General features: G+C 42.1%; 10 protein-coding genes, 1 non-coding gene and 1 pseudogene across 33 annotated transcripts; 4 read left to right on the plus strand and 8 right to left on the minus strand.

Moving 5' to 3' along the window:
• Positions 1-223: 223 nt before the first annotated feature.
• SLC17A5 (solute carrier family 17 member 5) lies at positions 224-49,144 on the plus strand. Of its 3 annotated transcripts, none has more exons than XM_036872188.1 (11): positions 224-436; positions 12,897-13,093; positions 15,091-15,324; positions 17,825-17,912; positions 19,879-19,965; positions 21,870-21,988; positions 23,085-23,243; positions 28,936-29,068; positions 30,914-31,061; positions 44,256-44,346; positions 47,797-49,144. In XM_036872188.1, the coding sequence occupies exons 1-11, from the start codon at positions 343-345 to the stop codon at positions 47,932-47,934; spliced, it is 1,488 nt and encodes a 495-aa protein (XP_036728083.1). In that variant the 5' UTR covers positions 224-342; the 3' UTR covers positions 47,935-49,144. The 3 variants fall into 3 exon arrangements, with proteins under 3 accessions (XP_036728083.1, XP_036728082.1, XP_036728084.1); XM_036872187.1 differs by lacking the exon at positions 47,797-49,144 and adding an exon at positions 45,604-45,884 and having other exon boundaries at positions 230-436; XM_036872189.1 differs by lacking the exon at positions 44,256-44,346 and having other exon boundaries at positions 230-436; positions 47,797-49,095.
• On the minus strand, positions 34,858-34,930 carry TRNAA-UGC. Its single transcript has one exon. It is a non-coding gene; the product is annotated as a tRNA-Ala (tRNA).
• A 62,393-nt stretch (positions 49,145-111,537) lies between the features above and the next one.
• EEF1A1 (eukaryotic translation elongation factor 1 alpha 1) lies at positions 111,538-118,318 on the plus strand. Of its 2 annotated transcripts, none has more exons than XM_036871249.1 (8): positions 111,538-111,828; positions 115,858-116,035; positions 116,323-116,502; positions 116,625-116,921; positions 117,001-117,151; positions 117,245-117,501; positions 117,587-117,821; positions 117,910-118,318. In XM_036871249.1, the coding sequence occupies exons 2-8, from the start codon at positions 115,892-115,894 to the stop codon at positions 118,032-118,034; spliced, it is 1,389 nt and encodes a 462-aa protein (XP_036727144.1). In that variant the 5' UTR covers positions 111,538-111,828; positions 115,858-115,891; the 3' UTR covers positions 118,035-118,318. The 2 variants fall into 2 exon arrangements, with proteins under 2 accessions (XP_036727144.1, XP_036727143.1); XM_036871248.1 differs by lacking the exon at positions 111,538-111,828 and adding an exon at positions 114,895-114,980.
• Positions 118,319-141,221: 22,903 nt separating this feature from the next.
• MTO1 (mitochondrial tRNA translation optimization 1) lies at positions 141,222-163,594 on the minus strand. Of its 2 annotated transcripts, XM_036871886.1 has the most exons (13): positions 162,455-162,589; positions 162,229-162,353; positions 158,682-158,881; positions 158,484-158,601; positions 154,897-155,186; positions 152,617-152,729; positions 152,328-152,518; positions 151,965-152,095; positions 151,127-151,331; positions 150,874-151,045; positions 147,800-147,918; positions 144,372-144,532; positions 141,222-142,668 (listed from the first exon to the last, which is right to left on the minus strand). In XM_036871886.1, the coding sequence occupies exons 3-13, from the start codon at positions 158,874-158,876 to the stop codon at positions 142,507-142,509; spliced, it is 1,857 nt and encodes a 618-aa protein (XP_036727781.1). In that variant the 5' UTR covers positions 158,877-158,881; positions 162,229-162,353; positions 162,455-162,589; the 3' UTR covers positions 141,222-142,506. The 2 variants fall into 2 exon arrangements, with proteins under 2 accessions (XP_036727781.1, XP_036727780.1); XM_036871885.1 differs by lacking the exon at positions 162,229-162,353 and having other exon boundaries at positions 141,223-142,668; positions 162,455-163,594.
• LOC118905278 (cyclin-dependent kinase 2-associated protein 1-like) lies at positions 155,212-156,579 on the minus strand. The gene has a single exon (XM_036871887.1). It carries the CDS (start codon positions 156,533-156,535, stop codon positions 156,176-156,178), a length of 360 nt encoding a protein of 119 aa, XP_036727782.1. The 5' UTR covers positions 156,536-156,579; the 3' UTR covers positions 155,212-156,175.
• A 1,374-nt stretch (positions 163,595-164,968) lies between the features above and the next one.
• Positions 164,969-198,878, plus strand: CGAS (cyclic GMP-AMP synthase). Of its 4 annotated transcripts, XR_005022232.1 has the most exons (6): positions 164,973-166,223; positions 170,428-170,647; positions 174,018-174,260; positions 181,020-181,122; positions 183,920-184,604; positions 198,281-198,392. XR_005022232.1 is itself a non-coding variant. In XM_036872174.1 (5 exons), exons 1-5 carry the CDS (start codon positions 165,600-165,602, stop codon positions 198,369-198,371), a joined length of 1,281 nt encoding a protein of 426 aa, XP_036728069.1. In that variant the 5' UTR covers positions 164,971-165,599; the 3' UTR covers positions 198,372-198,878. The 4 variants fall into 4 exon arrangements, 3 of the variants coding, with proteins under 3 accessions (XP_036728068.1, XP_036728069.1, XP_036728067.1); XM_036872174.1 differs by lacking the exon at positions 183,920-184,604 and having other exon boundaries at positions 164,971-166,223; positions 198,281-198,878; XM_036872172.1 differs by lacking the exon at positions 198,281-198,392 and having other exon boundaries at positions 183,920-187,159.
• A 2,308-nt stretch (positions 198,879-201,186) lies between these two features.
• Positions 201,187-204,051, minus strand: LOC118905527 (thyrotroph embryonic factor-like). The gene has a single exon (XM_036872249.1). The coding sequence runs from the start codon at positions 204,049-204,051 to the stop codon at positions 203,146-203,148; it is 906 nt and encodes a 301-aa protein (XP_036728144.1). The 3' UTR covers positions 201,187-203,145.
• Positions 204,052-237,251: 33,200 nt separating this feature from the next.
• DDX43 (DEAD-box helicase 43) lies at positions 237,252-278,685 on the minus strand. Of its 12 annotated transcripts, none has more exons than XM_036872266.1 (21): positions 278,097-278,685; positions 277,541-277,644; positions 277,053-277,265; positions 276,642-276,786; positions 275,110-276,315; positions 260,127-260,182; positions 259,715-259,841; positions 258,781-258,906; positions 257,579-257,660; positions 256,188-256,344; positions 255,844-255,962; positions 255,135-255,236; positions 254,615-254,756; positions 253,971-254,071; positions 252,875-252,962; positions 252,086-252,213; positions 251,767-251,876; positions 251,163-251,301; positions 249,387-249,474; positions 248,702-248,857; positions 247,912-248,091 (listed from the first exon to the last, which is right to left on the minus strand). In XM_036872266.1, the coding sequence occupies exons 5-20, from the start codon at positions 275,132-275,134 to the stop codon at positions 248,741-248,743; spliced, it is 1,707 nt and encodes a 568-aa protein (XP_036728161.1). In that variant the 5' UTR covers positions 275,135-276,315; positions 276,642-276,786; positions 277,053-277,265; positions 277,541-277,644; positions 278,097-278,685; the 3' UTR covers positions 247,912-248,091; positions 248,702-248,740. The 12 variants fall into 12 exon arrangements, with proteins under 12 accessions (XP_036728158.1, XP_036728156.1, XP_036728161.1 ...); XM_036872265.1 differs by having other exon boundaries at positions 277,125-277,265; positions 277,968-278,685; XM_036872264.1 differs by having other exon boundaries at positions 277,968-278,685.
• Positions 278,686-291,042: 12,357 nt separating this feature from the next.
• LOC118905314 (oocyte-expressed protein homolog) lies at positions 291,043-292,162 on the plus strand. The gene is made up of 3 exons (XM_036871937.1): positions 291,043-291,211; positions 291,406-291,585; positions 291,911-292,162. Exons 1-3 carry the CDS (start codon positions 291,049-291,051, stop codon positions 291,988-291,990), a joined length of 423 nt encoding a protein of 140 aa, XP_036727832.1. The 5' UTR covers positions 291,043-291,048; the 3' UTR covers positions 291,991-292,162.
• An 8,503-nt stretch (positions 292,163-300,665) lies between these two features.
• KHDC3L (KH domain containing 3 like, subcortical maternal complex member) lies at positions 300,666-302,200 on the minus strand. Its single transcript, XM_036871234.1, has 3 exons — positions 302,021-302,200; positions 301,675-301,878; positions 300,666-301,429 (listed from the first exon to the last, which is right to left on the minus strand). The coding sequence occupies exons 1-3, from the start codon at positions 302,187-302,189 to the stop codon at positions 300,666-300,668; spliced, it is 1,137 nt and encodes a 378-aa protein (XP_036727129.1). The 5' UTR covers positions 302,190-302,200.
• A 61,038-nt stretch (positions 302,201-363,238) lies between these two features.
• Positions 363,239-934,474, minus strand: KCNQ5 (potassium voltage-gated channel subfamily Q member 5). 5 transcript variants are annotated; one of them, XM_036872161.1, is made up of 15 exons: positions 934,074-934,474; positions 562,861-562,951; positions 511,354-511,480; positions 469,070-469,245; positions 468,679-468,804; positions 454,224-454,334; positions 448,403-448,498; positions 438,726-438,820; positions 434,568-434,594; positions 429,814-429,870; positions 425,513-425,733; positions 388,105-388,213; positions 372,460-372,591; positions 369,980-370,106; positions 363,239-367,641 (listed from the first exon to the last, which is right to left on the minus strand). In XM_036872161.1, exons 1-15 carry the CDS (start codon positions 934,472-934,474, stop codon positions 366,754-366,756), a joined length of 2,784 nt encoding a protein of 927 aa, XP_036728056.1. In that variant the 3' UTR covers positions 363,239-366,753. The 5 variants fall into 5 exon arrangements, with proteins under 5 accessions (XP_036728056.1, XP_036728057.1, XP_036728058.1 ...); XM_036872162.1 differs by lacking the exon at positions 434,568-434,594; XM_036872163.1 differs by lacking the exon at positions 429,814-429,870.
• A 139,260-nt stretch (positions 934,475-1,073,734) lies between these two features.
• On the minus strand, positions 1,073,735-1,074,237 carry LOC118905234 (annotated as a pseudogene).
• Positions 1,074,238-1,142,879: the final 68,642 nt, after the last annotated feature.

The following is a 1,142,879-nucleotide window of genomic DNA, read 5'->3' on the forward strand; positions in this document are numbered from 1 at the left end:
GGGCCAGGGAGGGGAACGCTATCCTTCAGAACACCAGCGACCCGGCGGGCCGGCTACCCAGGCGTCCACCGCGCCGCGGCGAGCCCGGACGCCCGAGGCCCGCCGTCCCCACCCAACCGGCTGCCGAGTAGCCGGAACCCAAGATGGCGACAGGGGCGGAGTCTGCGTAGCCGCCCCTGGGCGGGGCCCGAGGCAAGACGTGGCCGAGGGGCGGTGCCAGGCCGGGGGCGGTGCCAGCGGCCCAGCTCGGCCCGGCCACCTCGGCCCGGGGGGATCTGCGGCTGTTCAGTCTGAGTTTTCTTCTCCGCTGGGTGGTCGGTGCCGCCGCTCCTTGGAGGCGTCATGAAGTCCCCGGTTCCGGACCTGGCCCCGAGCGACGGCGAGGAGGGCGAGGACCGCACGCCGCTCTTGCAGCGCGCCCCGCGGGCGGAAACCGGTGAGCCGCTGCGAGAACCAGGGGCTTCGGGCGGGAGGCGGTCCCAAGGTAGAGGGTGTCCAGAGCTGCTTAAGCGCGAGGGGACTGAGAACGGGGAGCCCATTCAGGACCCCACTCAGCCCCCGCCTTCTCGGGTGCCCAAGAAGCAGCTCTGGGGCCCAGGAGGCGGGCTGGACCGTGAGGCCGGGCCGGGTCGGGCGGAGGCTCGGGCGGGACCTCTGCAGGTGCAGCCCCGGGGACCTCGGCAGGTGCAGCCCCGGGGGCCTCGGCAGGTACAGCCCCGGGGGCCTCGGCAGGTGCAGCCGGCGGGCCCGAGCGGGGAGCTGCTGGGCGCCGGCGGCGCTGGGCTCCCGGCGATTTTCGGTAGTATTGAGCCGGGGACCCTGTGGAAGAACGAACTGGGGGAGAATCTTGAAATCAATGGGCAGAGGGCGGAGGGGAGGACCCCCTAGAAGAGCGAACTGGGGAGAAACCTGCAATTGAAGGATAGAGGGCGGGACGGAGCCGCGGGCTCTTCCTCCGTGTCACTGCCAGGTTGCCACAGCTGCTCGCCCTCTAGCACGTGATCTGGTAGCTAGCTCCCTGGGCGTGAAGAGGAGACACAGAAAAGGACTGAGGTTAACATTTGTGAGTATGCGGAGGAAAATTATTGGATAACCCAGCGAATATCTTGAAATTGTGCAGTAAGAGATTAAAAGTACCGCATACATTTTTTTTTCCCTGTATAGCTGTCTACGATTAAGTTTCAGCAGTCTACGACTTAAGTTAGGAAACAGGTTATCGTCAAGATAGGCTATTGATAGAGCACTAAGATAATTTGAACAAAGTCTTGCAACAAATGGAAAAGGAGTTACTTCACAATGCATCTTCCCTGAATTTGGGGAAATTAAAATATTTTGCTCTACTTCTTTAAAACAAATTAAAACTAAAGAATAAATCAGTTTGCATGCATTATATAGTTTCAAAGATGTGTGCATGAGAAACAGAGTTGAATTCGAAATTTGACTTTTCCTGACCAAGAACAGTACAATCCTGTGGTATCTTCTAAATTTGTTTTTATCATTACCAGATGGTGGCAGTAGAGGTGGTAACATTATAGCTCTATCTGGCAACTGGGAGCTTATTTTTGTGGGTGCTCAATGTAAACACTGTACCATAGTGCCATTTTACCTGGAAGTCAGACTTAGTTCCATAAACTGATCTTTTTCTATGGCATATGAGTTAGATTTCTATAATCCTCTTCTGCAAAATAATCTAGTTTGTAAATACAGAAATAATAAAGATATTCCCTAGAGACTACTATATTCTGTTGCAATTGGGAAACATATATAAATATAATCAAATTTTAGCTCAAATGTTAAACGTCATTAGTTGTCAGGAAAATGCAGATTAAAACCGCAGTGAGCCTTAACACACTTACTAGAATGGCTGAAGTTAAAATGGCTGAAGATACCAAATATTGGCCAACATACGGAATAACTAGAACTCTCATATTTTGCTTGTAAGAGTGTAAAATGGTACAACTACTTTGGAAAACTGTCAATCTATTTTAAAGTTAAACATACATTACCATAATACCAGACAATGTTTATAGCAGCTTTAATTCATAATAGTAAAAAACTGGAAACAACGTATCCATCAGTTCATCAGCAGGTGAATGGATAAACAAATTGTGGTATATTCATGCATACTCAGTGATATTATAAAAAGAAATTACTGATACCTATAACAACGTGGATAAATCTCAGACACAAAAGAAACCACCGTATTAATGCATGACTCCATCAGTATGAAGTTCTAAACAAGCAGAACTAATCTGTAATAACAGGAAGCAGATCAGTGGTTGCCTGGAAGCTACAGGCAGGAAAGAATTGCCTGCAGAGGCACTAGGGTACTTTTTGGGGTACAAGATGCAGATGGAAAAGTTCTGCAGCTTGACTAGGATTGACAGATGTATACATTTGTCAAAATTCACCAAACTGTACGCTTGAAATGGGAGCATTTTATTGTATGTAAAATATACCTCAATAAAGTAGATTGAAAAAGAAAAAAATTAACTCATTCCTTTTAAAAACAATCCCTGCTTGATTCATGGGTTCAGTGTATATAGATCTTAGCCCTGTTCCTCGTGCCTTGAGGTGGCTGTCTTCATTATAACCATTTTCCTTCTTATTTTTACTCTTTACATACCACTGGAGGGCAAAAGTGAAGTAAAAATAGCAGCAACACATTTTTTTTTTTTTGCTATTTAAAATATGATAAGGGGGGCTTCCCTGGTGGCGCGGTGGTTGAGAGTCTGCCTGCCAATGCAGGGCACACGGGTTCGAGCCCTGGTCTGGGAAGATCCCACATGCCGCGGAGTAGCTAGGCCCGTGAGCCACAATTGCTGAGCCTGCGCGTCTGGAGCCTGTGCTCCTCAACAAGAGAGGCCGCGATAGTGAGAGGCCCGCGCGCCGCGATGAGGAGTGGCCCCCGCTTGCCGCAACTGGAGAAAGCCCTCGCACAGAAACGAAGACCCAACACAGCCAAAAATAAATAAATAAATAAAAACAAAGTAAACAATGCGTTAAAAAAATACATTTAAAATATGATAAGGGTTTTAGAGAAGAGGAACCTACCGTTATAGGGTATTGCATTAGTCAACAATATTTTAAATTAAGCTCTGTGTCTGGGGTGCTGTGAGGAGACGGACAAGAGAGGAGTACCAGGAGAAGGGAATGGGGAAAACAAAGATGGATGTAACAGCTTTATAAGAGGCACCAGGTATTACCTCATTTTCTCTCAGTAGTGCCCTTTGTCCTAGCTTTAGTAATAATATTACCATGTACATCTAATAGGAGAAACACGATGACCATTATATTTTATATGTTTTTATTTAATAATATATATTATATATTATTATATTATTATATATTATATATTATTATATATAATATATAATAATATATAATTATATTATTATATTATATTATAATTATATATATTATATATATAATATAATAAATAATATATATTATTTATTTTTATTTAGTTATATTTTTTATTTAAGTTATGTTCTATATGTTTACTTTGCACATTTCAGAAAGTGTCGGTGTTTAAAAAAAAACAGAAAACAAAAAAAAAACACTTTCCATCCAGAATTAGTTTTTTTTAAGTTTTAGTGCCTGAAGGTGGAAATCTTCAGCAGACCTTAAAACCTCTCTTTCTATATGTTTGCATATGTTTTACTTATCTTTTATGTTTGTTTCTGGAACAAACCTCTATGAAATCAGCTGTACCTTATCTATGCCTATGTGTATAGTTTTATTTTTCAGAAGAGAAAAGCTGATAAAATGTTAGTCATAAAATTTTACAGCGGTTAAAAGACTTAGAGACTAACTCCTATCAGGTGGGCATCATTTTATATGTAAACAACTGAGGGCCAGAGAGGTTAAGTTCCCAAGATTGCTGTAGCCATATTAAGGACTAACCAGCGTTCTTCTAGCTTTTAGTCCTATCCTCCTTCCTCGTCACAACACTGCCACAATTGTGTTATGTTTGAGAAATTCCTATTTGCAAAATGCTTAATCATTTTTGTTGAATCCTTCACAAATTTGAAAGTTCCCTGCTCCATCATGAATAAGAGGAAATGGTTTTGTGTTATGTGTTATGCTTTATTGAGAGAGCTAAAATTAAAGTATGTTTCTATAGTGTTAAGAATTAATACATCTCAGGGACTTCCCTGGTGGTGCAGTGCTTAAGAATCCACCTGCCAATGCAGGGAACAAGGGTTCAAGCACTGGTCCGGGAAGATCCCACGTGCCGCAGAGCAACTAAGCCCGTGCACCACGACTACTGAGCCTGCACTCTACAGCCTGCGAGCCACAACTACTGAGCCCGTGTGCTACAACTACTGCAGCCCGCGTGCCTAGAGCCCGTGCTCCACAACAAAGACAAGCCACCACAATGAGAAGCCCGTGCACTGCAACGAAGAGTAGCCCCCAGTCACCGCAACTAGAGAAAGCCCGTGCGCAGCAACAAAGACCCAACGCAGCCAAAAATAAATAAATAAATTTATTTAAAAAAAAAAAAAAAAGAATATGTCTCGGGTTGACAGAATACAACAGAATTCTCAGTTACCTGTCAGTAACCTGACTGGTTTGCTTTTCGAGCATTTGGTTTTACGTAGCCAGGTAGATTTCAGAGATGCACACCAAAGTGATGGGGGACATCCATGTTGCTGCAAATGACATTATTTCATTCTTTTTTATGGCTGAGTAATATTCCATTGTCTATATGTACCACATCTTCTTTATCAATTCATCTGTCGATGGACATTTAGGTTGCTTCCATGTCCTGGCTATTGTAGATAGTGCTACAATGAACACTGGGTGCATATGTCTTTTCTAATTATGGTTTTCCCCAGATATATGCCCAGGAGTGGGATTGCTGGATCATATGGTAGCTCTATTTTTAGTTTTTTAAGGAACCTCCATACTGTTCTCCATAGTGGCTGTACCAGTTTACATTCCTACCTACCAACAGTGTAGGAGGGTTCCCTTTTCTCCACACCCTCTCCAGCATTCACTGTTTGTAGACTTTCTGATGATGGCTATTCTGACTGGTGTGAGGTGATACCTCATTGTAGTTTTGATTTGCATTTTTCTAATAATTAGTGATGTTGAGCATCTTTTCATGTGCTTCTTGGCCATCTGTATGTCTTCTTTGGAGAAATGTCTATTTAGATCTTCTGCCCATTTTTTGATTGGGTTGTTTATTTTTTTGATATTGAGCTACATAAGCTGTTTGTATATTTTGGAGATTAATCCCTTGTCGGTTGCTTCGTTTGCAAATATTTTCTCCCATTTTGAGGGTTGTCTTTTCATTTTGTTTATGGTTTCCTTTGCTGTGCAAAATCTTTTAAGTTTAATTAGGTCCCCTTTGTTTTCTTTGTTTTTATTTTCATTACTCTAGGAGGTGGATCAAAAAAGATATCGCTGCGATTTATGTCAAAGAGTGTTCTGCCTATGTTTTCCTCTAAGAGTTTTATTATGTTCAGCCTTACATCTAGGTCTTTAATCCATTTTGAGTTTATTTTTGTGTATGGTGTGAGGGAGTGTTCTAATTTCATTCTTTTACATGTAGCTGTCCAGTTTTCCCAGCACCACTTATTGAAAAGACTGTCTTTTCTCCATTGTATATTCTTGCTTCCTTTGTCATAGATTAGGTGACCATAGGTGTGTGGGTTTATCTCTGGACTTTCTGTCCTGTTCCATTGATCTATATTTCTGTTTTTGTACCAGTACCATACTGTCTTGATTACTGTAGCTTTGTAGTATAGTCTGAAGTCAGGGAGCCTGATTCCTCCAGCCTAGAGATTGTCATACTGAGTGAAGTAAGTCAGACAGAGAAAGACAAGCATGATATGATATCGCTCATACGTGGAATCTTAAAAAAAGGGGTGGGGTACAAATGAACTTATCTACAAAACAGAACTAGAGTCACAGATGTAGAAAACAAACTTATGGTTACAAGGGGTAAGGGGGAGAGGGATAAATTGGAAGATTGAGATTGACATATACACACTACTATATATAAAATAGATAACCAATAAGGACCTACTGTATAGCACAGCACCATGCTTAGTGCTCTGTAATGGCCTATATGGGAAAAGAATCTTAAAAAGAATGGATATATGTATATAACAGATTCACATTGCTGTACACCTGAAAATAACACAACATTATTAATCAACCTATACTCCAATAAAAATTAAAAACAAAAACAAAAAAACAAAGTGATGGGGGAAGGGCGGCTCAATACTGGTAAACCACAGGAAGTGTATAGATTCTTCTGCCTAATTTAGGTAGGAGTGAGGAGGGAATTAGGCACACACATAAAAATTCCCACACATAAAAATTCCATTCCTCACACTTTACACCAGTTGAAGGTTTACTTTTGTATGAATGAGATGTGTCTTGTATTTGATTAAATGGATTTTCAAAATACTGTTGCACCAAAATGTGCTCATTCATGTTACGAAAAATCAGTTTTAGGTCTCCTAAGACATTTCTTTGTGCTTAAAGGCAGAACATGGGTCTGGTGGCAGGGTGCCTAATTGCCGATCCTAGTTCTGCTGCCTAACCTAACCTCTCTGTGCCTGTAAATCAGGGGAAATAATGCACCTAATTTATAGGGTTATTGTGAGGATTAAATAAGCTAATAGAAAGTGCTTGGAATAGAGTTTGGCATACAGTAAGTGTTAATTAATATTATTATCATTATTATAATCATCAATGAAGACTGGACTTTGCATTCCACAGAGAAGCTGGCACCACAAAATAAGGGCCCCATTCTTCATGTCACACTCTGTTGGAACTTGTGATTTTCTAGCTTATCATGGCACATCCTCTGCTTTATTTCATTTTTTGTTTTGTTTTTTACCTCTACTATTCTTTTGGGGTGGGAGGCAGATGGTTACATTCAAGGTTCAGTTACATAAGAGTTGTGTTTCACAAATGTAATTTGTGTGTAAATATAGTCTTAAATATAAGGTATGGAGCGCTGGTAGACAGCAACCATATTACAGAAGGAAGGGAAATGGCCTTGGGTCATGTGATAATCAATGTTAATATTAAAGTAACTGAGTCCATTTTAATGGAATTTGGTGTTTTCTTGTAGATGGGTATTAATTTGGGAGCTAGGAATACATAAGGATTTATCAGGAACGAATTACCCATAAGGCAGGCTAAGACCAGTTAAATATTACCCTGTTTAAAAGCAAAACTTATTTTATCCATTTAGATAGGAAATCTTTTTTAATGCAGTTCCCTGGTCAAGGGGCTCACTAGTCCAGGCTTTCCTCTAGAGAAAGTCATCGTCTTTGCATAGGTCAGTGCCCCCGACCGTGGATTTCCGCCTCAGTCTCAGCCCCTCACTGCTCAGTACTTCCTTGCTCCTCCCCACTGCCAGACCCTCCCACAATGAATAAAGGCTGGACATCCTCAGCTTTTCACCAGCCTTCCCTCACCTCAGGCACCTCCTCGCTGCAACAGAAACCTGGCCTTCCGGGCACGCCACTCCCACTCCTCCCTGCTGTCTCAAGGGGTGATTTTCTGTTATCTTGTAGTAGTTGGTGGGATCGGCTCTTCCTTACTCCACATTGATGCTTCCAGACAATCATCCCTCCACTCTCAATGCCATTAGGCTAGGCTACTTTCCCCTACATGGTTTTCTCCTGTGCCCACTTCCCAGCACTTTGCTTCAGTCATCATAGGCTTTACCACCTGACGCACCTCCATCTTCTACACTCTAATTCCCACTATTATCTTGAGTGACTCCTCATCCAGCACCATGTCCCCTCAACTTCTCAGACTCCTACGTGTCTGATGACTTCCTTCCCTCCTCAGTCACCCCTTGGACCTCGTCATCTCCCATAACTGCTTTAACCACAACTAGAATTCCTTCCTACCTGCCTGTGTAACTGCTCCACTTCGACCACTCTCATTTCATCTGGACCTTCCACCCACTGACCCCTCATCTTTTTATGGAAGAGTTCACACATATACAAAAGTAGAGAGAAGATCTGTCTGTTTTATCTGTTGTCAAGAGAACTTCATAAGTAGAATTGTGAAGTTCCAGCAGGAAACACCTCTCTGCTTTTAAGCCCCCTAAATATTTGTATGCCAACTCTCCCAGACACTGCTCTAGGCATTGAAGGTATACAGCAGTGAACAAAACAGAACCAAAGCTCCTGCCCTCCCTGAACGTTTATATTCTAGTGTGCATTTTCCTAAACCATTAGCCCTCCCCATTTTACTTGCTTCTTGGGTCAGAATCACAGTCCGACATTTTTATTTTCTTGTCAGCACTCTAAATTCCCTGCCTTGTCACCACACCGTCTCAGTGCCAACTATCTGCTTGCCTGGTGCTTGCCTCTGCGTACAGGCAAGTCGTGCTTCAAGGTCACACGCAAGGGCAGGTTGCGCCCACCAGTTTTGGGTGGGTGTCCACTCGCTCAGCAATTCTGCATGTTTCACTGGGAACTTAACACCCGCTTCAACAGCTTCTTAACTTCTTTTTTCAACTTCTGATTTCTCACAAATGAGAAATAACCTTGATCCGTAACAAATTACCTCAATTCCTAATGTCCAGGAAGAGCAATAATAATAACAACAATTCACAGTTATTGAAGGCATATTATGTGCTAAGCACTGTTCTAAGTATTTTACATGTACCACCTCAACTAATCCTTATAACCCTAATATAGGCAAAGCACTTAGACTGATATCGAGCACATCGGGCTCAATAACTATTACCTATTGGGGTTTTTTTTTTTAACATCTTTATTGGAGCATAATTGCTTTACAATGGTGTGTTAGTTTCTGCTGTATAACAAAGTGAATCAGCTATACGTAGACATATATCCCCATATCCCCTCCCTCTTGTGTCTCCCTCCCACCCTCCCTATCCTACCCCTCTAGGTGGTGACAGAGCACCGAGCTGATCTCCCTGTGCTATGCGGCTGCTTCCCACTAGCTAGCTGTTTTACGTCTGGTAGTGTATATATGTCCATGCCACTCTCTCACGTTGTCCCAGCTTACCGTTCCCCCTCCCCGTGTCCTCAAGTCCATTCTCTACGTCTGTGTCTTTATTCCTGTCCTGCCCCTATTACCTGTTGCTTTTGTTATTAAATTCAGTGCCCAGCGTCCCACTCGGAGTTACTGCAGCACCGTAGTGCAGCCCCATAAGACCGTTTGCTGTTTCCTGCTCCTTCGTGCTTGCTTTCCATACTTCTGCACCTGCCACTGCCTCTGCTTGCATCGCCCTCCTTCCTCGAACCTGCCAGTGGCTTCCTGCTTATTGATGAAGGTTCAGTGCAAGTGTTCTTTCTCCCAGAGGCCTTCCTTGACCGTCCCCTACCCCGCACACAGCACATGTATGTCACTCTTTTGTCCCGTGTTACACACATACGTGTACTGTAGCCGTTTATCTCGTTGGTATAACTTTTTCCAGGATAAACGGGAAGGGAACTCACTTTTACTGACTGCCCTTCAGTATTTCATCTAACGCACACACAACCCAGTGAGGTGGGTGGTGGTCACCTCATTTGGGAGCTGAGAAACCTGATAATGAAAACTATTAACTCACCTCCCCAAAGACATACAGCCAGTGAAAATCAGAGCTGAGCTCCATCACCAGGTCGGCTTCAATCTAAATCAGCCTCTGTTCTTTCAGCTACGCCCACTCCACATTCCTAAGTTTAAACCATGTTTTAGAAGCTGATGTTTGTTTTGATGGGTGCTCCGTTCGTTACGCAAGCATGGTTTTGCTTTGAACTTGATTTCAGTGTGGCGGGTGCCGGATGAATGTTCTCTCCCCTCATCACGCAAGCACGCTTTTCTTGGACCAATTTCAAACACTGGCCAAATTCACAGGCACATTTTGCTCTATCACCATACTTTCTTGAAACAAAATCTTTCTGACTGATTTGTAATCAACCATCATTTTTTAAAACTAGTAACCCCTTATTTGTAATGTTCTTAAAATCTCATAGTCATATACTTTGTGACTTCTGTGTTGGCTTTTTCTTTTCTGATTATTGACTGTGCCCCCAAAAGTTAATGTTGCCGGATCCATAACTTCTAGGTCAGATTTCCAAGTAGTATCTCTGGTAATTTGAAATCATTTTACTCACCTTTCCTCCACTTCCCAAGCTTCTACCCCTACATGATATTCACATGGTAAGGTATATCATAGTCCTAATCAATTATCATGTGGGGAGAAACTGATAACATATGGTAAAATAAGGCAACTCAAATAAGGATAGAATGGAGTGATAACATTACAAGTCAGAGTAGCAAAAATAAAGTTGTTTAGAGTAAGAGCATTGCTAGTAACTTTGTCCCTCCCTTTCACTGACCCCTATGTCCAGTGTGTTGGCAAGGCCTGTCAATTCTGCCTTTAAAGTTATCTCAAATCCACGCATTTCTCTCCATTGCCTGGGCTTTACTTTACTTTAAGCCACCATCACCTCTTTCCTGGAAACTTACAATAATCCCTTGAGTGATCTCCCTGAGTCTACATCCCTCACCACCGTTCACACTTCTGCCCCTTTGTCATCTCCACACAGCAACCAGAAAAGCTCTTTAAACCATAAATCACATCTTATCACTCCTCTGCTGAAGCAGATAATGAACTTTGTATATAGTACCTTGGCAAAGCAGACAGTACATTAATCTGGATTTTTCTTGCTCCAAATTACCCAGAGTAACACATTTTAATTGCCCAAATTTGGAAAGATTATGAGTCCCACCCATCCAGACTTCTCTGTATATTCTTATCCAACACAGAGCAATGATAAAGAAAATGTGCTCGCCTATAAAACATGCCTTGCATTCTGCAACTGTCCTTAACTAGACAGCTGCCTTTTTGCTTGGGGCAGAGAGCCAGTGTGTCTAGATTCAGGTAACAGAGGCAGCGTGAATGAAGCTTTAGAAATATAGTTTTCACAGGTCTGGATCGAACTGTGGCAGTGGTGCCATAGTTCTAATACCAGCTGTACTCCTGAAAAGGGAGCCAAGAATGCCAAATGAAAAGTTGTCAGTTAAAAGATGTCAATCTTGCACAGAGGAAAAATTGATAGCAGTTGTGAAGTGTATGAGTGCTTGTAGAAAAGTGAGTTGGATCACAGTATATTAATATACACCTAAATACAGTTGTGCTGTATTCATTAAAGCTTCGATCTGAATCTGTACCAAGACCGTTGTACTCTGAGAAATGTGTCCTTGTGTGAGGTTAGGTCAGTGAAAACACCAGGATTCCTGAGTAGGGAAAAACATGCACGTGTGTGTGTGTGTGTGTGTGTGTGTGTAATGCTAATAAGTCATTGCCAAATAAAAGCACACATATGTTCATATATATGTATTTAACTTTAACTTGTCATTAGCAAATGAAACAGATGTTCATATCTTTCAACAGATATTTATCAAACACTCAGTGTTGACCAAACTTAAGGTGTAAAAACCTGGATTAGCCACTTTCTCCTTGTCTCTCCGGGTCAGTCACCCTGAAGTCAGCTTCCTGAATTCTCATCCCCCCTCCAGTTCTGCAACTCAGTAAAAGAAGAAAAAAGAGAAAATATGTGCATACACCTATAGAGTAAAACAATAGGTCAGATTCCTCCTGTCACATGATCTGCCTTTCATTGGTTCCTCCAACCCACTCTGCCTTCCTTTTTTTTTTTTTTTTAAATCATTGTGGTACATTCACTAACTGTGCTTTTTACTGTGGGCCCTTTAAGCAAGACCAACTGAGCAACTGTCACAGGGGCTGCAACTGTCATAGGTTCTGCAAGTTTGCTTCTGGATTCTTAAATACACTTAGTTTAGGAGAGCCGGAAGTATTAATCATGGCTTCCGATTCACACCCAGCCTCTGAGGATACTTTTCAAGGTAAGAAATTGATCAGGAGGGGCTTCCTGCCCTGGCCTTGGCAGTAAATTTTTTGTGCTGAGATACGTTTATGATGCGATGCCTGCTAGCCCATAGTAATGTGCGTGTCACGCTGAGCGCTCGAGGACTTATTGGCCATGTTGGAGACGGTTTTTCAGAAATAGTGATGCTGTTAAACCCCCTTACCGGCTTTTCTCTTATCTTGCCGGCTGACAGGGATTGGGGGTTTGGTTTTGACTCTGGAATGCAGATTTTTCTGAGCAAAGTTGTTGCCTCCGTGTTTTAAGAACCTGTCTTACAGTTCAGGCTCTCATGTGTTAAATCTTTATCAAAACCACAGGTACTGGGAACAAAGTCTCTCTGATACATGTTTTTAGATATGCTTCATCTGAGAATATTCTCAGAAAAATTTTCATGATTTATTAATTTGTGTACCTCTAAGAAGTGAGCTTTTTAGTGATTTAGACAGTATCATCTAAGTTACTCTTTTATTTTTCTTAACATCTTTATTGGAGTAGAATTGCTTTACAATGGTGTGTTAGTTTCTGCTTTATAACAAAGTGAATCAGTTATACATATGTTCCCATATCTCTTCCCTCTTGCATCTCCCTCCTTCCCACCCTCCCTATCCCCCCCCTCTAGGTGGTCACAAAGCACCGAGCTGATCTCCCTGTGCTATGCGGCTGCTTCCCACTAGCTATCTATTTTACATTTGGTAGTGTATATATGTCCATGCCACTCTCTCACTTTGTCACATCTTACCCTTCCCCCTCCCCATATCCTCAAGTCCATTCTCTAGTAGGTCTGTGTTTTTATTCCCGTCTTACCACTAGGTTCTTCATGACCTTCCCGTCTTGCCACTAGGTTTTTCATGACCTTTTTTTTTTTTTTCCTTAGATTCCGTATATATGTGTTAGCATACTGTAGTTGTTTTTCTCTTTCTGACTTACTTCACTCTGTATGACAGACCCTAACTCCATCCTAAGTTACTCTTTTAATGAGAGTTTTTCCACCAATCTTTATTTCAGCTCCAGTGTGCTGCTCTGCTCGTTACAACCTAGCATTTTTGGCCTTCTTTGGTTTCTTCGTCCTCTATTCGTTACGGGTGAATCTGAGTGTGGCATTAGTGGATATGGTGGATTCCAACACAACTGCAGCAGAGAATAGAACTGCCAACGAGTGTTCAGAGCATGCAGCTCCCATAAAAGTTCTTCACAACCAAACAGTAAGTGCTGTTCTTCAAGCAAATGATCTTAATCCTAAAATACTTCCGAGGGAAAATATTGAAAAATACTGAATTTATTCATCCTCCAGAAACACGGACACTTTCTTCATGTAAACTCTGAATCATTCCCTTTTGTGTTTTCCCAGTAACTGGTTAGACAGTAACTTATAACTGTAGCTGCTGCTGCTGCGTCCTAATCTGTTTGAAAAGTAGCTTTTCAGTTTCCTCCATAAACATACTGTCCTTGAAGAGAATTTGGAAAAACCTGTCTGGCGTATTAGAAAATTGGGTTGTTTTAGATGCTGCTAAATAGTTTTTATGGGACCATTATTTAATAGCTGTACTACTTAAAAGGTTCCTGTTGCAGGAGCATTAAGGTAATCTCAACTACAGGATGAAAAATAAGAATGGGTCAGTTTCAAAAACAAAAAAATCTATACATGCCTCACCTAAGCTGCTGATGTCATTTTGCCTCCCTCATATTATAGTGGAATTGATAAGTGCATGTTCGTCATTTGTTCAGAATTGAGTTTTACACACTTTAAACATTTTATTTTGTCTCACATGGGGACACAATACAGGCGGGAAAGGCTGGTGTCCTTTTTTTTTTTTTCTGTGGCCACACTGTGCGACTTGTGGGATCTTAGTCCCCTGACCAGGGATTGAACCTGCACCCCCTGCAGTGGAAGCCCACAGTCTTAACCACTGAACCGCCAGGGAAGTCCCAGGTGTCCTTTTCTATAAGCGTATTTTCATCCATCTTCAGCGCTCACAAAGGAGCCAAATCCCATGTGGGTGAGTCTCTCCTGCCATTTACAGACAAGATCACTCAAACAGGGAAGAGGGTTTCTGCCCAAACAAGCACATGTACAAAATAATGACTTATCAAAAATCTTTACATTGGACTTCAGTAATGTTGCCAGATATATATTTGGGTACACGTCACCCACTTTCCCCACCTCAACCTGTAACTGCTGGGCACTTCATGAAGCCCTGGAATTCTACAGAGAAGCTGCAGATTGGTACTCTAAACAAGGATAATTAGGGGTTTGCTTTGTGTCTTTGCTTTTGATGATCCACCTACTTACTTGCCCTACATCGACAGTAAAAAGAAATCCTGAATGGTTCTTAACACATGGGTAGGTTACAGGGCTATGTGTGCTAAAGATGTCAGATACTCAGTCACCAAATCTTCATTTTCACCTCACTGTGTATGGCCACTAATTAAAAGACATTTCCTACTCACGTGCAGTTTCTGGCTTGGTTTAAATTCTTGCTCTTTTGTATTGCTCTATGTCCTTGTTGAAGTGCTTGGTCTGAAATGGTCTATTAATTAATGGTCTATTAATTATATTTTCGCATACTAGTAGCCAACATTAAGTGAATATTTAGTGTGTGTCAGGCCTTATTTTATGGGCCTTTTTCATTTAATCTTCCCAGATCACAAATCCAGTAAGTAACAGAGCTGGGCTTGAACCCAGGCCTGGCCCCAAAGCCCAGCTTGGCCACTGCAGTATCCTGTTCAGTAGCTTTCTGGATTAAACCTGTGCCTTTTTTTGAGCCTTCTTTGTCACGGTCATTACAAAGTATCTACAATTCATCCCACAGTCTAGTTTCATAAAATAGCAAGCCGTCCTGAACATTATGACTTTCAATGATTTTCGATTCACTTCTAGAATCTGCATGTCTGTATCAGGGCGACTCACCTACCCAGTAGAAAGTCTGCATGTTCTTCAGTCTAAAACAATGGTTCTGGGGAGTCTCCTGGCAGTCCAGTGGTTAGGACTCGGCGCTTTCACTGCTGTGGCCCAGGTTCAATCCCTGGTGGGGGAACTAAGATCCCACAAGCCTCACGGCCAAAACAAACAAACAAACAAACAAACAAACAAAAACAGTGGTTCAGAATTACACTTATATGTACTCACATGCCAGTAAGAGAAAGGAGCCGTTTCGTCAAGGTCTTAAAAGGCTGTTCTTTTTCCTCCTACTCGTCACAGGGTAAAAAGTACCGATGGGATGCAGAAACTCAAGGATGGATTCTCGGGTCTTTTTTTTACGGTTACATCATCACGCAGATCCCTGCAGGATATGTTGCCAGCAGAAGTGGGGGAAAACTGCTGCTGGGATTTGGAATCCTCGGCACCTCTGTCTTCACCCTGTTCACTCCCCTCGCCGCAGATTTCGGAGTTGGAGCCCTCGTCGCACTCAGGGCTCTAGAAGGACTAGGAGAGGTAATTTTTTTTTCTCTTCTGTTATTCTTCTTACCCTGTCTCACTTTCTTGTCTTCTTAAAGATACCATTCTTTGATATGAATACGAACCAGAAAAAATGACATTGGACGATAGTAGGGATTCATTTTTTACTTAGAAACTGATTAACTATGAAATAACATGAGTAGATTTCACTTGTGGTCAGTGAGGTCTTGAGTGGGAGCGCTCCTAAATTAGAAGCTTTACTCAAAGACTAGAGAAAACATTTTCTAGGGGGACACTTCATAGCTGCCCCTACTCCCTCCTACTGAGGAGATAAGAAACCACTATTAAAACCACGAAGGCAGGGGCTTCCCTGGTGGCGCGGTGGTTGAGAATCCACCTGCCAATGCAGGGGACACGGGTTCGAGCCCTGGTCTGGGAAGATCCCACATGCCACGGAGCAACTGGGCCCGTGAGCCACAACTACTGAGCCTGCGCGTCTGGAGCCTGTGCTCCGCAACAAGAGAGGCCGCGATAGTGAGAGGCCCGCGCACCGCGATGAAGAGTGGCCCCCTCTTGCCGCAACTAGAGAAGGCCCCCTCTTGCCACAAATAGAGAAAGCCCTCACACAGAAACGAAGACCCAACACAGCCATAGATAAATAAATTAATTAATTAAATTTTTTTGTAAAAACCATGAAGACAGACCATCCTACCTCTTGAACTTTTGCCACTGTTTACCTGTGCTCCATCATTGATTGCCCAGGTCTAAAACATATTTTACCCAATAGACTGTCATGTTGCCTTGTTTTCCTTTACATTTGTTGTTTTTCATAGAACTTCTTCTTTGTCATTTGTTCTTTTTTCTGGTCCTCTAACTTAGAGGCAAATAATTTATCGTTTTATGTAGCTATCTTTTTTTAAGTCCTGTGATTCTTCTGGCCTTTCTGCTGCTTTTAAAATTGTTATTATTAAGTTTTATCTTTTTTTTTTCTCTCCTCCTAAGATTTCTATCATTTTTTAATTTTAAAACTTTATTTTTTCTTTTCCTTTCCACTTCTCTTTTGCATTTCGTCATGTGTACCTCCACCTTTAAATAATGATCTCGTTTCATTTCTAACTTTGAACTTCTCAAGGCATAGGTTTATTTTGCTCTCTCTTAACATTTCTTTAACCAAGCAAGACAGTGGCCTCTGGGTTTAGTATACAGCTTAAAGGTTATTTTGTATCATGCTGTGTAGGAAAAACACTGACTGGAGTAGTAAAATCAGAGTTTGAATAATAACTCCACTGTATCTAACGGTGGAACCATAGGTTATAATATAAATATTATACAAATACAGTGTATAATATATAATATAAATATATTAAATACCTGCCCCATCCTCAGTCACAGCTCAGATGTGATAATAATTGCTAGAAAACTTTGGAAATTGCCAAGTGCTTTTTAAATTTAAGCTTTGGTCACTCATCTGGACATTCTTATTTTGTCCTTATCGAATAGGGGTGTACCAAATAAACCTTTCTTGACTACAAAATAAAATTACCCCCCTACTAACAGGTTCCTTTTCTCCTTATCTAAGTAAAATATATGTTTTACAGATAAACTGAAGTTCTAAGAGGTTAACTGATCTTTCTGAGGCTACACAGCTAGTGAATGGCCAAGGAGAGCTGTGAATCGACTGCTGCAAGTCTACCAGGATCTATTCCTTCCTGCTCCCTTGTAGCATTTCCTCCTCTCCCAAGCCTCTGTGAACCTCCCTGCCTTCACTGTTTTGTTGCTTCTCCATTATCAGTAATTAGCATTTTTTTAAATTGAGGTATAGTAGATGTACAATATTATATAAATTTCAGGTGTATAACAATTCAAAATTTTTACAGATTATGCTCCATTTATAGTTATTATAAAATATTGGTTATATTCCCTGTGCTGTATATCATTATATCTTATTTATTTTATACATAGTAGTTTGCACCTCTTAATCCCCCACTCCTGTCTTGCCCCTCCCCTAATTGGCATTTACTAAGCTAATTATCACCAGAAAAGAAAAAAATACCGGTAAACACTCTAATTGAGCATTTTTTGGTAGTACCATTTTTTAGTAGGACCATTTTTCCTGTTGAGTAAGGTGAATCTGAATTTTCTTCTAGTATCCCACAGTATTAGCTCAGTATTTTTAAAAGTTATGTATTGGTAACATTCCCATTGCATTCAGGCCATAAATAAAGTAAATGAATAAAATTCACTGTGGGAGGCTACCTTTATATCCTCATTCAGTACATTCTTTTACATTTTTTGTAACCCTTGCCTTGCAGTCCTCAAATCAGTTGACAGAATCCACAAATCTTTGTTCAGGTTTTGAAAGTACTTCATTATGAGGTATTCGCACTCAGCACTGTAAAGACATCTCACTCCGTGAAACCTGATTCTAGTTTGAGTCTTATCCAGAAACTTCTCTTGCAACAAAATACTCAACTGAATTTAAAACATTAACAGAACTACCTTGTATTTCGTCAGAAATATCTTTTTCCCTTCCCAGGGTGTCACATTTCCAGCCATGCATGCCATGTGGTCTTCCTGGGCTCCTCCTCTTGAAAGAAGCAAGCTTCTCAGCATTTCATATGCAGGTGAGATAGCTGTCAAGGCTTTCGCTACAATTTGTTATCTGTATATCAACCTTGGGGGAAGGGCACACAGCAGAATCAGGCAATGTCAGGTGCTTTCTTCGGGGAAAACTTAAGTTGCAGGGGTATAAATTTATTATTAATGTTCTTCTTTGGCTCACCAGCATATAACAATGTGGCTTCACTGACTACTGTCATTTTCTCCATCTGCCATCATTTATTTCAAAACATGTTGCCTTTTCAGATGTTGATATAGAGAATGCTTTAACAAAACAAAGCCAAAAAAAAAAAGCTGGAAAATTGAACACTTTTGTCCTTAAATTGTGATTTGATTTGATCATCTGATAAGCTGGTCATGACTTTCAACCCCTCCCTTCAGACACCTTGTTTTCTATGCATTTATTTGCTATCATTTTGATCTATAGGTAAGATAGCATGAGCTTTATATGTGAATTATAATCTTTCCAGCTCACACACTGAATGAAAACTTTTTGACCTGACAGCTTTTAAATACAGTTATTGAGAGAGACCTCTCTGCGGTGGCTTTTAAGCCAAAATCTGAAGGATGAGAATGAACCAGTCATGCGAAGAGCAAAAAGGAAAACATTCCAGCCAGTCAGAACAGCACATACAAGGGCTGTCAGGCAGGAATTAACATAAGGGTTCAAAACAATGAGAAACCACTGTAGGTGTCTAGAACACACTGAATAAAGGGGCTAATGGCATAAGATGGGGTTAGAGAAATAGACAAGAGCCAGCTTACATCAGGGCTTACAGGCCACAGGGAGGAATGTAGAATCTTTTTTCCAAAATACAATGGGGAGACATCAGAAGTTTTTAATCGAGAGAGAGACATGATCCCATGTACATTTTAAGAAGATTCTTACAGCTATGTGGAGATCGATGTGAGAAATCTGATGAGAAGTTCAAGAACAGGCAGTATCAGTGGTTCCCCTTTGCCTGTTGAATAGTCTAAGCTCAAACTAGGGGTCAAGATTCTTTATGGTCTTCACCACTTCATTTTAGCCAGCCTAGCCCTTGACACATAGTGCCTGGCATGGAACAGATATTCAGCAACTATTCAACCCGGTTTTCTAGCCTTCTATTCCTTTCCTTTACCCAATCGAAGTTCCCAAACCCACTTTCTGCTTTCCTACTTTCATTCATTTGCTCACCCTGTTACACCTGCCTCTATATCTTCTTTCTTATGGGACCAGATCTTGCCCGTCTTTTCAAAGTCCCACTGCTGCTTCTTACATCTTTTCCTGATCTCTAGAGGTCAGAGGTAATCTGTCCTACATTTGAACTTCCATATTGCTCTGTGACACTCAACACTTTCTAACATGTAATAATTATTTGTTTATATTTACTTCCTATATAAGACTAAAATTTGAGACCAGAAACAATGTCTGATTATTTTAGCTCCCACTGTACCTACTAAGATGTCTTCTGTTTGGTGGTTAAAATGAATTTTATCACTTATTTATCCGAAACAATTGTGTGTAATATATTTGGGGCAAATTAGATTACCAAAAGCTTCGTTCTTTTTTCACCAGGTGTGCTGCAGTAGGTTATGTTTAGAGACCATCTTTGAGCCTTTCCCCAAACACTTGGCTTTCTAACACATTTACTAGTAATGTGGCATTTACTGGCTCATATTATAATAGGTCTTCTATCGATTGATGCCTTCTAATTCATCAGTAGATGAATTCATCTAATTCATCAGTACATAATTGTAACTAATATAACTACATATTAATGTATACATTTTACATATTGTGGGTTTTCTAGTAAATGATCCCTTAAGAGAATGGGTTGTTTATATTTACATGTGACTAACTCAACTCCTATAGGATTTGAATCACTCTTTTCCCTATTGTCTGTTATCCATCTTCTTTAGGCTGTAGACCTGTGTCCCCTCTTTGTTCATTTTTCTCCAAAGTTTACAAAGTCTTTGTTGTTATTCTAGGAGCACAGCTTGGGACAGTAGTTTCTCTTCCTCTTTCTGGAATAATTTGCTTCTATATGAATTGGACTTACGTCTTCTACCTCTTTGGTAAGTTTATTCAAAAATGTAACGTAAATTATAATGTGACAGATCCAAAATGTAATAGTGGTCTAATAATTGGTTAAGCTATGTATATTCCAATTCACTGAAGTAACCATCTCCTAAACCACAAAGCTCTGAAACACATACCGATAACCTGTTTTTCAAGTTTATGTGGTTAAAATGATCTAGCTGAGTTATGATCTGATGTTAATTTTGGAATATTTGTTCAATAGAAACTGCTGTTGAATCCAGGACTTAAATGCTGTACTTACTATAAAAATTGCTGTGTTGTTTATTATAAAAAATGTATATTTTGAAAATATTTCTTCTCAAACAAAGTAGGATGCTCTCACTTGGTAGTTTTAATCTTTTTTGTTTCTTTGTTTAGTCCCAGGGCCTTTCATTTCTCAATCTCAATAGCAGGATGATACACATATTTAATAAATTAGATTGCCATGTAAACATTTATGCAGGAAATATATCTGCAATCAAATAATAAGAACCTGCAGGGCTTCCCTGGTGGCGCAGTGGTTGAGAATCTGCCTGCTAATGCAGGGGACACGGGTTCGAGCCCTGGTCTGGGAAGATCCCACATGCCACGGAGCAACTGGGCCCGTGAGCCACAACTACTGAGCCTGCGCATCTGGAGCTTGTGCTCCGCAACAAGAGAGGCCGCGATAGTGAGAGGCCCGCGCACCGCGATGAAGAGTGGCCCCCACTTGCCGCAACTAGAGAAAGCCCTTGCACAGAAATGAAGACCCAACACAGCCAAAAATAAATAAATAAGTAATAAAAAATAAAAGGAATTCCTTTAAAAAAAAAAAAAAAAAAAAAAAGAACCTGCAGTATAAACAAACAAACAAACAAAACAACTAATACTAAACTTTCATTGGGTTATTTGTATGGAAATATGTTATTATAAATGTTTCAGACATTACATGAAATTTCTAAAAATAAAAAAAATAAAAAAACAAATCAATAAACAAAAGCAGATACCTGTGGAAATAATAGATTGTAGACTTTTATTTTTTAAAAGGTTTGTCTGGTAGACCCTGATAGGCAGAGTCATGTGGTTAAAAGTTGTTCTCTTCAGGTGCAAACTTCCCATTATAAAATAAATAAGTCATGGGGATGTAATGTACAGCACAGTGATATTGTGGTACATACTTTTTTTTTTTTTTTTTTGGCTGCGTTGGGTCTTCGTTGCTGTGCGTGGGCTTTCTCTAGTTGCGGCGAATGAGGGCTACTCTTCATTGAGGTGCGCGGGCTTCTCATTGCAGTGGCTTCTCTTGTTGCGGAGCACGGGCTCTAGGCACGCAGGTTTCAGTAGTTGTGGCATGCGGGCTCAGTAGTTGTGGCTCGTGGGCTCTAGAGCGCAGGCTCAGTAGTTGTGTTGCACGGGCTTAGTTGCTCCACGGCATGTGGGATCTTCCCAGACCAGGGATCAAACCTATGTCCCCTGTATTGGCAGGCAGATTCTTAATCACTGCACCGCCAGGGAAGTCCCTGTGGTACATACTTGAAAGTTGCCAAGAGAATAAATCCTAAAAGTTCTCATCACAAGAAAAAAAAAAAGTTTGTAATTTTGTATGGTGATAGATGGTAGCCAGACATATTGTGGTAATTATTTCGCAGTGTATATAAATATCAAATCATTATGTTGTACACTTGAAACTAATGTAATGTTATATGTCAATTATACTGCAATTTTTTTTAAAAGTTTTTCCTCTTAAAAATTTATAGGAAATAATACAAATTGCAGTTATCCCATTAAAGAATTATGAGAAGAACTTGAAAACAAAGCTGAAACCAATTTTTCATTAAGTTTATAATTACATAATTTTTTCAAGACAGAAAAATTGCTGTTGGTTCATTCTCATTTCATTTACCTATTATTTTTCTATTTTAAGGTATAGTTGGAATCATTTGGTTTATTTTATGGATCTGGTTAGTTAGTGATACACCAGAAACTCACAAGACAATCTCCCCCTATGAAAAGGAATACATTCTTTCATCATTAAGAAATCAGGTAAGGACTTTGGCACATTTTAGAAATAATTTCAGAACCTTTTTTTTCTTCAGAATTAAGATACCAGGTTTTTTTAATAGATATTTCTGTTGTGCACACTCTAGGCAAAGTAGAGCAGGCAAATTAAATAAATGTACAAGTACTGTTTTGTTCAAGAAATGTCAATTCTTTCTAGTTTAAATCTATGAAATTTAGAATCTAGAAATTTATTTAAATCTAGTTTAAATCTATGAAAAATTGCTTTTCTAAGTCATTTTAAACCTTCTATTTACTTTCTCTTTAAGAATCTTTTGAAGACATTGTTGATCTTATAGATTTGTTTTAATTAAAACTGGCTAATAAAATCCATAAATCCATTTTAAAAGGCAGGTGTAAACTGTAATATGCTTTAATATTACACCGAGGGCAGACCAACAAGTAAGGATGCCATTAACCCCTTTTAATTGGAGAGATCATACAACATGTGATGGTCTGACATATTCCAGGGCCAACCTATTTGTTAAATATTAATAGAGCTTAATTTCTCTTTTTACAATAAAAGTGAGTATAGATAGAAGATTGTTATGTCTTTCCACACCATGGTGGATTATCTTGCTACTGCTGGGATGCTTACATCCTGCTTTGAAGACCGTTACTCCAGATGGCTACATAAAAAACCTTCTATTGCTCAGTTCTTATAGATCATTGTAATTGAATAAAGATTGGAGAATGAAATATGAATTCTAATAGGACTTCCAATCTCTTTCCCTTGCCCTTATGTCAGCCTCTGAATTTGATTATTGAACTGTCCTCTGTTTTTTAGGTGGAGAAATTAATATTGCAGGTGACTTCTGACATTCATAAGGAGTATTTAGTTCGACATTTTAGCTCTAAGATTACATTTCTGTTTTTTCTTCAAATCTGAATCATGGAGTTTCTATTGCTGTTTAATATTTTAAAAGAGTTGTTTAAAAATCTGGGATTTAGTAATCAAGGTTGATAACATATTCTAGATGGAATTTTAGCTGATCAGATACAGATCTAAACATAGCATGAACATAGCTGTAGCTTATCCTAATTATGCCTGTTTGTTTTTTGTTTTTTTTTTCTTTTTCAGCTCTCTTCACAGAAGTCAGTGCCATGGACACCTATGCTGAAATCACTAGCACTTTGGGCTATTGTAGTTGCACATTTTTCTTACAACTGGACTTTTTATACTTTATTGACCTTATTGCCTACTTACATGAAGGAGGTCCTAAGGTTCAATATTCAAGAGGTAAGAAAAAATAAGTATCCGCTTCTTATAGAGAGTATACAGAATTTGTTTTTATCTATGTGAGACTCAGTTATTTTGCATCTTCCATTTTACTCTGATATACTAAATTCTAGAGACTGCTCTTTTTAGCCTTGCTTGTTCCTTTCCTCTGTGTGTGTTAACTCTTGATTCAGAGTATCTTGGCTGTTATCCCCTTTAACTGTGAAGGTCTTACTAGTCCCCAGTAACATGCCAGGATCTCAGATGATAAGTGCAGGTGGTACCATATTCCCTTGGGATGGTAGCCCGACTCTGCTGGGAGCCGAGAGGGGCATTGGGAGACACAAGGTTCTTGTACAGAAATCACTCTGCAGTGTTATCCAGGTGTTGGCAGAGCTATAGTTGCAAAGCTGTGTAAGACAGACCCCCCACTAAAACTGCCAGTTCCTTCTGAACTCATCAAACTGAGGCAATTCCTATTATCTCTATGTTGACGGATTTTGTCTTTAAAGAGATTGAAGAGAAACCTAAAGAGAAAGAGGCACAGTTTGTAAGGAAATTTGGTAGTGTTTTTGCCTTCAAAATGAAGGATAAATCAGATGTAAATGTTAGGAGCTAAAATGATAAAACTCTTAGAAGTGTACATCTTTGTGACTTTGGGCTGGGCAACAGTTTCTTACATATGATACCAAAAGCACACATGACCAAAGGAAAATATAGATAAATTGGGCTTCATCAAAATTGAAAACTTTTCTTCCTCAAAGGACACTATCAAGAATAAATACCCACTGAATGGGAGAAAATATTCACAAATCATATATTTGATAAATATATAAAGAATTTATACAACTCAATAATAGAAAGATAAATAACCCAAGTGTTTAAATGGGCAAAGGATTTGAATAGACATTTCTCCAAAGATATGCAAATGACCAATAAGCCCATGTAATGATGCTCAACATCATTACTCAGTGGTTTGCACAGCAAAGGAAACCATAAACAAGATGAAAAGACAACCCTCAGAATGGGAGAAAATATTTGCGAACGAAGCAACTGACAAAGGATTAATCTCCAAAATATACAAGCAGCTCATGCAGCTCAATATCAAAAAAACAAGCAAGGGTCTTCCCTGGTGGCATAGTGGTTAAGAACCTGCCTGCTAATGCAGGGGACACGGGTTTGAGCCCTGGTCCGGGAAGATCCCACATGCCACGGAACAACTAAGCCCGTGCGCCACAACTACTGAGCCTGCGCTCTAGAGCCCGCGAGCCAAAACTACTGAGACCGCGTGCCACAACTACTGAAGCCCATGTGCCTAGAGCCCATGCTCCACAACAAGAGAAGCCACCGCAATGAGAAGCCCGCGCACCACAATGAAGAGTAGCCCCCGCTCGCCACAACTAGAGAAAGCCCGCGCGCAGCAACGAAAACCCAACACAGCCAAAAATAATTAATTAATTAATTAATTTAAAAAAAAAAAAAGCAACCCAATCCAAAAATGGGCAGAAGACCTAAATAGACATTTCTCCAAAGAAAATATACAGATTGCCAACAAACACATGAAAGGATGCTCAATATCACTAATAATTAGAGAAATGCAAATTAAAACTACAATGAGGTATCACCTCACACCGGTCAGAATGGCCATCGTCAAAAAATCTACAAACAATAAATGCTGGAGAGGTTGTGGAGAAAAGGGAACCCTCTTGCACTGTTGGTGGGAATGTACATTGATACAGCCACTATGGAGGACAGTATGGAGGTTCCTTACAAAACTAAAAATAGAACTACCATATGACCCAGCAATCCCACTACTGGGCATATACCCTGAGAAAACCACAATTCAAAAAGACACATGTACCACAGTGTTCATTGCAGCAGTATTTACAATAGCCAGGACATGGAAGCAACCTAAGTGTCCATCAATAGATGCATGGATAAAGAAGTTGTGGCACATATACACAATGGAATATTACTCAGCCATAAAAAGAAACAAAACTGAGTTAATTGTAGTGAGGTGGATGGACCTGTGTCTGTCATTCAGAGTGAAGTAAGTCAGAAAGAGAGAAACAAATACCATGTGCTAACACATATATACGGAATCTAAAAAAAAAAGTTCTGATGAACCTAGGGGAAGGACAGGAATAAAGACGCAGATGTAGAGAATGGTCTTGAGGACACGGGGAGGGGGAAAGCTGGGACGACGAAGTGAGAGAGTAACATTGACATATATACACTACCAAATGTAAAATAGATAGCTAGTGGGAAGCAGCTGCATTGCACGAGGAGATCAGCTCGGTGCTTTGTGACCACCTAGAGGGGTGGGAGGGAGACGCAAGAGGGAGGAGATATGGGGATATATGTATACATATAGCTGATTCACTTTGTTATACAGCAGAAACTAACACAACATTGTAAAGTGATTATACTCCAATAAAGATGTTAAAAAATAAATAAATAAAATAAAATTGATTTGCCAAAAAAAAATACAGAAATGGAACACAAAACCATAATGAGATACCACCTCACACCTATTAGAATCAGAAAACCAGAAAATAACAAGTGTTGGTGAGGATGTAGAGGAAACAGAACCCTCATACGTTGCTGGTGGGGATGTGAAGCGGTGTAGCCGTTATGGAAAACAGTTTGGCAATTCCTCAAAGAGTTAAACATAAAGTCATTATTATGACCCAGAAATTCCATTCCTGGGTCTATACCCAAGAGAACTGAAAACATACGTGCACACAAAAACATGTGCATGTACATGTACACAGAAGTTCATAACAGTATTCATAATCATGAAAAAGTGGAAACAACCCAAATATGTATCAGCTGACGAATAGATAAAGTATGGTATATTCCACAGTGGGCTGTTACTCAGCCACAGAGCGGAAGCCCTGGAAGTAAAGCAGCAGCCTGGGTGGTGAATGTGACGGTAGCAAGGCTGACTGCACAACTGCATTGGTTACAAGGACTTAGAGCTGTCAGCAGCGTTGAAGTGAACCGGTCCATCACCTCACTTCCAAGGCATACCGAAAACACTGGCCACAGGGACCGAACCTTAAACTTCACCCAAACAGCTAAGCTGTGAAGAACTCCTCTGGTTACTTTTGAAAAAAGAGATCCATTATACTGAAATATATCCACCAATTGTACTGACAGAAGTTAAACAGAAATGAGGCTTCACCAATAGCGTGGGATGGATTTGTTGCAAGCAACCTTGCTTTTCCTAAGCTCTCTGTTAACAGAGCCCGACTGTAGTCTCCTACTGTAGTGACAAACTGCATGCAAATTTAAAGATCATTCCACTGATGCTTCTATTTGAAATTTTCCCAGGAGAACTATAGAAAGAATGAAATATCAATAGCTGACTGGTAATTAGTATAGGTACTTAATTGCCGTCATTTATTTTTTATTAATTTTTTTTTAATTCTATAATGAGAAACTTTAAAACTAGAATATTTTTTTCTTGCATTTTCATACCAAAAAAGGCATTTTCTTTCTGAATCAAAATTAAAAGAAATGTGAACAGAGTTTGAAAATAATTCTCTTGTTGTATAGAAGCCTCTTTTTTAATGGATTTCTTTTCTTGAAAAATCAGCATATTACATTCATGAAATGGCCTTTGTTCAAAATAAAGCTTGCTTTGAGAAGCATTGTATTTAAAATTATAATCTCGTTAATTAAAATTTTTAAAGCTCTTTATCCTTTGTTTTAAGCTTGCTTTGTTACATAAGTTTATTTTCATTAGTTATCACCACTTTTCTTTTTTCCTAGCTTTTTCCTAGTGTCCCTATTTCTTACAGCTCAGTGAGAGTTGGGGCAATATCTGTTACCCTATTTTGGATATTAACATTTTGGAATCAGTTTTTTTTAATAAATGAATACAAGGAACCATATCCTTGAACAGAATGCTTAACAACTGTGGAAGATACCCATGGATGTATAAATGTTGAAGATTTTGTCAGGGGAGTTTTTACCATTGGAATTTTAAGTGGGAAAATTCAGTAACTCTGATGAATTATTGGCCTTATCCCACCAGAGGACAAAGCCAAGATCAGAAAATTCTCTTCTCTATTTGCTGCAGTTCATGTGTAGGGTTCTGCCACAGATAATGATAGATGTGATCCCACTGTGCAGAATTCTAAATGGAATAAAATTTAAAGAGGAAATTACTCAGCTTAATACCAGAAAGAAACAAAAATCTTCAGCCACAGAAGTAAAACTGGAAGCATGCAACATCTGAAAATAGACCACAGACTATGATGAAAAAAATTAAATCTTTTCTTAAGCACACTTAAATTCAAAATATTAACAAATTTTGCTGGTCTGTACCATTAATGATGCTTAGATAGAATTATTACCAGATTTAAATATCAACGATAAAATATCTTTCTACCTTTTTTGTGTTTGTAAATCTCTAACAGGTGTACCCATCTCTCTCAGGCTATAGAATACTTTTGTTTTTATCAGAATTGGGCCATTTAGGCTTAGCACCTCAGGTCTGTGCTTAAGGAAAAATGAATAGAAGAAAGAAATTTTTTTTTCTGAGTATATTTTCTTCATTTTACAGAATTTGTGATTTCCTAAAAAGCTGACTGTCGAGTCATTTCCTACAAAGCAAATAACACATTTCCATGATAAATTCTGCTTCACATCTCATGGTGTTTTCATTTTGTTTAGGTGGTGATGTAAAGTGAAAGGAGAGAGGAAAAAATAGAGCTCTCTCTATCACCTCACCGCCTTTGTGCTCTGCTCAAAGCATGTGCGAGTGCCCCAGGCACTTTTTTTTTTTTAACTGCATCTTGATTTTGCATACTTAAATTTCAGAACAAAATAAACAAAAAAACACACAATACACAACATTCAAACCCCATGTCAAATGTGGAAAGGGATAGGACTTGAGGCCCTTGTATCCTGCCTTAGACAGAAGGACAAAAATAAAACCACTAGACGTCAGCAGAGGGACCAAGTGGGCCAGGGCCACTGGGGCTGCCGCTGGGGGAGCCATGGGGACACTGTACGGAGGGAACAAAGTCTGCAGGTAGAAACTCCTCATCTACTTCTTCCAGGCGAAAGACAGCCTCATCACCCTCGAGGTGGGGGATCTCATCAGGAACAGCAGCCCTGGGCTCCCGTGCTGTCAGTTCATCCTCATCAGTGCCCATGCCCAGCTCGATCATGCAGTAGAGGCGGTTGGCGCAGGTCTGGGGTCCTCAAGCGAGAAGCCGGAAGAGAGCAGTACAGTTTCGAACAGCACCTAGACGGTGCTCACTTTAGAATAATTCATTAAGCTATACATTTGACTTAACGTGCTTTTCTCTATCTGAATTTTATTTTATAATAAAAAATATTTTTAAAGTAAATAAATAAATGAAAACTGTCCCGTGGGGAAAATCCATAGGCTAACAGGAAGACGTCTTCTCTCACTTGAAGCTACAGCCCAAGTCCCAAAATGACATTCAGGATTACCCTGAGCATACTAGACTATGGGGAGCTCTGGTTCCCTCTGAGACAGGCTCTCTGGGACTGCATTGAACTGAATCCCATAATCCTTATAAAAATCAGACTTATTTACTATATTATGTAAAAATTAACAGAAGATTGCTATGTATCTCCTTTGCTTTCATATGGTAGCGGATGTGTGTGTGTATATGTTGTTTTGGTTCTTCCTCCCTCCATAATTAATTCCGGATCTTCTTATTCCTTCCAGAATGGGTTTTTATCTGCAGTCCCTTATTTAGGCTGTTGGTTATGTATGATCCTGTCTGGTCAGGCCGCTGACAATTTAAGGGCAAAATGGAATTTTTCAACTCTATGTGTTCGAAGAGTTTTTAGCCTTATAGGTAGGTTTTGTTTTGGTTTACAATTATTCACTGTGTTTACAAGGCAAGGCAAAATAAAAATGATAATAGTAGTCATTTGTTCACATATTAAAACAATATATTTTAATGCATGTAGTGCATGTCTATACAAGATGGTTCTTTTTGAATGATGCATTTTGAGGATTAAGATTTATAATATCCTATTATCTCTACCATACTCTTGTAACTATAAAAAATGGCATGCTTTGCTGAATATCTTCCCCAGAATTTTTTTTTTTAATTTATTTATTTATTTACTTTTGGCTGTGTTGGTTCTTTGTTGCTGCGTGCGGGCTTTCTCTAGTTGCAGTAAGCGGGGGCTACTCTCTTGCCGTGCGCGGGCTTCTCATTGCGGTGGCTTCTCTTCTTGCGGAGCACGGGCTCTAGGAGCGCGGGCTTCAGTAGTTGTGGCGCACGGGCTTAGTTGCTCCGCGTCACGTGGGATCTTCCCGGACCAGGGCTCGAACCCGTGTCCCCTGCATTGGCAGGCAGATTCTTAACCACTGCGCCACCAGGGAAGTCCATCTTCCCCAGAATTTTAAAAATCACTTTGTTTTCAACTCTAAGTTTGCAATGAAAATAAGATTTTTAAGTCTCCATCCCTTTTCTATTTTAAATTTCAATCAAAAATGTATACTAACATCATTATATCAAATGAGGAGCTATAAATCAAAGCTGTAAATCAAAGGAACCTTAAATAATCATGTGTTTCAGAGTCTGATTTCAGAAAAGTGAATTTTAAAACTATGTAGGACAGGGACTTCCCTGGCAGTCCAGTGGCTTCCACTGCAGGAGGCACGGGTTTGATCCCTGGTCTGGGAACTAAGATCCCACATGCCATGTGGCGTGGCCAGGAAATAAATTTAAAAAAAAAAAACAAAAAAAACCAAAAACCTATGTAGGACAATTATTCGAGTAAGTAGAGACCCTCAAAGTCACTGATGACTGTACTTCAATAATTACATTGTAAAGGGACCCTATTCAATGTAATTCTGAAAACACCTTCTGAGCACCTACAGCTAGAATGTGCTGTCCAATCCCACTGCTTACTGACCTCGACTCTGGAGAAATTTTTCCACATCTACAAGTGAAATAAATCCCTTTAGATTTAATTCGATTTTTTCTTTTTTGGCTTTCTGTGGACCTGCTCTATCTACTACAGTAGCCACTAGCCATATGTGGCTGTTTAAATGTAATTGAAATTTAAAAATAAGTTCCTCGGTTGCAGTATACACAAATACAACATTTCCATCATCACAGAGAGTTGTTGGATGGCACTGCTATTGACACAGAGAGAAAACAATAGCCCACTCGTTAGGCCCCTTCCTGTATTACTTGTATTTTATGCTTAACTGCCTGTAATAAACTCCACGTATTGTTTTCAGTTGTCAAAACCTAGATGGACTGTTTTTCTAACTTTATCCAGCAAAGTTTCTTACTGAGTTTATCTTCTTTGGTTATGTGAACTTTGAATCACATTCTGTATCAACTATTGCTTCTCTCTAGAACCGTATTTTTCAGTTATTCTCTTGTTCTTTTCCTAAGCATTGTAGAACTTTTAACTGAGTCTTGGTCACACGTAGATTTAATAACATTGCATAGTGAGATTTTTTTTTTTTACGTTTTACAATAGTTGCATTAATCCTATATGTTTTCCAGCAAATTTTTTTTCATGAAACTGTAATTTAAACTGAGTCTTCTAGGCAGTATACTGTTTCTACAGTAGATGGCAGTAATATCAAATCTCAGATTTATACTCTATTAAAGAGCAAGCAAATATTAATGCTGGGGCTTCCTTTTTTTCTTTTTATGATTTTTTAACTCCAGGAACGATTGGACCTGCAGTATTCCTGGTAGCCGCCGGATTTATAGGCTGTGATTATTCTTTGGCTGTTGCGTTCCTAACCATATCAACAACACTGGGGGGCTTCTGCTCTTCTGGATTCAGCATCAACCATCTGGACATTGCTCCTTCGTGAGTACTGATATAAAGATTCGTTCTGACTTTAAATTATTTTCTTTAAGTGTGGTAAAATATATATAACATAAAATTTGCCATTTTAACGAAGTGTCTAGTTCTGTGGCATTAAGTACATCCATTCACACTATTATGCAACCATCACCATGATCCATTCCAGAACTTCTTTATCTTCCCACGCTGAAACCCTGGACCCATTAAACACTAACTCCCATTCCCCCTCCCTCATGCCCCAGCCCCTGGCAGCTGCCATTCTACCACCTTCTGTCTCCATGCATTTGACTGCTCTAGGAATGACACCACACAGCTCATAAATGATAGAGCCAAAACTTCCCCCTAAAATCTTACTTTTAATCCCAGAATTCCTTCTACAGCTATTTCTCTGGAAATATTCTTTTTGGGCCTGTGCCAGTTGACGAGGTAGAGGAGGGGACTATGTAAATATTTTAACCCAGGGGATTTGATGCACTTAATTTTTTTTTTTAAATAATGAATATGAATTTATTTTTGGAGAAAAGACCAGTGGTCTCCTGCCACCTTTCCCCTACCCCCAGTTCCTCCCACCTAGACTACCACAGAATCTTCTGATTCCTGTTAATCCTTGTCTCCCATCCCTTCAATAAATACTTCTAAATAAGCTCCAACAAACTGACGCTCACAGAACTTGAGTGCACCTTTGAAATCATTCTAATCCAGTCTCTCGTTTTATATAAGAAGTCCAGGAAAGCTCCATATAACATCGGAGTCTTCGTATGCTTAACTCTGGGCGGAGTCCCGTCTGCCGCTGCATAATGCCTCCTACGGGGGCTCATTCTCAGCCCGTGGTCCATTGCCTTTTCCTCTCCATCCGTCTGAATCCTTTCCAGTTCACATCCCAGTTCTTCATTAAGCCTTTCCAGGCCATTGTGCTTTTTTCTCTTCCTTTTCTCAATTTATAATTTTATGCTGGATACCATACCTTAATTTGTAATTATTTCTAAATGTTAACTCTTCCCTTTCTTACCTCCCCAATTTGCATGTAAGCTTCCTCAGACGGAGGCATCCTATATATCCATATCACAGCTTCTGCAGAAGGAGAGGCACCCCCAGTCCATACTTGCTGAGTGGTTGATTTATCTGATCATACTAAGCAAATAGGAGCTTCAGTGCTACATACCCTTAACAGTGGGGAACCAAAGAAAGAAAACCAGCAACACTTGTATATTGGGCCAAGAAACCACTTGAAACAAAAGGTAGCCTAAGCAAAAGCTCTAAGGCTATCATCTCTGAGAGTTCAGGGCCCAAGTCTGTCTTATTAACCCCAGCAGTACCAGCACCTGGCCCTGTGCTGGGCCATGGTCAGTGCTCAGTCAATCAATTACATGAATGGAAGAATGAAAATAGACTTTCATATTCAGTACCATGTCAAAATTCTTTCTAAAAAACTTATTTGTGTGTTGACCTTACTGTGTATCAGTCAACACTTTTCTTTAAAGCTCTTTCTTTTGAGAAATAAGGGAAGAATTTTGTGAACTTTACAAGCTAGAAAATGTTCATTAAGTATACATATTGGTGAGTTAAGAACTGAAGGAGTTTTGGACTTCCGCGGCGGTCCAGTGTTTAAGACTCTGCGCTTGCAATGCAGGGGCCATGGGTTCAATCCCTGGTCAAGGTACTAAGATCCCATATGCCGTGCGGTGCAGCCAAAAAAAAAGAAGAAGAACTGAAGGAGTTTAACGTAAGTTAAGAGAAGAAGAATAGCAAATTAACTTGAAAAGCAAATTAATTAATTTAAAAATAATAATTAATTTAAAAATAATAAGTAAATTAATTTAATTTACTTGGAAAGTAAATTAATCTCAAGAAAACTTTGTTAAACATAGTGAAAGTTTGAAAGATTGGATACAAACATAACTGAAATAATAAAGAGCCCATTGAAGTGGAAGGAGTAAAGGCGTAAGATGCCATTTCAGTGGGGACTGAGAAGAGCCCACTGCCCTAAACAAATCTCTGCTCGGGCTTGAGACTTGGACTTGAGATTTACAAAGTAGAGAAAAGGATTCAAGGAATAGGAAGTAATTAAAGGACTGTTCCTTTATGCTACTGATTAGAAAAGGAATCTGGAAAGGATTTCTCTTGAAATAAGTTAAACAAATGACATTGTTTTTATAAACTATAAGTGCGTGGTTTATAGAATCATAGAAAGTTAGAACTAGGAAGGATTTAGAGTATTCTTGTCTCTTACTATGCACATGTGGTCCATGTGCAAAATGCAGATTCTCAGGCATCTCCCCAGACTTACTGAACTAGAATCTGCATCTTTAGATCCTCAGGGATCTAAGGGATCCTTTAGATCCCTTGTACCTTTGAGCGTGAGACCCTGGTCTGGTCCAGTCCTCTCATGCATACAACAGACGTTTATAGAGTACCTGCTATACCTTCAGTCCTCCACGTGGTGCTACAGAAAATAAAACCCAGCTCCTGCTCGCAAGGAGATTAGTCTAGTTCAGGAAAGAAACATAAAAAATAAACGACTGTAATATATTGTGATGATAATTAATTCTTTCAAAAAGTAATTATCAAATGCCTACCACGTACCAGCCACAACAGCACAACTGTGGCCTGTGGAGCTCTTAGTCTAGGGTGGTGGACATGAAAGAAATAAAAAACAACCTTTTGAAGAGAAAGTTGAGAGCATGTAGTAGGGAGATATAATGCAGATCAGGGAACAAGGGAAGGTCTCTCTGAGGAAGTGATATTTAAGCTAAAGCCTGAAGAATGAGTAAGAAGTTAGGCAAAAAGGAAGTAGTATTCCTGACAGAGGAATTTACATGACAGGAAGAAGAAATTGGTGTGTGTCTTAGTCTGCTTGGACTGCCAGAACAAAATACCGTAGACTGGGTACCTTAATCAACAGAAATTTTCTCACAGTTCTAGAGGCTAGAATTCCAAGATCAAGGTGCCAACACAGTTGGTTTCTGGTGAGGAGTCTTCCTGGTTTGCTGAAGAGCTGACCCCTTACTGTGTGCTCACACGGCCTTTCTTCAGGTATGCGTGCACGGGTGTGTGCAGAGAGGGAGAGAGCTCTAGTGTCTCTTACTCTTCTTATAAGAGCACCAGCCCTGTCAGATTAGGGTCCCACCCTTATGATCTCATTTAACCTTTTTCACCTCCTAAAGACCCTGTCTCCAAATGCAATCACACTGAGGGTTAGGGCTTCAACATACGAATTTTGGAAGTACACAAACTTTCAGTCCATAACAGTGTATTTCACTTAACTGAGAGAAGGTCATTTGTGGCTGAGATGCAGGGAAGAAAGCCACTGGGGAGTAAGCAGGAGCCTATAGTAAGCGTTTTATATTGTATCCAAAGCAAGTAAGAAGTGGCATTCTCTGTATTTTAAGGTCACTCTGTGAGGACGAATACAAGTAGAGGAAGCCAGTTAGGAGGCTATTGCAGTAATCCATACAGGAGGTGATGACGGCCTGGAATGGGGATAGGAGGTGTAAAGAAGTAGATAGACTTGAGATCTTTGTGATTACAATAGAATGGGACTTGACAGTAGACTAGACCTGAAGAGTGAGGAAGATACCAAGGATGATGATTTCCATGTATTTTGCATGGGCAGATAGTTGTGCCACTTACCAAAACTGGGATGTCTGGAGGAAGAAGAGTCTTGGGGTAAGATAAAAATTTCACACGTTAAATTTTTTTTTTTAATATTTATTTATTTAGCTGCACTGGGTCTTAGTTGCAGCACATGGGATCTTCGCTGCAGCGTGCGGGATCTTTAGTTGAGGCATGCAGGATCTAGTTCCCCGACCGGGGATCGAACCCGGGCCCCCTGCATTGCAAGCGCAGAGTCTTAACCACTGGACCACCAGGGAAGTCCCTTCAATTTTAGATATTTGTGAAAAACGTTTAGAAAATAGTAGTTGTAGGCAGTTTGACATTTGGATCTGGAACTCAGAAAATCAAGTCTGACCAGAAATGAAAATTAGGGAATAGTAGTCCACTTTTTCAGAGTTTTTAAAGACAAGGATTGCCGGGTGAGAGAGTAGAATGACAAGATAAGTGACCCCCAGGACTGGATCTTGACAAACATGTAGAGACCAGAAAGAGGGGAAATAACCAGAAAAGGAGACCAAAAAGGAGCACCAGGGAGATAGAAGGAAAATCAAGAATGTGGTGTCAAGGAAGCCAAGGCTATCCAGTCTTCAATTCAAGAATGAGAGCTGAACGAGAGATAAAGATGTAGGAGTGGCCAACATGAGTAGTAGATGAAACCGTGGAACTGGATAAAATTACTCAGTAAACTGTGACGAGAACCTTGGGAATCCACTAAGAGAAAGAAGAGCCTGATGCAAAGATAACTGAGAAGAGGGCTTCCCTAGTGGCGCAGTGGTTAAGAATCCGCCTGCCAATGCAGGGGACACAGGTTCGAGCCCTGGTCCGGGAAGATCCCACATGCCACGGAGCAACTAAGCCCTCGCGCCACAACTACTGAGCCTGCGCTCTAGAGCCCGTGAGCCACAACTACTGAGCCGCGTGCCTCAACTACTGAAGCCCGTGTACCTACAGCCTGTGCTCCGCAACAAGAGAAGCCACCGCAATGAGAAGCCCACGCACCGCAATGAAGAATAGCCCCTGCTTGCCGCAACTAGAGGAAGCCCACGTGCAGCAACGAAGACCCAACGCAGCCAAAAATAAAAAAATTAATTAATTTTTTTAAAAAAAGATTCTGGTTCAAAAGATAAAATGCATACACAAAGCTTTAAAAATAAATAAAATAACTCCACAAGTTCTTCAACGCTCCTCCCTTCAAAAGGTGGAGCCTGTGTCCCCTCCCTTTGCGTGTGGGCTGGGTTTAGTGACCTGTTTCTAAGGAGTAGAATCCGGCAGAAGTGATGGTGTCTGAGTGGGTCCTAGAAGGCAGCGTAGCACCCTGCTTGCTCTTTCTCTCTCAGATGACTCACACTGGGGGCGCCAACTGCCGCATGGTGAGGACACTCAGCACCCAGTACAAGGCCCAGTGGGGAGGAACGAGGCCTCCAGCCAGCAACCACATGAGTAGGATGAGAAGCTGGTCCCCCAGCCCCAGCCCAACCTTCAGATGACCGCGGCCCCGGCCAACAGCGTCTCTGAAACCTCCTGAGAGATTCGGAGCCAGAATCACCCAGCTAAGCCCCTCCTACATTGCTGACCCACAGAAACTGTGAGATGACAGATATTTGTTATCTGAAGCTGCTGCCTTTTGAGGTAGTTTATTACGTGGCAGTAAATAACTGATTAAAAAATCTTCACTGTTAGTTTTTGATTTTCCCTGTGACATGGGAGTCAGGCTCATTGCTGAGACTAAGAAAAAAATAGAGTAAAAGACTTGAGAATGATAAAAGTTCGAAAGAGCTCCTGAGAAAAATAGTCACTAAGAACTCCTAGAAGGGATTTGGGGCATTGATGAGGGTCAGCTGAAGTTGGAGAGGAATCGTGTGCTCTCACTAGTTTACAAGGTGGTTTTTTCTTTAAGTGCTGTTCAGCAGCCCAAGTGTAGGACTGAAAATGTGCTGTTGAATTGATCTAGTCTTGAGATTTTAACAAGCTGAGTCAAAGGGATCTGGGAATTGGGAGTTTTGGCACAGAAGAGGCCCAGGCTGTGTTATCTCTCAGACACTTTTAGTTGAAGGAATGGAAATCTTAATTCAAGCTGGCTAAACATCATAATCTGTTAGTGTGAAGTCCAGAGACGGTAGGCTTCAATCAGGAATTGATATCCAGCTGTCCACTGATCTTACCCAAGACTCGTTTCTTTTCCACCCTCTACTCTGCCTTTCATACCAGTTTTATCCTAAGGCTGGATCTGCTTATAAAATCATACAGTGAAATGATTGCCAGTAACAACGAGGATTGCATGCTTCTTGATTCACATCAAGCAAGAAAGAAAATGATCTTTTCCTCTTTCCATCATGGAAATACAGGCTTCATTTGGAACCAGACTGAGTCACATATCCACCCCTGAACCAACCCCCATGGCCAAGGGAATGCCATTAGACTTCCGTACATTCAGCACCCGCCCCTAAAGTTAGAGGTGAAGGAAGGAGTCAGTGCCCCTAAGCCTCATGGGAATGGATGCTGAGGGAGCCATTGGTGACGTCCACACAACACGTGAATATATGAACACAAAGAAAAGAACTCATTTGGAAGATGAAGAAACTCAGGCACAGAGGAGCTGTGTGACTTGCAAAGTCACAGTTAGCAAATGGCAGACCGAAGACTTGAATCCAGGTCTCCCAGCTCTGTGGTCCAGGGATCTTTCTGCTACATCAAGGTGCCTCTCAATGACTTATTTAAAAGATCTTAAGAATTGGTCAGGGCTTCCCTGGTGGCGCAGTGGTTGAGGGTCTGCCTGCCAATGCAGGGGACACGGGTTCGAGCCCTGGTCTGGGAAGATCCCACATGCCGCGGAGCAACTGGGCCCGTGAGCCACAACTACTGAGCCTGCGCGTCTGGAGCCTGTGCTCCGCAACAGGAGAGGCCGCGATAGTGAGAGGCCCGCGCACCGCGATGAAGAGTGGCCCCCGCTCACTGCAACTAGAGAAAGCCCTCGCACAGAAACGAAGACCCAACACAGCCAAAAAAAAAAAAAAACAAATAATAAATAAATTTAAAAAAAAAAAAAGAATTGGTCATTGAAGAGGCACTAGCAGTTATTTTGAAAACTCAGGAAAAAGAACTCACTGCCGAGAACAGATACGTACTTTGGTTGCCTCAGTTAATGTGATTTTATTATAAAACTAAGTAAATAAATACGGGAAATAGAAACGATAAGGAACGTAAAAGTGGCCGAGCAGCCACCCAGCCAGAAGGAGGGCGGTAAGCTACCCACTCCATTTCTTGAAGCTGCAATGTAGTCTGGGTCTGATCAGGTGCCTGAAGTCCGTCAGAGCTCTGGAATCTGGCAAGGGCCCCACTGTGCTCTCTGAAACTGGCAGTGAAGGAAAACTGGATCATTAAATAGAAATTGGAGCTATTGTCAAAAGAAGATGAAAGTGCATGCTAGAGAAGAAAAAAAACAAATATCCATGGTACCTACCTTATAAAATTGTTTTGAGGATTAAATCGAGCACAGAGAGAGAGAGAGAGAGAGAGAGAGAACACTTAGCTGATAATGCAGTAAATGCATTTGCACACAATGTGATAAACTTCATTATTATTTTCTGGCAAACTTTGAGCCAGGTACCATGATCAGGGTCACAAATCAATCCAAGCAAAATACTAAAGGGATGATTGGTGAGCTCTTGGAAAAGAAAATACTGATCACCAAGGAGCCACACCATTGGGTCACTAAGCCCCAAAATAGCAAATTTCTCAGCATCGTTTTCGACCGTGTCTACACAATATATTTGGTATATCAGGATTTCAACAAGGTCTCCCATGATGTCCTTTTAGACAGGATGGAGAGACATGAACTGGATGTACAATTAGGTGGATTTGTAATCACTGAACTTCAGTGTCAGCATGCTGATTAATGGACCTAGTCATTAAGCAAGCACTGTGCCAAGTACCATAGCAGATGTTGAAGACATAAACGTGAAAGCCTGCTTGCACCTGGGTAAGCTTCTGCTGGCTTGGAGGGTGATATGGTGTTGTCCTGAAGCATTTACTGGACAGCCTGCAGGCAGTATCCTGGAACTGGGCTTCAGGCATCAGCTGGCTGGTTGAACTCTCGGTCTTAAAGACCCTGGTCCAGCCCTGACATTTTATGAGTCCTATAAGAAAAAAAAAAAAAAAAAAACATTTATCTAGATATGGTATGAAGCTAAACAGTTTGTTTGTTTATTTATTTATTTGTTTATTTTGCTGTTAAAATGACAGTAATTTTATTAAAGTTCCATATAGTACAAATCAGTAAAACAGACTAGAAATAAAATAATACTTGGAATTCAAAATAATATAAGAATAACATAGTTATTCCATTTAAACCACAAAATAAACTTTGTATGGCTGAAATAAGGGATCTAATTTTTATTTGACTTGAGAGATTACACTAGCTGTGACACATGACTTCACATCAGTCTCACTGCAAATCGTCTGGCTTTTATAACCTCGAATTTTCTCACACATATTAAATCATATAGAAGAAAACCTTTATGAAACGAAGACATTCTACCAATATCACATCTTAATATAGTATTCATTATAAATGTTTCAAGCGCACACTTTGTTTTAGAAAAATAAGCTAAAAACCGATGAGCGATCACAGAAAACAGTAGAGCTTCTGAACATCAAAGGCATATTTCAGGAATGCAGTGGGCACGTGGTTGCCTTTAAGCTTAGAACAGAAAGTAATACGGTGAAAGAAAGTTTGGGAAGATACTAACAGGCTACAGTTCCTAGGCCTCATTAGAGTTCAAATCTCTTTCAGCTAAATGGCTGAAAATGAGTGGAAATTTGGCAAGCCCAGCAGTTTCCATGTCTGGACATGCCGCGTGGGCCCTTGTCCTATTACTTCGACAACTGCCAGGACTTCACACGTTTTCATCCCCTCCCTGTACTTCCTCTGCCCCCACGCATCTCTTACAGCCAAACTCGGGCACTACTTCCTCTAAGAAGCTTTTCCTGAGGTGTCCCCTCCCTGGTCCCCTCAAATGTCCCCCGCCCACACAGAGGGTTGATTAAGGCCCCGCCTCTATGCTTCTATAAAACCTGGCATGAGTCTCTAACATAGTTTGATTATTCAGGCTACTAGGTTTTACTACATTGTTGGCCCATAGTCTTTCTCATTAAGTAAACTGTGAGCTCCTTGAGAACAAGAACTGTGTTTAATTCATTGTTGGACACCAGTCTTCCATAGTGGTTGACACAAATGACATACCTAAGAACTGTTTGTTAAATGAATGAGTGGATGGGTGGATGGCAACAGTAACTGGTATTTACTTTTAAAATGGTTTGAACCATTGGCTCTCCTTCGTGCATTATAATTATAATTGGTTGGAAACCGTGATGAGAATTGGCTGCATCCAAGCGAGGCAGTGGGGTGAGGGATGTATCTCTCGCACATTTGAGGAGTATCTTCATAATCAGCAATTTGGTTTGGTTCATCCTTTTCCTCCCTTACTCTGAGAATAGTAGATAAATTGCGGGAAAATAAAACATCATTTTTAAAAACCTATTCAACAGATATTTACTGAGCGTCAACTGTCCAAAGTGGTATGTGTCCTAGGCAGACCCAGATTCTATCCTCAAGGAGACTATAGTTTATTTTTTTTTATTTTTATTGGAATATAGTTGATTTACAATGTTGTGTTAGTTTCATGTGAATCGGTTATACATATACATATATCCACTCTTTTTTATTTTTTTTTATATTTATTTATTTATTTGGTTGCACCGGGTCTTAGTTGCAGCAGGCAGACTCCTTAGTTGCAGCAGGCGAGCTCCTTAGTTGTGGCATGTGAACTCTTAGTTGCGGCATGCGTGTGGGCTCTAGTTCCCTGACCAGGGATCGAACCCGGGCCCTCCTGCATTGGGAGCGCGGAGTCTTATCCACTGCGCCACCAGGGAAGTCCCTATCCACTCTTTTTTAGATTCTTTTTCCATATAGGCCATTACTGAGTATTGAGTAGAGTTCCCTGGCTATACATCAGGTTCTTATTAGTTATCTATTTATATATAGTAGTGTGTATTATGTCAATCCCAATCTCCCAATTTATCCCTCCTCCCCCCTTACCCCCTGGTAACCATAAGTTTGTTTTCTACATCTGTGACTCTATTTCTGTTTTGTAAGTAGTTCATTTGTACCATTTTTTTTAGATTCCACATATAAGCAGTATATGATATTTGTCTTTCTGTGTCTGACTTACTTCACTCAGTATGACAATCTCTAGGTCCATCCATGTTGCTGCAAATGGCATTATTTCATTCTCTTTCATGGCTGATTAACATTTCATTGTGTATATATACCACATCTTCTTTATCCATTCCTCTGTTGATGGACATTTTATATATCTATAGTGCTGCCTTATTGAAAACATAGTCATCACTGAATTCAATCTGTAGGAAAGATCAGTTTTCTCTTGCTTAGTTTTTCACCACAAGCCCCAGCATTATAGATATAACATCCCAATATTAAGTACGGATTTGGAATCAGGCAAATTGGGTAACATTTTATAGTCTTTCTTTCTTATCCATAGAATGAAGATAATAATCCCTACCTCTTGGGGTTCATTTTACTATTAAAGTGGGATAAGATATATCAAATACTTAGAGCCCTGCGTGACATAAGGTTTTTCAATAGGCAGTCAGTATTCCTATTAGCATATAAATATATGTCTACGTGGTATTTTCTAAGTCTTTTCTTCTGTAGACTAAAATAGATATTTTCTATGGATAATTTTGTTGCCCAGATTCAAGGGATTGGGATAGATTTTTAACCGTTAATCCCGCAGAGTTCTAGGACTCCAACAGCACAGAATCCAGACTGAGTCCATACAACATGTTCTTTTTTCCAGGCTCTCATCAATCTTCCATGGCCTTTCCTGGCCAAGTGTAATATAAATACTTGAATGAGCTTCTTGGTGCTGACATTTAGAATTTCACAGCATTCATCTGCACTTAATATCTGTCACTGAAAAGGCCTGGCAACATTGCAGTCGGTTCCTCCTACTGCCAAGGTGTTAATGGTTTTAAAAAAAAAAAAAAAGGACAGGTTCTGCCAAGCTTGGTTAATTTAAGATCCACTCCCTAAAGGGCATAAGCCAAAAAGATCTGTGCCACGTGGTTTTGTTATTGTGCCCTGTATACACGAGTTTTCAACATAAAAATTTGTGACGTTTCTAGATAACTGAATTAGGTTCAGCAGGATGTTTTATTTAGGCACTGTGTCAATCAACTCAGCATGCCATACAAAATACCATGTGGCTGAGTAGCTTAAAAAACAGAAATTGATTTTCTCACAGTTCTGGAGGCTGGAAGTCCGTGGTCAGGGTGCCAGCAGGGTTAGGTTCTGGTGAGGGCTCTCTTCCTGGTTTGCAGTCACCTTTTCACTGCGTCCTCACGCGTGGCCTTTCCTCCATATATGCTCACAGAGACAGAGAGCGCGATCTCTCTTTCTTCCTCTTCTTGTCAGGCCACCAATCCTATTAGGTTGGGACCCTACCTTTATGACCTCATTTAACCTTAATTAACGCCTAAAAGCCCTATCTCCAAATACAGTCACATTGGAGGTATAGATTGGGGGAGGACACAATTCAGTCCATTGCAGGCACTTTTCCATGTCTAAAATGGGGAGAGAGATAAGTAGTCTGCAACCAAGGTATTGAGGATCCTAAACCCTAACAGAAACAGTATTATCCCACAATAAGACTATATGGTCTAATAAACATCAAGTTTCTTTAATTTTGACCACAATTTTATAATACTGATTATCTCATTAAACAATTAAAAGCTCTAATTGGACTTTGAATATACCTAGGTGACTTTTATGAAAAATAAGTTAATAAATGCCATTTACTTGCTTAACTAATTTTTTTTTTAAATAAATTTATTTATTTATTTTTGGCTGCCTTGGGTCCCCGTTGCTGCATGCGGGCTTTCTCTAGTTGTGGCGAGCGGGGGCTACTCTTCATTGCGGTGCGTGGGCTTCTCATTGCAGTAGCTTCTCTTGTGGAAAACGGGCTCTAGGCGCACGGGCTTCAGTAGTTGTGGCTCGCGGGCTCTAGAGTGCAGGCTCAGTAGTTGTGGTGCACGGGCTTAGTTGCTCCGCGGCATGTGGGATCTTCCCGGACCAGGGCTCGAACCCGTGTCCCCTGCATTGGCAGGCGGATTCCCAACCACTGCGCCACCAGGGAAGTCCCTGCTTAACTAGTTTTTAACTCCACCGCCACCATTAAGTTTTCTTGCTAAAAATATCAAACCTAAATCTAATGAACCCTTTAGGATCTCGAGTCTAGATACTACCAGTGTGCAGGAAATACAGGGGACATAACTCTGTGTCAAATGATGCCTCAGTCTACAAACTCCAGAACGTAGGGCCATCTACAGGACAAAATCCCAGGTTCTTCAGTTGACACACACAGCTATCGATACATAAACAACAACTTAAAATAATGTTCAGCAACCCTAGCACGTAATCCAAAATGTTGCATACTGTACGACCCTTTGGAGCCAAAGCACCGAAGGGGTGCTGGTCTCCGTGGGACAAGCTCCAGCAGTCCGTGCAGTGCAGCCTCACAGGACCACGCGTGGGCCTGAACAGCTGCGGGTCACGCGCACTTCTGTGGTCAGCATGTATTGAATGAGCATAGATGTTGCACTGGCTGCTGGAAATAATAAAGGGGAGTAAAACATGAGTTTTCAGGGAGACTGTGGAATCAGAATTAGCGAACTTGAATTAGAGAACGAGTACGTCTTAGAACACAGAGTACTAGCTTTGAGGGCAGTAAAGATTCTGAAAAGACAGAGTTCAAAATGCATTTTTGTCATACACCTACAATATATATAAACCCAACTTGTCTGTTTCTGGGACAGTGTGCAAGGATTTAGCGACAAGAAGATACGTAATAAGTTGAACAGGTAAGTTGTGAAATTGTGTGTTCAGTATGATCTCATTTCTATAATATATATACAGAAAAAAATAATTAGGATATTTACCAAAATGTTAATGTTGATTATATAGAAGGATTATAAGTAATTTTACTTTCTTTGTAATATTTTTTTAAAATTTTTAACAATGACATAAATTTTGTAATCAGGAAATAAATTCTCTTTTTAACTTATAAAATTTTAAGGCTCATGAAGCTTCCTATCTAGATACAGACTTGTATGAAAATCATATCTCAGCACTTTTCTGTTTCACTGTAAAAGGGATCATTTCAATGGCTCTGTTTCTCTATGTGATGTTAGAACTATTGAAATGCAGGTTTTCAACTCCCCAAATATTTAGTCCTATTTCAGTAAGACGTCTCATTTAGACATAAAATTTCACAAGAATACAGCCTGGGAATGGTCTAGCTATCTATGAACAGAAGCTATTTAAATGTGTGATGCAGGGAATTCCCTGGCGGTCCAGTGGTTAGGATCCCACACTTGCATTCTCAGGGGGCACGGGTTCGATCCCTGGTTGGCGAACTAAGATCCCACAAGCTGCGCGGTGCCCCCCGCCCCCCAAAAAAATGTGTAACACAATAATAAACCCCTATGAAAATGTTTCTGCAGGTATGCTGGTATCCTCCTGGGCATCACAAATACATTTGCCACTATACCTGGAATGATCGGGCCCATCATTGCCAGAAGTCTGACCCCTGAGGTAAGTAGATAATTTGCCTATAAACTGAAAAGCTCTAAACAGTTCATTTGAAGCTGCACATCTGTGTCAAAGTTGAGTATATTTTAATTAAGGGTAAAATTCTGAATGTCTATTCTTACGCAATTATTTACAGCAACAAAAAGCTAAATACCGTAATAGGTAGGAAAGTATATTTTCAAAGAACACTGTTTGAATTTTAGACAGAACAATAGAACTAAGTTAAATGAAGATCTTGTAACTGAAACCACACAAGTACTTAAAAGCTGTGATATTATACCAGATAAATAACTTGTATCTTTGGTTTGAACAAATAAAAATTGGCAATGTAGAATTATTCCAGAAATGGAACCACGAAAGTGTCAGGAAATCAGGTGAGAATGAATAGGAACAGTTGAAATAATCAAGAACGTTTAGAAGAGCAGAATACTTAGGAAGACGTATAGGTGTCTTCACATATTTGAAAGATGGTGCCTTATTCTCGGTAGTGCCACAAAGCCAGATGGAGAGAAGGTACGAGGAGACAACAGGCAAGTTTTCTGTTTAAAGCTGTTATGTGTGGAATGGGCTGCCGTTTGAGTTAGTGAGCCCTGAAACGGTCAAACATGTATTCAACTGGCATTTCTTGAGTGCTTATTACTGTGACAGATACTAAGGATTCAAAGGCAAAATTATAAGATCCTACATTTGAGAAATTCATTATTTGGAGATTATGTGTAATGAAAGTACAGTGTGACCAAAACTGCAGAAAAAATGTATGCTCTTGCTGTGGACACGGAGGAGGGGACAACCAGTTTGCGGGGAAGGAGCCTGGAGGAGTGAGCCAGGGTGTGGGAAGGGCTGGCGTCCGGCCTGTGTCAGGGCACTGAGGCCCCAGAAGCACGGCGGGCCCGGGGTTGGTGTGGCCTGAAGCAGAGACACTGAGTTACACTGTGTAAGAAATCAAATTCAGCGACCTCAAAGGCCCTTTCCAACTCCAGTTTTCTACTGCTTAAGAAAATCTAAAGGACTAGTGAAATGTATTCTTCAAGAGGCTGACTTAAACCTCTAAGAGAGACTTAATTTTCTCTGTTTTGTCTCTGTGATGAAATTAACACTGTCTAATCCTTAGAATTTCAGTATATGCCTACAAGTTGTCTTATTACCAAATACTCTGACTTCAGACACAGGGGTGTTCACTGCAGGTGGTACTCTACCATTTCTCATTCCTTACTCAAGTGAATCAGTGCCTCCTTGTTACCATTTTCTCTCACTTAACAGAAAGGAGTGTTGGGACCGCTCAGTATGTCACATCACAGATGTTTACCCTTACCTTCATGGAGCACTGTGGCAACACAAGAACCTAAGTCAGCACACTACCATGAGCAATTTCATTCATTATCACTAGTCCTGGCACTTCTGCTGGGAAGATATGGACTCCTGAATTCAAGTCTTGAATGTTTGTAAAGTGGGAACTGAACTGGATTTCAGATCTATTGTTAGAGCATTTGTTTAATGTTATTAAAAAAGGCCATTATTTTTAAAAAGGAAAAACACATTTACCTGTACAATTGTAATTGCTTATAATTAAAGTTTACTGCACTTTATAATTTATTTATTATAAATAAATAATGAAATAGGGAGTCCCTGGCAGTCCAGTGGTTAGGATTTGGCACTTTCACTGCCATGGCTCAGATTCAGTCCCTGGTCGAGGAACTGAGATCCCACAAGCTTCGCAGTGTGGCCAAATAATAATAATAATGAAATAAAGGTCAAAGTGTGTCTGAGGTTCAATTCTGTTACAGACAAAACAGCATTCTCTAAAAACTGGTGGAGTTTTTGTTAAAAAACAAACTAGGGGGCTTCCCTGGTGGCGCAGTGGTTGAGAATCTGCCTGCCAATGCAGGGGACACGGGTTCGAGCCCTGGTCTGGGAAGATCCCACATGCCGTGGAGCAACTAGGCCCGTGAGCCACAGCAACTGAGCCTGCGCGTCTGGAGCCTGTGCTCCGCAACAAGAGAGGCCGCGACAGTGAGAGGCCCGCGCACCGCGATGAAGAGTGGACCCCGCTCGCCGCAACTAGAGAAAGCCCTCGCACAGAAACGAAGACCCAACACAGCCAAAAATAAAATATAACAATAAATTAATTAATTTAAAAAAAAACAAAACAAAACTAGGTGCTTTGTGCGATTTCTGGTACAGTTGACTGATTTTAAGTCACCCGTTGCCTCCAGATAACACTGAGGTATTATTTTATCCTGCAGATCACACAGCAGCTTTTTCTTAGAATCCTAAGAAGCTGTCTTAAACCTGTCTCTCAGGTATATGATGTAATTAGTAATTACTGACCGACTTCTACTCTAGGATGGTAACACGTTGTTAGCAAGCATATCTAAATAGTCCCTAAAATTTAAGATGATTTCTAAGATTTTTTTTTTCACCAAAATACATTCATCTCAGATAAGTATAATTAACCATGGAGTGCTCCTTTCTTTCTCCGTGTTTTTCCTTTTTTCCTAAATAAATGACTTCATGCCAACTTGCTGGTGCCTTTCCTTTTTCTTCCTCACTGCCAATTCAGCTGCTTGGTTTTTTCTTTTCTAACTGCTGCAAGTGAAGCACTCTGGTTACACTGAAATTGTGAAAATCCAAAAACAAAGGTTGTTAAAGATAGTCACACGACCCAGAGATGTAGATAACTACTGGATATTTTTATACCACTGGATTACACACTGTGTCTTGTTGATCTCTTACTGACAGATCCCATCCATGTCCTGTGTTGTGTGCCATTCAAGAGCCCTGCAGGATCTTTCAGGCCAGGCCTCGAACTTGAACTTCAACGTCCATCTTAACTCATCCTTACTTGATCTGCCCCTGACACCCCCTACCTGAGAACTTGGGAGATGATGTGCAGGCATAATACTAATACTTTCCTAGTAACACACGAGTTGAGGACATGCCAATGTTTTATTTTTAGTAAACTTTTTTATCGAAGTGTAACATGCATTTTTTAAATGCACAAATCCTCAGTATACAAGCTGGACAAATTTTCACAAAGTTAATACATCTGTGTGACCAGTGCCCACCCAATCAAGAAACAGAACGTCACCTCCCTCACAAAGCCTCCAGGTAGCCCTTCCTTCCTCTTTCACCCCCACCAAGAGGAACCACTATCCTTTTTAACACCGTAGATTATTTTTGTCTGATGACGGTCTTTATATCAATGGAATCGTTCAGTGTGCACCCTTTGTGAGGCGTATCGATGTTGTTGTGGGTCATTCGTTGTCATTGCTCTAAGTATTCCATTGAACACATATGCCACCATCTCACTGTTGATGGACATTTGGGTTGTTTCCAGTTTTTATGAATAATGCTACTGCCGTATAAAAACAATCTTGTGACGCCACCTTTTTTGAAAGCGGACTACCAACAAAACCCTTTTCCATTTGCATCGTTTTCTTTCTTTCTCTGCAGAACACTGTTGGAGAATGGCAAACTGTTTTCTGCACTGCCGCTACTATCAACGTATTTGGTGCCATTTTCTTCACACTGTTCGCCAAAGGTGAAGTACAAAACTGGGCTGTTAGGGATCACCGTGGACACAGAAACTGAAGGAACCAATAAATAATCCTGTCTCAGTGTATTTTTGTTTATCATGTAACCTAACAGTGCCTTTGATATTTTAATGTGTAAGCAATCTATATACAAGAAAAAAATTGTACTGTGTTAAATTTTTAAGGCTTGTAATCATGAAATGTCACTAGTTGCCAGATTCGTGAAATTAGCTGTTTTTAATGATTAATAACACATTTGCTGGAACTTACAATTCAGGGTCACATACCTGGCTGCAAGTCAGGCAATCTGAAACAGGGGAGTTCTGTTTATTTTTAAGACCACCCTGAAAGGGATGAGCAGAAATGGACCCCCTCTATACCTTTGCTTAAGCTGGATAATAATTCTCAGGTCTTGGTAAACACCTTTTTTTTGTACCCTTTCCTCAAAAAATGATGTGTCAGTCATCAACATTCCCTGACACTTAGATCTCAAACTTCAGCATCTCCACGGAGCCGCCAGCCACTGTATCATTCTGCCTGGCAGCTTCACTGAGGGAAGCACGCCCGGGCAACTGCCAGGCATTCCCTCTCTGGCTTGACCAGGGTCAGCGCCAAGGCTTTGGATGGTGTCGTTCCCCCGGGGCTGTTAACGAGTGGATGAAGCCCTGAGCCGGCAGGGACATTGCGGTCCGCAGCCAAGGCTTCCGTGCCCCTCTCCCTTCCCTTCCCAGCACGCTGGAATACTGACTGGCATGTAACCTGCAAAAGAAAGTATGATGCCCAGTTTAGCCACAAGTAACATCATCCCACCTTCACGTGGATCAGAGTATAAATTTTCAAGCCCTGCATTCTATGAGCTCCACCAGGATAATTAAATTTTAAAAAAAGCACCCTCACGTGTTTTCTCTCTCTCTTAACACGTGTCTGGTCGCAGCTCAAGGTTAGGGTGACTCTTACTGCCGCAGCACCTGCAACCAGTGGGGTGACCATCTTTACTGCTGGTTTCTGAAAGCTCATTTTGCCGATTTTTCCTGGGCCATCTTCCAGTGGTTTTTGAGCGTGCTTTGAGGGCATTTATGTGGTTTAGAACTTGATTTATGTTTTGTTGTGTATGTTTAACACTACCTGTAACATCTTAACTAAAGCTATTTAATGTAATATGATGTGTATACATTTCTGTAAATTTGTTTTTAAATCTGTAAATAACTTTAAGTTGCTATGGTGATTTTTCTTTTATAAATTATCAAAATAAACCTTTTTGGACTGATTTTTTTTTTTGGATCTGACAGTTCTGTGATACCTTCTAGTAGCCACAGTGGCTATTTTACATCTTTTCTGCCATCTTCCTCAACCACTGATCTACCTCTACCCACATCTCTGCCACCATTCAGCCAGGATACATAGGTCCTCTAAGTGATGCAGCATCAGAAACCCCTACTGCCATCAGCCTGCCCTTCCTGACTCTGGAAAGGGTCCACTCTTCCTGCTAAAGCATATGCCGGCATCACTGATTATATCCTCTCACCTCCTCCAGACCTTGCTTCAGTAATTCCTCTTCCTCAGTCTCTACCTCTCTTCTTGTTCTTTCCCTTCTGTCTCAAAGACACACAAGCCTTCTAGCCTTTAAAAAAAACAAAAATACCTAACTCTCCTGGGGGTGTGAAAACACACACACACACATCCCCTGGTGGTCCAGTGATTAGGACTCCGCACTTTCACTTCCAAGGCCCGGGTTCAGTCCCTGGTTGGGGAACTAAGATCCCACAAGCCTCATGGCGCGGCACACACGCACAAAATATATATATAATATTTCTAGAATGATACTCAAGAAACTGGAAATAGTGGTTCCTACTAGAGAGAAAAAGTAGGCAACCAGGGCTGGGACGGGGAATTCATTTTCACCTTACCGAATGTGACAGTATGACCTATTCAAATAAAAACATCATTTAAAAAAACAAGACACCTGCTGCTCGGGCTACTGTGTGATCACCCCCAGGCTTTGCACTGCACGACGGACATGCCCAGCGAGCTGTCTTCACTGCACCTGAGAATTTTAAATCCAGCCTCACACTCTCACCCCTCACCCCTCACCCCCAATAAAACCAACTGTTCCTGCCACTCTCCTTACCCCTGTCACTGAGGCTCGGGGCTTGGAGTCGTTTTTTATCCTTCCTCTTCCCTTATCTCTCACCTCACCCTCGACCCTGTGTATAATTAACCATCTGTCTTTTCCATTCCAGTTCGTTAAAGTCTCTGGATTTTTTTTTTTTTTAAATCCCTCTGGCCATCTCCTAAATAAGATCTCTGCGGCTCCTGTTTCCACCTGGGATAGAAAAGTAAAGTGGTCTCACTGCCTTTAGTCTGAACCTCTAATGTCCAGCTTCGCACCTGTGCTGGGTCATTGGTCCAAGTACAATGCATCCCCTCTCCCGGATGAGGATGCTCCCCCAAGGTGAACCCGCTCCTCCGCACCTCCCTTTGCCCACCCAGGAATCAATCCCTTTGCCCAGCAGCCTGCCCTCCTCACTCCTAGGCTCGGTCCACTCCATCCTCATCTCCCACGCCTGTTTCAGCTACATCCGGGGACTTCCCGCACTCTCCATTTTTCCCTCCCCTTCCTTAGCTTTACGAACTTCCTTCCTTGAGCCTGGAAGGTTGCACTTCATCCCCACCTCCTTCAGGACCCTCGATTTCTTCTACCCTCTGTGATCTAGATGTGGTCTCTTCCTTTGATCCACTACAACACCAGATTATTTATTAATTTTGAGTTTTTTGCTTTGTTTTAAACTTGAGGACTCAGGCTCAGTTATGAAGAAAGGATCATTCATTCATTCAACAAACATGAATATCTACTCTTTGCTCGGCTGTAAGGATACACAGATATGTGGCTGACACAGTCCTCTTCCTCCTGGAAGTCTCCCTGGAACTGTCAGCCTCCTTGATCCCCCAGCTCCTCCCCCAGCATTCTCTGTGCAATACACAGGAACGCATGTCTGTGTCTGTCTCCCTGTTATTCACCACAAGCACCTTTTTTTAAAGAATCAATTTTATTTATTTATTTATTTTTGGCTGCGTTGGGTCTTCGTTGCTGCACACGGGCTTTCTCTAGTTGTGGCGAGCGGGGGCTACTCTTTGTTGTGGTGCACGGGCTTCTCGTTGCGGTGGCTTCTCTTGTTGCAGAGCAGGGCCTCTAGGTGCGTGGGCTTCAGTAGTTGTGGCTCGCGGGCTCAGTAGTTATGGCGCACGGGCTTAGTTGCTCCGCGGTATGTGGGGTCTTCCCGGACCAGGGCTTGAACCCGTGTCCCCTGCATTGGCAGGCGGATTCTTAACCGCTGCACCACCAGGGAAGCCCCACGCCACAAGCATCTTGAGGGTGGTCCATTTGATTAATCTCAACATGATCTTCCTCATAACAATATGTGTTGTCTTAACATTTTAGTTGCTTAACAAACATTTAGTAAATAACCCTTTGTTAAATGAACTGAATTTTTTAAATCTCATATATTGTTTTTTTCAATAAGTTGTTTTCTTCTCAAAAAAGTAGTTTAAATGTGCAACACCTTTTAATGCATTAATGATGTGCTAACCTCAAAGTAAGTTATAAGTGGCGGTTATTGGTAAATGGTTTTGAAAGTATTTGAGAATAGCTCAGCTCAATATAGGCAAAGTACTTCTCCTCTCAGTTATGCAACAAATATCTACCGCACATCCATCAGGGGCCAGGCTTGGTTCTTGTACCTGGGATACAGCGTGAAAAAAGCAAACCCCTTTTCCCATGGAGCTCACACTCTGATTTACTGAACACTCTCCTTCACAGGGTCCAGCCTTTGAAACCTGCCTTGTAGAATGTCATTATCCACCTAACAATCAAATCCAGGGGAAATGAGCATGCCAACTGACCCTGGGAGCCAGAGTTATGAAAGAAACAGAGGCAAACGCTGGAGTCCGCAGTTTGGATTAACTATTTTAACGTCCTTCTTACTTCAGCCTTTGTTTCATTTTCAAGGAATCAGACATAGAGATGTTTGAATTTAGACCCAATTGCAAAGTAAACAATTTCCCTGAGGGTAGTTTATCACTGTTCAAAATAAAATTCACCCAGTAGAAAAATATTGATAGAGTATTTAAATTTGAAGGCAGGAAGAGCACTACAGGAAATGGCCTGGTTCCTCTTCCTCTCAGGAAAAGCATGTTACTGCCTCAGATGACTAGATATGGGGTGAATGTCTAATTTCAGTTTAAAGAATAAATTATCTTTCTCACAGAAATGCAAATTGAGGTGGCTCACAAAGCCTTTTCAGATGCCTCTGCCTCTTAGAGCGACCATAAGCAGAAAAGCCAGTTATAAAAGTTTGTGCTTCAGGGAGATCAGCTCGGTGCTTTGTGACCACCTAGAGGGGTGGGATGGGGAGGGTGGGAGGGAGGGAGATGCAAGAGGGAAGAGATATGGGAACATATGTATATGTATAACTGATTCACTTTGTTATAAAGCAGAAACTAACACACCATTGTCAAGCAATTATACTTCAATAAAGATGTTTAAAAAAAAAAAAAGTTTGTGCCTTAAGAGGGCCATATAGAAACTACTTTCGGGGAGTTCCCTGGTGGCGCAGTGGTTAAGAATCCGCCTGCCGATGCAGGGGACACGGGTTCGAGCCCTGGTCCGGGAAGATCCCACATGCCGCGGAGCAACTAAGCCCGTGCGCCACAACTACTGAGCCTGCATGCTGCAACTACTGACCCCGTGTGCCACAACTACTGAGCCCACGTGCCACAACTACTGAAGCCCACGTGCCTAGAGCCCGTGCTCCGCAGCAAGAGAAGCCACCGCAATGAGAAGCCCACGCACCACAATGAAGAGTAGTCCCCGCTCGCCGCAACTAGAGAAAGCCCGCGCGCAGCAACGAAGACCCAATGCAGCCAAAAAAATAAATAAAATAAAAAATAAATAAATTTTTTTAAAAAAAATTTTTTTAAGAAAGAAAACAAGAAGAAACTACTTTCTAGGGGCTCTGCTACGGATAGCTTTGAGTACAGGAAATACTGAACCCAAATGAAACGTAACCAATTTTCTGCCACCCTTTTCCATGTGCCTTGATGAGGAAGAACACCAGTAATTTTCCTAGCGCCTGCGCTTGCTTTCACTTTTTCTTGATGTTGGGAAGGAGGAAACGTTGACGTCCTGGCACTGCCAGTCCTGTGCTTCTAAGTGAGAAGCCCTGATTGTACCACTGAGCTGGAAAAGCATTTAAGCAACCTGTTTCCCTCACACAGCCTTCCTGCTGTGATAGGCTGCACCTGGGACAGAGCCATCCCCCTTCCAGCCTAACCCTATTAAGTTTGTTTCCTGGCGTGCTCTCCTCAGCAGAAACCGCTGAAATATGCTAGCCCTTCCGACAGACACCGCCTCTCGGGGATCAAGTGTGCATACTGGCCTCATCTTGCATTACAGCCACAAATAGCCCCTCGTTTTGAGCATTTCACAACTTCACACTCACTCCACAGCCTGAAACTTGAGCTTCCCACAGAAGTTTGGTTGGGATTGAAAGTGATCGGGCTAGGATATATAGTCTGGTCCTTTTAATGCTCAAGAACTGTTTTACATGAAGTATTGGGATGCTGTCAGAGGAAATTCCAATGGGTATATTGTATAAATTACCTATACAATATGTATGATAATGCACCTTTTTTCTTCGCACCAAGAAGCTACTTCAGGTGTCTGCTGTGCTTTGCGTTGTTCTGTCATCAGTGGCAGGAAGTTTATCCTGGGGCATTCACAGGGGTCTCTTTTGGATCACCATCAGCTACAGAGAAGCATATGATAGGTGACAGCATGTGTATACCACTGTCACATAGATTACCTCACTAAATACTCACAAATACCCCTGAATGTGCAGGTAACAAGACCTAGTTAAAGCTGGGATGAGAGATACATGCTCTGTTAAAGGAGAGGTCTTTGGCCCTTACAGGGACCCCGCCAGCAATCTTGGTTCCCAGTGCCAACTTCAACCAAATAAGCCCACTGACTCAAACTATTACATTGGTTGGGAATTTGTTGTATCACTATCTTAGCTCCATGTATGATATTAGGGAATATTTATTCTATGTTTATTCTATAGTACTGTGAATCTTTTTAATGTTTTCTATAAACCTAAGCATGCCAGTACGATTCAGTTGCTTCTACGGAAAAAACTTTAACTCATTATTTCTATTACTGTACCGGTTTGAAATTTTCAACAATTTAGGACACTATGGGGTGGGGCAAAAGACCAACCCTCCCACTCTGTGCTGTTCCTGAAAATTAAACTTCCTCTAGGAGAGCTGTAGACATTCCATTCTTGGTGCATGAACTTTGTTATTTCAAATCATGGGATGGGAAGCAAGGATTTGGGGGGCAAGGATCTCAGTTCCCACTGGGAAGTGAAAGTTCAGAATGCAGGAGAAAAACAAGTCCAGAAGCCTCCGCCTGTGTTTTCCGTACCTTCCCTCCCACATCTTCCTCACTGCTGGCCTCTGACAGGGTCCCCTCACGGATGGCAGGCTCTAACCATCACCCGTCTTTGCTGATAGCAGGAACGATAGTACAGAGTCACTGTCGGTGTGCCTGGATCTTCTGTCCTTTTCAGGAGGCCTCCTCAGACACCAGTACCTCTTTCTGCCCTTTCTTTTTAACTTACAAGTAAAATGGAGCCAAATAGGCTGATTTCCTTCACCAGGTTTAGACTGGCAGAGGTGCAGGCAGGCATGGGGTGCACAGTGTTGTTAAGTCTTCTGAGTCCCCATCCTTCCACTATGAGTCTGAGGAGGCTGGAAAGAAGAGGAAGAGGGTGGAAGGGATGGAATGGAACCAGGACTATCTGAGGCTGTCAACTGAACAAAAGCTAAAGCAGATGAGGAAATAGCAAAGACATGTTCAGAATTGGATGTAGTGGTACCTAGAATTATTATGTACTAAATAACAACATTTATAGGAATTCCCGGGCCATCCATTGGTTAGGACTCGGCGTCTTCACTGTGGTGGCCAGGGTTCGATCCCTGGTCAGGGAACTAAGATCCTGCAAGCCATGTGGCACAGCCAAAAAAATAAAATTAAAATTAAAAACAATATTTATCAATTTCTCAGAGTAGAGAGTTAGTGCCAGGTAGTGTATAAGGGCTCTACATTTAATGTTTATTTAATTCTCTCCACATCCCTACCCCATGTTTTACAGATGAGGAAACTGAGAAAGTCACACAACTAAGCGGCAGAGACAAGATTCAAACCAGGTCTCTCTGATGTTAGAGCAGAATCTCTTTAGTCCTAACTATACTGTCTCCATTAAAAATCATGTTTGGTTCGCACCTATTTATGATAAAAAAAAACCCTCCAGAAAGTGGGCATAGAAGGAACATATCTCAACATAATAAAAGCCATATATGACAAACCCACAAAAACATCATACTCAATGGTGAAAAGTTGAAAGCATTTTCTCTAAGATCAGGAACAAGACAAGGATTTCCACTCTCACCACAATTATTCAACATAGTTTTGGAACTCCTAGCCATGGCAATCAGAGAAGAAAAAGAAATAAAAGGAATCCAAATTGGAAAAGAAGAAGTAAAACTGTCACTGTTTGCAGATGACATGATTCTATACGTAGAAGATCCTAAAGACTCCAGCAGAAAACTACTAAAGCTCATCAATGAATTCGGTAAAGTTGCAGGATACAAAATTAATGCACAGAAATCTCTTGCATTCCTATACACTAACAAGGAAAGACTAGAAAGAGAAATTAAGGAAACAATCCCATTTACTATCATATCAAAAAGAATAAAATACCTAGGAATAAACTTATCTAAGGAGGCAAAAGACATGTACTCAGAAAATTATAAGATGCTGATGAAAGAAATTGAAGATGACAAAAAAAAGATGGAAAGATATACCATGCTCTTGGATTGGAAGAATCAATATTGCCAAAATGCTTGTACTACTCAAGGCAATCTACAGATTCGATGCAATCCCTATCAAATTACCAATGGCATTTTTCAAGAACCATAACAAAAAAATCTTAAAATCTGTATAGAGACAAAAAAGACCTCAAAGAGCCAAAGCAATCTTGAGAAACAAAAACAGAGCTGGAGGAATCAGGCTCCCTGACTTCAGACTATACTACAAAGCTATAGTCATTAAAACAGTATGGTACTGGCACAAAGACAGACTTATAGATCAATGGAATAGGATAGAAAGCCCAGAAATAAACCCACACACCTCAGTTAATCTATGACAAAGGAAGCAAGAATATACAATAGAGAAAAGACAGTCTCTTCAATAAGTGGTGCTGGGAGAACTGAACAGCTACACGTAAAAGAATGAAATTAGGGCTTCCCTGGTGGCGCAGTGGTTGAGAACCTGCCTGCTAATGCAGGGGACACGGGTTCGAGCCCTGGTCTGGGAAAATCCCACATGCCGCGGAGCAACTAGGCCCGTGAGCCACAACTACTGAGCCTGCACGTCTGGAGCCTGTGCTCCGCAACAAGAGAGGCCACGATAGTGAGAGGCCCGCACACTGCGATGAAGAGTGGCCCCCGCTTGCCGCAACTAGAGAAAGCCCTAGCACAGAAACGAAGACCCAACATAGCAATCAATCAATCAATAAATAAATAAATCTTTAAAAAAAAAAAAAAGAATGAAATTAGAACATTCTCTAATACCATACACAAAAATAAACTCAAAATGGATTAAAGACCTAAATGTAAGACTGGAGACTATAAAACTCTTAGAGGAAAACATAGGCAGAACACTCTCTGACATAAATTACAGCAATGTCTTTTTGGATCCACCTCCTAGAGTAATGAAAATAAAAACAAAAATAAACAAATGGGACCTAATTAAACTTAAAAGATTTTGCACAGCAAAGGAAACCATAAACAAAATGAAAAGACAACCCTCATAATAGGAGAAAATATTTGCAAATGAAGCAACTGACAAGGGATTAATCTCCAAAATATACAAACAGCTCATGCAGCTCAATATCAAAAAAACAAACAACCCAATCAAAAAATGCGCAGAAGATCTAAATAGACATTTCTCCAAAGAAGACATACAGATGGCCAAAAAGCACATGAAAAGCTGCTCAGCATCACTAATTATTAGAGAAATGCAAATCAAAACTACAATGAGGTATCACCTCACACAGGTCAGAATGGCCATCATTGAAAAGTCTACAAACAATAAATGCTGGAGAGGGTGTAGAGAAAAGGGAACCCATCTACACTGTTGGTGGGAATGTAAGTTGGTACAGCCACTATGGAGAACAGTATGGAGGTTCCTCAAAAAAACTAAAAATAGAGCTACCATATGATCCAGCAATCCCACTCCTGGGCATATATGTGGGGAAAACCATAATTCAAAAAGATATATACACCTCAGTGTTCATTGCAGCACTATTTACAGTAGCCAAGACACGGAAGCAACTTAAATGTCCATCAACAGAGTAATGGTTAAAGAAGATGTGGTACTATACATACAATGTAACTTTACTCAGCCATTAAAAAGAAGGAACTAATGCAATTTGCACCAACATGCAGGAATCTAGAGAGTAACATACTAAGTGAAGTAAGTCAGACAGAGAAAGACAAATCTCATATGTTATTGCTTATATTTGGAATCTTAAAAAAATGATACAAATGAACTTATTTACAAAATAGAAAGGGACTCAGAGTTCGAAAACAAACTTATGGTTACCAAAGGGGAAAGGGGGAGGGGGAGGGATAAATTAGGAGTTTGTGATTAACACATACACACTACTATATATAAAATAGATAATCAACAAGGACCTCCTGGGGACTTCCCTGGTGATGCAGTGGTTAAGAATCCGCCTGCCAATGCAGGGGGCACGGGTTCAAGCCCTGGTCCAGGAAGATCCCACATGCCACAAAGCAACTAAGCCCACGCGCCACAACTACTGAAGCCTGCACACCTAGAGCCCATGCTCCGCAACAAGAGAAGCCACCGCAGTGAGAAGCCCATGCACCGCAACGAAGAGTAGCCCCTGCTCGCTGCAACTAGAGAAAGCCCACGTGCAGCAACAAAGACCCAATGCAGCCAAAAATTAATTAATTAATTAATTAATTAATTTTTAAAAACCAAGGACCTACTGTATAGCACAGGAAACTCTACTCAATATTCTGTAATAACCTATATGGGAAAAGAATCTGAAAAAGAATGGATACATGTATATGTATAACTGAATCACTTTGCTGTACACCTGAAACTAACACAACTTTGTAAATCAACTATACTCCAATATAAAATAAAAATTAAATTAAATTAAAAACCAAAAAAAACAAACCATGTTTGGTTCCTCTCTGGGCTTGCACCTAGTTTGAGGCGATGTGACTAAATGCACCAGGAAGGTCAGGACCATCGTCAATACAGGAAGGTGTCAACATAGTGCCTCCCACAGGAAGATCATGAAGAAAATCAGCCCACACGCCAAGGACACCTGCTTCTTCTGTGGCAAAACCCAGATGAAGAGACGAGCTGCAGTTCATGCATCAAAACGGTGGCCGGCGGTGCCCGGGCCACACCACCACTACCCTCACAGTGAAGTCGTCATCAGAGACTGAAGGAATTGAAAGACCAGTAGAAGCACCACCACTGGAAACATTGCTAGCCTATAATAACTGGGTTAATTTATGTAACAACTACAACAGCAACAAATCATGTTTGAACACTGTTGATGGGAATACAAATCACTGCAACATTTTTGGAGGGTAATTTGTCAGTAAGTCAAAATTAAATACAGTCATTGAACCAGCAATTCTGCCTATGGTAATCTAGCCTAAAAATACTTGAACAAGCACCAGGCATTTTTTAAGAGTACTGTCAATTTTCTATCAGTAAGGAAATTGTTAAAGAAGTTATGGTGCATTCATAGAGGAGAATACTATGCAGCCATTAAAAAGTAAGAAGATCTGAAATAGACACATAGGAGAATGTCCATACAATTTGTTGGAGGATGAAAAAGAGTTACCTAACAATATACATTGTTTTATCGTATTTTTAACAAACAAATTATTGATGTATTGATACATACATAGGAAAAGGTCTGTTAATAGTAGTAATGTAAAATTAGAAAGTGAATAGAAAAAAACATTGGAAAATATCTTTAGCACCTCGGAGTAGGGGGGAAATTAAATGGATTTCACTACATTAAATTAAACACTTTAAATACTTCTGTTCAGCAAAACATACCAAACAAAGTTAACAGATGTCAGACTAGAGGAGACTGCAACATCTTGTCAGTAGAAGAGGTTAGTATCTAGATTTTTCAAAGAGCTCCTGCAGGTCAACAAGAAAAAGTGAGAAAACCCAACAGAAAAAATGAGCAATGAATAGACAGTTCACTTAACAGAACACCAGATGTCAAACAAGCATATGAAGAGGTGATTAAATTCCCTAGTAATTATAGAAACAAAAAGAAACGTAAACTAAAACTCAAACGAGATATTACTTTCGACCCATCAAATTAATAAAAATTAGAAAGTTTGATGCTACCAAGTGTTGGCAAAGGATGTGGAGAGATGAAAATTATTGTCCACAGTGGGGAGAAGGGAATATAAACTGGCGTATCCATTCCAGAAAGCAAATGATTGTATTTAAATTAAATAAGAATATGTCCTTTAAGCAGAGTGCTGACATGTGCTGGGTTCCAGTCTCCATATATTGAGCTGCTCTAGAGCTTTCACGTGTCTCATGTAATCCTCGTGGGATTTGATGAGAACATTGAGACTCAGAGCTGGAGTCTCACCCAAAGTCTCACAACCAGAAAGTGATGGAATATTATGCCTAACTAACCTAAAGCTGTATGACCCCAAAGCCAATACTCCTTCTGCCCCCAAATTCTCAGTCAAAAAGGAATTTATTTAAGGGCACTAAACAATAGAATAAATAGTCTTATGCAAAGCAGTTAATTCATGCATGCAAGGGTGGGTTTATTTTCAGAAGTCAAGTATGTTGTAGTGGTGAGGCATTTGTACACAGTGGTTAAGGGCACAAGATCCAGAATAGGCAAAAAAAAAAAATTTGAATCTTAGTTGCATCACTTCCTAGCTGTGTGATCTTTGGCAATTTACTACACCTCTTGGACCTTCACTTTCCCCATCAGAGAAGTGAGAACAGTTATGCCTAGTTGATTGGATGTTGAAAGGATGACACAATGCAATACAGAATGCTTAATAAAGAGCTCTGAACACAGAACTTAATACATGTAAACTATAATAATCTATTTTATTCTCATTCCTATGTAGATGATTATTAAAATGGCCATGATTTCTTTTCTTTTGTTAAAACAGCTTTATTGAGGGGTAATTTACATACCACAAAATTCCCTCATTTTATACCTACAACTCAATACTTTTTATTAAATTACAGAATTATACAGCCATCACCATAATCTAATATGAAACATTTCCACCATTCCAAAAAGAAATATGCCATTTGTGTTCATCTCCATTCCCACCACCAACCCCAGGGAACCACAAATCTTCTTTTTCTCTCTACACTTATTCTAGCTTGGAACAAAGGTCAACACTATTAAGAAAAATATTAATTAAATATTAATATTTTAAAATACAAGACATAAAAAAAATTTACAAAGAAAATCAGTTATATATTACTCTAAATAATCACTCAAAGTAGAAGGTATAATATTGATGTTAAACCAAACCGACAATAGTGATAAACCTTGCCAACGAAAGCTCATTATTCAGACAACATTTAGTAATAGGTCATAATGCAAATTCTCCTTTGAAAAAGATAAATATATATGTATGCATGTGTATATTCTTCTAAATTTGTGTAACTCTTTACATTTTATAAGTAAAAAAAATGTTTTTGTTTAAAAAAAAGAAAATCAGTTATAAACACAATTGTCAAATCATTTCAAAAAAAATAAAAAATAAAAAATAAAAAATAAAAAATAAAAAAAAAGAATATGTCCTTTGCCCCGGTATACTGCCCCACGCCTGGGTATTTGTCGCAGAGTGATCCTTGCTCAAGTCCTTAAGGGAGCATATACACCACACTGTTCACTGTGACAGAGCTGGAGGCGAGCCAGGTGTCCCTCGTTAGGGAAATAGATAAGCTAAATATGGTGAATTTTACTATGGAATAATATCACCCGAGAACATGCAGAGGCCTCAGAACGTGCTGTGTAAAAAGACTTAATAGCACAATAACCACTTCCGAAAATTAAAAACCCATACAAAAACATGATATTTTCCAGGGATACTTACATAATTTAGAACATGTAACGAACACATTAGAGTGAGTGGCGACAAAGGGGAGAATGAAAGCAGAGTTGGGGGGAAGAGGAAAATTAAAAATAAGACAAGACAGTGGGCTTGCACTGAAACTGAAGGTTCTATGAACAGAAGAGTATGAGATAAAAATAATTTTTAAGCAGGTACTCGGAAGGTGTTGAAGAGGGGCAGGGGGAGAAATACTTCACTTTCTTCTGTTCGCTCGTCTGCATTATTTAATTTTTTTTTGGAATGAATGTGCATTACTTTGATAATTGAAAACAGAAATATTACAGAAGAGTAGTTATTAGGAATATTAGGGAAATGTTCATAATATATTACTAGGTATAGTGAGATTATATCTGCTTTTGTTTTAATAACAGCTTTTTTGAGATGTAATTCACGTACCATAAAATTCATCTTTTTTAAAGTGTACAATCCAGTAGTTTTTAGTACATTCACAGAGTTGTGCAACTATCACATATTTAATTCCAGAACATTTCATCACCCCAAAAAGAAATCCCATTTCCCCCAGCCCCTGCCAGCTGCTAATCTAGTTTCTGTCTCTATAGACATGCCTATTCTGTACGTTTCATAAAAATGCAATCACATAACATGCTGTCTGTGTGTCTGGCTTCTTTTTAGCATAATGTTTTGAAAGTTCACCCACGTTGCCGCATGTATCGGCATTTCATTCTTTTTAGTCCCAAATAACATTCCGTTAAATGGATGGACCACTCTTTGTTTATCCACTCATCAGTTGATGGACATATCTGAATTGTTTCCACTTTTTGGCAGTTAGGAATAATGCTGCTGTGAACATGCATGCACAGGTGTCTTTTGTGTGGGCATATGTTTTCAATTCTCTTGAATACAGCGATTCCATTTTTGTTTGAATAAAATATGTATTTAAAAAAAAACTGAACACACATACCAAAATGTTAATTTCTGGACAGTGGAATAATAGGTAATTCTTTCTTTTTTTCCTTCTTTGAGCTTTTTTCTTTAATTTCAGTTTTCGAAAATAAAAATTGATTTTTTTAATCAGGAAAAAACACATCGTTTAAAAAAAAAAACCCAAAAACGCAGGGTCAGCCCCAGAACTGGTCCCCTATCTTTCCAAAACCAAACCCAGAGTCTCTGGCCCCTGGAGCTCTTGGCTGGAAAGTGCCGCCCCCACCGTCATCACCTTCAAAACATTACACCTCACCCTGGGCGTAAAGTGGCTTCTGCGGCTGACAAAGTGGCCCCTGTCGATATCCCTGTCAGCCCACAGGCCGTGCCAAACGACCCATATTTACTTGCCCAAGAAAAAACCCCACACGATGCCGTGGAGGATGCCATTCTGTTCTGCTATCTTCTTCGTTCCTATATCCCAGTATAACGTCCACCGTTCCCACCGTAACAATTTCATCAAGAACCGATGATTGAGGGGCGTGTGCGCGCACGCGCCCCCTCCCCGCACACACACCCCTCCCCCTGCAGCAGCTCGGCCTACACTGCAGCTTCACTGCCCTAAAAACCACTCGCGGCGCGCAGATCGGTGTTGCCCTGGACACCAAAGAAATCCTCCAGATTTGAGCCACTTGGTGGCGAAACACGAACTGTGGGCACTTCCCATCAGGGTGGGGCGGAGCAGATATTTCTAGCTCTCAGGAAGCTGGAGTTTAACTCATATAGTTTAGCTGACTCGTGCATCGGAACTCTCCAAGACTAGATTTCTTTCGTCTGAGGAAAGAAGATGCCTCTTAGGGCAACCATCTGTGCGCGCTCGCGGAGGGAAAACAGAAAGAGAAGCGTTTAGAACGAGTCAGCCCGGGCCGCGCGAACAATGGAGAGTCACAGCGGGGCCTCCCAGCTGGGCCTCCCAGCCGGCCTGCGGCGGCGTCTACACCCGCTCCGGGCACCAGGGACGCTTCCAAAAAATAAAAGTGACTGTTACTTAACCTTCTTTTCTTGCTTTTTTGCCTAAGATGCAGAACTAGCTTTTACGATTACAACATAATGATGCTATTTTGTAAAACTCACAGGAGTCGTGGGATCTCAGTCCCAGAGGCCAGGGTCACTGCGGCGCAGGGAAAAAAAAAACGCCCGGAGACCCCAAGTCGACTCCCACGTCGACCCCGGGGGTGGGCAGGACCCTGTGCATGTTCTCCTCACTCACCGAAAACTATCCTGAAAAAAGGCGCAAGGGCCCAGATCACAGCCTCGGCTTCCAGGCCAGGGGGTGAAGGCTTGCCTCTCGCGGGGGACCAACTCGCCCTTCGGCGGGAACAGACACTGGGGGAAGAAGCTGGCCCCGGGCCTGGTGGTTAGGAGCTCTTTTCTGGAAAAAGCAATCGTCTACTACAAACGTGTTGAGCTTGGGGTTTCTTGTCCGGGACTCGGTGTCTCTCGAGGAATCTGGCAGCTGCAGCCAAGATTCCAAAATCAATAGAATGTGTTTCATACCCTGATGGATGTCGTCGGCCCGTTTGCCGGTGCGCAGGATGAAAAGCGGTGCTGGCGAGGGCGGGCACTCTTGAGTGTCCCGGGCGAGGAGGCGGGGAGCCCCAGCAGGGCCCCCGAGCTGGCCGGGCGCGCCCCCAGCCTCACCCCACACCCAGCCGCCCATGCAGCCCAAGGGGCTCGTGCCCGCTGCGCCCTGGCTCGGCGAGCCCCGGAGCAGAGCGAGGTCGCGGAGGACGCGCCGCGCTGGGGGAGAAGCATCGCCTCCCCGTCCCACCCAGGCTGGCTGGCCCCCTGCGCTCTGCCCAGGACAGCTTCCTGCCAGCCCAAAAGCCCAGGATGCCATCCCCACCCATGCATCGCCCCCGCCCCCCAGGTCTCCCTCCCAGCCTCCAAGAACACACGAATCCCCATACTCTGATACCCCCAATCCCTGATACACTAGCACATGAAGAGTCCCTCTCCTTTTCCTGTAGATGACCTAACCATATGGTTTATTATCCAAACCAAGACTTCCAAGAGGTGCAACTAGAGATGATCATACTAAATGAAGTAAGTCAGAGAAGGACAAATACCATATGATATCACTTATATGTGGAATCTAAAATGGGACACAAGTGAACCTGTTTTTGAAACAGAATCGGGGACATAGAGAATAGACTGGTGGTTGCCAAGGGATGGGGGCGTGGGAGAGGGATGGATTGGGAGTTTGGGATTAGCAGATGCAAACTGGTATATATAGAATGGATAAACAAGTTCCTTCCATATAGCACAGGAAACTATATTCAATATCCTGTGATAAACCATAATGGAAAAGAATATGAAAAAGAATGTGTATAGATGTATAACTGAGTCACTTGGCTGTACAGCGGTAATTAATACAACATTGTAAACCAACTATACTTCAATAAAAAATAAATTAAATTAAATTTTTTTAAAAAGATAGCCAATGATCAAATGTCATTCAATATTCCCACACAGAAACTTTCCACTGGTGTCAATATCTCATTTACTCAACACTCTGTCAGACAACAGTCAGAGAAAACTAAAATGTTAAATTTTATGCATCAGTTCAAACCTGAACTTTAGCAGTTACCATAAAGCTTGAAAAAAAAGGTCATCTCAGAATCTCATGAGATTAGGAAATGGTTAACAGCAAAATAAAAAATTATAAAAATAAAAAGGGAAATATCCATATTCTACCTGACATGAATCATACATTTTTTAATTTTTATAGAATGAAGGTAAATCCCCAATTGTTTTATATATATATATATATGTATATATATACGGTAAAAATAGGTAAATTCAAAATGTGCTTTTTAACAAACATTCTAAGGATACCCAGATTGCTTGATAGATTACAGTAATATAAATACATACAATATTGGGTTGACCAATTTGAATAATAGCAGATTTCTACTTATTTCTTTTGCTCTCTTTAAACTGTCTGAAGAAAAGAGACTTTCTCTTTAAATAATAAATAAAAATCAAGACAGAAACAAACAAACAAAAAAAGACTTCTAAAAGGGAAAGGGATATGTTAATGAGTCACACGGACAAAGGCCGAAAACCCATCTGGGGCAAACCAGGATACTAGGGTCACCTTGGGGGTTTTGAGCAATTTATCTGAATTCAGAAAACACTCCTTACCCCTCACACTCCCAGGGAAAAGGAAGGAGGGAGGGAGGGAAGCAGGTGGAGATGCAGTTTAAAAAGAAAAGAAAGCCCAATTCAGCACCGCATTTTGAAAAATATCCTATTTCGTTAAGAACTCTTAGACCTAGGTCGTGTATTTTGCACCTCTTTTGTTAAATACTTGGAGATTTATTTGTGAACTCTGCAACCATTTCTGTGGATATCAGCAAAGCAAGGTTAGCAAGTGTGGAAGCAGATGTGGAACTAGCCTGAGTGTGCTGACATGACAAGGGTATTTCTTCCTGGGGATTCTCTTTGTGCATTATCCTTATCTACACATGATTATTACTTACCTATATACAGGGACTTCCCTGGTGGCGCAGTGGTTAAGAATCCGCCTGCCAATGCAGGGGACACGGCTTCGAGCCCTGGTCCGGGAAGACCCCACATGCCGCAGAGCAGCTAAGCCCGTGCGCCACAACTACTGAGCCTGCGCTCTAGAGCCCACGTGCTGGAACTATGGAAGCCCAAGCGCCTAGAGCCCGTGCTCAGCAACGAAGAGTAGCCCCCCCGCTCTCCACAACTAGAGAAAGCCCGGGTGCAGCAACGAAAGACCCAATGCAGCAAAAAAAAAAAAAAAAAAAAAAAATTACCTACCTATAGACAAATTTTGAAAAAAATAGAGTTTTTTTAGCAATAAAAAAAGAGGGTTTTTTTTAGCATCCTAGTTTCCCAGCTCTGTGTAGTCAGTAGCCAACCAATTGTCTTTTCAACAAATTCACAGCACGTACTATGTGCACGTGCTGTGTGCTCGAAGAACTTGAACTCGTTTAACTCATTTAATCCTCACAGTAACGCTCTGAAGTAAGTATATTGCTATCATTCACATTTTACAAATAGGGAAACTGAGGCAAAGAGAGGTTAAGTAAATTGTCAAAGATCTCACCTCTAATAAATTGCACAGGTAGGACCCACGCAGTCCATGCCAGAGTTCACACATCCAGACACTAATCCGTGCGGACCTGACCTGTGAATGCTTCATAAGGGCAGTAGACATGTGAACTGGCTTAATTAAGCGCATTTGCTAAAGTTGTGTTAGCAAAACTGTGTTCAACTGCTGCCCAGACCTCTTTAACAGATGTTCCCATCAGCCATCCTAAAATAAATCTGCTACTAAGATTCACCCCGGCGGTGTAAGGCCTTCAGCAGTGTGACCCAGTCTTTTCTCTTTAACCCCCAGCTTCAGCGAGACGAAAATTCCAGTTCATACTTTCCTGCCTCAGCGTCGTCTCTGTGCTTTTCCCTCCACCTAGAAGGCCCCCAAGGCAATTCTCCCCAGTTGACTTCTTTTTTTGCAGCCCCATCTACGTCAAGGCCCAGATCAAACTGGCATTCCATTGTCACACTGGACAGAAACTCTCCAAAGTCTGAAATCCTACAACCTCTATTATCTGCACCACTCATGCCTGCGTAGCGTACCTCCCCCGCTGACTCAGCAATTTCTCTCCCCACAGCCCTTAGCGCGGCACATTTTCACAGAAGTAGTTCTCTGAATGTACAGTCCACATTGTTTGCCCTTCGTTCATCCTCTCTGCTAAATATTGGCAAATATATATATATAATTATATAGATTTATATATACATATGTATCATTGCAAAAGGAAAAGACTTCCTCCTTCTAAAAGAACCACGATTTTACTCAGGTATCTTTCCACCTCCAGTTCTGGAAGTAGAGCCTTGTTTCTTCTAAGCCAGTACTACCCAATAGAAATAGAAAGTGAGTCGCATGTGTAATTTAAAATTTTTCTAGTAGCCACATTCAGAAAGTAAAAATAAAAAGGAGAAATTAATTTTAATAATAAATATTATTTAACCCAATAAACCCAAAACATGTTAACATTTCAACATGTAATCAATATAAAAAAAACATTAAATCAATATTTTACTTGTGTGTGAGAGATAGTGAAAGAGACAGAGAGAGGAGAGACGGAGAGAAGTTTGGGGAATCTGATGAGTATTTTATGCTTAGAGCCTCCCTTAATTCAGACTGGACACATTTCAAGTGCCCAATGGTCACATGTGGTTAGTAGCTTCCATACTGGATAAGGCAGGTCCAAGCCCATCAACAGGGCATTCCCATGACATCCCGTATTAGGCCCAGGATGGAGACCCAAGTTGGGTTGATCAGACTGAAGCAGAGGCTTTATAACAGTCCACGTTTGGGAGAGGTTTCTGCCTGCTAGTAGTGACCGGGGAAGCCTCTAGCTCCTATCGCCTGGCAGTCTCAGTGAGAATCAACTTGGAACCATGAAGGGGAAGTGGCAGGCCTGGTGTTAGGATGTCACCAACGTTGAACGTAAAGGGAGTGGGGAGACAGAAAGAACCCTGGCTCCTAAAATGACGTCACTGAGCCACTCATCCCACAAGGCCTGGAGCTCATCCTACTTCTGGTTATAAAAAAAGAATAAATTTCCCTTTTATTTAAACCAGACTGAGTCAGAGTTTTCTGTAACATCCCGACATCAGAGCCAACCCTTAGATCCAGGTCCGCAGACTTCTCTGGGACCAAGCTTCTCCATCAGGATGGCTTTTCAAGAATGATTTTTAGCTAATTTTTCTGGATCCCGCTTAGATTCTTTCAATGGCCCAATGGTGGCAACTGCCAGTGGCTTGAAGGTAAAGATCTCCAAAGATGCTGGTGCTTGTGAAGGCCTCAGCCAGCAGGTGGGTCAATGCATGTACAGCGTCATCAGGGGCACAGAGTCCCTTCTCAGGGCAGCCGCTGGCACACTGCATTCTCAAGCTGGCCAGCGCTTGCCCCATCTGCCAGGGCAGGCATTTGTCACAGAACTTCATCACCTCTCTTGGAACCCATAGACCCTGGGGCTGGCCCAAAGCTGGGCAAGCAAGGGCCTCTTGCCAGGAGGCAGCTCCGGAAGCCACACTTTCCACTGGGATATGACAGCTTTTTTCTGGCAGGGTGCTGAAGACAGGATCAGGTGCCCTAGGCCAACTGCTGGTGCAAGGAATTTGGAAGAAAGATCAGAAAGACGGACAGAGCCCTGACAGCTACAGGGCCATAAACTGAAGAGGAGCAACAATAAGAAAAATGGGCAGAAAAAATGCCAGTACGGGAGGGAGATAAAATTACTTGTAAGCGCGTAGTTGACAAGCAGCAGTAGTGTGTGAACGAAACTGCTGGAAGGCAAACAGACTTTAGGGTTCACCGCAGTGCACAGGTCTTACAGCCCCAAACTAGGGAAGATAGAGCCACAGATTTGCCAAGCCTCCCACCCATTTGTCTTGGAGAACACATTTTGGGCACCAGTTGGTAAAAAACTGGCAACGTAGTAGAGTGAGAAGAATGTAGCTTCAGGACTAGAGAACTGCCACTCAGTGTGGTGACCGGTGGGCAAGACCTCCATGAGGTTCAATTTTCTAGTCTCCAAAATGAGCATTATTATCTCAACCTCACAGCTCTAAGAAGCTTAAGTTCTAAAATGCACATGAGGGCTTCCCTGGTGGCACAGTGGTTAAGAATCCGCCTGCCAATGCAGGGGACAGGGGTTCGAGCCCTGGTCCGGGAAGATCCCACACGCCACAGAGCAACTAAGCCCGTGCGCCACAACTACTGAGCCTGCACTCTAGAGCCCGCGAGCCACAACTACTGAAGCCCGCACGCCTAGAGCCCGTGCTCCTCAACAAGAGAAGCCACCCCAATGAGAAGCCCACACACCGCAATGAAGAGTAGCCCCCGCTCACCACAACTAGAGAAAGCCCGTGCACAGCAACGAAGACCCAACACAGCCAAAAATAAATAAATAAATAAATTTATAAAATGCACATGAGAGGACTTCTCTGGTGGTCCAGCGGTAAAGAATCTGCCTTCCAGTGCAGGGGACTCAGGTTCAATCCTTGGTCGGGGAACTAAGATCCCACATGCCGAGGGGCAACTAAGCCCGACTGCCACAACTAGTGAGCTTGCTCGCCTCAACGAGAGAGACCACGTGCCGCCAACTACAGAGCCCACGCGCTCTGGAGCCCACGCGCCACAACTGGAGAAGAGAAAACCCACACGCCACAACTAGACAGAAGCCCACGCACCACAACGAAGACCCGACGCAGCCAAAAAAAATAAAGAAAATAAATATTTCTTTAAAAAACTTTTTTAAAATTAAATGCACGTGAAACCCCTTGTAAGCTATAAGTGCTATAAATGTCACTGATGTGATTTCTTTTTAAGGAAAAAAAATACCTCTAACGGATTTTTCATGCCCAGAAGCCACTACCTACTTATTAATGCTGCTTCTGAAGAATAAATGACAAATATAAGTGTTTTTAATAAAATCATATGTTCTTACAGCATTTATTCCTATCAACTTACTCTCCCTGTGCCTCTGGTTCCTGGTTTACAAAATGAGACCTCAAATACTTGTCCTGCTGGGGACTGGAGTGGTGGCCAGATGAGATTACAGATCCGAAAGATTTACTGAGATTTAGAGCTTATACATCAGCTGTCACCCCCAAAACGTTTATAGCATCTAATTGCAAAAGAGCTTGCCAGGGTGCAGAATCCAACTCGAGTTTTATGAAACATTTCAGACATTGAAAAGTATAGAAAATAAATGACACTCTTATTACCATCTGTTAAATCTGGATGATAGTCATACGGGTGTCATATTATTGCCTGAAATGTTTTAAATGTTTGAAACATTTCATAAAACAACTTTTTAAATTATAATTTTTCAAAAGACCTAAGTCAAGGGAATTCCCTGGTGGTCCAGTGATTAGAACTCCGTGCTTCCCCTGCCAGGGACCCGGGTTCAATCCCTGGTCGGGGAGCTAAGATCTCACAAGCCTTGTGGTATGGCCAAAAAATAAATAAAATAAAATAAATTTTTAAAAAGATCTAAGTCAAGTATCAGCAACTTCTCTTGGATGCATTTTTTGCCTCCTAACCCTCCATACACTCCACCTCCAATGTTGAGTTAGATGTTGTTTCTCTGGGACTCTCTGAGGTGACTTCTGTTTAAATCACTTATCACATGTCATTGTAACTTCTTATTACCTCAGGTTTTGAGCCCTTTGAGAGCAGGACCAGGCCTTCATCTCTGTTTCATCATCAAGACTCATGCCTGGTACATTGTGGGGCTTAGTAAATGTCTCATAAATGTTAACTAAGTAAATTAATATCAGTGGAAGACTCTGGTGTCTCTCTTAAGTCTTCACCAACAACCAGAACCTTCTTTCTCCTCCAAGACTATTTCTCCTCTCCCTTTCTCTTTTGTACCAGACATAAGTTTCTCTGAATGTTGTAACTACGTGTCTTAAGAAAAATCTCATAGCCACGTATCAGAGAAGCACTATGCTTTGGCTAAAATTGATTTAGATATTGCTAGAGACTGAATGTTTGTGTACCCCCAAAGTGTTGAAACCTAACCCCCAGGGTGATGGCATTTGGAGGTGGGCCTTTGGGAAGTGACTAGGTCATGAGGGAAGAGCCCATAAATGGTATTAATGACTTTAGAAAAGAGACCCCGCAGAGCTCCTTTGCCCCTTCTGCTGTATGAGGACTCGGGCATGACAGCTGTCTCTGAACCGGGAAAAGGGCTTTCACCAGACACAAAATCAGCCAGTCTTGTACTTGGACTTCCCAGCCTCCAGAACTGCGAGAAATAATTGTTGTTTATAAGCCATCCAGTCTACAGTATTCTATTATAGCAACTCAAATGGACTAAGATATATGTACCAAAAATGGAAAAGGAAAGGCAAACAATTAAACAGCACTCTTTCTCTAGTTGTTGAAGACTGTAAATACAATTTAGAAAAATATGAGAACTTCTTAACATTGATAATCCAACAAATCAGTTCCAAGGCATGGTTCCTCGGCTCAGGGGACAAAATGTGTACGGACTTGGAGAAGTTTTATACTGTTTGGTCCATAGGAAAGAACTCATTTTGATGATTCTTTTCTTTTTCTTATTATACGCATAATACTCAAATAGCATGACTGAAATAAGGTAGTAAAGTTTATCTTCCACCATCCTACAGAGTACTGAGTGGTTTTCTTTTCATATTTATTTATTTATTTGGCTGCGCCGGGTCTTAGTTGCGGCACTTGGGATCTTCGCTACGGGATCTAGTTCCCTGACCAGGGATCATACCCGGGCCCCCTGCATTGGGAGCGCGGAGTCTTAACCACTGGACCACTAGGGAAGTCCTGAGTATTGAGTGTTTTTGATCACCTAAACTGCCCTTCCTAATACACATTTAGCTGAATACTTTTTCTCGGTTTCCTCATAAAGAAACGCAACTGTCTTTAAAGTTAAAATTAATATGTTATAAACTCCACAATTAGTTATCTCACACTTCCTGAAATTTTCCTACTTTATATTTAACCAATCTGTTCCAAATGCTATTATCCAGAACAAAAGCTGGTATAACTGGTTACAAGTGCAATTGCTTTCTTTGATGTCCTTGCTTATCTTTCCGTCCCATCTGCTGCCACTTCCTTCCCACACCCTGGAGGCAACCATACGAAGTCATTCTCCTTCTGGTCTCCTTGCCTTTACAGGTACTGTTTCTCTGGCATAAATTAGAATGTCTCCACTCATCCTCCAAGACTCAGGTCCACTGTCACCTCCTCTGGGGATCTGCTCTGGGCACTCTGTACTCCACCAGCCATTATACAGTCCTCTATTTCAATATTCACATCCTTGCTGGAATCCCCTGCTTCCTTGTCTTGTCTCCTCTAGTACCCTGAATGCCCCTCGTGGTCTACAATGATATCACTTGCTCATCTTTGCAGTTCTAATGCCCAGTATGGCACCTGACACTGAATCAATGTTTAGTGAATGAATGGCTGAGACTGAACAAATGAATGAATGAATGCATATGATGCCACAAAGCTGCATTTACTCAGCAGCTCTAGGATAAAGACCCTTAGCCATATCGTGGTCATCCTGGATTGCATAGAATTTGGAACCAGGAATGCCCAGCTGGCCTATTGCATTCCCAGTCATTGCAAGAACGCACTTTCCTCCTCTGGGCACAATCCTTAATCTAAACGTTGCCAGTGCCACCTGCTTTCCCACCTCTCCCCAGATTCACTTCACTCACTCACTCATCTTCCAATTTACCATCATGCCACCAACCTCTAAGCCAAGTCGAGATAATACGTGTAACAGATAAATGATGCAAACTGAAGCATTACTTGTGCACTTTTTACCCTGTTCTCTTACGCAACCTCAAATTGCCACCAAGCAAGGTGAGCACAGGACACCTGACTCCTTCTGTGAGCCCAGAACAGGCCAGGGACACCTAAGGACGCTCCCTCTCCCAGGAATCCTTGGCTCCCTTGAGGTAATAGGAAATCAAATTACACAAAGCAATCGTAGCTTGTGTTTTTAAATATTTTATGAAAATATTGCCCTTTGCGACAATTAAAAATATTTTTCATGCTTTAAAGATATTTTAAAATATTCTTCATGCTTTCTTTTACTACCTTAGCCTGAGGTTGATGCTGTGAAATAGGTTTTTAAAAATCAGGAATTATCATTATTTTTAAAGTTAAAAAATAAAAGTTTGATAAGACTCGTGATTTCCACAGGCTCAGCTGAGAGGCAGCTGCGTTAGGTCGGATGGTTGCTGCTGAGGTCCTAAGGCACCAATCCCCAGAGGGAACTTGGCATCCTTTGGATATAATGTATTTGTTTCTGTTCGAGTGCTTCCTCCACAAACACATTTAATCATGTAACACCCCACCTCCCCAGTTCATTAAACTAATTCATTGGGGCTTCCCTGGTGGCGCGGTGGTTGAGAATCTGCGTGCCAGTGCAGGGGACATGGGTTCGAGCCCTGGTCCGGGAAGATCCCACATGCCACGGAGCAACTAAGCCTGTGCGCCACAACTACTGAGCCTGCGCTCTAGAGCCCGCGAGCCACAACTACTGAGCCCACGCTCCACAACTACTGAGCCCGCATGCCACAACTACTGAAGCCTGCACGCCTAGAGTCCGTGCTCCACAACGAGAGAAGCCACTGCAATGAGAAGCCCGCGCACTGCAACGAAGACCCAATGCAGCCAAAAATAAATAAATTTTTTTAAAAAAGAGTGTATAGCTGCAAACTCCAGTGTCTTCAAATCAGAGAGCATTAAAGTCTTCCTTGAATTTGCCTAATGATTGAAAAGCAAATTAGAAAGTAGTCAAATGGCACATTTCCTCGCAGAGTATCTTTGAGGAGGACTGCAGGCTACGTCATCTTATTTACAACTATTCTAGCATTTGCAAAAATGCTTTAGCAAAATATCTGAGCTACTGTCTCTCAAAACTTCCCAGCAGCAGTGCTTCAGGCCATTTCTAGTAGCATAGACATTCCTGCTTGTCAGGAAGCCCTTTTTCTGTCTGCAAATCTTAAAATGGAGGCTGGAGATGGGAAGTTGGTACTAGCTAATTCGATTATCCTCCTGTTGATCAGATTTATTAAAAATGTGATGGCAGGGACTTCCCTGGCGGTCTAGTGGTTAAGAATTCGCCTTCCAACACAGGGGACGCGGGTTCGATCCCTGGTAGGGGAACTAAGATCCCACATGCAACTAAGCCCGTGCTCTGGAGCCCACGTGCCACAACTAGAGAGCCCGCTCACCGCAACTAGAGAGAAGCCTATGCGCCGCAACTAAGACCCAATGCAGCCCAAAAAAAAAAGCCATGGCAAAACACACTTTAAAATAACCAGTGCAGAGTTGCATGTTAACTTGTGTAGGGTGTCCTATTCTCTGCATATTTATATGCAGGAATCCCAGAGGTCCGGGTCAGGAATGTGTGGTTGCCTGTGCACAGTTAAAAGGCAAACATTCTTTACATGTCTGTGGACCCTGTCCCTCCCCACTCCGTCTCCTAATCTTAAACCAGCCAGTGTCCTGGTCCCCAGACTTGCCCTCCACCAAGCCTTTACGCATAACAGCACACGCCTCTTATACTTGAATGTGCAAACAAATCATTTGAAATCTTGCTAAAATGCAGATGTGGATTCAGCAAGTCTGGGGTGGGGACTGAGATTGCGCCTTTCTAACAGATTCCCAGATAATACTCCTTGCTCCTGGTCTACAGACCACATTTTGAGCTGCAAACTCTGCAGCAGGGGTCAGAAGACTTTTTGTAAAGGGACAGGTAGTAAAATTTTAGGCTTCGTGGGCAATAGGGCCCCGGTCCAGCTACTCGATTCTGCCATTGTAGCATGAAATCAGGCAGATGACATGTGGGTTGTGGGGTGTGGCTAAGTTCCAATAAAAATTTATTTATGGGGCTTCCCTGGTGGCGCAGTGGTTGAGAATCTGCCTGCCAATGCAGGGGACATGGGTTCGAGCCCTGGTCTGGGAGGATCCCACATGCCGCGGAGCAGCTGGGCCCGTGAGCCACAACTACTGAGCCTGCGCGTCTGGAGCCTGTGCTCCGCAACAAGAGAGGCCGCGATGGTGAGAGGCCCGCGCACCGCGATGAAGAGTGGCCCCCACTTGCCGCAACTGGAGAAAGCCCTCGCACAGAAACGAGGACCCAACACAGCCAAAAATAAAATATATAAATAAATTAATTTTTTAAAAAAACTTTATTTATGGGCCTTGAAATGTGAATTTCATAGAATTTTCACAAGTTAGGAAATTTTATTTTTCTTTTGATTTTTTCTAACCTTTAAAAATGTAAATGCCATTCTTACCCCGAGGGCTGTACAAAAACAGGTTGGACTTGGCTGGTACACCAAAGTTTGTCAACCTCTGCTCTAAAGTGCAAACTTCGGAGGCACAGACCCAAATGTGGGCCCTAGCTCAGCCTTATACTAACTCTGCTGCTCACTCAGTCACCTGACCTCTCAGAGTCTCATTTTACAAAGCTTTAAATGGAAGCAATAATTCTTGTCCTCTTAGGGCTGTTGGTCAAGTGCCCGGCACAAATCAGGGCTTCAATAGAAAGAAATCAGTATTACTATTGGCTCGTCCAGGCTAACTTCCTTAGACATTATTTTCCTCAGGTTATTCACCCTATACAATCTCCTGTGGGGACTTCCCTGGTGGTGCAGTGGTTAAGAATCCGCCTGCCAATGCAGGGGACACGGGTTCAAGCCCTGGTCCGAGAAGATCCCACATGCCACGGAGCAACTAAGCCTGCAAGCCACAACTACTGAGCCCACGTGCCACAACTACTGAAGCCCGCACGCTTAGAGCCCATGCTCCACAACAAGAGAAGCAACCGCAATGAGAAGCCCGCGCACCACAACGAAGAGTAGTCCCTGCTCGCCACAACTAGAGAAAGCCCGCGCACAGCAACAAAGACCCAACGCAGCCAAAAATAAATAAATTTATTTTAAAAAAAAATACATTTGTTGTAAAAAGCCCCAAAAGATTGATCAATGTTCTTGAAAAATGGGATGATTCCTCCGGAAGGGAGTGGATTCCCTGTTAATGGAGGCATTCCAAAGTAAGCTAGACAATCAGCTGGCCAGGATGATGGAGGTAGATGAATAGTATTGATTTAACTGAATAGATTTAAGGTCCCAACTAAGATTTACTTATTCTGTTTTATGATACTTCTGTAGTCATGCTCTGTGAACAAATAAGAAAATACCTGATGATGCTTACATAATCATAGATATGAATTTTTGAGAATAGATACTAAATTCCCATAACTATATGGATTTCCCTGGTGGCCAAGTGGTTAAGAATCCAGTGCCGGGAACACGGGTTCAATCCCTGGTCTAGGAAGATCCCACACGCCGCAGAGCCACTAAGCCCGTGCAGCACAACTACTGAAGCCCGCACGCCTAGAGCCCGTGCTCCACAACATGAGAAGCCACCGCAATGAGAAGCCCGTGCACTGCGATGAAGAGTAGCCCCTGCTCGCCGCAACTAGAGAAAGCCCGCGCCCAGCAACGAAGGCCCAACGCAGCCAAAAATAAATAAATTAAATAAATAAATTTAAATAAATAAATAAATACATTCCCACAACTATAATGTCCAGGAGCAGAAATCCAAGTCCTTTCTTGCATTATACATCCCCTCAAAAAAAAAAAGAAAAGAAAAGAAAATACCCTAGTGAGAATGAGAGATCCCGTTCATTCTGTTTGGGGAATAATCAGGCCATGGCAAGGAACAGGATCAATTCTTTGCTTGCCTAACCACCTTCTGGTAAGATCAGTAAGGCTGCTGCCCCTGAAGTGTTCCCACGTAGGTTCAAATTGGTTCCTAGATAGTCATGCACTATTAGGTACTGAAATGATCCCTCTGAAAATTTCCACTGGCAGGTGAACAATATTGTGGACATCATTATTTTCTAAGTAGCAATGATGGTTTTCCAATTATGAAGGGGCATTTGTCAAATACCTGGGGTCATGGTTAAAAATTAATCTTCCATGATTTAGAAAATTCTAAACCTACAGATAAAACTTCAACTATTACCATTGATATTTAGTTGTTGAACATTTCCCTCTGAAGCACAACAGAAGGAGGTAATGGAGTGATGGGACTAGGGTATTTCCTAAAATTTTGATTCCTAGCTACTCGAACTTGACTTTTTGTTTCCTGTAAGGCATTTTTAAATTTGCACAAGGAATTGTAGAACTATAATTATCATATATAAAATTTGACTTTGCTCATTTAAATGAGGGGAATAGGATTAGAAATTGGGTGGCAGGAAGGAGGGCTGCTCTATAATTTGCATCCCAGAAACTGGATTTGGGAGGGGAATTAGAAGAATAGAAGTGAGAAGTGAGAGTCCTTTGGATTTCACTTTCTTTTTTTTTTTTTGGCTGCACCCCAAAAAAAAAAAAAACCAGGATCGAAGAACCCGTGCCCCCTGCAGTGGAAGCGTGGAGTCTTAACCACTGGACCCTCAGGAAAGTCCCCTGGTTTCTATTATGGTTATAGCAGTGGTGATTAGCAATTATAAAAGAGGCAGAAAACTCTGGAAACTGTTCACTCTCTCATTTCACCTTTGGATGCCTGAGTCTCTCCATTTCTGTCTGCTGACGAAACACACTCTCACCCACAATGACCAGAGTTTTCTTGTTAAAGTCAAAATAACTCCCTAAGCATTTCATGTGGGTGCTTAGATACAAGAGCTACTCAAAGAAGAAGTATTCTCCCTCTTTGATGACAGGATGGTATGAAAACACAAAGCAAAAGAGGGCAAGAGATTGAATAATTTAAAGGTTAAAAACAAAAGGAAACAGATGGGGGTTCCCTGGTGGCCTAAGGGTTAGGATTCCGGGCTTTCACTGCTATGACCCAGGTTCCATCCCTGGTTGGGGAACTGAGATCCCTCAAGCCACAAGGCTCAGCCAAAAAAAGAAAAAGAGAAAGAAATAGATGGATTTTTGTCACAGGTACTATTTGTTAAACAAACTTGGCCGTTGTTGTAGCGGTAAAAGTCCAGGACTAACAATCAAAGACTTGCACTGCCTCTTGGTTCTTTCTGTCATGTAAATCCTAGACAGTCACCTCAACCTTCTGGGCCTTGGCTCCCTGGTATTTAAAATGAGGAACAATAGCACCTACCTCACAGAATTTTCTAGACCTAGTACCAGGTAATGTTTTTTAAAAAACGCTTGAAGTTCTAAAGATTCTTGTGGGCTTTTCCTCTTTTCTGTGATGAAGCTGAAACAGGAGGGAAGGGGGCAGGGCACAACCTTTGAAAGAATGACATAGCTCGAGGACATGACATAAACTGATTAGAACCAAATGGGTCCAAGATGGCAGACAAGTCGACTTCCCCTAGACCCTGGGCCTCAGTATCCGCTCATTGTAACACATCAGCAAGCTACATGACACACCCACAGGCGCCATGACAGTTCCAAGGCCAACCACAAAAGGTCAAAAAGTGGGCGCTGGCCCAATTCCTGGAAATCCCCACCCCTTCCTCAAAATAGCTGGACTACTCCTACTCATTAGCCTATGAAATTACCCACCTCTGTAAAAACTAACAACCCCGTACCCTGGTGCCTCTCTTGCCTTCCAAGACGGCCCACACTCTGTCTATGGAGTGTGTTTCTCCCTGAATAAACCTTCTTTCACTTTACTATGGCTCCCTCTTGAATTCTTTCCTGCGTGAAGCCAAGAACCCACACTTGGCGGCCATCCCAAGGACTCGCCTGAGACCTGGGACGTGACCATCCTCTGAAGCCCCACTCTCTTTCCTGCAACAAGAGCACTAAGCTAGGCCATGACTGGGCCCAGGACTAGACATCCTCTGTCCTGCATGACCTCTCTCCCCTAAGCTTCCCAGAAATCGCCTATTTGGGAGCGGAAGTGAAACCGCACACCTCAGATTGGGACTTGAACCCACTGTCTTTTAATTGAGATTGCACACCTGGCCTCAGGACTCCCTGAAGTTCAGGTTCTTTATGTCTCAACGCAGAAGAAATTCAGTGAGAGGTAAAGTGATAGGTAAGAAGTAGATTGAGAGAGATCGTTTCCATAGACAGAATGCAGTCCGTCTCAAAAGGTGAGAACGGCCCTGGGAGAAACACTCTACAGACAGAGTGTGGGCCATCACAGAAGGCGAGAGGCCCCAAAATGCAAGGTGGTTAGTTTTTATGGGCTGGGTAATTTCATAGGCTAATGAGTGGGAGGATTATTCCAACTATTGTGGGGAAGGGGCGGAGACTTCCAGGAATTGGGCCACCGCCCACTTTTTGGCCTTTTATGGTCAGCCTTGGAATGGTCATGGCACTTGTGGATGTATCATTTAGCATATGCTAATCTATTACAATGAGAGTATAATGAAGCTCAAGGTCCACTGGAAGTCGAACCTTCCTCCATCTTGGGTGTAATCAGTTCTAATCAGTTTTTGTCGTATCCTGAACAGCTATGTATGTCATTCTTTCAAAGGTTGTGCCCTGCCCCCTTCCCTCCTATTTCAGAAGCATGCAATGGGCCTGTTAATACCACACTAAAATACCACTTCCATGCTTGTCACCGCCAGTGCCCTCAACCGATCCCACCAGCCCTCCCGAAAGTTAAAGACCTGGTCTTTTGCGTTTCAGGATCACTAATGCTAAGAACATTGCTTGGGACATAACGGGTGGTTCAATGTAGTTGAAATGACATTGGTAATCATTCATTGGAACACTGGAGTGTTCACGGGCTATTTTTTAAGTTCTTCTAATTGGAAAAAGTCAGTATGTCACTGTCGATTATAGACTGTGGTCTCATGTAGGTTTTTTCTCAGGTATAAATGTAGCAGCAATCAGTGAGATTCCAAATCTGTTTGCTTTTGGTTTATATTTATACTGGACAACTCAAGTTAAAAGATTCCTGTCAGTCTAAAACCCTGTTCAAAACTTCTTAATTTCCACATCTCACTGAAATCTCACCCACTAGCCTATTTTTAGCCTCTAATGTAAAAAAGTAACCCCAAATCAAAAGAAAGTGGAGGGGCTTCCCTGGTGGCGCAGTGATTAACAATCTGCCTGCCAATGCAGGGGACACGGGTTCGAGCCCTGGTCCAGGAAGATCCCACATGCTGTGGAGCAAATAAGCCTGTACGCCACAACGACTGAGCCTGCGTTCTGGAGCCCACAAGCCACAACTACTGAGCCCACATGCCACAACTACTGAAGCCCACGTGCCTAGAGCCTGTGCTCCTCAACAAGAGAAGCCACTGCAATAAGAAGCCCGCAAACCACAACGAAGAGTAGCCTCCACTCGCTGCAACTAAAGAAAGTCCATGCACAGCAACAAAGACCCAACCCAGCCAAAAATAAAGTAAGTAAAATAAATACATTTATTAAAAAAAAAAGAAAGTGGAGAACAGGTGTGGTTGAAGTCGGCCCTTAGTAGCTTTAGAAAGGGTGAGCCCTTTATAAACTGATAACAACTATAAATAAGAGTGTACCACGATGTAAGTGTGCCACTTATGTGGTGAAATTACCTAAAATTATTTTCCCATTTTTCTGCAGAGTCAAGGGACTTCTGCTGTTAGTACTAGTAAAACTATTTAAATGAGGCTTTCACACGTCTAAGGAAAACTCAGGCTTGAGAGAGCTAAAATAATCCCTATATACCTAAAAATGAGCGCTGCGTTGGGAGTTTAAATTAATTTTTCAATTAGTGAGAAGGGTGCAGCCGAGGCTGTCGTGCTTGTGTTCAGTTCTTAGCTTTCTGGTCTCGGCAGCGAGGGCAGCCAGGAGCCTTCTGGAAGCAGCTGTGGCAGCTGGCCCAGCCCAGCCAGTCTTCTCCAGGGGCTGATTTAGCTTCTCCCTCTGCACTCAGAGGACAATTATAGCCCAGTTTCAAGTACAGACTGAGAAATTAACAGTCTCTAGAGTAATGAGGGAAATGATCAAGGCCACTTGGCCTGGGGATTGAGAGCCTGGAGCGCGGGTCGCCAGTTTCTTTTGCCTTTGCCGATGTGCTAGGCTGTTCGCTCTCTGGGGCTTCCTCCATTCTCACCCAGGGGACAAAGCCCAGTGATGCTGCAGAGGTTACAAATGATGATAAGCTCCTTCCCCAAATACAAATCAATGTACACATGTTCAGGCTTTCTCTAGGGCCTTTTAAGAGCTAAGTGGTCTGGTTTCTTTAGGAGTATGGAAAGACTCTCTCAACTGTCTGTGGATGATTTCTTCACCTCCATATTATTTGTTCAGGGGGGAAAACAGAGATTTCGAAAACTTGTGACCAGCTCAAAGATAAAGGGACTGGCTTTCTCCTTGCCCTCTAGAGATGTTAAAAATAGCAGTGGAGTTATAAAGAGGAATCTCAACCCTCCAGGAGGAAGAGGCTATACATGAATGCAGTGTGGTTTATACTTACACAGCAAGACCAGACAGTGGCTCTTTCATTCCAGCAAGTGTCATCCAGCTGCTTCCCTAACACAGAATCGAAAGTTGGAGGGAGAAGATAAGATCAGCAAGAGAAAGAGAAAATTGGGGCAGAAGGGGGAAAAAAAACCCTAGAGAAACAGTTCTAATTTTCCTTTACTATTTTCAAAAAGTACACCTAACAGGTGAAGAAGCACAGATATAATGAGTCCTGGAAAACATAGGCAGAACACTCTTTGACATAAATTGCAGCAAGATTTTTTTGATCCACCTCCTAAAGTAATGAAAATAAAAACAAAAATAAACAAATGGGACCTAACTTAAAAGATTTTGCACAGCAAAGGAAACCATAAACAAAATGAAAAGACAAACCTCAGAATGGGAGACAATATTTGCAAATGAAGCAACCGACAAGGGATTAATCTCCAAAATACACAAACAGCTCGTGCAGCTCAATATCAAAAATAACAAACAACACAATCAAAAAATGGGCAGAAGATCTAAATAGACATTTCTCCAAAGAAGACATGCAGATGGCCAAGAAGCACATGAAAAGCTGCTCAACATCACTAATTATTAGAGAAATGCAAATCAAAACTACAATGAGGTATCACCTCACACACGTCAGAATGGCCATCATTGAAAAGTCTACAAACAGGACTTCCCTGGTGGCGCAGTGGTTAAGAATCCACCTGCCAATGCAGGGGACACGGGTTCAAGCCCTGGTGCAGGAAGATCCCGTGTGCCGCGGAGCAACTAAGCCCGTGTGCCACAACTACTGAGCCCGTGTGCCACAACTACTGAAGCCCGCGTGCCTGGAGCCCATGCTCCGCAACATGAAAAGCCACCGCAGTGAGAAGCCCGCGCACCGCAACGAAGAGTAGCCCCCGCTCGCCGCAACTAGAGGAAGCCCATGCGCAGCAACGAACACCCAACACAGCCATAAATAAATAAATAAATACATTTGTAAAAGTTAAAAAAAAAAGAAAAGTCTACAAACAATAAATGCAGGAGAGGGTATGGAGAAAAGGGAACCCTTCTGCATTTTTGGTGGGAATGTAAATTGGTGCAGCCACTATGGAGAACAGTATGGAGGTTCCTTAAAAAACTAAAAATAGAGCTACCATGTGACCCTGCAATCCCACTTCTGAGCAAATATCCAAAGAAAACCATAATTTGAAAAGATACATGCACCCCATTTCATTGCAGCACTATTTACAATAGGCAGGACATGGAAGCAAGCTAAATGCCCATCAACAGAGAAATGGACAAAGAAGATGTGGTACATATATACAATGGAATACTATTCAGCCATAAAAATGAATGAAATAATGCCATTTGCAGCAACATGGATGGACCTAGAGATTGTCATACTGAGTGAGGTAAATCAGGCAGAGAAAGACAAATATCATATGATATTGCTTATATGTGGAATCTAAAAAAAAAAAATGGTACAAATGAACTTATTTCCAAAACAGAAATAGAGTCACAGATGTAGAAAACAAACTTATGGTTACCAAGGGGGAAGCAGGGGATAAACTGGGAGATTGGATTGACATATACACACTACTATATATAAAATAGATAAGAACCTGATAAGAACTGATAAGAACCTACTGCATAGCACAGGGAACTCTACTCAATACTCCGTAATGACCTATATGGGAAAAGAAGCTAAAAAAGAGTGGACATATATATGTATAACTGATTCACTTTGCTGTACACCTGAAACTAACACAACATTGTAAATCAACTATACTCCAATAAAAATTAATTAAAAATAAAAATTAAAAAAAAGTAATGAGTCTTGCCCTGCTCTCCCTCCTTCTAAGCTAGCCAGTGGGTGGGGTGCTTCCTTGCACAGATTTCTCCATTCTCATACACAGGTTTTAAGTTTACTGACTGACTTAACCCCTGGCAAGCCTGAAAGTAGAAAGTAGGGGGGAAAATAGGACAAAAATCACCTACTCACAGCCCTATCAACTAGAGACAATCACTGTTAACATTTTAGTGTATCACTTCTCTAGCATTTATCATACTAGAGAGGAAAAACAGATACAAGAGAAAGGAAAATAAGAGAAAAAGAAAGGGGAGAGAGAGATGGAAAATATTTACATCATCGATAGCACTATGCAGTGCTGAAAGCTTCTTGCACTATATTTGTAGGAAGGCCAAGTTCATTCACCTCTCAGAGGAGCCAACTGAAGCAATGGAAGGCGAAATCTAGGGAGTTGTGTCTATTTGTGTTTAAAAGGGAACCTTAATTCCTAACTCCTGTGATTGATATTACTTGCATTTCTAACCTAGAAACTCTTGTTTCCGTAAGCAAATAGTGTAGGGGGTTCCCTAAAGGAAAAGAACCAGATACAGCTTTTTGACACAAGAGAAGCCATTTTACACGGAAGCCATTTCGTGATCTAAGCCCAGCCACACTGCTAGCCCTTGCACAGGTCTCAGTAATAATGATCTTAAGGGAACAAAAGAACAAATGACTGTTATCAGGCAAGAGAAGTAACAATAGCGAAGAAAATAAATCAGTTGTAAAGACTCCCAGTTCCGTTTCAATGGTAAAGACTAGCCTGAAGCGCTTTCTTGAGCTGTTTTGCAGAATTTAAAACCCCCTCTGGGAATTTCCTCACGGTCCAGTAGTTAGGACTCTGCGCATTCACTGACGAGGGCCTGGGTTCAATCCCTGAAGGCTTGCAGCCAAAAAAAATAAAAATAAACCCCCCTCGAGCGCTCAACCTCCAGATCCACTGAAACCTAAGGGATGGTGATTTTGACCTTTTCTGACCCTCATGACTTCAATCTACTAAAGCTTGGACTCTGTCAACCTTTGCCCCAGTTCTCTGCTGAATTCTCCTGTTCAAGCCCCTTTATGAATATGCACGTATTCTTAGCTTAAAACTTGCCCAACTTTGCTGTTCAGGGAGACGCTGCTTTGGGAAAGACCCCCAGTCCTCTCCTCACTTGCTGCAAGTAACAAATCCTTCCTTCTCCTGATTTTTGACTTGGTTGTGTCTTTTGACACCCACCAAGAGGGGAACCCGGTTTCCAGGTAAGACTGCCTCTAACAGTTTGGAGTTCAAGGCTGCCCACAAAGCTCTATCAAAGTGAAGCGATCGATTTTGAGGGTTCTTGGCTGCAGCTGCTGGAAAGCATGAGTTTAAGAAGTGTGGATGGAGAACTGAAAAATACCAACTGTTTTTTCATGCTTGAATGTACACAGAATTGCTTGAGTAGCTGCTTAAATGGGCAGATTTCCAGGCCCCTCCCCAGAGATTTTGATCCAGTTGATCCGAGGTTGGACAGGGTCCCCCCATTTGCATTGTTAGCCTGGGTCCTGGGTCATTCTAATGCAAATTGGTCACGGACCACACTTTCAGAAACACTGCCCGGCATTAAAACTTAGCAATCACTTAAGTGTGAGGAAGAATATATTTTAGATGAATGGGGAAGACGTTTTACATTTCTTGCTAAACATAATGATGTGGTGGTAAAAGGCTTTGGAATCAGTCAGATCTGGATCAAGACTTGCCTCTCCTTCGTAACTAGCTGTAGGTCAGTAAAAAGTTAATCTTTGTGTCCTCACAGGCAAACTGGAGATAAAAATACCTTTCACGCTTCCAGGCGCTTTTGTGAAGATTAAATGATACAGCATTTGTAAAGCACCTGGGATACAATAAATAAATGTTAATTTCCACTTAACAAAGGTTTATCTGTTTGCAAATAGTTTACTGGAAAAAGTTAGGTACTACAATACGGACTTTATTTTTTAGTGATTAAACTTTTTTTTTAATAAATTTATTTGTTTTATTTTATTTTTGGCTGTGTTGGGTCTTCGCTGCTGCACGCGGGCTTTTCTCTGGTTGAGGCGAGCGGGGGCTACTCTTCGTTGCGGTGCGCGGCCTTCTCATTGCGGTGGCTTCTCTTGTTGCAGAGCATAGGCTCTAGAGCGCAGGCTCAGTAGTTGGGGTGCACAGGCTTAGTTAGTTACTCCGTGGCATGTGGGATCTTCCCGGACCGGAGCTCGAACCTATGTCCCCTGCATTGGAAAGCGGATTCTTAACCGCTACGCCACCAGGGAAGCCCGGCGATTAAACTTTTATTTCTTTTAAGTTGAGATATCAAAAGAGAAGTGAGATGGGAGGGAATGTTTGGGTTTTACATTTAAGACATTAGAATGTTTCTGCTATAACTTTATTCCTTTTCTTATTATTATAATGCCTCAGTAGTTTAAAACTGTAAATAATGGATTTTTTTTTTTTTTGCCACACCGTGAGGCTTGTGGGATTTTAGTCCCCTGACCAGGGATCGAACCCAGGCCCTCGGCAGTGAGAGCACTGAGCCCTAACCACTGGACTGCCAGGGAATTCCCAATAATGGAATTTTTTAATGGCCTGTATTTTACAGGTGAATTTGAAAAAATTTTACTGCACTAACAATGTGAATAAAATTGAAACTACAATTTTAGTAGTTTCACTTTCATTCCCACGTGAGAACAAATATTGATTATTTAGGTTTACACATAGGGTAGTTAACTTCTTGGGGTAACTTCCAAGGTTTTTACTTCTAACAATAAAAGGCTAGTAGGATTTCACCGGGCTTACAAAAAGCACTGTTGGGGAAAAGAGGAGGAATAGTTAAGATGGCATTAAAAGATGTTTTAAACTGTATTTTAGAATAATTTTAGATTTACAGAAGATTTGCAAAGTAGTGCAGAGAGTTCCCATATACTCTCATTTAGTAGAAGGTTTATTTTAAAAAATAACCTAAGTACTTTGTTATACATGAATATTAATCACAACATCCGGTAACATAATCCTGCCGACTTGGCTGTTTTGCTGGCCACCCTAGGCTAGATTCTCTTCCACCTCACTATACCTCAGGACAAAGCTCTTCAAGGGATGGTAATGTTCCCTAAACCCTTCATTCTAAGTCCTAGGAGTTTTGGCCGCCAAGCATGAGGCACACTGGTTGAATACCTTGGGGGCAGCTCGGCCTTGACCCTTAGATGACACTATTAATGCTGATCAGCATGGCCTCAATTAAAGGAGCTAACACTCTTTTAAAAATATCTAGGGCTTCCCTGGTGGCGCAGTGGTTGGGAGTCTGCCTGCCAATGCAGGGGACACGGGTTCGAGCCCTGGTCTGGGAGGATCCCACATGCCGCGGAGCAGCTGGGCCCGTGAGCCACAACTACTGAGCCTGCGCGTCTGGAGCCTGTGCTCCGCAACAAGAGAGGCCACGATAGTAAGAGGCCCGCGCACCGCGATGAAGAGTGGCCCCCGCTTGCCGCAACTGGAGAAAGCCCTCGCACAGAAACGAAGACCCAACACAGCCAAAAATAAAGAAATAAAGAATCCTGGTCAAAAAAGGTGATGATTTACTTTCTAAAAAAAAAAATATATATCTAAATAGGAGTCATTCTGGTTTCTTCCCATTCTTCCTTAAAGAAAACTTTTGTCACATCTTCCGGGGACTGACTTAAATGATGTCTGCAAACAGGACAGGCATCATGTCACTATGTCTACCTCCCTTGATAGGTTCTAGCACTGTAGCTCTATATAAAACTGAAATTAAATTTCGATTAAGTGTTTTTAATTTTAGTGTAAATATGTTTCCTTTACAGCATTTAGCCCCATACAAAACACACTCTTGTGGATCGGGCTGTCTCATCAGTATGGCCTTTTTGCCCAAGCACAGTATTCTCATTATATTGATTCTGGCAATAACCACTGTTATAGGTCATTGAATTAGGAAGTTAGAAAGTTATTTTTCCCATGTTAATTCTTTATTTCCTTAAAGGAGGAGACTGGACTAGATGATCTGAGTGGCAGAGGAGGGAAAAGAATTTGCTTTGGAGTCAGGCAAATACCTGTGAATTGCCACCTTGAGCAACTTGCTTAATTTCTCATAGCCCCAGTTTCCTCACGTGAAGTGGTTACGGTATCTTATTTAATAGCTGTAAGTGAAGGGTTCAGAACACGCTACCCACAGAATATGGCACTTTGGCATGTGGAATATTTCAAACTGAAGGAATTTGAGAAACAGCACGTCCAGGAAGGAGTCTCTGATCTCCCCCTTCACCCCTGAAGCAGGTCGTAAGAGCCTCTTGTGAGAGGTGCAGTCCCTAAACTTGGAGGAAGGGAGCATCTTTATCTCCAGAGACAGAGAGGTGCTGAGAGGAACCCAAGTGGACAGGCCTCCTGAGTTTCCCCACTTTGCTGCCTTTAGCTCGTACTCTTTGGTCCTACCACGTTTTCCCATGACTTTCTCCTGTTCATCAAACCTACTATAAACACACTCGGGTTTAACTGTTTTTTCACGTCTTCATTTCCTTATGAAGGTCCCTGTGTCACATAAAATTATGTTGTATAAATCTAATACTTTTCTCCTGTTAATCTGCCTTTTGTTAGTCCAACGGATGGGGCTCCAGCCTGAAAACCTAGGAGGGTAGTAGGAAAAAGAATTTTTCCCTCTTCTGCATTAGGACTAACTGATACAATACGCAGTACAGTGACTTGTAGCAAGTGGGAGGGCTCAGGGAATTAATTAATGAATTCATTATGGTTTCTTGTACATTCATCTTGTCTTCCCCACTGAATTGTAACTCCTCAAAGGTAGGGAGTTCTTTTATGTCTCCACGGAACCTAGCACAGCACCAACAGGGAGTACACACTTTCTCATCCTCCTGGTTACCAACTGGTTTGAATTTTGATGAAAGCTACACATGAAGTGATATTGACTCACCAAACTCTGTAGTTGCAACATAAGCCACACAAATTGAGTAATGTTTCAGCTTAAAAAAAAAGCAACAACAAAAACCTTACCTATTTAATGAGGTTATTACAAAACTATTCTTCCTGAACAGGAATAGTTCAACATGGATGAAGATAACATTAAAAAGTGATTAAGTAGGACGAACTGTGAATGAACTTGGGAGGTATAGTGGATGAGATCATGCTTAAGCTGTGACCAGCAGTGTGCGTAACTTCAAAGAGAGCTACTGGAGGGAATTCCCTGGTGGTCCAGTGGTTAGGACTCAACGCTTTCACTGCTGTGGGTCCGGGTTCCATCCCTGGTCATCCCGAAAGCCGCAAGGTGGTGGCCAAAAAGAAAAAAAAATCTACTGGAAAGGAATAATTAGCAACTAGCTAGGTTGTTATTCAAAGTGTAGCTTGTAGTACTATCTTTTTTTTTATTTTTTGGCTTGGATCTTCGTTGCTGCACGCAGGCTTTCTCTAGTTGTGGAGAGCAGGGGCTACTCTTCATTGTGGTGTGCGGGCTTCTCATTGCGGTGGCTTCTCGTTGCGGAGCATGAGCTCTAGGTGCATGGGCTTCAGTAGTTGTGGCCCAAGGGCTTAGTTTCCCCGGGGCATGTGGGATCTTCCCAGACCAGGGATCGAACCTGTGTCCCCTGCATTGGCAGGCGGATTCTTAAGCACTGGACCACCAGGGGAGTCCTGTAGTACTATCTTAGAGTAATAACTTGTCAGTCTGAGTAAGATATTATTATTATTACTGGCCGCACCGCAAGTGCAGGGATCTTAGTTCCCCGAACCTGGGCCCTCGGCAGTGAAAGCACGGAGTCCTAACCACTGGACCGCCAAGGAATTCCCAAGATCTTGTTTTTTGATCAGTACTTTCACTGTTCAAACCTGAGCGGGACTTGACATTTTAAAGAAATGTTAAGATGTTTCACACACTGTGAAACTCAATGGACCTAAATAAGCTGTAAAGGCTCAGTGCAAACAAATATATTCATAGAGAGCAGAGGTAGTGATCCCACTTCGGCCCAGCAGGCTGGACCCCCTGCCTGTTTTTGTTGGGCCTGAGAGCTGAGAAAAGTTTTGACATTTTTAAAGAGTTGAAAACAAATCAAAAGAAGAATAAAATTGTATGACTTGTGGAAATTATGTGAAAACCTAGTTTCAGTATCCTTAAATGAAGTCACACTGAGATACAACCACACCCATCATTTACGTATCATCTATGGCCGCTGGGACCACACCGGGAGTTAGACAGACACCACGTGACCAGCAAAGGGGAAAATATTCACTATCTGGTCTCTTATAGGAAAAGATTGCCAAGGCCTGGCATTGGTTACAGAAGAAGTTTAAGCTGACCTCAGTAAATGACCTTACATAAAAATGTCATTGTATCAAGAAGGATTCTGCGTTTTCCTGCATGGCCGTCAGGGAGCAGGTTACCTGCAGCCTGTCACCTGGCTCTTCAAGGTGCAACAGGGCCGATGAGATATATGAAGAAGGTCGTACTGATTAGATGTTTTCCAAAAATTTGTCATGGCTGTGAAAAACCACTGGGACCACAACCTCCTGTGTGGGCAGTTGTATAGAACAAGCATATGAGCAGCTGCATGCTGAATATTTAAGTCCTGAGCTATGTGTTTAAAAATTCTTCACTGCCTCTGTGCTCAGAGTCTTAGCCACTGGACCACCAGGGAAGTCCCAAGTATGATATTCTAAACATGATTATTACAGGATTATTATTATTTATATATTTATTCATTCAAGTATTCTGTAACTTTCTCATTTGGGGTTTGCTCGAATTACCAATTAGATACACCAAACTGAAAGATGTATTACAAACTCACTTTAAGATGCTGAATTTTTCCTCATTGTTTTTAGTTCCCTAATGTTTGCCTTATATATTTTAAGAAATTATATTAGGTGCATAGAGATTTTAAGTTACCTTCCTAGTGTAATTTATCGTGTGTGTTGGACATACTTATATCTAATAATGTTTTTGCTTCAAAGCCTATTTTGTCTTATATTAAAATATCTATTTAGCTTCAAAAAAAAAAAATTCTTCACTGCCTCAAGTGTGGCATGCAACATTTTGAAGAATTGGTCAAGAAGATATGAACAGAGGCAAATGATGAAAATTAATATTTTATTTGACACTGATCACCTAATGTAAGAAAAAAAGTTTTCTCTATAACACATTATTTTCATATGATTTGGTGTCTGAAGACAAGCTCCCATTTTCCATTACTCTCACGCTACACTTCTTTCACTCCTGACACCAGATGAGTGGGTTTTCCTGACGCCAGCTGAGTGTCCTACCATTCAATTCAGTTCTGACGCCATCTACCCTGGAGTTAGTGTCAGATCCCACAAGATAAGGGCTCAGTCCCACAAGACTGCTCCCGACCTCAGATGCCAATCACAAGTCCAGGTTGTCCCTTCTGACCAGTGAGCCAGGAGGGTTCCCATAACCCCCTCCTTGAGTTTGATAATTTGTTAGAATGGTTCACAGAACTCAGAACTGACTTATTTTTACTAGTTTATTATCAAGGGTATAATAAAGGATACAGATGCACAGCCAGATGAAGAGAGGCTTAGAGCACAGTACTGGGGAAAGGGCAAGGAGCTTCCCAACCTCCTCAGACTTGCCACCCTCCCAGCACTTCCAAGTGTTCAGCAACCCAGAAGCTCTCCAAACCAAGTTCTTCTTGGATATTTATGAAGATTCATCATGATAATGGATGATGGACCATTGACTCAATCTCCAGCCCCTCTCCCCTTCCTGGAGGATGAGGGTTAGGGGCTGAAAGTTTCAAGCTTCCAAACATGGCTTGGTCTTTCTGGTGACCAGCCCCATCCTGAAGCCATCCAGGAGCCTAGCAAGTCACCTCATTAGACAAAAGACAGGGTTTCCCTGGTGACGCAGTGGTTAAGAATCTGCCTGCCAATGCAGGGGACACGGGTTCGATCCCTGGTCCGGGAAGATCCCACGTGCCGCGGAGCAATTAGGCCCGTGCGCCACAGCTACTGAGCCTGCAAGCCACAACTACTGAAGCCTGTGCGCCTAGAGCCCATGCTCTGCTACAAGAGAAGCCACTGCAATGAGAAGCCCACGCACAGCAACCAAGACCCAAAGCAGCCAAAAATAAATAAATAAATAAATAAATTTTTTTTAAAAAAAGAACACAATCATATCCCCCAGGAGATGCCAAAGGATTTAAGAGCTATGCCAGGAAATAGGACTGAAGACCAAATGTTAGAACAAAAGATGTTCCTAGTGCTCTTATCACTTAGGAAATACAAGGGTTTTAGGAGCTCTGCCAGGAGTGGGGGCAGAGACCAATGCAGAGATTTTCTATTATCTCACACTTGGTGTTGCCCATTAGCTCTTTACATACTCGCGTGATTAACTCTCCATCCTGCGGCCTACAGTGTAGTGTGTATCTCACGCACAGTCATATCGCCAGCACGTAGATCAGAATATAGTTTATAAAAGGCTGGGTGAGAGTCAGATTTATCCCTAACGATAAAGTAACTTGAAATGCCTTTCTGAACAGCTTTAAAATTTAACTTTAATTTAAGCATCTAGTATTTTTTTTTTAATATATTTTTCTTAACCATATTTGCTTATTTATTTATTTATTTATTTTTGGCTGTGTTGGGTCTTCGTTTCTGTGCAAGGGCTTTCTCCAGTTGCAGCAAGTGGGGGCCACTCTTCATCGCGGTGCGCGGGCCTCTCACCATCGCGGCCTCTCTTGTTGCGGAGCACAGGCTCCAGATGCGCAGGCTCAGTAGCTGTGGCTCACGGGCCCAGTTGCTCCGCGGCATGTGGGATCTTCCCAGACCAGGACTCGAACCCGTGTCCCCTGCATTGGCAGGCAGATTCTCAACCACTGCGCCACCAGGGAAGCCCCAAGCATCTAGTATTAAAAAGCGAAAGATTTATGCATTTTGAAGAGAAACCAGAGTATTGCATCTAGTACTAAAAATGCTCTCTCTGGTAGAAAAAGTAGAGGTTACCAGGGCATAGGGAGAGGAGGAGAAAGGGGAATTATTGCTTAATGGGTACAGAAGATGATGTTGAGGATAATGAAAAACTTTTAGGTACAGATAGTGATAACGGTTACCCAACATTGTGGATGTATTTAATATCACTGAACTGTACAGTTATGAATGGTTAAAATGAAAAATATGATGTTTTATATATATTTTATCACAATAAACCCTATATTCCCTCCCCCAAAAAAAGCTCTCTCTGGGTTATTTCAAATAATCTGATTATTTTCTACAAGAAAAGTACCTGACCCTATGCTTTGTGTACAGTACAGAAGGAAAAAAAGATATTTGGCACCTTCAGGATCATTCTTTAAGGTTATTCTTACTCTGTCTTGAGATAGTAATCAACTCCAATAAACCTCAAAACCACAAACTACAAACAAATCAATACAAGGACAAAAAAAAAAAACCACACAGTAAATAAATCAGGAACTTGGACAAGTAAGGTAGTGATGAGAGGAATGTGAATGATGCCTCCTTGTTTCTACCGGATTCCAAGAACTTCTTTTTCACCATAGGTTATTAGAAAGAAGTTGTTTCATCTTTTGGGCCTGAAAACTGATAATGTGATTTCTAGCAACGTAGTCATTATTTAAGAGGTCACTAAAACACAACTGGATACCCAATGGGTTAAATAAAATTAAGGGTGTATGTGTGGTTAGTGTGTTTTGTGCACGTATTGTCAAAGATAAACAAAGCCAGACACTAATTAAAGGGGTAAGGACAGGTTTTGATCAGTAATATACTATTGCAATAAAGAAGAGCCCAGTGTGAACTGAACTCAACTTCAATTTGTACAGAGGTGACTGAGTGTTTCAAAGGGAGAATGAAGGAATACGGAGGGAGGTGAGTGAGGGCTCAGTAGAGTCAGGGAAGTGAAAATCACAGAAAGTAGGAAGCAAAGGTTGGTCCCTGTGAAACCCACCTGTGTTTGTTAACTGGCCCTTATGGAAGTTAGGTTCCTCCCCTCCCACAGAGGCTGGGAGACAGGGGCCCCATCTCCAGGTGTGGGTTGGAACCAACCAACCATAAATTCTTCTGGCAGCCTTGAGTTTTCTCAGGCAGGCACTTTAAGAGGAGATTGGGTCATTGGGTCATCCTACAGATCGGCCTTGAACTGTTAGAAATAATTTTATGAGTGTTTTGCTCAAGTTTTTATAGGCCACAGTTGAGGTCTAGTTGAGAAGAGGGCTCAGATGAGAGTGGCTAGAGTGTGGTCATAAATAAAAATAAAAGTAGCTATAAAATTTAAAAAAAAAAAAAGAATCTTAGTCAATATAAATGCATGGTAACTTAGTGACCTGAGGGACTTTTGGAAAGGAATTTGAGATTTTTTTTTTAACAGTTATTTATTTATTTGTTTGGCTGTGTCAGGTCTTTGTTGCAGCATGCGGGCTCTTCGTTGCAGCACGCAGGGTTCTCTCTATTTGTGGCCTGCAGGCTCTAGAGTGCGGGCTCAGTAGTTGCAGCCCACGGGCTCCAGATCATGTGGGCTGTGTTGTTGCAGCGAGTGGGCTTAGTTGCCCTGCAGCATGTGGGATCTTAGTTCCCACTCTAAGGATTGAACCCGCATCCCCTGCATTGGAAGGCGGATTCTTAACCGCTGGACCACCAGGGAAGTCCCGGAATCTGAGATTTTAACGGTATCCTGCCAAAGAAATTACAAGGATTTGGGAAGAGAGATGAGTAGCTGAGACAATTTCATTTTTAAAAACACCTTTATTGGTGAATAATTTACATATCATAAAATTTACTCTTTTTTTTTTTTTTTTTTTGTCCGCACCGTGTGGCATGCAGGGTGTCAGTTCGCTGATCAGGGATCAAACTCATGCCCCCTACAGTGGAAGCTCGGAGTCATAACCACTGGACTGCCAGGGAATTCCCTAAAATTTACTCAATTTTTTAACTGAAGTATAGTTAATTTACAATGTTGTGTTAGTTTCAAGTGTACTTGAAAAGTGATTCAGTTATACATAGTTATATATATGCTTTTTCAGATTCTTTTCCATTGATATTGAGTAGAGCTCCCTGTGCTATACAGTAGGTCCTTGTTTACCTATTTTATATTTAGTAGTGTGTATTTGTTCATCCCAAACTCCTAATTTATCCCTCCCCCACCCCCGCTCCCCCTGCTATCCCCTTTGGTAAAGCATAAATTTGTTTTATATGTCTGAAAATTCACTCATTTTTAAGTGTAGGTTTCAATGACTTTTCGTGAATGTGCTAAATTATGCGATCATCACCATAGTCCAATTTTAGAACATTTCCATCAAAGACTATCCCTCAAGTGAACTTAGTGCTGGAAGATCATAATAGAGTGGAAAGACCCTGAGCTCTGGAGGTGAGACTCTGGCTGCAGACCCACCTCAGACCCTTACGAGCCACAAAGCATTGGGTCATTACTTCATCTCTGTCTCCCCTTGAAAAAGTGAATGATCTTACCGAATGGGAATATTCTGAGGATCACATGAGAAAATGGGTAAAAGAAACATTTTTCATACGAATGTTGTGGCTTAGCTGCTGGTGTTGTAAAATTCTATATAGAAACAAATATTTCATTCATTCATCTTTCAAAAAATAATTGGGAAAGAAAATAATAATTGGGGACCTACTATGCTTCATAGGGTATGAGACACTGAGGATACAGAAACAACCATATAGAAGACAGCATGCACACAAAATACACACCATTCACACATATGACCTTATAGATTTTATAATCTATTGGGGCACAGGAAAGTAAACTATTTTAAGGGATGAGGTAACAGTTTATCAATATTCAATTAAACATGGCCTATAAGTAGTATTCAACATATGAAACTCAGTAAGTTGTTATATTAGTGAGGTCAGGCTGCCATAACAGAATTCCATAGATTAGGTGGCTTATAAACAACAGAAATTTATTTCTCACGGTTCTGGAGGCTGGGAAGTCCAAGATCAAGGCGCGGGCAGACTAGTGAGGACCCACTTCCTGGTTCATAGATGGCTGTCTTCTGTCTGCGTCCTCACAAGACCGAAAGAGTGAGGGAGCTCTCTGGGGGTCTCTTGTAAGGTCACTAATCCCATTCATGAGAGCTCCACCCTCATGACCCCCTCCCAAAGGTCCCACCTCCAAATACCATAACACTGGGGATTAGGTTTCAGCATGTGAATTTTAGGGGCACACAAACATTCAGGCTATAGTCGTTGTCAAACTGTTTCAGGCTTTTCTTTCCATCCATTGATCCATCCACAAGAAGAAATAAATACGGACCTTATTACAGTGCACTGAAAAATCATCATTAGTACGGGCAGCCACACCTTACATTTGCCTGACACTTTTAACACAGACCACAACACTCTTCTGCTCAAAACCCTTTCCTGGCTCTCTGCCTCATTTGGGGTAAAAATCAAAGTTCTTACCTTAGCCATCAAAACCTGTAAGATCTTTTTCTCCCCTCCCCTCCATTCCAGCCACTCTGGCCCCCTTGCCATTTTTCAAACACACCAAGTACATGCTTACCTCAGGGCTCCCACTTTCTGTTCTTTGACTGGGAGGCACTGCTCTTCCCTGCATGGCTTGATCCTTTAGGCCTCTGTTTACATGTCACATTATCAGAGAAGCATTCCCTGGACATCCTGTATAACACGCTCTACTCCACTGATTCTCAGAGTATGGTCCCCGGACCCCAGCATCAGCACCATCTGGGAACCTGTTAAAAATACAAATTCTCAAGCCCCCCCACCTCAGACCTACTGGATCAGAAACTCTAGGATAGTGTGCAACAATGTGTATTTTAACAAGTGCCTCACTCCCAGGTGATTCTGATGCAAGTCATATCTGAGAACTCTCTCACCCTCACCCCACGGCCCATATTCCCCTCTTCTCCTTCATAGCCCTCATCTCCATCTGCCAAACTCCACTGGACTTTTCTTTGCTGTTGGTCTCCCTCCACTAGAATGTAATCTCCAGGAGGGCAGGGACTTGTTTTGGTTCCCTGCTGGGTGCCTGGCACCTGGACAACAGCACCTAGCCTGGCACATGGTAGGTGCTCAATAAATTTGTCAAATAAATGAGTGAACTAGTTAGTGGGAGAGTCTGGAATAGCTGACTCTGGGGCCCCAGCTCTTTTCATTAGATCGACATGTTTTATTTATGAAAACATGACTCCTGACCTCAACAAGAGTGAGGCTTCTGTTGTAGTCCTAATGAAGGCTTTGGACCTTGTTGAGGAGGAATGTAGGGCTGGGAGAGAGATGATGTAAGGACGTGTGCAAACTGGGATGTACACAGACTGGCAGGAATGTGTGGGAAGCACTTTATCATTCCAGACTTGTTTTTCCTAATTAATCAGTATCAGTCCTTCTTTCAGGGAACAGAGACCTGCTGGAAAAGAACAGAAAATTAAAAATCAATCTAGTTTAGAGTTTGTTTTTGCCGTGTATTGCCCTGTACTTGTGGATCTTGCTCCCTGACCTGCATATAACAAATGACCCAAACATATTTTCTCCTCCTGATCAAGACTGAGTTATCAGTGTTGACTCTGAGAAGAGCCTGTTTTCTTTGAAAGCTCTTATTCTTCAGCCCCCCAAAGTGTGAGGGCTCCTAGGAGAGATCCTTCCCTTCCCACCTTCCAAAGTCCTACCGCGCTGCCTGCGTGCCCGACTTGCTTAGTCCAGGCTTCCAGTCAGATTCCGTATCTGTACGTTGTTTTTCCCAGATTAATCCAGTGTCAACGCTTCCTTTCTGGGAACACACTGATAATTCAAAAGAACGTTAAGACTTACCTGTCAGCATCAGGCTAATAATCCTTCCAGCCTGGTGTTTATTTAGGACAGTACCACTTGAACAATTTTGTCAGAAACCATGGTAACCATCTCAGAAAGACTGAGAAAAACACTGGGTGACTGCCTTATTTTCGCGATGAAAGGAAAGGGGTGCAGGAAAAGTCAGCGGACCCTAGAACCTAAGTCCTCAGCTGATGTTCTGTCCCCTGATGCTCTCTATCTGCAGTGCTCCTGACAGCCTGTGTGTCTATCATCCAGAAATTTATCTAGACTCTTCTCAAATCCATTCATAGCTTTACACCTTGGCCACGCTGCATTTATCAGGATGTATATTTACAACCACCGCAAAAAACTATCGTTAACAAAATTGGCGCCAATACAAACTCTGTTCACTGCTTTGGTCTACAGCCAGCATGAATTTTTTCAAAAAATTGCAAAGTGGAAATAGCTTTATAGTCCTTTAGTTATATGATGAAAAATGGATTACTATATGCTTATATTAAAGAAATCTTATTCCTACCACCTAGACATAACCACTGTTAAAATATTAGAGTATATTCTTCCAGACCTTTTGTATTACAAAAAGTGATACAGTCTTTCCAAAACATTTCAAACATTACGGATATGTATAAAGCACAAAATGAAAATACCCCTCCTTTACCTCCGTCCCTGCGGGGGTCAGAATTCTTAGATGGCCCCCGAGGTTTCCCTTCCCCTTGGTGTACATGTCTACGTACTCCCTGGGGCTGTGAATGTGGTGAATGTTACTGTCATGAATGGGTTACATTACATGGCGTTGTCAGCCCTGACGTGGACCATCGGGATGGGCTCGACCTAATCACGAGTCCTTTAAAATTAGAGAGTTTTCTCTGGTTGGCGGCAGAAGAGAAAGTGAGAGGTCTGAAGTATGAGAAGGATTAGAAACACTTGAAGACAGAAGGGGCCATGTAACAAAGGATGCAGACAGCCTCTGGGAGCTAAGAGCAAGCAGCTCCTGACTGACCAGCAGCAAGGAAATGGGACCTCAGGTGTTGCTTTTTTTTTTTGGCTGCGTTGGGTCTTCGTTGCTGCATGCAGACTTTCTCTAGCTGGGGTGAGCGGGGGCTCCTCTTCATCGTGGTGCCCGGACGTCTCATCGCGGTGGCTTCTCTTGTTGCAGAGCACGGCTCTAGGCTCGTGGGCTCAGTAGTTGCAGCTTGAGGGCTCTAGAGTGCAGGTTCAATAGTTGTGGCTTGCGGGGCTTAGCTGCTCCGCGGCATGTGGGATCTTCCCAAACCAGGCCTTGAACCCGTGTCCCCTGCATTGCCAGGAGGATTCTTTTTTTTTTTAATTAATTAATTAATTTATTTTTGGCTACGTTGGGTCTTCGTTGCTGCGCGCGGGCTTTCTCTAGTTGCAGCGAGCGGGGGCTACTCTTCACTGCGGTGCGTGGGCTTCTCATTGTGGTGGGTTCTCTTGTTGCGGACCACAGGCTCTAGGCTCATGGGCTTCAGTAGTTGTGGTTCGCGGGCTCTAGAGTGCAGGCTCAGTAGTTGTGGCGCACGGGCTTAGTTGCTCCACGGCACGTGGGATCTTCCCAGACCAGGGCTCGAACCTGTGTCCCCTGCATTGGCAGGCAGATTCTTAACCACTGCACCACCAGAGAAGTCGGGAACCTCAGTTTTATAACTACAAAGAATGAGATTCTGCAAGTAGCCATTCTGGCTGTCAATTCCAGTGTGTGTGTGTGTGTGTGTGTGTGTGTGTGTGTGTGTGTGTGTGTGGTGGGAGCATGTCCCCACACCACCAGGCAATTCTGCAACACCAGCTGGGTGTCCGTCCGACAACTGAACTCAATTCTGACACTAACTACCCTGAGGTAGCATCAGATCCCACAGGCTAAGGGCCGTCCTACAGACTAGCCCTCAGCCCCCAACTTGATCTGCGAGTTGAAGCATCTGCTTCCGACCAACTGGCTATAGGTTAGAGGTTCCGACAACTTTCCCTCCTGGGCTTGGGTTCGATTAATTTGCTAGAGCGGCTCATGGAACTCAGAGAAAATTTTGTTTAACTGATTACCAGTTTATTATAAAAGATTATAACTCAGGAAATGCCGGATGGAAGAGACAGACAGTGCAAGGTATGAGGGAAAGGGTCCTCAGCTCCCGTGCCCTCTCCAGGCCCACCACTCTCCCGGAATTTCCACATGTTCACCAACCCAGAAGCTCTCCAAAACTGGTCCTTTTGGGTTTTAATGAGGCTTCATTATGCAGGCATAACTGATTAACTCATCGTCTGTTGGCAACTGATTCAACCTCCAGCTCCTCTCCCCTCCATAGGTCAGGTGAGTTGGGCTGAGCGTTCCAACCCTCTAATCACAGGGTCTGTTCTCCTGGCAACAACACCACCCTTAGGTGGAGTTCAGAAGTCACTTCATTAACATAACAAAAGACACCTTGATCACTCTCATCACTTAGCACATTCCAAGAGTTTAGGAATTCTGGGTCACAAGTAGACGGAGACCAAATACCTATTTCTTATAAATCATAATGTCACAGCCAGCAACCTGAATGAGCTTAGGAGTAGACTATTCCCCACAGCCCTCCAGGTGAGAACTCAGCCTGGCTGACAACTTGATTTTAGCCTTGTGCACAGAGAACCCAGATACGCTGTGCCTGACCTCTAACCTACAGATACCGTGAGAAAATACATAGCTGTTAGTTAAGTTGCTTAGTTTGATAATCCGTTACACAGCAACAGAAAATTAATAAAACCCCGAATCCCACTTCTCAGGAGGTAATCACTTAACACAATTTGGGGAGTCCTCTTCCAGATATTTTATTCATATACAACACACACATACATACTTATAATACATACATATATATTTAAACAGGATCATTGCTATTATTTGCATCTATTAGCATCTTTCCATGTAGCAATTGTCTATTTTTTATTTTTTCCATGGGTATTTTCTATATGAATTTGTAGAAGCTTTGTCAAAGGCTACGTACGCTACTTAAAATTTTGGAAGAGCCTGTCAAATTGCCTTCAAAAAGACACTGCACTGGGAATTCCCTGGCGGTCCAGTAGATAGGACTTGGTGCTTTCACTGCCAGGGGCCGGGGCTCCATCCCTGGTCGGGGAACTAAGATCCCGCAAGCCGAGGCTCGGCCTAGCTTACATTAGGGTTCACTCAGGGTGTTATACATTCTAGGTTTTACAAGATTATTGTTTCTTGTATTACCAAATGTGTGACTGAACCTCCAACAAAAATAATGATGTCTAGGCGACTTGAAGCAGTTGACCAAATATTTAGTTCTGTATGAGCTAAATGATTGTAATAGTGTAACTCTAGATATGGGAAGATGCAACAAGAGGGAATTTTTTCCTGGACCATAACAGACTAGTAAGACAGGTGGTCCAGAGAGTTTTGGTTACTGTTAATAAGTCCTAGTCCAGTAATAGCACACTGAGTGGCCGATCAGTTAAATCTTCGCCAGACCTGGAAATGAGCCTTCCTAGCACCGTGGGACAAAAATGGTCATGAAACGCCTCCCAAAGCATGGTTGAATTTATGACCATGAGGGGGCCCTGTCAACTACAAATTGGCACTTGCCACTGGCACTTGCCATCTACCTCTATAAGGATTAAACCATCAGCTGCTGCAGCTGCTTTTTTTTTTTTTTTTAAGTGTGAAGGGATATCTCACTGTGGTTTTTTGTTTTTTTGTTTTTAATTTTATTTATTTATTTATTTATGGCTGTGTTGGGTCTTCGTTTCTGTGCGAGGGCTTTCTCTAGTTGTGGTAAGCGGGGGCCACTCTTCATCACGGTGCGCAGGCCTCTCAACAGCTGCTGACTTTTAAAACCCCTAAAAAAGGAATTCAGGGTGGAGATCAGAAATGAGGCCCTCTGTGCTCTGGAGAAAACTGGCAGAACAGGCCTTCAGATAGTTAGATATTTTCAGGAGAAGATTTTATGAGTCCAATTCTTATATCTCCTCATATCTAGAATGGCAATAAAATCCTTCATGGTGACGTCTGCTCCTCGTGACTAGTAGTAACCTTCTGCAAAAAATATGTGCTTGGGCTTCCCTGGTGGTGCAGTGGTTAAGAATCCGCCTGCCAGTGCAGGGGACACGGGTTCGAGCCCTGGTCTGGGAAGATCCCACATGCCATGGAGCAACGAAGCCTGTGCACCACAACTACTGAGCCTGCGCTCTAGAGCCCGCGAGCCACAACTACTGAGCCTGCGCTCTAGAGCCCACGAGCCACAACTACTGAGCCCGCGAGCCACAACTACTGAGCCTGCGCTCTAGAGCCCACGAGCCACAACTACTGAGCCCACGTGCCACAACTACTGAAGCCCGCACACCTAGAGCCCATGCTCCGCAACAAGAGAAGCCACTGCAATGAGAAGCCCACTCACCGCAACAAAGAGTAGCCCCCGCTCACTGCAACTAGAGAAAGCCCACGTGCAGCAACGAAGACCCAACGTAGCCAAAAATAAATTAATTAAATAAATTAAAAAAATATATATGTGCTTGATTGCATGTACTCCCCCTTCACCAAAATCACATATATAATAACCTTCCTCCCTACCTCTTTTTTTTTTTAAATTATTATTATTATTATTATTATTTTTTTGGCTGTGTTGGGTCTTCGTTTCTGTGCGAGGGCTTCCTCTAGCTACGGCAAGCGGGGGCCACTCCTCATCACGGTGCGCGGGCATCTCACCATCGTGGGCTCTCTTGTTGCGGAGCACAGGCTCCAGACGTGCAGGCTCGGTAGTTGTGCCTCATGGGCTCTAGAGCACAGGCTCATTAGTTGTGGCTCACGGGCCTAGTTGCTCCGCGGCATGTGGGATCCTGCCAGACCAGGGCTCGAACCCGTGTCCCCTGCATTGGCAGGCAGACTCTCAACCACTGCGCCACCAGGGAAGCCCGTCCCTACCTCTTTGGAGCAGTTTCTCAACTCTATCTGAGATGCTGTCTCCCGGGCTATAGTCCTCATTTTGCCCCAAATAAAACTTAACTCACAGCTCTCAAGTTGTGCTTTTTTTTTTTTTTTAAGTCAGCAGTATAATGACACGTATCCATCACTATGGTATCATAAAGAGTAGTTTCTCTGCCTTAAAAATCCTCTGTGCTCTGCCTATTCATTTCCTCCCTCACCCCAGCCCATGACAACCACTGGTATTTTTACTGTCTTCATAATTTTGCCTTTTCCAGAATGTCATATAGTTGGAATCATACAGTATGCAGCCTTTTCAGATTGCCTTCTTTCACTTAGTAATATGCATTTAAGATTCCCCCTTGTCTTTTTCAGGACTTGATAGCTCATTTCTTTTTAGCACTGAATAAAATTACATCGTCTGTATGTACCACAGTTTATTTATCCATGGGCAGGTTTTTGTGTGGACACAAGTTTTCAACTTTCCAAGGACTTTTTTGTTTCCATTATCCATTTCTGAAATTTAACCAGATTGTACTCAGTCAGTTATCACAAAGGATTAAACTGCCAATAAAATGTAACTAAAAGAATTAAGTGTAATTTAAACTGCTGAATTAAGTTTCAAACATGTCCATTCCTCTGTGGAAATAGAAAGTGGTTCTTTTTAGAGGAAAGTCCTTTTAAAGATGGCAAATATCTAGAGAGAACTGAACTTATGTCTGCCTGCCTGAAGAGGAAAGGTATTTCCTCTTTCATTCTGTACGTGGTAAACTGTCTCCTCAAACATTTGCCCCAAGTTTAACATTTAAATGGTTTTTCAAGTCTCAAATCCATTCCACAAGTATTTATTAGCACAAGTGTGTCCTAATCAGTGTTGGAGCTTGTAAAGATGGACTCGGGGCCTTCCATGATAAAGCCTCAAACTGTGTATCCAGCTTTGTTTATTTTATTTCATTTTTATTTTTATGTTTTGGCCATGCCACTCGGCTTGCGGGAATCTTAGTTCCCCTATCAGGGATTGAACCCCGGGCCACCACAGTGAAAGCTCCAAGTCCTAACCACTGGACCACCAGGGAATTCCCAGCTTTGTTGATTTGAAAACAGCATTTCTCCACCTCAGCACTACTGACATGTTGGGCTGGATAAGCCTTTGTTCTGGGAGCTGTCCTGAGCAAGCACTGCAAGATGGGAACAGCACCCTCAGCCTCTCCTCTACCAACTCTATTCCAGTAACATCCCCAGGTCATGACAATAAAAAATGTCTCCAGACATTGCTACCCAGCCCCTGGTTGAGAGCCACTGTTCCAGAACCACTCAATTCTAGGACTACTCAGCTTTCCTTAAACAAATAAACCATGAACTTACATGCCTTGAATTACTGTTTTCTCAGCCTTGAATGACAGTAGAAATCCTTTACATCTTTCAAGACCTATATTCTCTGTGAGGACTCCTCAGGCACAGAGAATCCAAAGGTGAACCATATATGCCTGGTCCCTCCTTGCTTTCTCGAGGCCTATGGGTCTATGGGGCCTATTATAGGGCTTGGAGGGGGTGGCCTCAGTTTGCCTTACAAACTAAGACAAGTGCCCCCAAAGGAAGACAATACAGAAAGTTTTGTATAGAAAATTTTATGTAAAGGAAACTGTCCTAGATTTGGGGGAAGAGGGAGCAATTGAATGGGTGGGGAGGGAGTCAGGGCAGGCTTCCCTGAGGAGGTGAGTGAGCTGAGCTCTAAGGCAGTCAGATTTAACTAGAAATGAGGGGTTCACCCAGGCCCTGACGCGGGCTGGGAACATCTCCAGACATTGTTGCTTGAAAGGAATTTGCAATCTAGGAGCAGGAGGGCCATATCGAGTGTACTTTCGGTGTGGCAAATGATATGCAAAACATTGCAAAGTGTGGCAAATGATATGCAAAACATTGCTGAAGGGGATGGTGAGGCCCAGAGGTGGACACTCAGTCCAGCCTGGGTATTCAGGAAGGGCCTCTAGAGGCTTTGTCACTCTCACCTCACACAATACAAACTGACGTTTATGCCCCTCACTCAAGATCACAGAGCTCATGAGGAGAAGGGACCTGGTCAGCCCCAAGTCTCTCCGGCCCAAGGCCACGATCCTTCCTCTCCCCAGTCTCCTCCCTGCAGCCCCAGCATGTTGCTCGTTTCTCCTGTTTAGCACTGACTTCATCCTAACAGGGATTACATGGCAACACTTCCACTAATTCGAGGACACTATATGTAACTTTGCTTAAATGTGGGTCCATCAGTATTATTGATATATGTGTCAAAATCAATTTGGAAAATTATCATCATTTTTTTTAAACAACAGTACCTATTTGACTCTATAAAAGGTTGTCGGTCAGCTCCTTCCCAAAGACCACTGAGCAGAAATGCTTAAAAAGTGGTTTTAAAAAAAAAAAAAAAAAAAAGTGGTTTTTTATCTGTTTGCTCATTTGTAAATTGAGGATAATCACAGTACCAACCCTTAGGGTAAGTGTAAGGGTTAAATTAATTAATGTGCATAAAACACTGAGAACAGTTCCAGTATAGGTGTGAGCTCAGTACACGCTATAGTTACTGAATGAGGGGAGGATTCATGGGTGGGTAGAAGGAACAGGGATGGGTCTTTGTTCTCAACAAGCCCCCTCAGCCCTCACCAGTCTCTATTCATACCTAAGCCAATCCCAGTTATGGGTATGATCAAAGCCTCTTTTTAGGCCACCTGAAAATGTCATTCTTTACTTGTTAAGCAGACATCAGGCAAATATGTCTAGGGATGTCCCCTGTCCCCACCAGGGCCTGGGTGGACCCTTTACTCCTAGGCAAACCTAAAAAAAATCAAACAAGAAAACAGCGCAAGTCCAAACTCAAAAAAGGAAAAGACCAGGGCACATTAGGAGGGCTACTGGAAAACACACGAATTTTGGAATGATTTTTAATAACAAAGGAAGGTTTTTATGATTGATTCTCAAACTGAAGATAGTTAGTGTACATGTGTCAGTAGAAGAAATCCATTTGAGGAAAAGCAGATTGCAGTGCCAGATTCCCTCTCTATCACATTAATTCACTCACTCATTCAACAAATGTTTATTGACCATCTCCTATGTGCCAGGCACCAGATACCCTACTAAGAAAAAGAAAGTCAGATAAGGTCTCTGCTCTCATGGGTCATACATTCCAGGAGACGAGACAATGCTGACATAGTAGCCAAGTGAATAAGATAAGCACATGTTGTGATAAGCGTTAAGAAGGAAAGAAAGAAGGAGCTATAAGAGAACACAGCATATGAAATGAGACTAAAGGGATGAGGTGGAGCCGGCCACATTCCAGTCCTGTGCTTTGCCCATCTTACCAACTCCTATGGCCATTTGTGCCACAGAAAGCTTATGTGAGCAAAACGTTCCTGCACCGATTATTTCATTTTACGACAGTTAATCAAAACAAAATGCATTTTTTCCCTAGTTTTCATAGAATCCTGTCTTCTAATTCTAATTGAGCATTCTGACAGTGAAGGGTCCCAGTTTCCATTCATTTTTTAAAAAATTTTATTTATTTATTCTTGGCTGTGTTGGGTCTCTGTTGCTACGCGTGGGCTTTCTCTAGTTGTGGCGAGCGGGGGCTACTCTTCGTTACAGTGCATGGGCTTCTCATTGCGGTGGCTTCTCTTGTTGCAGAGCATAGGCTCTAGGTGCGCGGGTTTCAGTAGTTGTGGCGCGCGGGCTCAGTAGTTGTGGCACACGGGCTTAGTTGCTCCGCGGCATGTGGGATCTTCCTGGAACAGGGCTCGAACCCGTGACCCCTGCATTAGCAGGTGGATTCTTAACCACTGTGCCACCAGGGAAGTCCCCCAGTTTCCATTCTTATAGCGGCAATTTTTTATGTTCTCCCACCTTCCTGTCACATAACGGATGTGCCCACATCTGAAGAGGGTTTCTCTAGGCAAATTTTGCTTCAGGTTAAGAATCTAATAATAGGTTCCTTCTGCCATCTGGCTCTCATTTGCTTCGTTTATTGTTAAAGTTTAGTATCAGAGTAAATGTTTTCGAACATAGGAAGACTTTACTAGAGACCAACTTAATTTTGTAGAAGATGCTACTTTTTTGTCTTTGTTGTTTATTTAGAGACTTATTTAGGGGAGCATTTTTTGCTTCCTTTGGGTTGTTGCAGATTTTTTTTTCCCATTTATTTCCTTAAAATATAATGATAATTATGAATTTGTGGTTAGTACCAACAGAAATGTAAAACTTTAAAAAGTCTTTTCTCATCAGTTAGTCGTTATATGATATTTTTAAGAAGACATATGAATTAACCTTTGTCATCGTTAATGATGATGATGATGGTGGTGATGACTACCACCTACTGGACTTTCACTGCGTGCCAGGCTCTGTGCTACGCATTTCACATTACGTTATTTTATTTAATCCATTAAGTATTATACTCCTGTTGCAGGTGAAGGAACTGAAGCTCAATAAATAAATCTAAGAAACTTGCCTAAGGACACACAGTAAATGTCAGAGGCAAGAATAATTCACCGGGGGCTTCCCTGGTGGCGCAGTGGCTGAGAATCCGCCTGCCAATGCAGGGGACACGGGTTTGAGCCCTGGTCTGGGAAAATCCCACATGCCGCGGAGCAACTAGGCCCGTGAGCCACAACTACTGAGCCTGGGCGTCTGGAGCCTGTGCTCCGCAACAAGAGAGGCCGCGATAGTGAGAGGCCCGCGCACCGCGATGAAGAGTGGCCCCCGCTTGCCACAACTAGAGGAAGCCCTCGCACAGAAACGAAGACCCAACACAGCCATACATACATACATACATACATACATAAAAAGAATGTAAGCAGACAAGAATAGCATTAAAAAAATTAAAAATTTAAAAATTTAAAAATTTAAAAATTAAAACACAGACGAAATGATAATAGTTAACACTTAGAGAATGTAAGGAACATTAAACATATACATTAACTGAGAATTCCCTGGTGGTCCAGTGGTTAGGATTCTATGCTTTCACTGCTGAGGGCCTGGGTTCAATCCCTGGTTGATCCGACAAGCCGCGCGGCGTGGCAAGCAAACAAACAAACAAACAAAACAAACGAACAAAAAACATTAGCTTATTTAATTCTCATAACAACTCTATAAGTAACATTATTATCCCCATTTTACAGATGAAGAAACAGACTTAAAGAGGTTGAGTAATATGTCAAAGGTCACATAGCTAAATAAATACCAGAGCTGGACTTTGAACCTAACTAGTCTGGCTCTAGGATGTGCACTTTAAATCCCTGCCACTTTGCCACTGAAGGCAAAAAAATGGAGGCCATAAAGATGGGCAGCCGTTATCTTTAGCCTCATGAGCACAAGGCAAATGAGGAGTAGCCTCTTGGGACTTCCCTGGTGGTCCAGTGGTTAGGACTCTGCACTCTCACCGCTGAGGAGCCCAGGTTCAACCCCTGGTCAGGGCACTAAAATCCCACAGGCTGTGCAGTGTGGCCAAAAAAAAAAAAAGATAAACTCTCTTCCAGCTTGGAGAGTTTATTATTGTAGACCTTGATAGCAAAGGCCAGTACAGCTTAGCTGGAATTGATGACATCAAGTGAGGAAACAACACAGTACTATACAAAAAAGGACAGTAGTAGTCACGCTGCTGTGGATCCACAGGTGGCAGATACACAAATTCATGGAGAGGGACTTCCCTGGTGGCGCAGTGGTTAGGAATCCGCCTGCCAATGCAGGGGACACGGGTTTGATCCCTGGTCCGGGAAGATGCCACGTGCCGCGGAGCAACTAAGCCCGTGCGCCACAACTACTGAAGTCCACACGCCTAGAGCCCGTGCTCCGACACAAGAGAAGCCACCGCAGTGAGAAGCCCGCGCACCGCAACTAGAGAAAGCCCACGCGCAGCCACGAAGATCCAACGCAGCCAAAAATTAATTAATTAATTAAAACAAATTCACGGAGAGATTGTTAACAGCTCTATTCACACGATGGCTTTCAGATTCTTTTTCATTTTGAGTGAGTGTGTTCCAAAAAAACGATGATCTAATAGCTTACCATAGTGGTTCCCCAGTTATGGAGACCTGGTTTTCCCTTTTCAGCAATGACTGTGTGACATGCTGTTTCCCAAACAATCATTACATGTAAGATTGTTGGGTGTTTTTAAAAAATAAGTCTCTAAAGTTCTTTTTGCAGCCAAGAACAGCTTGCCAGTAGATATATGGAAAGCAGATAGTACTGGAAAAACAGAGGAGATGACATAGCAGCAATTCAAAAGATACTTTTTAAAAAAGATACAGGGCATTTAATCTTAGAAAGTACAAGGATGTGACAGGACTTTAGAATTAGGGGTGACTGTTTAAGCTGCCTTTGATTTTTAAAAATCCTAGTTTAAAAAAAAACTGTTTTCTTTGACATTTCTAACTTTACAATATTTAAAATGTAGCATCTTCAAGATTCTGAAAATGGATCTGATAGGGAAATTAATAACCAAATCTAAAATGCAGGGATGTTAAACACAGAGCTCAAAGCAAGGTCACTGTGGCATCTTCTTAGTAAAGAAACTTCATTCTGTGACAAGATTCCAGCTAACTCTCAAATAACAAAAAACAGAGTAACAAACAACAATTTAGATTTGTTGATGCTTGCCAGGTGCCAGGCCTTGGGTTAAGTACTTTACATTGACTGTCTTTAATCTTCACCACAATCCTCCAGGGTAGGGATTATTTATTATCTGCACTTTATAGATGTGAAAACTGAGGCTTAGAAAGGTTAAATCACTTGCCTAACATCCCATCGCTAGCTGCGGTGGAGCCAACAGGGATTTGAGTGAAGGCTTTCTGACAGCAGAGCTGCCTCACTTTAAAAGCACCATACAATACACACACCAGCTAAAAACAAAAAGGAAAAAAAAAAATTCCCTGCCAATTATTGTTCTAACTTGGTGCAAAAAACCACACTCAGCACTTGAGAGATTCTTATCTAATTCTTATAGCAACCTCATGCGGTAGGTACCAGCACCCTCTTTTTATAGAGGAGGGAGCTGAAGCTTAAAGAGGCCAAAAAACTCGCCCCGAGCCACACGTTCAGTAAGTGATAGATGCGAGACTTGGACCCAAGTCCGTTTGTCTCTGAAGCCCCGGTGTTCTTCACAGTTTCTTTGGGGGACTCAGTGAATACCCCAGATAGATCTTGCCCTCTGTTCCTATCTGTGGAGGAGCAAACTCTCCTTTTCACCTTCTTTTCTAGGGCAATCATCGAAAACACCCACCCTCCATGGCCTCCTTCCACTGGCCGACTCCCACAGTTCCTACCCAACCAGGTGAGACCCTCTCTACTCTGAACAGCTTTCTTGTCTGCTGTCCTTATCCACTCCCCCAGTCTGGGTCCCTCCTGACTGCTCAAAAGCACCCTAGGCTTACCTGATTCCAGCACTCATGCCCCCCTGGAGTCATCTGCTTACTGTTTGCGTTCCTTCTCCCTACCTCTCCAGGGTTCTGCCACATACACCATGCAACAGTGATGGTTTTTTGTCTCCTCAGTGTCTAGCTAAGCATCTGGCGCACAGTAGATGCTCAATGAATGTTTTTTGTTTGTTTGTTTGTGGCTGTGCAGAGCTTGTGGGATTTAGTTCCCCGATGAGGGATCGAACGTGGGCCACAGCCGTGAACGTGCCGAGTGCTAAGTACTGGACTGCCAGAGAATTCCCTCAATTAATGTCTGATGGATGGATGAATAAATACTGACCTCTGAGGTCCTATCCAATTAGCATATCATACTGAACGCCATAATTTGAAAGCCCCTGCCATTTATGGAACACACACACACACACAGTCACACAGTCACATGTATTGGTGAATCTATAGTTCTAATACTTACAAGAAATGGATTAAAGTACTCATTTTTAGGATGAATAATGACAATTGGTAGATAAATTTCTCTATGTTTTGAACAGATTTTTCTTGCTTTTTGGAAGAGCTAACAATTATTTTCTAAGTATAAAGAGCACTAACGTTTGTAAAAATGGTCTGCGTCTTCAGGTACATTATCTCATTTAATCCTATGATCAGTTCTGTAAAATAGGAGTTATTAGATATTTTACAGTAGGATAATGAGCTCAAGGTTTTTCAAGATTTTTTCCAAGATTACGCAGCTAATAAATAAAATTGCTGGGAACAGGCTCCAGCTCTTCTCTTAATCCAGTGTTCTTTCCATGTTATCTATGAAGACATAGAAATACTAAAAACGAATATTGCCTATAAAACGTGGATTCACAAAAAGTAGTGAGGGAAGATTATTTATCCTTTCTTTCATACCAAATGAGAGAGCATATATCCTGGTAGGCATTGGATTTGGAATCATGAGAGCAGTAGCAGAAGTATCTTTAGTTTCCTTAATTTTCCTGGCATATTTTTTATACTTTCTCTAAACCGCTAAAAAGAGAGTGAAACATTTCACTCTATAACTTCTGTACAATTTTTTACTATGTACCTATTTCAAAATTTTTACAAATAAAAAGATACCAATGAGTTTTTCTCTACTAAATCAAGTTAGCCTCACAAGGCATACCAACTGAGGGAAGGTGGTCTCCAAAAAGCCTGTAGAAATGCGATCATTGAATGCCCATGGCGATACCTTTTCACGTCATTGCAGATTAGGCGAACAGAGTTGTGAGGTAGGTACTAAGTAAGAGTAATGAGCAGACCCCTTGAGAAGCCAAGAATGCTGCCTATCACAGATCTGTAAGCAGCAGATCGAGGACTGAGTCCCTCGATCTAATTACCACTGCTATTTTCATTAGACCTGGCTGCCTAGGTAAAAGTTTGGACTAGCTCTCCCGTCGGATTATGTGGGTTTCAACGCTGCTCTGCCGGGCCCCAATGTTCTCACAGAAAAGATCTCCAATATGTATCCAGTGAAAAAAAGCAAGGTGTATTTCACCACTTTTGCGGGAAAAAGAGTGAAACTTTAAAAAAGAATTTATGTCGGCATTTGCTTATTACACGTAAACTATCAGTTGCCTACGGGCTCTCCATCTGTAAAATGCGGGTGCCGGGATTACATTAAATATTGCAAATATTAAAACAGTGCCTGGCACACTGAAGTACCATTTTACTTGGATTCTCAATCCAAATAATTCCCTGGCATAATCATATTCTAAAATACCCTTTTAAAAATCATTTTCAATTGGCAGAGGCAAGATGAAAATGTGGCAAGCCACAGCAAAATGTTAATTACTTAAAGCAGCTCTAAATTAGGCCCAAAACAGAGTGATCAGCCAATGCTGAAAGATGCTTGGTGAACCACAATTACTGCACAGATACCAAAGAACTGTTCACCCTTTTACTGAGTAAATTTATTCGGTTATTACCAAGATCTTTTTTTTTTTTCTTCCCCTAAAAGGGGTCGCGAAGATGTTTACTACAATGTATTTTAACAGTTTGCTACTCTAGATGGTACAAACAACTTTAAGGAAAATCTTAAACAAAATACGACCTTAGATTACGATCCCAAAACACATTTACAAGTCTCAACAATGTTACTGTTACCGGTTTAACGTCTAAGTTAGTAAAAAGCACACTGTAACTGCTGTAACGTCATGGGAAAAAAATGCTCTAGGATTACGTTCCAAACATAGGGTCTGGGGAACCTTTTAGAGGCCACGCCACGGTGACGAAAACCATCCCCCACCCCAAGCCACGTGGGGTTCTCGGCCTCCTCTCGGGCGCTTCCTTCCGCAGTCGGAGGACCAAAGAGAGTGACCTCAAGGAGGGGGCGTGGCCGGGGGCGGGGCGGTCCCCAGTGAGCTGAGCCCGCCCGCCGCCGCCGCCGCCGCCAGCCCGGCAGCCCCACAGGTGTCCGAGCGCGCGCGGAGGAAGGACGGCGCGGGCGCGGGGGAAGGACGGCGCGGGCTCGGCCCGCAGTGCCGGCGCCGCCGCTGCCGTCCTTCCTCGCCACGCGGGTGCGCCCCGAGCCGCGCCGGGCTTCCCTGCGACGCGCGTTCCCGCCGCGCTCCCGTCCCACCGAGAGCACAAATGTGAGCGCTGCCCGGGGAAACGGCGTGTGGCCACCGGCTGACCCTAACGCACTGTATGGCCCGAGATCCCTCGACTCCCCAAGAGTCTCGGCCGTTATCGCAACATGAGTAAGAGCACCCCGTCAGTGGCGCTCAGGAGGTTACTTACGTACGAATCAAGGAGTGATGTAGAATTTTGCTGTTCCGTAGGTGCTGTTTGGAAAAAGGATTCTCTATAAGGTATTTTAAGTGTATACGCTTATCTGCAGGCAGAGGGCCTTGGGGACAACTTTCAATGAATTGTCTGTATTTTACAGAGATCGCTTCTCTCACTTTTCTCTAAACGTGGGATGCTTTCCTCTTACCAACATCCGTTTTCATTTTGACTTTTTCTTTCTTAGGTTAGATGTTAACTACAATTCTGGATTTCATGTCGAACTTTGAAATATTCAACTCTTGGTTTCTTTGGGTTTTGCTTCTTTCCCTCCTGTCACTAAATAACTGGTTAAGTTTTCAAAATGTTGCCAGTCCTGTTAGTATTATCTCCAATAATGTACAAACCTAAACCGTTTGAGGTGTATGGAAAGAAAGCATGGTAAAGAAGCATGGAAAATAATAAAACTAGCATGGCACCCTAATCTTAATTTGAAATAACACTGTGCAGTTAATATTACTGTGATATACAGATTTGGCTGATTGTGGGAATCTAGTTCCAAGAGATTAGCCACTAATTAATATTTCCAAGTTAATAAATAAGAGATGAGGTAATTTGCATTGTTCTATTGCTAGTGATTGATTTTCACTGGTACTTCTTACATCTTTATCGTATTACAAACATGGACTAGCATATCAAGATAATCTCATTCCACGTGCGTATGACTGGGTAAGGGCACTAGGAAAATGCATTGTGAAAAAAGAATTTGTGAAAGGAGAAAAGCTAGCAATATAGACCTTATAGAAAAGGCTTGGACTTCCCTGGTGGCGCAGTGGTTGGGAATCTGCCTGCCAATGCGGGAGACACAGGTTCGAGCTCCGGTCCGGGAAGATCCTACATGCCGTGAAGCAACTAAGCCCATGCACCACAACTACTGAGCCTGTGCTCTAGAGCCGTGAGCCACAACTACTGAGCCCACGTGCCACAACTACTGAAGCCCGTGCTCTGCAACAAGAGAAGCCACCACAAGGAGAAGCCTGCACACCGCAACGAAGAGTAGCCCCCGCTCGCCGCAACTAGAGAAAGCCGCCTGCAGCAACGAAGACCCAACACAGCCGAAAATAAATAAATTTAAAAAGAAAAGAAAAGGCTTTTGTTGCTAGAAAAAGATTAGTTATATGTATTTCTAGGGAAACTTTATATGGCCTAGTTTCTTTCATGAAAACTATCTCAAAGTTAAAACAAGGCTACAAACTCCTAATGAAGAAAGAAAAACCTTAATTTTAGACGTTTGTATCTACAAAGGATGGTAAAAGAAGATATAGGAAGGCTATAACAAAAGACTTTTTTTTAGGGCTTCCCTGGTGGCGCAGTGGTTGAGAATCTGCCTGCCAATACAGGGGACACGGGTTCGAGCCCTGGACTGGGAAGATCCCACATGTTGCGGAGCAACTAGGCCCGTGAGCCACAACTACTGAGCCTGCGCGTCTGGAGCCTGTGCTCCGCAACGTCAGGCCGCGATACTGAGAGGCCCGCGCACCGCGATGAAGAGTGGCCACCGCTTGCCACAACTAGAGAAAGCCCTCGCACAGAAACGAAGACCCAACACAGCCAAAAATAAATAAATAAATTTTAAAAAAAAAGTTTAAAAAAAAAAGACTTTCTTTTAAAAAGAAAAAAGGGCATTTGGGCTGTGAGAAGTGACTGAAAGCTAGGACTGGAAGAGCTATATTCTACAATAAAATAGAAAGTAAGTAACACCATACAAATTTGCCTTTAACTGCTTCCCACTGTTTTATATATTAGTTTTCCTCTTTCAGTTTGATTGTGGGTTCCTGTCCAAAAGGCGGTATTTCTTTTGCACAAGCCACAGTTCTTCACTTAGCCCTGGACACATAGTATTCTCAAATATTTGTTAACAGATTGGCTCAAAAAGTTGCCGTGATGTTCTACACGTGGAAGAAGAGACATAATTATCTAGTAATTAAGCTCATTAAAAATAAAGGTTCTTCTTCCTTCAGGAGTATTTCTGAGTCTGTCTGCCCTGATTGCCAAAGCGAAAATGCCTTATCCAGTCTCACCCTAGATTTATGCCTAAAATGCAGTTATAATCAATAGGATGACGGAAAATGAAGCTATTTATTTGAATGGGGTAGGCCATTTTTGAGAAGCAGTGATTTCACAGCAAGTGTTGGGGATAGTAAACCGGCTGGATAAGCTTGCTGATGCTTGTGGATCTTTGTCTCTACATGAGATCACGTGGAAAGACTGAATTTGAGAAATTCTTTTTAGGTTTTTCATGCTTGCAATCACATGAGTGTACACTGGAAAAAATGTACCAGGAGAGTAGACACACACTCAGGGTCTCGTTAATGTAATAACACTAGAGTTAGAAGTAAAGCAAACTGTAGCACTGAAGTCTATTCTAAACTGAAAAACTGGACGTCTGGAGTACCACATGGTGTGAATGTGTGATACGAACTTCGAATAAAAGCTTTGGACGGAGAAAGCCAAGAGGCCAGCCCAGGAGCATATTCGGCGGGCTCTTGGCCTCGGAACTGAACCACTCGCGCGATTCCCGGGCCAAAGACGGGCCTTGTACTCCTCTCCAGCCGAAAGGGGCGCGGCGGGCGGGGGCGGGGGAGAAGACAGCGCCGGCAGAGGAAGCGGCTCGAGGGGCTGGCCCCGGGCCTGCGAGACGGCAAGGCTGAGGACGGGAGATGGACCGCGGGTGAAGGAATACTCCAACCTCGGTCCGCCTTTCCAGTTAAACCACGAACGGTACAGGGAAGATTCTGGACGTCCCCGCCGGGCCGCCTCCTCGCCGCTCCACCCCCACCCCAGCTGTGCTGAGAGTAATTCATACAAAAGGAGGACTCGCCTCTGCCCGGGGGAATCCCAGGGACCGTCGATAAACTCCCACGAACCTGGAGCCGAGGGAGCGCTCGTCCCCGCCCCCCGTCCCACACGCTCTCGTCATCCTCTGGGTCAAGAGGAGCATGCGCGAGACACCGTGCGCTCGTCAGTGGGCTGAGCGCACATCGCCCACGGTCCCCGAGAAATGGGGGGAGGGGACGGCGATCGAATGGGTGCCTGGTGGAGGTGGCGCGGGGTAAACTGGGAAAGTGGTGTCGTGTGCTGGCTCCGCCCTTTTCCCGAGGGTGGGGGAGGACCATATATAAGTGCCGTAGTCCCCGTGAACGTTCTTTTTCGCAACGGGTTTGTCGCCAGGACACAGGTGAGTTCCGGGCGTGGCTTCCGTGGGCCTGGCCTCGGCGGGCGGCCGCGGCCTTTGCGTGCCTTTCTTGGCCCTCCGGGCCCTTGGGCCCCCTCCCCATGTTCTTGATGCCGAATTTTGGGTGCGGGTAGGGTTCGAGGCCTTGGCGGTTTCTCGAAACCCCTTGGCCTCGTGCTTCGGTGGAGGCCTGGCAGGGGCGCTGTGGCGGCTGCGTGGGGATCCCGCCGCGCCTTCTCGCCCGCCTCGTTCGTCCCCGCTATTTACCCCAAACGGCCGCGGGTTTTTTCCGTCCTGTGCGGTGCAGCCGAGGCTGGCCGGGGTCTATGACAGGACGGGCTTTTTGGCGCTCGTCGGTTTTCGGGGGGGAGGGGGGGCCGCGAGGCGCGGAGGGCGGCGGGCCCGCCTGGCCGGCGCACATGCCGGCGCAGCCTCGTTGGGGCGAGGCGGGGCCCGCGAGCCGCGGCCGGGCGGCAGGGCGAGCCGAGCGCCGCCCCGCCCGGCACCAGTTGCGTGCGCGGAAAGATGGCCGCTCCCCGGCCCCGCTGCACGGCCTCAAAATGGAGGACGCGGCGGCCCGGGAGGGGAGCGGCGGGTGAGTCACCCACACAAAGGCACCGGGCCGGTGCCTGCCCGGCGCTGCTTCCTGTGACCCCGCGGCGGACGGGCGCTGTCCTGGCTCCTCGGTTCCTCGCGGCTCCAGGGGGGGCCCTTCCCCGCGATGGGGGAGTGTTCCCGCCACGTTCGATGGTTGGAGACCAGAGTTGGGTCAGCTTGGCGCCGGCTGTAATGCTCCTTGCAGTGGGGATCGTGGCTTCTTCCCGAGCCTCCGGGACGGTGATCTGAAGGGGTTCCCCCCCCACCCCCCGTCCCAATGTAGGTGTCGTGAAAACCACCGCCAAACCTAAGCAAAAATGGGAAAGGAGAAGACCCACATCAACATCGTTGTGATCGGACACGTAGATTCGGGGAAGTCCACCACCACTGGCCATCTGATCTACAAGTGTGGTGGGATCGACAAGAGAACCATTGAAAAGTTCGAGAAGGAGGCTGCCGAGGTATGTGAAACGACAGGATGGTGTAAGGAGCGTGTCAGCAAGTACGTTAGGTGGTAGTTTTCCAGAAGCGGGCCCCTGGTCTAGATCCGACTTGCACTAGTTAAGGTACGTTGCGGAGTTTGCCGTCAAGTCATGGAACGCGAACTTGCAAGAAAAAGGTGAACGTGCCCAAGTGTAGCGGTATCGAGTGGAATGCAGCATTTCTTCCGAATAAGTGGGGGGAAGGGGTTTCTTGCTGGGGTTTGGTTGTGTTTTAGTTACCAAGTAACCATTCTTAATCCTTTCAGATGGGGAAGGGCTCCTTCAAGTATGCCTGGGTCTTGGACAAACTGAAAGCTGAACGCGAGCGTGGTATCACCATTGATATCTCCCTATGGAAATTCGAGACCAGCAAGTACTATGTAACCATCATTGATGCCCCAGGACACAGAGACTTCATCAAAAACATGATTACAGGCACATCCCAGGTTTGTAGGATTAAAAACTCCTGAAAATAACTCTGGGCCTATCTTCTGCATTGGCAAAGCCATGAGTTTCTCCTTTTGAAGAGCTTTTGTTTAACAGGATGTGGCCTTGTTTTCTTTCAAAGGCTGACTGTGCTGTCCTGATTGTTGCTGCTGGTGTTGGTGAATTTGAAGCAGGTATTTCCAAGAATGGGCAGACCCGTGAGCATGCCCTTCTGGCCTACACTCTGGGTGTGAAACAGCTCATTGTTGGAGTTAACAAAATGGATTCCACCGAGCCACCCTACAGCCAGAAGAGATACGAGGAAATTGTAAAGGAAGTCAGCACCTACATTAAGAAAATTGGCTACAACCCCGACACAGTAGCATTTGTGCCAATTTCTGGCTGGAATGGTGACAACATGCTGGAGCCAAGTGCTAACGTAAGTGATTTTCAGGAGTTTTAGGATTGTCCCGGAAGGGGGTATGTTTGATGGTAACACTGACAGTCTTGTGTTTTAGATGCCGTGGTTCAAGGGATGGAAAGTCACCCGTAAAGATGGCAATGCCAGTGGGACCACACTGCTTGAAGCTCTGGATTGCATCCTGCCACCAACTCGCCCAACTGACAAGCCCTTGCGTTTGCCCCTCCAGGACGTCTACAAAATTGGTGGTAAGTTGAACGTTACGATCAGAACTTGTCTGGGTTGTTATGACGTCTTGTCCCTTCGTACAAGGTATTTATTATGTGCTGTAAACATTTTAGGTATTGGCACTGTCCCTGTGGGTCGAGTGGAGACTGGTGTTCTCAAACCTGGCATGGTGGTCACCTTTGCTCCAGTCAACGTGACAACTGAAGTGAAGTCTGTTGAAATGCACCATGAAGCTTTGAGTGAAGCCCTTCCTGGGGACAACGTGGGCTTCAATGTCAAGAACGTGTCTGTCAAAGATGTTCGTCGTGGCAATGTGGCTGGTGACAGCAAAAATGACCCACCGATGGAAGCAGCTGGCTTCACAGCTCAGGTAACACTGAAGTGACAGGTTTTTATTCACTGCTGTAAGTCTTTAAGTGTCCTTGAGACTCACTAAATGCAAGTCTTCTCTCCAGGTGATTATCTTGAACCATCCAGGCCAAATCAGTGCCGGCTATGCACCTGTGCTGGATTGTCACACAGCTCACATTGCCTGCAAGTTTGCTGAGCTGAAGGAGAAGATTGACCGTCGTTCTGGGAAAAAGCTGGAAGATGGCCCCAAATTCTTGAAATCTGGTGATGCTGCCATCGTTGATATGGTTCCTGGCAAACCCATGTGTGTTGAGAGCTTCTCGGACTATCCTCCTCTGGGTAAGGATGCTTTTTTGGTGTAATTAAAAACTTTTCTAAAGGTTTGGGGGAAAAAAAGTGTTTCTAATGGTAATATTTGTTTTGATAGGCCGCTTTGCTGTTCGTGACATGAGACAGACGGTTGCTGTGGGTGTCATCAAAGCAGTGGACAAGAAGGCAGCTGGAGCTGGCAAGGTCACCAAGTCTGCCCAGAAAGCTCAGAGGGCTAAATGAATATTATCCCCAGTACCTGCCACCCCAGTCTTAATCAGTGGTGGAAGAACGGTCTCAGAACTGTTTGTCTCAATTGGCCATTTAAGTTTAATAGCAAAAGACTGGTTAATGATAACAATGCATCGTAAAACCTTCAGAAGGAAAGGAGAACGTGTTGTGGACCATTTGTTTTGTGTGTGGCAGTTTTAAGTTATTAGTTTTTAAAATCAGTACTTTTTAATGGAAACAACTTGACCAAAAATCTGTCACAGAATTTGAGACCCATTAAAAAAGTTTAATGAGAAGCCTGTGTTTTCTTTTGGTCAACACTGTAACTTCCTGTAGTACCAACTACTTAGGTAAGAGTTGCCCATAATCTATTTCTGGTATTAAGTCTGCTGAAACAAAAGAATTTTATATTTCTGGGTTGGAGCTTCAGGTTTCTTACCCTTGTGTAAGTAGAATTCACCTGTTTAAGTACATCATAGAAAGGCGTTGGTACAACACTTCACAGGTTAGGACGGATAAGCAAAGTAACTTATGTAAGCTAGTTTGTAAGAAGGTCAAATTCTATAATATGAAAGCTCATGTTGCATATAAAATTTTGTATGGTTACATAAGTATTGAGTAAATGAATTACATCAAACTTTAGTTTCCCAGTTATGGGAAAGTGCATTCACATTTACAATATTCAGGTAATTAACCTAAAATGTGAAGCCTGAATAGTATCGAGCATTGCCCTGCTAGAGTTACTGTATCCAGATTCTAGGAAAAATAAAAGATGCTGGAAGCTAAGTGTGTTTCCTGTCACTTAAATAGAAATTCACTTTCTATAGGAATTTTAATCTAATGAGCAAGGTTGGGTGAAGAGAAGAACAGAATATTGCCACACTGGAGATTAAAACAGTTTAAAGAGGTATGGTGATAAATACTAAGGTCCATTTGGGACTGAGTGTAGGAGAAGCTTAAATTCTAGTTTGAAAATGTTTAATAAAGTTAAGTGCCTTTTTAATAAATACCTACTGGAAAGGAACATTGGAAGATTTTAATTTGAAAGTTGCTGAAATTTGACATTTCGGCAGGGTAAAAATAGCTCTTAACTATAATAATGGATAATTTGGTAACCTGTAAATTGCAAGGGACTGGTCACAAAGGGGAAAAACTAGGTGGTCGCAGTTAATAGTAATTGATCTAGGGTATAACTGACATCTGTCTAAATACCTGGTTTTGATGTTTGGTGAATCTAAACACTTGTGCATTTGAGGAAACAGTCTAATTCTGTATTTGATACCTTGGATTTTAGGATATGAAGGAGAAATTAAGGTAGCTGGAACTGGTGAAATCACGAGATACATATCCTATAGGCTTTTTTTGCTAATAGAAAGCATCCTGTAAGGTGTACACAGGTGAATTCACTGCAATTGGAGCATTTTTTTTCTCCTTTTTGAATTTTCCTGGGTAAAATGCCTTCCCACTTACACATGAGGCCATTGGTAAGGGCTCTAAAATTAAATGATTAAAAGATTTTGTCCCCAGCTTGCCCCTTAATGTTTTGACAAGTAATGGTGTTTACTATAAAGATTAGAGACAATAGGATTTCTAAGCATTGCTGGGTAGTATAAATGGTAGCTGATACACACAAATCTAACAGCTGTAGGATTTATCAAGGGATTTGTGACTTCCCCACAATGAAGGTTTCACTGCAGAAAACTGCTTTTCATTAAATGGAAGAGTAGGAAGGGGAGAACAGGGCAGTTTGCGTACTCCATGGATTCTAGTCTGGACATAATTTCTTTGAGCACCACCTGCTGGTCACTACAGATGAGTTTGAAACATGGATTTCTAGGTTCTGGATAAAGGAGTGTTTTGCTCACTTGAGTTTTTTCCACTAATTGCCTTTCTATGTATATGAGCTGATTGCCCAGCAGATTTATAAAGCAAACTGGTGCTTGACCTTAAACCACATTTTATTTTTTTAAATATTTGGCTTCTCTGGGTCTTAGCTGGGGCATGCAGGATCTTCAGTTGCTGCATGTGGGATCTCTGGTTGCGGCACGTGTGCCCCCTACACTGGGAGCGCAGAGTCTCAACCACTGGACCACCAGAGAAAGTCCCTAAACCACATTCTACGTTGGTCAGCTGTTGAAATAGCAGTGTAAGGACTCTCAAATGGAATCTCGTTGAAATTTGTTGCCAGGAATTCTGGTGTGATTTCAGAATATGAAGAGAGAAAGGCATTTTGGTTCAGGAGTTTTAACAAGTTGCCAGTAATGTGTATCTCATTTTTAAAGTATTGTGATTACTCACCCTTTATTCCCAAAATAGGCAGTCTAGAATAAGTGAGTTTTGGCTAGGTCAGAACTCAATACTTTTATGCTTATAATTCTCCTACAGTTAATTCAGTTATTGATAATTTATCTCACGAATCTCGGATGCGTCAAGAGCTCAGCTATCTGGATGACACAATTTACTCTGAACTAATTAATCTGTTTCAGTGTGGTAATTTCAAAATGTTTTAACTGGAGACTGATGTTTAAATATTCCCCCATGGCCCTCAAAACAACTGAAATCACCTTAGTTTTACCTTAGTTTTTTGAGTATTTGTTTTAAATGTGCTTTTTTAGGCAAAAGTGTAAATTGACTACACCTTACAAATCTTGTTGGAAAGTGTTAATAATAAATTGCCACACTAGGAGGCTGACTTTGAGGTCTGATGTTAGATGCAATTTTGGAAGATGCAGTTTTTTCAAGAACAAGAGCAGTTCATCTGGTTATTTGAGTTCTGTCTGATCTGCCCAACAAAGGCTGACTGCCTAAGTGGTGAAGAGCTCTTGATTTTCATTAATTTGCAGAATGCGGTGTAAAAATCTTGAATACTAACCAGGACAGGACTGTGGGTTTTATTTTTATTAAAATGTATTTACCTTGGTTAACTTTTCCACTGAGTTGAGTACTGAGCTCAAAAAGAAGCTGTTCCTGGCTGTATGTATATTCACAATTCCTGAAATGGGCAACTCTAGAAAAGGGGTGACAACTGATTTCTTGTGTGTCAAGATGCCCTTTCATGTTATCCATTGACTGTAGATGTTTGTCGTCGTGAAATGCTGCAGAAGTAAGTACAGTAAGTTGAGAATTAAAGTTACATCACAGAGTTAGGACCTGTGTCTTGAAGGGAGTGAACAGCATGAGTGCTCAGTCCTGTGACTGGGGGAGGAGAGCATGCGCCTTCATGAGACAAGAGGGAGGAGTAAGATGGATTTTCCTTTTTTTTTTAACCTTCCTGAAATTTTCTTTTCCTCATCTGGTTTTGCATTTCGTGGCTTGTGTTCTTTCTTCACTTCTAAACCCATAGTTCTCTCACCCAGGTGGCGTCAGAGTCCTCTGTTATTTGCCAGCCTCTGGGAACTTCCATGACTAGTTAAAACTACAATTGAGGTTTTACATTGCTTGCTCAGTTGATAGTGATTTAGAAAAAAGAAAACTTTCTTTGTTAGGAAATTGCCACATGGCTCCTGAAAGGTCACTGACCTCTGATGCAGTGGAAACCTTGAAAAGGTCATGTGGCTTTGTTCTTTTCTAAATAGAAGGTTATGCTGTAGTCCTGCAGTCATCAGAAATGAGTGAAATAAGTAGTGACATTGTCATTTACCTTGGACAGCCCTCAAGCAGGCCCGTGGATCTCTAAGCGTTCAGAGCTCAGTTTGTGGTCTCCGTGGGAAAGACACCATGACAACAAAGATACTGTTAAATTAATGTTACAATAATTACAAGTAAGCAAAAGTATTAGAAAACTGTTAATGTTACAATAATTACAAGTAAGCAAAGAGTATTAGAAAACTTAGTAAGCAAGAGATTTAGAAGTTTTCCCCATTTTTTTATTGAGGTAACACTGAAATTCACTCTTAAAGTGTAGTTCTGCAAGTTTTTTTTTTTTTTTAATGTTTTTTTTTTAAGGCATTGTTTACTTTATTTATTTATTTATTTTGGCTGTGTTGGGTCTTCGCTTCTCTGCGAGGGCTTTCTTTAGTTGCGGCGAGCGGGGACCACTCTTCGTCGCGGTGCGCGGGCCTCTCATTATCGCGGCCCCTCCCGTTGCGGGGCACAGGCTCCAGACGCGCAGGCTCAGTAGTTGTGGCTCACGGGCCTAGTTGCTCCGTGGCATGTGGGATCTTCACAGACCAGGGCTCGAACCCGTGTCCCCTGCATTGTCAGGCAGATTCTCAACCTCTGCGCCACCAGGGAAGCCCTGCAAGTTTTGATAAATACAGTTAACAATCAAGGTATAGAGTACTTCCATCACCCCTCCCCCTCCCCCAAATTCCCCTGTGCCCCTTTGTAGTCGACCCCTCTCCTCTACCTCCAACCCTTGGTGACCACTGACCTGTATATTCTGTGCCTATAATTTTGTTTTGCAGCGATGTCACATACCTGGATTCATACAGTGTGTAGCCTCTTGAGTCTGGTTTTCATTTAGCATGATGCATTTGAGATTCATCTGTTTAGCATATATCAGTAATCTGTTCCCTTTTAATGACTGTAAGTTTGTTTACAGCTGAGGGATGTTGGTTGTTTGCAGTTTTGGATTAATTACGAATAAACTATAAATATGCACATACAGGTTTGTGTGTGACTATAGGTTTTCATTTTACTTGTTTAAATACTTAGGAGTGGGATTGCTTAGTCGTTGGCAAGCATATACCTTACCTTTGTAAGAAACTGCTGAACTGTTTTTGCAAAGTGGATGAACTGTTAGTAATAGATTAAGTGAAATTTTAAATTTTATTTTGATATTAATTTTTCAAGGAAGAAAATTAATTTGACTAGATGAGTGTTACACTGAGATTCTGTAGGGCACTTGTGCCCAGGCACTGGGGATAGTGTTGTGAACAAAATGGACACAGTTGCCCTTTGAGTTTATATAATACACTGGGGGAGCTGGATACTAACTGAATGAGTAGATAATTGTGAGTTGTGATGCTCTGAAGGGAAAGAGAAGGATACTATGAGGGAGAAGAGTGAGAGGGACATAACTTAGGTTGGCTAGAGATGGTGTTTGTCAGGAATAGCTGAGATCTGAAGGATAAGTAGAAGTTACTGAATTAGAGGATGTGAAAACATTGCACTACTTAGACATCTCCATATATGAGGCTTACCTTGGCCTCATAACAATTACATAGAATCAGAGAAGTCTAAGAAAACCTTAAAGCCTTTTAATCTAAGCTACTCAGATCAACTTTGAATATATTCATTGAAATTTTTGCTTGATTACTTCATCAATGTGTGTGGTTATCATATTGGAGGGCAGAGACATCTTATTGAATCCTCAACAGTCTTTGTAGGGGCAGATACTATACTCCTATTACAGATGACAGACTGAGGCATGGAGAGAGGCTCCTAAATCATTCCATTGCTGGATGAAATTTTTTCTTGATATTTACTTAAACTTGACTGCTGGTAATTTAAAATCATACCTAGGCTATTCTCTTGGAATAATTAAACAATGTCATTCTCTTTTCTGTAAGAACCACTAATTTACTTGAAGACACCAATGAATACCTCCTAGTCACATCTGAGCTAAACACTTTCAGTTCCTACAGCTGTTTCTTTTTTTTTTAATTGAAGTATAGTTGATTTACAGCTGTGTTGTGTTAGTTTCAGGTGTACAGCAAAGTGATTCAGTTATATATATCCTTCAGACTCTTTTTCCTTATAGGATGTTACAAAATATTGAGGTTAGTTCCCTGTGCTATTCAGTAGGTCCTTGTTGGTTATCTATTTTTTTGTCGTTTCTGTTTGTTTTTGGCCTCAACACGCAGCATGCGGGATGTTAATTCCCTGACGAGGGATTGAACCTGCGTGCCCCCTGCAGTGGAAGCCTGGAGTCTTAACTACTGGACCACCAGGGAAGTCCCTGGGTATCTTTTTTTTTTTTTTTAAAGATTTATTTATTGACTGATTGATTGATTGCTATGTTGGGTCTTCATTTCTGTGCGAGGGCTTTCTCTAGTTGCGGCAAGCGGGGGCCACTCTTCACCGCGGTGTGCGGGCCTCTCACTATCGCGGCCTCTCTTGTTGCAGAGCACAGGCTCCAGACGCGCAGGCTCAGTAGTTGTGGCTCACGGGCCTAGTTGCTCCGCGGCATGTGGGATCTTCCCAGACCAGGGCGCGAACCCGTGTCCCCTGCATTGGCAGGCAGATTCTCAACCACTGCGCCACCAGGGAAGCCCTATTTTTCTTTTTTTTTGTATGATTCCATTTATATGAAATGTCTAGACTAGACAGAGCCATAGAGAAAGCAGTGATTAAAAATGTTCTAAAATTTAGTGATGGTTACACAACTGTAGATGTACTCAAAACCATTGACTTGTATACTTCAAAGAGGGTGAATGTTGGGCTTCCCTGGTGGTGCAGTGGTTAAGAATCTGCCTGCCAATGCAGGGGACACGGGTTCTAGCCAAAGATCCCACATGCTGCGGAGCAACTAAGCCCGTGCACCACAACTGCTGAGCCCACGAGCCACAACTACTGAAGCCCGCGTGCCTAGAGCCCGTGCTCCACAACAAGACACACCACCATAATGAGAAGCCCGCGCACTGCAACAAAGAGTAGCCTCTGCTCACTGCAACTAGAGAAAGCCTGTGTGCAACGAAGACCCAACGCAGCCAAAAAAAAACAAAAGAACAAATTTTTAAAAAAAGGGGAATGTTGGGCTTCCCTGGTGGCGCAGTGGTTGAGAACCTGCCTGCCAATGCAGGGGACACGGGTTCGAGCCCTGATCTGGGAAGATCCCACATGCCGCGGAGCAACTAGGCCCGTGAGCCACAACTACTGAGCCTGCGCGTCTGGAGCCTGTGCTCCGCAACAAGAGAGGCCGCGATAGTGAGAGGCCCGCGCACCGCGATGAAGAGTGGCCCCCGCTTGCCGCAACTAGAGAAAGCCCTCGCACAGAAACGAAGACCCAACACAGCCATAAATAAATAAATACTTTAAAAAAAAAAAAAAGGGGAATGTTATAGTATATGAATTATATCTCAAAAAAGCTTTTTTAAAAATGTCAGGGATCAGGAGAGCCCAGAGGTCAGTTGTTGAAGGCCAAGTGTCCATGATGGGTTGATTCTGCTGTCTGTCTTTGATCAACACACTATACAAGGCTGTTGCTACAAAATGTTGAAGTCTTTCCTGGCCATGATAGAGACCTCTCTGTGCACAGGTGGGAGGCCTCAGTTTCCCTGAATAGGCTGATATTGGTGGGGGAGTGCGGTTGTGTGTGTGGGAATATGGCTTGTGAACAAAAGTGACTTGGGAGTAGCACCACCTGTGTAGCAGGCCCTGGCTGGCTTCAGGTGTGTGTGAGCGGGGAGAGGATGGAGGGCGTCCCAGTTTTCTATGCTAAATGCCTCTCAATCACCCCAGGAATTATCATCTCTCATGGCTCGGGGGGTCCCCTGGGCTCAGCTAGAGCAGTTCTTGCTCAGGATTTCTCAGTTGCAGTCAGACCATGATAGGGCCTGGAGTTATCGAGAAGGCTTTCTCACACATTTGTCTGGCAATTGTTGCTGGCTGTCAGCTGGGACCTCAGCTGGAACACCTACCTGTGACCGTTCCATGTGGCCTGGGCTTCTTTGTAGCATGGCGGCTAGGTTCCAAGAGTGAGTATCCCAAGGGAACCAGGTAGAAGCCTTATTACCTTTTATAGGACTCAGCTTTGGAATTCATATAATGTCACTTCGGCTGTAGTCACTGGCTCATTCCATAGACCCCAACTCTAGGTGAGAGGAGTGTCACCATCATGTTGTAGTAAGAGCATGTGGGAGGGGAGATGTTATGGTGACCATGTTTGGAAAATACCCTACTTTTTATGTGAAAGTGTGTATATGTTAATGCCAAACTCCTAAATTATCCCCCTACCCCATACCCCTGTGGTAACCATACACTTGTTTTCTATCTGCGGGTCTTATTTCTGTTTTGTACATAGGTTCATTGGTATCATCTTTTTTTAGATTCCACATATGAGGGATATGATATTTGTCTTTGACTGACTTCACTTAGTATGATAATCTCTAGGTCCATCCATGTTGCTGCAAATGGCATTATTTTTTTTTTTTTTAATGTCTGAGTAGTAGTCCATTGTGTATATATACCATTATCTTCTTTATCCAGTCATCTCCTGAAGGACATTTAGGTTGCTTCCATGTCTTGGCTATTGTAAGTAGTGCTGTTATGAACGTAGGGGTGCATGTATCTTTTTGAATTATAGTTTTCTCCAGATATATGCGCAGGAGTGGGATTGCTGGATCATATGACAACTCTTTTTAGTTTTTTGAGGAACCTCCATACTGTTCTCCATAGTGGCTGTATCAATTTACATCCCCACCAACGGTGCAAGAGGGTTCCCTTTTCTCCACACCCTCTCCAGCATTTGTTTGTAGATTTTCTGATGATCCCCATTCTAACTGGTGTGAGGTGATACCTCATTGTAGTTTTGATTTGCATTTCTCTAATAATTAGTGATGTTGAGCAGCTTTTCATGTGCTTCTTGGCCATCTGTATGTCTTTGGAGAAATGTCTATTTAGGTCTTCTGCCCATTTTTGGACTGGGTTGTTTCTTTAATATTGAGCTGCATGAGCTGTTTATATATTTTAGAGATTAATTCTTTGTTGATTTGTTTGCAAATATTTTCTCCCATTCTGAGGGTTGTCTTTTCATCTTGCTTATGGTTTCCTTTGCTGTGCAAAAGCTTTGAAGTTTCAGTGGGTCCCATTTGTTATTTTTGTTTTTATTTCCATTACTCTAGGAGGTGGATCAAAAAAGATCTTGCTGTGATTTATGTCAAAGAGTGTTCTTCCTATGTTTTCCTCTAAAAGTTTTATAGTGTCCGGTCTTACATTTAGGTCTCGAACCCATTTTGAGTTTATTTTTGTGTATGGTGTTAGGGAGTGTAACACCCTAATTTCATTCTTTTACATGTAGCTGTCCAGTTTTCCCAGCACCACTTATTGAAGAGACTGTCTTTTCTCCATTGTATATCCTTGCCTCCTTTGTCATAGATTAGTTGACCATAGGGGCGTGGGTTTATCTCTGGGCTTTCTATCTTGTTCCATTGATCTATGTTTCTGTTTTTGTGCCAGTACCATATTGTCTTGATTACTGTAGCTTTGTAGTATAGTCTGAAGTCAGGGAGTCTGATTCCTCCAGCTCTGTTTTTTTCCCTCAAGACTGCTTTGGCTATTCGGGATGTTTTGTGTCTCCATACAAATTTTAAGATTTTTTGTTCTACTTCTGTAAAAAATGCCATTGGTAATTTGATAGGGATTGCATCGAATCTGTAGATTGTTTTGGGTAGTATAGTCATTTTCACAAGATTGATTCTTCCAATCCAAGAACATGGTATATCTCTCCATCTGTTGGTATCATCTTTAATTTCTTTCATCAGTGTCTTTTTTTTTTTTTTCACACACACACACTGTATTTTATTTTTACAAGAGATATCATCAGTGTCTTATACTTTTCTGCATACAGGTCTTTTGTCTCCTTAGGTAGGTTTATTCCTAGGTATTTTATTCTTTTTGTTGCAATGGTAAATGAGAGTGTTTCCTTAATTTCTCTTTCAGATTTTTCATCATTAGTGTATAGTAATGCAAGAGATTTCTGTGCATTAATTTTGTATCCTGCAACTTTACCAAATTCATTGATTAGCTATAGTAGTTTTCTGGTGGCATCTTTAGGATTCTCTATGTATAGTATCATGTCATCTGCAAACAGAGACAGTTTTACTTCTTTTCCAATTTGTATTCCTTTTATTTCTTTTTCTTCTCTGATTGCCGTGGCTAGGAAACTATGCTGAATATGTTGAATATTCAGCTATGTTGAATAATAGTGGTTAGAGTAGACATCCTTGTCTTGTTCCTGATCTTAGAGGAAATGCTTTCAGTTTTTCACCATTGAGAATAATGTTTGCTGTGGGTTTGTCATATATGGCCCTTATTATGTTGAGGTAGGTTCCCTCTATGCCCACTTTCTGGAGAGTTTTTATCATAAATGGGTGTTGAATTTTGTCAAAAGCTTTTTCTGGATCTATTGAGATGATCATATGGTTTTTCTTCTTCAATTTCTTAATATGGTGTATCACATTGATTAATTTGCGTATATTGAAGAATCCTTGCATCCCTGGGATAAATTCCACTTGATCATGGTGTATGATCCTTTAAATGTGTTGTTGGATTCTGTTTGCTAGTATTTTGTTGAGGATTTTTGCATCTATGTTCATCAGTGATATTGGTCTGTAATTTTCTTTTTTTGTAGTATCTTTGTCTGGTTTTGGTATCAGGGTGATGGTGGCCTCATAGAATGAGTTTGGGAGTGTTCCTTCCTCCGCAATTTTTGGGAAGAGTTTGAGAAGGATGGGTGTTAGCTCTTCTCTAAATGTTTGATAGAATTCACCTGTGAAGCCATCTGGTCCTGGACTTTTGTTTGTTGGAAGATTTTTAATCACAGTTTCAATTTCATTACTTGTGATTGGTCTGTTCATATTTTCTATCTCTTCCTGGTTCAGTCTTGGAAGGTTATACCTTTCTAAGAATTTGTCCATTTCTTCCAGGTTGTCCATTTTATTGGCATAGAGTTGCTTGTAGTAGTCTCCTAGGATGCTTTGTATTTCTGCGGTATCTGTTGTAACTTCTCCTTTTTCATGTCTAATTTTATTGATTTGGGTCCTCTCCCTCTTTTTCTTGATGAGTCTGGCTAATGGTTTATCAATTTTGTTTATCTTCTCAAAGAACCAGCTTTTAGTTTTATTGATCTTTGCTATTGTTTTCTTTGTTTCTATTTCATTTATTTCCGCTCTGACCTTTATGATTTCTTTCCTCCTGCTAACTTTGGGTTTTGTTTGTTCTTCTTTCTCTAGTTCCTTTAGGTGTAAGGTTAGATTGTTTATTTGAGATTTTTCTTGTTTCTTGAGGTAGGCTTGTATAGCAACAAACTTCCCTCTTAGAACTGCTTTTGCTGCATCCCATAGGTTTTGGATCGTCGTGTTTTCATTGTCATTTGTCTCTAGGTAGTTTTTGATTTCCTCTTTGATTTCTTCAGTACTCTCTTGGTTATTTAGTAACGTATTGTTTAGCCTCCATGTGTTTGTGTTTTTTACGTTTTTTTCCCTGTAATTCATTTCTAATCTCATAGCGTTGTGGTCAGAAAAGATGCTTGATATGATTTCAATTTTCTTAAATTTACTGAGGCTTGATTTGTGACCCAAGATGTGATCTATCCTGGAGAATGTTCTGTGCACACTTGAGAAGAAAGTGTAATCTGCTGTTTTTGGATGGAATATCCTATAAATATCAATTAAATCTATCTGGTCTATTGTTTCATTGAAAGCTTCTGTTTCCTTATTTATTTTCATTTTGGATGATCTGTCCATTGGTGTAAGTGAGGTGTTAAAGTCCCCCACTATTATTGTGTTACTGTTGATTTCCTCTTTTATAGCTGTTAGCAGTTGCCTTATGTACTGAGGTGCTCCTATGTTGGGTGCATATATGTTTATAATTGTTATATCTTCTTCTTGGATTGATCCCTTGATCATTATGTAGTGTCCTTCCTTGTCTCTTGTAACATTCTTTATTGTAAAGTCTATTTTATCTGATATGAGTATTGCTACTCCAGCTTTCTTTTGATTTCCATTTGCATGGAATATCTTTTTCCATCCCCTCACTTTCAGTCTGTATGTGTCCATAGGTCTGAAATGGGTCTCTTGTAGACAGCATATATATGGGTCTTGTTTTTGTATCCATTCAGCAAGCCTTTGTCTTTTGGTTGGAGCATTTAATCCATTCACGTTTAAGGTAATTATCAATATGTATGTTCCTATGACCATTTTCTTAATTGTTTTGCATTTGTTTTTGTAGGTCCTTTTCTTCTCTTGTGTTTCCCACTTAGAGAAGTTCCTTTAGCATTTGTTGTAGAGCTGGTTTGGTGGTGCTGAATTCTCTTAGCTTTTGCTTGTCTGTAAAGCTTTTGATTTCTCCATCAAATCTGAATGAGATCCTTGCTGGGTAGAGTAATCTTGGTTGTAGGTTCTTCCCTTTCATCACTTTAAGTATATCATGCCACTCCCTTCTGGCTTGTAGAGTTTCTGCTGAGAAATCAGCTGTTAACCTTATGGGAGTTCCCTTGTATGTTATTTGTCGTTTTTCCCTTGTTGATTTTAATAATTTTTCTTTGTCTTTAATTTTTGCCAAGTTGATTACTATGTGTCTCAGCGTGTTTCTCCTTGGGTTTATCCTGTATGGGACTTGCTGTGCTTCCTGGACTTGGGTGACCATTTCCTTTCCCATGTTAGGGAAGTTTTTGACTATAATCTCTTCAAATATTTTCTCTGGTCCTTTCTCTCTCTCTTCTCCTTCTGGGACCCCTATAATGTGAATGTTGTTGCGTTTAATGTTGTCCCAGAGGTCTCTTAGGCTGTCTTCATTTCTTTTCATTCTTTTTTCCTTATTGTGTTCCACGGCAGTGAATTCCACCATTCTGTCTTCCAGGTCACTTATCCATTCTCCTGCCTCAGTTATTCTATTGATTCCTTCTAGTGTAGTTTTAATTTCAGTTATTGTATTGTTCACCTCTGTTTGTTTGTTCTTTAATTTTTCTAGGTCTTTGTTAAACATTTCTTGCATCTTCTTGATCTTTGCCTCCGTTGTTTTTCCGAGGAGGTCCTGGATCATCTTCACTATCATTATTCTGAATTCTTTCTGGAAGGTTGCCTATCTCCATTTAGTTGTTTTTCTGGGGTTTTATCTTGTTCCTTCATCTGGTACATAGTCCTCTGCCTTTTCATCTTGCCTGTCTTTCTGTGAATGTGGTTTTTGTTCCACAGGCTTGAGGATTGTAGTTCTTCTTGCTTCTGCTGTGTGTCCTCTGGTGGATGAGGCTATCTAAGAGGCTTGTGCAGGTTTCCTGATGGGAGGGACTGGTGGTGGGCTACAGCTGTTTCTTGACCTGGATTTTCCCATGCCATTCTCCCTCGCAGACAGTTTATAGCTTTAAAGTGTTTTCACCAAAATTAAACATATTATGGCCGCGGATGCATAAAAGACTGGTTTCTTCACCTATAGTGTACTTTTATTAATGTGACCCAAGAGATAAAGTCACCTTGTTTCCTAAATTTCCTAGTTTCCTTAATTGATACGTTTGGACTAGATGATCAGAGTGGTGTAAACGGGGGAATGTTGTCCCTTTCATCATCTAGCTAATGGGCACAATACTGTCTATCTCTTAAGATTGTTGTGAGGATGCAGTGAGTTACTGGATTGGTCTACTGTAAGCAGCCAATAAAAGGTAACTTTTTAAATTTTTTGATTATTATTTATTTTTAATTTATTTATTTTTGGCTGCATTGGGTCTTCGTTGCTGTGCACGGGCTTTCTCTAGTTGTGGCGAGCGGTGGCTACTCTTCATTGCAGCGTGTGCAGGCTTCTCATTGCGGTGGCTTCTCTTGTTGCAGAGCACAGGCTCTAGGCACGCGGGCTTCAGCAGTTGTGGCACGGGGGCTCAGTAGTTGTGGCTCGCGGGCTCTAGAGCACAGGCTCAGTAGCTGTGGTGCACGGGCTTAGTTGCTCCGCGGCATGTGGGATCTTCCAGGACCAGGGCATGAACCCGTGTCCTCTGCATTGGCAGCCGGATTCTTAACCACTGCATCACCAGGGAAGTCCCACCAAAAGGGAACTTTTATTATTACAGTTGTTTGGAAGATCACAGTTACTTTCAGCAGCTCCATTTGTAGTTCTGGATTATGGTAAACAAACATTACCTGATATATATATATATATATATATATATATTTTTTTTTTGTATGATTCCATTTATATGATATGTCTAGAATAGGCAAATCCATAGAGACAAAGTTGATTGGTATTTGCCAGAGGCTGGCAGAGGGGGGAATAGGGAGTAACCTTTAATTAAGGGGTATGGGCTTTTTTTGGGGGGGGTTGATGAAAATGTTCTGGAATTAAATAGTGATGATAGTTGTGCAACCTTGTGAATTTACTAAAAACCACTGAATTGTACATTTTAAAAGGGTAAATTATATCATAAAAAAGCAAACGTGTATATATATGTACGTATATATGTGTATATATAAAACGGCAGAAAACAGGAGTGACAGCCAGAGGCCAGGGTCCTGTTACTAGGCACCATCCTCAGCCCTGCCCATGCCTGGGCACAGCGGTGGGACACCCCTGCCCCCACTCTCACTGACCAGCCATGAGAACTGAGTCATCACCTGATTTTTTAAATATAAAATATATTTTAGGAAGATCTCCTTTAAACTGTATTGCATCGTTATTTTTTCTTTTTTGCAAATAAACTTTTATTTTGGAATAACTTTAGATTTATAGACAAGTTGTGAAGATAGGTAAGAGTCCCATATATGCCTCACCTAGTTTGTTTCCCCTGATGTTATCATCCTGCATTACCACAGAACATTTATCAAAACTAAGAAACCAACATTGGTTGTTACTGTTAATCTCCAGACTTTATTCAGATTTCACCAGTTTTTTCTACTAATAGCCTTTTTTCTGTCCCAGGACCCAATCCAAGACACCACTGTGTGATTAATTTTAAAAACTCAATTGTTGGGAGTTTATATTTACATCTCTGCTCTACTTCATCATTTTGTTGAGATAATTGTGAATTTGGAGCCTGCTACCTAGCATGTTAAATAAAAATGTGGGCTTTGTCATTTACACATCTAATATTTTATGTTTCTGTAGTTTTACTTAAATTATTGATAAGTACTGAACAAACCAGGTCCCAAAACAGGGAACTGTGGTATTGCACTAGAGAACTGCTATTTAATTTTGATGGTCTTGCCAATTGCAAATTCACTTAATACTATAATCTATGCCATACTTTACCATTTTAATCACAAGGTAATCATAATGAAAATTGTATCAAATGTTTGGTTAAAGCAAGGTGAAGTAGGTGATAGCTTTAAATTTACTTCCCCTTTTTGAGCAGACGAAAAAAATTTGCTCTGCCACTTAATAAAGTCACCGTGGGAGTAAAGTCTTTGTGTAAGGAATTTACATTTTCTGTTTTAACCAATCATGGTTTCCCTAAAAGAGTTCAGGTAGTTTGGGCTTTCTGTCAAACTTTACAACATATACAGTTTGGATACTGCCTTTAGCACAATCTCTTTTGAGACACTGTGTAAAGTGTAGGTTATTGCTTGTGTAAAGCCAAATAGATTTTAAAATAGACATTGTCAAAAGTAGGTAGTTTTGTTTATTCTAGTGAGAGAACTGGCAGCAAAAGCCAAGACAAGACAGCGCAGTATGATCCTGCAAGTGTGGTTTCCATAGGTTAAGTGACGGATGGCTACTTAAAAAAAATTTCCACGTGGTTAAATTCTCAGTAAAATCATGTGGTCGCGAGAATACCCTAGTTGGCGTTGCACTAGTAGGGTTACCGCATAAGCAGTCTGAGTTTGAGTTCCAGTGCTGTCTGGAGCCACCCAAGCGGAGGATGTGGTCCTCTCAGCCTGCTGGTGGGGGCATCTCGCAACATTTTCTGAGGCCTAGGTTGTAACCATTTAGATGTAAGGGGTGCAGCTATGTCATCGCAACAGAGCAAGGGCCTGACCCAGACTTGACCTGTAGCCCCTCACTTTAGCTATTGTCCTACCTTCCTGATTGACCCTTTGGACTTCTCTGTTTAGCCTCCTACAGGATTCTGTGTAGAAACTGGCAACTCAGTAAACGTCTGATGATAAATGAGGTGGTTTTTATTCAGTCATGGTTGGGTACAGAAAACATTTTCTCATACTGTCCTTATGTTGAGGTTAGGGAATGTATCTCTTGGAACTCAATTTCTCATATTTTATATAACTCCTTATAGGTGTTTTTCTTCAAAGCTCTGATAACTGTCTCTGAAGTTTGTTAAACTGCCCCCCCCGCCCCTGCTTGAGGTTGTTCTGTGTGAAATTGGAAATAAAATCAGTAAGTTTCTTTTCATTGTTTGAAACACTGCATGCCTGCACACACGCACACAGTCTGATCTTGTATTAAATACAGTATAATCTAGAAATGTTTCCTTTTAAAGTTAGGCAGTGTGTTTTTTATGTATATTTATGCATTTTAAAATTTCAGTTGCCCATGTATTAACAGGGTATAGACCAACTCTAAAAGAGAATTCAAAGAGCAACCAACATAAGACTAAAAATGAATTAATTATGAGGCACTGGATTTTAAAAAAGTTGTTTAGTCTAGCAAACACTTGAAAAGCATAGCAGCTCCATAAATGCTTAGCATGAAATGGTCTACAAAGGGTGGGAGTGGGAACTGAAGGTTAAGCCAAAAGAAACAGATTGTTTAGGAGGGATGGAGAGAATTTTTATCCAGTGTAGGACCTCTGGGTAAGGAAAGGAGGACCTTTCCTTAGGAGGAGAAAACCCACTTGGAAGTGACAGAAAGGCATTGGGAAGTCAGAATACCTGAGATCCACGCTCAACAGCAACTTGGAATTACATTTTAATCACATCACTGAAGTTACAGCATAGGAAGAGACCAGTAAGACTTGTTTTTAAAAGCTTTTTAGAAAATTTACTTTGAGGAATACACAGATGTAAAAGAATCCTAATGTATTGGAGGCTTTCCCATCAGGGAGTAGTGCTATTCAAACAGATTAGTCTTTTCCAAACTTTTTTGATTGGGATCCACAGTAAGAAATATATTTTCTATTGTAATACAGTACAAACACACATCGTATTTCATTGCACCTAAGATGTTTTAAATTGGAAGTCACAAATGCTGCCAATTATGATTGTAAGATATTATTGATTATAGGACATACACCAACTTAGAGATGATAAATATAGAAAAAATATGCATCTTAAAATTGATGAACTATAATGTGTATATGAATTACTGAAACAAAAGTTTCAGAGAATAGTACTTATTACTACGTATGACAAAAAATTAATTTCATGACCTGATAATGAATTGCAGCCAGCAGTTTGAAAAATGTTGATCTAGGTCAGAGACAGTCAAAAGTGAGGTTCTAGGACTTCCCTGGTGGTGGTTCAGTGGTTAAGACTCCGTGCTCCCAACTCAGTGGGCACGGGTTCGAACCCTGGTCAAGGAAGATCCTGCATGCTGCGTGGCACAGCCAAAAAAAAAAAAAAAAAGCGATGTTCTAGATCAAAAGAGTTACATTTTTTTTTTAAATTTATTTGTTTATTTTTTGGCTGCGTTGGGTCTTCGTTGCTGCACGCGGGCTTCCTCTAGTTGTGGCGAGCAGGGGCTACTCTTCGTTGCGGTGCACGGGCTTCTCATTGCGGTGGCTTCTCTTGTTGTGGAGCACGGGCTCTAGGCACGTGGACTTCGGTAGTTGTGGCACGCGGGCTCAGTCGTTGTGGCTCGGAGGCTCTAGAGTGCAGGCTCAGTAGTTGTGGCGCACGGGCTTAGTTGCTCCGCAGCATGTGGGATCTTCCTGGACCAGGGCTTGAACCCGTGTCCCCTGCACTGGCAGGTGGATTCTTGACCACTGCGCCACCAGGGAAGCCCCAAGAGTTGCATTCTTTCTCTATGGCATGAAAGTATAGGATCTCAATCTATATACTTGTCCACAGGCATTCAAGTAGGCCCAAAGTTTACATTTGAAAAAAATTTGGTCTTGCCCACAAATCATCATAGTTCACCTCTCATTGGAAGTTGGAATAGCTTTTAGACTTGAATTTCTGTAACAGAATGAGTTCACTTTTCTGCACAACTGAACTGCTCTAGTACTTCAACAATACAAATTATTTGTATTCTAGGTTCCTGAGCTAGCACACACTGTAAAATTAATTACAGTTTTGTTTCTGCCACAAGCCACTGAGACAATAGATATTTATGAAGGCAAGCCAGTGACTCTCACAGTTGGCTGAGCATCAGAGTAACCTATGGAGCTTGTTAAATATAGATGCCAAGACATTACCAGGGCAACTGAATCAGAATTGCTTGTGATAAACCTTGGCCATCTACTTTTACAAGCTCTATTGGGAATTCTGATGTCCAACTAGGTTTAAGAATCATTGTTCAGGGACTTCCCTGGTGGTGCAGTGGTTGAGAATCTGCCTGCCAATGCAGGGGACACGGGTTCGATCCCTGGTCTGGGAAGATCCCCATTCCACGGAGCAACTAAGCCCGTGCGCCACAACTACTGAGCCTGCGCTCTAGAGCCCGCGAGGCACAACTACTGAACCCACGTGCCACAACTGCTGAAGCCCATGCACCTAGAGCCCATGCTCTGCAACAAGAGAAGCCACCACAATGAGAAGCCTGCGCACTGCAACGAAGAGTAGCCCCCGCTCGCCGCAACTAGAGAAAAGCCCGCGTACGGCAATGAAGACCCACTGCAACCAAAATATAAATAAAAATTAAAAAAAAAAAGAATCATTGTTCAAGGGCTTGCCAATCATACATACTTCCTTTAGAGTTTTAACAGCCTTATTGATATATGTCACATACTATAAAATTCACGCTTTTAAATTAAGTGTACAACTCAATGGTCTTTAGTATGTTCACAAAATTGTACAACCATCAGCATAGTCATGTTTCAGAGCATATTCATCACCTTAAAAACAGGTGCCCTTTTAAAGGGCAAAGATGCTACTCAGAAGCTTCCCTTTACAATTCACTGGGTCAGTTTGCACGCCAGCCTCAGGCCTAGACCAAATGCTGGGGGGCTGCAGTGACCAAGATTAGGTTAAACTAATGAAGAGTTTTGGTGCCTGGGGCTGTGGAAGGAAAGAGAGTGAACAAAATCATGGTTCTTTTGTCAAGGAAGAGGGCAGTGCACAGACATGGTTATTGGGAAGACAATCAGCAGTGTTCCTTAGTATCTCCAATTCTTTATTCTCTTGTCTGTAGTACAGGAACTGCTTTATCATGGGGTAAAGTACGATAATCCATGTCAAGCCCTTAACTTCATATCTGACACACAGTAAACATTATTAGGTAGTAGCTACTCTTATCTTTTATAAAATCACTAATGAAAAGCATTATTTTCCATTAGAGGTCATCTGATAAGTTTCTCTTAAATTTTAGTAGTAGGAAAAATTCTTCTCCTGGTCCCCGTGATGGAACAGAAAGAACTGGCATTTAACGTTTAAATGTAATTTGCCTTTTCCTCAGCTAATCCTTCAGTTTGAACTGTTCTGTTTTCTTGTCTCAACTATATTTTTAGAAATAAGAAGGGGATAAATTATCAATAAATTAAGCAGGTTTTGGAGTCTGAGATACATATACAAGTCAATTCATTTGGCTTTAAAAAATTGTGATAAGGGGCTTCCCTGGTGGTGCAGTGGTTAAGAATCCGCCTGCCAATGCAGGGGACACGGGTTGGAGCCCTGGTCAGGAAAGATCCCACATGCCGCGGAGCAGCTAAGCCCGTGCGCCACATCTACTGAGCCTGAGTTCTAGAGCCCACAAGCCACAACTACGGAAGCCCACGTGCCTCGAGCCTGTGCTCCACAAGAGAAGCCACTGCAATGAGAAGCCCGCAGACCGCAACAAAGAGTAGCCCCTGCTCGCTGCAAGTAGAGAAAGCCCGTGCAGCAATGAAGACCCAACGCAGCCTAAAATAAATAAATAATTAATAATAAATAAATAGTGATAAAATACAATATAAAATTTAACATCTTAACCATTTTTAAGTGTAAACTGGCATTAAATACACTCACATTGTTGTGTAACCATTAACACCATCCTCCTCCAGAACTCTTTTCATTTTGCAAAACTGAAACTCTGCCTATCAAACAATAGCTCCCCATTCCTCCATCCCCCCAACTCCTGGCAACCTCCTTTCTAGTTTGTCTCTGTAAATTTGACTACTCTAAGTAGTAGAGTGGAATCATACACTTAGTATAATGTCCTCAAAGTTCGTCCAAGTTGTAGTGTGTCAGAATTTGCTTCCTTTTAAAGGCTGAAAAATATTCCATTGTATTTATATACATTGTTTATCCATACATCTGTTGACGGACACTTAGGTTGCTTCCACCTTTGGCTGTTGTGAATAATGCTACTATGAACATGACCCTTGAACTGGTCTTCAACCCTGCTTTCAATTCTTTTGAATATATACCTAGGTGTGGAATTTCTGGATCATATGGTAACTCTACTTTTTATTTTGGGGGGAACTGTCATACTGTTTTCCAAAGTGGCTACACCATTTTATGTTTCCACCAGCAGTTCTAAGTGTTCTAATTTCTCCACAGCGTTCTCAACATTTGCTATTTTCTGATTATTTGTTAACAGCCATCCTAACAGGTGTGAGATGGTATCTCATTGTGTTTTTTGTTTTGTTTCGTTTTTTGGCCACACTGTGCCACATGTGAGATCTTAGTTCCCCGACCAGGGATTGAACTCGTGCCCCCTGCAGTGGAAGCATGGAGTCTTAACCACTGGACTGCCAGGGAAGTCCCTCATTTGGTTTTGATTTGCATTTTCCTACTGACTACTGATGTTGAGCATCTTTTCATGTGGTTATTGGCCATTTGCATATCTTTGGAGCAATGTCTATTCAAGTCTTTTGCCCATTTTACTTTTAAATTTTTATTATTTTTTTGCCACATCGAGTGGCTTTCAGGACCAGGGATGGAACCCGGGCCCCGGCAACGAACGCGCTGAGTCCTAACCACTGGACTGCCAGGGAATTCCCTCGATTGTGTCTTTAATCTGGCTTTTAAAGTAGGAAATACTAAATTTCTGCTTAATAAATAAAATGAATGTAAAAAATAAGCTTTAATATCATACTAGGAGCAGTGAAAAGCAGGAATAACAGTACATAAAGATAGAGAGGAAATGAAGCTGAAGAGAATGTGAAAAAAGAAGAGTGAGGGAGACAGAGAATGGCAAACACAAAAGTATGCAGTTCTTAGTTTGTGTCAAATCTTTTTTTTTAAATACTTGTTTTATTTTTTTGGCTGCGTCGGGTCTTTTATATTTTAATTTATTTATTTTATTTATTTATTTTTTGGCTGTGTTGGGTCTTCGCTGCTGCACGCAGGCTTTCTCTAGGTGTGGTGAGCAGGGGCTACTCTTCGTTGTGGTGTGCGGGCTTCTCATTGCAGTGGCTTCTCTTGTTGCGGATCACGGGCTCTAGGCACGCGGGCTTCAGTAGTTGCGGCACGCGGGCTCAGTAGTTGTGGCTCGCGGGCTCTAGAGCACAGGCTCAGTAGCTGTGGCGCACAGGCTTAGCTGCTCTGGCGGCATGGGGGATCTTCCCTGACCAGGGCTCGAACCTGTGTCCCCTGCATTGGCAGGCGGATTCTTAACCACTGTACCACCAGGGAAGCCCTGCGTCAGGGTCTTAGTTGCAGCACGCAGGATCTTTCGTTGCGGCACGCAGGATCTTTCGTTGCAGCACGCGGGCTTCTCTCTAGGTGTGGTGTGTGGGTGTTTTTCTCTCTCTGGTTGTGGTGCGTGGGCTCCAGACTGCTTGGGCTCTGTAGCTTGCAGCACACGGGCTCTCTTGTTGAGGCGTGTGAGCTCAGTAGTTGTGGCACGCAGGCTTAGTTGCCCTGCAGCAATGTGGGATCTTAGTTCCCCGACCAGGGATCGAATCTTTTTATCCCATTTAATTATTCAGTTAAGTTTTAGTTTTGCCATCTCTTGTCTTTAGTAATGTTCATTCATTCATTCATTCAAAAAAGTTATGTCCTGAGTGTCTGTAACTTTGGTGTTGCCCGCATTGAAGAGGTTTATATGTTGATAAGAGGTTAAGGTAAGAGAGATACTAAAAATTAAGGTGGATGAAGTTAAGTGCAACAGAAGATTGTGAAGAGGGAGCCTGGGAAACAGTTTATTGTCACTGTGTGCCTTCCAGCATAAGCAGCTCTGCCAGATCTGAATGAACCCTGACCACTTCTCCTGAACAGGGCATTCTTCTTGGAGTTGAAATTTCTGAAGGGGAAAAGCCATGGCTATTCCAATCGAGGCTGAAACTCAAAGATGACAAAATCTTTTATTTTGATTTATTTATTTTAAAGATTTTTTTTTGATGTGGACCATTTTAAAAGTCCTTGTTACAATATTGCTTCTGTTTCATGTTTTTTGGCCCCAAGGCATGTGGGATCTTAGCTCCCCGACCAGGCATCAAACCCGCACCCCCTGCATTGGAAGGCGAAGTCTTAACAACTGGACCGTAGGGAAGTCCCTGACAAAATATTTGAAAACGATCAGTAATAAAATTAAAACTCTTGGCTATAAGGTAACTTCATAATTCAAGGCCGTGACGGTTTAATTTAGCATAGGTCCCTATCTTCATCTTCCCTCCCTCCCCCCTCAACCAATGATTTGACAGATGCTTAGTGTTTCTTAGTCATTTCCTCTTTTTAATTTTTGTGTTCCTGTTGAAATGAACTTTAGTATGTGCCCAGCTTTTCAAACTACCAGGCAATGTGGTCTGTGGTAGGTGCTGGAAATCACAAGGCCGACTGCTGTTGGAGGCTATTATCATTGTTGGGGGATTTCTATGAAGTAACTGTACTGAGTAAGGTTACATTTTTAGCTGATTTTTCCTAGGGTGTCATAGTCTGTAGTGCTTCTGGCTGGCAGCACCAGGAGGTAGGCTGTTTTGAAATATTCCTTTGAGATAATTTTGTATAGTCTTTATTTTTAAAATAATTTAATTTAATTTAATTCAATTGGCTGCACCGCGTGGCTTGCGGGATCTTAGTTCCCTGACCAGAGATCCAACCCAGGCCCCCTGCAGTGGAAGTGCAGAGTCCTAACCGCTGGACTGCCAGGGAAGTCCCGACAGAGTCCTTGTGAGTAGGCAAATCTGCAGGCTGAGATTTTTTTTTTCAGGTTTGGTTTTGGTTCCACCATATCTCTCTCTGATGAACACTGCCCAAACTTATATTAATAGCATTAGAGCACCTGAAAGAAAGAGTATAAATCAAGAGTTTATAACTAGGACTTCCCTGGTGGTGCAGTGGTTGAGAATCTGCCTGCCAATGCAGGGGACACGGGTTCGAGCCCTGGTCTGGGAAGATCCCACATGCCGCGGAGCAACTGGGCCCGTGAGCCACAACTACTGAGCCTGCGCGTCTGGAGCCTGTGCTCCGCAACAAGAGAGGCCGCGATGGTGAGAGGCCCGCGCACCGCGAGGAAGAGTGGCCCCCGCTCGCCGCGACTAGAGAAAGCCCTCGCACAGAAACGAAGACCCAACACAGCCATAAATAAATAAATTAAAAAACAAAACAAACAAAAAAACCCCGAAACTCACAGCTCTCACGGTGTGCATTTAAAAAAAAAGTTTATAACTATTTTTTCAGATACACAAAAAAGCACAGTTATAATCTCTCTCCTATTGATAAATTAATGACAAAGCTATAATAACCTAATAAGGTTATCTTAACAGGTGCTAAATAGACATACATCTTGGCGCAGAGCCGCCGCCTTGACGACGCGCGGGGACGGCTGCCGTGGCTCGCTGGCCCCAGGAGGGGGATTTGGGGGGGCGTTCGTAGCAGCCGTGAAACCATTTGTTTCGGGGCTCCTCCCTGTCTCTCCCCTGCTCGGCACTGGCTGCCAATGTACGCTTTTCCTTGGTGGACCGGAAAGATGCCTCCGAACGAGCTGACGAGCTCCAAGACCGAGGTAGGTCCGCCGGTGTGCAGCCGGCAAACTACTTTTTTGAGCACGAAGTGCTATTTGGGCATTTTGCCAATTGGTTCTGACGTGTGTCTGACATTGAGGGCCGTTTGTGTTGGGAAGCGCACTTAGAGAAAGCTAGCTTGATGAAATACTGTTTTCAGAATTCTGACCCTGAGAGAACAAAAATATGCCTAGGAGAAAGCTTGAAGTTAACTCTTATCATGTCCTTAAAATACAAAGCCCACTTTGCCTGAGACTTCAGCCTTGGGTTAATTAGTAGAACTTCAGAAGATGTTTGGGTTTATTAAACACGTATCTTGTACCACATTAAAGAGAAATTATGCTATGAGAAAAATGTAAGTTTTTAGAGGTTATGGAATATGTTCGTAAGTAAGTTTGCCAGTCAGTAAATGCTGGTATAACAGTTCAATTACTTGTTTCTTGGTTTTGTTAAGGCTTTCAAGGGTTAACAATTGTAATATGTAATTAAAGCTACTAAAAATGATCAGGGAAGCATTTCAGTGCGTAAAGCAAGTAGGATATGTGTTGTCGGCAAAGGAAGGTATAAAGAATGGAGATATTTTTGTTGAGGAAAAGTGATGATAATAATTTTGTCCCAGAGCTGTTTGTTTCTGGATGGGGAAAACTAAGGGACAAATCATATGGATATAAAATGTGATGAAACGTTTGTGAAAAAAGGGAACTTTGAGAAAAGAATTTTGTACATTGTCAGGAGCGATTTACATTGGATTTAATTAGGTAAATAAACTTTGTTACTAATAGTAAGCTGAAAAAAAAAGAAATACATCTTATCTCCTATCTATACTCTTGTATTGATTAAAAGTCTTCTATGAATAGAAAGCTATAACTGTCTATCTTCAAGTTTGTCTGTATTACATAAACGTTGATCAGTTTGGGGCAATCTATCCATAGCTGCCTGTCTTTGCTGAGTGGTCTTCACAAATCTGAGCAGATTGATGATGGCAGCAGGTGTCACTCCAGGTATACGACTGGCAGCCCCAATCTAGGAATTAAAACCCCAAGAGAAACATAAATAAGCTATGTCAATTATAAGCAAATCTGTTTTCCTCCTGGTAACAATCTGTATGTTACAGTTTATAAAATATTTTTAAAACTATTATCTTAATGTATCTTCAAAATAACTCAGAGAGTAGATAAAAGAAATGTGGTTATTATGAATATCTTCATTTTACAAACAGGGGAAACTGAGGCTCAGAGACATTAAAATGAGTTGTCCAAGATCATGTAACTAACAGATGTTAGAGTACCTAACCTTTTCTCTTCATTAAACTGATCTAACATCACTGGCACTGTGTTGGGCAACACCCTATAATTAATCTCAGTAATATTTCTGTGTAATATTTCTCAGTAATATTTCTGTGGTATATTTTTACAGTGAAATGTATGAATTATTCACTCCAAGTGGTATAAAGACCTCATATCAGTTCAGGTCTGTTTTGCCACCAAATGAGTCTGTAGCAAACGTCTGCCAGAGCTTTTTGTATTTTAGAATTTTGGATAAGAGGTGAACTCCGATGACCAGTTCTGTGCAATTCAATTTTCTGTGATAATGTAAATTTTCTATAACATTTGCACAGTAAAAATGCACTGTCCAGTATGGTAGCCAATAGCCTATTGTGGCTACTGAGCACTTGAAATGTGGCTAGTATGACTGAAGAGTTGGATTTTTAATTTTATTTAATTTTAATTAATGTCAATGGTCGCATTTGGCTAATGGCTATCGTATTGGGCAGTGCAGCCTGTGACCATCCACAAAAACATAACCCAATATGAACAGGATACAGTTATAAAACTTAAAGCCTCTCTGCCCACTTTCCACAATGACTGTTACTAAGAACACCATGTTAAGTTCATGAACACCATGAAATCACTCCTCCCTTTAAAAATCATTTTTTTTTCAAAAAATTCTGCAGACTATGGTTTTGTTAAGTGCCCCTTTACTTTTATGAACCATTACCAAAACCAAAACCAAAACAAACACAACCCACTGCCCATTAAACTATGATACACCATCAATTTTTAAGATACAACTCAGTTTCAGAGATGTGAAAATGTGTCTCAGAATCAATAAACATAGCCTACCAGTCTTTAAATATTTGTTATTACAAGTCCAATATTATATACTATGAAGTTTTTACCAGATGTTTACAGCTGGGTGCACATGCCCTCACGCAAATGCAAAACACACACACACACACACACACACACACACACAAACAGGAGCATGGGGTGGGGGACCTCTTTGGCCCCCTTCTTCCTCCTAGTGGCTCCCAACACAACACTATGGAATCCCTAGGGCGGGGATACAAGTAGTGATTTGAAAACTACTGATATATACTATCAGTATATATATACTATATAACTACTGATATATTTTAACCTAAATTAGTTTCTTTTAAGTCATGCATATATACAAGTTTGCACTGACAGTTTAGCACAGGGTTGGGACTAGAGAATAATTATAATCAACCCAATTCTTGACTTCCAGTTACTTATTTAGACTAAGCTTTTTCATCTCTCATAAAAACATACTGACATCTGTCATACAAAGAGAATATGAAAATAAGAGGTTAAGCTTTTTATGATGAAATAAAAATTAGTTATGTGGCCACTGTAAATCCAGGTTTTAAAAATTAAAGCTGTGGCTCTTTATGAACTGCTCCTATCCACTGCCTGTTTTCTTACCGTCTGTGGGCGACTGAAATGTAGCTTCTCTCGAACTTCACGGGACAAAGACACATCCCTGAGAGTCATATAATCTAGGTCTTTCGGCAGTTGGAGAGCTTCATCTCGCTGAACTTCCTTTATTTCTTGTTGCTGATGGAACGATACTGACTCATAAGTGGCTGGTGAACAAAATTAACTATGTTATGATATGCAGATTACATTAACAACTTACATTTTTATAGTTTTTTACAATTTACAGAGAGCTTTTGCATACATGATCTCAGTACCATGAGACAGGTGGGGCAGGTGTTCCCTTTCACAGATGAGGACACTGAGGCTGAAATAAAGAGAGGGAGTATCTTGCGTATTAACTACAACATTCTGTATGGTAATTTATTCCATGTCCTTTTCAAGAATCTAGAAAATTAAAAGTAAAAAAAGAAATTGCTTTCCTTCTCAGTACAAATTTTGGTGGAACATTTCCGTCAGTAGCCTGTAGGTTTGAATTTTAAGTCCTAAAGATGTTTCTCCAAGGGCTTCCCTGGTGGCGCAGTGGTTAAGAATCCGCCTGCCAATGCAGGGGACACGGGTTCGAGCCCTGGTCCGGGAAGATCCCACATGTTGTGGAGCAACTAAGCCCGTGCGCCACAACTACTGAGCTTGCGCTCTAGTGCCTGCGAGCCAGAACTACTGAAGCCCATGCGCCTAGAGCCCGTGCTCCGCAACAAGAGAAGCCACTGCAATGAGAAGCCTGCGCACCACAACTAAGAGTAGCCCCTGCTCGCCACAACTAGAGAAAACTTGCGCGCAGCAACGAAGACCCAACACAGCCATAAATAAATAAATTAATTAAATTAATTAATTAATTTTTTAAAAAAAGATGTTTCTCCAAGAAGATGGTTTTCTGAATTAGGTCCATATAAAGCTGTAATTTTAAAAAGCAGATCTTCTTAGGTGATAACATAATTTAAATAATTTAACTAAGGTGTTATTCAGAAGTTAGGAAGATAATTCAGCAATTATTTTGTAATTTAAATAATTTAACTAAGGTGTTATTCAGAAGTTACGAAGATAATTCAGCAATTATTTTGTAATTAAAGCATTCTGTTCTTAGAAAAATAAATCCAAAACCTGTTTTAAAACCTAAATTGAGGTGGTCATTCTGTCCTGTTTAAGAAAGCGAGTGTTCCCTAAAGGTTCAGGCAGTATCTGCTTCCATCACTTGACTGGCAGCCAGAAAACCTCAGCTCTGAGCCTGGCTCTGCCAATAAACTACCCTCCAACTATGGACACATCATGATCCTTCTGGGCCTCAGCTGCTTTATCCAGAAATGTTACGGGATGACCCGGAGGACTTAGCATGGTCGTTATGACAACAAAGGGTAGTTGTGAGGTGCACAGGCCTTACAGTCAGACGTGCTGGGTTCAAAGCCCCGTTCTGCCACTCACCAATTGTGTGATGGTGGGCAAGTTACCACTTACTTATCTGTAAAATTAAGACATAATGCTAATAGCTGTCCTTCATAGGACACTTTTAAGTATCAAATGAAATAATGCATGTGATTAATACAATATATAACAAATTAGTACAATAAATTGTAATGAAATTTTATGACTCATGAATAGACTCTTTATAGGATCCCAGAATATAAATGCAGAGGGAATGTATATGTTAAAGATATATTTAATCTTTCAAATATGTATACAGCAAAACATGAGAGAGAACTACAAAAAAGAATCTGAAACTAATTTCTGCCTTGCAGTTTCTTGAAGAAACTTGTCTAGTGGAGGATCCAGGCAGTGATTTGAAAACCACTGATATGTGTTATTTTTTAACTTAGTGTAGTTTCTTTTGAGCCATGGATATAAATTAGAGTCTTTATATATGCCAGAGTCTTTAAAGAACAAGGCAAAACAGTAGCTACTCCATGGCTGAAGTCAGGGTTTCCTATAAACAAGTTAAAGATAATTATTCTGGATGATTTATTGGACAAAACAAAACTGCAAACCAAGTTTAAAGTATAACAGCCAGATGCGAACAGCCTAAATGTTCAATAAAGTAATTTTTACTCAATAGAAAGGTCATGATGTTGAGATAAAAGGTTAACAGTATTTCTTACACATTAGCAAATGACTAGGGTCTGGTCGTTTGGAAGAATGATAGGTAGCACTTGGGTCATCCTATATATGCAGCCAAAGTACAGCAAGGTGACAGACCTCTCTGGAACTGAAAGAAAATTACCACTGCTAGAAGGAATGCAGCATTCTTACCACCTTCGCTGGTCCCCAAGGAGCTTAAAGTCCTTTCCCGTTTGAACAATCCATCATTATCCTGCTTTTCCTACCTTTCTCCCCCATCTCATTCTGTTCCCTGCCTTTTTCTCCACATAATTTTCCACCGGAGGAAAAAAAAATCTATCACAATGCAGAAGCTAATGTTATTCTCAGTATTTGTTTATCTTTGAAATTTTTTTACATAAAGAAAAACTAAAAAAACGCAGTGCAACTCCAAAAGTCACATGTGACTTTGATGGTCAATATATTTACGAAGAGTATGAGAGCACACCAAATGTTATAATGATGTACAAGGGCAGACTCTGGATTTCTTTGCCTGATACAAAGTAAGTATTTGTTAATGGAAGAGTATTTCAATATATTGTCAAAGCCAAAGATAGCATTATTTTTCTCATTATTAGAACATTAAAATGGGGAAAATGTAGGGACTTCCCTGGTGGTCCAGTGGTTAAGACACTGCACTCCCAATGCAGGGGGGTCTGGGTTCGATCCCTGGTCGGGGAACTAGATCCCGCATGCATGCCGCAACTTAAGAGTTCGCATGCCGCAACTGAAGAATTCCACATGCTGCAACTAAAGATCCCGCATGCCACAACTAAGACCTGGTGCAGCCAAAATAAGTAAATAAATAATAAATTAATTAATAAATATTAAAAAAATAATAAAGATTACTTTCTTACAACAGGCAAGTTTACAAGTCTGGAACACACCTTGATCATGTTTGCATTAGATCTTATAATTTAGCAGCAGGGTGGAGGAGGGGAAAAAAAAAGTCTAAAGAAAAAGGGGGGGGAAATGTAAAAAAAAAAGTTCAAAAGAAAAAAAATGTTTTTTTTTTAAAGGACAGCTCTACAGTAGCACTTCCCAAACATGAAATATACACACAAATCATGTAGGGATCTTGTTAAAAAGCAGATGCTCGCTCTGGGTCTGGGGTGGAGCCTGAGATTTCGCACCCCTAGCATGCGCCCACATGCTGCAGTGCTATCTGGGGGCCCCACTCTGAGTGGTCAGAGCCTAAGATGATGCTGGTCCTATGGTAATAATGGCTCCTCTTGACAGAGAGCTCTTCGTGGATCTGCCGTCCATTCACAATTTGCATGAAAGGGAAGGAGAACATACAGACATCCTAAGTAAAAAAGATTTTCTACCTTCTATTTTCAGCCTTTCGGCTAGCTCTCTACATTTGGTGTACTCCTTCAAGGGCTCTGGGACAGCCTTGGCCAACAACTCTATGTCAACTTCCTCATACTTCAGAACATCGAGAGCTCTGCAAATACATAAAAGTTTCATTAACACAGGGGTCCATATTATATCAAGCAGATTAAGAACAAGATTCCCTGAAAATAATACAAATCTCAGAATAAATATCAATATATTTCTAATTCTTCCCAAGTACAGTGAGCAAACGCAGCAGCAACTGCAACACAGCAGGACCTGAAGAAGATTAGCATGTGATTCTCTCAACTCCCTTCCTTTATCATGAGGGATAAGTTGCTGGTAGTACTGCAATAATCTACTTGTCCTCCCTTTCTGGTAAGGACAGAATATCCTCTGATAACAAGGGTTTGATTGAACTCCATAAGAATTTACATCTAGGTCACATTAAGCCCACATCCTGTGAATGCGTTATCCTTTTGCACGTGTGCTCGGAACCAGCTGAAGATCTCCTGCTTGCTCCAAGACTGCAAAATAGCCGCAGTTTCCTTCTCATTTTGTTTGGTTCTCACAAGGCCTCACTGATCTGTACAGTTTCCCTAAATTTACTGCCTTAATTTTATTTTTATTTACTTTGATCTTTCCCCCTTTTAATAGATTGCTTTTTTGATCAACTCTGTCCACCCAAAACCAATTAAACCAATTAATTATCAAGGCAACAGAAAGTCAGCTCTGCCCATCTTGGGGTCCCAAGTTCTTCCAGGCCTCCCAGACGCCTTCTTTACCGCTCATCCTATCACCAGGGTCATGCGTCACCACCCTCTACAGACGCCTGACTCATCTCTTCCTCAGACGGCCTAGGAAAGGCCAGACACCCTCTCTCCACAAGGAGCTGTCAACTTTGTTGTGCTCCGTGAGATGAATTATGTCAACTAATTTCAGAGGCCTCATCAGATAAGCTAGAATGAAACCAAATGACCCTAAACCCCAAAAGGAAAGGGGTTGTCCTTTCAGAAATTATAGAACATGCTGGAACACACCTCCTAATGACTAACCAAAAAAACAGCTACCGTGGAATCTTGCAGGATAGTGACCTCAAAGAGAAGCCTGTGACCATTTAACTTTTAAAAAGGTTTTAAATAATTTGTTTACAAGGCTTGGAGCTGTTTGCAGGCCCAAACTTCAGGACCAGCTGTGAATGAAGCCTAAGCCTCAGAGTGCAGAGGTCTGGCACAGAAGGACAAGCTAGCACACTTCCGCAGAACACAAGAGACAGTTTCTGCGCTACCTCACAGGTCAGTGCGTTTCCCTGTAATCATGACAGGAGATGTGTGTGCACATGCACCTGTGGATCTCTTTTGTCAAAATGCCAGCTGAAAGTCCAGTTCAACTTCTCAGGGCCGGCACAGAGCCCGCCACGTGTGCCGTAGATGCAACACATGTCCTTTGCCCAAGTTTCTATCTTTTTAGCTTTACATATCTAGGAACAGATAAAGTGGGTTCTTTTAGGGAGGCTGAACCCTAGAGTATAAAATATTCTGCTGAAATCAACATGAGGCCCCGCCACAGCTTCCTTCTGAAATGAAAGACACCTGAATAAACAAGGAAAGCATTTGGCCAAATTACTGTTTAAAAAAAAAATCACCTTAACAAAATTGGCTACTCATGGGATTAGTTAGGTAAAAACATAAAACTGACAGCCTCCTTTTTCATATCTTTATTCATCAATTCGCATTTTAAACTGTTGAAAACAATCACTTCCCATGCTCTCACTATGACCTCAATCCACATTAGTCACATTGAATGCAAATTCTAATTATATAAAATTTGAAATAGTGCAATATTTGATCTAAACAAAGCATAATGTTATAAATTCTTTTGTAAAGTTTGAAATAATGTGAACCCTCTTAAATTTAAACAAACGAATAGCTGGACAACTGAGCGAATTATAAAACTATGTTTATACTACTACCATCTCCTGGTACCACTTAACGGGTAAACAAATACATCCAGCACCCTTACTTGTGAAGCAGGCTGTCTTTCCTGTGAATGAGATCCCCTGGTTTGGGTGACTACTATGCAGGTTATTTATTACTTACTGTTACTATAACTAGAAACCTGCTTACTATCCTCTAACCGTGGTGCCAGTGTTTTGGGAAATTCCCGTGAAAATGAAAATTTGGGAACAGAAATTGTAAACGATAAAACACTGTGATGACATGAAAGCCAAATAAAGACATGCTATGTCTGGCTGTTAGTTAAGGGGAGAGCACTTGGAAAGATTAGAGATAATAAAAAGTGGCATTAAAATGGGTATACCTTTAAGTCCACAGAATCCCTCACAAGGAAAACAGGGGTTGGAAATAAACGGAAAACTATAAAGGAAAAACATACTGGAGACGCAGTTGCAAGATCAAGCCAGCAGGTGTGCTTCTAAGATACGGTGATTGTAGATTTATGCCTTCTGAGCACCCCGCACCCCCGATTAGCTTACATTTTTTAAACGGGAAAAAGCAGTGGTGAAAGATGCAGATTTTGAATTATGCAAGGTTTTTAGGAACATACCTCTGAAGCAAAAAAGCTCTATATTAATGCCCTTTAGACTTAGAGTCCATATAACCAGAATGGTAAAAACAAGGACAAAAAGAACCCTAAAATGTAGCAAGGGACTCTTCAAGTAAGTCCAAAGAATTTATAACACTATGCTTAATCAAAGTTTCCCTGCTATAGCTCACAGGCAAGATGAGACCACTCCAATTGCTCCCTGCCTAAAAAAGAAAGCAGATCACTCTATTTCTTGGTTTGTACCCCCTAAATCTTAGGCAAGCCAGAAGAACTCAATGGGAGCCACAGAGAAATTAAATAAAAAATAAAAATAATTTAGAATGATATATATTGTCATTAGTGAATAAAGAAATAAATTACATCTAAAGGATTTTGAAAAGAAGCAAATATAATAGCTGCATTCATTTAAAATGTGCAGGTAGGGAATTTATAGGTAATATCTCTCTGAAATGATTTCATTTTTCTGTAAAAAGTAAGAAAGGTCTACATTAAAAACGCATACCTGAGAGGTAGACTTTTACCACTACTTATAGAAGCCTCTGGGATTAAGTTTTTCCACTTAGAACTTGAAAACTCAATGGATTTTAGCACAGAAATGCCTTCTTCTAAAGAAGACTTCATCCAAGTAGCTCTTTCATATCGTTGTTGGGACACACAACCAGCTTCCTTGTACCCTAGAAGGGGGAGGGAGAGACTATAATGAAAGAGGTCTTAAAGGAGAGGAAATCTGGTCGCAAGACTCAGTGAAGGGTTACCTCGCAACGTGAGCCTGCTGTCGGCGTTATCGGGACGCAGCGACAAGCGGAACTCGGCTCGGCTGGTAAACATGCGGTAGGGTTCGCTGGTACCCAGCGTGGTGAGGTCATCAATCAAGACTCCTATGTACCCTTCTGTCCGGCTAATGACAAAAGGAGGCTTGTGTCTGACCCGAAGACTTGCATTGATTCCAGCTATCGCACCCTACAAGAGGACTGAAATGTTTAAAAGGCCATTATGAGCTGAACAAAGAGCTATCCTATTCAGATACTACCTGGGAAAAAAGGGCTCAGGGAGTGAGAAAGCAGGCCCTGCCCAGCAGGGACAGAACAGAGACAGAAAATGTGGTCCGTATTCAGAAACAGAATATGGGTAATGTACCAGTTTAGAATGCTATGATTCATTGTTTTCAAAAATATCTAATATTCCTGATAAACCTATGTGGGCTAATCTTTTTTAAAAAAATCCACTTGTAAGACTCTTTTAGCCTTTTCCTACTTACAAGTAACAATAACATAACTTTCTGCTTAAAAAGGAATAATAATAGGGTAATCTTCAATAAAGTTAGTTTAAAAGAACTAAATTTTCTTTTTTTTTAATTTCAGAAGCAATATAATAAATCTAATCAAAATATGCTATTGGATCTAGGAGCTCAGAAAAGAGTAATAAAGGCACAGTGGTTTTAAAATCCTGTTGTATCCTCTGAAACAGGATAAGTCTTCTGTTGTAGTTATGAGTTGTATCTAAGCTCTACATAGCTATCATAACAGACATCGAGAGGAGGAACACCAGTTAAACAGTCCTCTTCTGTTCAGTAACATCTGAACAACCTCTTACTTGAGCTGCAGCTTCCTCATAACCAGTAGTGCCATTTATCTGTCCAGCAAAGAAGAGCCGCTGCACCAAATGAGTCTCGAGAGAAGGAGTGATCTGACGGGGGTCCAAGTAATCATACTGAACACCATAGCCTGGCCAAAGAATAAACGGTAAAAAATAATAAAAACAGTGCTGGATTTGCCTCAAGGTAGAGATGCAAAGATTATCATTAAATGCTCTTTAAAAACGAAGACTATTTTAAATGCACAGATGTTGGGCTCTGTGTTCTGAGGCTCTAAGCAATCATGACTGTGGCTAAGATCTCCTCACCGTCTGCTAAGCAATGCTGAGCTCAGACTGAAGGGCAGCTGGCATTCTCTTTACCTGGCTGAGTCATTTTAGCTTTCTCCAAGCCTCTGATGCATGTGATCATTTTCTCTTGTAATTCAGCTGGCAGTGTCACAGATAACCCTTGCGGGTAGATGAGGTCAGAATCCATTCCTTCAGGTTCCAACCAAACCTGATGTATACGGTTTGGAAAACGCAAAACCTTTGATTCAATGGAGGGACAGTATCTAGAAAAGGACATTGAAATTTAAAAATTTAATGAAACAAACAAAAGAGGGTTGACATTGTTCCTTACAGTAATTGAGCACTGATATTTTGTCCTTACCGGGGTCCTCTTGTAGTTTCCTTAACGTGACAGTTAAGGTGAAGGTTCTCAAGGACAATCTCATCCACTTGAGGGTTGGTGTGAGTCAAGTAACATGGCAGCTGATCTTCTGGCTAAAACACAGGAACTAGTTACAACATTGTTTTGCCTCTCTATTAGTTTGCCTCTTATTCAAATAAATGCCGCACATGACGTGCACTTACTTTTATAGACATTAAACCTATGCATAATGCCAAATATTAATGGTGAAGTATGCTTGTTAAAAACAACCCAAAAGATGAACCTAAATTTACGCAAGCCTCCAGATCAACAGTTTACAGGAAATATAGAGGATGCAGGAACATGTTTAAGGCATCAAAGGGTTGAAATCAGACAAATCTAGAATGTAGGAAACTTCAGAAAAGAAATGACTAGGTTTCTTCCACATATAAATGTAAAAAAAAAAAAAAAAGAGGGAAACTATTATAAGACGTATTATCCAAAGTCACGTATGGACCTCATTTGGTGCTTGGTTCAAATAAAACAACTGTAAAAAACCATTTTAAATAAACATTTAAAAACAACTATAAAAACTAGGGAAAACTGAGCACTGAATATCAGATGATGTTAAGAAATTATGTTCTGCTATGTGTGACAATAGCACTGTGGTCGATTTTTACAAAGTCCTTATTTGTTAAAGACATGTACCAAAGTGTATCTGAGTGAAATAATGTGATGTCTGAGATTGTTGCTTTAAAACTAAGCAAGAACAAAGTACTGAGGAAAATGAAACAGGAATGTCAGAACAGGGAATTCCTTAGTGGTCCAGTGGTTAGGACTCCACGCTGCCACTGCAGGAGGCACGGGCTCAATCCCCGGTCAGGGAACTGAGATGCCACAAGCTGTGTGGCGTGGCCAAAAATAAAAAATAAAACTAAAAAACAAAAAGTTTAAAAATATACACACTAGGAAAGTATCACCATGATTTACATTTTACCAAAGTGAAAATATAAAAGTCACTTGCTCAAAATAACAACACTTGTAGCCACTCATCAGGGTAACACTCACCAGAAACTAGGACCATCAAATATTAGCCCTTAACTCTAAACACACAATATACAGTTTTTTGTTTTTTAAATTCAAAGGATAGGTAGAAGTAGCCTGTATCTTCAAAAGTATCAGTGCCATTAAAGACTGAGGAACTGGGACTTCACTGGTGGCGCAGTGGTTAAGAATCCGCCTGCCAATGCAGAGGACACGGGTTCGAGCCCTGGTCCGGGAAGATCCCACATGTCGTGGAGCAACTAAGCCCGTGTGCCACAACTACTGAGCCTGCACTCTAAAGCCCGCGAGCCACAACTACTGAAGCCCACGCGCCTAGAGCCCGTGCTCCACAACAAGAGAAGCCACCGCAATGTGAAGCCCGCGCACCGCAACGAAGAGTAGCAAAATCTATGGATTCTGTATTAGATAACAGCACTGTGTCAATGTTAAATTCCCCAAATTTCATCACTGCATTGAGGTTATAAAAGAGGATGTCTTTGTGCTTAGTTGAGATGCAGACTGAAGTATTTCGAGGTAAAGTGTCATACTCTCTGTAACTTACTCTTAAATGTTTAATGAAAAGAAAAAAGAATAAAAATAAATGTGGGGCCTCCCTTGGTGGCACAGTGGTTAAGAATCCACCTGCCAATGCAGGGGACACGGGTTCGAGCCCTGATCCAGGAAGATCCCACATGCCGCGGAGCAACTAAGCCCGTGCGCCACAACTACTGAGCCTGCGCGCCTGGAGTCTGTGCTCTGCAACGAGAAGCCACTGCAATGAGAAGCCCGCGAACTGCAACGAAGAGTAGCCCCCGCTCGTCGCAACTAGAGAAAGCCCGTGCGCAGCAACAAAGACCCAACACAACCAAAAATAAATAAATAAATTTAAAATAAATAAATGTGCATATTATTGTTTTATACATTAAATATATACATGTATCTATGTCTCTATATATGGAGAGAGGGCAAAATATTAACAATGGGTGAATTTCAATGGTTTATAGGAGTTTCACAGTCTTACAACTTTTCTGAAATTATTTCAAAAAGTTTAAACAGGCAAAGTTATTAAAGTGATGAAATTTAAGAATTTATGGGGAATTACCCAAGTAGCCAAATCAGCTAATCCTTTTAAAGGTCTCTTTTTTGCACACTAAGTAATAGTGATGAAAAGTGAATTGCTACCAAAAAAGAAAAAAAGAAAAAAAAGGGTTAGTCTATATCCTCTGTTTAAAGCCAGATTTTCATAAATTATCTCACCTTGATCCACACTGTCTCATTGATAAAGCTGAACGGTATGGATGGATTATCTGGTGTCTGCTTGTTTAGAATGCTGAAATTAATGGATTCTTTGGCGATCCGGGGCGGAGTCCCAGTCTTCAATCTTCCCACCACAAACCCCAACTTCTCCAGAGTCTGAGCCAGCCCTATGGAAGGCTGATCCCCTAAACGTCCCGCTGGATGCATCTCCAATCCAATTACAATCATGCCTCTCAGAAACGTCCCAGTAGTTAGAACCACACTCTCCGCATACACTGTACTTCCATCCACTAAAGGATAGGAAACAAAATAAAACTCAGGTTCTAATTGTTACCATGGATCAAATTGCAATGTGACTATTTTGTAGTAAAGCTACAGAAAAATTTTGTCTTTAGAAACTTGAAAAAGATTTTAAATCAGTAAGAAGCCTATATGTTATCAATCTCAAGAATCCGAGAAAGCTGGGATGGAGGGCATAATGTATTATCACCAATACACATGTTCCTAAAACCTTGAGAGCACTGAATAGTATCAGGTAAATTTTTTTTTTTTACAAGCTGTTAATGAAAATAAGCCTTATTACATCGAGTAATAAATACAAAGATGCAAACAGTTCCATTTTCTTCCAGATGTTTGGATCAACTTCCAGGAAAGGCAGAACTGAAATCTACATACAGTCTCAGGAAAAATTTCGGGATCCTTGTTATGTTTGGTTTGAGTTTCTTCTGTATTTATAACTTGTGCATTTTTAAAATTGACTTCAAAGCACTAATAGTCATGCAAATGCTTAAGCAGAAAAGAAGTTACATTAAGCAGAATCTATAGTGTATGGGAAACGAGGGGACCAGCTACTAGTTAAGTGTGCTGTCAAGTCCGCACTACAAAAAAACCCCTTCAAGTTGTATCAGCTTACCAAAAGGAACAAAGAACAATGCGGGTAACATAAATGTATTCAGAAGAGGAGAGCGAGACGCTGGTATCTTGGAGGCAAACTAGTTTGCTGTAAGACAGGTAATTTTTACGTGCCTCTTTTGAATCAATGCTTTAAAAAACAACAACAAACACCTGGGTAGTTCCTCACTATTTAAAATGTAACTCCCAATCAACTGCAAAATCTTTCCTCAATCTTACAGACTGTCGATTCGGAGCCTGGTGAACCACGGGAGGGGCGGGGGGAGGAGAAACCAAACGGTTACCGCTTTGAAAACAAAGTTTCAACCTAACAGGGGAGATGAGCCGTAACTTCTCCTCTCGGAAGAAGGCAGAAAACCCTCCAGGCTCACGAGGCAGCTAGCGCCCGGCCTTCCGTTCCGTTTTCAGCCAAGCCCTCCCGCACCAATCCTGCAGCGTGGACGATGCCGCGTTCCAGGCTCTGCATCGCGCTCCTGCTGCCCGCGGACGGGGGTCTGACCTCTTTCCCCAGCTCTTCGATGACGGCCAGCGGCTCCGCGTATTTGCTCTGGGGCACCTGGCTCTTCCCAGTTCCCCGGGCGTAGCCTAGAGATGGCGGCCCGTACTCACTCAGCAGCCGGCGGTACTGGGAAGACGTCGCCATACTGGTGGAGGGCGGGTGCACGCTCCCAGAGGCGCTGAGGGAGGCGGCGGGCACGTGCGCGGTCAAGTTCGGTCTGTGAGACATGCTGCCCCCCCACCCCCACCCCGAGCAGCGGCAGAGGCGGCGAGGCTGGGCGGGCGGCGCCCGCGCGCCCGCCGAGCTCCCGCGCACTTTTTGTTGTTCTCAGTTAATTTTTTAAATTAATTAATTTTAGACTTCTGGTTAAATATGACACACCACCTCACATGATTTCTTCTCCCTCTTGAAACTCCAGGAAAATGAAATAAAGGGGCAAAAAAGATATAAAACCACAAGGACAAGTAATGGGAAAGAACCTGTCAAAAGATGAGAAATTTCAAAATATTTTCGGAAGATAGAAAGTGGTTGCAGTGGGGAGGGAGTTTGGGATTAACATATTCACACTACATGTAAACTAGATAATCAACAAGGACCTCCTGTATAGCACATGGAACTCTACTCAATATTCTGTAATAACCTACAGGGGAAAAGAATCTGAAAAAGAATGGATATGTGTATATGTATAACTGAATCACTTTGCTGTACCCCTAAAACTAACACAATATTGTAAATCAACTATACTCCAATATAAAATTAAATGTTAAAAAAGTGGCTGGAAGAGCGATAACTGATTTAGCAGAGGGGAGAAGGCCTTAACTCAAGAACCTGAAGAGAACATACTGATGACAGTGAAGCCACTTGCCGTGCAAAGGCTCAGAAACTGGAGGACTGAATATAAGAAATGTAGGAATGAAGCTAGGGGGCTGAAAATGAGAGGAGTTGAAATCTGCATATAAAGGTTTGCCTGCAGACAGATCTACCTTACACTAATCAAACAATATAATCCTCAAATCTGGAGGGGAAAGGACGCAGGGGAGAGAAAGGGAAATGAAAATAAAACTAGTAACTGTTCAACATAGGGAAGTCAGTAAACATTGACAGAAGAAAGAGAAGATTAAGTATATTATACAAAATCATGGTTACTAAGGTAATCACAGAACAAACACATGAACTTTTAAGAAAGAAACATAGCTCCCTAAAGCAAAGAAAACCAAACACAGATTAAGTGGTTGAAAAACAAAATAAAAGTACAGAATAGTGTGTGCAATATGCTACTGCTATGTGTGTTGGGGGGAAATATAAACACACTCACAGAAAGACCACACCAGAGACGAGGAAGGAAACTGGCTGCCTGGGGCACAAGATGAGGGTCCACCTTTTCATTCTACCTTCTTTCATCTCCTTTAAACCGTTTACCATTATATGTATTCTCCATTCAAAAAAAACTAATAAATGTATAATAAAAAATTAATTTTAAAATAGGGAAAATAAGTTAATCTCTGTATTTTAAATGATGAGATTCTTCAGCACAGCCCCTCCTACCATCTTGTTCCTAGAATGCTAGCAGGCGCCAACAGTCCAGTACCCTGGCAGAGGATCGATTCTTCGCCTGAGGACTAAGAGACATAGATGTTTGGGAGCTCCCAACAAAAAGGCCAGTTCAATCCCTAATCACCAGACTACAGAGTTGCCCAAGCAATAGAATTAACTGTGCACACACAAATCTTCCAATCAATGTTTAAGTGGTTAAGTCTGTAGAGGGAGATAATAGAGATAAATTGTTTTCCCATACAAATTTAAATTCTATTTGATTTTTGTAAAAATTACATGCATGTGTTATTTTAATTAAAAAATTAATATGAAACTCAAATAAAAAAACATATAATAATCCTATAAAATATAAATTAAAAATATTTAAAGTCAGAAATAAAAAATAGCAGGAGGAAAATACACAATTATGCAAGCTATAGAGTCCCAAAATAAGATGGTACAGAATGTGAGCTTCATTGTCAAAATGAAAGGAGAAGTATGATTTTTTTATACAGTTTCGCTCATGTATGAACAGAAAACACAACAATTTCCTAGAATAAGCAAAACGTCTCCATACTCTGCTCAAAATAAATTTCTCACATGGAGTTTGATACTATTATTATCATCTATAAGCAGTACATACCCAAAACAACACCACTGACGCGGTATTTCCCAGTGTGCTCAGGCTCTGGTTCTGTAAGAATGAGATCTTCTACAGCTCCCTCCTGAACAGTAAGCAGCGGTGTATTTAGGATTTCTTTCTGTCAAAACAGAATGCAAGCTGAAACATAACAGTTAAACAATCACTACAGTCTTTCCTGTTTTCATGCCCTGTTCTTACTTGCATGTTCTGTTTATAAAGTTTCCTATCAATTTGAGCTCTCAGACCCCAAACAGCTGGTCCCTTGCGCCGGTTTAATACTTTGTAATGTACACCAGACTGGTCACAGATTCGACAACACAGGCCATCCAAGGCATCAACTTCTCTCATTAAATGCCCCTTTCCAATGCCACCAAAGGAAGGATTACAGGACATCTGACCTAAAGAGAACAGACATAAACAAAATAAATATATGAGCATCTTGCATATAGTGAGTGCTTGATAAAATAAAAGAACTTGAAGCAAACTCTAAAAATGCTGGAGTTCCAACAGGATGCAAGAGTTATTCAGGGCGGGACTTCCCTGGCGGCACAGTGGTTAAGAATACGCCTGCCGGGCTTCCCTGGTGGCGCAGTGGTTGAGAATCTGCCTGCCAATGCAGGGGACACGGGTACGAGCCCTGGTCTGGGAAGATTCCACATGCCGCAGAGCAACTAGGCCCGTGAGCCACAATTACTGAGCCTGCGCGTCTGGAGCCTGTGCTCCGCAACAAGAGAGGCCGCGATAGTGAGAGGCCTGCGCACCGCGATGAAGAGTGGTCCCCACTTGCCACAACTAGAGAAAGCCCTTGCACAGAAACGAAGACCCAACACAGCCATAAATAAATAAAAAATAAATAAATAAATAAAAATTAAAAAAAAAAAAAAAAGAATACGCCTGCCAACGCAGGGGACATGGGTTAGAGCCCTGGTCCAGGAAGATCCCACATGCCGCGGAGCAACTAAGCCCGTGCTCCACAACTACTGAGCCTGTGCTCTAGAGCCCGCCAAGCCACGACTACTGAAGCCCGTGCGCCTAGAGCCCGTGCTCCTCAACAAGAGAAGCCACCGCAATGAGAAGCCCGCGCACCGCAACGAAAAGTAGCCTCCGCTCTCTGCAACTGGAGAAAGCCCGCGCGCAGCAACAAAGACCCAACGCAGCCAAAAATAAATAAATCAATAAAATTTTAAAAAGAGAAAAAGTTATGCAGGGCATCCTGGAAGACATACCATTGCTGGAAGTTTCTTTTGAATCTTTCCCTTGTACACATTCATTACGTTGCCTTTTCCTTTTCCTTTTCAATGTGACCTTGAAATTCTTATCTCATGAAACCTTCCTAAATCAAGCATAATTTTAAGAAGTTCCTTTGCACTGGTTCACAGTTATAATCAAGTATGTCTTCCATAAATGCCATCTGCTGTTTTCTTTATGCTTATTTTGCAGAAATAATTAAATCATAAGCTTCCTGAAAGTAGAATTCACATTTTATACCTTCTCCTTAAATCCCCCAAGCCTTATGGGAGGTACAGACTGGGAAAGCTATGCCAACAATCTGCTGATCCGCTGTGGCCGGCAACAAGCCCTCCAAAAGTTTCCACGGTCTCCAGAGGGAGGCTGAATAGTGCTGTGATTAGGAGGATGGGTTAGGAGTGAGCAAGAGATCTCGCTCAGTTCCTAGATTTACCACTTACAAGCTCCATGTGATCTTGGCAAGTTATCTAATATTCTGTACCTCAGTGTCCCTACTGTAAAAACAGGGATGACAGCTGCAGTAGATTATTTCCCTCCTTCCTTTGACACAGAATCACTATTTATTTAGGTAAACACTATTCCCTATGAGGCTTTGTTTGGGGAGTATGACCTAAACTCAGTTTAGGGGTAAACCTTTATTGATCTAAAGTAATCATGGAAATCCTGTTCCTACTTGCCAGTGTCTGGTTTAGTGTCAGAAGACTTTTCTCTTTTGTCATGAATGCCAAAAAATAGTTTGCCGAAAAGCATTATTTTCCAGGTTAGTATACAATAAAAGATTTTCTGTCTCTGACTTCATTATTGGCAGATGATATGACTGAATTGAAAGAGGACAATTCCTGCATTCTGTATTCTTACGGAAGTTCAATTTTCTAAGCCAAAGCTATCTTTCTGAGGACAAGCAGAAATACCTGATACTCTACTACATCAAATTACCTTAAAAAAATGAGACATTGATTTTAAGATAGAATTGTCATTTACCAAGCTCATCTACTAATATAAGAGTTACTAAAATATCTCTGAAATCTATTTATTTAAAAAGAAAATTTAGGTCATATTGTATTGGTATAAATACAACAGGTATTTTTATAGTATATTAATGACTACTTAATGAATATGGTTTTTTTTTTTTTTTTTTATAAGATTGTTTATAGCTACTTTTATTTTTATTTATTTATTTATTTTTGGCTGTGCTGGGTCTTCGGTTCGTGCGAGGGCTTTCTCTAGTTGCGGCAAGTGGGGGCCACTCTTCATCGCGGTGCGGGGACCGCTCTTCATCGCGGTGCGCGGGCCTTTCACTATCGCGGCCCCTCCCGTTGCGGGGCACAGGCTCCAGACGCGCAGGCTCAGTAGTTGTGGCTCACGGGCCCAGCCGCTCCGCGGCATGTGGGATCTTCCCAGACCAGGGCTCGAACCCGTGTCCCCTGCATTAGCAGGCAGATTCTCAACCACTGCGCCACCAGGGAAGCCCTGAATATGGGTTGTGATGGGAATTCCTTTATGCTTGACAGAACTACATTACTTATACTATTTAATGATCATCTTAGTTCAATACTTTTTTGTTCATTCGATTTTTTAAATTGTTATTCCTGGTTTTTACTCGGGTCATCATATAGCCTCGTTCCAAAAGAATCGCTGTTAACAGTGCATATTTCTCCACAGTTACGAGCTGAATGGTTGTTTTAAAAAGTATTTCAGTACACAAAGCACAGTTAACATTTCAGTTACTATTCACTCTTAAGCAAAATGCAAGAGGAAAGACATAGGCATGCATAATTTACAGGATAATGTCCTAGCTAGTATCTAAGATGACGCTAGAGAGGAGTCTTGTTTAAATTATGGCCGTCCAACCACAGCCTGTAAGTGCAAAAAAGCACTGTCGGGTCGTCCTAGGCACAAAACCGGGGAATAAACATTCAGTAGGAATACAGAATGCAATAAAAAAAGTACCCTCGTTCTTCAAAAGGGCTTCAAAAAATCTCGAGAAAAACACAATGGTCATTTAATAAACGAGTACTAATAATGTTAATTCACTCTTTTTTTAAAAAATAAATTTATTTATTTATTTATTTTTATTTTTGGTTGCGTTGGGTCTTGGTTGCTGCGCATGGCCTTTCTCCAGTTGCGGTGGCTTCTCTTGCTGCGGAGCACGGGCTCTAGGCGCGGGGGCTTCAGTAGTTGTGGCTCACGGGCTCCAGAGCGCAGGCTCAGTGGCACTTGGGCTCAGCAGTTGTGGCGCACGGGCTTAGCTGCTCCGCGGCATGTGGGATCTTCCCAGACCAGGGATCCAACAGTGTCCCCTGCGTTGGCAGGCAGATTTTTAACCACTGCGCCACCAGGGAAGTCCTAATTCACTCTTTAACCAAAGCAACAAGCTAGTAAAGGGCAAATGACAACAATGAAATAAGGAATCAGCCAGTATTCCTACAGTCCACCCTTTTCTCAAGGCACCCCCTCTCCCCAACCCCCAGCCCCCCCGCACCCCCCCACTAATTACTTTTCAGCAGCAGTACAATCCATGGTCCTCAGAATAGCCCCTAGTCTTAGAGCTCTGGCCCGGGCCCGCTTGCTCTGCGAAACACGAATCAGGCTAAAACCACAGTCGGCAGGATTCTCACCAGCCTTAAGGGAGGGAAAAGGCGGTCCACATCAGGCACTGGGAGGGGGAGGAGGAAGGCACTGGCTGCTTGCGTCCTAGGCAAGCCCCACACCGCGCTACTCACCGATGGTGTCCACTCGGTGCGTGAGCAGCAGAGTCCGGGAGCCGCACCGAGCGGCGGCGGCAGCGGCCTCGGTCCCCGCATGTCCTCCGCCGATGACTACCACGTCGAAGTGCGGAGTCCAGGGCGCCGCGCTGTCACCGCTGAACCGGGAAGACGGATGGTGCTGTTTGGTGAGTGAAGCCGCGACCCAGCGACCACAGGCTCGGAAGGAGAACATGGTTGGAGAAAGGCCGAGTCTTTAACTCTGAGCCTGACACAAGCGAGGGGCAAACATTCAGAAGGAGAAAGTCTTCAGGGAGCAGCCATCTTGTTCTGACGTCACAGCGTAGCACGTCTACGTGCAGCGTCGCCGCTGATTGGCAGTTTGGCGAAACTTTACTGATGAAACAAGGCCCGGCAGCTGTGCAGGTGGCCAGCGAGGTGTGTGCCTCCTTTCTTGGTCGGCGCAGGCTGTTTGATTCCATATGGTTCTGGATTGGGGGGACTCCTACTCAGTCATCTTTTGTCCTTTTCAGCGAATTACTGCCCCGATCACCAGGTGGCCACCTACAAACAAGAATTTGGATCACTGCTTTATCAGATTCTTTGAATTTTCTGGTGCAGTTATCACCTTGACTTCTGTTTATGAAGACTACAGTCTGAATAGGAATCGATTTCAAAGGCCTTCAAATGTATTTGTGGATGAAAGATTCATGATGGCTAATTAGGTGAATGGAAGGGTTGAAGGTTAAATGTCCACCAGCCTTTTGCAGTTGATATTTTTAAAACCTTCTGTATGGTTAGGCTGCTGGAGGTAGCTGTTCTCTTGCTCTCTATACATCCCCTGCTTAACCAGTTCCTGCCTCACCTACACCCGACTCACAGGACTGACCTTCTTACATACTTGCCCCAGGCCCTAGCTACTGATAGCAAATGGCTGGCGAGGGGGCGTGCCCCTCTGCTGGTTTCCCTGGTAATGAGTCGACCTGTAGTTACTTCCCCCTATAATTGCTAACCTCCCTCTGCCCCTGGGAGCAAAGATTGCCCTGTGTCCTGCTCGCCCTCCGCAGTACACAGTGGGGTGTCACTCTAGGACCTTGATTCTGACAGGTAAGTTCCCCCTATCCATTAAACCATTGATGTCTCTGTTGCTGACTCCGGGCTCTTTCTTCTGTCTTGAAGCTGGGCAAGCAGAGGCCTTGCAGGCATGGGGGAGCCGCCAAACACCTTTCTTATAGAGGAAACTTTTGACTGGTTAGATAGTGAAACAACCCATGTGGCAGTTTAATTGTTCTGATTATTAACATCTATCGAATGCATAATTTTTTTCTTATTACATTACTAATAAGCATTCTTTATACACAATTTAAAGCTTACAGAAATACAAAACTTTGAGAGTTAAGGAACCCGTAACTTCCATCAGGCCTTCCGGCCCTCATCTCCATAGTAATTGTCAGCATTTTGTTGCTAATGCCTCCTAGTGTTTCATACTTATACTAATGCTACTATTATTTTGCATGTATAATACTGATTATATTGTTTTTCAGTTTGCCTCTTTTTTAAACGATGTATATTTTTACTATCTCTATGCCAGTATATATGAATCTATCTCACTTTTTAGTATTATAGTCAGTTATTTATATGAACCATAGTTTATTTAATCAACTCCAGTTACTGAGCATTTGGATTGTTTCTGTTGACGGAAAAAAAAATGCACAATCCAAAAGCTGAGAGTTATGTTTTATTTAGCGGACATTCTGAGGACTTCAAGCCTGGGAGACAGCATCTCAGATAACTCTGAGAGACTGCTCCATAGAGGTGGGCAGGGGGGAAGCCAGGATATATAGGAGTTTTTGCAACCAAGGGCAGGTACAAGTTGGAACATCAAAAGATTATTGTTAATTAAAGAAAGCCAGACATCTCAAGTTAATAAAATTAGCGCTTTTCTATGTATGGGAAGATGCAAAGTCTTGGATCACTGAAATCATTCCTTAGATATTCACCTCAGCTATCTGGGGCCAGTATCCTGTGTTTTCTCATCCTGAGTCTCCTCAGGGTGCAGCATTGGGGGGTGGGTGGCTGCAGCAGTTGATTGCTAGATTGTGGGCATTCCTGGTTTCCATCCTGAGTTCCCTCAGGGCTCACTGTCTGGGCATGTGGGCTTGATGACTGCAACATCCTTTGTTTACCAATATGGCAGGCAGCATTCTTAGTTCACGTTTCTAATTTTTTGATATTATGATCATCCTTGTACATATATCTTTTAAACATTATGGAACTCTTTATTTATGTATTTATTTATTTTTATTTTTGGCTGCCTTGGGTCTTCGTTGCTGTGTGCGGGCTTTCTCTAGTTGTGGCAAGCGGGGGCCACTCCTCATCGCGGTGCGCGGGCCTCTCACTATCGCGGCCTCTCTTGTTGCGGACGCGCAGGCTCAGTAGTTGTGGCTCACGGGCCTAGTTGCTCCGCGGCATGTGGGATCTTCCCAGACCAGGGCTTGAACTCGTGTCCCCTGCATTGGCAGGCAGATTCTCAACCACTGCGCCACGAGGGAAGCTCCCAAGTGCCATTTTTTGATGGGCTTTTGAGAACCAGTGGCTAAAACTCACCAATAGGAACTTCACAGTTTAAGATTGTGCGTGCTTTTACAAAGTCAAATAATATGAAATATTTATTCCAATTACAGTCAATCCACATCTCATTCCATCTAGTAAAAATTTTTTTTTCTATTTCCCTTTAATAAAAAAAATGCTTTATTTAAACTTACACTGAAAAAGTTTCTCTGGCAACTTCAATGTGCGAGAAGGTGTTACAGTTTTCCAAAATATTTGTAGGCGCTACGCCGGCAAATGCGTCTCGCTTTCAAAGCTCGCGAAGGTGTTCTGCGCTGCCCTGGGTTCGGTTTTGCGCGGTTCCCAAGCCGCCGGCACCGCTCCACGCGGAGGCGAGAAAGTGCGCGACTCCGAGACGCTGTGGACCCGCCCCTCCGCGGCGGGGGCGTGGCTCCCCGTGACCGCCTGGCCCTGGGCTCCTCCTCCGCGCCGCGTTTGCTGAGTTCCCGCCAGACGGTTAAGTTTCATTTCCAATCGCCACTGCTGGCCACTCCTCCTAAGGCCTTTTCCCGAAGCCGAGTCTTCTCCCTCTGGGGAGCCGAGAGCGCCAGCCATGACCTCGCGGCGCGGAAAGGCGACGGGAGCAGCTTCGCGGGCGGAAGCCGCCGCCCCCAGGGTCTCGGCGCCGCGTGTGAAGGGCGCCCGGACCGAGCCTAGAGAGTCCCCGGCCGTCCCTGAGGCCGCCCGGCCCAGCGCGCGGAGGTGCGGCCCCGCCAGGCCGTCGGGATCCCGGAGAGAGAAGAGCGGCCCGGACCCCCAGGAGAAGCGGCAGGTACGCGCGCGGGCTGCCCGCGCCGAGGACCAGGCGGAGGGTCCGGCGGCTCGGACCGAAGGGGTGATGCCTCCCGCGGCCCCGGCGCCGCCCCTTCCCAGGCCTGCATCTCGCCGCGAGGGCACCGCGCGCTCCGCTCGGGAGCGGAGACCCCAGCCCGGGCCCACGGAGGTCCCCGGCCCGCTGGTCCCAGTCCCCAGTCTCGGGCGCGGGAAAGAGGCGCCCGGCGCCTGGAAGCCCCGAGCGGTACTGGAGAAGTTGAGGCTGAGCCGCCAGGAAATCTCTGCGGCGGCGGAGGTGGTGAACAGGCTCACGGACCACCTGCTGCGGAGACTGCAGCGCTGTGAGTCCGAGTTCAAAGGCGTCGCGCTGCTGCGCACCGGGAGCTACTACGAGCACGTGAAGGTGAGCTGCGCCGCGCCTCCGCTGCAGTTCCCGCGGCTAATGCCCACCTCCTACGCGTCCCTCACTTCCCTTCGGAAGTAACTCAGACTCGTGTTCTTTTGTGGCCTGTGACACAGCTGTTTTGTTTTGGCTTCCCATCTAGAATGCAAGCTCCATTGTCACAGAAAGTTTTACACAACTTTGAACCCTTATACGGCTGCTCATTTTATTGCTGTGGACTCAGTGATATTTGTTTATCGCAGAAAGATGGTGTATGTATCGGTCTTTGGATCTTAAACTCTTTTAGCACTGAAGACCACTCATATAATTCCATCTAAAGCTTCTTGAAAGCCAAGTGAGCAAAACTTGCATCAGACTATCTGCCTGGAGCGTGATTCTTACTACATAAATGTCGATCAGTTCTATTATGTGGAGGGTCCAAAGCTATTAGTTAGAACTAGAGAACAAGAAGACACTTAGAGCAGTCTCCCATCAGAACCACTCTCCTTTTTATTTATTTATTTTTTAAAACTTTTTATTTCATTTTGGAGTACAGTTGATTAACAATGTTGTGTTACTTTCGGGAATCCAGAAAAGTGATTCAGTTATACATATACATGTATCTGTTCTTTTTCAAATTCTTTTCCGGTTTAGGTTGTTACATTATATTGAGCAGAGTTCCCTGTGCTATACAGTAGGTCCTTGTTGGTTATCCATTTTAAATATAGCAGTACCCCTCTCCTTTTGAAAATCAAGCTGATGGAAGGAAATGCAGTGAAATCTGTTTTATCTAAAAAATGTATTGCTTTTAAAAAACTGATTATAAAAGGTATATACGTGTCCACTGTAGAGTTGACCCACTGCCTGCCCTCAGTAGGTTCCCACAGCACAACGGTACCCCTGCTCCATACCTCTTTCCTCAGCCTCTCCCGTACTTGCCCCTGTTCCGTGTTGATGTCCCTGGAAAATTCAGAAAAGCATATAGAAGGACAATATTATTCCTGTTTGTTTTATTCACCGTTATTTTGGTGTATTTTCTTCTGTTATGCATACACTTGAATTTCAAAGTTGGATTCCAAACTTTATAATTGGTAAAGGGATAGACGAAAGACACTTCTCATTAACTCTTTTACTTGGATTCATATTGACGCATTTCCATTCATGTATTTTATTGTAATATTATCAAATTCTAGGTGAAAATCTGGAAGTTTCCTTGTAGAAATTCCCTGTGGGATTTCCAGTTCATAATCTTTTTGTCCATCCCCAGCACCTCACCCCCGCCTCCACCTAAGCCACCATCATCTTTCACCTGAAGTTGGCCTTTCCAATCTCCTTATTTGCCTTCTTAGAATATCTCCACAGAGGCCAGAGTAAATTTTTAAAAATACAAAGCTAAAACCTGGCTTCTCAATGAACATGATGGAATAAAATCTGAGCCCTTTTCCAGGAAATACAGGTCCTCGCAGAATCTGGGCCCCGGCCTCCTCTTCAACTTCATTTCATGTCACTCTTCCCCTTGTCCACACGGACTGATTTGTGTTCCTTGAGCTAAAATTTTAAAAGACTTGACAATTCCAAGTTTGGAGAAGATGTGGAGCAACTGAAACTCCCTTGCATTGATGCTGGGAGGATAAATTGGTACTACCTCTTTTGAAAACTGACATTTTTTTTCTAAAGTTAAAGATTTGCCTGTCCTGTGGTCCAACAGTCCCACTCCTGGGTACATGTACAATAGAAACGAGTGCTCGTGGCCACCCAAAGGCATACGTAAGAATGCTCAGAACAACTTTGTAATAGTTAAATTCAGAACTATCTGTAGTAGTTAAAAACTGGAAACAACCCAAATACTCAACAACAGAATGAGTAAATCTTTTTTTTTTTTTTTTAAAGCTCAGTGTTGTGTTTTAAATTTTATTTATTTATTTATGGCTGTGTTGGGTCTTCGTCTCTGTGCGAGGGCTTTCTCTAGTTGTGGCAAGCGGGGGCCACTCTTCATCGCGGTGCCCGGGCCTCTCACTATCGCGGCCTCTCTTGTTGCGGAGCACAGGCTCCAGACGCGCAGGCTCAGTAATTGTGGCTCACGGGCCCAGTTGCTCTGCAGCATGTGGGATCCTCCCAGACCAGGGCTCGATCCCGTGTCCCCTGCGTTGGCAGGTAGATTCTCAACCACTGCGCCACCAGGGAAGCCCCAGTAAATCTATTTTGGTATATTCCATTAATTCAGTGGAATACTACACAGAATGAAAAAGAACAAAGTACCACTATAGACATAATGATACAGATGAATCTCACAAACAATGTTAAATGAAAGCAGTCAGGTATAAAGGGTATATGATTCAGTTTATATGATGATCCCAAACAGGCAAACCTAACCAATGCTATTAGTAGTCAGAGTTCTGGCTTCTCTTGTGGAGGGCTTCTGATCGGGAGTGGGAGTGCTGCCGGGGATGGGAATAGGGCGATTTAGAATGCCCTCAAGGCTCACTGTCCTTACTGGGATTCAACCATTTCTCTTGAATAAATCCTTCTTGGATTGTTGCAAGCCTTTGGTTAATTTACAAAGACCTGAAAAAGTTGAATTTGACCATTTCTGCCCATGTTCTTGTCACTTTTATGGAAAGGCTTTTACTTCAGAGGCTTTTACTTCATTCCCACTGATGGCACTTCACGTGTTTGTTTCACCCCCATAGTATGTCCTAGTCAGCTTGGGCTGCCATAATAAAATATCATAGACTGAGTGGCTTAAACAACAGACATTTATTTTCTCATAGTTCTGGAGGCTGGAAGTCCATGATCCGGGTGCCAGCATGGTTAGGTTCTGGTGGGGGCTGTCGTCCTGGTTTGCAGATAGCCACCTTCTCCCCGTGTCCTCGCTGTGTTTCTCTGAGCATGTGTGCAGAGACACAGCAACCGATCTCACTTAATCTAAGTCCACCAGTCCCATCAACTAGGATCCTACCCTCATGATCTCATTTAACCTTCATTATTTCCTAAAAGCCCTGTCTCCAAGTACAGTTACATTGGGGGTTAGGACTTCAATATATGAATTTTGAGAGGACACGGTTCACTGCACAGCATGGTACATCTCAGTTTGGACTAGACACATTCACATGGTCAAAAGACAGAGGGTAGGGCTTCCCTGGTGGCACAGTGGTTAAGAATCTGCCTGCCAATGCAGGGGACATGGGTTCGATCCCTGGTCCGGGAAGATCCCACATGCCGCGGAGCAACTAAACCCGCGTGCCACAACTACTGAGCCTGCGTTCTAGAGCCCGTGAGCCACAACTACTGAAGCGCATGCACCTAGAGCCCGTGCTCCGCAACAAGAGAAGGCCACGCACTGCAACGAAGAGTAGCCCCCGCTCGCCGCAACTAGAGAAAGACTGTGCGCAGCAACAAAGACCCAACGCAGCCAAAAATAAATAAATAAATTAATTAATTAAAAAAGACATAGGGCCACCAGATACTGTGTTGAATAGTACAGTCCAATAGCTGTACTTGAAGCATACTCCTAATGAGTAAAAGACTTGTGCATTTTTAATATAGGAAAATAATCATTTATTATAATTGCTGTAATTATTATTGTGGTGATGAAGAAGATTCTTTGAAGTTCTTATTTATTTATTTATTTTTAGCCACGCTGCACGGCTTGTGGGATCTTAGCTCCCTGACCAGGGATGGAACCCGTGCCCTTGGCAGTGAAAGTGCGGAGTCCTAACCACTGGACCGCCAGGGAATTCCCTGAAGCTCTTAAAATGCTGTGGTTCAAAGACACTGATGTAGTCAGTGTATGACTTGGAGCTCATACTCATTTGGCTGACTGTTAGCTGTAAGGTGAGGGCCCTTGCTCACTAGCCAGGAGGTAACTACACATATTTTTGAGACCAGTGACAGGGGGCTGGCTCAGTGTGTAGCTTGTAACTTAAAAGGTAGCACCTTAAATTTCTTTAATTTTATCAAGGTTTAATCTCAGGAAAAAACTGGTACAGATTTTTAAAGCTTGCATATTATTTTTAATTGTTTTTAAGAAAATGAGTATAGAACCTACAAACTGAAGCCAGTACTCTTCACCTAGCTCCCCTAGTCTCACTCCCAGAGGGTATAAATATTAGAAATCTTGCTTTTCATAGTAGGATTTTAAGTGGAAATTTTAAGGAAAAAAATTGTAGTTGGTTGGAAAATATTCACAAGCCAACACATCAGTGCTATTTTTACTGTTTCTTAGATTTCTGCTCCTAATGAATTTGACGTTATGTTCAAACTGGAGGTCCCCCGAATTCAGCTAGAAGAATATTACAACAGTGGTGCTCATTACTTTGTGAAGTTCAAAAGAAATCCCAAAGGAAATCCTCTGGATCAGTTTTTAGAAGGGGAAATATTATCAGCTTCTAAGATGCTGTCCAAGTTTAGGAAAATCATTAAGGAAGAAATTAAAAATATTGAAGGTAAGATCTTTGACTTTTGATTCTTAAAGATCTAATCGTATCTGCTAATTGCCTCTCCTGATCTTTCTTGATCTCCCTGCAGCAGACTGTTGACTGCTACCTCCTAGAAACAACTCTTTGCTCTTGATTTTAGTCTACTGTATTTTCTTGGTATTCTTCCTAAATGTTGATTGACTCTATTTTGTTTGTTTTTTGGTTTTGTTTTGTTTTTTTTTTTTGGCCGCACTATGCAGCTGTGCGGGATCTTAGTTCCCTGACCAGGGATTGAACCTGGGCCCTTGGCAGTGAGTGTGGAGTCCTAACCACTGGACCACTGGGGAATTTCCGATTGGCTCTATTTTGGCCTCCACTGAATATTCGCTGAAATGCTGCCTGCACCGCTGGGTATATGTGGTTGAATAAAATTGGTGGGATTCCCCTATGAAATTTGTAAACACAAGTTGCAATGCATGCTTTGAAGGGAGTGAGTGGTAGCATGCTTTGAAGGTAGTGAGTGCTTTGGGAGAAGTGGTAGCAGTTGGGGTAGAGTGGGTAGTGGAGTAAGGCCCTGAGGCAGAAAAGAGCTTGATAAGCCCTAGAAGCAAAAAGAGGTCCATGTGGACAAGGGGAAGTGTGACATGAAATGAAGTAGAAGAGGAGGCCAGGGCCAGATTCTAGGAGGACTTGTAGATCCTGGAAAGGAGTTTAGATTTTATGCCATGTTCATCGAGAAGCCAGGTTTTAATTAGAGGGTAATGACTGGCTTTCTGTTTTTAAAAATTTGCTCTGACTTCTTCGGAGAAGATATTATAAGAAGGCAATTGAGAGTTTGGATATGTTAAGTTAGAGATTCCTATGATACATTGAAATGAATGTGTCAAGTATGTAGTTGGGTATGGGTTTGGAGCTCAGAGGGTATGTTTGGGCTGCAGGTAAACATATAAATGGCATTGACAATGGATGAAAGCATTCATTTTTCATTAATTTAATCAATGGTCATTGGTCATCTGATGTGCTGAGTGTTCTAGGTGTTTGGGACCTATTAATGAACAAATGGATGAAGACCCTCACCCTTCTGTACCTTATAATCATGTAATCACGCCTTTAATAACAAATGGAAAACATAATGATCTTGTATAGTAGAAAGTAGTAAGTCCTATGGTGAAAAAGTATAGCAAAGTGAGAGGGTTCAGGAATGCTGGGGGTGGCACAGGGGAGAAATTGCAGTGTTAAGTAGAGTGGTAAGAAGAGGATCCCATTGGAGGTTGAGAGAAGAGAGGGAGCAAAATGTGACTTGAGTATTTTGCAGGAGTGGTCAGTGTTTACATTGCTGCTGACATCCAGAAAGCCACTGGATTTTGGTCTTCGGTTTGTTTTCTGGGGGTGTTGGTAACTTTGACGTAGCAGTTTCAGTGGAGTCATGAGCGCACAAGAGAGAAGGGCAGCATGTATGGCAACTCTATAGAAAGTGTTGGGTGCGAAGGAAGTAGAAAGATGGGTAAGTATGGGGAGGCAGCAGATGCAGGGTCAAGGGAGAGGTGTCCTTTAGAATGAGAGACCCTGGATCCCTTTGTATGCAGATAGGCATGATCCAGTAGGGAGGGAGAGGCCACTGATGGGGGAGAGGGAGTAACTGAAGGAACAAGGTGAGAAGGAAGGGATCCAGAGACCGTGTGCAGGGTGGCCTTTGAAAGGCGGATGGACACTTCCTAGGTGGTAATAGGATGAAAAGAGAAGGTGATGGGTAAGAGGTGGGTGGGTTGGTGGATTTAGTGACAAGAAAATGAGGGTATGCACTAGGATTTTCTCCTTCGTGCTCTGTCTTCTCTCCCGTTGTTGTGCCTTCCAGAAGTCTTACCTGGGAGCGGTCTTTACTGCTTGTACACCCCACGTCCCTGAACCAGTATCTCTCATCTAGAAGCCTTTACCGAGTTTCTGGCCAGCCGCTCAGTGTCCATCTCCTGTTGGGTCTCCCCCAGGCACCTAGAGCTCAGTGTATCTGAAATGAAGTTCATCTCAGCCCGGTCTTTCTTCCTCCTGCCCAACTCTGTGTTGACCCCGGTCTTTCTTCCTCCTGCCCAACTCTGTGTTGACGAGTAGACTCAACACCAACCATTTCCCAGGCCAGAATCAAGGGATGGCCTCCCAGACCCCTACCTTCTTCCTTACCTCACGGATTCAGTTTATCCACCAGTTCTATTAGTCTGAACCTCTTTAATTGCTTTCACTTCTGCGACCTGGGTCTTTTTTTTTTTTTTAATAAAAATTGTACATATCAAGGTGTACACCGTGATGTTTTGATATACATAGTGAGATGACTACCACAGTCAAGCTAATTAACATATCTTCTCACATAGTTACCTTTTTGTGTGTGAGGTGAGAGTAGCTGAAATCTACTCTCTTAGCACATTTCCCGTGTGCAGTACAGTCATATGAACAGTCATCATGCTGTACGTTAGGTCTCTAGACTTACTCACCCTACGTAACTGCGACTCTGTACCCTTTGATGAACAGCTTCCCACTTCTCCCACCTCCCCGCCCCGGCAACCTCCATTCTGCAGTCTGCTTCTATGTATTTGACTTTTTTAGCTTCTCCACATAAATGAGGTCATGCATTTCGCTTAGCACAGTGACCTCCAGGTTCAGCCATATTGTCACAAATGGCAGGATTTCCTTCCTTGTTAAGGCTGAATAATATTCCATTGTCTATATATGCCACAACCTCTTTACCCACTCATTCATCAGAGGGCACCTAGGTTGTCTCCGCATCTTGGCTGTTGTGAATAACGCTGCAGTGAAGAGTGCTTGCTCCCTGTGTCCTGATGCTCACTGCCTCTCTGTATGACACGCCTCCACCCTCCGGGCTGGCTGTCGCTGGTTGGTTTTTTTGTTTTGTTCAATTTGGCCATGCCACACAGCTTGCAGGCTCTTAGTTCCCCAACGAGGGCTTGAACCTGCGCCCTCGGCAGCAAAAGCGTGGAGTCCTAACCACTGGACCGCCAGGGAGTTCCCGCTGAGGTCTTCTGAATCACCTCTCTCCTCCCAGCTGCTCATCTGGCCTCTTACGTGGGCTTCCCTCCAAACCGCCATACACAAATTTAAATGAAAATGTAATCACAGCACTCCCAAACCCCAAACTCTTCGGGGGCTACTTGTTTTATATACCAGACAGAATCTTGATAGTACTCACACCCCATAATGGGTATCAATAAATACTGGCTAAATGAGTAAAACACTGCCTTGTGGGGTCATTTTCTTCTTTAGAACTGATTTTCATCTTACCCTTAGTACTTACGGATGGATCTCCAGTTATAGCTGTGTTATTTTCCCTGTGTTTTTAGAGAAAACTGGATTGATAAGCCCTTTCTTCTTTATTAATATGTTTAAACAGACACAGATGTCATGGTGGAGAGGAAGAAAAGAGGGAGCCCTGCAGTAACACTTCTGGTTAGAAAACCTGAAGAAATATCTGTGGATATAATCCTGGCTTTGGAATCTAAAAGCAGCTGGCCTGCTAGCACCCAGGGAGGCCTGCCCATCAGTAACTGGCTTGGAGCAAAAGTTAAGAACAATTTAAGACGGCAGCCATTTTACCTCGTACCCAAGCATGCAAAGGAAGGAAGTGGTTTTCAAGGTATCTTGACTATGAAGGTTAACTTAAAAGACGTCCATATAAAAGAGTCGTTAAGGTTACGTACTAGGGCAGTGAAAGATCAACTAGTGCTATTGGCATTTCAAGAGCCATTAGGCTAAATAGGCTACAAGATGGGAGTTTGGTGAGAGATGGAATTGAAAAGGTCATAATTGTAATAGTAATATCAAATACTCAGCTTTAAGATGCCTACTAGCCCATGTTTGAATGTTGTTTTTGTTTGTTTGTTTTTAATAAAGAAAAGCAAGTACTGGCCTTGGAGTCAGACTGCCCTGGATCTGAATCCTGAGGCTTCTTCCCTTACTAGCTGTGTGATCTGGGGCTAGTTATCAAGCCCCGCTAAACCTGTTTGCTCATCTGTATATGTTTTTATTACACTAAAAAATATACAAACATTAATATACAAATTCCTTCAAACTTGTAATCATCCATAGTTTACTTTATCTAACATAGGAGATTGAATGTCAGCTAAGTACAAGAATCGTTACACGTAAAATAAACCTAGAAGGTATGTCTTTGCATTGAAGATCATTTTCAGAATGATACTTTATGAGCATGGCAGGGACTATATATACATTTCATCATGTTTCTCAATACCTCATGTCAAAGCGTATATGCAATAAGTGCTAAAATAGAAAAAAAAATCAATAAAACTACAATATTCCCAGATATCTAAACTATCTGCCCAGCATTTTAAATTTATTTAAATATTAAAAAAAGTTATTCATCAATTTAAGTTCTGACATTCCAATCAATGAACATGCAAAGCTTTATTTAAAAAAAATAATAATTCATACACTGTTGATGGAAGTGTAATATGGTACAATCATTTTGAGAAAAGGTCTGGCAGTTTCTTAAAAAGTTAAACATATATCTTCCCTAATCCAGCATTAAGTCCATAACACATTTATATAAGAATATACATAATAGCCAAAATCTGGAAATAGCCCAGAAGTCCATCAAAAGATAATGGATAAACAAACTGTAGTATATTCGTAAAATGGAATACTACTCAACAACAAAATGCAATGAACCACTGCTAAGAGAATGGATGAATACTAAAAACATTAAGACGGGTGAAAGGAAACAGAAACAAAGGGTCCATACTGTATGATCTCAATTATATTAAGTTCTAGAACAAGCAAAATTTATCTATGGTTTTTTTAAAAATTAGAGCAGAGGTTGCCTGAGGTGCTGGGGATTGATTAGGAAGGGACAGGAGAGAACTTCCTGGGGTGATGATAACTTTCTGATGGGGGATTAAAAAGATCCACATGCCGCAACTAAAAATCCTGCTTTCCTCAAGGAAGATACCGCACGCGGCAACAAAGAACACACGTGTGGCAGCAAAGAACCCACGTGCCGCAACTAAGACCCAACACAACCAAATAAATAAATTAAAGAAAACAAAAAACAAACGACACAGGTGTAGTCATTTGTCAAAACCCATCAAATGCTACATTTAACGTGTGTGCGTTTCACTGTTTGCAAATCTTACCTAAAAAATCACACACGCAAACAAATACCGAACACCAATTCATAATATTCATGCTGAAGTGTTTATGGGTAAAGTATTCTAATTAGTTCCACAACTTGTTTTATTTTATTTAAAAAATTTTTAAAACAAATATTTATTTATTTATTTGGCTGCGTCAGGTCTTCACACGATCTTTGTTGTGGCATGCAGGGTCTTTGGTTGCCGTGCACAGGCTCCAGAGCACATGGGCTCAGTAGTTGCGGCGCGTGGGCTTAGTTGCCTGGCAGCATGTGGGATCTTAATTCCCCGACCGGGGATCAAACCCGCGTCCACTGCATTGGAAGGTGGATTCTTAACCACTGGACCACCAGGGAAGTCCCCATCCACAACTTGTTTTAAAATAACAGTTTTCTTAAAAAAAAAGAATTTATGGCTGGATAGATGGATAAATATGTGATAAAGCAAATATAGCAAAACATTAATTGTAGAATGTAGGTGGCAGGCATATGAATGTTTACTATAAAATTCTTTCAACTTTTTCTGTATATTTTTGAAGGATTTCAAAATATTAAGTTTAAAACCCACTTGAAAAAATTCCTCCAGGCGGTTAAGCTGCCCAACTCAGTATGCTTAAATTCATTGTTTTCATTGTTTCTAATTTTAGGTATTGGAATTAAATTTTAATTTAGCTTTGTTTCATAAATTTATAAAGCATTCACATGGTTCCAAAGTCAAAGCTACAGAAAAAAGTATTCTTAGGGAAACACAGCTTCCCTTTATGTTCCCTCTACACTCTTCTCTCCTTCCCTGATTGGAAACCCTATAATTGTTTTCAGTTTACCTTTCATTTTTAAAAAGTACAAGTAAATACATATATATATATATATATTCATATGCAACACCCCCTCTTTAAGATAAAAAATACACTTTTCTATTTTCACTTAATAAGATATCTAGGCTATCATTCCATAGCTCTATGTAGAGATAGCACTCGTTCCTTTTTTTAAAAAAATCTTATACTGTTTTTAAAGGTTACTTTCCATTTACAGTTACTACAAAGTATTAGCTGTACTTCCCGTGTTGTACACTACGTCCTTGTAGCCCATCTTATATCCAGTAGTTTGTACCTGCCCCTCCCCCCCCACTGATTACCACTCATTTGTTCTCTATATCTGTAAGTCTTCTTTTTTGTTATCTTCACTAGTTTGTTTTATTTTTTAGATTCTACATATAAATTATGTCATACACTATTTGTCTTTCTCTGTCTGACTTATTTCACTTAGCATAATGCCCTCCAAGTCCATCCATGTTGCTGCAAATGGCAAAATTTCGTTCTTTTTTTTATGGCTGAGTAGTATTCCACTGTCTTCTTTATCCATTCGTCTGTTGATGGACACTTAGGTTGCTTCTGTATCTTGGCAATTGTGTATAATGCTGCTGTGAACATTGAGGTGCATGTATCCTTTCGAATTAGTGTTTTTGTTTTTTTTTGAGCACCCATTCCTTTTTACAGTCTGTTTTTACAGCTGGTCGAGGAATAGTAAATCCATATCTAATTTTGCTGGTATTGCCAAAATCACCTCCATACAGAATTCACCAATTTGCATTCCCACAGCAGTGTATGAGAGTACCCATTTCACCCTCAGCTTTAACAACAGAACTCATTAAACCCTTTGGAATTTTTGCCAATAATCCAAAAAGAGAGAAATGATATTTCAACATAGTTGTTTAAAATACACTTTTAATTTTAGAATAGTTTAAGATTTGCAGAAAAAGTACAAAGATAGTATAGAGAGTTCCTATACACCGCATACCTTTTTCCCATTATTAGCATCTTACATTAATATGACACATTTGTCATAATTAATGAACCAATATTGATGTAGTCTTGTTAATTAAAGTCCATACTTTACTCAGATTTCCTTGGTTTTTCCCTAATGTCCTTTTTCTGTTCCAAGATCCCATCTAGGACACCACATTGCATTTAGTCGTCACATCTCCTTAGCCTCCTCTTGACTGTGACAGTTTCTCAGTCTTGCCTTGTATTTGATGACCTTGACAGTTTTGAGGAGTACCAGTCAGATATTTTGTGGAACATCCCTCATTTGGCACGTGTCTCATGCTTTTCTTGTGGGTTAGACTGGAGTTCTGAGTTTGGTGGAGGAGGACCGCAGAGTTGAAATGCCATTCTCATCATATGACATCAAGGGTACATCGTGAGTATGACTTAGCACTGCTGGCATGGACCTTGATCACCTGGCTGAGGGAGTGTTTGCCAGGTTTCTCCACTGTTAAGATCCTCTCTTTCCCCCTTTTCATACTGTGTTATTTGGAAGGAAGTCACTGTGCGCAGCTCACACTTCAGCTCACCTCTTTATTTATTTTTTTAAAAATTATTTATTTATTTATTTTTATTCGTTTGTGCCGGGTCTGAGTTGTGTCTCGCGTGCTCCTTAGTTGCGGCATGCAAACTCTTAGTTGCAGCATGCATGTGGGATCTAGTTCCCTGAGCGGGGATCAAACCCAGGCCCCCTGCATTGGGAGCGTGGAGTCTTAACCACTGGACCACCAGGGAAATCCCTAAGCTCACCTCTTTAAGAGCAGAGTATTTACACAAATTATTTGATATTCTGCATGGGAGATTTATCTCTTCTCTCCCATTTATTTATTTACTTAAATCATATCAGTATGGACTCATGGATATTTGTCTCATATTTTGGGCTATAATTCAATACTGCTTTCATTTTGTTGCTTAAATTGTTCCAGCTTTGGCCTTGAGGAGCTCTTTCATTTGGCTCCTGTGTCCTTTCGACAAACGTCCCATAATTGTGGGTTTTGTTTTGTTTTCAGCACTAACTCACTTTCTGGTACTACAAGATGCTCCAGGCTCATCTTGTGTATTTCTTGCTTCAGTCCTAGAATCAGCCATTTCTCCAAGGAACCCTGTATCCTTTCATTGGAGAGTGTACTAGAAGCATGATCTGGGTGCTGTGTGTGCTCTGCTACTAGGGTGTCATCCCTCTCAGCTGGAGTAGCAAGGAAATATATGTATGATTACTAACCCCAGCATATGCACAGCTCTATAGGTATTTCCGTATGTCACCACCTGTATCTGTTTTAAGTGGTACATGAGTTCATACTGATGTCTCTAACTGTAATCCACTATCACGTGGATCGTTCTACCTTCTCTCCTTGCTCTCTGTAACCTCTCATTCCAACAGTGAGAAACCTGGCTCCCACCATCTGCCACCCACCTCCTCCGCTGTTGCTTGTTCAGTTCCAATCCACATGTATGGATGGTTTGGAATTGTAAATCCATTCCCCTGTGTGCACAGTGCATGTGTACAGTTCCTTTTGCCTTCAGTCTTACAGACCCCATTTCCAGAGTAACTTAGGTCAACACCTTTTGCCCCCATGCCCTTCAGGGAGTTTGTGTCATACATTCGTAATACAGTTAGAGTATTTTCACAGTCTGCATTACTTCTTGAGATCCCTTGACCTTCTAAATGACTCTTTAACAATTTGTGTATGTTAAGGTTCACTCTCTGTGCCATGAAGTTCTATGGGTTTTGACAAATGCATTGCATCGTGTATCTACCATTACATGATACCAATAGTTTCACTTCCCTAAAAAGTCCCTGTGCTTCACTTATTCAACCCTCCGCATCCCAAACCTCTGGCAACCGCTGACCTGTTTACCATCTCTATAGTTTGCCTTTTTCAGAATGGCATAAATGGATGTTGTAAATGGATTTATACAGCATCTATGAGCACACCTATCTATGCCACCTTCTCCATATATTTCTTGTCTGTATATTGTGTAGGCTTTAGTATACTCTTTATTCTGTCCCCCCCTAAAATCTTTGTCTGTCCTTGAGCTATACCATATTGTCATACATAATGTGACTTTATAAGTCTTGATATCTGCTCTCCCACTTTGTCCTTCTTAAAGAGTGTTTTAGATATTCTTGACCCTTTTATTTTCATAAAAATGCTGGTATCATCTTGTCAAGGTCTACAGAAACATTTTTTTTTGGAGTTTTGATTGTGAGTGCATTGACCCTATAGATGAATTTGGGGAGACTTGATATATTTACAATAATGAGTCTTCTAATTCATGTGCAGGTGCACATCTCCATTTATTTAGATTTCCTCTAATAATTTTCAGTGAAGTTTTTAAATTTTCTCCACAGAAAGTTTATATGTCTTTTGTTAGATTTACTCATAGGCAATTGTAACTTTTTATTATGAAAAATTTTAAACCAATAGAAAAGTAGACTGAAGAATATATTGAACTCACGCATACCTGTCACCCAGCTTCTTTTGTATTTTCTACATATACAGTTATATCATCTGTCAGTAATGATAGCTTTGTTTCTCTCTTTCCAGTGATATAACCCTATTTTTCCTTCTCTTACTGTGCTTGCTAGGTTAGCCAGTGCATGTTGAACAGAAATGGGGATATCACACAGCCTGCCTTCCTGATTTCAAAGAAAAAACTTCAACTATTTACATTAGATTATCATGTTGCTGTGTTTTTTTTTAAATAATCTACCTGTTATTAGATCAAGTTTCCATCCACATTTAACTTACTGAGAGGTGTTTTCTTTTAATGATGAATGAATGTTAAATTTTATTAGCTGTACTTTCTGCTTCTGTTGAGTTGATCATATGTTTTTCCCCTCTTCTGTTAATGTGACAGATTATATTGATTGATTTTTAAAATTATAAACCAATTTCTGATTAAAACCAGATAGTGATAGGATGGTCAGAGCTTAAAAGAGCTATCCATGGTTAAAACTTGGGGAGAAGGGGGAGATCATTCTATTCTTACATAAACTCCCAAAAAATAGAAAAAAAGGAAATGTTCCCTGGTTCATTTTACATGAATACCCAAACTTGCAAGGATGGTATAAAAGGATAAACAAAAAACTTCAATCAATCAATTCAAATTATTGTTGAAACAAAACATCAACAGACTGTATTTAGCAATATATAAAAGGCAATACATCTTACCATGGCTAAATGTATTAAGCTCTGAGTTCTCCCCCCAATTTTTTTTCTATCTTGGCACATTGTTTGCTTGTTCAAATCACTTGTTTTAATATGTAATCACATTGTTCATCTGTTCACTTCTTTTGGTCTATCTCCCCCTAGAAATTTTTCAGGATGATATTTTAATGAAGGAAATCATTTAAATATTGTGTTGTTTATATTGCTTGTTTTTGGTAAAGTGCTTTTCTATTTTTCTTTTGGAAATTAAGAAGAAACATGGCGTCTGTCCTTCTCTCACATTGAAAAGGAAATTTTGAAAAATCACGGACAATCTAAAACATGCTGTGAAATTGATGGAGTGAAATGTTGCAGGTAACCTCCTTATTTTGTGAAATGACAGATTATCAATAGAATGCTTAGTTCTTTGTTGACTCCATAGTTTAAACCTGAAGATGATCATTGCTGGGTTGAGTCCTGGGGGCAGTCATGGCTGGATTGACCTGGAGTATTAGAGTGTAAGAATGAAACCAAGGAAGCCAGGTCCAAGGGACTAAGGAAAGAGTGTTGTTAGAAGGCAATGGTGGGACTTCCCTGGTGGTCCAGTGGTTAAGACTCTAAGCTCCCAACACGGAGGGCCTGGGTTTGATCCCTGGTCAGGGAACTAGATCTTGCATGCCGCAACTAAGAGCCTGCATGCCACAACTAAAAGATCCCGCACGCGGCAACGAAGATCCCGCGTGCGTGCCACAACTAAGACCCAGCACAGCCAAACAAATAAATAAATAAATAAAAATTAAAAAAAAAAAAAGGCAATGCTGGGGAGCATAGTCCTGAGCCTGGATTATATGGATGTGGATGTATGAAAGTAGGACAGAGCGAAGGGTGTGAGCACTAGTCATGACTAGTCGTGACAGTTGGATTTGTCTTAGCGTTCTGGTTGCTTCAAGGTAATGAATATTAATGTTGCATAATGGCAGGAGACCAAAGGACCACTCTTATTGGATGCTGGTGCTTGCTTTGAGGTGGTTTGGCTGTGTTGAAGGCCAGGGACTGACCAGCTAAATTTGAAACAACACTGAGAGATGTGTAATTATTTTTCTTGGTAGCATACACACCATAAAGAACTGAGCTTGAAAAGGAATCATTCATTTGAGTTTCTAAAGTTGTCTGGAATAAGGATCACAAAAGTTAAAAGGTTAAAACAAGAATGCCCAATGTGCAGGCACAGGAAGTTCTTTAAGGCTTCATATGCAGGCTTTGAAGCAAGCATTAAGAAAAGTATATTGTTGATTAGGCTTAGTAATTTTATAAACATTAAATTTTGTCAGCTGCTAAATAACTGGATGATTAATGTAAACCAAAATAAGACAAAATCATTTTATAAAAATTAAAACAAGATTTTTCTAGGTACTAAATAACTGGATGAATAATATAAATATCTGCCAGTTTCATGTAGTTGAATTAATCCTGATAGAATAAAATATTTAAACTAGGAGTGGGGAAGAGGAAAGGAGAAAATAGGTTCTTGAAACTTTAAAGCATGTATTTGAAAAAGTAATTAGGTTTTAGAATGACTCTGTAATTATATTATTTATATATATTGGGGTGGCCAAAAGGTTCGTTCAGTTTTTTCCATAAGATGGCTCTAGTAACACTTAGTTGTCTTTAACATCATTTGAAACAGTTTTGTTAGATTGTATTGACAGCTGTCATATCAGTGTGCATTTTTAAAAAAACATCAAAATCGGTGAATTTTTGTGTATCCATTTTAATATTGAAGATGGAAGAAGAAAAGCAACATTTTTGGCATATTATGCTTCATTATTTCAAGAAAGGTAAAAACGCAACTGAAACGCAAAAAAAGATTTGTGCAGCGTGTGGAGAAGGTGCTGTGACTGATCTAACATGTCAGTAGTGGTTTGCGAAGTTTCATGCTGGAGATTTCTCACTGGACAATGCTACACGGTAGGGTAGACTAGTTGAAGTTGATAGCGATCAAATCGAGACATTAACTGAGAACAATCAATGTTATACCACGTGGGAGATAGCCTACATACTCAAAGTATCCAAATCAAGTGCTGAAAATCATTTGCACCAGCTTGGTTATGTTCACTGCTTTGGTGTTTAACTTATGGGTTCCACATAAGTTAAGTGAAAAAACCTTCTTGACCATATTTCCGCATGTGATTCTCTATTGAAATGTAACAAAAACGTTCCGTTTTTAAAACAAATTTGTGACGGGTGATGATAAGTGGATACTGTACAATAATGTGGAACGGAAGAGATCGTGGGGCAAGGGAAATGAACTACCACCAACCACATCAAAGGCTGGTCTTCATTCAAAGAAGGTGATGGTGTGTATATGGTGGGATTGGAACGGAGTCCCCTATTATGAGCTCCTTCTGGAAAACCAAACAATTCCAACAGTACGGCTCCCAATTGACCAACTGAAAGCAGCATTCGACGAAAAGCATCCAGAATTAGTCAACAGAAAACGCATAATCTTCCATCAGGATAATGCAAGACCTCATATTTCTTTGATGACCAGGCGAAAACTGTTACAGCTTGGCTGGGAAGTTCTGATTCATCCGAAGCATCCAGAATTAGTCAACAGAAAACGCATAATCTTCCACCAGGATAATGCAAGACCTCATATTTCTTTGATGACCAGGCAAAAACTGTTACAGCTTAGCTGGGAAGTTCTGATTCATCTGCCGTATTCAGCAGATATTGCACCTGCGGATTTCCATTTATTTCGGTCTTTACAAAATTCTCTTAATGGAAAAAATTTCGATTCCCTGGAAGACTGTAACAGTTCTGGGACCTGGAACAGTTCTTTGCTCAAAAAGATAAAAAAGTTTTGGGAAGATGGAATTATGAAGTTGCCTGAAAAATGGCAGAAGGTAGTGGAACAAAACAGTGAAGTGAATACATTGTTCAATAAAGTTCTTGGTGAAAATGAAAAATGTGTCTTTTATTTTTACTTAAAAACCAAAGGAACTTTTTGGCCAACCCAATATCTTTATTGTTTTTTGTATCTATATGTATTATAATATCTGTATTGTTTACTATATCTATATGTTTTTCCTGTAAGATACCTAAAGTTCTTTGTGGAATGAAACAGGTTGTAAAGAAGTAAAAATAAATGGTTTTCTTTTTTATTCAACAGGAAAGAGTGTTTAAAACTAATGAAGTATCTTTTAGAACAACTGAAAAAAAAGTTTGGAAACCGAAAAGAATTGGATAAGTTCTGTTCTTATCATGTGAAAACTGCCTTCTTTCACGTCTGTACCCAGGACCCAGATGACAGTCAGTGGCACTCCAAGGATTTGGAGCTCTGCTTTGATAACTGTGTGACATACTTTCTTCAGTGCCTCAAGACAGAACAACTTGAGCATTATTTCATTCCTGAAGTCAATCTCTTCTCTCGAGACGATATTGACAAGCCAAGTAAAGAATTTCTGTCAAAGCAAATTGAATATGAAAGAAACAATGGATTTCCAGTTTTTGGGGAATTTTGAAATTATATTTTTAAAAAGAAGAATTAGAGTGACTTTATAATCATTGAAATGCGTCACAGCGATTGACTAAAATGAATGTAAATGATTATTCAGCTCTCCGTTTCTCTTCATAAACTCTAATCAATATAAAAGGATGGATTATCCTAGGAAACAGATGATTCAAGGAATAAGAAGCAAAGGAGTATTTAAAATATAAAAGCTTTACCAGAGTGGCATGAAGAGAAGGACAAAATACATATCACCTCAATTAAATTCATCAAGCACTGACTGAACACCACTTCTCACCTAGCACAGATGTGTGGAAGGAGGCAAGATCATTGCCTCCACGAACTGGTAGGTTTTGTTTAACATACAAATATGTTTGGAAGCCATGTCCTGTCCTATGTGTTAGGACAGGTAAGAAGGAAATGAAAAAATAGGTTCTGTGTGTCCCAGGAAATTCTTAATCTTTCATAGAAAAATATAGGATACTTTTCTACACATGGCTAAATATAAAACATAACTTACTTTCTTTTATTTTAAGTAATACTTTTATATGTATTTCTGAAAAGGCAATACATACATGGTACAAAACTCAAAGAAAAGGGTGTGGAATAAAATGTCACCCTCTCTCCTCTGCACTTAGGCAGCATTCAGCTTGAGGCAGTTGCTGTCTGTTAACTTTTTCCTATTCAGATATTTTGCACATTTTCTTATTGGCTTTTTTATTGTTTTCTCATTGTCATCTTGTTGTCATTCTCATATCACGAATAACTTCTGTGTAGACTGTCTATACCAATTTTTGTGTCTTCTAGTGAGAAAGGTTTTTTTTTTGTTTTTTTTTTTTTTTAGTGAGAAAGGTTTTAAAATTTAAATTTTGAATGTATCAGTCTTCTCCTTTCTGCTTGTGCATTTTATGTATCTTTAACAACCTAATGTGTTTGAACGTACTAAAAGTTGGACATTTGGAGGAGAGTTTTGGGGACATTGTGTGATAAATAAACAGAAACTTAGGCAAACAAAAAAATCCAAGCTACTTTTAACTCCAGGAAAAAATGTATGTGTGCAAGAAAAGAAAACTAATCATAGTCTAATTTGAGAATATTGCTCAACTGTATTTGTGAAGTCAAAGTAATATTATAACTATTGACTATTAACCTTATCAGGATTATGATTAGTTGTATGGAGAGGATAGGGCCTGAGTGCTTGTGAGTGACGGTGGTAGAGGGGGTTGGACTATATTAGTTTCCTACAACTTACCACAAACTTCGTGGCTTAAAACAGTACACATTTATTATCTCACAGTTTCTGTGGATTAGGATTCTGGGCATGGTTCTGCACAGGGTCTCACAAGGCTTCAGTCAAGGTGTCAGTTGGGGCTGCAGTCTTATCTGAGGCATAACTGGAGAAAGATCCACTTTATTGGCAGTATTCAGTTTCTTACAGTTTTAAGACTGAGAACTTCAGTTACTGTTGGCCAGAGATTGCCCTCAGCTGCTAGAAACTGCCTTCAGTTCCCTGCCATGTAAACCCCCAGCATTGGCAGCCCATAACATGGCAGCACTTCAAAGCTGGGAGAGAGGGAGACACTCCAGCAACAGGGTGCAACGGTCTTATTTAACATAATTGCATACACGTGATCATGTACATCCCATAACCTTTACCATATAACTGGTTGGAAGCGAGTGACTGGTCCCACCCATGCTCAAGGGGAGGGGGAGTCACTTAAGAGTGTTATGTCAGTTTAAACAACTGTATAGTTAGGGGGAAAACACTACCCACAAGACTACTCTCACTTCTGACATCAGTCGCAGTTTCAGGAGATTCTCCAAATCATTCTCAGGTTTGATAATTCACTAGAAAGACAAAACTCAACTGAAACCAGTATATTCATGGTTACAGTTTATTACAGACTAAGGATATAGGTTAAAATTAGCTAAGGGAAAAAGCACATAAAGCAGAGTCCATGATGGTACCAAACACAGGCATTCTTTTTTTCCCTGGGGAGCCATGGATACATTTTATCTCTTGGCATCAATGTATAACAATACACAGGGAATATTGCCGACCAGGGAAGCTCACCTAAGCTGCAGTGTTCACAGTTTTTATTGGAGCTCAGTGGTTGGCTTGATTTAATGCTGTTTTTCAGTTTTGGTATCAGTTATCTTAGCTTTATGAGTTGAAGAGTTTTTCAACTTTTCATCTTTTATTTCCAGAGGGTATGCCAGATTTACCCTCTTGAAAGCCCTTGATTACTTTTCCTGTTTCTTCTGTTTTACTTATTCAGCTTAACTACCTGAGTTAATTTTACTAATTTAGGAAAATATAGTCACACTTGTGAATTCATATTTGACATACAGTGTTCTTACTAAAGAATCAGCTGTTGGTTTTCACTGAACACTGTATTTTCAAATTTGTTAATTTCTGCTTTTACCTTTCTTCCTTTCTTTTCTCCTATCAGTCTTCCTATCAGTAATACCAGGAAATTATTATTGCATAAATGAATAATGTAGGATTAGGTGATGAGGGCCTAACTAATTATACACAAATATAAATACTAAATGTTAATATGAGTAATTATCATATAGGGAACAGAACACTGTACACATAAGGGAAGGTAGGGGAACATGATTAGTCAAAGAAGCTTTCATGGACATCAGTTTACCTAGGATTTGTTTCAGCATGGAGTGCTACGCTAAAATGTAAGAAACAGCCGTTGTGTATTTTGGTCCCATGAAATCCTTTTACTGTTTCATTTCAAAGTAGGTTAAGTATAAGAAAAGTACCAAGGGACTTACCTGGTAGTCCGGTGGTTAAGAATCTGCCTTCCAATGCAGGGGATGCGGGTCCAATCTCTGGTTGGGGAACTGGGATCCCACATACAGGGCAACTAAGCCTGTACGCCACAACTACTGAGCCTGCGGGCCTCAACTAGAGAGCCTGCATGCCACAAACTACAGAGCCCATGCGCTCTGGGGCCCGCACACTGCAACGAAGAGCCCTCGCGCTCTGGAGCCCACGCCATAACTAGAGAGAGGCCCGCACATCACAACAAAAGAGCCTGCTCACCACAAGAGCCTGCACGCCGCAACGAAGATCGCGTGGGCCGCGACTGAGACCCGATGCAGCCAAAAATAAATAAATAAAATAGATAAATATTAAAAAAAAGAAAAGTACCAAATACTATTTGATAACCACAAAATTAAAGGGCTATTGAGAAAGACATATCAGCTTGTCTTTTATCATAGAAACAAATTTACTGTGTTAACAGCATCTTTTTCACTGCTATGACAACATCTGAACAAGCTTTAAATGTTTTAAAGACTGACCTTAATATAGCAACATTATAGGAGACAAAATTTATTTTTATTTCTTTAAATAAAGATAGTAAAATATGAACTTTTAATGCTACAGTCCTTAAGATCCATACAAAAATTTTCAACTCAAGGTTATATTTGATTTTATGAAAGTATAAAATATTGAATTCTACATTTTTTAAAAGAAGTTTTTTAACATCTTTATTGGAGTATAATTGCTTTACAGTGGTGTGTTAGTTTCTGCTTTATAACAAAGTGAATCAGCTACATATATATACATACATCCTCACGTCTCCTCCCTCTTGCGTCTGCCTCCCACCCTCCCTATCCCATCCCTCTAGGTGGTCACAAAGCACCAAGATGATCTCCCTATGCGGCTATGCTATAGCACTGCGGCATAGCAGTGCTATGCGGCTGCTTCCCACTAGCTATCCGTTTTACATTTGGTAGTGTATATATGTCCATGCTACTCTCTCACTTCGTCCCACCTTACCCTTCCGCCTCCCCGTGTCCTCAAGTCCATTCTCTATGTCTGTGTCTTTATTCCTGTCCTGCCCCTAGGTTCTTCAGAACCTTTTTTTTTTTTTTTTTAAGATTCCATATATATGTGTTCGCATACGGTATTCTTTTTCTCTTTCTGACTTACTTCACTCTGTATGACAGACTCTAGGTCCATCCACCGCACTGCAAATAACTCAATTTCGTTTCTTTTTATGGCTGAGTAATATTCCATTGTATATATGTGCCACATCTTCTTTATCCATTCATCTGTCGATGTGCACTTAGGTGGCTTCCATGTCCTGGCTATTGTACATAGAGCTGCAATGAACATTGTGTTACATGACTCTTTTTAAATTATGGTTTTCTCAGGGTATATGCCCAGTAGTGGGATTGCTGGGTCATATGGTAGTTCCATTTTTAGTTTTTTAAGGAACCTCCATACTGTTCTCCATAGTGGCTGTATCAATTTACATTCCCACCAACAGTGCAGGAGGGTTCCTTTTCTCCACACCCTCTCCAGCATTTATTGTTTGTAGATTTTTTGATGATGGCCATTCTGATTGGTGTGAGGTGATACCTCATTGTACTTTTGATTTGCATTTCTCTAATGATTAGTGATGTTCAGCATCCTTTCATCTGTTTGTTGGCAATCTGTATATCTTCTTTGGAGAACTGTCTCTTTAGGTCTTCTGCCCATTTTTGGATTGGGTTGTTTTTCTGATGTTGAGCTGCATGAGCTGCTTGTAAATTTTGGAGATACATCCTTTATCAGTTGCTTCATTTGCAAATATTTTCTCTCATTCTGAGGGTTGTCTTTTCGTCTTGTTTATGTTTTCCTTTGCTGTGCAAAAGCTTTTAAGTTTCATTAGGTCACATTTGTTTATTTTTGTTTTTATTTCCATTTCTGTAGGAGGTGGGTCAAAAAGGATCTTGCTGTGATTTATGTCACCAAGTGTTCTGCCTATGTTTTCCTCTAAGAGTTTTATAGTGTCTGGCTTTACATTTAGCTCTTTAATCCATTTTGAGTTTATTTTTGTGTATGGTGTTAGGGAGTGTTCTAATCTCATTCTTTCACATGTAGCTGTCCAGTTTTCCCAGCACCACTTATTGAAGAGGCTGTCTTCTCTCCATTGTATATTCTTGCCTCCTTTATCAAAAATAAGCTGACCATATGTGCATGGGTTTATCTCTGAGCTTTCTATCCTGTTCCACTGATCTATATTTCTGTTTTTCTGCCAGTACCATACTGTCTTGAATACTGTAGCTTTGTAGTATAGTCTGAAGTCTGGGAGCTTGATTCCTTCAGCTCCGTTTTTCTTTCTCAAGATTGCTTTGGCTATTCGGGGTCTTTTGTGTTTCCATACAAATTGTGAAAATTTTTGTTCTACTATGAAGAATGCCATTGGTAGTTTGATAGGGATTGCATTGAATCTGTAGATTGCTTTGGGTAGTATAGTCATTTTCACAATGTTGATTCTTCCAATCCAAGAACATGGTATATCCCTCCATCTGTTTGTATCATCTTTAATTTCTTTCATCAGTGTCTTATAGTGTTCTGCATACAGGTCTTTTGTCTCCTTAGGTAGGTTTATTCCTAGGTATTTTGTTCTTTTTATTGCAATGGTAAATGGGAGTGTTTCCTTAATTTCTCTTTCAGATTTTTCATCATTAGTGTATAGGAATGCAAGAGATTTCTGCGCATTAATTTTGTATCCTGCTACTTTACCAAATTCATTGATAAGCTCTAGTAGGTTTCTGGTAGCATCTTTAGGATTCTTTATGTATAGTATCATGTCACCTGCAAACAGTGACAGCTTTACTTCTTCTTTTCCAATTTGGATTCCTTTTATTTCTTTTTCTTCTCTGATTGCTGTGGCTAAAACTTCCAAAACCATGTTGAATAATAGTTGTGAGAGTGGACAACCTTGTCTTCTTCCTGATCTTAGAGGAAACGGTTTTGGTTTTTCACCATTGAGAACGATGTTGGCTGTGGGTTTGTCATATATATAGCCTTTATTATGTTGAGGTAAGTTCCTTCTATGCCTACTTTCTGGAGGGTTTTTATCATAAATGGGTGTTGAATTTTGTCAAAACCTTTTTCTGCATCTATTGAGATGATCATGGTTTTTCTCTTTCATTTTGTTAATATGGTTTATCACATTGATTGATTTGCCTATACTGAAGAATCCTTGCATTCCTGGGATAAACCCCACTTGATCATGGTGTATGAGCCTTTTAATGTGCTGGTGGATTTTGTTTGCTAGTATTTTGTTGAGGATTTTTGCATCTATGTTCAACAGTGATATTGGCCTGTAGTTTTCTTTCTTTGTGACATCTTTGGTTTTGGTATCAGGGTGACGGTGGCCTTGTATAAAGAGTTTGGGAGTGTCCCTCCCTCTGCTGTATTTTGGAAGAGTTTGAGAAGGATAGGTGTTAGCTCTTCTCTAAATGTTTGATAGACTTCGCCTGTGAAGCCATCTGGTCCTGGGCTTCTGTTTGTTGGAAGATTTTTAATCACAGTTTCAATTTCAGTGCTTGTGATTGTTTATATTTTCTATTTCTTCCTGGTTCAGTCTCAGAAGGTTCTGCTTTCCTAAGAATTCTAAGAATTTGTCCATTTCATCCATGTTGTCCATTTTTTTTGGAATATAGTTGCTTGTAGTAATCTCTCATGATCCTTTGTATTTCTGCAGTGTCAGTTATTATTTCTCCTTTTTCATTTCTAATTCTATTGATTTGAGTCTTCTCCCTTTTTTTCTTGATGAGACTGGCTAGTGGTTTATCTATTTCATTGATCTTCTCAAAGAACCAGCTTTTAGTTTTATTGATCTTTGCTATTGTTTCCTTCATTTCTTTTTCATTTATTTCTGATCTGATCTTTATGATTTCTTTCCTTCTGCTAACTTTGGGGGTTTTTTGTTCTTTTTTCTCTAATTGCTTTAGGTGTAAGGTTAGGTTGTTTATTTGAGATGTTTCTTGTTTCATGAGGTAGGATTGTATTGCTATAAGCTTCCCTCTTAGAACTGCTTTTGCTGCATCCCATAGGTTTTGGACCATCGTGTTTTCATTGTCATTTGTTTCTAGGTATTTTTTGGTTTCCTCTTTGATTTCTTCAGTGATCTCTTGGTTATTAAGTAGTGTATTGTTTAGCCTCCATGTGTTTGTATTTTTCCAGATTTTTTCCTGTAATTGATATCTAGTCTCTTAGCATTGTGGTCGGAAAAGATACTCGATACAATTTCAGTTTTCTTAAATTTACCAAGGCTTGATTTGTGACCCAAGATATGATCTATCCTGGAGAATGTTCCATGAGCACTTGAGAAGAAAGTGTATTCTGTTGTTTTTGGATGGAATGTCCTATAAATATCAATTAAGTCCATCTTGTTTAATGTATCATTTAACGCTTGTGTTTCCTTATCTATTTTCATTTTGGATGATCTGTCTATTAGTGAAAGTGGGGTGTTAAAGTCCCCTACTATCATTGTGTTACTGTCGATTTCCCCTTTTATGGCTGTTAGCATTTGCCTTATGTATTGAGGTGCTCCTATGTTGGGTGCATAAATATATACAATTGTTATATCTTCTTGAATTCATCCCTTGATCATTATGTAGTGTCCTTCTTTGTCTCTTGTTAATAGTCTTTATTTTAAAGTCTATTTTGTCTGATATGAGAATTGCTACTCCAGCTTTCTTTTTTACAAATTTGGTTTTATCTACCTGCAGTCCTGTGAAGATGTCTGAGTTTAGATGTGGCTTCTTTTGCCACAGAAGAAGGGAACCCTGAGCACTCCTGCCATTTCTCATGTGACCATCAGAGGGCAGTGCGTGGCTATTTGTGACAGTCACATAGTCCCTAGTTAATCTTCCTCAGAACATGTTTTATATCCTTAGAGGATTTCTTTAAGAATTATTTAATTTCCTTTTATTCTTCAATCCTTTGGAATCTAATGAAAACTCCTTACAAATAACAACTAAAGGTAACGCACTGAATGGGCGATGCCCCTTCTTACACATACAGACACATAAAATTATGTGTCTGATTGACGGTGGAAACTTGCCTGACATAAAATTTTAAAACTCTTGGTTAAGACTCTGCGCTCTCAATGCAGGGGGACTGGGTTGGATCCCTGGTCAGGGAACTAGATCCCACATGCCGCGACTAAAAATCCCACACGCAGCAACAAAGATCCTGAGTGCCGCAACTAAGACCCAGCACAGCCAAATAAATAAACTCATCCAAAATGGATCAAAGACCTAAATTTAGGAGCTAAAACTATAAACTTATAGAAGACGACATAGGAGCAAATCTTCACGACTTTGGATTTGGCATCAGTGTCTTAAACATGACATCGTCAACAAAAATTAAAACAGATACATTGGATAAAGGGTCACCAACATGACTGCTTTGCATCTGACTCTTAAGGTACCCCTGGCACCAGACAAGAATTACGCAAGGCATTTCTCCAGTAATTCTCCCAAAACCCATTAAGCAGCTCCAGTTGTTTTCTCCATTTTAGAGATGGGGCCACTTAGGCTCACAGCCTTGCTGGGCTCACCCAGCTAAGAAGAGGCTGAGCAGGGACCAGACTGCAGTCTCTCTGCCTTTGGACCCTGTGCTCCTTCCACACTGCTCGCCCCTGGATTCTTCCAGAGATCGGATCCCCAGGCCTCGAGAACTCACTGAGCTCTGGGGCAGTGTCACCACCTACGCCTGGGGCTGGACTCCTTGGCCAGGAGTGGCCTGCCCTGGCCACTGGGGGCCCTCCCAGGCACAGGATCACCCGATATCTGGGCAGAAGATGGTTTCTCTATGAGCTCCAGGAATAAAGGTTCCTGTATCCTCAGAGCTGAGAGGTCCCTCTGCGGCATCTGGTCCTAGCCTGCTTGTCAGGTGGGCCCTGCAGGCGTCTACTGAACACTGGGTTCATATCCTGCCTTGGCCAGTCTGTGGGGCAGAAAAGGGGGCAGTTTCTTTCAGCTCCATTTCCTCATCCGTCAACAGGGACAGTGTTTCTACCTTCTTCCTGGAGTTGTTAAGAGATTCAATGAGATGATTCAGGTCCGGAAAAGAGACCCGGGTAAGGACTCCTTAGCTGTACCCGCTGATATGACCTCCCTGCAAGCCCACTGCTGCCCTGGGCTCCCTGCCTCTGCCCAATCTGTTCCCTCTGCTGAGGGCCCAGCTCCCTCAGACTCAGATGACTCTCCAGGAAGCCTTTTTCACACTCCCATTGCGGGGGGTTGTCCCTTGGCCGGTGGTGGGGAACAGCACTGGGGCTCACGCCATCAGACCCGGGCATCCCTGGAGCTGGACATGAACCTGTGCCTGAGGACAATAAGGTTCCGAGTGTGCAGGGCTGACCCTGGAGCGCCGTGCACAGTGCCGTCTCCTCCTCGGACCACAGGCCGGGGCGCCCGGGAAAGGGGCTCCCTCCTTCCAAGCAGCCACAGTGAGCTGCGCTGAGCTCCCTGGGGCGCCTCCCACCTCCCCTGTGCACTTGCCCTGAGACTGCATCTCAGGGTCTCGCAGCCACCGGGGGCGGGGGGCAGTGTCTTCTTGCGGGTCGATATTGAAAGTCAGTTTCTGGAGAAGATGTTAGTCTTTAATGGAAACGACACTGGGAAGAATCCGGGCCCCTTCGTACAAACCAACACCGAGCCTGAGCCCGTAACCGTGAGGGCACTGCCCGCGCCGTGAGGACCCTGCCCCGTGGTCCTCACTGCTCTCCACCCCAGTTCCATCAGGCGCGTCCCCCTCTTACCCTCAGGGGAGCCCTGAGTGTCCTCCCTGTGAAGGTCTGTGTTCTGTGCATGGGACCCGTCTCTTGGCCGACGAGAGGGAGGTCTCTGACCCGCAGCCGCAGATAGAGCGCCCTCTGTCCTCACCTTGAGGGAGGTGAGGGCGCCCCCCTTCTCCTCCTCACCTGGCGTCTTGGGCGGGAAGCCGAACCCCACCCCACGCAGAAGCTGAATGTGAGGGGTGTCAGGGCTGGGGGCTGGCGCAGGGGCCGAGCCAGGGGTCACTGCTGGGGGAGCCCGAGGGGTGCTCAGGGTCTGTGCCTGCCGCCTCCAGGGCTGGGTGTGTCACTGGACGGGCCGGGCTAAGATGAGCTCCGGGGAATGAAGCAGGGGGGTGTGGCGGGAAACCTGGGCCAGGGGACTGGGGTGGCCCTCCCTGCTCCGCGGGTCACTCTTAGGCACTCTGACGGCCTCCACTGCCCACTCGGCCATCTCCCTGCCTCAGGCGGAGCTCCGGACTCTCGAGAGCCCCTGCTTTCCCAGACAAGGCGCAAACTTGATGAAGAGACACAGATAGTGGAAACTGCAGCCAACACCTAAATATGTGCACGAATTGTGTTCCCCAAATTCCACTTTATAGGAACCAGTCCTAAAAAATACAGATTGATGGATGCAGATGTACAGTACAATTAGGAGAGTGAAAAACTGGGAATGGCAAGTTTGATGATTAGAGTACAATATTGTTGTCTATATTCACCATACTATGCATTAGATCAGATCTTTAAAATTTAAAAAAGAAACCAGAAAGCCAGCTACACGAAACTTCTAATTTTTCAATGTTGATAAAATTAGAAAACCAAAAGTTGAAAACCAAAGTTTTCAACAGATTGTTGGCCAAAACAAAGCATTTCTAAAGCTGGATTTGTCTGGATATGAGGGCGTCTAGATTTTTACTTAGCACTAAACAATGTTGCAAAGTGTGTAAATTGCACATGTGTTATCTTTTCTCGTGGTTTAATCACATGGAATTTTTAAACCACATTTGAAAACCCAAAGTATCTAACGAGTCTATTAATGGCAACTCAGCTCAGGAGACAGGCTACATATAAGGACTCTGAGGTTAGAAGTCCAGCCCCAGGGCTGAAACTGATTTATTCGATGACCTTGAAGAAGGTCATTAACCAGGAGTTCACCTCAGCATCTGGGTCTGCTGTGAGAAGAGCTAACAGAAGGGATTTAAAACATTTAACTCCCTCCCAACAAGTGCTTCAAGAATTCATGATGCTCTCAGTAATTTTAAAGTCTGTCTCATTTGGACAGTTCCCACGAATTTTGCCAAAATTATCAGCATGCTATGAAGCCCCAAAATGACAGCTAAGCACTACCAGCTGAATGCAAGCTTTTGCAACATTGTAAAAAAAAAAAACAACAAATATTCCTTTTGTAAATTACAACATATGTTTTCCAGGAAAAAATAGTTCTAAGTCAATATTTTTTTTTCAATCCCTTAGGCTCTGAAACTAACTTCCTTATAAAGCACAGTAGAAAAATGAAAACGCATTCAATATTTTAAGCCTCAGAAGCAAATAAATTGGTGGAAGAAGCTAATATTTACTTCTCTGCTTATTCACTCATATCTGTATATGATCCTTGAGTCGAGGCTGTGAAGAGTGCTAATTTACATTATTCGTTATTAGGAGAATGCACTCAGCAAATTTAATACTCTTATGCTGTATTTTATAAACCTAGATGTGTGCTGCACATATATGCACAATAATTATCATTTTAACAGGTCAGTCCAATTAATAAATTTTACATACTCCAAAATTATTGTGTGGTATATGGAACCATACTTTCCCTATTCATCGGTATGAAATCCTCTTTCCCTTTGATATGGTTTGTTGTGGGTCTTTAGTAACGCCCCCAATCTCATCCAACCTATCAGTGGCATTAAAAACTAATGCTCATGTTTCTCATTTGTAAACTTTGTGGGTTTTCTTCATCATGAAAAATGAGTTGATCGCCCTTCTGGAACCCCTATAGCTACTTTCTCTAAAGAACATACAGCATCGATCTTACGAAATCACTGTGCACGCTTCACTTTCGTGCATGGTCAGTATCGTGACGTGTTCCCTCCCTCATCCTCACCGTTCGCCTCTGCCCCTTCCTCTCCAGCCACACATCACCTGCTCCGACAGTTCTGCCCTTGTTTGCTACATGCCTATCTGCTGCCTTTTCTCGGCCTTCCCAGCTTCACACAGACCTGACTTGTGTGGCATGTGTGTGCGTTTCTGGCCCTCCAGCCTCCTACACGAGGCTCATGCACTGCTCTGCCCAAGCCCATCCTCTGACTGCAGGCCTTGCCTCCCTCGCCCACTCCACAAAACCCACCTCTGTGCTCTATTGCCCTTTATGTTCAGAACGGCCTCCCACGAACATGCATACACCTCCTTACTATGCTGCCTCAGATCATTTCTCCAGAAGGGCTTCCTAGTCTGCAAGCGTCCCTGCTCCTGTGTCTCCAGGTCACACTCTCAGCTGTTCCTGCCCTATTTTTAGCAATTCACTTTTCTCCCTGAAAGGTTTTATTTGGAGCCTTAACTTTTTCCTGGATACTTTCTTTCCAGAAATAATCAGGGAAACTGCAGCAGTGTATGTTAAACATGCATAATACTTATTTTTAAGTAAGTTATGCAAATGTTACTGAGTCCAAGCTCGCTCTGCTCCCCACAAGACTGGCCAGTAAATCGGGAGACGAGGTGTTGACGCAAGGAATAGCGACTTTATTCGGAAAGCCAGCAGACCGAGAAGATGGTGGACTAGGGTCCCCAAGAAACCATCTTACCGGGGTCTGGATGCCAGTTTCTTTTATAGAACAGAGATGGGGAGGAGGCGAGGAAGTAAAAAGGCCATTAGTTTCGCCTGGCTTGGCCAGCGTCGGGGAGGGGATGTGTTAATTTCTTCTTTTCTGCAGCCATTCACAGGTGGGCAGGGTCAGATTGTCTCCATGTGAACTGAACAAAGGCGCTTTAGTTTAACATTCACGCAGAGGGGCAGGGTTCCCTGAGGCAGGCCATTATGTACGACTATAGTAACAAAAGCAACGAAAAGCAAAGGTTAAAGTCAAAGAAACAGATCTAATGTGGAGTCAAAATTGGCTCTTCCCTGTTACACAAACACATGGGCAGGAGCAATTCTATTGCCTGACAGTCATACGGACCAGTGAGAGCAGAACCAAAATTGCTTCTCACACATGAGACACTTACATCTTTGCTATATAGTATTTTAATAACCACTACTTTCAGGAATTTTGAACTTTCAAATAAAAATGCCAGGTCAACATTTAGAATGTTTGTTAAAATGTTTAATGTTTGTTAAAATTTAATGTTTGTTAAAAAGGCTTTTTTAAAAAAATTTATTTTATTTATTTATTAATTTTTGGCTGAGTTGGATCTTCGTTGCTGCATGTGGGCTTTCTCTAGTTGCAGTGAGCAGGGGCTACTCTCCGTTGCAGTGCACGGGCTTCTCACTGCAGTGGCTTCTCTTGTTGCGGAGCACCGGCTCTCGGCGTGTGGGCTTCAGTAGTTGTGGCGCGTGGGCTCAGTAGTTGTGGCTCGTGGGCTCTAGAGCGCAGGCTCAGTAGTTGTGCACGGGCTTAGTTGCTCTGCAGCATGTGGGATCTTCCCGGACCAGGGCTCGAACCCCTGTCCCCTCCATTGGCAGGCGGATTCTTCACCACGGCGCCACCAGGGAAGCCCTAAAAAGGCTTTTTAAAACTGCCTTTATCGTAGATGTAAGAATGCATGATTCTCAGAATCTTTCAGTAGTTTCGCTCTGTATAGTATAGAAGGCTTGAATTGAATGAAAATGTGTGCCTTTAAATATCTTTGAAAGAAAACACTAATATTAGGTCTTTTTCAACTAGAGTGATTTACTAAACTAGCTTTTGGAGGAACCATTTGTCACCTCCTTGCTGCAATGAACCTTCATGCAGTTTCCAAAAACTGAAATTCTGTATCTGTCTACATTCCCTGTGACCAGATATGAACTGATACAAAAATAATAATAATCAATAGCGATTACAAGCTTTGAAGTCACGGCACTAAGTTCGTAGGGCAGGCTGCCCAGCCTCTCTTCATGTGATAGCTCCCAGTCTTGGAAAAGATCGATGCTAAATAAATAGTTCACTGCTTTGCCCAAAGGCTCACAAAATGCCCTTTGTCCTCAACTATAAAAGTCATGAAAAGAAAATGTGAAGACTCAAGGTCTTCATCTAGTTTCCTCCAAACAATCCATCAAGCACAATCTCCCTTCTCTCGAAACTTCTGTTGCACTTACACTGTGTGTCAGTCACTCTCACAGCAAACCATACCGTCTTTTCTTTCTCTGTGTGTTTGTCTTCCTGCCCCAGGCTCCTGTGTTATTGCTAGCCGCTGGGACCATAGACTACACTCTCTTTGCTTTCCATTTCAGCTCTTGGTGTGATGTGAACGAACGGGAGGAACATGAATTCATTCAACAAACATCTGCTGCATATCTACTGCGCTCCAGGCACTGTAACTAGAGATACAATGGTAAAGAAGAGAAGAGATTCCAGAGAACTGAAATCTAGAGGGAGAGAGACAGGCAAGCAAACAGGCAAGTACCATCAAATGTGATGCGTGATCCTTGAAGCCAGCAGTGGGGTCATGAGAGCACACTTCGCGGGATTCGAGCTGGTTGTAAAGAATCCAGGATGAGCTCTGGATGAAGTGACTTGAACAACCAGTCTGGAGGTGATTAGGACTCAGCACAGTGAACAAAGGTTGGAGGAGCGGAGGAGTTTTCCAGAGAGTTTAAATTGCATCCCAGAGGTGAGAAAGAGCAGAGCACATTAAAGGAACAAGAAATACTCCAGTAGACTTGAAGTTTACAGTTGTGGTGAGGATTGGAGATGTAAGATGAAGTTCTAAAAATGAGCCGAGACCAAGAGACACAGGAGGATATTTGGTCTTGCATCTCAGGGTAACGGAGGGTTGGGGAAGGTGCTGAGCGAGAGTGTGACTGATTGTGGCTGGGCTTCGGAAAGGTCTTTCTGGCTGCGCTGCGGAGAGATGGGGGGAGGGGGCTGCGGGGGGGATCCAGGTGAGGGCGGGGCTGCGGCGGGGATCCGGGTGAGGGCGGGGCTGCGGCGGGGTTCCGATTGGGGGCGGGGCTGCGGCGGGGATCCGGGTGGGGGCGGGGCTGCGGCGGATCCGGGTGAGGGCGGGGCTGTGGCGGATCCGGTTGGGGGCGGGGCTGTGGCGGGGTTCCGGGTGAGGGCGGGGCTGCGGCGGGGTTCCGGGTGGGGGCGGGGCTGCGGCAGGGATCCGGGTTGGGGCGGGGCTGCGCTGGACCAGGGCTGGGGATGCGGAGGGGTTGCACTGGCTTCCGATCTGCAGGTGGAGTAAATGGGGAATACTAGGTGGTGATTGTTTTGGAGACTGTGGGAGAAGGAGGAGGAGCAGGGGGATACCCGTGTTTCCAGGTTAGTCAACTGCAGGTAGGCTAGTAATTCTAGAGCAGGACTGCGGTCCTCAGGATGTGGGCCAGCAGCGTTCGCACCACCTGGGAACTGATGAAAAATGCAAATTCCCCAGCTCCACTCCGGACCCAGTGAGTGAGAAATGTCCGCGGAGGAGACCGGCGACCTGCGTTTTAACCACCTTCCAGGGATTCTGGTGCGTGCTTAAGCTTGTAAACCAATGTTTTAGCTCATCGGTCGTCCAACTGTTTTGCTCAGTACACTAAAAAATGTTTGAAAAAATATGTACAATTCACACGTTTTAAATTTGACATCCAAACATTTTCTTTTTACATATAAACAGCTGCAAAGGATGTAAGTTCTAGCATATTAAAAAATACTGTCTTTTAAATACAGTCCATGAAATCAAAATACTCTAGCAATTTGGTACCCACCATTGCACACTGAGAAGATAAACACGCTCTCTCTCTTTGTTTTTTTTCGTCTCAAAATATTTAATTTCGTTTGAAAAGGATACATTCCCCGCTTCCCTCCCGCCACATCACTCCGGCCCACCGGCAGCGGCACACTCGCACGCACACACGCACATAAGGCCAGTGGGCTACGCTCTGCCTCTGCCCTCACCGGCTGGGAAGAAGGGTTTGCGCCTTGCCTCCTTCCCCAACAAAGGTAAAGGAGAGAGAGGCCTGCTGGAATGCCAGCTCCCAGGGGAGGACGCAGAGCCCCACACGCTCTGTCGCGTCACATGCACTTAGAAAAATAAAACCAAGTGGTGTTCTGGCATCCCCAAAAGTGTAAAACAGCAATATCCACCTGGAAGTCATCTTTGCCATTTTCTAGAAAAATTTATTGCACTTAATTAACAGATGTTAAAGGAGCTCTGGGGAGGGGGTGTGGCTTTGCCATGAAAACCAAGGGCTTTCAGCCCCTTGCTCCCAGGGCCCTGGATGGAGAGCTGCACAGCATGAAGGGGCCCTTTTCTGCCGGCCCCCATGCCTGCCACCCCACCTCAAGCAGGAGCTGCCTGCCAGGGCCACAGCAGGTCCTCTCACCAGAGTGATGCTTACCGAGTCAAGGTTCACTACTACGTGCCTTCCGCAACCTCAGGACCCAGACAGGCAAACCCTTGCCTTTGGCCAAGGGTAAGAGTTACCCAGGTCCTCCACGAGGCTGCTGGCCATTGTGAAAGCTCTCTCTCTCTCTCTCTCTCTGAATATATATATATTTCTCTATCTAGATATACATTTATTATATGCATATTCTTGCAACATTCTAGCTGATTCATTCATGATTTGTCTGTTCTGAGGTTGCAATGAGGCTGAAGACAGGGTGTTTAGGTAGGGATGGCGCTTCCCAGCGCACTGCAAGCCCACAGAAAGCCATTTACATTGGCGTCTCTAGCCTCCAGTGCTTTTTAGAGGATGTCAAAGATCTGAGCATAGGCGCCTCAGTCTTTGGCTGTCAGTCCCAAGACAGAGAGGGTCCAGCGGGGAGTCAAGGGGACTCCCAACTCCACAATGGAAACTGAGTAGGCACCACCCTCTCCTCCTGCAAGGACTTGATCCTTAAGCCCGGGAAGAAGACATGCTTACCTGAGCACCCTTTTCCCCAAAATGTCAACCTCCACGGACATCTCCTCCCTGTCCCTGCCAGGCTCCTGGCTCAAAGGGGCCTTTCTAAAAGAAGCCAGCACCACACTCTTCCCAAGTAAGGAGAGAACCAGACACCCACTGGCTGGCGGGGGGGGGGGGAGGGGTAGAAGGAGAGGGCACTACACAGGCAGAAGGCGGGACAAAGAGAAGAGACATCAGGCCGTCATCTCACCCGCTGGGGTTGGAAAGTGGACGCCACCCGGAGACTAAATGTCCATCCCTTAGGGGAAAAAACTGAAAGAAACACAAACCATACACTTCTGGCCAAAGAAAATGAAGAGCTTTTAAGCTGGTGGCTCTTCTCCCAATAACAAAATGAGAAGTGCCCTCTTGGTGGGTGGCCAGACCAGAGGGAGAGTGCCCGGGCGGGCGAGCTGCCCAGGGCAGGACACTGACATGCCGGATGCAACTGCCCTGTTGTGGTTACAATAGAGTGAAAAGTGTGAACATGGTTTTCATAGAACCACAAAGTAAAATTCCGGGGCCTGCAGGGAGGGCGCTGACATCCCTTGGCCTCAGGGACCCTTGTCAAGTGCCCTGGAGAGACGGGTGTGCAGGTCCCTGGAGGGCCGTGGCGCTCCCCGGGGCTGTGGTCCACGGCCAGTGGATGGCTTCCCTTGCTCTTAACATCTGTTATGGGAAGTCTTTAGGGGTCAAGGCCCAGGACTCCGAGCCACCACTTTAAATAAAGCCAGTGGTGAATGTGACAAAGTGTGCCCGTCACCTCTGACCCCTCCTTACCACAGGCTGCCTGCCCTGAGCAAATAAGTACACCCATCTCTGGGTGCCCCAGCTGACCGCAGCGAGCAGACGCTTCCACGGATCTCCTTAATTAATCTTTTGGGCAGAGCCAAAGGACAAGTCCAGCTGGACACAAGAGAAAGGAGCAGCTGGGAGGTGGGCCCCTCCGCACCACACCACAGCCAGGCTTGCATGGGTGGCTGTCTCCTGGGACCCAGATCGAGGGGACTCTAGCCTACGTAAATGTCCCCAGAGCCCGCTGTTCCAAAAGAGTTGTGCTGCGACCAGGGGACCAGGTGTCCTGCCTGGTGACGCCCTCCAGGCCGCTCGCACGGGGTGGATCCTGAAGCCAGAACTGGGAAGCCCTCTTCTGCTTTTCAGGGACAGCGGACTCGGGCCTGGCCCGCACGGGAAAGCAGAGCAAGAAGGAGCGGGAGCTTCTCGAGAAACATGCCCCAGCTCCCCGCCTACAGCGTGAGGGGCTGTGGAGACCGGTTTTCTGAACACCACGCCGAAGGTGCATCCCAGCTCCAGGAAGTTAAGCTTCCTAGACGAGGAGGCTCTTTCTTTTAAATCCAAGATCTGAGCTTGGTCACTGGATGACAAGAAACAGCAGGCCCAGAGGCCCAGTCTGGTGGGACAGATTTGACTCAGGCGGCCTCCACAAGTGACCTGGAGAAGAGGAGATATGCACGGCGACCAAGGCTCAGAGACCACCACCCCGGGAGTCTCTCCCCAACGGCGGATGGAACGCAGAGGGAACCCCTCCCCAGGGCCTCCTCCTTCCAGGCCTCGGAGCCACAGAGAAAAGGGGTGAGGGAGCCACGAATGGTTGGGTGCACTTCTGTTGCAGGCCCAGACGCAAAGCCCGTCCCAGGCTGTGCAGACACCCAGCCGCTGCGGCCTGGCACCCACGTGGACACTACAGAGGAGCTGGCGTGTCTTTTTACCTTTGAGGAAGATGGGAACGGATGTTTTTCTCTAAGACTTTCTGGAGAGGACAACAGACCCTCCCTGCCTGGAAATGCGCCCTGCTACCTGAGAAGATGTAAGGGCGACAGCCATCATGACTCATTCTGCAGAGACAGGCCTGGACGGCCCAGGCTGGAGAAGCAGGGAGAGTCAGGGAAGCCTGGGTACCCTGGAAAAGAAGAGCCCATGCTCCAGAGGTCCCCCTTCCGGTCCAACTGAGACAGCCAAGAACAGAGACTAAGGCTGATTCACCACCTCGTAGATTCTCTCGCATCCCGCCAGGGAGGAGGCTGGCCTCCACGGAAGTCGCCGTGCTGGCCATGTGATAATGAAGCTTGAACGTGAAGGCTCCTGGGGCAGGTGCGCCGCCATGCGCCCACGACGAGTCATAAGTCTCCACGCAGGGGTGGGTTTCAGGGGTCCCAGGCAGAGGTCTGAGGTGAGGCAGCGCGCCCGGGCGGGGGCACGGGTTACAAGGGCCCGTACTTGGTCTCGTACTTGGACACGATGGTCTTGCACTTGCCCACCTCCTTGCGCAGCTCCGCCACCTCCGTCCGCAGGGCTGTGTTCTCCTCCTCCAGGAAGGCCGCCCGGATGGTGATCTGGTTCTCCTTCAGGTGCCGGGCGTCCCGGGACCGCTTGGCCGCCACGTTGTTCTTCTTGCATCTCGTCCAGTACTTTTCGTCCGTCTGCTCATCGGGGACAAAGACCTTCTTGGCCTTTTCGATCATGGGCTGGGGCTTCAGGTCCTCCTCTGCAAACCTGTGCTTCCGAGGGTTGAACAGCTCCCCGCCCGGCACGCTGGAGAGGACCAGGTCGGCAGGGTCGGGATTGAAGTTCACATCCACCGCCACGCAGTTGGGGTCGATGGGACTGGGTGTCCCCCTCTCCTTTTCCGGGGAGGATTCTGTGCTAGACACGGTTTCCGAGGGCTGAAAGACAGCGGGGGAGGAGGATGGCGGGGACGCCGTGGAGGAACTGGCCGACCCCTTCCCTTCCAGCTCGGCCACAGGCAGCAGCAGGTTCTGGGCCAGGTGCGTGGGGCTGGCAGGGATGCCATTCTCCAGCAGGAACTCATCCAGGTCCATGTACTCCAGGTGGAAAGACTCGCCATCGTATGGGATGGTCTCGTCCCAGATGGGTGGCACGAGGGAGGCAGAGACGGCCGTGGTGCTCGCCGCTGCAGCCTCGTCTTCCTCCAGCTTTTCCTTCCCCTCTTCCTTATCTAGGCGCGCCTCGCGCGGGGGGTTCTCCATAAGCTTCTTCAGGACCAGAGGGAAGGGGCCCGGCAGGCCCCTTTCCCTGGCTCCGCGCCCCGGCCCCGGGCCCGCCTGCGGCTCTACAGGTGGCTTCTTTCCGCCGCCCGCGTCGGACATCGTGCCCAGCGCTCTGCTCGCGCGCCTCGCCTCCCCCGCCCGCCCCGCCCCCCCCCCCCCCCCCCCCCCCCCCCCCCCCGAGATGGGACGGAGCTGTGCGACCCGCGGCAGCTGCCGACACGGGCCTCTTTTTTTTTTTTTAACAGTTTAGCAATTCCAAAATGTCCCTTCATTCCTTGCACATTCACATCCTTTTAATTTCCATAACTGAATTTTATACTATATTCTATTAATCAACCCACCGTACTTACTTGCAACAAAAATATGAATGTAATAAAATATTCATACTCAATTTAGATATAATTATTTTAGTATATAATTGATAAAATAGCATAACTTTTATAATTTTGATAATAACTATTAAACATAAAAAGTAAAATATTATTGAAATATATCTCCTAATGAGATGAATAGGGCTTTTAAAATTTAATTCACGTATCTGTGGATAAATATTACGTATTAATAAAATAAGACAAGCTTCAGCATCAGTTCTATTCATATTTTTCTTTTTATAATGCAAATTAAAAAAAAATAACCAAACACCCTGCTCATATAATAAGTAGAGGGACTGAAAGGAGTTTTATTATAGCAATTCTACCTAATTCTCTGAACTCCTAGGATATATGCCAAAATATTATAGAATCACCCATCATAAAAATGTTTAGTAATCTAGGGACTTCCCTGGTGGTCCAGTGGTTAAGACTCCACGCTTCCAATGCAAGGGACGTGGGTTTGATCCCTGGTCGGGGAACTAAGATCCCACGTAAAAAAAAAAAAAAAAAAAACCCAAAAATATTTAGTAACCTAGATTGCCCCTGCTATTCTGTTGAAAGCAAAGAAGTAGAAATTACCCAACTTGCAATGGTATTTACTGCTCAGTCTTCGGAATTATCAGAATTTTTCATGAGATACTGAATACACAGACAATGGCCAGATCATATCTGACGACAGTCTCTGACCCACAACCTCTGCACAATTGGCCCAAAACAGTCAGGACTTGTCAGTGGTCAGCGACGGCAACTTCCCTCTTCTTGCTCCTCTGTTTTGCCTTTCAACCCAGGACCGACCAGAGTCAAACACAGGCACACCTTGGAGATACTGTGGATTCCGTTCCAGACCACATCAATAAAGCAAAAAATAAAGCGAGTCACACAAATTTTTTGGTTTCCCAGTGCATATAAAAGTTATGTTTAGATTATACTGTAGTCTATTAAATGTGCAATAGCATTATGTCTAAAAAAAAGTACATATCTTAATTTAAAAATACTTTATTGTTAAAAAGGTTAAAACAGTTTCAACAGTAACATCAAAGATCACTGGTCACATGTCACCAAAACAAATATCATAATGAAAACATTTGAAATATTGCAAAAATTACCAAAATGTGACACAGAGACCAGAAGTGAGCAAATAGTGTTGGAAAAATGGCACTTGTTCAATGCACCGTGGCCACAAACCTTTCATTTGTAAAAAGTGCAATATCTGCAGAGCGCAATAGTGAGCACAATAAAGGACGGATGGTGTACGCTCCAGAAACCAACCCCATGAGCTTCCCCAGGCCAGTAGCCACTCAGCAGAGCCACCTGAAGGCCTCCCTTCCCACCACGAAGCTTCCCTCCTCTGCCTGACTTCCAGTCTCTACCAAATGCAAGTGATGTGGCCGAGTCCCTTGCCAGAGCACACTCTGAATAAATAACCTGTTTGTTCTCATTTGGATGTTGTATTAGTCAGAGTTCCCCAGTGAAACACAACCAACTGGATACATATAAACAGATAGAAAGAGATTTATTATGAGGTATTGGATCATGCAATTATGGAGGCTAAGTCCTATGGTGTGCCATCTGCAAGCTGGAGGCCTAGGAGAGCTGGCGGTATGGTCCAGTCCATGTCCGAAGGTGAGAACCAGGAGCACAGAGGTCCAAGGGCAGGAGAGGATGGGTGTCCCAGCTCAAACAGAGTAAATTCACCCTCCCTCGCCCTCTTTGTCCTATTCTCACCCTCAAAGATTTGGATGATGTCCACCCACACTGGGGAGGGTGATCTTCTTTACTCAGTCTACCCATTCAAATGCTAATCTCTCCCTGAAATACCCTTAAGAACACCCAGAGGTACTGTTGACCAGCTACCTGGGCATCCCCTAACCCAGTCAAGTTGACACATAAAACTAATCATCACAAGGACTTCCCTGGTGGTCCAGTGGTAAAGAATCCTCCTTCCCATGCAGGGGACTCAGGTTCGATCCCTGGTCAGGGAACTAAGATCCCACATGCCGCGGGGCAACTAAGCCCCTGCGTGCCACAAGTACTGAGCTCATGTGCCTCAACGAGAGAACCCATGGGCCTCAAACTACAGAGCTCACGTGTTCTGGAGCCCGCACGCCACAACTGCAGAGCCCATGCACCCTGGGGCTCGTGCACCACAACTAGAGAGAGAAAACCTGCATGCCGCAATGAAGAGCCCACGCACGGCAACAAATAAGATCCCGCACGCCTCAACGAGGATCCCACATGCTGCAACTAAGACCTGACACAGCCAAAAAATAAAATTAAAATAATAAAATAAAATAAATAAATATTAAAAAAGGCCTTCTTAATCCAAAAAAAAGTCATTAAAAAAACCCTAATCATTACAGATATTCTTTGTTTATCTCCACTTTCCCTTGCTCTACACAACCAGCCATATCTAGAATCACCCCTTATTTGACAAGCTAAGGTTTTTACTCACTGGGGGCAAAGCCACACATTAAGCTTTAGGTTGGGTAAGAGCTGAGCTGCCTTTCATAAAAAGAGTAAAGGGTAACTGTGAAAGGGAGGTAGACAGGAAGGGAGGACATCTCAACTTGGACGTGTGGTCTCAGACAGACAACCTTAGAAAGGAGCACACGTGGAAGTTTAAGATCGGGAAAATGAAGTTAGACTTGATGCCAAAATCTTGGCTCTCTGCACGGATGCCAGATAGAAATACAGAGGCAGAATTTTGGAGGAAAAAGAAAAAGAGTAGCTATATTTGCCAGGCAAAGCGGGAACACAGCAGGCTAGCGCCTCCAGAACTGTGCCCTGGGGAATCAGGAGAAGTCTTGCAGGTGGGGCTCTCAGTCTGGGATAGGTGATCAGGATGAAAGTGGTGATCCTAATCCTAACCCTAACCCTAACCCGCATTATTTCAAAACAGTCACAGCTGGTGTCAGGCAGCCCCGTAATTGGGTCAGTTCCTCTCTGGGTTTTGGCCTGCAACCTTCTTTCTGAAATGCAGAATGCTACAAGGGGTGATTTGCTACAAGGGAGTGCAGGGGGTGTAAACACCAGGTGCAGGATGTAATTCACACAGAGTCAGAGAGTGTTAGAGGTTAGCTTTGTGAAGGAGGACAAGTCTAGCTACAAGTGTTTGTTAGTGGTTACAGCTAAAGAATAATCAAGATGGTTTAACTCTTTCAGGACTGTTTATGCTGTTTCCCCAGCCTGTTTATTGTTTTCTTATTTTCCTTGTTTATTAGAAAAGTCTCATTTCTATTTTTGCTACAACATACTGGGGCTAAGAAAAGGCAGGTATTTAAGAAAAATCTAAAGAATGGCTTTGAAAAAGGAGTCACTTTTTTGTTGTAAAAAGAGATACCTTTACACTTTACTGGCATGTTTTGGGGTATGTATTTATGCTAACATTATACCAAGGAAAAGGCAGAGTGAAACTATAACATTGTAAAACATGGGGAATGAGTTACACAGAGTTATTTCTTTCTTTCTTTTTTTTTTAATAAATTTATTTATTTATTTTTGGCTGTGTTGGGTCTTCGTTTCTGTGCGAGGGCTTTCTCTAGTTGCGGCAAGCGGGGGCCACTCTTCATCGCGGTGCGTGGGCCTCTCATTATCGTGGCCTCTCTTGTTGCGGAGCACAGGCTCCAGACGCGCAGGCTCAGTAGTTGTGGCTCACGGGCTTAGTTGCTCCGTGGCATGTGGGATCTTCCCAGACCAGGGCTCGAACCCGTGTCCCCTGCATTGGCAGGCAGATTCTTAACCACTGTGCCACCAGGGTAGCCCACACAGAGTTATTTCTTATATACTTAATTTTACAGTGTATAAAGTATAGTCACTACAAATTAGAGTGTGGGGTCTTCCATCAGAATATTAGTCCCTTGAGAGTAGGAATCACGTCTTACTCTGTGTTATATTCTCAACACATATGACACTTATCACAGCCCTTAGAAAAGAGAAGAATCTCAACAAGCATTTGAGAAATGAATAAATGAATAGAAAAGGCAAAAAAAAAAAAAAAGAAATCAGGAAAATGACTCCCGAAAATGCACTTGCCCAGGAAGCCTTTGGAAAGTCTTCAAGGATTCCCAAGGATGTGCCTGCCATGTGAGACTGCTCAGCTAGAACAAAGGGGGGCGTCTTCCCTTAAGCCAGAGGAGAGAGAACAGAAAAGCATGGGAGTCCATGCGAGTCCGTGTGTCTGTCTGATGACAACCATGGTCTCCTCTGCCTGGTGTGCTTCCACGTAGCAGGTTCTTGTCAGGTTCACATCTCAGCTTCAGAGCACCTCTTCAGAGGAGCTCCCCTGACCTTTCCCTCTTAAGTAGCTGCCTAGTCTATTGTCCTCTATTCTCAGCACAGCACGGCGTTTTCCACTATCTACTGTTTCCCCTTCCTCTTCCTCCCTCCCCCCTCCCCCCCCTATTTTCTCCCTTATTTCTCTGTCTCTCTCTCTTTTTTCTTTTTTTTTTTTTGGCCAGGGATTGAACCCAGGCCCTCGACAGTGAGTGTGGAGTCCCAACCACTGGACGGCAAAGGAAATTCCAACTAGCATGTCAGTTCCTTGCAGGAGCCATTGTACCTGCAAACCTAGGACAGTACTTAGCCCACAGTGTGACACCCAGTATATATTTGCTGAATAAATAAATGAAGAAAAAAATGTCAAGAAGTTGAGGATATTCCTGTCTGGTGGACTGTAATTTCTCTGTGAAATGGGAGGCCAAGTCATGCCTTGCGAGTAAAGGTGAAATGTGGGCTGGGCACGTGGAAGAGAGAGGAGTTTGGGGGGCGGGAGTGGCAGAGAGTGAGGACAGAGAACACACGTGGATCGTTGGGCAGCCTTTAGGCCCTGAAACACTGAGGATACAAATGATCGAATCAACGAACTAACGCGAGCATGTCATTCAGTCGCCACTGCTTTGAAATAGATTTCTGATCGATTGAACAAAGCTTAGTCACACAAATCTGTTACAGACAGAACAATGGCCCCTCGGAGATGCCATGTCCTAATCCCCCTGTGAATATGTTACTTTACACACGACAAAAGGGACTTTTGTAGAAATGATTAAAGTTTAAGAACTTGAGGTGGGAAGGGTATCCTGGATTATCCGGGTGGCCCACTGTCATCACAAAGGTCCTGTTCGTGAAAGAGGGAGGCCGGGGAGTCAGAGTCAGAGAGGAAGGTTGAAGCCAGAGGCAGTGGTCAGAGCGACGGGGGAAGGGGCCACGGGCCCAGGATGCAGGCGCCTCCAGGAGCTGGAAAGTCAAGGAGATGAACCTCCCCTGGAGCCTGAGAAGGAACCAGCCCTGCCCACACCTTGAGTTTAGGACTTCCGCCTCCAGAACTGTTAAGATCATACACTTTTGTTGTTTCAAGCAGTCGGTTTGTGGAGATTTATTACAGCAGCAATAAGAAAGGAACTCACCCCTTCAGCCCTGTGTAGACAGTGCTTCTCAAGCTGGAACGTGCAGTCATCTGGGACCTTGTCAACACGCAGCCTGCAGGTCGGTAGGGCTGGGGGGTGAGAGTGCGATTCTGCACATCCAACAAGCTCCGGGTGAGGCTGGCGCTGCATGACCACAGGCCACACTCTCAGTAGGAAGGACCTAGAAGGCAGTGTCGAGACAAAAGTGAGAAACAGTTCTTGTAAGCGTATAGCGTGAGTCTTCATTTGTATAGTTGCCCTGAATGTATACATTATGACTGCATTTTATAAACAGAATTGCTATGAGGCAGATACTGGTATCATTTTCTTTTACTGAGAAGGAAAGTGATACTCAGAGAGGTAAGCAACTGACCCAGGCTGCACAGCTGCTCTGTTGTATTTGGCCTGGGGCAGGATCAGGACTTGAGCTCAAGTTCGTTCTTTCCAAGTTCTTTTCACTAAGGCAAACTCAATGTTTAAATCAAGATCCAGAAACAAGCAACAAATTCAGAAGCCTCAGTGTTACTCAAGGACAAGATGCCCCAAGTTAAAGAACTCACAGCAATTCCTGTGGAATTTAACTGACACGAGAATGGATGGGAAGAGAGATGACCTATTATATAATTTTTTACCTTTGAGATTTGACCAAAATGCTACTCATGCGTCAAGTCAACTCAGATACACTTGTACTGCTTTGTATCTTGATAATTAGTGTAAATTTGAGCCATTTTGTCACACTCTGCCATTTTGTCCAGAACCTTTGTATTGCACTTAGCACTTATTGAGCGCTTCCTGTGTGCCAAAGCATTATTCCAGACACTACAGAATCGAATATAAATGAGACATTGTCCCTGTGCTCTAGAATCTCACTGTATGATAGCAAAGAGATAAATGAAACAAAAACAAAAACAATCATTATTTTGATGATACAATTATAGAAGCTTAAAAGATTAACGGAAGGGTCACTGTACTCTAGAAGAAGAGGGTGTTAAATATGAAAGGCTTGTTTTGTTTTGCCTCAGAGGAAACTGCACCTGTTCCAAAAAGTCTATTGAGATTTTTAAAATAAAGGTTCAATTTATTAAAGTCACAGATCCAAAACCCTAGTTCTTCCCAAAGTTTTAAAGTCCATATTACGATAATCTTTTTTTTTTTTGAGCAATTATTAACTGTCACTTATAGGAGAGTTGTTATTAATGCTAAGTCTGGCCTATTTACACATTTTATATCTTTAAACTGCATTTGCAAATTTATTTATTTTTGAATTTTATTTTATTTATTTATTTATTTATAAGCTGGTTCTTATTAGTTATCTATTTTATACGTATTAGTGTATATATGTCAATCCCAATCTCCCAATTCATCCCACTACCACCTCCCCACCCCTGCTTTCCCCCCTAGGTGTCCATATGGCATTTGCAAATTTAATACATCCCATTTCCTTCACAAGTATTTTGACCTAATAAACAAAACCTAAGTATTAGATAATTCTTATAAATGTAATAAATTGAACTTATAAATACAGTAAAGTTTAATAAAGGTCACATAGATGTTCCAACTTAGGAAGATTTCAAGTTAAAATCACAAGTCTAAATAAATTGCTTGATCTGGCATTTTAGTTATAAAGCTGAAGTTCTAATAGAACAAATTATTTTATACATTAAAAATACCTAAGAAAGTCACACATGTTCCTTAACACAATAATATTATTGTTATGGTTTTGATTTTCCTAAACATTCAGAATCTTACTGACACTAAGATGATGCTTACCCACTAGGAAAGACAAGCACACCTTGCAGCGTAGGGCAGTGTCCTCGATTCTAACAGAAGGACCACGGGCAGCAGGATGCCTGTCACGCGGGAAGCTGCACGTATGCAGACAAGGAGTATCTGCGAAAACTGTACTTTCCGCCCAATTTTGCTGTGACTCTAAGCAGCTCTAAAATATATACTCTATTAACTCACTTTAAAAAAATAAAAGAAAGACAGTTACCATCTCTGTTAACCGGAGATTTTGGCTGGGATGCTACGTTCTGGTCCACAGCCCTCAAGCCCGTGTCCCCGGATCCAGGTCCCACACATCCCCTAACTCCTGAGGCCCTCCCAGAAATCTACAGCCCACGAACATTGATCACTTGGCTTTGAAGACATGTTAATGTTTCTTCTTTCCATGTAAAGGTCTCCGAACCTTACTAAAAACCTGCATTATTTTTATTTTATATGTTTTATAAGCCCTCACAAAACACGTGTTTCACAAGGTTTTCACTTACTGGTGGTTGTAATTTATGAAGTCATTCTAATAACAATGCTCCCCCAGCTCTGAGAGCTTATAAAAGAGATGTAGCTAAATAATGGTCCATATGGTGAAATATTCAAGTATAGAAGAAGCTCACGTAAGACAAGAGGATGAACTAACTCTTGGTGGGGAGAGGCACTATGTATATGTTTTCAGAGCACTTGATGATTGGGAAGACCTTAGCATGTTAAATAGGCAAATGCTAGGCAATGAATAGAGAAAGAAATTCCAGTAAAGGATGACGTAAGTCCAAATGCATACAGAATATTTCGGCTAGGACAGTGCCTAACACATTGTATAGTGCTCGATAATCACTTCTTAGGAAATGATGAATGAATTATGAATGAATACAGCATAAAGTGCTCACAGACGACATTAGTCCTAGAGTATACAGTACAACGTAAGGTTATGGATTTTGAATTATAGTAAAAGAAGACCCATTCCTCCCCCTAAAAGTCCCCTGTGCCCCTCCTATTTCTTCGTTCCTCCCCTCCCAGAACCCCTGGCAACCGCCGATCATTTTACTATCCATATAGTTTTGGATTTTCCAGAATGGCCTATATTTGGACTAGGCAATACAGCTTTTCCACACTGGCTTCTTTCACCCAGCAATATTCACTTAAGATTCCGCCACATCTTTCTGCGGCTTCTTTTTACGCTGTCTTACATTCCTTTGTCTGGATGCATCACAGTCTGTTTATCCATACGCCTATGGTAGGGCATCTTGGTTGCTTCCAGTTTTAGGCAATTATGACTCAAGTTGGTAGAGACAATTGTTTGCAATTGTAAAAGGGGCTGATGAGTGACACTCTTTGTTCTTTTGTCCATGTCCATATTTACACTGGAATCTCTTCCCACGGCGGTTTTTTAAAAAAATTAATTAATTTATTTATTTTAAAATTTATTTATTTATTTATTTATTTATTTTTGGCTGTGTTGGGTCTTCATTTCTGTGCGAGGGCTTTCTCTAGTTGCGGCGAGCGGGGGCCACTCCTCATCGCGGTGCACGGGCCTCTCACTATCGCGGCCTCTCTTGTTGCGGGGCACAGGCTCCAGACGCGCAGGCTCAGTAGTTGTGGCTCACGGGCCTAGTTGCTCCGTGGCACGTGGGATCTTCCCAGACCAGGGCTCGAACCCGTGTCCCCTGCACTGGCAGGCAGACCCTCAACCACTGCGCCACCAGGGAAGCCCCTGTCCTGTGCATTCTTATTGTGATGGCAAGCTCTGTCCAGAGCAAGGACTCACCCCTATTAAATCCCTAATAAACTGAATGGTTAAAAAAAGGATGGTGAAATATTTTTCCCACAGTGTGTTCAGTAAGAAACGTTATGCTTACAGGTGAAAATATATAGAGCTTTAATATCTACATGTCATTTTAAGTCCATCAAAATACATAATACTGTTTTTAACAACTGAATAACACCGTTTGGAGTAGCCTTTGCAGATTCTAAGAGTTGCTCCAGAAGCTCTGAGAAATCAAATGTAAGGCCTTATGGTCCAGAAAGAGAGGCCATTCGCCGCACGTGCCTGCCGTACAAGTGAGTGCGGCCCGTCTGAACTGAGATGTGGCCGCTAGTGTGAAACTGATGCTGGATGTTTCTTTTTCTTAAGTCAGTAAAACAAAAACAAACCAGATTTTATTAGGGTTGGTGATTAATAGCAAAGGGGTTTGAAAAAACTTGCCTGCGACCATGCTGCATAAGCACCTCTGTTCTGAGAGATGGTCTTGAGCAAAAGCTAAAAGGGCAGAGAATCAATAAATCTTCAAGCAGAAGCCAACACAGTTTTACTAACAAGGTGTCAGTGTAAATCTCCACAAACATTTTTTTTTTTTTTTTTAAGCAGGAATGCCTTTTTTATTTGTTTATTTATTTATTTATTTTATTTATGGCTGTGTTGGGTCTTCGTTTCTCTGCGAGGGCTTTCTCTAGTTGCGGCAAGTGGGGGCCACTCTTCATCGCGGTGCGCGGACCTCTCACTATTGCGGCCTCTCTTTTTGCGGAGCACAGGCTCCAGACGCGCAAGCTCAGCAATTGTGGCTCACGGGCCCAGTTGCTCCGCGGCACGTGGGATCTTCCCAGACCAGGACTCGAACCCGTGTCCCCCGCATTGGCAGGCGGATTCCCAACCACTGCGCCACCAGGGAAGCCCCCACAAACATTTTAACTCACAAACTTGATTCTGTGGAAACTGCCAGTGTCTTTTTTGCCTTCAAAGTGTCTTTCCTCACTTGGTATCACTCAGGGAAGTACTTTCCCCTATAGGAGGGTCACAGCATGAGGTCTTCTTGCTGCTGGCAGTCTTGGGGTCCAGGTTGGATCTTTTTTTTTTTAATTTGTTTTTATTTTTGGCTGCGTCAGGTCTTCGTTGCTGTGCGTGGGCTTTCTCTAATTGCGGCGCGAGCGGAGGCTACTCTTCGTTGCGGTGCGCAAGCTTCTCATTGTGGTGGCTTCTCTTGTTGTAGAGCACAGGCTCTAGGTGTGCGGGTTTCAGTAGTTGCGGCACGCGGGCTCAGTAGTTGTGGCTCGCGGGCTTTAGAGCACAGGCTCAGTAATTGTGGCTCATGGGCTTAGTTGCTCTGCAGCATGTGGGATCTTCCCAGACCAGGGCTCGAACCCGTGTCCCCTGCTTTGGCAGGTGGAGTCCTAACCACTGTGCCACCAGGGAAGTCCCTCCCAGTCTTATTCTTGTATTTGATTTTTAGTTGCATAGCATGGTGGTTGAAAAGGTGCTTGATATTTCACCTTTCTTAAATTTATTGAGACTTGTTTCTTAACATATGATTTATTCTGGAAAATGTCTCATGTGCATTTGAAAAGAATGTGTATTCTGCTGTTTTGGGATAAAATGTTCTGTATATATTTATCAAGTCAATCTTGTTTAAAATTTCATTTAAGGCCACTGTTTCCTTATTGTTCCTGTCTGAATCCTCTATCTATTGATGTTAAGTGGGGAATTAAAGTCCACTACTATTATTGTATTACTGTCAGTTTCTCCTTTTATGTCTGTTAATATTTGTTTTATGTATTTAGGTGCTCCTATTTTGTGCTCACAAACATTTACAAATGTTATATTCTCTGCTTGGGTTAACCCATTTATCATTATGTAGTGCCCTTATTTGTCTTTTGTTACATTCTTTGTTTTAAAGTCTGTTTTTTCTGATATGAAATTGCTATCCCAAGTTTTCTTTTCATTTACATTTGCATGGAATATCTTTTCCATCTCTTCACTTTCAGTCTGTGTGTCTTCAGATCTGAAGTGAGTCTATTGCAGGCTGCATACAGATTTTTATTTTTAATTCATTTAGCCATCCTATGTGTTTGAATTGGAGCATTTATTCCATTTACATCTGAAGTGATTATTGATAGGTATGTACTTATTGCCATCATGTTAATTATTTTCTGGATGTTTTTGTAGTTCTTCTCTGTTCCTTTCTTCATCTCTTGGTGTATCCTCTTGTGGTTTGATGATTTTCTTTAGTGTTAGGTTTGGGTTCCTTTCTCTTTATTTTTTGTGTATCTGTTACACAGTTTTGATTTGTGGCTACCACGAGATACATTTATAAAAACCTATGTGTATAGCAGCCTATTTTAAGTTTATGATCAGTTAAATTTGAATGTGTTCTAAGAACACTACATTTTTATTACACCCCCTCACTCCCTGTCTTAAATTTTTTAAAAAATTTATTTATTGTAGTTATTTATTTTTGGCTGTGTTGAGTCTTCGTTGCCGCACTCCGGCTTTCTCTAGTTGCAGTGAGAGGGGGCTACTCTTCATTGCAGTGCGTGGGCTTCTCATTGTGGTGGCTTCTCTTGTTGCAGAGCACAGGCTCTAGGCATGCAGGCTTCAGTACTTGTGGCTCGAGGGCTCTAGAGCGCAGGCTCAGTAGTTGTGGCACACGGGCTTAGCTGCTCCGTGGCATGTAGAATCTTCCTGGACCAGGGCTCGAACCTGTGTCCCCTGCATTGGCAGGCGGATTCTTAACCACTGCGCCACCAGGGAAGCCCCTCTGTCTTAAAATTTTAACATCATATATTAAATCTTTTAATTTTGTGTATCCCATAACTACTTATTGTACTTATATAATTGATTTGACTTTTGTCTTTTAACCTTCATACTAGCTTTGTGTTTGATTTACTACCTTTACTTTATGTTTGCTTTTACCAGTGAGATTTTTCATTTCATATATTTTCTTATTTCTAGTTATGGATTTTTCTGCTCAAAAAAAATCCCTTTAACATTTCTTGTAAAACTGGTTTAGTGGTGATAAACTCGTTTATCTTTCACTTGTCTGGGAAACGTTTTCTCTCTCCTTCAATTCTGAATGATAAACTTGTAGGGTAGGGTATTCTTTGTTGTAGGTTTTTTCTTTCAGCACTTCAGTATATCACAACTGTCTCTTTTGGCCTATAAAGTTCCTGCTGAAAAATCAACTGATAGTCTTATGAAGGTTCCCTTGTACGTAATTAGTTGTTTTTCTCTCTCTGCCTTTAAGATTCTCCCTTTATCTTTTACTTTTGACATTTTAATTTGTAAAATGTGTCTTGGTGTGGGTCTCTTGGTTCATCTTGTTGGGGACTCTCTGTGCTTCCTGGATTTGGGTCTGTTTCCTTCACCAAGTTAGGGAAGTTTTCAGCCATTATTTCTTCAAATATGTTTTCTATCTTTTTTCCCCTCCCTCTCTCTCTTTTCCTTCTGGGATACCTATAATGTTAATGTTAGTATGCTTGATGTTATCCCCAAAATCCCTTAGACTGTCCTCATTTTGGGGGATTACTTTTTCTTTTTGCTGCTCCAATTGGGTGATTTCCACTACCCTGTATTCCAGATTTCTGGTCTGTCCTCCTACATCATCTAATCTACTGTTGATCCCTCTAGTGTATTTTTCATTTCAGTTACTGTATTCTTCAGTTCTGATTAGTTCTTTTTCATATTTTGTCTCTTTGTTGAAGTTCTCACTCTGTTCATTCATTATTCTCCTGAGCTCAGTAAATATCTTTATGACCATTTCTTTGCACTCTTTATCAGGTAGATTATTTATCTCCATTTTGTTTAGTTATTTTTCTGAGTTATGTCTTGCTCTTTCATTCGGAACATATTCTTTTGTCTCCTCATTTTGACTAACTCTTTGTTTCTGTGTATTTGGTAGATGAGCTATGTCTCCAGGTCTTGAATGTGTGGCCTTACGTAGAATATCTCCTGTGGGTCACAGAAGAGCCATTCCCCCAGGTCACCAGAGCCAGGTGCTCTAAGGGTGTCTCGTGTGTGGGCTGTGTGTGCTGTCCTGTTGTGGTGGTAACGCGGTTGCTGTAGGCATGCCAGTGAGCGGGGTTGGCCCCTAGTGCAGCTGGCTGTGATCCCCACAACAGTTGCAGGCATGCTTGTGGGTGGGGCTGACCTGGGTGGGGAGCCACCCTGGGGGGATGCTAGTCACGGCTGAGGCCACCCACTGGGTGTGGCAGGGAAGGAGGCTCTTTTGGGGGTCACTGGTCCCTGCTGAGGCTGCCCATCGGGTGTAGCAGGGTGGGAGCCAATTTGGAGGGGTGCCTGCGGGGCTGGTCCACAGGGGAATGCCGTGGCAGGGCAAGCAGTGCTAGCAAGATAAGTGGGGAATGGTGGAAATGGCACCTGCCAGTGCTGGGCCAGCTAGGCAAGGGGAGAATTTTTTATTTTTATTTTTGTTTTTTAAATATTTTATTTATTTATTCATTTATTTTTGGCTGCATTGGGTCTTAGTCATGGCACATGGGCTGTTCGTTGCAGCGCACGGGCTTCTCTCTAGTTGTGGCCCGTGGGCTCCAGAGCATGTGGGCTCTGTAGTTTACAGCACACGGGCTCTTTAGTTTAGGTGTGCGGGCTCAGTAGTTGGCGGCGTGGGCTTAGTTGCCCCGTGCATGTGGGATCTTAGTTCCCTGACCAGGGATCAAACCCGCGTCCCCTGCATTGGAAGGCGGATTCTTACCCACTGGACCGCCAGGGAAGTCCCGAGGGAGAATTTTTAAAAATGTCACCCATCAGCGCTTTGGTCCCTGGAGAAAGTTTCAACAGATCCTGCCCCTTTGGCACTTGCCCTAAACTTAGTCAATGAATCTCCTTCTCATGTGACCCAAACACTTTTCAAGCTGCTGCCTCTGAGCTGGGATTCAGAGTGAGTGAGTTTGTGCACAGGCCCACTAAGTGTGGAGTCTTGGTTTCCTATAGCCCCCCAGCTCTCCTGGATGTAGCTCTGCTGGTTTCAAATCCAGATGATATGGGAGCTCGTCTTCCTGGTGCAGGTCCCCAGGGCTGGGGTGCCTGACGTGTGCTCCCCAGGGAGGACTCCACGTTCGTGATGTCCCCTCCTGCTCTGGGTCACTCGTCAGGGGTGCGGGTCCTGACGAGACTGCATCTCTGTCTCTCCTACACGTCTCCACGTGGTTTTTTTCTTTACATCCTTAGTTGTGGGAGAGCTATTCTGCTTATCTGCGGGTTGTTCTCTGGGTTTCTAATGTGAGAAACTCTTAACTATGGAACAGAGCAGATGTCTCTGTTTAAATTTCTCTGGAAACTCTCACTGTCTAAGGCAGTGGTTCTCAAAGTGTGGTCCCTCGACCAGCAGTGTTTGCATCACCTGGGAAGTGGTTAAAGATGCAAATTCTCAAGTTCCCACCCTGACCTACTGTATCAGACACTCTGGATCTTACCTCTGAGCCTTACAAGTGCTCAACACCCAGCCAACCTGAAACACATCTCCCCCAAAGTTCCGTGACCCCCATGCCCCTTAGTTTTAACCAGCAACTGTGTTGGTTTGGAATTGTTAGGAATTTTAGAAATTTGAGGGGCATATTTCACCCCTCTCACTTGGAGCACACCAAGGAGTATCTAATAAATTAAACAAACTCAATACTTCTCTCTCCTCACCCATTGCGAGGGCTCTTAGTACATAAAATAAAAATAAAAGACAATTTTATCGGTAAAGAAAAATCCATAGCAAGTCGGAAGGCTGCAGATGCCACGTTAAGATCAAGGTCTTGCGAAATGTTTATTCATAAGGGATATACAGATATTTTGTAAATTTCATGGACAGGGAAGAAGGAAGGGTGGAGAGGAGTAGCTGCAGAGCGCCAGCGCCCCCTGCTGCTCAGCTGCACACCTTCCTGCAGGTGCGCTCACCACTCCTCCTTGGTAATGGTGCTTCTCACCCTGCACGCCATCCTCCCCAGCAGGCCTGCCCTGACCTCCTGGGCACCGTCACCTCCTGCTGCCCCCAGCACCGGCCACATCTCCTCAGCTTCCATTTGCCGTCTGTCTTTTGTGGGGTCACCAGTGCCTTCCTGTCTGTGCTGGGCCAAGGTAGAGGGCACCTGCGCCCTTCCTACCTCGGCTGGCCCGTCCCCTCACCCTAACTGTGCCCCTGATGGGAGGAAGCTGTGCTCACTCACCACCAACGTGCTCTCTTTTAGCTAAAGAGGGACTCAGTTCCAATCATGCCTTTCAGGTTGCTGGATTTACCAAATAGGGATACAGGAAGCCCAGCTGAATTTGAATTCCAGATAAACAACGAAAATTTTTTTTTGTAGTACAAGTCTGTCCCGTTCAATACTTGGGATGTACTTATACTAAAAAATTACTCATCGTTTATCTGAAATCCGTATTTAACTAGGTGTCTTGTATTTTACCTGACAAGCTCACTCCCAGGGAACAGGGGTTCCCATTTCAGCTGCCTGACCCAGGAGAGGCACTTTCCCTTAGAAAGGAACATATTTAGTCATAAACATAAGGACAAGCTTATCTGCACACGAGCCACATGTTGCAACATATTGATTACATTGAAATGATAATATTTTCACATATTAGATTAAAAGGTATTATGAAAATTAATTTCATGTGCTTTTGACTTTTTAAATGTGGCTACTAGGAAATTTAAAATTTTATATGCAGCTCACATTTGCAATCCACATTACATTCCAATGGACAGCTCTGGCCTAGAGCGGAAGCCAAGGCAGCAAGACCTGATGACCATCAGGCCGGGAGCCGGGTTTAGACTCTCCCCATTTAGAAGCTTGTGTAGCTGAACCGGTTGGGAGCGTAAGAATCCTTGAGTGTAGTTTGTGTTCACAAGTGTTCATTGTATTTTCTACTCTGACCAAACCGTGGTGGTTTTTGAGTGATGACAGAATAGGATTGGAGCTGATGTTTCCTGTTAGGTATATTTGCAGCTGAATCATGACAGTAGATTGAGACACGTGGGAAGAGGCAGGATGGGGTTGAAAGGGGGCGAGATGAGAAAGCTTCTGGTTTCTGGAAGCTGTGCTGAGTTGTTCTTTTTCTTCCTTTGGCTTTATGATTGCCCGTTGGTGGTGGCAGGACAGCTCTGACTGCATTTGCTAGAAGCGATGTCCACATTAATTTGGAATTTTAGAGATTGAAAACCAAGGAGAGTGCACTATGAAATATGGAAGAGGCAAATGGAAATTTTGTCAGCCAAGCTAAATCTCTGCAAGTCTCCTGACTTCTGAAAACTATTTACAGAACTGGGTTCTTGGAAGTGGGACACCTTTTTAAAACCGACAGTACCTTAGGATCTCACAGTTCAGATCTAGGACTTAAATTCTCCTTGATCTGCCACTCCCTTCCTCCCCCACTCCCTTACCCTCTTCTGAAGTTCTTGGAAAGTAAAGAAACATTAGTGAAAGCAAAGCAAATAAAAACCCAAGACCTTGTGGAGGCCAAGGGCTTGGTCTGTGGTCAAATAACCTGGTCTTTTCCGAATTCTGTTCATTTGTCTTGGACCATTTTAAAGTCTTTATTGAATTTGTTACAATATTGCTTCTGTTTTATGTTTTGGTTTTTTGGCCCTGAGGCATGTGGGATCTTAGTTCCCCGACCAGGGATCGAACCTGCGTCCCCTGCATTGGAAGGCGAAGTCTTAACCACTGGACTGCCAGGGAAGTCCCCCAAATTCTGTTTAAAATCTCTACACCAACCACATCAACCTAAAGAATCAGCTCTCGCTACAGGGTCCACCATCCATCCATGCATTCCCACTTTCTCTCCCTGGTCTCACCACCCACTGCCCGGGTGGCCACACTGCCCCCCACAGGTGCCTTGTCACCAGTTCCAGGACATGACATCCAAGATGTCAGGCCAGTGGGAAGGAGTTGCTGCCACACCACCTAGCAGCTGGCAGTCTAGTGAACCTGGCGGTTATTTCATTACTCCGCAGCCCTCCCTGACCCTGGGTCTTCTTGGTGGCATTGCTGTCGTGAATTTGAGGGCTTCTGTGGGACATGGGTGACACATGGCTTTTCAGTAGGAAGAGCTGGTGGCTTTGGCTGGTAGAATGAGGCACAGGGCTGTGTGCCAGGTTCCATTTTCTGAGGAGAACGTCTCACTTCCATGAAGCCTTGAGATCTCGGACGCAAAGGAGACTGAGGACCGAGCGTGTAGAAGGCGTGGTAGGGGTTGACCGGGAATTTTGAATGTGTGAGGAAGTATTGCTGTGGCTGCATTCTCTCCCTGGTGGGGAGCCCTGGCTTGTGTGGAGGGGGGTCTGGGGCAGTGGTTATCTGGCCTGGAGTTCTGCCCGGTGCAGCTGGGGATTTGCCAGACGCTCGCCATACACTGGCCATCGGCCCTTGTCCTAGACCAACAGGAAACTGGAGATGTAATGTAACTTTCTGCATAGAGGTGCCAGGACAGATAAAAACAAAACAAAAAATTCAGAAGTCTTAGGCCCAGCTCAGCAGGCCATATTGCCAAGTGTTAACTGTTGGACTGTGCTTTCCTTTTCCTTATTTCCTTAGTCATAATCATGTTACTCACCACGGCGTTTGTGCTGTCTTGGGTTTCATCCGTAAGGCAGTGCAGTCTGACATGTAAAATCAGAGCTGGTAAGGGCAGCGACAGCGTCTGGATCTCAGCTTCATGCGTTGTCGTGGTGATGGGGGACAGTCAGCAAGGCAGGAGAGGAGCAGGACCCAAGGGCATTGCCGTCTCCAGTCCTGGTTGAGGCATGAAGCCCCTGTAGCCACAGCAGGGACGGGAATGCACACGGGCGGTTCCAGTTTTGTACCGCAGCAGAATAAGCCATCCCAGAGTTAATGGTGTAAAACAGAAGTTATGCGTTAAGCTCGTGAATTCTGAGTGTCAGGAATTTGCAAAGGGCATGGCGGAGATGGCTTGTCTCTGGCCCACACTGTCTGGGCCCTCAGCTGGGATGACTTGACAGCTAGGGCTGGAATGATGTAAAGACTTACCCACACGTCTTGCTGTGGGACTTCAGCTGGGGCTCTTGGCCTGAATTCCTACACATGACCCTTCCATATGGCAACTTGGGCTTCCTCACAGCGTGGTGGCTGGGATCCACGGGCAAGAATCCCCAGAGAAGCAAGTGGAAGCTGCAGATCCCTTTCTGACCTAACCTTGGGAGTCACTTAGCATTACTTCTGCCACACTCTCCTCGTTCTAGAAGTCCCAAGCCCCTGGTCAGAATCACGTGGAGAGGACATAGACACCACTTTTCAGTGGGAGAAGTGATGAAGAAATCTGGGGTCGTGATTTAAAACACAATCTATCCTCTGACCACAACTGCTTACATTCCTGCCACATGCGAAATACTTTACTCCTTCCAAACACCTACAGAGAAGTCTCACAGCATTATGAAGTCAGGTTCAGCCTCAATGCCCAGGTGCAAATGAGGCACCCTGGGTCTGGTTCCTCAAGCCAAGCTCCTTGAGTACGATCCTTCTCAATCTGAAGGCCTGTGAGCTGAAGGGGTTGGTGATCTGTCCCATGGTGGAGGCGCAGGCATGGGGTGACTGCAGTAGACACTCCCATTCAAAGAGGGGGCAAGCAGGAGACACACAGCAGCCACTGGGCCACAGCCGTTCTGAGACCAGCAAGGCACGTGTCACTAATTTCTTATTAGGGCCCGGGGCTACTGCTGTCTGGGAATAGCAATTCTGTGGCTCTTTTTTTTTTAACTCCTTTTTTTTTTTTTTTCAAGGGGCTTCCATCTGCCAGGGGGAGGGCTTCTTTATAACCTTCCACGTCCTTAGGCTGGCCTGATCACATAGACTCCTGGAAATTCTGATTTGAGGTCATCTCCATCTAGGGCAGCTCCCAGAGGCTGGCCCGGCCACATGGGGTGTTCTTCCTTGGGGCTTTGCCCCACCTGCGCTAGTAGTGGCATTGACCCTCCCACAGCTGCAAGACCATTTTCTTTCAGGCCATCCTCACCGCACCCCTCAACCCCTCTCTCCTCCTGGGAGTTGGAGTGGGAGAGGAAGTTGCTTCTACCTGGAGCTTCCCAGGCTTTTTATAGTGGACATTCACTTGTTACATTCTTTTTTTTTTTTAACTTTTATTGGCGTTTAGTTGATTTACAATGTTGCGGTAGTTTCAGTGTACAGCACAGTGAATCAGTTATACATATACATGTATCCACTCTTTTTTAGATTCTTTTTCCCATATAGCTCATTAACAGTACTGAGTAGAGTTCCCTGTGCTATACAGTAGGTCCTTATTAGTTATCTATTTTATATATAGTAGTGTGTATGTGTCAGTCCCAGTCTCCTAATTTATCCCTCACCCCTTTCCCCCTTGGTAACCATAGGTTTGTTTTCTACATCTGTGACTCTATTTCTGTTTTGTAAATAAGTTCATTTATATCATTTTTTTAGATTCCACATATAAGTGATATCATATGATATTTGTCTTTCTTTGACTTCACTCAGTGTGACAACTTCTAGGTCCATCCATGTCACTGCAAATGGCATTATTTGTTCTTTGTTATGGCTGATATTCCATTGTATATATGTACCACATTTTCTTTATCCATTCCTCCACTGATGGACATTTAGGATGCTTCCATGTAATTCCACGGCTCTTGACTCTGCTCTCTGAGCTCTTAGTTTTACCCTCTGAGTTACCCTTCCTTGTCCACAAGAAATAGGCTCAGGTAAAGTCAGGCAGCCAACACCTGGGCCACCCGTCTGTAGGGAGCAGAGATCTGGCCCCTGGGTTTGGTTTAGGAGCAGGGATCTGGCAGTTCCTGGGCACAGATGCTGGTGATACGGTGAGGGGCATACACCCTGGTCCTTGTTGAGGGGACGAGACACAAAGGAGTGTTCGACATCCCTCACACACAGTGAGGTGGAGTGGGGGACCCAGGCAGACGAGGGGCTTTTCTTGTGAAACAAAGAGTGAAGCTCTTTCACTCCACGTGAAGTTGGTCAAATCAGCAAAGCCTTCATGCGTGTTTTTCCCCCAAACTTAATTCACTTCCTGGAAGTCCTTTGAGAGCTGTATTCTTTCCAGCAACATTAATATAATGCATTAACTTTCTGTTTCCAGGTGGCACAGTAAAGGAGTTTTAACCTGAATTGCTTTTCAGTTAGAGCTACTAGGACCTTTTAATTATCTCCTTACGTTTATATTGTCACACACTTCCAAATAGGATTGCGACAGTATACGTTAAAAAAGAAAAGATTATCAAAATAAAAATAAAGGATCAAAGACTATGTAAATAGTATGCTAAAATTAGAGTAAATTTAGTAACAGTGATTGAATATTAAATTTTCTCTGAGCAAATTTCATTCTGGAAAAAGCTTTCATTACAGCTACGTGTGTTTGATGTGTGTTTGAAAATATACAAAAGTCTAAGTACTTGCTTCTGGAAATATTTACTTCCAGCTCCCTTAAAGATGAAACTTCTCCTAGTGTATTTAGAGTGTTGTTTAGAAGTTTATTTTGAATGGAATGTCTGAAGTTGGAGGGGTCTTGAGATCACCAATTCCAGCTCTTTCTGTCTACAGATAAAGGTCGGATGGTCTGAGAGATTCAGGGATCTGCTCAAAGGTCAGACTGACTGAGCAGAGCTGGCGTTGACTGCCAGCCCCTGTACCACAGAGGAGAGATTCTGGGGTCTGAAGTTTTCAGAGTTACTGCTAAATAAAGCTCAGTGAGAAATGAAAAAAAAAAAAAAACCTATATATTTGGAATTAGAAATTATGATTTGATATACACTGGTCTTATTTCAGATAGAAAGGGCCTCTAAGGAGACACGAAGCAGCAGGCTCATGGCGGGACACTGGTGAGCACAGAGGAAGAAGCAGAACCGAGCGAGATAAGGGTGAGCTTGTGGGGAGAGGCCCCAAGGAGACAGAGGTCATCCTCCCGGTCGCTGCCGCGCGGGGAGGCCCCAGAGAAAACGAGAGATCAAGTCTGGATGCCACGACCCTGCTCTTCAGCATCCAGTGAGGCCAAGGCCATCACAAAGCAGGATTTGGTGAGATCAGAGAATTTCAGCTTCCACGCGGTGTTTGCTGACTTACTTCCTCCGGCGACTGCTTAGGGTTCAAGCCGAGAAGTAGAACCGTGTAAGTGATGTACAGGATTGATTACGGGGCTGAGACCACACGCAGTTGCGGCAGCTGGTGGAGCCGCCTGTGCACGTGAGTCTGCTGCCCTGTGTCTGTGCGGGGCCTGATGTCACAGCGGCCAGCAGCCTAGCGGGGGAGATGGGCAGGCAGCGGGGGCGAGAAAGGACGCCCTGGGACCCCCATCAGTCAGTCAGCACTCCAAACTCCGACCTCAGCGACACGGGTGACCTGCTGGCGTGTCCCCCCCCAGCACGGCTCAGGAACCTGGCCCAGGACCTGGAGCTGAGGAGGAGCTCCAGCCGGGGGCGGACAAGCCAGGAGCCTGGGGCTGCCCAGAGCCAGCAAGAGGCCACGAGGTGGTGAGTGTGCGTGGACTGCAGCGGTACCTGCCCTGAAGCATGTCCCTCCCCTCCGTCTCCTGCACACTTTCCTGTGGACGCAGCCCTAACCCAGAGCCAAGCAGGGAAGGGGATTCTGGGAGACGCTGTTCCGTCTGAGCTAAAGGGACCTCAGGCCAACCACCACCTCTGTGAATTAAATTATCCTCCTTATCCTCCCAGGAACCTCACATGCAGGGTGCTAGTCAAAGGGCTGCAGGTTGGCTCGTTTTTGATTGTTAGGAAAGCATGGGGGGTGGGTGTATGTCAGCACAGATGGTCTTTCATGAAGCAAGTTAGCGGAGGCATTCACGGATGGGCACACTGACGTAGGGGTTACGTGGCCATTTCCCATAACTGAGGCACATCTGAAATTGTAACTTCTGAACTAGAACCCTGCAGTCTGAATGGCTTGAATGTACTTCGTAAAAGAGCTCTGCTTTTATCTAGAGGATAAATTGAACCCTGGGAGAACCTGGATTGATTTGAGAGACGGAAAGAGGGAAGGGACGAGAGGGAAGGAAAAGGAGAGAGTGAATTTGAGAGTAAACTTCAGCACTCACCATGACCTCACGGCTCAGCAGAGCAGGCGGTTTAACCTCGAAGGCTCTTGAGATGTAAACTACAGGGCAGTTACTAACCACACCTTTTGGCCAATCTCCCCCTTGACAGTTCATCTGGGTGCCCTTTGACTGGGATGTGCTTTCACCCTCCCTTTAATAAAGCTAACGTGCGCCAGTCCCCGACTTTCTTATCTGTCTGAAAGCTTAACAAAACTTGAAAGACTTCCCTGGACCACATGCCCACAGAAGAGGAAACCTGGGCGCGGGACAGGTGCGTTTGCAGGCTTGTCTACGGGGCTCAATCCGGAGGTTGCTTCTCCAAGAAGAGAAACATAGAGGAGAGCATTAGCTTTACTGCTTTGTTGTTAAGTGGGTACTGAAAAGGGGCTAAAATCAATGACCCAGCGAGCATCTGGGGAATGAAGAGACTCAACGTGGTGCTGCGCCCTGTTGGGAGCAGTGACAGGCACTGGGTTGGCTCTTGGGTCAGAGGAAGAGTCTGTCTTGGTCTGTGAATCGGGCAAAGTCTGATCACCGTGTCGGAGGCTGAGGAGCTCGCCATCCAGTGAGACAAGTGCTTACGTGCGCCTGCCGTTTCTACAGCGCGCGTGTTTGGTTTCTTGAGGTGGCGTGCTTCATTACTCAAGTTCTTTCCAATATTAGAGCACAGGGGATATTTTGTAAAAAGTACATAACATTAAATTTATCATGGTAACCACTTTTTAAGTGTACTCTTAAGTCCTCTAAATTGCAACCTTTGTGCATCAAAAGAGGTTATCCAGAAAGTAAAAAGACAGCCCACAGAATGGAAGACAATATTGGCACATTATATATCTGATAAGACTCTTTACCTAGAATATACCCAGGGCTTTTACAACTCATCAACAAAAAGACAAACAATAAAATTTTTGAAACAGACAAATGGCTTGCATGGACTGCTCTCCAGGCAAGACATACAAATGGTCAACAAGGACATGAAAAGATGTCAAACATCAGTAGTCATGATGAAAATGCAAATTAAAGCCACAGTGTGATGCCCCTTCACACACACTAGAATAAAAATAAATTTTAAAATAAATTTTAAAATATATAAATAAAAATAACAAATGTTGGCAACAATGTAGAGAAATTGAAACCCTTAAAAGTTACTTGTGGAGATGTACAATGGTGCAGTCTATGTGTACAAAACTTTAGCATTTACTCAAAAATATAAAATATAATTACCATGTGGTTCAACAACTCCACTCCTAGATATATACCCAAAAAATGGAAAACAGGTGTTCAAACAAAAACTTGTTCACCAATTATTCATAGCAGCACTGTTCACAGTAGCCCAAGGTAGAAAAGATTTAAATGTCCATCAGCAGGTAAACAGATAAGCAAAATAAGGTAGATCCATAAGCTGCATTATTCTGTCATATAAAGGAATAAAGTAAAATTATACAGCCGCTGTGGAAAACTGTATGGTGGCTCCTCAAAAACATGGAAAATGTATGATCCCTTGATTCCACTCCAGGGTGTACACCCAAAATATTAGAAAGCAAGGACTGGAACAGATATCTGTACCCCATATTCATAGCAACATTATTCACAATAGCCAAAAGGTGGAAGCAACACAACACATCCTTCAACAGATGAATGGATAAGTACAGTGTAGTATATACACAATGGAATATGACTCAACCTTTAAAACTAAGGTAATTCTCACACATGCTACAATGTGATGAACCTTGACGTTATTATGCTAAGTGAAACAAGCCAGACACAGAAAGGACAAACGTTCTATGATTCCACTAGTATGAGGTATCCAGATAAGTCAAATTCAAAGACAAAGTAGAATAAGGTTGCCAGGGGTTGAGGTGAGTTAGTGTTTAATGGCTACGGTTTCACATGGGGAAAATAAAGTTCTGGAGATGGATGGTGAGGATATTTTTACAACAATGTGAATGTAGTTAATGCCATAGCACTGTGTGCTTAAAATGGCTTAAATGGTAAATGTCATCTGTGTTTTAATCACAATGAAAAAAAACGAAGAACTGATACATGTTACAACACGGATATACATTGAAAACATCCTAAGTGAAAGAAGCCCTACAGAAAAGACCACCCAGATCGGACTCATGGTTGTGTGCTTTGAATCCATGAAGGTTTTGAAAATGAGGCAAAGTCTCAGTAATTGCTCCAAAAAAAACCCCAAAAAACAAAAACAAAAAGCTGGATCAGGATGGAAAAAGTCATTTCCACACAGTTGAGGCAGCTGGTGAAATCTGAGGTGGGCCTGTGGATTGGATTATGACGTGGAAACCATAATGATTCCTCATTTGGGGGTTATGTGCCCAGTTTGGGGTGAAACACATTGCGGTATTTCGTGTGAATGTGGAAAACTTTGTCCTGCCGCTGTTTAAAGTTTTTTTATACTTTTGAAACTTACTAGAAAATTACTTTTCAAAACAACCATGTCAATACCACGCCAGAAAAACAGAAAAGACATCCAACTTTGCCATAGAGGCCAAGCCCTACCCAGATCCAGTTCACCTACCGTGATGAGACTAATCGCCCTGGGAGGAGTCCACATGTTACTAAGAGCCACTACGTCTTGGGTGCTATGGATGACCTGGACGTAGTCGGAACAGTGGGACACCTGAGTTCTAGTTTTCCACATCCAACCACCGAAAAGCTGTTAGAACTAATAAATGAGTTCAGTAAAGCTGCAGGGTGCAAAAATCAACACACAAAAATCAGTTGTGATTCCGTACACGAATGAACCATCAAAGAGACAAATTAGGAAAACGATCCCGTTTACAGTTGCAGCCAAAAAAAAATAACTAGGAATAACTTTAACCTCTGATGTGAAGGACCTGCACACTGAAAACGGTAAGACGCTGATGAAAGAAACTGAACAGACACAAATAAATAGAAAGATACCCCGTGCTCGTGGGTGAAAAGAATATCGTTGAAACGTCCATTCTACCCAGAGCAATGTACACATTCGTGCAGACACTACCGAGATTCCAATGACATTTTTCACAGAAACAGAACAATCCTAAGACTTGCGCGGAGCCGCAAAGTACCCCAAATAGCCAAAGCGACCCTGAGGCAGGAGAACGGGCTGCAGGCATCTCGCTCCCTGACTTCACACTACGTTACGAAGCTACGGTCACCAAAAAAGTGTGGAACTGGCCCAGAAACAGGTACACAGACCAGAGAGCCCAGGAATCAACCTACAGGTATGTGGTCAGTTAACTCACAAGACAGGAGCCAAGAACATACCCCGGGGAAAGGACAGTCCCCTCAGTATACGGTGCTGGGAAAACCGGACGCCACACGCCAAAGAACAACACTGCACTCTTGTCTACACCACACACAGGAGTGAACAAAACCACACACAGGAGTGAACAAAACCCCACAGCTCTCCACGTCAAGCCCCTCCTCTCCTGGGTCCTCGGAAGATGGACGCCCTCAGCGGTCAGCCACGCCCAGGAACCTTCTCCCCACTCTTCCTCACCTTCTCCCTCAGCGGCAGCACCTCCCGGCAGGTCCTGAGGAGACCCGGCTCCTGTCGGCATGAACTGGACCCCGCAGTGTCCCAAAGCTGAAGCCCCAGCGGGTCCTGACGAGACCCGGCTTCCGTTAGTGTGGACTCGACCCCGGGTCGTCCCGAAGCCCCGGCATTCAGTATGGACTCAGCCCCGCGTGTTCCAGAAGCCAAAGCCCCAGCGGGTCCTGAGGAGACGGGGCTCCCGTCGGCTGTGCGGGGAGCGAAGTCCGCGGGCAGAACCCGCGTTCCCGGGGCGGGTCAGGGAGGCGGGCTCACGTTCCCTGCCAGCCAATGGGAACGTGCAGACCAAGCTGCCCTCCCAGTTCAGTGGAGGCCCCGCCCCCAAGGGCAGTTCTGCTGAATCCATTAAACTGCAGAAATTCAAATTGAAATAGAGCCAAATATCCCATGACTTCTCCTAAATAGTTAAGGAACAATTCATTGGAAACCATATGGAATTTAAAAAAAAAAAAAAACGAAAGATTTATACGATCCGAAGAGAAACCAGAGTATACCATATGGAATAAAATAAATGTAGACTCAAACTTTAAAACTTACACCAGGGGCTTCCCTGGTGGTGCGGTGGTTAAGAATCCGCCTGCCAATGCAGGGGACACGGGTTCGAGCCCTGGTCTAGGAAGATCCCACATGCCACGGAGCAGCTAAGCCCGTGCACCACAACTACTGCCTGTGCTCTAGAGCCCGTGAGCCACAACTACTAAGCCCATGTGCCACAACTACTGAAGCCTGCGTGCTTAGAGCCCGTGCACCACAACTACTGAGCCTGCGCTCTAGAGCCTGTGAGCCACAACTACTGCCTGTGCTCTAGAGCCTGTGAGCCACAACTACTGAGCCCACGTGCCACAACTACTGAAGCCCGTGCGCATAGAGCCCGTGCTCCGCAACAAGAGAAGCCACCGCAATGAGAAGCCCGCACACCACAATGTGAGTGGTAATGAAGAGTAGCCCCCGCTCGCCACAACTAGACAAAGCCCGCACACAGCAATGAAGACCCAACGCAGCCAAAAATAAATAAATAAAAATTTTAAAAAACCCAAAAAACCGTACACCAAATTCACTCAAATTTATTAACAAACATTTAAAATGCAAAACTCTCAAAATTATAGAGATAAATAGGGAAGAAAATCTACATGACCTTGGGTTAGGTCTTTAGATGATGAGCTTTGAGTTTTAGCACACAGCACAGAAAGCCAACCCAGAAAAGAAAAAAAGTAGTATTGTAGACTTCATAAAATTAAAGATTTCCACTCTGAAAAATCTTATTCAGAAAACCAAAAGACAAACCACAAACTGGAAGAAAAATATTTGCAAAACACATATCTGATAAAGGATTTGGACTTAAAATATACTCAATACAAAGAACTATGAAACAACTCCACAGGGCTTCCCTGGTGGCGCAGTGGTTGAGAATCTGCCTGCTAATGCAGGGGACACGGGTTCGAGCCCTGGTCTGGGAAGATCCCACATGCCGTGAGGCAACTAGGCCCGTGAGCCACAACTACTGAGCCTGCGCGTCTGGAGCCTGTGCTCCACAACAAGAGAGGCCACGATAGTGAGAGGCCCACACACCGTGATGAAGAGTGGCCCCCGTTTGCCGCAACTAGAGAAAGCCCTCGCACAGAAACGAAGACCCAACACAGCCAAAAATAAATAAATTAATTAATTAAAAAAAAAACAACTCCATAAAAAATGGGTAAACGTTATATACGATGTTTAATAATATCATATATGCTCAACATCATATGCGATCAGGGAATTACAAATTAAAATCATGAGATATCACACCACACTTGTTAGGGCTGCTAAACTCCAAACATATCCATTGCTGGAGAATGAGGAATAACAGGAGCTCTCCCTCGTTGCTGGTGGGATGCATCTACAGCCACTTTGTGACACAGTTTGGCAGTTTTTCCCAAAAAACTGGTCTCACCTTGGGATCCAACAATCGTGCTTCCAGGATTTAGGCAACTGCTTTGAAGATCTATGTCCAAGTGCAAACAAGGATGCAATTATGCACGGCAGCGCTACTCATAATGGCTTAAAACTTGAAAAAAATGAAGATGTCCTTCAATAGATGAATGCATAAGCAAATTGGGGTACATCCTTGTCAAGGGGAGCAGAATATGCCACCCCAAAATATGTCTCTTTGGCATAAGGATTGTTTTGGTCCGATTAAAATAAAAAAAGAAAAACTGGGACTTCCCTGGTGGTGCAGCGGTTAAGACCCCAGGCCCCCAGTGCAGGGGGCCCAGGTTCAATCCCTGGTCAGGGAACTAGATCATCCCACATGCATGCCACAACGAAGAGTTCACATGCTGCATCTAAGGAGCCCGCCGGCCGCAACCAAGAGCCGGCGCAACCAAATAAATAAAATAAATAAAATTTTTAAAAAAAGAAAAGAAAAACTGAGTAGAGGTTTTCCTTTTGTGAAGTACATTTACATTTATTAGGGAAATCTCCATGTGTAAGGGTGTGTCCCTCTTTGTACTGGAAACAGAAGGATGATTAAATCTCAAGAGACTCTTACCAGTGGAGAGTCTTGACCTAAATCCACATAACAACCATACCCTTGTTTACTGTGCTTTGTGTGGTAACCTGCCATCACTGGCTTCTCCCCTCCCCCAAGGTCCTTCATTTGTTTTTAGCTGAAGATGGTATGTAAGGTGATGGCTTTGGCCGTTTCAGCGAGTGACTCAGTTTTCCCGGGTATCTCTCATATATTCAGGAGGTACGTATGCTATTACAATTCTTACAGGGGAGTCTCAGTCAAGAGCCTACAAGGGTAGAGGGAAAATTGGTTTTCCTCCGGTACACAGGCAATGGAATACTACTCAGCAACAGAAAGAAATGAGCCATCTACCCATGGGAAGACATGGATGAATCTTAGGTGCATATTGCTGAGCGGAAGAGTCCAGTCTGAGGAGGCTGCACACAGTACGACCTCATTTGTATGACATTCTGGAAAAGACAAAACTACCTTTACCTATAGATGATAAGCACATCATGGGGTGGGGCGGGTTTGAAGTATTCCACGTGATATTTTAGGAAGGATGCCTGTCACTATGCATTTGTCTAAGCCCATAGATGTGTATAGCCCGCGGGTTCAATCATAATCTATTCAAATTTAGTTATTTAGGATGTAGGAGTGTCGCAGGATGGAATACACAATGCGACAGAATCCAACTATATTAGAAATGCATGGAAGGTGCTGACCTAAGTTAACTTTGGAAGTGAATGGAATCTGTAGACTAAAGGCAAAATGGACCATACATAAACAGTGGGCTTTATTTTATGGAGTTCTTTCCGGGGTGTCGTAGTTAACAATTCTGAAACCTCTGCACATAGATAAATGGCACATGGTGGGCGCCAGGCTCCTCGTTGTGGTGAGGCTGGAGATAGATGGGCTCCAGGTTAGGCATTTACAACTGGCCTCATGTTTACATTTCTTGGAGCAGGAAAAAGTGGGCTTCAGGCCAGATGCTTTCAACTAGCCTCCTGTTTGCATTTCCTGAGACAGGAGGTAGGTGGGCTCCAGGTTAGGCATTTACAGTCAGCCTCCTGTTTGCTCTCCAAAATGGAAGTAACAACAGAAACAGGGTAAATAGCCAAGCTTTGTCTCCTGGGGACACTTTTAAGATAGCAGTCATGGCATGTGTCCATCTTGGCTGAGAGGTGCCTTCGCACCTAGGGGGAGGGTCCTGAGACAAATTAGCCAGGGGGTACAAAGCAAGATGCTTGGCCAGAGGGGGGGACAAAAACCTGGAAAACTGCCCCCTTATAAAGGTTTGAAACTTCCCAAAGGCGCGACTCTCTCTGAGCTTGCTCATGCATCTTTCCGCATGTACTCTGCTTTTCTAATAAACGTTTTACTTTTCTCTTTACCTTCCGCCTCCTCGTCAGAATTCCTTCTTCTCAAGGTAGGTAAGGACTGGGGATTTAGGCCCTAGCCGCTGGACTCTGTCTGTGGTCCAGCTGTTACGACTCCTGGTCAGGGAACTAAGGTCTCGCTTCCAGCTACTGTTTACTGCTGCTGCTTACTGCTGCATGAATCCGAAATCAGTGGAAGCGGGAAGTTACAGATACGCAGAGGCAGAGCCTCTGCCCTCATAATCCTGGATCTGAGCTTCCCGGTAAGGCGGCGTGGGGATGACTGGCCGGGGGAAACACACAGATCTTCACGCCGGGAAGGCCCTGCAGACACAGGAACCTCACACCCCATCTTTCCACCCATACCTGCTGCAAACACTCAGCCCTCCATGATCAGCCAGCTGCAGCTTTTTAGACATTCTCGCCCCCAGGCAGATAAAGGACCATGAGGGTCTTGCATTACCCCTAAGCTGTCCCAGAATCCAGGCCCTGGGGGTGGAGCCAGGATGGGGGTACCTGGGCCTCTGACCAGCAGCTGGTTGGAAGAAAGGAGACCCGTCCTGAGGGCAGGGGTCCCCTGAAGTCTGTGAGCCCCAGTGCCCTCATGGGATTCATCCCCAGTGGGGACATCGGTGGGACCTGCAGTGGTCTGTCTTCCACCCAAGCCCCTTGGTTAAGCCACGGCAGCGCCGGGCTCAGGAGTCTCAAACTCTGACACGACAGCTTTACAATGAAACGAGAATATGCTTCGGAACCTTCCAAAATGAGGGAGAGAAGAGTGAAATTGAAAGAGATGAACCTGAGGAGCTTTTCCTACAAAGTGCACTTTTTTACACTCACCTTTTTTTTGGTTTTATGTGGATTTTTTCTTCTTTTTTTGTTTTTTTGCTGCACTGCGCTTGCAGGATCTCAGTTCCCTGACCAGGGATGGGACACGGACCACAGCAGTGAAAGCGCCGAATCCTAACCACTAGGCCACCAGGGAACTCCCTCACTTTTGGTTTGAAGTGTCCTTCTGTTCAACCTCAACAAATGGACTTTTAGCAGCAACTAAGACACCATTTGAACAGCTGGTTTCAAGCCTGTCTCTCACCACAGGTGACACCAAAGCTAAGTGGTGGGTGCTCTCTTGCTGGAGATCCAACTCTAGGCCGTGGCTGTGCAGGTTTAGAGCCCTAAGGAGGGCCAGGGGCACAGTCTCCTGTCTGGGGGCTCCCCAGGACCAGGGAGGTGAATGAGAAACTAGACCTGGCAACTGCCCTCACTAGAGAGGGACACTTCTGCAAGATGGAGGCAGACGGGAAACTCTGTGACAGCCCCTCACTAGAACATCTGTCTTGGGTGGGAGGGTTTCCAGTCATAGGGGGACCGCCAGGCATTCTGCTGAGGCATGTGTCAGGCTACAGTGGAGCCTGGCCCATGTGGACACATGCAAGGTCAGCAGAGTGCCATGGGGGCTCTGTTCCCCTATACAGGTCACTGGACAGGACAGTGAATCTGACATTGACCCACACTCATAGGATCAACTGATTTTTGACAAAGGTCCCAAGGCAATTAAATGTGGGAAATCATGGTCCTTCCAACAAAGATGTGCTGGAACAAGTGGGCATCGTATGGGGAAAAGGAACATTGATCCTCACTTCTCACTATCCATAAATAAATTTGAAGTAGGTCACAATCAAAATTATAGAAGCAAAAACAATCAAACTTATAGAAGAAAACAGGATAAAATATGTCCAACGTGTGTGTGAGGAGGTGGGGAGATGCACAGGTGACAAAGGGCTTAGATCCAGAATATAAGAGCTCTTAGATCCAGGGTTCTGGTCACAGTAAGACAAATAAGCCCCCAACAGGAAGACACCTCACAAAAGTTGTACGGTACAGTTTACCAATGAGCACATAAAATATGCTCAACATTATTAGTCATTGGGGGAAATTCAAATGAAAGTCAGCATGAGATACCACTGAACACCCATATGAATAAATAAAATTAGAATGATGGACATAGCGAGTGTTGGTGAGGTTTTGGAGCAACTAGGGCTCTCATCCACTGCTGGTGGGAATGGTACCGACACTTTGGAAACCAGTGGAGCAGTTTAAATAAACTTAAAATAGAATATGACTTAGCAATTCTACATTTAGGATTCCTTTTTTTTGCCAAAGGAAATGAAAAATATGTTCACAAAGATTTGCACGTGAATGTTGAAAACAGTTTTACTTAAAACAGCCAAAACTTGGAAAAAAAACCCCAAATGTCCAACAGATGAACAACTTATGTCTTTACAATGCAATATTAGCTTTACAAAGGAATGAACTGCTGATACACATAATATCCATGAATACCAAAAACATTATGCCGAACAAAAGAAGCCAGACACAAAGGAATATATATGATTTGATTTGTATGAAATTCTAGAAAAGTAGATCTAATCTCTGTAGACAAGCAGATCCTTGGTTGCTTGCTGCTGATGGAAATGGGAGGGAAGGGGACAAGGGAATATTTCGGAGTGATGGAAATATTCTCTATCTTGATTGTGGTGGTTGTTAGATGGGTGTATATATTTGTCAGGAGCCATAAAACTTTACCCTTAAATTAAGTTTCATTGCATGTAGATTACACTGAGCTCGTAAGAAGATACTTAACATCATTCATCATTAGAGAAATGCAAATCAAAACCACAATGAGAAACCACCTCACATCTAAGACGGCGTCCGTGTAAATAGCAGAAACAACAGAAAGTAACAAGACTGGGAAGGATTAACAAGTGTTGGGGAGAAGGTGGAGATATCAGAACCCTGTACTTTGCTGGTGAGAATGTAAAATGATGCAGCCACTGTGGAAAACAGTTTAGTGGCTCCTCAAAAAGTTAACATTACCATATGACCTGGCAAATCTGCTCCTAGGTCTATACCCCAAAGAACTGCAGGCAGGGACTCCAACACATACTTGTACACGAATGTTCATAGCAGCCTTATTCACAGTAACCAAAAGGTAGAAACGGCCCAAGCGTCCATCAGTAGGTGAATGGACACACAAAACGTGCCATACACAGTTGACCCTTGAACAACAAGGGTTTGAACTGCACGGGTCCACTCACACCCAGATTTTTTTTCAATAAGTACGTACCACTGTACGATCTGTGATTGTTGAATCCACAGATGTGAAACCAAGGATACAGAGGGCTGACTATAAAGTATACACAGATTTTTGACTGCATGGAGGGTCTTAATCCTTTTTTGATTTCACAGAATTGAAAGCAAAAAACATTAAGATTTTAATTTTGTTAGGGGAATGGTTCTCAGAGATGTAATTTGATGCTTGTATCTCCACCTGCCTACCCTCCGTCTTCACTTTGACGTCTGAGAGACGCCTCAACCTCACCCACGTGCAAAGCCACGACTTTCTGCCCCCCACTCCGTCCTCCACGTGCCTCCCCGATATTTGACGCCTCTTCCTGTTTCTCAGGCCCAAACGACGGTGTCATTCTTGGCTCCTTCCTTTTCCACAAACTCCAGATCTGAACTGAAGGAAAATAAAGCTGATTCTATCTTTGAAATGTATCTAGACCTACCCATATATGAGCACTTGCTTTATTACACTATTAGTACTGGAGAGCAGTGAAGTAGATTTTCAGTAAATGGTGCTTCATCAACTGACCATCTAAATGGAATAAAATCAATCCAACAGAAATCAATTCCAAGTGGCTTGTGGATCTAAATAGGAAAGGTAGCACAAATTGGAAGATGACATAGGAAAATATCTTCATGATCTCAGGGTAGGCAAAAATCTGAGGGCAGGAATTTGTGTCTGCTATGTTTATGCTGCGTCTCCAGTGTAGACGCCCAGTATTTACAGAATGAACGTAAAGGAAACGTCCACACTCTCTGGAGGAATATACACACATACGAGTACTTGGATCCTTGTGAAGACACACAACGTTCTTAGTGGTCAGATTGAATGTCATATAAATGTCACTTCTCATTAGTGTGTCATCTAATACCGTCCTAACTAAAAACCCATTCAGATTTATTTTCAGAATACTCTGACTCTAAATTTCATAGAGGAAAAATGACCAAGAATACCTAGGAAAACCCTGAGGGAAAAAAAGTAGGGACAGGCAATGAGGTGTGATAAGGCCTATCAGGAGGCAAAACATATTTTAAAGCCACAATTACTATCTTTTTTTTTTTGCAGGATCTTAGTTCCCCAACCAGGAATCGAATCCACCTGTGCCCCCTGCAGTGGAAGTGCGGAGTCTTACCGCTGGACCACCAGGGAAGGCCCACACAATTGTTACCATTTTGTTAAATCTAGGCCACTATGTATTCCAAGGTGCATCGTTGGTTCGTGTGCCACTAAGAAAAACACTGCCAATTAGCCTATGACGTTAGATGCCTCCTGACTCAAAGATCTCACAAGTGTGAAAAGACACGTGCCTGGGATTGGCATCAATGCGTGGATTCTCAGACAGATGAGCAAAACAATAAACACGCCAGACACAGACCCAAAAACATGCGTGATTTTAGTAGAAGATAATATTGTAGATAGTTGGGAAAAGAGGGATCTTTCATTGACTAGTATTGAGAAAATTAGGTAGTCATCTAGGAAAAAAGCCTCCTATCTCACACCTGATACACACACACACACACACACACACACCCTCCAGCTGGACCAAAGCTGTGAAACCAAAACCAAAAAACAATGTTTATATCATCAGAATAGGAAAGGCCTTTCCAAATATGTCGTAAGTGGAGAAGCCACCCAGAAAGGCTGATAATCTGACTGCTTCAAAACAAACAAGACCCAGTGTCGAGGCCAACGGTGCCCCACAATCGAAGTGAAGAACCAAAAGGTAAACTGGGAAGTAGCCTGGCCACCCACCCGCCCCATCATGGGTCCAGGGTCTTCATTCTCTCCAGACCCCCGGCCACATAGCTGGTGCCGTGCCAGTTTCTATAGGGCCTCAGTCAGCTCCTAAAATGAGAGGGTTACTTTACAGAGAGTGGGTTGAATGGTGGCCCCAAAAGATGTGTCCCCCAGAACCTGTGAAGGGAGTTTATCTGAGAAAAGGGTCTTTGATGCCAATAGACTTGCTCTGCACAAGGTTGCCACAGACTCTCAATTTGTAAAAAAAAAAACAGAAAAACAATTATCTGTGAAGCGCAGTAAAGCAAAATGCAATAAAACGAGATCTGCCTGCACTTAGTTTAGCCTAGGAAGATGCCTTGGTAGTGCCACCCACTGGCCTAACAGAACAGGGTCACCAAACATTATCACATCCAAACACGTCTGCAGTTGCCTCTGCCTCCCTCGTTGTCCTGCCAGCTCTTCTGCTTTTAGGGAGGCCCTTAAGGTAGCAGCTCTGTGGAGATATAATTCATACTGGGACTTCCTGGCGGTCCAGCGGTTAAGACTCCCCACCTCCACTGCAGGGGGCAGGGTTAGATCCCTGGTCGGGGAGCTAAGATCCCGCAAGAGGCACGACGCAGCCAAAAAAAAAAAAGAAGAGATAATTCATATTAACATGTAATTCATCCATTTAAAGTGTACAGTTCCGTGGTTTTTAGTATATTCAAAAGGTGGGGGCTTCCCTGGTGGCGCAGTGGTTGAGAATCTGCCTGCCAATGCAGGGGACACGGGTTCGAGCCCTGGTCTGGGAAGATCCCACATGCCGCGGAGCGACTAGGCCCGTGAGCCACAATTACTGAGCCTGCGCGTCTGGAGCCTGTGCTCCGCAACAAGAGAGGCCGCGATGGTGAGAGGCCCGCGCACCGCGATGAAGAGTGGCCCCCGCTTGCTGCAACTAGAGAAAGCCCTCACACAGAAACGAAGACCCAACACAGCCATAAATAAATAAATAAATGAATAAATAAAATTAAAAAAAAAAAAAAAAAAGGTGGTATAGCCATCACCACTATGCAATTCCAGAACATTTCATCACCTCTAAAAAAGAAAAAACCATACTTGATTTTTTTTAATTTAATATTTTATAGAAACACTCTAATTCTATAGTGCTTTACAGTTTTCAAAAGTTTCACACATGATTTCATATAATCTCACATAATGCCATAATAACCCTTTTTCTCCCCCATCCCTATATTGCCCCTCTCCCTTCCCTCCCCCCACTAGTAATCACTAGTGTGTTCTCTATATCTGTGAGTCTGCTTTTTTTATTAACTAACTTGTATTTTTTAGATTCCACGTATAAGTGTTATCATACAGTATTTGTTTTTCTCTGACTTATTTCACTGAGCATAATGCCCTCCAAGTCCATCCATGTAACTGCAAATGGCATTATTTCATTCTTTGTTATGGCTGAGTAATATTCCATTGTATGTATGTACCACATCTTCTTTATCCATTCCTCTGTTGATGGACACTTAGGTTGCTTCCACGTCTTAGCTATTGTAAATAATGCTGCAGTGAACGTTGGGGTGCATGTGTCTTTTCGAATTAGTGTTTTTGTTTCTTTCAGATATATACCAAGGAGTGGAATTGCTGGGTCATCTGGTAGTTCCATATTTAGCTCTGAGAAACCTCCATACTGTTTTCCACAGTGGCTGCACCAATTTACATTCCCACCAACAGTGCACAAGAGTTCCCTTTTCTCCACATCCTCGCCCACACTTGTTATTTGTGTTCTTTTTGATGACAGCAAAGAGTGTTCTGCCTATGTTTTCCTCTAGGAGTTTTATGGTTTCCAGTCTTACATTTAAGTCTTTAGTCCATTTTGAGTTTATTTTTGTATATGGTGTTAATGTTCTTTTTTTTTTCTTTTTTCTGGTTTCTCATTCAGATCGTTTATTAAGAGCAAGAGTCGGGCCGTCCCATCCGTGTGATGCTGCAACACTAACAGTCACATGCACGCTAAGGAGACCCCCACCCCAGAACTGAGAGCCTTTCAACAGTACAGAGCTACAGATTACAAACTTAAAATACAAATGATCCCACCAATTTGGCAGGAAACACGTACAATATGAGGAGGCCTGGAATGGAAGTGTGCTTGCTTTTTGTGATAAGGCAGTTACAAAATGGAAAAAAAAAAACCCCAAAAGAAAAAACAGCCAACCTGCACCCCCAAAACACTCCGATGGGCATAAACGGATAACAGGCTTGTGAAACAGTGGAACCTGTACAAGCCTCTGTCATCGGCAAAGATGTGTTCATTAAGTGAAAGCCACTGAAGGGCTTGTGTTTGAAGATGCAAGCTAGATGAAATGACTGATTGTAGACATTCCTACCCTAAGAAAAGGTCCCTTCTTGCCCCCAGCTGGATTCCACCTCAAAGAACGGGGTCAGGGGCTTCCCTGGTGGCTCAGTGGTTAAGAACCCGCCTGCCAATGCAGGGAACACAGGTTCAAGCCCTGGTCCGGGAAGATGTCACATGCCGCGGAGCAACTAAGCCCGTGCACCACAACTACTAAGCCTGCGCTCTAGACCCCGCGAGCCACAACTACTGAGCCCACGTGCCACAACTACTGAAGTCCGCGCACCTAGAGTCCATGCTCCGCAACGAGACGCCACTGCAATGAGAAGCCCGCGCACCACAACGAAGAGTAGCCCCTGCTCACCGCAACTAGAGAAAGCCCGCGTGTACCAACGAAGACTCAACGCAGCCAAAAAAAAAAAAAAAAATTAATTAAAAAAAAAAGGGGTCCACTTTACCCCTCCTAACCATGAACTTGGCAACAGCTTGTAATAAAATGAAAGGAACACAGAGGCGCCCTGAAGCGCCATGCGTCCCCGGGCGTGACCTTGAGCTCACCTGTGCTTCAGATCAGCCACCTCGCTCGTTAACAGGGACGGGGCTGCGAATGGCAGGGCCACAGAGCTGCGTCTCTTCCAGCTAGGGGCACCTGAATGACCCGTGTGAAAGGCTCAAGCCTGACCCACAGACCACAGAGCAAGTGCATTTCGTGAGCATTTAGATTCTAAGACAACGTCACATTTCCCACCAGGACTCTGGAACCTTGGTCTTCAACGATAGGCTCCTTCTGTTCTCCCCTCCCGTTCATTTTGCAAAACTCAGCTGACGGCCTTCCCAGCCGTCAGTTGCAACCTGGAGTCCTGCAGGTCGGCTCTCTGTCCCTGAGAGCCAGGCTGGCCTTGGGAGCCTCTGCTCAGGGGCAAGGTCTCGAGGACGTGAGGGCAGGCCCCCTGCAGGCCGGGTTCCCGCTCTGCGGAAAGTGGACGAGCACCAGGCGGGTCAGGAGGGCGAGAGGCTGGTCCAGATGATGCCGGGGTGCTCGGGCGAGTCTTTCCGAATTCCAGTTTCCCCATCTCTAAAAACCAATGACTGGGCAACGGCAACCTTAAAGGACTTTCCAGCTTGAAAATACGGCCCTTCTCTAACACCGAGACCTGTGGTTTCCCCAGGTTCCTAAGCTTTTTTTCTCCGTAAAAACAACGTGTGAAGTACTTGCAGGAACATTAAGGTACAAGCCTTCAGGGGCCACGTAACCTTTAAACTCCGCACAGATCATATTTTAAAACCTTCTCGCTAAAACTTTTCCTATGTGAAGTGAGCCTCAGTTTTTGTGATGCAAGCAGGGCACTAAGGCCTCATCTGTCTCGAGGTATTTCCTAGCAGCCTGATAGCGCTCCCTCCTCCACCAGCTTTAGCAACACCTAGGGAGTAGACCCAGGCTGACGGGCTTTCCTCAGCATCTCCAACAAGGAACCAAGTGGACCAACACTCAGGGGGGAGGACAGCCAGGACACCAAAGTGTCTATTCTAAAGACAAACAGTGTGCCCCGGAGCAGTGCCAGCAATTAACCTGGCCCCCACTGGCCAGAGACTAAGATGGAAGTTACAGAGAACATAGAAAAGCCAGAGGTTGACAAAGATCGAACAAGGGACTTCCCTGGTGGCGCAGTGGTTAAGAATCCGCCTGCCAATGCAGGGGACACGGGTTTGAGCCCTGGTCCGGGAAGATCCCACATGCTGTGGAGCAACTAAGCCCGTGCACCACAACTACTGAGCCTGTGCTCTAGAGCCCACGAGCCACAACTACTGAGTCCACGTGCCACAACTACTGAAGCCCGTGCGCCTAGAGCCTGCGCTCCGCAACAAGAGAAGCCACTGCAATGAGAAGCCCCCGCTCGCCGCAACTAGAGAAACCCCGCGCGCAGCAACGAAGACCCAACACAGCCAAAAATAAATAAATAAATAAATAACTTTATAAACAAAAACAAAAACAAAGATAGAACAGGCTTCCCCAGGAGGCAGTAAGTTCTCTGTCCTCAGAGGTATTTAAGCCCAGGCTGCTCAAACCCCAGGTGGCAGGTTGTAGGCAGAATGTCTGGACCAGATGGCTAAAAGGCCCCTTCTCAACTGTTGCATCTTGTCATTGTAATGCCTGAGAGCCTTCAGGTGATTTCCATGCAGCAACAACTCTGCGATCCACGGTCGGGCCCCTGAGTTAGTTCCCTCCCCTACTTTCTCCTTTCTACCAGGCAGGTGCCCTGCAAGAAAGCAGCAAAAGTTCCCACAAAATAAACAGCTGAAATGCCAAGGTTAGATGCAGCATTCTAACTGCAAACAGTTATTAACATCTGCTCCCTGGAAGACTCGCTGTGACTATTTAGCGGAGACCAGAACATCTAACAACTTGGCAGCTGTACCACATAAGTGAAATTCCTCTTCCTTTTACACCACTGGTCTTGAATCCCTCGTCTGCAATCTTTCAGGGGGTTCAGCTATGATCTTTCTCACATGCTGTTGCCAACCTAAGAGTTTGTTCATTGAAATAAGAAGTCTGTCCGTTTGTTTTTTTAAAAAACCTTAAAACGAAGCAACACGAATGGCAAGATGTGACACCCTTCAGGGCATATGAAAGAAGCACAGCAGGCCGGAACCGAGGCAGGAGCTGTGCTCTTTAAGAAGACAACGCCAGTTCTGGATGGCACATGCCAGTTTTGCCCAGGAGCACCAAGCGGAGAGAAGGCAATGTGGCAACCTTACAGGTGGAGAGAAGCGCAAGTCCTTGACAGGTGGTTTAAAAATGCAGACAGCCACGGGGAGGGCTGCTTTCGCCAAGCCCCACTGCTCCCCGGAGCCAGACAGGGTTGCTTGAGAGGATCGGCCACCTCTAAGAGGCAGAAGCCTCCTGCCCCAGATCAAGCTGTGGGAAGCTGCAGAAGAGGCTAAGGCACGTGGCTTCGTGGTCTGATGGAAGAACAGATTTCTGCACCCAAGAAAAACATGAGCTCAGAGAGCTTTGTCTCTTCTCTCACCTGACGTGCTTTCAGAGGTCGAAAAGACACACGCAACCTCCACTTTCCAAAGGACCTCTCCTTAGAGGAAAAACAGCACGGGACTGCGTGCGCCCAGCCTCTGGCTGAGGGTGAAAAGTGTCCCGGGCTTCCCGTGGGAATGAACGCGCTCTTCCAGGCACACCGGGACAGACAGAGCTGAACACCCCAGCTTCTCGTCCAGAGTCTCTCTCAACTGGGCACACAGATCTGCTGTTGAAGAGACGGTGCCATGACCTACACATCCACAATTGCGGCTCAAACATCAGACAGCTACACTTTTTTTTTTTTTTCTCAATAGTATGTGGATATTTCCAGAGAGCAGGTTACCAATACCTTAACCCCATCTGCCCCCAAACTCCAGCCTGATATCAAAACACTCCCCTTGACAAAGGGGGTTTGGTGTTTGATTCCTTCGAACCCTTTCTAACTCAGCTTCTCAGGAAAAACCGACATAAGCCGTATACTTTAGAGCCTTCTTGGTGCCTACATATCAACAGCCTTGAGCTGTGAGCAGTGAGACGCTCTCTAAATACGCACTGAATCTGCACGACTGGAGACACAGAGAGCACCCTGACGTGCCAACCATGGTCAGGTGTATGAAAATACGATCCCCTCAGAGTCTAGAGGATGCTCTGTGTACATTCAATTACGCATACTTTAAAAGGCTGCAATCGGCTAGACGTGCATCGTGAGCACTGGTGAAAGCGTGGCTGCCACGGACACACCACGTGTTATTTAGTGAGAGTGGTGTCCTTGTCCACAGAAAGCACGCTCCACGGAACCGAGACCTTTGGCCACTCCACCTCCCTGCTCGGGGTTGGGGGGGCGGTTTCTGACTTCTCCTGGGCGGATGCTCAGATGAATCCATCCGTGAGACACTAAAACGCTCCACCAGGCCAGGCTGTCCACTGCTGCTTTGATTCTGTGAGGCTTAAGGAAGAACTCAGGGGCTTCCCTGGTGGCGCAGTGGTTGAGAGTCTGCCTGCCAATGCAGGGGACACGGGTTCGAGCCCTGGTCCGGGAGGATCCCACATGCCACGGAGCAACTAAGCCCGTGCGCCACAACTACTGAGCCCACATGCCACAACTACTGAAGCCCGCTCGCCTAGAGCCTGTGTTCCACGGCAAGAGAAGCCACGCACCGCAACGAAGGGTAGCCCCCGCTCTCCACAACTAGAGAAAGCTGCCTGCGCACAGCAACAAAGACCCAATGCAGCCAAAAATAAATAAAATAAATAAATTTATTAAGAAAGAAAAAAGAAAGAACTCAGAATTAAAACTGAGTAAGAAGGTGATACCTTCGAACGCAATATATGGCAAGGTGGTCAGAAATTAGAATTCAAGTCCTTTCTTCTCTTTCCTCCCAGTCCCTGGTCACACTCTCTGCTCCCCCAACACACTGACTAGAAAGTTTTGCAAAAGCATACTTTTGGATATAAAGCTTTATTTTCAAAGGATACTTTGGTTCTGATAGAATTAGATATAGGGGTCTGAGTTTTTGAACAGAAAGAAAAAACCAGGGAATTGTTAATACTTAAAAAAGTTTTTTTAGCAATCTTTCCCCCGAAAAGAGAGGCGAAGTGCCCACAGGAATGAGCATCAGACGGCACCGGCCTGTGCTGCCCAAAGCCGTGCTTCCTTGCTGACCCCCCAGTGCAGAAGGTCAAGGCTGCTCACAACTTCCACCCCAGGGCTGGACTCTGGAGCAGGAACCACACGGTCCTTGGCAGCTTTCTTGTGGCTCTGAATTAAGGATTAGTGCTTCTGAAAACATGAGCCCCAAACCACTAAATGCATCCACGTGTCAAAGCATTTCCGGCCCAGGAGAACGGCTGAGGTCGCGATACGTAACTTTGCCCGCAGAACGAAGCGTGGAGGGGAGCACCAGGGGCCGCGGCCCCCGGGAGGGGCTCTGCATGTGTGTTTCTGGACCCTCCACAATACAGCTGGGCGCATGGGACTGCCTGAAACCTCGCCTGACCCGAAACCTCCTGTTGGTGCATCAGGGTTTCCTGTACTACACGTGCTGAGCAACAGAAACGGCAGGGGGTCTCGGCACCTGGAGCTGGGGACCAGATGTGACAAGGCTGGCACTGAAGTGACAGCTCGATCAGCCAGCAGATGCCGCCTGAGTGCCCGCTGTGTGCCAGGCACAGGGCCGGCCAGGGACCCGCGTCAGACGGACTTGCTGACAAGCGACAAAGCTGGCAGCAAAGCGGGGGTCTGTGTCCCCAGCAGACGGGTCTGCTCACGCAGGTCCACCGCCAGCCGCAGGCTGCTGGACCAGGGCTACACCTCGCGCGAGGCAGCGTGGAATCACACAGTGACTGCCGAGACTGCTGTCACCCCGAGTCCCAGGAGAACTGACTTCATGCTTCGTCGATGCGGCCATACATTGTTTTCCTTTCGTTCTTTTTCTCATCTTGTTTTTTCTTGTTTTTTTTTTTTAGTCCAGTGGTTGCCTTAAAAGTCTGCATGTAAACATGCTGAATCAGGAGGACGTAATCCTCCTGACCTAAAAGATTTACAGTATTCATCAAGCCTTTTATTTACAGTAAAATTGAACAGCCTTCATGGGCTTAAGTGTAGCCGACATCACTGTGCATTAAGCACTGCACTTACCCCTTGAAGATGTGCTCCAGTCTCACTGGAGCCGCTTGCCGCCGCCCCTCATTTCTGGTCCAGTTTGCTGTGGTCACTCTTCACCGGGTAGAAAAGTAAGGAGGGTCTCGTGTTCACTCACAGGTCTGTCCCTGAAGCCTTGGCTGATGGTTTCTGCTCACTGGGCCTTACTGAAGCCTGGCCTGCTCTGCAGTTTGTAGCGTCCTCTGTAACGTCGGAGAGTGTTCACCTGAGGCTCCTGTCCACGTGCAGCTGGACCTTCTTCTGCGAGGTGCTCTTCTGGACCCTCTTGCTGAAGGATGTGACGCCCATGGGCCGGAGGCAGCAGCTCTGGCCGTAGCCCGGGGCAGCAGCGGGACGGGCCTTGAACCGGCAGCAAGCAGCCCACCGGTCCCTGCAGCCCCTGGCTGCATCCCGAGCCCCTCAGGCCCGGGGCTGCCCTCCCCACACTCCCCAGCGTGTTCTAATTGCGGTCTTTTATAACCAGATGTCCGGTTTTCCCAGCACCACTTACTGAAGAGACTGTCTTTTGTCCCCGCTGTGTATTCTTTTCACGTTTCATTCTGCACTTTTAGGGAAAGATGGGCTCCTAGCTGTTAGCCTAGCCCACCTTCGCTGAAAACCTGTCAGTAGCCCAAATTAATGTTAGTATTTCACTAATTTTAATGCATTTTCACGTAATGAAACTTATTACAAAAATTTATTCTCATTACATACACCTTTTTGGTGGGTGTTTGTGGTTCTTGGATCATGAACATATTTCCTCAGTACTATTCAACTTCTGACAGACGATAACATGGTATAAGTAATTACCATGTAGGGAACAGAAAACTACACAAAAGTATAAGGGAAAGTAGGGGACCATGATTAGTCAAAGAAGCTTTCGGGGAAATGAATTTACCCAGGATTTACTTGATCCTGGAGCGCTAGGCTAAAATTTAACAAACAGCAGTTGCATATTTTGGCCCCATGAAATCCTTTTACCGTTTCATTTCAAAGTAGATAAAGTAGTAAGAAAAGTACCACCAAATAAAACACTATGTGGTAAACACAAAATTAAAGGGCTATTGAGAAAGACGGATCAGCTTGTCTTTTTATCACAGAAAAAAACTTATTGTATTAACAGCATTTTCACTGCTATGACAACATCTGAACAAGCTTGAAACCCTTTAAAGATTGACCTTAACACAGCAACATTATAGGGGACAAAATTTACTTTTATTTCTTTCTTTAACATAAAGATAGCAAAAAATGAAATTTTAATGCTACATTCCTTAATATCGATAAAAAAATTTTCAACTCAAGTTTAAATACTTTTGATCTTATTAAAGTATAAAATACTGAATTCTACATTTTAAACACTATTATTTTAAGAATCAGTCATCTCTTCATACTGCCAGCATGCTTCCAATACTTCCACAGTATCTTAAATAAATATGTCTCAAAAAAAATCTTGAATTCTGAAAAACAAGCAGGAAAAACCATAAATTGATGTACTGTGCCGTTCTAATGGGGGTGAGGTGATCTTTGAATCCCCTAGTGATCACTGAAGCTGAGCATCTTTAACTTGTTGGACATTTGTATGTCTTTGGAGAAATGTCCATTCAAGTCCTTGGCCCATTTTCTAATCAGGTTGTTTTTGTTCAGTGTTAGGAGTTTCCTATGTCATAGGCATTAGGCCCTTATATGATATGATTTTCTCCATAGTTTATTCATATGGCTCCCTACTGGACATTTATGTCCAGAGGAATTGCTGGATCAAAAAGTGTATGTATTTACAATTGATACATTACCACCTGATTGCTCAGAAAAGGTTATACCAATTTATACCTCCACCAGTTCTATTATATTCCATTATACTCTTACGACTGTACAACTTAAAAGTTTTTTTCTCACCTCTGAATTAATACTTCTAAGATATATTAACTAGAATTTAGGTAACAGATAAAGAATAAGATCTCATTTATTATGTTAATGACTCTTAGAGATAATGCTGATTGTAATAAACACACTAACAAAGCCTAGTTAAGGAAACCAGGTGTTTGAAAGTCCATGTTATTCAAATTTTACCTCTTTTAAGTAGGCTGGTACCACTTTTCAACATAGACGTTAACAATAAAACTTCTTGGGTTTTCCTTGGGGTCTTTCCCATTTATTTTCCATTTCTTTTTTCAGTTTATTTGCTTTATATCTCTCAGCCATCACCACAAGATCCTCTGGGACACTCTGAAGCCATTAAACGTGTTATTAGGATTGAGGCGATTCTCGTTATGTAACAGCTTTTCTACAATCTTCAGAGAATCTCCACAACTGATTACATGACACCTTCCAAACAGAATGGAACGTGTCCCTCTGCATATGCAACACCGAATCTTCAAGGTATAAAAACCAGCCTAGTCTTAAAAACCCCGTCAGTAAGTACGCGGCCCTCCTGCCGGCGTGGCCCTTCAGCTGCTTCCTGGTGCCTTTGCCTGGTGTCACTTTCTCACCTCGGGGCCTGAGTGTGTCCTCTGCTTCCTCTGTTCTCTCCAACCTCCACCGCACTGGGATCTTCCTCAGCAGGGTCCAGTGATGTTCACCCCTATTAGACCAGGTTCCCCACTTATATACTATAGTGCTCATCTTTGCCATGCTACAGCCCTCATAACACGCTTAATTACTTGTTTAATATCTGTATTTCCTGACAGGCAGTAAAGCCCCAGTACTTGGAATAAGTGAAATTTGAACCTTAGAAAACAGAGTTGCATATTCTCACCTGATTTGCTCTTTCCAGAATATTAATTAATTCACCAGCAATCTTCCAATCATTTCTAGTGATAAGGGTAACAGATACCCCGGTCCTCCTTCAAGGGGGAAAAAAGTCAATTTAATTTGATTTATAATTTATATTCACGATTCAGCTAGCAAAATAGAACAAAAACAGCAGCAGCAAAACCTCAACTCTTTCACAAGCCCAACTACGTATGATACATTAAGATTTAGCCATTCAGGGACTTCCCTGGTGGCGCAGTGGTTAAGAATCCGCCTGCCAATGCAGGGGACACGGGTTCGAGCCCTGGTCCGGGAAGATCCCACATGCCGCGGAACAACAAAGCCCATGCGCCACAACTACTAAGCCTGTGCTCTGTAGCCTGCGAGCCACAGCTACTGAGCCCGTGCACCTAGAGCCTGTGCTCCGCAACAAGAGAAGCCACCGCAATGAGAAGCCCGCGCACCGCAACGAAGAGTAGCCCCCGCTCGCCGCAACTAGAGAAAGCCTGCACGCAGCAACGAAGACCCAACGCAGCCAAAAAATTAATTAATTAATTTAAAAAAAAGATTTAGCCATTTATATAAAGAAGATGTGGTACATATACACAGTGGAATACTACTCAGCCATAAAAAAGAACAAAATAATGCCGTTTGTAGCAACATGGATGCCACCAGAGATTATCACACTAAGTGAAGTAAGCCAGACAGAGAAAGACAAATATCATATGATATCACTTATATGTGGAATCTAAAATAGGACACAAGGGACTTCCCTGGCGGTCCAGTGGTTAGGACTTTGCCTTCCAATACAGGGGGTGAGAGTTCCTTCCATCCCGGGTCGGGAAGCTAAGATCCCACATGCCTCACGGCCAAAAAACCAAAACAGAAGCAATACTGTAACAAGTTCAATAAAGACTTTAAAAATGGTCCACATCAAAAAAAAAAAAAAATCTAAAAAATAAAAAATAAATAAATAAATAAAATATGACACAAATGAACCTATCTATGAAACAGAAACAGAATCATGGACATAGAGAACAGGCCTGTGGTTGCCAATGGGGAAGGGGTTGGGGGAGGGATGGAGTGGGAAGTTGGGGTGAGCAGATGTAAACTTTGATATATAGAATGGATAAACAATAAGGTCCTACTGTATAGCACAGGGAACTATATTCAATATCCTATGATAAACCATAATGGGAAAGAATATTAAAAAAATAGAATGTATATATATATGTATACATATATATGTATAACTGAATCACTTTGCTGTACAGCAGTAATTAACACAACATTGTAAATCAACTATACTTCGATTAAAAAAAAAAAGATTTAGCCATTCAGGGCTTCCCTGGTGGCGCAGTGGTTGAGAATCTGCCTGCTAATGCAGGGGACACGGGTTCGAGCCCTGGTCTGGGAAGATCCCAAGTGCCGCGGAGCAACTGGGCCCGTGAGCCACAACTACTGAGCCTGCGCGTCTGGAGCCTGTGCTCCGCAACAAGAGAGGCCACGATAGTGAGAGGCCCGCGCACCGCGATGAAGAGTGGCCCCCGCTTGCCGCAACTAGAGAAAGCCCTCGCACAGAAACGAAGACCCAACACAGCCAAAAATAAAGAAATAAGTTAAAAAAAAAAAAAGATTTAGCCGTTCAAACAGCAATTTGGAACCTAATCTGCAGTTGTTTAAACAGCATGTTATGGGGATTTTATGATAGTGCTCTCAGAGGGGAAAAACGTCCTTTTTGTGAAGAGAATGGGGAGCCAGGTTGGATGGACTGACTTACCCTGCTCTCCCGGTGCGCCCTACTCTGTGCACATATTCTTCGATGTTCCGGGGAAAATCGTAATTATAGACATGTGTGACATCATGGACATCAAGACCACGAGATGCTAAATCGGTAGCAATCAGTATTCGCACTTTCCCTAAAGAGTAAAGCCAAAAGAATACAGACACATGCTGGTACAAACCAACCCAAGACATATCTGTCCCCTAATATCTGATCAGGTGAACTATCCTTGCTTTTAATATTAAAACTCTTTTAAAGACAGTGAAGATGGGAAAGGGTTACTTAGCCTTTTTTAACTGCTGGCAAGTTACAACACAATAGATTCCAAAATTCAAAGGGTCCATGAACCATGGCAAAGATATATGCCTCTCAAGTAAATTAAGACAACACCCTCACTGCAAATTACTGCCTTGATATCCAGGTTTTAAACATTAGCTTGAGATAGTTCTGAGAATCTGATTAATATTTAGAACAAGTATCGTTCTGGGATCTGCAAGCTGAAGGCAGATCTTAGACATGGGTTCCATGAAAAGGTGCCATCACTCAAGCAAGTCCAGGCACTGGACACTTTTAAACTGCAATACTACTTGTATAAATGTACCTGTTTTAAAGTTTTTTAATGCTCTCTCTCGATCACTCTGTTCTCTGTTGCCATGCAGAGACTCTACTGATATATGCTGGATACACAGGTCACTTGATAAATGATCAGCCCTGAAGCAAAAGATAAAGTCAGGGGTCTAAGTGCTTAGTCTCATACCACCATCAATTCATACTGTTACTTCCACTGGCAAGAGTCTGAAGTAATGTGCATATTGTAAGACATACACCAACCCCCCCCCCCCATTTGAAATGCATATACACATAGAAACAATGCCAAAACAAACCATGACTGATGATTTGAATGTAAAAAATATACTCACACAGCTTTCCGGCTAACAAATATTATGACTTTGTCTTTGGGAGACATGCTCTCGATGAAAGTTTGGATAAGCGATCGTTTCTCGTCTTCTGTGGTGACAATTATATTTTGCTTCACGGTACTTACAGCCTAAAGGACTCAGAGATCATAGTTCATCAATATTAATGGGCAAACCCCATATATTGGCTTGAAATCCATCTTATTTCTATCATTGGTTAAATGTTCTCATAAACTGCTAGCAGGAAAAATGGCAGGTCCTTGCAAAATCACTGGTTCCTACTCAAGGATTTATGGCTCAGTCTTTCACTTTTTACCAGTGAGTCACCCACGCTAAGTTGGGAACTCTTGAATACGTGGCAGTGTGTTGAAAGCAGCCAGTTACTATTGTTGGAAAAGGAATAACCACGGTTTGAGGCCAAGCTTACAAAACTATCGCCGTGAATTTGGATATAGCCTTTGCAATGAAGATGTTCAGCTGATGACCCAAAGAGTTTCCATTCAATAAGTATTTAGACAACACAAAATTTCAAAGTATCGCTGGTACCATTTTATTGACCCAGAGATGAAATAGATTCTGAAGCATTTATCCTGTCTTTCGTGAAATCTCATGAAATGAGCCTAGGGCAATGACCCATTATTAATTACCAGTGATTTAAGTAAAACGTCAATTTTCATTAATGATTAGTTGAAAGGCCAATCTCAATTATGAAGTGAAAGGCCAGAGAGCTTTACAATGGCAAAACATTTCCATAATTAATAAGATATAAATAGTAATTAAAAACAAGCTTACAGCTAGATCCAAAGTACCAACATACACAATCATGGGCTCTTTCAAATAAGATTGTGCAAGTCTACGGACAGCACATGGCCACGTTGCACTGGAGATAAAACGTAATACACAAACATTAAAAATGTATTATAAAGCAAACATTACTAAATTTCCCTAAGAATGCTATGAACCAAATTACTCATGAAAGACAAACTTAGTACTTTTTAATGAGGCCAATTTCACAGAAAACATTTGCTTCACAATGAACTGCTCAATAAAGCTACTAGATTAAACCTTTAAAAAAGTTTAATAGGTTTGTAAACAAAAGGTGAAGAAGAGCTATACCTTTCTAATCTATGAAAAGGTACAAGGAATTCAGGTGTTAGATTAGTTCTCTCGGCCTTTATAAATAAGGCAAAAAACCCCAGTATTTTTCATACATTGTCAGCAGGCAAAACCAAATGCTCATGCCAAATAAAAACATTTTAACTGTACCAATGATTGGATATGTACATTCAGATGTTTCTTCAACCATATATTATGAAAGTCACCACCTTCTGTACTTTCACACTAATTACAAAGATGGGAAGTTTAGTAAGAAAACAAAATGAATAAATTTAGTCTACTTCCCCAATCACATACTCTTCTGCTGCCTCAGCTTTATCTTCGCCAAAAAGTATTCTGGACAGGTGATTACTTTTTCCAATCTGAGACCCCCCTGTGGTACAGTCTCCCCTGCATTTTTTTATAGAAATCTTATTCTTTTTCAAACATTTATTTATTTACTTAGGCTGTGCCGGGTCTTAGTTGCGGCACGTGGGATCCTCATTGCAGCATGTGGGATCTAGTTCTCGGACTAGGGATCGAACCCGGGCCCCCTGCATTGGGAGTGCGGAGTCTTAACTGCTGTACCACCAGGGAAGTCCCTAGAAATCTTATTTTTAATTCAGGAAACCCAACAGTCATTGCTAAACTGTTACACTGAGTTGCTATACTAAGTGATGACATATCTTTCACCAAAGGATCTCAAAATACTTTTAAGAAAGGCTCTAAAATCAAATGGATTTGGTTCCACTGATTTCTACTTTGCAGACTAGCAAATTAAACATATACCTACCTTGTCATGACTGTCTGCCTGTCTGGGCGTACATCTAATAAAATCTTCATTATCTGGGGTTCAAATCCCATATCCAGCATCTTGTCAGCTTCATCTAATACCTGCATTAAAAATGGTTAGCTTAGGAGAATTCCCTGGTGGTCCAGCGGTTAGGACTCCGCGCTTTCACTGCTGAGGGCCCAGGTTCCATCCCTGGTCAGGGAACTAAGATCCCACGAGCCGTGCAGTACGGCCAAAAAAAAAAAAAAGATGGCTAGATTAGGTATGGAAGGTAGCTAATATATATGCTCTGCCTTTATGAATGCTAAGGTAATTTTTTCATTTCCTCCATTACCTAAGCTATCTGTAGTTGCAACACAGATTGATTTAAGTTTGCCAACTAACAGTTTCTAAATCTATTTAATGAAAAAGCAATTTAAGTGTCTAAAATATTCATGTGGAATTCTTTTGTACTTACCTACATTTTAAAATATTTATATAATACTAAAATGGAATGATCTTAAAATCTGTATTTTAACAAACTAGAGGGAATGAGCAACATTCCTAAGATTTAAAACCATTATGAAATGGACAGCCATTCTAAAGGGTTTGATGCAGAGTTCAGTTCTTCCTCCCAGGACCCCGAACCCCTGCTCCACGATTACCAGGTAGGTTACGCTCTTCAGGTACACAAAGTTATTCATTTGTAGATCGTGGAGTCTTCCGGGAGTGGCAATAATGATATCGACACCTTTCGCTAAGTCTTTTATTTGTCCATCTCTATCGCCACCACCATATATACAAACGCTTAAAAAAAAAAAATACAGAGGTTCATGTTCACGTGGGGAATATCCCATCACAATTCAAAATCCCAACCAACCTAGGCATTTTGGGTATAAAATAAAAAGTACATAAATCCAAAGTCTCAGGTAGTACAGTTTTGGCCCCTTTCTGAGAACCATCCACAACCACCAACCCACAGGGACGTGTCCTACGACAGCCACGGTCGCATCCTTGTTATCTGACCCCACCACCCAGGTTACGGTCGATTTGGATCAGGGGTAAGTAAGCCTGACCCACGCTGAGCCAATCAGCTTCTCAGGATGTGTGAAAATAATGGGGAGGATGTCTACAGCTACAGATGGTTAGAATGCTGATGCAGGAATGGTCAAAGAAAAGACTCACCTTTTAAGACCTTTATATGAATATTTACGGCACTCAGCTTCCACTTGCAGAGCTAGCTCTCGAGTCGGGGTGAGGACTAACATGCCCGGCCCATTCCTGGCTCTTTGGAGAGAAAACACGTTAGTAAAGTACCCATCTCAGATATACAGGACCTTCATTCAGTGCCTGCAATGAGGGAATTCCCTGGCGGTCCACTGGTTAGGACTCCGAGCTTTCATCTGCTGAGGGCCTGGGTTCAATCCCTGGTCAGGGAACTAAGATCCCATAAGCCTCGAGGTATGGCCAAAAAAAAAAAAAAAAAAAAAAAAAAAGGCAGCAATGATTGTCAAAGCCACAAACAAGCACCACACATAAAAAGTGGAGAAATAAAGAAAAACAGCCTAACAAAAAAATCCTAGGGTCCAGACACCAGCCTTTTCATTGAACAGGGCCAGAGCTTTCCTGTGTCAGACATTCTCACAGAATTGTACTGGACACGGTAATTTAAACAATTTGTTTCCAGTGTTTCACTATTAAGACTTTCGGTGGATACTACCTATTGCTTCCTAAAAATGTTTTGTCCATTTATAGCTCAACAGAACAGCACAAGTGCATTTGCCCGAAACTAGGCATTACCTTTCGACCAAGGCAATCGAAGAAACTTGCATTGCATTTTTGGAATCCATATCTGTTAAACCCCTAAAGAGAACCCAGATGTAGTAATTCTTACAGAGGTTGTGAGTCAATATGAATAAATCCAGGCATTAAGTAGGACAATGTCTTCCCCGTTCCAGTCTGAGCTACTCCTATAAGATCTACTCCTTGCAGAATGATTGGCCATGCCTGTGACTGAAACAGAATGAGAAATATTAAAATAAAAAGTGCATTGCTTTCTGTCAAGTGTTCCTTCCTCCTCTCCCAGCCCCAAACTTCTCAGCATTTTGAGTGCTAGGCAGCGGTGGAGGTGCTGGGGGGACACTCATAAGAGACAGCTGCTCCCTGGTGTTATAACTTCTAACGACCAGAAATTGAGGGGGGAAAGTCGATGAAATGTTAGAATTAAAGAAAGCATACCTGAATTGGTGTTGGCCTTTGAAAACCTGCCTTTTGAAGGTTTCTCATAACTTCAGGATAACAGTGAAATGCATCCTCAAAATTACCAACAGGGTTGGGAAGAGGACGTTTCTCACCACCTTTCAAGTCATCACACATTATATTATAATTTTCCCTCCTTTAAGGAAAAATAGAACAAGGATTAGTGGCTTTGGTCACTTTACTCCCCAAGCAAGAAATTTTTTCCAACATTAGTTCATGTCATATCTAGAAATTCAACTGCAACTGATTAAAATTAGACTGCTGGTTAAGGTACAGTAAAACATAATAAGAAATAGAAGCAAGCCCATCTTTTTTTTACCAGAATAGTTCCAAAGAAGGAAAAAAATTACACTGTATGCATGAATGGGCCAATGAAAATTTCATGGAAAGGTTAAGAATAGAGCCTGACAATGCAGGGGACACGGGTTCGAGTCCTGGTCTGGGAAGATCCCACGTGCCGCGGAGCAGCTGGGCCCGTGAGCCACAATTACTGAGCCTGCGCGTCTGGAGCCTGTGCTCTGCAGCAAGAGAGGCCGCAATAGTGAGAGGCCCGCGCACCGTGATGAAGAGTGGCCCCCGCTTACCACAACTAGAGAAAGCCCTCGCACAGAAACGAAGACCCAACACAGCCATAAATAAATAAATAAACAAATACTTTAAAAAAAAGAATAGAGCCTGAAAATTATATGCTTCATGAATCAAAGTCAGATTTGGCAAACGCCTGAGGGCCTATAATGTTTCACACACATTTCCTTAATTAATCCTCAACAATACTTTGAAGTGGGAATTATTCTCATTCGACAGGTGATCTTTAGTCACTTGTCCACGCTCAGGGCCCTACCCCAGTCCTAGAATAACTGCTCTGTCTGCTATACCATACTCTCTTAGTTTTAGAACAGATATTAATAGAAAAAATGTTGCCATTAGGACCTATAATTCCAGATAATAAGGACCAAAGAGTAAGAAATTTGTCTAATATTCAGATATCAGATCAATTTCTCATGATTTTCAACACTTGTTGAAATAATTCTCAAAAACTGCTAATACAGCAGGCACTAACCACGTGTCTCTTTAAATTTAAAATTTCAAATTCAGTTCCTCAATTATATTAGCTACATTTTAAGTGTTTAATAGCCACATATGGATAGTAACTACTCTAGATCTAGACACAAATATAGCCCATTTCCCCTCTTCGCCAGAAGTTTTATTGGATAGCAATGCTCTAACGTATATGATGTAGGGTGCAACCAAGTTTTCTTTTGAATAGGAAGCTACAGTTTCAAATGCAATCATTTCAAATCTTTTCCTCATGGGTTCATTTACCAGCATAACTCTACAAATACTCAATAAAAAGTAGTAAAACTATTCACCTCCAATTGTCTGCTTGGTCTTGTGACATTGAACTTGTTGTTTCTGACTCCACGTAAAAGTTTTTCTTAATTGGAGGTAAACCTGGGACAAAACCCAAAATTTTAACTTGGATGATTAATGAGCATTTACATTTCATTGACATTTATTCAAAGCAACAGAAATCAAACTAAAATATGTATCAGGTTCACCTTGCACAGATATAGCTCTAGACAGCTGTCCCACACTTTGCCAGCAAAGCTTTTGCCAGCCTCTCAGAGATCTCCATTTTTGCTTTGTCTTTCAATTACATTTTTCACCCAAGAAAGAGATCTTTAATAATTAAATATAAAATAAACCATGCTTCACAAGACACACAGACATCACAACTGATGAATCTTCTCTCATAGTAAGCTAACTTTCTTTTCTTTGAGGGTCCATCCCATTACTGTTTAGGAATAAAATATTTATCCTTAGTCTATCCTCTACTTTGAAGCTACTTTGTTTTCTTTTTTAAATGCTTATCATACTTCCACCAAACTTAAATCCTTTTTCTGCTTCCCACCTCCACCCAAATCTCCCAACACACGCTGTTGAGATTGCATGGGACAGGCTGGCCACCGGAGTGGAAGGAACCCTTGTTAATATTTGTCACATGGTAGTGTTCACTGTTTCACTTTAAATAAATGATGTTGTCCCACTGCCTCATTCTGATCAAATTCATGCCTGAATTTACTCTGAAATTCAGTGAATAATGTAAGAACATTATACTCCATATATAATTCCAAGTGAGAAGTAAAAAAACCCATTTCTTCAAGAACTGTACGATCTTATTAAATGTTTTTCCCTTTTTATTTTGCCCTTCTTGGCCAGGACACTCCAAGATCAATTTTTGCTCAGTCATAGCAAAATGTTAACTCCTGGTTGGCATGTTTACTCACTTCATTTCCCTTTTGGCCCAATTTTCTATTTTTATTAAACTTGTGCAGCGAGTTACCTCAAATAAGACAAGGTATAAATAAGTTTTAACTTTCCATTTGTAATGTAAACCGCAACACAGACATAGAAATATCATGTCCTAGAGACTAACTGCAGCATTTCAAATTCTACTGTCATTTTGCTTATAGATTTCATTACTAAGAGCAACACATTTTTTATAGAGGTTAAAAACCTCAATTACTAGGAACAACAATACCACATGTAAGTGTTGGGATCCAGCACTAACCTGCCCACTTTTTTTTGTTGCATTTCAAAATATCTTCTCGGAACTTATCCCAATCAACCAATTTCTGATTTCCTGAAACATCTTTCCTTGCATCTTTTCCATCCGAAGGTTGGACAACAGCAACATCTGTTAAAAATATTCCAAATTAGTTTCCAAACAAATCCTACCAGTATAAAATCCAAAACAATTTTACTATTTTCTGTTTTAATAACCCAACAATAATAATGCTTGAAACATTAAATTTAGGAATTTAGTACAACAGTGCCATGACCATTCCGGTCACGGTTTGCCAGTTATTTACTTCAGATTTCTGAAATGCAAAAAAAAATTACTGGAGCAGTTAAAAAGCATGAGAGACTTAGTGTCTGATAATAAATAACACATCACTTATCATTACGATAATTCTGTGTGGCAGATATTACCCCAGGTAAACAGAAGAGCAGTGTCTTAGAGGCTTTTTAGAGGTTCTTTCCCAAGAAACACTAAGAGGCAATGCTGCCATCTGGACGGAAGACTCTTCTCCTTGTTGCTTCTGGAAATAGTTCAATAATGGCTTTTTCTCTAGTCCAAGTAGATCTGAGATTTTTTTAAATATCAAATAATTAGGCAGTTTTCAAAGTCAGTCACATTCCAGGGAAGGGACCATAGACAGGAGGCCAGGACTAATCCTTGCTGTACCATCAATAGTGAAGTGTATTAAAAGGTTATTTTGTTTTTACTCAAAAGTAAAACTGCCAGGCTTAACAGCAGATATTAAGTGTCTTAGTTTGAGGAAAAGTATCCTGGATTTCATAGAAAAAAATTCTATAACAGACTAGATTTAATGATGGCAAGCCAAAGATTTGTTATCAGGAAAAGCAGCTATAATATGGCTTATAACACTGAATAAAACATTTAAAATTTTACAGGGCTTTAGTGGGCAAAAATTACTTACCAACTTTGGGTTCTGTTTTGTAGTCTTCTTGTTTTTGAACAAGATTATCTATCACTGTTTTCGCTTTGCTCTGCATTGCCTTGGTGCCAAAAATTCTTACTTCTGCTTCAGGGTACCCTTTTATTATCTAGATACAAGGGGGAAAATAGGTGAGATAAGTCCCTTCACCGTCCCCCCCACCGCACTCAACCTCAAATAGAATAAAAGTGTAAAGGAAATACAGGATTGCTATCAATCAGCATCTAAGATATAATGAATGGACTACAGCTTAGGTGAGTTCTTAAAAAGAAGTATGAAGAGCTTTGGCAACTTCTCTAAGTTACAACAGTATGTTAATAATTGAAGAGAAATTAGAGTTAGGAATGAACCATAGTTCATCCTCTTTAAGGATTTAAGAACCCAAATAATTTACCTGTATTTTGGTGTATGTTGAGCTCTGGATCTCTTTTATTTTTGACCCACCACGCCCTGTTTTTAAAAATAAAGGGTTTTTTTTAAAAAATTGAAATCAATTATGGGGAACCCACTACCCACTACCGACTTTGCTCAAAGCCTTCTCTAGTTCTTCCCAGATCATCCAAACAAAGGCTCCTAGGGTCCAGTAATCACTTTCAGTTTGGAAAAAGGGAAGCAGGCGCTTTCTATTCCAAATTGTGGTGGGTGGTAGGAGGTTCCTTTCCCAGAGGTAGATACTAAGGATTCACCATCAGCCCAAGGAAAGACTAATTGGATCCAAAGTGTTGGCAAGGATGTGAAGAAATTGGAACCCTTACACACAACTCAACCAAAAAAGTCCAATTAAAAACTGGCCAAAGGTCTTGAATAGACCTTTCTTCGAAGACATAATTATGACCAACAGGTGTATATGAAAAGATGATGAAATCATCAGAGATATGCAAATCAAAACCACAATGAGATATCACCTGTTAGAATGGCTCTTATCAAAAAGACAAGGAATATGGGGCTTCCCTAGTGGCGCAGTGGTTAAGAATCCGCCTGCCAATGCAGGGAACATGGGCTCGAGCCCTGGTCCGGGAAGATCCCACATGCTGCGGAGCAACTAAGCCCGTGCACCACAACTACTGAGCCTGCGCTCTAGAGCCCACACATGACAATGAGAAGCCCACGCACCGCAACGAAGAGTAGTCCCCACTCACCACAATTAGAGAAAGCCCGGGCACAGCAACGAAGACCCAATACAGCCAAAAATAAAAACAAATAAATAAATAAATTTATTTAAAAAAAAAAAGACAAGGGATAACAAGTTGGCAAGGATGTGGAGAAAGGGAACCCTTATGCACTGTGAGTGGGAATGTAAATTGGTGCGGTCACTATGGAAACAGTATGCAGAGTCCTTTAAAAACTAAAAATAGAACTACCATGTGATCCAGCAATCCCACTTCTGGGAACTTATACACAAGAATTGAAACTAGGATCTCAGAAAGATATCTGCATTCCCATATTCATCATTATTCACGATAGCTAAGAGGTGGAAATCACCTAAATATCTGTCAACAGACGACTGGATGAAAAAAATGTGGCATATGCACACAAGGCAAGTTTTCAGCCTTAAAAGGAAATCCTGCCATTTGTGACAACACATATAAACCCTGAGGACATTACACTGAGATGAGCCAATCACAAAAACCTGCAGATTCCACTTCTATGAGGTGTCTGGTGGCTGCCAGGGATGGGGGAATGGGGAAATGAGTTGTTGAGAGGTAGATTCAGTCGTGCAAGATGAAAACCTCCTGCAGATCTACTACACAACGTTGTTCTTAGGGTCAGCAATACTGTAAATGTATGTTGTTTACCACAATTTTAAAAGGGGGGGCAAACCTTAATTCCAGTCATTTCCAAATGTTTTTCAAAAACGAATTTGTAAGACTCACGCTATACTAAGAAAAAGAACACTTTTTTCGGCAGATTAATCATATTCAAGTTACAGAAACTAAGTGCAAGGTATGGCTAATGTTCCGAGCAGCCCTTTAATATCCTACGCTTTCTTATCTTGGGTTAATGGCTCTCCCCGGTGCTCAAACGGACTGACTCCTTTGTTGTTCATTTTGGGGTAAGCTGCCAAAGCTCTGACCTTTCATCCCAAAGATTTCATAAGTCTGAGAGTTGGCGCTCCCAAAACATCGTCTCTATAAACTATACAGAGATGCATTAAACGCCATCACTCTAGCACCAAAGCGTATCAGACAGGTCGGGTGGGGACCCGAGCCGCCCCAGTGGCCGCTGATTGGAGGCGAGGCGGGCGGGGCGGGGATGCCACAGGCCCCGCCTCGCCTCACCCACCCCGGCCCGCCCGCGCAGGCCCTCCGCTCTCACCTATCACCGCGCCCACCCAGTCGTTCTTCAGCTTGAAGGAGAGCGGCGGCTCCCGGAAACCAGCGCCCACGGGCTGCTGGACGCCGGAGGGGCCCCTCCAGCCGCCACCTCCGCCGGCCTTCTGGCCTCCGCGACCGCCTTGGCTCGGCTCCTTCTCCGGCCTCCTTTCCGGAGCCCGACGCAGCGCCGCGCTCCTCCGAGAAGCAACGACCCAGGAGGAGGCGTTGGCGCCAGCTTCCGGCCGAGACATGGCTCCGCGAACAGGATCCGGCGCCTCCGACGTCTTCCGGCAGGCCCTGCACACTCGAGATGCCGTCGAAGGCTGGTCCACGAGGGCAGCCACGCAGCCGCTGCTCAAGGCGCCCGCGCGCCGACGCCCCGCCCAGGCCGCTGCCTATTGGCGGACGCGGCGCTGTGAGCGGGGCTGATCCAATGGGCTGCCTCCATCCTGCACTCCCTGCATCCTGCGATCCCTCCACCCTGCGTGCGCGCTTGAGTGAGTTCCTGCGCGGGCCTTGTCCTTCTCCGTTGCGGGCTGTCCGGCGCTCTCTGTTCTTTCCGGCTACACACCCGCTCCTGGGACCCGTATCTCAGGGGCGCGGAAAGCGCAGTCACGTTTAACAGCCGGACCCAATACAGTCATTAAAAATTTGAAACAAAAGGTTGACAATAGTATTCACCATTGCTGTGTGAACAACACTTTGATACAGTTAAGCATATGTTAGGTTTTAAAATGGTGGTTGTCATAATTGGAAAAGATACATGTACCCCTTGGGCTTCCCTGGTGGCGCAGTGGTTGAGAGTCTGCCTTCCAATGCAGGTGACGCGGGTTCGAGCCCTGGTCTGGGAGGATCCCACATGCCGCGGAGCAACTCGGCCCGTGAGCCACAACTACTGAGCCTGCGCGTCTGGAGTCTGTGCTCTGCAACAAGAGAGGCCGCGACAGTGAGAGGCCCGCGCACCGCGATAAAGAGTGGGCCCCGCTTGCCGCAACTAGAGAAAGCCCTCGCACGGAAACAAAGACCCAACACAGCCATACATACATACATACATACATACATAAATAAAAAGAATGTAAGCAGACAAGAATAGCATTAAAAAAAAAAAAAAGATACATGTACCCCAACATTCATAGCAGCACTATTATAATAGCCAAGACATGGAAGCAACTTAGGTGTTCATGCACAGATGAATGGATAAAGAAGATGGGATATGTATACACAATGGAATACTACTAAGACATAAAAAAGAATGAAATAATGCCATTTGCAGCAACATGATTTGACCTAGAGATTATCATACTAAGTGAAGTAAGCCAGACAAAGATAAATATCATACAATATTGCTTATATGTGGAATCTAAAAAAAAAAAAATGATACCAATGAACTTATTTCCAAAACAAAATAGGCTCACAGACATAGAAAACAAACTTGTAGTTACGAAAGGGGAAGCAGAGGGAGGGATAAATTAGGAGTTTGGGATTAAAATATACACACTACCATTTGTAAAATAGATAACAACAAACTACTGTATAGCACAGGGAACTATACTCAACACTTGACCCAAATGTTGGCTGTAATTTAAGGGCTAATGAAATAAATTGAATAAATGCCTGAAGCACTCCCATTTTGCAGGCTGGCTCTGTGGCTGGACATATTATTCCAAGGATGCAATCCAGATGGGAGTGCCCCTACTTTGATTAGGATCTTCAAATTCTCTGAAGAGATCTCTGTTTGATCATGTGTTAATCAAACATAGTAGACATCTATTATAATTCCGGGTACTGTGGTCTGCGCCCAGGATTGAAAAAAAAAAAAAGTACTACTCATGGTCCATCCTGGGTTGAATGGGTTAACATGGAATTAACTATAACTCTTAATGCAATAAACCCTGGACTTAATCAGATTACAATGTTATTGAAGCACCCAGGAAACACATAAAAAGATTAATGTTTTATGTATTTAGTCTCCTTTCTCTAATCCTTACTCTGAAGTGGATTGTATTAATGATCTTTAGAAAGAAGTTTTGTTGGATTAGATTTGCTAATATTTTGTTGAGAGTATTTGCATCTATGTTCATGAGAAATAGTTCTGTACCCTTCTGGCAATGTCTTTGTCTGGTTTTGGTATTAGGGCCATGCTGGCCTCACAGAATGAGTTAGGAAGTTTTCCCTCTTGTTCTATTTTCTGGAAGATATTGTAGAAAGTTAGTATAATTTCTTTCTTAAATGTGTGTTAGAATTCATCAGTGAACACATCTGGACCTGGTGCTTTCTGTTTCACAAGCTATTAATTATTGATTTAATTTATTTAATAAATGTAGGCCTATTCAATTTGTCTATTCTTTTTTTTTAATTTTTGATTTTATTTATTTTTTATACAGCAGGGTCTCATTAGTTATCCATTTTATACATATTAGTGTATACATGTCAATCCCAATCGCCCAATTCATCACACCACCACCACCACCCCACCACTTACCCACCTTGGTGTCCATACGTTTGGTCTCTACATCTGTGTCTCTATTTCTGCCCTGCAAACCAGTTCATCTGTACCATTTTTCTAGGTTCCACATATATGCGTTAATATACAATATTTGTTTTTCTCTTTCTGACTTACTTCACTCTGTATGACAGTCTCTAGATCCATCCACGTCTCTACAGATGACCCAATTTCGTTCCTTTTTATGGCTGAGTAATATTCCATTGTATATATGTACCACAACTTCTTTATCCATTCGTCTGTCGACAGGCATTTAGGTTGCTTCCATGACCTGGCTATTGTAAATAGTGCTGCAATGAACATTAGGGTGCATGTGTCTTTTTGAATTATGGTTTTCTCTGGGTATATGCCCAGTAGTGGGATTGCTGGGTCATATGGTAGTTGTATTTTTAGTTTTTTAAGAAACCTCCATACTGTTCTCCATAGTGACTGTATCAATTTACATTCCCACCAACGGTGCAAGAGGATTCCCTTTTCTCTACACCCTCTCCAACACTTGTTGTTTGTAGATTATCTGATGATGCCCATTCTGACTGGTGTGAGGTGATACCTCATTGTAGTTTTGATTTGCATTTCTCTAATAATTAGTGATGCTGAGCAGCTTTTCATGTGCTTCTTGGCCCTCTGTATGTCTTCTTTGGAGAAATGTCTATTTAGGTCTTCTGCCCATTTTTGGATTGGGTTTTTTGTTTTTTTAATATTGAGCTGCATGAGCTGTTTATATATTTTGGAGATTAATCCTTTGTCTGTTGATTCGTTTGCAAGTATTTTCTCCCATTCTGAGGGTTGTCTTTTCGTCTTGTTTATAGTTTCCTTTGCTTTGCAAAAGCTTTGAAGTTTCATTAGGTCTCATTTGTTTATTTATTTTTTATTACTATTATTTTTTAATAAAGTTATTTTATTTTATTTATTTTATTTTTGGCTGCGTTGGGTCTTCGTTGCTGCACATGGGCTTTTCTCTGGTTGCAACGAGCGGGGGCTACTTTTCGTTGTGGTGTGCAGGCTTCTCATTGTGGTGGCTTCTCTAGTTGGCAGCACTGGCTCTAGGCATATGGGCTTCAGTAGTTCTGGCACACGGGCTCAGTAGTTGTGGCGTGCAGGCTTAGTTGTTCTGCGGCATGTGGGATCTTCCCGGACCAGGGCTCAAACCCGTGTCTCCTGCATTGGGAGGCAGATTCTTAACCACTGCACCACCAGGGAAGCCCTTATTTTTGTTTTTATTTCCATTGCTCTAGGAGGTGAGTCAAAAAAGATCTTGCTGTGATTTATGTTGAAGAGTGTTCTTCCTATGTTTTCCTCTAAGAGTTTTATAGTGTCCAGTCTTACATTTAGGTCTCTAATCCATTTTGAGTGTATTTTTGTGTATGGTGTTAGGGAGTGTTCTAATTTCATTCTTTTACATGTAGCTGTCCAGTTTCCCCAGCAGCACTTACTGAAGAGGTTGTCTTTTCTCCATTGTATATCCTTGCCTCCTTTGTCATAGATAGTTGACCATAGGTGTGTGGGTTTATCTCTGGGTGTTCTACCCTGTTCCATTGATCTATATTTCTCTTTTTGTGCCAGTACCATACTGTCTTGATTACTGTAGCTTTGTAGTATAGTCTGAAGTCAGGGAGTCTGATTCCTCCAGCTCCATTTTTTTTCCCTCAAGATTGCTTTGGCTGTTTGGGGTCTTTTGTGTCTCCATAAAAATTTTAAGATTTTTTGTTCTAGTTCTGTAAAAAATGCCACTTGTAATTTGATAGGGATTGCACTGAATCTGTAGATTGCTTTGGGTAGTATAGTCATTTTCACAATACTGATTCTTCCAATCCAAGAACATGGTATATCTCTCCATCTGTTTGTGTCATCTTTGACTTCTTTCATCAGTGTCTTATAGTTTTCTGCATACAGGTCTTTTGTCTCCCTACGTAGGTTTATTCCTAGGTATTTTATTCTTTTTGTTGCCATCGTGAATGGGATTGTTTCCTTAATTTCTCCTTCTGATCTTTCATTGTTAGTGTATAGGAATGCAAGAGATTTTTGTGCATTAATTTTGCATCCTGCAACTTTACCAAATTCATTGATTAGCTCTAGTAGTTTTCTGGTGGCATCTTTAGGATTCTCTATGTATAGTATAATGTCATCTGCAAAGAGTGACAGTTTTACTTCTTCTTTTCCAATTTGTATTCCGTTTATTTCTTTTTCTTCTCTGATTGCCGTGGCTAGGACTTCCAAAACTATGTTGAATAATAGTGGCGAGAGTGGACATCCTTGTCTTGTTCCTGATCTTAGAGGAAATGCTTACAGTTTTTCACCATTGAGAATGATGTTTGCTGTGGGTTTGTCATATATGGCCTTTATTATGTTGAGGTAGGTTCCCTCTATGCCCACTTTCTGGAGAGTTTTTATCATAAATGGGTGTTGAATTTTGTCAAAAGCTTTTTCTGCATCTATTGAGATGATCATATGGTTTTTCTTCTTCAATTTGTTCATATGGTGTATCACATTGATTTGCGTATATTGAAGAATCCTTGCATCCTTGGGATAAATCCCACTTGATCATGGTGTATGATCCTTTTAATGTGTTGCTGGATTCTGTTTGGTAATATTTTGTTGAGGATTTTTGCATCTATATTCATCAGTGATATTGGTCTGTAATTTTCTTTTTTTGTAGTATCTTTGTCTGGTTTTGGTATCAGGGTGATGGTGGCCTCATAGCATGAGTTTGGAAGTGTTCCTTCCTCTGCAATTTTTGGGAAGAGTTTGAGAAGGATGGGTGTTAGCTCTTCTCTAAATGTTTGATAGAATTCACCTGTGAAGCCATCTGGTCCTAGACTTTTGTTTGTTGGAAGATTTTTAATCACAGTTTCAATTTCATTACTTGTGATTGGTCTGTTCATATTTTCTATTTCTTCCTGGTTCAGTCTTGGAAGGTTATACCTTTCTAAGAATTTGTCCATTTCTTCCAGGTTGTCCATTTTATTGGCATAGAGTTGCTTGTAGTAGTCTCTTAGGATGCTTTGTATTTCTGTGGTGTCCATTGTAACTTCTCCTCTTTCATTTCTACTTTTATTGATTTGAGTCCTCTCCTTCTTTTTCTTGATGAGCCTGGCTAAAGGTTTATCAATTTTGTTTATCTTCTCAAAGAACCAGCTTTTACTTTTATTGATCTTTGCTCTTGTTTTTTTTTTCTTGTTTCTATTTCATTTATTTCTGCTCTGATCTTTATGATTTCTTTCCTTCTACTAACTTTGGGTTTTGTTTGTTCTTCCTTCTCTAGTTCCTTTAGGTGTAAGGTTAGATTGTTTATTTGAGATTTTTCTTGTTTCTTGAGGTAGGCTTGTATTGCTATAAACTTCCCTCTTAGAACTGCTTTTGCTGCATCCCATAGGTTTTGGATCGTCGTGTTTTCGTTGTAATTTGTCTCTAGGTATTTTTTTATTTCCTCTTTGATTTCTTCAGTGATTTCTTGGTTATTTAGTAATGTATTGTTTAGCCTCCATGTGTTTGTGTTTTTTACGGTTTTTTCCCTGTAATTGATTTCTAATCTCATAGCATTGTGGTCGGAAAAGATGCTTGATATGATTCCAATTTTCTTAAATTTACCAAGGCTTGATTTGTGACCAAAGATGTGATCTATCCTGGAGAGTGTTCCGTGTACACTTGGAGAAGAAAGTGTAATCTGCTGTTTTTGGATGGAATGTCCTATAAATATCAATTAAATCTATGTGGTGTATTGTGTCATTTAAAGCTTGTGTTTCCTTATTAATTTTCTGTTTGGATGATCTGTCCGTTGGTGTAAGTGAGGTATTAAAAGTCTCCCACTATTATTGTGTTACTGTCGATTTCCTCTTTTATAGCTGTTAGCAGTTGCCTTATGTATTGAGGTGCTCCTATGTTGGGTACATATATATTTATAATTGTCATATCTTCTTCTTGGATTGATCCCTTGATCATTATGTAGTGTCCTTCCTTGTCTCTTGTAACATTCTTTATTGTAAAGTCTATTTTATCTGATATGACTATTGCTACTCCAGCTTTCTTTTGATTTCCATTTGCATCGGATATCTATTTCCATCCCCTCACTTTCAGTCTGTATGTGTCCCTAGGTCTGAAGTGGGTCTCTTGTAGACAGCATATATATGGGTCTTGTTTGTATATCCATTCAGCGAGCCTGTGTCTTTTGGTTGGAGCATCTACTCCATTCACGTTTAAGGTAATTATCGATATGTATGTTCCTGTTACCATTTTCTTAATTGTTTTGGGTTTGTTTTTGTAGGTCCTTTTCTTCTCTTGTGTTTCCCACTTAGAGAAGTTCCTTTAGCATTTGTTGTAGAGCTGGTTTGGTGGTGCTGAATTCTCTTAGCTTTTGCTTGTCTGTAAATCTTTTGATTTCTCCATCGAATCTGAATGAGATCCTTGCTGGGTAGAGTAATCCTGGTTGTAGTTTCTTCCCTTTCATCACTTTAAATATATCATGCCACTCCCTTCTGGCTTGTAGAGTTTCTGCTGAGAAATCAGCTGTTAACCTTATGGGAGTTCCCTTGTAAGTTATTTGTCGTTTTTCCCTTGTTGCTTTCAATAATTTTTCTTTGTCTTTAATTTTTGTCAGTTTGATTACTATGTGTCTCTGCCTGTTTCTCCTTGGGTTTATCCTGCCTGGGACTTGCTGTGCTTCCTGGACTTGGGTGGCTATTTCCTTTCCCCTGTTAGGTAAATTTTCAACTATAATCTCTTCAAATATTTTCTCAGGTCATTTCCCTCCCTCTTCTCCTTCTGGGACCCCTATAATGCAAATGTTGTTGTGTTTAATGTTGTCCCAGAGGTCTCTTAGGCTGTCTTCATTTCTTTTCATTCCTTTTTCTTTTTTTTTTTTAATTTTATAGCTACTTTATTTATTTATTTATTTTATTTTTTGGCTGTGTTGGGTCTTCGGTTCGTGCGAGGGCTTTCTCTAGTTGCGGCAAGTGGGGGCCACTCTTCATCGCGGTGCGGGGACCGCTCTTCATCGCAGTGCGCGGGCCTTTCACTATCGCGGCCCCTCCCGCTGCGGGGCACAGGCTCCAGACGCGCAAGCTCAGTAGTTGTGGCTCACGGGCCCAGCTGCTCCGCGGCATGTGGGATCTTCCCAGACCAGGGCTCGAACCCGTGTTCCCTGCATTTTCTTTATTCTGTTCTGTGGCAGTGAATTCCACCATTCTGTCTTCCAGGTCACTTATCCATTCTTCTGCCTCAGTTATTCTGCTATTGATTCCTTCTAGTGTATTTTTCATTTCAGTTATTGTATTGTTCATCTCTGTTTGTTCGTTCTTTAATTCTTCTAGGTGTTTGTTCTTTAATTCTTCTAGGTCTTTGTTAAACATTTCTTGCATCTTCTCGATCATTGCCTCCATTCTTTTTCCGAGGTCCTGGATCATCTTCACTATCGTTATTCTGAATTCTTTTTCTGAAAGGTTGCCTATATCCACTTCATTTAGTTGTTTTTCTGTGGTTTTATCTTGTTCCTTCATCTGGTACAAAGTCCTCTGCCTTTTCATTTTGTCTATCTTTCTGTGAATGTGGTTTTCCTTCCACAGACTGCAGAATTGTAGTTCTTCTTGCTTCTGCTGTCTGCCCCCTGTCTGTTTCTTCTTATGTGAGTTTTGCCAGATTATGTCTTTCAAGGAATTGGTCCATTTCACCTAAATTATCAAACTTGTGGACACAGACTTATTCATAGTATTCCTTTATTATCTTTTTAAAATCCATGGGATCTGTAGTGATGTCTCATCTTTCATTTCTGATATTAGTAATTTGTATCTTCTCTCTTTTTTTCCCTAGTTACCCTGACTAGAGGTTTATTGATTTTATTGATTTTTTTTCAAAGAACCAGCTTTTGGTTTCATTGATTTTCTCTATTGATTTCTTGTTTTCAATTGCATTGATTTCTGCTCTAATTTTTATTATTTCTTTCCTTTTGCTTAGTTTGGATTTAATTTGCTCCTTTTTTTCTAATTTCCTAAGGTGGAGACTTAGATGACTGATTCTAGGTCTTTCTTCTTTTCTAATATATGCATTCAAGGCTCTATATCAATACTTCCCTCTAAGCAGTTTCCACTGTATTCCACAAATATTAGGTTGTGTTTTCATTTTCATTTAGTTCAAACTATTGTTATAAAACCAAACTTGGGCCCACTCTCCTGCCACACAGCAAAGCCAATCTGTTGATACCAGGTTATAGTGGAGGAAATTACAGTGTTTATTTGTGGGGCACCAAGTAAGGAGAACAGGCAGCTCATGCTCAAAAGACCTGAACTCCCTGATGACTTTCAGGGCAGAGTTTTTAAAGGCAATATTTGGGGTGAGGGCTGCAGCTTGTGAAATTTCTGGTTGGTGGTGAGGTAACAGGGTGTTTTGGGAATCTTAGTCATAACCTTCTTGTTCCAACCAGTCCGGGATCTATATGTGTTCAGCATATCATCACCATCCTCCACCTGGGTGGAGGTCTTGGTTTCTGCATAACAACTCAAAGATATGTTTCAGACTGTTATGTATATCCCTTGAGGAGGAAATAGTACTGTTTTATGGCTGAACAATTGTTCAGGCTATCTTGCTTAACTACTGGTTCAGGTCTTGCTTAACCAAGGTCCTGGTTCCTCCTCAGGGAACATAACAATACACCTTTGAGTTCTTCTGGAGGGACTAAGGCCCCCCACCCAGGTGGAGGATGGTAACTTCAGGATGAGCACTAGATTCCTGGAGCACCACCCTGATAACTTACCACCAACAAATCAGAAGAAAGTCACACACCCTGCAATCCTCACTCCAAATTTTGCCTTTAAAACCTTTCCCCAAAACTATGGGGGGAGTTTGGATGTTTTGAGCACAAGCCACCCATTCTTCTTGCTTGGCCCTTGCAATAAAGCTTTCTTTGCTCCAAACTGACATTTTGGTTTGTTTGGCCTCACTGTGCATTGGGCACACAAACTTGGATTTGGCAACTTACGTATGACTTTATATTTAAAATAGGCTTCTTGTAGACAATATATTGTTGGGTCTTGTTTCTTGATCCACTCTGACAATCTCTCACTTTTAAATGGTATACTTTGACCATTAACACTAAAGTGATTACAGAAATAGTTGGTTAATATCTGCCATATTTGTTACTGTTTTCTATTTGTTGCCCCTGTTCTTTACTCCTGCTTTTGTCTTTCACTCTTTTCAACCTTTTGTGGTTTTAATTGTGCAAACTGATTCTATTTCCTCTTCTATCTTAGCATAACAATTATTTTGCTTATTTTTTAAAATATTTATTTATTTATTTGGTTGCACCAGGCCTTAGTTGTGGCAGGCGGGCTCCTTAGTTGTGGCAGGCGGGCTACTTAGTTGTGGCATACAGGCTCCTTAGTTGTGGCATGCAAACTCTTAGTTGTGGCAGGCATGTGGGATCTAGTTCCCTGACCAGGGATCGAACCCGGGCCCCCTGCATTGGGAACCTGGAGTCTTATCCACTGTGCCATCAGGGAAGTCCCTGTTTTACTTATTTTTTAATTGGTTATTTTATTATTCAGTTTTAAGCATTCATTGTATATTTGTATACAAATCCTTTATTAGAAGTGTGTTTTGCAAATAGTTTCTTCAAGTCTATGGCTTGTCTTTTTATTCTTTTAACAGTGTCTTTCACAAAGCAGAAGTTTTAAATTTTTTTTTTTTTTTTTTTTGCTGTTCCATGCGGCTTGCAGGATCTTAGTTCCCCAGGGATCGAACCGGGGCCCCAGTGGTGAAAGCACCGAGGCCTAACCACTGGACTGCCAGGGAATTCCCAGAAGCTTTTAATTCTGATTAATGATTGTTCTACTTTCTGAAGGATTTCTTTCCTTCACTTTATTCTTGCATATAAAGATGAATTCTACCAAACATTTAAAAAAGAAATTGTATCAATGCTCTAACATCTCTTCCAGAAAATGGAAGAAGGGGGAATACTTCCTAACTTTTTCTGTGAGGCCAAAATTACCCTTATACCGATAGTGAACACTAAGATAAACTATGGACTTTGAGTGGAAATGATGTGCAGATGTGTGTTCATTGTAATAACAAATGCACCAGTATGGTGAGGGATACTGATGGTGAGGGAGGTCCTGTGTTGGGGGTGGATGGTAGGGGATAATGAGGAGTATATAGGAAGCCTCTGCACTTGCTGCTCAATTTTGCTGTGCATGTAAAAAAAAAAAAAAAAAAAGGCATTATAGAGCAGTTTTAAGTGGAGAGGTGGTGAAGAAAGACACATCTAAGATGCTAATTCCAGGTAATATGAATCCTTGTCCTTTTCTTGTACTTGTATTTTAAATTAGTCATAAAGTAGAGCAAAATGCATCCCTGCCCCATCCGTGACACTAACACTTTTGCAATAACCAACCAACTTCTCTGTTTATAATTTGTCTTTTGACTTCATATTTTAGAGATGGGGCATAGGGGAATTTTTTTTCCCAATTAAAGAAGTTTTAATTCTAATTTAGTAAAAACTATTACCGTTCTTTTATGGTGACAGCTTTTGGAGCCATGATCTGGAAGTTTCTCTTTATCCTCAAATTATATAAACATTGATCTATATATTCTTCCAGCACTGCTTTTTTTAAAAATTTTTATTTTATATTGGAGTACAGTTGATGTACAATGTTGTGTTAGTTTCAGGTGCACAGCAAAGTGATTCAGATACATATGTATAAATATTCTTTTTCAGATTCTTTTCCCGTATAGGTTTTTGCAGAGTACAGAGCAGAGTTCCCTGTGCTATACAGCAGGTCCTTGTTGATTATCTATTTTATATATATCAGTGTGTATATGTTAATCCCAACTTCCTAATTTATCCCTCCCCCCCCCACACCTGCACCTTTCCCCTTTGGTAACCATAAGCTTTTTTCTAAGTCTGTGAGTCTGTTTCTGTTTTGTAAATAAGCATATACGTACTTATACATACTTTCTCTGGGCATATATCCGCAGAAAGCCATACTTTGAAAAGATACATGCACCCCAATGTTCACTGCAGCACTATTTACAATAGCCAAGACATGGAAGCAACCTAAATGTCCAGATGAATGGATAAAGAAAATGTGGTACATATACACAATGGAGTATTACTCAGGCATAAAAAAAGAATGAAATAATGCCATTCGTAGTAACATGGATGGACCTAGAGATTATCATACAAAGTGAAGTAAGTCAGACAGAGAAAGACAAATATCATGTGATATCACTTATATGTGGAGTCTAAAAAATTATACAGATGAACTTATTTAAAAAACAGAAACAGACTCCAGCACTGCTTTTCGAAAGAGGCAAAATGTTTACACTCTTTCTGGAAAAAACCTTATGTGTATATCAGATAGGCATCCACATTTATTTTCAAAATGTCCCAGCACTGTTTTGAAATTACAGTTTCATTATATGACATATACACACACATACATGTTTCTGTATTTCTGTGCTTCCTATTCTGTTCCACAAGGGCAAGGACACTGACGTGAACTTGTATTTTCAAAAGATGACTTTGGGTGCTATATGGAGAATATACTTTAAGGGGGAGAAGTTTTTTTAATATATATATATATTTATTTGGCTGTGCTGGGTCTTAGTTGCTGCACACGGGATCTTCAGTTGCAGCATGCGGGCTCTGGTTTCCTGACCAGGGATCGAACCCAGGCCCCCTGCATTGGGAGCACGGAGTCTTAACCACTGGACCACCAGGGAAGTCCCTAAGGGGGAAAAGGTTTTGATCTGATGGGAAAGTTGTAACTTAAGCATCCGTAAGGCTACAAGGAAGCTCTTACAGAGGCAAAGGATGGTGATAGCGCAGACTGGTTTCTTAGCAGTGGAGGTCGTGAGAAGCAGTCCTATTTGAGGTTTATTTTGAAAGCAGAGCTGACAGGATTTGTTTATAGGTGTGAAATGTGACAGAAAGGGAGGATTCAACCCGGTGAAAGATGGTGGCCTTTACAGGAAGGGAGAAAACTAGGGCAGGGCAGGTGTTGGGAGCAGGTTAAATGAGAAATACCTGTTATAGTGCAAGTGCCAGGTAGAGAGTTGGATTTAGTAAATGTTTTACTTCCCTATGATTCTCTGTAGTTTGATACAAATAAAGCTGCAAAAGAAAAAAAGCAATCTCTAAAGAGAATAGAATGTGTTTGTGATCGTTGAACTAGTAATTCCACATCTGGGGTTCTTCCACTTCTAACGGAAATATTCATAACATGCACAGACGCTGACCTGGCTCCTGTGGGCTGAGAGGACACCAGTAGCTGGAAAGCCGCCCGGCGCTGGAAGAGCGCTGCCTGCCCTCCGAAAGGCCTTCGGTACCTCGCGCCGCGGGGCTCACGCGCCCGCAGCAGGAGCGCCCTCCGCGAGTCCCGGCCGCCTGGGCCCGGGTCTGACCCGATACTGGGCTTCGGGGTCGGGCCGCCCCGGAGCGCGGCTCAAGCCCTGGGCCAAAAAGCCCAGGGGCCGCCCGAGGGCTTCCCGGGCTTCGACGGGCTGCGGCGTCCAGCTTCTACCAGGACACTGAGGGGGCCTTGTCCCAGGAGGAGAAAGAGGGGAGGATTTACCCGTATTCACGCGACGGGCACTCATCGACCTGCGTGCGCATCCTTCTCTACTGGTTCCAAGGGGAGCACCTGCAAACCCGTAGAGCAGGTGGAAAAGATCCTAGGTGAGTGCTTGGCGGGGGCGCGCTCCACCCGCCGGCTCGGGCGAGCTCCTCCTCCTCCCGCGCGCGCGCACGGCCGGGGTACAGTCTCGCCCCTGCGCCCGGAGCAGCCCGACCTGCCCCTCCGGCGCCCCCTTCCCGCGGCGCGCACAACCCAGGCACCAAATCGTGCACTTCGAGCAGCTGACCGAGATCCTGCTGCAAGTGCAAACGCTCGACCCGAAAGGCCTGGCCAGGATCTCGGTTTTCCGGCCCCTGGAGAAGAACAGGCTCAGCCCATCGTCCTTTGCAGAAGAAGGCAACTGCTCGTCCGCGAGTCCCCGGAGAGTAGGAGGGCCCGCTGCGGGCTCCGGGCCGCCGGGCGGGTCCGAGGATGAGGGCGGGTGGGGTGGAGACAGACCGGGGCTGCGGCCTGGGTGGGGGAGCCTTGTTTGCCGCTCCGCAAGGTCTCGGGAGCTTTCCGGAGCCCGCGAATGCCGCTCGCTCTGCCGGACGAGACCACCTCCACAAGGGCCCTGAAGACCTAGCAGCGAGGTGAGAGGGAAGGGGAGAGATCGGTGTGACCCTCTGCCCCCTCCCACCCTCTTTATACGAGATCGCGGAGATTTAAGGGAACGACTTGTCTGTCTTGTTCCCCTGTGAGCCTGGTGTCCCAGTTGCTCCTGGACCCCCTCCTCCGGGCGGCGTGGGTGGAGGGCTCAACCCGTCTAGCGGCTGGAAGGAGGCGGGGGAGGAGCGCTGGCCCCGCCCGATCCTCCCATCCGTCTGCGGTCGGTGTGTTTTCCAAACTTTTCCGGTTCGCGTCCAGGAGTTTTCCGGCTATGCAGACAGAATCCGGTGCCTGTGAGGCCTCCGGGTTTCAAGAGAGGCCCGGACCACTTCGGGCAAAGCCGGGCTCGGGAGCCGTGGCGGGTCGCCAGGGCCCGCAGAGCCGAGGTTACAACTTGCATTTCCAGCCACAGGGCATCTGGAGAAATTCCCGATCGTGGTCTGGGAGCGGCCCCGGTCCAGCCGAAGTAGTCCCGAGCCTCCAAAGGGTCTCAACACGGAGGATCCCTGCCCATGGTCGTGCGCCCCAGGGATGCCTCAGGGCCGCTGCGGGATGCTGGGGGGAAGGTGTGAACACGGCGTCAATCTAGGGCCAGGAGTGGCAGCCCCACCACCCCGCTACTTGGAGCCGGTGTGTAGAATGAGGAACCCATTAAACCCGGGTCGTGGCGACTCCAGGCCAAGTCTACCATCTCTCTCCAACCCTGCCCCCAACCTCTAGGGAAACGGCTTTCCCTCCAGCCCATCAACACGTTAAGTGCGCTTCTTTGTTTTAACTCTTCAGATTAGTGGGGATTCCTGAAGTAAATCGATTTGTATCAAGAAACAAGGAAAGCCAAAGCAAGGAGGGGACCTGCGAACACTTGTTTCTCTCCAACTTACTGGGCCTGAACAGTTCGACCTTGGACTTGCAGCCCCCAGCCCAGAGTCGCCTGGCAGGGGGCCGGCGGTTTTGCCGGTGCGTCAGCAACAAGATTCAGTTCCTCCCAGCGCCAGACTCGAGGGCTTTCCTGGCCTCAGGTCTGAGCTACCCGCACAGGAGAGAAAAGCAGCCAAATGAGAATCAGAAGCGTGTGACATGAATTTTAAAATAGGCACGTGACCACCGCGGCCCTCAAGCTGGCGAGGCCCGGCTCCTCCCACCTGCGGAACTCAGTCCACACTCTGGATGTACTGACGCTGCATGATCCTCCCAAAGATTTAGAGGCTCAGGAGTCAGGTGTAGGGGCTTTCCCGAAGGTCCCGAAGGGACGGGAGCGGGATGGACAAGCCTCCCTTCCCACACAAACATACTTGCGCAGAGGGCCCCGCCCGCCCAAGCCTCTCTCTTGCGTCCTGGCGGCATCAGTTCCACTCGACCAACACCTGGATAAATCCATTGTGTCCTTCCCTCGAGTAGCATCGTCCGTAGACTGTGATCTCCAAGGGGTCTTCGAAGCACCTTGGATCTCCTCGGGTCAGTGTTGAACCAGCGTTCTGTTTGGGGGAGGAGATCCCCACCCCGGCCTGCGCGGGGAGAGGGTGCTCAGGTCCGGAGAGCTGGGTCCCGGTGCCTGCGAGGCCAGGAGGCTGTTTTGCCGAAAGCCTTACTTTCGGTTTCAAGGTTAGTAGGACTCGCTGGCAAAATAACCACTCTACACTCAGTTAAACAAGAATCTAGCCAGAGTTTGTTGAATTAACAATGATTACAGTATACCAATTAAGAAGAGAACAGTATAACTAACTGAGAAAAAATAGTAAGGACAGAGGTTTATACGTCACCGAATTGGGGAAGCACCTACATCCAGATCCAAGCAGCGCTGGGAAGTCCCTGGAACGGCGATCTGGAGTCCCGATTGGAAGGTCTCGGGCGGTGCGTCCACCCCACGGTTGAGACTTCAGAGTACTGCTCAAAGGAGTCCTGCTTTTAATGCTAAGCCGCAAGCCAAGAGTCACCAGCTTACGCGCAAATATGCAGCTCTGGCTATTATCAGAAATGCTTTGCTCTCTAGTCGTAAGTCTCAGAATATTCGCTGATCCCTGGGAAGCGGCCAGATTCCCAAGGCTCAGGAAGCTTCGTGACTTATTCCCTTCCTTACCTGTTGGTTCTCAGGCTTGCTAGCGCCGTTTCTGCTGACCTACATAGTCCAGCAGTTTGGCACGTAGCTCCCTTCAGGGTCTTTGGTCAAAGGCCTATTATTGCCTCTCAAGACTGAACAAGACTATTACCTTCCCCAGCAGAGGCAGGAGCCAGCGGCGCTCGGAGGAGGTCCCAGCCGCGGGAGGGGCTGCGGCCCGGAGGGAGCATGCTGCCTGCCTGGAGTGCACGCGCCCCGGGCGCGCACGCGGCTCACTCACCAAGTACCGCATCCACCAGCTCAGCCTCTTGGTTCAGACGTGGACCGGAAGCTGGGTCTTCGAGTCTTCCGGCTCGGAAGAGCTCTGCGGAGTATCTCTCTGCTCCCTCCGCGCTCCCGCCGCAAGACCCCTGCAACTCGGAGAAGCAACCGGACAGGAGGCCAGGTGTTCGGCGGCGCCCTGTCTCCACTTCCAGGCTCGGCGGAAACTGCCCGCCCTCCCGAGGCCGCGGGTCCCTCCGAGTCACCGCCCCGCAAAAGCTGCCAGCGTTTGGGGAGGCGGGAAGCGAAGACACAGCGGGCCTCCCGCAGACCTGGGAGGCAATCGAGGCCTCTCCAAGCATGATTCCGGTCCCTCACGGCCCAGGGGCGGTCCCCTCGGGAGAACAGCGGCCGAGGGCAGCAGCGAGCGGAGCAGGTGGCCTGCGCGGGAGACGGCTGCGCGTCCAACGCGCGCAGATTACCTGGGGCCTCATCGCTGAGGACTGCCCATGCAACAGCACACCAGGACACTGAATGGGGAGAAAGTCAACAGAGCTGCCTGTCGTTCAGGCCACACCCACGAGAAGAATTCAGTGGAAGTGTGTAACTCTTGCCGCAGCAGAGAGTTGACAGAGCGTCTCTGAAACCCCAGTCCCAGGTGACCCTGGAGGACTTGGCAACATGCTTTCCACTATTCGGGGCTTCTTCCTACCTCATGTTTAATTCTCTTGCCCAATATTCATTTTATTTTACTTTTCCTTAATCATCAGCTCTTGGTGTAATATAAATGTTCGACCATTTAACATTTCATTTACAGAAATTATTTATGCCCTGTTTTACTTTGTCTTGGAGTTGGGAGTTGCTCTTTTCCTAACAGCATGTGTTCACTTCATGGTTCCTTTATTTCCTCCAATTTTTAAAGACTGAAAGCATTTAACATAGAACTCGAGTGCAAGATATACCATTGGATATAGGTCATTAGCTTTTTTAAAAAAAATAGAATTAATGTGATTTATGTTTTATTTACTTTTATTTATTTAAAAATATTTATTTATTTTCTTAATATTTTTGGCTGCATTGGGTCTTAGTTGTCGCATGACGTGGGGTCTTCAGTTGAGGCGCCGGGGATCTTTCGTTGCGGTGCTGGCTTGTCTCTAGTTGTGGTGTGTGGGTTTTCTCTCTCTAGTTGTGGCGCTTGGGCTCCAGAATGCATGGGCTCTGTAGTTTGCAGCACGAAGGCTCTCTTACCAGCTCAGTAGTTGTGGGGCGTGGGTTTTAGTTCCCCCACCAGGGATCGAACCCGCGTCCCCTGCATTGGAAGGCAGATTCTTTACCACTGGACCACCAGGAAAGTCCCTCATTAGCTTTATATGTAAAATATAATTTAAATATTATTTAAACTTTAAATTCTATACCCAAACTATTCATCAACTATAAGGGAAAGTTAAAAATATTAAACATGAAAAACCTTAAAGACATGGCAGATTTAAACACACGGCATTCATCAAGCACCCTGCCAAAATCCCTCTAAAAAAGAGATTATTAAAAGACATAAATGCACAAGGGTAAAGAATGGGTGTGTACACACACACACACACTGACACATACTGCAAGCTAGAAAGCAGATGAGAATGTGATATTTGGTTTAGACCAGAGAAAATGGAAAAGTAAACCTTGAAGAAGGCTGATTTGTTCTGTAGAATCCCAATCTGCTTCAGAAATGAGAGGCATCAAGTTCTTCTGAAAGTGGAGATGAGGGTTCAAGAATCATGTGAATGAAAAATATTGCTGCCATATCAGTAAACAAAGGATGTTGCAGTCATCAGTCCCTCACATTACAGCTGCCCGGACCGCCTGGATGGTGAGCCCTGAGGGAACTCAGGATGGAAACAGGATGCCCGCCATCAAACTCGCAGCCATTGCAGCCACATCCAGTGGTGCACCCTGAAGGACTCAGGGTGGGAAAGCACAGGATACTGACCCCAGATAGCGGAGGTGCATATCAAAGGAACGATTTCAGTGAGCCCAGACTCTTGCATCTTCCCATACACAGAAAAGCGCTAAATTCCTTGAGAGGTCTGGTTTTCTTTAATCAACAGTAATCTTTTGATGCTCTGCAAAAACTCCTATATATCCTGGCTCCTCCCTTACCTCTTCAGAGCAGTCCCTCAGAGCCATCTGAGACGCTGCCTCCCAGGCTTGAAGTCCTCAGAAAGTCTGCCAGATACAACGTAATTCTCAACTTTTAGAGGGTGCATTTTTTTCAGTCGACATCAGCAAACCTTAGGAACAAGACCCCGCTCTACAGACAGGGAGGGGTGGTGAGCCAGTAGTCTATGTCTTAACTTGCCCTCCAGGTAATTTTGTTGTAGCTCAAGTTTACAAACTATTGAGATATGTTATTTTACAATGAAACCCTTGAATCAACAAGACTAACCCTCTCCTTACAAAGCTGCCAATCAGGAGTTTGAGGTCAACTCTTAAACAGGAACAGGCATATATAATGAGCAGATTCTCCAAAGAAATCTCTAACATAAAAGAGACAAAAGAGAAGAAAAAAAATCTGTGAAAGCAGAAACAATGTAGTAAACAGAAGAAGAATTCAAAAGGCTAATTGGGGGGACTTCCCTGGTGGCGCAGTGGTTAAGAATCCACCTGCCAATGTGGGGGACACGGGTTCAATCCCTGGTCTGGGAAGATCCTACATGCCATGGAGCAACTAAGCCCATGTGCCACAACTACTGAGCCCACGCTCTAGAGCCCACGAGCTGCAACTACTGAGCCCATGCACTGCAACTACTGAAACCCACGTGCTTTAGGGCCTGCGTGCCACAACTACTGAGCCCGCATGCTGCAACTACTGAAACCCGCATGCCTAGAGCCCGTGCTCCGCAACAAGAGAAGCCACCGCAATGAGAAGCCTGCGCACTGCAACCAAGAGTAGCCCCTGCTCGCCGCAACTAGAGAAAGACCGTGCGCAAAAATGAAGACCCAATGCAGCCAAAAAAAAAAAGGCTAATTCACGTATCTTCTGGAAGACATTACATTCATGAAATAAGAACAGATTATATTAAAAAACTAAAAGAGTTTTATAAAATAGGAAAGAAAAATTAAGAAAAATATAAGAACAGTCTAGAAGATCCATCATAGCAACTAACAGATTTCAGAAAATAAAAGCAGAGAAAATGTTGGGGAGGGAATTATCAAAGAAATAGTTTGAGAAATTTCTCACAACTGAAATGGCCTGTGTTTTCAGATAGAGAAGGCACACTGACTGAATAACAGAAAATTACACCAGCACGTCATCAGGACACTAAAGGACACACAGAAGATCCAAAACACATGATTTTGGGGGGCCATTGGGGTGTGGTGGCTTGAAGCAGGACCTCGGTCCTCATCTTCTTTGAAGAAAGAATTCAACAGAGAGACAGATTGTAAAGCAGATAGAGTGTTTATTAGAAAGCGAAGTACTTTGTGGGGTACACGTGCAGGCTCAGAGTGGGACGCGACCCAAAGGGGGAGCTTCAGTCACAAGGCGGCAGTTTTCCGGGTTCCCTCTGGCCAGTTGCCATACTTGTGTCCACATTTGGTCTGACTCAGGGCCCTCCCCACGGGGATGTGCATCTTTCAGCCAAGATGGATTCCAGTGCGAGGGTTTCTGGGAGGTTGACAGGACATATTATGTGCTGGTGCCCCTTCCCTTCTTTGACCCCTGAGGAGACTTCCATGCATGTGTGTGGTCTGGGAGGTCTCCTTGACCACAAGAATGAGAAAGATGTGTCTGCCTTATCTCTTGCTCAGGCAGGGGCCAGCTCCTCTCTGTTCCTGCCTTTATCCTTGTCTCAAAGTGCCAGCGGAAGACAAGTTCCAGCTGCTCAGCCTGGGGCCCAGCTATTTCCTGCCTCTCACCTACAGACAGAGACAGAAGAAAATGACACAGAAAAGGAATGGGAACCTATTCTGTGTGACCCTGTAACAGTGGATATTATACATTTGCTAAAATCCATACAATGGTCAACATCAAGAGTGAAGGGTAATGTATTAAGTATGGACTTTGGGTGACAACGATGAGTCGGGGTGGGTTCACTGATTGTTTACAAATGTCCCACTCTGGTGCGGGATGTTGACAGCAGGGGGGGCTGTGATGTGTGAGGGGGAAGATGGTGTGAGATAGGAACTCAGAGCTCAGTTTTGCTGTGATCCTAAAACTGCTCTAAAAAATAAAGTCTGTATTTATTTATTTATTTATTTATTTAAATAAATGTATTTATTTATTTTATTTATTTATTTTTGGCTGCGTTGCGTCCTCGTTGCTGCGCACGGGCTTTCTCTAGCTGTGGCCAGCAGGGGCTACTCTTCATTGCAGTGCACGGGCTTCTCATTGCGGTGGCTTCTCCTGTTGCGGAGCACGTGCTCTAGCTGCGCGGGCCTCAGTAGTTGTGGCTTGCGGGCTCTAGAGTGCAGGCTAAGTAGTTGTGGTGCACGGGCTTAGCTGCTCCGTGGCATGTGGGATCTTCCCAGACCAGGGCTCAAACCCATGTCCCTTGCATTGACAGGTGGATTCTCAACCACTGTGCCACCATGGAAGTCCTAAAAAATAAAGTCTTAAAAAACAAAAAAGGAATAGGAATCAGAATGGCATCTCGGTTCCCTAGCAATGTTAGAGGCCAGAAGACAGTGGAGAATTGCTATAAAAATTCTGAAGGAAAATTACTTAAGACCAGGATAATATAACCCAGCCAAATTATGGACAGATGGAGAATTTAAAACATTTTCAGACATCCAAGTGTCAACATCAAGGCACTTCTCGCCCAAGAACAGAATGTATCCTACCAAAAGCAGTCAGTTGATGACAGGCTCCATTCAGAGGACACACAACCAAAGCACTGTAGTCTCTGCAGGGAGCACTCGGGCTGAGCCCGCAGCCCCTCTGTCAAGGGCTTTTGAATATTTACATCCCTAGGTCTCTGTCAGAGGCCTTGGCGAGAGCTCTTCTCCAGGAGCTCAGGAGCCTCTGCGGGGGCACCCTTGTGGGGTGGGGAGAAGGGGGGACCGGGAAGACGCCTCCCCACTCTGGCTCAGTATCTGGCACTTTTCCACTCCGAGCCCTTCCTCCTTTCCCTCCTCCTCTGCCCCCCACCCATCCCAGGATCGTAAAACTGCCAGAGCCTTTTGTTTTCCCTCAATTGTGAGACACCTCTGTGCCCACCTACCCGACCTTGTTCTGTGAGGGAAGATGGAACAGGAGGCAACACTTGCTCAGGTTTAGCCTTTTAGCTTGTCGCTTTAATTGGCTACTCTGACCCTTGGCAGCCCCATTCTCTCTCCCAGCTCAGCTGAGCTCCTGACAGCCTCCTTTCCTCGACATCCCTACCTGCAAAAGCCATTTCATGTCATTTTGCATGAGTGACCTAGACAAGCTCTTGGGGTTTTTAACTGAACTTCGTGGGAGCCACCAACAACTCACTGCTTACTGACCCAGCTGCAAACGCGTGCCCCCCTAGTCCTAAGGCAACAGCTGCCCCTGCAAGACTTGATGCTTCTGCTGAACTAGGTCTAGGCTCTCCCTCGACCTAATGGTTCCTCCTGTTGTAACAGATATTTCTGGTGACTGAGAACACACACTTTTGTAACAGGCTTTTAACCCCTTACGAGGTTCTGAAACGGCCTGCTCTCCCCTTCGTGTGACTATTCACCCTCCAATACCTTAAGTCCTGTCACTTGCCTCTCCTACCAGAAGCAGGGGAGCCTCCTGACTTCCGTTAGGGAATGTTCTATACCCTGCTCAGATTTAACAGAGCTCCCCTGGGAACCCCACCCTAACATTATCTGCTGTTGTGTTACACCTCAAAACTGAAAGTGAAGGCTATCAAGCAGGATATGCTCTCACTAATGTAAGCTGTCCTTTAGAGTCTAGTCCTCTAACTGAGGAAAACTCAGCCTAGATGGGATTGCATTTACTAGAACTTGTCAAGTAGCCAAAGACCAGAGGGTACACATACATACTTATAGCAGGCATGCTTTTGGAGTAGTACATGACTTTTGGATGCTTTGGAAGCAAAGGAGGCTTTTTTTTTCTCTACTGAAAACCCCATAAAACATGGACAAGTTAAGGAACTTTTGGACACACTCCTAATTCCTAGAGAGGGGGCTATTATAAATTCGAGGCTCACGTAAAAAGAGAGAATATGGAAGCTAAAGGAAATGCTCTAGCAGATCATTATGTCAAACAAACCATTTTAACCAACGTTATGATCCTATCTAAGCCTCCAAAGGATAAATTATTAAGATAAAAGGATGTTATAAAATATCAACATTTAGCCCCTGATTTTGAAAAGGAAGAGGAAAAGCTGGTTGTACCCTTTGCTCAGGTAATCTCTGGCCCTCTCAAGATGGCACTGGTGGCTCCAGATGACTTCAAATGGCTATTTGCTGAATTTCTCCATGAAACTACCCATCACGGAAAAGACAAATTGGTTATTATCGTAAATCAACATTGATGGAGAAACTTTAGAAAGAAAACTAAGGCTGTTTTCAGATTATGTGCCACCTGTCAACACCATAATACTGAAAAAACCGTAAAGGTGGGACATTGCCAGGAAGCAAAGCCTCAAGGGCCCTATGAAGACCTTCAGATGGGCTATCCAGCTTTCACCCTTCACGGGACTTGAGTATGTTTAGTTATTGTATGTCTATTTCCAGGATGAGTTGAAGCATTTTCTTGCTGAAAAGCTACACCCTTTCTAGTCACTAGAAAGCTGCTTGATTTTGTGTTTCCAACCTGGGGCATCCCAACTTTTATATCAAGTGATTGAGGCACACACTCTACAGAAACTTTTATAAAAGAACTTTGTAAGGTGTCATCTCTTATTCAAAAACTACAATTTCTGGAAAGGTCAAAAGGAGGAACTGACATGCTTAAATTAGAATTAGCAAAACCTTCAGAAACTCTTCGAGTCCACTTGGCCACAGGTACTCCCACTAGCCCTTGTGGCCGTGCTGTCCTCTCCCTCAGGCACATACCGCTTATCCGCCAGTGAGCTGGTAACTGGAAGACACGTATTTAGAGATTTCATTTCTGACACTAGACTCTGCCGACCGCATGCAGACATGGCAGAACACGGCGAGGGGCTCGCGTACTGTACCCAGTCCTGTCACAACAGGTTAAGACCACCATCCCACGAGTCTTCCTAAACAGCCTCTTCATGATCCTCAGCCAGGAGATTTCAGTAACAGGAAGAGATATCGGAGGAAAACTGCTCTTGAATCTCGTTGGAAGGGCCTTTATCAGGTACTGTTAACACCAAGGAAACACTGAAACCCCAGGGAGTCAACATTCGGGTTCATGCTTCTCAACTAAAAAGGCAATTCACAACTGCACACAATTGGAAAACTACTCCAATATGGGACCTCAAACTCAGGACTCTCGGAGATCTTCCAGAAGCCAATCTCGGGAAGCAGACAGCTAGCCCAGACCTTTGGAACACACAGAGGACCACAGATAGATCTTGGTCTGCTGTTGGACTAAGATACCTATCTAACTGCTGTTTTCTTTTTTGTCTGCTTGTTTATAATCATTCTTCTCATTTTCTGAAGACCCCTTGCTGTCATCCACCCGTATTGGACCCTTTTCTCTTTTCCCTCCTTATCATAACTGTGAGGTCAGAACACTCTCATTCTAATGCTATTCTTAGATTATCCTGAGCAGTAACCACTGCCCTCAATCTTACTGACTGCTGGATGTGCTGTCCATCAGCGACCCCCATGATAAAACCTCAGAAATACAGCGACGGTGTTTCCATTTGCACCTGTGTGGACAACTGACCTTAAATCAATCTGTGACTCTGCTAGTGTTCCTCTCTCCCAGAAGAAGAACCAATTATTACAAGCTATTGATTGACCCAAGGTAATTCTAAATTTGGATTCAACAATCTTCATAGCGCAATGGGCCAAATATCACTTGGAAGAGACTAAGAGAGATCCAAGTACGTCACCCAGCTAATGTAAGGCCTTGGCTCCAACTTCATGTCGTGAACTCCCTTTTTTCCTGGATTTCCACGTCCCTACTGGATACTGCTTCCTTTGTGGCCATATTGCCTGGTCCTGTTTGCCTCAGACTAACATTTCATGCACTTCAGGAATAGTATTATGAGACTCGTCCGTATACAGAGACCCTAATTCTATAAACCACCAAGGCTGGAAATCCTGACCCAGACATGGGTGCCAAAATGAGGCCATTCTTGATTATTCAGGCACACAACCTAGGGGAATTACTGACTGATTATTTATGAGAACAGTCGAAGCAGTGTCCCCATTGGTAGGAACCATACAAATAGAAAAGATGGGAAGAAACCTATCACTAACTTTGGCAGAAGTTATTAATGATACCAGATGGAACAGAGATCAGCCTCAACTCATTGGCATGAGTAACAATGGACAATTGCATTGCTGTAGATTCCTTATTGGCTAGCCATGGTGCTGTCTGTGTCATTGCTTATACTTCTTGTTGTACTTGGATCAATGAAACAGGCAAGGTGGAACAAGCTATGTATCACCTTAAGCAAAAGGCACATGACTCTCATGTTCTATTGGATTTGTTCTCTTGGCCTAGGTGGAGCAGTTAGGATAACTGGTTCCAAAGCATTTTACAGGGATTATTAATTCTTGTTTTTGTCATAGTTAAAGAGAAACCAAAATGGAAGCCACAGTTTGAATACAGACCTAGACCAAACACTTAGAATCATCTAATCAAAACTTAAAGCTGTCCTGATATCCCTGAAATGATGACTCTGACCTTAAACAAAACTTAAGCTTTCTTCATGTCAGCATAACCTAGCAACTCAGCTACAGTAAAAAAGTAAGCTTATGTAATACTACTGCTCTAAAAGGAACGTAAGTTTCTGGCAGCCAATTAGAATCACAATACAAAACAATGTATAAGCTGAGCTATAACTGCTCAGAATGGAGCTTTAAGCCACTTTTGGTTTGGAAGTCTCCCTGTTTGTGAACAGTTTGTTTCTCACTTAATAAAATATTCATCTCAAGTAAAGCTCTCTGAATTTTCTTTTGACACATTCTATCCAGAGTCTTAAATGCTTCTACATTCATTCTCTCATCAGTTATCTCCATGACGATACAATAAAAAGGGCAAGAAGATCTTGCAATACAGTTGACCATGCAGACAGCTGAGCAATCTCCAAGCAGTGAAGACCTGGATCTTTGGCTTTCCCTGAATTCGTCAACCTCCAGCAAATGAGAGAATTGTCAAAAACAGGGGCCAAGAAACTGAATCTACAGACAATGGCCAGACTAAACATAAAAATAGAACTCTGACCCACCGTCTTCAGCACGCAGTCCAGGAAGCCAAACAACACAAGATGTCCAGGACTTGATTAATAACTGACAGCTCCGCTAATTTTTTGCCCTTGATGTCAACTGAGGACCAACTGGGAAAGCCAAATACGCACCCCTAACCAATCACGTACGATGCTCCGCTTCTAGTAAGCCCACCTACAGTTTCCCCAGGCCGACACCTGCCCCTTCAGGCACACCGTTTTTCCACTTTATATAAAGTTTTCCCGCTCCTCTGCCTGCTTTGGACACTCCGCCAAACACAAGTGATGGTGGCTGACTCCCTTTTGCTGTAGCAAGCTCTGAATAAAGAGCCTTCGCTTGTTCCCACTTGGGTGATCTTTATTTCCACACAAGATAATCCATGAGTTGATACTTTTTGAAGTTGTAGGATGGGTATACTGGTCATTCATTTATACTATCTTCTCTACCTCTGTATGTTTGAAATTTCCCACAATAAAAAATTTAAAATATTTCAAAAATGTCAATGTCATTAAACAATAATAACAGTATAAATTGGGGGAAATGAAATTGGATCATATATTAGACAACCGTATTAGACCAATGTTAAATTTCCTGAGTGAATAATTTTGTATGGTTATAGAGGAGAATGTCCTTGTTTTTAGGAGATAATGTTGAAGTACTTGAGATAAAGTGTCATGATGCCTGCAACTTACAAACAGTTCATGAAAAAGTATGTGTAGGTAGAGAAAATAAATGAAGCAAAACGTTAACAACCGGTGAAACTAAATGAAAGGTACTGAGTGTAAATTTAATGTTCTTACAATTTTTCCATTGGTTTAAAGTTTTTCAAAATAAAAAAGTTGGTGCAAAAAGAGCACAATAAAATACCCGTAATATTACAAAAAAAATAAAAGCAAAAACTCCCAGATACTTATCTATACATTTTTTTAATGGAAGGATAACTCAAAAACTAATAATAGTTAACTATATCAGGGAGGAGCAGACAGGATAGATGAGAGGGGATTGAGAACTAGATTCTTCAGAATGTATGCTGTCCATAATGTTTTAAAAATGTACTTTGTAAATTATTGTTATATTCTAAATAGCCTGTCAGTGATGATTTTCATTTCTTGCTTTACTTGAATATTATTTAGTAGTGTGGTATAATATCTCCTTATTTATTAATTTACCCATCCATCCATCCATCCATCCATCCATCCAGGGAAACTGGTATATAGTTACTGTTTGTAAATGCTCCTAAACATTAGAAGATTGTCCTCTATTGTTCAGAATACAGCTTCTATTGTATTTTTTTCCTGCATAATTGCTCCTAGTCTGACAGTGATTTAATATCTCCTTACTAGTTTATTTTCCTCATTTTGACCACTTTTCTCTAACTATCTGTGACATACATTTTGATGTTATTCTTTGGTACAAAAAAACTGGTGTTCATTGTGCTTTGTAACATTTTTCATTGTATAGAGATGTCATCTTAGGAACTGAAGATTACAAGAAGTGAAGTGATGAAGAACATAGATTCTCAATGAGAAATTACAAAACCAGTTTACTCATATACTATTGACTGAACCCAAATACCCTCAGACTGGTTCTTCCAGGGCTAAGCAGATAAAATGAAAGCAAGTGATCCCCTGGAAGTCTTCCTGCTAGTATTTTTAAAATTTTTATGGGGTGCAGAAAGTTTAAATAACTTGCATTCGGTCACACAGCTAGAAAATGCTGGAGCCAGTATTCAGATCATGCCTCTGTCCCACCAATCAGAGTCAAAGCAGGAAGCCTTGGAGGTACAGAGTGACAAAACTGATTCATCTTGGCAGATTCTGCTAAAGCCTAAAAACCTTACAATTCTGTTTTGAAGCTGGCATGGGTCAGCTAATAAAACTCAAGGCTTGCCAAGTGTAGGAAACTTAATATGGGGTCTCTGCATAAGACCCCAAATGACTACACTTCCAAAACAAAACTGAATCAGAAATAAACTTTGCCATCCAGATGAGAATGCCAAAGGAACTTTTCTTGACCTTGCCTTTCTCAGGTATGTCTTGATCTAATGATTAACTACCACAAACCAGCCTTGTGGCTAACTCATGCTACATGCAGGAGTCTGAAAATTTTCAAGGATGTAATTTGAAGAGGCCTCAAGTTGGATGCATCCTGAAGAGAATGGCTCAAGGAGAAAATTATCAATTTATAAAAAGATGAAATCATATCCCTACATTACGCCCGATTTAAAAAATTAACCCCAGGTGGTTCAAGAATTTAAACGTTATGATAGAAACTTCAAAAGTATAGTGAATGTCTTTAGACCTCAGGGTGGGAAAGGATTTCTTAAGGAAGACACAGAATGTACTTACCCTAAAGACTGATAAATCGGACTATACTAAAATTAAGAATTGTATTCATCAAAAGATACCTTGAAGAAGGCAAAAAGACAATTTAAACTAAAAGAAGATATTCACAGTATACACCATTGAAAAAGAATTAGTAAGAGATTGAGGGAGAATATATGAAAGAGAGAACTTTCATATACTACTTTATATCCTCAAGACTTTTTTTTTTACAATATGCATGTATTATTATGTTGACTTTTAAAATTAAATTGAAGAAATAAAAATATCCACTGAAGTTAGATTCAATATCTCCTCTCAGACAACTGTTGAGGCCTAGATGATGCAGATGAGGGAATTCAGTACATTAGTACCACACCCCTCATGTAAATGATCGACACTTTCCGTGAAAAAGACTTAAAAAACAAACACTTCATAACTAATTGTAAGAACAAAGTCGTTTGTACAGCAGACGCTGTCTCTTCTAAAACAACTACCAAACAATACTTGTAGAAATGCACTAGGAGAAGTATAAGAACACGCACGGGTGACACACACCAACTTCAGGACATGATTTCCTGCGGGGAGGGAAGGAAAGGTCTTCACCGACATCTGTTTTAAAGAAGAGAGAAAGAGGCAAATGTGGGAAATATTAACATCTTGTTAAATGGGGGGTAGGGGGGTACATGAGTGTTATACAACTTTTTTAAATGAGTGAAATCTTTCACAATTTAAACTTTTAACTAAAATTAAGAACATGGGGAAAAAAATGTGCATCAACACTCGTCGTCTCAGGATTTTGGAAATAAACGAGATTTGTCTCCACTTGCTACGTTTCTAGAATGACCACGTCTGATGTCTGTATTTTAAACACGACGCACTTGTTTGAAGCGGTAACGAACCAGAGGCAGGAGATGAAAGAGAAGATGCAGATTCCACGAGCCCGCCCTCGGCCTGACCCGCCTGGGGCGGAAGCTTAGAACATGGACCGGGCCTGGACGGGACTCCGCTCCAGCCAACCACACCGTCCATCAACCCGGGCGCCCCGGGGCCTGGCGTTACCTGACCGGGCGGCGCCTCCGAGAGCCGCCGGGGTTCCAGGCGGAGGAGAACGCGGAGCGACACCACGGCTCGCCTTACGAAGAACCCAACCCAGCACACCCCGGAGCCCGCGCCCACGGGGCCGCCCGGGAGCAGGGCGCAGGCGCACTGGAGGGGGCGGGGCCGGCCGCTAGCCGTAAAGGGCCCGACTTAGCGCCTCCACAAATCCCGCGAGAGCTGCTCTCCCCTTACCCGCGGGCTGCCGGTTCGAGCATGGTCGACGACGTGGGCGCTGCCGAGGCTCGTGGGGACGGGCTGCTGGGGTTCCCACTTCCGCCGCCACGGATTCGCTCCCGGCCGTGGTGGTTTCCTGTGCAGGAGCTGAGGAACCCGCTGGTGTTTTCTTTGGAGGCGTGGCTGGCCGACTCGATCTTCGGTGCGCGACCCGGGGCGTGGTGGTGGCCCCCCAGTCGGGAGAGGCCGCCGAGCCGCGCTCCGCAGCCCTTACCGGGCGCGCGGGCCGCGTGTCATGCGCGGTGCCCGGCTTCCTGCCCTACCCGTCCCGTCCTCTTCGGGCCAGCTCCTCCTGCCCTTCGCCGTGCCCCGCTCAGTCTCTCCTTTCGCGTTCAGGCCCAGACCGAGCCGTGGTTCCGGAAATGGAGTGGATGAGCCAGGCCCTGCTGACGGTGGACACAGTTCACGCCGGGAAGTTGGTGGAAGTCACCGTCTTCGGGCGGCCGGCTGTCCAGCGCCGGGTGAAGAGCGTGCTCCTGAGCCTGGCGTCGAGTCACCGGGAGCAGCGCGCCCGAGGTGAGGGGCATGGAAAACGTGCGTGGGGAGGGAGCCCCGGGGGACCCACCTGGCCTCCTCCCAGCCTCCATCTTCCCCAAACTCCCAGTATGCTACACGTGGTCCCTGGGCGTCCCTTGTGGGTGGAGTCCAAGCAGGACCCTGGGAAAGTAGGCTGAGATGCGATGCGTTCAGGCCCCTCACTGCCCGTGCCAGCCTCAGCTTGGTCGCGCCGCTGTTTCCAGGTCCTAGGTTCAGAGCTTCCACCCCGAGAAATGATACTGCCAGCACACACCCACCCCCATGAAGGAGTAGTTTGAAACAGTGAGCATTTTTCCTTCTCCAGCTGAGAAGATGGAACGACTCGAGGAGTTCTTGAAGGCCCAGGCACCAGGTCCCCAGGTCCCCCAGCGTCCTGTTGCATAAGTGTTGTCAGGAGCATGAGGACAGTTCTCCTTCTGCTACTAAAGTTCAAGAAAAGCACATATCCTTAAATCTATGCATTAATTTTTTTCCTGTATCTTGATGGATAGTGGTTTGATTATTTTGCTGCAAATGTGAGTTTGTAGTGCCATTCTAGTAAATAAATGAATTTCCTTTTTTCCAATGGCATAAAGATCTTGGCTCACTCAAAATTAAGCAAATTTATAAAAGATTGACTCTGTTCATTCATATCTTGATGTGAGAGGCTGATAGGTGGTGGGTTTATTTTTGTTTTTTTCTTAGTTTCCATCGTTTTGAAACTACTAACCCTTTTATGATTTTATGGTCAGAGTCAGGCCCTCATGCACAGGGGGCAGAAATGCAGGGTCAGTCTGCTTTGGGTTTCGTTTGCATCATTTGTTCTCAAACTTTAATGTGTGTAAGAATCACCTCGAGAACTTGCTAAAACACAATTTCTTAGTCCCTTTTCCACTAATTCTGATTCAGTACTTTGGGCCCATGAGTATGCATTTCTAACAAGCTGTTAGGTAATGCCAGCGCTTCTTCTCTGAGCCTCTCACTTTTAAGCTGGTGTTTGGTCCCTGAGTAGCAACCAGTGGGCCCATGTGTTTTCTTGGAGTGGAGTCTCTGACCGTGCACGTGGGTGGGCATTCCAACATGCAAGCTGAGGCGATCAGCATTCATTCTGCTGGTGCTGTGATTTACCAGAAGGAGCCACGGTAATGGGCAGCTTGTGCATTGGCAGGTCGCCTTCCAGCCGGCTGTCTCCTCTGCCCCCCTCCCCAAGCAGGTGTCCTGCATGGGCTGGGTTGTTTTTCCATTACCCTCTACAATGCTATGACCAATCTGTGCAAAACAGTTCCAATCCCACGCTGCTTCCACTTTCAGGAAGCAGAATTCTTGGAGGAATGATTGCCAAGAGCTCTGTGGCTTTAGACACAAAGTTGGAGTTGATTTAACTCAGGCAGTTTCTTCACCCCTTAGCAGTAATGGATTCTAGCCGTTTGCAAGGATTTTAAACACACAGATACACAAATCTTTGATTACAAGGGATATTGAACGTTATTCTACTTCACATTTTTGTTAAACGCTTTTATACATTTTTCTTTATTCATTCCTGTCATTACTTCTTTCAACGCTGAAGATAAGGGTTTTTATTATCTGTAAAAGCTTTTGTAACAAATAATGGTCCGTTACAACCAGTACTGTCCACCCCTTTGCTTCTCAAATTTTTTGCATACGAAAAATTTTTATTGTATGTAGTTAAACCAATTGCTGTTTTCTGTGTGATTTTTCCCCCTCATCCTCATGTTTTACATTTAAGCTTAGAGTGCCTACTTTTTCTCCTTTTGTAGAAATTTGATGAATATTACTACAGGTTTTTCCTGGTGGGATTTTTACAAAATCATGGAATATTTTTGACTGTTCAACATTTGGAGGAAGAGGATTATGCTTAATACTTGTCCAGTTTTCCAAAAATTATTCAAAACTAAGTTAGTAAATGATCCTGTTCTCTATCCTTTATACACGTTAACATATTGAAGTCTTAACCCCCAGTACCTCAGAATGTGACTGTATTTGGAAATAGGGTCTTTAAAGAGGTAATTAAGGTAAAATGAGGTCATGTGGGTGGGCCAGTATGACATTTTTTAATAAGAAGAGGAAATACAGACACAGGTATGTGCATACACAGAGGAAAGACCAGGTGAGGACACAGCAAGAAGACGGCCATCTCTGCAAGCCAAAGAGAGGCCTCAGAAGAAACCAAACCTGCTGACACCTTGATCTTGGACTTCTAGCCTCCAGAACTTTTAGAAAATAAATATCTGTTGTTTAAGCCACCCAGTTAATTATTTTGTTACAGTAGCCCTAGCAAACTAATGCAACATTTAATATCTAAAAAGGGTAGTTGCTCTGTCATTCTAACTTTCAGAATTTGGGAGTAATATTAGCTGTATATTTATTGATAACAGCTTGTATCACATACCAGGCCCTTGAGCTAAGCACCGAAGTAGGATTCTTAGAGCCTAAGTAAATTGCTGAGATCACAGAGCTAGGACTTGGGGGTGGGTGAGATTTGAACCAAAACGTTGATTCTAGGATCTTACCTCTATAATATACTTTCCCACGTGCTTTTATTTTTCTCCACAGCTGAATTTCAGCTCATTCTCTTTGTGTGTGTGTGTGTAAGTGTGTGTAAGAGGAGTTAGAATACACTTAATTTGTTAAGACTACACAGTATTTGTTATTCTATTGAGGGACAAGACAATGTTTTTTTTCCTAACAAGTTGCTAAGATAGAAGTATCTACTAGTACCACACTGAAAAATAGCATTGTTGATTTTTCTGATGATAAACATACTTACATCCTCAATATTTTTAAATAAGGCAATATAAAAGGTATTAATTACTCAAAAAAATCTCACTGCTCATATGGTCCTTTCAAGTAGCTTTCCATTACTCCAAATATTTCTCTATAATTTTAGTAAACATTTTATTTATGTATAGCATTCCATTCATACCAAAACCATGTACATCCACAGTGTGAAAAGATTCATCAAACAATACAAAGGGGACACGTGCATGTAGCCAGCAGCCAGAGAAGAAAAGATATTACCAGCACTCCAGAAGCCCCCATTTGCATCCTCCCCAAGGATAACTACTGTTGTGACTTAACTGTAAATGGACTCAATCTAGGATGTGTCCATGTTGCCAGCAGTGGTAGTTCCATTGTATGAATAAACCTGAATTTAGTTTTCCATCCTGTTGATGTACACTTTGATTGTTTCCTATCTGGACTTACAATGAATAGGGGTACTATGAAAATTGTTGTACATGACTTGGTGCATGCCTATGTGCATTTCTCTTGAGTATATGTCTGGGATTGGAATTGCTGGGTCATAGGACGTGCATAAGTTCAAGTTGCCAAGGTGACTGAACCAGTTGACTTTCAGCAGTGTATGAGACTTCGAGTTGCTCTACATCTTTGTCAACAGTCGATTTTTATTTTGGAGAATTTAGGTATTAGTGCTATTGCGCTGCAGTTTTTAAAAATATAATCACTTGGGCTTCCCTGGTGGCACAGTGGTTGAGAATCTGCCTGCCAATGCAGGGGACACGGGTTCGAGCCCTGGTCTGGGAAGATCCCACATGCCGCGGAGCAACTAGTCCCGTGAGCCACAACTACTGAGCCTGTGCGTCTGGAGCCTGTGCTCCGCAACAAGAGAGGCCGCGATAGTGAAGAGGCCCACGCACCGCGATGAAGAGTGGCCCCCACTTGCCGCAACTGGAGAAAGCCCTCGCACAGAAACGAAGACCCAACACAGCCAAAAATAAAATATATTTTTAAAAAAATTACTATTAAAAAATATAATCACTTAATTGGTTCCATAATATAAAGTTGTGAGTGTACAGTTCGCTTTCTTTTTTAGTAAACTTATGAGTTGTGCCACCATCAGCAGAGACCAGTTTGGGAACATTTCCATCACTTCACAAAGTTCCCTTATGCCTGTTTGCGGACAGTCTGCTGGCTGTCTCCACAAAGTTGCCTTTTCTGAACATTTAAGATAGGTAGAATAATATTCAATGTAGTCTTTTACATCTGACTTCTTTATCTAGTTGGACTGTCTCTGCTTTTTGATTGGGGGATTTAATGCATTCTAATTTAATGTAATCATCAGTATGATTGGATTTCTGTCTGCCATTTTGCTTTGTTTCCTATCATGTCTTGTTTTTTTCCTCCATTTTATGTTAGATAAATTTTTATATACACTTTTTTTTTAAAGATTTAATGTTATTTATTTTTGACTGCGTTGGGTCTTCGTTGCTGCTCATGGGCTTTCTCTAGTTATGGCGAGCGGGGGCTACTCGTAGTTGTGGAGCATGGGCTCTCTTAGTTGCAGAGCGTGGGCTTCTCATTGCGGGGACTTCTCTTGTGGAGTACGGGCTCTAGAGCGCAGGCTCAGTAGTTGTGGCTCACGGGCCTAGTCGCTCCACGGCATGTGGGATCCTCCCAGACCAGGGCTCAAACCCGTGTCCCCTGCATTGGCAGGCGGATTCTTAACCACTGCACCACCAGGGAAGTTCTATAATAAGGTTTTAACTAGGGTCTAGTAAAAATTCTGATGAGGTAAATAGGGCAGATGTGTATTAACTAAACCAAAGTACGCAGGTGGACATAACAGAAATAGCCTGTCACTTAATGCTCCACAGCTATGTTCCCAAGATTTCCAGAGAACCCATAAACAGCTGAAATTGTATTCTTTGATACCTTTAGTGAGCACACTCAAAGACACTGTCCACACTAAATTATTTGCTGCCAACCAGTTTACCCTGCCCCCAAAACATGTAGACAGGATTCGCTCTTCTCAAACTGCCTGCAGTCTTCTTTCTTGCTTACAAATCCTGCTCTTGTTTTCTGACGTTTCCTCATGGTTAGACCTAGGTTATATATTTTTGGCAAAAATACTGGGTAAATCATATTGTGTCTTTCTCAGAGCATCACATCAGGAGGCACATGGTTGGTTTTGTTTTTTCCCCACTCTTAGTGATATTTTAAAAGGCCTTGTTTTGATTAGAAGTGTGGAGTTGAGAAATTCTGATGAGGGAAATAGTGCCAACCTGGTGTAAGTAAAGTGGAGTGGCAGGAGGACCTGGGGGAGACTGTCACGTGTGCTCCACAGCTGAACCCAAACGTTTTCCACACAGTCTGTCAACAATGAACCTTTTTCTTTGGTGCCTCTAGTCAGCCTATTCAAAAACTGTTCAGACTTCCCTGGTGGCGCAGTGGTTAAGAATCCGCCTGCCAATGCAAGGGACACGGGTTTGATCCCTGGTCCGGGAAGATCCCACGTGCTGCGGAGCAACTAAGCCCGTGTGCCACAGCTACTGAGCTTGCGCTCTAGAGCCCACGAGCCGCAACTACTGAGTCCACGAGCCACAACTACTGAAACCTGCGCGTCTAGAGCCCGTGCTCCGCAACAAGAGAAGCCACTGCAATGAGAAGCCCACGCACCACAACAAAGAGTAGCCCCCGCTCGCACAACTAGAGAAAGCCCACACACAGCAAGGAAGACCCAAAGCAGCCAAAAATAAATAAATAAAAAATAAATTAATTAAATAAAAAACCGTTCAGACTGACCTCTTCACTAGCCCTCAAACATTTTACCTGCAAAAATGTACAAATAAGAGTCACTGTTTCCAGAATTCTTTAGTTTTTTTTTAACTTTAAAAAATTGAAGTATAGTTATTTATAATATTATTATTAGTTTCAGGTGTACAACAGTGATTCAATATTTTTATAGCTTATACTGCATTTAAAGTTATTTCAAAATAACGGCTATATTTCTCTGTGCTGCATAAGAGATCCTTATTGCTTATCAATTTTTAAAAAATAAATAAATAAATTTATTTATTTATTTATTTTTGGCTGTGTTGGGTCTTCGTTGCTGCGCACGGGCTTTCTCTAGTTGCGGTGAGCGGGGGCTACTCTTCGCTGCGGTGCGCGGGCTTCTCATTGCAGTGGCTTCTCTTGTTGTGGAGCATGGGCTCTAGGTGTGCAGGCTTCAGTAGCTGTGGCACGCGGGCTCAGTAGTTGTGGCTCGCGGGCTCTAGAGCGCAGGCTCAGTAGTTGTGGAGCACGAGCTTAGTTGCTCCACAGCATGTGGGATCTTCCCAGGCCAGGGCTCGAACCTGTGTCCCCTGCATCGGCAGGCAGATTCTCAACCACTGCGCCACCAGGGAAGCCCAGGAAGCCCACTTATCAATTTTATACATAGTAGTTTGTATCCCTTAATCCCATCCCCCTATCTTGCCCCTCCCACTGCCTTGTCCCTACTGGTAACCACTAGTTTGTTCTCTGTATCTGTGAGTCTGTTTCTGTTTTGTTACGTACATTCGTTTGTTTTATTTTTTTAGATTCTACATATAAGTGATAACAGTATTTGTTTTTCTCTGACCTATTTCACTAAGCATAATACTCTCTAGGTCCATCCACATTGTTGCAAATGACAGAATTTCATTCTTATGGCCAAGTAATATATCACTGTGTGTGTATACATATATATATATATACACACACATATATACATATATATATATACACACACCACATCTTCTTTATCCATTCTTCTGTTGATGGACACTTAGGTTGCTTCCATATCTTGACTGTTGTAAATAATGCTGGTATGAAAATTGGGATGCATGTATCTTTTCCATAGGAGACTTCTGTAGTTTTTGCCTTCGTTCCTTGACAACTTCCATGGACGGCCTTGGGCCTCAGTTCCCAAACAGAATCTTCCTATCTAATCTCCATCTTCTTTTAATGGGTAAAATACACTCTTCTGTATATATAGTATACATGTCATTTAAGGAATAAAATGAGCACTACAGCATACCTTAATAGAATAAAATCAATATTTTGGGAAGCCATCTGTATACACCTTTTCCCTCAACTAATTTTGTATGCATTTTAATAAATTGCAAGACTGCCAATTGAACAGTGAGTAGGTTAGCCCTCTCAGATATTAAAACATTGTATAAAGATACATAGTTAAAACAGTGGGGTAGATAGAAAAAAATAGAAAAAATGATACACATGGATGTAAAATAGATTGGTAATCTTGAGTTTGGGTGAGTATAGTGAAAGTAGCTTTCATACCATGTAGTACGAAGATAACTGGTATGGCTATTTTGTAGGGCAGTTTGGCAATATAAAATCTGAAAGGGGCTCATTCTTTAACCAGCAGTTCCACTTCTAGGAAGTTCTCTTAGGGAAATATTCCAACGTGGACTCAAGGATGTAGGTAGAAATTCAAGACAGCAGTTTGTAATTGAGTAATTGGAGAAACAAACTAATCAACCACTAAGGGAAGGGGTAAATCAAACTGTACCCATCCTGAGAAAAAGCAAGCTGCTAGAAGAAGGGAAAAAAAGGTGTATACAATTACGTAAAAGTGCAAGTTAAACTGTTACTTCCATAAGACAGTAAGCTTGAAAGGGCAGATAGGAAGGTCTGGGGACTTCGATCTGGGTGAGAACTTGGATGTCACTGGTCCATGCCCTGCTTTGAGAGGAAACTAGTAAGGTTTTTTGTTTGTTTGTTTTTTTAAATCAACACTTTATAGGCATAAGGAATTTTACCTAAGTGTCATCACACCTAAATGCTTTTACTTAAAGTTCAGTCTCCTTTTCTTGGCTCATCTCCAACCAAGGATGTTTACTGTATCTTACCATTTTCTTTCATAAAATCACCTCAGACATGTCTCTGTGTGTATATGTAGGGTATTTTAAACCTAGTTTCGGGATAGTCACAGAGACTCCTGAATGTTCCATTGGTTTGCTAGCTACCTGCTGCTCAGTAATCTTTCTTGTAAAGGACAGAATTTGATGTTCTGGTCATGTGGGTACTACTTAGAGGGGGAAAAAAAAATCAAGATTGAGTCTTAATTCTACTCTGATGTAGCCTCAATTGAAACTTTGAGTCTGCATTAATTTTGAGTCTAAATGTTTAAGGTTCACTCAGCCTTGCCTCTTCTGAAAATAGTTAATAGCCTATTTGTAAGTTCAGCTTTGCATCTTTATTTCCCTTGTTATAAACTAAAGGCTTATTCAAAATTGGAGTGATCATTACTGGTGACCAAAGGGTCTACAACAGACATACCACTCCCTGCTCTTTAAAATTAGGTTTCCTTGGATTTTTAAAATGAAAATTTTCATAGCACTAAATTGACTTGTGCTATTTAAAAAAAAAATCCTAACACCCAGCTGTTAACAGTTTACTTCTAGCCAGGGCGCCAGCAGCCAGGAACAGGAAGCCAAACTGACAGAGATGCTACTTCTCTCTACGGTGGTACTCATAGTACAACATGTGAGTGTATCAAGTTAACATGTTGTACATCTTAATTTACACTGTATTACGTGTCAAATATATTTCAATTTTAGAAAGTGACAAGGAGGGCTCCCCACTGCTGCGGTTACTAGTTAGCAGGGAAGAGTCACCAGCACTGCTTGTGTCTCGCTGGCTTCAAACATCACTGGAGGTCGAGTGACCCGGGCAGGACTTGGAGACGACAGCTGCGCTGTCCTGGCCATTTCAGTTTCCCCCTAGTTGCCAGCAGTTGCCCGAGCTGGGAAGTCTCTGCTTGCAGCGCTATAATGCACCCACCCGTGAGGCCCGTTGAAACCAAGTTTTCGCATCCCTTGTCTCTGAGTAGAAATATCTCAGGCTTGGAAGTGTTTCCCATGAGGACGGACTCGAGGGCCCGAGAGGTCCCTCACCTTGCAAAGCCAGATGCGCGCGGTGAAGGAGCACAGGGGAAGCACCTGCCCGAGGCGCGAGAGACTGCGGCCCCGGGCGGCTGGAAAGCCAAAAGCTCTCACCTGCCTCTGGGTAGAAAGCCGCCTGGAGCAGATAATGGCTGCTGGAGCGGCGTGCCTGTCTCTCCCCTTCCCCTGCCAATGAACAGACGTTAGGGAAATTCGATGCTTTATTAGAACTCTTTAGATTCGTGTTTGCAAACATTTAACAGGGAGTGGCGGGGAGCAGGGAAACCAAGAACCACACCATTCTTTTCTCAGCTTCTGCAGCAGAATAGGGTTCCAGGAGGGGCTTCCACTTTGACCTTGCCTGGCTCTCTTGCTTCTGGGCCCGAAACGCATTCAGAACCTGGTAACCGGACCCTGGATAGCTTCGGGAAAGCTCTGGGTGGCCGCCTCCCGGGCAGCGCCGGGGGACCGCTGGGTCGCCGCCTCCCGGGCAGCGCCGGGGGACCGCTGGGTCGCCGCCTCCCGGGCTGCGCCGGGGGACCGCTGGGTGGCCGCCTCCCGGGCTGCGCCGGGGGACCGCTGGGTGGCCGCCTCCCGGGCTGCGCCGGGGGACCGCTGGGTCGCCGCCTCCCGGGCAGCGCCGGGGGACCGCTGGGTCGCCGCCTCCCGGGCTGCGCCGGGGGACCGCTGGGTCGCCGCCTCCCGGGCAGCGCCGGGGGACCGCTGGGTCGCCGCCTCCCGGGCAGCGCCGGGGGACCGCTGGGTGGCCGCCTCCCGGGCGGCGCCGGGGGACCGCTGGGTGGCCGCCTCCCGGGCAGCGCCGGGGGACCGCTGGGTCGCCGCCTCCCGGGCAGCGCCGGGGGACCGCTGGGTGGCCGCCTCCCGGGCAGCGCCGGGGGACCGCTGGGTGGCCGCCTCCCGGGCAGCGCCGGGGGACCGCTGGGTCGCCGCCTCCCGGGCAGCGCCGGGGGACCGCTGGGTCGCCGCCTCCCGGGCAGCGCCGGGGGACCGCTGGGTCGCCGCCTCCCGGGCAGCGCCGGGGGACCGCTGGGTCCCGGCCTCCCGGGCTTCGCCGGGGCACAGATGGGTCGCCGCCTGCCGGGCTGCACTGGGGGACCGCTGGGTCGCCGCCTCCCGGGCAGGAGGCTTCTCAGAGCCTGGAAGAAGAGCAACGAGAGGAGGTCGCACCTGTGTCCCACATACTCTCCACATAAGGAGTTATCCCTTCGGGCTGCAGGGGTGGGATCCCGGAATCTGAGAGTACAAGGTCAATTTGCTCCTCTGGATCCCTTGCAAAGAGGAAACCCTCTTCCAGTCGAATTAAGAGGATGAGACCGCTGCCCCGGCACAGCCAGGAAGCACCAGAATCCCTCCCAAGGAACCCGGGGCCTGCCTAGGGTACCTTTCATTGTTGCCGGCCCCGTATTTTGCGCCCTGAGTTGGCGGTGATAGTCAGCCAAGTTCATGATCATCGTGGATACATCTTTCTGGTAATAAGGCCGGCCAAATATCAAGATCTCAGCCTCGCCGTCCGGGTCCCACTGATTAACGTGAAGCAGGGTCTGCGACACACACTCGACATGCGGGATGTGCTCTCCGCCCAGGCCTGCGCAGGAAGCAACGAGGCCCTGAGCAGTGGGGCCTGGGAGGGGAGGCAGCGGGGGGCCCGGATGCGAGCCAGAGCCGCGAAGAAGCCGCCTGGGCGCGGCCAGCCTGGGGCCTCGGCCTCACCGCTCGCGCCCGCTCACCGAAGATTGCTTCCACCAGCCAGGCCTCCAGGTGAATCGCCCTCGGACTCTTCAGGTACTCGGAGTGAAACCAGTAGGGCCGCTTGGTGAGGTTACCGAGCACCTCGAAGAGCGTCCCTTCTCGCTGCTCCAGCTGGACGAGCGTCGGAAACCGCTTGGGGGCGGCCATGCCGCGGCGAGCCTCGCAGGGGGCTGTGGGTCCGCTGCCAACCGCCGGCCGAGCATGAAACCCGCCGCCGCAAGTGCCCCCGGCCTTATATGCAGGGCTTTCGGCAAGCCCCGCCCCCACCCGCGCCCTCCCCATTGGACTCCAGGCCTCGCCTCCGAAGCCCGCAGCCGGGGCTTCTTCCCCGGAAGGCGCAGCTGCGCTGGGGCGCGCGCGCAGGGCGCTCTTGCTGGGCGGTAGCATCTGCATCCTGCCGCTTCCCCGCGCCCCAGGCTGGAGGCCACAACCGGGAAGCTGCGGAAGCCGTAACTGTGGACGCTGGGCGGCCAGGACAGCCCCGGAGACGTAGGCAAGATCCAACGTCGGGTCGACAGCTTTCAGAGGAGAGAATCGGTATTTGCAGAGAGACCCGGGTGCCTTTCAGACAGTTCTAATGGGACCAGTGTAGCGTTCCCGAGGGGTTGGAATAAATTTTAATGGAAAATCTAAGTACGTCGGAAAAACAAACGCTCAAGGAGCAGAAAAAGGTATTCGGAGGCCAAAGTAAGCCCCTCCCCACTTCCCCCTGAACCCTGACCACTGAGCACCCTCCCAGATGCCACTGCATCTCCCGCCTCGGCCTTAACCTGTTAGAGACGGCTGCGCACACCCAGCAGCGCGTGGTCCGTGTGGTTTGCACCCCAGAGGGAAACCCCTTGAAACTAACACGATTATAGCTCCATTTCTTGATTTTTCTGTCCAGCTGAAAGTATTGCCTATTAACTGCTGCTCAGGAAGATGAAGGTACATAGCTCTCCCACCAGTGGTTGGCGTATCATGCCCAGATCCAGCGGCCAGAGAGCCTCGGAATTCAGTCAGGCTCCTTCTTGTTTGCTCTGTGGCCAAAGAAGTGCATGAGAAATTTGCAGGTGTCTGACAGGGTTAAAAGTCTTCAGACCTAAGCAGAATATGAATTAGGAGCCAAAGAAGGGCTCCATTCAAAGGATCCATTCAAAGCCTCACGGATGGGATAGACTTATAAACGTCCGTGGGTAGGCGGAACAATGAGGAGAGTGTATAACTGAAACCCAAGGGTCTGGGCTCCATCACCACCTTCCCTGTAGGTTCTGGGGGTCACTAACATAGCAACTAGAAATTGACATGTGAGGTCCCATCAGTGTCACCAACGAGAATCCAATTCAGGAAGCATCCCCATGAAAATCTCTAGTCTGAAATCTGTTTCTTATATCAAAATTATATAGGGTGATTTTTTTTTCCCTTTGGCCACACAGCATGCTGGATCTTAGTTCCCCCACCAGGGATCAACCCCTGCCCCCTGCAATGGAAGCACAGAGTCCTAACCACTGGACCCAGGGAATTCCCTAGACGATGATATTTTTGTTCCTTGGTTGGCCTAAGAGAATACTGGCAGTTCTATGCATGTTAATGTCATTTATGTGTGTGTGTGTGTGTGTGTGTGTGTGTGTGTGTGTGTGTGTGTGTAGAGATCCTTTACTTCTTTGAAGTTTCAGAATTGGGTAAAGAAATGCTTAAGAGAATTAAAACCATAGTATTAGTAATTGTGTTAAAAAGGAATCTGTCATTTATGTAAAATCCTAGAATATGCAAACTAATCTGTAGTGATAGAAATCAGGGAGTGATTGTCTGGAGATGGGGTGGAGAGAGGAAGGGAGTGGAAAAAGGCACCAGGATACTCTGGGGGATGATGGAAATGTGCATTATCTTGATTACAGTGGTGGTTTCACTTGATGTGTCTATATGTCAAAACTGGTCAAATTGTACACATTTTAGTATAAGCAGTTTATTGTACTTTAGATACTCTCCAAAGTGCTTTAAAAAAAGAAATCCATATACATGGTGCTTTAGGTTCCTATAATATTTTAGATAATTTAACATATTAGAGAGACAGTTTTGCAACTCCAATTTAAAATACATAATTAAGTAATGGATTTAGATGTGTGACTTTAAGATGAAATCCTAGTTTATATTCAATATTGGATCACTGAAGAGAACTTCAGGTTCAACGTATTAATGTTTCATTTATCTGGTTTGAAGGTATTAGTAATTGGGAAGTTCTTATTTGTTATTTGATTAGAGTACTTTGCAATCTTTTTGCCATGTATGAGGATGCTTATTCAATATGTCAGTGGGACCTTGTGTCATTCAGAAGCCATTAAACATAATTGTTAAAACTTTCTAGGCTTATGAAAATAGCCTAGTAAGGTTTGAAAGCAAAGCTTGAAAGCTTAAGAAAGGACTGGTGGTTTGGTTTTTATAATTTGAGAAAATAAAATATTAATTTTCAAAGAAGTCTCTAAACACTCTTTTGACTGCACAGAAATCACTCTCACAGAAACCATTCTCAGCATCTTTCACTGTCTTCCTCCAGCTTACCTAGACTCATCAGACCTGGTATCCATCCAGTTCAGTTACACAATTTTGTTACATCAGTATTCAAGTTTATATTATTGTGGTCTTGTAAACAATATTCATAGCTGCATATAGTTTACTATGATTTCTTGCACAGACTTTTGTTTTTCTTGATGTTATAAATTCCTTCTTTGTTCAAATACTACTTTTTATTTTTTCAAATGCTTATTTTTCTGTGTACTCCCAAACTCTCCCCAAATGTGTAAATGTCTCTCCAGGACTTCCAGTGGCACAGCAGGCTCTTTACCAGTTCATCGTCACAGTATTGCTCCTGCAGTCTTTTTTTTTTTTTAATTGAAGTATAGTCGAGGTACAATATATAAATTCCAGGTGTACAATATAGTGATTCACCATTTTTAAAGTTATACTCTAGCTCCTGCAGATGTAACTGCTTTTACCTAAGCCGGCTACTCTCTGGGACCCCCTGTGGATTACTGGAGCCTTTTCTGGTGTTGGATCCTGGGCTCTCTGGATGCCATGACTTACTTTTTTTTCTTGCTTGTTTTGTTTTGTACATTTTGGAGTAATAGTGATAGCATTCAGGCAAAAATTATTAAATTGATTTGATATAGGTATAATCATCTTCAAGATGATCCTTGTGGTTCCTAGTGTAACTTATCTTTCCTACTTTCTTTCTTTCTTTTTTTTTTCCTGCTTTGTTTCTGATTAGCTTCCAGGAAGCTGGGAATGAACTAACTGAATTCCAGGAAGGAAGCAGAGAATTAGAAGCAGAATTACAGGAAAAATTGGTACAGGCTGAAGAAAGAAATAGACACTTGCAAGCTGATAACCAGACTGAAATATGAAGTGGAAGCATTCAAGGTAATTGTGGTAGTAGAAGCTGGTGTCTACTGTGCCGGGTTGATGAAAATGAGAAATACATTTTTTCAGGTGGAGCTTAAGAGCAGTGGGCAACAACAACAACAAAAAATGTAAAAACAGGTTGCAAGTGAATTTTTGAAATAAAATGTTCTATTTCATGGAACCAAGGGAAAGGTGGTTTAGAGTTTAGAAGTTCACTTGGAAACCTCATAGCTGTCAGTTTTCTAGCTATAATGTTCCTAGGTATAATAGTGTATCCCTATAATTTTCAAAGGCTGTCTGATTATTTGACAATAGATTGCTTCATTCTATAGTACTTGAAAATTGTACATATATGTGAAATATGCATTTATTTCATCGTTGTTCATTGTCTCCTCAGTTTTGGAGTCTAGTTTGGGTTAAAATATTAGCTTTAAAAAGGAATTTTCAGCAGTAAAAGGATTAATCCCTTTCTTTGCACTTCACTACCTGCCTTAGCCAAATGCTTGGGAGTGTCTCTGTGTCCAGGGAGTGGGTGGGTTTGGGGAAGGTGGGGAGGTCAGGTAAGGATAGGGAATTTGGACTCTGAGTGGTAGTCTACCCTGGGCTTACCCGGGCTGCATTTAGCCTGAGAACCCAGAGGTTCCCTCACCAAGTTCAGGGTTTTTGAGGCAATGCTTTCATTATTTTACTTCTCTTCAGGGAGAGACGTCCTTTCATTTTGATGAAGCCAATCCTCTGTCATTTCCTGAGGAAGAATGCGTGTCTGAAAATATTTTCATTCTATTTGCACAGCTAATTGGACATTTGGCTATAGATTCTTGACTAGAAATAATTTCCCCCTCAAAATTTCATGGTTTGCTTCAGTGTCCCCTAGCTTCCAGTGATGCTTTTGAGAAGTTTAAGCCTTTCTGATTTTAATCTCTGGGAAATGTTTTAAAGTTATTTTGTTCATCATTTTTTCACATCTGTTTTCTCTTACCTCTTTCTAGAATTCCTATTTATTCAAAAGTTGGCCTCTGGACCCATATTCTTCCTTTTTAAAAATTTTTCACCTCTTTGCTTTACGCCGTTTTGGGTTGTCTGGTAAGCACTAAAGCACTATGGAACTCTGCTCAATACTCTGTAATAACCTAAATGGGAAAAGAATTTGCAAAAGAATAGATACATGTATGTGTATAGCTGAGTCATTTTGCTTTACACCTGAAACTAACACAACATTGTTAATCAACTCTACAACAATATAAAATAAAAATTAAAAAAATCATTGATGGGAAATGCAGGGGGTGGGGTGGAGGTGGGAAGCAGAGCATGTGAAATGGTGAGACTTCCTAGGACATCACGTAGGATGATGCTTGCTTCAACCCAGTCCTACAGCAGCCATGACCTTTAACATTCGGTTATAAGATTTTCTCAAAATGATGTATTGAAATAACTCAAGTGTTCAAGGTTTTAACCTTCCAGAGTTTGACTTAACCAACACTGAAATTCTGCCCTTCCATATCTTAACAAAAATCCCCTTTTGCAAGAGGTTATTGAGGAATGTTGGAGAAGTAGCCACTTTAAGAAGCAGAAATCGGGCTTCCCTGCTGGTGCAGTGGTTAAGAATCTGCCTGCCAATGCAGGGCACCCGGGTTCGGGTTCGAGCCCCACATGCCTTGGAGCAACTAAGCCCGTGCGCCACAACTACTGAGCCTGTGCTCCAGAGCCCGTGAGCCACAACTACTGAGCCCGTGAGCCACAACTACTGAGCCCGCATGCTGCAACTACTGAAGCCTGCGCGCCTAAGGCCTGTGCTCCGCAACAAGAGAAGCCACAGCAATGAGAAGCCCGCGCACCGCAACGAAGAGTAGCCCCTGCTCTCCACAACTAGAGAAAGCCTGCGCGCAGCAACGAAGACCCAACCCAGCCAAAAATAAATAAATTTATTTAAAAAAAAAGAAGCAGAAATCAAGCTACCATAGAGGTGGACAATGGGAAGGCGGCATCGGTGGGGCGCCGAGTGGTACCCGGCTGGAGAGGAGGAAGACACTCAGCTCCGAGTGGAGGAAGATTGGGTTTTATCCGGGGTCGCGCGGGGGGGCACAAAACTGAAGGCTCAGGGAAGGCTCAGGCCAGGCTTCCACATCCAGCACCTACCAAGGACTGCCCTGTCCTACTCCCTCTGGCAAGAGTGTCTCCGGTTATTAGAAGTCTTCCAAGGAGACTAAGTTCCTCCCCTGGGGAAAATCTGTACTTTGCAAATTGTCATAGTTGAATACATATTGTTATGTTCCTTACGGAGCGGGGGAGGGTTTTAAAAAGGCAGAATGCAGCAACATGAAGGGGCTCAGTGATGAAGGGGGAGAACGTGAGGTTAGCTGCCTCTTGTTCCAGGAATTGCTGAGTTGAGGCCGACACCTCCTCCGCTTCTAGGGGCCGCGCGGCTGGGCTTCAACACCAGTGGCTCCACTGGGAGGTCCCCGGGGACGGCGACAAGACCCTGGAGAAACGAGGGGACGGGAACCCTCGGGCCCCCGACCGCGCGCAGAGCCGCCCCAGGGTTGGGGGCCGACTCCGGGCCGGTGCTCTGGCGCCCCTGGGACCTGCGCTCGCTCTGGACTGCAGGTGGTTCGTAGGAAAAACTGGGGCCACGTGTCTCTTGGGCGGGGTGTTTCCCCGTGAAGACGCCGAAGACCCTCGACCCTTCCCCGGAATCGTCCTAGTGGCGGGAACCGAAGTGGCGTCTTAGGAAGGGAGATGAGGCTCCTAGCCTCATCCGATTTAAAACGCGATCTCCTGAGCAGCTCTGTTCCGGGAAGAGCGCGCGTTTCAGGATTCCTTTCTAAGGTCCGGAGTTTGCAGAGAAAGTGATTACATCTGGCCAGACACCGCCCCGCCCCCGACAGTCCCTGGCGCCCAGTTCCTGGGGGCCGAAGTCGCGCGCCGCCCAGCGCACCCTGTGACCGGCTAAGAGCGCGGAAGGACGCAGGGGAGGAGGGGCGTCGGGGCCCACAGGGTCTCCCCCTCCGTCTCCGTGTCTGCTCGGACCCTGTGGGTCACCTGGCTCGCGCTGCGGGCGGCGGCGCTGGCGGCCGGACCTCAGACTTCCCGGGTGGCGATCGCGACCCTACCCTCAGGTCTCAGGTTCTCAAGGTCCGGACCGGGCTGGGTCTGGGCGCGGGCGCTGGGACTTGGGGCGGGACAGAGAGGTGTCCTGTTCAGGATCCGGTCCCACGAGGGCTGGGGCAAGTCGCCTTACTTGGTGTGAGCAGGAAAAAGAAAGCGCGGGGGCCAGCCCGCCCCTCCCCATCACCTCCCCGCACCCCCTACAAAGACCCGAGGGACACGCTCCCCATCTTCTCTCCCAATCGCTACCGCTTATCCCCTCGGTGGTCTCTGCAGTCTCCTGGCTTTAAATCGCATGGCTTTGCCAACGACGCCGGACTCACTTTCCCAGCCCTTCAGGCTTCCCTGTAATTAATCATCAAGTTGCCCTCACCACCCTGTGAGCACACCTGCTACTCCTGTGGTCTTCCCCGCATCAGTTCACAGCAATGCCATCTTTCAGAATTTCCAGCACCAAACCCTGGAGTCCTTCTAAGATTTCTCTTTGTCTTTTTTTTTTTTTTTTTTTTTAACCCAACCCTTCAACAAATCCCCTTAGGTGGAACTTCAGGGTGTATCCAAAGTCTAGTCGCTTCTTACCAGCTCCCTGCTACCACGTGGTCCAAGCCGCTCCCAGCTCTCTGGGCACTGCAGCATCCTCCTGTCTGCCCTCATCCCCCTTAGGTCTCTTCTCCAACACAAGGGCCAGAGGAATTCCATCGAAGGGAGATTAAACTGAGTCACTTAAACCCCGAAAGGCTGCCTATTTTTCTCTGAGTACAGACTGAAAGTTTTACAGCGGGGTCCCCGCCCTCTTTGATGTGTCCCCACTTTTTCTAGTCCCAGCGCCAGTTCCTTAGACAGTACCCCTACCCCGCCCCATGCTCTAGCTTCAGGGCCCTTGAACTGTCCCTCTTCCCTCCTGAGTACACACTCGGGCCCCTTCCAGACCCCACACCACCACTAGTATCTTCATGACTTGTACCTGGTTCTCAGGGAGACCTTCCATGTGCTCCGGATTTGAAATCACAACTTCACCCTCCTGACTTGCTTTCATTTCTTCCAAATTATCCAGCCAGGTATGAATTTTACTCAGTCTGGCTTACATGTCTGTTTCCTTGTCACCAGCACTACTACCACTAGACTATGAGCACGGAGATTTATTTTTCTGGGTTTTTTGGGCTGCGCCATGGGGCATGTGGGATCTTAGTCCCCTGACCAGGGATCAAACCCGCACCCCTTGCAGTGGAAGGGCAGAGACTTAACCACTGGACCACCAGGGAAGTCCCCAGGTTGTTGCTTCTGTCAGTGGATTCTTTTTCTTGCTGTATAATAGTCCATGGTATAAATGTACCGCAGTTTGTTTATCCATTCACTTGGTGAAGCGAATGTGTTGTTTCCAGCTTTTGGCTATTGCAGGTAAAGCTGCTGTGAACATTCATGTGCAGGTTTTTGTGTGGACATACGTTTTCTTTTCTCTTGGGTGTATAGCTAGGGGAGGAATTGCTGGGTCATATGGTAACGATATGTTTAATCATTGGAGAAACTATCAGATTGTCTCTAAAGTTGTTGTACCATTTTCCCTTCCACCAGCAACGTATGAATGAGTGATCTGGTTCTCTGAATCCTCACCAGCTTTGGGGTTGGCCCTGATTTTTATTTTAGTCACTCTGATAGTTGTATACTGTTTTAATTTATGTTTCCCTAATAGCAAATGATGAGGAACATCTTTTCATGTGTTTATTGGCTATCTGTGTATCCTCTCTTCACTGAAGTGTCTTTTGCTTATTTTCTAATTGCATTGATTTTTTCACTCCTGAGTTTTGAGAGTTCTTTATATATTCTTGATATTAGTCCTTTGTTGAATATAGGATTTGGAAATATTTTCTCCCAATTGTAGTTTGTCTTTTTTTTTTTTTTTTTTTTTTTTTGCTGCACGTGGGATGTTAGTTCCCTGACCAGGGATCGAACCTGTGCTCTCTGGCAGTGAAAGTGCAGAGTCCTAACAGCTGAACCACCAGGAAAATGCCCATGCCTTTTCATATTATTAACAGGCTTTTCCACAAAACCTTTAGGTGAGGTCCAATTGATCAATTTTTTCTCTTATGGATCAACCGTTTGGTGACAAGTCTAAGGACTCTTAGCTTAACCCTAGTTCCCAAAGATTTACTCCTATGTTTTCCTGTAAAGGTTTTATAGCTATACATTTTACATTTAATCTGCCAACACTGCACAGTCTTGATTACTATAGCTATATAGTAATAATTAAATTTAGGCACACTGATTTTTTTTTCAAAATTGTTTTAGCTATTCAAGTTCCTTTATTTTTTCATATAAATGTTAAAATAATCTAGCCTATATCTATGAAAGAACCTTGCTGGCACTTTAATAGGAATTGCATTAAGCCTGTATATCAACTTGGAGAGAGTTGATGGAGAACAAGATGGAAGCAAAGAGGGTTCTGTGCCCCTGAAGGCTGGGGAGAATCTGGGATAGAGAGGAAGCAGTGAGGGATTAGACCTGAGGCGTCACACAGGTTTGGAAGCACACTGTTTCTCAGAGGCTGAGGATACAGGTGTACCTGGAAGGAACAGCACACTTTGGATGTTGCTAACCAGTTTCCACAGGCCTAGTGATTCTTTTTTTTTTTTTAAGAATATTTTATAAATTTCTTTCTTTATTTTTATTATTATTATTTTTTGGGCTGCATTGGGTCTTCCTTGCTGCATGCGGGCTTTCTCTAGTTGCGGCGAGCGGGGGCTACTCTTCGTTGCGGTGCGTGGGCTTTTTATTGCGGTGGCTTCTCTTTTTGCGGAGCACAGGCTCTAGGTGCCTGGGCTTCAATAGTTGTGACACGTGGGCTCAGTAGTTGTGTGTCGAGGGCTCTAGAGCGCAGGCTCAGTAGTTGTGGCACATGGGCTTAGTTGCTCCGCAGCATGTGGGATCTTCCTGGACCAGGGCTCGAACCTGTGTCCCCTGCATTGGCAGGCGGATTCTTAACCACTGCGCCATTAGGGAATCCCAGGCCTAGTGATTCTTACAGGTGTGTTTTGTTTTACCCACACCATTTTTTTCTTCTACCTTTAAAAAAAAATTATTTTATATTGGAATATATTTGATTTACAATGTTGTGTTAGTTTCAGTTTCTACCTTTTGAATCAGGTGCCAACATTATAAAAATGGGAAATTTCGCATAAAAATCAGAATATCTGGGGCTTCCCTGCTGGCGTATCGGTTGAGAAACCGCCTGCCGATGCAGGGGACACGGGTTCGAGCCCTGGTCCGGGAAGACCCCACATGCCGCGGAGCAACTAAGCCCGTGCGCCACAACTGTTGAGCCTGCGCTCTAGAGCCCGAGAGCCACAACTACTGAAGCCCACGTGCCACAACTACTGAAGCCCACACGCCTAGAGCCCGTGCTCCACAACAAGAGAAGCCACTGCAATGAGAAGCCCGCGCACCGCAACAAAGAGCAGCCCCCGCTCGCCACAACTAGTGAAAGCCTGCGCGCAGCAACAAAGACCCAACACAGCCAAAAATAAATAAATAAATTTATAAAAAAAAAAAAAAAGGATATCTGGGCTCACATGCCAGCGTGGCAATTGACCAATGGCAATGAATAATCCCCTTTCTACTTGGGGACCTGGAGGAGGGACCTGGTGGGGGGCTGGGGGGTAAGGCAGGCTATTTAAGGGATTCCCTCCTGTTGAAAATGGGTGGCGGCCAGCACATGCTGTTATACAGAGCTTGAGAGAGCGTGCACTAGATAACCTGCTCATTACCTCACACTTTTCTATCTGCTGGTTTTTATGTTCTAGACGTGGTTTTAGGTAGATAGTGGAGGTATCAATAACCTTGCTACTCAAAATGTGATCCATTAACTAGCAGCATGAGCATTACCCAAGAAACTGAAAAATGAGGAATCTTAGGCCTGCCCCAGAACTACTGAACCTGCATTTTAACAAGACCCCCAAGTGCCTCTTCTGTACATTCAAGCTTGAGAAGCTCATCTCTTAGTACCACAGGGTGTGTTGTTACCTAAGAATCCAGGGAACAGATTCTATTTGGTTGGTGTACTCATTAAAAAAATTTAACTTTTAAATACAGTGTTTTGTAATAAAGTAACAACTGAAATCTGGATGCTGCAATTGGGAACCATTTTTATTTTAATCAAGTGATTTTTTCCCAGACGTTCAAGGGACATTTTTTGAAAAGCAGTAGGTCAATAAATAGCCAGAGTATTAAAAATTCTCCTGTGCTTTTATCTCTAATTCTTTCTGTGTCCTTTTATCTATAAAGGAAGCACTCTCAAATATGTTTAATGAGCCTAATGGTTTATGCTGATTTGTTCAGGGCAGTAGATAAATGGAAGCCAACAAAATCGGATAGTAAATTTGGACTGAGTATCATAGATAGAGCCGTAATAGAAGCAACTTAAAATCGTTCGTCAATAAGATACAGAGTTCGACATATGCTACTGGAGAGTTCTCACTATACTCGCTCTCAGGTCGTCCCCTCCCTCAGGTTTCAGGATTCAGACGCCCTGTGCCCCCTTCCCCGCGGGTTACACTGAGACCTAAGAACTGGGAAGCCCCGACAGTCGTGCAGGGCTGGAAGCTGCCGCGAGCGGCCTGTGGCAGAGGGTGGCTCAGTGAGTGTCCCCGCGCATTGCTCTTGGTCCTAAGCCAGCCTGAGATCAGCTGCCCGGCTAGGCCTCCAGGAAGGGCGGGGTCGCGCTGAGACTGAGCGCCAGGCCTGCTCATCGGCCCTTGGGGGTCCCCAGAGCCCCGTGGAAAGAGCTCATCCTTTCCGCCCACCGCGGCCTGCACGTGGCCGACGCCGAGGCAGAGCAAGTGGAAATGGAAGAGCGCGTCGGCCTCCCGGGCTCCCACTGCCGCGGAGGCCTGGCAGGCGCGGGTGGTGGCCGGAGCCCGCAGGCTCGCGGGGCCCCCGGGGACGCACGTCGGGGTGTCGCTGCCTGGACCCGTCTTCGGAGAGAGTCGGGCCGGGGACCTTCCAGGCGGTGGGCCTCGCGCCTGGGTCCCAGGTCGCCGTCCTTGCTGGACTCTGCGCTGCGCTTAGGGCCGGGCTTGCGGGCTCCACTCCGCCCCGCGTGACCCCCACTCGCCACCCTCCCTCCGACGGCGCTTTGCGGGGCGCGGCTCCGCGCCCGCTCTCCTCTCCTCAGGCTCCTCCCGAGGGGGAACCAGGGCCTTCTGGGCTCGGCAGTGCCCCACGTGCTGGGCGACGCGAGGTCACGATCCTCGGCGCCCGTGGAAGGGCGCGGGCCAAGGGTCCGCAGGTTCGGGCCGCAGGCGCCCTCACAGTCGCTTCCGGAGCTCCTGCATCCCCGGCCCCTCCGCTCCGTCTCCCCCGGACTCGGCTCGGGCACTGCCGCAGTCTTCGGGAGCTCCGGAGCCAGAGCCGGAGCCGGGAAGCACGTCCCCGGACGTGTCTCCACGGGCGGCGTCGCGGGAACCGGGCGCTGGAGGCCTGGGCGTTCCCGGTGCTGGGCTCTCGGGAGACGAGGTGCAGGCGCTGGGCGGGCCGCGTCCGGAGACTGGAGAAGCCGGGGCCGCTCGGGTGCCGGCGGTGGGTGTGTTTCCGGACACAAGCGCGAAGCTCGTGGGGGTCGCGCCCGCTCCCCCCGCGCAAACCTTGGATCGGACCCAAGTGATGGGCTAGAATCTTCGCACAGGGGCGAAGGAGGGGGAGGACGGACTGCTCATGGGGATCTGGGCTGCGGTGACTGCTCTGGGCCCGGGGGAGCACTTCCTGGAAACTCCGGTAAAATCCCGCGCCCGTGGCAGGGCGGAGGGTCCCTGGCCAAAGAGATGCTGGCCTACTTGGTGGCCTTTTCCTCAGAAAGAGGAGGGAGGAACGGGTGTCGCCGGGACTGCCTTTGCTGTGGCAGCGTCCCCGGGATTCTGCAGCCTTGTCTCAGTTTGGCCCTGCCCCAGGGGCCCTGGGTCAGTTCCTGAGTGATGGTCCAGATGAAAGGCCGCTGTGTGTCCTCGGGCTGCAAGGCGTGACGCTCTGGGGACCGTGCCCAGCCGTGCGCTCGGGGGTCCCCTCGGGCTCACACTGACACGCCAAGGGGTGGATGGCTGGAACTCCAGGTGTGGCTGACCAGGAGGTGCCCTGAGTTTCCAGAAGGCCCAGAGGAAGAGCCCTGGCTGCCTCTGGCACCTCTGGTTCAGTGCACCTGGCACTTACCTGCCTGACCTCTGAGTTCCGTGGTGGGGGACATCGTGAGCTCCCTGCCAACTGCCCACCTTCCATGTTCCCTGCCCAGCAGTCTATGTACTCAGAGTGGGAGAGGGGGATCATACCCTCCCTCCGGCTGAACCTGAGGTTCCCACCTGCTTCAGATGAAAAGCTGCTGGCCGGTAATATTTGGGATTGAGAGTGAATTTTAAGTGGTTTCGTCTCATGTGTACTCACAGAGCCAGGCTCAGAAGCTAAAGGTGGGCCTGGAGACACAGAAACAACTGCTTCCTAGGAATAAAAAAAAATTAAGATAGGAATCCCTATCCCCCAAGCAGGAAGGAGTTGGTGGCACCTTTTTGAGGAGGGTTCACGGAGGGGGACTCTAACTCCCCTTAGTAAATCACACTACTCTCCTGCCAGCAATTTGAATCTGCAATTCTAGGTTCAACATCTGTTAATGAAAAATCAATCCAGAGTCACTTCTTCCAGCGGCAAGGCAAACAGCTGAGAATCCTTGATAGGAGTGGGGAAATGGGTGCTTATAAACTGCTGATGTGCCACACCTGTGCTGATTCTAAGCGTACACAAACTCCTTAGAAAGGATGTTAGTCATTAGTATACAAATTTGTTTGATAGTCATACTTTTTAGCACTTTTCTTTTTTATAGCTACTTTATTTATTTATTTTATTTTTTTTTTATTTTTGGCTGTGTTGGGTCTTCGGTTCATGCGAGGGCTTTCTCTAGTTGAGGCAAGTGGGGGCCACTCTTCATCGCGGTGCGGGGACCGCTCTTCATCGCGGTGCGCGGGCCTTTCACTATCGCGGCCCCTCCCGTTGCGGGGCACAGGCTCCAGACGCGCAGGCTCAGTAGTTGTGGCTCACGGGCCCAGCCGCTCCGCGGCATGTGGGATCTTCCCAGACCAGGGCTCGAACCCGTGTCCCCTGCATTAGCAGGCAGATTCTCAACCACTGCGCCACCAGGGAAGCCCGATAGTCATACTTTTTGAGCCTGTAGTTTAAGTCCTGGTTGTTTATTGTATAAGTTTGTACAGTGTTACAAGTTTGAAATAAGTGTGTATAATTACACAGGCTTCTCTCTAATACTCTTAAGTTGGACGCAATTCCTGTGCTCATCTATCTGCTTCTTTAAATACCATATCGAGGGACTTCCTTGGTGGTGCAGTGGTTAAGAATCTGCCTGCCAGCGCAGGGGACATGGGTTCGATCCGTGGTTTGGGAAGATTCCGCATGCTGCCAAGCAACTAAGCCCGTGCGTCACAACTACTGAGCCTGTGCTCTAGAGCCCGTGTGCCACAACTACTGAAGCCCGCGCGCCTAGAGCCCCTGCTCCGCAACAAGAGAAGCCACCGCAACGAGAAGCAAGTGCACAGCAAGGAAGAGTAGCTCTGGCTCGCCATAACTAGAGAAAGCCCGTTCACAGCAATGAAGATCCAAGACAGCCAAAAATAAATGAATAAATACCATGTTGAACTTGCAGTCAAAGAAATGGTGTGTATATGGGGGAGGGGGGTGTTTAGAAAGCATGATAAAGGAAGTCCTCACTAGGGGATGGTTTACACTTTGTTTTTCCCTCAGAAGAGTTACTTTTTATTAGCTACCTGACACATTAGTACTTTATTTCCCTTTCATTGAAATTGAGAACTACGGAAGAGTAGAAAGAATTCTGTATATCCTTCACTGAGAACCAACTCTTGATATTTGTCACATTGATTCCCTCCCTCCCTCTCTCTCTCTCTCTCTCTACATATATAATTTGGGGGTTTCATTTTTGGGGCGTGCTGAACTATTTGTAAGTGGATTGTAGATATCAACACTTTACATATTTCAACATGTTTCTTGTTAGAACAAGGACCTTTTCTTATGTCATAAAGGCACCACACTCTAGAAATTGTATATTATAGAACATACAATCAAACACTATTTTACAATATAGTCCATGTTAAAATTTCCTCCACTGTCCTGAAATGTTCTTTCTCTTTGATTCAGGGTTTGAATCATGCATAGGACTTGGTTGTCTCTTTACTAATAAGATGACCTTCTGCTTTTTTGTTTTCATGGCTTTGACAGACCAGTAGTCCATTGGTCCCATTGTTGGTGATGCTAATTGTGGTCTTTGGTTAAGGTGGCATCTGCCCTCCAAGTCGCTATTGTGAAGGAATATTTTCTTCTTTGTAATTCATAATCTATGGGCTAGGCTTGCCAGAACTCTTCAATATCCAGTTAATAACCTTTCATTTGATAGTTACGATTGATTATTATCTGAATTGATTACACTGGTGGCTGCAAAAGAACAACCAACCCACAGGTTTTGATTGCAGGTGAAGAGGTCTGCCCTAATAAGTGGCCATGAAGGCTGCTGAGGGGACATTAGATGTTATCAGAACATGATCTTGGGAAAAGCCAGCTTCATCTCTGTCTGTGAAGCCCTAAACATTGAAACACACCCCCATCGGATAGATTTAGTGCAGTGTTTAGAGCAATCTGTTTTTTTAAATGAATAAAACAAGTTTGTTTAGGGCCTGAAGGCCGGACCACATAGTTTAGGCCACGTGAGCTTCGAAATCCGGGTAGATTCAAAAGTTCCAGACTCAGGGGCTTCAAGGAACGTGAACCGTGGGGCACTTCAGAGCCCCTATCAGGACCCTGGAAGAAAATGAATATCGGAATCTCGTTTTCCTCTTTGTTAAGTGGCAGGAGTGCCTCCTCAGTCTCCTGAAGTTGCAGGGCTCGCCCCGCAGTGAAGTCCCGGGGTCCGGCTCCCTTAGGCCAAGGGAAGACACACCCTCCTTTGGAACGTGGAAGGCAGGGACTCGATTTGGCAGCTGGGTGGCCGTCGCACCCCCAAACCTGTACTGCTTTCCGGGGTTCAGGCCCAGCCACTGTTTCTAGAATAACAAGGGTTTCTAGAGCCGTCTCCCCATTCACTCCCAAGGTGAAGGGATTTTGGTGCAGAGAAAACGAGTCAAACCAGGTGGGAGCCCGAGTCAACTCGGAGACAGCTGGGCCCACCCGCGCTCGGGAGCCGGAGGTGGGCGGGGAAGCGCCCTAGACAGTCAACCGGAGACGAAGGCGGCGCGGGGCGGGCGGGGCGTGGCGAGTGCGGGATTGCGCTGCCGGGCCGGGGGCGGGGCCTGGATGGGGCGGGGCGGGGCCTGGATGGGGGTTGGCCAGGGGAGCGGGGCGCGGGGCGTGGCCGGCCCAGGTGCTTAACTTTCCGCCGGAGGCAGCGTCCCGCCCAGTCTAGGTCCGAGCTCCGAGCAGGGTTGGTTTAGACGCCCTGAAGATGGGAAAGCTGCCCGAGCGGAACGACATCCCACCTTGGGTGGGGGCTCCCGAAGTCCTGAAGGAGCCCGGGGTGTTCCAGGTGCAGACGGGGCTGCTGGAAGCCGTGTTCCGTGAGTGAGCCCAGTTCTGACCCGAGTGCCCCGGCCCTCCTGGGCCCGAGCGCTCATCTTCTCACCTAAACAGGCCCCGACGAATCTCGAATCCCGTTCGTCGAGCAGGTGAGCAAAGTCATGCTGCAGATGAAGGGTCTGGAAACTTCGGACCTCGCCGAAGTCATGGTTTACGGCTCTTATTTGTGCAAGTTCCAGACCAAGTGGGTGCTCCAGTCCGTGGTCTGGCGGCACCGCCAGCGGCACAAGCAGGTTGAGAGGCCTCACGACCAGGTGCCCTGGACCGGTCTGTGCAGGTGGCCTGGTTCCCGCACCTCCAGCCCTCCTCACCCCTCCCTAACTATGCCCTCCGGGCAACCACCAACAGCGCCTCGGCCAGCACCCACCCGGGGAGGCCTCTGTGTCCAGGCTGTGCCCCAGACTCCTTGGCAGTGCCGGCCCTTGGTCCTAGGGACCCTGGAGTAAGGCTGTGAGAGGTGGCCGGGGCTGGCCTCCTGGGGCGGGGCCTCCCCACCCGCCATGTGGGAATGAGCCCAGTTGGCCCCAGGTTCTGAGGTTCCCGAGAATCCCAGGCCCAGGACGCCTAGCTGGGAAGTCCCAGAAAGGAACCTTGGAAAGAGGCAGAGAACTGTTCAGGCTCTTACCCTCTCGCCTCACACATGCCTGCTGTGGCTTTCTGGCGCAGGGATGGTGCAACCTGAGGAAGTCATGAATTCCCTCGACCTAGCTTCTCGGATGAAGGGAAGCCAGTTTGCAGTCAGACCAACCTGGGGCCGTGAGGTAGAGAGGAGGCTGCAGCCAGAGCTGCAGGGGGTCTGGTTTAAACTCTGCTCCAGCCTAACAGGGAACACCCGGCTGGTTTCTGGTCTCTGCCTCTGCCTTTAAGTCCTGATGTCCTTGCCCCCAAGGTTGCTAATTGAAGAATCAAATTTTAAGAGGTTTCTTGATGTGTAGTTGAGGTGTTGGAGATAACATCACAGGTGAGGTGGCCCTTGAGCTTAACCCTTAGTGAAACCCCTAAGGCTAGAAGGAGGTCCCAGAGCACAGGGTGAAAAAGGGCTGGGGGAAAAAGGGTCTGGAGAGAAAAAGGAAAAGAGTCTAGGAGTCAAGTTCTGAGATGCAGCTCTGACCAAAAAGTCAGATAACCTAGGAGAGATGTGATATTCTGGCACCGAGAGTTTCGTATCCTTGTAAACTAAGTTGGAGACTGCTGTCTGGGTTCTCATTTGCATTCAGCCTCCTGCTGCACATTATTTAGGTTGGAGTGTGAAGAAAATTCAGCCTTACAGATAGGTATACAGGAAAGGAGAACCTCACACAGGCCCCTTGAAGTGGTCTCTGGAATCCTCCACCACACTTACAGAATTGCTGCCCTGGCCTCCAAAGGGTAAGTGGGATTAGGGTGGATGAAGCATTACCATAGGTGGGGCTCACTCCTGAGGGTAGAGGAGCCATCAGAACGGGGGCTACAGTTTTCCCTAGTAGAGACCAGCCTGGTAGTTCACAGGCCAGAATGAATCCCCTCAGGGAGCTTTCTGGCCCTATGACCTTAGCCACATTCACCCTCCTACCCCCTCTCCCTGCTCAGGCTCTAAATTGCAGATAATAGCGCCTGACCTCATGCGAAGTTGTGAGATTTACGTAGGGTACTTAGAGCAAGCATGACACCAGAAACAAGTGCTGACTATCTTTTGGAGCAGTTGAACAAAAATGGGGGAGAAAAACTAGCAATGAGCCACTTTCTGCAAGAGGCGTGTGGCCTGTCCATCAGACAGCTGTTGTCGTCCTCGCTCAGTAAATGAATGGCACCAGCATTTTGGGCCAGTGGTTCAGGCCCCAAGCTAGAAGCCGTCCTTGATGCCTGACCACCCAAAAGGACTCCCTGCTCGAACCCAGTCAACTTGGCTTCCAACCTGAGCCCTTCCTGCACCTGTACCCGGTCCAGGCGCCCACCCCACCCCGGCGCCAACCTGCCTTGCCAGAACTGCTGAAAGAGGCTCCTGTCAGGTCTCAGGGGGTTCTCTTTTAGTCATCTCACAGTAGGCTCCTCAGCCAGACTTAATTCTTTTTATTTTTTTATTTTTTAAGCATCTTTATTAGAGTATAATTGCTTTACAATGGTGTGTCAGTTTCTGCTTTATAACAAAGTGAATCAGTTGTACATCTACATATGTCCCCATATCTCTTCCCTCTTGCATCTCCCTCCCTCCCACCCTCCCTATCCCACCCCTCTAGGTGGTCACAAAGCACCGAGCTGATCTCCCTGTGCTATGCGGCTGCTTCCCACTAGCTACCGGTTTTACATTTGGTAGTGTATATATGTCCATGCCACTCTCTCACTTTGTCCCAGCTTACCCTTCCCCCTCCCCGTATCCTCAAGTCCATTCTGTAGTAGGTCTGTGTCTTTATTCCCATCTTGCCCCTAGGTTCTTCTGACCATTTCCTTTTTTTTTTTTTCAGATTCCAATATATGTGTTAGCATATGGTATTTGTTTTTCTCTTTCTGACTTACTTCACTCTGTATGACAGTCTCTAGGTCCGTCCACCTCACTACAAATAACTCAGTTTCGTTCCTTTTTATGGCTGAGTAATATTCCATTGTATATATGTGCCACATCTTCTTTATCCATTCATCTGTTGATGGACACTTAGGTTGCTTCCATGAGCTGCAATGAACATTTTGGTACATGACTCTTTTTGAATTATGGTTTTCTCAGGGTATATGCCCAGTAGTGGGATTGCTGGGTCATATGGTACTTCTATTTTTAGTTTTTTAAGGAACCTCCATACTGTTCTCCATAGTGGCTGACCACCATGGTGGTCAATAAATAGCATTTATTGTTTGTAGATTTTTTTTTTTAAAGATCTGGAATCTATATTAATAATTTGTTTTGCTACCATTCTTTTTTTTAAATTTTTATTTATTTATTTATTTTTGGCTGTGTTGGGTCTTCGTTTCTGTGCGAGGGCTTTCTCCAGTTGTGGCAAGCGGGGGCCACTCTTCATCGCGGTGCGCGGGCCTCTCACTGTTGCGGCCTCTCTTGTTGCGGAGCACAAGCTCCAGACGCACAGGCTCAGCAATTGTGGCTCACGGGCCTAGTTGCTCCGCGGCATGTGGGGTCTTCCCAGACCAGGGCTCGAACCCGTGTCCCCTGCATTGGCAGGCAGATTCTCAACCGCTGCGCCACCAGGGAAGCCCCGTTTGTAGATGTTCTGATGATGGCCATCAGACTTAATTCTTAAAACGTTAATCAGATGGCCCCTCCTCCAAAAGGAACTCCAAAATTCTCCAAAGTTTTCCAGCCAACTTAACCCAAGCTCCTGGCCCTGACCTAGAACGCCCTGTGTAACCTGCCGCCTACCATCTCTGCTCCAGATCCTTATCCTTTTGCTGCCCCTCAAACAAACCGTCTTGTTACCACTTCAGGGCTTTTATTTTTGCTCTTCTGCTAAGAACACTTCTCACTTGTTTTTATTAAATTTTTTGGCCACACCAGGTGGCTTGCAGGATCTTAGTTCCCCAACCAGGGATTGAACCCATGCCCCCTGCAATGGAAGTGCGGAGTCCTAACCACTGGAACACCAGGGAATTCCCTCTCATTTTTTTTTTGAATGATTCTGTTCCCTTTTTCCCGGTGGTCCATGTTCCCTCCAGAGGTCCTCTCCTTCCCCACTGTCTCTGCTTGACCTACTTTAGTTTTGTTCATGGCATTTTAAACATGACTGACAAGCTAACCGTTCGTTTTCCTCCTCTGCCCCACTGGAAGGTAAACTCTAGAAAAGTTGAGATTTTTAAAAAATAGACAGTATGTAATATTAAATATTGAGGACAGGTTTCTAAGACAAGGACACCAGCTTGGCTGCTTGGGTTTGGGTCTTGGCTCAGCCTCCTTAGCGATGGAACCACGGGCCTTGTGCTTTGGTTCCCCGTCTGTAATAGGATAAGATCCGTCGTGTGGGTTGTAGTGAGGATATCAAGTCTCAGAACAATGTCTGACACCATGGGCAGTCAAACATGATTTCTTGAATGCATGAAGGACAGGCTGCAGGACAGAAGCTGGATTGCTCCCTCCCAGGCTTATGGAGGAGGGACTCCAGCCTCCAGCCCCTGTTCTCACGTTGAAGGCTCAGTGAGGGGAGCTGGGAAGTCCTTTGTCAAGGGCACTGTTTTCCTGCCTCCTGGAAATGCAGGATGGTGTGTGTGTTTCCTGGGGTCTTTGGAGGCCATACAGCCTTTAGGTCACCAGGAAGCAAAGGTCCGTTTTGGCATGCTATTGAAGTTCATGTGGAGGAGAGGAAGAGACTAGGCAGGTACCCTATTGGCATCCTGACACCCTCTCTTCCAACCTTTGAGAATTGCACCAGTACTCTGGCCTGGAAGTCATGGACCACTCAGCACAGCTCCTGCCCAGGATTTTGGAGGAGAAATCCGTCCCACCTTTCCCACATCCCCAGGAAATGATGATTGTTAAAACCATTGGCCCTCTGATTTTGAAGAGCTAGACACATAAATGACTTTCCTCCTGTTTGGAAGGTCAGGAGGGACAGTTGGCTCAGCTCCGTGTGGAGAGAGGCCAAGAGTATCTACAAAGGTTGACCTGCCTTGCAGATTTGTTCCTTCCCGGTAAGAAGAGTTGATGGGCTCTCATGGGACAATCATTGGGTGTCAGGATCGGAGGCTATTGCAGGGCCCAAGATGCTACAGATCAGGGAGGGGCTCGTGTTGGGATCAGGTGGGGTCTGGGCAGAGGGCATCTCAGTTTCCAGGGAAGAGACGGCCTCTGATCCTGGTCACTTCAAGGGGGTCCCTTGTGGCTTTGGGCACATTTTGAATGCAAGGGCATTGGCAAGATATTTCTGGATACCTGTTAACAGTTGCAACAGTTCCCTACAATCTCACCCAGAGACACCTGCAAACTTTTTTTTTTTCTGATCTGTTAGGTGAACAGTCTCCCTTTTGTACTTCTTGCTTGAGTCTCCTTATGGACCAACAGTTGTGGCCCCCAAATTAGCCTCAGCCAGTGCACCCTTTAAAGAATCAGTTGGCAGTGAATGATTGTGTGTGGGCATGTCAACTGTAGAGTTATGAACCCCAATTTTGCAGTGTAGAGGGGGCATAAAAAACTGCCCTTGCCCCTAAGTCTAGAAATTCCCTAAGGGCAGTGCTTCTAAATGTAGAAAACAGCTTTAGGTTAGTTAATCTGTGTCAAAAGTATCAAGCTTGGAAATTTAAGACTGTGCTATAAATCCCATGCATGCCCTGGACTGAAGATTTTTCAGCAAAAAAAAAAAAAAAAAAAAAAATCCTAAGCAACACAAGACTTAGAGCAAATACATAGAAAAGTTTTGGAAATAGTAACTGGAAGGTTAAAAAAAAAAAAATGGTTGTCTTGCGGTGGTCCTTTTTGTTTTGAGTTTGAAGCTCTTGATCAATTTTCCGCCAAGGGTAAGCAAAAGGGCAACACAACCACTGCAGTGGGTGTGGGTTCGATCCCTGGTGGGGGAAGTAAGATCCCACATGTTGCATGGTGCAGCCAAAAAAATAAAACTAAAAAGAAAAGAAAAAGTCAAGGCACAGTTATATGTTTTTTTTTTTTTGACACAGGGCTGTACATCAAATGAGGTATTATTGAGAGTTTACACAATCCAGATCTAAAGGCCATGTGACTCCCTTATGGAGATCAAGAAGGAATGTTATCTTTTAAAGAGCTGTCCCAGTAATCTTGGGAGAATGTTGCTCCTTATGGTTGAGCGGGTATTTCTGCCGATGGGGGAGCTTGGCTGGTGCGTATTGCTGATACACGATGCACAGCAGAGGGGAGAGAGGAAGCCAAAGGGCACAGAAAATCTTTTTGTGTTTAAATTTTTCTTGTCTTGCGATGAAATGCAAATTTCATTTCACAACAGTTAAGGTGCATGTCAACAGAATAATTCCAGTGAGCCCAGACTCTTGCATCTTCCCATTCAGAGAAAAAGCACTAATATCGTTAACTTGAGATGTCTGGCTTTTGTTATTAGTGGTAATCTTTTGATGCTCAACTACATTTTTTTTTTCAGCAAAAACTCCTATATATCCTGTCTCCTCCAATACCTCTTTGGAGAAGTTCCTCAGGGCTCTCTGAGAGGCTGTTTCTGGGCTACAGTCCTCAGCAATGCACCAAATAAAACATAATTCTTAACTTTTAGGTTGTGCATTTTTTTTTTTTTTAGGAGACATCTTAATCAAATCTCTGTCAATGGTCAAGCTTCTCTTCTAGAACTTCAAGGTGGGCAGTGGGCTGAGAGTTGCCTCACTCCCACCCCCGCTCCTAAGAGTCTTTATTTTATTTTTAAAAATTATTTATTTATTTATTTATTAATTATTTTTGGCTGTGTTGGGTCTTCGTTTCTGTGCGAGGGCTTTCTCCAGTTGCGGCGAGCGGGGGCCACTCTTCATCGCGGTGCGCGGGCCTCTCACTATCGCGGCCTCTCTTGTTGCGGAGCGCAGGCTCAGTAGTTGTGGCTCACGGGCCTAGTTGCTCCGCAGCATGTGGGATCTTCCCAGACCAGGGCCCGAACCCGTGTCCCCTGCATTGGCAGGCAGATTCTCAACCACTGCGCCACCAAGGAAGCCCTAGTCTTTATTTTTTAGAAGAGTTTAGGTTCACAGATAAATTGAGCAGAAAGTACAGAGAGTTCCCATAAACCCCCTGCCACACACTTGCCCAGCCTCCCTAACTACAAACATCCTTTACCAGAGTGCCAACTACCAACTGGCACTGCCATCTGCCTCTGCAGTCACGAGCCACTGCAGTCGCTGACCTTCAGCACCCCTGAAAGGAGTTCAGGGTGGAGATCAGGGGTGAAGCCCTCTGTGCTCTGGGAAAAACTGGCAGAACAGGCCTTCAAATAGTTAGATATTTTTAGGAGAAGATTTCATGAGCCCAGTTCTTGCATCTCCTCATGTCTAGAAAAGCACTGAAATCATTAACGGTGACATCTGTTCCTTGTGACTAGCAGCAACCTTCTGCCTAAATGTGTGCTTGACGGCACGTACCCCCTTCATTAAAATCACATACTTACTGCCCTTCCCCCCACCTCTTTGGAGCAGTTCCTCAAAGCTACCTGAGAGGCTGTCTCCCGGGCTGTAGTTCTCATTTGCCCCGAATAAAACTTAACTCACAACTCTCATGTTGTGCTTTTTTTTTTTTCTTTCAGTCAACCAGAGAGGTAATCTGTTAGAAAGAGATGAGTCTACACTGACATATAATTAGCACTGAGAAAGTCCATAGTTTACATCAGGGTTCACGCTTGGTGTTGTGACAAATGTATAGTGACATGGATCCACCCTTACAGTGTCATACAGAAGAGCTTCACTGCCCTAAAAACCTCTGTGCTCACCCTACTCATCCCTCCCCCTTAACCCCTGGCAACCACTGATCTTTTTACTCTCTCGTAGTTTTGCCCTTTCCAGAATGTCGTATGGTTGGAATCATATACTATGTAACCTTTCCAGATTGGCTTCTTTTACTTAGTAAATGCATTTAAGTTTCCTCTGTTGACAAAGAATGTCATTTCAGTAAACAAAGGATGCAGTGGCTGTCAAGCTAAGTAAGTGCTAAGTGCTAAGTGCTAAGCTAAGTAAGTAAGTGGGTAAGTGCCTGCGCACTAGGAAAAAAGTTATATAACCTAAAGCTGTCAATCAACTTGTCAGTCAAATGACACAGTACACAGGGAGGGACCACCACTCTAAAAAACCCAAACCTACCCCCCATTGCGGGGCAGACAGCCTGCTCTCATCCTTTCTTGGGAGCACACCTTCTCTTTGCTTAATAAAACTCCTTGCTACTTAAAACTGCTCTAGGTCTCTCGTCTGAATTCTCTCCCTGAAGCAGACAAGAACTGAGGAAATCGCCGTCCCGCTGGTAACAGCCCTAGATAGTCAAGGTGCGCATCAAAGGAATAACTTCAGTAAGCTCAGGCTCTTGCATTTTCCCATACATAGAAAAGTGCTAAATTCATTAATTTGAGATACCTGGTTTTCCTTTAATTACCAGTAATCTTTTGATGTTCCACTGCCTGGTTTTGGTTTTTTTGGGGGGTGGAGGTGGGGATTTTTTGTTGTTTGGGGGTTTTTTTTGCAAAAACTCTTATATATCCTGACTCCTCCTTAACTCGTCAGAATAGTCCCTCAGAGCCATCTGAGAAGCTGTATCTTGGGCTCATGTCCTCAGTAAGTCTGCTGCATAAAACATAATTCTCAACCTTTAGGTTGTGCATTTTTTTCTGTCGACACCTCCATGTCTTTTTGTGGCTTGATAGCTCATTTCCATGATCTGGATGGACCACTGTTTATTTATCTGTTCACCTACTGAAGGACAACTTGGTTGCTTTCAAGTCTGGGGAATTATGAATAAAGTTGCTCTAAATATCTGTGTGCAGGCTTTTGTGTGGACCTGCGTTTTCAAGTCCTTTGGGGAAAATACTCAGGAATGAAACTCTTAAATTGTGGGGTAAGAGTATGTTTAGTTTTGTAGAGAACTGTCAAACTGTCTTTCAAAGTGGCTGGACCCCTTTCTATTTCCATCAGCAGCGAATGAGAGTTCCTGCCACTCTACATCCTCGCTAGCGTTTGGCATTACCAATGTTTAGATTTTGGTCATTCTCATAGGTGTGTGGTGGTATCTCTTTGCTGTTTTAATTTGCATTTCCCTAATGACATGTGATGTGGAATGACATATGAAGCATACTTTCCTATGCTTATTTGCCATCTTTATATCTCCTTTGGTGAGGTGTCTATTCAGATCTTTCTTCTCTTTTTTAAATCTGTTGTTTTCTTATTGTTGAATTTTAAGAGTTATTTGTATGTTTCGGATAACAGTCCTCTATCAGATATGTCTTTTGCAAATGTTTTCTTCTAGTCTGTAGCTTTTCTTCTCATTTCCTTGACAGTGTCTTTCACAGAGCGGAAATTTAAAATTTTAATGAAGTTCAGCTTATCAACTATTTCTTTCATGGATCGTGCCATTGGTGTTGTGTCTAGAAAGTCATCATCAATACATACAATGAAATACTGTCAGCCATAAAACATAATGGAAGCTTGCCAATTATGACAATACAGATGGCCCTTGAGGACATTATGCTGAGTGAAATAAGTGAGACTGAGAAAGACAAATACCATATGATCTCACTCATATGTGGAATCTGAAAAAAAAACAAATCAAAAAAGCCAAGCTCATAGATACCTGAGAATAGACTGGTGGTTGCCTGGGGGTTTGGGGCAAGTAGGAGACATGGGTGACGTGGGTCACAAGGTACTAACTTCCAGCTATAAAATAAAAAGTCATGGGGATGTTATGTACTATGTGGTGACTATAGTTAATAATACTGTATTGCATGTTAAAGTTCCTAAGAAAGTAGATCTTAAAAGTCCTCATCACAAGAAAAATAAGAAAGAGAAAATTTGTAGCTATGTGCAGTAACAGATGATAGCTAGACTTATTGTGGTGGTCATTTTGCAATGTATACAAATAACAAATGATTATGTTGTGCAGCTGAAACTAATATAGTGTTATGTGTCAATTATACCATAGCCAAAAAAAAAGTCGTCACCAAACCCAAGGTCATCTCAATTTTCTCCTATGTTATCTTCTAAGAGTTTTATAGTACTGCATTTTAAATTAGGTTTTTGATTCATTATGAGTTAATTTTTGTGAAGCGTGTAAAGTCTGTCTAGATTCTTTTTTTTTAATCTGTTTGTTGAAAAGACTATCTTTTCTTCATTGTGTTGCCTTTGCTCCCTTTGTGAAAAATCAGGTGACTGTATTAGTGTGGGTCTATTTCTGGACTCTGTTCCGTTGATCTATTTGTCTAGTCTTTTGCCAGTACCATGCTGTGTTGATTACTGTAGCTTTGTAGTAAGTCTTGAAGTCAGGTAGTGTCAGTACTCTGACTTTGTTTTTCTGTATCTTGTTGTTGTTGTTTTTTTAATATTATTATTATTTTAATTTATTTTATTTTATTTTATTTATTTATTTATGGCTGTGTTGGGTCTTCATTTCTGTGCGAGGGCTTTCTCTAGTTGCTGCGAGCGGGGGCCACTCTTCATCGCGGTGCGCGGGCCTCTCACTGTCGCGGCCTCTCTTGTTGCGGAGCACAGGCTCCAGACGTGCAGGCTCAGTAGTTGTGGCTCACGGGTTTAGCTGCTCTGCGGCATGTGGGATCTTCCCAGACCAGGGCTCGAACCCGTGTCCCCTACATTGGCAGGCAGATTCTCAACCACTGCGCCACCAGGGAAGCCCCTCTTGTTGTTTTAATACATGATTTTCAGTAGTTAGGTAGATCATCTCATATATTTGTAAGTAACTTATTTTCCTTTTCTGTGAATTGTCTAGTTGTGTTCTTTGTCCCTTTTTCTGTTGCAATCTCCATCCAGTTTTTGTTTGTTTGGAACAATTCTTTACATGGTCTACATATCAATACCTTGGTTTTTTTTGTTTTTTGGTGTTCAAGTATCTTCTTCAAATCTGTCATCCATTTGATAACTTTGTGATATCATTTTCTAATGTTTTTCTAATTGAGATGTAATTGACATATAACATTACCTTAATTTTAGGTGTATGACATAGTGATTCAATATTTGTATATTTTGTGAATTGATCACCACAAGAAGTCCAGTTCACATCCATCACCACACATAGTTACAAATTTTGTTTTCTTTTTTTTTTTTTTAATACTTATTTATTTATCTTTGGCTGCATTGGGTCTTCGTTACTGTGCGTGGGCTTTCTCCATTTGCGGCGAGCGGGGGCTACTCTTTGTTGTGGTGGCTTCTCTTGTTGTGGAGCACGGGCTGTAGGCGCACGGGCTTCAGTAGTTGTGGCATGTGGGCTCAGTAGCTGCGGCTCGCAGGCTCTAGAGCACGGGCTCAGTAGTTGTGGTGCACGGGCTTAGTTGCTCCGCAGCATGTGGGATCTTCCCGGACCAGGGATCGAACCAATGCCCCCTGCATTGGCAGGTGGATTCTTAACCACTGTGCCACCAGGGAAGCCCATAAATTTTTTTTTCTTATGATGGGAAGTTTTAAGATCTCCTTCTTAGCAACTTTCAAATATGCAGTGCAGTATTATGAACCATAGTCACCATGCAGTACGTGACATTCCCAGGGCTAATTTATTTTATAAGTGGAAGTTTGTACCTTTTACCTTCACCCACCCCCACCTTTGGCAGCCATTTGTTGAAAAGATATCCTCAAGTTTTGGGTATTTGAGACATACTTGTCCAAAAAATTATTTATCTAAGAGGCTTTACTGCCGTTCTAGACCCTACTCTTTGCAAGGGTTTTCTGTGAAGTCCTGTTTCTGTTAATATACTTATATGTGTTATAAACAGCCAACTTTCTCCTAACATTTAGTTAGGGACAAATTCCACAATAGAGAGAAAATCAATTCTTCTTGGTCATCTTTTAAGAGCGTAGCTGTAAAACACAAGCATTGCCAAAGACTGAACGTGTGATCATACTTATTTTGCCTAGTGTCCTTTTAACCTAACATATGGACACACACCCCCATCCCCCTTCAGTTAGGAATGCTACATCTCTGCAAGTTTGGTAAATTTCTAGTTTCAGTGGTTAGATGCATTGCTGACCACCAGATAGGGCTGGAACCTTATTTATGCTGTTTTCTTTTTTTTTTTTTTAATTTATTTTTGGCTGCGTTGGGTTTTCATTGCTGCGCGCAGGCTTTCTCTAGTTGCAGCGAGCGGGGGCTGCTCTTCGTTGTGGTGCACAGGCTTCTCATTGCGGTGGCTTCTCTTGTTGTGGAGCATGGGCTCCAGGCACACGGGCTCAGTAGTTGTGGCATGCGGGGTCAGTAGTTGTGGCTTGCGGGCTGTAGAGCGCAGGCTCAGTAGTTGTGGTGCACGGGCTTAGTTGCTCCGCAGCATGTGGGATCTTCCCGGACCAGGGCTCAAACCCATGCCCCCTGCATTGGCAGGAGAATTCTTAACCACTGTGCCACCAGGGAAGCCCCTGTGCTGTTTTCTATGCACTCTATTCCTGGCTGTCCCATTTCAGAGGTAAAGTTGCCTTTGTCTTATAATTTTTAGGACACTTTCCCAAAGCAGTCTTCATCTTTAAACTCCCCACAGATCATCAAGTAGATAAAGGGCAAAAAGGAAAGGAAAGAACTTCCAAGCTCATCTGCCAATCATGTTTCAGCATAATAACTACCCTTACTTGAGGACAAGTCTCTCAGCGGCCCTGAGCCTGGTGGGGGGAGGGGGCACGGCTCTGGGTACAGTCAGCCTCCTCCCTCGGTTGTCTAAGGGGATTTACGGGACTTTGGAGCCAAAGGTCAAGAGCACCTCCTTTTCCTTACCAGGTCCTACACGGATTGATTGTCTCTTTTAAGCATAAGATTGAGAACTTTACAGACATATTGTTCAAAACCACTTTTTGATGAAGATCCTTCTATTTGCTACTCAAGACATTTAGTAATAATCAGATGTTACTCGCGCTGGTTTCTCAGCCCTCTGCTAGTGAGGTTTTTACTGACTTGAATTGTTAAGAATTTGGAAAGTCGCAGCCTGTCTTTCCTTTGTAGTAGTAGATCTGTAGGAAGAGAGGCTGATTGATGCTCAAGCCCGTGGACACAGCCTGGTCATAGATTCCTGGGGGGTGAGGAAACTCTTCTCTTTCTTATACCAGAGTTAATGATGATATTTAAAACAACACTTTATCTTTCGTTCAGGTCATGGCATGCTGTTTTTCTTTACACTTTAATAAAAACATTACAAAGTGGCCAGTGAGACTATGATATAGAACCAGATAGAGATTCTGAAGAACATTTGATTTCCTGTTCCCCCCTGCCCTCTGCCCTGTGGGTTGTAAATTGAGTAAGTTCTCTTTTGGAAGGGAGTAAACCGCTCAAGACTTGAGTGTCGTGCTCTCCTAGTCGTTATTTACCAAATCCCTTTTCTTGTTTATAGGAAGAATTGTCACCTGTGGAATGCCCATGAGTCTCAACCCACCAAGCTGGGCTGGTTCAAGGGCTTCCTGGTCCAACAGCTGCGCTAAACCTTGGCTCTGCAGAAGAGGAGCAGTCACCACAGTGTCTGCTGCAATTCCAGACAAAAGCGGAGAAGAAAGAACATCAACTGCCAACAACAAAATCACCCCAAACTACCCGGCACTTTCATTATCCTGGGCAGCTTTATTCTCGGTAAATGTACCTCTGCTGGACTTTTTCATTTATTAAAATGGCTTCCACGATTTCATTACTTCCTTCATGGATCACAATTTATGAAGCATTAGTCTAGGCAGGCAGGTAGGAAGATTTATTTTCCCTTTGCATCTAAAAATTATGTATTTATTTAAAACAAAACTTTTCCTGACACAGATGTGATTTTTAAATTTTTTTTTAATGCAGTGAGTGTGAGTTCTACACAGTTCCAGGCATGTGCTAGGTAAACCAAATACACTGTCAAAGCATAAGGCAGGAAACTCATGGGATTTATAGTCTGGTCATTGCAATGAAGACTTATATTCTCTTAAGGGATTAAAAAAGATCCTTGAAATTGTAGAATCAACTAAAAATGTAATTGTCATTTGAATAGACTTTCTTCCTTTGTAGGAGGTGTGCCAATAATCACATTAATGTTGTATTTTTAATTACACACTTACGAAGATAAACAGTGTGGAAGGATACAAGAAGACAAGCAAAATTCCCCTTCCTGACCATACTTCTTTGTAACCTAGGCTCAGACACCCTCCCCCCCCCCATATCTGGGCATACAGATTTAACTCATTCTTTTTTTTATTAAACTTTCTATTATGAAAAATTTCACACACAAATGAGGTGGAGGAACAGTGTAATGAATCCAATCTATTGTTCAGCTTCAACAAGTATCAATAATCTTGTTTTTATATTTCCTAAATGTAGATTGTTTTGAGGCAAATTCTAGACATATCATTTCATTTGTAAATAGTTCCTAACAACACCAGGATTAGGGGAACTGACCCTCCACACAGTGGAAAATCTACCCATAACTTAGTCACCCCTCCATATACTGGTTTCCTCCCTACCTGCCCTTCTGCATCTGTGGATTCAGTCAACTGCCTAGTGTAGTGCTTTAGTATTTACTATTGAAATAAGTCCACGTATAAGTGGACCTGCGCAGTTCAAACCCAGGTTGTTCAAAGGTCAACTGTATTTAATTTTTATTACTAGATTTTAACTTTTTACAAGTTTTATATTGATAGAAAAATTGAGTAGGTAGTAGAGTTCCATACTATATCCTTTCATGGTTTTCCCTATTATTAACATTCCCTATTATAGAGTGTATTATATACATTGTTAATAAAAGTATGACATATTCGTTAAAATTAATGAACCAATAGTGATGGACTATTATTAAATAGTCCACAGCTTATTGAATTTCTTTCATTTTAACCAGCTATCCCTTTTCTGTTCCAGATCCCATCCAGGACACATAACCTTTAATTATCATTGTCTCCTTAGGGTCCTCTTGACTGTGACATTTTCCCAGAGTGTCACTGGTTTTGACGTCCTTGGCAGTTCTGAGGGACACTGGCCAGGTGTATTGCCAGATGCCCCTCTTGGAAGTCCTGTGACGTTTTGCTCATGATTTACCGGGGTTATACGTTTTGAAAGGAAGGTCAAAGAGGTCAAGAGCCATTTCCACCACGTCCTGTAGGTTTCTCTCTCCAGACAAGCTGTTTCAGGTTCTAGGAGACTTGGCCTCCTCGCAGGTGGTCACTGGAACGGTGGAGGCCGGGCCCTCGGTCCGCGCTGCGACGCCCCTACCCCAGGCTTGGTTCCGAGCCCCTGGTCCCCTGCTAGGAGGGCAGCTGGTTCCTGGGGCCGCAGGAAACCTGGGCGCAAGAGGAGGGCCTTCTGGAAGGCATGGAGGCTCTGAGGAAGTGGAATCCTCAGAGCCGGCGTGGGTTCCATTCTTCAGCCGCCCCCCTTCACCCCCTGCCCCCATTTCCAGATTCCCTCTGCCTGGCATCCTAGGAGCCCGACCCTCGGCGGCGACCCGCGCCCGCGCCCCCGCCCCACGTGGCTGTGCAGCCGGCCAGAGACCCTGACACAAGGCAGCCTGGCGGGCCTGGGGGTTTTCCGGGGCCTTAGAAGGCAGAGGCGGTGACCGAGACCATCCCGGCGCGGGAACTGCTGGTTCACGGGGCAGACGAGTCGGGATGAGGGATGCAGGATGCAGGATGCTGGATGCTGGATGCAGGTCGGCGCGCGCGGAAGGGGCGGGGACCGGCCGCCTAAGAGGCCGAGCGCTCCCTCCCCGCCGCCTGGGTCCACGTTCCTCTCCGCGCCCCTCAGGCGCTTGGCGCTTCCTAGGGCGCAAAGGCTGAGACAGATGAGGGGCGACGATCACATCGCAGAGATCGTTTACGTCGAGCCGTGCATGGTCCACGCGTTGTTTGGTGAGTGAGCCCGGAGCTGGCGCCCTCGGACGCCCTACCGGCCGCAGCTCGTCCGCTGCCTCCCACGTTACTCCTCGGGCATGGGGCCCGGATCCGGGTGCCCTGAGGTTTCCTGGAATCCTAGACTATCCCGGGGCCAGGCTGGGTGGACTCCGACCCCGAGGGCCCCTTTGCTCCGTGACCGGAACCTCGCTTCCCCTCCCGCGGCTCAGCGCCCCTTCCCTCCCAGGCCAGGACGGCGAGATGCTGGCGGCCTTCTGCGGTTCGTTCAGGGTCTCACTCGTGGTCAGTGCCGTCCCAGGAGGCGGAGTCGGGATCTTCCTTATCGGATCGCCCTGTTACCAGTATGTTAGGACGCTCCTCATTGTGGCAATGACTTCCCAGCTTCGGGTCCACCGGGATCGAGGTGAGTGAGGGGTTTCATGGGCCCTGGCAGGGAACCCGTCCTTGGCCCAGGGGTCCGGGAAGGCGGGCTTGGGTCTCTGCATCTTTCTGGTTCGCTCCAGTTCCTTAGTCTGAGGTCCTGGAACAGTTCTGAAAACAACCACTCAGTCTAAAAACCCCCGGTGTGGGTCCCGGCTCCTGAGTTAGGGAAGGAGTCTTGGCGAGACCCACAGGGGAAAATCTAGCGTATCCGTGACTCCAGATGAGGGTCCCCGGGGGGTCCTTGGAGCAGCATCTTGAGGGGACGTCTTCCGCCGAATCCCTTCTGGGGGCCTGCCTATCACTTAGATATCCTAGGACAGGGGATTTCGAAGCATAGCCCCGGACCAGCAGAATCAGCTTCACCTGGGAACTTTCTAGAAATGCAAACTGGCGCCCGCCCAGACCCAGAGAACCGGAAACCCTGGGGGTGGGACGCGGAGATTTCGGTTTTAACAAGCCCTTCAGGTGATTCTGATGCATCTCCACAAAGCCGCCACCTGACCAGCTGCTTTCTTTTTATCCAGAGCTCGGACCCGACGGCTGCTAAATTCCGCGTGGGCCTGGAGGCGCTCGGTTTCAGGCTGGGGCCGGTCCGGAATCCCTCATCCAGATGACGGGGATGGCGTTGCTTGCGGGGGGTGCTGACCTGGAGGTCGGGAGGCTAAGGCTCCAGCCAGCTGTGTTTGTGCCGTGAAAGGTGAGGATGGGGGTGGGCAGCTCTTCTCAATTCTGTCACGTTCAAGTGACTGCAAGCTCGACCTCTTAAGGAAAGTTTCCGTGGTTTTATAACAAAATGATCCTCATTGGTTTTGCCTTGATCAGCGTTCTTTCTAGGTTATGATGGGGGAAAGAAAACAATTTCAGAAAGTGTTTTCAGCTCCTCACTGTGATGGGGGGACCTGTGTGGAATTTCTGGAGGCGTCCCCAGCCCCTCCCCCGCCCCCTTCCCCGCTCTGGAATCCTTTCCTGCCCGGGTCCCTACTGGGAAGAGTGGGGAGCTTCAGGGAGGGAGGTCCTGCTGTGGGGATTCTGCCTGGCGGTCCAGGCAGGTGAGACAAACAACTGCTCCTTGGCTTGTGTAGCCCTGGCTCTCGGCTAGCTTCTGCAGGAGCTGTGAGGTCTTAGAAGCAGGTATGGAGTGCATTGAAACGTGTCTGGAGTCTGTCTGGTAGACTTGTTTGGTAAGCAGGACCCATGCTCCTGGATGGTTAAACCTGGGCAGTTTTTGTTGAGGTGGGAACACAGAAATACTTGGCAACGGGGAGTGCATTGGGTCAAGAGTGAGTTTATGGCCTGCTGTAGGAAAGGGCCAGATGGCGGGCTGGGGCTGAGGCTGGGGAGGGAGAGGCTACCCACCTAGGGCCAGGTGGGGATATAGAGGCCTTCAAGCCCTTGTGAAAGCCAGAGGGATGCAACCCAGAGCCCTGGAGGGGGACCAGCTTCTGGGAGGAGGGGTGTGTGAGCAGGAGGCCTCAGGGAGCTTTGTGGAGAGGTTGCTTCTGCCTGAAGAGAAAGAATACCCACTCTTACTTGTACCTTCTTTGATCTGACCACTTAATCTATGACTATTAACCAACGCTTCTCTAATAAAAAACACTAAATCCTTGTTTCTACTTTCATAACTAATAAGCCCAAACTTATGCTTTAACAAGTGTCATTAGCTCATATTTTTAAATGATTGAATATGTGAATGAAACTTGTAATGTTTAATTAAACGACAAATTTAATATATTAGATTCTCTTAGATGGCGAAAACGTTTGAACGTAGCTAGAACATTAAAAAAATCGATTTGCTAATATCTGAGAGCTTAAGGGCCAGGTCCTGTTCTGCTTGAGATGTGTGATATTATCAGTATTCAGAACAATGCCATAAGATAGGTCTTCTGATTATTTTCTTGAAATTCAGACACAGGGGAACCAAGCAACCTGTTCATGGTCACACAGGCAGTGAGTGGCAGAGCCGGGATTGGAATCTAGGCTCTCATGCCACCTGCCCCTTTATCATTATAATGACCACAAAATAGATTATAACAGTTTCATTAAAACTGGTTAGAGAAATGCTAATATTATGACTTTAAAATTAGTTTCTTCATTACTTCTAAATTTTTTTTTAAAAAATCCTAGTGGGAAACAATTTATTATATATATTCCCAGAGTTGCAATAATATTATCAGGAAATACATTCATGCTTTCTTTGGATTTCAGTCATTTTCATGACCTGAAAAAAAAAAAAAAGAAAACTATCCCAGACCACAAATATTGGTGGCAGATGGATTCTGGAAGGAAACTGGACCTCCTTTCACAGTCCTGTGAAACCTCAGTCAATCATTAGGCTGAGTGCCTTTTTATACTGAAGACTAGCGAGCTGCTCATGGTGTCTTCAACTTCACAGAGGCTGTACTTAAAATTGGAAATATAGAACGCATGTCCATGGCTGAAAACGCAGAAGATGCAAAAGTGTACGTGGAGCAAGGTAAACCTGGCTGTCCTTCCCGCCCCTCAGTCATCCAGCCTCTGCTCAGATTTTATCTTTGTCTCTATGTATATATTTTATATGTACACGTATGGATGAATTGTAACGTGTGGCAGGATATTTCATGCACTGTTCTATACCTTTATTTATTTATTTATTTATTTATTTATTTATATTTATTTATTTATTTTAAAATTTATTTTTGGCTGTGTTGGGTCTTCGTTTCTGTGCGAGGGCTTTCTCTAGTTGCGACAAGAGGGGGCCACTCTTCATCGCGGTGCGCGGGCCTCTCACTGTCGCGGCCTCTCTTGTTGGGAGCACAGGCTCCAGACGCGCAGGCTCAGTAGTTGTGACTCATGGGCCTAGTTGCTCCGCGGCATGTGGGATCTTCCCAGACCAGGGCTCGAACCCGTGTCCCCTGCATTGGCAGGCAGATTCTCAACCACTGCACCACCAGGGAAGCCCTATACCTTTATTTTTTATTTTGAACTAATTTTAGACTTACAAAAGCATTGCGAAAATAGTACTGTGCCAATATACTTTTCCCTCAACTTCCACTTATGTTACCATCGTATGTAACCATAGGACATATTTGACAACTACAAAGTCATTTGGATAACGGGTTTTTCCAGTAACGTCGTTTTCCTGTTTGAGGATCCAGTTCTGGGTCTCCTCATATTTAGTCCTCGTGTCTCCTTAGTTTCTTCCCATCTTTGATGGTTCTCCAGTCTTTCCTTCTCTTTTGTGACCTTGACTTTGGTGAATCATTTTGTAGAGTATCCCTCAGTTGGGACTTGTCTGATGCTTTTTCATGATTAGATGGCAATGCAGCATTGAGAAGGAGGCCACAGTGATGTGATCATGTGTCCTCATTACATCATATCAGGGGAGGCAGGCCGTCCGTCTGAGCTGCTGGTGGTGATCGTAACCTTGATCGCTTGGCTAAGTAATCATTTGCCTTGATTCTCCACCGTATGCTTACTATTTTCACCCTTGTAATTACTAAATAGTTTGGAAGAGATAGAGTTCTTCCAGGTTGGATCCTTCGGTGTATCCTTTCAAACATACATATCCTTTAAAAATCTGTGAGCACTTCCTTACTTTTTGGTACCACAAGATGCTAAAATATCCAAATACATGTTTATATATGCATATTTTATTTATGCATATGTATATTTATTTTAATAGGTGGCAACATATTTCACACATTGGTCTGTTTATTTTAAACCTAATTTTATCTTGGAGATTATTCTATATCAGTACATATACAAATAAACCATTTAAAAATGCTAAATAATATTCCAGTTTATAGATGTTGTACGGCCTATTTTACTGGTCTTCGTTGATGGGCATTTAAGCAACTTTTAATTTTTTTTTTTTAAAGGTCACAGGCATTTATTTACTTTAATTTTTTTTTAATTTATTATTTTTTTGGCTGCATTGGGTTTTTGTTGCTGCGTGCAAACTTTCTCTAGTTGTGGCGAGTGGGGGCTACTCTTCGCGTTGCAGTGCGTGACTTCTCTTGCTGCGGAGCACAGGCTCTAGGCATGCAGCCTTCAGTAGTTGCAGCGTGTAGCTTAGTAGTTGTGGCTTGTGGGCTCTAGAGCGCAGGCTCAGTAGTTGTGATGCCCGGGCTTAGTCGCTCTGCAGCATGTAGGATCTTCCCGGACCAGGGATTGAACCCGTGTCCCCTGCATTGGCAGGCGTATTCTTAACCACTGCGCCACTAGGGAAGTCCCAACTTTTAATCTTTTGCTACAATAAGCAATGTATGTGAGAGGATATTTGTAGGATGAATTCCTTCCTAGCAATGTGTTTGTTTGCTGTTATTTTAATTCTTGGTCATTCCTGGAAATATCACAATTTTTTTAAATGGTGAAATGTAATACACAAGTAGGAAGGTGCACAAAACATGAATGTAGAGGTCAGTGAATATCACAATATGATTATCCATGTAACAACCATTGAGGTTTAAAAAAAAAAAAAAAGCCATTGTCCACAGGCACCGGGGGTCCCCCTTGTGCCCTTCCCAGTTGCTCCTTCTTTAACAAAGTTTCTCTTATGGTAATCACTTCTGTGTTTTTGTTTGTATTTATCATCTAAGCATTCATTCCTAAACATTATGTGTAAGTTTTACTTTATTTATGAAAAAGTAGAAAAATACATATTGTGTGATTAGATGTCCAGTATTATTGATTCAGCATTGTTTGTGAGATTTCTCCATTTTGTTGCCTGTAGCTATGTTTCATTCATTTTCCTTGTTGTATAGTATTTCATTGTATAAATATACCACAAGTCGTTTATCCATTCTAATATTGATGGACTTCTTCCCCCCCAGTTTTTGGCTATTTTAATGAAGGCTAGAGTGCATATTCTTGTATATGTGTCTGTACTTATCAGCTCAGGCTACCATAATAAAATAGCACAGACTGGGTATTTAAACAACAAATTCATTTTCTCACAATTCTGGAGTCTAGAAGTCCAAGTTCCAAAGTGCCCTTGGCCTGGATGGCTGCTTTGTCTCTGGATCCAAATGATCTTTCCTTGGATGAGCTGGGGGAGGGGAGAGGACAGGGGAGGGGGATGAAAGAGCTCTGGTGTCTCTTCTTATAAGGATGCCAGTCTTATCAGATGAGGGCTCCACCCTTATGACTTCACTTATCTCTAGATGCAGTCACATTGAGGGTGGGGCTTCAACATAGGAACCTTTGGGAGGGACACAGTTCATTCCAGAACAGTCTCCCAGTACACCCAGGAGGTGTTTTGACTTTTGCCTTTAGTATAAAATTAACAGGCATACCTTGTTTTACTGTGCTTTGCTTTATTGCGCTTTGAAGATACTGTGTTTCTTTACAAACTGAAGGTTTGGGGCAACACTGCATTGTCGGGTGATGATTAGCATTTTTTAGCTAGAAAGTATTTTTAAATTAAGGTATGTACACTTTTTTAGACATTGCTAGTGCACACTTTCAGACTATAGTGAAGTATAAACAGAACTTTTACATGCACTGGGAAACAAACAAAAAAAAACATTTGTGTGACTTGATTTATTGTGGTATTCGCTTTATTACAGTGGTCTGGAACCGAGCTCATGATAGTCCTGAGGTCTACTTGTACCTAGAATTTAATAGAAAATTTTATTGTTTTAATTATAGATTCTCATGCACTTTTAAGAGTAATACAGAAAGGTTCTTTGTACACTTTTCCCCAGGCTTGCAGGGATAGGAAACACCAATTACCCACGTGGGTCACTTGGACAGGGCATGTCACCTTCCCCCCTTGGCTCCTCAACCCTATGTTCTACCTGCTGGTGACAGAGCACCTCATAATTGTCACTGTTGTGGGTATAGACAGCTTCCTGGAGGAAGGCATGTCGTCTCGTAGGCTGTCATCTCTGAGCTGGCGCTTGGGCTGTGATCATGCTGTCGCTGTGTGTGCCTGGCAGCTCCCTGGTGCTGTGGCATCTGATGGGACTGGTGATCCCTGGCCATGTGTCCCCTTCTGCTCCTCCTGTGCCATAAAGTGGGTCCCTGGGTCTGAGGTGATATTATGTGGGATCCTGTATTGGTGATGCTGGCCGAGGTCCTGTGGACACACTCGTATACGGAAAATGTGTCTCTTTCTGTCAAAATTACTTGCTGCCCCTTTCAGAGGAGAGGGGGGTCCAAGGCACTCAGCTTTCCCTTAAGTGACTGGGTGGCCTTCCAGGGGATGGCGCCGTAGTGGGGACCTAGTTTTGCTCTGCTGCTGGCAGGACTGGTGCTCAGCAGTGGCAGTCGCTAGACCAGCCTGGGTGACTGAGAGCCGAGGCCACGGGTCCACACACAGGATCCCTCCTTCCCCGTGGCTGATCCCTTCAAGTGCCCGCGGTGCGTGGTGCACGCTGTGGTGGCCAATGACAGAGACCGGCCAACATCGGCTCCCGAGTGGGTTAGTCTACCTGGCCTGGTGGGTGGTTAACTCGCACCAGAAAACACTTGGACCTCATGCCTGCACCTGAATGGATCCAAACACCTGCCTCTACCCAGACCTCCTAGTTTCTTGCTGCCCTTTGGTGGTGGGATGGACTTTCTCGCGGTTAATAGGCTGCGCATGAGGCTGTATGTGCTTTAACTTTGGGTCCCTCTCCACACGGTGGATGACCAGGGGCACCATCTGAAGCCCCTCCCATGGGGGGTTCCCCCCCCACTGTCTTTCCCAGCCACGCCCATGCAGCCAGAGGCGGGAGCTGAGGGCAGGGCTGCTGCAGCAGTGGTGGGTGCTGGGGTCTCTTCATGCAGCTCCTTGTGCCCTCGGGTCCCGCTTTGGTGACGCCCCGGCTGCACCACTTCCGTCTCATGATGGACTGCTGCTTGGCCCACGGGATCTCGTGACTTGGTGGTTCTGACAGGACCCAGCTCAGGGATTCTGGATGTGGCTGCACGGTCACGTGGTGCCCTATGGCCATCGCCAGGGCCAGCGTGGCAGGAGTGCTTTTCCAAAGGTGTGCGAATCATCTCCATTGCAGACGACTGTGGCCTTCCTCCAGGGCCTCAGGGTCTGCATTATGACTCTCCCATGGGGGCTTGCTGTAAATTCCGCATGGCATTGTTTTCCCACCACTGATACCCCTCAGACTATAGGATGTGCAGGATCACTTAGCCCAAAAGACGGGGCTTGCCGTCAGCACAGCCTGGACCCGCCGGTGTCCTTTTCTGCTCCCAAGTCCACTAAAGCCTGTTAGAGATGCAAGTTCTCAGAACGCACCCCAGACCTACTGAGGTCTGGGGGTCAGGTGCATTCATCTGCGTTTTAACCTTCTTGGGGTCCAGCTCTGGTGCTGGGGTCGTGCCAGCCTCAAGTATGAACGTTCCAATCATACGCTGGGAAATGGGGGCTGGGGGATGGCCACCAGGTGGATATGGATACAGTGGACCCGTGTGGGCCAGGACTCCCTTTATCACCTGACTGCCACAGGTCCGCACTCCAGCAGGGGGCCACGATGATGCCCTAAGCCCATAGGTATCCATGCCAACTAGGACCTTGTGTCCAGTTGCCTACGATGTTTGGGTATTCTCTTTTTCCAGTGTACATTACCTGCGTAAGTGGCCGTAGGTTCCTGGATGTGAAGGACTCCAGAATCATTACCATGTACAGTTGCCACAACACTGCCAGGTCCTTCCTCCTGCAGGTCACTGGGTTTCAGGTTTGAAGACTGGCTTCCGTCCGGAGGCTGGGCAACAGCAGGACTTTTTACTGTGGCTGCTGCCCTCAGCCTCCTGACCACCCAGCTTGATGTTTTATGTACAGACTAAGTAGTACCCCTATTGGCTACCCAGATATTTTCCCCCTAGAGATGCCATGTTCCATTAACCCCTGTGAGACTGGCCCTTGGACCTGGCCACTCATGATTGCATCTTCCTGGCTTTGGAGGGTTGAGTGGCTTCACCGGGCCTCTTGTTTGGGGAAGGGTGGTCATCACCCCGACTGCTCTCAGAGACCCTACTTTAGCACGCAACCTGTGCCACTGTAGTGATAATTAGCACCTCCAGCACATGACACAATTATCCTTTTTTTTTTTTTGGCTGAGCCACATGGCTCGTGGGATCTCTGTTCCCCGACCAGGGATTGAACCTGGGCCACTCCTAATCCTTTCTTTTTACCAATCCTTTCTTTTTAAAGTTCTAGTCTCTTAGCACATTTGATTATAGTGCAGTATTGTTGTCTATATTCATTATACTATGCGTTAGATCTCTATAGCCTATTTACTACTTATTGTAAGTTTGTGCCGTTAAACTACATCTCTCTTATCCCCCAGCCCCCTGACCTCTGGTAACCACCATTTGTACGAATTTGGCTTTTTAAAATTCCTCGTGTAAGTGATACCATACTTGACTTGTCCTTCTCTGTCTGACTTAGCACTGTGTACTCAGGGTCCATCCATGTTCTGCCAATGGCAGGATGCCCTCCCTTCTCTGGCTGAATAATATTCCACTGTGCGTATACACACCTTAGCTTCTTTGTCCTCATCCGCTGATGGGCAGTGTGGTTGCTTCCATATCTTGGCTACTGTGAATAATGCTGCAACAGACATGGGAGTGTAGCTGTCTCTCTGAAAGGATTGTGTTCTCTTTAAAGGCTGAATAACATTCCGCTGTCTGACTTTGAGCCTTTAAATGCATTCTTCCACCTTTTGCTACGTGCCAACATTTCTGCTTCACTTAGTGTGGGCTACTGTTTTCTCTGTTTCTGGGAGCCATCCTAGTAGTGAGATTGCCTCATCTCGGGATCCTTGTCAGGTATTAAACTCTCTGTCTGTTGAAAGTGCTCACAAAATGGATAACCTCCCCCTTATCCAACCTTATGTTCTGCCTCCTCTTCATCCAGTACCACCAGCATCTGGTCCTTGCATCCTCTCCAGGTTCCTGCTGGCACAAGCTGGCTAGCTTCTGCAGCAACTTAACAGGGCAGCACACGCCCAGCCAGCCTGTGGTTAGTTATTGGCCTAAAAGCCTGTGGAGCAGATCCTGGGGGGTTTGGGGGAGGCACACGTTGTGTCTGTATTGTCTTCAAGCAAGCAGGGGATGTTAGTTTTTGGTTTTTAAAAAAATTTTAATTTACTTATTTTTGGCTGCGTTGGGTCTTCGTTGCTGCACACAGGCTTTCTCTAGTTGCGGCGGGTGGGGGCTACTCTTCGTTGTGGTGCATGGGCTTCTCATTGCGGTGGCTTCCCTTGTTGCGGAACACGGGCTCTAGGTGCGTGGGCTTCAGCAGTTGTGGCGCGCGGGCTTAGTAGTTGTGGCACATAGGCTTAGTTGCTCCGCAGCATGTGGGATCTTCCCGGACCAGGGCTCGAACTGTGTCCCCTGCATTGGCAAGCGGAATCTTAACCACTGCACCACCAGGGAAGCCCCGGGATGTTAGCTTTTAACAGGGTGGTCTGGGCCACTCCTGCAGGCTTGGAGGGATTTGGTAACAAAGATTTTCAGGGGCATCAACCCAGATATCAGGGTCCCAACCTTTTCCACCCTTGTCAGAGCCGTCCTTCTTTCAACGGAAGCTTCACTCTGGAGCTCAGCTACTCTCTGTGGGTGAAGGCCTGGGCCTCAGCATTCTCTGCTCTCCTGCAGAAAGTGAGAACCTCTTTTCTAGCAATGAGGTTCTGGCTTTCACACTTGTCTATAACTGTGTCAACTGCACTCAGCCTTTCACTGAGATTTTCTAGGCAGTGGTTCTCCAGGTGTGGTCCCCCAAAGCAGTATCAGCGTCACCTGGGAACCTGTGAGAGATGTAAATTCTCAGAACTCGCCCCGTAGTGACCAGAAAATCTGGGCCTGGGGTGCAACAATCTGTTCTAACCAGCCCTCGGGGTGACTCCTGCCTTCTAAACTCGAGAATTACTGTTCTCTTTCAGAACTTCAGTCAAGCTTAACAAAGCCGCCTAATTCCTCTGTTGTCCCATTTCCTTGGTATTATACACTGTCTAAGTTGACTAGTGATGGAAGTTCCCTCTTGGATCATGACCTCGTGCCCGAGGCTGTCTGTGCTTCACCAGACACTTGTGTGGGCTCCAGGCAGTAGGGCTCCAGCACCAAAACCCCATCTTTTTGCCCGATTTGGGGGGACCACTCCTGACGTAATTATCGCAAGTGTAGTTTCTCGGGAAGCAGATTTTGAGATGGTATAATGCGCAGATGCTCCTTAGGGAGCGCTCTTGGGTCAGGCAGGTGCGGAGGGGAGAGGAGGGAAGCGGACCGGCAGAGGGGCACGTGGGCCTAAGACGCAGGACAGGTGCTAGGACAGGTGTTAGCCGGCCCCCAGCCTTCCACCTCCACCTGGTCAGGCGTCTGGATGTGGGAAACCATGCGGGGCGGGGTGGCCGCGGGAGGGGGACACCGCGGGCGGTGAGGAGGCCCGCAGGGCGGCTCTGTTCAGCTGAGGTCCGGCCTGGGTGCCCACAGGCTAGGCCTTTGTGCCTCTCCCTCTCCCCGCAGCCGGGGTCATTCGGGAAGGCCGGGTGGGTTGACACGCCCGGAGCTCAGCGCGCACTGAGGTTCCTGCCTTCACGAGGACGAAGATGGGCCTGATGACCGGGCTTTAAGGGAGCCTCGAGAGTCGGGGTCTGCGGGGCCGTGGCGGAGGTTAGGTGGAGGAGGCAGCCCGTGCGTCCCGGGATGTCCACGCGCGGCACACCTGCTGCTCGTGTGTGCGCCGTTTCCTCAGCAGGTAGGCGAGCGCGGCTCTCAGCGCCTTACCCGGTAAATGAAGAGGCGGTCTTGAGGGTGACTGTCCATTGCAGGTTCAAGCAAGGCCGGAAGTTGTCTTCCTCATCGTCCTCTTTCCCTTCCTAGCTCTGAGTTTCCATGTTGTCCAAGGAAAGACATTCTCAAGGGCAGAGGGTGGGTTATTACCCGGTTTTCACCAATGTCCTCTCATGTCGACTATTCCGAGGACTGTTCCAGACATCCCTTTTGATATATTTCTGTCAGAGTTCTGAATTTTTCCTTTGCTGAAGAACAAACGAACTAACGAGTCCATTTAGGACTAAGCAAGGACCGGGGTCTCCCTCAGGAGACATTCTGGGGGCTCTGGCTTCGGGGCGAGGCTGGGGGCAGGTGTGGAATTCTCACCGGCTCCTCACGGGGGGTTGTAAGTCTCATCCTTTTTTTTTTTTTTTAAAATATTTATTTATTTAGGCTGCGCTGGGTCTTAGTTGCGGCATGTGATCTTTCTAGTTGCAGCATGCGGACTCTTAGTTGCGGCGTGCACACGACCTATGGGATCTAGTTCCCTGACCAGGGATCGAACCAGGGCCCCCTGCATCAGGAGCCTGGTCTTACACGCTGAACCACCAGGGAAGTCCCAAGTCTTGAATAGATGGTTTTGCTGAATGATGTGGATAAGTAAGCTTATCTATTTTTCCTTTTACCTATTCCCTTTATAAATATGGTTATGTACAGGAAATTTAAACATTTAGAGTGCTTTGGGAAACCGGTAAAACTCTGAGGCAAGAGGCCTTTTGTGTTACTTTTACAGAACTAGCCGGATGTGTAATTGATAAGATGGTCCTCCATCCGGTGGCTAACTCTGGGGTCAGCTCTCGGGACTAGGAATTGACCACATTTGGAAATGCCATAATTCTCTTAGAAATAATAGGAAAAAAAAAAAAAAAAGCCCGCAAAAGGGCATGGAGGCCAAACCATCAGAGTCAATGTAGTCTTTGTCAGGGCTGTGGGATTCTTGACAAGGCTTGAAAAAAGCTCAGTAAAAAGTAACTCGTTGTCTTTGTATGGCAAAGCAAGCCCCATGGACATTTAAAGGGAGTGGGATGTTTATATAATGCAAAGTATCCTTGACAAGGACGGTCAGGAGGGTGGAGCAGCTCACATCCCTAGAGAAAGGGCGGCCATGGGAGCAGACTTGGAGTCTCACACCCAAGCCTAGCAGTGTTTCCAGAGCCCTGGAGAGGATGCCTGGGTGGGTGAAGGGAGCTGGGGAGGAAACTTGCTGACCCCTTCTCATACTACAGTTATCAGAAAGAATGAAACAAATGAGGTAAATGTTCAATTCCCAAAATTAGAGAAATCAGAATCATCTTAAGGAAACAACAACTAAGGAAATAAAACGATTAGAGCAGAAACCCGTGGAATACAAAACACTAGGAAAAGCAAAGCCAGAAGCTGCTTCTTTAAAAATATTAGTGAGACATGAGTCCATATTGATACAAATAAATGACTGAATAAATAAGCCAGGGAGAATAGACAAACTTCCCATGCAGAAAAATTCTAAGTAATTCATGCAGATACTCTGCCCTCCAGGGGGTGGAACCAGACTCCTTGTGTTTTAATTAGGTGTGGGCTGCACAGAGTGACTGACTTCCAAGACTGCGGTCTGGAAGGGTGTTTGAGTGTAACTTTCCAGTGGAGAAACCTGACAAGCCTACCTTGGCTACAGTGATCAAGGTCAACATGGAGAGTGAGGTCAGGTTGATTGTACACACCTTTGACATGATGGGATGGCACATCACCTCCAGCTTCTTTCCCCAAACTCAAAACTCCAGTGTAATCATGAGAAAAGAATCAGACACATGTCAATAGAGGGGCATCTTATAGCATACCTGACCAGTACTCCTTAAAATTATCAAGGTGAAAAACAAGGAAAGTCTAAGGAGCTACAACAGCCAAGAGGAGCCTACGGTGATGTGACAATTAAATGTAATACAGGACCCCAGAACAGGAAAAGAACAGTAGGTAAAAACTAAGGAAATCCGAATAAAGTGTGGACTTTAGTTCCTAGTAATTATAGATATTGGTTCATCAATGTGTTAAAAGATGAACTGACACTAACCACAAACTATCAAAAAGAGGAATTAAAGAAACAATCTCACAATCGCATTGAAAAGAATAAAATACCTAGGAATAACCCTACCTAAGGAGATAAAAGACCTGTACTTGGAAATCTATAATACCCTGATGACATTGAAGATGACACAAACAGATGGAAAAATATACCGTGTTCATGGTGTGGAAGAATTAATATCGTTAAAATGACCATACTAAACCAAGGCAATCTACAGATTTAATACAATTCCTATCAAAATACCTAGGGCTGGGCTTCCCTGGTGGCGCAGTGGTTAAGAATCCGCCTGCCAATGCAGGGGACACGGGTTCGAGCCCTGGTCCGGGAAGATCCCACATGCCACGGAGCAACTAAGCCCGTGCACCACAACTACTCTGAGCCTGTGCTCTAGAGCCCGCGAGCCACAACTACTGAGCCCGTGTGCCACAACTACTGAAGCCTGCATGTCTAGAGCCCGTGCTCTGCAACAAGAGAAGCCACCGCAGTGAGAAGCCTGCGTATCACAACGAAGAGTAGCCCCAGCTCGCTGCAACTAGAGAAAGCCTGTGTGCAGCAACGAAGACCCAATGCAGCCAAAAAAAAAAAATACCCAGGACTTTTTTCACAGAACTAGAACAAGTAATCCTAAAATTTGTTTTGAGTATACTGAAGAATCCTTGCATTCCTGGGATAAACCCCACTTGATCATGGTGTATGATCCTTTTAATGTGTTGTTGGATTCTGTTTGCTAGTATTTTGTTGAGGATTTTTGCATCTATATTCATCAGTGATATTGGTCTGTAATTTTCTTTTTTTGTAGTATCTTTGTCTGGTTTTGGTATCAGGGTGATGGTGGCCTCATAGAACGAGTTTGGGAGTGTTCCTTCCTCTGCAATTTTTTGGAAGAGTTTGAGAAGGATGGGTGTTAGCTCTTCTCTAAATGTTTGATAGTATTCACCTGTGAAGCCATCTGGTCCTGAACTTTTGTTTGTTGGAAGATTTTTAATCACAGTTTCAATTTCAGTGCTTGTGATTGGTCTGTTCATATTTTCTATTTCTTCCTGGTTCAGTCTTGGAAGGCCTTGGAAGCCTTTCTAAGAATTTGTCTATTTCTTCCAAAACCTGCTTTCTTGAGTAATCCTTAACTTACATGGGTGTCCCATACTTCTTTCTTTACTTACAATCCCCTAGTGGGATTAACTATTTAATCAACTACTTTGTCCCTTTACTCTGTCCCTATCACATAGAGTAACCCATGCATTTAGGAAATCACTTCTGACTGTGGACTCTGCCATATTGCACGCTTACAATTCTAAGTATTACAGAGGACTTCTACGATGTGTCCAGTTTTATCATCAATAGGTATAAGCAAGCTTCCCCAAATATCCACCTATTCAGCCTCCACATGATTGGAAACTTGGAAATTTAGTCTTTTGAAAGAGACTGAACTTTCAAAAATCAGGAGAAAAACTATCATTGCCTTGATTGAAAGGATTTTATTGGGAAACGTTACAGGATCCTTATGTATCGTCCAGAAGTAAATGATCTTTGGAAGAGAACTACCAGACCAAGAGCTTCAGATCAAGCCAATGATGATGTTAGAGAGGGGAAATTTCCCCTTCTATCCCTCTCGAGTTCTTGTGGCTGGACTAATAATAAAATTGACACAAGACATAATAACAGAAGAAAAAGAAACACATTTTAATTGTGCCACTGAGGTCTCATAGAAACGGGGCCTCAGAAGTGGCCAAAGAGGCAGCTTTTATAATTTTTAGACAAAGAAACAATAACTCTGTGAGAAATTGACAGCAAAAAGAAAGCTTTGGGTGCTCAGTTAGTGAAGAATCTAAACAGAGTTTGGGTTTGGGTAGTAAAGGAGCAACAAGGTGTGTTTATACAGGTTCCTCGGCCCCCAGTTCCCCATCGCTGGTGATAAGGGTGCCCTTCTACCCCGCAGGCAAGGAATCCACCTCTCAGAGGGGAGATTTGTTTCCTGCTTCCAGGGAGGCAGGAGGGTCAAAATTTCCCTCTTGCCTCAACTCTTTCTTAAATTACTTTAATTCAAAATAGTCAACATGCCATGATGGCATATTTTGTCCCGCCCTGAACCCAACAATGACATGAAGTAGATAACTTCAACTCCAGACAAGAAAGCAAGATACATCTTTGGTAACAGCGCCAGCCTTTTTCATTTTGCTCTATTGTCATTGTCCTTTGGTGCCCCCTAGTGGTGAACGGAAAGGTTTCACGACTCTTTCACAGATCTACAGGCACACCTCCGAGATATTGGGGGTTTGGGTCCAGACCACTGCAATAAAGTGAATATCGCAATAAAACGTCACATGAATATTTTCGTTTCCCAGTGCATATAAAAGTTATGTTTAACCTACACGGTAGTCTATTAAGTGTGCAATAGCATTATATCTAAAAAAATGTACATCCCTTAATTAAAAATACTAAATTGCTAAAAACTGCTAACCATCATCCGAGCCTTCAATGAGTCTTAATCGTTTTGCTGGTAGAAGGTTCTGCCTGGATGCTGGTGGCTGCTGACTGATCAGGGTGATGGTTGCCAAAGGTCGGGGCAGCTGGGGCAGTTTCTAAAATAAGACCACAGTGACGTTTGCCACATGGATTGACTCTTCCTTTCAGGAACAGTTTCTTTGTAGCATGCAGTGCTGTTTGATAGCATTTTACCCATAGTAGAACTTCTTTCAAAATTGGAGTCGTTTCTCTCAAATTCTACCACTGCTTTATCAACACAGTTTATGTTGATAAAGCATAAAAAAATCTCATTTGAAATCTTTTGTTGTCATTTCAGCGATCTTCACAGCATCTTCCCCAGGAGTAGATTCCATCTCAAGAATCCACTTTCTTTGTTCATCCATAAGAAGCAACTCCTCATCCATTCAAGTTTTATCCTGAGACTGCAGAAATTCGGTCACATCTTCAGTCTCCACTTCTGATTCTAGCTCTCCTGCTGTTTCCACCACATCTGTAGTGACTTCCTCCACTGGAGTCTGAACCCTTCCATGTCATCCATGAGGGATGGAATCAACTTCTTCCAAACTCCTGTTAATGTTGATTAGTGTGATTCTTCCCATGAATCACAAATGTTCTGTTCTTAATGGCATCTAGGATGGAGAATACTTTCCAGAAGGTTTTCAATTGACTTTGCTCAGATTCATCAGAGGAATCACTATCTATGGCATCTGTAGCCTTGCGAAAGGTACTTCTTTTCTTTTTTTAAATTTATTTATTTATTTTTGACTGCGTTGGGTCTTCGTTGCTGTGTGTGGGCTTTCTCTAGTTGCGGCGAGCGGGGGCTACTCTTCGTTACAGTGTGGGGTTTCTCATTGCGGTGGCTTCTCTTGTTGCGGAGCATGGGCTCTAGGCACGCGGGCTTCAGTAGTTGCGGCTCGCGGGCTCAGTAGTTGTGGCGCACGGGCTTAGTTGCTCCGCGGCCTGTGGGATCTTCCTGGACCGGGACTCAAACCCGTGTCCCCTGCATTGGCAGGTGGATTCTTAACCACTGTGCCACCGGGGAAGCCCAGTGAAATGTACTTCTTAAATAATGAGACTTAAAATCAAATGACTCCTTGATCCGTGGGCTGCAGAATGGATGTTATATAACCAGGCATGAAAACGACATGAATCTCATTGTCCATCTCCACCCGAGCTCTGGGGTGACCAGGTGCATTGTCAACGAGCAGTAATATTTTGAAAGGAATCTTTTTTTCTGAGCAGTAGGTCTCAACAGTGAGCTTAAAATATTTAGTAAATCATATTGTAAACAGATGTGCTGTCATGCAGGCTTTTTTGTCCCACTTATAGAGCACAGCCAGAGGAGATTTAGCATAATTCTTAAGGGCCCTAGGATTTTCAGATGGTAAATGAGCATTGGCTTCCACTTAAAGTCGCCAGCTGCATTAGCCCCTAAAAGGAGAGTCAGCCTGTGCTTTGAAGCTTTACAGCCTGGCAGTGACTTCTCCTCTCTAGCTATGAAAGTCCTGGATGGCATCTTCTTCCAATAGAAGGCTGTTTCATCTGCATGAAAATCTGTGGTTTTAGAGTAGCCACCTTCATGAATTATCTTAGCTAGACCTTCTGGATAACTTGCTGCAGCTTGTACATCAGCACTTGCTGCTTCACCTTGCACTTTGTTGTTATGGAGACGGCTCCTTTCCTTCAACCTCATGGACCAGCCTCTGCTGGCTTCAAACTCTTCTTCTGCAGCTTCCTCACCTCTCTCAGCCTTCAGAGAATTGAAGAGAGTTAGGCCCTTTCTCTGGATTGGGTTTTGGCTTCAGAGAATGCTGTGGCTGGTTTGATCTTCTGTCCAGACACTAAAACTTTCTCCATATCAGCCATAAGGCTGTTTCTCTTCCTTATCATCCGTGTGTGTTCACTGGAGCAGCATTTTAAATTTCCTTCAGGAACTTGTCCTTTGCATTCACAACGTGGCTGTTTGGTGCAAAAGGCCCAGCTTTCAGCCTGTCTCAGCTTTCCTCACTAAGCTTCATCATTTCTAGCTTTTGATGTATACTGAGAGACGTGCAACTCTTCCATTCACTTGAACACTTGGAAGCCATTGTAGGGGTATTAATTGGTCTAACTGCAATATTGTGTGTCTCAGGGAACAGGGAGGCCCTAGGAGAGGGAGGGAGATGTAGGAATGGCCGGTCGACGAAGCAGTCAGAACACACACAACATTTATTAAGTTTGCCAGCTCGTATGAGTGCAGTTCTTGAAGCCCCCAAATAATTATAGATTAGAGGCCACTGCAACAAATATAATAGTAATGAAAAAATTTGGAATGTTGTGAAAATTGCTGAAGAGTGACACAGAGACCCAAAGTGAGCAAATGCTGTTGGAAGAATGGTGCCGGTAGACTTGACCCATGCAGGGTTGCCACAGACCTTCAATTTGTAGAAAATGCAATATCTGTGAAGCTCAATAAAGTGAAGTGTCATGAAGCGGGGGTCACCTATACACATTTAAACTTAATCCTCTGTAGGGTGTGGAGAAAAGGGAACCCTTCTACACTGTTGGTAGGAATGTAAATTGGTGCATCCAGTATGGAGAACAGTGTGGAGGTGCCTCAGAAAACTAAAAACAGAACTACCATATGATCCAGCAATCCCACTCCCAGGCATATATCTGGAGAAAACTCTAATCTGAAAAGATACATGCACCCCTATGTTCATAGCAGCACTATATACAAGAGCCAGGACATGGAAACAACCTAAACGTCCATCAACAGATGAATGGATAAAGAAGATGTGGTACATATATACAATGGAATATTACTCAGCCATAAAAAAGAATGAAATAATGCCGTTTGCAGCAACATGGATGGACCTGGAGATGCTCATACCAAGTGAAGTAAGTCAGACAGAGGAAGACAAATATCATACGACATCACTTATATGAGGAATCTGAAATATGACACAAATGAACTTATCTATGAAACAGAAACAGACTCCCAGACATAGAGAACAGACGTGTGGTTGCCAAGGGGGAGGGGGGAGGGGGGATGGAGTGGGAGTCTGGGGTTAGCGGATGCAAAGTATCATACATAGGATGGATAAACAACAAGGTCCTGCTGTAGAACACAGGGAACTCTATTCAATACCCTGTGATAAACCATAACGGAAAAGAATATGCAGAAGAATGTGTGTAGGCAGGTCCCAGCAGCTGGGGGTGGGGTGTGGGAGGGGCGGCGGCGGAGGCCAGGCAGCCCGGCTTCCCGAAGGCTCTCTGCGCCACGCCCACCAGCAGGCACCTCGCAGGCGCCGGCCCCCGGACCAGGACGCCCAAGAGCAAGGTCAGCTCCCCCAGAGAGCGGCGAAGGAGGAGCCCAAGAGAAGATCAGGTGAGCTTGTCAGTTAACCGGCTCCTGCGAAAGTGGAACCAAAGCCAAAAAGGGCGGAACCAAAGCCAAAAAGGGCGGCAGGAAAGGATAAATCTTCAGACAAGGAAGTGCAAACAAAAGGGAAAAGGGGAACAAAGGGAAAACAGGCCGAAGCGGCTAACCGGGAGACTAACGAAGACTTAACCTGCAGAAGGCGGAGAAACTAAAAACGAGGACAGCCCGGCCTCTGACGAGGCAGGAGGGAAAGAAGCCAAGGCTGATTAATACCACACACCCGGTCCTATCAGCGGTCCCTGTCTCCCTTCTTGCACGATCCAGAGGAATATTTTTAGCAACTATTTTGTAAATGCAAGCTTATTAGGAGTTCTAGAAACATTTTTTAAAAGGAGGCTATCCCACCTCATCCCATTTTTTTAAGTGTAAATGCTTTTTTTTAAAGAGGTGAAATCATTTGCTGGTTGTTTATTTTTTGGTGCAACCAGAAAATAGTGGGATATTTTTTGAATTTTCCTCACAGCGTTAATCCTAACCTTCTGTTCTATCAATATTGGACATTGACCCCCAAATAATGAACTATTAATACGTATGCTGACTTATGAAGCAAGCTTACAGCAGTAGAAACAAATGTCCTCGGTGACTCCCCGGCCTCCGCGTTAAGGGGCTAATAATTGTCCTGCTTTTCATTGTGATCAATGATACTTAAACTCCCCATTCCGGTTGTGCATCACTGACGTGCTACTTTTTTTAAAAATTGAAATTATATGTATAATATATATATATATATATAATATATATATATTTGTTGTTGTTACAAAACTAGTCCAGGTTTATTGCTGAGATGCTAGAGCGGGGGCCGCCCTTAGGATTAAGGCCACGGCGGTGTCTGGATCCGAGGATGGAACCGTGATCATCCACACTGGACGCCGTGGCCAGTTTGTGGCCTCATTAAGGCCCCCGGGAGCCACGTTGCCTGAACCTGTGTCCCACCTGGCGCTGGGCTCTGCGGGCCAGATTGTGGTGCGGAGCTCAGCGCGGGAGCGTCTCGGGCTCAGGTCATCTACTCCTCGCACGTGTACTCGGTGACCGGGAGGCTGCGAGCTTCCCTGCCCTTGGCAGAGCAGCCTACAGCCCTCGCGGTGACGGAGGACTCTGTTCTGCTGGGCACGGCCCGGTGTGCCCTGAACAAACTGCTGCCGGCCGCGCCGCCCCTGCCCAGAAGGTGCCCGTGCGCAGCGTGGCGGTGACCCAGGAGCGCAGCCACGTGCTCGTGGACCTGGAAGACGGCAAGCTTATCGTGGTGGGCGCAGGGCAGCCCTCTGAGGTGCGCAGCTGTCAGTTTGCGCGGGAGTTGTGGCGGTCCTCCCGGCGCATCTCCCAGATGTCTGTCGCCTGGGGAGACAGAGTACAAGCCGGGAGAAGCGCGCTGACAGCCTGCCCCGCCCCGCGAGGCCCCGCCCCCGCGAGGCCCCACCCCTGGAGGCCCCCGCCCCCTGGAGGCCCCGCCCCGGAGCCCGCGGGGAACCGAGGAGGGGCGACCTCCAGCCCACACTCTGGCAGGGGGTGGGCGGGGCCCCACCGCTGCCCAGCTCAGGGATTGGTGGGCGATGTCACTCCAGGAAGCCCCGCCCCTCGCCGGCAGAGGGCCCGTCTGGAGTCCCAGCACTGGTCTCAGCACAGTCTGGGGTGGGGAGCCCAGGTTCATCGAGCAGCACCGCCGGGGCCTGGAGTCAGAATATGTGCCCGCCCACCTGCACGAGTGGATCGACCTCATCTTTGGCTACAGGCAGCGGGGGGCCGGCTGCGGAGGAGGCCCGCAACGTCTTCCGTTACTGCACCTATGAGGGGGCCGCGGACCTGGACCCAGCGGCGAGTGAGCGGAGCAGAAAGCTCTGGAGGGCATTATCAGCAGCTTCGGGCAGACTCCCCGGCAGCTGCTGAAGGAGCCTCATCCCGCTCGGCTGTCAGCTGAGGAAGCAGCCCAACGCCCTGCACGTCCGTCTGGACGCTAACTCACCTAGCATCTTCCAGCAGCTGGACCAGCTCAAGGCCTTCTTTGCGGAGGTCATCAGTGATGGCGTGCCCCTAGTACTGGCCCTGGTTCCCCACCGGCAGCCCCACTCCTTCATCACCCAGGGCTCTGCAGACCTGCTGGTGACCGTGAGTGCCAGTGGGCTGCTGGGCACCCACAGCTGGTTGCCCTATGACCGTAACTTAAGCAACTACTTCAGCTTCAGCAATATATCTGTTCGTTTTCAGATTCTTTCCCATTTAGGTTATTACAAGATACTGAGTACAGTTCCCCGTGCTCTACAGCAGGTCCTGTTGTTTATCTATTTTATACATAGTAGTGTATGTATGTTAATCCCAAACTCCCAATCCATCCCTCCCCTCCCCCCTTCCCCTTTGGTAACCATAAGTTTATTTTCTATGTCTGTGAGTCTGTTTCTGTTTTGTAAATAAGTTCATTTGTATCATATTTTAGATTCCACATATAAGCGATATCATATGGTATTTGTCTCTCTCTGTCTGACTTACCTCACTTAGTATGATCATCTCTAGGTCCAACCATGTTGCTGCAAATGGTATTAGTTCATTCTTTTTATGGCTGAGTAGTATCCCATTGTATATATGTACCACATCTTCTTTATCCATTCATCTGTTGGTGGACACTTAGGTTGCTTCCATGTCCTGGCTGTTGTATATGGTGCTGCAGTGAACATTGGGGTGCGTGTATCTTTTCGAATTAGAGTTTTCGTCTTTTCTGGCTATATGTCCAGGAGTGGGATTGCTGGATCATATGGTAGCTCTATTTTTAGGCTTTTAAGAAACCTCCATCCTGTTCTCCACAGTGGCTGCATAAGGTACTCTTTTTATGTGGACAACAGGACTTCACCTGATTATTACCAAAACCTATCTTGCGTATATAGAGTAACATTTAGAAACTTTCCAATTTTAAAACACCTACTCCTACAGAAAACTGCTTCTCTGAGAAAGATACTCAGAGACCCAAAACGAGGGAAGAATGGATTATTCAGCAGAGCTTGCAAGAGACCTGGCCAGATAACTAAGTCCCTCTTCATCTCCATTCTGGGTGCTCCCATTCCAGTGGTAGAAATAATCTAACTAGAAAAGGTGGTCCAAAATTTGTCTCTGGTTATGGATAATTACGCAGACTTTGTTTCCTTCTTGGCCAGCTAAGAACTTCGTTTTTTAGCAAACACTGCTTGCTAGCCTGGTTCACTATTGGTCAGGGAGAATAATTTGTGGTTGGTTAAAAGAAAAGATGACCTGGCTTTCTAGAACAGATTCAGATGGAATAGGACCTGATTTCATGGCCTGGTTTTGAAATCTACGCTCTTTCCTTTGCAGCCTATTAATAGGATTGATAATCACTTTGTTTCTAGTAATTATCTGTATCCTCTCCAGTCTTAAGTGCTACTGTGCAGTCATGATCTCTTTTTATTTTTTATTTTAATTATTATTATTATTATTATTATTATTTTGGCTGTGCTGTGCGGCTTTGTGGGCTCTTAGTTCCCCGACCAGGGATTGAACCTGTGCCCCCTGCAGTGGAAGCGTGGAGCCCTAACCACTGGACTGCCAGGGAATTCCCTCATGATCTTTTAAAATGATTTCATCACCTCATCTTGCAACCAAAGGCACATGGAACTAACTGTAGTGGAGACGCAGACCGTGTTCTCCAAATAACCGTGTGATCCATGGATTTTGATGATGGGATGGTGGGTCTGAACCCTGTAGATGAATGTCCTTTTGTCTTCTCTCTTTTTGCCTTAGGCCAAAAAGGGAGACTGAAAAGTGAAAAAACAGACCCACGAGTTGCAGCAGGAAGCTGGCAAATAAACTCTAACAAACATTTCTTGACAAACATAAACGTCTCTTGCAGAACATTTTCACTAGTCAAGACCACTCAGTGATTGTGATGGAACAGATGGGGAAAGACCACTTACTCTGTAACTAGATTTGAAACCAGGCAGAGACAATGACACTCTGCAATCAAGACAAATTAATCTGGGAATTCTCTGGTGGTCCAGTGGTTAGGGTTTTCACTGCCGAGGGCCTGGGTTCAATCCCTGGTTGGGGAACTACGATCCCACTAGCCATGTGGCAGAGCTAAAAAAAAAAAAAAAAAGACCAATTAATATCCTTGCCTCCTAAGAATTGCCAAGATAACCACAAATTGTCCCATTTAAAAAAATTTTTATTTATTTATTTTGGCTGTGCTGGGTCTTAGTTGCGGCATGCGGGCTCTTAGCTGCGGCATGCGGGCTCTTAGTTGCGGCATGCGGGCTCTTAGTTACGCCACGTGGACTCTTAGTTGCGGCATGCATGCGGGATCTAGTTCCCCGACCAGGGATGGAACCTGAGCCCCCTGCACTGGGAGCGTGGAGTCTTACCCACTGGACCACCAGGAAGTCCCACAAATTGCCCCATTTTTACAAAACTGGCCTCTGCTTCTCTAAACACTCCTTAGACTCATGCAGCCAAATCCTGTGATAGGCTCCCTCCCACCCATCCCATAAAGAGGCTCTGTGTTCCTCTCTCTCGACGCAGGAGAATAAACGAGGCCACTGTGTGGTCGGCAGGCGGCACCCTACGGTCTGAAGGTTTGTGCCCCCACAAGGCACACGCTGAGTTCCAAACCCCCGAGGCGATGGTCTTAGAGGTGAAGCTTTGGGAGGGATCCTCATCATGAAGGTGATGAGTGTCCTTCTGAACGAGGCCCTGGAGAGCTTGCTCGCCCCTTTAGCCACATCAGGACACAGCCAAAAGGAGGCTCACCAGACGCCAGGTCTGCTGGTGCCTTGATCTTGGACTTCCCGCCTCCAGGACTGTGAGAAAGCCCGCAGCCTATGGGATTTTGTTACGGCAGTGCCTCTCTGAACCAGGGAGGCCACTTGGAAACCCCTGCTCCAGAACATTCCACCCCACAACCCCAGGCCTGGTTCACGCCCAGCAGATCTGCTCCAAGGTCTGTTCAGACTAGAATGAAGATACTTTTTTTTAAAATTTGTTTTTCTTCTTCTTTTTATTTATTTATTTATTTACTTAATTTTTGGCTGCATCCGGTCTTAGTTGTGGATTGCTCTGTAGTTTGCACCTCTAGTTGAGGCGCACGGGCTTAGTTGCCCTGCAGCATGTGGGATCTTAGTTCCCCCACCAGGAATCGAACCTGCATCCCTTGCATTGGAAGGCGGATTCTTAACCACTGGATCGCCAGGGAAGTGCCTAGAATGAAGATACTTTCGAATTCCTGGGCATCAGGGAGGCAAACATGGATCAGATAATCCAATTTGGATGAAGGGATTGGTGAAGAGCAGGTAATTAGTTGGAATGGATTTCCTCGAGAGCAGCTGCAGGGCGAGGTCACCCCTCCCTAGGGTGGGTTGTTTAGAGACAATATTTAGGCAGACCCTGGGCCTTTCCAGGTTTCTCTAAGTCCTGTTGGGATGAGTTCCTGGACTTGGCCCTCTTCAGAATCGGCTGGGAGCAGTGGGGCGTGGAGATCAAGCCGTGGTGGACGGTGCCCGAAGACTTTACCTTTCCTTTGGAATTTTACATAGAAGAGGACCGGGAGGAGCCCACGTGTGGTGAGTGGTCCCTGCCCACGCCCCCTCCCCCTGCCTTTCTTCCCCTCCCCGGCCCCCGTCTGTCCCAGCCCATTCCCCGCCCCTCACCTCCCCGCACTGGTCCTCCCGCCCCGCCTCGCAGGCCCCCTGGACCGGACCTGGCTCGCATCATCGAGGCGCACAGCCAGACCCTCGTCCGGCTGGAGACTGCGCTTCACGGCCACGGGCCTGACGCGCGTCCTCGCCGTGGGACCGGTTGAGTCCGGGCAGCGGCTGTTCCTCAGGATCTGGAGCCCCGGGAGCTGGGACCCCCAAAGCCGGGCCCGAGGTGGGTGACCTCAGAGGACTTGATGGTAGAGTCGCTGGCATCTCGGTTTCCTGGAGGATCAGCGGCCTGTCTGGGCATCCGGGGGCTCCCCCAGCTCTGCAGAAGGGGGTGCCCTCGGGGAGTGAGGGGATGCCCCGGGAGACGCGTTTGGGGCAGGCGAGGCCCGGGCTGCGGTGACTGCCCTGGGGTCCCAGTGTCACCCCGCCCTCGCCCTGCAGACGCGAGATGCTGCAGTTTGTGCAGAACCTGCCCCTGACCCCGCCCGCCCTGGCCGCCCCGCCGCGCATCACGCTGGACCCGCCGGGCCTGTTTTCGTCCCACGGGAGAGGGAGCACCGTCTCCCTTCGGCCTTCTCAGGCTTCCCCTTACAAAATGTTTGGCCCTAGACGCCTTTCGATTTCACTCTGGCAGTTAAAAGGATTTTGCTCTCCCAGGGCAGTCGAGACGTGAGGGGAGTTTTGGGTCCGCATCGGTAAAAAGACCTGAAGGGCATTGACACGAGGTGGCATTTGTGGCCCGGTCTCATCCTTCAAAGGCCGTAAGTCCCCCGGGGTGTAAGAAAGTGGTCCACCAGCAAGGATCCGCTAGAACAAGCGGCCCAGTGTGCAAAGCCTTTGGTGTGCTGCTCCGTCCTTTGGATGAACTTCTCTGGCCCACGAGGGGCTTCTGGGCCAGTGCAGGAGAAGCAAACAGGAAAGACAACTGCTTCTCTTAGACCTGGAGCTTCCTCAGGCTGCTCTGGGTTGAATGAAAACAGGGGCTTCTAGGAAAGGTCCTCTCCTAGAAGCCCAGGGTCCCCTTGGACCTTAAAAGGCAGACAAGAGGAGAAAGGCGGGAGTCCAGGTGGAGGCAGAAAGTGGTCCCCCGCCAGCGGCCTGGGAGGTGTGCGCTCGGGCACTCTCCCCAGATTGCCAGCCGTAGGGGCTGGGATTGGTCGTGGTGGGGTGTTTCTGGGAGCAAAGCGTGCTGAGGTCTCTCAAGTCATGAATAAATTGACTAGTAAGGCTCTTAAGCCTCCATTCCAGAACTTCCCTGGGTGCCGAATCCTCATCTGGAGCTCTACCCGGGGTTATGGACTGGGGAAACTCCAAAGAGGGAGTTGTGACTGGTTTAAGCCAATCATGGCGGCTGCGGCCAGGTTCAGGAGTGAGCGTGTGACCTGCGTTAGTCTAATCAGGGGCCGGCAAAGGAGTTACATCCCACTGGGCTGGCGCCCCTCCCCCCCAAGAGGTCATCAAGGCGTTGTGTGGTGGCACCTTGTGGACAATGAGAGGAGCCCCCAGTACTTTCCTCCAGACCAGGAGGACGGCAGGCAGGACTGGAACGTTGACGATGTCACTGAACAATCGGCTCTGTCTGGAGCCACCCTGACCTTCAGTTATGCTGGATAATAGAACGTTCCCGGGTTTTCTTATACCCGCAGCCAAATCCATCCTAACCGATAGGTTACCTGTGGTCAGGCGGTGAGGGTTAAATTCGGTAACACCTGGGAAAGCCCTTATTGGCTCAACACTGGGCAGTCACTCAGCATGAGTTGCTACTATTTAAGATTTTTTTGGGAAGTTTACTTGATTTACAAGGTTGTGTTAGTTTCAGGTGCACAGCAAAGTGATTCAGTTACACATATATATGTATTCTTTTTCAGATTCTTTTCCCGTATAGGTCATTACAAAACATTGAGTAGAGTTCCCTGTGCTCTACCATAGGTCCTTGTTGGTTATCTGTTTTATATATAGTAGTGTGTTCATGAGTTATTTTAAAATCTGGGATCCACAGACTGTAGGCCAGCTCTGGCTATGGGCTTGGCATTGGTAGGGTATAAAGAGGGGTGTGGAGCCAGAATGTGGTTTCATGGGGCTCAGGGAGCAGGGAAGGGAGACGAAACCCCCTTTTCTCCTTGGAGCGACAGGGAAGTGGGAGCAATCAGGCCTCCTGGTGAATGGGCAAAATCTAGGCCTGGGTACCATCTGTGGGGTCTGAGGCAATGTATCTGTCAGTGGAGGAGGGACAGAGGCGAAGGATGCTGAGGCCTGGGGGCGGTGAGAGAGGGGCTGCTCCTCCAGTCCTGCGGAACACGGTCACTCACTATTTGGCCTTCATTAATTTCATTAATTTCTTTCCTTTTGGAAAAGCCCAGAGACCTTTGGGAGAAGTAGCCGATCAAATCTGTGACACAGTGTGAATGAGGCTGAGGGTCACACCCTTCGTGAGAGAGAGACCTCTGAAGTTAGGGGTTGGAGCTGCTGAAACTGAGTAAAAGGCCAGAGAGACCAGGACACTTTCACCCATTCAGGGTTCTTTTTTTTTAAAAATTAATTAATTAATTTATTTTTGGCTGTGTTGGGTCTTCGTTTCTGTGCGAGGGCTTTCTCCAGTTGTGGCGAGCGGGGGCCACTCTTCATCGCTGTGCGCGGTCCTCTCACTATCGCGGCCTCTCTTGTTGCGGAGCACAGGCTCCAGACGCGCAGGCTCAGTAGTTGTGGCTCACGGGCCTAGTTGCTCCGCGGCATGTGGGATCTTCCCAGACCAGGGCTCGAACCCGTGTCCCCTGCGTTGGCAGGCGGATTCTCAACCACTGCGCCACCAGGGAAGCCCCCATTCAGGGTTCTTGAGCACCTTCTGCCTGCGTGGCCTGGCGGGAGACGCTTGGGGGATATCGTGACACGTCCCCCTCAAGAAGTTTGTCTGGGGCGTCTGACCGAGGTGACTTCGGGCCCAAGGGAGACATTCAGAGCTGATGCTCGGGGCTGGAGACCCCTGATTGGGTGGGACCGCAGCTTTAGTAGCTGAGGTCACGGGTGGAGCCACCAGGGGAGGGTGTGAGGGGAGGAGAGAAGGGTGGGATCTGGAACACTGACCGCAAAGCAAGGAAAGCAAGGAGCCTGGAACAGTGTATGTTCTGTCCTGTGGGACAGTAACAGTGGGCGTGACTGTCCTGCTGGCTGGTGGACGGATGCTGGGGAAACAGAAGTACCTCATACAACTTACGCTATAAATCGTTGGTTCTAAAGGAAGGTGAGATGTGGAGAGAAAGAAAGAGGAGGGTGAGTTCTTGCCGTGCTGGTCATGGGAGAGGCTCACTTCTGTTACTGAGGGGGAGATGCCGCAGATACGGGGAAGGAGGGGGTCGGGATCCAGAGCAGGAGAATTAGTCGTCCCTAAGGGAAGAGCTCCCCCGGGGAGCGGCAGAGGCATTTCCGCCCCCGAGTCCTGGAAGCAGGAGGTGGTGTTGCACGTGGCCCGGAGGCCTCGGCGAGGAGATGCAGATACGCAGAAGCATCTGTTGACCTGGGCTGCATGTGGTCTGCTGCCTTCAGCACGGGGGCTGACCCCAGAGGAAGGTGCGAGTACCTAGTTCCTGGGGTCACGGGCTGAGCAGGGTTTGGCAGTGCAGGAAGGTAGTCACACCACTGTAGGCAAAGGAAAGGGGAAGTAGAAGCAAGTAATGGAAAGAGATGGGCCTCACTAAAAAAAAAAAAATAGCAAGCAGGTGAGAAGTTGAGAAAGTCGGTGACAGTGTGTGGGAACCCTGGACCCTGATGATTAGCCCGGAGCGCACTGGACTTGAACTAGGCAACAAAACCATGATAGGAATGAACGGGCCATGGGAATGGGCAAAGAAATATATCACACCAATGTACGTTTGGGTTTTCTATTTATTTACTGGGACAGAAAAATTGCCCTTCACCAGTCTTGTGGTGCTGTGATTTCGGGGCAGTGCATAATCTGTAGTTTGCACATAGTGTACCTGATAAATTTCTGCTTGGAAATGTAGTAAAAACCTCAATAACTTGGAGTTAGGCAGGCCAGAGGGTGAAGTCTTATTGTAACTAATTAAAATTTTTAAAAAATTAAAGAAGCAATTTTTACTTGTACCAGATGCTTGAAGTAGTCGAAAGCAGGGTGATGAAAGTGGGCACTTCAAGGGCTGGGAAGCTACTTGTACCCATGATGAGGGTAGAATAATTGTACGTATATTTTGCTTTTAAATGCGGGACTGAGAGAGGCTGTAAGGTAGGTGCGAAAGCGTTTGGAAGCTGTTTACCTTTTTGAGTTGGTCAAGCAAGCGCGTTCCAAGTTTGCTGATTATTTTCACTCGTCTCCAGAAGGTGACAGAACAGACAGGGAGACCTGGGTGGGCTCCTCAGAGCCATGGGGGGAGGCCCCCTCACGCGACAGCCCCTCACCCTTCCTCCTGCGTCTAAAGCGTCTCTCTTAGGGCTTTGTTGCTTTGTGTTCCAGAGCTCTAACATTCTGAGCCTCCTTTCAAATAATCCCACTGGAGTTAATGATGCACACCGTGCAAAACTGCTAGTGGAACAGAAGGAGGGGGGTTCTAGGGCAGAAGGGGAAGATCCCTTTTGGAGCAGAAGCCCCCTGGTTGGGCAGCGCTGGGTAGGTGCTAAAAATGGTCATTCTGAGCAGCCAGGGGTTCCAGCATTTGGGCACCTGCTGGTCCCCACTTCTTATCACTCGTTTAGCAAACCCTTTTATTACAGCTAACACAAGGCTCATATGCGCTGGCATCTGTTTTGATATATCAAATAAAAAACATATAAAAGTAAATATTCAGTATAATATCAAGTTAATTTTTCTTATGATACCCTCAACAACATTTGCAAATCTCTCCTCTTCCCAAATTACCAATGATTCCTTCAGCAACACTGGAAAAAGGTAATTTTTAATTTCAACCCCAAATCTGTATACGATCAGTTTCATCGACTGGGACCCAGTTAGTTGAGAACAAACCAGTTAGTACGAGATGAAAGCAGTCACACTAGCTGTTTATAGACATCTTTTTAATGTTTTACTTTAAAACAAATAATCCCAGTAAAAGAGAGCAAAGGAAATTACATTTGAATGGTAGCTTGAAATGGATATGATATTCCTGATTTATTTGTTTTCAGGAAACAGACAACTGCATTGTCATACACGAATTCCAGAACTGCTCACTTAAATGCACATAATTATATTAAATTAAGTTTCTCTTACAAAAACATAACCATGTCATTTTAAGGCAAAAAATAGCTTCTGGGGAGATAAGTTAACATTTATGATATTTTCTCAATCTGGATGAAGTGACCTATTCACTTAGTTGCTCAGTTGCATCATTCCTTATAGTTTGCTTTGCAAACAGGCATGAGAATTAGTCACTTTGTGCCTGATTTCCTCCTCTCTGTTAGACTTGTTTTACTGGCAAATTAAGAACGTTCAGAATCACTGAGTCAAGGGGAGGCAAGAAAGGCACCTTAGAACAGGAGATAAAGACTTAAAAACTCAATCAAGTGTCTTCTTTAAACAAAACTTGCAATCTACGCATGTTAATTTAGCTGAACAAAATGCAAACATTTAGATCAGACAGAGCAAAAATTTTCAGTTCACATCCTAGAAGGGATGTTGTTTGTTTGCCGTGAAGCGTGAGCTGGATCAGCCCCACGAACTGCAGAAGGGCAGACGAACACGAAAGCCGGCGGCTGATCAGCTAACTTGTGCTTCGAGACGCCGTCTGGGGTTGACCGAAGGGACTTTGCTAAAGAAGTGTAAGTAAGTGGGAGGCCCCTCTCAGCTCCACCGAGAGGAACAGAGCAGACACAACCCTCCAGTGTTCACACAAGACAACCGGCTTTCGACATCCAGGACTTTTTGCGCTATAGAGTAAGACAGACACAAAATGGTCATGGCTTGGATGTATGAAAGCTTTTTCCCAACCTGGTTTACCACACGGGGCTGTGGGTAACCCTCAGTGATGGGCTTAGGTTTGTTTCTGAATCTTCCGTCTTCAGCAACGCCGGATGAACTGTACTGTGTCTGAGGCCTAAAGGGGCCAAAGAAGGGGGTCCCCCGTACATTCAGAGTTCCTGCTGCCAGTGGGGTTTGACCCGGACAGAGTGTGTCCAAGACTCAGTGCTACCTGAAAGCTGCTATCTCCTGCCTCTTCCTCGGCTGACACCTGGAGAGGCCTGCCGTGCACGGCGGGGGTCTGGCTTTGGGTCAGTGGAAGGGTGTGTGTGTGTGTGTGTGTGTGTGTGTGTTCTTGTGTACAACCTCCTTGGGAGGATGGATCACAACTTAGAGTGGAGACATGGGTAGATGAAACATTGCATTTAATACTTTACTAACACTCTACGTTTTGAAAATGAAAATAATGGCTTTGAAAGCTTGAGAACCTCTTCTTAACTGGAGTGTAAAATTTAGACTCTCTTCTGCATATCTCCAGCACCCAAGCACACTCTGAATGACACGCTCCGGGGGAGTGTGCTAGGATCCCGGTGGGGCGAGAAGAGGAATCTTGCCAAATTTCAGTGTTTATCAAAAAGGACAGGGTCTTAAAAGGCCGAGAAGCGCATTTCGGGTGAGTGGAGAAGCGGTTTACTTGGGGATGTCGGCTGGTGAAGTCCAGAGGGGAACTTGTGGCAGGGAGTCCATAAGCCTGTGGAGAAGAAAAGTCGGGGGGAGTCTGGGGTGGAGAAACCCGGCTGGGGAGAGTTGGGAGGGACTTGGCAGGTGTCAGGGCATCTTCTGGCCTCTGGGTGGCCGGCGATAGCCCTGCTGCGTCCTCCTGGCCGCTGGGAAAGTTTTCCCGGAGGCAGCACTACTGCCAAGGAAAAAACTCTTCCTTTTTAAGTCCTCCTGTGGTGAGAGTTTAACCAGTGTTCTCTCTCTTCTCCTGGCCCTTTGGGTGCCGTTACCTTGGCTGAAGTTCTGCCGGTCTGGGCTAGCGAGGCTGGTTTCTAACAAGCGGTCAACTTTGCTTGCCTTCTGGTACATACATTTCTCCTTTGGTGTCCCTTGGTCTTTTTGCTGCCATGCTATATTATTAAGTGTTTTGATTCGCAGACCCCGCCCGTGTTACCTGACTTCGAACCATAAAATGTTTGTACCAGGAAACTGAACCAGTAATTTCAGACTGGGGGCAACATTCTCGGGAAGAATAGAAAATGTGCACTACAGTATAAAAAGTAAAGGACGTTTAGTTTTAGCCTTCCATATGCAAAATGTACTACCTAATAGCAAAAAACATTCAGGGCATATTAAAAAATAAATGCCTTTCAAAATTCTCTGCTTATATATAAGAATAAGGGATGTTTAGGTAGTTGAATTCCCTAGCAATATTCGTTTTCTAAAAAAATCAAGTTCTTTTCTTTTGGTCTGTTTCCCTCCCTCTCATGGCCCTGGAGGGGGAAGTCATTTTCTTGAGCTTCACTTGTTTCCCGGTGTCGCGTCTGGACTCTTTTCAAGCCTTTTCCATCCCCGTCTCACTCACATGTCTGCTCCCAGGATCACTCACACGTCCGCTCCCAGGATCCTGCGTGTGTATCAGCCGTGGGAAGAGCCTCTCGCACTTGCCTTTAGTGGAGAGCGCTGCAGGGCACACACATCAGCCCTGCCCGGCCGGCTGTCCGCTGCTCGGGCCTTGGTTTGCTTGTGTAGCAGCTGATGGAGCGAGCCGTCAGGGAATACGTTTCCACTGAAGTCAGATGTGTCAGAGAGTCAGCCTATTTGCCCCACTGGCCCTGAATTTCACTGTTTGCACATTTTCTAACCGACTAACGTTCTCGCATAAAGAACATGAAAATGACGTGCAAAGTTGCTGGCCACAGCGTTGAGCCACCAAAAGCGCACGAACTGACATTCAAATTACATTAATAATAAAATGCCTGAATAGGAACGGGTTGGCAAGTACGTCTTGAACAGGCAGCCGTTTCTGTGATTCCCCAATTCTGCTTTACTGGACACCCTGTTAGCAGCTGATACTATGTTTACACGTACGCACGTCATGGCCTCATTCTGAAACTGTATTCTGTGTTTTACCACAAAGCAGAAATGCCTGAAATTTGAAGGCGCTTACTCCCATCATTTCAAAACACGGAGTCCAACCTTATAAACGACCTGACCTTGACATTTTCACACACACCACAGCACCAGCAGTGTTGATTTCTCAGGAGTTTTAACTCGAGGTACCTTCCTGAATGAGGGGTAATGTTGTCCTACCTGGGAAGTTCAGCCATCCCCTGAACATGCATTGTCATGCAATTAAAAGGTAACGGGCTTGGAAACTGCCTTTCCTGCTCTTCCTGATTCTTGGGCATTCAACTTTTGAGAAGGGCCTCCCGAAGAGTTCATGCAGCGACATGTATGGCCGAGAGGCTGCGGGGCAAGGGAAGCGAACGAGGGCCTCATTTCAGCCTGGCGTGGGCCCGGCCGAGGGCCTCCGCGCCTCCCGCCACCGGGCCCGCGCTCCGAGATGATCGGAACCGTCCAGTCCTGAGAGAGTCCGACGCCAGGGCGGGTTCCCGGGCCGGCGGCCCCGCGTCCAAGGCGTCCGACCCGGCCTCCTCCGGACCCGCCTCTTCATCAGTTATAAACAATTTGGATTCCCTCCATTTGGGGTAAAAATCTTGGCTGCCCCTGGAGCCGCTGGACTCGCTCCCCGACAGCGGCACGTCCAGGTCCTCCGCGGACCGGATCAGGTTCTGCACCGACGCCGACTTGCCCCGGTCCTGGGCCGCCGCGGGCCGGACGGAGAGCAGGGCCGCGCCGTCCAGGTCGAGGCTCTGGCGCAGCGCGCGCTCCTTGGCCGCCACGCGGTCCTTGGCGGCCTCGAGGCGGGCGGAGACGTCGGGGAGGCCGTCGTGTGGGCCCGCGGGGCCGGGGGCCAGGGCCCCCAGGGCGGGCAGCGGGGCCGGGATCTGCAGGGTGGCGGGAGCCGCCGGCCGGGCCGCGCCCACCCCCGGCCCCGCCGGGCCGTCGCCCGGGCTCCCGGGCCCCAGGGCCGCCGGGGGGCTCAGCGCGTACAAGGTCTGCGCGCCCAGCTCGCCGGGCGCCAGGATGAGCTGCAGGCCCCGAGCCAGGCCCGCGCTGGCCGAGCGGGGCAGGCGGCCGCCGGGCGGGGCCGGGCCCGGCAGGTCTCTGCCGCCGGCCGGGCTCTGATAGTCCGCGGTGTGCTCGCAGTCGAAAGGCGGGATCTGCAAGGGGGCCAGTGCGAGGGCCGACGCCGAGCCTTTCCGCAGGGCGTGCTGGTAGATGTCCAGCAGGCAGTCCAGCTTGGCCTCGATGGACTGGACCTGAAAGAGGGGAAAACGCACACCTGTTGATCAGAACGTAAGAAGAAGTCCGGCTGTGCCTGCACAGTGAAGTCCGGAGAGGCAAGTAGGACGCCGTCCTGACTCGGCACCAGCTCAGGATGCCCCGTCCGGCCGTGAGGGCGGCAACGGGGGGCTCAGAGGCGGGACGCTCCGGCGTCGGTCCGCCTGGTCTCCACTGGCGCCCCTCTGCCTCCCCAGCCTTTAAAATTGATTTTCAGGGGCTTCCCCGGCGGCGCAGTGGTTAAGAATCCGCCTGCCAATGCAGGGTACACGGGTTCGAGCCATGGTCCGGGAGGATCCCACATGCCACAGAGCAGCTAAGCCTGTGTGCCACAGCTACTGAGCCTGCACCCTAGAGCCCGCGAGCCACAACTACTGGGCCCACGCACCACAACTACTGAAGCCCACGAGCCACAACTACTGAAGCCCGTGAGCCACAACTACTGAAGCCTGCGCGCCTAGAGCCCGTGCTCCACAACAAGAGAAGCCATCGCAATAAGCCCTCGCACCGCAACGAAGAGTAGTCCCCGCTCGACACAACTAGAGAAAAGCCCGCGCACAGCAATGAAGACCCAACGCAGCCAAAGATAAAATAAATCATAAAAAAATAAATAAATAAAATTGATGTTTTCAAAAACCATATAAGTGCTCTACAAAGGCAACTTCCAGACCCTCCTCCCTGATCAGGTTCCCCTTCCTCAGCCTCTTCCCTGAAGACATTCTGGACTTTACTGCTGTCTAGCAGGAAACTTACTCTCTAAGAAATCAAGACCCTAGATACTGGGACTTCCCTGACGGTCCAGTGGTTAAGACTCTGCGCTTCCACTGCAGGGGGTGCAGGTTCCATCCCTGGGCAGGGAACTAGATCCCACAAACTGTGCGGTGCAGACAGAAAAAAAAAAAAAAAAGACCCTAGATATCAATCTAGGCGATTCTAAATCTAAAAATAAAGGTATAAAATGCTTGGAATATTTATAATTAAATTGGGGGAGCATTTTGATTTCTAAAAACTGTCTTTGTATGAGACAATACACTCTCAGGGTCAACAAACATTCAGTGCACTACCATAGTTATTATGCTCTTTTTTTTTAAATTGACCTAAGAGAGAGACAATGAAAATAACCAAAACACAAATAAAAAATAGATCTTTGTTATTCTACTGTTGGAAATCTATAGTTGTTTGCAGTTCGAGTGTTAACTGATGAGAGGAAATTTTCTATTTCTTATATGGAAATCCAAATGTTTTAGAGAAACACTGTCTATGCATAAAGAAGATTTAATTTATTTGCTCTTTCTTGGTTTTATTCCTTTTAAAATCTATTACTCACTAGAATGCATCCAACTGCCTATAATCAATCTTGATTAAAAAAAAAATTCTGGTTACTTCACTCCTGTTAGAATGGCCGTCATCAAAAAGACAAGCGATAACACGTGCTGGTGAGGATGGGGAGAAAAGGGAGCCCTCCTGCACTGTCGGTGGGAATGCCAACTGGTGCAGCCACTGTGGAGAGCAGTATGGAGGTTCCCCAGGAAATTAAAAATAGAGCTACCACATGATCCAGCAATTCCACTGTTGGGACTATATCCGGAGGCAACAAACATTAACTCAAAAAGATGTCTGCACCCCCATGTTCATAGCCAAGACTCAGAGACAAGTGTCCATTGCAGACCAATGGATAAATAAGTTGTGGTGTGTGTATATATATATATATACACAATGGAATATTACTCAGCCATAAAAAACGAGGAAATCCTGCCATTTGCAACAACAGGGATGGACCTTGAGGGCATAATGCTAAGTCAAATAGGTCAGGCAGAGGAACACGAATACTGTATGATCTCACTTATGTGGAATTTACGACAAAAAACAACCCCCTTCCCAAACACATAGGAAAAGGATCAGATTCATGGTGACCAGAGGCAGCGGGCGGAGGGAGGGGACAGGGGGCAGGTGGCCGGAAGGTACCGATTTCTAGTTATAGATAAACAAGTGCCGGGGGTGTGATGCACAAGGGGATGACTGTAGTTAATGCTGCTGTGTGGTACCCAGGAAGGTGTTAACAGAGTAGATCCTAAGGGTTCTCATCACGAGGAAAACGAGTTTTTTCTCTTTTTGTGCTTTCCTTTTTATTGTGTCTCTATGAGATGATGGGGGTTAACTACGCTTACCGTGGTCATCATTCACAGCATATGTAGGTCAGGCCATTATGTTGTATGCCTTAAACTTACACAGGGATATGCGTCAATTCTATCTCAGTAAAACTGGAAAAAAATCTGGCTGAAAAGTTAAGCAGTTTAGTTGAGCAAAACCTGTTACCTGTTTTTCAACCTTGACCACTCGGCCGAGCATGCTGAGGTCATCTGTGGTCTCATGTTCTGCGGTTATTTTCTCTCTGCTCTTCTTATCTGATGGGATTTGCCCTTTTCCAAGAATTTGATCCACACTAGCAGAGAAAGAGATCTGATTATGAGAGCTGAAGGTGGACACTGCCCTAGGCTGGAAGGAAGGGTTTTGAAAAGAAAAATACAGTTATCTCTATTTACGTAAGAGGAAATACAAATGAACTTCTTCCAGTTGATGTGCTTGTTTTCTTCACGTGAAAATTACACGATGTTAATTTTCCCATTATTCTAGTCCATGATGGAATCACTTATGGCTGATCTTCTGGAGGCAAAAATGTCCTAAACTACCAAGTAATTTGTCTGTTTCCACCCCTGACCAGGTGTTTCTTGAATTCAACCACTTAAAAATGACAAAATCATAATTATGACTATTTCATGTTAATAACAGAACAGATTTTTCAATGAACATTTATCATACATCTGCCATATGGAAGATAAGCATATAAGAAAGCTATAGTCTCCGTCTCAGGATTTCTAGTTGGACAGCATACACACATCACATAAGCAAGAAACTCCAGATAAGTTCTGCAAACTCTGCAGCAGTTGAACTTTATAGAAACATTGGGAGGGCACTATACTCAATATTTTGTAATAACCTATAAGGGAAAAGAATCTGAAAAAAAAAAGATATAAATGCATGTATAACTGAATCACTTTGCTGTACACCTGAAACTAACACAACATTGTAAATCAACTATACTTCAATAAAAACAAACAAACAAAAAAACCAATTGAACAAACATATGTTAAATGAAAAAATGCTGTTTGTAATGTTATGGCATTCTCTCCAGGTCAATTGATTTCTGGAAATTATCAATTTAGTTTAAAGATAGTTTACTTTCAAAAACATTAATTCCTTCACCCTCAGAAAAATAAAACTTTACCAGAAAACCATAAATAATCATAGGAATAAATAACAGGATCCTAATTTACATTTAACCTTTGTTTTAAATGATTAATGGACGCTATTTATGTAAACTATTTCTGCAATGCAGCATGAAATGAAATTTAAATTGCAGATTTTACAGTATATTTTAACTAGTGACCCTATCACTATGAAGAAAAATAAAAGAAAACCAATTACATTTGTAATAAACAAACAAGCAAACAAAAACGTTGGGAGCCTTAGGTAGTTCTATGAAAGGACTTGGAAAACCTTGGCTACCTGGGCAGAGATTGTAACAGGGTCACAGGTGATTTAAAACAATTTCCAAGGAGACCTAGTCAGCCTAAATTGGACTTACTTTCTTCCTTTTTGTGTGTTTTAGAACTGAATTATAAGGAATATTGACCCAACTTTCCAGTTTACTTTGTGTGCACAGGAGTACAAGCAGTCATGACATCTAATCTATTCAACTGCAGCTCTACAAGGACTGGGTCATTTGTTCATCTCTGGGTGCCCAGGCTGCCCGGCACGCATTGCAGGTTCAATACTTACCTGCTGAAGGAATGAACGAAACAACTGTGATTTCTGTAACTAATGTTATAGAAATCAGCAGGTGTTTTACTAAGCGCCTAGTATATGCATCACCCTGGGCTAAGTGTGCTCTGGGCATAGACAAACATTGAAGACTCAGTCCTTGTGTTTTAAGAACTGTTCAATCGAATGCTGGTAGTTTGGGCCTGATAGTGAAGCAAGACTGTTAAAAAAAATGAAACTGACTAAATATTTTGGCTTCAAGATGACACAATCAAACACATGTTTGGAATAACATACTGAACTCATTTCTTTCAACCACTAGAGAAGATGCTCCCTGGAAAGACGGTGTGTATCTAGCCCTGTGCAGGACAGGCATGAAGGGAAGGGCCCAGACTTGGTCCAGGGCCAGGGGAACAAACTTCCCACAGGGAAGCAGTATAAGAGCCAACCCTGCGTTTCTCAGTTTGACTCTCCGGCACAGTATTCCAAGGTGAGGAGTGCTTTTACTCTCTGCAGTGGACTCTCTACTCGCTTTAGGGGGTCAGAGGAGGGACAGGTCTGTCTTTGTGGGCTGGATGGTGGGTCAAGTTTAACGAAGGAGAAAGACTAGCTTTTTTCTGAAGGATGGTTAGGATTCAGGCGATAACGGAAACGACAGCAGCATCAACCATTAACATTCCCTGAGCACTTGGTGACCGTGCATTAACTCATTCAATCCTCACCACGACCCTAGGCGGCCACTGCCAATACCCCATTTTCACAGGTGAGACACTGAGACACTGTCGATACGTTGAGGCTTTTAACGACTGATTTACATTTAAATAAAATCTACCTTTCAACGCAAAAGTCCAGCTGTTCACTAAAAAAAAGAGTTAGAAACATGGAATTCAAGAGTTTTCTCTACTAGGGAGACGTTCCTCCCAGACAGTTTCTGTGCCTGTTCCTGTAGAACAAGTAACCCCCGCGTTGCTCACCGTGTTTGCAGGCTTTTAATTCTGCACAGCATGTCCAGGTGACCCGCAGAATACTGTTCGATGACGTCTTTTACGTCATACGGGCGTAATGTTTCCTTAAACTTCCGTTTTGCAACGTGAAACTTCATAATTCTGTAAGAGCAACATATTACATATGAATCTTCATAACTTCACTAAAACAAGTCACCCAAATGGCTCACTAGTATATAGAGGAAACTCTGGGGGAAAAAAGTCACGCATCAAATTATCTTAAGCTCCTGCAGAAATGAAACATGAAAGCCCGAGGTTACAGTGGACAATTTAAGAATATCTCCTGTGAGGCACAGCTTGAATGTAGAAAAACAGAGTAAAAAAGAGACTAAACATTAATACTTAAGTCTTGCACCTTTTTAATGCCCATTGAAACCCTGAATTAAAATCAAAGTCAAAATGCAATTCTACCTTTTCCATGTAACCCCAAGAAGTCCAAGATCAACACCAAGTGAATGCATCCCTATAAAAATATAAAAGTTGTTAAAATGGTCTTTTATGTAACTATATGCATTTTGGAGATGCAGATGTGCTACAAAAACTCTCATTCTCTCTAGGGAAATGTACATTTGTATAGAAATTTATGAAAAGTTTCATAAATTATTTCTGCAGAATACTGCTCAATTAGCTACCCAAGGGTTTTGTTTGTTTGTTTGTTTGTTTGTTTTCAAATGTAACACACTGATCAACTAAGCTGGATGTCTAAACTCTTCAGAGCCAGAGGTTTTATTTATTTACTTATTTATTTGGCCGCACCGAGTGGCATGTGGGATCTTAGTTCCCCGACCAGGGATCGAACCCATGTCCCCTGAAGTGGAAGCATGGAGTCTTAACCACTGGACCACCAGGGAAGTCCCTCCTTTGCCCACCAGAGGTCTTTTTAATTACAGTGTCTCCCCCAACACGGACTCTGTGTTTTAAAACAATATCTCATCAATAAATTTCATGATGTCATGAATAGCTAAGCTGCTTAAGATAACCGGTTACTGCAGTAACTTGATATAATTCCTGGGGAATGCAAAGAAGCACAGCATTTTAATGAATCTGTGCAGCCTTACTGCAGGTAAATGTTAAACTTGTTGGTGTTTATTCAACTATTAATTGGCTCATAGACTCTTATGATCACGCTCATGGGTCCCAGGCTGCAGGTCAGTCAGCTAGGCTCTGTGAACCCAACTTTATTGTTCCTTGGAGCAGAGTGGGAAGATTAGGAACAAATGTAGCGTTCAAGTGGAAAATCACCTATCCTAAGCGATAGCTGACTGCAACAAACCCAGATTGTGTTACTGGTTATAAAGCCCCAAACTCGATCCTGGACCGGATGAGGGCCAGCTCCCCTCTGGCTGCCCAAAGCTGTTTACGCTGTTCTATGCCAAGGCAGACTCCTGACACCTTCTGAACGGAACAGATCTGAGTTCTTCACGGCGCGTTTCAGGGAGGCCGTAAGACTCTGACTCTCTTTCGTGAATACCAAAAACTTTCTAAAGTGAAACAAATTTGTGTATTCGTTACTAATTAGGACCCTGCCTGATTCAGAAAAGAATCCTTTAAATAGAAATGCTTCTGAAAACCATGAAAATATAATATTCTTTTCCCTCAAATTACTAACATAATTAGGATTTCACAGAACAACGAAATCACAAATTATAAGATATCATTATAAGGAAGTAAGGAGAAAGGAAAGAACATTGAAAGTCAAGGAATAAATGACACCGTAACCCAGTAAGTACCAAATGTAGAGGGAGTGCTAATAGCAAAACGAAACTGTCCAGGGTGAGGAGGGGAGAGCCTGGTGGGAGAGTAATTCAGTTGGCTGAATGAGTTTTATATATCATAGGACCATCCAGAAAACAGGGATGAACACGTGTGGTTAAAGTCTCAACAGAGTATGACCTTAGTTTTCTGGTCCTGAGAGACTGCTGCAGATGCTTCCACAGCTCCTGCGTGCCAGGCTTGCTCCAGGAGGGCGAGGATGGGAGGCGTGCTCCCTGCCCGTCTTGGCCACTGTATGACGACCCTTCTGAGCCAAGACCCCGGTCATCAGGGCCGGGCGATTCGAGATGTTTACACCACCCAGTCACCTCCGCTTCCCTCCCTCCACCCAATCCCCTCGCCTTTCCAGGGACTGCACTCGGTTTTCTTGGTTGAGATCAGAAGGCAGAGCGCGTAAGATCTGGGATGCTAGGCTGAGCCCCTTCACTTCCCTGGCCCCGCTGGATGTCTAGAGTGGCTTTCGTCTCTGCGCACAACCAGCTTGACCCGAGCGCTCAGTGCCCGTCTCCTGGACACGGAGCTGGACGGTGGGATGTGAAGGCCTCGCCCTCCCACCCCCTGCCCCGCCGCCTCACGTGGGGTGGGTCTCCCATCGCTGTGCCCTTGCTGAACGGCTGGCCCTGCCCTGAGCCCTTTACCTCCATTATGTCAACGTGAAGCCCTAAGAGTTTTCCACCTTTGATATCTGGGTCTAGCGAAGGCTCTGGAGGTTGGGTAACCTGTCCCAGGTCACACAGCTAGTACGAGGCCGGTGTTGCTGACACCCCACTAAGCTCGCACCACAGGGCGCCTCTTGGGCAGGCACACTTGTAAAGGTTCAGGGGAATGTCCAGCTGTCCACTGACCTCCTCCTGCCTCCTCTGTGTGCCCTCTGACCCTCACACAAGGAAACCCAAGGCCATGTTAGTCTATTCATCTCACCGCCAGCTCTGTCTTCCCAGGGGGTCCAGTGCACTCTGCCCTTGAACTGGCTCCCTTCCTTCTCTCCAAGGCCCCTCCCAAGAATCAGGCCTGGGCCAATGTGGGTTCCCCACCCTAATAATTGTAATGTTTCCCCTTTTGTCGCAAATTCTAGGGGTCCTCTGCTTACTTTACCCCAGTCGTAGGATACACACATTGGTCTCATTGGTCATTGGTTTGCTTTACTGTGTACGTTTCCCAGCTACCAGCTACCCATGATGCACTTAGCTTCTGCGAAGTGGAGTGAGTAGGCCGTTTTCTGCTTATTTGCAGGAAGAAGTGAAGCCCAGAGTTCAATAATTCTAGATTTCAGGAAAGACATGAAGGTGATGACAACTGAGGAAAATGTCCAAAGTGGCTATTAGACTATGAATTTGAAAGGCCTTTTAATTCTTCGATTTTTTTTTTCTCTCCCAGACCATTCCATGTCAGGTACTAAGCCTTCCGACTATGAGGTGAAGGGAAAAGGTGAGAGCTGGGGTTGGAGAGCCCCGAGTTGGGAGGAAGCTTGGTTCACACAGGCAATCCTGAATGTTACGAATCTCTGCCCTCCTAACGCAGCTGGATGTAAATCAGAGGGACCCAAAGTTTAGACAAGGGGTGGAAAGTTCTTTCTGTAAAGGGCCAGGCTGTAGGTCACATGGTCTCTGCTGAAACCACCCATGTCTGCACTGTGGCATGAGAGCAGCCGCAGGCAGTACGTACACAAGAGAATGTAGATGTGTTCCAGTAAAACTTTATTTACAAACACAGCATTGGGTTGGCTTTGGTTCCACCCTGTCATTTGCTGACCTCTGGTGTAGACACAAGGAAATGCCTTGAGGCCAGGCAGAAAAAGAGGCAGGAAACTTTAACGGACGCTTATAAAAGAAGTTGAATATGACCTATGTATTGCCTGGTAGAAAGGAGTGTTTGGGCAAATCATTCCGGAGTAAAATTCAGACCTTTAGAGTACATTTAGTGATTAAAATGACAACACTGCCAGGCGGCACTTGACAGTATAGTCTACGAGATGGGGACTCTTGTCAGCCCCAATCTGCAGATAAGGAAACTGAGGCCAAGAGCGGTTAAGTAACTGGCTTGAGGTTAAACAGCTGGTAAGTGTGGGATCTGAGCCAGTGTGGCTCCAGTGCTGAGCTCTTAATCACAATGCTTACTATTGTCTTAATATTAAGATGTTAATATTTTAACACAAAATAACAGCACAGAAGAGATACTTTGGTATGAAAGGGCTCTTTTTGCTCGCACGCCTGGCACATAGTGAACGGCTTGTTCTTACTGGTGCTGTTGGAAGGGCCTTCGGAGGAGGCCAGAAGGCGGGGCAGTAGGTTGCGCTCTCACTGTCTTTTCCTCATGAGGGCAAACTGCACCCCTGGAGCTAATACAGCAGCAGAGGGCAAAAGACCCTGAAGCCAGTCTCCTCCGATGCTGCGGGTACCTAAGAGGCTAGGAATCCCGGAGGAGACCTACGCTCGAAACAGACATGCTCCGCTGTGACCACTAGAGGGGGCCAGAGATTCGCCACAAACCTCAACTGGCAACTGGCTTGAAACGGAAGAAATCTGCTCAAGCAATTTTCTGAGCACCAAGAAATAAACCAAAGCAAAGTTAAACCCCGGGTGGAATATAGGCTATATATACACACAACACATGTGCACTTATAAGGAAGTGTAGGTGCATTTGTTGTGCTGCCATGAGTTACAGAATCTTGCAAAAGTCTTGTCCCAGGCCTCTGAGTCAGGGTAAAAACCCTGCATACGAATATGCAGAGGTAAGAACGACGAGAAAACAGAAGCGGCGGTGACTGTGCCACCACCAGACAGACGGACGGGCGGCCAACAGCCAGACCTCGTGCGGGCGGAGCGCTCAGCCGACTGAACCAGGGAGGCAGCTTGATGGGCTTTACGTAAAGGCAGCAGAGTCCCCAAGCCCCGCCGTCCCTTGCCATCAGCCAGGGAGCCTAAAACACGCCGATGCCTGGGTCCCACCTCCAGAAACGTCATTTAATTGATCCAGAGGCTTTATAAACCTCCTCGGGTGATTGGAACCTGCAGCCCAGGTTATGAACGACCGACAGGAGGTGGGACTGGGGTGGGACTGGGGTGGGTTAGAATGGCCTCCACACAAAGCAGTGACGGCGGGTCTGTGTCGTCTTCCGAGTCACACAAATCGTGCCCATGAGGCAGCGCGTCCGTGTGCCTGGGTGTCAGACCCCCAGTCACACACACCCCAGTGCCTCCTGCCCCCGCTTCCGGAGTAAGACCCGAAGTTCCACGCAAGAGCCAGCTAACAAGTCCCATCAGCCTCTCAAGGACTGCCTTGGAAGGGGAAGCAAGTGCCGGGTGACGGGTCCATTCATCCTTTCAGTAAAGAGTCATCGAGCTCCTACCACGGCATGCGTGTGGGCCCTGGCTGTGCTGGGAAGGAGCTGAAGAAGACTCCAGGGACCACGTGGTGCCCGTCCGTCCCTCTGCGGCGTCCTGGTGGGAGGAACTGTCCCTTCGCCAGGAGCTCTAACAGGACTCAAGAGCCCATGTGCCCAGAGCCTGGGGCCCCGGACGAGCTCAGGGTGGTTGCTTCCCTGCGTGACGCTGGAAAGAGGGACCGAATCAGGCACTCGTCACACATTCACTGAGCGCCTACGACGTGCCAGGCTCTGTGCTGGAGGCCGGGGATCGGTCAGGAGGGCAGGCAGACAGGCAGGAGGGGAGTGTGTACCCCAGACTTCTCCCGCATGCACCCCCACCTCTGCGGAGAGATGATCAAATTCCTCAGGGCTCAGAAATGGCCACCTGATGTCCCAGACCTCCTGTTTTTGGTGTGGATGCGCCCCACTTCATGTCGGTGCGTCGTGTCCGTCACCTCTACTGATGAGCGTTCCATACCCACCTCTTTCGCTGTTCAGCCAATTCAATCCCCTGATTGACTCCCCAGGAGAGACACAGCATCTGTCTGCCTGAAAAGGAGGGGCCCGGGGCTCGTCCTGCAAGTGACCCAGGGCCTCTGGTCGCTGACCCTCTCCCGAGGCAGCCCTCTCGAGCCTTTCAGAGTCCAGTCAAGGGGTGGTGCAGATCACGGGGCAGATTCGGCAGACAACTAGACTTAGAACTTGATAATGTGGGTCACCACCGAAGGCGTGTGGGTCACTAGTTGGATGATTCATTAAGGTTATTTTCCTGTTAATACCTAATCGTGACTCAGTAATGCAGGTCTGCATTTGTGTATACGGTATCCAGACTTTGAGACTCTTCGAAACCAGTTATAGAATCGCATACCGAGACTCCTTTACCATCCTGTCATCTCAGACTGGGCTACTAACCAGCGACTAAGGAACCCCAGGGCTGCCCGGATGCGCTGGCCAGTCTCACTTCCTTGCTTTCAGCTCTTGATAGAGGCGTAAATTAGCCCCACTGTATACAGTCTACCAGATGTCCTCACTAAAGGGCCAGGCAGATACCTCCCGTGGCTGACTTAGGGGTCAGGAAAGTTCTGTGGTCGCATTGCTCCCATCACTGGGAGTAGGGTTTTTCTTCTAATGCTTAATATTGTTTTATTATTATTTTATTTATTTATTTTTTTAAAAGGAATTCCTTTATTTTTATTTTTTATTTATTTACTTTTGGCTGTGTTGGGTCTTCGTTTCTGTGCGAGGGCTTTCCCTAGTTGTGGCAAGCGGGGGCCACTCCTCATCGCGGTGCGCGGGCCTCTCACTGTCGCGGCCTCTCTTGTTGCAGAGCACAGGCTCCAGACGCGCAGGCTCAGTAATTGTGGCTCACGGGCCTAGTTGCTCCGCGGCATGTGGGATCCTCCCAGACCAGGGCTCGAACCCGTGTCCCCTGCATTGGCAGGCAGATTCTCAACCACTGTGCCACCAGGGAAGCCCTAATATTGTTTTATATTCAGGATTCAGTAAGTTCTTCTGTTCATTCTGCTTGGTCTTCTTTTAAAGAGATAAGAGTAATAGAACGCAAGTAAGAACTTCTGGATCCAAGCAAGTCTACAAATGGGTAACTTTCCTTCCTAGGCTTTTGTGAGCAGTAATACGGTAACTACATTTGGGCATTTTATTTTCCTAGGAGTATAAAATCCTGTACAAATTTTAAAGTGTGAAACAAACAAGTAAATAAACAAAGCGCCCATACATACTGATTGCTCTTGAATAGTTTTCGTCTCAGCAATGAATAGGAGATTCAGTTTAAATTATACCCAAATAAAAGGTTAAAAATTAGATGCTGCAAAGTAAGTGCGTTTTCAGTGAACACACTGGTTTAATGAAGCCTCAGGGCAAAATGCGGTCACAAGCAATTATCTTCAAAACAGAAACAAACAAAAAGAATATTCCAGGGCTTCCCTGGTGGCGCAGTGGTTGGGAATCCGCCTGCCAATGCAGGGGGACACGGGTTCAATCCCTGGTCTTGGAAGATCCCACGTGCTGCAGAACAACTAAGCCTGGGAGCCACAACTACTGAGCCCACGTGCCACAACTACTGAGCCCGCGTGCCTAGAGCCCGTGTTCTGCAACAAGAGAAGCCACCGCAATGAGAGGCCCGCGCGCTGCAATGAAGAGTAGCCCCCGCTCGCCACAACTAGAGAAAGCCTGCGTGCAGGAACGAAGACCCGATGCAGCCAAAACTAACTAAATAAATTTATATATAAAAAAAGAATATTCCAGGGAGTATATTAGCTGATTTAAAAAATCTCATAAATGATCCATAAAATGTTCCCCAGCAGCGTTCTGTACTGTCACGTGTCTTGGCTGTCAAGAATGACTTCATAGCGACTTGCAAACGAAGACTCACCATCTCTGCTAAAACAGCAGAGACGCCATCAGCAAAGTTAGGGACTGGTGATTAAACAGCTTGCGGATTTAACAAAAACCCACAGTGGCAAACATGTGCCTCTTCTTCTCTATTTGCGGGGTGTTCTTGCCTGAAGTTTGAAGCGAGGTTTGAGAAGGATGCAGAGCTGAAAATACATTTTAGAGGAGAACGTGTACGCCTCCTGGAGTAGGCGGAGCCCAGGGCGAGAAAACCCGACAACCTCAGCACTCGTGCCCGGTGACAGCAAGGCCCGCTGCGCGCACCCTCAGAAACCGACTGGTCATCGGTGGGTCTTCGCTTGGCTGATCAGACCCGAGTGATGTCAGAAGAGACGATGAGTCTTTGCTGGTTATAAAGAAATTCTGGACACCTCACCTATGCTCCTACTAGCGTGAAAGATTCTCACAGGTGATTTGAAAAAATGGCTTTACTGTGGTGGCCCCCAAGCTGTAAGCTTATTCAGCTTTCTGCTTTCCGGAGAACTGCTTGTCTCTTTCTTGGTATGCACTCCTGACGCTGCGGTATTGAGCGTAAAAAAGGAAAATGGCTTGCGGCCAGTTTCGTTCCAGGTGCCTGCTCTGGATCTAAGAGCCCCCGGTTGTTCCCCAGAAGAAGGACGTGCTGCCCTGAAGGGGAAGTCTGTATCTCCAAAGAACGGCCCATAAGGCATGCTGACGCATAGATAGTGGCGGCAGAATTATGTGGAAATACAAGGTTTACTGATTTATTGTCTAATATTCGTTCCATACTAAACCTATATATACATTCATGCTCTTTCAATAAACTTGCCTTGCAACCATCAGTTGTCTTGGCCCTTCTGACCCCATACTGGTGCTTTTCAGTTCCTTACCCCTCACCGCCAGGAACTTCTAGCTTTCTGCAGCCGGTCTGCGGCACTTTACCATCTGGCTTCAACCTTTTTTGCCTCTACTGAGTTTTTCTCCAAAGTTCCCGGTGGCTTCCTCGGTGCCGCTTCCCAGGGACCTCCTGGAAAGGAGCAGGTCCCCTTTCTCTTCTTGACCTCTCAGCAGCCTTTCACACAGTGGACCCGCTTTCCGCTCCCAAGGCTCCCCCGGCTCGCCCTCCGTCCCGTCTCCCGGTTCCGTCTGTCTGGCTGCCCCGGGTCCCTCTCGATCAGCGCCTTCTCTCTTCCGCAGCTCCTTACGGTTCCTGAGCCGGAGATCCTGTCAGGACCACCGTCTCTCTTTCCTTCACGCTCTCCAGGGGACGCTTCTGGAAACCATCCACGTCTGCGCTGACGACCACCGAGGCTGTCCTGGCCCCAGCCGTCTCTCCTGGGCTTCAGATCCAGGGCTCCACCTGCCTGCTGGGCGGCCCCTCAAAGGACACTCGCAACAGTGCGCCGTCTCTACCCGCCCCCCTGCCCCAGCGCCCGGGCGCCTGTCTCACCCTCGATTCCTCCGCTCCATCCTCTCCAACCATTAAAGTCCAAACCCTGTTATTGTTTCCGTCGGAAGAGCCCCGACGTCATCCGTGCTTCCCTTCACCGTGACCGCGTGGCCCCGGCCCCCGCAGACCCGGCGCTTGTGACGACGAGTGTCCCCTCTTCCCAGCCTGCTCCCGCGCTGCCGTCAGTCACCGTCCGAGTGCGGGGGCGCAGCGCCGGCCTGGGGGAGTGACTTCCGCACGTGCAAGCCCCCGCCCTCCGGCTCCCCGGACCCGCGCCGGCTCCTCTCGGCCTGGCCTCTCCTCGCCCGTCCGCTCCCCGCCCCCTGGCTCTTGGTCACTGCAGCCGCCTAGACACACCCGCGGGGCCCGCACGACGGCCCCTCCCGGCTCCAAGCGGCGGCCCCTTCCTCCTTATCGTTTGCCCCTGTGCCCAGCGCACGGAGAAGTGATACGTCGTATTTCAGCGCAGGCTCCGACCCCCTGGGAGGGTCTTTAAAGGGCGTCCCGAGGCCCCTGTGGATGGGGGCGGCAGAGGCGAGTCACGCCCACCTCTCAGGTCCACTGGACGTCGTGGGACGGCGCTGCGCGGTGGCGAGTCACCCACAGGGGCTGTGGGGACACTGCCTCGTGCTGGGTGACGAAACTGCCCTTCCAGCCCCTAACGGCGGCGGTGCTCTGGGCGAGTCCTCAGCGCAGGGCCTGGTGAGGAGGAGACTTCAAGGGGAAACAGCGGGCGCTTCCTGGGGGAGGCGGTGGGTGCAGGCAGGCAGGCGCCCCCAGGTGCGAAAAAGGCGCGCTCCTTTCACGTGGGCCGCGACAGCAGGGGGAGCTCAGAGAGGAGAGGGTCTGGCCTGAGCGGAGGATGGGCAGGAGGGGGCCCAGAGCCCTGGGTTCCCATGCTGCCCGGCACTCGGCGCTCTGCACACGGTAACCCGTGAAATCCTCACCGCAACAAAGGTCAGCGCCATCCCCGTCCCCACGTCACGGTGAGGAAACGCACAGAGAGGTGATGTGAGTTGCCCCAGGTCGCACAGCGGCACGTTGGGTTTCTTGGACCACCTTCCTGAGCAGCCCTGGGGGGAAGGGTGGGGCAGGAAGAATTAGCCAGTGAGGCCTCGTAAAGTCAGGCTGCAGCTTCAAGGAAGGATTGGGAGTCTGGGGTTAGCAGGTGCAAACTGTTACCTATAGAATGGATAAACAACAGGTCCTACTGTACAGCACAGGGAACTATATTCAGTATCCTGTGATAAACCACAATGGAAAAGAATATGAAAAAGAATATATATATGTGTATAACTGAGTCACTGTGCTGTACAACAGAAATTAACACATTGTAAATCAACTATACTTCAATAAAAAAAAAATGAACATTAGAAAATAAGATTCTCTGAGTTTTCACCCCAGACCTCACTTATTCATCCGATTCCCTGGAAGGCTGGGTCCAACCGCGGGATAAGAGGTCGCAGCCAGGGAGACACAGCAGGGGGTGTGGAGATTACAGCAGGGCTACCAGGAGATGTAAGGAACGGGATACAGCCCACAGCTTCGGGGCCAGCTCTCCTCCACACACTGAGTAATCTCCACCGCCTGGGTTCGGTTCTCCTCACAAGGAGAACAGGTTGCACCATATTCTGATTCATTTCTTGCCGACTGACAGAAAACACAGTTATGTTAAGGAGAGCCACTGTTGCTGAGGATCTCGTTAGGAGCGGCCCTGACCCCAGATGTAGTGATTCTATGAAAAACTACCAGTGAGAAGCAGGCGAGCTTCGCCCACAAGGTTCCCACAGACCAAGCTGTTTCCCCAGCCGCCCAGGCCTGTACACAGCCCTCGTGTGCTGTCCTGCTGTGCACAGCTGAGAATTTATCCAGCCCGTGCTGTGCGGTGGGAAAACAAATACAAACATCTCTTTTGTATTTTAAAAAATGATTATTCCAAGACCCCTTTATAAATGTAGAGTTGTATTGACTATGACCTTTAAAATTTATTATTTCAAATACATGAGCATATCTTAATTTTTGCGTGAAAATTTTGCCCAAGACTCACACTTATGTAGTGTTTCCACAGCGCCAAGTGCAAGCTTGAAAGGCAAGCCAGTCAACCTCTTCAGATATTCCCGGATGTCTGATATTGTGAAGGATTATCCGGGTAACTGATGGGCTTATTTTTAATCTGAAAATTTTGATATTGTGCCTGGGAAAATATTTTTCGAACAGTGATAGAAAAATTGGTGTCTTGCCATGTGTTATGGGCTGAATTGTGTCCCCCCAAATTCATATGTTGAAGCCCCAGGACCTCAGAATGTTACTGGCTTTGGAGACAGGGCCTTCAAAGAGGAGAATAAGTTAATGTGAGATGTTAGCACAGACCCTAACCCACTCTGACCGCTGTCTTTATAAGAAGGGAAATTTGGACACAGACACATACAGAGGAAAGACCACCACGTGAGGACACAGTGAGAAGGTGGTTGTCTGCAGGCCGAGGAGCGAGGCCTCAGAAGGAACCAGCTCTGTGAACACCTTGATCTTCGACTTTGAGCCTCCAGAACTGTGAGAAAATAAACCTTTGGTGGTTAAGGTTAAACCAGTTGGTGATATTTTGTTATGGCAGCCCGAGCAAGTGAATGCACCATAATACAGGGGACCCTGGAACAACACGGGTTTGAACTGCTTGGGTCCGTTTATATGTGCATTTTTTTCAATAAATATATTGGAAAAATTTTTGGAGATTTGTGACAATTTGAAAAGACAAACGAACTGTGTAGCTAGAGATGCTGAAAAAGTTAAGAAAAAGTTAGGTATGTCATGCATAAAATATATGTAGATACTAGTTGATCTTTACCTAAGCATGAGTGATATTTAATATAAAATTAATAATGTGTTAGTTTTCTTACTGTTTTATGACTTTACTTTCAAAGAATTTCATTACTGTACAGCATGCCTCTCTCTCTCTCATAATGGGAGAAACTGCATATCAGCCTATCATCACAGGGAAGTGGTTTTAAAAAAAATCTAACACTGTTTCAATTCTGTATTATGGATGTAACTGTGATACTGTGTGCAATAAAATTTTTAATAACAATTCATTCATTTGTGTACAAGCTAAGCTACCATGAAGCAATCATACTGCTGCTTCTTCGTTATCAGTGCATGAATCGTTATACCTGTAAATACATATGTACTTCTTTTTCATGTTATCTTTTCGTTTTTGATGTCTAGTGTTAGTAACACATATAACATCTATAGTGTTTTGTATTGTATAAGACAATTTTGATGTAGGTACTGATAGATGATTCGTCTTGTAAGCATACTTATGTATCAATAAACACAGTATAATACTGTAAATGTATTTTCTCTTCCTTGTGATTTTCTTAATAACATTTTCTTTTCTCTAGCTTAATTTTTGGTAAGAATACAGTATATACTACATATAACATACAAAATATGTCTTAATTGACTGTTTATGTTATCGGGAAGCCTCTGGTCAACGGTAGGCTATTGGTAGTTATGTTTGGGGGGAGTCATAAGTTACATGCCGATTTTCTACTGCATGGAGGGTCGGGGCCCCTAACTCCTGCATTGGTCAAGGGTCAACTGTATAGTGGGAGTTGGGTGTGTAGAATGTTCAAGAGTTTATCAGTTTGCTTGTCAATCTGTTTACTTCCCTGCTAATTTCATCTTTCTATTTAGAAATTAATTTGTATGAGTGGATGAAAAGAAATTTAACATTGTTTGAATTAAATCATTAACAAGATAGATAGAACTCTTGTTAAAAATAAGTTCCATTTCCACCCCCAGAGATGAGTTTGAAAACACATTTCCAACAACTTCACGCATTCCAACTAGATAATATCTTGAAAAAAATCTGTGGTAATCCTGGAGCAACTATACAAAACTAAGTATTCTGTCTTTTAAGGCATAGTTTGGAAATATCTAAGAATAGCTGTTGTTCACTACTATAAAAAGTGATGTCATTCATTAAAGAAAGTCTCAGTGAATTTGGGTAATAGAATCCAGATGAATCCAGAGAATGACCTTAATCATCTCATTGACCGAGAATATTTATTCTCAAAAATAACTAGAAAATGTCAGATGCTGAATAAATATTAATAACTGAAAATAAGAATTACTACTTTGCTCTTGTGAATGTAATCATATTATTTTCCATGCTGTCATCTCATACATATTTTCTGTTACACATTTTAATTTTAATTTGTCTCTTAGGAGAAAACTATTATTATTGTAAGCGCTACTGGAAGATAAAAGGCATGTTCAGGTAGTCATATTAAATAATCAAACAACCAAAAGAGAACAAGGAAAACGCCAAAAACAATGTCGCCATTTTAGAGTTGAATAATAAGATGGTTGGCACTTGCCATCAGTGACATACACAGAAAATCCTGTTTAAGGTGCGCTGTGAGCGGTGGGCATGTTCTGGCAAAAGCACTCTAGTCAACTGATGTTCAGTTTGTTATGTAATTAAACTCATGAAAAGGACACTTTTGCATATGATTTAGGGACTCATACCTGCAAATCCTTTTCAGAAGTGCTAATTGCAGTGGTTGGTCCTTTAATTTTTAGAAATTAAGTTCTATCATGAGTCAAAGATTTCCAATTAAGTTATTAACTACTGACTGTAGCTATTATGTTTTTATAGAATCCAACAATTTTAAATGGAACTTAGAAGTGATTAAAAAAAAAAACGCACCAAGCAGAATCAGGATACAGGGAAGAAAAGCACCCCATCAAGAGTTATGAAGTAGCAAGCAGAAAGCTTCCAAAATCCACAAAAAGGAGAGATGTGTAAATAATAAAGTTCCTGTTAAAAATAAGAACCAAGAAAGAATTCTGAAGAGCGAGGGAATTCTGCAAAGGACTTTACAAAAATCAGTCAAGTTTCCAGAGGAAGGGATAATAACAAAGTAAATCGCAAGCTGCTGCTCAAGTGCTGAGCTGGCAGAATAAATCTATTTCATTTTCTTTTTTGCAGCTCAGGATTCTTTGTGCAGGTTGTGAGGCAAAAGCAGAAAGCTTCAGAAGGTCTCGGGAGATGACACAAATTGGGTTAAGTATGACTTTTAGGAAACTTAATCTGGTCCCTTAGATTTTACTGTACTTGCTGCAAATTAGACCAGGGGTCTCTGCTGGCTGTAAGGAATGGATGGAAAGAATGTCGAGGTCACTTCGGGGCCAGCAATGCCCCCATAGAGCTTCCTGCCATGATGGAAACGTACTATGTCTTCTCTGCCCAACACAGAAGTCACTGGCTATGCGTGGCCCCTGAGCACTTTAAATGTGGCCGTACCATTGATGAACTGAACTTTACATTTTATTCCATTTTAATTAATTCAAATTTGAATCGCCTGGTGTGACCAGTGGCTACAGTGTTGGACAGCACAGGACAGATCCTTTCCATCCCTTTAACTGAAGGCTGTAGGCCTCATTTTACTACGTATCCTTGGGTTTTCTGGGATCAAATATTACCCAAGGCTTCTGGGATCCCCCGGGGCAGGGCGATCATATCATTGTCCAAACTGGGAGACTTTGAGAAAGACATGGAGTGTCAGTAACAGTCATGATGAGACAAGAGGCCCAGGACACACAGGACGGGACGGGACGGTCCCCCATCCACAGGGTTGTTGCTCGCAGGTTCTAGAGGGAAGTAACTAGGCTTGACTTCACTTCTGTTTAGGTGGCTGCTACAGATAATGTTTAAGTACCTTCTGGGCACACAGTTTGATCATATCATGATTTTCTCTGCTCCCATAAACATTTACCAAAATCTTTATAACTCACCTCTACTCTCCCAGTGACCCCCGACCACAGAATACAGCAATGTCTAACAGGATGCTCAGACCAAAGTACAGAATCCATCATACTGATGTCCGAGCTTAGACTGAGTATCTGGGTAGCTAACCTGGGTTGGATATTTTCAGCTTTCCTCAGGCTTTCTGGTAAGAGGCAGGAAAAGCCAAAAAGAGCAGAGGCATTTCTTTGCAAACAGTCACTCTGCATTCCCTGACAGATACACGTTCTCCCAAAGGGATGACACGGGGCAGGCTGAACAGCAGCAGTTCATTTAGTCCGGATCCTGGATTGTTTGGGGGAGTGGATCCTGGAAATACAAATACAGGTTGCCTGGGACCCTCTCAGTTTTCTGCCATCAGCAGAGGAAGTGTGTTACAGTCAGACTTTACAATTCTATTTCAGCAGGACAGGAGCAACCCCCAGGCTTCCCACGTTCAGAAGTCAGCCTGCTTTGAAATGGCAAAGACAGACTCTTCTTTGACACGAAATACAGAACATGGATTGAAGCACCAAGACGTACAAATAATTTAAAAAATCCAGTTGTATCTATACGCAGATGTCCTTAAAGCAACAAATTCACACAACAAGCCAATTCTCACGTAATCTGTCCGGTACGGCCTGGCTTTTCAAATCCCACCCACCTTTTATAACCCATCTCATGTTGAACACAGTCAAGTTTTGTATTAAAAAAATATTTCAAAATTTAATAGGCATGGCGATGAATAGGAAAAGAGAAAGGAATTATTGCGGGAGATTAACCTGCAGGAAAGAGCATTTAGCAATACAGTGATTCAGATAATCAGGGGGAGGTTTCAGAATCATTTTGTCAGAGGTTTTCACCAACCTGATTGCCCGAATGACAGTTTTCAGTGGTGGGGTGAGGTCCTCCACAGACACGTCACACTGGCATCCTTTGTCATCATACACGTCGTCGGTGCCAAGCGCCGTGTCAGCTGCAAGAGAAAAGGGCCAGTTAGGTAGCAGCACAGCGGCAATTTAAAACTTGTTACCGAATTGGTCTCACGTAGGGATGGCGGGGAACTCACAGACTCGGCTTATAAATTGACACGTATAAGGTCGGCCAATTGTTTTTCCCAGTATTATTCTTTCTCCTTTTCCTACGACCTAACCGATCTCATGTGGTTTGACATGACTGCCTTTCTGAGCTATCTTCCACAGGGAAATGGGGCTGCTGACACACTTTCTTCCTGGTAGAGGTGATGGATTTGTGTCGATCCACTCATGCTCTTTTGCCCAGTTCTTTTGAAACTAACAGCCAGAGTTTAAATAACAGCTGTTTGGAGTTAGGAAAGCAGTTTTTGGACATTTAATGAACTGGCCTGTATATACAGAGCTTGAAGCCCATGGCACTGACCCCAGTCGTCCCACGCCCTGAACGAGTGTGCTAAGCGTTCGGATCCAAGCACACGGACTCCCCGTCGGTTACTGGACGTGGGCAGCCCAGGACACAGCTTGCTGACGACAGCACTGCCAAGGCCGAGGGCAGATTCTCAGACTGGATAAGAAAATCAGTTTCCCGTAAACCGAGCAAAATAACTTTCGGCTTAACTGCAAAGTTTGACAAAAAGGCAGGGTTACAATAAACACCAAATTACTAAGAATTTATAAAATTAATAAGGAATAAGCACATCACTGCAGCTTGGTTTTCAGTAACAGAATACTGAAAGCAGGTTGAAATTCCCGTAACGAGGAATAGGTTAAATAAGTATTGGTAGGTTTATTTAATGGAATATTGAGAATCTGTTAAACATGATGACTAATGACTGGAAAACTGTCACAATATATTATTAAAGAAACAACCTATATCTGGGATTAAGAATGATTTTATTTTTTTTCTGCTTGGCTATATTTTCTAAAATCTCTGCAATGAACATGTATGATCCTGGTAATAAAGTAACAAAAGTGCACTCAGGAGAAAAGACTTATGTAGCCTCCAAATACTACTTGAACCTCTTTACTTATTATTTTTATTTTTTATTTTGGCTGCACAGCTTGCGGGATCTCAGTTCCCTGCCGGAATCCTAACCACTAGGCCACCTGGGAACTCCCCTATTTGAGCCTCTTTAAATGTTGACGCAATGAAGGGACTAAAGCTGCTCTTTGTCTCCTGCCCTGATGAGTGATCATCTACTACGTCATAAAAGAAGGAGGCTTTGCCATGGGCTGTTCTGGTTGGGTTACAGGTCCCGAAACGCTGTAGGAGGCCCATTCACTGGAGCAGTGCTCACATCCGGGATGCAGTTGGTGCATCGCTCGATTCAACGATTCACTGTGTGTTTACTCGGTTTATGGTGTGCTGGGAGCAGGGGTGGTGAGGGGAAGAGATACAGATGGGTCTTCACAGCTCTCTGTCATGGACCCTCTGGCCTTCTGGCCCCCAAGCCTCCTAGGTGGGTTCTCCAGAACCACCACTTCACAATAACAATCCTAATAGCAACCACTCGCTGAAATGTATGCCAGGCGCTTAGACAAAGCTTCTGCACATATTAGGTTTCTTATTTACAGCAACTGTACAGGTTGGTGATGCTGTGCCTGGTTTTTAGACGCTGATGTTGAGGCTCCGAGAAGGTAAGCATGATAATTAAACAGCATAAAAGTCAGGGTCCTTTTGTTGTTGTGAGGTTAGTAGAAAACTTTTTCCACAGGTAGGTGCTGTCACAATAAGCACGAAAGTAAAGAGAGTGAAACTATAACGTTCGCGTTGACTGTAAAGTGGAGGGGGGAACGTCCCAAACGGCGATAAGACAGTTTTCTCCCTGCCCCCGTCCTGCACCCCAGTAAGACCTTCTGTCTCTCTGGTGGTTAGGATTAGGCTGGGCAGAGGATGGGAGACATTGTATCCAAAGTCATTTTATTAGGGAATTTCATTATACCACTTATAACTTGATTATTCAAGGCATAAATCAAGCTCTCAGTCTTTAAAAACAGTTTTTTCCTTTTGTAAGTTTGGTCAGGGCAAACTAATAGGAAATACATCTTTGCTGCCATGTGTTGAAGCAAGGGCTGAGTTAGAGAATTTTCCCCCTTATTCCAAAGCCACAAAAATGGGGTAAATGCCATCTTTCTGTTTCGTAAGTATCTTGAGATGTCCATATTCTTTCCAGTGAGGTTAATGACAATTAAATGTTCTTCTCAGGATTCCTAGAGGCTTGAAACCCTGCGTGACCTCTGAGGCACCTGGGCGGGGCTGAGCTTCCAGCCATGGCTGGCTCTGTGCTCTCAGCTCTCCGAACACACCGCTGGCTCTCTGCCCTGGCATTTGGAGAATGTGGGTCATGGGAACAGGAGCTCACGTGAGCACCCATCTGCAAAACCCCAGTCCTGAAGGGCCGCGTGCCAGAGGCGTGGGGTTCTCCCCAAGCCATGCTCCGCGTGGGCGAGCCTGTGTGTCTGGTGGGCCTGCCCTGAGCACGCCCCGTCTGTGCTGGGAAGAAAGGAAGCTGAAAATACAGCCCTCTGTCTCCCCCAAGCCGCTCTGGCTCCTAGTAATTAGCTGTGCTCAAGATTTGCTTTCAAATACTTTGTTCCCCCAGGTTTTGGAAACTCTATTCCATAGTTTTTGGAAAGAACCACTTGGACCTTACATGATAGAGAGGAGGTAAAGAGAAGATTCTGGAAACTTGCTACGTCCAAAGACCGTCTTCCTGTTCCCACTATAAATTTTGCCATCAAGATGCAGGTGTTTATGAGAAAAAGGGCAGGTAGTTTCTGGTTCTTTCTCTTTGTCACCTGCTCTTACAGATTAGATTTCTTGACGAAATGATTACAGTGGTTTTCAACCTTGGCTGCATGTTAGAAGCACATCTCAGTACTCAGCATGGGCTGGAACCCAGGCCTCAGAGTGTTTACAAAAGCTCCCTGGAGGTGTCCATGTGCAGCCAAGAAGGACCACTGACTGGAAGTGGAAAACGGTGCCCCTGGTTTCCCCCAGCCGGAGCCGGGGCACGTGTGTGTGTGACTAGTCTGCTATCGGACTTGGGCTCATCCCCATGTTTCCCCTCGCATCACCAGTGTATTTTGCACAGTTTGAGGCAATATAGGTGCTTCCCAAGACAACAGGAAATAATCACATCATAAAAAACAGAAAAAGAAATCCCTTACGAGCTGGTGACCTGGGAACAGGTTTCATCATCTTATTGTTCAGCCAGGAGGCCTTGGCTTTCTGAATTCCAGCCACTGTTTTCCACCCCTCAGTCACCTGAGACACGCTCTGCAGGCCGTGACCCTGTTCTCTTTCAACGGAGTCACTACTGTTCTTACACACAAGAGACTCACATGTTCAGAGACAAAAATAAAGTCAAACTGTCAAAACCTAGCAGAAAACATTCGTTTGTCTGTGGAGGAAACGGTAAGGGCCTGATGTTTGGTCACTAAGAGGAATTATAAAGGAGACAGCTGACCGCCTTGGTCATGAAGACAGAAAGTGTTACCACCTGAAATGACCAAATTATAATGCAAAGGAAAGTCCTGATTAGGAAAAAACTGAAAGGTATAAAAAAGCTTAATATTTATAATGTATAAGAAGCTTATTTGAATGTATCACAATCCAAAATATTAATGTATTATACAAATAAGTCAGTCAGGAAAGACCACCAGTAGCAAAAAATGATAGAAAAATTTTCAACCTAACTAGAAATAAAAAAAAAAAAAATTAAAATTATTTGAAAGTATGGACTTATACCTATTTAGTAGCAAAAGAATAATAACTAATACTAACAAAATTGAGGTGACTCTGGTACACTTTGACATTGCTAGTGACAATGTAAATCAGAACAAAGTTTTACGGCAAGAAAAAGTTTAAAAAAATTTAAAATCAACAATCTTATAATTTTATACCAGAAAAGTTATCTTTGGAAAATAATTTCAAAAATAATAATTTTTATTGCATCAGTGCCTATTATAGAGAGATAGCTATATAAATTTCAATGTCCCAAAGTAGGAAACTGTAAATTATAGTATTTCACCATGCTGATGTACTACACAGCTACGAAAATGATAATTTTGAAGAGTACATGGTAGTATGAAAGTATTTTTAAGTGTTCAGTAAAATTAAAATATGAAACCAAATACGTTGATTAGAACTATGTACCATGATATATAAAAAGAAAAGCAGCTAGAAGTAGAAAACCAGCTAGAAGTGAATATATAAAAATGAAATTAGCTGTATCAGGGCATAAGACTACAGATGATTTACATTACTTTTACTGGGTTGGCCAAAAAGTTCATTCAGGTTTTTCCGTAAGATGTTACTTAAGGAATTTAAAGATTTTTTTCCATCACAAAAAAATATATGTTGTTTGAAATAGAGTATTTGAAAAATAGGAAAACAATTAGAACGAAGAAAATAAAATCTTCCCAAGTTGCAGAACTTAAAAGAAACAACTACTGTAATATGTTTCTTATAGTAAAAATGTGAAAGCTACAAGTTCGCAATACATTTTAGGCATTTAAATGGATCACGTAATGATTCTATTCCACTGTGCTATAAGGCACACACATTAAAAAGGCCACTATCAATGGTGGTGATAACTAATTTATTACAACCTGTTACGAAATATAATTGATTTTCTAATTCTACTACTGCTTGTCTTTCAATTACCTTTTCCCCGCTATCATTTCCGATACCTTAAATATCATCTTAAATTTACAGTCTCCACTTCAGCCACGTGCTAGTTCAAAGGCATCTCCTTTAATCCAGCTGAGTTTAGAATAACTGCCTGGGTCCTGATGCAGCAGCACGATATTATTTTGCTACGTCCTTGTTTGGGGACTTTCCTTCTGTTCTGTGCTGGGTGCTGCTGTGTCCTCAAGACACTAATAAGAAACCCAGAAAAATACTGCCGATAATATATTTTTTGTTCTAGACTTTTGCCTTTTCAAATAGTTTTTATTTTAACTTTGTTTTTCTCTCATTATGACAGTAATGCACGCTTCTCCTAGAAACTTTGAAAGTTTGAATTTTAAATTAAATCATGGAGAATGAGTAAAGGTTTTTGTAGTTCTAACACCCGGGCAAATCCTATTAAATTTTGGCCTCTTCCCTTCCAGTATCTTTCTTTGCATCAACTGATGTTTAACGTCAAAGTCTATTTCTCAACACTGATTAGAAGTTGCACATCTCTGGTTGCCATGGGGGGGACTTTGCTTTGATAGCTCAAAAGCCCTTATTCAGCCTCATCTTATTATATAGCTGTTTCATCTCATGCTCCAGCTACACCGGACGACGAACAGTTCCTCAAGATGCTAAGCATTATTACCTTTGGCTACTCTCCCAAGGGCTACCCTCTACACACCCCCTTTCCATTTTTTTTGGCTGGCAATCTGCGGGTGCTGAATTTGCAGTGGACAGATGATTACATGCATAGAGCACCCCAAAATGAGAAGAACATCGGAATATTTACAACAAATCACTTGCATTTCAGCATGTGTATAACTCTTGCGCCGTGTTGAAAACCAGAATTTTATTTTGCGGTTTAGCAATTCCTGTTGATTTTGAGTTATCCAAAGCCAAGAGCATGAGGGCAGTAGGACAGAGTTCAGAGCCTCAGATCCAGCTTTCCAGACACAAGGCTTTTGAGTCTGTGGCCTCCGGGAAATGCAGCCTGACCCCCAAGACTGACTCAGCCCAGTCCTCCTGTTCTGCATACATATCTCTTATATCTGTTGTTTACAACCCCTTTCCTCGGCAGACAGTGAGCTGCGAGGGCAGGGACCACATCCTTCATCCACGCATCCTTCTTCCCCGTATCTCCTCATCTATGTACCTACCACCCCCAGAGCCCTGACGGTGCACGTTTGCTTCGTGAGTGAAGCATTTCCCCTTGACTCCAATAAAGTCTGGATGTAGGATTTTAGGACTGGATTTAGGACCTTCGTTCATTCAGTCCTTGTGTGTGAGATGGTTTACAAAGGTGAGCTGTAACTTAAAATATTACACTGCAGACTGGAAATATCGTCCTCATTCTACACAAATGAGGGAGCTGCAGCTCAGAGTGAAAAATGACGTTAAGTGGGGCTTTTAAAATGGGGCCAGAGCCGCCATCCCGGAGGAACTGCCTTGCATCCTGTTTTCTGACCCTGTGAACTGGGCCAAACTGCCAGCATCCCAAAAAGTCAGCAAGAATGAGAAAACCGTGTTGAAGGGACTGATGAAAATGAACCTTTACCTGGTGACCACTTTGCTGGACTAATCAGTGAAGTGCAAATCTAATAGCTTTACTTATCAGCACCAATGGACTCTTCTTAAGGGCAACCTGTCTCATCTTCCTCTTACTTGTTTCATTAAAAACCCTGATTCCCTCTCCTGTAATAGGGACACTATTTGTGTTTCTACCCCAATACATGTACCCCAAATTGCAATTCTTTGATCCCAAATAAATGCTCTTGCCTCTTGAATTGGTTTCCTGTTTTTTTTAGGTTGATATCAGTGAGCTTAGATGACCTGCCCAAGATACAGGGTTATTAGGGTACAGCAGTCCTTTTAACACTGAGATCACGCCTCCCTGCGCACAAATCTCCCCGTGTTTTGCAGAGCAAAAGCTCGAGTCTTCAGAAGGCCTGCAGGGCCCCGTGTGCCGCCCCTTCTCCCACCTTCCCGTCAGGGTTCCCCTCTCTCTGTTCCCTCCAGGCCCCCTGGCTGCTCCGGGCACCGTGCACCTCTCTCCCTAGGGCTCCCTCTGGGGGTGCTCCCTTCCAGGCGGCCTCGGGGCTCCGTAGCTGCTGAGGCCTCCGCTCAGTGTCAGTTCTCCAAGAGAACCACCAGGACTCCCTTACCCAAGGCCAAGAGTGTCATCTTGTTCTCTGATGTATCTCAAGCGCCTGGAACAGAGTGCCTGGAACAGGGTAAGCAAACTAGTATTTACTCAGGGAACCAGTCAGGGTGAGTGATACTCGTCCACTCCATCTCTCTGATCGATCACAAAGTTTAAGGCACTAGCTAACCACTGGATTTGGCCTTATCGTTTTCTCTTTTACTGTTTTTTGTTGTTGTTGTTGTTGTTGTTTGTATGTTTTGGTGATCTTTCATGACTAGATATACTTTGAGATCCTACTGTGGAAAAAAGATCCAATTTTTCCTCAAAGTGTTTAACTTTTATAGGATTTAAAAATAGGATTTTCCCCCAGTGGTCCATGAAAATATTTAAGAGGCAAAATAAGTTTAAAGTAAAAGCATGAATAACTTCTATAGCAGAACTCAGGAAATACTTGTTGAATAAATATGGTACACTGCACTTTTACTTTTAGGTTGACATGCAACCTGTAGGTCCACTTTAAATTCTTGAGTCTATAAGTTTACAATTAGTAAATAATAGAAGAATTTTAACATCGGTACAACCAGCAGGAGGGCTCTCTACCCACATCCTCCATATAAATATAATAAAGAAGCCCATCCTGACTTACTTTCCTCTTCAGGAACAATGTATACTAATGGAAATGTAAATATATTACAGTGAGATACAGTGTAACTTCATAAATCACTTTTGGATACTCACTCCCCTGTGCATTTCCAAATGTGACCTTTAACCCAGTGCTTTACAGCGTTAGTACAGTAGGGACAAAGTGTGAGATTTCAGTCATGTGACCATTGTTCACTCAGTTCTAAATCTTAGAAGGTTTGGAGGAAATAGCTTAAAAGTGAGTTCTCATTAAGAATTTGGAAATCATCTCACTGAATTATGATAAAAATAAAATATAATGCTATAAGGAAATTTTTGATCCATCTGTGAACATTTTCTCATGAATTTTTTTCCTAGGCTGTAGAATTAAAATGCTATAGTACTAGGGAAAGAATTCTGAAAAATAAGTATTTGTTTTTATTGAAAAAAAGTCCCAGTATTCATATATGTGGCCTCTACTGGTTTCAAAATAAAACATCCTTTTGAGTTTTTAAAGCAATATTCTAGTTAAAGAGCTACTTTTAATATTTTGAATAGGTAATTGCATTTTCCTGTGTATTTTTACCAAAGCAGATGCAAATGTTGTTAGCACAATTGAAGATTATAGATTGATAGAGACTGCATAACTTGCTGTTTATTTTAGTTTGCTGTGCTTGCTGTTTATTTTAGTTTTTGGTGTTGTGACATTCTCTATGTGGAGTGGAAAATTTGGGACCCAAAATACAGTCGTGGTACCCATAACAGAAATGAAGAGGTACATTCAAATACACTATCAGGGGAAGTGCAGCTGACCTTTTTTTCCAAAAAAGAGTTAGATCTAGATTATCCTGTGACTACCACATTCTGAAAAAATGGCTCTATATACCATGAAAACTCCCTCAGCTCCTTAGAAGACTTTCACAGTAAAGAGAAAATACAACTGGCCTTTGACTGGACTTGACAACTTTGCTGTTGGCATGGCCTAGCATCAGTTTCCAAATCTGCTTGACTTTTAGACACAATAAGAAACACACTTGCTATTGCGATCTAGCGTGCGCACGCACACACACACACACACACACGATAGAAGCTCCCTTCTAGATTAAGACGGTAGAATGAACATACACATCTAATCTTGATCCCTGTGAAAAGCTCACTAAAACTATAGTGATGGGCTTCCCTGGTGGCGCAGTGGTTGAGAATCTGCCTGCCAATGCAGGGGACACGGGGTCGAGCCCTGGTCTGGGAGGATCCCACATGCCGCGGAGCAACTAGGCCCGTGAGCCACAACTACTGAGCCTGCGCGTCTGGAGCCTGTGCTCCGCAACAAGAGAGGTCGCGATAGTGAGAGGCCCGCGCACTGCCACTGCGATGAAGAGCGGCCCCCGCTCGCCACAACTAGAGAAAGCCCTCGCACAGAAACGAAGACCCAACACAGCCAAAAATTAAAAAAACAAACAAACAAACAAACAAAAACTATAGTGATGATACTTTTTAAAAAGACTTAAACACATAAAAGGATAGAACAGGAGGGGAGGCAGCAACAACATAATCTTGAAAGTAGGAAAGCAGCTGGGCAAGTGAGGTAGCCGACTAGCTGGCACCAGAGAGAAAACCCCAAGCCAAGGCTGGGAAAAGCCGAGAAACAGCAAAAGTCACACTTCAGACAAGTCAGGGCAGCACTTGGTACCTGCGGGGTGACTGACCGGAGGGAGGTTGTGTGCACCCTGCCTGCAGCCTTGGGCAGGACTCTGCTCCTTTTCCAGCAGGGTTCTGGCTGGGGGGCTTCGGACGAGGGGTCCTCAGGCATGGGTTCCAAGTGACCATATACAGCTTGAATGCTGAGAGCCCACTAGCGCACGGTCACCATCTCAACAATGGCAGCAGGACCTGCACCTCCAGGTAGGAGTCTGGAGAAGACCTCTCTGGGAGTCTGACCGGCCCAAGATGAAACAGCTGAAGGTCCTGACCCCAGAGGTTTCCCAGGAAACGGCTGACCCAGATCCACCCATGGGGAAGGTCAAGCTGACCGCCCCCCGCCACATGCTCAGAAGTTCCAGTCACCCTTGTCGGATCCCACACTTCTCTGCGAGGAGACACCCAAAGCTTACTAAATGCCTGAGGAAATCGTCCGGTACAAAGAGATCAAGATCAACCCAAAACGAAGCAAAAGAAAACACTGTTATTAACATCTTCACAGAGATAAAGCAAGGTACTACATCTGTGAAGCAAAAACAGGAAGCTAAAATAGAGGAACACAGTAAACAATCACAACAACAATAAAGAACCTTAGAAATGATAGGTTTGGATGATAAAGTCGGCCAGAACTCCCCCAAAACAGAACAAAAAGACAAAGAGGTAGAAAATGGGAGAAAAAAGAAGAAAGTCAGATGGCCGGTCCCCAAGCCCTGCCTCTAAATAATGAATTTCCATGAGACAACAGAGAAAATGAAGGGAGGAGATCATTTAAAAAAAAAACACAACAAAACATTTTAGAACAGAAATTACCAGTTTGAAATGACCCCGTGAGTCCCCACTATAGTAGATAAAAATACATCTGTGCCCAGGAAAATCATTATGAAAATTCAGAACACTGGGGACAAATGTGGATCCTACAAAGTTCCAAACATAAGACAGACAACATCACACCATTGGTTACGTTCGAACATCAGAATGGCTTTGGACTTAACAATCCTGAAAACAAGCACACCAGGGTACCATGCTTTCAAAATTCCGAAGTGACATGATTTCTGGCCTAAAATTGTATACCAAGCCAACCTATCAAGCAGCATGAAGATGGTAAAAAGCCATTTTCTGACGTGTAAGATCTCCAAAAAAAATTTGCTTTCCTTGTACTCTTCCTCAGGAGTGCTCTGGAGGACGCACCCCCTTCAAAATGGGGATGTAAATCAAGAGAGAGGACGGCCAGGCGCGGGAGACACGGCTCAGGATGAGGGTGAAGGAAACCCCGGGTGGTCGCCGTGGGCCAGGTGGAGACGCTTCCGTCCACGCAGGACTGGCGTGACCCATGCGCAGGCACGTGGTTGGAGGTCAGCAACATGCCTTCCATCACTGGCGTGACCCATGCGCAGGCACGTGGTTGGAGGTCAGCAACATGCCTTCCATCATAGGGACTAAATCAAGAAAGACAAAATCATGAGCCCCTGCAGGCTGGGAAGGCAATCTAGAAGAACATCAAAAGGAAGCCAGAAGCTGACATCTGTGCAGCAGGCTTGTTGAGCAGCCGGCCCGGCTGAAAGGAGGGTGGCGTCTCCAAGAAACACCGCCATGGAACTGGATCATTTAACTGACACAACTGACCTTGTGAACAGCTTTACTGACGGATTATTGGAAGATGTGGGAAGAATTATGAAAGCAACAACAGCAAGAAATAGGCATTTATTTACTACCGGAAAAACAAACAGTAGTAGTACAATATAATACATATAGGTATAATGTAGACCCTGAATTCTGACTTATCAAAAAATTACAAAACCTAGATTGGAAGGATGGGAGGGTCTGCAGAAGGGAAACAGTGAAAAAAGAGCTAAATCTTCATTTACTAGAATTTTAAGTTAATAGAAAATGTTCAAAATTGATTAAACAGAAGTTAGCTGTATGCACATAGTATTGAAAAAATATGGACATTTGTTAAGTATCAGAAGAAACAACAGAAAAATAGAAATGGTTGCTTCTGTTAAGAAATCCTGGGGGGGTAGAGTGGGAGAGCTGAGGCAGGGAAACATCATATTCTGATATAAAGAGTTCATATTATTTGACTTTTTATTTATTATTTTAAATTAAACTTTCAGTTTTGTTAGTTGTAACTACAAATTCAAATTTGTAATTGTGGAATCATATGCAGTTGCAAGAAATAATACCGAGGTCCTGTGTACCCTTTATTCAGTTTCCCCCAGGGATAATACCTTGCAAAGCTACAGCACAATGTCACAGCCAGGGTGTTAACGCTGATACAGTCCAGATACGGAATGTTTCCACCGCCACCAGGAGTTCCCATGTTGTCCTTTTACAGCCACACTCCTCCCTCCCATCCCCCCTCCGCCATGACTCCTGGCAACCACTAATCTCATTTCCATTTCTATAATTTTGTCATTTGGAGAATGTTACATAAATGAAATCATATAGTATGCAACCTTTTCAAATTGGCTTTTTTTCCACTCAGCATAATTCCCTCAAGATTCAGCCAAGTTGTGCACATCAATAGCTTGTTCACCTTTGTTGCTGAATAGTATCCCTGGTACATGTGTACCAGAGTCTGTCTAACCAATTCACCAACTGAATGACATCTGGGTTGTTTCCAGTTTCTAGTTATTATGAAGAAAAGATGCTATGAACACTTGAGTACAGGTTTTCTATGAACGAAAGTTTTCATTTCTCTGGGATAAATGCCCAAGAACACGATTTCTTAGTCATGCTTAGTTTTATAAGAAACTACCAAACTGTTTTCCTGACTGACTGTATTATTCTACATTCCCACCAGCAACAGATAAGAAATCGTTTCTCTGCATTCTCCCCAGCATTTTGTGTTGTCATTACTTTTTATTTTGGTTATTCTGATAGGTGTGTAGTGACATCTTCTGTAGTATGAATTGGCATTTTCCTAATAGCAAATGAATTTAAACATCTTTTCATGTGCTTATTTGACATCTGTGTACCCTCTTCAGTGAAATGTCTGTTTTTATCTTTTGACCATTTTTTAATTCAATTTTTTTGTTTTTTTTTTTAACTCTTGAGTCTTGAGTCTTATCTATGTTGGACATGTGGTTTGCAAATCTTTTCCCTCAGCCTGCAACTTGTCTTTTCATCCTCTTAACATAGTACTTTGCAGAGCAAAGGTTTTAAATTTTCATGAAGTCCACTCTGTCAATTTTCCTTTCATGGATTGTGCTCTTGGTGCTGAGTCTGAGAACTTTTTGCTTAGCTCCAGATCCTGAAGACTGTCTCTTACATTTTTTCTAAAAGTTTTATAGCTTTATGTTTCTACATCTATGATTCATTTTGTGTTCATCTTTATTATATGACTTTTAAAACTAGGCAAATGTATTACTTTGGGAAAATACGAATTCTCTGAAAAAAATCTAAAAGGCTCATGAAATAATCCTGGCTCCTACTACTTGTGATGCAGTCTGTTTCCTATTCTGTCCTGCCTCATCCCATCTACCCCACACCTCCCACCTTGTGAATTTGATTTCACGACACTCTACCATAGATTGAAAAGGACTATAGACAGTCTTTTCTGCCTGGTGCAACCCCCATTTTTACTTCTCTTCATTATTTCTTCTTTTCTAACTTCTCCATCATCAGTTCTATCTCAGATGTTTAAAAAAAATCACCCGCTGCTCTTTGGCACGAAAGATAAAAACTCTTTTTTTGTCCCTTTCACGCCCTTCCCCACCAGGTGGCACACAGAAATGCGTGCAGTCTGCAGCCCACGTCTCATAAGGGCGGGCAGTGGGTGGGCTCCACACCAGCTGAGATAAGTTACGGCCTGGGAAAACGAGGGTTACTCTCATGGCTTTCTCTTTGAAGTTTCTAAGTCACCTCAGAAATAGAACACTGCGTCCCTATTCTTCACCAAACTACATCCTTGATAACTTCCTAAAATAGGATTTATCTCAACTTGCAGTGCAAACGTAGCCCACGGCTGATTACTCCCAGGCAGGTAAAATATACCACGCACAGTGCCTGCCGACCACGGGAAACTTGGTTGTTGGAATTCAGTCAAAATGGTAATCTAACCGTGTTTACCAAACACGCTAACCAGCACTCTTGCAATGTGGAAAACCAGATTTTTATTGTGTTTGTTCTCAGGCTTGCTAATTAGCAACATTCAGAAATACTAATTCACACTAATGAGGGATCTATTATGCAAGACACTACTGCACTTGAGCATTTTCTCTGTAAGACCAAAGACCCCACTCACGCTGATTGAGTAGATACGCTGATTGAGTAGATAATTCATGCACTATCAGCATCTTAAATTATGTTAATTATGATGTGAATTTCTCTAAGAGTCTCTATTAGGGATTGTCAATTAACCTTACTTACTGGCTAGCAGAAACGCTGGCAAAAATTCATGGACAGTTCCTGTCACTTAATTAAAAGGAGTCTTTCTGTTTTGAGCGATGATATGAAGCATTGGAGAGTGTTCAAAAATAACTGACGTGGTCTCTGTGCTAAAACTGCTGATCACACCATAACAGTGCCTAGTAACTGCCTAGTAAAATACTTGAAAAATTATTTTGAATTGCACAGGTTACTACTGATATATTCACCATCTTTATTCAAAACGGAACATTGGAGTATGTTTTATACTTCTTTTAAAATTATTGCAATGATAAGGCAATACAGGAGTTTCATTATCTTCTTAAAAATCACTCAAATATCCAGTTTATTGACTACCTCAACATTCAGTGATTCAGCAATAAACACTTTTAATAATATCACACTCTGGGCTTTAGCGATGCATCTCATTTGTGTGGGGGGCTTTTTACAATCCCAAAGCAATTTCTATAAAGAGGTGCAATGAATTGACTCCTGAATAAATAAATATTAAATCATTTATTTGTTCATTATCTGTTAATTATCCATTCACAATAAATATTTTCTAAGCAACTATTATGTGCCATGTACTGTGCTGTCATATAGTAAATCAATGCCTCTCTTCCAGAACAAATGCATTATTTCTGTCATCTTTAATAAAGGCAATGATCCATGATAAAAAATAGTCTGAGCTATAATAAGGATAACTTCATTCTTTCTGTGATTATATAAATTATTTACCAGGAAGACTCCTAAAACTCACTCTAAGGAATAAAGAAATAAAGTTTGTGTGAACATATATCTTTTAAACTTCCATTTACCATTGACACAAATTGCCATCAAGTGCTGGAAGAAAGGAAGATGAAAACATGCAAATTAATCAAGTCCAGGACTTTAACTCATTAAAATTAATGCAGAAATTAGCATTAATGAATTAACAAATAATAACAATACATTCAATGTACTGAGTACCTATTCTGTGTCAGGCAAGAATACTACACACATTATATCTCATTAGTGCACAAACAATCCTATTAGGGAGGTTTTATTCCTGCTACTTTATTTTATTTTATTTCTTTGGCCGCATGACATGGCTTGTGGGATCTTAGTCCCCTAACCAGGGGTCGAACCCGGGCCCTCAGCAGTGAAAGCGCGGAGTCGAGTCCTAAGCACTGGACTGCCAGGGAATTCCCTCCTGCTACTTTAGAAAGAGAGAAGGAACTCAAGCACAATGAGGTTAAGTCACTTGCCTCCTCCCAAACTACCTCGTGGGGGAAGTGGAATTTGAAACAAGCTCCCTTTTATTCCCAATCTGTGTTTTTAACCACTGTGTTGGATTAATTTAATTTTCATAAAAAATTTCTTGAGAACTCACCATACTCAATTGAAAACAAATACATAAATAGTCACAGCTTTGTGAAAATAGTTTTTTTACTCATAGACACATGGATTGACTTTTGTAGACTTTCGTAGTTCTCCCGGTAAGTGATCTCAGTGTGCGCAATAAAAGCAAGGCAAATCCATAGTCCAGCAGGACTGCCTTTATTAGAATGAACGTTCTGGTAATCCTAGCACAGCCAAGTGATTATAAGAAAGCAAAGGCCAACCACACGCAGGTAACTGAGACAATCGAGGGTCCAGCCTGCCGGCACCACCTCAGCCGGCCTCCTTGTACAGTAAAATAACTGAACCAGGTCAAATTGGAAGAGGCTGATGGATAGCTCCTGCTATTCTAGACTAAGACAGACAGTATGTCACCTTAGGGAGAAACATTCTGAAATATGGCAAAGTAACTTAAGAGAACTTACTTAATCTTATCTCCAAAAGATGAGCTCTGTCTCCTTTGAACATATTCAGAGACATCTGATCACAATCAAACAGTCATGATTTGCAGTGGCCCAACAAACTGCAGAATTACAAATCTGCACTATTCATTAAACAATTCTGTTGGGGAATTCAAAATAGATCTGGTAAACTATTCCCCAACTTTCAATTCTTATTAGGCTAGCAGCGATACCGCCAGGAAATGACAACGTGTCGACATTTGTACCATTTGGGTGAGCTTGGCCAGAGATGGCAACGTTTAAGAGTGGCCTTTCAAAAAATAATGGGAATTACTGATGCGTTACATTGACGCTTGAAGGGGTGGGAAACAATACTTATAGTTTATGTAATGACTAACGGGGCGTGGCTTGAGCAGATTGGCTATATTAATTGGAAAAGAAGATAACAAATCGTTTGACTAACACTACACTTATAGCTGATTTATTCCACATTTCATGCATTCACTCATTCGTGATGTGATGTATGTGAAAGAAATCTGCTAAGCAGCATGGTAGGACAAGAAGAGCTTTGGAATCATGCCTAAGCGCGATTCCAAACCCCAGCTCTGTATTTAGATTGAGCTACGTGGGCAAGTTATTTACATTTTCTGGGTCTCAATTTTCTTATCTGCAAAACAGCTGTGTGGGTGTTGAAGGAGCTAACAGATGGAAAATGCCTAGATGATTGGAATAGTATTGCCGATTGCTGGAACAAAGCTGGAGCCGTCCATAGGGGTGAATGGGGGACCACTGACACCAGAAATAACAGCCTCCTACATTGCTGTTGCAACAGTATTCTTTAACAGGGGGCTATCATTACATACAGAGGAGCTGACAAGTGCTTTGGTGCATATAAAACTACATCTTTTTATTCAGATCTTTACACTTGCATTCTTCCCAGGAGCAATATGGCTTTTTCTTCAGCTTTTGTCAATCACACCCATTAATGAATGGTTTTTAAAAGGGTTGCAGACAGTAGGTTGCATGCCTTCCCCTGCGTCTTCTGCAGTGATTTTAGTCATGGCAGTTGGTGGAAAAGAGCCGTGTGGCTGATAGGGTCTTGGTGCTCCGGCTGGGTGTCAGGCTTGTGCCTCTGAGGTGGGAGAGCCAAGTTCAGGACATTGGTCCACTAGAGACCTCCTGGCTCCACGTAATATCAAACAGCAAAAGCTCTCTCAGAGATCTCCATCTCAACGCTAAGACCTAGCTCCACTCAACGACCAGAAAGCTACAGTGCTGGACACCCTATGCCAAACAACTAGCAAGACAGGAACACAACCCCACCCATTAGCAGAGAGGCTGCCTAAAATCGTAATAAGATCACAGACACCCCAAAACACACCACCGGATGCAGTCCTGCCCACCAGAAAGACAAGATGCAGCCTCATCCACCAGAACACAGGCACTAGTCCCCTGCACCAGGAAGCCTACACAACCCACTGAACCAACCTTAGCCACTGGGGGCAGACACCAAAAACAATGGGAGCTACGAACTTGCAGCCTGTGAAAAGGAGACCCCAAACACAGTAAGTTAAGCAAAATAAGAAGACAGAGAAACACATAGCAGATGAAGAAGCAAGGTAAAAACCCACCAGACCAAACAAATGAAGAGGAAATAGGCAGTCGACCTGAAAAATAATTCAGAGTAATGATAGTAAAGATGATCCAAAATCTTGGAAACAGAATGGAGAGAATTCAAGAAACGTTTAACAAGGACCTAGAAGAACTAAAGAGCAAACAAACAATGATGAACAACACAGTAAACGAAATTAAAAATTCTCTAGAAGGAATCAATAACAGAATAACTGAGGCAGAAGAATGGATAAGTGACCTGGAAGATAAAATAGTGGAAATAACTACTGCAGAGCAGAAAAAAAAAAAAAGAATGAAAAGAATTGAGAACAGTCTCAGAGACCTCTGGGATAACATTAAATGCATCAACATTCAAATTATAGGGGTCCCAGAAGAAGAAGAGAAAAAGAAAGGGACTGAGAAAATATTTGAAGAGGTTATAGTTGAAAACTTCCCTAAAATGGGAAAGGAAATAGTTAAATCCAAGAAGCGCAGAGAGTCCCATATAGGATAAATCCAAGGAGAAACACACCAAGACACATATTAATCGAACTATCAAAAATTAAATACAAAGAAAAAATATTAAAAGCAGCAAGGGAACAGAAACAAATAACATACAAGGGAATCCCCAAAAGGTTAACAGCTGATCTTTCAGCAGAAACCCTGCAAGGCAGAAGGGTGTGGCAGGACATATTTAAAGTGATGAAAGGGAAAAACCTACAACCAAGATTACCCAGCAAGGATCTCATTCGGATTCGATGGAGAAATTAAAACCTTTACAGACAAGCAAAAGCTAAGAGAATTCAGTACCACCAAATCAGCTTTACAACAAATGCTAAAGGAACTTCTCTAGGCAGGAAACACAAGAGAAGGAAAAGACCTACAATAACAAACCCAAAACAACTAAGAAAATGGTAATAGGAACACACATATCGATAACTACCTTAAATGTAAATGGATTAAATGCTCCCATCAAAAGACACAGACTGGCTGATGGATACAAAAACAAGACCCATATATATGCTGTCTACAAGAGACCCACTTCAGACCTAGGGACACATACAGATTGAAAGTGAGGGGATGGAAAAAGATATTCCATGCAAATGGAAATCAAAAGAAAGCTGGAGTAGCAATTCTCATATCAGACAAAATAGACTTTAAAATAAAGACTATTACAAGAGAAAAAGAAGGACACTACATAATGATCGAGGGATCAATTCAAGAAGAAGATATAACAATTGTAAATATTTATGCACCCAACATAGGAGCACTTCAATACATAAGGCACATGCTAACGGCCATAAAAGGGGAAATCGACAGTAACACAATCATAGTAGGGGACTTTAACACCCCACTTTCACCAATGGACAGATCATCCAAAATGAAAATAAATAAGGAAACACAAGCTTTAAATGATACATTAAACAAGATGGACTTAATTGATATTTATAGGACATTCTATCCAAAAGCAATAGAATACACTTTCTTCTCAGGTGCTCATGGAACATTCTCCAGGATAGATCATATCTTGGGTCACAAATCAAGCCTTGGTAAATTTAAGAAAATTGAAATCGTATCAAGTATATTTTCTGACCACAGAACTATGAGATTAGATATCAATTACAGGAAAAAATCTGTAAAAAATACAAACACATGGAGGCTAAACAATACACTACTTAATAATCAAGAGATCACTGAAGAAATCAAAGAGGAAATAAAAAAATACCCAGAAACAATTGACAATGAAAACAGGGTGACCCAAAACCTATGGGATACAGCGAAAGCAGTTCTAAGAGGGAAGTTTATAGCAATACAATTCTACCTCAAGAAACAAGAAACATCTCAAATAAACAACCTAACCTTACATGTAAAGCAATTAGAGAAAGAAGAACAAAAAACCCCCAAAATTAGCAGAAGGAAAGAAATCATAAAGATCAGATCAGAAATAAATGAAAAAGAAATGAAGGAAACGATAGCAAAGATCAATAAAAGTAAAAGCTTGTTCTTTGAGAAGATAAACAAAATTGATAAACCATTAGCCAGACTCATCAAGAAAAAAAAGGAGAAGACTCAAATCAATAGAATTAGAAATGAAAACGGAGAAGTAACAACTGACACTGCAGAAATACAAAGGATCATGAGGGATTACTACAAGCAACTATATGCCAATACAATGGACAACCTGGAAGAAAAGGACAAATTCTTAGAAAAGCACAACCTTCCGAGACTGAACCAGAAAGAAACACAAAATATAAACAGACCAATCAAAAGCACTGAAATTGAAACTGTGATTAAAAATCTTCCAACAAACAAAAGCCGAGGACCAGATGGCTTCACAGGCGAATTCTATCAAACATTTAGAGAAGAGCTAACACTTATCCTTCTCAAACTCTTCCAAAATATAGCAGAGGGAGGAACACTCCCATACTCATCCTACGAGGTCACCATTGCCCTGACACCAAAACCAGATGAAGATGTCACAAAGAAAGAGAACCATGGGCCAATATCACTGATGAACATAGATGCAAAAATCCTCAACAAAATACTAGCAAACAGAATCCAAGAGCACATTAAAAGGATCATACACCATGATCAAGTGGGGTTTCTCCCAGGAATACAAGGATTCTTCAATATACACAAGGCAATCAATGTGATAAACCATATTAACAAATTGAAGGAGAAAACCCGCATGATCATCTCAATAGATGCAGAAAAAGCTTTTGACAAAATTCAACACCCATTTATGATAAAAACCCTCCAGAAAGTAGGCACAGAGGAAACTTACCTCAACATAATAAAGGCCATATATGACAAACCCACAGCCAACATCATTCTCAATGGTGAAAAACTGAAACCATTTTCACTAAGATCGGGAAGAAGACAGGGTTGTCCACTCTCACCACTATTATTCAACATAGTTTTGGAAGTTTTAGCCACAGCAATCAGAGAAGAAAAAGAAATAAAAGGAATCCAAATCGGAAAAGAAGAAGTAAAGCTGTCACTGTTTGCAGATGACATGATACTATACACAGAGAATCCTAAAGATGGTACCAGAAAACTACTAGAGCTAATCAATGAATTTGGTAAAGTAGCAGGATACAAAATGAATGCACAGAAATCTCTTGCATTCCTATACACTAATGATGAAAAATCTGAAAGAGAAATTAAGGAAACACTCCCATTTACCACTGCAACAAAAAGAATAAAATACCTAGGAATAAACCTACCTATAGAGACAAAAGACCTGTATGCAGAAAACTATAAGACACTGATGAAAGAAAGCAAAGATGATACAAACAGATGGAGAGATAAACCATGTTCTTGGATTGGAAGAATCAACATTGTGAAAATGACTATACAATCCAAAGCAATCTACAGATTCAACGCAATCCCTATCAAACTACCAATGCTATATTTCACAGGACTAGAACAAAAAATTTCACAATTTGTATCGAAACACAAAAGACCCCGAATAGCCAAAGCAATCTTGAGAAAGAAAAACGTATCTGGAGGAATCAGGCTCCTGGACTCCAGACTATACTACAAAGCTACAGTATAAGACAGTATGATAGTGACACAAAAACAGAAATATAGATCAACGGAACAGGATAGAAAGCCCAGAGGTAAACCCACATACATATGGTCACTTTATTTTTGATAAAAGAGGCAAGAATATACAATGGAGAAAAGACAGCCTCTTCAATAAGTGGTGCTGGGAAAACTGGACAGCTACATGTAAAAGAACGAAATTAGAACACTCCCTAACAGCATACACAAAAATAAACTCAAAATGGATTAAAGACCTAAATGTAAGGCCAGACACTATCAAAGCCTTAGAGGAAAACTTAGGCAGAACACTCTATGACATAAATCACAGCAAGATCCTTTTTGACCCACCTCTTAGAGAAATGGAAATAAAAACAAAAATAAACATATGGGACCTAATGAAACTTAAAAGCTTTTGCACAGCAAAGGAAACCATAAACAAGACGAAAAGACAACCCTCAGAATGGGAGAAAATCTTTGCAAACAAAGCAACTGACAAGGAATTAATCTCCAAATTACATAAGCAGGTCCTGCAGCTCAATATCAAAAAAACAAAGAACCCAATCCAAAAATGGGCAGAAGACCTAAACAGACATTTCTCCAAAGAAGATATACAGATTGCCAACAAACACATGAAAGGATGCTCAACATCACTAATCATTAGAGAAATACAAGTCAAAACTACAATGCGGTATCACCTCACACCAGTCAGAATGACCATCATCAAAAAATTTATAAACAATAAATGCTGGAGAGGGTGTGGAGAAAAGAGAACCCTTTTGCACTGTTGGTGGGAATGTAAGTTGATACAGCAACTATGGAGAATAGTATGGAGGTTCCTTAAAAAACTAATAATAGAACTACCGTACGACCTAGCAATCCCACTACTGGCCGTATACCCTGAGAAAACCATAATTCAAAAAGAGTCATGTACCACAATGTTCACTGCAGCTCTATTTACAATAGCCAGGACATGGAAGCAACCTAAGTGTCCATCAACAGATGCATGGATAAAGAAGATGTGGCAAATATATACAATGGAATATTACTCAGCCATAAAAAGAAACGAAATTGAGTTATTTGTAGTGAGGTGGATGGACCTAGTGTCTGTCACACAGAGTGAAGTAAGTTAGAAAGAGAAAAGCAAATACTGTATGCTAACACATATATATGGAATCTAAAAAAAAAAAAAGTTTATGAAGAACCTAGGGGCAGGACAGGAATAAAGAAACAGACATGGAGAATGGAATTGAGGACACTGGGAAGGGGAAGGGGAAGCTGGGACGAAGTGAGAGAGTGGCATGGACACAGATACACTACCAAATGTAAAATAGCTAGCTAGTGGGAAGCAGCCGCATAGCACAGGGAGATCAGTGCTTTGTGACCACCTAGAGGGGTGGGATAGGGAGGGTGGGAGGGAGACGCTAGAGGGAGGAGATATGGGGATATACATATATGTATAGCTGATTCACTTTGTTACACAGCAGAAACTAACACACCATTGTAAAGCAATTACACTGCAATAAAGATGTTAAAAAATTAAAATAAAATAAAATAAAAAAAGAAAATGCCTAGTCAACTCCTGTCGTATATTAGGTGCTAACAACGTTGTCTTCCCTGCCTTTCCTTCTGAGGCTCTGGAAGTGAAGGAAACCATGGGGAGAAACACAAAGCGATCACCCATCGACACCGTGTCCACAGAACCAGCTGCACATAATAAGAGGGAGTAAGCTAAAGTGGCGGGTGTGGGTTGGCACAGTGGAGTCCCCACTTCACGTTAGGCCGTCCCCATGATTTGCTGTGACCCTCAGGATGCAGTGGCTGTCACTCTGTGAGCACTTGAGCCGAGGCCTCAGCAGACCTTGCAGGTTCCGCTTCTACTCTTTTAACAGAGAAGAACAAGCTTGACTCCATACTGGATCTGCTTCTTTTACTCTAACCTTTGTATTCTACTACTTTTGCTTCCAGTTAGGAATGTTGCCTCTAGCCTGAAGTATACAGAATAGCCCATTCTCAAGGCTCTGACCTTTAAGGGTATGACACGTTTACATTCATATAGAGATAACAAAGTTGCAGAACAGAGAATAACATTTGTCTTGTTCGAGGTTTACAGGAACATTGTGACCCGACCTACACGGACAGCTGCAAGAGCAAAGGATGCTACACAAAGAAGTTTGCAACAAGTAACCACGCCCTTCCCTCACCTGGCCTTTAAAGATGCTTTGCTGAAACCCTTCAGGGAGTTCGGGGGTTTTTTGGGGCACGAGCCACCTGTTCTTCTTGCTCGGCCCTGCAATAAACCTTTCTCTGCTCCAAACGCCGACGTTTCGGTATTGTTTGGCCTCACCGTGCGTCAGGCACACGGACTTGCATTCGGTAACACTCTCTTAGGAACCTACCACCATGAGAATCTGCCCGACCTGCTGGAGTCTGGGAGACTGCATGGAGTGGAGATGGGTTCGCCCAGCAGCTGGTCACAGGTGTACAGGTGAGTCCAGCCAAGGCCCGAAGAACTGCCAACAGAAGTGCAGGCTGAAAAAGGGTTGCTGTTTTAAGCCACTAAATCTGGGGGGAGGGGACAGCTTTGTCTGAACAGATAACTGAGACAAATACAAGACAAGGTGAGGTCATGACTCTTTTCAACCAAAACACAAAATGATGGGAACACAGGTTCAGTTTGGGGAAAGCTTACTCACTGGCTCTGACATAATGACGTAGTACACCAGTTGCTACTGCATAAGTTTAATGAAAGATGGAAATCTCTCACCAGGGGGAATCCAGGGTTTCATGTGCCAATGAATCTTTGCGACTAGAGGTATAGGGGTTAATTTTCCCCAAGCAATATTCTTCTGAGCTTTCTATATTTTCAGAGTTTAGGAAGTGTTGTTATGCATTGTACATGGCAACAGAGGAAAGAGATGGCAAGAGAAGGAAAGCTGGGAAAAATTAGATGTTGAAAATAAAAGGAATTTAGAACAATTTGAGCTTCAGACTGCAGATAACAGAAAGCAAAGCCTGGGTAACTTGGCTTTTTCCTGGGTCAGCCATTGAAAGGATCCTGGCCTTTTTTTCTTCTTTCTTTCTTTCTTTTTTACCCAGTAGAACACTCCATGAGAGCAATTAAATATAACTTAAAAATTGTGTCCTATTGGTTTCTCTTTGTGGAACAGAGAACTAAGTGTGCCTTTGAAGGAAATAGCTTGAAATATATGAATGAAAAATCACCATGCAGCTGTAAAGTGCTCCCCTTATATAGGGGCTAAATTCTGTGCTTTGTGTAATAGCTGACTTTGTGCTTATTTTGTGGAAAGTGTGAAGGCTGCACGGTGAGGAAGATGCCTCCCCGCTCCCCAGGGCCAATCAACACGGTCACTGGGGTGGGGCTGGTGGTAAAGCTTACAGACAAATGGGTCATGTCTACTCACCTGGCCCCTTTAGTGCCGGAAAAATGCTGGTCCTGGGCAGTCCCCCCACATTTGGTGACTTGAATGGGAACCCACCAGTTGAAGGGAATTCACCATCCTGTGAAGGCTCCACTCTGGAGCGCTCACGTGCACACACACACACACACACGCACACACACACACATCAAGGTAGGAGGGGCACAGAGGACACACTTCTCAGGAGATTCAGGGCTGCAGCCGATAGTAGAAGGGAAGAGAAAGAGTGGGGCTCGTGAGAGCTAAGAGGCCACGCAAAGCACTTTTCTCTGCATCGAGGGAGATGAGGGCAGGTCAGAACAGCGTCCCTCAGCCGGTCCTCCCCTCCCTCCTCTACTTTTCAGGGAGGATAAGAGGTGATGGTTAAGGAGCAGTTACAGAACCCGGGCTCAGAAGATCTCTCTGGGGGTGCCTGGCTTGACCTCCTCGGGGCCTGGAGTCCCTGAGTGTTGATGATCCAGGTTTGGGGTGAAGGCGTCCAGGGATGGACTCTCCCACTGGTGTGGGGCCTCTCATTGCTAGACTGTCCTGATACTGAGCTAAAAGCTGGTGTTCACACTGGGTTCTTGTGCCGCTCTCTGAAGTGACCAAGAACATCTCTTCAAGCTCTTGAAGCAGCTAAAGGCGGGCCACACATTATAAAGAAAGAGCTCTGCGGTAGAGGTTAGCACACTTTGTTTTTTCTCCTGACTAGCTGGCTTCCTGCTTCCTCATGTTCTTTTATTTCTTGTCACACTAATCAGATGCTCCATATGACTTTTGAAAGGCTGCACTAAGATTGGAACACAAAAGTCTAGCTGTCATGTGATCAAGGCTGACCAGGAGGTGCTGGGGTTTTTCTGAAATATAATACATAGGATTCTGGACGTGACATGGTTAGACTGGAGACTCCAAGCCCAAATGCCTCTAGAGGGAGGCAGGTAATGGAGATGATTGAAAGGGATGGGGAGCTGGTGGTTGGGGCTTCTGGAAAGACAGCAGGCAGTGGTGGAACCCTGTCATTTAAAAGACCTGCCAGTGCAACAGCATCTGTGTAGCTAGCCGTTGAGACGGTCCCCAGTGAGTCCACTTCCAGGTACCCACCGCTCTGTGCAGTCCCCTTTACATTGTCCCAGGGTTGGTCTGTGTGACCCTGAGGTCACACAGGAGGAGGTGATGAGATGTTAGGCTATAAAGGACTGCAGCAGAGGTAGAGACAAGGACATGACCTCACCTCTTCTTAAGAAAACACCAAAATCACAACTAACTGCTGGACAGCCATTGCCAAGAAAACCGCTGGAACATACTAAGAGATATCCTATATCCAATGACAAAGAAGAAGCCACAATGAGACAGCAGGAGGGGCGCAATCACAGTTAAATCAAATCCCATATCCTCTGGGTGGGCGACCCACAAACTGGAAAATAATTATACTGCAGAAGTTCTCCCACAAGAATGAAAGTTCTGAGCCCCTAGCCTGGGGGTCTGGCAATGGGAGGAGGAGCCCCCAGGGAATCTGGGTTTGAAGGCCAGTGGGGTTTGATCGCAGGAATTCCGCAGGACTGGGGGAAACAGGAACTCCACCCTTGGAGGGCACACACAAGGTCTCGTGTGCACCAGGACCCAGGGAAAAAAAGTGGTGACCTCATAAAGGCCTGGGCAAGACCTACCTATTGGTATTGGAGGGTCTCCTGCAGAGGTGGTAGGCAGCTGTGGCTCACCGCGGGGACAAAGACACTGGCAGCAGCAGTTCTGGGAAGTACTCACTGGCATGAGCTCTCCTGGAGGCCACCATTTTCTCCCCAAGACCTGGCCCCACCCAACAGCCTGTAGGCTCTAGTGCTGGGACGCCTTGGGCCAAACAACCAACAGGACAGGAACACAGCCCCACCCAACAGCAGACGGGCTGCTTAAAGTCTTCCTGAGCCCACAGCAGCCTGCTAAACAAACCCCTTGACACGGCCCTGCCTGCCAGAGGGACAAGGCCCAGCTCCAACCACCAGTGGGCAGGAACCACTCCCTCCCACCAGGAAGCCTGCATAAGCCTCTTAGACAGCTTCACTCACCAGGGAGCAGACAGCAGAAGGAAGATGAACTACAACCCTGCAGCCTGTGGAAGGGAAACTGCAATCACAGGAAGTTAGCCAAAACGAGACGGCAGAGGAATACTTCCCAGATGAAGGAACAAGATAAAACCCCAGAAGAACAATTAAGTGAAGTGGATATAGGCAATCTTCCCAAAAAAGAATTCACAGTAATGTTGGTAAAGATGATCAAGATCTTGGAAAAAGAATGGAGGCAAAGATCGAGAAGATACAAGAAATGTTAAACAAAGACCTAGAAGAACTCAAGAACAAACAAGAGATGACTAATACAATAACTTAAATGAAAAATACACAAGAAGGAATCAATAGCAGAGTAACTGAGGCAGACGAATGCATAAGTGAGCTGGAAGACAGAATGGTGGAAATCACTGCCATGGAACAGGGCAAAGAAAAAAGAATGAAAAGAAATGAGGTCTAAGAGACCTCTAGGACAACATTAAATGCACCAACATTTGCATTGTAGGGGCCCCAGAGGGAGAAGAGAGAGAGAAAGGACCTGAGAAAATATTTGAAGAGATAATAGCTGAAAACTTCCCTAACATGGGAAAGGAAGTAGTTACCCAAGTCCAGGAAGTGCAGAGAGTCCCAGGCAGGATAAACCGAAGGAAGAACACACTGAGACACATAGTAATCAAACTGACAAAAATTAAAGACAAAGTAAAAATATTAAGAGCAACAAGGGAAAAGCAACAAATAACATACAAGGGAATTCCCATAAGGTTATCAGCTGATTTCTCAGCAGAAACTCTGCAGGCCAGAAGGGAGTGGCAGGATATATTTAAAGTGATGAAAGGGAAAAACCTACAACCAAGATTACTCTACCCAGCAAGGATCTCACTCAGATTCGATGGAGAAATCAAAAGCTTTACAGACAAGCAAAAGCTAAGAGAATTCAGCATCACCGAACCAGCTTTGCAACAAATGCTAAAGGAACTTCTCTAGGCAGAAAAGAGAAGGCCACAACTAGAAACAAGAAAATTACAAATGGAAATGCTCGCTGGTAAAGGCAAACATACAATAAAGGTAGGAAATCATCCACACACAAATATGATATCAAAACCAGCAATCATGAGAAGAGGGAAGTACAAATGCAGGATATTGGAAATGCATTTGAAATTAAAAGACCAGCAACTCAAAACAACCTTGTTTATATATAGACTGCTATATCAAAACCTCATGGTAAGTGCAAACCAAAAATCTACAATAGATACATACACACAAATAGAAAAAGCAATCCAAATACCATTCTCAAGTTAGTCAGCAAATCACAAGAGAAGAGAACAAAAGAGGAATGGAAGAAAAAAGACCTACAAAAACAAATCCAAAACAATTAACAAAATGGCAATAAGAACATACATATTGATAATTACCTTAAATGTAAATGGATTAAATACCCCAACCAAAAGATATAGACTGGCTGAATGGATACAAAAACAAGACCCATATATATGCTGTCTACAAGAGAACCACTTCAGATCTAGAGGCACACACAGACCGAAAGTGAGGGGATGGAAAAAGGCATTCCATGCAAATGGAAATCAAAAGAAAGCTGGAGTAGCAATACTCATATCAGACAAAGTAGACTTTAAAGACTGCCACAAGAGACAAAGAAGGATACTACATAATGATCAAGGGATCAATCCAAGAAGAAGATATAACAATTTGAAATATATATGCACCCAGCGTAGGAGCACCTCAATATATAAGGCAAATACTAACAGCCATGAAAGGGGAAATCGACAGTAACACAATAATAGTGGGGGACTTTAACACTCCACTTACACCACTGGACAGATCATCCAGACAGAAAATCAACAAGGAAACACAGGCCTTAAATGACACATTAGACCAGATGGACTTAATTGGTATTTATAGAGCATTCCATCTAAAAGCAGAATACACATTCTTCTCAAGTGCACATGGAACATTCTCCATGATGGATCACATGCTAGGCCACAAAGTGAGCCTCAGTAAATTTAAGAAAACAAATCATATCAAGCATTTTTTCTGACCACAACACTATGAGATTAGAAATCAGCTACAAGAAAAAAACTGTAAAAAACACAAACACGTTGAGGCTAAACAATATGCTGCTAAACAGCCAATGGATCGTTGACAAAAACAAAGAGGAAATCAAAAATTACCTAGAGATGGATGGACCTAGAGTCTGTCGTACAGAGTGAAGTAAGTCAGAAAAACAAATACTGTATGCTAACACATATATATGGAATCTAAGAAAAAAAAAAAAAGGTCATGAAGAACCTAGGGGCAAGATGGGAATAAAGACACAGACCTACTAGAGAATGGACTTGAGGATATGGGGAGGGGGAAGGGTAAGCTGCGACAAAGTGAGAGAGTGGCATGGACATATATACACTACCAAACGTAAAATAGATAGCTAGTGGGAAGCAACCGCATAGCACAGGGAGATCAGCTCGGTGCTTTGTGACCACCTAGAGCGGTGGGATAGAGAGGGTGGGAGGGAGGGAGATGCAAGAGGGAAGAGATATGGGAACATATGTATATGTATAACTGATTTACTTTGTTATAAAGCAGAAACTAACACACCATTGTAAAGCAATTATACTCCAATAAAGATGTTAAAAAAAAACAAACTTAAATTATATTAACATACACGTAAATAAATTCTATAAAAAAAAAATTACCTAGAGAGAAATGAAAGTGAAAGCACGATGATCCAAGACCTATGGGACACAGCAAAAACAGTTCTAAGAGGGAAGTTTATAGCAAACAATCTTACCTCAGGAAAGAAGAAAAATCTCAAATAAACAACCTAACCTTACACCTAAAGCAACTAGAGAAAGAAGAACAAAACCCCAAGTTAGTAGAAGGAAAGAAATCATAAAGATCAGAGCAGAAATAAATGAAACAGAGATGAAGCAAACAATAGAAAAGATCAACGAAACTAAAAGCTGGTTCTTTGAAAAGACGGCAGCCTCTGCCTTGGGTACTCTCTCCCTCTCTCGAGTGTGTACTGTCTCTGCGGCCGCACCTCAAGAGGATGTCCAGGCAATGAATGAAGGGGCCGATGTGAGGAGGGAATGAGACCTGCCAGCAAGTGCTGTGGTGGGCTGAGAATGGACCCCCCACCCCCACCCCACCCTGCTGAGCCTTGAGATGACATTGGGCCCAGCGAGAGCCTGACTCTGAGCCAGAATCACCCAGCCAAGTCACTGCAGGACTCTTGACCTCGGAGACTGTGAGAGTGCAAGTGTCCATAAGTAACAGGTAACTAATACAGCATTCCAATTCATTTTAAAGCACCCACGTACACATGCACATACACTTTGCTGTGCTGGAGAAACAAAATTCAGAGCTCCAGTTTACACAACCCTGCCATTCTCAATAAAACCTGGATCCGCAGCAGGTGGAAAGACATTGGCTTAAGGTTGTACTCAGAGGTCACCTGGCAGCTTCGATTCTGCCGGAAGAAAGGAGGTAGAATCCATTCAAAACTCAGATCTAAAGCAGGGAGTTATTTTTTCCCCACCACGAGAAACCAAACATCATTTTCCCTATCACTGTAGGGTGACAACAAACATTGGGGAAGAACCTAGAGAAATCTGGACAGAAATCTTGTTCTGTGATACAGAGTACTTGGATTAGAATAGAAAGCCAGGGCAATCTCCAGTTCAATCAAAATAGAAACGCATTTCCCCACTTATTAAAAACCGGGAACAGGCATTTCACAAAAGTATTGGAAAAAGCAACCATTTACCAGAAATACGATAAATACTTAGTCTCTTACAGTCTATAACCAGAGATTGAAAGGTCTCTTCTCCCCAACCCCCCGCCATAGGGATAAGAACCCTGGGGCACAAGAGCAGATGCTGGGGGACAGGAAGAGGGCAGGACACTCAGGAAAGGAGAAGGATCCTTCCCTGGTTGAATAAACGGGGAACCCGGACAACTAAGGAGAAAAGAAACCCATGGACAGGAATTGAGGTGATTCCTCCAGGTAATGCTTTTCACCAGTTACCTTGGTGAAGGATGGAAAGTGTGTTTCAGATTCCTACTAAATACCCTCCAGGCTTTTGCACAGAATTATGCCAACAGTTAAGTTGGGCATAGACTGGACTTTTAATTTCCAGACTTTAGACCCAGTCATTCTCAGGAAATCCTTTTGCTCTGGTGTGAAAGAAAACCCTCAGGCTTTGCTTCAGGTGGAGCTCAGAGGAGTGGGTGAGCTCCCCAGTCAGGGGTCCCTTCCAGGGTCCAGCTGAAGCCCTGAGGGAACACAGCCTTCACAAGAACTAAATCTGTCAGCACGACGCAGAGTGAGCATCAGGTAATTTCAGAAAGCGCCAGGAGGTATCGCGCATTGTGGGAAACGATAATCAGAGTCTGGGTGACGCTGGATCAACAGTGCAGGAAGTCAGGAAAAACGCTACGTGCAGCGCTGTGCTTGGCATTTTGCGGAAACACCAAAAATGGCAACTGGGGAGACTGAGAAAAACACGAGGGAAGCAGAGACCATTGGAAGAGGACCAGCATCAGATGAAAGGGCCGTGTGTATGGATGGGTGAAATATAAAATGCTGGTAGCTTGTGATTTCCGCTGCTCGGAGGAGAATACCCCGTTGTGGGTACAGGAGGCTGTTAGTTGAGGCTGGTTGCAAAACCACTGCACTAAAATGCTTCCCTTTCGCCAGCGTTCCCGTTGATCTTCTACTGACAATCTCAAACAAGATGTTTACGAGACGGTGGGCCGGGGACCCAGAGGACAGAGATTAAAGAAGAGAGGAAGGGGATGGACGTTCTACCTTCAAGAGGAGTTGAGGGTTCCGGCATCCTGGGCTGTGCATTTCTTCTCTTTTGCTAATTTCAGGTGAGACCCAGTCGGCTGTCACTCAGCTAAAGGGAAGATGGGGTGCCAGGCAAGCAGCCTGAGGCGTGGGGCGTCTGGGGCGGTGAAGAGGTGCTGAGGAAGGTGGCTGCCCCCCAGTTTTCCCTGTCTGGTGGCGGTGGCGATAGGAAACCCACGATCTGGGCCGACTGCATGTGAGGACAGATTGTATTATCTAAATCCAAATTCATTTATTTTCCCCTAGGTTTTCCTTTACCCGCTTTGTCCTTCTTTTGAAATACAAGGAGTTAGGCCAGTCTGCGGTCACGGTCTCACGGAGATTAGGTGATGAAAGAAAGGAGGAAAAAAAGAAAAGATAATGATAAACAAGAAATAAACCCAAAACATGTCTCAATCTGGCTTTTAGACACTCAGAGGAACAGAAATGACATGTGGACAGAATATCTGGGAGGAAGCACGTTTAAGGGCATTCTTCCCCGCCGCCTTCACGACGAAGCAGGAAAGATTTCTTGGCTGTGTCAGACACCACTGGAGGTTTTCTCCCAAGAGCCGATCCCCAAACACAGACCCTCACATCTCTCCAGCCACATCCCCTGCCCTGTCCCTTGACCTACTCGCTGTGGAGGAGTCTGGCCGCAGACCAGGTGCCGGATGCCGACTGGCAACTCCGGCGCCCACTCTCCTCACCAGTGGTCATTTCAGGTGTGAGACCCAGCTCTGCCACTAAGACGTGAGTGCACCGTTTTCCTCACAACCTAGGGCGGTCCCCCCTTTGCCTCTCAAAGCGCCGTGTGTGGGGAAGATGCTCGCAGACATCCGGCTGCCAGCCTGGAGGAAGCAGCACACAGAGCACAGCTGGGCAGAGCGAAAGGAGAGAGCCGAGAGCAGGGGAGCCAGGGCGCCTGCCTCCTGGCTGGGAGCTGTCCTGCCTCCGACCTTCTCTTCACGTCGTGTGGATGACACATTTCATTACTGGTTAAGGTAATGGAGCCTGCTTCTCTCGTGCCCCGCGGCCAAAGGCACCCTAGCGGGTACCCTGGCTGGAGGAGAAAGGCAAAGAAGAGAAGTGAAGAGAGAAGAGCTCCTGGCAGCGCCTGGAACAAGGGGACGGGCCTCAGGGACCCCCACGATCGGTAGGCATTTCGCCTCTTCGCCCCCCAGCCTCTGCTCGGGGACCCCTGCACCCAAGGCTGCCAGCCTTTCTCATGAACGTAGAGCAGCCAGCCCGAGCCCTGAGGGCTTCCCACAAGAACTGATGCGTTTCCCTTGAGCAGCAACAATGTTACACACGTTGAGACGTGCACGTTACATGCAGTATTCGAGACATTTTTTTTTTTTTTACACGCTCTACAGGGTGGAGCCACCTCCAGCTACTGCCTTATCTCTGTCGAGATTTTCGTGCTCTTTGATGCAACTCTGAAAGGCATTCCCAGTACAGCAGGGTCCGTCACGAAAGCCTCTTTGACAGCAAACTAACTAGTCACCAGAAAGCTCGGCTTGCCCCTAGCTCTCCCTAATTGCATCCTTTGGGCTCTGCTGCCTGGCATTCCTCGGACCTGCTTCTGCCACGTTGCATGTGCTCGTCTGTGCTGACAGCTGTCCATCCCCTGATACCACCTTCTGTATCTGGAAACAGACCTCAGATGGCCTCACGGTCTGCCTCCCTCCTTGGGTAACAGACGCAGGCCAGATGGCTGTGATCCTGAGCCTCTGCCGGGTACTTGACCGACACAGAGACGGGTCATCGAAAGGCCGTTTCCCAATTTGCCGAATCTGCCACTCTTTGAAGACGATGCAGTTCAGAGGTTGGGAGACGGAGGGGTGGGCCAGTGGCAAAGTCGAATGGTTTCTGAGGGGGATCTGGCCAACTGAAGATGGAAGAGCAACAGTGCGAAGAAGGAGAAATGAAAGATGCTTAAAGGGAAACCGATACGACATCTGAGGGCACAGCTCTGAACGTGTCCTACAGGAGGGCTGGGAAATCAGACGGTCTGGGTGTGCACCGAGGCTCCCCTGCTCACGGCTCTTAGATTTGGGCAGCTCTCAGCTCCCTCATTCACAACATGGGGATCATGACTTTCCTCCCTCATAGGGTTATCAGAAGAATGAAATGAAATCATCAAAGTAAAGCATTCAGAACAGTGCCAGCCAATAAATGTTACTTTCATCATTATTATTCTTGTATATTAAAATAAAAAAATTTTTAAGCCACCTAATTTATTTTTATTGTATTTTTAAAATGAAAATTGTACATATTTAAAGTGTACACCATGATGACGATATACATATACATATAGTGAAATGAAATTGTGCTATAAATTATACAATGGTGTATTACTCATCCTTAAAAAAGAAAGATATCCTGCCATTTGCAACAAGATGGATGGACGTGGAGGACATTATGCCAACTGAAATAAGCCAGACACAGAAGGACACAACATGCATGATCACACACTCATTATATACGGCATCTAAAAAAGTCATATCCTACCTAAATTTTGAGACTGTATGAAGAGGCTTAAATACTACTGATTGACTAATGGAACATTTCTATCTCTTATTATTAGATTTATAAACTAAAAATACTATTCATATCGTATTGGTCAAAATCAGTTTGCTATGGCAACACCACCCTAGTCCCTTACAGTTTACTTTCTTCCTTCTGCTCTTTGTAAATTTCTGGTGACAACATCTGCCTGTTACTTTCCATGTCTCCCGTACACGTGGATGTGGAATTTAAAACTGTGTCCTTTAAAATGTAACATGTAAATTTCATCAAAAATGATAGCAAATAAAAACAACATGGAATATTTAATAACCTTTTGTAAGAGTCATTAAATTATAACAATAATACCATCTGTAGTAAAGGGTATCAGATTTGGGAAGAATTATTAAAATTTACAGATTAACCTTAAATTTCTTTTGTTTTCCTATTATGGTGTCTTTTAGTTAATAGGCCCATTATTTTCCAAATGTAAGTTAGTTATTAACCTCAAGGCCAGTCTGAATTTCTATTTTTCTTTCTGCTATTCATCCACTCTCCCTGAGCTGTTAACGGGCATTGAAATGCCTAAAATATGTAAAGGGAAAACAGAAGTAGAAAAAAAAAGAGCCCCAGAAGTGAATGAGCAAATAGATCCAGAATAATTGGGAGTTGGATGCAGTATTATATATTATTTTCTATGGGTAATAAGTGGATTTTAGAAATACTTAAAACATATAGAGGCACTATAAATAAAAATGTATAAATTGAAGTCTACATTTATTTGATAGCTACTTCAGTTTTTTTTTCTATAAAAAGTGAATTTCTGTTTTCCCAAGATCTAACCATGAGGTAAATCAGAGGTCAAGGTTCTGGGCTTCTGTACAGAGCAAGGAGTCAGGAGTCATGGTCTCTTGTGGGTGGGCGGCCAACAAAGCTACTTCAACAGGACAGCAGTCGGCCTCCTGTCACTTGGGGGACTCAGAACCAATTCAGACAGGCATCACCCAGGGAAAAGCAATTCCCTTCTAACCAAAGAGAACTGCACCTGTACGAGATGATGCAGAAAATGCATGGTAGGAGACCTTTCCAATTTGTGGTTTGGAAGAGAACAGGACTTCTGTTTCTATTTGTCTGACCCCTGAGACATCTTTGCAGTAACTGAAAATAGTGTGATGGATAGTGCTGACTCTAGGGGTCTGTGAAAAATGCTTCCCCTCTGGCCAAACATACAAGTAGAATTCATTTTCCATATTCAGAATCTGGATTCTCTGACTTTTATATTTAGGTGTGCTCAGCCAACCGTAAGGACTTCACAGCACGGAAGCGATGCTTTCTGAAGCCCACGTTGGAAGGGTAAGGACCCGCTGTGGCAATACATGCGTTTCCAGTGCGTGTGGACCCAGGGCGAGGGTTGGAGCTGTGTGCACCCCCGGGGATGCCGTGCTGTGAGTTTGCAGGGGCTCCGGTATGGGCTGAACGGCATTCCGACAAATTCCATGTGCTGAAGTCCCGGCCCTCAGTCCCTGAGAATTCAGAGACAGGGTCTTGAAAGAGATGATGAAGTTAAAATGAGGTCATCTGAGTGGGTTCTAATCCAATATGACTGGTGTCCTTATAAGAGGAGGAAATCTGGACACAGACATGCACAGAGGGAAGAAGAAGTGGAGACACAGGGAGAAGGTGGCCGTCTATGACCCAAGGAGATCTCAGACTTGTAGCCTCTGAAACTGTGAGAAAATAAGTTTCTGTTGTTTAAGCCACCCAGTCTGTGGTACTTTGTTACGGCAGCCCTGGAGCCTAATACAGTTCTATTCGTAGTAGGAGCTGTCAAACCTCATTAGACAGTCCACGTCTACCCTTGGTGAAGGCTGGTCCCCGGCACTGAGACCAGGAGGAACGCCACCTAAGGAGAGGGGTTTGGCTGCCACCAGTTAGACCAAGGGCCCCCAGAGTGAGGGAGAGGAAAAGGGCAGTGTCTGAGAGGAGGACCCGATTTTTTAATAGAAAGTCCTCTTCTGCCTTTTTATCACAAAAGCTTTACATGTTCATTGTAGAAATAATAGGAAATACAGATGAACAACATGAAGAAACAAAATATAACTCTGATCTTACCTCTTGGAGGTAACTGTTCATTCACTGTTATAAATCTTTCCAGAACTTTTACTATAAATATATGAATTTACACACACATCCACACACAGCCAAAATGGAATAATTTACTGTTTGTGATCCTTCTTCTATTTCAATAATTTTAGACTTATAGCATCTTTTCTAACGTCTGCTACTTCATTATATCGACTGTATCCTAGAAATGGAATTGGTGGGTGGGAGGCGTCCAAGCTTAGGCAGATGTAAAGGCTCTTGATATCTGTTGCCAACTTGCCTTCCAGAAATCATGTGTCCATTTATATTCGGCAAGTCTATTTTGAGTGCCACACAAGCCTTGTAACTGCTAACTCTTGACTCAGCTGTTCGTGGGCTTTCAGCCAATTCCTAGGGAGGAGAGTGCGGAGACCAGAGGACACTGAGATCTGTGCCGCCAGTGACTCGGGACACTCGGGGGCTTGGTGTAGGGCCGGGAGGGGTGGCCGGTGCTGGGGGGAGCACTTCCCACCTTAGCACAGCGGCAGGAGGAGGGCACCTGGCGGGTCAAGTGTGCAGCCCAGACGGCAGCTGCGAGCTCCACCAGGAGGGCCTGTGCCGGGTCAGCCGCTGGGCGCCGCTGGGAGAGCCCGTCGTTCCTGGGTGTGCAGGGTGGGAAGTGTGAGGAGGGAACTCGGGGGCTTCCCAGAGAGTGGGGGGCGGCCCCACGAGCTCTGAATGGGCTGGGAGGGCCGGGGGCTGAGGGAGCCTGAGGTCACTGTGGGCCCCCGGGTTGTTAATTTTATCCCGCTGCCTGGGAGAACGCAGGTTCTGCTCGGGAGTGGGCACAGCGGGGCTGACAGCCTTTGTGGGCTTTTACGCATTAACGGAAGATGCGATTTGATTTTGGTTCTTCGCCCAGGATAAGAGATCCTGGGGGGTGTTCTTAAAAGGAAAGCCAAGCTAATCTTAAATGAAAAACAACAAAATGTTTTACTTCATAAACATTGAAATTATATGGCACTCAATAAAACGTGTTGGCAAGTAAGCTTCTGCCACAAAATATGATAAATAAAAAAATAGGTTTGGGCTTCCTTGGTGGCGCAGTGGTTGAAGAATCTGCCTGCCAATGCAGGGGACACGGGTTCGAGCCCTGGTCTGGGAAGATCCCACATGCCGCGGAGCAACTAGGCCCGTGAGCCACAACTAATGAGCCTGCGCGTCTGGAGCCTGTGCTCCGCAACAAGAGAGGCCGCGATAGTGAGAGGCCTGCGCACCGCGATGAAGAGTGGCCCCCACTTGCCACAACTAGAGAAAGCCCTCGTACAGAAACGAAGACACAACACAGCCATAGATAAATAAATTAATTAATTTTAAAAAAATAGGTTAATGCCTCTCAGGAGAAGAACCTGAATTCCACTTATCATTAGATAAGAACTTTCAATGGGAATCTCTCTAACAAAGATGAGCAATGGTCTCTGATTTAGGGGAGAACAGAGCCTAGCAGAAAAGGAACAGCATCCTGACTGGGTCCAGAAAGGCTCCGGCCCCTTCTCCCTGTGTCTCAAGGTTCCCGAGCACCGGGCCACGTTCGGGCCTTTGCAGGTCAGACACGTCCTGTGCGTCCGAAGCACAGTCCTGTTGACCTGATACGGACCTCGTCTGAGAAATAACAATATGCTGGAGATATGAGTGAAGAAATTAACAACACTGTGTCTGACTTCCCTGAAATGTAGATCTAGCTGTCAAAGTTGCTTCCAAAGGTAAACTTCTGTACACTCGCCCACAGCAGGGAATAAATTTCCAAGAAAACAAACAAACAGTTCTCCCCCTGGGGTTGTCTCCTCCTCTCTGCGATTGGCACCGGGGAGAATTAACCACTCATCATGTCGAGCGTACAGTGAAACGGTTACGGAGAAAAGGCACGGGCTTACCATCTGCCACCGGCTTGGGCTGGGAGCTCTTGAGCCGCAGCGAGGGCCGGAAGCGGGTGCGGTCGTTGAAGCTCCAGCTCTTCTGCACTTTGGTGGGGCTGCCCTCGGCGGTGATGTCCGTGCTGGGGGACCGCCTGTCGCCCAGCGAGGCCTGCCTGCTCTTGACGCTCTGGCCCCGCGGGCTCGCCATGCGCACGCGCTCCTTGAAGCTGAGCTTCTGGCTGCGGGCGGAGCACAGGGCAGCGTTAGCGCGTTTCGGGCAGTGCCGTCCACCCACGTGGGTAAATGCTCGGATGGAACTGCATACGACCACGTACTTCAATACACAGAATGTTCTTAGCAAGTAGGGGCACAGCGATACAGTTTTCCCTTATTGCAAATTTGAGCTTTATTGAACCTCTCTGTTTGCATTCAAGTCCGTCTCATTCCACAGTTTTGCACACCCTTCCTGGATTCAACGAAGCCTGAGACCAAGCACAGCGGTTTGTGCACAATGACACTGGAAAGACCAGAGAACTGGTTTGGTGTTCGCCTTAGAAACAGATTTTAGATTTAACCTCAACTTTTGAGACCTAAAAAAAAAGTTCTTGTTTTTTGTTTTTTTTGGGGGGGAGCATATCTCTTTGTAATTTCTAAAACATCTCTACAGGAAAATGGGGATGACAGTTACACGTGCACATGTATCTACAGGCTGCATGCATTTTACACTCCAGGCAAGATTACGATTTCCAGATCCATGCAGTCTCAGAGCGGCTGGCGGCACTGCAGACAACATTAAACATACAACACTTAGCACCACGTTCATCCTGGGGAGACAAAAACCACACGAGGTAGAACGAACACAGCTTATAATGAACGAGATGACTGACTGATGGAATGAGATGCTGTGTTCACCAACAGTTTCCTGATATTCGACAGGTTATTGATTTGCTGTGGCAGCTCCTGGTAAATTGTATTTGTTCACGTTCACTTCTCTGACGCCAGCTAGGCCTGAACTGAGGTCAGTTGATCAAGGAAGTGTTAACAAGCAGCAAAACCCAGAGTGCCAATCCGGGCCCTCCTGAGCCACGAGTTGGGTGTGAAGGGCCGGGAAGGGCAGGCTGCAATCAGAGACCTGGGTTTGGAGGCCTCGCCTCTAACTTGGGGATAAAAATAGCAACATAGCTGAGGGACTTTTGTGGGCATCAGATGAACTGTATGAAGCTTTGTGGACCCATTTTGTTTGTGTTCTTGTTCATTTATAAACTACTGTGCTATTCATTAGAAAGTGATGCCATGGGGGGAGGGATAAATTGGGATATTAACATACACACACTACTATATATGGAGCCCTACATCAAGGACACCCTACATCAAGGACACAGGACAAAAACTCCAGAATTAACCGAGCCCCCATAACAACTGTTGCCACGGTCTCTCCTAATCTAAACTGGACAGCCCCCCAACTCCATATTAGGCAAAATATTCACCATGTAGTAACCTTGTATCCTCCTGACCAATCACCTAATGCCATCCTGCCAGCAGGAATTTCCTTTGTCTTGAGGCTATAAAGGTTGGCTACTAGCCCACAAAGGGGGTTGGCTCTCCCTGGTCCATCAGGAAGTCGGCCTGCTGGATTCGCAGCGCCCCTCACCAACTCTGCTCTTCGTTCTAAATAAACTCACAATCTTCTAAAATACCTCATGTGTGGAAATTCTCTTTCCAACCCGTGCTCGGACCACAACACTATATATGAAATAGATAGTTAATAAGAACCTACTGTATAGCACAGGGAACTCTACTCAATACTCTGTAATAACCTCTATCGGAAAAGAATCTAAAAGAGTGGATATATATATATGTATAACTGATTCACTTTGCTGTACACCTGAAACTAACACAACATCCCAAATCAACTATACTCCAATAAAAATTTTAAAAAATGCATTTCTATTTTTATGCAAAAAAAAAAGTGATGTTGTTATGGAGTGAGGGGCCCAGGGTTCTCCAGGCCTGAAGCAGCGGACAGGAAGGGTCCGAGGCCCACGGTCTGGCTGCAGACTTTGTGGGACACGGAGGCAGCCTTCTCACAGATACGGATTATCCGAGACCAGGTGGAGGCCCTTTCTTTTCCGCTTTCCGCCACATCCACTGTCCCCAGCTGCAGTGTGCAAAGAGCAGATGTGTTTAGTGGCTCTGTGCTGTGTAGGTAACAAGAACAGTAACATTGTTTCCTCCATGCCTAGTTGCTCAACAAATGATGTTCTAAAAAGACACCACGTTGTGTGTGTGTTTATGAGAGAACACATCAGACAATGAACTGTGCTGGTCAGCAGGTCCTGGTGATGATAAACACTCTGGCCATGCAGCTGACAGCTCCGATCCGAAGGGCAGACACAGCTGAGCGGCCGGACTGAAGGCACATGCAGAGAGCAGGCAGGCTGGCTGAAACGGGAGTCGGCGGTTCAGGGCTCTTAAGACAATCGCATCAGGCAAGGCTTTCTCTGTACTTGACCAATGTGTGATTACACGGTGGATTCATTCAGCGATAGCAATAATAACGTCATAATGCTGCATCTTCTTGTTCCCAGGCTAGGTTCTCCATGTCATCCAAAACTCACCATATCTAAACAAATCCTCAGAGGGATGGTGCTCAAAGTGTCTACCCTTTTCAAGCTTGTTTTTTTTTTTAATAGTAAAAATTTCAAACCTCTTTTCAGTTTCGGCCAATCTGTTCCATCATTTAAATTTATGACCATCTGGCTCAGGAACACACCACTGCACCTTTACTTAGATTAACGAATGGCTCGTCAAGAGAGCTGCCGTTACAAGTGTTTTCCCTCTACTTTATCTAATCCATTACCTTTTCTGGAACTAACAGATGCTAATTACTATAGAAGGTTGGGTTTAGTTAATATCAAATTATTTCTCAAGCTTTCAAGATATCTCGCTTTCCTTTGCCAAATGAATGAAGAGGAAACTGATAAAAACATCATAAAACCATTTCATATGAAATTTAGTTCTCTTTTTTAAAAATTTCAATTGCTAAAAAAGTAAAAAAAAATCTAAAATAGGTATCAGCATTAAATCCACCATGGTTTATTTACCGTAACAAAATATTTAAAAACAATTGGTCCTATAAGAATATTTTTAAAAATTGCCCCTATAAAACATTTAATATTGTCTTTAAGAATTAATGGAAAGTGGAAATAATATTATTTTCTGAATATTAGTACTATTTAAGGCACTTAAGTTGATATAAATGAGTTCCAGGTGCCTCTTCCCCTTTTGTCCTTCTAAAGTACATGAATGTTTGTCAATGTCTAATGTTAAGAAAATTCTCTAGAACTATTTTAAAGTGAACTCAACATATTACACACTAAATTAGAAAAAAAAAGATGTAATGTTTTCAGTCTTTGTTCTGACATAATTGTACGACAGTTAAGAATAACATCCTAATCCAGAACTTTTTAGCCAAACAAAATTTTCTTTTCCAAGGCAAAGATCTGTTCTTGTGTCCTCCTACAAAAAAGTCACTTTCATTAATTTTTCTAGTTCACTTCCCCTTTGGAAATCAACAGAGTATCTTGATTAGATGACTATTAAACGGATTAGGTGGCTGTTATTGAAAACATACATTGATTAAATATATAGACTCTTCGCTAGTCCACTGAAGTTTTCATTATTTTTTGGCTTTTTTTTGTGATACCTACGAACATGATTTTTGAGGAAGGTTTATGTAACAGTGTTTTTAGGTAGATTGCCAAAGATTATCCCCAAGAGACAACAAGGAGGTCTCTCTTTGGAGAAAGTAACCAAAAGGTTGCTGTGGTCATTGATGGTGTGCAGCCCCTTGTCACGTTCAAATGGCTGGGAAGCAGCCGGCCACTGGATGATCCCTGCCAGGGGCTGGGCGGCATCATGGCATCATGGCATCCCCATGGGAATCCTCTCGGACTCAGAATCCTGGAGCTACTGGTACGCTTAATTAGGGCTTTAGCCCTTCACAGGATTAGCAGCCTACAAATTCTCGCCTCCGGCACAATATGGCCTTGAAACCAGGACAACCCAGTGCGTGCAGAGCTCAGCATCGTCCCACCACCAGGAAGCGCTGCGCGGACCTGCCTGTTTGTCCCCAGGGCAGAGGGGGTCCAAGCAGGCAACAGGCAGCAGGGAAATTACGAGCGGGTTGGAAACCTCATTCAAGAGTCCTTAGAAGAGTGAGTCTGAGCAGGGCTCAGTAGGGTGGCAGAGTAACCTGGTCATGCACCTGAGGTTAGTTGGCATTCTCAGATCTCATGTCAGTAGCCGGATGCTGGTACCTCTGCTTCCATGAGGTGTGTATTCTGAAGAGCTTCTGCTTATGACTACAGACCTTACTAGGAGTGAGGAGACACAGCAGAAGTTACTAGGTGGTCACCACCAGGGAAGTGCTCAGGGGTTTGTGGTCTTCCTTGAAAAACAAAGCCATTTGGCTTCATTGTTTTTCATATGTTAGTACAAGGACTAGTTAAACACTAAGGACAAACTGTGTAATTTAACTGTGCTGCTCGAAACAGATCCAGTGCTCTTAATGGTTAAGTAGAAATAATTAGATTCGACATAGGCATTCCAAACGATGGTAGTCTATGTCTTAGCATCTGTTTCACACGAAAATAAGAATATAAATATTTTAGGATATAGCAACCTTTGTAATAAATAACAATGCAACATAGTATAAATGATGGAGGAATAAAATATTCCAGAACTTTTAAAGATAAATACTTAGAGGAATCAATGAAATAAATAACATTAATTGCTTTGAAATTAAAAAAATTCTTGATTTGTATGAAGCCTGCAGTTGTAGTTAATATACATAACCAGTTGTAAGATAGAATGCATGTGCCAAAAGAGAGAAGAAAATAGTCTAGATTGAATATAAGAAAAAAAGCATTTTTCTTGTATTAAGTCTTACTATGTGTTTTTAAAAGACTAAATCCTTACCCTCTATCAATAAAGGTGAACAGAAGGAGAGACCATTTAAAAAAAATGTTTTTGAAACAACCTAGCCTTTTGCCAATAAGGATACAAGTTGACTACACTGAAAAAAGAAAAAAGGTCTTGTCTTACTGAGCTTATTTTAACAACACATGTAGATCATTCACTGCACACAGAAGAAAGAAAATGTAAACAGTGGAAAATAAATGCAGAAGAAATATGAGTGCACAATGTTTTCCATCAGTGTTCTAGATTCTCTCCCAAGAGTCACACTTCTCAGAACCTAATAAAGGCAAGCACACAGGAGCAGTTCCGGCAAAGTACCTGGTGGATCACAGCACAGGATGCAATGTAATAAAAGAGTATCACTTATGCTTTAACTTTTAAGACACCCATCTTTATAACAGTCTCACAAGTACCTGTTAAAGCAACTTCAGAGAGTCTACTAGGAAGTCCAGCAGGGTTCTCTTAATGCCTCATAAAGTGCGTTAAGGCAGTTTAACTACAAAGCAGGCATAGAGCCACCAAGTGTTGATTAAGGAGACAGAGTAAAGCAGAGGCAATGAGATTTACAGATAATCCCCAAATCTCTGATGTATGATCTATACCTGTAGCAATAAAAACTTAACAGGTAGGAAGAAGTAAAAGCTTTCTTGTACCATCGTGATGACTAACAACCTATTCAACCTTGTCAAGGAGGAAGAGAAAAAGGTGAGGATACCGGCTGAATCCAGCTGGATGGGTTTACAGGTAGATTCTCTTCTCAGAAAGTGACAATTTATACCCAAACAGAGAACCGTCTAGCTTAAAAAATGAGCTGGAAAAATTACTTAATGGGATGATTAATTAAAATAAAATCAATAGACACCATTTACCACCACATATGAGATTAGAACTGTTTTAGTGGGAAGATAGAGGGGAACAAGTGAATGATGAAATGATGCCCAAGAAGCTGTATTTATGGCTTCAGCTGAGGAACAAAGCAGGCTCAGCTGAGATGAACGGGGATTCACACCTGACCCTGTACCGATGTTCACTCCTGTTCAGCTGAGCTAGATTAAAAAGCTCTTTTGGAGACTGACGAGTTGTATTTTTTTTCTTTTTTCTTTTTTGGCCGCACTGCGTGGCATTTGGCATCTTAGCTCCATGACCAGGGATTGAACCCATGCCCCTGCAGTGGAAGTCCTAACCACTGGACCGCCAGGGAATTCCCTGACGACTTGTATTTTTAAAGAAAAATTTTGGATCTGTCACAAACAACATGTAACCATCTTGGGGCTGGGTGTCTTTCCTTAGCCCAAGATGCTGTACATGCATTTTTAGAAAACATATCCTAACCTCAGTGTAGAAAGACAAAATCTAAAAAGAATGTCCCGAAGCAGGGAACCCAGTTCCCCAGGCGTATACGTGAGCGTGTGTGGTGCCCACTCCATCCTGCAGAGAGAGGCCTGATCTACAGTCCTGGCCCCTCCGTCGGAGGGCGCCAGTGCCGGGCACTGGAAGGGCACTGGCCGCTGTATTAGACTCTTCTACATCTGGGTCCCTCCCAGCTCTCAGTACAGAGGAACCCCCCGCAGGAAGTATTTAGGAGATTCCAGGCTCTGGAGGATAACAGAGTTGGCTGCAGCGCATCTACGCTGGTCTATCCGAATCCCATCAATACAGCCTTGGCCCAAGCAGTAAAGGCTCTGCGCTTGGACTGTGCTGGTCAGTCCGTCTGAACTTGGGTCCAGCGCCCACCGGCAACATTCTGGACCCAGAGCTGCTTCTTCCAAGGGGGAATTCTCATTAGGATGCATTTCCTTTGAGCAGATTCGCTGGAGTGAGGGCAACTTTGTTATTTCCTGAGATGTTGCTATTGTTGTTACAATATACTGCATCCATTAGGCAGTCTTGTTCATTTCAGGGCCACAGCAGGGGGAAGGGAAGGTAATATTCAAGCGGGGCTGCAGCTTACTTCCTTCAGAGTACTGACATGTTTTTAATTTTTCATTTTCTCTCTTTTTATATTCCTCCTCTTTACCTCTCTTGTTGGTGTTTTATCTCTCTTCGCATAAAGTACTGGAGGTCAGGGGCATTTTATTACTCCATTCAAGGGGTATTTATTGAGCACATGCCCTGTCATAGCTTCACACACGGTGCCGTGATGTGTCACTGGAAGGCAGCAGACCCGAGTGTGTGTGGGGGAAGCGTGAAGTAAGGCACGCGTGCCACGCAGGAACACACGGTGTGTTCGTGGTGATTTCTGCCAAACGTCCAATGACCACAGAGAAGCCAGAAATCTCCGTGTGATTCTCTGAGTCAATGGCGCAGCTCAGTGGTTCCGTGTATATGCCATGTATACCTGCCTACAGGGGAGTGATCTTTGACAGCCTCGGTCCCAAGCATGCAGACTAGATTTTAACATCATGGCATTTAAAACATTTGGTTGTAGTCTTTTTGGTTCGTGTTTGGACCGAGGGGCGGCAGCTGGACCACTTGGGTTCTGCCTGTGCTCTCTACTTCGGTGACCTGGGAAGAAGGGCAGCACCTCCGTCAGCCCAAGGTGGCCCCTCGCTCCGCGCCGCCATGGAGGCCGCGCTGAAGCAAACACCTCCGCGCGATTTGCAAACGTCCCCTCTGGAGGAGGAAACCGAGACAGGTGACCTGATTCTCAGGTAGCTGCACAGTCCCTGCCAAAGAGGGTCTCTACCCTTAGGACTTGGAGATAGGCTCCTTTTTTTTTTTTTTTAACATTATCTGTAAATTGATAGGTTCCTCTTTGAGATAATCTCCTCAATAGCAGGGCTATTCAGCCTGCCTCTTCCAGGGTCTAATGCCCAGAACCTCTCTTTGGGCACAAATATCTCTAAAATGGAGAGGAGCAACTCTTCAAGCTATTAGAACTTTCTGGAAATACCACCCAGGAATAGCCCATGTCTTCTGCTCTCTATCTGCCACGTAAGAGAAGGGTCTCTAGCACCATGCCCTGTGTAGGCTTCCCTACCCTGGAGGAGTGGGTGCGTCCGACCGTGCCTGCCTCCCATCGTAAACGAATGCGTTTGTTTTGGATCATAAGCGTTTTAAATGTTAATTAAGATAATGCAGAAATGGATGACCCAGAGACTTACCACCTCAAGAGAACTCTCAAAACTGATTTCAGGACATGAATAAATGTGTCATTAGTATATCAGTACCGAGCTAAAGGAACAACCCCTGGCCAGCCCTGGGCAGGGGTTGACTGTGTCTCCTCATTACTAGAACGGGTGGCAATGACAGGAAAAGCCCTGTGTCCCTTGTGGAGAGGAATTCCAGGTGCCTGGGACTCCCTGCTGGTTCTGCCTCTGTCCCCCCTTACCCCACCTGTGCTGGGACCCGCCTGCTCTGTCCTCCAGCGTTCTGCTCCCAAACCCAGACCTTCTCCGGCATTCAGGAACCCAAAGATTAAAATGTTCTCTTTCAGCTCCTTTTCCCTCTGGGTCTAGTTTTCTGCTATTCAGTCTGATACAGCATTTCCTTCTAAGGCACGAAAGAATGACCATACAGTGTAGCTGATCTGGTGAACTGTCCAGGAGGATTACCTTCTTCCTAAAGGAAGGGGGACTATTCCTTTGGATCAGATCACCTGAGTAGACCTCAGCTCTGAATGAGCGGGAGAGGTCGCACAGAGAGTGCTCTTACCTCCTGGACACAGTGTTCATTTTGTCTCTCACTCCTACCCCCTCCCCAAACCATACCGTTTCTCACTTTAAAAGAAGGACCCTGGTGAAGGGGAGTATATCTTATCCTGCTTCATGGGATTTGAATACTTGGGTAAGACTTCTGTCTGGGAAAACAGTAGCAAGGAACAACCAAAGACCATAATTATTATTTTTACCCCAAACATCCCATGCTCTGCAGATTGTAAAAAGCAGTGAGTGAGTTAGGGAAAGACACTTATGCTCCCAAGGGAGGGAAAAAAAAAATCAATAAAACAGCAACCTTTGCAGGCAATCTTGTGAAAGGTCCCTCTTAACCATCTTGTATTTGTTGACTGATTTTACTCACACGATACACATTTAAAACATCTGTTAGGCATCAGATTTATCAACAAACATGAAGCAGAACAGAAATCACAAACCTGCTTGATGCTTCCCCTTGTTCTTTCCTCCAGGTGCGTGCAGACAGAAGAAAAATGACGATAAATGGTGAATACATTTATAGCGCTTGATAATGACCAAATTGGAGACTGGGGAATGAAGTACCTTAATTAATCCTTTTCAAGCAAGAGCCATACAAGCAAGACACTTTATCATAAATGTACCCAACTTTCTGACATATATTCTTGGTGGTACAGACCCGAGATAGCTAGCACAGCACCAATACTGCCCACATGTGACCAAAAACTATAGCCTCTTCATCAGCCTAAGTCATCCATGGTTTAGGCAGAGTGGTTCTGGTCTAACCAGCATCAGCAGAGACTGTTAGAAGGGTGGTGCGGGTTGTGTTGAAGCTGGAGTCCCTGTGGTTCAGGCAGACTCAATCTGGGTTAGTTCATCTGTGACCGTGGTCTTGTGTCTCCGTCACTTGTTGGGGCAGATTTTGTTTTTGTGCTGTACAAAGTATGAATGCCCTTGCAGGACATCAGGCACACAGACAACCTAGCTCAGTGTTGGGTGGTCTGTCTAATAAGCCACTTTAGCACGTTCGGGTCTATGCAACACGGCATGGGGTAAATGCGCTGTGTCCTTGGGCAGGAGTCTTGCTTTCTTGTGGGTCTCGGTGCTCTTATGAATAAACTGAAGGCGCTGGAGTTGGTAATCTCTGAATTCTAACCCTAAGGTACCACGTGGCACCCTGGGAGCTTGATGACTCCCTGAAGCTTCATAAACGATCTGACTCATTTCCCAGAATAGCACATTTACCTGTGCTTCACCCCTGCAGAGCCTTCACTCCCTTTGACATGAAAATCAAGAAGTGAGTTCCTTCTCTAAATCCTTCTGTTGTTAAAACAAAACCTGGAAATAGCAACTGCTAAGCCCTCCAAAGTGCACGTGAGAGACGAACTGGACCGGAAAGGAGAGTGCCCAGCAGGTCTCAGCAGCACTGCCCCTCCCACGCCGCACGGCTGTCACACCATCCTACCCCCTGGGATGCAGAAGTGCATCAGAGTCAGCGCACCCCACTGTGTCTCTAAACTGGGGGGACGAGGGCACGGGCTGGTGTTCTTACTGATAACGTCATCGACGCTGCTGCTGCTTCTAATACAATCTCTTCCCTGACCAGCTGTTTAAAACCGCAGCCCCGAGCGCTCCCGCAATGCCTTCCCTACTTTACTTTTCTCTTTAGCACTTACCATCATCTACTCTATTATATATTTTGCTTCTTTATTTGTACTGTCTCTTCCTAGTGTCTCTTGAATACGCACTCCCTGAGGCCTGGGAGTCTGTTGGCTTTTCTCCCCCACTGCTGCGTTCCCTGTGCCTGGAACAGTGCCATGCACACAGTAGGTGCTATAGGGGAGCAGAATCTGGCACCCCAAAGTGTGTCGCTTTGGCGTGAGGATAAATTCAGGCTGATTATTTTTAACAGACAGAAGTCTCAGGAAGTTTTTCTTATCTCTCCCTTAACTGCCTAAAAGAATTTAGATAAAGTGCCTGTTCCCCTGAAGAGAGCTGTCACCAGAGAGGCCTGTAAGGAATACGGGCCAGGTGTGGTGGGGACTCAGCAGGGCCTGGAGGTGACAGTGTCTCCATCGGAGGGACTCTGTCCCTTGTCTCTTCTGGCCCAGGAAACACCCGCTTCCCCATCCCCGTGTGGACTGCCCTTCCCCCCCTCTGAGTCCCAAACTAGCGCCCGCAACATCTTCCTTTGTCTTTAGCTGAAGATGGTGTTTAACGAGAGGGTTTCGCCCATTTGGGGGGATTACTCAGTTTTCCTGGGTCTCTCCTGCGTATACATGCTGTTAAACTCTGGTTTGATTTTCTCCTGTTAATCTGTCTCATGCCAATTTAATCCTTAGACCAGACAGAAGAACCCAGAAGGGCAGAGGGAAAATTTTCCTCTCTGACTGTGCTCGATGAGCACTGACTGCACGAACGCACGGAAGAGTGAACGATCTTTCCCGTCAGAAGTTCTTCAACCCCGAACGTCATAGGAAATACACGATGTAAGGAAGAAGTTTTGGTCTATTTCTTACTGTATCACCCTGCACTCACTAAGCCAGTTAGTTATAAACATAAAACGAACCCTCTAAGTCACTGTAAATTATTCTCCTCACAAACCTACACATTTGATTACAGCGGGATTGCTTCCAGAGCAAAGGTTCTGAACTCGGCTTCAGGGAGTTTGTGAATACATTAAAATTTGTAGGCAGAGTTTTGATTTTTTATGCGTTGAATATTTTTCTTGGGAAAGAGTCCATAATTACCACCATGTTCTTAATGGTTTAACAAAGAAAAGCAAAGATTAAGAATCACTGCAGTTTGGAACAGTGAACTATGGCTGAAGGGAGAGTTGCAGGGACACTGCTTGCCCTTCTGGGCACACAGCCGTGCTCCTCAGTAAATAAGGCCGAGACCCAGAGGCTACGGAGGGCGCAGGGAGAGGAGAGTGGGGCTGAGGGCCGCCAGCTACAGTGGGACAGGACGGAGGCAGGGGTCCGCACGCATGCCCCTCCACCTCCGCCCCCACTGGAAACAGGGAAAACCACAGAAAAAAGAGAGGCTTACGGGAGTAAAATAATAGTTTATGCACTGGGAGAACTTGACTCATTATGGAATAGTTTTTCCAGGCTGCAGCATGACTTTTAATCCAAAAACTGCAGGAAGTGGGAAGCCAAATAAGCACGTATAATAAAATAATAGCCCACGCTCTCCTGTCACTTGGGAACTTTCTTTTTTTTTTTTTTTTTCCCCCACTGGCCTTTTTACACATTACCTAGCAACCTTCATAAAGACGAGACGTACAATTTCCATACAGTTCCCGTTTTGATTCATACCCTCAAGGAACAGATGGCACACGAGTTAGATTCCCTTTTTGTTTTACAATACTACACCCTAGAAAGGGTCTAATTCTCAAAAAGGGAATTTCACTATATTTTAAGATCTAAATGCAAAGCGACTTCTCATCCATATGTTCGCTAGGCCGCACCCACTCTAACACCCTGGGGTCAATGAATCTCTATGTCGCAGGTGCTGGCGCAGGTTTGACCCTGACCTCTAGGAGGTGTGTCCCATAGGGTCAGAGGTGACCTTGGCCAGCTCTGGTCCTTCGCCTTGTAGCTGCCTCCCATCCCGTGAAGCCACTGGGACGAAAGCCTTGATGGGCTCTGAAAGGAGACAGCAGGCGCTCAAACGCGCGAGGCCAGCTGAGCCGCCCGAGAGCTCTGCACAACCCGGGGGACCGACTATTAGTCCAGCAGACTCACGGGGGGCCGTCCCTGGCTTACTTGCTTTGCTTGTTTCACCGAGGATTTCTTTCATTAAATGGTGATTACGGTCTAGTCTGCGAGCTGCGCTGGAGCCCAGGCTTCCGGGACTAAGGATTGTTTGGGAATTAAAGACGCTGCGGCAATCGTCAGGCCTGTGCACGATCTTTCCAGCCCCCTCCCCTCTAGGCACAGGGGGGCTGCACCTCCCTCCCGGTCCCCCCCCCCCACCCCCGCCACCCTGAGCTGAAGCACGGCTGGGTGACCTGCTTCGGCCAATGAAATGTGAATGGAAGTAACATCTCTTTAAAATTTTGAATGTTAATTCCAAGTTGTACTCTGAGTGGTCCTATCACCTCTGATGCTGGTTTGATCTGCAAGTGAAAGCCCAAGGCCCATCCTGTAAGGGGATCCCGAGGAGAAATGACCTTAAGGGACTTAAATGTGCAGACGTGATGCTCCCCAAGCAGCCCCGCCTGGGGTCAGGGGATGGGGGGAGTTTTAAACAGTCATTGCTTTTCAAGAACCAAGGCACCTACCTTAGGAGTTCTGGTGGGCTTTACGAAATGAGCTATTAGAAAATAAGCATGAAATAGTAAAAATAAATGTCTATACAGTTTAGATTCTTTTCATATTTAAGCCCAGTCTGTGGATGGTGAGGAATGATACAGAATCCATTTAGTTTTGCACCTGAGTTGTTACCAAACAGCTTTGAATCTCTCAAAGAGCAACAGAGAATAAGACAAGCCCCGAATCGACACCTGGGCGTGCGTGTGTGCGTGCGTGCGTGCGTGCGTGTGTGTGTGTGTGGTTTGCTTTACAAACTTAAGGAAACGCGACTACAGCACCGACTGTCGCACTGACACCTACTTGGTGGGGCTGCAGGTGTGCAAGGCCTTCAGGTGCGGCTTCCAGGTTGCAACGGAGACAGATTTCTCGTCGGCTGCATAACTGCGCCAAACGCACTGCATGCGGCATACGCGGGGACAGAAGAAAGCAAAACAAGAGAGAGGAGGAGAGAGAATGCAATGAAAAGGGAGGTTAGTAAATTAATACAGATTAAGCATCTTTTCCTTGCCATGTTCAGCCCTGATAACTGTCCGAAGGGTGAAGAGACTTGGGTGTTTTCGCCTGGCTGTGAAATATACTCCGCCACATCCATAGAATTGCTTTTCAGAATAACTCACATCAGAAGCAGAAGTACCACAAAGCATAACACAGAGGAGTCTTGGGATTGGTTAGGGAGAGATGTGGGAGGTGAGCTACCCGAGTGTGAGCGACTGTGCGTCCCGGGAGCCGCTGCGTGCCCTTAATCGCCACTTGTAAGATAGAGGCAAAGGACCCTGGCAGTCCATAAGGCAACTAGTAAATTAACTAGTAAACTGATGACCACCAGGGCGTGTTAATGATGTAGTGAAATCCCCTGCGGTCGAACCACGTGGTACTTCTAAGGCTAACCACGAAGGTGGAGATGAGAGGCAGCCCTAAAACAAGGTGGGGAAATGTATCCTCAGGAGTACGATCTGAAAGCGCGTAAAGATTTAATGCTGGGGTCTAAGAACACGTTTATAGTTCTTTGATGTGAACACAAGCTCTGTGTACTTCATATAATTCTACCTGATATATATATAATACAAAATATTTTCATGTAATCCCCACAGAGTGTGGATTAAGACCCTTACGACCCTTATTTTGTAGAAGAGAAAATAAAGGCTCAGGTAAATTAAGAGGTTAACACAAGGCTGGCAGAGGTGAGACATCACCTCAGGTGGCCCGGCTCTTGGTCTTCGAATCCCTCCATGGTCCTTTGCTGACCGCTGGGTGACCGTTGTTGGAACAGCTTCCCTCTGAACTGTCCACTTCAGAGGTTGCCTGAACTTACTTTCCATAGAGATTTTGGTGAATCTCTTCCTTTGCAATAGGTCTGCAAACAGCTCTAGTGACCAAGTGTTTACGCCACTCTCCTGAGAGGAACATTCTTATTATAATTCATAAATCAAAACATTCTGTTTTGTGTGACTACTTCATATAAACAGGTCATGCCCCTGGCTATCTTACCATCATTCATGATTTTGAAACCTACAATGAAGAAAACAGTGACCTAATAATATTCCTTTTCCTGACAATATCACTGAATACATGTGTGCAGAAAAAAAAAGAGTTAAAAATTGACATAACTAATTTGGAAAACTTTGGCTGTACCTATTAAAGCTGAAGTATATACACCCTATGATACAGCTACACACTCCTGCATGTATACTCAACAAATATGCTTACATAAGCGCATCAAAAGATGTGTACTCTAATGTTCAAAACAGCACTACTCTTTTTTTAAAATCTTAATATGAATTTTCTTATTTATTTACTTATGGAAGTATAGTTGGTGTACAATATAAGTTACAGGTATATAATAAAGTGATTCACAATTTTTAAAGGTTATACTCCATTTATAGTTATAAAATATTAGCTGTAATCCCCATGTTGTACAATATATTTTTGTAGCTTATTTATTTTATACATAATAGTTTGCACCTCTTAATCCCCTACCCCTATCTTGCCCCTCCCTCTTCCCTCTCCCCACTGGTAACCACTAAGTTGTTCTCTCCATCTGTGAGTCTAAACAGCACTACCCTTTTTTTTTTTTTTTTTTAATATTGGAGTATAGTTGATTTACAATGTTGTGTTAGTTTCAGGTGTACAGCAAAGTGATTCCATTATACATATACATATATCTATTCTTTTTCAGATTCTTTTCCCTTATAGGCCATTAGAGAGTACTGAGTAGAGTTCCCTGTGCTATACAGTAGGTCCTTGTTGGTTATTTATTTTATATATAGTAGTGTGTACATGTTAATACCAAACTCCTAATTTATCCCTCCCCCATACCTTTCCCCTTTGGTTACCCTAGGTTTGTCTTCTGTGTCTAAACAGCAGTACTCTTGATAAACCAAAGCTGGAAATGCTCAAGCGGCCGTCAGCAGGACCGTACCTGGGTGAGCTGTGGATTGCTGGCACAGTGGAGCGGCCCACAGCAACAGTCCACTACAACTACACCCAACAGTGTGGATGGACTTTCCATGAATACTGCTGAGTGCGAGAAACAAGACACACAAGAGTACCTGTGGTGGGACTCCACTTCCATAAAGGACAAAAGCAGGGAAACCGACCCCTGCAGTTAGAAGGCAGTGGGGCAGCTCCCCCAGGGACGGAGGTGGAGCGAGGGTGCATGGGGTGCTGACCACCATCTGCTTCTTTCTCCGGCAGCGCAGTTTTCTAGGGTCTGTGCTGCATTCCCTACGCAACTTATACTTCAATAAGATGTTCAAGAAGTGATATAAAAAACTAGGAAGATATATGGTAGGACCTGAGGGTTTTTATATTATTAAGGAAGGTTTAAATAATTGAAGCCAGCTTCCTTGCCTGGAGCCTTCATCACATGGCTCATGTTGGTTGAACCTACAAATCCCTCGGAACGTATGCTAAGCATCTTGGCATCTTACAGAGAACAAAGCAGTTGTCATTGTATCATCTTGAAATGTTAGTTTTGGCAAGTGCTGTACACTCACAATCTACAGAGTGATTCAGAGTAATCAATAAAGACACATGGGTTTATTAACGCAGCTTCTTCTGCAGTGAAGGCCAGAGCCTCGCCAGTGCTGCTTTAATTAAACAGCTTTAATAGAAGGCATCAGATATATGTGGACTTGGATACTGTGGAAGCAGGGCTCACGTAGAAGTGAGAAGCACACAGCAGGCCTGGGCATTATTAGATATCAGCGGAAAAAAATCCCAAATAACAATACGACAAAAAATGGGACCAAGACATTACCTGCCAAAGTTATAAAGAACTGGGGGCGAAAGTGGCCACGCTTAGAAAATTGAAAATTTTCTTAACAATGAGATCTGGCTTCTTGCTCTTTTTTCTATCAAATTGATCTCAACAGCTAGGCTCTTATTCCCTTCATTAGGAACAGAGGGTGAGTGGCATCTCCCTTGGGGCTGATACCAGTCCGCAGTCGAGTGGCAGAGGAGCGGGTACCTATTATTCTCACCCTCTAATCACTCTGTCCTGGCCTCAGCTCTCCCTCAGCTTCTGGAAGCTGAACCCAAGGCCACAACCATGTGATCGCGGAGCCGACGTTCCTCTACTTAGAGCTAAAATCACACAGTGGTTGGCAAGAGAAAGTGCCCAGAGGGATTTAATTTACATGGCACACACACTCCCAAGGAAAAGTCACCAAAAAGCAACATGAAAGCCAAATTCACCATTTACTATGCGACCCTGGTGCTCAAGGTAGCCAAACAAGTTCACACTTTGGTCTGGCGCTACAAGCGCGATGTCAGTATAGCTACGTTTTAGGGAGTATTTAGCTTGCATTGTCTGGAGCATTACAGCTATGGCACATTTGACCCTTTCTGGAAACCTTAATTTTAGCTGAACATCCAAAGGTATAATCAACATGGAATGATTTTTTTCAAGGTGTAGAATTTAAGAAGCCGGAGAATGAAAAGATTTAGGGTGAAAACCAGTAATCCCTTTCCCCACTGTACTTCTCACTCATTTTTGTTCCTTCGTGGCAACCCCTTCAACTTTTATAGCTTCTGTTTCTAATTTTAAGAATCCTTATTTTTAAGGATTGTTCTCATATTTCTTTGAGGTTTTTAATTTTCTTACCATGGAAGATAGTGACATAGCCATTTACACACCTTCCCCTGATCTCATCCTACCACCAACAGTTTTTAGTTAATTTTAGTTAACTTTTAGTTAAGTGCTTAGTTAGTTAACACTGCTTAGTGTTTGCATAACTTTGACCACGTAACTACTGTTCACAGCTCAGCAATGTGATGTACCATTGACTCCTTTCTTCTTTCCTGTGTAATTTATTTTGGTTTTTCTTGGAGCTAGTATTGCCCTATTTTAATTTCTTGATTTGCCTTTATGTACCTATGAGGAAAACATTCCTGAACTCTCCAACAGAACTCTAAAATTCCATTTGTCAGATACATCACGAAAGCTGTGTCTCCTTGCCGACCTCCCTCCGGTTCTCTGCTCTCCGGCCCTGCATCTCTGGCCCTGGGACTGCCCCTCAGCAACAGCCTAGAGATCCCCTCACTCCTCCCTGGGTGGGATCTCTTGTTCCCGGGACACCATGTCTCCTTCCTTTCTGGGTTCATCTCCTTGTTTTGGAGGATTAATTCTATCCAAGTAGCTTCTCCTTTTTTTCTTTTTCTTTCTTTTTCCATTTCAGCTTTATTGAGGTATAACTGGCCTATACGATTGTGAGATCTTCTAAGCTTACATCATGGTGATTTAATATATGCACACATTATGAAAGGGTTCTCCCCATCTAGGTAATTAACACATCCATCAACTCACGTATTTATTTGCTTGTTTGTTTTTTGGTGTGAGAACATTTTGTTTGTTTGTTTTGGGGGTTTTTTTGAAATGCATTTTTAAAGACTTTGTATTTTATTGCTATATTGGAGTATAGTTGATTAACAATGTTGTGATACTGTCAGGTGTACAGCAAAGTGATTCAGTTACACATATACAGGTATCTATTCTTGGTGTGAGCACGTTTAAATTCTACAATCTTAGCAGATTCAATTATACAACACTGTTATCAACTATAGTCACCACATTTCACATTACATCCTCAGGGCATATTCATCTCATAGTGAAAGTCTGTACCCTTTTACCCTATTTCCCCCACCTTCCAGCTCCTGGCAACCACTTTTTGCTTCTGTTTCTAGGAGGTTGACTTAAAAATTTTTTTTAAAGTCATATAAAAAATTCTACATATTCTACATGTAAGTGAGACCATGCAGTATTTGTCTGTCTCTGTCTGGTTCTCTCACTCTGCATAATAACAAGGTCCATCCGTGTGTTGCAAATAGCAGGATTCCCTTCTTTCTCATGGTTGAATAATATTCCATTGTGTATATATACTGCAAAGGAAAACAGTATGGAGGCTCCTCAGAAAATTACAAATACAACAGCCATATAATCCAGCAGTCCCACTTCTGGGTATTTATCCAAAGGAAAAGAAAACAAGATATCTGCACCCCCATGTCCACTGCAGCATGATCCACAACAGCCAAGATACGGAAGCAACCCAAGTGCCCATCGGTAGATGAATCGATAAAGAAGATGTGATATTAGCTTCTTGAGTAAGGGTATATGGTAGGTAAAGTTTTGAGGTTTTGCATATCTGAAAGAGTCTTCATGTTACTCCCATACTCCATGAATAATTTGGTTGAATATAGAATTCTAGATTGGAGATAATTTTCCTCCATAATTTTGAAAGTATTGTTCCACTGTCTTCTAATTTTAATGTTACTAATGAGAAGTCTATGCAATGCAGATTCTGGACCGTTTGGGTATGTTCTGCTCAGAAGGCATTTAGGATCCCCTTTCTTGCAGGAGTTCTCATATTTCACACGGGCGTCCTCAGTGTGAAGACTTTTGTTCACAGTGCTGGGTCCTTGGGGGGCCTTGTACTGTGGCCCCTCCTGCCCTTCATTTTTGGGGAACCAGAATATAATATTTATTTGATAAAATTCCACACTTAGTTTCCCTGTATTCTTTTTGAGGTACTTCTGTTGGCTGAATATCTGATCTCCTGGAAGTGTCATCCAATTTTCCTACTGTTTTTTGTTTTATTTTTCATCTCTGTCTTTTTATTTTATTTTGGGGGAGATTTTCACAGTTTTATCTCCTTTTCTGTTTTCTTCTTTTTCTGCTCTCACGTTTTCCACATCTAGGAATTTTTTTTCTGAATCTGTCCTTATTCATGATGAAAGCATTACAAAGGCTGTATAAGCTCTGTATATGTGGCTTGAGTTTATTTTAGTGGCCTCACTTTGGAAGGCTCAGTTCTTTCACTAGAGGAAGCCAAAGTTTCAATATATAATTTGTTTTTCTTTTGGGCCAACTAATTTCCCCAGAGCAGCGTCTTCTACTCTCTTCCCTCAGGAAAATAAGCCCACCTGTCAGCGTTCATTTCACAAACTTGTACTTAATTCCCCTGTTTCTGTTTCCAATAAAGCACCTTGGCTCCACCCTGAACTGGTCCAACCTCTCTAGAAGGAAACCGCTCACACAGAACTCCTGAAGGATCTTGAAACACTAATCCCCAGGCTTCAGTGATGTATATATGAGGCTTCGAGTGCTGGATTCAGATTCCGACACCAGGGACCTGAGTCCTACCTCTTGCCAAGTCCCTAGGCTTGTCCTGGGGATCAAGTGACATAATGTAGCAGAAACACTCTGCACACTCGTGAACAGAAGCACTTCACAAGTCTTAGGCATTATTAATAAAAGTGGTGACATTGGGGCAGGTATTCAAAACGTTACTGAGGGCTGCTTTCTTTTCCTAGACTGCTCTGCTTGAAAGGAAAAGTTAATTTAAATGAATCATGCAAAGATGTTGACACAACTGAGTTTACTGCAAGCTGCTGGGGTTGTAAGCTTTTCCCTAAAACCCTGAAATGCTGGTTAATTTAGTTGTCTCACCGACTGAACGACAAAGCAATCTGGGCATCTCCAGTGCCCTTTACAAAGACAGCGGCTCTGGCGCCAAACAAACGAGACTGGTGTTGGTCTTGATGCTTTGTGTGATCAGCAAACCAAGGCAGGTTTATTGGGTAAGAAAATGCATGGAGCAGCAAATGAGGCTTGTTGTTTAATCTGAAGCATCCTTAAAATAAATGTCTACCATCTATAATCTAAAGCTTAAAGCCCTGACTTCTGGCTAGGGGTTACAGCAAGGAAAAACAATGAATACATTTGATAATTATATCATTATTCTTATGTCTAATAAATTACATTTGGACAGAGGAACAATCACTTTTTAAATTGGTAATTAATGAAACTATGATTAGATTTAAAGGTATTCTTGAACATTTCAAGCCTTTCATTTTATATTCTTTTTTGTTCAGAACAACACATAAGTTAGAGTTTTAAGTAAAAAAACAATTAATGATTTTACTCCACAGTTACCTACCTTGGTACAAGTTCAATTATTGATTGCAATATATATTAAGTAACTCAGTTCCATAAAACAAAAATCTAGATCTTTAAGTAAACTTTGCAATCAGCCTCTTCGCTCTTTACGGCTGACCTCAGAGGAAGGCCTTGCCTTGCTTTGGCTGTTGGCCAAAGGCTGTTGGTATAAATGCCTCCGGTCCAAAGACTGCCTGCAGGAATGGTAATCTGTTTTCAAGTTCAATTGGAAATTTTTTTTTTTTGCACAATTTGGTAGTTAATAATGATGAGATAGATCACAAAGTCCCTCCTATTATTCTCTGTATCTGTCTTGTGCAGTACGATAGCCAGTAGCTGTGCATGGCTACTGAACACCTGAGACGTGGCCGGTGCCTCCCGGGAACTGCATTTCTAAACGGAAACAGCCACCTGCAGCTCTTGGCAACTGTTTTGGGCAGCAGAGCTGGAAGCTCTGTGTCATCACAAGGGATCCACGCCTCAGAAATTCCTCAAAGGGCTCACTTTCCAACAGGACAGCCGATGGTCTAAGATTTTTTTGATGCAGTCCCGTTTTATACCCAGAAGTATCAAGGACCTGTACACAGAAGTGGCTGTACTTCGAGTACATGCTGATTGAGAAAACATACAATACAAGAAGCCAGTAAATAATTTCGTGAGGATCTTAAATAAATTTGAACTTTTCCCGTGCCAACAGCACGGCCACGCTCCTGAGAGCAGGCAGCCTAGGTATGTGTAAGGTGTACCACTGGTTCCCTGCGTGGACAGGGCTCGCTGCCCGAATGGATGCAGGGAACCCAGGGAGCAGCTCTGCATTCACAGGCCGGAAAGCATTCCTCCAGAACTGAAAGGTGAATACATTAAAGAGCAACTGAAAGATAAAAATAGCACGGAGAGGGCTGCCCTGGGGGCGCAGTGGTTGAGAGTCTGCCTGCCAACGAAGGGGACACGGGTTCGAGCCCTGCTCTGGGAAGATCCCACGTGCCACGGAGCCAGCTGGGCCCGTGAGCCACAACTACTGAGCCTGCGCGTCTGGAGACTGTGCTCCGCAACAAGAGAGGCCGCGATAGTGAGAGGCCTGCGCACCGCGATGAAGAGTGGCCCCCGCTCGCCGCAACTAGAGAAAGCCCTCGCACAGAAACGAAGACCCAACACAACCAAAAATAAAATAAATAAATAAATAAATTAAAAAAAAAATAGCAAGGAGGAAAATGCATTAGAAGTATGGGGACACCTCATAAGCAGTTAAGAAGCGCCAAAGGGTGGAGGCTCTCTGCTGGGGCATTTTGTGTGCACCCCGGCGTGCGTGACGCCCCTTGTCATCATGGCCCTGTCATTCGGCCTCAGATCTTCAACTCCTACGACTCAGGGATCTTTCCTTCAGGAAAACAAAGTTTACTTTATCTTTGGCGCCTCTTTAAAACCCGGAACTTTTAAAACTGGAGCCTCTCAGTGGCGTGCATTACACGTCATGCGCAACGGTCAGGAGTCACAGCACAGCTTGCTCTAAACACTAATACCCTCATTTAGTCACAGACACAAAGGGGTCTCCTTCCCGAGGCAGCCCCTCCCCACCTCCCCCCACCCTGCGGCCACAGGCAGAGGCTGCGGGGTCGGGGCTGTGCCGTGGTTGCCGCCCTCCAGCCCCGACGGGAACCTGCAAGGTACGTGAGAACAGCGGGCCCGCTACTGTAGCAGGAACCTCAGTCACTGCCCTGAGCCCCCTGGTTCTGCAGGTCGCGGGCATCCGCTGCCTGGCATGGAGGGATGTTACATAATCATGTTGTCTACAATTAAACACGAACTCACAGCATGGATCTAGAGGAAAACATATTTTGTCATTCTTAAGCTGTTTCTAGGGTGGTTCTACTCCCAAAAGGTATGGATGGCAAAAGGAGAAGCATTCCTTTTACTGCTGAAGCAAATCCTGAGTTATTGAAATGAAGATTAAATGCTGAACAACCTATGTATTATGAGTTAGCTTCAAATGATATGCTTACTACTTCATATGCTCAAACATCGATGTATCCCATAATTCCAGCTCTTAAAATAAGAATTTCCAGTTATTGCTCTAGATGGCATTACAAGTGATTCCACGAGTACTAAACCCTGACATTCTAAACAAGTACGTTGCTCCTCAGAACGGTGGCACACATCTGGCAGCAGAAGGTAATTGCAAGGCAGGCCCCGACGCTGTGTTCTGCTCCATCACTGAATGAGCAATGATCCTTCACCAAGTAATTCATGAGACATACTAGGTCATTCCAGGAGCAACACGACTGCTGGCCCCGGCATGGCTCTGCTGGTGCCGTTAGTTAATCCGAACAGAGCGTGGACCGTTGGCTGAAAATACATAGTATTCTTTTCTGTTTGGGAGTGGGGAGCACTTGACCAAATCTAAGACTGTACATTAAGTTCCAGCTTCGTTTTTAAAAACAAAACCAAAGAGCAGCTCCCCTAAGCAAGGGCACAGAGGGACCGGCCCACGACCCAGCGCCTGCAGAAACAGGTGTTGCCGTCTCCCCAGTACACTGATGTTTACCTGGATGAGGTTGGCAGCTGGGTTCCTTCTTTTCTCAAAGTGCTTCTGGCGGTGCTGTTCTTGTACTTTTAATGCAAAACCTGAGCCAAGAATGCCCTGCAACAAAATACGGAAATAGCGCTGAAAATTTTTTTCCCCCAAACACCGTTAAATAATACAAATATTTTTAAAAAACCCTCTAAGAAGAGTCTGAGAAAAGGCGAACAGTATGCAACCTGTCCCTAAACTCATTAAAACAAACACGATTTCCTCTACTATAACACGTCGGCCAACGGCAAGTAGCTGGGCAGGAGGCAGAAGGACGTCTGCCCTTCCGGAAGTCACCAGGCCCTACGGTCTCTTATGCGGTAGGAGGAGTCACCACAATTCCAAATAAAAATCACCATTTTAAAAAATGTTTTTGCGTGGCCTTCTCTGTGGCATTTCTTTACGCCTAAGTCAGAGAGAATGGTCCTATCCAGTGGTGGACAGAGGGGGATGAGAACTTGGGGCTGTTAACTGTCTCGCGGATGTGGACGTGGGAGCTTTCCCAGCACTCTGATGACACTACCTGATTTTATACTTTCCATTCACGAAATGGTGGGGGAGGGAGTGTTTAAGGTTAATCCTCAGCAATGCTATAATTCTACACCGACCAAAGGAAAGTAACCATGGGGAAGGACAGTTGTCCAGATGAGACAGACACGCACTCAGTTTTGGAGACGTAGAAGGTTTGCCGTTTTGCGTGTGTGTCCAGTAAAGGCAAGAGCACAGGTCAATGCAAAGCACCTTCCTGTCTACCTGAGTCTTAACGGCACACGCTGAGCGTGACTTGCCCTCTTGGTCCTGGCTCACCGGTCGGATCTGGGGTTGGTAAGCGAGCGGTTCCTTCTGTGTTTATGCTAGCTTTTGGCTGGTTTGCTTCCTTCTGCGCATTGTCTCCACCTGCCAAAGTTTCGGCTCTCTGATACGGCCCCTCTTTTCAGTCTGCTTTGGTCTAAATTTGTGGCATCAAGATGCTTCGTCTCAGCCTTGAGTTGAGGCTGGCTTTGGAGTTTGCTCAGTTCAGTCTCCGGGCTTTGTCTCTAAGCCTCCACTTTATTGGTGTGGGACACGGAGCCCCTCTGCTTTCAAGTCTGGGATTTTAGTTGCTAGCTGTAAGTTATTAGCTTCTTATGAAACTTCAAGGTGTCTAACCCTTAGGTTACAGCCGGGCATTTTATAAGCTCTAAGTCAGTATTTGCCACAGGTAAGGACCGCCTATTTTTCTCTTCTTCACATGTTTGAAGTCACTCAAAGATAGTACAGGCTGCTCAAGGGGGTGATGGGTCTAATCCTTGGGAGGTGTTAGGTCTCAGTGAATGAAAACTTGGCGAGGACATTTTTGGGTTCTAGGTAACCTTTAACCTTCCTTCTCATCCTGAGATTCCACAATTCTGAGTACCTCTGTGACAATGACCAGATAATAAATAACACAATTCTGTTTAAAATGCAGTTACGATGACGACAGTATTGCCATTAATGAGCAGTGACCGACTCCCCCATCGGTCAGGACGAGGGGCTGCACCGTGAGATGAGGAACGGCATCTGAGGTCTGTTCCATCTCACTCCCTTAGTGACTGTGCAGCCTGAGGTTCTCACCTCATGCAGGCTGTGACTGAGCAAACCAAGCTCTATGAAAACCTGGTCTGTAGGATCTTATGTGTAGATTTAAACATTTCCCTCCATTTAGAGGTTATAAAAATGGCCTTCTGTTTCCAAATCCAAATCAACTCTTAGTTATGTATAACTCCTAAATTTCTTGCTGCTCCTTAAGAGCATTTAGGAAAAATTTAATTATTTTCCTTCTAATGTCATTTTTCATGAAGTTTAAACATGTTAAGAGACTATGAAACAGCAGAATTTATAGCATATATTTATAGTATGTATATTATGTATTTATATTATATGCATAGATGTGTATAATCTACTTAGAGGAAGCATAATTTAGATTTTACAGGCATTGAGTTAGCAGCAATAGCTACCATTTTTGAGCATTCATTATATAAATATGAAGTTCAGAGTTAGATCCCTTTTGGAAAATGAAGACAGGCCAGGCCCTACATAGCACAAACTTACCACCTGCCAAACAAACTACAGTGTGGTGAAAATCACATTGGCAGTGCTTAGAAACACTCGCTAGTAGGTGGCAAATGTCGGCTGCATGTCTCCTGGCCAGACTGTGCATTACAGCAGTCAGTGCACCAGCTCTGCTCATCGTCTTCTTACGGCTGCTGCCCAATCCTGCCCCACCTCCCTCCGTCCCCCGCTCAGAAACAGAAACACAAGGCTGGTAAAACAAAGCCTGTTATGTCACATATATATCCCATAAGTTACGTAAGTATATACATGTAAATATAACTTACATGCTATTCCTTCCTTCCAGTATCCATACTGATAGATACAAAGTCTCAGAAACTGATTTTTGTTTTAATTCATTTCCTAAGATCAGATAACTTAAATTTTGAGGTTTTAAGTTTTAGAAGTACTACATAAACACCAAATAGAAAGAAAACATGTATTGGTCAGTATTTAAAATATTCATCCCTTGTTTAATTATAGTTAAAATATACTCCCTTCCAGATTAGAAGAGCCTATCTGTGTCCCCCAGCCCTGCACTTGGCGAACAGGCTAGACAGAAAGATCCTCTCAGCAGGAGGTTAAGGGGCTTCCGCAGGTGGAGAAAGGCCTGCCCCGCAGGGCGAGGTTGGGCAGGGGTCTCAGGGAAGGGGACCCCTGGTGGAGTTGGAGGTCTGTGTGACTCTGTGATGTGCGGGAGAGTCCTTCTGCTTTGAGGGAAAGATGGGGAAAGGAGCTTCTCTTTCTTGGTCCTCGGTTTCCTGGGTAGAAGGACCTCCAACAGGGATGGGCCACAATCCACCTCTGACTTTTCTTAGCAAAACGCCAATGTGTTCTCCTAATTTCAATCCGACACCCCTGCCGGCCCGCAGGTGCACAAGACATAACGGCATTTCCAGCCACCTTGTTTTATTTAAAGGTATGCGGGAGCCACTGAGTCTTTCATTCAAGTAAGAACTCAGTACCTAACGTGAGGCTGCAGTAAAAAGATCCATGGTGAAGCCTACTTTGCTTGGCACTGTTAGGGCGTGTTCTACGCAAGCAAGATGTTCAGATCTCCAACATGTATGAATTTAATTTGCATATAAAATTGTAATCACTTTATGGGGAAACCTTTACAAGAATGACCACTTAGTCTCTGACCCTTAACCTAAGAGCCACACAACTGAACCTCCTGTGATGGCCCACGGTCTCGGGATGGAGTCAGGGCGTCTCGCCGGGCGGAAGCAGCAGCACCCGGAGGGGGGCTGACCGTCAGGCCAAGTGGCCCAGGTCTTTACACCTTTGGACACTGATGTCTGCTCACTTCTTACCCTTCTCTTTTCCCTCCCTTGCTGTTACCTCTTCCTGGTCTACTGTGTGTTCTATCACCGTACTTCTACGTTGCTGTCTATAGTCCTCAGCGGTATGAAACCACAGAGCTCAACTTACCAGACTTCTCTCTAAATTAAGCAAAGGTTATGAACGAGCCTCGAGGCTCTCCTGGGAGGACGGCACATACACGGGTGCCCATGGGAACAGCCCAGAGGGGGGAACAGCCCAGATGGGGCCTCCTTCCCTGCCTGTAGTTCTTCGAGGGATCACACGGGTTGTTATACGTGTGGCCTCAGGATAAGTATAAACACAACAGAGGCAGATCTTTTGTGCCATTATTTTGGGAAAAGAGCGCAAGACTGCATTTTACTGTTTCTAAAGGTATTTTCCTGTAGGGAATCTGGTTACTGAGTGGGTCTCTGCCCTGGTCTGAATTGCGGAGGTTGCCAGATTCAGTTGACTCTGGATAAGTGAGACGCTTTTTGGACTCTGCTTCATTTTGTCACAGCAGGAAACGCACACATCATGAAAATTTTCTTTGTGACAAGCACCTGACTTAATGTCATTGGTCTTAACAGATTTTCTCTGGGTGTGATAATTTTTCCTACCTGATATTGATAAAGAAATGTACTCAGCGTTTCTGTTACGGGCTGACTTGTGTCCAAAATTCATAGGTTGTAGTCCTAATCACCAGGACCTCAGATGTGACATTATTTGGAGAAAAGGTCTTTACAAAGGTCATCAAGTTACAGCGAGCTCATTAGGGTGGGCCCTAACCTAGTATGTCTGGTGTCCTTTTTTTGAAAAAAAAAAAAAAATTAATTAATTAATTAATTTGTTTATTTTTGGCTGTGTTGGGTCTTCGTTGCTGCGCGCGGGCTTTCTCTAGTTGTGGCGAGTGGGGGCTACTCTTTGTTGCGGTGCGCGGGCTTCTCATTGCGGTGGCTTCTCTTGTTGCAGAGCACGGGCTCTAGGCTTCAGTAGTTGTGGCACGTGGGCTCAGTAGTTGTGGGTCACAGGCTTAGTTGCTCCACGGCATGTGGGATCTTCCCAGACCAGGGCTCCAACCTGTGTTCCCTGCACTGGCAGGTGGATTCTTAACTACTGAGCCACCAGGGAAGCCCCCCTGGTGTCCTTTTAAGAGGAAATCTGGACACAGACATGGGCAGAGGGAAGATGATGTGAAGACACAGTGATCAGACGGCCGTCTACGAGCCCTGGAAGAGGCCTGGCCACATCCTCCCTTGCAGCCCATGGAAAGAACCAGCCCTGCCAGCTCCGTGATCTTGGACTTCCAGCCTCCAGAACTACGAGACAACAAAGTTCTGTTGTTTAAGTCAAGCTTACCAGTCCGTGATGCCCTAGCAAACCAACACAGTCACACGTGGGTAGCACATGACAAACCTGGATTCAAAGTGGGGTCTGATGCCCATGCTCTCGCGTGGTCTCTTGGGACCCTTCTCTGCCCTTGGATGGTCCAGGGTGCAACCAGCTGGTCAGTCTGGAGCTGAGCACTGGCCACGGGAAGGACAAGGGGTCCCAGGCAGAGGGGGAGCCCCGCAGCTACAGGCTGTGGTGCTGAAGGCCCCAACCCCTTGGCTCCTGGGAGGGGTGCCCCGGGGTCTCTGCAGCAGAGGCTGTGACGTGAGTCAGCCTGTGTCTGGGGCAAGACCGAGGCTGCTGTTCCCTAAGCGGGATGGCGGCCACGGCTCTCACAGTCCTGCTTGTCGGCTCCTCTCCAACAAGGGGAAGCCAAAAGCGAGATCTTGGGGAGGGGGGCAAGTTGTAATATTCTGACCAAGTGCCTTTGAAGACACAAGAGGATAAAACAACCAGAAAGGAAGGCTTCATCCAGTACGGAGAAAATAATCAGAAGCTTAGGAGAAGGTAAGTGTGTTCGTCATTCTGATAAGAAACTGGTTGTTAGCAAAAATCAATGATGACACAAGGAATAAATCATCTGACACATTAAAAACCCTTTAAATCCGTATGCTTTTCACTCAAGTGGGTCCGAGAGGTAGATAGTCCACGTGGGCACATGCATCTCTTCAGGCGTGCACACCTTATGCACCTAATGGGAGCCATCAGTTTAAGAGGAGGATATCTTTAAATCTTGACACATATTTTCAATGTATTAGCAGCCTGTTGCCTGAGAGGTGGTGTTGCCTGAATTATCATTTGGTCCTAAAGCCTCAGCTGGTATAAAACTCTCGGGTTAAGCGACTCCAAGGGAAGACCATATTTTATAAATTATCCAACTAGATACATATAGAAAAGTCAACATTACATCAGAAAAATGATATTAGTAAACGCTATAGCTATGTTCTAGGGCATACCGTTTTGTGAAAGCTCGTGCTAATAAACCACCAAGATCCAACTGAAAGTGCTTAATTTTTGCAAAGATACTCACAGCAGGAAGCGCAAAGAAAGAAATGCCCAGGAGTGCAAAGCCTGCAGAGAGCAGCCTTCCCAGCCAGGTCAGGGGGGTTTTGTCTCCATAGCCAATTGTGGTCAACGTTATCTGAAAACAAAATAAATAGGACGTGCAGCTTAAGTACTTGAGAGGAAAGTCAGGACCCATGAACAGGAGGCAAAGCAACGTTTCCACTAAATCATCATTCAACCAGTCTGGTTGGTGCATTTTATTACTGTGCTTTAATTTTCCATGACGCATAACAGAACTTCTCTTTGTTTAAGGAAGGGAATAACCTACATACTTGTTCCTCCGTTATAACACAATTTTCCATCTTTTCTAAGTGCATTCAAAGAAAGGCTATATTATATAGTAAGTGGATAACCATCAGTGATACAGAAATGATAGCACTATGGATTTAGGACTGGATCAGTACACAAAACAATAATTTATGTTAATTCAGGCTGTCCATTTATTTCTTTGGCGGGCATTTCCTGAAGGTCTGGTGTGTGCAAGGTATGTGTTTTGATTTGTAGTGGAACAAAAATGAGAGGTATATAGCTCCTGTCCTGAGATATTTATGGCATAAGAGGGGAGATATGTCACACACAAATCATTAAAACGCAGAATAGGGCAAGACAGGTATTAGGATGAATGCACGAAATAATTTGCTGCTCAAATTCAAAGAAGAGATTATTACCAGCTTCAGGTATTGAAGAAGCTTTGTTGGGAAGATGTCATCATACCCAGGCTTTGAAGGAGGGGTAATATTTTGAGAGGCAGAAATGATAGAGTGATCTAGGGAGGGCAAACAGGTGACCAGTTGCACAGCGGTGAAATAAACAGGGTGGGTTCTGGAACGTGTATTCAGTTGGGCCGGAGCACAGTGGGTCTGAAGAAGAGGCTAACCAGCTACGCTGAAGCTGGACCAGGGAGTATCTTTGAAAAATGATCCCTGCGTCATGTCTCCCCAATGGTCAACTGTTCCAGGGGCTGCCCATGTGCCTTGGAACAAAGCCCCGGCTCCGCTCCAGGACCGACGAGGTTCTGCCTGATCTGGCAGAAGGATGGGGCAACTGAATCGGAACAGCGGGAGTGGGGCAGTACGGGGTGGAGAGTAAAGAGATGCGCTGAGAGGAAGTTCAATAGAAGAGTGTCTGAGAGGAAGGGGAAGACGAAATCTACATGACTTGAAAGTTTCAACTGGGAAGATGACTGCCCCATAAATAGAAATATGATAATGAGAAAGACGAGGGTTTGGAGCAAAGAAGAAGAGTGGCTTTCAAGTGAGGGTTTTTAAACTATCAGTATGACGCTGATCTAGAAATGTCTGAGCAACGCATTAAGAAGGAGAGCTTGAGTCTTGAGAGAGATTGAGGTTGGCGTGAAATCTGGGTTTTGGAATAGGGCACTGAGCGACCCTTTAAGCTCTGTGAAGAAATGACGTTGCGAAGGGTGCAAAGAAGGGGCCAAGGGCACCTCCTCAGGAGACACAGACATGTAAGGGACGGATGGGAAAGGAAAGTCAGAGGAGAATACGGTTTTTCAAAAGTAGGAGGACTAGGAACGGGTTATATAAACGGAAACTCAATGAAGAGAGTTTCACAGAGGACCAGGTGAGCCCTGATGCCACAGGCTCAGGGAAAACAAGGAGAATGAGGACTGAGAAAAGATGTGGACACAGAGACAGGGGTCACTGGTGATTTCTAACAGCGGTGGTTTTGGGCAGGTCGTCCTCCCCGGGCTTTGAAGGAGGGCCAATAAGTTGGAAGGCAGAAATGGTGGAAGAAGAGACACTCTGTGATGGAGAACCCTCCAGAAGCGCTCAGCTCAGCTGACCACCCCTTCCTAGACCCTCTCCTCTCTCCTCACTTCTGTGGTTTTCCTTTTACATCTTTGGCGGCTCCTTTTACGTGGCTCCTCTTACTCCAGCCAACCTTCAAACACTGGATTCTTAAGCTTTGCTTCTGGGTCTTTTAAAAATTCTGTTCTTCTCAGGACTTCCCTGGTGGTGCAGTGGTTAAGAATCCGCCTGCCAATGCAGGGGACATGGGTTCGAGCCCTGGTCCGGGAACATCCCACACGCTGCGGAGCAACTAAGCCCGTGCGCCGCAACTACTGAGCTTGCGCTCTAGAGCCCGTGAGCCACAACTACTGAGTCCACGTGCCACAACTACTGAAGCCCACGCACCAGAGCCTGTGCTCCACAACAAGAGAAGCCACCACAATGAGAAGTCCGTGCACTGCAACGAAGACCCAACGCAGCCAAAAATAAGTAAATGAAATAAATAACTTTATAAAAAAATAAAAATTCTATTCTTCTGTAACTTTCCTTCCCCCTGTCCCCTCCGTTCTCTCTCTTCCCCAGCGACGTGAAATGCTCTCATGGGTATAAATACCATTTTTATGCTGAACACACTGAGTTTCTACCTCCAGGCCAGACCACTCTTCTGAGCTCTGGATTCACACATCTGCAGCAGGTAATTCTGTTGGGATGCTGCACAGTCATTTAAATTGAACATGTCTAGGGACTCCCCTGGCGGCCCAGCACTTAAGACTCCACGCTTCTCCTGCAGGGGGCGAGGGTTGGATCCCTGGTCGGGGAACTAGGATCCCGCATGCTGCATGGCCAAAAAAATAAATAAAGTAAAATAAAATAAAAGCAGGTGTTGTGAATTAAAGGATGTGAAACAAATTAAAAAAAATAAACTGAACATGTTTAGAACAGAAATTTTATCATCCTAAACCCGCCGCTCCCCGATGACACCCCCTCCTGGTCGAGAGCCCCACCGTCCACCGTGCCACTCCATCAGAAGCCTCGGGGCACTGCTGCTGCCCCCTCCCCGCAGGCGTCTCTCTGAGTCCCTCAGCAGGTTCCGCTGCTTTGATGTCCCCAATCCCACTGCCTCTCTCTGTCATCACGGCCACCACCGCAGGCCGGGCTGCTAGAGCAGCCTCTTTTTTTCTTAGACGATAATTATTCCAGGTTTATTAAGGAATGGTTGACATGCATCACTGTTTAAGGTGTATGGCATGATGGTTTGATTGACACGTACTGTGAAATGACGACCACAACAGGGTTAGTGAAAATTCATCATCTCATAGAGATGCAGAGAAAGAAAAGAGTGATGAGAACTTTTAGGCTTTACTCTCTTAGCTTTCCTGTGTATCATATGGGAACGTTAACTACAGTCACCATGTGGTACTAACACCCCTGCTACTAGTTTATCTTATAACTGGACGTTGGTGTCTTTTGACCACCTTCCTCCACTCCCCGCCCCTCTCGTGACCACAAATACCATCTCTTTCCGTGGTTCTTTTTGGTAAGCTCCCACATATAAGTGAGATCACACAGTGTCTGTCTTTGTCTGCCTTGTTTCACTTGGCGCTCAAGGTCCATGCACGTGGTCGCGGACGACAGGGTTTCCTCGTTTTCATGGCTGAGTAGCACCGTTGTGTATATACCACACCTGCCTGCACACTCACCGCCGTGCACCCTGAGGCTGCCCCCGTGTCCTGGCTCATAGGCATCATGAGCCGCTGTCTCTCAGTTGCTCTTTCTGCTTTTGCTCTGGCCTCTCTCAGTTCCTTCTCTGCACACCTGCAAGGGCTATTATTTTCTTACTCCTCTCTAAAAATCCTTCCATGGCTATTCACCAAATACAGAATAAATTCTAAGCTCCTAGCTATGCACCTCGTGACCTGGTCTCTGCCCAAGTCTCCAAAGTCACCCTGGTCCCCCCTTGCTCACTGCACTTTAACTACAGTGTCCTTTCAGCTCCTCCAATGGGCCAGGCTATCCTGCCACAGGGCCTTTGCACACTCTGCTCCCTCAGTCCCCAGTCTTCCTGGGGTTCCTTCTCATCCTTCAGGTCTTATCCAAAACACTCTGTCCTCAGAGAGGCCTCCCCTGCCCACTGTCCACAGGCGGCCTCTGGTCTCTCTCTGTCCTGCTCGTTTCCTGTCAGCACTTATCATGAGGGGTAGTCCACTACTGCTCTACTTTCCTCTGGGGAGGGGTCCTTATTTCCTCTACTAGAAGGAGGGACCGTGTCTTTATTCTTTGTTTTCTCTCTAACATCCAGCATGATGTTTGCCACCAGAGTAAGAGGAACTCAATAAATATTTAGTAAATAAATAAAGAATTCTTTCAAGAACATTGGCAACAGAGTGAGAAATATGGGGCCAGAACTCCTGGAAATCTCTGACGTGAGTGGGTGCTTTCTAGGATGTGTTTGTGCCTGTCTGCAGAGAGGCTGAGGCTGAGGAGGGGAGGGTGTGAGCTTTATGATGGGGGGGTACCCGAGGAGGAGGGGACATAGGGTCAAGGGCACAGTGGAGGGTTAGCCTTGGCAGTGTGAGAGGAGGACAGGGCTGGAAACGCTCAGGCCAGTTCCCGTCAGCAGTGAAGGACAAGGAGGGTCACCTGTGGGGAGCAAAGGGCCTGGAACAGGAAAGGGCCAGGCTGTGAGGCTGTGAGAGGGAACTGGCAGTAGAACCCAGCAGCCAAGTGAATCACATGCCACCAGCAGTATGGGTAGAGGATTCTCGAAGGGATTCCTTGAGATTGCAGAAGCAGCATTCCTGGCTCCCATTTTATTACAGGTTCCTAATTTTAAATATGTGGGAAAGATTTTAATCTATTATACCTTTCCTGCAAGATAGCTTAATCCTTTGCAGTAGTTTATTAATAATAATAAAGGGAAGAAGAAATGTCATGGTTGGGTCACAGCAATAACTTTGCATTTCTCTGTCTGCTTTCCATTCTGATCACACATCTGAGCTGTTCTCCTTGGCTCAGTGCTCAGAGTGGGTTTTAACCCGCTGCCTCAAGACACAGTAAAGGGTGCCCGCACCCTCCTTTGAGCTCAGACTGTCTCTCTTACAGGGCAGCCGGCGGGGAGATGAGGTGTCATGAGCCCCGACAGCCGCCCCTGGGGTCCCAGGGGATGGTGAGGACCCCGCCCACCTGCTCCCCATGCCGCCGGGGCCTGGGCTCTGCAAGACTTGGAGCTACCAGCTGCCCAGCTTGGTGGCAACCGCTTCCTCCGCCCGCCTGACTTCACAGTCGCTGGGGTGCTGCTTGGCTGAGGGCAGAGGGGCCTTCTGTTGCCAGGCGAGGCTCGGGAAGGATCCGGCAACAGGGTGTCAGGGAGGGGGGCGGGGGTTCCTTCGTTTCCTGCCTGGAGGGCAGATTGTTTCGTTTCTCGTGGCTGCAACAGGGACAACTGGGCCTCCTGCTGTGAACAGTGGGCATCACACTGACCCACCTGCTTGATGTGGCTGCCAGCTTTCTAAGGCAACGACGGCTGCATTCGCCCAAACCATCCCAGGTGAGGCCTGCAGGAAGGTCGCTGATTTCTTGACTTTCAGGTCAGGCTGTCCTCGAGGTGCCACGCTGCAGCTGTTACGGCTCTCCTCTGGTCCAAGCACCTGGCAGGCCCTGCGAAGGGTTCTGAGCTGCCCTTTGGCACAGGAGCTGGGGCTCAGCAGTGCACCCACTTCGGTCTTCCAGAAGCCACGAGAAGCTCCGTTGGCTGAGACGCAGTGATGGTTTCATTTGGATGTCAAGTCAGAGGAAGGTCGGCTCACACAGAGCCCCGAAGACACCAGCTCCTCGGGAGCTCCCGGAAGGAACACCTGCTTGGGAGTCTGTACGTGTGATCTGCAGGGCTTGGCGGAAATCGCGCCTGGAGGAAACCCACTGTACTGGGTGTAATTCCATTTTTGACGACTTCCAGGGCTTATAGGAGCTATGCTGCTTAACATCTGCTGGATGGTGAAATTTAAAAAATTTATGTATTTATTTATGTACATATTTATTATCGATTCCTACTCACTGACTTTTTTTTTTTTTCTACTCATTGACTTTTGACCATGGTGTTGACAGTATCATTGGAAAGGTCATGAAGTTTTGAATTTACTTTGAACAATTAAAAGATAAACTTTAAAACAGTTCCAATATCTCTTTCAGTGCAGCTTTAGCGAAGTGATACTTGCATTGGGCAAGAGGGCGCACTGACTGTCACACTTTATGACCGGAGGTGGAAGCTGCCAGGCCAGCCTGACAGGACAGACCAGGACGCAGAGGGACAGGCCCACTCGACCTGCTGCTGCAGCAGCTCAGCTCAGCGATGCCCGTGGTTCATGCTGTCTCTGCAGCTGGGCGTTTACTGGACGATGGGGTGGCGGGTGGGAGCAGCTCAGATACAGTTTCGCCCTCCTGCCCTGGAGCTCAACTGCAGTCATGCAGGTGAGAAACGGTATTCTCTGAAAGTCGGTGGGTTGTGAATATTGGCATGAAGGTGTAATTGTGGTGGCAAAGTCGGAGGTCAGCTCGGCGCACCTTAGTGGGTTCTAGCATCAAGTATTTCTTCCTCAGGAATAATACTGCAAAACAAATGCAAATTCGGGCCCAGGCTTTCCTGATTTTTTTTTTTTTCCTTTAATGAGATGGCAGATGCTGTGTTCAGATTATAATTTAAACACTGGTTGGGCTACAGTTATTTGTTTGTTTTCAATAGCAGACTTAATTTGAGACCAGGAGATATAAATTTTATCTTCTTTTCTTCAAGCAACAAATCAACAAACTTTTATTGGTCTGGTTTTGAGGATACAGTCACGAATAGTAGTTTATAGCTAATGCATTCATGTGAACAATTAAGAATATACTATCTGTAGATTTCCACATCACAGCATAATTTCCCCCTAAGGGGGTCTTTTTAAAAAAATTATTTTTTATTTTATTTATTTATTTTTTCTTCCAGTTTTATTGAGATATTATTGACACAGAGCACTGTATAAGTTCAAGGTGCACAGCATAATGCTCTGACTTGCACACATCATGAAATGATCATCTTACTAAGTTCAGTGACCACCCATCATCTCATACAGATACAACATTAAAGAAATGGAAAAATACTTTTATTGTTTTAAAATCTCTGAGGATTTATTCTGTTAACAACTTTCATATATGTACAGCAGTGTTCATTATACTTACCATGTGGTACATCACATCCCTAGTACTTATAGCTGGAAGTTTGTACCTTTGACCACCTTCATCCAATCTCCCCTCCCCTCCACTCCCCACCGTCTGGTGACCACAAATCTTATCTCTTTTTCTATGAGTTTGTTTGTTTTTGAGGTCTAATTGACCTACAACACTATGCTAGTTCCTGTTACACAACATAGTGATTTGGTATTTCTATAACATTTCAAAACGATCCCCACAATACGTCTAGTTATGATGTCATCATACAAAGACATCACATAGTTACTGGCTATATTTCCCACACAGTAACCTTTCACACCTGGGACTCATTTATTTGCAACTGAAATTTGTACCTCTCCATCTCCCTCACCTGTTTCTTCCCTCTCCCTCCCCTCTGCCCTCTGGCAACCACCTGTTTGTTTTCTACATCTGTAATTCTGTTTCTGCTTTATGTTTGTTCATTTGTTTTGTTTTTCAGATTCCACATATAAGCGACATCATACAGTGTTTGTCTTTCTCTGTGACTTATTTCACGTGGCATAATGCCCTCTAGGTCCATCCATGTTGTTGCAAATGGCAAGATTTCATTCTTTTTATGGCTGAATAATATTCCATTGTATTTATGTACCACATCTTCTTTCTCCATTCATCCACTGATGGGCACTTAGGTTGCTTCGATAATTTGTAAGTAACGCTGCTATGAACATGGGGTGCATATATCTTTTCCAATTAGTGTTTTTGTTCTCTTTGGAGTGGAATTGAGGGATCAGTGGTAGTTCTAGTCTTAATGTTTTTTTTTTTTTCTGTTTCCTTATTTATTTTCATTTTGGATGATCTGTCCATTGGTGTAAGTGAGGTGTTAAAGTCCCCCACTATTATTGTGTTACTGTCGGTTTCCTCTTTTATAGCTGTTAGCAGTTGCCTCTTATGTATTGAGGTGCTCCTATGTTGGGTGCATATATATTTATAATTGTCATATCTTCTTCTTGGATTGATCCCTTGATCATTATGTAGTGTCCTTACTTGTCTCTTGTAATATTCTTTATTTTAAAGTCTATTTTATCTGATATGAGTATTGCTACTCCAGCTTTCTTCTGATTTCCATTTGCATGGAATATCTTTTTCCATCCCCTCACTTTCAGTCTGTATGTGTCCCTAGGTCTGAAGTGGGTCTCTTGTAGACAGCATATATATGGGTCTTGTTTTTGTATCCATTCAGCAAGCCTGTGTCTTTTGGTTGGAACATTTAATCCATTCACGTTTAAGGTAATTATTGATATGTATGTTCCTATGACCATTTTCTTAATTGTTTTGGGTTTCATTTTGTAGGTCCTTTTCTTCTTTTGTGTTTCCCACTTAGAGAAGTTCCTTTAGCATTTGTTGTTGCGCTGGTCTGGTGGTGCTGAATTCTCTTAGCTTTTGCTTGTCTGTAAAGCTTTTGATTTCTCCATCGAATCTGAATGAGATCCTTGCCGGGTAGAGTAATCTTGGTTGTAGGTTCTTCCCTTTCATCACTTTATCATGCCACTCCTTTCTGGCTTGTAGAGTTTCTGCTGAGAAATCAGCTGTTAACCTTATGGGAGTTCCCTTGTATGTTATTTGTCATTTTTCCCCTTGCTGCTTTCAATAATTTTTCTTTGTCTTTAATTTTTGCCAATTTGATTACTATGTGTCTTGGTGTGTTTCTCCTTGGGTTTATCCTGTATGGGACTCGCTGTGCTTCCTGGACTTGGGTGGCTATTTCCTTTCCCATGTTAGGGAAGTTTTTGACTATAATTTCTTCAAATATTTTCTCTGGTCCTTTCTCTCTCTCTTCTCCTTCTGGAACCCCTAAAATGCAAATGTTGTTGCGTTTAATGTTGGCCCAGAGGTCTCTTAGGCTGTCTTCATTTCTTTTCATTCTTTTTTCTTTATTCTGTTCCACAGCAGTGAATTCCACCATTCTGTCTTCCAGGTCACTTATCCGTTCTTCTGCCTCAGTTATTCTGCTATTGATTCCTTCTAGTGTAGTTTTCATTTCAGTTATTGTATTGTTCATCTCTGTTTGTTTGTTCTTTAATTCTTCTAGGTCTTTGTTAAACATTTCTTGCATCTTCTCCATCTTTGCCTCCATTCTTTTTCCAAGGTCCTGGATCATCTTCACTATCATTATTCTGAATTCTTTTTCTGGAAGGTTGCCTACCTCCACTTCATTTAGTTGTTTTTCTGGGGTTTTATCTTGTTCCTTCATCTGGTACATAGCCCTCTGCCTTTTCATCTTGTCTATCTTTCTGTGAATGTGGTTTTTGTTCCACAGGCTGCAGGATTGTAGTTCTTCTTGTTTCTGCTGTCTGCCCTCTAGTCTTAATGTTTCTGAGGAATCTCTATACTGGTTTCCATAGTGGCTTCACCAATTTACCTTCCCACCAACAGTGCACGAAGGTTCCTAAGGGGGTCCTTTAAGGGAAGAAGATTCATGTTGACAGTTGTCAACAATCTCCTTCTCCATCCCCTCCCCTTCTCCCTTCCCCCCTCCCCCCCTTCCCCTTTCCTCCTCTTTGCTCTTTTTCTCTTCTCTTGAGTCTCTCTTCTCCCTTCTCTTCTCTTTGGGCCACTTCCTGAGCATACGGTTTCAGATAGTGGGTAGTCACAGAATCTGCACAGCCAATTTTGAAATTTGGTCACCTTGAACTAGTACATCAGAAAGATTTTTGATCTTCAAACATCAGAAACTCCTGTGTTGGTGGCATCATAAAATTTGGGTTCTGCTGTGGCAGGGAGCTCAGGGCATTAGCATTCCATACTGTTCTTCCAGGACTGTGGTCAAATATGTAGTAACAGTGGTGACTAACATCTGTCTAGTGCTTGATAAAGTACATCTATATGTCCTAATCTCATTTAATACACACAGCAACTTTGTGTTTGGGTACTATTCTTTTCTCAGTTTTACAGAGATGTTAAATAATTGCTTAATATCACACCTTTGCTAACAATGGGGCTGGAACCCTGGTCTCCTGACTATAATACGTTTTTTTTTTTTTTCAATACAGCACGTGCTCAGTGCTTATGGAGTAATACTGAGCAAAAGTGTCCAGAGTCGCGTGTGTGGTGACAATTTTCAAGGAACAGACATCTTAGGAAAGAGTTCCCCACAGAGACTTATAACCAGTATACCCCATAAACGCCCTTAAGGTAGGCGTGGCACTTGGAGAGGTTATTAACCACTCGGCTGTTTTGGGGGGTAATGGCTGGGGTATGTGTGTCTCAGTTTTCACTTGGTCGTTAATAATCTTGAATGGTTAGAAGTAAAGTAAGGCTTGGATACCATCGGGTAATGCATTGGTAGTAAGAAACACAACTTTAATTAACTGTACCAGCAGATTTACTAAATCAGAAAGCCACAGCTTATATGAGGTGGCAGAAAACATTTTGTCCTGGTGAACCTGATGGAAGGAGGGTTGATTCTTGGAAGGGTAACAGATGTTATCAGTGACAAGGGTATCTTAGCTCTTTCCACAAATGTGCACCATTTCTTATTCTTAGATTTTGCAGGGGGATGAAACTCATGGCATATATTTGGGCTGTACAACCTGTTGAATGCAGAGCCTCCTATACTGATGCTTGGAGAAAGACTGTCAGGTCTTTAGCATGAATTCTGGGACTAACTCTGGCCGACACCAAATCCTCTACATGCCTGAAGGAATCATCTCAATCACAGGTCTCAGGTGGAGGCTGTAGTTTTCAGCTGCTTGCTCAAGAGTAGATTTATACCATCTGCTGTTGTTTGCGTCTTTAAAAAAACCCGTAACACTGTCTTTGTCACAGGAATAGTGGTAAATAGAAAGAAGACAAGCTGGCCTTCAAGAATAGGTCATTACCAGGAAAAATTACTTCAGAAGGATGGGATCTTAAGTTGTTTCAGCCAATCAAAAGGAAGAAAATAATAACAGGAAAGAAGGAGATCATAATAAAAAGTAACTGCGGGAAAACCTGTTTTTAAATTACTTCAGAATAAACCTAAAGCAACTGGAAAGGAGGGTAATAATAATCGGAAATAACATTAAATGGTACTCCGCCCAGCAACCAGAAGGTCCTCTTGTCCCGGAGCCGCAGCTGGGGCCTCAGCCTCCCCTCCCCCCCTGCACGTCCACTGTCATCAACGCCTCTTCAGTTGCTCCTTCAGCAGCCAGAACATCTTTTCATCGAAACCCCAGTTCCCACGCCCCTTCTGCGCTTAAGCCGTGGGTGTGCCAGGAAGGTATCGTTCTGTGTTCCTTGGCTGTAGCGGTTCTCCCACCTCACATCCACGGCAGCTGCATCTGTGGTTGGGTACCTGCCATGTGCTTAGGACCAGCCCTTTGTATCGATTATCCCACTTACTCAGTGGGCTGAGTACTGTTGTTCGCTAGTATGGAATTGTTTTCAGGTATCCAAGTTCTCTGAATTGTTATTGGCTCTGAGCAGTGCTGATGGCACTATGTGTTCCTCCTGCAGTTGGTTTGGGTACAGCCCTCAGTACCTTCTTAATGGAAGGGGTTTCGTATTTAATATTTAGAATTCACTGGGACACTGGATCCATAGCCTACAAACGGCATTTTATATTTAATGTCGATACTTCGGGCATTTTTTTTTTTAATAAATGAGGATTTCCTTTTTTTTTTTTTTTCACCAAAGCCTAGCACTAAGAAACACTCCAGTTCAGGATGCTTTCATTTCCCTATGTATTCTGGATACTTCCTTAGTTAGCAAGGTGTCCATTATGTGCAACATGGACAATTTTATCTTTATTTTTATTTTTTTTTAACATCTTTATTGGAGTATAATTGCTTTGCACTGGTGTGTTAGTTTCTGTTGTATAACAAAGTGAATCAGCTATATGTATACATACATCCCCACATCTCCTCCCTCTTGCGTCTCCCTCCCACCCTCCCTATCCCACCCCTCTAGGCAGTCACAAAGCACCGAGCTGATCTCCCTGTGCAATGCACCTGCTTCCCACTAGCTATCTATTTTACATTTGGTAGTGTATATATGTCCATGCCACTCTCTCACTTCGAACATGGACAATTTTCACTAAAAAGTATCCAGACATAGATTTCATTAAGGTCTTCATTAACATATAATAAAAAGTATAGTCAGTATTTTAAATTTGTTTTACCTCACACTGGAGACCTAGTATGTTCTTATAAGGAATAGAACTAATAAGTTCTCTTGTTTGCTTTTTGTGGCTTCAGACGATTTCATGAATGAGTCAGTTAATATCAACAAACCCACTGTGGACCAAAAAGACCTTTTTTATTCCTAGAAGCTCAACATCTTAGAAAAAATTTTTACTCTTGTATTCAAGACTAGATTTTTTTTTTTTAAAGAGACATAATTAGGCCATTCAAAGATCCTGTTAAGTACAGGTTAAACTTCAGTCAAATAGCACTACTGGAATGAAATCAATAAACAGATGTTGCTTTTCCCTGAAACAAACAGAGATGACCTTTGGAAACCTGCTACATGGGTTGTTCTGGCAAAAGAAACAAGCTGGTGACTAAGTGAGAGGCACATTCAGAGCTTCCCACACACTGTTCAACACACAATGCAGCACTTCTGATTAGTAGGAAGGAGAAAGGAAGACGGAAGGCCAGAAGGCCTGAGAGCTGTCAGGTGGACCCACCAACAGATGCACCTCAGAGGAGAAGGGGCTCCCGAGTGTCCCGTCACTCACGCACATTAGAATTATCACAGAGGCGCAAAATCTAAACTTCAATTCAAATCGCTGCTTTGAAGCCTGGGTTAATCAGTTGTCTTCCCCTTGCTGGCTAGAAAAGCCTCCTGTTTGCTCAGTTTACACAGTTTATCTCACCACGAGTCATAGATTTTCATTTGTTCTCTACACATAAAAAGTATTTTAAGAATGTCAGATGACTGCTCTCTTCTGGGTTTTCCACTTTCCTCCTTTCAAAGTGGCCATTATTGCTTGTGGGGTAGGGGAAGGAGTTGGAAACCAAATTGTTAAACCAACAGAATGCTTTGTTGTCAGTGGCACAATCTTGGACACATTTAACGCTGATAATTTAAGGAAAAAAAATCTTAATCTTCAGATGAATATATTTTTGATTCTTATTCATATTATTGCTGCTATGCAACCCCCACACATACCAAGTTCTGCTTACTACAGGCCCTGACGAGTTACCCATGTCCTTGACAAGAGCTCTAGTTCTCACTGATGAGCTTCTGACAAACAGTGGAACAACGCAACAATTGGGAACTTAAATCTGTGCCTCACAAAGCAAACCGGCAAACAAACTTACCAATGTTTTAATCACAGTTTAAGAAGATGACAGACTTTTATTTTGGCAACAATCTAGCACTTGAGAAATATTGCCGATGGTTTGTAAGAGAACAAATTTGTTGGACCAAAGAGACAGGGAAAGTCTTCAAACAACTATAACTGCTCTTGTATTTTCACCCTTTTGGAATGTTTTAAGGAATAGAATTTTAAAAAATGTAGTTTACACATTGCATAAAGCACTCCTTTATCCTATGACACTCTTAATAGGGTACACGTTTCATCGACTGTTTTATAGATTCTTTACACTGTAAAGACAATTTTTGCTTTGATGGAAAACTATGTGTTGTTTAGAGTACACTTTTCCAGGTTCTCAGTTCCTGCTTTTATGGGGTGGGCTCTGCACCTTTCAGGCCTTTGAGCTACTTTAGGACTACATAAGTTGTAGCAGCAACGCAAAATAATTCTTGTCTATAGACGTGTAGGTACATTCTGCCTGGTGTGGGTTCCTCTGACTTTCCTCTTTCACTGTGGAAGAAGCCAGGTGTGCCTCTGCTTGCACATTCATTTGAATACTTAAAAGTTTAAATAAAATCTTTAGGATATGTTTATTTTCTACCTGTATGAGACTCATGATTTTACTTTCATTTGTTTGGAAAACTATCCTTTCACAACAATATAAAGGAAAAAGAGGTTTACGAGTGGAAAGTTTTGAAATTCAGGGTCTATAGTCTCTGATCTCACAGATGGTCACCACTCTTCTCTTCTTCCTTTTTTGTACCATAATTTTACTTTTCTTTCATTCAGCTAGTATTCCTTTTTTCTTTTCTTTTTTTTAAAACCTCAGATAAACTTTTTGATGAGCGGCAAAACAATGCAACCATTTGCACTTTAAAGCTGTGCTCCACAAAGTTAAAACGAACAAGCCCACGAACATTTTAATCACGGTTAAAAAATTACTTGTCTTTATTTTGGCAACAGTCTAGCATGCAAGAAATACTACTGATGATTTGTAAGAGAACGTAACTTTGTTGCACTTAACAGGGGAAACTCTTTAGATAATTATAAGTGCTGTATATTTTCACTTAACTCCCTTTTGGAAGTTCATAGTTTTATTGAGACCACTCATGGGAATCACTACACTACATTCAAAGGAAACATCTCACAACATCCAATAAATAAAACCAGATTCTTATACTCACCGTGCCCCACCAGAGTGCATCCGCGTATGTAGAAAATTCCTTATTGGCATCCTTTTCCACCAGATAGACAAGGAAAGACGAAAAAATCAGAACCAAAAATCCTATGTACCAAGCGGTGATTAATTCCTAGATATAAAAGGAATGAGAGATTTTTAGAGGTGAAAGATCTTTGAAAAAGGAAAAAAAAAAAAAATCTAAGCATGATTCCACGTGTTTGACTACTGCTTGGATATTTATGATGACTTTCACATGATCCACTACACCTTGTGTCCCCCATTGCTTTAACCAATTACTGAAAAGATCAAGCTTGCTTTGGACGGGTTTAGTCACTATGACGGCAGCCAGGGAGGAAGTTAAGAACAGCCCGCCCGCACCTGGGCGGGGCCCCCACCTTGCTGTGCGCGTAGACCACGGAGCCCAGCAGCTTCCAGGTGCCGCCGCGCCTGTCCATGCGCACCATGCGCAGGATCTGCAGGAAGCGCAGGCTGCGCAGCGCCGACGTGGCGAAGATGTTACCCTGAGTTTTGGCAGAAACTACTGCTATGGAGGCGATGAGGACGATGGTATCTGAAAGAAACAGGGTGAAGCAGCCGTAAGTAGCACGACCAGGAGGTTTTCGTTTCCAAAACAGGATTTCAGAAAGGGTCCCTATGACCTGTTTGGGGCCCAGGGAACTGCTCGGGAGCCCCAGGCCGGCGCGCGCCCCGCGGGCTCTGGGATCGCCGAGGAGTGGAAGGCGGAGGGCGTGGCCTCCTGCGCCTGCTGCCCCGGGTCTGATCCTCGGCCGTTCTCTGCTTTAGCCACGCAGGTTTGCACCGCTCGCCGTTTAGCCTTCAAAGGCCTGGACACCGCCTTCGGAAGGTCCGGTGCTCCGGGGGGCTTCGGGCTGGCGCAGCGTCCCCACGGCAGTCCTGGCGGCACGGGTGCTCCTGCCTGCAGGAAGGGGCTTCTGCCTCTGCCTCTGCCCCAGCACCGCGGCCTGCTGGCTGATGCCACAGAGGGTGCACAGCCTGTCCAGATGCGAAAGGGCTACTTCGCATAATCATGTCTCCCGTTTCCTTGCCGAAGAAGCTGGTAGCTCCTTTCTGCAGAAAGTTCACTTGTGTTGTGGAGCCTGGCCCTTTACAGCCTCTTAGACAAAGGCCCCAGCTGAGCGGCTGCTCTAAGCGCTCTGCTCTGCGTGCATGCTCTGTACCGCACCAGTCAGTTCTGGGTGAGTTCTGTACACAAGTTAATTAACATTGCATTTGTTACAACAGAGTAGGTGATCATACACACCACGCACTGCATGGGAATGGATATTTAATGTTTGACATATTGACGTTTGGCTTAAATCACATCTGCCCTTTTGTCAGCTAAAAAGAGAAAAAGAGCAGCTAAGGAGAGCATAGAAAAGATGAATGACTTAATCGCTCCAAGGGTAAATATCTGAGTGAGGGCAGGTAGGCTTTGAAGTGGGAGAGGAGAAGTGGGATGAATGGCTTCCAGTGGAGATTCTACAGCAGGTTAGCTTGACCTCATCATCCTCAGTAAGATGTCCTTCCTGCTCCGAGCGGGCTGTGTGCGACCAGGTGGCCACACTCCAAAGAAGAGCTCCACCTCAGGGGGCTGCAGTTACTGACGTTCCTGGGAGCCTCAGGGTTAACTGCCATGTGAGTGTGTATTCTTTGTCCAGCCAGTCGTTCCTGCCTTCAGGAAGGCCTGGCCCCTTGTGTGCACTAGGAGCACCCTCAGAGTCACTCTCCTGGTGCCCTTTCGGGTCAGGACTTGGAGAGGGTCAGGGGTTGGCAGGACGTGGGTCAGCCAAAGGGATTCCTCCAATCGGATCCGCACGCTGTGGGAGCTTGAGGCTGGGTGCACAGCCAGCCACAGATGCATCCTTTTTTCTCGCTCCAGAGCTGTGGAGATGAGAAGGAACTACGTACGCTGATACGGACATCAAAGACATTAAGCGACTCAAGTCAGTTGCAAAGCAGTATGTACAATGTACTCTTACTTAATAAAACATATATTATACACCTAGAAAAGATATGCGAGAATATACACAGAATATTACTATTAATTCTCTCTAGGGTAGAGAGTTGTGGTGAGTATGTGGGTAAAGGGACTTAGCACTTTCTAAGTTATTAATTTTGGTAATGTTGGAGTTTTATAACAATGACAATGTCTTTTGAAATCAGGAAAAAACTTTTAAAAAGAGTTAAATGTGAAAACATCTCTTGGCTTTCATCATCTGGAGGGACTTACTTCCAAGACAAGTGGTCTACAGACGAAGAGACATTCCTTATATGGCCCTGATGGATATGCATTTTGCTTCTTTTCCTCATGGCAGTCCTGCTTCCTCACAAGTGTACAAAGGAAAGAAAAAGGCACAGTACCCTACTGACCATGTTAAAATATTAGAAATAACTGAAATAAGTAAATGACCAGTATGGGTGCAGAAAGCACAGACTTAAAATTTACTTCGTGCCAGGCACTTTCTTTCGTTCTAGGTTTTTTACAAATGTTATATTATTTTAATCCTTATAACACCCGTGTTGGTTAGGTATTCTACAGATGAAAAAAGCGAGACGCAAAAAACATATATTGTACTAGTTTTAAAAAATCAGCTATAGACCTGTTACACTACAGCACAGAAAGTATGCTATAAAGTCAGTTCATTAGACAAAACCTAGAAAAAGTAAAAGGAACCCTGTAGGTTTGAGGCAATTTCAAAAATTATGCACACAGTGAATCATAATCTAAAGGTTTTAAGTCACAAAATGTGTAAAGGTAACCACAGATTAGATTTAATGCCCTCATTTTAATTCAGATCAGAAAGTCAGAGTTCAGTGAAATGAAGTCATAAATGAGCAACCAAATGGCACACGATGAATGCACCCACAAAAGTGTTTCTTGTTGGATTACAGTCATCCACTGGAATTTTGCTGTCAGTACCACCGAGATATTTCCCAGGTTAGTATTTTAGAAGTTATGAGTACTCTTGACTTTCATTTTTATTTATGTATTTATTATTTTTGTAGACCATTACTTAGCAGAATGGAGGTTCCACAAGGTTGGATACTTGTATCCGAAGTATCTAGGACAGTGCCTGAAACATGGTAGGCACTCAGTAATGTTTATAGAATAAAATTAGGTTAATAAACATTTAAAAGTAGCTTGAGCTTTGTTCTCTTACCACATCAGTGGCTTAATAACTGGAACATCAATCTAAAATACCTGTAAGTTAATCAAACCAGCACAGAATTCTACAGCAATATACTAATTCACAGCCGTCAGCCACTGATGTTTATAAAAAGCAAGTCTCCCTAAGATTTACCTTTTATGACAGTGGGCAGCCGTGGTCTTTAAAGATGGCATCATAGGAGACCCCTGAACCGCCGCCCTCCCACAGACACACCAAATGAACAGCTACACACGCAGTGATTCCCTCTGCAGGAAATCCAGAAACTAGCCAAGGGGCCTCTACGCACTGGGAGAATGAGAAAACGCTCACATCAAAACGGCAGCAGAGGCTGAGACGCACTCGCCGTCAACCCCCGTCCTAGCACACAGCAGGGACCTCCAACTCCCAGCTTTTCCCTGTGAGTCTACGGGTTTGAACCCCATTTTTAGCACCCCAACTTTTAAGACTCCCACCAGAGGGATGGCCCTCCCCAAACACCTAGCTCTGAAAGCCGTGGGCTTGCATCCGTGAGCCCCACATACTACAGCAAACACAGAAGCAGGTATTAGCGGGCGCGAGCACTGGGCCTCGGCTCACCCACCGCCTGTGTCCGGGCAGAAACGCCCGTCTCCCCGCCCCTTCCCGAGAGGGTTCTATTTGCGTCTCCCCGCCCCTTCCCGAGAGGGTTGTATTTGCGTATTTTAAAAGCTGCCGCCTGCCACTCAGGCCTCTAATTTTTAGCATCCAACTAGGGAGTGACTGCAGCTCTCTCCCGAGACCACAGAAGCCGGTGGACGCCTCCCCTGGCCTCTCCCCCTGGCCTGCTCCAGTTTGCCAGTATCTCCCTCAGGAAGCTTTTATACACATCTGGTGCCCCAGCTTTTGAGGCTGCTGCTTGACAGAAGAACCCCTGGATCACCTGGCTCTGACAGCCAGTGGGGCTTTCATTCAGGAGTCCCACAGGCCTGTAGCAAAGAAAGAAGTTCGTAATGGGTTCCGGACCCCACAGCCCCCTCCCCCACTCCATGGCTGTACAACTGGGCCCAGTACAGAGGGGACAGGTGAAATGCCCACCTCCCAGTTTCTCCTTGGATGGGGCCTAATGGCACACTTTCCCCACTGCTGCCTGAGGGTCCAGCTTCCAACTGGCCTGTATCTAGGAGCTGACTGTGGCTCTCCCCCTGGGACACTGATCAGTGTGGCCACACGTTCAACCACCGGGAGCCACTGAGAACAGGGAAAGTGATTAGACAATCACATAGGTTTTAGAGACAACCAGAAGCCGAGGCTAGGCTGACTGATGATGTTCATCTCCCACACAAGATCAGCCTGTCCAGACTGGGGTAGGTGGCTGTTTATCTAACACACAGAAACCCACACAAAGAGTCAAGGAAAATGAAGAAACAAAATAATATGTTCCAAACAAAAGAACACGATAAACTACCAGAAATAGATCTTAATGAAACAGACAACCTAGAAGAAGTAGTTAAATTACTAGAAACATACAACCTACCAAGGCTAAATCAGGAAGAAACAGGAAAGTGGAACAGACCAATTACTAATAAAGAGATAGAATCAGTAATCAAAAACCTCCTAACAAACAAAAAAGTCCAGGACCAGAAGGCTTCACTGGTGAATTACACCAACATTTAAAGAATAAGTACCAATCCTTCTCAAATCCTTCCATAAAAAGAACAGAAGAGGAGGAAACACTTCCAAACTCATTTTATGAGGTCAGCATTACCCTGATATCAAAACCAGATAAGGACACCACAAGAAAATAAAAGTACATATGCCTGATGAATGTAGATGTAAAAGTCCTTAATGAAATCCTAGCAAACTGAATTCAACAGTACATTAAAAGGATCATACACCATGATCAAGTAGGATTTATTCCAGGGATGCAAGGATGGTTGAACATCTGCAAATCAATCAGTGTGAAACACCACATTAACAAAAGGAAGGATAAAAATTATACGATCATCTCAATAGATGTAGAAAAAGCATTTGACAAAATACACACACTTTCAGATAACAACTCTCAACAAAGTGGATATAGAGGGAATGCACCTCAACGTAATAAACAAGCCCATAGGTAACATCATACTCAGTGGTAAAAAACTTAAAACTTTCCCTTTAAGATCAGGAACAAATTAAAGATGCCCACTCTTGCCAGTTTTATTCACCTTAGTATTGGAAGTCCTAGCCAGAGCAATTAGGCAAGAAAGAGAAATAAAAGTCATCCAAATCAGAAAGGAAGACGTAAAACTGTCACTATTTGCAGATGACATATTATATATAGAAAACCCTAAAGACTCCACCAAAAAACTGTTGGAAATAATAAATGAATTAAGCAAAGTTGCAGGACACAAAATAAATATTCAAAAATCAGTTGTGTTTCTATATACTAACAACAATCTATCAGAAAGAGATATTAAGGAAAAAATCCCATTTACAATAGCATCAAAAAGAATAAAATATTTAGGAAGGAGTTTGATCAAGGAGGTGAAAGATCTGCTCAGTGAAAACTATAAAACATTGATGAAAGAAAGTGAAGAAGACACTGATAAATGGAAAGATATTCTATGCTGATGGATTGGAAGAATTTGTATTGTTAAAATGTCCATACTACCCAAAGCAATCTACAGATTCAGTGCAATCTCTATCAGATTCCAGTGCTGTTTTTCACAGAAATAGAACAAACAGTTCTAAGCTCATATGGAATCACAAAGACTCTGAATAGCCAAAACAATCTTGAGAAGGAAGAACAAAACTAGAAACATCACACATTCTCATTTCAAATTATATTACAAAATTATAGTAATCAAAACAGTATGATATTGGCATAAAAACAGACACATAGGTCAATGGAACAGAATAGAGAGCCCAGAAATAAACCCACACATATATGGTGAATTAATTAATGACAAAGGAGCCAAGAATATACAATGGGGAAAGGACAGTCTCTTCAATAAACGGTGTTGGGAAAACTGGACAGTCACATGCAAAAGAATGAAACTGGACCACTATCTTACACCGCTCACAATAATTAACTCAAAATGGATTAAAGACAAATGTAACACCTGAAACTATAAAACTCCTAGAAGAACATGGGGGTAAGCTTCTTGACATTTGCCTTGGCAATGATTTTTTGGATTTGACACCAAAAGCAAAGGCAAGAAAAGCAAAAATTAACAAGTGAAACTATAGCAAACTGAAAAGCTTCTGTACAGCAAAGGAAACCATCAACGAAATGAAAAGGCAATGAAAGAGAAAATATTTTCAAATCACATAGCTGATAAGGAGTTAATATCCAAAATATATAAATAATGAATACAATTCAATAGTAAAAAAGAAAAAAAGAAAAAAAACCCCAAACAATCAAATTAAAAATCGGGCAGTGGATCTGAATAGACATTTTCCCAAAGACGACATACAAATGGCTAACGTGTATTCAAAAGGTGCTCAATATCACTAATCATCAGGGAATGCAAATCAAAACCTCATACCTGTTAAAATGCTGTATCAAGAAGGCAGGAGATAAGTGTTGGTGAGGATGTGGAGAAAAGGGAACCCTCTTGCACTGTTGCTGGGAATGTAAATTTCCACTATGGAAATTAGTATGGAGGATCCTCCAAAAATTAAAAATAGAACTATCACAGGACCCAGCAATCCTATTTCTGGGTGTATATCCAAAGATAATTAAAACAGGATCTTGAAAGATATCTGCACATCCGTGTTCACTGCAGCATTATTCTCAATAGCCAAGATATGGAAACAACCTAAGTGTCCATCAATGAATGGATGAATGGATAAAGATCTATCTATCTATCTACCTACCTATCTATCTATCGAAATATTGTTCATCCACGAGAAAGAAGGAAATCCTAATGTCTGCAAAAACATGGATGGACCTCGAGGGCATTAAGCTAAGTGAAATAAGCCAGACAGAGAAAGACAGATACTGTATGTCACTCATATGTGGAATCTAAAAAAGTAAAACTCATAGAAACAGAGACTAGAATCATGTTTACCAGGGTGTAGGGGGTGGGGAGAAATGGGGAGATGTTGGTGAAAGATTGTAAACTTCCAGTTATAAGACGAATAAGTTCTGGGGAACCTAATGTACAGCATGGTGATTATAGTTAATAATACTGTATTATATATTTGAAAGTTGCTAAGAGAGTGAATCTTAAATATTTTCACCACAAAAAAGAAATGGTAATTATGCGATGTGATGGAGTTGTTATCTCACAATCATTTTGCAGCATATAAGTGTATCAAATCGATAGATTGTACACAAACTTACACCATGTTTTTGTCAAGTACATTTCAATAAAGCTGGGGAAAAATTGGGTAGAACAGCTTAAGCTGCACAATTAGTTATTTGTCCAAAATGTTTTTTGCAACATAGGAGCATTTGTCTTAAGTGAAGACAGCACCTTTTAGTACAATGTAGGAATTACAGGTAGCCCTCAAGGCTCATTGGCTTCAGATTCATTTGTTCATCTGTTCGTGTATGAAGAAGTTAATTGAGGGTCAAGCATTGTATTAGACACTTGCATTAGAAATGAATATTCATTCATCCATCTGATCATCAGTCTATTGCAAATGTTTATCAAGTCCCTACTGTGTACCAGGCATTGTGCCAAATGCTTTATGTGCACCAGTGGTTGTCAGTGGGGATAATTTTGCCTCCCAGGGGCATTTGCAACGTCTGGAGTCATAGCTGGTTGTCATAACTGGGAAGGGGGTTGCTGCTGGCATCTAGTGGTAGAGGCCAGGGTTGCTTCAAAACATCCTACAATGCCGGGAACAGCCCTCTGAAAAAAGAATTACCAGTCCCCAGTGTAAGTAGTGCCAAGACTGGGAAACCCTGAGGTCTATCATTTCATTTAGTCCTCCCAACAGCCCTATGAAGGAGATAGTATCATTCCTATCTCCTCCTTACAAATGAAGAACTGAGGCTTGTGGGGGTCAACTAGCCAAGCACAACTCCTACAAGCGGCTGAGCTGGCCCTTGCCTGACTCCAAAGCTGTGCCCTTAAGAGTCATGGTGCCCCATTCCTTGGATAAGGAAAATCTAGAGTGATGTGGGTTGGGGGATAGTGGTGGCGGGGAGGGTGAAAGGGGTAGGCTGCAGAAGCACGTGGAAACTAAACCAAGAATAAATTGTTACGATAAAGCATTCAGGAAAGAAAGAAGCGCAGGGAGAATAAAGCAGAAATAAAATGGCACTAAAACAGATGGTACCTTTATGGATACATCCAGAGACAGTGGGGTTAGACAAAGAAATAGAACTGCTAATAAACATGGAGGAGCTCCAAGTTGCATGAAAAAAAAAAAAAAGTGTAATCTGGAGCTCTTAAATGCCCCTCCCAACGGAAACAGAGGGGACCAAGTCAGGAAGCAGTGAAGAAATAGTTACTGATTACAGGCAGCCCATTAGAGATGTGGAATATAGGCTTATAAGGTATTAGGAAGTAGGCTCACATATCCACTGAGTCACTTAGAATGATTTATGGATGAATTCTTGAGACTTGAGGAGACTGCAAAGATTTGAATGAAGTAAATACTGTAGTGATATTTAAGACACGTAGGGAGTGTATGAGTTTATTATTAGACCCCTCTGGAACTTTGCTCCAGGATTAGTCAGCAAAATCAATACAAACTGATCACCCCGGATGCTGAGTAAAAGGGATTAGTCACTGAAATACTGAAAAGCCCTCATTATAAGGTGGATTCACATCCAAGGTTACCCTATCGCAGACCTAAGATTGGGTTAAAGCAGGGTCAATTGTACATCTGAACTCAGTGGGCTGTGTTTTGTTGCTAAAATTACGTGACACAATGCATCTATCAGAAAGTATATTTTAGTATGCTTGGCCTAATTTAAAATCACAAAGGGAAGAACTAAATCACATAGATTAAGCAAAGCATAGTTGAACACTTTTATACTAGTAATTGCTAGGGGAGAGAAGTTTTCTAGAGGTGAACCACAAAGGGGGTACATCTTGACATCTAGAAACTGTCTGGAGATTTTAGGTTTTAAGAAGTTTTGTAAATTATGTTAGAGTCTCAGAAAGATTCCCCTAATAGCTAACATAAATTTCCCTCTTGCACTTTAAGGTCATTTCATCTTGTTGCCTCTGGGCAAAACAGAAGTGCAACAATTACTACATTCCTGGTGAATCTACCCTCTCCCACCATCATTTTTGTTCTAATTCCTTGAGCTCTTTTCAGTGACCTCACTATAAGCTAAAATTTGGATAATTTTAATGAAATATCTGTTTTAAAATTATAAAAGTAATAGCTGCTATAAAATATCAAAACCTTAGACATATGTATAAGAAGTAAATTTATTTAATTGTCTAATTCTTTACTAAGGAGCTGTAAGTTACTTTAAGTTTTGCTATTAAAATGATGCTGAAATGAATAGCCTTGTACACAAGTTTTTGTAGGTATTCTCTTTAAGGATACATTCCTAGAGACTGGATTGCTGGGTTGAAGGCTGGCACGTTTTGAGTTTTGATATCAAAGTGCCCTCCAAATGATGGTACCAATGATCACTAACAATGTATGAAAGTATTTCTCTCTCCTTGCTAATAAAAAGCAATGCTAATAAAATAACGATAGTAATAATAATAGCTAAAATTTACTGTTTACTGTGTAATACTGTTCTAAGCATTTTCAAGAATTACGTGGATTATTATAAACTTGTAATCTTTGCCAATATGATAGACAAAACATCACTTTTTTTTTTTTTACAGATTCATGTCATGAAGAAGTCATAGAAGGCACGTCATCAAGAAGGCCTTTGCCCAAGATTATAAAACTACTTTCCTAGATTCTATCTGGTGTATTTAGCTGCTCATTCAGTTAACATATGTACTCTGTTTGGCACGTTCTTTGTGGCAACGGTAGCTAGCTGTCCTCCACAGATGCAGGCTTCTCTTCTGAGGTGCAGAACTACCCCCTGGGAAGGGACTGCCTACCAGGGACGTCAGTTCCCAGGTCTGCTCGCCTCTGGGTGGGGGGATGTGACCCGTCCTAGCCAATGGGAGGTGAGTGGAGATGGTGTGTGCCTCTTCCGGGCTGAGGGGAAGCAGATGGCCTTAGGGGCTGTCTTTTCCCGTCTGCCAGCTCATGTGGGCCTTCAGGATGTCCTGAGGGGCCAGATGCTGAAGACGGCGGGGACTTGTCAGCCGGGTCCCGCGTGACTGCATGAGGCAGGGCTTCTACCACACACCCCAGCCCCAGCGAGAAGCACCTTCATTGGACTATCACACAAGGAAGAAATGAACTTCTATTTTGAGAAGTTACTGGAATTTGAGGATTTGTATGTTATAACAATTAGCATTACTCTAACTGAGACATCTTTAACTTTTATGAAATTTATGTTTGTCTCTCTGGTGAAGTAGAGAACTATCTTACTTTTTATCCTATACGCTAGTCAGTTTTTCTGATACCACCTAAATAAAAAGCCTATTCTTTTCCAAATGTTTCCATATACTCATGGAGAGGTCTATTTCTAGATTCTTTCTCTTCTATTGCCTATGCCTCATCAGTATGACACTAGATATTAGATAGGGTAATATCCCTTCAAAGTTACTCCTTAGTAAAAGAAATTACGAATTATTCTAAACCTATTTACTTCTCCAGGTAAATTTCAGAATAAATGCACCAGTTAAAACCCCAGCATCCTGATACAGATTGCACGCTCGATTTTAGGTGAGCATCTTCTCTAGGGCTTCCCTCATCTCACATCCAGGGAGCTGTGTACTTTTGCTGCTTCGGCTCCACGGGATCTCCCCTCTCTCCCTCCTCCCCCTGGCCCTGTGTCCCCCGGCTCAGGGCGAGGCTCCCTCTCTCCCGGCCACGCCACAGACTCCGAACACCTCTTCTCACTCCTGTCTTTGCTTTCTCTAAACTCTGTGTATTCTTTTGCCAGACTAAAATGTTAAAGTGATGACATTACTTCTCTGATCAAAAAAAGTGTTTTTGTTTTTTTTTCCCACTACTTAGAACAAAGATCGAATTCTGCTTCCCAGCTTCAGAGTGCTCTCCAGAATGCTGCTCTGTCTGGAAGGCCCTTCCCCTTCCCCGTGTGGCCACCTCTCAGCTGCTGCCAGGGCTCAGCCCAGGCGCCAACGTGTCACGGACGCTGCCCTCACACACTGGAGCCCGGGGCTCTGGGTGCACTCCCGTCACTCCTACGACCGCTGTCAGTACCATCTGCTTGCCTGCCGGTCTCTCCCAGGAACTGTAAGACACTGAAGGCAAAGCACTTAGTCTTCCTTGTAACCTCAGTGCCTGCTCAGTACCTGCCATAGTAAGATGTTCAATACTGATCTCATGGGTTATTTGCTTACAGTGAGCACAGAAATAGAATAACATTTTATAATTTCAAGGGTCTTAGAAACAATACAGTTAAAGAACCATCATTTTGCGGTTGAGAGGCATGAATATACAAAATATATACAAGTTAAAAATATGTTAAAAAAGACCTTCAAGATGGCGGAGGGGTAAGACGTGGAGATCACCTCCCTCCCCACAAATACATCAGAAATACATCTACATGTGGAACAACCCCTACAGAACACCTACTGAATGCTGGAAGAAGACCTCAGACCTCCCAAAAGGCAAGAAACTCCCCCACGTACCTGGGTAGGGCAAAAGAAAAAAGAAACAACAGAGACAAAAGACTAGGGATGGGACCTGCACCTCTGGGAGGGAGCTGTGAAGGAGGAAAGGTCTCCACACACTAGGAAGGACCTTCGCGGGCGGAGACTGCAGGTGGCGGAGGGGGGGAGCTTCGGAGCCACGGAGGAGAGCGCAGCCACAGGGGTGCGGAGGGCAAAGCGGAGAGATTCCCGCACGGAGGATCGGCGCTGAGCAGCACTCACCAGCCCGAGAGGCCTGTCTGCTCCCCCGCCGGGGCGGGCGGGGCTGGGAGCTGAGGCTCGGGCTTCGGTCGGATCGCAGGGAGAGGACTGGGGCTGGCGGCGTGAACACAGCCTGAAGGGGTTAGCGCGCCACAGCTAGCCGGGAGGGAGTCCGGGAAAAAGTCTGCAGCTGCCGAAGAGGCAAGAGACCATTGTTTCCTGGTGCGCGAGGAGAGGGGATTCAGAGCGCCGCCTAAACGAGCTCCAGAGACGGGCGCGAGCCGCGGATATCAGCGCGGACCCCAGAGACGGGCATGAGACGCTAAGGCTGCTGCTGCCGCCACCAAGAAGCCTGTGTGCGAGCACAGGTCACTCTCCACACCGCCCCTCCCGGGAGCCTGTGCAGGCCACCACCGCCAGGGTCCCACGATCCAGGGACAACTTCCCCGGGAGAACACACGGCGCGCCTCAGGCTGGTGCAACGTCACGCTGGCCTCTGCTGCCGCAGGCTCACCCCGCATCCATACCCCTCCCTCCCCCGGCCTGAGTGAGCCAGAGCCCCCGAAGCAGCTGCTCCTTTAACCTCGTCCTGTCTGAGCGAAGAACAGACGCCCTCAGGCGACCTACACGCAGAGGCAGGGCCAAATCCAAAGCTGAACCCCGGGAGCTGTGCGAACAAAGAAGAGAAAGGGAAATCTCTCCCAGCAGCCTCAGGAGCAGCGGATTAAATCTCCACAGTCAATTTGATGTACCTGCATCTGTGGAATACCTGAAGAGACAACGAACCATCCCAAAATTGAGGCGGTGGACTTTGGGAGTAACTGTAGACTTGGGGTTTGCTTTCTGCCTCTAATTTGTTTCTGGTTTTATGTTTATCTTAGTTTAGTATCTAGAGTTTAATATCATTGGTCGATTTATTGATTTGGTTGCTCTCTTCCTTTTTTTAAAATATATAGATAGATACGTATATTTTTCCTTTCTCTCTCTTTGTCAGGGTGTATGTGTATCTTCTTTGTATGATTTTGTCTGTTTAGCTTTGCTTTTACCATTTGTCCCAGAGTTCTGTCTGTCCTTTTTTTTTTCTTTATTACTTTAAAATTTTTTTATTTTTAATAATTTTTTATTTTAATAACTTTATTTTCCTCCCTTCCTTCCTTCCTTCCTTCCTCCCTCCCTTCTTTCTTTCTTTCTTCCTTTCTTTTTTTCTCCCCTTTCTTCTGAGCCGTGTGGCTGACAGGGTCTTGGTGCTCTGGCCGGGTGTCAGGCCTGTGCCTCTAAGGTGGGAGAGCCGAGTTCAGGACACTGGTCCACCAGAAACCTCCTGGCTCCACTTAATAGCAAATGGAGAAAGCTCTCTCAGAGATCTCCATCTCAACACTAAGACCCAGCTCCACTCAATGATCAGCAAACTCCAGTGTTGGACACCCTATGCCAAACAACTAGCAAGACAGGAACACAACCCCATCCATTAGCAGAGAGGCTGCCTAAAATCATAATAAGGTCACAGACACCCCAAAACACACCACCAGATGCAGTCCTGCCCACCAGAAGGACAAGATGCAGCCTCATCCACCAGAAAGTAGGCACTAGTCCCCTCCACCAGGAAGCCTACACAACCCATTGAACCAACCTTAGCCACTGGGGGCAGACACCAAAAACAACGGGCCTACGAACCTGCAGCCTGTGAAAAGGAGACCCCAAACACAGTAAGTTAAGCAAAATGAGAAGACAGAGAAACACACAGCAGATGAAGAAGCAAGGTAAAAACTCACCAGACCAAACAAGAGAAAATAGGCAGTCTACCTGAAAAAGAATTCAGAGTAATGATAGTAAAGGTGATCCAAAATCTTGAAAATAGAATGGAGAAAATAAACATTTAACAAGGACCTAGAAAAACTAAAGAGCAAACAAACAATGATGAACAACACAATAAATGAAATTAAAAATTCTCTAGTAGGAATCAATAGCAGAATAACTGAGGCAGAAGAACAGATAAGTGACCTGGAAGATAAAAGAGTGGAAATAACTGCCACAGAGCAGAATAAAGAAAAAAGAATGAAAAGAATTGAGGATACTCTTAGAGACATCTGGGACAACATTAAACGCACCATATTCGAATTATAGGGGTCCCAGAAGCAGAAGAGAAAAAGAAAGGGACTGAGAAAACATGTGAAGAGATTACAGTTGGAAACTTCCCTAATATGGGAAAGGAATTAGTTAATCAAGTCCAGGAAGTGCAGAGAGTCCCATACAGGATAAATCCAAGGAGAAACACGCCAAGACACATATTAATCAAACTATCAAAAATTAAATACAAAGAAAAAATATTAAAAGCAGCAAGGGAAAAGAAACAAATGACATACAAGGGAATCCCCATAAGGTTAACAGCTGATCTTTCAGCAGAGACTCTGCAAGCCAGAAGGGAGTGGCAGGACATATTTAAAGTGATGAAAGGGAAAAACCTACAACCAAGATTACTCCACCCAGCAAGGATCTCATTCAGATTCGGCAGAGAAATTAAAACCTTTACAGACAAGCAAAAGCTAAGAGAATTCAGCACCACCAAACGAGCTTAACAACAAATGCTAAAGGAATTTCTCTAGGCAGGAAACACAAGAGAAGGAAAAGACCTACAATAACAAACCCAAAACAATTAAGAAAATGGTAATAGGAACATACATATCGATAACTACCTTAAATATAAATGGATTAAATGCTCCAACAAAAAGACATAGACTGGGTGAATGGATACAAAAACAAGATCCATATATATGCTGTCTACAAGAGACCCACTTCAGACCTAGGGACATATACAGACTGAAAGTGAGGGGATGGAAAAAGATATTCCATGCAAATGGAAATCAAAAGAAAGCTGGAGTAGCAATTCTCGTATCAGACAAAATGGACTTTAAAATAAAGACTATTACAAGAGCAAAAGAAGGGCACTGCATAATGATCAAGGGATCAATCCAAGAAGAAGATATAACAATTGTAAATATTTACGCACCCAACACAGGAGCACCTCAATACATAAGGCACATACTAACAGCCATAAAAGGGGAAATCGACAGTAACACAGTCATAGTAGGGGACTTTAACACCCTACTTTCACCAATGGAGAGATCATCCAAAATGAAAATAAATAAGGAAACACAAGCTTTAAATGATATATTAAACAAGATGGACTTAATTGATATTTATAGGACATTCCATCCAAAAACAACAGAATACACTTTCTTCTCAAGTGTTCATGGAACATTCTCCAGGATAGATCATATCTTGGGTCACAAATCAAGCCTTGGTAAATTTAAGAAAGTTGAAATCGTATCGAGTATCTTTTCCGACCACAACACTATGAGACTAGATATCAATTACAGAAAAAAAATCTGTAAAAAATACAAGCACATGAAGGTTAAACAGTACACTACTAAATAACCAAGAGATCACTGAAGAAATCAAAGAGGAAATCAAATAATACCTAGAAACAAATGATAATGAAAACACGACGACCCAAAATCTATGGGATGCAGCAAAAGCAGTTCTAAGAGGGAAATTTATAGCAATACAATCCTACCTCAAGAAACAAGAAACATCTCAAATAAACAACCTAACCTTACACCTAAAGCAATTAGAGAAAGAAGAACAAAAAAACCCCAAAGTTAGAAGAAGCAAAGAAATCATAAAGATCAGATCAGAAATAAATGAAAAAGAAATGAAGGAAACAATAGCAAAGATCAATAAAAGTAAAAGCTGGTTCTTTGAGAAGATAAACAAAATTGATAAACCATTAGCCAGACTCATCAAGACAAAAAGGGATAAGACTCAAATCAATAGAATTAGAAATGAAAAAGGAGAAGTAACAACTGACACTGCAGAAATACAAAGAATCATGAGAGATTACTATAAGCAACTATATGCCAATACAATGGACAACCTGGAAGAAATAGGACACATTCTTAGAAAAGCACAACCTTCTGAGACTGAACCAGAAAGAAACAGAAAATATAAACAGACCAATCACAAGCACTGATATTGAAACTGTGATTAAAAATCTTCCAACAAACAAAAGCCAAGGACCAGATGGCTTCACAGGCGAATTCCATCAAACATTTAGAGAACAGCTAACACCTATCCTTCTCAAACTCTTCCAAAAGATAGCAGAGGGAGGAACACTCCCAAACTCATTCTACGAGGCCACCATCACCTTGACACCAAAACCAGATGAAGATGTCACAAAGAAAGAAAACTACAGGCCAATATCACTGATGAACATAGATGCAAAAATCCTCAACAAAATACTAGCAAACAGAATCCAAGAGCACACTAAAAGGATCATACACCATGATCAAGTGGGGTTTATCCCAGGAATACAAGGATTCTTCAGTATACACAAGTCAATCAATGTGATAAACCATATTTACAAATTGAAGGAGAAAACCTGTATGATCATCTCAATAGATGCAGAAAAAGCTTTCAACAAAATTCAACACCCATTTATGATAAAAATCCTCCAGAAAGTAGGCATAGAGGGAACTTACCTCAACATAATAAAGGCCATATATGACAAACGCACAGCCAACATCGTTCTCAATGGTGAAAAACTGAAACCATTTTCACTAAGATCAGGAACAAGACAAGGTTGTCCACACTCATCACTATTATTCAACACAGTTTTGGAAGTTTTAGCCACAGCAATCAGAGAAGAAAAGGAAATAAAAGGAATCCAAATAGGAAAAGAAGAATAAAGCTGTCACTGTTTGCAGATGACATGATACTATACATAGAGAATCCTAAAGATGGTACCAGAAAACTACTAGAGGTAATCAATGAATTCAGTAAAGTAGCAGGATACAAAATTAATGCACAGAAATCTCTTGCATTCCTATACACTAATGATGAAAAATCTGAAAGAGAAATTAAGGAAACACTCCCATTTACCACTGCAACAAAAAGAATAAAATACCTAGGAATAAATCTACCTATGGAGACAAAAGACCTGTATGCAGAAAACTATAAGACACTGATGAAAGAAATTAAAGATGATACAAACAGATGGAGAGGTAAACCATGTTCTTGGATTGGAAGAATTAACATTGTGAAAATGACTATACTACCCAAAGCAATCTACAGATTCAATGCAATCCCTATCAAACTACCAGTGGCATATTTCACAGAACTAGACCAAAAAATTTCACAATTTGTATGGAAACACAAAAGACCCCAAATAGCCAAAGCAATCTTGAGAAAGAAAAACGGAGCTGGAGGAATCAGGCTCCTGGACTCCAGACTATACTACAAACCTACAGTAATTATGACAGTATGGTAGTGGCACAAAACAGAAATATAGATCAATGGAACAGGGTAGAAAGCCCAGAGGTAAACCCATGCACATATGGTCACCTTATTTTTGATAAAGCAGTCAAGAATATACAGTGGAGAAAAGACAGCCTCTTCAATAAGTGGTGCCGGGAAAGTGGACGGCTACATGTAAAAGAATGAAATTAGAACACTCCCTAACACCATACACAACAATAAACTCAAAGTGGATTAAAGACCTAAATGTAAGGCCAGACACTATAAAACTCTTAGAGGAAAACATAGGCAGAACACTCCATGACATAAATCACAGCAAGATCCTTTTTGACCCACCTCCTAGAGAAATGGAAATAAAACCAAAAATAAACAAATGGGACCTAATGAAACTCAAAAGCTTTTGCACAGCAAAGGAAAACGTAAATAAAATGAAAAGACAACCCTCAGAATCAGAGAAAATATTTGCAAATGAAGCAACTGACAAAGCATTAATCTCCAAAATTTACAAGCAGCTCATGCAGCTCAATAACAAAAAAGCAAACAACCCAATCCAAAAATGGGCAGAAGACCTAAATAGACATTTCTCCAAAGAAATATACAGATTGCCAACAAACACATGAAAGGATGCTAAACATCACTAATCATTAGAGAAATGCAAATCAAAACTGCAATGAGGTATCACCTCACATCAGTCAGAATGGCCATCATCAGAAAATCTACAAACAATAAATGCTGGAGAGGGTGTGGAGAAAAGGGAACCCTCTTGCACTGTTGGTGGGAATGTAAATTGATACAGCCACTATGGAGAACAGTATGGAGGTTCCTTAAAAAACTAAAAATAGAACTACCATACGACCCAGCAGTCCCACTAGTGGCCATGTACCTTGAGAAAACCATAATTCAAAAAGAGTCATGTACCGCAATGTTCACTGCAGCTCTATTTACAAGAGCCAGAACATGGAAGCAACCTAAGTGTCAATCGACAGATGGATGGATAAAGAAGATGTGGCACATATATACAATGGAATATTACTTAGCCATAAAAAGAAACAAAATTGACTTATTTGTAGTGAGGTGGATGGACCTAGAATCTGTCATACAGAGTGAAGTAAGTCAGAAAGAGAAAAACAAATACCGTATGCTTACACATATATATGGAATCTAAAAAAAAAAAAAAAAAGTTCTGAAGAACCTAGGGGCAGGACAGGAATAAAGATGCAGACGTAGAGAATGGACTTGAGGACACAGGGTGGGGGAAGGGTAAGCTGGGATGAAGTCAGAGAGTGGCATGGATATATATACACTACCACATGTAAAATAGATAGCTAGTGGGAAGCAGCTGCATAGCACAGGGAGATCAGCTCGGTGCTTTGTGACCACATGGAGGGGTGGAATAGGGAGGGTGGGAGGGAGACGCAAGAGGGAGGAAATACGGGGATATCTGTATATTTATAGCTGATTCACTTTGTTATACAGCAGAAACTAACACACCATCGCAAAGCAATTATACTCCAATAAAGATGTTAAAAAAATATGTTAAAAAACCCACATAGATTGAAATGCAAAAAAAAACTTCAAAGAAATATTCACAACACATATGATGATGGACAAAGGATTAACATCATTAATATATAAAAATAAACTAATAAGAAAACATGCTGGTGGAACATTGGACAGAAGGCATAAATATAAATTTAACCCTAAGAAGTAAAAATGGCCAATAAGTATATGGAAAGAAGTTCTTCATAATTTCTAGTTTTGAAATTTAAGATAGTAGCAAGGTACCATTTTAATCTATCAAACTAACAAAGTTTAAAAAACAAATAGTGAATATTGGCAAGGAGGAGGAGAAAAAGTTCTTTCATGAAGATTTTATGTAACAATAAAATGGTTTAATTTTGGGAGGAGGGGCCTTTTGCATCACAGGCCAAAAAAAGTATTAAGTATTTGAAACCTATTATTTAAGTAATTTTACTTCTAGGAATTTAACCTAGTGAAAAAATTGTAGACGTCAATAAAGGTTTGCAGAAGAAGGCTTATTATATTATTATTAAATAATATAAAAATTAGATCTAATTCAAATCTCTAACAAAAATGGATTCATCAAAAACAATCCAGTCCATCTATTCTGGAGCATGGACTATGGAATCCGTCTGCCTGAGTTCCAACCCTGGCTCTGCCTCTTATTAGCTGGGTTACCCGGGTTAAGTTACTGAACCTCTCTGTGCTTCTATTTCTTCATCTGTAAAATGAGAATCATAAAAGTGTCTCTATCATAGAGATGTTGTGATAGCTAAATAAGTTAACACATTCGAAAGATCTTAGTACAGTGCTAGCCCGTAATAAATTTTATCTAATTTATTATCATTAGTAGTAGTATTATCATGGATAATACCACTCCAATACATCATTATATAGAGAACGGCTTACACAGCAGGATTCAAAGGTTGATACCAACTTCGCCCCCAAAGAATTATGTGTTGTTACAGTACATATAAAACTAAATACTATAAGTACCTATGCTGCATGCTAACAGTGACTCTCTTTGGGTGGTGGGATTATGTGTAAAGTTTAGTTTCTTTATGCACATCTCTTTTGTCCAAATGATCTATAATAAGCCTGTGTTCCTTTTGTAATGAGAAAAGGGAGCATTATTATTTACTTAAAATAAGAAGCTATGGCCCAGGAAGGCTAGCACATTGGCCAGGGAAGTTTATCGAGTCAGTGGTGGGAAGGAGAAGGGAAAAGGCATTTACTGAGTGTCCCTGGTGTATGGGGCTGTGCCAGGGGCTCAGCACACAGGCTCTATTCCAGCCCTTCTCCATAACGGCCCTCTGAGGAGGCACAGGGCCGTGAGTGTGGGCCTAGAGAGACAGAGCCCAGGTCCTCCTAGTTCTGCCCTCTCCTGGCTGTGGAACCTCAGGCCTCCTCATCTAGATGAGTCTTGGAGTGCTCTCCTGTAAGTAGGGGACAGAACCATTCCTCCCAGGGCTGTTGTGAGGATTCAGTGACATAATACACAGAAAGCCCTTAGGCTGCCTCACTGTGCCTGTCATGATGTTAACATCTCTGCTTAAAAAAATATTTTATACACACACACACACACTTTTACAGATCAGTAAATTGATACCAAGGAATTTCAGGAATCTTATCCAAGGTCTTAGTAAATGGGGCCAAGAATCAAGTCCATATCTGCCTGGTTCTAAAGTGCTTTCATTTTACTCCATACTTCTTTTCTGATAACCTTTCTTTTGTAAAAAGACCAGTAAACAGGGATGTAGGCAAGTCTTACATGCTTAAATATAAAACTCCACGGAGTAAAGGATTATTAAGGACAGGGAATACGACTACTTGCAAATGGTCCACATTCAGGGAAATTTAGCAGAAATCTTACAATTACCTAATTTTTATATTTTAGGTTGTCCCAATGGGATGCAACCTGTGACAGTGTAGTGGTCAGCCTGTCTTGTCTATGTGGGACCATTTCTGCATGAATTTGTAAATTTTCAGTGTACCACGTATGTCATGTGCCAGATGCTTTAGTGCCAACAGAACAGCAAGACAGGAGGAATTGCAATTTTGTGGTCCCACTGTATTTTCCTGCAAATACAAAATTCTAACCTCTCAAAAAGAACAGAGATACAAAGTGTGGAGGCAGAAGCTTGAGCTGTGCCTGGTCCAACCATCAGTTCCCTTAGGGCTGGTTTCCGTATCTTCAAGAGTGAGGTGGACTAAACTGGAAAGGGTCCAAGATGCTTCCTGATTCTGTTCCCAGAATTCTAAGTGGTACATTCTTTATTTGGAGACTAAGTGGTTCAATGACGGACCATCAGCAGTTTTTGGAAATGATTTTTCTTGTGTTAAGTGTTAAGGCAATTCATTCATTCATGCAGTAGTTCACTCAACAAATGCTTTCAGTGCACGTCTGCTGTTTGTTGAGCACAGGGGGAGAGAGCAGTGAAGAAAACAGAAGCTTTTCTGCCCTCAAGGAGCTAACGTTCTACATAACACAGTGTATTGTAGACTGACGTTACACAAATGAGTAAGTACAGAATTCAAGGTCAGGTAGTGACACAGACTCTTGAGAAATAACAAGCAGGGCAAGGGGTGGGGTCACAGGGTCACAGGGGGTGCTCTCGGGGCGGGTGGTCTGGGAGGATGTCTCTGAGGCGATGATGCAGGAGCCCAGGTCCAGCGAGGTGGTGGGGTGGCCGTGGCCCCGTCCGGGGGAGCTGTCCCAGGCAGGAGGTGTGAAGACCCTGAGGCGGAGCAGGTGGTGTGCACAAGGGGAGGAGAGGAGACCAGTTAAGCTTGAGAGGAGTAGTGGGGACTCGGGCCCCATTACGGCGGCTCTGGGAAGAGCTTTAGCTGTCCTTCCAGGCGTGGTGGGTTTGGGGCAGAAGAGTGCAGGATCAGATTTGTGTTTTCCAAGGTCATTTTGGTTGCCTTTGGGAACCAGATCAGGAAGGGCTGGAAAACACGAGCGGAGGTCACAGGCCAATTAAGAAGCTACTGCCGGCGTCTGGACCGAGGGTGAGAGCAGCTTCGGAGGAGCCAGGTCGAAGTGAGCAGGACCCAGGGAGGGGGTGGATTGGGGACACGTGAGGGGAAGGTGTCAAGGCTCGCTGAAGGTTTGATGGTGGGGTGCGACACAAAGAAGGGGCTCTAAGGGTGGCTTCAGGACTTCTGGCCTGAGCAATTCGGTGAATAAAGGCTGTCTGCTGAGATGGGGGACTAGTGCGCTTGCGGGGACAGAAAGGAGGGCTGTTTGAGGGGTAAAAGCAGCAGTTCGGTTTTGGCCGTATCAAGTTTGAGACGCCCTCTCGACATCTGGGAGACAGTGGGTAAGGCTGAAGTTCGGGGAGAGGTCAGGGTTGCAGAGTCAGGCAGCAGGTGTGCGTGTGTGCGTGTGTGGTGTATGCGTGTGTGGTGTGCACGTGTGTGTGCGGTGTGCGCATGTGGTGTGTGCGCGTGTCTGGTGTGCGGTGTGCACCTGTGCGGTGTGCACGTCTGCGCGTGTGTGCACGTGTGGTGTGCGTGTGTGTGTGTAAGCGGTGTGCACGTATGCGGTGCGTGTGTGCACGCGCATGCGCATATGGTGCCACAGGACTAATCTCCAGCATCAGTAACACAGTGAAACTTTTGCTTCCGGGTGCGAAGCAAAAGACGTTTAACTTCAGATGCGGCACAGGCTGCAGGATGTGAGGAAGCTGTTTCTTTCCTTATGAAACAGCGAGGAGGCATTTGTCCTCTGAGAGTCGCGGTGAACGAGTGGGAGGCAAACACATCCTATTTAAGGCACACCCTGGTACCCTGAGTGAATTACCTAGGTGTAACCCCATCAGTCCTCGATAAATCAAAAGGATGGAAAGCCAGGGGCATTTCTGGATGATTCAGAACATGTTTTAGGGCCATGACAAGCTGGCTTTATACTATGTTTCCTTATATAGAAAGTACAAGAATGGCTTTGAGAAGCAGCAGTTTTGCACACATCTGAGGAAGATGTTTAAAATTTTCACCTAGCGCCTATTTTCATACACACCAAACAGCAAACCTGCAGTCACTTTCAACTCAGCAGAGCCCCACACCAGTATTTGACTACACGGCTAAAAAAAGATTTGGATTCCCACCAGCGAATGCTCACAACTTCCACTGGAAATCCCCTAACATCCTACGATGAAATCCAATGCTTAGATGTCTTGTTCAGTGCGCTGACCTGAGTGCTTATTCACCAAGAGTGAAACAGTGATGTCATTACAGGTATAACTTTACAGAGTAAAACCAAAATATCTAGCTTTCGATACTACTTTTTGGTACTTACTCCAAGCAGTTACTTGACACTGATTCTTTGAATCTTGGCGGGCAGTTGTGTTTACTAGCGTTCGGATAGGTACTTTCTCTTTGAGAAACTTGATACTTATTTTCAGATGACATGCAGGTTTTGATTAATCATCGCCTACTACTAAAAGCTTTTGAAAGGATATCTTCAGAAGTCCTTTGAATAGACTGTGCTATTTGCATTTTGCAGGTGGAGACGCCTTTTCAGCTAAAATGTCAGTAACCAAAGGACACCTGTGGGTGGGAATTGACTCTGAGTGTCATTTGGGGATTTTGAGAATTACCTGGTACACCTGGTTCTCAGTCTTTTTCAAGGCACAATTTCTTATTTTTAGAAATAAGAAATAGATACAGTTTAGGCTTCTGGATAATCCTTAGGGATAAACCCTGGGGTGTGAAAATGGACTTTTTCTTCTGTGAAGAATGAAAAGATAGTGCTTTAAAAGAGTGAATTTGAGTAAATACAAGCCACAAATTAATACCTGACGCTCATTATAGTTTTGAAATTCCTACTTGTTGCCATGTGCAGATCTATTATATCCTTCTATCTATATTTTTAGGGGGATTATTAATCAAACAGATCACGATTAATTACACCCCTAAGTTCCACCTTTAATAATCATATCCGTGGCAAAATTCGTCCTCATTGGCACTAGATAAAGGGCAGTTTTTAGAGCTTTCTAATTTCAATTTTGCTTTTATGTGTTGCTGTTGTCGAACTCTACAAAGTATATTGCTGTTCTTATCTGTGCTTAAAAGGAAAGAAATAGAGTCCCAGAGAGGCTTGTGCAAGATGATAGAATAAGTTACTTCCAGAGACAGCATTAGAACTCACGGGAACCAACCTGAGCCTGCAGCTCAGACTGTGGGATGTCTCATGACAATTCCTAAAGCCATGATGACAGATCCTACTCTGGGCTCACTTTCTTTTCATTATCAATCCCTTTCCTACTGTCACAAGATTTTTGAATACGACACGCTCTGTTTAGAGGAGAACGAAAAACAAGGTTTATTGGAAGCATGTGGTGATACAACGTGGTGACGCTTTGCAAAGAGCTGGAGACCGCCCCTCAGGGCAGCCCCATCGGGGCAGGGTATGTCCCTACAAACCAAGTGTGGAGAGGCAGCAAAAAAGCATAATTCAAAACAGTTTCAGTTTTAATGTTATGATCAGTAAATATTCCAGAGAACCACAGAAACTTGATAAGAGATGGATTCTGAAGTCACCTGACGGCAAACGTCCTGAGGATTAGCTACACTACTTTGATCTCCACATTCCAAATACAGATTTGGAGTCTGTGGTAGGAGCTAAAATCAAATATTTAAAACATTTTGCAAAAGGCAGAAGTAAAAAAATTGAGAAAAAAGTAGCAGAAGAGCGTCCTGTAAAGGAGCCTGCAATTACCAGCATGAAAATAAGTACTGATACTTTATTTAACAAGATCATCACATTCACATGACCAAATTAAAGTAGGGAACTGAAGCAATTAGATTAAACAAATTCAGGCAAAAATTATTCTTCTGAAAACTCCTGATAACTGAGGTATAAAGGTGTTACTTTTTATCTTGCATTGCTTGGATAACTGCCACATTTTTCTTCATTTCCTCATATTGTGTTTACCTTGTGTATGTAGAGGGTGCAATGCAGGAGTGAGGTTCTGCAGGTGAATGCCTAGTAGCTTGCCATTATTTTGAATTTTTTATTCACTCAATACACATTTATTGTGGCCAGAAACTGCTAGGACCTGGGCTTTTAAGAGTAAAGGGCATGGATAGGTGGACGAGACAGATGCCCACGCAGAGGTGAAAGGACGCCTGGCAAGATGGACCGAAGAGAGTGACCACGACCAGGGTGATGCCTGTTCAGATGGCAGGGTCGAGGAGCAGGGCAGGCCCAGGTAACCTGGTTAAGGGCCAAGGAAGCCCCTCTGGGAGAAACGTGGGTTAAGCCATAGTGAACAGCTGGTCAAAAACAAAGCTACAAAACCCCTCTGCACATACTTTAGGGACCATAACACAACCATTTCTGAAATGACCACATCTAAAGAGCTCTAGACTCAGAAAGTACCTTGGGTGGTTCCTTGCCCCACTCCTCCTCTTATTCTTATTTAAGACACATGGACTCTTAAATTCAAGGAATTTAGTACTGAGGGAGATAATTTAAGAAAAAACAATCAGAAACATACCAAGAGGTCTTACTGAGTTGATAACTCTTTTCTGATTGTATTTGTTGATTCTAGGATTGTTCACTTCGTTCCTACTTATTGTCTTTACGTGAACATTTTATTCTTAAAAAAATTCTTCCATTTTTTTTTTTACAAATAAAAACAATGTGAATATATACTCTTATTTTTCTCTTTTCTTACACAAAAAGTAGCACACTATATACGTAGTATTGCAGCATCCTTTTTCTTTTATTTAATACATCTTGGATCCTTCTGTATCTAACCAAAAGGTCTTCTTCATTGTGTTCACATTTTATTCAGCTGTATTTACTGCTTACTACAAATTGATGCAACTATCAGGAAGGAGAGTAAATGCTGTGTAATTTTGGTAGTAGTGACATTTTCCATAAGGGTGACACCACTTTGCACTCCTGTTTCCTCACAGTCTCTCTAAAAAAATAAGTGATCAGACTTTGGAATTTGCCCATCTGACAGGTGAGAAAATGCTGCCTTTTGTGTATCTTTCTTATGAGTGAGATTGAGTGTGTTTAAGAGACGCATGTGTATTTCTTTTGCTGTGAACTGTCTGTTCATGTTCATTTCCTATCTTTTATTTTCCACTGGATTGTTGGGGTTTTCTTCTAGATTTCTAGAGCTCCTTATAGTTTAGATGGTTAACTTTTTGTCTCTGAGAGATGTTGTAAATATTTTCCTACATTTGTCTTTTTGCTTGTTGTTCTGTTTTATCATGTGGTATTCTCTGACTTTATACAACCTAATCATATATTTAAAAAATCTTATGTAGCCTAAATTTATCAATATTTTCTTCTATGGTTTCTGTATTTTCCGTTATAGTTAAAAAGGCCCTCCTAGTTCCAAGATTACAAGAGAATTTACTCATTTCTGCCATCCAGTATTTATGGGTTTTATTTAATTTAAATCTTTGATTTATTTGTAGTTTATCTTGGAATATGGTAAGATAGATATGGATCCAACCTGATCTTCTCCCAAATGAGTAATTAGTTGTTCTAACATTGCTTAAAACCAGAGTGACAATGGAGTTGAAATTCATGAACTTGTGGGGTTGTTACTAACTTTTGAGAAAATGACTTTTCTTGTTGATTATGATGGAAGATTCACTGGAAGATACTGAGGGGGGGTTTGAAGATTTTAAGAATAGGGGGATTTTTAGAGCTACCATAAGATCCTGAAATCTCACTCCTGGGCAAGTATCTGGAGAAAACTCTAATTCAAAAAGATACATGTACCCCAGCGTTCACTGCAGCACTGTTTACAATAGCCAAGACATGGAAGGACCTAAGTGTCTATCGACAGATGAATGGATAAAGATGTGGGACATATATACAGTGGAATATTACTCAGCCATAAAAAAGAATGAAATAATGCCATTTGCAGTGACATGGATGGACCTAGAGATTATCATACGAAGTGAAGTAAGTCAGACAGAGAAAGACAAAAATCATATGATACTACTTATATGTGGAATCTGAAAAAATGATATAAAACAGAAATAGACTTATTTATAAAACAGAAATAGACTCACAGTCATAGAAAACAAACTTATGGTTACCAAAGGGGAGAGGGGGGAGGGATAAATTAGGAATTTGGGATTAACACATACACACCACTATATATAAAATAAACAACAAGGACCTACTGTATAGCATAGGGAACTATATTCAATATCTCATAATAACCTATAATGGAAAAGAATCTGAAAAACTACATATATATACATAAATTGAATATATATAAATTGAATCACTTTGCTGTACACCTGAAACACAACATTGTAAATTAAATATACTTAATAAAAATGGTTAAAAAAAAAGAAGAGGGGTGATTTTTGAAAGGTGGGGGATTAGGGAGAACAAATGACCTCTTTTTAGAGCACATCAGGACTATGATTATTGGGTCCAACTTGCTATAAAGCACCATTGGGGCTCGGTGACAATTTTAAACATTGTATTCTATGGGAGTTGACCTTTGAGGCTCTGATGTGACTATATGTACCCTTTAGCAGGCAGGTATAATTAGTATTGGTCTCGGTAAAGTTTGCTTGAATAAGGACGTCCTACAAAGTAAAGTTAGATTTAAGTAATGGTCCTTCAGGCAGTTGTGGTATTGGCTTTTTACATTAATTAGTCTCTCAACACTTCATCTATGTAAACATCAAATTTACATTCATTTACCAGAGCATGAAGAACTGCTCCTTAATGGGCTATATTTTCATTTGTTTCTTGACCCAAGTAGTTAAATATGAATTTCAGAAACTTCTGCTTATTAAAATAATTTTCATAGAAAAACAGAGAAGCAGAAACACACATTTTCTATGAAAGTAATAAATGTCATTGAAGTCAACATGGATGTAATTTACTGCCATGAAGTATTTTAGGCATGTCTATATTTTAAAAGGAATAGTCAAACTCTGGGAACAGTTTGGCAGCTTCCGATAAAGTTAAACAAACATCATATGACCCAGTAACCCCACTTCTGGGTATTTACCCTAAAGAAATAAAAACTTAGGTTCATACAAAACCTCTACATAAATGTTCATAGCAGCTTGATTTATAATAGAAACTACCCAAATGATCTTTAACAGGTAAATGGATAAACAAACTGTATAATCCATATCGTGGAATACTAGTCAGAAATAAAAAGGACTGAACTACTTTTACATGCAATGACTTGGCTGGATCTCAAGAGCATTATGCTGAGTGAAAAAAACCAGACAATTTCAAAAGATTGAATTTATGACTATATGATTGCATTTACGTAACATTCTAAAAATGACAAAATTACAGCGATGGAGAACATATTAATGATTCCCAGGAGTTAGAATTGGGGCTGGGAGTGACTCTAAAGGGATAGCACCCCAAGTTTCTTTAGGGGGGTGGGAAGGTTCTGTATCCTGATGGTGGTGATGGTTAAATTAGCCATGGGATAAAATTTCATTGAGTGCAAGCAAAAATTGGTGAAATCTGAATAACGTTTGCAATTTAGTTAGTAACAGGCAATCAACTTCCTGGTTTTGATAACTGCACTAAACTCACGTGAGATGTTATCATTGGGTGAAGGATACTTCGGTACAAGGCAACCCTCTCTATTCTTTTTTTTTTAAATTTTATTTTATTTATTTTTTTATACAGAAGGTTCTTATTAGTCATCCATTTTATACACATCAGTGTATACATGTCAATTCCAATCACCCAATTCATCACACGCCCCCCCCGCCAACCACCGCGGCTTTCCCCCCTTGGTGTCCATACGTTTGTTCTCTACATCTGTGTATCAACTTGTGCCCTGCAAACTGGTTCATCTGTACCATTTTTCTAGGTTCCACATACATGCGTTAATATACGATATTCGTTTTTCTCTGACTTACTTCACTCTGTATGACAGTCTCTAGATCCATCCATGTCTCAACAAATGACCCAATTTCGTTCCTTTTTATGGCTGAGTAATATTCCATTGTATATATGTACCACATCTTCTTTATCCATTCGTCTGTCGATGGGCATTTAGGTTGCTTCCATGACCTGGCTATTGTAAACAGTGCTGCAATGAACATTGGGGTGCATGTGTCTTTTTGAATTATGGTTTTCTCTGGGTATATGACCAGTAGTGGGATTGCTGGGTCATATGGTAATTCTATTTTTAGTTTTTTAAGGAACCGCCATACTCTTCTCCATAGTGGCTGTATCAATTTACATTCCCACCAACAGTGTATGAGGGTTCCCTTTTCTCCACACCCTCTCCAGCATTTACTGTTTGTAGATTTTCTGATGATGCCCATTCTAACTGGTGTGAGGTGATACCTCATTGTAGTTTTGATACGCATTTCTCTAATAATTAGTGATGTTGAGCAGCTTTTCATGTGCTTCTTGGCCATCTGTATGTCTTCTTTGGAGAAATGTCTATTTAGGTCTTCTGCCCATTTTTGGATTGGGTTGTTTGTTTTTTTAAAATTGAGCTGCATGAGCTGTTTATATAATTTGGAGATTAATCCTTTGTCCATTGATTGGTTTGCAAATATTTTCTCCCATTCTGAGGGTTGTCTTTTCGTCTTCTTTATGGTTTCCTTTGCTGTGCAAAAGCTTTGAGGTTTCATTAGGTCCCATTTGTTTATTTTTGTTTTTATTTCCATTACTCTAGGAGGTGGATCAAAAAAGATCTTGCTGTGATTTACGTCAAAGAGTGTTCTTCCTATGTTTTCCTCTAAGAGTTTTATAGTGTCTGGTCTTACCTTTAGGTCTCTAATCCATTTTGAGCTTATTTTTGTGTATGGTGTTAGGGAGTGTTCAGGTTCATTCTTTTACATGTAGCTGTCCAGTTTTCCCAGCACCACTTATTGAAGAGACTGTCTTTTCTCCATTGTATATCCTTGCCTCCTTTGTCATAGATTAGTTGACCATAGGTGCGTGGGTTTATCTCTGGGCTTTCTATGTTGTTCCATTGATCTATGTTTCTGTTTTTGTGCCAGTACCATATTGTCTTGATTACTGTAGCTTGTAGTATAGTGTGAAGTCAGGGAGTCTGATTCCTCCAGCTCCGTTTTTTTCCCTCAAGATTGTTTTGGCTATTCGGGGTCTTTTGTGTCTCCATACAAATTTTAAGATTTTTTGTTCTAGTTCTGTAAAAAATGCCATTGGTAATTTGATAGGGATTCCATTGAATCTGTAGATTGCTTTGGGTAGTATAGTCATTTTCACAATATTGATTCTTCCGATCCAAGAACATAGTATCTCTCCATCTGCTGGTATCATCTTTAATTTCTTTCATCAGTGTCCTATGGTTTTCTGTAGACAGATCTTTTGTCTCCCTAGGTAGGTTTATTCCTAGGTATTTTATTCTTTTTGTTGCAATGGTAAATGGGAGTGTTTCCTTAATTTCTCTTTTAGATTTTTCATCATTAGTGTATAGGAATGCAAGAGATTTCTGTGCATTAATTTTGTATCCTGCCACTTTACCAAATTCATTGATTAGCTCTAGTAGTTTTCTGGTGGCATCTTTAGGATTCTCTATGTATAGTATCATGTCATCTGCAAACAGTGAGTTTTACTTCTTCTTTTCCAATTTGTATTGCTTTTATTTCTTTTTCTTCTCTGATTGCATGGCTAGGACTTCCAAAACTATGTTGAACAACAGTGGTGAGAGTGGACATCCTTGTCTTGTTCCTTATCTTAGAGGAAATGCTTTCTGTTTTTCACCATTGAGAATGATGTTTGCTGTGGGTTTGTCATATATGGTCTTTATTATGTTGAGGTAGGTTCCCTCTATGCCCACTTTCTGGAGAGTTTTTATCATAAATGGGTGTTGAATTTTGTCAAATGCTTTTTCTGCATCTGTTGAGATGACCATATGGTTATTCTCCTTCATTTTGTTAATATGGTGTATCACATTGACTGATTTGCGTAAGTTGAAGAATCCTTGATCCCTGGGATAAATCCCACTTGATCATGGTGTATGATCCTTTTAATGTTTTGTTGGATTCAGTTTGCTAGTATTTTGTTGAGGATTTTTGCATCTGTATTCATTAGTGATATTGGTCTGTAATTTTCTTTTTTTGAACTATCTTCGTCTGGTTTTGGTATCAGGGTGATGGTAGCCTCATAGAATGAGTTTGGGAGTGTTCCTTCCTCTGCAACTTTTTGGAAGAGTTTGAGAAGGATGGGTGTTAGCTCTTCTCTAAATGTTTGACAGAATTCACCTGTGAAGCCATCTGGTCCTGGACTTTTGTTTGTTGGAAGATCTTTAATCACAGTGTCAATTTCATTACTTGTGACTGGTCTGTTCATATTTTCTATTTCTTCCTGGTTCAGTCTTGGAAGGTTATACCTTTCTAAGAATTTGTCCATTTCTTCCAGGTTGTCCATTTTATTGGCATAGAGTTCCTTGTAGTAGTCTCTTAGGATGCTTTGTATTTCTGTGGTGTCTGTTGTAACTTCTCCTTTTTCATTTCTAATTTTATTGATTTGAGTCCTCTCCCTCTTTTTCTTGATGAGTCTGGCTAAAGGTTTATCAATTTTGTTTATCTTCTCAAAGAACCAGCTTATAGTTTTGTTGACCTTTGCTATTGTTTTCTTTGTTTCTATTTCATTTATTTCTGCTCTGATCTTTATGATTTCTTTCCTTCTGCTAACTTTGGGTTTTGTTTGTTCTTCTTTCTCTAGTTCCTTTAGGTGTAAGGTTAGATTGTTTATTTGAGATTTTTCTTGTTTCTTGAGGTAGGCTTGTATAGCTATAAACTTCCCTCTTAGAACTGCTTTTGCTGCATCCCATAGGTTTTGGATCGTCCTGTTTTCATTGTCATTTGTCTCTAGGTATTTTTTGATTTTCTCTTTGATTTCTTCAGTGATCTCTTGGTTATTTACTAACATATTGTTTAGCCTCCATGTATTTGTGTTTTTTACGTTTTTTCCCCTTGTAATTGATTTCTAATCTCATAGCGTTGTGGTCAGAAAAGATGCTTGATATGATTTCAATTTTCTTAAATTTACTGAGGCTTGATTTGTGACCCAAGATGTGATCTATCCTGGAGAATGTTCTGTGCACACTTAAGAAGTGTAATCTGCTGTTTTTGGATGGAATGTCCTATAAATATTAAATCTATCTGGTCTATTGTATCATTTAAAGCTTCTGTTTCCTTATTTATTTTCATTTTGGATGATCTGTCCATTGGTGTAAGTGAGGTGTTAAAGTCCCCCACTATTATTGTGTTACTGTCGATTTCCTCTTTTATAGCTGTTAGCAGTTGCCTTATGTACAGAGGTGCTCCTATGTTGGGTGCATATATATTTATAATTGTCATATCTTCTTCTTGGATTGATCCCTTGATCATTATGTAGTGTCCTTCATTGTCTCTTGTAACATTCTTTATTTTAAAGTCTATTTTATCTGATATGAGTATTGGTACTCCAGCTTTTTTTTGATTTTCATTTGCATGGAATATCTTTTTCCATCCTCTCACTTTCAGTCTGTATGTGTCCCTAGGTCTGAAGTGGGTCTCTTGTATACAGCATATATATGGGTCTTGTTTTTGTATCCATTCGGCAAGCCTGTGGCTTTTGGTTGGAGCATTTAATCCATTCACGTTTAAGGTAATTATCAATATGTATGTTCCTATGACCATTTTCTTAATTGTTTTGGGTTTGTTTTTGTAGGTCCTTTTCTTCTCTTGTGTTTCCCACTTAGAGAAGTTCCTTTAGCATTTGTTGTTGAGCTGGTCTGGTGGTGCTGAATTCTCTTAGCTTTTGCTTGTTTTTAAACCTTTTGATTTCTCCATCGAACCTGAATGAGATCCTTGCCGGGTAGAGTAATCTTGGTTGTAGGTTCTTCCCTTTCATCACTTTAAGTATATCATGCCACTCCTTTCTGGCTTGTAGAGTTGCTGCTGAGAAATCGGCTCTTAACCTTATGGGAGTTCCCTTGTATGTTATATGTCGTTTTTCCCTTGCTGCTTTCAATAATTTTTCTTTGTCTTTAATTTTTGCCAATTTGATTACTATGTGTCTTGGTGTGTTTCTCCTTGGGTTTATCCTGTATGGGACTCACTGTGCTTCCTGGACTTGGGTGGCTATTTCCTTTCCCATGTTAGGGAAGTTTTCGACTATCATCTCTTCAAATATTTTCTCTTGTCCTTTCTCTCTCTCTCTTCTCCTCTGGGACCCCTATGATGCAAATGTTGTAGTGTTTAATGTTGTCCCAGAGGTCTCTTAGGCTCTCTTCATTTCTTTTCATTCTTTTTTCTTTATTCTGTTCCACAGCAGTGAATTCCACCATTCTGTCTTCCAGGTCACTTATCCGTTCTTCTGCCTCAGTTATTCTGCTATTGATACCTTCTAGTGTAGTTTTCATTTCATTTATTGTATTTTTCATCTCTGTTTGTTCTTTAATTCTTCTATGTCTTTGTTAAACATTTCTTGCATCTTCTCGATCTTTGCCTCCATTCTTTTTCCAAGGTCCTGGATCATCTTCACTATCATTATTCTGAATTCTTTTTCTGGAAGGTTGCCTATCTCCACTTCATTTAGTTGTTTTTCTGGGGTTTTATCTTGTTTCTTCATCTGGTACACAGCCCTCTGCCTTTTCATCTTGTCTATCTTTCTGTGAATGTGCGTCTCTATTCTTTTTGCAACTTTTAAGTAAGTCTAAAGTTACTTCAAAATAAAAAGTTGTAACAAAGGGCCAGATCTTAAGAAGATGACTGTTGGGAAAAGGAACGAAAATCTATTTTGTCTCAGACTTCACATTAGCCAGCGTCTCTTGTGGGGCGGGGGAGATCTGGGGATGGGACTCAGACTGTCACATGGTTTACTGATTTGCTCCTGCGGTGCCGTATGTGAGTGATGCAGGGTGATAACACGGTGTCATAGAAAGATGTTGGGACTTGACGCGAGCACATCTCTCTTTTTTTGTTGACTCTTTTGCTTATGCACTGTGACCCTCGATAAGGCCCTTAATCTAAGTCTCAGTTTTTCAATATATAAAATGGGAATCCTCATCTTTTTCAGTTTCAGTAAGATTGCTATGGGGGTTATATGAGATAGTTTGTAAATATGATTTATACTTTAAATCATGAAATTTTATTCCTGTTCATGTAACACCAAGTGCCCAAATCCTAACCTCCTGTTATATTCAGCATCAAAGGAAGATTTCTTATCTAAATACAGCCCTAAACTGTTGTCCATTTTCTAATACGTCTGCAGTAAAGAAGCCATAGATGGTCCAGCAAGTCCACAGCCACTGTGGATTAGTGGAAAAGTAATCAAAATTCAAAAATGAAGCAAAGGCTCACTCATCTCTTGTTTCAAGGAAGGCTGTGAGTTGAGCATTTAATTCAATGTGGTTCTTTCTTTTTACCCAGAAGGAGTGCAGAGGGGAACTACGCACTCTTTTTTCTCTTATTATTATTATTGTTTTTAAAAATCAGGAAGTTTTATTTCTGAAAAAATGGTGGTTCTGCAGCATTTTCCAGTGGAACATTAACTTATATTTCAAAGTGAGAAAAATCAAGCAGTCCTTTGCCAGTTGCGGCCCGTGGAATCAGGATAATCTCTCACGGCAACGGACACCACCTAGAACACGCTGACAAGAAAGTTGCTAATCTATGTCACATGGTCTCCCACCAACCTGTTAATAAATTCCTTTTTCCTGCTCCCTCGTTATTCTTGCGTGTGGAGATTAAATGGACTATACAGTAATTAAATTTGACTCTCAAGAGGTAGTGCTTTAGAGCCGTGAGCCACAGGAGGCTGGCTTTCTGCTCCAGCCCCACTGCTGACTTGAGGGCTGAGCACGGAGCACCCGCCCTGTGCCAGGCCTCAATTTTTCTGTCTACAGAGTGAGAGAAGCAACGTCTCAGAGGGGCATGGTGCTGCTTTACGAGCTCTATGTTCTAACTGAGCTCCAAATTCCGTTACAGAAAGGTATTCTTTGATGAATTAAAGATGCATTTATACTGTTGTTGAGATTCTTAGCAGGAATGAAAGAAGCTTTAAGATCTAATTTTAAAAGACTCCCACTGCACAGCACATTATCCAGCTCTCAAATGCTGCACACAGCTGTGCATGGAGCGCTCTGTGGTATTTATTAAAAATAAGACACAAACCCTGCAAAATGGTGCCGGGAATATCTCCACAGTGCGTACAGGCGCTGAACTGCTCAACTTCCACTGAGGCTATGGGGGCTCCTACTGGCAAATTCCAAGCACCACTCGGAAAAATGACCCCAGAGAGACAGCTTAATGCTTCCTACTGATCGCGAGTCTTCAGAGAACATCTCAAGGCAGAAAGGGACAATTTCTCAAAGGAAGCAAATAACCTTTAATGAAACAAATCTGTGTCGCAGCCATAACTAAGTATATGCTGCAGAGTCCTTTGCTAAGAGGCCCTTGGGAATTGCTTCCTGGTGATAGTTTCCAAGGGGAATGGGAGAGCTCTCATCACCTTCTCTTAATTCCTGCTGCTCACGGGAAATAACATGTTTCTTTTCAGTTTGGACATTTCATGTTTCTAAGGGTAGATATATAGATGAGTGGAAAAGTCCGAGGGACAGGTTTATATTTTTCTGGATGGGTAATGATTTGTATATTCCAATATGAAGTTCAGACAGGTATAGACAGATGACCAAGAGACCCAGAGCCTTATGTAGCCATACTTTTTGTTGCCTGATCAAAAATTTTTTTAACCCAAATATTTAGCATTAGGCCCACCAGCAATCTATTGGACCTTTGCCTGGTGGCCCATCCTAGACGCTGCCTTGTCTCAGGCAACTATACGCCCTCACGCGGCCCCCACGGCCCCCACTGCCCCCAGGGGTGGCTGTCCGTCCATCACCTCCCACTTCTCACTGAGCTCCAGCCGCAATGGCCATGTGTCTCTTCCTGGTGCCAGCCAAGGTCACTGGGTCTCAAGAACCTTTGCAATGCCTGCTCCCTGGCCTGGAGAGATCTGTGCCCACATCTTCTCATTGTGGCTTCTCTAATACTCAGGTTGACTTGAGTGTCCCACTCCTTAGAAAGACCCCCTTGGGCCACCCGATCTAAAGAAGCCCCCAATCTGTTTATATCCTTCATAACGCTATCTCTAGTTGACGTTATCTTGTTTCTAAAAAATATGTTTGCATATTATTTTTCTCTGTCCACTGGAATATTAGCTTGACAGGAAGGAGGACACTGCCCATTTAGGGCCACACAGCATCCCTGGCATCTACAACCGTGCTTGGACATGGTGGACACTGTGTAGACATTTTCTGGGTGACTGAGCTCAGAATGCAGGGGATCTTTCACTCCTCTGCTCAGTCGGTCATGATGTTCTACACCTTTCTGTCCAGACTGCTTCTACCTCCATCACCTTTGCTCTGAATCAACATAATTAGTGTCCCTCCTCCTCCACGGGCATGGGAGACTGTACTCTTACAGGCAGGGATCATGTTTTATCCATCTTTGGGTCATGTTTGGTACATAATAAGTGCTCTGTCTGTGAATGAATTTTCTTACATAACATTTGAAAGTACAGAATATTAGTACAGTATATCGTAGTATGCCACTGAAGTTTATAGAAGGAGTGGGAAATAATCTTTAGCTATCCATTTCCTCTAAGCGTATTCTCTATATGGTCAAGTCTTACCAGCTGATCAAACTATATTATAAGTTCAAATTTGTGCACCAGGTCAACAGTGACCTAAACAGGTCTCCAAGGGTCTACTAACATGAACAAACATGCAAAGGCATTTCTGGGAGTGATATCACTTATCCGGAGATGCCTCCAATTAGGAAATACCCAGGGACCTCATGATAACATTGATCAAAAGGGTATGCAGTCCTATATGAGGCAAGTAAGTCTACTTTAGGGTTTAATTTCTTCTTTAGGTTGGAGAGCAGCACAGGTAACCTGATCTAGTTGAAATAATAAGGCTAATATTTAAGGCTGATACTGCAATTAATGTCATTTTGTGAAGTCTGGCTTCTCATTCAAAGATTTCAGATTAGAAATGATAGTATTTGTATACAAATAATGAATACTATAAATGTAAGTTGATGACAATGGACAAGGTTAACTAAATTTAATTTAAAAATACTAATGAACACTAAGCACAATCTTCTCACAGTTGGTAGTGTGGTACTCTGGGAAGTAGATACTTGCCCATTGTTCTGGGTTCCTTGCACACACTCCTGAACCTTGGAATCTCTGGCATGACAAGTGCCTTTTGTACGATAACGAGGTGGCTGGGGTTCCCTAGAGAGCTTCAAGATGGGGGCTGGTGACCAGAAAGACAAAGGCGGGATGAGAGGGCCAGCCCCACCCTGGACCTCTGGTGAGGGAAAGGAGCCTGGAGATGGAGTTCCATCACCAGTAGCCAATGATTTAATCACTTGTGCCTCTGGAGTAAAAGCTCCATGAAAATCTCTAAACCATGGGTACTGGAGAGTGTCTGGGTTGGTAAACATATGGGTGCTGGGAGGCGGGGTGCCTGGTGGGGGCATGGAAACTGCATGTTACCCAGTCCTTTGCCCCAAATACCTGCCCTGTGTGCCTCTTCCATTTGGCTGCTGTTCTTGGATTATAGCTATAATATAATATAATACAATATAATATAATGTAATATAAGGTACAGCACTTTCTTGAGTTCTGTGTCATTCTAGTGAGGTGGGGAGTTACTGGAGCCCCCAAACTGTAGTCAGCCAGGCAGAAGTGTGTTAGCCTGGGCACCTCACTGTGGCTGGCATCTGATGTCGAGGAGGGAAAGTCCTGTGGGACTAAGCCCTGAACCTGCGGGGTCGGTGCTAGTACCAGTTGTTAGTGTCAGGATTGTACTGAGTTGTTGAACACCCAGTTGGTGTCCGGAAAGTTGGAGAATTGGTTGGTGTGGGGAACAACCGCCACATATTAGGTGTCAGGAGTGTTGTGAGTGAAAAGAGCTCATCAGGTAGGTATATTTTTCTAGACTGAAATCCTGGTTCTTTCATTCACCATCTTTCTAACTCTGGACAAGTTTCTTAAGCCTTAGCTTACTTCCTCATCCCTAAAAAGGATATTATAAAACTCATGTAGGATTAAATAAGACAGTATTTATAGAGTTCAAGAGCAGTACCCATCATGTAGCAAGTCTCAATAAATATCAGCTCTTATTAATTAGAAGGATTGAAATGGCTTTAACGTTCTGTGGTCAATCAACCCAACAGGGTTCAATGGTCCTCAGATGGTCCAGTGAATCACATGGAGGTGACCACATGCACCAGAGTTTGAACACTTAGATGGAAAGAGAAACAGCAGAAGAGTATACGACTGACAGGAAATAACCCAAGAGAACATAACTTCTACTAAAGGGCAGAGGAGATTAGAAGGTGTAGAAAATGACGCAGTTGAGTATGTCTCCTGGAACCAAAGATGGAGAACCTGGAGAGGTAGAAAAATGGTGTCTCAGTCTTCAGTTCAGAACCAGTGGCAGTCTGAGAGTCTCTGATACAGCTTTCCAACACATTAGCAGCTGAAGCTGCCTTTTAATAGGATGAACTCACAGATATATTAGAGTGGCCTTGGCTGTGTGGTTGATTTTAATAAAGGCTCCAATTTTGTTTTAGCCAAAGAAGACACTGGTTATTTTCTTCTCATTAAAAAAATACACTTGGCATTTTCAGGAGTGACTGTTATTGCATGTCAAAGGCATATATGCTCTATTCAGGGGGAAATATCCATGCTGAGGTTTGCCTCTTTCATCCTCTTGTGGAAATATTACACTGAAGGAGAACTGCTAAAATAGCAATTAAAAACAGACTGATATTTAGCATCAAATACAGATCCACGATTAACCACAGGCTGGTGCTTTCTGCTTCCCTGAGATGCACTGCAGGACTGAGAAGTATGGCCCTGTTACATATGTCTGTAGACAGAGTCACTGGGGCATCCAGAAAAGCCGCGGCTACAGGGAACCGGTTGGCTTCCTGACACATCAGGCTCCTTGTCGCTATCTAAGCACCAGCCTTTGGTATGGTTTGCAACTTTCAGGTAGGTCCTTAACGGAAGTTAGAAAAGGAGTGACTGTGAACTCAGTCTTCGAGGTTGTTTCACACGTTCTCAATACTGAGGCCACGGAGGGAATGAGTTGTGTCTGAATGTAGAGAAATCAGAAAGCAGCCGGTCCAGGTGAATGAGGGCAGCTCGTTAGATATCCCCAAATGTACTTGACTCTCCCAGTCGTAGGGCAGCGATTATGGCCCCCAGATGTATGTAGAAATGTTATTTCAACAGCGTCTTAGGGGAGAGATGTAAATTGAACGCATAGGTATAAGGAAGAATTTTGTAATTCAAGATAAGCTTTTACCAGTTTTCAAAGCAAACTCCTCAAATCAAGCAGAGATAAATCAACATGGTAACGAAAGAGAGCATCTAATTAAAAAACAATTGAATAGATTTTTTTTTTCTTCCCTTAGGTTACAGTTGTTTAAAATATGTTTTTCAAACCCAAGAATATAATGGTTTTATGATTTCTCAAATCAACAATATTTGGAAATGCCCTGGTTCTGGCTCCAGTGCAGGGGTGGAGGGGTGGGCAGGTCAGGAGGGGAAGTTCTGCAGTCTTTGGGAATCAGCTCCTGGGCCTCTATCACCTCGTGTCCAAATACTACCAGTTGGTCTGCAGGGCTCGCTAGGTGACGGCTGTAGTAGCTTTGGTCTGTTTCAGCTGGAGAGAGCAACACAGGGGTGCTTCCAGAAAGCACCCCCCGCGCTGCAGGCACAGGCAGGCTACCAGTCTTCTCTGGATCCTTCCTTGAATGCTCAAGCCTTCTAAAAGTGTTGGGTGTGTATTTGGCATGTTCAGAGGAACCAAATCTTACAGATACATGGAGTCTTGAGAGAGGTTAGCTACATTTCCAAACTCACAACAGTTATCACGGACAGATGAGGGAGATGCTACTTCTTTGTCCATTTTGCCACGGTAAATTAGGCCAAACGAGGGAAATCCAGGGTTCACTTTACATTTTGCTTTATCGTTTAACCCCTGACATCAATCATTTTTTTATGGGCCTATTAAGCAGGCCCAGAAAGGGCCCCAGCAGCCACCTGCTACAGCCTGCCGCCTTCAGGCAGGTGACCTCGGTTCCTCTGTGTAGGTTACATCTTACTGACCTCATCCTCAAGACCCACGTGTGAACACGTTTCACTGTTTCATTGCTTCATCTGGACCATGAATCAAACCATTACACATACCTCAAAAAAAAGACTGAAAAGTGCATAGTTATCCTAAATGTAAGTACAAATCTTGTTTTTGTTCTAATGGGGATTCATTATATATTTATCCGTGAAATTTTCTTCCAAAGCGATAGATTCACTAGAGGTCAAATATCCAAACGAAGAAAAGGCCTGAAGCGGTAACTAAGCTCCAGCCACACCTAAACCGTGTCACACTAAATCTGTAAGGTCACAGTTGATGGGCGCAAAGGTGGCTAAGTTACAGACGACAACAACGTCGTCTTCAGAGCCATGCGTTACACCAAGACCTGAATGGATCCGAGACAGGAAGAGAAAGATTGAAGGACTAAGATGTGCTGATGTATCCGTAGCTGAGAACAGCTATCAAAGGGCAGCAGGCGTCTGGGAGAGAATCTGCTTTTTAGCTTAGAAGCCACAAATACATTGGCATTGCCTCTGGAATTGGAATAAAACCAATTTTAAATTGGTTTTAAAGCCTGGAATGGAACATTCCTGCAGTCATCCGTGAACCAACCTTATCCTGTAGAAGCTGAGTGAGCCCTGGCCAAACCATCTACCTTGTGAATGGTTTTGTTTGGGTCCCTCATAGGACAGGAAGTTCTTGTGCCGTAATTCCACATCGAGTTACAGTGTTTTGTGGTGTAGCTTGAGCAGGGAATTAAAAAAGAGGAAAAACCTCCAGAGGAAAATCAAGTGCCTTCACTGATGCACCCCAGGGGCTGGGTGGACCCCCGCAGAGCTGGGTGGGCCCGCCTGGGGGCTGGGTGGATCCGCAAGGCCGGGCGTTGGTGCCCACTTTCCTCCACGCCTCTCTGGCAGAAGAGGGGCAGCCGGACAAACAGACTGCGTTAGTGAAGGCCAAACAAGATGTTTCAAGGTTGATGTAACTTAGAATTGCACCAGATTCACTGCGGTAACCGCAGGGCTTCACGCACAGCCCCATGTCCATAACGTCTGGTTGAAGGAACGGTGGCTCTGGAAACGTGCATGCGTGTGGGGAGCCCTCCCGCTTCCCTGTGCCCAGGACGTGCGCCACTCACACCGCACTGGGAGGAAAGATGGGACAAAGGGTTCCTCTTACAGTCCCCGTGGAGGGGGTTTCTCCACTTCCTCCTTAAGGAACAGGGGTTAGGGAGGAAACTAAAGGTGCTCAACAATTCCCAACTCCTGAAACAAAATGGCAAACCAGCTGCTGATGAAGAGCTTAGTCTAAATTAGCTTGTAAATAAAAACCCCACTTTCTCATATTGGAAAGAGTTGAAATAAGTAAACCTCACCGAGAACTTTCAGCATTTGGATTTGAATGGCTACCAAAGAAGTGGGAAGGAAAAAAGAGCAAGAAAACCAAACGTAGCTGTTGAATAACAGCAGCAACTACAACATCAACAATAACAACAAGCTTTTGTATACAGGGTTTTCTTTTTCTTTCCCCAAAGGAATAACATTCTATTTCTTAAAAATAGGCCGAATTCTTCAAAAATGTCAGTGTTGGGAAAGACAGAGAAAGGCTGACGAACGGTTCTAGATGAATGAGACCAAAGAAGCGTGATGACCAGACACAGCTGTGACCCAGACTGGGTCCCGTCCTGGAGGGAAAAATGCTACAAATGATATTATTGGGTCAAATGGCAAAACCGCGATACAACCAGCAGATTAGTTAAGGTATTGTGTTAATGTCCAATTTATGGAAGGTTAGGTAAAAGAATGTCCTTATTTTGGAAAACCCACACTGAAATATTTAGGGATAAAGGGCCATGATGTAGACAACTTACTTAAAAAATTAATCGAGTAATTGAAACTTGAGATACAACTGACTAAGGTTTTCAATTTTATGATCCACTTTTAAGTATATTACTTGGAGGTGCCAGATCTTAACTCTGAAATTGTTTCATAATTTCAGGCTGGTACCCGGGTGAATGGAATCTCTTTGAAAGGACGGCAGCCAGGGGGCTGCAGGGATGTGACATTTATTCGGGGACTGTAGGGTGGGGACTCAAATTTCAGAGGGTAAACACTTTATCAGGTCCAACAGTCACCGTGCATAAACATACTTGCAATTATTCTTGAGGCATGCTCATTAACATGCTTTACCAGGACAACTACACTTATACGTTCCAGCAGATCAAGAGCATAAAAGGGGTACTGCTTACACTGTAGAGCAAAAAGGGGTCTTTCTTTGTCCTTAGTGAAATCAATGCTCCCAAACTCAGGGCGACACTCGAGAACCATGTATTTCAGCATAACTCAACCTGACACAAGTGGGTATTTTAGAGCCAGACCATCTGGCTCAAATCCCAGCTCCACCACTAACTACCTGCATGACTTTTAGCAACTCACTTCACCTCTCTGTGCCCCAATTTCTTCATCTGTAAAATGGGGATAATAAAAATACCTACCTCATCATGTTATGAAGAGGATTAAATGAGTCAGCACTTTCAAAACACGAGATTGCTGGCCCATGGTGAACAATCCATGAATGTTAGCTTTTAACATTAACTAAATGCTGCAATACCAGAAACAGAAGAAAAGGATGTGGTGTCATAAATCTAGGTATCCAGGACTTTGATATTCACCTATAACGCAGAAGGGCTTCCGGGCAAATCTCAGTCTTCCTTGCCATCCTCTGTACCGGCAACAGCAGCCTGCAGACCAGATTCGAATGATGAACTCCAAACCAAAGACGACGATCATCACGAACTCCTAAAATGTCAAATGAGGTATGTCAGAGAGAGGTATTACGGATCAAACCACAGCAGGAAGCTCTGTGGATATTTCTGGACATTCAAGCACTTCATCTAAAATATCTGGTTGTTAAAGTCTGAAGTTAACATCGCCTTTTGTCCAAATCAAGCTAAACCCGGAGAACATCGGAAATGTATTTCCTATCATGGAATGCTATTGTATTTTCTATCATGCACATTGTTATTTCCTATCATGGGATGCTATTCCTCTTCAAGTCTCTAAAGCTTTGCAAGTTTAGGAGTCCGTTTTAATTCTAAATATGCAGGCTGAATTACAGATCCCCTTGTCTGGAATACACAGTCCCTCGAGATTGGTTCCAGGACCCCATGGACACCAAAATCCTCAGATGTTCAAGTCCCTTATATAAAATGGAGTAGTGTTTACATAAAACCTACACACATCCTTCCATATACTTTAAGTCATTTCTAGATTACTTATAATACCTAATACAATGTAAATGTTTTGTAAATAGTTGTTGGCATGCAGTTTGAGTTTTGTTTCTTGGAACTTTCTGGAATTTTTTTTTCAAATATTTTCGATCTACGGTTGGTTGCATCTGTGGATGTGGAACTTGCAGATAAGGAGAGGTGACTGTATAGTGCAACTGACCTTAGAACCTGGTAACATGTGAAATATCTGAAATGAAAGAGCGAACCCTGAAAACACAGCTTCACAGTTTTACAGAAAACAGACCCTCATTTTGCTGCAAGGAGTGACACAATCCCTGAGCCCTTAAGAGTTGTTCTCAGAGGAGAAGTAAATATTTAGGAGGATACTGAGTTCTTTTGTTACGATGTCAAAATCTCCTTAGAAGACAGCAAGTTTTGACAGTGTTATTGTGTGTGGCACATACATCCTTTGCCAGAAATGAGACCCTGGCCTCTGGATCTGAAGCTTGTTAATTATTAGGCTGCCCTTTGGTGAGAGCTGCCTAGAAAATAACACTTGCTCCAGCAGGAGGGCTTTGAGATTATCTAGGAAGAACTGTGAGCGAACCCGGGGAAAGGCCAACTAAAGAGGCTCATTAAATGTGGGTCACAGACTGAGAAACCACCGGACTCTGTCAGAAGAAAGCACCTCGGGAGCAGACCTGTCACAGTCACCTTGCTGTCCCTCTATAGGGGCAGCACTGAGTTTATCACATTTGATTTGTTTTCCTTTAAAAATATTTCCCTCTCTTGTTTTTTTTTTTTTTGAATCTCTCTCTTGTTTTTAAACAAGGGTTGACTCAGCATTCATGATGTAGAACAATATTTATTACTTGATTTTTGTTATAATTGCTTAATTATAAAAGTGATACATGGTTCTTATTAAAGTCTCTAAACATCACAGACGTGTTGAGTGTAGAAAGTAAAAGTCCTAAGCCACTCCCCGTACTCCCACGTCCCAAGATAAAAACTGTTATCAAATTTAGAAAAATGGCATTTTTGTTGCAAGTTTCAGGCAAATGTCTGTTTCTTCAGTTAGAGCATGTGATGATATACTGCACTTTTGAAATGCCTAGTAGAGATACATCATTCTCTCCTTCTGTTATTTTGCACTAAGTAACCCACAAATATTTCTCATCATGGGAAATAAATCTCCAATATCATGGCTGCTTACTTACAGTGACTTAAAACTACCCATGGGCTAAATCTCCGCAGATGACTTTATGCAGATAACCAAAGCCATGGTCAATGCACACTCATTCATGATATCAGGGTTTTGTTTTGTTTTGCTTTTAGTTTTGAGTATACATCTAGGTAGTTGAGTTTATTCATTCATTAAGATGGCTGAAGCGCCACGTTAGGAAGAGCTGGGAGTGAACCCTGGGGAGGCCAGGCTTGGTTTAATCCTTCTCTTTCCTCATACAGAGCCTGCTGAGGCCCCAGGTGCCCAGCAGCCGTGTGTCCAGTGCACGTTTAATGGCAGGGCCACTTTTATCCCGGCCGCCACCTCCTACTTGAGCCAGGAAGTCTGGCACTCCACTTGTGGGGTCCTATTATCAGGGATAGCTAAGAAAATCCCAAATGTGGCCTGAGCAATTGGCACTACAGTAGAATGATTTTACTTTTTCATGGGAATAGCTGCTACCAGCCAATGTATGACCAATAATCTTTAGATACTGAATAAAGAATATTAGAATAAAGTAACATTCTATTACTTTAGCAAGGTAGGCCCTCACTGCATCATTTCTATGTTGTATCCTGAGGCAGATAAATTACATCTACAAATTCTTTATTCAGGGTCCCTTGTTCAGGAATATTGCCTCCTGAATTTTTATTTTAATTATGTTGGGAAAAATCCTTCATTTCCAAATAAAGCAAGAGGATATTGTAATTGGATTTCACTACAGGGTCACAGTTTCTGCCTCGGAGAAGTAAGACTAGAGTCAGAATTCTCTCCTACTAGAGCATTCCTTAGTATTCTTTATGAGTGCCTGGTTTTAGACTTAGTGAGCGATAACCTCAAACTCTCCGGTCACCGAGCGAGCAGCAGGAAGGTGTCTGTGGAGCGTTTCTCTCAGGCCCGGAGCTACAGGACGTGGGGATGCTCCCTCCCAAGACTTGAGCTGATTTGATTGGGAGCAAAAGCATGAAAACCACTTTGACCAGATTCTGTCTCTTGTTTCCTGAAATTTCCATCTTATTTCAATTAAAAGGAACAAAGTGCTATTGAGAAAGAGGGGGGAAAGGATTCCAAATGTGACAGTCAGACCTGGTGGGGAATGGAATTGTGAGAAGATCACCTTTTCTCTCTCTTTTTTCATTTCCCAACTTTGTTGAGGTATAATTGACAAATAAAAGTTCTGTATATGTGAGCTGTACAATGCGATGTTTTGATGAACGTAGACACTGTGAAGTGTTTACCATAATCAAGCTAATTAACATATCCATCACCTCACATAGGTTTTTTTTTTTTTTTTTTTGGTGAGAACACTTAAAATTTAATTTCTTAGCAAATTTCCAGGACACACTAACACTATTGTTAACTATAGTCACCAGGTTGTATGTTAGGTCTCCAGGACTTATTCATCCTGCATAATTGAAACTTCGTGCCCTTTGTCCAGTATCTCTCCTTCCCGCCCACCTTCCAATCCCTGGCAATCATTCTACTTTCTGTTTTTAGGAGTTTGACTTTGTAGATTCTGCATATAAGTGAGAACATGCAGTATTTGTGTTTCTCTGTCAGACCTATTTCACTTAGCATAATGTCCTCCAAATTCATCCATGTTATTGCAAATGGCAGGATTTCTTTTTTAAGGCTAATACTCCCGTCTCTGTCTGTCTATCTATCTATCTATCTCACATCTTCTTTATTCGTTTGTCCATTGATGGACACTTAGGTTGTTTCCACATCTTGGCTATTGTGAATAATGCTGCAATGAACATGAGGGTGCAGATATCTCTTTGAGATCCTGACCTCACTTCCTTTGGATATAGGACCAGAAGTGGGTTGCTGGTAGCTCTATTTTTAATTTCCTGAGGAACCTCCATACTGTTCTTCATGGTGGCTGCATCACTTTACATTCCCACCAACAGTGCACGAGGGCTCCCTTTTCTCCACACCCTCTCCAGCACTTGTTATCTTTTGTCTTTTTGATAATAGCCATTCTAACACATATGAGGTGATATCTCATTGTGCTTTTTTTTTCTTAATTAATTTTTAGTTGCTTTATAATGTTGTGTTAGTTTCAGGTGTATAGCAAAGTGAATCAGTTATACATGTACATATATCCACTCTTTTTCAGATTCTTTTCCCATATAGGTCATTACAGGGTATTGAGTAGAGTTCCCTGTGCTACACAGTAGGTTCTTATTAGTTATCTATTTTATATATAGTAGTGTGTATATGTCAATCCCAATCTTCATTGTGGTTTTGATTTACATTTCTGATGATTAGTGATGTTGGACACCTTTTCATAATACCTGCTGCCCATTTTTAAATCAGGTTATTTTATTTTATTTTTTGCTATTGAGTTATGGAAGGTCTATATATGTTTGGATATTAACTTCTTATCAGATGTTTGGTGTGCAAATGTCTTCTCCCATCCCAGAAGTTGTGTCTTCACTCTGTTGATAGTTTCCTTTTATGTACAGAAGATTTTTAGTTAGATGCAATCCCATGTATTTATTTTTGTTTTCGTGATTTTGGAGTCTTATAAAAAAACCCAAAAGACAAATTCTGTATGATATCACTTATGAGTGGAATCTGAAAAATAAAACTAACTAGTGGATATAACAATAAACAGACTCACTGATATAGAGAACAAACTAGTGGTTACCAATGAAGAGAGGGGTGTGGGGAGGGGCAGGATAGGGGTAGGGGATTAAGAGGCACAAACTACTAAGAATAAAATAAATAAACTACCAGGATATATAGTACAACACAGGGAATAGAGCCAATATTTTATAATAACTATAAATGGAATATAACCTTCAAAATTGTGTATCATTATGTTGTACACCGGAAACTTATATAATATTGTACATCAACTGCACCTTAATTAAAAAACAAAAACAAAAAAACATTGCCCAGACCAATGTCAAGAAGCTCCTTCCCTATGTCAGAGAAAGACAAATATCATATGATATCACTTATATGTGGAATCTAAAAAAGGGTACAAATGAACTTATCTTAAAACAGAAATAGAGTTACAGATGTAGAAAATAAACTTATGGTTACCTGGGGGTAAGGCGGTGGGGAGGGATAAATTGAAAGAATTGGGATTGACATATACACACTACTATATATAAGATAACCAATAAGGACCTACTGTATAGCACAGGGAACTCTACTCAGTACTCTCTAATGGCCTATATGGGAAAAGAGCCTTAAAAAGAGTGGATATATGTATATGTATAATAGGTTCACTTTGCTGTACACTTAAAACTAACACAATGTTGTAAATCAACTATACTCAATAAAAATTAAAAATAGAAGCTCCTTCCCTATGTTTTCTTCTACTAATATTATAGTTTCAGGCCTTACATTTAAGTCTTTCATCCATTCTGAGTTGATTTTTGTATGTGGTGTGAGATAAGGGTCCAATTTCATTCTTCTGCATATGGATATCCAATTTTCCCATTCATGATAAAAACTCTCAGCAAGTCAGAAATAGAGGTTTACTATCTCAATTTGATAAATAGAATCTACAAAACCCTTACAGCTAATGTCATACTTAATGATGAAAGACTGAAAGCTTTTCTCCAAAAATCAAGAACACGGAAAGATGTTCCTTAGTTCATCACTCTTATTCAACATAGTTGCATAATATAGTCCCTGCAATAAGGCAAGTAAAAGAAATAAAAGGCATACAACTGGAAAGACAGACATAAAATAGTCTATATTTGCAGATGCATGGTTGTCTACAGAGAAAATCCCAAGGAATCTACCAAAAGACTCTTAGAACTAATCAGTGAGCTCAGTAAGGTTGCAAGATACAAGATCAATATACAAAAACCAATCAGATGTCTGCATACTAACAGTAAGGATGTGGAAGCCAAAATTAAAAGCACAATATTATTTATGATCATTCCAAAGAAATTAAATGTTTAGCTATGCACTTAACAAATCTGTACAGGGTATGCAGGCTGAAAATTACAAAATGTTGGTAAAAGAAAGCAGAGGAGACCTAAGTAAATGGAAATACCATGTTCATGAATTGGAAGATTCAACATAATACAGATGTCAGCTCTTCCCAAATTGATGTGTAGGTTTAATGAAATTCCTATCAAACTCCTAGCAAGCGTTTTCTTTTTTTTTGTAGACATAAAGAAACTTACTCTAAAGCTGATGTGGAAAGGCACAGGCCCTAGAATAGCTAAAAATAATCCAGAAAAAAGAGAATGAAGTGGGAGGAATCACTTTATCTGTTATTAAGGCCCACTATGTAGCTCTAATAATCAGGACTGTGTGGTCTTGGCAGAGGGACAGACACATAGAGAATGATGGAGCACAACACAGAACCTAGAAATACACTCAGACAAACATGCTCAATTGATTACTTGATAAAGGTACATAAGTAATTCAAAGGAAGAAGAAATAGCCCTTTCAATAATCAGTGCTGGGACAACTGGACATCCATATACAATAAAATGAACCTCTATCTATATCTCACACTTTATACAAAAATTGATTCAAAATGGATCATGGGCTTAAGTATTAAAACTATACAACTTTTAGTAAAAAACATAAGAGAAAAACTTGAGGAATTGAGCTAAGCAAAGAGTTCGACTTTACACTAAAAGCTAAGTAAGGAAAGGAAAAATTGATAAATGGGACTTCATCAAAAGTAGAGAGGATCACTTCCTCTTGTGAGAGCACCAGAATCACAACTAACTGCTGAACAATCATTGAAAGGAAGACACAGGAACTCACCAAAAAAAGATGCCCCACATCCAAAGACAAAGGAGAAGCCACTATGAGATGGTAGGAGGGGTGCAATCACAATAAAATCAAATCCCATAACTGCTGGGTGGGTGACTCACAAACTGGAAAACACTTATACCACAGAAGTCCACACACTGGAGTGAGGGTTCTGAGCCCCACGTCAGGCTTCCAAGCCTGGGGGTCCGGCAACGGGAGGAGGAATTCCTAGAGAATCAGACTTTGAAGGCTGATGGGATTTGATTGCAGGACTTTGACAGGACTGTGGGAAACAGAGACTCCACTCATGGAGGGCACACACACAATAATGTGCGCATCAGGACCCAGGGGAAGGAGCATTGACCCCAGGGGATACTGAACCAGACCTACCTGCCAGTGTTGGAGGGTCTCCTGCAGAGGCGGGGGGTGGCTCTGTCTCACCGTGAGGACAAGGACACTGGCAGCAGAAGTTCTGGGAAGTACTCCTTGGCTTGAGCCCACCCAGAATCTGCCATTAGCCCCAACAAAGAGGCCAGTTATGCTGCAGTGTTGGGTCACCTCAAGCCAAACAACCAACAGGGAGGGAACTCAGCCCCACCCATCAGCAGTCAAACAGATTAAAGTTTTACTGAGTTCTGCCCACCAGAGCAACAGCCAGCTCTACCCACCACCAGTCCCTCCCATCAGGAAACTTGCACAAGCCTCTTAGATAGCCTCATCCACCAGATGGCAGAGAGCAGAAGCAAGAAGAACTACAATCCTGCAGCCTGTGGAACAAAAACCACATTCACAGAAAGATAGAAGGAAGATGAAAAGGCAGAGGGCTAAGTACCAGATGAAGGAACAGGATAAAACCCCAGGAAAACAACTAAATGAAGTGGAGATAGGCAACCTTCCAGAAAAAGAATTCAGAATAATGATAGTGAAGATGTTCCAGGACCTTGGAAAAAGAATGGAGGCAAAGATGGAGAAGATGCAAGAAATGTTTAACAAAGACCTAGAAGAATTAAAGAACAAACAAACAGAGATGAACAATACAATAACTGAAATGAAAACTATACTAGAAGGAATCAATAGCAGAATAACTGAGGCAGAAGAACGGATAAGTGGCCTGGAAGACAGAATGGTGGAATTCATTGCTGTGGAACAGAAAAAAGAGAAAAGAATGAAAAGAAATGAAGACAGCCTAAGAGACCTGGGACAACATTAAATACAACAACATTCACATTATAGGGGTCCCAGAAGGAGAAGAGAGAGAGAAAGGACCAGAGAAAATATTTGAAGAGATTATAGTTGAAAACTTTCCTAACATGGGAAAGGAAATAGCCACCCAAGTCCAGGAAGAACAGCGAGTCCCATACAGGATAAACCCAAGGAGAAACATGCCAAGACACATAGTAATCAAATTGGCAAAAATTAAAGACAAAGAAAAATTATTGAAAGCAGCAAGGGAAAAACGACAAATAACATACAAGGGAACTCCCATAAGGTTAACAGCTGATTTCTCAGCAGAAACTCTACAAGCCAGAAGGGAGAGGCATGATATATTTAAAGTGATGAAAGAGAAGAACCTACAACCAAAATTACTCTACCCGGCAAGGATCTCATTCAGATTTGACAGAGAAATCAAAAGCTTTACAGACAAGCAAAAGCTAAGAGAATTCAGCACCACCAGACCAGCTCTACAACAAATGCTAAAGGAACTTCTCTAAGTGGGAAACACAAGAGAAGAAAAGGGCCTACAAAAACAAACCCAAAACAATTAAGAAAATGGTAATAGGAACATACATATCAATAATTACCTTAAACGTGAATGGATTAAATGCTCCAACCATAAGACACAGGCTTGCTGAATGGATACAAAAACAAGACCCATATATATGCTGTCTACAAGAGACCCACTTCAGACCTAGGGACACACACAGACTGAAAGTGAGGGGATGGAAAAAGATGTTCCATGCAAATGGAAATCAAAAGAAAGCTGGAGTAGCAATACTCATAACAGATAAAATAGACTTTAAAATAAAGAGTGTTACCAGAGACAATGAAGGACACTACATAATGATCAAGGGATCAATCCAAGAGGAAGATATAACAATTATAAATATATATGTACCCAACATAGGAGCACCTCAATACATAAGGCAACTGCTGACAGCTATAAAAGAGGAAATCAAGAGTAACAAAGTAATAGTGGGGAACTTTAACACCTCACTTACACCAATGGACAGATCATCCAAAATGAAAATTAATAAGGAAACACAAGCTTTAAATGACACAACAGACCAGATGGATTTAACAGATATTTATAGGACATTCCATGCAAAAACAGCAGATTACACTTTCTTCTCAAGTGTACACGGAACATTCTCCAGCATAGATCACATCTTGGGTCACAAATCAAGCCTCAGTAAATCTAAGAAAATTGAAATCATATCAAGCATCTTTTCTGACCACAACGCTATGAGATTAGAAATCAATTACAGGGAAAAAAAACGTAAAAAACACAAACACATGGAGGCTATACAATACATTACTAAATAACCAAGAGATCACTGAAGAAATCAAAGACGAAATCAAAAAATACCTAGAGACAAATGACAATGAAAACAGGACGATCCAAAACCTATGGGATGCAGCAAAAGCAGTTCTAAGAGGAAAGTTTATAGCTATACAAGCCTACCTCAAGAAACATCTCAAATAAACAATCTAACCTTACACCTAAAGGGACTAGAGAAAGAAGAACAAAGAAAACCCAAAGTTAGTAGAAGGAAAGAAATCATAAAGATCAGAGCAGAAATAAATGAAATAGAAACAAAGAAAACAATAGCAAAGGTCAACAAAACTATAAGCTGGTTCTTTGAGAAGATAAACAAAATTGATAAACCTTTAGCCAGACTCATCAACAAAAAGAGGGAGAGGACTCAAATCAATAAAATTGGAAAAGGAAAACGAGAAGTTACAACAGACACCGCAGAAATACAAAGCATCCTAAGAGACTACTACAAGCAACTCTATGCCAATAAAATGGACAACCTGGAAGGAATGGACAGATTCTTAGAAAGGTATAACCTTCCAAGACTGAACCAGGAGGAAATAGAATATATGAACAGACCAATCACAAGTAATGAAATTTAAACTGTGATTAAAAATCTTCCAACAAACAAAAGTCCAGGATCAGATGGCTTCACAGGTGAATTCTATCCAACATTTAGAGAAGAGCTAACACCCATCCTTCTCAAACTCTTCTCAAAAATTGCAGAGGAAGGAACACTCCCAAACTCATTCTATGAGCCTACCATCACCCTGATTCCAAAACCAGACAAAGATACTTCAAAAAAAGAAAATTACAGACCAATATCACTAATGAATATCGATGCAAAAATCCTCAACAAAATACTAGCAAACAGAATCCAAAAACACATTAAAAGGATCATACACCATGATCAAGTGGGATTTATCCTAGGGGTGCAAGGATTCTTCAATATATACAAATCAATCAATGTGATACACCATATTAACAAATTCAAGAATAAAAACTATATGATCATCTCAATAGATGTAGAAAAAGCTTTTGACAAAATTCAACGCCCATTTATGATAAAAACCCTCCAGAAAGTGGGCATAGAGGGAACCTACCTCAACATAATAAAGGTAGTATACGATAAACCCACAGCAAACATCATTCTCAATGGTGAAAAATGGAAAGCATTTCCTCTAAGATCAGGAACAAGACAAGGATGTCCACTCTCGCCACTATTAGTCAACATAGTTTTGGAAGTCCTAGTCATGGCAATCAGAGAAGAAAAAGAAATAAAAGCAATACAAATTGGAAAAGAAGAAGTAAAACTGTCACTGTTTGCAGATGACATGATACTATACATAGAGAATCCTAAAGATGCCACCAGGAAACTACTAGAGCTAATCAATGAATGTGGTAAAGTTACAGGGTACAAAATTAATGCACAGAAATCTCTTGTATTCCTATCCACTAATGATGAAAAATCTGAAAGGGAAATTAAGGAAACACTCCCATTTACCACGGTAACAAAAAGAATAAAATACCTAGGAATAAACCTACCTAGGGAGACAAAAGACCTGTCTGCAGAAAACTATAAGACACTGATGAAAGAAAGTAAAGATGATACCAACAGATGGAGAGATATACCATGTTCTTGGATTGGAAGAAACAATACTGTGAAAATGACTATACTACCTGAAGCAATCTACAGATTCAATGCAATCCCTACCAAATTACCAATGGCATTTTTTACAGAACTAGAACAAAAAATCTTAAAATTTGTATGGAGACACAAAAGACCCTGAAAAGCCAAAGCGGTCTTGAGGAAAAAAGCAGAGCTGGAGGAATCAGACTCTCTGACTTCATATAATACTAGAAAGCTACAGTAATCAAGACAATATGGTACTGGCACAAAAACAGAAATATAGATCAATGGAACAAGATAAAAAGCCCAGAGATAAACCCACGTACCTATGGTCAACTAATCTATAACAAAGGAGGCAAGGATATACAATGGAGAAAAGACAGTCTCTTCAATAAGTGGTGCTGGGGAAACTGGACAGCTACATGTAACAGAATGAAATTAGAACACTCCCTAACACCATACACAAAAATAAACTCAAAATGCATTAGAGACCTAAATGTAAGACCAGACACTATAAAACTCTTAGAGGAAAACATAGGAAGAACACTCTTTGAGATAAATCACAGCAAGATCTTTTTTGATCCACCTCCTAGAGTAATGGAAATAAAAACAAAAATAAAAAAATGGGACCTAATGAAACTTCAAAGCTTTTGCACAGCAAAGGAAACCATAAAGAAGACGAAAAGACACCCCTCAGAATGGGAGAAAATATTTGCAAAGGAATCAATGGACAAAGGGTTAATCTTCAAAATATATAAACAGCTCATGCAGCTCATATTAAAAAAACAAACAACCCAATGCAAAAATGGGCAGAAGAGCTAAATAGACATTTCTCTAAAACAGACATACAGATGGCCAAGAAGCTCATGAAAAGCTGCTCAACATCCCTAATTATTTGAGAAATGCAAATCAAAACTACAATGAGGTATCACTTCACATGAGTTAGAATGGGCATCATCAGAAAATCTACAAACAACAAATGCTGGAGAGGGTGTGGAGAAAAGGGAACCCTCTTGCACTGTTGGTGGGAATGTAAATTGATACAGCCACTATGAAGAACAGTATGGAGGTTCCTTAAAAAACTAAAAATAGAGTTACCATATGACCCAGCAATCCCACTACTGGGCATATACCCAGAGAAAACCATAATTCAAAAAGACACATGCACCCCAATGTTCATTGCAGCACTATTTACAATAGCCAGGTCATGGAAGCAACCTAAATGCCCATCGATAGATGAATGGATAAAGAAGATGTGGTACATATAGACAATGGAATATTACTCAGCCATAAAAAGGAATGAAATTGGGTCATTTGTAGAGTTGTGGATAGATGTAGAGACTGTCATACAGAGTGAAGTAAGTGAGAAAGAGAAAAACAAATATCGTATATTAACGCATGTATGTGGAACCTAGGAAAATGGTACAGATGAACCAGTTTGCAGGGCAGAAATAGAGACAAAGATGTAGAGAACAAACGTATGAACACCAAGGGGGGAAAGCGGTGGGGTGGGTGGTGGTGGTGGGATGAATTGGGCGATTGGGAGTGACATGTATACACTGATGTGTATAAAATGGATGACTAATAAGAATAAAAAAAAAAAGTAGAGAGGATGTAAGGACAAACTATAGACTGAGAGAAAATATTCTCAAACCATAGATATGACAAAGCACTAGTATGTAGAAAATATTAAAACTCTCAAAACTCAACAGTAAAGAACAATTCAACTAGAAAATCAGCAAAAGACATGAACAGACATTTCACTAAAGAGGAAAATGGATGGGAAACAAGCACATGAAAAAATATTCAACATCATCAGCCATGTAGGAAATGCAAATTAAAACACAAGATAACACCACATACCTTTCAGAATGGCTAAAATTAAAAATAGCGCCAACACAAAATGCTGGAGAGAATGTGCAGAAAATAGATTTCTTGTGCATTGTTGGTGAGAATGTAAAATGATGTAGCCACTCTGGAAAAGAGCTTGATAGTTTCTTATAAAATTAAACGTGCAGTTACTATATGACTCAATAATTGTACTCTTGGGCATTCGTGCCAGAGAAATGAAAACTTATGTTTATACAAACAACTGTACACGAATGTTCATAATGGACTTATTCATAATGACCAAAACCTGTAAACAGCCCAGATGTCCTGACCATGTGAATGGTTAAACAAGCTGTGGTCCATCCATATCATGGAATACTACTCAACAGTAAAAATGAACAAACTACTGACACACACAACAACCTGGGTGAATCTCTGGGGCATTATGCTGAGGGGAAAAAAGGCAATCCCAAAGGTTACATACCATGTTTTTCCATCTACATAATATTTTTAAACTGAAAAATTTTAGAAATGCAGAACAGCTTAGTGGTTGCTGGAAGTCGGGGATGGAGGGAGGAGGGGTGTGTGGGTGAGAAGGAGCATGTGGGTGCAGTTATTGAAGGACGATCTGAGAAATCCTTGTGGTGATGGAACTGTTTGGTGTCTTGACTGTGACCAGAGATATATGAGCCTCCACACGTGTTAAAATTGTATAGAACTAAATACCAACATACAAACACATACATATCCACATATAAATACCCCACGCAAAACTGGGGAAATCTGAATAAGATCTGTGGATTGTATCAGTGTTATTATCCTGGTCGTGATATTACACTATAGTTTCACAAAATGTTATCATTTGGGGAAACTGGGTAAAGTGTACATAGAATGTCTCCATATTATTTCTTACAACTACATGTGGGCCTACAATTACCTCAAAAAAAATGCAATTAAAAAAAGTCATTCCCCATCACCTAGCCCAGTGGGGTCACCTCCAAAGAGGAAACGTTCTTCTTCACGTCCAGATACTGGATCTGAGCTCACTGTGTTTTGGTTTCATGGCTCCAAATGACCCTTTGGATGGGTCTCCTTATTTTATTTTCCAATCAGCTAAAAATACAAACATCTGTTACGCTCATCTGAAATGACTTCTATTTGGGAAGAACTTCTCCTGACCTTTGCTGGGCAGCCGAGACACAGGTTCTGGTGCCTTTGCTGCTGTACCTCAGGATCAATCAGCTCATTTTCTCTCGCTTTTTTTTTTTTAACATCTTTATTGGAGTATAATTGCTTTACACTGGTGTGTTAGTTTCTGCTATATAACAAAGTGAATCAGCTATACATATACATATATACTCATATCTCCTCCCTCTTGCATCTCCCTCCCACCCTCCCTATCCTACCCCTCTAGGTGGTCACAAAGCACCGAGCTGATCTCCCTGTGCTACGCAGCTGCTTCCCACTAGCTATCTATCTTACATTTGTTAGTATATATAAGTCCACGCCACTCTCTCACTTTGTCCCAGCTTACCCTTTCCCCTCCCCGTGTCCTCAAGTCCATTCTCTACGTCTGCATCCTCATTCCTGTCCTGTCAGAACCTTTTTTTTTGTTAGATTCCATATATATGTGTTAGCACACGGTATTTGTTTTTCTCTTTCTGACTTACTTCACTCTGTATGACAGACTCTAGGTGCATCCACCTCACTACAAATAACTCAATTTCGTTTCTCTTTATGGCTGAGTAATACTCCATTGTATATATGTGCCACATCTTCTTTATCCATTCATCTGTCGATGGACACTTAGGTTGCTTTCATGTTCTGGCTATTGTAAATAGAGCTGCAGTGAACATTGTGGTACATGACTCTGTTTGAATTATGGTTTTCTCAGGGTATATGCCCAGCAATGGGATTGCTGGGTCGTATGGTAGTTCTATTTTTAGTTTTTTAAGGAACCTCCATACTGTTCTCCATAGTGGCTGTATCAATTTACATTCCCACCAACAGTGCAAGAGGGTTCCCTTTTCTCCACACCCTCTCCAGCATTTATTGTTTGTACATTTTTTGATGTTGCCATTCTGACTGGTGTGAGGTGATAGCTCACTGTAGTTTTGAATTGCATTTCTCTAATGATTAGTGATGTTGAGCATCCTTTCATGTGTTTGTTGGCAATCTGTATATCTTCTTTGGAGAAATGTCTATTTAGGTCTTCTGCCCATTTGTGGATTGGGTTGTTTGTTTTTTTGATATTGAGCTGCATGAGCTGCTTGTATATTTTGGAGATTAATCCTTTGTCAGCTGCTTTGTTTACAAATATTTTCTCCCATTCTAATGCCCTTTATTTATTCAAATGGTTGCTAAAGAGATTAGTGAATAATAATCAGAGTACTTGACCTGCTAGGAGGAAAGCTGTAACGTAAAGCTGGTGTTATTAACTATGGTTCTGTATTTCTTCTTTGAAGATCCTGGAAGCTTGGCTTTGACATCTCTCCACAGAACTAAAGGCAATGTTTATAATTTTACTCATGTGTCTTGAAGGAGTTGTAGTGTTTCCTCACTTGTCCTCATAGAACTTTGGTAAAACATAGAGTACCTTTCCTATTCTTCTTAAAGACTTAGGAGGTGCATATAGAAATTAAGAAACCAAAGAGGTGGACTTCCCTGGTGGCACAGTGGTTAAGAATCCACCTGCCAATGCAGAGGACATGGGTTCGAGCCTTGGTCTGGGAGGATCCCACATGCCATGGAGCAACTAAGCCCGTGTGCCACAACCACTGAGCCTGTGCTCTAGAGCCCAGGAGCCACAACTACTAAGCCACACGCCGCAACTACTGAAGCCCATGTGTCTAGAGCTCGTGCTCTGAAACAAGAGAAGCCACCGCAATGAGAAGCCCGCGCACCACAACGAAGAGTAGCCCCGCTTGCCGCAACTAAAAAGAAAGCCCACGTGCAGCAATGAAGACCCAACGCAGCCAAAAAAAAGAAAGAAAGAAAGAAAGAAAGAAAAAGAGGCAGGGGAGAGCTAGTCTTCTGTTCTATTGCGAATATCCATTGAGAATACTAACCAGCATTAACCCTCTTTTCTAGCTATTAAGGAAGAATCTTCATATGATGCTATTTCATTGATATGTATAACTTTGCTGTACAACTTCAGATTTAAACTCTATTCTTGCAGTTATCTTGTTTTTGAGTTACTCAAAGAGGTTTTAGGCACAGATTGATTTTTTTGGTACAAATTCACAAGCCTAACAGCTCATGTTCTGGTTGTTTTCTCATTAATTAACAGCACTGTTCATTAAAACACAGTGACCTTTGTCTAATCTACAAGCTGTCTGCTGTGACCATTAATTTTTTGTTTTCATGCCAGCAAATATCATTTTTGTGAAGATGAGATGCTGACATTGTAAACCCCGTGACATTTGCACCAATTCTTGAAGAGCTGTGGCTAATTAAACGTACAAAATTGGAAGTACTGTCCTTACTCAGAATATCAGCATAATCAGTTTCCAGCTATCTTTGCTCCTTTTCTTGTATGTATACTTAAAGTACCACAGGGCTAGCAGGCCAGCATGCCTCCTCGCATAACCCCTGCAGGGAAAGGATTTGTGACGTAAACTGAGTCGTGAATTGCAAAGAAAGGCATCAGTCACAGGGGTTGCAGTTATAATTCTTTGTAATTTGGAAAATTCTATTAGTATAATACATACTGAGGAAATGAAGTTAAGATCTAGAAATGGCACAACGCTTAAATCAGAATGTGGAAATAAAAATACAAAAGTAAATCATTTGATTTTTGTCTCTTCGAAGGACAGAAAAAGACGCCAACACATGCTTACTAACTGTTACCTAGAGGCCATCACACACCATCATCAACCTAGCTTGACTTCACATTCATTTTATTTTGGGGGACAGTATATTAACTGTTAGTGAACTGGAAGAGAATTTGAGGAAATGAATGTTTTTACCAAAGGGATTGAGTCGAGGACAGGATCACGCTTGTATTGAGGGTGGTGGTGAGGGTGTGACAGCATTTACCAAGTGGACACTGAGTGGGGTGATCAGAGGATGGGGCATAGAAGTGAAAGTGGGGTGACAACGGGGCACCAGCACTCCCACCTTTGCAAACCATGGTTGAGATGGTTCTGAAGCCAGTAACTGGGGTGTCCCACTGGCCGGAAGGCTTAGGAAGACACTGGTAGAAGAATTCGTCTCAGGAGCACCAGGAAAATTTAGATTTCCCCCTTGCTGGTTGGTTGATTCCCCAAATATCTCTACAAATAACTGTCCTTTCAAGTTTTCCACACCGCTTAAAATGTAAATCTCCCTCTGAAAAATAATTCATTTAACCACATTTATATTGAGGTTCATTTATCCAGAGGTTTCTCAGAGGGGCACAGGGAAGGGAGTGGTTTGAAAATGTCCCATCCCGAATGACTGAGTCACACTTTGTTACCTAAGAAGGACTAGGGGAAGGTTTTCATCAGGTGTTGGGGCCACAGGGGCAGGAGGTAGGTGACCCCTTGGCAGGTAGACAGGACCGGAGGATGTTCCTGGCTTCCCCACAGTGCAGCCTAGGGGATCCCATATGTCCTAGTTGCTGGGGGGAGGCCCCTGTAGTGAATTTAGACACTGAGGTATGGGTTTGTTGCTGTCAAGTGCTATCATGCTCACCTGATGTGAGGGAGCCACCAGACGATCCCTCTGTGCCCATGTGTCACCTTCTTAAAGTCGCATTGACATCAGGGCAAAGGATGGCTCAGACCTTTCCCTCCGCCAGCCCAGGAAGGAGGGTGGGGTCGGTCCGCAGGACCCAAAGCAGCAGTGCTCTCTGCTGAGGCGCCCAGGTTGTCGGCGCACCCGGCGGGAACAGAAGGCAGGCTCACCAAGTGCCTTTTGGTCCCCCACCCCTAACTAAATTACACCTTAATTAGTTTAAGATTTGTGTACAGGTGTGTCTGCATGCAGCCACGTGTGTGTACAGCTGGGGTTAGAACAAAAACACTGAGGCATGAACTCCAAGCCAGAAAAATCAAAGACAGCTTGCCGCACTTTGAGCTGAACCTGATATTCATTCTGTTAAGGTTTTGCCAGATAATCACAAAAGAACCAGTTCAACTTGGAACTGAAGCTAGAAGTCCCAAATCAGATCGAAGTGGGAACACCAAGAGTCTCCCAAATGAGTGAAATCAAACCAAGTTTTCATTTGATTCACGTTGCTAATTTGTCAATTTCTCATCCTCCTACAGGCTTTTCTTTCTCTCAAGAACTATAGGAGTTTGTTCCCAAAGAATTTAAAATTTAAATTTAAAATGAACATTAATTCAACACCCATATATGATGAAAACTCTTCAGAAAGTGAGCATAGAGGGAACCTACCTCAACATAATAAAGGCCATATATGACAAACCCACAGCAAACATCATTCTCAATGGTGAAAAACTGAAAGCATTTTCTCTAAGATCAGGAACACGACAAAGGTGTCCACTCTCACCACTATTATTCAACAGTTTTGGAAGTCCTAGCCATGGCATTCAGAGAAGAAAAAGAAATAAAAGCAATACAAATTGGAAAAGAAGTAAAACTGTAGCTGTCTGCAGATAACATGATACTATACATAGAAAACCCTAAAGATGCTACCAGAAAACTACTAGAGCTCATCAATGAATTTGGTAAAATTGCAGGATACAAAATGAATGCACAGAAATCTCTTACATTCTTATACACTAACAATGAAAAATCGGAAAGAGAAATTAAAGAAACAATCCCATTTACCATCACATCAAAAAGAATAAAATACCTAGGAATAAACCTACCTAAGGAGGCAAAAGACGTATACTCAGAAAACTATAAGATACTGATGAAAGAAACAAAAGATGACACAGACAGATGGAGAGATATACCATGGTCTTGGATTGGAAGAATCAATATTTTCAAAATGACTATACTACCTAAAGCAATCTACAGATTCAATACAATCCCTATCCAATTACCAATGGCATTTTTCACAGAATTAGAACAAAAAATTTTACAATTTGGAAACACAAAAGACCACAGATAGCCAAAGCAATCTTGAGAAAGAAAAACAGAGCTAGAGGAATCAGGCTCCCTGACTTCAGACTATACTACAAAGCTACAGCAATCAAAACAGTATGGTACTGGCACAAAAACAGAAATATAGATCAATGGAACAGGAGAGAAAGTCCAGAGATAAACACACACACCTATGGTCACCTAATGTGTGACAAAGGAGGCAAGAGTATACAGTGGAGAAAAGACAGTCTCTTCAATAAGTGGTGCTGGGAAAACTGGACAGCTACATGTAAAAGAATGAAATTAGAACACTCCCTAATACCATATACAAAAATAAACTCAAAGGATTAAAGACCTAAATGTAAGGCCGGATACTACAGAACTCTTAGAAGAAAACATAGGCAGAACGCTCTTTGACATAAATTGCAGCAAGATCTTTTTTGACCCACCTCCTAGAGTAATGAAAATAAAAACAAAAATAAGCAAATGGGACCTAATGAAACTTAAGAGCTTTTGCACAGCAAAGGAAACTATAAACAAAATGAAAAGACAACCTTCAGAAGGGGAGAAAATATTTGCAAATGAAGCAACTGACAAGGGATTAATCTCCAAAATATACAAACAGCTTATGCAGCTCAGTATCATAAAAAACAATCAACCCAATCAAAAAATGGGTGGAAGATCTAAATGGACATTTCTCCAAAGAAGACATACAGATGGCCAACAAACACCTGAAAAGATGCTCAGCATCACTAATTGTTAGAGAAATGCAAATCAAAACTACAATGAGGTATCAACTCACACCAGTTAGAATGGGCATCATCAGAAAACCTACAAACAATAAATGCTGGAGAAGGAGTGGAGAAAAGGGAACCCTCCTACACTGTTGGTGGGAATGTAAATTGGTACAACCATTATGGAGAACAGTATGGAGGTTCCTTAAAAAAGTAAAAATTGAGCTACCGTATGATCCAGCAATCCCACTCCTGGGCATATATCTGGAGAAAACCATAACTTGAAAAGACACATGCACTCCAATGTTAATTGCAGCACTATTTACAATAGCCAGGACATGGAAGCAACCTAAATGTCAAAGGAATGAAATAATGACATACACAGCAACATGGATGGACCTAGAGATTGTCATACTGAGTGAAGTAAGTCAGACAGAGAAAGACAAATATCATATGATATCGCTTACATGAGGAATCTGAAAAAAGGGGGTACAAACGAACTTATCTACAAAACAGAAATAGAGTCACAGATGTAGAAAACAAACTTATGGTTACCAGGGGAGGGGGGGAGGGATAAATTGGGAGATTGGGATTGACATATACACACTACTACATATAAAACAGACAAACAATAAGGACCTGATGTACAGCACAGGGAACTCTACTCAATCCTCTGTAATGACCTCTATGGGAAAAGAATCTAAAAAAGAGTGGATATATGTACATATAAAACTGATTCACTTTGCTATACACCTGAAACTAACACAACATTGCAAATCAACTATACTCCAATAAAAATTTTTAAAAAGTGAACACTACTACTGGAAATAAAATGAGGCCATTCTATTAGTTTTATAATAAGAAAATATGCAAGGGCAATGGGTTTTTCTTACTTATAAAAATTTAAAATACTTATAAAACTTTAAATAAAATTCCGCAAAACAAAGGAACAATGTATTTCAGTGAAGACAGAGCCAAGCTGACCATACAGCAAATGTTAGGTTGCCCTTTGGTGGCATTTCTCCTGCGGGTGGAGTGATGCCCGTGACAAGGCAGCCACTGGGACACAGTGTGATGGACTGAACGTCCCTGTGCGGAAGCCCTGAGCCCCGCGTGGTGGTGTGAGGAGGTGGGGCCTTTGGGAGGTGAGTAGGCGCAGATGAGGTCATGAGTGTGGGTCTCCCGGATGGGATTAGCGCCCTCACAAGAGGAGGAAGAGAGACCAGCGGACACAGAGAGAAGGCTGCCATCTACAAGCCAGGAAGAAGGCTCTCGCCGGGGACCTGAATCAGCCAGCACCTTGATCTTGGACTTCCAGCCCCCAGAACTGAGAGGCAAACACACCCAGCCTGCGGTATTTTGTTATAACGGCCAGGCTGACTGAGCGGCCGGTTTCTGTGCTACTGAGAGGCTGGGGGTCAGGCAGGACCAAGCACGTGGGCTCTTGGAGAGCTTTCAGGATTTTGCTTTCCTTACTGAGGAGGTATAGCTCTGCCTTACAGGTGCCTGGGCTTGGACCAAAGAAACTGCTCTTGTACTGGGAGATCCCCTGCCTTCCAGAAGATCTTCCCCTTCCCTCTTCTTTTGGGGTATTTGCGTTGTTTAGTACAATAACTGCTCTGCGACACCTACTTCATTTGTAGGTTTCATGAGTCACTTGACATACTGAAGACCGTGGCCGGGCAGGACATCAAGGGGAGCAGTGTGTCTGCCCCCCGGAGGAGGAGGTGGCCGTCTGTTTGGGATAATAAGGCACATGCACTGGAGAACTCACACGGTGAGGTGCCGTGAGGTCCCTCGAGAAGCTCCTCACCCACTGTGGTAACTCCCTCACTAAATGCTCCTTGAAGTATTCTTCAGTTCAAAACTTCAGGTTCAGCGAGAACTAATTAGCACACTGCTCTGTCAATCCATTAAAATCAAAGTTCCGAAAAAGAGCTAGCTGGAAGAAGAAAAATTGGAGTAAGCTCACTGGCCGATAGTTTTTTTCCTAAGCTGCCTATTCAGTAGTATTGACACTAATTGCGATTGGTGAGCAAGACGTCTGGTGTCAGCGTGCCTGTTTTGATGAACCTAAGCTAGAGGACAGTAACAGTAATTACCAATTTCACTCCTATGATTTATAACAATTTTGTTTTCATTGGGGGTCGTGTGATGAGATCTCTCCTCTTTTACTATTTCACTGGAACAATAGGATTTTCCTCTATTGGTTAAGAAAGGTTCTTAAGACAGGCTGGGAAAAGAAAGAAAAAGCAAGGGACAGTTTATTCCTTTTATCTGAGCATGTTTTAGGCAGAATCCCCAAAGGTTTTGGTCTTTGAAGGACATGGAACTTCAGGGTGGAGCCGAAGTGTCTCCTGAAAGCCCAGGAGAAGCAGCCAGGGTTTTATTTACTCAGTGATGGCAGAGGCTGTGCTGATGGGAGGAGGAGCCCTGAGACCCTCGCAGGCGAGCTGTCCAGGGTGGGGACAGCGCTCGGCTTGTTGGTGGGTTGTGAGAACGGGGCAGGGCGATGGGAGTCCAGCAGGAATCAGACACCGCTTTCCTTCCACATGCCGCCACTAACAGAAGGTATGTACCAGCTTTCTGTGCAATGTCTGATAAACGCAAAATGTTAGCTATCCCCAAAGTATTAACACGTAAATCAGTGGCATTGTAACACTTCCTGAATTGAAGAAAAATTTGAAGTTTTCAGCTCTTTTGAACATTTAGATCATCAAGAAAAATCAAACCTATGCAAGATCATTTATTTTACTAGTTTCAATTTTATTAACCATGTGAATCTTCACACTGTATCCTTTAAAAAACCTGTCATGATTCTGGGATGTTTATTTACATCTCTAGTTATCCATCAGAATCATTCGAGACCAGTCATGCTGTAAATCAAGGATATTCTTAAACTGGGAAGGTGAAGGGCCTGTTCATTGATCAACTTGAATTAATTTAATGACCTCCTCTGCCTGTTTTTTTTTTTTTTTTTTTTTTTAATATTTTCTTCATTCATTCTTTTTTTTTTTTTTAATTTATTTTTTTTATTATGGCTGTGTTGGGCCTTCGTTTCTGTGCGAGGGCCTTCTCTACTTGCGGCAAGTGGGGGCCACTCTTCATCGCGGTGCGCGGGCCTCTCATTACCACGGCCTCTCCTGTTGCAGAGCACAGGCTCCAGACGCGCAGGCTCAGTAACTGTGGCTCACGGGCCTAGCCGCTCCGCGGCATGTGGGATCTTCCCAGACCAGGGCTCGAACCCATGTCCCCTGCATTAGCAGGCAGATTCCCAACCACTGCGCCACCAGGAAGCCCTGCCTGTTGTTTATTTGAATCATTAAACAATAGAGTAAGAATGAATATGTCTTCTATACCCCTGGCCTAAGAAAAACTGAGATGAGGATAAAAACAAGAGAAGTACTTGGGCGATTTCCAACTGTTTCAGAACACCAACTTCTATGATCCCTAAGCACACGACACGGCACAGGGCAAATACTTATCGATTTGATGTAATGGCAAGTTATCCTGACAGCTGATTCCAAGCAATCCTTGGGGGTCTCCCTTGTTTCTATCACAGTTCATTTCTCTGCTGTGTCATTCATCAGGCCATGTTCTGATCCTAATTTGTTCTTCTGAAGTCTCCCTGCCAGGGAGAAAACGCCTCTCTTGCTGCGTCTAGCATTCATCTTAGACAGAGACAGCTCCTATTGTACAAAAGCCATCACTCTTACTTGCCCATAATGTTATTTTTGTCGAATGTCTCTGTTCCGGTCATCAATGTATCTTGATTAATACACCACTGCCTGCTGGTCCCCCGTCACGCACACCTGCTACACAACCTCTGACGGGCGATGCCTTCCGTTCACAGGACACATGGCTATCACTCAGACTGATCTGGAAAATCACTTAGTGTAGGAGGGACCTGATCTGTCATAGTAACTTGAAACCTTGCGCTGCTCTCTTGCTCTTTTCTTTGGGTGTAGACTCATTCCTCCCTGGCCACACGACACTTGATTGGAGACTAGGGTAGTAATTGAACCACATAGGAGAGGACCGATTCACAATTTGAACTAATAAAGCATCCTGCACACAATTAGGGACCAAAGCTGCGGAAATACAAACCCACTGACTCGGCAGGGCATTAACAAAAAGTAGGCTCTGAGCAAAAATAACTGTCCATTCGGAGGTTAACGCTCTGCCTCGAAAAGCATGGTCTGGAGAAAACGCCCTCCTTGCCACTTCCTGGGCAGCATGGAAGCCTGAAGAGAGGGAACGTTACACGGTGGTCCGTGAATCCTCCGTAGAACCTGGACAGGAGAAGTCGAGCAGCAGGGAGTGTGAGAGCACGTTTACTCAGAGCGAGGGCTGGGGTCTGGGGGCTGGGCTGGAGGGGAGGGCTGAAGCAAGGAGGACCTGCCAGTTCCCTGGCTGCCATGGAAACAGCTCTCTCCTCCTCTGGTCTGCATCCCCTATTCATCCTTGCTCACCCTCCAGGTAGGCCCATGAAGCCTCCAGAGAGGAAGGGCCGCCTGGCCCCTCAAGGCAGCCTCACTGGGCAGCTCCTGGTCACGGCCGGAGCCCCACGGGCGCCGTTTGCAGGTGTGGATGTGTTGGACTCACCTGCCGCTCCCCCGCCTTGACAGGCAGGGGGTAGAATTGCATCCCGCAGGGAATCCGCACTCCCCTGCCCCATAATGAAGACTATCTAAGAGTCACCAAAGGCACAGGTTTCCAAGACTAGCTGCTGTACCCCAGATTAGTACCTTATCAGAGAGCGTAAACTGTTTATACTGTTGAGAGTTCCTATCTTCACTGCTTCCACTTCATTTACTCTGCTTGTTTGCACAGTAAATGCAGATCCAGTGGAATCTTACCTTCCTCAAGAGCGTAAATACAGTTCATCACTTCCATTTACACTCCACTAATTCAAAACTTGTGAGAATTCTGCTAGAGTGTGGGTACCATTTTTAAAAGGGGATTTTACTAGGCAAATTAAGAACAGAAATGAGAGCATAAGAGAGAAGGTTTAACATATTTAAGAGGAAATAGGTTTCAAGATCCTTAATAATACTTATTTGTATTTAAACAATTAATGGAATAATTACAAGCAAGCCATCTCATTAATTAAAGAAAACCCAGCAGGATCTTTATTTGGCAACAGCTTGCTAGCAGAGAGTCCCTGTTAGTCAGTATCGACTTGATGGCGAATGGTAAGAAATATGCCTGCTCCCAATTCCAATGACGCCCTTTCAATCATCGTGACTGCTTCCCGAACACGGAGGCGATCACTCCAGCCAGCGACAACCAGCTGCATACATCAGTGTGCGAACACGTGTCACCCGTCCCACACGCGCTCTGGGTCCCTGTGGTGGCTGGAAGCAGCCCCGGCCCAGGAGAGGCAGGACCAGGAGGGTCAGAAGGAGGCTCTACGGCTGACCCCGGCGTTTGAGACCCATCTTCCCAGCCCTGTGTCCCCCAGTCTTTGCTCTGCAGCTGCGTGTTCTGCTCTGATCCTTTCGTATCTCTCCGTGACCCGCCCCAGTAGACGGCCTCCTGCCTTTCTCTCCCTGACAACCAGGCCCTGGAAACCCAATGGGCTGCACGCTCCCCTTCCAGGGAAGCAGCACGGTGCCTTGACTAGGTCACTGTCAAACACTGGGATCACTCATGTGGCCACAGGAGGACGTTTAGGACAAAGCTTAGAAAATGGAGATCCCACCATGCTTCATTCATTCATTTGGCGGAGAGCATGGGTTAGAAGCATGGAGGGGCCCTGCCATGTGCCAGCTGTGTGACTTTGGACAATTTAACTTACAATATATTTTTTAAAATTTTTATTTATTTATTTATTTATGGCTGTGTTGGGTCTTCGTTTCTGTGCGAGGGCTTTCTCTAGTTGCGGCGAGCGGGGGCCACTCTTCATCGCGGTGTGCGGGCCTCTCACTATCGTGGCCTCTCTTGTTGCGGAGCACCGGCTCCAGACGCGCAGGCTCAGTAATTGTGGCTCACGGGCCTAGTTGCTCCGTGGCATGTGGGATCTTCCCAGACCAGGGCTCGAACCCGCGTCCCCTGCATTGGCAGGCAGATTCTCAACCACTGCGCCACCAGGGAAGCCCCTGGACGATTTAACCTCACTGAATCTCACTTTTCTTTTCTGTGAAATGGAGATAAAACTCCTTCTTTAAAGGGTTGTTACCAGGGTTTAAATGACTTAACACTTGTACAGTGCTTAGGACAGTGTCTGATACACAGAAATCCTTCTTATAACCACTAAGTAAAACAATGCATTCAATATTTCCTGAGTGCTTCCTATGTGCCAGGTGGTATTCTAGACGCTGGAGATACAGAAGTGACCCAAGACTCAAAAATCCCTGACCGCTTCAAGCTTCCAGTGAGGAAGGCTGATAGTAACCCTGACAAATAAGAGCTCTTTGCAGACCGCGAGGAGGTGAGAGCTGCAGCGACCAGGAAAGGAGGACGAGAGTGCTGGGAGGCCGGGTAGGCGCCCAGCCTTGAGCAGGAGAGCCCGTGGGCCTTTCGGAGAGGCTTCCAGGGGGTGAGCTCAGCTGAGGTGTGGATGGGGAGCCGGAGATACGGGGCTGACAGGTGGGAACCGAGGGCGGGACTGCAAAGGGCCCTTCAGGGCATTGCAAGAACCCCGGCTTTACTCGGAGAAGGGGGGCTGCTCCAGGATGAGGGCCTCAGGAAGAACGGGCCGAGCCGTGTGTCCCCTCACACAGAGCTGCTCGGGCCATGCGCTGGGTTTGGGAGGGATGGGAGGGCTCCCTGAGAGGAACCGGGCACCCGCAGAGGGTCCAGGAGCGGGAATGAACACTGGGGCAGGATCCATGTGTGTCTCTTCCAGGTAAGAGGAGAGGAATGAGACGCCAGGCCAAGAAGGCGGCTCTCCCTGACACCTGCTGAAGTGGAAGCCTGAAGCTGCAAACATGTCACGTCCTCATGAGACAGTTTCTCACAATGATCAGAATCTCCAAGGGGACGCTGTTCTGCCCACACTTCCTCACTCCTAGTGTTCAATGTAGCCCTGAACTGACAAGTTTCCAAGGGTGGCTCAGAGGCAGTGAGAAACAATGTGGGATTTGACATTTATTGGCAGTAAAGGAAAGAAAAACAGCAGGAAGAAAGAATCATCTTATAGTTGCGTTTTACACTTTCCAAAGGGAAATTTAAATAGAAATTCAAAACACATGAAATGTTTTAATTAATTATTTGGTTATTTATTTAATATTTTAATTGAAGTATAACTGGCTTACAATATTATATTAGAGGTTACAACATAGTGATTTGATATTTTATACATTATGAAATGACCACTGTCACCATATAAAGTTATTACAATATTATTGACTCTATATCCTATGCTGTACTTTACATTCCTGTGACTTATTTTATAACTGGAACTCTGTACCTCTTAATCTCCCTCACCTATTTCACTCAACCCCCAACTCCCTCCCCAGTTTATCCCCTGCATCTATGAGTCTGTTTCTGTTTTGTTATGTTTATTCATTTTTGTTTTTAGATTCCACATATAAGTGAAATCATATGGTATTTATCTTTCTCTGTGACTTATTTCACTTAGCATAATACCCTCTAGGTCCATCCATGTTGTTGCAAACAGCAGAGTTTCATTCCTTTTAAAGGCTAAGTAATAGTCCATTGTGTGTGTTTATCTATCTATTTATCTATCTATCTCACATATTTATCCATTCATCTCTGTTCATCTATCAGTGAACATTTGGTTGCTTCCATATCTTGGCTATTGTAAACAAGGCTGCAATTAACAATGAATGTAGGGATGCATATACCTTTTTGAATTAGTGGGTTGTTTTTTTTCCCCCCTTTGGAAAAATACACAGAAGTGGAATTGCTGGATTGCATGGTAGCTCTATTTTTCATTTTTTTGAGGAAAAAATTACTGCTCTCCACAGTGGCTGCACCAATTAACATTCCCACCAACAGTGCAAGAGGGTTCCCTTTTCTCTAAACCCTCTCCAGCATTTGTTGCTTGTAGATTTTCTGATGATGCCCATTCTAACTGGTGTGAGGGGAAAACCTCATTGTAGCTTTGATTTGCATTTCTCTAATAATTAGTGACGTTGAGCAGCTTTTCACGTACTTCTTGGCCATGTGTATGTCTTCTTTGGAGAAATCTCTATTTAGGTCTTCTGCCCATTTTTTGATTGGGTTGTTTTTTTAATATTGAGCTGCATGAGCTGTTTATATATTTTGGAGATTAATCCTTTGTCCGTTGATTCATTTGCAAATATTTTCTCCCATTCTGAGGGTTGTCTTTTCGACTTGTTTGTAGTTTCCTTTGCTTTGCAAAAGCTTTTAAGTTTCATTAGGTCCAGTTGGTTTATTTTTGTTTTTATTCCCATTACTCTAGGAGGTGGATCAAAAAAGATCTTCCTGTGATTTATGTCAAAGAGTGTTCTTCCTATGCTTTACTCTAAGAGTTTTATAGTGTCCAGTCTTACCTTTAGGTCTCTAATCCATTTTGAGTTTATTTTTGTGTATGGTGCTAGGGAGTGTTCTAATTTCATTCTTTTATATGTAGCTGTCCAGTTTTCCCAGCACCACTTATTGAAGAGACTGTCTTTTCTCCATTGTCAATCCTTGCCTCCTTTGTCATAGATTAGTTGACCTTAGGTGTGTGGGTTTATCTCTGGGCTTTCTACCCTGTTCCATTGATCTATATTTCTGTTTTTGTGCCAGTATCATATTGCCTTGATTACTGTAGCTTTGTAGTAATAGTCTGAAGTCAGGGAGTCTGATTCCTCCAGCTCCGTTTTTTTCCCTCACGACTGCTTTGGCTATTCGGAGTCTTTTGTGTCTCCATACAAATTTTAAGATTTTTTTTTCTAGTTCTGTAAAAAATGCCATTAGTAATTTGATAGGAATTGCACTGAATCTGTAGATTGCTTTGGGTAGTATAGTCATTTTCACAATATTGATTCTTCCAATCCAAGAACATGGTATATCTCTCCATCTGTTTGTATCCTCTTTACTTTCTTCCATCAGTGTCTTATAGTTTTCTGCATAAAAGTCTTTTGTCTCCCTGGGTAGGTTTATTCCTAGGTATTTTATTCTTTTTGTTGCAGTGGTAAATGGGAGTGTTTCCTTAATTTCTCTTTCAGATTTTTCATCATTAGTGTACAGGAATGCAAGAGATTTCTGTGCATTAATTTTGTATCCTGCCACTTTACCAAATTCATTGATTAGCTCTAGTAGTTTTCTGGTGGCATCTTTAGGATTCTCTATGTATAGTATCATGTCATCTGCAAACAGTGACAGTTTTACTTCTTCTTTTCCAATCTGTATTCCTTTTATTCTTTTTCTTCTCTGATTGCCGTGGCTAGGACTTCCAAAACTATGTTGAATAATAGTGGTGAAAGTGGACATCCTTGTCTTGTTCCTGATCTTAGAGTAAATGCTTTCAGTTTTTCACCATTGAGAATGATGTTTGCTGTGGGTTTGTGATATATGGCCTTTATTATGTTGAGGTAGGTTTCCTCTATGCCCACTTTCTGGAGAGCTTTTATCATAAATGGGTGTTGAATTTTGTCAAATGCTTTTTCAGCGTCTATTGAGATGATCATATAGTTTTTATTCTTCAATTTGTTAATATGGTGTATCACATTGATTGATTTGCATATATTGAAGAATCCTTGCATCCCTGGGATAAATCCCACTTGATCATGGTGTATGATCCTTTTAATGTGTTGTTGGATTTGGTTTCCTAGTATTTTGCTGAGGATTTTTGCATCTATATTCATTAGTGATATTGGTCTGTAATTTTCTTTTTTTGTAGTATCTTTGTCTGGGTTTGGTATCAGGGTGATGGTGGCCTCACAGAATGAGTTTGGGAGTGTTCTTTCCTCTGCAATTTTTTGGAAGAGTTTGAGAAGGATGGGTGTTAGCTCTTCTCTAAATGTTTGGTAGAATACACCTGTGAAGCCATCTGATCCTGGACTTTTGTTTGTTGGAAGATTTTTAATCACAGTTTCAATTTCATTACTTGTGATTGGTCTGTTCGTATTTTCTATTTCTTCCTAGTTCAGTCTTGGAAGGTTATACCTTTCTAAGAATTTGTCCATTTCTTCCAGGTTGTCCATTTTATTGGCATAGAGTTCCTTGTAGTAGTCTCTTAGGATGCTTTGTATTTCTGCGGTGTCTGTTGTAACTTCTCCTTTTTCATTTCTAATTTTATTGATTTGAGTCCTCTCCCTCTTTTCGTTGATGAGTCTGGCTAAAGGTTTATCAATTTTGTTTATCTTCTCAAAGAACCAGCTTATAGTTTTATTGATCTTTGGTATTGTTTTGTTTCTATTTCATTTATTTCTGCTCTGATCTTTATAACTTCTTTCCTTCTGCTAACTTTGGCTTTTGTTTGTTCTTCTTTCTCTAGTTCCTTTAGGCATAAGTTTAGATTGTTTATTTGAGATGTTTCTTGTTTCTTGAGGTAGGCTTGTATTGCTATAAACTTCTCTCTTAGAACTGCTTTTCCTGCACCACATAGGTTAGGATCATCGTGTTTTTGTTGTCATTTGTCTCTAGGTATTTTTTGATTACATATTTGATTTCTTCAGTGATCTCTTCGTTATTTAGTAATGTATTGTTTAGCCTCTATGTGTGTGTGTTTTTTACGTTTTTTTCCCTGTAACTGATTTCTAATCTCAAAGCGTTGTGGTCAGAAAAGACACTTGATATGATTTCAATTTTCTTAGATTTACTGAGGCTTGATTTGTGACCCAAGATGTGATCTATCCTGGAGAATGTTCTGTGTATATTTGAGAAGAAAGTGTAACCTGCTGTTTTTGGATGGAATGTCCTATAAATATCAATTAAATCTTTCTGGTCTATTGTGTCATTTAAAGCTTGTGTTTCCTTATTAATTTTCTGTTTGGATGATCTATCCATTGGTGTAAGTGTGGTGTTAAAGTCCCCCACTACTATTGTGTTACTGTGGATTTCCTCTTTTATAGCTGTTAGCAGTTGCCTTATGTATTGAGGTGCTCCTATGTTGGGTGCATATATATTTATAATTGTCATATCTTCTTCTTGGATTGGTCCCTTGATCATTATGTAGTGTCCTTCCTTGTCTCTTGTAACATTCTTTATTTTAAAGTCTATTTTATCTGATATGAGTATTGCTACTCCAGCTTTCTTCTGATTTCTGTTTGCATGGAATATCTTTTTCCATCCCCTCACTTTTAGTCTGTATGTGTCCCTAGGTCTGAGGTGGGTCTGTTGTAGACAGGATATATATGGGTCTTGTTGTTGTATCCATTCAGCAAGCCTGTGTCTTATGGCTGGAGCATTTAATCTATTCACGTTTAAGGTAATCATCAATATGTATGTTCCTATTACCATTTTCTCAATTGTTATGGGTTTGTTTTTGTAGGTCATTTTCTTCTCTTGTGTTTCCCACTTACAGAAGTTCCTTTAGCATTTGTTGTAGAGCTGGTTTGGTGGTGCTGAATTCTCTTAGCTTTTGCTTGTCTGTAAAGCTTTTGATTTCTCCATCAAATCTGAATGAGATCCTTGCCAGGCAGGGTAATCTTGGTTGTAGGTTCTTCCCTTTCATCACTAAATATGTCATGCCACTCCCTTCTGGTTTGTAGAGTTTCTGCTGAGAAATTAGCTGTTAACCTTATGGGAGTTCCCTTCTATGTTATTTGTTGCTTTTCCCTTGCTGCTTTCAATAATTTTTCTTTGTCTTTAATTTTTGTCAATTTGATTACTATGTGTCTTGGCGTGCTTCTCCTTGGGTTTATCCTGCCTGGGACTCTCTATGCTTCCTGGGCTTGGATGGCTATTTCCTTTCCCATGTTAGGGAAGTTTTCGACTATAATCTCTTCAAATATTTTCTCGGTTCCTTTCTCTCTCTCTTTTCCTTCTGGAACCCCTAAAATGCGAATGTTGTTGCATTTAATGTTGTCCCAGAGGTCTCTTAGGCTGTTTTCATTTCTTTTCATTCTTTTCTCTTGACTCTGTTCTGCAGCAATGAATTCCACCATTCTGTCTTCCAGGTCACTTATCCGTTCTTCTGCCTCATTTAGTCTGCTATTGATTCCTTCTAGTGTAGTTTTCATTTCAGTTATTGTAGTGTTCACCTCTGTTTGTTTGTTCTTTAATTCTTCTAGGTGTTTGTTAGACATTTCTTGCATCTTCTCGATCTGTGCCTCCATTCTTTTTCCAAGGTCCTGGATCATCTTCACTATCATTATTCTGAATTCTTTTTCTGGAAGGCTGCCTATCTCCACTTCATTTAGTTGTTTTTCTGGGGTTTTATCTTGTTCCTTCATCTGGTACATAGCCCTCTGCCTTTTCATCTTGTCTTTCTGTGAATGTGGGTTTTGTTCCACAGGCTGCAGAACTATAGTTCTTGTTGCTTCTTCTGTCTGCCCTCTGGTGGATGAGGCTATCTAAGAGGCTTGTGCAAGTTTCCTGATGGGAGGGACTGGTGGTGGGTAGAGCTGGCTGTTGCTCTGGTAGGCAGAGCTCAGTAAACTTTAATCCGCTTGTTTGCTGATGGGTGGGGCTGGGTTCCCTCCCTCTTGGTTGTTTGGCCTGAGGCGACCCAACACTGAAGCCTACCAGCTCTTTGGTGGGGCTAATGGCGGACTCTGGGAAGACTCACGCCAAGGAGTACTTCCCAGAACTTCTGCTGTCAGTGTCCTTGTCCCCGTGGTGAGCCATAGCCTCCCCCTGCCTCTGCAGGAGACCCTCCAACACTAGCAGGTAGGTCTGGTTCAGTCTCCTATGGGGTCACTGCTCCTTCCCCTGGGTCCTGATGTGCACATTACTTTGTGTGTGACCTCCAAGAGTGGAGTCTCTGTTTTCCCCAGTCCTGTTGAAGTCCTGCAATCAAATCCCACCAGCCTTCAAAGTCTGATTCTCTAGGAATTCCTCCTCCCATTGCCAGACCCCCTGTTTGGGAAGCCTGACGTGGGGCTCAGAACCTTCACTCCAGTGGGTGGATTTCTGTGGTATAAGTGTTCTCCAGTTTGTGAGTCACCCACCCAGCAGTTATGGGATTTGATTTTATTGTGATTGCGCCCCTCCTACCATCTCTTTGTGGATTCTCCTTTGTCTTTGGATGTGGGGTATCTTTTCTGGTGAGTTCCAGTGTCTTCCTGTTGATGACTGTTCAGCAGTTAGTTGTGATACCGGTGCTCTTGCAAGAGGGAGTGTACGTCCTTCCACTCTGCCATCTTGAACTAATCCTGCACTTTCATTCTGTTGATTGTTTCCTTCACTATGCAGAAGCTTTTTAGCCTGATGTAGTACTTGTTTTTGTTTTTATTTCCCTTGCCAGAGGAGACATATCCAAAAAAACATTGCTAATATGAATGTCAAAGAGCGTACTGCATATGTTTTCTTCCAGGAGTTTTATGGTTTCAGGTCTGACATTTAAGTCTTTCATCCATTTTGAGTTTATTTTTCCTTATGGTGTGAGAAAGTAGTTCAGTTTGATTCTTTTGCATGTAGCTGTCCAGTTTTCCCAACACCATTTATTGAAGATGCTGTCTTCTTCCCATTGTATATTCTTGGGTTTTTTGTTGTAGATTAATTGACCCCATAAGTGTGGGTTCATTTCTGGGCTCTCTATTCTGTTCCATTGATCTATGTATCTGTTTCTGTGCTGGTACCATACTGTTTACTTACTGTAGCTTTGCAGTATAGTTTGAAATGAGGCAGCATGATACCTCCAGCTTTGTTTTTCTTTCTCAAAATTGTTTTGGCTACTCAGAGTCTTTTGTGTTTTCATACAAATTTTAGAATTATCTGCTGTAATTCTGTGAAACATGCCATTGGAATTTTGATAGTGATTTCACCGAATCTGTAGATTGCCTTGTGTAGTCTGGGCATTTTAACAAATTAATTCTTCCAATCCATGAGCAAGGTGTATGATTCCATTTGTTTCTGTCATCTGAAATTTCTTTCATCAATTCTTATAGTTTTCCTAGTACAGGTCTTTTATCTCCTTGGTTAGATTTATTCCTAGGTATTTTATTATTTTTGATGCTATCGTAAATGGGATTGTTTTCTTAATTGCTCTTTCTGATAGTTCATTACTAGTGTATAGAAATACAAAAGATTTCTGTACCTTAATTTGTATCCTGCAACTTTACTGAACTCATTGAGTAGTTTTAATAGTTTTTTTGATGGCCTCTTTAGAATATTCTAATTATAGTATCATGTCATCTCTAAACAGTGACAGTTTTGCTTTTCTTTCTAATTTGGATTACTTTTATTTCTTTTTCTTGCCAGATTGTTGTGGCTTGGACTGCCAACAATATGTTGAATAAAAGTGGTGAGAGTGGGCATCCTTGTCTTGTTCCTGATCCTAGAGGAAATGCTTTTAGCATGCTGAAAGCTGTGGGTTTGATGCTGGCTTACATGGCTTTTATTATGTTGAGGTACATTGCTTCTTGTTTCATGAGGTAGGCTTGTATAAAATTCCCTCTTAAAACTGCTTTTGCTGTATTCTATAGATTTTGAATCATTGTGTTACCATTTTCCTTTGTCGCCAGGTATTTTCTGATTTCCTCTTTGATTTCTTCAGTGACACATTATTTGTTCAGTAGTATTGTTTAGCCTCCATGTGTGTTTTTTGCATTTTTTTTTCTTGTAGTTGATTTCTATTCTCATACCTTTGTGGTTGGTTGGGAAAGATGCTTGATATGATTTCAGTCTTCCTAAATTTATTGAGACATGCCTAGCTTGTGATCTATCTTGGAGAATGTTCTATATGCACTTGAAAAGAATGTGTATTTTGCTGCTTTTGGTCGAATGTTCTACATATATATCTATTAAGCCTGTGTGGCCTAATGTGTCATTAAAGGTCAACGTTTCCTTATTAATTTTCTATCTGAATGATCTGTCCATTGATGTAAGTGGGGTGTTAATGTCCCCTACTATTATTGTGTTACTGTCAATTTCTCCCTTTATGTTTGTTGATATTTGCTTTATGTAATCAGTTGCTCCTTTCTTGGGTACATATATATTTATAATTGTTACAGCTTCTTGCTGGATTGATCCCTTTATCATTATGTAATGTCCTTCTTTGTCTCTTGTTACAGTCTTTATTTTAAAGTCTATTTTGTGTGATATGAGTATTGCTACCCCAGCTTTCTTTTTGTTTCCATTTGCATGGAGTACATTTTTCCATCCCCTTCACTTTTAGTCTGTGTGCATCTTTAGAGCTGACGTGAGTCTCCTGAAGGCAGCATATATATGGGTCTTGTTTTGTATCCATTCAGTCACTCTTTGTCTTCTGGTTGTAGCATTTAGTCCATTTACATTTAAAGTAATTACTGATAGCTATGTACTTATTTCCATTTTGTTCATGGTTTTTCGGTTGTTTCGTAGTTCTTGTTTTTTCCTTTCTTCTTCTTTTGCTCTCTTTCTTTGTGATTTAATGACTACGGTTAGTTATGTTTGGATTCCTTTCTCTCTCTCTCTCTCTCTCTCTTTTTGTGTCAGTTATAGACTATTGGTTTGTGGTTACTGTGGGGTTCATATGTAACTATATCTATATCTATATAGACATATATGATTATGTGGGTGATCTCTTAAGTTCGAATGCTTTCTAAAACCCTGCAATTTTACCCTCCTCTGTGGGCTGCACAGACCTTTCTTTTGTTGCAGATCAACTGCTGTGGGTATGCTGGTGTGCAGGGGCTCGTTCTCATCCCTTCTGGCTGCAAGGCCCTGCCTCCTGTCTTAAGCCTCTGACATCAAATCTGGTCAAATACCTGAGCAGCAAATATCAATATAAGAGTTCAGTCACTGGCATCAACATTTACATCATTAGGACAGAGTAATTTCAAAGGAAAATAATTATTTTAAAAATTGTTTAAAGTTTTAGGTTACCTAAATATGTGTGCTTCCATTTTGTCATCAAATGATAGTTGGGGATTATAAAAACCAAATTTCGGGATTGTCTGGTGGTGAGATCAGAAAAGCCAAAGAGAAGAATTAATTGCTTGGGAAAATCTCCAAGAAAAATCCATCTGAAATGAGGGATTACTTTTTCTCTTGACTCAGAAATATAGAGGCACGAAAAAGAATTTCAACATGATTTGACCCTAGCCGGAGCCAGAATTCATTTTTATGTTTCTGTTGATGGCCAACAATTTAAAAAAAATTATAAGATGGAAATTTCTAACAACTGTGGTGACTAGCCACTTTTTATAATACTGGTATTTCAGATGAACAAAACCATTATTTAAATAGGTTCTCTCTCCATCAGACAGGAAAAATCACCAAAGCAAATAACCACACTCAACTTGTGTGAAGCATGCCCCAGCCTGAGGACGCTAAGATGGTAAAAGCACCTTACATGCCCAGGTGTCACCCACCACCTCCTCTGCACAGCTCAGCACTGCTTAAAACCGTCTCCTCGATGCTCAAAGATTTCAACATTTAAGTCACAGTATCAACATATGCTTTTATTAACATCTGGAGCACTCAGCATTTGGTTGAGAGATGGGGTTGATAGCATTATTTTATCCCTAAACTCTTTAATAATATTCTCACTTTATGGTCACTCCTTTACACACAGATCTATCCCCCACTCCTCCTTCCCTATTCCAGTTATCCTCCAAGGTGCAGTCCGAATTACCTTTCTCAAAACCAAATTTGAGGGGCTTCCCTGGTGGCGCAGTGGTTGAGAGTCTGCCTGCCAATGCAGGGGACACGGGTTCGAGCCCTGGTCTGGGAAGATCCCACATGCCGTGGAGCAACTGGGCCCGTGAGCCACAACTACTGAGCCTGCGCGTCTGGAGCCGGTGCTCCGCAACAAGAGAGGCCGCGATAGTGAGAGGCCCGCGCACCGCGATGAAGAGTGGCCCCCGCTTGCCGCAACTAGAGAAAGCCCTCGCACAGAAACGAAGACCTAACACAGCCAACAATAAATAAATAAATAAATAAATAAATAAATTTATTTTAAAAACCCACCAAATTTGATCAGGTCATTGTGCTGCTTAAAGGCCTCTTATGATTTTCACCACTTACAGCATAAAATCCAAATGACTTTACTTTAGAGAACCAGGCTCTTCTCTGTCTGGTTCCAACCCTCCTCTGAGTCTGTGTCAACCTGAATCCCCTACAACTGGGCCAGACTGACCTAGGCCTTTGTGACTCTAGACCCTGCTCAAAGGTCCCGTCTGAGCCAGACTGACCTAGGCCTTTGTGACTCTAGACCCTGCTCAAAGGTCCCCCCGTCTGAGCCAGACTGACCTAGGCCTTTGTGACTCTAGACCCTGCTCAAAGGTCCCCCCGTCTGAGCCAGACTGACCTAGGCCTTTGTGACTCTAGACCCTGCTCAAAGGTCCCCACGTCTGAGCCAGACTGACCTAGGCCTTTGTGACTCTAGACCCTGCTCAAAGGTCCCCCCGTCTGAGCCAGACTGACCTAGGCCTTTGTGACTCTAGACCCTGCTCAAAGGTCCCCACGTCTGAGCCAGACTGACCTAGGCCTTTGTGACTCTAGACCCTGCTCAAAGGTCCCCACGTCTGAGCCAGACTGACCTAGGCCTTTGTGACTCTAGACCCTGCTCAAAGGTCCCCACGTCTGAGCCAGACTGACCTAGGCCTTTGTGACTCTAGACCCTGCTCAAAGGTCCCCCCGTCTGAGCCAGACTGACCTAGGCCTTTGTGACTCTAGACCCTGCTCAAAGGTCCCCACGTCTGAGCCAGACTGACCTAGGCCTTTGTGACTCTAGACCCTGCTCAAAGGTCCCCCCGTCTGGAGCCTTCCTCACCTTGCAGTGGAGAATCAGTCACTTCCTCTGTTGTAACCAATTGTTCTTTTTACCCATTTCTATTTTACCATCATACTGATGGATCACATAATTTCTAGTTCTGCTTACTTTTGGTTCTCTCACTCACTTTTGGTTCTTTCTCTCTCCAGGCAAGAAACTTGGTCTTTTAATTCAGAAAATTATTTGAAATTTTACTTTAGGTTAAAAATGGGAAAAGATAGTCAGAATAATCCAAATGAGATGAGGGAGGAGGCTAGGGCGTACAGCCTAGAACATAATAGGTACTAAAGAAATGCTGGTTTAGTGCACAGGGTTTAAAGCAAAATTTGCGTCAAAAGTGAAATATAAATAACGGATTGCGTGAGATCTAGGAGACAGTGATGACTACATCTTAGGTTAGGTGCAGATGACCTAAAACACTACCATAGGAAGCTGTTTGGAGGCATTAGTCCCTACTGCTTTTGCCTCTAGAGATCATTAGTGAAGGAGTCAGTCATTGCTAAACGACTTTGTAATTAAAATATGTTAGTGTTGAATAACTGACTGGTCACCGCAGTAACTCTCTCTTGTTTTATGATCCTATTCATTTTTAATGTTGGCTACAAACTCATGCTTTATGTTAATGATCAGCCTGCTTTGATATTAGGTAAGAGTATTTACTTTAATAACATAAATATTTGATGATCCCAGATTCAGAAGGGTAGTTGAAGCTACCCTTCTGGAGAAAACGAGGATGAGTGGGGAAAAAAAGAGGCAAAAGTTAGCAAATAGTCATTTTATTTTAGATCTTGAAACTTGTGCTCGACACCACTTGATTACACTTGCTTTTAAAGATCTTTCAAAGGATGAAAAATTGTTTTTGGAATTTTATACTGCTAAAATTAAAAGATTGATTGGAGCCAGAGTACTTTAATGTCTCTATGCAAGCACTGAATTTATACGCTAATATCTGCATCTAGTCATTCGTTTCGCACAGTTGATAGCTTTATTTTGCACCTCTGTTCTCCCAGGCATTGAGTACCTCTTTTGTTCCAGACATTGGGGTGGGAGTGGTGAACAGAACAAGGCCCACTTTTAAGGAGTTTGCATTCTGGGGACGGAAACCAACAATGAAAAAACAGTCACAAGTATGCAAAAAAATAAATAAAATCATGATAATGCTATAGAGCTGACAAAACAAGACTGCATGTGGAGTAGGTAACCGGATTGGGTTACTTTGGGTTGGGTGGCCGGGTCATTTAGTTCATCTGCACGTTTTTTGAGCATCCACTACTTGCTAGGCAGTGTGGTACAAACTAGGAAATATAGAGACCACTAACATACATTCCCGATTCTTAGATAGTTTTCAGTCTAGCAGAAATAAAATGTTTGGAAATCAACGATCACACTGTTATCAACCATCCACTGCTACAGACCACCCCCTGGGAGCTGTGCTGGACCCCAGAACACAGAGGAAGGGAGTGTAACAGCTCCTGGGGGGTCGGGGAAAACTTCCAGGGAGAGGGGGCATGAGACTTAACAAACGAGTAAGAATTACCACGGTGGTGAAGGGAAGTGGTAGCACCAGGCTTTCAAATAGAAGAATTACCATTTGTGAAAACACAGAGGCAGTGTTCCTGGAAAGTGTGAATGGTTTGCTATTGCTGTAGCGTAAAGTGTGACTGTGAGTGTGTGTGTGAGTGTGTGTGTACACATGTGCACACAGGTATGCATACACCCATTGCTACCTGTGTGGGCACCTTTAAGGGAAACTGGTGCAGAAATAAGCCTAGAGAAACAGGAAGCACCAGAGAGATGTGAGAAGGCTGTGTGCGGCAAGGTTAAGAACTGCATCTTCTAAGTCTGAAAATCATTTGGAATTTTACTTTAAGTTAAAAGCAGGAAAAGAGAATAATCCAAATATTACAGATTTTATGTACTGAGAAGATGTCAAAATTCATAGAGTTAAGGCGAAAAATGAAGTTTACAATTATTAAATCAACTTATATTTTAAATAAAATATTCTCAATTTGCTCTATTATAACAGTCTTAAAATTTGTTTCAACCTGCAGCAACATTATTTTTCTATCTACACTGCATAAAAGTTTCCTTTATTAAAATTTTGGCTAATTTAAAAAATTTTGAACCTTTGATGAATAGGTTTGTAAGGCTTAAAGATTTCTTTAACATAGCTTGATAAAAAGGAGAGTAGAAAAATTTGGATGAAGAATATGCTAAACCATCATCTGACACAGGTTTTTATCCCTGTGATTTATTTGACCTAAGAATGACACCTCCCATGTCATCCTTATGAGCTAAGGATGCGCTGATGCCTTTCACTTGAAAAGCCCATAATATCGAGCAGAATGCAGCGTGTGCTTCTGAATTGGCAGAATGGATAAACTCGAACCCACTTATACCAGCTTTCCTACCACAGTGCAATAAATGCATTGATGAAATGCTGGAGAGGGTGTGGAGAAAAGGCAACCCCCCTACACTGTTGGTGAGAATGTAAATTGGTGCAGCTACTGTGGAAACAGTATGAAGGTTCCTTAAAAAACTAAAAAGTAGAGTTACCATATGATCTTGCAATCCCACTCTGGGCATATATTTGGAGAAAACTATAACTCAAAATGATACATGCATCCCAATGTTCATTGCAGCACTGTTTACATACAATAGCCAAGACATGGAAACAACCTAAATGCCCATCAACAGATGAATGGGTAAAGAAGATGTGGTACATATATAAAATGGAATATTACTCAGCCATAAAAAGAATGAAATAATGCCATTTGCAGCAACATGGATGGACCTAGAGATTATCATACTAGGTGAAGTAAGTCAGAAAGAGAAAGACAAATACCATATGATATCACTTGTATGTGGAATCTAAAAAATGATACAGATGAACTTATTTACAAAACAGAAACAGACTCACAGACAGAAAACAAACTTATGGTTACAAAGGGGAAAAGGGGCGAGGGATAAATTGGGAATTTGGGATTAACAGACACAAACTGCTATATATAAAATAGATAAATATCAAGGTCCTACTGTATAGCACAAGGAACTATATTCAGTATCCTATAATAAACCATAATCGAAAAGAATATGAAGAAGAATATCTATCATCTATCTACCTATCTATCTATCTATATCTGAATCACTTTGCTGTACACTTGAAACTAACACAACATTGTAAATCAACTCTACTTCAATTAAAAATAAATAAATAAATGCATCGATAAAAAGCCAGGTTTTAGGTAAGATTGCTCAGTAAAAAAATCAGGGCTTATGTTAAAAATAGAGAAATAGAGTTAGGGCAAACCACTCTGAGCTTATGGACCTTTCTAAACAGAAATCTAACACAGACAACAATCCTAATAAGATATTAGTACAGTTAAGAAGAGATGCTGAGTTCTCACAGGGAGCTGCTTCAGCAGTCCTGGCCGTCACCTACATCAATGTGGAGAGAGCCTGATGGGGGGTGTCGGGAGGGTGCAGGCCACTGGGTTTGGAGACAAGGGCCCTGCATCACACGTCATAGGTAGAGAGGCGCAGGGTTTGCACAAAATACAGTGGTGCTAAAGATGTATCGCTTTACATTTGTGTCGTTTGCACAGGTTGGGAAGAATCGTCCCATAGGCACTTGCAAGGCAGAGCGAGTTTCCAAAATAAAGAAGGCGCCATGGCAGTGTGCGCCCCTTCAGGCTTGCTGCGTTCAGCTAGGCTGATGTGCTTTACGCTCAGCCGCTGCCGTTTTGGAAAAATCATCTTTAACTTCCCTGTTACGTTGACATCATTACCCAATTGAGCATCACATATGAGGCAATTTGCACTACGGAATTGTGAAGAAAGAGAACAAATTGCATTTGCATAATCCTCAAAATTCTCCACCTGATTTAAGTAGAAAAATGGTTTTGAGGAACTATGACAGACAGGGATAGGGAAGGTATGAGTGTCAGTGTACAGCTGGTGTGTATTGTGGGTTAGGGCCTCTGGCTCACAGCATCCCTGATAGGTGCTTAACGAATATTCGATGAGTGAATAAATGAATGAATGAATGAATCGATGAGCAGCTCAAGGTAAAAGATATCCTTCAGGCTGCAGAGGGGACTCAAGGAAGCACTTGTCCTCTGAACGTCCCCTCTGAAGTTTCCCCTTTCTGACCCCAGCCCGGAGCTCTTTCCTGGGCTCTACAAGCAGACAAGCTTCCCAACCTGGTCACACACTTGCCTGCCTGAGCGGTGGGATGCCCATCCCTGCCTGGCTACAGTGACCCTGAACATGCAAGCTCCACTGTGGGGGACCCCAGGGCAAAGCCAGTGAGTGACCCAGGAAGCAGCTTGCAGGAGAGACGCAGATGGGTTGGCCCAGAGGGGCAGAACCCTGCAGCCCCCGTCAGATTCACAGGTGTGTCATCAGGTCACATGTTCCCCCGTTATTAGCACCATCCATGAAGTCAAAGAGGCCAAAGAGGCAGGACGCCCTCCCCACCCCCCACCCCCAACCCGTGCAGGACGCCCTCTGGCCAGGCTGGGATTGTTCTTTTCTTTGAAGGCTGCACTTGATGTCGATTTGTACTTGATGCCACCTGATTTAAGGGAGTAAAGTTCAGGAGAGTTAGGGGTGGGCAGTGGGGGCCAGAGTGAGTCCTCCCTCCTGCCTGCACACCCAGGGCTGGTGCTCCTCCACTCCCGGCCTCACCCTAGGGTGTCTCGGTTGAGGCTGCTCTGTTTCCGGAGCAGGCTGTCCAGGGTTTCTCTGGATGCACAGGTCTTGCAGCACCGACACACCTGCAGTCTCCAGTAGCCGCAGCCGGAGGGCCGGCCACACTCGCAAGTCTCCATTCTGTTCTTCATTTTCCAGTGTGTTCTGTGGATTCATTATGATTTCCAGCCCCAGAGGAAGCCAGGCCTGCAGCATTCTCCTGGAATCCAGCCTGTAATGTTGTTTGTCAAGCTGCCATTTACAGCTTGGAAATTTTTTCTCTACTTTGCAGAAGCATGATGTGTCTTTTCACCTTAATCGTGACCCTTGATATAGGCCTGCATGGGAACAGGGAACCCCCATATTCCAACCCAATATTCAATATCTGAGCATGAGGTAGGCCTGCAGGGGAACAGGGACCCCCATATTCCAACCCAATATTCAATATCTGAGCATGAAGTAGGCCTGCAGGGGAACAGGGAACCCCCATATTCCAACCCAATATTCAATATCTGAGCACGAGGTAGGCCTGCAGGGGAACAGATATTCAATATCTGAGCACGAGGTAGGCCTGCAGGGGAACAGGGAACCCCCATATTCCAACCCAATATTCAATATCTGAGCATGAGGTAGGTCTGCAGGGGAACAGGGAACCCCCATATTCCAACCCAATATTCGATATCTGAGGGTGACACAGACCTGCACAGGAACAGGGGGCCACCCCATCGCTTCCAGCTTTGCCTTTATATAGTTCCAACCCCAAATTCCCTATATAAGTGTGATCAGTAGTACCTATATTGAAAATAGATTTTGGTAATCTTATCCATAGTTTTCATGAGAAATCAATGACTTGACATAGGTTTATTCTCTCTGTCCATATATGTTAAAGTGGGAATTAAAATGTCAAATTAACCCATTTTTCTTTCATCTCCTAATTTCATAATTTATTCTCTATAAATGCATGATTTCAAGGCTTTTCATTTTTTTCTGTGTCAGAGCCTGTAGACAGGAATGTGCTGTAGATCTGCTTCCAGGGCAGGACAGTGCCTTACTCATATCTGGGGCTCCAGTCCCCGGCACAGGGGCTGGAAGGTAGGAGGCACTTCATATAAATTGAGTTAAAACTGCAGCGAATTAAGGCCCGGAGCCCGGGGAATCAGGAGAGGGGGAATGACGTCGACTGCTCCCTGAGGGCTGCCACCAGAGACTCCCTACTCCGGTCCATTCTAAGTCAGGCACTGCATCGGGGCTTAATTTTGGTGCCATATCTATGATACTGTGAACAGTTCAATACTAATGCTGTGCAATTAAACCACTGGCCGTCTTGCCGTCTTCTTTCATCAAATTTCTTGATAATTTGCCGCCAGCTCCCACTGTACGGAGTGCTGTTGCTGAGTCAGCTTTGGATCCTGTGCTCCAGAGATGTACAGTCTGAGCCATGCCTCACTTTCCTCCACCCCCCTGGCTTCCTGTCCCTCAGTCACCCTGGTCCCCTTGCCCTTCCGAGGCTTCTACCCTGGATGCCCCATCTGCCGGGAACGTTCTCTCCTCTCATCGCTGCCCGGCGGGGTGCCCCACCTCACTGAGGTCTCTGCTAGGAGCTGCCCTGTCCGGTGGACCTCTCTGAACACACGACGGAAACACCCAGTTATTTATTCCTTTTTCCTGCTTTACTTTTATTTTTTAACACTTGATTGGTTCATTTGCTTACTCTATGTCTTCCCAGCACGAATGTGCGTTCCACCAGGACAGAGTTTCGCCTGCTTTGCTCATTGCCGTATCCTCAGCTTCCCCCAAAAAGCCTCACGGACACTGGGAGCCACAGAAATGCTGTGGAGTAAACGAAGAAGGGAGGAGATTCACCGTCAAGCGGCTGCTGCTGCGGGAAGCCCAGGGAAGAGCCAGTTCATCCCAGGCAGAAGCAGGTGTCTGAGCAGGTTTCAAACGGTGGAAATCACTTAAGCCTGGAAAGGTGGTAAGGGAAGGGCGTTCTTCCTTCTGCTGCAACCCCGCTTGGACTCTACCATTTTCTAGCAACCCTCTACCACCACCCTGTTGCTCTCTTTCCCTCTCAGCTGAGTATGCCTTTGTGGCGTCAAAGGGCACAGCGGGTCCGCGTCAGCGTGGGCCTGGCCAAGGGCTGCTCATCACGTCCCGACACAGCACCGGGCAGAGCGGTTCTGTGACGCACACTGGACCACCCGGTGAGACACCGGTGCTCACGTCGGAAGTGTGGAAGCTCTTCGCTTCCGTACTTGTGAATAGAGACGTGGTCCTGTTCAGGCATAATTCCATTGTCTTCAATTTGAACAAGTCTTCCCTCTGAATGTGAAGTACTTTGCACAGAGCAACTCCCCTCCTGTATCATCATCCCTCGGTTAGGATTCAGTGTAGGTGCAAACTGCTCCTGCATTTTCTTTTCCGCCATTAGCAGACTGATGAGCCTCCATGAATCATTTTAAAGTTTATTTGCATTTTCCTTGACGAAAGACAAGCAAAGGAAAATAACTGCAGTTTCCAGTGTTGGCTGGGATATTCTGAGCGCTTTCTGTAGGAAATTACAGGGATGTGATAAACAGACAGGAGCACTGCTCATTCCTCAGTTCCGATCACTTCACATCTCCTACCCATGGAAGACTGAAGACCCTCCAACGGATCCTTGTCCTGACATTCTGTTATCCTGTCTTACAATGTTCATGCCAGAGCTTTAAATGTAAAGATCTCATGTAATCTTCTACATCAAATCCATATAATTTTATGCGCAAGTCTTTCTACTTTGCAAGGATGGGTAAATGTGTCTGTGGCTGATTCCCCACTCTGCCAATACTGACAGATGGGAAATGGTAACAACCTGTCTAATTCTTCAATACCGTGTTACATAATAGGTAGTTTACAGCAATTAAAAACACACACACACACACACACAAAAACCCCGCATGTATCCACATTAGAAAAAGAAAACAAACATGGAACACAGATTAATTATGTAGTTATTAGCTTTTCAAGGGGGACTACACTTAACAAAAGGATGCACTACAGATTTTCTTTAAATAGTAAGCTACACTAGTGCATTGAAGATGTAATTAGATCTGCCTAAATTGGATTTGTACACATTTCAGGAACTGATTCATTGTGCACAGAAACAGCAAACCCATGTTTGCTTTGCTACACAAAGCAAAACCAGCAAATATGCATAAACTCTATCCAGAAGGTGCCAAACAGCTAAGATGTTTGGGAAAACCTGGATCTCTGACCATGTGTTTGAGTCTCGTCCAGACGTTTAGCACAATCCATTTGTGGTTGGGAGCCGTTCTAACACAGCAGGAGGGAAGAGGAGCAAACACACTGAGATATTCTCTTCTTGCTAAAACTGATAACGACATTCCTTTTACTGCTTGTGGGCGGGCAATTTTAGAAATGACCACCTTCAATGAAAAGTTTGCAAATGATATACATCATTTTCATTAAGAGAGGTCATCAGGTGAAGATTTGTCACCGGAAATATGTACAAATCATCATGTTGGACAATCTACATTTAAAGGCTAAAACTGAATACTTTAAAATTAATCTGGAAGACCAGAAGATATCCAATACAAAGGAAATGCACTCCAAAACAGCACTGCTGTTAAGAAGGTGGGATATGAAATGCAGAAACATACCACCTCAGGCTCGTGAAATCAAAACAAACCGAAACAAAACTTTCCACAGTAGTTTAACTGGAGCTAGGAGCGCTCCCTTCACCAGCACCGCGCTCAGCTCACCTGCACAAAGCGAGCTGGGACTGTTTACCCCACAGATTGGGCTGCTGATTGTTTACAAAATCGGATTTGCAATTCCTGACACAAAGAACTGCTAGTGGTGTGAAGGGATACACCCATCTGTGCTAACTTTGTAGATGGACTCTGTAAGAAGAAAGAAACTCTAAATGAGAGGGTCGCGGGCATCACTTGGCATATATGGAACCACAAGGAAGCCTCAGCCGGCAGAGCTTCCCTGAGCCCTGGAAACACACTGGGGAGACCCATCGGTCTCGACTGAGGCGCAGGAGGGTGCGAGGCGGCGGCCAAGCCTGGGACGCAGCCTGGGCTCTTGCACAACTTGGTACGGTAAAATGGGAGGAATAATACTTACATTGCAAGGTTTTTTGTGTTTCTTTTGTTTTAATAAGAAATCAGAGAGTCTGATACGTGAAAGGTACTTAAAAAAATGCTAGTTCCCTTACAGTTCTGAAGAATTTACAAAACCGAGGAAATCAACACCAGCTTTTCACTGTCCCTGGCACTTGGGCACATGGCTTTGCACTGTCCTCTTGAGTTCATAAATTCTGTGCCCAGAGTGAGCTGAGCAAGCCGCTCTGTTAGATCCCGGGCTACCCCTCAGCAGTGCTCCTCCCAGCCAGCTGACGCTGAGGGGAGAGCTTTGAAAGCCGTGAGCGTGGTCATCAGATGCATTTACCAGAAAACTACAAGAGGAGAAATCTGTTTCCTTAGTCACCAAACAGAAGAGATTATTGTGCACGTGAGCAACGCACTGAATGCGCACCAATGAGTCACCTCCGGTTGGATGGACACGCCTGTGTGAAGAGCTGCCGTAATTTACAGTGTTTGTGGTGAGATACTTGTTTTTCTACGACAAAAGTACGATATGATCGCAAATGCAGCCTTTTCCAGTACCCCCGGTTCACTGCCCTTGTGCCCCCATTAGGCTCCACTGTATATGTTAGAGCCAGTGACCGTAATATCTGATGCCATTCTGTGTGCTGAGCCCAGGGCTAAGCACTGGCATTTAATCCTCACAGCAACTTTATGAAGTAGCAGACATTACTACCCACTTTTAACAGATGAGAAAACCAAGACACAGAGAAGTGGTTTCCTGAACTCACTAGCAGGGGGAGTGCAGTTCTGGATGAGAACGATGAGAGCCTCCCCTTGGGGTGGGGGACAGAGAGTGGAGGACTCCGTGGGGACCCCAGGAGGTGAGGAGGCACCTGCCCCTAACATGCTGGCGCGCTCAAGGAAGCAAGTGGAAAGCGCGAGTGTCAAGGAGGTGAGTGCCCTGGAAGCTTGTCCAGGGGCCGCTTTGCCTAAACGCGCTCCCTGTCGGAAGCGTCGGTGTCTTCTACTTGCCAGAAATAGGATTAGTTAGAATGTGGGAATATCTTTCAAAGTGTTTAAAAAACCCCAAAATGGACAGAGTTATGAAAACATACGCAACTGTGATATGTGATTTACACATAAGTCTTCAAAATTTACACCTCTGTGTTGTATTTGTGCCCAAAAGTGTACAAAAGTGACTTTATTGTAAATTGTTGCAGACATTTAAAAGCCATTCCTATTACTATTTGGATGGCAATTCTTTAGATATGCTTCATCTTGGGAACTAAAAACACTGCTAGTCAGAATTGTGTTCTATGTATTCTGTTTGGTTAAATTCAGAGGATAGACAGACAGAAATCAGATTAACTGTTTCAAAAACACATGCTAAAAGAATAAATACAATAGTCCCTAAATAATTAAGATTTCTCTTAGTTTTTTTCCAGTATTCTACAACTGATTGAACTTTTATAATATACTATATGAACTGACAGTGAAAAGAATTAAAATACACATGCTTTTCCAGCTTATTACTAAATAAGAAAAAGAAAAAAACAAAGGCTATACTTGATCTTTTTTTGTCCAAATAAAACACAACAGTCTTTGGAGAAAACACTGATGAAAAGAATAACATCAGTAAAACCTTAGACCCACAACACAGTCCAAATATTTTTAGGTAGGTTTTAAGATTACACTTTGGTTTAAAACATACACCTCGACAATTTATCACTATAGCACAAAAATAGGAGGATACGCAAACTCTCTTCCCTCCAGAAAGCCATGTAGCAACGGCTTTCAGAGACCATCCATCTGCAGCACTTACTACACTGCTTAACACAAAGGCCTCACTTGCATAAAAGGACTGGTTTCTACTTTGCTAAATCTAAAGGCATTCAAGACTGAGGGATACTCCTACATTGTTGGTAGGAATGTAAATTGGTACAGCCAATTTATGGAGGTTCCTTAAAAAACTAAAAATAGAGCTACCATATGATCCAGCAACCCCACTCCTGAGCATATATCCGGAGAAAACTCTATTTTGAAAAGATACACGCACCCCAATGTTCATAGCAGCACTATTTACAATAGCCAAGACATGGAAGCAACCTAAGTGTCCATCAACAGATGGATGGATAAAGAAGATGTGGTACATATATACAATGGGATATTACTTAGCCATAAAAAAAGAATGAAATAATGCCATTAGCAGCAACATGGATGGACCTAGAGATTATCATATTAAGTGAAGTAAACCAGAGAAAGACAAGTAACATATGATAGCGCTTATATGTGGAATCTAAAAAATGATACAAACGAACTTATTTACAAAACAGAAACAGACTCACAGACGTAGAAAACAAACTTATGGTTACCAAAGGGGAAGGAGGGGTGAGGGATAAATTAGGAGTTTGAGATTAAACTATACACACTACTATATATAAAATAGATAAACAACAAGGTCCTACTGTATAGCACAGGGAACTATACTCAATATCCTATAATAAACCATAATAAGAAAGAATATGAAAAAGTATATATATATATATATATAGCTGAATCATTTTGCTGCACACTTGAAACTAACACAACATTGCAAATCAACTATACTTCAATTAAAAAATATACAAATAAATATCAAAAGTATTATGTTGAGTAAAAGAAGCCAAACACAAGACTATCTCTATAATGTCTCATTCTTTCACTCAACATAATGATGGATATAATTATCATATATATGACATATATGAAATATATATGATATATACAGTGGTACTTTTGTTACAGCAGCCCTAAGAAACTAATATACATGACAATATGTGTTTCTCAAAACTCATGAAACTATACACTTAAAATGGGTGATGCTTATTCTATGTAAATTGTATCTCAATAGACCTGATTAAAAACAAGGGCATGAGAGGAAAAAAAAAAAAAAGACTGAGGGGTAAAAGAAGACTTACAGATGGCCAACAGGTATGTGAAAAGAACTCAACATCACTAATCATCAGGGAAATGCAAATCAGTACCACAATAAGATACCACCTCACACCTGTTAGAATGGCTATTATTAAAAAGCGGGAGAGAAGTGCTGGACAGAATGTGGAGAAAAGGGAACCCTCCAACACTGTTGGTGGGAATGTAAACTGGTGCAGCCACTATGGAGAACAGTATGGAGGTTCCTCAAAATATAAAAAATAAAACTACCATATGATCCTGCGATCCCACTTCTGGGCATACATCCCTAGAAAACTATAATTCGAAAAGATGCATGCATGCCGATGTTCACTGCAGCACTACTTACAGTAGATAAGACATGGAGACAACCTAAGTGTCCACTGACAGATGAATGGGTAAAGAAGATGTGATGTGATATATATATCACACACACATTGGAATAATATTCAGCCATAAAAAGAACAAAATCTTGCCATTTGTGACAACATGGATGGCTCTTGAGGGCATTATGTTTAGTGAAATAAGTGAGACAGAGAAAGACAAATACTGTATGATTTCACTTATGTGGGACCCCTGAACTCACAGAAACACAGCAGATCGGTGGTTGTGCAAGTGTGGGTGGAGGAAATGGGTGAAGGTGGTCAAAGTGTACAAGCTCCCAGTTATAAGACAAATGAGTTCTGAGGATCTAATGTGCAGCATGGTGCCTAGAGCTAACAGTACTGAACTTTCCACTTGACCGTTTTGCTAAAAGAGTAGATCTTAGGAGTTCTCACCACACACACACACACACACACACACACACACGCACACACACACCACACACACACAATGGCAACCATGTGAGGTGATATACTGTTAACTAACTTCACTGTGGTAGTCATTTTGCAATATGTATGTATATAAAATTGTCACGTTACACACTTTAACTTTCACAATATTATATGTCAATTATATCTCAATAAAGCTGGCAAAATAAAAAGGATGAGCGATGTGTAATACGTCTACATTTTTATCTACTCACATGCACTCTAGTTACTGAACTCTGGTCAGTTGTCCACTGCTCAGAAAGTTTTAAAAATCATGATATTAACCAGCTTTTGGCTTTTGAATAACATGAGTTTCTCTGGATTATTTAGAAACTCATTAGCAATGACTGAATTTATATTTCAGAGATTTGGAGGATGTAAACCTCATATTTTGGATTCTTGACCTGGTTATAAAAGAAACCTTTTTACAAGATTCTTAATGCTTGATTTACTCATAATATATATCATTGGTCATGCAGTAAATCCAGTTTTTCATGCTCCCAGGTCTAAAAATCAGATTTATATTTTCGATCTAAAATTCCTAGCTGTAGTTCTGTATATGTACCCAAAAGCCAGCTCTGCCTTAGACCTTGGCTCAGACCATTTGTTGTTATCCAAGGGGTGCATGATGCTAAAAGCCCACCTGCTACCCAAATGGAACCTTGTAAATGGAACAAATCCCCAGTGGGCTCTTCGGTCTATCTGTTTTCTATCTTGGGTTTCAACATAGTAACCTTGACATTAGCAATATACCGCTGAGCATGATTTGTATGGAGACAAATTGGGATAGATTTGTTCCAGGTTCAAAAGCGATTTCTCCCTGTCACAGGGCAGAGACTTGATGAAGTCTTGTCACTCTAAGCACCACACAAACCAGCCTCTGCGAGCACAGGGGAAAGAGCAGCTGCCCAGGTTGTACGAGCTGACATCCTTCACTTCCCACCTTCAAGGTAAGAATACGTTTCTTGTATTAAATGTTCGCTGCTGTGCATAACCAATTTCTGTTTATGAAGGCACATGGCCATCTTACCCCACCCCCTCTTTCTCTCTTTTCCTCTCTAGTCAAGCAGGTTTGATGCAAAAAGTGACTTGTTCCAATGTATAGTTCATTCAGACAGTGCTGAAGACTGTCAAGTTTGATTTTTGGGACTGAGTGAGTGGGTCAAAATGGATGTAAATGAACCAAACTTTCAATCAGATGTGATTTGAGTAAACACCGCTATAGTTCAGTTGTAATAGAAAGTATAAGAGTTTAAAAGGCCCAGAATAATTCAGACTAAAATATCTTGGGGTATTTTTCCATTTTAAAATGAATTGAGCAATTCTCTGTGGTTGAGGATTGACAGCATAATGGAAACAGAGCAAACTGCAGAACTTCTCACCAGGTAACTTCATTAGCAGCAAAATTCATAATGCAGTCTGTTGGTTGAAAAGAGCATGAAGCTTTCTGTTTTCCTAGGAGGTGCCATATGCTCATAGTTCTTGGCCGACTATACGTAGTTACTGCTAAACTGTGGTTATTGGAAAACGCTCTCTATCCTGTAACTTACAGCAATATTGTTAGAGACCTCCGAGATGCTGATTCTTCTTGTAATTTACTACCATAGAGAAACGTAATTAAACCTGCTTCCAAGTATTGCCTTCTACTTATGATGCAACTATAACACATGATACTGCTACGTAATAGCAATCTAGAATATTTCTATGTATTCTCGGGGATTGACTAAAGGTTAAAACGGCAGGCAAACGTTTCAGTGACCTTTGAAACTTTTATACTTAAGAGAAACTCTCTTTTTTCTAGAGATAACTTTTCGTGGGACAAAATGCATTGCATAAATATTATAGACAATTCTTGTATTATGTAAACTTTATGTACATTTTTGTTCATATGTTTCACTTACCAGAATCAAGAGGCAACTTGAGGCCAATTTTGTGTGCTCGGGGATGGTGGAAAACACTGACAAAATCAAGCAACCAAAGACAAGGAGAAAACTGTAAAACAACAAAAAAAGAGAAATCTGATGAGAACTTTGCCTTAGCATGACAGACTTAAGTTCTTATTTCTAACGGATAAAACACCAGATCCATTTGAATTGGCATTGATTAAATCATAACAGCCCTAAAAGGGACTAGACATTTTGAATATCAAAATACAATGTGATGTCCAATGCAAATGGGGCTCCTTTGCAACTGTACTGATGAGGAGAATCAATGTGTGTGTGCATGTGTATGTATGCGTGTGTGCGTGTGTGTTGCGTGCTATACTTAAACGTCCACAGCTAAGAATCTGCGAATCTCCTATAAAGGGCTTTCCCAAGCAGGGGTCCTGAAAGGCCCAGATGGGTTTTGTTCTCCTGTTCCGGAGCACATGCGGTAGCTGCTCTCCTGTCAAAGGAGCAGACTCACGCTCCCGTTCGGCAGCTCTGGTGAACTGTCAAGGCTTCTAAGTGGTTACTAAGCCACTGGCTCCTTTTCAGAGTCTAATATTGTTCCTGGATTCTCATTTGCCATTTCTTTATAGTAATAGTAAGAATAGAAAATGACTTCCTCTGCTACCCATGTGCTTTCCATTCCCTTCCGGTCAAACCCCTAGAGAAATGCCCCCAGCTCTACTTGTGCTGCAGTGACAGAGAGCATTTTCTACTAGCCCATCTACAGACATTTTTATTCCTAGAAATACGGAACTTCTGGAGTCCAGGGAGGGGAGCCGAGTTCCCAAAGTAAACGTCTAATAAAAAGGGCAGGCTTGGTTTTAAAGTTGAAGTTACTAATCCCGAAATTTAAAAAAAAAAAAAAAATCCCAATATCTATTTTCCCTAAAAGTCATATTTCTTACTTTTACTCACATCGTACTCATCTTTTACTCAACAATCTCCTGTAAAACATCAGCTCTGTGTTCTTTAGTACAGCTGGCCTCTGCCTCCTCTTGACTTGCCCTGATGAATCTGCACGTCTTTCTACCACACTTGACTGGGGGCTCCCAAGGGCTGAGAGCCAGGGATTGGTGACTTATGGCCTGGGGACAAATCTGGCCAATAAAGTTTTATTGGCACACAGCCACACCCGTTCATTTGTATATTCCCTATGGCTGTGCTCACACAAGAACTGCAGAACTGAGACTTGTGCTCTAAGCAAAAGTCTGAAATATTTACTCTCTGGCCTTTAGAGGAAAGTTTGCTGACTCCTGATTGATACCATGTATTCCTTATTTCTTTGTATCTATTTCAGCACAGAACCCGAAGTGGGTATGCTGATAATTACTCACATTCGGAGGGTTTCGTATAAGCGAGATACTGGGCTAAGCCCCTTTCACATGCACTATCCACATTAACCTCTCAAATTTATGGAGTAGAAATCTCATTGTTCCCATTTTGCAGATATGGAAACTGAGAATTAAGAACATTTTGTGACTCATCCCAGGCTGCTTGGCAGCAAGAGGGGTTCAAGCACTGTGTGTCCTTGAGTTGCCACATGGTGTCGCTGAGGAGCACAGAGGACGACGGCAGTGATGTTTTGGCTCAGCAAGACTTCTGGGGGTACTTCTCTATCTCTTCCAACCGAGAGGGAGGTAGTTATTCTGAATAGCAGAAGCCTTCAAGAGGAAGGACTCTACTAGGGAGAAAACCTGGTACGTGAGTTAATAAAAACTCATCATACTTTTGTCTCATGTACCTGATGATTCAGGATTGTTTGGACTATAATTTAAATTGGCCCTAGCAGACTGGGAATTGTAAACTAGACATCAGATTCCAGCGCACCTACAGACCCCCGAACTACTCACGAGAAAGTGAAATCCAGGGATCACTGAGGGAGTTTGGAGGATGAAGTGGCATCAAGTAAAGACAGTGACACACGTTTCCCTCCAGGGAGGGGCTGTTATCTGTAGATGCCTCCTGAGTCCAGGTTCGGCAGAAAACATTCGCAGAAGCCAAGCAGGGGATGACTCAGTCACTAAGACACCTTCTTCCAGGGGCATCCCAACGGCGGTCTCATGATCTCCGTGTTTGTTCAAAACAGACCTACATCACGAGCCCTTTTGCTAGCGGCTTCTTCATTAACAGTTGGGTGTTGCTTAATCTTTTCCCTTCATGTCACTACTTTGCCCATTTTCTTTCTTGAGCTGATCTTACCCTCCTTTCTGATAAGAGTAGTTTCTGTGCTAGAATTCTGTTATTTCTATGGGGACCCATCTGACGACAGCAAGCCAAATACCTGCACTGCCCTGGCTGCCTGAGGGGCTTTGATGAACAAATACATTCATTAATTCATGAATTCCTTCCTTTCCTCAACCATTCATCCACTTGTCCAATCAGCAAATACTGATTAAGCATATAATACCAGGCTGAGCCACAGGCATATAACAATAAATAAGATTTTCTTTTCTTGCCTTCTCAGAGTTCAGGATCTGTTGAGGCATACAGGGTAGTAAACAGATGTAAAAAGAAAATTAAAATTCTGAGTGATGATAGCAAGGATAGGGAAGGTACAGGGGACGCCAGGAGCATACAAGAGGGGAGGGATTAGGCAGGACTGGTTACTTCGCTTGTGGAGTTGAGTGCTAAGTGAAAACGTGAGGGCCCTTTGTTTAAAAAGTATTAAGAATTTCAAGATGGTGACAGCAGAGCATGACACCAAGTGTGGCACCTTTCAAAGTTCTGGGCTTCATAGGACTGCACAGGTGTAATGTCCACGAAGCCAAACGTGGGGTTTGGGAAGACTTCCTGAAGCACGTATGGACCAAAATGAGCCCTGAAGGCCCAGGAGGAGTTAGTCAGCACAATGGCTGGGTGGCTGGGGAAAAGGACACTCTAGGCCATTCACCCGTGTGGGTGAAGGCCAGGTGCAAGTACAGTGTCAGCAAAATTCACTAAGCAATCAACAGGGTAGAGTGAGTGAACACCTGCTAGCTAGCTTATCCTCTGGTGGTTCATGAAAAACGTAAGGCAGGTCATTCCTGCAAGTTCATTTTTTGCATAGGAATCATCTTGGTTCCACTGAAAACATGTCCGCGAAAGATGTCATGCCAAGCACAATCGAGGGACGAGGGTAAATCAGAGCAGCCCCTACCTGTAAGGAACTGAAGATCCAGTGCGGTGTGTGAGGTGAACACACAGGGTCATCATAAAGGGTAGAGACAGACGTGTGCTAAGAGAAATGCCCCAGTGCCTGAAAGTGGGGAGGGGTTCTCTTCAGTTGGGAATCATGGAAGCACATCAAGAAAATCTCCAAAAATGGGTGTTGCTGGAGCTGGTCTTTGAAGGAACGGTTGGGTTTCAACAAGAGAAGTTTCTGGAGAAACACATTCCAGAAAGAGGGTACCACAGGAGAAACGCAACATGGCAGAATATGAATAAGATAAAGTATTTGCTCCCTGTTTCATGGAACAAAAAGTTATCGAGCTTAACTGTAGCACAGGATGAGACAGGTGGCTGAATTGGGAGTCTGGGGCCATGATAGGTAAGTCAGGGTCTGTCTTTAGTTCAGTAGACAGTGGGAACCACTGAACATTTTTGAACAGGAAGCTAATATCGTCAGAGTTGCTCTGCGGGAAAATAAGTCGGCAGGCGTGTGTGTTCGGATGTCTCTGAGTACCTGAGAAGCAGGGTCAGGAGTGATGGTGACCAGGTTAGGTTGTGAACTCATTGGCAGAAACGAGGGTAGGACAGAGAGGCAGACTGGATGCTGTGAACACAGGAGCTTCCTGACTTGGTAACTCTTAGGCTCAGGCGTAGAGGATGGGAAGGGAGGCGGCGCTGAGAAGTCTGAGGTTTCTGTCCGTAGTTATTGGTGATGTTCCTAACAAGCCAGGAGGGGAAAAGTCAGGAGAGTGAGGAGGAAAAACGGATTTTGAGGAGAAGAGGACAAATCCAGTCTTGGACATCCACATGGAATTGTGGGTGTGAATCTTGGGCACAAAGTCTGGCTGGAATATGGAAGTGCTTTTCTGCTGGAGGAAGTGAATGTGTAGACTGAGCATAGAAGAAAGTGCAGACGGAGCACAGAAGGTTTGGGTAAGTGGCATAAAGGATATCTGGGGACACTTCCTCATCTTGGAGAGTGACACCATGGAGAAGGATGGACACACGCTGCTGTGAAGTGGCTCTCGGTGGCCCTGCCAGAGACAGACTCCCTGGCTGGAGAAGCACTGGGCTGACAGCGTCATCTCTGAGGGGACACCCTGCACTGCTGGGTCCGAGTGTGGCTCTGCTGACCTCCCTGCTCCTGAGGGTTCCACACCTGTGTGCACGCTCTCAATGCCCCCTCTCCACCTGTCTGTGGGATGAACAGAAGTGGGAGCAGAGGCAACAGTCACTGGACAAGGGGTGTCTTAATCCAGGGCCCACGGGCCTCCAAGGGGTCTGCAGATAGAACTTTGAGGGGCTGTGAAAGTGGATGGGAAAAGATTACGTCTTTGTCACGAACCATGACAAAAACCATGATGGTGTCAGCAGGACTCGTGACTCTGTCACTCAGAGAAATCACAGATATTTTCATATCCCGTTTTACAGTTATAGATGAAACAGTTACGTTTCATCTTAAATACTGATTTTGCTGCATCACTGTTGCAAGATTATGGTAGTTATTAGACCCACTGCTGGGAGCTGTTTTTTTAACGCATTAATAAAGAAGCACATGTATTACTATATCAGAAACTTGTTTAATATGTTAACAATAGCATTTCAATATAATTTTTTTCTTTTGTAATCACCTGTATTTTATGCATTTAAGAACATTATTCTGAGGAATGGTTCACAGGCTTTCCCAGACTGCTGATGGGTCCATGGCTCACAAAAAATTAGAAGCCTGTGGTGGGAGATGAGGAGGTCAGGGGCTGGGAGCTGGAAAATGGCCCGTTTGGCAGAGGTCACCAACTTAGGTAAGGTTTTGTTTTGTTTTTTTCGATCCTAGAGCATTTTAGATATTTACTTCCGTATATTTAGTCCTGATTTTTTATTTTCCCCCTAGGGGTAGGTTTTAAAATAATTTTGAAAAACTATGAATATTCTTTCTTTTATACATTAATCCTGAGATATCATAAAATCTGTATTCCTGCAAAATTATTCTGTAACAGCTACTGGCTTTTATTTTGCCTGAAGCAATCATTTATATTTCGTTTCTGAGGAAATTTACTTTGATGTAGACCTTTCGTCCTTTAGAAGGCAGAGATTATTCTAAGAGGAGAAGAAGGGCATTTATGATGCAAAATATTATCAGCTCAAAGTCTTCTATGTTTATTCCAGGAAACTACCATCAGCTTTTGCGGGCTAATTAAGAACCAATTTGCCAGATTTACTTTGGTAGAAAGCTCTACTTGGAAATATCATGGGGGCTTGTGCAACAGATGATGTCCATGACTTGGGAAGCCAAGGTCATGCTTCGAGCAGGGGTTCATTTTGCAAGAATTAAAGTGATGTGAAAATAAAGCAAGTTACGCAACGTCATTCACACACAGCACCCCCCACCCCAGCCCCGCAGGAGCCACTGTGGACTCTGCCGTGGAGAAAGGAGGCGCAGGACTGATGCCGCCCGCGGGCCCTCAGCGAGCTGAGCTCAGCTGGCAGGCGGACTCGCAGCACGAGCTCTGTGGGCCGCCCTAACCACACGGTCCCACCTAGAAGGTGCTCGTGGCGAGGCTTTTGGGGGACGATGCGCTCTCCATGTGTAACTGTCCACGTGAGTTAACTGTTCGGAAAACTCTGGGGGAGGGGAGATCTCGAATGTCTTAAATGGATTGGAATCATGGGATTAAAAAATAAAGAAGGCTAACAGGAAGTAGATAGGAAGTTTTTAAAGAAAACAACTCTTTAGAAATAACTTCCCAAGGAAATTCAACCCTAGCTCTGACTTCTCATAAATTTTTCAGTATTGCTTTGATAGAGTGTGTATTGTACTTTATTTTTTTGGCTGAGCCCTGTGGCTTGCGGGATCTTAGTTCCCCCACCAGGGATTGAACCCCGGCCCTTGGCAGTGAAAGTGCAGGAGTCCTAACCACTGGACCACCAGGGAAATCTTAATAGAGTGCGTATTTGAGGCAAGAACTCAGACGTGCATTGTGAATGATGAGGGCTGGAGCCCACACGCAGGCATCAGTGACCACAGACGACCCACCGGCTGCCCCCGCACTTGCCTGAGGACATGCTCCCTAAGAAATCAAAACCTCACCACAAGAGAAATGGCTGGAGACCATTTTTTTTCTTCCAGCATCCTAAATTTGCCTTTATTTCTAAACTTGGCACTTTGCAAAATGTCCTTTCTGCATAATTTTTCCATAAAAGGGCATCTCGCACATGAAATCTATGCACCGCATGCCCTAGCTTCCACTGCAAAGCAGCAAAAATTAAATACGACATTTTTGGTGTCTTTAAAGGTGAGCTGGAATATTTGATTAAAAACACTGCACAATATTGCTTTTCAGGTGCAATGAGCCCTACACGTTAATAAAGACCCTGATAAATAAATACTAGCACCGTAACCTCTGTGAAGTTGCAAAAATAGGTCATCAGCTAAGAGTTTCAAAAAGAGAAACGCTGCCTTTTACACCTGTGTGGGGTGAAAAGGAGATCAGAGGATCCAGGAAAGGGCGGTTTCTGCTTGCACGGCGAGTTTCCGCAGAGGGCCAGGCTGATGCCAGTGAGTGAAAACAAGAAAGAAGACCCAGAGCGGTACAAGAGCCCCTCCTCAGAGCGGAAGCATCGGGCCTGCTTCTCCCCCAGGAGCAGGGGTCCCAGGGGCGAGAAGGGATCTGACTGTGCTCCTTCTCGAGCCAGGGGCTGCTGTAAAGACGTCACTGGTGGACGACTGTGCAGGCCCAGCTCCTGAGCCCCCAGCACTTAGAGAAGCACAGGCCTGTGACAGACACTCCTGCTGGAGCCAGGGGCCCCGCTCCGGGGCCCCTCCTCACCTCACCCTCCTCTCCAGGGCCTGGACCCCGAGGACGCGCCCCTCCCTCCATGCCTGTTCTTCAGAACATGCCTGTTCTCCATGCTTCACCACGACTCCCCGTCAGCCCTCAGCTCACACACACCCCGCGTGTCAAGCAGCGCCCATGTCTGTCTCGTCACTGCTGTTTAAAAGCACATCCCGTTCGTTCCCGCATCCCTCAAGTTTGACTCAGGCCCATCATTATCCTCCAGTCTCAGCAAAAGATGGAGCGTTTAGTCATCAGCATGAAATATCTGCACCCTCAGTTCTTGCCAGGGAGTCCAAATCCAAACCTTCCACTGCCCAGCTATCAGCAAAAGTCTGCTTTCAAAAAAGACTGTCTTGAAGATACGCACTTGCTCATTTTCCTGTATTTTTCCTGCCACGTCACAGGGCGTGGAGCAAACGTGGCCACTGACAGCCTGTGTACTCGGACCTCATTACCTTGATTGCTCATAGAACTATTTCCACGAAACTATGTTTGCTTTTTTGCTGTTTTCTTGAGGAGTAAAAAGCCTTTAACCAATTTACTATATTTTAAGAGTTCCTCTGTACTTCACCTTGTATTTGTTCAATGAGGTATCACGTAAGAAATTTCTCAGGATTTTATCACAAGAAACATCTTCTTGCAAAATGACGGGCAAATTGTTGGCCGTTTTTAATGATTTTATGTTGCTGGGTTCAGATTTATTATGTTATAAGGCATCAAAGTGTTTGTGGATGAAACTGAAAAACTTTTATGGATAAATGTTAATAAATCTTGAAAAATGTAATAGGTCCTAAATGACTAAAGAGAGGAAAATATTCTGAGTGTCAAAAAAAAAAAAGAGTAAAGTAGTGCACCTTGGACTTTGTATATTGATAAGCTCAATCACAACTCCTACAAATATCCCAGATAGAATATAAGCAAATGAATTTTTAAAAATTCAAGAGAACAGCTATGATTACCAGAAAGCAACACAGGTTCACCAACAGTAAGAAATACTAAACTAGGCTTATTTCCTGTTTTCATTGGTTTCCCAGCTTGCTATATCAGGGGCATAGAGTACAGATAAAAAGTCTTGATTTCAGCAAAGCACTGGTAAGTGGTTTATAATATCCTTGAAAAAAGAAGTGGAAATTCAGGCAGGATAGATGCTACAACCTTTGGGAGGACATGTACCTGGTGAGAGGTCTGGAGAGCTGAGCCACGTGGTTTGTAAGAAAACTCTGAACACTTGTGTCTTGAACACAGGTGAAATCCTATGCTCCATCAAGCCAAAGCACCATCCATTGCTTCTGGGAAAAATGATGGGGTTTTACTTTATGGAGACAGCGATCTTTTAACATAGTTGTCTCCTTGCCTTGGCTGCTAGGAAGCTCGGCAGTGAATTTGTGACTCGTTTATAACAGTGCAGATCCCTCTGTTAACGGCCTCAAGTCCTTTCTGAATGATACAGGGTATCTGGGGGTATACCTGATGAAGGTGTGATTTTGTCTATAACTCCTCTTTCTTTGAAGTAGGAGTATTAATGCAGCCTAAAGTTGCACTCTTTTTAAAGAAGCAAATGACACCACTGGCTCAAATTTAACAATGTAAACTAAACCTAAATTTCTCTCACTTAAGTTTCTGAAAAGCTTGCTTACGTTTGTTGCTTTTACATTTTATTATGTTAATCTTGATTCATTTATTCCTAGCATGAACTACCAACTCCCTACTCCAAGAGTCCCCAGGTGTTCTGTGCTTGTCTTGAGAGGCAACAGAACACTATCTCCTAAAGGGCCCGAGGTCTGCAATTTGGAAACCCACCAGTCAGGTCCTTGCCTCTGCAGGCTGTTTCTGTGTCCTTTCCAGGAAACACTACTGAGACTGAAAACCAGTGTACATGGTTCAGAGACAACAAATTTAAAATAAAAAGCAAAACCGGTTTTCCTACTGTCCTATATTCAATGTGTGCAACAGGAGAGCATTCTATTTGATATTTTATATCTTTGTTTCCCTGTTATATTTTCCTCTGAGCAAACAGCGTCATCTGGGATTCTTATTTGCTTGTTTATTTTGGTCTCTTCTGTTAGAATGTAAGCTCCACGAGGGCAGGAACAGATTCTCTCTCTTATTTGCCACTTTATTACCAGTAACCAGAATCAGGTCTGTACTAGCAAATTCATTTATTCATGTAACATGTATTACTCAGGGCCTGCCATGTACCAGGCACTGTTCTTGGTGCTGAAGGCATAGTAGTGAATAAGACCGACAAAAATCTGTGCCTCACATTCTAGTAGGAGAGTTGGGTCACAAACAATGTAAATAAATAAAATGTATACAGTGTTAGAGAGCGATAACTGCTAAATAAAGGACAGGATGCAGACACTCAGGGAACTGAAAGTTTGGACAGAGCGCCCGGGAAGGTCTTACTAAGAAGGTGACGTTTATTGAATTTTGAATTTCAGAAGTGAAATCCCACGACCTGTCAAGCCAAAGCAATGGTGCATTTGGGATTCAACTGGCACAGGCCTTCCTGGCTCTGCTCCCTAAAGCACTGCTTCTATCATGCCAATTCCCTGTTTTAAAAGTTATGGTTCCTTTCTTTTGCTGTCACATCCAAACTCCTTTGCCTGGGTTTTAAGATCCCCACCGGAACATTAATTCCTCCATTCTCCCAGAGAGACAGACCCTCTGGGCAGCCCCATCTGCTCTATCTTCTGCACAATACCATGTGTAATATGATAATGGGATATAATAATGGGACTTCACCCTTCCACGTGCTGCTCCTCTGAGTCAGTAAGTCATGTGGCAGCTGGTACCCACGCTCCTGCTTTCTGGCCCATCCAGCCCCCTGTCCACATACCTCACTGCCTCTCCCCTAGAGCTGTTTTAAAGACTAAATGAGGCAGCATCAAACTCAGAATTTGTGTTTTAACATAACAAATAAGTATATAAATACCAAATTGCTTTAAAAATGCCAACTGAGCATCCCATTGACACATAATTGCTACACAATTTCTACAAGTTTTAACAAGGATAAAATCATGAAAGAATTAAAGTGACTTATAATCTAAAACCTCTGCTTATAAAGCAGGACATTTGAAAATGTAAAACATGGGACAATGCCCAGCAGGGTCTGAGGTGCTCAGGTCACTTGACGGCGTGTCTAGGGAAACCCACATGAACGACAACGTGATAAGGCAGCTGGGCTGGGAGGTGTGACCACGTTCCCCAGGCTGACTAGTTGCAGGGCATTCCTGACACACAGCGGCCTTGGCCTGCTGGACCTCAGCATCCAGTCCCTTGCTACTGCAGCTTCTGGAAAGGACTCGAGGCTGCTCTGAATTAACAGGTGGCAGCACCGAGAAGCTGCCGGGCTGCAGTCTGTACGTGGGAAGGAGCCTCGGTTGAATTGACCAGGCAGAGATTCACCCTTAAAATGAGCGCTAAGGACTGCTGACCAGGGCTGCCTTGCTGATGAACAGGCCACATGCAGTTCCCCGACTGAGAAAGGGGCCCCAGCAGAAGAGCATGCTAACCACAGCCATGAATGAAATAAAAGCTGTCTGTAAAGGCTGAGGAAGGGACAACATTGTACAATCTATGTGAATGTTCCTTTTAAAGGCATCTTTTCAAGAGGTAATTTTGGTGCTGACACTATGAAAAATAATCCAGTCTAATAGTTTTGATAATATGAACCCATGTGGATTAAATTTTCCATGCTTTGTTTCAAAAGGTCTGTTTATGCAAGAAAGTGAGCTACGGCAAAGGTTGAAAACATATGTTAAAAGATGTTTGACAATAGTTGTCTGGCCTGAATGATTTTTCCATAAAAAGATGGTCAATTTATTAGGCAAATAATAACTTAATCACTGCAATTTTCTATGAATATATGATAATACCCATTACTTTATCTGAAAATGAATAACAGAAATTCTGAAATAATTTATTTAAATATTTTTATTGGAAGAAAAGTAAAAGGGGATAAAACTAGGCTTAAAGTTTTAAGCAAAAAGCTATTTTAAAGTACTATATTTGGTAATAAAATATCAATTATGAATTTGTTTCATAAGTGGATCCATATGATCCACTTACTTTAAAAATAGATTTTCCTTAAAAGGTTTCCTGAGAGCAGTCACAGTACATCAGAAATCTTGGTGCAGCTCTTTGCTACACATATGCCAGGAGGACCCATCACTTCTCGTGAAATGAGACTTTTAAGTCTCACAGAATAAAAACTTTCAACCCAATGGAGTCAGGTTATGCTATGGGGGCTATGGAGTGGGTGACTGCTACTGATTTTCTCTATTTGGCCTACAGAAATAAAGTAGTAAAGTGACTAAAACAGCAGAAAACAAAATCTTTGCAAGTAAAGTACTCTTGGCAGTAGACTTTACGATGTGGTACAACATCAGAAAAAAATAAACCCAGAAAACAGATGTCTCCAGATAGTAATAACCATAAACTCTGAAACTACTACACATGTAAGTACCTGCCCAAGGGATAAGGAAGATGCATGTTTCTTTTGGGGACTGACCTGCAATGGCACTTGTTGCTCTTGGTGACTGAGCTGAATGGAAGCTGAAAGCCGGCATCACACCGAGTGGAGCCCCTGAAAAGTTTATGGACCAGCAAAGATGGCAAGCATAGACAGACACTAGACAGAACATTATTTCCCACCTCTAAAAATATATTGTAGTCAGTTTTAAAAACTGTAGACACTCCTCCAGGGCCCAGTAAGTAAGTAAAAGGGTCTGCTTTCTCTTGCTGCTGCTATGTTGATAGACATCAAGAATATTTTGTGTTTGTTTCCAAAACAGTGAAGTTGGTGATTCCATGTATATAATAAACACAACTGAGGTGGGCGTGGCTACCGTGGTGGGGCAGGAAGACCCTGAGCTCACTTCCTCCCATGGATACACCAGAATTACAGCTACCTACACAGCAACCGTCTACAAGAACCACCTGCAGACTAGCAGAAAAGATTTCCCACAACTAAAGATACAAAGAAAAAACCACAACGAGATGGGTAGGAGGGGCAGAGCCACAGTTTAGTCAAGACCCACACCCCCAGGTACGGGACCAACGAACAGGAGGATAACCGCAACTGCAGAGGTTCTGAGCCCCACACTGGCTCCCAATCACAGGGGTCTTGCACTGGAAACACAAGCCCCCACCCCAGAGCAGCTGGCATTAAAGGCCAGCAGGGCTTATGTACAGCAGAGCCAGAGGACTGGGGGAAACAGAGACTCCACCCTGAAAGGGAGTGCACAAAGTCTCACAAGCTCTGAGTCCAAGTGCAGAGGCAGTAATCTGAAAGAAGCCTGGGTCAGACCTACTTGCTGATCTCAGAAAGACACCCAGAGAGGCAGGAGGCAACTGGGACTCCCGCTGGGGACACAGATCCTGGAAGCAGCCATCTGGGGGCTCATTTTATCAGGAGGACACTGGTGCAGTCAAGCACCAGCTTGGGGTTCTTCTTCCAGCCTAGTAGTGCCGGGGGCTTACCTGCCTATCAGCATGCCAGCGCCAAACCTGGGCTCCCTGGGCCCCAGAGCCAGCCACGCTGGGATCTGGCCCTGCCAACCAGCGTACCAGCAGCCACTGCACAAGGCAGGACCTGGTGGCCAACTGGGACGGGGGCCAACCTGCCTACCAGCACATCCACAATAGTCAGCCCGCCACAAGAGAAGGGCCCACAGAGCCCACACAGGGGGCACCCCTAGAGCATATAGCTCAGGTGACAGGTGGGGAGTGTGCTGTTGGGTCCCATAGGACATCTCCTACATAAGACCACTTCTCCAAGATGGGAAGTGGAACCAACCTACCTAATACATAGAAATAAACACAGAGAACTTGGCCAAATAAGGAGACAAGGGAATATGTTCCAAACAAAGGAACAAGATAAAACCCCAAAAAAAGAACTAAGCAAAGTAGAGATAAGCAACATAGCCAATAAAGAGTTCAAGGTAATGATCATAAAGATGCTCAATGAACTTGGGAGAAGAATGGAGGAACACAGTGTGAAGTTTAAGAAAGAGCTAGAAATATAAAGGAAAAAACAGAGCTGAAGAATACAATAACTGAAATTTAAAAAAAAACTAGAAGAAATCAACATTAGATTAGATGATACAGAGGAACAGATCAGCAAGCTTGAGGACAGAATAGTGGAAATCATCCAAGCTGAACAGAAAATAGAAAATAGAATGAAAAAAAGAGAGGATAGTTTAAGAGACATCTGAGAGAACATCAACACTATAGGGGTCCCAGAAGGAGAAGAGAAAGGGACAGAGAACTTATTTGAAGAAATATAGCTGAAAACTTTCCTAACCTGGGGAAGGAAACAGACATCCAGGTACACGAACACAGAGAGTCCTAAACAAAATGAACCCAAAGAGGTCCACACCAAGACATACTATAATTAAAATGGCAAAAAGTAAAGTTAAAGAGAGACTCTTAAAAGCAGCAAGAGAAAAGCAACTACTTACATACAAGGGAACTTCCATAAGACAATCAGCTGATCTTTCAGCAGAAACTTCGAGGCCAGAGGGAGTGGCATGATATATTCAAAATGATGAGAGGAAAAACCTACAATATGAAGAACCTAGGGGCAGGACAGGAATAAAGATGCAGATGTAGAGAATGGACTTGAGGACACAGGGAGGGGGAAGGGTAAACTGGGACGAAGTGAGAGAGTGGCATGGACTTATATATACTGCTAAACATAAAATAGCTAGTGGGAAGCAGCCGCATAGCGCAGGGAGATCAGTTCAGTGTTTTGTGACCACCTAGAGGGGTGGGATAGGGAGGGTGGGAGGGAGACGCAAGAGGGAAGAGATATGGGGATATATGTATATGTATAGCTGATTCACTTTGTTATGAAGCAGAAACTAACACACCATTGTAAAGCAATTATACTCTGATAAAAATGTTTAAAAAAAAAAAAAGAATATTCTACCCAGTAAGGTTCTCGTTCAGATTTGATGGAGAGCTCAAAAGCTTTACAGACAAGCAAAAGCTAAGAGTTCAGCACCACTAAACCAGCAAAATTGTTAAAGGGACTTCTTTAAACTGAAAAAAAAAAAAAAAAAAAAAAAAAAAACAAAAAACAGACCACGACTAGAAATATGAACATTTTGAAAGGAAAAATCTCACTGGTAAAGGCAAACACACAGTAAACGTAGTAGATCAACCACTTATAAAGCTAGTGGGAAGGCTGAAAGACAAAGTAGTAAAATCATCTATATCCACAATAAGTAGTTAAGGGATACATAGAATAAAAATTTATAAAATATGATGTCAAAAACATTAAATGTGCAAGGGGAGGAGGAAAAATGCAGAGTTGTTAGAATACATTCAAACTTAAGAGATCATCAACTTAAAATAACCTCAACTTTATATATGTGTGTGTATACATATATGTGTGTGTGTGTGGGGATATATATATATATATATACACACACACACTAATATATGAACCTCGTGGTAATCACAAACCAAAAATCTATAACAAATACACACACAAAAAACAGAAACGAATCCAAGCGTAACAGTAAAGACAGTCACCAAATCACAAGAGTAGGGAATAAAGGATACCAAGAACAAAGACACCACAAACAAAGAAAATTACAGGCCAATATCACTGATAAACATAGATGCAAAAATCCTTAACAAAATGTTGGAAAGCCAGATTCAACAATACACTAAAAGGATCATATACCATGATCAAGTGGGATTTATCCTAGGGATGCATGACTACATATCCATAAATCAACTGACATAATACACCACACTAACAAACTGAAGAACAGAAATCATATCATCATCTCAATAGATGCAGAAAATGCTTTTGACAAAATTCAACATACTTTCACGATAAAGACTTAACAAGTGAGTATAAAAAACATACCTCAACGTAATAAGGGTCATATGTGACAAGCCTACAACCAACATCACACTCAACAGTGAAAAGCCGGAAGCACTTCCTCTAACATCAGGAACAAAACAGGGATGCCCACTCTTGCCACTTCCATTTAACATAGTACTGGAAGTCTTAGCCACATCAATCAGATAAGAAAAAGAAATAAAAGGCATCCTAACTGGAAGGGAAGAAGTAAAACTGGCACTATTTGCACATAACATTTAATATTTTATTTAGAAAACCCTGAAGTCTCCACCCAAAAACTGTTAGAAATTATAAATGAATTCAGCAAAGTTGCAGGATACAAGATTAATATGCAGAAATCTGCTGTGAAGTTGCAGGATACAAGATTAATATGCAGAAATCTGCTGTGTTCCTATCCACTAATAGTGAAATATCAGAAATAGAAAGTAAAAAAAAAAAAATCCCATTTAAAATCTCATCAAAAAGAATAAAATACCTAGGAATAAACTTAAGCAAGGAGGTGACAGACCTATACTCTGAAAACTATAAAACACTGATGAAGGAAGTAGAGGATGACACAACAAAATGGAAAGATATCTCATGCTCTTGGATTGGAAGAATTAATGTTGTTAAAATGTCCATAATACCCAAAGTGATCTACAGATTTGATGCAATCCTTATCAAAATACCCGTGATATTCTTCATAGAACTAGGACAAACAATCCTATGGAACAACAAAAGACCCTGAATTTCCAAAGCAATCTTGAGAAAAAAGAACAAAGCTAGAGGTATCACTCTCCTAGACCTCAGAGTATCACTCTCCTAGACCTTGTACTATACTACAAAGCTATAGTAATCAAAACAGCATGGTACTGGCACAAAAACAGACACATAGATCAATGGAACAGAATAGAGAGCCTGGAAATAAACCCACACACCTATGGTCAATTAATCTATGACAAAGGAGGCAAGAATATACAGTGGAGGAAAGACATTCTCTTCAATAAGTGGTGCAGGGAAAACTGGACAGCTACCTGTAAAACAATGAAATTAGAACATTTCCTCACACCATAAAAAAAAAGTAAGCTCAAAATGGATTAAAGACTTAAATGTCAGACCTGAAACCGTAAAACTCCTAGAAGAAAATATAGGCAGGAAGCTCTTTGACATCAGTCTCAGCAACATTTTTTGAATGTTTCCTCCAGCAAGGGAAACCCGAACAAAGGTAAACATTGGGACTACATCAAACAGTGAAGAAAACCACCAACAAAACAAAAAGGCAGCCTACTGAATGAAAGAAGATATTTACAAATGGTGTATCTGATAAGGGGTTAATATCCAAAAATATTTTAAAAACTCATACAACTCAACATAAAAAAAAAAATCCCAAACAACCCTATTAAAGATGGGCAGAGGACCTGAATAGAAAATTTTCAAAGAAGACAAACAGATGGCCAACATGAAAAGATACTCAACATTACTAATCATCAGGGAAATGAAATTCAAAACCACAGTGAGATATTACCTCACACCTGTCAGAATGGCTATCATCAAGAAAATGAGAAATAAGTGTTGGCAAGGATGTGGAGCAAAGGGAACCCTTGTGCACTGCTGGTGGGAATTTAAATTGGTTGAGCTACTATAAAAACCAGTATGGAGACTCCTCAAAAAACCAAAAATAAGCTACCATATGATTCAGCAATGCCACTTCTTGATATTTTTCAAAGAAAAACCCCACTAATTTGAAAAGATATACACCCCTATTTTCATGCAGCACTATTTACAATCGGAATGATAGGGAAGCAACCTCAGTGTCCACTCATAGAAGAATGGATAAATAAGATGTGGTATACATATACAAACGGAATATGACTCAGCCATAAAAAAGAATGCAGTCGTGCCATTTTGACAACATGGATGGACCTAGAAGATATCATGCTAAGTGAAATAAGTGGGATGGAGAAAGATAAGTACTGTATAATTTCATTTATATTTGGAATCTAAAAAATGATACAAACAAACATAATAGAACAGAAATAGACTCATAGATACAGAGAAAAAACTGGTGGTTGTCAGAGGGGAGGGAGTGGGGCAATGAGTGAAATAGATGAGGGAGATTAAGAGGTACAAGCTTCCAGTTATGAAATAAATCATGGGGATGTAATGTACAACATAGGGAATATAGTTGATAATACTGTAATAACTTTGTATGGTGACAAATGGTAACTAGACTTATCATGGTGATCATTTTGCAATGTATAAAAATATTGAATCACTATGTCATACGCCTGAAACTAATATAATATTGTAAGGCAATTATAGTCCCATGAAAAGAAACCAAAAAACCCCACAAACAAACCAAAAAAGTGAGACAAAATGTGGCTGTATTTAATATTATACCCTTCACTGACAATTTTAGAGATGTTTACTTAAATTCTGTTGTTGTTTCAGGTACATGATTGAAACTAAAACATATTAAGTGGTGATGGAAAAATATAAAAGTTGAAAGTGGTAATAGTTGAGTTTTGCTCCAGATCTTCGGTTTGCATAGGCACCCATCCTCTAAAAATATCTCAGTTTTCTCACGAGTAAAGTGACAGGGATTCACAAAATACACCCTAGCATCCCCATCCATTAAAATTCAGTTGTTTCTGGGTCCTCTGATGTTTCTGCTTCTGTTCAGACAGCAGTGGCAGCAAGGCTGTGTTACTGAAGAGCCAGAAATGGCTTCTGATTCCTGGGCCCTTCAAAATGCACGAGGCTGGCAGGGACCCAGAAGTATCACCTGCACAGTCTAGCGAGAAAACAAATTATTTCCCCTTCTTGCCATAAGAGAGTCTAGGCTATGTCTTTTCCCACTAGTTATTGCCTTCTGCAGGACAGGAAGGGAAAGGAGAAAGATTTACAGCAGAGATTGGCAAACTTTTCCTGCAAAAGGCCAGATCATAAATATTTTAGACTACGTGAGCCATATAGTCTCTCTTGGAGTTACTCAGGTCTGCAGTTGTAGCTAAATGAATGGTGTGGCTGTGTTCTAATAAAATTTTATTCACAAAAATAGGCAGTGGACCAGATTTGATCCACAGACTGTAGTTCCTTGATTTAGAGCTGAGGGGCAACAATGTGATTTCTGCTCTCAGCTGGCTTGACAATTGTTAATTCTCTCGCCCTGGAGTTTGTCCCCCAGAAAGGTTTTCAGTTTGTCTCCTGCTACTCAAGTCCTTGTGATAAAGGGCAATCATGAGTGGCTCAGAATTTGTTTCAGATTTAAAGGTTATCATTCAAAAAAAATTTTAAATATAGGGAAAATTTTATGTACAGTATTAAATGCTTTTTGCCTCATTAAATACAAAAATAACCAAAGAACAAATAGATGAAAGCAAAATGATGTCCCATACCTTGAAATTTTTTTTTGGCAGAACTAAATTCAATACTATTTTGTGACTGACAGAAGAGAAAAGCAATTTCCCTTCTTTATGATTCCTGTTTTGCCATTTGTATTAGCTAAAATGAGTATCAGCCAATCAGAAAAGTATGGGATCTTTGTCTTCTCTGTTTAATGTTGCTCGGTGGAAAACCATAACTGAGAGAAAAGCAATAGGAAATTAACCAGGTACTATGATCTGTAATAGGTTTCAGGCAACTTTTCCATCACCGTAAAATTTTAAGAGCTTGAAAAGTTTTCCAGAGTATCTATCTTTGCCACGAAGCTTTGGGAAATAAAAAGTTACCTTAACGTTCTCAAATTTCAAAATGATTTTCCATAATAATTCAGTCTTTTAAAGGATTTCTACAAAACCCTTACCCTCCAATAAAAAAAAAGCAAACGCTTTAATGCACATACATACACACATACTTTAAAAAAGCATCTGAGAATAACACTCCAACATTAAATCCTTGAAAAAAAATCCATGGCATCTCCAAAAATTACTGTGGACCCCAAGGTTTTAACATTCTCTTTCCACTGAGTAAAGTAAAAAATTTTCAAACATGGATTTTCTTTTTATAACTAAAAAGTTCATAGCCCTATAAATATGGTATGACTGTGATAAACAATAATCTGTGGCCACAAAATATTAACTGAGGGCCACGTGTTGTTGAAAGTGGGACACTTTTTTCTACTCGTTTGGGGCATCAGTGAATGAATAAGTGGATACTGCTTTCTTCCTTTTGTCGAGATGCTTCCTTTTCAGTTTGATTTTGTGAGCCAGAGAGGTTTGGTGGAACTAGCATTGGATTAGGCATTAGAAAGCCTGGATTTTAGTTTAGCTTCACTACTTCCTAGCTTGGAACCTGTGATGGTTAATTTTATGTGTCAACTTGACTGGCCACTGGGTGTCCAGGTTGAAAACATTATATCTGGGTGTGTCTGTGAGCCTGTCTCCAGGTGAGATTAGCATTTGAACTGGTGGACCAGTAAAGTAGACGGTGCTCTCCACTGTGGGTGGGCACCATCCAATCTGATGAGGGCCTAAACAGAACAAAACGTGGGCAAAGGAGGAATTCACCCTCTCTTCCTGCCTCACTGCTTGAGCTAGGACAATACATCTCCTCTCATCTTCTCCTGCCCCTGGGCTGGGGTTTAGGCCGTCAGCTCCCCTGGTTCTCAGGCCTTAGGACTGAACCACACCACTGGCTTTCCTAAGTCTCCAGCTTGCAGTTGGCAGACTATGGGACTTCTCAGCCTCCATATTCACATGAGCCAATTCCTCATAGTAAATATCCTTTATATATATCTCTCTCTCCTCTTGGTCTGTTTCTCTGGATAGCCCTAATGCAGAACTCTTTTTTTTTTTTTTTTTTTAGCATCTTTATTGGAGTATAATTGTTTTACAATGGTGTGTTAGTTTCTGCTTTATAACAAAGTGAATCAGCTATACATACACATATATCCCCATATCCCCTCCCTCTTGTGTCTCCCTCCCTCCCACTCTCCCTATCCCACCCCTCTAGGTGGTCACAAAGCACTGAGCTGACCTCCCTTAACACAGAACTCTTGGCCAAATCTCTTGTTTCCTTTGTGCTTTGGCTTCCTCATTTGTAAAATGAGAAGTCTAATATCTGCCACACGTGGGTAGGATCTGATTATATGTGTGATAAAATGAAAGTATTACACAAACGCATGGTACTCTTGTTAGAGGATTATGAAGTCTCTGAAAGCAAGCCTTTGTCGTACTTCTTGGAGTTTAAGAAAAATTCACTGAACACCTACTAGGCACCAGCATTACCCACCACAGCCTTATACAAAGAAGCCACTCAAAAATTATTCATTGACTTGTACTAGTTAAATGCTATAATTAATAACAAAGAGAGATTCATCTATTCACTGGTGAAAAAAATGAAGGTCCTTCTAAGACTACATTAGATTTCTGAAAGGGGGGGGTCTGAAAACCAGCTGTGGCATGGCAGCTTGCATTCAAATTGACAGTAGTTAGCTGAGGTAGAAGCTGTGACAAATAGTTAGGGTTAGAGAATCTCTTTACCAGCAGCTAGGAAGGCACTGTAGCCTTTGATGGCAGGCAAAAGCCATGGCAAACAACTGTTCCTGTTTCTATGAAAAAATGTCTGTCACAAAGCTCATTAGATTATATTTAGCACCTCCTGTAAAGTCTAATTCTCCTCAACCGGGTAATTAGATTTGATATTACTGAAACCACATGTGGAGAAAACCCACTGCAATTTTCTATTTTCAGATCATAGTGTCGATATTGTATACATGTGCATATGTATTACACACATGGTGGTAATCCATGGAAGCTGGTAGTTATCCTGATTTATAATCAAACTGGGGGCCAATGGAGAATGAAATATAGGGGACAAAATAGAAATAGGCGTGCTTGAATTGGGGGTGAATATTTTCTCGAGAGCATCTGTCCTAGAGCCAGTTGTCTACGCAGGCCTTTAGAACTCCTGCCAAGCAATTCGGTAGAGACATTAGGTAATCAGAGGCTATCATATGTGGACAGAGTCCTCTCAGGTACCTGATTTCTGGGATCTTCTAGATGCTCTTAGACAACAACAAGAGTCACAGAAACAGGGGCAGATGACAGAGAAAGAGCAAAAATAGTGGACTCAGTCTGTGTCTGTGATACTGAACTCAACACAGGAAATGGCTCAGCATTTAAGGATGGCTACAAGTTATCAGCCTGATAAATAATGTTTAGGAGACAGCATGATACAGAGTAGAATGACCTGGAAGTGGAGGAGGCCAGAAAAGTTCTGTCCCAAACTGGGAATGTGACAGGAGTCAAAATGCCCTCCACCCTCCAAACACAACTGGCAAACTGTCCACCCAAGTGAGGAGACTGGTATGGAGTGAGCAAAACTATTAGGTTTAAATTTACAGATTTACAGTGAAATTGCCATTATTTGACTTCAGAAACAATCCAATTTCAGCAGTTTTACATGGTCCAATCTTACATGTTATTCCTATTATCCTTATACTTTGCTGCATATATATGTATATACATTTATATACACTCAACACAGAAGTTCATATATATCATTTTCCCAGATTCAAAAAAATCCCCTTAACAATAATATCTTAGGACGACGAAGGGAAAAATAGCTTTCCAAGCAGACAATATTTATAAAATACTTCCTGTGTCTCGAGGGTTTTCTCTTCAGTTACTTTCAAACTTGGTTGTATTTTCAGATCAAAAACACGTAGGCATAAGTAGCTAATTAAATATTAAAGGATACTTTAAAATGAGATATACTTAAAAAAAGATACGCTGAAATTGAGGAGCAACGACAAAGTTCAAGCTGGCTATTTTTAGCTTGCTCCTCAGTTGATTAGTATCAGGTTGATTAGTTCATGATTAGACAGGCAGCCAAAAGGGAACCTTAGTTAGGAGCCCACACTGTTTATTCTCATCCCTGGAGCCAGCAGACTTGCGAGAGGAATGAACAGGTGCCACCTATGCTTGCAACACAGGTTGACCTTGGTGTCTCAACTTCTTTTCTGGGCCAAGATAGTGTATTTGCACACCTGCCTGTAAATGCTGCACGCACACACACACATAAAATCATGGAAGTAAAGATCTATTCACATTATTAGTTCTTCTGATAGGTAAGCCTTAGTGAGTTTAGGAAAACATCTGATTATAAGAAGATGTCATTGTCTCATGGAATAAACATTGTTAAAAACAAGCACACAAATAACACAGAAATGTGTAACTTAGACCAAGTTCCTAGTACTAATCACTGTCTGCACATTTGCCCATCCCCCCCCCCCCCCAAATGAGCAACGTCACCACTTCGGGAGCTAGAACCTGAGTTTTACCTTCCTCGCCTCAGTATTCCGCTTTTTTTTTTTCAGCCACACTTTTCTTTTGAAGTACAACCTCCTGAGGTTCTTCTCTTCACCAGCCTACAGCACACTGACCTTTCCCTCCCCCACACTTACAGCGCTGAGTTCGCACTCACACGTTAGCCGTAAAATGTCTTCGGAAGCTCCCGAATTCGGAATTTCCCAAACCTTTTCCCACAAAACACCACTGTCCCAAGAGACTTCCACTGGCCTTACCGTGGAAACCGCTCCTCTGTTAAGACACGGGGGAAAGCTGGGTCCCGGAGCAGCACCCGCGGTTCTTTATCACGAGACTTGAGGAATGCTGGGTAAAGTGGCAGCACCTGGGGTTCTTTATCGCGAGACTTGGGGAAATGCTGGGTCCAGAGGCAGCACCTGGGGTTCTTTATCGCGAGACTTGGGGGAATGCTAGGTAAAGTGGCAGCACCTGGGGTTCTTTATCGCAAGACTTGGGGGAATGCTGGGTAAAGTGGCAGCACTGGGGTTCTTTATCGTGAGACTTGGGGGAATGCTGGGTCCAGAGGCAGCACTTGGGGTTCTTTATTGCGAGACTTGGGGGAATGCTGGGTCCAGCGGCAGCACCCGGGGTTCTTTACCGCGAGACTTGGGCCAGTTTAACATGTAATGTGAATGGTGGGGGTGGGGTAAGTTTTCAGTGTCCCTGTGTCTAAAACTGATCGAGGAACCCCGTGTTACCCAGCCTCCTGTTGATATCCTAAGTGACGCTTGTATCTCGTAGAATCTGGTGTGGCAAACATCACATTCTTGACAGCAGGGAATATGTTCTTTTTTCCTTTCTAGACCTTGTAGTGTATAGCATGGTCTGAAGATATCAAAGTACCCCCAAATTACTTGTTGATTGCTTCATAGGCATGAAGAAAAATAAGAAGAAAGGAATGAAAAATATATCAAAAGATAAATATGTGCGAAAGGCTTTCACCATACTTTTTTTCTTATTGACTTATTTATCTTTAATTAAATAAAGGGATGCCTTCTGTTTTAGACGTACCTCTTAAGATTCCTTAACGCCATTACTTTTCACTGTGCTGACCAAAAGTCACCGCAGAGGAAGGGGACAGGGACTGTCACATTGCTTAGAGAACTTGAAAAATGTATTGACTAAAATTTTTATGGGGCTAGGAATGTGTTTCTATCCTAAAGAGGGTAATAAAAAGGAGGAAATAAAACCCTAAAATTAATATCATTAGGTTTATGGAATTTCATTTCCTATGTGTGAAAGGAGACTTTCATCTTAACTGTGGACTTTCTCCCTTGTCACTGCTGAAGGGAGCCAGGGCTGAAATTTTGCTCCATGCAATAAAATGTACAGTAGGAGGACATATTGTACCTTAAGTATATCCCTGTCCTTGTATAATCTTCCTCTGACTGCTACAAGGCATAAAACAAATCAGTTCTCATTCTTTAATTTCTTCAACTCCTTCCAAAAACAATTCTTCAAGGCATAATCAAGTGGGTTTTATTGAAATCAGCTGTTGGTAGACCGTGCCAATCACCAGACCGTGCCAATCACCAGACCGTGCCAATATCCAGACCATGCCAATCACCTGTGCTGGTTACTGAGTCACGGCGCGGGAGCTCTGGGCTCCCAAACACCGTCTGTACCGAGTAAATTCTTCTCAAAACATTTCTTTGCAGTGTTGTCCACGATGCCTCCCAGCTTGACCCGCTCAGCATCCAGTCATGGGTTTCAAACTGAACACAGTTGAGTTTCTGTTTTCCTAATGAAAGTTCAGCTTTAGGATGAGTATTTGAGTGTCATCACAAACTAATAGAAGGGTACCTTTCAAAATATTGCTTGCTTTCTTAAAGTGAAAAGATAACATTTCTGATCTAAGTTAATTGGGAATACCTGATTTCTAATCACAAAATGTGCTTAAAATGATGAGGAAGAAAAGTAATATGTTTACGAGCTAACAAGAAGAAGTTCCCTTGGGGCTTGGGATGAAACCTCAAAGTAGTAAAAATGTCTTCTCTCTTCTGTAGTTGGCCTCAGCACTCACAGGAAGGGTGATCTGATGGGGCGGACACGCTCACAGGATTCCCAGCTCTGCCCCAGCATGTGGCTTTGGGCAGACACCCTAACCTCCTTGGGCTTGGCACTTCCCTTCTGTGAAACCAGAGGATGATCTGCATAAGCTCAAGCATCACTTTCAGCTAAATCCAAATCCATGACACTATTACTCCATGAGAAAGCATGCTCTTGCCCCTCTCAGCCATAAAGAGAGTTACTATCTCTTTACATAAGGCACTCTGCTAGGTGTTGCCATAGGCCTCTATTGTATTGACCCCATTTATGAGCCTTTTCTAAAAATCTAAATGATGATGAAACCAAGCAGGACCCTGTGGAGCTCCTGGGTACAGAAGCCTTTGTGTCCCCCATTCCTTATATGTAGGGAATAGACTCCAGCCTCCATGACCTTCCCTGAGACCCAAAGGGCAGATTCAAACACTTGCTTATCAGGGAAGGGAAGGGATGCAGAGACAAGGAAGGAGCAGCCAAGACACCACCTGAGGCCAGATTGAAGGAGTGCAGGCCCTGCACACACCCTAATCTTATCAGCAACCCTACCCTTGAACTATTCCTATAAAACTCCTCACCAAATCCTCCCCAGTTGGGACACACAGTTTTGAGGGCATTACCCCACTGTGTCCCCCTTTGCCTGGCAAAGCAATAAAGCTGTTCTTTTCTACTTCACCCAAAACTCTGTCTCCGAGATTCGATTCGGCACCGGTGAACAGAGGCTGAGTTTTTGGCATCAGTGGTGTCTAAACCTAATAAGTTAAAGTTCAATAGCAGCCTGATTGTTGAAATTTGGGTTTAAAAATATATGAGAGTCCAGCGGTTAACAGTTCGGGAGACTACTGGGCCACTTTCCTCCTGCACATTGTTTGAAGGTGCGCAGCAAAAATGGGCTCCAATGACACATCTGACATTCACAACCTCCCATAATAGCTCTTGAAGAAATACCTGGAAGGTCGCTTCTAGGAAAGAAAAAAACAGGATGATCGACTCCTGTTGTTTGCGGTAGTGGTATGTTCTGTAAAGTTGCTTTGAACTCTGGGTTAGTGAGTCCTGAACCACACACCGAGGGAAAGTAGAGTGAGACTCCTGGAGCTGTGGTCACACGAGTCTTTTCTACCATTCAATACATACCCTTGTTTTATGTGTGTTTCTGTTTCAAGCCATCTTACTTAACGTGTGTTGTTTATTCGTTAACATTGAACTCCGGGCCAGTAGCTGCGTAACTGATGCCTGAAAGAAGCTTATCTCACTCACGCCCTTTCTCCAGGAGGCACATCACAGCTCTCTTGTTTTAGGACACTAGACAGCACTTCAGCACCAGCTTGGGGACCATTTTAAATAGTGAAATCATCAACAAAAAGCATGAAAATGTGAAAAATGTGACAGTAAATAGACCATGAAAAGAATACTTGTTGACAGTATGGGAGCTGAAACAAGGCAGAGCAGAGCCACGTCCAATCTCAGCTGGAAACACGCACATCGGAGACTAAAATCCTTCCTGCTCAACCAGTGAACACAGAAGGGCCACAGGGATTGACTTTTGTCTCACAGATAAGTGTTGGTTAGCAAATCTGTAAATAGGGACCTCATGAATAATGAGGATTGATTGTGTAAGCTGCATAGAAATTCAAAATATGTAAATATCTAAATATAACTTCCTTTATTTAACAAGCAAATAATGGTATGACTGTTATCAACTCATGTAAAATATGAGCTTAAAAGAATACTTTCTTATAAATATAGAGTATACGAAATCAATGAAATGTTTATAGTTCACATAGAAATCAAATCTTTCTGTACCCTAAAGCCTATTTTCACTGTGGATGAAGGTTTTAGAATGAACAACTAAACAGGAGTTACAACATGAAACACTATGGCAGCTGCAAAGACTCAGGAACTGGAGAGTAATTAGACTTCCTCTTACAACTGACACGAATCATTTGGCACGTGCTTACAATAATCCACATACAGTTGTAAAGGGCAGAGAGAGGAGTAAAATGAGCAACTTAGATGATGCAGTTGTTCTTAATGTTTCACAGTTTACACTTAAAAGCCTATCAGGGCACAATTACAATGACTGAGTCCACTGATTGAAGTGCAGAGCTGCCAAGGCACTCACTCTGACTTGAGAACGAAAGTGGTAAAAGGGCCAAGACAACATCATTGTAATCTATTTAAGTGGATGTCCATTCTTTGTAATTTTCCCAAACAACAGATAATTGTGGGAACTCAGACGTGGCACTGAAACTCCTCATGACCGACTAGACAAGGAATATAAGCTTGCCATCTTAAAAATAAGAGCTGTGATGAGTAGCTACCGCAATCTAATTGGAGGTTTCAAACTCAGTCTCTAGCATGAGTGCTTTCTACTCTCATTTAAGTGATGTGTATTTGTTAAGCAAGATTCCTTTTAGATTTTAGGCATTTTCGTGCTATTAAAAATGCAGATGTCAACTGGTTTTCTGCGGCATTTAGTAGCAAAGAATAATCATATATTAAAATAAATAATAAGTTTAATTCCAGTAAGAGTACAGTTTTTTCTGTGAAAAACAGGAGTTAAAATATATTAGTTAAATCATATTTTCACTCAGGCTTTAAATAGATCATTCACAAATATGAATTCCATGTATGTAGCCCATGTATTGCATTGTGGTCCAGCAAACAGGTTTTTTTCCTGTCTCTACAGGATAACTTTCCACCTTTTAATAAACAAAGGTAAGAAGCCTTTCTAAAATATTTTACTTTAGCTCTGCAGTTTAAACCAATGTCACTGCCTCCAAAGGAGACTTGACTCCAAAATATCTGAAAATATCTCCAGTCACTGAAACTCAACCAGCTACAGAATGCTTTTCTTTTGCAAACAGGTAAGTTAACCTTTATTTGTGATTAATGTGTGTAATGTTTTAGCTTGTAAATGTTAGAACGTGGATGAAACTGTTTCTTCCTCAGAAAAGTGTAAGCTGTAAATCTCATCACTTTAGAGGAAAAAAATAATACTATCTTTACAATGAATCTAATTACTCAGGTGACACAATTTGTAAATGCAAGATAGTTGTTGAATGTAGTTGGGCATTACATAGTAACACAGTTACAGTCTTTTGCAGGGGACAGTGTGTGGCCCCAAGAAGCAATAGAATTGGCTCCGCCCAGCCAGGCTCCCAGACCCTCACAACTGCTGCCACCAGCTTCTTATTAGTCTCTTGGGCTCCACGTTTCCTCTGCTGCCATGCAGTCTACAAACTGCTCCTAAGTCCTCCTCTGATAAGTTCACTCTCCCCTTCCTTCCAACAGCCTTCAGGGGCTTCTGATGGTCTTGAACCCGACAAGGTTCTGCCCGCCTCCCAAGGTCGTCATAAGTGACTGGACTTGGTCTTTCCGTTCTCTGTCAACCACTGTCCTCCACGTGCACGATGCTCTGGCCTGGTCTCCCCAGTTTCATGCTCATTTGGCATCTTTTCTCAAGTTCATACCTGAAACACTTTATCCCGTCATCTCAGTCCACCCCAATCCCCCACCAGCGCCCCCCTTCTCCAGCCCACCCCACTCCATTTTCCCCAACGTCAAATCACCTGCTATAATGCCCGTGGTCGTGCCCAGTTTGGCATGTGATTATATATGCGTGTGTGTTGTCATCTAACTTTTCATTTAGATCATTCTTTTTCACAAGTAGGTGATGAGAATCAACATCACCATGTTCAATACTTTTTGGTTCACCAAACTGTATCAGCTTTAGAAGTGAATTAGCTAAATTATTAATTAAATTAATAAGGATAGTCACTTTTTTGTTTCAAATAATGTTTCTGTATAAAAATAACTTACCTGGGGGCATTGAAACATAGAATATTGGGGAAACACTTAAATATTTATTAAAAAGTTTAGAAAGTAAAAAAATAGAGAAGTAGGTGATAAATAAATTTTTTTTTTGGTCACGCCTCATGGCATGTGAGATCTTAGTTCCCTGACCAGGGATTGAAACTGTGGCCCCCTGCAGTGGAAGCGCGGGGTCCTAACCACTGGACAGCCCGGGAATTCCCAAAGAAATATTTTTATAAATTGACATCATAGGTAAGGATTGTCTTAATGGCCTACTATCAGATCCTACTGTAGGTCCATTTGTCACCCCCCCTCCCTGTGTTGTCAAGCTTCTTTCATTGTGATCCCATCTATCACAGATGGAAACTCAGTGCACACAAAATCATGTGCATCAAAGCATTCCTTTTCACTCTGGTCTATGGTTGGCAGGCTTTCAAAAATCCTCACCAGCACAAAATCACTTTATATTACATTTATTGGTTTTAGAGTGTTAGATGAAAAGAGCTATTGCTGAAAGTTTAGTTAAAAAATTAAACACACTCAAGACACTTCCCATAGTTTTTTGCTCTGGGATGTCATTCCTGTAATTAGATTTGAACTGTATTGTGAGTCTCCTAGATCCTCAAGTTGATAACTAAACTTTTAATTCACCAACAATTTCAGTCTGAGTTTTCTCCCAAAGCAATGGAAAAATAATAAAACGATTGCTTGTATTATAAACACTGAAATGAGAAAGTGTGATTTATTCATTTCCCCTAATTTGTGGGAAAGTATTCTTGTTTTCCTTAACATTTCTGCGTTTCAGGGCTGCCCAGAATATTATATAACCAAAATAAAGTTGCTTGCTGCTCTTTCGATTCAGATATGCTGTGCTAACTAAATCTTGTCTCCTAAAATATTCTCATGGCATCCTTAATTGGTAGCACAATTCTAGAATTAAGGATCTGTGTTGAATGTCTTTGTAGTAGTCCATATATATGCATGTTTTCTAAAAATACGGAAACCTGAAACTTGATTGGGAGCTTTGTTCCTCAACTCCAGCAATTTTTAAGCATCTTCCTTTTCTTGCCCAAATATGAAAGTTAGTGTTAGTTTGATGCATATAAATTAAATAGCAAATATGAGACAGCAAAAATGAGAGCCAAAAAGGCCCTGGGCAAGGTTCCCAGGCAGAGAGTCTAGAATTCTAGCTCTGATTTGCAGGATCATTACTGCCCAGACCTCACCTGAAAGTTAAATATATTTTATTTTGCTTATCCATGCAGGCTCTGCCTCATAACAACACCAGAGATTTCTAAATTCATTTTCTCCCACAAAAAATCTGATTTAAAGTTCACATTTTCAAATGGGAAAGCAAAGAGTACTATGTGGCCGGCAACATCCTAAGTGTTACAATATAACTTAGGAATATATAGGAGAAAAGAGGAGGAGAAGCACGTTCTAAACCCAACTCTTCACTTTTCCTGCAGTAAACAGGCTTCCATGAAGTTTGTTATCTGTTGGTTGTTATTAGTAAAATGGGTCCCAGCTGTGATTCAGGAACATTAACGTATCTATCTAATGCGGTACTAATGGATGATCACCACGTGTTTTCCTGTTTTCAGATAACATTTTATTACACTTTGAAAATGTCGGAAATCACGTTTCAATAGTGCTACTTCCGGAACTTCCCTGGTGGCGCAGTGGTTGAGAATCTGCCTGCCAATGCAGGGGACACGGGTTCAAGCCCTGGTCTGGGAGGATCCCACATGCTGCGGAGCAACTAGGCCCGTGAGCCACAACTACTGAGCCTGCGCGTCTGGAGCCTGTGCTCCGCAACGAGAGGCCGCGATAGTGAGAGGCCCGCGCACCGCGATGAAGAGTGGCCCCCGCTTGCCACAACTGGAGAAAGCCCTCGCACAGAAACGAAGACCCAACACAGCCATAAATAAATTAATTAATTAATTAAATTTACTTAAAAAAAAATAGTGCTACTTCCATAATGGCAATGGAATTCTCACCTATTCTTTTTTTTTTTTTTTTGTTCTGTTTTTCTTTAATTTTTTTTTTTATTTTTTTTTATTTTTTTTTATTTTTATAAGAGATAAATAGACTGACACCAAGCATTGTACATGGATGACCACAACAAAAGCAACAATGATTGCAATTACCAAACATGAAACACACTCATACTATGTCATAATATTGACATTCAGTCCAGTAATCCTCCACTGTAACAGCTCCTTTACTTTGCAGTGAAAATTGATTTGCATATTCTTTGCCTCTGAGTCCTTGTGGGATTTTTTTTTTTTTTTAAATTCAGACAGAAAGTCACAAAAATTATACTCATCCTCATCAGTTCACTCAGTCCCATGTAATTCATTTTTTTTTTTCATCTTGATATTTTGTTAGCACTTTTATGAGTTCATCAGTTTTTCATTAGAGTTCTGAAAATGCTTATTCATTCAGTTCAGCTCACCTATTCTTGACTTTAATGTAAAGCCTGTTCAACACCAGTCTAACACATCTTTATTATGTGTCCTCACATAATATGGTTTTCATATTTTGTTGTACCTTAATATATCAGCATAAAACTAGCTAAATTCCCTTACCATGCTGTTTAATAAAGAGGCAGTGTTTGGCTTAACAGCTGACAAACAACTGAAAGTGAGCACGTTTTGGGGACTTCCCTGGCGGTCCAGCAGTTTAGACTTTGTGTTTCCACTGCCAGGGGCGCGGGTTCGATCCCTGGTCGGGGACATAACATCCCGGCTGCTGCACGGTGCAGCACAAAAAAAAATTAAAAAAATAAAATAAATAAAATGTACCTTTAAAAAACCAAAAAGAAAGAGAGTGAGGACATTTTAATAGAGAAGAGTGTTTTGTTGTGCCCCTGGATGTGTTGGGAGAAAGTGTAGATTTCTGGGGTTAGACCTCACATGAAAAGTGTGCATAAATGGAACACAACAACGGTTTTGTGCTTCTACTAAATTTATGTTATGAATAGGATATTTGAGACAATATCTATCCTTGATACTATGATTCCATCAAATCAACCACTCATCTTACCAACTGGTAAACTTGGGATGACGGTGGGGAAGCTCTAGCTCTTTTTTTTTTTTTTTTAAACATCTTTATTGGAGTATAATTGCTTTACAATGGTGTGTTAGTTTCTGCTCTATAACAAAGTGAATCAGTCATACATATACATATGTTCCCACATCTCCTCCCTCCTGCATCTCCCTCCCTCCCACCCTCCCCATCCCACACCCCCAGGAGGTCACAAAGCACAGAGCTGATCTCCCTGCACTATGCAGTTGCTTTCCACTAGCTATCTATTTTACATTTGGTAGTGTATATATGTCCATGCCACTCTCTCACTTTGTCACATCTTACCCTTCCCCCTCCCCATATCCTCAAGTCCATTCTCTAGTAGGTCTGTGTCTTTATTCCCTTCATGCCACTAGGTTCTTCTTTTTTTTTTTATCCCTTAGATTCCATATATATGTGTTAGCATACTGTATTTGTCTTTCTCTTTCTGACTTACTTCACTCTGTATGACAGACTCTAACTCCATCCACCTCACTACAAATAACTCCATTTCGTTTCTTTTTATGGCTGAATAATATTCCATTGTATATATGTGCCACATCTTCTTTATCCATTCATCCGATGATGGATACTTAGGTTGCTTCCATGTCCTGGCTATTGTAAATAGAGCTGCAATGAACATTTTGGTACATGACTCTTTTTGAATTATGGTTTTCTCAGGGTATATGCCCAGTAGTGGGATTGCTGGGTCGTATGGTATCTCTATTTTTAGTTTTTAAAGGAACCTCCATACTGTTCTCCATAGTGGCTGTATCAATTTACATTCCCACCAACAGTGCAAGAGGGTTCCCTTTTCTCCACACCCTCTCCAGCATTTGTTGTTTCTAGATTTGAAGCTCTAGCTCTGAGTCCCTCAATGGCCCGTTCGTTTTATGTTCCGTTCAGACTGTTCTCTGGTCATGGGTAGTGGAGGCTTCATGAGGGAACCGTGTTCATGTAACACTATTCAGAATTCAAGATTCCATTGGCTAAACTGGAAGCCTTTCATTTATGAAGGAAAAACATGGAGCACCCCTTAGGTGTCAAGTACTCTGTGTTAGGCCCTGGGTACCTATCAGCTCATATGGCATATAAGGCCCTCAGGAATCTAGTAAAATACTGTAGTCATTCTGAAAGGGGACTCAGAATTTTTCTTTTTCACAGTTTGTGAGACTTAGCATTTAAGAATGATTGATAGAAAACATTGAAATGACCTGGAAAAGGAAGATGAGGACAAGAATGCAGTATTTTTCTGGGGAGTCCCTTAGGCTGTCAGCCTTTCTTGCAGGTTTTCTGTGGGAAAGGCCAATCATGTGATCGAGTAATGCGGACACTAGGAGAGTGAAAGTTTTAAAAATGAACCTTCCTTCAGTTCCCGACGCTCTGGAACAGGATGGCTGAGACATTTCAGAATGTCCTAGTTAGCGTTCGGTAACAAGACAACCGTGGATCTAGACATGGAAGATCAAGGAGCTGGTGGTTCTATAGCCGGGTTGCACATTAAATAGTAGAATTCCAATAAACCTCTATAATTCACATGCTAAGTATTAGTCTATATTTTCTATTAATCTAACTTTCTGTGATGATTCACTGTAACACAAAACATGGGAATCAAATGACATACCTTCCTTAAGCCTTCACTCTCAAGGGAAGCAAAATCATAAGGATAGAAGTAAAGGTCCTCGATACAGAAAGCAAATTATGGTTACCAAAGGGGCAAGGGGCAAGGGATAAACTAGGAGTTTGGGATTAACATATACACACTACTATATATAAAATAGATAATCAACAAGGACCTACTGTATAGCACAGGGAACTCTACTCAATATTCTGTAACAACATATATGGGAAAAGAATCTGAAAAAGAATAGGTACATGTATATGTATAACTAAATCTCTTTGCTGTACAACTGAAACTAACACAGCACTGTAAATCAACTATACTCTAATGTACAATAACATTTTTTAAATTGCAAAAAAAAGAATGTCCTCATTAGCATTTCAATGGGTTTAGAAATCAAGATCATTGGGGCCGCACATTAGAATCATCCGGGGAGTGTTTAAACACATTCACATTCAGGCTTCATCCAAAGATGAAAGCAGACTGGACTCCCTGGGGGTGGGGCCTGGGTACTGAAGTTTGTAAAGCACTTCGTACACACGTGCAGCCGGGATAGAGATCCACTGCTCTAGGTCAGCCCTCACTCACCTCCGAGCTTAGGAAACCCAGGTGCCCGAGGCTAAGTGAGGTGCTTGAGATCACACTGTCGAGCAGAGGCAGAGCTGAGCCTCACACGCATTTCTGGATGCTGTGATGAAAGGGGTCTGAACGCTGCGTGCTCCAAACATCTGCTTTTGCCCATGCTGACTGTTGAGGAACCTTCGGGTGGTCTACCAACAGTAATTCTATTACACATTCAAAACGTCTGACATCCCTTAAAGTGTTGAGACGCCAAAAGCTCACCTTGGCGGGAGGGGGAAAAGCCAGACTTGTAGGGGTCCAGCCTGCCCTGCCCCTCCTCCAATCAGAGTATCTCAGTTTGTGTCTGTTTAATATACAGGTTTTCCCTGTAAGCTTTCATGCCAAGAAAAAGCTAAAAAGGACCTTAAAAAGACACCAAAGTCTCCTCCATACCCTCAAGGGATACGATAACTTGTGTTCATGTTTAGATATCGTTTAAATTATGCCCACTATCCTTGAAAGAGTATTTATGCATGCGGGAGGGCTAGACATTAAAGGTAATATAATTACGAGGTTGTTAAATAGTTTGGCCCTGGTTTGGAACTCTTCTCTGATAATTGACTTGCTGTGTGGATCTGAGCTACCTCTCTGAGCCACGGCGTTGTTTCATATGTAAAATAAAGATATTGTTACTGGGTTATTGCCAAGTATTACATGAAATGCTAAATGCAGTAAAGGATTTAGCACAAAAAAACATAGTAAAGCACAGAATGTCACATTCAACATAAATGCTGCAGAGGGTGTGGAGAAAAGGGAACCCTCCTACACTGTAGGTGGGAATGTAAATTGGTGGAGCCACTATGGAGAACAGTATGGAGGTTCCTTTAAAAAGTAGAAATAGAGCTACCATATGATCCAGCAATCCCAATCCTGGGCATATATCCAGAGAAAACTAATTTGAAAAGATGCATGCACCCCAATGTTCACTGCAGCTCTATTTACAATAGCCAAGACATGGAAGCAACCTAAATGTCCACTGACAGATGAATGGATAAAGAAGATGTAGTACATATACACAATGGAATATTACTCAGCCATAAAAAAGAATGAAATAATGCTATTAGCAGCAACATGGATGGACCTAGAGATTATCACACTAAGTGAAGTAAATAAGACAGAGAAGGACAAATACCATATGATATCACTTATATGTGGAATCTAAAAGAAAATGATACAAATGAACTTATTTCCAAAACAGAAATGGACTCACAGACATAAAAAACAGATTTGTGGTTACCAAAGGGAAAGAGCAGGAAGGATAGATTAGGAGTTTGGGATTAGCAGATACAAACTACTACATATAAAATAAATAAACAACAGGTCCTACTGTATAGCACAGGGAACTATATTCAATATCTTGTAATAAACCATAATGGAAAAGAATATGAAAAAGAACCGGAAACTAATACAACATTGTAAATCAACTCTACTTCAATTAAAAAACAAACAAAAAAAACCCCATGAAATGCGTGTTCAACATTTATCAGCTTCATTCCCTTCTCTGCTCTTGTAGTTGACCGCAAAGGAAAAGTTTCTGTTAAGTGGTAACATAGGATAATGGCTAAAGAACTTAGCACATAAAAAATTTTAAGGGTGGCCTTATTTTGATAACTATTGTTTTTGCATAGTATCTTTAGAAAATATAAGCTTAAGAAGACCCATTTTTATGGTACTTTGGTGCATCACGGTGCTTCCAAATTACAGAAAGCAAAATAATTCAGTTTCAAGATCAATGCTATCTGAGATGCTATTCAAGAACCAAGTCCTAATTTCTTCTCCATCAGTCCATGCCACTCCCCAAGGAACCCAACCACCTAAGGTGGATTAAATCACCTATGATATATGTTGCCTTTGTTTTATTAGAGGCACACATTTCTTACTTGTAGTTATAACAGGTTACAGTAAGCATTCATTTTGGCAACACTCAAAGCAATTAAAAATGATTTAAAAGGCAAAAGGACAAAATTACCCGACATGAAATACATCAAAGTAATCTAGTAGTTCAGTTTTTTATTTAATCAATGGCCTCCATTCGACTTTTTGTATTAACTTTAAAGAAGTGTAAACCGAACAATTCAGAAGGACTTTGGATGATCTATTCACGTTCTGTCATCATGTTTATGTTTCCAATTTAAATTTAAATTTCACAACTGCTCAGACTACACAATGATAAGAATGGAGAAGGGGCTCCCTTTAGGAGTGACGCTTGTGAGTGATTCTGCTCAGCGCTAAAATAAAGGGATGAAAAATTGTGGAACAACTGCCTGTGAAAATAACCTAAACTAATGTTTAGATCTGCCCTAGTCCGCGACTGGCTGCCAAATTTCCATGATGCTACTAACTTCTTCACTGCCTTTGAGGAACTCTGCCAAGAGGCTTCTCCTATCTGGAGGAAGAAAACAAAGGGAGACCTTTTCCATGAGCTCAGAACAAATCTCAAGTTAACAGCATCCAGATAACAAGGTTGTAACAGCTGACAAGACTGGGAAAGCGTGTGAGATGATGTAATTGTGCACACACACACACACACACACACACACACACACATGGCGTCGTGGCCCCAGATTCCCTCACGTTCAACACCAAGGTTTGCCCTTCCTTCCAAGCACTGTGCTCATTAAACAGACGTCAGACACCATCTCACCACACATGTGAAACCAACCATTCACACCAACTTACTGTGCTAAGTTTTTCTGGGGAAAGGGTTGCATTTCTAGAAAAGCACATTTTGTCACCATGTCATACTTTCAGCTTAAATTCCTGCTACCCTTTACTATAGAGGAATATTTTCTATAACCAATGATAGATTAACAAAAAAAGCTTATTCTAAGTTTACCAGAAGTGAGAGTTTTCTCAACACACACACATACACACACAGAGTCTTGGGAAAGTCTTCTGAGAATACAATTAGACTCTACTTCCTCGTTCACAAAAGTATAACTGAATGAATAACCCTTCTTTAAGTGGATACACTTTCATAAGAAAGAAATCTTGGTTTATAGCCAGTTGGCTGCAAGTCAGGCTGAAGTCCACTTAGGAAAATGTTAACCGATCAAAGTTTTAATACAAATATATGTGTCTCTACTGGATAAAGGTGTGTCAGGCGTTCTCATTATGAAAGCTCATCACTGGAATGGAAGACCTGTGAGGGCAGGTTTCCCTCACCCGGTCATTCCAAGTCCAGACTTCGCCTGGCACACACACACTAGCTCTCAACACACAGCCACTGAGTGAATGAATGACAGGATCTTGTGGACCAGCCCCCTGCAGGGTGGTCCCTAAGCAATTATCCATTTGGGAGCACATTCCTGGGTCCCCAGAAGAAACAGAAAAAGCACGTAAGAAAACAGATGCCCGTTTCTGGAATTTACAATCTAGATGTACCATATGAGTTTATGACTTTTGACCTAAAACAATAAAATAGGGCTACTTTAAGAAAAAAAAAGCCTCAGTTAAGGAACAATTTGTCAGGATGATAAAAAGGGAATGAATGGTAGAGAAAATTCCTCAGACAGCGCTCCAAGAACTTTGCTAATTAGAAAACTACTGAGAAGGAAGGAATTACCATCGAGTAGAAAAGAGAATTTCAAAGAAGGTGAAATCTGATAATCTGGCTTTGAGTCTCACAATGTCTGACTCCAGTTCAAGCCGGAAAGTAATTTACAAAATGGACTTAGGTTTAGAACTCAGCATTGTTGTAAGGAGCTAATATATTTTTATCAAATTTCCAACTTTATTAAGGAGATTTCACATCACTATAAAAATATGTTCTTTCTAAAATTTTGCAGTTGCAAGACACAGATTCTAGAACACTGAGTTCTAGAAGGAGAAGTTCTATGCACGTTAAAAGAAGTATACAGTGCAAGGTCTGAGACTGCATCTAGCATCATGTCCAATAGAGTTTCTTTCCAACGATGCACCTGTACTTGGTGTCTGCGTTGGCTTTGTGTGTAGCTGCGTACATGCACATGCATGTTTTCTTGGAAGGTTTCCTTTGGAGTCAAACTTTCAAGTTGACGCCTTCATGTAACATAGCAACTGTCCTTATTCAAAAATACTTTCCTAATCTCACTGAATCCTTCCTCTTTGCCTGCATTTCACCGCCCACCCTTCTAACTTACTTCAACTTGGCAGACTTACAGTGGCCATTTTCTTTTCCACACGGACAAATTTCTCCTAGGTAATGACTTCGGTTTTCAGGCACAAATACTATCTTTTCGTATCTAGCCCCAGTTATACAAGCCAAACTACTTAATTCCAGAGATACGGCCAGCATTTTATTTGGTGAAATGTTAACTACTTTTCCATCCAGTTCCTTCAATCTCTCTTTTAATTTAATGGATTTGGAAAGTACATTCCTCTACACTCTTCAGAAATGAGATCAGCCTTGTCATGTGTTAAGAACTAAACTTTGCCCTTTGTTCTAGGTGCATCGTCCCCTTCCCTAAGAGGTATTTGCTGTCCGGGATGTTCTATGGGAAATGGCTGTGGATTAGGATAAAATCAAAACACCATCTCCAGGTAAAAAGTGAGCACAGTTATATATTTTCCTGATTATTGAGAGGTTACATGTCTTAGAGGAGCATAGGTTTCTATTTGAGAAGGCTGAGGGATTAAATTAAAGAAGAATTAAGAAAAGAGGATATCAGAAGAACGAGAGAGCTGAAACTTCAGATCATGGGGAGAATGTCCCTCTCTTGCTCCAAGTTCAAATGCTTCTTCTGCTCGTGAAAATACTCAAATTCTCAAGACTGGTTTTCAGGATGTGGGGGGCAGCATGTTTCAGGAACTGGAAACCAGGCTCAAAGTTTTCAGAAAAACAATCTACATTCTCAGATCTAAGAAGCAGCCACAGAACAGGCTAGAGAAGATTGTTTTAAGGTCTTGGGACTGGATATCTAATCTAATCAGTAATAGGAACTTGATTTCACATGACTTTTTGTAGAGCACAAAAAGTTACATGTGGATGATTAATCCTGATGACATCATCACAGGCAGAAAGAGTCAATATGTGAGTTTCCCCTTCCACGATATGGCCTTCCTCCAAGCTCCAACATAGTTTTAGAATTCAAGACGGACCATGCCAGCCTGGGATCGCTCTACTGCCCCAGCCCTTGGAATTCTCTCTCCCTCGATGGGCTCTGAAGCACACACAGCTGTGGACCGACTGCCCACTTGGTGTGGTGAGCGCTGCCACAGGCATGGGCATCTTCTTAGTCATCCCCGCCAGTAGGTGATACAGGGCACGCAGCTGGCTCAGCCCTGGCACAGGAAGGACCTGGTGCCACCTTGGTTCCTGTGACTCACAGACGGAGACCAGACACTTAGAGCCTCACCATCCTGTGGGCTTTTCTTTCATGCATCTCACAGGTTGGCAATAATCGTTGAGGATTTTCTGTCCGATTTTGGGATAACGATTTTAGTTTTCTTTCTTGCAAATCTATAGCCTCATCAACTCCACTCAGTGACACCAACGGTGCCCTGACTCCAAACAAGTGAATCCGTGGAGAGGATGATGACATTCTGGGTGACAGATCATCTTTTAATCAGTTTGTTTACTAAAATTGGCTGCTAGTCGCATTTCATGAAAAAGTGATATTGGATACTCTATTGAATACAAATGACTGTCAAGACAGACTTTGAATAACAGCCAGAAGGGAACAAATTTGTAGAGCCTTTGAGGGCACAATTTTTAGTTTTTCTTAGCTATTCTTGATTTTTAGTAATCTGACTTACCAGGATAGTTGTTGAAAAAGTTCAAGAGAAATATCTGTGTTATTCTTATACCAATTCTGCTCCTGAAAGAACAAAAGCAAATTTCTTGCATCTCCTTTGGGAATTTTAAAAAGGGAGAAGTTTTGAAAAAAAAGATTGTTCATGACAGTTTTGAATAAGAAACAATCTGAGAGGATAGAGCTTTTTGAAAAAAGAGAAAGAAGTCTTGTTCTTCCCTTATGATTAAATATAGCATTAAATTGGTAATCATTTTTCAAAATAAATTCAGTTTATTGGGGAGAGGGGCAGGATAAGGCAAATATCACCCTTGCTTCCCAGGGTAACTTTGGTGAGAATAGCAGGTAGACTTATTCCAATTATGATTTATGAAAAAATAGCAAGAATGATTTGTTAATCACTGCAGAAATGTCCATTTAAAGTCCACTGAACAAAAGTGCCAAAATCGGATATGATAAAGTATTGACTTGAAGCATAAGTGAAAATGAGTACAATATGAATACTTTTAAAGCTATACCAGTGTATCAGTAGTTAAATTTCTTCTGTACTGTTTGTAATACTGACACTATAAAAGCACATGGCATATAAACTCAGGAAAATTTCACATTGCCTAATGTTGACGCTTCATAATCAATTTTAAAGAAACGGGAGAGACATAAAAGCACGAGGGTATTTACAGCTGTCCTTGCCCATCAAGACACCCGGGAGGCTCTGCTCCACCGTGGGCTACTCAAGTGTCCTGCTCCACTTGGCATGGTTGGAAATACTATTTGCCACATGTAATTCTATTCTGCATCATTGGACTCCAGACCGTGAAAAACAAGTGCCACAGTATCTCCAAGAGAGGAAACAATACTTCTACTCCTCATATTTCCTGAGAGACAGCACAGGCACATGACTTGTATAATGTTGTAGAGAATTAATATTCAATGCCAGCGAGGGCTTAACTTTCCAAACTGGAGTGCCCTTTTGAGAGGGCCAAGACCCGTGTCTGCATTTTATCTTAATTGTACTGAGTTAAAAATATGTGTTCCTTTCTGCTTTTTCCTGAGTCAATATAAGTAAATACAAACACTGCCAAGAAGCAATTCTGACCCGTTAGCAACACGAACGAGAAAAGAGTCAAAAAATAGTAAAATAGAAAAGTGGTAAGGGGGGTAGTGATTCGAATGAGACTGTGTACGTGCATTTGTTTGCTGTTTAAAACTTCCTTAGGTCCACATATCTGCTATCATTCCCCCCTACGGAATTTCAAGAAGATAACGTTGTTAACACTGATTATTACAGTAACTGCATATAAAATCTTCATCTTCTCTTGATAAAACTTAGGCTCTTTCAGGTCTTTTCTGAATCTATTTAAAGAAAACTAAAATGAACTGTTAGCATGTGTTAATCTATTAGTGTAAGTAACCTAAATACTGAAATATATACAGACAATAACTTGAATATTTTTCATAAATATAAAAACATACATTACTTGGGGGTACAGGCAGCCTTAAGATAACTGAGAATCTTAGTAACTGGCAAGGGTATAAGGAAAATATAAAATTAATCTCCACTTTCTCTTTTCTCCTAATGCGTACCTTGAGAGGAAAAATTGGTACTGCCTATAAATCCATTAAAAAGAAAAAAAGGATTTTTCCTTCCACGTGAGAAAGGAAGCCAAAACCTAATCAAACACCGTTTATATGCTAATCAGAGAAGCCGCTCTCTGCTCCTGCCCCGTGGGTAGGCAACCAGCAGATTCAGAACAAGCTGTTCTCATGATTCTTGACTGCGAAGTATGGTAACGACGGGTCAGTTGAATTCGTAAGCCAGCTGGTTTTAGAAAGGTCCTGGCTGTTTGTGAAGTCAATCCATTTTGTCTTTTTAATCGCATAAGAATGACCTCAAGGAACCTTAACAATTTTCCTTCAGATTTGTGGTATTGGCAATCAAAGTTCAGGCCGACAATTTTTTTAAATTAAGGATCTGATCACCATGAGATTTGACCCTGATATAGAGAGGAAAGTTGATAATTGCTTTTTAAACTAATGATTTGAAATTAATTGATTTTTTTGGTGTTCTGGGAAAACCCCAGCATGTTGGTACCTCTTTATAACATCATATAATTGGACCCTCAGGACTTTTATGAAGCTTTTAAAAACCGGTTGTTTATATTTTTACCGTATCTAAATCGTAAAGAAGCCAAAGTTCTAGTTAAAGAATTATACTGTAAGACAAAATTAACTACAAACTATGTCCCTGTAACTTATCTGTATAACTTTCCAAGTAGACCTGTCCTCTGAAGCTGCAATGATAAATCTCGTTATTTAATATTTGACAAACAAATGTGGCTATTACAGATAGACAGACTGATAGACTGATAGAGACCTATGCCATGTGGTCTCTTTATAAGATACATCACATTTTTTGCTTTTTGAAGTACAGACAGATAAACAGATAATGTTTCTGGATGAGGCGCAATTGTATCTATTAGGATTTTATACTAAGACTGAGAAACTCTTTAGTACTTTCATTGGTGTTTCATTAGAGACATTCCCCTGACCTTGGACACCCCAAATCAGTACAGAATAGGTTCATGACCTATTAAACACACAAGAAGTCTTGTATCTCAGTTATGTTTACCAGGCCAAACCCTGCACTTCTACTATGAAACACAGTGTGTAATAAATATTATTTGATGATGATGACAGCTTTAGATGCTCCAAACTTTCCCTCCCAACTTAGGGTCAAAAGAGTAAATTAAAAACTGCCTGACCTCAGATTTGCAGTGTGAAACTACTCATATTCCATGTTCAAAGTTCAGGAGAAATACATATCAAATGGAGTATATTTATTAGTTTCAAAATTTTACCTTTTTTCTCTGGACACCATCATTATTAATTAGGATCCATGAGGACCTATGTACAAGGCCCTGGCAGCTCACTGATATGTTGCAGTTAGTACTGAGGTTCAAAGGCAATTGTGGATGTTTGTCATCTGGGGATATTGTTAAAATAATCACTGGTGGGAAAGCAAAGTACATAACCCAGGGATATGAAGAGTCATGAAACTCTGCCTGACTGAGGCCACCAGGCCACCAGGCTCCAAATCTAGACACTGGGTGGGGTGACACAGCTCACTACGGAGCGCTGGATAAACCTGGCCGTGCTTCATGTTCAGGTGGAGAAAAAGAGAAGGGAAACTTCCTCCTCCACATGTTGTAAGCGAGACAAATGTATTTTAGATACTTTAAGATTTCCATATGCAAGTAGTTCTACAATTGAAATATAATTAACAGCAAGATCAAGCACTTTGCCAATCAACAAGTCCATACTTATTTCCTTTTCTCCTTGCTTTGCCAATTAAATTTAATAAACTTTTAGGTAAGGAAAAAACAAATGTGTTTGGTTTCCGAGAAGGACTAGCTAAACTCAAAGTCATACAAGATCTCTGTAGCCTTTTGATGTGTTTCCAACTCTTTCTACAAATGGATACAAAAATGTTCCAAAATCAGTACAGTTCTATTGAAGTTAAAATGGCTCATGACCTACTAAATAAGCAACAAGTCTTGCTTTGCTTGTATCTCAGTTATGTTTTCCAGTCCAAACTCTGCTCTTCTAGGAATTACAGTGAAATATTATTTGATGATGATGATGTTGACTTTAAAAGGTGCATCATAACATGAACGGGAAACGTGCTAGTCTCATCTATGCCAATTACATTACTTGTATTCCTTTTAATGGAACATCAGGTGATTTGTTAAAAAGGTAGCACTCCATCTGAGAGGTGTAACTGACTTAAAATGGTTGTGGATAGCTATTAACTCAATGGTTTTTTGAGGGATCACATGCAAGCATGTAGAGATGATTCTTCCTGCTAATATTGATGTGATATATGTGACACCATAAAAGACAGTTCAGAACCTCTTTCTCCTTTGCACGGCACTGGTCTTGTAATCATAGGTATGATCTCTGCTCAAGTGAAATACTGTGATTTCACAGAAGAGACCTGGCCTTTGGATACCGCGGGTCTAAGCCTGATTCTGCTACTGCAGTGAACTTGGGCAGATCCACGGCTTTCCTGAATCTCTCTTTTCATGTGGTTAAATGAGGATTAAATGTACTTACTTCCAGATTTGTTGTGACAGTTAAAGGAGATTATTATGTATTATGTTAAATTTCTGAGTGGTCAATGTACATGAGTTTCCTTTCTCCCCTGTCATATCTTAAGAATAGATCATCAGAACTGCAGAATAAAGAAACACTCATGCTCCTCCCTTAAATTTTTAGGGGATTAAATTTCCTATACGCTCATTAATTTCCCTCCAAATACAAAATGACTAAAGAAGTACCTTGAATAATAATATTGTTATAATAATGAGTTGTTTTTCCTTGTATAGTCAAAGAACATCATCTGATATGAAAAGCCTTCACTACTTCACTAATATAAGTAATCATTTCACATGAAATTGATGGTAGCAGAATATGGAAAAATAAGAAACAAAAAAACTAAGTGCAGGAGGGAAACAACATAAGGGAATAAGATGAGCCTCAAATTCTGTTCTAAGGACTTTGAAATCCTCAGCTTCTGTTTTGGAACTCTGATGGCTTTTCTCCAGCAGTGATGGGGAGAAAGGGCCAACCCATGAGCCATCCACTCATGGCCACCAGACAGAAACACAGCTAGTGTGTTCTCCCCCTGTGGATGCGGTTCTCAGAGATCCTGAAATGCCTTTTCTTTTCTTTTTTTAAGAAAAATTTTACTGGAGTATAGTAGATTTACAATGTTGTGTTAGTTTCAGGTGTACAGCACAGTGATTCAGTTATACATGTATATACGTCCACTCTTTTTCTAGATTCTTTAGGTCACTACAGAGTATTGAGCAGAGTTCCCTCACCTCCCACCCCGCCCCCGGTAACTGTAAGTTTGTTTTCTACATCTGTGACTCTATTTCTGTTTTGTAACTAAGTTCATTTGTACCATTTGTTTAGATTCCACATATAAGCGAAATCAAAACTGCAATGAGGTATCACCTCATACAGGGCAGAATGGCCATCACCAAAAAGTCTACAAATAATAAATGCTGGAGAGGGTGTGGAGAAAAGGGAACCCTCTTGCACTGTTGGTGGGAATGTAAATTGATACAGCCACTGTGGAGAACAGTATGGAGGTTCCTCAGGAAATTAAAAATAGAACTACCACATGATCCAGCAATTCCATTGTTGGGACTATATCCAGAGGAAACAAAAATTAGCTCAAAAAGATGTCTGCACCCCCATGTTCATAGCCAAGACTCAGAGACAAGTGTCCATTGCAGATCAATGGATAAATAAGTTGTGGTGTGCGTGTATATATATATATACATATATATATATATATATATACACAATGGAATATTACTCAGCCATAAAAAAGAATGAAATAATGCTATTTGCAGCAACATTGACAGACCTAGAGATTGTCATACTGAGTGATGTAAGTCAGACAGAGAAAGACAAATATCATATGATATCACTTATATGTGGAATCTGAAATGCCTTTTCTTAAGTGCACGGGGGAAAAGCCAGTGACACAGCCGACGGTGGCCTGTGTGATGCATCACCCTGCTAAAGTCCCAAATGCTTAACCATGGAAGATTTCAGTTTTCGTCGAGGTGCTGCTTCCCAGAATTAAAGGTTCTAGTTGGAATTGAGTCAAGGACAAAGTGAGGTAAGCTCTGTGACAGCCAGGACCCTCACTGTCTTGTTCTCTGCTGAATGCCCTAGAATAAGTCCCAGAATATTGCCAGGCATGTAGTAGGTGCCTTATTGCACAAACAATTATTTGTAGAAAAAAAATGAATGAATGATTTAAAAAAATTGACCTTGACTGTTTCACACTCTGGTGTATGAAATTATAGAAACTAAAAATGTTTGATGCCTTTTAGTATATGTTGACCTCAAGATGACCTTACCAAATCCCACAAAACATAGCTAACTACGGTGTAAAAAAATTAAATTTTAGTGGATTGTGATATATTTAATGCAATAAAAGAAACTACATATAGTAAAATAGGGTTTATAATTTTTAGAAACCAATAATAGTAATTAGCGCTCACTTAATGTTTACTAGAACCACACCACAGTCTAAGTGGTTTATATAATGTATGTAATCTCATGAAGTAACAGCCCTATACTGATGTGTGCATCAGGCATTGTAGGGTAGTGGCTGAGGACAGACTTCGAGGGTAGACATCCTGGGTCTAAATCCAGACCCTGGTACTAAGCTGCCTCTGGGCAAATTGCTTTACTTCTTGGTTTCTCAGTTTTCTTATCTGTGAAAAGAAGAAAATAATAGTGCTCATTTCATATGGTTGTTGTGAAGATTACGTGCATGACTGATCCCAGATCAGTATGAGGCATGTGATATCTATCCACCAGCCCTCTGTCTCTCTCTGCCTCTCTCTCTTTTCCTGTCTGTCTGTCTGTCTCTCTCACTTGCACAGAACAGTGCCTGGCACAAAGAAGGAGCTGTGTAAATGTTAGCAATCATTGTGTATTGTTGTCACCCCCATTTTACAAAGGAGGAAACTGAGGCACGGAGAAGTAACTTGCTCAGGATCACACAGCTGGTAGGTATTGAAATGAACATTGGAAGCAGCTAGTCTAATGCTAGAGCTTGTGCCCTTAACCTTTATGCCAAAGCATCTCCCCAAATGAATGTACTGAAAATGTAGTAAGTTCATTCTGAGTAGGAAACTGTTCCTAGGATTTATTCAATAATTTTCAAATGATACTTTGACACTCCTTGACTAGCATATCATTTTGAAGATTTCTGATAAATAAGTACAAGTGTTTCTGTAGGTTATTAATAAAAATATGCTAGTATTAACAGTTGCCTGATTAACTTAAGAGCCAACACACTAGGAAATGATTACTGTTTTCTGTAATTTAGTCTTCAAAAATTGGCAGTAACTGAAAATAAACCTTATCTCAGTGAGACCAGCTTTACATTCATTTGACACTAAAAATCCCTCAATGTTCATTCCCATCTGAGGTGATGGATTCCCCACAAGAACTGTAGTTTACGTTGTATTCAGGCAGATTCCACATGGCACAAGGAGGGGTAGGTTATCTTTCAGTGACTGTGTAAGGGACTGGTGCTTTTGAAAACAACTGAACCACACTTTTACTAAAAAAAAAAAAATAATGTGGAACAGTAACGTACATTACTAACAATGCAGAGTATATTTAAGATTGAAGGAGAAGATACTGTGTTTGTTTAAATGTCGTGTTGCCTCTTGGGTCGCACCCATGGTATGATTATGAAAAAGATAAAAAATATAGATGATCTAATTTCCAAATCTCCTCTTAGAGTAGTTTAACCTTGTAAGTTTAAACAGCCTGTGAAACCTGGCATCAAACACATTATTTATAAAGAGAAAGACTGAAGCTTCAAAAAGGTTATTTTCCATTAAAAATGACAACGATTTTCCTTCCTGAAATCAGCCAAATACGCATCTACACAGCAATGCAGGCCAAGGCTGAAGTGATGAGCTTTTTGGCTGCTTTAAGTGGTCGTTTCAGGGCTACACGCTGCCTCTGCTGTACGTGTTCCATGTCACCTGCGAGCCCCCGCAGAAGCACAGTGAAGATTCGAGGAAAAATGAAAGAAACCTGTCTTTCTACTTGGAAAACTCAGGGGTGCTTCTGAAGCTTCAAATCTCTACTCAAAATTTCCCCCAATAATCTGAAAAGTTAGAAGGCAATTAGTATACCGAAAGCAGAATCTCTCTGCAACTGAGGTTAGGATTTCTTTAACTCTATTATCTGTCAATCTCTTTAATTTTTTTACCTGTGAAATAGATTTTTGAGCCTCTTCTGGATGCCTACCTGACAGCTACAGAGCTGAGGTGTCAAGAACGGCTCCATGTCTCGATTTTTATAATTGTAAAATCCTCGATGAATATTTGGCTATGTAGGGGGGTAATTATTGATCATTATATTAACACAGGTTTATGTAGAACAAGAGAAATCAGTTTAATTTTAATACTCCAGGTCAATTAGTGAATGAATATACATATTTTAAAGTGAATGATTCTGTAAGTGGAAAAATAAACTTATTTAGAAGTAAGTCACAAGATACTGTTCGGTCATCAGCAAGGCAAAGTGGCTTTTTGCTAGATAATTGTGATATTTTCCCCCAAATCTTTCCAGTGCATCACTAGAAAGAGAAGAGAACAAATGAAGGGAGGGAGACAGGACACAAAGAAAGGAAAAATAAAGAAAGAAAAGAAAGTAAAGGGAATGCAATTAAAGATATAGGGTAGGCGACAGGAACCAGTACTTAGGAGACCTACCTTAGTCTAGTCACTTGACAAGCATCTCAGTTTGGCCTCATGACAAGCATACAAAACGGAATCTTGCTCTGTAAGACCCCACCCAACAGCCAGTGCCCTTCACGTAATACCACGTTTTCTTTGCCCATCGAAATGTCCTTTTCTCTGTGGCTTGATTTGAAGTTTTCTCCATGTGCAGGTACAACACAGATAACCATCACAGAGTGTTTATCACGTGCCAGGTACTTTTCTGAATACTTTGCGCAGATTACCTCATTTCATCCTCCAAACAGCCCGATTATTATTCCCATTTACCAAGGCTGAGAGTCACAGATACCACGATTCCAGCCCCAGCAGAACAAACTCAGAGCGCATGCGCTGATCATGGTCTCCGACTGCCCCTTCGTGTGGAGCAGACACGTGACTTGTCTCAGTGTCTATGTTTCTGGCCCAAATGGTTTAGCTGGACGTCCACACTAATGCCACCGCTGCCCCCCTCTGCGGGTGCCGACTGACAGATGGGAGTGTCACAGACTCCTGGTCACACCTGGTCACGCCCGGCCTGTCTTCCCAGTGGCCCAAGGACCACGCCACCAAGGAGTGGACGTGAGCACTACGGTCCCAGGGGACGGCGAGGGATGGACACACGCTGTGGTCAGATGAGATTCCGGCCAGACTGCATGACCCCCTCCTGCGCATGGAAACAGACAGGGCTGGGCAAAGAAATTGTTCTTCCTGAAACTTGAATAATTTGACTGAAATGGTAACCATTTCAGTAATAACGCGCAAATAATTCCGCCGGATAAAAGGGGTCTTCTGCTAGGTGAGGAAGTTGTTAAGCCTTGTTTTGGGGGAAAGTAAGCCCCATTTGGTTCTTTTTCAAACCTGCACTTCTCATCATGAACCTAAGGGCTGAATTTTGGGGTATGTTTCAGAGTGTCAAAGAGTGTTTAAGCTCAAAGAGGATTTTAATCCAAGGAGGTCATGAATCCAACCCCCTGATTTTATAATAGAGAAAACTGAGGCCCAGAGGACAGTTTAAGAGGAATGAATACTTCTTTCAAACCTTAAAATGACCCAGAGAGAAAGACACCACGAGCTGCCCTCACATTTAGTTACAAACTTGAGAAAACCAGTAAGTAAATGACTGTTGCTTTTACTCTTTTTAGTCATTTCCACAGAAGTGAGTATAAAGAAAGGCCCACCTCTCTCTGCTAAGGGAGCTTTTGCTTACGGAGTTGCTGGGGCCCAAGCACAAGGGTCTTGGCTGGGAGATGCCCACGGGCTTATATGGTTTAGTGCCAGAGACATCACCTGACTTTATAGGCTTGCATCAACTTTCACTAGGTAAGAAAGCCTAGTAAATGCTTGTTGGGCGGATGAGGGAACACACGATCTGGTCAGCGAGCACGTGTGGGCCTCCTCCGCCTGGGGTGGGCGGCTCAGGCTGGAAGGACATGACCTCCAGGGGCTCCTCAGGAGCGGACACTGCGGAGAGCTCTCTCTCTAAGGGCCACTCGTCTGTAAGTGGAAAAGGAGATCGGGGGCAAAAGAGTTAAACTAGGACAACTGCTGGAAATACAAGAAAACTTGGAAGAGCTGGGATCCAACTTCAAACCCAGAGCAAGGGAGTCCTTTCCATATTCCTAAGGCAGAAAAGTGTCTCTGGATACAGACAGTGCCGCCTGGAATCCCGCCCCCTCCTTCCAAGTGGAGCAGATCTCCTGGCCCGGGTGCGTCTGGGGTCGCCACTCGCCCAGGCCCTTCCGTTCCGCCTGTTCTGTAATGTTGTAAATGCAATTCTACAATTATTAGCACCTTTACAGAATTGTGTAACCATCATCACAGCCTTATGTCAGATCACTTCCATCACACTCAAGGGTCTTCACGCCCACCCCACCCGCAGTCCCACAACCATGAATCCTCCCTCTGCCCAGTTCGTTCTTAAAGCCCAGTGCCTGGGGAAACGCTGGGCGCCTACTAGGAGCTCAATAAAAGTTTGTTCGATCAAGGTCTTATGAACTAATCATCGGGGTCCTAGGGACAGGGTACTTTTTGCCAAGGAAATCCAACTTTTCGTTTGTCCACCAAGTACTTGAATATGGACTCACACTTTATCAGAACAATTCGGGAAGTGATCAGCGCAGGATAACGCTTTCTGAGGACCATAGACAGATCTAGAGAGGCTGAATGGTGTGGTCCCATCACCCCCTGCAGGTGACAACGTTGTGCCTTTGACTCCACAGCCAGTGTTCACTCCATCCCCGTCAAAAGAGGTGACAGAATATTGAGAAAACTTGGGTTCTAAATAAATATATTTGGAATTTTACTTAAAAGAAAAACTCCCACTATTTTGAACCTTGAATTTGTTTGAAGTAGTACAACAACAAAAAATATTTTTACCTTAAAATGACGTTTACGAGGGCAAAATAACATGGAGAAGGGAAGAAATTATTTAGGGTTTCTAAGAACACACATTTCTTCTGTCATTTGGCTAATTCAAGAGCGCACAGCCCCCCTCCTCAGCCCACACCCCCGGGACCCTTTGGGTGTCTGGCAGTCCAACCTTGCCCTTCATTTTGGATGAAGAGGCTCACCTCTTCCTTTACCACCACAGTGACATGGGAAAGAATTATGAAATGGTGTACAAAAGAAAAGGAAATTGCTTTTCGTTAAAATATACTTTTTAAACTTGATCAAAATTATCTTATTTTCCTGAATGCTGTATTTTACAGATGTATGATTCTGTGCCAGAAACAAGCATAACTTCCTTTAAATGTGGTCTAGCTGCTGCCTGCCTGTAGAGGTTTGCTCTCCTGTCCTCAGGGCAGATTCTAGGTGATTCAAGCAAAGGATGACATAGCTCCTTGCCCCAAGTGCCTCAGGCTTCACATGAAGGCTGAATGTCTCCTGGGCTCACAGACGATCTCCCAGGACCTTCAAGTCATGCTGCCTGAACATCCCCAAAAACAAGGGGAGGGTGAGCTTCTCTGGACACCTGAACCCTTATTTCCCCCTTTATAGAGCATTACTACAAATTACTACAATAAAATTTTACTTCACTCCCTTAAAATCCCAACTTATCTGTATACTTTACTAATATGAATAGTTGTTTTTATGAGCTGGCTTATTTTGTGTGTGCTCTCAGCTCCTCGGGGGACATTTCACAGCCCCAGTTACAGCTACAGTTTTATCCTAATTACGCAAAATGCACAATTGAAAGTGTGGAGAAATAAAACTAAAAGCTGGTTCTTTGAGAAGATAAACAATATTTATAAATCATTACCCGACTCATCAAGAAAAAGAGGGAGAGGACTCAAAACAATAAAATTAGAAATGAAAAAGGAGAAGTTACAACAGACACTGCAGAAATACAAAGCATCCTAAGAGACTACTACAAGCAACTCTGTGCCAATAAAATGGACAACCTGGAAGAGATGGACAAATTCTTACAAAGGTATGAACTTCCAAGACTGTACCAGGAAGAAATAGAAAATATGAACAGACCAATCACAAGTAACAAATTGAAACTGTGATTAAAAATCTTCCAACAAACAAAAGTCCAGGACCAGTTGTCTTCACAGGTGAATTCTATCCAACATTTAGGGAAGAGCTAACACCCATCCTTCTCAAACTCTTCTCAAACACTGCAGAGGAAGGAACACTCCCAAGCTCATTCTATGAGGCCACCATCACCCTGATACCAAAACCAGACAAAGATACTACAAAGAAAGAAAATTACAGACCAATATCACTCATGAATATAGATGAAAAAATCCACAACCAAATACAAGCAAACAGAATCCAACAACACATTAAAAGGATCATACACCATGATCAAGTGGGATTTATCCCAGGGATGCAAGGATTCTTCAATATACACAAATCAATCAATGTGATACACCATATTAACAAACTGAAGAAAAAAAACCATATGATCATCTCAATAGATGCAGAAAAAGCTTTTGACAAAATTCAACACCCATTTATGATAAAAACTCTCTAGAAAGTGGGCATAGAGGGAACCTACCTCAACATAATAAAGGCCATATACAACAAACCCACAGCAAACATCATTCTCAATGGTGAAAAACTGAAAGCATTTCCTCTAAGATCAGGAATAAGACAAGGATGTCCACTCTCACCACTATTATTCAACATAGTTTTGGAAGTCCTAGCCACAGCAATCAGAGAAGAAAAAGAAATAAAGGGAATACAAATTAGAAAAGAAGAAGTAAAGCTTTCACTGTTTGCAGATGACATGATACTATACATAGAGAGTCCTAAAGATGCCACCAGAAAATTACTAGAGCTAATCAATGAATTTGGTAAAGTTGCAGGATACAAAATGAATGCACAGAAATCTCTTGCATTCCTATACACTAACGATGAAAAATCTGAAAGAGAAATTAAGGAAACACTCCCTTTTACCATTGCAACAAAAAGAATAAAATACCTAGGAATAAACCTACCAAGGGAGACAAAAGACCTGCATGCAGAAAACTATAAGACACTGGTGAAAGTAATTAAAGATGATATAAACAGATGGAGAGAGATACCATGTTCTTGGATTGGAAGAATCAATATTGTGAAAATGACTATACTACCCAAAGCAATCTACAGATTCAATGCAATCCCTATCAAATTACCAATGGCATTTTTTACAGAACTAGAAAAAAAATCTTAAACTTTGTATGGAGACACAAAAGACCCTGAATAGCCAAGGCAGTCTTGAGGGATAAAAATGGAGCTGGAGGAATCAGATTTCCTGACTTCAGACTATATTACAAAGCTACAGAAATCAAGACAATATGGTACTGGCACAAAAACAGAAGTTTAGATCAATGGAACAGGAGAGAAATCCCAGAGATAAACCCACGCACTGATGGTCAACTAATTTATGACCAAAGAGGCAAGGATATACAATGGAGAAAAGACAGTCTCTTCAATAAGTGGTGCTGGGAAAACTGGACAGCTACATGTAAAACAATGAAATTAGAACACTCCCTAACACCATATACAAAAATAAACTCAAAATTGATTAGAGACTTAAATGTAAGACTGTACACTATAAAATTCCTAGAGGAAAACATAGGAAGAACACTCTTTGACATAAATCACAGCAAGATTTTTTTTGATCCACCTCCTAGAGTAATGGGAATAAAAACAAAAATAAACAAATGGGACCTAATGAAACTTAAAAGCTTTTGCAAAGCAAAGAAAACTACAAACAAGATGAAAAGACAACCCTCAGAATGGTAGAAAATATTTGCAAATGAATCAATGGACAAAGGATTAATCTCCAGGATATATAAACAGCTTATGCAGCTCAATATTAAAAAAACAAACAACCCAATCAAAAAATGGGCAGAATACCTAAATAGACATTTCTCCAAAGAAGAGATACAGATGGCTAAGAAGCACATGAAAAGCTGCTCAACATCACTAATTATTAGAGAAACGTAAATCAAAACTACAATTAGTTAGAATGGGCATCATCAGAAAATCTACAAACAACAAATTCTGGAGAGGGTGTGGAGAAAAGGGAACCCTCTTGCACTGTTGGTGGGAATGTAAATTGATACAGCCACTATGGAGAACAGTATGGAGGTTCCTTAAAAAACTAAAAATAGAATTACCATATGACCCAGCAATCCCACTGCTGGGCATATACCCAGAGGAAACCATAATTCAAAAAGACACATACACCCCAATGTTCATTGCAGCACTATTTACAATAGCCAGGTCATGGAAGCAATCTAAATGCCCATCGACAGACACATGGATAAAGAAGATATGGTACACATGTACAGTGAAATTTTACTCAGCCATAAGAAGGAACTAAATTCAGTCATTTGTAGAGACATGGATGGATCTAGAGACTGTCATACAGGGTGAAGTAAGTCAGAAAGAGAAAAACAAATATTGTATATTAACGCATATATGTGGAACCTAGAAAAATGGTACAGATGAACCGGTTTGCAGGGCAGAAATAGAGACACAGATGTAGAGAACAAATGTATGGACACTGAGGGGGGAAAGTGGCCGGGGTGGTGGTGGTGTGATGAATTGGGAGATTGGGATTGACATGTATACACTAATATGTATAAAATGGATAACTAATAAGAACCTGCTGTATAAAAAAATAAATAAAATTAAATTAAAAAATTAAAAAAAATAAAAGAAAATGTGGAGAAATTACAGAGACAAGCAAACACGTGAACACATTTGTAGGATAGTAATGTTAAGACAGAGTCAGAGAATTTGAAAGCTGGAAGTCACCAAGTCCTAGGATGAGGAAACTAAGGTCTAGAGAGATTAAATAACATGTAGGAGTTGAAGTCCAGCAGCTGAGAGGCGAGAAGGCGGTTTTGACCAAAGCTAAGTATTTGCTACAGAATTTATAATTTAATGAGTTATGTAGATTTATTAATTAAAAACCAGATTATATATATTATATGTATGACTGAATTATATAAATATACTTTATATTTTTCATATAAAGATATTTATATTTTATAAATTATAATAAAAATATAATATCTGCCATGATTGAAATATCAGTTGTGAGAGGTTGGAAAAATGATACATTTATCAGTTCAAAATCGTGCACGTGACTCACTTAGTACAACATGGTACTTTCTCTTATTCTAGGAAAACACCTCAGGTAGATTTCTGAGTTAAATTTAAGCTTAAAGTTGAAATGTCTACTCTTTCATTCATTGATTCATTGTACAAAAAATATTTACTGAATGTCAGCTATGAACCAAGCATTTCTCTGTGCTCTGGGACTAAAGCCAGAATAAGTCAGACAGGTTCCCTGGCCTTTTGGAGCTTACATTTTAGTGAGGAGGCAAATCATGCACCAGAAAATCAATGAGTGAGTGAGAATTCCTGATTAGCGACATGCACAACTGAGGAAAAAAAAAAGGCAACGGGACAGAGAGTGCCTGGGGAAGTTATTTTAGATCAGACCATCAGGGGAATCCTCTGTGTGGAGGGGATATTTGAGTTAAGACCTGAATGGAGAAGACGGTTCTCAGAGAAGCAAGGAGGGAAGGGCCCTCCCTGTGGAGGGATCAGCAAGTGCAAAGGCCCTGGGGCAGAAACAAACTTAACGTGTTTGAGGAACAGGAAGATGAGGCAGCTGGAAAGCAGTGAGGGGAGGAAAAGTGGTGGAGGAATATGAAGAAATAGTCAGGGGCCACCACGCTGAGAAGCTGGAATTTTATTTTAAGGGCAAAAGAAAGTCAAGAGGGTTTTAAACAAAACAGAGCCATAATCTGATTTACACTTTTAACACAGGTTATTTTGGCTGCCGTTTGGAGATTGGATTATAGGGTGCAGCCTTGGAAGCAGGGTAGTCATTAGTAAGCTATTGCAAAAACCTAGGCTAACAAGACATGGAAATAACCTAAGTGTCCATTGACAGATGAATAGATAAAGAAGATGTGTTACATATATACAATGGGGTGTTACTCAGGCATAAAAAAGAATGAAGTGAGTCAGACAGAGAAAGACAAATATCACATGATATCACTTAGTATATGGAATCTAAAAAATAATACAAGTGATTCTATATACAAAACAGAAACAGACAGACATAGAGAACAGACTTGTGGTTGCCAAGGGGGAGGTGGGTGGGGAAGGGATGGAGTGGGAGTTTGGGATTAGCAGATGCAAACTAGTATGTATAGGATGGATAAACAACAAGGTCCTACTGTATAGCACAGGGAACTCTATTCAGTGTCCTATAATAAACCACAGTGGAAAAGAATATGAAAAAGAATGTATATATGTATAACTGAGTCACTTCGCTGTACAGCAGAAATTAACACAATATTGTGAATCAACTCTACTTCAATAAAATAAATGAAAAAATATAACCCAGGCTAACGAGATGGGAGCTTGTAATGGCAGTGGGGGAGGGGAGAAGTAAGAGAGTTGGAGAAAGGGACAGATGTGAAATATTTGAGGAGAATGGACAAGACTTGCTGATAAACTGGATGTGCAACAAGGAAACGGGAAGAATCAAGAAAACTTGCTGTCAGTATAAGCAACTGAGTGGAAAGCGCCGGTTACTGAGCCGTGGATGACGAGAAGAGGCATCACCGTTTTGGGGGTGACATCAAGAGTTCTGTGCCTGCGCTAAGTTTAAGGTGACCCTCAGACACATAAGCGGAAATGTCAAGGAGCCTTCTAGCTGTGTGAGCCTGGAGATCAGGCGAGAGACACGGCAGCCAATAAAAGATGGGCGTTATCCTCCTAGAGATGGGATTTGAAGACACAGCATCCATGGGAAATTTGAAACTAAAGGCAGCCCCGTGCTGAGTCCTGGGACAATCCCCAGTGTAGAAGACGGTTAGAGAAGAGAAGCCACTGAAGAGGCTGAGAAGGGTCCTTCCAGGAGGGAAGAGAAAACCAGAAGAGTGTGGAATCTCAGAATGCAGGAGAGGACAGTTTCTAGGAGGCTGGTCATTCGCCTGGAATCCTGCCCTGAGGCGAGGGCAAAGAGCCCAGAGCCAGCCGAGGCCACTGAACTTTGATTCGTGAGGATTCTGAATTTGGCAAAAGCAGAGACAGAAGCTCACCAGCCATGAACTAGAGTGAACGGAGGCTAAGGAGAGGAGGCAGCAAGTGCAGACCATTCCCTTGGGGAGTTTTGCTGTGAAGAGGAACAGACAAGGAGGCGAAAGTGAACAGGTGTAGGGGATTGAAGGTGTTTATTTTGTTTTGCTTTTGTTCTTATTTTTAACAGGAGAATATTAATCGTGCTTTACTGCTGATAAGAATGTTGCAATAGAAAGGAAACAACTAAACCTGCAAAGGAGAGAAAGTTTGATGCCGCTGTCTCCGTAACAGGGTTGTGAGGAGCCGGCTGAGACAAATGGCCAGCAGAAACTTGTGTGACTTTCTCAAGGGCAGTTTAGCTCCTCAGGCATGGGATAAGAGGAGGCCAATATTTGGGTTTAGTCAAAGCTTGGGGTTTTCTGGAGAGAGGGGCTTGCAAGGGAGTGTCATAGTGAAGATACATGGAATTTACATTAGTTAAAAGAAGGAAGTGAGGACACAAGGGTGGAGATGGTAGTGTAAAGTGTCAGGGTCACTGGATTGGAGGTTCCAGTGGGCTGGAAATTTATGGCATTGGGGAAAACAAAATAAGTGCTGCAAAGGTAGGAAGTGAGATCCTTGGAATCAAGTTTTCAGAGTTGGTGACCCTGTTGATTGGTGGAGTGAAATGATACAGCTGAGCTAGGCAGGTGATGAGAACCCAGACGGAAGGGGAAGAGCAGCTTGTCATCAAGCTGAAGTCGAGGGTCCTTCAACAGACGATGGGTTCCCTGACTCCTGCAAGTACTTACGGAGTACTTTACAGGGGATCCCTGTAAAGACATGCCAATTCTCTAGGAGCTCCTCTGAAATAACAGCCCAAAGGCCAAAATTCAGGTCACCTTCTAAATCTCATCCTTATTAAATATTGTGGTTTGGGCATGTATCATTCACTAATTGTGTGACCATGGCATTTAATTTAGTTCTGTTGAGCTTCTTTTATAAAAGAAGCTCATCACCATCACCACCACCACCATTATCAACATCATCATCATCCTCACCATTGTCATCACCATCACCACTACCACCATTATCGACATCATCATTATCCTCACCATTGTCATCATCACCATCATCACTGTCATTATCCTCACCATTATCATCGTCATTACCATCATCACCATCACCATCATCTTCCTCCACCTCACCATTATCACTGTCATCACCATCACCATCATCATCACCAGCATCATTATCCTCACCATTATCATTGTCATCACCATCATCATCATCACCACCACATTATCCTCACCATTATCATCATCACCATCACCATCATCAACACCCTCCTCCTCCTCACCATTATCACTGTCATCACCATCACCTTCATCATCACCAGCATCATTATCCTCACCATGATCATCATCATCACCATCATCATCATCATCACTGTCATTATCCTCACCATGATCACTGTCATCATCATCATCACCATCATCAACATCCTCCTCCACCTCACCGTTATCACTGTCATCACCATCACCATCATCATCACCAGCATCATTACCCTCACCATGATCATTGTCATCACCATCATCATCATCACCACCACATTATCCTCACCATTATCACTGTCATCACCATCATCATCATCATCACCACCACGTTATCCTCACCATTATCATTGTCATCACCACCATCACCATCCTCCACCTCACCATTATCACGGTCATCACCATCACCATCATCATCACCAGCATCATTATCCTCACCATGATCATCGTCATCACCATCATCATCATCATCACTGTCATTATCCTCACCATTATCATCGTCATCACCACCATCACCGTCATCACCATCCTCCTCCTCACCATTATCACTGTCATCACCATTGTCATCATCATCATCCTCACCATTATTGTCATCACCATCATCATCTTCCTTCCCCTTCTCCTCCTCCTCACCATTATCACTGACATCACCATCACCATTATCATCATTATCATTATTGCCTGTATACAGGTTGCTATCATTTATTTAGGGCCTTTCCACTGGCTCTGCGTGGAATACTCTGTCCCCAAATGTCACCTCCTCAGAGAATCCCAATCACTCAAACTAAAGGAGGACCTTCTGACACTCTATTCCTAAACACCCCGTTTTATTCCTTACGGTATTTATGACTATCTGCAATTATCTTTTTAATGGGAGATCTAATACATTTACTTGTTTACTTATTTATTGTTTGTATTGCCTCTTTCAAGAAAAATTTCTATGAGATCAGACACATTGCCTAAAGATTAGAGCAATGCCTTATTTATAGTAACAGTGAATGAAAAGGTAAACTGTAAAATCCTCTACAGTTATTGTTATTATTGGGAGGAGATGTGTGACCTCAGTGCAACCAGTTTAAAGAAAGAAATAGTTTGTAACACAAACAGAACGCACTTGATTTAGACATGGTGTTTTTGAAGCATGATTCGTATATATTTATTTTTGAGAAAACTTTCAACACTTAAGAGCTATGGAGTAGAAGACAAGTACTGGTCAACTCATCAGACCTAGCTTGAAATAATCAAGTAGAGTCAATTACCTGTGACCCAAGACCCAAGATCATTAATGTGGTCAGAGGCAAGGTAGACTCTCCAGAAGGATAAGGGTGCTGCTGTCACTCCCCCTCCAACACCCACTCCCACAAACTGGGACGATCATCCCAGAAGTACCCTGGACCAGAAGCAAATGCATTATCCTTCAACAGATGACATTATTGTCATCTGGCCAGGAAAGGTTAATCTCCTAACTTCCTTTGACTCTCATTTATAGTTTTCATAATACCTCACAAGGTAAACCCTAATCTAATTAAGCCTTTTACCTTAAATTCTTAAAATTCTTAACATAGTAAATTCAGTGCAGAATTCTTTCCAGTCTGAGCATCTGAAGGTGGCTTTCATTTAACACACTCCTAAATATATTGGCTCATAAAAAGTCATGTTTTTCGCCTCTTGCTGCTTTATTGAGGATGGTTACTCCAGAATAGCACTGCGTTTGCTTTTTCATGCTCAAACATGTTTCAAAGCCAATATAATTAATTTGTGTTTCATATAAATCATAGTCAACTGACAGACATAGTCTTAGGAAAAACAATGTTATACACTGGTTCATGAGAATTAAAAAAACACATTTCCCAGGCATTTTATAAAGAAGTTTTAGTGTAAAATAAAGTACAAAAAACCTGTAATGCTAACAAATAAACCATACAGGAAATGAATTCCTTGAAGCAATAATAATTTAAAAAGCAAATTTATAAAAATTCTCTCAAATTTTATATCACATATAATTTATATTTAATGTAGGATATTTGATATGACAAAGAATGGGGCTTCTCTACATGGTAACTCCTAGGGCTACGTGGATCTTAAGATGAGACTCGTGAGGCTATATATGAAAATGAGCTATAAAGGACAAACTGGGAATTGGTAAAGAAAGAATAGCGGCTTTTTCTTACTTTCCTTAATGTTTGCTTTTAAAATGAGAACTATTTAAGCACCTCTTATAATTTTAAATTTAGGCTCCTTTAAAAAAGATCAAAGTGATACATGCATGCAGTTGAGAGATTCAGATAATTTCCTGCTCCCAAACCAACTGCTTTCAAGGCTGATAAAAAATAATCTAAATAAGATGCTCCTTTGCTGCTTCTTGGCTCTTCAGACGTTATCTATTGACTTTCTCTTACTAGGATGAGGAAGTAGCTCCCTCTCTCCTCATTTCCCTGCACCCTCACCACACACACACACACACACACACACACACACACACACACACACTTTCTGTGCCCTAGCTCTCCCTCTGCCAACAGAGTTGGGACACATTTGGTAGGATCCGTGTTCAGAGCTCCTATTCCACCCACACAGCCCCATCCTCTGGAGGAAGCCTATGAGTTGACAGGAGCTCCGTGGGCTGGTGGGCCTCTCCGTGGGCACTGCTCCCCTACCCGTCACCTCTGTGGAGTCGAATCTTCCTTCTCAGGCTATGGAAATTCCCCAGGGAAGGCGTTCGCGGTGCTGGGATGGGGGTGCAGTCCTCTTGGAAATGGTTTTGGATGTGCTAACCGCCTTCCCTGCCTGTTCTCAGCACAGTATCCACCCACCCCCGTCCCCCATGGCGCTGGGACCATGGTCTGCATCTCTCCAGTGTCTGTCAGGCTGGGGGAGGGTGAGCTACCCGACGTGTGGATTTGGGGGTGGCTCTGGGGTCTAAGGACCTCTTTAACAAACTTACAAGAAGCCTTTTGTTTTAGCCCCTCCTTTCCTCTTCCAGGAGACCTTTCCTCGGCAACATGGTATAATCACCCTGCTGCTGGTTCAGGATTTCACTCTCTATGTTCTGTTCAGTCAGTTCCCACTTGCCCAATATGCTTTCCAGCCTTGTTGTGTTCTTTCTTTTATTTCCTGTGTCCTAGTGAGTTAGGACCTTGTAAAAACCTCTTTACACTCATTTTATTGGGATTTCAGAAAGGGATCAGAGGCAAAGGCATATATTCAATCCACCATCTTTATCCAAACATCCTGAAGTTTGATTCTTCACAAAGGTGATTTAAATAGAATTTAAGAAAAACATAGGTTTTTATATGAGATATTACAGTAGGAGGGTATTAGCACAGTATATTAGCCAACATGATGCAGACCGTGGGGAACAGACTGATGGAATAAAAAAGTGAACTTTTGCTTTAATAAGAGATGAGTTCTATTATTTAAAAAATGTCATTTGTCTATAGGAATCACCTCTCTAAGCACAAACTGTAGTATCCAATTAAAACTGGGCCATGGGAACTATATTCAATATCTCGTAATGGAAAAGAATCTGAAAAACAATAGATACATGTATGTATAACTGAATCACTTTGCTGTACACCTGAAAATAATACGATATTGTAAATTAACTATACTTCAATATAAAAAAAAGTGGGCCAAATATAAATTGGTGCAGCCACTATGGAGAACAGTATGGAAGCTCCTTAAAAAACTAAAAATAGAATTACCATATAATCCAGCAATCCCACTCCTGGGCATATATCTGGAGAAAACCATAATTCGAAAAGATACATGCACCCCTATGTTCATAGCAGTACTATTTACAATAGCCAAGACATGGAAGCAACCTAAGTGTCCATCGACAGATGAATGGATAAAGAAGATGTGGTACATATATATACAATGGAATACTACTCAGCCATAAAAAAGAATGAAATAATGCCATTTGCAGCAACATGGATGGACCTAGAGATGATCATACTAAGTGAAGTAAGTCAGACAGAGAAAGACAAATATCACATGATATCGCTTATATGTGGAATCTAAAGAAGTGATACAAATGAACTTATTTACAAAACAGAAACAGACTCACAGACATAGAAAACAAACTTATGGTTACCAAAGGGGAAAGGCAGAGGAGGGATAAATTAGGAGTTTGGGATTAACATATACATGCTACTATACATAAAATAGATAAACAGCAAGGACCTACTGCACGGCACAGGGAACTATACTCAATATTTTGTAATAACTTATATGGGAAAAGAATCTGAAAAAGTATATGTATATATGTATAACTGAATCACTTTGCTGTACACCTGAAACTAACACATTGTAAATCAATTATACTTCAATAAAAATAAAGAATATTAGGCATGACATAGATTGTCTATTTCTGTTTAAGGACCAGGTGTATGTCTGACTGTATGAAAAGCACAGATCAATTCTGCCACAATAATAGTAAACCGCAGTCAATGATCACCCAATTAACTACAGAGAGAAAAAGATAGCAAACAAATGTAGAGGTTCATGACTCTATTACTTAACCAGGAATGACTACACAGTGATTACAACTGGATTAACACGAGCATCGCTTCCTGAGTATCTTTTCTAATGTATTAAGACACAGGACAGCTTGAGATGGCAGATTTAATTTAAACAAGTAAACCAGTGGTTTACTTTATTGTCTGCAATCACTTCCACAGCTGATATGAACATTTGAGTTACAAATGAACAGAAGCCAAAAGTGTGTGGCAGAAATTAACTTATGAAAGCAATTAATGTAAGCAACATATGCATGAACATTCTCATGCGGTAGTGCATATGGTTAATTAAAGTTTAACATAAATTAGATCTACTTAACCTTATTTCAAGGACCATTGGCACAGTTTTTGTTTTGGTAAAATGCCCGTATATCGTAACTAAGGTGATTAACTGCATTTTAGTAATGACCTCCAAAAATTAGCCAAAGCCTCATGGTTCATTCCTTAGTTAGCAGCAAACATGGCTCAAATGCTCTGTTTGTTTTCGAGATGATTCCAAAAGCCAAGACTGGATAAAATACATAAAAGCCAAATCAAGGGATCAGTCTCTCTGGAAATAACTGATATACTTTATATTTAAAGAAAAACTTCCCTTTGTAAATTGTAAGGTTATAAAATATACCATAATTGCTTCTGCCAGATGAACCTGAATTGCTTTAAGTACATTGTTTGATGTCTTTTTCTCTTTATTTACTTTATATGACTCCACCAATAAATTAATACTTAATGTGGCAAAGGTATGTTATGCTACTATACATAAAGAACTCTGTCAACTCTGTGATATGTAGGTACGTATTTTTTCTTATTATGTACACCTTTTTGCAAAGATGATTTAAGATAGCTTATAAAAATGGCCACACTTTCAAATGAGATCAGCGCAGAATAAGAAAATCAGATGTAAGCACAGGAGAATAGCACAAATGTTCACTAGCTGCTATGACCATGCATCAAGTTTTACACTAAACTTCTTGACATTCAAGGAAACCCCTCCCCACCCACAAAAACAAAAACAAAAAAGTTAATTGCATACATTTCATCTAAAAAAAAAAAAAAAGAATCAAATGTGGTTCCTGCCCTTGGTATTTCCTGTCACAAGGCTGTGTCTAATATGCACATCTACCAAATGTTTTCTTCATGTACTTTCTCAACAATTTTGTCAACGTTCATACTTTGTCAAAAATTATATTTAACAAATGGTGCACACTTTGAATTATCCTAGATGAAATGAACATTTTTGACGCTTTGGATTTTGCATATTCTTATCCTGAGCCACTTTCCTGTGTCCTATTAAACGTCTGTTTTAATCTAATGGATCCTATATACATTCACCACAACCCAGGGTTTCTAAATGGACAGATTTGCAGTTTAAAACCTCATGAAACACACGGAGTTGGTTTTGTAACTCCAAAAGATAAGTTTCTTAACTCATATACTCCAGATCTGAATAAACAAGACACTCTGCCAGACATTTCCTCACACCCAGACAAATGAAAGTGCCTTCCGTGGCGGTGACTTTCTGTGCAGGCGGGCGGCTTGAGAGGGTGGGCCGTTCACGCTGTGCATTTGGTCTTCTCCCACTGAATATTTATTTTCTCTTTCCTTTGATTAACTGACACAAGCTTTTATCCCTCCTCTCTGCATCCACATCAATGTGGCATTCGATCAACCAGCATCCTCAGCTACATCCTATAAACACGGAAGGGACCTCAGTTTCGGTGTCACATTCTACACTTCAAACTTCTCAGGTCATTGGGAGGAGAAAGGACTTGTTTATTGCTTTACAACTGGTTTAACAGCCTCAGTTATGAGTCAGTATTTATGAAATTAGGGTTTTAAAATATCACTTCCGTAACTGATGAATTATGTAATCATAACGGCCCTCCTAAACTCACATACACGTGACCCTCCTATAGTCCCATACGCAGGACTGAGAATCGGGAGCTCACCTTAGGATGTTCTGTGAGCCTCTGAATGCAGCAACCAAGTCTCACTTATCTCCAGCACTGAGTGAAAGTGCCTGGCGCGGCATGTTCAGTAAATGTTGGTTGATTAAGAAATTAATAAATGAAAAATCAAAACCTTATTGGCACCTGCCGTGTAGGGAACTTTGTTGGGGGTATTACCAGTTCATCCTAATGTCTAATTTCCACAGCAATTAGACTAAATTTCTTCACTGACACACGTGTAGACAGACGTTAGGGTTTACTCTCTATCTCTATTATATGTCTATCTAGGAATTTCTTTTTTCTAAATTAAGGCTTATTTGAAAATAAAATGAAGGCTTCTCATGCTACCACAGATCTAAAACACATCAGGCCTTCGGTTTATTTCCTCTGATATTAAAATTAATTTAAGTGGAAGTTTCTTCAAAATTTTATAGAATGAGGTGGTTAAAGGATAACAGAAAATTACTGAATGCTAAGATTCTTCCTATGGAGAGAAGATATGAATATAAATGTAACCCACAGAGCAGTTATAAAGCATACTCTGTGGAATCTCCAAGGTTTTTCTGAGTTTTTTTGGCATGGGTTCTTTCAACTGTATATAATTCTCATAACATTGAATGTTTGGGCATATTTTAGATCATCCTCTTCCCTAAATTCAGTGAAACAGCCAATAAAATATTTGCCCAAGCAAACTGCCTAAAATCACGGTTGTATTTCTGATATAGCCGGTTAAATGAGAATATCTCAAACTAAGAACTTTGCAATCTTTTGTGTATCTAAGGACTTGATGAATGTTAGATTGACATGAAAGCTTTAGTTTCTTCTCAAGTAACATTACCTACCTGCATTTTTCCTCATTTATATTGAGATACCACTGACATAAAACATTGCATTAGTTTAAGGTATACAACATAATGATTTCATATACATATATATTGCAAAATGATCCCCGCAATAAGTTTAGTTAACATCACCTCACATCATAACAATTTTTTTCTTATGAAAACTTTTAAGATCTACTCTCTTAGCACCTTTCAAATATACATTTAATAGAAAGAATTTTGTGGCTTAAAGAGTTCTAAGCAGTATACATTTTTCACCATGTAATTTTTGTATTCTCCCTCCTTTTCATGTATTTATTCCCTGAACAAAAATTTTCAAGGTCCTATTTTTCTTCCTTTGATGCTTTGAAGTTCTCAGGTACAGGAATGGGAATGAAGGTTTGTTGAACAGCTGTTATGATCAGGAACAGTGCCTAGAGGTCTGTAAGTCCAGAATGAACCAGTGCAAAACTAGGTGGAAAAACACACCTGCATTGGTCACCTATAAATGACTGTAAATTAATATCAATATGTTTAATTAAAATAAGACAAATTCACTGGGTTCCAGTTCAAGATGGCAATGTAGGGAGATGCTGAACTCACCTCTTCTCGTGGATGCGCTGAAACCTACACCTACACATGGAATGGTTTCCTCCTTAAAAAAACTAACTTCTGGCTGAGTGACGACTACACACGGGGCGATAGAGAAGAAAACCACATCGGGGGTAGGAGAGACTGGGACACAGTTTTGCCATAAACCACACCTCTGGCTCGGGGACCGGAGCTCCCCCTGGCGAGGTGAAGCGTCAGAGCCCCAGATAGGGCATCTTGGCTTTTAAGACCTGCGCCTGCGAGATGAGCCCCCCAAACATCTAACTCTGAAAGCCTACGAGGCTTCTCTCCTGAGACCCACGAGACAAGTGATCTGAAAAACAGCTTTGAAAGGGCTTGTGTGCTTGGACTCAGCGGCCCCAGGGGCCAGCTCAAAGGTGATCCCGCCCAGGCGCAGAGTGAAGGAGGCTCAGCTGCTGATAGTAAAGAAGGCCCGGGGCGGGCATCTGACCCAGCACACACGCGGGAGCCCACCGGCCGCTCTCCGGGGTGGAGACAGGAGGGTGCCAGCCCCGTGCTGTCCCTTTGCTGTGCTCCAGAGAGGGTGTCCACACGCCTGGTGCCCTGATGGTTGTGGCCACCGCCCAGGGGACACCTCTCGACTGTCTGGCTCTGCAGGCCAGGGGATCTTGCCTTCCTGCTCCCATGGGACTCTCATAGTTGGTGACTCCCGGAAAGGCGTGCATAATCCTCTCTGGTGCCCTGAGTTTTGCGGCTGCTGCCAGGAGACACCTCTACATTGCCTGGCTCTGACGGCCAGCAGGGTCCCGTAGGACCACAAGCAATGGCAAGATTTCTTAAACGGCTATCACACAGCAGGAGGCAACAGACGCAGGCGCTTGGTCTTCCAGTCGAGGAGGCCTATTTGTTAATCGTCATGGCTGTGGCCTGAGTGGCAGGCTTCTAATTAAACACCATCTGGGGCTGACCGTAGTCCCTTCCTGAGACGTCAGGAGGTGGGTGCTACCTTCACCCTTTCCCTCTGCTGGGCCCCAGGGCACCAGGGTCTCCTGGGGGGAAGCTTTACCGGTGTCTCGGGCCCTGGTTTTTACATATGGTGCCCCAGTTTTTGTGGCTGAACGCATGGGATGCCTTTTGGTTGCCCGGCTTTAGTGGCCGGGGTGCTTGCATTCCCTGGTCCCACAGGACAGTGGCCATCAGAGATGTTTCTCCACAGGTTCCCCATCCCCCCACCCCCCGGCAGGGCACTGCACAGGCAGCAGACTGAGCCCCCGTCCCCCACCAGTCTTTTTGTGAAGGAGGCCTTTTTGGCATCCTGGCGCTTCGGCCTGAGGGGCAGGCTTCAGGTTTGGTGCATGTCTGGTGGCTGACAGAGTGGATCTCAGGAAGGCAGGCTGTGGGTGCTACCTTGCCGCCCTCCCTCTGCCTTGTTCCAGACTGCTGGTATCTATCAGAAGAGAGCTTATGCACCCCTCTGGAGCCCCAGGTTTTTGCAACTGCCAGCCAGGGACACCTGCATATCACCTGGCTCTGGTGGCCAATGGGGCTTACACTTGCAGTCCCACAGGACTGTATATATTTGCACACTTTAAAAAGCTGCTGCCTGAGGGTCTGGCTTCCAATCAGCCTGAATCTAGGTGCTGAGATCCTCTCCTTGGGGACCTGACAGGTCTTGCTACACCCTCAACTACTGCGAACGATTGAGAATGTAATAGGCTCTTGGAAAATCACAGAGGTTTGAGAGAAAACAAACAGCTGAGGCAGGATTGAGTGACAAGGTTCATCTCCTACACGAGGCCACTCCTGCAAGACTGCAAGAGGTGGCCGTCTCAACTGCTGTATGGAAACCAACACAAAGGACCAAGTAAAATGAAGAAACAGAGAAATATGTTCCAAATGAAAGAATAATATAAAACCTCAAGAGAATACTTTAATGAAAGAGATAGGTAATTTACCTAAAAAAGAATTCAAGGTAATGGTCAGAAAGATGTTCACCAATCTGGGGAGAAGAATGGATGAATTTCAACAAAGAGATGGAAAATATATGAAAGTACCAAATGGAAGTCACAGAGCTAAAAATACAATAACTGAACTGAAAAATACACCAGAAAGATTTAACAGCAGACCAGATGAAGCAGAGGAAAGGATCAGTGAACTAGAAGACAAGGCAGTGGAACTCATTCAATCAGAGCAGCAGAAAGAAAAAAGAATGAAAAAAAGTGAAGTTAGATTAAGAGACTTATGGTGCAGCATCAAATGGACATTCATATCATGGGGCTCCCAGATGAACAGAGGGAGAAAGGAACAGAAATTTTATGTGAGGAAATAATGCTGAAAACTTCCTTAACCTGGGGAAGGAAACAGACATCCAGATCCAGGAAGTCCAGAAAGTTGTTGATAATATGAACCCAAAGAGACCCGCACCAAGACGCAGTGCAATCAAAAATTCAAAAGTTAAAGACAAGGAGACAATACTAAAAGCAGCAAGAGAAAAACAACTTGTTATGTACAAAGGAACCCCCATAAGACTATCAGCAGCTTTTCAGCAGAAACTTTGCAGTCCAGAAGAGTGGCATGATATATTCAAAGTGTTGAAAGAAAAAAAACCCAAAACCTTCCAACCAAGAATACTCTACCCAGCAAAGTTATCATTCAGAATTGAAGGAGAGATAAAGAGTTTTCCAGACAAGCAAAAGCTAAAGGAGTTCACTGCCAGTAAATTAGCCTTACAAGAAATATTAAAGGGACTTTTTTTTAGCTGAAAGGCAAGGGTGCTAATTAGTAACAAGAAAACACTGGAAAGGTAAATATACAGTAATAAAGTAGCAGATTAATCACTTAAAAGCTAGTATGAATGTTAATGGACAAAAGTAATAAAAATAACTAGGATTACAATAATTAGTTAAGGGATATATATGAAACAGAAAGATGTAACATGTGACATTAAAAACATAAGATGTGCTGGAAGGAGTAAAACATTGAGCTTTAGAGTAATAAATTGATAAATGCAGTGCAATCCTAGATAGAAAATTCAATTAATGAAAGCAATAATGTATGCAATATTAATGACAGGTACAGGGTATGGTTGGGTTGGCAGTCACACTATTTGCACCATGATCTTTAAATATTTTCTTTTCTAACAGGTACAAACTAGCCAGATTCTCCCCCTCCCAAGTCATTTTATCATTCATTTTATCACTTCTCTAGACTGAAATGATCGTATTTTTTGAGACACTGAATTTATTTGAAATGCTTACTGCGTTAGTCTCATTGTCAGCTACATTGGGCTAAAAGTCTTTGTTTGTGGAAATCTCTAAGCTCACCGGGGTCAAAGGAGGACACGTGGAAAAACAAGTCATTATAAAATAAGAGATCACTGGCTTCTCTGATTTGTAGTATAAACAAATTAAACGTTTTCCAGAGTGAGAGATGAACAAATCGTATTTTCTGAAACAAATTTAAGCTTGTCATAGTTGACATATCTGAGGATCCCAGTGGGACTTAGTCCAGGGATATCTGACACATTAAAGCTACAGAATTCTGGGTTGTAAACGTTTTAGCATTTCTACATGGCTAATAAAGAACCACTAAGTACTACTGAAACTACTATAAAATTTCCTGCTGTGAGACCAAAGTTAGCCAGTTTTGTAGATTTTAATTCCTTGTGTCAATGTTTTCTGAGGCTTAGATTTTTATTTTTTTAAACAAAACCTCAGAGGCTTGACTCTGTCTTAACGTTTACCAAGTAGTAAAAATGATCTGTTGAACTTAAAAAATAAGAAGTGGCTATGGTCACGGAAGCTTGTTGGAGCACATCATTTGTCCCTAAATATTTTCAATAAAAATATTTCCCTTTAAGATGCTATATGAAGAGGATTTTGAATTTTCACAATGAGAAGTGTCCCCCAACCCTGCCCAAAGAATTAAATGGAAAATTCTAAGGACCGTTAGGGTTGTTGGCAGCTTATATATTTCTCATTGTCTTTTAATATAATTTGGGGCTTAGGGAGTCCTTAGATACCATTGCTTACATAACTACCTACATGACCAGAAGTAATCATTGTAGTTAAAAATATACTGACTTCCAGAAACCAGGATACGATGCCAAAGAGAAAGGAGAGAAAGGGAAGAAATCATGCCTCAGCAGACACTGTGGACAGATGTTTCCCATAAAAAGTGTAGGCATGTTAGTTTTTAATTCAGTGTCGCTTTTCACGAGCTGGTAATTTCTTGCAGCAGTAATATTAATTAATCTGTTTCTATCCAGTTCTGGGTCCCAGACCAATACAGTTCTGTGGGGCAGAGCGGTTTATCATCCTCCCCAGGAGTTAATGGAATGAATGAAGGTGGATCCCCGATGTCAAAACAGTGAGCAAGCAGACACTCCGTCTGTGCTCCATCTGTACATCCTCTCCTGCCTGACGGGAACCCTGCAGGGCCGCTCCTGGGTCCACCACGTGGCCGAGATGCAACCTCTTTTGGCTTCCTGCCATTTCTCTTGCCTTTGCATGTCTCTTTTCACCACGAGAGATGGCGTAATCTTTATCCAACATCCAGGGAACCACACATCTAAGCATCAAAATGTCAAATCCATAGCTGGCTTCTCACTACATTTCATGTAAAATGTAAAACCTCTGCCTCAGCTCACAAGGCTCTGTGCGGTCAACGGTTGTCACCTGCAGCAGAACCTTGCCTTCGTCTGCAAGGCTCGGGCTGGAGCTTCCCCCCGTGGGTTCCTTGAACTACTGAGCAAGTTCTTCCCTCCCACAAACTGCTCTCTGCCCAGAATCCTCCTTCACCCCTGCCTGGATGATGCCGCCTTCGGATTTCAACAAGGCCACCTGTTTTATTCTCCCTGTTGTCGTTCCCATTTATTTTCCTCCAAAGCCCATATCGTGAGCTCTAATTATATATCTATTGGGTATTTGTTTTTTGTTCTATACCCTAGTGTCATATAAACTCCACGAGGCCAAGCACCAAGGCTGTTTTGGCTGGAACATGCCAGAAGAGCAACTGGCACACAGTAGGTGCTCAATTAAAAAAATGGTTGGATGCATAGGGGGTGATTATTTGTTGGATGATTATTCTGATTGATGTTGGTCTCTTAGGAATGTAATTGCAATATACAAAAAACTACCTGTGTTATAAAGCATTTAATTAATTTATTCAGATACGAGACAGCTGTTTTGAGTGATTTTTGTAAACATCTTTACTGAGTTGACAGATTTGGACTGAAGATCTCCATTTGGGGGGATCTCATGGAGATGTCCAAAGCTCCACATATGTTGATGGTTTGCCACTTTTCCCTTCTCACCTTTTCCCAGGAAGCTACATGACCTCCTTATCCAGGATGTGGGGCATACTTATTTATACACTTTTCCGGAAAAAGAATCATTAAAATTACTCCCTTTATTAAGAGTCGTTAATGTTTCACTAAAAGATAATTTTCAATGGTAGGTTCATCCATTTCTGCTACATACTATCAAATGCAAATAAACACTTCCATGGTTTATAAAATGGGTTCAGAGGATCATTCCCCAAAATGATAAATTACGAGAATAAATGAACAGTAAAAGCACCCTCTCTTCCTTTTTCATGTACTTGAGGGAAGAAAAAGAATTAAAAGAAGAAAGTGAGGGACTTCCCTCAGGGACACTCCCCACCTCTCCCACTACCGCCCCATGCCTATATGACCAGCCGTCCCAGTTTTAGCTGGAAATTCCACATCCCAGGACACCCTTCAGTTGCAGGCAAACTGGGATAGCAGTTGCTCACCCTACAAGGGAGGTCACGGGGTGACGGTGTGTGTGGGGTGGAGGCAGGGAGGCACCTGTCCCCTGAGGAAGGCTTTGAGCTTGAAGGGTCGATTTCCAAAGAACCCACCGAGCTCAGCACGGAGCTGGTGAGGTACTGTGGATGGCGATCAGACCGGGGTCGGGGGGTCTGGAAGGACAGGATGATGCCCATAACCAAGGTGGGGATGGGGACTGATGGGGTTGAGGACATGCTACCCCAGAGTGTGGCACCTGGTATACCGAAGAGTTTAAGCTGAAGGAGTTCGAGAAAACAGCAGAAGCAGGAAGGTCATTCCCACTTCTTCCCTAAAACAGGTCATAAAGTCCTCCTGTGGGAGGTGTCCTCTTTGTACCAGGAGGAGAGGAGTGTCCTTATCCCTGAGGACAAAGGGACCAAGAAGAGTCCAAACCAACAGCCGTTCACTGCGATGACCTTGTACCCCTTAGCCTGTCATTGTCCTCCACGACTGTCCTCTCCTTATCAACCCCAGCAGGACAAGACACATGACTAACTGCTTCCTGGAGTCTTCATTTCCTTATGAAGGGTCCCGGGTCCTGTAAAATTTATATTAAAGAAGTTTGCATGCTTTTCTCCTGTTAATCGGTCTTTGTCAGTTTCTTTTTCAGACCCAGCTGGGGACTCTAAGAGGACTGATGAAAACTTTTCTCTCCCCTACAGGACCCACCCAAGAAGACACTTTATCTCACTTGGAAGACCTCACTAAAAGTTTTGACTTTTATATAATTACTGACTCCACATTTCCAGTATTAACTGCTGCTCAGAAACAATTGCTAATTCTGCTTTATGCTTTCAAAAAAGCCTGTCATGAATTCATATCTCAGCTACATTGGAAGTTGTTTTGAAAATGATTGGTAAGTCTCAGAAGAGCATGATATGGCACGTAATAATTAGAAGATGAACTACAAGAAAAAGAAAAAGCCAAACTTCTTCAGAAAAAGGAACTAAAATAGAAAACAGTATAAATATTTCCCAAGTTGAATGTTATTGATGTTACCTGTGAAGTATTAAAAATTGTTCTAATTTAGTAAACTGCGATTGAATTACTTTAATATCTTTTTCCAAACTCATCTTGACTGAAAACGAAACCGTTGTGTTCAAAATCATCCCCAAAGACGAAAACTGTGTTTCCAGGTCTCTTTTATTTGAAGATCATATAAAGAAGTAGAATAGTAAATACTAGGTAACTTAAGCACACGTAGAAAATGGTGCTCTTCTGTTAAGTAACCTACTAGAATTGACAGCTTAGAATCCTTAGGAAGTTTACACATAAAATACACATAAAATAAGGCCACCAAAACGAAGTCAGTCATAATACAGAATTGGGGCTGGCACCTCTGATATCTTCTGAGTGAACTACTAAACCATTGCCATTGTCTTGTAAGCTGTAAGTAGATGGATTTTTCTGGCATTTTTCCCTGCAAACTCTCCCCAACCTGGCCCCTTTTGGAGGAACATCCTTTGACAGTATCAAGAATTTCAAGCTGAGGAGACATACGTCTTAAATTTTTCTTTACACCCTTACCTGACAAAGTTACTACACCTATAAGGGTCACAAAGCCAACTTAGGTTCAGTGAGTCAATGAGTTCTGAATCATTGATTCCCAGTTTTGATTTGCTCCACTGGGAAACTGTCAATGGCGATGCTCAATTCAAGGCTCCCTAGGATGAAAGATTAGCTAACAGATCTTGAATATTAGTAATAAGTACTTCCTAAGTACTTATTAAGAATTTAACGTGGTTTAGCTCACGTAATTCTTAGTACAACCTAGTGGAACAGAGTCTCTTATGTTTCCCATTTTGCAGACGAAGAAACGGAAGTGCAAAGAGATTCTCGTGTTCCAGTGACGTTGTGCGTTCAGCAAGAAGCGGAGCCAGGACTCAAACGCCGACCCCGGCTGCACTGTCCTGCTCTTTGCCACTCACTGCACACTCGGGCCTCGAGAAACGCCCCAGCCCCCTATTTCCAGCTCGTCCTCCACACCTAACGTGCTCTCGACCCCAATCACACCGCTTTCTAAACGTGCTCCGTATGCGTCTTTGCTCCTACGTTTGACCACTGGTTAAAGGAGATGCTTGATCCAAATTTTCGTGTGTAGCAAAACCACTACGTTTAAAAAAAAATCAGACTAAATATAAACGTAAAAAGGACTGGCTAAGATTTAGTAAGAAAAGTATTTCTAGAAGACAGACTGGAATTGGGTAAGGGATTGGAACCATTAACATTATTCTGAGCAAAAATGTAGAAAGTAGAAAAAGGAAAGGGCATCCGGAGGGCTGTTTCTTCACTGAAATGAACGTCAGGGAAATGTTAAAGGTTAGGGTTTCTGGATTCTGAAATAACACCTGAGGGGCAGAAAAGTCACCAGGAAGCAGCTCTCTTGGCCACCGAATCAGTGGTGGTGTAAACGACCTGCACAAGTCACAGCTGGTCTGAGGTGTGGGGTGTCACGCCCATTATACTTAAAGGGATCTGACTTTCTTTTGATTAATCAACGGATAAGGGAGACATGGGTCACGACACAGGCAGACAGGATGGTGAGGAGGTGGAGGTCAAGGGTCTCAGGGAGCAGCTGGGATGCAGTCAGGATGGTGGCGACTGGTGCCCCTGCACTGGACACAAGCTGAGTGCTGGAAATGACCAGTGAGCACACCCATCCTGGGCATGGAAATTCCAACACAAGCTACAGGGCGGGTCTGCCACCACTGGCGGGTCTCTTTTAATACCGGCTGATGCTTTCTATGAAAAACCAGCCCACCCAGAACAGTTTGACAAATTCTAGGCATCTAACTGCCTGAAGTTATTATTTCACTTTCTGATTTTTTTTTTTTTTTTTTTTTCTTCAGAGAGGGAGCTCAGCAGAGTAACTAAAAGACCAAGTCAGATGCCTGGGCTGGATTCCTGGTTCCATCATTTATTAGCTTCTTGGTTTGGGGAACTTCTTCTCTGGTTCCCTGTTTCCTCAACTGTAAAATGGGAAGAATAAAGATATCTACCTCACAGGTTTGTTATGAGAATAAAATGAGCAAGTGACCGAAAAGCATTTGGAAAAACACCAGACATACACAGAGTTATTAGCACGACCACTCAACACATGCTAGTTGTTATTATGATGAAGATGTACGTCAGTACCGTTGGAAACTAAGCACAACAACAGTGGGTTGTAAGAGCTATGTTTTGGGGTTCCTGTGTCACCCATAACCTCTCTCTTTAAGAGCTGCCTTGGCCCTTACAGCCTGCAGAAGGGGCAGGTTGAGGTGACCCTATAAATATTCTGTGCCTGCCCTCTCTTCCCCTGGCTGTGAGGTCACTAGACCAGGGGCAAACACCCGATCCAGGGCCAACTATTCCATTGGGTGACCGTGGATACTCAAGTCATTTGGGAAAAGGTCTTATAGAATCAGGGCCGACATCAGGCCAAAGTCTCGTGCCAACTGAAGTTGTAGGAATGGAAACAGTGAGGAAGCGGAAGCCTGTCCATGGAGACGAAGATGGGGTAGCCATCTTGACAAATCGGGGGGAGGGAGAATATGGGGGAAGGAAGGGAAGCCAAGACAAGAGACAAGCAGGGAAGAGGGGACTGCAGACCTTGAGGTGTTCCCAGACCCCAGCTCTAGGCTCCAGGAATTCTTTCCGGACCTCATGCATCTTTTCTTTTCAACGCTTGCGGAGTGTTGACTTGAGCTTGTCAACATGAGTTTTGTTCTTTCCCTGTAACCTATGACAATGCCATAAGTAATACACAGAGGGGCCCCCAATGAATAGACAGGACCCCCAAGTTTTCCTTGGTAGCTATTTGGACCAGGTACTGTGATGTGTCCCCCTCTCATTGTCTTCATTTGTTTGGTTGGATGCTTGGGGGGAAGGGAAAGTAGGGCAGCCAGTGTCCTCGGAAGCTCTGATCGGGAACCTGACAGATGGTCTTCTCCTCTTCTCCGTTGCTCTGACCGCCCCCCCGCCCCCTGCCAGTTCTCAAGGCTCTGGGAGGAATAGAATTTGCCTCTCCTCATAAAATGACCTCTCATCTCATGACTCTGAAACATATTCACAAAAATGGTTAATTTCACGTGTGGAGATTTTTTTTTGATCACAGGAACCATTAAAATAATAACAGAAATTGTCCTCTCTACTAGGGTCTGTCAGTCAACGCCCACCCAAAATGCATTTCAAGGATGAGGAGCTTCACAAAATACCGACAGATATTAGTGGAAAACAGGGGTACCATCCTTAACTAGGTTTGGCTTGGGTTTAAACAAAGCCAAGCAGGACCGAGAGATTTTAGGATGTTACTGTGCTCTAGGAATCTTTAAGACGTCATTTTTTCATGCATGGTGGTGACACAAGGAACCCGGTTTGGAAAGTTGAATCTAGACCAATGGTGCTCAATCAGAGACTATTTTGTCCACCCTCCTTGGGGACATCTGGCAATGCCTGGAGACATTTTTGGTTGTCACGACTTGGGGAGTGGGGACGTTATTATTGCATTGAGTGGACAAAGGCCAGAGACGCTGCTCAACATCCTACAAAGCACAGGGCAGGCACCTACGACAAAGAATATCTGCTCCCAAATGTCAATAGCGCTGAGATGGAGAAATCCCGGTCTCGATCAGAGTAACTTGATCTGGTAACATTAGCAGTGACTTGAGGGGTGGCCTCCTTGCCCACAGCCTTCCTTCCCAGGGAAAAACACCTTGTGAAAAGCTCTTCAGTCTCCCCGAAGTTGTACCAGAATAAGTTCTCTGCAGGTCCCCAATGTTCCCAGTTCAACAAAGAGCTTTCTCATGTCTCAGTCCTATTCTATTCATTCTTTTAAAAATATTTCAAATTTACAACATAAGAGGGACAGTAAGGGTGAAATCAGTATTGGTGGTTTTTTCCTGGCCTCATGCTTTCTCAAGATTTGCTCAGACTAATTTATTTCTACAGCGTGCCCTGGGCGATAAGCTGCAGAGGCGTCGCTGGTGACCCCTGCCAGGGGATTTTGAGGACTGTCCCCTCCCCACCGTCTTCCTGGGCCCACTCTTCCCTCAGTGCCCTGGGCCCCTCTGGGGTCACCCTGCCTCTCTTCCCAGACGGGAACCCGTTCATGTGAGTGTGTAAGGGCACGAGCGTGTGACCGCTGTGTGCCGGGGGCATCTGTTCCTGGTGCAGAGAGACGAGGGAATGAACATTCCAGCGAAAGCATTCGGCGTCTGTACTTCTGTGCAGGGTCTGCGGAGCGCCTCCCAAGTCTGTCCTGTAGGTGACTGGAGAACTTGAAACTTCTGACATTTGAGGGTGCCTTTCAGAGCTATCATTCATCATAAGGAAACATAGTCACCAAAGGCAGAAACGGCCCATCTGAGCGCCCTCGGGACACTCCCCCTGCGCCCTCTCTGTACCATGTCTCCCTGAGCACAGTGGAGGTCCCCAGTGTGTCCTGGGGTGGTGGCACCCTGAGAATCCTGAGATGCCTGGGAAAGGCATCCTCACGGGGCCAGTGTAACCCCTGCCCATCTCTCCCGGCCCTTTGCAGGGAGATAGTTGCTTTCTCTGGCTGACCACTGGAGCTGGCCAGCTGTGTACAGAAAAGCTGTGTTCCCACAGCTCAGACGGCTCTTGAGAGGTATTAAGCGTTAGATATTTCTCCCATTTTCTTCAAGCTTAAATGAAATAAAGCTGGACCACCCCTCCAATCTGCTTCTTAATAGGCCATTGTTAATACAATTATGTATTAAGGTCAATCTTTTTTTTTCGGTAAATAAAAGCAAAATTATTCAATCAAATCTTGCAGAAGACTGTAGTCATGTAGGAAAACTTCTGATTTACGAAACGGTAAGGTACTAAAAGGAAGACTCCACTTCCATCACAGAGGAACTGAGCACAGGAACATGGTTTCCCTTTCAGACTGGAGAAGGCTGACAGCTAAGACCAACAGCTGGAGAATGAAAGCTGGACGCGGGGTCTTTTCTGTCCCCGAGAGCTAGGGAAGCAGTGGGTCCACAGAGCGGTCCTAAGGAGGGGGAGGGGACCCTGTGCCTTGGACCCCGTGTAGCCATCCCCTCCCCCAAATCATCATGCAGCCCCTATTCTGTGTCCCCACTGGCTCACCGAGATCTCCCCTGGAAGGTCTAGGACAGCGTGTGCTAATATCAGTTTCATCTTAAATATTTCCAGGCAGGCACAATATCTAGAAGTTATTGGGTTATAGCCGTATAATGCTCAGGGCAAAACCTGAATTGTGTTTGCTTTGTATTAGGAATTAATACCCATTACTAATCCTGTGTAAATAATAAAGTGGCTGGAAAAAAGACATAAGATGAGAAATTGCTGCCATAGAAACTGCCATCTATTCTGTTTTGTCACTGTAGTTTTTGGAGTTGTGTGAAAGAGCTCAGGTTTAATAATTTAACATTAAAAAATAAATGACTTGCCTTCAAACAACTGATTCCATAGCTATGTCTCAGTTCCCCAAGATTATCTCTCAGGGATAAAACCAAAGTCACTTAATAGCCACAGTCTAGGAAGTGGTTCAATTAGCTAATTCGTGTGTGGGGCTCTGTTTGCACTCGAATTTCTGTACAAGTTCAGGCTTAGGTGAGAACCCTGGTACTGACTATGATTTTTAGTAGTGTCTATGCATTTCATAGGTCTTACATTTCAAGCCAGATTCATGTCTATGTGTTAATACCCAAGCAAGATCTTACATAAATAATTATACAAGGTTAGACAGGAAAGCAGAAGTACAATGAATGAATCTGTCATTTTTCTAATGGTTAGAGATTTTTTAAAGCACTTAAAATTTAGTCAGTGTGCCTGTGTGTGTGTGTGTGTGTGTGTGTGTGTGTGTACCGGTGAAGCACATCACACAGAAAAAGTTCTGCTGTTCATCTTCTTTACCCTTTCAATCTTCAAGCCCTTAGCACAGACACATACATTTCTTATTTTAAAGAAATAAGGTTTTCTAAAATTTAAATACTTAAGATAGAATCTCCTATTTTCAGGGAGATTTAAGGAATATTTATTTTAGGGGAATTCAGGAAAATTACTCAAGATGGAGGCCATTTGATCAATTTTTCTGATTCTTTGTGGTCATTTTTTTAGACAAACAAAAGCAAAAAATTAGGACCTTTTTATTTGCGAGCAAAGAAGCAATGGTTATCTAATCTTTTTAAAGTAATAGGCAAAACATCTTTGAAGCCAGACTGTATCATCACCAGGCAAGCTCTACACCCCTTTTAATTAGAACAGACACCCCTGTAAGCCTAGAAGTTCTTCCTCGTATCTAACCTAAATATATGTTGGTAAAAAAAATAGATCTGCATTTTTGCTGCTACATATATCTATATATATATATATATATTTTTTTTTTTTTTTTTTACTAAAGGCAAAGCCTTTACTAAGTCATTCCTTTGGCATCTCCTGTCTTGACTAAATAACCTCAGCTCCTTCACCTTTTCTAAATTAATAGGTTCTATTTTCTGGTTCTTGTGCTGTCCTTGTAAGTTTCCTTCCCACGTCTTCCCGTGAAAAGGCAGAGCCGTGGAAAAGGCAACGTTCTCCACCGAGTGGGGCGAGCAAGCCAGGGACAGCCGGCCAGGAGGGTTGATTTGGTTTGGGTTTGGCATGTTTCCTTTGACCACGAGACCTGCCGAGCTTGCACCCTCCAGAGGTTCCCTGCCCTCTGAAGGTACAAGAAATCCAGAGCTGCCCAGGTCAGGGCAGGGAGTCAGCGGGGCTCTTGTGGAGGCACAGCTGCCCTCACCTCCACGACGTAGCCTCATAAAACCCTCTCCTCCGTCAAGAAACCAAGATTGAGCCCTCAGCTCTTTCGGGCCTTCTTTTATCATTGCATCGGAAGTTTTCCTGTTTTATTTTACTTTTTTCAAACCTGCTTTTACTGTGCTTTATATTTGTATTTGTATTTTCACGCTTCAAATGGGGAAAAGGGAGCCCTGTGGGCCAGCAGATGTGTCAGTGGGAAGCTGGGGTCTCAAAACGTGGGACCCGCTGTGCGCCCCCCTTCTCTCCCCATCAGCACCGGCAGGTGGAGTCACACAGGTGACCTGGCCCTGGAACATGGCCCCTCTGCTGAGCCTTGACAACGCCATCCCTGAAGCACCTGCTTGTGGTGATAAAACAAATGAACACATTTGTAGGCTAAAAAATTACCCTCTTTCCCTTTCCCTTACCAAGGAAACAAGCCCATGGATTCTTCCTAGGTTTTCTCTAGTATGTTTATTTTATTTTAAAAAATTTTTATTTTATATTGGAGCATAGTTGATTAACAATGTTGTGTTAGTTTCAGGTGTACAGCAAGGTGATTCCGTTACATTACATATACATGTATCTATTCTTTTTCAGATTCTTTTCCCATTTAGGTTACTACAGAACATTGAGCAAAGTTCCCTGTGCTATACAGTAGGTCCTTGTTGGTTATCTAGTTTAAATATAGCCGTGTTCTAGTATGTTTATTATTCTATTTTATAAAGTTCCTCTTGCCACCTTCCCCAGCTTGGACTTGGTGAGTAACCTCTCCAGATGGCACCTGGACAGGCTATAGTTTCTGTGTTCCAAGTAGCTGTATTACAAGTCCTTGACCTTCAAGTACAAGGACCCCATTTAAGAGGGTCTATAGGAAGGCAGCTGTACTTTATGCAGCTGTGAGTTGAGAAAGCACAGGACAAAACTACTCACATTCAGTACGGCTTTTGAATGAGTTTTTCTAATCACAATAGCATCTGGACGCCTTTGAAAAACATCTGTAGACATACATGGGATACCTAATATTGATTTTCCAGCCACAGCACTTAGACCTGTGGGCACACACACCTCTTGCACATACAGTGGGGCTCCCTGCTCCAGGGACTAGTCAAGTTGACGCATATTCCTCAGCTCTCAAGATGCTCTGGTGGCCTTGAGATCAAGTTCAAGTCTGAATTTCTATACTTTTACTGCAGGAAATGAAGTGAAAGTTTCCCAAGTTTGTCAGGCATCAACACCACCACTGATCAAGGTCTAACTGGAATCTACTGGTGGGGAGAAAAGAGAAAGTGGAAAAAGACACATGGAATTTCAGAGTGCAGCTTACATCCCAAACATTTCCATTAGTATTTTATCCAACTTAAATTAAGTTTGAAGTCTAGATCATGAATGAAGAATGCAGAAGTAGAACATCAGATTCAGAAAAGTTTGACAACTGGTGCATGGTAGCCAAGCTGAAGGTCCCATGATTTGAATTTACACCCGAATCAATGTAATGACAAAGCCTGACCATTTTGCATCACATGAGGCTACAAACTTCTCCAATAAATTCAGCATAAAGGAAACACTTGTTGCCAGTCTGGGAAATCACAGACAGCTCTGTGCAAGAGCTAAGCAAGAGGGACCCTGGATTAACAGGGAGGCAGAAATCTCTATTTTCTAGTGGAATATCTATAAACTTAGTAAACAGATCTAATCCATTCATGCTCATTATAAAAAAGTTATGCATTAATAAACCCATCAAATCGTTTTCATTTGCCTCCTATGTGCACAGCCCTGTGTTGCCAGCAACACGTAATTCCCCCAAGTCATGATTTTCAGTGATGATGAGTATTTTGGATCTTATCCAAACTTAATCTGTCAACGTTCGGGATGAGAATGCCAACGATTAATCAAAATACTCTGCGAGGACTCGCCAGGTGTGCGTCTGCTTACTCTCTCATGTTCGTTCTCCAGCCTCTTCCTCTCCTAGATGTGCATAATTAGAAATCTTATGTGTTTGAACCTTGCTGTGGAGAAAGAAGGAAAAAATGTGCACTGCCAAATGGGGAAGGAGAAAATGCATGGGCGAGCCTTCCAAAGCACAGACGCCATCAGCAACGCTGCCAGCTCAGAAGTAATGCAACTTTAGTGGTAAAAAAGTGCACCCTCTCTAAGGAAAGGAAACTGCCAGAAGGGAAATGCTTTTCTGTCAAACAAAACAGAAAACTTCCTTTGCCCTGGATTCAGCACGCCACATAAATACACAGGAGGTTCTTAGGTTTGCAGACTTGTATCACACACTTCATCCTAAGGCAGACTCGATGACCAGCCGCCATGGTAGCTGGTAAACCCCTCTCTTGCCTGGATTTCTGCATCAGCACCAGGGCTGGTCTCTCCACCACCACACACTCAGGACTCATTGATGGATCCCCTCTTATTGGCCACGCACCATTCTAGGCACCTGTCTGACTCACCACTCATACCTTGGACCTGTCTTTCTTCATCCTTCACATTAAAGCCAGAATGATTTTTCTAAAACCTAAATCTGGTCATTTTCTTGCTGTACACTCTTCTTGGGCTTTCCATTGCCCTCGGGATAAAGTTCAAACCTCCTTAGTGTAGCTAACAACACTGTTCACACCTGAACTTGGCCCCATCTAGAGTCACAGGTGCAGGTCTTCCCTCCTCAGGCCTCTCCCACACAGTCCCCCTGCAAACGTCTAAGACAATGCGTACCTTCCATCTTCGGCTTCTTGAGGGGATCAGTCGATATGAAGTTGATGAATCTCTATACCTGCGTCAGTCTCCATCATGCAGTGAGTTCTAATTCACACTCAGGTTCACCACTTTATATGTAGTTTACTCATGTTAATCAGCTTCTCCTGTAGGAAGCTGTCTGGAGACTCAGAACGTTCAAATTTAGAGTTCAAGGGTATTTGAGTAAGAAAACTAGTAGGACCCGGGAGGAGGGGAGGAGCATGCATAGGGGAACAGTACCCAGGGGATAATGATTTATCAGCCTCAAACACACAGAAGAACCCTTTCCATTCTATAAAAGTGATTACAAACGAAAGGGTTTCCACTTAAGAATGTCTACACATTAATCAGCTAATCAGGTGAAGAATGATAGGTAAGACAATGCTTCACAGGTGATAGTAATAAAATTCGATACTCAATATATAAGCACTGTGTTTACTGGCAGATGGTTTCTTTTTCTATCTCTGTCACTCTGTAACACTGAGAGCAGGCTTAACCTTTATGGTTTTATTTCCCCAACTGTAAGATGAGAAGGTTAAAAGGAGTGAACTTTAATGTCATGTCCAGCTCGTTCAATACTTTCATTGGCATTTTCTTAGAAATGGGTAAGAAATAAAAATATAATGGATAGGAAGGAGGCCAGGGGAGAACAGGAGAGGCAGGCAGGAGGGGCCCTCCAGGACCACAGGAGCAGGAGAGCGTGGAGGGCGTTGGCCCCGCCCACTCAGGCCCTGGAAGCCTGCTAAGCTCCCAGGCTGGGTCCCCTGCCCTCCAAGACCAGAGACAGGCCTGGGCCCCTCCTGTTGCACTGAGCCTAAGCCCCACGCCCGCCACACCCAGGGCCTTTTCCAGCCCTGTGGGTCCTAAGCATAGGCCCCGCCCACCAACTAAACTCTGCCCCGGCCTAAGCCTCATGGCCAAACCCAAGGACTTTTCCGCCTTTTAAAAACTTTTTAAAATTATTTTAGTTTAGTTTAGTTTTTTCTCCTCCTTTTTACTATTGTGGTTCTGTTTTCCTTTCTGGTTGTTGTTTCATCTATACTCTTATTTATTTTTTTTTTAAATTTTATTTATTTATTTATTTATGGCTGTGTTGGGTCTTCGTTTCTGTGCGAGGGCTTTCTCTAGTTGTGGCAAGTGGGGGCCACTCTTCATCGCAGTGCGCGGGCTTCTCACTATTGCAGTCTCTCTTGTTGCGGAGCACAGGCTCCAGACGCGCAGGCTCAGTAATTGTGGCTCACGGGCCCAGCTGCTCCGTGGCATGTGGGATCTTCCAGGACCAGGGCTTGAACCCATGTCCCCTGCATTGGCAGGCAGATTCTTAACCACTGCGCCACCAGGGAAGCCCCTATACTTTTATGTTTATATTCTTTCTAACATATCTGTTAGTTTCCTAGTCTAATTTTATTTTTTACTCTTTGTTATTGTTCTGCTCCGTTTTTTCCTTTTTTTTTTTCTGCCACCCTACACAGCTTGTGGGATCTTGGTTCAGGAGCCGGGTCAGGCCAAAGCTCCTGCGGTGGGAGCTCTGAGTCTGAACCACTGAACTAACAGAGAACTTCAGACCCCAGGGAATATTCATTGGAGTGAGGTCTCCCAGAGGTCTTCATCTCGGCACCAAAACCCAGTTCTACACAACAGCCTACCAACTCCAGTGCTGGAAGCCTCAGGCCTAACAATAAGTAAGACAGGAATACAATCCCACCCAAAAAAAAAAAAAAAAAATGAGACGGCAAAAAAAATATGTCACAGATGAAGGAGAAAGGTAAAAACCTACAAGACCAAATAAATGAAGAGGACATAGGCAACCTACCTGAAAAAGAATTCAGAGTAATGATAGTAAAGATGATCCAGAATCTCGGAAATAGAATGGAGGCACAGGTTGAGAAAATACAAGAAGTGTTTAACAGAGATCTAGAAGAACTAAATAACAAACAGAGAAGAACAACACAATAACTGAAATGAAAAATACACTAGAAAGAATCAATAACAGAATAACTGAGGCAGAAGAACGAATAAGTGAGCTGGAAAACAGAATGGTAGAAATAACTGCCGAGGAGCAGAATAAAGAAAAAAGAATGAAAAGAATTGAAGACAATCTCAGAGACTTCTGGGACACCACTAAATGCACCAACATTCAAATTATAAGGGTCCCAGAATAAGAAGAGAAAAAGAAATGGACTGAGAAAATATTTGAAGAAATTATAGTGGAAAATTTCCCTAACATGGGAAAGGAGATAGTCACTCAAGTCGGGAAGCACAGAGAGTCCCATACAAGATAAACCCTAGGAGAAACACACCAAGACACATATTAATCAAACTAACAAAAATTAAATTCAAAGAAAAATATTAAAAGCAGCAAGGGAAAAGCAAAAAATAACATACAAAGGAATCCCCTTAAGGTTACCAGCTGATTTTTCAGCAGAAACTCTGCAAGCCAGAAGGGAGTGGCAGGACATATTTAAAGTGATGAAAGGGAAAAACCTACAACCAAGATTACACTACGCAGCTAGAATCTCATTCAGATTTTACGGAGAAATCAAAAGCTTTTCAGACAAGCAAAAGCTAAGAGAATTCAGCACCACCAAACCAGCTTTACAACAAAGGTTAAAGGAACTTCTCTAGGCGGGAAAAACAAGAGAAGGAAAAGACCCACAAAAACCAACCCAAAACAAATTAGAAAATGGTAATAGGAACATACATATCGATAATAACCTTGAATGTAAATGGATTAAATGCTCCAACCAAAAGACACAGACTGGCTGAATGGATACAGAAACAAAACCCATATATATGCTCTCTATAAGAGACCCACTTCAGACCTATGGACACATACAGACTGAAAGTGAAGGGATAGAAAAACATATTCCATGCAAATGGAAATCAAAAGAAAGCTGGAGTAGCAATATTCATATTAGATAAAATAGACTTTAAAATAAAGACTGTTACAAGAGATAAGGAAGGACACTACATAATGATCAAGGGATCAATCCAAGAAGAAGATACAACAATTATAAATGTTTATGCACACAACATAGGAGTACCTCAATACATAAGGCAAATACTAACAACCATGAAAGGGGAAATTGACAGTAACACAATAATAGTAGGGGACTTTAACACCCACTAACACCAATGGACAGATCATCCAAACAGAAAATAATAAGGAAACACAAGGCTTAAATGACACAATAGACCAGACAGATTTAATTGATATTTATAGGACATTCCACCTGAAAGTGGCAGAATACACTTTCTTCTCAAGTGCACATGGAACATTTTTCAGGATAGATCACATCTTGGGTCAAAAATCAAGCCTTGGAAAATTTAATAAAATTGAAATCATATCATACATCTTTTCCGACCACAGTGCTATGAGATTGGAAATCAATTACACGAAAAAAAAAACTGTAAAAAACACAAATATATGGAGGCTAAACAGTGCACTACTAAATAATCAAGAGATCACTGAAGAAATCAAAGAAGAAATTAAAAAATACATAGAAACAAATGACAATGAAAACATGACGAGCCAAAACCTATGGGACACAGCAAAAGCAGTTCTAAGAGGGAAGTTTATAGCAATTCAATCTCACCTCAAGAAACAAGCCAAATCTCAAATAAACAATCTAACCCTACACCTAAAGCAACCAGAGATAGAAGAAGAAAGAAAACCCAAAGTCAGTAGAAGAAAAGAAATCATAAAGATCAGAGCAGAAATAAATGAAACAGAAATAAAGAAAACAATGGCAAAGATCAATAAAACTAAAAGGTCATTGTTTGAGAAGATAAACAAAACTGATAAAACCTTAGGCAGACTCATCAAGAAAAAAAGGGAGATGACGCAAATCAATAAAATTAGAGATGAAAAAGGAGAAATCACAGCTGACACTGCAGAACTACAAATGATTATAAGAGATTACTACAAAGAACAATACGCCAATAAAATGGACAACCATGAAGACATGGACAAATTCTTGGAAAGGTATAATTTCCAAGTCTGAATGAGGAAGAATTAGAAAATATAAACAGACTTATCACAAGTAATGAAACTGAACCGTAATTCAAAATCTTCCAAACAAACAAAAGTCTAGGACCAGATGGCTTCACAGGTGAATTCTATCAAACATTTAGAGAAAAGCTAACACCCATCCTTCTCAAACTCTTCCAGAAAATTGCAGAGGGAGGAACACTCCCAAATTCGTTCTACGAAGCCACCATCACTGTGATATCAAAACCAGAGAAAGATATCACAAATGAAGAAAATTACAGACCAATATCACTGATGAACATAGATGCAAAAATCCTGAACAAAATAGTAGCAAACATAATTGAACAACATATTAAAAGGATCATACAGCATGATCAAGTGGGATTTATCCCAGGTACGCAAGGATTCTTCAATATATGCAAATCTATCAATGTGATACACCATATTAACAAATTAAGGAATAAAAACCATATGATCATCTCAATAGATGCAGAAAAAGCTTCTGACAAAATTCAACACCCATTTATGATAAAAATCCTCCAGAAAGTGGGCATAGAGGGAACTTACCTCAACATAATAAAGGCCATATATGACAAACACACAGCAAACATCATACTCAATGGTGAAAAACTGAAAGCATTTCCTCTAAGATCAGGAACAAGACAAGGATGTCCACTCTCGCCACACTTATTCAACATAGTTTTGGAAGTCCTAGCCACAGCAATCAGAGAAGAAAAAGAAATAAAAGGGATACAAATTGGAAAAGAAGAAGTAAAACTGTCACTGTTTGCAGATGACATGATGCTATACATAGAGAATCCTAAAGATGCCACCAGAAGACTACTAGAGCTAATCAATGAATTTGGTAAGGTTGCAGGATACAAAATTAATGCACAGAAATCTCTTGCATTCCTATACACTAAGAACAAAAAGTCAGAAAGAGAAATTAAGAAAACAATCCCATTTACCATCGCAACAAAAAGAATAAAATACGTAGGAATAAACCTACCTAAGGAGGCATAAGACTTGTACTCAGAAAACTACAAAAGACTGATGATAGAAATAAAAGATGACATAAACAGTTGGAGAAATATACCATATTCTTGGATTGGAAGAATCAATATTGTGAAAATGACTATACCACCCAAAGCAATCTACAGATCCAACGCAATCCCTATCAAACTACCAATGCCATTTTTCACAGAATTAGAACAAAAAATTTTACAATTTGTATGACAACACAAAAGACTCCAAATAGCCAAAGTGATCTTGAGAAAGAAAAACGGAGCTGGAGGAATCAGGCGCCCTGACTTCACACTATACTACAAAGCTACAGTTATCAAGACAGTATGGTACTGGCATAAAAATAGAAATATAGATCAATGGTACAGGATAAAAAGCCCAAAGATAAACCCATGCACACATGGTCACCTAATTTAAAACAAAGGAGGCAAGAACATACAATGGAGAAAAGATAGCCTCTTCAATAAGTTGTGCTGGGAAAACTGGACAGCTACATGTAAAAGAATGAAATTAGAACACTCCCTAACACCATACACACAAATAAACTCCAAATGGATTAAAGATCTAAATGTAAGAACAGACACTATAAAACTTTAGAGGAAAACATAGGAAAAACAATCTTTGACATAAACCACTGCAAGATCTTTTTTGATCCACCTTCTAGAGTAATGGAAATAAAAACAAAGATAAACAAATGGGAGCTAATTAAATTTAAAAGCTTTTGCACAGCAAACGAAACCATAAGCAAGATGAAAAGACAACCCTCAGAATGGGAGAAAATATTTGAAAATGAAACAACGGACAAAGGATTAATCTCCAAAATATAGAAACAACTCATGGAGCTCAATATCAAAGAAACAAACAACCCAATTAAAAAATGGGTTGAAGACCTAAATAGACATTTCACCAAAGAAGACATACAGGTGGCCAAGAAGCACATGAAAAGCTGCTCAACAACACTAATTATTAGAGAAATGAAAATCAAAACTACAATGAGATATCACCTCACACCAGTCAGAAAATGGTCATTATCAAAAAATCTACAAACAATAAATGCTGGAAAGGTGTGGAGAAAAGGGAACCCTCTTACACTGTTGGTGGGAATGTAAATTGATACAGCCACTATGGAGACCAGTATGGAGATTCCTTAAAAAACTAAAAATAGAACTACCATACGACCCAGCAATCCCACTACTGGGCATATACCCTGAGAAAACCATAATTCAAAAAGAGTCATGTACCACAATGTTCATTGCAGCACTATTTACAATAGCCAGGACATGGAAGCAACCTAAGTGTCCATTAACAGATGAATGGATAAAGAAGATGTGGCACATATATACAATCGAATCTTACTCAGCCATAAAAAGAAATGAAATTGAGTTATTTGTAGTGAGGTGGATGGACCTAGAGTCTGTCATACAGAGTGAAGTAAGTCAGAAAGAGAAAAACAAATACTGTATGCTAACACATATATATGGAATCTAAAAAAAAAAAGGTCATGAAGAACCTAGGGGCAGGACGGGAATAAAGACGCAGACCTACTAGAGAATGGACTTGAGGACACGGGGAGGGGGAAGGGTAAGCTGTGACAAAGTGAGAGAGTGGCATGGACATATATACACTACCAAACGTAAAATAGATAGCTTGTGGGAAGCAGCCGCATAGCACAGGGAGATCAGCTCGGTGCTTTGTGACCACCTAGAGGGGTGGGATAGGGAGGGTGGGAGGGAGGGAGACACAAGAGGGAAGAGATATGGGAACATATGTATATGTATAACTGACTCACTTTGTTATAAAGCAGAAACTAACACACCATTGTAATGCAATTATACTCCAATAAAGATGTTAAAAAAAAACCCCCAAAAAACCCAAAAAGAGACATGTACCCCAATGTTCACTGCAGCACTGTTTACAATAGCCAGGACATGGAAGCAACCTAAATGTCCATCGACAGATGAATGGATAAAGAAGATGTGGCACATATATACTATGGAATATTACTCAGCCATAAAAAGAAATGAAATTGAGTTACTTGTAGTGAGGTGGATGGACCTAGAGTCTGTCATACAGAGTGAAGTAAGTCAGAAAGAGAAAAACAAATACCGTATGCTTACACGTATATATGGAATCTTAAAAAAATGCTATTGATGAACCTAATGGCAGGGCAAGAATAAAGATGCAAACACAGAGAATGGACTTGAGGACACGGGGTAGGGAAGGGAAAGCTGGGGCGAAGTAAGAGTAGCATTGACATATATACACTACCAAATGTAAAATAGATAGCTAGGGCGAAGCAGCAGCATAGCACAGGGAGATTAGCTCAGTGCTTTGCAACGACCTAGAGGGGTGGGAATGGGAGGGTGGGAGGGAGACGCAAGAAGGAGGGAACATGGGGATATAGGTATGCATATGGCTGATTCACTTTGTTGTACAACAGAACTAGTACAGCATTGTGAAGAAATTATACTCCAATAAAGATGTATATATAAAAAAAGAAATAGGATATGAGCAAAAAAAAAAAAAAAAACCAAAAAAAAAAACAAAGCACATGTGTTAAAAAAAAAAAAGCCATAATGAATCCTAGCACTTAATGTCATAAACAATGATCAGATTAGCTTTATTGTTAAATACTATTCCTGCAATTCAGGTGTATTTCCATCAGGTGGCAGTAATGTGCTGTATCATGCAATTCAAGTATTGAAAAAACTGATTTGTATTTGATAAAGGGATTCATATATTTTCTTACATTTTATTATCAAAGATATAACTCTGCATTAAAGAAATTCAGTAACATTTAACAGTATGGAACAACCTGGGATTGTTCTCACTGATGATCACCTTTTACTGTATCCACTGAATATGAGCTCCACGTTTGAAGTTCTGATGGGTTGTCTTAAATCTTTGATCTTACTGAATGGCAGTTGTTCAGTTCGGAACTTTTTATTTTCTGTATTAGCCACAGTAAGTCTACTCAGAAACTCCCAGATATTTCTGTAGGTATCTTAGCTTTAAATTGTCTGTCTTCTATACTGGGGAAGCTAAGAAACCTCCAAATAGGTGTGACCTTCACATAGGAGTGCTGGCTCTTGCCATGGTCCTAAGGACCCCAGCCCTGGATTAGTCACAGCACAGGCTGGTCGTCTACCCACCTAAGGTGTCTCAGCCTCCATTCACGAAAACAATCTGCTGGTGGCCAAAGATCACCATTCACGCTTTGGAAAAATTTACACTGAGTGCTTTAATGTTCCATCAGATTGATCAAGGAAAAAGCTTGGCATCCCTTACATACTATGCTCTGATTTAATCTTCTCTTTAATTTTGCTCTTTCTCTGCTGTTTCTGTTTCTGTTTCTTTATTTCTAAAACCTCACTCTGTATCACACCTCATTTCTCTTCTGTCTGCCCCAAAGTCATTTTCTCTAGAGAACACTATCAGTTTCTCCCTTACACCTACGTTTTTCTTTCAAGTGATTTAAGATCTGACTATGTGCCTCGATAGTTTTGCCTTTTTTTTGAAAACCTCCCCATTGAAACATTATAGCTTTAATTTAAAAATATGCACGGATTTAAAATATCACAAGGATGCTTGCAGGTCACGTCTGTTTAGGATTTTTGTATTTTATGTATTCAATTCCATAAGAATATTAAATTATATGTATATAATTTAAATTGCAGACCATGAGGAATATTTGTGAAATTAGATGCATTTTTCTAAACTTATAAAAAGAATGTTGAACATCAGAGTAGAGCACAGGTGCTATATTCAAATTAGCAGACATGTTTTAATTTTAAAAAGGAAGATAGAAAGATTTGTAAGAATTTCTTCAATTCACTGATTCTCATCCATGCCCCCAAATTAAATAATCCTTAATACCATCATATGTTAACTTACAGAATTTTGGTTCTAAAGCATGAAATTGTTTCCTCCACTCCTTTGATCTCCTGTTTTTGAATAATTCACTATGGCTTACTGCATTCAGTGCTAGAAAAAGTCTCTTCAAGTTCCAAAAAGCTTTTCTCAATTTTAGAAAGTCCATATGTTTAGCTTCTGTTGATAAGTGCTTTCTGGAGACATGGTTAAATGGAAATGGATATGAAAAATCTGCTGCAGATAAACTATATTCCTTCCCATATTTTTAAATGTCTAGGGGAAAATAAAGATGATAGAAATGCTGAACAAATGTATATACTAGGTAAAGACACTTGTGGAAGAAAATGTCTTTGCTTGTCATCACATTTCTATTAACATTGCTGGCTCAGACTGGGCTGTGTGGTACTTTTGTTTCCAATACAAGAAAATACACGTATCTATGCTGAATGAGGATGAAGAGCTACTATGACTCTGTCTCAATGAGCCAAGGGAACAATGGCATGGAAACGTACGAAGGCTGTGAGGGCAGGGTTGAGAGGGTAATTAATGGTGTTCAGGAGGCGGGGACTCAAGCTCTGGCTTTGCCAGCGGTGGCTCCGGCCGTCTAAGCTGGTCTCTCACGGGAATTCTCCATCCTCACCCTCCAGCGGTAAGATGCAAGGCCGGCTCTCAGGCAGCTTTAGAACTAATCTGAAGGCTAACAATTTTCACGATACGTGTTATTGAAAAGATTAAGTAGAAAGCAATTTAGGAGACCTGTCTAAAAATAATACCGTGGCAATGTCCCTATATATTAAAATTTCAAGGGTCACGATAATTACTTGTCGTGGTTCACTGTATATACTAATCACTTAGGAAGAGAAAAGCTTCCATCTCCACTGGTGTCACAGCATGAAAGGTGCTTAGAAATAATTAAAGAAGAGAGGCACCACTAAGCTTTTATTCTCTAATGATGTGGGTTTCAAGCACTAAGTCTTTTAAGTGACTTCCTCCTAAAACTCACTTTTTATGAAAAGTTTTCACTTGATTGCTTAGAACCCTGAACTAACCTATTTTGTACATAAAGGTTGAAGCTCAGAATCTCTACTCCAAGTGAAGTAGAATAATTTAACCTGACTTGTCACAAACTGCTCTGAACATTTATATTTTTATCAAAATATAAAGTATAAGTTGGTCTGCAATGTCATGAGACTACTTACACATATCAAAGAAGTAAAAGAAATAGCCCAGAATGAAATATACGCAAAGGTCATTTTACTTATAATGAAGGAAATGTCATAGTGGAGAAGGGAAAGATTAATAAATTGTAGGACAAGTGGTTATTTACGAAGAAAAAATAATCTTAAATGTTTGTCTCACACCGTTCACCAACAAAAGGAAATTCCATATATATTGGGGCTAGCTGTAAATAAAGCCCAAAACATTCTAAAAAATATAAAAATAACAATTATTAATATAGAAAATCAATGTGAAGGTGCACTTTTAAAAGCATGTACAAAATAACACAGTAGAATGGCCATCACCAAAAAGTCTACAAATAATAAATGCTGGAGAGGGTGTGGAGAAAAAGAAAGTCTCCTATACTGTTGCTGGGAATGTAAATTGGTACAGCCACTGAGAACAGTATGGAGGTTCTTCAAATAACTAAAAATAGAGTTGCCATATGATCCAGCAATCCCACTCCTGGGCATATATCCAGAGAAAACTCTAATTGAAAAGGTACATGCACCCCTGTGTTCATAGCAGCACTATTTACAATAGCCAAGACATGGAAACAAGAAGATGTGGTACATATATACAACAGAATACTACTCAGCCGTAAAAAAGAATGAAATAATGCCATTTGCAGCAATGAGGACAGACCTAGAGAATATTATGCTTAGTGAAATAAGTCAAACAGAGAAAGACAAATACTATATGATATCACTTATACGTGGAATCTAAAAAATAATACAAATGAATCTTTATACAAAGTAGAAATAGACTCACAAACATAGAAGACAAATTTATGGTTTCCAAAGGGGAAGGAGGGGGGGACAAATTAGGATTATAAAATTAACAGATACAAACTACTCTATACAACATAGATAAACAACAAGGATTTACTGTATAGCACAGTGAGGAATTATACCCAATATCTTGCAATAACCTATAATGGAAAAGAATCTGCATAAAACCAAATCACTATGCTGTACACCTGAAACTAACACGATGTTGTAAATCAACTATACTTCAATAAAAACCGTTAAATTTCTGTGTGATCCAAAAGAGTACATTGAAATCAAAAAGGTAGATCACAATCAGGCTGGAAAATATATAGTACTGTTAACAATATGTGACAGCCATAGACTACAAAACTCTTTCAAATCTTTAAGAAAAACATTATGATCCCAATTAGTAAAGAGGCAGTAACACAAATAGCAAACTTACAAAGAAGGAAAATGACAGGTAAATAAGTTTGACTCGACTAGTAATCAGTGATGTAAATTAAGAAAAATAATGTATTTTGTTATCAAAATAATAAAACATGATAAACAATTTTACACTCTGAAGAATATGTGTAAAGAGTACAAGTCTATTTTCAAGGTAATTTGGAAATATGTATCATGTTGCCTCAAAAATACTCCTGCTGCTTGACCCAGTAATTTACTATTATGAATGTAGTCTCAGCAAATAATTGGAATAAGGAAAAGCCTTATGCACAGTGATATTCATTTCAATATTATGTATAAGAGAAAAAGAATCTTAAGTGTCTCAAGGAAGAATGATGGTTGCTGAGAAATTTCGGGACAGGTTAAGTTGAAATAGTATATGGTTATTAAAAATAACTTTTGAGAGAAATATGAACTATCAGGAGAAAATGCTTTTGTTAGAATGTAAGTGAAAAATCAGGGCACAAAATTATTTGCTCAATAACACCTACATAAGGAGACAGACATTTCCCCTCATTGTCATTATTCATTAATACACAAAAACATACTTGGCACACATTTTAAATGAAATAGCAAATTCTTAGTACTTTTTAATTTATCATTGAAGAAGAACAAAATATTCCAGGAAAATATTCCTACCTTGCCCTATACTGGTAGTATGGTCAGGAGAAACAGGGTTTTTGAAGTGTAGACAGGACAGACACAGCCTCAGTCTTTAAATAAAGGTGTTATCAGGTAAAAACATTTCCTAGGAAGGTCATTTAATCTTAAAATTTGTCTTCGAAAAGTTTCCACCCAACCCCTGCTGCCCGCGTGAACTTTCGGCTGTGACCCTGGACCTCCTCACGTTTCCAGGGCCTGTCCTGCTGCAGCCCCAGCTGGCTCGCAAAGGTTTAGTGTTTCCTTTCTTCCTTTTTCCTTCTCTTTTTCTACCTCTTCTCTTGGTTCTATTTTTGTTGAACCCCATAACTCTCAAAACGGTTCCCAGCCTTCCTTGTTTACCAAGTATTTCATACATATTCTCTTAGTTAACCGAGAAAAAAGAAACTAATGGTTTCAACTCTGACTGGCCCTCATTTTCTTACAAAAATCTGCAATAACTCCCATGACAGGTACAGTGAAATTCCAGTTCTTTCCCCCATTATCTTGGGCCCCAAAGTGAACCAATGTTATGCTTTCACCCTCTTCTTCTCCTCCTGGAATAGTTTGCTTTTCTCACTGTTACCCAACTGTGTTCTGCTTTCTGCATTGGGTGTCTTATTCTTCCTTCCATTTTACTTGGAATGACCTTCTAAGATGAGTGTCATACCAGAATATGGGGGTTAAGAAATTACTGGGAAAAAAAGGACTCAGAATTGCTCAGCAACAGAACACCAAATGGGCCTTCCTTCAGAGTGGCTTCTACAGAACTTCTGAAATACTACAGTACTTGGTGTACATTTCTGAGAGGTGGCTCAGTGACCAGCACACAGCTGAGGGTACCAGTGACTATTGGGGGCGGGGAGGGGACATGCCTAAGAATTCTAGCAGCGTCACTTTTTACCTCTTGGGAGAGTTTAGGAAATTTCGGGCACTCTAAACTTCAGCTGACCATAATTTATCATTCAAACTAGCACGCTGAGAATAGAAGTGCGTGTTATTAAAAATTATACAAGGATAACAAGTGAAAAGCAGAACAGTTTTGGACAAACGTTTACTGCCTCTTACTGTGTATTTGTTAAAAATATAGGCTCCTGGATTTCTGACCTTCTGAGTATGAGTCTCATAATCTGCATTTAAAAAAGGCTCCTTAGTTGCTTATTAATTTAGATTTAAGAACCACTACTCTAAAGGTTTTTTTTTCCCCCAATACCTAGGTATTTCTTTGTGATCGTCTTCAAGAATCTTCCTCTAACATATAATGGAGATCATCATTAACACATTTTATTGAGTAAGTGCTCTGTACAGAATGCCTTTAGGGTACAGTACATATACAAACTTAAAATTGGCTTTCAGTCTGATATTTCCAACAATGCTTTTATACCCACTATAGGTATTCAATTTAAAAGCTTGATTTAAATACTGTAATTATACAAGTATTGTTTTCTACTATCTTTCAGGGCAATTATATTACATTTCAATTACAATGTGACCTTTAAAATTCTTATTGGGTATGTTGTTGTAACTTACAAATAACATCGTTACAATTTAATAGGTTTGCTAAGAAATGAACCTTTAGAACTCAGCTCATGTCTATATTGAGACCATTAAGTTTTGTAACTCAAGCACACTGTTTGAAAATAAAAGAAAAATTTCTGCACTGTCCAACTCTTTGGAGTTTGGAATTTGTCCAACTCACCTAGTAAAGATCTTACTGAATTTTCTAATAAGTAAGTAGTTTTCTGGAGAAGATACAAAAACTTTGAGTTGTAACACTTTATAAATCCTTTGAGAATTAAGGATTGTTTTGGATGTAAGAGAACAGCCTTTAAAGTCCTTTTTTTCCATTTTTTAAAAAGGCTAACAATTTCAACATACATAGTTAAACATTAAGTAAATGCATTAGGCCTATTGCAGGTAGGTTATAAATACATCATCAGTGGTTGAATAACATGTAAATTGAGTGCATTATATTGTATATGCAATTAATAATTCAAAGTATCAGTTACTGTCCCAACTGCCTTTGGTTTTGTATTTGCTTAGAGAACCTTCATAACTGCATGCTGTCTTGTTCCTCTTCAGAAAGTCCTGCTCTCCCCCTGCTACCGCACAAAAAAAGCAGGCTCTTGGTGGCATGCATCTGAATAGCTCATGACAAGCACGGGCAGTATCCCTGTTATTTTGCAGCCCAGCTGAGGTTTAAGCAGCATGTTCTGTGGTGGTTCTTGACCCGGGCTGAGCATTCACATCACTGCAGAGCTTTTGAAAACTATGAATTCTGGAGAGGGTGTGGAGAAAAGGGAACCCTCCTACACTGTTGGTGGGAATGTAAGTTGGTGTAGCCACGATGGAGAACAGTATGGAGGTTCCTTAAAACACTAAAAATAGAGCTACCGTATGATCCAGCAATCCCACCTCTGGGCATATATCCAGAAGAAAGACATAATTCAAAAAGATATATGCACCCCTATGTTCATAGCAGCACTATTTACAATAGCCAAGACATGGAAGCAACCTAAATGTCCACTGACAGATGAATGGATAAAGATGTGGTCCATATATACAATGGAATACTACTCAGCCATAAGAAAGAATGAAATAATGCCATTTGCAGCAACATGGATGGACCTAGAGATTATCATGCTAAGTAAAGTAAGCCAGACAAAGACAAATATCATATGATATCGCTTGTATGTGGAATCTGAAAAAAAAAATGACACAAGTGAACTTATTTACAAAACAGAAATAGACCCACAGACGTAGAAAACAAACTTATGCTTACCAAAGAGGAAAGCGGGGGAGGGATAAGTCCAGAATTTGGTATTAACATATACACACTACTATATATTTATAAAATAGATGAACAACAAAGACCTACTGTAAAACACAGGGAACTATACTCAATATTTTTTAATAACCTATAAGGGAAAAGAATCTGAAAAAGATTATTTTTATATATAAAAAGAATACATATATATAACTGAATCACTTTGCTGTATACCTGAAACTAACACAACATTGTGAATCAACTATACTTCAATTTAAGAAATAAATTAATTACATAAATTAGAAAAAAAAAAAAACCTCTGGACCCCGCCATAAACCTACTGAGGTCTACATGTGTGTGTTCTCATGGGCACCCCAGGTGATAAGCACTGCCCCTTCTTCATGAAGAAGGAAACCGCTGATGGCTATGAGTGTGGCTTAGCTGACAGTATCTGATTGCTTTAGAGTTTGGGCTTTAGTTTCCGGGGGAAGATCCAATTCAAATCCCTATCTGAACACATGATAGTTGTGTGACCATGTTATTTACTCTCTGAGATTAATTCCTACTCTGAGGTTATCATACCGAATTCAAAATATTATTTTTGGTAATCAATATAAGACAACCAACCTAAAGTACCTGAATTTCCTTCTACGTAAAACAAATTTTCTTCTTTAGCATCTAACAGGAATTATTTTGTGTGAATAATATTCTTTATATCGTTTTGCTAGTTTTCACTTCATCTGACAGATCTGACAGTCTCCATGAAAAATCATAAAAACAATCCACGTTATCCCAGAAGAATTGTTAACCCAGACAAAGCTGGAGGGAAATTCATTTCACCAACTCTTAACATTTGATTTATAAAGACATTTGTCTTTTCTTGCTTTCAGAAAAAAAACTTGAGACGTAATCTCTTGTAACAATTTGCGTATCGTTTCTAACAAAGATGTTATGACCATCTCTCAAAGCTCAGTGCCACTCAAGCTGCTGAGCAGGACCCAAATTATCACAGAGGTAAGGGTGACAGCTGTTGGGCTGAATGCCAGCAGAGAAACAGGAAAACATCAAGGCACTGGGTAACTGTGTCTTCATGGCTGTTTTCTAAATCACTTCCTCTTTAAATGTGATATATTGATCCTACAGGAGGGGGAGGCATGTAAAACATACATGTTTCCTAGGAAGCATCAAAGGCAAAATTTCAAGTGTCAGAATAATTATTTTGCCTCATTTGAGTCAAGAGAATACAAATGTTCAAGCTACCCTGCTTCTGCCTGGAAACTCTTCCTTCAGATATTAATATTTGCATGGCTTCCTTCCTCACTGCGTTTTCAAGTCTTAGTTCAGATATTTCCTTTTCAGCAAGACTGCTTGCTGTGATCTCCTACTTAAAACCGTAATCCCTTGTTTGCTCAGGGACTTTCCAACTCTCTAGCCTTTTTAAATATTTCCACAGTACTTACCACTTTCTAATGTCCTTTAGAAGTTACTTGTGTATTGTGTTCATTGTCTGTATCTTCCTACACACACGCAGACATACGCACAGACACAAAGAATGTGGCTCCATGCAGGCAGGGATTTTCCTCCTTTTGCCCAGTGCTGTGTCCCCAATGCCTGCAAAAGGGTATCTTGCAGTAGTTGGCTCAACAAATATTGACTGATAGGTGATAGATGGGTGAATGAAGGATGCTCTAGGAATGCAATGTGGCAGGAAGGCAGAGCATCCCTGTAAATGGCCAGACCACGGACATTGCCAAGGCTAGGTTGAGCAGGAAACACTTATCATCTGGGGACACCTGAGAGAACTAATGCCACGTTACGTGGACTGACAGTGGTTTTGGGGTTTGCTGTCACTAAGTCAGCGTCCCCCACTCCTGAAACCAGAAACACTTATGGTTCATCATCGACCCAGCCTGGGCCACCATGCTCAGGCCACCAGAATGACTGACCTCAAATCAAAATCTGATCATGACACTCATCTGCTTAACACCCTTCACTGGTCTCACTTGTTTCAGGATAAAGTCTAACAAAGCACGTAAAACTCCCACTTGGGGTCCTTCGCTTTCTCCTTGATACAGCCTGCCCTGTGTGCACTGAGTCACACCCAGGTACTTGCAGTTTTTCAAAAATGCTATGTTCTCTGTGTCTGCGCAGTTGTTTTCTGTTATCAGTTTTATCCTACTTATCTGGCCAACACCTGGGATCCTTCGAGGCCCGGCACAGAATCTTCCTTCCTTCCCTAAAGCCTTCCCAGAATTGCCGAGGATGCATTGTTACCCTTGACTTCTTAGCATACTGGATTTGTCCATTTCTTCTTGTAGTTCTGCCAGTTTTCAATGTTTTATTTTGTGCATCAACCATCTTTATCTCTCATAACCTTTTTTGTTTTAAAATCTATTTTGACTGCCTTCAACATAATTACACCAACTTCCTTCTGGTTAGTTTTCTTGGTATGTATTTTCTCATAATTTTCTTCTCAATATTACTGTGTTATATTTCTAAGTGGGTTTCTTATAATTATAACACAGTGAGTTAAAAAAATCTGTCAATATTTGTCTTTTAATTGGAGCATGTAGTCTGTTTTCAACTTATTAGGTTAGCAATCTAGTTGTTTTATTGTTTCTTCTAATGTTTCTACTTTCAGACTTTTTGAATTGATTAGATTATTTTTCCTGTCTACTAGTTTTGGAATCGTACTCTTGAATTCTTTTATTCTGGTGCTTACTTTAACTTCTGATATGCATATTTAACTTAAAGTTTAAATTTAATCAATATATTTACCCTCCTTTGGCATCATACAAGGACCTTTGAGCACCTTGCCTCTGATCACCACCACCACCAACAGCAACTGATATGCTTGTTGCCCAGGTTTTAAGTTATTTTATTTAATGTGCAAATTAAATACTACATTCAACCATTTGTAGTCAAAGTTTGTTTAGATTTATCTACGTGTTTACTCTTCTTTGCTAACTATTCTTTCTTGCATCCGAGATCTTCCTTTGAAGAAAATTTTCCCATTTCTTTGAAACAATTTTATTCTGATAATCCTATCAAAATGTATTTGCTGTTGTCTTTCAGTAGTTTTTTTAAAAAAATTTATTTAATTTATTTTTTTGATACAGCAGGTTCTTATTAGTTATCCATTTTATACATATTAGTGTATATATGTCAATCCCAATCTCCCAATTCATCCCACCACCACCACCCCCCACCACTTTCCCCCCTTGGTGTCCATACATTTGTTCTCTACATCTGTGTCTCAATTTCTGCCCTGAAAACTGGTTCATCTGTACCATTTTTCTAGGTTCCACATATATGTGTTAATATACGATATTTCTTTTTCTCTTTCTGACTTACTTCACTCTGCATGACAGTCTCTAGATTCATCCACGTCTCTACAAGTGACCCAATTTCGTTCCTTTTTATGGCTGAGTAATATTCCATTGTATATATGTACCACATCTTCTTTATCCATTTGTCTGTCGATGGGCATTTAGGTTGCTTCCATGACCTGGCTATTGTAAATAGTGCTGCAATGAACACTGGGGTGCATGTGTCTATTTGAATTATGGTTTTCTCTGGGTATATGCCCAGTAGTGAGATGATGGGTCATATAGAAATTTTATTTTTAGTTTTTTAAGGAACCTCCATATTGTTCTCCATAGTGGCTGTATCAATTTACATTCCCACCAGCAGTGCAAGAGGGTTCCCTTTTCTCCACACCCTCTCCAGCATTTGTTGTTTGTAGATTTTCTGATGATGCCCATTCTAACTGGTGTAAGGTGATACCTCATTGTAGTTTTGATTTGCATTTCTCTAATAATTAGTGATGTTGAGCAGATTTTCATGTGCTTCTTGGCCATCTGTATGTCTTCTTTGGAGAAATGTCTATTTAGGTCTTCTGCCCATTATTTGATTGGGTTGTTTGTTTTTTTAATATTGAGCTGCATGAGCTGTTTATATATTTTGGACATTAATCCCTTGTCTGTTGATTCGTTTGCAAATATTTTCTACCATTCTGAGGGTTGTCTTTTCATCTTGTTTGTAGTTTCCTTTGCTTTGCAAAAGCTTTTAAGTTTCATTAGGTCCCATTTGTTTATTTTGTTTTTATTTCCATTACTCTAGGAGGTGGATCAAAAAAGATCTTGCTGTGATTTATGTCAAAGAGTGTTCTTCCTATGTTTCCCTCTAAGAGTTTTATAATGTCGGGTCTTACATTTAGGTCTCTAATCCATTTTGAGTTTATTTTTGTTTATGGTGTTAGGGAGTGTTCTAATTTCATTCTTTTACATGTAGCTGTCCAGTTTTCCCAGCACCACTTATTGAAGAGACCATCTTTTCTCCATTGTATATTCTTGCCTCCTTTGTCATAGATTAGTTGCCCATAGGTGTGTGGGTTTATCTCTGGGCTTTCTATCCTGTTCCATTGATCTATCTCTGTTTTTGTGCCAGTACCATATTGTCTTGATTACTGTAGCTTTGTAGCATAGTCTGAAGTCAGGGAGTCTGATTCCTCCAGCTCCATTTTTTTCCCTCAAGACTGCTTAGGCTATTCGTGGTCTTTTGTGTCTCCATACAAATTTTAAGATTTTTTCTTCTAGTTCTGTAAAAAATGCCACTGGTAATTTGATAGGGATTGCATTGAATCTGTAGATTGTTTTGGATAGTATAGTCATTTTTACAGTATTGATTCTTCCAATCCAAGAACATGGTATATCTCTCCATCTGTTTGTATCATCTTTAATTTCTTTCATCAGTGTCTTATAGTTTTCTGCATATAGGTCTTTTGTCTCCCTAGGTAGGTTTATTCCTAGGTATTTTATTCTTTTTGTTGCAATGGTAAATGGGAGTGTTTCTTTAATTTCTCTTTCAGATTTTTCATCATTAGTGTATAGGATTGCAAGAGATTTCTGTGCATTAATTTTGTATCCTGCAACTTTACCAAATTCATTGATTAGCTTCAGTAGTTTTCTGGTGGCATCTTTACGATTCTCTATGTACAGTATCATATCATCTGCAGACAGTGACAGTTTTACTTCTTCTTTCCAATTTGTATTCCTTTTATTTATTTTTCTTCTCTGATTGCCATGGCTAAGACTTCCAAAACTATGTTGAAAAATAGTGGTGAGAGTTCACTTGTCTTGTTCCTGATCTCAGAGGATATGTTTTCAGTTTTTCACCATTGAGAATGATGTTTGCTGTGGGTTTGTCATATATGGCCTTTATTATGTTGAGGTAACTTCCTTCTATGCCTACTTTCTGGGGGGTTTTTGTCATAAATGGATGTTGAATTTTGTCGAAAGCTTTTTCTGCATCTATTGAGATGATCATATGGTTTTTCTCCTTCAATTTGTTAATATGGTTTATCACATTGATTGGTTTGTGTATATTGAAGAATCCTTGCATCCCTGGGATAAACTCCACTTGATCATGGTGTATGATCCTTTTAATGTGTTGTTGGATTCTGTTTGCTAGTATTTTGTTGAGGATTTTTTCATCTATATTCATGAGTGATATTGGTCCGTAATTTTCTTTTTTTGTACTATCTTTGTCTGGTTTTGGTATCAGGGTGATGGTGGCCTCATAGAATGAGTTTGGGAGTGTTCCTTCCTCTGCATTTTTTTGAGAAGAGTTTGAGAAGGATGGGTGTTAGCTCTTCCCTAAATGTTGGATAGAATTCACCTGTGAAGCCGTCTGGTCCTGGACTTTTGTTTGTTGGAAGATTTTTAATCACAGTTTCAATTTCATTACATGTGATTGGTCTGTTCATATTTTCTATTTCTTCCTGGTTCAGTCTTGGAAGGTTATACCTTTTAAAAATTTGTCCATCTCTTCCAGGTTGTCCATTTTATTGGCATAGAGTTGTTGTAGTAGTCTTTTAGGATGCTTTGTGTTTCTGCTGTGTCTGTTGTAACTTCTCCTTTTTCATTTCTAATTTTATTGATTTGAGTCCTCTCCCTCTTTTTCTTGATGAGTCTGGCTAATGGTTTACCAATTTTGTTTATCTTCTCAATGAAACAGCTTTTAGTTTTATTGATCTTTGGTATTGTTTTCTTTGTTTCTATTTCATTTATTCCTGCTCTGATCTTTATGATTTCTTTCCTTCTGCTAACTTTGGGTTTTGTTTGTTCTTCTTTCTCTAGTTCCTTTAGGTGTAAGGTTAGATTGTTTATTTGAGGTCTTTCTTGTTTCTTGAGGTATAGCTTGTACAGCTATAAACTTCCCTCTTAGGACTGCTTTTGCTGCATCCCATAGGTTTTGGATCGTCGTGTTTTCATTGTCATTTGTCTCTAGGTAGTTTTTGATTTGCTCTTTGATTTCTTCAGTGATCTCTTGGTTATTTAGTAATGTATTGTTTAGCCTCCATGTGTCTGTGTTTTTAAAATTTTTTTTCCCTGTAATTGATTTCTAATCTCATAGCGTTGCAGTCTGAAAAGATACTTGATATGATTTCAATTTTCTTAAATTTACTGAGGCTTGATTTGTGACCCAAGATGTGATCTGTCCTGGAGAATGTGTTGTGCGCACTTGAGAAGAAAGTGTAATCTACTGTTTTTGGATGGAATGTCCTATAAATATCAATTAAATCTTTCTGGTCTCTTGTGTCATTTAAAGCTTGTGTTTCCTTATTTTCATTTTGGATGATCTTTCCATTGGTGTAAGTGAGGTGTTAAAGTCCCCCACTATTATTGTGTTACTGTCCATTTCCTCTTTTATAGTTGTTAGCAGTTGCCTTATGTATTGAGGTGCTCCTATGTTGGGAGCATATATGTTTATAATTGTTATATCTTCTTCTTGGATTGATCCCTTGATCATTATGTAGTGTCCTTCCTTGTCTCTTGTAACATTCTTTATATTAAAGTCTATTTTGTCTGATATGAGTATTGCTACTCCAGCTTTCTTTTGATTTCCATTTGCATGGAATATCTTTTTCCATCCCCTCACTTTCAGTCTGTATGTGTCCTTACATCTGAAGTGGGTCTCTTGTAGACAGCATATATATGGGTCTTGTTTTTGTATCCATTCAGCAAGCCTGCATCTTTGGTTGGAGCATTTAATCCATTCACGTTTAAGGTAATTATTGACGTGTATGTTCCTATTACCATTTTCTTAATTGTTTTGGGTTTGTTTCTTAGGTCCTTTTCTTCTCTTGTGTTTCCCACTTAGAGATGTTCCTTTAGCATTTGTTGTAGAGCTGGGTTGGTGGTGCTGAATTCTCTTAGCTTTTGCTTGTCTTTAAACCTTTTGATTTCTCCATCGAATCTGAATGAGATTCTTGCTGGGTAGAGTAATCTTGGTTGTAGGTTCTTCCCTTTCATCACTTTAAATATGTCATGCCACTCCCTTCTGGCTTGTAGAGTTTCTGCTGAGAAATCAGCTGTTAACCTTATGGGAGTTCCCTTGTATGTTATTTGTCATTTTTCCCTTGCTGCTTTCAATAATTTTTCTTTGTCTTTAATTTTTGCCAATTTGATTACTATGTGTCTTGGCATGTTTCTCCTTGGGTTTATCCTGTATGGGACTCTCTGCACTTCCTGGATTTGGTGGCTATTTCCTTTCCCATGTTAGGGACGTTTTCGACTATAATCTCTTCAAATATTTTCTCGGGTCTTTTCTCTCTCTCTTCTCCTTCTGGGACCCCTATAATGCGAATGTTGTTGCGTTTAATGTTGTCCCAGAGGTCTCTTATGCTGTCTTCATTTCTTTTCATTCTTTTTTCTTTATTCTGTTCCGCAGCAATGAATTCCAGCATTCTGTCTTCCAGGTCACTTATCCATTCTTCTGCCTCAGTTAGTCTGGTATTGATTCCTTCTAGTGTAGTTTTCATTTTAGTTATTGTAATCTTCATTTCTGTTTTTTTTTTTTTAATTCTTCTAGGTCTTTGTTAAACATTTCTCGCATCTTCTTGATCCTTGCCTCCATTCTTTTTCCAAGGTCCTGGATCATCTTCACTATCATTATTCTGAATTCTTTTTCTGGAAGGTTGCCTATCTCCACTTCATTTAGTTGTTTTTCTGGGGTTTAATCTTGTTCCTTCATCTGGTACATAGCCCTCTGCTTTTTCATCTTATCTATCTTTCTGTGAATGTGGTTTTTGTTCCACAGGCTGCAGGATTGTAGTTCTTCTTGCTTCTGCTGTCTGCCCTCTGGTGGATAAGGCTATCTAAGAGGCTTGAGCAAGTTTCCTGATGGGAGGGACTGGTGGTGGGTAGAGCTGTTTTCACTAGTTTTTAACACTATGAAAATTAGTTTTTTTTGCATTTATTTGCTTATCTTTGCCTAATTATGCTCACCATTCTTTCTTTTCTTTCAGGCAAGGTATTTCTTCTGGGATCATTTGCCTTTTTAATTTAAGTATAAATACTTAATACTTTTAGACAAATACATGTGTGAGGGTGTCTTGGTAAGAAATTCTTTTGTTTTCGATTTTTGCATTTATTTTTTGGAATGACTAATAATAAATTTGTTTTGCCTTTGGTCTTGAAAGACATACAATTATACTTGTCAGTAATTTATCCCTTGGAACTTTAAAATCATTATTCTACTGCCTTCTGTATTGCATTGTTGTCATTGAGAAGTTATAGTCTAAGTGTCATTCCTTCTTAGGTTATTTACTTTCCTCTTCATTTGGGCTTATTAGAATCTTCTGTTTTGTACAGTTTGCCTGTGATGTGTAGGTATTTGTTTGTATTTATCCACTTTGGAATAAATGTGGCTACCTAAATCAGAAAATTGGCATCTTTAATTCTGGAAATTTCTTAACAATCATGTTGGGAAATATTCCCTCTTCCTCATATTTTTTATTCTTTATGGAATTCTGATGAAATGTACCTGAACCCTTCTTTCTAAATTGTTCACACTTTTCTCCTTTGTATTGCATTCTTGGTAATTTCTTCATATTTATATTGTACTTCACTAATTCTCTCTTCAGCTGTGTTTAAAATGCTATCTCATGGTTATTACACACACACACACATTCACATGCAGTCACACCATACATATCCAGAAATTCTGTTCATTCTTCTTTGAAATATGATGACTGGTTATCTCTAATGTTCCTTAGTAATATCTGTGGAATCCTCTTATTTCTTTAAACAGATTTACATGCCTATTTTATTATGAAAGAGAAAAAAATACAATATCTGCAATCTTTGAGGGTCTGATTCTGACATCTGTTTCTCTTGCTGACCCTCACTCGTGTCAGCTCACATTCACTGGGTATATACTGTGAGAGGTCTTGGAGTCCTGAACAGAGGATTTTCTTTTGCTTATGTCAGGTGAGTACTTAGGTTTTGGGAGAACACATGAGTAACATGACATCAAGTCCACACTTCCCATAAAGGCTGGCTTGTCGTTCTCAGCACAGACTTTTTCCTCCCTCAAGTGAGACCCACTGATGAAAGAAATTAATTTCTTTAGTCTCTCACTTTGCAGAGTAGTTGTCCCACCCCAGCTTGCAATTTCTCTGTGGTGGTTGTCCTCACAGAGTTCTTTCTTTACTTGGGACACTCCTACCACACCCCTGGGATCTGCCTCTTTTCCCCCATGTATGTGTGATCTAAGCTCCAGGCTGCTGAGCATTGGCAGAAGCACATGGCAGATGCCAACTACCTTCTCTCTGCAGGCATGATTTCCCCTTAATCTTGGCCTTTGAGGAGCTCCCTTACTTTCTTACCAGTTCAGTTATGGGCTCTTTAAGTGATATTTTAAGAGGATTTCAAGGTACATGTTCCATTATATTGTTAGAAAGGTAAGTCCCTCTTTCAGTAGTCTGAATTGCTCATTTGATAGCATTTAGTACATTCTTTTGTAAATGTCAATTAACTGTTTTATCTATCCCAGTTGATCAAGCTCATCCTGGGGGCAGCAACGGTTTCTTTCCATGTACTAATTTATTCAGTCAGGAAGTATTATTCAGTTTCTATTAGTAACTCTGCACTGATGTGTTGTTAGTTGTTGTATATACAAAGGTGGTCTAAAGTGAAATGGTCTGACAATATAAAAATAATAAAAGCTAATGTTTGTTGAATCATTTCTAGTTCAACAAATGGCCAGTTGTTCTGATAAGTGCTTTATGTTTATTGTCTCATATTAATCTTCACAATTACCCAATGAGTTTGCCTTATTGCTATTGAATATTTCCTTCCAAAGACGAGAAAATGGAGGGTGACAAGAGACTTGTAAATGATAAGAGAGTGCTGATTATTAGATAAGCTGGTCATGCCACAGTTTTTAAAATTTAAAATAATCTTTCTATTGAATTCTTTCAATGGTTGCCTGTTGCTGGAGACTCACCATTATACACAGTTTCAGAGGTTCACTTGAACTCATGTAAAGGAAAGTGTGGAGGCATCCTTGAGGTGGACCCAGTCGTAGGCTCTAGATTATATCCTGGATCAAAGAGTAAGTAACTCCAGACAAGAGCACCATTCCAATCATAGCATGAAACCTTTTGCTAAAAGGATCAAACCTCAGTTATTTTACATGTATCAGAATTTTTAACTGAGTCATATCTTTGGACACCTACTTGATTTATCTCATCATATAAATTCTGAGAAAATGAAGAAGACATATTGGTTATGCCCTTAATGGTATGGGTTCTTCATACATATCATGCAATGACAATAGATCTCTATGCAGTATGTAGCTGCATGTAATTTTATTAACAACATCCTTTCAGCAGCAACTTGTACTTTGTTCAGCCTCACTGTGGTTCACATTTAAAGGCCCCCCACTCCTCTTAGTCTACCTTATTTTAGGTTCTAACCTCTTTCATCCTTTGTTTTTTGCACTTCCTTATCTTTCTTGGCAGCCGAGGCAGCTACCTGGCCGCCTGTTATTCTCACTCATGGCCTGCTGTGTGATGAGCTGCAGCATGAGAAGTTCCTGTGGGTAGCAATAGGAACTTTTCCATTCCATTTTCCTGCACCCCTGGCCTCTAGGCGTACACAACACTCTCTTTCTGATGTTATCCTTCCCCGTTGCTTGCAAATGCTCTATTCTGATGATTTCTTTTTTTTTTTTCTGAGTCAGTTCCATCCCAAGTGTATTTGTTTCATATTGGATTCCTCCTTCTTTTTTCTTTTTCTTTCTTTTACTAAACACTTTAAAAAGTTTTGGCTGTGAATTTTCAAGAGTAGTCTATAAAACCCAACAATGGATGCCTCAGGGATTTTTAGTAGAGCATGAGCTCAGCAGGAAAAGTAGTCTTATCAGGATGTTTCATGTTATAATTTCTCACTTCGTTTTAGAAAGACAGTACACCCAGGAAAAAACACATTGTTCATTTGCGAACGGAGCCATCAGCTGTTCTAGAAGGAAATTATGGTACAAATAAATAGACAAAAAGAGTGTCAGAGGAAAAGTCACCCTGAGGAACATTTTGAGGAGTGCAGAGAGCACAGGTGCTGTTCTTACTTTCATCAGCTCTGATCAGACAGTGATTCCCGCACACCTTGAGGGCAGAGAAGGAAGACTGGTGTGCCCAAGGCTCACAACTGCTGGAAATCCCACAGAAGAGTGGGTTTTGGATGGATCTTAGGCTTGTGATAATTACAGACCAACAACTGCATGAGTCATAACTTCTTAGTCACATTAAGACTCTATCTAAGTCAAGTCGAAAATAAAACAAAGCTCTATTTTTCCCACATGAAAAAGTAAAAGTGGTTTCCAACATTAACGACCATATAGCTCCTACAATGATGCATAGACTGTTGTCAGGCTTCTCTCAATTCTTCAGAAAAACATCTCACAATCAACGTAAAACCAACAGAATGCAGAGAAATGAGTTAAACCACCCCTAGAATAAGTGCAGTGTGTGCTGAAGAGAGAAGAAAAGAATAATAGGAATATGCCCAATATGCACGATTACTCCAATACTGTCAACAGTGAATTTTAAAAGGACTGATCTTTAGAAACATGAATACCTGAAAGTTAAAGACAAGCCAAGTAAAAAGTATCAACATTTCTGAGTATTTAAATCTGATTCTTTTAACAACTTCATGCAATATCAGTGCCTTTTGCTTTCCTTGAAGACATTACTGATGGATTCTCTCATTTCACTCCACAATCTCTGACAGCATTTTTCTTTATTTTTATGATGTCGTATGTATTTAAAAGAAGTTCACCAAAGATTTGCTTGTGCAAATTCAGGTCTTTTTAAAAAGAGTATGTCCTAAGTACTGCCTGTGCACTGCTCTGCATTAGTAATAATTATGCAAATGAACTTTAGAACCACCCACATCCACTTCTAACATGAAGCTCTCTCTGTACAGTAGGACTAAAATTCAGAGATTAAATATATCTGTACTAGTGCTGGACTTTTAAAATTTAAATTGGGATATTTTGGCTTTTGAAGTGGCAATCATATATTTTATAAAAGTATTACTTAGTGGCACGGTATACTGTCCTTTATTTTCCTATTCTGTTCATTAAAAATATTAAGTGCATGGGCAAGCCTTCATAGAAATTCACCTGTCTCTATCCTTTTCCCTCTTTTATCAGTGACCATACAATCAAAAAGCCGAAAAGTAAAGAATGAATTGCAGAATCACCAGCTGGAATGAGTCTTAAAGGTAACTGAATTTATTCCTGGCTTTTATCCCAAGTAGCATTTTGCTTATATTTTTATTTATAACAGTTCTTTTATTCTGCCTGAAATTACGGTTAGTCTCATCCTCATTTATCTGCTTCAGTATACTGAAAACTCATTGAGGAAATTGTGTTTTTAGCTATTTTTGAATGTCCTCTCATGCTTAGCACATACTTGATGCTCAAGAATTATTTGTTAAGTGAAATCTAAGGAACATCGGTTTCTATCCTGTTTTTTAAAAACTTCCAGAGAAAATAATCAGAGACATACCCAAGAAAGGAGTGAAAATGATTTTAAAATGATTTATGCTGGAGTTGTCCATTACCTCTATTCCTGTCCTTCTTAGAACTAAAGAAATTAGCTGATGGTCTGGTGTTGAGGATTCTAAGCCTGGATTTGTGTCCTGTATCCACCAATCCCTAGCTGTCCCACCATGAGCAAGTCACTAAACTTCTTTAGGACCCAGTTTTTTCACCCCTAAGATGGTGATAATAACAGTTACCTTCCTCATATGTTTTCCTAATGATTGAATATGATGCAAATACAAAACATTTAGCAGTGTCTGAGATGTAGTAACACGCACTCATTAATTGTTGGCTATCATCTTTACCATCATCATCATCATCATTACCATCAAACTGGATTACCAATCAATAGTTTCAAACATAATATTTAATTCCTTAATTCCTTTCTGTTCCATCAACCTTGAATCAAACCAACTGTCCATTTTTTTGTTTTGTTCTTGTCATTTGCCCTTTGAATGCTATTAATCCTACCATTTAACATTGTACTGGAGGTGGTAGCCAAAGCAATAAGGCAAGAAACTGAGTTGGAAAGGCAGAGAAAAAAGTTGACATGACTGATGGATCTGATCATCTATAAACAAAATCCAAGATAATATAAAACTATCTATTAAAACTAATTAGGAAATTCAGCAAGGTGGCAGGATATAAGACCAATATATAGAAACTAGTAGTGTTTCTATTCAGCAGCAATAGCTAAATACAAAATGAAATAGAAAAAAGACACTATGGCAACAAAACATTTAAGTTTCCAGGCATAAATATAACAAAACATGCAGGTGTCTGTGATATTTATTGTTATTCTCAGGAGACCAGAATGAATGGCAAGTTAGGTCAAATGCATGGATAGGAAAACACAGTACTATTCAGATAATAGTTCTTTCAAATTTAAAAATAAATTTTGTTAATTTCCAAGCAAACTATAAGTGGTTTTTATTGGAGAGGGGGTAGATTAACAGAGTGATTTAATTATCTTATAGAAGAGTACCAGTACCAAGACTACTAGAAAAAAGAAAACAAAGGAGGGGAGAGTTGCCTTATCAGATGTTTTAAATATACAGTAATCAAGAGCATTGGTGGGCACAGGGATAGACAAAAAGTAGATCTGTACAAAAGCACAGAGAGCCCAGAAGCCTACTCATAGGTATGTACACACATGGATCTTGTTACGTCGTGAGGAGGCATTACAAATTAGCAAGGAAAATAGGAAAATGGACAGTGATGATATTGGGACTATTGGGACAACTTCCTTTGCAGATAAAAACAAAATAAAATGACTTGCTTTTTCATACCATAGATAAAAATGAACTCCAAATGATTTAAAGACTTAAATGTGAAAAAAGAACTTAAAAAATCTTGGAAATGTAGAGTATCCTTTTTATATCAGGGCAAGAAAGGGTTTTTTATATGAGACACAGAACATAGATGATAAAAAATTGATGAATTCACTATATCAAAATACAAAACTTCTTTACAATAAAAGACATCACAATGCTAAAAGTAAAGTACCTGAAACATATATATGTTAGCATATATAATGTGGTAAATATTTAGAATATATAACATCATTTAGAAAAAAAACAAAAGAGAAATGGGCAAGGATGAGGACAGGAAATTCCCTAAGCAGGAACCCCGAATGGCAATTAATGATGCTTATGAAAAGATGCTCAATCTTGTAATCAAGGCAGTGAAGCAAAACAATGAAGCAGAGCCATTTCTTGTGACCAGAAGTGGAAAAAATTAAAACATCTGACAACGTCAAGTGTTGGTGAGAATGAGAGGAAATTGAAAATCTTATATGCCCCTGGTGGAAGTGAAAATTGTCAACCCAGTTTGAAGTGCAATTTATCAATATCTAGTAAAGTTAAAAGTGAAGCGTGAATAACCTAATAATTACACTTCTAGATATAGACCCTAGAGGAACTCCAGCACCTGGTAGCAGAGACATGTTTAAGAATATTTGTTTACAGCATTGTCTCTAATAGTGAAAAAATTAGAAACACTAAATCTCATGGATAAATAATGATATAGTCATATTAGGAACCACTATGTATGTATGATATCTATCTATTTATACTGTATAAATACATATAGTGTAGATATATACGGAAAGACCTCAAAAACGTATTTATCCAAAAATGAATGTAAAATAATGCTTTAGCTAAAGAAAGAGAAGACCCAGTTGCAGCTGAGATGGATACAGGAGCTAGCAAATCACATCTAGTTAGACAAAGGTTACATATGCTCATAACTTAATCATATAATCTGATATAGCTTATATGACATTTTCAAACTGGTGAAATAATGGTAGTATGAAAGGGAAAAAAGAGATAAGACAATTTACCTTAGAACACAGATATTAAACAGACCTTAGTAAAATTGAATTTAAAGGTAAAATGAACTTCATGCAGTTCACATAAACTTCAAAAAATGTCTCTGCCAGCTCTGTTAAAATGCCACCGCGTCTTCCTCCCGTCCTCATAAATCGCAATCTGATGTGTACCCCTGATACCCAGATTTTGGCCTCTTTATTCCATAAAAGGAACCAGGGCTCCTTGAAGAGTAGTTGATTCCCTGTGACAGGGTAGGGAAGATAAAGTTGTACTTGAAATGTGTAGCTCTTACCAGAAAGTGAGAATGCTTTCAAAGATGTCTGCAGACAGTACTCTGGAGGAAAGTGCCTCCAGGGGTTGTGACAATCAGAGGACAAGAAAAGAAAATAAAAATCCGGACAGAGGTACAAGTTTATATAATTACTCAAAATAGACATAAGTATATAGAAACAGAGGCATCTATGGGTTTCCAACAATGTCTACAGAAAATAGGTATATCAACAGAAACTATGTAAGTATATTGTATTTTATTTTCATCGGTCCCACTAGGAAAAATCAGAGCGTAAAAATTTAAGGAGGAAGCTTTTGTCAAAAAGTTGAGTATGAGATGCTAAGAAAAAAATGGGTAAGGGTGACCATTAAGAAATGCCCATGGGATGCATTGTGAGAAACCTTTTCTCAGTAACAGGCCAATTGACACCTAGCAGCAGACCCCATCCCAATAATCACTGGCTCTGTGGGACCACATAGGAAGGAACATTTAGGTTCCTATGTTTTGGTCTCAAATTTCTGGCTAATAATCTAAATCTATAAACATATTCAGGTCCTAATTCTATTGGTACAATCTGTAAACTTAATCTCTAACCAAATAGCCACCTTGAGATGGTCATTTTGTTTCCTTGACAAATAAATTATGCAGATGATAAAGAAACAAACCAGGGCTTCCCTGGTGGCACAGTGGTTAAGAATCCACCTGCCAGTGCAGGGGACAGGGGTTCGAGCCCTGGTCCGGGAAGATCCCACATGCCGCAGAGCAACTAAGCCTGTGAGCCACAACTATTGAGCCTGCGCTCTACAGCCCGCGAGCCATAACTACTGAGCCCGTGTGCCACAACTACTGAAGACCGCATGCCTACTGCAATGAGAAGCCTGCGCGCCGCAACAAAGAGTAGCCCCCGCTCACCGCAACCAGAGAAAAGCCCACACGGAGCAATGAAGACCCAACACAGCCAAAAAAAAAAAAGAAACAAACCAAATTCAGCATCCATTTTATACTCAGTGCAAGTGTAGTAACGACTCGTAATCACTTTGTTAACTTGTGATTGTGCTGCTTTTTAAAGGGTAGCATGTAAAGCAGGGGTCCCCAACCCCCTGGCCTCGGACTGGTACCAGTTGGTGGCCTGTTAGGAACCGGGCCGAACAGCAGCAGGTAGGCAGCAAGCGAAGCTCCATCTGCCGCTCCCCATTGCTCGCATCACCACCTGAACCACACCACCCTCCCCAGGTCTGTGGAAAAGCTGTCTTCCACGAAATTGGTTCCTGGTGCCAAAAAGGCTGGGGACCACTGATGTAAAGGAATCTGACAAAAAGGATTGGAGATTTTAATGGAAATACTCAGGAATTTTTAACTTAACTTTATGATCAATATGTAGATGCTCAAGGCAATCTGACTTCTTAGAACCGTCCATTTAGATTTATCGTATGTATAAGCAGCATTTGAGTGCTTGGGAAGATTTTTTTTGTTTGGATTCCTTATGAGTATTTGAAAGTCTGACTTCCTGGATGTTTTAAAGTGCTAGAAAGAATCAGATATATCATATTTGTGGTTTTATTTTAAAACACTGAGGACAGTTTGCTTAGGTTTTCTGCAAATATTTTAAAATATTTACTGTACCAAATGCATAAATAAATTGAATATTAATTCAGGAACAAATACAGGCTAGTATTTTAATTTATTCACAAAATTGCTGGTTTTAGAAAATAGATTTATAAGTTTACTTTGTAATCTTATGAAAAGCTAGGCTTTAAAATTAAAACTCTATTAAACAGGATATTAATTTAAAGACAAATAACTAATTATAGATATTCTTTTCTGTGTACAAAAGCCACTTCCCCACAAGATATTAAAAAGGCAATTGACTAGGTTAAATGAAAAAAGCAAGTTATAGAAAATAATATACCTTATGATGTAATTTTTATAAATGAAGAAAAATTAAAAATTTCATGTATTATATATGGATTACCATATAGAGAGCAATAAAAAGTATGAAAATGTGAACTGAAGAGTGGAATACAGCAGACATCAAATTTTAGTGAGATTTAAATTGTCAAAAAATCTAAGATGATCATAACAAAATGTTAATATTTATTTGTGGCATTTATGTTGGTAATTATTTTACTATCCATTGTGTTTTTAATTTTTCTCAATTAAAATATCTCTAATGTAAAGATTCAAGTCATATTACACTAAGAACCCAAGGGACCAATAATATAGTGAATTGGACAGAGACTTGGGCTATTTAAGTAGATTAATTGTGAGGATAATGACTGAATAATTAAAATTATAAAAGAAAACATTTGCATTTAAAACAAAACAATTTAAGGCTGAAAGAAGCAAAATTTGAATGAAAAAAAAAGAAAAGAATGAAGTTTCTGCCAAGATGTCTCACACATTGTGACTGATCTGAACAAACAACTTGAAATTTGTTGTGTTCTTTCAAGTAAAGTGGACAAAATAATGTGCATTTGAGGAGAATAATAGTTGGTGATGGAATATGTTGTTTCCAATAAAACCTGGAAATAAATCATAAAAGTCTGCAGTAGAAACTCCAACAAGGAGAAAAGTTTATTTGCCAAAATCTAAGTGAAATGGTTGTTGATGTATTTCTGTGCCATCGATGACATTATTCATGGAGAATTCATAGTATTGGGTAAAATAGTCAATTAAATTCATTGTGATGAGAAATCATGATGCATCTGAAAGATTCTGTGTGAAACAAAACCAGGGGATTGCGGTGTGTGTGTGTGTGTGTGTGTGTGTGTGTGTGTCTGCCTTCACTATGTTGATGTTGTCCTATGGGCTTTTGGTAAACGAGTTTCTGTGTAAATGTTGTAGTATCTGCCTTAATCTCCCACCTTATGCATAAAACAAGGTTCTGAAAGCCTTCAAGGCTGCTTCTAAATGTGCAATCCATCTCTAATGGACAAAGACTTTCCATCAGTGAAGACTGTCAAGGGAATGTGCAATTCCAGCGCCAGATCCCCCAGTACTTTCATGGATGGCAGTATTATTGGAAGAACTATACATAGCGCTATTTAAAGAAAATAAAAGTTGACTGTAAGCCCTGCTATGTTTTTTTGAGAAATTTGTGATTCTGTTTTGCACAAATATGATAATGATGTTTACTTTTGGTGAACTTTTTTTAAAAAGATTGCTCTAGAACTATTTTACATCCTTATTTGTTTTGATACTGACACACTTCTTTTTGTATTTTTATTTTATTTTATTTTTTGGCCCTGCCTTGCTGCATGTGAGATCTTAGTTCCCCAACCAGGGATCGAACCCGAGCCCCCTGCAGTGGGAGCGTGGAGTCTTACCCACTGGACCACCAGGGAAGTCCCCTTTTTGCTACACTTTTAAAGACAAATATTTCAGGAGAGTATATAACTTAATGAAGCACCTGGGCTACGAATTCAGCTAGGGGTTGAATTTGTGCTCTGCCCACTAAGTGAGACTTAGTTTCTGCATCTGCAGTGGGGATGAGCGGACTTCACTGGGCAGCGAGGCAGGACCCATCCCGGTGTCTGGTCTGTGGTAGACACTCAGCGGTAGCTATTATGATGACGATGGCTATTTCTTACGATAGTATTCATTTGACAAAAAGCCTGTCAACTTTTTTCTTCTCATTAAATTACTCCCATTCGACTTGAGAAATGATATACTTCTCTGTCCTGAGTTTGGTTATTTTAGTGATTGAAGTAAAAATAAATTTCCCTGAAAAATCTCACTGTATGATCACTAAGTCCCAGAATTATATTCCCCACCATTTCTATATACAACACAATCACTCTACTTAGTCAAAGATACTCGGTGTGATGTTGATATTGAATTCTTCCAGGTGAATGAATGTGTTCACTTATTTTTTTTTCTAAAACAACAACAATCAGACCTGTATTTAGCTTATCTCATTTGGTTAAATTAATGATACCATTTTCCAGAAAACTAAAACTAGGTCCTCCTTTATTTTCCTTCTCTGAATATAGCAAAGATGAATTATGTTTTATGTTATTTTTAAGGAATTTTTAAATTGAAGGATAGTTGGTTTACAATGTTGTGTTAGTTTCAGGTGCACAGCACAGTGATTTGGTTCATATATATATGTATGTGTGTGTGTGTGTGTGTGTGTGTGTGTATACATGTGTATATGTGTATATATATATATCTATTCTTTTTCAAATTCTTTTCCCTTATAGGTTATTACAAAATACTGAGTAGAGTTCCCTGTGCTATACAGTAGGTTCGTGTTGTTTATCTATTTTATATATAGTAGTTTCCATGTGTTCATCCCAAACTCCTAATTTATCCCCGCCCCCCTTGCCCTTTGGTAACCATAAGTTTTATGTTATTAAGATATTTCTCCTACCAGGTTGGAGGACGCATTCTCATTTGGGTTAAATAACTATGATTTTTAATGCTTCAGTGATATCATAATTAAGACACTAAGTATAATATCTGCCGGTCTTAGGTTTACTCACATGTAAAATGTGGCACTTTAATCCAAATATACATTTTCAGAGTCTATTCATCACCGAGTGTCATGGTTTATACAGTCTCCTCCCCCCTCGTGCTATCAGTATACTCACTGATGTCACCAGAGCTTCGTGAAGGATATACACATACGTAATTTGGGGAAGCACTTCAAAATATACACGTGTGCCTGTTAAATGACTACTTAGACTGTTTCTGGTGGATGGACCTTAGCTCATCTCACTGTCTAAGATTATTCAAAATATACTAAAAACATTACTCTTATTGAGATACTTTGGAAACGTAATTAAATACCAAGATGACTACTGATATGATTAAGGAGAAAGAACAGCTAGGCTTTTCTAAGCCAGTTAAAGCCATTGGGCCTGCTGCTTACTCAGTAACAAATCGCATCTGATATCTGGAAGCAGAAATACCAGGTAAGCATTTCTGTTCTTGTCCTGTCCATAAAAGGTTGGAAGATCGTATTAGAATAAGATTTCTGATGGAGTCAAATGAAGTCGCGCCCAGACTGTGCAGGTACCTGCAGAACTGCTTTCTTTAGGGGAGTTTGAGGTGGTTTTGCAAAATTGATGCTATACTTTAGGGCGGGCACATCATGTTTGTGGTGGATATAACACAGAACCATGGACTACAATCGTTGTTAAATTGCCTGAGCTGAAGAGCATAACTTACAAGTTCCAATAAGTAAGTGTAGCAAACAACAACAAAAACGCCGTTCAATTTAAATATCACCTCCAGTTGGTACATTTTACTTTAGGTTTAGTAATATTAATGCCAGAGAGAAAAGATGAATAGAAAAATTATCTGAGTATAAACTATCAGAGAGAATGAAAATCTGATGTCTTTGATTTAAGAGAAATTGAAAGCCATACTAGTTCTAGGAAGGTTTAGATTAAAAGGAAAGGAGATTCTTCCTCTAAGCATATCAGGGTCTCAAGAAACATGTGAGAACTGTCATTTCTGGAGACTTAAAGCAGAAGAGTCATGCATATCTTTCTGATTTTGTTTTAGTAGAAGAGCTATTTGTTGTCTACAAGGATTACATAGGCTTTCCAAAACCGATGTGAATGAATGACTGATTCCATATCAAAATGATTTAATGTAAAATAAGGACACCAATTTCAAGATATTTTTTTTCAATTTTGGTCACATAATACACACTTTGAATACTTGCCCAAGATGGTAGCAATGAAGAGCATTTCATTAGGGGAGCTTTGAATGCAGACCCCCCAGCAAAGCAAAGGCTCTGGTGCTGGACAGCTTGGGTTCAGGTCGTGACTCTACCAATTCCTAACTGCGTGACCTTAGTCTAGTTACTCAACCACACTGGGCTGTAAAATAGGGGTAATAATACCTGCCTAAGAAAGTTCTCGAGAGTAGTAAGTGAAGTAATTCACGCTAAGCCCTTGGAAAACTTGCTGGCACAGAGAACTCAATAAACATCAGTTATGATTGCTATTTCAGAGCAGTAACCCCTAACATTTTGTTTTTGCTGAGACTCACAAGACAGAGAATGTCCACAGATGCCACACACCCTGTGGGTCCAACTTCTACAAAGCAGGCTTCCTCACTCTCTCATGGCAAATATCGTATTGGAATGCAAATAAGCAAGAGTGACATCATTACAGAGATAACTCTGAATCTGTTCTAACTTTAAGAAATAATTTTAAAACCTCAGCGCTTGATTTTAGTAACAGGCTAATAAGAACACATGTCCCAGTAGACTAAGACACAGTTAGTTCTTCTGAGAACATTTCTTTTAGGAAATAAAGGGAAGGGAGAGGTCCTGAGGACATGATTTTGGATAAAGTCATTCAGTGATCATTACTTATGATCAGTTTCTTTTCCATCTGTCCATCCACCCACCTGTCTCTCCATCCATCCATCCATCTACCCAACCATTCTTCTATACATCAAATATTTATAGAAAATCAACATGGGGCTGAAAATACTGAAGAAACTTTGTCTAGAAGCTTGTATGCTTCCCTGGAGTTCTAGGTTTGTTTGCTTTGCTGTTGTTCTTGGTTGATTTTTGGTTTTGTTTTTTACTCTTTAGGGGGAACTTCCTATTTGGCAGAAGGAAGGAGAGTAAAATTTCTCCTAAGAGGCTCAAAATGAATTATCTTTCTGAGTTTTCTTGTAGCTTGTTGAATTTCTTCCTAACAGCTGTTTTAAATTCTTATCAGTTAGAGCACAAAATTCAAGGCTCTGTCTGATAAAAAAAAATCTGAGGCTGCAGATGAATGCCAGCTCAATCCCAGACTCTGCTAGATGGAAAGTATTCTTGAGCAGACGTTCAGAGCAATGGGAGGGAAAGGAAGAGGCATCTTTATTACAGAACCAGAGTACCTTACATGGTACTTAGGGCAGTGACTTTGATTTTCTTCCAGCTTTTATTATTCTGTATTTAGTGAACCAACAAGGTAGCTTTTGGTTTACATTTAGGTTAAATATCATTCTTTGCAGATTAATATGGCAAGTATAATTTAGAATATTTTTTGTTTGAATTTAGCTTGTTACTGCTACAAGGGAGTTATTATATTCAAAGTAAAATCAATCTTTAACTTCAGTGGGTAGCTACTTCTTTAGCGATTGGTTCTGGCCCATGTTTGTTTATTTAACACGTTAAAAGACGAAGAAGCTGGCGGCCATATCCTCACAGTATTTCCTACATACAGATGTAGATATACTACAAAGAGGGGGATAGAAGAAAAAGGAAAAAGTTAAGAACCTACCTCTCTTTGTTGCCCAGAGTTTCCTACCAGGTTTTGCATAATCAGTAACAGTATGTTACATGGTCAAACAAAAATGTTAGAAGTTAAACCACAGAAGTGATACATACTGAAATTACCCATAAATTTTCTTTAAAATGTGTGGTGATGATTAGGAAGACAGGGGTCGGGTACCTAGGACGCTGCTCTTGGTACAGGAGACCCTCAGTGACCGTAGCTATGACTGCTTGTAAAGGCAGCAGGTAGACCAACCCGGGGCCGCTGTGTGTGAGTTCTCAGGGCATCCACTTGGAAACTAGGAAACCTGTTCTTTTCAACAGTATAGATCTCAAGTGGTTAACACAGAAAAGGAAAAATAAACACAAGAGAAAATTGAAGCAGCAGAGAAATAACCATCATCCTCTTCTGTTGAGTATTTGACTTTAAAAAGTCTGTGTAATATAAATAGAATAAATCATAGACATTATGATGATATACACAACAAGTGTGCATTACTGGATTATTTGTGCAATGTATAACTTTTTCCCAGGTATAAAATTTTCACCTGGTTACATGTTAGATAAAAGGGCATTCAGAGAAAAAATATAATATTTTCAAGACAATAAAATGATGATCAGTTGGTCTAATAAATATTTGCATGCATTTTAATAACAATGAGGAATTTATTATATTTTTTGCCAAGCTTCCAGGGCATATCAGCATGGAGTAGCAGGTTTATCCTGATGTCATGGTGGTCACAACAGAAATCCAGTTATCTGACTCTGTAATGTAATAATTATACCAGGATTCCAAATTTCAACATTTTAAAAAAGTAGTCTAAGAAGGTTATAACCAAAATGCCAGCAACGCAGAAATAGTTGTACTTTCCAGAAGGAGCATGTGCAGGTGAAATTTTGATGTGGCCAACTTGATGCTGTGGACTATTTTTTTTTTAAACGTCTTTATTGGTGTATAATTGCTTTACAATGGTGTGATACTTTCTGCTTTATAACAAAGTGAATCAGCTGTACATATACATATATACCCATATCTCCTCCCTCTTGCGTCTCTCTCCCACCCTCCCTATCTCACCCCTCGAGGTGGTCACAAAGCACCGAGCTGATCTCCCTGTGCTATGCGGCTGCTTCCCACTAGCTATCGGTTTTACATTTGGCAGTGTATATATGTCCATGCCACTCTCTCACTTCGTCCCAGCTTACCCTTCCCCCTTCCCGTGTCCTCAAATACATTCTCTACGTCTGTGTCTTTATTCCTGTCCTGCCCCAAGGTTCTTCAGAACCATTATTTTTTTTTTTTAGATTCCATATATATGTGTTAGCATACAGTATGTGCTTTTCTCTTTCTGACTTATTTCACTCTGTATAACAGACTCTAGGTCCATCCACCTCACTACAAATAACTCAATTTCGTTTCTTTTTATGGCTGAGTAATATTCCATTGTATATATGTGCCACATCTTTATCCATCCATCTCTCGATGGACACTTAGGTTGCTTCCATGTCCTGGCTATTGTAAATAGAGCTGCAATGAATATTGTGGTACATGACTCTTTTTGAATTATGGTTTTCTCAGGGTATATGCCCAGTAGTGGGATTACTGGGTCATATGGTAGTTCTAGTTTTAGTTTTTTAAGGAACCTCCATACTGTTCTACATAGTGGCTGTATCAATTTACATTCCCACCAACACTGCAAGAGGGTTCCCTTTTCTCCACACCCTCGCCAGCATTTATTGTTTCTAGATTTTTTTGTTGATGGCCATTCTGACTGGTGTGAGGTGATATTTCATTATGGTCTTGATTTGCATTTCTCTAATGATTAATGATGTTGAGCATTCTTTCATGTGTTTGTTGGCAATCTGTATATCTTCTTTGGAGAAATGTCTGTTTAAGTCTTCTGCCCATTTTTGGATTGGGTTGTTTGTTTTTTTCATATTGAGCTACATGAGCTGCTTGTATATTTTGGAGATTAATCCTCTGTCAGTTGCTTCATTTGCAAATGTTTTCTCCCATCCTGAGGGTTGTCTTTTCGTCTTGTTTATGGTTTCCTTTGCTGTGAAAAAGCTTTTAAGTTTCATTAGATCCCATTTGATTATTTTTGTTTTTATTTCCATTTCTCTAGGAGGTGGGTCAAAAAGGATCTTGCTGTGATTTATGTCATAGAGTGCTCTGCCTATGTTTTCCTCTAAGAATTTTATAGTGTCTGGCTTTACATTTAGGTCTTTAATCCATTTTGAGTTTAGTTTTGTGTATGGTGTTAAGGAGTGTTCTAATTTCATTCTTTTACATGTAGCTGTCCAGTTTTCCCAGCACCATGTATTGAAGAGGCTGTCTTTTCTCCATTGTATATCCTTGCCTCCTTTATCAAAAATAAGGTAACCATATGTGTGTGGGTTTATCTCTGGGCTTTCTATCCTGTTCCATTGATCTATATATCTGTTTTTGTGCCAGTACCATACTGTCTTGATTACTGTAGCTTTGTAGTATAGTCTGAAGTCAGGGAGCCTGATTCCTCCAACTCTGTTTTTCTTTCTCAAGATTGCTTTGGCTATTTGGGCTCTTCTGTGTTTCCAAACAAATTGTGATTTTTTTTGTTCTAGTTCTGTGAAAAATGCCATTGGTAGTTTGATAGGGTTTGCATTGAATCTGTCGATTGCTTTGGATAGTATAGTCATTTTCACAATGTTGATTTTTCCAATCCAAGAACAGGGTATATCTCTCCATCTGTTTGTATCATTTTTAGTTTCTTTCAGCAGTGTCTTATAGTTTTCTGCATACAGGTCTTTTGTCTCCTTAGGTAGGTTTATTCCTAGGTATTTTATTCTTTTTGTTGCAATGGTAAATGGGAGTGTTTCTTTAATTTCTCTTTCAGATTTTTCATCATTAGTGTATAGGAATGCAAGAGATTTCTGTGCATTCATTTTGTAACCTGCTACTTTACCAAATTCACTGATTAGCTCTAGTAGTTTTCTGGTAGCATCTTTAGGATTCTCTATGTATAGTATCATGTCATCTGCAAACAGTGACAGCTTTACTTCTTCTTTTCCGATTTGGATTCCTTTTATTTCTTTTTATTCTCTGATTGCTGAGGCTAAAACTTCCAAAACTAAGTTGAATAATAGTGGTGAGAGTGGACAACCTTGTCTTGTTCCTGATCTTAGAGGAAATGGTTTCAGTGTTTCACCTTTGAGAACGATGTTGGCTGTGGGTCTGTCATACATGGCCTTTATTATGTTGAGGTAAGTTCCCTCTATGCCTACTTTCTGGAGAGTTTTTGTCATAAATGGATGTTGAATTTTGTCGAAAGCTTTTTCTGCATCTATTGAGATGATCATATGGTTTTTCTCCTTCAATTTGTTAATATGGTTTATCATATTGATTGATTTATGTATATTGAAGAATCCTTGCATCCCTGGGATAAACCCCACTTGATCATGGTGTATGATCCTTTTAATGTGCTGTTGGATTCTGTTTGCTAGTGTTTTGTTGAGGATTTTTGCATCTATGTTCATCAGTGATACTGGCCTGTAGTTTTCTTTCTTTGTGACATCTTCATCTGGTTTTGGTATCAGGGTGATGGTGGCCTCATAGAATGAGTTTGGGAGTGTTTCTCCCTCTGCTATATTTTGGAAGAGTTTGAGAAGGAAGGATTTAGCTCTTCTCTAAATGTTTGACAGAATTCACCTGTGAAGCCATCTGGTCCTGGGCTTTTGTTTGTTGGAAGATTATTAATCACACTGTTAATTTCAGTGCTTGTGATTGGTCTGTTTATAATTTCTATTTCTTCCTGGTTCAGTCTCAGAACGTTGTGCATTTCTAAGAATTTGTCCATTTCTTCCAGGTTGTCCATGTTATTGGCATATAGTTGCTTGTAGTAATCTCTCATGATCCTTTGTATTTCTGCAGTGTCAGTTGTTACTTCTCCTTTTTCATTTCTAAGAAGTCTATTCATTTGAGTCTCCTCCTTTTTTTTCTTGATGTGTCTGGCTAATGGTTTATCAATTTTGTTGATCTTCTCCAAGAACCAGCTTTTAGTTTTATTGATCTTTGCTATCGTTTCATTCATTTCTTTTTCATTTATTTCTGATCTGATCTTTATGATTTCTTTCCTTCTGCTAACTTTGGGGTTTTTTGTTCTTCGTTCTCTAATTGCCTTAGGTTTAAGGTTAGGTTGTTTACTTGAGATATTTCTTTTTTCTTGAGGTAGGATTGTATTGCTATAAACTTCCCTCTTAGAACTGCTTTTGCTGCATCCCATGGGATGCTACTGTGATTGTGTTACTGTAGATTTCCCCATTTATGGCCGTTAGCATTTGCCTTATGTATTGAGGTGCTCCTATGTTGGGTGCATAAATATTTACAATTGTTATAACTTCTTCTTGGATTGATCCTTTGATCATTTTGTAGTGTCCTTCTTTGTCTCTTGTAATAGTCCTTATTCTAAAGTCTATTTTGTCTGATATGAGAATTGCTACTCCAGCTTTCTTTTGATTTCCATTTGCATGGAATATCTTTTTCCATCCCCTCACTTTCAGTCTGTATGTGTCCCTAGGTCTGAAGTGGGTCTCTTGTAGACAGCATATATATGGTCTTCTTTTTGTATCCATTCAGCCAGTCTATGTCTTTTGGTTGGAGCATTTAATCCATTTGCATTTGAGGTAATTATCGATGTGTATGTTCCTATTACCATTTTCTTAATTGTTTTGTGTTTGTTATTGTAGGTCTTTCCCTTCTCTTGTGTTTCTTGCCTAGAGAAGTTCCTTTAGCATTTGTTGTAAAGCTGGTTTGGTGGTGCTGAATTCTCTTCACTTTTGCTAAGAGAATTGTGTGTAAAGGTTTTAATTTCTCCGTTGAATCTGAATGAGATCCTTGCTGGGTAAAGTAGTCTTGGTTGTAGGTTTTCCCCTTTCATCACTTTAAATATGTCCTGCCACTCCCTTCTGGCTTGCAGAGTTTCTCCTGAAAGATCAGCTGTTATCCTTATGGGGATTCCCTTGTATGTTATTTGTTGTTTTTCCCTTGCTGCTTTCAATAATTTTTCTTTGTCTTTAATTTTTGCCAATTTGATTAATATGTGTCTTGGCATGTTTCTCCTTGGGTTTATCCTGTATGGGACTCTCTGCACTTCCTGGATTTGGGTGGCTATTTCCTTTCCCATATTAGAGAAGTTTTCAACTATAAGCTCTTCAAAATGTTCTCAGTCCCTTTCTTTTTCTCTTCTTCTTCTGGGACCCCTGTAATTCGAATGTTGGTGCGTTTAGTATTGTCCCAGAGGTCTCTGAGACTGTCCTCAATTCTTTTCATTCTTTTTTCTTTTTTCTGCTCTGCAGTAATTATTTCCACTATTTTATCTTCCAGGTCACTTATCCGTTCTTCTGCCTCACTTATTCTCCTATTGATTCCTTCTAGAGAATTTTTAATTTCATTTATTGTGTTGTTCATCATTGTTTGCTTTTTAGTTCTTCTAGGTCCTTGTTAAACGTTTCTTGTATTTTCTCCATTCTATTTCCAAGATTTTGGATCGTCTTTACTATCATGACTCTGAATTCTTTTTCAGGTAGACTGCCTATTTCTTCATTTGTTTGGTCTGGTGGGTTTTTGCCTTACTCCTTCATCTGCTGTGTGTTTCTCTGTCTTCTCATATTTCTTATCTTACTGTGTTTGGGGTCTCCTTTTCACAGGCTGCAGATTTGTAGTTCCTGTTCTTTTTGGTGTCTGCCGCCAGTGGCTAAGTTTGGTTCAGTGGGTTGTGTAGGCTTCCTGGTGGAGGGGTCTGGTGCCTGTGTGCTGGTGGATGAGGCTGGATCTTGTTTTTTGGCTGGGCAGGTCCACGTCTGGTGGTGTGTTTTGGGGTGTCTGTGACCTTATTATGATTTTAGGAAGCCTCCCTCTTAATGGGTGGGGTTGTGTTCCTGTCTTGCTAGTTGTTTGGCATAGGGTGTCCATCACTGGAAGTTGCTGGTCTTTGAGTGGAGCTGGGTCTTAGCATTGAGATGGAGATCTCTGGGAGAGCTTTTGCCATTTGATATTACGTGGAGCTGGGAGGTCTCGGGTGGACCAATGTCCTGAACTTGGCTCTCCCACCTTAGAGGCACAGGCCTGACACCCGGCCAGAGCACCAAGACCCTGTCAGCCACACAGCAAAAGAGAAAATGGAAAAATATATATATATCATTTTTCCCAAGGTTCACCGTATGAATTTTGCGATGATTCGTTGTCTATTCAAGTATTCCACAGAAGCAGGGTACATCAGGTTGATTGTGGAGATTTAATCCGCTGCTTCTGAGGCTGCTGGGAGAGATTTCCCTTTCTCTTCTTTGTTCGCACAGCTCCCAGGGTTCAGCTTTGTATTTGGCCCCGCCTCTGCGTGTAGGTCGCCTGAGGGCGTCTGTTCCCGCCCAGACAGGATGGGGTTAAAGGAGCAGCTGCTTCGGGGGCTCTGGCTCACTCAGGCGGGGGGAGGGAGGGGTATGGATGGGGGGCGACCCTGCGGCGGCAGAGGCCGGCGTGACGTTGCAGCAGCCCGAGGCGCGCCGTGCGTTCTCCTGGGGAAGTTGTCCCTGGATCACGGGACCCTGGCAGTGGCGGGCTGCACAGGCTCATGGGGTGGGGTGAGGTGTGGAGAGTGACCTGTGCTCGCACACAGGCTGCTTGGTGGTGGCAGCAGCAGCCTTAGCGTTTCCTACCAGTCTCTGGGGTCCGCGCTGATAGCCACGGTTCGCACCTGTCTCCGGAGCTCGTTTAGTCGGTGCTCTGAATCCCCTCTCCTCGCGCACCCCGAAACAATGGTCTCTTGCCTCTTCGGCAGCTCCAGACTTTTTCCCGGACTCCCTCCCGGCTATCTGTGGCGCACTAACCCCTTCAGGCTGTGTTCACGCCGCCAGCCCCAGTCCTCTCCCTGCGATCCGACCGAAGCCCGAGCCTCAGCTCCCAGCCCCCGCCCGCCCCGGCGGGGGAGCAGACAAGCCTCTCGGGCTGGTGAGTGCTGCTCGGCGCCGAGCCTCCATGCGGGAATCTCTCCGCTTTGCCCTCCGCACCCCTGTTGCTGCGCTCTCCTCCGTGGCTCCGAAGCTCCCTCCCCTCCTCCACCCGCAAAGGGGCTCCTAGTGTGTGGAAACCTTTCCTCCTTCACGGCTCCCTCCCACTGGTGCAGGTCCCGTCCCTATTCTTTTGTCTCTGTTTTTCTTTTTTCTTTTTCCCTACCCAGGTACGTGGGGAGTTTCTTGCCTTTTGGCAGGTCTGAGATCTTCTGCCAGCGTTCAGTAGGTGTTCTGTAGGAGTTGTTCCACGTGTAGATGTATTTCTGATGTATTTGTGGGGAGGAAGGTGATCTCCACGTCTTACTCCTCCGCCATCTGGAAGGTCTCCCTGTGGACTTTTCAATGCAGCAGTTTTGGCAAGGGAACATTTGACATGCCCTAAAGAGCAAATCATTAAATTCTCATCCTCTTGAAATGCCAAGTTCTTTGCACAAAAGTCATCCACATTCTTCCCTGATTCTCATCACATCCCTGGTGCTTGAACTGTGTGGAGGCACATGGAGCTCATGTCCAGCCTGACCTTGACCTTGGGCCTCACTCACCCCGTGGAAGGTATTGTGAAGGATGCACATCTTATGCCCACTTGAAAACATCACCCCCCTCCATATTTTTTTTTAAAAATCTTACATCTCGAAATGACTGAATGTCAAAAGACTGTGTCAAAAAGTTCTGTCTTCAGAAGTGATATGCTCGTCAAAGGTGAGAGAGGAAACCTGCAGAAGAAAAGGCCCTCATGAATTTACCTAAAGTACCTGCAAAAATGGAAAAACGAAGTGCAAGATAGTCCATATATTATTACAGAATCAGAGGGCTTCAGGACTGGGAAATACCTGGAGAGCCTGCAGTCTAGACAGTGACCCCACACCCGAGTTACCCACAGGTGGCCTGGTCCCTGGGCTCTCAAGGGTGCTCCCCCTCCAGATAAGAGTCCCTGACACTCCCCCATCACAAATCCTGCTCCACCATGAGCACGAATGCTAAACTGGGCATTTTCCTACAGCCGAGACTAAGTCCTGGCCAGAAACTTGCTCCTGACACAGTTTCTTGTGCTTGAATCTCTATTTTTGTCATTTTCTTAAGAAATGGGGGCTGTCCTCCTCTCCCCATGTCCCTCCTAATACCACATTAGTACAGTTTTTAATTTAAAAATGTATTTTTATATTTTATGTATGTACTTTGTTAGTTAACTCATCCTTCATCTCACATAATTTTCTTGCTGATATTGTTGTCATGGTGAAAATATTTATGATTTACTCTCTCGGGGGCTTTCAAGTACACCACACAGTGTTGTACATTAGATCCCATAACTTTGTCCCGTCACAGCCGGAAGTCTGTGCCATTTGACCAACATGGCCCTCATCCCCCAGCCCCCAGCCCGCAGAAACCACAGTTCTACTCTGCATCCACGGGTTCAGCTTTTTCAGATCCCACATACAAGTGATATCACGCAGTTTCTGTCTTTCTCTGTCTGGCTCATTTCACTTAGTATAACGCCCTCAAGGTTCATACATGCTGTTGTAAATGGTAGAATTTCCTTGTCTGTATGGCTGAGTAATATTCCATTGTATACATTTACCGCATCTACTCTAGCCATTGATCTGTAGATAGACACTTAGGTTGTTTTCGTGTCTTGGCAATTGTGAATAGTGTGGCAACGAATGAAGGAGGACAGATACTGCTTCAAGATCCTGATTTCATTTCCTCTGGATATATGCCCGGAAGTGGAATGGTTGGATCTTACGGGAGTTCTATCTTTAATTTCCTGAGGAACCGTCACACTGTTTTCCATAGTGGTTGCACCAGTTTACATTCCACGCACAAGGGCTCCCTTTTCTCCACGCCCTCACCGGCACTAGAAGACCACCTTCTATGGGAGCTTTGCCAACTCCAGACGTTATCTTTCTGATGTCGATGTACATCCATTTGGCTGTATCTCTGGAGTTTCCTGGCTCCTGTCTCTCCGGGGACCATGCTGCAGCTGTCTGTCACCTGTGCAGGGCAGGCCACCTGCTGCCTGTTACAGGGCTCACTGAATGCAGCCTGGCACCTGCCTGAATGCGTTCCCTCCTGTGCAGTGAGGCCCACTCTCTCAACAACCACTGGCAGTGTCGGAAGAGAGGCTCAGGTCCTGGCCTTAGCAGACGGCCTTGTTGCACGCACCTCTTGGCATCTCAACTAGAACGTAATTTCTATTAAGTGGTCATTCAATTGCTAGAGTCTGCGAGGTCTGAGGATGAACTAGTTTTTGAGGAAGTACATTTCTTCTTATGAAAACCAATGACTAACAGAAATGTTCTTATTATATGAACTTGAAATCAGGGCCTACATAACACACACAGTGATTTTGTGCAAAGTGGAAGAAGTTCCCTCTCCAGACAGACCAATTTCAAAAAAGGCCTCTCTGCATCCCACAGCCTAATCCAGGCCATAGGGCTGAGCTATGAGTGTGGACAGAATTTCAGTCCTGACCCCTTGGCTGGGTGCCCTTGAGCAAGACAAACCCAGGCAATGCTACACGGTGGTCTGTGGATTGGTTCTGGTTCTGCTTCTTTGAGTCTCAAATAACAGGTTTAAATGGCTCTTTCATACAAGAATTCTCCAATTATTGGGTAACAGCTATTCTATTTCCTCTGCAACTTCTCTTCTTTGGGTTAAACATCTCTACTTCCTTCAATTATTCCTCTTCACAAATGTTTCAAACCCCTTCACCTCGCTGTTGGCTTTGTTTGGAACATGCTTCTATTTATCTGTATTTTTCTTCAAGTGCACTATGAACCAAACACAACAGGACTGCAGGTTGGTTTCACCAAAATGGAGTGGAGTGGGGTTCTAATTCCTCTTGTTCTACAATGTTCTCTGTTTCTTTGAAATCAGCCTAAGATGGCAGCAAGTTGGAAGAGGCTGGCAAGAGAGACTCTGAGCTTTAAATACCAAGTATCCTAAGGTAAATAACTAACGAACAGAACAAAACCAAAGTTATATTTTCTTAAGATCATTTCTCAAAAAGGAATATAAAGAAAGTTGTGAGTTACTCTGAGAAAGCAAGAGCTAATCTGGTTTCGTGTGAGAAATCTGATTAGGTTAAGGTTTAGCAGCTTGTTTCCCTCCATAAAGCAAAAGCTGATTTATGTACATATTTTCAAACTCTCTTCCTTCAAGTCCATGTACACACATATATTTATCAATTATTAAAATAATATGCAGTCTGCGCTTCGTATCAGTGGTCACACTGTCAGAGCTTAACGGGTTAGAATAATTTCATAAAGACTAGACAGAAGAAAAAGGGGGCAGAGAACATATGTGAAGACACAATAGCTGAAAATTTCCCTAACCTATGAAAGGAAACAGACATCCAGGTAGAGGAAGAACAGACCGTCCCAAACAGGATCAACCCAAAGAGATCCACACCAAGACACAATGTAATTAGGATGGCAAAAATTAAATAAAGAGAGATTCTTAAAAGCAGCAAGGGAAAAGCAACAAGTTACATATAAGTTTTGAGCTATTATGAATAAAACCGCTATGACACCCTTTCTAGAGAGATGTTTTAATTTCTCTTATTTAAATTCTTAGGAATGGAACTGCTGAGTAATAGGGTAGATGTATGCTTAAACTTTTTTGAGATTCCTCCAGATAGTTCTCCGAGGTGGTTGTATCATTTTCACTCCCATTAACAATGTAAGAGATTTACAGTCATTCTGTATCCTCTCCAATGTTTGGTATTTTAGTTTTAAAATTTTTATCTGTTTAAGAATATGTGTATTGTTATCCATTGTGGTTTTAATTTGCAGGTCCCTTAACATTAACAATATTGAGCACCTTTTCATGTGTTTATTGATCAGTCACACAGTTTCTTTGGTGAATTATGTCTTTCCAAGCCTTTTGCCCGTTCTCAATTGTATTGTCATTTTATTAATTAATTTGTAGAATTTCTTTATATGAACTATATTTATAAGTCCTTTATCAGATATATGCTTTCAAATATTTTCTTCTAGTCTGTGGTTTGCCTTTTCTTAATATCTTTTTGAGGAAAATATTTCAATTTTGATATATACAATTTATTGATTTTTTTAAATGGTTAGTACTCTATGTTCTAAGAAATCTTTACAATTTTAGCTCTTACATTTAATTCTGTAATCCATGTAAAGTTAATTTTTCTGTATGGTGTAGTATGGATCATGGTTTAATTTTTTTCTATACGTTATATCCAGTTAGATCAGCAATAGTGTTAGAAGACCACTTTTTCCATTCAAGTAAAAAATAGTGTTTTCAAAAAAAAAAGACTAGACAGAAAAAAATTAAACGTATTTTGGGAGGAGTATATTTCATGCAGAAAAAGGGGAGATGGAAAAAATGAAGAGATTTTTTTGTAGTTTTCCATATTAAGAAAGGATCTTCTAATTTAGTGGTATTGAAATGTTGATGATAGAGGTCATGAAGTTCAAGGTCTGTAGGCAGTGTATTAAATCACAGTGCTGTCTGAATCCTGAAACTGTTTTCATGCTTTTAAAGTCATCGACTGATGGTTGGATGCATGGCAATGATTGAACTACCTAAATGGTCTGACAAAAATGAGTTTCAGAGGCAGACCTATGTGTCCAGTTGTTGACACACATGTGCATCACCTTTTGGGGCTTTTCCTGTAGATCAGACTAAGATGCTCACAGAAGAGGCACAAGAGGGAGATGTTTGAAATAAAGAGGGTGACGGGAAGGGAAATGGGCATGACAGGGAGATTCCGAGGCGGCATAACAAAGCTGTAAACATATTTATAGTTCTGTCATTTTATACCGTGTGACATCTGGCCACATTACCTAATGTATCTGAATCCTAGTGTTTGTATTTGTTAAACAGGGTTAATAATAGCTATTTTGAAGCACTTTTGGAAGAATTAACTAAGATTTTATTATGTAAATATATGTACATATATTATATAAAGCTCCCGGGATATACTAATATGTTCAATATACTAACATATTAATATGTTCAATATACCAGGATATACTAATATGTTCAATAAAATGTTTATCTCCCAGGAAAGTTGACACAGGCAGTATGGTACCAGGAGCTGTCTAAAGGAGGGGCTAGCTGGGTTTAGATCTTTAATTCATAACTTTTGTTTGGTTCCAATGCTGTTTAGAAACCCCGGGTTTTATTCTTTTACTTTAAAGGGATGTGCTGTGCAGTTTCCATTAGCACACGCAGAAGAGCTGTGTACAGCAGCCCTTCTCTGCAGAAAACCAGTATTTCTTTCCTCATTGCCCCACTTTAAAGATTCTGGGGACCTAAAAGTTCCTTACAGTCAGGAGTTAAATGACTTCTACAGACGGAGCTGATGACTTGGAATCCTCCTGGATGCGGCTCTGTACGAGCAGAAGTATTAGTGATCTCCAGTTGTCAGTTGTGAAGGATGTAGCCAGGAACCAAGTAAATGATATGTCCTAATTTCAACACACTGCTGGCTTTGGAATCGGGGCCAAGTTTTCATGTCATGTCTCCAGCTGGCATCCCAGTAGTGCTGGTTTTCTGGTTGGGAAAACATCCTGTCCAGGACCCCTTATGATCAAAAGAACTCAGCATGAGGATTAGCCTGTCAAAGAGATAATGCACTGAATCCTACAAGGAGTAGGGTTGTGACAGGACCATTGTGTGACTCTGAGACGGGGTCAGTACTTTGTATTGAATCTACTAATTCCACTTGATTCCTTTAATTATGGTAGATGAGGGAGATTATATCTATGAGATAGTTTGCCTATTAATTTTCTGTATTTTGGCCAAGACTGTCTTTCAGCATACTTTTTCATGATGACTTTTAGACATACCTGCACTTGAATGACAACACAGAAAGGAGTGACAACACAATGGCATGAAAGAACTTGGAGTCAGACCCAGTGGGGTTCAGGTTAGGTCTGCACAGACAACTTGTAGGTTTCAAGGCAAAGTCACTTCCCTACTTTAGACTTCAGTTTCCTCATCGACAGAGAAGGGGTTACAATATCCACCTCCAAAGATGCTGTAAGGGTCACACAAAGGAATATAAGTAATGTAATGGAGACCCTAAAGGTAGAACGTTCTCAACAAGTGTTTCCTGGATCAAAGGCATGAAATATTTCTCATGGGTGGTTCTCCAAATAGCAGAAACTGTATGAGCTGCTAATTGAAACAATGTTCAAATATTGGTTCAGATGTGAAAAGCTCTGTGTAACCCTTAGGATTCTAGTTTTTCCATTTACGTGGAATACATATCAAATGCTCTGACTGAAGATGTCAAGCATCTGAAACAAAAAAAAATCAAAACTAGAATTTATTATTCAAAATTTATAAAAATACATAAATGAAAAAGAAACCTAAGTAATTAAACTTTCAAAAGATGTTTTCTGTAACTTTGTAGCATTTATATTTCTAAGTTAATGAAGCTTAAAGTCATGAAAATGTTTGGCACCCTGTGTGTGTGTGTGAAACTAAGTTATGTACCGTTGTTATTACTGATAGAAAATAGTATTTTCAGATAATTCTGCATGGCTTCCTAAAGTCAAATTCATTCAAGCTTTGGCTACTGCCAACATTTTAATGTTTAATAAATGTTACCTTATGAGACTCTCAGGTTATTTTGCAAATAACCAGGCTAACACCTCAGGAAAAAAAAAAAAACAGATAAAGGAAAGACAAGTGGCTTAATTACGGTCAGGTTCTGACCTAGATTTTCTTAGTGAGCAAACATTGCTTCTGGGGAAAGAGTTTGGTATTTTGGAATTGGCATTAAGTTACTACAGCTACTAGGATAATACTTACTAGGACAGTACTTTGTAATTTATTATATATGTGTACGAAGTAGCTTTGTGTCTTGAGTAGTACTGATGGTCTATTAATACCTTAATGATTATAGAAAGCAGCACAGAGAGGCAGGCAGCACTGGAATCAGCCCTCATGGGACACAGACGCGGCCAAAGCACGCACTGCACCACAAGTAGGTTTCAAGTACAAGGGAAAGGGCACAGGAACAAGGAAAGTGTAAGTAAAAGTAAAGCATATGGGGGGGTAGAGGCAAGATGGCGGTGGGGGAGGACGTGGAGTTTGGGTCTCCCCACAGCTAGGGCATCTGCGGACACTGGTGGGGGGACCTTGACACCCAAGGAGATGGGAGGAACCCCCGAGGGACCAGGCAGGACGTGGGGGGAGTGAGGGGGGAGGAGAAGTGGAGGCTGGATAGGACTGGCGCCCCCCAAAGGGGCTGGGAGGGGGGAAGGGTTCCCATGCCTGGAGGGACCCTTGGGGGCTCGGAGGATCAGGGGGGAGTGTGCCTAGCATTTCCCCACCCAATCAGGGCCCGGGAAGTCTGCAGGGCTCCCTGGCCAGGTCCTCCACCCTCCGAGGACCTTCTGGGCAGCATTGGTCCTAGGGGCGTAAGAGGGAGGCTGGGGGGAGAAGAGGAGAGGTGGACGGGGAGGGATCGGAGGATCAGGGGAGGCGCGGCAGGCGTTTCCCCCACCCGCTCGGCCCTGGGAAGCCTACGGGGCTTCAGGTCTGGTACCCTGCCTTCAGGGGCCCCCATTGGCTGCCTGGGTCCTAGGAGCATGGAGGGGGGAAGAAGAAGAGAGGCCAACAGGGAGGGGCCCTCTGGAATCAGAGGATCAGGGGGAATGAGCCTAGTGTTTCCCCTGCCCACTTGGGCCCAGTGAGCCTGCTGGGGTCCTGGACCTGGTCCTCGTCCTCCAAGGCCAGAGGCACTCCTGGGCCTCTCCTCCTGAGCCTAAGCCCCACCCCCCCGCTCCCCAGGGCCTTTTCTGGCCCAGTTGGTCCTAAGCATAGGCCCCACCCACTGCCTAAACCCGGCCCCTGCCTAAGCCCCACACCTCGCAGCCAAGGCCTTTCCTGGCTTTTTGTTTTTTTCTCATTTTTTTTAAAATTTTATTTATTTATTTATTTATTTTTTGCTGTGCTGGGTCTTCGTCTCTATGCGAGGGCTTCCTCCAGTTGTGGCAAGCGGAGGCCACTCTTCATCGCGGTGCGCGGGCCTCTCACTATCGCGGCCTCTCTTGTTGCAGAGCACAAGCTCCAGACGTGCAGGCTCAGTAATTGTGGCTCATGGGCCTAGTTGCTCCGCGGCATGTGGGATCCGCCCAGACCAGGGCTCGAACCCGCGTCCCCTGCACTGGCAGGCAGACTCTCAACCACTGCACCACCAGGGAAGCCCTCTCCTCTTTTTTTATTTGTGGTTCTGTTTTACCTTCCAGTTATTGTTTCATCTATATTTTACTTTTGTTATTCTTTCTAACATATCTGTTAGTTTTCCAATCTTATTTTATTTTTTACTCTTTGTTATAGTTCTGCTCCTTTTTTCTTTTCTTTTCTTTTTTTTTTTGCCGCCCCATGCAGCTTGCGGGATTTTGGTTCACGAGCCGGGAGTTGGGCCAGAGGTCCTGCGGTGGAGCTCTGAGTCTGAACCACTGGGCTAACAGAGAACCTCAGACCACAGGGAATATTCATCAGAGTGAGGTCTCCCAGAGGTCCTCATCTCGGCACCAAGACCCAACTCTACCCAACAGCCTACAAACTCCAGTGCTGGAAGCCTCAGGCCTAAGAACAAGTAAGACAGGAACACAATCCCACCCATCAAAAAAGAAAATGAGATGACCAAAAAATATGTCACAGATGAAGGAGCAAGGTAAAAACCTACAAGACCGAATAAATGAAGAGGAAATAGGCAACCTACCAGAAAAAGAATTCAGAGTAATGGTAGTAAAGATGATCCAGACTCTTGGGAATAGAATGGAGGCACAGATTGAGAAAATACAAGAAATGTTTAATAAAGATCTAGAAGAACTAAAGAACAAACAGAGATGAACAACACAATAACTGAAATGAAAAATACACTAGAAAGAATCAATAACAGAATAACTGAGGCAGAAAAACGAATAAGTGAGCTGGAAGAGAGAATGCCAGAAATAACTGCCGAGAAGCAGAATACAGAAAAAAGAATGAAAAGAATTGAAGACAATCTCAGAGACCTCTGGGACAACATTAAACACACCAACATTCGAATTATAGGGGTCCCAGAGGAAGAAGAGAAAAAGAAACGGTCTGAGAAAATATTTGAAGAGATTATAGTGGGAAACTTCCTTAACATGGGAAAGAAAATAGTCACTCAAGTCGGGAAGCACAGAGTGTCCCATACAAGATAAACCCTAGGAGAAACACACCAAGACACATATTAATCAAATAACAAAAATTAAATTCAAAGAAAAATATTAAAAGCAGCAAGGGAGAAGCAAAAAGTAACATGCAAAGGAATCCCAATAAGGTTATCAGCTGACTTTTCAGCAGAAACTCTGCAAGCCAGAAGAGAGTGGCAGGACATATTTAAAGTGATGAAAGAGAAAAACCTACAACCAAGATTACTCTACCCAGCAAGGATCTCATTCAGATTCAACAAAGAAATCAAAAGCTTTACAGACAAGCAAAAGCTAAGAGAATTCAGCACCACCAAACCAGCTTTACAACAAATGTTAAAGGAACTTCTCTAGGCGGGAAACACGGGAAGAAAAAGACCCACAAAAACAAACCCAAAATAATTAAGAAAATGGTAATAGGAACATACATATCAATAATAACCTTGAATGTAAATGGATTAAATGCTCCAACCAAAAGACACAGACTGGCTGACTAGATACAGAAACAAGACCCATATATAAAGAGATGCACTTCAGCCCTAGGGACACATACAGACTGAAAGTGAAGGGATGGAAAAAGATATTCCATGCAAATGAAACTCGAAAGGTGGAGTAGCAATACTCATATCAGATAAAATGGACTTTAAAATAAAGACTGTTGCAAGAGATAAGGAAGGATACTGAATAATGATCAAGGGATCAATCCAAGAAGAAGATATAACAATTATAAATGTTTATGCACCCAACATAGGAGCACCTCAATACACAAGGCAAATGCTAACAACCATGAAAGGGGGAATTGACAGTAACACAATAATAGTCGGGAACGTTAACCCCCGACTTACACCAACGGACAGATAATCCAAACAGAAAATAAATAAGGAAACACAAGCTTTAAATGACACAATAGACCAGATAGATTTAATTGATATTTATAGGACATTCCACCCAAAAGTGGCAGAATACACTTTCTTCTCAAGTGTGCATGGAACATTCTCCAGAATAGATCACATCTTGTGTCGTAAATCAAGCCCTGGAAAATTTAAGAAAATTGAAATCGTATCAAGCATCTTTTCTGACCACAACACTATAAGATTGGAAATCACTTACAGGAAAAAACTGTAAAAACCACAAATACATGGAGGCTAAACAGTGCACTACTAAATAACCAAGAGATCACTGAAGAAATCAAAGACAAAAATACATAGAAACAAATGACAATGAAAACACGACAACCCACAACCTATGGGACACAGCGAAAGAGTTCTATAGCAATTCAATCTCACCTCAACAAACAAGAAAAATCTCAAATAAACTAGCCACCCTTACACCTAAAGCAACTAGAGAAAGAAGAAAAAAGAAAACAAGTCAGTAGAAGGAAAGAAATCAAAGATCAGAGCAGAAATAAATGAAATAGAAATGAAGAAAACAATAGCAGAGATCAATAAAACTAAAAGTTGGTTCTTTGAGAAGATAAACAAAATTGATAAACACTTAGCCAGACTCATCAAGAAAAAAAGGGAGAAGATACAAATCTATAAAATTAGAGATGAAAAAGGAGAAATCACAACTGACACCACAGAAATACAAAGGAATATAAGAGATTACTACAAACAACTATATGCCAATATAACGGACAATGACAAAGAAATGGACAAATTCTTGGAAAGGTATAATTTTCCAAGACTGAACCAGGAAGAATTAGAAAATATAAACAGACCTATCACAAGTAATGAAATTGAAACTGTAATTAAAAATATTTCAACAAACAAAAGTCAGGATCAGATGGTTTCACAGGTGAATTCTATCAAACATTTAGAGAAGAGCTAACACCAATACTTCTCAAACTCTTGCAAAAAATTGCAGAGGGAAGAACACTCCCAAACTCATTCTATGAGGCCACCATCACCCTGATACCAAAACCAGACAAAGATGTCACAAAAAAAGAAAACTAGAGGTCAATATCACTGATGAACATAGATGCAAAAATCCAACATGCAATATCATCTATGAACATAGATGCAGAATCCAACAACACATTGAAAGGATCATACACCACGATCAAGTGGGATTTATCCCAGGAATGCAATGATTCTTCAATATGTGCAAATCAATCAATGTGATACACCATATTAACAAATTCAGGAATAAAAACCATATGATCATCTCAGTAGATGCAGAAAAAGCTTTTGACAAAATTCAACACCCATTTATGATAAAAACTCTCCAGAAAATGGGTATAGAGGGAACCTACCTTAACATAATAAAAGCCATATATGACAAACCCACAGCAAACATCATACTCAATGGTGAAAAACTGAAAGCATTTCCTCTAAGATCAGGAACAAGACAAGGGTGTCCACTCTCGCCACACTTATTCAACAGTTTTGGAAGTCCTAGCCATGGCAATTAGTAAAGGAAAAGAAATAAAAGGAATCCAAATTGGAAAAGAAGAATAAAACTGTCACTGTTTTCAGATGACATGATGCTATACATGCCACCAGAAAACTACTAGAACTAATCAATGAATTTGGTAAGGTTGCAGGATACAAAATTAATGCACAGAAATCTCTGGCATTCCTATACAATAACAACAAAAAATCATAAAGAGAAATTAAAGAATCAATCCCATTTACCATTGCAGAAAAAAGAACAAAATACTTAGGAACAAACCTACCTAAGGAGGCAAAAGACTTGGACTCAGAAAACAATAAAACACTGGTGAAAGAAATCAAAGATGACATAAACAGGTGGAGAGATGTACCATGTTCTTGGATTGGAAGAATCAATATTGTGAAAATGACTATATTACCCAAAGACATCTACAGATTCAATGCAATCCCTATCAAACTACCAATGGCATTCTTCACAGAATTTGAACAAAAAATTTTACAGTTTGTATGGATACACAAAAGACCCTGATTAGCCAAAGAAATCTTGAGAAAGAAAAACGGAGCTGGAGGAATCAGACTCCCTGACTTCAAATTATGCTACAAAGCTACAGTAATCAAGACAGTATGGTACTGGCACAAAACAGAAATATAGATCAATGGAACAGGATAGAAAGCCCAGAGATAAACCCATACACATATGGTCCACTAGTTTATGACAGAGGAAGCAAGAACATACAATGAAGAAAAGACAATCTCTTCAATAAGTGGTGCTGGGAAAACTGGACAGCTACTAGTAAAAGAATGAAATTAGAACACTACCTAACACCATACCAAAAATAAACTCAAAATGGATTAAAGGCCTAAATGTAAGACCAGACACTATAAACTCTTAGAGGAAAACATAGGAAAAACACTCTTTGACATAAACCACCGCAAGATCTTTTTTGACCCACCTCCTAGAGTAATGAAAATAGAAACAAAAATAAACCAACGGGACCTAATTAAAATTAAAAGCTTTTGCACACAAAGGAAACCGTAAACAAGACAAAAAGCAATCCTCAGAATGGGAGAAAATATGTGCAAATGAAGCAACGGACAAAGGATTAATCTCCAAAATATACAAACAACTCATGGAGCTCAATATCAAAAAAAGAAACAACCCAATTAAAAAATGGGCAGAAAACCTAAATAAACATTTCACCAAAGAAGACATACAGATGGCCAAGAAGCACATGAAGAGATGCTCAACATCACTAATTATTAGAGATATGCAAATCAAAACTACAATGAGGTATCACCTCACACCCGGTCGGAATGGCCATCATCAGAAATTTACAAACAATAAATGCTGGAGAGGGTGTGGAGAAAAGGGTACTCTTTTGCACTGTTGGTGGAATGTAAATTGATACAGCCACTATGGAGAACAGTATGGAGGGGCCTTAAAAATCTAAAAATAGAACTACCATATAACCCAGCAATCCCACTACTGGGCATATACCCAGAGAAAACCATAATTCAAAAAGAGTCATGTACCACAATGTTCACTGCAGCTCTATTTACAATAGCCAGGTCATGGAAGCAACATAAATGCCCACTGACAGACGAATGGTTAAAGAAGATGTGGTACATATATACAATGGAATATTACTCAGCAATAAAAAGGAACGAAATTGGGTCATTTGTAGAGACGTGGATGGACCTAGAGTCCAAACAGTGGACTCCACACAGAGTCCATACAGAGTGAAGTAAGCCAGAAGGAGAAAAACAAATATCATATATTAACGCATGTATGTGAAATCTAGAAAAATGGTACAGATGAACCTATTTGTAGGGCAGGAATGGAGACACAGACGTAGAGAATGGGCATGTGGACACAGGCGGGGAAGGGGAAGGTGGGATGAATTGGAAGATTAGGATTGATGTAAATACACTACCATGTGTAAAACAGATAGCTAGTGGGAAGCTGCTGCATAGCACAGGGAGATCAGCTCGGTGCTCTGTGATGACCTAGATGGGTGTGATGGGGGGTGGGAGGGAGGTCCAAGAGGGAGGGGATATTTGTACACATATAGCTGATTCACTTCATTGTACAGCAGAACCTAACACAAGATTGTAAAGCAATTTTACCCCAATAAAAAAAAAATAAACTCAAGCGGAAAAACTGGAAAATTAAAAAAAATAAAGCATGTGGGACGAGAATGGTATGTCGAGATACAAGCATTTATGCACCTGGGCAGCAGCGTGTGGACCCAGTTTTGATATCTGAGTGTTTTATTGAGGGTGCAATCCTTCTGCGGTGGACAGAGAAACAGTCAGTCCCCTGGTAGGAGAAAGTGGTGATCAAAAGAAATTCACACTTCACACTTACAACACACAATGCTTATGTTTGTGCAATATGAATTTAAATATTTGATATTTCCAGCTGTAATTTTTACACTACCATATTCAGCTGTAGTTTTAAAGAAATTTATTTTTGAATAAACAAAACACCTTAACAAAATATAAAAAATAATACCTTAAAGAAGTATTTGTTATAGAAATACCTGTATCTGATGAAACTAATAGCCTACTTTGTTGTTCAGACAGAATTTAACCAGTCTTCTTTGGGTCCACTTAGTCCCCTTTACCTACCATTGAGCTATTTTCAAATATTAGTTTTTAATTGGTTCTCAGAATGGTTGTGGAGCTGGCTCTCTTAGCAGAGAAATTTGCCCTTCCCTAAGAAGTACTTTAGAGTCTTTTCAATAAAATGCGTTGGGTTTAACGAGAAAAATATTGTGCAGTCCTATGCAAAAACAGGAATCTAAAAATGTAAGTTTCAGGAAATGCATTATTGAGAAAACACAAAGAAATATTTATTTCTAAAGACGGTATGACTTATGGTGTTAGGCTAACAAGTCTCGCCTCCTGAGGACAGACTTGTTTGACCCGGTTTGTGTTAAGCTCTCTGGTGACTTTTTTGTAAGGATTAATATATAAAGGAGGGGCTGGAAAAACTGTAATCTCTCTGTGGGTAAACAATATGGGCGTGCAAACAGAGAGACCAGGAAAGGCTGATTTTTCTAGAAGTCTGGGATCATGCCTGTCCTATATTCCCATCCACCACATTTCAGACATGCCTGCTTGCTGAGAAATGCATTCTCTGCCCATGATAGTGTTCACACACAAAAAATCAAGTGAGTCCATGAGCTGCCGTAAGCCACGTGCAGTTTTTCAGCCTGTGCTCTCCGGAAAATAACACCATTTCTCTTTTTTGGCTGTGTGCCTATGAATAACAGCGCAAAGGTATTTCGCTGAGAGGAAAACAAACAAGTGTTACTATCTTTAGATATAAAAAGACATCGGTTGAGTTTTTCCCTAGTGTAGCAGAGTTGCTGGAAGGCTGCTCTAACACTGGAATGAGCTCATGAGATACTCTGCAAATTAGCGCAAACGTGTTTTGAAAGCTGTTTGCTGAGAGTCTGGAAAATGATTGAAAATCTAAACAGAGAGACTGCAGGAAAGCAGAGGTGAATAATGGGGAGAAAGCCGGCCACGCGCTACTGCACTTCCTCGTCCAGCCATCGGCGTGTCCTAAGTAGATTCAGTACGCTGAGTCAACTTCCTTTTTAGATACGGTAGACGTGGCATTCCTGCCAACCCACTGGCTCCTCCTTAGAGACGCCGCCTTCCCTCCCCCAGGACAGGCCCCTGCCGCCCAATCTCAGATGATGGGATCCGGGTGACACGTGGCCAGGGCCGGACTGTCGGCCCCTCTCTGAGGAATCTGGAATCGAAGCCTAAGGACAGGCGTCAGTTATTTGCCTGCAGGGGTTTGCTTTGAAAGTACCTGCAGAGTAGGAGCCAAACTTCCCACCAGTGTAGCCCACAGGCCAGCCCAGGCCAGGATCGCACGGTGGCCGGGGAGGCCAGAGGGGCAGGGCAGGGGTGCAGAGGGAGGGAGGAATTGGGGGGGGGGACACAGAATAAAGACTCCACGAGAGATGAGCCCCTCGAGTTGGTTTAACTGAGTTTCTCGACTTGACAACGGGGGTGGGAGTGGATCCATGTTTTGTGGGTCCTGAAACATAGCACCATTTGGGGAGCCTTCTTTCAGAAGATTTCACAGTCGCAATACAAAACTCGGTGCAGGGCCCCGAAGCTCAAGCTCAGTTACCCTACAGGTACCCTGGCTTTATGATCGAGAGGTTTCTGACCAAGGCAGCCAGAACCACACTAAGGGCCCAGGGGGAATCAGGGCAAGTCCCTTACTTTGGCCACTCCAAATCTGGAAGCCTTGTGTGCTCCTGGGACCCCAAGGGTGACACCCACTAATTCATCTCTGGCCACCCCACACACACATATCTCTGGTCCTCTATTTCAATTTTGCTGCTAGCCCTCTGGGAATTTACTTGTGTTTTAAATTATCCTTTAAAGGGATCTCTGATGTTTATTTTCTGTATTTGGAATTTTGCTGGTTGGTCCGCATAGTTAAAACCACGTGTTTTCTTCTGGAGTCATTATTAGGAAAAAGGGAAAATTTATGAGGCACATGCTGTGTCCCTGTTTGGCTGGACTTCTCCATCTGGGCACATCCTAGAAAGATTTCAAATGGCTTTGTGGCCACTCTTTTAATCCTGTGAGCCTGGGAATACTTTAGGAGACCGGGTAGTAACACTTATGCTGCTGTTTGAAAAGGTGAGCTCTTTACCCCAAGCTACACAGGATGCTTCAGATAAAGCTTCTAACGTCGTGTATGTCAATACCAAGCTCCATGAAATGAATAGAAAATACAACCAAAGGGAAAACCACTCAGAACGGAGCGTGAACCCTCTTCCCTCCCTCTATCCCCCCAAAATACACACACACGTGCACACACATACATCCAGATTTTAGAGCCCTAAAGGGCAGCAGTGAGCCAGAAATACATTAACACTAAGACAACAAAGAAATAAAGATCACAGGAATTAAATCCATACCCCAATGTATGAAACACAATACTGTAATGTTTTGAAGGAAGAACTCTGCCTGGAATGAATGGGTTTTACAGGGAAAGTGGATACTGCTTGATTAACTTTCTGACAGTAGAGAATGAATAAACTGATTCTCTATGCCAGGGCTTTTAAAAACCACTTTCCCCCAAGAAAGACCAAGCACTTTGCAAAGTTCTTGTCGAAATGATCAGCCGGGACTGAAGTTTGAAGAGGACTGGGTCTCAGGTTATCATATTTGTGACATTCTGCTACCTTGCAGGTGGCACTTCAGAGGGAGACAAGAGAGAACAGAAATGGCAGTGGGCCTGGGGAAGTGTCACCATGTGTGTGACACATAGCATGGTAAACCTCGAATCATTTTATCTGAGGACTTGTCTTTCTTCTCTCTCCCCTGGCCTTTGGCTTTTCAGAAAAGGGCACCGTGTTCCCTCTGGTGTCCTGTCCAGTCTCTGACACAGAGAAGAAGGTCAATAATCACTTACTGAGGGCAGAGATTACAAAAGGAAAAAAGAGATTTTTTTGATCAGTAAGATTACAAAATTATAATGAAATAACAGAAGAGGAGGACAAACAGGTATTTAAAAATCAGGAATAAGTAAAGGAGACAGCCACAAAGATACAAAAATAAAATGAGCACAGAGCTTAGATATTTTAGGAGAAGCAAAGATAAAATCATATTGGAAGAAGTGATGAATGATGAGGTAAACTTGAAAGAAAAATTTTAAAATGTGGGGAAAACAATTATAAATTATTTGTCAGTGATTTGTACACATTGGAGTAGAGTTAATTATACCCATGTTAAAAACCCAGTATTATTTCTACCATTAGATTTTTAAAATGCCATTGATGGGATTTTTTTCTTGTAGTTAAAAGGAACAGTTTATTATTATTATTACAGGACTCTATTACAATAAAACTTTATTATCATAAGAGAGCCTTGAAATTTTTTAATGAGGAAGTTTATACACACTTTGAGTATATAAACCTCTTAAATTTACATGGCACAAATGTGCCCAGTCTGAAGAAAGATGGGAATGAGAGAACACCTTAAAATTTTAAAAATTTTGAAATAAGTATAGACTTACAGAATTTGCAGAAATAGTATTGAGAGGTCCCGGGTACCCTTCACTAAGCTTCTCCCAATGGTAATGTCTTAAGTAACTATGATACTTTATCAAAACTAAATTGGTGGGGCTTCCCTGGTGGCGCAGTGGTTGAGAATCTGCCTGCCAATGCAGGGGACACGGGTTCGAGCCCTGGTCTGGGAGGATCCCACATGCCGCGGAGCAACTAGGCCCGTGAGCCACAACTACTGAGCCTGAGCGTCTGGAGCCTGTGCTCCGCAACAAGAGAGGCCGTGATAGCGAGAGGCCCGCGCACCGCGATGAAGAGTGACCCCCACTTGCCGCAACTAGAGAAAAGCCCTCGCACAGAAACAAAGACCCAACACAGCCAAAAATAAATAAATAAATAAATAATAATTAAAAAAAAAAAACTAAATTGGCATTGACATGATGCAAATAACTAAACTAAGACCTTTCTCAGATTTCACCAGTTTTCATGCTGTTTTGAATCTGTGTGTAAAATTTTATGAAATTGTATTACATGCATAGATTTGTGCCACTAACACCACAGTCAAGATAGAGAACTGGAGAACACCCTTTAAAATGAGAGATCAGATAATAGAGAGATGCCTCATATAAGAAAGCTATTCTAAGAAAGACAAATCAATGGGATAACAGGCCAGAAGTATTAAAAGGAAAAAATTGGAGAAATTAAATATAAAAGAAAAAATATAAAAAACTGAAAATATAAATATAAAGGTTGGGGTGCAATGATGTAAAAATCACATTTTGAAGGTTACTACCTTCAGAAGACCTGGGAAATATAAACATATATGAGATACATTGCACAACGAACGAGTCAAACCCAGTAAAAATTCAACGTGTCAGGAAAACAGCCTTTCTTCTTGAAAAAAGTGTGTGAAGTGACAGAAACATAGGAACATCTGATCTTATTGAGGAAATGCAAATTAATTTTTGAAACAAATTTCTATGGACACAGATATAGATATTAAGAAAACAATGTTGTCAATAAGATCATTACTCAAAACAAATGGGTGATACAGACTACAGCTATAAAATGAGAATTTTTAAAAGGCTCACGGAATCATACATTTTCATAGTTGTTAAAAGTGTGTATGCATAAACAGCAAGGCCCTACCGTATAGCACAGAGAACTATATTCAATATCCTGGGATAAACCATAATGGGAAAGAATATGAAAAAGAATATATATGTATAACTGAGTCACTTTGCTGTACAGTAGAAATTAACACATTGTAAATCAAATATACTTCATTAAAATAACTTTTAAAATGTGTACGCCAAGCTGCAAACAGTGTCCACAAGCTGAACTTGCTTCCTCAACCTTCTTTGCAGCTGGTCCATGGACATACAATCCGATTCTGGCTGATAGAAGTTAAAAGGAAAGTGTGCTAGAGAGCATTCCAGGAAAGAATTTCTTCCTGGATTAAAAAAGGAGAGAAAGAGACTGAGAAACAGGAAAGATAGATAAGAAGCCCTCTCTCCCTTCCTGCTGTTGATGTTCTATGAGGACAAGATGTTCTATGAGGACAAGATGGATCTGCTGCAGCCGTCTTGCAACCATGAGGTAAGGACAGGAGAGTCACAGAGAAGCTGAACCATAGTTCTGTCTACTGAACTAACTCTGGCTATAGTCTGTCTCTGGACTTCTTTTTATTTGATCAAATAAAACCCTATTGTTTTGGTCAAGTATGGCCAGATTCGTACTTGAGGCCAAAGCACCCTGACTGATTCAGTCACTAAGATCCAGTGGAAATGCAGCAGTCACTTACTAAACACTTTATCATGTGCCAACACGACACTATGTCCTTTATTCAATATCGCCTCCAATGAATTACCTATGAATACATGGACTGTAAATGACCGAAAGCCAAGAACAGGCCAACGAATAGCCCATCCATTTATCCTGGAGATGGAAAAGAATCCACAAGGAAGCTTTGTTTTTTTACAGCAAGGAATTTATGAAGGCAGATATGAAAAGGGAACTGAAATACTAAAAAAGAAAAATGTAAATGTGCATCTGAAGACTGTTCCTTTGTAAATATAGTCAATGGCTAAATATATTTTTCAACCATAGAACCTGGAAGTATGAGATTGCCTGGCAAGGGAAAGGCCATTTTCTGGCTTTATGGTTATGAATGATTCGGTCTGTATGCTACACGTCTACAATAAGCATCCATAATATGTGGGTTTGTGATGTTTCCTCCTCCTCCTTTTCATCCAAAAGGAGAAAAAGAGGACAGGAAATTCTGTAAATGTAGGAAAATCACTACATTTGGATGAGCAATGATATTTCTCTCCAGGAATGCCACTGTCTCAGTTACCAAAAGTCTGCACTCATTTGGCGAAAGAAGTTGAATGCATTGAGAAAGGATGGTTTAAGCCATTAACCTTAGATGACGCCTGTAGGAGGGGAAGGACTCATGCAACAGAAATCACCTTCTCCACTGGCTGTCGTGCACCAAATAAGCAGAGAGAATTTCACGATAGCTGCCTCCCTGGCAAAGCTGCTCTTGTATAGTTTAGCAGAAATATAGAAAATCGTAAACTATAGATCAGTACCTGAAAGATTTTTCTATTCATAAAGGAATTTTTCAAAGCCAAAGAATATTTTAAAGTTAAGTGCCATAGGAAAAATCTAGAATAATTTTGTTCCAATGTATCCTCCATACATAGTTCTACTGGTCATGATCAGCTGAAAGTCTTCTTTCTGCGATGACTCTCCCCAGACTCTCAGGTCCTTACTGTCTGGTCTCTTTTCTGGATGCATATCATCGACCACTTAACTACACTTTCCTCACACATTGGTGTGGGATGCAAGTTCTCTGAGGCAGAGTTTTGTGCATTTTCTCCTCTTATGTAGCCCGAGTCTGCCCAGTGCCTGGCCCACAGTCAGCTTCCAGATGTTCATTGAATACATTAAGGAATACAGTTTACCCTCTAAGCTGCAAACTCTTTGAGAGTAGGGTCCATGTCATTCTGTATCATCTCCTGCATACATAGTGGGCTCTGAAGAAATAATTGTTAATAAACAGGTTGGATGATGTAAAACATGTCAAGAGAATTCCCATTATTTCAGGTCACAGGTCAGTGCCCTGGGTCAACAAAACCACCATTGTTTTCTCTCTCTGGACTTGTAAATATGCAATAAACACAAATTATTTCACTGGGCAAATGCTCATTTATACTCTAAAGTCATTTAGTTTCATGCTTAAACCAAAAGGTAGATGAATGGGGACAATTGCAAAGGCTTCATCTTGTAAACTTGCTCGGTACTTAAAGTGGAACCTGCCAGCATCAGTGCAGGCTGTGAAATCACAGCTGAAGCCACGCAAAGTGACCTGAATAACCAAGGGAAAATTACGACTGACCGTGATATTTCAACATTTTTGTCAAAACATTCAAAATTCTCTGATTGTTGGTTATAAAGGTATAGGGAAAGAAAAAAAGGGTGCAACAAATATTTTTTTTAGTATAACTTAAAACCTTAGAAACATGAATTAAAGTGTTTTACTTCATTGTAAAAAAACATGAGCAGTTTGAATAGTGCTTTCTTCCTGTTTCTGTTGGGAAACACCGTCATGCCAGCTTCTGGTTGGTACCTGGGCTCTTAAGAGGAGTGGCCTTGGCAGTGAGCACATCCATCACCTTACAGAGGTAACGGAGTGGCGTATGTGTGTGTGTGTGTGTGTGTGTGTGTGTGTGTGTGTGTGTGTGGTGAGAATGCTTAAGACCCACTCAGTAAAGTGAAAAAAATCATAAAGAGTGGCCGGGGGCCCTGACACCTCCTCACTGGGAGATGAAGAGCCCCCCGGGTCTTTGGAGGGAGCATCTTTCCCTGGTCCCTTTTACTCCAGCTCAAAGTGGGGTGTGTCAGCCCCATCGCCCTAGGTAGCGTGGACACTGCCTGTGGGAACTGATGCATCGCAAGGGGCTGGGCCTTGCGCACGTTCTCTCCTCTTGCTGCACGTAAATGCTGTGCCACTTACACCTGGTGTGTGCCTTGTCTGTTCTCAGGGACCTTGAAACCTGCACCGGTCCTTCCCTGGGTGGCACTTACCTGCCTTTTAACCTTGGCCACACAGCCTGGCCACCCAGTGGATGGTGAAACATGCACGATGTGGAAAAAGCATCTTTTCCATGGCTTGGAAAATTGTCACCCTGCTTTCTAGGTTTGGATTAGCTGCCAACATTTTGTCCTTTGCACTTTTACGGGATGAAATGTCTCTGAGAATTCCTTTAATGTGAATTTTTTGTCACTTTCTCTGGGACGTCTTCATCCTTTCCATCCCCCTGCCCCACCTTCCTCGCGTATGTCAATAGGTTTGCTTCCCTGAAGTTCCCATGGAATGGGGAGGTGCCAGCATTTCCACAGTCAGCTACTTCTTCCATAATTCCATTCACATTTGATTTAAATTTCACTTCTGGCATTATTACTTTTTGTTTCTTTGCTGCATTTTCATTTCTGTTGGCATTTTCATTGTTCAGTTTTGTGAATATATGCACAGAGCACATATGTATATATAGTAAATGTTTTGCTGTCAAGGATTTGGTGAGATTACAATTGGCCTACTTTTATTAGTAATTTTTCTTAAATCATACATCTTCCAACTATGTAAGAACCTTTGTCTAAGAGACTAAACTCCAGGTAGGGAATCTTTGAACCTTTTAAGGAAGGGGTCCTCAACCCCGGGCCGCGGACACGTACGCCGGCCACACAGCAGGAGGTGAGTGGCGGGGGAGCGACCGAAGGTTCATCTGCCTCTCCCCATCGCTCCGCATCGCTCGCATTACCGCCTGAGCCATCCCCCCACACCCCGTCTGTGGGAAAATTGTCTTCCATGAAACCAGTCCCTGCTGCCAAAAAGGGACCACTGTTTTAAGGGAAGAGGCTCCCCCAAACGATGTCACTGTCGACTGCAAGCATTATTGTAACAAACAAACAAACAAACAAATCAGCAAGTAAATACATGTCAGGCAGGCTGTGATCTAAGCCAAAGTTCCACGTGTGTGCTGACTTTTCAGAAGACCTCTCTTTAGAATCCGTGAAGAAGATGGGGAAAAAAGTCAAAGACAGAAATGATAGAATCTGTAACAGAAAAGAGCCAAAATAGAAACACCATTTGTATGCAACTGTGTCTAATAAACATATTTAAAGATGCTCATTCAAAATCTAAACAGCAAGAGTGTATATGTTCCTCAATTCATAAAGAACAAAATCCCTCATTTTAGCTTCTCTTGGGAGGGATAGATATGAATTACATACTTTAAATAGGATCCTATCTTGTACTTCTTGGTTAATCAAATCTCAAGGTGAACTCAGATATACTGACAAATTCAAAGCAACATTTTAAGGTTTTCAGAAGACAGGTCTTTAGCTCAAATTTAATTTAATTTCTCATCTATACCAGAGGCTGAACTCTGCATGGTGAATTTTATCTCTCAGATGGTAGCGCTCATTATTTCTACAGCTTAATATGCTCCTGACTCATAAACCACTTACTTCCAAGTCCTTGGTTTCCGTAATAGTGCTTATTTGCCCCAGTCTAACATTAGCTAAAATTTCACCAGAGTGCCTTTCCAAACCACATTAGCCATATGAATATCATTTCCTTGGTTTCTTGTTGGAATAACTGAAAATACTTTAAAAAACTGAATAAATAAAAAAACTGAATACTTAAAAAAACTGAATAAATAATGTTTGTATTCTCGCCTTGTCTAGACCGTGGTATATAAAATTAACACCTACTTACTTTTACATGAATTTTGTGTGTGTACGTGTTTATACTCATAAAGTCAGAAACAAAGATTACCTGTCCTTATTTGAATTGCTATTTGTTTTAATAAGTCTTTATTTCTAAAACCCAGTATTTTAGTAAAATAATGCATTTAATGACTTGATGAGCATTTTTCTAGCTTCTAGTGAATTTATATAGGCCATTTTACGTTCCTTAAAAATAAACTTTTAAATTTCAAATAGTCTTAATTTATCTTACTTAAAATGCTAGATGTGTTAAAAGATAATTTGGTATCCCATGGCATAGTTTCTTATCTTCCTATCAAAAGCATGAATTTAATTTGAATGTTTAATCCTGGTGAGGCTAAGTGAGAACATAATAATTTGCACTGGGTGAGGCTTGGTGCTGTTTCTTTTCTAATGTGTGAAAATTGATGATAAAACAATGGCCACTGATGAGTGAGTGCTCTTATGGCACTTCTTGTTCCTCTGAATGAAGGAAGAGTATCATTATCCATGGTACAAAATGTCAATATCAAGAGTCGTTTGCTCAATGAGGCCAGGGACGTTGAAAATGATAATTATGTCTTTTCTTCCACAAGGCCATGTAATTGCAATAGGAAAATTGTGAATCCATAAATGACACTTCTCATCTGGCATGATAAAATTAATCTCCTTGCTCTGATCATCCATGTAACATGTTTTTCTGTGTGTATGTATATATTTCTATGCCTATATAGATATACATACACATATGTATTCTTTCTGTTACCAACTTCTTATCAAGTTATTTAGGTATAATTTCTGCATGCTTTGACACTATAAAAAGTTTGGATAGAAAATACAGTCCCTTAGAGGACCGAAGTACGATAAAAGAATCCTTTAATTTTTATTCACACAATTCTTCTCTCTTTAAAGAATTAATGACAGATATTGGAAACTTCTTTGGATTACTTAAAAAAAGACTTTGACAGAATTTTAGAATACTATTGAATGTTTTTTACATGTATGAATATATATTCATAGTAAAAAGAAACACTTCCATCAATTAAAGCTGTGTAATCTCGTAAGGGTTTTGCCACCATGAACAATATTCTGATCATCCCATATTTAGTGTTGTCTCAGTAGAGTGTGATTATAAATATTCTGAATGTAACATTAGTTGGTTAATTTGAAATTTCAACACAACCAGATTGAAAGACATGATCTACTGACATTCATACACCTTTTCCCCCCTCTTTTTGTAACTTTACTAGTTGGGACAGGAACGTTTTTCTACTACACTGTAAAAAATCTGTATTATATTTTAGAAGGAGAACTCATTTAAGAATCCAATTTAAGGAACCCACCTAAATGTCTACCAGCAGATGAATGAATAAAGAAGATGTGGTACACACATACAATGGAATATTACTCAGTCATAAAAGAAGAATGAAATAATGCCATTTGCAGCAATATGGATGCAACTAGAGATTATTATACTAAATGAAGTAAGTCAGAAAGAGAAAGATAAAAACCACATGATATCACTTATATGTGGAATCTAAGATATGGCACAAATGAACATACCTACAAAACAGAAACACATAGACAGAGAACAGACCTGTGGTTGCCAAGGGGGAGGAGGGTGGGGGAGGGATGGAGTGGGAGGCTGGGTTTAGCAGATGTAAGCTTTTATATACAGAATGGATAAACAACAAGGTCCTACTGTATAGCACAGAGAACTACATTCAGTATCCTGTGATAAACCGTAATGGAAAAGAATATAGAAAAAGAATGTCTATATGTGTATAACTGAGTCACTTGGCTGTACAGCAGAAATTAACACAACATTGTAAATCAACTATACTTCAATAAAAAAAGAACCCAATTTAAATCCTGAATGTAATGTTGCATTCAGATTTTTAAAAAGCACTCTTGTTGTGTTTCTATTTATCAGGTCATTGAAACCTCACTGCACAGACAGCTCTCTACAAAGTAGGCATTGGCATGATCAGGTCTGATCCCTGCTGGAAGTGGGTTGCACAAAAGACAAACTGATTCCATCCAGGAAGTGTACAGTAAGTCGTACATGTAGTTTGGCTTTAAGATTTCAGTGTATATATTAATCATGCAACCACACATTTCTCTAAATATCTATCTCTGTTTTACAAGAAACAGGATAATATACTACAAAATAAAAATGAATAGAAACTGAATTGTGAGGGCTCAGGGCACTGCTGGAAAGGGCTACTCATGTGTGACTTTGATGAGCTACATCTAGACCGAGAACCTCCCAAGGTTGCTCTTTTCAGTGAATGTTGACCGATCTTCATTTCTGCCACTGGACACAAGGGCAAGCTGTCTGACCAGCCTGCACGTCAGCCAGGGCTGCCCCACTGAAGGGTGCAAAAATGATCCTCCAACCTACACCTGAAGTATATTTTTCAGTGTTGCCTAAGATCCTATCTGATTTTCAAGTTAGAAAGAGGGCTTAGAATCATCAAATCTCAGAGCACTTTTGACAGATTGGAAGACACAATATTGTTTCCTCGTTTTCACTCAAGTCTATGAGAAGGAGAAGGATAAAATGATACGAAGAATCATTAGAATTAGACATTCACCCAGTAATTTAGTTAGGATAGGCCAAGGGCAAGCTGGTAAATGTTTTATTAACCAACCCTCTAGTGAAAGAAACCCTGATCTATAGGATGTGCTGATTTCCGAGGTGTAAATACCCCCCCCCCCACCCCCCTGGCCACTTTCAAGCTACCGCCTTGATGTCACTGGATGTGAAGTCGGGAACAGATTAGCTCATGACCAAATACCCCTTCACAGGGACACAATAAGGAACTTAGACCACACACAAGAAAATTAGGATTGGATGAGATTTGAGTATTTATTAATTTTGGTTTAAATGTACTTTATTTATGTATAAATTCATGTAGTTAAAATTTAATAACGTGTGTTTGCCTACTGGTTCACAAAATTCCTGAAAATTTAACATTCAGGTCCTACAAGTTGCTGTGAGCCGCGCTTAGCACACTGCTGGGTAGGGAGACTTTTATCATTTTATTCTTTACAAATATAGTGAAGCATGTCCTACTTATGCTTAAATTATTGTTTGTGTTCTCTTTAGTTTTGTTACAGAGTTAATTTTAGACATTATTAGAAAGGCCACAAAGAAACTTGCTATTTGCTAATTAATTGTTCTTGAAGAAAAACGGGAAATGAAAGGGTTAGTTTATTATCCACAAATACTACGTACATGTCTCTTTATATATGTAGTGAAATACCTCCATCTCAGTATAGCTATAGTCTATCATCTATCTACTATCGAGATACATAGATTAATATTGTGAGAGATCTATCTCTATTGATCTACATATGAATATAAACTGTGTTCTGGAAAAAGCATCTCAGTTATTTCCAAGAAAAATAACTCTACAAAATATGATTTTACAAAACTATTCATAAATATTCTTAACTTTATTAACATGTATACATTTTAAAAAGTATTAATTTTCCCCTACAGTATTTACAGAATAATTTCTATTTTATGCAAACAACTATGGTGGGTGGAAAAAAATTAGTGAACACGAATTGATAGAATATGTATCAAAAATCTAAATAACCTGCCATCTACCTTAGGTAAGAGTTTACATTTTACCATGTACATGCCAATTTCCTCAAAAGATGACCTTTTCAGTAAATTGCAAGCAATGGCAATAATGACGTAGAAATGAAGAAAGCAAATGGGAATAAAGCTTTACCCAGAGAAATATGACGTACCGTGAATTGAAGGACCAGTAGCCAGACTTGATTAGCTTATAGGAGTCTTTGTTGAGTTGGTCCCAGATTAACAGCTGGAAACGAGCTGGGACCATGATTGCTGCGTGCTGATTAATACCGCTCACTGTTGACACTCATTACAAGGGGCACAAAATTGTATTTTTCAAAAAGTGTCATTGAGCTAATAATTTCAGATGGATGCTGACAATTTTAAATAGCAGAGGTTTTTGGCAACTTACAAAATGCATTTGCAAAATATTCAGCAAGTCCATTAAAAAACCTGCATATGAATTGGTTTCTAATGTTTGAACTACTTGAAAAGGTGATAACAATACGGTCTTTAATTTGATAATGCATCATTTTAATGCTATAATTTCTTCAATTGTTATGGAATTCAATAGGACTTTAAAAATTATTTATTTCAATTATATATGGACCAAGTTCTAAGCAATCAATTACTTCTGGGTTTTGAACATCTTTGAAAAAATCTTCATGAACATAAGGAATATCTGTTAGCCAAGAAGAAAGTGGTTTTTTTCTTCTAATGTATAATAAATCATGAAGATTTGAGGCACTTTACTTGAAAGGAACAAAGAGATTAGGAGACTTTTCGTCCATGTTAAATACAATTTGATCTTTGTAGCCATATCTTCTACTGGGCAATGAGTCATGGACATGTATTAAGAAAAGACACATCAGCTATCTCAGAATGAAACAGCACCCAACCAGGAAAACTTGGCTTATTAGAGAAGCTACAGACGCGGGCTGTGGCCTGGAAAGGCTGCACGCTTTTGTGTTTACATAACACGTTCGTCTGAGGATTTCGCGTACTTCACAAACATGCACTTGTCAATTTTCACAGCGTCTCCAGGAACCAGACAGTGTGAAAGATGACTTTTCTCACAGGAGAGTTGGGGGCAAGAGCCGTACAGGAGATGAGTTTGCCAGGAGTCACAACGAAATGGATAGAGCGATTCTGCCGTGCATGCAGTAGGTGCTCAATAAATACCAGTAACAGAGCTGAATCACAGCCTGAGCTAAGTAGTCTGCCTCTTCTCCCTCCCTTTTTCTTATTTTCACACTATGATAGTTAATTTTGTTTGTTCAATGGCTATTGCAAGCATTAAACCAAGTGTGGCCTTTGATTCTGTGAGGAAACCAGCAAAAGTTGATATCTTCAAAAAACATACTCAGTAAACCAACACATTAAGATGCAGAAAAATGTTCTTAAACAACAGAGTGTTTAAAATTCTGAGTGTCTATTATAAATTCTGGGATGTAGAGGCTCTGGGGTTGTTGGTAACTCACTGGAAGTAAATCTCCCACGGGTGGGGATGGGGAAATTCCTGAGTGGGCAGGGAGGACACGGCGGGGTCAGCGGTAGGTCCCTGGATTCTCCCACTGCTGAAGAAGGGCTCTCTCAACAGCCATGGAAACGTGGTTGCACCATCTGAGTTTGGGATTGCTGGAATCTTCGCACTCTGTCTCCTCAGCCCCGTTCCTCAGCACCTGTCTGGTGGCATTCGGTGCTAACTCCTGTTCACGTGCCAGTATGGAGTCCCATGGCACGAGCTCATGACTCACCTGTATTCCCCACAGACCTGTTTAAGGACACTGACTCTGGAGGAACCTGGAAGTGGCTGCCTCGTCTTCTTATGCATTTTAACAGCACTGATCCTGGATCATTGCTTTTCCATTTACTTGAGTATTTAATGATTGCTCTGGGAACATTTAGATTTCATAACTCAAATTTCAAATTCTGTTGGATATCTGGCTACTTAAACTGGACTACTCTTCTTTTTTCTTTCAGTCAATACATGGTTGGCTGTCTTACAGCAGGAGCAGACTCAGATAAACATGTTTAACCTTGTCTATCAGGTACCTGAAGTCAGAAAGGATGTTTTTATAAGCTGCCTGCCAACCATTTTCCTTTGGGGTTAGATCGACTTTGAGGGGTGGGTGAAGGGTCATTTGAGTTACAAAGCCAGATCAGGATACCCCTTTCTTCATTCCAAATTGCACAAGAAAACATTAATTTTAATCTTGTTAACTAAGTACATTTGTGATGAATGAATCAGCGTTGATCAATGTAAATGTTTATCAGTATTACAATCTTTTTCACTAGTAAATCTTATGAATATTAAAAGGCCGTCCTGAGAGCTTTTCATGAAGACATTATACCAGGAGGCCACACTGGCCCTTCAAGGGCTCAGCAAATGTCACAGCCCCAGTATCCTTGGCCCCTTCCAGACACGGGCTAGACTACTTTCAGATATTTCCTTTGAAACCGGATGATTTTCACCAGGGGTTGTCTTTCCTGGCTTTTCTGGAGAGAGATACAGTGCCAGAAATTCAAGGTTCTCTTCAGATAGTTGCTGCTTGTGATGTATTATTCTGGTTATACAAGCAAGTTTAATTTAAATTTCTATAGCTGTTTCTAAGCTATTTCTCTCTCTGAGGAAGGAGCTCTGCAGTTCAGAGGTGGCTTACAAGTCTCCGTTGATTCACTGGTGAAGAAAGTGGGTACAGAGGATAGAGGCGTTCCTCGGTGGCAGAATTCGGCTGCTTTCTCCTTCTCTAAAAGTTTCTTTGCGTGATGCAAATATTAGCGGTTAATCACATGGCAAACTGCCATTAGCTAGTGCCTTTCTGACATCCGGCGTAAACAAGAATTGAGATGCAGGGAGAAATGGGGGTGCCGTCTCATTGGGAGATGAAATCAGGGGAGCCTGATAGGGGCGCCTCATAGGGGTTCAAAAATCAAACTTTCTACTTCTAAGTTTTGCCTAAGACCCATTCCCTATTGCTGGTAAAATCCTTCACTCCCATTTTTTTTACTAAATTGTTGTCTCCTCCCTCCTACCATCACCATTAAGACTCAGTTGGAGGGCAAGGAATTTTCCCAGGGACCTCAATCTTGTAACATCCTGGAAGGAAAACAACGAGTAGCTATCCTCGTCTCTCTCTACTCCATCCCTTATTTTCTAGAGGGAGCAAACCTAGAGCAAGGCAGAGGTTTTCAACTTGGATTTTAAAAGAATGAGGCCCATTTCTGCTCTTCTTGAATAACTCACTTATCCAAATAAGTAGGATCCCCATCAGGGCTTCCAACTTAGCGGACTAAACCTTTAGAGCAATGCCTTTGTTACTCAGAACGATTTTGGAACTGATTAAAATAAACCACGACAGAATCCCTATGAACACTTTGCCTCTTGGCATGTTTTCACCCTTGGAAGATGGATTTGGCTCTTTTTACAGCCAAATGTCATCCAGAGCCAACTCTGGTGAGGAATGTGCATGATCATGCAGGCCGGGCCTCTTTGGTTAAGAAATAAGGGGGCGGGATATAAAGCCATTAGGCTAAGTGGTGTGCATTTGTGGCTTATACACTGAGTCTGAAGTCAGCCTCCAAGGATAGCGCCGCAACTGTTATGAGAATTGGTGGTGCCATTAGTACAAGATGAGAATCCCAGGGGCCTATTCTGAACCTGTATGCAAACGAAACCAACGGGGTGTAGCATTTGTTGGACGACAAGCCTCATTACTTTACTGTCATACATATTCTATTGTAGTTTGATGTCTTCCTCTAAGCAGTGGAGGATCATTCACTTATTTATTTGCTCATTGAACAAGGATGTATTCATCCACATCGTGTTGGTGTTAAGAGAAGGGCCCAGAGCCAGACTGGCTGGCTCCAAATACAACTCTGATACTTTGTACTGTGTCACCTTGGGCTAGGTTACCTAACCTCACTGACCCTCCGTCTCTTCATCTGAGCAGAATGGGTATGATGTTAGCGCTGTTGGTGACTCAGTGATCAATGCACGCACTGCCTGACGCCCACAGGCATGACTCGTACGTGACAGTCATCAACAAAGTTTTACTGAAAACCCATTTTGTGCCACTCACTGTGCTGCTGAAACTCTTGGTTTGGGATTGAAATGAATCAGAACAATAATTAAGAACTTAAATACATTCCAATAAAATAATATTGAAATAAACAACATCACTTTCATCTGATTATTTATTTAAAATTGCACAAATACAAAATTCTCTAAAGATACTCGCAGAAGATTGATCTGGGTAATTGCACCAGTGAGTGACCAAAACATGACTTGTTATGACAATGGTAGCTAGATGATAGTTATTTTAAATTCATATATGCAAATGGCCCTGAAAAATCCTCATTAAAAGCAACTGATGTTTGCATCTGAAAGCTCTTAGCATTTCAACTGGACAAAGAATTTACCTTCATATAACAATATTTGAAGTATGAGCTGCAGAGAAATATTGTGCATCAAACCCCATTATGGTATTATTCTTCTAGAGATACCGCACATTTACAAAGATGCAAGAGCTTTGGGGTCAGATAGTAAGTGAGACAGTATTCTAATGAGGCCTCTCCCTGTGATGCCGAGAGCTGAACTGCCACAGCCAGAACCACATCTGACTCATGGAAATGGGATGCTCCATTGTGGAATTCAGTAGGACAAGACTGGAGTCTTTCTCTTTAGTTACAGAGGACTGATGTTCACAGCCATTCTTTTCCCTTGTATGTGCTTCTACATTCATTGCATACACTCCCTGCATATAAACAGTGCGTCTGCATTGCTCACCAAGTGGGCAGTGTTAGAAGTGGCCTTCTGTTTAAGAGGATGTTGAAGAATAATAAAGCCTTTCCATGAGGCTTTCCAAACAATAGTTTTAGTTTAAGATTGATCCCACCAAAGGTATGATTTCCCAGTTATTTTGGCAGTTGCAATTATAGTTCCTTGGGCTTAAATGCTTAATTAGGAGGCTTTGGAAAGTTTCATGTCAAGCTAAAAATATTCCTAATGTACACTCTCTGCTTATTCAAAGCTGGTGGAGCTGTAATTTACAAAGGAAACTTGTTCCCTTAATTGTCGTGTCAGTCAGCAAAAGCACAGGGGGTGGCCCAACATAGTCTGTTTATATTTAGCTGTGCCAGTGGCCATGAAATGTCACAACCTTCATGTAATTTAAGGAAAGGTTAGGGACATTATTTCTATACAACTGATTGCTTCACAATTTGTTTTATTTTTTTAAGTATGTACTTGGCAGGATTTTTTTTGTAGGACCTTACATCTTTTTTTTTTATTGAAATGTGGTTGATTTACAATGTTGTGTCGGTTTCAGCAAAGTGATTCAGTTATACATATATATCTATTATTTTTCAGATTCTTTGCCATTATAGGTTATTACAAGATACTGAGTATAGTTCCCTGTGCAATACTGTAGGAGGTTGTTGTGTATCTATTTTATATATAGTAGTACGTATCTGTTAATCCCAAACTCCTAATTTATCCCTTCCCCCCTTCCCCTTTGGTAACCATAAGTTTGTTTTCTATGTTGAGGACCTTTACTTCTATCCTTACAATTTTGCATCCCTCGAAAGTGGAGACTTGAGGAAAGTTTATCAGTTGATTCCCATGTTTTGTGTTACAGTGAATCATCACAGAAAGTTAGATTAATAGAAAATATAGACTAATACGTAGCGTGTGAATTATAAAGGTTTATTTTATCTGAATTCTACTATTTTTATACTGTCTTCAGTTTTTGAAGAGTACGTTTCATTTTGGAATAGACTTAGACATGAATAAACTGAGGAGAAGTGCACATTTTCAGGATGACTCACCTATTTACCAAGTGCGAGGAGAGAAAAGGGGAAAAACAAAGACAAATAAGCAAACAAGAAAAAAACGATGCCTTGCGCCTCCACAGGATTCTCTGGAAGGCTTTTCACATCCATGATGCAATCTTTCCAGGGAGAGCTCACAAGGTCTGTTCTCATTGGATGAGCTCATCCCCCCAAAGTGTAGGGGCCTGAGTCACATCCACGCCTGAGACTTAGGTGGCTGTACGCTGTCACCCCAGCTCTGCCACCTCCGTCAGCGTGGCCTTGGATGAACTACACAATGTCTCTGAGGGTCGGGTTCTTCCTCTGAAAATGCGGATGATGACAACCGTTTACAGGTCGTCCAGCCATACACATGGGCCGGTGTCTGCCTGTGGCACCCACTCAGTGGATCACAGCTGTTAATTCTTCTTGTGATCATGGCTATTGCTACCTAGCCCCGAAGGCAGAGGGAATACTTTCCAGCTATTCTGTCAATGAACTTACAAAGAGAGAAAGCTGTTTCACTCTCTTTCTGGAAATCCCTTCAATAGATGATGTCCACGTCTCACGTCAGGCTCAATTCTACACCCCAGTAACTTCCAAGTGTCATTTCTTAGAGTTGACCCTCCCCGCTCAGGAAACTTTTCAGCCTGATCTCTAATGAACCCTTGCTTTATGATGTGTGGTAATCTCCAGTTTATGGAATCTAATTTATTCTATTCTTGAGTTAGTTGTGATTAAAATTATTTTTGTACTCAAAAAACTAAAAATAGAAATACCAAAAGACCCAGCAATTCCACTCCTGGGTATATATAAAAAAACCAAAACCACCAATTTGAAAAGATACATGTAGCCCAATATTCATAGCAGCCCTATTTACAATAGCTGAGATATGGGAGCAGCCTAAGTGTCCATCAACAAATGAATGGATAAAGAAGATGTATATATATATATATATATATATGTATATATACAATGGAATATTACTCAGCCATAAAAAAGAATGAAATAATGCCATTTGCTGCAACATGGATGGAGTTGGATGGCATTATGCTAAGTGAAATAAGTCAGAGAAAGACAAATACTGTATATTATTACTTATATGTGGAATCTAAAAAATACAACAAACTAGTGAATATAATAAAAAAGAAGCAGACTCACAGGTACGGAGAACAAACTAGGTTACTGGGGGGGAGGGTAGGGGAGGGGCATTATAGTAGTAGAGGATTAAGAGACACAAACTATTGGGTATAAAATTTATAAGCTACAAGAATATATTGTACAACACAGGGAATGTAGCCAGTATTTTATAATAACTATAAATGGAGTATAACCTTTAAAAATTTTGAATCACTATATTACAGACCTGTAACATATATTGTACATCAACTATACTTCAACAAAAAAACTAAAAAAAATATTTTTGTACTTTGTGTGCGTTAATCAAGAGGTAATATGATAGCAATTAGGGACCTCTTGACAACCAAGAGCCAAAAACAATCTTCTAAAAGTATTTAATTTCAGCATCTTTTTAATACATTTACTTTATGCTGTATTTAATTTGAATATCCCTTAAATGTTTCATAGTAATTGCAGTAATGTATAGAGTTAACCTGTTATCAAAACAAGTGGGCATATGAGTTTTACATCATTTAGGAACTAAGTACTGGGATTCAGTGTTTAATTAGCATCCAGTATATAAATGAAAGAAGGAGCATTTTCATACTTATGTGGTTTTGAAGGAGTAATCAGGTATAATATTGGCAGAGAAAGAGCTACGGGTTTATGGTGAATAAAGACCGCATGTAAGAAATATGGCACTACAGTTCTGAGAGGAATAAAAATAAGAAAGAATGTAGACTCACTTCACCCCGTACAACAGTCTCTAGGTCCATCCACGTCTCCGCAAATGGCACAGTTTCGTTCCCTTTTATGGCTGAATAATAGTCCACTGTATATATGTGCCACATCTTCTTTATCCATTCGTCTGTCGATGGACATTTAGGTTGCTTCCATGTCCTAGCTATTGTAAATAGTGCTGCAGTGAACATTGGGGTGCGTGTATCTTTTTGAATTATGGTTTTCTCAGGGTATATGCCCAGGAGTGGGATTGCTGGGTCATATGATAGTTCTATTTTTAGTTTTTTAAGGAACCTCCATACTGTTCTCCATAGTGGCTGTACCAATTTACATTCCCACCAACAGTGTAAGAGGGTTCCCTTTTCTCCACACCCTCTCCAGCAGAAAGAGAAAAACAAATATCGTATAATATCGTTTATATGTGGAATCTAGAAAAATGATACAGATGAACTAATTTGCAAAGCAGAAATAGAGACACATGTAGAGAACAAACGTATGGATACCTAGGAGGGGGTGGGTGGGATGAATTGGGAGATTGGGATTGACATATATACACTACTATGTATACAACAGACAACTAATGAGAACCTACTGTATAGCACAGGGAACTCTACTCAGTGCTCTGTGGTGACCTAAATGGGAAGGAAATCCAAAAAAGAGAGAATACATGTATACGTATAGCTGATTCACTTTTCTGTACAGCAGAAACTAATACAATATTGTAAAGGAACTATACTCCAATAAAAATGAATTTAAAAAAGTAAAGAATATGATATAAAGTGATAAAAAAACAAAACAAATAAACAAACAAATAAACAAAAAGAATGTAGAAATCTAGAGGTATTTCTTTCAATAGCCCAAGTGTTTTGTTACAAAGATCTGGATAGAGAGTGACATGGTGTATCTATGACAGAATAAGGATGAGGGCCTGTTCATAACATAGTAGTAAAGAAAGTTGGAAGAATGGATAAATACAGTTTAAGAGGGTCTTTTCAAGATAGATAGAAGTTTTGACTCAAGTGATAAGTACCTGGCTGGTCTTCATCATCAGACGTTCACAATCACAAGACTGTTTTTACAAAACGAATGGGAATTATGATACTTTTATAGAAATTAATCAGTGAACACTATGCTGGGACAGGCAGGCAGCCAGTTTAAGTTAGATTTTCTCAGCAATCCTATAGTAAGCACTGCGATGGATTATTTGGAAAATGATGGAAAAACTCTCTCTGCAGTTACTTGGGATCACAGTTGATTTCCCATCAGTCTGGGTGCTTTAGGTGAGTACTTCAGTGAAGGTAAGGACCAGGGACAAAAGTAAGACCTAGCCTTAGAGTTTGTGCAAAATGTCACCCATACGCTCACTGGTATGACGGTGTCAAAGTAACCTTGTGCTTGCGACATAATATGCTTGTACTCTCAGGGTTGCTACAGACAGATGGCTGTAACTGTCTGACCCTCAGGGAGGCGTGTGAATCACAGCCTTCCTGAATTTACATGTTATGGCAATGCTTCTGGTAAATGGCAGTAAAATGTTTTGTTCCATAAAGTCAATATAGGCGTTTCCCCTTCTGGTAGGAGGAACAAGGTCCTAACTGAACCTTTTACAAATAACTATAAATTCTGATCAAAATACAAAAAGAACAACTACCTGAAGACTCTGAAGAGTGAACAAAAGTAGGAATATTTTGAAGGGAGTAAAGACTTGGACGAAGCAACCAGAATGGACTGAGTTTCAGGTGTTTGAGGTTTTACTCTGAGTGTCACTGGGGCCACTGGTGGAAGGAACCGCTGGAGACAAAGTGAGGGTCTGAGAAGGGGACCCCAAGGTGTGTGCAGCTTCTTCCCAGACTCTTCCTAAGCCCTGAAGTTGCGTGTGCAGGACACACTCGGAGCAAAGTGGGCTGCCAGGACTGGGGGTGAGACAGCTGGCAGTGTGTAGCTAACCCAGAGAATCACCTGCTGACACAAAACCCTCAGTGCCCTTTGGAGGAGAGGTCCCGGATACAACTCAAAATTATGTGAGAAAAAGCAAAGAAAGCACGACCCATTTCCAAGGGGAAAATAGTCAACAGATGTCAACCCCGAGATGACCCAAATGTTGAGATTGTAAGACAAGGATTTTAAAGCAGTTATTATACAGTGCTCAAGGTGACAAAGCAAAATATGCCTGTAAAGAAAAAAGTGATATAAAATCTCAGTAGGGAAAACTTTAAAAGAAAACCAGTATATTACAATGATTTCTAAACATGGGGAAAAAGGATCTGGAGGAAAGTGTGTCTTTTTTATTGCACAAGGCATTGGGTGGACTATCCATCAAATCCATCTTCCTGGAAAATACCGAAAGCTTGTTCCTCTTGGAAGGCCATAAAATAGTTAAAATCACCCAGAAAAATTACTTTTAAGTCCTTGGAATCAGCCTCATATGAAAAGTGAGCTAAAACATAATTTAGCAATGCTAGGTGAGAACTAAAACATGCAAAATTTCCAGTCAGTTTCATATTCTAACAGACTTCCAATAAATAGAATATAGAACATTTATAAAGAGAATACCAGCTATATAAAGTGGTATGAAGTTAATTTCTCACAAATTTTTGGTCTATAACTATCCTTTTTCAAATGTTGGTGATTTTTCTTAGGTTGTAAAATAAAAATATACACTAAAAAGTATAATTCATGAAAAATGAAAGTGATATAATTTGTGTTCAATATTATTATAAGTTATGTTATTAAGTTATGGTTTGTGTCTTTAGTCACAGCAAAGATGGTAGAGAATATTTCTGAATGATTACGGAATTTATTCACTGATTTCCTCTTACAGAGTATTGTTTTGTTTATTTCTGCAGGGAATACAGAGGTCTATTTTGTGAACTGATTTGACGAGAACCTTGTAGCATACTGTATAAGAAGCATAAGAAACAAAGGAGTTCAATCAGTCTTGTCCGCAGGAGAAGAGTTAATGGGGTGTTCGATACTGATGCCTTATTCAGAGAATTGGTGTTTGGAGAAATGGTCAGGAGCTCTCCGAGAACTTGCTGTCTGTGATACGTATGATCAGTTTCTACTTAGCACATTAATCCAATCTGTTGTGTATTCTCCAAATATTACAGGTAGCAACAAAACTTATATGATGACTTCTCACATTTGCTTTGTCAGGATTATAAACATGAATGTTTTAGACTGGCAAAAGGAAATTGTAAAGGAAACCCAGTAATATAAACTGAGAGGCAAACTCTTTATTTCTGCATTTTATATGTGGTGTCTTTGGGGGGCTCAATGGATATATACCCATCTTTTTAGTGTAACCATTCCCGTGGGTCTTTTCTCCAATGAGGGTGGAAGTTCTTCAGCATTCAGAACTGTGTTACATGTGTCTCTAATGTTCCACATTGCATCTAGCACAGGTGTTAAATACAAAAGCTTAGAATTAAGAAACATTTATCTGGAATTAGATCTGGACAAGTAACTTGAACTGTCCAAACAAGAGTTTTCTCATCTTTTAAATGAGAATAATCACATCTACTTCATAAAGTTGTTGCACATTTTGTATAAGACAGAGTAGGTAAAGTGCATATATTAGGACCTGAAATACAGTAAAAGGTCATTATTATGTTTATATTATTATTGTACTTGGTAAAAAATTCATTGAACGAATGAACAAATTAATGAATAATGACATAATTTGAAAATTTTGAAAATTTTATCTTATATTGACCTCCAAGAAGTGCTAAATTGTTCGTTTGAAAGTTCACATAAAAAGTGAACTAAAACAATATGTGGCAACCCTAGGTGAGAACTAAAATATGCAAATTTTCCACTTAGTTCCATATTCTAGCAGACTTCCAGGAAATAGAATATATAACAGCATTTATAAAGAGAATACCTGCTATGAATCTTAAGACCAGATAAATTTCACAATTATTTATCAGCACCTACAAACTTCAACACATTATCCCAAGACAAAGGGTAGAATAGGAGGATGGAAATATAAAGATAAAAAGACATGGCCCTGGGTGAGATGAATTGGGAGATTGGGATTGACATATATCCACTACTGATACTCTGTATAAAATAGATAACTAATGAGGACCTAGCACAGGGACTTCTACTTAATACACTGTGGTGACCTAAATGGGAAGGAAATCCATAAAAGAGGGGATATATGTGTACGTATAGCTGATTCACTTTGCTGTACAGTATAAACTAACACAATATTGTAAAGCAACTATACTCCAATAAAAATTTAAAAAAAAAGAAACTAATACAATATTGTAAAGCGACTATACTCCAATAAAAATTAAAAAAAAAAAAAGACATGGCCCTGTTTTGAAAAACTTTCACTTAGTAATTGAAACAATAGATTACCTGGTATGGACAGTGGTCCCAGACACTGGGGGTAGCTAGAGATTATAAAATACATCATCATGCTTGTATAAAAATGGATATATACATTAAAATGTATATATATAGATACACACACAAAAAAGTGCAAATCTCCTCTAGTTTTGCTCTAATAAATACACTCTAAATTTCAGATACTTACCTGAGAGTCATATAATCATCAGTTTATGTCCAGAAGACCCATTTTCTATTTTCCTATTTGTCATCTAATGCATATTCTGTTAAAATTCAGGGCCGTTTCGTTAGTAACATTGTAATGAGGCCCATCACTCTTCTCACTTTCCGATTAGACACATCTACCCAAATCTCAACTCACTCCAAATTATGTGAATAGTGAGGAACCCAATGGAGCCAAAAACAATGACAAACACAACATGAACACGCCCACCAGTGTGGTCAGTGGTGCGTATTTAACAACTGGCTCTCAGACAAAACACAACTAAACAGAACCCTGCTTGGTAGCATTTGCCATTTTCCGTGGCGTAAACTCTCCATCCATGGCTGACTGCAAGCTACCTATGTAATGCCCCTGAATGCAGAGCTGGGGAGAAAAGTGCAGCAATACACTGTTATACTGTCTGTCCACCAGAAAGGCACGACGGATGTAAATAACACCGAGAGTTATAATAGTAAGCTGTAGTACATAATTAGGACGTGATGGACCCTGAGTATTTATTGCCTTTATTTTTAATGTAATTTACTTAATTTTAAGTTTATATAATTTAATTTTTAATAGTGGCCAAAGTACAAAATTCCTGAAAATTCTTTGGTGGGCTCTTGTGAGCCAATACGAGAAGGCAGCACACCCTGAGTGCAGTGCAGTTGTTCGAGTGCAGTGCAGTTGTTCAAATGCAGGGCACACGGGCTGAGGCTGGACCTCCAGGCATTACTGGTCAAATAACCTAATCTCCCTACACCTCAGTGTTCTCATCTGTGTAGTTACGGTACTTACTTCATAGAGATGTTGCAAAGATAAAGTGAGGAAATACCTGTATGACACTTAGCACAATGTCAGAAACATAATAATAATTCACTCAATGTATTGTTATAAATTGTTACTACCGCAATACATTGTTGGTAAAATTACTCTGTTCACACTGAAAAAAAACCCTGAAATTTTATTGATGAGAAAATATATTTCTTATTTTGTGATCTATGAAGAGACAGCAGTTTTGCTTCCTAGACAGCAGATGGTAATCTGCTACTAGAAACTGAAAGGGGAAAAAAAAAGTCTCAACCAATATGATTGAAGCAATGCTTTATGAGCTGGATTGTGAAGCAGAAAGGGATTCCCTACATTCTGGAATCGTTACACCTGCAGTAAGAGGTTTCATCTCATGTAATAATTCTGGTTAACTGAGCATCAGGCTGAAGTTGAAAGTTGGGAGGATTCTGAGATTGCCTCCATGCTTGCTGGAGAGAGCATTTTAATATATAAACAAACAATAGTCATTGTAGTTAATGATGGAGAGGAAAGAAACCACAACATGTACTTTAACACCCTTGACCTATGTCCATGCCTACAGTGCTTGTAGAAAATTTATATTGCACGCTACTTGCAAAAAAAAGACATTTAACATGGTCCTGAGTTTGGGGGTTATTTACATATTTGAAATTGAGGTTGACTGAAATATGGTGATGACTTTATAAAAAATTTACACAATTTATGGTCATAGAGAAAGAAGACAAAACTGGCTCAGTTTTTTGGGAGAGGGGCAGCTGGAAAATGATGTAAAGCACATGGAACTTGGAATCAACAGAAAACTCAACATTTTTCTTCATTCCATTCGAGAGCCATTCACAAAAAATAATGATGCTGAAGTATTATTGGGGAAATGTCTTAATGGAAGTTATACATGCATTTCAAGAAAAGATTATAGGGTTTGCTTTGGCTTTCCACACAGTAGGACAATCCCATTTCCACATAAGAAAAGCAAGGACAGTGAGGTCTTGCAGCAGAAGGTCAATTCCAAACTTTCCTTAAGTGAAGAGGGTAGAATATAATTGTGTCTTGGCCATTTTACCAAGAGGTAGTTTATGTTCTGTGGGGTGATTTTGTGTAGAACCCTTGACAGGTACCATGTTACCCAGAACCAGGTTCCTCAAATCATAAACATCAATGCCTAGGTCCTCCAAACATCTTCCAGAGGATTCTCTTTAGAGTCTCTACTTTAAAAAACTAAGTCTTTTATCCTAGGAACAAGACAAGGATGCCCACTCTCACTACTTTTACGCAACATAGCTTTGGAAGTCCTAGCCATAGCTATCAGACAAGAAAAAGAAATAAAATGTATCTGAACTGGAAAAGAAGAAGTGAAACTGTCATTCGTTGTAGGTGACATGACACTATACATAGAAAATCCTAAAGATTTCACCAGAAACTACTAGAGCTCATCAGTGAATTTGGTAAAGTGGAAGGATAAAAAATTAATACACAGAAATCTGTTGCACTCCTATACACTAAAAGTGAAAGATCAAAAAGAGAAATTGAGGAAACAATCCCATTTACCATTGCATCAAAGGAATAAAATAATTAGGAATAAACCCACCTAAGGAGGCAAAAAACCTGTACTCTGAAAACTATAAGACACTGATGAAAGAAATCAAAGATGACACAAACAGATGGAAAGATATTCCGTGTCCTTGGATTGGCAGAATCAATATTGCTAAAATGACCATACTACCCAAGGCAATCTATAGATTCAATGCAATCCTTATCATAATACCAATGGCAGTTTTCACAGAACTAGAACAAAAATCTTAAAAATTGTACGGAAACACAAAAGACCCCAAATAGCCAAAACAATCTTGAGAAAGAAGAATGGAGTTGGAGAAATCAGGCTTCCTGACTTCAAACTATACTAAAAAGCTACAGTAATCAAAAGAGTATGGTACTGGCACAAAATCAGACACGTATAGCAATGAAACAGGATAGACAGCCCAGAAATAAACCCATATACCTATGATCAATTAATCTACGACAAAGGAGGCAAGGATATACAATGGAGAAAAGACGGTCTCTTCATAGAGCAAGAAGACAAAACTGGCCCAGTTCAACAGTTTTTTGGGAGAGGGGCAGCTGGAAAATGATATAAAGCAAATGGGACTTGGAATCAACAGAAAAATCATGTGTACACTACTATATATAAAATAGATAATCAACAAGGAGACACATTTACAAAAATGACATCCCAGTATACAGGCTACTTGTCAAGGGGTTCATGAATATTTAGACTCTTTCACATTTCCTTATCCTAATTTGATCACAATGAATTAAGAAGGCATCTATTGAGGAAAGTTACCAAAATAAAATCTTATTTCCAAGTGCAGAATCACTAGGAGCCTGGGCAATGCACTGGTGATCAGGCAAGGGGATCATCAGCAGGAAGCACACAGATGTGCTCTTCATTCACCTTGTGCATCTGCGAACACCCTGGACGAATGTGACCACGTGTGAACTCCTTCCTGGTCTCCCTCGGTGGTTTCACATACACGCGTTAAACTGGAATTACTTGAAAAAAGATGGGTGTTTGCTTGCTTTAGTGTAAACTATTTGGTACAAAACTGGCATTCATTTTTTTTTTTTACTTCTTTACACCAATATTTATATAATTTGCTATTAATAACTCCTAAGAATCCAAAATAAAAGGAAGCAGCAGCATTATTCACAATCATAGCACCATTATTCACAATTATCCCAAAGTGGAAATAGCCCAGAAGTCTATCGACAGATGAATATACACACAAAATGTGGAATATACCTACAACGGAATATTATTCAGAGATAAAAAGTAACGAGATTCTGATACATGTTGCAAATGGATGAACCTTGAAAACATATGTCAAGTGAAACAAGCCAGACACAATAGGACAAATACTGTATGATTCCACTTATATGAGGTCCCTGGAATAGTCAAGTTTATAGTGACAGAAAGTAGAACAATGACAACATTACTATCAACTATACTTCAACAAAAAATAAATTAAAAAAAAAAGGAAAGTAGAACAATGAGTAGCAGGGAGGTGGGGAAGGGAACAATGGGAGTTACTAAGTAACGGGTACAGAATTCCAGCTTGGGGTGATGAAAAGTTTCTAGAACTGGACAGTGGTGATGGTTGTCCAACACTGTGAATGTACTTAATGCCACTGAATTGTACACTTAGAATGACAAACTTTATGTCATATACTGTCATCAAAATAAAAAGAAAAAAAATCAAGTAATTCTAAATGGTCTATATAAAACTGGCATTCTCACATTGAGTATTTAGTTTTGTTTTTTGTTGTTTTTTTCAGGGAAACATGAGGGAAGAGTTGGAGGCCCTGGTAGGAGAGTTTGTTTGCTTCTGAAAGGACTTCTATTTTTCACTTCTTGTAGGAGATGAGAGCCTTTGAGAGACAGTGTTTGTCTGACTAGACAAGACGTTGAAGGGATTTTCCCTTGGCAAACACAGAGCAGGGTTTTTCAGCCTCTGCACTACTGACATTTTGGTCCAGATCACTCTGCTGTGGGGTCGTCCTGTGTGCTGCAGGATGCTCACCAGCTTTCCTGGGCTCGCCCAGGAGCACCGCACACCGCCCCGCCCCTGCGCTTCTAACAACATCCTCGACCTGGTTGAGAACTGCTGGTGTAGAGACACCTAAAACAGAAACAATAGTAAAATCTAGGGCTGGTCCTTAAAATGTGGGTAAAAGCTATCAAGATGCTGCTCTCAGTTATTCTCTTTGCTCTCATTCTTTCAAATATCGCCTCATCAGTCGATACACGAATCCTAAGTCCCCCAGCCCACATCTGGGGCTGTCCGCAATCTGTCCACCAATCTTCCTAGATCTCACGTAAACGTGAAAACTTGCCTTGTCTATCTCACGTAAACGTGAAAACCTGCCTTGTCTCAAACACCTATTCACTCTCTCACTTGTGTGCTTTTCATCACGTCTTCCCTTTGCCTAGAATTCCCACGCCTTCTCCTCCCCTGACTGGACTTCTACTTATCTTTGATGACCTCGCTGCTGGTTCAGACAGATGCCACCTCCTCCCAGAATGCTCCCCTGATCCTTTGGACCAGAGCATCCTTTCTCCTGGAGCCCCATGGCATCTGCAGAGTGGCCTAAACTATTCACGTGGCAAATCCATACTGCAGAATTTGGGGTATGTGGCTTATGCCTTAAAGCGTGTCCCGCAGTTCCTAGCACCGGGCCTTCCACGTAGAACGTGTGTGTTGGATGGATGGAAGAAGGCGTTAAGAGGGAGAGGAAGAGCAAGGCCTTCAAGACTATTGTCAAGTCATTTGCAAGCAGAATCAAGAAGGCTCCTTTGCCTGGTGTGTGCTGCAAAAATGCCTTGGGCCCAAAACAACTCACCTATCTAATTGCTGCATGAAACTCCACTTTCAAAAATAAATTCCTTTGTCGTCTTGAGTTTTTTTCAGATTTTAAGAATGTATTGAAATCAGCAGAGGCTAGTGGGTAAGGATCTCTCCGTACGAGGTCCTGTTGCAGACTGTTTTTTGGGTCCCTGGGGATGAGAGCCACGGTTCACGGGGAGGATAGATGAGCCAGTGACAGCGGATGCAGGACACATCACGGCCGAACTGGTTTACCATGAGTGCATCATATATATATATGCCAACATACTTGTACGTACAAATGTACACCTAGAAATGCATACATATACGTGTATGTGTGTATATGTACCTTATTACATATTATACAACCCACATTTATTTTGTGGGTTGGATTAAAATCAGGAATATATATATATTTTTAATTTAAGATCATAGCGGGGACACTGAAGAGATAATATGAAAGATAAATATGCTTATATTTAGGCAGATAGGCATGCAAAAGAGCTGAAATACAAGTCATTTTTTCCCCAGTTAGAAGCAGGATATATTTCTTTCTATTCATTATTTCTTATGATGTTCTTGTAGCTTCTGAGGCGAAAGGCTGGTAGACAGACACCAACTTTCACTATTTCTAAGCTACAAAAAATGACTTGTTTCTAAATTTAGCTCATTAAAATTATCCGGTTTTTCCCCAAACCTGCCTGATTCACCTGATTAGGCTAACCAGGGGGTCTAATGACTGATCTCAGAAGAAGGACAGCTGGTGACTAATGTATTCCCAGTGTCATATATGAGTATATGTCTCTTCTGAAGGTTAGAGCAGATTAAACTCGCATCTTGACCCTGCAGGCGAGCAGTTCTGCAGACACACCCTGAACTGCTGTGTGTAAATTACAGCCCCCAGAGCCGGAGCGCCTGGCCGGGGTGGGGCTATGACAGCAAAGAGTGGGGAGCAGCGCCCCAGAATCAGACGAGCTCTTCATCCCGGGAGCTGTGACGCGCGCTGGCACAGCACCACGTTTGACCCCGTGAAGGCAGGTGTGATCGGACACCTGAGCTGTCCTCCCAGACTCCAAACAGCCCTCCTTTACTTACTGACTTGGCCTGATGGAGGTTTTCCCTCCACAATTAAGGATAAAGCTTTCCCACAACATCGATGGACTTTAACATAAAAGTGGCTGGCGTCATCCATCTACTATTCATTCGTTCGTTCCTTCATTCACTGGACAAGTGCGGTGCCCCGCGTGTGCCGGTGTGGGTAGACACACAGGAGTGACCCTCACAACTTTCTTCAGGTCACCCGGGAAGGAGGACCCTGGGCTGAGGGGCTGCCCCCGACTCAGCTGATCACGGGCCCCGAGGGTCCACATGTTATGCTACGGGGCCCCATGGGCTTCTGTAAAGGGTTGATCCCTACGGCCGGACCGTTGGTGACTCTAACTCAAGCCGTATTTGCCTGGCTCATCAGACACCTCCCTCCGGCCCCTGAGAAGGAGAGACCCACCCCCGCTGCCGCCCAGGGGGGCCCCCGCCGACGCTCCTGCCCCCAGACTGCACCCGGCCACTCCTGCCGGCCTTGACCGCGCCCTTCGCTAGCACTATTCCGGTTGCCGGGGAGACACGTACAAAACAGACAGAAAGCCTGACCCTCAAGGATCGGACATTCCGGCGGGGCAGCCAGACGACAGACACGTGAAATGTATAGTTCGTCCCAAAGTGGTCGGCGTGGTGGGAAAAGCAGCAAGCAGGAGAGGGGGGCAGAGTGTCGGGCGTAGGGGCGATGTGATCATCTCTTTGCAGAGCAGATCTGGAGGGCGAAGGGGAGAAACAGCCTGAAGGCCTGGAACCTTTGAAGGTGGGGGGCGAACGTGACACCAGGAGAAAAAGGGAAAAGCACATCAGGGAGCGCCAGGCCAGCACGGGCGTTTTGCTTTTTGTTTCTCCCCAGGCTGCTCTTAAAACAAAGCTCACCTGGCCGTTACAAGGCAACATTGCCTAGGGGTCCTCCGGGACGCCGCAGCTTGGAGAGGGATCTTCATGTGTCAAGATGGGTCCCTCCCGCCCGCCTCTCAGGGGTGCTGTGAGGATCAAAGGAGAGAGGGCTGCAAAGGAGCTTTGAAAACAAGGCACGCTCTCCACGTCGGCAAGGGAACATTGCTGCAGAAGCGTGTTAGGAATGAGCGGGGTGATGGTGCCTGGATCCAAACATTACTAACTGCAGCAGAAAGATGAGAGACAGAGATGGAGAGATGAAACACGGGCTTGGTCCCTCCTAACCTAAGTACCAAGCTGTCAGCTGACTTCCTCCTCCCACCCCTGCGGAGAACAGCTCGCTTCTTCTTGAATAATTTGGCTCCTGACCGTTTGACTGCAAAGCCCATGCTCCCTTCTAGGACAAAAATATTGACTTTACCCTATTAAGTAAATGTGTAAACTGAAAGGCAGGCTAACTTTGCCACCTCTCAACTGACTCAGGCAATAGAAAATTACAACAACGGCCAACGAGAAAAGAGGAACACAGATGAGAAAAAGATGTCTTTTAAGAACACATAGCGAACGTCGAGATTAATTAATAACTTGATACAAGAAGCAAAACTAATAATTTCTTAACTTAGTTACCACTTTTGTTCTCTTTTTAAAAAATCAAATTTTTCCTTTTTCATTATTTCATAGACTCCCCTCTGAATTCACGAGATCAAGAGTTGATAAATTTGAAGACCATTTCTGTTGTTCAAATACTTCTAAAATAGTAGGTAGGGAGCTTGCAATTAGTTTATGACTCATAATCTTCAAATATTAATTTTCTGAAACAACATGGGAGACAAACCTCTAATGTTTAATTTTGATCTCACTGGAATACAGTGATCCTTTTTTAAATAAGAATTACAGATAGGAAAGTTAAAAATGGTACTTATTAATAGAAATAATTTGGAAAAATTAAAATGAATCTAACAAAAGCACATGAAAGTATTCTATGTATTGTGTACTATGGAAGAAAAGTAATCATAAGTGTCCATCAACAGATGAATGGATAAAGGAGATGTACACACACACACACACACACACACACACACACACACACACACTGGAATACTACTCAGCCATAAAAAGGAATGAAATATTGCCATTTACAGCAACATGGATGGACCTAGAGATTATCACACTAAATGAAGTAAATCAGACAGAGAAAGACAAATGTCATAGGATATCACTTATCTGTCGAATCTAAAAAATGATACAAATGAACTTATTTACAAAACAGAAATAGATTCATAGACATAGAAAACAAACCGATGGTTACCAAAGGGGATCGAGGAGGGCGAGGGGTGGCAGGGGGGAGATAAATTAGGAGTTTGGGATTAATAGATACACACTACTATACATAAAATAGGTAAACAACAAGGATCTACTGTATAGCACAGGGACCTATACTCAATATCTTGTAATAGCCTATAAGGGAAATATATATATATGTATATAACTGAATTACTGTGCTGTACACCTGAAACTAACGTAACATTGTAAATCAACTATTTCAGTAAAAATTTTTTAAAAAGAAAATTAATCATAGACAAATGTGGATGCAGTCGATCAAAGCAATTGATCGGAAGGTGGCCAGGCTTCACCGGATGAAATGTATTTGGATATGTTGTCCTCACCACCCACAGTCTACCCATTATATTTGGTTTACAAAGTTAATTAGAGGTTTTGGGACTTCCCTGGTGGCGCAGTGGTTAAGAATCAGCCTGCCAATGCAGGGGACACGGGTTCGATCCCTGGTCTGGGAGGATCCCACATGCCGTGGAGCAACTGAGCCCGTGTGCTGCAACTGCTGAGCCTGCAGGCCTAGAGCCCGTGCTCCGCAACAAGAGAAGCCCGCGCACCGCCACAAAGAGTAGCCCCCGCTCGCCGCAACTAGAGAAAGCCCGCGTGCAGTTAACGAAGACCCAAAAAAAAAACGCAGCTGCAAAAAAAAAAAAGTTAATTAAAGGTTCTTTCATTCCCATGTCCTCTCTTTTTCAGGCCTTGAGCCAGCACGTGGTTTGGTCCACAGGGTGCAGCCTCCAGGGTGCAGCAGCCTCATAAGCGGCTCGGCACATGATTCTACCACCTTATCAAGCAGGGAAACCCTCAGTGTTTTTTACGAACATCCTTTGCGGCTCCTTGAGAGCCTGCAGATGTGCAGTCACCCAGATGACCACGCATCCAAGCCGGAGCTGACCAGGTGGCATGGACTGAATGTGTGTCCCTTCAGACATATGCAGAAGCCCTAACCCCAGTGTAACGGTGTTTGGAGGCGGGGCTGTGGGAGGGTAATTAGGCTTCAGTAAGATCATGAGAGCGAGGCCCCCATGATTGGATTCCTGTCTTCTCAAGAAGAGGCAAAGAGAGCAGACCTGTCTCTGCTGTGTGAGAACACGGCGAAAAGGCACTGTCTGCAGGCCAGGAAGACTCAGCTGGCACCTTGATCGTAGACTTCTAGAGAAATCCATTTCTGTTGTTCAAGCCACCCAGTCTACGGTACCTTGTTATAGCATCCGAGCAATAACAGCGTTTCCTATGAGAAAAGTTCAAACTGGCGTTGAAGGATGTGGCGGCTCAGGAGGCTGCATCCTCAGTCACTCCGGGAACTTGACAGTCTCCCCAAGCTGGTCAGGAAGTGGTGTACGCAGGAGATATCTTTCGCAGGAGGGCGGCGCGGAGCATGCGCTCTGCCTCGGTCCTAGGCGATGAGACTGATCAGGAAATCAACAGCCTTCCTGAGACTAGCGGAGAAAAGGCGGAAGTCATACAACGGGGCAGCTCAGGTGTGATGAGAGCCTGGATGCAGGGACTGAGCTCTTGGTCCTGGTTTATTCGGCAATAAGAAGCATTGCAAGAGGTGTGGAGGGAAGAACTAGAAACCATCAAACAGAGTTGCGTGAGTGCAGTTTCGGCAGCACGGGTACGAGCGTCCCGGACCCCGAGAAACACAATAACAGGAGTATGATGTCCAGGTAGGAAATAACCGGTTTTCAATAAAAGTAGAAGCAAAGGAGATGGAGGGATGATTTGAGAGAAGCGTGATGTCAGAAATCAGCAGCCGACTGGAGGTGTGGAGGAGACTGTAATACATTTTAAAAAATCCCTTGAAACTTCATGAGTGGAGATGCTGCAATAAACACCCTTCACAAGGAGAGATAAATGGCTGTGGCATTTCAGTTGCGATGGAAGATTTAGCTCCAAATGTCTCTCACGGTGACAGGACATAATCTATGAAACTCAGTGGAAGGCAATTGGGGAGGAAGACAAGTAGATCTGTCTCTCATTTATACGCATGCTGCAGTCGGGCACAAGGGAAAGGGGAATGTGTCTAAGTGTGCAAATGTCAGAGAAGAGAATTAGAACCCAGGACTGAGCCCTGGTGTTTCTTCCTGGCATGGCTGTAAGGGGTGGGTTGGAGCTGGAAGGGTGTGCAGAACAGAAATTGTAGTATAGAGCCCCTTTTGTGGACAGATTATGAATTGGCTGGAACACTCATGTTCCGTAACTGCGGAATATTTTCGCCACCATTTACAAAATGCAGCTGCAAGCCTGCCACGCTGCTGACACGGGTCCCACCGTTACTAGAAGCTTATCCGTCTCTTCATCTCAACATCCTCACATCCTCATCACAGCCATCCACACAAGCACTGGTGGGACCCGTCACTCTTCTTTCTCTGTCCTAGTGCTGTCACAACACACACATTCACTCTCTATCAGCTTCTCTACCCCAGTTGTCCGGCTAAAAGTCCAGTGATGTAATTTAATGCAGCTTCTGCACATTTATGAATGCGCTCATGCCTTATCCCAGCAATCACAAGATGCACACGCCAGACACTACTTGGAAAACGAGGATTCTTACACCACTTCTAAAAAACGCTACCTTCATAAACGCTAGTGTCCGGCTCTGAGGCTCCCCTGGTAGATCCTCAGGACAGAGGAAAGGGTACAGCTCGGCGATATCTCCAGGGTGGCCTATGTCTTCTTTGTGAGTCTGTCTTTGATTTGCTGCCAGAAAGAGCAAAACTGCCATTTTCTCTGAATGTTTCCCCCAGGCCTGCTCTGTCTTTCTGTTTGCAATGCATTTCATTCTCCCTACTACAGGGAAATGAGATATTCAAATATACGACTTCTTACAGAACGCACCTACTTTTTGGAATGTATGCGTAAGTTCACAACCTACTAAAATTACTTAAAAAAGGGAAGGTAAGGCCCTGCTGGTGACTTGTAATGGGTTAGTAGTTAGTTAGTGGTCTCCTCAGTATTCCACCCCTCCCACTTACCCTCAAAGGGTAAGGTAAGGGCTTAAGGGCCCACACGTGGACCTTCTGACCCTCTGCGCTCGAATCTCAGCCCTACTTCTCACCACCTGGTGGCCTGTCTTACCCCCCCTACACCTCGATTGTCCCCACCTCTCCAGGTAATAGGGGGGAGGCGATCAAAAGGGCAGAGGAGTAGGACGTGGAGCTCATCTCCTCCCACATATACAGGTAATGAGAACTGTATTTTGGCCCTCAAATGGGAACCATGACATCTTCTATTTGGTCAACCTGAACTTCCACACGCTACAATACAGGGAGTTGACAGGTGTCCCCCCGCAAAACCTAAAGGGAGACTCGATTACGAGGTGACCCAATGGGCCTTCGTTGGTGTAAGGGGAGGGGCCCTGGGGCCTTGGATGTGCAGAGTAGGGGTGAGGGGAGGGGTGCAGCGCCGGCTGCAGGGGTCTCTGTAAAGGGCATCCGTAAAGCACAGGGCAGAGGACATGGTGGGAGCAGAGGTACCAGAGAGGAAGCAGAGAGAGGGCCCAAGAGCAGGACCCAAGCGTGGGGCTGCCCGCCTGGCAGCAGCTGCCCAGGGAGTCGAAATCAGGAGCCACTGCAACAGGCAGAGAGAGGGTCAGCACAGGTCACCTTCAGAGAAGCCCCAGAGGCGCTGGGCCAGAGCTGAGCTGGCAAAGCCCAATAGGTGAGAAGTTAGTCCGCCAAGTAAATTCGCCAGACAAGTGTGATGGTTCACCCAGCGGATCCACCACAGAGGCCTGGGCATTGGGCTGGAGGTGGGGGGGTGACAAGTGGGACGATCTTTCCTGGAGCAAGAGAACCGTCCACAGGGCCCCAGCAGTTTTACTGAGTATTCGTCTGCGCTGGTCCTCACTGGGGTTGCTTTTGGAATATTAGATAATTCTTACTTTTAAATACTCTTGGAAGAAACACCAAACAGCTTTGATTTTAGTAGTGATTTTATAAAAAAGAACTTCAAACTATGAAGAAATATGAACCCAGTGATGTGATATCATGATTTCATTTTAAGTCTTGGTATTTTTATTAACAGATTTACTGGGGTTTTTTTTAGCAGCTTTATCACCAGATGAATATTAACTCCTTGTATCTATTGCACATATTACTAACTTCTCAAGTTTTCAAATCATGAAATGTTGGACATCAATTGTCATAAGAGCTTTTTGCTGCAAAATGAATGAATGAACAGACATTAACTCTCTTTCAGAGCGTATGTCACATCTAAGCACACACACATATCCAACTGGAGTATTACTGTGAAATAGGAAACAAGTCAACTAATTCTGTTATTAAAGATTCCAAAATACCTCTAAAATAATTGCTAACACATCAGGGTCAAGAGACTCACCCACATGGTGTAATATTCGTTTGGCCAAAAGGTTCATTCATTTTTTCTGTAAGATGGCTCTAGTAGTACTTAGTTGTCTTTAACTTCATTCGAAAAAATTTTGTTAGATTGTATGTGACAGCTGTCATATCAGCATGTGTTTAAAAAACACTTATCAAAATTGATGAATTTTGTGTAGCCATTTTAATATTGAAGATGGAAGAAAAAAAAGCATCATTTTCAGCATATTATGCTTTATTATTTCAAGAAAGGTAAAAACGCAACCAAAATGCAAAAAAAGGTTTGTGCAGTGTATGGAGAAGGTGTTGTGACTGATTGAACTTGTCAAAAGTGGTTTGCAAAGTTTCGTGCTGGAGATTTCTCGCTGGATGATGCTTCATGGTCGGGTAGACCAGTTGAAGTTGATAGTGATCAAATCGAGACATTAACTGAGAACAAGGAACGTTATACCATGCGGGAGACAGCCGACATACTCAAAATATCCAAATCAAGTGTTGAAAATCATTTGCACCAGCTTGGTTATGTTCATCACTTTGATGTTTGGGTTCCACGTGAGTTAAGCAAAAAAAACCTTCTTGACTGTATTTCCGCATGCGATTCTCTACTTAAACATAATGAAAACGTTCCATTTTTAAAACAAATTGTGACGAGCGGTGAAAACTGGATACTGTACAATAATGTGGAACGGAAGAGATCGTGGGGCAAGCAAAATGAACCACCACCAATCACACCAAAGGCCGGTCTTCATCCAAAGAAGGTGATGTTGTGTATATGGTGGGATTGGGAGTCCTCTATTATGAGCGCCTTCCGGAAAACCAAACGATTCATTCCAAAAGTACTGCTCCCAACTAGACCAACTGAAAGCAGCACTCGATGGAAAGCGTCCAGAATTAGTCAACAGAAAACACATAATCTTCCGTCAGGATAACACAAGACCGCATGTTTCTTTGATGACCAGGCAAGAACTGTTATAGCTTGGCTGGGAAGTTCTGATTCATCCGCTGTATTCACCGGACATTGCACCTTCGGATTTCCTTTTATTTCGGTCTTTACAAAATTCTCTTAATGGAAAAAAATTCAATTCCCTGGAAGAATGTAAAAGGCACCTGGAACAGTTCCTTGCTCAAAAAAATAAAAAGTTTTGGGAAGATGGAATTATGAAGTTGCCTGAAAAATGGTAGAATGTAGTGGAACAAAAGGGTGAATACGTTGTCCAATAAGGTTCTTGGCAAAAATGAAAAATGTGTCTTTTATTTTTACTTAAAAACCAGAGGCACTTTTTGGCCAACCCAATACTTATACTTCTGTAAAATACAACTCAAATATAACACACCCATTATAAGGAATGAATAGATTTTAGTTAAATATTAATGGAAATGTTCACGTAAATTTCAAATTCGCTGATCTTAGCTTTCATAAAACCGATATTCAAAACAGTCACATATGCACTGTGAACACAGCTAAAATGTATATAACTAAGAAAAATACTCTTCCTAGCTGTTTTCTCCTTGCAATATGCTCACTTTGAATAATAAACAAATACAGATTCTTAAAATTCTAAAAATCTCTTAATAGTTCCCAAAATAATGCAGTCTGTATTAATTAGTGTCCATAAAATTTATTGAACTATGAGATGATTTTAGTAAACAGAGAAAGCAAGTTAATTTTTAAAACCATGCTGAAAATAACGAACAACTTCTCAAGGGATTTTTTTTCATTAATCAGCATTTCTTCACACTCAATACAAGTTTAAATAAGTCTGTGTGAATGCTTATTCACAAATTCTTCTAACTCTTGTGATGAAATGGGCTAATTCTATTGCTTGTGAGTCAAGCTTCATTCAAACTGAGCTTAGATATCTTTTTAAAAATTAACTGATGAATATAAAACTATAAAATGTGTCAATTTAATGTACCCTACTGATTTACTGAAGGGACTTTGATTTATCTGCATCATTTAATGGGGTCTCAGGCACCTCGAGCTTCTTTCCTCAATTATAAAGCCAGGACGCTGTCAGAGGAGCCTCCAAGTTCCCATCCAGCTTTAATTATGGCTCCATGTTTGGGCTGAGTGGGACTTTCTTCAACTTGTGCTCAATTTTGATGCATTTTTCTGAAGTATTATCTCTACTTTTATGCTATATTTTTAGCTGCCTTTGTACTTGTGCTCTAGCCACATGTTTCATATTTTTTAGAATCTAATTTTGAGTAACGTATACCTAAGTAAATCCTTGAATTTGGGTGGTTTAGGTATTTAAAATGAACCTACTATGACCATTTTTTCTCATGAATTGAGCCATTGTTAAGCTAGGATAAATTGTACCTTATCCCCACTATTTCTCAATTAGATATACAGTAGCAAGTGGGAAGATACGTTGTCACCACTTCTATTAATAGTAATAACCACATTTTATATATACATATATATATATAGATACACACACAATGGAATATTACTGAGCTATAAAAAAGAATGTAATAATGCCATTTGCAGCAACATGGATGGACCTAGAGATTATCATACTAAGTGAAGTAAGTCAGACAGGGAAACACAAATATCATAGGATATCACTCGTGTGGAATCTAAAATAGGACACAAATGAACTTATCTATGAACCAGAAACAGACACATAGACATAGAGAACAGACTTGTGGTTGCCAAGGGGGAGGGGAGCTGGAGCAGGGATGGGGTGGGAGTTTGGGGTTAGCAGATGCAAACTATTATATATGGGATGGATAAACAACAAGGTCTTACTGTATAGTGTAGTGAACTCTATTCAATATCCTGTGATAAACCATAATGGAAAAGAATAAAAAAAAGAATGTACATATATGTATAACTAAATCAGTTTTCCGTACAGCAAAAGTAACATATCAGTGTAAATCTTAGCACTGTAAACTGTACTTTAATAAAAAAATAATAATAATAACCACATTGATTATAGCATTTGAATGTGATTTCAAGATAGAGGCTTCTCTAAATCCCTTCTTGGTTGTAGAAGTAGACAAATCTTTATTATATCTTCCCTAATATTTTACTCTGAAGCAATTCTAACTCAGCAATGGCAATAAACACACCCTAGCAGCTCCTGGACGATATCCCAAATATCCTTCTGTACTTCTCAGATCCGTGACATACTTGTGTAGACTCCTATCTTTTAGACACAAGGCAGGTTTTAGGAGGACTGTTGATCCCGGCCCCTTGCTGAAGGCAGTACTGAGTCTGGGTTCTTCTTCCATCTCGAGGAGCCCTTGCGAAGAGATACTCAGTCTGTTTCTCTGATGTTTCTCAGAAACGGCCGTGGAAAGAGGACGGTAACAGAGAGATAAGGTCATTTGTCCATAGGAAGATCAGCCACCTTCCTCGGGCAAGCACAGGGCTGGACCCTAACACGGCTCATCCAGCCCTGGGGTTCTGCTCACGGCCAGTTCCGAGCAGCTGGGGAGACACATTCATCCATAACCTGTGAACAGTAATCTATATGCGCAATGTGGAGCTCGTAAAATAGGAACCTATCAGTCGTGTCCTCGGTCTCATATGTTACCTCTTGCTTTGATATCTTTCACTCCTCACTATTAGTTTTCAAAATGAATCCCTTATGGTGTATGGGGGCCTTTCTTTCAGTTCATAGATCTGTTGCAGTCTTCCTGTCCTTACAAAGTTACTCTCATTTTACTATTCCCCTCAATTGCCAGGCGAGGTTGGTGACTTCCAAGGGAGTGGAATTAAGATAATTCTATCACTTTCCTTGTAACATCCTTATAAAATCTTCCGTGCTCATTGCTTCCACATCCTCACCACACACCCCTCCTTAATCCTACAGTGTGGCTTTGGCCATCATGGCTCTTCTGCCCTCATGAAAGGTCACCAGTTTCCTCTTAGTCACCAAATTCAGCATCTATTCTCAGGTCCCATATTTATTTGCGACACTAAAATTCTTGTCGGCACTTTTCTTTCTGACACTTTCTCCCCCTGCACCTTCCTCGACACACCAAGGTCTTCACGCCATCATTTTGCCATTGCATTTTTGTGTGTCCTTGCTCTGCATTGGAGTGTCCGTCAAGGAGTTGCCCTTAGTCTCCTGTTCTCAGGTACTTTCTCCCTTGGCAGTTAATTCTAAGGCTTCAGTTATCTTCTGTCTGTGAATGATCTGCCCACTGAAAATCTCTCTCATGAATGTCCTGCCAGCACCTCAACTTCATAGATCCCTGGTTAAACTCACCCTCTCCCCTGTCAAGCCAGCTCTTCCTTCTTGGGCTGTCCGGCTCTGCTAATGGCACCATCGTCTGTCACTAGGAGCTCAAACTGAATCATACCAGTGTCATCTTCCAAATGCACTGGTCCCCTCCTTCCTATGCTCATTGCCAGGTGCTTCAACTGTCACCCCTACTGTAGTCAACAATGGAAACCTACTGATTCATTTAAATAACTTGTCCTCCCGAAGCTCAGCTCTGATCCGGCCATTACCCTGCTCTGACGTCTTCCCTGGGTCCTCATTGCCTAGAGAATCAAGTCTAAGTTTCCAAGCCTAACTTTCAAGGTCCTGATTGGCCTGGAGCCAAACTACTTTTCGACCTCCTTTCTCACCACTTCCCTTTCCTCAAACTAAACTGCCTACAATTACGCCCACATGTCCTGAATCTTTCCACCTCACTGCCTTTGCTGGTGTGTCCTCCGCCCACAAGGCCATGCGTCCTGCACGTCAGTGAGGACCTGGACCAGGTGCTCACCCCCCATGACTTTCCCTCTTCTCTCCGTAGAATTTTACATCTCTCTCAGGTCCCCTATAAAACTTGGTTGTGACTTTTTACTACATTTTCTCATTTTGCTGTGTTCTGGGAATAAAAAGTGAGCAATTCACAGAGTTCCCATGTCCCAGGTACATGTCAGGTTCTGGGCATGTGAAGTTCCCATGTACATGCCATGTGTCACCTACCTGACTCTATAAGCTTCTTGAGAATAAAAACTGTGCTTCTTTTCTGCATCTTCTGAAACATCAAGCACTGGAACTCCACCCATGCACACATCATCTAAATGGATGATCAAACACTGAGTCCCAAGCTTCCTGACCATGGTCCCCTCTCCCACCTCCGTCCCCTGCACTCTGCTTGATATCTGCTCTTGGATTTCAGAATTCAGTTGACAAGGTCTATGTGAAAATCCATGCACAATTATGAATATCATACCAAACTGTTTCCTGCTTAAAACTCTAAAAAAGGGTTCTATTCTGCTTTAAAAGAAACGCATACAAAACCAGCCAAGGAAAAGTTGCACTTCCTGTTGTCACTGGGGCCTTGATTGGTAGCATCCTTTTACCTTTGCCAGCTTACAAGATAAAGGAAGGAACACCTCCACGTTGAGGCGTTCCACATGAGGATACCTCTGGACTTAGATTTTAAAATCAATTTACTCCAAAGGATTTGATAAGGAAACAAAGACCCTCGCAAATGCTATTGGTGGAAGAAAGCCACATAGAAGGTAAAGCGTTCAACAGCAGGGCCTTGGAGTTCAACAGACAGCACGATGCCAAAATGCTGCTTCTGGCTCAGGTGTTGCTCTCCACAGCAGAGAGCCAGGGCATTTTCCAGGATCTAAGTAACCTTCCCAGGAATCTCGGAGGTTGGTAATGATTTTACGTCTACTTTATAAGGAAGACACAGGGACGAGGAGAGCTTGAGGCATCCTCGTAAGGTGGCACCATCAGTAGGTAGCAGGCGTGGGGGGGTGTCTGAAGCCAGGCAGCCCGAGCACAGGTTAAGGGGTGAACGGTCCCGCAGCCGAGAACCGAGGGCTGCGGTGGGATGTCGCTAGTTCGCCCTATTCTCAGAGGGTCCACGTTCCCCACCGGCAGGCTCTTCCTGGAGGCAGGGTGGCTCCGCCATCCTCCACCGGGAACTGGCCCTTTCCTGCCCCTTTTGCTGTGCGATGCTTTGTGGTCCACCCCCTGTGCTTTCCTTCCATTCAGGTCCCCGCCCCGCTGTGCATCAGTGGCCCTGGGGCGGGCATGGGGCATGCCGGGTGGCAGCAGCTCTGGTGCCCTCTTTCCTGCCCTCATCCTGCCTGGCCCCATGAGCCCTGGGTGACCACGGCACAAGCCGGGGCTCAGGACAGTCAGTGGTCCCGGGATCCCAGCCCCAGCCCCAGCCCAGCGCCCACTGCTAAACGCCTGATCCAAGGGGCACAGTTAGGTGATTTAATGAGAGCCTTCACTTAAAAAGTGGGTATGTGAGGTGCTGTGAGATACAGTAACGTCTGATAATTGTGAGAAGCAGAGGCTCATGTGGATAAAGGTTATTTCTCTATTCCCGGGTACAAGCGCATGCAAGTAAACCACTGGAAAACCTTGTAAACGCCTGACTGTTACCCAGCGCTAAGCAGCCTTCAAACATGACTGTCTCCCCAGGAGGCTGACCTCGTTCTCAGGGTGAGAGCTTCACGCTGGGGCGGGGGGGAGGGGTGGTCCTAGAAGCAAGCCTCTGCAAAGAAGGCTATTTAAAAGTTTTATTTGGTTTAAATATATATTTCTCAGACCGCTCACTTTAGTCGAAGGTAGCTGATAAAAACAAATACAATGAACCACAAAAATTAAGTAAATGAAATGCCACAGTTCCTTACTGATGAATAAATAGCATTTTTATGCAAATTATTATATATAGGGTGGATAAACAACAAGGGCCTAGTGTACAGCACAGGGAACTGTATTCAATATCCTGGGATAAACCATAATGGAAAAGAATATGAAAAAGAATGTACATATATGTGTATAACTGAATCACTTCGCTGTACAGCAGAAACTAACACAACATTGTAAATCAACTCTACTTCAATAAAAAAAAAAAATTGCATCTCTAGGTAAGAAATACAAAAGAAAAAGCCAGACAAACCCCAGAATGCTTGATTTCACCAGGAAAGCGATCACATTTAGAATGCTTCCAAAACAGTTTCACTATATTGTAACACTAGCTTAGAAGTAAATTCTCAATACGTTGTAAGTCACCTAGGGAAGGATGCATTTTCGTTCATTTAAATAAAAACAAATTTTCTAATTAAAAATGCCACTGCCTTGACCCAGCAATTCGCATGACAAAGGTTCTGAGCTCAGCCCTGGCCTGCGGCTTATTTTGTCATTTGCGCTCACTTGTTCCTGAAACCTGTGCAATGTTTCTGTGCAGTTAGAAGTGAAGCTTGGGTGCACGTACTGTGCCATTCTTGGTGGTCTTGCCCTGGAAGCCAGTCCAAGCAGCCTCTCTCCGTTCTGTGCGAAGCTAACCAGCCTCCCAGCCTCCAGCCCGGACCAGGAGTGACATTCCTCATGCAAAGTGGCTTTTTAGCTCTTTCTCAGTGATTTTTATCACGACAGTTCCAAGCTAACTCTGTACACAATTTAAGCAGCAGGTCCGTGACACAGTATGAAGGGGTTTTGTCATTAAATGAATTCTGACAATGGATAAAGAAGATGTGGCACATATATACAATGGAATATTACTCAGCCATAAAAAGAAACGAAATGGAGTTATTTGTAGTGAGGTGGATGGACCTAGAGTCTGTCATACAGAGTGAAGTAAGTCAGAAAGAGAAAAACAAATACCGTGTGCTAACACATATATATGGAATCTAAAAAAAAAAAAAAAAAGGTCATGAAATGAAGAACCTAGGGGCAAGATGGGAATAAAGACGCAGACCTACTAGAGAATGGACTTGAGGACACGGGGAGGGGGAAGGGTAAGCTGGGACGAAGTGAGAGAGTGGCATGGACACATATACACTACCAAACGTAAAATAGATAGATAGCTAGTGGGAAGCAGCCGCATAGCACAGGGAGATCAGCTCCGTGCTTTGTGACCACCTAGAGGGGTGGGATAAGGAGGGTGGGAGGGAGACGCAGGAGGGTGGAGATATGGGGATATATGTGTATGTATAGCTGATTCGCTTTGTTATAAAGCAGCCAAATGACGCCTAAGCATGCCCAAAGAGGCACTTCATTTTTATAGCCCTGCTTACAGAAAGCCAACAGCACCTGGATGACTTCTCCTCTCTAATTGCTTGCGGCCGTAATTTCTAGCACGTTGTAGTAGCTGGGGCTGTTTGCAATAGCAAAGCACTTCCTTCTTCATTTCAAGCGCAGCAAAAAAAAAAAAGTTTCCCCTGCAGAGCTGGACGGTGAGAAAGTTTGGTACTCTCACCACTCCTACGATAGGAAAGGAAAAGAGATTTCTAGTCTGGTCAGATAACTAGAAATCTTGGTTCTCCAATTCCCAGAGGAACTCTATGCCCAGCAAACCAGAATATCCTAGACTGTGCATTCTGTGACATAAGATGCCACAGCAGGTCAGGGTTTACAATTGTGTGCTGGGTGGTTTTCACCTCCTACTTCTCTGAAAAGGATTCCTTTACTCATCAGGTCAAAGGATATGGTTGGCAAAGTTCACTGAAGAATTCAGAAAGCAAACTAAAATACTTCTGGAGGAAGCAGGCGCGAATGATGTGGCGTCCTTGTGAAGGGACATTTAGCAGTAGAAACCCAGAGGACTGATTCGCTATTTCAGACCCAGGGAAACGTGGTGCAGAGAGTAACAGCTACGAGCTGGGAGCTTGTTTAATGACATGTTAGCTCGAGCCTAAAGTGTAGTAAACGTTCACTGCCCAGAGTATATAATGAAGCGGTGGGCAATGCCTTTTATCAGATGTTTCTTAATCATCTGGGGCCCATTAACGGTCACAACAGAGGCAAACAGAAACTGTGACATGTGCCTCTAAAAATACTGCTTATTGGCAACTGCCCCCTGGAAGAGGTATTTTGTGTTCATTGGAACCATGAGTGTGTGAGTGAAATTTTCCAGCAGTTCACAAAAATACCCGGACCACATCAAGGGCACGTCTGCGAACTCTAGAAAAAAGTGAAAGTCCCGGGAAGCATTAGAAACCCGAGTATCTCCTATGGGGCAGATTGACCGTCACTAAACAGCTCCTTTCGTCTTGACATAATAAGGATTAAACGGTAGGGAAGTGATCTACGTGCAAATTTCCATCCGACACGGTTCGCCTCCAGCCCACGCGGGTTACTGTTTTCACATGTGCTCTTCCGTGTGCAAGGTTTTGCCCGGTCCACACGGCTGTGACTCAAAACGTGTGGTGTCGCTTTTGCAGTCATTTTCACTCCCCACCGGCTTGGGAAAGGCTCCTCTGTCACTCCAAGGCACAAGACATGACAGGAGCAGACAAAAAGGGTCTTTGGTTTTTCTAGCTTTAAACTGATTTATTTTAGGTGGGCACGGTGGACCATCAGGATGACTAACGCAAGAAATAAAGTGACAGCTAATCCAAAGGTCACGTGGTTATGGTGACCATCACCCCTCCCCCAGTGACACGGAGGCCTAACAAGGGTGTGTTTTATTTGGGGGATGTAGATGCCTTCCCTGAAGATTCCAGACCAAACAAAGAGACATCAATTTAGCTGCGGCTTCTTTACGTGGCTTTGCCGCCTTTGCCCACCCCAGGGTGGATGCTCTTCCTGTTTCCTGTCTTAACCGTGCATTCGGTCATTTGAAGTCGAAAATTCAAAATTACATGCAACAACTTCTTCCTTAGATTTTCCTAAGAATCTCTCAAATCAGTCCACTTCTGTCTACTAACCCAGATAAGGCCACTGTCGACTCTCCTCCGATTTCTTCCCCGGTTAACTCTTCTTATTGCTGCCAGAAGAAGGATCTTTGTAAGACAAGCATTTGGTCACATGAATCTCCCGCTAGCTCTTCCTTACCAACTTACTACTGTCAGGATAAAGCCCAAAGTATCAACACTCTTACTTCCTACTTCCTCCCTACTTCCCTTTTTCCATAGGGAACTTCTTCCACTTATCCTCAAAGAACTTGCACTGGCCTTTGCGTTTGCGGCTTCCTCTGCCTGGAATGCCCTCCTGCTGAGAGTAACTCCTCTTCATCCTGCAGGGCCCACCCCGCATGTCACTTCTACTGGGGGGCTGGCCTTGGTGGGGGCCAAGGGAGGGGTATGTTGGCTGCACAGCCCGCTAAGCCACGTAGGAGCGTAAAGGGTAACAATGTACCTCCGTGGTCTGTAAGCTCTGGGGGGCCTCGCAATTGCCTGAGCCCCACGGGCAGTAGGTTTGGGGTGTGTCCTGGACATCAATTTGACAAACTCCCCCAGGTGGCTGTGTTTCACGCCGAACTTCGAGGACCAGTGCTTCAGCTCAAAAATCATCAGGGTAGAAGATAATACGTAGAGAAAAATAATTTCAAAGTACAAAAGATGTTGATCTTAGATGATAATTTATACATTATAATTTAATAGATTTTGTCTCCCCTTGAGAGAGAAAATGACTATTGTGTAAATCAATTACACCTTTGAAACATCTATTCTATTGCTATATATGGCAATACACAGTAAATAGTAAATAAACATGACGAGGTAAAAATAAAAATTTGTTGAGTGCTTATTATGAATCAAGTCCTAGAGTGTAAATATCATATGTATTAGAAAGAGGTAGCTGGTACCTGAACCCAGATATTCTGACATCAAAACCTGCAGTGTTTCAACACTTACTGTGTTGACTGATTTAAAGAATTCAACTGTAGGATTTCCTGATATCAAATATAAACAAACACACAGAAAAATAAATAATTGGAATCAAAGCGCTGTACCACACGGATTGAGACAATTCTCACTGGCAAATCTCCTGAGAAATGAGACACACCTATAATAAATAAGAAGAAAGAAAATGCTACTTACGGTGTGGAATATTTACTTCGAGTGGAAAAGAGATTTTCAAACTGTAAAGCCATCTATAGATTTATTCCCATACATTGGAAAATAAAAATTAACAAATACGATTAAAAAGAAGAAACTGATTCACCCTCAAAAAGATGAGGTAAGGAGTCAGAGTCAATTCAACAAAAGCCTTAAGGACCAAAACCGGAGGAAAAACATAGCAACAGAGAAAGTAAAGCAATAAGCACAGACTCATAACGCTTAAGCATCCTCAAGAGGTCATCAGGCGATGACCTGTATGAGAAAAAAACTTTGTCTGAAAATTCCAAGACTCCAAGCTATCTGGCCAATGCCTCTATAACCAGGGAATTAGATGTTTGTCCTGCATTTCCCATACTGTTAGTTTGGCCAGTAAGTTTATTACTGGGTTCCCACTACTACTTCCTCAAAGCAGTCCCATTTTTGCTCCCTGCACTGAAAACCACTGCACTGGAGCTCACAAGATCTTCCTCCAAGTTCATCCAAAGCATTTAAGGGCAAAAGCAGCATGCGAAACATGATGACTAGCTATGGATGAAAATAAAAGGAGAAAAAAAAAAAAAACACATACTCTGTGCTGCGCTTTAAGAGTCTTAGAAAAGCCACACACTCATTAAGAGGAAACAACCGACAGCAAACAGGATGAAAAAGGGCTACTTCTCATTAGCCTGTACTGAATTCTTTTAGTTTCTGAGTGCTTATATCCAAGAATATAATGATGTAATTCACTAATGATAATCAGTGGTACCTGGCAATTAAGTCTTCTTCTAATATTAACATTTCCATATTTAATCTCGTGTCACTGTGAAAGGGCACACCACACACCACATTACCAAAGAGCTCTTATGTAAATGCTTTTCAAAATTTACATTCGTACTTGAAAACCTACCCCTCGTCTGCTGCACAAATGGATTTCATAATTAAGACTTTGATAAAAGGAGTGGCGAAAGGGTAAATTATACATTGCTTACAACCCTTTGTTTTTTTAATGTGTGTGGAGATAGCCTTATGAACCATTAATACCTCTTCTAGAAATCTATCCCAAAGAAATAATCTGATACACACACACACACACACACACACGCACGATGGTATTAATACAAAGGTGTTCACCATTGTAAACTTGTAATGGTGAAAAATTGGAAATAAACAAAATGTTAATCAATAGGGAAATTCCACATGATGAATTATTACCAAGCCATTAAAATGAGTTTTGTGAAGCATTTTTCAAGAAAACAGATAAATGATTATGTTGCAAAGTTAAGTGAATATGAGTAGAATATATAGTATGACCCAAAATGGTCCAAACACATACATTCTAAAAAGATCAGAAGAAAATATAGCAGCATGTTAGAAGTAGTGGTACTCAGTATAATGGGATTATTAGCGAATTTTGTTCCTTCTATTTTTCCTAGTTTTCTAATTTTACCCAGTAAATGTATATCACTTTTTCAGCCAGTAAGATAAGGCAGCAGCCCTATTTTTAAGGGCATTACACAGATGGTGACCAACCCTTTTCCTCATGTGTGCAGGTTGTATCACCTTTTGCACTTTTGCCTGTTTTATTTCTTTCGTCAACTGGCTCCACCAACATTGTTGGGAATGATGACTGTCTCCTTTTATGATTAAAAAGATAGTTAAGAAATTAGCACTATCTGGCAAGGATCCCAGTCAATGCCAAGAAAAAAAAAGAGAAAACAGTCTTGGAAGCTTCAGTTTGTCTAGGCACATGGAATTGTTTACCATCACGAAAGTCGATAAGTGCAAACTACAGCAAACTGTCAAAGAAAGAGACGAAGTCACAGCCCAAGATATTTCTGGGCTCCACTTCTGCCCTGACTTCTGCTTCAGGTCACCAGCTGCCTCGCAGTAGATTTTAGGCACCAGCAAGAAGTAATGTGCCCTATGAAGCATCTCTCAAAAATCCAGAGCAGTGACATGTACGGTCCTATGAATGTGACTAATAAATGCTTCTGCTTTTATTCAAGAGTCTAAGTTTTATAAATGCTATGCTTTTCTCATCTCCTAAAATGCGTCTACTTAGAGCTGAGAAGATTATCAGGGAATGATTACTGGGCTTACATTTCTCACAAACAAAAGTAATATTTCTAAGAATAAAGAAGACTCTTTCTTTGGGGATCTCTGAAAAACCACTTCAGGAGAATACAGAAGATGAGAAAGACTGTAGAATCAAGCATTTGGTCGAGGAATCAATTAAATAAAATTATCTGTTGACAACAAGTAGGACCAATACTTGCCAGTGACTACTGTCTGTGAACATATTAGGAATATCTTTTTCTTTTTCTTTTTCGCAAGCATATAAAACATTTAAAGCATTAACACAATGCAACCAAAGCTCCAGAATTCGGGAGGGGAATATGGTATGAGACTAATTTATAGGGCAGATGGAATGCCTGTAGGGACTTTCTGTTGTGGATACATCGGTCAGACCTCGTTGGTACAGATAACAAGCTCTACTTTTGGAAACTGAAACCGTTAAGCATAAACTCTTGGAAAGGCCCATGACAGTTAGATCCTTGCAGAAATGCACAAGCTTGGCAGTTCCCACCCCAGACGTGGGGGGCACGAAGGCAGCGAGATGGCAGTATGGGGGCTCTTCCCCCAGGAAGCGTCTGTTCCTTGCCCCGATTTTATCTTCGGTCCACCGCATGGATTTGGATACGCAAACGTTAAAGTGTTGAGAACGAACCTGTGCATGATGCCGGTCTACACCCCCTCCACGTCGGACATGAAGTTTCTTTTGAAGCAGAGGGGTCAGTGGGAGCAGAAACATAGGAACAGAGTATGCCCAAGACAAATAAGGAGCGTCACTGGCCTAAGATTGGCCTCTGCGGTGGCCTCAAGGAGATGGTCAGGGGACTTCCCGGGTGGTCCAGGGGTTAGGCCTCCAAGCTTGGTTCCACCCCTGGTCGTCGGGGAGCTAAGATCCTGCAGGCCGCGCAGCCAAAATTAAAGAAAAGAAAAGAAAAAAAGGAGAAGAAGGCCAGGTCCTGCTGTTAGAGACAGGGCAGATGCCCTGGGGAGATCCCTCAGAACCGCTCCCTGATTATCTCTGGGGAACTGAACGCTGGTGCAGTCTGGAGGGCGACAGGGCTGGGGCAGGGCCCTGAGGAAACAGGCTCATTGACTCTGATACAGCGTCCTGGTGGGGTCCTCAGGGTTAGCGCAGAGATGCACATTCAAGGAAGGAGCTTACAAGGAGGAGGGCTTTCACTGGACTGAGCTCTAAGAGGGGGCAGAGGGCAGTTCACTGGCTGGGCTGCAGCTGGGGGTCTGAAACCGTCCCTGCTCCATTTCTAACCAGCATGGGATGTAGGCTCTTGGACCTTATTAACAGGACCCTGCTCTACGAACCCTGAGGCTCTTTCTAAACCAAATACTTTTTTTAAAAAAACCAAAACCATAAACTAATACATTTATTAAAAGTAGCTTGTTCAATGGTGAAGAAAGGAAGATTTAAAAATTATCTAACCAACATAAACCAAATACTTTGATTCAGAAGTACACAAAAAGCCCATCTTCAGAAGTATGTCTTATATTGATCTTCATGACTGAAACTCTAGGTAATATCAATAGAATTTATGAGTTAAAATAATGCGATGAGGTCGAGTTTTGCTTTGCCTGCCTGAGGGACCAGTGGTTAACTTCATCAGCACGTTAAGTTTGAAGAGGATGGTTTATTTTGTTGAATAAAACGCTTGAGTATGGGATAAAGAGATTAAGTAAGATTTTATTAAGAAGCGCGTGGCTTGGGACTTCCCTGGCGGTCCAGTAGTTAAGACGCCGCACTTCCACTGCTGGGGCCCAGGTTCCATCCCTGGTCGGGGCACTAAGATCCTGCATGCCACGGGGCATGGCCAAAAATAAACAAACAAACAAATAAAATTAAATGCACTAAAGCTTAAAAAAAATAAAAAGTGTGTGGCTTTACTTGTTGAAACCCCAACTGTAACTCGGGGAGTGTAGCTGGGGGTGGAACTCAAGGCGGGCTGTCTCTGGTAATGATTTGTTAGTCTGGTTATTAAGATCATGGGATCTAAAGCACTCATGATAAGGTGCTAATAATCAAAGTAAATTGTTGTTCACCTCCCTCCCCGGCTTTAATCTGAATTATTCTGAATGGCCCTAAAATGCAGTAATTAGGAAGTTTGGATATAATAAGTGTAGATAAATAAAATCAGAAATATATTTTTTCAAAGCAGACTTGATATTTCTTCAGCATCACCTGGAGGCCACAAACCTAAGTCTCAGCTCCGCCTCGTGGGCGAGTCTGACGAGGCTGCCGTGAGAGGTGAGTGGGGACCTGCTCAGGGAAGGCTGGCTTTCATTCTCATTCAAGGGCGGGATGCCGGGCAGACCCGAGTCAGGACTCTCACGCCACCGACTCTCATGCAGGGCCGGGCCTGCCTCACACCCATTTATTTCTCACTCCAGTCCTGGATCCGGTACGTGTGATCTCTGGACGATGTCACCAGACCACACTGTACAGAGCACAGAGTCTGCTTCCTTCGTGAGTCGAGATGGTTAACTTAGTTAAATGCACAAGTCTATTTTCTTGTTGAAGCTATGCATGTAATTTAAGTTAATAAAGTTACTGGTGCAGCCACTATGGAACACAGTATGGAGGTTCCTTAAAGTACTAAAAATAGAGCTACCATATGATCCAGCAATCCCACTCCTGGGCATAAATCCAGAGAAGATGAAAACGCTAATTTGAAAAGATTCATGCACCCCAATGTTCATTGCAGCACTGTTTACAACAGCCAGGACATGGAAGCAACCTAGATGTCCATCGACAGATGAATGGATAAAGAAGATGTGGTACATATATACAATGGGATACTACTCAGCCATAAAAAGGAATGAAATAATGGCATTTGCAGCAACATGGATGGACCTAGAGATGATCATACTAAGTGAAGTAAGTCAGACAGAGAAAGACAAATATCATATGATATTACCTATATGTGAAATCTAAGAAAAACGATACAAATGAACTTATTTACAAAAAAGAAACAGACTCACAGACGTAGAAAACAAATTTATGGTTACCAAAGGGGAAAGGGGGGAGGGATAAATTAGGACTTTAGGATTAACATATACACACTACTATATATAAAATAGATAAACAATAACCTACTGTACAGCACAGGGAACTGTACTTAATGTCTTGTAATAACTTATAACGGAAAAGAATCTGGAAAAGAATATATATATATATAAAACGGAATCATTTTGCTGTTCACCTGAAACATTGTAAATCAACTATACTTCAGTTAAAAAATAAAAAAAATGAATACAAAGTAAAGTTACTTGACAGGGTGAGAGAGATCTTCCTCAGCAGAAGAGGACACCAGAAAGCCAGGTGTGAAGGCTAGCTTTATGTATTGACTTGCCTAAACTATAGGACTCAGTTATCAATCAAACACTAGTCTGGGCGCTGCTGTGAAGGTATTTTGTAGACGTGCTTAACATCTACAATTGGTTGACTTTAAGGAAAGGAGATTTTCTTGATGAGATGGGTGGGCCTCATCTAATCAGTTGAAAGGCCTGAAGAACAAAGCTGAAGTTTCCCTGAGGAAGAAGAAATCCTCCCTCAAGACTGCAGCATCGGCTCCTGTTGGGGGTGTCCAGCCTGGCCTGCAGACTTTAGACCTGTCAGTCCCCATGTTCACGCAACCCAGTTCTTTGAAACAAATCTCTCTCTCTCTCTAAGTATCCTGTGGGTACTGTTTCTCTGGAGAACCCCAACTAATACACCATGCCCTTCCATTTGTGTAAATAACTGTTTGTAAGTTTAAAAACACATCCCACACATTATTATATGGTGTGTGTATATATGTATACATGTTAGTGTATATATGTACATAAATATGAAAGTCTTACATTAAATATACACAAAGAGGGGCCTATGTGGGAAAATGGGATTGAAAACAGGAGATGAAGTAGAAAAACACAATTTAAAAATTGAGTATTCTATATTAAAGAAAGGCAGTCTTTGGACTAACAATACCAGTGTGCCACAAACTGGGGGCTTGAATAGTCCCTTTCTGTGCCCGCCTGAGAATATTCACATTTATAAATCACATTATGTGTAATAACATGTCTTAGTGAAACCTCATGCCCGAAACTGAAATATCAGCTTAAAAGATATTTTCAAAAATGTAGACTGATTACACCTAAGGGACTATTAAGATAACAGGTATCTGGACATAATTGTGAACTTTCAAACACATTCCACTAATATGAATTCTATTCATCTCTCAAGGCTCAAGTCCCATAATAGTCTTGTTCTGTTTGTCAATGAATAGAGCATTCACTCTCCAAATCACTCATTGGGTATCACAGAATGATTTACACTGTTGTTATTTTAAGAATTTCATGTCTTGCAGCCCATCTAGCCTGTAAATTCCTTAAGATCAATGATGTTTATATTTATTTGTTTCCCCATAGTGGCTGGTTTAATGTCTTGCACATGATGACATTCTTATTTTCGGTACTCAAGAACTGATTCATGGTAACTAATAATGAAGATAGGAAGTAACTAATAATGAAGATAGGAAGTATAATTCTAAGAAAGAATTAATAAGAGTTTTAAAAATTGTAAATAGAATCCTAATAACTTAATATGTTGACTTTTTCCTGCCAAAAATACTAGCCAAACTTTGATTTTTATTTTGTTATTATTTATTTACACCATAAATCTATGCTGTAGCTAATGAAGTAAGTCCCGATTCTATAAAACTTTAATAAAATTTCTTAATATGTAATAAAGCCAATTCACACAATTAAAATCTCAACTGAACTAAATAATACCATTATAATAACCTATTAAATATATCATTAACTTAATTGGCTAAGCTCTGACAGCATATTGGGATATTTGCCGATGTAACTATAACAAATAGTATCTACGCTTAAGATTTTAAAAAATTAATTAATTTATTTATTATTGATTTTTGGCTGTGTTGGGTCTTTGTTGCCGCATGCGGGCTTTCTCTACGGGCTTTCTCTAGTTGCGGTGAGCGGGGGCTACTCTTCGTTGCGGTGTGCGTGCTTCTCATTGCGGTGGCTTCTCTTGTTGCGGAGCACGGGCTCTAGGTGTGCAGGCTTCAGTAGTTGCGGCCTGCAGGCTTAGTAGTTGTGGCGCATGGGCTTAGTTGCTCCGTGGCATGTGGGATCTTTCCAGACCAGGGCTCGAACCTGTGTCCCCTGCATTGGCAGGTGGATTCTTAACCACTGCGCCACCAGGGAAGTCCCTATGCTTAAGATTTTAATAAATAAAAACACTGACATAGTTCAGAGTCATTATGAGTTTTATTTGATACGCTATTCTGATGAACTAGAATAGCTGATAAATAGTTAATAAAGGTAAACTTAGGATTAAATACAAATTGAGTTACTTCCATGAGGCTTTGCTGAGATTCTATGATAAATGTTTCTGTTGTCAAAAGCAAAATCAGGATTAAACTATATCAACACTATCATGTCTGCTCTGTATCTTCATTTTCCTGTTTAAGCTAAGGACACATCTGCCTGAGAATAATCTCATTACAGTCAATGAACGGATTCACCACTGGCTCTGCTTGCCCTCTAATCCTATTACAGTTTCTGTCTGCATTTCAATTTTTGACCTTTGCAAAATTTAAAATCAGTATTTCCTGCAAAATTTAATATTACTGTTCTTAATACGAGGAAGACACCTAATTATGTTGAAACGTTAAATAAACTTTCGTGGGTCAGCAAAAATCAGTTGGATACCTTCCCCATCCTTTCAGAATTTCCACGTGAGAGGGAAACGCCCCTGGAATGAAGAGTCTGCCAGCTCAGGAGGGAGGGCGTGCAGACGTGCTTATAGGGCTGGTTGCTCTGTGTTTCTCCACATCCTTCAAGCCGGGTTCCCCCTAATGACAACGACAGTGCCAGTCTGTGGCCTCAGATCCAGGGTGCTCCAGGTATCCCAGAGGTCAGAACCCTGACCTCCACCAGCTCTAATGAACTGAGGGACCAGCTGCAGACACAAACGGTGCCTTTGGCTCCCTGCGGTCCTGGCTAGCTTTGAAATATGACACCCGCTTCACATTAAAGTTAGAGTTGGGAGAATTTGTCCATTGGGGGTTCATTTTCTATTCCTTTTAAAGCTGTACGTTTTCTGAAATGAACACATATACAGTTACAGAATGATTATTTCTGCTAACAAAGAGGGCATACCAGCAGCGCTTATCTGCAATAATGAGGAGAGACAGAGATCAGAGGACCCAAGAATATAAAGAAGGAAAAGTCAGAATTACTCTTCAATAAGCATCTTAGACTGACTAACAAGTTATGATAATAATAAAACTTTAGAAATGATAAACATAGCTGGGAAGTGAATAAGATGGGATTTTTAAAAAATTATTTTATGCAAACTTTTGGTAATAATCCCTGTAAGTCTACTTAGGTGCCATTCCTGAAATATCTTTGGGATATACACTGAATGCTTTTAATAAAATTCTGATTCATATTTTACATCACTCCTCTCAAGCACTTTGTGCTGCTGGAAGGTAACCAGCTCTCACAATTAGCAAGACTCAATTTAAAGCTGAACAAATTCTCAAAAATGACTTAAATTGATGGTTTTCAACTACATAATTTACAAAGTCTCTTTCCGTTCTAAAATTCTGTCATTCCCTAACTATGCATTCTTACATCTCAAAAGGAAGATGAACAAAATTAGAATTTATGTAACTGTCATATAAGTAAAACAGATTTTCTCAATATCTGGCCGTTCCTCCGGGGTTGGGCTGCCAGCAGTTGGAAGACACGCAATCTCATCTCCTCAGATTTCGGCGCATTTGGCTCAAGTTCTGCTGGAGCTGACACCCCTCCCTCTCTGAAGGCACATAACCTTGGTCCGACAGCCAGCATCTTCCCTCCATCCCTGGTCCACAATATTTGTTTCATGGGAATGTTGCCTGAATTCGTTCAATACGACACACTTTTTTTTTTTTAAGTTTTTGGAAAAAGGACATTTCGCTCTGCTCGGATAAGGAAAATTTAGGCAGGATGATTCTGTCAACGACATGTTGAAAGAGTCTACTCTGGAGTGAAGTCAATTCAGAGGAAGCACAGCAGAGTCCAGAAATGGAAAGACAGACACCAAGCCAATAGCATTTGAGTCCTTGTATCCAGCTATGCCGGAAGCAAGGAAGACCCTAGGACTTCGCAGTTAAGCAAGCTAGCACGTGTTCCTTTGTGCGTAAACCAGTTTTATTTGGGTTTCTACAACTTCTAACCAAAGGGAACCTAAGAAAGAAGGGTTTATAAAGATTGATGCTGGGCAGCTTTGGTTTCATCGCAGTGGCTGCCTCGTGCCACCTTTTCAGCATAGGTACCCTCTGTCTCAAAGTCAGCCCTTCCTACGCTGTTTTATTCCTTCTTAAGGCAATACTATGGTCAGTAAAAAAACAAGATGCACAGATACACACACCTCATTAAGTACCAACCTCTAGCCTTACCTTTGCATTTTAAAAAGAAAGCAACCTGTCACCTACTCAAAATTATAATATGTTTAAGTTGACATCTCTGAAATGTTATATACTAAAGTAATCTTCGATGCTCAGAAATGCCTAGTCAATCTCTGTGTATCAGAAAGGTCCTCTTTTGTCAGTCTTTCAAAACTATATCAACCAACAAAGGAAGATAAGTACTGAATTCTGATAAGGTTTAAGTTGCATACAGTGCTTTTAAAAAATAATTTTGTCAGATTTACGACTGCCATCTCTCCCGGTCTCAGCCTCTTTTCTCTCTCTCTCTCTCTCTTTTTTTTTTCACTTTCTGGTTCACTTTAGAAATTTAAATTTTTTTGTACTTTCTAAATGCCTGGGATTTGGCTTAGTGGAGACACCACTCTTGAAACAACTCCACAGCTAAAAGTAGGTATAAACATATGTGTAGCATTTCAGTGTTCATTTATCACGGGTGGATGTGTCCCGGGAGCTATAAATAGGGAGCACGGCACTGGGTGTGCACTGACATGCATATGCATGTGAATTCCTGCCTGCGTCTACTAAGATCTTTTTTCAAATTTTATGAGGAGACTCCTTGGTGAAAATTTCATTAGCTACCATAAATCAGGCACTGAGGCTGTCACTTATTTAAATAATGTTAACGCCCCAGCGATGTCAAGAATAGTCATCTATTCAGTTCCTCCCATTCTCTGCTCTCCACATGCCAACGGCTCCAAACAGGCCATGCCGGGGCCAGAAGACCCAAAGCACACCTGGCAGTTCTCAGCATCGGGCACAGAAATGAGATCGTGCATCTGACGGGCTGGGTGCAGTGCCTGACACACAGTAGGAGCCGAAACCAAGGCCAACTCTCCCACCTGTTTTTCCTGACTTTTCTTTCTTTGCACTAAAGGGCAGGCATGCAGCATCCCCCTTCTCCGGAAAGAGCGATGTGTTTTAGAGGAACTGCCCTTAACTTTATCTCACCTAACTCTCCTTTAAAGACATAATTACGTTCTAAGGCCCTGCTAATACCGTGAAATGAAAATCACAGATAAAATAATTTGCCTAAACACAGAATAACCCCCAAACCCTAACATAAAGGAAACACGTAAGGAAAGGAATTCATAATAAAAATATATTTCCATAGGTAAATGTTTGGGCATGACACACTTGACTAGAAGACACCATTAAATGTCGGGTGGTGGCACCTAGATACAGAACCCTCGTGACGGCAGCTGTTGTAAGTGTATAACTGTTCAGGAATGTTTTGTTGGCAACTCCAATGCCCCAAGGTGTGTTGCCATCAATGGCATAATTTTTTTTTGAAATAATAACCACCTCTTTTTTTTGGAAATAATAAGCACCTCTTTTTTTTTAGAAATAATAACCACCCCTATGTAAAGTTCCGAATAAAACTAACAACAGTCGTCTCTTGAATTACACAGTAGTTGAATTCCTGCAAAATTTGGTGATAAAATGGTGCAAAATTACTTTTGCGTTTATTTGCAAAATGCAAGTAGGCTCTGAATATAGTTCAGACAACTATAAACAGGCTTCTTACCTACATAAATGTCCAGCAGGATTTCAAAGTGCAAATGCCCTCTGCATTGCAGACAGGCAGCATTTGCCATCTCTGCCCGGACATTGCGACAACCCAAAATCATCTCACCATTTAAAAAACTCTCCTTAAGGGGGTGATTCTATCCCCACTGAGACTTTTTAGAGTGACACATTTTATTTCAAACCACATCTTTAATTATAATAAAATATTTGCAACACAGGATAAAGTTTTCTGGCTTTGCTGTCCATTGCAATGAAGACATCACCGGTGCTCCTCTGCATTCCTGTATATGTACGGATAGTCTCTGGGTTTTGAGTTTGCTGAAATGGCCTTGAAATAGAGACATTAATTACATGCTTAGTTGGAGACTATGTAATAAGCTTCCTTTGCCAGAGTAATTGGAACCCTGCAGTTATGTTTTCCCGGTTATTATACAGTAGCAACAAGTTTTTAGGCACATAAAACACCAGAGGCAGGTTGAAATGTAACAGCATCTCGAAGTCAAGTGAAAAAAATTCTAAATTAAGATTTAAAAAAAACACATGACCAGTCACTGAAATGCTCTGATTCATGACTCTGTGATTACCAGAACATAGCCATTTTAAGAGCCATGTTTATTTAAAGATCTATTTCATTCAAGAGCTGATTTACTTGCAAGGCACCTAGAAAAACATTGATTCCAAAATACTGGTACAAGAAAATATCTCGAATGTTTATTTTATTGTGCTTCAAAAGAAAAACATGGCAAGATTTTCCCCATCAAAGCAGAAAAAATGGCCAAAAGAAACTCGAATTTAAAATGAGATTTTGCAAAGGTTTCGTGAACAGTGATTTTGGGAAATAAGTGGAAATGGCAAAAAAAAGGACTCTGAGACATTGAAAAAAGAACAAAAGAAACAAAATTTAAAGACTCTTCGAATGTAAAACACTAGCTTTTTCCATAGAGTCACAAATGTATTCAACAATTTGACTTGCCACCATGAGTAAGAAATGAAAGTTAAAACAGGGTTTAATACTCATAGTATCCAAAGAAGATTACTTTGCGGAAGGCTTAATTTAAACAGTATATTATATTAGTTCCTTTGTCCCATGAAAATATAGAGACCTTCTTTTGCTGGATGCTAGCCTTTGAAAATGAATGACTTCCAAATAGTTGAACTTACAGAAGCCACCCACCAACCAAGCATAGACAGGCGTCATTTGCTACGACTTTCTGAACTAGAGACAACGATGCACCTTTCTGGATGTCGATATTTTAACTCTTTTCGCAAGTTACATGTGTGCATTTGAGGCGGAGGGAAAGAATGGTGGGACTTAGAACACCTCAAAGTACGACATCAAGGGAATTTTTCCATCCTGATTTCTAGAGAGTAGTCTAGCTCATGTCACACTGTTATAATTCAGAGTGTGTGTGTGTGCGCATGTGCTAGCGCTTGTGCACATGCACACACACAGACACACACACACTATTATGCACTGTGGGCCTCCCTCCTTCCTCTTGTATGTAAACTGGTTACGTGGGGCATTTACATAAACCACTTCCTCTGCCCAACACGCTCTGCCACCAACTTGTCAGGTGGGTGGCTCTCAGCCCTCAGATGTCATCTCTTCAGAGAAGCCCTCCCTGACTCTCTATGTAAAGACACCATTCTCACCCACCACCAGTCATTTTTTCCTTCATGGCATTTAAAAAGCCTCAATGCACATGGATGGACCTAGAGATGATCATACTAAGTGAAGTAAATCAGACAGAGAAAGACAAACACCATATGATATCACTTACATGTGGAAGCAAAAATATGACACAGATGAACTTATCTATGAAACAGAAACACTCACAGACATAGAGAACAGACTTGTGCGGGGCTGGGGGAGGGGTGAATTGGAAGTTTGGGATTAGTAGATGCAAACTGTTATATAGAGGATGGATACACAACAAGGTCTTACTGGATAGCACGGGGAACTATATTCAATATCCTGAGATAAACCATCATGGAAAAGAATTTTTTAAAAAGGCTGCACTGATCTTGTTACTGTCTGTTCACTGATGATCTCCCCCTACTGGAATGTAAGCCACTGGAGGGCAAGGTCCCTGTCTGTTTTGTTTACCGTTCTTACTTTTAGACCTAGAACAATTCCCGGCATTTCGAAGATACTCAAAAAAATCTTTGTTGAATACGCAAACATTGAATATAATTCTTTAGATCTAAAAGTTCTGTCCTTTACCTTCACTTTAGTTTTCCCAAATAGGTTTAACCTCCACAGAGATAAATAACCAAACAAGTTATTTTTGTATATTTAATCTGTGGCTCAAACTGACGCAGTGGCCACTAGACACACCATCACCTCATGCCGGTTCGCGTGACGAACTTGGCTTCTCTGGGCTCCCTGCCTTCTCACGTACACAGAGGACCTGTCCTACCCTGGGACTTGTCATTTCTCGTGACAAACCTCATTCTATAGAGAGCAAAAGATCTAGACTTCAAGGAAGCATAAAGAAAAGCTCATTAGTATAACTTTTTAAGCACTAAAGGTATTGCTTTCAGAAACTGTTAATGTTTAAATCAACATTTTAGTGAGACAAATAGGTTCAACATTTATCTTGACGAGTTGCGTCTAGATCTGATTCTATTTGGACACCAAGATCCCCTCAAAGCCATACAAGTCTGTTCTCCTGGACTGGGACCCATCCAAGTTCATTGTTAACATGGCTTTTGTGAAACCTAAGCACAACTTGCTCACACCCCTTTTCCATGGGGCGTTTCCACCCAGCGCCCCAAAAGAAAACGGAAGAAAAAAGACACCCACATACTTAATTTATCAGAGAAATAGCCCTATAACATCTTCCTGAGATGTTTTACATGATTTCTGAGTACAACCTGTAACGATTAGGCACAGCCTGTAAAATTTATAAGTTCACCTTTTCATGAATCTTTCTCTACTTTTCTAACTAAAGAGAATTTTGCCATACAGTTAATGAAATGACCAAATCAGTTGAGATAATAATGCCTGCTGGGAAAAAAAACCCCCAAAAGTTGAAGAATTGTACAAATACAAGATTCTACTTTCGGAAAAAGAACAGAAAGACAGGACTGAGTCCTCTGATTTGGGTTTGTTTTCTGACTTGTCCATTCACCATCTGTGAGACCTCAGGTCAGTCTATTGACCTCTCTGTGTATCAATTTCCTCATTTTAAAAATGGGAGCAGTAGTAGTCAACTCACAAAACAGACCCAATGACTAAAGAGTCACCATACAAAATACATAAACGGTGCTTAATTGAACTAAGAAATGAATGGAGGGCTTCCCTGGTGGCGCAGTGGTTGAGAATCTGCCTGCCAATGCAGGGGACACGGGTTCGAGCCCTGGTCTGGGAAGATCCCACATGCCATGGAGCAACTAGGCCCGTGAGCCACAACTACTGAGCCTGCGCGTCTGGAGTCTGTGCTCCGCAATAAGAGAGGACACGACAGTGAGAGGCCCACGCACCGCGATGAAGAGTGGTCCCCGCTTGCCGCAACTAGAGAAAGCCCTCGCACAGAAACGAAGACCCAACACACCCCAAAATTAATAAATAAATAAAAATTTAAAAAAAAAATGAAATGAATGGAACATGTATACCTTAATGCTTGTATCACTGTTCCTCTCTTGATATCCACGCATTTCAATTAATTTAAGCACTATCCCATATAGTGAGGTTTTGCATGCATCAAGAAAACTGCATGTCCTAAGTTCTGGGTTTGGGAGTAGCTTGGATACTGGTCTGGAGGAGAAAAAACTGGGGTTCAGCTCCAGTTCAGCTGAGGGGCACTGGGCCAGTCATTTAACCTCTGGGCTGCATCTCCCCTCATGTGTATACACAGAGGGTGGGGCAGATCAGTGGTTCCTGAGCCTGGCCGCAGCCTGGTGTCATCTGGAAGATTGAAAACAGGTGATGCCCGACTCTACCCTCAGACCTGGGGCCGGGCAGGGCCGGGCACTGGGATTCTAAAGTATCTCCTCAGGTGATTATGACACAGCTGTACAGAAACAGGTGAGGGGCCAGACCCCAGGCCACGGAGGTGACACCAAGGCACCTGGCATGCCTCATGGCAAATGGAATGGGATTCTCAATTTTATCCACTGGTCTCAGAATCTTGTCACTAGGATCAGGATTCTGAAGTAAATCAACTTTAGCACTTGGAACAAATCAGGTTTTTCTGAATCTATGAGGCTGAGATCTAGACTCTGGGGAATGGTGAAGTCACTAAGATAAGCGCCTACTTTTGGGGAACAGACTAGGGGGGCCGGGGGCTTTCCCTCATTATCACATGCCACAAACTTGTATATCGGACACTTATCAGGCATAATTCGCAAGTTTTATAATAAATCATTATTTATCCTCTAGGACAGCACTGTCTCACGTGGCAGCCATTGGCCACATGTAGCTCTGGTGGCTGTTCTGAACTCGGATATGCCATAAGCATAAAATACACATGGGATTCTGAAGGCTCAGTGTGCAAAAAAGAATGTAAAATATCTCATTAATAATTTTATATGGAATAATAATGTCAAATAATATTATGTCAATATGGTATGGATATAAAATTTAATATTATTTAGACCAATAATTTTTTGAGATATTAGTTTAAATGAAATATATTGTTAAAATTAATTTCACTTTTTTTTTTTTTTTTTTTTTACCTCTTTGAATGTGGATACTGGAAAACTTAAAAGTAGCCGTGGGGCTCACTTGGGTTGGGTAGTGCTGCTGTAGGGCAGGGGCTGAACTGCACTAAACCCAGGGCTTCGGTGGAGCTCGGAGCAGGACGAACTCCACGTTGCTGGCTGCTGGGGAAGGATGCTGTCCTGAACTGGGGGGGCACCAGCTGTCACGGGTGCACAGGGGCGTGACTCAGACCGCCACGGAGGAGAGATGCAAGCAGACCCCGAGGAGGGGGGTAATGCACTGGAAGGCTAAATTAAGCAGGGGCCGAAGAGGAAGAGAGATGAGAAAAAGCAGAAGAAAAAGCTTCCCTGCCCCGGTTTCTTTACTCACTCCCTAGCCCTGCCACGGTTTCTGCTCACTGGATTAGCTCTACAGCATCTCCAGCCTTTGCCACCAGCATCTCTGACCTAGACCAAAGGAGCACGTAGTGTAAGGGGACTTGGCCCCCAACCTTCTGGGAGAGAAGACTGTCTTTGTAAGTTATAAACCATTGTCGTCCTGTTTGTCCTTTGGCAGTGTGAGAATAGAAACATTTTACAAGATGGAAACATAAAGCAGAGAAAGTCTAGAGCACTCAGTCAATGGCCTTTGTTTGCTCTCCTCTGTTCTGGCTGACGTGCACCTCTCTATCTGAGGGCCTTTGATCGCTAGAACTCCTGCTTCATTGTGCTCAGAGACACAGGTGCACTTCAGAAACAGTGCAGGTTTGGTCCCAGACAACCGCAATAAAGCAGATAGAGCAATAAAGCATGTCACATGAATACTTTCTTTCTGTGTGCAAAGAAAAGTTATGTTTATACTATTCTGTGGTCTATCGGTTGTGCGGTAGCATTATGTCTAAAAACCAACGTAGGAGACCTTCAAGATGGCGGAGGAGTAAGACGTGGAGATCACCTTCCTCCCCACAAGTACATCAGAAATACATCTACACGTGGAACAACTCCTACAGAACACCTACTGAACGCTGGCAGAAGACCTCAGACTTCCCAAAAGGCGAGAAACTCCCCACGTACCTGGGTGGGGCAAAAGAAAAAAGAAAAAACAGAGACAAAAGAATAGAGACGGGACCTGCACCTCTGGGAGGGAGCTGTGAAGGAGGAAAGGTTTCCACACACTAGGAAGCCCCTTCACTGGTGGAGATGGGAGTGGCAGGGGGGAAGCTTCAGAGCCATGGAGGAGAGTGCCGCAACAGGGGTGCAGAGGGCAAAGCGGAGAGATTCCCACACAGAGGATCAGTGCCAACCAGCACTCACCAGCCTGAGATTCTTGTCTGCTCACCCGCTGGGGCAGGTGGGGGCTAGGAGCTGAGGCTCGGGCTTCAGAGGTCAGACCCCAGGGAGAGGACTGGGGCTGGCTGCGTGAACACAGCCTGAGGGGGCTAGTGCATCACAGCTAGCCTGGAGGGAGTCCGGGAAAGAGTCTGGAGGTGCTAAGAGACAAGAGACAATTGTTTCGGGGTGCACGAGGAGAAGGGATTCAGAGCACCGCCTAAACGAGCGCGAGATGGGCGCGAGCCACGGCTATCAGCGAGGACCCCAGAGACGGGCACGAGACGCTAAGGCTGCTGCTGCCGCCACCAAGAAGCCTGTGTGCGAGCACAGGTCACTCTCCACACCGCCCCTCCCGGGAGCCTGTGCAGCCCGCCACTGCCAGGGTCCCGTGATCCAGGGACAACTTCCCCGGGAGAACGCACGGCGCACCTCAGGCTGGTGCAACGTCACGACGCCTCTGCCGCCACAGGCTCGCCCCGCATCTGTACCCCTCCCTCCCCCCGGCCTGAGTGAGCCAGAGCCCCCAAATCAGCCACTCCTTTAACCCCGTCCTGTCTGAGCGAAGAACAGATGCCCTCAGGCGACCTACACGCAGAGGCGGGGCCAAATCCAAAGCTGAACCCCGGGAGCTGTGCAAACAAAGAAGAGAAAGGGAAATCCCTCCCTGCAGCCTCAGAAGCAGCGGATTAAATCTCCACAATCAATCTGATGTATCCTGCATCTGTGGAATACCTGAATAGACAACAAATCATCCCAAAACTGAGGCAGTGGACTTTGGGAGCAACTGTAGACTTGGGGATTGCTTTCTGCATCTAATTTGTTTCTGGTTTTATGTTTATCTTAGTTTAGTATTTAGAGCTTATTATCATTGGTAGATTTGTTTATTGATTTGGTTGCTCTCTTCCTTTTTAAATTTTTCTTATATATATATTTTCCTTTTTCTCTGAGTGTGTATGTGTATGCTTCTTTGTGTGATATTGTCTGTATAGCTTTGCTTTTGCCATTTGTCCTAGGGTTCTGACTATCCTTTTTTTTTTTTTAGTATAGTCTTTAGCACTTGTTATCATTGGTGGATTTGTTTTATGGTTTGGTTGCTTTCTTCTTTCTATCTCTCTTTCTTTTTTTTATTACTTTTTTATTTTTAATAATTTTTTTTTATTTTAAAGACTTATTTTATTTATTTTTTCTTTCTTTCCTTCTTTTTTCCCCCTTTTCTTCTTAGTCGTGTGGTTGACAGGGTCTTGGTGCTCTGGCCAGATGTCAGGCCTGAGCCTCTGAGGTGGGATAGCTGAGTTCAGGACCTTGGTCTACCAGAGACCTCCCAGCCCTGTGTAATATCAAACAGTGAAAGCTCTTCCAGAGATCTCCATCTCAACGCTAAGACCCAGATCCACTCAACAACCAGCAAGCTACAGTGCTGGACACCCTATGCCAAACAACTAGCAGGACAGGAATACAAACCCACCCATTAGCAGAGAGGCTGCCTAAAATCATAATAAGTTCACAGACACCCCAAAACACATGACAGGACGTGGTCCTGCCCACCAGAAAGAAAAGATCCAGCCTCATCCACCAGAACACAGGCACCAGTCCCCTCCACCAGGAAGCCTACACAACCCACTGAACCAAGCTTACCCACTGGGAGCAGACACCAAAAACAATGGGAAGTACGAACTTGCAGCCTGTGAAATGGAGACCGCAAACACAGTAAGTTAAGCAAAATGAGAAGACAGAGAAATACACAGCAGATGAAGTAGCAAAGTAAAAACCCACCAGACCAAACAAATGAAGAGGAAATAGGCAGTCTACTTGAAAAAGAATTCAGAGTAATGATCGTAAAGACGATCCAAACCCTTTGAAATAGAATGGAGAAAATACAAGAAACGTTTAACAAGGACCTAGAAGAACTAAAGAGCAAGTAAACAATGATGAACAACACAATAAATGAAATTAAAAATTCTCTAGAAGGAATCAATAGGAGAATAAGTGAGGCAGAAGAACGGATAAGTGACCTGGAAGATAAAATAGTGGAAATGACTACTGCAGAGCAGAATACAGAAAAAAGAATGAAAAGAATTGAGGACAATCTCAGAGACTTCTGGGACAACATTAAATGCACCAACATTCAAATTATAAGGGTCCCAGAAGAAAAAGACAAAAAAAACGGGACTGAGAAAATATTTGAAGAGATTATAGTTGAAAACATCCCTAATATGGGTAAGGAAATAGTCAATCAAGTCCAGGAAGCCCAGAGAGTCCCATACAGGATAAACCCAAGGAGAAACACGCCAAGACACATATTAACCAAACAATCAAAAATTAAATACAAAGAAAAAATATTAAAAGCAGCAAGGGAAAGCAACAAATAACATACAAGGGAATCCCCATAAGGTTGACAGCTGATCTTTCAGCAAAAACTCTGCAAGCCAGAATGGGGTGGCAGGACAGATTTAAAGTGATGAAAGGGAAGAAGCTACAACCAAGATTACTCTACCCAGCAAGGATCTCATTCAGATTCAACGGAGAAATTAAAACCTTTACAGACAAGCAAAAGATAAGAGAGTTCAGCACCACCAAACCAGCACTATAAAAAATGCTAAAGGAACTTCTCTAGGCAGGAAACACAAGAGAAGGAAAACACTTACAATAACAAACCCAAAACAATTAAGAAAATGGTAATAGGAACATACATATTGATAATTACCTTAAATGTAAATGGATTAAATGCTCCCACGAAAAGACACAGACTGGCTGAATGGATACAAAAACAAGACCTGTACATATGCTGTATACAACAGACCCACTTCAGACCTAGGGACACATACAGACTGAAAGTGAGGGGATGGAAAAAGATATTCCATGCAAATGGAAATCAAAAGAGAGCTGGAGTTGCAATTCTCATATCAAATAAAATAGACTTTAAAATAAAGACTATTACAAGAGACAAAGAAGGACACTACGTAATGATCAAGGGATCAATCCAAGAAGAACATACAACAATTGTAAATATTTATGCACCCAACATAGGAGCACCTCAATACATAAGCCAAATACTAACAGCCATAAAAGGGGAAATTGACAGTAACACAATCATACGAGGGGACTTTAACACCCCACTTTCACCACTGGAGAGATCATCCAAAATGAAAATAAATAAGGGAACACAAACTGTAAATGATACATTAAACAAGATGGAGTTAAGTGATATTTATAGGACATTCCATCCAAAAACAGCAGATTACACTTTCTTCCGAAGTGCTCATGGAACATTCTCCAGGATAGATCATATCTTGGGTCACATATCAAGCCTTGGTAAATTTAAGAAAATTAAAATCGTTTCAAGTATCTTTTCTGACCACAACGCTATGAAACTAGATATCAATTACAGGGAAAAAAACTGTAAAAAATACAAACACATGGAGGCTAAACCCTACTAAATAACCAAAAGATCACTGAAGAAATCAAAGAGGAAATCAAAAAATACCTGAAAACAAGTGACAATGAAAACTCGACGACCCAAAACCTATGGGATGCAGCAAAGCAGTTCTAAGAGGGAAGTTTATAGCAATACAATCTTACCTCAAGAAACAAGAAACATATCAAATAAACAACCTAACCTTACACCTAAAGCAATTAGAGAAAGAAGAACAAAAAACCCCCAAAGTTAGCAAAAGGAAAGAAATCATAAGGGTCAGATCAGAAAAAAATGAAAAAGAAATGAAGGAAGCGATAGCAAAGATCAATAAAACTAACAGCTGGTTCTTTGAGAAAATAAACAAAATTGATAAACATTTAGCCAGACTCGTCAAGAAAAAAAGGGAGAAGACTCAAATCAATAGACTTAGAAATGAAAAAGGAGAAGTAATGAATGACACTGCAGAAATACAAAGGATCATGAGAGATTACTACAAGCAACTATATGCCAATACAATGGACAACCTGGAAGAAATGGACAAATTCTTAGAAAAGCACAACCTTCTGAGACTGAACCAGGAAGAAATAGAAAATATAAACAGACCAATCACAAGCACTGAAATTGGAACTGTGATTAAAAATCTGCCAACAAACAAAAGTCCAGGACCAGATGGCTTCACAGGTGAATTCTATCAAACATTTAGAAAAGAGCTAACAGCTATCCTTCTCAAACTCTTCCAAAATATAGCAGAGGGAGGAAAACTCCCAAACCCATTCTATGAGGCCACCGTCACCTTGATACCAAAACCAGACAAAGTTGCCACAAAAAAGGAAAACTACAGGCCAATATCACTGATGAACATAGATGCAAAAATCCTCAACAAAGTACTAGCAAACAGAATCCAACAGCACATTAAAAGGATCATACACCATGATCAAGTGGGGTTTCTCCCAGGAATGCAAGGATTCTTCAATATACACAAATCAATCAATGTGATAAATCATATGAACAAACTGAAGGAGAAAAACCATATGATAATCTCAATAGATGCAGAAAAAGCTTTCCACAAAATTCAGCATGCATTTATGACAAAAACCCTCCAGAAAGTAGGCATAGAGGGAACCTACCTCAACATAACAAAGGCCATATATGACAAACCCACAGCCAACATCATTCTCAATGGTGAAAAACTGAAACCATTTCCTCTAAGATCAGGAACAAGACAAGGTTGTCCACTCTCACCACTGTTATTCAACATAGCTTTGGAAGTTTTAGCCACAGCAATCAGAGAAGAAAAAGAAATAAAAGGAATCTAAAATGGAAAAGAAGTAAAAGTGTCACTGTTTGCAGATGACATGATACTATACATAGAGAATCCTAAAGATACTACCAGAAAACTACTAGAGCTAATCAATGAATTTGGTAAAGTAGCAGGATACAAAATTAATGCACAGAAATCTCTTGCATTCCTATACACTAATGATGAAAATTCTGAAAGAGAAATTAAGGAAACACTCCCATTTACCACTGCAACAAAAGGAATAAAATACCTAGGAATAAACCTACCTTTGGAGACAAAAGACCTGTATGCAGAAAACTATAAGACACTGACGAAAGAAATTAAAGATGATAGAAACAGATGGCGAGATAAACCATGCTCTTGGATTGGAAGAATCAACATTGTGAAAATGACTCTACTACCCAAAACAATCTACAGATTCAATGCAATCCCTATCAAACTACCAATGGCATATTTCACAGAACTAGAACAAAAAATTTCACAATTTGTATGGAAACACAAAAGACCCCGAATAGCCAAAGCAATCCTGAGAAAGAAAAACGGAGCTGGAGGAATCAGGCTCCTGGACTTCAGACTATACTACAAAGCTACAGTAATTAAGACAGTATGGTAGTGGCACAAAACAGAAATATAGATCAATGGAACAGGATAGAAAGCCCAGAGGTAAACCCATGCACATACGGTCATTTTATTTTTGATAAAGGAGGCAAGGATATACAATGGAGAAAAGACAGCCTCTTCAATAAGTGGTGCTGGGAAAAGTGGACAGCTACATGTAAAAGAATGAAATTAGAACACTCCCTAACACCATACACAAGAATAAACTCAAAATGGATTAAAGACCTAAATGTAAGGCCAGACACTATAAAACTCTTAGAGGAAATCATAGGCAGAACACTCCATGGCATAAATCACAGCAAGATGCTTTTTGACCCACCTCCTAGAGAAATGGAAATAAAAACAAAAGTAAACAAATGGGACCTAATGAAACTTAAAAGCTTTTTTTACAGCAAAGGAAACCATAAACAAGACGAAAAGACAATGCTCAGAATGGGAGAAAATATTTGCAAACGAAGCAACTGACAAAGGATTCATCTCTAAAATATACAAGCAGCTCATGCAGCTCAACATCAAAAAAACAAACAACCCAACCCTAAAATGGGCAGAAGACCTAAATAGATATTTCTCCAAAGAAGATATACAGATTGCTAACAAACACATGAAAGGATGCTCAACATCACTAATCATTAGAGAAATGCAAATCAAAACTACAATGAGGTATCACCTCACACCAGTCAGAATGGCCATCATCAAAAAATCTACAAACAATAAATGCTGGAGAGGGTGTGGAGAAAAGGGAACCCTCCTGCACTGTTGGTGGGAATGTAAATTGATACAGCCACTATGGAGAACACTATGGAGGTTCTTTGAAAAACTATGGATAGACCTACCATAAGACCCAGCAATCCCACTACTGGGCATATACCCTGAGAAAACCATAATTCAAAAAGAGTCATGTACCACAGTGTTCATTGCAGCACTATTTACAAGAGCCAGGACATGGAAGCAACCTAAATGTCCATCGACAGATGAATGGATAAAGAAGATGTAGCACATAAATACAATGGAATATTAGCCATAAAAAGAAACGAAATTGAGTTATTTGTAGTGAGGAGGATGGACCTAGAGTCTGTCATACAGAGTGAAGTAAGTCAGAAAGAGAAAAGCAAATACTGTATGCTAACACATATATATGGAATCTAAAAAAAAAGAAAAAGGTTCTGAAGAACCTAGGGACAGGACAGTAATAAAGATGCAGACGTAGAGAATGGACTTGAGGACACGGGGAGGGGGAAGGGTAAGCTGGGACAAAGCGAGAGAGTGGCATGGACATATATGCACTACCAAACGTAAAATAGATAGCTAGTGGGAAGCAGCCGCATAGCACAGGGAGATCAGCTCGGTGCTTTGTGACCACCTAGAGGGGTGGGATAGGGAGGGTGGGACGGAGATGCAAGGGAGAGGAGATGTGGGGATATATGTATATGCATAGCTGATTCACTTTGTTATACAGCAGCCACTAACACACCATTGTAAAGCAATTATACTCCAATAAAGATGTGAAAAAAAACAATGTATAACCATAATTTAAAAATATTTATTTGGTAAAAAATACTAACCATCATCTTAGCCTTCAGCCAGTCATGGTAGTAACATCAAAGGCCACTGATCACAAACTACAAGGTCCTATTGCATAGCACAGGGAACTATATTCAATATCTTGTAATAAACTATAACGGAAAATAATTTGAAAATGAATATATATATATGCATATAACTGAATCACTTTGCTGTACAGCAGAAGCTAACACAACATTGTAAAGCAACTATACTTCAATAAAAAGGTCACTGATCACAGATCACTATAACAAATATAATAATAATGAGAGGGCTTCCCTGGTGGCACAGTGGTTGAGAATCTGCCTGCCAATGCAGGGGTCACGGGTTCGAGCCCTGGTCTGGGAAGATCCCACATGCCGCGGAGCAACTAGGCCCGTGAGCTACAATTACTGAGCCTGCGCGTCTGGAGCCTGTGCTCCGCAACAAGAGAGGCCGCGATAGTAAGAGGCCCGCGCACCGCAATGAAGAGTGGCCCCCGCTTGCCACAACTAGAGAAAGCCCTCGCACAGAAATGAAGACCCAACAAAGCCATAAATAAATAAATAAAAGAGTAACTGTAGTGCCATGTACACACACAAAAAAGCTTATTAAAAAAAAAAATAATAATAATAATGAGAAAGTTTCAAATATTGAGAGAATTGTCAAGCTGTGATGCAGAGACACGAAGTGAGTCAATGTTATTGGAAAAATGGCACTAATAGACTTGCTGAAGGCAGGGTTGCCAACAATCTTCACTTTGTAAAAAATGCAATAAAATGAAGTGCAATAAAACAAGGTCTGCTGAATTATTTTCCTTGTATTGTTTGCTAGTTTGGCCTTGATCCACTGTGGTTGATTCGACACCTATAACCACCCACTTCTGTCTCAGTGCTGCCATCTGCCCTAGATGCTGGAAAACTAAGTCCCCAAGCTCTCCGTCTCCCTTGCACATACGGGTTACCATGTAACTCAGTTCTGGCCAAAGGCACATGGGTAGAAATCCCTGGAGAAGGATCTTTTCCCTTTAAAAGGTCAAACCTTGTTAGGAACCCCTAGGGCCGTTTGCCACTTGACTGGAATGCAGCTGTGAGGTTGGAGGTGAAGCAGCCATCTTGCGACCATGAGAGGACAAACATGAGGATGACAGACTGAGGAGGGTGGGGCAGACAGAGCCCAGTCCTTAATGACACTGTGGAGGCTTGACTTCCTCCAGACTTCTTGTTGTGTGAGAAAAACAAATCCTTAACCTGATAGGCCACTGTTAGTCCAATTTCTATTACCTGCAGATAATATAATCTTAACTAATACAGTAACGATTATTTATAGCGATATCATAATAAGTCTTGTTTTTGTTCATTCGTTTCCTGGAAGTCTCTCAATGACTGTGCCTCTCTCCCATCTTCCACCCCTTTGCCTCTCTCCTCCCCATCACGTCTTGCCTCAGCAGGTTCCAAACTCCCAGGAAATGTAGCATAAAGGAGAAACATAGTGCCCTGAACTGTAACACACATGACACAACACATGCGACACCAAGCCCCCGGCCCCCACTGCTCTCCTCCACACCCCTCCCGAAGCAAAGTGTCCATCAGAACACTTGTGAGTTGGGGCCTTGGAGGGAGGGCGAAGTCACCACCAGCGCTACAGAGGCAGGGAGGGTGGCGGTGGCAGCTGCCCCGTTGGCATGCTCATCGTATTTCCCCACCTGGTGAGCCCTCGGGCACTACAGGACATACTTCAACATACTTCAGTTCTTCACGGCGACCCTGTGGTAAACCCACACGAGCCCTGTCAGCCCCGCAAAGCCATCAGGCTCCGGTTAGAAAAGCATTCTTTCCCACAGATAAGAAAAAGGAGTCTCCAATCCAAAAACAGCCAAGTCAACAAAGGAAAATTGAAAAGGTGCCCAGGCAACAGCACAGAGACGTATTAACTCCGAAAAGGAAAATGTCTTTTTCCCCTGGAGCTGTTTACTCAGAACTTTCTAACGTAACCAGATGACACTGGGTAATGTTGATACAGCTCTGGTCTCCACTTTTCCTTCAACACGGTGACATCCTCTGCTTTCTTTCCCCAATTTCTTCACCTGGCAATACATACCTAGGTTGTTTCTGGTGAAATAAGCCTCTCTTGTTTCCTATAAAAAGCCACATGGGATCAGATGGAGAGAGAACAGGCAAAGGCATATCCCCAAGCCAGGTGCCTTGACCCGAATATTTGCCTGAAAGTGTTTTGCACATTTCAGCTCAGTTATTTTATTTCAAAGTCCAAATAGCTTTTTTTCCAGCCTGTTATTTCACTGTGCACCACGCCTATGTTATGATGCCATTATACATGAAATGTATACATACACACAGGATTTCAAAGTGCATATTTTTTTATAAAGCCCCCGGAAATGGTACTTGGGAATCCAGCAATTCTCTTTGAGAGTCTCATTTACTTGTCACATTTTATAAGCCAGCGTTAGAAATGCTCAGCTTCCATCCCCGCTCCTCACCTCTCCATACACCTGCCCAGAGGACATTGATTTAGGACGTGCCCTGTTGTCCCTGGCTCACTGCTGCCTTGTGCCCTGGCTCAGGATGTCTCCCTTCTGTGTCTCTACAGATCTTGAAGCCAAGCCCTTCCCAACACGACCCAAGTTTCTGCCCAGGTCCCCACTAGCGACCCTGCTTCTACGCCTCTGTCTTCAATGACGCGGCTTCGCTCTCTCCATCCTCGCCCTGTGGCTCCCGGGAACCTGCCCTGCAACAGGGGCTCAGTCACTGAGCAGATCCTTAAGCAGCAGCAGGCACAGTGCTCGGCTCCGTAGAGGATGCACCAGGGAAGATGAGTCAGAGTCTGTAAGTCCGGACAGACGGAAAATAGACCAATGAATAAATTAACGAACGAGAAAACTCAGGTGAGTGTTATGATCAAATAAACAGAGCTCCCCAAGGAGGAGACATTTCAGCTGGGATCTGAAGGTCAAGAAGCACCTCCTCACCACTGACCTTAGGATCTGCAGTCTGTGTTGTAACATTACTCGTTCACCAAAACAACAACCGCAAAAACCTTGCAGGAATGGATTTTAACAGGGAAGTGGTACCTGCTCTGTTACTGTGTATTTGGTTTCTGGAGAACAGGGCTGTTATTAACCTCCATATGTACACACAGCTCACAATACTCTCGCTCACTGGAAAGCATGAAATGAACAGTATCGTCTGGAGTCAGGGTAGCAGGTGCAGAGAAGAGAAGATGCTCCGAGCAGAACTGCTCAAGTCACCACGTCTCTCTCGGTACCATCAGGCTGCGCCTCCAGCTCTTCTGGGAGGGTGTGTGTGTGTGTGTGTGTGCGTGCGCACACGTGTGTGTGTGTGTGTGTAGGTGTCTCTGTGACTGATGCGTCTGCGTAGGTGGCCCCAGAAAACCTCAAATACACTTGCATCCAGCTTTTCTCTGTGAAAAATGAATGGTAAACAGAACGAATCCCAGAGCATCTGTGAAATAGTTAACCAATATACGCGACACGTCAACAAGAAAATGGCTTGCACAGAAAAGGATAAACGATGTTAAAGTTAAGTCCATGCCACGGTATTAGTAGAAATTAAAACGATTTCAACTCCTTTTGTTACAAAGGAGTGACATGCCAGTTCTGTCTGGCCAGCTCTGAAATTCTATGATGCACCGTTGCAGAAACTCGGTCTTTCAAATAGGATGGGAAAAGACTCCCTTTGTGTTTGATTGCTTACATTGCTTATCATGAGCTTGGGAAACAGCTCCCGATATTTCCAGCCTTGAAGAAGAGCAGGCTCCGTCAACTCCTGGGTTGGGGCAAAAGCCAAGTCTGAAGCAGGTTTGAGCACTTTCATGCCCTGTGACAAGCACCAGAGGTTGGTGTTTTGGGTATAAAGTCAATCCTAACTTCGTGTTATTGCCAGGCTAGGGTAAAAAAAGAATTCTGTCTTTGGAGCCCCAAAGATTTAAAGTGTGGCAACAAGAGAAGGTGAAAGCACGACTCGCCCCGGGGAATCCAAATGAGGTTAGTCTATTGGGCAAATGGCAGGAGACGTAATAAAGATGGCCTGAGGAGAGCCTTGGTCATGAAGGATTTTTCCTTCCGAAACCATGCACTTAACTGGACACAATAATATATATATATCATTATAGTATATTATATGTTATTATTAATTATTATGTTTTATATAATAATTATATATAATTTAAATATAATTATATATAATATATGTATATTATAATTATATATAATTATAGTATATATAAATATATATACTATAATTATATGTTGCTATATACTTATATTAATATAATTAATTATATTAATAATGTTTTGATTATATTATAATATTATATATATAATTGTGTCCAAATAACTTGAGTACAGAAAGCTGTCGTGTTTGTTTCCTAGGGCTGCTGTAACAAATTACCACTAACGTTTAGGCTTAAAACAACAGAAATTTAGACTCTCACAGTCTGAAGCTAGAAGTTTGAAAGCCGGCTGTCAGCAGGGAGACGCTACCTCGGAAGGTTCTAGGGATCGACTCGGCCGTGTCTCTCCCTGGTGTCTGTGGGGCTGGCAATCCCTCGCCGTCCCCGGCTTTGAGCCGAGCCATCCCAAGCCGTGTCCATTCTCATTCTTCTCCGCACGTCCTTTCCTCTCCTTACAAGGACACTGGTGACTGGAGTTGGATGAGGTCATGCTTAACAACTGATTACATCTGCAAAGACCCTGGTTCCAAGTAGGATCACATTCTGAGGCTCTAGATAGACGTAAAGTTTATGGGGGACACCAGTCAGCTCACTACAGGCGTCATGAGATCCATGTTTAGATATCAACAGGGAAACTATGAAAACTCAGGAAACCCTGGCTCAGATCTAGGACCTGGGGCTGGTCCGCGCTTCCCTTCCCCCATTGCTGTGTCTTTTACCTAAGGTCACTGCATCAGGCCCCCCACCAAGATTCTGGCCTCAGCCAACCCGCCTGTGTCCAGGTTCTGCCTCTGCTACGTTTTAGCTTTGAGACCCTGGCAAGTTACTTAACCCATGAGTGTCTTGGTTTCCTCACCGGTGAGATGGGAATAATTATACTCACTCATAGGGTTTCTAGGATGATCTCATCACGGAATCTGTGTCCATCACTCACACAGTGCCTGACCCGGAGTAAGACAGCTTATCATTCTGATAGTTATCAGTCTCTCCGTTGTATAATCCATCCTGCCTGTTCCTGGCAGGGTCATGTTTCTAAAACTGAAATCTGATATCATCTCTTCTGTAAGACCTTACATGTTCTCCGGCTGATTCCCAGATAAAGGAAGTTCTCAGCTGACTCAACTCCTGTAATATCGGTCCCATATCTCACCCAACCCTCCCACCCCACACTCCACAGTTGCCCTGTTTCCCAGAAGCATTGAGCAAAAATCAGCCCCCTCCTTATGGCTTCTTGCTTTGGCACTCACAGCCCCCGAGCGTGGGACACACCCCTCCGCATCCAGCCGGTGACCACTGCCCGCGTGGCTCACATGTCAGCCTGGAGGGAGGACCCTTCCTTGAAGCACAGTGATAGGCCCCTCTTCCACGCTGGGCACGGCAGTCCCTCACATTCACTTGAGATCATTTATTGACATAACTTCTTTTTTTTCCTAAGATTTCCTATTGGTTTTTATTTTTCTTTCAACCCCCAATTGGTTCCTTTTCATGCCTGTTTTTTTTGTTCCATTTCTACCTGTTTTCACCTAACACTTCTTGCTATTTTTTAAAAATGTATTTTATTGATGTATAGTTGATTTACAGTGTGGGTTAATTTCTGCTGTACAGTAAAGTGATTCAGTTATACATACATATATTCTTTTTCATATTCTTTTCCGTTATGGTTTATCACAGGATATTGAATATAGTTCTCTGTGCTATACAGTAGGACCTTGTTGTTTATCCATTCTATATGTAATGGTTTGCATCTGCTAACCCAAACTCCTAATCCACCCCTCCCCCTTGGCAACCAAAAGTCTGTTCTCTATGTCTGAGTCTGTTTCTGTTTTGTAGATAAGTTCATTTGTGTCATATTTTAGGTTCCACATATAAGTGATGTCATATGGTATTTGTCTTTCTCTGACTTACTTCACTTAGTATGATAATCTCTAGGTTCATCCATGTTGCTGCAAATGGCACTATTCCATTCTTTTTTATGGCTGAGTAATATTCCAGTGTATATATGTACCACATCTTCTTTACCCATTCACCTGTCGATGGACATTTAGGTTGTTTCCATTTGACATAACTTCTTTTGTGGATTAGAAGTTCCCTGAGGCTAGGCAAAATGTCATATCAATTCTTAAAGCTTCTTAAAGATCGATTCTGACTCCTTGTGAGGAAGTAGAGTGTTTTGGTGAACAGTATAGGGTTTGGTGTTGGTGCTCTGCCTTTTTACCAGCTGTGCAAACTTGGAGAAGTTTCTTAACTCGTAAATCGGGGTAATAAATATACCCACCTACTGGGGTTTAGGTAATGTTTGCAATGCATAAAGCCAATAATTTATTAAGGGATACTTAATAAAAGCCTTTTAAAAAATTCTGTTAGCTTGGTACCACTGAAAAAAAATCATACAAGCTTGCAGATCATTGTGTCAGACATTGAGTCTCCCATCTTAACAGCCTCAGTTTAGTCTTTTTATTCTCATCCTCAGTAATTCCCTTACCCCTACGCCTTCATCTTCCTCCAAATCCTCTCTGCTCTCCCAGGAGTCTACTTAACTTCATTCTCAGAGGATGACTCTACCTCCTACTAGAAAAACTAAATAAGTAAATAAAGTCCGCAACATGATCTTCTGCCCCCTACTGCCTCACCACCCTTTCTGGGACACACACACACACACACACACACACACACACACACCTATATATTCATTTCCCCCCCCCCTTCCCTCCCTCCAGAGAAGGAGATATTCCCTCGCTGCTGGATGGCAGCCCCTCCTTCTGTGTGCCCCTCACCCTGGTCTCTCCTGCCTCTGCCAAGGCTCTGCCTTATCCCAATCTCTCTCCCCATTACCTGCCTTCCTAGTGGGCATGTTTCTGTACAGCCTACAAATACACTACACATCTCATCCCCAATAAAACAGACAGCAGCTGAAGAGTCTCCCTCGGCTCTGCCTCTAGACGTTTTCTTGCCTTTCTCCTTTCACCCTCACCCAAGCCTTCCCAGAATAGCCCAGAAAAGCAGTCCCCTTGTTTTCATCACCCACCTCACTGCAATTAAGGACGACCACTCCGCTGAAACCTCTGCCACTAAAGTCACCCATGTCCTCCGCATTGCCGGATTCAATGAATACCTTTGGGTACTGTTTCTAGTGACTCTTTTTCTAAATTCAACACCATCGATCACTCTCTCCTGAAAACTATCAAACTTCTACACTCTGGGATACAACTCTCTTCTAGTTTTCCCAGTAGACTTTTTACTATTTCCTTGAACCTTCCACTGAAGACTTTTCTTCTGTTCCAAATGCTGTGACCTGGAGACTGGCCTCCTTGGCCTGCCCTTCTTTCCACTGTTCTTCTCCATGAGAAATGGCATCACTTTCATGTTTTTTTTTCCCTAACCGTAACTTATGACTCTCACATGGGTATGTCTTCCCTGGATTTCAGACATGATTTTCCTACTGCTTTTTGAATTTCTCTAACTGAATGCTCTCAGGCATTTTAAATTTTGCTTGTTTAAAGCTAAAGTCATTATCTTTTCTCCTGATCCTCTTTCCATTTTCTGTCTTTATAGGCAGGTCAGTCATCCGGTCACCACAGCCTAACACAGGATGCATCAGGGCAGGGATTCAAGGCCGTGTGTCTTTTGGGGTACACTTAAAATTTAGGGTGGGCTCTCTGTAGCCTCGGAGTGAAGACAAAAGCCTTGGAAGCAAATCCTCTTGGCTCTGCAGAGAATCACCTTGATGTTTTCTCTTGATTCTGTGAATATAGGGCAAGAAGGCCCCTCTCGTCCCAGGATGAGTTTTATTGTTGTTGTTGTTTGTTTTCTTTCTTTTTTTTAAAAAATAAATTTATTTATTTATTTTTGGCTGCGTTGGGTCTTCGTTGCTGTGCACGGGCTTTCTCTAGTTGCGGTGAGCGGGGGCTACTCTTCGTTGTGGTGCGCGGGCTTCTCATTGTTGTGGCTTCTCTTGTTGCGGAGCATGGGCTCTAGGCGCGCAGGCTTCAGTAGTTGTGGCACGTGGGCTCAGCAGTTGTGGCTCGCGGGCTTTAGAGCTCAGGCTCAGTAGTTGTGGCGCACGGGCTTAGTTGCTCTGCGGCATGTGGGATCTTCCCAGGCCAGGGCACGAACCTGTGTCCCTTGCATTGGCAGGCAGATTCTTAATAACTGCGCCACCAGGGAAGCCCTGTTTTCTTTCAAATGTCTGTCAAACTGCTTCTCTTGCTTGTCTTCAGAGCTGTTTCCTGGGTGGAGGTGGACGAGTGGGTCCAAGTGGCCTGGGGATTTTGTGTGCTCCTTGACATCTTCCAAAGACAATGAGGGTCGGCCAGCACCTTCATCCATCCCCCTCCCCACTCAGCCCGCCCACCCAATTAATCATCAATCACTTTTCTTCAACATTTCTTTCTTTTGTGGTTTATTTTTATTTTTTTTAACTTTTAATTTTATACTAGAGTATAGTTAACGATGTTGTGTTAGTTTCAGTTGTACATCAAAGTGATTCAGTTTTACATACACGTGTATCTATTCTTTTTCAAATTCTTTTCCCATTTAGGTTGTTACATAATATTGAGCAGAGTTCCCTGTGCTACAGAGTAGGTCGTTGCTGGTTATGCAGTGTAAATACAGCAGTGTGTGCATATACTGAATGCACCTCCTTCTCTCCACACTTACCATCTTCCTAAACCAGCCCTTTGCCATCTGTCTCTTGAGTTCTGGAGTCACCTCTCGGAGAGAGTTCCCAGTAATTAGTCTTGTCCTCAGATCTGTTCTCCACAAAGCCATCCGAGCGACCCCAAATTCAAAATCGTTCAATAACTTTCCACTTCTTGTAGGATAAAGACTCAGCTCATTAAATGGCACAAACCCTCCCCCCGCCTAGAATTCATAGTTTGCCCCTGCTTCTGGCCTGCACTAGTCAGTAACAGCAGGAAGCACAGAGTTTCCTGTATGACACCTTACTCGCCTCTTTGCGTTTGGCTCATGTAATCAGCTCTGCTCAGAATGCCTGTCTCCGGCCTCCTCACCTGTCTAATCCTGCCACCTTCCCAAGGCTCAAGTGATGCCCCGCTGTGTCAGGTGACCTGCTCCTCCGTTGTCATGGCACCTGTACTCCCGTCCACCTGCTGGCTGCCACCCCTGCGCCTGCCTCGTCCTCCTGAGGGAGGAAGTCTTACCCATTTGTATATCCCTAGCACCCATCACAGCACTTGAAACATAATAAGTACTCAGTAAATACTTGTTCATGTGAACAAGTAAATTCCAGCTCTCCTGCCAACCTATGATGACCTTGGGCAAGTCCAAACTCTCTGGCACTCAGTTATTTCATGTAACGTGAAGGAGCTGAGCTAGTCTCTTAAATGTCCCTTTCAGTTCCAGTGTTCTATGATGCTACTATTATGTTTGTTGAAAGAGTGTCCTGGAGTGAAAACTTATTTTTAATAGTCTGTCATTACTTACAAAAACATTTCCTCTTTCATCACTCTGTTCTTCTGCATGAAGTTTAACACTTGAAGTGTTTAACTGAAAATATCTCTGAGTGAGTTATAGCACAGAAAGTTCCCACCTTCATGTGTTGAAGTAAACAAAAGAAATTCACATTCATAAAGTTTAATCACTAGAAATGCATTCAGACTTGGAGAGAAGGCAACTTGGTACTGGGTTATAAAATTAGTCATTGTTGCCTACTTTCGTATTTCCTTTTTGTTAATAACTTGATTCCGCAGGGTATGCTTCCTAGTTTAGGACACAGTGCTTCTTATGTGGGTTATTTTTCTTTTAAATAAACTTTTTATTTTGTAATAATTTTCTTTTTTCTTTTTTTAAGTTGAAGTATAGTTGATTTACAATGTTGTGTTAATTTTCGCTGTACAGTAAAGTGATTCAGTTTTATATATATATCCTTTTTCAGATTCTTTTCCATTATGGTTTATCACAGGATACTGAATATAGTTCCCTATGCTTTACAGTAGGACCTTGTTGTTTATCCATCATATATACAATAGTTTGCATCTGCTAATCCCAAACTCCCTCTTCATCCCTCCCTCAACTCCCTCCCCCTTGGCAGCCACAAGTCTGTTCTCTATGTCCGTGATTCTGTTTCTGTTTCACAGATAAGTTCATTTGTGTCCTATTTTAGATTCCACATACATGGGATAACATACGATATTTGTGTTTCTCAGTCTGACCTGCTTTACTTAGTATGATAATCTCTAGGTCTACCCTTGTTGCTGCAAATCGCATTATATCATTCTTTTTTTATGGCTGAGTAATATTCCATTGTGTGTGTCTGTGTATTTATATATATACACACCACATCTTCTTTTTTCATTCACCTATTGATGGACATTTAGGTTGTTTCCATGTAATAATTTTAGATTTACAGGAAAGCTGCAAAGATAGTACATAGAGTCCCGTTTCCCTTATTTTTAACATGTTACAGTAGTAGAGTATGTTTGTCATAATTAATGAATGAATATTGATATACTATTATTAAAGTCCATACTTTATTCACATTTCCTTAGTTTTTACCTAGTATCCTTCTTTTCATCCAGGATACTGCCTGACATTTAGATGTTACATCTCCTAGGCTCTTCTTGGCGCTGATATTTTCCCAGACTTGCCTTGTTTTTGATGACTTTGACAGTTTTGAGGAGTCCTGGTCGGCTATTTTGTGGAATGACCCTCAATTTGGGCTTGTTTGATGTTTTTTCGTGATTAGAGTGGGGTTATAGGCTTTTGGAGGAGGACCACAGAGGGAAAGCATTATTCTTATCACATCATATTATGCATACACTGTCAATATGAGTATCGGTAATGATGTTGACCTTGATCACCTGCTAAGGCAGTGTTCATCAGGTTTCCACACTGTAAAGTCACACTTTTCCTTTCTTTCTGTACAGCACTCTTTGGAAGGAAATCAATGTGCTCAGCCTACCCTTGGAGGGGGGTCTTGGTCCACCTCCTTGAGGGCGGAATATCTACACAGATCATTGGAATTCTTCTGCAGGGGAGGTGTGTCTCTTCTCTCCCATCTATTAATATATTCAACATTTATTCTTACCAGCATGAACTTATAGATTGTGGGTTATTTTTGGAACATCAGACTTATATTAAATAGAAGTAAAAGGAGAACAAAATAAACACGAAGCAAGGAAGGGGACAGAGAGCCCAGGGGCATCGCCTTCCGTTATCCTTAGACTAATCTAGTGCTCTGCAACTGAGTCAAGCCTGTACAGCAAACCACAGCGAGTGCACACCTACACGCACATCGCAATTAATCCCCACAAACTGGACAAACAGATGACACCGGTACCTTGTTCAAGAAACAGAATGTCACCAGCCCCCAGGCCCCTCCACATGCTCAATCCCTTCAGTCACTGTGTTCTCCACCCCAGCGTAACCAGGAACTTCAGTTCCAACAGCACATATCAGTTCTGCCTGTTTCTGAACGTCATACAAATGGAATCATATCACATGTATTCTATTGGTGTCTGGCTTTTTTCACTCAATATTTTTTTGGAGGGTGGCGCTGGGGAGACGTTCACCCATGTTTTGCATATAGTTGTAGATTATTCTTATTGCTACTTACTAGGAAAATATATCGCGTGAATACACCACGACGCAGTTCCTTGTGTGTAGTTGTAGATCTTTCTCAATGCTGTAACCATAGTGTGACTAAACCACATGTATTTATGTTCTTCGGTTGATGTGGTTTGGGTAGTTTCCAGCTTGTGACAGTTGAGGAGAGTGTCACTGGGGACATTCAGGTACACGTCTTTTAGTTGAACATACTGGACAGGTTTATGTTGATTTTATAGCAAAGAATAGAATTGTTGGGTCACAGGATGTACCTATGATTACATCAAGTAGATAGTCCAGTTTTCCAAAGGCATCACACCCCATTTACACTTTCACCAGAGGATGTGAGAGGCCCATTCGTCCTGCGTCCTTGACAACACTTAGGGTTGCCCACCTTTTAAGTCTGTGTCTACATAGTAGAATATTATTGAAGCTTTATTTTTTTATTTTCCTGATAACTAATGAGGCTGAGAAATTTTCATACGTTTATTGGCCATTTGGATATTAACTTTTGTGGCATTCCTTTTGTAAAACTTTCATTCAAGAATTTCTTGCCTTTTTTACTATTGGGTTGTCTTTCTTAAAAAAATCTATTTATTGGGGGGTGTGTGTGTGTGTGTGTGGGCGTGTGCATTTATATATTCTGGATATGAACCCTTTGTTGAATATATGTATTTTGAATATTTTCTTCTACTCTGTGGGATGCCTTTCACAATCTTAACAGTGACTTTTGATGACTAGATTTAAAAATTTAAATGTAGTCTTATTTATCAAATTTTTATTTTTTGTTACCACCTTTTGTGTTCAGTTTAAGAAATCTTTGCTTACTCCAGGTCAGAAAGATGTTTAGAACAGACGTTGGGAAACCATGGCCTGCAAGCCAAGTCTGTTTTTGTAAATAAAGTTTTATTGGCGCACAGACAGGCTCATTCACTTCTGTGTGATTCACAGCTGCTTTCTCTCTTCAACGACAGAAAGCTGAGTAATCGCAACACAGACTGTATAATCTGTGAAGTCTAAAATATGTACTATCTGGCCCTTTAAGAAGAGTTTGCCAACCCTTATTCTACAAGCTTTTTTCTTTTTGACTTTACATTTAGATATGCAATTTATCTAGATTTGATTTCTATGTATGTTGTGAAAAGGGGTCAAGATTTGTTTGTTTTTTTTTTCCCATAAGGCTATCCAATTCACCTTGCAGATCTTATTAGGAAAAACAATCCTTTTCCCACTGTACCACAAAGTTTTCTTTGTCATAAATCAGGGGACCTGTGTGTGTGGGTATGTTTCTGGACCCTATTCTGTTCCATTGATTTATTGCTGTCTGTCCTTACACTAATATTGCACTATCTTAAATGCTATGGTTTTATAACAGGTCTTATACTTTGTAATGCAAACCCCCCAAAAGACCCTGGCTATTTGGGTCCTTTGCATTTCCACATGTATTTTAGAAGGTTTGATATTGATTTTTGCCAAATATTTTGATTGCTGAGGAAGTGGAAAAAAAGTTTTCCCTTTTAAAAATATAACTTTCAGATATGAAAAGGAAGCTTCAAACAGACGTGAATTTGAAATTTAAAAATATTGAGACTAGTGAATAGTTTCTATATATTACTTTTGTTTATTGATATAGTCAATACTGTGCATTTAATAAAGTAATATTGCGAAGCTAAAATCTAGATTATCTGTGACATTGAAATAAAAGATATCCTTGGCAATTTAGTTCAGTTTTAAAATGTTCTGTTTGAGATCTGTAAAGTAACCATCACAATTCAGGTGTGGTGGGTGTGAAAACCTTATATTTTCAATAAAGACCACTTTTGGGGTATCTTCAGCGTTCTCAGGAAAAAAGCTCTACCTGAACATTTCTCAGCGTTTTTTTGGGGGGGGAAGGGGAGGCGGTTGGAGCGCATTGTTTTTTTTTTTTTTTTTTTTCGAATGCTGCAGTTCAGTGAAGTTTGCTTTAAAAGTAGTATTGTCTTCTTACCCCAAAAGCAACAGTTAATATGTTAAGAATTTTCACTTCTACAAAGCCCATTTATTTTACTAGGATAAAAAGGAAGTTCATAGGATAAACTATCTCAAGATATATCATTCACTAATTTAGGGCCAAATTTTAGAGTGCAGTATTTTTGACAAACTTGGAATAATAAGGATATGAATTAGTGAAAAGTCTGTATCATAAGTTATGTAAAATAAGTTCCTGTAGATCTTAGCCTTTTTGGAGATATGAATCATTTTAGAATTTGTTGAAAACTACCGACTATCTCCCCAGAAAACACACACACACACACACACACGCAAATTATTTGTATACAACAGTTCAGGAACTCTCAGTGACGTTGTTCCTTATCCATAAATCCCCTGCCGGTAGATCCCGTCCTCTGTTCCCTTGTACCTGCCTCTCCAGTTTCTCAGACCACAAGAACGGTTACATAAATCTGTTATCAAAACCACAGAAGTCTGTTTAATGAAGGCTGAACAAAAGTTCCTAATTATGAATCACATCAATCACCATCAACAGCCATTTATCAACTACTGTAAACTAGTTGGGTCTCCTAATGGGTTAAACGTCGCATTCTTCAAGGCCTTTATTCCAAAAAGTAAGTTTAACGGAAGGGAAAGTAATACAGTGTTAATTTCTTGCGTTGGAATAAATGAGCGCATGCGCATCTCGTCTCAGCCGCGCATCCCACCGGAACGTAGAGACCTGCTCCCGCATCCCCCGCCCAAGAACTCCTTCCTGGCGCGCAGCCTGCATCCCACCGCCTCTTCTCGCTTCCCCTCCCCACTCACCTTCCCAGGAAGGCTGCCCTCTCCTTCACCTGCTCCTCCTCTAGGTGCCCAAGAACTTCTTTCAGTGCCTCGCAGTCCTTGCCTTTCTTGGATGTAATCCCTCTCCCTTCTCTCATCTCTGGACCAAGGGTCCCTTGAAGGCTGTGATTTCATGTTTCTTTATATACATCTGAATGCCTGAGACAGCATTTAGCACATTTATTGGCACAAACAATAAAAGTTTGTGGATGAATACATGAATGAAGGAATCTTTTCTGTATTTGTACATTTACCTAAAATATTTTTTTTAGTGTGATAAGAACACTTAGCATGGGATCTATTCTCTATATCACAATAGGGTATTGTGAACTACAGGCGAAAAGCTCCCTCAGGGGCTGACGTTTGCTAATTTATGACCGTAAGCACAAAGGAGCCCTCAAGTACCTGCTTTCAGTTTATTCTATGATATTTACATGGAAGGACTGAATGAATCGTAATAATATACAAGGAACTGTAATATTTAAGTCTGCATGCAACAGAGCACCCCAAAGGCATGGAAAATGAGATGGACCCACATATATGATTTATGGTTCCTTTCTACTTGGGATAATTATTGATTTCACACTGGAATGTTCTTGATTTAAATATAATTCAGGTCATCTCACAGGTGTTAAAAACAAAACTAACTTTTTTTTTTCAGATTGTAATTAGTGTATTTTATTCCTTTCAAAAACAGTAATATTTAGTTTCATTCTATTTCTTTCCTTTCAAACTTCTTCCTCAGACTCCAAGTCATCATAGAAACTTCTCTCAAGTGTCTGCTGATGCTTTTGTGTCTTCAGCACAAAAGCAGAAGAGCAGGTGAGAAGCCTGCCGAGTTCTCTGTGCTAATACCTGCCGGTCACCTGGAGGACAAGACACAGCCATCCTGCCTCTTTCCTCTCCTCTCATTGCTTCTCTTCTGGGAACTATTGATAATAGAATAATTTCACCTGATATAACTTTGTCTAGAATTTACTTCTTCTGAAAAAAAATTTTTGCAATCAAATCAGCCAGTAAAATCGATCTTTAAACCATTTCCTCCATTTGCCCTTCCTCATCCGGTTGCTCAAGATGGTACTGAGAGGGTTTCTGCACTGCTGGGTCTGTTCACAGATTTAAAGGATTCTGTTTCTTTTATTGAACGCGATTTAAAAACTTGTACGTAGTCTAGGCAAGCCCTCTCCAGCAGGGTGTGACAAAAGGGGTCACCTGTCAGCACAGTGCCTAAAATAGTTCTTAAATAATCTGCTGACTTCCCGCTTCGATCTAATTAACAGCTGTTGAGTCCTTTGCATCTCCCAAGTCTGTTGAACTTTTTCTTCTATTTCCCCATCTTGAAACAAACTAAGAGAAAACCCCATCATTTAGCTTCTTGTCCTTTATACACAGTTTTCACACAAAGCTATGAAGTAAGAAGTTTCTGAAGGTGTAGGGCTGCATTTTAGTGGGGTTTTTTTTCCCCCTTCCATATGTCTTAATAGGCAGTTTGCAATGACCAGGACACAGTTCATGATAAAGACTGTGCATTTCTAGTAGGCATTCTCAGTGATCAGTACAATGGTCCTCAACTCTCCCCTACATGGAATCATCTGGAGAGCTTTAAAAAAAAAATTAGTGCTTAAGACTCACAGATACAGAGAACAAACTAGTGGTTATCAGTGTCGGGGGAGGGGTAGGTACAAACTACTGGGTGTAAGACAGGCTCAAGGATGTATTGTACAACATGGGGAATAGAGCCAATACTTTGTAGTAACTGTAAATGGAAAGCAACCTTTAAAAATTATATAAAAATTTAAAAAAATTGATGCTTAAATCTCCATCCAGAATTCTGATTTAACTGATCTGTGGTGAAGCTTAGGCATTGGTATTGTCTTTAAAAAGCTCACCGGATGATTCTAAAGATTGAAAAATACAGATAGTTTTTTACAATTCATGGTGTATGAATTTACATTTGATTGTGCTTAGATATATTTTGATACTTTAAAATCCTATCAAACAACCCAAAACACAACTGTTACCTTAAAGGCTGTATTTTTATTACACACACAGCATTAAACATTATAACATTGATTTCATTCCCATCTTACTTTCAAAAATCCCAAATCACTTCTGAAAAGATGAACAAAACAGAGAATACACGCACTTGTTCTTTACTCATGTGTTGGCATGCCACAGTATTGCTGTTTTACTTTAAAATTATTCTACTCTGTTCTTCTACTGGTAGTTCAGCCTTTTCTGATCACTGCATGAATGAAAATAGGAAAAGAGGAGAATTTGGGGAAAGAGGACAATTTGGAGAGTTCCTGGCTGGGGTCAGGTTTAGGGAGACCTGTTATCTGGGGAGCTATCCTTCTGCACATGGTGAAATGCTCTCCGCTCCTCCACGGCAAGAATTGTTGGCTGAAGCCCAATAGAGAGCTCCAGGAGTGAATCGGCCAGTGAAATATTTATGCCTGTAAACCTTGTGAGATGGCTCCAGATTCGGACATGATGAAAGGGAACCCAAAATTGGGTTTTACAACTGAAATAAATTTCACACACACACACACACACACACACACACACAATGTTTTTAAAACAAGGCAGCTACAAAGAAGCCCACAAACCTCATGAACTAGACTGTGGTATGCTTACTGGGACCACTCATTTGTACCCACTCTATCTGCCTTCCTTCCAATCATGTTGGATAAAGTATTCCAGCCCTTATCCAGGGTGCATCCCTTTTCCTCACAGGCTATAAATCCCATCTTCTCTCAGAGACTTTCTCTCGTAATTATCCTGTATCTCTCGTAGCATCAATTTCTCCTTCTGTACTAGAAGAATCACATCAGAGAGCAAAAGTTGCTTTAAAATAAAAGAAAACAAAGCAAAACAAAAAGCAGCAAAATCGGCCGGCCTTAACCCAACTCCAGTCCCATCTCTCCACCCACCTTCAAGCAAAATTTCTTGCAGAAGCTATAAGTCGTTATCTTCCCCTGCTCACCTCCTTTTCTCTTCCCCAGCTGGTCTTTCCCCCTCAACTCCACCAGGAAGGCTCTTCACCACCTGCTGCCATGGTGCCAAACACAACAGTCCATTCTCTGGTCTCTTTGTATTCAACCTCTTTGCAACATCTGGCCCAGTTGACCATCCCCTCTTTCTAGAAACTCATTCTTTCCAGCTCCTGTGACAATGCATTTCACTAGCTCTCCTTCCAGGACACTGCCTGCTGCTTTGCTGCTCTGCTTTTTCTCCTTTAATTAACTAATTTTTTGGTAACAGTTTTACCAAGATATAAGTCACATACCATATAGTCACTCATTTCAAGTGTATAATTCAATGGTTTTTTGTGTGTGTATTCAGAGTTGTGCAAGCATCACTACAATCAATTTTAGAACATTTCATCACTTCAAAATGAAACCTTAGGGCTTCCCTGGTGGTGCAGTGGTTGAGAATCTGCCTGCTAATGCAGGGGACACGGGTTCGAGCCCTGGTCTGGGAAGATCCCACATGCCACGGAGCAACTAGGCCCGTGAGCCACAACTACTGAGCCTGCGCGTCTGGAGCCTGTGCCCCGCAACAAGAGGGGCCGCGATAGTGAGAGGCCCACGCACCGCGATGAAGAGTGGCCCCCGCTTGCCACAACTAGAGAAAGCCCTCGCACAGAAACGAAGACCCAATACAGCCAAAAATAAATAATAAATAAAAACAAATGTGGGGTTTAAAATGTTCTGATATGAAAAGAGTACTTCAAAAAAAAAAGAAAAATGAAACCTTATACCTTTTAGCAGTCATTCCTCATTTCCTTTTAACCATCTCCCTCCCACCAGCCTTTGGCAATCACTAACCTACCTGCAGGAACAGGTATTGGATTTTGTCAAGTTCTTTTTCTACTTACGATATAATCATGTGATTTTTTTCTTCTTTAGCCTATTGATGTGATGAATTGCATTAATTGATTTTTGAATGTTGAAGCAGCCTTGTATATCTGGGATGCCTGGCTGTGGTGTATAATTCTTTTTACACATTATAGGACTAGGCTTGCTAATATTTTATTGCAGAATTTTGCATCTGTGTTCATGAGAGATATTGGTCTGTAGTTCTCTTTTCTTGCAATATTTTTGTCTGGTTTTGGTATTAAGGTAATGCTGGCCTCATAGAACGAGTTAGGAAGTATCCCTCCTGCTTCTATCCTCTGAAAAAGATTGTAGATAATTGCTATAACTTCTTTCTGAAATACCTGAAATTCACCAGTGAACCCATCTATGCCTGGTGCTTTCTGTTTTAAGGTTAGTAATTGTGGATTTCATTAATAGATATGGGCCTATTCACATTTACTATTTCTTCTTGTGTGAGTTTTGGTAGATTGTGTCTTTCAAGGAATTGGTCCATTTCTCCTACTTTAACAAATTTATGGGCATAGGGTTGTTCATAATATTCTGTTATTATCTTGTAATATTCATGGGATCTGTAGTGATGTCTCTCTTTCATTTCTGATATTTGTAATTGTGTCCTCTCATTTTTTCTCTTATAGATTTTGACTGTTTTAAATAACCAGTTTTTGGTTTCATTGATTTTCTCTATTGATTTCCTATTTTAAATTTCATTGATTTCTGCTCTAATTCATATTATTCCTTGTCTTCTCTAATTTCCATTCTGTCTCTCTAGATTTGCCTATTCTGGATATTTTATATAAATGGAATCATTGTGATCCCATTTTCAAAGTTCATCCATGTTGTAGCATGTATTAGTACTTCATTCCTTTTGAATTGCTGAATTATGCCACATTTTACACCACATTTTATTTATCCATGCATTAGCTGGTGGACATTTGGGTTGCTTCTGCTTTAGGACTATTATGAATAATGCTACTATGAACATTCATATTCAAGTTTTTGTGTGGACATACAATTTCATTTTTCATGGGTATATATCTAGAAGTGGAATTACTGGGTTATATGGTGAATCTATGTTTAACCCTTTGAGGAACTGAAAGACTGTTTTCCAGAGTCAGTGCACTATTTTATATTCCCATTAGCAGTGTATGACGGTTCCAATTTCTCCATATCCTCCCCAGCACTTACTGTCAACCACCTTTTTTATTATAGCCATCCTAGTTGAAGTGAAGCGGTATCTCATTTTTGTTTGGTTTGCATTTCCCTGATGGCTAATGGTGTCAAACCATTACTAGTACATTTCATGTACTAATTGGTCATTTTTATATCTTCTTTGGAGAAATGTCTATTCAGATCTTTTATTCATTTTTAAAATTGGGTTATTTGTCCTTTTATTACTCAGTTGTAAGAGTTCTTTATATATTCTGGGTACTAGACCCTTATCAAATATATGATTTGCAAATACTTTCTCCTATTTTATGGGTTTTCTTTTTATTTTCTTGATGGTACCTTTTGAAGTACAAAAGTTTTAAATTTTGATGCAGTCCAATTAATTTATTTTTTCTTCTGTTGTTCATGATTGTGGTGTCATATCTAAGAATCCTTTGCCAAATCCTAAATCTTGATGATTTACCCCTAAGTTTTCTTTTAAGAACTTTATAGTTTTAGCTCTTACCTTTAGGTCTTGATCAATTTTGAGTTATTTTGTATATGGTGTGAGATCAGGGCTCAACTTCATTCTTTTGCATGTGGCTATCAAGTTGTCCTAGCGCCACTGGCTGATGTCACCACCTCCTTGTTTTAAATACCTATTGCATATTAACAAGTTCATCCACATGCGTAGCAGGTATCTCCGATTTAACATGCAAGAAGAGAATTCTCAAGTTTTCCTTACTAACTTATCACTGCTCCTTCTCCAGTCTTCCCCAACTCAGTGAATGATATCATTACAGACACTTGTTCAAGCCAATAATTTATCCTTGTCTTCTTTTCCTGATCCATCAGCAAGTTCTCTTACCTCTATCTTCAAAACTCATATTAAATCCATTCTCTTTATCATCTCTTCTCTTTTCTATCTATCTTCACTTTTCAGGTGATTTCACCTAGTTCCATGGCTTAAATACTATCTATATGCTATACACACTGTGGTAACACAAATTCATATCCCTAGTTTCATCTCCTACTCTGAACTTTAGTCTTATATATATACAACTGTCCAGTAGACAACTCCACGTGGATATTTAACAGGTATCTTGAACTTAACATGTCCTAAAGCAAGCACTTGGTTCCCACCTCACCACCACCACAGCTCCATACGTTCCATAATTTCCCGCTCCCATCTCCAGCAAATGGTACCACCATTCACCTATTTGTTCAGGATAAAAGCCTTGGCATTTTCTTGGCTCCTTTGCTCTCACACCCAATATCCAATTGTTTAGCAAATCCTGCAGGCTCTCCCTTCGAATTACATCCAGAACACGACCACTTCTTACTACTTACACTGCTACCAACATTGGCCAAGCCACCATCATCTTTTAGTCTCCAAATAGTCCCTCTGCTTCTTTTCTACCTCCCGACACCCACTGCCTTTTTTTTATACAGCCACCAGAGCGATTCTTTTAAAATATAGAATCTCTCTCCAAAAGCTTCCAATGGCTTTTCATACAATTCAGAACAAAATCCACAGTCCTCACTGTGGCCTACCTGGCTGTGCACCATCCTGCCCTCGCCTCCTCCCAGCTTGCTGCTGTGGTCACTCTCAAGCACACCCCACCCTAGGGTCCTCTGGCTGGCCCTGTGCCCATGTCCTCCTTTCTCAGACACTGCAGTGCTGGTCCCTCACTTCACTTATGTCTGACCAGAGGGCTTCCTTCACCAGCCCACCTGATACAGGCCCACCTCCCATCAGTCCCCTCCACTGGCAATATTCTCCACTGAATATAGACTACATGAGGACAGGTTCTTTGCTTTTGATCCTTACTGCATGTCCAATGCCCAGAACAGGATTGGGCATCCAATATTGGGCTATCAATAAATACCGTTGAATGAAAGAACGAATAAACCAATGTCTTTATTATGACCTTCCTAGTTTAAGCCACTGTGGTCTCTGCCTGACAATTTATCAATTTCCTAACAGGTCTTCCGGCTTCCACTTTGCCTCTCTCGGTCCAAACCGTCACACAATACAGTCCCAATACAACACAATCCATCCACTGCACTCGCGCGCTACATCCAGACCCCTTCCACGTAGCATAGGAGGCACACAGGAGCTGTCTCCTGCCCGAGTGTCAGCATCCAAGTCCACACTTCCACCTTGATCAGTAACTCCAGTCAGACGGACCCTCAAACACCCCCAGCTCGCTTCCCTCTCAGGGCCTTCTTTTGTGCTAACTTGTCCTTCTTCATGGAACACGGATACCCCAGGCTTCACAGGGCTGGCTTGTTTTTGGTCATTGAGACTTCAGTTTAAATATCACCTCATCAGAAGGGACTTTCCTGCCCACCTAGTGCAATGCAAACACCAGTCGCTCTGACTCATTGCTCTCTCCATAGCCCTTATTTTTTTTGAAGGGTAGTTGATTTACAATGTCGTGTTAGTTTCAGGTGAACAGCAAAGTGATTCAGTTATACATATCCTTTTTCAGATTCTTTTCCCTTATGGGTTATTACAAGAGTTCCCTGTGCTATACAGTAGGTCCTTGTTGTTTCTCTATTTTACATATAGTAGTGTGTATATGTTAATCCCAACCTCCTAATTTATCCTTCCCCCCAACCGTTCCCCTTTGAATGAATTTATATACAAAACAGAAATAAATCCACAGACATAGAAAACAAACATGGTTTCCATAGTCCTTATCTTGACCTGATATTCTTCTCTCTTATTGACGATTGTCTGCCTTGCCCCCTCCCACTCCCAACTAGAATATAAGCTCCAGGAGATGAGGGATGATTGTGTTTTCCTTGTTCGACACAGTATCCCCAGCACCTACTACAGTCATCGGCACATACTTGAGGCTTAATATTTATTTCTTGCATCAAATAGTTTGTAGTTTTTAATATTATCTGATTGCAAACACCTTTTCTAGTGAGAGGAGTATATTCTGGTAAATCCTGATACAGTTTTTTGTTTGTTTGTTTGCTTGTTTTGTCATTCATTCCAAATGAGTACAATTTTGAATTGGGACAAATTTTCCAATTAAACTAGCGGATGTTTCCTCAGGATTAAGAGTCACAGATTGACAACATCTGCTTAGTGTTCTGAGTGGACCTTTCTAGTGACTTGGGTCATCTAGAGTTTCTCTTCCTCTTCTGGGGGGCTATTATCCACATAATGATCATAGGACCTTCTAGTTGTACAGTAACTTGGAGTCACAGAGCCACTTACAAAAGCAAGCTCTTGATCTGCCCCCAACCCTGTATTCATTAGGATTGTATATTGAGATGGAGAGAAAGTGCAAAGAGATGAATGACTTTCCCAAGGACACAGGGCAAGGAGCTCCGTCCAGGTTTCTCTTCTCTCCCCACGTCTTGCTCTGTCCACAACAGCACATGATCACCCATCAAGGGACTTCTTGGAAACATGGAATGTTAAAAATGCATCTTCCCCCTCTTCAGGTTTTCTCTCTCCTTACTTGCAAAACCTTTACTAGGATACTATGGAATTCATTAAAAAAAATTTAAAAATTAATCAATGAAAAAGAATATTATGGAATTCAGAGGAAGCGCTGGCTGGACCCTTCCTTTTGTGACAGAAATTACCATAGAAGTCACGGACTTGAAATGAACACCTCTCCTCCGATAACATAATTTGTTCTGCTACTAAAATATTAGAATTACAAGAATTTACATTTTAATTACTCAGCCGTAAAAGGGAATGAAATTCTGCCATTTGCAGCAACATGGATGGACCTAGAGAATATTATGCTTAGTGAAATGAGTCAGACAGAGAAAGACAAATACTGTATGATCTCACATATATGTAGAATCTAAAATATAGTACAAATGAATATATATGCAAGACAGAAACAGACTCACAGACATAGGAAACAAACTCGTGGTTATCAAAGAGGAGGGAGGGCAAGCTGACAAATTAGGGGCATGGGATTAACAATTACAAACTACTATGTGTAAAACAGGTAAGTAACAAGGATGTAGTGTACAGCACAGGGGATTATTGCCATTATCTTGTAATAATCTATAATGGAATATAATCTGCAAAAATACTGGATCACTACACTGTACACCTGAAACTACATGATACTGTAAATCAACTATAAAACGATATCAACTATAAAACGATAAAAAAAATTATTTTTTATCAACGATAAAAAATAATTTATATTTTAGGCTTTCCAATACGAAGAATCTTGACACAAGACAAGAAAGGGCACCAAACATGACTTGTAACTGACACTTTATGCATTTATTTAAAAGAAGGATTTACTGCAAAACACTGGAAATTTGCAAACTTTGGGGAAAGAATATGACAGGAGATGAGTAAATGTGTGGGAGAAAGACGAAAAATAGGTTCTTGAACCTGTAATTTAAACTCCCACTCTGTTTCTCCCAAACGTCTCCACGGATAGTGTTTAGCATAACTCATCCCTTTCAAGCCGGCACAGCCTGCCTGTGGGGCTACTGACGCCTGTTTAAAAAATAATTAAGGTAAGTTTGTTGATATTTTTCAATGTGCTGTGGAAGTGACACATCCAGGGACCAGGACACTAGCACTTTTCCAGAAAAATAAATAAGAAGATATGTCTTTATAGGAAGGATAATTTTAATGTTTGTAATACATGATATTACATCGTTCGCAGTTCATAGGTAACGAAAATCTACCATTTATGGAACGAATTTTTATTGCTGTTATATGAAAACAGGTCTGAATCTGGATAAAAACTCATCAATCTAATTGTGCAGGGTTGTTTTGTGTGTTTACTACAAGCATAACTAAAATGGTTCAGTGCTACTCAATTAGCTTTATATCTTGGGAAGATGACATTAAATGTTTAAATCAGATTCAAATGACAATGAGAAGCCAATTTAGCAGAAAGCATAAAAGGCAAATTTTACTCAAATGGATGAGCGTGATATACTAACTTAAGTAATTCTTGAGACACAGCAGTGAATGTAATGTGTTCAAACAGCAGCAAACAATGTGTAGGATTACTTACTCATTTCATCACCACAGAGGGCCATCCTCCTCCTGTTTGGACAATAGGTTGTGTTTATTCTAGGAACTAGGAAAATTCGCCCAGCTTTGGATGCTAATCTAAATTGGATTCCTGGAGGATTCCAACAGTATCACATTTCTGGCCGTACTGCACTGCCTCTTGTTCCTGACATTTTCCAAATCCACCAGTGTCAAGCACTGGTTGACCACCGTGAAAGCTCATGTCTGATTAAAATGATGAATGATCTGATGTCACATCATTAAATGTGTTGTCTTCGGTCAAGAGACGTGGAGCCTCTAAATTAAAAACATATTGAAAGAAACACCCTAAGGTTACCCAGCTAGTCAGGGGCCAAGTCTTCTCCTTCTCGCTTCCCTGTGCTTTCTCACTGAATTGAACCTACGCACTGATACTTTTACCTCTGTCACGTTACAAAGAAAAGCATTCTTCCTGATTGTGTTACCCTATTCTTTGTTTCCCCCTAGCATTTAATGTGGTTTTATGAATTCTTCATATTTGATACGTTTGATTGACTGGCCCCACTAATGGGGTTCCTCTGGCTAAGAGCGAATATCTCCTGCAGGTGGGGCTGGGAAGAAGGAACATGTTGCCTGATCATGCCCTGACCCGGCTCTAGCGATGAAGGGGGTGTGTGGGCCTCACGGCCATTGTGACGGGGAGGAAAAGGCCCTTCCAGAGCCTGGCTTTGGACACTCCAGATACCGTCTCGGAATCTTGAGGCCTCCTGCTTATCAAAGGTATCCAACTCCTCCTGCTGCTATTGGGGGCAAGAATATCTTAAGTGTACCTCCACCGCACACTTGGGGAGGGCTAGCTGTAACATTTTAGATTATTGCCCCCTCTCCCCAGTCCTTATTCAAAGATGTAAATACTAAACAAGAAAATATGCATATTGTAGTACTGCAAAGATGTCTTTGAGAACCAGAGGTCAAATTAGCCACATAAAGAAATGAAGTGACATTTGGAGAATATGTATATTGTTTAATAATCCTGGAAGCATTGTGGAAAATTATGACTTCATAACCTTTTATGTTTATATGTGTGATGATTAAATCATACTTATATGGCTGTGTTTTGGTAGGTTATTAAGAAACACGTACATATGTTAATTTTTATTTATAGTGCAGCTTAGAAAACACATTATTAGAAAGAAGGCTAAGAGATATGGGGATATATGTTTATGTATAGCTGATTCACTTTGTTATACAGCAGAAACTGACACACCATTGTAAAGCAATTGTACTCCAATAAAGATGTTTAAAAAACGACAGAAGGCTAAAGAGGGAAAGATAAAAGGAGAGAATGAAGCTGTAAAAAAATTTTAAAGACTGTCAGTTAGTCATAAAATTAGTCATAATTTTTATCTACTGAAACTTATGTGGAAACTACCGTATAATTTTATGTACCCTTGCGTGTTGTAATCTTTAAAAATATTTAAGCTCTTCTTATCTCAGAATCTGTAAAATGATAGTGATTACAGCTAGTTATTTTGTTCAAGTTGTTTTCCCAAAAGGGCTATAATTCCAAGAGAAAAGAGACAAATAAATTGACCATTCCTGGCTCTTAATATTTTTTGCAATTTTTATTTTCCATCTGAAAGTGAACAAAGTAAGACTGCCCAAGGGCCAATGTAACAATGTCATATTCCACACAGATCTTACATACTTTAATTCTTTTAGTTCCTAGGAATCAACAAAAGCATCTAAAAACAGGACCACCCCCCGACAGAATGCGACAACGTAAAAGAGGGTGACTACTATCATTGATAAATATATGGAACAAATAATATAATAAGATCTGGCCACAACCAGGGACTCAAAGCTAGGAATTAGAAATTAGTTCCAAAAACTAAAAGCATAAGCACAGAATGTGAAACAAGGCAGATGTGTTTCTTTATTTTCTGTTGAGCTGCCTTTGTGAACATCTTCTATTAAGGAGAGTCACTGCTGTACTTTTCTTCCCTTCAGATGAGCAGACCAGATATGCAAGTGCCTTTAGGGTTTGGTTCATTGGTTCTGACAATAGGTAGAGTCTTATGTTATGAGGAAGAGTGATGTGTAAATGGGCAGAAGTATCCAACCAATAACTGGTGAAGAAATAACACCCGCCCCTTGTAGCCCAGAGGGTTTCCATGGGAATCCTGTCTATATTAGCTTTGGCAGAGACGTGTGGCTATTTTTAGAGGATTTGCAAGCAACTAAGAATGCCTTTCACTTTTATTCCAAAGCTGATCTGGTATCTACGATTGTGAACCCTCTGCCCGCATGCACATACCACACACACACACACACACACACACCACTACACACACTCCTGAAAAAAGTGATTGTATTCAGCTTGAACTTGGGTGCAGCTTGAAATCCAAAGCCAAGTCACTTGGTCTCTTTTTCCACATCATTCAGGGGCTGACAAGCCTGCCTTTTTAATTAGTTCTAATTGCTCCTAAAGATTTACCCAGGGGCAGGAGGCCTCGGAGATTAGACTTAAATTTGGAGGCCAGCACTGCACTCGCAACAGGCCCTTTCCCGGTGCAGCCAGACTGACAGACCTGGTTGAGCAATGAAAGTTACTGACTGCGGACGAAGTCCAATAGGATGAAGGGAAAGGCTGTCACCTGGAAAGGGGCTCCTTTCCCCCATGACTGTCTGCTCCAGGAGCCCAGGGTCATCGTCTGCTCTGCCCAGAAACTGGGGCCCCCAACCCTTGCAGTGAGGGCCCTCTCATCTGCACATCTTTTCTACTTTCTTCCTTTTCTTCTGACCATGCTTTTAAGTCTCACAGGAACTTGGATTAAAAAAAGACTGGAGTGTGTGTGTGTGTGTGTGAAGCTTTTTGTCCCTTTACTTGTGTTGTGCTTCTTTTACTTCAGTTTATTTATTTATTTTATTTTAACTTTTTTTAATGCGACTATTAAATGTACGACGTTTACCTTTCAGCAGTATTTAGCACTATCTCTGTGGGTGTGTTTAGCTGGTAGTTTCCCCTCTAGGGAGGGGCTTTCTCTGGAGGGAATGCCTGTTAGCAGGGTGACCTGCGGTTTTATATTTTCATCCAAACCATATTTTGAGAATGGAAGAGGCATAAACTGGGACTGTTCCAGGTAAACTGGGAGGCATGGTTACCTACCCACGGGGAAACAGTCCTCTGTTTATGTACAGGTAAGACCTGGGCGATGCCTTCACTGGAAACAATTGTTCCCAAATCCCCAGCTGTCGGATCAGGCATAGAGATGGGAAGAGGCAGATTATTCTCACATGAAGCCGAGATTAGATACGCTCCTCCTTCAACCTCAGCCAAGATCAGCTTGAGCCGATCTCTCTTCCTTCTGCTGTAATATTTTTGTGCTTATAACTGGAATGGGAAAGAGACTGAAAGCCTAGGAGAAAAGGGACTTTGTTTGCTAAGATATATGTCTTTTGATCTCAGACTCACAGCACCAAAATTTATGGACCAGTTTTGGGACTGAGACGCATCTCCGCATCTCTTCCTTCTTAGGGAGGAATCGTAATGAGGAGAACACATCTCTCCTAAGGATTTGATGTACTTCTGATCACTGCCCAGCAGTGGTTCGGGGTCGGACAGCCAGGTTCACCTGAAATAAGAAGCATCACGTGGTGCCTTTGACTGTCTTTTGGCTTGAAAGTGTTTTGTCCGACGGAAGCTTCTTGAAAGTCAAAGATATCCTTTCCCCACTTATTCAACCTCTAGTTTCAATAGATTCTCTCTCATAATTATTCATGGTGAAATTTCTGGCCATTCTGGCCAATGTTAATAACCTCTTCTTAACACACCTTCATTCCTTTGGTTGTACCTTTAGGTCAACAGGGCCTTGCTCTGACACGCCTCCTTCTTACAGATGCATAACTTCCTATTATTTTTTATAACAGTAAAGTAATGGAAAAATCAAAATGTAAATAAATATGCAGCACAGAGGGTGCACTGTAAATAAGTGAATACATTCAAAGATGATTATAGGCACTGTGTAAACATATGACAATTGCCCTAACTCACATTCCTATTCCTCTGCTTGTTTGCACACCTCTTCTTGCACTTCCCTAACTGCCAAGTGGTAATGTCAAAGGCGTCTTGCTATATCCTGGCCGTCAGCTCAGGCTTCAGCTCTGCCTAGAAGTCTGCTTTGACCTAAGCTCCTTGTAGTTGGGTAGCTGGTGAAGACACAAAGAGAAAATTTACACCTGTTCTCCTGAACCCTTCTGGGTTATCTGTGGCTACAGATTTGATAAAGCATGCTTTTTCGCACAAATTAATAAAATTGTTTAGTAAAAATGTCTTAAGATCCTGAAAAGTGATATAAAAAAAAAAAACAGGAAAAAAAAAAAAGTTTTAAAATAGCATAGCTTTAAAGTGCACACACATGAACAGCAAAACCGAAAGGTCACTGCTGATGGGAGAAATGAGGGCCGGGGTGATGCATGTGGGTCACACGTAGAATTCCACGTTCTTATAGAAAACTTAGGAAGCTCAGTTTTGAGGTCCTCTGAACAGTGTCCTGGGCTGAGAAGCGGGGATTCTTTTCTATGTTCTTCCTGCAGCATCGCCATCCTGCAGTGTCTGCATCCTGCTCTCCTCCCTGGGCTGCGTGGGGACCTCTGGGCATCCTGACTCCGTGTGAGACTCACACAGTCCTTGTGGCTTGGTCTGTGCTGAGCTTCCTTCACCCGCTGACCAGACCAGAAGCCGCTTGAGAGCAGAGACTATGCTACCGCAGTGGATGAACGACCTGGTCTGTGCCTGGCAAGTAAATATTTCTTGATTTACTCTGAATCAAAAGCTAAGCTCCTCAAAGTCCAAAAAGAGCTAATTGACACGCCTTGTAACGCCATAATTAACTTTGTTCATTTTCTTCTACTCTTAGAAATGGATTTAAACAAGTGTTAATTCCCCAATTACATTAATTTTTCATGGTGGAAAATTCTAAAAAGGAAACCAACACAGGTATGTACACAAAAGATGTATATATTTTCCTTAAAAGACGCCTTTGATGCACACTGACCAGGCAATGTTCACGTGAATAGCGTTTACCTAGGGTGCCTCACTCAGCAAAATTTGCTTTATCTCTCATTCCTGCTATGATTTAATCTGATCGCATTTTCTAAAGGGCTAACGTAGAAATATGCTGCATGAAAAAGTCAATTTGAATGCTTTATTACAACCTAACAGTTTCCCTTTATAATAATTTGTATAATAATGTTAAATTTCTTCACAACATCCCAGCATAAATGAAAATAAAATTATTTCATGGGCATTAACATTATTCTTTATATTTGAATTGCTATATTAATTCCATACACCTAGAAGGCAGCTTTCACTATGCAGAAGCTGGTGTTGTTTCTGATATAATAATATATAAGCATTTCAAGAGAATCATGAAACTTTGTTTTCTTGTATGCAGTCCAGATTCAAAGGAATTAAAAATAACTATAGTTTTTTAATGGATTTAATTTACTTTTATCAAGTATGTATCTTTAAATTATTTGAGTACATATGAACAGAGAATGCTAAATATGTTCTAGAGATCAGTTGGCTATTAATCTTACATATAAAATTTATAGGAATTAAAATAAGTACAATGTAATAACTAGGAATTTAGGCAGATCACAAGGTCAATCTCATCACAGCCGTCAACCCCCAAATGCTCCTCAACCTTAAGCCATGGAATTTATAACACTTGCACAATTACTGCTTTTGGGGAAATGATTCTAATGCTTATGTAGAACTATACCCTTTGGGGTCATGATAAATAATCTCTAAAATCAAAAACCCCACAAGGAACTAATAATATACTTCTGAATAATTAACAACTAAGATAAGAAAAGATACTCCCGGCAATATAGGCTCCATTCTAAAACACATGTAAAATGGAGTTCCAAAATGCTTTGAGCCATTTCAAATCCAGAATCTATTAACACTTGTGTTTGTCTAAGAGGTGGAAAGGGAATGCCCACTTCAACAGAGGAGGTAGAGGACGCCGAAAACCACAAGATGAAGCTCCCCTTCTTCAAAGACCAAAGCCAGAAGACACACAAAATTTCAACTTCTTTTGAGCCCCTTAGAGAGCTGAGGTGCAAGGCAACCAAGTAGACTGAACTGCAAAGAGTGACAGGCCCGCCTAAGGGGAGCACACAAGTGTCACATCTTTGGCAAAGTGTGAGAGGAAGACGGGGCCTCCCTACAGAGGGGCAAGAAGAAATTAGCTAAAATTCTAGTGAATTTGTAAGGAAGAAGCATGGACAAATATGTCAGTTTGAAATAGCCGGGAACTCCACACACAGGGAGTCCACACTGGCTCATCAACTCTTGTCACCGGGCCCCCACCTGGTGCCCATGGCAGGAATGAGAGAGAGGTCCCTGTCTAGGCAGAAGCTTGCAGGTGACCAGCTGGGGGACAGGCATGGACTCAGCAGCCCTGCGGCACAAGAAAAGTTAAAGGTAGTTCTTCAGACAGAGCGCACGTGATACCAGATGGCAACCTGGAGCTATCCAAAGAAATAAATAGCACTGGAGATGGCAAAAAGAAAGTCCATATGAAAGATATCTTTTCTCACTTTTAAAGATAATATGATTGCCTAAAGCAAAAATAGTAACAATGTATTGTGAGGTTTATCTAGAGAAGTGAAACCGGTCATAAGAATAGCACAAAGGATGGGAAGGAGTAAATGGAGTATGTGTTGAAGGTTCTCAAATTACAGGTGAAATAGTATAAAGCTATTTGAAGGTAGACTGTGATAAGTTAAAGATGTATATTATAAAATGTAGAACAAGTAAAAAATTTTAAAAGAACAACTACTCATAGGCCAATAATGGAGATAAAACAGAATCATAAAAAACATTTAATTCAAAGATAGGAAAAGAAGAAAAAGGAAGAAAGAGCATGTGGAATTGATAGGAAACAACTAGCAAAATGGTAGATTTAAGTCCACTACACCAACAATCACATTAAATATAAAGTAGCAGGATACAAAATTAATGCACAGAAATCTCTTGCTTTCCTATACACTAATGATGAAAAATCTGAAAGAGAAATTAAGGAAACACTCCCATTTACCATGACAACAAAAAGAATAAAATACCTAGGAATAAACCTACCTATGGAGACAAAAGACCTGTATGCAGAAAACTATAAGACACTGATGAAAGAAATTAAAGATGATACAAACAGATGGAGAGATATACCATGTTCTTGGATTGGAAGAATCAACATTGTGAAAATTACTATACTACCCAAAGCAATCTACAGATTCAAGGCAATCCCTATCAAACTACCAATGGCATTTTTCACAGCACTAGAACAAAAAATTTCACAATTTGTATGGAAACACAAATGACCCCGAATAGCTAAAGCAATCTTGAGAAAGAAAAACGGAGCTGGAGGAATCAGGCTCCTGGACTTCAGACTATACTGCAAAGCTACAGTAATCAAGACAGTATGGTACTGGCACAAAAACAGAAATATAGATCAAAGGAAAAGGATATAGAAAGCCCAGAGATAAACCCACACACATATGTTCACCTTACCTTTGATAAAGGAGGCAAGAATATACAATGGAGAAAAGACAGCCTCTTCAATAAGTGGTGCTGGGAAAACTGGACAGCTACAGGTAAAAGTATGAAATTAGAACACTCCCTAACACCATACACAAAAATAAACTCAACCTGGATTGAAGACCTAAATGTAAGGCCAGACACTATAAAACTCTTAGAGGAAAGCATAGGCAGAACACTCCATGACATAAATCACAGCAAGATCCTTTTTGAGATACCTCCTAGAGAAATGAAAATAAAAACAAAAGTAAACAAATGGGACCTAATGAAACTTAAAAGCTTTTGCACAGCAAAGGAAACCATAAACAAGACCAAAAGACAACCCTCAGAATGGGAGAAAATATTTGCAAATGAAGCAACTGACAAAGGATTAATCTCCAAAATTTACAAGCAACTCATGCAGCTCAATAACAAAAAAACAAACAAGCCAATCCAAAAATGGGCAGAAGACCTAAACAGACATTTCTCCAAAGAAGATATACAGATTGCCAACAAACACATGAAAAGATGCTCAACATCACTAATCATTAGAGAAATGCAAATCAAAACTACAATGAGGTATCACCTCACACCAGTCAGAATGGCCATCATCAAAAAATCTACAAACAATAAATGCTGGAGAGGGTGTGGAGAAAAGGGAACACTCTTGCACTGTAGGTGGGAATGTAAATTGATACAGCCACTATGGAGAACACTATGGAGGTTCCTTAAAAAACTAATAATAGAACTACCATATGACCCAGCAATCCCACTACTGGGCATATACCCTGAGAAAACCATAATTCAAAAAGAGTTCTGTACCACAATGTTCATTGCAGCTCTATTTACAATAGCCAGAACATGGAAGCAACCTAAGTGTCCATTGACAGATGAATGGATAAAGGAGATGTGGCACATATATACAATAGATTATTACTCCACCATAAAAAGAAACGAAATTGAGTCATTTGTAGTGAGGTGGATGGACCTAGAGTCTGTCATACAGAGTGAAGTAAGTCAGAAAGAGAAAAGCAAATACAGTATGCTAACACATATATACGTTACCTAAAAAAAGAAACTAACAAAAAAATGGTTCTGAAGAACCTAGGTGCAGGACAGGAATAAAGACGCAGACGTAGAGAATGGACTTGCGGATACGGGGAGGGGGAAGGGTAAGCTGGGATGAAGTGAAAGAGTGGCACGGACATATATACACTACCAAATGTAAAATAGATAGCTAGTGGGAAGCAGCCGCATGGCACAGGGAGATCAGCTCGGTGCTTTGTGACCACCTAGAGGGGTGGGATAGGGAGGGCGGGAGGGAGACGCAAGAGGGAGGAGATGTGGGGATATATGTATATGTATAGCTGATTCACTTTGTTATACAGCAGAAACTAACACACCATCGTAAAGCAATTATACTCTAATAAAGATGTTAAAAAAAAAAGACGTTAAAAATATGTAAATGCTCTAAACACTGTAATTCGGAGACAGAGACTGTCAACTTGGATTAAAGAAGGTCTCACCTAGAGGATGTGTACAGAAGCACACTTTATAGAGACATGGATAGGTTAACAATCAAAGGATGAAAAATATGCCACATAAACACTAATCAAAAGAAAGCTGGATGACCGTATAAAAGAAAGAAGAACAGGAAATATTACTAGGAATAAAAGGGACATTATGCAATGATAATGAGGTCAATTTTTCAAGAATTTCAAGAATTTATAAAAGCCTGAAAGTACCCAACAATCGAGCTTCAGAATCTGTGAAGCAAAGCTGACAGAGCTGAAAGGGGAGGTGACAGGCTCACAGTTGCAGGTGGAGACAGCAGCACCCTTTGCTCAGCCATCCACAGAGCAAGGAGGGGAAAGATTCAGCCACGCTGCAGAGGCTTTAATGACACCATCAACCAACCTGACGGAACTGACATTTAACAACAGCCCCTCGACATCAAGAGAGTGCACATTCTTTTCACATGTACACTGAACGTTCACTAAGACAGTCATATTCTGGGCCATAAAGCATATGCGGACAAATTTTAAAGACTTGGAATACTGTAAGGCAGGATGTCTCGAACTTGTCACCGTTGACATTTGGGGCCAGATCATTTTTTTGTTATTGGGAGCTTTCCTGTGCAATTTAGAGGGTTTAGCAGCAACCCCGGCCCCTACTCACTAGATGCCAGTAGCAAATCATCCCCCTCTTCCTAGTTGTGACAACCAAACACGTCTGCAGACATTGTCAAATGTCCCCTGGGAAGCAAAAGTGTCCCCAGTTAAGAATCGCTGATATAAAAGATGTTTTCAAAACACAACAAAAATCCAGTGGTACAGAAAAAAGATAATATATTATGCCAAAGTGCTTTTCTCCTAGAAATGCAGGATTGAGTCAATATTCAGCAACTGACAACAGCTGCACTAATAAGAATATAATCATCTCAGTGGATATGGAAACAGCATTTGACGAAATTCAGGATCCTTTACAATAAAAACCCTCAGGAAACTAGGAATAGAAAGGAACTTCCTCAACTCGATAAAGGGCACCCACAACAAACACACAATGCAATAAAGTATAAAAAAGGAGTAAAAGGTACATGGATCAGAAAGGAATAAATAAAACTGTCTTTTATTTGCAGACCACATGATGTCTATGTAGGAAAGCTCAAAGAATCTACATAATTTGAAAACAGACTGCTAAGAAAATGAGAAGCCATAGGTTCTGAGAAAATATTTGCAAAACACATTTAATTAAAAACTCTTCTATTCAGAATTTATAAAGAACTCTTACAATCAATAATGAAAAACAAAGAACCCATTTAAAAAATGAGCGAAATATTTTAAAAGATACTTCACCTAAGCAGAGAAATGGGTGGCAAGTAACATGCAAAGATGTTCACCACCGTCGGGTATTAGAGAAATGCAAATTAAAGCTACAATAAGACACCACTATATGACAACTAGAACGACTACAATTTCAAAAACTGCCTCTGCCAGGTGCTGGTCTAGATACTGAGGGACCGAAACTCTCACCTTGCTGAGTGGAATGCAGAGTGATAGAGCCACTTTGGAAAAATAGTTGGCAGTTTCCTGTAAAGTTACCATACACAGTGTCACAGATTACACAGTGTCCATACACAGTGTCACAGATTACTAGGACAGAAACAGAGCTTCGGAATAATCTCATCTAGTTTCCTACTTGACACGTACTGGCTGTCCCAGTTTGTCAGTATAGACTGCGTGCCTAGTAGGAGGGAGAAAATTCAGGCGGGTGTGGCGATCCTGTTTGCGTGATGGACCGCGGTGGTGCTGAGGTTGACGATGGCGCCCGTGTCAGTGGGGGAGGCGGGGCCAGGGTGAAACTAATACGTTCTTAACACCCTGGCTTTTACTGCCCAGCTCATCTGCCTTGAGATAGAGCTACTTTTTGAAGAAAGCAAAAATAGGAAAAAGCTATTTTCTTTGCCTAAAATCCTCTTATCTTTTTTACTCGTTAACGCCTACTCAACCTCAGGTCTCCGCTTAAACGCCCGAGGCCATTCTTCCTGCCCTGGCATCAAGATACTCCTCTTACACACTTTATACTCACCTGTACTCTGAATTGTAGCACACAGCTTGATTTGAGAGAAGCAATTAGTTTGTAATTAGTGTTTTTTTTTAAATCTGTCTCCCAGTACAAATAATTTAAAATCTGTTTCCCAACTCAAATATAAACTCCACAAGAAAAAGGACAATGTCCTTCTTGGTGACCGCTGTTCACCCAGGACCTGATTCTGTGTCTAATTCAGGACATTCGCTCAACACACCTATGATTTTTCACTAAGGAATCCCTGGCCATGCTGCAGAAATAGCTTAGCCCCCGTATGCAGCAGAAATCAAAGCCCAAGTCCCAAACAAACAAAAAGCAAAAGATGTAACCCTGAAATCGAACACTATCACTTACTTGCTAATGATTTGGGGAAACTTAATAAACATTCTGACCATAATTAATCCTTCATAGGAATCTAGCACCGGGTAATGAATAAAGGTATGTAATATGTGTGCTTAGGACATAGAAGGTGGTCCAAAAAAGTGTAGAATCAATCCAGCGCTTTTCACTAAAGCACAGTGATGCCTCACTCCATCTTAATTACATTACATTTTAAGAACGTCTTTTCATAAAACAAGTTAAAGACAAAATACACATTTCTGATTCAAGGATGAATTTATTAAGGTGAAAACTAATGATATTTGACAATTACTGATTTTCAAAACTGGTGACTTCAAGTGATCCAAGCTATTTGATGATTTTGTATTCCAAATATGCATATTTTCTCTACATTTATCCTTGTTATAACCTATGTGAATATGACTTGATGACAGAAAAACTCACCAAACATACTTTCGTGGTCCCCCATTACCAACAGGAATAGTCTTAACTCCACAGTGTTGTTGTTAAGCTGTCTCAAATCTGGCTTCACCTTACATTTTCATCCATATTTTCTAGTCCCCTTTTCCACTCTGAGCCCAAATCCTACCAGATGATACATTACCTGAATGCACCCTGGACTTTCCTGAGTCTGTGCCTTGGCTCACACTGGCCCCGCTCCTTGGAATTGTCTTCCAACATTTCTATCAAAAGCACTGTCTATCCCTTAAGATCCAGTTCAAATGTTGTTTCTTACTCCTCATCTATGCCTTTCCCTCCCCCACCACTGCCTTGGATAATCCTTCTTGTATTAAAGCTAATTTTGGACAGCTTTTTTTATTGAGCCAAATCGTAGGCTTCTTAATGGTAGGAACAACGTGTCAGCCATTTTTTGGCACTCAGTGCCAGCTCTGTCCAAGTGAACATCTAGAATAATATCTTTGGTCAACCGGCATACCCTGAAGGTGTATATTTTTGAGTGACACACATTGGTGAAAGTCACTAAATACACGTTGAAGGGATGGAAGTGGGAGGATGTAACAGTACAGTCTGTTTTAGGATATTATAATCAGGTAAAAGGACTGATCTCGGGCACATTACACTTGGTATCATTGTCACTTTGCTTACAAGATACAAGATCAGTGTAAGTGTGACCAATGGATCAGGCTTTTAAGAACTATGTATCTATTTAATTCAGAGCTTTTTAATTTCCAATTCAGTGATTTTAATGTATCAAATGTATACTTGATCATAGGGTGGCTTTACATTCTGAATTATCGGTGTTGTGGCTTTTTTAACCAAGTGGACTTAGAAAGCACCATATTGTGGCAATATGAAAAATCACTTCAACTGAAAAACAAAAGCTCATTACTTTTCTATAGCTCAGCCTGTGACCAAAATCTGCCATCATCTGGTTTTATTGTTCAAAAAATATTCCCAAAGTACACTGATAATTCACTGAGGGTTATCTGACCTGAGTCAACTTTAAGTTGTGCTGTTTCCAAACCTGTGTGTTGAAATGGAATATTTTCTCTTTTGAAAACTAAATCTAAAATGACACCGCACTTGGTTTCTAGTAAATCTTTATTATTAAATAATTAATACTTAATCATCAGACTTCACAGATTATTTATTTTTAGGGCATTCTTTCACTCTGGATATATGTAGTGCATGTGAACCCACAAAACACTCTTTTAGGAGATGCATTTGGGAGTTTCTTTCCAACGTTTGTGAATGACTCACATTGAGGCCAGGTTATTTCCTTCTTTGTCGCTTAAGTTTCCCCATTTATAAAAAGCATGTAGAATTTGCCATATGTTATTCTGAATAGCATTTTGATAGCAAGATATACAGACCAAGGTTTTATGGAAGTTAAATTCCATGTTACTTGCATTTCAACTTAAAAATTATAAATAATGAAGTAATTATGGGTTTTAAAAAAGGTTTTGTAAGGGAATGTAAATTGATACAGCCACTATGGAGAACAGTATGGAGGTTCCTTAAAAAACTAAAAATAGAATTACCATATGACCCAGCAATCCCACTACTGGGCATATACCCAGAGAAAACCGTAATTCAAAAAGACACATGCACCCCAATGTTCATTGCAGCACTATTTACAATAGCCAGGTTATGGAAGCAACCTAAATGCCCATCAACAGACGAATGGATAAGGAAGTTGTGGTACATATATACAATGGAATATTACTCAGCCATAGAAAGGAACGAAATTGAGTCATTTGTTGAGATGTGGATGGATCTAGAGACTGTCATACAGAGTGAAGTAAGTCAGAAAGAGAAAAACAAATATCGTATATTAACGCATGTATGTGGAACCTAGAAAAATGGTACAGATGAGCCGGTTTGCAGGGCAGACGTTGAGACACAGATGTAGAGAACAGACATATGGACACCAAGGGGGGAAAACTGCGGAGGGGTGGGGATGGTGGTGTGCTGAATTGGGCGATTGGGATTGACATGTATACACTGATGTGTATGAAATTGATGACTAATAAGAACCTGCAGTATAAAAAAACAAACAAACAAAACAACTAATACTAAACTTTCATTGGGTTATTTGTATGGAAATATGTTAATATAAATGTTTCAGACATTACATGAAATTCCTAAAAATCTTATATGTTCTGGTATAATGTTATAAGTCATAATCCTAGTTATTACTTTAAAATGTATATCTCAGAAATAACTAATTTTCTTGTCAACTGAATTATTATGAACTTTCATCAAATCTTTAACCGTGATCATTTTTAAGTCTTTTGTCATTTACAGACAGTTCTGGGTGTACTCTGATGCTTTTGCAAATATGTTCCTATGAAAGGGTTTCATCTTCAAGGAATTCATGGAAAAGACTCTGACAAGTGCAGGTTTCTGGTAACTGACTGTACTGCTGAACTGAATGAATAAGCATTTTCAGAACTCTAATGAAAAACTGATGAACTCATAAAAGTGATAACAGAAGACCAAGATGAAAAAAAAAATTAATTACATGGGACTGAGTGAACTGATGAGGATGAGTATAATTTTTGTGACTTTCTGTTTGAATTAAAAAAAAAAAATCCCACAAGGACTCAGGGGCAAAGAATATACAAATCAATTTTCACTGCAAAGTAAAGGAGCTGTTACAGTGGAGGATTACTGGACCGAATGTCAATATTATGACATAGTATGAGTGTGTTTCGTGTTTGGTAATTGCAATCATTGTTGCTTTTGTTGTGGTCAGCCATGTACAATGCTTGGTGTCAGTCTATTTATCTCTTGCAAAAATAAAATACAGTGCGTGTGTGTGAAAAAAAAAAAAGAATCAGGCATCACATCGTATGTGTGATAGGAGGATGTTATATTTTAAAATATTAGTGAATAAATCTAACTTTCCTTAAAAAAAAAAAAAAGTTTTTTTTTTTGGATAGTATTGTCATTGTAATTATAACTGGACCATGAATGGCGAGTACTTCCTTGACAGGTTATATTACTGTATATGTTTGCTTTTAATTAGATAATGCTTTCTGAAGAAACAAATAAAGAAATATTCTATGAAAAGAAAAACCAAAGGCCTCAGTGGTATGTCAAAACAACCCTAAGTTGATTACATAAATGGAAATGAAAATATTTTGAAAAACTGTCAGTGACTCTTGAGGGCTTGATTATTCTCTTTGTGGGCTTTTGTGCCTTGTATTTTTCCATCCACCTACCTATGTTGGGACCATTTCCCTGCCCATTTTCTGTGGAATGGAAAGCAGAGCATGGCAGGAGAAATAAATCGTAATGACGTTCAAATCCTTCCTTTTGGCTACTTGTAAGCAGCTGGAAGAAGTGGCTGAGGGCGAGTTTTAACAGCAGGGACTAAAGTTTGCAGAATATTAATGGTTTTAATTTGTCCACACGATTCCATGAACGGGGGTAGCTGAAGATTAAGTGAATGACCAATGGCATCCAAAGCATATTTCTGAATGAGAATAATGCCTACCCTCGACTAAAAAAATAAGCAGAAAGTGAAAACACCTCACACCCAGGTGGCTTTAAAGTATAAACAAAAATCAGTCTCTCTAATTGGCTGGAGAAGTTGGTATTCTGTTTGAACTTTTCACAGAACCTCAACCTAAATATCAGAGCCAGGACCTGCCTTTGAAAGAAAATGCTTTGGAGCACTGAGAATTCCTTCTGTAGTTCATTCAAACTTCTCTGAATTGTAAGGTTCTGTCATGGCAATGAGCAAGGAGGAGAAATATGAGGAGGAAGAAAATAAATCCGTAATTTAGAATTTGTTCTAGATCCAAGAGTTAACTCCCTTTTATTCAAGAAAGTTGAGTCATGGGCAAACCACAGGTGGTCAGGGGGTGGGTGAACCATGACACATCTGTTTCTCATAGAGCCAGACTGTGCCATTCTAGAGCTTTGACTTTTTCTGAATGAAATACATTCATGTGTGAACATGTCACAGCCAGTGCGGGAATAACATGAATTTTCTCTGGCACACTAGACACTTCTGATTTGCTTCATTGCAACACTGGGGCCCTCTTGTTCCCACTGAGCTCTCCTGGCAAGTCTGTGGTGTTGCCAGGGGCTGGTTTTTCTAATCCACTGTGCTCTCCATTATGAAAATCTGTTTACAGGCTCTTCTAGAACATTTGCCTGATTTAATGAGATTTTCACCCAAAGTAATTAGTAAAAGCATTTTTATTAGTCAGGGGCCTCATATCTCTTGACGAAGGTATAAACAGCAGCTAAAAAAAAAAAAAAAAAAAAACTATGGAAGAGAAAGTGTAGGAATTTAGTCATCTCTTAGGTATAGTCAAGTCATCAGTGCTTCTCAAAATGTAATGTGCATTCAGATCACTTGAGGATCTTGTTAAAATGCAGATTCTTTTTTTAATTTTAATTTTTTAAAATGTATTGAAGTAGAGTTGATTCACAATGTTGTGTTAATTTCTGCTGTACAGCAAAGTGATTCAGTTATACATAACTATATATTCTTTTTAACATTCTTTTCCATTATGGTTTATCACAGGATATTGAATATAGTTCCCTGTGCTATACAGTAGGACCTTGTTGTTTATCCATTCTCTATATAACAGTTTGCTTAAAATGCAGATTCTGATTCAGTAGGTTTGGGATGGGGCTCAAGATCCTCATTTATAACAGGCTGCCAAGTAAAGCTCCCTGAACTAGGGACAGGTAAATATAAGAATTATAAAGTAATATAATCCTTAAGAGACCTCAAAATTCATACCCTTGTCTCCTCCTAGGCAGGATTACATTACAACACATCATATTTCATTACTATAATTGAAAGGGTTTGCAGTTCTGCTAGATAGAATCAAGTCATTTCACTCCTGTGGGCAACCACTACATTAGTATATATAATGTATGGCATATATCACTTTAACATAGTAACATAGTTTAATATAAAAGGATGCTCTCGGGTCTCAATTTACAGTCGTCCCCTCTCATCCTCAAGGGATACATTCCAAAACCCCCAGTGGATGCCTGAAACCATGGATAGTACTGAACCCTATATGTACTATGTTTTTTCCTATAAATACATACTTATGATAAAGTTTAACTTATAAATTAGGCAGATGAAGATAAACAATAGCTAATAACATAATAGAATAATTATAACAATAAACGGTAATAAAAGTTATGTACAAAAGATACAAAATATCTTATTGTACTGTACTCAGCCTTCCTGTGCTGATGTGAGAGGATAAAATGCCTGCGTGTTGAGGTGAAGTGAGTGAATGACGTCGGCATCGTGACCTAGTGTTAGGCTACTGCTGACCTTCTGATGAGAGGTCAGAAGGACCATCTGCTTCAGGTGATGCTGGACCAGGGAGCCAGGATGATGTCGATGGCTGTGGATCCCGGGCGGGATGGGATGAGATTTCCTCACGCTACTTAGAACTGGGGTGCAATTTAAGATTATAAATTGCTTATTTCTGGAATTTTCCAATTAATATTTTCAAACCACAGTTTACCTCAGGTAACTGAAACTGAAGAAAGGGAAACTGTGGATAAGGGGGAACTACTGTATTATCCGGCTCTACTGAGTCTCAATTTATTAGCCTAAACGGCATTTTCTAACTACTTTCCTGATTCCTATATGCAAAATTATATTAATGTTACTTTGAATGAAAAGACAGTGCTCCAAGATTTCGCTTAGATTTAAAAAAAACAGTGTTTAGCTAATTGTATCCAAGTAAAAGTTGAAAAGCAAGAGGGAAAAGCAATTCCAAGTATCTTCACTAAAAGCAGTGCAAGCCTTATTTTCTTTTACCACTGCTTCAGATTTAGTTCAATGACAGCTACCCTTAGTATCTGTCAGCAGATCCCAGAAATGGGGGTCGGGGGAGAAGAATGATTCACCCTTTATCACTGGCATGTCTCCTCTGGTTCATCTGAACTGCCCCCGATGCTTTAAAAAAGGAAGGTGAAAGTTTGACAAGTCTCACTGAGAAAATCATGAGAAAGAGAAGAACTGCTACCGAGGAACTCGGTCTTAGGGCAACTAAACAACGCTGCAGAATTTTAAATAAAGTGGCAATCAGAAGCAAGGGGAATCTCCTTAATGAAATTAGTCTAACTCATGGATTTTGGGGCTGGGAGAGGGGGCATTCCACAGGGTCTTGTAAGCAGTGTGCCACAGATTACAGAAAGTTTCAATAATGCCATTGTTGTGCGCTGAACTGTGTCCCTCCAAAAGATGTTGAAATGCTAACCTTTGGTACCTGTCAATGTGATCTTGCTTGGAAATAGAGTCTTTGCAGATGTAATATAGTTCAGGTGAGGTCACAGTGGGCTTTCAGTCCAATGGCTGGTGTCCTCAGAAGAAGAGACAAAATTTAAAGACAGAGACACAGAGATACACAGGGGAGACAGACGGAGAAGAGCCATGTCATGACAGAGGCAGAGACTGGAGTGATGTGCTACAAGCCAAGGAACGCTGAGGATTGATGGAAATCCCCAGAAGCTGGGAAGAGGCAAGGAAAGATTCTTCTCTGGAGCCTTCAGAGGAAACATGACCTTCCCACACCTTGACTTCAGACTTCTGGCCTCAGAACTGTGAGGGAATACAGTTCTGTTGTTCCAAGCCACCCAGTTTGTGGTAATTTGTTATGGCAACTCTAGAGAACAAACACAGCCCCATCCTTTAAGAAGAGTGGGACATTCACTATGACTAGCATCAAGGCAGCACCTAGTTTTTATCTCCAAAAGTTGCTTTAATTCCATAGCAAAGTATTAACTCAGTTTAAAGAGAGCACGGCTGCGATTCTCCCATTAATAGAGGCTAAAACGTAGTAAACTAAGGAAAAGTTGCAAGTACCCTGACCGATCCTGGCCTTGATTGCTGAACCCTGGGGGGAGGGTCCTGAGACTGTAGAGTGTGACAGTTACACCCAGTTGACTCAAACACTCAGTCTAGTCTTTTGTTGATCTGATACTATGATGCATTGCTAAGTCTAGACAGCACAATTCAAGCAATTAAGATCAGAGGCGACAGGGGCTTCCCTGGTGGCGCAATGGTTAAGAATCCGCCTGCCAATGCAGGGGACGCAGGTTCGAGCCCTGGTCCAGGAAGATCCCACATGCTGCGGAGCAACTAAGCCCATGCACCACAACTACTGAGCCTGCACTCTAGAGCCCGCGAGCCACGACTACTGAGCCCGTGTGCCTAGAGCCTGTGCTCCGCAACAAGAGAAGCCACTGCAATGAGAAGCCCGTGCACCACAACGAAGAGTAGCCCCCGCTTGCCGCAACTAGAGAAAGCCCGCACGCAGCAACGAAGACCTGATGCAGCCAAAAATAAAATAAATACAATAAATTTATTAAAAAAAAAAAAAAAAGATCAGAGGCGACAAAAGTATGAAGGAGCCAATGATTCCTCACTGGATCTTTCCAGCTTTGAGGAGCCACTGTGCACATAGAAATAGACACACTTTCCAAAATCCCTCTCACTGCTAGGCTTTTAAATGGCAAAGCAATAAGGCAAAGTGCAGGAGAAACGGAGACAGAAAAGCTGAGTCACTAGAGTAAAAGGTACTGATATTTTAGCAAAAACAACATAAATGTGCTCATTAAGAATAGCCCAGAAATCAGAATTTCTGTGTTGAATTTTTCTTCTCTGTATTTTAGTTCATCCTTTCCTCTCCGTAAATCCATATCCCTCCTATTTTTCAATATCCGGTTCTTAACTGGTGTTTCTCCGAAAAATCTTCCCCAGTTTCGCTATAGGACGCCTTTGCAAGTACGGTGACCCTCCGTCTTTCTTACTATTTTTTCTAATATATACGTATATATATTTCTAGTATATATATAACATATATATTTTCATACATTTCTAGTATATATAATATACATTATATATAATATATATCTTCAATATATGTATTTCTAGTATATCTATAATATATATATTTCTAGTATATATGTTAATATATATCATATATAACATATATATCATATATAACATATATATATCATATATAACATATATATATCATATATAACATATATATATGTTAATATATTATATATATATATATCTAGTGTATATATATATACAAAATGTTCCTAATATAAATAATATACGTTTCTAGTGTATATATATTTTTTAGTATATAAACATAAAATATTCCTTATATTATATATATTTCTAGTATATTTTATATATATAACATACATATAACATGTTCCTAATAACTGTGTATATGTCTCAAAAAATGTATCCTGATCTTTATTTATTTTATATGAGAGCATCTTCTCTTCTCAAGTCTTGGGTGCACATATACACAATTCAGAGTAGAAAGTTACATAACGGTCCTCCCTACCATTGCAAGACAAACCTAACTTCCTCACTCAATCCATGTCAGGACGAACAAGCTCCAGTTCCAGGATAACATACCTGCGATAATCATTAGGGCCCATCACTGGTCACAGATGTGCCTGACCCCCGCCTTCCAGGCCTCCGGTGGACCGGACTTCTCCACTCCCTGTAAAGTGCGGTGTGGCCTTGGACTTGCTTTGGCCAATGAACATGAGCAGAGTCGGTGGTGTGTCCTGTCTGGCAGGAAGGCTGAAGCGCCAGGACATAATTGCTAGCAGCCTCCCCTCGGCTGGTGGTTGTGGAAGCACAGGTTGGCTGGAGCATCCGTTAGCCTGGGCCTCGCAGGGCGTAAGGAGCCGACCAAGCTCCTGCAGACCAGCAGGAGAGAGGGAAACAAACATCTGCTCTTCAGGCCACTGAGATCTGGGGCTTTGATTTTCTTTTGTTATTGCTGCAAAACCTGGCTTATCATGAGGGCAGCAAAAACAACAATTCATACTACATCCAATACTTTATTTTCATTTCAGTTAGGACTTGTCCATGAGATGGGCAGGGTTCACTAGATAGAAGGTTAAGACTACAGCCCTGGTAAGAATACAAAGCAGAAAGCTGCATCCAGCTCCAGCCTTCTCTCCTTTATAAGCTGCTTGTATTAGATACAAAGTGAACACAAGCATAGTCCTAATAGATTCCTAATGATATCTGGATTTTAACAGGGTACATGTTTATTGCAGCATAACATTGGTATGGTCACTACTAGAGACGTTAATAAATTGAATTTATGAAATTGCCATTATGCTCTGTTTTCATCCACTATATTCTATAATGAAAAATGAAAATAAAGTGGGTTTGTATTTATAACAAATTTATTTTAAAATTCAAATTATGAAGCTGCGTGGTAATATTAAATTAAATTCCATTAAAATTCTATTAGCATAATTAAATTACATTTTAATGACTAAAATCATGAAGAATACTTAATGAAATACATTATTTATATTATGAAGGATTTCATTAATTAGATTTAATAACATTTGGACTCATCACCAGTAGAGAAAAACTATAGCTTATTTATTAATGCTTTTATGTATATTGCTACATTTCTACCGTTACTTCATACTTTGATCTTTAATTTTTCTAAGTATTTAATGATTGCTGCTACATGACCTGAGGTCGAGACTGCATTTTAGATCAAGTTACATCTAAAGTGGTCTAAATGATCAAAGCTTTTTGAAGAGTCTTATGCAGAAGCTAGACAGAGTAGCCTTCAACGTGAACAATTTTAAGATGAAAGTGTTACAGGTTGGTTTGGCCCGTGAAAACGTTTTCTATCCCAGCTTTTGTTGACTGAGATTTTTCTCACAGAAGCAAGAATACTTCAGCTTTCTTTTAGTCACAGTGTAAGGGGCATGAAAAGAAGCAGAAGCCCACACTCCCTAGTTTTGAAAGACATCACAACAGACTTGAGGCACATCAGACAGCTGCACCTATTGGGTACGTATGCTCACTTCTGCATTTGTACTTGACCGAAGTCTCTCACAGAAATTCCAGCTCAAGGGCATGGCCTCAAAAGACCTCCACTGGGCTTGTTTCTGAATGTTCCTGTAGTGTTTAAACTCAACTTACCTGCTCACTAAGAATAGTAAAGTTTTTAATACAATCATTGCGGTAAGGCGTAATGGTTATTGAATTGTATATGAAAAGTATTAACTTATATAAGTAACAAAGCATATCACTGACAAATCATGAATATAAGTAAGCAGATACCAGTTATGTTACCTGGCAATCTTGAGCAGATCATACTTAAGAGAACTGTGGTTATTTATATCCGATGTTGTGAAGAAAGCTGATCTCCCGGAGGGCAGCTGATATAAATAGCAGTAGAAAGAGGAGCCAGGCAAGTCACATTTGTATACGTGAGCAGATCAAGTAGAACTTCTGCAGCCCTTACGAACTTTGAAAACTATTTCTACGACAGTATTACGACGGCATCTGTTACACAAGGGAAGTTTTGCTGCATTTCGTTTTAAGAGAAATACAAATTCTTTGGTGACCTTTGAGTTGCATTGCATTAATATTCAAATGACCTCTTACAAGAAAGGATACTGAAGCTATTTTCTAACCAGCCTTCCATCATTATTCTCCCCCAGGGAGATTTCACACTCACCACCCCGCCTCCACCAAATCGCTCTATGAATATTTGACAACCTAAAATTTATCCACAAGCCAGGAAACTTCAGTTGCTTCCCTACTGTATGGAAGCATCTGAGAGCCAGTGTGTGGGAACAGGACGGGTCATGGGGGGCGTGGAGCTGGAATTAAGTGACCCCTAAAATTTCAGCCAGAAGATCATATCCTTCAGAGTCAGCGGATAATGGAGTTTGATTTGTCTACCTCTCCAGCCACTGCCAGACTTCTTGTCCTTTCCCGATGCCCTCTCTAGAGACTCGCTTCAGCAAACTGTATTTGCTTGGATTTTGTCTTTTCCTTGCTGATCTGTGAGTCTTCCTGAAGAGTTCTTAAATTCTCACTTCAGCTGCATGGGATAAGCCAAGTCTCCTCTAATTTTGTGGTTTTATAGTGTATGTAGACCCTAATCATGTCTTCTAAGGTACGTTTTCCTTATTCTATAGCTCCCAAGTTTTGCTACTTCAAGTGAGGTCTGCAGATTGCCTGGGAACGTGTTAGAAATGCAAATTCTCACCACTCCACCCCCCTCTCCTACTACATCAGGACCTGCATTTTAACAAGGTGCCCAGGGGATGTATATGAGCATATAGCTTTGAGAAATGATGCCCTAAGAGACATCTGGACTCTTGCTTCCCCATCTGAGACTGAGTGTCATTCACCCTGGAGGCTCTTTCTTACAGGCTGCCTCGTAAAGGGGGAAGAAAGTTGAGGGGTGCCATCCTTTCAATGAAATCAGTCTTCCTGGTGACCCATTACTGTTAGAAAGGCAACAGAAAAGGAAACATTGCGGGATCTCCTGTGACACTCGAGACCTTAGCCTTGGAGCTCCCTCTGGGAGCCCGTTTACTGGGCAATGTTACACTCAAGAGGCAGCTAAAGTTCAATTCATTCCCAATTCAACGTTCTTGAACATCCCCTTAAGGAAAGGACTAGCGCATCGACTGCTCCATCCAAACTCCCATCACAGACCCTCTTCCCTAACCGAAAGAAGACCCAATGCCAGCCTCACATTTTCAAGCCCTTCTGGAAGGAAGCACCTCCACCTGTTGCTCCTGCTACAGGGTTCATCACACTGCAAGACTGGGAATGCAAGCTCCTCAGTCAGGAACATAATCTCCAACATAATATCATCCCAGAACAATTCCCAGGTCTGCTTCCCCAGAGATGCCCAATTCTGGCATCAATCAAGTCGTGCTTAGAGGACAGGGGAAAGGGCTGGAGGAGGACATGAGAGCTGACAGGATGCAGCAGTTAAGATCCCAGGGTTCCAGCAGAGTCCAAGGTACCAGATGGGGCCACTAGTTTGTTGATACTTTCAGCATACAGTTCTCCTTCCTAAGACTTTCCTTCCATCTGTGTAACTGTGCTCGGAAAAGTCTTCATCCACCTTCGGTCCTCTGTGAAGAATATCCTCCTCCTCGTGGGCTGGGAAACATGAGTACATTCCAATGATAACATTGTCATGAAGCTGCTCCTTGCACCGGGTCTTTCACTGAGAATCTCATGTGAGCCCTTCAGCCTTGGAACGGTCCTTGTCGACTCAGATGACCTTGGCTGGCTGCTTTGTAGTCTCCGGATACAGCAGCTGCCCATGGCAAATCTATCATTAGCAGAGGATGCCCAGTTATTCACTAGTAGGGAAGTTTCGCTCAAGACAAACTGATCCTGGCAACCACTCTGAGTCTCTTTCCTCCTCTCAAAACGATTCAGACTTGGCCTCCCTTAATGTCCCTCCCACAACCTGCTTCACTACAAGACCACTCACTCCCTATGATCAGGTCCTCTTATTCATCTCACGTGTCCAGTGCCTTGAACTGGCAAATAAGAGGCACTCAATAAATATTTGTGAACCGAAGGCAATTGGAATGGAAAAACTAGAGTGGGTCTCTGTAGATGCTACTCTATCCGGGGCAGAAATTCAAACTTTTTGAGAAGGTTATGGGATTACTGTAATAAACATTGGGAAAAGCTATTTCTTTGGTAAGTACTTCAGTTTTTTGGTGGCCCACGACTGCCTTTCAGTCTGGTGAGACCCGGATCTGAGAACCCAGATAAGCTGTGCACAGACACCTCGTGACCCACAGAAGCTGAGATCATGAACTCATGTTGCCTTGAGCCCCTACGTTTGGGGTAATTTGTTACACTGCAAGAGATAACTAATACAACAGCCTAAGCTTATAGCGCTGTAAGTATTCTTAAAATACAAGAGAATTTTATTTTCTCATTTTATAGATTTATAGTGTATGAAGCTGACTCTGAATGACATCAATTCCTGGGACCATAAAATAGCAGAAGAGCTGCTGTGAGAATTAATAGCTTCTCGGGTCCAAGTTGTCGGCTCACTGAGCACACCATCTGCAGCTCCGTTGCCTCCTCTGAGAGAGGAACAAATTATTTAGGGGATTTGATGTTCTTTAAATGTTGTGCTTGTAAGAGTGGCGTCTGTATTATCATTTCTAAGGAAGAATAGGTTTTAAAATGAAATTTAGTGGAGCGCAAAAGCTCCGAGTTGCTGTTATGAAATGAAAGAAGTTCAGAATCAATAGAGACCAAGTAGAGGAACACCAAATGAGCCGTGAGTGGAAAGGTCATTGATAGAACAGGATGTGGTAAGATTTAAATTTTTCCTTCTGTCTTATTTATTGGTCCCATGCAACACAACACAAATGGTGGCTCTGTCCTTCGGATGCAGCACTATTCTCAGCATTTTTCAGCAGTTACTCCATGGAAGCTGGAGAACAGATTTCTACAATTCCCACAACTGCACCCTTCTCACAATTCTTATATTAATCCCTAATTTCTTTTTTAAAAAGTGTTTTAAATAGACTTTATTTTTAGAGCTGTTTTAGGTTCACAGCAAAATTGAGCAGAAAAGTAGAGATTTCCCATGTAGGCTTTGCTCTCACCCATGGACAGCCTTCTCCACTGTCACCATCCCCACCAGGTGGCCCATTTGTTACAACTGATGGACCTACACTGACATGTCATGGTCACCTAAAGTCCACAGTTTACATCAGGATTCACCCTTGGTGTTGTGCATGCTATGGGTTTGGACGAATGTATAATAACTTGTATCCGCCCTTATAGCATCATACAATGTAGTTTCACTGCCCTAAAAATCCTCTGGGCTCCACCTACACATCCTCCCCTCCACCAGCCTCTGACACCACTGACCTCTTTACTGTCTCCATAGTTTTGCCTCTTCCAAAATGTCATATAGTTGGAATCATACAGTGTGTAGCCTTTTCAGATTAGCTTCTTTTGGTAATAGGCACTGCAGTTTCTTCCATGTTTTTCTGTTGCTTGATAGCTCATTTCTTTTTAGTGCCGAATAATATTCCAGTGTCTGCACGTACCACCATTTATTTCTCCATTCTCCTACTGAAAGACATCTTGGTTGCCCTAATTCCTTTTAAAACTCTTTTTTTTTTTTCTGTGCTACCAAGCAATTTCTTGTAATTTACCATGGAAAGTAATATAATAAATTCAATACAACAGCAGAACCAAAAATAATAAGAAAAGTAAGGTTGTCCCTGGACTATGTGAATTGAAAGTCTTACTAGTTTATTTGCATATAGTTTGGGATATACTGAGAAATACTGAATGGCTACCGTTGAGAACCTGAAATGTAACGTAATATTTTGGTATATTTATAGTCATTTACAGAATAAAATTATTTCACACACCAGAATATCTGGATCCTGGATGGAGTCTCTGAGAAGTGAAAACAGGCTCCGGGTCCCTCCTCCAGGCGAGGGGAGGGCTCTTTCGAGTCTGAGGGACCTAGATGTCAATGTCCTCAGGCCTCGCTCATCGACAGATTATGTTTGCCCTCTAAGGCAGCACTTTTCAAAGTTTTTCACCCAGATTTTAAGTAGTACATTTAATATTCTCCATCTTCACCTCCCAACACAAAACTGAGACAAGTTTCATGAAACAATAGTTACCTATAGGTATTGTGATAAAGTAAAAACATAATAAAGTCAATACTAAATGTGATTTCATTCATATTTAAATAAAAGAGAAAAAGGACCCCAGTTCAATAATACAAAAACAAACAAGCAGAAACAATCACGCTGTTGTTTATGCACTAAATCTACATCAATCCCGTCTACAAGACCCATAGGATGAAACCCCCTCCAGAGCCCACCCAAGCTCCCCATCAGGAAGCTGCTCCCAACTCTGGCCAGTCTGGTGGCTTCCAAAGAGAAAAAACCATCGCCTGTATTTTCTGGAAGCCCTTTGAATCCAAAGGCAGAGACTACGTCTTAACCCTCTTTGTGAGCCTTGTACAAACTGTGCCCTTTGGGGACTATATTTCAACTAATTACTGAGGTGCTTCAGTTCTAAAGAAGAAAAAGAGAACATGAGGTTCAATTCCTCCTGAAAACATTTTAGAGTTAAAACTGCAAGCCCAAAGCAGTGATTTCCAGCTCAGACTTTGCTCAACACTAAGTTGCCTAAAATGATCCTAAAAGGTGAAAAAATAATCAAACTGTACTCACTTTATTCACTTATTATCCCTCTAGGTGTTTTCCTTGCCCCCTCTCAATACACTTAGAGGAGGAAATTCTAAAAAGAATGTTTACTGGTCCTGTCAGGGACCAGAAGTTGCCTCCCTGGAATCCATTTCCCCATTCTCCTTAGTAACAGAATCTCTGTTTTCTTGAGAGCAGCCCCTTGTACAGATAAGGATGGGATGAAGTGAAAAAGAGCAGGGCTTCTGAAAGGTCTTAGAAGAGGGTTGGATCAGCTTGGGGGCACACACTTTTGCCCTGTTCTTTGTCCTCATGCCTGAAAAGTGCACGTTGGCAGGAGCTTTGGCCACCATCTTGAACCACAAGGCCAACTTGACAATGGAAATCACACACTACGAATAGTAGCAGAAAAAGAAATAAGGACCCTGGATCACTGATGTTTATGGAATTATCCCACTAATGTTGGAGTGCCAACACCCAGAACGTATGTACAAGAGAGAGAAATAAACCTCTATCTTGTTGAAACTCACTGTTATTTGGGAGAGCTGTTATATGCAGCCAAGCCTAATTGACACAAATTCTTAAATCCATTTCCTTTTTGCTTCTAAATGACAACTGTTCTGTCTTCCAGGGCCTTTCTATGTACATTGTGCTTCGCCTGGTGGCTTTCGCTGGATGGGATGACAACAGATAGTTAACAGTATGCCATACCTTCCCAACTGTCCCCTCATTTTCACTTAAAACTTTTGTCTGCTTTCTTACAACGTTATCTGTCTGTTTGTACTAATCCTTCAGGAATCTGGATGTAGAGCCAGGGTTAAGACAGCTCCCTTCCTTCTCAGTGTCACATATGCTAAGCCATAAGAAGAATGTGAAAGAAAAGTACTTAATGGGAAATATGCAAGAACCATATGAAGGAAACTTTAAAAAGGCTTCTAAAGGACATAAAAGACAACCTGAACAACCAGAAACACATACTATGTTCTTGGATAGAAAAACTCACTCTAAAGACATTTGTCTTCTCAAAGCTAATTTGTAAATGTAACTGCACCCAAAAGAAGTCAGTATTTTTTTTTCCCTAGAACACAGTAAGTTCATTCTAAGGTTTATATAGAAAAATAAATAAACAAGAACATCCAGGAAAATTCAGGAAACGAGCAATGAGGGATAAGTAACTCTACCACATAAGACACACCTTAAAGCCTCAGTCATTAAACCAATATGGAAAGACGACATGTCTGAGTAGAGATGGAAAATTTTAAAAAAGGTTCAGAAGTAGACACCAAACTATATAGAATTTTGGTATATGATAAAAGTAGCATTTCATATCTGTGGAGAAAAAATGGACTATACAACAAGTGGTGTAGACAAGTGGGTAGCCATATAGAAAAGAGCTGGGCCTCTATCTCACACACACACCAGAACAAGTTCTAAAAGGATCAGAGACTAAATGTACCAAAACAAACGAAACAATAAAATTACAAGAAGAAATGTACATGAGAATTCTTTTTATAAACTTAGAGAAAGGTTTTTCTACTACACAAAACCTAGACGGCACAAAAGAAAAACTGATAAATTAGGCCACATATTAAAGAAAAACAAATAAAATTCTAAATAGTCTTTAAAAAAAAAAAAAAACTATAGGGCTTCCCTGGTGGCGCAGTGGTTGAGAATCTGCCTGCTAATGCAGAGGACACGGGTTCGAGCCCTGGTCTGGGAAGATCCCACATGCCACGGAGCGACTAAGCCCGTGAGCCACAATTACTGAGCCTGCGCGTCTGGAGCCTGTGCTCCACAACAAGAGAGGCCGCGATAGTGAGAGGTCCGCGCACCGCGATGAAGAGTGGCCCCCCACTTGCCGCAACTAGAGAAAGCCCTCGCACAGAAACGAAGACCCAATACAGCCATAAATAATAAATAAATAAATAAATAAATAAAAATTAAAAAAAAAAAAAAAAAAAAAAACTATAAGCAAAGTTAATAACTATGAAGAATATTTGCAATTCCAATAACCGAAAAAGGACTAATTTTCTTGATATATATGCAGCTCCTTAGTCAATATCTACTGAAGGCAGTAAGAAAAAATCCAACAGCTCAGTGGAACTTGGTCTCAGTCTAAGAACAGGTAATATGTTTTAAAAAATACAAATAGCTCTTAAATACGTGAAATAAATTCTTCCTCATTTATAATAAAAGAAATGCAACTTCATTTTTCAGTTAGGAAATTGGCCACATTTCCAGTAAGGCTGTAAATACAGAGGCTCTCCCTATATTGTTGGTGGGAGTAATATTGTTAGAAATACCATCAAAGGCAATTTGGTAGTTTCTTTCAAAATTATAAACCCATAAACACTTTGACTCAACATTTCCACTTTTGGATTTTTTTTCCTACAAATATACTCACCAGTGTGTAAAAAGACTTATATATGATTATTCATTGCAACATTATCTGTCACAGCAAAACACTCAGAACACACTAACTGTCCTTTAATGTGGGACTGATTTAAAATTACAGTTAAAAATAAATAAATAAGTAAACAAATAAATAAAATTATGTATATTCATTCAATGGAATAATACACAGCTCTAAAAAACAATAAGGGAGCTCTTTCTGTACTGATATGGAAAAATCTATAAAATATGTTAACCGGAAAAAAGAACATTGCAAAACACCTTTAGTATAACACAATACTATTTTCTGTTTAAAATAAAGAGGAAAAATGGAAATATATTGGGAAGTAGATTGTTCACGTTACATCTTTGTATACATTTTTATTACTTTTATTGAAGTATAGTTGATTTACAATGTTGTGTTAATTTCTGCTATACAACCAAGTGATTCAGTTATACGTATATACATTCTTTTTCATATTGTTTTCCATTATGGTTTATCACAGGATATTGAATATAGTTCCCTGTGCTAAACAGTAGGACCTTGTTGTGTATACATCTTTGTATACTTTTTGATGTTTGGGCCATTAAAATATATCACCTAGTCAAAGAGCTAAAAAATACAACAAACAAGTGAATATAACAGAAAGAAGCAGACTCACAGATATAGAGAGGAAACTGGTGGTTACCAGTCGGGAGAGGGAAGGGGGGAGGGGCAGTATACAGGTGGGGAAACTAAGAGGTACAACCTACTGGGTATAAAATAAGCTACAAGGACATATTGTACAACACAGGGAATATAGTCAATATTTTATAATAACTCTAAATGGAGTATAACCTTTAAAAATTGTGAATCACTATATTGCACACCTATAACTTACATAATATTGTACATCAAGTGTATTTCAATTAAAAAAATAATAAAATAATTTTTTTTCATAAAATAAAGGAAAGAATATGTGTACATATTACTGAGAACTTTACAAATCTGGAGACCTATGTGCTGTCATATTAAAGAAGCATAAAAAATGTCAAAAATAAATCGAAAGGAAAACTTTTTTCTTTCCTTGTCTTGAAAATCCTGATGGCTTCTGAATACGTTCACCAAGACAACAGCTGATACAACCTCCTTTCTTACCTGGCTAATCCCCAGGGAGCAGCATCAGTACCTCAAGGGATCAAGGGCTATTCCCTTCCTCCAGGGTAGGGAGACCCAGTAACACTGGTCCAGAAGGATTTCAGAACTGCTAGGGACCAGTGACTGCTCCATGCCTCTCACTGTCCCCTCGTGAATGCAGTGTCACTGTGACTGTCCTACCTGGGTTTCACAATTGTGTGTTGGGAGTGTAGGGGTCAGGGGGGTGGAGGAGGATTAAACAACTTCTCTTTTAAACTCACAAGTCTCCACATCAGGAGGAGCTGCATCGAGAACTGATCTAAACTATACAATTCTGGACTTTGAACCTGATTCCATAAGTTAATGATAATTCCGGGATTTGGGGGAAAGCAGATTATTAGAATTAAGGTGTTTTGTGTGTGGAAGGCTTGTGACTGTGATCTAGAAGGTGGAGCAAGGCAGACTGCACTACTGTTCCCTATGCTCCCTGCTTTTCCAGAGCTGCGCCACGTGCCGTGTGACTGTGCAGAAAGAGAATCAAAGCACATTTTCTTTTCTCACTAATGTGCGGCCACGTGACTTGCACTTGGCAGTGAACTGTCGACAGACGTACACAAGCAGAGGGTTAAATGTTCTTCCTGGTTGGGCTCTGGCACATGAGAAGACTATGCTTCCTGTGGCTTCTGGTCCAAAGAGGATGAAAGACAGGTGCAGCCGACCTGGAACAAACTTGCGACCTAAAGCCAAGCCCAGCCGAGGCAGCCTAGTCAGCCAAATTTCAACCGGCCCAACAGTCGTGCGAAGAAGAAATAAATGCTTCTTGAATGCCCCTGGGTTTATGTCATCTCCTATCCAGTATTACTGTGGTAACTGCTAGCTAATACACCAACCAGGAATCCGAAGAATTATTGAAGGAGTAACAGTTGTTTGATATTGATTCCAACTTATTTCAGGGGCAATTGTTGCTAAGTCATCGCTATCTGGAATATGTCTACAGAAGTCCAGAAAGATCCAGAAAATTATGAAACCAAGTGGCTGCTTCTCAGAAAATAATGGAGATAGTCTCTGAGAGGGAGGGGCACTGAGGACATAAATGTTGTAACTGAATTGAAACATGAAAACATTTTCATTTAATATGAAGAACAATGTTTATTATGAAATAAAAGTCTTAAATGGAAACAGGACATCATGATCTCACAGATGCAGTTGACATTTTCTGCACTTATTATGAATTTTGATCCAGATGAAAAGTAGGAATCTCCAGCCCAGGAGCTAAAAGTGACTCTGCGAAGAGCTGCTGCTCAGAACGGCTCTGGGCTCGTCCTCCTGCCCTCAGGGCAAGGACACTGCTGTGCTACATGGGGACCGAGGGTTTCATCTGCCCACTTCAAGGAAACGTTTCCATCTGTGAGAACTGCATTGCTATGGCAGTTAACCAGCTGGTGACTATTCTGAGAAGAGTCACTTTTCCTGTGTGCCTAAGTGTGAGCTCACACCACAGAGCTCCAGCCTAACTTCTGTCTCCCTGATGTTAATCCCTCTTTCTCCATCTCCGTCAGCTCCGGCTGCCATAACGAGTCACCACGGATTGGGCGGGTCACACACAGACGTTTGTTTCTCACGGTTTGGAGGCTGGAAGTCCAAGATCAAGGTGCATTAAGTCTAGAGAGCCTGCCTACTGGCCCTCAGATGGTCGTCCTCTCGTGTTTCCTCATGGGGTGGGGGGCAGGAGGCCAGGGACCACCCTCTGTCCACTCTCTGAGGGCACTGATTCCATTCTGAGTGCCTCACCCACATGACCTGATCTCCCCACCTCCACCCTGTACCACCATGTCGGGGGCTAGGATTGCAACATACGATACGTATTTGGGGAAGACACAGACATTCCACCTACAACATTCTCTAACTTTTATTCTTCACTGTTCTTCCTTTCCTTCAACCACAGCACAGACTTCAAAAGGGTATTATCTATTTTCTGTGTTTATTCAATAACATTTCATAATCTATTCTCCACTTAACTTTGCTTTCTAATTGCCTTATCATCTCCCCATATTTGCCATCCCTGCATTGGCCAGTCACCTTTGACAAGAATTTAAAAGGTGCCCTCTTTATTCTTAACATTGAAATTTATGAAAAGAAGTCATTTGTTGTGAGAAGGTGATAATATTGAAAAATACCTGGATAAATTTAAGGGATCATGCTATTATTATTAAGTAAACATTTTCTTATCAAATTTCTGCTTTTTCTAGATTATGTGAAACGAGAACTTTTATGTACAATGAATCTATGCGCTCTGCATGTAATTGACTTTGGGAGTAAGGCATTTTTGGAAACTGTACTATCTAAGACATGATGATGCATCCATTTTTGTTTTGAAATAAGCTATCTGATGAATGTATGTCTGATTTTATGAATTATTTTCACTGGAAAATTCAAGTACTTTAAACCAAAATGGATTCTTGCTAAGAATAAAAATAACCAGGTTACACTATCTTCTGTGATTAAAAATAATTCTTATAGGAATTATTTTTCCTACTATACTTATTAAAGAAAAGTCATGTCTCACCACATATACTACTTTTAAATTAATCAGTGAAATTCCTTCCCCAAACTAGGAATCAATATGATCCATCGGTTTTGGGGAAACTTGTGTAAGCATAGGAAAAATGATTGCTACTTGACTTTCATTAAATATATGAAGAATTTATACATTTTTTAGAATATATGTTTATATATTAAGAGTTGAATACAACTCAGTGTTACTTTGTCATCAATTAGATTATCATATAATTTGACACCTCATTAAAAAGACTATTTGAAAGGATAACATGGTTCCTCTATTAGCTGATTTTTTAAATGAATCATGTCTAGGGGAAAAAAGAATCCCTATTTTAGTATACAAATCAATTTTTAACATATTCTTTAGGATAGTTTGTTAATTTCTTCATGGGTGAACTAACATATTATTAGGATTATACTGAGTTGTTTAAATTTGTTGTGTCCTAATGCAACCATGTCTTAAGTAAAACAGCTTGTATTTCTGCTCTGAAGTCTATGGTAAGTTAAACTGTATATTTTCTATTTGACGTCAAATGCCTCTTTTTAACTGAAGGACCTACACTGAGCGGGCACAGACGGATATTCTGTGCAAACATGAGCTGTTGCCTATTCACAAAGCACAGGTCATCAAGTCCATAAAGTCACAGGGGCTTTGTTCAGCCCCACCTCTCACTTCTCAGCGGTGGCTCTCATGCCTGGTGGTCAAACAGGAAGATGCAGGTATACATCTCTCAACTCAGCAAACGTTTTCCACTTTGTCAAATGACTTCTCCATTTCTCATTTTACATCCACCTCTGGGGCATGTGAGTGAGTCCGGGGGTCAGAATGCCTCCCTAGAGCAAAAGGAACAGTTCTCCAAGACACTGGGCTACCAGGCAAGGCTTCCAGGGAAAGCCTGCAGCCTCTTTTGTATTCTAGCAAGAACACGCAAAGACAGACTGTCCCACAGGTTTTAGGGGAAATTCTCAGTTGCCTTTTAGGTAAATTTAATCCCCTACATTATTTACAAAATTAAGTCTTTCTTTGAATAATAGAGGCCAAAGGAAAAAGAAGAGAGTTAATCTTTCTTTGCTTTAAAAATAACAAACGACAAGTGGTGAGTTCTGAGTCATCTACTTAGTACATTTGAGTATACTTATTCTTTTCCTTTATAAAAATTAGTTTCATTTTTCCCTAGCATTCTTGTATCAAATTTCCTTGGTGATATGGAGCTATTTATAAAATAAATAAAAATGACTAATTCCAAGTCTCTCTAAAACAATTAGAGGGCAACCAAGGAGAAAATATCTATACAAATTATATACACATGCATAGAGACAAAAGACTTGCAAATAAGCCTGAGTTTCTAAATAAGAAATCACATCAAAAGAAACTCAATTACTTAAAAATCATATTATAACATTAGCAGACAAAGGAAGTGCAGAAGATGTAATAGACCTTAATTTCAGCATAGGAGCTCGGGAACTTGCATTTGAAGCATGAATTCAAATGAGCTGGAATAGGAGAGCTCTCATCCGTGCGAAAATAGCAGGAAGGGCTGTAACAGGAAGGTAGTGATGAATGGCAATGCATTGAATCGCAGATTTTTTTCTTTTTTTTTTCAAAAATCATTCTAAAATCTAATGTATTCAAAGGACTTAAAATACCAAAGGATTCATATGATCACCTGAGATAAAAGAAAGAGAAGGAAGGAAGAAAGGAAAGAAGCCAGAACAGGATGGAGAGAGGCAGGCTCACTGTGGTTGGAGCATCGCTCTGACAGCAGCCCTGCAAGCCTGCGGGCCTCGTGCTTCATAACGCACGTGGCTGCAAAGCACAGCCTCGGGTATTAGATAGATTCTCAGGTTTCCTCCTCCCGTGTCTCATATTACTGCCATATAAAGTAACAGGGATATCAAGGTTTATATTATGGAATAAGAAGTAAAAAGAAAATTAAATACTGATTAACATGGCTACCATGTACTCAACTCTTCCTATATTCCAGGTGCTGTGGTAAGACTTTAAATTTATCATCTTACTTATTCCTGAAAACCAGTTTTAAGAGGTAAATACTATTATCATTCCCATTGTACAGATGAAAACACTCAATTCCTTTTTTCTTAAATTTTTATTTTATATTGGAGTACAGTTAATTTACAATGTTGTGTTAGTTTCAGGTGTACAGCAAAGTGATTCAGTTATATACATATACATATTTATCTATTCTTTTTCAGATTCTTTTCCATTATAGGTTATTACAGTGTCCTGAGTAGAGTTCTCTGTGCTACACAGCAGGTCCTTGTTGTTTATCTATTTTATATATAGCAGTGTGTATATGTTAATCCCAAACTCCTAATTTATCCCTCCCTCCACCTTTCCCCTTTGGTAACCAAAAGTCTATTTCTTTTCTTTTGAGACAGCCAGTAAGTTGTGGAGCTAGAACTGAAACAGTCTGACGCTCCTTTCATTATATCACTTTGCTATTATTATTGTTGTTGTTTTGTTGTTGATTGATTGAATGATTGGTCACCATGCTCACTTTCATGGAGTTAACAGGTAGAGAAACAAAACACAAACACATTAAAATATAAACAACACGGTTGAGTAGCTCTTCAAGGCAACAGTCAGAGATCTACTGAGAGGTAATTCACGGGGTCCCCAGCACATGCGGGGTCCTTATTCTGATTCAGCCAATTCACTTCTATGTGGGGCATCTCTCAACTTCACAGCCCTACAAGGTTGATTCCAACAAAGACACTGAGACAGAGAGTTTAAGAAACTTCTCCAAGGTTAGAATCAGGATTTAAACCCAGGTTCTCTGATTTGAGAGATTTTTGCACTAACCACGCCTGGGTGGAGATTTTCATAACTGGACACACAGATCCCAAATGCCTTAGGACTCCAGAGAAGGGAAAGTCTCTCTTGGATGGGAGGATAGAGGAAGGTTTTTGAGCAAATAGGAGAAAGGATTTATTCAGAGCTTTGTAAAATTAGCTGAACTAACAGATGAAGGAGAACAAAAAAAGGGTGTGTCTGGAGGAGGAAAGCGGGTAGAGCTCAGAGATGCGAAAGCCCAGGCCAGTCCAGGGAAAGTGCAGGGACCAGAGAGGGAGGAGCGAGGGCATGAAAAGAGGGGCACTTGGAAAAATAAAAGGATTGGTTTTCTATTGCTGCTGTAAAAAACTACCACAAACTTACTGGCTTAAAACAGCACAAATCTAGTTTTAAGAAGGGGGAGAGAGAAGAGTGGAAAGAGGCGGAAGCAATGACTAAGAAGCAGAGGTTGGGGTCTTATACTGGCGCTGGGCCACCATCCCTGGGCCGTGAAAAAAGCCCTTCATCTCTGTGGTCTGTGTCTTCGCAATCTGAAAATAAGAGGACCAGACAAAGCAATCTCTAAAATCCCTTCCTACTTGACATGTCCAGGAGTTTTATGATGGTAACAATTACGAATTCACATCAAACATCACCCATCGCTCCACACTGATTCCATCATGGTTTCCTCGAAGAAAGACTTCTATGTCTTAGCAGAAACCTCTCTGGCTGAAAAATGACTAAATAAGAAAGAAATTGAAGAAAATTACATGCTCAACCTTGCCTAGAATTGGTGGGAACAAAGGGAAAAGAAAATATCGTTTACCGCATACTTATTCCAAGGGTGCAGCAACACAAATAATAGAATACAGCTGAGAGCCTCAGAGGCAGAACCTTCCTCGGAACAGGCGACAATGAACTCGGTAGATTCGGAAACCTAAGCAAATGCAGAGAAGCCCTTCCCTGGGAGTCCTGTCATCTCTCTTTTTAGATACAGTGTGAAAAAGCGTGAGTTCCACTGGCGATTGAAAGCAGCAAACCTGCCAGAAGCCTAAGTGAGCCGGGCAAATACAGCAGAAAAAGCAATGGAGGGGAAAGTAAACCTATCAAAGGCTGACACAGTGACTCAAAGGCCTGGGTCCAAAGCCCCTGAGTGACTGTGGGACAAAGGTCACTGCAGAGGGCAGTGGTAGAATGATGATGGGCACTGTCTCAGGAGCCAGACAGACAGATGGCTTTGGATCTTGTGTCTAACGCTGACTCGACTGTACTGAGTCATCCCCGGAGTCTGGTTTACAGGAGGCCGGGAAGGATGGGCATGAGGAAGAATATGAGACACTTGCCCGGTCCTTCAGGCTCCCTGCGGTTCACCAGGAGGCCTGAGTCCAGGTGTCCTTGAGGAGAAGCCTTGGGAGAGGTCTAGACGGCCCCCGGCACGAGAGGGCTCTGGGGACGTGCAGAGAGGACCCTTGCACCGTCCATCCCGAGGACCTTGGAGGAGGCGAGGGGAGGAACCAGGCAGAGAAGAGGAACCTACGAGAGCTGCCCCATCTTCAGCTCCCATCACTACTTGAGAAGCTCAGGGTGCACGCTGAGGAGCCCAGAAGGAGCCCAGGGCCCGGAGGGGCACCGCACGTCTGCAGGGACCCCCGCCTCTGCCGTCCACACAGGCCAATTCATCTTGAGGCTTTTAAAATACTTCTCAGAGCGAAGAAAGAATAACACTTTCCATCCGAAAACCTAGCAGAGTGTGGGTGTGAAAATCCGAGTGGGAGTTCAGACTCCTGCTGGTTTGGGGCAAGATTACAGTTCTTCCATCCAGGCTGCGTGCTTTAGGGGAGTACAGTTATGTTTTGTTCATCTCTGTATGCCCCACAGATCCTAACAAAGAGCAGATGCTCAACAAATCGTCTTTGAAAGAAGGAATGAATGAATGAATGAATGAATACTGGATGAGCCTCTCCTCTGATGCCAGTCGCACCTTTTTTTCCCCCATTGACTGTAATTTACATCCACGTCTGAGCTATTTCTTAGGAGCCATTTTTAGAAAACAAAGCTAGAATATTTTTACATTTCAACACAAAAGGAGCAACCGATAAAATACAGGCACATACAAAAGCAGGCCTACAATGGGACTTCTATGGGGCGGCAGGGAGAAACTGTCATTTTTTTTTTTTTGTCCTTCCTTGCCTGCGTACCCCCTCAAAAATGTGAAAGAATTTCAAATAAGACCATCAGAAGGAGCAGAAGGGAAGAGTCTCCAGACCTGGCTTAGTTCCCGAATCTCCGAGTGAAAAAAAAGACAAGATACAGATAAGGCAGCTGCTGCATAATGCCACCAACTGCTGATGGAAAACTGGCGAGCAAAGCAGGCAGACCAGCAAAGGAGGCCTACCTCTGTAACATAATTAACTATTCAAACCCCCTCAGAGATCAGTTCAGAGGAACTCCTTTATAAGATCATGGATCTCAAAAGGAATTGAGAAAAAGTAAACGCTGGCTGCCAGGGCAACCTCAGTTTCTCAGGAAAGCCTCTCAAGGGAAATTTTTAGCTCCTCTTCACAGCTCTTTGCCAAAGGCAGTTTGTAAAAACCTAAGGCTGCTTCATGCACGAGGCGTGCGTATGCCCTGGGGTGGCTGTGGTGAGTAGCGGGGTGCATGAAACACAACCTTTGCCCTCCAGAGACGTAGGGCTCAGGACTAGCCGTGTGGTGTTTGGTGGAGAGAGTCATGAAGTCACGCAGGGAAAGGGTCCAGGGCAGGGCTCCAGTTTCTGCTGGTGCTACTGTGCAGTCAAAGCTGAGCGAAGATCGACTCAACAAATGGACTTGAAAAAATAAAGGGATTTTTCAAACACCTCCTTAATGTTAGGGATACTGTTCATGCTTTTAGGGAAACTTATTCGTGAATACATAAGCAAAAGTCTTCACCCAGTTTTTATTTCTGTGGCTTAGATAGATGTTAAAAAATCCAGAGGCGTCCTTGTGGAGGCTGCCTTAGAGACGCTGTGCCCATCAGCCTTTAAACATGTGGGTGAGGCCGAGACAAAGAGCCCAGCCTTCATTAAAGATTGTACCAGAAATGGGTTCCTACACTGACCCTTCACATGTGTATTTTCTGAAAGCATATGTCACCCAAGATCATTCTCCCGTAACACATGATTTGGTAACTCCTGGCAAATCCAAGGTGGGCAACCATGGGATTTCAACAGGCCATTTACAGCACCGGTGAAAGAAGGATGAGTGTCAGGCATCCGGACTGTGTGGATTTGTTCAGAGCTCCCTTCTGTGATATAGTTTATGAAGCTCATCAAATTATGCCCAGGAGACCCCACTGCACTGGGCTCATTACTCACATTTTGTCAATAATCAGAAACAGGGCTCACACATAACTTACAACATCCTTGAGCATCCCCACCCTCCACTAGAATACAGACTCCTCGGGAGCTGTGTTTGGTTTAAGGCTATTTTCCCAGTCCCTACAACACTCTTTGGCACATAGTAGGTGCTTAATAAACATGGTGTTGATCAAATGCATAAATGGATTTAAGTTGCTGCTTTCAAATGGCACAGGGGAAACAGCAGCTAAAGAAAACAAGAGGTTTATATGTCACTTTATGAATAAGTATCCCTGAAATCTCTTCTTGAAAGACTGCTTTTGTTAAAACACAATTTTCTCTCTTGTCTCACCGAAGTTGAACACTTCTCTCAAATGCCAGGAAACCTAAGCATGACAAGGTACGTGTCTGACAGCAGACATTCACCCCACAGACAGTAACTGAACGCCTACTGTATCCTGGGTACTCTGACAGCCACACACCAGTGAACCAAACAGATGTGGGCTTATTCATGTCATAAGAATGTGAAAATAAATTTAATCTTGTGGTATTGAACCAGACTTTACAAAATGTGGTGCCCGGGATTAGAAAGTAAAGCTTCTGCTGAAACTAACAATTAAAACTACATATAAAATAGATAACCAACAAGGACGTACTGTATAGCACAGGGAACTATACTCAATATTTTGTAATAACCTATAAGGGAAAAGAATCTGAAAAAGAATATATCTATATCTATCTATCTATCTATCTATCTATCTATCTACTATAACTGAATCACTGTGATATATACCCCAAACTATCTATCTATCTATCAACTGTAACTGAATCACTGTGATATACACCCAAAACTAACACAACATTGTAAATCAACTATACTTCAATTTTTAAAAATAATAAAATAAAATAAAATTTAAAAAGTAACAGTTAAAGACCATGGAAGCGTCTCTGATGGAGGGTCTCACCTCCCTCATTGCAAAACCGTAATGAACATTCAACGAAGCAAAAAACCCTAAAACAAAATAAGAAAGGTTTTAAAAGTGTCCTTAATGCTAAGAAGAGTTTTTTGTGCTATTACGGTAATGCATTCATAAGTAAATAAATGAATAAAAACATATGACTGCACATACCTTATCTTACACACCCAAATAATTGCTTTCCTTTATAAAACAGTTACCATGTGAGACATAGGTTTATTTCCATGAACAGCCAATTAAGTATGTCAAAGTCACTTTTTAATTTTCTTTGGAACTATGTCCCATTCTTTAAAATACAAAAATTATAAATTTTACTTGCGGAGCCTGTAAAAGGTCATTTGGAGTTTCCTGTGACAAACAATATAAATAATCAACGTGGGTAATGACATCTGGGAACAAGATGCAACTATAACATATTAGGGACCTTTTCATATAGTTAATAAGTTAGTCATAAAGGCAAATCCAAAAGAGGAGTTCTAAAATAATTTTGAACAATAGCAATATCATTGGAGTACATGGAAAGTTTATTATGGTGACTATTGTTAAGATCAGCTCCCATTGTCTTATTTAAATGTATGTGTTCTTGAATCTCAGTATGTTTTTTATTGATTTACAATGTGTTAATTTCTGCTGTATAGCAAATTCATTCAGCCATATATATATATATTCTTTTAAAGTGTTTTTACCATTATGGTTTATCACAGGATATTGAATATAGTTCCCTGGGCTATACAGTAGGACCTTGTTGTTTAACCATCCCATATATAATAGTTTGCATCTGCTAATCCCAAACTCCCAATCCATCCCTCCCTCACACCCCCTCCCCCTTGGCAACCACAAGTCTGTTCTCTATGTCTGTGAGTCTGTTTCTGTTTCGCAGATATGTTCATTTGTGTCATATTTTAGATTGAATCTCAGTATTTTATACTTACCTTTAAAGATGTGTTCCTAAAAGAATATTTATTCATCACATTATTATTTTTTTTCTCTAAAGAAATCACACATAGGACATTGCTGCAAACCTTTCAAAATTTCATACTTAAAAGTGAAACATAAATTTAATAATAGGGCTAAAATAACCCATAAGCAGAGAAAATGTATTAAAATTTAAAATATAATGGAAACTATGTCCCCAAGAGGGTCTATAGGAAATGAAGATTTGGCCTGTGTTTGACCTGATCTGGTATTTTAAATTCAATTTAGGATTTTTTTCCCACAACCAGTTCTTTATATCATTTCCTTTAAGTTTTAGGCCTTTCTTCCAAATAGACATATATAGTTTGTTATCTGTTTATGTCAAATCCCAGAAAGTAAGGTTTCTTGGTGTTTTATTATCATTTAGAAGTTCTTCAGAATAAAAGATTCATTAAATGACATTCATAAAATTATTGTCATAAGTTATTATAGTATGGTACTGAATTTTCTTTAAATATGTGTACATATGTTATAAAATGTATTAAATGAAAGATCAGAAGGGATATGAAAAGTTAAAGAGCACAAAAATTTTATGCTTGAGAACTAATGTGTGAGAAGATTAAAATAAACTTATCAGCTATCTTTTAATTTGTTATAAATCACATGAACTAAAAGTGTTCTATTTGAAACTATCTATTTTTCAAAACAAAAGAGCCTCCCATAAAATCCACTGCATTATTTTGTCTATGATATACATAAATATCATGTTTCTAGATGCAGATCCTAGTGTTATGAGGCAAATATTCTCTCACATTTGTATTTCATTTATTTCATCCTTAACAAACTGTACAAGAGTTCTCATTGCCTTAAAATAGGTGCACAATTATAATCTCAAATATATTTTTATGATTTTACATGTAATGACATAAAAGTAATTATACCATAAACATCAGTCATGAACTTTAAAATTTTGATATATGTCATGGGGGAAGATTATTTTAGTAGATGTACGATTTCACAAGGCAGATGAAAAACTGAGACAATATTAGAATATTCAGATATTGTGAAATAACTATCCTTAAGAACTCAGTATGAGAATATCATTATAATTTCATAATATTTTATTATTATCTAATTACCATTAAAATGCCATAACCCAAACCAAGTATTATTTTTAAGATATTTTATAAATGTCATCTTATAAATAATTTCCCTTTTTTAATTTAGATGTGTCTACACATCAAAGTAAGCAGTTACACAGGATGAATAAGTTCTAGAGACAATGTACAGCATGGTGACTATAATTAATAATACGGGTCTTCCTTGACTTATGCTGGGGTCCGTCCCAATAAACCCCTTGTAAGTTGAAAATATTGTATCAACAATGCATTGAATACACCTCACCTACTCAGCATTATACTTAGCCCAGCTTACCTTCAGTGTTCCCAGAACACTTACATATGCCTACAGTTGGGCAAAATCATCAATACAAAACCTGTTTTATAACAGAGTGCTGACTATCTCATGTAATTTATTGAAGACTGTACTGAAAGGATGGTTGTCACCGTATGGGTGGTTCACCCTGTGATCCTGGGGCTGATGGGGAGCTGTGGATCTCTGCCCCTGCCCAGCGTCTCGAGACAGTGTTGGGACCGCATATCGCTAGCCCGGGAAAAGATCAAATTTCAAAATTCGAAGTACAGTTTCTACTGAATGCACGTTGCTTTTGCACCACTGTAAAGTCAAAAAGTTGAACCACTGTAAACCAGGGACCATCTGTACTCTATTGCACACTGAAAATCTGCTAAGAGAGTAGATCTCGGGTGTTTTCAATACACACACGCACAGGGAACTATGTGAGGACGTGTACATGCTGGTTAGTTTGACTACAGTATTCATTTCACTCTGTATGGTTGTTCCTCGGTATCCACAGGGAATTGGTTTCAGGACCCCGCACAGATACCCAAATCCACAGACACTTATATAAAATCCCTTATATCAAATGACATAGTATTTGCATATAACCCATGTATATCCTCTCGTATACTTTAATTCATCTCTAGATGACTTATAACACCTAATACAATGTAAATGCTATGTAAATAGCTGCTGGTGCACAGCAGATTCAAGTTTTGCTTTTTGAAACTTTCTGGAATTTTTTTTCACGGGTGGATTGAATCCGTAGATGGGGAACATGTGAATATAGAGGGCCGACTGTGTATGTATACCAAAGCATCATGTTATAGCCTTAAATATATAGGACTTTTATTTTAAAAACAACAACAAAGTAAATTACATGTTATTATGTTGGTTCACGGCCTCGGCTGGGGAGAGGGTCCATCCTCTTTACTTATTAGGGAGGAACCAATTGAGAATTAGCTCCTTCTGCTTGGTCCTCTTTTCATCCTATGCTTCAGGGTCTTGTTTGAAACCTCTGTACCAAGTAAGCTTTTGTAATAATCAAAGGGCAAACACTTACTGGAAGCCTACAGGTACAAGACTGGGATTAACAGTCACGGTTTGCAAGTGAAAGCCAGAGCCCTGGGGGCTTGGCCTGGGGATTTAGGATGGGTTGGGGGAATTCGATTGTACTTGAACACCCTGAGAATTTGAGTGCATTCTTCAGTGATCGCACCGGTGGGTAGGTGGGTAGGTAGGTAGGTGGGTAAGTAGGTGGGTAGGGAGGTAGATAGGTGGATAGGTAAGTAGGTAGGGAGGGAGGGAAGTGGGTAGGTAGGTAGGTGAGTGGGTAGAGAGGTAGTGTAGGTGGGTGGGTAGGTAGGTGAGTAGCTGGGTAGGCAGGTGGGTAGGTGGTAGGTAGGTAGGTGGCTAGAGAGGTAGTGTAGGTGGGTGGGTAGGTAGGTAGGTAGGTGGGTAGGTAGGTAGGTGGGTAGGTAGGTAGGTAGGTAGGTGGGTGGGTAGGTAGGTAGGTAGGTGGGTAGGTAGGTAGGTAGGTGGGTAGGCAGGTAGGTGAGTAGGTAGTTGGTGGGTAGGTAGGTAGGGTGGATAGGTGAGTAGGTAGGTAGTAGGTGGGTAGGGCGGTAGGTAGGTGGAGTCGGTAGGTAGGTAGATAGGGGGATGGAGTTAATCTTCACACCCACCCTGCGATGACCTACCTAAATTTGACCACTTTAGGGACGAATCACATTCTCACTTACCTCAATCCAATTAAAAAAGTATTCACTAGTAAATTATTTGGCAAATGCTTCTTGGTCATAAAACATTTACACATCAGTTTGGGTCCCAATAGAAAGACAACTTATTTAATGACAGGAGCAAATACTATGTTATTTAGCTGAAGTGTATAATTTTAAAACTCTTGCCTACATTTATAAAGATCCATGTATTACTAGTTTCCAAAAGCAATTAATCTGTTCACCGAGACTATATTTTTCCTTTGTAACATGTATTTTTTGGTCCATTTCCTGTATTATCTTCTGTTAGAAAACTGTTTCTAGCATTAATTTGTTTATTCTAAATATGAAGGCAAAAATCCATCAGACTTATAGCCCAGACTCCTTTGGTGCCCATGAATATGATCCTTAGGATATTAGGGGAAATCACGTTTTTGCTATTTCTGAACTGCCTTGGCATTAGCGGATATCATTTAGGAACCAACAGAAATCAGCCAGTACGTGAAGGAGCTCTGACGTGTATCAGTTGACAATTAAGCTCTGCATCTGATGGTCATTAGTGAAAGCACAGCAGCTATCAGATAACACCCGAGGCTACCACTACCCACATTGATCATAAAGAGATTTTTATGTCCTTTTGTCACCACACAGTATTAGGCATGAAGACACAGCAACTGCTCCTGGGCTCCATCAGAGAACGAAGGGAAGTATCAGCCATGTGGCCTAGAACATTCCATGAAGGCTCTTTTTCAGACCAGTGGAGGGTCCATCTCCATTCTGACCCTGAACACAGTGTGAGGCTTCCTAGCAAATGGGCTGTAAAACCTCCTCTGTGGCTACTGCTCAGAGACACAGAGTGCCAGGGAAACAGAGCACAGCAGTTAGTGCTGCTGTACAGCCGACGTGAGCACCCCCAGAGCACATTGAGGGAATCTGGCGATGCCTTAGAAATACATTATGATATGAAATTGAAATCTCACATAGGTAATCAGGTAGAAATTAAGCCTTAGTAATAAGGGGCCTTAAACAGAAAAAAAAGGACTTACCAAGCACATATGTTTCTAAGATGCTCAGAAACAACTCCCCAGCAGGTGTAAGTGCTTCTACAGAGGGATGAACCGAGTCTGTGAGCAAAGGGAAAAGGCTGAGTCCCGCCCAGGGTGGCACGTGTGGCCTGACGAGTGAGCTGACAATTGAGCCGGGCTTCTCCAAATGAATGGGATTTTATTACATTGTAAGAGGAGAGAGGCATTCACTCCAGTTAGAGGATTAAGATGATAAAAGGCAAACCCAGGATGCAAGTTCATACCCCTTCCGGAAACAACACGAGGAGTGATGTGGAGCGTCTGTGGTTAGGGTCTTGAGAATAGTCTGGAATAGAGCCAGAAAGGCAATAGAGTTTGGGGAGACCATCTTACGTTTTAGTCTCCTGTCAACAACAAGGATGAACGTTTTTGTGAAGGGCAGTGACATGAGATCTCTGGTCTCTACGCCCTTCTTTCTATAAGACGAAGGGCCCTGTGGGGGGCGTGGACAAGTCCTTGAGCCTCGAACAGACACGTGAAAGGAATTCAATGTTTGTTTATTGATGAATTCATGTTCACATCAGTTCCTTGCTACCTTATTTTAACAGATCTCAGCTGACAGTATGTAATAAAGATCGGACAAGACTAAGGCCCCCCGGGACCTCAGCAGGCCACCGCACTGCTGGGAGAGGGGGCTTATCCCATGAGCCAGGGCAGGGGCCGTGTGGTTTGGAAGGTGGATATAAGAGGCCGGTAGAGAAGAATGAACAGGACTCGGTTGGGTATCTGAAGGAGAGAGAGAGGAGTTTATAACTCAAATCAGCAGGCAGATGGTGATGCTTCTTTCAAAGATAAGACAGGCCTTGAGGAGGAGGAGATGGGAGGGTTGGATGGTGGAGACACCTTGAGTCCAAAGTACCTGCTGGATCTTCAGGTGGAAACATCCAACTTGGGGCTGGAGCTTAGTAGGAGTCAGCTGGAGACGTGAACAAGCCAAGCTCTGCCTGGATTTCAAATGTGTGACTTCATCTCTGGAATTTCTCTTCAGGCTAAACTGGAAACTCAATCTAACAGTTTTATACCTACCTCCTGCCATTAGGTTTAAGCATCTATTCACTCTCTAAATTATGGAGCACCTACAATATGGAGGCGGAGTTTGGGAGCTGGGGGTGGAGCCAGTGGTCCTGTCCTCAGGCCGATTATCTTGCAAGGGAAGAGTGACCCGAGACCAAATAAAGTAATAAACATATAATAACATTTCAAGTAGCAGAAGTGTGTTGAAGGAAAACAAAGCAGGGAGGAAGAGGGAGAAGTACTTCTTAAACTAAATATTTACAGTCTAAGGTTGAGATTTAAACCAAGGACTAATTAATGACTTTTCACCGTATTCTTTCCACTGCAGATAAGAACACGTAAAAGTCAAGTGGATTATCTGCCTCAAGGAAAAGGCCATTCAGGTGCGAAGGAAAGCTGCATTTCTGCTGAATGTCCCGGATCTCTAGGTGGAGACCTTGACCCTGACTTAGATGGTCCCGAGGGCTCCACGGTGCGGCTCCAAGGAAGGGAATCTGTGTGAGAGTAACTAGGATTTGAAGTATCCTCACAACCCTGGGAATTAAGTACAAAAGGTACCAAAATATCATTTTTTTTTCTCTGAATCGGTCTATCTTTTCTTTTCTAGAAGGTATACAGGTGGTGAAATAAAATTACTTTTTCACCGCTCATCCAAATTTTAATCGTGACTTATCATGGGTTTTGCGTGAAGCTAACAGACTCTCCGTGGTACAGAAGTGGAGGAAAGCAGAGTGAAATCACAGGGGAGGGGAGGAGGAAACAAGGCATGTGGAGGTTTCATCACAGAGGAGACGCCACGTGAACTTGTCAAGAAAAGCTACTGGAATTCTATGACTTGAATACATCTTTTTGCAACTGTCACTATAATCATAGTTTAATGCAAAGAATGATGAGGAAATTATACCCGCCCAGGCTGGGAATGTGTCAGAGATGAGCCTTCAAAGGTGGTTCCAGGGACTTCCCTGGTGGCGCAGTGGTTAAGAATCCACCTGCCAATGCAGGGGACACAGGTTCCAGCCCTGGTCCGGGAAGACCCCACATGCCGCAGAGCAACTAAGCCTGTGTGCCACAACTACTGAGCCTGCGCTCTAGAGCCCGCGAACCACAACTACTGAGCCCATGTGCCACGACTACTGAGCCCATGCCTAGAGCCCATGCTCCGCAACAAGAGAAGTCACGGCACTGAGAAGACTGCAAACCACAACAAAGAGTAGCTCCTGTTCGCCGGAACTAGAGGAAGCCCGTGTGCAGCAACGGAGACCCAACGCAGCCAAAAATAAATAAATTTTAAAGTAAATAAATAAATAAATAAAACTAAAATTTCAAAAAAAAAAGGTGGTTCCAGAAGACCATTATCTAAGGTCAATCTTACACCTAAGAAGTCAAGTCTTCTCGGATTTAAAGATTGACAACAATGATAAATACGTTCAAGAATTTGAAAGCCTGTCTAGCTGTTAAGGTTGAGAAGTGTGCATTCATGTGCTGGGCTTGCTGCTGCATGCCACTCACTGCAGAGACGGACTTGCCTTCTCCTAGAAAAGCCCTCTTCCCTGGCTTCTTGAACTTCAGACTGTGCTGATTTCTTCCTCTCCCTCCCTGTTCCTTTGCTGCTTCTCTGTAAGTTCATCCTCTTCTACCTGACCTGAAAAGTGTTGGCATTCCTCAAGGTTCCATTCTAGACCTGTTTCTCTTTTCGCGTTAAATTTTCTCCTTAGGTAATCTACTCATTCATTCATTCATTCACTCAGCGAATGTGGACTGAGTGTCTCCTGTATGTCGGCAATGTTCCATGCACCTGGGACACATCAGTGAACAAAACAAAGAAGATCCCTGCCCACTGAGAACTTACATTGCAGCAGGTTTCAGTTACTCTCTGTATAGGCTGGTGACACCTGAGTTTATATCTCCAGCTTCCATCCGTTCTCTGAGCTCCAGATTCATCCACTGACCGATTCTCCACTTGGATATTTTAGAAGTATCACAAATTCAACATGCCCAGGATGGTAACTGGTCAGGTTTGGGGATAAAATTATGAGTCCAGTGTTCCCCACCTCAAGAATTGTATCAACTTCCTTCCATCTGCAAAACCCAGAAATGTGGGAGCAACCATTGCCCTGTCAACTCTGTCCATAAATATCAGTCCCCTTTTCTGCATTATCACCGCCACCATTCCAGTCCAGCTACATCATTTCTCAGGGGCCTCTGCAGTGGGTCTCTCTGACCCCACTGTTTCCCTGATCACGTCAGCCCCTTCAAGACAGAGGCCAGAATCCTCGCCAAAGCCTACCAGGCCTTGTCTGATGTGACCCCCTCAGCCTCTTTCATGTCTCCACCAACTGCTTGCATCTTTGCTCTCAGAGCTTCAGCCACGGAGCTTTCTTTCAGGTTCCCAAACATGCTACATGCTTCCCAAGGTAGAGTGGTTACTGGATACAAGTCCATGTGCCCTATGCACAGTGAGTTCAAATGAACCAAAACCTGGGAGTGTGGAGCAAAGAAATGTTTATTGCAGGGCCAAGCAAGGAGACCGGGTGGCTCATGCCCAAAAAATCCTGAACTCACCGATGGTTTTGTGGGGAGAAATTTGTTTTGGCAAAATTGAGGGTGAGGGCTGCAGGGTGTGTGATTTTCTTCTGATTGGTTGATGGCGAGGTGACAAGGCGGTGTTCTGGAAATCTTGCACTCAGCCTGAAATTACCATCCTCCACCTGGGGGGGGGGGGGCCTGAGTTCTGCAGAAGAACTCAAAGATATTGTTAGGTGTATCCCTTGAGGAGGAACCAGGACCCTGCCCCAAGGCTGCACTATCATATCTTGACTGCCCCTCCTTTCTTTCTATATCACCTCACTTCCCTGATTAGTAACTGCCTGAATTTGCTCTTTGTTACTCAAGAAGGTCCAGGAGGCTGAAGCCTTTGTCTTGCAAATAAGGAACTGGGACCCAGAAGGGCTTTTGTACCCTGGAGGGCCCCATGGGGTCCTGCTCGGTTTCACAGTCTCTGCACACACTGTCCCCTTATGCTTCATTCAAGTGGTTAACTCCTACTCATCCTTCAGCTTTCAGCCCAAAGTTCACATCCTCAGAGAAGCCGTATGACTCTGCTCTTGCTTCCATAGCAAAACGCTAAAGACTGGGTAGCTTAAACAAGAGAAATGCTTTCTCACAGCTGTGGAGGCTGGATGTTCAAATCCAGGTGAAGGCAGGTTTGGCTTCTCCCGAGGCCTCTCCTTGGCCACCTTCCTGCTGCATCGTCACATGGCCCGTTCTCTGGGTGCAAGGACCCCTGGTTTCTCTTCCTCTTCTTTTAAGGACACCAGTCCTACTGGATTAGGGCCCCATCCTTCTGACCTCATTAAACTTTAATTACCTCTTTCAAGGCCTTATCTCTAAGTACAGTCAAACAGGGGGTTATGGCTTCAACATGTGAATTTGGGGACACAATCCAGTGTCCAATAGAAGCCTCCCCTAAATCCCCAAGTCAGGATAGGCTCCCACTTATCTGTACTTGTAACGCCTTTCGTTTGTTACAGAGCACTTTCCTCAGTTTGTAATAACTCAACCTGTTTGCCATGCGTGAGATCCGGCCCCTTTCTGCCTCTCCCACCTCACCCCCTCCACTCCCCCCTACCTCCGCTCCCACCACTGGGCCTCTAGGATGTCAGGCACTTCCTGCCTGGAATCCTCCTCCCATGGCTCTTTCCCCCTCTTCATCCTGGTCTCTGTTCTAACAGCCCCTGGAGGGGCCATCCCTGACCCCTGTGTCTCTAAACATATTACCCCAACTCCCAATTCCTGTGCCCTGCCATGATAATACCTGTTTTTTCATTCGCTTACTATCTTATTTGCCTGCCAGAATGTAAGCTCACTAGGTTTTGGCACTGTATCCTCCAAGTCTAGAACAGGTCTGGAACACTGGAGGCACCCAAGACACATTTTTTGAGTGAATAAACGAGTGTGTTTACTAATACAATTCTTTGATTCTTCTCTGTTTACCCCATCAGACTGTAATCTCTGTCAAACAGGAAGAATTCTGCTATGCTCACCAGTGACTGGGCACTCAAGACTAGTGGCTGGAACATGGTATGTTCTTAGCAAATACTTGCCAAATGAATGAATAAAAAAATAAAAGCAAAAGTAGCAAAAGTTTATGGAAAACATCTTGAAACAATTTGCAGAACATGAAGAGAAGTTGTGGCATTTCTGGCTAGTTCACAATTCATTTTGATTCATCGGAGGTGCACCCTCAGTTTACACATGGCTTTCTGGGCCAAATCTCTGTGAGGGGCCATGAAACTGCCATCAGAGTGCTACGAAAATTACAGCAGAAAGAGAATAACAGTATTTTTATTTCTAGAAATATTTCCTTTCCAAGGACCAAGCATAATCCAAGATTATTATTTACTTGGATGGTCTTTTCATTCACCAATGAATGCGATTCCAGGACCAAATTATTTGGATATTTTGTACGGATTGAAATAAAGGTCTTAAAAACAAGGCAATACACATTTAGAATGACTCCTACTACAAACCAAGTAATTATTTTTGAAGTGAATATGTTCTTTATGCCTGTTTTATTTTTAGAGAATCTTAAAAGGAAGAAAAACTGATTAATATTTAGATAGTATATTACTTTAGAGTTTGTCAAAAGTAGGTGTAACTTAATAAAAGCTATATACATAATATTTGCAATTTCTTAGAGAACTGTGTTCTTTCTCCTCCAAAGTACCCTGGTAGGAGGAACCTGATTCCTCATTGAAAAGTACATGAACCAAAAAAGGAACTATATTTATCATCATTTTGATTTGTCCCTCCGTCTGGAGGAAAGTTTGAAAAAAGTATTTGTTTAATAAGCTCAAATATAACTTTTTAATCCCTTTACAATAGGGTAAGATTCCAAAAAATTTCATGCCTTTAAGAACATCTTAAAGAATTCTCCCTTTTACATTTCAAAAATTTTTCCTAAATTTTTTTCTGCCCTCACTCCCTTTAATTTCATATCTTAATACATATGAAATGTGTACTGATATGCACAATTGGAAAAAATCAAACTCTCGAATGCACTGACACTTAGTTGTAATCAAAATTTAAATATCAAAAAACAGTATTTTGGGGGGGTGGAGGATGGGCAAAATAAAGGAAAGGGATTAAGAGGTACAAACTTCCAATCATAAAATAAATAAGTCACAGGGATGTGATGTGCAGCATAGTAAATAGAGTCAATAATACTGTAATAACTTTATATGGTGATAGGAGATAACTAGACTTATGGTGATCATTTTGTAATTTATAAAAATATCAAGCCACTATGTTGCACATCTGAAACTAATATATTGATAATATTGTAAGTTAATATACTTCAATAAAAAATAAGTTGACAAAAACAACAACAACAAAAAACCTTATTGCAGGAGATAATATGAGTAAGAAAGGGTGAAGTGTCCTTGCATCCCTGGAATGAACCCTACTTGATCACAATGTATAATTCTTTTAATGTATTGTTGAATTCCATCTGCTAATATTTTGCTGAGGATTTTTACATTTATGTTCCTTAGGGATATTGACCTGTAATTTTCCTTTTTGTAATGTCTTTGTCTGGTTTTGGTATCAGGGTAGATTCATAAAATGAGTTTGGAAGTGTTTCTTCCTCTTCAATTTTTTGGAATAATTTGAGAAGGACAGGTGTCAACTCTTCTTTTAGTGTTTGGTAGACTTCACCTGGAAAGCCATCTGGACAAGGACATTTGTTTGTTGGGACTTTTTTTTTTTATTATTGTTTCAATTTCATTATTAGTAATCAGTCAATTCAGATTTTTTATTTCTTCATGATTCAGTCTTGGAAGATCGTATGTATATGTAGGAATTTATCCATTTCTTCTAGATTGTCTAATTTGTTGCCATATAATTTTTCATATTAGTCTCTTATGATCCTTTCTATTTCTGTGGTATTGCTTATAATTTCTCCTCTTTTATTTCTGATTTTATTGATTTGGGTCCTCTCTCTTTTTTTCTTGATGAGTCTGGCTAAAGGTTTGTCAATTTTTGTTTATCTTTTCAAAGAACCAGCTCTTAGTTTCATTGATCTTTTCTATTGTTTTTTCAGTCTCTATTCCATTGATTTCCACTCTGATCTTTATTATTTCCTTCCTTCTGCTAACTTTAGGCTTTGTTTTTCTTTTTCTAGCTCCTTTAAATGTAAAGTTAGATTGTTTATTTAAAATTTTACTTGTTTCTTGTAGGCCTGTATTGCTATGAACTTCCTTCTGACAACTGCTTTGGCTGGATCCAATAGATTTTGGAGATTTTTGTTTCTATTTTCATTTGTCTCTAGGTATTTTTTTATTTCCTCTTTTATTACTACAGTGACCCATTCGTTGTTTAGTAGTGTGTTGTTTAGTCTTCACGTGTTTTTTCCAGTTTTCTTGTAATTGATTTCTAGTTTCATACCATTGTGGTTGGAAAACACAATAGATATAATTTCAATATTCTTAAATTTATCGAGACTTGTTTTGTGGCCTAACATGTGATCCAGCAATTCCCCTCTGGATATTTACATGAAGAAAATGAACACACTAATTTGAAAAGATATATGTGCTTCTATGTTCTTTATTTACAGTAGCCAAGATATGGAAGCAACCTAAGTGTCCATTGATAGATGAATGTATAATGAAGGTGTGGTACATATACACAATGAAATATTGCTCAGCCATAAAAAATAATGAAATCATGCCATTTCCAACAACATGTATGGGCCTTGAGGGCTAAGTGAAATAAGTCAGACAGGGAAAGACAAATACTATATGATTTCACTTATATGTGGAATCTAAAAAAACAAAACAAATGAACAAACAAAACAAAAAAGAAACAGACTCGTAGGTACAGAGAACAAACTGCTGGTTGCTTGCAGGCGGAGGGCGCTGGGGGGGACAGGTGAAGTGGGTGAAGGGGATTAAGAGGTACAAACTTCCGGCTATAAGGTAACTAAGTCACGAGGATGTACTACACGACGTAGGCAACATAGCCAATAATATTGTAATAACTGTATGTTAATAAATGGTAACTAAATGTATTGTGGTGGTCAATTTGTAACGTATAAAAATATCAAATCACTATGATATACACTGAAACTAATACAATACTGTATGTCAATTACACTTCAGTGAAACAAAAATAAAGGGTAAAAGCCACTGAATAGCACAAAGAATAAATTTAGGAAGAAGAAAGCTGCTATCAAAGGATAAAGGTGGTCCCCACCATATTTTGATAAATACAATGTAGACTCAGTTTATCTTTGATTTTTATTGCATGGTAGCCATAAGAACTAAGTTTCTAAGTCACCTCTGGATATCTCTGTAGTATTTATTTGATCTTCCATAAATAGTGGGAAGAAAAAGGAGAACGGCATATAATTGTGTCCCATGACTGAATCCCTAGAGGTTCTTTCTTTTGAGGAAATACATAAAATCCTTGATTATTTACAGTCCGAGGTAACATGTAGTGAAGCAGGATTTCTTAACTTCAGCACCACTGACCCTGGGAGGTGGGGATAACTCCTTGTTGTGCGGCTGTCCCGTGCACTGTACGATGTTTAGTAGCATCCCTGGTTTCTGCTCCTTAGATGCCATAGGACCTCTCTCCTAACTGTGACAACCAGAAATGTCTTCAGACATTGCTGAACGTCTCCTGCTGTTCCTGGTTGAAAACCACTGACTTAAAGTTTCATAATGATCTTGGTAATCTACTCAATAAATGAGCATTCACTGAGTGCCTGATAAGGTTTTCGTGTTCCACTAGGGATTAAGGGAAGAATAAGACGCAGCTCCTTCTCTTAAAAAGCTGAGTCCACGTTAAAGAGACAAAATCACTGGAGTAAACTAGAAAACACTTATCACTGAGGTCTAGATGGCCTGTACTGGCAATAAATATTTCAGTGATTTAGAGACTACGCAGGGTAGTGGAGAGTGGTGGGGGCAGATTCTGGAAGGCATGCCTGGGCATGGGCTCTGAAGACTGGATGGGATGTGGAAGACAGAATTAAGGGGAAAGCACATTTCACGGGTGTCATGGAAAACACGTATTTGCAAGGGCCTAACGCAGAACTGGGTGAGGTGAGTGTGAGAGAAACCAGTGAAGTAAAGGGTGGAGAGAATTCCCTAGGAGCTGACAGAAGGCAGTTCCTTTAGAAATACGATAGGATGTCAATGGAGGAAAAATAGAAGGTCTGGTGGCAAAGGAGGTGGGTTTCTTAAAAAGTGTGGCTGGAATTTGAGGAAGTGATGTGATTTCCTCAAACCTGGTCTAAAGTCCTGGCTGAGCAATATGGGACTGCAGCTTTAGGACAGACCAACGAGGTGGAGGGGAAGGTCTGAATCTTAAACTAGGAAGAACTACAGTTTGGGAGCTGAGTTTAGGAAAAGGTCAGGTAAGAATCAGACTCTGACTGTCCTGGCTGATTAAGTAAATGCCAGCATGTCGCTGTGGACCCTGAACCCTTGTCCACTTGCTCTGGACAGCTCTTAGAAAAAATGTTTTTGATTCAGATTTTATTAAGAAGTTCTACGGCTGCTGAACGATTAAGCATGTTCATACAAAAATGACAATTTGTATCTAGTTTCTATTCTGTCTTAAATTAACTATTATCAGGTTAATGAATAATTTAAATTCCAGGAGATTTCAGGATCATGGAATAAATTGAACATTCTCAAGCACTCTATCTTAGCTGTAATTTATCTCAAGCACCATTTTGGCTGTTTTTTCAGTATTATTCATTTCAATTGACAAATACAAACTTTATTTCATTTCCTACTGAATCCAGATATACAATATAATAATGTCATTTCTTAAAACATCTGAAATACACATACACGTGTACACACACATACACACACATAATCAAAGGCTGGATAATGCCTGCTGGAGAGGGAAGAATGATCACATACAGGACACTTCTAAGTTAATTAGGGCTTTCTGCCTTGATATTTAAAAATGTTTCAACACCGGTTCCCTAGCGAGATAGGCAACATCTGTGAGATTCCACAGTTCACGTTTTGTAACAGAAATGGTCAATACTTTTAAAAACTCAGGTGGCTTTGTGAATATACACCCAAATCTAAAAACCACGTATGAAGTAGCTAGTTGCCATTCCTAGCTGGAAACCCTAGTTGGTACACATGTTTAAGTGGGTGTACCTACATACACACACACTCATGGTCTGTGTGACTGTGATACTTAGACATCTCTGTCCCTAATGTGGAAACCAAGAAACAACTAAGATAACAAATTTCCCCCAAAATATCTTAAGTATAATACAGGTAGAATGATTATGTAAACGTGGGAGTCTTCATGTTTTTGAATATGAGTGAAAATTAGTGCATGTGGTTCTAATTCCTATTCTTTTGACACGAAAGGAACAGATAAAGATGACACTTTATCATCACTAACGGTGTGGATTACTATAGAAAAACTATTTTGTGCTTTTCTTTTTCTGAACATTTGCAGTAGTCACATTCTCCTTTTTTGGTTAAATTGTGCCTTGGTTTCAATTTAGATATTTTAGGAAGGCACCTTGGTGCTTTCAAGGCCATCATGACACCAATTTAGAGTGTCACATTAGGAATCAGCTAAAATAAAGAATCTGTTGCCTTATGGAGTTGATGTGCTTTCTTATTTGCTTAATCTAATCGCAAGAAGTGACTTGGGCAGGGGAAGAATATTAAATAGGTGGTTATGATCCGATACTCATAAACTGATTAAAAACATGAATATGTGTATATATACACACCCATGCACACACAAACATTCACATAGATGCTCAGATTTTTGCAATTATAGATATATGCATATATGTGAATATATTATAGCATATAAAATCAATATTTTGGAACTGCCCCACAAGGCCATGGGCAAAAATGGTCACTACCCTTGTGATTCTATTATATCTCATACAATCATCTACATAACAGTTATTATTTCTGTTGTATTTGTTTGGTTACAAGTCTGTTACCCTCCCTCTTTTGAAAGTCTCTGAGGAATGATAGTTATAATTCATCTCTTTATCCCGAGTGTCTACCACTGTGTCTGGCAAAGAGAAAGACCCAGGAAATGCCTAATGGATGAATGAATTTGCCTTTTTTTAATTCTTACCTTAGAAATATCTTTTAAATCTCAATTATAACAAGACTTTTTAAATATTAAATTTTTCAGAATTTCTCAACTTATACAGAAACATTCTTTCCATTTCACAGTTTGTACTCAGAATATCTTAATGCTTCTGCTTTAATAAAAGGAAAGAGAATAATCACCAGATTTACAGTGGCCAATAAGATGCTTCTTTTTTGAACCACTCAATAACTCATTCTAAAAAGAAAATACAACTACACTTTGAGTGGCATTTTACCAAATTTAATTTTATAATGTTTAATATTTCTGATTTCTGCTGCCTCATTTTATCAAAATTCCAAGGCTAATTAACCAAGCCTTTTGTGCAGTTAACATTTGTCAAATACCGCAAAATAATTTATGCAAATGTAACACCCCATTTTCACAGTCAGTTTGCTATTTTTTTTTGTTTTGTTTAACTTTTCCCACAAAAATCCTCATTTTTTTTAGTAGAACAGCAGTATCAAAAAGAAAAAAAAATTATCTTATACTAGACTTCTTATTTTGATCATTTATTTCAGGGAATTTGAGCCTGTCAACATGGTAACAATACAACAAATTAGCTCTCAAATTGAAGTAATTAAGGCATAAAATCTGACAGCTGTTTTCACGTTAAAAATTAGAAATGATAATTGCTTTGAAAATACCCCCTTACTTTTTAAAGGGACCACAAAATCTTGCAGGAGGAGAAATCGAGTTTTACAAATTTTCAATTCTCTTATTGGCTGTGCTTTATCGAAAAAATACTTTGACAGTAAAACCTGTGGGCATATTTTAAAGAATAGTTGCACAATTAAAAGCACTTCTACATTTCAAACTGCACCTACTCAAACTCTGTTACTTTTAGGAAAACACGAAGTCCCCACAGAGAAGCAACTGGCATCTCTCTTACTGTATCGAGGCAATTCTACCATCTATCTCTCGACCAAGTATGTCTGTCCTATTCATACTTATTAAACACTGATAAAAGAAGTAAATGGATTCAATATGAAGACACAGGCTAGCTTGAGCTTCTACTGTTTAACTTTACTGATGATTGATAGACATGCAGTGAGTTCTAATGACCCAGGAGACATCCTTCCAACTTCACCATCGAAATCAAGGTGGATAATTTGTTCTTTAGGACACGCCAGGGTGCAAGTAATAAGAAAGTCACCACCTGTGTGGTCAAGGGAACTGATGTGGATGGGATTTAAATGAACTCAAAACAGAAGAAAGCACATCAGGTAAAAGAAGTAGGTTGAGCAAAGGCAGGGAAACAGAAAAGGACAGAAATCACTGGAGAAACGCTGACTAATTCAGTTCATTTGGAGCTACGACACCAAGAGTGAAGTCAGAAATAACTTGAAAGCCCTCAGCCGTTGTGTAGGCAATGGAGGCCTCTCTGTTTCTGAACCAACCGAGGGGTCATAATAAAATCAACAACTGTCACATCTTCTCTGTAAAGAACTTTTATATTCAATGCAATAGCACATAATCATGTTTTAAATGCAATAAACCTAATGGAGTAGAGGAAGAAAAAGGGAAAGAAAGAGCATGTCTTACACAGTATCACCAAATTGAAAGCTTTGTAATGGACCAGAGCCGGAAATCGGAGACACAAAGATCAAATAACAGCCTTCCATGTTTAAAAAGATTGCTAGTTACTGAAATTATAATTCTAAGCAAAGAAGAAAATTTTTTATATGAATGTAAATAACTTTTCAACACTTGCAACAATTATTTTTCAGAAAAACCAAGATTACCTTTTTTAAAAAGCTAGAATAAGATGTATGAAAAATTTAAACTTATGTTTCCTTTTTCTTAGGAAGGAGCCACTTAAACTCTAAAGTTGCTATTGGCATATATCATTCCATATGTGACTTTATTTTTTGGAAAAATGTTAAATATATCATACTAAGTAAAGAAAGTCATTATTGCAATTGCCTAAAATAATTTTTTTTTTTTTTTTTTTTTTTTTTTTTTTTTTTTTTTTTTTTTAAATGAGAGTTGTTTTTTTTTTTTTAATTTTATTTATTTATTTATTTATTTTTGGCTGTGTTGTGTCTTCGTTTCTGTGCGAGGGCTTTCTCCAGTTGCGGCAAGCAGGAGCCATTCCTCATCGCGGTGCACGGGCCTCTCACTATCGCGGCCTCTCCTGTTGCAGAGCATAGGCTCCAGACGCGCAGGCTCAGTAATTGTGGCTCACAGGCTGCAGCATGTGGGATCTTCCCAGACCAGGGCTCGAACCCGTGTCCCCTGCATTGGCAGGCAGACTCTCAAACACTGCGCCACCAGGGAAGCCCTTGCCTAAAATAATTGATTGAGCATCTCTTACAGACACCTCTCCAGGCTTCTCAACGGATAATCTCTGAGAAATGAGAAACAGAGCTATTTATAAAGACACAGGAGAACATGCATGCTGTTAATGTATCATTTAAAGACTTAATAACGAATCACTACGTTGTACACCTGAAACTAAAATAATATTGTATGTCAACTATACTTCAATCAAAAAAGAAAAAGAAAATAATAAAGACTTAAATAATAGCTTTGCAAATACTTCAGTTTGGACCTTATGGGTGTTAGAAAACAATATCTTTTATATACTTAACATGATTTTAATCATTCCATAAATATAGGAAGAAATATTTTTGAAAGATTTATGATGGATATGTTAAAAAAAGAAAATAGGAAATAATCTTCCCCCCAAACTAATTACGATATACCAAAAACATATCTAAAAATGCGAAGCTCAACCCTAGAATAGAAACTACTGACGATTTTAAAAACACAATTAACATGCTATGTGCAGTTATCAGTATTCAGAGAGAAGTAAGATAGGATTCACTTTTATTTTCGCAGAATAGTATGGGTTGGCCATATTTTGTAAGGCACACAAAAATGTGGTACTAAATATTTGTATTTAAAAACAGCCACAATTAAACCATTTATTGGATTTGCCCTATTTTAAAACCTTACTTTAAGAGAAAATCTCTCAGAATGAGTAGTTTTACAAGTTTCACAAGAAGAGCAAACGTATCAGATATTCTCATTCTGGGTAATTACTTCCTTCGCAGGGCCGTGTACATTCTTGCAATCTAGCTGAAAATTAAGGCATACATTACAAACAGAACTGGTTAAATGGGAAAAATGCTGAAAAAAAAGATCAGAACCAATGAAGAAATACTTAAAGACACTGACCACCTGAACTTGCTAGTTTGTAGACTGAGTCGGCTTCTTTGCAAATGCTTCTTTGCAAGAATATAAGGCTGTGTACGCTGGTGCTGGCCAAATACAATATTTTTTAAGAAATGGTTTAACTCCACGTTTTCACCACTTCTGGTTTTCCTGGTTTTTGTGACACTGTTCTTATCCCCCCAAAGTTAACCTATGGGGGAGGCCGACTTACTAATAATGACAAGACAATGTGGAGGACGGTAAAGGGTCAAGCTCATTAGAGCTGTCTGCTGGTCCTGGGGGTTAGGGTCAGGGCCACTGCAGGGCGCCGGCAGGGGATGACAGGGACGGATCTGCACCCTAAGTGGACAGACCACCTGCAGCTTTTGGGAAGACAGGCTGGAGGAGGAGCCATCCAGCTGGGAGCCGGGCAGGAGAGGGCTGACCTGCGGCAGGTCGGGGGTGACAGAGACCACAGGAGCAGAGAGACTCGTCAGTACACTGAAAGGAATCAAGACTGATTCCAAGGAGATGAAAAGGCTGAACACTTGGAACAATAATAAATAAGAATGATCGCTTTTCACTTGGATCTGTCAAAAGTACAGCTTTACCAAGTGAAATCTTACTGGAAAGTCCCCATTTTTGTTTTCAATGGCAATGAAGTCTTGACAACGGGGGTCAGTGCTCTGCGTGAAGGCGTAACTTGCTGAGGACATGGGACCACGACAGCCAAACTTACCCGAAACTGCACCCCGTCCTGGGACTGAGTCTTAAAGTATTTCCATGGAGGGTGGGATAAAACAAAGGGAGCTTCTGTTCCCTGAAATTCGAAAACGCATCTTTCTCTACGTGAACCATGGCTATTTATTGCAACATTCCAGGAACTTAATACTTTTTTTTATCACCTGCAGAAACTACCTGTTTCCTAAACCCTGTTATGTACTCCTTTAAAAAGAAAAAAGAAATCTGTATTTCTGTGAGCTTGGCCAATACTTCAGGAATGCCCACCTTTATTTTCCTTGAGCCACGTGAACTGGTGATTGCATTTGGCTTCTACCTTTTGACCACGTGGCGCTTCACACTGCTACGTAGATCCTAGTATGTTACCTTTGCTCAACTCCACTCTCACTCTCATAATGTATCTTCATTGAAAAGGCATTAGTTTGTGCTTATTGGCTTTTCTCTGGAAGAGTGTTCTACAAATTAAGAAAAGCAGCCAAGAAAACAATACTGTATTTGCTTTGAATGAGTCTATAATTTTAACGCTCTAAATTATTCTAGGACTAATTTAACATAGTTGAACATTCTCTTAGTACTCATGTACAGTGATGTAACCCAGAGTTTGTTGACTATATCAAAAACCCCAGTCCATAATATTCTTTTTCTCCTTCTATATGCATGAAACACAAAATAATTCTTAGCTATAGAATTTATAATACTGTCTATTTATAAAACTACCACATGTTAAATTAATTCCTGGATAGTATTTTATTTGCAAAACTGATATCAAAATATTTGGCATTTGCTTTCCAGAAGTAAAAAAAAAAAAAAAAGGGTGGGCCTAGAGTAGCATCTTTTGAGGTTATACCAAGCACAGTTTGTATCAGAGGGTCTAAAGTTGGGGTTTTGTAAACTTTAGTTCTTTATTGTACTATTTTACTATAATGAGTGAAATTACCTATGACACAGCTGTGGTTGAGAACCACAGAATTAGATATTGTCTTCTAAAAGTAGAAACTCCATCTAAATCAGATAAATATTTTAAAAAAATAAGAAAACAAACAAAGACTTGAATGGGAGAGGGCTGAATGGGTCTGAGCAGAGCTAGGACTGCGGAAGAAGGTGATAAGGTTATTCAAGGCAGGGTTTGTGTGAAGAATTTGGAGTATGTTACAGTAAAAAAAGAATTCGGTAGCTGTTTAGCTCTTTGAACGCAGATAAGGGACTGGGTTTGCTTCTCAGCTTTGCCAGCTCCTTGCTGTGTGAACGACCAGCACACTTAAAAATGTCAGTAATAATACTGCTTATCTCCTATGGCTGTTTTGGTTATCAAAACAGCTGATTTTATTTAATATCTTACATTGATCAAGTGCTTACTCTACTGTTCTAAGTGCTTTATGTAAATGAGCTTACTTAATTCTCAAACAAGCCTTTGAGATGGGTCTAGTTATTACCTCCACTTTACAGATGAAAAAGCAGAAAAAGGAATAATTAATGATGCATGAAAAGTCAGGTGTGATGCACAGAAAGTACAATGCCTGGAACACAGATTCAAAAATGTTAACTGTTTTGCTCACAGAAGTTTAATCTAACAGTGTAAGGAACAAGGAGCACTCCAGTATGAGAGTACTTAAGTCTACTCTACATTAAGTCTTCAAATTAACCAAAGTTCAAATTAGTCATTTCATCTCAACATAAACCAAACTAAGTGGCTAAGAATGAAATTTATGTGGTTAAAGGGTTCTTATATTAAATAAAACTTCAACTCATCAAATTGTAAATTCTCAAGATTAACAGAATCATCATTTGTTCTTCAAGTGTAATATTTATACAGCTCACAATGAAGTCGGGGGTTTGGCAGTCTTCTAATGACCTTGATGATACAGGCAGCCAAGGAGGATAATTTAACTCATAGTAAGAAAAAATTTGAGCTAAATCATTCATTTGAGAGGGCAAGAGAAGAGCTAAGAAATGTCTTCCTCAGCTGTCATGAATAAAGGAATCGTTTCGATGCCTTTTTGGCCAGTGGAGCAATTTGCGAAACTCTAAATGGCAGTTTGTTAGCATTTCACCACTGATCTCATTTTCAGACATTGTTAGTTTCAATCTGACACAGTCATCTGATAGATAATATTTCATATCACAAGGAAGACTAGAGCAAACCTTTCTCACTTCCTAATTTCCTCTCAATTTTCCAATTCTGAAATTCATCTTGGATTACAGTTTGCTTTGCTGCCCTCACCTGCTTTCTTTGCCTATAGTTTAGAGAAAAATGTTCTTCCAGGAATAAGCCTTGAATCTGTATTCCAAATTTCAGCAGCAGAAGCCGCTGAAATAAACACAGCTGTGACCCATCATGAATTATACTGGATCCGCTAACTACTCTACATGGCCCTTCCTCCCCACCCCCCCCTGCATCCCACTGGTTACCTCTTCATTTCAAATGGTACCCAGGAACGCATCATTGGCAAGAGCCAGGGAATAAGGGAATAGTCTGAGCGGCCGGTAAAAACAACCATCCTAATAGAGCTGCTGAATCAATACTCTGAAATACTGTTTCACAAGGAAAAGGTCACTCAGTGGTCCTTGAGTGGCCTGAAACCACGAAACTAAACCCTGCTTGATCACCAGATTTCTAACATTTTCATTTCACAGCATGAAAAAGGAAGAGACTATCCTACCAGCTTCCCAGTGATGAATATGACAAGACGTGAAAATGAAGAATGAAACCATGATTGACACAACTCTGAGGCCTGGAAGGGTCTGTAGGAACTTGCTTATCCTCCTCCTCAACGGAGTTTATCACCACAGTTACTAATGTGTGGACTGAAGTGTCAATCACTGATTAGTGCTAAAACTACTACCTTCCAAACTATGGATGCACCTTTCTTCCTTGTGCAATAGATGTATTACTGAAGCATTGAAAAGAAGGTTGGTACATTGAATCATACTTAAGATACCATGAGTGTCCCTATGCAAAGATGTTTATAACTGTAAATCCTGGTATCCTTCTCTTTTAAGCCCATGGCGTTTTTTTGTTTTTTGTTTTCAATTAATTAATTCATTCATTTATTTATTTTTCGCTGCACTGGGTCTTCGTTGCTGCGCGCAGGCTTTCTCTAGCTGCGGCGAGCAGGAGCTACTCTTCGTTGTGGTGCGCAGGCTTCTCACTGCGGTGGCTTCTCTTGTTGTGGAGCACAGGCTCTAGGCACACGGCTTCAGTAGTTGTGGCACGTGGGCTCAGTAGTAGCAGCTCGCGGGCTGTAGAGCGCAGGCTCAGTAGTTGTGGCGCACGAGCTTATTTACTCCACGGCATGTGGGATCTTCCCGGACCAGGGCTCGAACCCATGTCCCCTGCATTGGCAGGCGGATTCTTAACCACTGTGCCACCAGGGAAGTCCGAGCCCATGTTTTAATATGCCAGATTTTCTTAGAGCAGAGAACCCTAAATAACACTACTGTAAAGGACTTCTTTGATTGTGATGCACTAATAGCATAGAGTGTACAGTACCCAGCAGAGAGACAGTATAAAGCTTTGCCCCCTGGCACTGCAGAGAAGCACTGGACTAATCCCCCTATGCTCATCCCCCCTCACTGAAGGCCACCACCAGCAAGAATTGGAGCATCTGAAGGCCATGGGTTTTGCTAACCGCGATGCCAATATCCAGATCGCAGGTGGAGACATCCACAATGCCCCTGACAGGCTGCCAGAAGTACCAGAGGCCTGGGTCTCACCAGCTGACACCCACAATATTAAGGACCAATCATGAAATAACTATGGTTTTGAGAAAGAAAAGTCTTGGAAACAGTGAATATAAATGTCTCTCTCCAATTCAAATCTGTGGGGTCCTAGTTTTAATGTACTCTTTTTAATTTTATTTTATTTTTTACAATTAATTAATTTATTTTTTTGGCTGTGTTGGGTCTTCGTTTCTGTGCGAGGGCTTTCTCTAGTTGCGGTGAGTGGGGGCCACTCTTCATCGCGGTGCGCGGGCCTCTCGCTGTCGTGGCCTCTCTTGTTGCGGAGCACAGGCTCCAGACGCGCAGGCTCAGTAGTTGTGGCTCACGGGCCCAGCTGCTCCGCGGCATGTGGGATCTTCCCAGACCAGGGCTCGAACCCGTGTCCCCTGCATTGGCAGGCAGAGTCTCAACCACTGCGCCACCAGGGAACCCCCTGGGGTCCTAGTTTTAAAACCCCTGCTTAGTAGCTCAGAATTTGGATTCCATATGAGGAATGAAAATATTCAGCTCTCTGAAATTCGTTAGGTGGGGTCCTGGCCCAGGGCGTGCAAACACCCTTGTTCCTCCGTCCTGTGATGATTCTATGACGAGGGCTTCCTCGACGGGCATCGGTTTAGTTTCATTTTCCTGGAATCCTTCCTTTTTTTCCTCCAGAGAAAAACTTTTACTCCGTTAGGTTCCCTCTCTTGCCCCCCAGAAAATCCGTTTCTCCATTACTAACAAGGTTTTTTTTTTTCTAACAAACGAGACCTTATGAAGTGAACCCAACGTCCCTAAGGTTCAAATGACCTCCAGTTGCCAAATCCACTGGCACTTTTGCAGTTTCATCCTGCTCGGCCCTCGGCGGCATCTGGCACCCTGCGAGGTTCCTCTGTCTTCAACGGTCTGCTCGCTCGGCTCCCAGACAGCCTTCTGGTTCTCAGTTTCCCCATCGCTCCTTCACAAGGTTCCTCCTAGTTCTCCCTCCTTTACCTGCAATCACAGACACTTCTAAAGAGTCCTCCCTTCCTTCCTTCCCATTCGTCTTCCTATTCTACCAGCTTTTCCTCTGTCCTCCCATCCACGGCTTTATTACCTGTCAGTTAGCAATACGTACATTTATTCCTCCAAGTCAGTCTGTCTCCTGAAAACCCAAACTCGATACATTCCCCATCTTGCTACTGGAATTATTCTCTTTAAAAAAAAAATGATCACACCTCTTCTCTTGAAACATATGATGACTCCTCTGCCTGGTGGACGAAGTCCAAGTATCCTAGTCCCACAGACAAAGCCTCTACAGTGTGTCCTTATATTCCTTCCTAGTCTCCATCCTTTCTGATCCTCACCCTAAAGCTTGCCCCATACCGCTGCAGGGACCCAGCAGCGCTCCTCCACTCCTCTGTGTCTTTGCTACGTTGACCATATTTACAGGATCAACAGCGTCAGGGCATAAAGCCTGATAAGCAGGTTCTTACCCAGGTAAAAAGACTCATCTGAAGTTCAGACTGTCTTAGGAAACAGAGACTGTTCCTGGCTGTGCCTACAGAGCTCTCTCCCCTCTTCATCTGTCATCTTAGAAAATGTCAACAACATCACGCGCACATAGAATGTATCTGCAGAATCTTCGGTCGAGGAACCCAAATTCTAGACTCTCCACTCTGGGAGGAAGAATCTTCCCTAGTTATCGTCTCTAACCAACAAATCAGTTCCAGAAGTGGAGAGGAAGGAAAGAGACAGGCAGAGGAACAAACAGACCAGTTGGATGAGCCTTGATAATCAAGGAAGTGATCTGCGGCCAGCAGATGCTTCTCACACGTCCACAAGGTAAATCTGACTTAATCAGTGAACGGTCCTTCTGCACCTGCTGCATTCCGATAGCATCTAGTTCATGCCTTCATTATAGCTCATAGTATACTAAATCTGTCGTTTCTTGATTCTATGTCCATTTTCCCAATCCATCTGTGACCCCTAGCACAGAGCAGATGCTGATAAGAGAGTAACGAGCACACCCTTCAAGACCAGCAATTCCTTGCATACAATGAAGAAGCATCTTTAAGATTCTCTGCAATCATAGCAATGGCTATATTAAAACAGCACAATCTGGTCAAAGAAATTATGAATGCTGCTATAGACACATCCTGTGAAGTCTCTCTCATTAAACCAATATGTTCCAGAAACAATTCTCCAAATAACTTAAAGCAACTGTAATGGCGCAAGCTATTTGTGCTCGAAGATACAAGATTAAAAACTTGATCAGAATGGCCACCATCAAAAAAATCTACAAACAATAAATGCTGGAGAGGGTGTGGAGAAAAGGGAACACTCTTGCACTGTAGGTGGGAATGTAAATTGATACAGCCACTATGGAGAACAGTATGGAGGTTCCTTAAAAAACTAAAAATAGAACTACCATATGACCCAGCAATCCCCCTACTGGGCATATACTCTGAGAAAACCATAATTCAAAAAGAGTCATGTACCACAGTGTTCATTGCAGCACTATTTACAGTATCCAGGTCATGGAAGCAACCTACGTGTCCATTGACAGATGAATGGATGAAGAAGATGTGGCACATATGTACAATGGAATATTACTCAGCCATAAAAAGAAACAAAATTGAGTTATTTTTAGTGAGGTGGATGGACCTAGAGTCGGTCATACAGAGTGAAGTAAGTCAGAAAGAGAAAAACAAATACCGTATGCTAACACATATATATGGAATCTAAAAAAAAAAATGGTTCTGACAAACCTAGGGGCAGGACAGGAATAATGACACAGACATAGAGAATAGACTTGGGGACATGGGGAAGGGAAGGGTAAGCTGGGACAAAGTGAGAGAGTAGCGTGGACATATATACACTACCAAATGTAAAATAGATAGCTAGTGGGAAGCAGCCGCATAGCACAGGGAGATCAGCTCGGTGCTTTGTGACCACCTAGAGGGGTGGGATAGGGAGGGTGGGAGAGAGACGCAAGATTGAGGAGATGTGGGGACATACGTATATGTATAGCTGATTTGCTTTGTTATAAAGCAGAAACTAACACACCATTGTAAAGCAATTATACTCCAATAAAGATGTTTAAAAAAAAACTTGACAAATACCGCCCTATGCAATTCCATCAGAAGCTCTTTTGCATTTTTTCAAAATCCACTAAGAACCAATGACATATGTTTGTCTTACAAATGGAAGTCTTGCCCCAGCAAACGATGCTGATTTTCTAGCTATAAGGGAGGAAATGCAGAGCCCGCAGGAGGTTAGGACATCTGTCCAAAATGCCAGGTGGTGCCCAAGAAAGTGCTGATAGGAATTTGCTTTCTGATTTTCACCTCTCTCAAATTCCTCTTTATATTCCTTTCCCGATATTTCACATTTATGCGAGTGCTTTCCCTGCAATTTAGGTCTTTATTTAGCTCACAAAGTAGGCTTTATACTAAGAAGGTAGACTATTCATCTTTTGGCGTCAGTACCGGTTGCCCTTAGTAACCACCACTTGAAGGGAAACCTTATTTTCATCTGGTGACTCGAAATAAGACTGAAGGGTCAACTGCAGAGCAATTGTGAAAGGCAGGTCTCAAACTGGCAAATCGCTCAGTACAAGCCCCTCTTTCATCTGGATCATTCCAAAGACACTGAGAGTTTTGTTCACAAATATTTCATAAATCACAGGGTTTAGACATTGGCTTCTAAACAATACTTGTAAAAATAGAACCATACAGTCCAACTTGAAATCTCATGATTATTGAGATTACAGAGAGAAACCATATAATTGACACAAGTCTAAGGCAAACAGAGAGATAGGTAAAAGGAATACATATTCATTTCAGATGTAGTATGTCAAGTACTCTGAAACTATACTCCTGTTGAATTTACTGATCTTTTAAAATTTGAGTTCAAGCTTCCAAGAACCTATGCTAAGAAGCAAAGCCAATTTGCTGTCTGTTATTAGTTTAGGCTAATAAATTCGATGATAGAACAGCTAATGATTTTGGATATTTTTGAACCACTATTTGATATATGACAATTGTTTACCTACTACTAAGGAAAAATAAGGGAGAAATGTAATTTTCACTCTTTGAAGCCCACTTATATCTAACTCATGTATAGTACTCTAAATGATAGTTAATATATATCCTTCTTATGAGTCAAAGAATGAAAAGATAAAAATTTTTATTTTTATGCAAAATAAAAATAATAATAATACACTTCCATTATTGTGGCTTAAGAAATCTAAACCCTCAGGCTGTTTGGCTTTTTTGGCAAGAGGAAGATGCCTGGTCATTGCTAACATCAATGTTTTACACTGTTTAAGTGGATTCAATGCAACTATGTATGACAAGAAATTTTACTAGTGGTCTAAATAGGACGCAAGCATATTTTATGAAACACAATTTAGCAGGGAGGTAAGGCAAAGAGCAAATGGGAACTAAGGCACAGAGAATTGGAAGCAGGTCAAAAATTCAGGGAAGCGACTTGTAAATATGATTATGATGATGAAGTTATACTAATCAGCATAAGAGTGTCTGTGTATTTCTGTATGGCAAAAGGATTACATAGAAACAGCATGTTTTCCCACTTTTGCAAGCTTTTCCAGCTAAATTCTGAAATTCACATGTTACAAATTTAATCTTGTACTCTTTAACTCTTAATAACTCTTGAAATAGAAGCTAAATCAGTTACTGAAGCAGACACTGTCAACTTACTATTGAGTTTGGTTTTGTTTCTCATTTTTCCTTCAGCATTGAGGATGAATCAAAAATGGTTGTTTTCCTACTAGAGAATGGACTTGAGGATATGGGGAGGGGGAAGGGTAAGATGTGACAAAGTGAGAGAGTGGCATGGACATATATACACTACCAAACGTAAAATAGCTAGCTAGTGGGAAGCAGCCGCATAGCACAGGGAGATCAGCTCTGTGCTTTGTGACCACCTAGAGGGGTGGGAGAGGGAGGGTGGGAGAGGGAGGGTGGGAGAGAGGGAGATGCAAGAGGGAAGAGATATGGGAACATATGTATATGTATAACTGATTCACTTTGTTATAAAGCAGAAACTAACACACCATTGTAAAGCAATTCTACTCCAATAAAGATGCTTAAAAAAAAAAAAAAAGGTTGTTTTCCAAACTTAGGGTTACCAAAGGGGAAAGGCGGGGGAAGGAATAAATTAGGAGTTTGGGATTAACATATACGCACTACTACACATAAAATAGATAATCAACAAGGACCTACTGCATAGCACAGGGAACTCTACTCAGTACTCTGTAATGGCCTATATGGGAAAAGAATCTGAAAAAGAATGGATATATGTACATGTGTAACTGAATCACATTGCTATACACCTGAAACTAAGACAACATTGCAAATCAACTATACTCCAATATAAAATAAAATTTAAAAAAGACACAGAGAATAAAACAGTATTCATAGAGCAAAAATGGTTGTTTTCAACTAAAAAAGCTAAATATAATTAAACTACTTTAAAAATCCACGTAATGTCTTTGAATTGTAGTGCATTTCTTGTATGTGAACTTTTCCTCAACAACAATAACAGAAAACTTAATATAATTCACACAGATAAACAGTTTGCTCAATACTTCGTAAGCATGAGTACATATATGGTCTTTGAATTCTTATGTGAACACGACTTCTGAGCTACCGCGAAGTCGGCCGCCTCCGCAGTGTCTCTCTCCAAGGAGACTGCAGTCTCGTGGTGTGGACCTATAGCGGTGCGTTTTACTCTGTGGTCAAGGATGCTGGTCCGGACCCTTCACCCACCAGGATGCTCCGGGTCTTTCCGAGTGGACGCTGAGAGCCCTCGCCCGGCCTCCCTTGTGATAAACGGTGACATCTGTGAGAGGCCTGGAGGAGCCCGGGGATATTGTCTGAGACTGAAGCGCATCCCTTCGCGCTGTCCTGCTGTTCCTGCGGGAAGGCCGACTCGATCCGCGGGGGAACGGCCTCCTGACTTGAGACCCACTGATCACCGCCTCCTTGTCGCTCGTCCTGTCCCGATGGCTGACATCAGAAACCTCCACACATTTGCCAAGTTTGTATCCCAACCAGGGGACTCCAGGGGCTGTCTCTGCGAAGCTTACTTTAAACCGCAAAACAAGCTGAATAAGAGACCGTCAGAAAATTAAGTTCCCAACTTCCAGAACCTCGAAGGAGCAAAAGATGTTTAATGACTCAATGTGACATTTTTAATAGTCAAAACCCTTCAGTTGTTTTTATTGCTGCAATGCTTCTCTCATTCTAAAGAATTGTTTTCATTTTACGTGTGCTCTATTTTGACATGAAATATTTCTGGAGGGGATGAGTATTTACTAAGCTTCTATTTTTGGCAACTCAGAGACAGTGAGAAAATATGCCAAGAGACCGAAATTTTTAAAAACTCACTCTTTTTTCAATCATAGGAAAGTTTCACTGTTGTATACCATTGAAACAAGTTAGATGGATAAATATAATAAAATGTAAATATTTTAATAGATAAATATAATGCAATTTTTTTTTTTAATTTAATTTTATTTTTTTAAATTTATTTTATTTATGGCTGTGTTGGGTCTTCGTTTCTGTGCGAGGGCTTTCTCCAGTTGTGGCAAGCGGGGGCCACTCTTCATCACGGTGCGCGGGCCTCTCGCTATCGCGGCCTCTCCTGTTGCGGAGCACAGGCTCCAGACGCGCAGGCTCAGCAATTGTGGCTCACGGGCCCAGCCGCTCCGCGGCATGTGGGATCTTCCCAGACCAGGGCTCGAACCCGTGTGCCCTGCATTGGCAGGCGGATTCTCAACCACTGCGCCACCAGGGAAGCCCAATATAATGCAATTTTAAGAAAGGGTTTGAAAGCATGTCGTTAAATGTGTTCTGGAAAACTTTTGTACTTTACTTGTTACGTATGATCACACCTCACTTATCCCCAGATAACTTATCTAGAAACTTCAAGTGTATTGCATGTCGCCGAAAATTAACCATAATTTTCATAACAGATCGGATGACAGATGTAGGAGGAACATCACACTGTTACAGGGCTCCTGTCACTTCTTTCAGGTGTAATTCTGACCAGGATCTTCACCTGTGTTCCCAAACCAGACACGGGAAGAAGAGCAAACGAGAAGGGGCAGAGAGAAAGCATGCTGGAGGCAACCTTCAGATCCCAATCTGGACTTGGACAATGGAGAAGACAGAGAACTCTTAAAAGAGTGACCTTCGTGACCCAAGTCACCCGGGAGGTCCCAAATGGCCCCAGAAAGGTTCCGTGCTGTGCAAAAGACATTCTTGATGGTATTTCTGCAACCCTTTTTTATTGCCCTGTTTTCTTTTTCATTCTATGTGTTTATTTGGTTTGGGCCTGATGTATAAACAACCGGAATGGAGGAGGAACAATGTCGTATGCCAAGAAATGCAGCCCAGAGGGAAATGTTTTAAAGCACCATGTTGCGGAGGAACAGAGTGATGCCTGGAGTCTGATAATGACGCCCGGGGCAGAGGCAGGTCTGCTCAAAAAGACCCCGATGAAAGTTTTCGGAAGCTTTTACTGTCTGTCAGAGTGGACAGAGTTTCCCAGGCAACACGGTGAATTAAGTAACAGGCTGGGCGGAAACCTAAATGCTTTGTCACTGCAGCCTCTCAGCCTACTGTGTGGATGTGCCTTAAAGTGGGCGAGGGCCAGGGTCTCCTCTTTCAGGGACTCCAGGTGTCAGGGGAGCGGGGGATGTGGTCTCTGCTGATACAAAACAAGAGCTCCTGGACCTGACCGAGGAGCGAGGCTTGCCCACAACGGGCTGGAGGTCGGGGGCTGGGAGAACCACGGGAGCGGAGCAGACTTGCGGGAGTTGAGATCAGCATAGTCTGTGTGTTGACACAAACTCCCTAAGTCTCAGTTGCATTACTGGTAAAATAAAAGTACTAAAAGCTATCCTACTGGTAACGTTTCCTCTGAGGACGAAAGTGATGATTTATGTGGATGTGTAAAAAATAAAAAAAAACAAGCTAGTTGTTAAGAACAATTATAAAACTAAACTCCAGGCACTGTAAATCTGAACGTTCTGACACAGTCACTCTGCCATCATAAGTAGGTAAGTTAACTGGCAAGCAGGTACACAGGCGGCCTAACCGGGGGCAGTTCAGAGAGAGCTAAGTCCTGTTAAGATGAGCCGGGCGAGAGAAAAGGGGTACCCGTCCCACTGGAGCTTGTGTCAAGGTTCCCCTGGAGACCAGAGTCCAGGAGTGGATAGGGCGTGTGGGGATTTCCCATTTCTCTGACCACAGTTCTCTGACGATGCGGGTACCGAACGCCCGAGGAGGTCTGGAGGCAAAAGCTTGGCTTTAGCGTGAGGCCCACTTTTAGCACTTTCCATCTGTGTGACCTCGAATTGCCCTTCATTTCCCCACTTACAAGGCTGTGATAAAGACACCCCACAGAACTGGTTGTAGACTGGAATGCAAATCAAATCAAACATGGAGAATCAAGTGTCTTCCATCCACTGCATCAGGTCAAGGTGGACACTGTGAGGTCCCGGGTCAGGTATGGTTGGGGGCAGAGCAGTGCCTAGAGGGGCTGCACACTCAGGAGGGGCGGAGCCGGGGCATGTCGATGTGGGCCAGCCGTCAGCTCCTCCTGCAGCACAGAAACGACAGCCTCCTGGAGCTGGGGCCACGGCCTCTCCCTCCCCCTCCGTTCTCTTTGCCAAGGGTGAAAAATAAGCAGAAGTATCCCCCCAACAGTCCCTTTGCCCTCACCACCCTGGCATTCCACCAATAAAGAATCACCTGCATTCATAAGTACTTCCCAGCCCACCCCTTTCCTAATAGCAAAGTAAGAGGTACCAGGGGTCATTCACTCTCAGTGTGAATCAGTTCAAACAGCTTATTTTCACGGTTCCTTAAAGAGACAGGCAATTTAATGAACAGAGTAAAGTGGGGAGGGGGCCGCCTATGAGCAGTACTTTGGGGGCTGGGGCAATGTACGAGGGAGGGACTGTCCCAGCCAAGAGGGCACCGAAGGGAAGGGCGGTGAGCGGGGTGGAGGAAGCCAGGAGGGTCACATATTGGTGTGAAAAGAAAAAGAATGCAAGTCTTGTTTTGTAAACTGGAAATGATCAGAGAAGCAGAGATAGCAGAGCCAGAAGTGTGGAAGACTGGGTCTTCTGGGGGCTTCAGAAACGAACGTCTGCAGGGCTCAGGCAGAGAATATCAATCAAGGAAATGGGGTGGATGTGACATAACAGCCACCAGAGGGAACTGTGGAGAGCCAGCAAGTGTGGCTTTCCTAGAGACAATGTAATTAACCATAGTAATAACCCTGTGCTGGACAAAAGGATTTGGCTGTGGAGGGATCGGTCCAGCCCCTGCAACGTCACCAACGGAATTGCTAAGCATTAAAATATATGTAAAGAAATATTTTAGGATGTGACCTTGTACAGAAATAGCTCCATCAGGCTCTTTTCTCCAAGCACTTGCAAGTTGGGTCAGATTTGAAGATCTCATAAGAAGTGGATTAGTTTCCGCTACTCCAGGAAACCCTCAAACCCAGGAGAACCCCAGGAGTTTCCCAGTTCTCCCTTCAGGTGAAAACTCCTTTCCTCCTCCAAGACAGCCCAGGAGCAAGTCCTGAGTACATTTAGAGTACATTCCTCAGAGGAAAATTACAGCATTTCAGGGTGATTCTAGTATAAGTCAGAAGCGGGCACTGAAGTTATTGAAAGGGGAAGGGTTCACGAGCTGATCCCATTAAAACTCTATTGAACCTTCTCCTGAAAAGCCTAAGGTCACAGCAGGAGGAATGACAGAGAGGAGCGTAGGGTCCAGAACACAAGCAGGTGAGACGGGTTTATTTGCGGCACACATGCAGCGTCTGGATCTTCTGGGCCACAGGACCCATATTATCGTCAACATTATAGGTGTGTGACATAGTCTTAATATCAAACATTAGTTACCCCTCTTTGACTAGTTCCAAGAGACAGGCTTTGGATTTGGTCCAGCCTGTGTCTGAATCCCGCCTCCATCACTTATGAGTCACGGGACACAGGGACAATCACCCCACTCTTCAGTGTCACGCTTCCTCACCTGTAAAATGGTGATACTAAAACCTACTCTGGAGGTTGGGAAGTTAAGAGGTAAAATATAGATGCGAAGTACCCAGCAGATCGTAAGTATCTGCTGCCATGATCACGACTCATCCTTGTGATCTTATCGTTGTATTAGTCACAGACAAGTGCCGTCACCCAGCAAGCCCTCACGCCTGCTTCTCACCCCTCATGCTGGGGTTTCCCAAACACGCAGGACCTGCGTGTTCCCTGGAAGACCTGTGATCACCACACAGCTCGCTCCACGCGCATCGTGCTTCGCAGAAGCAAGTAACGGGATGAGCAAAGCTTCACCACCAGTGCACATTTTTTTATTCAAGCTCCTTGGTACACAATTAGTCAGTGGTATTTCTAGAAGCTTGTGATTGGCCATAAGTAATTGTAGTCTAGAGCTCTTTCTTCTATTGCCACTTGCTAAACACCCACTTAAAGTATCGGATCACGAAACTCACTACAAATTGAAATTTATGTTTCCTTTTGGGTTATCTGGGAATAATCCAACAAAGACAATGAAGAGAACATAACGCTCATTTCTCCTCTTGGTTTCATAATACTACACTGATGATTTTCAGACTTAATTTGGTGCACAACAATTAAAGGATATATTTCCTCTATATTTTTGTTAATGTGGATTTGGGGGGGGGGGGCGGGTTCCAGCCAACGAATTTATACTACCAAACATCAGGCAAAGTAAGGAAAAGCAAAATTAGCCTACTGAGGTGTTTTCGTAAGAAAACAAATTCTCCTGTTCTCTACTGCCTGAATAATGGAAGTCAGGGTTTTTCTTTCTAAAGGTAACTTCTTGTCATAGACTGTGATTTTGTTACTATGAGAGCAAAGGCAAGAGTCTTAATTCTTGTCCAGTTGGAAACTAGCATGGATTGCATTCCGACTCCAGTCTTCAGATTTTTAGTATGAAAGACATATATGACCCAAACATCCATCAACTGACTGATAGATCAACAAAATGTCTATCCATACAGTGGAATATTATTCGGCAACAAAAAGGAATCAAGTACTAACTATGTCACACCACGGAAGGACCTTGAAAACAGTATGTCAAATAAAAGAAGGCAGACACCAAAGGCCACATATTGTATAATTCCATTTATACTAAGTGTCCAGAATAAGCAAACCCACAGAGAGAGAAAGTGCATTGGAGGTGGCCCAGGGCTGCAGTGGTTGTGGAAGGGGTGGGGAGTGACTGCTAATGTGTGTGAGGTTTCTTTTTGGAAGGACAGAAATGTTTTGGAATTACATAGTGATGATGGTTGTACGACTCTGTGCATATACTAAAAACCAGTGAATTTTACACTTTAAAGGGATGAATTGTGTGGTATGTGAATTATATCTCAACACTCTACGTAGAAAATTCTTCTCTGTCATCATCATCATATTCCAAAGCAAATGTTCACTGCAAGCCTACCTTGTGAGGTTCAGTGAATTCTGGAGTGACATTGCGTTAGCAAAACAAGTTTCGAAATCCTTGTATGTAAATCTCAAGTTCGTCTCCATAGTTTTATAAACAAAATTTCCTGCCAATTTTAAATTTTGAAAAAAATTGCCTTGGGTGATTCTTTCCTTTTATTGGCTCTTCTCATAGGATACAAGAAGTGCTTGCATTTCTTTTTTTGTTTGTTTTTGTTTTTGGAATGAAGTGGAGTCAAGATGGAATTAAGTAAGAATTATATTGTGCAGCTTCCTGAAAACAGCAGAAGATCAAATATAGAACATACCCAAAGTGGGAGAGAAATAATTACTTAATAGAGCACATTAATAAAAAAGACCTCACAACTTAAATGTTGTTCCAAAGACATCTTAAACACTTCCTGGGGCATCACACACACACACATGTTGAGAAAAAGCCAAGTTTTATATTTTAGTCTTCTAGCAACTTAACGCAACGAAAATTTCCAGATAAACAGGAAGAAAAAGGTAATTTTCGTTAAAAATGTACACATACATTATGATCGCTGTTCCTTTTTCTTTCTTTTTTTTAATTGAAGTATAGTTGATTCACAATGTTGTGTTAATTTCTGCTGTATACAAAGTGATTCAGTTATACATATATACACATTCTTTTTCATATTCTTTTCCAGTATGGTTTATCCCAGGATATTGAAGAGAGTTCCCTGTACCGTACAGTAGGACCTTGTTGTTTATCCATTCTCTATATACTAGTTTGCATCTGCTAATCCCAAACTCCCACTCCATCCCTCCCCCACCTTTTCCTTTAGTTCTTACTGTAATGCATTTAGAGGTGCCATTAACACAAGGTTTCACACATAATGTGCAGGGACTTGGTGTTAAGAGGACAAGCCCTGGTGTCAGGCTGATTTGAATCCTGATGCCCCAACTTATGCCCTTGAGAAAGTCTCTTAATTTCTCTAGTCCTCAGTTTCTCCATCTGTGAAATGGGGATGGGGATAGAGGGTTGAGAGAATTCAACGTGACGATACCTTCAAAGCGCTTAACATGGTGCTGGGTTCAGGCTGAGCTGACGTGCTGGCGTCATCAGCCTCACCTTGCTTTCAGCGTTGCTTAATGCCCTTTTATAGGGCCATTTCTTATCCCAGTGACATTTCTGATAGAATCTCCAGACTTCAGCCAAAGAAGCAAGGACACCCACCCATTCAGCCCTACAGGGAGACACTTTCCTCTGTTTCCCTCAAAAATTCAAATTGTAATTCCAAGAAACCACTCATCCTTTTTGCTAACACAATTTCATAAAAGGTCTTTTTTTTTTTTCCATAAACAAAGCCAAACATAATATCTTGTTCATCTGATTCTACGCAGAATAGCTGTTATCTGAGCACTGCCTCATCACACACGACAATGGCAGTAATTACTAACCACCCGGAAAAAAAAAAACACCTAAGGAAGACATGGGTCTCCATCCACGTAATGAAAAACAAAAAGAGGCAAACAAGGCTGCTTGTCCCACTTTGTGTGTCCGTGTCTGATTTACAGTTCAGCAGCCTTATAGCAAGTCTACAAGTCACTCTTAGGTACCCACTGTGTTTTGAACATGGTAGGTGCCCAGAATAAATTTCTTCTTCACTTGAATTCCCTTGTATTGTGCTGGGTGTCATAGATACAAACTATGGTTAAAACCTGGTCCCTTCTCTAAACCTTATTCTGAAAAGTGCTGTGTCTTCAGAACAAAAAATAGGAAAGTGTTTCAATGACAAGGTAAGGTTTAGTCAAGGCAAGACAAGCATCAGTAAAATGTTCAAGCTGGATACATTTATTCTCTGTGACATCAGACACAGATCCCATTCCAAGATAAATGCAAGTAGTTTAGAAAAGTTCATGGTGAGACAAACAGCAAGTAATCTTTACCACAAAATGCCTCCCTGCCAGAAAATTATTTGATGTATCCTAATATAAACATCTTCATTCCTGAGAATCCCCAGTTTTCTGGGGACTATTCCACCTGTACCATTCCTGGAGAGCCTCTTATCAGGGGATCTTAAAGCTTAAGGCTGGTGCTGGTGATTCTGGAGGGCAGCACCTGAAAGGGAAACCAGTTACTGATGGGTCTGATGTTGAGTAACCCCACTGGCCTGTCACACGCCACAGCTGGGGAGCAGGGCCATGGAGGGTTCAGAGACTAGTGTGACGTGTGTGCACTTGATCCCAAGAACCAGGTTTCGGCTGACCCGTTGTTAAGGAGACAAAACCAACTGAGACTACAATTACTGAACTAATTTGATTTGGTAGCCCAAGGAGAGAAGCCTTAAACGTATCAAAGCTTGTTATGGAAACACAGAGACACACCACACACACACACACACACACACACACACACACACACACACACACACACACACACAAATCAAGCCAAAAACAAAGCTGAAAAGAAAAAATACTAACCAAAAAGCAATGGTACCCAAGACCTGAGCACTCCCTGGTACCCAAATAACTGCTTTGGATTTAGGCCAACAAGAACTCCTAATCACTCCTAAATAAACTCCTAAATCACATGTGGTCCTATGTGATTCTCCATCAGGCTTCTGAATGAAAACAAAGTGAAAGATTTAGACACATCAATTTCATCTCCAAAGAAAGAGGTTTAGAAAGTCAGAATTTTATAAAGAATCAGGATAAATTTAGCGTAACAAAGATTTCACTCAGATGTTAAAGAAAATGTCAAATTTATGGGAAGACGCAAAAACAGGATATTAAGTTGAGTGATAGAATTTTTTGAAAAGTCATGCTGGTCCATTAATGTCACAACTGCAATATAAAGAAAGAAATAGCAAAGCTTCTTTCTAATTACCAGAGTCTTATTTTCTATCATGGCCACACAGAGATCTTTATATTGTTTTTTAATCTAGGAAAGTTTGAGATGCTTACTCCAAAAATTCACTTTGCAAACTAGGGACATGTTTAACCACCTGCTTCCCGGACTTGGCATAAAACAGAAATATGCTGGTCCCTCCTACGTCATCGGTGACTGTGCTCTGACTCAGTGTAATTGAGTTTATAATGGAGTGAAATACTTTATAATGGGACTTTTATTCTATTATTCATGAGAGAGAAAAACAACATTTAAACCATCCAGGAAAAAAGAGGGAGAGGCACTTTTCCATATTTTGGACGTACTGCACCCCAACACTCTTCTCCTATCCCTAGCTCATAGGCTCGGAGGTGCCTCTGGGCTCAAGAGAAGAGCAGGGAATAACTAGTCCTTTCCACGGAGTCTAAATGGGATGGACTAAAGCAAGGCAGGTTAGTCAGGTCCCATCAGTAACCTCCAAAGTCAGAGGGTCTTTGTTAAGATTTAATGAAATCAGATCCTGTAACAGTAGCTCCCATTTATGTAAACAGTTACATAAGGAGCAACACAGCTTCAAAATCAATAAGCGGCTCAGACTGGATATATTTTAAAAACAAAGGAAAGACTGTCCCAGTAAATTAGGTTAGAATGTCCGGCGAGTCACTCCCTCAATTCTAAAGTGGATCAATTCTTTGAAGCCACGGATATCATCTCATAACATCACGACCCTGCAAATTGATAATATAAGGCTACAGGGATATAAAACCCTAAGGCTTAGTTGTAAAGAATCTATGGTGGAACAAGGGAGATGGATTCCACAAAGGCAGAGTGTCACCGAGGGTCATTCTGGAAAAGTATGACACAGACCCTCAGAAGCTACCAGGAAAATTCACAGTTATTACCTCACCGGGAATTCTACCACTGTCCAGTCATTCAATCTGAACCACTGACGGTCAAGGTCAGATGGCCGCCGTCTGTCTGAGTAGAAAGCAAGGCTGCAGGACCAAGTGGGAGCAGACACGAGGGCCTGAACTGAGAATTCAATCAGTGGCCCACAGACTAAGACTGACTTTCCACAGCAGAATCAAAGGCACAGTGTTTTAACCTAGACATTACTTCAATTCCAAGGTAAGTTCACACAACTCAGATCTCTTTCTCCAATTGTCCCTGGGAATTAAACTTTTAAACTTGTATGTGCACCAGATGACAATTTAATCATTTCTTTTAATGCCCTTGGATAAGAAGTATAATTAACTTGAAAATTTAACAAATAAGTTCATGACCAAGCTTTATGTGTCCTTAACAGTCTTTTAAAAGGTTTGTTTAGTTTGGGTTTGGGTTTTTGTCTCAGAAAGACCTGAGCAAAGCAAAAAATTATTACTGGATTTTTTAAGGATTGAACTACAGTGTCTTACACAGCGAAAAATATAAAGTGCAACATAGAGAGAACTTTCTACGAAATAGTCCTTATGTAACAATCACTTAAAGAAAGAGCTCTAGAAGCATCCATGAAGTTACGCTTACACACATATTTACTCACTGATCAATAAAGAACATAGTGTTATGCTGTGAAGCAGAGGACCGGAATTAGTTGATAGCAAAGCCTTACTTAGATTGTCAAAAGACAATTGGCCACACCTACTTCCTACCTTGTTAAGGACCCCTGTTTAGCATCTCTTGAATACATCCTTCAACCCATCTAGTTAAGAAATTTAACTCTAATTATTATCAAGGCTTTGGGAAGCCTTGAATAATCTCTCCTAAAATAATCTCTCCTAAAAAACAAAAGAAAACACTGGAGATGATAGATAGATGGGTAGATACATAAATATAGATAGACAGACACAGATAGATAGATAGATAGAGATATGAAAATATAGCTACATAGATACCTAGACAGACAGATAGATAGATTTTCCTTCTCTTGTTTCCAAAAAGGATCCAGAGTGACACTTACTATTCATTGCATCATTTCAATGTTCACATCTTCAAAGTTAGCTTATAAGATAATGTTTCATTAGAATACAATAAATAATTTGTCAATCCCTGTCATGTCACATATTGTATGAAGACTGGTAGAAATTCTAGAAACAAAAAGCTGATTCACGTTAAGCTCTTCCTACAGCTAAAGTGGAGAACTGGTTTGTGAACATCTGGTTTGATCTCATGCAGATGAAACTGCTTTGTCACTGCTTCTGCCGTCCAGAAAATAATGTCCAGTGGCTACTCAGGTGGCCCTCTCGAGTTATTGCCCCAAAGTAAAGGAATCAGAGGGCTGAATATCTGGACGAAGTCGTTAACCAGCTAAACAACTTTCAAAGGCAGAAGATAAAGGCTAGCAACGCTGACTTCCACAGTCTAAATGGACAGCAGGTGTGCCCTTCGCTAAGCCTACAGTAACCTCACTTCCCATCCTCCGCCTCCCCCTCCTCTCACCCACCCCTCCTCCCCGAGGCTGGACCCTCCTCTGCCTGAGCCCCTCCCCCTCCAGGTTCCCTCCCCCGCCCCACTCCGCCCCTTTTTCTCATCTTCTCCCCTGACTCCACCACTTTAAATGAATACAACCTCCCTTGGAAAGAAGTATGTTTTACTGTTTACTGTCATCATTGAATACATTCTTTCCAATATTTTAAAAGAAAAAAGGAACATTTGATTTTTCAAGGAGGGAAATACACTTGCTGTGTTGCGTATTCAACGTGTGACTTTCCGTGCTGGTTTATTTTTCTGTAGGTCAACAACCTTCACCAGGACAATCAGAAGTCCCCTTGTTCACCATCCCAACACCCGAGATTCACAGAGAGGCACACAGAACCCGAGCTCAGAGGGAGCCCTGGGTCTGGGGATCTGGGTCCCCGACTCCAAGGCAAGGTCAAGGGTCCCCAGCCAATGGGACAGTTGCCACAAAAGGGGTCCCACAGCCTCCCAGAAGCCGGTTCTACTTTGCAGTGACTCTCACTGTTGCATGGTTGTTTTGAGTAATTCGCCTAAATAGCTCATGCCTAACGTCCCCATTCTCACCGCTACCCACGCCCTGGAGGAGTCTTCACTGTTGCTTGGAGACAACTATCGGATTATCTACTGGCCTTCTCTTCCTCCTGCACAATCTCTACAAATCACTGAACTTTTTCACAAGTGCTTTTTCTTACTCCTATGACATTTTAAAAATATTTATTTATTTTCAGCTGCGTTGGGTCTTCGTTGCTGCGCACGGGCTTTCTCTAGTTGCGGTGAGCGGGGTCTACTCTTTGTTGCGGTGTGCGGGCTTCTCACTGCCATGGCTTCTCTTGTTGCGGAGCACGGGCTCCAGGTGCACGGGCTTCAGTAGTTGTGGCACGTGGGCTCAGCAGTTGTGGCTCGCGGGCTCTAGAGGGCAGGCTCAGTAGCTGTGGCGCATGGGCTTAGTTGCCCCGCGGCATGTGGGATCTTCCCGGACCAGGGCTCGAACCCGTGTCCCCTGCACTGGCAGGTGGATTCTTAACCACTGCGCCACCATGGAAGTCCCTCCTAAGACTTTTTGACTATAATACTAATACCTCTAGGCTTTCACTACCTTTAACTATGAAACAAAAAAGTGATAAATATTAGAAAATAATCACTATTATAAAAACGAAATAGTGAGGGAAATAAATGTAATGTTTTACAAAGCCCTCTCTTGGGCCAGATGTGTTCCGACGCTGACAAATCTGCAGGGTAGGTCTTGCACGGTGTATTGCTCCTGTTTTCCTCAGATGAGGAAACCAAAGCCCCAGGTGGTTGTCACTTTCCAAAGAATGTGCAGCCATGTAGTGCCAAAGACTGACCTAGAACGTGGGACTTCTGACACCTAAACTCTTACACTTTTTATGACTAAAAATGCTAGGCTGCCTATTCGTGCCAAAGCCTGTGATACACTCTTAGGGAATCTTTGGTCTTTCTTTCATTAAAAATATTACTATACATGTAAACATACATATATTTACACTTTACAATGTATATATCTCTATGTATGTCTGTATCTATATATTTATATATCACCACAAAGAAATATTTCCTGCTAAGGATCTGAGTGCCCATGTGCTCTGCCATCATGGATTGGGTTGTGAGGAAGCTTGTTGTCATGGTTACTTTGATAATCCCCATACACTTTATGTATAAAGGGGAAATTACTATATATTGTATGAAATTGATGCTATATCTTGAGTAAATAATATTAGAAAATTTAAGCCCAAGAGGCAGCCCAATTCTAAACTGATGAATAAAAATGTGCTCACTCTCATTATCTTGTCTCTCTAGAAAACAAAAGTCAAGAACACAGAGATATGACATTTGGAGATAAGGTTCAAGACCAGCTGAGTAATCCCAGCTACAGAGACTATCTAAACACTGGTGACAAAACTATGAGAAACCCTTCTGGCTATTCTGACAGTAAACACGTCTAAGCCTCAGCCCTGCAGGACCTCACTGTGGATTCCACTTGAAACTCAACGGCATCCCTCCTCCTCTCAGAACTGACTCACTCAGCTTTCTCAGCGTAAACATGGTCCGCTTGTGCAGACTGAATGCTGTGTCTCCCTTCAATTCATCTGTTGAAGACCCCATCCTCAACGTGACTATTATTTGGAGACAGGGTCTTTACAGGGGGAGTTAAAGTTAAGACAGATTCCTGGACCCAGAAGTGGGTGCTACTGTAACAAATACCTAAAAATGTGGAAGCAGCTTTGGACCTGGGTGACAGGTAGAGGCTGAAAGAGTTTTTGAGTGCAGGCTAGAGAAATTCATGATGGCCATCAGTGGACCGTTGGTACAGCTGTGGTGTTAAAGGTAATTCCGGTGGGAGCTCGGAAAGAAAAGAGGAGAACTAGAAGGAAAGCTTTCATCTTCTTAGGGGATACATATCATCACGAACAGAATGTTGGTGGAAATATGGATGTTAAAGGCCACTTTGGTGAGGGCTCAGACAGAAATGAGGGACAAGTTATTGGAAACTGGAAAAACGGCACCCTTGTTATAAAGCGGCAGAGAACACGGCTGAACTACAATCTAGTGTTTTGTGAAAAGGTAGAATTTATGATTCATGAGGCTGGATAGTTAACAGAAGAGATTTTTTCTTTTTATAAATTTATTTATTTATTTTTGGCTGCATTGGGTCTTCGTTGCTATGCGCGGGCTTTCTCTAGTTGCGGCGAGCAGGGGCTACTCTTCGTTGTTGTGCTTGGGCTTCTCATTGCGGTGGCTTCCCTCATTGCAGAGCACGGGCTCCAGCGCAGGGGCTTCAGTAGTTGTGGCGCATGGGCTTAGCTGCTCCACGGCATGTGGGATCTTCCCGGACCAGGGCTCGAACCCGTGTCCCCTGCATTGGCAAGCGGATTCTTAACCACTGTGCCACCAAGGAAGCCCAACAGAAGAGATTTTTAAGCAAAGTACTGAAGGCGTGGCTTGGATCCTTCTGATTGCTTATAGCAAAATGTGAGAGGAGAGATGAACCCAAAGAAAGAACTGTTAGGTGGAAAGGAAGATCTGGAGGTTTGGAAAATTCTCAGCCTATCCAAGGAAACACTAGAGGTGTGGCACTTTTAGTGTGTCTGTCGGGAGACAGATAAGTTTCCAGCTGGAGAGGAATTTTGCCTCCAGATGAACCGTACTTTGAATCCTACCCATATCTGACTTAGATGATACATAGATGGGACTTTGGATTTCAGACTTAAAAGTTGGTTCTGGTCCAAGTGAAGACTTTTGAGACTGTTGGGACAGAATGAATGTACTTTGTATAAGAGAAGGACATGAATTTGGGAGGGCCAGGGGTGGAATGTTATGGACTGAATGTTCGTGTCCCCCCAGATTCATAAGTTGAAGCCCCAGCTCCCAGATTGTATCTGAAGACAGGGCCTCTATGGAGGTAGTAATGTTGAACAAGGTCATAAAAGTAGAGCCCTGATCTGGCAGAGTTAAAGTCTTTATTGCAGCACTACTTACAATAGTGAAGACTTGGAAGCAACCTAAGTGTCCATCGACAGATGAATGGATAAAGAAGATGTAGTATGTATATACAATGGAATACTACTCAGCCATAAAAAAGAATGAAATCATGTCATTTGTAGCAACATGGATGGACCTAGAGACTATCATACTAAGTGCAGTAAGTCAGAAAGAGAAAGACAAATATCATATGGTTTATCGCTTATATGTGGAATCTAAAAAAATGATACAAATGAACTTATTTACAAAATGGACACAGACTCACAGACATAGAAAACAAACTTATGATTACCAAGGGGGAAAGGGGGGGGGATAAATTAAGAGTTTGGGATTAACCTATACACACTGTTATATATAAAAGAGATAAATAACAAGGACCTACTGTAGAGCACAGGGAACTCTACTCAATATTTTGTAATAACCTATAAGGGAAAATAATCTGAAAAAGAACATATATATTATAGGTATGTGTAGCTGGATATATATGTATGTATAACTGAATCACTGTGCTGTATACCTGAAACTAACACAACATTGCAAATCTACTATACTTCAATTAAAAATAAAGATCATATCGTCTGCAAATAGAGATAATTTTACTTCTCCTCCTCTCTCCAAAAAAAGAGACAAGAGGGAGTCCCTGGTCTCTGCCCTGAGGATGCAGTGAGAAGACGACCAGCTCCAACCAGGAGGAGGGCTCCGGCCAGGAACCCGACTGGCCAGCACCTGATCTGGGACTTCCAGCCCCCAGACCTGGGAGAAAATTCATTTCTATGGTTTTATCCACCCAGTCTATGGGACTTCCGAGCTGATGAAAACAGCCAGGAACTGACTGCGGTAACACAAGGAACACTCTCTGCTTCCACAAATGGGGCGCCTCTTAGTCCCAAGTACCTGCACTTCCTTGCCATTCTTTATGCTGGTCTCTGAGCCTGGACTCCTTCTCCTCTATCTTCTGTCAAGATTCAATCTACTCTTCAAGTTCTAAATGTTATTACTCACAGAAAGCTTTTCTAAACCTATCATGCCCAACAGACAAACACACGTGCGTGCACGCACACACACACACACGCTCGCGCCCACACACGCTCGCGCCCACACACGCAGCCCCAAAAGGCCGTCATCTCTGCCTCTTCCGTGTCAGCTCTCAAGCCACTTGCTTAATTTACTTTATTGCTCTCACCAAACTATAATTCTTTGAGCCAAGAAACTGTGTTTACCCATCACCCTATCTTCTGCAGTGCTCAGCTACATAGTGGGTGCTCAGGAATTGTGCTTAGTCCCTGCAACTGAATTGTACTTATGTGAACTGTCAGGTTTCCTTTTTAAAAAATAACTTATAAAATTTCGCATTCGTTCTAGACTTACGAAGAAGCAAAAATAGTACACAGAGTTCCTATATACCCTTCACCCGGCCTCCTCAGTGGCAGCGTCCCATGTAAACAGCACATTTATCAAAACCAAGAAATTAATACTAGTACATTCTTATAAATTAAACTGCAGTTGTTTGATTGTTTGTTTTTAATTTCACCAGTTTTTCCTCTAATGTCTTAATTCTTTTTCAGGTTCAAACCAAGATCCCACATTGCATTTACTTGTTCTATCTTCTTAGCCCCCTTCAGTCTGGGACAGTTTTTCCTTCCCTTTCATGACCTTGGAACTTTTGAAGATTATTGGTCAATTCTTTTGTAGACTATTCCTCGAGTTGGGTTTTCACAATATATTCTTTTTGTTAGATTGAAGTTATGCATTATTAACATGAAAGCCATCATACAAGGATATGTAATTTTAGTATGTCCTATTAACATCCTTTTGGGAAACATGACACATATATCTTATTACTGCTGATGTCAGCCTTGATCATTTGGTTAAAGTGGTGTCTTCTGGGTTTCTCCACTATAAAGTGACTATGTTTTAATACCTTTTGGGGGGGGAAACTTTGACACTATTCAAACATCCTGCTTCTCCTCCAACTTTCATTTAATCCTTTTAGCATCCACTGGCAGATCCTGATAGAAACAATTGTTTCTGTAGCGTTCACCTAATGGTAATTTTAAATTTTCCTCATTCTTTTGATCTGTCAAGCTTCAAAACAAACTGATCAACTGCATTCCTCTGCAGAGGCACAAAAGGCAAAGGCCTGAGTTTCCCTGCATATGGAAGTAAGGGATGAAGTCAAATAAAAGGTCTAAGGGCTCAACACAAGTCCAATAGGGGCTTATGGGCATCCACATCCAGAGCGGGGAAAGATACCAGGCGTAAGTAGCTTTGGCGGCTGCTTTAATTTGATAGATCAAGCCCATCACACCCCTTTTCTCTTCGTTTCATGGTAGGACCCCATTTTTGAGCTGAGTTAGCCTGAAGGCTTGCTGTGAACGCAACTGAAAACAGGTGGAGGGAGAGGGGGAGAAAAGGCATCAGACATCTTTCTCACCAGTAGCTGTTTCCTCTTTGAAAAAACACAGTATTTCATTAGTTTCTTAATGAATATTTGCTAATGTTACAGCAGCACACATCTTTTTAAAGTTTTCTTAATTGATTTGTTTGGTGATTGATCTTGGTCAATATTTTAGAAATGTTTATCGTGGTGTATCTATAAACAATGAAACATAAAATTGTGGAAGATGAAAACAGTAACCTAAAAATTGTACATTTAGTTCATCATCATATTACGACTTTACCTGATACTTTTCTTTTTGGACTTTCTGCTACTTTATTGTGAATTTTACAATAATGCATTTTAAAGTTTTAAGCATAAATGTTCATAATAAAATAATTATAAGGAAGTAATTGTAGTTAATTATTAAAATAAGTATGTCTCATGTTTCATGTTAACATTTAATAAATCTATATTTCAGATCACCTTCTAGTATATTTTGTAAATATTTAGAACATTTTCATACAAATGTATAATTTCAGTACTTTGTTATGTAAAAGAAATTAAATAATTTTTAAAGGCATAAATAAGATTTAAACTTATGTATCTAAATTGATTCAAAATAAGAGGAAATCACTTATCAGCCTATTAAATTTGGTGAAAAGTATTAAATTCTCCTTCATTTTTAAATGATTCTGTTTTACAACACTGACACTCATGACTTGATAATATCTTGATAATATCTTCTTGATAATATCAAGAAGTTAAGGCTTGGCTTCCCCACGAATCAATAAGTAAATTTATTTCATTTGTTATACTCTCTTTATAGACTGATCAAATGAATAAATACAAGTTTAGAGGTGGAATTTTTTAATAATGACATTAAAGGCCTTTGATTCACAATATATGGCTCTATTTCTTTTTTTTTATTGTTATTAACTTCTGAAAAATGAATGATATTTAATTTTATTTTTTAAAGTATAGAAATAATCTCATCAAATCCTTGAAGATTCTCATGTATATGAGGTGCAATCATATCAGAAGCTGTAAAATTGTTTATTGTACTCCTACGGCTGACCCCATTTATGGAACTCCTGGTTTGGAATCGTTTCCTTTTACTTTGATTAAGGAAACAAAGATGAAGTCATTAGAAGCCAAGAGTAGTCAGGAATTTGGAAGGTGGGTGACAGGTTTGGGGTTTCATTCATGACCAGAAGCCAAATGATGACTGAAATCTTTATGTGGTTCATTAAGTGACTGAAGACAATTCCATCCAGGCTGAAAATAGCTCCCCATGATATAATCCACCAGTGGTATGGCCTCCTGGGGATGTCACCCCAAGGACAACGGGGTGGGGATACATAACCCCTGGCTCAGTGCATCCACCCTCCCACAAACAGCTCTTGAGAATGTGCACCAACGAGGGTAAACAAGGGGAAATTTGAAAAGGTGGGCTATCCATGAAAAATACAGTGAAATGCAAAGGAAGGAAGTCACCTGATGGCTTTGGGCAGAGTTACCATGCTTCTAAAAGCCTCAAAGGAGCCCTGATTCTGAAAGTGGATTCTTACGTAATGGCCAGTCTACAATGTGAATAATCCACACTGAGCTAATTACAGGCTTACGAAGATGCTACTGATTCTCCTTCCAGAAATTCTTGGCAATTCTTGGGTGGATCTAAATGATGACAACAGAGCCTTAGACTCTGGTAATTTGCAAACATTATACTACACAAGTGGATTTTGTCCCCAAATTACAGTCTTAGAATTGAACATTTTAATGGTTGCAATATGTACTATATGAATACTATCTTGTGAAAAGGGGAACATTTTAAAATTTATAGGCAAGACTTCACTGTATATTTTAAAAGGCTCTGTTTTATTCTCAAAAACAATGTTTTTATCCTAAAATATATTTGCATAGAGTAAACGACAGCCTGTCTACCTATCTGATAAAATATCTATGTTGCTAACCACTTCACGCTTTTAGCAATTCAGGGGAGATTCGTGAGATTAACGACAAACAGATTTAATGGTAACAGTGAAAGTAACAGTTTTAAATAACAAGCCTCATTTCTTTTTTATTTACTTAATTCACAGTGTTCCAATAAAGTTCCTTTGAGTCATGGCCTTAAATCAAAGGTTTGATCCCTTTATTTTCTCAGCCTGTCACTTCCTGAGTTCTAATTTTATTCTCCTTGCCTCTCACACAGATTTCCACACATTTACTAATAACATTGCATTTCATGAATATGAGCTGTATTTTTATAGGATACATTTTGTATTTCACCCCCATAAAAGTTGAAAAAGATGTACCTTTGAAAGAAGGCTTTATTTTCTTTTAATTTTATTTTTGGCCACGCCGGGCAGCTTGCAGGATCTTAATTCCCCGACCAGAGATTGAACCCGCACCCTTGGCGCCAAGCCCTAATCGCTGTACCGCTAGGGAATTCCCAAGAAAACCTGATTTTAGAACTGAAGTATGCATTTTAAAAGCACCACACCTTAGTGGGAAAGTCCCAGAATTAGTTCACTTCTCTGAACTCTCATTTCTTCACTTGGGAACTTATATTTGAGATCTTCTTGACATGGTATGCCGGTTCCAGACTTATTCTTGGCTTACATCCTTAGAACCCAAATCTGAACATGACTTTGAGACAATTCCACTTAATTTTAGACACGTGAGACATCCTAAGAACTTCAGGTTGGGTAAGGGAACTAGGGGTGTGACCTCAGAGCGTGCACTGCTGCCCCACTCCCAGCCCTGGTCAACACTGCAGGTGGCTGAAGGCATCGGAGATGGGGGAGCCCGAGGGCTCGATCTGCTGCTGGAGGGTAACCCCAGACTTCAGCAATTTCAGGACACTGATAGTGAGTGTTAGAGACCAGACTGCGCTGTTCAGCAAATCACAGAGCTTATTTCTTAGAGTTTCTTCACATTGGACTAGGGTTACATTCAAGAACGAGGTAGAATTTATCACAGGACCATAAGGTGGGTCCAAAGATAGATCTCTCTTTGAGAGAAAAAGAATGCAAAATTATAAATATAAAATTGGGAAATTAAATTCAGAGGCTTGCAAGGGGCTGGGCGAGTGAGGGACTGTGAAACTTAAGGTTCATTTGCTTTGCAATAAACTCGCCTCTCTCTCTCTCTCTCTCTCTCTCTCTCTCTCTCTATATATATATATATGTATACACACACACACACACCTTTGGAAAATGTAGACATTTTGTCTTTTTATTTTCCCACATCAGAAGTGTTCTTCCACGAATCCTAGAGTGTGAGGTACCAGACCAACAAAATTTGGGTCTTTTGTGTCAGCTCCATACAAGGTAACACGAGGACAAGTGTAACATTACTTGCCATGTGCTTCTCCTTGTTGGATCAACCCCTCACCTGCCCTGCTTCCCCAGTGTCAGGGGCGGTGACAACGCACGAGGCTTTCTTCTCATTCCACTTCGTGGTGTGATGATGTAAGGCTGACCTCCTAGGAAGATGCTCTTAGCTCTTTCGAAACCAGAGGAGAAGTGTCCACAGCGTGAATTCTAGAGAAACTGCACCGCCTTTGTCACTACTGAAGGCCCTCCAAGGACCTGCTTGGAGGAGGAGGAGCTTTAGGGCCAACCTGGAGGGAGGAGGATGGGACGAGCGGGGCTTGAACTAAAGTCAGCAAAGTGTCTGGTCCTGAAGGGGCCATGGACTCGCCTTCCTAAAACTGTCCCCTACTTTCTGGGTGGGGGTCAAAGTCCCCTCCACACTCGGAGCAGCCACTGTGGATGAGGGGACAGCCCAGGAGGGTGGATGGGAAACCCTGGAATGGGGGACGGGGTGGGGGGGAACGAGGGCAGAGGAAGGGGGAGAGAGGCTCCGGGTGGGAAGCCTCAGCACAGCCCAGAGCCCTCATTTCTACACAGAAGAAAGAATAGTTTGAAACCCCTGACCCGAAAGGATGTCCCTCCAGAAGTGCATTACGCTAAATACCAAGTATGACGATAACTGCAGTCGGTGATCTTCACATCTTATGACAAATCTTAGTGAAATGAAACTTTCAGCCTCCTTGGAAACATGACTGTTTTAATGATCAGGCAACTCTACTGCACCTGCAAGAGTTCCCGGAAGACCTTTAAAATATTTCATCTTTCCTCTTGGCAGGTTCTTGAAAGAGCAACACGAAAACTCACCAGTATTACTCTCTATGCCTTTATAAGTTCAGAGAAAGTTTGGCAATGATTCTAGATCATCACTTTTACGGGTTTTAGCTGTCGAAGCAGCCTTGTTTACTTTTCTTGTACCAATCATTAGGGTGGTTTGGACAAAACGCTAACAATAAAAAGGCAATTGGAAAGGATGAAGTATATGCCAGTTCTTAAGTTGCCCAAAACACTGTGTTTGCTAAATGACACCGTGAGTCCTTTCTATGGGTAAGAGAAAAATACCCCGTTAGGTATACGTATAAAAAAACCTCCTTTCCCAGGAGGTAACCTGAGTTTTTGATCACTCACTTGTTTCAGTGTGATTATTTGTGAACATTATTTAATTTTTAATTTCTTTTTTGTCTCTCATGGGCTTAGTGTAATGTTATCTACCTTTTAGCTGCTCCACACCTGCCTTTCAATAAATAAAAACATTCCAGATGAAAGTGACTTATGTCAACACATCGCCACCACCCTTCTTGAATGGCTATAAAGAACAAAATAGAAACTACACATACATTTCTACACAGGGCAGGGACAAGATTTCATTGACTTTTCCTCTTATTCCCGGAATATAGATCTCTATTTTTCATTGTGGGGGGGCACTTTCAATCATTGAAAAATATTAAACAGTAACTGTAAGTAGAGCAAATGTGCCTATTGGTTATAATTCTTCTCGGCTGCACCACAAGGTCCAGGATGTAAATGTGCCGAGAGGAAAGAAGTGATAATAAACATTGCTCTCAAAATCGGAGAGAAATTGGAAGAAAGGTCTGAGTGTGGCCCTTCTACAGGGTTAGGTGCTGTGATGTGATGGCTACAAATAAACACATAATGTAGGAACAGCCCAGCCTTCATCTCGTGAAGCTTATTCTAGCCCACGATGAGCTAAATCCGGAAAAAACTGCTGAGTATGTGTCAAGCAGTCTGCTACATGCCTTACAGACATGCAGCCATGAAGAGCGCTATCAGGAAGATTAAATAACTTGACCAAACACCAAAGTCTACACAACTCGTTAAGTACCAGGCCAGCCTTTAAGCCCAAGCCTTTATGTCCCTAGAGCTCATCTGATCACTACACTAGTGAACCAAAATGGTGCATGTGTCATCAAGAATACAGAACAATATAAAAATGATTTCCAAGCCTAAATCAAAACAAAAGCATAAAGCCAAATGAATGGGAAATGAATGTAAAGAAAACCTGACTCCTATGGGAAAAAAATCATCAATGTGCTTTTAACTATGTTCGGGTAATTTGATAATATTATGGTTGGTGGGTTAACTTGTATTTTTCCAAGAGTAACTCTCATTTTAGGAATAACAGCTCAAGGCAAGCATTCACTGTTTATTATTTTGATTTTATAATTGAGCACCGGTGATCATGCTACATGAGTTGATAAGCCTGCACGGTAAGACTAAAGAAAATTAAGTTTTAAAAGTATATTAGGATGGATAATCATGTCAATTTTATGTTGTACTCAATTCAGTAAATTCACAATGTGTGATTATTATAATTTAATAGAAATATTAATCAATTATGCAGAATTTTAAGCGTTTCTAAAACTATAGGGACTGAAGAACATATTAGTGGCTTAGTTCTTGGCAAGAGAGTTAGGTCTCACTATATATTATGAGTTTCCTTTGGACAGTCATTTAGACGTGGCTACATTAATCAATACTGGAAAAGAAGAAATATATTAGAACTGGGTAGTGGATGATATTTACATTTGCTTAAACTTCATGGAAAAATTCAGATGCGATTTTTAAAATTTTGTCACCCACACAAACAAATGAGTCTCCAATACATTTTTAACGGTGCTTTTCATTATATGCCAATATTTAGGTTATAATGATTTTGGTTCCAATCGTTATTAGTCTGATAAGATACAGTAACACTAACACTACCCAACTGAACTAAACTTCTTTACCTACAATTACATTTCTTTTAGTTCCTGCTAGTACCCATTAAAGAATGGAATTTATTCATGCATTTTTCTGAGAACAGCATTCATCACTTGCACTCACTTCTCACCTTAACGAACAATGATTTTAAAAATACCGGGATGGTGAAAAAGTCAAACTTAATAGCAGAATTTCAATGAGGACTAAACTGCAATATAAATGTTAGAACTCAGCAGCGGTGGCTCAGCAAGAGACCAAAACACCACAGGCGCCATCAGTGTCAAGAGAAATACTGGGTGGTGACTGAGAGTACTGCTGAGTACTTCTTAAATAAACAAGATGCTAAGATAAGAAACTTCATCACGAAGTTACCCTTCAAAATGTGTCACATGTTTTTGTTGGCGTTTTTCACCAATAAAAATGGATTATCAGATAAGTCTTGTTTATAACAACCATGCCACGCGAAGAGGTTACCAGGAATGAGAGAACAGAGCTTTGTTTTCTAGTGTCCCTGCTCCGAATCTGACTGCTTCAGTGCAAAGCAGAGCTCCGCCACCTCGCTATCCGAGTGATCTTCAGAGAGTGGTTTCATCCTGCTTTAGCTCGGTTTCCTCACGGGTAAGACAGCGGTGATCATAAGAGATTGAGGTCAGGATAAAGTGAGAACAGGCATGCATGCTTTAGCACAGGTCTGGCTACATAGTAAGTGATCAACACAGATTAGCTTCGGTTATTACAATCGTGTACGCAACATGGCACTGATGTCACTGGAGGGTTTTCAACAGAGGAAGCACACGCTCTAACTCAGGTTTTAAAAGGTTCACCTGAGCTCCGGTGCTGAGAACAGACTGGAGGGGACGGTAGCAGAAGCAGGAAAATGTACCTCAACAGCCACTGCATTAACTCCCAGCTGGAGGATGGAGCCCGTGGCACCAAGTGGCACCAGAGACATTGGGAAGGACTGCCTCATCGACAGGGCCCGGGGCTTGAGGAAGAGAAAAGAGAGTGAAAATTGTTGATCTGGGGTTTTGTTTTTCGTGGAGGGGGTCATTTGCTTGTTTGCTGAGGGTCTTTGTTTGCTTTTGTCTGAGTGACCATGAGGATGGAGTCTGAAGTGGCGAGATACCTGGATAGGAATGCTTATGCAGCAGGTGCAGGTGGGGATGAGGAGAGGAGGACCACCAGGAATCTGGTTGTGCACATGTTCAGGGAGAGATGCCCATCACACATCCACGTGGAGAGGCCAAGGGGACAGTTAGATAAACAAGAGAAGAGGTCTGGGCTGAAGATTCAAATGTGGAGTCACCGCTGATTAAATTATATTGTCAGGACTGAGACCCAAATGTGAGATGGCAAGTAGAAAGAAGGCCATCCCAAGTGGACAGTTAACCACACGGTAAACTAATTTTTCCCTCAATAGGAATTTTTTTTTAACCCTTAAATGATCTGAATAATCACTAAGCTGTGTGCATGACACACTTTGGCATTGTCTGGATGGTGTTAAATACGTCTGAAAATCTCACACTCTTTCAAAGCCACAGACCACTGTAAAAAAAAAAAAAAAATCACAATTCTAAGAAACATCTATCAGGAAACATGCGTATTTGAGTAAGAACACAGGAAGTGGCTGATACTCAGGAAAAAGAGTTCAGTCACCAGATCTCAACTGTTGATCCAAGGAACACTAATCATGGCTTAGTTACAAGATTCAAACACCAAAATAACTCTCCACAATTCAAATGGGCAGCTGGCTGTCATCCCTAAGAACTTATAGCAATTATTCGTTCAGCCAGTCAGTCACTGGGAATAACGATGACAAGTCAAAGCTGGAGACGCGAGGAGCCCAGTGAGGAGAAATCCCGTGCCTTCCACCCCAGGCTCTCAAGGTGTGGAGGAAGCTCAGAGGTGGAGTCAGTCACTGAATCCGTGCAGTCCTGGGAGACTTCCGGGAGGAGGTGACTTTTCAGAAGGTGGAGCTTGCAGACTGAGAACGTGGAGTGGAAGTAGATGCTAGAGGGCGTGCACAAGGAAGAACTCGTGTCCATGGCCTCTGCTTTGGCCCCTGTAGCTGTCCTATCCTTATTTTTGGAACTGAACTGTCTTCACATCATTAAAAATGAAGCAACTGACTCTTAAAGTTGACAAAAGTAAATTACTGATTAACAGAACAAACTGACTTTATTTTCAAAGGGTCCTATGTGGACATTTCTTCTTTCAAGACAGGTATTTTGGAATGTAGATGGAACCTTTGTCAAAGACCTAAGCACAGACAGGAAGGACTTCAGAAGTTCCAGGAAAGCTCCTTGGGTTTCCCATCTCACCTCTTGGCCTGCAGGTGCCCCAAATATCATTCTAGCCTGCGACTCATTTGAATCTAAGTGGTGGATAAAAACGCAAACTTCGCGAGAAGTCTGGTGATAGTTACATCTTAATGTCACTTGAGTGCTTCGGATTCTGAGGACCTTCCCAAGAAAAGTGAAGTGGGAGAGGTTGCTAGGTAAGAATAACAACTGAGATGGGTAGATTTGGCAAAATTAAAGAGAAATTAATTTTGCTTTATAGGCTGCATTAAATTCTCTAGTAAAATCCTGACAATGATACAGGTTTGATATATATCTATATTTGTAAATGTAATCACAGAATCACTTGCAAATAAGCTATGAATTTCTACCAACAAAGGCCTTTGTCTGAGGGAAGAGTTTCACAGCCTTGGCCCTTCTGCAGCATTGAGGAAACCACTAAGCACCTCCTAGAAGCACAGGGAGTGGACGACCCTGTTCTTCTCACAGGCGCTAACAGCCCACGAGGCAAACTCCAAAAGCTTTGGAAGTAAAATAAGCTATCTTTTGTTGTCCTAAGAAAGTACACTATAATACTTAAATCGACTTCACTGAAAAAGCCTCCAGCTATCAACTGGATGAGTTAAGGAGGAGACAGATTTTGAAAGAGGAAGAGAAAAAAATACTAAAAATCATACTACCTGCCTAAGACTTCTCCCAATTAAAAAATATGACTTGATTACTCACTGTATTTAAGTAGAGGCTAAAAAAAAATTGTGAAATGGATTTTTTTTCAGGGTCTTATTTTTTTTTTTTTTGCTCATTTCCGTCATTTTATTTGGCTCAAAATTGTCCTGTGATTCATAGGATTTTGGTTAAAAAATAAAATAATTTATTTTAGGATGCTGTGTAATAATGTCCTAAGGCACCCAGCGATAGAGCCAGATGTATCCCAGGCGCACTGGTCGACGGGGGTGACAGGTCCAAGCCCAGAGCCTCGTGGCCAGAGCCGAGGGGCTCACGGTGGACACGCACGTGCGTGGTGGCGAATCCCTCACGGGGCACAAAGGTCAGGAAGATGAGTCTAGGATGCTCATTTGATTCATAAATGAAGAAAACTAAATTTGCTTTTCATTAGGTGAAAGGATGAGAAAAGCAAGGCCAAGAACAATTGGCTAATCATTTGAAAGCAGCTCTTTTGCCCCTTTCCTGTTTGCTCATTTCTGTTCCCCTCTAACCTTAAAAGAACCTAATTATAGGAATGAGATCACTAAGCGATTGAAACTAATTCCTGACTTGCGCTCTCCTGAATGTACACCATGCCTTGTCTAACCTGTTGATTCTTTTCCTAGATTGAAAGAAGAAAGAATGAAGAATTAAGCAGTTAAAGAATGGCTAGCTCTCTATCCCCTAACAGCCCCCTTAGCAATCCTGCAGGCAGATCATGCAGATAAGATAACATCTGAAGAAAGAGTCAGCCAGTCTGCACACAATGGAGAATAATGCAGAATCCAACCCATTGCCTCAGTGATTCATTGAGATTCTTCCCCCATTTTCCCTTTAAAAACTGTCATGGCTGAGCAGAATCTTCAGAGTTGGTCTTAGGACACGAGTCCACCTTCTCCCAGGCTGCCGGCTTTTCTGATTAAAGCACCTTTCATTTCTACTGACACTTGCCTCTTGAACTGTTGGCTTATGAGCAGCAAGCAGCCAAACCTGGGTTTGGTTACACACTGATTCTTGTTTTACAGTTATTTGTGTTAGAAGTTTTCGTAGAATTAAACACATCTCAATATTGCAAAGATGTAACAGGTGAATAAGTAATATGATATCACTAACTAAAATGCTCTTTGCACAGAGATTATTCTCTTCAGTGAGTAGGAAACAGATTCGTGAAAAATAAATACAGCAATACATTTTCAAGCACACCAGTTGCTCCTGATGGAGTACCAGGTAGAGCTGTATTTGAGGCCTGAACCCAGAGGGCAGACATGCGATGTCCAAACTCCAGTGGAGGAGGGGGAGCAGCTGTCTTTCTAGAGTAATGAAGAAGCATCTCTAAAACTCCTGGGGCAACCATACTGTCTTCTACGGTCCTGAACCCCCGGTGGAATTTGGCCATGTGAGGACCCAGGACACGCAGACGAGAAGCGGCAACTGACTTGACTTAAGGATCCACTCTCCTGGCCCAAGAAGGTGAGAAGAGCCCATTAATATAGAACAAAAGAGGTCTTCTACAGCCAAGGTTCCCCTGTGCAAAATCAGAGCACAGCTCTGCCTGCACCAAATAACCGGGGGCAAAGCGGAAAATGAAGACAGCCCTGCAGACATGTGCTCTGCGGAATCCCACAGGAAATGTTCCCAGAGGCCTGCATCTCGGAAGACCCCTGGAGGACCTTCCCTTTTCCTTCCATCCTGTTCAGGCTTCCGTGGGCTGTGAGGCTACAACCATAGGTTCCAGCTGCTTCCCTCAGCCCCTCTGTCTTCACTGCAGAGCGCAGCACGCATTGCAACCTGTCAGTCTTTAAACCTCCGCTCCAGCAACGTCCTTCCCCCACTCAGAATCCAGCAAGGCCTCCTCACTGCCCCCCAGTCGGCCAGAAATTCCCCACACTGCACACTGGCACTCGGGGTGCCCCCCCGTCTGTTCCGTCCTAATCTCCTAGCGCGGCCACTGTTATGTCCTTTCTCCTCCAGCCAACAGGACGGTCATCTCCCAGGGACACAGGGCACCGAGCCTGTCTCCACTCCTTGTTTATTGGCCCCTCATTTCCCTCGAATTCACCTTCTCCAGGAGGCTCTTCTTGCTCCCCCTCAACCAGGTGGGCTCTTTCTCCTTAGAACCTGCACAGTCCTTTGGAAACGTCTCATGGTGACCCACACGCTCTCCCTTGTGTCAAGGTTATTTACATAATTGTCTCCTCACACTTGAAGATTGTGAGCCTGTGGTTTGCTCAGAAATGGGCGGTCAGTACAGATTTGTTGACTTGAGCTGAACCCAGCAGGCTCAGAATGCTCCTCTGGCGATGGGGTGTGTTGGCCTGTAGACATCATACATGGTCCATCACAGTGGATTCTGAAGACCTTTCCCCCACTTTCTTCTTCTGTTTGCACACAGCCACTGAGACAGAACATCCGGGCTTTTTGATTTTTTCCTTTCAAAGAAAACCTGTGCTACTACACGTAACAAAAGAAGGAAAGCATTATTTATCAGAAATAGATCTGGTTTACTACAAACGATGCAGAAAATCGCAGAACTGAACATTTTCGAGCATTCAACGCACGTTCAGGATTCAGGCAAAAGCACATCCTTCACTGTTCCCTGAACAGCTGCTTCAATACCCTCGCTTTCATGAAAACAATGATTTCATACTACAGAACGCAGACACGTGCAATCCTCTTCATCTGTAAATATGGTAGAGACAAGCCAAGAATAGGCTATCTTTAGCTTCACTTTCTAACACTGTAACTTACAAGGATGATCCTAAACTCTAAAAGCCATACTCGATGCCGATAGAAGTGAGGCTCCTGAACACCCATCGTTCTTGGAAGCCCTCTTCTCCCCTCACACAGTGCTCTCGATGCATCTGCAGCCTCTTGTGCTGCTTCCTTGGAGGTTCCCTCCTCCGCCTCCTCCTCCCCTGTTTGCCATCCAGCAACTCCTCACGCCCGGCACAGGGATCCTCACTCCTCATTCCCCCAGAAAACTGACTCACAAACTCACACACTTCCCTCCCGGGTTTCTCCCCTAAGTGCAGCGCCTAGTACACAGTTGGCTCACAATGTGTAACTCTTGGAAAAACAAGTAAATGACAACAACATAAAAGTTCTGGTCCAACCCGTGAGACGGTGACAGTGCATCTTCGCCGCAGTGACCTTCTATCACTTCCAACTCAACAGATCCCAAACACAACTCAGTATTTCCTCTTCTCTCCCAGCCCCAGACCCCCATTTCCTTCTGTTCCTATTTTTATATTACATGGTCCCAAAACATGGAGTCATCTGTTTATTTCCTTCCTGTCTCCCCCCTATCTAAAATATTGATTATTCCTATGGTTGTATCCCTAAGGCATTATTCTAGGCTTTGTTTATGGCATGAATTCAATCGTGATATCTACCATTGACTAAGTACTTACCACCTGCCAGGCACTGAATGGAGCTCTATATACAGTCTTTTTATTAATTTTCAAAGTTGCTCAATGAGAAGATGCTACTATTAGTTCTATTTTACAGATGAGAAAACAGTCTTTCAAATTTGTAGTGAGGTGGATGGAGTTAAGAGTCTGTCATACAGAGTGAAGTAAGTCAGAAAGAGAAAAACAAATACAGTATGCTAACACATATATATGGAATCTAAGGGAAAAAAAAAAAAAGGTCATGAAGAACCTAGTGGCAAGACGGGAATAAAGACACAGACCTACTAGAGAATGGACTTGAGGATACGGGGAGGGGGAAGGGTAAGATGTGACAAAGTGAGAGAGTGGCATGGACATATATACACTACCAAATGTAAAATAGATAGCTAGTGGGAAGCAGATGCATAGCACAGGGAGATCAGCTCTGTGTTTTGTGACCACCTAGAGGGGTGGGATAGGGAGGGTGGGAGGGAGGGAGATGCAAGAGGGAAGAGATATGGGAACATATGTATATGTATAACTGATTCACTTTATTATAAAGCAGAAACTAACACACCATTGTAAAGCAATTATACTCCAATAAAGATGCTAAAAAAAAAATTTATTGAGTACAAGCGCACGTAATTAATTGTATATGAAACCGTCTGATTTCCAGGTATATATAAGTTTCCAACACATGGTAAATATGTTCATATCTATAATTTTATTTTTCCTAGAACATTTTCTCTAATAAACATTTGGAAATAGTTGTCTTGAAAAAATTATTAAGATGTCACTTGACTTGGATAAATAATTATCTTTAGCAAGAGAACCAACTGGGTTTTTTTTTTTTTACTTTTTTTTTAAACATCTTTATTGGACTATAATTGCTTTACAATGGTGCGTTAGCTTCTGCTGTATAACAAAGTGAGTCAGCTATACTCATACACAAATCCCCATATCCCCTCCCTCTGCGTCTCTCTCCCCCACCCCCTACCCTACCACTCTAGATGGTCACAAAGCACCAAGCTGATCTCCCTGTGCCATGCAGCTGCTTCCCACTAGCTATCTATTTTGCATTTGGTACTGTATATATGTCCATGCCACTCTCTCACTTCGTCCCAGAGCTTACCCTTTTTGTATCCACACTTAGCAACAGGAATTGTTATTTAATACATATTTGCACTGGCAAAATAAAATGCCATATTTGCAAATATGTTATTCAGAGATTGATATTAATGCAGTAATTCCAAATAACTATTTTTAATAAGCAGTATAATGACCACAGCTATAAAATAATGGAGTTGATAAAACTTGTCAAAATACAGTAAAAATGCAAAAAAGGCATTTTTTTTTAAGCTCCTCTTTTGGGTACCATCCACTATCTTCTCCTCGCTAAACAGTACTGAAAGAAATGAACATCTATGAAACAAATTCACGGTTAGAGATGAAGATGAAATTATGTAAACAGACACTGATAATATACTCAAACCAAGGGAGACCCTTAAAGCAACAACTGAAGCAGCAGGAGACTCATTCAGTGTATCTAAGAGACAAAGTAAATGGCTTTTTCCAGTGATTCTGACAAACTGCAGGCTGGTTACCAAACACTGACACAAAGGCTTGAAGACGTGGAAGTTTCAGAAAGTGTGGCCGCCAAAGAAAACCCAAGGGAGAGGTCCTCTTTTGAAGCAAGTTAAAACTACTCTCGTGGAATAAACAAATGCCAGTGGGCAACTGCTGCCCTAATTCTTATCACCTGGGATACCTGTGACTGGTGCCAGGGGGCCGGGAGCTATGGGCACCAGCACAGAGGCGGGGGACAGCGGGACCAGGCACTGGTTCCTGGAGCCACAAGACACTGGGCGAGGTCCTCCTGACCATCCTCGACTCACAGATGAGGGAACCGGGCCTGGAGGTCTCCCCCTTTAAGATCTACTCAGAGTAGCCTGGGAAGCAGAACTGATCTCTGCCTTCTGACTAGGATTGTGCTCTTTTATCCCCTAGCATAGAGCTTCTTTTCAGGGTTGAAACAGAATACAGCAATTATTTATTTATTCATTCATTCATTCTTTTTCAGGTTCTTTTCCATTATGGTTTATCACAGGATAGTGAATATATTGGGCTGGCCAAAAAGTTCGTTCGGCTTTTTGTACCATCTTATGGGAAAACCCAAACCTTTTGGCCAACCCAATAGTTCCCTTGTGCTGTATAGTAAGACCTTGTTGTTTATCCATTCTATATAATAGTTTGCATCTGCTAATCCCAAGCTCTCAATCCATCCCTCCCCCACCTCCTCCCCCTTGGCAACCACAAGTCTGTTCTCTGTCACTGTGTCTGTTTCTGTTTCATGGATAAGTTCACTTGTGTCATATTTTAGATTCCACGTACAAGTGATAAGATATGATGTCTGTCTGACTTAGTATGAGAATCTCTAGGTCCACCCATGTTGCTGCAAATGGCATTATTGCATTCTTTTTTATGGCTGAGTAATAGAATACAGCAATTTTGATGTTAATCAGTGTGCCTTCCCGTGAGCAGGGTGAGGGGAGAGGTGGGCTGTGACAGGATCGGTGAAAGCCTGAAGGACCCAAGTGTAGACACGTCCTCTTCCCGTCCTGAAGCCGCGCTTGAGACCCGGTGGGGAGAGGGCAGGGCTCAGCTCCATCCTGCTCCAGCTGAGGGGACCACGAGCTCTGGAGCTGGCAGCGCTGGGGACGTGCAGGAGGGGAGGAAGGAGTGGTGGGGAGTTGGAGGAGAAGGAGAGAGAAAAACAGAGCCGGGCTCCGAGGCACAGAGAATGATTCAGAGGAGTTATTCTCCCACTCCGCTGAGGAAGCACATAATTAAAACTTCTTCACCTTCTGAAACATCAACTAAAAAAGACCCAAGACTAGAAAGCCTCTTTCTCCCTTTTTTTTTTTTTTTTGCTTCTGTCTCAAGCACTTTTAAAGTTGCCTACACGTTACTGAATGTTTTTATGTGTGATCTCCTTTTCACGTCCCAGTGAATATCTGGAGTGCTGCCCAATTTATGTCTGGTGTGGTGGTGTGGACACATGGGTCCCATGAAAAATAAAAATAAAATGATGTGAGTGTCCATGTGAGTGTATGCATTGAGGTAGGACGAGAAGGTAATTCAAGGGGATGGAAGAAGCTTATAAAAACCTGTTTCTTACCCTATCCACCTCCATCAAAAAAACCTATAATTCATGAATAAAATATAATCTGAGTTCTACATCAGTATTATGAAGATTCTTATTGAGCATGAGTTTTTTTTTTTAATGTTATTGTCTTATAAAATTTGATGGAAAATTTTTCTTTCCTTTAAAAATAAACCCAAATACCGCAGACATTTCCCCAAAATTCCAGCTGTCTGCTTGCTGCCCTTGTTTCTCCAGAGCTATTTTATTTTTCCTCCATGGGTAGTTTAAAGGTGTCTGCTTTGATATGTAACACCATTTGAAAGAGTTTAACAGAATTAAGATTTTTTCCCAATGTACTAAGCAGTTTATTTTCACACAACTGAGGTACACGTTGCAAAATTCGTGTTTTAATTGGAAAACTTTCTTTACTAGTTAAAAACTGTCATCTCAATGAAGGAAATACACTTCAAAATCAAAGGAGAGTTTAGTCCAACAATTTAACAAGCATACTGGTGTATGCATGAGTGTGAAATTTTGGAAGGGCCAGGCATAGGGGGAAATAATTTATAATTTGTAAAATCCAAGGCAAAATATTTTTATGTACTACCACGCCCAACGTCTTGCATTTTTTTCTTCTGTGTTGTCTTTGCCACTGAAGTAATCATAGCTCAAGTGCATTTCTTTCTAAATACAAAGCATCCTTTTATGCATGCATTCATCCATCCATCCTTTCATTCATTCAATTAAACAAAAAGAGCATGCATTTTGTACCCACCAGGCACCTGGCCCTGTGCTAATCACTAGGAAACAGAGAATGAATGAATACTGTTCCAACTCTGGAGAACTTTACAGAGCAGATTAAAGGGTCATCAGGTAATTATAGCACAGTGAGGGGGCAGCTCCGTTAACTATGCGGACAAAAGGTGTGAAAACAGGCTCTGTGAAGGCAGAAGCCTCACCTCTTCCTTCACCTCCACACGCCAGGGACAATCTATGCTTCACAAACGCAGTTCACAACGTAATCTGTCCTGCCTTTGGCCTCTGTTCCCCATGGGATTATGAGGGATTATTTCACCCTCATAACACACTGCCGTTCCCTCGGGTTCCTCCTTAAAACTGTAACTATGTGAAGGCAGGGGACATTCGTACGACCAGTGCTCACCACAGAAATGTCTGATCAATGGAAGAAGAAAGAAAATAGCTACAAGCAAACAAGACCCCACATTAGTACATGTCACTGTGCCCCCAAACACATATGTACCATCCCCCCACTACGAAGAACTCCTGTTTTCTTCCCCTGTAACAGTAAGAATTTAAAATATTTTCTCTTTTAAATAGATTTTTCCCCCAGAGGGCAAACCACTCATTTATTCTCTTGGCAGAGAAAAATAGTACAGTGTCAAAATGTCTAAGGCAGTTTGAAAATATTCTGGAATTTCTGGTTTCTTTTCCTTGCTTTTTACACGGCTATATAAATGTGGACCTGTTCTGAAAGTCAGCTGGAAGCACACATTTCAAGGTATTTGCCGTCCTTTCTTTTTCCTTTTTGCATTTCATTTGGCCGGACAGTTGTTTAAAATGTGGCGTAACCAGACTGCACCTATTTATACTGGTTATTTCAAAATAGATGACTTGAGTCACTGGTTTTACATACTGTAGCTGGTCGGCCAGTTCAGAGGAAAAGAATGGTTAAAGTATTTGAATAACAATGACTAGATGAATTGTCTAAGAAGGAAGACAAGAAAAAAGAACTTAGTTTATATCTCACTTAAGTGCATTTTAATTGTCCAATCAAACTAACAACCATGTAAATATTATTTCAGAAGAATGAGAAATGGATGTTATAAAAGAGTCATTAAGTATTTAAATCATGAATTAAAATGTGTAACAGTCAGAAAAAAAAACATAGCACTTGGGATGAGAGACTGTCTGTACTAAGCATATTTGGATACATCAGTCACTTGCAATATTTATTCAGTGAACCCAGTTTCTGAGACTTTATTTCTGTTTGCCACCTAGTGAATAAAAATGTGTTAAGTTCATGTTGTCTGTGACCTTTTACTAAAAATGTCATTCCTTAGTCACATTCTTCATTGGTGGTCAGAGTTAGATGCCAAGAATGTGCTTGTCATCTGAATTCGCTTTCCCATGCAACCCTTCGCTTGGATCATACCACCCCGATGACTGCACACGAGGTGGCATACGAGGTGACAGACAAGCTGAAGAATGTCCTATGCCTGGTAGCTTCGTTCTTTAAAGAACCGTTCAAGAATCATCCCAGAACAATTAGGGCAAGGACAGATTCTGTGCATTTGGGTCATCTGTGCTCCAAGGCGGTTAGCAGGGTGTCTAGGTCAACGCCTAGTGGCACAGACCCTTTCCTGAGTCTGCAGTCCAGAGTCCCGTGTCGTCATAGAAGCTGCAGCACAGTTGTCTTTGCTGGAGAGTTTGCCCAAATCTATCCAAGGCAATGTGTCTACCCATGAGGTCCTTGACCAAGGTTCTCAGATGCCAGGGTCTCTGAGCGTCGGGAAATGGATGCAATCATGTGTTTATGGATGTACACACGTGTGCATGTTTGTCTAAGGAGATGGCTCATAAGTTTTTTCATGATCTGGAAGAGGCCTTGGCCCCAAAACGTTTGGAACCTTAGCCTCTTAGTACGTGCCAGAGTGCCCAGAAGCGCTGTGCCCTGCCCGCCTGTGCTCAGCTGCCCAGCTGTGGGCTGCACAGGGCCTGGGCTCACACACGGCCGCCTCCAGGCTTCACTCACGAACTCTGACCACAGGACGTGGCGCCGTCACGCCATCACAAAGCGAATTTCACTCGCTCGACTAGTACTATTCAGCACATAAGAAAACTGAGGAGCTCAGAGCTCAAACTGGGTCCTAATCCACATCATCTGGCCTGGGAGATGCCCTGAGTGTAACCATCCACGCTTCCTTTCTTTGGGATTGTTTTCGCTATAAACGCACTCGGGCTTTTCTCCTTTTCCCTTCTGAGATATTTCAAAAAGAAAAGGTCTGAGACTAATAAAATAAATGTGCATGTTCCCAACACCCATTTTACTGTATTTCCTTCATGGTTAGGACTTGTTCTTTTTGGTTTTTGTTTTTGTTTGTTTTTTTAAAGGAGAATTAAAATGTTCAGGTATAGCTGAAACCCAGCATATGCCTCTTCAATCCCATTTCCCTCGTTCCTTACCCAGATTTACAAGCTATCCAGGTAGCTATCAATTCTAAACATTAAAAAATATATTTACAGATCAATGGAACAGGATAGAAAGCCCAGAGATAAACCCACTCACATATGGGAAAACTGGACAGCTACATGTAAAAGTATGAAATTAGAACACTCCCTAACACCATACACAAAAATAAACTCAAAATGGATTAAGACCTAAATGTAAGGCCAGACACTATAAAACTCTTAGAGGAAAACATAGGCAGAACACTCTATGACATAAATCACAGCAACATCCTTTTTGACCCACCTCCTAGAGAAATGGAAATAAAAATAAAAATAAACAAATGGGACCTAATGAAACTTAAAAGCTTTTGGACAGCAAAGGAAACCATAAACAAGACCAAAAGACAACCCTCAGAACGGGAGAAAATATTTGCAAATGAAGCAACTGACAAAGGATTAATCTCCAAAATTTACAAGCAGCTCATGCAGCTCAATAACAAAAAAACAAACAACCCAATCCAAAAATGGGCAGAAGACCTAAACAGACATTTCTCCAAAGAAGATATACAGATTGCCAACAAACACATGAAACAATGCTCAACATCATTAATCATTAGAGAAATGCAAATCAAAACTACAAGGAGATATCATCTCACACTGGTCAGAATGGCCATCATCAAAAAATCTAGAAACAATAAATGCTGGAGAGGGTGTGGAGAAAAGGGAACCCTCATACACTGTTGGTGGGAATGTAAATTGATACAGCCACTATGGAGAACAGTATGGAGGTTCCTTAAAAAACTAAAAATAGAACTACCATACGACCCAGCAATCCCACTACTGGGCATATACCCTGAGAAAACCATAATTCAATAAGAGTCATGTACCAAAATGTTCATTGCAGCTCTACTTACAATAGCCAGGACACGGAAGCAACCTAAGTGTCCATCATCAGATGAATGGATAAAGAAGATGTGGCACATACATACAATGGAATATTACTCAGCCATAAAAAGAAACAAAATTGAGTTATTTGTAGTGAGGTGGATGGAGTTAGAGTCTGTCACACAGAGTGAAGTAAGTCAGAAAGAGAAAAACAAATACAGTATGCTAACACATATATATGGAATCTAAGGGAAAAAAAAAAAAAGGTCATGAAGAACTTAGTGGCAAGACGGGAATAAAGACACAGACCTACTAGAGAATGGACTTGAGGATATGGGGAGGGGGTGGGGTGAGATGTGACAGGGTAAGAGAGTGTCATGGACATACATACACTACCAAACGTAAAATAGATAGCTAGTAGGAAGCAACGCAATGCACAGGGAGATCAGCTTGGTGCTCTGTGACCACCTAGAGGAGTGGGATAGGGAGGGTGGGAGGGAGGGAGACGCAAGAGGGAAGAGATATGGAACATATGTATATGTATAACTGATTCACTTTGTTATAAAGCAGAAACTAACACACCATTGTAAAGCAATTATACTCCAATAAAGATGTTAAAATATATATATATATATATATATATATATATATATATATATATATAAATTCACACCACATATGCATGCTAGGCTAAGCTATATATAAGTATTTGTTTCATGGTTTTTTTTTTTTCTGATTCTTTTCCCTTATCGTTATTACAAAATATTGACTCTAGTTCCCTGCGCTATACAGTAGGTCCTTGTTGGTCATCTATTTTAGGTACAGTAGTGTGTGTACGTTAATCCTAAACTCCTAATTTATCCCTCCATGTTTTCAAATACCATATAGTTGGTCTCATCCTGTAAGAATGTTTGGCACCTTATTTTTGGCTCATGAGATTTGAGATCCATCAGTATTGATCCACGTAGCTCTACTTCACTTCTTTCAGCTACTGGATGGTACTCTACTGTATGATTTACCCTTTTCTGCCCTTTATGGACATCACCAGTGACCTCACCTGCAGGACACCGCAGGACGGCTTCCCTGTCTCTAAAGCAGGGAGCAACTCCTCGTGCTTGCGGGCAGCAGGACTGTTCTTCCAAAGCCAAAGGCTCAGCCTCACCCAGGTCAGTACCCGTGGTGCCTGGCACATGCGTCAGTGCATCCTGAGTGTGCTACAAATACTGACTCCGCCACCTTTAACCACCACTGATTTCTCTGTATGGCGGTTGTCGGTGTACCCAGCCCAACCTTCTTACAGGGTTGTGTAATTACGTCCCCTGGGAGTGGGTCTTGTTACATCGTGTTCTCAACCATCAAACTGTCATTCACAGGCTCTTTATATTTAGTAGGTCCTCAATATTTAAAGAATGACTAAACTGATGAAACGAAAGGGGAAATGTTAATGTCATGAAGTGTGAGGTATCTTAACTGCAGACGACTTTACATTTAGGTTTTCTGTGACCACGGTTCTCGTCCACGACATCACACGACTGTTCCACCCGAGCGAATTTACCGGTGCTTATTGTCAATACTGGGACCTAAAGGGGGCTCTATTAGCATAGGAACTGAGAAATAAGGGAATTAAATTTGCCTCATGATGCACAAGCACACACTGGTCTCTCTTTTTCTAAATTTTTTATTCTCAAACAATTTTCAAAGGTTATACTTCATTTATAGTTGTTTTCAAACATTGGCTCTATTCCCCATGTTGTACAATACATCCTTGAGCCTGTCTTACACCCAGTGGTTTGTACCTGCCCCTCCCCACCCCTATATTGCCCACCCCCCGACTGGTGACCATTAGTTTGTTCTCGACATCTGTGAACCTGCTTCTATTTGTTATATTCTCTAGTTTGCTTGCTGAATTTTTTAGATTCCATATGTAAGTGATATCACACAGTATTTGTCTTTGTCTGACTTATTTCACTTAGCACAATGTCCTCCAAGTCCATCCATGTTGCTGCAAATCACTTTCTTTTTTATGGCTGAGTAGTATTCCATTATATATATATATATATATATATATATATATATATATATATATACACACACACACACACACACATATATCTCACATCTTCTTTATCCTTTCAGCTGTGGACGGCCACTTAGGTTGTTTCCATGTCTTGGCTATTGTAAATAATGTTGCTCTGAACATTGGGGTGCATGTATCTTTTCGAATTAGTGGGGTTTTTTTTTTTTTTTTGGATATATACCCAGGAGTAGAATTGCTGGGTCATATGGTAGTTCTATTTTTAGTTTTTGAGAAACCTCCATGCTGTTCTCCATAGTGGCTGTATCAGTTTACATTCCCATCAACAGTGTAGGAGGATTCCCTTTTCTCCACACCCTCTCCAGCATTTGTCATTTGTAGACTTTTTGATGATGGCCATTCTGACAGGTATGAGGTGATACCTCATTGTAGTTTTGATTTGCATTTCCCTGATGATTAGTGATGTTGAGCAGCTTTTCCTTTGCCTGCTGGCCATCTGCATTCCCGATTTGGAAAAATGTCTATTCAGTTTTTCTGCCTACTTTTTAATGAGGTTATTTGGGGTTTTTTTAATGTTGAGTTGTATGAACTCATAATGGTCTCTTTTAGTCCCTCCCTTAATTGAAGAAGAGCTCCTTGACTTATACAGACACAAGGAGGCTTATGTGCCTTTACGCATGGGCTGAACAGTTGTCAGAGACGCTGGGAGCTTGAAGAACAACCTACTCTCGACCTCGGGGATCTATGGTCATTCTCTCTCTCATCTCCTGGCATCTCTGCCTTCTCTGGCTCAGTTCTACGCCCCTCTGTTTCCTGACCATGTTCTTTTCCTTAACCCATGGTTTCTGCTTCCTCATACCTTCACCTTGCACTCCCCCTGGCTGTGACCTGAACTCCAGCTAAGAGCACTCTTTCAATTTCAACTCTACTGACAACTGACTCACCGTGTGTCTGTTTTCATCCCGTCTCCATAGTCACCTGCCAACAAGGCAAGGACACGTGATAGAAAACAGGGCTTTCTGGCCTAAGCCAGAGTGTAAACGTTTTCAGTTTTGGGGGCCATAAGGTCACTGTTGTGACTACTCAACTCAGCTGATGTAGAGTGAAAACAGTCATGGACAATACACAGGCAAATGTGCACGATGGCGCCCCAGTAAGACTTTATTTATAAAGACGGGTAGCAGGTCAGATCTCACACCAGTCAGAATGGCCATCACCAAAAAGTCTATAAATAATAAATGCTGAAGAAGGTGCGGAGAAAAGGGAACCCTCCTGCACTGTTGGTGGGAATGTAAACTGGTGCAGCCACTATGAAGAACAGTATGAAGTTTCCTTAAAAAACTAAAAATAGAGCTACCGTATGATCCTGCAATCCCTCTCCTGGGCATATATCTGGAGAAAACCATAATTTGCAAAAATACGTGCACCCCAGTATTCATTGCAGCACTATTTACAATAGCCAGGACGTGGAAGCCACCTAAATGTCCATGGACAGGGGCTTCCTTGGTGGCGCAGCGGTTAAGAATCCACCTGCCAATGCAGGGGACACGGGTTCGAGCCCTGGTCAGGGAAGATGCCACATGCCACGGAGCAACTAAGCCCGTGCACCACAACTACTGAGCCTGCGCTCTAGAACCCGCGAGCCACAACTACTGAGCCCGTGTGCCACAACTACTGAAGCCCATGCGCCTATAGCCTATGCTCCACAACAAGAGACGCCACCACAATGAGAAGCCCGCACACGGCAACGAAGAGTAGCCCCTGCTCACTGCAACTAGAGAAAGCCCGCACGCAGCAACGAAGACCCAACACAGCCAAAAATAAATTTTTAAAAATAAAATAAATTTTAAAAAAGACAAAAATCACTTATAATTCACTTATAGAAAAAAGTTAAAAAATAAATGTCCATTGACAGATAAATGGATAAAGAAGATGTGGTACATATACACAATGGAATATTACTCAGCAATAAAAATAGTGAAATAATGCCATGTGCAGCAATGTGAATGGACCTAGAGGTTATCATACTAAGTAAAGTAAGCCAGACAGAGAAAGGCAAATATCATACAATATCACTTATAGGTGGAATCTAAAAAAAAAAAGATACAAATGAACTTACGGTACAAAACAGAACTAAACCCACAGACATAGAAAACAAACTTATGGTTACCAAAGGGGAAAGAGGAAAGATAAATTAGAAGTTTGAGATTGACATGTACACACTACTGTATATAAAATAGATAACCAACAAGGACCTATTGTATAGCGCAGGAAACTCAATATTTTGTAATAACCTATAAGGGAAAAGAATCTGAAAAAAATAGATATATATGCATGGATAACCGAATCACTTTGCTGTATACCTGAAATTAACACAACATTGTAAATCAATTATACTCCAGTAAACAAAAAAAATTCAGGTAGCAGGCTGGATGTAGCCTGTGGTGTGCTACCCCTGGCCTAAGGAATGGTGGTCTCAGGAGGGAGGCATCTCCCCACATCCCTTACATAGAATCAGAATAGGAACAGGCAATGGTCCCTGGATCCACAGGACAGGACCAGCATCTGGCTGTCCTGTGCTTAGACTCACCAAGGCATCATCTGATGATACTTTGGTGCTGCACCTGGTCTCTGCTTTTAGGAAGAGAATTGGATGGTTGTGTGCCTTGGAGGAGTCTAAGTCATTTATCTGTAGTCATTTATAGATTTATAGGGCTAGTGAACAAGAAGAACCCCTTCAAATGTGACTCAGGTGTACAAGGTCATGGGGGCTCATACGTCAGTGCTCACCGACGTGGCTGGATGGTGACGTGTAAATGGGACAAAGCACTGGGGGCGCAGGCTTCGCCGTGGACAGCAGCATTACCTTGCAATGTACACTCACAGGACAAAGACACTAAACCAACCACAGAGAACTTGACCCCAGCGAGTTCCCAGTCAGAAGCGTCCTCAGTAACTCCAGAAAGCCTTGGCCAGTGGAGCACACTTGTTCTGATCCAAAAAGGTCCATTTCATTTTACCGAAGGCTCCTGTGTACAGATGCAGCTGTAAACGATGCAGGCCACGAGGTGTCCAAATGCTTCTTCCTAAAAACCTGCGGTTTTACAGACACAGGATCTGCAGTAACTACAACCTGTTCCACTTGTGGGTAACTGTCATATTTGGTAAGAAAAATAAACACTTGATAAATCTTCCTATTTTTATTTTCAGAGGTCCACGTATGAACAAAGTTTATTCTTAAAAAACTTCACCATTTGTTGCCAAAGTTATTCTTTACAAGGCTGTTAACTCTTTTTTTCAAACAAAGGGGTGTTTTTACACATTTTGATTATATACGTGTATAGGCACACAAACATTTTTAAAAGACAGTATTCTCAATGTTTGAGAAGAAATACAGTGACGGATGGAATCGATCCATCTGGCAGAAATCCAATTACACAGAAATTTGAATGATTTTAGGTTACAAACTAACAATGGACAGAGGGTAACAGCCCACGGGAGACCATTAATACTAATGAATCCCAAATATAATTGGATGTGTGCATGCCTTATACATCTTTTTCTTTACCCGTTGTCAGCTCATCTTCAGCATGCTTTTAACCAGGGTTACGATAAATCACAGGAAGTACCTGGGGGAAAGTGAAAATCTCCCGATTAATTAGGAAGAAAGTCTTTCAGGGAGGTTACTTTCTAGTCAGGCTTTCCATAGGTGGTAAAAGAAAAGAACACTGTGATATATGCAAGGAAGGAAACATTAGACAAAATTAAAGCTTTTCTCTCTTTTCTAAAGTTACAAGTTATGAACGGCAAGCCTTCAAAAATAATCCAAGAAACCAAGCACAGGAGCTGGGACAAGCCAGAAAAGGATGCTCTTGAGTTCTGGACGTCCTGGGGAAGGTGGAGACCAAACCTGGGGACTTGTCACCTCTTCTGCCACCAACGAGGTTGGGGGGAGAGACAGAAACTGGAATCTACTTGAAGGGAATTTCCACACGTGTGTCACATACAACTTGATAGCTGCCATTACATCCTAATATTAGTCCAGTTGTTTCCTACTTATTAAGCGTCCATTCTGAGAACCCTGGTAAGAATTTAAGCAAGAGTATTTGCAGAGTTCAAGTGCCCTGAAGTCTAGGCTTCCCAAGGTGCAGGGAGATGGGTAATATTCTGTAACACAAATTTCCCGGAGAACTCATATTCGGAGTGTCACACTCAGCATTTGTAAAACGCCCTTCATTTGCAAAATTATATCGACCAACTTTGCCAAGAGCCTGATTCAGTGGGTATTCATTATGATAAATTTGGCTCCAATAAGATCTTGTCCCTAGAGCTCCTCAGAAAATGCACACGCCTCGTTGAGAGAACGGGGTGGCGGAAGTGGGACAGGAGTGAAGAAGACACAGAAGAAGGAGGTATGGGTTATGGACACAGTAAAAAATCACGTGGGCCAGAGAGTGTGACCCTAGAAGGTGCACCTCCCATCCTGTTCAACAGATCACTTCCTGGGAGCATTTGCTTTCGTCCTTTTATTTGTACGCACGCATAAATGGGGGTGTGTGCGTGTGTACATATATTGCTGATTCTCATGACTCACACCTTCTGTGTTTGCCGATCTGCCTGCCCCTAAAAGTTATGTGTAACTCCAGCATCAGTGCTCACTGGGCATTCACGGTCATTTGCGGACATGCAAACGGGGGCCAAAAACCTAGTCTCCCTCCCAATGCCCACGCTCCCAGCTGCCGCTGAACAAGGCGATTCTACACCTTCTGATTTCAGCTGAGATTGTAAACAAGTGTCCATCTCAGGGTCTATTTAATGTCATGATTTTTGCATTTGTGTGCTTTGTGTGTGTGTGTCTGTGATTTTTGCTGTTTAAAATGGGTCCACTGTAGTGCTGAAGCACTGTCTAGCGTTAAGTGCAAGAAAGCTGTGATGTGACTTCCAGGGGAAAAGACACGTAAGGTAAGCTTCATTCAGATGGAGTTACAGCGCTATTGGCTATGAGATCAATGTTAGTGAATCCACTGGATCTTAAATAATGTGTCTTTAAACAGAAACACACATAAAACAAGGTTATGTATCGATCGGTTGATGGAAATGTGACCAAAGACTCCAAGGAGCCTATCCCCCTGTTTCTGCTAGGAGCAATGATTCTGTATTCGCTAATTCAGTGTTCGCAGTGAATTCGTAGGCCCTAACTAGCATGGACCATGAGAATCTACTGTGTGTGTGTGTGTTTTTAATTTACAAAAGTGGATCTTGTATACACTACATACGGTGTGTTATACCTTGATTCTTTTTCACCTAATAATTCACTTTAGAAACCACGTCATGCATACTTCCTTCCTTCTTTTCAAAGGATGCAGAGTTTTCCCTTGGACAAGTTTACTGTCATTGATTATCTAGTTGTTTCTGTACTTTTTTGAAAACAAAACAATGCTTCAGGGAAAATTCTTACACTTACACCTTTGCAAAGGACACAGATCTCTGAATGAAAGAAAATTCTGGCCTCTGTAACCAGCGCATAACTACTGGGGCCGTATTTAGGAGCCATCAAAGTCTTTTTTTTTTATTTTTTTTTATTTTTTTTATTTTTATTTATTTATTTATTTATTTTTTCTTTAAACATCTTTATTGAAGTATAATTGCCTTACAATAGTGTGTTAGCTTCTGCTTTATAACAAAGTGAATCAGTTATACATATACAATAGGTTCCCATTTCTCTTCCCTCTTGCAAAGTCTTTTAAAGAAAGACTGACAACACTACCTGGGGTGTGGATGTGGCCTGTGGGCTTGACGAGTGAGGGTGTTTCACAAATGTCACAGGATCAGACTTTCTTTCATACAGACAGTCAGAGTTTATTAACTGCAGCGTCCCTTTATTTGAGGGCCAGGGTAAGTGCTTTGCATTTGTGTACAAATGGAGGCCTTTGTAAAGTGCTCTTTGCTTTGTGGCGCCAAAGCAACCCTCTTCTCTAAGGAAAAAAGCAACAGCCGTGTGTCAAGGAGAACGGACCCTCCTCTCCATCTGTCCCCACCCCCCATGCCCTGCTGGCTGTGCTGGGTGGTCCATGAAGCAGCTCTGCATCAGGACCACTAGGGAGGGGGTCTGACGCCCGAGAAAGGATGTCCTAGGTATTCAAAGATCACGGGAGTAACTTAGGGCATAAAGAATTGTTCATAAAATTAAATGAGAGCCCTTCATTTTCTCCAAGTCACTTCTCTGCCTCAGAATTTTCTTAGCTAAAAAGATGTCTGAAGAAGCACCGATAGGACACGTCAACCTTGCAGCATAGGTACGTGACGCATGCAAAAATGGCCATCTTTAGGCCAGCAATTTAAACCCCACCCAAATTCCTCTCCCTCATAATCCGCTAATGAAACCATTAGTTTTCTAATGACACTGTGAACTATAAAAAGCATATTAGATGTAGACAAAGAAACACCAGGAGGGTGGAAACCAAGTTTAACTTAATTTTACCCACTCACATTAAAAAAGAAGAAGACACTGTGCTTGCAAAGCTGGAGACGTGCCTCACCCCATGAACAGGGCAAGGATTTTCAGACGTTAGGAGGGTGACCTCACCCTGCTGCTCTTGCCTGGGCCTGACTGTCCTGGTCCAGGCCCTCCTGGGCATACAAGCAGGGTGCTGGGTGCACCTACGTACAGATGTGTGAGCTCATCTGAATTTCTGGATGAACACATCTGCTTTCTCCTCAGGAGTTTATCAAGCGTAATTAGATTGTGTGTGTGTGTGTCTGTGAGAGAGAGAGACAGAGACAGACAGAGACAGAGAGACAGAGACACAGAATGAAAGAGGGGCTTTTGGATCCTCATACAATGTTTACATGTACTTTCTCCCACTCCAGCTCCCTCGAATTCTGGGGCTATCTCTCACAAAATGTTCCTGTCTGGAAAGAAACCACAGTGCTGCAACTGTGGTTTACTGAATATTAATACTAAGGTGCTAAATACTACTTTGTTTCTTATTTGCTCTCTCCATTTATTGGAGCCTTTGAAGAGCAAGTCAATATATGTTTTAACCCCTAAAGAGACCCCTGCTTCAGAATTTGACTTCTTCAGAAGAAAGAAAATTCATAAAAAATAATGTCTTTTGCTGGCTTTTAGGAATTTGGAACAGAGAGGAATATTTTCTCTGTTAATATACAGAGAGAAAAGGTTCTAAACTGCTTTTTAAAAGAATATGCTTCACGCAACCAGAGAAAGCCCGCGCGCAGCAACAAAGACCCAACACAGCCAAAAATAAGATAAATAAATAAATTTATTAAAAAAAAAGAATATGCTTCATATAAGAGTTGAACAAACAATAGGATTTGAAATGTCACTACTTATTTTTTTGTTTTCGTTTTCTTGATGTTTGATTTTACAATGTTGTGTTAGTTTCAGGTGTACAGCAAAGTAATTCAGTTTCATACACACACACCCCCCCCACACATATTCTTTTTCAGATCCTTTTCCCCTATAGGTTATTACAAGATACTGAGGCACATGTAAAAACACATGTTTAATGAGTAAATCAATGAACACATTACTTATTTTACAGTAGCATTGTATTTGGTGCTAGGATTACATACCAAGAGATTTACTGTTGTCTCTAGAAGCTCTCTGCACTGGAACAAAAAGATTTTTCTATAATCTCTCTATTTTTGAATCTACAGAGAAAAGCACATTCTTAAAGCTTAAAGTTGGAAAAATTGTCAGGGACTACTGCTTTGACACATTTAGTAATAGGTTCACAGAGCTGCAAGGACCTTTGGTGACCTATTCCTACACTGTCCTTTCTTAGCTGGGAAAACTGTGGCTGCAGAAAAGTCAAGTGACTTGTTCCACATCAAACACTGCCAGGGGCAGCCCTGGTGGCCGGACCTCCCATCAGCCTTACAGAGATGACTTCGCGATCTGCCCTAAGCTCCCTCTACGGAAGGTTCTCTGTGGTTTTAATACAATGAGAAGTGGGGAGGGACAAATTAGGAGTTTAGGATTAACAGGTACACATTACTATATATAAAAGAGACAACCAACAGGGACCTACTGTATAGCACAGGGAACTTTACTCAGTATCTTGTAATAACCTATAGGGGAAAAGGTGCCTTGCACTTACCCGTGTCTCTCTTCGGACTGGAAGGCTGCTCCCACACGAGACTTCCCTGTCTGCTCACAGAGGCGCTCTGGGCACCCCCCGTCTCTCAGGATACACCTTCGGGACATCCCTTGCACCTGCGGGATGCCTTCTGAATGCTGACTGCTGTGCCCCACACTGTCTGGTTGCTGGGTTACTTTGGCCCTTTTCCCAGGACGCAATTTCTTCCCTGTGACACAGGTGTCCTCGGAGCACGTGGGGCTGCAGACCTGTCCCCTCCTAGGTGGCCCCCCCCCCTTCTAGGTTCTGGCCATCCCTCCTCTATGCTGCTTGTCTACATCACTGCCTCTTTTTCCGTCTACATCTTCATTTCTACTCTTTTTTTTTCTAGAAATGAAGAAACTTTTGTCAGTAGCATTTTGTAATTATATTGAAGCATAGTTGATTTACAATGTTATATTATCAATAGTTTCAGGTGTGCAACACAGTGATTCAATATTTTTATAGGTGATACTCAATGTAAAGTTATTGTAAACTATTGGCTCTATTCCCTGTGCCGCAGATTACATCTTTGAATCTTATTTTATACCCAGTAGTTTGTACCTCTTAATCTCTTGCCCTTCCCCCAACTCACTGGCCCTCTCCCCACTGGTAACCACTAATTTGTTCTCATATCAATGAGTTTGTTTCTGTTTTGTTATATTCATTCTTTTTTTTTTTTTTAAATAGCACATATAAGTGAAAACAATGTATTTGTCTTTCTTGGACTTAGTTCACTAAGCATAATACCCTCCATATCCATCCATGTTGTTGAAAATGGCAAAATTTCATTCTTTTCTATGGCTGAGTAGTATTCCAGTGTGTGTGTGTGTGGGGGGGTGTATGTATCACATTTTCTTTATCCATTCACCTGTTCATGAACACTCAGGTTTTTAAAATGGATTAAAGACCTAAATGTAACACAGGAAACAATAAAACTCCTAGAAAAAAACATAGGCAGTACACTCTTTGGCATAAGTTTTAGCAGTATTTTTTTGGATCTGTCTCCTCAGGCAAGGTAAACAAAAGTAAAAAAGCAAAAAAAACACCCAAATGGGACCTAATTAAACGTAAAAGCTTTTGCATAGTGAAGGAAACCATCAACAAAACAAAAAGACAACCTACTAAATGGGAGAAGATATTTGTAAATGATATGTCTCATAAGGGGTTAATATTCAAAGTATATACTGAGCTCACATAATTCAATATCTAAAAACAAACAGCCCAATTAAAACATGGGCAGAGGACCTGAATACACAGGTTTCCTAAGAAGACATACAGACGGCCAACAGACACAGAAAAACATGCTCAGCACCACTAACCATCAGAGCAATGCAAACTGAAACCACCACGAGATATCACTCACGCCCGTCAGAATGGCCATCATCAAAAACACAAGCAAAATAATAAATGTTGGCGAGGGTGTGGAGAAAAGGGAACGCTCCTACGCTGTTGCTGGGAACGTAAATTGGTGCAGCCACTATGGAGAACAGTATGGAGGGTCCTCAAAAAACTACCATATGATCCAGCAATTCCACTCCTGGGCATATATCCGAAGGAAAGGAAATCACTAATTAGAAAAGACATATATGGGGCTTCTCTGGTGGTGCAGTGGTTAACAATCCCCCTGCCAGTGTAGGGGACACGGGTTCGAGCCCTTGTCCGGGAAGATCCCACATGCCAAGGAGCAACTAAGCCCATGCACCACAACTACTGAGCTTGCGCTCCAGAGCCCGTGAGCCACAACTACTGAGCCCGCGTGCCACAACTACTGAAGCCCACGCAACTAGAGCCCATGTTCCGCAACAAGAGAAGCCACCGCAATGAGAAGCCCACACACCGCAACAAAGAGTAGCCCCCGCTCGCTGCAACTAGAGAAAGCCCACGCGCAGCAACAAAGACCCAACGCAGCCAAAAATAAATACACTAATTAATTTGAAAAAAAGAGGGAAAAAAGACAAAACATATACACCCTAATGTTCAGAGCTTCATTTCTTTTCTTCATAATACTCTCAGCCCATTGCACTCCTTCTTTGAGACTTGGTCCCCCTGTGGATGCTGTATTACCCTGTATTGAGTCCTTCTCTTCTCTGTCTCTTTCACAAGCCCCTTTTCTCCTCTTTTCTCCCCAAATGCCAGTATTCCCTAATTCCCTCTCTCCCTACATTCCTCTCCAACAGCTTTTCAATTTTGTCACCAGCACCTCTACATCACTAACTAATGACCCTCTCCTCCCTCTCCCAAAGCTCAAATAGGTTATATGCTCACCTGTGCATCCTGTCTCTCCCTAAAACAGAATTGAGCATCTTTGCTTAGTCACAGTCACATTTGCTTGAAACCGTGAAAACTCTGATTCTTTCATCTCTTCTGTCTATCAAACGCAGATCCAGGGCTAGGAACTCTGGTTCTCCCTCTGAACTCTCTGCCGTCCTCCCCTCCTTCACCGTCCCATGGCTGATGCTCCAGGCCAGGCCCGCATGGTGCTGTGTCGCTGCACCCCCTACGCCCCACCCCCCAGACACTGACTCTGGCATAACCACGAGCTTCACCTGGGGCTCTGCAAGCAAGTATGAAAAACACACGATAGATTTAACGTGACTAGGTCTCTCCAGTGTATTGTCACGTGCTTTGGAAATCTATATTAAGGCTGCAACGTGGAAAGGGACTTCGGACCAACAACAAATAGAAAAGAATTCGGGTAATTGCCTTTCACCTTTTTTGGAGGAAAAAAGAATGCTCTCTCATTCATGACAATTGTGAATTATGGTACCTACCCTTGAATTAGATGAGTATTCTGTTTTCTCTGGCACAATGTGATAGTTTCTTAACTATTCTTGTTCATGGTTGTCTAAGCCACCTCCTTTGGTGCCATCTATAAATTTATTTGTATTATCCACTTCCTGCCCCGAAGCCTGGAGTAAAACTCCATACCCACGAGCTCCGAAAAACAGCTCTCCGCAGCATGACCCAACTAGTTTGGGAAAAGCCATTTGTAAAGTAACTCATCAGGTCCAACACTGGGAGGAAGAGCTCTGGATCCATGTAAGGGAGTCTTTCCTGCTAAAGATAACTTCCACTTTCAGTGGAATGACTACAGTCCCTTCCACTGAGAGACAGAATAACTGAAACGTGGTCCCACCAAACCGGTGGCCCGAGTGACCATGCAGAAGTCAGCACCATTGGCACAAATGTGACCTGCATACTTTTTCCTTTCCTTGTGTGTCTCCTGTCCTACCTTTGGAAGGTCTGCAGGGCCATCTCAGTGCCTAGCTGGTTCCTTTGTGCTGATTGTCAACCATCTCTTTGTGTTTATTCTTTGGTGGATCTGAATCTAAAGGACTTATCTGATTTTCTTCTAGGGAAAAAAACTTGGGTGCCAATTTGAAATGTTCAAGCTTGGAGATAATGTTGCCCCTAAACAGAGTGACTGTCATTTCTTCCAGGTGTCAAGGACCACATGATCTTATCTTGAAGGTTATAAATGAGTTCCCCCAAAGTCATTTGTATTGACGTCCAACTTCCTCGCCTTTTCCATTTGATGGAGCAGAGCAGAACTAAAGGATCTAATCATCTGGCTCCGGTAAATTTAAAACTAGTTTAATGTCACCGTGTAATTCTGTCACGTGACTGCCCATCTAGTTCAGAAATACATCTGAAGGTTAGGCTGTAGCCTTAAGGAGATAACCAAGTGCACCTTAAGGACTGCAGTGAACACACATTCTTACACTCAATGGCTTTACCTTCACTCTGAAGAGCCACTCTCTGGCTGAAGAAAAAGAGCCATTTCCCACATGCCTGGAGAAAGTCAATCAAACGGGAAGGAGTATTTCCAAAGTGTCCCAAGGATGTGACATGAGGTGAGCACTCAAATACTGAATGAATGAAATAAAGAATGAATGAATTCTAGGCCCCATGGAAGGCCCAGTGTAATATCTTCCCCCATGTACTAAAACAAAGAAAGTTAACAAGAGTAGAAATTTAGCATATATACTGAAGATAAACAGGCATTTCATTTGATTTTTTTATTAAAAAAACCAAACTTTTGGTTTGCATTATTTTTTGTAAGTCATTTTGGGGAGAAAAAAAATAACATCCCCAAACAAAGTACTATGAAGCAGCATTGGTTTCTTTTCTATTTTTAAACACACTTGAGAGCAAATTAAACATACTCAGAATGTTTTATTAACTAGAACATTTAGTTTAACTAGTTTAACTATTGCTCTTTGGAAATTACTGTGATCAGTGAGAACTCCTGGGTTGGGTCTCTGTGTGGGATGCACTGAACTGAATGCCCACCTGCATGGACAGCTGGGCACCCAGCTTCCAAGTTTCCCAAGGGGTCAAGAGAGCTGGCAGTCAGCAGTTCTCTGTACGGTGATCAGACTTTACCCTGAAAATCCCTTTAATAGGAGCAGTAGCTAAATGTCTCTGGAGAAAGGCCAACCTTTGCTTTCATCCTGTCAACTCAGAGAGGTGGTTTTTGTAGCTCAGTAAACAGTAAACTCATACCCTTCTGGAGTAAAAATTCCTTGAAGGAATAGGCTGTGTCTTATTTCCGTTCAGTTTCTGTAGTTCTTGTGTAGTTCAGGTCCTTATACATAGCATGAGGTCACTTTATTGAACAAACAGTGAAGAATTATGTCCTAACTGTACAACCCAAAAAGCTGAGAAATGTATTCGATGACCCAAACATGGGGGAAGAACCCAAATTCTCAATCCCATCCAGTCCCAGATTCGTTCAGGTATGAGGGGAAACAGGTTTAGAGAAAAGGGAGCCCTAAACTTGGTACCTATTCCATAAAAGATTGTGGGAATAGCTTTCACAAAGCCTATGCCTTGGAAAAATTTCCAACTAGGAAAAAATACAGGTGGTTTTCTCTCGCCTGTGCACTCCCCTGACAACTTGCATTTTGAGTCCATGCTTTAATCTCCAATTAAGCAGGAGAACTGCAGCTCTCTGTTGCCAAATTATAGATCTATTTCCTGGCTCACTGAGAAAGGAAACTGCTAACGACTGTAAACAGTCTACATGATAAATATTTTTTTTATGGAAGTATAGTTGACATCCAATATTATGTTAGTTTCAGGTGTACGGCAGGGCGATTTGACAATCCAATACATTACGAAATGAGCACCATGATAAGTCTAGTAACCGTCTGTCACCAGACAGAATTATTACCGTGTTATTGACTATATATTGACTATATTCTCTATCCCGTACATTACATTCCTGTGACTTATTTTATAACTGAAGGTCTGTCCCTTTTAACCCCCCTCATCTATTTTACCCAACCCCTGCTCCCTCTGGCAACCACCAGTTTGCTCTCTGTATCTATAACTCTGTTTCTATTTTGTTTTGTTTGTTCACTTGTTTTGCTTTTTAGATTCCACATATAAGTGAGATCATGTGGTATTTGTCTTTCTCTGTCTGACTTATTTCACTCAACACAATGCCCTCAAGGTCCATTCTTGTTGTCATAAGTGGCAAGATTTCGTTCTTTTTTATGGCTGAGTAATATTCCATTGTATATTTATATCACATCTTCTTTATCCATCCATCTACTGACGGACACACGATGAATGATTTTAAGTTACCTGCTATTTAACTCTACGTGACAAACATATTGACTTCTTCAATGTGCTTTTTTCTACAATAATTCCATCAGGAATAAAAATAATTTCTTTCTCAGCTATATACAGTAGTCAACTTCCAAAATGGAAAGTATGATCTTTTAAAAATTATTCACTGAATATCTGAGTACTCCCAGATTTCAGAAATAATAGGTAGATATTAGAAAGCCTCAGAGAAATTGTAAGGCTTCACTCTCTTATTTCCTAAGAAACCTGAGCCTAACTAAAACTCCCAGAAAAGTAGGGTTCTCTAACCCCCGCATATTTCTGGAGGCCTCAGTGAATTACTGCAGAGCGATGTGTACATTAGGTGGCCCGGTCTGCTGATGCAGGACACTCTTGCAGCCTGTAAGCAATTACAGGGTCAGCCCATCTCCTGATTAAGAGCAGACAGCTTTAAGAGGAAGAGAAATCAAATTATACAACCTGGTAAAAAGAAATAAAGAGGGCTTCCCTGGTGGCGCAGTGGTTGAGAATCTGCCTGCCAATGCAGGGGACACGGGTTCAAGCCCTGGTCTGGGAAGATCCCACATGCCGCAGAGCAACTGGGCCCGTGAGCCACAATTACTGAGCCTGCGCGTCTGGAGCCTGTGCTCCACAACAAGAGAAGCCGCGATAGTGAGAGGCCCGCGCACCGTGATGAAAAGTGGTCCCCACTTGCCGCAACTAGAGAAAGCCCTCACACAGAAACGAAGACCCAACACAGCCATAAATAAACCATAAATAAATAAATAAATAAATAAAATTAAAAAAAAAAAAAAAAGAAATAAAGAGAAAACTCATTTCAGAAATATAGATGCCCAGAGAGGAAGGAAAAAAAAAACTAGGAATAGTTTAATTGGGGGGAAAGATGATGGGACAAATGAGAGAAAGAAAGGAAGAAACATCCAGGAAAAATGTGGATCGGGGAGGGGAGAAGGAAGCATGGAGACTAAATGGAAGATATTTATGTTAATGTGAAGAAAACATGAGTATTCTATTAGTTTAAAGAAAGAAAATCCGGTAAAATCAGTTTGGGGCAAATGGTTCTATGGTACATTCAGCCATTATGAAACATAAATGAAGCAACTGCTGCTATTTTAAATGAATCTTAGGCATTGTGCAGTGAAAGTATAAATTCAAAATTTAATGTTTATAGGAAATGATATTAAGAAGTTATTATAGCAATTTGGGTCCTCAACATAAGTTGCTCCACAATTTAAACTAGTAGAAATTAAGGAAATTCCTGTTTGAAAAAAAAAAAAAAGTTATAACATTCAAATAGTCCCCCTGGTAGCGATAAACTAGGTAAATTTTGATTAAAAACAAAGGATAAAAATCTGGGCTTGATGTCATAGGAGATACAAATAAAAAGGGTACTTTGGTTTCTTTAGACACAAATTATTTTTGAAGAATTAGTTAAACGATCCAATTAGAAAGCAATGCGAGAATGTAATTAAGGGCTAAAATACATGGTCCAAATAATAAAAGCTATGTGAGGTAAATAAAAGTAAGGAAATAATCCAGAGCTATCAAGAGAAACTTTATGGAAAAATTAAAACTTGAGCTGGTTAGAATTTGGAGACAGAAACAAACATGCCTAATACTGTTAAGTTACATGTAATTCTCTGATACTAAGTTATAAGGGGTTTTAACCATCATTTTTTTCAACAATATTTATTGTGCATATGCTATTTTGCTAAGAGCTATACCACACCCCAAAGCATTTTTTAATTTTTATTTATTTTTTTAAATTAATTTTTATTGGAGTACAGTTGCTTTACAATGTTGTGTTAGCTTCTGCTGTACAGCAAAGTGAATCAGCTGTACATACACATATATCCCCTCTTTTTTGGATTTCCTTCCCATTCAGGTCACCACAGAGCACTGAGTAGAGTTCCCTGTGCTGTACAATAGTTTCTTATTGGCTATCTATTTTATACATAGTATCAATAGTGTATATACATCAATTCCAATCTCCCAGTTCATCCCACCCCACCCCCCCAAAGCTGTTTTTAAATGATGCCATCTATGTAATAGGAGGGGCCCTGGGCCCACAGGAATCATCCACAATAGTGGTGGTTACGGTGGTTAAGAACACGGGCTGCCAGCCAACCCGCCTGGTTCAAAGCCCTGTTCTGCCATTAACTTGGTGGCTGGCTGACCGTGGTCAGGTCACTGACCCTCACCCTGCCAGCATCCTGGTCTGTTCACAGAAGATGACGATCCTAAATACCACCTCCTAGGGCTGTTCTGAGATTAAAAGACTGAATGTGTGTAAGGCATTAAGAACAATGTCCAGCATATAATCAATAATTACAATGACTACCGTTGATGGTAAATAACCTTCTTTCCTACAAGTTCCCCTCCCTTGTTCTCCCCTTTAGTCTTGTGTTTCCTTCAAGCTAGAGTTCAGTCTCTCTTGTTATATTCCCACTAAACTAACTGAATACAGGGCTCACGCTCACCGACTCCTCTCATCACTTCCAATTCATTTCCCAGCGAACAGCATCCTGGCTTCTGCCCTAAGCGCTTCCTTCACTGACGCCGCCCATGCTGCCGTCGGATCCAGTGGTAACCGCTGCCTATATTTCATAGTGGACTATTTCTTGAAACTCTCTCAGTACCCTTGGTTTCCACGACCTCCTGGCCATCCTTCTGTCCAGTGTTTCCTTCCATCTCGCTGTCTGCTCCATTTTATTCCCCTTTCTCCGCTCACCCTTACGTGTCGGTATTCTCCAGGTTTCCATCCCCTCTCTTTTACACACTCTCCTTGTGATTTTAAGCGCTGTCGGTACCTCCGTGTCTCTTAAATCTTCATCCACAGCTGCCAGACGTATATAGCGAGGAGCCCACAGTCACCGAAGGCTCAGCATCTTCAAACTAAACTCATCTATCACCCCAACATCCCCTGCAGCCTGCTGTCCCCCCTGTATTCTCAATCTCACTTAACGGCCCCCACTACGTAGCCCACCACGCAAACCAGGAACCGAGAAACAGCAAATCCATCCTTCTTCTTCATCTTCCACGTTGACCCCTCTAATACATTGCAACTCTATCACCATATTTTCTTTTTTTTTAAACTTATTTATTTAATTTATTCATTCTTGGCTGCGTTGGGTCTTCGTTGCTGCACACGGGCTTCCTCTAGTTGCGGCGAGTGGGGGCTACTCTCCGCTGCGGTGCGCAGGCTTCTCACTGCAGGGGCTTCTCTCGTTGTGGAGCACGGGCTCTAGGCGCGGGGGCTTCAGTAGTTGTGGCTCGCGGGCTCAGTAGCTGTGGCTCGCGGGCTCCAGAGAGCAGGCTCAGTCGTTGTGGCGCACGGGCTTAGTTGCTCCGCGGCATGCGGGATCTTCCCAGACCAGGGCTTGAACCCATGTCCCCTGCATTGGCAGGCGGATTCTTAACCACTGCACCACCAGGGCCATATTTTCTTCTCCATCTTTGCTACCACTGCCCCCTGTCCAAGTCCTAATTATTTCTTGCCTCAGTTGAAACAACAGTTTTGAAATGGATCTCCCGCCTCGTTTGTCCCCTTTAAGCCATCATTCCTAGAGCTGGCACACTGGACAATCTACAATGTAAATTCAATGACATTACCACCTGCCTAAACCCACCAAATTCAAAAACTGCCCAGCACCTACAGGAGAGCATCCTGGACCTTGACAGAGCAGTCTCTCCCTCCATCACATTGCCTCTGTATTTCTCTCCTGTTTCAATAATGACCATGTGCTCATTGTGATTATATGCATATATATTACATACATATAAAATATCGCAATACACTGATGTAATATTATTATTCCTGTTTTACAGGTTAAGTTGATGGTATTGGAAGCAACTTGCTCATAGTCACAAAATCAGTAAAGTTGATAACTGAATCCGAATCTAATCATATTGCCCTTTCCTTGAGGCCATGGTCCACCATGGTTCCCCATTTTGCACCACTAGCACCTAGCACATTCAGTGGTACACACAATGACTGTATTCATCTGAATTGATTGTTAAAAAAAAAGAGAGAAATTATAACATGATAATTATAAAAGATGATCCTGCCACTGACTGAAGATGGAACTGAGTTTCTAGAATTACCTCACAGGTTCTATAAATGGAAGCAACAAAGACTATGACTAAGTTTGTCAAAAGTGTTTTCTTCATACACAGTTAAATTTAAATATCTTTCAAGTTATGCTATAATCTCCATATGATCTTTTTATTTTCAACTGCATTCTATTCAAATGTCTTATTTACTTTTAGAGGAGCAAAAATAAGGTAAATGTAAATATTTGCACTACCAAGTTCTGTGCTAGGACACAGTATGTATGGAATACATGTGTGCATATACACAGAGAGAAATACAGATATATAAAATGGAAAAAGCACAAAGTATTTTTCAGTTTATAAACAGATGACCTCAGTGACATTTCGGAAACTCACTACTTCCACAGGCTGATAACAAAGTATCAAAAGGATCACCTAAAACTCTGAGAGCCATCAGAGAATTTTAAAAATTATGAAACAATGCAGTCGTGTAGCCAATCTGTCTACCAGGTTGAAACCAAATAAAACTTCAAATAGCATCCTTGAAATGGTTGAAGGAAAAGGAAATTGAAGTGAAAACACCTACCCCTCGTTAAACACAACTAGAAGCTATGGCGGCCCGGCAATTGGGCCGTTTCAAGCACTTTCACAGCAGGGGGCTGGGCGAAAACTCGCTCTGCTGGCGCTCTCAGTTGCCAAAATAGCCATTTGCAATTAAAAATTAAAACTGGCACCTCTTCTTCACAAGCTATTATCAAAAGACTGCTGGCTACCTTCCTTGTTTATAGTGGTTCTTGTATCAAGACTTCATGCCATTTTGAAATATTTTTTTCTTATGTTTCATTTCTCTTAGGCCCTAATGTTCCCAATGCTAAGATTTTAACACTTTCAACATTTCTAATCGGAATGTGATCCTCAAACACTACAGCACTGTTTCAATTTCTGAAAACAGATTGATTTGAGCATTTTCTGTTCCTAGATTAGCAGGGCAAAAAGCAGTATAACTTGTAGAAGGCCTCTCCGTATTTAAGGGAAATCAGTGCTTTTTAAGGAATGCAGGAGCGAAAATAAAATGCAAGCATCACTTTCTACAGACAGAGATTTAGCTCTGAACAGAATATGTATGTAAATAATGAGGTCGTTCATCACATCTGTTGGAGTGCTGACACAGGGAATGGCCAAGAGGGTCACATTCCATCTTCCACCAGGAAACCAGCAGTGTATTTTGGGGGATGAGGGGCGTGAATCAGTTTGCACGCATGGAGCATTTTCTACGCGCCAGACCCTGGGCTGGGTGCTGGTGATACAGCAGAGAGAGAACCAGACGACAGCCCCTGCCCTTAAGAAGCTGGGTAGAGACGGCGATCAGCAGATCCTTCGTCCAACAGGGGAGTGCTGCCTTCTGTTTAACTCCTTAGAAAGACCCCCTTGGCTACTGTGCGGTCCACTGCCCCCCCCAGGAGTTTGGAGTTAACGCGAACAATTAGGAGGTGGGCCTGCAGCTCGGAGCTGAGGAAGGGAGAGGATTAAGAGATCAGGTCACTAATTACAAATACTCCTTCCCCTTCCGATTACATTTCGGACCCTCCACAGTAGCCTCCGTCACCATGGCTGCCTCACAAACACCTCTGTGCCCGTTTCACAGGTAAGATTTGGAGGCCCAGGAGGGGGAAGTAACTTATTCCAAGTCACAAAGCGAATCAGTGGGCAAGTTGGAAGCAAAGCAACGATCTCCCGCTTCTGGACCCATACCTTTCTCTTCTAAATGAATCATATCAGTATCTTACTTCTAAGCAAATCAAAAAAGACTTGGTAATTCCTTCAGCTTTGCTTCACTCTGCAACTCCTGTACGGAAGGTTTCCAAGGAAAATGATTTACCTACTCATGAAGCAGGCATGTACGGAGGGTCTACTACATGCAGGGCACCTTGCTAGGTGCTTGGGATTCAGAGATAAATAGGAGATCTTCTGTACAGGAAGTTCACCCTCCCGTGGGAGAGACAGACCTAGTGGTTCACAGGGACCGCAAGGCGGGGCAAGCACCAGGGTCATGTCGTTCCCGGGGGCCCATGGAAGCTGACATGAGAGGCACCTAAATTATCCTGGCAGCGGGAGTTGTGCCCAAGAGGAGGCGACCCTTGAATTGTGTTTTAAAGAAACAGTAGGAGTTGTGCAGCCAGAATGCAAGGGGTGGGAAAAGCCCCAGAGAAGAACGTGAGCAAATACTGTGTCCGGCGGCAGATACAGGACGGGGTCGCTCAGCAAGGCTGGGGCTCAGGAGCGTATTAGAGATGAGCCAGGAAAGATGGCAGAGGCCACGTCACGAGGGGTCTCGTGAGCCGGTCCAAGGAATCTGGAGTTAATTTACACTCCTGTCCCCACCGTCCCAGCTCTCAGCCATCCTCAACCCACTTAAATCCCAGTCGTGACACCATCCCACTGATGCTGCTTCGGCAAAGGCCATCAGGGAACCTCCTTCATCACCAACCAACGAAATCCTAACACACCTCTTCTAGGTCTTTCTGCAGCACCGGAAATGCCGACTGCAGCTCCTTCCTGCGCACGTCTTCCTGCCTTCGCTTTTATAAAGAGAAGGCCTCCGGGCTTTTCCCTGTGGCACTGTGGTCACTGTCGAGGTTTCCCAGGTCCTCCTGTGATCTCTTACAGAGCTCCATCCCCTGCTGGCTGGTGCTGTCCCCACTCTGTCCTCCGCCATGTCCTCATCCCCCCCTGCATCTCTGGGCTAACTCACTTGTCCCACTCATTGCTTTCACCAGCACGAAACTGCTGGCAGCTTCCAAATCTGAATATATCTAATCGAGACATCTAGATTTTGCTCTAGATTCGTAAAGGCAGTCATTCTTTGAAATATATTTGATGGATTTTTGCTCTCTTTGCGACAGAAATGGTTCTGGCTGCCGAACCAAGACCCGATGGAGAGAGACCATGCGTACCTGGTTCACTATTGTGTGTTTATCACTTACGATCTCTCCCTAAACGTCTTACAAACGCTTCAAACTCAACAAATGCAAGGCGGAACTCATTATATTCCCTGAAAGCATGCCCCTCGCCCTTTGTCCCATGCGTTAGTGAACGGTACTTCCGTTCCCCAAATCACCCAGCTCAGGGCCATCCTTCTCACACCGCACATGGGACTGGAGAAAACAATCTGCATGGTACCTGCATAGCTGCTCTCTAATTAAATCCCTCTGTCTTGCCCCTACGGTTACTGCCTAAGCTCCTCAGGCAATCATCTCTCACCTTTCCAGAACAGTCCATGGCACAAGGGAGATAGTCGACAGACATCGTGGCACGAATTTATGGATAAAAGGATACAAGAATGAGTGGAAAACTTGGACAGTTGCTGTCATCTCCTCACAGGCCACACTGGTCCCATCTGGCACCCTTCAATCCATTTACCGAACTAAGGAAAGACACATCTTCCCAAAATTCGTGTCTGATGACATCATCCCTCTGATTACCACCATTCACTGACCAGTACCAGCTACAGGATAAAGACTAGATTCCATGGCCGGCGTCTGAAGCCACTTGAGGTCAGGCACGTGTGCCTTTTGCTCTACCCTCTTTTCCTGAGGTCGTGCTCACCCTGCAGATACTCACCAGGACCCAGAATTACCATGTTGATTCCAGTGCCACGTCTTTACCTAAGCTATTTTCTCCATCAAGATTGCTCATCCCCTCCTTGCTTTTACACCTGAAAATTTAGTCATTTGTCAAAACTCAGCTCATACCTCACTTCCTCTCTAAAGCCTGTGCCGACCTTTGTGCTCTCAGCTCCACTTCCTCCTCTTTTCCCACGTGACTCTGTACTCACCTCTACAACAGCAGCGTTTCACTCCTGTTCACGGGCTTGCACTTATCCCCTGCTGGAGTCTTTTCCCTTCTTGAGAGGGAAAAGGCCTTCGCCTTATAAATCTGGGATTTAGCACACGTGGACACTCACATGTTTGCAGATGGATGGATGAGTGAACAGATGAGTAGATGGTAGAGAGCCATGGAAAGATTAGAGGCAAGGGGATATGATAAGATTTGCATTTTAGGAACAACACTGTGGTGTCAGAGCAAACAGCTGGAAGGCTGAGACCAGAAGCCGGAGACCATTATAAATAATCCAGTGGGGATGTATGGAGAAACAGAGAGGGAGGGTAGCAGTAGCAAAGGAGAGAAGGGAATGGATTTGAAAAATATTTATAGAGTGAACACACAGACTTCAATGATCACTTGGGTCGACAGCGGGATCGAGTCTGAGAAAAACGAAGGCTTCAAGGATGACTGCCGGGCTCCTAGCTTGGGTGACTGGAGGATTTCTTCTCGTTTAAAATATATATACATTCTGATCCATGGCATTATGCCTGGCAAAGATGCACCGGACAAAGTGGCGAGTTACACGTGTCTGCCACACTGCTACCTTTGCTGTTTCTCAGAAACACATTTGTGCCTTCGGCGCAAATTGATAGATGGAGCCCATCGTGTGTTTTTCTATTACCACCATTTACTCTAAATTTTTCCCCAAAAAAATGAGGGATTAAAAATGGACAAACAACATTCAAAGAAGTATGCCACCTCATATTTGAATAGCTCCTCCATTAAACTAAAGGACAGCTGGAAACAGGAAACCAGGAAACATCCTAAAGCACAGTAAGACAACAGACTCTCCTAATTTCCACCGATTTATAAAAATTGGAAGAAAGGATTTCCAGCAGGCCATCTCTTGTTCTTGCCAGCCACCTCATCAGTGGGCTGGGACATAAACACTTGAAACCACATTGTATACCATTAAAATACCATTATAATCATGGTTTTTGCATATTTAACAGAAATGTTTCTTCACCTGAAACTTAACTTTAAACATACTTTTCTTGCTTCTTGGCAAGGAAACATGGGTCGACCAAGGAAATCCATCCCTGAAGTACCTCATTAATCACAGTGCATTTGTTCTTGGCAAGAACCTTAATGTGCTACAAAACCTGTTATTAAAGTAAGATTTGGGGATTCCCAGGCTGGCAAGGAATTAGTTAGTTACACTGCTTTAGAAATGGTTTCCTTATAACTTCCTTTATTATTAATGGTCTTGTTAGACTTACAGCTCAAAGTAACTTTCCTTTATTAATTTAACGTGTGAAATCCAGCTATTCTAAAGCTTATTTAAAATCATAAGCAGCAATTGCCAAAGACGGCCTGTCCCCCACTACTACATCAGCTGTAGTTGTGCAGGTGCTTCTGTCTTTGTGCTAATGTGGGTCTAGCACCCCTACCCGATCGCTCAAGCATTACAGTTTCAGGCTCTAGAAATCAGTAAGGCAAAACTTCACAGCAGCACGTGGCGTTGACAAGTACCTAATTTATTTTGGATCTACCACTGAAGACAATGATTGACCAATAAAGCCTGGCGAGTAGAGAATTATTCAAACTTGAACCTCTTCAAAAATGATTTGTCAAAAATTTAAGATTCTGTAAGGCCAGAAAAACCTGTTAGACCCCCAACATATTGAAAAGAAAATGTTGCATTACAAGAAGTCCTCATTCATGTTCAAGGGCAACACTTAGGAGATACAAAGCATGAGCACCAACCAAAGTTGTCTCTCACCCTTTCTGAATATACAATACATAAATTACCAAAAATTAAAGTCCGCTAAATAGCATCATATTGTAAAATCAAAGCTATGAACGTTCTGAGCAAACTCTTGTGTAAAAAACCGAAAAACCAAAAACCAATTTCCATACAGTATATATTTTGCTGCCAAATTGAGCACAGATCATATTGCTAAATGTTTTAGTGGATCCTGACAGGATTAAATAATTATCCTGACAGGTCAAAATAATTTATCAGGCTCATTAGGTAATAGGATTCATTATATATCAACTCAGAGGGCATGAACATGAAAAGTATCAGTAGCGTTTCTCTAAGTCTAGCATTTACTGCAATAACCACATCTTAGGCAACGTGAATCTTACACACATTATACCTTTTGATGTAATAATGGTGCTACACAACGTCCTCCTTGTGTACACTGTAAGATGGAAAGTTGGCTGGAATATTCCACCTCATGCTACATGTTCACATCAATCTGGGGCTGTAAAATTTTCCAGACACCAGAGTCACACAGATTGTAGACTCCACCAATTTCCTGACTACTATGTGGTCAAATTCCAGGCTCACCTATTTACCAAACCAGCCACTTCGTCCATGTTATTTCAAAAAATGTTTCTGGAGTCGATGCCAATCCTCCATCCCAGGTGAGAGTTATGTTTGGATGACATGCCTCATTTCTAAAAGACACCTAATTCATGTGTTCCAAATCTTTTTTACTAGGAAACAAGGAACCTGTCAGTGAGTGCCTTAAACTTTCTCTACTGGCCTCCTACGGCTGCTGTCTTTATATTTCATTTTAACATAAAGAAGCAAAAAAGGGGAACTAAAAAGAGAGGAGAAAAAGAAGAAGAAAAGATGATGGCGTAACGGCATAAAAACTAGCTTCAAATGTCCACATAAACCTAACTCTAACAGGAGACTGAATGAATGGTCATTGTGGGAAAAACAGTAGTAAACTTCAAACGCACTGAAAGATTTTAAATGCCTAAGGGAAAAATAAACATTTGCTTCCAATCATTTTCTCATTAAGCATCCTCTGCTAGATGATGAAGCCTTAACACACACGCTCTGACTCCAAGCCACCACTGCCGGCTTCACCCACTGCCTGCTTCACCCACCGCCGGCTTCACCCACCGCCGGCTTCACCCACCGCCGGCTTCACCCACCGCCAGCTTCACCCACTGCCTGATCCCGTCCCGGGCGGCGCGCCGGCCCGCGCCCCTGCGCGCCGGGCTCCCCGCCAGCCTCGGGTACTACGCCCGAGCGAGCATCCCCTCGCCCGGCCCTGCTCGCCTCCTCCGGACCTCGGCCACCCCTGTGGCAGGAAGGACTACGTGCACTGAGAGACTTTCCGTTAGTGGCGGTTGAGGTGGCTGCGAGGCGTGTTTCCGGGCACGCTGGAAACCTAGCTGCTGTCCCACCCCCGCCCCGAGCGGCAGCCTCCCCAGCTCCGCCCCGGGGACCAGGACCCGGGCCTGCGTCTCTCCTCTCCCCGCCGCCTCTACCCCGCCATCACCTCCTAACCTTTCCAACACACTCTCCCGAGCCTCACGCGGGCGCTCCGCCTCCCTGAGCCTTTCCCAGCTCCCGGGCGCCCCCCACGGTTGGAGTGGACGTATCTCGGGACCTAATCGCTCCCAATTATCCGCGCAGCCGGGGTCCCGCGCCTGCCCGGCTCTACCCCCGGGCGCCCAGAGCGGCCGGGTGGCTCAGCGGGTGCGCCGACGGGAAGGCTCCGTCCGCAGAGGCGGGAGAGGTGGGGCTCAGGGAGCTGGCAGGCTCTAGGAGAAAGACCCCAAACACGTGCAAAGAAATAAAAGCCACCACGTGTGCGCACGCGAGTGTGTGTGCGCGCGTGTGTACATGTGCGTGCGTGTGTGTGTGTGTGTGTGCATGCGCGCGCCCGGCCAGGGCGTCTGCGCCGGGCGTCCGGGGGACCAGGCAAGAGGGCCCCCGCCGCCGCGGTGGCGGGGGGCGCGCGGGGGGCGCGCGGGGGGCGCGGGTACTCACACGAAAGCGTGGTAGACGAACGCCCAGCCGCGGGGTCTCTCCAGCACGTTGTACAGGTAGTTCTGCAGCCGCCGGTACTTGACGTTACGCCGGCAGCTCTGGCCGCTGCTGTAGGAGAGCGGCTTCCCCAGCAGGCTCATCCGGGCGCCCTGCTTGCCCCGCCGGCTCTCCCGCAGGCCGCCGCCGCCGCCGCCCAGCGCGGCCGCGCGGGTGCCCAGCAGCAGCAGCCCGTCGCCCCCGGCGGCCGCCGAGTTCAGCAGCGCCCTGGCCCGGCCCGACTCCACATCCTTCATGCCGCAGCCCGCGCGCCCCCAGCCCGCCGCCGCCGCCGCCGCCGCACCGCTCCTCACCCAGAGCCCGGCGGCGCCGCCCTCCTCTCCGCCCGCGTGCTGGCGGGGCATGGCATCACCGCGGGCACCGCGAGGGGGGCGCCGCCGGCGGGGGCCGCGGCCTCATGCGCGCCGGCCGCTTTCGAGGAGGCGGCGGCGGCGGCGGACGGGGCGCCCGGCGGCCCTCGACCTGCGCGCCGGGGAAGGGGGAGGAGCGGGGGCGGAAGGGCGCGCGGAGGAGTCCCGGGGTCGAGCAGCCTTTAGCTTTGAATGCGTAATCCGGACGTGTCGGGGGCGTCACTCCAAGAGGGCTTCTCCGGCCCCTCCGTTCCCGTGGCGGATACTCCCTCCTGGCGAAGCGCCCCCGGGGCTGGAACGGCAGCTTCCCCGCGCGCACGCCCGGCCCCGGGCTCCCCACGCCAGAGGGGACCGGGCCCCGAAGCCCCTCTCGGAGGCCGAGTTCGACGTGTTCTCCCCGGCGCTTTGGAGGTGTCCGGAAGGTGCGGCCCGCCTTGTGCCCGGAGGAGGAACGGGAGAGGCAGGCGCCGTTCCCTCCCGCCGCTACGCCGCCGCGAGGGCTGGTCCCGCCGTCCTTCCGCGAGGGGTGTGCGCGGGAACGGCCCGGCCCTTCCCTCCAGGTACCAGCCAGTGCCCAGGCGCGCGGGCCGAGGCTCCGGGCGGGGGCGCTCGGGTCCCCGCGTTCAGGGTGCTGACCCGCACGACACGGCCGCCGAGCCGGCGAGGTGGGCACCGGGCATCTCCCCGCCGCTCACTCCGGCTGGCGGGCTGTGACTTTCCATCCCGGCATCAGACAGAGTAGCCGGACATCCCTCTCAGCCCGGAGGTGGAGTGTGGGGAGGGCGTCAAAACTCCAAAGTGGCTCCTCCGCGGTGAACGAGCGGCCCCGAGCCGCGCCTGGCAGCCGCGCGAAGCAGGGGAGGACAAACCGGGTCCCTCCGTCAAGAAATTTTCATTTATGTCCGAGATAGTCATACAACGGCCGAGTCTCGGCAGTGGCGGCGGCGGCCCCAGAGTTTGGGGGGGAAATCCTGGAGGACGGAGAGCCCAGGACAGCGGCTTCGCGGGGTCCCCTCCCCACCCCCGTCTGCCGCCACTTACGCGGTGAGAGACGCGTCGCGAGGGACGAGTGGCTGGATCTCCTGCCGCCCCCAAGCCCCCAGCCCCCGGGGAGGAGGGAGGCCGCGGGGTCCCTGGCTGCGCCTCTGGCCTTCAGCGAGCCCGTGTCAAAAACCGTAAGCCGCCCAACCTCGCAGTCAGCTGGGGACGCCGAAAGGAAGCCGGGCTTGGGAACTTCTTCCAACAGAGTGGAACCCCTCCCCCCCCAAATAGGAAGGAAAGGATCACAAGTTAGACTGAAGGAAGAACTGGGGTTCCACCACAAAGCCAGAGCAGACGCTCACGAGGTAGTGCGTCCAAGTGCCTCTCCCTTCCAGAAGCCTAAAGCCGAGGCGCGAGTCCGGTGGCGGCTGTCGCCGCCCCTCGGAGGGAGATGCTCTGCCGGCCCCGCTCTGGGCGCACACCCACGGCCGCTCCCGTCTGCCTTCGGCAGCCGCGGCACCTCCACGCTTTGCCCTTCCTTTTACTGTCGTCGCTGTGAGGCCCGCGCGGCCCTCTCGCCGGCTCCAGGCCGCCGGCGGGACCCCGCTTCCCTCCCGCCTTGTCCCCAAGCCTGGCGGCGGCGGCGCACGCTTCCCCGCGGCGCTCCGTGCAGCTGGCGGCGGCGCCACGTGACTGCTGAGCTCCGGCCCCCGGAGTCGCTCTCCGGTCCCCTAATTCAGTTCCCACCCGCGCGCGTGTAGGGGCGAGGGGGACGCCCGGTGGCCCGATGTTCAAGCCGAGGCAGAGCGCGCCCTGGAGCGAGCGCTCCGGTCCCCGAGCCGCGCGAGGACCCGGCCGAGGGCGGGGAGTCGGCCGTCGCTATATTTAGACACACACACACCCCCCCCGGAGTTTCTGCGCGGGGACTTTCAGGGTGAAAGCCCTAGAGGCCTAAAAGGACTCGTGTGCACGCTTTAAGCGTGAACATCTTGGCTTTTCTGCAGGCAGGAGAACGAAAACCACGTCCTCTTTACCAAGCGGGTTTTCCTTCTTGCAGACTTTGCCCCGCCCCACCACGAAGGTCAGGTCCCTTCCATCTCGCGGGCGCACCGGGCCCAGCGTGCAGGCAGGAAGGTTCGGGAAGGCGGGACACGTTTCGCGGAAAAGAGCCAGTTGCCTGATCTCCCAGGGATGCGGGGTGATGGGGGGTGCGGCAATGATATTAGTGAAGCCGTGGTGTTGATGAAATAAATGCATGAAACTTTAAAACAGCATCAAAGGTGGTGATTAGCAGCGGTTTAGAGGTGGGAAAGACCAGACACCCCAGAGGGGACCGGACCAAGCGCTCACAGGTGGTTGCTATGAGGGTTACTAGGAACCCAACAACCTCGCCTCCCAGTTTAGTATCCCTTCTTCCCCACCCCACCCCAGTGCTGGTTCCGCATCTTTAATAGAACATGTACAAAAGAGCATATGGTTGTATTTCACTGACTCTGCCTGCTACCTTGGGAAAGAGGGGTTTAGCCGCAAACCCTAACACCCGGCCTGCGCGTGCTCCGAAGGAAAGGCCACGTGAGGCTGCACGGCCTCTCACCCCGGATTCTCTGTGTGGACGCGGCTTCTTCACTACCAGCTAACTCCCCTCAAAAGTCAGGAATTAACTGTGGGGAAAACAGAGTGTTCTGATCAAGCTTTTTCTCTCTTTGTGCCTTTGAATACAGATGTTGCTAGGAAACTGCCTTTCATTCTTTTTGTTGAAATATTAAAACCTAATATCACAAGAGAGGGTGGCATATAGCACAAAGAGTAAAACAATATAGTAGTGTATATTATAACCATAATAATTACATTAGAGCATTATAAAGAGGTATAAGGGTAAAAGATGACCACCTTTTTCAAAGCAAATGTTTATTTCTAGTGTAGAGCATGTGAAGTGATTTCCACTCGCCATCCTTTGAAGATGGGAGTGCTTTCAATGCATTGTAAGATGCCTGCCTGAAATTTATGACCATGGAAACTTTTATTCTCTGAAGTCTACCTGGAGATGGTTTCAATTGAAAATAGTTACTAGAAATATTTTACTTCAATGTGTTTTCTATCCCATTATATTTTTCATCTGAAGGGTACTCTAAAATAGTAATATGGAAAATTCTATTCAAGAGCTAGACATGCCCAGGGAAGACTTTTAAGGCAGAGCTGGTTTCACAGAATGTCAGTGACCCCATGACTCTCCCCCTTTCTTTCTTGTCTGTGCCCCCCCGCCAGTTCCCCCTCTGCCACAGCCCTACCACTTCAACACACCTCCCATCAAGTCACTGTCATGGTTCTGATCATCTAGTGACGGATGGAAGTGCTACTTTTTAGAGATATGAATGCATTTTGACCCACTGTGAGTTGCTGGGTCAACCAGATGGTAATGACAAATAGAATCCTCAAACCTTAGAGCAAAAGGGACATCAGCTGATGAAGAAATGGAAATCCATTGTTGGCTGCTGTTCAGCGACTTGCCCAAGACTCGGCTGTTTGCCTTTGGAGGAAGGACTGAAGTCCCCTAACTCTTGAGTGGAATGCCCTTTAAGCCATGCCACCCTTTCCCTTAGCTTTTGTTTCCCTCCTATCAGATCATCACCAAACCTACAAGCATAGCAACTATAATTGTGTTTCTCAGGTATCTTATTATAACCATTGATACACTAAATATATTTACTTCCTCTTATTATTTTAAATGTATCAGCATTGTGTACCACAGATATCATTTTTAGTCCATTGAGGATTCTTATCTAGGAGACATGATGCTGAGATTCTCAATGTGTTTCACCAACAAGTAGAAATTAGAGAACCCAGGGCAACATTAGAGATCGTAAGAGCCTGGCCAGACTACGTGAGGGTTCTAACACAGCAGCCCTGCCCTCAGTGGATGAGGCATGGCCCCTTCAGAACAGCCTCTGCCCAGGGATGCAGAAAAGGTGTAGGTGTGAGTGGATGCAGGTGTGAAGAGAAGCTGCTTGGGGACCAGACAGATAGTGTGGGAAAGGCTCAAAACTTCTCACCATTTTCATCCCAGGAACCTTCAAAATTTACTTTCCTAGGAATTACTGAAATAATGTGTCAATCACCATTGTCAAAACAAAATAATAGCAAATATTTAGCACGTGTTTACTGTGCACGAGGCCCTGTGATTTCCAAGAATTATTTCACTTGATTCTGACGACAGCCTCTTAGGTGAGCACTGCAGTCGTATCCAGTTTATAGGGAAAAAACTGAGGTGTGAGCAAGTTAATAATTTTCCAGAACTAATAAGCAGTTGAGTCTGGATTCAAACTTACAGGTATTTAATGCAAAAACAGAACCAAACAAAACCCACAGAAACAAAAAACAAAACCAGATTTTTAACTACGAAACTATATTAACTTTTGAAATAAAAAGCTTTAGCCTATTATTGTCTTAATAATTTTGACTGTTTTTCTTACCAAAAGAGAAGTGTTGGAAAGTTTCTAGTAGCTGTTGTAAAGCAGGATTTGGAGTTTTATTCTAAACACAGAAATAGACTTCATATTCCTGTTCACTTTTCCTGCAGAAATAGGGCTTCCCCGCATAGATAGTTTTTTTTTTTTTTGGATTCAACATTTTAAAACAGTCCCAAATCGTGTAGTATCAATGTCTTGGAATTGTATTTACATTTTTAGCTTTTTCCTAACATTACCTTCAGTTTTATTCACAAAACCCTGTTTATCGTGCTTGGCTATGCCTGATTTCATTTTTTTTCTGACGTGTTAGTACGGCAGTGCTACTGTTTTTCTTTCAGCCAACTGCTTAAACACTTCTTTCTGGAAATAATTTGAATACAGTTACTTGATCTTTCTAAGATACATATACTTAGAAACTGTGTGAAGAGGTTGATACAGAAGGCAAACCTCTCCTTTGAGCAAGTGGACGGGAAAATTCTGTTATAATTCTGTGCCCCCTAGTGGCACTCACATTTTACCATAACCTTTTTCAAAGAGGAAATAAGAAAGCATTCTTTATGAATCTCCCTAAACCTATTCATCTCTTCAGCAAGCAATCATTAATTATCACTGCTGTGCTAGTTGGAGTGGGTGCAGAGAGGAAAAAGCATCTTGATTCTTATGTTCATGGGCTGGTGGGGGAGATGGATGAATAAGTAATTCTGACGTGGTGAGTTTCCAGAAATCCACCCTTCCAGTTTGCACAGGACGCTATGGGAAGCTGCAGAGGGTTTCCTGAGGAATGTAATGCTGTGCTAAGTCTTAAGGAAAAGCTGGATTTCGGTGACATCAGGGCGGGGTGTTCAAAGAAAAAATACTTGAAAAACTGTGAAGGCTTGAGAGCTGATCATCCATTGAGAGCAGCAAGTGGTTGGATTCTCCCAGCGCCCAGGGCACTTCTGAAGGTGTGACTATAAGGCAGGGGCTCCACGGCTGAGGGTCTCAGCAAGAATTCAGGATTCTGTTCTGACTTGAGCAGGGAGCCACTGAAGAATATAAAGCAAGAAACTCTGCTTGTTCCTATTTCCACTTGCAGAAAAGCACCTGATATTAGTTCAGCTTAATGAAAAAAAAAAAAAAAAAGCGTGGCTTGCGCACCCGTGCATGGCACACACTGGTCCAGGCTGGGATTCAGAGATGACATGTCTGTGGAGAGTAGTGATGACTGCCAGTCCTAGGGCAGGTGTCGAGCAAAACCTTCCGTGTTCAGGCCTGAGTCTCCGAGTAAACTAGGAGAGACCCTCTGGCACGGCCATCTGGGGAGGGGGAAGATGCTGAGTTCAACTTCACGTTGAATATGGCTGTCCTGCTGAGACAGCCCAGTGGAAACGTCCAGTGGGTATACGGCTCTCGGCTCAAGGGGGAGCTAGGATTCAAAATTTGAGAATCACCAGCATATATATGTATATACACATATAAAAGATATAACCACCAACATATATATGTGTGTGTGTATATATATATATATACTTTCATATATATGATGAAAGTGATGGGTTGGGGTCAGATTGCCTGGGAAAATACATAGATTGGCTTAAAAAAGAAGAGACCTGAGGACCCAGCCTGAAGGTGGGAGCCTGAGCATTGAGGGTTGGGAAGGAGAAGAGGCTGAGTGATTACCGAGGACCACCGAGGACCACTGCCTCGACAGCCACAAAAGAAGCTTCAACAAGGAAATGCTGAACAGAGACCAGTTGAAATAAGGGTTTTGGATTTGACCACAGGAGGCCATTGGAAGAAGTTGTTTCTGGGTTTTGTTTTCTTGCAGAATTTCTTGTAGAAAGAAAAATCAAGTCAGAGTGGGCAGGAAGGAATTCAAAGGTGAGGTAGTGAAGACGATGATTCTGGAGGGGAGGAGAGAGGGCGCTGCAGGCAGAGGCTTTGGGTTTGACGAAGGCTCTGAACATGACACAGCACGATGCTGACTCAGGACACTTGAGTGGCTGGCGGTCGCAGCCAGGCTCACGGGTCGCCTGCCTGAGTCTGAGCTGCAATTACACTGACAATATTTCACTGCCAGCTGCGAGGCCTCAGACAACTTGGACAACATCTACTGATTTTGCTCAGTACTTTTATAGCATTTTTAATTAAAAAAAAAAAACTCACTTTTTCATTTCTAACATTTCCCCCAAAGTTGAATTTAATACATACACATTTTTCATGTTTAGTTTTATCTGGAAGATGCATGTTGGATAAATGATACATTATTCTTTGATTTTATTTCTAATGAAAGGCTGTGGAACTGACCAGATCATTCAGGAAAATCTATGCATACATCTCTAATATCTGTTAAATATTCAACACGGTTTTCAGGCAGTGCTGCCGAGAGCCACGGGGAATGCCTGGGATCTCTCAGACAGGTCAGGAAATGGCAAGGGTCCGGGTATCCAAGATCCTGGAGTTTTAACTGGACATTTGTTTTTCCTCTCTTTTTTTTTTTTTTGTATTTTTTTAAACATATTTATTGGAATAAAATTGCTTTACAATGGTGGGTTAGTTTCTGCTTTATAACAAAGTGAATCAGCTATACCTATACATATATCCCCATATCTCCTCCCTCTTGCATCTCCCTCCCACCCTCCCTATCCCACCCCTCTAGGTGGTCACAAAGCACCAAGTTGATCTCCCTGTGCTATGTGGCTGGTTCCCACTAGCTATCTATTTTACATTTGGTAGTGTGTATATGTCCATGCCACTCTCTCTTTGTCACACCTTACCCTTCCCCCTCCCCATATCCTCAAGTCCATTCTCTAGTAGGTCTGTGTCTTTATTCCCATCTTGCCACTAGGTTCTTCATGACCTTTTTTTTTCCCCCTTAGATTCCATATATATGTGTTAGCATACTGTATTTGTTTTTCTCTTTCTGACTTACTTCACGCTGTATGACAGACTCTAACTCCATCCACCTCACTACAAATAACTCAATTTTGTTTCTTTTTATGGCTGAGTAATATTCCATTGTATATATGTGCCACATCTTCTTTATCCATTCATCTGTCGATGGACACTTAGGTTGCTTCCATGTCCTGGCTATTGTAAATACTACTGCAGTGACTATTGGGGTGCATGTATATTTTTGAATTATGGTTTTCTCAGGGTATATGCCCAGTAGTGGGATTGCTGGGTCATATGGTAGTTCTATTTTTAGTTTTTTAAGGAACCTCCATACTGTTCTCCATAGTGGCTGTATCAATTTACATTCCCACCAACAGTGCCAGGAGGGTTCCCTTTTCTCCACACCCTCTCCAGCATTTATTGTTTGTAGATTTTTTGATGATGGCCATTCTGACTGGTGTGAGGTGATACCTCATTGTAGTTTTGATTTGCATTTCTCTAATGATTAGTGATGTTGAGCATCCTTTCATGTGTTTGTTAGCAATCTGTATATCTTCTTTGGAGAAATATCTATTTAGGTCTTCTGCCCATTTTAGGGTTGGGTTGTTTGTTTTTTTGATGTTGAGCTGCATGAGCTGCTTGTATATTTTAGAGATGAATCCTTTGTCAGTTGCTTCATTTGCAAATATTTTCTCCCATTCTGAGCATTGTCTTTTCGTCTTGTTTATGGTTTCCTTTGCTGTAAAAAAAGCTTTTAAGTTTCATTAGGTCCCATTTGTTTACTTTTGTTTTTATTTCCATTTCTCTAGGAGGTGGGTCAAAAAGCATCTTGCTGTGATTTATGTCATGGAGTGTTCTGCCTATGATTTCCTCTAAGAGTTTGATAGTGTCTGGCCTTACATTTAGGTCTTTAATCCATTTTGAGTTTATTCTTGTGTATGGTGTTAGGGAGTGTTCTAATTTCATTCTTTTACCTGTAGCTGTCCACTTTTCCCAGCACCACTTATTGAAGAGGCTGTCTTTTCTCCATTGTATATCCTTGCCTCCTTTATCAAAAATAAAATGACCGTATGTGCATGGGTTTACCTCTGGGCTTTCTATCCTGTTCCATTGATCTATATTTCTGTTTTGTGCCACTACCATACTGTCTTAATTACTGTAGCTTTGTAGTATAGTCTGAAGTCCAGGAGCCTGATTCCTCCAGCTCTGTTTTTCTTTCTCAAGATTGCTTTGGCTATTCGGGGTCTTTTGTGTTTCCATACAAATTGTGAAATTTTTTGTTCTAGTTCTGTGAAATATGCCATTGGTAGTTTGATAGGGATTGCATTGAATCTGTAGATTGTTTTGGGTAGTAGAGTCATTTTCACAATGTTGATTCTTCCAATCCAAGAGCATGGTTTATCTCGCCATCTGTTTCTATCATCTTTAATTTCTTTCGTCAGTGTCTTATAGTTTTCTGCATACAGGTCTTTTGTCTCCAAAGGTAGGTTTATTCCTAGGTATTTTATTCCTTTTGTTGCAGTGGTAAATGGGAGTGTTTCCTTAATTTCTCTTTCAGAATTTTCATCATTAATGTATAGGAATGCAAGAGATTTCTGTGCATTAATTTTGTATCCTGCTACTTTACCAAATTCATTGATTAGCTCTAGTAGTTTTCTGGTAGTATCTTTAGGATTCTCTATGTATAGTATCATGTCATCTGCAAACAGTGACACTTTTACTTCTTTTCCATTTTGGATTCCTTTTATTTCTTTTTCTTCTCTGATTGCTGTGGCTAAAACTTCCAAAGCTATGTTGAATAACAGTGGTGAGAGTGGGCAACCTTGTCTTGTTCCTGATCTTAGAGGAAATGGTTTCAGTTTTTCACCATTGAGAATGATGTTGGCTGTGGGTTTGTCATATATGGCCTTTATTATGTTGAGGTAGGTTCCCTCTGTGCCTACTTTCTGGAGGGTTTTTGTCATAAATGCATGCTGAATTTTGTGGAAAGCTTTTTCTGCATCTATTGAGATTATCATATGGTTTTTCTCCTTCAGTTTGTTCATATGATTTATCACATTGATTGATTTGTGTATATTGAAGAATCCTTGCATTCCTGGGAGAAACCCCACTTGATCATGGTGTATGATCCTTTTAATGTGCTGTTGGATTCTGTTTGCTAGTACTTTGTTGAGGATTTTTGCATCTATGTTCATCAGTGATATTGGCCTGTAGTTTTCTTTTTTTGTGGCAACTTTGTCTGGTTTTGGTATCAAGGTGACGGTGGCCTCATAGAATGGGTTTGGGAGTTTTCCTCCCTCTGCTATATTTTGGAAGAGTTTGAGAAGGATAGCTGTTAGCTCTTCTCTAAATGTTTGATAGAATTCACCTGTGAAGCCATCTGGTCCTGGACTTTTGTTTGTTGGAAGATTTTTAATCACAGTCTCAATTTCAGTGCTTGTGATTGGTCTGTTTATATTTTCTATTTCTTCCTGGTTCAGTCTCAGAAGGTTGTGCTTTTCTAAGAATTTGTCCATTTCTTCCAGGTTGTCCATTGTATTGGCATATAGTTGCTTGTAGTAATCTCTCATGATCCTTTGTATTTCTGCAGTGTCATTCATTACTTCTCCTTTATCATTTCTAAGTCTATTGATTTGAGTCTTCTCCCTTTTATTTCTTGACGAGTCTGGCTAAATGTTTATCAATTTTGTTTATTTTCTCAAAGAACCAGCTGTTAGTTTTATTGATCTTTGCTATCACTTCCTTCATTTCTTTTTCATTTTTTTCTGATCTGACCCTTATGATTTCTTTCCTTCTGCTAACTTTAGGGTGTTTTTGTTCTTCTTTCTCTAATTGCTTTAGGTGTAAGGTTAGGTTGTTTATTTGAGATGTATACTTTTTCTTGAGATAGGATTGTATTGCTATAAACTTCCCTCTTAGAACTGCTTTTGCTGCATCCCATAGGTTTTGGGTCGTGTTTTCATTGTCATTTGTTCCTAGGTATTTTTTGATTTCCTCAGTGATCTCTTGGTTATTAAGTAGTGTACTGTTTAGCCTCCATGTGTTTGTATTTTTTACAGCTTTTTTCGTGTACTTGATATCTAGTCTGATAGCCTTGTGGTTGGAAAAGATACTTGAAATGATTTCAATTTTCTTAAATTTACCAAGGCTTGATTTGTGACCCAAGATATGATCTTACCTGGAGAATGTTCCATGAACACTTGAGAAGAAAGTGTATTCTACTGTTTTTGGATGGAATGTCCTATAAATATCAGTTAAGTCCATCTTGTTTAATGTATCATTTAAAGCTTGTGTTTCCTTATTTATTTTCATTTTGGATGATCTGTCCATTGGTGAAAGTGGGGTGTTAAAGTCCCCTCGTATGATTGTGTTACTGTCGATTTCCCCTTTTATGGCTGTTAGCATTTGCCTTGTGTATTGAGGTGCTCCTATTTTGGGTGCATAAATATTTACAATTGTTATATCTTCTTGTTGGATTGATCCCTTGATCATTATGTAGTATCCTTCTTTGTCTCTTGTAATAGTCTTTATTTTAAAGTCTATTTTGTCTGATATGAGCATTACTACTCCAGCTTTCTTTTGATTTCTATTTGCATGGAATATCTTTTTCCATCCCCTCACTTTCAGTCTGTATGTGTCCCTGGATTTGAAGTGGGTCTCTTGTAGACACCATGTATATGGGTCTTGTTTTTGTATCCATTCAGCCAGTCTATGTCTTTTGGTTGGAGCCTTTAATCCATTTACGTTTAAGGTAATTATCGATATGTATGTTCCTATTACCATTTTCTTAATTGTTTTGTGTTTTTTATTGTAGGTCTTTTCCTTCTCTTGTGTTTCCTGCCTAGAGAAGTTCCTTTAGCATTTGTTGTAAAGCTGGTTTGGTGGTACTGAATTCTGTTAGCTTTTGCTTGTCTGTAAAGGTTTTAATTTCTCCGTCGAATCTGAATGAGATCCTTGCTGGGTAGAGTAATCTTGGTTGTAGCTTTTTCCCTTTCATCACTTTAAATATGTCTTGCCACTCTCTTCTGGCTTGCAGAGTTTCTGCTGAAAGATCAACTGTTAACCTTTTGGGGATTCCCTTGTATGATATTTGTTGTTTTTCCCTTGCTGCTTTTAATATATTTTCTTTGTATTTAATTTTTGATAGTTTGGTTAATATGTGTCTTGGCATGTTTCTCCTTGGATTTATCCTATATGGGACTCTGTGCTTCCGGGACTTGATTGACTAATTCCTTTCCCATATTAGGGAAGTTTTCAACTATAATCTCCTCAAATATTTTCTCAGTCCCTTTCTTTTTCTTTTCTTCTTCTGGGACCCCTATAATTCAAATCTTCGTGCATTTAATGTTGTCCCAGAGGTCTCTGAGACTGTCCTCAATTCTTTTCATTCTTTTTTCTTTATTCTGCTCTGTGGTAGTTATTTCCACTATTGAATTCCAGGTCACTTATCCGTTCTTCTGCCTCAGTTATTCTGCTATTGATTCCTGCTAGAGAATTTTTAATTTCATTTATTGTGTTGTTCATGATTGTTTGTTTGCTCTTTAGTTCTTCTAGGTCCTTGTTAAACGTTTCTTGTATTTTCTCCATTCTATTTCCAAGTTTTTGGATCATCTTTAGTATCATTATTCTGAATTCTTTTTCAGGTAGACTGCCTATTTCCTCTTCATTTGTTTGGTCTGTTGGGTTTTTACCTTGCTCCTTCATCTGCTGTGTGTTTCTCTGTCTTCTCATTTTGCTTAACTTACTGTGTTTGGGGTCTCCTTTTCACAGGCTGCAGCTTTGTAGTTCCTGTTGTTTTTGGTGTCTGCTCCCAGTGGCTAAAGTTGGTTCAGTGGGTTGTGTAGGCTTCCTGGTGGAGGGGACTAGTACCTGTGTTCTGATGGATGAGGCTGGATCTTGTCTTTCTGGTGGGCAGGACCGCATCCGGTAGTGTGTTTTGGGGTGTCTGTGACCTTATTATGATTTTAGGCAGCCTCTCTGCTAATGGATGGGGTTGTGTTCCTGTCTTGCTAGTTGTTTGGCATAGGGTGTACAGCAATGTAGCTTGCTGGTCATTGAGTGGAGCTGGGTCTTAGTGTTGAGATGGAGATCTCTGGGAGAGCTTTCACAGTTTGATATTACATGGAGACGGGAGGTCTCTGGTGGACCAATGTCCTGAACTCAGCTCTCCCACCTCAGAGGCACTGGCCTGATACCTGGCTGGAGCACCAAGACCCTGTCAGCCACAGAGCTCAGAAGAAAAGTGAGAAAAAAAAGAAAGAAAGAAAGAAGAAAAAAAATAATAAAATAAAATAAAGATATTAAAATTAAAAAATAATTATTAAAAATTAAAAAGTTAAAAATGAAAAAAAAGAAAGAAGAGAGCAACCAAACCAAAAAACAAATCCACCAATGATAACAAGCGCTAAAACTATACAAAAAACAAACAAAAGAAACGGACAGACAGAGCCTAGGACAAATGGTAAAAGCAAAGCTATACAGACAAAATCACACAAAAAAGCATACACATACACACTCACAAAAAGAGAAAAAGGAAAAAAAATATATATCTATATATATATATATAAAAAAAAGGAGGATGAGAGCAACCAAATCAATAAACATATCTACCAATAATAATAAACTCTAAATACTAAACTAGATAAACATAAAGCCAGGAACAAATTAGATGCAGAAAGCAAACACCAAATGTACCATTGCTCCCAAAATCCATCGCCTCAATTTTGGGATGATTTGTTGTCTATTCAGGTATTCCACTGATGCAGGGTACATCCTGAGGCTGCTGGGAGAAATTTCCCTTTCTCTTCTTTGTTCCCACAGCTCCTGGGTTTCAGCTTTGGATTTGGCCCCGCCTCTGCGTGTAGGTCGCCTGAGGGTGTCTGTTCTTCACTCAGACAGGACGGGGTTAAAGGAGCAGCTGCTTCGGGGGCTCTGGCTCACTCAGGCGGGGGGAGGGAGGGGTACGGAGGAGGCGGGGCGAGCCTGCAGCGGCAGAGGCATCGTGACATTGCAGCAGCCTGAGGTGCGCCGTGCGTTCTCCCGGGGAAGTTGTCCCCGGATCACGGGACCCTGGCAGTGGCGGGCTGCACAGGCTCCCGGGAGGGGCGGTGTGGAGAGTGAGCTGTGCTCGCACACAGGCTTCTTGGTGGCGGCAGCAGCAGCCTTAGCGTCCCATGCCATCTCTGGGGTCCGCGCTGATCACTGCGGCTCACGCCCGCCTCTGGAGCTCGTTTAGGCGGTGCTCTGAATCCCCTCTCCTTGTGCACCAGGAAACAATGGTCTCTTGCCTCTTAGGCAGTTCCAGACTTTTCCCTGACTCCCTCCCGGCTAGCCGTGGCGCACTAGCCCCCTTTAGGCTGTGTTCATGCCGCCAACCCCAGTCCTCTCCCTGGGGTCTGAGCTCCCAGCCCCCGCCTGCCCCAGCGGGTGAGCAGACAAGCATCTGAGGCTGGTGAGTGTTGGTTGGCACCGATCCTCCGTGCGGGAATCTCTCCGCTTTGCCCTCCGCACCCCTGTTGCTGCACTGTCCTCCATGGCTCCGAAGCTTCCCCCCTCTGCCACCCCAGTCTCCACCAGTGAAGGGGCTTTCTAGTGTGTGGAAACCTTTCCTCCTTCACAGCTCCTTCCCAGAGGTGCAGGTCCCATCCCTATTCTTTGCCTCTGTTTTTTCTTTTTTCTTTTGCCCTACCCAGGTACGTGGAGGAGTTTCTTGCCTTTTGGGAAGTCTGAGGTCTTCTACCTGCGTTCAGTAGGTGTTCTGTAGGAGTTGTTCCATGTGTAGATGTATTTCTGATGTATTTGTGGGGAGGAAGTTGATCTCCACATCTTACTCCTCAGCCATCTTGAAGGTCTCCCCTCTGTTTTTCTCTTTTTTTGTATGAGGCTTCTGGATAAAATTATACTAACAGAAAGGCTGTTAAAATTATTTTTAAAGACAAGTCCTGTTTGTTGGGCTACTTAGGGTCATGCTTGCTGACTTTCTGTGTCGTGGCTACAAAATGGGAAGAGTCACTGCCCACTGGGGTGTAGGGGTAGGCTAAGGACAGCCAGAGCTGATGGCCTGAGGCTCCGGCCATCCTGAGGTCTGCAGCTTAGTGGCTGGGACGCTCTGGATTGTGGAGAGGGTTAGGATCCAAGTGTACGAAGAGACTGGACCTTGTGTTGGAATCTTGAGAGTAAAAAGAGCTAATTCGTGTGAGAGGAAAGTGTCCTGAGAAACAGAGGGGAGAGTGGGATTGCAACCAAGCTGTTTTAGTTATTTTTTTTTTGAATGTCTTTTGCTACTATGGTGTAAAATTTTGATGAGATACAATAAAAGGTCAATGAAATAGAGGGACTATTACTTTGTGCCTTTTCAAAGTTTTTGGTTTTGTTTTTGCTTGTTATTTATGTGAGACTGAGGCATTTTGAGAAAAAGAGGGACAAAGTTGACAATCGTTTTAAGGAAGAAGATATTTCCTGATGTGTATAAGAAGATTAAAATGAGGAAGAAACTGGGGGCCACAAGACCCAATGTTGTTTTGGGTGTTGAGAATCGGAAGTGGACAAATAATTAGCAATAAATTACTTTTTGGGGGGTGAGAGACTGGAAGGACTCTCTTTTATTTATTTGTTTGTTTATTTCAATTTTTAAAATTGAAATATAGTTGATTCAAATGTCTTGTTAGTTTCAGGTGTACAGCACAGTGACTCAGTCATATATCTATTCTTTTTCAGATTCTTTTCCATTATAGTTATTACAGAATACCGAGTATAGTTCCCTGTGCTATGCAGTAGGTCCTTGTTGTTTATCTATTTTGTATCTAGTTGTATGGCCAATAAGTTACTTTTAAACTGGTTAGGATTTGGGAGTCAGAAAAAACTTCTAAGTTATGGGATCCTGGTTCTTGGCTGAGTTACTGAATTTCTCTGTCTTCATTTCTTTCCTGTTGAGAGTGGAGATAATTGTATCCTCATCACAGGGCTTTTGAGAGGGTTAAATGAAAGAGTTGATGTAAGGCCTCAGCTTGGCTCTGACAGTAAATCTGACCACTGCTCCTAATGATGACGCACTGCAAGACTTACCTCAGGTTCAGTTTGTGATTCACCCCGCAACTTGAAAGTAATAGCTAATGAATTTTCTGAAACATTAGCTTCTGTAATTTTAAATATTAACTGAAATTTAACAGACACATAAAAATAATAGAAACATGAACTTGTAAAAAGATACGGTTTTTCTGGGTAAACCTTGAGATAACCCAGAAGTGAAACTTTTAAGTTTTGCAGATGACAGCTTTCAGTGAACTGTTTGTGAAGTTTAAAAGCAAATGAAAGCAGCCACAGCTGATAATATACCAGGTTATGCATTCATTTTTTATTTAATAATACTTTATTAAAGGTGACTAGATATAATTAAACAAAGTAAACCTTTAACATACTTAGCTTTGGATATTATCATACTTCTAATAGCAATATTCAAGTGGTGATGGGTGTTTAATTCTTTCACTCTAAAATATATGTGACATTTTAGATGTCTGATGATAGGTGTTGAATTCATCACTCTAGAATATCTGTGAATTTATGATTCTGAAGTTTCTCTGGATGAGAGAGGTATGAGAATTTGGTGAAAGTCTCAGAAAAAGTCTGAAAAGCATACCTATAATTTTGCATACAACCTGTACGGTTCACAGACACTCTGAAACAAATCATAAAACCTGGAGTTTATGGATTCCAGACTGTGAGTCCTTGCACTGTACTCTTAAAGGAATGCATTTTACAAGGGTTCTCTGGAGCCTGTCTTCAGGATGTTTTGTATTGGGTGTATGAGAGTAACAGGAACAGCAGAAATTTCCTCGCCCTCCCCGGAACAACCAATTCTATTTCTCAAGCTGTAGTTAGGAATACCCTGATGACACAGATTGTTCAGAGTTTGGATATTATAAATCCAACAGTATCTCTGTGTGTGTGTGTGTGTGTGTGTAGCTTAGTGTATGTATATATAAACACATATAAATATGTATTACTATAATTGCAATCCAATGCTTTAAAATATTGCCCACCAGCACATAAATCCACCAAGAACCATCTGCTTATGCAATACAGGGAAGATTATGGGCCCACCCAGGGCTTCAACTCTGATAAGTGGATCATAGTCATTTCTATACTTAAATTCCTTTCACTCTTGATTAATATCCTGACATGGGAAGACCTCAACTTTGTTCTCCAGGAATTAAAGTCTTGACATTGTGTCTCAAAAGCATCCCATCACTGGTTTACCACCACCACATTGCCAGTTGCCTGCCCACTCACCCACTGGAACCTGTGGATGCTACAGCATTCTTTAAGGCATATTTTTTTAAAATTACTTTTCAATTTATTTTATGAATCCAGTGTAAAACTGACACCGTAATTGCATCAGATTATTAAAATAAAATTTTAGACCATCTCTTTCATAAACAGAGATATACATATTCTAAGAAAAATATTATTATATGAATATAGCCATATATAAAAATACATACATCAGTACCAAGTGGGATAAACTAAAAAATGCAAGGGTGTATTAGCATTCAAAATTAAGTCAGATCTTTCTCCTAAAGCAAAGGAAATAAAAGCAAAGATAAACAAATGGGACCTAATTAAACTTAAAAGCTTTTGCACAGCAAAGGAAACCATCGGCGAAATGAAAAGACAACCTACTGAATGGGAGAAAGTATTTGCAAATGATATGACTGATAAGGGCTTAATATTCAACATATGTAAACACCTCATACAACTCAGCATCAGAAAAACAAACAACCCAATTAAAAATGGGCAGAAGACATGAATAGACATTTTTCCAAGGACTCCATGCACATGGCCAACGGACACATTGAAAGATGCTTAACATTGCTAATCATCAGGGAAATGCAAATCAAAACCACAGTGAGATATCACCTCATACCTGTCAGAATGGCCATCAACAAAGAGAACACAAATAAATGTTGGTGAAGATATGGAGAAAAGGGAACCCTCATACACTGTTGGTGGGAATGTAAATTGGTGCAGCCACTGTGGAAAACAATATGGAGGTTTCTCACAAAACTAAAAATAGAACTGCCATATGATCCAGCAATTCCACTCCTGGGTATATATCCGAAAAGAATGAAAACACTAATTCAAAAAGATACATGAATCCCAATGTTCATTGCAGCACCATTTACAATTGTATATATATATATAGTATATATATAAATAAATATACTATATAAATAGTAAATATATACTATATATATATATATATACTATATATATATATTTGTAATGGAATACTATTCAGCCATTAAAAAGAATGAAATTTTGCCATTTGCAGCAACATGGATGGACTTGGACAGTATTATGCTAAATGAAATAAGTCAGACAGAGAAAGACAAATACTGTATGCTATCACTTATATGTAGAGTCTAAAAAGTAAAACAAACTAGTGAATATAACAAAAAAGAAACAGACTCACAGATATAGAGAACACACTAATGGTTATCAGTGGGGAGGGGCAAGATAGGGGTAGGGGATTAAGAGATACAAACTACTATGTATAAAATAAGTAAGCTACAGGGACTTCCCTGATGTCACAATGGTTAAGAATTCGCCTGCCAGTGCAGGGGACACAGGTTCCAGCCCTGGTCCAGGAAGATCCCACATGCCACGGAGCAACTAAGCCCGTGCGCCGCAACTACTGAGCCTGCACTCTAGAGTCCGCGAGCCACAATTACTGCAGCCCGTGTGCCTAGAGCCTGTGCTCCACAATAAGAGAAGCCACTGCAATGAGAAGCCCACACACTGCAACAAAAGAGTAGTCCCCGCTTGCCACAACTAGAGAAAGCCTGCACGCAGCAACAAAGACCCAACACAACCAAATAAATAAGTAAATGAATAAATTTAAATAAATAAATAAGCTACAAGGATGTGTTGTAGAACACAGGGAATATAGCAAATATTTTATAATAACTATAAATGGAGTATAAACTTTAAAAGTTATGAATCCCTATATTGTACACCTGTAACATATAATATTGTACATCAACTATACTTCAATTAAAAAAGGTTAAAAAAAAGTAGATCATGTAAATCATTCCATCAGCAAAAAAAAAAAAGAAAAAGATCATACTAGCATCTAGAATAAATGTTTTAAAAATTTAGTAAAATTCAACATCTATGCATTGATGAGTACAAAAATTTTTTTTAGCAAGATAGTAAACATAAGCAACCTCCTTAATCAGTTTAGACTTTTGTATCGTGAATGCACCCCGCCTACTGTCTCCTTGTGGCTTTTTCTTTGTCTTTGGAAGTAGAAGATCTTTTTGGTAGGTTCTAGTCTTTTTTGTCAATGGCTGTTCAGCAGTTAGGTGTGATTTTGGTGTTTTCATGAAAGGAGGTGAGCTCAGGTTCCTCTACTCTGCAACTTGGCCCACAAATGTCCAGATTAAGCTTCTGAAAATGAACCTATAGCAGCAAATATATATATATATATATATATATATATATATATATATACACACATGATAGTCTGCTACCATCTGGCTCTACGGCATGAGACTTAAATGAACAATTCCTCACCTGGGCCCCCAGGTGGGCCTCTCAGTGTTCAGCTTGGCAGTGGTCAGCTGGGTCATGACTAGTAATACCTGAGTTTAGAGAAGACCCCCATCTCATTCTCTTAGTGAGAATTTATTCACTCATCCACGCATCAGTTCATGCAACAACTCTTAACTGAGTGCCTACATGTGTGAAAACTCTAGAACACTTATTATCTCTGTGTAATGCAGCCTGCAGTGTACTGTAATTTTTCAAAAGCTGTAAACCCTTTTTAGACCAGAGTTTTATACATAACATGGAATGATAGACAGATGATCTAAAACTGTATATAACATAGAATGATAGAAAAATTATCTGAACTTGATAATCCGAGACCAACGAATATGCTCTTTAATTATGCATTCCTCTTTGCATTCTCTTTTTTTAAATTTTTACTTATTTATTTATTTACTTATTTTTGGCTGTGCTGGGTCTTTCTTGCTGCGCACGGGCTTTCTCTAGTTGCGGCGAGCAGGGGCTGCTCTTGGTTGCAGTGTGTGGACTTCTCATTGCAGTGGCTTCTCTTGTTGCGGAGCACGGGCTCTAGGTGCACAGGCTTCAGTAGTTGTGGCTCGCGGGCTCAGTAGTTGTGGCTGGCGGGCTCTAGAGCGCAGATTCAGTAGTGTGGCGCACGAGCTTAGCTGCTCTGCGGCATGTGGGATGTTCCCGGACTAGGGCTCGAACCCGTGTCCCCTGCCTTGGCAGGCGGATCCTGAACCATTGCGCCACCAGGGAAGCCCCTCTATGCATTCTTTACACCAGTGGTGACTTTGCCCCTGAGGGAGATTTGCAAGACCTAGAGACATTTTTGGTGGGCACAGGGCAGGTGAGAGAGGCAGTGGGGAGGTGTTGCTATGGTGTTCAGGGGGTAGAGGCCAGGGTTGCTGATAAACAGCCTACAACACACAGGACAATCCCCACAGCAGAGTGATTCTTCCCCAAATGCCAATAGTGCTGAGGTTGAGAAACCTCACTATAGAGAAACCCTTTAAGCCAGCCTCTGAAGGCACTGAGGAAGGGAGTTTTTCTTGCTGTCATCTGGTAATATATGTTGCTCTATGCACCATATAGTTCTATATTTAGAATTTTAGTTTTTAGTATGCACCTGAGGAAATTATGCTAGATATTCATAGGAAAACTATTTTCTCATTTAAAATAAAATATTTCAATGTCTACAATACCAGTCAATAGGTAAATAAGCATGTCTAGCTCAGTAATATTCTAGAAGGTTAGAGCAACATCAGTATTCTTTTTACCTAAAAATTAGCATATCTTTCTGCCTCTACCACAGACAGAAATGAAAGAGGCAGCAAAAGAGCCTTGGAACAAATGAATGGCCAGTTGGTTCAGGGTTTTGAGGACTCTGTGAGACATTCTTTCTTGGTTGCATTTCAAATGATGCCACAGATTTATTCAAGATTTATCTTATTTCACGTAAATTTATACAAGAGCCCTTTAGGTTAGGATGGTGATAAAATGCGAACAAGCAGATTAAAATAACTATGGTTTACAGCTAACCATTCACCACTTTCCTGGAGATATTTTATGAGCGATTCAAGCATGGACATTTGGTCTAAGTGCCATTCTAATGCAAGTATTTCCATTGTGGGTTACGGCATCTTTTTTTTGAGAAATTTAATAAAAACACATACATTGCTTGTGGTAATCATAGCCTTAGAAAAGCTACATCAAACTGACAATATTTCTTTACTTCAGTTAATAATATATGAATGTATTATAGTGGCTAATAATTTTCTTGCATAACGATGGTCTCTGGGTTAGAAAGAAATCTGTCAGATGGGAAAGTATCAGAAGGAATGAAGCGACAATGCATTTTCTTACTGTCATGTTATTCGTGAATAAATTTACCTATTTTTTATGGCAAAGCTTGTTTCTAAGCTCTCTTTTCTTAATCAAAGACATGTTTTCCATAAATAGTATTTATTTTTTTATGTATACACATATGCATATACAAGTTGGTTATAAACACATGGGTACATAGATCCTCTAAAATATTAGCTTTATTTCCACCTTCACTGATCTACTAAGCTCCTTAAGCTTCCTCACTGTGGAAGAGCAAGTAATTCCTTTAAGAAAAATAAAACTCCCTCAGATTTGAATTATAAAGTATTCCTATTTCTTTAACACTCCTTGAACGGTGTTCCAATTTTGGGTTTAGATAAAAATGATTTAACTTGTGCTAGATTTTTTTCTGTTATGAATTAAACTGGAAAAGTCAGAGGTTTACTGGATTAGCTTAAATCATACTTTATTTAACATACAAGTAAACTTAGACACATTATTTAATCTCTTTATCCCTCATTTTTCTCACTTTCAAAATGGGAGACAAGAGTTGCTGGTAGATGAATTCAATTATATAATGTACGCAAATTTCCCCGCACCCTGTCGGTGCTCTGGCAATGTTAAATAGCTTATGGATGCTTCTAGTTTGTTAAGGGAAAATAAAGAAGATACTTTAGGAAAAAATATTAAGAGTTACATGTTGAAATGTTTATCTATTCATAAAAACTTTTTTTCTTGTAAAGGAACATGGTTAACCAGCAAATCCAACGTTGCTCAGTCATACAGATTCAAATGTTTTTTAGCTGCTCCCAAACTGAAGTAAATATATGAAAACGTTCAAGTACATGGATCTAAACAGGCTTAGTCTCTCCCTCCTGCTCTATGTTCTTTCTTTCTTTTTTCTTTTTAAACTTTTTATTCTAAACCCCCATGGGTTGTGTTTCCATAGCCAGAATGAGCTATTGGTCCAAAACGGTGGGTGTTCACATTCCCTTTATCACTTTTAGTCACAGCTAAACACAAGTTTCTTACCTCCTTTGGGACACTGAGGTGCTTGTTTGTCTCTAGTATTTTATAGAAACATAAATCACGAGCAAACATAATTTCAAAGAAAAGCAAACAAAAAACAGACAGAAAGAAAGACTTAACAGAGAATTTGATGACATTTTATATTCTCTGTCTTCTGGGGAAGGTCACAAGAAACTTGAGTTTTATTTCATCTTCTTTCCAGAAGGAAAAACCACCACATGGTGCCATCAGGGGTCCCAGGCTCCACAGAAAAGATATTCTTGAGGGGCAATGAAAACGGAAACAACACAAAATGAAAATGGTAGGTGATCAGAAGTGTTAGTTAAATAAATAAAAATACCGTACTGTTACCCTCGGACATAGGCATTAGATAATTACTGACTTTTTAATGAACAGTGGATAGCATATATGTTTACACACACACTCATATGTACACTAACGGGAGTAATAAGGGAACGTGCTATTGATGTCTGTGTCTGACATGGTGAAAGAAGATACACCCTGATCCAGCCTCCCTCTGGGGCCAAAGCCTGATGACAGTGAGTGCTCTGACAGGTAAGTGCAGCTACCACCCTGAAGGTATTTGTAAAATTTAAGTGAACTTGAAATTCAAGTTTCACAGGGCATCAGGTTGGGGGCAGGTCGAGTCAGTAGGCAAACCTACTCAACGTTGGGGTCTCCTAGGTGATTCTCCTTGCATAGAACCTCAGCGCATCAAGTCCTCAATTACAAAGCAAATTGGAAGAACATTGAAGGAAAATTACCTGTCTTGAAACTGGCGTTAGGTTTGTGGGAAAGAAGGTTTTCCCATTAATTCTTAACAAACTAGTGCACAGCATTGCAGACTGCAGTCCTGTCATCCGGGTGGTTCAAAATGGCTGTCAGCAGTATTTCAGTATAAAGGTGGCCTCGTGAGTCTGGAAGAACCGAATGCAAACCTACTACCCGCCACCAAGGCCTCAAGGAATACTTGCAGATGTCATGTCGAAAAACAGGGCTCGTCGTCGAAACTGCAGACACACAAGAAAAGAGGACAACACAAACAAGCACCATAAGAGTAAACAAACAGCTGAATCAAACGGGCAAAACTTCCAGATATTAAATGTATCAGACAGACCATAAAATGGCTGTGTTTAGCATTCTTAAAATATCTGCTTTTAAAAAGAGGTGATTAACAGCAAAGGAAACCATAAACAAGATGAAAAGACAACCTTCAGAATGGGAAAAAATATTTGCAAATAAAGCAACTGACAAAGGATTAATCTCCAAAATATAAAAGTAGCTCAAAATCAAAAAACAAACAACCCAATCCAAAAATGGGCAGAAGACCTAAGTAGACATTTCTCCAAAGAAGACATACAGATTGCCAACAAATACATGAAAAGATGCTCAACATCACTAATCATTAGGGAAATGCAAATCAAAACTACAATGAGGTATCACCTCACACCGGTCAGAATGGCCATCATCAAAAATCTACAAACAGGGGCTTCCCTGGTGGCACAGTGGTTGAGAGTCTGCCTGCCAATGCAGGGGACACGGGTTCGAGCCCTGGTCTGGGAAGATCCCACATGCCGCAGAGCAGCTGGGCCTGTGAGCCACAATTGCTGAGCTTGCGCGTCTGGAGCCTGTGCTCCGCAGCGGGAGAGGCCGCGATAGTGAGATGCCCGCGCACCGCGATGAAGAGTGGCCCCCGCTTGCCGCAACTAGAGAAAGCCCTCGCACAGAAACGAAGACCCTACACAGCCATGAATAAATACATAAATAAATAAATAAATAAAAATTAAAAAAAAAAATCTACAAACAATAAATGCTGGAGAGGGTGTGGAGAAAAGGGAACCCTCCTGCACTGTTGGTGGGAATGTAAATTGATACAGCCACTATGGAGAACAGTATGGAGGTTCCTTAAAAAACTAAAAATAGAACTACCATATGACCCAGCCATCCCACTACTGGGCATATACCCTGAGAAAACCATAATTCAAAAAGAGTCATGTACCAAAATGTTCATTGCAGCTCTGTTTACAATAGCCAGGACATGGAAGCAACCTAAGTGTCCAGCGACCGATGAATGGATAAAGAAGATGTGGCACATATATACAATGGAATATTACCCAGCCATAAAAAGAAATAAAATTGAGTTATTTGTAATGAGGTGGATGGACGTAGAGTCTGTCATACAGAATGAGGTAAGTCAGAAAGAGAAAAACAAATACCGTATGCTAAAGTACATATGCGGAATCTAAAAAAACAGTACTGATGAACCTAGTCAGAGGGCAGGAACAAAAACACAGATGTAGAAAACGGACTTGAGGACAGAGCAAGGGAAAGGGAGGCTGGGACAAAGTGAGAGAGTGGCATGGACATATATACACTACCAAAGGTAAAATAGATAGCTAGTGGGAAGCAGCTGCATAGCACAGGGAGATCAGCTCAGTGCTTTGTGACTACCTAGAGGGGTGGGATAGGGAGAGTGGGAGGGAGATGCAAGAGGGAAGGGATATGGGGATATATGTATATGTATAGCTGATTCACTTTGTTATACAGCAGAAACTAACACAACATGATAAATCAATTATACGCCAGTAAAGACATTAAAAAAAAGGAGGTGATTAAAATATAAAGTGCTATAAAATTAAATAAGCAGACTTGAAGAAGAATACATAGGACTTTCAGAAATAAAAAAAAAATATATTGAAATAAAACCAGTGGCTAGGTTTGATGGATAATTATAGACTTCATGAGATTATCTAGATAATGATGAACCAGATGATAGATCTGAGGAATTTATCCTTACGGTAGGACAGTGAGAAAAAGAGAAGATATAACACAAAAGAGACAGGTAGAAGAGAGTGAAAAATGCCAATATAATTCAAATATTTGGAGTTCTAGAAATAGAGGACAAAGAATGAGGTACTGGTAACATTTAAAAAGAAAAAGACTTAGGAATTTGCCAGTCTGATGAAAAATAGCAATCTATAGGGTCATGAATTCAAGGTAAATACAAAATAAATGAACACATAGATTATCTAGCTCAAAGCACAGAAGGCCATAGACTAAAAGAAAAATCTTAAAAACTACCAGAGAAAAGGAAAGTATAATCAGGCTGAAAACTGACCTCTCAGAAACAACAGTGGAAGCCAGAAAACAGTGGAATGAGAAAAAATATCTGTCAATCTAGAATTGTATACTGAGCAAAAATCACTTTGAAGAAAGAAAAAAAGAAAAAAAATATTGCCAGATGCAGAAAAGTGAGAGGGTTTGTCACAAAAGATACACTCTTTAAAAAATTCAAAAGATGGCTTCCAGGCAAAAGGAAACCAATTTCATGTGGAAAGATGTAAAGAGGAATAAAGGACAAAGAAAGTAGTAAATATGTGGATAAATATAAACAACACAAAACAATACTTCTTTTGTGGTTCAAAACGGTAGAGCTATAATATTCAAAAATAATGACATGTAAGTCAGAAAGACATCATTAGATTTAAAGGCTTAATTAAGGTCATTGTTTAAAAAGAGTGAAAATTATAATTTCAGATTTTGATAAGTAGGCAGGCTGGAAATGTTAAGATAACCAACAAAAGTATAGACGTAGAAGGTTTAACTTTCAAATCTGTATCGAGGAAAAGGAGTGAGGAAGACCATCCAATCAATATTTTTAAAAAGTAAAACAAACAAACAAAAAACAAACAGATAAGATGGAACAAATAGAAGGCACCCAAATAAGATAGTAGAAGTAATCGATATCCCTCACGTCTGAGCTCTCAGTAGTTAGGTATTTGCAATAATGACTTGCATATGTTTTATCAAAAATGTACTATCTGAAATGAAAACCAACTAAGATATAACCACATATGTATCAGCAAAAATGTTAAGTTCTGTGTATGTTCAGGAAAGAGGTTTTTCTGTTCTTGCAGAAGTATCTCAGCTGTTTTCCTGATAATGTCTAATCTCTCGCTAATGTTATTTTCCTGAGGGTTTAATTCTGTTTCTTTCTGTAGGTTACCTAGGGGCACGAACACCTAGATCCAATTTAGATAGTATCCCTACCATATTTAACATATGATTTCTTTGTTTAGTTATTTAGCAGTACATGTTTATTATTAAGCATAGAAAGTCAAGTTAATTTGCATTCACTACAGAATAAACACACAGCAGACAAAACATACTCACTAACATCATTAAGCACTAAATAAGTAGATAAATTGGGTTTAAAATGTTCTGTACAATGCAGAAATCTTTGGTGCTTTGTTACAATGAGTTTCAGAGTGTTTCAGTGATGCCTGGGGAAATTGACCTCAGTTTTTGTATTATTATTTTTTGCCTAATTTTATTTGCAGGAATATAACAATATAAAAAAATTAAAGATCCATTTAAAAGACAAGAATTTTTACTCTTGATTAAAAAATAAAAGACCCACCTGAAACTTCAGGATACAGTCTGAAAATGTAGGGTAGAATAAAGATACATTGGGCAAGCAGTAGTGGAAAGAAAGCTATAACTCTTTAAACGTCAGACAAAATAGATTTTAGGACAAAAAACATTAGTAGAGATGAAAGGGTAATTATAAGTGGAGAAATGTTTCAATTTACTAGCAAGATTTAAGAATTTTAATCTGTATACATCTGCTTAATAATACAGTCTTTATATATGCATGAACTGAAAAGGATGAAAAGACACACACTATCAGAACCGGAAAATTTTAACGCATTCATCTGGTAACTGAAAGATGAGGCACATAAAGTCAGTGAGTGTACAGAAGATCTGAATAACATGATTAACAAGTTTAGCTTAACGGGTGAATTGCAAAACGCTCATCTGTTCAAGGGCACTTAGAACCTTCACAAAACTAACCGCATACTGTGCTATAAAGCCAGACTCACCAAACTTTAAATGGCTGGGGTTATGTAGGACACATGCTCTGACCACAGTGGGACTACATTAGAAATAATTAACAAAAAGATAAGACAAAAGTCCTACTTCTGGAAATTTAACATTTCTAAAAAATCATAGGTCAAATAAGAATTCATAATGAAAATTAGGAAGTCCTGAGAACTGCATGGTAATGAAAATGCTGCATATCAAAATAATGTGATGAAGCTGATGTGGTTCTTAGAAGGACATACAGAGCTTTAAGTCATTATGTTAGAAAATAGAAAAACCTCAAAGTAAATGAACTTAAGAAATTAGACAAACAATCTGCATTCACCTCCTAAAAATAGGCAGGAAATAATAGAGGACCAATGGAAAGAAAACAGACATACAATAGAGAGAATCAATAAAGCCAAAAATTGATTATTTGAAATAGATAACAAAATTGCCAAACTCTGGTGAGACTGAGCAAGGAAAAAAAAGTGAAAAAATAATATTAGCAATGAAAAGGGGGGGAGGGTATAACAAGATACTCTGTATAGTTTGAATGATAAGTTCATATTCAAATATTATTCTAATGAATGTAAAACATTATACAAAGTGAACAAATTCTCAAAGTATAAATTTAACTTATAGAGAAATAGGGAGACAAAAACTAAATAGAGTTTTCACTCTTAAGAAACTGAATCAGTAGTTAAAAACTCTCCCCTCCCCTGTACCTTCCCAAAAAGGCTCAAATATTTTACTTCTAATTTCCATCAGACATTCAACAGATGAATTCATTCCAGCTTTACACAAACTATTCTAAAGTATAGGAGTAGAGGAAATATCCCCTGTTCATTTCATGTGGCTCTCCTGACCTTGATTTCAAAACCTGGACATTATAAGAAAACTATGGGTCAAACTAACTTGTGAACATAGATTTTAAAACCTTAACATCTGACAAATTTATGTTGATTCAGAAATATAAGGTGGTTTAACAGAAAATAAACTTCAATAATATACCATATTAACAAATTAAGGAGAAATGTAAAATCATGTAAATGGATGCAGATATAAAGGACTTGATAAACATTGCTTTGTGTTAAAATGCTTATCGAACTGAGAAGTGAAAGCAAAACATTTTCCTAATTTTAAGTATTGTCAAAAGCAGGGGAGAGAATATCTAATGATAAAACTTTGAAAGCATTCTTTTTAAGATAAGACAGAGACAAGGGTTCCTTCTATCACCACAGTTACATTTTATTAGGACAGCAAAGGAAGACAAGAAAAGATGTAAAATTTAAAAAGAAAAAATGGATCTCTTACTTTTCACAGATGGTATAATTCTTTTGTTTGTTTTTTGTTTGGGGTGTGTGTGTGTGTGTGTGTGTGTGTGTGTGTAGAATCCTCTGAAGAATCACTGAGTAAATTTAGTAACATTGCTGGACACACATAGCAATGAAAACCTTCAATCATACCTCTAAACATTAGCAAGAAAGAGTTAGAACACGGAATCAAACAAATATAACCTTTACCATGACGTTATAAAAATTAAGTACTTAAGGATAAATTATCAAAAAATATGCAAAACATTCATTGAGAAAATTATAAAATGTAATCAAACAGCATTAAGCAAGACCTAAGTAAATGGAAAGAAACACCATATTTACAGGGTGGAAGATATAACATCATAAAAAATCAACTTTCCCTTTAGTGAATCTGTAAATTCAATGCAATTCTAATAAAACGTCTGACGAATTTTGGTTTGTGTTTGTGTATATTTTATTGTTATAGAACTTAACAAACCAACTGATTCTAAAATTTGTATTGAAGAGCAAAAAGTCCAAAATAGCTAAGACACCCCTGAAAAGAATAAACTTGCCTTACTGAGATAAATTGTTAAGAATAATTATAAAACTATAATAATCAAGCCAGTGAACAAAATAGAAGAGGGCCCAGAAACAGAAATGAAACATATATAAACTTGATTGATGGTAAGTTGACATTTTATATTAATGGAGACAAATGGATTTTTAATGAAAAGGCATTGGGATAACTATGGTGAAAATAAAATTGGGCCTAAACAGGAAAACATAAATAATTTCCTATTGTTGTACTGATGGAGAATATCTTTATGTATACAGCATAGGGAAGGCTTTCTAAAGCAAGGCCCCAAATGCATTAATGGATACATTAAATAACTTCTGCTCAAAATATCCGTAAGTTAAATAAAAAGACAAACCAAATTCAGGAGATACTTGCAATATATATAACTGACAAAGGATTAGAGTTCAGGATGTATAAAGAAATCACAAAAATCAACAGGAAAAAGACAAACAATCCAATAAAATGGACCAAAAAGAAAAAAAAGGGAAAAAAAGTACAGTCATTTCACTTGAGAAAACAGGCAGCCAGAAAATATAAGATGTTCAACCTCACTAAGACTCAGGCAAATGGAAATTAAGACTGTAATGAGAAGTCAATTCATACCCACTAGATTGGCAAAAAATTGTAATGTGAGACCATGATGTTTTGCCTTGAGTATGGCGCCAGAAGGACACTGTGGTAGAAGAAAGTGTGAATTGAAACCAAAAATATTTGATGTTTTCCAACTGAGTTGAAGATACACCATACCTAGGACCTGTACATTCCACCCTTGTCTCTATTCCTGAAAACCACGTGCACACGGATTACCAGGAAATGTGTGCAAGAATGTTATTAGAAGCACTGCTTGTTACCAGCAAAAAACTGGAAACAACCCAATAGTAGACTGAATTAATAAATTGTGGAATATTCGTAGACGGGACTGGTAAACTACAGGAAAACAAGTGAATTACAACCATATCCAACGTGGATGAATCTCAGGGGCAAAAAAGCCAAATTCAAGAAGGCACTCGATAATTCCATTTATATGAAGTATTGATACTAAAGTAAACAATATGTCATTTGTGTATATATACTTGGTGACAACTTTAAAAAGCAAAGGAAAGATGCAGAAAATGTGGTGATGGTTACTTGGGATAGAGCGGAGAGGTCAGGAAACGGGATGAGATTGGAGACCAGCATTTAGACCTAGAAAGCAATATCAATGCTGGGTTGCAGGTAAACATGTGTTTGTCCAAGTGTTGCATTGCTATTTTTGTACTTTACACGTATTTTATTCTTTTTTGGTATCTACACAATATTTAATGAAAATAATTGAAAAAGACTACCTTCAATAAGTGCTGTGCGTCAAACTCACATTCGTAATGTGATAACTGCAGACATTCTTCTTATCATTCCCTGTGAGGCATTCATGTTACCTGAGAACATCCCAGGGCCTATCAGAGCAGATGTGATTCTAAATAAGTCAACCCTGGTGCAACTTCTTAAATATGTTTTCTCAATGTAGAACCATTTTGGCAGGGAGAAGGGATGAGCGGCAGGGCAATGACAGCACACAAATCAACACTGTTCTCCACCTTCTTCAGATTGCTGTAAGAAGAGGGTTAAAATACCTGGAGGATAAAACACAGCTCGATCACTAAGTGAGTTTGCTGTCTGGGGATGCACTTATAGACAATATGAAATGGGATTGACTTACAGACATTCCATATCATCTTTTGTCTTAATTTAAACTACAATTCTTTTTACGTGAAAAACATCTTACTGTTTTCTGTCAATATTATGAACTACCCACCACTGTTGTTTTATTTTACAGGTTATGAAATAGGAACTCTTGGGTTTTTTTAATTTCAGTTTTATGTAGGTCCTTATGTCTCCATTCGTGTTATTTTAATTGTTTCTGTCTTTAGGGAGCTTATAATCTATAACTCTTTGCTTAAGGCATAATGGCTCACCAAGGAGCCACACTTAAGAGGCACTAAGCTATTGGTTTTTTGAAGTTGCTGCTGCCTTGTAGAGATGTGCCTTCACTTAATCATAGATCAAGGTACAAGCTTTCTTGCTTATATTCTTATATATACTTTCTTATATTCATAGTGACTTTTCCAGAGCTCACCAGGCAACTGAAGCCAACTGAATATAGCAGTACCAGTCATGATACTTTCCTCTTAGTTAAGTGGAAGGCACAGTTTTTAAACTAAAGAAAAGATAACCGATACACTATTTTAAATTCGACTGCCTGAAAAACTTTCAGTAGTAAACGAACTTTTATGATTAATATGGAAAATAAGTCTGATCTCCCCTACCCCCATGCTCCATTCTGTGTTTTAGTTGTATTTGTGCCAAGAAGTTTTGGCAATCTGTACATCTTTTTTTAAAAAACCTCAAAAGTAAATAACAAAACACAGACTCCATGGTTGTGTGGCTGATTTTACAGAGTATTATGGCATGGAGAGCTGTGATAAAATTCTCCCAAAGCTTTCTACCCCTACAAGTGCATCTTTGGAATTTTTCCATAATGTGTGTTCGTGTGTGCGTGTGCGCATGCTTGTGTGTGCGTGCACCGTGTATAATTTCTAAATTGGTATTACATTAACATGACTCAAAATTTCAAAAAAATTTAAAAAAAATGCTATCTAGTGGCCCTCAGAATCCTGAAATGGTAACTAAAAAAAGCTGGGTAAAATGTTTAAAATTTTTCTAAAAGCATAAAAGTGCTAACAAGATAATGAAGAATTACCTGGCCAAAATCTAGGAGAAACTGAAAATTCAGAGGGTTAAGCTCAAAACTAAAAGCTGCTTTTGCCCAGATGGTATTTGTCTATTGAAAGAAACAGCTGTGGATCTGAGCTGTGGTTTTGGCAGCCTCCTGAGGCAAAAGGACAGGCTTCAAAAATCAATTCCTACCCAACTGCAGAGTCTGAAAAGAGCTATCCCCTCTGAGGAAGGGTGACCCAGAAAGAAAGGAGCCCTTACTAGAACCCGCAGGCTCTGCAGAGGACACTTTTGTAAAGCCCCCAAGACCCTGATGAAAGCGAGTGAAATCTTTTGAGGCCTTGAATTATTCCTGCAATTATTTTTTTTCAAATACGATGATCAGACACCCCGAAAAGAAAATACCATAAATTAGAACCAACAAAATAAAGTAGACATTAGAAAGAGATTATGATGAATTCAGATATTTAGATTAACAGACATGTATTATAAGACAACTTATGGTTACAAACTAACACTATAAAAAACAACGGGCAGAAGAAATAAAAATTATTTTAAGAAAGACACTGATTTTATAAAACCCAAATCAATCTTCTCATCCTAAAACTGTAACTAAAATTAAGAGCTCAGTGGAAAGATTTCACAACTGAATAGAAATAGCTGAAAAGAAAATTAGTGTGCTAGAAGACTGGTTAGGAATAAATTATCCAGATTGCAGCATGAAGAAACAAAGAGATGGAGAATGCACAGGACACACTAAGAAACACAGAACATAGATGGAGAAGACCTCAAATAACTCGGGTAGGAATTGATTTTTGTAGTTTGTCCCTCTAGACCCAGGAGGCTGTGGAGGGAGGTGGGTGTGGTTATAAAAAGGCAACATGAAGGATCCTTTCGGTATTGGGACTATTCTTTACCTTTGCTAGGGTAAGGGAAACACAAGCTTACGTATGTGATACCACTATATAAAACTAAACACACACACATATGCAAACAAGTACAGGTAAAACTGGAGAGATATGAATATGATCAGATGATTGTACAAATGTTAATTTGCTCGTCGTTATACTATAGTTTTATAAAATTTTAACATTGGGGAAAACTAGGAAAAGTGCACAGTGAGATCTCTCTGTATTATTTCTTACAACTGCATGTGAATCTACAATTATCTCAATAAAATTTGAATAAAAAAGGAAGCACAGACCTTGATGCATGATAATGAAAATGCAGAATACCTAAGGCAAACACAGCAGGAGAAAGAAGAGGTAGATTACCTCCAAGAAAGAGCCCAGCAGCTTGACTGCCAGCTCACTCCTTAATGCAACCAAGGATGCTAGGATAATATTGTCAACATTTTAAGATAGACAGCTGGTGAAGTTATTCTCTAAAATGAAGGTGAAATAAAATAGAGACATTTTTAGATAAACAAAATTTGGAAGTGGTCAACACCCACAAAACTATACTAAATTCTAAAGGATGTATTTCATAAGAATAAAAATGACCCTGGGTGAAAGATTTGAGATACACAAGGGAATAAAAAGCAGTCAAAATGGTAAGTGATAGTTTGTGAAACATGACAAGGTATCAGATATCTCAATGGGATATCAAGATTTAGTAACATTAAGACTGTGTGGAATAATTAAGATAACCCAGTGGGACAGAAGAGAGAGCCTGGAAACAGGATTAAGCAGTGCAGAGCAGTGGGAAAGCATATCTTTTATTTTTTATTTTATTTATTTATTTATTTATTTATGGCTGTGTTGGGTCTTTGTTGCTCCATGTGGGCTTTCTCTAGTTGTGGCGAGCGGGGGCTACTCTTTGTTGTGGTGCGCATGCTTCTCACTGTGGTGGTTTCTCTTGTTGTGGAGCATGGGCTCTAGGCACACTGGTTTCAGAAGTTGTGGCACACGGGCTCAGTAGTTGTGGCTCACAGGCTCTAGAGCGCAGGCTCAGTAGTCGTGGCACACGGGCTTAGTTGCTCCACGGCCTGTGGGATCTTCCTGGACCAGGGCTCGAACCAGTGTCCCCTGCATTGGCAGGCAGATTCTTAAGCACTGTGCCACCAGGGAAGTCCCCAAAGCATATCTTTTCAATAAACAGTGCAGGAAGCGGTAATAGGTATCTAGGTGGGAAAATATACAAGTGGGTCCCTACTTACACCATTCACAGATGGATGAGGCACAATGACAAAAGTTGATGGAAATGTTTGCATAACATATTCATGGCATCTGGGAAGGGAAATGTGTCTCAAATGAGACACAAAGAGCACAAGTGAAAAAGATAAGAAAAAGAAAATATAAAAAAATAGGACTATCTTAGAATTACAAAATTTTCTTGTCAAAAGGTACCATAAAAATGACTAAAAGACAAGCGAGAGTGGAAGAAATATTTGCTGACAGGTAAAGGACTCATATCCATAACATACAACAAGCTCATACAAATCAATAAAAGGGAGAAGATCCAATAGAAAAAAATGGGCGAAGTACATGAATAGGCACTTGCCCAAACAAGTAGTCCAAAAGGCCGATAAACCTTTGTAAAAAGTGCTGGGCTTCATTTACAACCAGGGAAATGCAGGTTAAAAATCATAATGAGATAACAATACTACCCCCCAGTGCTCACCAACAGATTGACAAGGTTTGAATTCTCAAAACCCAATATAAGAAAAACAACTCAATTTTAAAATGGGAAGAATCTTTTAACAGACACTTCACCAAAAATATTCAGGTGACAAATAAGCACATAAAAAGGTGCTCAACATCACAGGTCATTAGGTAAGTACAGATCAAGATCACAGCAAAATACAACTACACACCTATCCAGAGCTGGTAGAAATAATTTTCTGTAGCCTTACTTGTATGTTGAGCCTGGAATTTACCTGTCTCCTAGTTTCACTAAAAAATAGATTCACATTTTGGTTGCTTTTCTACGTTTTCCAGTAGAAGAAGGAGGAAAGCTGACTTTTATAGCCATGCTCATCAGGAAACATTCCTTACATTTTTAAGTGGTTCTACTGGATTGTATAATGCTATCATGAAACAAAAGAGAAAGAATATTTCTATGCTACTTCTTATACGATGAAAATTAATCTGATCCAATGTATTCCGTAACATAGAAAGGGAACATTACAATCAGAAAAATGAGTGGTAAAGGAAAGCAAAGCAGGTATACCGTCCTAAAGTAAGATCCAGTACAATAAAGAGAAGAAAAACCACGGAGATGGTCTCACCCAAGGCACAGGACTGTGTGAACGTTCTTCAGTGGGAAGGGTGTTTACCCCGTGGCAGACTCATGGCGGAGCTGGACGAGGTTGCCCACCTGTCTCCTGAGGGCTAGAGTCTCATTCCTGGAGAACCCCGGGGCGGCTGAGGGTCTGCTTTTGTTATGGGGTAGATCTGACATTTAATTCCTAGGCTTTGTACACAGCATGAATTCAAGAAGGCTGCAGGAGTGCCTTTCTACATTTCTACTGATAGCTATTGGACATTTTATGCTTGATAAAACACTAAGAAAGGCTCTCTCAGAAGCAATTTGGTTTTCAAGAGGCTTTTTGTTTTGAGTCACTATTGCCTAGAGATGCTCAGCTCCATTCCTCCAACACAGGAAATCCTGAATTTCTTTTCCGTTTCATTATCCCAACCTATTCCCCTGCAAATGTCATCTTATATTCACTTCATTTGTTTAACTACATTTATTTCTCGACCTTTTCTGTCTTCTGTGGAATGTCTGCAGACGTCTCTCTTCTGAAAGGTAGAAAAGAAATACGAGGGAGAAGTTGGCGTGGGGGACGATGTGGGTTGTTAGTCCAAGAAGGAAGGCAAATGGGGAGAAGCAGGAAGGAAAGACTGAATTTCGTGTAAAAGTGCGGCCCAGACGGGCTGACAGAAAATGCTTTAGGATAACGTATACCCCGATTCAGACTAGAAGTTAAGTGTGTCAGGACAGAAGGCAGGTGACTGAGTTAAGGGATATTTTTAAAGAATTAAATCAAACTGAAGGTGGAAAAATAAACCTAAATATCAGGGTTTTATTCTTGGTTAGGCTAGGTCATTGGCAGAAACCCATGAGATGCCCTGGGTCTAACCCTGATTTTTGTGTAGCTCTCTTGATATTTGTAGGTGTAGTTCTCTGAAAAATGAATATATTTCGGAGCTCCAGTGGACTTGGGTTCAAACACCATTTTCACTAATATTGTCTCTTGAGCAATTATGGGTTAAATAATGTCAAATAAAGACCTGAATGAATCGTAGGGGCAGCAAACATTTTCCAACCATAACAGATAAGCTAACTGGCCCATCACACAGCTACGGTCAGGGTCGGTCTCACTCTGAGCGTGCGGGGGTTTTGCAGGTTAATTACCCTGCCCGCGTGGTGGGTTCTTATAATGTATAACCTCCCATGAAAGGGAACGCATCAAGGCACCATAGTGTAGAGAGAATGGGTTTCTCAGATCCCTTACATCCAGGAGAAGAGGTGTCAGGAGAGCACAAAAACTTGGGTACTGGACGAACCACGAAAAAGGGAGATTTCTGACGGACAGAACAACAGTACCTATCTCATGGTTTTATTAACTGTTAAATGGGGAGTCTTAGAGCAGATATTCTAGGTGTTCTAGGCCAAGAAGTGCTCTTTTCCTAATCATCTTGGGGTGCATGTGAGAAGGATTCCTAGGAAGGATACACCTAGGCTCACTTTAAACATTGTGACCTTCCGTCTCTACTGTACACAGAATAACGTTTAAAATTCTCAGGGACTAAAAAAGAAAATCTAAGTACTGTATTACTTTATTTTCATAGTGAGTAGGGAAGATTTCAATCAATCCCAGTCTACTGGCTTTTAGAAATAATAAACTGACACTTTCTTTCAAGAGTCCCCACAATCTAAGTACTTTTGTGATGTATTTGTTATTGCCTTGCCAGGCTTTTGATCACATTTGTCCTTGCAGCCTTTTACCCTAATGCTTCTAATTTCTTTATTATTTTGCAACTGTGATTTGTTTGATACATAATTAAACACTTTGCATTCGCACGCAGTCTGCCTCATTTCCAACGCAGAGGAAATGGCTTGTGTACATTTTAGGAGGCTATGATCTTACAACACTCCAGGAAACAGGATCCTTGGATTCATTATTCACCAGCTGAGGACAGTCTTTAGACAGAGTGAAGGAAAGGCATAATTCTCTGGAATAAAAGGAAAGATGAACTCAAGGGACTGTATCAGCTTAACTGTTGAGGACAGTTAGTTTGAGAGACAAAGACTGTGGCAATCCTCTCTGGGCATTTTAAACCCACAAATTTAGATAATAAACTCGACGACTGCGGATTGAACTATGCCATTATCTCAACAGGGAATGTTTCATGATGCACTTAACAGCAAGTGTGAAAATCTGGTTGAAAGGTACCACTTACTAAGCCCATCGCAAGTGATGCAGGGAAGGCCCCCCCGAGGCAAGATGAGGCTGGAAAAGAATCCCCCAAATCAAGGAGCCACTCCAGGCAGCAGACGTCCCTGGACCTGAAGGACATCAGGACCCCCGCTGTCAGAAGAAGGGGACAGACTGGAACCGGAGTTGATGCAGGAGCTCAGGCTTACCTGGCAGTCTCCCTAACACACAGCATGTCTCACGGTGATGAATTTTGCTCAGGAAAAGGCAACCTAAGTAAGAAAATAAAATATCAAAAGTTTATAATTAGTGACGTAGTATGTACCAGTTTTCAGAGGAGTTACAGACGGCACTTCCAAACGGGTTGTTGGTTAAGGAGCCTCAGGGCTGTGCACTTGGGTGTGACCTTCCCTGTTGTCTACAAGGTGATCTGATCACGAGCAGATTCCTCCCTCCACTTAGATAGCCGTCAGCTATCAATACGGATCTTTGGCAATACTCTTCAGAATAATGGACTCAACTATTTTTTTTATGTCTCTCTATATCTGTCCTATTTTATTTTTTAGCTAAAAAATAAGCTCTTTAATTAAAAACAAACAATACGAACATTTCCCACTAAACTGTATTATTAGTGCCATTAAGTGATCTTTGCTGCTTCCAAATACAATAGATTTTTTACCTTTCTAGGAGCAAGCTGAAAGATAATAATAGCTTCACTTTATTTTTTAAAAAATTGTATTGAAATATAGTTGATCTACAGTGTTGTGTTAGTTTAAGGTGTACAGCAAAGTGATTCCGTTTTATACATATATTTATCTATCTATATATTCTTTTAAAAATTCTTTTCCATTACAAATTATTTATAAGATATTGAGTATAGTTCCCTGTGAATAATAACATCACTTTAGAAGAGCTGAAGCTGATACTACTGATAAGTATTAGGTGAAATTATTACACATAAACTTTTGAAACAGAGGAAATAGAGTACATTAAAGCCATAGTTTTAGTGTAAGAATCACAAAGCTAATCATTATTGTTAACTATTTCTAAGACAGTTTCAGAAGAATTTTCCATGTCAGGATGCTGTTAGCTTGTGTTTTCTTTCCACACGTGGATTGTAAATTGATAAATATGATGTCGGCACTTTGTAGATTCATTAACTCCTATTAACCTGAGTGGCCACTCTACAGTAGCCGGAAGCATGCAGCAGATGGCACTAAGAACATTTAGCAAAGCAGAGGTCTTCCCGAAATTGCTCTTCAGGGTCACAGAATTGCCTGAAAAGTAAGATACACTAACTAACTGAACAGAGCCCTTCCCGAGAAAGTTACACACTAGATCTGCAAGTTCCAGACACTGTCTTCTCCGTTCAGAAGAAAGTACAGGATTCAAAATAAACACAGAAGTAATGCCATATGGAGCCCCTTCATGAATCAGAATATTGTGATACTTTCTGACATGTGAGCTCTCATAGCCATTACTTTTTCATTGTCAGATGAAACACATTCGTTTTCACTTTGTAAACGTAAAATACAATGTGTGTAATTTTTATATTCCAAGAAAAAGGATGATTCATACAATAGATGGCAAAGAAGTATCTGTTGTCCATGATTTCATTTTGTTCCTTCCTTCTCTGATTTCCTCCGAAGCAGTGCTGTGGAATTTTTTTTTGTCACAGTTATGCGCTTATTCGCTACCTCGTGCTTTTCTTTAGCAAACTGATATTTGTTGAAGAATTGGATTAAGTTATGATATCTTTAGATGCCCGATAATGCACAACTAAACCGTAGATTAAAACTGAACTAAGCTAATGTCTTCAATGGAAAATAAAAATCAAGCAAGTTTCTGAGTCAGTGTTTTGCTTTTTAAAATAACCTCTATTATAGAGTAATTTCTTTTGTATCCACAGTGCAAATTACATTATTTTTTTTTGTCCACCAGTAACTTTTATATGAACTTTTTTTACATCAATAGCACATATGTATACCAAAATCATAAGGTGCAATGGGTTTTGAAATGTATTTATTATACAATGGGAAGAAAATCACTCTTTAGTCCTTCTCTTTCAGTAATTGAAACTTCATTTTAAGAAAATCAACTTTTCAGGGATATGGATAGACAAAGCCGGTCATTTTGGTGAACCTACATCGTGCAGTGACATTCTGTCTCTATGGATGACCTGTGGTCATGGTACTTGGTTATTCCCCTTGGCTTCTGCCATCCATACCTTCTAAAACTAGCAGTCATGAAACCTTTTTGTGCTTTTTTGCTGCTGATTGAAAATTTTAATCAAATTAATTTACATATAATACAGATGAAAATAAATATGACACCTTCTGTAGAGGAGAGATGGGAAGTAATTCTTGTCTCATTTCTTTGTGGAGAAATTATTCCCTCCAGGATGATTGTATAGATGGAGGAAGGAAATCATTGGTTGATCAGGTTGTAGTTCCCTGAGAGCGCCATTTATCAGACTATAGCAAAAACGGAATTTAATACTCATCATTTCTTGAAGGTTCTCTATCTTTAAGTGTTACCGAACTCAGGTCTGGTTGCTCACTGCTCGAAAATCAGTACCCAGGAGAGAGGCAAATGTTGGTAGAACGGAATGTTGCTTTTAATCAGAATGCTGGCCATCTGGGGAGAAGGTGGACTCATGTCTCAAGACCACCTCTGAAGATTCTGCTCAGCTATGAATGTTTCTAAAGGGAAAAAAGGGGAAGTAATCTCAGTTAATCATGGAGTTGGGGGGTCAGAGTTGTCACCATCTACCACTGTGTGCAGGCTTGTGTACAGGCTTGTCGATTCCTCGTGATCTTTCTTTAGATGCTACCTCCGATCTCACAGTTTGTTCCCAAGATTACTGAACAGGAAGCTAGGGAAGAGATCTGGTCACCTGTTAATTACTTATTCTTCATTTCTACTTCTTTGATCTACTGGAAGAACCAACAGGTTAGGCAAGGTATTGTGTGATCAAAAGATTTGAAAGGTGGGCTAGGACTGGAGATGAGTAGAGCATGCGGGTGCCTGGTTAAAGTTAGTGACAAGACAAGGGAGCCTCCTGCAGAGAGCTCTTTCCTGCCCAAAAGCTTCTTACATAACAACAGGTTTAATAGTTTCTGCCAGCCCTAACGTGCATATGTTTATCAGGAGACCACCTGCTTTTGAAGGAATATAATACGTCCTGTTTCCAGCAGTGTCTGTTAAAAGAAGAAATGAACCTATAGCTTAGCAATCTCCTCTGTAGACATGCTTGCGGACGTTTGTCAGGATGAAAGAAGATACTGTTTGTTCACTCAGGGTCTTTCAATAGAATATTTCTTCTTTGCGCCAAAGGTTATAATTGTCTAGTACAGAATTTTCCAAATCCTGTTCCATAGAACACTAGTTCTATGTGTTCTATGGAAAAATATTAACAATACCTTTCCTTTCAGAGGTATTTTTTTCCTTGGAACACCCCAGGACACAGGGCCTCTCATACAGTAGGCATTCAGTTTTTTTTCCTTTCACTTTTATTGAGGTATAATTGACATGCTGTCAATATTCACTGTGTAAGTTCAAGATGTACAGCATAATGATTTGACTTACATACATCATGAAATGATTATCGCAGTACGTTTAGTGAACATCTATCATCTCACATAGATACAAAATTAAAGAAATAGGAAAAAAAACCATTTTTCTTGTGATGAGAGCTCTTAGGATTTACTATCCTAACAACTTTCATATATAACATACAGCAGTGTTAATTATATTTATTTTGTTGTACATTACATTTCTAGTACTTATTTATCTTATAACTGGAAGTTTGTACCTTTTGACCACCTTCATCCAATTCCCCCACCTCCACTCTCTGCCTCTGGGGCAGACAAATCTGATCTCTTTTTCTATGAGTTTGCTTGTTTCTTTGCTTTTGAAGTCTAATTGACCTACAGCACTATGTTAGTTATTGGTACAGCACAGTGATATTTGATATTTGATATTTCTATAACATTTCAAAATGATCGCCAAGAGAAGTCTAGTTACAATATGTCACCATACAATGACAGTACGTAGTTATTGACTATATTCCCCACACTGTACATGGCTATCTATTTCTCTCTATATATATCTATCTATGATTATTTTAAGTTGCTGATCTCTAAGTTTGAATGGATTTTAATAACACTGCATTTCTACTCCTCTACCCCACATTTACTGTTTTGGACATCATATTTTACATCTTTGTGTTTTTGTATTCCTTAACTACATATTATGGATATAGATGATTTTACCACTTTTGTCTTCTAACCTCCCTACTAGCTTTATATGCAGTTGACTTACTACCTTTACTGTATATTTGCCTTTAGCAATGAGATTTTTACTTTTGTAATTTTCATGTTTCTAGTTGTGAACTTTTCTTTTTCACTTAGATAAGTTCCTTTAGCATTTGTTGTAAAGCTGATTTGGTGGTGCTGAACTCTTTTAGCTTTTGCTTGTCTGTAAAACTTTTGATCTCTCCATCTAATCTGAATGAGAGCCTTGCTGGATAGAGTATTCTTGGTTGTAGGTTTTTCCTTTCATCACTTTAAATATCAATATATCATGCCACTCCCTTCTGGCCTGCAGGGTTTCTGCTGAAAATTCAGTTGATAACCTTATGGAAGTTCCCTTTGTACATACTGTGTTACTTTTCACTTGCTGCTTTTAATATTCTCTCTTTATCGTTAATTTTTGCCATGTTATTTATAATATGTCTTGGTGTGATCCTCTTTGGGTTGCTCCTGTTCGGGATTCTCTGTGCTTCCTGGACTTAGGTGACTGTTTCCTCTTCCAGGTTAGGGAAGTTTTCAGCTGTTATGTCTTCAAATATGTTCTCTGCGCCTTTCTCTCTCTCTTTTCTCCTTCTGGGACCCCTATAATGTGAATATTAGTGTGCTTGATGTTGTCCCAGAGGTGTCTTAAACAGTCCTCATTTTTTTTTTTCATTCTTTTTTCTTTTTTCTGTTCTGCAGTAGTGATTTCCACTGTTCTGTCTTCCAGCTCACTGATTTGTTCCTCAGTATCATTTAGTTTACTGTTGATTCTTTCTAGTGCATTTTTCATTTCAGTTATTGTATTCTTCATCTCTGCTTGGTTTTTTTTTAATATTTTCTAACTCTTTGTGGAAGACTTATAACTTCTCACTCTATTCCTCCATTCTTCTCCCAAGTCCTTTGAACATCTTTATGATCATTACTTTGAACTCTCTGTTGAGTAGATCCACTTCACTTAGTTCTTCTGGGGTTTTGTCTTATTCTTTAGTTTTGAACATATTCCTCTGTGGTCTAATTTTTATTTCTATGTATCTGGTAGTTTGGTTACCTTGGTGAAGTGGCCTTATGTAGAAGACATCCTATATGTCCCAGCAGTGCACTCCCCTCTGGTCACCAGAGCTGTATGCTCCAGGGGTGCCCCCTATGTGAGCTGTGTGGGTCCTTCTGTGTGGTGGGCTGACTATGTGGGTGGTCCGGTAGGTGTGCCTGTCCCCCAGTCCAGTTGGTTGCCAGGCCCTGCCTTGTGAGGAGGCTGCTGGCCACTGGTGCGTGGGGCCAGGTCATGCAGGTGCTAGCTGTGGGAAACCAGGGGGTCCCAGGACTAGTGCTGGCCCACTGATGGGCAGAGCCAGTTTCTGGAGTGGGTGGTTTGTGGGCTGGGGGTCATGGATCTAATGTCAGCCTGCTGGTGGATTGGGCCAGTTCCCGACATGGCTGGCTGCCAGGTGTGGGGTGTCCCAAAGCTAGTGTTGGGCCACTGGTGGGCAGGGCTGGGGCCCAGGCATTCCTGTGTCTGGTGCCGGCCTGCTGGTCAGTGGGCTGGGTCCTGGTATGTCAAGCTGCAGGACTGCAGTCTTCCTGGGGCTGGTGTTAGCTGCATTTTTTTAAATGTTAGAAAAAGTTTAAAATATTTAGATATTTGTTTTATCATTATTCTGGGATCTAACTCTAAGAAAAATTCACAAGAGTATTAAGAAGTCAAAAAGAAAGCACCTGACACAGGCCGTTGGACCAGTGTGTTAAACAGAGGCAGTATCCACATATTCCTGGTGCTGAAAGACCAACCTTGACCTTCTGCTTGTGCGGCACCTTCCGGTCTTGGACTTTTACCACATGATGGTGACATTTTCAGTGCTGAAGGCATATGAAATGCTCACAGATTAATGAGTTCCTGTTGGGGTTCTGACAATACATCATAATTTAAAAATAGTTTTGGGATCAAATAAGTGTGAGATATGCAACTCTAGAGAGCAATTTTACAGTTATCAATGGTCCATGAATAACAAAATCTGCACATTATTTAGAGGAAGAGAAACATGAACAAAAAATTTTCACATCTTATATGATAAGTAGCAATTTTGTATACATATAATAAAGTCATTATTTTCAATTTTGCCACAGTTGTTTTGATAACATTTCCAATTCTTAAGTACTAGTCTACAGAGAATAAGTGGTATTGTTACTTAAAGATTTTTTTGAATTAATAAACTTAGTGTTTTAGTCCAGTTTTAGGGTAAAGCAAAATGAACAGAAAGTACATAGAGTTCCCTTATACCCTCTGCCCCCACTGTCAACATCCTGAACCACAGTGGTACCCTTGTCACAAATGATGAACCTACACTGGCACCTCGTTATCACCCAAAGTTTATAGTATATATTAGATTCACTCTTGGTGGTGTACATTCTATGGGTTTTGGCAAACGTATAATGACATGTATCCACTGTCATACAGAATTGTTTCACTGCCTAAAATTCCTCTGTACTCTACCTGTTCATTCCTCTCTCACCGCATTTATCCCTCCACAACCACTAATCCTTTTGCTGTCTCCATCGTTTTGCCTTTTCCAGAATGTCATAAAGTTAGAATCCTACAGGGGCTTCCCTGGTGGCACAGTGGTTAAGAATCTGCCTGCCAATGCAGGGGGCATGGGTTCGAGCCCTGGTCTGGGAAGATCCCACATGCTGCGGAGCAGCTGGGCCCGTGAGCCACAATTACTGAGCCTGCGCGTCTGGAGCCTATGCTCCGCAACAAGAGAGGCCATGATAGTGAGAGGCCCGCGCACTGCGATGAAGAGTGGCCCCACTTGCCACAACTAGAGAAAGCCCTCACACAGAAACGAAGACCCAACACAGCCATAAATAAATAAATAAATAAAATTAAAAAAAAAAAATCTTCTAAAAAAAAAATCTTCTAAAAAAAAAAAAAGTTAGAATCCTACAGAATGTAGTCTTTTCAGATTGATTTCTTTCACTTAATATATGCATTGAGGTTTCCCCTGTGTCTTTTCTTGGTTTGATAACTCATTACTTTTTAGTGCTAAGTAATATTTCATTGTCTAGATGTACCACAGTTTATTTATCCAGTCACTTACTGAAAAATGTCTTGTGTGGGTTTTTCTGGTTTGAATTTTAATGAAGTTTAACTTACCAGTTTCTTCTCTCATGGATTGTGCATTTGGTGTTCTATCTGTAAAAGCTCATTGCCATACTCAAGGTCACCTCAATTTTCTTTTATATTATCTTCTAGGAGTTTTAAAGTTGTACATTTTAAATTTAGATTTATTATCCATTTTGAGTTAATTTTTGTGAAAGATGTAAGGTCTTTATTTATGGTAGTCTGTATTTTTCAGTCTACTATATTTATGGTAGTCTACTTCTGGGCTTTACATTCTGTTCCATTGATCTGTTTGTCTATTCTTTTGCTAATGATCTTTGCAGCTTTATAGTAAGTCTTCAAGTTGGGTAGCGTCAGTTCTCTGATTCTTCTCCTTCAGTACTGACTTGGCAATTGTTTGTCTTTTGACTCTCTATATAAACTTTAGAATCAGTTTGTCAATATCCAGAAAATAACTTGCTGGAATTTTGACCGGGATTCTGGTGCATCTACAGATCAAGATGGTAAGAACTGACATCTTGACAACATTCACTTTCTATCCCTGAACATGGACTATCTCTCCATTTATTTAGTTCTTCCTGGACATCTTTCTTCTAAGCCTTGTAGTTTGCCTCACATAGATCTTGTATATATTAGAAATATACCTCGGTATTTTTTTGAGTGCTAATATAAATAGCAATGTGTTTTTAATTTCAAATTCCACTTGTTCATTACTGGTAGATAGGAAAGTGATTGACTTTTGTATATTCGCTTTGTATCTTGCCACCTTGCTATAATTGCTTATTAGTTCCATGATTTTGTTGTTGTCATTGATTCTTTCAGATGTTCTACATGGATGGTTATACCATCTGCATTTAAAAAAAAAGGGTTTTATTTCTTCCTTCCCAATCTATGTACTTTTTCTTTCCTTTTCTTGTCCTACTATATTATCTAGAACTTTCAGTATGATGTTGAAAAGCAGTGGTGAGAGAGGACATCCTTTCTATGTTCCTGACCTTAGTGAGGAAGCTTTGGGTTTCTCGCCATAAGTATAATGTTAGCTGTAGGTTTTTTGTAGATATTCTTTATCAAGTGGAGGAGGTTCCTCCCTATTCCTAATTTGCTGAGACTTTTTATCATGGGTGGGTGTTGGATTTTGTCAAATGTTTTTTTCTGCATCTATTAATATGACAATGTAATTTTTCTTCTTTAGCCTGTTGATGTTACATGTTACATTAACTGATTTTTGAATGTTGAACCAGCCTTGCATACCTGGAATAAATCTCACTTTTTGTGGTGTATCATTTTTTTAATACATTGTTGGATTTGATTTTCGAATATTTTGTTAAAGTTTTTACATCTGTGTTCATGAGAGAGATTTGTCTGTAGTTTTCTTTCCTTGCAATGTCTTTGTCTGGTTTTGGTATTAGGGTAATGCTGGTTTTACGAAATGAGTTAAAAAGTATTCCCTCTGCTTCTATCTTCTGGAAGAGATTGTAGAAAATTGGTATAATTTCTTCCTGAAATGTTTGGTAGAATTCAGCAGTAGCATTCAACCCTTCTTGGCCTGGTGTGTTCTGTTTCAGAAGATTATTAATTATTGATCCAATTTCTTTAATAGGTATATTCAGGTTGTCTGTTTCTTCTTGTGTGTTTTAGCAGATCATGTCATTCAAGGAATTGGTCCATTTCATCTAGGTTATAAAACTTGTGGGCATAGAGTTGGTCATAGCATCTCTTTGTTATCTTTTTAAAGCCCAGGGTATCTGTAGTGCTGTTCCCTCTTTCACGTCTGATATAAATGATTTCTGTCTTCTTTTTTCTCAGTCTGGCTATAGGCTTATTTTATTGCTCTTTCCAAAGAACTAGCTTTTTTGTTGTTCATTTTATGTAATGATTTCTTTGTTTTCAATTTCATTGATTTCTGCACTTTTTTTTTTTTTTTTTTTTTTTGCTTAATTTGGATTTAATTTCTTCTTCTTTTTCTAGTTTCCTAAGGTGGAACCTTAGATTATTGATTTAGGTCTTTCTTTTTTTCTATTGCATGTATTCAATGCTATAAATTTCCCTATGAAGGAAGTGCTTCACTTCATCTAACAAACTTGGTAAGTTGATTTTTACTTTCATCTTGTTCAAGATATTTTTAAATTTCTCTTGATATTTCTGCTTTGAACCATGTGTTATTTTTAAGTATGTTTTTTAATCTCTAAGTATTTGGGGATTCTCCAGCTATCTTTCTGTTATTGATTTCTAGCTTAATTTACTGTGGTCTGAAATGTTGTAGAATTTCATTCTTTTAAGTGTGAAAGGTGTGATTTATGGCCCAGAATGTGGTCTATCTTGATAAATATTCTATGTGAGCTTGAGAAGAATGTGTATTCTGCTGTTGGATGAAGTCGTCTATAGATGTCTGTACTATCTGATTGCTTGATAGTTCTGTTAACTATGTTATTTCTGATTTTATGCCTCCTGAATCCATCCATTTCTGAGAGAGGAGTGTTAAAAGTCTCCAACTGTAACAGTGGATTCGTCTATCTCCTTGCAGTTTTGCCTCATGTATTTTGATGCTTCGTTGTTAAGTGCATATACACAAAGGATTGTTATGTTTTCTTGAAGAATTCACTCTTTATCATTATGTAATGCTCTCTTTATCCTTGATGACTTTCCCTGTTATGAAGTCTGCTCTGCCTGAAATTAATATGGATACTCTCACTTTCTTTTGATTACTGTTTGCATGGTATATCTTTCTCTATCTCTTTCCTTTTAACTTATATGTGTCTATATACTTAAATTTGGTTTCTTGTAGACAACATATTGTTGAGTTTTATTTTTTTATTCACTCTGACAATTTCTGCCTTTTAATTGTTGTATTTAGATCATTGACTTTTAAAGTGATTATTGATACCCTTGGATTAATGTCTACCATATTTGTTACTGTTTTCTATTCATTGTTCTTGTTCTCATAAAGATTTTTTAAGTTGCCAAAATAGCACTTTTAATATAAAGCTATACTTTTTGAAATGTTGTTGAAGGCATTATGTTATAAGCTAGTTTGGAATATAGCTTCATAGTTGAATTTTAGATACCATGGAAATACTTAGAATTAATTATTCTAAATTTTCCAAAGTCAGTCTTTGTTTTCAAGAAGAAAAACTAGACAGATAAGCATGTAATTTCCTGCAATAAATTTGAAAGAAATCACAGGTCGAGGAATTGCAGGTAAGGATATTTTCTCTGAAATGGGTATAAATTTCCACTCTAAGTATTTCAACTGATTTACTTGGTTTTTTTTTGTTTTTTTTTTTAGAAATTCACGTTCTTTTATTTATTTATTTATTTATTTATGACTGTGTTGAGTCTTCGTTTCTGTGCGAGGGCTTTCTCTAGTTGCGGCAAGTGGGGACCACTCTTCATCGTGGTGCACGGGCCTCTCACCATCGCGGCCTCTCTTGTTGCGGAGCACAGGCTCCAGACGCGCAGGCTCAGCAATTGTGGCTCACGGGCCCAGTTGCTCCGTGGCATGTGGGATCTTCCCAGACCAGGGCTCGAACCCGTGTCCCCTGCATTGGCAGGCAGATTCTCAACCACTGCGCCACCAGGGAAGCCCCGATTTACTTGTTTTTAACAGGAGCCTTGGTTAGGTACTTCTAAATACAGTAAAATTTATGATAATTTTCAGAAATTTTATTTCTGTTAAAATGTATTTAAACATTCTTGTACTTGGAAGTCATTAGTCTTCAGAATGACAAATGATACATTTTTGCTCCACCTCTGTTATGTCATAGTAGAATACATTTTGATAAAAATTCAGTTTTTATTTTAATCTGGAATGTGCTTTGTAGGTTCATTTAAAGTTTTGTATAAAAGTTGTAGTTGGATAAGATGTAGAAATCAGTGGCTCCCCTAACTTCTCCTTTTTCAACTATTTACCTGCTCTATTAGTATGATTATGTTGCTTTTGTATTGGTAAGAGGCTGCATTTGAGAGTAGAGTGATCTTTCCTCTCTAAACCTGAAGAGATGACATATACCTTTCCTGAAATAGCTATTTGATTTGCTTAATTGTATTTTATTTTCTTAACATTTCCCCCCAAATCCCATTTATGTAAACAAAGTGTTTATTAGATTGAGTGGCAAGGTCACCAATAAATTTTTAAAAACAAGTTTTACAAAAGATAAAGTTTGTTATATTTTTTACACACCCAGCAAGTGTGAATTAATACTCAACTTGCTATCACTAATGGCACTGACCTCACGTGATTATTCAGTTTTCATATTTCTTATATTTTAGAAATATAAGCTGAGTTTTGAATTAACTTTTATCTGTGTCTTGAGAATTTTATAAATGGAACAAAGAACATATTGTCATTATCGTTGAAGTCTTAAGTAGTTAATTATATTTAAAGAATAAAGATAACTTTATCTTATTTTTTAAGAGGAAAATGTAAGAACACAAAGGATTAAAAGACCGTTTCCTGATATTTTACATTCTGCTGTGCATAATCTTTGAACAACAAAATATCAAGAACAGATATGAGTCCTAAAAGAACACTCCTAAGCTGCTGCTTCAAATAGCTTCAAATATGATGCTCTCGGGGGCTCCCAAATGCCTGGTCACTTTTCACGGTGGCATTTACGGTAGAAAATCTCACAGAATGTCTGACTGTGCTTTTCCATCCCCAGTGGCTCTTCAAATGCCAAATGTTATTGCTGGCCAGAATGATTCTCAGTATTTGTTTTCCCAAAGTGTGTACTTTAAAGCTGTTTTTCACACTCTTGAGTTCAATAAGGACAAGTAGCCACGGTCTCTGCCCTCAAGGAGCTTCCGTGTATCAAGGGAGAGAGACGGGCAACCAATCAAACACAGTCAAGTAAATACCCTGCTCTTAGTGGGAACACAGGGGAGGAAGCTAGTAGTTCTTCTGAAAGAATTAGAAAACCTTTTACAGATGAGGTCCTTGACCACAGAATTCATTCCACAGAAACTATATCAAAAAGAAATGGGAAAAAATTAAGAAAGCCAACTCACAAAAATCTGCAAGCTTGCAAGATGGTATAATTGGTCATTAGAAATAAATCAAGAAAGATGCTTGGCACGGGAAGAAAGGGAGCTACAACTCAGGACATTCAGGTAGAAGGACTCATTTCTACTCTCCCTTTCTAATGAGTACAAAAATCATCAAAGAACATAAAAATGCTTGCACTCTAGCAGCCATTTGAGTATTTATTAAGTGCAAGCATGGTGATATTTCCTTTGCACGAGACATCCCATTTGGTCTGTCAACAGCTCTTACAGTTAGGCATTACTGTTTCCATTTTATAATTGGAAAACAATTAAGATTAGTAAAGTTGGATAAACTTCCTGAGGTCACCTGGTTAGTATGTGCTATGAAAGGGATCCATGCTGTCTGATTCCAAAGTTCATCCATGCTCTTAGCCACTGCAGCACGCTGTGCCCCTTGTACAAGGGATGTGCTGGAAAGAACATCAAGACACCTGGACCCACCTGGTTTGGTTCCTGACTTCCAGAAGGAGGCACTCAGGGAGGGGCTTAGCACGGAAGCTCGGTCTCTCTCTCTGCAGAGACCTAGCTCCAGAGTGCTTACTTTGCTGGTGTTTTTTTAATTGATGGAGACCACCAGATACCTCTTTTCCCTCAGTGAAAACTAAGATGTTAGCAATCCCTGAAATTCAGTTTCATAATCCAGGAGCATCTCACTCCTTTAGCTTAGAGCTATAGGATAGCCTTTTTTTTTGTTTTTTAAATGGTGACTTTTATTTATTTATTTATGTATATATTGGCTGCATTTGGTCTTAGTTGTGGCATGCGGGCTTCTCTCTAGTTGTGGCGTGTGGGCTCCAGGGCGCATGGGCTCTGTAGTTTGCTGTACATGGCTCGGTAGTTGTGGTGCCCTGGCTTAGTTGCCCCCCCGCATGTGGGATCCTAGTTTCCCAACCAGGGATTGAACCAGCATCTCCTGCATTGAAAGGTGGACTCTTTACCACTGGACCACCAGGGAAGTCCCTAGAATTGTCTTCCGACTTCCCGTTTTCTTGGCATGTGACTACAAAATCCTAACCTACACACATAGAAACCAACACTCCTGGTCTCTACCCTTAAGATCCCACTGATTAAGTTATTTTCTTGTTTTTAATTTTTGGAGTCTCTATCAAACTAAGAATTCTCCACTGTTAATAACTGAGAATTGCCCTGCTGGGGAAATGTGAGATGGGGGATGGAGGTCAGAAACTGTTGATTTTGGCTGAATATTCCTGCTGGATAACAAAGAGAACTTGTGCTGGCAGCCAGGGCGTTTCTGTCTCAATCTGCATGTCTGTGGTCCACAGGCTGCAGGAAAAAGTATCTGGCTGACTCCCTGGTGGTCAGTGCAAATTTTTTGTCATGGAAGGCCACGTGGGCATCGGTCAAATGCCTGACTCCTGGGATTGACCAAAGCTACTCTGTAATAGGTAAATCCTGTTCCTCCCTAAAACTATTACTCAGAAACACACCAGCCAGTCACATTTCTCATGAGGCTTTTTATTTTACAGAGTAGGTCCTAGTTCCATGTTGGAAGGAAAGTGAAATCCATCCTTAATTCACCTATTTCATACCCAACTGAATATCGTGAGTGGTATCTGGAAACTGCTTGACTTTTCCTTCCTGTCAATTATCTATAAAAAAGATTAGTATTAAAAAAGGCAATAGGTTCCAATTCTTGATTCACCTTTTCCTATGAAAATTAGACTGTAAACCATCTTATCTAAAGTTTTCAGTTTAGAGATACGCTTGAAGTGAGAAATGAAAAATTACAATATCCGGAAGATCTCTGTGTTCATGGGCAAGTTTCAGCAAGTCTTATGTGGAGCACGGAGAAAATGATGCTTTTTATGTTAAACTCATGAAGCAAAAAGGGAGAATCTATGGAATGCTCTTGTGTCCAGTATTCACAGTGTGCATATTAGCTGAGAGCAAAAGGAAATTATGACAGAAATTGATTTAAAGATGTAATACTGGGGACATTAATTTAATTTGACAAAGTTAATCTGTTCAGCAGTGCTATGACTACATATGCAAACCTCCTAATTGGATTTTTGTCTTTATAGCACTTGCACTTTATTACAGATGAAATGGAGCATTGCCCAGATAATTGTCACTTAACTTGGAGCAAGCACCTCTGGGCTCGTAACTCATATAAATTTGGACTTTGACTCTTGAACCAGGGGCTCAATGTATGTACCTTTAAGTTATTACTCTATCGTAACTCTTGTAAAATAAAGGATGGGATGCTATAATATTCTTCTGTTCTCATGTATTAGAGATCAAAATTTAAAATGGGCACTATAGTAATAGGCATTATAAATTATAAAAAACTTCGTTAAATAGCTTAACTGTTATCGCTAGTATTGCCAGTATCATAACTGTTCAGGATAATGCTATACAATTTTAAAATAACCAGTAATAAAGTGATGTCTTCAGAGTATTATTACCTTACAGGGTAAAATGAATGAACATTACTTTATCAAACACTGAGACATAGAACTAACAATTTGTCTTTATTGAGGCAGCGTGTTTTAACAAAAGTGATCTCAGAAATGAGTAAAAACAGAAAAATACATCAACTATATATAATTAAGTAACTGGGAGACAAATTATATTTCTTTACTTAAATATCTGAAGTGAAAAAAAGGATGAAAACCTGAGTATACTTGTTCTAGCCAGCAGTACAAAGAGTCAGGATAAAGAAATCTGAGAAATAGGAAATCAACATGAGTCTGAACAGTTTCTCCTTTGGCCTGAGCCCTGGTACCTGGAAATAGGCAAACACCCGACAGAATACACTTCTCTTGATTTCTGTTCCCTTAACATTCTATTAAAATGCTATTCTTGGTAAGCTTTCCTCACTATCAGCAGAACAATGCCCTCTGATCTAAAGAGGTGTGCTTGGAAGGCATGATGGGTTTACCTCCCCCTCGGAGCTGAGGAGTGAGTGCCCACTCATCCCCTGCACAAGGCATACAACAGGCCCTGCACGACATGAGAGACCCCAGGCCCCTGGGCTGTAACCCCCCCCTGAGGTCCAGCATCCTGGGTCTGCAGTGAAGCACGCGGAGACGTTTGGAACACGCAGCTGGACGTATGGAACTGAGGCCCGGGACACAGACTGTCTGGAGACAGGAAGAATGAGTCTGCTTTTCTTGGGGGGTAGCTGATAATGTCGGGGGTGGGGCTGGCAAGCTAGCTCTGCAGGATGCAAAGGCGTCCAATGAGAAAGGTAGAGGGTCAAGACGGGACCCTGGGAAACACCAAGGGGAAAAAGGGATGAGCCACAGAAGGAAATCCACTGGGACGGCAGGACAGGTAGAGAGCATGCTTTACAAAACGGGGAAGAGGTCGAGTTTCAAGCACGATGCTCCGATCACAGTGTCAAATGATGCAGGAAGATGAGCATTAAAAGGACTGTGGATGTGTCAGGTAGGAGTTAGCAGGTGACCTTAGCAGGTGCAGTCTGGGTGGACCGCGAGTGTGGAGGCCGGATTCCCACTCACTGAGGTGAGTTAGAGCGGGCACGTGGTGAAAAGCCGGCTTTGTCTCTGCTGACATCGATTTCTGCTGTTATTTCCACCGCAGAGATGGCGGGAGGAGAAACAGATTAGCTCAGCGACACAGTTCTCAGCATTGCAGTCACCTTCAGAAGGGTTTATTTAAAATTTTTTAATAGTAATTAAGCCCAAACCAGTTAAATCTGAATCTCTGGGGATGGGACCTAGATATTGATATTTTAAATAGCACTCCAGGTGATTTTAATGTCCAGCTAAAATTGACAACCAATGGATTCATTAATAAGAATATGGGTTCTAGAATCAGCGTTAGTTTAAATGTCAGCCTCACTAAATGTGGGAACTTCAGTTTCCTTAGAGAAGTGGGAATAGCAATAGTATCTTCCTCATTGGAGTATAAGAAGGGTGCAGTGACGTGAGGTACTATTACTGGCTGTTGTTGTATCATTAACACACACAGCTGACCTCGCTGGTTCCTCTGGCCCTCTGGGACAGCTCTCTCTCTCTCCACGGTATTTACATCATCTCGTGTAGCGCAGCCCGGCTGCAGAGCACTTGAGTACAAGAACAGCTGCGGAGGGTGGCACGGCATCTTCTTCCCGACTCTGAAGTCCCTGCTGCTGTGGCTGGAACCGGCCAGGGAGCTGGATGTTGGGTGTCCTTCTGGGGGCCGGGCCAGGACCTGGACTACTTCTGTGACCTCCTGTAGAACCCAGTCCAGAACAGATGTGCGCTTGTCTAAGCGATGGAGTGACTGACCAATGCGCAAAATATAGGCTCTTCTCTTTATGCGAGAGACAGAGAGAGAGAGAGAAAGTAGAGCCCTTGGCGACCACATAATAACCAAGACGCGAGGAGAAGCAGGCTGTCCCATTCTGCGCACATCGCCTACGCAGCAACCCTGCTCCTGCTTACGCCTGGTCATTGGCTCTTGCCCCAGCGTCAGCTGGGTCAAAGGCTTTTTGCTTTGTTCTTGTTCTTGCTGGAGTTTTACATATGCATCTTGGGCCTTTTGTCTCCAGCGCCAATCATAGAAATGTATGATTCCCTCAGAGAACTTGATAGGATCTCAAGCCACTGTTCATTTTCTACCCTGCATTAAAGTCACCTGTGGTCACACCGTATGTGCTGGGAGACCATAAATACTATATTCTTTGCCATGGCAGCGGGTGAATAGGCATTTGGAAACGTTCACCGGATGATGATGGTACCTGCACAGCCCCTGGTTTCTTTCCTGGCTTCCTACTCTTGGGTCTTACCTTGGCTGCCATTGTCAAAGCAAAACTTGTCCTGGAGCAAGTGAAACAGGCAAGGAAGATTTTATTCAAGGCTATTTCAGTGTGGCGGAGAGACTCAGTCTGAACAAATTTCTGCTGAAACAAAGGCAGGAGGTTTTTTTTCTTTTTTTAAAAAAAATTTTATTTAGACTGAGATATTTGGCACTCATTTTCTCTTTTTTTTGTTGCAATAGTCGATTTACAATGTTGTATTAGTTTCTGGTGTACAGCAAAGTCATTCAGTTATACATATATATGTATATATATATCCCTATCCACTGTTTCTCTGATTCTTTTCCTTTATAGGTTATTACAAATTATTGAGTATAGTTCTCTCTGCTATACAGTAGGTCCTTGTTGGTTATCTATTTTATATAAAGTAGTGTGTATATGTTAATCCCAAGCTCCTAATTTATCCCCCCGCCCCTTATCCCCTGGTAACATTGTTTTTTTTCTACGTCTGTGACTCTACTTCTGTTTTGTAAATAAGTTCATTTGTTTTTTTTTTTTTTTTTTTTAGATTCCACATATAAGTGATATCATAGGAGTGTTTTTAAGTGCCAGGTGAGCTGGTGGAAAAGCACTGGAAGATGTTAGGGGGGAGATTGAGTAACGGGGTGTGTGTAACATTGAGTTATTCCTGAGTTTGCAAGTGTTCGTCTCTGTGACTATGGCATCTGCGTTTGCTAATTGGTGCCCATCAAGTCAGGCTCCTATTCTCCCAGAGAGACTGGGAAATCAGTCAGGGCTCTTTCCTAATGAGTACATTTCAAAAGGGTGGCTCCCAGGTCCTTTACTACCTACATTCTGAGGTAGTAAACCTGGAGAGAGGTTGGGAGGAGATTTACATCTCAAAGGGGCAGAGAAAGAATTTAGGACTACAAGTTTTCTAAAATAAATGCTCTCAGAAAAGTAGGTCAAGGTCTAGAGTCAGGAAGACGCGTGCTCTAAAGTTCCAAGCTGAGGGGAACGTGAAGGCTGTCTTGGTCACCGTGTTTGAATTTTCTTTGGTTTAATCTTTTTCTTAACATCAGTTCCTCTAGACTCTCTTGATTCTGGTTTTAGTTCTGCCTTTATACTATGGTTTAAGTCAAATTTTTATTGTACTAATACATTTTTTAAAATCTTTGAAAAATTGTATTAATTGGGAAAAATACATAAATTTAAAATCACACACACACACAGTCTTTAGATTTGGAAGCAATCTTAAAATTAATCTTGTAACTGATTGACTCCATGTTGCATCTGTTTCTTTGACTTTAGCCTTTGCTCTTTGTTGCTTTTGTTATTATGATCACACCTAATGCCCTGCCTCAGGGAACCCTGCCCGCATGTGGATGGCTTCAAGAAAGAAGAAAGTAACACATCCCCTCCCCAGATAATTCCAGGTGATTATTTGCAAGACTGAAGGCCCTTTTACTTTACTTCCTCATCTCCTCCCCCCTCTCTGTGGGATGGGGGGAGGAGATAAAAGAAACTGACATCCAAACCCCGATAAGATGGTGTATCGGAGACACTAGTCTGCTGTCTTCTCTGTCTTCTGGCTTTCCGAATAAAGTCGTATTCCTTGCGTCAACACCTCATCTCCGATTCATTGGCCTGTCCTGTGGTGAGCGGATGGAGCTTGGACTCAGTAACAATCTAACATAATCCTACGTGAGATATTTGAGTCTCCTTGATAGCATTCTGCTCCAGTTTAATTATCTCTAGGGAAGATAAGTATCAGATAATTCCTCCTTTCTTTGGCCATGTCCTCACCCTCAAAGATAAAAATGTGCAAATGTAACTTTCACTCACATGAGAGTCCCTGTAGTAAATACACACATGGTTGAACTTTGGCCTTCCCTTCCCGTGTCTTCTCTTCTTTGGTTTGGACAGCCACTGTTCTGTTTACGAGGTTGGTTCAAGGCAGCTCATTACCTTGGTTGTTTTTTTCAACATTAAGATGCAGCACTCAGCAATGAATGCAAAATTTCCGAATGACCCATTCAGAGTAGGAAATGATCACCCCATGGACACTTTAATTCCATTAATGGAGACAGAGATCAAAATCATTTTTGGTAACTTTTCACATGTACTTTCTTACTACATACTTAAAACGTAAGTGTTGGACTTTACATAGACTCTAATTGAGTATATTGTGTTGGATTTGGTCCACCATTGTGGCTTGTCAAGACCATTGGAATACTGGTTGTATCCTACATTTTCTTAGCTAGTTTTTCCATTTTCATGTACTCTGCTACACTGATGAAGGTTACCTCTGCTTCATCAGCAGAGTCTGAGATGAGCCATTGCCCAGCACTTAACAGTGAGCCTGCGCTCAGAGGACTTGGGCATTCAAGGAGGTACACATTCGCCTCCTCCTTCCCAATCTTGCTTCCTAAGACACCTAATGTGTTCTTGCTTCCTAAGACACCTAATGTGCTCTTCAACAAGTCTTTATTACTTTCTGATTATTCTCATAAACTTAGTTTTTAAAAGGCAAAAGATTTAAAAACAATTATAGTAGATTCTTTATTTCAGTTTGTTCTTCAACTCCCTCGTGGCATTTCTGGGCATTTATTCCTACCAAAACACATAGCTGGAATAGTATTTAAGAAAACCCATGCGACCTATCTGAAAAGCTTATAGTTTCTCTGGGAAAAAAATTGCTAGAATTATTCTTGGAAAAAACCGAAACTGTCATTTTTACACTCACGAACAACCAAGAGACAGAAGGGCCAGGTGTCCTTTGCTTGATTTCTTTGTCAGAGTGATGTCTTCTCTGCTTTCAACTCAGTTAGGAAAACATTTCAAGGCATGAGCCTTCTTAAATCCCTCACATAATTAGTGTTCAAACATGAATTTTCATAACTGGGGTGTTTCTGAATTGGCATTCTATGGATTTATTTGGCAGCAGAACAAAAGTTTGGGATGATTTTTGAAATTTTTTATTAGGTAACATTCTCTGCATATGAAGACGTGTAGCATATAAAGTATGATGCTAGTAGTACAACGAATACGCACCGCTCAGTTTAGGAACAAGAACATTCACCAAGGTCACTGTGGTTTTCCTTAGTGACCTTCCACTGCCTTCCTTTTTGGGAGGCAATTTTCATCCTGAATTTTATGTTGAGCATCTCTTTCCTTTAAAGAATATTATTACCACGTATGTAAGTATCCCTAAATAATAGATTAATTATGCTTGTTTGTATATTTTCATTTTCAAAAAATGAGGTAAACATCAGAAAAGCTTAGATACCCACGGTGGCCAAAATGGAGATTTCCACGGCAAATTCCTTTAAGCAAATGAGCCGACTGCACCCTGGACGGTCTGCTTCTGTTTGGACCCACCATCTGTTAAGAAGAAGCTTCTGAAGACTACCTATGGACCATGTATCCTACACTCCCCATTTGCCAAAGTACTTCTTTACTTTTGCTGTTTGAAAAGCTACATGCAGTATATGCAATAATTTTGCTGGTGTTAATAGCATATTAGAAAATAAAAACATATTAAATTCAAATTTTGACATAACAATGACTTTGACCATTCTACCTGAAGGAATAGTCAAGTGCTTTCACAAGTGAAATAATTATGCTGTTTAATTTATAACATGATTAAGTTGACTATAAGTATAAGTGCTACATTTCAGGTATCGAGACTGTGGTTAGTTGAGGGTCTGTCATCTGGATCTTGTAAAGCCCTGTGGTCCTTTTTACACGGTCTTTATTCTCCTTGATCACCTATTGGCTGCTCACGTATTTATTGGTTCACCTCCCTCCCACCTGAATTTTGCCCTCTCTCAACCTCTGTCTTTCCTTAACCCACACTTGTTTGGCATCTGTCTTCACATCATGTCATGTCTGTCTCTACAAGTCTCTCACTCTTGCTTTGTCCAAGATGCAGAATGAATTTAAATTCTGAGTGACTGGAGTGCAGATTGAAACCTTCTGAAGGGACTCTGGCCAGATCTAAAATAAGTTGTTGATCACAGGGAGAGAGATGCAAAAACTTCAAGGATAGGGTGGCAGATATGAAGATAGACAAGGAGAAAGTGAGATGTGGAGAGGGATGGGGGTAAAAATTTAGTACAAGGTGAAAAATAGAAAGAAAATTAATTTTAAAGGAAATCTACACTAACAATTTTCATTGTTCTGGACAATTAAAACTCAAGTTTAGTTTTCTTATTTTATCATGGGCTGTTTGCTGGGGCTTCCTCATAAATAAGGCCACCAGATTGTTTCAACAGAGCTTGCATGTAGCTTGTAATACAATTAATTGGTGATTCTGTATGTATTATCCTTCTGCAATCTATGCACTCAAGGCATCCCTTTAAGTAGACAATAAATTCTTTTTGACAGGATAAGACTCTGGCACTAGGCACTTAGCCAAAATTAATCTCTTGGATATTAAATAAACATCCAGGAAAGGTGATCCCTGAGGCAGTGAAGAATAAAGCAAAGGGATGGGTGGGAGATCTGTCACTGAAATCTCACTGTTGGCTGCCAGGACTCCCACCCTCTTACACTGAACTGAATTCTACGTGGTTTTTCAGGCACAGCTTTGAGTCCTTTTTTTAATTTTATTTTTTAAAATATATTCATTTTTATTTATTTTTTATTGGCGTATAGTTAATTTACAATGTTGTGTTAGTTTCTGCTGTACAGCAAAGTGAATCAATTGTACATATACATATATCCACTCTTTTTTAGATTCTTTTCCCATATAGGTCATTAGAGAGTATTGAGTAGAATTCCCTGTAACTAAGAGCTAAGTAGATTCTTACTTAGTTATCTATTTTACATACAGTAGTGTGTTTATGTCAATCCCAATCTTCCCATTTATCCCTCCCCTGCTTTACCCCCTGGTAACCATATGTTTGTTTTCTACATCTGTGACTCTATTTCTGCTTTGCAGATAAGTCCATTGACAGATGAATGGATAAAGATGAGGTAGTACATATATACAATGGAATATTACTCAGCCATAGAAAAGAACTAAATAATGCCATTTGCAGCAACATGGATAGACCTAGAGATTATCATATTAAGTGAAGTAAGTCAGACAGAGAAAGACAAATACCATATGATATTGCTTATATGTGGAATCTAAAAAAAAGAGTACAAATGAAATTGTTTACAAAGCTTTGAGTTCCTTTATGCAGGAAGCACATTAGAGCCAAGAAGTAACACAGGGCTGTGACAGGTCTGATCCCAGGGGGAAGCTTCCGTGTCATTGATTTTGTTGGGAATCTTAGGAGAACTAGGACTCCCAGAAAAATATACAGTTTACACTTCTGCGACAAAGAGGCATTTTCAAGTGTGGCTATCATTGGTCTCTACTCTGGTTCACTGGGATGGAGAGTAGCTGCCCTGGTCCTGGGGTCCTGGAAGATCTCCCGACACAGAGCCGTGAATCTTCTGAATAGGAGGAAAATTGATGGCCAGAGGAAGCCCCCAAAGCTGGTGTTTCTCCAATTTTCGTGTGCTTACGACTCCCCTGGGGATCTTGGTAAAATGCAGATTCCAGAGCTACTGATAGATTGAGTCGGAGGGTGGGAGAGCACCGAGAAGCTGCCTTTCCAGCAAGTTCCCAGGTGTCACTGCTCTGTTATTTTGCGGGCTAGACTTTGAATGGAACGGCCCTAAGAAGTCCCTGTACCACGATTAATTCCATCAGGAAACCAGAACGGCTTCAATGAATATTCACAACCAAAGAACAGGCCTCTGGAAGGCTGCCCACAGGCTGGAGAGAGACCAAGGGCACCCCTGTCCAGCCAGTAAGATCAGCAAAATTGACTCTGGAATTCAGTGTGGTCGATGACAGAGCAGATCACCTTTCCAGCCAGGAACCAGCATCCTGAGCAAATAGATGAACGATGTTTGTGACCCCGAATGGGAAACCCCAAGCACAGAACCTGGGTGACACCAATGGCAATGAATGAGGGCCACCCTGGCTGTGCCAGCCGTGGTGAGTGACCCGCTATTTGTCCGGGCATGCAGAGAACCCAGCAGGGCAGAGAAGTGACCAAGACCCCGGCCTCTGGTGGGGCAGCCTGGGTGCAGGACCTGCCCTGTCATGTCTTAGCTGCGTCTCTTAGGAAGTTCCTTAGCCTTTCGGGCCCTCATTATTTTCCATATGTAACTAGAGATATTAAAGTGCCTTCTTCCCGGGGTTGTTGTGAGACACATAAAAACACTTATCAATGTGCCTGGCACTTAAAAATGCTCAATAAAGATTACTTATTATGCTTCCAGCAAGATAAATTTTGCCTTTGATGATATCTAGTGACTTTATCATAATAAAGACTTTCTTGTACACCTTATTGTGACAAATGCAAAATATTCACACAGGAGCTGAAGTTTTTTTTTTTTTTTGAGTTCACTTGATCGGAGTATATAAATTACAGTAAGTCCCCTACATACGAATGAGTTCTGTTCCCAGAGCACATTCATAAGTCCAATTTGTTTGTAAGTCCAACAAAGTTGGCCTAAGTACCAAACTAGCACAATCGGCTAGATAGTACTGTACTATAATAGGTTTATAATGCTTTTCACATAAGTAATACATAAAAAAACAAACAAAAAATAAAGAAAACATTTTTAATCTTACAGTACCTTGAAAGGTACAGTAGTACCATACAACAGCTGGCACACAGGCGCTGGCACCGAGTGAACAGGCAAGAAGAGTTACTGACTGGAGGAGGGAGAGGAGGTGGGAGATGGTAGAGCTGAAGGAACGTCAGCAATAGGAGATGGAGGGCAAGCTGCAATTTCACTCATGCCTGACGTTGATGGCACAGGTTCTGGTTCCTTGCTGGATTCAATTCTATCTACTCTCTCGAAAAAATGATCCACTGATGTCTGGGTAGCAGCTCTTTTTTTCTCATCATAGATGACACGGTAGCACTGGACTGCATTCTGAACGGCTGCTGCAACCTTCGTGTACCGTTCTACGTTCGGGTCCTGTGCGTCAAAAAGTAACGGTGCCTCCTTAAATAAAGAAAATCCCCTGCCGTTTCCTGCGTTGTGAATCACTTTGGTTCTTCAGTTTCTTCTTCTTCCTCTTGTCTCTCTTCGTCCTTTCTGTGAGCCTCCAGTTCCTGGTGCTTCTTAGCAGTACCAACTACATCACCGTTGCTTTTACAGTTGTTTCCGGACATCCTGGCCTTGAAATAAAGATACTGTACTACTGTACTCTATACTGTACAGTACAGTAAAGTACACAAAAGCACAACCATTTGTAGAGGATGCAGGCACGTGACAATGTACACCAGACACATGAACTAACTTACATGATTGGACACGCCAATGCACGTTTACATCTTTGAAAGTCCGCAACTTGAAGGTTCACACGTAGGGGACTTACTGTAGCTTGTTAAACTTAGTTTGCTGTTTCTGTGATAATAACCAGGCAGTAGCATAAAGCCATCCTAGACCATTTCCTCTAAATTAGCATTCTAACTTAGGGACAGTTTCATCTCACAGATTAGCCAGTTTTAACAAAGTGAAAATATTTGTCACTTCTGATATCCTGACTCCTGGGTGTCTTTGCTGGCAGGCCTGCACAAGCATCAGCTGGATTCCGAGTTCTCTCGGAATATGTGCTGTGTTTATGCATAATTCATTCCGTTCTTTGCTCTCTGTTGTACACGATCTATTCCTATTGCTATGAGAATAGCGATTCAATGACAATAACCTCTTTACTTTGTTTCAGTCATCTCCACAGTTGCTGTGGTGACGGGTTGATTCGGGCTTTGATGCTGATGAAAAGGAAAAGAGAAACTTTTTTTTAATAAAGTGACTCTTCCGCTTAATTTGCTTTGCATCTCTTTGTGCCTCAAATTTAGCAAGTGAAACGTTTGTTCCCAGGGATGATCTGAAATACAGGGTTGGCTGTCACATGCATGATTGATTCTAAACGTACGCCTGAGTCTCTCCTACAAGACTGAACCCTAGGGACAGCAAAGCACACTGTAAAAAAGGCTTTCCTGTCATTGGCAGGTACACCGTCATGTCTGACTTAACCCTTGGATTGTAAACAAGCAGTGGCTGGCAAGAGATCACCAACAAATCCAGTCTCTGAGTCTCTGTTTTCCACAAGTCTCGCCAGGAAAGGTATCTCTCCGAGCCATCACTCCACTTCACCCTCTCTTGGTCCTTGACTCTTTCTGTCCCCCTCCTCCCAGCCATATTCACTTTCCTTGTGTCCATTTTTGCATCCGTCTGCCCCTCTCTGGTGTCTGTGGCTGAACAGTGAGTCATGGAAACTACTCAAGACCCATCTCTCGCGGTTTATCCTCCAGCCATATCCTGTTATGTGTTTGTCTTTCAGCTGCCCTTGGAACAAGAGGCCTTCTTCAGCACTATTTCTCTAGTTTAAATTTTCTGTCTTTGAATTACCAGCCATCACCCCCATTTTTAAATATTTTCTTTAATTTCTTTTTTCAAAAGTAGTAATTTGGCTAAATGACAGTGTCTCTTTCAATTATGACCTGGGTAATGGTATAAGGTGCTAACTTTAATGAGTTCCAATCAGTGCTTCAAACCCAAGTGGTCCTGTGATCATTCTTCTCTCTCTCCAATAGCAGTGGGATATAGTACAGATTTTCAGAGTATATGTGCAAAAGTTTGATCTCCATTTCTCTTAACAATCATGCTATTTTTCTGATTTGGGAGAGTCTAGCTATATCCAATTAGTGGGACTGATGTTCCAATAAGTTAAATTGAATGTCTCTGGAATATTGGCTAAGTGCCAGTTCAAATGTGACATGAGTTGGAAAACTGAATCTTGTGGGTCAAATCTGGCCTGACACCTGTTTTGTAAATAGTTTTATTGACACACAGCCATAATCATTTGTTTATGTATTGTCTGTGACTGCTTTCACACTACAGAGACTATGCCCTGCAAAGCCTAAAATATTTGCTGTCTGACACTAGAAGAAAATGTTTGTGCACTCGTGGACTACCCCACACACCAGGCCTGGAAAATGTCCCTGGTTATGTCTCGAGGCAAAGTTTATCAGAAGTTCAGCCTGATATCTGAAAATCTCTTTTCCCCCAATTTGTGAAAATCACATTTTTAAAAAAATTAATTAATTTATTTTTGGCTGCGTTGGGTCTTCGTTTCTGTGCGAGGGCTTTTCTTTCTAGTTGCGGCAAGCGGGGGCCACTCTTCATCGCGGTGCGCAAGCCTCTCACTATCGTGGCCTCTCTTGTTGCGGAGCACAGGCTCCAGACGCACAGGCTCAGTAGTTGTGGCTCACGGGCCTAGTTGCTCCGCGGCATGTGGGATCTTCCCAGACCAGGGCTCGAACCCGTGTCCCCTGCTTTGGCAGGCAGATTCTCAACCACTGCGCCACCAAGGAAGCCCCAAAAAATCACATATTAACTCATAGGAAAGGCCAGATTATTCTCAGAGATACCACAAAGGTATTTTGCATACAAACAGGGTTGCCAGATAAAAGACATAGGACACTGAATTCAATTTGAATTTCAGAAGAACTACAAAGATTTTTTTGTTATATGTATGTTCCAAATATTGCATGGGACACACACTAAAAATTTATTTATTTTTCTGAAATTCAAATTTGACTGGACGTCTTGTGCTTTTATTTGCTAAATCTGACAGCCCTCTCTATAAAAGGATGAAAAGAAGGACAATGAAGAGAATTTGAAGCAACGTCTACCTCACCGTGTGAAGTTTCTAGTTTATTAGCACCTTCTGATGTATTGTCTGGTCACATTCCAGAGTTGTCCAGTTTATATTCATGCTTTGAATCAATGATGAGAGACTTCATTCTTTACACCCAGGTGTTTGGCACACAGGTGGTCTGCTTTCCAACCCCGGAATCCATGCTGTTTCTTGGCAGTTTGAAATTTTCAATTGTCCATCAGATTTCAGGAGGGAGAGCGCTTTTCAATACAAGATGAAGGGGAATTACGCAGTAGGACTTCCTAGGTTTGATTTAATCACAGGAGGAGAGCAAAAAATAGAAAGTTTTACACAACAAGTGATTGGGAGAATTGGCAAGAGTCCAATTGTTCTAATACTGCTCTATCTGTAAGGAACAGTGTTAGGGATTTAACTGTAATTTGGAAACATTGGGCAATGCAGACTATTAACTGAGAGAAAGCAAGGTTATTAAACAGAAAAATAATATATTAAAATTTCTATATTAGAGGCAAGCTTTTGCTTAGGTGTGTCTTAGACTACTTAATGGACTCCTGGGAAGGCTTTCTCTAGTTGCGGTGAGCGGGGGCTACACTTCATTGAGGGTGCACGGGCTTCTCATTGTGGTGGCTTCTCATGTTGCGGAGCACGGGCTCTAGGCGTGCAGGCTTCAGTAGTTGAGGCATGTGGCTTAGCAGTTGTGGCATGCGGGTTCTAGAGCGCAGGCTCAGTAGTTGTGGCGCAGGGGCTTAGATGTTCTATGGCACGTGGGATCTTCCCGGACCAGGGCTTGAACCCGTGTCCCCTGCATTGGCAGGCGGATTCTTAACCACTGCACCACCAGGGAAGTGCTTTGCTGAGCGATTGTAAGTCAATAACCACACGATTTTGGTTCTCGATTTCTCATCTGAAGAAGCTACGTTAGAAGATTTTGAAGGTTCTTACCAGGTCGAAACCTTGACTTCTGTTACATGCCTATGCACATTAGATTAGATTGTGATGTCTACAGTATGTCCAAAATATCAAAATGATCAAATGTAAATGTGAACACAAGCCCCAAATTTGGGAAACATGACAGCATTGGAAGCTAGCCTCTATAGACGAGACTGATTCCCATCAAATTAGAACAGACCTGTTTAAATTAGATGGAACACTGGTTTAATATCTTAGGTTTGTCTACTTCTAGCACATGTTCATGAAATTTTTGTATGTCTGATATTCTGTTCCTCTCTTTCTTTATAAATATTTTAGTTTCCTGGTGGTTCGTAAAAGTTTCAGGGAAAATTTTTATTGACAGTAACTTCCATTATATGGTGCCCAGTTTGAAAGTAGGCACCATAGAAAGGAAATCTGTCTTCCATGGGGTTTGTGATGTAGTAATCCATCAGTTCGATAGAAAAAAATACACATGAGGTTATGGTAAAAGTTTCAGGGGAAATAACTGACTCGATATGCTTAGTCAGAAATAGTTATTTGGGATAATACAACTAGAATTGGGGAGATGTTGATGTGTGTTCTCCATGTTAAGTATTTGAAAAAATACAGATCTAAGAGAGCAAAAAGAGTAGGTAGGTATGCTAAGATTAACTTATATCTCTGCTAAAACACCATTTCTAAAAATTGATTTTAAATTTAAAACATTATAGATGAGGCTAAAATTGCCTCTGCCCACCACCCTGATTCTTCTTCCTTCACCCCAACCCCTTTTGAGGTAAGTACCACTGTTGTTTTTGTGTGGGTCCTTTCAGGGGATTTTCAATGCATCTTCTCACAGAGATTTGACTTTGCTGTTTTCTGTATGTGTTAATAAGCCCAGCCTGCTATGTTTGTCAGTGTTGGATGGGAACACAGTGCTGCTGCTGAAAGACCTTTTGCACTGGGCTTGATTATCAGATTGAAGACGGCTACACTGTGGGCTCGCATCAGGGCAAGGAGTGTGTGTGTGTGTGTGTGTGCGTATGCTGTCATGTGTACACACACGCACATATAAATTTAGTTCACCAGCCACTCTGCACCTCGGTTTCCTTATCTGCACCCCAGAATGTGATGATCCAGAACATCATGAAGGTTCGTTCACCTCTTGGTTTCTCTGGTCTCTTATTCCGAGTGCTAACGTAGCTGAAAAGATGGCTATGTGACAGGACTTCTGTTCTTTCCCCATGGTGTTTAGTTATAGTTTCTGTTTATGGCATCTAATATGGTTTGCAACAGCTGGATACATAATCATTTGCTCTAAGTAGATCCCACTCATTTCTGTTCCCACAGACCAGGAAGGAAGGTCCAGTGATATTGGTCATCCTTTAACAGCATCTCATGGTCATTTCTTATGAGTTTTGTCCAACTCGTTTGGAGTTAATCCCACTAAATTTACCCTCTCATAGTTGTTCTGGGTATCTCTCTAATCCCTTATCACACCAAACCTAGTGAGCAATGCTGACAGCTCACATGTGATATCCTGCAACCCCTTGTTTCAGAGCCGAAAATTAAGCTCAGCTTCTGTGAGTCTTTCTAAGATAGCTCACTTTCTCTTTCTTTCTCAAAACCGAAATTAGAAATTCGAAAAGATATACGCACTGCTATGCTCACAGAATCACTACTTACAATGGCCAAGACATGGAAACAACCTAAATGTCCATCAACAGATGAACAGATAAAGAAGATGTGGTATACATACAATGGAATACCACTCAGCCATAAAAAAAGAGTGAAATAATGCCATTTGCAGCAACATGGATGGACATAGAGATTATTATACTAAGTGAAGTGAGTCAGACAAAGACAAATATAATATGATATCACATACGTGGAATCTAAAAAAAATTATAAAAATGAACTGACTTACAAAACAAAAACAGACTCACAGACATAGAGGACAGACTTGTGGTTACCAAAGGGAAAGGTGGGGGGAGGGATAGAATAGGAGTTTGGGATTAAAATATACACACTACTATACATAAAACAGATAAACAGGGCTTCCCTAGTGGCGCAGTGGTTAGGAATCCGCCTGCCAGTGCAGGGGACACGGGTTTGTGCCCCGGTCCAGGAAGATCCCACATGCCGCGGAGCAGCTGGGCCCGTGAGCCACAACTGCTGAGCCTGCACATCTGGAGCCTGTGCTCTGCAACAAGAGAGGCCGTGATAGTGAGAGGCCCGCGCACCGCGATGAAGAGTGGCCCCCGCTTGCCGCAACTAGAGAAAGCCCTTGCACAGAAACGAAGACCCAACGCAGCCAAAAATAAATAAGTTAATTAATAAAAACAAACAAACAAACAAAAACCAGATAAACAACAAGGACCCACTGTATAGCACAGGGAACTATACACAGTATCTTGTAATAATGTATAAGGGAAAAGAATCTGGAAAAGAATATATAGATATAGATATATGTATATGCATCTGAATCACTTTGCTGTACACCTGAAACTAACACAACATTGGAAATCAACTATACTTAAATTTAAAAAATTGGGAAAAATTCCCTGCTACTTGTACTAAAGCATCAAAAAATAGATTTTTTTTTCTTTACAATACCAGATCTGATTTATTATTATTATTATTATTATTATTATTATTATTATTGGGTTATAGTTGCTTTCCAATGTTGCGTTAGCTTCTGCTGCACGCCAAAGTGATCAGCTATATGTATATATATATCCCCTCCTTCTTGAACCTCCTAACCCCCCATCCCAAGCATCTAGTCATCACAAAGCACCAAACTGAGCTCCCTGCGCTATACAGCAGGTTCCCACTAGCAATCTGTTTTACACATGGTAGTGTATATATGTCAATCCCAATCTCCCAATTCATCCCACCCCCTCTTCTGCCACTGTGCCCATACATCCATTTTCTCCATCTGCATCTCTATTCCTGCCCTGCAAATATGTTCATCTGTACCATTTTTCTAGATTTCACATATATGCGTTAATATACGATATTTGTTTTTCTCTTTCTGACTTACTACACTCTGTATGACAGACTCTAGGTCCATCCACACCTCTACAAAGGACACAGTTTCGTTCCTTTTTATGGCTGAGTAATGTTCCATTGTATACATACACTGAATCTTCTTTATCCATTCATCTGTCGATGGACATTTAGTTTGTTTTCATGACCTGGCTATTGTAAATAGTGCTGCAGTGAACATTGGGGTGTAGCTGTCTTTTTGAATTATGGTTTTCTCAGGGTATATGCCCAGTAGTGGGATTGCTGGGTCATATGGTAGTTCTATTTTTAGTTTTTTAAGGAACCTCCATACTGTTCTCCATAGTGGCTGTATCAATTTACATTCCCACCAACAGTGCAAGAGGGTTCCCTTTTCTCCACACTCTCTCCAGCATTTGTAGGTTAGGTGTATTGCATGCATTTCAGTTTATGATATTTTCAACTTACAATGAGTTTATCAGGATATAACCCCATCACAAGCTAAGGAAGATCTGCATGCTACTTTAACCCTATATATCTGGATCCTTTTCATTGTCTTAGAAAAATGCGAGTAAAGACTTTGAGTAAAAATTAAAATTAAATAAATATTTGCTGGCTGTTTTGAACTTTCTTTGATCAAAACATTGCTCTGAGATGGAGCCATGTGGATCTCCAGGTTCATAAGCTGGTGCCGGAGATGGGTTGTGAAGCCCTGAGCTATGTTAGTGGTTAGTGAAAACAGCGAATCCCTCCTCCAGAGATCTCTCCATTTCCATAGCCTCAGCTTTAACTACCTGCTGCTTCACCTAGAAAATTGCCAACTCCTGCTTTCTTCCATCTTCTTGCCTATCCATCCTCTTTCTTGTTCTATAACACGGTGTTACGGGACATCCTTGCAATTTCATGTCCAGGTTTTTCTGGGTTTTTTTTTTTTGCTTACCATGTCAGTGAACCTCAAGATGAGATGACTGCACTATTTTGACAGCTCTCCGGAGCTCTCTTTGAGTCTGCCCTAGCAGCTCTTCTGGGAAAAGCTTCAGACTATGGTTTGGCTGAGTTGCAAGCAGCAGGGTTTTTAGGGCATTAGGCATATGGAGATATCAGCTTTTTTCCCAAGGATGGTCTTTAAACTCAAAGGGACATCTGGGATTCCAAGCAAATAGGCAAAATACAAAGGTGATAAAGTAGTAGAAAACAAAATCTGTTAGAGTTAAAAAAAAAAATCCTATCGAAGTGCTGCTTTGTAAGTTTTATGGGGAGTAAGAATTTTGCTTTCAGAACATACATAGCTAAACACTGTGAACAACACACTTGAAGAGCTGGAGAGCCGTCCTACCCAGGGCTCGTCCTGGGGACACGCTTCCCGAGGGAGAGTGTGGGCTGTCATTAAAGCGGTGGACACTCTGGTCTACCTCCTACTTGACAGGACGTGACATCTCATGGGGCAGAAGCTGAGCTGTCACCCCTGAGAGACAACCTGCAGTCCGGGAGCAAAGTTCAGGCCCTGTGCTCAGGCCAGCTCTCTGTCCTGCTCTCCTCCCTTTTCACACACAAACACACGTGCTCGACTCCACCGCCCACTGCTTTAGGGGTGATTTAAAGAGTTTAAAACTACTGGAAAGATAGACATTTTTCCTCACACATTTTTGTTTACATGTGATTTTGACTAATCTCTCTCAGTGTAAGGTATAAAGGTCAAGAAAATTCAATGGGGGCTAAAACCCTGAAAGACTTGAGTCCATCAAGTGTTCATTTAGTCAGTCAACAAATATAATTGAGAGCCTGCAAGGTACTAGGCAGTGAGGCAGTCTTCTGGGGGCTACAAATAGAGTGATGAGTACGACACAGGTAGGACACCCTGCCCTCTAGAAGGATACAGACCAGTGAGGGACTCAGGTAAGTAAGTGGGTGAATAGATTACATGCTGTGTACTAGAAGCCTTAAGAACAAGGTACTGAGGGAGCACAAATGAGAGACCCTCACCTGAGAGTCAGGATAGGGGAACATGATGATATTCAGGGAAGTGTGACTCAGGAGCGGATTGGTGTTGGGGGAAACATGATAAACTGAGGTGTCTGGTGTGCACATTACTGTGTAGTCAGTTCTCAGCAGAGATCATTATTGCAGTATGTTTAATATTTTATTGTACTTTTACTTTTATTGTACTTTTATTGTACATCTTTCCTCACCCACACATACATGTTTTTCAAATAAAAGCATTCTTTCATTTATTCATTCAGTACTTACTGAGTGCCTCTTAGGTGCCAGGTGCTAAGCTAACATACCAGTGATTCTGCGGTGAAAAGGGCAATTGTGATTTTCATGGGACATAGTCTCTAGGGACCCCAAACTCCGATCATGCAGATAAGCGAAGTCAGCAGGGTACACTGCAATAGGGCTGATGAAGACTCACTAACCTTGACAAAACTTTCTCTTGTCTACAGCATTAAAATTCAGATTACTGAGCAACACTGAGTCACTCACAGGCTGCCAATGGGAGGCTCCAGCAAGATCAAGAGACGTAATTGCTTCACACTTATAATATAGGGGGGGATGTCTGTGATGCAGCTTCTGGAGGATTTTTGAGTCACGCCGTTGAACATGGGAGCATAGGGAAGATAGACGTGAGTTCTGGGGCCCAAGCGAATCTGAGGCAGCACTTCTAAGCTTGGCTCCGGAGCCTTTGCTGTCAACACTGAAGAAAGCACCGCTGTGCCACTCATCCCCAGCCCTCACTCCTCTGCACTTATCTGCTGACAGCGTTACGGAACATCGCGCCCGGCTGCTCGCTGCTCTAACGCCAGTGCCCGAGAGGCAAGGTCGGTGGAAAAGAAAGTGTGTTTTATTTTGGAGGCCGGCAACTGGGGGAGAGGGTGGACTCATGTCCAGAGGCCAACTCTCACCCCCTTTGACAATCATTGGGCAAGAGCTTTAAAAGGGAGTTTCAGGGGTGCACAGGCAGAGAGAGGGGTCCACATGCAGAAACAGCACAGGCAGCTCTGACAGTCATCTTCAAATTGGTCCTGCGGTGGTTGGATCAGTGCCATCTTGTTTGTTTTAAGTACAGTTAATCCTTAGTTCCAGGGTCAGTGTGTTCCCATTTCTTTGAGGCCAGTTCTCGGAATTGTGGCAGCTTGTGTCATGGCTACAGTCTGGTCATCATGTAGTTAACTTCTTCCACCTAGTGGGGCTTTCAGTATCCATAAGATAGCTCCCAGGATAAGGCTCAGAATATTCTCTATAGCCCTTGAGAAGGAACTAAAGGTCACAGACTTTGCTTAATGACTAAACTGTTATTATTTTGTCCGGTTTGACTGTTTTCCTTTTCTTCTGCATTTTCTCACTTCTCTGATTAAGCTTATTCTTCGGCTTAAGTTTTTCTACAGACAAAAGGCAGGCAGAGGGCATGGGGGACAAGGACCATTGGGTCCTGCTCTGTTTCTATGTTATATACCTTGGGGGCTGAATCAACTTCACTTTTCTTTCTGGCTCTAAGTTAGGTTTCCAGTGAAAGAGAGAAATTCACAAGAGAAACATAAAAAACAATTACGATTATGACGCTGCTGAGTTGCAGGAAGAAGTCATAGAGTGATGGAAAATCATCTCCAGGGGGAGGATGGGGAGAACTTCAGACTTTGAGGGTGGAGTTGAAGGAGGGTCCCCCCAGTTCCTGGGAACAGAGAGGAGGTATGACTCCCACAGCGTCAGGGGAGGCATTGCGTGAGAACCTACGTCCAGGAGGAGCAGAGCAGCCCCAGGACAAAGCCCACACTCTACCCCAGAGCACTGGTCCAGCCCGTGGGACACAAACAAGCTGTCAGCGACCCGAGGAAGACAGCCTGGCCGCACGCAGCCAGGGCTCAGCAGTGTGACACGTGGAGACGGAGGACCCTCAGCAGAGCCCTGGCCGGGGGGCACAGGGTCGCATCCCCAGAGCCTCTTGTCGTGGCCACCATGGGAGCCAGAAGAGCACTGCTGCAGAGGAAAGAAGCCCTGCGGCTGGGAGCGGAAGTGGGGAGCCTCCCTAGCTTTTGACTGTGGCAGAGGAGGTCAGCAGGTTCAACAGCAAGTAGGGCACGACTGGGAGCTGCCGTGGGACCCTCCACGTGAGGGACAGATGGCGTGGCACTGGTGTGTGCTGCTGAAAAGCCACGGCTGCCACCCCTCACTTAGGGGCAGTAATCTGGGAAACGTGGCTTATGCACGCTGTCCTGTATAAGACCCATAGCAAAGAGAGGTTTTTGTTTGTTTTAGATTTCATATGTAAATGAGATTATACAGTATTTCTCTTTCTCTGTCTGACTTGTTTCACTTAGCATAATGCCTTTAAGGTCCATCCATGTCACAAATGGTTTCTCAGTTTTTTATGGCTGAATAAAATTTCATTGTGTGTGTATATATATATGTATATATATATACTGCTATGACTATGGGGGTGCAGATATGTCTTAAAAATTTTTTTATTGGAATATAGTTGATTTACAATCTTGTGTTCATTTCAGGTGTACAGCAAAGTGAATCAATTATACATATACGTATATCCACTCTTTTTTAGATTCTTTTCCCATATAGGCCATTACAGAGTACTGAGTAGACTTCCCTGTGCTATAGAGTAGGTTCTTATTATCTATTTTATGTATAGTAGTGTGTATATGTCAATTCCAATCTCCCAATTTATCCTTTCCCCCCTGGTTTTCTACAATAAGATTGTTTTCTACACCTGTGACTCTATTTCTGTTTTGTAAAGAAGTTCATTTATACCATTTTTTTAGATTCCACATATAAGCGATATAATACAATATTTGTCTTTCTCTGTCTGACTTACTTCACTCAGAAAAGAATCTAGAAAAGAGCGGATATATGTATGTGTCTAACTGATTCACTTTGCTATACAGCAGAAACTGACACAACATTGTAAATCATCTATACTCCAATTTAAAAACAGCAAGGGAAGGAACAATAACAGCAAAAAAGAAAGAAAACAAGTGGAGTGAGCACTTCCTCCACTTTCAGAGAGTTTTCTAGAAACTCTTCTATCCTTTGATGTCAGAGTAGCATTACCAGGCCAGGGCATATATTTCCCACGCCATCTGGTGGTGGTAAACTTCTAACTGCCTCCCCCTTGTGAAGAGGAAAGAGCCAATAAGGGTTTTCATGAGCAATTGGCTTAATAGAGCATCTTGAAAAGTAGCCACACATTCTATTAGAAAATTACATACTTTGCACAAGGGACACATTTTGGGTGAACACATAAAGCTTAAAAGTAATCAAATAATCGCTCCATACTGTGTTGGCAAAAGAAATAGTTTTTTTCTAAAAATATCTAGGCGTAAAGTGAAACTTGATATAATAATGTTGGGGGAATATGAATCGTTGCCGTGTATGTTTATGTTTGTATTTGAAAACCAAACCTTGGGTAGCTTGTAGTCCAAATGCAGCCTTTCAAGGGAGGTGCATTCCTCAGGCCAGTTGCAATATCAGCGTTTCGTTAAGCAAAGGTGATGTTAAGTAAACACACATCACTTTTCCTCCCCCCAAAAAAAGCCCCAAATTGCTTTCTAACATTTGCTTCCATATCTCGTTCATTCTGCTTTGAAGGCACTCTCATGGCTTTTTCCATTTCTTTGCAGAACTGATAAGAGTGTACAGAATATTTAGAGGTTAACATCAAAGTTTATCGGAAGCCTTTTTCATAAGAAATGCAAACATCATCTCTCCCTTATGCCCTTGTTGCTACTTCTTAAGTGTTGACTAAAATAATTTATATCCATGGTTTCTTCCACGGTTGAACAAGGGTTACTATAAACGGAGTTGGGAACATCTTTCTCCATACATTTTCATAGTTTCTCTTATTGGATACTAACTAACTTATTCTGCTTTACTGTAGTTCTTCTCTTAGCAGATCCCTCAGACTGAACACTTGGAAGTCGAGTAATTACCCCGTGTATATATTGACAGATCAACATTCTCACACAAGCAATGAACAAAGTTGCTACATATGTTCATCTCACCACAGATGCTTCCACCCACCCTCACTCTGGTTTTTTCAGTGCATCAAATATTAATAAATGCACTTGTGAATGTTCTTAACATATGTCTCTAAGATAATCTGATTTTGTACCAAAATTCACCTCTACTAGGTTTACAAAATCTTTATATAGGCAACTCTTTTGTAATAAAAAAAAGTCCTGAGGGTGGCACAGTACTGTAAACACAGATAGCTAAAGACAGAGAAGCAAAATGATTGATCAGCGCGATTTAGACTCAACCAACTATACTGAAAGTCTCATAGCCAAATAATTACTATTTAAGAAATTCATAGTCGGGGCCAAGATCGCAGTGGTATGGAATGCTGACTCAGATGATGCTGGCGCTGCATATCTGGTAAACTGTCAGCCAAATCCACTGCCATCAACAGAAAGGCCAATGTTAATCGAGTCAAGTGAGGACCTGCTGAAAACTCACGGGTGGCATGAAAAGCAGCAGGCTTTCCCGCATTTGGAATGGAGAAATGATTTTCCCTGGTGATTCTCTATATGGTGACGCTTCCTCTGGGAAACACAATGAACCCGTTTTACTGAGCAAGGTCAGCCCACTATGTGCAGATCACTGTGGCTGGGACGAAAGTAAAGTGAGGCTTCAAGCAAATCATTTGTGGTAAGAAGTGTGGGTAACAGGCAGTTGTAAAAGCTCCAAGCTTGGAAGCCAGAGACTTGATTTGGGGTCCCAGTTTCATATTTAGTAGCTCGGGGATCTTCTCTGGACCCGTGCCCAGGATACAGTTGCCTGCCCTGTCTGACCCACAGGTGATTGTGCGGGTCAGAAGAGAAGTCACACCATTGGAGATTTAGGCTCCCCTCCTATGTGATGGGTGAGGTGATGCTTTGCCCGCATTACACTAGAATCACTGAACTAGACCAAGCTGGTTCGTGATAAGTGGTGCATTTCACCTACTAGTTTAAGGGTTCCTCGGTGACGCTCCATTTATTTTATCTTCTGTCCTGCCCTGACGCTGTTCAAGGTTACACGTAACGGAGATTGCGTGGTAAGGGGGAAAGCCTGGCATTTAGAGTCCGAGGGTCCAGCTTAAAACCCTAGTCTGTGACTCAGGGGTTAAGTCTTTATCCATCTTGTGATTCACACCTCACATCAACCTCCGTATCATCCTCGGTTTCTGAATGAGGAAACAGAAACTTACAGAGTTTATGTGACTTGCTGAGTTAACCGGTATTGGAACCAGTTAATAATTTGAACGCACAGGGTCTGATTCTATGATCCGTGCTACGATCTGCCATCCTCCCACAAGGTGGAGATCATAACTGATACGGAGGGGCTGTGGGAGCAGAGGTCAGCACCCCGAGACACACTCAGGGGTTCATCCGAGACTACAGAGCCCCCGCAAACAATCTTCTGGGAGACAAAAGCTGTACCAATCCCTTCTCTGTCTTTCCCTGGGATCCCTGCTGAATCCACGCTCGGCCAAGGGGAGTCTCCAGAGCACCCTGGAGGGTGGAGGGAGCCGCTTCCCCAAGTGCCTCTGGCACTAGGACAGCCAGCACGAGGGGCGGCAGAAAGGAAGGGTTGCTATGATCCAGTTCAGTGACTAGGACCTTTATTAAATAACAGAGATTATGTCACACCATGGAAGCTCTTGCTTATGAAATCTTTCCCGTCAGTCTCCACAGAAAGGAAGACTTCTCATCCCTCTGAGTTTAGCTTTGGCTTAAACCTATGGGGTTAATAGTGCAAGATGACTTTCAAAATCCCTTCTAAATCCTTACGACACTGTGATGCTATCCACGTTCAATGATAATTTTTCTTTAATAAACCCTTGAAAACAAGCCCTTTTATTATTCAACTTGCTGGGATCACCAGAAAATTTTTAAAGATTAATGATCTTTTGACTGAAATCTCTTGTAAGCAATCCAAAAATGTGCATTTGTGTTTACGTACGTAGGAACTAGCTTAATTCCAATTCAAATGGGTGAAAAGTATCCTAAAACACTCAAGATCCGGTAAATTGTTTTTTGGGAACAGATGTTGTTGTGACAGTTTTAAAAACTTGATTACATTTGAATGTGAAGATGGCTACAGCTTTGGGCGGGGGGGCGGTGTTTGAGGTCTTTTATAACGAAAGCTGACATTCTGGTCCGGTTGTTGCAATGCCTTGGTGACATTGGTATTGTTACTATTGTTTTTGTGGATACAGGGTTTTGGGGCATTGCTTCTGAAATCTTTCTGAGATTTTTCTTCTCAGTGAAGATGTTTTAAATATATGGAAAACCAAACTTTGGAGTAAAAGCTCTTTACTAACCAGGCAGGCTTTATTTTTTATTTTTTTAATTTTCTAACTTATTTTATTTTTTTATACCAATTTTTACTGGAGTATAGTTGATTGACAATGTTGTGTTAGCTTCTGTCATACAGCACGGTGAATCAGTTATACATATACATATATCCACTCTTTTTTAGATTCCTTTCCCATATAGACCATTACAGAGTATTGAGTAGAATTCCCTGTGCTCTACAGTAGGTTCTTATTAGTTAACTATTTTATATATAGTAGTGTGTATGTGTCAATCCCAATCTCCCAATTTCCCACCCCTTTTAAAATAAAATCATCTATTTAATTCTAACTAGGGGAGGTCAATGGGGCTTATCATTAATACGTGAAATAGAAATAAAGATAGTAATCAATCGTACTTGCGAGTAGTGCACACACATGGGCCAGCATTTCCAGCCTCGTGGGGGTGGTAATGATTTAGGGGCTGGTGTGCATGTCAGTGGAGGAACACAGCTGCTTTCTTGACAGGGTTATCAAGGACCCACAACATATACAATATGGTTTAAGGCATTGACACCTTTTGTTAAAATGCAGATATTAATTGGCACGCTGACGTTTTCATTACTGTCGACATTCGCCCCTTAACTCAAGTGCATATATAAGGTCGACTTAGTACTAGGCTCAGCTTTTAGGAGAACATTTGACATGGGCTGTATCCTCTCAGCTTGGAGATGTGTGGAGTAAAGAAAGGTCTGGAGTATGAGGGCATTCCTGGTGTTGAAGGATTCAGGCTGCACACTCAGCTTGAAGGGTGGTAGTTGGGATGAAGACCCTTGCTTGTTTTCGTGGACACGGCGTAGATGCTGGGAGTGATACAGTGCAGACAGGAAATGCGATGATGCTTAACCGTGTCTCTTTCCCTGCAGTAACTCAGTGCCTTTTAATATGAATATGTCAAATAACCACTCCCCTCAGCCAGGAAACTGATCTATAATCACTCCCCATAGTGAGCCAATATCTTTCTCCCTGAAACTTGGACTCATTGATTCTAACTTTGTCCCTTTGGACCACACAGAATTTGGTTTAGGGTCAAACACATGTAGCATCTGTTTTTGTTTCTGTACAGAGTGTAGGGCAGCTGGGATGATATAGATACAGGATGCAAAGGATGCTGGAACAAAAAGAATCCCCATACGTATGCATCCAGCTACTTGTAATTAATAACCATCCTGGCTGTGTCCTGCAGGGTGTAGGTCTGTATGGCTTTGAGGGCCTGGGAGAAGAGATGATGTGTCTATAAAAACTCAGTAGCATTGATAAAATTTCCTATTTCTTCCCATGTTTCAAGGAAACGGTGGAGAGGGGTGGTTTTTTCAGGAGCTCAGGCTGGAATAGTGAGGCCAGAGTGGCTATGCCCAAAAGAGAATGGAAAGTTTACTGGATTGATCTCAATTGAGGTTCACTTCTGTAGAGACATGACAAAAGACTCTGTTTCATCCTGTTCTATGGAACAGTTTAAATAAATGGATTTAGAAAAACGCATATTTTTGATGGCATATTAATCAAATTCATAAATTAAAAAAAATAGGAAGAATAAATAATGCATTGGCTAAAGAAGCAGGAATCAAAAATAACTTTAAAGGCTAGAACATTTAAATAGAACGTAAAGACATGTAAGAGGTCTAAATGCAAAGTTATGTGCTCGGGTTCAGAAGTCAAGTAGCACGTTTCTAGGTTAGAGGGTACTTGGCTTAGCCAACTGTGAGCTCAATGAACAATGAGCAGATGTGTTTGCTAAGAAAGCTCTGGGGCTTTAGGCCGGGTTTATAGAAAGTGTCTAAGTGGTCTTGCTGGATTTTGTGTTGATTAGACCTCACCAAGAATCATCTGTTCAAGGAGAGGTCAAGAGCCTCCTGACGGGTGTTCAGTGAGAGGTGTTTGGAATAGCAAGTCGTCTAGAAATCGGAGCCCATGTTGTAGGAGAGCAGGATGAAGACTTTGAGGGAAGGCCCACGATGGGTGGCCCTTGAGGACACTGCACACAGGAGAGGGATTCCATTTCTTCCGGGTGATGTAAGAAGCAAAAGCGGAAACCCACGGGTCCAAGTTTTAGGGATAAAAATACTGGCTCACTACAAGGAACGTTATAGATGATGAGGAGGGGGTAGTGTTTATTTGATGTGTTTATACTTAAAGGCACTGAGTTACTCCAGGAAACCCACAAATCCAAGGAAAAAGGCAGTCTTTGGCAATGGTGTTTTCCACTGTTAGAGGTGGTTAGAAATAGGCCGAAAGATCTAATTTTCAGGGATGTGGTTATATCTGGGTGCCGTTTAAGCCCTCCCATCCTGAATTTCTGGGAGATCCTTCAAGTGGAGAGCCTGCAAAAAGGTAATTGCTAAACTCTGTTTGAGGTGAAAGAGCCCCTTTCATGTAATTTGTGCCAATAATCATTCTCCTAATTTTGATCTAGTGAGTGACCACAATCCTTCCGTGTAAATAAATTTTCTTTGACATTTGCAATGCACAGTTACATCTCTCTACATACGCATAGATATTTCAGCATTTGAAACACTCCTATACTTTTCTGGGCCAGACCTCAGAGCTCTCCCCTCACTCTCCACATATTATTTGACTCTTGGTAGCTACGCTCAACTTGGAACAGAGTTTTGAAAGGTAAAAAGTTAACTTTACAAATGAGAGAAGAGTCTGTAAACTATACGTTTTGTGACACTGGCTTAAGTTCTGTGAACAGCGTTTCATTGGAAGTCGAAGAGACCTCACCACCGGCGACAATGCAATAATTTTAGAGCTCTCTACTCCCGCAGAAAAGAAGGGAACAAGTGTGGGAGTGGGATTTCTTACTGACACGGGAAGAAAAGCCAAAGGAGGGAGGAAAAATAAAAATGCTTCTTGAGAATTCAGAGAACTGAGTAAGTGAGAACTACTTAGTGAGACAGAAATGAACTAATAGGAAATGATTCAAGCTTTTCAAGACTCCCTTCTGAGAGGGGGGATATATTTTGAGTCCAAAGTTTGTCTGGTTCTTGTGAAGTATGGTTGCTGAGGTGAGCGAAGTCGTCACAAGATGTCTTATATATAAAGTGGAACGGAAGCTTTCGTGTTAGGAATCTTATCGGAAATGCACTGAACTTAAAGCTTGTTAGTAATCAGTTCCTCGGAGAAGCCACGGTCCATCATGTTCTTCTCTCAGATATCCTGGTTACTAATAGCTTCCTCTTCATAACCGCCTTTACCACTGTTTCAAGAGGCTAAAGAAAGTGCAGGGGAGAGTACGCGAGGACTCTAGATTCCTCTTCATAAATATTTTCTAGCTGCCGTTAGTCATCGTCGTCTCCTTCTCATCGCACAGCACCTCCTTCGGTGCCCCGCGCACACATGCACGCTCACAAAATGCTTTTGTTGACCTATTCCTAAGAAGATAAAAGCCTATTGCCAGGACAACTTGTTCACATTCACAGTTTTGCCCGAAAATAAAGTCTTCGGTTAAATTCACTGGGAAAAATGTCTGTAGCAGGCAGTCCAGGCGAAGATAAAAGTAACTTATCACCTGATAAAGATCGAACATGGGTTTGGTTTTTCACTGCTGGGGCATGGGTTGCTCTTCTCAGCTTTGAGCTGGGAAGTCCCTCGGGACTAGTGACTCCCCAAAGACTGTCTCTTAGGTATGGAAGGTTTTCCCTTCTTACCTCAGGGAGAATGAACGTGTCTCCCCAGACAGTCAGCTCCGTGGTCAGGGAGAGGAGCATCTTTTGGGTTTTCGGGGTTTGATGCAGTATGTGACAGCAACAAGGGCGGGGGAAGCAGCCACTTGAAAGCCCAGAAGGCTCTTGTCTTGAGGAAGAGTGAGAGAAGGATACTGGACAGACCTCCTTCTGGTCTGCGTAAGCCCCCGGATCTGGGGACAGTTCAGGGAGTAGAGACCATTGGCTGAGACTGGAGAGACCCTGGGCTTCCTGCCACGTGTAGGGCGGGCACTCAAATCCCTGTGCCTCTACTTCGGAGCCACTGAAGCAGCGGATGGTACCGGGTCCCCAAACACTCCGGGCCTCCTAACCCAACACCCATTTCCCGTGCGGGATGAAAGAGCGTCGAACAAAAAGTATTAACCGATGACCACAGACAGTCTACTTTACTCACTTCCACTGGATGGGATACGGAGGGAGAGAGGTTATTTTTTTCAAAAGGCCTGAGCTTATTTATCCATTCTTCACTAATTTTCCGTGCTCCACTCCCCCGCCCCTGCCCCATGCCCTCGCGGGGGTCTCAGGTCTTGAAGCAACTCAGAAGCGACTCCCGGTCCTCAGGTCCGGGCACACCTTCGTGTGTGAAGACGGAGAAGATGGGCGGTCCTGGCTAATGCACATCACCACCTCGTGCGGTCTGCCCTGGCGACGGGTCCAGAGCGGACAGAAACGCTCCCCGGGGGCCTTCAGGGGTTCTGCTGGGAAGCCTGCTTCTCCGATGACGTCACGGCAGTCACCTGGGTCTGAGCGACCTCCTGTGACTCCATCCCCGTCCCCCCTCCTTTCTCCCCTCACACAGAGGGAGTAGGGATGACGGTTGTTGCTTTCTTCTTTTTTTTTTAAACATCTTTATTGGAGTATAATTGCTTTACAATGGTGACAGTTGTTTCTCGATTTCAGTGGACATAGAGATTTTCTTGTTCTTCTTCTGGGGTAATCAGTCGTTCTGCTTCGCCCTCACTGCCCCAGATTCAGCAGCTAAGAGTTCAGTGCCTCAGGAGACCTCTCAGTCCTGGACAAACCAGCACGGTGGCCACCTTATGTTGTTCTGGGGTGATTTTTAAAGACAAGGGGCCTTTACTCAACCATCTTAATCTGAAAGTCCTCTCAGTCCCACGATCCATGGGGATTGTTGTCTTTTTCTAACTCTTGCTAGTAATTTGGAGAAACCACTAGGAACTGCTAAGCAGGCACAATTTGAAGCCACAACCAGAGAGAGACACATTTGAATTACCAGAGGTACAATCTGCCCCCAAAATCATTCTCAGTAGATATATTAGACGTTGGAGGGTATGTTGAAAATTATTTCACAGAAAGAAGATTTTGCTTTGGGAACCAAATTATCCTTTAGATATAATGATTTTGTGAAATGACCTTGAAGATAAAAGTCCCATATTAATGGTTACCATTAATTATAGTCGTTATTAATTTTTTATAAACTATATATATATTAGTCAGGGTCCTCCAGAGAACCAATAGGATATATATGTGTGTGTGTGTGTGAAAAGAGAGAGAGAGAGAGAGGTGAGAAGGAGATACTGATTTATTATAATGAATTGGCATTTGCCATTATGGAAGCTGACAAGTCCCACAGTCTTCTGTCTGCAAGCTGGAGACCCCAGAAAGCCAGCGGTTGGTATTTCCAGGGTGAGTCTGCGGTCTGAAAACCAGGAGAGCCAATGGTATACTTTCTGGTCCAAGGGCAGGAGAAGATTGAGGTCCCAGCTCCAGCGGTCAGGAGGAGAGAAAAGATTTCCTTCCTTCCGCTTTCTGTTCTATTCAGGTCCTCGACAGACTGGACGATGTCCACCCACATTGGAGAGGGCACTCTGCTTTACTCAGTTACCGATTCAAATGCTAATACCCTCATGGATATACTCAGAAATCATGTTTAAACAGCTGTCTGGCCAAGTCACCTTGACACATAAAATTAGCCATCACATTTCCACATTCTTTTATGTGTTGCGCCATCTTTGCCTTCTCTTCAAAAATTTCTCCTTTATGAATTGTTTCTGGCACTGTGCCCTTGGCTCAAAGAAGAAAGCCAGTGATGGTGATGCCCCTTGGAATCCAAAGCCAGCCAGGTCTTATATTAGAACTTGACAGTGTATTTTAATTTTAAAAGCAGTTTTGAAGAAATTTTTATTGCCTTAGCTTAAGGAAAAAATGTAGTACTTTAGAGAAGATTGCAGACTATAATAATCATCAGTATCTTAAGAAGAATCTCTTTTTCCCATTGCAATTTAAGTTTTCATTTGCCCCTACAAATGCTGATAATTTGATTTAAAGATGATGTGTATTCCTGGTATGGTTTAATTCTTAATTGTTATGAATTATGGCTTAATTTTAACCATCCTATTTGTAAATTCAGAATCATAGATTATTTCTTAAAAAAGAAAGAGCATCCCTCTTACTCTTTGATACCCCCTCTTATGAAGTCATTTTCATCACTTCATTAAATTTTGACTCCCACTTGTACCTTTTGAGATGTTCTATCCAATGGGTTTATTTGTTATTTTGGTGTTTATTCACTTATTTTTTTTTTACAGTAAAAAACTGCAAGTTTTTAAAGCATTTATATTTAACTAAGTTACACACAGAATATTACTTTGGAGCTTGATATCCATCCATCCAAATTTTTTAAAAAATATTTTTTGCTGTTGTCATGGAATACTAAGAATAACAACTGGTTCCTAACTTGTTTTACTTTACAAAATTTTTGTACTCCATTCTTTTTTATTTTTAAACATCTTTATTGGAGTATAATTGCTTCACAATACTGTGTTAGTTTCTGTCGTACAACAAAGTGAATCAGCTATATGCATACACACGTCCCCATATCCCCTCCCTCTTGCGTCTCCCTCCCACCCTCCCTATCCCGCCCCTCTAGGTGGTCACAAAGCACTGAGCTGATCTCCCTGTGCTATGCGGCTGCTTCCCACTAGCTATCTATTTCACATTTGGTAGTATTTATAAGTCCATGCCACTCTCTCACTTCATCCCAGCTTACCCTTCCCTCTCCCCGTGTCCTCAAGTCTGGTCTCTACATCTATGTCTTTATTCCTGTCCTGCCACTAGGTTTATCATTACCTTTTTTTTTTTTTTATTCCATATACATGTGTTAGCATACAGTATTTGTTTTTCTCTTTCCTACTTTCTTCACTCTGTATGACAGAATCTAAATCCATCTACCTCACTATAAATAACTCAATTTCTTTCCTTTTTATGGCTGAGTAATATTCCATTGTATATATGTGCCACATCTTCTTTATCCATTCATCTGTTGATGGACATTTAGGTTGCTTCCATGTCCTGGCTATTGTAAATGGTGCTGCAGTGAACATTGGGGTGCATGTATCTTTTTGAATTATGGTATTCTCAGGGTATATGCCCAGTAGTGGGATTGCTGGGTCGTATGGTAGTTCTATTTTTAGTTTTTTTCAGGAACCTCCATACTGTTCTCCATAGTGGCTGTATCAATTTACATTCCCACTAACAGTGCAAGAAGGTTCCCTTTTCTCCACACCATCTCCAGCATTTATTGTTTGTAGATTTTTGAATGATGGCCATTCTGACCAGTGTGAGGTGATACCTCATTGTAGTTTTGATCTGCATTTCTCTAATAATTAGTGATGTTGAGCAGCTTTTCATGTGCCTCTTGGCCATCTCTATGTCTTCTTTGGTAAAATGTCTATTTAGGTCTTCCACCCACTTTTTAATTGGGTTGTTTGTTGTTTTGATATTGAGCTCCATGAGTTGTTTGTATATTTTGGAGATTAATCCATTGTCCATTGTTTCATTTGCAAATATGTTCTCCCATTCTGAGGGTTTTCTTTTCGTCCTGTTTATGGTTTCCTTGCTGTGCAAAAGCTTTTAAGTTTAATTAGGTCCCATTGGTTTATTTTTGTTTTTATTTTCATTACTATAGGAGGTGGGTCCAAAAAGACCTTGCTGTGGTTTATGTCAAAGAGTGTTTCTCTTATGTTTTCCTCTAAGAGTTTTATAGTCTGGTCTTACAGTTAGGTCTTTAATCCATTTTGAGATTATTTTTGTGTATGGTGATAGGTAGTGTTCTAATTTCATTCTTTTTCATGTAGCTGTCCAGTTTTCCCAGCACCTCTTATTGAAGAGGCTGTCTTTTCTCCATTGTATGTTCTTGCCTCCTTTGTCGTAAATTAGGTGACCATAGATGCGTGGGTTTATTTCTGGGCTTTTTATCCTGTACTACTGATCTATATTTCTGTTTTTGTGCCAGTACCATATTGTCTTCATTACTGTAGCTTTGTAGTATAGTCTGAAGTCAGAAAGCCTGATTCCTCCAGCTCTGTATTTCTCTCTCAAATTTGCTTTGGCTATTCGGAGTCTTTTGAGTTTCCACACAAATTGCAAAAATCTTTGTTCTAATTCTGTGAAGAATGTCATTGGTAGTTCAATAGGGATTGCACTGAATCTGTAGATTGCTTTGGGTAGTATAGTCATTTTCACAATATTGATTCTTCCAATCCAAGAACATAGTATATTTCTCCATCTGTTTTTGTCATCTTTGATTTCTTTCATCAGTCTTTTATACTTTTCTGAGTACAAGTCTTTCACCTCCTTAGGTAGGTTTATTCCTAGGTATTTTATTCTTTTTGCTGCAATGGTAAATGTAATTGTTTCCTTAATTTGTCTTTCTGATTTTTCATTGTTAATATATAGGAGTGCAAGAGATTTCTGTGCATTAATTTTGTATCCTGCAACCTTAACAAATTCATTGATTAGTTCTGGTAGTTTTCTGGTGGAATCTTTAGGATTTTCTATATATAGTATCCTGTCATCTGCAAACAGTGACAGTTTTACTTCTTCTTTTCCAATTTGGATTCATTTATTTCTTTTTCTTCTCTGATTACTGTGGCTAGGACGTCCAATACTGTGTTGAATAATAGTGGCAAGAATGGACATCCTTGTCTTGTTCCTGATCTTAGTGGAAATGCTTTCAGTTTTTCACCATTGAGAACGATGTTGGCTGTGGGTTTGTCATATATGGCCTTATTATGTTGAGGTAGGTCCCCTCTATGCCCACATTCTGGAGAGGTTTTATCATAAATGGGTATTGAATTTTGTCAAAAGCTTTTTCTGCATCTATTAAGTTGATCATATGGTTTTTATTCCTTAATTTGTTAATATGGTGTATCACATTGATTGATTTGCGTACATTGAAGAATCCTTGCATTGCTGGGATAAATCCCACTTGATTATGGTGTATGATTCTTTTAATAGGTTGTTGGATTCTGTTTGCTACTATTTTGTTTAGGATTTTTGCATCTATGTTCATCAGTGTTATTGGTCTGTGATTTTCTTTTTTTGTGATATCTTTTTCTGGTTTTGGTATCAGGGTGATGGTGGCTTCGTAGAATGAATTTGGGAGTGTTCCTCCCTCTGCAGTTCTTTGGAAGAGTTTGAGAAAGATTGGTGTTAGCTCTTCTCTATATGTTTGGTAGAATTCGCCTGTAAAGCCATCTGGTCCTGGAATTTTTTTTGTTGGAAGACTTTTAATTACAGTTTCAATTTCATTACTTGTGATAGGTCTGTTTATATTTTTGAATTCTTCCTGATACAGTCTTGGAAAATTGTAACTTTCCAAGAATTTGTCCATTTTATTGGCATATAATTGTTTGTAGTAGTGTCTTATAATCCTTTGTATTTCTGCAATGTCAGTTGTGATTTGTCCTTTTTCATTTCTAATTTTATTGATTTGCGTCCTCTCCCTCTTTTTCTTGATGAATCTGGCTAAGGATTTATCAATTTTGTTTATCTTCTCAAAGAACCAACTTTTAGTTTTATTCATCTTTGCTATTGTTGTCTTCATTTCTATTTCATTTATTTCTGCTCTGATATTTATGATTTCTTTCCTTCTACTGACTTTGGATTTTCTTAGCTCTTCTTTCTCTAGTTGCTTTAGGTGTAGGGTTAGATTGTTTATTTGAGATTTTTCTTGTTTCCTGAGGTGAGATTGAATTGCTATGAACTTCCCTCTTAGAACTGCTTTTGCTGCATCCCATAGGTTTTAGGTCATGGTGTTGTCATTGTCATTTGTTTCTATGTATTTTTTTATTTCTTCTTTGATTTCTTCAGTGATTGCTTGGTAATTTAGTAGCACACTGTTTAGCCTTCATGTATTTGTGTTTTTTACAGTTTTCTTCCTGTCATTGATTTCCAATCTCATAGCATTGTGGTCAGAAAGGATGCTTGATATGATTTCAATTTTCTTAAATTTTCTGAGACTTGATTTGTGACCCAAGAGGTGATCTATCCTGGAGAATGTTCCGTGTGCACTTGAGAAGTGTAATCTGCTGTTTTCAGACGTCATGTCCTATAAATATCAATTAAATCTATCTGGTCTATTGTGTCATTTAAAGCATGTGTTTCCTTATTAATTTGCTGTTGGGATGATCTGTCCATTGGTGTAAGTGAGGTATTAAAGTCCCCCACTATTATCGTGTTATTGTCAGTTTCCTCTTTTATAGCTGTTAGCACATGCCTTATGTATTGAGGTGTTCCTATGCTGGATGTATATATATTTATAATTGTTATATCTTCTTCTTGGATTGTTCCCTTGATCATTATGTAGTGTCCTTCCTTGTTTCTTGTAACATTCTTTATTTTAAAGTCTATTTTATCTGATATGAGTATTGCTACTCCAGATCTCTTTTAATTTCCATTTGCATGGAATATCTTTTCCATTCCGTCTCTTTCAGTCTGTGTGTGTCCCTAGGTCTGAAGTGGGTCTCTTGTAGACAGCATATATATGGATCTTGTTTTTGTATCCATTCAGCCAGTCTGTGTCTTTTGTTTGGGGCATTTAATCCATTTACATCCAAGGTTATTGTCAATATGTATGCTCCTATTGCCATTTTCTTAATTGTTTTGAGTTTGTTTTTGTGGGTCTTTTCTTCTCTTGTGTTTCCCGCCTAGAGAAGTTTCTTCAGCATTTGTTGTAAAACTGGTTTGGTGGTGCTGAATTCTCTTAGCTTTTGCTTGTCTGAAAAGCTTTTGATTTCTCCATAAAATCTGAATGAGATCCTTGCTGGGTAGAGTAATCTTGGTTGTAGGTTTTTCTCTTTCATCACTTTAAGTATATTCTGCCACTCCCTTCTGACCTCCAAAGTTTCTTTCTTTTTTGATTTTTAACATTTTGATTTTATTTTTAAAATTTATTTATTTATTTACTTTTGGCTGCACTGGGTCTTCATTGCTGTGCGTGGGCGCTTTCTAGTTGTGGTGAGCAGGGGCTACTCTTCATTGTGGTGCTTGAGCTTCTCATTGCAGTGGCTTCTCTTGTTGCAGAGCAAGGACCCTAGAGTGTGCGGCCTTTAATAGCTGTGGTGCACGTGCTCAGTGGTTGTGGCTCATGGGCTTTAGAGTGCAGGCCCAGTAGTTGTGGCACACGGGCTTAGTTGCTCCATGGCATGTGGGATCTTCCCAGACCAGGACTCAAACCCATGTCCCCTGCATTCAGGTAGATTCTTAACCACTGCGCCTCCAGGGAAGTCCACCTGCAGAGTTTCTGCTGAAAAATCAGCTGATAACCTTATGGGAATTCCTTTGTAGGTTATATTTTACTTTCCCTTGCTGCTTTTAATACTTTTTCTTTGAATTTAATTTATATTAGTTTGATTAATATGTGTCTTGTGTGTTTCTCCTAGTTTTCATCCTGTATGGGACTCTCTGCCCTTTCCTGGACTTGGGTGACTATTTCTTTTCCCATGTTAGGGAAGTTTTCCACTATAATCTCTTCAAATATTTTCTCAATCCCTTTCTTTTTCTCTTCTTCTTCTGGAACCCCTATAATTCGAATGTGGGTGCATTTAGTGTTGTCCCAGAGGTCTCTAATATTGTCTTCAATTCTTTTCATTCTTTTTTCTTTATTCTGCTCCTTGGCAGTTATTTCCACCATTCTGTCTTCCAGCTCACTTATTATTTCTTCTGCCTTAGTTATTCTGTTATTGATTCCTTCTAGTGTATTTTTCATTTCTAGATCTTTGTTAAGCATTTCTTGTATTTTCTCAATCTGTGCCTCCATTCTTTTTCTGAGATTCTGGATCATCTTTACTATCATTACTCTGAATTCTTTTTCAGATAGATTGCCTATTTCCTCTTCATTTAGTTGGTCTTGTAGGTTTTTACCTTGCTCCTTCATCTGTGACATTTTTTCTGCCGGTTCATTTTTTTTTTTTTTTTTTTTAATGAGTGGGATTGTGTTCCTGTCTTACTGGTTGTTTGGCCTGAGGCTTCGAACACTGGACTTTGTAGGCTGTTGGGTAGAGCTGGGTCTTGGTGCTGAGATGAGGACCTCCATGAGACCTCACTCTGATAAATATTCCCTGGGGTGTGAGGTTCTCTGTTAGTCCAGTGGTTTGGACTCGGAGCTCCCACTGAACGAGCTTTGGCCCAACCCCCGTCTCGTGAACCAAGATCCTGCAAGCCACGTGGAGTGGAAAAAAATGAAAAGTAAAAAAGGAGAACAATAACAAAAGGTAAGAAATAAAATTAGACTGGGAAACTAACAGATATGTTAGAAAGAATATAAAAATAAAAATATAGATGAAACAACTGGAAGTTAAAACAGAACAACAATAGTAACAAAGAAAAAAAAAAGGCAGAAAAAACTTTGGCTGTGGAGGGCGGGGCTTAAGCAAGGGCGGAGTTTAGGCGGTGGGTGGGGACTATGCGTAAGACCCACAGGGCTGGAAGAGGCTCGGGGCTGTGGCGGGGGGGAGGGTTGAGGGTGTGGCTTAGGCTCAATAGAACAGAAGGGGCCCAGTTGTGTCCCTGGTCTCAGAGGGTGGGGACCCCAGCCTGGGAGCCCAGCAAGCTTCCTGGGCCTGAGTGGGTGGGCAAATGCCCTCTGCTCCTCTCCCACTCCTCCAGTCCTGGAGGGCCCCTCCCACCTGCCTCTCCTGTTCTCCCCCTGCCCTCCCTCCTATGCCACCAGGACCAATGTGGCTGGAGGGGGCCTCTGAGGGCATAGGTCCCAGCCTGAGAGCTGGGCAGGCTTCCAGGCCGACTGGGCAGGGGAAACGCTGGGCACGCTCCCCCAATCCGAGCCCCTGAGGGTCCCTCCACGTGTGGAAACCCCTCCCCCCTCCCAGCCACCCCTCAGGGGTGCTGGTCCTGTCCGGCCTCCACTTCTCCTTCCCCCTCAGTCCCCCCACGTCCTTCCGGTTCACTTGGGGGTTCCTCCCATCTCCTTGGGTGTCGAGGTCCCCCACCAGCATCCGGCAGGTGCCCCAGTTGTGGGGAGACCTGAACTCTGCGTCTTCCCACACCACCATCTTGGCTGTGTCCCCCACTTTAGCCTTTATAAGTACAATTTCTTGATGTATTTATCCTGCCAAATATGGGGTAATATTGTTAGACGCTTTTTATCAACCTACTGTTCTCTAAAACAGGACCTTATTTTTAACTGAGCTAATTAATTTTTTTCTTCTAGTTTTATTAAGGTATAATTGATGTACATCACTGTATACGTTTAAGGTGCAGAGAATGATGACTTACATACAATGAAATGATTATAGCAGTAAATTTAGTAAACATCCATCATGTCATACAGATAAAACATTAAAGAAACAAGATAAAAAAACCTTTTTTCTTGTTTTGAGAACCCTTAGGGTTTATTCTCTTGATGACTTTCATATATAACACACAGCAGTGTTAATTATCTTTATTATGTTGTACATTACATCCCTAGTACTTATTCATCTTATAACTGGAAGTTTGTACCTTTTGATGCCTTCATCCAATTCCCCCTCCCCCCACCTCCCACCTCTGGTAACTATACGTCTGAACTCTTTTTCTATGAGTGTATTTGTTTGTTTTTGAAGTATAATTGACCTAAAACATTTTGTTAGTTCCTGTTACACAACATAGTGATTTGGTATTTCTATACATTTCAACATGATCACCACAATAAAGTTAGTTACAATATGTCACCATACAAAGAAATTACATAGTTATTGAGTATATTCCCCACACTGTACATTTCATACCCATCACTTATTTATTTTGCAACTGGAAGTTTGTACCTCTTAATCTCCCTCACCTACTTCTTTCCTTCTGAATAAGCTAATTAATTATAAGTAGCAAAATGTTTCTAAGAAGTTTAAAATTCATGTATTTAGAAGTTACATTTCATATAATTGCCTTAATCTCATTATCATTCTTAAATACCTTTGATATTTAAGTGTGACAGTTATATACCTGGACTACCTTAGTCTGCAGACATTGTGGATGAAGAAACACAGTATGAATAGGAAGCCCTGCAGACAAACAGCAATAATAATCCCCAGAGACATTGCTGTACCTTGTGTTTCTTGATCAAATCCCATAAAATGGATAAAATAGATTATGTAACCCCATAAAACACTTCCATTAATCAAATCTATTTTAATTTGGTAGCATCCTCTAGGTTTTTATCCTAATTTAATTTCTGAAGCAAAATGAAGAAAACTTTATCATTATTGTTTGATAGGCCAGTTTGATCTTGGCTTGTGGAGGCAAATTTATTTCTTGTAGAATCTTGCATACAGATTTTGTTGTGGTTCAACGTTGGGATATAGAGAGATGCTGGATTCACCAGTAAAACAGAAACACAAAAGAGCACGATAATAATGACAGCAGGAGAGTTGGTGATGGGAAATACCTTGTTTGAAGTCTCACGAAAAGCAATTAGTAAAAAATATGCGTCTACTGGAAACTAAAGATAAAGATCAATCATATTCTCAAGTCCATCAATGCCTTCTTTCTCCATCCGTTGGGAGTATAACGATCTGATAAAATAAAGCAATTGGCAGGGTGGACGTCACAGTCCTTATCAATTCATTCCCTCGATGATGGAACATAGAACCCTGATATACAGGTAATGGAAAGATAACAGCTATTCATATGGATTTATTTCCCCTTTATCTGAGCTTAACAACTCCATTTCCAACGGAAAGTATCATTAGGTGTAAAAAATCATAGGTTCTGATTCACACATCTTGCAATGTGTAGCCTTCCCAGAAATAAATTTTCCTCTCCAGTGGCTGGATTAAAAGGTAGCAGCTGACCTAAGGACAGATACCTCATAGATGAGCAGTTGCCTACTAAACGACATGAAAAATTCTAAATGACATGAAAAATTTTACTCAAACTGGGACAAATGAGACCAAATTTGTTATTCTGTCTTGGGAACCTAAAATGGGTAAGTAAAACATATCTTAAAAATTAATTTCACCGGGCCTCCCTGGTGGCGCAGTGGTTGAGAATCTGCCTGCCAATGCAGGGGACATGGGTTCGAGCCCTGGTCTGGGAAGATCCCACATGCTGCGGAGCAACTAGGCCCGTGAGCCACAGCTACTGAGCCTGCGCGTCTGGAGCTTGTGCTCCGCAACAAGAAAGGCCGTGATGGTAAGAGGCCCGCGCACCGCGATGAAGAGTGGCCCCCGCTTGCCGCAACTGGAGAAAGCCCTCGCACAGAAACGAAGACCCAACACAGCCAAAAATAAATAAATAAATAAATAAAGGAATTCCTTTAAAAAAAAATTAATTTCACCTTTAAAAAAATTTTTTTTAAAGTGGCTACTAGAAAATGTGTAATTACACTTATCAAGAGAGGGTAGACAACCCCCAAAAGAGATTATATTATTTATCAGTAGATAGTACCTATTAGTTCAGTAGAGAAAAGAAGGATTACTTGACAATCAACTATTGAATAATTTAAAAATTCTTAATTTTTCTATACTAGATTATTCAATAAATATTGCCCTTATAGTCCCATGCTCATGATCTTGCACATAAAATAATTAAATATTAATATGAGCAACTATTTCTTTTTTAATTTTTATTGGAGTATAGTTGATTTACAACGTTGTGTTAGTTTCGGGTGTACAGCAAAGTGAATCAGTTGTACATATACATATATCCACTCTTTTTTAGACTCTTACAGAGTATTGAGCAGAGTTCCCTGTGCTATACAGTAGGTCCTTATTAGTTATCTATTTTATATATAGTCATGTGTATATGTCAATCACAGTCTCCCAATTTATCCCTCCCCCCCATTTCCCATAAGTTTGTTTTCTACACCTGTGACTCTATTTCTATTTGTAAATAAGTTCATCTGTATCATATTATTTTTTAGATTCCACATATGAGTGATATCATACGATATTTGTCTTTCTCTGTCTGACTTACTTCACTCAGTATGACGATCTCTAGGTCCATCCACATCACTGCAAACGGCATTATTTCATTCTTTTATGAGCAAGTGTTTCAAGAGCATGTACAAAGGAACCACAGGGAAAGGCTTGTGGCCTAACGCACTGGAGGTTCCTGGCTGAGCCCCACGCTGGTGCTAACAGCCCTCCAATTGTTGCAGTGCTCTCAGAGAAGTGGTTGCAGGAAAAAGGTCTCAGTATTCAAAGCTGGTAAAAAAAAAATTACCTTCATCAAATTTTAAAACTTTTGCTCTGTGAAAGAGTCTGTTAAGAGGACAAAAAGTCAAGTTACAGACTGGGCAATAATAATTTCAAACCACATATCTACAAAGGACTTGTGTCTAGATTATGCAAAGAACTCTCTGAATTTAACAGTTAAAAAAACTAAATAATTCAATTAGAAAATGGACGGAAGACATGACCAGACATTTCACCAAAGAGGATATAGAGATGTCAAGTAAGACACGTAATTAGCAACTAGAGAAATGCAACTTAAAACCATATTGAGAGAAACTCAGTCCAGTTCTGAGGACAAGGTGGATTAAATGCACTTCTCCTTATTGCTCCTGCTAAGTCAACTTTAAAACCCTAACATTATGTACTGAACAAACACTGGATGAATCTGAAAGGTGGAGAGAAGCCAAGTAGGTTTCCTGGCTTTTCTTTTTGTCTCACGACCCTAACTGTGTGCTGGGAACACCAATGGGTGAAGACCAAAAACAAAAAGTCCTAAGAAAACCCTACTCTCTCAAGCCAAAGGATAAGAAAAGGGGAAGCCTAGAAACACAGAAAACTTTCAGACAATAACCTCTGTCCTTAGTGCAGCCAAACACCATGGACAAAACTGTGACTGACCCCACCCCCCACCCCCGACAGCAAAGGCAGAGTGGTGAGCCTAAGTGTCCACCCTGGTGAAGCTGTACCACCTTCACCTCTGGGGTGGAATCAGTGAGGGTGCAGTGGGAAGCCAGAACTTTCCTCCCTTCCCAAAGCTAACACGCCCACCCCACCCCACGCTCATGGTGTCAGTGGAGGCCATGTCAGGGGGAGACATTCCTCCCCTCACGTCAGAGTGATGTCAGTAGAAGCTAGCAGTGAGCCTGCAGTCCCACACTCACCCAGTAACAACAAGGCATCCTTTCCTGGAGGGTCAACTGTGGCGGCTAAGTGGGAAACACAATCCTGGTTGGCGGTAATGAAGCTGTGCCTCCGTTTTTCCATTGGCATGATGTAAAAGGAGGCCTGCTAAAACAGATGGTTTAAATAATCTACAGAGTCTCATAACATAGTAACCAAAATATCTAGATACAATACAAAATCACCTGTAATACTTAGGTACAGAAAATTCCTATCTTGAATGAGAAAAGACAATCAACAGATGAAAACACCAAGATGATGAAACAACGGTTGGAACTGTATAACAAGGATTTTAAACCGGCCATCCTAAAAGTGTTTCAACAAGCTTGAAATAACTGAAAAAATAGGAAGTCTCAACAAACAGACTGCAAAAAAAATTAAATACAAGATATAAAAAAGATGCCAGGGGCTTCCCTGGTGGCGCAGTGGTTGAGAATCTGCCTGCCAATGCAGGGGACATGGGTTCGAGCCCTGGTCTGGGAAGATCCCACGTGCCGCGGAGCAACTAGGCCCGTGAGCCACAACTACTGAGCCTGCGCGTCTGGAGCCTGTGCTCCGCAACAAGAGAGGCCGCGATAGTGAGAGGCCCGTGCACCGTGATGAAGAGTGGCCCCCGCTTGCCACAACTAGAGAAAGCCCTTGCACAGAAACGAAGACCCAACACAGCCAAAACTAAATAAATAAATATATTAAAAAAAAAAAAAAAAAAGATGCCAGGCAGGGCTTTCAGCTTGGACATCTGGTTCCTCCAAAGATGTGCTCTCACCCCTCAGGCGGTAGGGCCTTATCCATACTGGAAGTATAATAAGGAACATACGAGTATGTATCTTATCTCTGTTGTGGTTTTGTACAAATTCTAAGTTTTTGCATAGACTTATAAACAATGAGCTGTGGAACTGAAGGAGACTTTAGAGATCATCTATGGGTCCAACTCCTTATTTTACAAGTTCTCACTAAAGACCAGAGAAGTTAGGTGATTGACTCACCATCATAGTGATCTTGGTAGCAGAAATGTGGTACCTGATTCAATGCTCTTTCCATTGTGCTGCCTTACTGTCTTCACTGGAGATAATTTAATTGTTGTTAAAATCACATTAAAAAAATCACATTTAAAAAAATTTAATAAGTTGGATTTAATAGTATCATTCAGCTTCTTTAGAGAAATTCCCTCCTGCTCAGTGGATAGAAGCCTGCTTCTGAGTGTACTTCATGTGGAGGCTGGGGAGATAGATGTGTGGGGCAGTCCCTGGTCCACATACAGACTTTCTATTCTCCCTCCTGTTTTTAGCCTCATGCCTAACTTTGCTCTCAGTTGAAAGTAGCATTTTTCAGTCCTAAGCATCACCTGGATTCTGCATTACAGATGAGTTTAGACTATAAGCTTCTCTGTGAATCCCAGGCTTGAGATTTCCTCTGACCTAATTCCCAGTTAACACTTCTCCACTTCTTTTATGAATTCCATAAATTTGCTAAAATCTCTCATCTGTTTATGACGCATCTCCTCTTCTTTTTCTAAATAGCAGGTTCATAAAATTTTAATGGGGGTGTTGGATATAAGATATAACGCATCTTTAACCACATGTTTCCTAGGTGCAGGTTTATTCTGCCTGTCCCTCTAGTTTATAACCTGTATGAAGGTAGGAATTATGGATGTTTTCACTGCTGTATTCCTAGTGCCTATAGTAATGACAAATAACGTCTTAAAATACAGTTATTGGGGCTTCCCTGGTGATGCAGTGGTAAAGAATCTGCCTGCCAATGCAGGGGACACGGGTTTGAGCCCTGGTCTGGGAAGATCCCACATGCCGTGGAGCAACTAAGCCTGTGTGCCACAACTACTGAGCTTGCGCTCTGGAGCCCACGAGCCACAACTACGGAGCCCACATGACACAACTACTGAAGCCCATGCGGCACAACTACTGAAGCCCATGCGCCTAGAGCCCTTGCTCCGCAACAAGAGAAGCCACCGCAATGAGAAGCCCGCGCACCGCAACTAGAGAAAGCCTGCACACAGCAACAAAGACCAAACTCAGCCAAAAATAAATAAATTACTTAATTAATTAATTAAAAAAATACAGTTATTGAAAGAGCAAATAGGACTTGTGAAAACACCTTCAGGGAAAGTGCAAATGCAAAAATAAAACTACTGTTTTTAATCACATCTTAGACATTAATTGTTTTAAAACATTTTAAGTCATTGGATCAAATTTTAAAACATTAAGAAGAGATACAAAAAAAAAAAAAAAAAGAAGGGATACAACCTGCCTTGCATAAAGTTAACATAAGAGTCGACCTTAGCTGCTTGTTTCTGTATACTGAAAAGAGCGATACTGGAGCAAGAGGAGTGGCAAAGAACTTGACATGTTCTGGAGCTACTGCCCTTTATGAATTTATATCTGTGTGTGTGTGTGTGTGTGCGCGCGTGTGCGTGAATGCACGCATGATACATTTTTTCCCCCAGTGGGATGTCATATTTATTTATTGTGTTTTTTTTTAATTTAAAAAATTTTTAAATTGAGGTATAGTTAATTTACAATGTTGTGTTAGTTTCAAGTATACGGCAAAGTGATTCAGTTATACATATGTATATTTTTTCAGATTCTTTTCCGTTATAGGTTATTACAAGATATTGGGTAGAGTTCCCTGTGCTCTACAGTAGGACCTTGTTGTTTATCTATTTTATGTACAGTAGTGAGTATCTGCTAATCCTAAATTCCTAATTTATCTCTCCCCTCCCTCAGCCCCAATCTCCACTATCCCCTTTGGTAACCATAAGTTTGTTTTCTACACACAATACATTTTTGTTATTTTTAAGAATTTTTTAAACTTTTAATTTTATATTGGAGTATAGTTGATTAACAATGTTGTGATAGTTTCAGATGGACAGCAAAGTGATTCAGTTATACATACACATGTATCTATTCTTTTTCATATGCTTTTCCCGTTTAGGTTGTTACATAATATTGAGCAGAGTTCCCTGTGCTGTACAGTAGGTCCTTGTTGGTTATCCATTTTAAATATAGCAGTGTGTACATGTCAATCCCAAACTGGTTTTTGTTATTTTTCTGTGAATTCCCTGTATTCACTAGGCACTGAACTTGTCAACCCTGATTTTGCCAACTAGAGTGTCAAGTGAAGCAATGCTTAGAGCTGGTGGGGCATAGCTGAACTGCAGACCCCCGGCCAGAAGAGCTGCCCTCTGTCCGGCTCCCAAGTATTCACACACTGTGAGGACCATTAGCCGCTCAGTTAATTTAATCACAGCTTCCTGAGTGTTGAACACCCAGTAGCTACTGCTCTTTCACTCATTCATCAAATAACTATGAATTACCTACTATTTAAAATGTAAAAGAGAATCTGTGTGTATTCAACCCAGTAAACAGCTATATAAGAAGAGCATGGGTGAAGAGACACAATTTTGTAGCTGAGAACACAACCTCCACGGCCCAGTAGCACTGGTGTCACACTGATGGGTGTGGGGCAGGAGAGGGGGCACTGTGGCTTGCAGCTACGGGGTCACTTAGGTGTCTGTCCTGGGGAACAGAGATTTGGACACAGGGTAGCGACCCAGACCCCCAGAAAGCACGGCCGAGCAGGTTTGGACAGAGCAAGTTAATTGCATGCACGAATACAGGGTTGCCAAGAGGATCCCAACACACCTAACTAAGCCACAATTGGTTTCGAACCTGGCTTTTTGGGCAGTGAAGGTATTGACGGACCCAACTGCAAGGAAATGGGAAAAGCAGAACAAAGAAAATAATACAGAGGCTGACACAGGAGGTTGCAAAATGCATTGAATAAACTGGCTTTTTTGGTTTAGGTTCTTAATAAAAAGGTGTGTTGACCCTATTATCATTTCTGGTGCCTGGAGCTCTCCCTCAATGACTGTGGTCTCGGATCCCTAGAGAAATGAGCTTAATGGTGGGGTTTCAGCCAGCAGAGAAAAGAAGGTGGTAATCTGACAGCTCAAGCTCGGGCTGATGGGGTAAACTTTGGTAAAGACACCTTCTGTAAATTAAATGTTTCTCCACACTCTGGGACGTTGGCTGGGATGACAGGTGGGAAGTCTAGTTTGCACAATTTCAGGGGCTGCTCCCTCCCAAAGCCGTGCAAGACCACCCTGCTCTTGCCTGGCACTTGCCTGAGACCACCCTGCCCTGCCCGCCGCAGTAAAGCGTGTTTTAAGGCAGCTGACTGCTCCCAGCCTCATCCCCTCCCCCAGAACAACCTACACCTCAAGATAAGTAGTGATGGGATTATCTAGAGAAATGGGAGACACACGCCTGAACGTGAGATCTTCACCATCCATCTAAAGATATTTGTCCTTATGTGTCTCATTTGGTGATTTTCATCTTCTTTAGCTCTTGGAATCCTGTAACAGAACAGCACATGTTTACCAGCCATTTTTGGTGGCTTCTAAGAGGATAGAGAACGTAGTTCAGCAAGTTGCATTTGACACAAAGTTGGCAGGGTAGTGAGTTTACTGTGTGCCAGAACCAAGCTCCTGGAAGATCTTGACAGCCTGAAATGATGGGCCAAATATAATAAGATGAAACTGAATAGGGATAAACGTCTGTACTTTGGTCAGAATTCCAAATCAACGAGCACAAAGTGGCAGAGATTCGCTTAAAAGGCAACTCTTCCAAAAGACTTAAAGACTTCATTCTGAACAGTGTCAGTGAGTCAGTCGTGCAGTACGTTTAACCCCAAATTAAATGTAATTTTAAGCATTTTTGAGAGAAGTCCATTATCTAAAATGTGGGAGGTAATAGCTCCGCTCTGTTTAAACACAGCCAACCCCCCATCAATGGGAGTGGGCAGCTCTTTCCTTCAAGAAAACCTATTTGTGGCCCCCTGTGAATGGCATAGGTGACTTATTTAGGAGAGAAAGTGTGGTGCTGGGGAAGCTAAGTGTTCTGGATAATAAAGTAATGGGAATTTTCTGGGAGAAAGGTCTTTGTAGGTGGACATAGGGTCTAGCAATACAGTTGCAGGCTGAGAACTGAGGGAAAAAAAAGACCAAGATGAGTGAGAGCTTTCTCGTTGGAAAAAAGCCTGTGAGGTTTCGGAATTGCTATTTAATAGTAGATCGTTTTCTGTTCTGAATTATAATTTCCCCTTAAGTCCCCAAATCTTCATTACAGATCAGTAATGTACAGCAGACTTGTGTTTGGTGGAAGAAAGAAGGGAAATTCTCTTGCGGGGGGACAGAGGGCAGCAGCCGTAGGAAGTGGAGAGTGGAACGTGGGGCAGGGATTAGAGCAAGAGGTGACAGACCACTGCTGAAACCAATCACTCCCGTCCCCTGATGGGTTTTTAGCAACATCAGCCAGCTTGCTGGATTTCACTTGGCATGGGCTTTTGAATTGTTTTATATTATGTGATCAAAGTGAAGGGTGATTCTGGAAGGCTGGACAACTTGGGAAAACTGGACTGCATTTGCATAATTGGGGTCTCTCCCGTCGGATGATGAGTTTTTGTCACTGGACTGTGTTTTTCTCACTTGCACCTGTTGCACACAGCTTGGATACACAGATAACCCAAGTATCTGTTGAATGAATTAGTGAGAGTCCTGCCTTTGATATGCCAAGGATGATGTCACATAAACAGAGATTGATGAGTGAGTCTGTCATCAAGAAGCCTGTAATCCTATAGGGGAGTCATTCGTTCAACTAATTATCTATTGAGGCATTTTTCTTGGCATTAGGAACATGTACAGAAACAAAGCAGGCAAGGTCTGTACTCTCATGGAGTTGACCTTCTGGCTGGGGGCACACAGGTAAGAAATAAATAGATTAATAAAGAAGGTAAATAAACAGTAGTGATGGGTACAATGCCAAGAGTTGAAATGGTGCAGAGGGCAGAGGATGATGGAGGGGCTGCCGCAGATAGGGTGGTCTGGGGAGCCTCTCTGCTGAGATGACATTTAAGTTCGGTACGAATGACAGGAAGGATAGCCCACGGAAAGACCGGGGGACGCAAGCTAACCTCCAAGTGAACACGGGCCAGCAGCACGTGAGGACACTGGGGGTGGTAGGGAGTAGACCGGGGGAGGTGGGAGATTTGCAGAGGGGTCAGATAATGTGAAGTTACGAGAACCAGAGGGGAGAAGTGGATTTCACTCTGAGAGTTGTGCGAAGCTACGGAAGGATTTGAAGCTTGATTGTGGTTACGAGGGTAGAGACAGAACATAGCAATATGGTACGATAAGTGTTTTGATCGAAAGACGGGACAATCACAGGACTCTGAGGGCGGAGCCAGTGGCTGAGGGACTGTTGGGAAACACCTGGGGCCTCTGGGTTATGGCCAACAATTAACCAGCCGACGAAGGAGAAAAGAAATGGGGCCTGAAGCGTGTTCCGGTCAGAAGTTGGGTAAAGTATGGCTTTGTCATGGGACAGCAAGGGGCACAATGTTGATGAGAGGGTGAGGGTGAGAAAAGATGAAGCTGAAGAGGTGAGAGGTGCCTGGATGGGGAAGGATGGCTCACGTCTTGCTAAGAAGTTCACATTTCTGCCCAAAGGCAATGGCAAGACAACACAGGATATTGTGATCAGAGGATTTTCCTGGCAGGATGGTACTGTCACTTGCATACCCGGCATCACCAGGAAGGCACATTGGAGGCGGACAAAACCAACCTTCTGCGCAGGACACCAACTCAGGCTGTAATCCAGAGAAGAGATAACGGTGGTCTGAACTGAGACGGTGGGAGGGGAGAGAAAGAAACGTATGGATTTGATAAATCATAAGGAAGTTACAAAAGATCTTTTTGGCTGATTGGCCCCTAGGTAGATGGTGATGTGTTTCACTGCAGCAAGCCTGGTGGAGGGGATTTAAGGGGGGGGATGGGAAATGGCGTTAATGATGTAAAGACTGTGAGATGCTCGCGGGACAGAATGTGGGCGTGTCCAGCAGGCAGTGGGCCATTCAGGTCGTCCTCAGGCGTGGTCTCTGGCCACAGGAGAGACTCGAGCCCATCAGCAAGCAGGTGATGACCAAGACTGAAGAGGCAGTCAGGAAAGGTGTGCATTACGGGCTGAGATGACACAGGAGAACAGGACTCAGAGGAACATCGACATTTCAGGGCCTATCGGAGGGAAAGAGTCTAAAGATGCCACAGAGAAGCAATTCCTGGAGAGGCCAGCGCTGAGGAGGTCTGTCACAGAGGCCAGGGACAAGAGAGTTTCAAGGAAATGGAGGTCAAGGGCATAAAAGTTTTGGAGACATCAAGCAAGGACTGATGTGTCCTCAGAGTTTAATAATAAAGAAAGAGATAGGTGAGAACAACTGTTAAAGCAATTTCACTCAAGTGGCAGTGGGAAAGTTTCTAGAAAGAAGAGGGATATCCAAGTGAAACCAGAGCAGGACGCTATGGTCCTTGTCCCCCATGCCCTCCGCCTGCCTTTTGTCTGTGGAAAAACTTTAGCCAAAGAATAAGTTTAATCAGAGAAGTGAGAAAATGCAGAAACAAAGGGAAACAGTCCAACAAGACTAAATAATAAAGTTTAGTCATTAAGCAAAATCAAGGACCTTTAGTTCCTTCTCAAGGGCTATAGAGAATATTCTGAGCCATATCCTGGGACCTGTCTTATGGATACTGGAAACCCAATCAGGTGGAAGAAGTGAGCTACATGATGACCAGACTGTAGCCATGACAGAAGCTGCCACAATTCTGAGAACTGGCCTCAAGGAAAGGGGAACAAACCGACCCTGGAACTGAAGATTAACTGTGTTTAAAACAATCAAGATGACGCTGGTCAGACCACCGATGACCAATTTCAAGGTGATGGTCGGAGCTGTCTGTGCTGTTTCTGCATGAAACCCCCTCCCTCTGTCTATAAAAGCTCTTGCCCACTGGTTGTCAGTGAGGGGAGTCGGCCTTTGGACAAGCGTCTGCCCTGCCCCCCCACCGCCCCCCCCCCCAGTTGCTGACATCCAAAATAAAGCAAACTTTCCTTTCCACCAACTTTACCTCTTTATTGGCTTTTGAGCGGCGAGCAGCTGGACCCCACTTGCGGTAACACAAGGAGGAAAATGAGACCGTACCCTCACAACGACGTGTATTCAAGTACCACGACTAGCTCGATAAGGTTTTGCATAATGAAAATCCAATCCCAAGAATTTGTTTCAGATTTTAAAAATCATAACTAGTAATTTATAAGATGAGAGTGTAGTAATTACTGACTTTTCGCTCCAAAGTAAACAGACATAATGGTTAAGGGAGTATAGCCAAAGAACTGTACCAGCAATATTTCAGATTGCTGATGGAATAAAATGTTCCATTATATATATATATATATATATATATATATATATATATATATATATATATATATTATTTTGAAACAATTTCAAACATGGGGAAAAGCTGCAAGAACAGAGCAAAGAGTAAGTTGATGATGTGGTGCTCCATCACCCCAAGTACTTCAATGAGTGTGTCTTATAAATGAAGACATTACCTTACGTTACTACAGACCATCCGCATCAGGAAATTAATATAAATATACCACTCCTGTATAGTCTCAGATCTCATTTACATTTTATCAAACCATGTCTTTTACGAGAAAAGGATTCAGTTCAGAATCACATGTTGCATCTAGTTGTCATATCCCTTTACTCTCCTTCAATTTGGGACAGATCCTCAGTATTTCCTTGACCTCATGACCTTGGCACTTTCAAAGATAAAGGTCAGCTATTTTGTAGAATGCCCCTGAATTTTGGTTTGTCTTGTGTTTCCTCATAATTAGATTCAGAATATGCATTTTATGCCTTGCAGGAGTACCCCAGAAGTGGCACTACATTTGTCTCATTGCGTCCTTGATTTGATTTGTCCTATTGACTATTAATGTCAGTCATTTGTGTAAAGTGGTGTCTGCCAGGATTCGCCATGAGAAATTACCAATTTTCCCTTTGTAATTACTACATGTTTAGTGTGTATGTGCTTTGAGATTGTGTAAGTATGAGAGTGGCCTCATCAAACTTTCAATTAATTTATGTAAGTATGGGCTCATGGATTCTTATTCTATTTGATGTTATAGCCTGTTGCTATTATTACTTATTTTGTCCTGGTTTTGGCCAGTGGGAGCCTTTTCAGGCTGGCCCCTGTGTCCTTTGACGCACCTTCACTATTCCTCCAGCACTTGTTTACAGCACAGCAAGATGGTCCAGGATTATCTTATGCTTTCCCTGCCCAGCCATGGATTCAGTCATTTCTCCAAGGAGCTCTTTTAAGGGAGAATACTATTTAGTAACCAAGATCTGGGTGGTAGGTATTTTAAACACGAACACACAAGCACACACACACTGTGATGGTTAATTCCATGCGTCAATGTGATTGGGCCATGGGGTGCCCAGACACTTGGTCACACAGTATTCTGGGTGTGTCTGTGAGGGTGTTGGGTGTTTCAGGTAAGATTAACCCGTGAAGCAGTGTCCTGAGTAAAGCAGGTTGCCCTCCGCAATGGGGGTGCCTCATCTAATCAGTTGAAGACCTGAATAGAACAACCCTGACCTTCCCACAAACAAGGGGAAACTCCTCCTGTCTGACTGCCTTTGAACTGGGACATCCATTTCTCCTGCCTTTGGACTCAGACCTAAACACCGGCTCTTCCTGAGTCTTGAGCCTGCTATGTCCAGACGGGAAGTACACCACCAGCTCTCCCAGGGTCTAGCTGGCCAACTCCTGGTCCTGGAACCTGCCAGCCTCCATAATCACCTGAGCCAATTTCTTACAGTAAACCACACACACACACACACACACACACGCACACACACACGAACATCTTACTGCTTCTGTTTCTCTGGAGAACCCGGATACACACACATTTACCTCTGCATCTATTTCTATGTCATCTATGTTGGAAAACATGACTTCATGCCGAGATCTCCAACTTTGATGCCACACCACAAGATTCATTCTCGTCTTCTCCCTTTCCATATTTGTGCCCCCTCCTCTGACAGTGAGAAACCTGGCTCTCACCAGCCCTGACATAGTCTCTACTGGATCGGACCCCTCTGTGTGACCTGTGATCATCACTGCTGCCACCCCATCTCCCTGCACCGGTGCCCTCCTTACTCTGCCCAGGCTGTCAGCACTGCCGTCCCCTGCCCAGCCTCTTACAGGTCCCAGTGTCGCTGCGGCATCCTCTTCACTGCCCTCCAGACATCCCCTCCCCCACTCGGGTACCACACCTCACTGGACAGTGGCCTCTGCAGGTCCTCCCCCCGGCATGGACGCTGCCCACCCTGGGCAGGGGGCTGCCCTCCTACGGTCCACAAAACAATATGGAAAATTCCCAATAAATAGTTTTGACATTTTTTTTGTGTAAACAATTCTAAGTCACCTGAAATAGAACAATACCTACATGGATATGGAATCACATAGCCTCCTTCTTTATTCTCCTCTCAAGCCTTCAGAGGTAACATCACCACTAAATGTAGTGAGGAAACCCATGGCCTTGAAACAGCAAGAGGTCCCCATACTATATGTTGAAAATGGTGTTCTAAGTCTCACTTATAAAAGTTGTGTATTCAGATTTTGAATTCATGGCAGCTGTGCTGCTATGCTTAGCAGGAAGGTAGGTTAGAAATTTAATTTTGACAAATTTCTCAACAGAGCTTAAATCTTGTGTTGAAATATAAGTTATTTAAAAACAAAACAATTATTTATGTAAGTGTGCTTTTCAAAGTCTCAATTTAAAATATTCACGAGTTTAGTCATGAAGCCATATATATAATGACAAATATCCTCATTTCAGGTATAGTTCTTGTAACAGGTTGTTTTTCTTTAAGAGAAAAATGTTTCTACATTGAAACACTGGCAAAATCTTTTTATCTTTCTGAATTTTTTGCTCTTTCATTTAGAAAACAATGAACACTCTCCTTTACTGGGCACTGAAATGCTGACATATGAAGTGTAACATTTATTACTTTTCACAAGGCAACATAATGGTTGGCAGATACGTGTTTCTTAAGATTAAAGAAGAAACATTGCAAATTTCCTTGCCAAATACAATGCTGATAGGAGAGCTATATGTCATTTATTCTGAGTAATAGAGTTGTCTAGAAATAGGAAAAAAAAGAATAATATTCTGGAATGATTCTTCATATCAATGTTGAATTGATTCCTATCACTAGTTTCATTTCAAGAAAACTATCCCATAATCGTATTTTACATTAAAGTATCTTGTTAAGAAACAAATAAAAAAATAAATCACACTAATAGAAAAGGAGAACCATCAGAGAGCTTTTTCACAATAGGAAATATGATTCAAAATGTTTATAATCGACCTAGAAGACAGAAAATGTCAACCTGGTGATGGCAAATCCTGCTTCAAGTCTCAGCCTGCTTCCATTGAGTTCAATGTGTGCGAAATATCTCCGAAAATTGTCATCACAAGCTATTTGCTGTCATTAAAAAGTAGTGTAGGACTTCCTTGGTGGCACAGTGGTTGAGAAACCACCTGCCAATGCAGGGGACATGGGTTCGAGCGCTGGTCTGGGAAGATCCCACATAATGCAGAGCAACTAAGCCTGTATGCCACAACTACTGAGCCTGTGCTCTTAGCCCGTGAGCCATAACTACTGAGCCTGCACTCCAGAGCCCACGAGCCACAACTACTGAAGCCCTCATGCCTAGAGCCTGTGCTCCACAACAAGAGAAGCCACCGCAGTGAGAAGCCCACACACCGCAACGAAGAGTAGCCCCCGCTCACGCAACTAGAGAAAGCTCACGCACAGCAACGAAGACCTAATACAGCCAAAAATAAATAAATAAACAAATATGAATCTCATGAAAAAAAGTAGTGTGGCTTTGGCAGTGAGGATCTCCTGTTAAGGAAATCGATGAGTTTCAAGTAGCCCTAAAAATTAGAGAAATTACTTATTTACTTTTTACATACAGCCTTAATTATTTACAGAAGTTGGGTGAATAGAAATCTGTGTAAATCAAATATGGTAAATATACTAAAGCAGTATTTTCCAAAATGAGTCATAAAATAAATTGAGTGGCTTAGAGCCAACATTTTAAAAATGAAATAGTTACAGAAAAAATATCAGAAGGCAACCTATATAGTGAGACGAAGTATTATATTTGTAAAATTTTAAATTTCTTTATTAAGCATGATTGGATGGGGAGAATTTGTGATATAAAATGTATTTTTACTATTGATTGTGTAAAAAGATATCTTGAAAGTCATTTTGTTCAGGGCGTCCCATAGTTGAGTTTTTTATACTTACCTGTTCACTGTCTCACTCAAGATCTAATTCTGTTTCCTTAACGGGTGTGTGTGCATTTCTCCCGAACTTGCTAATGCACTGAGCACACAAAAGCACTTGATCATTTTTAAGTTTATTACAATCGTCAGTCCTGGTTCAGCAAGTGCTGGCTGGTCACTTACTGCGTTTCCTGTATGGTGGTTGGTCCTAGGGGATCTGAGGTCTGTGCTCCAGAAGGTTGGGTTGAGTGGGATAGAGAGAGAGACAGGACACAGGATCAGAGTAAGCGGTGATCCGAGTGTCTTAGTAAATTGATGGACAAAGTAAATTGACAGGGGCACACGTGGGCCTGACCCTGAGCATCCTGTGCAGAGAAGTAATATTAGAACAGGACCATGAGGGTGACGGGCAGTAGCAGGAGGAGACACAGAGAGCATGTACATGGACTTGACCTTGTTGTATAACTGCAGAACGAGGAATCAGTCATGACTGCTCTGCCGGGGGTGGTGCTGGGATGCAGCCAAAGGGCGAAGGAGCACAGTCTTAAGGGTCCTGTTTGCTGTACGGAGATGCTCGGATTTTATCCTAAAGGAGACGAGGAAACGCCCTGGGGATTTTCAGGCACAGAAGTGACAGGATCAGTCTTTATAATAGATGGCTTGCATTGGAAACGTTGATTGGAGGTGGAAGACTCGGTGTGACCTTATTATACTAGGAATGACAAGGGTATGGACAGAGGCCCTGACAGGGAAGGATGGCAGGAAAGGGGATGGATTTGAAAGAGGACTTGGTGACTGGGTTGTGAAGGGCAGGAGGGATGGGGGTAGGTGTTGGCGGAGCTAAAACAAGTGAGTTATGTTAACCTTCGCTGAGACAGTGAACACAAGGAAGGGGTAGATTTGGGGCGGTCTGATGATCAATTTAACTTCTGATATGTGGATTAGAGCTGTTGGAGGACCATCTCTTGGAGATATTTAATAGGGGCTGGCATAGAATAGGCTCTGAGGAACATGTCCTGGTTGAACGAGTATATGAACATCGGAACCTGAAGGTGGAAAGCTCAGGACCAGCACCAGTGGTTTGGGAAACTCTGCTTTGGAAAAAGAGAAGACAGCCTGCAGGAAGATTCCGGGCAGCACCGGTACTTTTGGAAGCAGGGAGGGGAAGGGAAAGTGGAGGAAGAATGGAAGGTCTGCATCATTTTGGTCTAAATGTGAATGTTTAATTTCAAGACCCAGTATCCACTTAAGGAAGGATACTCATACAGTGTGTTATGTGAGGTCAGCTATCTTTGCTCGGTTGTAAAGTCCTCCAGACCACGCTGGTGTAAGGATTTAAGGAACGGATGTTTAGAAACTATGATATGACTCAGAAGATCTTTAGACACACAGGTACCCTGGGTTTTTGGATGCTTTCACATTTTGAAGACGTCTATGAGTTAATCAGGAGCAAAGCGACTTGAATTAGCAGGGCTGGGAATCCAAAGGCTTTTGCAGTGACCAGAAGGTTACAGAGTGTGAACATTTCTGCTCCTGGGGCATCTACACATGGTGAAGAACTGCAGAGCTGTGGCCGCCGTAGAATGACAGTCTTCACTCAGTCTCATTAGGGAAACTGGGATCGGTTATTGGACCTCTCAGAAAGCACACTGCAAAAAAACCATCCCAGCATTCGGTGACTCTTCAAACTGTGAGAACCAACATGTCTTTTTAATTTTATATTCAAAACCTCTCTCAAATCTGTCCGACCTCTCCTCTCCAGTAGTGCCACCTCTAGGACAGGCCGCCACCCCATCGACCTCCCTCACCTGGACTGACCTACTACCTTCCTCACTGTTGTCCATCATTTTGACACCAATCTGTTCCCTGCACACTAGCCGGAGTGATTTTCCAAATGCAAATCTGTTCTGTCACCCTTTGCTTAAAACTTCAGAATAAAGACTCAAATCCTTCTAATTATCTTACATTTTTAAATCTAAATTGCTAAATATAATATGCAGTGTATTTCATAATTTTCCTTCAGCTATTTATTTGGCTGTAAATCTTTGGTGTTTTAAATAAAACATATCTTTTCTCTTAAAAAAAAAAAAAGACTCAAATCCTTGCAGTCTACACGTTCCTGCATGATGTGGTCCCATAGAACTTCCTTCCCTGTGCTCTGGGTTCCAGACGGGATGGCCTTCAGCGGGTGGTACAGCCCAGACTTTCATCCTTGTCTTACTCTCAGCTCAAAGGCAACTTCCCTAAGTCTCTGGGCCGGGCTGGACAGGCCCTGAGACCATATCACAGGACGCTGAAACTTCCCTTTATCACACGAAGTACACTTTGTACTGACGAATGTACTTGTGTGATAACATGAGTGATGTCTGTCGCCCGCACTGGGCTGGAAGCACCAGGTGGTCAGGGGTCACCGTCATCCTATTCATCTTTGTATCCCGGCACCTGGCACAGAGCTAGGAACACAGAGGGGCTCAAAGCCACTTGGAATGAATGGAGCCTGGGAAGGAATCAGCTGAGCTGGGGTGACAGGTGTCCTCTTGGAGGAGCAGAGAGTTCTTTATGGAACCAGCCCCAGGATATGCTGATGTGAATGTTCCTGGCCATCCTGCCAACTGGGAAAAATAATGACAGCTAGCTTTCTGAGAAAGCCTCTTTATTAAGAAGTTTTAGGGTTGAATGATCTCTGTGGTCCTTCCGGCCATGAAAAATTACTACTTAATATGATATTAAATATGAGTGTCTTTATACTTTACTTGGAGTGTTTGTACCAAGTAATATGCTTTTTCTGCATTCTCTACTATTTGAAGGCCATGTTGTTTTTAATCAATGCTTGCTTTTCCTATTTTTTGGAGGGGTCTTTAATAAAACAAAGTAAATACAGGATCAGAAAATGCTTTCCTGGCAGGGAGGGAAGAGCTTAATGACTTAGTTTACATCTATGCAAGTGTAAATTGTCCTAATAGTATCCTTTGCCTCAAATTGACTAAAATGAAATTTGAATTCTGCATTCTGGATGAAAATTGCAAGTACTTGTGCATGTTAATATAAAGAACCCACTTAAGAAATAGCTAATATTGAGTATAATATAATTAATAATTATATTAAAAATTTAAACATTGTGTTAGAGAGTACTAATTATTAGGTTTATAAAATTATCCCCCCACTTATGATTTTTTTTTAAAATTTTTGGCCGTGTGGCATGTGGGATCTTAGTTCCCTGACCAGGGATGGAACCCACACCCCCTACATTGGGAGCTTGGAGTCTTAACCACTGGACTGCCAGGGAAGTCCCTGAGGTTTTTTTTTTAATTTATTTATTTTATTTATTTATTTTTGGCTGTGTTGGGTCTTTGTTGCTGTGCACGGGCTTTCTCTAGTTGTGGTGAGCAGGGGTTACTCTTCATTGCGGTGCATGGGCTTTCCATTGCAGTGGCTTCTCTTGTTGAGGAGCATGGGCTCTCGGCGTATAGACTTCAGTAGTTGTGGCTTGCGGGCTCTAGAGTGCAGGCTCAGTAGTTGTGGCGCACAGGCTTAGTTGCTCCGTGGCATGTGGGATCTTCTCGGACCAGGGCTCGAACTCATGTCTCCTGCATTGGCAGGCGGATTCTTCACCACTGCGCCACCAGGGAAGCCCAGTCCCTGAGTTCTTAAACATCCTTGACACATAAGGCACAGTAGGAGATGAGCTGATGGCAAAGGGTTCTGGGAGGGTGGCGTTTGCATCCCCATTGGCCATCCTCCTCATGGCAGAGGCCTCCAGTTTTAGTTTTAGTTTAAGGTTCTTCCCCATCCTCATTCTTTTAGGCCAGATGGGCCTCCGTCCTCAGCTCTAAAGTGGAACATAGGGTGACAGAGCCCCAGGTCTAACAGCTCATTGTGTTCTCATAATCCCCAGCTCACAGTAATTGATAGAGGGATGGGCAGTGATGAGACAGAGTGTAACTTTCAGTTGGGGTATTGAGACAGGGACAGGTCATCTTTCCATTAGACCTGAGGCTGGAAGGATGTGAAGCTGTAGAGGCTGCAAACATCTTGCTTCCATGGAAAAGGTATCCACCTGGAAGAAGAATCCACATGGAAGAGGAATCCACATGGAAGAGGAATCCACATGGAAGAAGAATCCACCTGGAAGAGGAATCCACATGGAAGAGGAATCCACATGGAAGAAGAATCCACATGGAGGAAGAACCCAGGGAATAGTTTTGGTGGCATCAAGACGCTCCTGAAACCGTCCTGTTCCCCGACCTCTTCAGTCATGTGAACCATTGGATTCCCTTTGTATTTTTTATCCTTTATGAAGTGTTTTTTTTTGTCACTTGTAACTCAGAGTGCTAATACTGGTGCTTTCAAGAATTTCTACCAGGAGCTGAATTTATACCATGAAAACATGAAATATTCATTCATTCAGGAGACCTCTGATATTTGCAAGGTACTTCTTGGGTCTTTCACATCCTTGGTTTAGAGGATTTCTGTAACTTTAGGCATAGCTTCTTTGGAGAATTATTTTTCCAAGAAAGAAAAAGTTTTTATCATTGCATAAGAGTTATGTACTCTATAACATGAGTCAATTTTAATTAGAGAATTCTTTACTCGAGGCCATCCAGCTGGACCAAGTGACTTGTTCCTAAAATTAGCCATGAAGATAGCACAATTCAACACTGTATTCAGAAAAATCCTAAATTACAATACCATGAATCCGCATACATTTAAAGAAGTCAAAACTAAAACACCTTGGACTTCCCTAGTGGTGCAGTGGTAGGGAATCTGCCTGCCAGTGCAGGGGCATGGGTTTGAGACCTGGTCTGGGAAGATCCCACATGCCGCGGGGCAACTAAGCCTGTGCGCCACAACTACTGAGCCTGCACTCTGGAGCCCGTGAGCCACAACTACGGAGCCCGTGTGCCACAACTACTGAAGCCTGTGCGCCTGGAGCCCGTGCTCTGCAGCGAGAGAGGCCACCACAGTGAGAAGCCCGTGCACCACAACGAGGAGTAAACCCCGCTCGCCACAACTAGAAAAGGCCCGCGCACAGCAACAAAGACCCAATGCAGCCAAAAAATAAATTAATTAATTAAAAAAAAAAAAAACTAAAACACCTCAAATGCCAAGGAATATTAGGAATGGTTTGCTAGTGGCCCGTGCTTGCTTGTTTATGCATTTTTTTAGGAAATAGAGGCAAAGCATTGTCATTCTCAGTCTGTTTTATGCCTAATCAAATCCATGTTGAGTAAGTTGATCTTTAAGGTAGAAGCAAAGTTTGAAAGTGTAAAAAGACACACCCTCTTGCTTTGGGGGAGAATATGGGTTTACTCTAGTGGATGAAAGACTATAAAATTCCTGTGAGGTAGCTATCTGGTAGCGAAGGGGATCCTGCTGCAGCGTGGAAGCAATGTGCAAGTGTTAGAAGGAAAAGATGGGTTTCCATCGTCCTCTCAAAATGAGAAATAATTACTAACTGTCTGGAACTGTCTGCTCTAAAGGAAATTGTGTCTTTCTGAGTAGATGAACTCCTCTGGGGTGGTTCCCTCTAAGACTCAGGTCCATCCTTTTAAAAGGAGCCAGACTTTGTAGATGCCACTTGTTTATGAGCAGATAGGGCTTGCCAGGGACTCCAGACATTTCCCCAAAAGCCACCCTCATTCTCCAAACAAGCATCAGCAAGCACTCACTCTCACTAGCCAGGTCTTTGCGTGGCAACATTTTGTTTGCATGTGGGAAGAGAAAAGTTTCTACCAAAGGGCAAAAGCAAGGAATAATTCTGTTCAAGGAGGAATAGATTTGAACTTCACATGGATTATTCATCTTCGTGTGCTACAGTATCTATATTTTCACATCTGTAAACACAGCAGATATGAAGGAAGATCTGTCCTGCACATGATCTCCTGTGCATCAACTCACACCAAAGAACTGCTCAGTTTAGCAAGGCTGCCAGGACCGACTGCAGGGTTCAGTTCCAAACTTACCTTTCCCTGGTGCCAAGACACTGCTTACATGAATGCTCTCAGGCACGCTATTTATTGAATCACCTGTGGGGGAAGAAAAACAAGCAAGAGTAGGCACCTCATGGGTCATCTAATTCTGAGTTTTTAAGTTTACCATTTTCCTTGGTGTATTTGCTTCGCTTTGTTTTTTACTCTTTCTCCTAAACATCATCAGGGGAGAAGACGTAACCCCACGTAAGATATTAGATGCTGATTGTTTTATAAGTTAAAAAAAAATCTATTTCAGTGATCAACACATGCTTTATTCAGTCAAGCTCTCATCTCACATTTTTCCAGAGTATAAACATTTAGACATCAATATTTTCATCATTAGCAGTAATGAAAATACTGTCATTTATGTTTTGTTTTAAATACGGAAACGCTGTCAGAAGCCGGTTTAGTGATTTAGTCCTTTGAGGGGCGTTAGCAAGAGAAATCCTTATGCCGAGTCTTAGCTATGTGAGGAATCGTTCTTTTTATTTTATTTTCTTCAGGGAGTTTAATTATAAAATTGACTTGTAAGGAGGGGTGTCATTTTAATGCTAATTAGAAAAGATCAGTCTCTTCCACTCAAGGAAATTTTTTCTCAAATCAAGAGAAAATCAATGCACCCACATGTATATTCAGGGCTGCTAATAATTACTCTCTGGTCTGGAAGAAATTGTGTGTCTTTGAAAAACAAAACTGAATTGGCAAAATTAAAAAAAAAAATGAACCTCAGTTTTTCAAAACCTGGACAATAAATAAGGAAAGATACTTACTGCTATTCAATTGTTGCTTCATCTTATTTTCTGATTCATATTTAAGCAAATCAGCTTTTTGATCCTCTTTCTATTAAGTATTTAGTGATTTATAGTGTTTACAAAGATGCAACTCAAATGGACGCTATGTTCCATCTGCAGTGTGAGAAATCTTGTTGAATAATGACATTCTCTAATGTGTCTGTCTACAAACAAGATTCAAGTACAAATGTTAAGTATTCTGTTTAATAATTTAAAATGCTGTCTCAGAGAGGGCTGAAAGGTACATCTCTGCAGAAAAATTTTTCTTAATGTCTTCCCATCCTCTGGAAGTGTGGATTTTTATAATATATATCTAGAGATATGTACATGTGTGTTTGCATTTGCACACACACACACACACACACACACACACACAGACACACACATAACGTTAGAGGTGCAGATGTATGTTACACAGCAGTAGTTCCCAGACTTTTACATCTCAAAAACAATTTTAATATCAAAAATGTCTTCTCATTTCCATAATAGCTGAAATCTATATATCCATTGATTGAGAGGATAAAAAGCCACCTAGCATTAATGTATGATGTTAAATACTTTTGTCCTTCATTCATCACAATGTTATCTACATACTTGGATTAGCCACTGTCTCTAGGTGTGTGAGATGCTCTTTCTTTACCCTTTATTTAGCCCACGACAATGGTAGTTGTGCACATGAGTCACCACTCACTAGGAATAGCTCAGTGCCCACCAAGGTTCATGGCATCCGTCCAGGCTGGAAACACATACTGAAGAGAGACACGCAGGCATTTCTTTCTGAGGGCCATTGGGATGACTTCCAAGAGATTCCATAAGGAAAAAAGGATAAACTCATAAAGTGAACATGAACTCCGTGTTACCTTTTACATGTCTAAGAGCATACTCCTTAAGATGTCAGTTTCTTAGACAATTCTGCGCTCTTTCCCTTGTGCACCGTGACTCTCAGGGCGTTTCACCAGGAGCGTGATTAGCGTTATCCCTGGAATCCATGACGACTACAGTGGAATAGATGGAAATGGCAGGGGAAGGGAAGGATGAGGCACAGGCAAGAAGGATGGGGAAGCAGATTCAGTGTAGATGTTTTACTTGGTGTTCCCGGTTTGTAAGCTTGCGTTCCTTGATCTAGAAGTCACAAGATGCTGATCATCTTTGGGGGGCTGAAATAGCATACATATCTAATCAGTAACAGAGAAGAAGCAAGACTGCCCATCTTTCTAAGTTATTTTTTTGGAAACAGAAGGGTCTCCTGTATTCTTCATTTATCCATTCCTATGCTGATTTTCTTTTAGTTTTTATGCAATGACGATTTCTCCTTATTTCAGTAGCCCAGCTCAAGGTAACAACCTGCTCTTCTAGTAGGTTTTACTAATATCTTGGTTAAAGCCATTTAAGTCTAACTGAGCACAGTATTCTTTTGCTGTGTTTGAATAACAGCTAGGAAGCCAGACTTTACAGTCCAACAAGTTTATGACTTCTTTCATGCTCCAGGATGTTAAATATTTATAATAAATTAATTTTAAAACTTTAAGCTATCAATGATACCAAACTAGCTTAGTAGAGTTGAAATGCGCATATCCTAAAATCCAACAATCCCGCTTCCATGTATAAATGCTAGAGAAAATGTGGCATGTGTGTGCCAGGAAACAGATAAATGTATATTCATAATAGCAAAACAAAAACAGAAATAAGCTACAGACTCATTAACAGTAGAACAGGTAAATAAATTGTAGTATATTTAATACCATGGAATACTACTAACAGTAACAAAAGAAAACCCCACTGCTAAATCCTCTACATAAATGAACCTTAAAGGAATGTTGGGGGTGAGAACAGCAAGTTGTGGAAGAATGCATACAATATGATTGTTCCATTTATATGAAGTTCAGAAACAGGCAGAGCCAAAAATTACATCAATGGTACATACAAGAATAAAAAAATTATAAAGAAAAGCAAGGGAATGATTAACACAAAACTCAGGGTTAAATGATTAACCCCCTTAAATGTGCTCAGGAGGATAGCTTGTAGAGAGAAAGTGAAGGATTCTATCAGCATTTATTTCATAGGTAGAGTGAAACCAATGGTCTTTCTCAAATCAAAAGGTCACATGGGGCTCAAGTTCAGAGATGGTAGGCCAAGTCTTTTTTTTTTTTTTTTTTTAATTAAAAAAAAACTCAGTTGGAAGAAGTCCGGATAACTTGAACCCTGTACATTTGAGAATTGCTTTGGACCGTGGAAACTCATTGTATGTTGAAAAGAGGAAGAAATTCTTAAAATGTTCTCATTCTAGGGACTTCCCTGGTGGCGCAGTGGTTAAGAATCTGCCTGCCAATGCAGGGGACACGGGTTTGAGCCCTGGTCCTGGAAGACCCAACATGCTGCGGAGCAACTAAGCCCGTGCACCACAACTACTGAGCCTGCGCTCTAGAGCTCACGAGCCACAACTACTGAGCCCGCACACCACAACGAAGAGTAGCCCCCCACTCACCGCAACTCAAGAAAGTCCATGCATAGCAAGGAAGACCCAACACAGCCAAAAATAAATAAATAAATAAATTTATTTTTTAAAAAAATGTTCTCATTCTACTTTCTAATCTTACGGAGGAGAAAGCCAAGGCCAAGAGAAGATAAAATCATTATAAGATGTTACTCGATGAGTTAGCAGAAGGCCAGCATAGAAGTAGTTCTCCATTTGACCTAGTCCCTGACTTTATAGTCCAGTGATTAAGCTTAGAATTTTAAGTCAGGAAGCCCTTGAGGTTCAGGTTCACTTCTTCCACTTACTAACAGGGCACTTTGGGCAAATTAAATTACTTAACCTCTCAGAATCTTAAAATATAAATCTATGAAATGGTCACAATTATAGTTCTTATTACACAGGGTTTGTGTAAGGACTGAATGCGGTCATACACATACAGTGTTTTATACAATGCCTGACGCTCAGTAAGTGCATGGCACCTATTTGTTACTATGGGTAAAAAGCAAAAACAAAAATTGATTTGCAATCAATTTTGAAGCTGGTTTTGGTTTCTAAATGTTCTGTAAATCATATTACAAATTGTTCACACTTTCCTAATTACAAGGAAAGGACATTTTACTATTTCTTTCTAGAATCTTACTATATGTTACATGCAGTAAAGTCAGACACACCTAGAGTTCAATTTTTTCTCTCCCATTTATCAGCCTGTTATCTTTTTTGAGCTTCAGTTTCTTTCATTATATAATAATATGGATAGAAAGACTGTGTGAAAATGAGATGAGGTGATTGATAAGAGAATGCCTGGGACATCACACTTGGAAAATATTTTCTTCTTTTTATATATTTCTTCATAAATCACTCTTCCATCATAGTCAGAAGAAGGAGAAAAATTGAATTCTGCTTCCAGAGATGAGAGAAACTCTCAAGGCACAGTTGTAATATTAACAGTAGAGAGAGGAAGTTGAAATCCACAAATCACAACAAAAATATTCACTAGCATTATGATTTCTAAGCTGATGTGTGCCTTATACACCATTTTAGCCTCTTATTTGCCAAAAGTATTCCTGTCAACTTACTGAGTAATATTTTTCTTGAGGTCAAATTATTTATATCAAAATGGAGATTTATAGGAAAAGGAGATTTCTTTTCTAGTCAATATTGTTTTACTACAATGTACACAATAATTTCTTTTATCCATTCAAAGTGTTTTTAATTTCATCCAAAAAAATGAAAGTTAGACCACAACAAAGTCTAAGGCCACAACCTACGTATACATCTTTATATCTGGAAATGTATCTTAGTTGTAATATTTAAGATACACAAAGTACAATTCTTAAGAGGTACGTGCTGACAGAGTATATGCTCTATGTTGTAAGATCAAATATGAATATCAGGCCTTATCTGCAGATACTGCGAATGCTGGAGTCTTATAGTTGTCACACAACCAAATTCATTTTGAGGAAACATCTTTCACGGCAAAGATTCATGCAATCATGGCATCCCAGTGATAGAAGACGTCTTAGACCTTATTTGATCAGAACCCTGATTTTTCAAGTGAGCAAGTTGAAATTCTCAAAAGGCAAAATGAAGTGTGCCAGTCACACAATAACTTGGGTGAAGAGTCCAGACCATCATGGAACTTGACATCCACCATGGGGCATCCGACAGCCCCCGAGGCCGATGCAGGAGGCATGTGAAGGAAAGTCTTTCCAGAGGTTGTGTTACTGAGTCCAAGCTCGCTCTGCTCTGCTCCCTGCATGACAGGCCAATGAATCTCAGAGACAAGGTGTCGAGGCAAAGAATACGACTTTATTTGGAAAGCCAGCAGACCGAGAAGATGGCAGACGAGTGTCTCCGAAAAACCATCTTATCGGGATCTGGATGCCAATTTCTTTTACAGAATCAGAGAGGGAGGGGTGGTGAGGAAGTAATGTAAAAGGGCCATCAGTCTTGCAAATATCACATGGAATGACCAGCCTCAGGGAAGGGAGGTGTTAATTTCTTCTTTCTTGCAGCCATTCACAGGTGGGCAGGGTTCCCCGAGGCAGGCCATTAGGTATGATTATAATAACAAAAGCAATGAAAATTGGCTGTTCCCTGTTACACTTCTCCACTGTCAATGTCCATTCCACAATCATGTGGAAAAAGGGGTGACAATGTTCTAACGGCTCCGTCAGCTGGATCCTTCTGGGAGTGTCCGCCATCGCCACCTCCATCGGTGTCAGTGTCCCAAATGTTGAGATTTGTCTTTTGTTCCGCTTTGGAAGTGTCTACTTTACACCTGTAGACTTAAAAATATTCACTACTTAAAAGTTGAGAGTTATCAGGAATTTTGAGGGCTTCAAGCCCAGAAGACCACATCTCAAGTTAAGGAATTTAGCGTTTTTCCATGTATGGGAAGATGCAAGAGTCTGGGCTCACTGAAATCATTCCTTTGATAGGCACCACGGCTATCTGGGGACTGTATCCTGTGTTTTCCCATCCTGAGTTTCCTCAGGGCTCACCGTAGGGAGTGGCTGCAGTCTGATGGCGGCTAGATGGCAGGGATTCTTCTCCTTCCTGAGTTTCCTCAGGGCTCACCAGCTCACATTGGAGGGCTGCAATCCCCAATGACTGATCCTCTCCTCTTGGTCAGGAATTTGCCCAATATTTGGGAGACACTTCATGATCAAATTTTGTCCCACGGTGCTGGGAGTCTCATCCCAGTTCAGGCGAAAATTCTTGATATGCCACTCGAGGTGCTAATTTTCAGATTAAGTCTTATTGATAATTAAAGATTCTCTGGATTCTCTGTCTAATTATGATCCAGGAGACATTTTTCCCTTGTTGCTTCGTCTCATACCTAGAATCACATTAATTACAATTATTTTATGTTATAAATGTGATCTATTTCTTTAAGATGTTTAGCCATAGAAGTTTTATTGGAGGCCTGGTTACACGCTGGGGACTGCAAGAGACAACAATCTTATAAAATATACAGCAGCTAGTATATGCAGCTAGTAACATTGGCAAAGACATAGTGCAGCAGGGAGACACAAAGCACAAACAATTTGGGAATAAAGAATAAATTAAAACAATGATTAGCATAATATCAAGTCCACAGGAGAGCCAGCTGGAGACAACAAATTCTGGCAGGATTAAGTAGAGAGAAAAAGATAAATGTTTCGTCTTTGTTTACAAAGGCATACTTTATCAACTTATTGCAGGTGATAGCATAAGAGAAAAGGTTTTTCCGAAAAACAAAGATTAAAGCTAGTATATTTCCCAAAGTCATGAAGTTATAAATCATATTTACCAGTTCATTCAATCCCATGTAATTAATTCCCGTTGATCTGGATGAAATAATCACATTTCCCATTAGTTTTGTCATTTGTTACCCAGTCCAGTGATATTATCTAAAGGCTACCAGAAACTTATATTTGTTAAAAAGTTCCTTTTTTATCAGTCTTCTTGAAAAAGACTTCATTTTGTAAAAGCGTCAGGACAAAACACTTAAAATAGCATGTTTAAAGATTTGAGTACAATGCAATTAGCAGGAAACTTGGATATAACATTTTAGAATAACTAGTATAATGATTGATAACATATCAGGACATATCAGATGTTAGGGATTCCATATAAATTTTGGAGTATTGGTATAAATGACATTTATCCATACACTATAATCTAAGGTTCATCTCCAATCATTTGACAATGTTTTTGAAGTAATTTAACATACCAAATAAACTTAGTTTGACATCTCTCTGAGACGTCTCAGAGATATCCCTTCGAAGCAACCCAGAGTCAGCTGGAGGCTAAAAAGCTCTAGTCAGATTTTGATATTTGGGAAGTTTGTTAAAAATATCAAGAAGGTTTTAAAACACAACAGGATCATAGGTCACTGTGAAACAGTACTTATTCATTTAACCAAAGTCACAAAATGATTAAAAGAAAACAAATACGGATCACCTAAGGGCACAGAAATTCATACAATCTGTTATCAAAAGGAGCACTTCTAACAGAGAGAGAGATCAAATTCCAGTCTCGTATTAGCTTCCTTAACAAAACCCATTTACTTAGTTAACTTCAATCTAAATTTAGTTAATCCTGACCATGTACAAAACTTTCTCAGTAAAATGTAATTTCATTCCTCATAACTTCTAACTGAAAACACACATTCTACCATACTGAAATGTTTTATTATTTTCAGTAGCTTTAATTATATATTTAAATTAGAATTCCCGACTCTTAAAAACCTTAATTTCTAGTGACAACCAAGAGGCAAGTAATAGTTACCAAAATCTGGAGAAATTATTTTAGATGATTTTTAAAATATAATTATTCTTACAGTTTACCTAAAAACTCTTATCTCATTTATATTTTCTTTAAAGTTTCATCATATCAAGTTATTTTTCTTGCTGACAAGTTTGCAACAGATATAACAAGATTTCATTTAACTTCTATTAAACCTAGGTGCAGTGAAAGTACTCAATGTTGATGGCTCTAAAGACATGTCTATATGAATTAGAGCAACAAACGTAAACAGTAATACCAGGTATTAATTTAATATTAAATATTTCCCAGTTCACATGAACCTGAAACTCACTTAGCTTAATTTCTCGTGTATTTAGAATTGTTTGGTTAGTAAGTGCTTACTTTTCTTTAAGCCAATGAAATAGAGCTCATTTACAGATTAACCTCTGCAAAGTTATCCAAAGATAAAGACACATACAAACACACTAACAAACAGAGAGACCTCATAGTTCTCATTTCAAAATTTCAGCCCTGAGTCAGGTACAGCAAGGTAAAAACCCATCAGTTTACAAAAGAGGTTGGATTAAAGTTGGGTTTCTGGCAGATGGAACAAATCAAGCTCCCTTGTCTAGATGGCTAAACCCTTTCTACTAATATTTATGGAAAACAAGTCAAGTTTTAAATTACTGCACCCTCTTTTTCAAAATTTGCATTTTAAAGAGATGGCAGAGATAAGGGTTTCTGAGAAGACCAGATAGGACATTTGTATCTCAAAGATATGGGCAAGCTTCTCCTAGGATGACTTTGTTTCCCTTTTGTTTAATATTTACAAGTCTCTTAAGATCACCTGTATCTATTAGAAAATCAGTCAACTTGTTCGCCACTGTCAATGTTACCCAGGGCTTCTGTGGGGAAATCAGAATCAGACGCCTCGAGTCCAAGGGAGTCCCCTGGCTTCTTACAGGATATCGGGGCAAAGGAAATTGCCCTGCTTCAGAAGTGGCTCCTGTCCAAATTGGGTGCCCTGTCAGGTCTTAGATGGTGATACTAAACCAGGTTCCTGTGCCTTGGGGGTTACCATGGAAACTTCTATTTGATCCCCAAGGGTGTGTTACCATAGAAACTTCTATCTGATCCCCTTGGGTAGGGGAAACAGGAGGCAGTGAATATGATGGTGGCATGGGGGGGTGGGCAATTGGAACAGCTGCCGGTGCAGCCTGTTCGGCCACTGGGGGAGCTGGAGACGCTGGAGGGGAGTTAAGTTTTGAAATAACATGCTCCGACTCTCATTTTTTCTCTCTTCCCTTGTAGAACAGATTCCACCTTAGGTTTCCTTTCAGACCGCTGCACCGTAAGGGGGCAGCCCTCCGACTCCTTTTTCTCCTGATGCAATAGCGTAAATGCGCCTACATATGGAATCTCATCTCTTTTCCCTGCTCTTTTGTAGGACACTTCTAACTGCGCGATCGTATTATAATTGAGTGAGCCATTCAGGGGCCATTGTTCTTCTGATCCTAACGTATATTGGGTCCACACACTATTATAATAGTATATCATGTCTTTCTTAGTCATAGGCTCACAGCTATGTTTTGCTCGTTTAATATACACCGCAAAGGGCTCTCCTTCAGGATAGATGATGGAGTATTTCCTGTTTTTATAAGTTTGATAACACCAAAACACAAAAGACGCAGACAAATTCCAACACAAAAGGCACAAACAAATTCTAGCATCGACTTACACAAAACCAAGATCAAAATCAATGAACTAGTTCAATATTCCCTGACCAGGGCCAGCTAGCCACGAGAGCAAGGCTCTTGGCTGGCTAAGCCAAATTTGTTACTGAGTCCAAGCTCACTCTGCTTGCCGCATGACAGGCCAATGAATCAGAAACAAGGTGTTGAAACAAGGAATACCACTTGATTTGGAAAGTCAGCAGACAGAGAAGATGGCAGATGAGTGTCTCTGAAAAACCATCTTATCAGGGTCTGGACGCCAGTTTCTTTTACAGAATCAGAGAGGGAGAGGTGGTGAGGAAGTAAAGTAAAAGGGCCATCAGTCTTGCAAAACATCTCCTGGAATGACCAGCCTCCGGGAGGGGATGTGTTAGTTTCTTTTTTCTTGCAGCCATTCACAGGTGGGTAGGGTTCCATGAGGCAGGCCATTAGGTATGGTTATAATAACAAAAGCAACGAAAAGCAAAGGTTAAAGTCAAAGAAACAGATCCATTGTGGAGTCTGATTTAGCTCTGGCTGCTATAGTTGCTCTCCACACCAGGACATTTCTTATCTTTTCAAGTTATGAGTTGAGCAAAGGATAGTTGAAAAGGATAGGATAGATGTCAAACATCAGACAGGTGGCAAATCTTGAATAGGCCCTAGATACATGATTTTTTCCCCCCCAATTTAATCCCAGTAAACTAGTCTGAGAATGAACTTAGTAGGAGAAGTACCATCTTGGGCCACATTTCCAGCGGTGACTCCAAACATTTGTGGTTTGGGAAGACAGGGGGAAAATGTATGAAATGGATCAATTGTCGGATCTTGGAGCCTCAAGCTAGGTAAGATGGATACAACTACAGAGAAGAAGCTGTAAAACTGTCAACTATTGGATTAACAAACACCTATTGAGTATCTGTTATGTGGAAGCCAACCTATACTAAGTACCTAGAAAATGAATAAGAAAATAGTGTAGTTAACTAGCATAATACTGTGTTTATCTACAGGAGTTGAATAGCTCACATGATATAAGGAAAGAGGGGGAGCTGGTCTTGGACATTAATCTCTCTCTCTAGGGACTTGGCTGATGCTTTCAGGGCTCCCCTTTCCCTCTATCTCTTACCTCAGCTTCTTTTGGTTAAGCTAGTCTCATTACCTCTACACTCAGGGACCATCTAAGCCACATCCCTATAGCATCTGACCCAGGAGGAAAGAAAGGACTTGTTTCTCACCAATATGGAAAAGTTCCCACAAAGTGTTCTGATTGGCTCTGATTAGGTCACGTAGCCAAAGTCTGAACCCATAACAGAAGCCAAGAGAATAAGGTCCTATGATTCATGCACATCTAACATGAGTGGGCAGAAAAGTACCGAGGAGACAGCCCTGTCAGAGGCAAATAATTTGAGTGGGAGAAGTAGTTTTCCAAAGGAGTAAGATAAAAAGAGCATATTTTAATAGGAGAGCGGATGCTGGGAATGTGAAAACACAAAACTGAACAAATTGTTCTTACATTTTAAGTCTACTTTCAAAGAACTCCCCACTGGGTAAAGACAAACAGATGGTGGCACAATGTTACAGGTGACATGGTAGCGATGCATGAAAAGGGCTGTGCATGAAAGGATAGAGAAAATGTTAGTTAGTAAGATCTAATATGGGTCTTAAGAGATGAGTAAGATTTTGTCCCACAAATTAGGGGGAAAAAAAAGAAGCAAAGGGGAAGAACATTCCAGCTGAAGGCAGAGGCAATGATGAACTTATCTTGCCAAAAGAAAAACTGCTTAATAGGCAAATCCATGGGACAGAAAGCAGATTAGTGGTTGCCAAGAAAAATGACTGCTAATGGCTGTGGGGTTTCTCTTTGGGGTGCTTAAAATGGTCTGGAATTGTATAGTGGTGATGGTTGCACAAATTTGTGAATATACTAAAAATCTGATTTATACTTTCAAAGGATTAATTTGATGGTACGTTAATCATACCTCAATATAAAATAAATTTATAAAACTAATAGCTGTTTAGCTTCAGCAGAATTTTGAAAGGTTAAGGAAGAGTCACAAAAGGGAGTGCAAGAAAGGTAAATTTGGGCCAGCTTTGAGAAGCTTAGTAACTTATGCCAGGAAGTTTGCATTTTACTCGTCCGGCTAGGGCCAGGATTAGGGTGATGCAAAATTTAGGGAGCACCAAAAAAATTCAGTAATCAAGATAAATAACATTTTTGTGCATTGTTTTGGCAAATTAAAATTAGTGTATTTCCATTTCTCTAGGAGGTGGGTCAAAAAGGATCTTGTTGTAATTTATGTCATAGAGTGTTCTGCCTACCTAGAGAAATGGAAATAAAAACAAAAATAAACAAATGGGACCTAATGAAACTTAAAAGCTTTTGCACAGCAAAGGAAACCATAAATAAGACGAAAAGACAACCCTCAGAATGGGAGAAAATATTTGCAAACAAAGCAACTGACAAAGGACTAATCTCTAAAATATACAAGCAGCTCATGCAGCTCAATATCAAAAAAACAAAGAGCCCAATCCAAAAATGGGCAGAAGACCTAAATAGACATTTCCCCAAAGAAGATATACAGATTGCCAACAAACACATGAAAGGATGTTCAACATCACTAATCATTAGAGAAATGCAAATCAAAACCACAATGAGGTATTACCTCACACTGGTCAGAATGGCCATCATCAAAAAATCTACAAAGAATAAATCCTGGAGAGGGTGTGGAGAAAAGGGAACCCTTTTGCACTGTTGGTGGGAATGTAAATAGATACAGCCACTATGGAGAACAGTATGGAGGTTCCTTAAAAAACTAAAAATAGAACTACCATACGACCCAGCAATCCCACTACTGGGCATATACCCTGAGAAAACCATAATTCAAAAAGACACATGCACCCCAATGTTCATTGCAGCACTATTTACAGTAGCCAGGACATAGAAGCAACCTAAATGCCCATCGACAGATGAATGGATAAAGAAGATGTGGCACGTATATACAATGGAATATTACTCAGCCATAAAAAGAAACGAAATTGAGTTATTTGTAGTTAGGTAGATGGACCTAGAGTCTGTCATACAGAGTGAAGTAAGTCAGAAAGAGAAAAACAAATACTGTATGCTAACACATACATATGGAATCTAAAAAAAAAAAAATGTTTCTGAAGAACCTAGGGGCAGGACAGGAATAAAGACTCAGATGTAGAGAATGGACCTGAGGACACGGGGAGGGGGAAGGGTAAGCTGAGACAAAGAGAGAGAGTGGCATGGACTTATATATACTAACAAATGTAAGATAGATAGCTAGTGGGAAGCAGCCGCATAGCACAGGGAGATCAGCTCGGTGCTTTGTGACCACCTAGAGGGGTGGGATAGGGAGGGTGGGAGGGAGGGAGACGCAAGAGGGAGGGGATATGGGGATATATGTATATGTATAGATGATTCACTTTGTCATACAGCAGAAACTAACACACCATTGTAAAGCAATTATACTCCAATAAAGATGTTAAAAAAAATTAGTGTAAAAATCCATGGTAAACAAAATATCAAAATTTAAAATGGAAAGAGGATGATTGGCAATGGGAAATTAAAGGTTTTGGTGGAGACGTGATTGATCAGATTAAAGCTTTGGAGAGAGAACTTCTGGTGATAACAGAGAGTGGATTTAGAGGGAAAAGCGGGGGGCAGAGCCATGCTCAGCTGGCTATTGGAAAGTCCCAGTAAGAGATGAGGTGCCCTTGTGAGCACGACTCTGTGCCACCCGCCTCCTGCCCTGCCTGGCGGATGGGCCTTCCCGCCTTCTCCACGGTGTTGCTGACCATCTGAAGAAGGCATCATGTCTCTGTATCCTTGTTCCTGTGGCAGGACATTTTGTACTAACGCAAAAACATTTGTTGAATAAATGAATAATGAATGAATGCATGGATGAAAAATTGATTACCATTTACAGTGTGTGTGTGTGTGTGTGTGTGTGTGTTGGGGGTGATGGGGGTTGGCTATGAAGAGTGACCAGTTGAACATGACTATCAAATGGACAGCTAGATAAAATAGATGGTTAGCAGTACCATGGTGGTGTAATTAAGAGGAAATTTAGGTCAGCATCTGATGAATTTTCTGTCATAGTATATGGCCCAAGACAATGGCTTTTGATGGAAAAGATTGTGCCCCAAGAATTTAAGAACAGTCAAGTTGTCATTGATGCATGTATGGATGCAAAGAACATATTCAGAGAGGTTACAGAGCAGAGAGAGCACTGGTGATCTCTCCTTAACCAGAAAGGTACTTGAAGATGTGTTCCAGTCAATCAGGACCTTATACCAACTGTAAGCTCAACAGTGGGAAATTCACAGACCATACAAATAAGCAACGAACCTTTCCCTCCCTCCACAAAAACCTGTAAAAATACAGAAAAGAGAGGGGGAAAAGTCTGTTAAAAACTAAATGTAAATGTTAAAGAGATTTATTAATGTAAAAATAATAGTAATAAATGATAATAGACTATATTTGAAATAATTGCATTAATAAAGACTGAAAATTCAAGCTGTAGCAAGGAGAAATAAAAATGTCTTAAACGTATTTGGTTGAAGTATTCAAAAGATAGTATTTCATTTTTGTATCTAGTAATTAGAAAAAAAAAGGGGTTAAAGCTACTTTTACAAAATGCAAGGTTAAATGTCAGCAAAATGAAAAACAAAGTATATAGCTTTCAAAATTGTAGGAAAGACCAAAATGAAGGAACAAAAAAGAATAGTCCATATATCAAAAGAACAAAGATAAAGAATTCTCTAGAAACAAAACCAAAACCAAAAACAACAAAAAAATTTAAAAAACCAAACCAGATGGCTTAGAATCAAATGATAGAAGTTTTAATACTTGTTTTAAGAAAAATGTAAATGGGTTAAACATCTCAAAGAAGCAAAGAAACAAAAGGAAATCACTCATACTGAGTCAACAACAATAACCGCTGATAGGAATAAGCATATGAAATATACCGAAAACTGATACCAAAAAATAAAATATCAGATGGTAGGTAAATAAAAAGAAAGCAAGAAAGCAACAATTAACATCAGGCAAAAAATAATGCAGGATAAAAAATGGCAGTCATTGGACTGAAGTAATTGTGTTATGTTGACAGACTGTCCAAATCATTATGTACATGTAATTTTCATGAACATTAATGACTGAACACTTCACATTAAGACACATAAAGGAAAAAAAAAACACTGAATAATAAAAGGAAACATTTATAAAAACATGGAACTGGAGAGATTTTTAACATTTCCCTTAATCTTTGACTAATTAATGTGGCAAAACAATAAGCATTTAAGATATACAAAATCTGAGTAGTACAAATAATAAAGTAGAACTAAAAGATCTATATTGAACTTTTACCATCTCGAGAATTCATCTTATTTTCCAGTGTCTTCAGAACATTTAAAAATTCTTAGTCCAGAAGAAAATCTTAGTAAATTCCAAAGCAGAAAATGTACAGGCCACAGTTGTAGCATGGTGAAACGAAAATGGAAATTTATTGATTAATTTACTTATTGAAGCATAATTGACATACAACATTATATTAGTTTCAAGTGCACAGCATAATGATTTGACATTTGTATATATGGTTGCTACAATAAGTCTAGTTATCGTGTCATTATACAAAGTTACAAAAATATTACTTTCTTGTGATGAGAATTTTTTTAAATAAATTTATTTATTTATCTATTTATTTTTGGCTGTGTTGGGTCTTCACTGCTGTGCCTGGGCTTTCTCTAGCTACAGCGAGTGGGGGCTACTCTTTGTTGCGGTGCACGGGCTTCTCACTGTGGTGGCTTCTCTTGTTGCAGAGCACGGGCTCTAGGTGTGCGGGCTCATTAGTTGTGGCTCGTAGGCTCAGTAGTTGTGGTGCGCAGGCTCAGTAGTTGTAGCTCGCAGGCTCTAGGGAGCAGGCTCAGTAGTTGCGGCATGTGGGCTCAGTAGTTGTGGCTCATGGGCTCTAGAGCACAGGCTGAGTAGTTGTGGCACACAGGCTTGGTAGTTGTGGCTGGTGGGCTCAGTAGTTGCAGCACTCAGGCTCAGCAGTTGTGACACGTGGGCTCAGTATTTGTGGCATGCAGGCTCAGTAGTTGTGGCTCATGGGCTCAGTAGTTGTGGTTCGTGGGCTCAGTAGTTGTGGCACACGGGCTTCATTGCTCTGCTGCATGTGGGCTCTTCCTGGACCAGGGCTTGAACCCATGTCCCCTGCATTGGCAGGTGGATTCCTAACCCCTGCACAACCAGGGAAGCCAGAACGTTTAATACTTACCCTCTGAGCAACTTTCAAATATTATATGTACAACAATATTATTGACCATGGTCACCACACTGTATGTTACATTCCCATGTATTTTATATCTGGAAGTTTGTGTCTTTTGATCTCCTTCACACATTTCACCCATCCCCCAACCCTACCCTCACCCTTGGCCAGCAACCACCAGTCTGTTCTCTGTATCTATGTGTTTAGTTTAGTTTTGTTTGTTTTGTTTTTTAGATTCCACATATAAGTGAAATCATACAGTATTTATCTTTCTCTGTCTGACTTATTTAACTTAGCATAATACCTTCAAGGTCCACCCATGTTGCTGTAAATGGCAAGATTTCATTCTTCATTTATGGCTGACTAGTATTCCATTGTATATGTACATATATACCACATCTTTTTTATCCACTCATCTTTTGATGGACATTTAGGTTGTTTCCATATCTCAGCAATTGTAAATAATGCTGCAGTGAACATGGGGGTGCATGTATCTTTTTGAACTAGTATTCTCCTTTTCTTTGGAAATACAACCAGGAGTGGAATTGCTGGGTCATATGGTAGTTTTATTTTTAATTTTTTGAAGAATCTCTATACTGTTTTCTATAGGGGCAGCAATCGATTTACATTCCCACAAACAATGCAGGAGGGTTCCCTTTTCTCCACATCATCATGGACACTTGTTATTTCTTGTCCTTTTGATAATGGCCATTCTGTTAGGTGAGAAGTAATATCTCGTCGTTGTTTTGACTTGCATTTCCCTGATGATTAGTGATGTTGAGCATCTTTTCATATGCTGGTTGGCCATATTTATGTCTTCTTTGAAAAAGAAATTTATTTTTTTAAAGATTTAACTATGACAAAAACAGTCAGCTAGAATTTTTTTTAAAAAAGAATTCTGCTAAGCAATTCTTGGATTGTGAGGAAATTAAAATGAAGGAGACTTTTTAGAAATCACTGAAGAAAAAACTGTATACAAAAGCTTATAGCATGAGCTTCCCTAGTGGCACAGTGGTTAAGAATCCACCTGCCATTGCAGGGGTCACGGGTTCGAGTCCTGGTCTGGGAAGATCCCACATGCTGCGGAGCAACGAAGCCCGTGAGCCACAGCTACTGAGGCTGCCCTCTAGAGCCTGCGAGCCACAACTACTGAGCCCACATGCCACAACTACTGAAGCCCTCTCGCCTAAAGCCCGTGCTCTGCAAAAAGAGAAGTCATCACAATGAGAAGCCCGCGCACCGCAGTGAAGAGTAGCCCTGGCTCACTGCAACTAGAGAAAGCCTGCATGAAGCAACGAAGACCAGATGCAGCCAAAAATAAATAAATAAAATAAATTTAAAAAATAAAAAAAGCTTATAGCATGTAGCCAAAACTAAAGTCAGAAGAAAATATATCACTTAAATTATTTCATTATTAATTTATAAAGAATAAAAATAAATGAACTAAGTATTCAATCCAAGATACTATTTTTATAAAAGCAAAGGAAAGTGGGAGAAAAGGGATAATAAGGATAAAAGCAGAAATAAAAATTAGGAAAAGGCATAATGGTAGATTTAATCAATCAACCCCAAAGGTCTCACTTCAAAGACTGATTAAAATAGCCAACTGTTTGGCACAGAAAATCAAGAAAAAGAGAAAGAAAACCATATGAACTTTAAGGATAAAAATTATCAAATACCACAGATTGAGAGCAGATAAAAGTTTTGGGAACATAAAATATATAAATGACTGATGAATGTAAAAAAAAAAACTGGTACAATGGATAACATTTCTAGGAAAATTGGCTTACATAGAAGAAAAAACACAGAATAGACTAGTAAACCAAAAAGGATCAAAAATAAATTGCTTAATAACATCCTCTTTTTCAAATATTTAGGTTCAATTTTATAGAAAAGTTTTAATTTGAAGAAAAGACGATTCCTACAACATTTAATTCATTCCCAAACATAGAAATAGAAAGAAAATTCTCTATTACTTTTATTAAGGTATTGTAACCCTGATGTCAAAATGTGATAAAAGCAGCTTGAGAGAGAGAGAGACAGAGAAAGAGAGAGAGAGAGAGAATTATCATTTATGAACACTGTTATAGAAACTCATTTAAAAAGGAAGTTATATCAGGACCTACTTACCCATTATGCACAGCAGACACAGTGCCTAGGGCCCACTAGACCTTTAAGAGACCATGAAAGTGTTTTTATTTCTTTTAAAATCAGAAGGAAAAACAACTTTTTAGTTCAAATAAAATGTTCAATACATAACATTAACATATTTACCTCTATAGTGACACAGTTCTAAAATTACATGTATATTTATATTGTATATCATGGAGGAAGGGGCCGTCAAAGGCAAAGGCAGAAGCTACTGAGGGCCATGAAGGTCACAGTGGGCCTTGCTTGCTTCAGTGATGGCTCGATGACAATAGCTGATCTGGGCTTAGCGGAACCGTGCCAGGGAAATTTCTCTGTAATGTATCAGCGTGAGAATAAGAGTATCTGTGTTGAGATTCATTTTCTCATTCACTAATTTCCTATTTTCCCCACATATCTCATAGTGTCTTTGAAGGCTGACAACTTATTATTCTTTGTAAGAAGAAACACACACACACAAGGGTTTTAATCCAGAGCCACTAAGCGTCCGCTTGGTTCCCGAACAAGCCTGCAGTGTGAGGTGCAGGTGGGCTTGCCTCAGAGCCAGTGTGACACCTGGGCCGGGGGGTGGAGGCAAAGCCAGGCCTGGGAGCTGGGCCCTGGGCCCAGCTTCCGAACCACTACAGGGGACGCGTCACTGTCTCTCGTTCTTTCCACTCCATCCCTCTACCGACATTCAGCAAGAGTCCCTTTCATCTAGAAAATTACAGAATTAAGTCTGCAAAGCATTGAGGGAAGCACTCGCTCTCACGATTCTAAAGCAAATAGAAAATACAGTGGAAGAGATAAAGTTTTAAAGGGACAGGTGTTTTCCCCTTAATGAATAGTAACATTATCCTCTTTCAGCCTCAGACCCACAATTAACAATGCACCCAGCCTCAGATCACTGCTTTTTTGTGATATGTATAAACTCAGAAGATTTTCTCTTTCTCCCTCCCAAAAGTCCTTATGTACCTCACGTTCGTTGCCTGTGAAATTGTCGAAACTCTCCCAGGAGAGAAGAATTGCCACTAAAGGAGCAAAGAGGATGGGTCTTAGGTCCATCGTGGGGGGATGATGGCACTGAAGCTAGTTTTTAAAAGATGAGCAAGAATTAACACAACGTTGAAATTCAACTATACTTCAATTAAAAAAAAAAAGATGAATAAGAGGTGGTTCAGTATTTAGGTCTTTATCTAAACCCAGCAGATGAAGAAGGTATGTGTGTACAACAAATAGAAACTAAGGTCCTAGAAAATGTGTCCTATAGTCAGAGTAGTAATAATAATACTTAATTTTTCAAGGTTGTCTTAAAGATTAGAAAAAGTGTGCTATGAGCCCTTAGCAGAGGGCCTAGCATATAACAGGTGCTCAAGAAACAAAAAGTATTACCAATGTCAGTAACATTGGCATCAGACAGAAGAAAGTCTGTTGAACCAAAATCTCTTTCACGTAATTGCTCCCCAGTTTACAAATTGATCTTATGTAAAAACCTTGTACATATTTATCTCATTTTCAAACTCTGGAGGCCAGTATTTCTATACCTGCTTTTAAAACCTAGTAAACTAAGATTTGGGAAATTTAGGTCACTTGTCCAAAACCACACAGGCCCTTTTATTCCAAATCCTGTGGGTTCTTGCGTATAACAAGTCAGCTGTCATAATTTCACAGACCAATTAGCACACATTAGACATTGCTTCTGTATTTGTTGGAACCGTCACACAATCCCACTGTCTGCCACTTTCAATTGATTAGTTGAAGAGATTTGGTAATGACTCCTTTTGAATACCTTGTATTTCCTTTTTCCACAAAGAGGTAATTCCATTTTTAGCCGTCAACACAGTATTGAACCATTGGCTAAAGTGGTAAATTCTAGATAAGTGTTATTTTAGAGTTTACAGTGCAATAGAATGAGGGGTAATTTTAAAATTCTCTTCTCTATGTGTTGTTTCTAAAATAAAGTTGATACACCTCCAGCACTTTATACGTGTACACTTCATATAATGTTCCTAGTAGATAAAGAATCTTCCTCTGTATTCCTTGGACTTAACCACTTCACGTTTGCAAGTGTCAGACACACTGGCATTCTCAGTACTTTTCACTGATTGCAATGAAAAGCACTTACTTCATTTCCCATTATTGCTTTCTTCTTCATCTTCATTGCATTGTGGTGGTGATTGTCAATTTTCCAACAGTGCTAAAAATATTACTGGTTCATGCAATGACTTTCTGAGTTTAAGTGAAGGTCCTGACTGAGCCTGTGTGCTAGAGATGAAGACTTGAGGCATTACACTTGGAGAAAAGGTAACCGGCAGCTAAAAGCAAACTGCTGAATTATGTTATGTTGCCTGTTCAATTACTGGAAACGGCAGCAAAACTAGCGCAAGACCTCAGAATAATGGTAGCATCAACCCAGGGCAAGTGTAGAATCAGATCTATCAGAGTCAACCCGCCCAGTTAGTTAAGAACAATTTACTTCTTTTTTCAATGCTGGGGAAACAAGGAGCTTTATGCAAAGAGAGCTGAAAGCAGGAAAAGGCTGAGTGGACCTTGGAGTAGCTGCTCAAATTCAATGAACTGAAGGAAAAATCAGGGCAATCAAATCAAAACAGCCGCAAAGCTAAGGTAGTTACACAGCCAGTGGCCATGCCGAGGAAGCAATAAGATGATGCCTGCCCCGGGGCAACAGTTGTCCCCCCGAAGTGGCGCGTTCTGATTCTGTGCTGCCAGCTGTGCTGCTTGGACCCATGGTCCAGACATCCGGGGCCTGAGTCCAGATGCACGGAGCTGGTCCTGTGACCTAAAGAAGAAGATGCATCCTAGTGATGTCTATTAAAATGTGCTCACAGTGAAGGTCCTTGGCTCTAGAAGCCCCAGGAGGCCCTGCGTCTGGATTTTCTCATTTGATTTGAGCTGTGATTTCAGTAAATCCCACAACCTGCCGCAGGGGCCTGAAGCCATTCAGCCTGGTTCTGTTTTCTTGATCTGTAGGAAACAGAAGATAAAAACAGACACCTCAGAAGGTTGCTTCTCTCTCCTCTCCTGTTTCCTAAGGGGGGGGGGGTGGGTGCTGTCAGCTGAGCTCCAATGGTTGATTGGTCCTCGTCTGGATGGAGCTCTCCCAGTTCTGTCAGAGAAATGCCTTGAACAGGCCCTGGAAACACAAGCTGTGTGTGCTGGAGTGGGTCTAGGTGCCCGATCAGAGGATGGAACCCCTAAACATCCCCTGGCTGTGCCGGTGACACTCTGGAGGGACAGCTAGGTCCTCAGAACTAGTTAATTTTCCCGTTAGATGCCGGCCACGCCCTCTCATGTTTCCAAATATGTATCACATTCTCCTTTTACTTTGACTTGTTTCTCTTCTGGATCATTTAAGGGAGACGGTTCTGTCCCCCTTCCCTTCCCCTAAGAACTGTTCGGGTTCTTTTCTAAAGTGGTTGTGCAGCTAACATGCATTTAGCCACTGCCTGACACTATAAATTACTCAGTTTCATGTGCCTGACAGCAAGAAACACAAACAGGCCGGCCTCCTGTAGCTCGCTGTGTTTTCTCAAGCCTCCCTGGGATTCAAGCCTACACTGTGTGCTTTCATGCATTATTTTACTGGCACACCAGGATTTTTCCACATGGTTCAAAATCACATACTTTCAGCTTCGAGTGAGAATTCACTGATGTCCCACAAACCAAAACCTTGTTAAAGGCAACTTTTACTCTCTTGTGAAATACTTATAATTTTTTTTTAAAAACTTGTTGGCTTTAAAAAAAGTGACTTTCAATTTGTCTTATATAAATTTTTGTTCCAGGAATGCCGTAAAGTGGAGTTCGGCTAACTCTTTCTGTAAAGGGATAAATAATAAATATTTTTGCCACTGTGGGTCATTGGGTCTCTGTTTCAACTTCTCAACTCAGCTGTTGTAGCTTAAAAGGAGCCACATAAATGAATGGGCATGATTATGTTCCAATAATCCTTATTTATGGACACTGAAATTTGAGTTTTTTATTATTTTTACGTGTCATGGAATATTATTCTTCTTTTGATTTTTTACCAACCATTAAAAAAATACAAAAACCATTCTTAGTTTGTAGGCCTTACATAAGCAGGCAGCAGCAGGCCAATTTTGGTCCATGAGCGGTAGTTTGCTGACCTCTGCTACTAATGCATTTCTTTCAATTAGAGAAAGTGTGTGCTATACAGAGGCATCAGTGAAACAACATTGTAGCTCTACGGAGACTGTTTATTTCCCATGGAAAAGCTGTAAGAACACCAAGTAAAACCCTGAGGACTAACAGCAAAATATCAAGAAACGACACTTAATCATTTCAACCTCTTGAGCTATGTGAATGTCTAGTGCCCACTGCTTGAATTAATCATTAAGCAACATTTACTGATTATAACCAGAGATTAGTATCATGAAGAGGTTTTGGAATTAAACTTTCTGAAGTTAAGTATAGCCCTGACAATTCGGTAAGGAGGTGAAATTTTCCCTATGGATACATCAGCTACTTCTCCCTTCCTGCATCCCCACGTCCAGTGGTTTTGATTTTAAGGGAAATGATTCTTCCTTTTACTGATAACATCTTCCTTCTGACTTAGCCGTGTAACGAAGCCATCACGGAAAAGGAGCAGCTCTATATAAGACTGATAGTTTGATTACAGCATGACTAGCCTAATCGTCCCTGCAAAAAATAATATGCATTTCATTTTCAGCTGGTCTCACAGTTAATGGTCATCAGGCATATTTCTAGATTCCAGGGGATAACAATTTTGAAAATATTTCCAGACTGCCATAGTATGTTTCAAGGTAATGGTATCTAAAGACAATTCCATACTGAAGTCTACAAGCACAATTCATGATTGTTATTATTATATTATAAACAATGAGACTGGAGAAAACAAGGCAGTTTTTTTTCTGAGTGCAATTCAGTTAACTTCATGTAATTCAACACAACATTCATCTTTGCTTTCTTCCCGAAAATCAGATAAATTGATATTTGACCCTGAGCTAAGCGAGGTTGGGTACACGTTTCCTATCAACAGTCATTACTGTTGGGTGTTGTGTGGCAATCCCCAGAGGCTGTGTGTCTCTGGTACGGATCCCTTGTTTTTAACATTGGAATAAATGCTATACTTTTGTTCTGTCCCATTTTCTCTACTTTAAGGTTGTCAGTTACTTTTGAAGCTCATAGGTTTTATATTTTCCTTAAAACTCAAATCTTTATTCTATTGTCTATTATTCCTTTACTCCAAAAATTCAACAGCATTCACTTAAATAAGAACAAAGTTCAAACATCTCAGCCAGATGCTCAATGTCTCCATAATTTGATGACCCCAGTTACCTGCCTTTGACCTTCACCACATTCCTTCTCTCCATCCTTTCACCCTGGCTGCATCCGTGCCTCTGACCATCGATGGACGCGGGGCTGCCCACAGCGCCAGTCGCCTACACAGCTGCCCGGCAATGCGTCATCATCTTTCAACTCCTAAGTCGAAAATCAGCTCTTCCAAGAATTTGTCTTAAAAACTCAAAGGTGAGCTCTTCTTACCTTAAATAGTCATGGTTATTCACAGATTGCCTTGGAATTACAAACACACACACACACACACATATACACACACGTGTTGAGTATACATCCCCCTTTTCTTCTAGGCTATAAGCCCATGGAGAATAGGTGTCTTTGCAAGTTTCAGAGCATCTGGCATGGTACGTAGCGTACGTAAGAACAAAGGGCCATGATTTCTAGAGCTTTGGAAGGATCATCATTTGAGAATCCACCGTCATCATTGCCAAGATTGAGGTCTTCGTTTAAGACCATGTGTTATCAGAGGCTGCTGAGGAGAGAAGTACACATTACCTTGTAAGTAGCTTTAATTAAACCAAGAACCTTCTGCTGGGGGGAGGTGGGTGGTGGGTGGTGGGTAGAAAATGAAACAAAAAAAAATTCCCAAACCCTGTAATTTCAAAACTTCCAGTTACTTTGTATCAGAGCTAGAGACTGGAAATCTCTTTTGCTCCAGACTTTTTTAGATCAAAGAGGGCTGTCTTTTTTTTTTTTTTTAATTTTTGGTGTGGAGCGGGTCGTGCTGCTTTGTTTTGTTTTGGCCAAGGTAAGGGAAAGCCGACAGCTGAAATGGAGATTGCACTGCTTTTGTGGCTCTGAGGAGAAAAACATTTTCTTCAGAGGGAAAAGAATGGCATCAGAGAGAAACTGTTTCCAGGGAGCTGCGTCTCAGAGGATGGAAAGATGGACGGTAGGTGAGCACATTCTGGTCCGCGTCCCTCACAGAACTAGGTGACTCCGACACCCCGACACCGGCAGCTTCGGGGAACTGGAGGGACTGGGCCTTGGTGTGTGCAATGGTGTTCTCACCACGAGCACAGTCAGCAATGCCTGTGGGTCTCCAGGACAATTCAAGGCCAAAGATGATGGACACGTGGGCGCTGGGGCCAGAGAACCAGCTGGAAGCCGCTGACCCAGAGCTGCAGCCATCGGACCAGGGCTGTTTTCCTGCCAGCCTCCTTCTGGAGGTGCTGACGACTCACTGTTGGACCCTCTGAAGAGGCTGACGTTGTGCCATCACAAGAGAGGATGCTGGGATCTTAAAATTGATGGGATGTCATTTTGTAGACAGAGGTCAAAACATACAGCTATTTAGTAAATTTAATAAAATCTTGTCAATTTTGATTTGACTTCTGGGTGATCAGAATTGTCATTCTGGGGTAATCACCTCGTGTCAGAAGCTCTCCACCCCACACCCTAACATAGGCATTGAGACATCCAGTAGCCCACTGTTTTACATCCAAACAGAAATATGCAGACCCATTCAAGAACACGAACTCAGGCAAATTTGACATTTTAAGGGTAAAGGGTAGGGCTTCCCTGGTGGCGCAGTGGTTAAGAATCCGCCTGCCAATGCAGGGGACACAGGTTTGAGCCCGGGTCCGGGAAGATCCCACATGCCGTGGAGCAACTAAGCCCGTGCACCACAACTACTGATCCTGAGCTCTAGAGCCCTCGAGCCACAACTACTGAGCCCGAGTGCCACAACTACTGAGCCCACGTGCAACAACTACTGAAGCCCGAGCGCCTAGAGCCCGTGCTCCGCAGCAAGAGAAGCCACAGCAATTAGAAGCTGCACACTGCAACGAAGAGTAGCCCCCGCTCACTGCAACTAGAGAAAGCCGGCGTGCAGCAACGAAGACCCAACACAGCCAAAAATAAATAATAAATAAATAAATTAAAAAATAAAATAAAATAAAATTCAGGTCACATTACAGACATCAGAATTTCAACTCAATTTCAATATGTTTTAAAATTTTTATTTAATATTGGAGTAGAGTTGCTTTACAATGTTGTGTTAGTTTCAGGTGTACAGCAAAGTGATTCTGTTATACATATACATATACATATGAATGTATATACATATACATTCTGTTATACATATACATACATATACAATATACGTATCTACTCCTTCTTAGACGCTTTTCCTACATAGGTTATTACAGAGTACCGAGTAGAGTTCCCTGTGCTGTGCAGTACGTCCTTGTTTATTAACTATTTTATATATAGCAGTGTGTATATGTTAAACCCAAACTCCTCATTTATCCCTCCCCACCACCTTTCCCCTTTGGTAACCGTAAGTTTGTTTTCTATGTCTGTGAGTCTGTTTCTGTTTAGTAAATAAGTTCATTTGTATCATTGTTTTTTAGATTTCAATTGAAATTGATTGCAATTTCAATATTTTAAAATTATGCATGTATTATATATTTATATTCACACACAGATGCTCACACATATATATTTATCAATACATATGTATATTGACATACACACACATTTAAGAAACAATGCAAACTCCCAAGGATCCTAAATACCTTTTCATTTCCATCCTCTATCAGCCAGACCTATTTGTATATTCCAATATGCTTTTGATTTTAATTTTATTAACATCAGTATAGGCTGTGTGTATGTCTTTCCTCTAATCTTCTTTTCATGTTTTTATTTTAACCATGTGCTTAGGGAAATCATGCCTATTTCTTTTCTTTTTGACAGAATATTCTCACACTATAAGTATTCTCCGCACATTTTAAGAACATATCTTTAATCCAGTTCCATTTATGGATTCTTGCTGGCTATTTTTAAAAAGACCGTTTTGAGGGGATGGCAGAAAGGAAGCGTAAGAACAAGCTGATTTTTATGAATTTTTGATCTTTTTTTTCTATATGTTGGAAATAGCATTTTTGCTTTAAGAGATAGGGAAGAAGAGAGGAACCTCCGTATATTCCCTAACGGGCTGCTTAATAAGGACTTTTGCCAGCAAGGGGAAGAGTAGCATTAGGGCTGCAGTGGGGGACCCGGGGGTCTGCCTGCCCTGGGGGGGCCTCCTTGTACAGCTCGTTGATCAGGTCAGGACAGCCGTATCCCTTCCCCTTCTTTCCTTGCCCAGATATTTCCGGATGAGTCATTAAGTAAACGGGATTCGCTGATGGGGTGTTGGTTCCACCATTTTCCAAACACTGATGTGGACAGCAGGTTGTGGCGATCATTTTTGTCCCCTAATTTCAAGCTCCCTTTAGAAATGTTGTCCTTACCGGGAGCGCTGGGGAATGGAGAGAGACGCCAGCACAGCCCTTGACGTTCCCCCTCTCGGAAGCTGAGTCAGGGTGGCTCAGGGAGACTTGACAGTCTGCATTCTCCAGTCTCCTGGTGACGCTCCTACAGCGCCCTGGGCCTCAGCCCGGGCTGCCAAGCCCCACAGCCAGCCGTGTCTGGGCTCCCACGAGTCAGTGAGGGCACAGTCAAGACTGATGCTGGAACAGAGATGGGGAGGATAAGCTGTTTCCCCAACATCTAGTTCCATGTTGGTCCACGGCTTCTAAGTAGAGCCGTGCATGCAGGCAGAGGCATTCACAGAGGAACTGACCTATGATTGGAATTTGGATTTAGACATAGGAGTAACTAGAAAAATTTGTTAGAGGGAAGAGTTTATGGTGGAAAAGCTGGGAGAAGGCCTTGTTGGTTTCGAGGCGAAATGGTAAAGGGAAAATTGTGGTCGTGCATCATCTCCTTAACAGCAAGACAGAGTAAATCACTTGATTGGGAGGATAAAGAAATGTTTGTAGTAAATGGAGGAACGTGTGAATTAAGCTCTGAAAGCTGTAATTGATGGGGAAAGAGAAGATCTTCTCCATACTTAGCAATGTATTTTATTCAGAGTGACTGCACCAGGTAATGAAAGATTAGCCATTAGTGACACTGGAGACCAATGTGAAGCACTGCTTTGCCACCTCTGCCAGACATTGGTTCAAATAGCTCGAGTGGCCGTTCTGGAGATTAGGGTTTCATGTTTCTCTGTAAACCCACAGGGTGATTGCTGTGCTGTGAGAAATCCCACACCCTCATAACTAGATCCCCAAGTGAGTTCCATGCTTCTGACAGATGCCAGATTTTTCACTTCCTCATGTCCACAGATTCATGTTTGATGAAGAAAGAGGTTCTCAACAAGCCTAGTAAGGACACGTTGTCTGCGCAGTATTATTATTTCCATGGGAAAAAAACTTCTGAGGCTTGATGAATTATTCTAGGATAAAGAGAGAGGAAAAATAATATGTGTAATTTAGATAAGCTCTACTCCAAGTAGAAACATAATCCTTTTATTTGTGAAAAGGGAGCATGTGATAGGAATTGATTTCATGGTTTTCCATGGGGTTCAAAATAGAAAAATAAACACATGCACGTGAATTAAGAAAATTATCTGGTGATACTGGTAATGATATTTAATTAGCAGATGAAAATAGATTTTGACCTGCAAATATAAGTTAGAATTCCAGAACATTAGAATTGAAAGAGAACTTGGGGGCCATTTACCCAGGGAAGTGCGCTGTCACTCAAGGTCACACAGCGAGTAGAGAAATAGCCCAGACTCACTGAAGATGTGATGAGAACCAACTGACCAGAGACAGGTGTACAGGTTAGGAAACAGCAAGCCCTCCTTTCTCATCTTTTTCACTAACTTAAGGGGAGAGATCAGGAAACACTGAGACAGAGGAAGTGAAGTGCTCTGCTCGTTGCAAGATCTGTTACGAGCGCTGCGTGTGGTTTGGTGTGAAAAGAAGCTGAAACTGGTATCTAAGCCAAAATCTTTCATTCTCTCTCTGATGCCGAAAGTTTGGCCTCTGTGCACTGGTGCTTAATCGAATCTCAGAGACAGAGTTCTGGGTGAAGTAGAAAAGAAAAGCTTTATTGCTTTGCCAGGCAGAGGGGGACAGAGCAGGCTTGTGCACTGAAGAACTGTGTGTCCCAACCTGGGGGGATTTGGTGAGGAGTTTTACAGCAGTAGTTCAAGGGTGGGATTGCTGATAAGGATCTGGGGGCACGCAGGACCTGCACTCCTTTAATCTGGTCTCAGGTGGTCTCCTGATGAGCTTCTCTGGTTCTTGAGTCTATCAAGCCATGACCTTCTCTCTGGAATGAAGAATACTTCATCAAGTAGCTCATCTTCCATTTGCTGGGGGTTTTAGTTCTGTGAAGAGCTCAAAGATATTGTTATGTGTATCCCTTGAGGCGGAACCAGGACCCTGCCCCAAGGCTGCACTATTGTTTCTTTCTTTGTTTTTTTTTTTTTTTTCATTAGTTCATGTCTTTTATTAACCAATATACAATCACTTGTCTTCTGGTTTGTTGAAACAATAGGTCAGACAACATTTGCCACAATAATGTCTGTCAAAGGGGCTGGCCATAAAAACTCCAGCACCACATTCATTTGAAGGGCACTGCCGACGAAGGCGACTGATTTTGCCATTCTCATCCACCTTATAGTATTTCAGGACAGCCAGCTTAACCTTCTTTCACTTATGCTTGTTCTTCTTGGGAGTGGTGTAAGACTTCTTCTTCCTTTTCTTAGCACCACCACGAAGTCTCAACACAAGATGAAGAGTGAACTCCTTTTGAATGTTGTAGTCAGACAAAATACGTCCATCTTCCAGTTGCTTGCCAGCAAAGATCAGTCTTTGCTGGTCAGGAGGAATTCCTTCCTTGTCCTGGACCTTGGCCTTTATGTTTTCTATTGTATCCGAGGGTTCGACCTAGAGAGTGATGGTCTTCCCCATCAGGGTCTTCACGAAAATCTGCATATTGGCAGCAGTGCCACCGCAGATGGCGGATCCGAAAAACTGCACTATTGTTTCTTGACTGCTCTTCCCTTGTCTCTGCATCCCTTCCCTTTCCTGATTAGCAACTGTTTGAAAGGCTTCCATGCCCAGGAGCCCCACAGGGTCCTTCTCAGTTTCATATCCACTTTGTATTTAGAATTAGCAGTTGATTGCGTAACTGCTCATGGAAGAAGATGGTGGTACCCAAACCTCTCATCCCATTGTCCTCATCAAGAGGCAGGTTGGTTTCTCCACCTGCTCCACTCCTCAGCCTCAGACCCCCTCCTTATCGTGTCCTTACACCTGGATGCTCCTCTGGGACTGTTTGGTCAGCCTCCCCGTTGTGTTGGGCTGTTTGCCTTGGGATCAGCCTCTCCACTGGGAGGGAAGACCAGGCCGCCCCGAAGGACCATGTGTAGGTAGGTATTCCGGCTGGAGGCCCAGCAAAGGTTCCAGCCAACAGCCAGGTGTGTGAGAAAGCCTTTAAGGTGACACCGGCTGCCACCACCAACTGTTTGCAGCTGTATACCGCTCCCTGGACAAGGAATCCCTAGCTGAGCCCAGTTTCCCTGACCAACAATGAGAAATAAGAAGAAGAGATTGCTGTGATTTTAAATGGCTAAGGTTTTGAGGTGGAGTGTTTCCATAGGTAAGGGGAATGCTACTCCTAAAAATGGGGGAGGGGGGTAAAAATAAAGTTATTATTATCATTTAAAGGCAAAATAAACTTGGACTCAATCAGACTTACATTCTATCACAAAGATAAAAATTGATTTCAAAGAAAATGTGAACTAATAGCAAAACCCATAGATAAGAGACTGTATGACAGCGGGGGACTGCGCGGTGGTCAGCAATATTTTCTAAAGTTAAAATGCTAGGTTATGTAGACTCAAGCACCACCGTGCACACATCTCTGTATTTGCTAAAAAATTAGGCAAGGTGACCTTATTCATCTTTTCCACCTCTAACTCCTGTCATTCTGTCTTTAACGTGTGGGTGTTCGGTTTGCTGAAAAAGCCAGATTTCAGAACAGCTTTCTTTCGGAAATGATGCTTTTCACGTTAAGGGAAAAAAGCTTGCCACATTGTAGAAGTGGCAGTTATAAAATTAGATATAAAATCAACTGAAAATTCATCACAATCGTACTGCAAAAGACACACGGAGAACTGAATTACAAAGTAAAAAGAAAAAAGTGGGCTTTTGACTAAATGAGTTAAGCCAGGCTCCTTTCAAGATGATCATGTGTTGGAAATGGCTAAAGAGATTGCAAAATAGGTGAAGAAAACACTATGTGTACAGTGCTAGATTGGGCCAGCATGAAATAAGAATTGTAGAAAGTCGATCTTGAGGTATAAGGCAGGGGTCAGAGGGCTGGGTTAATTCCTAGCTCTAACATAAAGAACATGCAAAACCGTGATTAGAAAATGCAGAGGAATGGAAACCAGCATGTGTCGAAACCGTTTCGTACTGGTGGAAAGATGCTAAGGTAGAAAACCAAAGGATGTGGAACGGGTTGTGTAAGATGAAAAGTGCATTCTTTCTCTCCCCTCCTCCCACCACCGCTGTCCTCAGACACACGTCAACACCATTCATTTTTAAAGAGCAAAGAGACTTCACACCTCCCACTTACATCTGCACAGATGGAACAATAATTCATCCGTTTCCGAACAAGCCACCAGCACACTCTAAGCAACGGCTGGAGACCTTCACTGGATTGAAGTTCTAATAAGGCTAAGGCTTCACTGAAGTTCCTCTGTTAACAAGCACTTTTTGCTCACTTAGCATCTACCTAGCACCATGTTAAGTCCTTTGGAAGGATGCAGAAGTCTAAAGTCTATGAGCATCTAGCTATTTCCTAATTGAGGAGACAGTTAAATTCATAAAGAAGCGTGAGTCCTGGAAAATCCAGGCAGTGTTACTGGGAAGAATGGAATAAGTGGAGTTTGAAGTATGGGTGAGGATAGATCCAGAGAGGAAGTCATTGCTGACAAGGGATTGCTCTACACCTGGGACATAGTAGCTGCTCATGAAATATTTACTGAAATAAATGCACCAGCAAAGGCAAAACTGTGCTGGGCAGTACCCTAGCCCAACTAGAGATGTAAGGCCAAGGGTGGAGGTCAGGGCAGAATCCGCTCAAGGAGGCCCGGGAAGGAAGGGATACATTCCTTTTCTGTGATAGGAAAATGGAAATCAATAAAGCTGCCTGCTTCTCAAGAGAGGTCACCCTGACAGCAGAACGTGAGATGGGACAGAAGCGAAACTGAAGTGAGGTGGCATCAATTTCACCTCTGCCCGGCTTGGCGGGCGCGTGTGCCCGCTGTTTTCAGCTGAAGCGCGATGCTTCTGTGGGCGTGGGGTGCCTCTGCAAGAATATGATGAAGGGAATCCCTGCGTAATGATTAGTGAGATCACTAATCCGGGCTGCTTTAGGATCTGCGTGTCCTCCAAGGGGCATGGACCCTAAACAATAAGATGTTAGCCCCAGGTGTTCTCTAGGAGCTTGGAGTCAGGGGCGCCCAGTTCAAGCTGAGCTGGTTACGACTGGATAGGACCACCGACCCTCTGACCGGGCCTGCGTGTCTGCTGCGGTGGCCCTTTGACATCGGAGGGCCGGAAAGCCCCCTGCAGATCACGCTAAGCACCTGCATTTTTGATCGTGGAGAGGCCTGTAGCTTAGTTAACGCCTGAGGCAGAATGATGATTACTGCACATTTTTCCAATCACCTTTCCCCCGTGCTTCCCATGCCCGGGCGGCCCTGCTTCTTTATTCGTTACCCCGTAAATGCCCCAGCCCCTTGCCTTGGGGAGGCGGACCTGAGACTTGTTCTCCTGTCTCCTCCCCCCGACGACCTTGTGAATAAACCCTCTCTCTGCTGCAAACCTCAGCATCTCAGGGTTTTCACGTAAGACAAACCGGGTTCAGTAACAGAAGCCCAGCAGGCCCTGGCTTTGTGGTGATTCCAGGTACGTGGACAGGGGGCTGAGAGGTGGGCAAGTCAGTCTGAACCAAAACTTCCAGAAAATAAGCTTACGAGAAAGTATGTGAAATAAAGCCTTAGAACTCAGAGGATGGACCGCACTGAAGTTTACCCTCTGTGCGTCATGATGTTTACCAAGAACCAGGTTTACTTGTCAGAAGAGAAAAGTAAGCTTACACCTACCTTTAGCCAAGCCACGAGGTGCATACCATACTTAAACAAACTTTAGCAGAGAAATTCCAACACTGAACGTTTTGCATCTCTGCTGATGCACTAAATGTCTGGTATTGGGGATTAGAACTGATGGCTGTCATTTCACTGGAAAAGCAGCAAAGTTCTCTGGGCTCCGGAGACAGGCTGCTTGGGTTTGAATATCCCACTTACTAGCTCTGTGCCCCCCTTTCCTCATCTGACAACGGGGACCATTCTATATGAGGTTATAATGAGGGTTAAACATAATTACATGTGGGGTGCTTGGATTAGTACTTGGCTCGTAGGTAGTGATCAATAATTATCAGCTACTATTATGACTGTATTAACCTTGTCTTTTGCCTCTTTTTGCCCAAAGAAGAAACAAATTATTATTATCCGTTTTTCTTTTTTATATTTAATTTTTGAAAATTTAATAAATTTTATTAACTGTTGTTATACATGTAAAATGTGTTCAGATCTAGCATTCAATGTCTTTCTATATGCCAATGAAATGAATCATTTTTCTATGGTAGAATGTCAGAGAGAGGCAACTTGGTGGCTTGTCCTAAGTAACACGATTAACTACTTGGTGACATTCAGAAAGCACTCCCTTCTCAAATCTTTCTGGTAAGGAGAACCATATTTTTATTTTTCCGGAACAAAGTTTAAAAAAATACACTTACAAAATAGAATCATAAGTAAAAGAGTTGAACAAAATAGACTCATAAATAAGTTAGCTGCGTTTTTCTGTCTGAGAAGACCTAAAAAATCATCTTCCTTTCCATTGGAAAGGATGTCTAAAAGGAACCAGACCACACAATGACACCAAGACGTCTGTACCTGCAGTAAAATGAATCATAGTGGAAAAGGATGATATCTGCCAGGAGGCTTTGGATATTGTTTTCATTATCCCGTTATTTTCTACGTAAAAGCCACTCGTGTCTTGGAGTGGACCTTGTCGTCTGAAAAGCACTTCATCTAGTTGCATTTCCAAAGATTTAAGTGGAAATTGTTGCTTTTGGGAAACAGCCAGAAGGATTCAGGACTGCATTTAAAAGACTCGATCCATTTGCCTCCTAATACCAGTAAGTCCTCCCGTTTGCAGAAGGTTCTGCGCCCCACCCAGAAGCTAATACTAATCTAATAATCACAGAAACGATCCCATCTTCAGAGCGCTACGCACACACGACTGTGTACATTGTGTAGTCACATGCGGGATTGCTCACATGTAACTCTCAGCAGCAACCTTGCAACGTTTGTCTGATTTTTCTAACTTTACAGGTGAGAAAAACGAGGCTACAAAAGTATTCTCCTGTTCAAGGTCACAAAGCCACCAGGGGAAGGGATAGGAAGAGTCATTTCCACTCAGCTTCTTTGTTCCCACTCTCCGATTACTACCACCATCCTCAGGGGATATTGTTCCAGCTCTTTCATTCAAAATAATAGAAAACAATAAAAAATGGAGCCGTTGCTTTCAGGGATTCCTACCTGAGCTCGGGCAACTTAAAACAAGATTCACAAGACACGTCCTGTCACTATGCTTGGTGCTCTCTGGACATCAATCAGTGTCATGGGAACTGGTCTTATGAATTTCTGGTTACGTAAATTCACAGGAAATTCAGTGTTTGGGAGCTTTGGTGTCTCATTTTCTTGCCTTTAATATGGCATCTCCAGTGTTATAACACTGTAACACTGATAACACTGTATTCTATGTATAGAATATAACATACATATGTATGTATGTTATTAATACACAATGAAATGACTTTTCCTATAAAAGATTCTTTAGAATGTTAGGTGGAAAGTAAAACTGTTCACAAGAGTGTTAAGCTGAAAACGAATTTCCAGGTTAAAAAAATTAGTGATCTCAAATATTACCCTTTGAGACTTCTTTCTAAGGAACAGCATTGAATGTATAAGTTATTCATTTTAGATTAGGAGGTGTGTTGCTAACAGCAAACTTTTCTTTCCCAGATGCATCATTTATTTACTGACATTGAAACTCTAAAAATCTGCTGTCTCTTGGCTTATGGGAAAAAAATAAAACAAAAATTGTGCATAACCACACTGCTGTGTGTCTCTCAGCAGAGCAATGCTGGAAAACTCATATGCAAACACAACTGGCCATTTCTTTGCTATCTCACGACAGCTGCTTTAAAAAACTCTAGGAATGTAGAGAGCAAAGGAAGAACAAGAGAAATTTCTAATTCTGTTTGGGTAACTTGATTTTTTTTGCTTTGATAGTATTACATGGCACTTTATACAACTAACTGCAGAAATCACAGTCTTTTCTAGCACATACTGATATTTAGAAAAATTAGCCATATATTGGCTATAAAATTAACCATATATTAGTTATAAAGTATGTCTCAACACATTTAAAGTATTGAAATATTACAGACTATGTTTTCTGATCATAAAGCAATTATGTTAGAAATGGAAAACAACCGTAAAACTAGGACATATCCGTATGCTTAGAAATTCAAGAAATAATCATAAATAATGTATGGTTCAAAGAAGAAATCACAATAGATTAAATAATATTTCAAATTGAACAATGAAAATATAAGATTTCATAACTTGTGAAATGCTGGTAAATCATTACCTAGAGGATATTTTATTTAAAATACATTTATTAGAAAAGAAGAAATGATGAAAATAGGTGAAGTAAGCAACCATCTCAAGAAGTTATCGAAAGAAAAGCAAATTAAGCCAAGGAAAGTAAAAAGAGGGAAAAAAAGATAAGAGCAGAAATTCATGAAATATAAACTAATCATACAATGGAGAGAATCAAAAGAGCCAAAACTTGGTCCTGTTAAAAGATAATAAAATTGATATAACTGACACACACACAAAAACAAAACCCAAAAAAGCAAAATCCTACAACTATTAAAGAAATAGTAATAAAAAAAATTTTTACCTTAAAGAAAACTTCAAGCCCAAATGGCTCTAACAAAAATATTATGAACTATTAATGAAATTGGAAAGCTATGTGTAAGACCTCTTTGTAGAAATTCATACACACTTAAGTGAAATTTTAAGACTGAAATAAATGGAGATATATATTACGTGCATCGATCAGGGAACTTAATATTGTAAAGATGTCAGTTCTTCCAACATTGATTTATAAATTCAGTGCAAACTTCATCCAAATCCCAACACAGATCTCTGTGGAACAGGAGAGAGTGAATTTAAATTCATACAAAAATGCAGAGGTCAAGAGTAACACAGAGACTCTGCAGAACAAAGTGGGAGAACAGGTTCTAATGGCTCCTAACTCCTATTATAAAGGAATGGTCAGAGGCAGATTTACTATGGAACCTACACTGTCCGCTTTCAGGACCCCTGGAGCTGTCCTAACACTGTGTGCACATGATTACCTGTTTCTGCAAAATGCGTAAGTAAGGTAACTTAACCATAGACAGTTAACTGCTAGGTCTTTTCTCTCTAAATTAACCCCCATTATACACCTACTCATGTTGGCTGGCTTTGGAATTGCTGTGGCATTTGAGGGGTTTGATTGAGAAGAGTTGAGTTGGGGATCTATTTAAAATTAGTGCAGTGGCATATGTATGTATCTCTCTGTGACTTCCATATGTAGTTACTTAATGGGTAGCCTTCAGCTGAAGAATGGCTTCTAGGAATGCACTGAAGGCCCCTGGGCTAATTCATCAGTGATGTGACCTGAAGGTGTGAGACTGGAGGCTATGTCACAGCATGGAACTGGTCACAGCATGGTTTGTCTCATGATACCTGGTGGGTGGAGGAGGAGAAATCAGATGGAAAAAGTGGTGCCTGAAGCTACTCTGTGGGAAAGTTTCCCAATGACACACATGTAAAACATGAAGAAGAGAATTCAGTTCTCACTGATGATTAAATCAAAATGGAAGTTCTTTTGTTTCAGGCATATACCTGACAATGCAGGGTATAATCATAAGTTCACTATACATTTTTTATGGGGGCCACGCAAAGCAGAAATGATCAAAGTTCCTCCATTTGTAGGGCACAAACTTGTAGCAGTATACAAATGGTGAGTATATCTGTAACTCAGATGTAAAAATATTGGTGGATGCTTTTGAAATTTGACAAAAATTCTAAAATATTTAATCTGTAAGTAACAGTGAGTTGAAAACTTTCCTAAATTCATGAAAATAAAAAATAAATTTTGATTAGCTAGAGGAAGGACTGAATTTTCTTTTCATTTTTTAAATAGAAAATGATATTATAAAATTATAATTATAGGAAAAGTCAATCAAAGAATATGGAGCCAAAAATATAGAGAAAAACCTCTTAAGTGGTTCTGGATTTCATGATGTTTATGGTATTTGCTAGCTATTAAAAATTCATAATTTGTTGTGGTTTATTTTCTCATTTACTTCTGTGCCTAATTTTAGATTTTTTTCTAGTAGTAAAGCACAGAACTGTATAAGCTTCTGGCTCCTCAATGCTTAGACACGCGCTCCCCACCCCAGTTCTAGCAATTCAGAACTAAGTAACTACAGCAATTAAAAAAGTGTGGAATTGGCATAAGGATAGATAAAAGAGGACTGGAATATAATAAAGAGCCTAGAAACAGACCCATAAATATATGATCACGTGATTTATGATAAAAGTGGCACTTCAGAGCACTTGGAAATGATAACATTTTCGATAAATGGTGTCGGAACAATTGGGTTTATATGGGAAAAATATTGGACCCTCTACCTTATACTATTCACAAAAAATTGTAGATATATGATAGCCATAAATATGAAAATCAAAACAAAATAGCTTTCACAAAATAATATAGAACAATATCTTCATGACTTTAGAGAATAATTTCTTAAAGAAAATACAAAAAGCACTATCCTTAAAAGTATATATATATATATATATATATATATTGACAGGTTGTCTTTTCATTTTGTTTATGGTTTCCTTTGCTGTGCAAAAGCTTGTAAGTTTGATTAGGTCCCATTTTTTTTGCTTTTATTTCTATTGCCTTGGGAGACTGACCTAAGGAAACATTGGTACGATTTATATCAGAGAATGTTTTGCCTATGTTCTCTTCTAGGACTTTTATGGTATCATGACTTATGTTTAAGTCTTTAAGCCATTTGGAGTTTGTTTTTGTGTATGGTGTTAGGGAGTGTTCTAATTTCATTGATTTACATGCAGCTGTCCAGCTTTTCCAGCACCATTTGCTGAAGACACTGTCTTTTGTCCAGTGTATATTCTTGCCTCCTTTGTCAAAGATTAATTGACCATAGGTGGGTGGGTTTATTTCTGGGTTCTCTATTCTGTTCCATTGATCCATATGTCTGTTTTTGTTCCAGTATTACACTGTTTTAATGACTGTAGTCTGAGAGGGTTATGCTTTCAGTTTTGTTCTTTTTCCTCAAGATTGCTTTGGCAATTCTGGGTATTTTATGGCTCCATATAAATTTTAGGATTATTTGTTCTAGTTCTGTGAAAAATATCATGGGTAATTTGATAGGGATTGCATTAACTCTGTAGATTGCTTTTGGTAGTATGGCCATTTTAACAGTATTAATTCTTCCAATCCAAGAGCATGGGATATCTTTCCACTTCTTTAAATTATCTTCAATTCCCTTTACCAATGTTTTATAGTTCTCAGTGTATAAGTCTTTCACCTCATTGGTCAGGTTTATTCCTAAATATTTTATATTTTTAGATGTGATTTTAAAAGGCATTTTTTTTCTTACTTTCTGATATTTTATTGTTAGTGTAATGAAATGCAGCAGATTTCCATATGCTAATCTTGTATCCTGCTACCTTGCTGAATTCGTTTATCAGTTCTTGTAATTTTTGTGTGGAGTCTTTGGGGTTTTCTATTTATAATATCATGTTATCCGCATATAATGACAATTTTATCTATCCCCTTCTAAGTGATGGGCATGGATATGTTCCTATAAAACCTTACAAAACAAGGAGCTGGGCATGGAATGGCCATCATTAAAAGGTCTACAAACAATGAACACTGGAGAGGGTGTGGAGAAAAGGGAACCCTTCTACACTGTTGGTGGCTATGTAAATTGGTGCAGCCACTGTGGAAAACAGTATGGAGGTTCCTCAAAAAACTAAAAATAGAGCTACCATATGACCCAGCAATCCCACTCCTGCGCATATATCTGGTGAAAACCTTAATTCAAAAAGATACACGCACCACTAGGCAGCACTGTTTACAATAGCCAAGACATGGAAACAACCTAAATGTCCTTTGACAGATGAATGGATAAAGAAGATGTGGTACATATATACAACAGAATACTACTCAGCCATAAAAAAGAATGAAATAATGCCATTTGCAAAAAACATGGATGGACCTAGAGATTATCATACTAAGTGAAGTAAGACAGAGAAAGACAAATATCACAATAGATCACTTATATGTGGGATCTAAAAAAAATGATACAAATGAAGTTATTTACAAAACAGAAACAGACTCAGACATAGAAAACAAACTTATGGTTACCAAAGAGGAAAGGGGGAGGAGGGGTAAATTAAGAGTTTGGGATTAGCAGATATAAACCACTATACATAAAATAGATAAAAAACAAGGTCCTACTGTATAGCACAGGGAACTATAATCAATATCTTATAATAAACTATAATGGAAAAGAATATGAAAAAGTATATATATGTATATATAAAACTGAATCACTTTGTTGTACACTAGAAACTAACACATTACAAATCAAATATAGTTCAATTAAAAAATAAAAAATTAAAAAAAAAAATAGACAAATTTAACCTTGAAGGGGAGCAGAATATGTCACCCAATTATGCCTCTTTCACGTTAGGATTATTTTAAGCTGGTTATTTTTTAAGAAACTGCAGACACAGGAGAAGCTCTGACAACTAAGTAAAAGTTACCCTTTTGTTAAGAGGCATTCACATTTGTAAGGGAAATCTCCCTTTGTAAGGGTGTCTCTCTCTCTCTGTACCAGGAAGAGAAGGTTGGCTCTAGAAACTTTTATCAAGAGAGAAGGCAAGGACTGAAATCTGCATAACAACCTCTTGTTTACAGCATTTTCCCTGGTCACCTCCCATAACTGCCCCCCATTGCACATCTTCTTTGGACTCCAGCTAGTGGTGTTATTTAATTGAGGACTTGGGCCATTTCAGAGAGTTACTTGGTTCTCCTGAGTATCTCCCATGTGTACAGGAGGTATACAGTCATCCCCCTTATCCTCAGAGGGGTACGTTCCTAGACTCCCAGTGGATGTCTGAAACCACAGAGAGTACTGTACCCCATATATACTATGCTTTTTCCTATACATACTTACCTATGATTAAGGTTCTTATTAGTTATCCATTTTATACATATTAGTGTATATATGTCAATCCCAATCTCAGCTAGCATTCTGATTCTTCCTAGATATATAATAAAACTGAATAAGACACAATTCACTAGTGGAATTTGCCAAAATGTATTTATACCTTTATTCCAAAAGTATTTATCGAGTGACTTCTCTGTACCCCGCACTGTTCTAAGTGTGCAGTTTATTGCAACAGACCAAGCAGTCAAAAATCCATGCTCTCTTGGAGTCTGCATTCTCATTTGGAAGACAGGTAAGAAACAAATCGTTAAAATCTTGTCAGGCAGTGATAAGTGCTGTGAAGACAACTAAAGCAGGATGGAGGGGCAGAGGGTGAGGATACAAAGCCAGGTGGGCTGGAATGCGGAATGTTGGTCTTTGTGTCATCAGTTAGCTGGTTTGTGAGGTGGATAGGGCAATTCCTCAGAAAGCAGATGTATTTTGCATGCTGGGAGTGTCTCCAGGAGTATAGAAGGCTGGTGAGAAGTGGAATATTTCCTGCCATGTCAGTAAACCAAGGACGTCACAGTCATCAGCGATTGCAGCCCTCCAACGTGAATGTGTGAGGCGTAAAGAAACTCAGGAAGGAAAGAATCCCTGCCATCTAGCCGCCATCAGACTGCAGCCACTCCCAATGGTGAGCCCTGAGGAAACTCACGATGTGAAAGCACAGGATGCTGGCCCCAGGTAGCTGAGGTGCATATCAAGGGAATGATTTCAGTGAGCCCAGACTCTTGCATCTTCCCATACACAGAAGAGCGCTAAATTCCTTAACTTGAGAGGTCTGGTTTTCTTTAATTAACAGTGATCTTTTGATGCTCTAACTACTTAGTCTTTGTTGCAGAAACTCCTATATATTCTGGCTCCCCCCTTACCTCCTTGGAGCAGTTTTGTCAGGGTTACTTGAGATGCTGCCTCCTGGGCTTGAAGTCCTAGGAATTCCCGCCCAATATAACATTACTCTCAACTTTTAGTTTGTGAACAATTTTTTAGTCGACACTGGGTATTCTTCAGGAATGGGAAAGCTACAAACTCTGTGTATGGGGAAAATTTCTATGAGATTCTCAGACAAACTTCAAGAAATAAGCTAGTACCTCATCCACCTTTTTCAATTCAGGCTTTCCGGGAACTAGTTTCAATAAGAGGTTGTGGGTCTCTTTGCTATATTCACACAACATTATGAGATTTTTATTTTCTAAGGAAAGAAGTTGGGAAGTAATAAATAACTCAGGGGTCAGCTAAAAACTTCTTTTATTCTCTTACTATTGAAATTCTTTCTAAATTGTGCAACTTTTTTTTTTTTTAAACTGCTGCCTGTAAAAGAATGATTAAATCCAGATGATTAAACGATGTGTGGATGCTTGATACCCTCGTACGCTGTGACATCATTGTTTTCGACAGTAGCTGACCATCTTTAGGTTTGGATGCAGTAGAGAAGTAAACTAGATGTGTACAGCCTGGGACCACCTCCGACGAGTGTCAACATGATCTCTGTGATAGGGCACCCCTTCTCCCTAAAACTGGAACATAGCAAATATGAACAAATAAATGCATAGAATAAAAGCACTTTCAAAACCTGAAAGATTTGAGCAAAGGTTATTTATAGCCCGCGAGTTTAGCCCTTGTTGTAGGACTTGGAGGTGAAGGACCCATAAGTCTGAAAACTTCTTAGGTCTTATTTTCTTTTTTAGCAAGCGTCAGATGGATATCCCTACATCTTTCTTGGAGACTTTTTCACAGCTTAACTAGAAGTCTAAACTAAATGAAATTCCAGTAGAAAAAAAATGGGCCCGTATCTACTTTTCTAGTACTTAATGAATAACACTTATTTTAGACAACTATTTTTAAAATAAACAGTGCCTGAATACATTCTTGAGTTTAAGCTGACACATCTCTTTTTTTCTCAGCTGTTTCTCAAAAGTCACCATCACTAGTTTGTTGCTGCAGTTCTCTTTAGCTGCTGTGTTCATAAGAGATACAGGAATGCCAGTAGTTCTAAAAGAAGTGGTTACTATTTTCAGGGAATAGTATCTGTTGTGTGATTTTTGAAAGACACCAAGAGTTTCCTTAGTTACAAACAGACTTCTGAACATTTATTGGAGTCTGACAAGTGCTGGACTGCTCAAAACTACAAGAGGGGACCAAAGAGATCTCTCCTGAAGCAGATTATGAGAAGCATCCTGTCGGGAGCAAAATCTGCCCCCCCGAAGTGTCTCTTTAGCGTGAGGAGTAATTTAGGCTGATTATTTTTAAGAACCAGAAGACTCAGGAAATTGTGTTTTTGTTTTTTTATAATCTACACCTTAATTGCCTCAAAGAATTTAGATAAAGGCTCTGTTCCCAGAATAGAGCTGTCATCAGAGATGTCTCCAAGGAATAAGGGCCAGGCGTGGGGGGGAGAGACTCAGTAGACCTGAAGACCAGAGTCCACTCCGTCCCTTGTCTCTTCTGGCCCAGGAAACACCCGCTTCCTCATCCCCATGTGAGCTGCCCTTCCCCCACCCCCCCCACCCCCGAGTCCCAAACTAGCGGCCACAACATCTTCCTTTGTCTTTAGCTGAAGATGGTGTTTAACGAGAGGGTTCCGCCCATTTGGGGGGATTACGCAGCTTTCCTGGGTCTCTCCCGTGTATACCTGTTATCAAACTCTTGTTTGATTTTCTCCTGTTAATCTGTCTCATGTCAATTTAATCCTTAGACCAGACAGAAGAACCTAGAAGGGCAGAGGGAAAGTCTTCATCCCCAACAGTTGGCACAGCTGGCAGAATTCAACTTTACTGGCTGAAAAGTATTCACCCTGAGGCTGCTGCGACTCAGAGATCCTGGGACAACCAACAAAAGGCTCCCTTCCCTTCTCTTTTCTAAATTTAGATTTAGCAGGAGAAAGTATTTTTGGAGCTGGTTTGGACTTAGCAACTCCGGTAAATTTGGTGGACTTAGTGATCCTTTTACTCCCAGAGATGGTCACTGTTTTTCTTTGTCTCTGTCTGTTGTGTCATTTGTCTTGTCTTATGTCCCGAGAGCTTGACTCTATGACCTGGGAGCATATTCTCTCTGGTCTCTGCCATCAGAAATGTGTGTGTGCCAGCGGGCATTTGGCAGTCAGTCAAGCAGACTAGGAGTTTGAGCAGCTGTAGCCAGTTGGTCTGAAACACAGGCAACAACCTGAGCTGTGCCGGCGCTCAGTGTAGTTTGCCATAAGGGGTCCCATAAAGGGCCTTTGTCATCTCAACCTTCCTTGCATTGTTAGTGCTGGCACTACACCAACCTTAACTCCTGGGCAACAAAGGTCTTTGCTTTCTTAGGCTGTTTGGGGAAGTTACCTTTCTGGATCTTGTGAGGGCTGCATCCCTTGCACTCTCTTGTGAAATACCTCTTGCATCCTTGGTTCAGCCATAAAAAAATCTTATTGGTTTGATTCACTATTACCATCCTCCTCATCAATGGCCAGACAATGGGTCCTGTGAATTGGAAAAACTTCTAAATTGGTAAATTTTTAGAGAACTCTCACGGTAAACAGCTGTTTTATTGGTACTTATGGAAAGACTAAACTAAAAGGTGGATACAAAGAAATATAACAGCTAGCCTGAAGAACTTGCTTAATTTAAAGAATGGTTTGGGAAACATCAAGTTTGCTTCCCCTCATGGGTCTTAACAGATGCTAATAAAGTCATTAGGTTAACTAACAAGAGAATGGGAAGAAGTCAAGGGGAAAGTCAAGGGACTCTTCCCAACAGGTGGAAATTTTTAAAGAAATTTAAAATTTATTAAGAAATAAGGTAAATAAAGCAAGTATTGAAAGGTGGAACAAAGAGGAATCAGGAAGGGTAGAGCCACAGGACTCATCTCTACAGGTGGGAATATTTAGTTGGTTAATAAGACATGGGATGAATGAAATGGACATTGATGGGGTAAAAACAAAGGTTTCAATACAGTACTACCTAAAGTTTAGGTGGGCCAAAAGGGCCCCTAGTGGTCCCCCAACATGAAAGGACCCCCAAAATGTTCACTCTATTTACCCCAGTTTGGAGAAATTTTAAAAGCCTGAAGGCAAAAATTACAATGAGAGGGCTTCCCTGGTGGTGCAGTGGTTGAGAATCTGCCTGCCAATGCAGGGGACACGGGTTCGAGCCCTGGTCTGGGAAGATCCCACATGCCGCGGAGCAACTAGGCCCGTGAGCCACAACTACTGAGCCTGCGCGTCTGGAGCCTGTGCTCCGCAACAAGAGAGGCCGCGATAGTGAGAGGGCCGCGCACCGCGATGAAGAGTGGCCCCCGCTTGCTGCAACTAGAGGAAGCCCTAGCACAGAAACGAAGACCCAACACAGCCATAAATAAATAAATAAAAAATAAAAATAAAGGAATTCCTTTAAAAAAAAAAACAAAGACACAATTTAAAAAAAAATTACAATGAGAAACATGGCCAGAATTTGCTTGAAGCAGCAGTGAGACCAACGAATCACGCTAAAGTTGACAAAAGGTCCTGGGTCCCTTGGCTCCACCCCTCCCTGGGGACCCAAGCCCTCTCGCACAGGAGGGGGTTAAATGGCTGAAGGGTAAAGAGGAGGAATTTCCAGGACTGCTTGAGGCAGAAGCTCCATGAGCTGTGGTACCAAAACCCACTGGCGGGGCCCTGACTCGGGTTGCAGTTAGATTGAGAAAATGAAAAGTGCAAGGGTTGATAGGATGACAGAGGTTGGAATGTTTGTGCGGGTGTTGCGTGAAAAGGTTAGGTCAGTGTTGCCTGAGTGCTTTATGGGCCTAGGTGTTCTGTCTGGCCTGGAAAGCTCCCGCTTCTCAGTAAGTAAGACTGAGGCTCGTTGATTGGGTCCTGGTTAGAGGTGATGAAATTGAGGTGCAAGCTTGGAGGAAATCTGGTGTATTTGAACACGCTTTTTGTAAAGCGGTTGTGTCTCTTTTGCCTGATTGTACTGTAGGGATGGACATTGTGTGTCACTGGGAATGTTCCCCCTGCCTGGAATTGTCAAACAGGGTGCAGGAGTCTGCCCTTCAGGCAGCGTTAACTGAACTTGCCAAGGGGAGCCAGTAAGGTTGCCTGAGCCCCCAGAATGTGGGACTGATAGTCAAGCCCTAATAGGAGAGATGGTGGAGGCATTTTTTGCCCCCCTCGGGGGAATTGGTCTATTGAATTGTGCTCTGGAACAAAGGGCCATTGTTGAATGCCTCTTGCAGATATTTTTTTAGGTGTGATCATTGAACCCTGAAGTTCTAGAACATAGAAATCTTTCAATTTGCAATTTTAGTTGGAAATCTTCTCCCTGATACAAAGAAGCATATTAAAGGAAATGTAGTTGGACAGGCAAACAGAATTTTGATATCACTTAGGCAGCAGTCCAGTTCTTTGGGGAATTAAAAACAACTGTCTTTGTCTTGCAAATATCTACAAAATCAGAAATGTAAACACAGCCCCCTGTCTCCTGAGACTGAGACCAGTTAACACAACTGGGAGAACCTGACACCAGGGGGAAAAAATTAGAGGGAAAGATGCCTTTTAAAAAAGGACAAACTACTGGAAAATCTCCCTTGCCCAAAATCTAGCCTACAGCTTCCTTAAGATTATTTGTCAAGGACAAATACAAATCTTAAAATTTTTTTTCCACAAAAGTAAAGAGCCTTGGGCTTCCCTGGTGGCGCAGTGGTTGAGAATCTGCCTGCCAATGAAGGGGACACGGGTTCGAGCCCTGGTCTGGGAAGATCCCACATGCCGCGGAGCAACTAGGCCCGTGAGCCACAACTACTGAGCCTGCGCGTCTGGAGCCTGTGCTCCGCAACAAGAGAGGCCGCGATAGTGAGAGGCCCGCGCACCGCGATGAAGAGTGGTCCCCACTTGCCACAACTGGAGAGAGCCCTCACACAGAAACGAAGACCCAACACAGCCAAAAATAAATAAATAAATAAATACCTTTAAAAAAAAAAAAATAAAGAGCCTTGGCCATCTGAGCAGATAAACTTAATTTATTCCAACCATTATTTATAAACTAGGGACTTTTATATAACATAGGTGTTATATTTATACCTGATTCATGACTAAGGTCTTAAAATGAAAGCTATGAAATCTCTGATTGCATCTGTATGTATGTCTGTGTACATTACGCATAGGGCCTTTTTCTACCTTCAGACGGAACTGACAAAAATCACTTTGTAAAGTAGCTCAATTTAATTGGCTTAAAAAGAGTGCTTATGAAATAAATATTTCTAAGTCTCAGAAGTATCATAGAAAGTAACCCAAATGTTTTTCAAGTCCATGTGGTCTAGGATTAATCTTTAATAAATAATAGCAAGTTTCAGGTTTTTAGTTTGATTAAAACAAACAAGTCTTTAATTATCAGCATTAAGTATAATATTTTTATTCTATCTAAGTTTACTAAAAGTCATGTTATCTGTTACAAAAATTTGCCAACAAAAGAAAAAGAAGTAGCTGGAGATGATGGTTGACTTTGTCTAATGTCTCATGAAGGTTTGTTTCATAGGTTATATAAACAATTGTTAACAGCAAGTAGAGTTAAATAGATATACGATAAAAGGGTTTTAGGTAAACTTATAAACGTTTATTATGTGTTACGGTTTATGTGTTCTTAAAACTAGCTTTCAAAATATTTTTGGTTACTAGAAACCTTAAAGTTTTGCTAAGATGAGTTAAATTATAAAGTAAATTTATTGAATATCTAGATGATTTCCAAATAAAACATAATGGTGAAAGATTAATGACTAAACATAGGTATATCTGCTTTTAGCTTCCTATTACAAAGTAAAGGTAAATTTGGGTTTATTAGTAAACATGTCTTGTGCTTTATTGAAAGATTATAGTATGAAGTAGTCTATGTCTCTAGAATTATAAAATGTATTTGTAAATTTGCCAAGCCATAAAATGCTAATGTAAAAGACAGTTCACAGTTGTTTACTTCTCAGTTAAGGTTTCCAGGGGTTAAGATTTATAATTAATATATGTGATTAAAGTTACTGAAAATTATACGAAAGACATCTCTGTATGGAAGAAAAGTAAGTTGTATTTTTGGGTAAGAAAGATATGAGAAATGGAGATACAATTTTGTTGAGGGAAATGAAAATGATCTTGCCTAAAATAAGGCTGGTTATTTCAAGAATGGGGAAAAAAAGAAAAGAACAAGGGATAAACTAAAACGGAAATACAATGTTGTAGAAGGTTTGTCGAAAAGAAACCTTGAGAAAAGTGTTTTATGCATGCTTAAGCTGGTTAAGATCAAAAGGAATTTAAGTGAATGAATTTTAATATCAAAGTAAGTTGGTGCAAAATTAGAATTTGGTTTTCTCTCTGTTAAAAAGACAGAAGTCTGAGCTTGTAAAGAAATAGTAAAAGGTTTTTCTTTACCTTTAGTAGTCTGCCTAAAAAAGTGAGGAGGGATTATGTTTTATCAAAATAATTTCCTATGTTGTTTTTATCAGGTCTTTGAATGCTTAAACTGAATCTTTTCAATATTAAAAGAGCTATGGCTTTTTACAACTATTAAACCTTCTGTATTTGCCTGTGAAGTCTTTGCCGTTTTGGGTAAATTGTTTTCAGTGACCTATGTTCTTATTTGACCAAGTGTTTTAAGACCTTTTTGGTATTTTTGACAAACTTCCCCAAAATCAAATTTTAAATGAAGTCTTATTGACCTGGAACTAAGTTTGGGATTTTCCAGACAGCCCCTAGAACACTTGAAAAGATATGTTTTCTTTCCTTATAAAAGAGCATTATTAATCTAATTAGGCTTATTTGGTGTATTAAATTACATGGTAAGCATTGTCAAATGAATAATGATAAACCTTCCTAGGCTATATTGTATGGGTAAATGTTTTTAATATAAATGTTCTGGAAATTATATAAAATTCCTAAAATTCAGATATGTCTTGGTATAATGTTATCAGTCATAATTCTAGTTATTATCTTATAATGCTGTGTGTCACAGAAATAACAAAATTTCCAGGTCAATTGTATTATAATAAATCAGATCTTTAACCAGACCATTTTAAGTCTTTGTCATTTATAGACAGTTACTGTTTTAATCTCATGTTTTTGCAAAAATGTTTATCTTCAAGGAGATTCACAGAAAAGACTTTTTGATAAACATAGGTTTCTGATAACTTTCAGATTATACTACTGAACTGGGTAAGAAATTACAGAACTCTAATGAAAAAACTGTTGGCTTCATAAACTGTTAACAAAAGTTCAAGATCAGAAATTCCCTGGCAGTCCAGTAGTTAATGCTCTGCACTTTCAATGCTGAGGGCCTGGGTTCTATCCCTGGTCAGGGAACCAAGATCCCACAAGCCACGTGGTCCAGCCAAGAAAAAGAAATCAAGATCAACAAGAATTAATTATTGTACATGGGACTGAATGAATTGATGAATATGATTATAATTTTTATGACTTTTGGCTGAAATATTACTCTTTAATCCTTATTTTCCAGATATAAGGAAATCTTTCCTCTTAGACTAACTATGACCTACAGCAATTTGGTAAATTATACCTTTGTAAGCAGAACTGAAACATTTATCTTTTTCTCCCTACCTGATCCCTCCAGAATTTGGAAACTCTTAGTATGTATTATTATTTTCATGGCAATATAGTTATTTACATAAGTTCACTAAGAATTTGTTCTTGTAACAGGACACAGTTGCAAACATTGATTACATTACCAAGGCTTTGACTGGAATATCATATTTGAGAATGTGCATAGACTCAGATATGACCAGACAGCTTTAAGGAAATAAGATTGACCTTATGGAGCAATATTGATTGCCCCTTGGAAAAACAGGCAGGTACATTGCTTACAGGGTTCCCAGCAGCCCTACCAGGTGAGTAAGGAAGGTCACTTCCTGGTAGGTGTAGAAACCTTAGGATATTTGGGAGGATCTCAGGAAGAGAGGAATTCACCTAAGTCTATAGTTATTACAGGCAAGTCTGACGGTAAGTCTTTGTTTTGGCTTCCTGGCCTCAAGAGACATTTAAAATTCAATCTGGAGATTCCTTATGAAAAGTTCCAGCAAAGCAGATTTTAAAAAGCCTTTAAGGTCAATCACTATTCTTGCTGGCCTTATGCAAATAATCAGGCCAATTTTATTGAAACTACACTTATTTGGCAAACAAATTAGCCTTAATTTGACTATCTTTGGTAAAAGTAAGGGTAATTTTAGAGAGAAAAATTGTGTTTCAGTAGAAACTATAATACACAATCATAGATACTAGATTAACATCTCCATTCCAGGTGATGGCAGCTCCATTTAACAGAACTAAAGTTCTGTTAATTTTCTTTGAGGTTTTGCTTTTCCACCTGTAAACTGGACTGAACCCTGAATTTTTCTATTTTCCTAAAATATTTAGCTATAGCTCTCCAAACTAATGTTTCCAACTTTTCTCCCACTTTCGATTTGGAATCGTTGAAAACTAAAGCTTCCTTCTCCTGAAGCCCTCAAAACTGAAGCTGAAAAAGATACAAACTTAAGAGGGATCACCACAATAGCCCATGATAGACAGTCTTTGTGCCTATTGCTGTGTAAGCCATTCAGAAAGCTTACCTCCACACTGATGACATCGTCAGAGACATTAAAACTACAAACCAAGAAAATCTGTCAGATTACCACTTTCTGTCCTCACTCCATCTCCATCTTGAAGATGCTTCAAGGCTGACACCTAGAAATGTTCTCAACTGGCAGCTCTCAGGACTCAGACGCTGCGTTATAATTTGCTCCGATCGATAACTGTTGTTTTTCTTTCGTCTCCATAGAAATGGCTCATAGTAAAACTTAATTGCTTGCACCTCTTAGGCCTAACTTTGGAAGCCCACCTGCTCACAGCCTTCTGAAATGAACTTAACAGGGCTGACTCATTGTCAGGATTATGAGACTGGTTTAATGAGCTGGAACAATCTACCAACTCAGCTTCTGGACTGTGAGACTTCTTGGAGAAGTTTCAAAGGCAGGACCGTGGAGGAGCAGAATCTGGCAGCCCAAAATGTGTCTTTTGACCATGAGGATTAATTTAGGCTGATTATTTTTAAGAAACAGAAGACTCAGTAAATATCTCTTTACCTCCCCCTTAGCTACAGGAAGAATTTGGATAAAGGAATAGTGCTATCACCTGGTATGGAGGTGCTATCACCTGGGATGGAGATGCTATCACCTGGGACGGAGGTGCCATCACCTGGGATGGAGGTGCTATCACCTGGGATGGAGATGCTATCACCTGGGATGGAGGTGCCATCACCTGGGAGGGAGGTGCCATCACCTGGGATGGAGATGCCATCACCTGGGATGGAGGTGCCATCACCTGGGATGGAGGTGCCATCACCTGGGATGGAGATGACATCAAAGAATAGGGTGTGGGGGGGGACCAGAGGGGCTTAGCGATCAGAGGCCACTCAGTGTCCCAGGGTCTCTGCTGTCCCAGCAAGCATGTGCTTTTCCATCTCCATGTGAATTGCCTCTGAAATTCCAAACCCTTCCCCCCAACATCCTCTTTTGTCTTTAGCTGAAGATGGTATTTAAGGGGAGGGTTTCAGACTTTTTAGCCAATTGCTCAGTCTTCCTGGGTCTCTCCCATGTACACATATGTTAATCTGTCTCATGTAAATTAATCCTCAGACCAGCCAGACCTAGAATTAGAGGAAAATGTTTTCTCCCCAACAACTCCACAAGGCAGCTGTTGACAGTTGTACAGGTTGTGCACTGTACATCTTCAGGGCACTATTAACCTTGTATGTGGCTGCTATGGCTTGATGAGAAAACACCATAATCCTGTGCCCAGAAAGAAGTCCTTTGAGATAGAAAGGAACCAAGTATCTGTAGTTCTCAGCCTAAGAACAGAGGCACTTTTGCAGCACTGACAATGCCCCCTGGGGTATAGAAGATTGGAAACTGTGTAGCCTCCGGGAACAGGATCTGCTTATGCAAAGCAGTTCCATTAGTGCACAGTGATTCTTGCATAAACCACTACAGTCTCTGGATAATTTGTCCACTTTCCCAATGTCCCAAGAGACTGGGAAGAGAGTGGGTTAATTTGTAACCAAGAACCTGAAAATCTATCAGCATGAAATTGGAGATTGTACTGTGAATTGAACTGAAGTCTTGCATTCTGCTCACACCTTCGAATTACAACTCTCCAAGTAAGGCATTTGAGGACAACAGAGAACAAATCCATTTGAAAGGGAATAGATGCTTTCTTTGGACACAGCATTGGGCATATTGTGACATTTGGATAATGAATCTGAGTGTAAGCTTTCTTATAGCCAAGAAACGTGCTAGGGTTCTGGAGTTTTCAGTTTCTGACAACAGAAAACATACAAATTTATCTCTAGTAAAAAAAAAAAAAAAAAATCCTAAATGGAAATGGCAACAAGAATCTATCATGTGTATAGCAGCATCATAGGTCTTAAATGGGTCTAAAAATCATCTCATTCTACCTATGTGAAAACTAGTGCTTAGAGAAATGACTTGGATAATGAATCACAATATTAGTACATACTCTGGATTAGTTCTCTGTGGGGATTCTAAAGATGTTTGTATCAAGGAAAATCTGCTGATTTATTAACAAAGTAGGAAGAATTTTGGAGTTAGAAGGGACATTGTGAACTATTTAGTTGAATATCCTTGATTTCCCAGAGGAAGAAACTGAGACTCAGAGAAATTAAAAAAAAAAAAAAAAAAAAGCAGCACAAGTTAATAGAAGAGGGAAGAATAGTAGGATTGTGAATTTCCAGTTTAGCTTGATGCTGGGAGATTGAACTCTAAACACAAATCCTCTAAGCTACACAGTCAAACATGGGTGGAATGGTTTGTTTGTTTGTTTTAAATATGTATATAAGACATACATATCTTACATACATATGAGATTGCTTGATATAACCATTAATGATTAAACACATAACCATCACATTTAAGTGAGCAATAAGAGATTTACTGTAAAAGTCTACAACTCTTTAAAAAGGCCATCGTACAGAGCAATAACATATAAAAGACTAGAGATCTAAGATCACCCTTTGTAGGAGGAGAAAGTTAGAAATCCAGAATCAATTTCCCTTATAATAAGACTGAGAGCAAATGACAGTCACCAATTCAAGTTTCCATTAGAATAAACAAATTTGATTTGTGGGGCTGCAGGCCTATAACATCAGTTTAAGGAAGATCAGGCAGAGGAAAGAGAGAACAGAGAGAGAGGGAGAACCAAGGGTTGGGAATATGATGGGAACCACAGAAACGGGATACATTTTTATGGATCCGGACAAAGGCCAACTGAGAAAATAAGAACCTCATCTTCCTTAGCTGATGAGTACTTCCTGCTGTTAAAAAAAAAAAAAAAAAAAAAAAGGTAATCTAGGGTAAGAACACTGAACTTTCATGATCTTGTTACATCATGAAACTGTATGAGCTATTGGCTAAAGTAGTCTGATTTTTCTGGATCTTGCCTTACCCAGAAGCCTCTGATTTCTTTAAATTTTTAACAAAATTTGAGTTCTCTCAGAAAAGACATTTAAACACTAATTTTTGTGAATGTGGAGAAATTGGAAAATCCAGGAAGGGTTAGTGTGAACTGAGCACGTCTTTTTATGATTCTGATGAGCCTCCTTCCCCAAATCACAAGTGACATCTTAGCCTCAGGCTAGCGACCAGCAGAGAGGTAGTCAAAACTCCTCAGAGGGCCCTTTCCCCAGACTTACCTGATGACCTGACCTCCGCCTGGTCAACAGTTCCCTTCTCAGTGTCCTCAGGCCACAAGGGGGCCCCTGGAAATGCAGAGCAGGGAAGGAGCAAAGTGAATGAAATAAGAGGAAATATGTTTTACTGAGGGAGTTTATCTATACTATAAAGTCGTGGACTGATGTTCTTATTGATTATTGGATGCATCTTTGAACTAAGTCTAAATGCATTTCCTCTGAGACCACTTACAGAGACAATACTCATCTGGACAGGAAAGTAAATTAAAGGAAACTATTCTCAGTGCTTTCAAATAGTGCAAAAGAGCTGATCTTTGACAATAACTGGATTACAACTATTGCTCTTCGCACATTTGTATTTCTTTGTAAATGTGGGCCCAAGAAGGAAGGATGTTTGGTGTGTGGTTTCAGGATGAAAATCAGTGATTTGAGTTTGGCCATTGTTCAAGCAAAAGCTTTGAGGACTTCTTATTGTGAAGCCATGGTTGGAAAAGAGCCATACGGTGAAAAATTCAGTGCAGGTTAGACAAGCACATTCATTGTAAAGTCCAGTATGTTTTGCATAAAATCAGAATGAAGGTACAAGGTGAGACTACTAGTGCTAAATGAGATGACACATAAGAAAGCTGAAAATTATTTTTTAAAACAAATTACCGGTTGTTTCTTGCAACAGATGCTCTGTATCTATTGGTCAAAAATCAGATTTAGTGGCCCTAAGTCAGGTCTACCTAAAGAAACTGTAGACTTCTTTTTTTTAAATCTTTTTTTTTTACTTGAAGTACAGTTGATATTATATTAGTTATACTAGTTTCAGGTGTGCAACAGAGTGATTCAATATTTTTATAGATTATACTCCATTTAAATTTATTATAAAATATTGGCTACATTCTCTGTGTTGTACAGTATCTCCTTGTAGCTTATTTATTTTATACATACTAGTTTGTACCTCTTAGTCCCTACCCCTATCTTGCCCCTTCCCCATCCCTCTCACCACTGGTAACCACTAGTTTGTTTTCTATGTCTGTGATTCTGTTTCTGTTTTGTTATACCCATTCATTTGTTTTATTTTTTAGGTTGCATTTATAAGTGATAACATACAGTATTTATCTATCTCTGTTTGACTTATTTCACTAAGCATAATACCCCCCGGGTCCATCCATGTTGTTGCAAATGGCAAAATTTTATTCTTTTTATGGCTGAGTAGTATTCCATTGTATATATGTACCACATCTTCTTTATCCATTCATCCGTCAGTAGATACTTGGGTTGCTTCTACATCTTGGCTATTTTAAATAGTGTCTCTGTGAACATTGGGGTGCATGTATCTTTTTGAATTAGAGCTTTTGTTTTTTTCAGATGTATATCCCAAAATGGAATTGCTGGGTCATATGGAAGCTCTATTTTTAGTTTTTTGAGAAACCTCCATACTGTTTTCCACAGTGTCTGTACCAGTTTACATTCCCACCACCAGTGTACAAGAGTTCCCTTTTCTCTGCATCCTTGCCAGTTATGGTTATTTGTGTTCTTTTTGATAATAGTCATTGTGACAGGTGTGAGGTGATATCTCACTGTGGTATTGATTTGCATTTCCCTGGTGATTAGTGATGTTGAGCATCTTTTCATGTGCCTGTTGGCCATCTGCATATCCTCTTTGGAAAAATGTCTATTAAGTTCTTCTGCCTGTTCTTTAAATTGGGTTGTTGGTTTTTTCAATGTTGAGTTGTATTAGCTATTTATTTGGGATATTAACCCCTTAACAATCATCATTTGTAAATATTTTCTCCCATTCAGTAGGTTGTATTTCATTTTGTTGATGGTTTCCTTTGCTGTACAAAAGCTTTTAAGTTTAATTAGGTCCCATTTGTTTATTTTTGCTTTTATTTCCTTTGCTTTAGGAGAGAGATCCAAAAAAAAATATTTCTATGATATATGTCAAATGGTGTCTTACCTGTGTTTCCTCTAGGAGTTTTATGGTTTCCAGTCTTACATTTAGTTCTTTAATCCATTTTGAGTTTATTTTTGTATATGGTGTTAGAGAATGTCCTAATTTCATTCTTTTACCTGTAGCTGTCCAGTTTTCCCAGCACCACTTATTGAAGAGGCTGTCTTTTTTTCTATTGTATATTCTTGCCTACTTTGTCATAAATTAATTTACCATAAGTATGTGGATTTACTTCTGGGCTTTCTATCCTGTCCCATTGATCTATATTTCTTTTTTTGTGCCAGTACTCTATGCTTTGATGACTGTAGCTTTGTAGTATAGTCTGAAGTCAGGGAACATGATTACTCCAGCTCTGTTCTTCTTTCTTAATATCATTTTGGATATTCAGGGTCTTTGTGTTTCTATAAAAATTTTAAAATTATTATTTTCTGGTCCTGTGAAAAATGCCATTGGTAATTTGTTAGGGATTGCATTGAATCTGTAGATTGTCTTAGGTAGTATGGTCACTTTAACAATATTGACTCTTCCAATCCAAGAACACGGTATATCTTTCCAAATGTTTGTGTCGTCTTCAATTTCTTTCATTACTGTCTTATAGTTTTCAGAGTACAGGTCTTTTACCTCTTTAGGTAGGTTTATTCCTAGGTATTTCATTCTTTTTGATGAAATGGTAAATGGGATTGTTTCCTTAATTTCTCTTTCTGATAGTTTGTTGTTAGTATATAGAAATGTAACAGTTTTCTGTATATTAATTTTGTATCCTGCAACTTTCCTGAATCCATTGATGAGCTCTAGTAGTCTCCCGGTGGCATCTTTAAGATTTTCTATGTATAGTATCATCATCTGCAAACAGGGACAGTTGTACTTCTTCCTTTCCAATTTAGATTGTTTTTTAATCTCTTTTTCTTGTCTGATTGCTGAGGCTAGGACTTCCAAAACTATGTTGAATAAAAGTGGCAAGAGTGGACATCCTTGTCTTGTTCCTGATCTTAGAGAAAATGTTTTCAGCTTTTCACCATTGAGTATGATGTTAGCTGTGGGTTTGTCATATATGGCCTTTATTATGTTGAGGTAAGTTCCCTCTATACCCACTTTCTGAAGAGTTTTTACCATAAAAAGATGTTGAATTTTGTCAAAAGCTTTTTCTGCATCTATTGAGATGATCATATGGTTTTTATTCTTCAATTTGATAATGTGGTGTGTCACATTGATCAAGTGTGGCTGTTGAACCATTGTTGCATCCCTGGTATAAATCCCACTTGATCATGGTGTATGATCCTTTTTTTTTTTTTTTTTCTATTTTACACATAGTAGTTTATTTATGTCAAACCTAATCTCCCACTTCATCCCACCCTTCCCTTCCCCACCTGTGTCCACACGTGGTGTATGATCCTTTTAACGTATTGTTGAATTTAGTTTGCTAATATTTTGCTGAGGATTTTTGCATCTATGTTCATCAGTGATATTGTCTTGTAATTTTCTTTTTTGTGTGATATCGTTGTCTTGTTTTGGTATCAGGGTGATTCTGGCCTCTTAGAATGAGTTTGGAAGCATTCTTTTCTCTGAAATATTTTGGAATAGTTTGAAAAGGATAGGTGTTAACTCTTCTCTAAATATTTGGTACAATTCACCTGTGAAGCCACCTGGTATGGGACCATTGTTTATTGGTAGTTGTTTTATTACTGATTCAATTTTATTACTGGTAATTTTTCCATTTATATTTTTTATTTCTTCCTGGTTCAGTCTTTGGAGACTGACATAGTGTTGGAAGTCCTAGCCACAGCAATCAGACAAGAATAATAAATAAAAGGAATCCAAATTGGAAAGCAGGAGTAAAATTGTCACTATTTGCATATTACATGATACTATACACAGATTCTAAAGACACCATCAAAAAAGTATTAGAATTCATCAGTGAATTTCGTGAAGTTTAAGGATACAAAATTAATATACAGAAATCTGTTGTATTCCTATACACTAACAAAGAACTATCAGAAAGAGAAATTAAGGAAGCAATCCCATTTTCAATTGCATCAAATAGAATACAATACCTAGGAGTAACTCTAAATAAGGAGGCAAAGACCTATACTTGGAAAACTATAGGACACTGATGAAAGAAATTGAAGACAACAGAAAGATTTGGAAAGTTATATCATGCTTATGGATTGGAAGAATCAATATTGTTAAAATGACCATACTGCCAAAGGCAATCCCCATCAATACATCAATGATATTTTCCACAGAACTAGAACAAATAATTCTAAAATTTATATAGAAAACAAATTTACTGCGGAAATACAAAAAGAGTCAATTAGCCAAAACAATCTTGAAAAAGAACAAAGCTGGAGGTATCACGCTCCATGACTTCAAAATACAGCAATCAAAACCGTATGGTACTTGCACTAAGAGACACATAGATCAATGGAACAGAATAGAGTTTCTAGAAATGAATCCACACTTATATGAGAATTAATCTATGACAAAGGAGGCAAGAATATATAATGGGGAAGACAGTCTCTTCAATAAATACTATTGGGAAAAGTGAAGAGGTACATGAAGAAGAAGCAAACTAGATTACTCTCTCACACCATGCACAAAAACAAATTCAAAGTAAATTAAAGACTTAAATGTAAGACCCGAAACCATAAAACTCGTAGAAGAAAACACTGGTAGTAAGCTCTTTGCCATTCATCTTAGTAATATGTTTTTGCATGTGTCTCCTCAGGCAAGAGAAGCAAAAGCAAAAAAAAAAAAAAAAAAAAAAGGACTACATCAACCTAGAAAGCATTTGTGCAGCAAAGGATACTATCAGCAAAATGAAAAAGCCACTTACTGAATGAGAGAAGATATTTGTAAACAGTATACCTGATAAAGGGTTAATATCCAAGTTATACAAAGAATTCATGCAAACTCAACATCAAGAAAACAAAAAACCTGATTAAAAAAATGGGTACAGGATCTGAATAGACGTTTTTCCAAAGATGACATACAGATGGCCAACAGGCACATGAAAAGATGCTCAACATCACTAATTATTATATAAATACAAATCAAAACTACAACAAGATATCATCACCTCACACTTGTCAGAATGGCTATTATCAAAAAGACAGCAAATAATAAATGTTGGTGAGGATGTGGAGAAAAGGGAACCCTCTTACACTGTTGGTGGGAATGTAAATTGGTGCAGCCACTATGGAGAACAGTATGGGGGGATCCTCAAAAATTATAAAAGAATGACCTCAAGGTCCAGCAATTCCAATCCTGAGTATTTATCCAAAGAGAAGGAAAACACTAATTAGAAGAGATGTATGCACCCCTATGTTCATTGCAGCATTATTTAAAATAGCCAAGATATAGAAGCAACCTAAATGGCCATCAACAGGTATGTACGGATAAAGAACTTATACATATACATATAAAATGGAATATTATTCAACCATAAAAAGAGAATGAAATCTTGCTATCTTTGGAAACATGGATGAACCTAGAGGGTATTATACTAAGTGAAATAAGTCAGACAGAGAAAGACAAATACTGTATTATTTCACTTATATGTGGAATCTAAAATACAAAACAAATGAACAAATATAACAAAACAGAAACATTTATAGATACAGAGAACCAAAAGTTTTTTGCCGGAAAGGAGGCAGGTAGGGGGAGGAAAGAATTAGGTGAGGAGACTGAGATGTACAAGCTTCTCATTGCAAAATAAAAGAGTCACACATCTGAAATGTACAAGGTGAGGAATCAAAGACTATGTAATATTTTAGTATGATGACAGGTTGTAACATCATATTGTGGTGATGTTACAATATGATGGAAATTGAAACGCATGGAAATATCAAATCACTATGTTATGTAATAGGAACTAACAGAGTGTGGTAGGTCAATTATACTTCAAAAACAAACAAACAAACAAACTCATTGAAAAAGAGAACAGATTTGTGGTCACCAGAGGTGGGGGGTCGGGGGCAGGGGCAACTGGATGGAGGGGGTCAAAAGGCACAAGCTTCCAGCTATAAGATAAATTACTACTAGGACTGTGATGTACAGCATGACACAGGTAATTAACACTGCTGTGTGTTCTATGTGAAAGTTCTTAGAAGAGTAAGTCCTAAGAGTTCTCGTCACAAAGAAAATTGTTTTTCTATTTCACTAATTTTGTATCTGTATGAGATGATGGAAACTCACTAAACCTATTGCGGTAATCACTTCATGACGTATGTAAGTCAGATCATTATGCTGTACACCTTAAACTTACCCAGTGCTGTATGTCAGTTATATATCAATAAAACTGGAAGAAAAAAAGAAACAAAACAAAAAAAAAAGAAAAAAACTTTTAAAGAATAAAAAAGAAATGTTTATAAGATGTTGCCAAAGTGTCCTTCAAAAAGATGGTTCCAATTCCTATTCCTTTCTAAATGAATATGAGAGTACTTTTTCTCTATTTTCTGTACCTTTTCTTTCATTTTTTCTCCACGTCCTGGAGCAGATGATGTAGATGGCTGTGACATAGACAGCTAGAGCTTCACTCTGCCCTTTACATAAAGGGTAAAATTGTTGTTAGGAGGGGACTGTCCAGAGAGGGACTGCATTCCCAGACCCTTGAACTTGTACTGAACTTGTACCTTCAGCCCATCCCATGAGTGAATAATGTTTAGATATGAACTGCTTAATTTATGAGCGTGGGTGAGCCTTTTTTTTCTTAAGGGATGATATTATTCAGGACCAGCTCACAAAACCAATTGTAAAAGAGACATCCAAGGAAATAGACTGAGAACTGGAGGACCATTGGGAAAAACAGAGTTTCCCTCTCGTGGCTATAAGGGCTGTCAGTTCTGTTTTCACTCTCTCTGTCTCTCTCTTAATCAGCTCTCTCTGCTGAACTAGATGATACTGGCAAAGATGACGACACATCACAGCACCAGAGTGCAAGCGAAACAGTGACACTCTGATTTTACATCTTCAGGAGGGAGGCACTGATGGGTCCAGTTAGTGGATGGTTCCACAGTATGAGCACTGTGAAAACAGGGTCCTGCATCCTACTTGCTGTAGCTTCAGGTGTAGGAGAAGGAAGGCGGTGAGTAGTGGATTAGGAAGGTACCCAATAATGTCCCTACCACGTGGATTTCCCATGAAGGTCACACACAGTTTTGACTTGTCAGCTGGAATTGTTCTGCCTGTACAGAGTTGCTCTTCGGTACTCCTCTATCACAGCCTATTTCCCCAGCATTTTAACTTCAAATTCATGAAGGCCTCGTAGATCAGACCCTCCCCCTTCTTTCCTTCCCTCACCTCTTCTACCACATCTCTTCTTTAAACCTACAAATTCTCCCCCCCCCCCCGATTTAAACAAAAATTACATGTGACAACTGTGAATTAATTCACCCACCATCTTTCTGTGCTATACAACTGGACTTCTGTGCACTGCCAGAAAAAGTCCCCCAAACAAATGGATTGTTCAAAGCATTTAAACTTTTAAAAACCTGCAGCAATATGCTCAACACCCCTGGATGTTCCTGTGCCTTCCCCTCGCCCATGCTCCCCGACACATGACAAACTTTCAACCCCGCTCACGTCTCTCACTCCGAAACCTCTTCCTGGCCGCAGGGAGATTGCTGTGAAACATGAACTGGATCATGTCCTTTTCCTCTGCTTAAAAGCACCTAAGGACTCACGTCCTCACCGTCACACAGTCAAACGTCCTGGTATTCTGTACCAGATCCTTGATGGATGACTTCTGCTTACCCACGCCATTCTATCCCATGTCCCTGGTGCTTCCACGCTCCATCCAAACCAGTTCCTGGGGGTCTCGGGAAGCACCAGGCTCCCTCACACAGCTTTGTCCTCGCAGGTGCCTCTCCTTCCTTGGCGTGCTGTCTTCCCCTGCTCTGCTGTGAGCTCCTCTCCACCTCTCTGTTGGGCTCAGCTGTCACCTGCTCTGAGTAGCCCTGCCCTTCCCGCCACCTCCTAACCCACGTCTTTCTCCCTCCTGGGCAGTGCTCCCACCTGGCACCCAGAGACCCTGTGCTCACTTCTCTGCTGCCTCCTGGTCCTCGTCCTACAACTCATTTTATGTCTCGAAACCTGAAAATTGCAGCTGCCCCTCCATAAACATTCAATAAATGTTTCTAGAGTGAATGAACAGATGGGTTTTTAATATGAGAAGCAGAGCATTTTGTTTAGTAACTGGGCACCTGGGAGAGAAATGGAGATGCCCGCGACCCAGCATGTAAGATCTGCTCTCCCCATTTGTAATATCACTAAAACCAGTAACCTGAAACCAACAACAGAAAAGTCTCAATCTGCTTAAAAGAGAGGAAGGTCCTTCCTTCAAGTGAATTGCCTTCAACAATATCTTATGGAGAACAATTTTTAGTACGTGAGGTGTCACCTGGGGCTGAGGCTGTGCTGTCCCCACCTGCTGCTCTGTTCCCAGTAAGGAAATAAGGGAGTTGTACTGAACTTTTGATTGTCACCTACAGAGACAGAGTTTTCCAGGCTGGCCGTCTTTACTGCAACCTCTGAAGGTGTCAACAGGGTGAAAGACTGCGCTGACCAGAGCACGATTGGGCAGAATCCTACAGAAGCAGAGACAGAAGGGCAGTTACAAAGGTGACCACACTTCAGTGTTTCTCAAGCACCTGGGGCGCTTGTTAAAAACGTCGGTGACCAGACCCCATCTCAGTGTCACTAAATCGTAATCTCTGGCAGTGGAGCCATGGATCTGAGTTTTAACACGTTTCTCTGATGTTTCCTTGGTCCATCAGCCTTGGGAGCACTGACTCAGACGTGCCTCTGCCCAGAGCTGCCCGGGCAGGGGGAGGGTCGCCATGTGGAGACGGGCATCGGAGGCTTCAAACTGTCAGATTACATGTCTCGATTCTGTGCTCACTGGACACCCTCTGGAATTCAGTTTCCACTGTAGCTAACCTACTGGAGGGGACTGATGCAGCCAATGTGACGTTCGGTTCTTTTCAGAATGTTTCTCATTGCCAACGAACAAGTAGTCCTGGTTGCCCTGTTTACTAATCTCTTGTGAGCTCTGTTCCTGTGAATGGGAACCCCGAGTCCGATCAGTTCTTTAAGAATTCTTTTAAGTGTATCACACATGTGAATATGCGAGGCTGGAGAAACTCCGGATGATCCCTGCGGGCAGTCTCACCTCTGGTCTCCTCCCTGCGATAATTTCTCCCCGACCCAGTTGTCTTGTCTTTCTCTAATATTTATAATCAGTTTGTTTCATCTGAAGAGATTAAATAAATATAAAACATCTAGCCACGATCTTCTGTTTTAGTCAACCAGGGCTCAAATGATGCCTCTTAAGAAACTTGAAGACAGAATCTAGCTTCTATTTTTCCTGTAGGGAGAAGGTCAAACTCTGAAACAGTAGTTTTCAACCAAGGATGAATTTGTCCACCAGCAGACCTTTGGCAATGTCCAGTGACATTTGTGTTTTTCACAATTGGGGGTTACTACTGGCATCTAGAGGAGAGAGGCCAGGGACTATACTAAACATTTTACAATGCATACATCAGCTCCCTACAAAAAAAAGAATTATGGCAGGGAAGGGGTAAATGGGAACTCTTTGTACTTTCTGATCAGTTTTGCTGTGAACTCAAAACTGCTCTATAAAAATAAAGTCTCTTTTTAAAAAAAGAGAATTATCTAGCCCCATACGTCAATAGGACCAAGTTAGAAAAACCTTGCCCTGAAGGAAGCAAGAAAAGTTATCTTCCTACTTCTGAACCTACTCCTTGCAACACTGTGACAATGCTAGCTGCTTTTGTACAGGGTAGCAATGTTGCATATAAATGCTGCCTAAGTGAGTTCAGACGTGCATGTCTATCTCATTTCTTGCTCAGATCAGAAGATGATGTTATAATTGAATAGCATATGCTCCACATCACTCTTTACGCAAAGCCATTTAGCTACAGCACAGATATGATCCATGCTGAGGTGAGAATTGAATTCGCTTTTAATAGACATGCTTATGAGATGTCAGTGCATATTGAAATGTGGTCTTGGAGTCTGATTATGAGGGATGACCTATTTTGTGGGGCTTTCATTTTTGATTTCCAGAATCCGTGTGCTTCCCTCAGAACACAAGCCTTCTGTCTTGTGCACCATATGGGGCTCTTTTGGAATGACTTTCATTTGATTTTATCCCTTATTTAGAAATATTTATCTTCTTTTCTCTCTGTCAGACAGGGCTGAGGGCCTCGAGGAAGGGTCTTTTGCCCAAATTCCCCTCTTGCTAGTACTTACTTTTGGTGATTCCCTGGTACTCTTGTCAGAACAGTATATCTTCTGAAAAAAAACAGAAGTATAACCCTGTTGGTGAAGTTTAGGAAAAAATTTTTTTATGACTTATTTGGATGTAGAGAAATAAAAGAATCCTCTCTTCCTCTGTGGTCAGGACATCAATAATTAACGTAGGTAAAAAATTCACAGATTTCTTTTGTGTGGTAGGGGGACTGGGCCAGAAGAGACGTAACTTAGGGGTCAGGGATGGAGAATGTAAGGGCTGCTTCCTGAACCGCATCCCTCAGAGCCAAGGAACAAGGGCATCTGACAGTGTCCCTCGTGGCTTGAGTGGCTCAGCACTAAAGATGAGGGAAAATGGTGAACTAGTATTTCCAAGGACAAAGCCAAATGAAAGGTGGAAATTAACTATCTGTTAGTATGAAAAGATGCCAGAGGGACAGCAGGAGAGAATCAAGATCAATTAAGCACAGTTAAGGGGTGGAACTCACTGAACCAACGCAGAACCTGGTCCCTTCCCAGAAAGCTGGCACTTCCCCTGTTTTCCATCCTTGTGCGCCTTTGGATGCAGTTGCTCTTTTCAGGAACACTCAGTTGCCTGTGAGGCAGGGAGGAGCTCTCCCCTCTGTCTCCTTCTGTCAGAATGCCGCCACCTCTGTGTCATCTCTTCCGTTTGCTTAGGAATCTCCACCGTTGCATTTTCCCCGGAAATTCACACGTGGTGAAACTCCCGGTTGGAAAATTGCTTCTCAGTAGAAGTGAGGACAGTCATTACTTGTAGGGTGACACCTTCGCTCATGTTTAGTATTTCAGATCATTGGGAGGCCTTTCCCAGTTGATGGTTTGGTGTCATCTGCACAAAGCCAGGCAGCTTTAAAGCCAGGTTCAACATGCTGTGTCCATCACAGAAACACAAGTATGAAGTCCAGAATAGTTGAAAAGCGATGTGCCTCTCTATTGCTGAGGCTGAAACCACTGTCAAAAGGGGTTTTGTTCATATCGCACAGGAAATAACCTCAAAGTCTCTTTCCCCATCTCTCTCCTATTATCCAACAAGCTGTTGGGAAATTTCTCTTCTCTACCCTACAACACTGTCTCCAAACTAAGTTCCTCTTAGGTCAAGTACCTTCTACCATCTTTTGTTCTCTTAAACTGTCCATCAAATGTTCTTCTTTCATTGTGATCTAGATTAATCTAGACCTTCAGAGTGTTTTTTTTTTTTAAACATCTTTATTGAAGTATAATTGCCTTACAATAGTGTGTTAGCTTCTGCTTTATAACAAAGTGAATCAGTTATACATATACAATATGTTCCCATTTCTCTTCCCTCTTGCATCTCCCTCCCTCCCACCCTCCCCATCCCACCCCTCTAGGTGGTCACAAAGCACCGAGCTGATCTCCCTGTGCTATGCGGCTGCTTCCCACTAGCTATCTATTTTACATTTGGTAGTGTATATATGTCCATGACACTCTCTTACCCTGTCACATCTCACCCCACCCCCTCCCCATATCCTCAAGTCCATTCTCTAGTAGGTCTGTGTCTTTATTCCCGTCTTGCCACTAGGTTCTTCATGGTGTTTTTAATTCTCCTTTCTGTGCATTACCTGGGTCAACAAAACCAAATGCCAAGTACCTGCCAAGCAATGAGGGCTTGCTTGCTGCGTTGGAAAGTGATTTTCAAGATGAAAGCTTAACAAATCCACAATTTTCCTTTACAAAACACACACATATGCACACAACAGCAAGGCACTCTGTTCTTCTGGAATGAAAAAAGGCTATCAATTCTTACATCAAATTGTTAAAAGTATGTCTATACAGGATTAGTATTTGGGTGGCCCAGGGCAGAGGAAAGCGTTTCAGCAAATCCCCTGGGAAGAGTGACCCCACCCTACAAATTGGCTACTCTCCGAGCAAGCTCCTGAAACGTCCTAATTGGTGCTGTCAAAGCCAGAGTTTTCTCTTTCTAAATATCTTAATGCCACTAATCTCCAGGCAGAAAGAGTGGCACGTCTTCAGGCTTCTCTCAGAAAGGATGCTTTTCCCCACTCTTCAGTGAGTTGACTCTGCTGGTGGGTGACTCCTCAGGGGCAGGTGTTCAGTCAGCCTTTGGTGTACCCAGACTTCAGTTTCTTCTCAACCCAGAGAGAACCCTGAACTGGCCAGGGTTCTGGAGACAGCTGTCAGCAGCCGATTAGCAAGAAGAACCTAGGGCCTTGGTACTGTGTGCACATCTGTGTGTGTATTTTGTAAAGGAAAGTGTGGATTTATTAGCACTTTATCTTTAATATCACAAAATTCTTAAGTGCTAACTTAAGTGATGTATCCAGTGCTGCAGGGGTCCAGGTGGCTGGAGGATGGGAGCAACTGGAGTTGGTCCTGGGGGGAGAAGGAGGGACCATAAGGGGATGACCAAACAAACACCTAAGCTTGAGCTCTCTTTAACCTAATTTCATTTTTCCAAATCTGATGAAAAACCCAAATATTAGAAATTTTTCTCTTTTTGGCATTTTTCCAAATTTTGTACCTAGCAACTTAGAAACAATTTTCTGCGTACATAATTCATCTTTTATTTTTATTATTTATTTTAGTAGCATTTGTTGCTTCCTCCTGACTACAAAAGGAATGCTCCACATTCAGCATCAGTTGTCAATCATCAGAAGTGAACCTATTGATCGGGGTTCATTAACTCTATACAAGAGAGAGAATTTAGAAGCTACAGAAAAGAGCACCTGCAACCCCTCAACCCAGAGATAACCTCTGTTTGCATTTTGGTGTTATTTTCTGTTTTAATTTTTTTCCTGAAGAATGACTTCCTAATATTTTGACAATGTATCAAGGGATTCTCTAATATTTTGAACATTTTATTATGACACATAACCATTCATAAATACAATCATTAGTTAATTTTTCCCTGACTGGAAACAGAGGCCAGAAAAGTTCTTTTTTGAGCTGTGGGCACTCAGGCCTGGCCCTATAAGCCCGGAATGTCATTCTTTCCCAAAGCCCCTGCTCACAGAAGCATGTCAAGGGCACTGACAAGTGAAATGATGACTTCCTGGAAGCAAAAAGCCACCTGCTCTTACAAATAGTTTCCGGAGGGCCTTCCATTACTTTCTGGTTTTTTTAACAACCTCTAACCCCAGGTCACTTGGAAAGGTACACTAGTCTTAGGTGGCAACCCTTCTGGAGTTTTAAGGATATTTTTTCTATTGCTAACGTAAAATGTTAACAATACAGGAACTGATGACTTTTCTGTCCACAAAGAGGATGACCCTCTAATTTAGCACCAAATAGGTCTGATTCCTCACAAGATAGTAAGCCTTCCGTTACCCTCATAGTTAAATGTAAGGACTTGTTTTACTTATTATTTTGTTTTCCAAGTGTTGACAGTACCTTAAAAATGAAACATCTGAGTTATAAAAAGTAGCATATTTGAAAGTATTATATTTATTAGGAGGGCATTTCGACTTAGCAGTATTCTTAACAGTATTCTTCTTTTCCCCCTCCTAAAAGCATCTTGAAGACATTTATGCTATTTTCCGTTGCCACTTTGGAATCCATGCTTTCCCACATGGCTCTAAAAAAAAATAAAGAATTATTTCCAGGCTCACTTTGTGAAGCTCCACCTCCCTGGTCACAGACACTGTAATCAATCACTTCACTACACACACTGCTAGGATTTTCCCATCTTCCCCCACAACTCCTGCCCTAACCTGGAAGAATTCAATTTCCAAAGGAAAAAAACCCATCCCATAGATGAAGCTGTTACACGATCATTTTCAGTCAAATTACTTTTATCTTATGAATCAATATTTTTCTTAGAATTATTAAATGAAAAACAGTAACTGTGACCTTCCCCTCTGCAACCACACCCTCCTTGTCTCCCAGTCTCATTTACTTTCACCAAATCTGCTCTTTGACTGACTAAACCTCTAGGTCTTTGTTTGCTCTCTAATTCTGATTGATCCATTACTTATTGGCTTCACTTTATGGCTTATATATTATGCTCAGACCATTTCAAGAGTCCTTCCTAATGACTCTAAGTCTTACCAATGTGTGCTTCTGTCTGCCTGGTGTGTTGTGTAGGAAACCCCACTACTCTTGTGTTTCTTCTTGACAGCCTTACCAATCAGCACTTCTGATGCCAGATGTGTAGTGTAGTGTCTTTTCCGTGCACCTAGCCATGCTGTGGCACCAGCTGGGTGTCCAACGATCTCACTCAATCCTGACACCATCTACCTGGAGGCAGCGGCAGGTCCTACCCGTTACAGCTCTGTCCCTCAACACTGCCCCCCTTCAGAAGCCAGTCCCAAGTAGTAGGTCCCCAGATTACCCACCACTGCCACTTCCCTACAAACTGGAGATTCCTATGACCTCCTCCCCCTTGGATTAGATTATTTGCTAGAAGAGCTCACAGAACTCAGGGAAACACTTACTTACATCTACCAGTTTAAAGGACATGATAAAGGTGAACAGCCCAATGAAACGATACAAAGGGTGAGGTCTGGGATGGTCCCCAGTGCAGGAGCTTCTGTCCCTGCGGAGATGGGATGCATCACTCTCCTCATACAGGGGTTTGGTCGCCAACTTGGAAGCTCCCAAAACCCCATTTTATTGGGATTTTACAGAGGCTTCCTCATGGAGGTATGATCAGTTATTAACTCCACTTCCAGCCCCCACTCCTGTCTCTGGAGGATGGGGTGTGCGGCTAAAACTTCCAAGCTTCTAATCATGGCTTTGGTCTTTCTGATGACAGGTTACCATCCAGGAGCCATCTAGGAGCCCACCCAGGTTCACCTCGTTAGAATAAGACACTCGTATCACCGAAGAAATTAGAGAGGATTTGGGAACCCTACATCAGGGACTGGGGAGACCAAATATTGCAACAAAAGATACTCAGTGTTCTTATCACTTAGGAAATTACAAGGGTCTCAGGATCTCTGTGTCAGGAACAAGGGGCAGATATTTTATATATATATATATATATATATATATATTTTTTTTTTTTTTCTACTATCTCATGTAAGTGAAGCCACAGTTCTGAATTAATCATCCATCTACTTTTTCTCCTCCTGCTTGAAGGCTTGGGAAGCCTGCTGAAGATAAGAACAAATAAATCTTAAAACTTTTCAGATTAAAGTTTGAACAAATGTATTATTTCCAATCTCAGCTGAGCCTTTTGTGTAGCTTTGGATTCCTGTTCTTAGAAAGATCACTTTCCCTTTTCCCACCACTCTCTCCAAGCCCCCACCTGATCTTTCCTGGCAGGTGGCCTGGGCCCCACTTGCTAGTGAAAGTAACTAAGTTCCCTCAGCTTCCTTCTTGCTCATTTCCCATGTCACAGAAAAGGGTGTTTTCTTTCTCTTTAGAACAAATCCCTCACTATGACTATTGGTTTCTTCAAAGACTTGCCATCAATTATTTTCTTTTTTAGTTTTTTATGAAGATCTCTTCCTCACCAGTGAAATGGTCATGTTCATGTCTTCTGAAGTCTGCAGCCAATCTATGCTTTTAATGCTTCCCTGTATTTTCCTAAGTTTGTATGTATTGCTTTTGTCACTAGTTGCAAACACAATCCAAGGTAATATAATCCATTCTACCTCTGTCCTTCTTGGACAAATTTCTTGAAAGAATGATGCCATTCAACTCCCTCTTGCTAGAGGACTGGAATCACAGCTAACTGCCGAACAATCTTCGACAGGAAGACACTGGAACAAACCAAAAAAGATACCCCACATCCAAAGACAAAGGAGAAGCCACAATGAGATGGTAGGAGGGGCACAATCACAATAAAATCAAATCCCATAGCTGCAGAATGGGTGACTCACAAACTGGAAAACAATTATACCACAGAAGTCCACTCACTGGAATGAAGGTTCTGAGCCCCACATCAGGCTTCCCAACCTGGGTTTCCAGCAACAGGAAGAGGAATTCCCAGAGAATCAGACTTTGAAGGCTAGCGGGATTTGATTGCAGGACTTCGACAGGACTGGGGGAAACAGAGACTCCACTCTTGGAGGGCACACACAGAGTAGTGTGCACATCAGGACCCAGGGCGAAGGAGCAGTGACTCCAAAGGGAACTGAACCAGACCTACCTGTTAGTGTTGGAGGGTCTCTTGCAGAGCCAGGGTCCAGCTGTGGCTCACGGTGGGGGCAAGGAAACTGGCAGAAGAATTTCTGGGAAGTATTCTTTGCGATGAAACCTCCCAGAGTCTGCCATTAGCCCCACCAAAGAGGTAGGTAGGCTCAAGTGCTGGGTCGCCTCAGGCCAAACAAGCAACAGGGAGGCAACTCAGCTCCACCCATAAGCAGACAAGCAGATTAAAGTTTTACTGAGCTCTGCCCACCAGAGCAACACCCAGCTCTACCCACCACCAGTCCTTCCCATCAGGGAGCTTGCACAAGGCTCTTAGATAGCCTCATCCACTAGAGGGAAGATAGCAGAAGCAAGAAGAACTACTATCCTGCAGCCTGTGGAACAAAAACCACATTCACAGAAAGATAGACAAAATGAAAAGGCAGAGGGCTATGCACTCGATGAAGGAACAAGATAGAACTCCAGAAAAACAACTAAATGAACTGGAGATAGACAATCTTCCAGAAAATGAATTCAGAATAATGATAGTGCAGATGATCCAGGACCTCAGAAAAAGAATAGAGGCAAAGATCGAGAAGATGCAGGAAATGTTTAAAAGAGACTTAGAAGTATTAAAGAATAAACACCTAGAAGAATTAAAGAACAAACAAACAGAGATGAACAGCACAATAAATGAAAAATACGCTAGAAGGAATCAATAGCAGAATAACTGAGGCAGAAGAACGGATAAGTAACTGGAAGACAAAATGGTGGAATTCACTGCCACGAAACAGAATAAAGAAAAAAGAATGAAAAGATATGAAGACAGCCTAAGAGACCACTGGGACAACGTTAAACGCACCAACATTCGCATTATAAGGATCCCAGAAGGAGAAGAGAGAGAGGAAGGACCAGAGAAAATATTTGAAGAGATTATAGTCGAAAATTTCCCTAACATGGGAAAGGAAATAGCCACCCAAATCCAGGAAGCACGGAGTGTCCCAGGCAGGATAAACCCCAGGAGAACCACACCAAGACACAGAGTAATCAAACTGACAAAAATTAAAGACAAAGAAAAATTATTAAAATCAACAAGGGAAAAATGACAAATAACAGACAAGGGAACTCCTGTAAGGTTAACAGCTGATTTCTCAGCAGAAACTCTACAAGCCAGAAGAGAGTGGCATGATATATTTAAAGTGATGAAAGGGAAAAACCTACACCAAAATTACTCTACCCAGCAAGGATCTCATTCAGATTCGACAGAAAAATCAAAAGCTTTACAGACAAGCAAAAGCTAAGAGAATTCAGCACCACCAAACCAGCTCTAAAAAAATGCTAAAGGAACTTCTCTAAGTGGGAAACACAAGAGAAGAAAAGAACCTACAAAAACGAACCCAAAACAATTAAGAAAATGGTAATAAGAACATACATACTGATAATTACCTTAAATGCGAATGGATTAAATGCTCCAACCAAAAGACACAGGCTTGCTGAATGGATACAAAAGGAAGACCCATATATATGCTGTCTATATGAGACCCACTTCAGACCTAGGGACACATACAGACTGAAAGTGAGAGGATGGAAAAATATATTCCATGCAAATGGAAATCAAAAGAAAGCTGGAGTAGCAATACTCATATCAGATAAAATAGACTTTAAAATAAAGAATGTTACAAGAGACAAGGAAGGACACTACATGATGATTAAGGGATCAATCCAAGAAGAAGATATAACAATTATAAATATATATGCACCCAACATAGGAGGACCTCAATACATAAGGCAACTGCTAACAGCTATAAAAGAGGAAATTGACAGTAACACAATAATAGTGGGGGACTTTAATACTCACTTACACCAATGGACAGATCATCGAAACAGAAAATTAATAAGGAAACTCAAGCTTTAAATGACACAGTAGACCAGATCAATTTAAATGACATTTATAGGACATTCCATCCAATAGGAGCAGATTACACTTTCTTCTCAAGTGCACACGGAATATTCTCCAGGATAGATCACATCTTCAAGCCTCAGTAAATTTAAGAAAATTGAAATCATATCAAGCATCTTTTCTGACCACAGCGCTATGAGATTAGAAATCAATTACAGGGAAAAATTGTAAAAAACATAAACACATGGAAGCTAAACAATATGTTACTAAATTACCAAGAGATCACTGAAGAAATCAAAGAAGAAATCAAAATATACCTAGAGACAAATGATAATGAAAACATGATGATCCAAAACCTATGGGATGCAGCAAAAGCAGTTCAAAGAGGGAAATTTATAGCAATACAATCCTACCTCAAGAAACAAGAAAAATCTCAAATAAACAACCTAACCTTACACCTAAAGCAATTAGAGAAAGAAGAACAAACAAAACCCAAAGTTAGTAGAAGGAAAGAAATCATAAAGATCAGAGCAGAAATAAATGAAATAGAAACAAAGAAAACAACAGTAAAGATCAATAAAACTAGAAGCTGGTTCTTTGAGAAGATAAACAAAATCGATAAATCTTTAGCCAGACTCATCAAGAAAAAGAGGGAGAGTACTCAAATCAATAAAATTAGAAATGAAAAAGGAGAAGTTAAAACAGACACTGCAGAAAAACAAAGCATCATAAGGGACTACTACAAGCAACTCTATGCCAAGAAAATGGACAACCTGGAAGAAATGGACAAATTCTAAGAAAGGTATAACCTTCCAAGACTGAACCAGGAAGAAACAGAAAATGTGAACAGACCAATCACAAGTAATGTAATTGAAACTGTGATTAAAAATCTTCCAACAAACGAAAGTCCAGGACCAGATGGCTTCACAGGTGAATTCTATCAAACATTTAAAGAAGAGTTAACACCCATTTTTTGTCAAACTCTTCCAAAAAATTGCAGAGGAAGGAACACTCCCAAACTCATTCTCCAAGGTCACCATCATCCTGACACCAAAACCAGAAAAAGATACTACAAAAAAAGAAAATTACAGACCAATATCAAGGATGAATACAGATGCAAAAACCCTTAACAAAATACTAGCAAACAGAATCCAACAATACATTAAAAGGATCATATAACATGATCAAGTGGGATTTATCCCAGGGGTGCAAGGATTCTTCAATATATGCAAATCAATCAATGTGATACACCATATTAACAAACTGAAGAAGAAAAACCATATGATTATCTCAATAGATGCAGAAAAAGCTTTTGGCAAAATTCAACACCCTTTAATGATAGAAACTCTCCAGAAAGTGGACATAGAGGGAACCTATCTCAACGTCATAAAGGCCATATACAACAAACCCACAGCAAACATCATTCTCAATGGTGAAAAACTGAAAGCATTTCCTCTAAGATCAGGAAAAAGAAAAGGATGTCCACTTTCGCCACTCTTATTCAACATAGTTTGGAAGTCCTAGCCACGGCAATCAGACAAGGAAAAGAAAGAAAGGAATCCAAACTGGAAAAGAAGTAAAACTGTCACTGTTTGCAGATGACATGATACTATACATAGATAATCCTAAAGATGCCACCAGAAATCTATCAGAGCTAATCAATGAATTTGGTAAAGTTGCAGGATACAAAATTAATGCACAGAAATCTCTTGCCTTCCTGTACACTAACAACAAAAGATCAGAAACAGAAATTAAGGAAATAATCCCATTCACCATTGCAAACAAACAAACAAACAAAAAAACACCACCTAGGAATAAACTCACCTAAGGAGGTAAAAGACCTGTACTCAGAAAACTATAAGACACTGATGAAAGAAATCAAAGATTACACAAACAGATGGAGAGATATACCATGTTCTTGGATTGGAAGAATCAATATTGTGAAAATGACTATACTACACAATGCAATCTACAGATTCAATGCAATCCCTATCAAATTACTAATGGCATTTTTCATAGAACTAGAACAAAAAATCTTAAAATTTGTATGGAGACACAAAAGACCCTGAACAGCCAAAGCAATCTTGAGGGAAAAAAAATGGAACTGGAGGAATCAGGCTCCCTGTCTTCAGACTATACTACAGAGCTGCAGCAATCAAGACAGTATGGTACTGGCACAAAAAAAGAAATATAGATCAATGGAACAGGGTAGAAAGCCCCGAGATGAACCCACACACCTATGATCAACTAATCTATGACAAGGGAGGCACGAATATACAACGGACAAAAGACAGTCTCTTCAAGAAGTGGTGCTGGGAAAACTGGACAGCTACATGTAAAAGAATGAAATTAGAACACTCCCTTACACCATACACAAAAAGAAACTCAAAATGGATTAAAGACCTAAATGTAAGGCCAGCCACTATATAACTCTTAGAGGAAAACATAGGCAGAACACTCTGTGACATAAATCACAACAAGATCCTTTTTGACCCATCTCCTAGAGAAATGGAAATAAAAACAAAAATAAAAAAATGGGACCTAATGAAACTTAAAAGCTTTTGCACAGCAAAGGAAACCATAAACAAGATGAAAAGACAACCCTCAGAATGGGATAAAATATTTGCAAATGAAGCAACTGAGAAAGGATTAATCTCCAAAATTTACAAGCAGCTCATGCAGCTTAATATCAAAAAAACAAACAACCCAATCCAAAAGTGAGCAGAAGACCTAAATAGACATTTCTCCAAAGAAGACATACAGATGGCCAACAAACACATGAAAGGATGCTCAACATCACTAATCATTAGAGAAATGCAATCAAAACTACAATGAGGTATCACCTCACACCAGTTAGAATGGGCATCATCAAAAAATCTACAAACAATAAATGTTGGAGAGGGTGTGGAGAAAAGGGAACCCTCTTGCACTGTTGGTGGGAATGTAAATTGATACAGCCACTATGGAGAACAGTAAGGTGGTTCCTTAAAAAACTAAAAATAGAACTACCATATGACCCAGCAATCCCACTACTTGGCAAATAGCCAAAGAAAACCATAATTCAAAAAGACACATGCACCCCAATGTTCATTGCAGCACTATTTACAATAGCCAGGTCATGGAAGCAACCTAAATGTTCATTGACAGATGAATGGATAAAGAAGATGTGGATAGACCCTCATTCATTCTGGTGACTTTTCCTTATGAAATTGCTCTCTGCCCTAAATATGATTTATAAGCTTCTAAAGACTCACTGCTACGTGAAAGCATAGCTTCTTCTGACAGCTGAATGTTAGTGCAGTAAATTTGTAATTTGCTTCTGTTATTTCTTCTTTTTAGCCAAAGCAAATAGCTGTTATTGTCTCTATTTCCTGTAACAGATATTGCTACCATTAATCTCTCCAATAAGTTTTACAGGGAGGCATAAATCCACCCTCAATACCAGATAAGATAGACACTCAAGGAAATATATAGATACTTAAATTTAAAATGATGCAATTTTAAGCTGGATTGCATTCTTTTCTGAAAAATTGTATATCAATTTATTTGACCACTCATGACTCCATTTACACACTCCTATACATTAATTTAAGAAATAACAAACAATCTGTTCTATAAGGTAAGCAAATGAAATTTAGGACATTTCATTTAACCAAGCATTTCAGTTCTAAAAGATGAGCATGCTAAAATTTGAAAGATGCCTTTCAATGGGTAGATGCCTTTCAATAGGTAAACAGATAAACAAATGGGTCCATTCGAACGATGGAATGTTATTCAGCTATTTTTTAAAAACTAGCAATCACACCGCCAAAAGGCAAGGAGGAACCTTAAATGCATATTATTAAGTGAAAGAAGGCAGTTTGAAAAGGCTACATTCTGTATGATTCTGGCTCTGTGACATTCTGGAAAAGGCAAAACTGTGGAGACAGTAAAAAGACCACTGACTGCCAGGGCTTCACAGGGAAGGAGGGAGGGAGGGATGAATAGGTGGAACAAAGACCATTTTTAGGGCAGTGAACCTCTTTTGTGTGATACTGTAAAGGTAGTTACATGTCATCGTACTTTTGTCAGAACCCATGGAATGTACAACACAAAAATGAACCCTAATGTAAACTACAGACTTTACTTAATAATATTGTATCAATATTGGCTAATCAATTGTAGCAAACGTAGCACACTAATGCAAGATGTTACCAATAAGTGAGCCTGGGAAAGGTGAGGGGGTAGAGGGCACATGAGAACTTTCTGTACGCCTGCTCAATTTTTCTGTATGCCTAAAATTGCTCAGAAAAACAACGTCTATTAGAAAAACAAAAGATAGGAACTTGGTTTTTAAAATGTTATTTTATACGCCATGGGTTATATTCTTTAGTTAAATTTTTTTTTTTTTTTTTTAATCTCTAAGATAATCCAATACCTTAAGAGCTAAAGTTGTTAGTGGCTTGTCTGGATACAATTAAAATTCAAATATAAAAATGGGTGTTGCAAAAAAAAAAAAAAAAAAAAAATGGGTGTTGCAATGAGCATGCTCAAAGGTCATGTTGCCAAATATATACAGCTGTAAGCCCAAGGGATGGTTGATGTCTATTGCCTGAGAATATGCTCAGTACACCCAGAATATCAAGCCGCCCCGGGTGGGTGCACCAACTCTCACCTGCCACCCCTAAGCTCGCCTCTCCATTCCTCCAGCTTGTCTGAGCAGTGAAAGGACTTTTGTTTGGGTGGGAAATAAATGTCTATTGTTTCATCTGAGAATGACTAGTCAAAATATTTTCAAAAATGGATCTTGCCATAACATTTTGAGAGACGGATGTGTATCTGAAAAAAGATTAAGAAAATGAATGAATGAATAATGAGAGTAATTCTAGGTTATTGAAATTAATTTGATATTATTTAACATTTATGAAGCATTTAGTTTATGCCAGGCACTGACAAAATGATTTACAGGCATTTATACAACATTTACTAAACAAACATCTAATGTATGCCCACTATATGCCAGGCATTATCTTTTTTTTTTTTTATATTAAAAAAAAACTTTTAATTTTTTAAATGATTTTTCTATTTCTTGCAATATATTCCTTCCTCCAAGGGGTTTCTTTGTTATCCCTCAAAAAAGATATGTTGGAGCCCTAACTCCCAATCTCCCAATATCTTTGATTGTGACTTTATTTGGAAGGAATTTTTACAGAGGTAATCAAGTTAAAATGAAGTCATTAGGGTGGGCCTTAATTCAATGTGACCGGTTTTCTTATAACATGTGGAAATTAGGCAAAGGGACACACAGGCACACAGGGAGAATGCCACGTGAAGATAGAAACAGAGATTGGAGTGAAGTATCAGAAAGCCAAAGAAGGCTAAAGATTGACAGCAATTCACCAGAAGCTGGGAAGAGGCGTGGAACAGATTTTCCCTCATAGTCCTCAGACAGCATTATCTTATTTATTTCTCATTATAACTCCATAAAATAAGAGCTCTTATTATCCATTTCTTCTCATGAGGAGCCTAAGGTTTTCGAGCTTAATGAAATTTCCCATCGTCAGACAATTAGAGGGAGGCAGAGCTAGAATTCTGATCAGAGCCCAAGCTCTTACAACAGAGGTCATACTGCCTCATCAAACCTGGAATCAGGAAGCTGCTTTGCAATGCATAACTTTGTTCTCATAAATGGAAGAAGCAGGGAAATAAGTCGAGTGAGAGCTAAGGAAAGAGAGATGAGAATCAAGTCATTCTACTTGAAAAGTTATACAGTTTTGCCACATATTAGTAAAATCTTCAAAAGTTTCCTTTCCTTCCCCATCTTCATTCCACCTTAACTGACAGCATGCTCTCTCTATAAAAAGTCCCGGTTTATAGCATTTGCCAATTTCCGTGGTGTAAACACTCCCACCGTGGCTGATTTCAAGCTTCCAATGTGATCTAACTGAACACAGAGTTGGGGAGTCATACACACCATTCGTTCTTGGAACCTGTCTCCGACACCATTGTTTTTACCCCATCAGAATGGGCACTTAGTCGTTGAGAAGTGATAAATTCCACAAGGAAACTAGGGGTTGAGAGGTTTATGCCCTATGATATTTTTGGTACATTGAGTTTGTTCCTGAGACTATCCAGAGAGAAGCAATTTCCCCCAGTAGATTTTGTGGTATTCCTTTCAAAACCTAGCAGGGCTTTGCGTAGTTTCTCAGGTGATGCGCTGATTCCAAAGTCCTAGGATTGCAGACAATGATTCTATCCAGCTGCAGAAGCCAGAGGTAGACGTCTGACGTTGTTGCTGGGTGATGTGCTGAATTAATTCTCCTGTGGGCCAGTTAGGGCCCTAGCATCTGTTCATAGGGAGGAACCAGTAATGAAAGTAGGAAACAAAAATATTCCTAGAAACTCGTCTGTGAAGGGCTATAACTTGTGATGTACATTTAGCATTCCCAGTGAGAGCGGCCCTGGGCCAGGTGCCACCCCACCACTGGCCTCTGCATCCTGGCGCAGCCCTGTGGGCTGGAAGGAACCGCTTTCTGCAGCAACTCTCAGCTCTCCGTTCCCGTGCTCAGGACCCAGCCGGCCAGGAGGACAAGCACAAACCCTGCGCACCCCCAGGTGATACCTGGTGTGTGAGCGGCTCTGTGGGTGCAGGACACACACCCAGGCTCTACCCCTGCTACAGCCAAAACCCAGACACTTGTCCCTCAGGTGGCTGGGCGCTTCCAGGACAGCGGATGCTGCCACGCTCTCCCCAGAGGGAGCGTGTGGGTAATAAACCTCTTCACAGCCTCGGGGTGAGGCAGGAGACAGATGGGCCCCTGGGGCAAGTGGTTGGATTTCCTTCCTGTGGACCGATACTCCTAGAGGGGAATAACAGGACAATGGAGACGGGAGGCTGGGCCCTGCCCAGATAGAAGATAAGAGACCACGTATTCCCCATTCTCGAAGTCAGGAGACCTCCCTGACCGCACATGCGCAGAAAGGCTTCTTGGAGGTCAAACGGGAGTGATGCTAAGCTACCCATACGCCTCTTTGGTAGAATCCATCTTGGCTAAGAGAGGCTCACGCACATATGGGAGGATCCTGAGATAAACCAAATATGGACTCAGAACCAGACAAATCAAAATGATTGGCCCAAGGAAACCTGGAAGAAATGCCCCATATAAGTGATTCAAACTGCCACGAGGTCACGACTCTCTCTCTGATCCTGCCTGTGTGTCTATCTGCACGTACTGTACTTCTTTTCCTCCCAATAAATACTTCCCTTGTTTCACTACTTCCCGTCTTTGTGGGAATTCTTTTTCTGCAAAGCCATAGGGCCAGGGCCTTGTCACTGACCAGTGGTCTAGTGGCTAGGATTCGGTGCTCTCACCGCCGCAACCCGACCGCAATCACTGGCCAGGAACCGAAACCCTGCTTCAAGCCGCTGCAGGCCGAGGCCACCTGAAATCATGGGTGTCAGTGTGGCACCATCGGTCTTGACACCCAAACCAAACCAATGTTGAGTGTGGGATCGATCCCTCCCTTAATGGGATGGCCACAAAACACTAAATCTAAGACTGCTGATTAATACCTGAAAGAGACCAGAAGATCTACGGAGTCTGTCCAATCATGCATTTGCACCCAGACTTTCTTACTGGCTTCTGCTGGGGCACAAGTTGGGTAGGGAAGAGTGGACCTGGGAGCCACCAGGGGTCAAACATCAGAATGGAGTCACTGCGTTTAGGTGTGAAAATAGTCATGCACGGTTTGGCTCAACTTAATATTCAGACAGGTGTGGGTCGGGTATAAATAGATGATGGCCGTTTGTGCTGGGTGAAAGTTCATTATACTTTTCTGTTTTGGCATGTTTGAAATTTGCTATAAGTTTTGTTTTGTTTTTTATTATTTTTATTGAAGTATAGTTGATTTACAATATTGTGTTATTTTCAGGTGTATAGCAAAGTGATTCAGTTATACATATATATGTATCTATTCTTTTTCCTTACAGGTTATTACAAAATATTGAGTAGAGTTCCCTGTGCTATATAGTAGGTTCTTGTTGTTTATCTATTTTATATATGGTAGTGTGTATATGTTAATACCAAACTCCTAATTTATTCCTCCTCTCTCTTTCCCCTTTGGTAACCATAAGTTTGTTCTCTATGTCTGTGGGTCTATTTCTGTTTTGTAAATAACTTCATTTGTATCATCTCCTTTTAGATTACACATATAAGCAATATCATATGATATTTCTCTTTCTCTGTCTGACTCACTTCACTTAGCATGATAATCTCTAAGTCCATCCATGCTGCTGCAAATGGCATTATTTCATTCTTTTTTATGGCTGAGTAGTATTCCATTGTGTATATGTACCACATCCTCTTTACCCATTCGTCTGTTAATGGATTGGCATTCAGCTTGCTTCCATGCCTTGGCTATGATAAATAGTGCTGCAATGAACATTGGGGTGCGTGTATCTTTTCGAATTATGTTTTTTTTTCTGTATATATGTCCAGGCATGGGATTGCTGGATCTTATGGTAGTTCTACTTTTAGTTTTTTAAGGAACCTCCATACTGTCCTCCATAGTGGCTGTATCAATTTACATTCCCACCAACAGTGCAAGAGGGTTCCCTTTTCTCCACACCCTCCCCAGCATTTGTTGTTTGTAGACTTTTTGATGGTGGCCATTCTGCCTGGTGTGAGGTGATACCTCATTGTAGTTTTAATTTGCATTTCTCTAATAATTAGCAAAGTTGAGCATTCCATACGTTTTAAAAAAGTCTTCTGGTCCAGTCTAATATCAAAACTTCAACCTCTCACCCAATTTAAGCTTCTCACTTTTGCTCAGAAATCTGCGGTGCAGAGTGGGGCATGATCAGTTTCTCTCCTGTTTCCATTAAATCCTCCTCTCTGTGGCTCCCAGCTGTTCCAGGGCTGTGCCGAGAGCTGGTGAGAGGGTGAGGGACCTGAGAGGGTGGTGATCCAGCCTTGTGCCCTCCACAGGGTGGGTGTATCCCAGTCCTCCCCGCCCACCTCCCCCCTCAGCCTTAATTCCCAGATGAGTGATGAGGTCCATTTCTGGTTGGCCCTTTACAACACCCTTCCCACCTTCAGCCCCTCTAACTCTGTGCCCCAAGTCTCCTTCTGCCAGGGATGCCTCAGTCCTGGAGGGAGCCTCAGAGCAGAGTCTTTGTCAGTGTGACTCAAGATCAGTTAATTTTTATGCATCCACTGGGCTGGAGAGAAACCCAGAATAGGAGCACTGCTTACTCTGCAAGGGCTCTGATCTCCCTGCCTGGAGGGGATCTACACCCCTGACCCCTCAGCTAGGAGTCAAATGCCCATCCTTCAGGCCCTCACTCCAGCTAAGCAGGGCAGAATGTGTAAGAACTGGAGACTGAGGGCCTGCATTTTTTTGCTTCTTACAAACCAGCCTGGGGCAGGGGGGCAGCTTCCCCCAGGAGCGGGTCCTTGGAGCTCTCCCTACCCAGCCCTCTTTTCTTACCCCAAAAAGAGACACTCTGAACTCTAGTTACTCTCCCCAGAGAAAATCTTCACTCCTAACCTTCTCACAGTCTCTTTTTTTTTTGGTAAATACCCTACAAGCAGAGTGTTGGGTTAAAGGTGGCCAAACTGTGTTTTGAATTACCACTTTGCAAATTTTGCCTAAATGCTCTGGCATCTCCTCTTAGAATGTGCAGGCAATTAACACCCCTCCTTATCAGCTTCCTTCTGAAACCTCAGCCAAAATTCTCAAACAACAGGGAAATCACACTTAGCTCCCTCCTGGCTTGCGTTTGAGATTATTTTAAGGCAACGGTACCCAAGACATTTCAGGAAAAAAACACAAATGTATTACACAGTGTGATTTGTGGTTGTTTTGTAAAGCCTCTTAGGATTTAGTGAAAATCATATTTTGGGTAATAAACATCAGAGGTGCAGGACACTGAGAGAAAGATGCGGGTATTTAGAGAAAATGGCTGACAATTTGCATCGACAAATTACTGGATTCGAGATTTAAAAGACTGGGATGGGGAGAAATCCATGGAAGTTGGGGAAGTCTCACTATTACTACCCCACCAATTACAACTTAGAAAAATCTTTGTCGCATTAAATCATGATATTCATGATATAGGACCCCACTTTTTTCATACCGGATGCGGAAAAAGAAGACAAGAATAAAAAGGCTGGAGGGGAAGATGCCAGGGACTAACACCTACCAGGGGAAGTTCATGTCCAAACAGAAGAGACAGGACCTAGTGAAACTCGGGTACCAGGAATGACCAGGGATGAACTGAGGTATTCGACATCACTCTTATTAAAAAAGGGACTGTCACGTCAACTTACATGTACCTCCTATCTTGTAGTCACTAAGAGGAGTAGCCTTTCACCAAATGGCTGTTTAGAAATCCCGAGGCGTTTTATACCTAACAACAACAAAAATCTTCATAAGTTCTGCCTCTCAGCCATGGCTCTTAAACCATTCAGTTGGGTTGGGGGCAGGGAGTCTTCTTTTCAGTGGCAGCTGGATGGCAATGCTCACTTTGACTCTGGGGACCATCTGGATGCCCTCCTGGTGATGTGTCAGAAGGTACTTGGCACAGAGAACAGATCTACACAGAAGCAGAAATAATAAGGTGAGAAACGGGAGCCCCTCAGAGACCAGCCCTTTGCTCAGGCTCTGCCCTGCAGAGCGGGCGGGGCTGCACCAGGGACCAGCAGGGAGGGCCCACAGCCAGAAAGCCACTCCAGTGACAAGATCCCTTTTACAGACGAGGCTTCTGCTTTCCTTGGAAGACAGGCTGCTGCTGCTGCAAAGAGTAATAATAATCATAGTAACAACAGTAATAATAATGTTTTAAAACCGCTGATGTGGTTCAGCTCTCCCATGTCCTGGGAGAGGGGTTCCGAGGGAGTGGGTGACTTGCCCAAGCGTGGCACGGGCTGTGCAGAGCTCCAATGCTCCTACCATGCTGGGCGCAGGTCTGTGCAGGTGTGCTGGCTTGGCTGCCTCCCGGGGGTCCCACCCACTTCCGACCCACCCTGAGACGCAGGGACCCGCAGGAACTGCACCCTTGGAGGTGAGCAGGCTTCTGGCTTAGTCATGTTTCTATCATTCCGTCTTAATCCCTCTTCGTGTCAACAAAAGCCAGGAATGTGCAACAAAGACTTCCAAAACAAACCTCTCTCGAGCGCTATCCTTTTTGTCTTTTTCCTTTGTGTGGCTGTCACTGAATAATTCTCCCGGAGCTGGCTCACATCACTCTAAATCCCTGAGCCTGTATTGAGGAGAAGGAAGGCAGCCAAGCTACCTCTGTGCACACGGAGACGTGACTCCTGGCATTCCCACGTTCCCAGAGTGGCCCCCAAATGGAATCTCTCCAGAGGCAGAGGAAGGGAATCAAAAAATCAGTTCAGGAAGATCCATCTTCACGTAAGACTGTTGTGTAGACATCAATACAACATGTGTGTGATCAAACGAGATAAGCTCGGTGAAGAGTCTGAACCGGGATACCTAGTGGAGGGGGGCTGTCCCTGGGCTTCAGGATGGGTGGTCCTAGTCCTGGCTCTTTCTCCAACAAGGAGCTCGAGAAGATCACTTCACCTGTCAGCCCTCGTTCCTTCCTCTAGAAAATGAGGAGTTCCTGCCAGCTTTAGCAATTTCAGATTCAGTCACATTTAGGGAGTTAAATCAGACTCCTGGCACTGCTTTTTGTAAGGCTGCTTTTGACCTAAGCATATGCAATGCTAAATATAAAGTTCCAACTGCATTTCTGTCTCCGCTTATGGCTCCTTTGACTAAGCCAAGACGGGCTTGTTTGGTTCAAAGCTAGACAGCCGGGTGCGCTGAGCACATTCAAACTGCACTGCCTGTAACTGCAGCCTTTCTGGACTTGCCCATGGAAAGGCAGCAGGAATCTCAAGCGGGGCTACAGTCTGAATCACCAGATAAACGGCAAAGACAAGGGCTGTTATTAACTGAGTGAAGTGAGTGAATATTTGGGCTGAAATGCATCTATTTACCAGGGTCCCATCAACTGACCAGCAGGAAATCCCCACCTCCGTCTCTGGGCCAGGCGGCCACCTAGGAACCGACTGGCCCTCTCGGGTCTCCTCTGTACCTCCAGAGGGGGGGAGGCGCAAAGGCAGATGCCCACGTGGGCCTCGGAAGGCTCCACTGGTTTCCTCACAACCCTCAGGCTGTGGGATGCCGAGCAGTGTGGAAGCCCCGTGCTCCCTCTTCTGCGGACAGGCAGCTCCTCACCGAGGAACAGGGTCTGGGCTTGGGAGCCCCGCTGCTGTCACCACAGCAGGACGTGGTACTTCAGCTGCACAGGGCGGGGGGGGGGGTCTTGGCGGGGCCAGGGTGCGGGGAGGTATCTCTAGTTTGGGTTTTAATTGCAGGTCGAAAACCTGCCCTTCTATGGCTTGTGCCCAGAGACTTTTCAGGAGAGCCTCGACCAGGGACGATGGTGAAAGGATGGAAATTTGTTTGCAGAGTCAAGTGCAGGCTGTGGAGAAGGGGGACCTGCGTCTGATACAGGAAATTCAAAGGATAATAATAATAGTGGAGAGTTGAAATGTAGAGTTTTTTAAAAGTGGACAATCCCTGGGCTTCCCTGGTGGCGCAGTGGTTGAGAGTCTGCCTGCCAATGCAGGGGACACGGGTTCGAGCCCTGGTCTGGGAAGATCCCACATGCCGCGGAGCAGCTGGGCCCGTGAGCCACAACTACTGAGCCTGCGCGTCTGGAGCCTGTGCTCCGCAACAAGAGAGGCCGCGACAGTGAGAGGCCCACGCACCGCGATGAAGAGTGGCCCCCGCTTGCTGCAACTAGAGAAAGCCCTCGCACAGAAACGAAGACCCAACACAGCCAAAAATAAATAAATTTATTAAAAAAAAAAAAAGTGGACAATCCCTGTTCTTACATCTGTTTGTAAAGAAACTGTAATATCTTTAAATCACTCTTCCGTAAATAGATTACCTTTTTGCAGTGTGAAACAAACAAACAAACAAGCAAAATTGGGAGCAAAGCAAACGTAATCGCATAAACTCTTTAGGGTGAAGGCCAGCCAGCTCTGGAACCGCGGCAGTCAAGAAGCCCCCAGGAGGCCACCACTGGGTTGGAGAAAGTACTAGCTTTCTGGGGATGTTACCAATACGCCCGATTAAAGTGCACAGTGATGGTCCTGAAGAACGCTAGCAAGGGGGGCTGTCCATCATCGGTGAGCACGGAAGTCCTAAGGACCAAGCGGCTCCTTCTCCAAGGAGGAGGCGGGGCCGCGGGAGTCGGCGGGGCTGCTGATTGGCAGCTGGTGGTTGCCTAGTGACCGGTGAGGCTGCGTCTGGACCATCAAATTACTTAAAGGGCTTCTCCGGGGTGCAGAGTCTTCTACTTACGGGGTACATGGATTAGCGTGTGGCAATGAATTTACAGAAATAGCAAAGCCACCAAGATATATAAAGCAAAGACCGCGTCCTTTAAAAAAGCTGTTATTTAATGAGTTTTGTGCAAAGAAAGCACGTTTGCCTCCTCTCCTGGCCCTGACAAGCTGGGGCTGGGCGCGTGGAAGGGTGAGGAGATCCGACAGGTTTTCCCACCTGCCCACATTAAATAGGGAAGAAAAACGGAAATGGTTTTTTGTGAATTTGAGTTGGTGAGCAGGGGCTAAGAGCCTCTGTGTGGTACTTCTTAGTTTTCAGAGCACTTCCTCAAATTATTCTTCCCGCTTACCACTTCCTTTCACAGAGGTGGAAAGGATGTCGAAGGACTCATGCAAATCCCACAATGATTTGTTGGCAGGTTGTGATGAGAATGCTGGCACACCGGGCAGAACCCTTTCTCTTCTCTCGGGGAGCACCTTTCCGGCTTCTCTAAGATTTTAAAGGAGGGGTGATTTTGAAATGATACTCCAGTGATAGTCAAATTTGAGCAGCTCTTTAAGCCAGGGGTCCCGGCCACATGGCAGGAGGTGAGTGGTGGGCAGGAGAGCCAGCAAAGCTTCGTCTGTATTTACAGCCGCTCCCCATCGCCCGCATTACCGCCTGAGCTCCGCCTCCTGTCTGCATTAGGGTGAGTTGTATAATTATTTCATTATATATTACAATGTAATAATAATAGAAATAAGGTGCACAATAAATGTAACGCACTTGAATCATCCCGAAACCATTCCCCCCTCCCCCGCCCCGGTCTGTGGAAAAATTGTTTTCCATGAAACCGGTCCCTGGTGCCAAAAAGGTTGGGGACCATTGCTTTAAGCCTTTAAAAAACCCCACTTTTTATAATAAAAGTAAGCTCAAGAATTAGTATGATGTGTTGATAATAAAGATGATAAAAATAACTCGTTGAGCACTTATTATGTGTTGTAAATTGTACTAAGCATATTTGCATGTATCGTCTAATGTAATTCTCACCGTAATCCTTTTAGGAAAGGAATATTGTGTGCCTCAGTTTGGGTGTGAGGGATCTAAAGGACAGTGTTTACTTGCAAAAACTCCAAAGCTAGTGATTCCTGCAGTGTGGATTTCCCTCCACTGTGCCTTGTCTGTAACGGTGCTGGGTTAGTGATCGCACATCACCTGTTCTCAGTGAATCTGAGCTCACGCCCTCCCACCTGGGATGGTTTCACCACCACCTGAGGTCTGCATCCTGCCCTCTGGAGAAGGCCATCTGAGAGGCACCAAATGACTTGTCATGAGACCCTGAACAGTCTGGCGTAATGGCTGAGAATACTGCTTTACATCAGGTGGACCTGCGTACAAACTCAGCTCAGGAATTGACTAGTTGGGATGCACATCTAAGTTACTTGTTTAGTTGCAGAGGTTGTTTCCTTTTCTAAAAGTGTAGGCTGCCACACCTACCTTACAGGATTGGTGGGGACATGAATATTCAATGCAATAATGATATAAAGTCCTGGCAACTAGTAAGGCTTCCATATGATGATTGTTTTGTTTCTGCTTCACTGAGGTTTTCTGAAAAACTCATCATTGTTTAGCTGTGCTTGCTGCCCCTTTTCTCAGCCTAAACTGAGGGAGGGTAATTCATTCAAATAAAGATTGAGGACCCACTCTGCCAGACCCTCAGAAGAGAGAAATAAGCATCGTCCTTGATCTTCAGGAAATTACTTGACTGGTCAAAGGAGTCGACCCAAAATAGTTACAGTCAAATGTGATAACGAAGGCTGGAATATTGTACTTGGGAGCACAGAGGGACAACTAATTATATCTGGGGGCAGTCAAGAAGAGCTCACAGATGTGCAGTCAGCAAGGCAAATAAAGGGCGGATCCAAATCCTGAGCCCCTCCAAAAGAAGAAGGCGGCAAGACAGTTTCTCCGTGGTCCTTCACGAGCATCATGCTAAGACAAGGCAAAGATGTGATCTGAGGCTACCCTCGTCTGTGTGTTCCCAGGTTTGCCTGCAGAAGAATGGGAAGACTTCACATCTGGCTGAGACGATGGCTCCCCATAGAGCCCGTAAGTCCAGACCTGAGGATTCTCTGTTCTGTTTATTGCTCCTGAGAAGGCTACTTCCCTCCCTGTCCTAATGAGGTCTGCTGGGGCAGAAGATGGACACGATCCCTTTCACCGGCCATAATTTGCTATCGCCCTGGGTCACTCGCAATACATGTCTTTTACGTGAAATCTGTTCTCAGCTCAACCCATCAACCAAGAACCTGGGCTGCCCCATCTCTCTTGCAGCAGTTTCCTTGGCAACCAGGGTCCAGCCAGAGAGCTCGCCAAGCCACAGTGGGACCAAGTGAAACCCTGCGGGAGTGTCAGCTTGCTTTCTGCTTTGAGAGAGCAAGAGACCACCCCGGAGACACGCTCTCCTGCAAAACTGCCAGCGCAGCTGCCAGCACGTTGTGTCTGTAGAGCCCCTTCCATCTGGGCACCTCAGAGCAGGAATGCTTTCAGAGCCCGGCCTCACCCTATTGATAGGAGCAGCATCGATATTCACATTGTTCCATAAGGGCTTCTCCAAAGGGCTCTTCTGGCCTCTTCTTTTCTTCTCTTCCCTTTTCTTTTCTTTTCTTCCTCCTTCCTTTCCTTCTTCCTCCCCTCCCCCCTTCCTTCCTCCCTCCCTTCCTTCCTCCCTCCTTTCCTTCCTCCCTCCCTTCCTTCCTCCCTTCCTTAATTTCTTCCTTTTTTTCTTCCTTTCTATCTTTCTTTCTTTCTTTCTTTCCTCCTTCCTACCTTCCTTCCTTCCTTTCTTTGTTTCTTTCTTTCTTTCTTTCTTTCCTTCTTTCGTTTTCTCTCCTTTTTTTTTTTTATTTTAAGCAATGCCCTTGACACACCCTGGCAGTTACTCTTTCAGTTGCCTGTGAAAATGTCACACTAAACTGCTGGGGTGAAGATCACAGAATATTCTGTGTTTCCCCATCGGTACCCCGTTGATCTCCCACAGTAATCAAAGCTGAACCCAAGCACTGATGTCCAAGCCAGGCGTCATGGCTGCGGTTCATGCTCTGGCTGGGGGGGCTTGTCAGTGACAAGGGTGACCCCCATCACTGCTCACAACTGGGGTGTCCTTAAAGAGCCAGCCCCTAATGGCGAGAAAAAGATTGAGGGTCCCTGTCGTAGTGTATGAAACTTACCACATAGGGACCATCCAGAGCAGGGCTTCCCAAAGCCCTCGTGTCTGTAGGAATCCCCCAGGGAGCTTGTTAAACAGCTGGTTCTGGCGTCATCAGTCTGGGGTGGCACCGGAGGGTCTGCGTTTCTGGCAAGTTCTCCGGTGATGCTGGACTCACAGGAGCCGGAGTTCAGGCTCCGTGTCTGTGTTCACATGACCACACGTGTGCCTGTTCATGCTGCGAAAGTGGACGAGAAAGGAAAGCTCGCCTTTCACTCTGCAGTGTTGTCAAAAAAGCGTTTTCATGTATGTGCCTCTTAGGTAGCAGAGTAGGTAGAATTAGCCCAATTTTTCTGCCCAGGGACACATAACCAATGAGATTCCAGATCCAAATTTTCACACCTTTTTGCCACAAAAGACTAATCCAAATGGAATATTTTTGTCACTATTATGTTGGTCATTATTATAGTATTTGTATATAAATGAGAAAATCAGTATTATGGCTGCTATTAAACACACACACACACATAATATTGAAATGCTCTAAATCTAAGTGGCCTTAGGTTACCAGGAAGTTTTTTCCATACATCACAGTGGGGGGTCACAGAGACATCTCTGGGGAGGGGGGTTTCTTTACCCCTCAAAGTCCCATACTCATAGTCAAGTGGACTTTGTTGCCTTGGCCCAGTATTTACTGGTTGCTGTCCAGATTGACTGAAAATTCCATAATTCTGGTGAGGATAATTGAGAGATGTCAGGGAATAACCTGCCTCCCAGCTGTAGTGAGTTGAAAGGTGTACCCTCCTCCCAACATAAAAGTCCACCTGGAACCTCAGAATGTGATCTGATTCGGAAGAGAAGAGTTTTTGTAGGTTTAATTTGGGTCAGGATCTCCAGATGAGATCCATCCTGATTAGGGTGGACCCTAAATCTAGTGACGAGTGTCCTTCTAAGAGACAGAAAAGGAGAAGATACAGAGGGACCCTGGGAGGAAAGGCACATGAAGATGGAAGCAGAGGACGGGGTGATGCTGTCAGGAGCCAAGGATGCCCAGAGGCATCAGGTGCAAGAAGGGGCAGGACGGAGCCTCCCCCAGAGCCTTTGCAGGGAGTGTGGCCCTGCCCACACTGTGATTTCAGATTTCTGGCCTTCAGAACTGTAGAACAATACATTTTTTTTGTTACTTTGAGCCACGGAGGTGGTGGCAATCTGCTGTGGTCTCCCTGGGAAGCCAATGCACAACCCCAGGGTCAAAGTGGTCCAGCCTTGGGGACCTGTCCCCGGGCTGCCCCGTCCTGGTGTCCCAGGCTCTGGACCTCAGCTTGGAGGTCCACGTGGTGACCATGGGGAGCATGGCGGGCCCAACCCTGGGGACAGGGCAACTTACAGTTCGATACATGGAAATGATAGTCTCTGTCCAGACACGTTTGCAGATGGAAAACCAACTTGCTGTACCCTCAGGGAAGGGGACTCACAACTCAGAATTCATTCAACAAAATAAGACCTCTTGATTACTTCTTCTTCTGTTTTTTTTTTTTTAAGTTGGTTCCATTGCAACATGGCTCTTCTATTTCAATAATTTAAAAAAATGGAAGTATAGTCGATTTACAATATTGTGTTTGTTTCAGGAGTGCAGCATCTTGATTACTTCTTGATGGAGATGAACAGGGAACAGCTTTGGGCTTGTTTATTGTCAGCAAATGTTTCTACTCTCAAATATTTTTATACTTTCAAAAAGGCTCTTTCCCCACAGGTTTTGTCCTTAACCTTAAGATCTAGCTCGCCCTGGTCCGGATCTTCCTGAGACCCGCACAGCGTCTTAAGCAGCCAGACGAGGTACTCCATCCTCGAGACCTCCCTGAGCTGTGCAGTACCACTGCCACCGTGTGGCCGGGATGCGCCAGCACACCCCCTGGGCTGGCTCTAGCTCTGATCCAGAGGCAGGGATTGAGGCTCTGGACTGGAGACTGAAATCCTTGTTTATAACCTTGAGCTTTTGGCATTTAGCTAGGAGGACAGGGTGCTATCTGAAACTGAATACCAAGAAGAACCATATAATACGACGTCTGTTTGCCTGTTATGAAGGCTGTGGAAATTCACAAACACTGCTGCGGCCTCTCTGGAGGTGAAACATACCACTGGAGGTACTAGTTTACCTTTCCAATCCTTTTCTTAGTCCCCACCGGCCCTCTGCTGCAGTGGTAGCCAGCAGGCGGGCACCTGGGCTGGGGAGAGGATGAGGGTCAGAGCCTCGCTAATACCTCCTCTGCCTGCTCTGCGTGTTCTGTGACATTTGGCACTGAGAGCCACCTCGCCCTAAACGGCTGGAACTTTTGAGTGCTTGTTTAACTCTCCAACAACTAGGGTTTTGATGGCCTGATTTCCTTGGAAGTGGAATCTACCTGGCTCAGAAATATTTGCTGCGTGGCTGCCATTAGATTAAAAGAATCTTTCTCTCTTGGCCTCCACCTGACTTCACAACAGTGGAACTTTCCTGACTGACCTGTGCCAGCTCCCCTTCCAGCCTACAGTGAGATTGCCAGGCCGGTGAAAGCTCAGAGCTCTGGCTGGAGCAAGGGTGAAGTTGTGGGGCCTTCTACCTTTTACACCAATACCTACAGGCAAGCTCAGAGACTGTTCCTTAGTTGTCTAGAACATCACATGAAAAGCTCTTGTCAAGAGAAAGTGTCCCACGGACATAGAGAGCAGATTTATGGTTGCCAAGGGTGGGGGGAGGGATGAATTGGGAGGTTGGGATTAGCAGATGTAAACTATTATATATAGACTGGATAAACAACAAGGTCCTACTGTACAGCACAGGGAATTATATTCAATATCCTGGGATAAACCATAATGGAAAAGAATATAAAGAAAACAGTGTATATGTATAACTGAATCACTTTGCTGTACAGCAGTAATTAACACAAAATTGAAAATCAACTATACTTCAGTAAAAAAAAAAAAAAAAGAGAGAGAAAGAGAGAAAGTGTTCCAAAGGGTGGTGGGGCGGGGGAAAGAGAATTCCTACAGCATTGTTCCAGGGATATCTATTTACCAATTTCAATCAAATGAATCAGAGATCTAAATGGCTGAAAAGTCATGACCAGTTTTACCCCTGGAAAGGATGGCCAACCACAGGGTTCTGCTTTCCAGGCCTTTCTTCTCACAGCTTTCTCCTCAGAGTGAGCTCCACCTACCCCTGCAACATCGAGAGTTGGGGCTGGCCTCGTAGGAGGGCGTGGACCTGTGCAGTCACGTGGGCCCTGCACTTGGACGGGCCGGTGCTTGGAGTATTCCTCTGTTGATGCCATCTTGAAATTCTCAATGATTTTTTAACCAGGGCCCCTGCATTTTTATTTTGCACTGAGCCTTTCAAATTACTCAGCAGGTCCTGCCTGGGAGTTTGTTAGAAATCCATAATCTGAGGCCCCACCTCAGACTTCTAAAAGTTGAGAGATGATTAAATTGGAGGAGAGAGAAGGAGAGTAAGGGAAAGTATTGTATAATCCAGGGAACAGCGTCTTCAGAACCATTTCCTTTAAATCTCAGTGACCTGTCAGAAGATTTTGAGCAACTCAATTCTAAGATTAGAGGAGAAAAGGAGAACCGAACAGTGAATGGGCCCAGCCTTTGACTCTGGGGCTAGTCTGACCGCTGTTGAGCTACTGCTCTCTCCTGGAATGCGGCAGGAATCCCTGCTACTAGGGGCAAGTTCCTCTTTGTATCCTCACTCTTCCTAGGAAATTCCCCCTCTATTTCCCTTCTAGCTCTCAAAGCTCCTCTTTCTCTCTGGACAGGCACACGTTGCTTTACATCATCAGGGAGTTTCCACAGTTACAGAAGAACAGATTGGGAGAGACTTTGACCACAGGCTTCACTGCTTTCCGAAGAACACGAAATCTCCCAGGAGAAGGCTCCAATAGGCCACCTGCTAGAAACAGTGATGGTGGGCTTATAGAGTTTAAATCGGTTTATAATCTAAAATTATACACTTGCAATAATTATGAACAATGTTTAAAGAGGAATATTGGTTCATCTTGGTTGTCCCTGCAGTTTTAATGAGCTGGATTGTTCCATTTCCAGTGTAGAAATCTCTCTACTGGTATGCATCATTTGAGAAATTAAAGCAGCGTCTTTGATGTGTCTATGCAATTAGATAAAGGAAAAGCAAAGGCAAACCAAACCAAAGCAAAGGCAAAAGCAGAAGTATTGTTTTTGGAATACAAGCTAGAGAACAGCAGGCAATAAAACTCTTGGCTAGAGGCAACAAAAAAGTATAGAATTTACTATCTCAACTGAAGAAAGAGCTCTATCGGGGTCTACTGCCCCTGGAGCGTTGTGACTGCAGCAGTGTTGGAGGAGAACATTTCGCTTATCAAAAGGGAGACGGGGTTTTAACAGCCTGAGAAACAGTGACCCAGGAGAACATGGAATTCTCGGCCGTCCTGCACCCATTCCTTCTGCCATCTTGGTTTTGTGCACATTCAATGCACCTGTTGCTGAAGGACTAGTTCATGTCATTGTTTTTATCCTTGAATAATTGCAAAAGGATTTACAAAGAGTTTTACCAAGCCATTTCATTATAACATTATTGGAATAAGGCCTAAAAAGAAAGAAAAAATAAACATATTAGCCATGAGCTGTACTATGTGATGTGAGAGTGTAGTTGTCGTGTGGTGCTCTGGGTCACTGGGGCGAACGGGGACCCGATGATGGGTTATACGATTCCCCCAGTGTCCCAGAAGGAATTCAGGAGGTCTGTGAACCTGGGTGAGAAAATACTGTGCCTTTACTTTTTTTTTCCTGCCTCTAATTGGCTATGTATTTTTAAAATGAGTTTAACATTATTCTGAGGCATCCACTAAGCTTCACCAGGCACCACAGGGGTCCAAAGCATACACATGGTTAAGAAACCTGTGGTAGAAAGAAGCATAGTCCACAGAAGAAAAATCTTCTTCAGACACAAGATAATAAAGTGTAGGACACATAAGCAAAAATATCATGTGCATCTATTTGCAAAAGAAAGATATGGAGTGACGTATTGGAAAATATTTTGACAAAAATGCATAGTCAATGTGAGAAGAATTTTTAATTAACATTTAATAAAAACTAAAGGCAAAGCATTAGGGAAAACTTAGTGAATTTATGGTGGAGTGAACACGATGGCAGGAACAAGTTAGTGTGATCTGGGTGTGCAGTTTCTGGGGATTTTACTTTATGTGTTGATAGAACTTGAAAATCTAGAGGAATGAAGAGATGACGAAACACAAGCTGGTCAGAAAGGCTGTGGCCATGTCTTGTGGAGATATACGATTGGGAAATCAGTGCAGGAATAAAGCACCTGGAGAGGAAAAGGAAACAGGATCCAGCATCTCAAAGAAGTCCAGACTGGGCCTGGTCCAGGGTTGGGGAAAGAAAACAGTGGTGACTTTGGTGAAAGGATGCATAATAGTTACAAGTGCTAAAATTTATTGGCTATTTACTATGAATTCAGATTTGGTCCTAAGAATTTAATATTTACTACTTATCTCAATCTCCAAAATAATGCTATGAACCTGGAAATCGGTGGTGTCATTCCAGGTGGTGTCATTATTCCATTGAACAGATATGTTCTTTAGTATGTTTATTTATTCCACTCTTAATACAACTTTGTGGTGAGGGCAGCTTCCCCAGTTTCAGGCATTCCCAGATGTGGGAACAAAGGAAATTATTAACTTAGTCTTAGAAGTTCTTGTATAAATAAAAATAAATCAATTGCTATTGATATTTTTACAATGGCATATCCATCAAAATTCTAGCCGGGCATCTTAGAATATTCAAGGTACCAGACAAGGACTCCTTAATTTGGAAGACGGGGAAAGATGGGTGTCCTTGGAGAGAGAGGTGGGTGTGACCTGGTGTGGTTGGCCTTGAGAACTCTTGTCCCAACTGCCCCAGGTTTTGAGAGAAGAGGAAGAACGGGTCTAGAGCAGACAGGACTTTCCAGCATCTTTCTCCTTCAAATAGTATCTGGATTGGCCTCGGGGCACTGTGTAGTTGGGTGGACCGTCAGAGTCTCTGGATTCTGGGTGGGACTCCTGATGCAAGCCTGTCCATCTGTGTTTCATCTCCTTGGCCAGAGATATTGGCTCAGTGTCAGGCAATGACTCAAGTTGGTCCACAAGGGTCAAGCCTGGCATTTTGCTAGGATGATGGGGAGACATCCCATCCCATGTGCTTTATCCTCTGAGGTTGCTAAGCTATGATTTGTGAGTCTGGGACTGCCAGCAGCTGCTGTACCTTGGAAGTGCCTATCTGAGCATGAAGCCAGCAGAGAGGAATCACCGTTAGGAGATGGAGACCAGTTTCTGGTGTATCTCTTATACACTAACTCCAGCCTGTGCTGGAAACCAGATCAACATGTAGACTTTTCACTCATGTGAGTCTGCAGATCCCCTTTTTTGGTATATGCCTTTTCAGCTTTCTATCAATCATTCCATCCCAAAGCATTCTGACCCAGGACCTTAGCCTGTTTGACATCTCAGTTAGGAGGCAACTGGGATGGTGTTTGCATGAAGGGTAGCAAGCCGACTGTTGGTTCTGGGCAGTGGTCCGTCTGCAGTGGGTTAGGTCATCCTCATGTGCCGCTTGGCCCAGTACCCATTGGGCCCAAGCAACCTGCCTTTGCCCAAGAAAGCTTATTCCTAAAGAACAGAACTTACCAGAACAGCTGAAAATACTGACCACCTGGTTAAATGTGGATCCCATTGTTTGGATCCTGTTGAAGGAAAGAGAGAATGTCTTGGGACCAGTAATTCCCAAGCTGGGTGTTTCTCAAACAGATGACGTGTGTGTCATAGGATGGTCGTCCTGTCCTCAGGACGTCTTCTAACTGTGTCAAGTGGGCCAGTCATGCTGCCGAAACCAAAAGGTAAGAGCTCAAACCCACAGACTCTAGTGTGGGTACAGAGTCTGCTTTGACCTCCGTGTATTCACTCATTCACTGGGACAGAGCCCTTGAGTTGCGCATCAAAGCCCTTGCTCTTCTATTTCCCGTCACTCACAGCCTCTCCTGCAATTGGGTGAGGCCGTGTGACCGAATTCTAGCGGATGGAATAGAATTAGAAGCCGTGTGCCCCTTCAGACCTTCATGCACTCTCCCATGGCTTTTCCCACTCACATTGCGCAGCGGGCCAATTTCCAGGGAGCCTTCAAGGTCCCGTGTGCAAAATTCCTGGGCATCCACCAACCTGGGTCCCCAAACCCTGTGGTCACCTGTTCACTCTCCCAGTATTACTGCCTAGGAAGGAGTAAATTTCTGTTGTACATTTGGGGTCTACTCTTTACCGTAGTTACCCTACCCCAACTAATACATTTACCTAAATGTGTCGAGCACCAAGCATGAGGTCAGATAGGCGTATGCTGTTAATTAAGGCAGCTCTGTGGCAAGCCTTATAAACCCCTCTGGGTTTTCCATGAGGCTGAAGGGAACTCTGCATGACCTGCCCTGCCCACCTGGCAGCCTCTTCTTCTCTGCATTTCACTCACAGGGGCCTCCTTCCGTTTGCAGAATGTGCCAGGTTCTCTCCTGTCTCTGACTTCTGCACACACTTCCTCTGCCTAGAACATCTCATTCCTTCCTCTGTGTGGGTCTCAACTGAAACTTTGCTTCTCCTTGAAAGCCTTCACAGTCTAGCCACAAGAATGGGCAAGATACCCATTTCATATTTTTACACCATTTTATGCATTTTTATATTTATATTTTATATAGTTTTCCTTTATAGCATTAATTATAATTTGCCATTTTATATGTGAGCTATTATTTGATTACTATCTTAGTTCCTCCTTAGACTATAGGTTCCTTTAGGTCAGGGTTCTGTTTCATTTTCTTTAACATCACGTGGTTGGTTACTTGGAAAGGTACCTGGTAGAAAATGCTCAGTAAAAATTTGTTGAGTGGATAAGGTGTACATAGACCCCATCCTCTTCCAACTCCTCATGGACTTTATTCATTAATTATTTCTCACTCCCTGTACCATCAATATCAAGACTAAATCAAATATCAGAAACTTGGAAAAGGTGATGCCCAACAGAAATAGCATGACTTTAGTGGTATATGATCACGTTTTTGCTTGAGATGTGTTCAGTTTGTGATACTGAGTCATTAAAGAGATACCCTGGGATTTCCCTGGTGGCACAGTGGTTAAAATGTGCCTGCCAATGCAGGAGACACGGGTTCGATCCCTGGTCCGGGAAGATCCCACATGCTGCAGAGCAACTAAGCCCGTGTGCAACAACGACTGAGCCCGTGAGCCACAACTACTATGTGTGTGTGTATATATATACACATATATATATATAACTCAATCACTTTGTTATACAGCAGAAATTAACACAACAGTGTAAATCAACTATACTTCAATAAAATAAATTTTATAAAAAGAAGCAAGTCATCTGGTCAAGCCCATGTCAGTGGCCCAAAGATATTTCTTCTCATCCTTCTCTACTGTGAGGGGCTGGAAAAAACACGGCGGCAGGTCTGAGTGTGTGATCCTTTCAGGAGGAGTGAGAAATTGGACAGAAAATCCAGTCTTCAAGTTGGAGAACTAGGACAATGAGACTTCCTTCCAAGAAGGAAGTCTTCAATAGTAGATGCAGAGAGGGTCAATACCTACCCTGAGGAAAGGCTGTTGGATGTGTTTGTGGTTAGGTATCATTTAGGAGAGCATTTCAGCAAAGTGGTGGGGGCACAAACGACCCAGCAATAGAGGTAGACTTGCCAGATTTAGCAAATAAAAATATAGGATGCCAAGTTGACTTTTTAAAAATAAATTTATTTATTTATTTATTTATTTATTTATTTATGGCTGTGTTGGGTCTTCGTTGCTGTGCGCGGGCTTTCTCTAGTTGCGGTGAGCGGGGGCTACTCTTCGTTGCAGTGCGTGGGCTTCTCATCACGGTGGCTTCTCTTGTTGCAGAACACAGACCCTAGAGCATGCGGGCTTCAGTAGTTGTGGCTCGCAGGCTCAGTAGTTATGGCTCACGGGCTCTAGAACGCTGGCTCAGTAGTTGTGGTGCATGGGCTTAGCTGCTCTGCAGCATGTGAGATCTTCCCGGACCAGGGCTCGAACCCATGTCCCCTGAATTGGCAGGCGGATTCTTAGCCACTGCGCCACCAAGGAAGCCCCCCGAGTTGACTTTGAGTTTCTGATAAACAAAAACTAATTAAAAAATGATATTTAGCTCTAATTAGTCATTGTTTATATGAAATTCAAATTAGCGTAGGTATCTTGTATTTTGATCTGGCATCCTTACATCGGGGCCATGAATGAGCAGAAGGTGAGGTATTGGAAGAAGGACCGAAAAGACCGTTTTTGAAGTTTGGTGATGAAGGGAGGGTGGGATAAACTGGAGGGTCTATATAGTAGTGAAGGGTTCTCTTAGTAGCGAAGACCTAACCCACGTTATCAGAGATCGTCTCTCATACACCCATGGTGGGTGTGTGTGGGCTAACATTTCACATTTTGGGAGCTGATGGGATGAAGGAAAAATTTTGAGCAGTAATTGGATACAGTGACCCCAGAGCATCTCTTTGTGGCAATTAAAACCAAACCACACACGACTCCTAGGACTTTGTCCCAAGCTATGAGCTTAGAGTAACCTGCATGGGACCAATTACTAAAAATGTCATTACATGGTGGCCATGACTTGCTCCCCTCTGGTTTTCACAGATGTGAAGATTTGTCTGTTGTGCCCTGTTGAGAGGTTCCCAAGGAGACTCGGGGTGGCAGCACAGGTTGGGCATGGGGGCTGCACAGCGGACAGATGACCACTGGCTGCCTCTGAAGGGAGGGCACTCTACACCTAGCTGATGACCATGGAAACTCCTTTGGAAGCAAATGGCTTAGAGGGTGTGTGGACTGAGTCTGGGAGGACCCGACAGCTCCATGGACCGGAATTCAACCCCAAGATGCAGATTTTAGTGACTGATGCAGAACTGAGGGGTACAGTCACTGCATTGGGCCTGGGGACAGTTGGGGAGGGTACCCAAGACAATGTTGCCTTGGAACCCAAGGATGAGTCTGGGGCTCAGCCAAAGACACCTCTGTTCATTCCTTCACTCCCGCCTTGAGGTGGGAGAATGGTTTGGGTTGCCGTCCTTTCCCGTCTAGTGGACTCTCTGCTCTTGAAGGTCGAGCTCTGCTGTGAGCACGTAGGCAGGATGCCGAGTGTTGAGTCAGCAGACCATGGTGCCTATTCCAGCTCCATCACTAGACCCGCACTGCAAACTTTGACCTGCACCTTAGCTACAGGTCCACGCTGCAGATCCTTTATGTGACATAGGGGTCGTAAGAATACTTAACTCATAGGGCTATTGTGAGAATTAACTGGAATCCCGTAGCCCTTTGTATGCAAATCAAATATACGTCACTGTAATTATTTCTTTAGGTAATGATCACTCTTAGTAGACAGGGGGGTCCTTTAAGACAGGGTCCATTTTGATTTTTGTTTTTATTTTTATATCCCAAGTACTTACTTAATGTCTAGTATACAACAAAGTCCTTAATACTGTTGGTTAAGTAAAATCAGATCACATATCTCGGGCTGGGATTTCCAGAAATTAAGTTGTCAGAGTCGGCAAGAAACCCTGAGGATTTAGCAAAATGACTGTCCTTCCGGTTACTTCCTCTCCATCATGCAGGCCCTGAAATCATAACGCCGTGCAAACCTGTGTG

This window comes from Balaenoptera musculus, chromosome 12 (genome assembly GCF_009873245.2).
Source record: "Balaenoptera musculus isolate JJ_BM4_2016_0621 chromosome 12, mBalMus1.pri.v3, whole genome shotgun sequence".
Taxonomy (NCBI): domain Eukaryota; kingdom Metazoa; phylum Chordata; class Mammalia; order Artiodactyla; family Balaenopteridae; genus Balaenoptera; species Balaenoptera musculus.

Bases quoted from the DNA above. Each gene is read 5' to 3' on its own strand.
- KCNQ5 (XM_036872161.1), bottom strand. From the start codon at position 934,474: ATGCCCCGCCAGCACGCGGGCGGAGAGGAGGGCGGCGCCGCCGGGCTC. The intron at 562,952-934,073 runs GTGAGTACCCGC...GTTGTTTTACAG, and splicing joins TTCGTCTACCACGCTTTCGT to TTTTCTCCTTGTCTTTGGTT. The intron at 372,592-388,104 runs GTTGGTGAAAAC...TTGCTCTTACAG, and splicing joins ACTGTCATTCGGGCAATCAG to AATTATGAAGTTTCACGTTG.
- DDX43 (XM_036872263.1), bottom strand. From the start codon at position 262,298: ATGTCTCGGCCGGAAGCTGGCGCCAACGCCTCCTCCTGGGTCGTTGCT. The intron at 257,661-258,780 runs GTTAGTGCTGGA...GTTTTGTCCCAG, and splicing joins CAACAAAAAAAAGTGGGCAG to GTTTACCTCCAATTAAGAAA. The intron at 255,963-256,187 runs GTATGCTTTCTT...ATTCTGTTTCAG, and splicing joins AAAGGCCAACACCAATTCAG to TCACAGGCATGGCCAATCAT.
- CGAS (XM_036872172.1), top strand. From the start codon at position 165,600: ATGACCTCGCGGCGCGGAAAGGCGACGGGAGCAGCTTCGCGGGCGGAA. The intron at 166,224-170,427 runs GTGAGCTGCGCC...ACTGTTTCTTAG, and splicing joins GCTACTACGAGCACGTGAAG to ATTTCTGCTCCTAATGAATT. The intron at 174,261-181,019 runs GTATCTTGACTA...TTGGAAATTAAG, and splicing joins GGAAGGAAGTGGTTTTCAAG to AAGAAACATGGCGTCTGTCC.
- LOC118905314 (XM_036871937.1), top strand. From the start codon at position 291,049: ATGGTCGACGACGTGGGCGCTGCCGAGGCTCGTGGGGACGGGCTGCTG. The intron at 291,212-291,405 runs GTGCGCGACCCG...TTTCGCGTTCAG, and splicing joins GCTGGCCGACTCGATCTTCG to GCCCAGACCGAGCCGTGGTT. The intron at 291,586-291,910 runs GTGAGGGGCATG...TTCCTTCTCCAG, and splicing joins CCGGGAGCAGCGCGCCCGAG to CTGAGAAGATGGAACGACTC.
- KHDC3L (XM_036871234.1), bottom strand. From the start codon at position 302,189: ATGGCCGCCCCCAAGCGGTTTCCGACGCTCGTCCAGCTGGAGCAGCGA. The intron at 301,879-302,020 runs GTGAGCGGGCGC...CTTCCTGCGCAG, and splicing joins GCTGGTGGAAGCAATCTTCG to GCCTGGGCGGAGAGCACATC. The intron at 301,430-301,674 runs GTACCCTAGGCA...CTCTTCTTCCAG, and splicing joins GGGGCCGGCAACAATGAAAG to GCTCTGAGAAGCCTCCTGCC.
- LOC118905278 (XM_036871887.1), bottom strand. From the start codon at position 156,535: ATGTCTCACAGACCGAACTTGACCGCGCACGTGCCCGCCGCCTCCCTC.
- SLC17A5 (XM_036872187.1), top strand. From the start codon at position 343: ATGAAGTCCCCGGTTCCGGACCTGGCCCCGAGCGACGGCGAGGAGGGC. The intron at 19,966-21,869 runs GTAAGTTTATTC...TTCTATTTTAAG, and splicing joins TTACGTCTTCTACCTCTTTG to GTATAGTTGGAATCATTTGG. The intron at 29,069-30,913 runs GTAGGTTTTGTT...TTTTAACTCCAG, and splicing joins AAGAGTTTTTAGCCTTATAG to GAACGATTGGACCTGCAGTA.
- EEF1A1 (XM_036871249.1), top strand. From the start codon at position 115,892: ATGGGAAAGGAGAAGACCCACATCAACATCGTTGTGATCGGACACGTA. The intron at 116,036-116,322 runs GTATGTGAAACG...TAATCCTTTCAG, and splicing joins TCGAGAAGGAGGCTGCCGAG to ATGGGGAAGGGCTCCTTCAA. The intron at 116,503-116,624 runs GTTTGTAGGATT...TTTCTTTCAAAG, and splicing joins TGATTACAGGCACATCCCAG to GCTGACTGTGCTGTCCTGAT.
- LOC118905527 (XM_036872249.1), bottom strand. From the start codon at position 204,051: ATGTCCGACGCGGGCGGCGGAAAGAAGCCACCTGTAGAGCCGCAGGCG.
- MTO1 (XM_036871885.1), bottom strand. From the start codon at position 162,671: ATGTTCTCCTTCCGAGCCTGTGGTCGCTGGGTCGCGGCTTCACTCACC. The intron at 152,730-154,896 runs GTGAGATAATTT...CCTGTGTTTTAG, and splicing joins ATGAGACAGTGTGGATCAAG to CCAGAAGATCAGCTGCCATG. The intron at 152,096-152,327 runs GTAAAGAGAATG...TTCTTTGGCCAG, and splicing joins AGCTAAAATGACTCAGCCAG to GCTATGGTGTTCAGTATGAT.